This window comes from Hesperophylax consimilis, chromosome 24 (assembly GCF_061612785.1).
Source record: "Hesperophylax consimilis isolate HC1 chromosome 24, BYU_Hcon_1.0, whole genome shotgun sequence".
Classification (NCBI taxonomy): Eukaryota; Metazoa; Arthropoda; class Insecta; order Trichoptera; family Limnephilidae; genus Hesperophylax; species Hesperophylax consimilis.
In genome coordinates, this window is record NC_142859.1 from 12,874,968 (window position 1) to 14,028,400 (window position 1,153,433).

General features: G+C 33.6%; 1 protein-coding gene and 8 non-coding genes across 9 annotated transcripts; 4 read left to right on the forward strand and 5 right to left on the reverse strand.

Annotated features, from left to right (window-relative positions):
- Positions 1 to 78,253: 78,253 nt before the first annotated feature.
- dpr1 (defective proboscis extension response 1) lies at positions 78,254 to 934,850 on the reverse strand. The gene is made up of 8 exons (XM_089646572.1): positions 934,552 to 934,850; positions 819,062 to 819,256; positions 294,925 to 295,070; positions 196,480 to 196,557; positions 151,609 to 151,741; positions 88,352 to 88,471; positions 83,135 to 83,332; positions 78,254 to 78,739 (listed from the first exon to the last, which is right to left on the reverse strand). Exons 2-8 carry the CDS (start codon positions 819,189 to 819,191, stop codon positions 78,603 to 78,605), a joined length of 942 nt encoding a protein of 313 aa, XP_089502698.1. The 5' UTR covers positions 819,192 to 819,256; positions 934,552 to 934,850; the 3' UTR covers positions 78,254 to 78,602.
- On the reverse strand, positions 93,674 to 93,745 carry TRNAG-UCC (transfer RNA glycine (anticodon UCC)). The gene has a single exon. It is a non-coding gene; the product is annotated as a tRNA-Gly (tRNA).
- LOC149411936 (5S ribosomal RNA) lies at positions 392,895 to 393,013 on the forward strand. Its single transcript, XR_016304742.1, has one exon. It is a non-coding gene; the product is annotated as a 5S ribosomal RNA (ribosomal RNA).
- On the forward strand, positions 393,336 to 393,454 carry LOC149411937 (5S ribosomal RNA). Its single transcript, XR_016304775.1, has one exon. It is a non-coding gene; the product is annotated as a 5S ribosomal RNA (ribosomal RNA).
- On the forward strand, positions 834,853 to 834,971 carry LOC149411938 (5S ribosomal RNA). Its single transcript, XR_016304743.1, has one exon. It is a non-coding gene; the product is annotated as a 5S ribosomal RNA (ribosomal RNA).
- LOC149411939 (5S ribosomal RNA) lies at positions 835,294 to 835,412 on the forward strand. The gene has a single exon (XR_016304784.1). It is a non-coding gene; the product is annotated as a 5S ribosomal RNA (ribosomal RNA).
- On the reverse strand, positions 835,818 to 835,936 carry LOC149411940 (5S ribosomal RNA). Its single transcript, XR_016304785.1, has one exon. It is a non-coding gene; the product is annotated as a 5S ribosomal RNA (ribosomal RNA).
- LOC149411941 (5S ribosomal RNA) lies at positions 836,259 to 836,377 on the reverse strand. The gene has a single exon (XR_016304744.1). It is a non-coding gene; the product is annotated as a 5S ribosomal RNA (ribosomal RNA).
- A 2,854-nt stretch (positions 934,851 to 937,704) lies between the features above and the next one.
- Positions 937,705 to 937,776, reverse strand: TRNAG-UCC (transfer RNA glycine (anticodon UCC)). Its single transcript has one exon. It is a non-coding gene; the product is annotated as a tRNA-Gly (tRNA).
- Between the last annotated feature and the right edge of the window lie 215,657 nt (positions 937,777 to 1,153,433).

The window sequence follows — 1,153,433 nt, forward strand, 5'->3', positions numbered from 1 at the left end:
GCATGAGGGAGCCCGAGCCGAGAGGGCTCAGGGCTCGGTGGGAGGGGGGTGCCCCTGGACTGCTCTGACATCGGCTGGTGTTCCAGCGAGCAGAACCGCACGCTGGCGGGAAGGCGGTCGGGAGCCGGCGTGTGTCTGCTTTCAGGGCGGGAAACCGGCATCTTAGATGACTTCCGGGTCTCTCAGCCACTGCAAGGTGATGACATCTCCACCGGGGCAGGACTGAAGGCGTGATGTGTGGTTCCGGCTCGAATGGACCACTTTGTACGGGACGTGTTCTCCTGCACAAGAAAAAACTATAAAATATAAGCACCGGCACACATTTACCTTTGTCCTGTGTAATGATTCAAATAAGCACTTGAGGTATTTCATTTGAACCATTACAGAGTTATTTAAAATATCATAAAAATGCAGGGAATATCGACCATTGTAATATGTTTGCCTCAATGAATGCGTCTTGAGAAAGACGATATATTCGAAATTTGTAATTTGCTTTTGAAAAGAACGCCTTTATAAAGGCGGTTGTTTTTATTGCGGATAAAACTCCTTGTATTCGTCCAAGGTCAGTCAGTAACGGCTCTGTGACATCGGGGCCAGTGAGCAGGACCGCACGCTGGAGGGAAGGCTCTCCGGGACTGGCTGGCAGGCGGGCTGGCAGGCGGGCTGGCTCAGTCGGCAACGTTCAGTCCCCTCGATCCAGGGAATATCGACTCTTGTATGTTTGCATAAATGAATGCGTCTTGAGAAAGACGATATATTCGACATTTGTAATTTGCATATTGAAAAGAACGCTTTTATAAAAGCGGTTGGTTTTTATTGCGGGTGCAACTTCTTGTATCCCTCCAGGCTCAGTCGGTAACGGCTCTGCGGGGCGCTGGCTGGTTCAGTAGGCAATGGCAGATCCTCTCTCCGAGGCTGGCTGTTGGGAAGGCTCAGTGAAGCCCGAGGCAGAGGCGCCGCGACGTCGGGGCGTCGTTGGCTTGTCGGTGAGCAGCGAGCTCAGCAGCAGGCAGTTGCAGTAGACAGCGGAAGTGGAGCGGGGGGGGGAACCGGGTTGAAATCAAACACAGCGTGTTGCTCTCAGGTAGCGAAGCGGGTCAGGCAGAGCGGACAGCGGTAGATGTTGCTCGGTCCAGGGCTTATGGCGGAATGGGCAGGGACCGGTTTTTGCGGCGCCTTTATAAGATTCTATAGGACCGCGCCTCCGACCCTTGATTGTATTATGAAATTCCCGTAACGAGCTTGCTTTTTTCTTGCTATGAAGCTCGCCACGTTTGTAGGATAAAATCTGTTTATCTCAGAAATATAGGAATATTTTATAATATTAGACCTTATTTGCCTCTGTCGCCCTGCCAAAACCACATCGTCGCAATATTGTTTATTTAGTTATAATAAGACATATTCTACAAGATAAGTGGTCAAATCTCTGTAACATTTTCAGAGTTTCGCTGATTACATAATTATCTTACGTGTAACATATTTTATTTCTATTCAAGCTTATTTAATTAACATATAAGTACCTTTGTATATAATTATTTAGTTAACATTGTTTCCTATTATTACAGGAAGGGCTTGCAAATTTGTATTTTTTTACAAATCTCTTGGATACACGTGGGCCGTTCAAGCAGGTTTTGTGCTTAGCCAATCAGCGGCTGCCTAGCCAGAGTAAGATGGTTGCTTGAGTTGAAGCGAGACAACTGCCTTTTAGGTCCGAGCGATAAAATTTACCGTTAAACGGCAGGGCAGGTTTTTAAACATGAGTTACCTATATGTAAGGCAGGTTTATCAACATTAGTTTTATGGAAGGTTTTACATAGTTTTCGACAGTGGTAAATATGATGGCATTTTGTTGTGTTTTTTATAATTGATGTACATTTTATATTGATGATGCTGATGACGTTCGATACACTCCTTCCCGTGCAGTAGTGGCTGCACCGAGCTATTTTTTCGAACGTGTCAGTCTTCGGTGGTGGTTGCTGCATCCGAATCCAGTGATTGAGTGCGTGGTCACTCCTCCCATCTGGCCGTGGTGATTACTCTTGGGCTTGCTTGTAAGTTCTCGGTTCCGGGGAGCGGCTGCAGGGTGACGCGCGTGGGATTTGGGCGCGCTCGCAGGTTTTGAATGGCGGTGAACTGGTATCCTTTTGTGTCGAGGTATCGGTCGTGCATTTTTGAGTTGTTGCGTATCCGGGGGAGGGGGGCATTTCAGGCCGGATGTGCGCTTAGGTGCGCGCTGGAACTGTGAAGGGGCCAGAGTTGAATCCGGCTAGCTTGCTGCTGCAATTTTGATGACAAGCCGGACATCATGTAGTCACGGGGATTACTTTGCGGCATATCCAGAGCCGGCATTCGAAGCCGGTACGGTCACTACAAACTTGTGGGTGACAGGCTAGCCATCGTGTAGTCACGGTTCACTGCATATCCGGGACCGGCATTCGAGGCCGGGACGGTCGCAGCAAACACGTGATTGACAGGATGGCCAACATTTAGTCACAGTTTGCAGCATATCCGCAACGATTCGAGGCCGGGACGGTCGCCGCAAACTTGTGAGTGACCATTATATAGTTGCGGTTTGCTGCATATCCGGGACCGGCATTCGAGGCCGGGACGGTCGCAGCAAACACGTAGGTGACTGGCTGGCCGCAGTCGAATCGGGCTGCGCTCCGGATGGTGTCGGCTCTCGAGATGTTACGTATCCGGGGGGCCGGCATTCGAGGTCGGGCCGGTCGCTTCAAGCTCGTGGGTAGACGTAGCCATCATACGCGCATCAGGGGGCTCTGGAGGTGATGGTGGCCCAGTGTAGTAGGGGGCCTGTCCAACAAGGCGGGCTGCGGTACTGCGAACTCGGCAGCTTGGCGGCGAGATGTTTATTTTTATAGGTCTGCAATCTGTTTTGCGTGCCAGTTAGCATTCATCCCCCGGCAAAGCGCACGTAATGATCCCCAGTGTACTCGAATTGTATTGTCGTCATCTTATCGGAGTCCTGGGGGTGCGGGTCACTGTACGGCTGGCACATCGTATAAGGTAGTAGGGTACTCCGTCTGTAGGCGGTGTCACTGGTTGCATAGGTTTCTGGCCGCCAGCGCGCTCGGGGTGCATGTTATACCTCGGCTGAGTAGATATTCTGGCTGTCTGGCGGGCAGGCTGACACCTCTCACGGCTCTGCGGGCTAGTGCATGCAGTGTGAGCGTTGTTTGGTTGCTCACCCGGGCAATGTCACCGGCAATGTTACTGATTATCACCGGCGGTGTCACCGGTTGCGCAGGACTCATGCGCATTGTACCGCGGCTGGTTAGATATACTGGTTGGCTGTCGGGCTGTCCACTGTAGAATTTGAGTAGGTACGACACCGCATCCGGGATGTCACCGGCAATGTCACTGGTTGGCACTGGCGATGTACTGGTTGTCACCGGCGATGGATGTTTGTCACCGGCGCACAGGACTCGTTCGCATTGTAGCTCGGCTATTTAGGTATACTGGTTGGCTGTCGGGCTGTCTACTGTAGAATTTTAGTATGTAAGGCACCGCATCCGGGATGTCACCGGCAATGTCACTGGTGATGTACTGGTTGTCACCGGCGATGGATGGTTGTCACCGGCTACACAGGACTCGTGCGCATTATATCTCGGCTGTTTATGTATACTGGTTGGCTGTCCGATGTAGAGTTTGACAGGCAGTGGCTCATCGTGCCGCTCTGAGTATGTAAGACATCTGCATCCGGGATGTCACCGGCAATGTCACTGGTTGTCACCGGCGATGTACTGGTTGTCACCGGCGGCGTCACTGGTTGCGCAGGCCTCGTGCGCGTTATACATTGGCTGAGTTTGTATACTGGCTGGCTGTTGGGCTGTCCACTGTAGAGTTTGACAGGCAGTGGCTCATCGTGTGGCTCTGAGTATGTAAGACATTGCATCCGGGATGTCACCGGCAATGTCACTGGTCGTCACCGGTGTTGTACAGGTTGTCACCGGCGACGTCACTGGTTGCGCAGGCCTCGTGCGCGTTATACATTGGCTGAGTTGGTATACTGGCTGGCTGTCCAATGTAGAGTTTGACAGGCAGTGGCAAGCCGTGTGGGCGTTGTTTGCTCACTGGAGCGGTGACTGTGTGTAATCAACGCCGCCGGGATGTCACTGGTTGCGCAGGCCTCTGCTCTATATACCTCGGTAAGCGACAGCAAGCTCAAATAAACCCGAGCCATGTGGGGCCCGGGGCCGAGGTGCTGCGACATCGGGAGCAGCGAGCACAGGAAAGCACGTGGGCCCGGGGAAGAGGCGCTGCGACAACGGGGCCTTGGTCTCCGGCAAGCCCGGTGAAGAGGCGCCGCGACGTTGGGGCGTCGGTCACCGGCAAGCTCAGAGAAGCCCGGGGGTAGAGGCGCCGCGACGTCAGGGCGTCGTTGGCCTGTCGGTGGAGCCCGAGCCAAGAGGGCTCAGGGCATGAGGGAGCCCGAGCCGAGAGGGCTCAGGGCTCGGTGGGAGGGGGGTGTCCCTGGACTGCTCTGACATCGGCTGGTGTTCCAGCGAGCAGAACCGCACGCTGGCGGGAAGGCGGTCGGGAGCCGGCGTGTGTCTGCTTTCAGGGCGGGAAACCGGCATCTTAGATGACTTCCGGGTCTCTCAGCCACTGCAAGGTGATGACATCTCCACCGGGGCAGGACTGAAGGCGTGATGTGTGGTTCCGGCTCGAATGGACCACTTTGTACGGGACGTGTTCTCCTGCACAAGAAAAAACTATAAAATATAAGCACCGGCACACATTTACCTTTGTCCTGTGTAATGATTCAAATAAGCACTTGAGGTATTTCATTTGAACCATTACAGAGTTATTTAAAATATCATAAAAATGCAGGGAATATCGACCATTGTAATATGTTTGCCTCAATGAATGCGTCTTGAGAAAGACGATATATTCGAAATTTGTAATTTGCTTTTGAAAAGAACGCCTTTATAAAGGCGGTTGTTTTTATTGCGGATAAAACTCCTTGTATTCGTCCAAGGTCAGTCAGTAACGGCTCTGTGACATCGGGGCCAGTGAGCAGGACCGCACGCTGGAGGGAAGGCTCTCCGGGACTGGCTGGCAGGCGGGCTGGCAGGCGGGCTGGCTCAGTCGGCAACGTTCAGTCCCCTCGATCCAGGGAATATCGACTCTTGTATGTTTGCATAAATGAATGCGTCTTGAGAAAGACGATATATTCGACATTTGTAATTTGCATATTGAAAAGAACGTTTTTATAAAAGCGGTTGGTTTTTATTGCGGGTGCAACTTCTTGTATCCCTCCAGGCTCAGTCGGTAACGGCTCTGCGGGGCGCTGGCTGGTTCAGTAGGCAATGGCAGATCCTCTCTCCGAGGCTGGCTGTTGGGAAGGCTCAGTGAAGCCCGAGGCAGAGGCGCCGCGACGTCGGGGCGTCGTTGGCTTGTCGGTGAGCAGCGAGCTCAGCAGCAGGCAGTTGCAGTAGACAGCGGAAGTGGAGCGGGGGGGGGAACCGGGTTGAAATCAAACACAGCGTGTTGCTCTCAGGTAGCGAAGCGGGTCAGGCAGAGCGGACAGCGGTAGATGTTGCTCGGTCCAGGGCTTATGGCGGAATGGGCAGGGACCGGTTTTTGCGGCGCCTTTATAAGATTCTATAGGACCGCGCCTCCGACCCTTGATTGTATTATGAAATTTCCGTAACGAGCTTGCTTTTTTCTTTGCTATGAAGCTCGCCACGTTTGTAGGATAAAATCTGTTTATCTCAGAAATATAGGAATATTTTATAATATTAGACCTTATCTGCCTCTGTCGCCCTGCCAAAACCACATCGTCGCAATATTGTTTATTTAGTTATAATAAGACATATTCTACAAGATAAGTGGTCAAATCTCTGTAACATTTTCAGAGTTTCGCTGATTACATAATTATCTTACGTGTAACATATTTTATTTCTATTCAAGCTTATTTAATTAACATATAAGTACCTTTGTATATAATTATTTAGTTAACATTGTTTCCTATTATTACAGGAAGGGCTTGCAAATTTGTATTTTTTTACAAATCTCTTGGATACACGTGGGCCGTTCAAGCAGGTTTTGTGCTTAGCCAATCAGCGGCTGCCTAGCCAGAGTAAGATGGTTGCTTGAGTTGAAGCGAGACAACTGCCTTTTAGGTCCGAGCGATAAAATTTACCGTTAAACGGCAGGGCAGGTTTTTAAACATGAGTTACCTATATGTAAGGCAGGTTTATCAACATTAGTTTTATGGAAGGTTTTACATAGTTTTCGACAGTGGTAAATATGATGGCATTTTGTTGTGTTTTTTATAATTGATGTACATTTTATATTGATGATGGTGATGACGTTCGATACAAGAATAATATATACGATATGATAATTATAGACGGAGAATAATGACATGTGTCTAGTGTGGTAGTCGAACAGCATGTAAAAAACCTTTATCCAAATATATTTTTATGAATAAAGAAAAAAACATGAGTAAAGCTGATTTATTAAAATCCTGTTAAGAACGTGATGGAAAGCCATTTCTTAACAAACTCTCAGTTCATACAGAATATATCGGAACACTTGCACATGCAAAGCGTTTATCCTAATAAATTTAATTATGAAATTTGAAAATATTAGAATTTTTGGGTACACGTGTTCCGACATTCCCACAATACATTCGCGTTTAATCGACAGTTTTTTAGGAAACCTTTTAATTCGTTCGTTATAGGCCTGCAATCCCGTTTTTAACAGGAATATAAATTATTTGAGTAGATTTTTAATAAATTTTGCAATATTTTGTATCAGTAAGTTTTCTCCGTGTTGCCAGTAGCTGCAAAATTCTTATAAAATTACTGGGTCATCGAAAAAGGTGGCAGTATTTTAAAAGGTAGGTAATTAGACTAGGCCTTCTTGGTGACCACAAAAAGGATCATTCCTACCAACCCAACGGCCAGGGGATCTGTTGTTGAGAGTTTGTCGTACATTAAGGCTGTAGCGAGTTGTGCTCCGTCCTGCTATTTTGTGGTCACCTAGAAACCCCGATCCTACTCCTTCAGAATTTTCTTGTGGGGCTATCTTTAACACTTAACTAGAATACATTGGTCAAAATAGACTTGGAAAAACGTGTGATAGCCTAAGTCGTTCCTCGTTAGTATTCCTAAATCGCACAGAATGCCACAGAACGCTGCATTGTAGGTGCACGCGTGTTCATTATCATCTGTTATTTTCGGAGTTATGTCCTCTTCCGGGTCAGATTTGACCATTTTGACCTTAGGTTTAACTTTTTCTCCCAAAAAAAAGGACAAAAAATTATTTGCAAAAATTTGAAATAATATGTAAAGTTGCATGTTTGCAACATGCAACAATTATTTGTAACTTCATCTTTTTTTAACGTTTGGAATCATTTCAAATAATCTTTTCTCACATCGAGTATTAAAAAATCATGTAAAAGGATTAAGGTTACTTGTTCTGTACTTCTATTTACCTAAGATTATTTATTATAATTTTAAAATTAAGTGAATTTCTGTTTTGAGATGTCTTAATTTCAGTTCAGAGCAGAAGTAATTTTGAGTTTAAAGGATTTTACTAGAAAAAATAATGAATTATTTAATCAATGTACTTAAAAATGTGTCTTCTTGAACATCTGTGTTCATTGTGTGATTAACCTTATAATTGAAGAATTTCATCACGTGGTGTAAAATACATTAACTTAAAATAAAAATAAAAAAAATACTAAAAAATACCCCACACAATGTTTAAACTATATCATTGAATTCGGGTCCAATAAGACCCATTTATTCAATTTGCGTGGCTGAAATATGTAAACCAGTTAAGTCTTAAGAATTTTTTTAATTTTTCACTTGTAGCAAACACTTTGTGGGTATACATAATTATAATAATTAAAATAAAATAACTTTGTTTAAATACCACTTTATTGTATATATTTATAACCAACCGGTTTCAGTTCAGCCCGAACCTTCATCAGGGTTAATAAAAACATATTAAATTAATTACAGAGGTGTATGGGTACTTATAGTTAAGCTGGAAGAGGGAGAGAGAACATCAACTTTGGTGGGGGTGGAAGACTTAGGTAGGAGAGAGGGGGTAAACATAGGTGCAGGAAATGGAAATATATTTAAAATGGGGCTGTTTGTTAAATCTAATTGTTTATTTAGTAAATTGATTTTATTGACTTTAAGGGATTTTTTTTATCTCGAGTGCTTCTAAATTGTTGAGGCGTAGACCTATCCCGTTTCTATGTAATACTTCTACACCTGAAGGCTTATCAAATGAGTGATCTTTATCTATTAAATGTGTTGCAAATTCCGAAAAACTTATGTTGTTTAAGCATCTCAAGTGCTCAACTACCCGCGTTTGAACATTTCTTGCAGTTTTACCAATGTAAAATGCTTCGCAGTCGTTACATTTAAGTTTATAGATGCCAGAATGACTTAAATTATTTTCTTTATCTTTTGAGTTAATTAAAAGTTTACCTAGGTTATTATTGGTATAAAAAGCGGCTTTAATTTCTGTTGGAAATTTTAAAACACACGAGGACGAGAAATTATTAATGTATAAAATTCTACGCCAACCATGGTTTTTATTTACTGCGATGTTGGGGATACTATTGTACAGGAATTTATTACAAAATATGAGTCGTTGTTTTTTTGCAAGGATTTTATCAATTAAGGTATGGGTATATCCGTTATTTATGGCGATAGATTTGATTATAGAGAGTTCAATATTGAAGTTAACTTTAGATAGCGGAATAGTGACAAGTCTGTGGACCATAGAATGGAAGGCAGAATGTTTATGGGAAATGGGATGGTTAGAAGTACTATGAATGACTGTATCGGTAAAAGTAGGTTTTCTATAAATATTAAAATTAAATTTATTATTAATAATGGAAAGGGATAGGTCTAGAAAATTTAAACTGTAATTAGTACCTATTTCTACTGTAAACTGAATATTTTTATGGAACGAATTAAGAAGGGACAAGAAGGAATTAAGTTGACGTTCTGTACCTTTCCATATGCAAAAAATGTCATCAACATAACGTTTCCACATAAAAACGTTATTTAAAAGAGGTGAGTTAGAACTAAAAATATTTTTTTCCAAGTTATCCATGAAGATGTCAGCAAATAGAGGACTCGTAGGAAGACCCATGGGTAGTCCGTATTTTTGTTGGACTATAGCGTCATTAAATTTAAAGTAGTTTTGGTTAAGACAGATGTTAAACATTCGGGCAAGATCGTCAGAAAGATCTTTTGGTAGGTTTGAATTTGTTAATAAATTAGACAGTATAGTTCTACATTCGGGTACAGGTACATTTGGGAATAAATTTACAACATCGAAAGAAACTAATTTACAGTTATTGGGTAGAGACAAATCTTTTAAATTATTGACTAATTCATAAGAATTCTTAATTGTATACACAGGGGAAAATACATTTGAATTATTAAATAAGTGAGTCACAAAGGAAGCTAATTTGTAATTTGGGGAATTACAGCATGATACTACAAAGTTAACTAATGAAAATTTAGTTTTAACAAAAGCCGACAAAGGCAATACAATAATAATAATGAACCGTTCGGAATACAACTCTAAAGTGCACAACTTCATCAGTAATGACAATTTCGAAACTCTACGAACTGACCCTACTAATAAGTTTCAACAACACATCAAAAACGCATTAAAAGTTTGTAAATCACCAGTTTTTCAAGATCTGTCATATGATAATGTCAAATTCCTCACGAAAAACCCAAAAATCCCAAGACTATATGGATTCTTAAAAATCCACAAAACTAATAGTCCCATTAGACCTGTAGTATCATGCTGTAATTCCCCAAATTACAAATTAGCTTCCTTTGTGACTCACTTATTTAATAATTCAAATGTATTTTCCCCTGTGTATACAATTAAGAATTCTTATGAATTAGTCAATAATTTAAAAGATTTGTCTCTACCCAATAACTGTAAATTAGTTTCTTTCGATGTTGTAAATTTATTCCCAAATGTACCTGTACCCGAATGTAGATCTATACTGTCTAATTTATTAACAAATTCAAACCTACCAAAAGATCTTTCTGACGATCTTGCCCGAATGTTTAACATCTGTCTTAACCAAAACTACTTTAAATTTAATGACGCTATAGTCCAACAAAAATACGGACTACCCATGGGTCTTCCTACGAGTCCTCTATTTGCTGACATCTTCATGGATAACTTGGAAAAAAATATTTTTAGTTCTAACTCACCTCTTTTAAATAACGTTTTTATGTGGAAACGTTATGTTGATGACATTTTTTGCATATGGAAAGGTACAGAACGTCAACTTAATTCCTTCTTGTCCCTCCTTAATTCGTTCCATAAAAATATTCAGTTTACAGTAGAAATAGGTACTAATTACAGTTTAAATTTTCTAGACCTATCCCTTTCCATTATTAATAATAAATTTAATTTTAATATTTATAGAAAACCTACTTTTACCGATACAGTCATTCATAGTACTTCTAACCATCCCATTTCCCATAAACATTCTGCCTTCCATTCTATGGTCCACAGACTTGTCACTATTCCGCTATCTAAAGTTAACTTCAATATTGAACTCTCTATAATCAAATCTATCGCCATAAATAACGGATATACCCATACCTTAATTGATAAAATCCTTGCAAAAAAACAACGACTCATATTTTGTAATAAATTCCTGTACAATAGTATCCCCAACATCGCAGTAAATAAAAACCATGGTTGGCGTAGAATTTTATACATTAATAATTTCTCGTCCTCGTGTGTTTTAAAATTTCCAACAGAAATTAAAGCCGCTTTTTATACCAATAATAACCTAGGTAAACTTTTAATTAACTCAAAAGATAAAGAAAATAATTTAAGTCATTCTGGCATCTATAAACTTAAATGTAACGACTGCGAAGCATTTTACATTGGTAAAACTGCAAGAAATGTTCAAACGCGGGTAGTTGAGCACTTGAGATGCTTAAACAACATAGGTTTTTCGGAATTTGCAACACATTTAATAGATAAAGATCACTCATTTGATAAGCCTTCAGGTGTAGAAGTATTACATAGAAACGGGATAGGTCTACGCCTCAACAATTTAGAAGCACTCGAGATAAAAAAATCCCTTAAAGTCAATAAAATCAATTTACTAAATAAACAATTAGATTTAACAAACAGCCCCATTTTAAATATATTTCCATTTCCTGCACCTATGTTTACCCCCTCTCTCCTACCTAAGTCTTCCACCCCCACCAAAGTTGATGTTCTCTCTCCCTCTTCCAGCTTAACTATAAGTACCCATACACCTCTGTAATTAATTTAATATGTTTTTATTAACCCTGATGAAGGTTCGGGCTGAACTGAAACCGGTTGGTTATAAATATATACAATAAAGTGGTATTTAAACAAAGTTATTTTATTTTAATTATTATAAATTTTTTAATGTTTATGTTTATGCTGAAAAAATCCGGGATCTGCAACATTAGAGAGAAAACCGCATGGCAATTGCTAGACTGACTCTTGATATGACTTGGAGGGAGGTCGACTATCGCTTAGATGTGTGCCGTTCAATAGGAGAAATTTATTTCTAAATTCGTAAAAAAAAATGTTCGTATATTGGGGCATGAATAATATGCACTAAGGACGGGTTGTTTCGGAGAATTTGAACAATTCATCAAATTTCAACGTTCATTTTCGGGTTCTGTGAAAGACTTATTCAAGTTCTGTTTTTATATCATTGTAGGCTAGTTGCTTGACAAAACTGAAATAAAAATAGAACTTGAAAAAATCTTTCACAGAACTTGAAAATGAACGTTGAAATTTGATGAATTGTTCAGATTCTCCGAAACAACCCGTCCTTAGTTATTTCATTTTAAAATCGCGGACACCCTTTTCGATGACCATGTTTTATGATTTGAAAGATTCCATCTAATATCTAGTTTACCAATTGCAAAAAAATAGAAAATGCTGCTGATATAATATTAATTTATTCTTACTGATTTCCATTTCGATTTGCCAAATATATACCCAATAATGAATACCTTGATTCTGTCAACTCTCCGATGTGGCCATAAAATATTAAAACATTTATTCTGAGATATTTTCCGTGGGTAAAGTTACAATAGGAAATGTTAATCGATGGAGAAATATATTTACATCGGAGCAGCAGAGCTGAATTTTATTTGGCGATTTTATAGCCTTTGATCGAATTTCATCGAAGATATGAAAATCTACCGTAGGAATCAAACTATGGTCTTGACTTCATTACCGAGCTAAAGAGGGATAGACATCTGGTAGTCAGCAGAGTTTTACGTGCATAAAATGATTTAAAAGTATGACTTGTACTCGTACATATAAAAACGCCATCCCAATATAACAGCTGACGAGTTTGGCCTCCGTTAAACTCCAATAATTTACTTGTCTCCTGTGCAACTTGCCGCAGAGTCTGCACTCTGGGAAATACCTACAATAGAAAATAGAAAACCGCGTGTCGGTAACCCAGTGATTTCTATGGATCAACATATTAATGGGCATTGACTTCTTGCTGAATTCGATGAATTTGGTAATCATCGATAAATTTCAATCGAATTAAAATATCTTGATATAAGAATTTTGTGGTAAATTTGAATAACAGTTTTGAGCGCTGATGAGAACTTACTTAAAAACAAAATAATATATACAAATCAGTTAAACGTTAATGTTCTACCCCTTTAAGTTTCCACTTCAATTCCTTTTATAATATTAAAACATAAGGACGCTTTGGTCAGAAGCTGTTTATTGCATAGGGGAAGGGAGGGTAAGATGGAAGGAGCGGGCAAGATGGAAACTATCAACCTATCGCAAACCGCGCGACAAAGTGACCGTGTCTCTACGCACACAGATATAAGCGCCTATGTTGTATTTATGTCCGGTGACTCGGTTCGGCTCGCGCCACCAAGCGACTTACACGCGTGTTTTGTATTTTCGCGACGAATTATTACAAAATCAGTTGACTTTAAAAGTGTGATTACTCATACAAAGTAAGTAATACTACCATTTTGTTTTTATAAACACTAACTATAAGGGATAGATTGTATGAATTGATATTTAAAGAGGAAAAAAATTAAGGATTTTCTAAGATATTGATATTATTATTGGCAGTTAGCTTATGGGCAAGATGGAAAATTGCATTTTAGGGCAAGATGGAATAGTTTCCATTTTGCCCGCATACAATTATTTTGATTACTGTTTTAATTTTTTTCAACTAATTGAGAATGATTCTCTTTATAGATGGTGTTCAAGTATATTAGAAAGAGCAACATAGGATCTTGGATCTCGACTTGGCAGATTGCGATGGACGAAGCTGTAACTACTACAATACGCGCAGCTTCATAGAAATATGGAATTGCGATCGGAACTTACACCGCTATATCAAAAAAGGTATCGCGTCCAAAAACCTACGTAGATTTCAAACTGTTTTTTCGAAAGAACTTGGTAGAAAAATTTGTGACCTTGCCATTGAACGGGACACCCTTTTTTACGGCTTAACAAAAGAAAGTCTACAGCAATTTGCTTATGAGGTGGCGGTACAAAACAAATACCGCATCCATTTACATGTGAGAAGGCTGGGGGATCATGGCTTAACGAATTTATGAAAAGGCATCACCAACTAACTTACAGGACACCGGAACCCACAGCTTTAGATCGTTGTTCTGCTTTTAATCGCACGCAGGTGACATCTATAATATGGATGAGACTGGTTTTAAGACTAGTGCCTCTAAACCTCCTCGAGTAATTTCTACAAAAGGGAAAACACAAGTAGGCGTTGTAGCAACAGCAGAAAAAGGGCTACTTACCACAATGAATTGTGCTTTCAGTGCAACTAGTCGCTTCATTCCACCTTTCTTTATATTTGGACACAAGAAGAGAATGAATAAACGTCTTTTGGATGGAGCTCTCAATGGCTCTCAAGCTTGGTGTTCTGATTCGGGCTGGATAACTAATGACACCTTTAACAACTGGCTTCAAATATTTATTGAAAAAACAAGACCAACAGCAGATAGACCTGTTTAATTAATTTCAGATAATCATGTTACTCATCAAAACCAAGAAACTTTAAATTTTGCTCGAGAAAAACATATAATCATGGTCAGTATTCCCCCCCACACAAGCCACAAGCTGCAACCATTGGACGTCTCGGTTTACCGTTCATTCAAAGTGGCTTTTGAACAAGCCCTGACACTTTTCAAAATAATCATCCTGGAAGAAGAGTAAATCAGTTTGATATAGCTAGGCTAGTATGCATCGCCTATGAAAAAAGTGCTACTGTGCAAAATGCCACTAGTGGGTTCAGAAAGGCTGGCATCTTCCCATATAATAGACATTTGTTTACAGATTTAGACTTTGCACCGGCCACTGTTTATGAAAACGCTCCAGTAATTGAAGGCGAACAAAATTCCATTGTGACTGATGAGGGAAACAAAAATACCGACACAAATGATTCAGCAATTGAAAGCCAATCTCACGTCAACGTCAATATTGCAGACAATATTACCAATGAAACATCTACTTTCCATGATGGTTATGAAAAAATACAGGATGAAGAAGTGCAACTTAATTTTGATAATACACAGAATACGATGTCAGAAGAAACGAGTTCAGGTGTTATTGATAAGAGTTTGGAACAACCATCCACCTCGTACTTAGTTTCTCCAATTAAAATACTTCTATCACCAAAAGTTACTCCTACAATAAAGAAACGAAAATTGAGATGTCAAAAATCAGAAATCCTAACTAGTTCTCCATTCAAAGAAACTATTGAAAAAAATACGGAACTGAAAGCGAAACCAAAATTAGTCCTTAATCCGGTCATCAATGGCAAGAAAAACAAAGGAAAGGGCAAAGGAAAGGGTAAAGGAAAGGAGAAAAGGACAGGGAAAGATGAGAACATACTACAACATCCGGAGCAGTCAACACAAGACGATGTGTTGTGTGTATTATGTGGAGAAGCATATGTGGAACCGCCCACAGAGGACTGGGTACAGTGTCCAGAGTGTTGTGGTTAGGCACATGAACTATGTTCAGACATAGAAAACGGTTGTCTTTTATGTGTCAATTGTAAAATGCAAGGATATCCTATTCATTCCATCTTGCCCTTATAAGCTTTCCATCCTGCCCTCAGGGTTAGGGCAAGATGGAATTATTCCTGTTTTTCTTTTATGAGTCTTAACAGATTTTATAATCAGTTTTAATTATTTTTAATAACGCAATTTTATAAGCATGTAAGATCTCTATGAAGACTTATTAAAATAAAGGATTAATATTATGTTGTTCTAATTTTTTTTACATTTTAAAGTTAAGCCTTCCATCCTGCCCTCCCTTCCCCTAGTTAGAAAATTTGAAGACAAATAATTATAACAGAAAACAAAAGAAAACTGACTATCATAGTAACATAGGAATTTACTAAATTGACAAGTAAATAAATTGGTTGCTATGGTAAGATAAAGTATTGAAAATATTAAAAATATATATCTTAAAAATTTAACATTTATTATTTACTCAGTACACAATTTAAAGCCCTTCCTATATTTCAATTTCTGGAGTTTCATAAAGTACCAAATGAATTCGTATAAATGAAATGCCGTAAGGCACCAGCTAATAAAATAATTCTTAATTAATATTTTAATTTAATAAAAGGTGCAGACATAAAAAAGAAAATTAACCCGTAGAATAACATAACTGAGCGAAAGTATTTGAGCAGGAGGAATATTTTCACGGTTCATTTTTTGTAAAGAATCCTTTGGGGATATGGAAATACCTTTCTGATTACAAGGGCTTTCAGGTCAACTGTTTTAAATGTTTGCCATTTTTCCTCTTGAAAATAAATGAAATATGTTGTCCATAGTCCTGTGAATTTCCGGACAAATATAAGATTAGATTAATAAAAAGCTGTTTGCTTTTTGATTTCATTGAAACTATTACAATATTTCCATTTTCAAATTATTTTTTCGAATGATTTCGACGATGAACTATTTATTTGTAAAATTTAACCTAACCTTACAAAATAACTTAAAACACGAAAATTTCCATTTGTTGTACTTGGTTGTAATGGAATTGTGTTTTTAATTAATTGTTTTTAATCATTTATTTATGTTTATTTGAATTTATTTTATAAAAATCATTTTTTTTTAATTTCCTATTTTATAAATGTTTTTAAGACATTGAAGACAATATTGACGACTCCAAAAAGAAAACAGAAAATGATTCGGTCGCATCTGGAAATCGAACCCAGGTCCTTTTCGCTGCCGAGGAAGTGCTCTGACTACTGCGCTTATTCGACCATATCAACTTACGTCGTTTTTAACTGTATTGTACTTTGACTGAGAGTATTTTTATTTGTACTTTGCAGCTTATTGATTTAAACGGAGTTAGGGATATCAAATTACCAAATTTCAGGTTTTAACAAGAATTATGAATCTTAATTATACTAAATTACAAAATAACTGTTAATCCAATATAAACTATAACGGAGAAATGGATCTCTGTGACAAAAATTACAACATTGCGTGTAAATGACTTTTTTTAATGTGAAACCGCACAAAAGTCCCAACTTTTGACAACAGTCTGGAGCCAGGGAGATTATGGCATCCCCAATTGGGGTATGTTGTGAAGCTGAAGATAGAGTGGAGGGAAATAGGAAGGTGAAAAATTCCTGGCTATTCATATCTGTTCACCAAGCACGGCCTAAGCCATTTCAATTCTGAATGGTGGTGATCTACCAGGGCAATGCTTAGAGTACCTTCCACTCTGGAACGTACCGCCAATATTCTGTACATTATTTAATATAACTTTACTGTATTTTATTTGATGTTTATTATTTGTGTTTTACTGTGGTTTTAAATTTATATTGTAATCTTTATGTAAAATCCCAGTAGAGCGTTGATAAATAAATAAATACATTTGAAATGACATGAATTAATGAAATAAAACTTGCGCACGCCAGGATTTGAACCCACGACCACCGGGTCGAGAGCCTTATCCTTCGACCACAGAGGAAGTAGAACTCTAAACTGAACAGAAAAAAAATATATATACTGTAACAAAGCACATAACACATAATATAAACCAAATATTTTAGTTCTCTACAAAATTAACACAAAAATTAAGCAATAATTATTCTCGAACAGCATGAAACTTTAAAAAACTGGAATAAAGAGTATCTTAACTTTGTTCAGCACCAGTATAAAAAAATTATTGATATTTTTTAATTAATCTACCATTTCATTCCAAAGCTTTTTCCAGTGGTCTATAAAATGAACATTAAAGTCCCATGGGATATTATGAACACTTAATATTATAGCTTAACAGTAACTAAACCATTCATCAGAGTCCAAAAAAACTTATGTCAGTATTTTTTCCATCTTGAAATTGTCCCACGCCAAAATTAATGATAGCACACATCATAATATAATATTGCCTAAAAATATTAACATCGTTTCGGCAGGAGAGAGATCGAAAACCTTCGGCAACAAGAGATTTCCCTGTAGGAGAATAATAACACTTGCCAGGTGATTGCGGAAGTATTTAACAAAAAATCTATCATTAAATAAGAAGATAATACTAATAAATGTAAATGAAACATCAATGTGAATAAGACACAGAAAAATAAAAAGTTAACGGTCGCAACTAGGAATCAAACCCAGGATTTTTGAAGTGAAACTTCTTTAGGCGCGTAATGAATTTTCGGGGACGGAGTAAAACCGAGTCACGATCGAAACGAAAATGCGGGTACCCCCACCACCGATTAAAGTTCATTTGATCTAGTCAAAGTTTTGAAGTAACATATAAATGCTTCTTAGCTCATCCCGACAACTGGCGTTGGTGGTGTAATGGTCAGCATAGTTGCCTTCCAAGCAGTTGATCCGAGTTCGATTCTCGGCCATCGCACATTATTTTTTTGTTTTTAACGCCTTTTTCATTCAATATCTTATTTTTTAGTAGGTCAGAACATTTTTTAAAAGAAAATAATATTGCAAAATAATAAAAACACTTATCTCACTGTGATAAAACATTACTCCGCTAGAGCGCGCTTTGCGTTATTGTGTTGGATTAAAATTATTATCTAATCCGTATATTATGATAATTGTATTACATTTATTTAATTAATTTATTTATTTTGATAATATGTAATAATTTACAGAAAAAAAAATTAAAACTATCTCCCTCTGATAAAATATCCGTTCGCTAGAGCGCACTACGCGATCTTGTGTGGGATTCTATTTCTGTACATTGTACATTATTTTTAAAAATATATTATATTGAAGTGAAACTTCTTTAGGCGCGTAATTCGGGGACGGAGTAAAACCGAGTCAGGATCGACACGAAAATGCGGGTACCCCCACCACCGCTCACCGTTCACTGTCCCTCTCTCACCATATGCGCTTGTTGAGGTGGGGGAGCCGCTCACGAACGTTCTCTCTCTTCTCTTCTTTCCTCTCTCTCAGACACCAGCGAACTGCGCCACGCCAAGCATCAGCTGCTTGGTTAGTATACTGCGTCGTGAGTGTAATACGAGTGAAATACGTAATTGATTGTGGTTCATACGGTTTAACAAAAGAAGTTTCACTTCTGTCTTTTTGTCTTACTAGGACAGGCGTCTTAATCACTCGACCGAGTTGATTATATTTATTCATAATGTGATTGATAATACATAAAAATTATTGTAATACAATTCTGTTTGATTTATAAATATTACATAATGATTAAATTGGGTTAATTAAATAGGAAATGTGATACTTGTTTAAAAGGTAAGTTTAAGTATTTAGAATATATGGGTATTATGAAAGATGTAAGGATCCATGGTATTTATTGTTTTTTTATTTATTGTATGGAGTTATTTAAAACTGTCTGTTTGATAATAGCCTTGAATGCCAAATATAATGTGTATTTTTTTTTAATTCTTACAGAACTTGATGATAACATAAAAACACTATAAATTCTGGACGACGTTATAAAATAAAATAAAGATAACTATCCATAATTAAAAAAAAATCCTTCTGAAAATAAATTAATAATACTTTTTGTTGTTTGTTTTTGGGGTGTTATGCCGTGTTGCGCTAACTCCTTCTTTAGCCGACGTTTCGGACAGCGTTGCAGTGTCCATCATCAGGGCAGATCCGGTAGATCCGAAGATGTCGAAACGTCGGCTAAAGAAGGAGTTAGCGCAACACGGCATAACACCCCAAAAACAAACAACAAAAATGCTTTTGGCCGTGAATCTAAAAACTTACCTAATTAATAATACTATTCAATTATATAAAGATGTAATGTGTTTCATTAGTTAACTATTCTAGTTACATAAATAAGTAAAAAATATTTTTTTCTGGAATAAACACATCTAATTTGAAAAAAAAATCATTGGCGTCTACTAATTAAAACTATAACAATAAATTTTATTCAATTGAATGTGTGTGTAAAAATTTCAAAGCCAATAGAAATATCGTTTGGAGCTGAAAAAAGTAACGTCGAAGCTTGGCTAAGGCACAGAAAAAGCTGTGCACACCACCATAGCTCACTATTTTAGAGTTTCTTACTGTTTCACAAACTATCTTTCCGTTCGACAAATAAAGAATGTTTTATGTTCCATTTTTGTAGTATGATACAGATAAATATGACTAAAGGATGAAGGGTCCCGTTAGTTCATTACCTTTAATAATGAAATATTATAATTTTAGTTTTTACTCGCGAAGTTATTCCAAAAATAAATAAAAAAAATATTCGTCCTAGACTAATTATATAGATGTCGCACATTACAATATAAATAGGATGTATTTATCCAAGACACTTTGGAGATGTGGAAAGGAGACGAGAAATGATCCTTGGACGTAAGTAGAGATGATGGCGGTGAAGTGGTCGAGGCCATAATGAAGTCGATGGCTCAACACTGCGTTGGTGGAAACCGGAGTTGCAGATGGTGTTCAGCACTGGGGAAGAAGTTGAGTCTTCCTAGTACTCCAGTGTGAAGTAAGAGAGCCGAAGTTGGAGTTGACTTGTTCAGCGGATGAGCTTGCTGCGCGGGAGATTAAAAGCAAAAATCATCCCACTAATTGGTGTATTTGGTAGAATTGCCCATCTCCTACCAACAGAGGTAAAGAAGGGCTTATACTTTAGTTTAATCCAGTCCCATCTAAACTATTTAATAGAAATATTTATTTATTTATTTATTAATTTTATTTTAGTAATTTGCACATTAAAGTTTACAAATGACTAATTAATTTTTACATTTTAATATTCTATGTTTTTTCTTGTTTTATGTGGCTTCTACACAACATCTTGAATTTTTCAATTTTTTTTTATTTATTTTTTTATTTTTTGGTAGCCTGATTTCATTGCATGTCCTAGTTTTATGTTTGTGTATGTCCTTGTTGTATACAATTTTATTTGCAATAAATATGTAAATATGGGGAAACACATACATTACATACCTAAATGATTTACAAACAATACAGAACTAATTTATTAAAAAACTCTTCAATTATAACCCGGACACTCCCACAAAAAAACTGTATCAGGAAATGAAACTTTTGAAATTAAGAAAATTGTACGAATACAACATATACCTCCTAATCTACAAAATCCAAAATGGACTTATACACACAAACAAAACATTTGAACAAACATCACAAGTACACGAACATTATACTAGGCAACATAACAAATTGTACACAAATACTGTAAGGACTGAAAGTGGCAAAAGAGGCACTGGCCACTAGGGTGTACAAATATACATTCTCCTTTCAGATAAACTTAAAACGGAGAGTATAAATGAATTTTAAAAAAAAAAAACTTTTTAATCTTAAGTTATTAGAACAATATTAGAAAACTACTTATTTAATTTTATATGTACTTATTTAAGTTAAGAAAGTGAAATGTTAAATTTCCTTTAACTTGATAAATAAAAAAAATAAAAAAATATGTAGGCCGGCAAAGATGTCGCAGGGCCAAGGCGCAGTCCAACAAAGATGTCACAAGGCACCTAGGTGCGTGGGGGATGCAGGCCAGGGATGACATCACAAGGCCAAGGCGCTGTTGTAATCCCGAGTCAATGATAATTAGTAGCCTCTCATTTAAGTTTGTGCAACGCCGGGCGTAGTAGGTCCGTGGCCCGTGGCGATGCGGTGAGGTAGGAGCTGGGCGCCGCGCATGGGGCGGTAGGCGGCTGGCGCTTGCAGCGGGCACTTTCTTCTAACTGCTTATTACTGAATGACTATTGACTGATATACTTTGATGTGGCCGTTTTATAAAGGCACACATGCGTACGAGAATAATCGCGAGTATATAGGTCGGCGGCTTCGCTATTATTCTAGCAGCGTCATTTTGCCGTCTTACCAGTAGGTTCCAATGCGATGCGGGTTGCACGTATGAACGTTCCCGAACATTCTAATAATTACCGCTACAACACTATCTAGATTGCTTCTAGTTCGATATGAATCTTGCAATCATACATAAAGATTGCCGGCAGTAAAAATGTGCGGCGAAAAATTAAGATAATGTTGGTAGTTCTTATTCAACGTATGATACAGTTAAATTTGACCGAAGAAAACAGGGTCCCATTGGTTCAGTTGATCGAGCAGCGTCCCGGCAAAGCAAATGTCCTGGGTTCAATTCCTAGATGCGACCAAATCTCATTATGATTTGTTTCAAAGTTTCATTAAAAAATCACTTATATTATCTTCAATAGTAAAAGAGATTTCATTCAATTCCAGGTCCGATGTCTAGAAATTGTTACATAGTGAATGCCAAAGAAATACAAAAAAAAAAAATAAATAAAAAAAGTATGTATTTCTGTTCATAATAAAATAACCGAATGGTGGTGAATGTCTGCCAACGAGTTAGTGTATATATTTTTCGTAATAGAATATGTAAAATAAATCATACTCGGATTTATGTCACTTTTTTCCTCAGGATATTTATTTTTTCGTTGAGTGAAGTTTTATTTACCAAATCAGTCTGTGTACTTTAATATGAAGTACAAGGCCATATACGAAATCATCTAAGTACCATTCAAATTTAGTACTGTTTACTATGAATGTGTTTCTGTTTTGGTAGGTACTAATTATTTATAATGATTAATATATTTTATCTTTTAGAAAATATTGCTTTAATACTCGGCCTTGCCCCGGATTTAAATGAAGTTAAATAAGTTCAAATCTTTAAGCAAAGATGGGAAATATATGAATTGAGATTTTCACATCCAAAAGAATGATTGTGATTTATTTACCTTGTTGCGCTACATCCTTCTTTAGTCAAAGTTTCGGACAGCATTACAGTATACATCATCAGGGCTGATGTGTTATCGAAATTAATATTACTAACGACAACCCACAAAAATCCCATTAATCTAAATAAAGACGACAGGGCTAAGCTCAATGGTTTTTGAGATCTGATAATTGACGGCTACACCAAAACTAAACGCAGAAAGCCGTTTCAAACTATACTGTAATACAAGCTCTTAGAGGATTGGAGCTGGCAACATGGTATCGCATCTACATACATGAGCACTGAGCAAACACTTCACTACTTAAGTCATAACACATCTGCCCTGATGATGGACACTGTAATGCTATCCGAAACGTTGGCAAAGAAGAACGTTCTCAGTGGGTTTCAATTTTCAAAGATATATTTTTATTAAACGAGTATTGATAAATCAAATCGATATTTTGCGTAAAATGTACACATAAAATCGTTTTATCTTTATTTATATATAATAAACGCCTTTAGGTTTTTACATATGATACTTATAGTATAAGAAACATGAGTAAATAACAAAGCAAATTGAGATGCTGTTTAACTAATAAAATATTGAAAAAAAAGTGTAAACTTTTGGATACAAAAATAAAATATATTACCTTATCTATCTTAAGTAACTGACTTAAGATATATGAGGTACACAGTAAATGATTATAAGTAGGTGTATAATAAGTTAAGTATATTTAAAATTATTGTAAACAATAATAAACATCTCCCGGGTAAAAATAAATGCCACCGACGGGAATTGAACCCGCACCTTCTGATGTCCGGTCAGGTGCTCCTGAGAGTCCTGTCAAAGGTAGGTATATAGTAGATAAAATACATTTCTAGTTGATATATACATTTCACAAAACCAAAAACCAAATTTCCTGTGAAATAATGATAATAAATGCATAAAACCTCACATACTAACTATATACCATTGGTCGCCACGAGACAGGCAGTCGCCTAGTGTGGTGATTTAATGTATCACATGTAAGAAAATGTATTATTGTATTATCATGTATTCTATAAATAAATAAATAAAAAAAATAAAGTGTTTAAAATTTTGAACTCATAAAAAGAGGAAAAAAATAAACGTTAGTAAAATAATTTTATTATATTACAGGTATACTTCTATATATACGAGTATATAAATAAAAATGTTAACATTTGTTTGTTTAAAATCTTAAATCTCCGAAAGTTCTTCACAAAAAATTTTAACTCAACGTTGCATTCGATTACGCGTGTGTACATCTATTTTATGTTTATCTCACCTGTGACAGGTAAAAAGTCTGTTTCTCTATCTGATAGTAATCTTTAAATTTAAAAACTAAAATACATACGACAATCGGTACAGTTTATTTAAAATATTTTCGTCGATGTGTTTAGTAAATTTACGAAAGAACTTCTTAGAGAGTTCCTATATCAGCCGTAGATAAATGGTTTGTGAGTACATATCTACAGAGTGGGACAAAAGTAATCCCTTAATTAATTTAACTTAATTCCCTATTAGAAAATGCTATAAATCTAGCAAGTGGCGCCAAATGTCGATTCGGTTGTGACATTTGTTAAGTAAAAAAACGCAGAATACAAATCCACAAGACATGTGGAGCAAAACAAATCACCCTATTGAAAAACGCTATAACTTTTGCAAATGGCGCCAAATGTCAATTTTTTTCAATATTTTTAAAGTAAACAAACGCAGAATACAAATCAATAAAACATAAATTGGTTTTCTCCGCAAAAACGCGGAATAACAAGCAGTACCAAAGTATATTATAAAAAATAAAAAAATACAGCATAAGAACATCGGGTGATTACTTTTGCCCCACCTGTATATTGTGATATTCCAAACATTTGTTATTTGTCCATACGTATTATACGAGTATTCATGTTGTCAAATGGATATAGATAAGCTCCATAGCTGGAAACTAACGTACTAAATGCGCTTTTCTAAAAGCTTAAAATATGAAAAAAAACTACCCTACAACTAAGGGGATGTTTTTCTTACTAAGAATCACCCCTTAATGGTTTAACAAAACAAAGTATGATAGTCACCGAATGTGTACGTAAACATAAAAATTTGATTTATACTTGATAAATGAGTAAAAATTAAAAAACAAAAACATTTTTCGTCTTTTTTTCGAAATATCGCAAGGTTGCTTCAACTGCCAAAACAATAATCACTGAATTGATGAATTTAATTATAATTTTTAAGTTTGTGTAAATTTTGTACTAATATATTTTTATTCTTTGGGATAACTTAATGAGTAATACTTCAAATCGTAATCGTAAGACAATATTAGCAATTCCTTAACTGTAGCCGTATCTTTTTCTGAGTTTTCTCTTTCAAATTCTTATATGTTTTTCACTTGCTATGCTTATCGTGACAATTAACAAAAGTATAACTTATCAAACATACCAATTTCAGTTTTGTGTAATGTGCTTTAGTTATTCCTCCGTGAAATATGAAATTTGTCTTATTGAACTCAAATTTGCTAGTGAATTTAATTGTCATTTTCAAAATTGGAACTGGTGTGATTAATTCAGACAAGCGATAAGATAAATACTTACCAATCAATTAATATTTTTAATAGAATATTATTTTATGTGTTATTTTCACGAATTGCATTTCTCGAATTCAGACCATCCCGTGATTTTTTACGAATATATAGAATGAAACACAGCTATTTTTTTAACATTTTTCTTTTGTCGGAGATGTTGAATTTTCCCATTTCCATACAATCAAAGAAGAGACCACGGAAGTACGTAATGCTCACAAATAGGTGCATTATCAAAAAGCTATGAAATTCTCTAGTTTAATAGGAGTGGAAACTGAATTAGAACTAGTGGAATATTTTAACATCCTGCAAACATTTCTGAAGCTGATTCTGTAAAATTTTAGATTATAGAACACGTTCTTGACTAATTGCAAAACAACACTGTTAACAGTGGATTGTCAAACGAATCGCCTTTCTTACTTACTTCGTTTTCCACGAGAATGCGTAAGGAAAAATTCGGCACCTGGAACTTTCTGTCATTTAGTTTTAATACAAGAAGAGTGATAAGACTGAATATTATAAAATAATTTTATCATCATATTAATACACCATCGCAACGTTCCTCTGCTGCGGTTGACTATAAACAGTTAATAACTGGTATTAAAATAAATTAATAATATTTAAACTTGATAATCTGTTCGAACACAACGAGTAGGATTCAAGGATAACGCATGAGTCCACGATGATAGTGAAAAATCAATTTTTGGTAAACTCCAGTGAGATGGTTCCAATGAAAAAGGACAATTACTCGTGTGGTGTTCACCTGCCGTATTGAATGGTCCATAAAAATATTGCCGTCGGATAAATCCATAACTTTTTACGGCCGAGCCTGCAATGAAAATCGTTCAATAAAAATACTAATTTCAATGATTTTTATAGCCACCCTGTAATAAATACAAATACCATGAGAAATCGGAATGATTTTGAACTTTTTTTTAAGATGATGTGAATTGAATATTTAAGTGAAAGATGCTTTCAGTTTTGCCCTGATTAAACACCACCACACAGGATCGGAACGTTTGAAATGGTTTAAACCATGTTTGGTAACAAGATCTGAATATCCAGGTACTTTAACACCTTCTTCATTCACATTTGGTTGGGAGCAGTTGAGACTCTTATGCAGTAAGCACATTGAATGGTTTATGAAAAACGTGTAATCTATATGAATAAAAATATAAATGTTCGTTTGTTCAAAATATTAAGGACGGGTTGCTTCGGAGAATTTGAATAATTCATCAAATTTCAACGTTCATTTTCGAGTTCTGTGAAAGTCCTATTCAAGTTCTGGTATTATATCATAATAGGCTAGTTGCTTGACAAAACTGAAATAAAAACAGAACTTGAAAAATCATTCACAGAACTTGTAAATGCACGTTGAAATTTGATGAATTGTTCAAATTCTCCGAAACAACCCGTCCTAAATCTCCGTTATCTGTCACCTTTTTTACCTGTCACCTGTAACAGGTTTTGTTTTGCGTTTGTTGACTAGGTAACAAATTCATACCCCCCACACGAAGAAAATAACTAATATTGAATATTGCTAATTTATTAAGAATCTCTTCAAATTACTCGTGATCCAGTAAAAATAGAATTTCGGGCCCAACGAATGAATTGAAAGGCTTTCTAATACATTTTTTTAGTAAAATACTAATGTGTTATCGCGATGTCAGAACACGTGTTCATAAAAATTCAATATTTACCCGCATTTCGTCATTGATATTATTAAGGTAAATGCAGTTACACAAACAGTACCGATATTATAGTAATGTACTAAAAGTGTATCAGAAAACGGGCTGCCATAACATTTTAACCGGATTACCAATAACTTTTTTTTAACAAGACATTTTTAATAAGTTATCAATACTCAGCTTTTCACTCAGCTTTTTTTTCTCAGCCGAAATGAAATACTAAAACAGCAGAGATTTTTTTGGAAGTTTTACGTATTTATATCGTGATTTTCACACATCTTATATGAAGAACTTTTGTATGTTCGTAATTTATCCATGCAAATTTTATTGATATTTTTACGAGTAATAAATTTTTGACGAGTTTCTATAAAATATTCTTATTTGATGGTCGTATCCATTGTTACATTTCTCGGGTTCATTTCTGTATGCAAAAACAACAGTTATATTTCTTCAGCCAGTTAAAGTACCTATTTGCCATCAAAGTTTTGATTTGTTTTATAAGTTATTGAATAATTTTTTTTTTTGCTTTTCACAAAAAAAAACAATAGCTATGAGAATACAATTGTAACGCTTTGGAACATCGAACCCCGGTATGCGTTACAATATCATCGATATACAATAATACAGGGTTTTCCAATAAGAGGTGTTATTTTGAATAGCCCGCTATTTCGGTAGATGTTACTTTTGAAGCTGTCATTTTTTGACATTTGGAGCGATACACGCTTCAACAACGCATTGAAATTATTAAAATTCACTTGAGTGAATCAAATGCAAATCATCTTGAGTGACGATGCTCATTTCCACCTCGGTGGCTTGTTCAACAAGCAAAATTGTCGCATCTGGGGCTCGGAAAACCCAAGAGTTATTGTTGAAAAGCCTCTCTATCCTCAACGTGTAACTGTTTGGTGCGGTTTATGGTCCGGCGGAGTCATTGGACCTTACTTTTATGAAAATGAGGCTGGAGCAACAGTTACGGTGAATGGATTGCGCTATCGAAAGATGATTAATGATTTTTTATGGCCGGAATTGGATGGTATTGATCTGGACAACGTTTAGTTTTAACAAGCGCTACGTGCCACATAAGCAACGAAACCATTGATCTTTTACGATTGAATATCAAAATAACACCTCTTATTGGAAAATCCTGTATATCGATTCTACAGCTGCTGTCAGCATCGATCACAGCGAAACTTTTTTCCATAGCTGGTTTAATTATGTTCAGTATGCATCAGTATGGTTCTAGCAGTACCGTGGGAAGGTGTGTTCACGGTTCTCCGGGAGCGAATTGGCGTCATTATAAAACACGAGAACAAGTCAAGATACTTGTATGGTTTTTATTTAACCTTCTAATGGCTTACTTTATTTGTTTAATCCTGAACTTTCGTCATTACGTTTGGTAATTCTAATTTGATTAAAGTAATGCTTTTTGAAAACTATTAGCTTCTTCCGATGTGAATTTAATTTACCTAGTAAGTGAGCACAAAGGTGGCATTTCTATTCATATGACCAACAGTGCGAGATAAAAGCCTTCGTAGCAGAAAGGTAAGGTCTTTGGCTCTAGAAAAATAATATTAATTTAATTTTTGATAACCCACAGCGATAAATAAATTGAAACAAATAAAGCACATTATTCCTTGCCTAAGGGGTCTGTTTTCTATTCGAAGTTACTCTCAGTACCGCACTTAAGAAAATTGATTCAGATTTGAAGTGGCTTTGTTTAGATTTAGTGACCAAGTCTTAAGAAGCAAACACTTACCAACCTTCCGCCCCTTCTTCTTCTTCTTTCAATCACTTCCTTTAGACTCATACATTTCCTTAATGTGTATCTTTGCCAAAGTAACACGGGCAATATCGGCTTGCACTTGAGTTCAACAGCTTGGCTGCAAAATGATCTGGGCCAACCCTGAGACAAACGACGCCTGGCACGAGTATGATTTTGGTACCGTTTGTCAAAACCAGTAGACGTCTAGTTAAGTGATCACTGTGATCAATAATATTCTGATGAATTATATTATTTTCTAGCGCCGTTTTTGTGAAAAATAATCTCATAGGCGATGTATTAGGACTGTTAGGTGATAGGTATTATCAGCGCCTTGGATTTTCGGCGCCCGGAGCGGACTGCTTTAATTGCGCCCACATTGGGCTGACCGTGAGAATGATTTACCAGTATTTGTGTTACTTTCCTTTCAAGACCCGGGTTTCCCCCATTCTTTCCTGAAAAAAATTCTCCTCACATCATTAAAAAAATTACAAAATTTCTCATTTGAAAAATAATACACAAGGGGAAATAATTTCACTGAAAGTCTTCAACGCGTGTCAAAATAAAAATTATAATAAGCCCAATTTCACGATTTTAGACACCGCCTGCAGCTTTCTCAAGCATTATTTTAACCACCTTCTTTAAAGTATTACCTACAAATCCCTCCATAACACTATTAACCCCATGTCTTTCAATTGATTATTTTGATACCGCTAAATCCAACCTTCAACATTCTTCCCCAATGGCTGCATGTTACTTCCCAAAACATAACTCGTGGAATATTCCGGGCCCCTGAAAGTAGGGTAAGCCGCCGCTACAACAGTTTGCCCGTCGCAGGTGTTCCACAGTCGTTAAGCCTGCAAAAGGCTTTCACGGAAACTTTTAGGTCCTGTAAGTCGATTTGCCTGTTTCCGCCCTAACTTAAAAATATAGCAACATGGACGGGGTAATGAGCGCTAAATAAGAATCGAAGCAATGTAAGATGAGGTATTAAAGAATGGTAAATGTGTGGATATAATTTGAAATGTTCATTTAGACATCTTACTTGAACGAAACATGTGTTTTTGAACATGGTTTACGAATAATTATCCGACTTCTCAAGTCACACTCAGCTAGTCTTCTCGGTTTACAAATAATTATCCGACTTCTCAAGTCACACTCAGCTATTTTTCTCGGTTTACGAACAATTATCCGACTTTTAAAGTCACACTCAGCTAATTTTCTCAGTTTAAGTTCATCTCCCACAATGTTTTATTTATCTTTTGCTTCACAGCGCGAGAACTTAGGTAGTACGTATTACTGTTTATATTTCTTTCGCCATATATCACCTTATTCTATTGCTTATTAACCTCATTCCTGACTGTTTCGTTTTAATTTTTTTATCATTTTTGACTAAAGTCAATATATCAGTTCTTACTTTTATTTAAATTCATTGCTTCGTCCATGTTTTTATCATGTTAGTGATTTTTTACATGTTGGTCCGTTATTTTTTTATAAATTTAGTATTTTTATGACACACTCGTTTTGTTGAGGACTTTTAAACTTAGGATGACTTGTCTTAATATACTTATACAAAAATATCGAGAACAACAAAAAACGCGATTCTAATGATATATGTAGATTATTCATGAGTTTCTATGTGGGTTATCTTTAAAGTGAAGTCTCCAAAGCACTGGGGCGAAGGGAAACATTATATGCGGCTGTTGGTAAAACGGATGGGTATCTTGCTTCCCTTACTCCCAAACAACCCTTCGCGCGACGCACTGTAACGTTCAGTCTTTGCTTGGCAGCTATTTGTAATGAGGTTTTTTTACCAGTTAAAAAAAAGTTTATTTATTTATAGTAAATATATTTGCACAATAATCTCAGCAACTATTATATTTATAAAGTAAAGTTGAAATTGGTTATGGCGTGCCCACTTGCAAAGCTTTAAGCTCTAACGAACAAAAACATCAATGATTTAATTTAGGTACCTATCCAAAAATTCGCACACGGTTACAACGAATATGCTTCCTGGATGAACAAATGATCACATTATACCCAGTTGCATAGTTAAACCTGTCGTACTTATTGATAGGGTAATCCCCAATTCCTTGCATAATAAATACCTATTGTGCAAGGATTATTATGATTGGATATGATTTTGCCTGTGGAGGCCCAGCAAATTATCTATTTAAGGTTATAAATATCAACACATTATCATACTATCAAGTAATTGATTATCGCGTATCGATTTATATCATATTTGTTTGCCAAATTTAGCCTAAAAGCCCAAAAATCAATTATTTATGTACAAGTGTTAATCACGTTCATAAATGTTATACTAACATGTATTTTCACTAAATACCAAGTTTTTTTTTTTATTTTTTTATAGTGAATACCTCACAAGAGTCCCAACTGCTCCCGTCTGGAGCCAGTGAGACTATGGCATCCCCAATTGGGGGATGTTGTGAGGCTGAAGGTAAGTGGGGAAGGGAAAGAGGAAGGTGGGGAAGTACCTGGCTATTCAGATCTAGTCACTAAACACGGCTAAAGCCATTTGGAGCAACGTTTCAATTCTGAATGGTGGTCTTACACCAGGGCGATACTGGTAGTATCTTCCACTCTGGAACGTGCCGCAAATATACTATATATTATTTTAATTAATTAATTGTGAAATAACACAAATCAATCAAATAAAATTTATTTGCGCACGCCGTGTTCGAACCCGCGACCTTCGGAATGGCAGTCCAATGCGTTACCACTGGACTATGCCGGCCGTCATACTCCAAGTACTCTAAGTCCGCACGAACTACTTCAGCTTTCTCCTATGGGACTTCCTTATACTTCATTTGGATGGTGTTTAGACTTATACCTCGGTTGAAATTTCTCAATTTTCGTCTCTAGTCTGTTATAAAATACTTAATAGGGTTTCCTCCATCCCTTTTGAAGCACTGCAAACACACGTGTCATATATTTCATCTGAAATCTCCACGTGTCTAGATGACTCGAGATTAGCGCGGATCGCCATGACGGGGGTCGTAATAAAAATGCAAAACGAGTCGGCGAGGGGGTAGCAGGACAAGAGTGAACGGGCGGAACCAACCGGAGCAACGCTCCCGCGGCACGGGGTAGAACCGGAACGACAAACGAAACGGACACGCGACACCTGCTCCGGGATGAATACAAATTATTCGCGGTTGGGATTTGAATGAGAAATTATTATAACCGGTTGGAATAATGTCTCTTTTGTTTTTGTACTGTTTTTGAATCTGTTAATAAGCGAGTATCATATTAAGTGCAATATATTGCAACAAGGACAAAAAATACCATTATACTGAATAATTAAATATATTTAAAAAAATTAAAAATTGATTAATTACATCATAATCGTAATAACTCTAATTATAATAGTACTAGCGCAGTTTTGTAAAAAATCACCGGATATAAATTTTTTAAATGAAAGAAAAAATAATACTTTTTTTATTGAGATTTAAACCGAGAATCGAATCCCGTTCAGCTGCTTTTACAGCAATTTTGCTGATCATTCAACTACATATATCGTAATTATCGCTCCGATATACCAATAAGCTTACAAGAAATGTAAGTGTTTTATGATATCACTCTCCATTCTATAATAATTTCCTTTTACTTTTTTAAAAATTTTTATTGCATTTATTTTTAATTCATTTATGTATGTATGTATATTTCTCTCTCATGTTAAATTGTACTGCCTTTATGTATATATGTAAAAGCCCTCTGGGCGTAAAATAAAATAAATAAATAAATTTCTTTGAAATTCGATGAGATCATCAATATTTATAGCAGTTAATATACGGAATAAATCTCGGTAGCATACAATTAGGTATTTAACAGTTTAAAAAAATCTTTGTTTTTTAGGGTTGATTTTAAGTTATTTAAGAGTGATAATCACTAAAAAAATTGTTACCCACGTCACAACTAAATTACATTGTTTAATAGACACGTGTATTTGTTTGAAATCACTTTATCTGAAGTAACCTCTTCTTTCAAGAGAATATTAAAAGTCAGTTTGCAGCAGTTCACTTTCGTCCCGCTACATTTATGGTAATTCTTTCCACAAATCTATCTGCAGACCGCTTTCCTCTGTGAAACTGTTGGTCTATGGTTGATAAATCATAATAAAAAATATTAACACCATAAGAGATTTAAATGCTCTGTGATTGGTGGGCGGGCTCTGACAGAACTTAGGCTGCCCCCTCATGGGTCGGTCGACCGCGTAAATTAAATAATGTAGACAATTATGTGCGATGTGTTTTTTGAATTACCCACCTGTTTATTATGCTTGTTTGCTAATTTCATACTCACCCGTGCTAGAATGGCCTTATTGTCAACAGACAAAATATATGTTGTCTAAAGCCAGAATTAGCGGCTACTCAGGTACCTATAATTTACCTGGTTACAAATACTTTGTCACAACTTACAAAATAAATCAAAACAGCGGAATCATTGTTTTTGTAAAATCTATTCATGAGAATATTTCCGTTAATTAAATTCATATCGATCTTGTAAATTGTCTTCATATTCGAATTATTATAAAACACACGTTTTATGATATAATAGCATTATATAGAACACATAACTCGAGCATTAGTAATTTCACCGAGAATCTAAAATCTATTATAAATACTAATTGTTCTCAAAATGCATTTGTTGTAGGCGATGTTAATATTGATATATCTAACGAATTTGAAAATAATAGAAATAATGAAAAAACTGAATATATCAACACATTAACGGAACTAAATTTTAAACCATGCATAAAAAAATATACGAGAGAATTTCATGGACAAAGGCCATCATGCATAGATCATATCTGGTGTAATTCTAATGAAACTGAAAAAATAAAAACAATTATTTGGAAAAATAACATTACTGATCATCACACGTGTATTGTAGCTTTTAAAACTGATACAATAGATGTGAATAATTACTCCCGCAATAATTTCCTAAAAACTATTATTAATTACGAAAAATTACAACAAAACCTCAATATTGAAAATTGGGAAACTGTTCTATCCTCTAATAACACCGACTTATGTTCACTAAATTTTGAAGCAATCTTGAATAAGCACATCAAATCTTTCTCTTCCATTATAAAATACTCTCCAAAAACTAAACTAAAAAAATTAAAACCATGGATCACTCAAGGAATCATAATTTCAATTAGACATAAAGAATAAAATTATAAAGAACATAAAAAGTTTCCAGAAAACTATAAACTATACGAATACTTTAAAACATTCAGAAATAAACTATACCACATTATTCGGAAAACCAAAGAAGATTTCTATAAAGAAAAAATCAATATTGCTGGCAACAATAATAAAAAGATATGGCAAACTATAAATGAAATTATCAATAAAAAACCAAAAAAATCTAACATATACAAAATCACAGATATTGATAACAAACTTTACGAGGTAAACACGGATCAATTTGGTAGGCGGGAATGGGTACCGCCGCCCTGGGAACCATTTATTGGATTACCAACACCTCTGCCACAGGTCACCCCAAGTGGTTTGCTACGTTTGGTGACTTAGCAGGGGTGCCCGGGTTCATGGGTTAAGGTTTGCCCGGGTCTTGGTGGCGGGTGCGTCGGCCCACCTTCTGCGTGGCGGGCCGGTTGGGAGATGCTGGTTGAGGGAGACCCTTTACAACCGGTTACCGCTGTCCGGGCCGCTCGATAGTACAGGGGCCCGACCCTCAGGCTCACGACTAAGGGTGGGCTGCCCCATCAGCGAGTGAAAAAACCCCGCCACTGCTGTTGTGCCGGTTCGTGACCGGAGGGGACCCAGCAGCAGCGTTTGGGGCGCATTGGATGCCCTCTCCAGCCGGACTCTCCCAGCCTATCGCCTAGCACCGCAGTGGGTGGGCTGGAACCAAACGCTCATCACTCCTGGACAGCCTGAACCCCAGATTCCTACCCACCCCTCATACCTTTCCTTTCCAGACCTTTCCTTTCACCTCCTACCCTTATAAAAATAAAAATAAAATAAATTCATGAACATACAACACAACAATTTTAACATCGTTACAGCGGCGAGTAGCAGGCGTCCCCGGTGCGGGCCAAAACTGTTGGTAAATTTTGCCAACATTCGCGGCCTGCACACAAATTTAAATTCCGTCCATCACCATCTTTTGTCCCAACGTCCCAACCTTCTTTTCCTATCCGAAACTCAGATAGCCGAGCCGCCAGACTCCTCCTATCTGGACTGCCCGGGCTTTACCCTCGCAAGCAAATTCCGACTGAAAGGAGGAGTCTGCCTCTATAGTCGAGCTGACGTCAACTGTGTGCGACTATTGAGTCTGGAAAACTCCAGATTCGACGTAATGTGGGTACGCTTCAATCTTGCCAGTACGGCAAGATTCTACGCATGTCTATACCGCTCACCGAACCATAGCGAATCAGACACTTCCGAGCTCTTCAAACATTTGAGCGATACTATTGATGATCTCTTGCCCCGCTACCCTTCGGCCGAGTTTATTGTTCTGGGGGACTTCAACGTTCATAACGAACCATGGTTGAAGTTCTCAGGCCCAACGGACTCGGCTGGCCGACAGGCGGAATCCTTTGCCATTTGCTACGGATTAGAGCAATTGGTTCAGGAGCCTACAAGGGTTCCTGATGTCCAGACTCACCGCTCCAATCTGTTAGACCTATTTTTAACTACTGTGCCACACGGTTATAAGATTGACGTCACAGCGCCTCTGGAATCATCTGACCACTGCCTAGTGACGACATCAATCCCCGTTAGCCTCAGACCAACCAATGAGAGGCTGAGGAGAAAAGTGTGGCACTATAGGTCAGCAGATTGGTTCGGTATGCGGGCCCATTTCAACGCTTTTCCGTGGTCAGCTGTTTGTTTTCGGACTTCGGACCCTTCAAGATGTGCCCAGGAGATTGGTGAAGTCATCAAATCGGCGATGGATGGCTTCATACAATCGACTACTAAAGAAACTGGTGTGGGCTCAAAGCCGTGGTTCAGTCGACAATGCTCCGAAGCAGTCCGACGAAAAAACGCGGCTTACCAAGCCTACAACACATCTCGAACGCCCGAAAGCAGATCAGCATACAACAAATCGGCAAAGGAATGCAAGAGAATCATCAATAGGTCAAAATTCGAACACGACCTGCAGATCAGCAAAAAGCTGGCTGCCTGCCCGCATGGCAGCAGAGCATTCTGGTCGCTTGCGGGCTCAATAGGTCGAAATTTTTGCAAACCCAGTTTGCCACCTCTTACCAGACCTGACGGCTCACTAGCAAACACCGCCACCGAAAAGGCTAACTTATTAGGGAGAATGTTTGCGGAAAACTCGACCCTCGACGACGGGGGTGCTGTTCCGCCGTCGGTTCCTCACTGCGGCTTCTATATGAAAAAGCTGAGGATCCGGCATCGGGATGTACTCCACGTCATACGGGGGCTCGATGTTAACAAAGCTAGTGAACCTGATGGATTACCTGCCCTGGTATTGCAGAGGTGTGCTGCGGAAATAGTTCCAGTTTTGACAAAGCTCTTCAAAATGTCCCTGAAGTGTGGCACTGTGCCCTCTGGTTGGAAAAAAGCGGTCATTCACCCTATTCCCAAGAAAAGTGACCGCTCCAACCCGGCCAACTACCGCCCCATAGCGATCACATCAGTTCTGTCCAAAGTGATGGAACGTGTGATAAACGACAAACTGCTCACATACCTCGAGAAGAACAAAATTATCAACGACCGTCAATACGGATTCCGGCGGAACCGCTCGTGCGGTGATCTTCTCGCGTATGTGACGCATGTTTGGGGGCGGTGCCTGGAACGTCACGGTGAGACCCAAACGGTCGCACTAGACATATCCAAGGCCTTTGACCGGGTCTGGCACCGAGGACTTGTCAACAAATTGCATTCTTACGGACTTCCCGCATCCCTGTGTACGTGGATTGCTGACTTTTTAAGGGATAGGTCGATTCAAGCGGTTGCTGACGGTTTCACCTCTTCCTCGCACTCCATAAATGCTGGCGTCCCACAGGGATCGGTTCTGTCTCCGACTTTGTTTTTGTTGCACATCAATGACCTTTTGACATGTGCACCGATTCATTGCTACGCGGATGACAGTACAGTTCATGATAGCTTTTTGTTTGACAAGCCCCCAAAGGGCACACAAACTCCAACGGCTCGGAGGGCTTTGAAGCAGAGAATGGACGGTTATCTCGAGAGTATTTCCTCCTGGGGTAAAAATAATCTCGTCGAATTTAATGTTTCAAAGACCCAATCCTGTCTGATTACGTCTAAAAGGGATCCAAATGATAATCTAGTCTCCTTCAACGGAAGCAATCTTCCGAACAGGCCTTCCATTGATATGCTTGGTGTAACTATAAGTGACCAGCTCAGGTACGGGGGCTCCATCGAAGCCAGAGTAAAGTTGGCCTCTCAGAAGCTGGGCGTACTGTACAGGGCCCGCAGATACTTTAATAGTACACAACTGCTCACCCTGTACAAATCGCAAGTGCGCCCTACTGTCGAATTTGGCAGCCATCTCTGGTCTGGAGCCCCAAAATACCTGAAAAAAACCCTTGACTCTGTGCAGAAACGGGCGGTCCGTTTGAAAGATTCCCCAATCTTAACAAACGGACTGCAATCTTTAGAGCACAGGCGTCAAGTAGGTATGCTGTCCTTGTTCTATCGGTATTACAATGGAAGATGCTCTGAGGAACTAGCGTCATTGATCCCTTCGGCACCGGTGCGTAGTCGGGATACACGCCAAACGCGCGCCCAACATTTGTACACAGTTGACACTTGTCACATGAGAACGGGTCGCTTCTACGATTCGTTCTTAAGTTCAACAGCTCGGCTGTGGAACGAACTGCCGGCCTCTGTGTTTCCTCCCTCCTACAACATGGGACTCTTCAAGACCCACGTTCACTCCTTCCTCTCCAAAAAAAGACCCTCCACACAGCATCCCCAAAGATGACATAGGCCCCGAGGGAAATTATTTTCTTCAGGGCCTCCTGTGTGGAGTAAATATAAAAAAAAAAAAAAAAAAAAAAATCCAACGAAATGTGCAAATATTTTTAATAGTTATTTTGGGTCAGTTGGTGAAAAATTAGCACTCAAAATAAAAAAACACTGATAATAATGAAAAATTAGCACTTAAAATAAATAACACTGATAATAAAGATCTACCGTCACCATCCAATAATTATTGTAACAACTTGAGTCAATTTCAACGAACTAATGTTGATGAAATTAAACAAATTGTTAATGAATTAAAAGGTAATTCTTCCCCTGGTTTTGACAATATTTCTGTAGAAATACTTTAAAAAAATTCTGACTCACTCTGTAAACCATTGGCTCACATCATAAATACAAGTTTTGAAAATGGCAACTTTCCCTTTAACTACAAAAAAACTATTATTTCCCCAATTTTTAAATCTGGGGATCCCAATCTAAGTAGTAACTATAGGCCAATTTCTCTCACCTCAAACATTGCCAAAATATTTGAAAAAATTGTAAAAAAACAAATATTTAAATTTGTTAAAGAAAATAATATTTTAAATGCACATCAATATGGTTTTAGAGAAAATATGAGCACTCAGGATGCTATCGTTGACTTAACATCTGAAATTTATAAATCTTTAGATAATAAAAAAAAATGCATTGGAACATTTGTCGACTTAAGAAAAGCATTTGATAGTATATCACACTCTAATCTTATCTCAAAACTAGCGAAAATTGGTATAACTAACAATGCTTTAACGTGGATTGAAAATTACTTATTTAATAGAGAGCAATTTGTAAAGTTAAATGGCTCTCTGAGTGATTCGCAGACCACGAATTTTGGCATCCCGCAGGGAACTGTTCTAGGTCCAATTCTTTTCATCATTCATGTCAACGATATTTTTAATCTCTCAATTATGTCTAAACTTATTTCATACGCTGACGACACAGCAATTTTAACTGAGGGATTAACTTGGAATGAAACCCAAAGAACAGCAGAGTTAGTATAAACATACTAAAAAAATGGTTCGATAAAAATTTGTTTACAAAACACTTAATACTGAAAAAACTTTTATAATACCTTTCACCATTAATAAAAATTCATTCCCTGATAATTTAAAGATAAGTTTACACTCATGTAATTGTAATAGAATTTCAAATTTATGTAAACCTGACTGCTCTGTACTTACTGTTAAAACTGATGTAAAATATCTAGGTTGTAGCGCGCCGTCTTTACGCTAGCCACTACACCATCTCTTTCCCCCGTACAGCGCCATCCTGCTCACCCACTCCTAAGCGAACCCGGATGCGCCGACGCCTTCTGCGCATCTCCCCCCCTCGAGCCGCTACACAAACCTCACCCCGCAACAAGGAATGGGCTATATAACCGGCTGCGCGACCTAAATTAGTCACTTCGCCTGCAGCTCGCTCTTGGCTAGTACGCTCTCTTAGTTGCGCTTCGTCCTCTGGCACGACCCTCTAAGGAGTATTCTACTACCATAAGTAAAGCCCCAACCAGACCCTCAGTTAATTAGTGAATTAATACATTGTGACTATTTTTTTTACCATATTATGTGATCTGTGAACTTACTTACTTCAAATAAATAACCGTTTACCAACAATTGTGTTATAAAACTGGCGCCCAACTTAGTGGCCAGACACATAAAGTAAAAAAAAATTAAAATCAGTGAATCTACAAAAATTTCGTCGCTACCACGTCGAAGTCCTCGTTTCACAATGCAGGCCAAGGAAAGTGCTGGCATCTGCTTCACGCAGGAGCAGTTCGCGGAACTAATGAACTCCATGAAGCGGATGCAGTCGGAACCAACACGTACGGGTACATTCACCACCTGTACGGCACGCTTCGATGGTGCCAGAGACAGGAGTGCGGTCGAGAGTTTTATTGCTGCCGCATCCATCTTCAAGCGCGCCGAGAACATCGAAGACGCAAGCGCTCTGGAAGGATTACCACTGCTGCTTACGAAAGACGCCGCCGCTTGGTGGCTTGGCATAAAAGGAGAAGTACGAGACTGGGAGAGCGCAACGACCCTCCTCAGGCATGCTTTCGCCCCTAATAAGCCAGCGTACAAAGTGTACACAGAGATATTTTTATGCAAGCAAGACGCATTAACGTCAACCGATGTGTTCATTGCTAAGCAGCGGATGTTACTCGCGGAGCTACCACCGCCCAGCCATCCAGAGAAGGTCCAGATAGACCTAATATTCGGACAACTGAATATCCGGATACGAGACAGAGTGCCGCGCGAAGCGATCAATACCTTCGCCGAACTACTACAAAAAGCCCGTGCAGCGGAAGAAAGCCTGTACGAGAGCACGAAGACCGTCCCACTACGCGCGATGGAAAACCGAACAGACGGCCGCCTACGCTGCACTAACTGCCGCAGATTTGGGCACCGTTCCGAGGAGTGCCGTTCCCGCTACGATACAGGAGCGCACGTAAAGTACACTCCTCCAGTCAAAAAGCTGGAGACACCCAGTGATGCGAAGTTCGCATGCTACGGTTGCGGTAAACCAGGTGTGGTAAGAAGCAAGTGCCCGCAATGCAGCCAAGGGAGAATAGACACCCCTCACCCACGAGCCGATTTTTGCTCGATACATGAAGTAGGCCTTCCCCGAGCGAGACCTATACTACACATCGGGATTGGAAACTTCCTGGGCACTGCTCACGTAGACACCGGAGCAAAATTGAGCGTAGCATCAGCTGAGCTACACCGGCGGCTAATCGCTCAAAATTTCAAAACCCAGCGAACCATCATGGACATCGTATTGGCAGATGGTGTCCCTAAACGTCAGGAGGTCGAGACAATAGCCGCCACCTTGACACTAAGAGGCCGACAGATACCCACCAGCTTCATCGTGCTCGCAGGAGGACACGAGAATCGAACACTCCTAGGCGTCGATTTTATCGAAGACGCGGGGATCGATATAAACATTCCCCAGCGCGCATGGGCATTCACGGACAGCCCCGAAGTACGGTATATGCTGCATATGGAAAATGACGCCATACCACCAAACCAAGATATCCGGCAACGGCAAAACGACAACGGTGAGATAGGAGAAGTGAGAGCACATAAACTCCCTAAGGTTTGCCTACCCGCCCCACCAGTACAGGACAATGAATGCGAGATCTACGTGTCGCCGTTCATGAGTCCTCTCCCACAGACACCGCCTAAGGTTCGTCTGCCCGCTCCACCAGTACAGGACAATGAATGTGAGATCTACGTGCCACCGTTCATGAGCCCTCTCTCACAGACACCGCCTCGCACTAACATTTGGGCTAAGATGATAGCCCTGAATGAGCTGTTTCCCAAGGACGCGATGGAGGAAGACGCCCTAAGGGAGGTAATGATACGCTCCTATCGGCTCTTCGATGACTCCCCAAGAAAACCCAGAAATGAAGTGGAATTCTGTGCCTTGGACGCCGAAATACTAAGCCTCCGACCAGATGAAGCCACCCACCTTACACCTACCCAGAGGGACCAGCTGGACCGCCTGCTGTGCGACAACGCCGCTGTCTTCTCGGCCACCCTGTCATCTACGACAAAAATTGAGCACCGAATCGAGACCGGACAACACCCGCCGATTTCAGTAGCCCCTTACAGGCTCTCGCCAGCCCGCCAAGCAGAACTTCGCGCCGAGATTAACAGTATGTTAACCCAAGGGATTATAGAAGAAGCAGATTCACCGTGGGCCGCACCTGTGGTTATGGTGCCCAAAAAAGACGGAAACAAGCGCATCTGCATTGATTTTCGCCTTCTCAATGCGATAACGGTACCAGACGTGTACCCCCTTCCCAGAATGGATGACCTGCTACACTCGGCAAAGCAGTCAAACTTTATGTCTACAGTAGACCTACGATCTGGCTACTGGCAGATCAAGATACTGGAGAAAGACTGTGACAAGACGGCCTTTATAACCCCATTCGGACTCTACCGCTTCTTGAAGATGCCATTTGGACTTCGCAATGCGCCCGGGACGTTCCAGCGCATGATTGACCGACTTAAGATCGAGCTAGATGAAGTCAATATCCTAGCATACCTGGACGATATAATCATACTTTCGCCCACCTTCGATAAACACCTCGCCGATCTACAACAGGTGTTCACCAAACTACGAGAATTTAATCTCACTGCAAATCGAGTTAAATGCCACTTCTGCTGTCCAAGCATAAAATATCTAGGACACGTAATAACCCCCGGAGGAATCAGCACCAATCCGGAGAAGATAGAGGCGATCTCTAAAATGAAGGAGCCAAACAATGTCAAACAGCTACAGACATTTCTTCAGACATGCTCCTGGTATAGGCGATTTGTACCCGAGTTCGCCAAAACCGCCAAGCCACTCAGCGACTTGATAAAGAAAGACGCCACCTGGAAATGGAAATCCTCACAACAGAATGCTTTCGACACCCTGAAAGCACTACTCACTAGCGCCCCCATACTACGACAAGCCGATGGAAGCAAGGAATTCATCATAAAGTCGGACGCAAGCAGCTACGCAATAGGAGCAGTTTTGGTCCAGGGGGAGGGACTAGAAGAACATCCGGTAGAATACGCGAGCCGCCTGCTACTACCAGCGGAGAGGAACTATTCTACCACAGAACGAGAAGCCCTAGCAGTCGTATGGGCAGTTGCAAAGTTCCGAGGATACATTGAAGGAACAGCAATCACCGTGGTTACCGACCACCAAGCGTTGATGTGGTTAATGACGTTAAAGTCTCCCACAGGTCGCCTTGCAAGATGGGCCCTGCAGCTTCAACCCTACAACCTGAAAATCCAATACACACCTGGACGCTCAAACCTGGTGGCGGACACACTGTCACGGCCACCATTACTTGAAGACCCACCCTCTATTTGCGCACTATGCACGATAACCCTCGACGTTCCAGTACGCAACGCGGCTGACATCCGCAGAGAACAATTGAAAGACACTGCATTGAAGAAAATTATCGAGTGTTTTGAAGCCAACAATCCAAACGAAGACCTTAGTTACTGGACAACTAAGGGCTACCTGATGCAAAACGGTGTATTGTACCGATATGCACCCGATATCGAAGAAGAGGACGCTCAACTAGTCGTCCCCGAGCATGAGCAACACCAAATACTCATGGCCTATCACGATGCCCCTACCGCTGGGCATTACGGAGTAGAACGCACGATTCGACGGATTGCCAGACGATACTTTTGGAAGAATATGCGTACGTACATACAGAAATACGTCAAGAACTGTCTGGAGTGCCAGAGATACAAGCCATCAAACCTAAAACCCGCCGGCCTCCTACAGACTTCAGTAATGAACCAGAGGTTTGAAACAGTAGCCTTCGACCTCTTCGGACCACTCCCAACTTCCGAGGATGGGAAGAATTGGATCTTCATCATCGAAGACGTGGCCACACGCTGGATAGAACTATTTCCCCTCAAAGACGCGACTGCCGAGACCTGCGCCCGCGTCCTGATTGATGAAGTATGCCTACGCTACGGGACCCCACGCCGACTGATAAGCGACAACGGTACCCAGTTCGTGAGTGCCGTGATGCAGCAGATGACTTACTGCCTGGACATCAAGCACACTTTCACACCAGCCTACCACCCAGAGGCCAATCCTGTCGAGAGGAAAAATCGAGACCTCAAACCCCAACTAGCCATCCTGGTCGGCACAGAACACCGAAAATGGGCCGAAAGCCTTCCATCAATACGCTTCGCCATGAATACCGCGTTCTGTCAGAGCACCGGATACTCCGCTGCCTATCTCACATTTGGACGTGAGCTAAGGTCAGCCGATGACGTCGGAAGAGACTTGAGAAGCATTATCTTATCGGAAAACTTCATCCCCGAGATAACGCCGCATCTGCTACAACTAGCCGATACCCTACGTCTTGTCAGGACCCACAATGATGAGAAACAAGACAAACAAAAGAATTACGTGGATAACAAGAGGCGAGAAGACCCCCATTACCAGCCCGGAGATCACGTCTTTGTCCACTCCCACGCTCTTAGCAAAGCCGCAAGAGGCTTCAGCGCAAAATTAGGACCACGACGCGATGGCCCCTACCTGATCCTGAAGCAACATGGACCAACGAGCTACGAGGTAGCTTCAATGGAAGCACCAGATGTCTCGCTAGGCACCTACCACACCTCAGCACTGACTCCATACCACGGGCACTTGACACCGCTGCCCGCTCCGGTTATTCCTCTACGCAAACGAGGTCGACCAAAGAAGAATAAGTAGCCGCCACGCTACTGCAGTCCTGGATCTTCGACGGGACGTTCCTCGATCCAGAGGGGGAGGATGTAGCGCGCCGTCTTTACGCTAGCCACTACACCATCTCTTTCCCCCGTACAGCGCCATCCTGCTCACCCACTCCTAAGCGAACCCGGATGCGCCGACGCCTTCTGCGCATCTCCCCCCCTCGAGCCGCTACACAAACCTCACCCCGCAACAAGGAATGGGCTATATAACCGGCTGCGCGACCTAAATTAGTCACTTCGCCTGCAGCTCGCTCTTGGCTAGTACGCTCTCTTAGTTGCGCTTCGTCCTCTGGCACGACCCTCTAAGGAGTATTCTACTACCATAAGTAAAGCCCCAACCAGACCCTCAGTTAATTAGTGAATTAATACATTGTGACTATTTTTTTTACCATATTATGTGATCTGTGAACTTACTTACTTCAAATAAATAACCGTTTACCAACAATTGTGTTATAAGGTGTAATTATAGATAGTAACATAAAGTGGAAATTACAAATCAATGCAATAGTAGAAAGATTAAGAAAATTATTGTACATTTTTCTTAGAATACGAAACATACTAAATTTTAAATTATTAAGAACCATCTATTTTTCACTAATTCAATCAGTATTACAATACGGAATTGTTGGTTGGGGTGGAGCATTCAAAACTTCTCTCTTACCTTTAGAAATCATCCAAAGAATATTAGTAAAAATAATTTTGAAAAAACCGTATGATTACCCCACAATTAGATTATTTCAAGAATTTAAAGTCCCTTCACTTCATATTATTTATAAAAAAATAACTCTTTTTCAAATACATAAAGATTGTTTCAACTTAATAACTTTTTCGAACAGCAATAGACAAAGTATTCTTGGCTCTATAACTATCCCGCGCTGTAACACCACCACAGCCCAACAATTTTATAAATATTTTGGTGTTAAATGGTTTAACCAATTACCTCTTAACTTAAGATTGGAAATGAATTATAAAAAATTCAAAAGCTCAATAAAAGCACTATATCAATAGCATATTAAAATCGTTTATACTTAAAAAGACAATATAATCTCTCAATTATTATTATATTGAAATCCTTTTCTCTTATTTCTTATTCTTATCTCTTTCTTTCTTTTACATCCTTTTCTCTTTTCTATTTGATAAAATTTTGTTACATATAAAATTTTTATTTTGTTATATTAAAAAATAAAAATTCTTTTCATTATCATTACACTCTCTGAAAAAATATGTTAAATTACTATTTACACGCGTTTCTCCGCCTTTTTAACACGAGCATTTGCTCTAAAAAAAGGTGTATCACGATGTACTGTAATAAAAAGAAAATAAACTTAATGTAATGTAATAACATGTAATTGTAAATTTAATATTAAATAAAAATTAAATATTATAAAAAAAATAAAATTATATATATAGTATAGTATATGACGCCAAGCGTACCTCGCCAGATTTCAATTGTTATGTAGGGCCCTGAAAAAAAATATTATTTTAACAAATGAGATTAAAACAAACAATATCATATTTATTAAAAAAATGATGCTGGTATCTGAGATTCTAAAAATTATTTAAAAATAAAAATTATCTGGATGGAGTTCTATGTTATAATAAAAGTATTTACAAGTGATAATATAATTTTGTGACAGGAATAAGTTTGGTTTGTTTTGTGTTCCCTTTATACTAAGCATAAAACACATTAATTATTAATAAGGTTTTCATAACTTTACAACACAATAGTTTTCAAAGTATAAAATCTTTAAAACAAACCTTCCAAAGTCAAACTGTCAAAAACCTTCCCAAAGCTATAATATTTATTCTAATTTACTTTCCTTTGAATTGCAACTAAGTGCCAATTTGAATACATAAAAATCATTCTCGTTTTATTCTCCGCTGTAAATTTTACAATCCATTTAAAAAAATACACGATCGAGTTTTCCACCTGTATCAAAGGGATGACAGTGATTGATTGTACCATCCACAATTCACACACTTAAAACCGAAATGTAAAAAAAAAACAATTGGAATACAGTCTGTCAATAAATAACAGACAAAAATAGAGGGTGTTGCGATAATTTAAGTGCTTATAAACACCAGGTACACCAAGATGGTAAGAAAAAATGTTAGTTTAAAAAAGCACTAGTGCAAATGAATCCTTTTCAGAAGATTGGCGATGGCTCTCAGAAATAAGTAGTCATAATTCCTGAAAGGATGATGATTGGCGATACAATGCGTTGATCGCTGGAGATTTTTGTAAGTTTGGATTCTTATTCGCCCGCGCTCATTACAAATTTATTATTTTAACCTCCGAATATTGATAAAAAAAAAGATAAACTGTTAATATTGTCGTTTAAAGCCAATAAATTTATATATATATTTTTCGATTTATCTAACGTTTGTAGGTCTGATTGTTAACAAATATGGTATATAATTGTATTGATTCCAGGAAATTTTGTAAACATAATTTATAGAAATAAAAACAATTTTTATAAATATATATTTATAATAACACTGCGCATTACTGCATTTAATTTTAAAACATTATAATGTACTTACGATAACTTAAAAAATCGCTTGTTCGTTTTTTCACTTGTCAAATCATGTTTCAATCGTAATTTATCAGACTACAAATTATACTAGAAAAATAAAAAAATTATAGATCTTTCTGCGTTTTGTTTATCACACTAAATGAATTTTCTATTAAAAATCATAGAAATTACGATTTCAAACAATTTATTTAACGGTAATTTAAGTACTGCGCGAAAAAATAAATATTTTGAAGGGTGCAAGTAAAACACCACCCTCACATCTTAGTTTTTATTTCAGGATTTTGTAATAACTTTGAATAAGCAAAAAAAATATACATAATACATTGATGTACAATATTCAATAGAATTTGTGTAAAATAATCCTTTATGGGAATTTTTAACGTAAGGGCAAAGTAGGCATTCGAAAAAATTTTTAGCAACTGATTTATTAAAAAATATTTTGCATTGTACTGAGATTTAACATATCTATTAATAAAACGGAGAAACCATAAGCTGTGTAAAAATGTTCGCTCGGTGAATAACGCAATTACAAGGACATGGGAATTTTTGAAATAATTCCTAATTTTTTTTAGTATCTAACTACAAATTGGCTACATTTTGGCTAGCGTAAGCTCGCGGGTTTTGCAAATGGCAAAAATGTGGCCAAATGTGGCCGCGGGTTTTGCAAATTCCTAATAAGCTCCAGTGGATAATTCTACATTATGTTCTAAGGAAATCCAAGAATCGAACTTGTAATTTTTAATATATAACATAGGTAATGGAAATAAAACTTTATTGTTTGAGATTAACTTTATTATTTGCTTCTACTTAAAATCGGTGTTACTTTGGTGTTGCAACAGTAAAATTTACTTCCTTTAATTTTATTCAACGTCTAGAACATGTCGACGGACTGTAGATACAATAAATAACAGGCAGCGTAATAAATCGTCCAAAAGCAGTATTTGAAAAGATGCCTTTGATATAAGTTGATGGAAATCCTATATTTAAACACATTCTAAACGATACAAAACAAATGAAACCTCATCAAAATCAATAGAAAGCATTCAGCATTCAGACTGTTGTTTTGTAACCGTTTTTCAAAACGTTATTTCACGTATCGGTTTTTTCCGTAAGTTACAAATACCGATAAACTCGTACGATGAAAGGGCTGCAGAAAAGCAGGTGATTTATTTATCCACGAAAAATGTCTGATGAAAATGTTGAATTTATTTAAGAGAACCTTAAAACACATCAAAATGAAAAAAAGTGTTAATTTATAACACGAGTGACAAACTTTGAAGAACTGTTAAAATAACAGGAGAAATAATGTGCGTGATTTATTATGAAGCACTAAAACCTTTCAAACGGTGAGCTTTCATTATGAAATTTTTCTAAAAATCTGAATAGAGTTTTTGGATCAATGTAAAAATCCATTTAACAGAAAACTATACACGAAATTTTGTTTGTTCTGTCTTTATATGTATACTATAAAGTAAATTAGGAAAATAATAATAGCCGTCACAGGACACCTGGGAGATGTGAAATATTGAAATAATTTTTTGCAGAAGGAAGTGAAAATGAAAGTAAACAAGTCTTTATAATTTTGGTAACAAAATATATTATTATTAAAATATAAGCAAAGAAACATTAAGAATACCTTAATTGCTAATTGTAGTGATAATAGAAGCAAATGTAGAAGAAAGCTGGCACAGGGCTGTTTGAATGAATCGTTGTTCCGTCAAAGAGTGTCGTCCCGTTCCCGTGGAAGCGAGTCGTCCGGTCTTACCATCTTGCCATGCAAGAATCTAAAATAGTGTACTTAACTCGGTTGAAGCCAGAAAGTAACTATATATCAACTTCAAGGTGCCTTGTCATTCTTTGATGGCTTCGTACAAAATTTGTATAGCCTTTCTTTTCAGAGCGTAATGGAAATGAGGTTGATGATTGGTATTAAGTGTGCTGTTGCATAAATTAAAAAAAAATACTTTGCTACATTTCACAACGACAGAGCTCACCGAACAATATTTTTTAATGAGAGAAACAAATTATCGAATGCTTCACAGATGTTAAGTCTAATTTTTAAATGTACACGTTACCGAATAGGTTTAAAAGAAATAAAAATAACACAGAGTTTTTAAAATGTAATTTTCTACACATTTAAAATATCCTTGGTTTATACCTTTTCAGAACATTACCGTCGAAACGAGCCGAGACATTTTTCAAACGGAACGGAACAGTAAAGTTTTATTTATTTTATCTCGCAGTAACAGTTTCCTGTAACGGGCGTGCTCGGTGGCGCGTGTGAAACAAGCTGTTTTGGATTTTTAAACGATCGATTGAGAAGCGGGCTTAACAATGTGATGGATTAGGTATAAGATTATCAATACTCTGTCTTCAAGTATGCTGTATTGATTTTGTAACCATATTTTGAAAAAAGAACTGCAAATTTTTTTCTGTTCCACTTCGAACAAAATTAACATTATTAAAATTATAATCCATCCATCATGAACTTCACTGGTTTAAACTAAAATTGCTTCCGTCAATTTATACAAGATATTTTGACTCATGGGTAATGAAAGGATAATAAAATTGATAACATGTTCAAGAAAAAAAAATTGTTCAATTTCCTCAGAAATATAGAAAATTTGAGCTGATTCCAGACACACAAACACGTCCAGATCACATTTATGTCATTGTATCTATTCAGTGAAATCATAGCATTGATTGAAATCTTTACTCTTGTGGAACGAGAAAAATTTATTTTATTACGTAAAAATACAGTTAGTACTTCGTGAATTTCACTGTATTCCTTCACTTCAACAACACAGTCTTTTTTAGCAACTTTTAAAAATAATCTTTGTATTAGATTAAAGATATTTCTGTGGTCAATGGTTTTGAGAGACCCAAATTTTAAAATATCAGAAGTCTTCTCCAGAACTTAAAAATCAACACACAAACGAGTGATGTTTACACATAACAATGAGATTAGAGTACGTTGAAACATAATCTAAGTAACAAACAAAACAAAAAAGCCTGAAGATTTACAAAATCTAGTCTTTCAAAAAGGAATGAAAATTAAATTTATAACTGATGATCTAAAAATGATCAAATTATTATTTTGATTATTCCGTTACAAAATATTATCACAAAAGCAGACTCGTGAAAAATCACGGGATACTACAATTCCAATTTTGAAAAAGACAATTAAAATATTTTTTTGTTGAAATATTAAACTGTAGATAGGTACATTATCGCGTATATTAACTTGTTCACAGAAAAAGTTCAAATTTTGAGAATTAAATAAAAATTCAAAGCAAATCCTAGTTCTATTTAGAATTCATTGAACCCGAATTAGATATACAACCAAAATTAAGATTAAAAAAAAGGAATCTATCCAATCATTTTAATTTATTTTCTACAGCATTTTTAAAATTCGTCAAATCATTTTTCCTTTAAATATTAATTATTAAGTTGGTAAAAGAGATTTTAAAATGAGATTTAAGACTAAAAAACATAAAACTTATGATATGGATTCAACACGACGAACATAATTAGTATTTTTGTTTCCTTGCAAAAACGTTAATCTATAAAAATAAAATGGCAATAAACTCAAAAACTACTAGGTTTGCTGAATTTTGTTCTTATTAGTTCTTGGAATGTTGAGATAGTGCTTTGAATAGAAGAAAAGGTCAGGGATGCTTTGGAAAGACTTAAATCATTATCTCTGTATTGAAATGACATTCGCAGTCGAATAAAAGACGATGTAATGTACTATACTTCATAATAGTACATGAAATGAATGACAAAAAAATTTGGGGACACCCGAGGAAGAAATGAATCAAACGATTGTTTATGGAAAAATTTGGCGTGATGAGCAATGAAAGGGGTGTAAGGAGAATGATTGAATAAATTGAGGGTGCCCGATGAAGACAAGACGCAAACAAGTGACACAAATACTAAAAAAATCGAGGACGCCCGATGAAGACAAGACGCGAACAAGTGAAACAAATACTAAAAATCGAGGGCGCCCGATGAAAACTACACACGAACAAGTGAAACAATTAATAAAAATCGAGAGCGCCCGACGAAGACAAGACGCGAACAAGTGACACAAATACTAAAAAAATCGAGGGTGCCCGATGAAGACAAGACGCGAACAAGTGAAACAAATACTAAAAATCGAGGGAGCCCGAAGAAAACTACACACAAACAAGTGAAACAATTAATAAAAACGAGGGCGGCCGATGAAGACAAGACGCGATCGAGTGAAACAAATAATTTTAAAGAAACTTTTATAATTTTTAACAATGATACTATTTCTACAATAAAACTATACATAGTTTTCGTGTTCACTGGAATTAACAACCTTAAAAGTTTTCTTCAAACAATTCATTAATAATTATTTAATAAAGAGCAATTTTATTCTAAAAAGCTTCTAACGTTCGTAAGTGTAAAACGTCGAATTCGTTTTAAGCTTCATTTTAATGTCAAAAAATGCACATACTATGTAATCCCCACGTTCCGTGAACTAAGCGAGAGCCATCCTTTGTCAACTTGTCAAACTGTTAATTTTTCGGATTAATATGTTCTAATATATGAATATAATATGTATGAGTAGAAAGTGTAGTTTGTAGCAGTGGCGTGGATACATATTTATGCTCAGTCATTATACGAATACGTGTTTTGTTATTTATCTTCAATAAAAAGTTATAACATCGAAAACAAATTAATACAAAATCTGAATTGTGAAAACTTGATCCAAATGGCAATAGTTAATAAGTGTAGAAATCAATCAGTCATCTTGACAAGTTCTGACACGTTCACAGGTGAGGGCGAAAACAATTTTTCTATGACATTTAATGTAGTAGGTGTATTAGTAGAAATTTTAGAAACAAGTTTATTAATAACCGAATCATATATTGTTTAGTATTTTTATAAAAACATGTTAATTTTTAAAAAAGCCTTGTGAAAGTAATTTTTAGTATCGTCACTCAAGGCATCGAAAATTTACAACGCTTTCACCCGATGTCAAGATGCATCAATATGGTTCAAAATGTTTTGTCTTTAAGCGGGGTCTCACAAAAAATACGTCAAAAATTACCCCAAAAATTTATGTTTTCGTCCACATTCCGTCTTTTCTTTGCTGACACATTGGGGGGCGGTGGGCGTAGCCATAGAAATTTTGTCATTATTATATATGTATCCAACGTGGAAGAGGTGTGTGCTCTCGGTTTTTCGCTGTCAACTGTCAAGAAGACTACTTACGAGGAAGATGTTCTTGCATTTTTAGCGATCTCAAAAATTATTGCACCGGAGAGGAAATACAGATTTGGGTTGGACCGTATCTCAAAATTTTAATTTATATCGAGAATTGAAAAAAGAAAACAGATTTGGTACAGGTTATATCTTCCGCGACTTGGAAACTGATTTTAAAGAAAAAGTTTTATTTATTCGGCCAGATATAAAAAAAAAACTACGTCATTTCGCCAGAAATGACGTAGTTTTTGCAACTTCGTGATAGAAACAATCATTAATACGACATTATTTATTTACAATTTAATAAACTCATAATTATTATGCTCGCTCAGTGTACATAACCTCAAAATCTCATACTATTTATGCTAAAAAAAATGCTGTCAAAAAATAAAATAATCCCCTCCCCTGCATGCAATACTTGGGTTCGATCATTAGGAGTCGTTTTCTCGTGCCATATTGCGCCAAACGGACTGAAACTAAGGAGGCATGAAAAGCAACCTAACCTTATATAACCTGACCATACAAAACATTACCGAACTTAACCTAACCCAACCTAACCAAAATAAACCTTACGTAACCTAACCTAACCTAACCTACACCAACCTAACCCAACCTAACCCTACCGAACCTAACCTGACCTAATCGTTCTTAGAATCATGGTCGGAAAAAAAACGGGTCATAAACGGGAAGGCATGCCTTCCCGTTTCGAATGGGTCGAGAATGTTTTTCATTGGCTACGAAAAACACAAACATTGCGTTTTCAAACAAAAATGGAAAAGCCCCCTTTTCGAATGTTTGTCGTACTGTTTGAAGTAATGTTGTGGAAACGATCGCTGGAGACGCGGCTTTAGTGCTTCAAGTATATTGTATAAAAATATTATTTAAATTTGTATCACCTAAAAAAAAAAACAAAAGTAGGCATTTCTTTAATGCACATTAAAGAAAATAAGTTATTTTCCTACAATTTTTGTTGTAATTTATTATAAGGACGAATGATTTCGAGTTATGCTCATTGGAATCCTTTTATTTGGTCCAGTAACTGAGAGCTCCATTTTACCCTCCCTATTTTAAAATACATTTTAGTTATAAGCAAGCTTTAAGCGGAAATGCCGGTATTAATCGCATGTCACTGCTACCTAGTGAATTATAAAACCGTGCCCCACAACGCTTCATAATAAAATAAACCTTAACTCAACTGACCGAACGTAGAACATCGCTAATTTCCTTTGAGCTGGAAACGTTGCAAAGGATGGGAGCTTTTAAACTGATGATATTATTTTGTTAGGATGATGTTCAAGTAAATTTAGAATTCTATTATGTGTAACTAATTTTAAGGCTTCGTAGCGCAGTTTTGTTACCTATATCGTAGGTTGCAAAAAAAACACATGAAATAAGAAAAAAGTACCTACTTTGAAATTCGTGGTATAGCGCTACGATCTTTAATGTCATACTGAAATCCGTGTTCAACAAAATGGCAAACTTAAAAATAATATATAATGCCTACATGTATTACGATCAGAGTTGATGCCAGTGAACAGATAATGCCTCGAAGTATGACCTATAAAATACTGAAGGAAAACTAATTTCGTCAATTTACGTAAGACATGTTCAACATCAATTTACATGTTATGTGGAAAAGACTTTTTATACTGATATATTTTTCTCTGCGATTTTCTCTGCAATGTTTTCTAATTCTATTTTTTTTTATTGTTTTTATTTGTTTTATAGATTAAAAATACAATAAAATAATAAGGCTACATAATAATGCAAACATTACAATTTAAAAAGTAGATTGTTATAAAAAAGCTGTTAATTAATAATTTAACAGCTTTTTTATTATAACAATCTACTTTGTTATAAAAGTAGATTGTTATAAAAAAGCTGTTAATTAATATTTTAACAGCTTTTTTATTATAACAATCTACTTTTATAACGCCGTTAATTAATTGTTCTCTAGCAGTTTAAGGGGACGTCGACATTATGTAACGCAAAAAAATAAATATTCGACTCCTAGATCGCAGGACATACATACAAACAAATTTGGATAATTTTCAGTCGAAGTAAGAAAAACATGAATACACTTCTGGTAGGCATACAAGATCGGAACATATTTTAATTAGTTTTATTTTCGTAAATGGGCTTTATAAGTATATGAAAATGAGACTTATGAAAAGTAAAGAGTCAAATCGTAACAAATTTATTATAAGAGAAAACTCGATTCAATAGAAAAGAAAATCACTTAATCTGAACTGACTGAAAACGACCGTTTTCAACCTAAAAAAAAATCGTCTTGGAGAGAAAACATTCTCTTCCAATGTGGTTTGGACATCCAGAACAAATTGAACAAGGACTTATGGCAAATATAGGCTGTATGTTGCAATGAACGTAGTTGGAGATCGGCCAAGGCACGATCTTACGTTGAAATAAATAAGCTGTCGCGTGGGGTTTCCTGATTTCATTAACAATGAAGTGGATTACATTTATTAAGGGTGAAATTATATTTGTGCCATGATTTTGTTGGATTTTTTTTTAGATTAATGCTTAAGTGAGTGTTGTAATCAGAATATTATAAGTAGGTACTTAATGTAATGTTATTCGATTTCAAACAACTTGCTTAGCAACTCCAATCTCTCTCGTTTAGACACAAAAGAAAACTATGCGTAAGGAGATTTAAATTTTTTTTAAATGTGTTTAATGACATTTTTTAAGTTTTAAATGCTGTTGAAATGAGATTCCTGAAGCGTGTGTGTGGTAAAATCATTTATGATCGTGCGAGAAATCTGGAGATTTGCAAAGAGTGTAAGGGTGATGAGAAAGCGTAATGAGTAAGATTAAGAAAGGGAGGCTTATATAAAAGGAGGATATATGATGCAAATGCGAATGGTAGCAGAAGTCGGGGATGCCCGAGGAAGACGTGGCACGATTAAGTGAATCAGATACTCGAGTTCGGCGTTGTCAAGAGTCAGAATAATAGAAGAGTATGTATGATACGATGTATGAATGTGAATGAGGCAAGAAGTGTGTGCAAAGACCAAGTGGTTTGGCGGCCCGTCCTCTCTGCTTACCCTTGAGGGGAAACAGTTAGTTAGTTAGTTTAAATGTGTTATGAAGGTAAGTACACATTATTTATTTATTTATTTTGTAAGAAACTAATAATATACAATAATATACAATTATAGATATAAATATACAAGTTAAGTCAAGCCACAAAAGTTTCTTATGTTAAAGTGCATTAAAAATGAAGTTTTAGTATCTTAAAATTAATTTGGTGTTAGGAAAGGGAGAGGAAGGGGAAAATAGGAAGAGGATAGGAGATGCTCCCGATACATTCCATACTCTTATATTAATAATCGATCGTACGCATTACTTCATATCGATATTTCTTTAGGTTATTACCAAAAATGTCAATGCTGTAAAATTTTGAATTATATTGTGCACATATACGAGGAATTGGGAAATTTTTTCGAATGTTTGTTCTACACGAGGGTAGATAAAATAAATCAGCTTGTCGGGTTGATCTAGACGGAATATGAAAATTTATTAAATTGGTAAGTTCTGGTGATTCCAGACCATTATTTAGGATTTTAAATAATAAGATTTGATCAAAAATTAGACGTCGTGTTTGGAAAATGAAATGAATGAAAAATACAATTAACGTCCTCCGTAGTCGAAGATACTCTAAGAATCACCCTAGGGTAAGACCACCATTCAACATTGAAGCGTTGCCTGTAATTGCTTTAGCCGTATTTAGTGACCAGATCTTAATAGTCAGGTACTTCCCAACCTTTCTCTTTCTCATCTCATTCACCTACTCATTTTCATTATCTATGCTACCTTCAGCCTCACAACACACTCCAATTGGGAATGCCTTAGTCTCACTGGCTCCAGACGGTTGGTTGGAAGCAGTTGGGACTCTTGTGCTGTATTATTTTTTTGTGTTATCTTAATTAATATACGTGCATGGCGTTGAAACGTATCTTACAATGTTGGTTGTTTTTATATATACTTTTTTTCGTATGAGGAAATCGGAACGCGTGTTCATAATAATAGTTTCGGATCTAGTAGATTATATTCATTCGGACTAGGGCATCTGCGTGAACATGTGTTCAGATATATCTTAATGACCAATATTTTATTGGGAAATGATTGAGCAGTCACATTTTTGACAGTATCTTGAAAAAAAAGTTGTACTTATATTTCTCTGTGCACCGAATATTGTACTAAAAATCAGTAAATATTGTTAGAAAAAAAAAAAAAAATTAAATGTGAAAACGCTCAAGATTCCCAACTGTTCTCAACCGTTTGAAGCCAATGAGACTATGGCTTCCCAAATTGAGTTTATGTTGTGAGGCTGAAAATATCGGGGAGGGGAAAGAGATGAGGGAGATAAAGGTGGGGGAATTATCTGGCAATTCAGATCTGGTCCTAACCTAACCCAACCCTCGACCAAGAAGGCAGTCCATTCTCTAAAAAAATTACGATTCAAAATTATTCAGCTGGAAATTAAAAATACAACAAAAAATGCAATGGAATAATTCTGAAGCTTTCGTCGATCGGGGATTTTTGTTGTTGTAGATCAGAGGTTCCCAAACTTTTTTGCCCCGTAGACCACTTGCCAAATATTTTTTTTCCGTAGACCCCCTGCCTGCCGAATATTGAATTTTCCTAAAACTATTAACGTCCCATGTGATAATCATTTATTTTTTTCGTAAAAAGATTCCCTTCCCTTGCCTGCCCAACAACCGGGTGGCGGTATAGTTCCTCTGTTTTTGCATTATACAGACAGGGGCGCCCTTGTGAGATATTAACCAAATGAAAATGGAGCAGGATACGCAACGGGAATTTCTTTCTTTATCTTTCCCTACAGAACTGCCCCTTAAGTTCTTTGTTAGCGCTTATTCCGATCAGTTCTTCTTGTCATATGATACCCGATTCTTCAGCATTTCATTTCCACAGTCAAAATGTCCTCAAACTTAATTTTGAAGTCTGTGTGAAATACATCTAAATGTTGAACGTCATTATTACCCTGGACGTTTTTCAAAAACAAGTTGGGGAACTAGGAAAATTCGCGGCTTCCAATGTGCAATGTTTTGCTTGAATATATTAATTCTGACGAGAAAAGGAACGTAGACTCTATTCATATACCAATAAGCAACTTACGATATATAAACATACAAATATCAAATAAGTAATATCTTAAACTATTATTATTGTGTCATTTACGGAACTCCTAAATATTGAGTTGAGGTAAATGGGAATCCGCTCGTATGTACCCCCATTTGAATCTCGTGGACCCCCAATTTTTTATCTTGCTGACATAGACCCCCAGCAAGGCGATATCGACCCCTGGGGGTCCATATAGACCACTTTGGGAACCTCTGTTGTAGATGGACACAATATTTATACCTGGTTACACAATATCTAGGTATCTGGTAATAAATCAGTTATTCATATAAACAACTAAAAATAAGGCGTTTGGAAGAACCCATGACATAGGTTCATTATGAAAATCAATAGGCAAACATAACTTTACATAAAGGCAAAAGACTCGTTGAAGTAGTTCAGAGTTGTGTGAGGAAGTGATAAACTCAGAGAAATTTGAGTAGGACAGATTAAAGAAGCAGAGATTGCGTTGAATTACTTCTGCAATCAAAACAAATGTGTTCTATAAAGACGAAACAATTTGTAAATAAAGTGAAGGCATGTCTGAAAAGAGCGTGCGTACCTAACCTTTTTATTATACTACAAGATGTTTATCTGGATTTGCGGAATGTGTATTCCTATCTATGTAACATGTGTTTTGTTTTCTTTCCTTAAGGACGATCTTGTGTTCTTTATATCAAGGAGGTTTGGACATAACAGAGTGTCCCACGATGTTGTTGTCGTTATAAAATAAGAAAAATATTAGAGACGTCGGCAGTTATGTGCCCAAGATCAATTCGTAATAAAGGGATAACCGCTCAGAAAAGAGGCATGTTCTCGTGGATGTTACTATTGTAAAAACATTGAAGTTTAATGGACCCAAAATGTGTATTTATCTAACAATTGACAGCCAAACAAATCCGTCTTGCCACATATTCTTTGCTTCATTCCCCTTCATACATCGTCTTACACATACTATTCTGTTATTCCAGTCACGGATAAGTGACATTATAACATTTTGCCTGGATTTTCCTTAAGTATAATGTTAATTGATCGTTTAATGAGGCAATTGAAGCGATCGAATCGAGACTTCCAATGACGGGGGGGAATGATGTGTATGTTGATTGAGCGCATTGTGATGGACTCGCCCTGGGATAAATTTTTTTTATTGTTGATTTATTATGGTGGGAAAGAAATTTTCAGTTGGTCTCACGACATAGGAGATTACCAGATGTTGGACAACTGATTTTAAAACAAGTGTTTAGATTTATTAGGGTAGAGAAAAAAAAAATAGGAACATGCACTGTATCGGCAGAGACCTCCGTGATGGTGGTTGATAATAGTAAGCCGAGCTAAAATGCTGGTGGGCCAACACGCCACTGGACTGGGGGTAGTCAAGTTTCATCCTTTGAACAAAGAGTTAGACATTTTACTGGAGGAGTAACAATTTATTGGTTTTGAAACGATTTAAAATTAATGTGACAGGTTCTAGGGCCATAATTGATGTGTTCCTTTAGTGCATTTCTGTCTTTTGAAAACAAAAAGCATTCAGAATTCAAAAGAACATAAATTAGAAATCGCATATGGTGATTTGGGGGGTTGGTTTGGGGAGAGGGAGTCGGGATTTGAAAGCGCGGGGAGACGGTCGAGACAGTTAGCGTTGAAGATCGGAAGGAGGAAGTCGATAGTCGTGGTTAGAAAAAGCGGTTCAAGACAGTTAGCGTTGAAGATCGGAAGGAGGAAGTCGATAGTCGTGGTTAGAAAAAGCGGTTCAAGACAGTTAGCGTTGAAGAACGGAAGAAGAAAGTCGATAGTCGAGGGTGAAAAAAGCGGTTCAAGAGAGTCAGGTTTTGAAAACGTTGGGAGGCGGGAAATAGAGTCAAGGGGGTCAGAGTTTCATGGTTTGGGAGACGGTCAGGAATAATCAGGATCGGTCAGCGTTTTAAAATAGTCGAGTTAGAAAAAACTAGGAAGCGCGTCAACAAGAATTAATCGTCGGGACGCGAACACGGCTAAAATCATTTAGTGTAGAAGGTGCGGTTTTCTAACAGCATGAGTATCTTACTGCATGTGACTGTGTTTGTTTTTTTTATAATTATTTGGATTGTTGACACTAAGATGTATCGGTAAGTCTATTATAATCTAATTATTAACACTTATTTCCCTAATGTAAACCATATAATTCAATTGTATTTTGAAGTAGGGGTATTTAACTTGAGTACTATAGGTCCGGACCTGTTAGCAAGGGAGGCCATAAATCACTTATTGCATTGAAGTGACCGGGTCTTGGCTATTAAAAAAGGGACGAAGAACGGTTACCCTGAAACCGCTTTAGATCATCCAACAATAGACATTGTTTATGAGTTAGACTATTTTATGCAATTTAAAAATGATTTAATAATTCTCCAGTAGTTATATTTAGCGCCAAAATTTATAGAACACAAACCATTGTATTTATGCAGTGTTTTTATAGTAACGGATAGAACGGTAAATTAAATGCTTCAATGCCTGTTATTTGAAAATGAGTTGTCGTATCCTCCTTGGGAATTCAACTTATTCTATACGGAATTCATAAAATATATTTAATTAAATATAATTTATTCAAACATCACTCTTTTAATTCATTTTTGAATCGGAATAACGCAGCGGATCGAGGCTAGTCGCCGAGAGAGTGCATCTGTCTGGCATTCCTATTCTGTCAAGCGAGATTTTAATTATTCATAGGTTTGACGGGGACGAAGTATACGAATTTTCCGTAGGCTGTCCTATCTTACCAAAGTGACAAAAGCGAAGGGAACGAAATTTGTAATTTGGCTTGCCTAATAGGGACTTTTGTGTTAGCAAAGTCGATAACCCTGGATACCGATATAACGTCTATTTTAGTATAGCAGCGCCGGCTTTTTCCCCTGCTATTGGTGTGGTTGAGTTATTCCCGTAAAAGCACCGGTTTCTGTCGAAGGTGTTGGCGGACCAGCCTTAGATAGTCACCCGGAATAGACCCCTGTTTCGAGTATTTTCAGCTGGTGAGAGGACGCTTTCACTGAGTTCAGATCGAAGGGAACGAAAATTGCTAATGGGCTTTCCTACTTGAGTTAGCTGGTAGACGAAGGAACAAAGCGGATAAGGGCTATGCTATTCTTGGCTGGCGTGTGAGGAGGATTTTCTCGCTGACAGAACGAAGGGATCGTGACGAATATGAAGTTGTTTCGGCGCTTTCTGACGTCCTTCCTGTCAAATTCAATAAGTACTTACCCCACTATAGGAGGAGAAGTCATCCAGAATTAGGTTGGAAATTGACTCCGACTGAAACCGTTTGAGCTGACGGAGATCGGATGATTTCAGATTCACGACCTGATGATTCCAGTATCCCTGATCCTTAGCGCCGGAAGTCGAGGATATCAATTTCTACCATTCTTTGATATTTGAAGCGAACGGAGGGTAACAAACGATAGAGCGAATGACCATGACTTTGAAGTGGGGTAAAATCTCCCGTCTAGGAAACATTCGTTATGTCGGATGGACGCCCTCATCCAAATTAAATATTGACATGACTATTTTGAGTGTGGACGAAAGACTTGAAGTATGTTCTGTATTGTACATATGATAAATATGTGTCATTACCTCTACTGGAACGAGAAGCTGTATAGACTGGAGCCAGGAGCTATTTGGAGTAGCGTGACTGCAGAGGCGAAGTCGAACAAACTGAAGCTGAATTCATCATTATTTTTACGAGCGTAAACCAGAGGGGTGTTCACGGGACTCCCGAACTCCTGAAGTTGCTGATGCAAACCACTTCAGTATATGTTTATGTTTGAGGTTAGTAGAGTGGACTCCTAATTTTCGGCATGCTGGCGAAGCTCAACTCATCATCGATTTGGGGGAGGTTGACGCGACCTAAACCTCGCGCTACCCACGTGGCCCAAATGGTTCCTGACACCAGGCTATCATGCCATCGGACCGGAGCAGCTCCTTGTACCTAACGGTATAAGATGAATCTTCATCATTCATTATCAACATCAACATCAACAGCTACCACCAAGGACCCACATTCCACCTTCATCACCCTCCGGCAGGAGGCAAAACATGTCATTATCTCATCTGTCGCTGAGCGATATTCAATTCATTTCTGGAGGTGTTGGGATTGGACCATCAACTTGGCTGCTCTCGAGCTGGTCACGTTGATGGATGGGATTTGGACGGAGACCAATCGAAAGCAACACATGTTTTGTCTCTAGCTATTCCCGAAAATACCTACTCATAGAAATAACTCACAAAACTAACAATCCATAGTCAAATCATTAACTTAGAATCTTGTGCATCTTGAATTGAATTGTCTATAGTGAATTTCATGTACTTAATTTGTAATTAATTGTCTCATTATATTAGCACATTATCAACTGCAGCAACCGGAAACGTTTGGGCGAGCAAACAAGGTAGGAAAAGGTAGTTAAAATCAGGGTAGTCGGTCATTGTCTTATTTTCAAACCATACAGAATGTAACACGCCTCATCTAAAAAGAACCAAAGTTACCACAACCAATTAAAAGGATCCTTCAATGAATTAATCCCTGTCGAAACAAAAAATTGACACAACGTGACATATTAATTCGTTAAGATTGAAGGGTTGATAAACCGCGAGAAGTTGCAACCCAACGCTTAAAAAAAATGTTAATTCGTTAAGAAGATCTATCTGTCTTCTTTCCTTTGTTTTTGACCATAGGAACGTTAAAAACATTACAGCATAAATACCATAGACGAGCGCCATTGACGCAGTGAAATGATCGTTTCACTGTGCGATTGACAATCGTTGGTTCAATTAATCTATCAATTGAATTTGGAATCCAGTTTCATCGCAGAACGAGATAAGCTGTACTTATGTTGTGGAAAAAAAAATCCAAAGATTATCACTGTATTCGCCGTATCGGACGTATACAAAACAGCTAGAGCGAAGGTATTTTTGGGTTGATTGAAGTTCCGTTATTGCAGATTACATTGACAATCTCCGGACCCCATTACACAAATATTTATCGCAACCATCGTCCATAATTCTTTTCGCGTCCACACCGTAAACCTTTACATGAACGATTTCCGATTAATACCAAGAAATCGTGTCGTTATCAAAGAAGAGCGAGTTGCGTCCGACTCCCATATAGCCTCCTGCTGCCTGTAAAGGAAAGCCTCCAAATTACCAATAAGTATTCTCAAAGAATAAAAGATTCCCTTGCTTCGTGACCACCATGCCAATACCCAGTCGAAGAATTGAACGCGTAAACGCTAGATTGGGCTGTGTTTTCATTTTTAACGAGAAATCATCCACTGATGGAAGAAAAGAGAGGTCACGTTTGTCTCGACAATATGATACAAAATCTGTCAGTTTTTTAGATTTATTTCAAATATTCCTGTTTGACTTTCAAACTTTTTTGACAAAGAGCTAGATGCTCTCTCATTTTTAAACCGTTAACATTAAAAATATCGCATTTTGTCTGACCATAACAGTTAAGACTGTTGACTGTAAAAAGTAGCACAACGTAAATCAATGAAATTGAAATTATTTTTTATTTGGGAAACTATATCGCCATACTGTTGGGCAGCGTTATGTGAGGGGTTAAGGTAGGGGTTGTAACGACCCGTATAATGAGTTTGCAAAATAATACTTACTGTGTATGTATTGCGTAAAATATCTGTTGTAATGTTACGATTATTATGTACACAAATAAAATATATGTTGTGATGTTGTCATTGTTATGTACACAAATAAAATATCTGTTGTAATGTTGTCATTATTATGTACACAAATTGAACTTCTGTTGTAATGATTTCATTATTATGTAAACAAAATTAAATAACATCAAAATAAATTAATAAAGTGGGAACTTAATAAGTTTAATAAGTTCACACGTACCCAGGGGATCAATGCTGCTAGCTTCTTCAAGCAGGTTCCATTGGAATACCTGTAGAACAGACTCAGCGATTGTCAATAAGATAGAATGCTCTCCTTTGCACAGAATCAAGTGAGTTTATTAGGTATTTAGTTGCTCCAGCCTAGATGGTGTAGGGAATATGTGATGTAGACAAATTTATTGTTTATTTTGTGTGTGATATATTATGAATGCCATAAACGTAATAATAGTCGCAGATCCAAAACATCTACATTTAAAAAAAATAAAAGTTTTTTTACTGTAATACATCTTTTTTCCAAAATATCAGTTATAATTTTAAACACAATTAGTTTGACTGATCATTGACCATTGGGTAGGCCCAGGAACTACTCAACCGAGTCAAATTCCAATTAGATTAGACAGACATTAATTGCATATACTAAATGCTGTTATGTTATCGAATTTTAGGCAAATGCGTATATAACCGCGTTTACGTGCGTTATTGCCACCAAAAGTTGATATAATGCATTGTTTACAACAACGAGTATATCTGCTGAGTATCAGTACGAACGGATGTCGTAAAATGTGTTAATTTCCGATTCCCAGATTTGCATTAATTCATTACCTAAAACAAAATAAAATTAAAATAGATGTATTTAATAAAGTACAATGATTGATAACTATGCTGTGGAGATTTGTGTATTTCATGATTTATATAGTTTACAAGGTGTTAAAGATAAAAGTTTTTTTTTGTGAAATCGCACAAGAGTCTCATCTGCTCCCAAACGTCCGGAGCCAGTGAGAGTATCACTTTACCAATTGGGGTATATCGTGAGGCTAAAGGTAGTTGGGAAGGGAAGAAGATCGGAAAGAGAAAGGTGGGGAAGTACCTTGCCATTAAGATCTGGTCACCAAACACGGCCAAAGCCGTTTCAATTCTGAATGGTAGTCTAACACCAGAACAACCATCAACCATCTAACTGAAAGCATCTTCCATTCTGGAACGTACCTCAAATTTACTTTATATTATTTTAAATGAGTAATGTGTGGATGTAAACCTGCAACCTCCAACTTGTTATTTGAGAGCCTTAACGAGAGTTGACTAACTTTATCCATGCATAAAACATGAAAATATTTTGATCCTGTGCACATTTTAATATAAAATTTTTCATCCTGTCTCCGATTCCACCGAGAAAGTTATCTAAAACCGAGCTTTTATGAGAAAAAAGGGCCCCATTTTTATGATGCAAAAAGGAGATGATTCCACACAGGAGAGTTCAGACAAAATTAAGCTCCTTTTCTCTGCATTTTTTATCATCATACCTGGTTTCGAATGGAAATGGAATTCCGCAATTATTATTTTAATCAGAATTTTATGAAAAACGAAAACTATTTTTAGATACATAGATTCAAAATACACAAAGGATAACTATAATTAACGTGCATGCAAAAGAAGTCAATTCAAATCATGATTGAGATTTGTCACGTGAGAACGGGTCGTTTCTACGACTCGTTCATGAGTTAAACAACTAATAATTAGTGTCTCTTTCTACTGTCAGATCTAGAAATTTGAATTGTCGCTTTACACTATTAAGACGGGTTTTTTCTGAGAGATTTGAACAATTCATCAAATTTTAAAATTGATTTTCAAATTATATGAAGGTTCTATTCAAGTGCTGTTTAATTTCAGTTTTGTTAAATAACTGGCCAATTATAATATAATAACAGTACGTAAATAAATCCTGTACAGAGCTTGAAAATCAACTTTGTAATTTGATGAATTGTTAATTTTTTTTTTAAATTTCTAACCTTTTTTTTCGTGACCACATTAATAATTCGATAATAAATTACTGAAAATTACAAAAGAATTGCTTCTGACTTTAATAATTTAAATTTATAGTACACAAAAGCTCTTTACTTTTCGTAAGTTAGCACTCATCCTGAATATTTTAGTGTCATTTGGTCTCCTTTCTAGATAACTACAGTTGATATTCATCACATTGAATCCTCAAAACACCGCTTCTTACGTGAAATGGCAGGTAAATAAGAGAGAGTAAGAGAAAAATACTAATTATATATAAAATACAAAAAACATATAATGAAATTACAGAAACCTTAAAACTTTCTTTTAAATTATTAATAAAATTATTGATTCACCTTCTTTGTTGCAACTTATCCAGTTTGACATTTTTTTAATTTTTTTTTTTTATTTATTATAAGAACTTGTTGAACATTTATACATATTTTTGATAATTCATCCGCCATGCTAGGGATGTCCCTGTGTTATGGCGGGTGATATTTACAGATTGGATTTATAAAATAAGTTAATTATAAGTTATAAAGTTATGCAATTTAGATTAAAATATAAGTTAATTAGATTATACAATTAAATAATAAGTAAGTAATAAAACTATACAAATTAAATTTAATTAAAAGTTATTAAATTATACAAATTTAATTGCATTACAAATATTAAAATCATGGTTTCTAAATGTATTTATAGTAATAAAAATGGTATTAAATATTAATAATAATTGATAAATTAGTTGATAAAATTATAATATAATTTAATTTATTTACCAATTTTTATATATATTGTGGTCTCCAAGTGAACTTTGTGATGTTTTGGACATCCACAAAAATAAACGATAAATAATAAAATAACGTGCTCTAAAAAATTTTTTGTTTAAACAACGACGGAAGATTTATTGACAGACAGGCCTTGAGTAAACAGATTCCCACGGGAAAGGAGAGACCGGAGGACAGTCGAGGTTTGAACTTGGGTGGATTGACAGCCCCGAGAAAGGGATACAAATCAGAAGTGTTGTTTGAAATTGCAGTTAATTATTGAATTCAAATGGTATTAGAGAATATTGCGGAATATTGAATTAAAGTGAAAGATTATTGATCCGGTGTTTGTGTGAAGTGAAAGTGATTCGACTCAGTGGGAAAACAATTAATAATAATGACAATAATAATAATTGGATAATTTGTAGAGCGCCGTTTTGTAAAAACCCACCTCAGGGGCGCCAGGTGTTGTGCAATCGCGATTGTGTTATAAAGTTGTGTTGATTTAAACGTGATTTCGTATACAGTTCGAACTAGATTGCTTGTCTTAAAAACATGAAAATAATAAAAACATTGATTGCGTTTTAAAATAGAGTGAATGTACTTAAAGGCAGGAAGTGTTTAATCGGGCTAAGTTATTGATTTGGCGAGATGGCATTCTATCCACGGAGACCGAAAACCAGAGAATCAAATAGATTATTAACTGTGGGTTCGAATCCTAACAGATTAGGGAGGTACAATTTTATTTACAGGAATATTTAATTACCCTTTTATAAGCGTAGGGAGGAGGTCGAAAATTAAAGTGATTTAGCTATATAGTGTAACCAGGTAAGTTTCACACGAGGATTTGGAGGTGACTAACAGGGTGAGTTTTTTTATATTATTTATTAAATTTCAGAGGACCCCTTTAAAAGACGGATACAACTAAGTTTACGACACCTGCCGCCCAAATAATGTTATCATTAAAAGGAATACCCTAGACGGATTGTCAATCAGCTGTGAGCGAGAGACGAGTCAACGACCTTTTCATATATAGGCCGAGAGGCGCGGAGTACAGTCAGTCAAAGGGGAAGTTTTGCTAGCGTATGCCGTCCCAAATTGAAAGCGATCGGATACAACCAGACGGAACAAAATGAAAACTTTTCTTCTGTTATTTGACCTTCTAATTTAATACCTTTCATCTATTGTTTGACTTCCTAAGTTACGAATTGGGATGCACAAAAACAAATCTAAAGTCGAAAGAGGGAGATGGTAATCTCCGAAATAAAGCTACCAACCGAACAACTTTTCTCAACAGGTATCTTTCGAGAGGTAGGCGGCCTCTTTAAATTAAATGCAAAAAATCAAACCAATTATCCGTTTATACCTTACCTGAGAGGATAGGTATTCAGTAGAAGTTACCCATACCTAATACACGAGGATGCTAGTAACCTCATAAAATAAATACTGGAACCAAATATTAAAATACAGACAGTCCTCATCCCAAATTTGGCATATCGAGTAGACCTTACATATATCTCACATGATAATTGGCTGAATGGGTAGGCACACAACCTATCGTTAATAAGCAGGCAGAATGTCGACAAGATCGTCGTGTGTTATATGTGTATTGACCTAGAAAGGGATGTAAATCCCCGACGACGTGGGAGTTACAATGTTTTCTAGAGGTGGCTCGTAACTTAGGACCTTACGTGTCACACTTTCGCGACTAGATTCGTGACAAGGGATGTCATGGCTTTCCCCTTCTACACTCAGTAAAGTAGGTTATCCTGGAGGTGTTTGAGATTGGGGCAATTCTGAAATTGGTGATGAGACCTGGTTTTCTTTATTCTGGCGTGAAGGTTGCCGATTTGGAACAAGGGGAGACCCGGCCGGTTGTGATATCCAGACACGCAGATATCGATCGCCTTGCTCAAATTATCATCCATCAGTTTTGTTTGGTAAGCGGAGGAGCCAATCTTAACTTGAAAAAATTTCATTTCCTTTCCTCTCCTTCCCCTCCCAAAATATATACATGGATGGCGCCGACAACTAACACCATAAATTTATCGTATGTATATCACATATATAAAATCTAACACTTTATTATATTCACATTACCCTACGATAGGTAGAATCGAGTAGCTAGGGGGGGGTGAGCAGGCGACTTAGAAGATAAGGTTTATAAAATGGTTTTGAAAAACAGCGGTAATGGATTCAACTCACTCTATCTCAAAAGAACCAAGGGATACCACACGAAACATAAATAACTAGGTTTCTAAACCGAGAAACAAAAACCCAACACAACGTTCGGTGAAGCCTTTTTATACTGAACCGTCACGTGAAATGAGTACGTTCAAGGTCGTACGTCACGTAGGCAAACTAGGATGTACACACTTGAAGGGGTGTGTAATAAAGAAAAGACGGCAGGGAGGACCTTCCTACCCCGGATATATATATAACCAAAGCCTTATGGAAAAGTTACCTACGGGACTTAAGGAAAATGTATCGTAGAAAGAAGAGAAGGAAAAGTTTGAAGTAGAAAGGGCAGATCATTACAACTTATCCATTTTGATATTAGTTTTTTAAATTTATGGGGTTGGGTTTCGGTTTTTAAGTTTTCAGGGAGAAGGTTAAATATTTTGGGAGCTAGGTACATGAAATGTCTTCGAGCTGACGTGGTATGTAGCGTAGGTACGTTGTAGTGTCGGTTGGTTATTGTTCTGGAGGTGTAATTGTGGTGTACGAGGGTTTTTTTCTTATATTTGTACAAAAAATGCATTAGAGTAATTTTTATGTGGAGTTGCCGTATGTTTAAGACATTGTATTCAGTGAAGAGTCGAGTGGAGGAGTATCTTGTCGGTCGCTTGTTGATAGCACGTATTATCGTTTTTTAGGCTTTTTGTAATGGATCAATAAGATAATGTGCACAACCGCCCCAAATTATGATGCCATATGCTAATTGGGATTGGCAGAGAGCATAGTAGACTGTTTTCATTATTGTAGGAGTAAGGATATTTCTTAATGTTCGAAAAACATAACAGAGCTTGCGAATTCGGGAAGTTAGGCTGGCTAAGTGCTGATCCCAACGAAGATGATGATCAATTAGGACCCCTAGGTATTTTATATGGGATACTTTTTCTAAGTTTGGACATTCATAGCTATGACTCAGAAATAATGAATTGCTTTTCTTCAATCAACACCACTAATAATGTTGATTACCTACCGTTCTCCACATTCCAGAATGTCAACACTAGTAAACTAATGTTTGGGCATTGAAATTTGTTGTGACAGAATAATATATGGCTACAAATTTATGGACTCTTTCAAAGCCTTGTTCAGAGTTTAAATAGAACTTGTTATCCCTCCATTTATTTCTATAATAGCTGTACGCGTTTTGTTGCTCAGTCTGACTATACAAAGAGAGAAACAATAGCGCGTGTTGCATTTACGTAAAACAGATGGTGCTTCAAATTCTCATCTAATTAATAAAAAAGCAATTATTCATATATTTTTTGTATCAATACGTACAGGAATTCTAGTTTCTCCAAACCGTTGCAGCTAGTAACAGTCAAGGTCATGTTACTATGCTAATCAATCTTAGTCTCACAATGACCCAACAATGACTAATATAAAAGACAAATAACAAAACAACCAGGGGAAATATGCAGCGGAAAGGCAATAGACAAAAATCTATTTAGATATGCGACAATCTTACTACATATTTTAATACCTTCTGTGGAAAATACGCTGACCGGATAAATCATCACAATGATAATTCATCACATCTTTAAAAAGTTATATAAAGTCATGGAAAGTGATGAAACAAAAACTTTATTAACTGGGTTAAGTAGGTAAGGTTAGGTTAGGTTAGGTTACAAATTATTTTTATTCATCGTTTCTAATGACATTATATCACATTTGTATTGAATTGTCACTGTGTTGAGTTATTATGGAACCATGTCGCGACCCGGTACGGCAGCGTTGTGAGGTGGGCTGTGGTAGGGGCTGTAGGAAAGCATTTATTAATGCGGGTCTTGAATTGGCCCAGATTAAATGAACGAAGAAAAACAGGTACCGGTAGCTCGTTCCATGTAACAGCCGACTGACATAAAAATGGGTCGAAGAAACGACCCGTTCTCATGAAGCCAACATCAACTGAGAACCGGTGTTCCACTCTGTCCACCGAGTTTCACGAACGTGCACCGTTGCACTGGAGATTACTGCAGCTAGATCCATTGAGCAGGCCACATTGAAATACCTGAAGAACAGACTTAGTATGCCAACATTACGTCTGTGCATTAGAGATGGCAATCAGTCTGTTAACAACAGATTGTCAATCAGACGGACCGCTCTCTTTTGTACAGAATCAAGTAGGTATTTATACAATATTGTGGGGCTCCATCTCAGAGGTGGCTCCCAAAATCAATTCATGGGCATACTTGAGGTTTTTTGCTGGTCACTATTGAATTATAATTTGGCCCCGGACAAGATACCAAAACTATTTATAAAATTTATTAAAATTCAATTTCCATTAATTTTTTGTTATTATGTCTCCGAAAGCCGATTGTTTCACAGTAGGTACTAAGATATTAACAAAACTTGAGTATTAACATTGAAATTTTGGAAAATGAGACTCTTGATCATGTTTTCTTTAATTGTAAAAATCATTCATCTTTCAAAGGCATTTATCGTTAACTTATAAAAATCACCCACCAATCTCCCCTTAGTATTCCTTATTTACTTTCTCTCAACAATTCTCGCATTTTCTCAGTTCTATACAAGTTCATAGACTTGAATGACTTCAATATTTGAGATTTCATATTCCCGTATAGATTTCCCATAAAATTATAACCATCTCCCCTAACTTTAACGGCACATAGCACTCCTTTTAGGGTGAATTGCCTAATACAAAAAAAAAACATTGAAATTTGATGAATTGTTCAAATTCTGTGCAAACAACTAGTCCGATATTTTCTTGATTTACCGTGTCTGTCTTCATAAAAAAACAATTATGTAGATAGATATATTTGTAGTAACAAAATTCCTTGAACTGTGATCTCTGGCATTTGTGCGGTATTTTTCAGTTAAAAAAAATACTTCCAAATTTTTCAAAATTAGATTTTACCTCGATTGACTCGGGTCGAATTGAGTCAGAAATGACTCAGTGTTTGAAAAAATAAATAAATAGACATATATATTGCGTCTAGGCTTATTTTCTCAAGTCTGGGGGCCAACTCTGTATCTTTCGAAACTTTCCTTTCACCGATTTAGCCACGTCACAAACCCCCATTAACCCTTCCCGGTAATTAAAAATTGCTATACACTTGTTAAATATTTATATATATTGTAATTACTTAATGCAATACATAAATGTATTTCGGAGGAAAAGATTTGAACTCTCGGGTTTAGTAAATTTAGAGATATATGAGTACAGTTGACAGCTCCGGCAAGGAAAGATTAAACCACGAACTTACCTGTCAGTTTACCCAAAAGAAACAGACTAGGCTCCTTGATATTTCGACAAATAATTATCCACAATTTGATTAAAAATTAGTAGTAATTATTACCTATAATTACGCACAAAACCGCAAAATTTGGGCAGCAGTCAAAACAGTGACTGGAAAGCTCTAAAGCAATCGAAGATTTTATTTTTTTAACGTAAATTGAAGATATCCTTCAAAAATGTAAACATAACGTTTGTATGATATGATTTAAAGTTTTCACGGCCAAAAGTATTGTAGTGATTTATGTTTGGCTCATTGAAATGTTGGCTAAATAAAAAATAAATCCCTTTTATAATGTTGGTATTTTAATTTCAACTCACAGCCAAAAGCATAAAATTTATTCATTTTTCCTTATTACAGGCAATGTACCGCATTTCTACGGCCTTTTAAAAACCACCGTGTCTGATTGCGGGATGATATTCAGCTGCAGGAACGTGAACACAAATCGTCTGATCGGCATTATCCTGACTGCTAGCTGCATACGAAAAAGCTGAGCCCGTGGATGTCCTTGTTTCGTAAGTAGATGCATTGCAGCTTACTGCAGTAGGCTATACATTTCTGTGTGTAAATAAAAAGAAATCGGCCATCGGATTTATAACCTACCCTATTTTTTTAACTAAAGGTTAACTTATGTTTACAAGACTAGGTTTTTATGCAAAGCACAGAGAATAAAAAATTATCATAAGCAATAATTATTACCCTGAAACACATATATAAATAAAAACAATCTTTCGAGAAAAAATAAATGCCGCCGACGAGAATTGAACTCGCACCTTCTGATAGCCGGTCTGGTGCATGGGACCACAGTGTAATCAGGAGGTACGGGTTCAATTCCGGTTTAAATTTAAGTTTTGTATTAAAAGGGCCGCGCAGCCGATCATCTTAAGAGCGAGGATGGCTATATGAATGTATATTACGTATATTCTCTCACATATAACGTATAAATCTCTATATTATACTTTTTACTATTTCTAGGATAAGGTTTTGTTTCGAAGGGGCTCAAATAATGGAGCTATATCCCAGGATACTGAGGAGAAGGGCTTCACAATCATTGACTGATTATGACACATCAATGTTCACAATAAATAAATAAGTCAAAATAAGAAAATATTTGGCGGATAATATTTTTTTACTATTTTTCATCACTTTTATCAATTTCTTACAGAGCTGCTGTTATCATTATCATTAGGTATATTATTTCTTACAAGGCTGCTGTTATCATTATCATTAGGTATATTATTTCTTACAAAGCTGCTGTTATCATTATCATGAGGTATATTATTTCTTACAAAGCTGTTTTTATCATTATCATTAGGTATATTATTTCTTACAAAGCTGCTGTTATCAATATCATTAGATATATTATGTTATTTTTCTTAACTATACTAGTTATGCCGGTGAGGAAACGGTGCGTCTACTATGGCGTAGGTGTAGAAAAAACCAACTTTTATCCAGACTTAAGGGCGTTTTATCTATAACAAAGTTGAACTGGAGAGTAAGAATATAATAACTACATACCTACCCAACAGTGCGAGGTTTTGTGTAAAAATGAAACAATACATCTTTTCTTCCATAATCAAACCATTATTCAATTATGAGATCGTTTGCACGGGGAGATATTTAAATGCGATTGTTATTATGTGGTGTACTTATATAAGTTATTATTGTTTTACACCCCAGTGAAGGCAGTAAGCCAGCCTCGCCGCATAATTAGTGCGGTTAGCTCGCCACCAAATTACTAATCAAACGATTAAATCACTTCCAATAAACCAATGATTCTAAATATTCATCGCGTGATAACCCCTTCGACAATCGGAAATTGAAATAATAAACTCGAATGAAGCGATTTAACCCTTTGATAGGCAACCTTCCATTTTAGACTATTTTAACGTGATAGAATAATAATCTAATATGATGGATATGATAATTTTGTATTACCCGTCTTTGATACAGAGGAAAACTCACAGTGAAATTTGGTTCATACTTTTTATCTTCAATATCTTACAAAGTATTTATTTTTCTTGAAATCTTTTTTCAATTAACACCTGCCACATAAAAGTTTTAAATGCCCGGAGTGTGTGAGAAGATAGTATTCACAGTAATTCGGTAATAATAATTGAATCATATTATTGTTTTTATTCTACGTATTAGTTACATCTATCTATTGAACAAAGATTTACAACGTGTTCAGAGAGCATCGCTTGTGTAAAAAAGGCGGAGAAACGTGTGATAACAAAGTTGTAGTAATAAAGTTTTCAGAAATTATTTTTAATAAACTTTTATTCATACAGTTAGCAAAAATTATCAAATAAACCTAGAAAATAATGTTATGAATGAGAAAACAAAAGAATACACAATATACAGGGAGAAAAATAAGTGTTGCTAAAGTATTTACAATCTTTTAAATTTATTTGTAATCCTGTTAAAAATGGTATTTCAGGCCGTTTCATGATAATTTTTTGATAAATTTGTAATAATATCGGAACACGTTTCCATGCACCTGCGTTTATGTTCATTATATATAATGATGAAATGTTTTAACGTGTAACGTTTTTTTATAAATACGTATTCCGACATCGTGACAATGCATTTGTATTTTACAAAATGTTTATCAGGAAACCTATCAATTCGTTAAAGGCCTGCAATTCCGTCGTTAACCGACTTGCGAATAATTTTAAGAGATTCTTAATAAAGTAGCAATATTTTTTATCAGTAATCATTCCCTTCGTGTTAGGTAAAACCAAATAAGATATTATTGAATAATATTATGTGTGATTTATTATTAAATAGGTAAATTGAGAAATGTTATTGAAAAAGTTTTTTAATAGCAATTTTAAATATGGAATATTTTGTTCCTTATCTATTGTTAACAGGCAATCGATTAATCTAATTTAACTCCAAATAAAATTGTTAGGCTTTGGTAGTGTTATAGCAGGGGACAGTTTGTTTGACAAAACAATGATATGTTGTCATTATTGAAATAATATTTCTCAATTTATAAATGAAATTAAAATAATTTGCACTGCAAGGACCTTAAATTCATGAAATATTTGGTCACTTTTACAGGGATTTCTAGTTATCTTCTTAATATAATATGTTAATTGTTGGTTATAGCCCTTTTTGCATTCGCTATGTTTCTCTTACATTGCCTGACATCGTACATCATTTTTACATTTGATTGAAATGACCTATTTAAAAAAAATGTCAATACATCTTAAGGCGATGCCATACGTAGTAATGCAAAATCATGTGTTTTTGGTTTGAAAATTTGTTCGCCTAGAAATTTTTTTTTTTAAAGAAAGACAAACATTCCCGGGTTACGAATAACCCAACAATGTTTGAAAATCTCCTACTACCATCACAGAAAGCCGAAAATGTTGCTTGTGTTGTGGTGGAGGACTTAGCCAGCCGAGGAATCGAACACGCGACGCTCGGGTGAGACCCAAGCGCTATGCCCACTCAACCACTGACCGGTCATCATAATGTTTCAGATGCTTCAATTAAATACTGCGAGTAGAATACATCTTGGCCTTTGAAATGATCGAGTATTTTTTAGATAAATCTTTTTATCAGCAAAGAAAAAAATAATGTATAAGACCTATGAAAACTGCTTAAAAGTTCAAAATCTCCTACTTACGAACCCATTTTCGGTTATGATTTTATTGTATAATGTGGCAAATTAAGTTATTTATAAAATGATTGAAAAAAAAATTATGTCTGAACATCCACAAAATAAAATAAAAGGCACTTTTTGGCCATGTTTTTTTCATGCATAAATCAAAACAGGCGGATAGTGTTAAGCGGGAATTTAAACCTTATCGCCATCTACGTAAGGGTTGTTATTGATAGCGGCTCAATTTATAATATATTACACGACGTTGTGCATCGCCTTAAAATAATACTTTACATGAACGTAATACGTCGGTTTCTTTTTGTATTTAAACACTGTGTTTTGTGATAGCAGTTCTCTCCCAGCCAAACACAGAGCCTGGATTTAAAAATGTACTTCGGGATACATTATTTTCGTTTAATTAGAGTCGCGGCTGAGGAAGACTTCTGACATTATCGCGACGTGATAATTCGACAAGTGTATCGCAAGTTAATTGTTTAATTTTACAAATTGAAAGCTTGTCACATAAATATTATGTGACTAGTGCAGATCTTGCCTATTTCGGTTATTTTGTCTATGGTGTTTTCTTTTAAGTTTGGCAATATTTTTTGAGGAAGAAAGAGGGTTTTGTTTATGGTCACTTCCTCTCCGTCAGCTTGGGCTAGCTCTACGTGGAATTAGTCATTCACCATTTAAAGTGTTTTAATCTGAGTTAATCATGTGATTAGAAGTTGTTCTTATCTTTTAAAAAGGGCGCGGGGTGTTTATCCTAACACGAATAGTTCGTGCAGGTTTTTATTTTTAGTGGAGGTTATGGAACCCCACTTTTTTCGGTGATGGCCGGTGCTCAGTTTTGTGGATTTTGTGTTATGGACTTGAAATTGTAAAGAGATTGGTCCTAGCTGTGGCTAGAATATTATGCCTGTTTAACCCCGCGTCGCGAAGTCACGGATTGCTGTTGGTTCTTCCGAAGTCCGTAAGACTTGGAGTCTGGTTGGACCACGTGCTTCTCGGATGAAGATTCTACAGAAGCTATTTGAAGGTGTTGCGTCCTGTCTCCCCTAAGTGAAGGATGACCTTGCTTCCCTGGTTACCACGTGCTTCTCGGATGAAGATTCTACAGAAGCGCTTTGAAAATGTTGCGCCCTGTCTCCCCTAAGTGAAGGATGTCCTGGCTTCCCTGGATTCCACGCCGTCCCCGGTAGATCCGAGGATCCGTCACGGGTCTGTTCCCCTCTACCAGAATCAAGTTTTCGTTCGCCATCTGTTGTTTTTCCTACGATTCTCGGCCACGTTAAGATAGCATAGTTTTTTCAGGAGTCCATCTGGTATGTGTATACTTTATATTCTTTATGTTACATTGATATACTTTGAACTCTCATGTTGTGTTCTTTTGATGGTTACATTATAGTTTTGTTAAAGTTCATCCTCTTTTTATTTTTGATTTTCTACCTACTTGACAGAAGACTAATCCCACAATCATGACTTTAAGATCTCTGCTCTGCCGTATTAATCCCTCTACTTGATCCTGAATATCTCACCATTACATCGGAGTATAACCTATTACAAGCTCTGTATCAGTAACGATTGACATAATGCGATGAAAGCGCCTTGGAAAAAAAATAAGCAAAGCAAGTGTGGTTCGCAGTGTGCTTGCGTTTTTGTGATTAGTGTTTTAACCTGATCCGATATATCTTAACATCAACGGAGTGCGGGCCTCATTAAAAACATTAAGATAAGCTGGTTGATACAACAGTGCGTAATACTCTGTATTTTGTTTGTTGCTGTAAAATCCTGTATCGGGATTATATTTTTTGATTTGGCAGATAAAGGACTTATTCTTTTTCTCTTACTCTTACGTGGTGGGACCTAACGCGTCACCGTACACACTGTAAAATTATAATATCTAATACTCTTTTTGTGCTATAAGCTCTCCTTGTACTTTTTGCGTACTTGTGTAATGATTTTTTTTAATTCGTATTTTTGAACACAGTTCTGTATTTGAAATTTACGTCCTATCCGTTTGACTTTCACAAAACACGCCCACGTCGCAATTTCTGTGGTTTTCTTTATTCTATCGGCTGAAGGAGTGTTGAATAGAAAGATTTAGTTAGCCAATGACGGAGACTAAAAGGTTGAAATAGATATACAGTGTGCCTCATAGTGACAATTCAACCACAGCAAACACTTTTCAGAAACGTGACAACTTACATTCACCATTTGGGTTAATCCTTGAATATTCTTGGCTTCCTTCACTCCACTCTTTCCAGTATTCTGTTGTTTTTTCAGTTATCTAAGGTATGTCTATAAGCTGTATAAAGTAGTATCAGAGACTTCAAATCATCGACGACTACCCTTTTCCATCTCACACGCTTACATGAAAACGAAAAACACGAAAGATGCGTGAACGATGGCGTGACTTTCGACCTCTCTGGTACTAATTAGGTGTATAGTCACAGTTCCTAATCTATTTCAAATAGTGTAGGGCCTACACTTTATGAAAAAATTTTAGCACCTCATGGCCCCCTGTATGCTTCCCAGGGCTCCCCTATTCCCCCAGGAGCAGAATTACCACCTTAGCTCCCTCCAGGGCTCCCTCGGGGGGCCAGGGAGGCCCACTTTGGGAACCTATGGTGTAGGCGAAGAAAATAGCTTTACAAATGTATAATATTATTCTGTATGACTTTAAATTAATATTTCCACGCCTGTTGGAGTAATTACAACAATTCGATAGGATGGAATTTTGACCAAATTAAGAAAGATACTTTTTTTCTCGTTGTCCGCTTAATCCGTTTTTGGATATGGTCTAAATTTTCCAAATTTTCTCCAAAAAACCATATTTTTTTATAGACAAATGACAATGTGTCATAAAATTTTTTGACAGTTTGAAAATGGCACTGAAAGCTGAAACAGCTGTAACAATATCCAAAAAATACGTAATAATTATAATATTAATTTTGATTTTAATTAAATTTTTAAACAAATTAAATGGAGTTTTACGAATTAAACACAAAACAAAAAATGTGTAATTACATGATTCATTCTCTTAAGCAAGTTGTGGGATTGGTTGGTTGTAGAAAAATGAGCAGTAGAAGAAAATTTGATACATTACTGAAGATCAATTTATGTGATGTTAACTTGTTGTTGTTTTAACAAACTGAAAAATTATACACATATATATGTATTTGGGTTATAAAAAACAGTAAAAGAATTGCAATATTACTTTCTAGATCATTTATTTCCATAATGTTTGACATAATTTTTTCTACGTTAAAATAATTTCTTTACATATTTACAGTATTTTTTTACATAATATATTATGACTAAATAGTGGTAACTATTATAAATTCAGTGAAAAATTTGCTTTGCTTAGAATTCTATTAAACTAGACACTAACGAAATTTATTTCAATTTATTCAATTTTACAGGGTATGGGTGAAAAGTGAGGTTTATTTTTACAAAATTATGACTTATTACAGAAAGTTGTTATAATAATCGTAAAATTGTGCGTCAAAATTTTTTTCGTGTAGTTTCGCTAAAACCTATACCAGTTATTTTATTTAATTCATAATTGTTAAGTATTTAGTATTTTTAGAAGAAACTAATCTGTTTTTTTTCAAGTAAATACAATATCATTTTTCAATCAACCATAAAATAAAACATCTTTTTTATTTCAGTTATTCCCAAATTGACGCACTTTTTCTTATCTATAAATGAATACTTAGAAAATATAAACGTTTTTCGTGAATACGTCTAATAATTTCATTTAATCCAAAAGGGAAACATTCAAAAGAATTTTTAAAGGTAATTGAAGAGGGATTTCTAAAAGTTTTGTTTGAAATGAATTTAAAAGGAGATTACTCGCATGATGAAAGACTGACAAATAAAAAAAAATCTGAGAATTTAGAAACACAAAAATCATGCCTAAAACATTTAAATACAAAACCTCTGCGTTATAAAATGGTATTTTTGAAATATTAAAATTATTGTATGGAGCTATTTAGATATTTTTCCTATGTTCCTGAATTTGCCATAGCTAAAGAAAAATATTTAAAAATTGTTTTTAAAAATCATTTTCCAACACCCCTTTATGAGAGACAGGTTTTCCCCCTCATGTAGATTTTATATTACCTATGTAGATTTAAACACCACAATTATTATTATATATTATGGAAGAAATTAAAAAGAAACTTATCCAATTTTTTTCTAGTATTTCAAGAAAAAAACAGTTTTAAAAACAAATTGTATTTACAAAATTCTTAAAATAATTTACATTTCAATAGTCTAAAATTTCACATAGAAATTTGTTATCCACAACATTCACAAAAAAAACACATCACTTTATACAGATATTAATTTTATTAAGTCTCGCACCTTTTCTTTTTAAATATTATTAATTTTATTGATGACCAATTTCATTACCCTATATCTCTGTTATATTTTAATTCAATTTTTTTTATTTCTCCAGAATAAAAAAAATCAACTGATGCGCTCAGTGGGTTAAGTTGTACGTTAACCCTTTGACCGACATCTTGTAAAATAAAAAGTTTTTTTTTTTATATTTTATTTTTATTTTATAAAACACGTTTTCACTCAGGGTTTTTTCAGCTTATACGATAATTTAAACTAGATGTGAAGAAACATGCAATGGAACAGTGGAGAGATATTATAAGATTAACAGATAATGTTGCAAGTGATGCTGTGTTGGTGTTTCCATGTTGCATGGCGGCGGGATGTTCTCCTGGAAAAGAAGAATTGAGTTACAAAACATAAATACAAATTTTAGTGTAATAAATTTTGGATATAACAGTGAACAAGTTTTATATCTGAAAATGATGAATATGATAGGCAGAAACTTGAGTGGCAATATTCCCCGGCGGGATTGATGCGGCCCACGCGGCGGCACCCGAGGTCTTGAGACTAGCTCACTAACCTAGATGTTCCCCAATGACACCCCCCCTCTCCCGACCAAATGAAGGAAGAAAAAGAATAGATAAAATATGTGCTGTTCATCGCAGAGTATATATAGTACCTTCTATTTCATGCCATTTATTTATTCCATTTTCTTAAACTGATCAAACTTAAACTATCAGAAAATTGACTAAAACAATATATTTTTAGCAGTTGCAATTTTTCAGATATGTTTTTCAAATAACTTTTTAGGTTTTCGAATTATCAAAACAACTAATAAATATTTTAAAATATTTCGAGAAACTATTTACGAATGAAAATTGTTTCTTTGATACGAAAACAGTAAAATACTGTTGCTGCAGATATCTGTAGCTGAACGCCACATCTTAGCGCCGTTCAGATCGGCTATCTTGGAGCCTGTCTCTGCATTCGAGAAAAAAATGGCAATGTAAGGTTATTTTATCAAAGAGCACATAAAGTCCTTTGTGAAGGTATGCATGTTTTTTTTTAAATGATTATTTTTGAGCTAGCTCACATCACCATATAATTTAAAGCAACATACGAATACTCATTTTACCTACACAAGCTGGAAACTGGTGAACCTACATCGCATTAATTTGATTTTATGGTTTTACTTTTTTATTTATTTAACTCACATTTTCGAGTAAATTTTCTATACTAAGTAAAGCTTGGTATACGTGGCAAAATATTAGCCTGGTTTGAAAGCTATCTCACTGGAAGACAAAACATTGTTAGAATAAAGTCCTCCCTGTCGGAAAAAAATAATGCAACAAGTGGAGTTCCACAGGGTTCACACCTTGGCCCAATTATATTTATATTGTTTATAAAATATCTTACAAAAAAATTACATGATGTATCTATCTTACTTTTTGCTGATGACCTCAACATTTTTAGAACTATTAAAAATATTTACCATTGCAACATTCTTCAAGACAATATCAACAAATTATTAATTTGGTGTAATGAAAATAGACTTAAATATCTCAAAATGTCAAATAGTTAGATTTTCTCGAATAAAGTGTTTTTTTATAACAACAATTCTCTCGAGACATTTACACAAATCAAAGACTTTTCATTCAAATCTTTCATTTGTTAACCACATAACATAAATCTCTAATAAGGGCTTAAACAATTGGGATTTATAACTAGGCTAACTAGAAATTTTAACAATATAAAGTGTTTTAAATTGTTACTAGCAGTTAAAAACCCGCTCCGCGGGTTTTTTTCTGCTAGGCCCTGCGGGCGGCTCTTAGTTGGGCTTCGCCCATTTTAAGTGATATTAACAACAGTTACATTTAATAGATAGATATTAGAACATTCACAGAGAGAGGGTGAGTAGGTATATATATTGTTAAAACACGGAACAGGAAGGAGTTAATTAATAATAACATGCTAAATTTACGCATAATAAGAATGACAGTTGTTTGAATAAATGAAATTTTACGTATTTGTGATGGATTATTTCAAATGAAACACTATTATTGACTACATGTCTACAACTGATATTAACTGTTATCTTAGGTACCTAATATAATTAGCTCATAGGAGACTTGCAGTGCTTGAATATGTGTTACAACCGTCAATGTCTATAAGTTGAATCAATATCGTTTAGTTTGTCACAATTAAAGATAGTTTTAACAAAGTTGACTTAAATAATAAATTATTACATATTGATTAATTGTACCCGTGTTTATGAATAAAAGGAGGGTAATTGTGCGATGACATTAGCAGTCGGTTTAATTAAAATGTGTTAATTTTACTCCAACTGGTGGTAATTCTTTACCTACAACTGTTACTGTATCTAATAAATTTTAAAGCTAGTTTATATATACACCTTCATCAGGAGAGTAAAAATCTATATATAAAGGTAGATTATTACAATATAGCGCCCCTGAGGTGATATCTCACAAAAGCGGCGCTATGCAAATTGTCCAATAAATAAATAAATATAATGTTTACATTTTATTGTGTATACACCGAAGTCAAAAATTAAATATAGATTGCAATTGGGAAAGAAGAAGTGGAAAGAAGGGGGAGGGGTAAGAGTAGGCTGGGTTTATAATAATAAGGAATTACAATATCGTTAGACGGGAAAGACCAGTTGAGTGGGAAAATATTTAAAAGAGAGTTTATAAAAAAATTCTTGTTAATTATATCTGTTTTTATATTAATATGTTTCCTCATTTCTAAAATTTCAAAATTATTTATAGTGAAGTATTTTAAGACCTGAAAAAAACAAATAGCATATAACCATAAAACAATATATTCATAAGACAAATAGCATTTAATAACGGTTATTCTAATAAATTGATAGTTGAAATACTAAATAAAAAAATTAAACACATTCTCTTCAAACGGTCTTTCTAAAGATAGAAATAAACAATGGCGTAGAATTCTGTTTGTGGATAACGATACTTCCAAAATTATATATATAAACAATCCTGGTACCATTCAACTGGCGTTTTACACTAATAACAATGAAGAAATATATTCTTAATAATAAAGATGGCAAAATTCAAACAAAAAAATCAGGAGTTTAAAAACTCAATTGAGATGATTTTAATTTCTTTTACAAAGGTAGAACCAATAGAAACTTTGAAGTCAGAACTAAAGAATATCGCAGGGCTATAAATGGAAATAGTGAATCTGAGTTTGCAAATAATCTTTTGAATAATGATCACACTTTCGATAAAAATTCAGGTCTTAAAATACTTCACTCAGGATATAAAGCATCGTAAATAAATAATTTTGAAATTTTAGAAATTAGAAAACATGCCAATATAAAATCAGATATAATTAAAAAGAAAAAAAATATAAATAATAATGATAAATGCCATTACAAAGTGATAAGCTTCCAGAAGAAATCTTCTTATAAAACGCTTGTTAATGGTAAGTAGTCAAGTATTGTGAGCTGCATATTTAAATATTCGCGCCAGGCATTTGGTTCGTTTTTAAACCGCCAGAGGTGCGCTCTGTCGGCCATCTTGAAGAAACGCGTGAATTTTTATAAACGTCAAACATAATCACGTAACTGTGGAGAATTTTCATTGTAATGTAATTAATCCAATGGATTATGAACTTTCTAAAACATATTTTCTTCGATATTATCCAAAAATTATATGAGCAGAAACGATGCTTTTGAAGAAATCTCGTATTATTATGAGGCGATCCTATTTTAGTATGGAATCGTGTCTTAATATTCAAGTAACCCGAAACAGACAATTTTAATTTGACCAATCAGAGGGCCTACATCGTCCAGACGCTGGGACAATAATACTATCAGATATTTTGCCTATGTAAGAAGTCAACTTGAGTACAATTATCCTGTCTGGAACCTACATTATAATAAACATGTATAAGCTGTAGAAAGAAGACAAAACAAATTCTTACATTTTATAAATTTTAAAATCGGTATTCCAGCAATTATGTTGAACAACAACACTCTGTTAAATTATATGAATATGCTCACATTTTCAGACAGAAGAATTTTCACTGATTTGGTATTTTCTATATAAAATTCTAAATGATTTAGTTGATAGTCCGGTTTTGCTAGAATTGATAAGCTTCCAGAATCCACAACGTAATACTAGAAGTCAGGATGTATTTTAGTGAAGTTATTCTGTGACTAACTTTTATATAATGTATTCCCCTTTGCCCAGGATACTAATGGAAGGAAACAATAATACCAAGTCAGTGGACATCTTCAATTTATCTTCAATCAAATATAAAATATTGTTAATCAAGCAATTCAGTTATGTGCAATAAATAAAGTATATTTCTTAATATTCTTATGTAAAAGCCCCGAAAAAAGGCGTTAATTAATAAATAAATTTAAAAAATACATCGGTTGCGAGGTGTAGTATTAATGCAAGCTGTTTAATGTGTCAATGCGTAAATCCGGCTTGGTAAGATTTTTTAACCATCTAATCGCCGAAAAAGAAAAATATAATCGAAATGCTCAGATCCATGTATATATTGAATAAATGTATGTGTATGTGTAAGCATATATATATATGTACCCGCATCAGAACAGAAATCTTCTAGTGAGGCGGGTTACTTTCATGTTTGTAATTTTGATTATGTTATTGCAATAAACGCCCGGGTTGCCGGCAATTAAAATTTTTATATTTTATATTAATTAACATTATTTTAAAAATCGTTTTTTTTTTATTTATTAATTTATTGGCGTTACTTTAATACATACCATTGATAACGTGAACATTAACACTAGCGCCACCTGCTGACGTTGGTACGCAGCTGTAGTTTCCAGAGTCCGTGATCTTAGCCCTACTGATCCTGAGGCGGGAGGTCAGCGCGTCGGTCCATTCGGACTCGACCATGACTCGAGATGCCTCAGAGTGGTCGTTGGGATGCTGCGCCGGTATCTCGATTAGCTGGGTACCTGCGGAGCGAAAACAAATTATTGAAGTGAAACTTCTTTACGCGCGTCATGCATTTTCGAGGACCGGAGTAAAACCGACTCATGACCGTCACGAAAAACCGTGATCATTTCGCTATAGGAGCCTAGTTTATATTATATACCTAGTTAAGGTCACTCTCCAAACTCAGCTTCACGGTCTAGAGACAGAGCGCCCGACTGTCGACGTGAAGAACCTAGGTTCGATCCCCGCTTCAAATATATATTTTTTTCTTTTTGTGATTTTTTTAATACGAGGAAAAAAGATAAAATGCTCTCGTGCTGCGACTTTGTGTAGTCTTTATGTCTTTTTGCAGGATGAAAGATAGTTTAAAAATTATGACTATGCGCAAGAACGGACAACTTGTATGATATTTTCCCTATTTAACGGAGAAAGAGAAAAGGTATGTGGTGGAATTGCTTTTTGTTCTTTTTTGCCAATTTTTGTTGCTGTTATGAGTACCGCCGCCCCTGGTAATTTTATTGAATAACCAACACCTCCGTCACGGCTTCGCGACGCTTGGTGATTTGGCTGGGGTCACGGGTTCATCAGGTTAGGACAAAGTCTTAGCGGTGAATGCCTCTGCTCACCTACTGCGTGGCGAACCGGATCAGGAGATACTGGTTGAGGAAAACTGCTTAACCTCTACACAAGGACTCTCCCGACCCATCGCCTTGTACCGCTGTTAGAGAGATGGATTTATATGGTCACTCCTGGACCTATTGACCCCCAAATTCTACTTTTGTCTTCCCAAAATTTCTCATTCTTCCTTTCTTTAAACAGACCTTCCACAAATATGAAATAGGGTACGAGAAAAATTATTTTCTTCGAGGCCTCTTGTGTGAAGTTAATGCGACTGTCGAATGATTTCTTGGCTTTTGTGTATCCTAGGTCTCATCAAAACCAGGTTCACATAGTTAATTTTTTGACACAGCACTCAGTATCCGTAGAGTTGACATCAGTCCCGAAGAAAATCTTGAGGTCTCTTGGAGAAGTTCTTTTAAAGTTAATTTTTATGTTAAACTGCACAAAAGTGAAGCTTATTGATCTCGATTGCTACCAACCGTCTGGTGCCAGTGAGACTATGACATCCCTAATTGGAGTGTGTTGTGAGGCTGGAGGCAATGGGAAGAAGAAGGAGTTGGAAAAGAGAAAAATGCGAAAGTACCTGGTTATTCTGATCTGATCACCAAACACAGCCATTTTAAGCAACGTGTCAGTTCTGAATGGTGAACTCACACCAGGTCAATACTGAGAGTGTCTTCCACTCTGAAACTTGCCTCTAAATTGTGAAATAACAGAAACTAATCAATTAAAATTAACTTGTGTTCGCCGAAGTTTGAACCGGCGACCTCTGGCTTGCTAGTCCAGAGCCTGACCCTTCGACCACGGAGGCCGTAAATAAAAAAATGACCTTTGACGTGACCAAAGTATTTGGTTAACCATTGGGATACGACCAACTACAATAAAGATCAGTGAAATCATGACTACTTTCAGATGCACTGCAATGTGCAATGTATAGAGCTAGGTTGTGGAAGATTTGAACGCATTTCAATATTGTCCATGAAAATTCCTATGTAAAACGTTGACATTGCCTGTCAATTATTTCAAATATAATTTTCTATATTATATTTGGCTTTGAGATATTGACAAAATATTAGCGGTTTTCTAAGGGTTGACTAAATCATGCCATGTCTGCCTTGACACACATATTCTCATTCTTGCGCCTATGTATCTACGAGCGTACTAAACACCTAGAAATGCTAAAAGACCCGAGATACGAAACACGTGTAACTTTCCTCTTGTTGGCTATCAATGGATGGTTCGAACTCTCCCATAAACTAATTATTTAGAGTATGTACTCAAAAAAATGGTGTTTGATTTTCAGGAAGTTTTTTTGATGGGGGCATTGATTAGGGGTCTTGTCACGAGTCAGAATAATGTAATAGTATGAATGAGACGATAACGAATATGACTGAGGTATGTGGTGTTTGCTAAGACAGAGTTAGCTATCTAGTAAGGCAGTTAGGAATTAATATTTTGTTTCAATCAAGTTTGTACGATTTTAATTGAAAGATCCAATAAAATTCTCCAAATTATCTGCTGGCTTTTACGCAACCATTTATTAGCGTCATTCCATGAATATTCAAATGTTCCAATGATACATAAAGTCCTTTCAAATATTTGAGTTGGTTCTCATTTAGGAATTTGAAATATCGCGCCCTTGGAACAACAAGGTTCTATCTGACATTTAAGCCAAAAGTTGCTTTTTTTGCACCAAGCTTACATTCGATTTTTTTCTTCTTTTTAAAACCCTGTCTTAAGCTTGTACAATTTTTGTAGTCAAATTTATATTTTAGAAAAATTGGCAATTTTAAAAACGTTATTTAGAAAATTTTATTTTTATTTTTATAACAACTATTAGCAATAGTTTACATAAACTTTTCTGCCTAAAATAAATTATTTTTAGAGCAACATGTTTCCATTTGAATTGTGTTCAAGCTCGTTCACGTGGAACAACAAGGTTCCATTTTCCAATAGCGTGAAGCTGAGAAAATAAATGAAATATTACATATAACCTCTCGAGCTATTGGTGTACGATATGTACATTTATTTATTTATTTATTTTTGAAGCTGATTTTAATAGTGACAAGGTTACATTTTTTTATTGGTTGTTTGGCTATATCTCATTTTTTAAAATTAGAATATTCGTAAACATAAAGAAAAGTGAATAACAATACATAATTGTTAAACTCTTGAATGTTTTAAATTTATTAAGTATCTTGAAATTATAATTGATAATAACCTGAAATGGAAATACCAAATATAAAATTTAGCTAAAAGAGTGCGTTCACTGATTCACATATTCATTTCATTGCGGGAAATTTTAAAAACACACCACTTAAAAAATATATATTACGGACTATGTAATTCGATAATAACCTACGGCTGTATTGGATGGGGAGGTTCAGGAATAACAATATTAAACCCGCTATTAAAAGCACAGAAATTTATCTTAAGAGTTATTATGAAGAAACCTTTCAGATATCCGAGCGACGCTCTCTACAGGGAATTTAATGTACTCGAGTTACATAAAGAAGACAATAATCTATGCTCATAAAAATAAACATAAAATGAAAATAATCGAACACCAACATCAAACCAGAAGCAAAGGCAGAAATGACCTTTATATTCCAACAAGTACCACAGCGGCTTATCAAAAAATATTTTCATACCTGGGACCAAAATTATATAACAAAATTCCTTCGCAACTAAAACTGTGTGAAATGCCATCCTTTGGCCCAAAAATAACAAAATGGTTACTAGACTTAGGCAGGTTGGAGTCAGAAATACTGTTAAAAAATATTGTATGATAATTATGTGTTACAAGTGCCTGATTTATTTCTTAAGTCTTATAGTCTTATTTCGATGTTAAAAAATATTGTATGATAATTATGTGATACAAGCGCCTGTTTTATTTCTTCTGTTTACAAATTTAAATTTTTATTACAAATTTAAATTTTTAGTTTAATTTTATTTTCTTTTATTTTAATTTTATTTCTATTATTTTCATTTTATTTTACGTTAAAAAATATTGTATGATAATTATGTGATACAAGCGCCTGATTTATTTCTTCTGTTTACAAATTAAAATTTTTATTACAAATTTTAATTTAAATTTTATTTTCTTTTATTTTAATTTTATTTTAATTTTATTTTAATTTTATTTCTATTATTTTCATATTATTTTACTGTTTATTTTATTATGTATTAAAATATAGTAATATAAAGGCTACATGTATCCTCGCTTTCACTCTTGTAATCTCTCAAAATTAAAAACTAGAACCACTCGATCCAAAATTCTTTTTAATTTCAATAACAATATCAGGAGTCATTTAGAAACTCGCTTATACCTAAATTGCATGCAGTTGGCAATGCTTTCTCAGAAGTAGTAGATGTGTTCAACTGCACGGAATATAGTTATAAGAAGGCTATAATAACATACCTCTGTCGTAATTATCAATGTTATTAGGCATAATACCATTATATTCATAAGTTATCACAGAACCTAAACTATGCACTTACATCAGATATCAGACAGAACAGTGTTATCTAATAATTTTATATACTTAATCAAAACTATAATTTTTCCCAAAATTGTTATGAGATGTCTTACTGACAGCCCTGATTCAATAGAGCTAACTCTTAGTTCTCAGCAAATTCAACAAAATTCAATATTGAAGGTAACAATAACCTCAATACTAAACTACTGTACGGATTGAAAATAAAAATGCTATTGTACCTATGTATACCAGATGTTATTCTTGTTTAATTTTCAACATAATTCCTCAGTAATTATTCTGTTTAACATAATACTGTTTCGCTCCTGTGAACCACTGTAAACATAAATCATGTATATTGTAAAAGCCTTTTGCGGCGTCTAAATAAATAAATAAATAAATAAATAAATTGTATCGGGGATTTCACCATTAAGTATATTCACTGTCAATTTGACTGTCCTAGAACGGGAGACCTTCCTAGTTGGACAGTCAAAATCTATGCTGTAATATTTTTGTAACAAACAAATAAATAAATTTAAAAAATTCTGTATTTACTTTTTCATAAATTTCAGGAATTCTTATTTTATTCGGGATTCAAACTTTGAACCTTAATATCTCAATTTCATACCAATGGCAGATGAAAGCTTGTTGCTCCAAGGGCACGATATTATAAAGTTGAATTATTGCTAGTTTATAGAACACCGGTAATAAATTGGTCGTACGAAAGCCAAACTAAGTCAGATAAGTCCATCCGAGGAAAGTACAGCATGATCAAGATAAGTGAATCAAGAACTTGATTCTTTAGTCATTGGTATTCTGGCAATCAAAGGCCGCGGCCGTACCGACGAAAAACAGTTACCAGCGGGACCAGTGGCCAAACGTGACCCCTGTGAAGACAGTTTATTGAAAATAATCTATGGATGGTGGTGAGAGTATCCTTACCTTTGTACCAGAAGATAGTTCCCAGGTCGTGCGGCCCCTGGCTGATGATGCAGGACAGGCTAACTGCGCTGCCCGCCTTCACGTAGATGTCCGAGGGTCCGAGAATCTTAGCTTTCGCCTCTGTAACAAGGGAAAAATATCACATTAGCTTTTATTTATTTAAATATTAATTCGTTAAATCATTCATTATTTCATTCATTCAATAATTACTAAACTTACACATTAATCGATTGATAAATTAATTCGTTCAGTAATTAATTTATTCGTTCAGTGATTAATTAATTCGTTCAGTAATTAATTTATTCGTTCAGTGATTAATTAATTCGTTCAGTAATTAATTAATTAATTATTTCATTAATTTAGTCATTCATTCATTCATTCAATGAATCATTCATTCATCAATGATTCATTCATTCATTCAATGATTCATCCATTCTTTCAATGATTCATTCATTCATTCAATGATTCATTCATTCATTCATCAATTAAATCATTAATTAATTGTTCTATATTTATATATTTATTTTCTCATTCATTTAGGTATTTATTTAATAATGGTTTCGTTTAAAAAATATTTATTTATTATTTAATTAATTAAATAATAATAAATGGATTATTTACGTAAATAATTCATTAATTCATTAATTTATTGTTCCAATTTTATATTTTTATTTTCTCATTCATTTACCTATTTGTTTGGTAATTATTCCGTTTAAAAAATATAGAGTAAACAAATAATTAATTCCATCCATAATTAATTTAATACATAATTCATTAATTTAAGAATGAATTAATTTACTTGTTTATTTATTCGCGCCTTGAGCCGAAATAACGATTATGTTCCGTATGTATTATTCACAATCTAACTAAAACTGCAAAACAAGGCCACAAATTAGTGAACCTTCCTTACGGTAAAAAAGTTACATAAGTACCCATGGCAGAATCAATATATTTGCAGAAGTAACTAGCTACTTACAGACTAATGTGTAAATTACAGAACTTTTGGTATGCCGAACGAATGCGACAGCTAAATTTAATATGATATTTTTATGTTACATCTGTTAAGTAAATATTGTTAGTACGCGAAGTCTAAGAGAGTGGTTATTTAAAATAATTACTTAAATTTGGGCCAAGAAAGCGGCGAATAAAACTGAAAATCGCAATATATATTTATATATATATATACTTATTTAGGTACAAACTCCATAGTCAACTTTATAGTGTGAAGATGTTAGATACAAATTGAAACGTTTAAAAAGGCTACACTGATATGGCTATTGGAAAATTGAAAGACAGTTTAAAAAATGAACCAAACGGTGTTAGAAAACTTAGTGGTAATTTTCTTGAATTGATTCCACATATTATTATGTAAAAACTTTGCTATTTTTAAACATTTGGCAAAGAAGATTATTTCATCAAAAGGCAATTTTTTAGAATATCTGAAATTTGTGTATCAAAATAGTCATTAAATTAGCCATTAGATGTGAAATAAAAAAAATTAGTCAGAAAGGGGGTCAAAAGTGAAAAATAAAAGTTTGAACGTTAAAAAAACCAGTTTGATTTTCATTCTTTGTTAAAAAACGAACAGTCAAACTCAAAGTGTGGCAACAATGTGGCACGAGTTACCGGCATCTATTTTCTTTCTTCATATAATCCGGGCCTCTTCAAGACCCGCATTAATAAATCTCGTCCTGCAGCCCCTACTTCAACCCGCCTCACAACGCTGCCTAACCGGGTGTCGACATAGCTCTTCTGCCTTTACACATCACAGACAAAGGCGCTCTTGTGAGGTAAAAAATAGTGGCTTGGTGTTTTCAAAGTAATGAAAGTTCTTGGGTTCAATTGAATATATAGTATATAAATATATTTTTAAATTAGTTACTCTTGTCTAGGAGTATATACACAATGTAATAATACATAATGTACAAATCTCGGGGATTATATTATAAGTACCCAAATGCAACAAGACAACTGCCCAACACCATTACAAATATCTAGACACACAGCCATCGATTTACCTGCTGAAAAAAATCAATACTAATAAAAAAACTAATGTTTCATTTTCTTCCAAAACCAACAGACTGATTTATTATTTTTAGATACATGATCTTGCTATTTTCTAGGTATTTTCACGAAATTATTTAATTTAGTATTATACTGGGAATTTGGGTAACTATACTATTTAAAAGCAATTATAGGGCACCTTTATTATTTTGAGGCATCATTCTTCCTCTCCTTGGTTAAATAAATGGTTTTGTAAAATAATATTAATTATTTATATACATTATACATATACGACAAGTACTCAAAATCAGGTTAATAGTGATAAAAAAATATCAGACTTTGGAATCCCACAAGGTACAGTGCTCGGACCAATTATGTTCACCAAATATCTTAGAGATATTTTTCTTCAATCATTACGTTATGACATGGACAAATCATTCGGTACTAATAATAACCAAAAAAGCTTGTAAAATAATATTTTTAAAAGCCACTGAAGACATGAACATTTTAAAGACTTTCTTAGACATTAACTAACTACATCTAAATAGTAAAAAAAAAACCATTTGTAGTTCCTTTTTGTTATTTGATTTTGGGGTTCACTCCTTCTTTAGCCAACGTTTCGGACAGCATTGCAGTGTCCATCATCCGGGCAGATGTGTCATTTGAGGTTGTGGTGAAATGTGAGCTTAAGTATGAGGTTGTGATACCGTGTTGCCAGCTCCAACCCTTTGAGCTGACATTAAGTATATTTTTATAAGTATATTTTTTTATAGTCATTCTCTTCGTTTAGCTCTGGTGTATCCGTCAATTACCGGATACCAAGAACTATTGAGCTTATCTCCATCGTTTTTATTATTATTTACGGGATTTTTATGAATTTAAATGGCCTCCGTAATCAGCTGTGCTCTATAAGTTTTGGGTCAAACAGATCGCTTATTCGAAGAATTTCAAGTACCTTCATTTAAAAATTTGTACATCAAAAATTCAATAATTCAAATCATAAAAGAAAAAGACAAGTATAAATATCGGATTGTTCGTGCCCAAAATCATTATAACGCCGATTGTTTGTGCCCAAAATTATTATACTTACCAAGGGAAAACTTTTTTTAATCGACTACCGGAAGAAGAAACTAGAAGCATTAACAACAAAATCCAAACATTGAACACTGAAAATATATTCTAAAGAGAAACTTATAAAAAAACTATTTCCACAGTAACTGCTCTTCAAAAAAACTATTTCACTGATTTTCTATATAAACGATCATATACTCAAATACTTTAACTACATACATTAATATCACATCTACCAAACATGTTATATAATAGTTTTTTACTATCTCACTGCAATGTATTTACTACAACACCTAATATCTATTCTATTATTAATTACTAATAAATAACTACAATATTGTACTGTGCACTCCTCTTCCGAATAAGCTAACGCTTCTATGCAAGAGTAGTCTTCAAATACCTAAATATGTAGAAACCCACGATAAATACGATTTTATATATAATGACTTTATTTTCTTAATAACAAAATATTAAAGAATTGATTTATAATATCAATTTTAAAAAAACGTCATTTTGAACCCTTTAGATTGTATTACTGCAAGATAGAAAGAAATCTTCTAATCTGAAAAATCTATTCAGTAATACTATAACAACATATTCCACAGTTTCACAGACGCAAAATCTCTTTAAAAGTTTGATTTATAAACAACCTATAGCTAATAGTAAAATCCACCCTGGCTGGTTTAGGAAGAATCGTAAAATAGCGATACCCTTAAGCTTGGTCAGTGAAAAGCATGTTTATTTAGGACTACTTTACGAAATACACAACCCCTAAATTTATTTAAGCATGTTTGTTTATTCATGTTTCCCGAGATATTAATATTTATTTTATTCGCACTTTATTTTACCGATCGGGGATATTCATTTTGCATCAAATTTATATTCGGTTAAATGGATTATGTAGGAGTTATGCTATTTTATATCGTTAATGGTGTTTGGAAACTCGTCGGCTATGTATTATTTCTAAATACTCTTCTTATAAATAGTTAGAGCTTATTTTTAGCCGTTAGATAAAATTTACATTTTTAGTAATTTTCACTTGTTTTTAACAAAAACCTGCTGTTACTTAACTTCGGAAAATAGCTAATTTCGGTGTTCTATTATACTTGTCTGTGCCATGTATTTTTTATCTGAAATGTGTCCCACTTATTGGTCTGCATCAACTTGCTCGTAATGCTATACTCATCGACACAAGACTCATCCTTTATTCATGTCGAAGTACAAGTACAATAGAATCTTACTTCAATTTCATCTAGTCTAATTTCATACTTCCTCTGTAAATTCCATGCCTCACTGCCTTTCAAGTTCATTATTTGTTATTATAATTTTTTTTAAATTATTTATTTATATTTTTTTCTGGTACACACATTGGTATAATTTTACAATAAAGGAAACACTTTTTTTATATAAACAGTTAAAAAGTAAAGAATAATACATTTAGCAGATTAACAAAAAAAATCCCACATAGGCATCGCTAGTTCGTGGGTATACTTGTGTTTAATAACAGTTAAAATTTTACTCACATACATACATTATCTTTGTAGAAGATTAGAAAAAAAAGTGGGTGTGTCAAGCCTACGCAAGACAGAAGTGAAACTTCTAGTTTCAGCTGATGCTTGGCGTGGCGCAGTTCGCTGGTGTCTGAGAGAGAGGAAAGAAGAGAAGAGAGAGAACGTTCGTGAGCGGCTCCCCCACCTCAACAAGGTTTCACTTCAAAAATGCCACAGCCGAGAATCGAACCTCGCTTAACTGATTGAAAGCCAACCACGCTGAGCACCAACTGTAAGCAAAGCCGCATAAATTGATTATATTATGTAGGTTCTGAAAATATGAGAGCTTGTTATGTTTTATAATGTTACCTACATCACACCCAAAATATAATATATTTTTAAAAATAATGTACAATGTACAGAAATAGAATCCCACACAAGATCGCGTAGTGCGCTCTAGCGAACGGATATTTTATCAGAGGGAGATAGTTTTAATTTTTTTTTCTGTAAATTATTACATATTATCAAAATAAATAAATTAATTAAATAAATGTAATACAATTATCATAATATACGGATTAGATAATAATTTTAATCCAACACAATAACGCAAAGCGCGCTCTAGCGGAGTAATGTTTTATCACAGTGAGATAAGTGTTTTTATTATTTTGCAATATTATTTTCTTTTAAAAAATGTTCTGACCTACTAAAAAATAAGATATTGAATGAAAAAGGCGTTAAAAACAAAAAAATAATGTGCGATGGCCGAGAATCGAACTCGGATCAACTGCTTGGAAGGCAACTATGCTGACCATTACACCACCAACGCCAGTTGTCGGGATGAGCTAAGAAGCATTTATATGTTACTTCAAAACTTTGACTAGATCAAATGAACTTTAATCGGTGGTGGGGGTACCCGCATTTTCGTTTCGGTCATGAGTCGGTTTTACTCCGGTCCTCGAAATTGCATGACGCGCGTAAAGAAGTTTCACTTCAAAATGAAAAAAAACAATTTTTACTGAATTATAATTCAAAAGACAAGAATGAAAAATTAACAAAAAAAAATTTAAAAGGTAAAGTTACATCAGGGCAGATTTTACAGCAGGTCAGATGTTACGGCAAGTAAATTTTTGTATCAATGGTATTTATCCAAGAATCAATATGATTCATCAAAGACTTAAAAAGTAAAGTAAAACTCATTTAACAAAATAACCTAAAACCAACAAAAAAAACATAAAAACCAACCATTTACATACATTAAGAAAATTAGAAAAATATAAAAAAAAATAAAAGAAAAATGTTACGATACATGAATTCAGATGTTAGAGCAGGTCAGATGTTACAGCAAGTAAATGTTTATTATTTTTTTGTTGTTGATATTTTTCAATATGTATTATGCGGCTTAAGAATCGAAGATTTTTACTGACAATTTGAAAACATAATTATGTTCAACATGTGAACTAAAATCGCCAAAAAATTTAGGATAGTGGTTTCTGATTTATTATCATTAGCGTCACCCATTTTCCGGCTTTATTGTTTTACCAATCCGAAAACAGGATAAAATTACTTCGACTGATTGACTGGTTGACATGTTTTTGTCTTTAACTTTGAAACCTTTATAATATTCGCACAAAGCACTAGTGAAATATATTATAATTCAAAGAGCGGCACGTGCTTCAGGATAGGAGTCGTACAAAAATAGCATTTACTCCATTTATCTTGAATATTCAATTTATTAAATTAAATAAAGCATTTCAACAAACTTTCCTGAACATAAAAAAAAGAATTACAAATATTTTACTTATATATGTTCTAGGGATATGTATCTTGTATCTATTTATATTTATATTATTTTTTATTGTAAAGAAAAATCACATGTGACGTCCTCCGTGTTCGAGGGATAAGTCTAGCAATCCGAGGGTCACGGGTAATCCCGGCGTGCGCAAGTAAATTTTATTTGATAAATTTGTGTTATTGAACCTACTCGTCAAACAAAATAATATATTGTATATTTGCCGCAAATTCTAAAGAAGAAGATACTTTCAGTATATTCAGAATTAAAACGTGGCTAAACATTGCTTTAGCCGTGTTTGGTGACCAGATCTGAACAGTCAGGTACTCCCCACCTTCATATTCCCTAACTCCTTCGCATCCCAACAACGGCTGGGAGAAACTGCGTCTCTTGTGTGGTATTATTATACATTTTGTCTCTATTATAAATGGTTTTTAAGCAATGTCCTTTTCTTTTCTAATTACACATCAAAATTGTTCATTGTGCCAGTTGAAAATTTTTAAGGAAGAAATATAATATCTTCTTTTCCTGGTGTCTTCTCTCATCGATGATTTTCACTACCGACTGCAGCACGGAACATTACACACTTTTAGCATTCACATAGATTATGAAATCATAAATAATACAGATATATTTTATATATTATATTGCCGTTATTCGATTTATGAAAGCTTACAATTTTCAGACAAACTTGATAATCCTTTTCCGACAGCTTTACTCCGAAATTTGCCATTCTCCAGCCTACATTCTCCAATTTCATAGCAAATTCTAAGAAAGGTAATATACTTAAAATGGATTCACTTAAATAAAGAAAATGTTTGTTCTATTTTCATCAACAAGTTGGATCCTACACGTGTTCCATACAAATTTCCACCGGGATGATTTTGACTGATAAGGTGTAATTATCTCGCATCACTTGTAATCGAAACCATAAATATGAAGAAATGAAAAAAGAGTCATAAGAAATACCTTTACAGGAGACCATGAGGAAAATAATTTCCCTCAGGGCCTAAGCCAACTCTGGGAATGCTGTGTGGAGGGTCTTTTAGAGGAGTTGAAGGAGAGGACATGGTTTCATGTTGTTGGAGGGAGGAAACAGAGGCCGGCAAATCGTTCCACAGCTGAACTGTTGAACTCAAAAATGGGTCGTAAAACTAATTTTAACCGTGTACATATGTTGGGCGCGTGTTTGGCATGTAATTACTTTGTAATATAATAATTCAGGCTTTCTCTTTTAGAACCTCGCTAGGCAGTGTTGAGGTTATCTGAAATAAAACAATTGAGATATTCCAAATGTGCAAATTATTGATGATGTCCTGTTAATATACACTTCATTTTTGATGATTTATCTCCAGTTTGTATGCCACTCGTATTGTACAGGATTTTCCAATAAGAGGTGTTATTTTGATATTCAATCGTAAAATATCAATGGTTTCGTTGCTTCTGTGGCACGTAGTGCCGTCTTGTTGAAAGTAAACGTTTTTCAAATCAATACTATCCAATTTTGGCCATAAAAAATCATTAATCATCTCTCGAAAGCGCAATCCATTCACCGTAACTGTTGCTCCAGCCTCATTTTCAAAAAAGTAAGGTCCAATGACTTCGCCGGACCATAAACCGCACCAAACATTCACACGTTAAAAATAGAGAGGCTTTTCAACAATAATTCTTGGGTTTTCCGAGCCCCAGATGCGACAATTTTGCTTGTTGGCTAAGCCACGAAGGTGGAAATGGGCCTCATCACTCAAAATGATTTGCATTTGATTCACTCAAGTGAATTTTTATAATTTTAATGCGTTGTTTAAACGTGTATTGTTCCATTTTTATTAACGACGTAGTTTCTACTTGTAAAATATCAAAAAATGACAGCTTCAAAAGTAACATCTACTGAAATTTACGGGCTATTCAAAAAAAACACCTCTTATTGGAAAACCCTGTATTATTAAAAGGCCTTATGATTTTAAGTCAACTTGTGTAATGTATAATAAAATCATCGTAGATGCAAGATTTCGATGTTCATTAAAAGTTTTTTTTATTCTCAATATCTTTCAAGATATTTGATGCTGCACCATCCATTTGCAAAAAATATAAAAATATTTCTTTAATATTTTTCTCCAGCATGAAAAGATCGCCTTCAATTACTGCTTATTAGACAGCATTCACCTTTACAGAATTTTATTTTTTGCTTAACTCTAATTACTTTCCACGTCCTCGTCTCGGCATCATAACCACTACCACTGCCAGCGTAATTAAGTTTTACAAAGCGATGTTTACAAATATTATTTTTCATTTATTAAACTAATTATTAAGTCGTTCTGTGAACAGTCAACGAGACAATACTTCCTAATAATGAAACAAACAAATACATAGTTACATCATACAAATAATAAGATAGTACAACAACAAATAATTTCGCATCAATTTCATTATGGTCCAATGTGGCACTAGTTTAAATCAATTCGTAATCCAATCCGGTATGCCATATTACCCGCCATTCCCGACTAAGTATAATAATAATATGTATGCCGTTTTTCGATAACGAATATGGTTGAATTAATGGCTTACAACTGCCGTTGATAAATGGCGGGCCATTAAGTCATACCTAGCAGTAGGTAGCCGGTTATATGTCGTTAATAACTTAGCAATAATGGTTGAAATTATCGCCAACCGTAATCCGATAGCGACCCACACTTATGTTCAGAGATTAACCGGTCCAGTGAACTGGGATTCTGCAATGAAATTATATACAGAATATTGCAGAATTCCATTTCTTAAATAATTAACTTCACTGTAAACACAACTTAACCTTTTAAAAACCTCTTGACAGGAATTTTTGAAACTCAATCTTTCACAGTATTTTTGGAGATAAATTTTCAGCAAAACACACACATTTTCAAGAATTATGCGCACTTATTACTGTCAAAAACTTTCATATTGTGGTAAATATAACAAAGCAGTGTGATTGTTAATTTTATTCGGAAGTCTTACCTTTATGATTTACATTAATAACTGGTTTATGTGATATTTGTTTTAGTTTTCGACGCACCTACTATATTAAAATTTTTGATACTGAAAATCTTTATTGTTAAGAAAAATATAAGATAAGTACGTGTTCTACGGTACCACCCAGCCAGGAGAACTTCTGGTACGACTGGTACGCTATGGGCACTGATTTGTTAGGGTTTGGAATTTAAGCGCATTGGAGGTAGGGTTAAGTTTTATCGACTGGTTTACCTGACAACCTAATAAGCCAATATTTAAATATAGGATAGGCATTAGGCATGAATAAATGAATTGATTCAGCATTGTATTTTATTCTTTCTCTTTCTTCTTCCTGTCACTTACTGCCCCTTCTCGTGACTTTTTGGCTCTTCCTGGTTCTTTTTGCGTGTTCATCCTTCCCCGTCCTTTTAGTGACTGCTCCATGCTTCTTTTTGGCACTTTTGCCTGTTTTAGACTCCCCTAATGTTTCTTTTTCTTTCTTCTTCCTTCACTTTGCCTTTTTTGCCTCGTCACGGCTTTTTTTACTCCTTTTTGCATTTTAATTATTCTTTTTACCCTTTAAAGTAGCTTATTGCTTCCCTATTTGTCTTCTTGCATCTTTATTTTGCTTTTCAATGTGAAAAAACCCTCTAATGTGCTTTAATAAAAAATAATACGATACTTGCACGTTATTTTGACAACTCAATAAGAAAGCAAAAAAACGAAATGAAATTCTAATATCAATTCTATAGTCCACTATATATATTTTTATCAGTATGGAAAATATCTCAAAAAGGTTGATTTGCATGCAGTCTGACTCCGGCTGCTATCCTATCTTAGATTGATTGCAAAATATTCTTAGAATTTGATAGAAAAAAGATAGGATTGCGTTCGTATTAAAAAAAATGACAATACGCTCTGTACCCACCAAGGAACATAATGTATTCATAAATTCTTTTCAAACTCCTCCGCAATATTGCGTTCCTCGTGTGAATTCCATCGATTTGCAGGGCATAAAATTTATTATGTGCTTTGAATTTATATTTATTGTTTTATTATAATACTATATTACAAGTAGGTAGGTACCTACTGTATTGCTTGTCTGAATCCTTCACACAATCAGTTTTAGTATTTAAAAGCATAAGTAAATTCAAAGAAAATTTTGTCATTGATCCAGATTTTATGAGGATTAGTTTATTGGTATATTGGTTTTAACTATCCCGCAGCCAAGTTGGGGAGTAGGGAGTACCCAAAATTACTATCTTCCTTATATTAGCTTAAATACTTGAGATATAATTTTAGTATTTTACGTATTCCTGCGCAAATACATATGTTACAATTAATAATTCCATGAATAATTGGGATTTCTAGAGTTTAAAAGCCCGTAAGACAGAAAAAATGCATGGGGTCGTCGGAAGACAAACTTGGTTACATACTCTTGGTTTGGCGTCTTGCTCTGTCGAGAATTGATATAATATATTCTGATAGTTAATAGTCAAGTTCATATGAATATGTATGCTTTTTTGCATATTTTTTGCATATATAAGTATGATTTTTTTTTATTATTGAATACTATTTTTAAAAGTGTAACAAAATAAAAGGCTTTATGTATTAATTTTTTCTCTTTTCACTTTTAAAAAACTCCTCTCGATGGAAACAAAATTTTTGGTAATTGATAACAATGCAAATTTTAAGTTATCGAATTTCTTAGTAAAGTCCAGAATAGATTTTTCGCAAGATCGTCACTGTTCATCAAATTGCAAAACATCTAGTTCTGCATTTACATTTTTTTAAGTGACTAAAGCTTGTATTCATTTGCACACACATTGCTTATGTTATCAAAGATATATTTGTTTAAGAGTACAAATAATCAGGTTTCTACAATTACTAATATTTAAAAACCATGTATCTATTATAAATAAATATACCATGGAAGTGAAAGCTTTATATTTAAAATCTTTCCTCCACATCTCGTCTTTAAAACCAAAAATTTCACAAGAAGAAATAGTGGAAACCAATCAAGGAACCGACTCACTAAATCGTCACGGACTTAAACAATTCTACTAAGAACTGGGACCTGGGATAGGTATAGGTGTGTTCAGCTCTTTGGCGCGTTATTACAATCGCTTTATTCCGCACCCCTAACAAATGGCTAGTTGGGGTAGCACGGGGTGGTTTCTACTGTACCATGAAGGTTTTAGCACTCGTGTGATTTTTAACAGCCCCGATTTAACATTTTTACGACGCCGATAATTCTGACAATCCGAACCAAGGAACTTGCTAATAGCATTGGACATAACGGGAACCATTCATTGGGGACTTGAAACTTATGTATTTTATTAAAAACAGATTTGTGACATCGTAATCGCGATTTATAAAACACGATAATAAAGGTATTTTAAAATAAACCGCTTAAATTATCACATATAAGAAAAAAAGTACTTAAGGTCAGACTGAAAACCTTTTTCTAATCACTGTTGAAAAAATATATATGAATACCGACGTGTTATTGTCTCGTTTATGAAATACATATTTAAAATCAACGTGATTTATGAAATGCAGTTGCAACTTAAAAATTGCCAATTTAGGCATTATTAATTCAATAGTTATTACTACTTCAGTGATCAAATTTCTGTTTATGTTTTTTTAATTATAATTTTAAATATTAAATTTCTGTGTGTGTTATTTTCACTAACATTTTAAATATTAAATTTCTGTGTGTTTTTTTTTCGTTAATATTTTAAATAATAATTTTCTGTTCAAATTTTTTTCGTCAATATTTTAAATATTAAAGTTATTCTGTGTAGGGGACCGGTTCGTTGGAAAAGAACACCATGACATGAATATTTAAAACATCTTTACACGGATTAAAACGTTTGCACTTCTTTAAATAGTGAAATATCACCCTTATGAGACAGTTTTTGTTGTTTGAATTAGCTAAATTTGTGTTTTCCTTTTAACATCACAACATTCCTCAACCCTACCACATCTAAAATATGTCTAACGTCAATGTAAGTTTGCAGACAATTTTGCAGCAAAGTTCTATTTGAAATAATATACATTTATTTTTAAAACAATGTTTCCATTTGCTAACTTTGTTTTTTAACTTTGTTCTATTTAAAGATTTATTTTTTATTTTTGAAACCAGAATGTTTTATTTTTTAAATTTTACGAGCAACTTTTAAAGTTACATCTGCTATAGATAAAATATTTTTGGGGAAACATGGTTGTATTTGCATTGTGTTTGAGTTCATTTGCTTGGGACAAAAGGATTCCATCTGCCAATTGCGTGAAACTGAGAAAATAAATTACAACTTATATTAAATAAAAAAATCGTAATGTACAAATTATTGTATTCATTGAATTATCTTTAAGTTAAAAAATATTCTATGCAAACAATATCTCAATTAGGAAAAAAAAGTTATAAGATAACATAACAAAAAAATTACCTTAAACTAGTATAAGTCCAAAATACGTTTACTACTTACATCTAGAAGTAATATTGTTTAAATCTTGTGTTGTTTCTTTATAAATTATTTACCTTAATACTAACATGTACATAATTGAACTAGAATTCCCTCACCAAACACAAGAGCATTGTCTCTTTATGGTGAGGAAAGGCTAATTTAATTTCTATTGTTTTATATCTTTTTTTTCCTGTATACTTATCTATGTAAAAATATATGTTTTCAAATATTAAAAAAAAAAAAAAAAAAATTAAATGTTTTTCAGAGAATAAGGTTCAATCTTTTTTTGATTAGTTGCTTGGCTAAATGCCACCTGTTTTTTTACTTAAAATGTTCTTAAACATAAAAATAATTCAATTCCAATATGTTCTGCAATTCTTCATATTCACTTTTTCACAAATCGCAAGTGTTGAGGGTCAGTTAATTCACAAAATTAAAACAATTCATTATATATCGAAGTAATAATTCAAGGTTTGCAAAAGTTCTATTAAAATTCTTTTTGGGAAGTGAGTTAGCCAAGAGCTTCACAGATTCACTCATAGAAGGCAGTGCAAAGAGCTTGTTTGGAAGTCCGCAAGATGGCAGCTAGTAGTCAGTAGTCGCTAGGGCCAGTTAAGCTGCTTGCAGACAACTGTTTGTTTGCAGATCTCATTTAACCAGCTCCTAGTTAGGTCGACTATTGAAGTCACTATTGTAATACGCGTTGAATAAATCCTTAATTTAATATAAAGAACTTATTCTTTAAAATCTTATTTCACGACGAGTTTGAGAACGGTTTGTTAGAACAGTTCTGTTATTATATAATTATTGACCAGTAGTTTTACAACACTGAAATAATAACACAACTTGAATAGAACTCTCATAGAACTTAAATGATAATTTTAAAATTTGATGAATTGTTAAAATTCTGTGAAACAACTGAAACTAAGAACGGGTTGTTTGGCAGAATTTCAATAATTCTTAAAATTTCAAAGTTAATTTTCATGTTCTGTGAAAGATTTTTTCAAGTTCTGTTATTATTTCAATTCTATCAAGCGACTAGCCTTAAATGATATAATGACAGAACTTGAATAGGACTTTCACGGAACCCGAAAATAAACGCTGAAATTTGATGAATTATTCAAATTCTGTGAAACAAGCCGTCCTTAGGACGGGTTGTTTCGGAGAATCTGAACAATTCATCAAATTTCAACGTTCATTTTCAAGATCTGTGAAAGATTTTTTCAAGTTCTGTTTTTATTTCAGTTTTGTCAAGCAACTAACATAAAAACAGAACTTGAATAAATCTTTCACAGAACCCGGAAATAAACGCTGAAATTTGATGAATTGTTCAAATTCTGTGAAACAACCCGTCCTAAGTCTTTTATACGGGATTCAAACTCGAACATTGAACTTCAATCTTTTTGGTTCATATAATTGACAGAGAGAGCTTTGTTGTTCAAGTCTAGAAGAAAAGCTTTCACATGTTTTTTCATCTTTAATCTGCGTAAATTTTTACTTAAAGTAAAAGAAAACAAGATTTCAGTTTGATTACTGCCGTTAAGTAAGTTTCGTCAAGTAAATAAAGAGGCTGTGCTTTCAGCATATTTAATTTTTATATGGGAATTAAAGATATGAAGAAATGTATGTATGGGAATGGGTACTCGTAAATCAAATTTTTATATTTCTTCGACAAAGTTGATGAAAAAAACGAAGTTAAAGCATTTTCAATGATAAAGTTGTACGAATCCTGTTTAATTCATAGATATTCAGCCATCAAAAGAATCTTAAGAATCTGGACGAAAGGTTTTCCGAATAACCCAAGCCTACACAATAAATTTCTTAGAAATAATCCTTAAGTGTCAAACTGAAGACAGTGGGAGGCATGAAATAAATCCGAGATTTGGTATTTTTAGTACATAAAGCAAAAGTTAATGCGGTCATAAAATTTTGGGAAATTTATGTCCTCTGGTTCTTGTGTTGGAAGATTTTAGATTTGAAATAATTTTAAAATTTGTTTTAAACCTTTCCTCTCGCACAATTAACATTATAAAGTAGTATGATAACCGAATCACGAATTCATATTTACAAAATTACCTTAATTATCTGACATAGCATTACCATTGCTATAAATATGCAAAGAGTTATTCAATTAAGGGCACTACTGCATACTAATCTCTTGTCGAAAGGTGTTCCACTATTAAAACGCGATAAGCGGAGCGCGTAGACCGGATTAACGGTATTTTAGTTAGAGCTTTGGAGGTCATTTGAAGGTAAAGAAGTGGAGCCTGAGTTTTCGCTTAGTGACTCATCTAAATATAATATATCAATCTATAGATGTGATCACTTGTGATCAATTGAAAAATTAGGAGAAGATTTTTGTTATTTAGGTACCCACCTTGAAATAAAGACCCTTAATGCAGATAGCAAATCGGTTTTTCGTGTATACATCAACCTTCTGCAAGCCTTGTTAAATTATAAGTATTTTTCATGTTTCTGATGCCGTTTCCACGCAGGAGTAGGCAGAGAGGACGGATCACCAAACAACTCGGTTTGGCACACAATAATAAAATCATTAACAAAATGACCCGCTATCATAAAAATCATTTGAATCGGAATGTAAGGAATCATGGTTTTCTTTAATTAGGAGGGGTATGTGAAACCCGTGCGGATTTTGACAACGTAAGTTTTCGAGGGCAGCGTAGTCAGAACTAAGTTTTCTTCAATTAGGAGGGGTATGTGAGACCCGTGCGGATTTTGACAACGTATGCTTTCGAGGGCAGCGTGGTCAGAACTAAGTTTTCTTCAATTAGGAGGGGTATGTGAGACCTGTGCGGATTTTGACAACGTATGCTTTCGAGAGCAGCGTGGTCAAAACTAAGTTTTCTTCAATTAGGAGGGGTATGTGAGACCCGTGCGGATTTTGACAACGTATGCTTTCGAGGGCAGCGTGGTCAGAACTAAGTTTTCTTCAATTAGGAGGGGTATGTGAGACCCGTGCGGATTTTGACAACGTATGCTTTCGAGGGCAGCGTGGTCAGAACTAAGTTTTCTTCAATTAGGAGGGGTATGTGAGACCCGTGCGGATTTCGACAACGTATGCTTTCGAGGGCAGCGTGGTCAGAACTAAGTTTTCTTCAATTAGGAGGGGTATGTGAGACCCGTGCGGATTTTGACAACGTATGCTTTCGAGGGCAGCGTAGTCAGAACTAAGTTTTCTTCAATTAGGAGGGGTATGTGAGACCCGTGCGGATTTTGACAACGTATGCTTTCGAGGGCAGCGTGGTCAAAACTAAGTTTTCTTCAATTAGGAGGGGTATGTGAGACCTGCGCGGACTTTGACAATGTATGCTTTTGAGGGCAGCGTGGTCAGAACTAAGTTTTCTTCATATAGTGCTAAAGTGACTCATAAGTGGCAGCTACTTGACAATAATGACATTCGCGTGTAAAACTTTAAAATAATTACAGCTGTTTTAAAATGCACTGGGTCTTTATAACCGTACTAAGCATGTGGAGGTTATAAAATATGATTTGAATTAGTACAGTATGTTTTTATTTATATTTATTATTATTTTATTGTCCTATTTTTTTGTCGTTTTCTATAAAAAAAATTTTTTTTTTTTCAAATTGCAGTCTGAACCTTTGGTTTCATATAAGTGTACACTTTAATTATTCTATGATTAACAGCTAATGTAAAGCGTATTTTTTTATTTCTAACACCGTTTAGATCATATTTCCCACCATGACAGTAAGGGAGATAGAACGATTTCTATGATACCATATTGTGAGCTGTTTAAAAAATGCAAAAAATTACCTGTGTGGTTCAGACATAATAAATCTCGAAGCAACTTATCATAAAAAGGCGTCTTGGCTTAACTTTAATTTCCTCCGTTTTTACTGAGCTATGTACAGATCTTTGTACAGAGCTATGTACTAGTCGGTTTTTTCTAACAAACGATAATCAATAAATAAATAATATACAGATGTAGTTGTATTACTTTCTCTGAATGAATTTATGATTGAATTGTAAATTACTTTTAGAAGTCAAATAAAATGAAGACAGTAAAAGGACGAAATAGATGCGGGAAACAATAACATTGTTATCGGAGAAGTTTTGACAAGTTTATCGCCTAACTTTTTGTGAGTCGATTCGGCAATACATCAATGTGAGAATGATATGTTTCTTTCAATGCAAAAAATCGTATCATTTGAAGTCAGCGATGTGAAATTTTGGTGGTGAATATACTTAATTGAGGGTTTTAGTTTATTTTATTTCTATCCATTTTGACCAGAACTTTTGTGAGAAATATTATTTTTTCTGTTTTAAGTTACATTTAGCAGCTCGGTTGACAGATTACTCGCCCCGCAAACGCAAGGTTTTTTTTTATAATTTTTTTCTTTTATAGTTAATACCTCACAAGAGTCCCAACTGCTCCCGTCTGGAGCCAGTGAGACTATGGCATCCCCAATTGGGGGATGTTGTGAGGCTGAAGGTAAGTGGGGAAGGGAAAGAGGAAGGTGGGGAAGTACCTGGCTATTCAGATCTAGTCACTAAACACGGCTAAAGCCATTTGGAGCAACGTTTCAATTCTGAATGGTGGTCTTACACCAGGGCGATACTGGTAGTATCTTCCACTCAGTAAGGGTACTGGGTTCAGAGTGGTAGTATTCTCAGTCTGATGATTAACTATCATTCAGAATCAAAACGTGCGTTGCTTGAAGTGTCTTTAGATGAATTTAGTAACCAGATCTGATTAGTCAGATATTTCACAATCTTCCTCTTCACATCTTCTACCGTTCAGTCTCAAAACATACCCTTTTTATGAATGCCATAGTCACCACTACATTTGGACATATGGGATCTGAGCGGGATTAACATTAAAAACATTGTCCTTTTTTATTTTCTACATGTTTTTTAATAAATAATATCAATTTTGATTGCTGTTAATTTATAAGTCCCAGCAAAATGCTAATAATTTAAAAAATATCGTAACAATAAACTTGTGCCTCTCACCCAAAAAATAAACAGCATTAGTGACTATTGATAGAAATATCAGGAGTGATTCTAATATATCCAATAGATATAAAGTGATTCCAATAAATAAGTAAATATTTGAGGAATATCTTAAGTTTGCGATATGTATGGTTCGATCCTACTATAGGTAATTATTGGGTTTTTGAAGTAATTGAGATGAAAAGAGATGAACAACGGGTAAATGAACAAACTGATGAACTTAATCTGGACGACCTATAGGTAAAGCCATTTCGAGCAATTTTGAAAATTTTACAGATTATCTTTTATAAAGGGAGTTAAATATTATATGCAGAATCTATGTTGCTTTCTTATCCCTATGTACATGGAAAAACTCCTTTAGGTTTTCCAGTGATATTAATTTCGTACAACGTCAAGATCGTTCTGTTCAATCACCTACAGACATTAGTAAAGAATGCGCTGGATTGGACGTATATTCGTTTAGCAAGATATGTTTTTAGATCGATATCGACTAGCAAACCGAAGGTCGCGTGTTTAAATAGTTAGGTTTAAATTAATAATTCGTGTTATTTCACAATTTATTAACTTAAATAAATATAAAGAGTATTTGCGGCACGTTCAAGAGTGAAAGAAAATCTCAATATTGTCGTGGTGGAAGACCACCACTCAGAATTGAAACGTTGCTTGAATTGGCTTTAGCTGTGTTTTATGACCAGATCTGTATAGCCAGGTAATCCCATACCTTGCTCTCTTAACCACCTTCTTTCCCTCCCTTCAGTACCTACAAAACCTTCAGCATCGCGAAATACCCCAATTGGGGATGCCATAGTTTCACTGAATCGGACCAGATGGTTAAGAGCAGTTGGAATTCTTGTGCGGTATTCACATAAAAAACATTGTTTTGGTAAAAGTAAAATTGTAATGAATTGTGATGGATTGTGTTAACACACTATGAGCGGGAACGGTATTTTTACCCGCGCGGCCGACTGGTGCTTATCGGCGGGACGGGTAAAAATACCCTTTACGCCGGCTCCACTTCAAAGGCGAGGAAGGAAAATTATTATTATTATTTCCCGTGACTATTTAATCTAAACGCATGAAGACATTACAAACTACACACACAAATAACAAAAAAAAGGTAAGCCGTTGTTTCTTTTTATGTACACACATACTCTTGAAATAATTAAGCAATTTTATCATGTTAAATTTCAAAGATTGTTTGTTAGTTGTACTGGGAATATGAGTACCTTTTATATTCTTATGACGTGTTATAAATTTATTGGACCTCTCTTATGAGATAATCCCGAGGATGTTATTACAATAATCATTTCCGAATGACTTTTCCCGGCACTCGTTACTTGTGAAGATAGAGTGGCGCTAATATACACGTGCTTTAGTTATGATATACAGAGTTACAAAACAGACGTGTTTTTTTAGTGGAATTTATTTAATTGATATTTTCTTTTACCCTTCAAAAATGTCTTCAGATAATAACGAAAGTCATGAGGAAATATTCGTCGATAATTTGTCTGCCCATTCTGGTGAAGATTTAGCTAAAGCGATATATTTTTACGCTATTCGCGAAAAACACCCGCTATAGGCTAGAATCTTTTGTTTGAAGCGCCCGACTACAGTGTGTTAACATTGTTGAAATTCAACGGATTGAAATGAGAGTTGACTTTATTAAATATTTTTTTCGTATGCAAAATTAATCAAATAATATCATTTATTTAGCAAGCTGATAAAGTTATTAATTTGTCAAGAAATAACGAAAAACAAGCAGAGCTATAAAAGTGGTCCAAAAATAAAATTATTTTTTGGATACTCAGCAGGTAAAAACCTTCAAGCAAATCTAACGATCCACAATCAAGTGCTGATACTAACCCTGGTGTGCAAGGTAGGGTTTGGAACTGGCAGAAAAAGGATGAAAATAGGCTGGATGCTGTAGTATTTCGATCCCTAAGGCGTGTGTGTGGTAATACGGTGAACGATCGTGTTACAAATTTTGAGATCACAAAAAAAAGCAAGGCTTGATAAATAACATTCTTTAATTTAATCGTTAGTTGGCTTAGAAATGTTGAGCGGATGAACGAAGAAAGGAGTGTTAAGAGAATAAGTATATGATGCCGAAGGGAATTGTAAAAAAGGTCGGGAGTTCTCCAGTAAGACGTGGTACAATAAATTGAATCAAATACTTTAATCGGATCATATCAAAAGCCAAAATATCGCCAGAGTGTGTATAAGACAATGAAGGAGTACCTACATATAACCGTGAATGAAGCGAGAAATATGTGCCAAAAAAGTTAATTATTTATTTTTTACTTATTGAGTAAATAAAACTAGATGAATGATTTGAATAAAAATTGTGAGCGCCGGTAAAAAAATCATAGGACTACTTTACCAGCCTTTTTCAACTCATTTATTAGTAAAGGACCTATCTCGTATGTTTCGTACCGATTTGTCTGCGTTTTCATTTTTGATCACAGCAGTAATTTTATAAACCCTTAACGCAAATAAGAAGAGCAAATAACTGAAGGTCGTGACATGACTGCGAATATTAAGAATGAAAAAACGATTTCACTTTATCAATTTTAAATGTCTTGATCGTAGAAATCATTTTTATTCAGAATGAAATTTAAAAGACTACGTGACTTATATCTTGTGAATAAAGTGAATAGCCTTAAAGGCTTTAAAAAAAAATCATAACAAAATTTTAGAAATCAGTTAGTTTACCTAGTCCACATATCTATAGCTTGCAAACTTGAACTCAGGTGTCATGAAATTTGTACAGCTTTTATCACTTAGTATATTATGATACAGGTCAACGCTATTGCAACTGATAATATTCGCAACGTCATTTCCATCATATCCTTTCAAAAATGACGCAAAAAATTAAATAAATATATTTATAATAATTCATTATTTTAATGTCTAAAAAGGTGTGTTCAACATAAATTCTAAAATCTAAATGGTCAAAATCCTCTGATAAACAAACTAATAATAAATTATTAAATTTTATTGATACATGATTTAGAGAGTACATGTGGTTTTTTGTGATATTTCACCCTCTATGCTAGGGATGACCCTGTGTTATGGCGGGTGAATTTTACAGTTTGTGGACATAGAATCTGTTCATTACTATAACATAAAAAAAGAAAAATGATGTATAACTAGTTTGGGTTGCAAGAAGAGGATGGAGAAGTTAGAGAATTATAGGAAGATGAAAATTTTGAGAAATTATTAGTAAATAGAACTAATTAATTATGTACATACTATACCGCTAAGTTAAGGAATAAGGATTTATTATGTTTTGTCTGAAAAAGTGATTAAATTGATAGAGTGTAGAATGAATGGGTATTGTAGTTGTGATGTATTTCGTGTGTAAGGATCCATTTCGTAATTTGTTTTTTAAAGGAATGTGGTCGACTCACGGTTTTTAGGTTTTCATGGATAAGGTTAAAGATTTTAGGAGCTAAGAAGAAAAATTGTCTTTGAACTGACGTGGTATGTAGTGAAGGTACTTTGTAGTGACCGTTGGTTATTTTACTGATGGTGTAGTTGTGTTGTATTAATTTTAAGTATTATTTCAGGTTATTTATCCAAATTAATAAAAGTAAACAAACTCTCCTTTCTCCCAAAGCGTGCTCCCGAATTCGAATACACGTGCAAACTTCCATTAACACTCACGCGGCAGTGTTGAATTTAGCATTTGCAGAGAAAATACTGGCTCTAATGGCAAACAACAAGTGAAAACTACATTTAACAACACGCGAAAGTTTCAACAGCCCAAAGTCAGTGTTAGTACGGCTGTACCTTCTATAGACTGAACTTTCCCCGCTGTGGGTTACCTCCGGCTTCCGCCTTAACTCATAATACTTGTATATTTGAATAATAATCGCTTGTTATAATATACCTAATTGTTTTTATTTGATTTGTGTGAATGGTATAATATTGTAAAAATGTTGAGTTTTTGCATAAAAACGTCTTTCAGACGCAATGTCTAAATTTAAATTGCAATAAATTAATTTATTGAATACTTTTGAGCGACTTGCCATTATCTTCTGTATTACCCGTCTTCAAAAGCCAGGTTCAATCGTTTCCTTTGTACACGTACAATGCTTTGCTTTGCTAATGTATTTCTCGGGCGTCTCTGACTTCTTCCACCATTCATTACAGTATACCTACATGAATGGGACTGTTAAAAAAATACATTATATCAACTCCGTATCTCATTTCGGTACAGATATATTACATTAAATATTCCTCTTAGGATTCTTATTACCATCTAAACCACTCTCTGAACACTTCTGGCACTAATAAGAACAAATTTTGAAATTTTCAGTCATATCGGTCGACTACTTTTGCGCAGATACAAACATAAGCCGGGTGATTTTATTATATACAAAGAAATCGTAGGTAGTATTCACTTCAATTAAAACGAATAATATTATTCGTTGGTCTAGGTTTGTGGGTAATTTATATTTTAACGTATAACAGTAAAATAATCAACAACAGGCGAAACAGTTATCACAGAAAAAAATGCGTTCTTTATATGTAAGTAGGAAAAATTAGACTATAATTTATAACAGTTTTTTTTATTTTATTTTGAATATAATTTAATAACTCTAGTCATCGAATATCGCGTACCATTTATCATAATTTGAAAAATCTCCCTCTTTTTATAAATTAGACCAATTTACTGATATAATTTTGGATTATGTTCAAAATCCTTCGTCTAGATGACCAATATATTTTGGATTAAGTTGAATGTCCTTAGTACTCTAGACGACCAATATATTTTGGATTAAGTTAAATATCCTTTGTACTCTAGACGACCAATATATTTTGGATGAAGTTTGACATCCTTTGTACTCTAGACGGCCAATATATTTTGGATTAAGTTGAATATCCTTAGTACTCTAGACGACCAATATATTTTGGATTAAATTCAACATCCTTTGCATTCGAGACGACCAATATATTTAGATTTTTTTCATTTGCGTACTTTTATGTAAATTGATAGTAAAACGGCTTTTTCAAACCTACATTAGAGTGAATGAATCAAATTAAATATATTTATATATAAATTGTTTATTTGGCACATCATGTATCATGGTAATCTTTGCATAACATCATAAAGCTAAATAAAATTATTTTGATAGTAATCATAAAGTTTTGGTTTACGAATATGTTATAACATACAGCCCGAGTAGTAATTTTGCACTTAGTTTCAAATTTGGGTAAAACACAACAACTTAATACCGCAGGAAAACAATCCCGTGATACTTTCCGTCAACACCAGCACGGGGCAGGGCTCTGTGGCCTGGTACACTAACTACAGGATCACACAAGTGTTTGCTCCGTAGTTAAGTTAATACTGTAAGGTGTGGTTTAAGCGAAAATCCTGCTCGCTTAATTTAACCTCAAACAACCGAATGGTTAACTTTTAAATGTATTAACAAAACGCTCGGTACAGAGAGTTCCAATATAAAGTTCACGATATATTGTATAAATTTGCTTGATATTTCATACGATTATTTTTCAAATGACAGATAATTTATTTTACAATTTTTTTAATGTTAATAATCACAACACTGTTGAGATTTGAGCATATCTGGTATGCCTGAAGCAAGGTAAATTTACTTTAACCTGGCTGAAATTAATCAATCGTTTTTGAAATAAATTACCTGTTTCTTGAAGAGATTATCAATTTAATTGGCCTGACTGTGGGCAATGAGCTGAAAGGACTGAAATAAAACTGGTCAGTTCTTTTAAATAGTTATTGGTCCATTTCAAGCCTCTGGTATAGTGATCGTTATATTTCTTAATGACGTGATCAGTCTTAGTCGGAGAATTTGTGTATATTTCCGCTTCTCAATGAAATCAAAATAAACAAATAATTTCTGAACGTATTCGAAAACTAAAAACCGTTTTTGAAAGGTGATGGAATATGCTTTCGAATTTTAATATTAGAAATAATACTTGAAACCTAACATTGAAAATTTAAAAAAATGGCTCACCTCACGTTTTTTTTCTATACACTGAACGTAAATTACCGATAACAAAAACCTAATTTTTCTGTTGTTTAATATAAAAATAATTAATAAAAGATTAATATATTTTTTATCAAATTGCGCCCGGAGTCTTTAGTTTCATAGTGGGATACATTTTATTTTCTTTGTGGTTAACTGCCGTATTTAAATATGAAACTTGTTGTTTTTTCTTTCTAATACCGTTTAGATCATATATTTCTTACTATGACCTTAATGGAGACACGACAATTTCTATGAGAACGTATGAGCTGTTTCAAAAAGCGAAATAAATAAATCTACGGGAAATAGCTATTTGTATCCAAAACCCGACAAATTATCCCGAGGGGTAAAGTAATTAGTGATTGTTCAGTGGTAAGTACTAAGTGAACTTCTCAATATTGGAATATAATTAAAATAACTTATATACCAGAACATCAGTTTTCACAATGGGCAATATAGAAATGTATTTGGAGTGAAATAATTGAAACAGCAGGTTATCTGTCAGAGTTGATATTATAGTATGAAATCTCTGCCTAGAACTATTTCAAATAATCTCTTAAATAATCAAACATTTAGTCAGTAGGTAGTTCCTCCCCCACGAGCCACTATGATAGGGTCGTTGGGTAGTCGATCCATCTTTGGGTGCGTTAATCATGTATGCCGGTATTGTACGGAAAGGCGGGAGGCACATAGTTCCGTGAAGGTTGAGCAAATGAAATGACTAGTTCCCTTACAAATTGTCAGACCCTCATTCAAACCAAAGATACCCCAAACCAACCTACCCTCTGCTCTCTGGAACCCTAGTACGATCGAATATTATTCTATCCATTTATAGGTCGAGTAGCTTTATAACCCGACTTCAACGGGATTATGAATCTTGTGTGTTTTAGCTAAATACAGAATTTGTTCTTGTTTTCTCTTGAATCTATACATACTTACGTGTACATTATAAATAGACGGAGGTCAACGAACAATCATAGGTGCACGTGACTTCGCAAAACACGGACGGAATTCATTGAATTCACGAAGCTAATGTCTACTAATATATACTGATCCATAGAAATCATTTGGCTACCTACCGGCTACTACCTATCTATTTGATGGCCATAGGTATTTCCAAAAGTGCTGATACTGCTGCAAGTTCAACAGCAGACGTTGGAGTTTGAACTAAATTAGTGGAGTTCAATGAAATTCAAGCTCGTCATATTGAGATGACGAGAAAGTACATAAGGCATAATTACAAATCATATAATTCTGTGTAATATTTGTACATGCGTGAAATTAAAACTTTATCGCCCACGTGGCTTCGGTCTGGTTCATATCTCTTCAGACTGGTAGTAAAGTCAAGACCATTCTGACTCCCTCAAAGTACAGTAGAAGTAAAGATTCTAGCGCTTTTATCTATCTCAAGCAATTTGTTTTGTCATATAGTCCAATCAAGTATCCTAAGGTATTCATAAAGATTATTCTGTCTCTCAGTAGATTTCGAACATTTCTTTTGGAAGTTTTGTTAAAGTTTGACACTTGTGTGGCATCTTGTTCTTCTTAGCCCGGGTTCTCCAAGTGCTATACATTGCGTTGGTTAGGAGTAGGCTTGAGAGTGGGTCGGTGGTTTGGAGCCCACATCAGGTGAAGTATTCCCTCATGTAGGAGAGTGCAGAAGAAATTTCTGAGATTCCTCTACCTGAGGGAGTATGGCTACTACCCGTGGCTCTATCCTACTGACTTTCTCTTGGGCATGCTCGGTATGAACCATCTACGGGTCACAAGAGATGTGCATATTGTATCACACTTCTTCAAACTGATTCATGGATGGTTTGAAAATCCGACTTTCATGGAGAGTATTAGTCTCTATGTTCCTGATAGTTATCTCCGTCACCGACAGCAAAGACTGTTTTATCTCCCGGCCTGCAGGACTAACTTGCCAATGGTCATGCCGGTGGGGAGAGCAGTCTTGCTGTTGAACAGAATTAATTCGGATATCGACATATTAAGCATCGGTGAATCTGCCTTTAAATGGCAAGCTCTATTGATGCTGGTATAGTTGATACACCGTTTACTTATTATGTAATACCATTTTACGAATGTACTTAAAAACGAAATAAAATGTAATTTTGTAATGTTTTTAAAGTAATAAACTAATTAAATTGAATTCTTAGTTATTTTATTTAATCTTTCAAGCTTCATAGATCATGATGTCATTGTTGTTCGTGGACTGAAAATTTCACTGTCAGGGAAGATCTATATATGAAACGCTGTAGAAATGTCATGAAATTGCAATTGCAATTGCAACTATAAAAACTTAAATTTATAAATCTACAGACTTTAGTAACAATCATTTGTAGGCATGAATAAAATATCTTTCTAATATCTTGACAAAACGTTTTGTCATCATTATCATTGGCGCTACATCCAAAGGAGAGTTTTGCAGGAAACAATTCTAGTCCTACCAATCTTCTGCTGTCTTCTTTTACTGATTTTGCTTACGTTTGCTGTGTTCACCTCTGCTACCATCCATACACCTAAGTTTTGGTTTTGACCAGAAGGCTTATTATGAAAAAGCCTCTTTAGTGACTTTTCAACCCTTTTACGAGCTTAGTTAACGTTTCACTTGTTCCATATCCTTTTAAGCTGGTGATTATCAATGCAATATGGAATCATAGTTTTTCCCAGCTTTTTCTTTTTATCACTCAAGGTTTTATCTCTAATTCTCATTCTTGATATAATCCATTTATACTTGCATGTTAAGCGATAATACGTGAATAGCGGTAGAGTTTGAATGACGTACCTATTAAACTTCTCAGAACAATAAAGTACCGAAGAAAGTTTTCTAATCTAAATTACCAACTTGCGAAGAACACGAATAAATACATTTATTTTTATTACAACAAGGTGAGGCTAGGCAATGCGAAATGCTTTGACCCAGTTTCAATGTTTGTCTGTGAGTGAAATTGGATAAAGAATGGGTAGGATTGAACCAACTATGAAAATAGCTGATCCATTAAAAAACAAATTCTTCCAAGTGTAAATTTAACGACATTGATGTAAAAAGTATGTGATTTGGATTCTGATCGTAAACATTCGGAAGAAATAGATTACTGTGATCCAGTTTTAACAGTCTAGAACTGGGGCATCGATTTTTTAATGTCGAATGGTAGAAATCACGCATTTTTCACGATTTTGAAGAAATATGACGGATTATTGTAGAAAACAATTACTTTGTGGTTTGAAATACATACTAGACCGGTAAGTGAGTAATAATTTGTACCTTGAAGATGCTTGAGTAAAGCGAAACCGGTCACTTCTAAAAATTATTAAAAACTCGTGGTTTTTAAAACGAAAAGTATTTTATTTTATTAAAAATGACGGAGTTTGTTCTCCTAACCCTCAAACACATTTATAATATTATTTTTGTTTTTAGTTTATTTATTCCCATATCTTTACACATATAATACATAATAAAAAATAGTATACAGGGTGTCCGGAAACTCGTAGTACAAGCGGGAAACTGGTGAATCTACATCACATTTGGAGTCGATTTTGTAGTATATTTTTTTTTTTATTTGAGCTTTCGTTATCGAGTAAATCGAGTTTGAAGTTGATTTTTTTTTTTTTTTTAATCAAATTCTTATAAATTATTACTGAAGATCAAAGTACCCAACTAATTAAAACTATTTGAAAGTAAAACAAATGAAGAAACTCGGATTTGAAGCATTATTTTGAAATCACCCTTCATTTAACCCGGTGTAATCATAAAATATTTCTGCTCTGCAGGGTTAAAACATCTGTTATTCAACCCTAAACACCAGAAAAAACTTTAACCCTAAAATAGCCGCAAAATATTTTTTTTTCGTTTTTTTTTTTTTTTTGAAAATGCTCAAATCAAAAAACTTTATATTTTTTTGGGTTCCCCATGTGGTGTAGATTCTCCAGTTTCCCGCTTGTACTACGAGTTTCCGGACACCGTGTATAATAACATAATATATAATAACAAATAGTATTAATAAGAAATGGAAACCCACTAAGGCACTGCCTGAGTGAGGGTAGTATAAAAACGATTACTATTTTTTTAAGTACCTAAAGTATAAAATAAATAAGTAGAATAAGAAAAAAAGTTTTTTTTTAGTTATTATAAAAAGTAAAGAGAAAACATAATGTACTACAGATTAGAAAGTTACAGCAAGTGAGTTGTAGGAGGATAGATAATTTTATAGAAAAGGCGTTTCATTATCTGCGTTCTTCAGCCATAATTTTACCTGTTTTACATATTTTATCATTTTATTTATCATTTGAATTTGTAGTGTTGGAAGGTTAAAAGTACAAGGACCAATGAAACTGCTATGTGTCTGCATTAATTTAGTATTGGTTTGGGTTGTGTAAAATATATTATTTATTCTTTCGCTCATTCTGTTTTCATTTATTTTGAAATAATTTTCGGTCAGCAACGTAAGCAGATATACACGATAAAATAACGATAGCAGTCAAGTACAATAAGCGTGTTTACACGTCAACGCGTGTGTTTCCACAAAAATCGTCATAACTCCGTTATTCTTCTAGTGACATCCCTAAAACAAAAAGTAGAATATTCGTATTGAATGAAACTTCACATCTCTATTCAAAGTTATCCATAGAAATCCGTAAAAAGACCTACTCAGTGGAAGCAAATTTTACCCGCCAAATCGTAAAACGACGCCAAGAAAGCCGTTTGACGTGCCGACCCGCCTCGCAAGTTTAATTATTTTTTTAAAAATATATTTTGTATGAAATGGTCAAAAAGTGAAGTGACAAAATTGTTTATTGTACATTTGTACGATGAAATAAGTGTTTTTTTTACATTATCCGTGATTTTAGTATCGTTTTTACATAAAACATTACAGGTGAGTCATTTTTACAATTTTTTCATGTTTCCATTCTAAATTTAAATATTTACAAATGTTAATATTTATTTATGATACAACAATTTGAAAGCCTATTTTGTAACCTTTCTAAAACAGTTTTTACTATTCGGCTCCGTTCAGTAATGTTTCATTTATAGAGCTTTGATTGTGAGGCGGTAATAACACAACGTTTTCGTGAAATTGACATTTCGGTAAAGACATCTTAGCTTCAAGTTCGCGAAAAGTCGGAGGGGTTAAATATATATTTCATAGTTTGCAATATAAATAATTTGCGAATATTAAATAATTTAGATTCTTTGTATAATAAATCGGTCGAGAATGTTTTATTTGTAGAAAGCAATCACTTTGTGGTTTGTCATATTTAATAAAAAAGTTTAAAAAAAACTTATTTAAATTAATTTATTGATAATGTTTGAGCAAAGCGAAACCGGTCGGTAAATAATTTTTTTAAAGTAACGACTGACATTATTCCTTTGAGGAATGTTTCATATTGCATAACATAATGTGATAAATCAACAAATACGTCTATAGCTTATTTATATCATTTATAGCCTGACAGAAAACCCACAAAAAAATACCCACCGAAATAAAGTGAATAAAAAATCATGGAATTTTATTTGAAAAATATATAATTAAATTGCTTATTTAGTAAAGGGAAGAATTTAATTCAACTGTCAAAGGATATCGACAATTTCTCCATGTTGCTTACCAGGGTCCCGGCCATATCTAAAAGGACCTTGCTTTAGTGAAACGCAAATAAGCGAATCGTTGACGCTAAATAACTGAATGCTTAAGGAGGTAATTTCGAAATACTTAGCTCGGTTAAACACTTTGGCATTCGGGTTTGTGTGAGTATTTTGAATTGGATCTTTGAAATATTTGAGTGTGTCAGTGTATCAATATAGACGTACGTACATACAATCATCTTCAAACATCAGGCAAGCTGTACCACGACAAATAAACCAACTAAATCAATTTCTAAATTGGAATGCGCAATGATTTCTAAGCTTGAGGAGCCTACCTGTAAAGTTTTTGAAACATATTTTTTTTTGTTTTTGCTTTTTTTTGGGTTTGTTTGAATTTTGAGTTCCATTTTTAGGTTGAGAGCGTTCCGGTGTGCTTGAAATAATTTTAAATTTCTCCTTTTTAGAAATTAATCAAACTTTTTCAAAAATATATCTTATGTCGTAATTATGTTGACGTCGGATTTCTTTAAAATTGATATAATCGTCATTGCGCCGGCAATATCACACCATATGACGTGACACCATGTCCAATATAATATTACTTATTGGGAATAAATTGAATACAAAATTGCGACATCGTTCAGTGATATATTGCATGTGGATCTGCTTACCATGTATATCTACCTAACAATATATATTTCAAATGGTGTATTGCAAAAATATGTATATATTTAAATTACAATACTTATTTTTGATACTGACAATACGTGATGGAATTTTATTATTATAATATTGGAAACAATTTAAAAAATAAATAATAAAAAAAGTTATGAATTGTTTCAATAAATCGCATTTAATTTTAATACATTGAAAGAGAGACATAATTTTTTTTTCTAAAATGTTTATATGGACACTTAAAAGATATTGCTGGCCCAATGACAATGCCAAGATCACACTACTAAGGATAATCTTGATCTTTTGAACTTCGGAGACATCAAAATAGCAGCGGTCACACTTATATCTTACGGTGATCTTATACTATAGGGTTTTCCAATAAGAGGTGTTATTTTGAATATTAATTAAGGAATTAATGATTTTTTATGGCCGGAATTGGATGGTATTGATCTGGGCAACGTTAAGTTTCAACAAGACGGCGTAACGTGCCACACAAGCAACGAAACCATTGATATTTTACGGGAAAAGTTTCCAGACCGTGTTATCTCTCGAAGAGGTGATCATAATTGGCCACCGAGATCTTGTGATTTAACACTTTGCGACTTCTTCCTCTTGCAACCACGTGAAAGGGAAGGTCTACGTCAACAGCCTAGCGTCGATTCAAGACCTCAAAGATGGAATTCGTGAGGCTATCGAGGACATAAGGCAGCCACTTTGCGATTTGGTTATGGAAAATCTCATAAAAAGGATATCGTCTTGTAGGCGTGGTCGTGGTGGTCATTTGACTGATGTTATTTTTTACTATTAACGACATACCTTCTTCTTTATAATGAAATAAACATTCGATCATTTATATTAAAAAATGGCATTTTCTTTTAATATCAAAATTACACCTCTTATTGGAAAACCCAATACTTATATTATTTATTTATTGACGCCCTATTGGGCTCCTAAGTAGCCAATAGGGTTTATAAACCGTAGATGATATAAGACACATGAAAATACAACTTGAAATACCCACACTACTTGAAATATTCAAAAACTATTGAATCTGTACAAAAAAAATCTTAAATTGTTATCATTTAAACTTGGACTAAGTGCCGTACTACAATCTTATGAGGAACGACTCCAATACTTTAACTTTACGAACCTGGATAAAAGAAGATAATTTGCTGATTTAAAATGTCTACACAAAATTATTCATGACAAGCTTGAAACAACTCATTGTGTGAGCAATATTCTTATTGAAGTTTCTAATAGACTTAATCTAAGGAGAATATATTCCATCTAGAATTATTTAAGAACAATATTGCATACTTCAATACATTGTCTCGAATGTGTCGTCTGTACAATTCTATTGAGTGTAACTACATAGATCTTCTTCTTCATGTGCCGTATCAGGTCCCCCCAACGTTGGCGATCACTCTAGAAAATGTCTCTTTGTCTTGCGCTGCCCGGAATAGCTCCTGCACACTTCTAATGCCGGTCCACTCTCCTATATTTCGCATCCAAGACATTTGTCTCCTACCAGGCTCTCTGCGACCCTCTATCTTGCCTTTCAATATTAACTGGAGAAAGTGATACTTCTCCCCTCGAAGTACATGATCCAGATATGAAATTTTCCTGATTTTTATTAATCTAAGCAGTTCTCTCTCTGTTCTAGCCCGCCTGAGAATTTCTGTGTTGGTGATCATGTCGGTCCATGGGACTTTGAGTATTCTCCGGTGAAGTCACATTTCAAAAGCCTCTAACCTGTTCATGGTATTTATTTTTAAGGTCCATGTTTCACATCCATATAACAAGACCGACCACATATAACATTTAGCATTCTCTGCCTTAGTTTTAAGCTGATATTATCATTGCAGAAGAGGGATTTCATTTTAATGAACGCAGTTCTTGCTGTTCAATTCTGCACCTAACCTCTACATTTGGGTCAAGAGTGTCCGTGAGAATACTGCCGAGGTATCTAAATCTTTCGACCTTTTCGACATTGCAACCATTTAACCCTAGAATGCTAAACATCGCCTGTGAGGCGAAGCAATTTTTTTTTGGAGTGATATCTCCTGATCGCTCACTCGTATCAAAGCATGCGCTCGCGCCAACTCAGTTGAGTGTTGTACGAGCTAGCGCACAGACGTTTTTTGGATTTGCTCGGCTGCGTTGTTGAGATACAGACACGTGTGGCGCCTGTGAGGCGAAGTTTAGCATTGAAGGTAATTTTTTTGTACATATATGTTTGTGGTTTTTTTTTTGATTTTTTGCTAAAAATTAAAGTTTGAGTATAATTTTTATAGTTTTATGAAATGGCAACGTCTGAAGCGCAGCTACTTAAATGGCTGGAGGAAATATCGGTAGATGGAAGTGAAGAGGACGACGATTTAGGAGCGGATTTTGATTCAGATGACAGTGTGGATGACCCCAATTACGTCACTGAGTTAGACGATGACTTGCAGAATATTCATGTATCAAATCAAATTCATGTCGATGTACAATCCACACCGACTCATGTTCAGGAAACTTTAGCCACGGCGCAAAATAGGGAGCAGCCGGCTTGTGAGAATCGGATAATTACGCCATCGGCATCGATTATGAGGGGAAAGAACAAATATATTTGGTCCTCAGAACCTTCTTCGTCACAACAAAAATCGAACAGAACTCCTTCGAGAAACATAGTCCATATTGTGCCAGGCCCAAAAGAAGGCGCCAAGGGCATTGTTGATCCCATGAAATGTTTTGAACTGTTTTTTACTTCGGAGTTGATGGACGAAGTACTTTTGCGGACTAATGAATATATTATACAAACAGCTACCAAGTATAAAATTCAGAATACTACTACATCACAGGTCAGAATAGAAGAGCTTCGTGCGCTTCTTGGCATATTTATCTTGAGCGGAGCGTTGAAAAATAATCACTTGACAACAAATGAGCTGTTTGATCCTACGATTTGTGGATCCCAAAATTTAGCTGCAATGAGCTGTGAACGGTTTGAGTTCCTTGTAAAGTGTCTGCGTTTCGATGATCGTAACACTCGAGACGACAGAAAAAAAACTGATAAGTTTGCGCCTATCCGAAATATTTGGGAAATTTTTATCAAGCAATGTAGAGATCTGTATAAACCAAGCTCATACGTGACAATAGATGAACAACTTTTGGCATTCAGGGGACGATGTCCATTCCGTATGTATATTCCTAATAAGCCGGCCAAATACGGAATAAAGATTGTTTTAGTGTGCGATGTTAGATCAAAATATATGTTTGATGCCTCACCGTATTTGGGAAAAAACCTCGGTACAGCTATAAACGAACCATTAGGCTCTTACTATTGTAAGCTGCTTACAAAGACTATACATGGCACAAATCGTAATTTAACTGCCGATAACTGGTTTACTTCTATACCGCTAGCTGAGCAATTGCTTCGACCACCATACAACCTTACTCTTATTGGAACAATTCGAAATAATAAGCAAGAAATTCCACCAGAGTTCAAACATAATTCATCACGCCCTGTTGGGACATCTCTTTTTGGATTCCACGAAAAGCTCACTCTTGTTAGCTACAAGCCAAAACCTCAAAAGACCGTTCTTTTGCTCTCTACGATGCACGACAAGCCTTCTGTTGACTCCGTTTCCGGTAAGCCGACAATAATTCATTCTTATAACGAAACAAAAGGTGCTGTGGATACTTTTGACCAGATGTGTGGTCACTCAAGCTGTAGCCGTAAAACTAGGCGTTGGCCACTTTGCATGTTCTATGGAATGTTGAATATGGCTCTACTCAATAGCTTTGTAATTTATGTATCCAATTGCGAAGCTTTGAAAATAAAGCCAATGTCAAGAAGAGAATTTCTCAAGATATTAAGCAAGAACCTATGCAGCGACTGGTGCGCCATCCGTTTGGAAGAAAGGCCACGTATGCAGAAAAGAGTCCGTTCTGCAATTCATGACGTGGTTGGTCATAATACTGACACTGATTCAGATGAACCATGCATAAAAAAGGGAAAAAGATCAATGTGTGACTTCTGCCCCCCGAAATTGAGGCGTATGAGTATTTATTTCTGCGCAAAATGCAAGTTAACATACCTCTTAGAACACCGGTCTCCAAACTGTTGCAAATGCGACAAAAAAAAGTAGGTGGAAAAAACCGAAACTTTATTTTGGTCTCAATGAATATTTTTAAGTTGTAAGCTGTGAAATATATTTTTATAGACTTAGTACATCTCAGGTCTATAAGACCCAGAAGTTTTTTTTTTATTTCCAATTGTGAATTTTTTTGATTTTTTTTTTTTTGTAAAAGATCTCTGTATACCACGAAACAAAATATATGATCTTAAAATAAGCTTTTAATATATTTAATGTATTTAAAAAATGAATTGTGTTATTTTTTTTTGTTACCCAATATGTAATAAAAGTGTTTTTGTTTTTGTTTTAATATGTTGTATTTTTTTTAAGTAAAATATGGTTTTTTTTATAAAAGTCGCCTCACAGGCGAAGTTTAGCATTAATGGGCTAAAAAATATGTTTAGTATTCTAGGGTTAACTGTATCACTGATTCAAAGTGATCTAGTCGTCCATGTCATCTATTTTGTTTTATTGACGTTGATTGTTAGGCCCAGTTGCTCACCAGCATTATTAACAAGATTTAAGATTAAATATATATGCATAGATATACATGTATATATGTATATGCAAATAGTTATATATATATATGATATATATGTATATGCAAATAGTTTCGCTTATTTTAAAAAGCAAATTAGCAAAAGATTGTGATTGTTCGTTTGTTTTTTTTTTATTTACTCTATTTGTTTTCTGTTTCATTTTTTTTGCTTTTGTTTTTTGGATCATATATTTATCTGTATGTTTTGTTTTTTATATCTCTTTTTTTTGCCTTTGTTCACGTTTTGCTGTTTTTATTTTTTGATAATACATAGTGTGCATGATGTGAACATTTTTAAGTGGACTGTTGACATATACGTTTTTTGCAGCGCTTATCTAATGATTTTTTTTTTCATAAATAGTCTCTAAATGTTCCTAAACAATAAAAACATATTATTATTTTTTTGGTAAACTAATGTTCAAGACAAGATTTTTATGCATAGCACAAAGGGTAACAATTATTTTATAAGCAATAATTATTAGCCTGAAACACTCATCCACATTGAAAAATCTCCTGATAAAAGATACATGACGCCAACGGGACTTACAATGCCTTACAATGCCTTTCTCATATAAAATAAAGTTGGTTGTTTCAGGTGAAAAAATGTAACGAGCAGTAATTGTTGAATGAAACACTAGTAGGTATATATTGAATTATTTCGCGGATAAGAGATAAACCGCCATAGCTCAGTGGTCAGAGTTGTCGACCGGAAATCGAAAGGACACGGGTTCAAGTCCCGTTGGCGTCATGTATCTTTTATCAGGAGATTTTCCAATGTTGATGAGTGTTTCAGGCTAATAATTATTGCTTATAAAATAATAAATAAATAAATAAGATAATGAGGACGTGTCCGACCATCGAATACAGATGTCAATGTGATCATAACGGTCTTTTTATTAAAAACAGTGTTTGAAGGCGATTGCACTACCGAGGTGGTAGTGCAATGGCGCACTGCAATAGAGCACGTCCTTGAGTTCCGAGGGTGGTCGTTTTATTATTATAAATGTTTAATGCGTCAGTAAAACAAAGCTTTCAAAGTTTCATTTAATCGAATTTAAAATATGAAAGGGCGGATAACATGTTATTATACTCAAAAATTTTAAGTCAAGGAGTATATTGCGAAGTTGAAATGATTAGGGAGCTAAAAACAAAAATTAAAAAGGCCCAAAAAAGTACTTCCAAATTTCAGTGCAATCCATCGTTTAAAGTAGTTGGATTAAATTTATACGGAAATATTGATCGGATTTTAACAGCATTCATATTTTCTCCATTGCTTTTCCACGTTAAAGATTTTCCTTCGCTAGTAAGAGGAATATCTACTGCCTGGGTATCGAATCTCCAAATCCAGGCATCTCACAATCGCCGTCGAAAGTATATACATTGGTCGAAGTTCTTATTTTCGACTCTCGTTGAAGGTACATACTTACGTATGACAAACCTCATAAATCATTTCACTCGAAAAACGAGTGGGTCGAACCAATCGTTACTCGAGTGGAATGACTTCGTCGATAATCGAGACTCAGGACTTTCACATGTATCGAGAAAAGAGCATAAAGTTTTTTTAATGTTTTCTTTCAAACAATTATGTTCATCGGAATATTATACTTTATTTTATTTGTATTCAAACGATAACAACATGAAGTTATAATAACATCAGTGTCGAAGGAACAAGGTAAAATAAGTCGTAAGTACTTAAACTAAGCCAATTATAATTATTGGCAATAAGTGTATTGTTTGACCATACCCGTGATAGAGCGACTTAAATCCTTGGCTACTAAACGGGAAGTCACGGGTTGGAAACATGATGTAAATACATTGGTTAAAATGTTATAACAGCCCCACGTTGGGCGCCAATTTATACCAAGTTTTTTTTTGATACCACTCATTGAAAAATGAAAGAAACCACATGAAGGCCAATAACCTTCGTTTGTGGAGATGCTTCACAAGGCAATAACTGATTCTAAATAATCAGAGATAGCTAGACTAGTAACTGTCAAATTACAGATCGTTGCTAGGCAAATAACATGTGGCAAGAAAAATAATGTTGGAAAGATCAAAAAATTTCATTTACCTACTTGACTTCTGAATGTCGGTATTTTATCAATCAAATTTTATTCCAAGAATCTTTCATAGACAGATGAAAACAGATCTTTAATAATGGAGTAAAATAATATGAGTAAATGTCTAGATATCTTTCAGTTGGCAGATATTATAAGAAGATTTAACCTCGTAAACAAGACTAGTGTATTTACCGAACCGTCTGGATTTTATATTATTAATAGAATCTTGTGCCATATAAATTGTAAACCGAATGAAAAAGTTACAGTTTTGACAAGGGTTGACCACGTAGGTACCGCTGGCGAGTATTAAGCGTACAATTTCAACGAGCCGAAAACGATTTTACGACATTTTATGGTCGGCGAAAATATGTCCATGGGTTGAAATGCTTAGGGTTTCGGTGGTTTGAAAATACCACTGATAAACTATATGATTTTATTGATATGAAAATATAACACTGTTAGATAAAGGGTTTCCACGGAATCGAACCGCGTATAGAAATCTAATATATATTCAAGAATACCTGGCTCGCTCAAGCAGGTTTTATTTATTTATTTTATTTATTTATCGGATGATTTTTATAGCGCCGCTTTTGCGAAATATCACCTCAGAGGCGCTGTACAACTAATGCAGATATTACAAAAAAAATGTATGTAAATATTACAAATTGAAATTGAAATTAAGTTAAATAAAATGAAGTACAGAAACAGGTGACACGGAGATGGAGAATCTGCTGCAAGAATCCTAGGTGGTGAGGAAACTGGACCAGCTGCTGCAGCGAGAGAGTCCACCGCGTCCACCAACAGTGCCAGCACGAGGTTCGTCATCCTTCCAGGTATGTGTCTGCTGCTAATAGAGCGCTGACACAATGTCCTCTCATGGATTCCAGACCTTGGCAGCACCGCTGTGACATTCGACGAAGGTAGAGGATGGAGACTCTGCAGCAAGAATCCCAGGTGGTGAGGAAACTGGACCAGCTACTGCAGCGAAAGAGTGCACCGCGCCACCAACTGTGCCAGCACGAGGTTCGTCATCCGTCCAGGTATGTGTCTGCTGCTAATTAAGCGCTGTCACAGTATCCTCACATAGATAACAAACCTTGGCAGCACCGCTGTGACGTTCCATCTCCTTGTACACTTGTTTCTGGTGATTATGTTAGTGGTGCATTGTTCCGAAATAAAAGGCGGCGGACGAGATAATAAATCACCTTGGGCACTTGTTAGGGCTTTCAGAGTTTCCAAGAATAACATTGAAAACATTTGGCGTACCTACAGTTACCGATTCTTGTCCCAAGTTCAACTTAAGCAAATTAAGAATATTTTTAGCACAATTTTCGATTATTCATTTTTGAAACACTGCTCTCTAGTCACATTATTATTAAGTTCTGATTACTAATTGGTAAGTTTATTTAAAATGTTGATTCACTGATTTTTAAAATAACTTCAAAGGGATATTGCCTCGTTTCCCTTGAAAATACTAAAAAAACACAAAGCGGTTGGAGACGGCATGACGCGTCCAGCTGCCACAAAGGGCGCTTCACAACTGCTCAGGTTCCGTGTTTTTAGTTCGTTTGAGTAAAGAGAGAACAGACGCCTTCTAGAAGTGCATAGAACAAAGGATTTCTTGGAAATAAAACACTATTTTTGTGGTGCTTTTAAATGCCTTCAAGAAGACCTATATTACAGCACTGTAATCTACGCGTAGGAAAAGCTTAAATCTCTTTGTGGACGGTTAAAAGAATTAAAAATGATGTTAAATTAATGAGAAGAAAGCAGAGACAGAAATTAATAGAATAAAGCATGGAACGATACCGCAGGTATATTTGTAGACGTCCAGGGGGCAGGCAGTAGAAAAAATAAATCGAAATATACTAGTAATTAATTGACAAACACTTTTGAAACACTGTTTAGCAAAGCAAGTCTCGAATTCAAAGCGGAGAGCGTAACACCCTCTCGCTACGAAAGCTACAACCCAAGAGACCGTCTACCCGCCTGCACCTTTGGGGATCTGCGGCTTCGCCCCGCCTCCCCGGAAATGGTCACACCCACTTTAAACGCATCCACGGGGTTACCATATGAAAGAATTTAAAAATACAAAGTACTTGATTTTAAGTAAATATTACGGGGTTGAATGTTTTAATTTTAAGAAAGTTCGATTCATAACAACACTTAATTTTGCTTTTTTATGTAGTTTATACCTAATTACAGTGTACTGAAAAAACCACCTCAACCCAGGCCACGTGATTTAATCGAGTTGGCCTTCTATTTTGATAAGATCCTCCTTTAACCGAAACAAGCCAAACCTAACCTAACCTAACCAAACTGACTTAACTTATCCTTACCTAACGTAACTTCCTTAGTTATCATAATATTGTTCTCTTAATATATAAACTTTGTGCTATTTTTATTATTTTGCAAAATTATTAACCTCAACACTTGCTTGTCCTAGTGAGGTTAAAAATTCTAACGTCAAAAAAGGTGCAATGTAAAGAAACAATAAATAAATATACTAAAACGTAAATATTATTGTAAAAACCATTCAATCTTCAAGCTGCATAAACTTTTGAAGTGAGCTCTGGCGATATAAAATTTGCTTCACTGTTTTTGTTTTGAAAGGCACGAATTTGTTTCCAAAGAAATCGTTTCATTCTCTAAATCCTGAAAACTATAGCGAAGCCGTAAAGTAACCGTTAACTAGACTATTAATTAAGTAATCTTTAAAATTGTAAAACTGAAATATTCTAACATGTACAAGGAAACATATTGATCAAGATTCACAATAAAGCACTTATATACTTATATTATTATTGCGAATAATTGTACTGTGAATTTGTTCACTGCATTTCGTTGCTCGAGGAGTCTCACAAATTCCATAGAAAAGGTTGAAATTTCATTATAATAACAATTTTTTATGAACAAAGCTTAGCATTCATTTAAGACAGAGCGGGGTAACAATGACCAACCGCAAAACAATGTTATGAGTTGTTGTTTTTTTAGGGATTAAGATACACGCACCAGTTCTAGACGAGGTTAACATAAACATGTGGAATTAACAAACGGATTTTTTTCTGAGTAGTGTACTCATATATGTCGTGTTTGTGTTTCAGGAAAGTATTCCAGAAGAAAAACATCATATTATTTTGATATAAACATAATTATATTCCTAGTAAATGTTACTCAGCAAACATCCGTGAGTGTCAGATTCTGAAGCTTCCTGAACGAATACTAAAAATAACAGAAAAGAGAAATTTATTTTGGAAACCAATAAAGGATATACTGACGTTGTGTTTAAATGGATAGAGGAAATAACATATTTTTTGTTGATTCAATTATTATTGGTAGAATAATTTACCTTGAGAAAATGCTTTGATTTTTAGAATTATTTCGAATATTTAGAATTCAAACAGTCTTACTAAAAAAATATCACCTAACGTTCGTTAAACGGAATTTTTGTTACACACTGTAAAAATACTGTACACTTTTTATTTTGAACCAGCTGTACCCGTTGCGTTAAATTTAAACGGTTCACATAAAATGCCGATTTGGAGCCTTTTTAGATTTTGATCAAAATGCATTAAAACATGACTGGTACGTTTGACAGCAGCTGTTAATATCAATAGCTAGATTAAAACACCTAGACTTTGACTAGAAGTTTACGAACAAACTTTGTAAGCTGGATAATCGGTTCTATGAATTGGGTAGATACCAGATGACTAAAATAAAACAAGATTATGAAATTTTCATGAATACTTACTAACACCACTCCTCCTGTCATCCGCGGAATATTTCCACTGACGTTTCGAAAGCTTAAGAGCTCAGTCTTCGCATTGTCCGGCCGCTCGTGAGCGACGCTCGTATATCATCTCTGGACGTTTAATTTTCTTACCGTAACAAACAGCAGATGTTCCGCGTAACACACTGGGTAGGTTTAGTGTTCCTTGTAGCCCCCAGCGCAGGTGTTGCCGATTGTAATTCCGCGGCTGCGAAGGTTTTCCGGTGTTGTTACCCCACACGACGACGTGTGGGAAAATAAAAGCTTTGACAGTCGTAAAAGCTCGCTTTAAGTGTTTGTCACTCAAGGGGGCTAGCCATTAGCAGTGAAATAAACAAGGGATGAAAAAAATGGATCCATAAATCTTTGTGGTTTAAAAAAATAACATTTTTTCAATTGGTCTTTCGTAATAGGGCTTTTAATCCCGGAAAATGCAAAACAGAGAGACCGTTAATTTTAAAATCTATATAACACATAACAGATAATCAGGTATTTCATTTTGAACAATCGGAAACAAAAAACCTTATACATATAGGTGACAAAACTGTAAACTGTTAATCGAATTATCGTTTTGGGTATTACCTACGTCGTGTTAAAATATATTTGTTACTCATCAAAGTTTGCCAATGATTTTGGAGTTGACATCTACTTCAAATTAGTGTATAAAATAGTTACTTCTTGTTCGTCGGTTCCTCGTTGCTGAAGATCGTGACCCTCTCTACGATTTCCATGATGGACAAGGCTATTCCATTCCTCGAGTTTCTGCGCAACGTGGATGGCCAAGGACACCGAATACTGGATGCCAGTTGTCATTCCAATCCCTGGGGGACCTTCTTCTGTTTCTCCTGCCAAACACTGCCAGTGACTATGAGTTTTTTCAGGTTGAGGTCCTCAGTTTGGCAATCAACGTGTCCAATTTAAAATACGAGTTTTTAGTCAATTGTTGAAAGCCTATAATTATGGATGAGATAAGTTTGTGGTACGAACAAATAAAATTAAATAAGCTAAACAACTTAAATCTTGCGAAATTCTAAAAACGGGTAAATTTTCTTTCAATCGTTAATCATTGAATAAAAACAGTAGAACATCGTGAAACTTTATTGAATAAGAAATATTTAAATTTATGTGCGCGGAATTATTGTAGGCCAAGAAAAGCGGGAACACCTCAGATATATTATTATTTAAAGTGTTTCAATATTCAGGACACTTCGCACAAAATTTTCGGAGTAAACTTCCCCGGCGTTATCTCGCCATTACCATTTGGCGGGGGTGACATTGATTACCCACCCTCTTTTAATATGTTTCAGGTTGTGGGCTGTGTTCGCATTATAAGAAAATATTAATATTACATGAACACTTGATTTCTGATTTAAGGTTTCGAAAATTTTATCTTTTTTTTAAATATTTTAATTTGTTTTTATTTTATTTTTTATTTCGCGATTTATTACATAAGTATAATAGATACCTTAGTAAAAATTGAGACATTTAAACTTAGTTTTGGTAAGTAGCCTATTTTAAAACGCCCGTTAAACAAACTCAACTATTAGCTCTTTCCTAAAATCTAACTTTTTACACTATCGGTTCAAATAATCAAGAGTTTTCAATTCTCAATATTCATTTTAATTTAATTTTTTTTTTTTTCTTCATTTTTTTCAATTCCAATTCATACTCTTCTGTGATACTGAATCTTGACATGGTCTCATTCAATTCAATTGACACGTTTTAATTTCAAGGATCGCATTTTTTTGAAAAAAAAAGTGCTTTTTAGCGCACTAATTATTTTTTTTTACTATTTTTGTTTGTTTGTCTGTAACTCTGGTTTGGCTTAATATGAATTTGAATTACATTTTGAAAATTGTAACTGATTGTCAAATTAAAACAATTGTTAAAGTAGGCACATGTATATACACCTAACAACATATAGTAATAGAATAATATTTTAATTGTATTTTTCAAGATTGGAATGATAATATCCCGATGGTATTTCAAGAGTTTGCGCTAGTCATTTAATAAATTCCGTTTGTCTAAACCAATTTCCACAATGTTGCTGCGCATCTCGCAATCTCCCCCATCAGTGTTATTAAATAATTATTCTAAACATCTCTCGCAAATTTCAAAATTGTTATCGGCCTCGACAAATGTTTTTTCAAAACTCAAAATTACCTTTGCCTCAAGTAATATGACGGTATTCACCGTAGGCGTCGCTTTGAACAAATGACTTAATAATGGAAGAGAACACGTTAAGCAAATTTCATTTTTATAATTTTGATTTTAAGTCTAGAGTAAATAATAATAAAAGTTGGTTAGACATGATTTAAACATGTCTGTATGGCATATAATCCTTATTTGCTAAAAAAATGCCAAACACAAGTAAAAATTGGTTGTATCCTAGTAACCAACATAGTTACCTACTTATTTTCTTGTTAAAAATTATTTTTGCGTAAGAAAAATGGTTTATTAGTGAGGAGCACTAGTAACATGGAAAAAAATATATATTTGAAAATTTAAGGTTGACCGCGCCACCTGAAGATGTCATTGCTGGTCAGCATAATTGTGCCTTTTTTGTATATTATAAGGTAAATGATTAAACATACAGGGATTTTGATATTCTAAAAAAGAAAAAAATCACTTCGGTTGTACCGAAAACCGAAAGTATATTTTAGAATTAATTCTTTGTAAGTAAACGTCCAGGTAATATATAAGTGAAAATTCAAAATTTTAAAAACCTTTAGTATTAAACAAAAATACGCGATAATTTATTGATTGGTTAATTGGGGTCTATAATGATTACCATTAAACATACTAATTTCAATAGTTACGTCTTTGTGTTTTTAACTCCAGTTCAATGAAATCTAGAGGTCGGATTTGTTCTGAATATTTGTTATCTTGAAGTTTTCAGTACTTAACTATTTTATGATATTTTAAAAAGAAAAACATGTTTTGACATTTTACGGCCAAAAGTAATATCATTATTTATTTTTTGTCATCATTCACTTGCTCCTTCTTTGACACTTGTTCATATATGTCCTGATAACGGACACTGTAGCGCTGTCGAAAACATTGACTTAAGGAGGAGAAAACGCAACACAGAATCATATTCCAAAAAATCTTGTTTGTAAAAAATATTTTAATTGATGTTTTTTAATATAATTTATTTGTCGAGAATTCGGACAGCCTTGATTTTACACAGACAAAAGTAGATACATTGTTGTAGTAATTGTAATAATTGAATGACAACACAGAAGATTTAGATGGTGTTCTATTATATAATATACAATTAATTGAAGTACAATAATAATTGTTATTGATTTCGACAAAGACAAAGATACTAGCATTCTGTGAACTTTGTGTTCAATGAGAAATCCATAAAAAAACAAATAGTAAATGTTTATTAATAATTGCAAAATAAGATATTTATACAATTTTCATAATTCTTGGAAAAAGTACGATAGCGAAGATATTTTTTGTCGACAAATAAATTTTCTACAACGATTTAAAATATGCAATTTTTGATTTGCCGCCAAAATGACGTGTTCGATGAAATTCGTGAATTCGGCGGCGTTGACGTCACGCCGGGCGATGACATTGTAGCCAGTTGGAACCGTTTCGGAATGTGACGTTTCAGATCGTCTTTAAAATCAATAACGAAATTAAAATATTGAAATTACACTTTTTTAGTAAAATGATCAGAATCAGAAAAAGAAATTTTTAATCTATCACTCATTTTCAACGGTATTTATAGTTGTGAATATTCTCCTTTGTCCAAATATGGGAAAAACCTAAAATTACATATTTATAATAAAAAAAAATCCAAGATAGAAAATTTTAAACGGTAGTGTGTAATGTTATCATATTCTACAATTTTCTCTTCCCTCATTCTTTTTAATATAAATTTTTTTAATCATTGTCCTTAGTCTCCTTTGCCCAATTCCATCAACATGTGTCAAAACCTGAACTTATAAAAGAAAAATGTTAAAAGTTGGATAATAAATAATTTCGAAGCGAGTAACTTTTTTCTATAATTTTAGCCACCTGTTTCTAAATAACTAAAATACCACATGTCTTTCTGTAAATTAAAGATTATTTTTTGTAAATCAAAGAAATATACATGCAACTATGTTTTATGTGTGTGTGTGTGTGTGTGTGTGTGTGTGTGTATTTGTAAATTGAAAAAAAAAAAAAAATAGAAACTCCTGTAAAAAAAACCATCACATTGATCTCTATAGATACTTTTTACAAGTTTAAAATAAATATATTTTAAACACCACTGTTTTATCCTTACACTATAATACCCACGCTCAGGCTTCGCCTTTGTGGGATTTTTTTGTTACTCTTTCATTCTATATTACTATGTATGTACCTGAATTGTATATGTATCAAAAATTTTGTTAATAAAAAAAATAAAAAAAAGAAGTCTATCCTTTTCGTTAAAGTTATCTCCATTTTTAGTACTAGAGCTTATGAATCTGACAGTACGATCGTAAGGTCCAGCGGATCAACTTTGTTTAACTTCCAAATTGCCACGACTTGTTAATCTTATCTCAGATTTCGCACTTTTAAGCCAAATGAGGGTTTGCTCGTAACTTTTCAAGACGGATGAGAATAATAATTTATGATTTATCAAAACATAATTGACAATAATCGCCAGAAAAAAAAAGTCGTTATTCTCCCATAAAATAAAGAAAGATTTTTCATTACTACATTTATAATGTCACCGGTGCTACCACTAATTAATCTTTCAAGATTTGTTTATAAATATTCCGCGGAACGCTTGGTAGTAGTCGGACGGATCGAGTTCAATATTAACAACCTGTAACGACTTAACTCATTCCTTGTCAACTAAAAAAATACGGTTATTAAATAATAATAACATGGCATTTATATACCGCAGTTTAGTGACATTTCACTTTAAGTGCGCTTTACAATAACAAACTGTAATATAGTATTAATAATAATTATTTGTTATTTTGGCTACTGGCTTTTTACCTAGCTCTCTGATTAAAAATTTAGGCGTATTAGATCTATCAAAAAATTTATATATACAAATGAAAAAATCTGTCATTTTAAATACATGTAGGATAATAAAAGATTTTTTAAAGCCGAACCTTCTGATATGAAAATATCGGGAGTCGGTGAATTATTTTCCCATTTAATCTCTGGTGAGTTGACGTGTTTTTCTTGTACAGTTTTGTATTTATTTTGCTTAAATAATGCACTTGCATAATGTTGATTGACTAGATGATCATTGGTGGAAAAGTGTGTGGAAGGGTTTAGTTTTTCCCATGGGGAAGATATAACTCGGACAAGAAGTCGGAAAAAAAAGTTTATTTTAGCTGGACAGAGCGGTGTGTATTAGTGGTCATGTTCTTAAAATTATTCCTACAGTGTGCCTTACCCAATACATATCTAATATTATAACACTAAATATACTGTTTATACAAAGTGATATCGAATAACAATAACTAGACAAAACAAAAATGGAGGCTATATTTCCAAAAACTGGGTTATATAAGCAAATCTATTTATATAAACCCAGGGTTACATAAGCATATAAATCTAACTATTTAAATAAAAAAAATGGGCTTCATAAGCATATCTTTCTATTTATTTATACAAAATTGTGTTTATATGTCTGTGGATTTGATTTTAATATAAATTTATAGTTTTATTCTGAGATTTATAAAATTGTGCACACTTGACCCTCAAAACAAGAGAAATGTCAATGTCTACATCTGATTTTTAAAATTCTGTGGTAATGCTATCCAACCAATAGGAGGAAGTAAAACAAAAAAAAAAGAATTATTTTAAAATTTCAAAGCTTAATAGTTCATGATGGAAATAACGTTGCCAAAATTCAAATAAAATTGTTCAACGTTTCTTATTTTTCCTTTCAAAATGGTACAATTTTCTCTGAGCCTTTGACAAAATGACAAATAGACTTTTTGTCCTCCCCAAGAACACTTTGGCGATACATTAGCTAACAAAGTTGGAGGTGTTCGAGTAATTAATCGAGATTTTTCGGTTAGTCTCGTTCGCCGGGAATAAAGGTTAATAAGAAAGTTGGAATTAAATTTAGCAACGGCACTCCCGAAGATAGATCGCGGTGATTCTTTACACTTAATGAGACCGGGGGCCATTTTCAATTATTTTTGAAATGCTTGGCCTTTTTAAAGGAATTTTCCCCCGTTAAAAACAATACATTTTAGTTGTTGATAGTTTTTTTTTGTATTTGTATATAGTATTGGTTCTTCCACCAGTTTTGGTTGTATTTGTAAATTGTTATTTCCGTATTCCGAATCAAAAATTTCCAAAATATTTTTCTCATTTAACAATTATAATATAAATTAACAAATCTTGGAACAAGCATGTTGGCGTCTTGGGTTATTTTTTGTTGTTGTTATAATTTTGGCTTTCACCAATTAAGGATGATCTTGGCCATGTAAAAAGTTTGAATTTGTTACTAAAATTAGTAATAATTGTTTAAACTACGGTTCCATCGAAGAAACACATACTTTTTTATTAATAACAAGGCTAAGCCTAGTGAGGCGGGCTATGATAAACCTTAACACATTACTACATTAGCATTTCAATTATTTACATTTATTTTACCTACTGTTTATATATAACTATCCGTTGATAAAATTATATACTCATTTAATTTATAAACCAATGTACACTAAACAGTTTTTTATGTATTTCTATAGTTATAGTTTGAAAATTTGTCACAATAAAGATATTATATTATTATTATTAGTAAATGAGAGCAAACAAACATTATATGAATCTAGACGAGTGACAAACAAACTACCATCAAAATCGTAATGCTGTTTGTGAGCTATTTACTGGGGTGTTCAAATACCAAGTTAATTTAACTGCCAATAAATAACTAAATAAATCAATTTTAAAGAAATGCTAATATTGTAAAATTTCTATTATAATTTTTAATTTCGTGAATCGTACTGACAGTACAGTTTGGCAGTAGTCGGTTATCACGAAATTATAAAAAAAATAAATCTTTGTCCAATATTAGCATTTCTTTAAAACTGATTTATTTAGTTATTTATTGGCAGTTAAATTAATTTGGTATTTGAACGCCCTACTAAATAGCTCACAAACGGCTTTACGATTTTGATTGATTTGATATTATGGATTCTTTCGTAATCCTCTAACTAGGTAAGGCTTATAACAATAGCCTTTCGCACCTAAGGGTATATTCAAATAAATTTACACTGATCGAGAAATTCCGCACAAACAGAGAGTGTTGCGCAAATTTCATGTTTCCAGAGCTTTTCCATATGAGAGTTTTACTTTAGACAAAAATACAGATTGATAATCTGCTTACATTTAACGCGTATCCATCATGAGATAAAACATATTAACTTTAATATTGAGGCTTGAAAAATATACGATTTTTCATTTAAAACTTTTACTAAATGTTTAAAAATTTAGAATATTAGAATATTTAGAAATAAACATTTTACTTCATTTAAAACGTTTATTTCTAAATATTTGTTTTAAGGTGAGATGGCATATTTTCCAAAAATTTAAAATGCAAAATAATTAATTATGTAGTGGACATCAAACAAAACAAACCTAATTGTGTCCAGATTTATTTTTGAAACATACAATTTTCAGAATGCAATATTTTCAAAATTTGAAAACCGAATATAATTTTATTTTCGTCATTACCGCATCGAGAGACCTTTCAAAGACCTTATCAAAAACAAATCGTTATACCTAAATGACGTCTGGAATGGAAATCAAATACTGAAAAATCACTACGTGACATTTAAGGAATTAAACATTCGCTTGTAATTTTCCCTCTGCAAGGGTTTCACAGTTCAACTTCGTTTCTTCTTGCCCTTTATTTCCTCCCACATCCAACTCTACCTGATTTTACCACCTTGATCACCTCTCGCCACCTCTTACTTCTTTCTTTTTTGTTTTCGCTTTCATCACTGGGTTTGGGGAGGTGGGGTAAATTTTTATTTCCGCGAGGCATTGTTTTCCCATTTCTCACTTTTATGTCTCCGAATGGAATGAAAGAAATTTTGAGTGTCACGTAGGTATTCCAGTACGAAGAGTGAAATAATGGTTCCAAAACTGTGAGTAAGGGTTGATGTATTCATTACTGAAATAATTAATTTTATTTTACCCCTTAAATTAGTGTCTACGGTCTTATCCTCCAATCTTATCTTCCACCCGGCCCAAAATAACTTTTTCTTCCCCAACCTCAATTAACGAACTAAGAATGAACTAAGCTCCCAACCTTCTGAAGCCAGTGAGACTATGGCATCACCAATGGGGTATGTTATGGGGCTGGAGGAAGTGAGGAAGGGAGAAGATGAGAAAGAGGAAGGTGGGGAAGTACCTGGCAACTCAAATCTGGTTTTAATTCCGAATGGTGGTATTACACAAGGGCGATACTGAGAGTATCTTACACTCTGGAAAGTGCCGCAAATACCCTATATATATTATGTTAAATGAGTAATTTGTGAAATGATACAAATCAATCATATAAACATTATTATTTCCGCACATCAGAATTCAAACCTGCGACCCCCAGCTTGCTAGTTGAGAGCCTTATCCCTCGATCACAGAAACCGTCAAAAGAAATTGCGCAACTAGGTCGAAAATTGAGAACAGAAGTATCATCGTAAAAAAACGTTTTTTAAGTAATTGTTCTTGTTTGAACATTATTTATGTTATATCAATCATGAGTAGAAATAATTTAAGCTCTAGAAAGAAAAAAAAAATTGTTATGGATTTTTGGGGTGCTATGCCGTGTTGCGCTAACTCCTTATTTAGCCAACGTTTCGGACAACGTTACAGTGTCCATCATAAGGACAGATGTGAATAATACTTTTAGCCGTGAAAATCTTAAATCATATTTGAAAACAAAATATTTTAATTAGTTGTATAAAAAGGGAACTTTATTTTCAGACGATTTGAGTACAACCTATGCATTTCTAGGTAATACTAAGTTTTAATCCATTGCCAGTTCCATTTTCGGTAAAGGACTAAATGCAGTAGCACTAATCAAAAGTTGTCAAAGGAAACGAGGCTAGAGGTTTACAACAAGGATCTGATACCGGTGGTTTGGAATTTGCAGAAGGAAGGACGAAATTAGACCGAATGAAGTAGAAATGAGATTCCTATTGAACCATGTGTGACTGAATTTCCGATATGCAGAAGGAATGCAAGGTCAATGTACAGAATAATATTATAGTTTGATTCTATCTCTCTTCAGATTCGATGACAATGCACAAAAATACAGAGTACAAAAGGTACCTATAGCTTTTAGTTTACATCCTATTTCTTCCAGCTAACCCAACAAATACAAATTATATTACATAATCCAACAATTACACGTTAACAAATATAAGTAAATAATAAATAAAGCGAGGTATTTAATTTATGTAAGGTATTCATTTAAGGTGTAGTGACATTCGTTTAAAAGAAATGTTTTTATTGATGATTTAAATTTAAGTATGTCGGTTATTTGTTTGATGCTACGTGGAAGGTTGTTATCTACTTTAATGGCAAGAAACAATGAACAAGCAGTACTACACAGTGGAGTTCGGATACCAATTGCTTGGAAGTGTTGGTAGTTGAAGGACAAAAAACGAAAAATTCAATGATATCTTAATGCCGATGGTATTGATGAAATGTATATCTACGGTTTGAAGACGTAGAATGGATAGACAGAGAAATATTTTTTTTACAAAAATGCCTTTTCCAAAACATCCAATGGCTATATCCAAGCACATCAAAATCAAACACTTATGTCAAAATGCTTATTTGCAGAAGAATAATCTATTGGTGTGGTTGAGTACGCTTCTGCCATATGGAATCCTTTTTATAACATTCACACAAAACGCATTGAAGCTGTTCAAAGAAAGTTTGTACATCACTTGAACTTCAGGAGACAATTACGTTATTACGATATGGAAAGCTCTATCAAGCACTACGGACTTAAAACATTAAAAAGCGGGAGAGACACTGCGGACATGATTTACTTACACAAAGTGTTGAGTGGTCATATTGACTGTCCAGCCCTTTTGTCATCAATCAATATTAGAGTCCCAAGTAAGAAAACTAGAGACAAATCATTGTTTCATATCGAAATTCCTTCAACGAGTCTCAGGCAAAATTCTTTGTTACTAAGAACTTGCAATCATTATAATAAAACTTATTTTGATGCTGATATCCTGTCGTGTTCCTTAGGAGATTTAAAAAAAATTGTTAACAGAGTATTGTAATAATGAACCCTTTTCTAAATTTAATACATTACATTCATCATTTATTCATTATCACTCTTACATATTATTTGTATTTAATATCAAATGTACGTGTGTGTATGTATGTATGTATGCATGTATGTATGCGTATGTATGTATGCAACTATGTATATGTATGTGTGTACGTATGTATTTATAAGTGTATATGCATGTGTATGTATATATATGTATGTATGTGTTTATACGTGTATATATATATATATATATATATATATATATATATATATATATATATATATATATATATATATATATATATATATACATTTTCTGTTATTATTTCCTTGTTTTTAACATTTCTTTGTTTTTAACCTTTCTTTGTTTTCTTTGTTTGTTTTTTGCTTTTTAACCTTCTTTATCTTTATTGCATGATGTGAACATTGGTTATTGGGTTGTAACCTAATTCTTTTACTTATTTTTCTCTCTCTCTATGCATGTTATGTTATAAACCTGTTAATGTTCCTAATAAAATAAAGCTGAGCAGAAATTGTTAAATATTAAGTTTTCTGAATGAACAATTGTTTTGCGGATCCTCTTTGGGATTACAAGTAATATTATGTATAAAGACCATAGCATTGAACGCCGTAGGTAAATTTGCCTTGAACCAAAGTTGCATTGCATCAGTGTCTTCGAACGGAACCCATTTGTGTCATAATTCCACGTTGCGCCGGTGACTTGTGATGACAGTCTGGTGGATTTAGACATTATTATGACATTTATACCTCGTCCAAGAAACCACCCGAGACGAAGGAGTGGAAACATGTTACCAGCAAAACAAATGTCTGCGGAATATTTTAGTACTGTTACTTTATGCTCTATTTTACGACAAACTGACAAAATAAACTGACGACATCTTTTTTAAACATCTACACAATAATCAGAAAATATTCGGAAACTTCATACTACTACCAGAATTAGCGTAAAATACTGCTTGTACAATTATGGAGGACCTAGCTAGCAAAAGATCGAACCCACGACGACGCCTGTGTCGATATTTCATCCTATTTAAAAACAAAATTAATACCGCACAATAGTCTCTATTTCTCCCAGCTGTATGGAACCAGTGAGACTATGGCATTCTCCATCGAAATCTAGAAATGTAAAAGTCCGCAGTAGGTAAAGCTGGCTAATACTTCAATGCTAATACCATGCCGTTGCATGACAAGATTTCAAAACTTCAGTAACACGAAACAGGAAAAAACCATGGAAAAAAAATTAAACAAAAAACTATAGAAAGATTAAACCATAGAAATATTAAATCATTTGATTGATTTCAGATTTTTCAATACAAAATTGCCAACTCGAGCCAATCCGGTTAATAAGCAGTGTCAGTGGCGGCTCTTCTATGGGGGTCTTTTGGTCAGTGACCCCTCAAAATATGTTGGAATATTATTAATATAAAAAATAATTAACAAACTATTTGATTATTAATTTAGTTTTAATATTCGTGCATAATAGCGGATTCCAGTGGCATCTAGCGTCCAACTGAGAAGCTACTGTGTGTACCTACCGAAAGTCACTTTAAATTTTGTCCCCGAGCTATCTCCGTTCTTTCTCATTGCTATACAGATAAGGAGGTAAACACTATCATGTATACTTAGTATCTAACAAAATTTATTTTAAAGGGTATTTCCGTACATGACCGCGGTGAGATAGAGATATTTACGACCTTAGATTATTAAGTTATTAGAGGGAGATGTGAAAAAATGTCAGTCGAAAGTTTTTTGTGTGATAAACGATAACCATCTCGAACTTCAATATTAGTTCGCGAAATTGTGTTTATCATTGTTGACGCAATTTACATAGAATAATTTAAAATACAAATTCTGTGGATATCGTATCGAAAAAAATTGCAAACAATTCATTGAATTATGACAAACGTATTCAAATAAAGTGAAAATTAGCTTATGTTACAAGAGAGAAAAATACAAAGGTTAAAAAACAATTTTTATCAGTGCAATAAAATTAACGTATACGTACTTTTGCTTTAATTGTTTGCTTTTATAGTCTACTGGTCAACAATGGACTGAGTTGGGAGTTAGTGAAAAAAAAACTTTTAATAGGAAAAGATATTTAAAATAAGAAAAAAAATTATTGATATTTGTAAATAATGAGATAAATTAAATAATATAGTACTACCCGATTCAGAATAGGTGGGTACCGGCAAATTAATTGCATAAATTGGCGTTTTTATAATATTTATTACGGATTAGCAATATGTATTAACATTTCATATAAAAAAAATTCGTTTTACTTTCCATTTTCGACCTCTAGAACCAACTCTGACAACTGTAGAATATTCCTTGAGAAAACGCCAACAAGGGTTCCACCGTCAAAAACTTTAACATTCCTCTCGCAGAGTCGTAAAGTTGTTCGCATTTCAGGTGAAGCAGAAATAGAAATATCAGCAAAGCTTTGCTGAAGTTGTATCATTTGCGAGTTAGACTCGAATAAATCGCAAACTAATCGAGTTCATCTCCGAGGCGTTCAATCACAATACCTCTGACACTGTTCAGCATTCAGTCAGAAACCCAAGATTGAAAGGACGAAAGGATTATGAAAATTTTCAGCGAAAGGCATTTAATCCAATTTCAAATTGGATTTTTAGCGTCTACTTTCTTCAATATTTGACAGTGTTTTGAGTAAAAGGGTATTTCATTTCATGAGCTTTATTTTGACAGAGGCTTGCCATTATTAGAAAAGATTAGTGGTTTTAATATTGGCTTCATCAAAAATTTTAGAAAATTTCGTTACTAATATTCATACATGCTTACTAACTCACAGGAGACTTTGTGACACACATATAAATAAAATGGATATCTGTAGTATCCTCGTAAAAACAATTTGATGTGATCTGAGGTAGCAGAGAACTGAACCCACAACACCTGGGTGGGAACTCAATACGTTGTCCATTCGGCTTCAAACCGATCTAAAAATTTAAAATATTTATATCCGAACCTCAGCATCTGACAATTATTTGTGATATCCAAATTGAATGTATCAGAATCTAGTCACCATATATGCAAGTATAAAAAAAACCTAATTTACCTAAGTACCTACTTACCTGAAGACGGTTACACGACGTAATATCTCAGAAATATTTAAATTTCATTTACTGTAATTACATAGTAAAAAAAATGCATCTGACCTAGCTTTTTTTCAATGTAAATTTAATCCACGTGTAAATCCGCCAGTGCGTACTTTTAGAAGAATAGAATTAGTACCCGAAATTAATTACCGTGTAATTTCTTCCTGACATCATTTAAAATAGAGTTACGATATATACTCGCTCCCAACATTGCATTAATAGCTTATTCGGAGAGTTCTTATAGGCTTGGTTTCAAGTTCCTATTGTGACTTCGGAGACCACCTAACTATTATTGATTGTAAATACTACCTACGTTTGTTAATTTCGCAAAAAAAAGAAGAAAAAATGTTTTGATTTTGCTAAACCATTTTCTTTCTCATTCTTTTCATACTAAATCACGCTCTCAAAGAACTCCAAATAGGTAGAAAAAAGTGCGGATCTTTGACATTCAAGACATGACATTAAATTTACCAAATACATTATCAAGAAGTGATTTAACAACGGTGTTTATCGTAGCTTATTTGAATTTAAAATCGTTTGTTTTCGTTACTTAGAAACCAATTAATGAATTCACATTTAAAACTACACCGAAAGAGTTAAAACCTTCAATTAATTCACGTTACTTAGCTTTGATGGGCGTGCTAAAATAAAATTTACACGAGGCGAGGTGGCGCTGTTCGGTCAATATTTGAAATGACTACCCCGAAAATTTTAATAAAACCGTTGAAGTTTGTATTCGCTCGGTACCTACGTTTCGACTTTGAAGTGGCACTCGAAGCGGCTGTGGTGAAGACTTTAACCTGTCGCCTCTTAAATCCTTGAACCGATGAAATTAATGGGCCAAAAGAAAAACGATTTAAGTTCAAAAATGTGAATAAAAATTAGCCAAACATATTTTAAACGGAAAAACATACGAATATATTTGTTAAAAAATTGTTTCACACATTAAAACTGGAACAAAAATATAAAAAATGTTGAAAATATACAAAAAAAATTCGTAAAAAGGTGTGTGAATCATTTTACTGTTGATATCTATGGTATCAGTTTATGACACCTCCGGAATTTACGCATTGACCATTGTTCATTGGTCAGATTACCATTCCTGGATTTTTTCGAGACAAATCGGTTGCCAAACTGCAATCCAATCACAAAACCTGAGAGTTAAAATGGAAGCAATCGATCATTCCTTGTTCAACAGCTCAGAGCCTTGGGCGCCATTTTGGCTGGGTACCAACGAATCCGTTTGATGATTTCGTCATCATATTTTATGAAAATCTAGAGCGCTCATCATGGAGAATCCAGAAAAAACATTTACCGATCCTGGACTTTTGCTGGCTCTAGTCACGGGGACAACATTGAGAGGGCCATTATAAAACTATCACGAGAAATATTTGTGGGAATCAAGCTTAAATGATTTGCTGCGCACAAGCTGTCTACCAGCACGCTTCAATCGATATCAAACCATCATACAATTAAGCAAGCCTCTTTTTGCCAGACAGTTTAAATGGAAAAAGATAAAGGATTAAGGATACAATATTTTTCAATATAAATATTAAATGCTCTTTTTTTCTGTTTTATATAAACTCCATCTTTTACAAATCATTATTTTACATTGGAGTACTCATGGTTTTATCTTAGCTAACCTTGACAAAATACTATATACTAATTTTATTTCAAATTATTGCCATTTTTAATGATGCTAAAAGTAAAGTGTTCCATGAAGTAAAATATTGAAGCGAATATATATTACTATCTGAAGTCTCTCGCGTTGCTCCGACTTTCAATTTCTTTTCAAAATCTCACGTAGACATTGATAATCTTCTTGTTTGAAGGTCAAATGTGCAAAATGTCATCAACCGCGGATTAAAACTGTAGATTTGTAAAACAATCAAATTCAGGTGTCAACCACGCGGCTTTTCACAGACACTCCTCTTTATATAAATAGATAGATATAATATAAAAATCATTAGAAATGTCAAGAGATTTCCGTAAATGAAAAGTTTTTCCATGACCCCATTTTTCCCGATCCCGTTTCTCCGACCCCATTCTCACATATATAAAGCGAAAAGAAAAGTTTAATGATTAAAAATCAAAAATAAAAATCTGGGTGAAAGAGGTCAATGAAAAAACGGTAAAAACGATAAAAAAGCAAATAAAATAGATATAAATAATTTTAGTCAGCCTCAGAACAGGTCAGTCTAGTAAGGACTAAGAAATACAATTCTTATGGATAAATTTACTATCATATTTTGTAACTTAATTGTTAATATAAACTATGGTACAAAAAGTCGATAAAATGTTCAAACCAGATTAATTACTTTTTGTATTACAGTTTATTGGTTATCTACGTAATCATCTCCTTTCTTTCTTAACCAACGTGTTGGACAGTGGTACAGTTTATTGGTTATCTACGTAATCATCTCCTTTCTTTCTTAACCAACGTGTTGGACAGTGGTACAGTTTATTGGTTATCTACGTAATCATCTCCTTTCTTTCTTAACCAACGTGTTGGACAGTGGTACAGTTTATTAGTTATCTACGTAATCATCTTCGTTCTTTCTTAGCCAAAGTGTTGGACAATGGTACAGTTTATGTGTTGTCTATGTAATAATTTTCTTTTCTTTCTTAGCGAACTTGTTGAACAATGGTTAATTTATATTAGTTTACTGTTTTATATTCCTCTCCCGAATACACATTTTAAATTTTAACAAACTAAAGATGTAGTGAGGATAGATAGACGTCTGAAGGTTTGTGTGAAATATCAGTTGGATATAGCCAGCTCCAAGAAACTGGAATTTTACGAGTTATAGTCCCGACTGCGCTATTTATATGATTTGACTATTATCATGTGTCTTGATGATTAATGTGACCAATATCTTGGAATCTTCCAATGTGTGGGTGGGTGCTTATTCAACTGAACTATCTGATCATCCTCCAGATTAGCCGTTTTGTCATTATATACTCGTACATAAGTAAAAGATACTTTTAAATATTTTTTAACAATGAAATTATAACACTTGTTATAAATTTGTTGCATTCAGCAGATATATAGTGTTTTTTTAATAATGTACCTGTATTATGTTTCAGTGAACATTAAAAAATATATATATATCGTAACTTATACCTATTTTCTTCTGTAACAAATGTCAGAAGGGGGCCTTTTAATTTATTTTATTTAATTCTAATTTCGTACACTCAAATTAACCTTTCTAGAATCTTCGTTAACCTTTCGAAAGCGAATTAATTTATTGACGGAGAGTCGGATGAATATTCCCCGTCTGAGAGCAATAAAATGCAAATAAAAGGAGAGTTTTATTATCCCGGTTAATGAGATTCAGGGATGATTGGACAACGGAATAACTCGAATTTCATGATGATTAAAATGTGCCTAGCCAGTCTTATAAATTACAACTTACAAAGGTGAGTAGAACGGTTATCCATTAATTTTGGTTAGAATTTTAACCCTCAAGTGATCACTGAGTCCTCCACTGAGTCCCGCATGTCTCATTGGTTGAACCTATCTTTCTACATACTCATTGAAATCGCACATGAGGATGAATAATTGAACAACTTTCTCACATTAAGTATGAGCAAAGTATACACGGGTACCCAGGACGGCACCTACATTTTTTACCTTTGATTTATTTGCCAGTCCTTTTATCAAGATGGTGAGTTGAAACCCAGGATCAATTGACTTTACCTCGAATATAGACATTATCAAGTGTTGAGTATTACTGATAGAACGGTAAAACGATGCAAACATCAAAGATTTAATCCCAGATCGTCCAAGATGTTTAATGCTGCCAGTACAGGACCACTTGGTGTATATTGGTCGTTGCACGTTGTTGCCCGCTCGTTGGTCGTTGCCCACCTGATTATTGACGGTTATTCGTGCACACATCAAAGGATCTTAATATCGAACCGCCAACAGCGTTCACACATTAGCGGGATGGCGCCAATATTGGCCCAACGTGAACTAGGGGCTTTACATTCAGTGCAAAAATACGTGTAACATTACTTATTGTCATTATTCTTATGTTCATTGTTATTTGTGTTGTGTTTACACAAGTTTTAAAAGTTTTATCATTCATTATAAGAAAACATCGTATTTAGTAACGAAGATTTTTTCGTAGATTTCTAATATTATTAAAATTTAGCCGTTTTATGTTCAAGAGTGACAATATGACTGATTTAATATAATTTTGCATAATATCTGGGATTAATAACTTTAAATAAAAAAAAAGAGTGTTAATATTTTACCTGTGACTTTAAGTCGTTTTAAAAATATGCGTCCAGTAAACTCACGAAACCACTTATGACAGTTTTGTTCACCACGCCACGTTAGGGTTAATCATTGAACATTTAAAAAATAGTGGTAAAGCTCAATGTTTTTAAGCGCAGAGCCTTTTGTAAAAACATATTGACTATTTTGTTGACAATTTTTGGTTATTTGGCGACGTTCCCAAGCACGACTGAAGATCGTAAACGAAAAAAAACAACAGTTCACATAGACTAAATTAAGCAGATCTAGAACTAATCTCTATCTATCCTAAATCCGACATTCCCCAAATGAGGATTCCATAGTTCCACTGGTAGCAGCTTGTGGAATCGCAAAAAACATCTCAACGACACACACAATTATGCCTTTCCGACTATTTTTTTCGTGAAGTGATAAGGAAACAGATTTTTTTTTATGTCCATGAAAAGCTTTTTTTCTATCACGAAATTAGTGCACTAATTTATTTCAGGTTTTCTCACTCAACTACGTACTGCGAACTAAATAAGAGTTCAATTTCATTGTCATTACTTCTTTCGTCTTACTTCTTTCTTGAAAGTTGGGCATCGACGTTAATAATTTATAGTCAGGAGAGACATTATCGGTGAAACGTGAAGTTGTAAGTAACGAAGGCGACCCATCACCTTGCCTAACCGATTTAGAGTTCTAATGCTGGAAAAAAGGGAGCACTTAATTTAGTTTTCTATCCCAAAAAAAGACAACAATCATTTTTGTTGGGATGTTGAGTGTTGAGCCGTGTTTCGATTTTCTCAACTTAAGACAATGTTTTAGACAACCTTTTAGTTTACATCTTCTGGGAAGATCTAACGTTGAAAGATTGTGAAAATATAATGGCTGAAGATGAAGGAGGAAGAGCAGCACAGTTTAAAATACCAAAAAATGATATGCCAAAAGAACACCGCCGTAACATATATTATTGGTTTATTAATGCTATTGTTGCACAACGGTTTCAACTGCTCCCAATTAATCAGGGCCAGTGGAACTATGGCATCTCTATTTGGAGAATGGTGGAGGTTTAATGGAGTGGAAAAGGGAAATAGATGGGTGGAAAAAGGTTGGAAAATACTAAATTGTTTCCAGTACCAAATATTGGTGGTATATTTAAGCAAACTTCCATTATGAAAATGTGTAAAGAAAAAAATAACACAGAATATCAAGAATTTTACAAACTGATGAGAAATGGAAATCAATTTATTACGCCAATCCTTAAAACAACTCAAATGCAAAACCATTATATTTACCAAGACATAAAAAACTACAATAATCTCCCTTCCGAATTGAGCTGTATTACGAACCAACAAGAACAAATAAATAAAAACAAACTATTTTTCCAAAAAAACTTATAGTAAGAAAAAAAAAATATATATATATATATATATATTATTATATATAGTTTACACATAACATAGAATCTAAGTAAGAATCATGGCTCCCTTATCAGGCACAAGAGCTTCTCTTTTCTGATAAGGTATACATGACCAATTATGAACCTAAATATTATATTTTGCAAAATATGTATGTATTAATGTAACCCATATGATCTATATTAAAATATTAAAATAATAAAAAAAACAACTCAGTTATTCAGATTTGGTCAATTAACATAAATAAGCAATTTCAAGCAACATTTCAATTATCTTTCACGGAGGCCACTACCACTCTTAAATATGGTAATATCATAGACATATGAATATTAGTAGACCTGCCCTAAGTGATTAAAAGCGTATTATTCCCCACTCCCCACACCGGTTCCATTGGAGCCGGCTGGGCTCGCGTATGGCTTCCCGTGAATCTTGAGAATGTGACGTCATCATTCTTGTTCGAACTAGCGTCGAGCTATGGTCGAGGCATTTTACGAAATAACACGGCAAAATAGTGGTTTGTGATATGAAAACTTGTAAAAATAGATGTGAAAAAGAGAATAAACCCAATTGTCGTATTACATTCCATATGTAAGCATCATTTTAAGCTTATTCACATCGTATAATATGAATCAGTTGTAGAAACATATACTATCACATCGAGATACGTCTGGACGCGAAACACAAAGCTGGTTGGTTGCTGGGAAGTAAATTATGAACATTTATAAAAGTGGCTTAACTAAATACGTAAACGAAATATTCGACTCTGAAATTAGAAGAAATTTATTTTGCTGAATTTGGACTTCGCAAATTTGTTCACAACGTGGCGAGTAATTTGCGCTCCCATGTAAAAATGTCTATTCATTCAAAAGCAGATTTTACTTTTAAGAACTAAATGGTGATATTATAATGCGAGATGCCTATATACTGTCAGATTGATTTATTGACGAATCACAGTCAGCTTTACCCCCTTCGTTCTTCAACAGTTGATTTTACCCCTCACCTTTAATTTCTAGTCTATACATTCATATGTCTGTGGGTAATATACTGGAGAGTTGAGACAGAATGGTAGAATCATGTTGTGTCTTAAAGTAAGCTCATTTCTCCCCTAATATTTTTGGTAAAATAATTTTTAAAATTTTTTTAAATATCTTAACTATTTCTTTGACAGAAAATCAATTTTGTTGACCTGTCGGAGGTCAGAAGTGTCTAAAGGGATTCCATGACAGTTGATCCTCCGACAGTTGATTCCCGGACAGTTGACCCGCCCACAGTTAATATCCCGAACAGATGACCTCTGAAGTAGTGGATCTTCTAAAAAATTATATTTTTTTGTAAATAAGTTTGCAGAGATGATATACAACGGTATAACAAAAGTCGACATACTTACATCTTTTAAGGCGTCTTGAGTAAAAATCACCTAAATAAATATTATGCCGTATCCGGGGGTCAACTGTCCTGGGAATTAACTATCGGGGATAAACTTTTTTTATTTTTTTTATATTAACTCCACACAGGAGGCGCTGAAGAAAATAATTTCCCTCAGGGCCTATGTCATCTTTGGGGATGCTGTGTGGAGGGTCTTTTTGTGGAGAGGAAGGAGTGAACATGGGTCTTGAAGAGTCCCATGTTGTAGGAGGGAGGCAACACAGAGGCCGGCAGTTCGTTCCACAGCCGAGCTGTTGAACTTAAGAACGAATCGTAGAAGCGACCCGTTCTCATGTGACAAATGTCAACCGTGTACAAATGTTGGGCGCGCGTTTGGCGTGTATCCCGACTACGCACCGGTGCCGAAGGGATCAATGACGCTAGTTCCTCAGAGCATCTTCCATTGTAATACCGATAGAACAAGGACAGCATACCTACCTGACGCCTGTGCTCTAAAGATTGCAGTCCGTTTGTTAAGATTGGGGAATCTATCAAACGGACCGCCCATTTTTGCACAGAGTCAAGGGTTTTTTTCAGGTATTTAGGGGCTCCGGACCAGAGATGGCTGCCAAATTCGACAGTAGGGCGCACTTGCGATTTGTACAAGGTCAGCAGTTGTGTACTATTAAAGTATCTGCGGGCCCTGTACACTATATGTTGTTGTGTAAATTGGCCACAACCATCTATGTCAAATTGGTACTGATTACATTCTGGAGATGATCTGTCAGTGTAAGACAAGATCAGAAGACTTTTGAAGAAATTGATTGATTGAATTGATTCTAAGAACATGATTTAACAAATCATCAGAAGAGAAAAATAAAGTTGTGTTGGGATTTCAAATATCTACGCCAAATTTGATATGAAATACACTTTTCATTATAATATCTAACGGGACCGATTTTAATTCTATAATTTTATTCTCTTGAAAAATGGTGTATAATCTACAAAAATAAAAATGTAAATGTTCGTTTGTTAAAAAATTAAAATCTCCCAAAGTACTTCACCATTTGCTTCGAAATTTTATCACCTGAAAACAACCAACTTTATTTTATATGAGAAAGGCATTGTAAGTGCTAACTCTCTCACTAGATGGCGTCGAGACAAATTGTCTACATTTTTAGGTGAAATACTAGAACTTGTCAAATATTAATTATTATTTGAAACAAAAATGTAACAAGCTGTAATTGTTGAATGAAACACTAGTATATATTGAATTATTTCGCGGATAAGAGATAAGCCGCCATAGCTCAGTGGTCAGAGCTGTCGACCGGAAATCGAAGGGACACGGGTTCAAGTCCCGTTGGCGTCATGTATCTTTTATCGGAAAATTTTTCAATGTGGATGAGTGTTTCAGGCGAATAATTATTGCTTGTAAAATAATTGTTACTCTTTGTGCTATGCATAAAAAAATCATGTCTTAAACATTAGTTTACCAAAAAAATAATAAATCTGTCTGTCTGTGGGAAATGGCATCCCCAATTGGGGAATCTTGACGGAAAAATGGAAGGTAAGCAAGAGGGAAAAAACTGGCTTTTCAGATCTTTCACCAAACGCAGCTAAAGCCACTTCAAGCATCGTTTTAATTTTGAATGGAAGTCTTTCACCAGTGCAATATTGAAAGAGAGGGAGAGAGAGAAGCTGAACGAAGTAAAATGAGATGGGATCTTTTCTGATGTATTTTATAATACCATTTCAAGCAGGGTTTGCATTCTGAATGGTTTCACCAGGGCGATACTGAGAGTATCTACCTGCCTAAAATAGAAATAAAACTGAATTTGATGTAAATAATGATATTACTAGTTATTCTGTGAACTGTACGACTCGCGTCAAAAACATATGAATCCAATTTTCTCTTATTTAATAAATCAAAATGTTAAATTTCCTCTCAAATCGTAAAATTTGTAAGTATATACTTAAATACCTACCAACAATCATAAACCATAAATATTTTACGTATTTTTATTTCAAATAAAAAAATATAAATTTGACCTAAGAAACGCCTCCGCCTCAATGACAGCTTGTTTTTCCGATTTGACAGCTTAGGGTAGGTATCACCATAATTTTTATTCCAGTGTGATAAAAAAAGTACTTTCCAATACGGCCACCATCTTGAACTGGAACCGGGACAACTAATGAACTGAACGATAAAAACATTGAAATGCCAAATGGTCGAGTTTGCCCAGGACTTCGCTACGCTCAGTCAATGATTATTAATTTTAATTACTCACCGACGACATTGAGCCGAAAGGCTAGGGACATCTTTGGTTCCGTGTTGACTTGGCACTCGTAGATTCCAGCGTCCCTTTCCTGAGGAAACTTGATCTGCAAAGTCCAGTTCTCCGACCTGTCCGGCCGAATGACCTAAATGGAAGAAACAAATAATCCATTTATACAATTCTCATTACTGTAGACATTAAACATACGTTAAATTAAATGAAAAAAAAAAATTTTTTTTTTGAGTTATATAGGTCGACCGGTTTTGGTTGATCAACCTTCTTCAGGAAAGTGGAAATATAAATCAAATAAGGTGTAAATAAAGTTAAAAAATCATTTATATAATGTCGATCCTCCAAGTGTTTGTTTTCTTCGATAATATAATTGATTGCTAAGGTTACTTTCTTTTGGGGAGTTGTCCTTGAGTATTTCGTTCCTGTCCCATGAAGCGACCGTCAGGGAATTATTAATGATTAATCGTTAATTCCCCAAGCGTAATGAGAATAATTAAGAAATAGACGCTCAGATGGTTTGAGCATGTAGAGCAAATGAGCGAAAAATGGAGTAGAGGGAGAGTGAAGAGTCGGGGAAGTCCGAGGAAGACATGGCACGATCAAGTGAATGATCGAACCATGTCAAGAGTCAGAGTAATAGAAGATCCATTTGATAAATAGGTAAATTTAATTTAGTCGCTATCGCTACAAAAATTCTAAATGTTGATAATTTAGCCATAGGAGCGTTAATATCACTTAAATCAAAACAACCATTTTGTTCAAACCCCCCTGCAACTAGCTGACATATTAACAAAAGCTTTAAGCAGAGAGCTGATTGCTGAAGCTGAAACATTTAAATAAGCGTGGTGTTATGGGCAAAACTGTATAACATAATCAATGTTAAAATAGGAATTATTATTAGTTTTTTATGTTTAACAACTGTATTTACATTGAGAAGGGGTATTAGAATATGGCAATATAAATGCAATTATCTTAGGTTGGCTATAAGGTATCTGTAAACATTGTTTTGTTGGCAATACTGTTTAACCTTGTCCTATTGTCTTTTACTAAGAAGCAACCTGTCGTACATTTGTAAGAAGAAGAATAAAGTTATTACTGCATAAGACTGAACCCTTTTATTGAAATAATCACATGTTTGAATGAGAATGAGGCGAGGGATGTGTGCCAAGACCGCGTTGTTTGGCGGTACGTTCTCTATGCCTACCCCTGCTGGGAAACGACATAATGTTTAGTTAGTTAGATAGTTTTTTTTACCATTTTATTTTAATCATTTGTTTTTATGTGGTCATTATCGGTCTATTATTTTTATTGGTTATATGAGGTCAGTTTCAATCCGAGTTGACCTGAAATATATAGTCAAATACTGAAAAAATGAGGCAAGTTTACCTGCAGTGTCTTGTAAACTGATGTATAATTAGACGTTAATATGAAACGCGATTTTAATTTCTATTGATTCTGATTTTTAAATTCATTGATTCGTATGTAGAGATTGGCATTTAAAGTACATTTTTTTAATATTCTTAATATTAGTAAGCCGAACGTTTTGCTTATAGTGAAGCAGAATACAAATGTTTATTTATTTAAAAATATGTCATTCAATTATATGAATAAAGCTTGTTCCTTGTTCACGTCCAAAACAAATGAGAAAAATAAGAGGCAAAATTATAATTAATTTTAAAAAAAAACAAGACAGATTTACAATGAATATCCAATTATGTTCAAGGCATGCTTGCGAACATTTAATAAAATAGACAAAAAAAGACGGTACACTACAAAGAATTTTTTCAATTATATTTCCATCTGAAACCTAATTTAGAACGTTTTTCAAATTCCTAACCTAGCGTAGTAAATAAAGCGTCAAAGGTATTAAAAGTACCTACGTATATACACTATTTTTTAAACTTCAGGCTAAAAGTGGTTGTAATCAACTTATAAACTAATATATAAGTAAAGTAATATTCGGGGGTTAGGATCACAGGGGCATATTTACAAGAAAATAATTCTGCGGTAAACGCAAGTAATAATTGAATTTGTGAATAATAGTCTGATGGAATACCTTGAAGCCAACAACCTTCTATCGCCTCGTTAATTTGGCTTCAGAAGACATAACAGCACTAACGATGCCATAGCCACAGTAACTGACGATATTTCTGGCCACCTAGATAAGGGCTCGAAATGTCTATCGGTATTTCTCGACCTCTGCAAAGCGTTTGATACAATCTCACATATCAAATTGGAACGCAAAATTTTCAATATGGGTATTAGAAATAAAGAACTAGACCTTCTCTCCAGCTTTTTATCTGGCAGATCCCAATGCGTTAAACTCGGAACAACAAAGAGTCAATTTTTGCCAATTAGTTATGGTATCCCACAAGGCAGTGTTATAGGTCCAACGCTCTTCCTAATATATATAAATGAGTTGTGTAACCTACATATCGATGCCACTATTGTCGGTTTCACCGATGACACAGTCCTTCTATTTCAATCAAAAGACTGGCCTACCGTATACGCGAAAGCGGAAGAAGGAATTCAAAAGGTAAAACATTGGCTCGACTCTAATTCACTAACTCTTAATATACCTAAAACAAAATACACACTATTCAGTCTCATAAATATCCCAAAGTCAAACCTAAGTCTAACTTTGAAAATACACAAATGCAAAAATTCATCTCTTAACCGAAATTGTGACTGCCCATGCTTAGAACAAGTAAACAATATTAAATATTTAGGTATAACTTTTGACACAAACCTTAATTGGAAACAACATATTCATAACACCACGAATAAAATCCGCAAATCTATATACTTTTTCAAACAAATACGCAATTTTATTGACCTTAAACTTTTAAAATCAGTCTATTACTCACTATGCTAATCACACATAGAATACGGAATTCTAGCTTGGGGTAATGCTTCTTCTAGTGCCCTCGACCCCATTATAAAAGCGCAAAAATTAATCATTAAAATAATCCTTAAGGTTCCTCTTTCTACCAGCACTGATACGATCTTCAATACTATCAATGTTATGGACATAAAACAGCTGTATGCAAGATCCATCTTGGTCAACTTACACCAGAACAATAAATCACTATACAAACCAACACAAACTATTCACAATACCCGAGCCAAAAACAAAGAACTTCTTCAAACCCCTTTTGCTAAAACCTCATTCGGACAAAGAAATTTTAAAAACATAGCTTGCAAACTATACAATACACTACCAACTGCGATCAGACAATTAGAAACAATGAAAAAATTTAAACACGAAATAAAGAAATGGATTGCAATCACAGGGCGTCCCACTATTGCAAGCATATGTAAACCAAATTGCACATAGACAACAAGTACTATTTACACACGACCAAATTCAAACTTAATTAAAATGATCTATTTATATTTTTCCACATTTGTAATGAACACAATCTTAACAGGATTAACCCAACCGTTCTTTTGATTGTATTGAAATTATTTTGTATTATTTTTATATTTTGTATTTACCCTTATTGATATTCACTTAACTATATGTATATACATCGATGTACTTTATGTCTGTCTCAACACAGGTTTACCCTAGTGAGACAGGCATCGAAAAACCACTTGTAAAATCTTTATATAGATAAATAAATAAAAATATAAAAAAATAAAAATTAGAATTGTTCAAATGACCAGCTACATGCTTAACTGTTTCTCTTAAACGGATGTATTATTCAGTTAATATTACTCAGTTTTATAACTGGTATTATAAGCCTTTATAAACATCTAAAACTTTTTTTACAGCATTTAAGCATAACAAAAGAACAGCTGCAAGGCTTTTAGCTTCGTTAACATCCATCGGTAGTTCATTAAATATATCTTAAAACCTTTACCATAAAGATTATTTTGTGTTTCCGAAAATTTTGTTTTCTGATGTCTATAATCTCTACATCTCCTCGTGGGGAAGCCATGTATTTCAAAATTAAAATTTACATTCTTAAGCTTGTATTTTGGTAGCATTTAAATATAAATATCAAGGTATTGTAAATTATACGCTGTATCAGATTAAACATACCAAGTTGTTTCTCTGTATTAATTATCTTAGAATATCCATTACAATTCAATATTACTCGCATGCCTCTATTTTGAAAAAAACATGAGTTAGGCTCCTGTGATCCCAAGCTCCGAAACGCTCAGAGAAAAATAAACTATTTATTTATTTTACATATAAGGCACAACATGTGCCATTCACATACTAATTTACAGAGAATAGTACAGCTACATAAGGAATGCAACAATATAAATGTAAGTATAGTGGTATAATCAGTAAATAGTAAGTAAGGTTAAAAGTATGAAAAAACAAAGAGATATAAATATAATATAAGTAGCAATCTGTAGTATAGTAATAAGTCAAAGTAAGAAATTATATGTAATAATATACAATAAAGTAGTATAAGGAAGAATGAAGTGCTTATAAAATGTCTAAATGGCATTAAGAGTTTGTAAAAAATATTTATGTACATAACGTTAACATTATATGGTTTTGTTTGTCTTAGGTACTATTTTAAAAACAGTCTCTCTATCCCATCATTTGTAAATACTATTATGAGATAGTAAAAATACAAAAAAAATACTACACGAATAATGAATATAAGACATTCAACAAAAAAAAGACATGTATTTTAAAAAAAATATTGCTGAATTGATAAAGCCCGGTCAAAACCGGGATTGCAGGTGGTTATTTGTTAAACTTTTAGTACATTCGTAATATATCGGATCACGTATTTATGCATCTGCATTTATCCTGATAATATACGATTAAGAAATTGCGCAAATACGAGTATATACGTATATGTGTTAACACATTCGTATTTTAATGAAAGCTTTTTAGGAAACCTATCAGTTCATTCACTAAAGGCCTGCTATCTCATGTTTAACCGGATTACGAATAATTTGGAAGAGAATCTTAATAAATCTACATTTTTTACGTCAGAAAGTTTTCTCCGTTTAAATAAAATATGATTTTATTTCAAAAACATATTTTTTTATTACTTTTATATCTCTTGGAAAAATTGTGAAAATGAGCAAATTTTTTTTATAGAAATTTTTTAGAATGTACAGGAAAAAAAAACAATTTACTTTTAAAATTGCATCGCTTTTGCACAGTTTAAATTATTTAATAATGTATATTTGTATGAAAAAAATATCGATCTAGCCAAAATCTTTAATAATATTCTGTTTTCCAGCGTTTTGACAAAAAAAAATAAAAAATGACATATGACTAAATGAAAGAAGATCAAAAACTCTATCCATCTAAATCGAAATATATTATTTTATTTCAATATTATTATTTATTAATTAAACGAACTTATTTCGGTTTTCGGTGCACAGGTGATAAATTACAGGCACAATGAACTTTAAAATTTCAAAATTGGCCCTAATTATCATATTTGACAATCGATAAAATAAGTCCAAAAATATTAAATTGATAAATATAATTCTTTATTTGAAATGATATTCCCTTTTGTCAATTGTTTGATAGATGCTAAGATAAATTAATAATATCATTGGATAGTCGTAATTTTCCAGGCTTACTTTCATTAAAAAGATTTTTTGTTTTGAAAGGCTGTGGATACTGAGGCAAATATTTTTTTATACCTAAATATTTTCATCTACACAAATCTTACAGTTATAATATCTCGTGATTAATCACACATCTGCGCTAGTATTTCATTGAAAACAGAATAATGCAAATAATTTTACTCTTATGGACAGTGACAATACTGCGTAAGAAAGTATATGAATGATAGACAATTCACGCAAAATAACTTAAATTCCAAAAAACCTTTTGAAAGTAGGGTGCTTTTTCAAAACACACATCTGATCTTAAAAAATTAATTATTCATTTAAAGCTCTTTATGGCGTTGGTGCCATTAAATATTATATTTTTCGATTTCTTGGAAAGAAAAAAAAAAAAAAAACTCAACTTCAACCAGCAATGAATAAATTAGTCCAATTTTCCACTGAGGGACGAATACAGATTTGTAACGATCCACACTCTCTAATCTTCTTAAATTTTTTTTTAATTCAATAATTTCAAGGAAGAATTCATGATTTGTTTTTTCCTGAATTTGTTATTCACATTATTTTGTTTATCGTTCAGTAAAAATTTTAAGCAATTTTCTGTAAACAAATGATTTTGAAACAATTTTCTGTAATGAAATTATGAGAAGAAGATAATAGTAATAAATATGAACGAAACATGAAACAGAACAAACACAGAAAAATAAAAAGGTAACGGTCACATCTGGGAATCGAACACGAGATCTCTGTCTTACCGGGAAAATGTCCCATCCACTAGACCGAAAATTAGAAAAATTAAATTTTTTGTCATTTTTGTCGAACTTATATTTAAATTCAGAAATAACAATATTATCTTAAACTGTTTTTTTTCATATTTTAGAACGTTTTATTTTCTGTGTCTCGTTCTGTTTCATGTTTTGTTTAGAGTTTTAAGTACTATCTTCTTCTTCATTGATTAATATTGCATTGTTGGGTATAACCCTTAAAAAGTTATTTAAAAATTATTCCAATAATTTTGAAATGATGAAAAGTGTTTACTCTAGGATAAAATCTGTACTTTTGTCAAAAAAAATATTTTTATAACACATAGTACCTACATTTCTAGGTTATGAATATTCTGGAAAAATAATTTTCCTGCATATATTCTTATTATTTTGCTAATGGAGGATTGAACCCTCTACGCCAGGGTGGGAACCCTGTGTTTTGGACCACTCGGCCACTAACTGAACAATATTATATTTTATATACTAAGAGCTAGTAGAAAACTACCTGCAAGGCGCTTAAATATGCACGTGGTTGTAGATGTTTATTTAAATGTAAATACGGCACAAGAATTTTAAGTGCTGCCAACCGTCTGCAGCCAGTGAGACTATGGCATCCCCAATAATTGAGTAAGTAAAAAAAGAGAAAGCCTTACCTTTCCGACAAAAGTTGCAATCAGATTTTATCAGATTAAAAATTTAATGTCTGAAAAGTCCAATTTGAGCCTATCCCGGGAATTCACTTTTGCCGTTATACCATGGAGGTTGTCATATAACGTACTCCCACAACTTACTGAATACTTTATTTGATCATCAAGGTGCTGTCATCCTTACAGCTATTCCAAAAGTAAGAAAAATATCCCTTTTCAACAGATAAAAGATTTATTTATTTGCACTGCCCAAACTATAAACGAAAAATGCCCGGACAACCTGTCAGCCTTTGAATCATCCTTTGTCAGACATGTTGAAAATTTTCCACTGCAAATATCAGGAAATCGTCTGAGATCAAACAATAAAAAGAACCAACCTAAGTACACAGACAAAGTGTTTGCTTTCTTCTAGGAATTTCTCTTTGATAGAAAATAATCAATTTTTAGTCTTCTGTATAAAATGACTAGAAAAATATTCATGTTTTACTATTCTTTTGGTATGTTTTTTTTATGAATTTGTTACAATATGTACCACTTTATGTACTTACTTCACAAACGAAGCAATTTTAAATCGCAAATAACTTTTTGTGAACGGACGAAGCTTTGAACTTTTCTTTCATGTTGAAAAAAAATTAGAAGAAAACCCTCTTTTCTATTTGTATACAAAAGCATTTTTGAAATTCTGGAAGTAAATAGATATTGTTCGCGTTTCATCTGAAACCTACCATGGCCTAGAAAAAAATAATTTTAGGAAATATTTTAATTAAAATTTAACATCGCAGAAGGTCACACTTTATTAGTGCGAGAAGAAAAAAGAATATTGTAAACCATTTTTTTGCATTATCATAATATTGAATGACACAAAACAATACATTTTTTGCACAGAAAATGGAAAAGTTCTTGTTTTTAACTAAAAACTCAAAGTTTATATTTTGTAGCTACTGGACACATGATAGTGAAAATGAAAATATCATAGTGTAATTACAAGCGAGTATCGTTTTATAACACCTTGATGTAAACCATACGCAGTTTTCAACTCCGCCTCCTATCGGTCTAACAATAACTTAAATTTATACTTTAGTTATTAATCTATTTCATATTTTTACCATACACCTAACTTTAACGAATTTATTTACTGTTCGATAGTTGCGATGTTTTAAAAAACAATACATTGAAATTTTAAAAGACTACTTCACACCAATCCTTTGAACATTGCTAGAAAAAGGAACCATGTTGATGTAACCAATTAAGGAAAAGCATTTTTACCAAATTGGAATCTACCTTTTTCATATTCACAATATTTTATATTCTCGTATTCCTAACTTATAGTCAAAATGACGAACACATTTCAGTGAATAAGTTTCCTGACTCGAATTGTTCGATTTATAAACGTGGAATGAACCGAGATAAAATTCCTAGAAAACTTTTTGAATAATATTTTCTCAGCACTGTTTGACAGCTCCTCACAGATAAGCAAAAAAATTGGCCCTTACGAGTTGCGGAATACCATTTTTCAGAGAAATTTTTCTGTTATCGAGAGTAAAGTGAAAACAATTCACTTTTTACTTAAAACCACCCTTAACGTTTCACAGAGTTATGAAATAAGAAAATACATTGAATTAAAGTTTATACTGATCTGACAGTTGACACAAGATTGTTTTACCTCCGTGGTTGAAGGGTAAGGTTCTCGACTAGCATTTCGAAGATCATGGGTTCACTGGCGTGCGCAAGGAAATTTTATTTGACGAATTTGTGTTTTTTTACAATTTATAAATAAAAAATATTAAATAGTTTACTTGCGGCACGTTCCATAGTGGAAGATAATTTTAGCCTTGCCCTGGTATAAGACCATCATTCAAAATTGAAACGTTGCCAGAACTGAATAGACAGGTACTCTCCCTACCTTCATATTTCCCTATATACTTCCCCTCCCTAATACCTTCAGCCTTACAACTTACCCCTATTAGGGATGCCACAGTCTCCCTGGATCCAGACGATTAGGAGCAGCTGGGACTCTTGTGCAGTATTACAAAAAAAATCGGTTATATCGGTAAAGACGGAGCAAAGCAATGCAAAAAGATACCATTAATGTTACAGTTTAAAATTTCCACACCATTATTCCAGTCAAAATTATGGTTTGTCTCAAAAATGTTCTGTTGTTGGATCGACTGTAAGGCCAGCGCCACACTTGACGGAAATTCCGTCGCGAGTCTTTTGCGGCGGAACGCCAATACATGTAATTGCATATAAATTACAAATAGCGGGCACACTACGCGGAAGATCGGTCGTTCCGTCGCGGACGATCGGTCGCTCCGTGGCGGACCGCCGAATCTCGCGTCTGCTCCGTCCTCCGCGCACCGATCCTCCATCGGCGGAAGATCGGCAACGTCGCATTCCAAGTATTTGTATGCATCGCGCCACATTCGGCGGATAACACGCGGCGACGACGAACGCACAGGATGTTCGATACTGAACGATTTATTATCGAAGTGCAAAATAGAGTTTGCCTTCGGGACTCTAGAGATATAGCCGTTCTAAGTTTTGTATTTTGCTTGGTCATATAGTCCTTCATTAAATTCAGCAATACATCAAATGATTGTATGGACATTCGATAATATTCGAATGCTTTATCTGGATAATGTCTTGCATGTACAAGGTATGAAATTGCCCAATTTCTAGTCGAAAAGTATTTATGGGATGAACCCAATATTTACGCTTTCTTTTTTTTCTTCTTCTAATGCCTCATAAATAGCTTTCACTTCTATCGGATCCATTACGATCACACCGTATAAGCGTTGGCAGTCGACTGATAATCCGCCAATGAATATTCAGTGTGGCTGCAACGTTTGGTAACGGATTGACTCCCGCGGAAGTTACGCGACGGAATTTCCGTCAAGTGTGGCGCTGGCCTAAGTTTTAAAAATTATGAAGAGTTTAAATACTATCAATAGTAAGAAAATCGTTTTGAATGACCCTCTGTTAAATTTGTTATTGTGAATACCGTACAAGTGTCCAACCTACCTCCAACCATGGCGTCCTCAATTGGGGTATGAGGCCGAATAAAGTGTAAGAGAGGAAGAAGATGGTAAGAGGAAGGTGGGGAAGTACCTGGCTCTTCAGACCTGGTCGATAAACACGGTTAAAGCCATTTCAAGCAACGTTTCAATTCCGAATAGTGGTCTTACACCAGGGCGATACTAAAAGTATCTTTCACTCCTATTGAAATTGCGCACTATTCCCCCCCCCCTTTCTCTTTGCTTTATCGTTCATCCTTCTACCAAAATGTCTCTAGGTCTGTATCAGTATGTAACATGTCGATTGTTTTTAAACAATAAAAGTGGTTGAAACTAAGCCCTGATAAATTTTAATTAAAATGGCACCTCAGAACAAGCTTGCTGTATTGGAAGAAGTAATAACTGCATACTACTATAAGATATAGAAAGTGTAATGTTTACCAAAAACAGATTGCCTTTTCCAGTGCCCACGAACAAGTCACATAAGAAAAAAAATAGCACATAACTATAACGATACCGAATAAATCAAAACTATCAAAGCAGGAATGTATCGTCCGGCCCCGCACTACTCCTCCTATTATTGTAACAGTGCCATTATGGCGAAAAGTGCGGCAAATTACATAAATAAATTGGCTCCCCTATGAGATTAATGACGTCATGTATTATGAAGCAGAACACGAAGATAAATGACACAATGAGCGATTCACGACCCATTTGATAACTTTCTGGGATTTTTTATATGCACGCGGTGACTGGGTCTCTATTCTAGAGATTAAAAGGGTCAAATTGTATGAAAAAGGAAATTATTAATTTACAGTTTCTGAAAAATTATGAAATACATAATTAAGAACCTGTGGCATATTCTTGTGTTCTGTATAGTGGAACGATGCTAGAATGTTACATAGAACTTTCTAGAAATGTCGAGGATGACGGACGACCGTCTCTGTTGCAACTGGACGCTTGTAAGGGACTGACTGACTGACTGACTGACTCGGTGGGTATCGCGATATGGTAGCGTTTATATAGGGAACACACGCGCTTGGTAAAATATAGACCCTTTTAGGTCACATGTGGGTAGGCTGGCGGATTCGTTGTAATTCTCATAGTTACCGCATGCATTCCGAGAATTTAAAATTGATGCGCCCTTTCATCGTGGTACACTTGCCAAGTGTTAGTAAATTTAAAATATAAATTTAATTCTTAATTTAAAGAAAACTAGTTATGTGAATCGCTAATATTGAAGACAATATAAGCGATTTTAAATTGAAAATCTGATACAGAAAAATATACGATCACATCTAGGACTTGAACCCAGTACCTTTGACTTTTCGGGGCTCTAATCTAAGATCATTTCTTTCAGATTTTCATTTAAAAATCTCTAAGATTGCCATCGATAGTTAAATATCTAAATTATTTAATAATGCATACAGGCGACGTATTCGAGATAATGAAAATGTGTTTTTCTGTTTATTTCATTTATTTATCTAATCATGAAGTCCCAACTGACCAAGTCCAGTAGGATTGTAGGTATTCTGAGCAGTGGCGACTAGTTCAAAGGAGCGGAGGAGCTACACACTACCTGAATTTCGGCCAATCTAAAAATTCCCGAGCTCCGAAGAACCTATTAAATTCCCGACATCCCTAATCACAACATTAAACTCGATACGATGTATAACGAAAAAACGTAACTAATGTGGAGTGATTTTTACCTATATGCAGAGCAGTAGATCGTTTTCTATGTTGTTCACAGAATTTCAAAAGAATGTTTGCAAAATCTGTGAGAAGTCGAAAGCGTGCCTACATAATTTGCTCGGACTTCTCCAATTTAACAGCTACACTTTTTCAGACTTACACTGCATCCCAATAGTTTAATGTTCTTGCTGTTTTAATAAAAAAAGGTTCTATTATACGAAGTATTGTTTATTGTTAACCCAGTTGTTAAAAGTACAATCCAGTCCAGCTGCATGGAAGGAATCGAATGCCCGCGCCTCCCGTCCGTCCCACTGCCCGCGTTCCCCGAGCAGTGTCGGAAGCGTTCGTCAAACCTCGGCTGTCTCTATCGCCTATACGATACACTACAAATAGCATAAGCTAAAAATCGCTCACAATAATCCTTATCGTCAACTATTCCGCCTACCGAGATACTGCAGTGCCACGAAAATGTTTCTGGGGAGTGGAGTGCACTCTTTCAAATCACTTCTCCGCCACTATAGCGGAAGCTTACGGCACAGAATACGCCAATCTAGGAATACCACCGATATGGTTGCCTGGATGGTGTCCCCCCGATAGCCCTCTAGAGACTAGAGACGATCAAACATCCTCCATAAAAAGCTATTTGCATAATTTTTTTCTCTACTTTTTGTTTTTTTTTTTATTTTTATTATTTACTTAGAAAAAAAGTAAATATTTATAAGAGATAAAAATATATTACATTTTATATCAGACATCACTTTTTTTTGTTTACCCAATTTGTAGAAAAATATTCTCGGGTCAAACTGGGGAGCTAGTCTATGTGCTTATATATATAGATAATAATATGTATAGTTACGAAAATGGAAAAAGAATATCTTCAAAAATACTACAATATATCGTACAATAAGAAAATAAAATTTAATTATAGAAACAGAAAATCAACAAAAATATAAGCAACAGAAATAAGCAACAGAAATAAGCAGCAGAATATATCTGAAAATCATCGATAAAAGTAAGTCAATCTTCTCTGTAAAAATACAACGAAAGTTTTTTTTTAAATTTAAAATATTTTTTTTCACTTTTTATTGTATCCGGTAAATCGTTAAATAACTTTGGGCCTATATATTCATGATGGTGTTGTGCAGCTGTCGTGTTGCATTTTTTTTTGATTATATGTATATATTATTTTGTTTAATTTATTTTTTATTATTTCGAAATATGGAATGTGTTGCATTAAAATACCCCTGCATACATTCAAGAATAAACTATTATTAAAAGCTAATATTTGTAAATGAGTTTTTTCAACTGAAGTGCTTTTTGTGTAGAAAAAAATTTGCTAATTGTGATTTTTATTTGAAAATTTGTGGCAATCCTGCAAGCTTTTGTTATTGGTTTGCTAAAATGAGATACATTTTAGAAAATATTTTGGTGTTTTCAAGTACTGGAAAATTTTGCGTTCAAACAGTTTGTTGAATATTTGAACACGATAATCGAATTCTTACCACTAAAAAATGACGGATGACAGAAACGAAGGGTGGTTTATAATCCACCCTCTTCACTTTAGCATTTTCACTCGATCGAGGAATGCAAATTCCTTTGTATCTCAAGAATGCGTGAAAACGAAATTAATTAATATTTTGATGGTGAGCAAATGGATGACAAACGACTATACAAAAATCGACTAGGGATTGAACAGTCTGACTGGAAAGAATAAATAACATTTTATTTAACATTAAAGGAAGAAAGTAAAAAAAATACTTGTTCGAATCTTAATTGTGTATTACTGCTTTAGTAATCCTATTAAAATAACTACCTCCGTGTTTCTCCTCCCTGTTCCTCCCTCCTACAACATGAGTCTCTTCAAGATCCAAGTTCACTCCTTCTTCTCCTCACAAAGACCTTCCATTCAGCATTCCCAAAGAAGATTTAGGCTCTGACGGAAAATATTATTATTTATTGAAGACTTAGAGATATTGTTTAGTATAATAGCACCACACCTGCTCTTGTCATTCATTCCATGCTGGACCTACATGTCCGTTCTTGCACGTGAAATACATGGCAGGTCGCGGTGTCGACCCTGGCGGTAGTTGTTCGGTACGGTATTTACAGAACCCCGAGACTTTCAAATACAAAGATTGACTTTAACTACAGTACGAGTATATCAAAAGGGTTCTTACTTTACGTACGTTACTCCCGGAAAGAGTGTGCAGGTATATTTTCGGTCGCATTTTTTTATCACCAACCTTAAGAATATTTATTTTCTAAAAACCAGCGCAAACCCCATGAATACTTATTTTCCAAAAATAGGCAAGCTTTTGTAACAGCCCTTGAGAATAACAATAACTTGAACGATGAAATAACAAGAGAGTAGTTCTTTGACTGATACGAAAACATCTCTGCAGACAGTCCGTTCTTGGCATAATTATTATTTATTGCTCTCTGACAAACGAATACTAGTGATGTATCTTGGGTCATGTATTCTCATTTTTATCTCCCTTCTGCTGTTAGCAGCGAAAACACTATTATTGTCTCTGCTGGAATATGTGTAAAGAAATTCTATCTTGAATGATTTGAATATATATTTAAATAATAGTTTTTGTAAGGCGTTAAATATTAATAAAAAATTAAAGCTAAACATTTTCCTAATATATAGATCACCCGAGTTCATACAAAAATGGATATGAGAAGTTCACTTAATTTTCTTAAATTTTGGGGTACCACCTAGGTGAGGTTCGGTTAAAAAAATGTATTTTCGATAATGCAAAAGTAAGGTAATATTATGTAACTATTATTGATTTATAATATAAGTCCACTTAACAATACAAAATTGTATTTAATGATTTTGGTTTTTAAATCAATTTTTATCGATTAATTGACTATTGTGTGCTTAAATAGCAATAAGTGGCAATAAGATTGCGATCCTCTGTGTTTTCTTTCTCCTGGGTCTCTTTAAAATCGATATTGATCCTTCCTGTCCTTAAAAATACCCACCACACAGCACCCCCAACGACGACATAGGCCCCGAAAGAAAATATTTTCCAAAATGCCTCCTTCGTGGAGTTACAGCAAAAAAATAGGAATAAATCATACAACCTTTGATTTCATCAAGCTCAAACAAAGTTTGTAGAAAAAACACCGACTTCCCTTTGTAATGTTGAGTTTGTTGAACGCATAAACCCTGTGACAGACCACGCTATAAGCGCGCTATATTCTCCTGGCTCGGTCTAATTCCGAAATAATAGCGTAATCTATCAGCCCCATAAGGTTTTATAGAAGCTATCTTTTGTGATAGATATTTCTGGCATTACATTGGGATAGTTCTATCTATCTCTTGTGTTGGGAGTTTTTTGGGAAAATATACAGGTGTACCGCAGTCAGGCGCCAGAAAGTCGCACACATATTGGAAATATTGTTAGGTGGATGATTTTCGTGGTACAAAAACACCCAATGGTAGGCAGGAAAACACTTTCTTCAATTTTTCTTCACACCATTTTATTTTTATAAAATATAAATACAAAGGGTACTAACTATCAGCCGTAGCGGAAATGTACCGTGATCTCTTAAATCACTGGCTCAAACTAAGAGTCTAATTTTACTTAGTCTGTAGGAACTTCTATACCTATAAGCTTTACTAAAGGTACTCCTCTGTGATATTACACGATCACAGATTCAAATTAATGGTCTAGTTTTCCTTAATCTACAGGTATTCGACTACCTACCATTTCCCACAGATTTCTCCAGATACTGGGGCTGCTTATTTAAACTAAAACAAAAAATGATATAAACACTAAGAAAGTTGACCTTTTTTTCCCACGCTTTGCCTGGCGTGTAAAAGTAAATAAAAATTAACATTTTAAAAGGATATGACTAGTAAAAAAAAAATTTTTCTTTGCGGCATCATCAACATTGGTGACATGATCATTATAATAAAACATTTATTATTATTATTATTGTTAAGTTTGATTTGTATAACTGTACGGGACGTGTTTGCCTGCACAAGAAAAGACTGTAAATAATAAGCACCGGCACACATCAGTCCTCAACCTGGGTAATGATTTATGTAAAACACAGTGAGGTGTTCTATCCAAACCATCATAAAAGAAAGACGATTCGAATCAAAATTCACATTTTAATTACAAGTATTGTATTGGTATACGGAACGTACAAAGGGGTGTAGCTTATAGGTACTTCCTATTTTTTACAGCCAGCCCAATTCACAAGAAATAGATATATGTATTTCAGTACAACTGGGATTTAAAACACAGATAGAAAACTGATACAACCAGAATCCTTTCAGCGATAATTTCAGATTGGAGCACATTGTGCATCATCGCGCCATACGATACAATAAATGGCGTAGGCGACTGCTGCAGCAGTGGCCAGTTCAATTGGTAGCCAGCAGGAATTGGCCAGCTTCTAAGTTGTCAGCATCAATGGCTAATTCAGTTGGTAGCCAGGAAGAATTAGGCGGCTTCTAGGTTTTCAGCATCAATGGCTAATTCAGTTGGTAGCCAGGAAGAATTGATCAGCCTCTAGGTTGTCAGCATCAATGCAGCAGGGATTGGCCATCCTCTAGATGATCACCAGCAGTGGGCAGTTCAGTCGGTGGCCAGCAGGTATTCGTCAGCTTTTAGGTTGTGAGCATCTCCAGGAGGAATTCATCAGCCTCTAGGTTGTCAGCATCAATGCAGCAGGGATTGGCCAGCCTCTAGGTGATCACCGGCAGTGGGCAGTTCAGTCTGTAGCCAGCAGATATTTGTCAGTCTTTAGGTTGTCAGCATCTGTGGCTGGTTCAGTCGGTAGCTAGGAGGAATTCATCAGCCTCTAGGTTATCAGCATCAATGCAGCAGGGATTGGCCAGCCTCTAGGTGATCACCGGCAGTGGGCAGTTCAGTCTGTAGCCAGCAGGTATTTCTCAGCCTTTAGGTTGTAAGCATCTGTGGCTGGTTCAGTCGGTAGTCAGGAGGAATTCATCAGCCTCTAGGTTATCAGCATCGATGCAGCAGGGATTGGCAGGCCTCTAGGTGATCACCGGCAGTGGGCAGTTCAGTCTGTAGCCAGCAGATATTTGTCAGCCTTTAGGTTGTCAGTATCTGTGGTTGGTTCAGTCGGTAGCTAGGAGGAATTCATCAGCCTCTAGGTTATCAGCATCAATGCAGCAGGGATTGGCCAGCCTCTAGGTGATCACCGGCAGTGGGCAGTTCAGTCTGTAGCCAGCAGGTATTTCTCAGCCTTTATGTTGTAAGCATCTGTGGCTGGTTCAGTCGGTAGTCAGGAGGAATTCATCAGCCTCTAGGTTATCAGCATCGATGCAGCAGGGATTGGCAGGCCTCTAGGTGATCACCGGCAGTGGGCAGTTCAGTCTGTAGCCAGCAGATATTTGTCAGCCTTTAGGTTGTCAGTATCTGTGGTTGGTTCAGTCGGTAGCTAGGAGGAATTCATCAGCCTCTAGGTTATCAGCATCAATGCAGCAGGGATTGGCCAGCCTCTAGGTGATCACCGGCAGTGGGCAGTTCAGTCTGTAGCCAGCAGGTATTTCTCAGCCTTTATGTTGTAAGCATCTGTGGCTGGTTCAGTCGGTAGTCAGGAGGAATTCATCAGCCTCTAGGTTATCAGCATCGATGCAGCAGGGATTGGCAGGCCTCTAGGTGATCACCGGCAGTGGGCAGTTCAGTCTGTAGCCAGCAGATATTTGTCAGCCTTTAGGTTGTCAGCATCTGTGGTTGGTTCAGTCGGTAGCTAGGAGGAATTCATCAGCCTCTAGGTTATCAGCATCAATGCAGCAGGGATTGGCCAGCCTCTAGGTGATCACCGGCAGTGGGCAGTTCAGTCTGTAGCCAGCAGGTATTTCTCAGCCTTTAGGTTGTAAGCATCTGTGGCTGGTTCAGTCGGTAGCTAGGAGGAATTCATCAGCCTCTAGGTTATCAGCATCAATGCAGCAGGGATTGGCCAGCCTCTAGGTGATCACCGGCAGTGGGCAGTTCAGTCTGTAGCCAGCAGGTATTTCTCAGCCTTTAGGTTGTAAGCATCTGTGGCTGGTTCAGTCGGTAGTCAGGAGGAATTCATCAGCCTCTAGGTTATCAGCATCGATGCAGCAGGGATTGGCAGGCCTCTAGGTGATCACCGGCAGTGGGCAGTTCAGTCTGTAGCCAGCAGATATTTGTCAGCCTTTAGGTTGTCAGCATCTGTGGTTGGTTCAGTCGGTAGCTAGGAGGAATTCATCAGCCTCTAGGTTATCAGCATCAATGCAGCAGGGATTGGCCAGCCTCTAGGTGATCACCGGCAGTGGGCAGTTCATTATTAGACCCGGCACACGGAGACGCCCCATTATTGTAATGATGACAGATGCGTCTGACTCAGCTGATAGAGTGCCGGCCGTAAACAGCTCGTTAAAAATAGTTGTAAACTTTAAAATTATTGTGCCGTGATGGAGGAACAGAAGCCACTATAGATTTCAGTTGACACTCAGGAATTTATAATAATAATTAACAGATCGCGTTTTAACTGGAGGTGTTCCGTCCACTCGTGTTAATTTTTGAAATTTGACTGCCGAATATTGTGGTGTGTTTTGCTTTTTATAATTTCTCTAGCAACCAACCAACTTGTTTATTCCCAAGAATAAACAAGTTGGTGCTAGAGACAGATAAGGTGACATTCAGTTTTTAGCAAATGGAACTATTAAGTTGGTAAATATTAAGACAATCATCCATCAATACGGTGACCGAATAAATCATCAAAATGATAATTCATCTCATCTTTAAAAAGTTATATAAAGTCATGGAAAGTGATGAAACAAAAAATTTATTAAGTGGGTTAAGTAGGTTAGGTTAGGTTTGGTTTAAAATAATTTTTTTTTTATCGTTTTTAATGACTTTAAATCACTTTTTAAACGTGTGTTGAATAGTCACTGTGTTGAGTTATCATGGAACCCATCAATACACATCAACACCCTAATTAACTATGAATTAAGATTTTCTCGGCCAAAAGTATTTTTGTTATTTGTTTTTGGCGTGTTATGCCGTGTTGCGCCAACTCCTTATTTAGCCAAAGTTTCAGACAACGTTACAGTGTCCATCATCAGGGCAGATGACAGGGACATATCTCGCGCAACACGGCATAACACCCCAAAAACAAATAACAAAAAACCTAAATTAACTGTTTAAATTTAACTTAAGAATTGATAAACTTGATATGATTTGAAAGAATACTAAACATTTTTATGTACCGCCGTTTTAGTATGTACCGCTACAATGTCAATCTAGAGCCAATTCTAGTTGCACTTTTTTCTAGATAATTTGATATTTATTATTATTATTATTAAATATATAGAAGAAAAACTTAACATTTAATTATAAATGATTATGTTTTTTTTTTAAATTTATGAGTTTCATCGTAATCAATACATGAATATTTAAAAATAATTATGAATATTTAATGATTTACACTTCTTTCTTCCCTTTTCCACTTTGTTTAGCCTCATAAAATAACCCAATCAGGGTTGCCATAGTCTCACTAGCTTTTTACAGTTGGAAATCTTGTAGTCTTTTACTGGGGCGATTATCAGCTTATCTACAACACAGTAAAAACGTATCTCACGTAAACTGATCAAATCAGTATGAATATTTATGCATAATATAAAACTAAATAAACATAAAATTCATGTTCATTTGAATAAGCTCAAATTACTAAAATAATGTCTGGTATAAAACATCTTTGCTTTGAACTAAGAAACATTTTAAACGACATGAAAGACTCAACAACCCTTACATTTTAACCATCCATAGCGGGTGGGTTGGCAACCGATGGAGTGTCTAAATAAAGACTACTACATCCACTTAACTGGAGTATAAAATCCTGACAGACGCTTTGAGTTGTTGGTGTTTAACCGTCTTGTTTTTATTGGTAATGAAACAAATCCTCATTTAATTTACAGCGATTCACTCAAGAGTATACACGAGCATTTGTGCGAAGGCTTGGTTTGAAAGAAGGCTTCATTGTTGCCGATAATAACGTAGAACGTAGATGAACGATGGTAAAAGCCAATAAACTACTGTCATTTAGTTTTGATTCTGATTGTTAACAATTGTTATATAAAACGGTTATTTTTATGCAATATTTGAAAAGAAATTTTAGTTCACGTTACAACGCCACAAAAATGAATTATTTTGATAGGTACTGGCTTCCCCCTTGGGCAAATCTTTTGGAGGGTTGACAGAAGGTTGAGGAATGGTTGAGGGAGGGTTGAGGGAGGGTTGAGGGAGTGTTTAGGGAGTGTTTAGGGACGGTTGAAGGAGGGTTGAGAGAGGGTTGAGGGTGGGTTGGAAGAAATCAATTCAAATGTTTGTATACAACGACAATTTTTTTTTTAATATTTCCATAATTTGCCCGTTGATTTCATTAAACTCTTACAATTTATTTTTGAATTAATGTCTCTGTAAAAAAACATATTTCTCGGCATATTAAAATTAAATTTGTACCAGCTGTCTATTTTGGGGACCACTTTAGTGACTGTTGAAGTTTTTTGAAAGAAATTATGACGTTGGCGAAGAATTTTTATTGATTTGTCATTCTAATACTTCGCACAAACCTAGGTATAAGTATGTACATTATAGTTTGATTATAGGTATCGTACATTAGTATTTATTTGTATCTGGGTGGTGAACCAAAGTTTTATTAAATTAGCATTTGTATTATAGAAATTAAATTAGCATTTGTATTGTAGAAATTAAATTAGAATGTGTATTATAAGCATATAAAACAATTATATTAATATGAGGTACATGGTTTAATTAGTATAGTGCTACAAACCTTAGACGTTGGAATTGTTCAGTTATTATAATACGTTACCTTTAAATCAATAAAGTCTTCAGTTATATTTTCTACTGAAAATGCTACATAAAAAGATTGTATCATATCATTATTTTTAAAGCTAAGAGTGTATAAATTAATTATCTTTGTAATTTTTATAAAATTCCCCTGAATTTTTAATTTTTTTTTATTTGATGATGACAGGTGTAAAGTTAAATAATAAACCAAGATCGAGATTTAGATCATTGTGTAGTAAAAACATGCGTGATCATGTTACAAATGAAGAAATCTGGAAATAATGCAAAATGAATAGAATTAAGAATGGCAAACTTATATGGTTTGAAAATGTAGATCCGGTGAACGAAAAATGAAGTCAAAGAAAAAGTTTATTAAAAATGATGGTAAGATCCGTTGAGATCAAGATAGGAAACACATGGCACGATCAAATGGATCGATTCCTTAAGTTGGGTCACACGGAGAGTAAAAACATGAGAAAAATAAGAACAGCGTGATGTTAAGTATAAAAGTAAATCAAATTCATAGTGAAAAATTCCTGTGTAAACCATATGCCATTATTAATTTTTCCGGAGATTGGTGTGATTTCCAAGTGCAGAGTCTTGTCAACATGATGAATTCATCATCATCGTGTCTTTCATGTTTGCGACTGTTTTCCATGTTTTTTTTTACCCCCATGTAATGTCAGGAAATGAATAGTCGTGGTTTTGCGGTGAACTGCCAAGAAATGATAAAAGCAACGTTATTTGAGTACACGTTGAAAAATTTGTAACATATTTTTGCAGTTATGCAGAACCTTTTGAGCAACACAGAAAAAAAATATTTCATGCCGTCAAAGGATTATAATTTTTCTACTGGCACGTCAAAATACCGATGTTTTGGATTTTACCATCGTTCAGAATCAAGAGGTTGCTTGAAATGGTTTTAACAGTAAGTCATTAGTGACTAGATTTGAGTATTTAAGATCTTCCTAAGCTTTCCCTCCTCGTCTCATTTCAACCCCCAATCCCTTCAGCCTCATAATATAATATCTAATTGATGATACCGCAATCCCTTATTGTTATTATTTATTGTAATCATTTGTCCACAATGTAACTATTTTTATAACTTAACATAAATATATCAACATATGTATTGTATCAGACACATAAGACTGTAAAGACTCCGGAAGTTCCAATCCGTGGAGGCGGAAGATGTAGTTGCCTCAGTGGCGTGGGGGTAGGAAAACACGCAGTCTCTGAAGCCGCTGTAGAACTGGTCCGATTGCTTGACGCTTATTCTTGTTGCTGATCCCGGGTATGGTCCGAAGGGGTTGACAAGTCCGTGGTCTAGGATGAGACGGGGTCAAAGTAAAATGAGGCGAGCAGAGACAGAAGTCGGAGCGAGGTAGAGGGCAGAGCAGAGAGAGAGAGTTGTAGAGCTGATGAAGGTTGATGGTGATCTGTCTTTTTCAGGGCCTTGTCCGTATTATATATATAGGACGCCGGCAGTGGTCGGACTCTAGGCACGGAGTTTAGGCACGTTTCCCGGACTCGAGCGCCACCACCGTTCATTTTATCGGCGCTCGGTCAGGTTGTTTCGGGCCGTGGCCGAACGTTACCACTGCCTTCCTTTGTTTAGGCACGATTCTCAGAACCGTGCCCGTGTGACGTAATGACGGCGTACCGCCGGTCATTTTACCGGCGCTCGGTCGGATTGTTTCGGGCCGTGGCCGAACGTTATCACGGCCCCTCTGTGTTTTGGCACGATTTTAAATCGCGCCCACGGGGAACGTAATGTCGGCGTACCGCCGGTCATTGTTCATGCCGTTATTTTACTATTCATTCTCTAGCAACTCTACAATTCTCTGTCTGTTTTCCTTCAGCCAAACTCCGACATTAAATTTATTTTTCATACAATTTACATACATTTTTACATTTTTCAGCTTACAAGCTTACGGACAAAGATATATAGAAAACATTTAATATGGGGCGGCCGTGTCCGTGCCCGGAGCAGTACGTCTGTAACATGTATTATAAACCAATTCTACTTCCACGAAACACTTTATAGTATTATTAACTTTGTACGACTGAATTTTACATTAACTCTTATTCCCTAGTATACATAGTGCTTGTTCAGTAGTATGAACCTGTCAAACAAGTACAATATTACATCTGACATTTAAAGTACCATCAAAATAACAGATCGGAAATACATTCTTGCCGCAAAGAAGAGAGAAATACAATATGGCGTTATTTTAGTTCCTGAACAACAACTGTATGATATTGGAATTCTCGTAACAATTTTATGGTGTATCACAAAGCATTGTTTGGTGTTCACACCTACGTAAACAATAACGATCTTGAGTATCATAACGCGAGACAACGAGTGGGGTGTGTTTTATTTCTCCAGGAACATATTGCCGTCAAATTATCGCCATTATTTCTTCCCGGACCCAATTCTGGGCTATCTTGATGGCGATGGCAATAGACACAAAGGCTGCGCCACTGTTATAAACATCGAGCGTGTTAAAATACTGAGAGAAATTAAATTTTTCAATTTTATTTTAAAATTACAACCGTTTTTTCAATGTAACATTGTCAACAAATGGCCATTCAACAATTGATGTATTATATTTAGAAGAAAAAATGAAGCGAAAAAATTATTATATTTTTTAACGCCCAACTCTCCCAACGCTTTAAATAATTCCAGTCTACGCGCACCGCTTATCGCCTTCTAATAGTGTAAAAAGTTTTGGCAAGATATTACTATGCAGCAGCATCTCCAATTGTAGCTCTATTCATTCAACGCTATTTTGTTTTTTGACAGTTGAAAGGTCCCTGTTAAATGAAAATGAACTACCATAATACGGACATGTGTCTAATGTGGTAGTCGAAAAGCATGTAAAAAACTGTATTCAAATATATTTTACGAATAAAGAAAAAAAAAAAAATGCCGATTTTAAATCCGTTTCAGCTTTTGAAAAGTTGTGATTAGCAACGGTGACAACTACTATTGTGTTATTATTTTTTTAATAATAAACTAATGTTTATAAGACAAGGTTTTTTGCATAGCACAAAGGATAATAAATTATTTTAAGCAATAATTAGTCGCCTGCAATATCGATACAAATTGAAAATATCTCCCGAGTAAAACTAAATGCCGCCGACGGGAATTGACCCCGCGCCTTCTGATGTCCTGTCAGACACTCTGGGCCACTGAGTCAAATAATTCAATATGTACTAGCAATAATAAGCAGTAATTGTTGATTGAAGTGCTAGTACATATTGAATTATGGAAATTGTTGGAAATAAGCCGACGTGGCTCAGTGGTCCAGAGCGTCTGACCTTACATCAGAAGGCGCGGGTTCAATTCCTGTCGGCGGCATTTATTTTTATATGATATTTTTAATTTGTTTTGATATTGCAGGCGACTAATTATTGCTTATGATAATTTATTATTACTATTATGTTGTTAAGCTTATCAGATTATTACAATTTGATAGAAAGCTGAAACGAAATTAGAATCTACGTTTAAAGGAGACCTGTCTAATGTCAATGTTCATTTGATAACTTTGTCACATCTGATTTTTTTTTAAACAACTGGGCCTGTAAAATTACAATCTGATATGGGTTTTCATAAAATCTCAACAGTTTTACCATACACTTACGAAACCAATGGTTTTTATTTATTATTAGTTATGAAACCACAACATTTTTTGGTGACCTCTGTTTTCTTTTTTTCCACCCAGTAATAGTTGATTGCCAGAAAAGCTCTCATATTATGACTAAATATTGAAAAATAATTTCATAGATTTTTTTAAAACAAGATTTCTTTGTTTACACCTATCGCTCTTTTTCATGATTTTCGAAGCTCTATGAAAATAACACTATAATGAAAATGATCCACGTTAAGTTCCTGTTCATAATTTTTTTTCATTAAGGATGTGTTGTTTTATAGAATTCGAATAATTCTTCAAATTTCAACGATAATTTTCAAATTCTGTGTCAGTCCAGTTATTATATCATTACGAGCCAGTTGTTTTATACTGTACAAATACAAATACAAATTTGATGATATGCTCAAATTCTATGAGACAATTGGCTCTTTGTTGAATTTATTTGTTTGTTAACTTTATTTTTGTAAGGGAGCTGCTATCTAGCACGTGTTTTTTTTATTTTCTATTGGGGACCTTGTTTTTTTTTTCTCAAGTAGGAAACTACTTAAAAAATGTTGAACATCTTACCCTATGGGTTCTGAATTCAAAATAGGAAAAATAATTATCATTTTCATCACTAAGCCTTAGAGAATCCAATAATTTGAAACAATTTCACTTTAGGTATTTACATAACCATCATCAAAGCCAAGAAGCACTCCAGTTTCGATTTACACATTTAGAAAATCAACAACCAACCCAACAGTCAACAGGAAATATATAGTTCTACATCGATAAGTCAAACTAACAATTTGTATTCAGGAGCGTCAAATAATTATGGCAAATACTCAAGCATATACAAGCAGCCAGAGGTTTTAGATGAGTTCTATGTAGAATTCATTATTTCCGGTACTTGTCGGTTGTAATTGAAGTTTCTCATTAAGGTTTGTCGAAATGTATGTTAATAAACAACACCTTACGAAAAAGGGTCCGTAAATCACCCGCTTTATCCTTGTTCACTCAAGAGGAAAGATATTCGAGAATTTGATAAATTTGAACACCGACGCAGGACGCAGCAAGACATTATAGATTCAAACAATGTTGAATTAAAATTGTTGGTGATTTGTCTATATCATTGTGCAATAATAAACATAACACAAAATGATTGAAATAGTATAGTGCCTTAACATGCTTGGGTAAAGCAATTAATATTAAGACTAATACAGGAAGTGAAAGTTAAATTTTTTTTTAATGGTAGCCGTGATTAAAGAGGAACTTATTTTTGGATTTATACAAAATATTTAATCAAAAAAACGTATTTTTTATCGACTAAAAGGAAATAAGCAGTAATGTACTAAAGGTGAAAAAATCCTATCTGACCATAATCAATTTAAGGTTAAGTGTGTCTTGTCCTGTGTTGGATGATTGACCGTTAAAGTGTCAATAATTTCATTTAAACCTCATTAAATGACACAAAAAATAGAAATCTAACACACTGTTGAAAAGTGATATTAAGTCAAGTGACGAAAAAATGCAAATAAACTTAACCTAACGTAAACAATTTGACCAAGTTTTTTTTGTAACTTTGTAAGGTAAATTATAGTGAGTTTATATCTCCCGAAAGTAATGACAACATTACCTTTACCCACATTTATGTGAGGCTGGTATCACTGTGAACCTGCGCGCAATATCTAGCGCGGCAAATAATTTTATTCTCTCTCCAGCGGTCTAGCTGCCTGTTTAGCCCTAAATCTCCTCTAACGTACGCGTTCTGTTTTGTTCATACAATTATTGTAACGTGAGTTTCGTTAAAATAAAAAACATAAATTGTAGATATCCGAATTCTCATTTTTACACACCGAGAGTAATCACGCAACTTTGGATTCTGCGGATTGGAGAACCACAGAATCATTCAGCCAACAACCGATTTAAATTGGCGATAATCACCAATCCTCCAAACTTTTAAAGATTTCACGCTGAGCGTAAGACATTGTTTAAAGATATTGTACGTAATAATAGTTGACTTAGGGGGTATTTCACTATGTCGGGCTAAATATCTGACTAGCTATCCGTTGGCTGGCTTTAAAGATCAGAATAACTTCGTTATTCAACGGCGACCGTTTCACCATTGTTTCCGAGCTTCCGGATAGATAACACTCGAAATAGTTTGGCAACATCGCAAAATGTTAGCAGTTACTCCATCTACTGCCACGGCTGTCATGCGTCACAGTCCGCACACCGCAAAGTGTGCATTTTTTGGTTATTTTATGTTGATTATCAGGTCATTTTAGATAGATTCGTGTCGAATTAATACATTTTTTCTTATTTTGAACACAATCAAATAATAGGCCACTTGCATCATATTTTTTAATTTTTTTTTCCGATTAAGGAAAATATTCTAAGACATTCTGTATTATTATTATTTTTTTAATCGTATTTTTGAAACCCTGGGGATTTTTTGAAAATTTCAATCCGAAAAATCAGACCTTTTTTTATAAACCGGAAAGACGGGACATAATTTTATAGGTGAGAAAAAACAATGATTACATAGCCGAAAATCATTTTAAAAAAAAGACCGTTTTCCACACGAATGACACAGCCAAATAACGAGGCATACCAAAAATATTACATCTCATAAATATTTTTTTCCTTGATCCATCTTATTGATCATAAATCATTATAATGTACAACGTCTATATTAATAAATCCAATGTAATATACTTGTACTTGTAAATTATAATAATAATAAGAATATTATAAAATTTGATTTTGATAAAATCAGCACCATAACCATTATACCTCTAAAACACGTACCGACATCTAAATTGTACGGGGTTCTCTTCACATCTGTCAAAAATTCAAATCAAATGAAAAGTTCGCAGAGAAAAAACAATAAATCTAGTGAACGAATTCAAAAATTCGCCTGAAATCAAAGTGATGTCATATAAAAAAATTAAATCAGTGTGGAATTTTACAAAATTAATAGGAACATTTTCAGTAGACGGGACATTTTCATGTAGTGACGACACGAGCCCAAATAATGGATTTATTTATTTAAAAATAAAAATAAATGTACTTTTCTACAAAATTTTACTAACATTTTCGTAATCTTAGTAAAAAGATCTATCCACACGATTTTTTCCAAGTCGTTATGAAATCCATGCAAGTGGCCTATTCAGAATGGATCATACAAGCATTCAAATTCATTCAACAAAATTCGACTCACTTCTCCGCTGTCAAACTCGGAATGTTTTGACGCCATCTTTGATTCGATGAATAGCGCCTAACGTGAGGTTCGATCACTGATTAGTCAAATCGAACTTTAACCCGAGCGTTAGCGTTATTCAGATATAGTGAAAACGAAAAAAATGACTAATCCGCGGATTAGTGCTTAGTCAGAACATAATCAGAGATAGTGAAATACCCCCTTAGTTAACATTATTATTTGGATGAACTTTACATTTACATGTTGTTGTGTTGAATCTAATATGAATGCTGTAGACGCATTAGTCTAGTGATATTATTTACTAGCTGAAGTATATCCGGCGTTGATTGGGGACATATAAATAAAGTTTTGAGATTGTGAGGACTTTTTATGGTAAACAATTCCGTAGTTGTTTTGTTGTTTGTTTTTGGGGTGTTATGCCGTGTTGCGCTAACTCCTTTTTTAGCCGACGTTTCGGACAGCGTTGCAGTGTCCATCATCAGGGCAGATCCGGTAGATCCGAAGATGTGTAAAAAGTGCTTTACACGGCGCAACACGGCATAACACCCCAAAAACAAACAACAAAAATGCTTTTGGCCGTGAGAATCTAAAAACTTACCAATTCCGTAGTTTATTATTTTTATGTATCTATAAGAAGTCAGCGCACGAAAATATTTTTTTTACGACCTGATTACAAGAAATCGAATTTTCTCCACTTTCTACAAATATAACATGCATGTTTTATATATATAAGCCTTCCAACATAAATTCTCTCAATGATAATAAAAACCTATTAAAATCCGTTACGTACCTAGTTTAGAATAATTAAGCGCACAGACAGACGCGGATAGCGACTTCGTTTTATACTGTCTATTTAAAGAATAAAAATAGTAATTTTTATCAACAATTTTTGTAATACGAGCGTTTAATAAAGGTCTTGTTTGTGTCTCTAAGAAAGAATTAAACATTTTTTGAGTATGATAGAAAAGAGGAGGATTAATTAAAAAATCCTTAAACATTCTGTCATTTTGTTTAAAAAATATATTGTCAAAAATATACACAATCATTTTATTACGCAAACGTATACTTTTTTTCTCTAAAATTGGTAGATTTTTTAGAAAAAAAAAAAGAATTTTAAGTAACCAACGAACTAACTAACCATCATGCCGTTTACCACAGGGTTAGACAGAGACAACGGTCTAGGCACACACTCATTGCCTCATTCAAATTCATACATACTCTTCTATTATTCTGACTCTTGACAAGGCCCGATCATTTGCTCTACATGCCCAAAACATCTAAGGGTCCCTTCTCTACCACATTTCTCACACGATCAAACATGGTTTTACCAAATATATGCATCAGGGATCTTTTTTTAAATAATCAATAAGTTAACCGATGCAATATGAATTTTTCTTCTCAATTTTTAAAACTGAAGATTATGAGACGGTGGGACTTAACTAATGTATCTAAAATGGAATGAACAAGAGTTATATGTATAAAGATCTGGCACCACAGACGGCTAAAGCCATTTCAAGCAACGCCAACAGTTTCATTTTAATATTTGTTCTTTCACCAGGTCCATAGTGTAAAAATATGTTTCAATAAAATAAACTTATAACCGTGTTTAGTTATGAAAATACTTGTTTAAAATGCTTGCAAATAATTTTAGGTACTAATTTACTAAAACGAGTTCAAAATTTGTACAAAAAGGTATCACTCAACTATCCACCTCACAAAAAGCTCTTATACAAATCGTTGCCTCAGAATTTCTCCCTTAGAAGTCTGAGTGTTCCTCTTTGTAATGAGGTATGAAATTTTAAGGTGAAAACATGGGGATATGTATTATTGTGTATGTTGTCTTTCTGCTGGTTTACGGGTCATATAACTCCCATTCCAACCACGCGTTATATGGCCGACACACTAAAAGCTGCAGTAAGAATGTTATCACCCTGCCGCATAATACATTTTATTATTCATAACGTGAACAAGCTTTGTGATCTTGTCGAACTCTGAACAATGTATAAAATGCTCGAGTAGAAAAAGCCTACTCTTATGGTAACAATCTCCAATCAAACTGAGTGAGCGCTCAAAGTTAAGATTTAAGAAGCTGTGAAGATATATTTTTCTAAAAAACATGTCATCAAAATGGTTAATGCGGTTTTTTTAAGTTTAGCCAAATTTTTGCATGGTTTTATTTTTATTTATTTTTTTAAATTATGGAATGACTGAATAATTATCCATGCACGCCCAGCACCTACGTGATTTTTTTATTTCAATATCCTCATTTTCGAAGATATTTTTGCATAAAAGTTTTTGTAATTTATTGTATTTAATGATTTTGAAATTTTTTTCAATACTACCATTCCATCAGTCTATGCTGCGCTAGAAAATCTGTGCTGCCGTGTGGCATATGGTATATTCATTTAGTCGTGGTGACGACTACGGATAAATTTTTCAGGCACGTTAATATTAGTTGGTTAGGAAAGAAAATTGGAAGTAATCCATAAATAGGTTCATGATCTTAATATAACTGCATGTTTTGGATATATGAGAACCGAAACAAATTGTTTTGAAAGTTAAACGCTGGTAGGAATATATGCTGAAATATAATTATATTATTTGCGATCCTTCTGAACAAAACCATATTCTAAAAATAAAAAAGTACAAAAAAGGTTTATGCGTTACCTATATATATATATAAATAAGAGAACATGCGTACTATCCATTTCTGTATATAAAATTGTTCGTAACAGGAATGATTGATTTGAACATCTTAGACGCCAAAAAATATTTTTTGGCAAACATTTTTTTAAGCTTATCTCTGAAGTATACTCAATCCACTTATATTGAAAGCGGTAAACTAATATTTCCCTTACAAGTGTACTCGTAGGAGATCCCATGCATTTTTTTATGCTCAGGAAACGAGAATTTCTGCCAAATAATTCAATATGTACTAGAACTTCAATCAACGATTACTGCTTATTATATTTTTTCTACCTGCAAACAACCAACTTTATTTTTGTAGGAAAGGCTTTGTTAGTGCTTAATTTCCCACTAGATGGCGTCGAGACATATTAAATCTACATTGGTTGGTGAAATATTTTGACTTATCAAATATTATTTTTTTTAATGATAAACTATTGTTTATAAGACAAGGTTTTTATACATAGCACAAAGGATAATATATAAATATATAAGCAATAATTAGTCAGAAAAAAGTAAGTTGTTTACAGGTGGAAAAAATATAATATTATTGCTTATAATAATTTATTATCCTTTGTGCAATGCATACAATCCTTGTTTTATAAACATTAGTTTATCATTAAATAAATACTGACATTTTTAAGGTCACAAATTGTAAAATTCTCGCCCTGACCTTTTATTCTTACACTATCTCTAAATTGTAATAATCTCCGTAATAAATTGGTGTAAAACCGTTTTATTGAGAACTCGAATAAATAAATATATATTCATCTTAATATACGTCCCTTCAAGTGGTTTGTAACCTAGAAACCCCGAAAATGGATTCAGTTATGTGCATGCGTGAAAATATATAATTTATAAATTAATTGCCATGTTCGATGGCGTTATAGGAAGTAATCTGAGGTATGCTAGTGGTGTGTGATCTCACCAAACTAAATGTTTTAAAATTTTGGAACAAATACAGAAAAAAATCCTCTGGTACGTCTATACGCTAACGTATGGAACTTATCCTAGGTTTATACATCATATAGGCGAGACAACACATAGATTTTGCTTAGAAACCAAACCTTATGCATATCTTGCAATACTTAGTTTAAACATAACTCTATTGATAGCCCATTCCTCTTGAAATGCCATGGCTTATAAGTGCCCTAAAACTTAAGCCGTATGACTTGTTCAAGATACCATACAGCAAAACAAATATTCTAGCACAACAGAGCATGACACGAAGAAAGCTGCTGAATGAAATTTCTGAAACCGTAGATGTATTTAATTACTCTTTACAAAGCCTTGAGATTTTTTCTATAATTATCTTCCCTGATTTTAAGAGTGTCAGAAAGAGAAGATTGTACCATAATTGGTCAAAAATCTGTCGCATAATTATATATAAATAAATATGAATACCTACCCTTCTTATATTAAATAATCTTGGTGAAATTCTCAAATACACGGAGCAGATATTAGAGAATAGACTTTAAATAATCTTCTGAAAGGGAATTATTATGTTATCTTCTTACATAAATGCTAGTAGGTGCCATATCTTACTTAATCTTAACTACATACTATTATTAAAAATCTTTGAGTCAAGATTGCGTTTTTGAGCCACTGAAGATCCACAATTACTAGAATTAACCACCCTAACCACAAAGGATAACCCACGGTGTTGATGACATAATTAATCGATCAGGAACTGAAACAAATTCGGCAAGAAATAACAAGAAAATCTATTATAAGTACTTTTACAAACGACGATCATTTGTTAGCAGGAGCGATTTATTACATAAAGGTCAATGGATTTATACACACTAGGAAGAGATCTCAAGTCGAACTGTAGAATAGGATTGGTTACAAATATATCAGTCTAATCCACTCTGTAATTTATGCCATGTTTGTATATAGCATTGCCAAATATTACTTTTTTCTCTTAACAACTGGAGCGGTTTTTAGCATATTATGCCATGTTTGCAAAAACTTTTTGAGCGATCGCTCGTCATGTACGAGTATATAGAATCTAAAAATACGTGATAAAACGTGAAATCTATGTGGATTTGTTGGCTCTAAACCGATGTAAGCAGTTCATATGATTTTCATTACTATTTAATATTTCAAGGGATGTTATTAATTATATAATATGGTAAATGTGTATTTACACAACCAAACACTCAAGTGAAAGAGTATTAGTTAAGTCGCAATATTTATCTGTGAACTTTTTTTACTTAATAAATAAGGTGGATTAAAGACATAAAGTGACACTACTACGTTATACTGAACGTTTTCGTTTGAATCGATTTTTCGGCACTGTGGGATCGCACTGGGTTGATCACTGCACAAGTTTTCGTAAAAGACTGATCGGTACAATTGTCGCAAGGACACTCAGTGAAATCGATAACTTTAAAATGTCGGATCGATAGCTACCGATGCTTTTAAACCTATTCATAAAGCCCCATGTCAATACGATATTGACGAAATCCATCAAATATGGTCAGTTTGCGATGTTCGCAAGCACGGCTAAAATCTGATTTCGATAATCGGTAGACAAAAGCCGCTGTTTTTAGCGAGGCCTCCAAGGAGTCGGATAAGCTGTCAATATGCACGACTTTTGGAGAATGTTGTTCGTTATGCACAATAACTTGATAATTAATGAATTGAAGTGAACCAACTAAGCCTTTATACACTGTCCATGGAAACGCGATCGAAATTGATTCCATTTCATCTCGGAGGAAAAAATGTTGTTAGTCATAACTAATCACCTCATGAAATAATTAACTTCTTTTTTAGTGTCAAAAAGTATATGCGTACTGCCAATGTATATAAAAGTTACGATTTAAATTTGAATTTGTCATTTTATTAGTATTTTTAATTTTGCGTAGCCGTCTGACGTTAATTAATTTCCGAGCTGCCAGTATTGCTAGCGTATATTTATTTGCATTACGATATCGGTTGGCGTATTAATAGTTAATTATTATAATTAATACTTAATTTTTGGCATCAAAAAGGGAGTTAATTAGTTAATGAAGTCTTTATTGTCAACTGAGTTAATTGGCCAATAAGATCTTTAGCCGTAGTACGAGATATACAAAACAAGTGTCTGAATTTCGTCTCTACAAGTTCAAACGGATCTAATTGATCAATCTTGGTCTTTCAATCCTAGGAGTTTTGTTAATCTACCTTCATTCATTAATAAACCAGTAATTTTGTATAAAAAAACGATATTATTTATCAAGTTGCGTAACCCAAATTGAACTGACAGACAAGGAGATTTGGCTGGCTTTCTTTGTCGGAATTTCTTATCAATCGTTGACTATGCTAGGAAATGTTGCTAACTGACCATAGATTACAAATTTAGCCAATATCGTATTGATATAAGGCTTTACCGATAGTCAGTGCTAGACCTCATCAGAATGGGATAGGTAATTGGGTAACTTGTTTTGTGGGGGAATTCGGGAACATATGTTAAAAGGATTATTCATATAGTTGCGTCAGGAATTAACCTATTCATTTGTCGCATTGACGCAAGGTTGAATGTGTCATATATAATATATTTAAGTTTTAAACATTCTACTAGGGTCAATGAATAAACAATCTCTATTAATAGATTCTATACAGATATGAAAAAAAACATTTTGTGAAATTATCACATGCAGGGATTATTTGTACAAAAGATAATTTAAATGTTTTCAAATGTTAAATCAATTTCAACTTGTATCGAAGAAAACCAGAAGTACGGAGAAAAAAAAATTATTTCATTAATTCAATAACATACTATTAAAACAGAATGTTTTCAATTGTAAGCTGAATAAATATTAAAAAAATATAATCCAGTAAAAAACAAAATTGGAGAGAACATTCCTGCCCAGGGACTAGAAACAACTGCCTATTTCAACTGCTGTAACATACAAGTGTCCACATGCGTATGCCAGAATTGCCACTTAAAATTGACAAAATGTATTGTCATTGATAACGAGTTTATCTGCCGAGTTTCAGCTCGATCGGATTTCGGAAAGTGAATTAGTTTCGGTTTCCAAGATTTACATTCATTCATTCCCAAAAATACAAGTGAATTTTAAAGAATTTATTAAAAAAAATAGTTTAAATCGAGTACAGCGGTTATATACACAATACAGAGGTAGATCTTTCCAGTAACTGCACACAGTTCCAGCTCAACTAATAGTAAACTAAGCTGACTTAATGGTGGACAACTATGCAATTAGAAGTGACCTCTTTCAAAGACTTTTGTTTGAGTGACTTTGAAGAAGTCGGCGAATATCTAGGTATCTACTTTCTGCTATATTGTTGTGCCATCTGTCTGCCTTTTGACAACCATTTACAGTTCCCTGCTTTATGGAAATGGAAACACGAATAAAACTCATTTTAAATTGAACTTCATGTAAGAATTATTACTTATAATTTAAATACATGAAACTTCTCGCAGTACCTGTCGAGTACGAATACGACCTTGTGAGGTTTCTTATACGTTCGCGTGTTTGTGGTTTTATGTTAACATTGGCATGCCGGTAAGTAATTTGAAAAGTGAATAGTAAACAAATCGTCTGCAGGTAGGTATTACAAAATAAACGATATGATTTTACGCTTCGTGCGAGACATTCAATATTTTATTTTTCACGTAGGTACTCTGTACCAGTGACGGGGTAATCTCGTTGGGCGTTAAATCGGATATTAAAAAAATAAATAAAAACATGTTCGATGGTTTCATGCTCATTCAAACATGTCTCAAAGTTTGTAATCTTTTCCGTTCGCTCGATGTTGTACAAAAGAGCATCGAGCGAACGGCTTGATGTGAAAAAGATTCAAGGCCCGAAATTCTTGCTCAATGTTCGACAGAAATTTACGATTTGACTAAGCGTCTTGGTCGTATATCTTTGGCGTCTTGTGCCAAGTTGCTCGAGCGTGTGTACGCAACGATGATCATGGTTCCAGTCAACATGTTCAATCGAGCCAAACCGTCGAGCATGAATATACGTGTGTACACAGCTTAAGGCTTGCGTGCTCGCACGGTTAGCGCTAAAGCGCTACTAGTATCAATTAATTTACTGGACAATTTGTATAGCGCTATTTTTGTGTGCACCTCAGGGGCGCTTTATAGTTGATGCACGAATTACAAAAAAATTAAGTAGTATAAAAACAAAGTGAAATTAAGTTGAGTAAAATGAAGAACACGAACACGTGACGCGAAGATAGAAGATTGATCCAGGTATTACAAAAAAATTAAATATTACAAAAACAAAGTGAAGTTAAGTAAAATGAAGAACAGGAACATGTGACACGAAGATAGAAGATGGAGACTCTGCAGCAAGAATCCTAGGCGGTGAAGAAAGTGGACCAGCTGCTGCAGCGAGAGAGTCTACCGCATCCACCAACAGTGCCAGCACGAGGTTGGTCATCCGTCCAGGTATGTGTCTGCTGCTAATAGAGCGCTGACACAATATCCTCACATAGATAACAGACCTTGGGAACACCGCTGTCCATCATTCTAGTCTCTGTTAAGGCGATGCACTACGTCGTGTAATATTTTAAATCGAGCCGCTATCAATAACACCCCTTACGTGGATGGCGATAAGGTTTAAATTCCCGCTTAACACCATCCGCCTGTTTCGATTTATGCAAGAAAAAAACATGGCTAAAAGTGCCTTCTATTTTATTTTGTGGATGTTCAGGCATAAATAATTATTTTTTTCTGGGCTTATAAAAAGACTTACCTAAAAAACACTAGATTATTTCAAAAACCAAAATGATTTTTACTCGCAGTATTTAATTGAAGCATCTAAAACATTTCTAGGCGATCGAAATGACAAACCAAAAACACATGATTTTGCATTAATAGGCAGTGCATCGCCTTAATAAGAATAATATTTGGACGACTGACACAGCGCCATCTTTTTGCAAAATCACCTCATCTCTTCTAGTCTATTTTAGTCTTCTCTAGTCACTTCTGAGCTATTAATGCCACTTACTGCATCTTCTCGACCTATTTAGGTTCGTCTTCAAGTTTATTCCTATCTCTTCTAGCCAACATCTTATCCTAGCATATTTTGCCTCTTCCTGTCTAATACCTAAATAAAATAAAAATCCAACAAAGAAATTAAAAATTACAATTTCTTCTATTGTGTCGTGGTCCAACGATTTCATACCTCTGTCTCAGACCCAGAGGGCTTATTGCAGGCTATCATAAACAAAAATCTTGAACCAAAATCAAAGTGAAAATAATGTATGTTTGTCATCTGAACCAAAAAAAACAAACGTAAATCCCGAATAAATGACACCACTTGACATTTGAAGGGCGAGGTATACAATCTTTGGCTGCATTGAGAGTCTTTGTTCTATCCTCACTTCGCAAATTTCATCGGTTTAAAATGCTATAACAATTGCAGATTCTGGCTAAACGGTAGAAGTAACGCGCATTTCGTGAAATAGGAAGGTAAGCACTATAAAAAACACGGATGTTAAACACTTTTCAGCAATCTTTTAACAAGGGAAACCTTCTGAAAGGATTAAACAAATCGAAGCGGTTAAATCACATCAGCTCTAAGTTTTGAATAAAGTACTAATATTATGTTTTTCATGTAATATAAATTCCTATAGTCACTGCATTAATAAAGCGTATTTGGGATACATTTTGAACTCGCTCTCAGGCAGTAATGCGGACGGGTTGATTTTTTTCGAATGGAGAAGTCTGGTAAAATTATAATACAAGTTTGTTGTTTTATGTTGTATGTGCACAAACACTATTTAGAGAAAACCGTTCTGTACCTATTAACTATATGCACTATGGCAGGAATCGGGCAAAATTGTTTGTTTTAATTAAATGCGCGGTGGCGAACAAAACTCGCAGTAAAATCGTTGAACTCCGCTTCACAATTATGTGAGAAAAATAAGAAAGAAATTGGCCCGAAATAATAAAATTGAAGAAAAATTATTTCATGTATTGGATTTTAAGGCATGTTTTAAGTAATCATTTACTCGCGTAAATTGTGCGTTTATTAGTTGTTTCATATTAAAACACTCGTTATGGTTATACCAACAATCCGGTTCTAACATCAATTGCCCTCTACTTGTTTTTATTCTATTGCTGTTATTTCTGATGTTATTTTTTGTCGCATATCGTTGCATACTTTTCACTCTCTCGTAATAATCATCGCAAAACTATATAAAATAATCATCCCCAGTCATCATATATTAAATTAATATTTTATATTATCGCGAGTGCTCAAAGCCGTTCGTACTGAGAAACAATAAATATTTGTGATCCAAAAACCGTCTGTGTTATGAAGCAATACTAGATGTACATCTATAAACTAGTGCTCACACAACATTCAAGAGGCCAAAATCATAATTTCCAATTGAAGCAAAAACATTTATGAGGTAAAGACCTCCTTTCCCACTCCTATTTTTCATTGTGATAAAGACGATTGTTTAATCTTATTTTCTTCTTAAAAATTACAGTCCGTTCGTCGAGTACCAATCGATTCGGTACGCAACATTAGTTATAATCCCAGATTGTATTAATTTAAAATTATTTGTGTTATTAACATTAAAGTGAGCACCCGCTTTCGAAATCTTTGAGGGAGTGGAAGCTACTCACATTACACAAACCATCATATATCATTGAAACATTGTATGAAATAGCTTAAACTTTGATTGGTGACCAAGCCTAAAGAGCCATTTTTTTCTTAACTTTATGTTATCTTTATTTTCCCTCTTCAGAACCTGCAACTTCTCAATACACTCCAATTGGGAATTCCATACTTTTACTGTCTCTTGGGACTCTTATGCGGTATTAATCGTGTCAATAATTTAAACTATTCAATGCGCATACATACAGACACACACACATATATATTACACACGTCACACACACACACACCTATAAACTACATACGTCACCTGGTAATAAAGGAATAAACATACCACTTGACATTACAAGGAAACATATCATAGGTACCTAACATGAAATATCTTATTCCTCTATATTGTTTCATCTCTGTAAATCATGTACTGTTTGTTTCTACAATATAAAATTAAAAAGATTAAGAATTGTTAAGAAAGTTATAATTTCTTGTTTTCCATTAAATTTGGTTTGAAGCTTCCATTTTCACATATTTTATAACTATACATAACCCGGAAAGATCCTTTCATAACATCTCATCGACAAAATATTGTTAATACAGGTACGAAAAAATACTTCTTTAGGTATCTACCTAAAGGAGTATTTAATAATAATAAGAGTTTATTCCAGATTATAGCTTTATACCAAACCGTTCTCCATTGTATCATGTATCCTTGTATTTATTAGGAACTACAATAAGGAGCTTATCTTATAAATAAAAATCCCGTTTAGGAGTTCATTGACTTCTTTATTGTCAGAATGTTTTTTTCCACAAACATTATTTTCTGTTCGTATGTAATCTTGGATAGTGATGTAAGGCTCTTTTAAATAAGAAGTTGAAATACGCATACCTATACTTTGATACTATTTATTTCTATAATATTTTCTCCACTTTACTTAATTCATCTTATTGTTTTTGTGTCGCCCACACGCGATGTATTTTCCAGTAAGCTTTCTTACACATTTTTAGGTGATCGCATTTTCGTCGCTATGTTTTTTATTTATTTATTTATTAATCTTAAGTTAGCTCACATCTTCGTGTGTGCTAATAGTTTTATAAACATATAAACATGTACATTGTTTGGCAAACATAATTTTTCTTTAAATATTTCAATAAAGTCACAAAAAAGAAACATTAATAATTGAGATAGACATATTTTCTTAATTCATTTTTGAACTTATTAATATTTTCTATCACAGCAATTTCCTTCGGGATTTTGTTATAGAGTTGAACGGCCTGGTACATAAGAGATTTTTGGGTGCTTTTTTTTTTTCTTGTTGGCAATCTAATTTGCTTAGAATTTCTCGTCCCGTGTCCGTGTATCTCGTTATTGTAATTTATTTTTCTTTTCAGTTCCTTAGACATCATCCCTATGTTAATTTTATGTATAAAAATAAGTACATTCAAATACACAGTTTGCTTCACCGTCAAAATATTCAGCTCCTTTAACATGTCTCTTATCCGTGTGTATATGTTGCGCTTAAGTATTATTCGCATTGCTTTATTTTGCAGTATTTGCAGTGTTTCTTTAAAGATTAATTTGAAAATAGGTTTAGAAATTTCTGGAAAGCGTACAAGTTGAGTCATAAGAATAATTCAGAATATAACAATTTCATATTCTTGTATCAGCGATTATCGTCAATTTTTTTTGCATTCAAGAAATTATTAACGTTCTTCGCAAAAGTATCTAATATGTTCAATTCAGTCCACTGAGAATAAAACATCCGAGATCAGCATTTTTACTGAATAATTAATTAAAAACAAAATAAGATAATTTTTAAAGAAACGATATTAGGTTGAAAAAGTATTTAACATCATCCTGGTGAAAGATCACAAATCAGATGTTCCTTGAAACATTGCTTTAGCTTTGTTACGACGCCAGATTTATTTATTTATTTATTAACGGACATCGTCCAAATTACAAAATAATAACACGAATAAAGTAAAATCAAAAAAAGGAGTAGACAAAGGTACATGAAAGCAAAGACATATGGTAGATATAATATAAGAAAATAAAGTGACAAGTCGAATCAAGTCAAGAATACGCCGTGGGCGTGGGTCAGGACAACAGGATACTTATAATATTATGTCACTTGTTTAGCGACTGGCAAAAATCATTTAGACTTATCCCAAAAAAGTTAAGGTTTTGACTTGAGTTGACCAGTCTACACATTCTGGACAATGGTGAATATTATCCATAATTTGTCGAATGATGGTTGAGGAAGAGCAGTTCATTATTTCTGAGTCTTTAAGAGGGGATATTGAAGGGAATGAGTTGCAGTAGAGTAGGTGAATCAATAATACCATTTATAATTTTGAAGAAGCAAATGAGGTCATTTCTTTCCCGACGGATTTCCAAAGGAGAGAGGTTTAGAGTTAGTTAGTTAGTTAGTTATAATAATTAGTTTTCTTTTTCATTTCCACCTCATAACATACACGTAATTACAACCCCCGACAAGAAGCTTTTGGGACTTGTTTCACATGTTTTTAAAAGAAAATATTATTCAAAAGTTGTTGATAAAATATTTAGATGATTTCTAAAAGTATTTAAAAGAAACACATATAAAAGAGCGTTTCTCTCTTAATTCTGTTTATCTGTACGTATTTTGGTAGAAATCTGTTTACGATTTTGTGTCTCACCACTCCACTTGTGAAAAACCTATTTAAATTCCCAAATTAAATAAACCCCGAATCCCGAACCAAAACAGAACATTCCAGAACATTCTGGTCATTTCCATTAGCATTTAAAATCCTAGTCTGCTGCTGTAACAATAATTGAAATGGACACGGGGAGTGTCGTGAGACTAAAATGTTAAACCTCTGGCGGACGAAGGCTGCGATCGGAAAATGGGAAAAGCTTAGCGATTTTCCAAACCAGTTGAGGGGTCGCTTAACGCAAAACACAGCAAGTGTGATTCATACTAAAAAAATATTCCTATCTTCTATCGACACGCTTGAACTAATCTTTCTGTAGAAAAAAGATGAATTAGTGTAATGGATCTGATTTGGAATTTGGAAAATGTTGTGATATTTAAATAGAGATCTATACAAATGGTATGTTTAAACAAAGCCGTGGAAATTATGCCGAAAGCAATCAAAATTGATAACAGACTTTATAAAATTTTGTAAATCCGTTAATGCGTGGATGGCATATCAACAAAAATAAATTCCGATTGTGTTTAACCCTTAGAATACCATCATCTACCAACTACAATAGGAGTTCAGTGAAATCGTGACTACTTTCCAGTGCACTGAAATGTGCAGTTAGGTTTTAGAAGTTTTGAACGCATTTCAATACTGTCCATGAAAATTCCTAAGTAAAACGTTGACATTGTAGATACCTGTCAATTATTTCAAATATAATTTTCAATTTTGGCTGAGATATTTACAAAATATTAGCCGTCTTTTAAGGGTTAAACCACCGATTTCCGATATTTAAAAATAAATGTTTTTTGTAAAACACGGCAAACTTTCCCAAGTTAGAATCCTTCTTGGTAATTTTATTAATATAAACGCAAACTATTGCTTGTGCAATGATGAAGAATTTAGCTAGTGGAAAATCGAACCTATTTGATCCTGATAACCTGGATACTTGATGCTCTACACCATTCGGCTACTAACCGGTTTTAATATATCAGGGATATTATATATTAATATAGCAGGGAACCAAGCTAGGACCATTTCTGTTCTATATTTATATAAATGATATTTTCCAATTAGATTAAAACAGTAATTTTTTTCAATGCAAATTCTACTGTGATTTTCTACTGGGGTAAAAATTTATGCATTCTACTACAAAATGCTCAAAGAAACCTAGATAATTTTCACAGTTGGCTCCAATCAAATATCCTAATTATTAATGTTAAAAAAAACAGGATAGAAGATTTAAAGCTCGACCCGTATAATCATTAAAGATAAAATCACCCCCACATCCAAATCACACACATTTTACAAGATAACATACATTCAAATACTTTACATACTCAATATGTCAGGCAATCCATTTGTTACGGGGTAACATATATAATTTCCTTCCAGATAACATTAAAAACGGACAAAGTATAGGTAAATTAAAAAAAAAAATTGTTGATTTTTATGCTCAATCAGCAAAACACTGAAATTGAATAATATTTTTATTGTATGTGTAATGTAATTAAAAAAATGTATTAATTGTAGTTATTTCTACTTAAATACGTGAAAATTTAATTTTCGTATTTGGCATAAAAACTTTAAAAAAATCTAATATGTTTGTAGCATTCAGAGAAATAAAGTATTTATAAGCACGTTGCTCCTTTAGCAAAGAATTAAATAACTATTTCTCTATCGGCTTTTTAACATTTTGATGCGATTTCATATAAATCTTCCACGTCATGATTTTTTCGTTTCCTCTAGGCACTGGGGTATCCTATTGATTCTTATCGCTGACTTCATACTCGTTCCTTTCTAGAGACTTGAGGTTGGCCAAACAAATGTCTATGTGCCTTGCGTTCAAATTCGGCTAGCAGAATAACTAAGTTAGATACCACGTATCCCATCCGCATTTTGTTATTTAGACCGTGATCAGTTTGAATCTTTATGTAACGTTTAAGCTTACCAACCATACCGAAAATAACCATATGATTATTGCTGAAAAAACAGATAATAGTTAAAAAATATTACATCCTGATGCGGTGGTGATTGTTGATGTGAACAGAATGGACGATTTACGGTCTCACTTGTCTAGGATGAACGAAGTATGTATGAAGAATCAGTTGATGATGAATATAAATAAGTCTAATAAATCTGATGCTTGAAAGAGAGACTACGAAAACAGTTTCCAATATAGTTGTGAATGTGGAATACTTGGAGAAGATGGATACGTTCGTTTGTTTATGAAGAATGTTTACGAGAGATGGGAAGGCTGACAGATATATTGATAGAAGGGTAAATGCAGGTTAACTCCATTAATAGAGAACCGAACGAAGTTGGCGCTAATAAAAAATGTCCAAAGAAGCGAAGCTAGCAGCCCACAATGGAGTGCTAATACCTACCCTGATGTATGGAGGTGAGGCATGGTACTGGCAGAGAAAGGATGAAAGTAGACTGAATACTGTAGTAAAACCGTGTATGATCGTGTGAAAAATGTGGAGATCCGCAAAGAGTATAAAGCTGATGAAAGTGTAATGAGTAAGATCAATAAAGGGACGCTTAGATGGTTTGGGCAGAGCGAATGAGCGAAGAAAGATGTGTGAGAAGAATACATGATGCAAATTTGAATAGTAGCAGAAGTCGGGGATGCCCGAGGAAGACATGGCACGACCAAGTGAATAAGATAGTTGATCCGATGTCATGAGTCAGAATATTAGAAGAGTTTGTATGAGACGATGTATGAATGTAAATGAGGCAAGGGGTGTGTGCCGAGACCGTCCGAGGTCCGTCCCTGAGAAAAAAACGGCTAGATGGTTAGTTTGTTAGTTCAAATTCAGTTTTCTAAAATGGACGTTTCAGTAAGATGAACCATTACACAGAAGTGATTAATAAAAAAGCTGACCGTTTTTACAATATTTTTACTCAAAAATTTTATTTTTTCAAATTTCACTGTTTCCCCCAGGGCTAAGTGAGGGAATTTTCCAGACCGCATCAAAGGGATTTTCTGTTCTCCGAGGGGATTTTGTCTAGAAAACGATCTCAGGTCACGCTAGGAACGTGATCTTTGCCATTTCTCGAGCATTTTCCCAACAGACCGTGGATCAATGTCGTAAACAGTCTGAATTCATTTGGTGCAATTACGCGGAAATGTTTGTCTCAGTTTATAAGAACAGTCTTAGAAAAATGAACCCAGCAGACTTTACAGATAAATCAGATTTTATTAAATTTTTTGCAGATGTTCATAGCTTTTGTTCGCGTTTTTAGTTAACAAGCAGATAAGAAGATAATAACGAAGGGTTGTTTTCTGATTTTAAAATTAAAAGTTAAGTAAACTTGTGTTTACAAGACAAGGTAATGCAAAGCACATAGGATAAAAAAATCAAGAAATAATAATTGTTGATTGAAATACTAGTATTACATTCAATAACGTATTTAATTTTTTTATGTGAATACCGATCAATAGATCCAACTGTTTCCAACCGTCTAGAGCCAGTGAAACTATAGCATCCCCAATCGGAGTATGATGTTAGGCTGAAGGTAGTAGCTTAGTACGTATCCCATAAATTATATACGTACAGAAAGTACAAGCAAAAAGAAAACAAAACATAAAATTATATATTTTATACGGAACCAACAAAAATGCGTTAGAAAGAAAAAAAAAGTTGGTCTGTAGCATTATTCGAGATTGGCATCACCAATATTTTATTTCAGTGTTCTTCGATGCTGGAATATGGACTCTGCTAGATTTTTTCGATACTCCGCCTATGATATGGGTCATAGAATTAATAACAAGAAAAAAATTACTTATTCCTTTTTTACAAATATTCTATTTCGGCAACATGTTAGGTAGAAAAAATAAATTCATCAATTATATCTTACAGAACTTAATCTCTTAAGGACCACGCCCGAGTATACTCGGACGGCTATTATGTGCCAGAATTCGCATGCCCGGGATAACTCGGGCAAACATTACCTAACACAAAAAAGGTGTTTTTTTTATTTTTAATTTTAAAATGATTACTGAAGGGGTTAATTACCTATGAATAAAATACACTATTAGAGTTAATTGAATAACAGATAAGTATAACTATTATTTCGAAATATTTTATGTATTTTTCAATCTAAATTATTAATTTATTAACACTCTATTGGGCTTTTATAAAACATTGTGAATTAATTGAAAAAAAATTGCTAAACATAAAACACTTGTTAGGTTATTATCAAATTAACTTTGATGAACGCTTGAAATTTATATACGCGTAGTAAAAAAATAAAATTTAAAAAGATATTGTAAATAAATAAGCATAAAATATGATTACTCGTTATTTACATTAAATAAAACATGTTGAACTAATTTGGCTTTGAATGTGTCAAAATTTAAATCAAAAATATACGCGACTTCCATAAACTCATTGCCTAGTCTATGAATTATCTCCACAATAGAATTGAACGCGAATTTATTGTTGTAGAATAACATTTTGTATTTACCTGTTATTTGAATATAACTGGTCTTTTTTATGTCATTTAGATTAACTGTGGTGCATGAATAAAAATAAGTTTTAATTGTAAATTCTTACCTGAAACCGGAGATCTGATGTGTATGTCAGAATTCCTGCAGTCAATATATGTAGATCTCGTTTTCTTATCCATGAAACCTGCAACAAAAAAGACAATGGTGTTTGTAAATATAATATTAAATATTTAAACGAATTTTGATTCCCACTTTCAATATTAAACCTATCTTTTTTAAATTTTGCCTGCTTAGTGGGTAGGCACATTAAAATTGGTGGCTTAGATCACCATTAAAGGTTACAAGCCAACAAAAAGTACCTAAGTAATAAAAAAAAAACTTAACTCACAAGTATTTCACTCATGTCGAAATGTGTAGACACTTCGAAAATTATGAAAGCCTTATTATAACCCACTGAATAGATAACCCGTAGAAAGTTTGACGAAATAATTTTAAAAGAAAACTCTTGTCGCAAATTATTAACAAACTTTTTGAATGAGTCATAGAAAGAGTTTCCATCTTTGAAAATGCCTACGAATTTAATAAAAAATTAAACAAAATTGATCTTAATTCGGTTACAAGAGACACCCAGAATATTTTTCTACATTTTCTTTCTCCAGTGTGAAAACCTCTAAAGATAATTATATCGTTGCTTAAATTACAGAGATAAACAACTGCTGTTTACAAAAGGTGTCGTTTGAAGGAATAATGGCTTTCATGTTAAACATCAAATACAAATCAACATTTTTATATCGAATTCCCACAATATTATAATTAGAAGCACCTCGTTTTCTCCCTTGAAGTGCCGAATAAACAATAGATCTTTTGTCCAAAGAAAATACGTACTTTGCCTTCCTCAAAATACACTGTCAAGAGGTCTTTTTGTTTCTCAACACATATTGTAGGCATGTTGAGTTTCCAATATTATCAATTATTCAACATAGTTTCTTTTAATACGCCCTAATATATAACTTCTACAACCAATCGCTAGTGATGAGCAATATTGAGTTGAATGATGAACCAGAGATAGAGAACCATATAATAAGGGTTCCAGTTCTTTTGAATTCGTAGTTTTTTCTGGAGTTCCTCAGGGGTCTATCCTTGGACCACTTCTGTTTCTGATTTTTACTAACGATATTGGTTCAGTCATCACACATTCGCTGTATTTACTATTTGCAGATGACTTGAAATTATATCGTTCAATAAAAAACCATCTTGACTGTACTCTCCTTCAACGTGACATTGACTGCGTCTCAAACTGGGCCAAAATAAATGGCTTGATCTTCAGTACACCCATGTGCAATATCGTCTCGTATACAAGATCAAAGAAACCGCATGTATTTGAATATACAATCAATGAAATTATTCTCCAACACCTAAACCAAATCAAAGATCTAGGAGTTATTTACGACAGCAAACTAACTTTTCACCAACACATCGATGATTTAATAAGCAGAGCATACAGGCTTCTCGGCTTCGTAATTAGGAACTCATATCCGTTTCGTAACACAAAAACACTGACGTTATTATATAACACACTAGTCCTAAGTGTACTTCAATCAAACTCGATCATCTGGGCTCCACATGAATTAACATACACTTTACGCATTGAAAGAGTCCATAAAATTTTTTTAAGGTTTTTATTCTCTCGGCTCTATGGACGTTACCCTTGGCTTTACCCATCGATTTATATATTAGGCATGACCAATTACCACTCCCTAGAGACACATAGAGGTATTGGTTTGCTTAAATATTTTTTTCAACTAATAAACGGTCACTTATCTAATAATAAGATACTGGCCCAATTAATTTTTTTTTTGTACCAGAGTCTCACTCTCGAGGACGTCATCACAATCTTCTATATATAAAATATATTTATTTTTTGTGTCCTATAGCGCATTTGCGAGATTTTTGGCATTGCATATACACTGCATAAATGGTACAATTATAACGTCTTAGGCTATATTACCTGTAATTGTTATAAATAAATGAACAAATTATATATAAATAAAAAATAAAAAAATTAATTTAAAAAATACCAAATATTACCATACAAGCAAACATATCTTAGGTACGCATTATGAAATATTTGATATATCTAAATTGTCTAATCACTGTAACCAATGTACGGCATGTTCATGATTATAATTTACCTAAAGCAAAACTAAATTTGTAAACTAATAAATATATTTGTTATTTGTTTACCAACAGGTCATTTGATTAGATAAAATTTATTTATCTTTAAAACAACTAATCTTCCAAAAATAATTCTGTAGCTACACTTTTAAAGACATATTTACACCACGCTGTATTTTTACGTAATTTCACATATAATTGAGATAAAAACTGCACAACGAAATGTCTCGGTAGCGTATGTGAAAATTTCGGAACATCATTTGATGAATAACGCGATTTTGGTAAGTAATGTTTCGGTAATCCCCATCTTTACGTCCTACATTCAGAATCAATCTTTTTGATGAAACGTGTTTTATTTTGACAATGGCCATAATGGGGATGTAAAACTGACGTGGGTTATTTCAATGGAAACGTCAAATACAGAACATGTCTAACTCGATGGTCATCCTTGCAAAAAAAATGTATTTAGTCAGTAGCATAAATTTATTGCATGAGATTGGTTCTTCAAAACAATCTGTTCATATCATAATTAATTTTTTTGTAAAACTTTCAACAATATATATTTAATTATTGAACACAATATTAGCGTTTCTAAGCAAAATTTGAAATAGGAAATTCATAAAAAAATATCGTCACCTTTCCGGGGTGTCCCTGCACGGCAAGGATCCTGGATTTTTGTGTTTCAAATTTAGGTTTCAGAATTGATAATGTTGTCTTTATTAATTAAATAATACAATTTGTGGTTTTACTCATTAAGATATTCCAAAAGCTGAAGAGAATACCTAAATAACTATCAAAAATTATTAATCATGATGATTAAATCATTTCCATAGAACTACTTAAGTACTCCTAACAATATAATTTAAAGATTTAACCTATTTCTTATCACTTAGACTGGCAACCTCGATTTATTAACAGTGTACTGTTATTTACTAATATTGTTTAATAATTGTTTACTTCTTGTTTTTTATTAACTCTTCAACTTTAAAAAAAGTTGTAAGTGGACTTCGGATGAAAACCATTGAGCCTCTTTGCAAGATTTTGGGGGTAAGTAAAGTGAGACATGCAAATGGAAGAAGTTGTAGAAATCGCAGTGTTTTTAGAATGTAATTGAAGTTGTAGCGATGACTCCGGAACGATGTTCTGCGCAGTTGGTGGTCATTATCAGTTGGTGGTGAATTTTCTAGGCCGATGGTCAACACCGTAGTAGCAGAGATGGACGGAGGAGGAGTGGTTTGGCGATGAAGTCAGTGGCTTGACTGCGTGTTGGTAGAGACTGGACTTTTAGGTGATTTTTATCACTAGTGGTGAACAGTGGCGGCCAGCTAATATGTGCTCCCGAGCGCCGAACAACCAACAAGATTTCCGACATGACTAATCACAATACGAAACTCGGTTCGGTTATAATATCTCATTCAAAAGGTACCTACTTATTAAGCGCGCTTAACTTGCAGACCGACTTTGACTTGTGCCTATGTTCGTAGCAGTTCGTTTTCGATTGCGATCCAAAATTTAACTGCTTTGTCGCATATTCTGTGGAACAGTTGAAAGCGTGGGTACATACCAGTTCATACTATTCTTTGCAAATAATAGCATATCATGGACGGCGTTCGGGGTTTTACCACCACATCAGAAGGAACGGTTTATTCAGTAGAAAGTTAAACTAAAACGCGTATGTTTAATGTTATTGTCGATATCGTGGTTTCAATTTACCATCTGCTATTTTCAGCGAATGTTTCGCTTCTTCGATACAAGCATTTAAGATAAAATTTGTCATTAAGAGATGAGTGATGGTCAGATTACTTATTATCAGTTTAGTCAGTAGGTACTCGCCGTTGACGGGCACGGTCTGTTGAATTAAAAAAATTTCTTACTCTGCGAAAGTTTTATGTTTAATTGCAGGTTATATCGATCTTGTATATCAATTATTAATAAGGTATATCAATTGCAGGTTATACTAATTTATGATTACTTTTGTGTTTGTTCAAAGTATAAATTAAGAATGAGTTTGAATGTGGAATACATTAAGAACAATAGGTCGAGTTTTGAAAACAAAGTGATAATAAAAAATGCCGGTCCACCTAAAATCTGAACTGATAATAAAACAAGAGTGAAAATCGGGATCGAAGAAGTTTACTCGATCATTTAACAAAACAATGTATAACAAAGCTTCGTAGCTCTGTGCATGTGATCAATTGAATTGTTTATTTTGTTTTACGTGTTTAATTTACGATGTTGATTCAGTTTGGACAATCAGCGGTGTTACTGATGTAACTCACCTTTCTTAAAAAATCAAAAAACATAATTCTTGTCATTTACATTTACAAAAAGTTTTGAGCTTAAAGGTTTTAGGAAAAGTTGACATCAGAATGCAATTGGATTCAGGCTACCGCGCCTAAGTTAAACACCATAATGAGCTATTTAATAAAAATTGATACAGGTCAAATTTCCCAGAACATGATTTCAATGTGACGTTTAAAACGTATGACTTCCTAAATAAAGTTCAGTAAAAGTGAACTCTGTGCAATTTACGCCCGCGACGATTTTTCAAAAGCTAACGGCGCTTTATCAATTTTACAAATTTTTTAAAGTACTTGTTTATTAGAAGACTTTCCCGAGACTGAAATTACTAAAACTTTTGTGCACCATTCATGACCTTTGGAATGACCTCAGTTGAAAGCTAAAGATGTTTCTCAACGTTAAAAAGAATAAAATCTTTTTTAAACACGTTGAGCCAGGACAGACTGAACGCACTATCAGTGTTAAGCATTGATAGAGGTCTTCGCTAAACAAAAGGAGCAGAGAATAGAACTTCTTTATAAATAGGTACGTACCTTTATTTAATTTATTTTATGACTTAATGTTGTAATCCGGTGAACCCCCATATATTTTGACCACCGGCCGCCACTGGTGGTGAATACCATCGGTTTTACAGGTGCTCCAGTGAGGAAAAAGCCGGAGGTGCGGTGGGCAGATGATGCAAACGCGAATGGGCTCGCTGTTTATTCCCACAGAGTTGTTAGTTATGTAGCCTACTTTTAAAAACCTCTCGTCAGACTATTACTACATTATTTTATAAAAACCTCTCGTCAGACTATTACTACTACATTATTTTATAAAAACCTATCGTCAGACTATTACTACTACATTATTTTATAAAAACCTCTCGTCAGACTATTACTACTTCATTATTTTATAAAAACCTCTTGTCAGACTATTACTACTACATTATTTTATAAAAACCTCTCGTCACAATATTTCTACTACATTATTTTATAAAAACCTCTCGTCACACTATTACTTCTACATTATTTTATAAAAACCTCTCGTCAGACTATTACTACTACATTATTTTATAAAAACCTATCGTCAGACTATTACTACTACATTATTTTATAAAAACCTCTTGTCAGACTATTACTACTACATTATTATATAAAAACCTCTCGTCACACTTTTACTTCTACAGTATTTTATAAAAACCTCTCGTCAGACTATTACTACTACATTATTTGGTAAAAAAAAATATTTTCAATTTTGCAGAAAGGATTCCTTTTTGAGAAGTGTTTTAGTCAGTGCTTCAGTATTTCTTAGTCCTCGTTTCTGGGGTGATCTGTGCTGAGGGGGATTAAAGTTATTCTTATTATTTTTTTAATAATTAATTATTATAGGCAGTCACCACGCGCGCATTTTGTAGCCACAGTATTCTTTTTCCCGTATGGTATCCCCAACTAAAGCTGCGTTCTACTTTCCTACTAGCGGAGTTTTGACCGGCCGCCATTCACTGCTGGGAACTGGTTCGACTAACTGCTCGCGTGCGCGATTCGCCTATACATATCTTCTGACTTAGTGTCGTGTTAATAATGTTACAATAAATTCAATAAACAATAGATTCTGTGAAACATAACCACCTTTATTTCATTCAACATGACACCCCAATAGAATGCAAGAACGATGAGATAAGCGTCTATCTCTGCATATTATAGTACTATAATATGTCAAAGACCACCGTTGAGAATTGAAATGTTTTTTATTTTTTCATTTAAGTCATTAGTTTGATAATGCCTGCAGAAAGTGACACAGCTGTCATGCGTTATAGTTATTATTACATTATAATAATGGAGATCTTGTTTATACATATATCGTTTTTTTATAAATTTAAAAATAATATTATTAAACATGCATAAACTAAAAACCTAATATATTTTTTTACATCATGCAAAAACTAAAAACCTACTATCTTAATCATACGTTTTTTTGAAATGGCAATAGCCGTATTTGGTAACCATATCTGAAAAGCAAGTTAATAAGCAATAGCAATTTAGTGTTGTGCAAACTAAATTTGATCTTGAAATGGCATAGCCGTATTTGGTGACCAGATCTGAATAGCCAGGTACTTTCCAACCTTCCTCTTCCTTATTTCCATCCCCTCCCCATTCTTTTCAGCATCACAATACACAGTCAGGGTGCCAGAGTCACACTAGCTACAAACATGTGGGAGTATTTCTGATTATTGTGCGGTTTTCACATTTAAAAGCATGCTCAAAAGCAAAGTAAAATTTTGCTTCTATGTACTCTAACATTATCTTTCCAATTTTCTTAATTTAATTTTTTGCCTGAAGTTTTTGGCAACAAAGACTAATAAATTTAGATCTTATAAATCGCATTTTTTTAAGTAAAAGCATTACTTTGAAGTAGACGGCAAAGGATGTTTCTAACCTCCTCGTTTCCAATCATTTTAAATTTCCAAAAAAACTTGGCGTACATTTTACCCCACATATTTCATTTCTGGGTCCATTATTTCGATCATTTCCAGCGAGTGGGGAAAGAATGTCAACCGCTTCTGAAGCGATTTCAAATATTCCCAGGAATTAATGCGGCACATCCCTCAAACCGTAAGGGTGAATCCTATGGTACTAGGTATGCAAGATTGGCCCTTGGGGTTTTCAAATGACCAACCAACTAATCATGTGCAACTTAGGGCCAGTTGTTTTACAGAATTTAGACATATCATAAAATTTCAAGTTCTGTTATTTTAATCTTTATAAGCCAGTTGCTTCAGAGAACTGAAATAATAACAGGACTTTACCGGAATATGAAAACTTATTTTAAAATTTAATGAATAATTATTCAAATACTCTGAAACAACTGTCTTTATACTTACTCATTGCAAATTTGTGTGAAAACCGTGCGCACTAAACAATGACTTTTTTTTTTATATTCACTCCACACAGGAGGCCCTGAAGAAAATAATTTCCCTCAGGGCCTATGTCATCTTTGGGGATGCTGTGTGGAGGGTCTTTTTGTGGAGAGGAAGTAGTGAACATGGGTCTTGAAGAGTCCCATGTTGAAGGAGGGAGGAAACACAGAGGCCGGCAGTTCGTTCCACAGCCGAGCTGTTGAACTTAAGAACGAATCGTAGAAGCGACCCGTTCTCATGTGACAAATGTCAACCGTGTACAAATGTTGGGCGCGCGTTTGGCGTATATCTCGACTACGCACCGGTGCCGAAGGGATCAATGACGCTAGTTCCTCAGAGCATCTTCCATTGTAATACCGATAGAACAAGGACAGCATACCTACCTCACGCCTGTGCTCTAAAGATTGCAGTCCGTTTGTTAAGATTGGGGAATCTATCAAACGGACCGCCCGTTTTTGCACAGAGTCAAGGGTTTTTTTCAGGTATTTAGGGGTTGCGGACCAGAGATGGCTGCCAAATTTGACAGTAGGGCGCACTTGCGATTTGTACAGGGCCAGCATTTGTGTACTATTAAAGTATCTGCGGGCCCTGTACAGTACGCCCAGCTTCTGAGAGGCCAGCTTTACTCTGGCTTCGATGGAGCCTCCATACCTGAGCTGGTCACTTATAGTTACACCAAGCATATCAATGGAAGGCCTGTTCGGAAGATTGCTTCCGTATACCATAACTATTCAAAAAAATACATTTTGACTACTATTTTTATATTATGTACTGTTTACTGTATCTATATACCTACTGAAACTGTTGAGTTGCACTTACCTCCTAACATTTCGGGATAAAAAATACACATGAAATATAATTTAATTAAAGAATTAAGCAATCCTCTGTGACTAAACATTAAACTTATCAAAAATTAATATGTATACCACTTTATTAGCAATTATGTTTTTTATCGATTCACTGATGTGCTGCCTCCGTCGTCGCTATCATTAGTAACGTAACCTTAATGTCTACTAATCTCTACTTAAAAGAGTTTAAGATAATACTCTCTAAAAGAAGGTTGGTATATAACCAAAACAAGTTGAAATTCTTATAAATGGATTTAAAAGTAAATAATATAATGAGATTAAACTTTTGGGGATCAGGAGAGAGGCACGGAATGAAAGAAAGTTGTGAAGGTCACATGTGTTTATTGGTGAGTCAGTTGCCGTGACGAGGAGATGATGTAGGACAAAAGTTGAAATAATCCGGTTGCTGCGGTGATGTGCTGGTCAAGCGCGGGTCAATGAGTCGACGCCGGGCGCTAGTGACCGGGACTCGATGATGGTCAGGCACTAGGCACAAGAACGTAGGTCTTCAGGCACTCCAGTGCTGACGAGACGGCCGAAGGTGCGGCGGACCTTGTAGGCGGTTGAACGGGAACGGTGTGACCAGTGAGGATGCTGCAAGTCCTCGTGATAGTCATGATGGCGTGGAAGAAGCGCTGGTCAGAGACACTGGAACCAGGGCGCTTGTAATCCGAGTAGCGCTGGCCAGGGACGTGGCCAAGGCGCTATGATGGTGTCCCGATGGAGTCCATGATGGTACGGGCGAAGCCGGGAATATTGTCCTTTGCGCTAGTAAGAGTAGCGCGGGTTAACACTCGTTGATCCTTGTAGACTGACGGCGAAATGATGACTGACTGACTGACTGACTCGCTGCGTCGGGCTTATTTATACTACACGACCGATGGCGACAGTAGGTAGTAAATTGCAATTTAATCGAGACCACTCGCTCGGACTGTGTGTTTCGGGAACCTTCGACATTGCGGCGATTATGCCTAGGACGTAGACTCGAACCTTCTGGCGAGTTCTCGTAGTATCCCAGATGGACTGCAGTATTATTGTCGTCGATAGACAGGTAGGTACTTGAAGTACGTAGGTTACTTTGTTTACGTTGCGATTTGAATTGCAGGTACATAATTCGGGAGTAGGTACTAAGTAGGTCGAGCGGTTTATTATTAATTAGTTAATATAGATTTTTCTCGACGCTACAAACTCTCTAGCAGATGAAATGAAAAATATGTACTAAGAGTGTCCATTTTCATTTTTTTTGAAACCAAGATGTTAATTTAAACTGTTTAATCTCGCAAATCGTAGAACTAGGATTCAAACATTAATTTTTAAATCTGACAATGAGTGTTTGATTGCCGCATGCGACAAGTACCCCTTGATCTATCACGACGTGATAGCCCGACGTAATCGCTGTGAAACTTTCAATTTACCAATAGATTGCCCTGTATCGGTAACCACCGATATAGTTCGACGTAACCGTATACCGAGAGATATTAGTGTTTTAACGTACCTTAAATCTCAGATCTCTCTTAAAGTGATCATAGTGTGGCCCCACTTAAATTGTCGCATCAAGAGAACCAATGTTGCTGGTGAGCACGCTGTATTGTGTAATACTCTGTCTGGTGTGGGGCATTTCAAATCTGTATCGGGGGTCACAGGTCTTCGGATCAAGAGTAGATCAATTTAATTTCCTCTGACCCGTGAATTGACGCGAGCAACCGCGTCACCTTACAGTAATTAAAACAGGAAAGCATATTGAATTCAGTTAGCAGCAATCAAAATCACGTACAATCCAATTATCCCAAGCCGAATTAACGATAGTTTTAATACGTTGTTGATATCAGATCAAAGTATTCATACTCTCCCAAAGAAAACCGAAATGCAAAATCACAATATTTGACGATGAAATTGACGGAAAAAAAAACTTGTGATTCCCATGTTGAATGCGTTGAGATAATTCCAAGATTTTTCGAACTCTCAAAACAACAAAATTTCGAAGAATAAATTTTGCGTCTGAAAATATTCGACAGTTATATGCTGCAAAACGTTGCACATAAAAATGTTTACAGTAAAGAACCAATCTAGTTAATTCTTTACAAACAAACCGTAGAACAAAAAACTCTTTTCTATCCACTTTATATTTCAGTGAAATAAATATATTCGAGGACCGGACGGTACGCTCGCGGAACAGCACGAATTTCTGCCATTAATTATTAAGAAATGAACAAAATAGAAAAGTAAGCAATCCAAAAAAATGTTCTTTTGCCTTTCTTTTTCCATAATCTGTTTCTAATATCCGTTTGAGGAAATATCGAAGTTTAAACAAAGTTGGCTCCTTTGTAGGCACTTACCTAATTTGCCTTTGGATTTGAAATGGTCCATATTTTCAGTTTCAGTTTTTTCAGGCAATGTTAAGGCGTTATTTTGCGTTTGAATTCGCTCTTAATAATATGACATTGTTTTACATTAAATGTCTTTGTAGATTTGCTCGTGCATTCGTGGAGTGCGCGTCTGTTCGTGCATGTAATGAACCTCCGTGTAACCGTTATAGATGTTTCCTTTTAAATTTAAAATGTGTAAGTAAAATCAAAGCAAAATTGAATATAAAGGAGAAGTTTTTTTTTTATCTTTTAATTTCGTTGGTACTAAAGAGCCTTGTACTATTTTTTCGTAATAATAGTAAGTATCTTGGTATCAATTTACCAATCCAGGCCGCTCGCAATTGCTATCGAAAGTACATACATTGGTCGACATTCTTATTTTTGAGTCACGTCGAAGATACATAACTACACAAGCCAAACGTCAAAAGTCATTCCACTCGAACGACGAGTGAATGTGATAATTAATATTTTAAAACAAGATGCTAGAAATAAATGAAATCATTAGACATGTTAAAAAAATAAACAAAAATAGTGAAATATGTTAAAAGCAGTTTTCAGTAAAATTTCCAAGATTATATAGTATTTAGATTAATGCAACAAGTACTGCAAGTAAACTTTACAATTGCATTTTTTAAATTTAAATTTTTGCACGCATTGCATAGAAAAAAATTGTGTCGCAATTCACGTACAGCCATAAAAATTGTAAGAAATGTGCGGAGTGGGTGTTTTCCAATTTATTCGAGATATAATTCCCGTTGTTAGCGGTTGTAGGTGTTTTTATTCTGGAAATCCGACTTCCGCAACGTTATCAGATTTGCAGCACCCGTAGAATAAAGAAGAACAAGAAATAATAATACAATATCGGCGTGTTTCGTGGTACAAATGTCTGACTAATTTCGACTTAGATTTCGCATGCTTTATAATTGTAATAAAATTAAAAAGGGATGGCGTTGTACGATATCAGGCAAGTGTATGAGAGACAGAGCGCTTGTTAAATGGGCAGGAACCAAAAGTCGATATTGCATCAATGCCCTCAAAATAACCTTAATTACAACGAATTTTGATAATATCACAACCTTTTTTAATTATTGTGTAGAACTTGTATCTAATAGACGTGATACTTGTATTGGTACAGATATTTACGAAATTACCGACGGCATTAATCAAAATTGAATATTACTGAAAACGTATCACTTAGAAACCTTTGTTATCCACCAAATATTTTAAGTTACTTATAATGATATTATCTTGATATAAATTTTCAATTAAATACTTGAAAATTGCCGCATAATTTCAATTATTTATCAATAAATTTTATTCGAATAATGTGTACATCAAAGTTTATAAATTACTTATTAATTATAACTTGTATTTAGTAATTTCATTTTATGTCCTTGTTTGATGTCTGTGAATGGCCATGCTGTATATAATTTTGTTTTAAAAGTATTTTGGTGACAGGTTTTTTTATTATTTCATGCATAAATATCATCGCGGTCAACATCTATTTCACTGGGTGACCGGATAACTCTTCAAAATAACAATTCAATTCTACTATAAAAAATGCTATAAGTTATGAAACGAAAACAAGTTTACATATTATGTAACTATTTAACCTAGTTTTTGTTAATCACTCTTCATAACTTTACAGCACTTTTTAAAGATGTGTCGAATTGTCATTTTTAGGAGTTATCATAGAACTATTTCACTGTTAGTCAATTTAGTTCTTTTAAAATTTTAATTATTTTTGAAAATCTGTTTTGCCAAAATATTATTCTCGCTACCCTATTTTGGAATATTTGCAACATATTTTGTTCTCTGTCATGACACAAGAATCTTTGAGCGGTAGTTAAAATGTGGAGCATTAATGGAGTTGTACAATGGTTGTAGTTTTTCCGGAAAGTTTTGAACGAATTCTTCACAAAAAACGAGATCTTCTTCCCAATTTTCTTTTATGTATACTCAGCATGCTTGTTCAAGGTTAGTTTGGAATCTAATATAACTCCGAAGTATTTCACATCAGTAATATTATAAATAATTTTACCATCAATTTTAACTTTGTCAAATTATCATGCTTTTTCCTTTTTTGCATTGAATTAAAGCTTATTTATTTTAAGCCATCTTGATACATTATTTAGTTTGTTATTTTCAATATCTATTTTACAATTATTTATATAAGTATATATTATTTATTGCCTGAACAGACTATGCAATAATTACAATAGCGTATTATCCGAGGTTGATATTTTCAGTTGCGAACTTACCAGTTGTCCATAAAAGAATATTTCTCTGATGGTTTGTGAATAATGCCTACTTCTCCATTGTTTATATCTCTATTATGATTTGATTTATATCTACAACCTCTCTTCGTGGCTATAAAAAATGTATTGTTTTATAAATTTTTCGTTTTGTATAAATTTTTCAATTCATATTCCTTTCTCACAAATTTAATTTACTTATTCCATATTAGGCTCTCTCAGTAGAGGTAAAGTCACAAGTAGGAAATCCATAATTGGTTTTATTTTACTTTATAATACTTATGTACAAATTGATTAAATGTAAACTGTCGACTTCCCGAAAATGAATAAATAAATATTATTGTACACACATAATTGGATATGTATTTTAGTGTATGATCATTCTGTTTGTATTGTTAAAACACAGAGTGAAAAATCGCAATATATTCGAACACTTGTTTATCTACCTTCGTTTATCTTGATAATAAATAATGACGAAATGCGAAAATATTACAATTTTTATGAAGATGCGATAACAACATTAGCGTTTTATTGAAAGTTTATTAGGAAACCTCTCAATTTATTCGTTTTAACCGAAATAATATTTATATTTTAAATAAATTAATATTTTAATAAATTAAAAATATTTATCTGTAAGTTTTCTCCATGTGGGTATTATAATTAGTTATATCATCATTTTGACTTCTAGGCGAGCAATGCGATGTTTTGTTAGTGCTTAAAAAAATTAAAAATATTGTTTGGTTGACTAGGGTAACAGCAGATGGTTTGGTGATTTTAGTAAAAAAATTTCATATAAATAAGTCCCCTGGATGCGATGCATTGTGTTAGCAATGGGCAATTTATCGTAACTCGATTGGGCGATGTTCAGACCGGCTGGCTGAAGGAAGTGATTTGATATCGCCCGAGTTAAAAAGGCTTGCTCGTCTCAAAATAGAGCTGTTTTACAATATAACGGGTCAGAGAAATGACTCAACCTAATGATGCTGACATCCACTTTACTGTGCACTTTTGCAATGTTTAAATAGATAATATCGCATCCTTAAAATAAAGCAAATTCACGAGACCAACAGCATGAAAATGTTCTCATTTGTATTATATTAGAACAGTGTTAGGAAGATGTGTTACTGAAAAAATAAAATAAAAAAATTTAAATGAAAAATCACGGGTAAGTAATTCCTATTTTGAAAATGACAGTTAAAATATTTTATATATAAAAATATTATGCTATAGGTAGGTACTTTATTGCTGGTCTGAATTATAAAAAAAAATACAATTTTAAAAATAATGCTAAATTCAAATCAAATAATGCAAAATTCAACCAAATCATTGAACCCGTGACACAAACAAAAGAAGTATTATTGATTACAGGTAATTAGATAATTTAAATACTTAAAAAACTACTAGAGAAATTAATTCAAAAGAAATCGCGTATGAAAACATTATATTTACAGGTAGGTACTTTATTGATTAATCGCTTTATTATATCAGTTCCTATTTTGAAAATGACTCAATAAATTTGTAGCCAATCCGAGTTCCAGAGTTTACTGAACGAGAGTTTCAGATACAGCCGGGACAAAACATGTTTAAATACAAAATTAAATAATAGTTTAATTAAATATACATTCTGGAATTTTTTTTGGGTACAATATTTTTAAATACCCAACAGAAAATATAAAAGGACAAAATCAAGTTTAAAGCGCGTTTCAAATTCATAACCAACTTGGTATTACCTTTAAAAAAAAGATAAAACCTTTTGTTTTGTGAAAGAACTATAATATCTTCATATTTCAAAAATTACTTTTTTAATATCACACTTCAAACACATCTCGCAATAATACGCTTGTATCTCGACAAATCTATTACATACTATATTCCGTTGGCTTTTGATAAACAACAATATTTTGCGAGCATACATCTTATTATTTGCAATAAACGTCTATTTTATCGTTCATCGTAAACCTTTTGTCTTCATAAACCCGGGTAAATGCTTCATGCAAATAAAAGAAGCCAATTTGACCTAGAATATTTTTACGTTTACTCCGAAATCGTCGTACACTTTTATTGAATATTTTCTAAGTCGTATATTTTATTTCTTACATGTCAAACATCTTGTCACAAGATTTGCTAAGAATATGAATAAAAAAAACTTTCAGTTAAGTTTGAAAGTGTCTGGTTTATATGTTCTTAGTTTTATTACCTTAAGTTTAAATATATTCATTCACCGCATACTCCCTTATATTTCATAATAATAAACACTCTATTATAAATTCTTTTCCATATAGAATAAATAATAAAAAAAATTACAAACAAAAAAATATGGCGTATTATTTTATTGTTTCACAGTTATCTGGATTCTCACAGCTCTATAGCTTACGTAAGAAATTTTGTTGTGAGCTAATAATAGTAACATTGACTTTTATTAATTTTCGACGGGAAAAAGTGCAATATCAAAGCGCCAGAGCTCACGGTGCGATAATTTTTGTTGTATCAATCGCACAAGATTTCAGCATTTAATTGTCAGTAGTTACTTTCCAGCTGAAGTATTATGGCGTCTAACTATATTTTAGGGGTTCTAATGAATTTTCAATGCACCGTAGCTCGTGTTTAAAATGATGTTGCCGGCTGCCAATGAGGAATTTTAAGAAAGCAAGGAGTCTATTTTTCATAAGCCCAGAGCTCACGGATTGAGAATGTTTGAGCTTTAGATATTATTATAATTTTATCTACTATTGTAGTATTGTAAATTTGTACTGTGAATATAATCAATTTAAATATTGTACAGGCAATTTTATACTTAAGAGCTTAAAATATAATACAATATATGATAGAAAATTTATTATTAACTACGTTGGATGAGTATATGCCTCACAGGATAGCAATATTTCGCTGATTTTTCGACGCTAAAAAATGTAACTGGTTCATTAAACCGTGTTCATCATTTTTATGGCAAACTCCATTTAATATAAGATTCCTAAGAATATGCACAGTCGCTTGATTTGGCGAAGGTACTTCGCTGTTTTTTAACATCATGGTAAACTCTTTTAAGCTTTTTTTCGACGTTTTTTTGCATAATTCGGCTTATTCGCCCTGGATATTTGTGTGATTGCCTTTAACCATCCGGAAAAAGTTATGTACTATTCATATTTCACCTAAATTACTAACTTCTCCGCAGAGATAAGACAGAGGATTGACCGCCACACACTCCATGCTTCAGTCACAGTCATACATCGTTTCATTTACCCACTTACAAAATGATTATTTAATATAGTCAAACAGAGAGGATATATTATGATTATTATATAACACATAAACATATTCTTAATATAATGAATGTACCTTTGAACATAATTAATATGAGAATACAATAATATTTAATCATTTTTTTTTAAATTTTTCTATAAGTTTTCGCTTTGGTTCACTTTACAATTAAGTAGAAAACTGTTTCTACATCCGAAGCACCAAAAACTCATGAACGGTGAGTTCTGGCTTCGGAGAAACATTAAATACAACTTTTAATATCCAGATCTTTAGGTCTATACTGTGTACAATAGAGGAACTATATAGCTACCTGGTTGGGTGATGTTGTGGGAAGGTTTAGGGAAAGGGAGGTCGTTTTAATGCAGGTCTTGAAAAGGACCGAACTAATTGATGGAGAAAATTTCTTCACAACCCGTTCTCATAAAGCGGACATCTACTTATTGAAATTCCATAAAACAAACTTCTGCATCCAGATTTAGAAAGGTAAGATATTTACGCTTCTGAAAACAGATTTCCGCTTTGTATTTTTTTCTATCGAAAACATTACTTTATTTTATTTATTTAGAAGTATAGGCACACAATTATAGTAATCGACAGTCATAATACAAAAATAAAATAAATTATTGAAAGTAAAAAGAATATAAAAATAAAATAAATGATTTTGTATAACGAAACGAACGAGAACTTAAACCTTCTTATGCAGTAACTTCGGTATAGTACAAGTGTTACTAATGGTGTGAAATCTATTTATAATACAAATACACTCTGAAACCGTAGTATGATTGTCACAATAATATATACTAGGGAACCTTGAATTAATTATCCTATTACTGATCCCACTACTGGAGGTAGGTACTTTCGATTATATTAAGGACACACAAAAATACGAAATTCGCCCTTCAAAAAACATCAACTTAAATACTTTGTATATTTTTAACACCTTTTTATAATGAACCGTCGCGTCGCGTCGAATCCCGATAAAGGCCCAAAGAATCGGACGTGTTTTAGATGAAATCCACGAGTATTGTGGTCTGTGGAGTAGTATCGACAGGAAATCAATTTGTTAATCAGGGGTCAGGGGGAAGGATGACCAAAACAACACCTCGACTCCTCTCGGGGGACAGGACAAATTCATATTGTAAATGGGGGTCAAGGTGTTAATGGAAAGGCTTTTGGAACAAATGAAGGACTTTCACCTTAGCACATATGAATAACTTTGTCAAAAAATTGGTTGAGTTGATAACAATGCGAGGTGAAATAAAAGAGTAGTTTATTACTTGTTTTTGTTTTATGTGGAGTCCCAAATGCCTGAAGCAAGTGGTGCGATGTTATCTTCATTTTGGGTGCGTTGTATGACTGAAGGGAGGAAAGGAGGGAGCTGATGGAAAAGAGGAATGTTGGGAAAAACCTGTCTATTTAGAACTCCTCACTAATTACTGTTAAAGCTATTTCATTATACGTTTTATTGTTTTGTATGAATTATAATATATGTGAAATAATAGATACAAACACAGGATATTGCATTGAACGCGAACTAATATTAAATGTAAATTAATCAAAAAAACTTGATTCACTAATTAAAAACGAAAAAAAGCAAAGCGAAAAATGCGTAGATTCTGGCATTTTCTTGATTTTCTACCCAAATTGAAAATTAGTATTTTCAATATTTGTGAGAACGTTCTAAATTTCGTTTTCTTTCGCAGCACGTTTTCAAAAAAAATATTTTTTAAGTCTGAAAGAAAGAAATAATCCGAAAATGACTAAATAATAAAAAATAAATGCTAGTGGAAATAGATTTTTTCTTTTTTTTTGAGGTAAAGGAATTGGTGTGGATTATGTAGGGAATTTTAATATCTCTACATCTCTTGTGGGTATTTTAGAACACATGCATTAGCAACCCTGGTCCACATTCACATTAGAACCGAGGAATATTTTGTAATGCAATTTTTTTTAAAACCGGTAAATGTTTATCAGGTGTGGTGAAGCAACTATTTTTGCACTTTGGTTTAATACAATAAATAACATTAGTGACAAGATGCAAATTTTTTTCATAGTGTTCTTCAATGTTAGAAGCGGGTAATTTTAAGAATAAAAAAAACTTCTCAACTACCACACAAAATACAGCGTAATTTTTTTACAAACATGTAAAATTTTCAACGTCACTTGTCAAGTCCATAGATTTGGTGCTTTTTCAGGAGACCGGGAAAATAAAAATTATAAAAACTTATTTAAACTATTAAAACTAACTATAACAATTAAAACATATACTTATACTGAAGCCAAATGAGATAAAGGTCATTTTTGATTTTAAAAAATTGACTGGGGTTCCTGAAAATATTTTAATAATATTATGATTACATTAATTTATATAATGCCAAATCTTCAACTAACTTTAGCGCCAAGGTTAAAGTTCCCGACAAAACCTCATTTTTCACATAAAAAGAAGTTTGCGAAAAAGTTTAGGAAAATGGTCATGTCGTTTGAATTCGTCTAAGCTGAAGTTTTAAATATTTTTTTGTAAATAAATGTTAAAAATTTACTGGTTTATTTACTACCTTTATTTTTTCACGATTCGATCATTTTTTATAATTTTTCAGATTGGTACAATATTTTTATAACTATAATAACTGATTGTTTAATGATTGAGAACATCATAGATCTGAGAAATTTAATGAATTTAGGACTAAATAATGCAGTAGTTGCTTCTAAAAAGAAGTTAGGCTAGCAGTTTCCAATAATTCATTGACCAATTATATTTCCAAAGCAGTGGGGCATTGTTCACGGATAATAGAAATAATGAAGATGCACCTTGGGTTATTAGGAGTATGAAGCCGAGAGCACAAAAGTGTAGCCATCATCATACTGCAAAAAATCCTAAAAAAGCCAAAAATTCCTTGGTAACGAATAACCTGACAATACTTTTTAATATTCTAGTACCACCACAATAAACGAAAAATTTTCCGTGTGTCGTGATAGAGAGAACTAAACTTCTGCGCCTTGGTGGAGCGATTCCGACTCAGCCGCAGACCGCTATGTTTATATAACCATCGATTTGAACGTATTGCCAAATCGTCATACATATAGAGTAATTTATTTAGTTTAGTGATGGCGCTAGAAGAACCATATAATGTGCGTATTTATCCAAATATCATTATAATTTTTCTATATTATTCTCACCGATTAAATATGAAAACTTATTTTTGTGTCATTAAATCTTTGAATTAATTCAGCAGTGTTTATATTGAAGCAAACTGGAGACGTGCTTTCTCCTCGAACTAAGTCATTTAAAAAAAAATATTGGAAAACACTCCAGATCATTTCTTCTTGCTATGGATGCCAAATTCAAAGAATTGCTATTATATCTTGAGAAACTACTATTTTCTTTTTCTTAGAGTTTATAATTTTCATAGACTTACACACGATTTGCTTAGAACTAGAAAGCAGGTATAGATGGGAGTTGTCTTCAGTTTATGAAGTCATTATAAATCTTATCATAGCTAGTAAACAAAAACAAAAACTTCTGATTTATTTGACACCGGCAGAAAAATTTGTAGGTTACGAATAAACTGACAATTTAACTGTTTTAACTAGCAGCGGAATAAACCCTTAACGATTGGGTAACCACGAACTGTCACTTTAATTCGATTTTATTCCCATATTATTGGAAATTTTCATAAACTGTTTTAAGTTTTGACAAAAAAAAAACACGTGATTATTTTTAATTTTTTGTTGAAAGAAAAAAACTAAGTTCTATAATTCGAAGGAATTCGTATATCAATTTCAGTAGTCCGCCACATGCAATTTTTGCTTCAACGTGTTTGAAGTTTACAAGATGAAGTCTTCTCGCAAGCGTAAACATGACACATTAAATTTATCAAAAATGAAAAATTGATCTACAGCGGCCTTTGTTTGTTTTACGAAATCAATGTTTTTATTTTTACCGCATTTTATTTATATTTAATTTAATCCGCCACTTTCACTAATTGGATATTTGCATGGTTTTTTGGATGACGAATTAGTGAGATAGAAGTGAGGCATGGAACTGGCAAAGAAAGGATGAAAGCAGATTAAATGCTGTTGAAATGAGATCCCTGAGGCGTATGTGTGGTAAAACCATGTTTGATCGTGTGAGGAATGTGGAGATCCGCAAAGAGTGCAAGGCTGATGTAAGCATAATGAGTAAGATTAAGAAAGGGACGCTTAGATGGTTTGGGCATGTACAGCGAATGAGCGAAGAAAGGAGTGTAAGGAGAATATACGATGCAAATGTGAATGGTAGCAGAAGTCGGGGATTTCCGAGGAAGACATGGCACGACCAAGTGAATCAGATACTTGAGTCGGGCCATGTCAAGAGTCAGAACAATAGAGTATGTATGAGACGATGTATGAATGTGAATGAGGCAAGGAGTGTGTGCCAAGACTGAGTTGTTTGGCGGTCCGTCCTTTCTGCCTACCCCTGTTAGTAAGTTAGTTATTTAGTTAGTTATTACTGTTTGACCGTAGGTTTTGAAAAGCAATATTTAATTTAACAGGAACAAGGGTTGCAAGTACTTAATAAAATTTCGACGAAATAAGTAATTATTAGTTTTCCAGACGTTTTAGTCTTGCTTTTATTACAGCGTATAAATTTTCAGAAATTTAAAAGCAAAACCTTGTTCATTCATAGAATTACCGGAATCGTTAATATCGCAAGGAAAGTTATTCAATTTACATAAGGGCGCATAATAATAACTGAATTTAGAGGGAGTACTAACGGCCATTATGCATGACTGGCCGTAAACACTGAGTTTTATACTGGGAATGCCGTAAAAAGTTAGTTTTAATAGGTTATGTCGAAGTATCAGGTGGCCTTTGTAATATCGTAAGGGAAGTACTAAGTAGGTCACAAGTCTATAGACTTGAGCTTATTATTATGGACCTTACGGTAGGGTGATCAAAAATAAGGTAAAATCAAAAGTTACAAGGATTTTCACAATTTTGATGGTGTTTTTGACTACAAGCCGAAACTTTTGAGACACTTACCTGAGTTGATTAATTAATTCTACCTAATTTATCAACTTTGACAGGACAATATTACATAGAAATAATAACAAGATTTTCGACGCACATTTTTTTGAGAAAAAACTCTTCAAGGTGCTTTAAAAAGCTAGTTAATAGCTTCAAACTGTAGTTATGAATCAGTTATGTAGATAATTACAGTATAATTGGCCACCCAGCTTATATTAAATTAATGATTCTTTACAAAATAAATTAAAACAGATTCGTACAAACTAACAAATATTGTGGGACATTATTATTTCACACAAATAATCCAAAGAACTGTGACCGATACCAACTTGAAAGAAAACTAATATCGCCTAAGACCAATCGACTACTAGGTTCTATATTTGCCAATTAGTCTGTTCTACAAAGAACTTTGTTAAGTGTTTGATCAATATCTTCTAAGTATCTAAGGTAAAATTGAGTTTACTTAGGGCATGCTTCATGATATTTTTAATCGATTTATTTTTATCTATTAACTGTCGAAATGAACAAGTAATGAGACGAAAAGTTGATCACCACTACGAAATGGTTCGTACATGAGGTTAGGCCAACATAGTCAGGTTCAACGTCTCAAAAACCCAAGCCTGTCAAACTGTTCTACTAATATCAGACAAAATGCGTTTATATAACATATAACATTACCCACCACAGTATCACCTACTCAAACCTACCTCGCACCCAGCATAAAAAAACACCATATTAACAACAGTTCTAAATTAATGTATTATATACAAATGTAAATATTTGGTAGACACTGTATGTATGTATAGAAATAAATAAATTTAAAAAAATTAAAAATTAATTCAGAGCCTGTAGTATATTAAATAAGAATTTTAATGATATGGAAATATTCACATGTAATTTAAGAACCTTTAAAAGATATGTAATAACTAACATTAAATAATTTTAAATATTCTACTGGAAGTTATCATGTTGTTGCTTTGAATCCTTTCCAGTTACTTACCTTCCAATTTATACTCATGTGTTCAATTTAGTTGTAGGTATACATTTGTTATATTGTTATTATTGCTATTGTGTAGTCCTTTTATTGCTTGCTGCTGTGTTGAAATTTTACAATACATTATGTTTTGAATTATAGCTGTCAGTTAACTTTAAATTTTTGAAATTATTAGTTATTAGTATATCAGTTAACTTTAAATTTTTATTTATTTGTGTTCTTACATCTTCTATTATTTTTTATTTATTATTTACAATATTGTATTTTTTGTAAATCTCTCAGGCCACGGGTACAGAAACCTTAGTTTTTTTTAATATTCTTTATAATTATTATAATTTTAAGTGAAAATCTGTTATTGGATTTTATCTTTATTATTTAGTTTATTTTTATTAAATAAATAAAATATAAAAATAAAATAAAATAAAAATTTCGGCAAAGAGGGAGATCAATGACTGGTGCAAGTCGATAGAAACACCATCTCCAATAAAGACTCCATTAAAATAAGACCGGCTCAAGTATCGATGTTTCATAGAAGTCCCAGTAAATCCAGCGTCCAAGAAACTGAGCGTACAGGACTAGAAAATTCTCCAGTAGTGACCAGTTGTTAACCCAGACTAAATCTCAAGTACGAACGACAATTGAATTTTGGAGCCACCTCTGAGCTGGAACCCCACAATACTTCATAAACCTACTTGATTCTGTGCAAAAAGGGCTGTCCATGTAATTAATTGATAATCCATTGTTACCGGACCGAATGCCACCTCTTATGCACAAACGCAATGTAGGCATGCTGATCTATTCCAAAGGTATTTTAAGGGATCCTTCTCTAAGGGGATTGTAGCGTGGATCCCCGGTGAACCCGTGCACGTGCGAGAAACTCTAGAGACATGAGCGTGACATTCGTTCAGAGTTGATGTTGGCTTCATGAGAACGTTTTGTTTCTTGCCCCTAACTTAACCCACCTCAAAACGCTGTACAATCGGGTGGCAAACAACAAACAAACACAAAAACATAAATTCAAAACAAACCAACCATCAATAGAGCAAAAACACATTATTTCACACAGACTTTATTTGCAGAATGGTTTCCACCTCTATTTTCTAAATGAATTAAAGGTAAGTATATAAAATAATACTTTTGAACTACCCAGCGCGCATAATAAATATGTAGATATGTGGAAAGTTTGCTCATTCTCCATTGAGCGAAAGGACTCCAACAAAACATGTTTTTCTCAGTCGCATCGTCGCTTTCTGCTTCCTGCCTTAAAACCTGCTTTTCTACGGCAGGTCGGTACCCAAGTCTGTGGAAAATCGCAAACTAGATCAATAGGTAGGGCCGGGAACCTACCTAGGTGCCTATATGTCCTACGTAGGTACCTTACATGGTTATGATTAAAAATCCACGGTGAATGCGTTACAATGATCATTATTTATGTCTGATTCCAACTCATTTTCTTCCCTTTTGTCCTATTTGGGTCGATACTGTATACAATTCACGGCGGAAATTTAACATTCTCCACAAACAATTCATCGCGAAAGTTCACCGCCCTCAATTCATCGCCCGGACAATGTTTTGCCAATGTAGCAGTGTGAAGAATAAATGATATATAAATGACATCCATGTAGCATATATGAGCTAAAACCTTGGATGACTTTGAGAGAATTGTGCAAATTCGCAAAGAATGAAAGGCAGATCTTTTTTACCCCGCACAGGAGGCCCTGATGATAATAATTTCCCTATCCTTCCTGCTACGGTGAAAACGATGGGTCAAGAAGAAACCAGTTGGAGAGGTCAAAGGGTCTCTCCAAACAAGCCTCTCCTGATCGGGCACGCCACACAGTTGATGGGCAGGCGCACCCTGAACGCTCCTCATTTTTCTATGAAATTTTTTGATGAACTTTATACTATAATGTAATATAAATAGTCGTATTTTCATTCATTATTGAAAATAATCACAGCAATAAAACTATGTAAGAGTTCCCTTGAAGTCTTGCCTTGAACTAAATCTTTAGTTAGGTCTTAAATTGGGAAGATTTTCAGTTAATAAAAAATGTTTCCACATTAAAACTCAAAATTAGTTATTATTAATAAACCCGGCAAATTTGGTTGGAATACAAATATGAACTAGCACAGACCAGTGAAAAATTACGGGATATTATACTTATTTAATTTTTTTTAAAACTCAATTAGAGTAATTTATCGCTTCTTTGAATTTTTCACATAGTCAGTTCCAATTTTAAAAGTGGCTCTTTGAGTTCATTAAACGAGAGTTACAGAGAGACTGAACCAAAGCCAGGATAAAATACCCGGAACACTTTAAATCATTAAAAAACCAATTAGTTTCTGTACCAGTTTTGAATCTTCATAACAGTGTCAATTATTTAGAAAAAAAACAGGATAAAATTTTAGGTTTCACAAATGAGTGGATGATTCTCTTAGTTTCGGCTTCGCGATAGACCAACATTCAAAATGAAGATGTTGTTTAAAATAGGATCAGCCATCAATATTATTGGAGACTTAATAGTCCTACTGACACTTAGAAGTAGTTGGAACTCTTGTGGGTATTCACAAAGTAAATATTTGTTTCTTCATATGAAGCGGTTACTTTGTGATGTGACATTATAATTTAAAATTAAACAATAACTTTGTAAACATCACTTATAGGTAAATACTTGATGCCGACCGGGTTTCGCTACAACCGTAGCTTCATCAGGGCAGTATAATACTAAACATCTAAAATCTAAATTAACCTGTGTTGATATCACGGTGAGTGGACAGTCTGAGCTACAGTGGAAGAGGTAGGGATAGGTGGGAGATTAAGAGGCGAGTGCTCTTTGTCAATAGGGAACAATCTCAGTATAGGACTTTTATTTAGGTTTATTTGGTTGTTGATGACTTTGCTATTGACGTTTTTGGCTTTCCTTAACTCTAGCGCCTCTAAGTTATCCAACCTAAGACCTATTCCGTGTTTATCTAAAAGACTGACGCTAGAATTTTTGTCAAACGTATGGTTGGTTGCTATGAGATGATTTGCAAATTCGGAGAACCCATTACTGTTTAAGCATCTTAGGTGTTCTTTAACTCGCGTGTTGATATTACGCGCTGTTTTGCCTATGTAAAACGCGGGACAGTCACTACATTGCAGTGAGTAAATACCTGAGTGATTTAACCGATGTTTTTTATCCTTAACGTTCATCAAAAATTTACCTATACTATTGTTAGTGTAAAAAGCTGGTTTGATATCTGGTGGGAGGTTTTTTATGCTTTTTTGAGAGAAATTATTGATGTACAAAATTCTACGCCATTGTTGGGGTTGATTTTTATTAGTTGATATATTATTATTGTGAGGGGAGCTGTTAAATAGAAATTTACTTGTCGATAATCTTTTTAATTTCTTATTTAGGATGTTATTGACCATATAATATGGTAAACGGTAAACCTTTCAGTCTTGTACCAGCGCAGTGTTCCAAACACTGCGCTGGTAAAGTCGTTCATTTGTGCGCTCGTCGTTTTTGATATGGCTGATTTTCGTGAACAGAGTTCCAAATGACCCAAACTGTTTATCCAAGGTCATCACAGGTAACGAATCACGGTGCTATGGATAAAACAAAGCGATAATTGCAAACTTTTTTATTAATATCTAACATTTAAGCAACAAAAAATACACTGAAATTATCATTTATTTTCTGATCTTCAACTATTATACAATCTTCGCCATGTATTGATTAGAAATGGCGGATAGTTTGTTGTACGACTCCAAACCCTTCGAGAGGTCGTAGATTCCAATAAAAAGGGTTTATTTTTTTACCATATTTATAGTATGCTTGATTTCATTATTTTCAATCTAAATGCAAATTCATTATGGCGACAAGCATAGTAAATATTTTTGAAATTATTTACTCAAACATGTCTTGTAATGCGGCACAGTATTAAAGACAGACATAATTAAATTTTACAAGATATTTTATTGAAAACATTTTATTTCGAAATTTATTTGGACTTAATCAGTAATTTGAATGAAGTAAATGAATGAATTTCAAACGTTAAACATTTTTTTCTAAAGTTGACAATTACCTATCATCACCCATTTCTCGGCAGTGGTATTCAGAGAGGATAAACCGTCACAAAACTCTGTTTTGGCACTCAATTTTGAGTTCATTTAGATTCATACATCGTTTCAGACATACTGTTATGTCATTCAGACTCTTGACAGAACCTCACTCTATTTATTGAGTACTAACTGACCTGGCGTTGCTTGGAGTTATGCATGGTTTGGAATAAACACCGAGAAAAATGATCTGGTAAAAAAAATTACAGGATGCGAATTTCCTAATGAAATATTAGTCATTCAGAATATATCGAAAACAAATTATATAATTTATAACATAAAAAAATTCTCCGTCCACCGTCCTCACAAAACATTTTCTTTGACTGATACTTTGTTAGGAACTCTTTCAATTCATTCTTTATGGGCTGACCATTTTTAACAGAATAACGAATATAGACCAGATTTTTAATAATCAAGCAGTATTTCAAATCAAGTAAGTTTTCTCCGTGAAGTTTTGAGGTTGTGAATTTTATTGTGCCTTTTAAAGTGAAAATAATTGCATTCTCCACTGCATACTCAAACCAGTGCAGTGATAAAGCGATACATTTTCCTCTTACGTTCATAATGTTTTCTACTATTTACTAATGTAGACTACATTGTTACTTTAAAAAAATGTTTTATCGATTTTAATTCGACTAAGTATCTCGTTCCAGTGCACGAATAATGCTTTCAGTATTCCTTGAGCTTCCCTGTTTCTTATACCATTTAAACAACTCTTTAAACACTCTTGGCACTAATAAAAACAAAAAAATCAGCAAAATCAGTCAATTGGAGGGAACTTCACAACTTTCCCAACCGTTACAAGGAAATGTAAGGTTTCCTCCTTCACCTCACACATCAAGACTCTATTTCGTTTATTTAATGAAGATGTTTTTACTGATTCTAGACCCTCCAATGTCCCTGCATACGGAATAAGCAAGCAGTATTCAAGTACTCACATAGTTAATTTAATATTATAGACAACGCATTCTGAAAATAGAAGAGTGACAAAGATATTGAAAAAGACAAAAAAGGAGAACTAAAACGTTTATGAACTTGCATCATCGCGTACCCAAGAGAGCAAAATTAGTTTTGCCGGGCAGTCCCATTGAGAATGAACTCAGCAGTCAGCCAGTTTCCACGCACCATAACCGGATTCCCGATCGGCCCTCGACAAACTGTTGTAGGAATAAAGGGGAAAATGCTCGAAAACCCCGAAGAAAGAGTTAGCGTCGGGTCACCAGAAGCAGGGCGAAAGGGTATCGAGTCCACGAGGTCGTACTTCAGGCTAGTTCATGGCGATCGGGGAGGACAAGTCTGGTTTGTAGGATAACTTTTTCGGGGGATTCATCACCTGGGTCAAAGCAAGGAGGGGTCTATCCTACCCCTAAGATGGGGTGATGAACGATAGAGAATATTTTAGAGTTCAGTTCTAGCCTAACGTAACCTAAAGGAAAAACAAAGTTAATTAAGCAAAGATCAATCTAGAATCTGATTTTGTAAGCTATCGAACTCAATACAACATAAATAATAGCATAGCAAAATTAAGGTAGTCAAGGTTGTGCAATTTATTAGTTGTTCATCAACACACTGAAAAATTAAACAAAAATTAAATTTAAATTCCAGAACAATATCTGAAAAACGATGTCATCAACATCACATTGACAGTGAATGTAATGTTGTTTTATAATGATAAGCTAGACAAACACTAGAGAAAGAAAGAATATACAGTAATAAGTTATATAATAGCGATGCAAGTAGAACGTCCGTGGCAATGCTGAAAGAGTGTGACAAATCAGATATAACCATTAATATCAATAAAAATAATAATTATAACAATTCAAAGCATGTTATAATTAAGTAAATGAGCGATAGAATAGATTCCTCAGAAAACAAGAGTAAAACGTGCAGCACCTGAAACAAAGATGAGTTCAGTCCAAATCAGCAACTCTGAGCACAGGCCATCTCTCTACCTAGGACGAACTTTTTCAGGCACTCGAAGTTTTCCTTGTTCGATACAAGTTCAGCGTTCCACGCTGGTCTTGATAGCAAAATCAGTCCAGTAGTTTTGAGTCTATGGGACAAACAAAGAAACATTCATCTATATAAATATACTAGCTGTACCCCGCCACGCTTTTCTGTAGCTCAGTCTGCATGTGCATATAGAGAAACAATAGCACGTTTTGCTTTTACATCCAACAAATGGCGCCGTTTTTCAAAAATGCATGTGTTTACCTGTGACCGATGAGAAATATATGTAACATTTATTTAACATAGGTAGATAAAAACACACGGGTATTTGAATACAAACTTGTGTCAAAATGTCCCCGATTTCTACTACCGCTCACTGTTGCTTAATTTTATATTCTCCTTACACACTTTCTTCCTACATATTCTCAACATTATTTCCAAACCATCTCAGCCTTCCAATCTCAATCGTTTTCATTCCCCTCACACTAACCAAGACAATACCAAAAAAAAATTATGACGTATTTTAAAAATAGTTGTTTATTGTGATATATTTATTATGTGAAGCACAAACAACATAGATTTGAAAAAAAAATAGTAATTTATAGTAATCTTTTTGAATAATATGCCATCAAATGTTCAATTACTGACACTTAAATGAACATCATGTTTTTTTAATCTTAAATACGAGTATTTTATTTCCCTCTTCATTGAGTTCTGAATCTTATATTTACGTTATATCGCCGATCTAATAAACCCTTAAGTTTTTTTCATATTGAGAAATTAACATTAGTAATTTTTTTTTAATAAAATATAATTTGGTGATGTGAGCCTTACTAAGTGCTTTACTCGTGCCGAGGCCCCCATTTTATAATTTTCAGTAAGGAATCAATCAAAAAAATAATCCTATGAATCTCAAACCACTTCAGCGATTTTTGACATATTATGGCAAGTTTGCAATTTATTTTAACTATTTTTTTTATTGCAGAAACAGACAGTACATAATTACATAAAGGAAAATAGTTACTAAGTTATAAAAGTTAAAACAATAATTATTACCAATGATATGTCGCTGACATATGTACAAATGTGGTATATTATACATTTTACTTAAGTAAGTTAGTTAGTACATATGTTAGGGAAGGAGAGAGGTGTGTCTGAGTGTTTGTGTGTGTGGATATATATGTTATGTGTGTAAAAGTTTTACTTAAATAGAGGGAGAGAATCAAAAAATATATCGGTATTTGTTTGTTTGAATTGAGTTGAATGTTTGAAGGATGCGAGAAATGGGGGAATTGGGTGCAGCGTTTGTTTTATTACTAGTTGTGTAAAAAATATTTTAAAATTGCAATAACATTTTGAGCGTTGGTTTTCCATAATGTGCCAAATTAGGGTTGCCGTAGTATTAGAGTGGTAGATACTTTCAGTATCGCCTTGGTGTAAAATAGCCATTCAGAATCGAAACTTTGATTGAAATTACTTTCGTCGTGTTTGATACAACACATCTGAATAGCCATGTACTTCTCACCTTCTTTCCTATCTCCTTAAAATCCCTACTACTTTCAGCTTCACAACATACATACCCCATTTGTGGACGCCATAGTCTCACTGGCTTATAACGGTTGTGACTTGTGGAAAATATTTCGTTAATTTGTTAATTTATTCTTCTTAAAAAATAAACATTTATGGTTTCGTGAGAAAATGTTTGTAATTAGAAAACCTTGATTACCAACTTGGGCGGGTTTGGGGACCGCCGTCCTGGGTACCATTTATTGGATAACCAACACCTCTGACATTTCACCCAAGATGGTTCGATACGTTTAGTGATTTAGCAGGGGTGTTCAAATTCATTGGGTGAGGTGTGATCAGGATGGCGCGGCGTGCCAGATCGGGAGAGACTGGTTTGGGAAGACTCTTTGACCCATCCAACTTGGCTATCGACCCATTGCCTTATGCCATAGTGGGGGGGGATATGTTCATATATCCGTCCTGGACATACTGATCCCTAGATTCCTATCAAACCCTCATACCTTTGACCTTCCCAGAACTTCCTCTCCTTCCTATCCTTAAAAAAACTCTCCACCCAGAATACTGAAATATGACATAGGCCTTGAAGGAAATTTTTTTTCTCAGAACCATCCGGCCAGCCAGACGTCCAGCCAGCCGTGTGAGGTGTATATAAGAAATACAAAAATTAGGCATTATTCGGTGTTTTACAAAACAAAGCTAAATTAATTCAACGAAAAAAAGTGCACGTGAATTATGAAGGGTATAAAGATACATCGAAAGTTGTGAAATTTAGTTTCATAAGTTATGTGTATTACAGTTATATAATAACGTAGTTCAAATAAGTACGTTAACATAAACAAGAACAGTTTGTTGTAAAGCACGTTTGTAGTTAACACATCTTTTGCAGAACGCAGACAAATTCATTTATGGATAAAATATGCAAGCTTTAAAAAATTCCAGAAATAAAATGTTCTAATATACTGAATCTTAGTTTGGACACTGGTGGCGGTAAACATCGATTGAACTCAAGTCTGTATGTACCTTTTTTTTAATTATTGAAGACAATATTAGCGATTTATAAACGAAAATCTGAAACAGAAACATCCGAAAAGGATACGGTCACATCTAGGACACGATATCATACATAAAGATAGTTGCCAATAAAAATGTGCGGTGAAAATATGAAGACAAAGTTGGTAGTTCTTATTCGAAGTATGATACAGTTAAATGTGACCGAGGGGGATAGGGTCCTATTAGCTCAGTGGTAGAGCAGTGTACCGGAAAGACAAGGGTCCTGGGTTCCTGTCCTAGATATGACCGTATCCTTTTCTGATTTTTCTGTTTCAGATTTTCGTTTATAAATCTAAATCTTAAATCTTCTCTTAAATCTTAAATTTATAAATAAAGTTAATAATATTGTCTTCAATAATTAAATATTACAATTTGAGGTTTTACTCAATAAAGTTATTCCGAAAAATAAATACCTTTTTTTTAGTACCAACTTAAAAAAAATGCGTATGCCAACCTTTGTTAACACAAGATAGTGGGTTTAGCAAAAGGCTTGGAAAAAAAATTTATAACTATTAAAGGAGTAAAATAATTTTGAACATTGAAGTAGTTGATTCAATGATACAGCTTTTATAGATGTTAGAAAGGTTTTGGGTTTGATAAATGCGCAAGTTTTTTGAAAACAAGTTACTGTTTGGGTTGACAATTGATCCATATCATTATTTTTATGAGCGGTATGTATGTACCTACTTTATTATTTAGTTCAATATTTTTCATTTATTGCATATTTGTTTGTTTTTTATACATTGTTTACTTTGTTGGTATTCTATAACTACAATTACTTCTCTTGAAAAGATGTAAATTAAAAGTAAAATTATCCGTTATAAAATAAAACATGTAGGCGTTTTGATTGTTAATGTCTTTGATCAATAACAATATTTAATAAATGCTTGATATTTTTCCCCATTAGATCAGGTGGTTTTTACGGCTTGTTCTTGTTTTGCATAAATTATTTCCGCCTCCTACAACATTGTTCACTTATTAGCTTCTAAAAAAATGACATAGATCTCGAGGGAAAGCTCAATCAACGAATAGTTCATGTAGGCAGAAAATAAAGCGTGTTCATAAAGCTTAGAATTGAGAAGAGTAGAAAAAGAAGGCCCGGTTATTCTATTCATAGTTGATGATTAGATTTCTGTTTTTACTGGACCGTTTGGCATTTCATCTGTATATCGATTTGTTTGTTTTTTTTTCCGATTTCGAAAATCTGCTACATTCACTTAATTCAAGCAGGACTTACTTTGACTAGATAGATAACCTTGACTAAGGACTGGTTGTTTCGGAGAATTTGAACAATTCATCAAATTTCAACGTTCATTTTCGGGTTATGTAAAAGTCCTATTCAAGTTTTGTTACTATATCATTGTAGGCTAGTTGCTTAACAAAACTGAAATAAAAACAGAACTTGAAAAAATCTTTCACAGAACTTGAAAATGAACGTTGAAATTTGATGAATTGTTCAAATTCTCCAAAAAAACCCGTCCTTGTGGCTAACTTTGACTATATTATGATACCTACATACTGAAAAACGTTTAAAAATAGAATTTTCATTGACATAGTGACATTTCTTTGGACAAAGGCTTTGTTGTATAAAAGGCGTGGTAAAGGAGAAATTCTCACCGATAACATATTCTCGTCTCTTTCTGTGACCAGTGGAATACATTTCAAGCAAGAAATAGGCGTAAAAAACTCCTCGTTTTCTCTGGTAAATTGGCCAATTTCTTATTTGAAAAAAAAAAAAAATTGTCAAAAACTGTGTAGTGACATTGTTAATAAAAGTATGTTTGTGGTATTTTCTTACAAATTTTAAGATATACAATAATATGGCTTTGATTTATTTAAATAAGAGAAAATAAGAAACATATTTTTTGAACGCAAGATCTACTGTTCACTAGCAGAGTTTAAATGGTGGTTCAAGCGATGGTCATTTAGTTACCGCTGTCTAATATTAAAATTTTGGAACAAATTGAAAACTTTTAACATTCAATGATTTGCGATAGAAAGTTGTTAAAAGTCTGGCAAATATAGGAAACATTAATACTATCCACCGCTTTTGTAAAACCACCCATAATACATTGAACGAAACATATAATTGTGGTTTGAGTAAAATACAAAAACTAGAAATGTTTTTATTTATTTTTTTTTTATTTTTTTTTTTTAAAAAGAAAGACAAACATTCCCGGGTCACGAATAACCCAACAATGTTTGAAAATCTCCTACTACCACCACAGAAAGCCGAAAATGTTGCTTGTGTTTAGTTTGTACCTAATGGCTTCGTCACTTTTTTGTGTTGATTGCGTGTTTAGTTTAAATCCCAGAATAACTGTTTGCTGTTTCCAGCAGTACTATAAGAGGCATTATAATAATATAACGCTCTCAAGTTTAGGCATTAAAATAAAATACACATCACTTAGCGAGCATCGCGATCCTTTGTTCAGCGGAATAAAATCGCGAAACGGTCCCGAATAATTATCATAATTCCTCCGAAAAACATTTTGCGTCAGACCATTACAACAAACAAAGTGATGTTAATAATTCCGGAAACCAACAAAGTACACAATTTTTTTATGACAAAATTTTTTATTAGTTTTTATTAGTTTTTTATTGGTGCTGTAGTGATTGAAAGTCAGTTGAACTGTCAGCTGGAAGTCGGGAGGTTGGGAGCTGGAAGTTGAGAGGTTGGGAGTTGGAAGTCGGGAGGTTGGGGGGTGGAGAAAATGATATTTTTACTGTATTTCTTTATGTGAATACCGCACAAGAGTCCTAAGCCCCAACTGCTCTCAACCTTCTGGAGCCAGTGAGAATATGGCATCCATAATTGGGGTATTTTGTGAGGCTAAAATAGAGGAGAGGGGAAGGAGATAGGGAAAGAGGAAGGTAGGGACATATTTGGGTATTCATATCTGGTCACCAAAATAAATAAAGCCGATGAATGGTGGTATTATATTCTACTCTAAAACGTGCCGCAAATTATTTATATTTTTTTAATTATTTTATTTTTTATTTATTTATTTAACGCCCAGAGGGCTTTTACATGGTTGGTAGTATAATTTTAATTTAACAGATACTTTGAAACATAAAAAATAAGAATACAATTACATTTGATAAAAGCTATGCAAGAAGTCATACAAACACAAGAAACAAAAATAGAAAATTAGAGCTATTTGTAGGTTTACATGATGTGTTTAGGAAAATTGTTGAAATAAATGTTTTAAATGATCCACAAAACTTGCCAAGTTGGTATTGAATATGTTAACATCACCCAAGTAATGATATCCCATGGTGTGAAGTCGTTGTATCGGAGAGTGGGCAATGTAGGTACGCTTATGTGTGCTGCTGTAGAATATTGTATTTGTCGTGTTGTTACTGTGGGTGTATGTATGTTTATAAGTTGCAGGAGTTCACAACAGTCGAATTTATAGTAAAGTATTTTGAATAAGAACGTTAAATCGTTTATTTTACGTCTATCTTCTAATGTATGTATTTTAAGAGTATTTAATAAGAAATTTTATTTTAAGTCTTCGAAAGGGATATTTAATTTAAAATTTATAAAACGTAGATTTTTTTTTTGTATTCGCTCAATGTTGTTAATGTGAATTTTGTAAGATGGAGACCAAACTACTGAGTTATATTCAATTAGACTTCTTACTAGAGATACGTTTAATAGTTTAATGGCTTGTAAAGAATTAAAGTTTTAACTTGTTCTTAATACGAAGCCTAGTGTTTTCATACCTTTGTTCACAATTTGATGGATATGATTGGTAAAACTTAGTTTTTCGTCCAAAATAATTCCAAGATCTCTAATTTCCGTGACTCTTTCTAAAGCTATGTTATTGATGGAATATTCGAATAAAACAGGATTTTTTGTTTCTGAAGAAAGTCAAGGTTTTGCACTTTACTACATTCAAAAATAAATTATTTTTAAGGCACCAATCTCTAAACTAACTAATATTTGATTGTAGTATATGGCAATGATTTGTATCAGTTATTTTCTTGTATAGTTTGATGTCATCAGCTGTCAGGTGACTACCTTGCGGAAGGCCACTGGTAGCCCGGAAAGCTTTTGACATCCAAGATTTTATTTTAACGAACAGTTTACGATTTTAAAAATAGCTACTAAATCATTTTAGCATGTTATCCCTTATTCCTAGAGCAAATAGTTTTTTGGATTAGTAGTTTATGGGATACTTTGTCGAATGCCTTCGAAAAGTCTGTATATATACCTACAGTCGACTTGTTTATTTTCTGCAAATAATTGTATAATGAAGTTTTGAAATACGTTAGTTGTGGTGGATCATCCTTTGATAAAACCGTGCTGTTTTTGATTAATTAATTTTATTAATTTGAATTCATTTTATTATTTATTTCTTATCTGCCAAAATCCCCAGCGCTATTCTAAATTCAATGTGAACAGTAGTTTTTCTCATAGTTTAACTATCTAAGTATGCAAAATTTCAAGAAGTAGCAAAGTTCTACTTAAAGTGATGTGGGGGGGTAATTTTTAGATATTTCATGTAGATAATCACCTTTCTCTTGTTTTGAAGGTAAAGTGTGCAAAATGTCATCAATATCGAAATAAACCTGTAGATTTGTAGTAAACAGATTATTATTAGATGTGTAAAACAAAATTTCATCAATAAAAATTTACTTACTTATTCCGGGATTCGAAACCGCAACCTCCGTATTCGCAGTCGAGGACCTTTCCTCGCGACTACGGAGGCCATCAAGTTTAAAGTGTCAGCTACACTACTCGCTTCGACGCTTCGACGAAGTCCTCGACGAAGTTAGCCGAAGTTCGAAGTGCGTGCCCACACACTCGTGCAACTTCGCGAGTAACTCAGTCCAACCAGTCAGTAATGGGTTTATTTATGCCGTGACGCTTCGAGTCCTTTGACTCGGGCGCATTTACCGACAACAATCGAAAGTCGGGCGAAGCGAAGCGAAGTTGCCCGAAGCGAAGCGAAGTTTGTGCCCACACTATCGTATTCGGTCAACTTCGATCAACTTCGCGAGTAGTGTAGCTGGGCTATAATAAAACCAAGGAAGCTAGAGAGTTTCAAGAACTATTACTATCACTGTACGTATATAACATGCAGGTGTACGGCATTACCTAATAAAGCTCCGCATAGACCGAAACATATGTACGCACTTCAGACATTATAAATGGCGGTATAAATGAAAGTAAAACGGTTACGAGTGCCGCCGTGCGTAGCCCGCTTTATCTGCGGCAGATTATACAATTCACGCACGCGGTAGGTACCATGATTAATATTTTATAATTATAAATACATTAGAGCGTGTGCGGCATGCATTACAATCTGGTAGCGCTGTTGGGATGGAATATCGGGATACTTAAGCTCTGCGCAAATTAGGTACTATGCGTGAATTTAATTTTGGAAGTTATATTTGCAAGCAATGACATCATCACGATACGAACAATTTTATAATTAGCACATTATAATATCGATCAAGTTGTTTTCTGCATAGGATGCAAACCCAAAGTTTGCGTTTCTCATTATATTATTTATTTTCCTTCTACTATTTTTTTCGTTTGTCCGATCCTGATGTTAATTCCATCAAAGCGTCCCTTTTTTAATCTTATTCATTACGCTTACATCAGCCTTGAATTCTGTTTGGATCTCCGTATTTGCATCAGGGTCAATGGCCTTCATGGTTAGGTGGTTAAGATTACTGGCTATGAATTCAGAGGTCGCGGATTTATATCCGGATTTTCACATTTTTTTAAACTAAAATAATATGTGATATTTGTGGCATGTTCCTGAGTGGTAAACTCTCTCAGTATCGCCCAGATGAAAGATAACATTCAGTATCAAAACATTGCCTGAAATGACTTTGGCCGTGTTCGGTGACCACTTCCCCACCCCACTATCTTTAGCTTCACAATATACCTTAATTATTGGGGATGCCATAGTTTCATTGGCTTCAGATGGTTGGTACCTACTCTTCCGCAGTATTCACATAAAAAGAGATTTCATTTATACAGCATTCATTACAATTTCATCATTCCATGCCTTACGTCCATCGTATATTTTCAGGGTCGGTAATTACATACTATTATGGACTGCTATAGTAGTTCCGGAGAGATATCGTACGTACGTCATCAACGATAATCTTCTTCCTTCTCTCACGGCTTGTATGAAAAAAGAAAAAAGACAGAAGATTCTAAAACGATGATGTCACGAAGCAACCTCCTTCTAGGACTTCTGTAATCTTATTTTTTAACCTTTTATTAGTAACTCTGTTCTCCATAAATAGATTTCACTGGTAAAAATGAGTTCATTAAATATTTTTTTGTTTATTTTTTTTTGTTCGAAAGACCAACAAAATATAAATGAAATTACTGTTAAATAAAAACAACAAACTTTGTTTAAACCTACATATATTCAACACCAATGGTTCGTTTCTTGATCAAGATACATAGGTGTATTATTATTTTATTTGTATATTTTTTCAATACACTTTGTTTCGGTTTTGAAACATGTTGATAATATAAAATTTAAGAGTGGCTTAAAGAAGTTTGTTGTTTTTATTGAATTAAATTAATGCCGCAAAAAGAAATTGCAATTACCAAAGAAAAGACAAAAGCATTATTGTTTGCCTGGAATCTTTAGCAATGATTTTTCTTGCTGAATTAATATTCTAAGCCTTTCCTTCATCCAACCGGGTGATATATTTCCTGGTATTTGACAAGCAATTATCGGGCTGAGGACCATCGGGGAAGAATTCTTCATTTATTCTTTCTTTCTGGTTCTAAGAATACGTTAAATTATTGATGGAAGGATAGATTTATTAATTTCGATTTAAGATTTTCACTTTTGTATGCCTATGAATTTGTTGACATTGTTATTATGTTTGTCTTTTATGCCTTTACACTGTAGTTACTTGTTAAATGTTATTCATGTTTATCTATTTTTTAAATTGTACCATCTCGTTACATATATTTATTAATTCATTTACGCCCATCGGGCCTTTATATTAAACAAGTATAAATTAATTACATAACGTAGTGCATTCAAATTAACATAATAATTATAAAATAAATAGTAATCTTATTTTACCAAAATAATATAAAAATATATATGCATGTGTGTGCATAATAAATATTGTGAAATTTGACTGCTAACAAATTGCTTTGAAAGTCAGTTTGGAGTAGTGATAATAATATAACATCTAAAATAATACTAGTTTCGGTTGTGTCTGTTGTTGTAACTCTGGTTCATTAAACTTGGCTTTGCTTTGATTTTAAGTCTAATTTTCAAAACTGGAACAATTGTGTGGCAAATTCAGAATATCCCGTTATTTTTATGATGATTTTACAGTATCTCGTACAATTTTACATAGCTGAAAAGCGTTTTAAAAAGGCCATTAAGCTAGGTAATTTTATTTAAATATCTATATTTATTTAATTTTAAAGATCTCAGTACGTAACTGCCATAAGAAAAGACATGCAACCAGACTCACGGCCTCTGTAATTATATCTTCCAACATATCTTTTTTTACTCGTCCAAGAATATTTTTTTAGAAAAATAAATTAAAACTGGAATTAATTTTGTTTTCTGATGGTCATTGGTTTCTGATGGCTTTGTTTTATTTACCGCCAATGAAACTTAGATTAAAATTAGTATACACATGTGTTTGAATCCGCACAATAAATGATCTGTCGCGGCCCGCAGTGAAATTGTATCTTAACAACCGCTCTGTAACGACCTATATACGGTTCGACAAATCCACCGTGAAAGGTGCATTTTTATGTCAAGAAGTGTCGTTCGCTGAAAGACCTAGAACTTAAAGTTTCTGTTAAATTCTACTTAATGTTTTATATTGCAAATTAATCAAAAGTGTGGGCCCCACTCGATATTAATGGAAAAAATTCTGCCGTAAGTATATTTTTGTATAAATACTCTTTGATGTATGACATTGAAACTCGCATCGGAAATCACAGGTGTACATAGGCAGAGGGACGAATAAAGTTCCTATTCTCTGACCCGTTGACGTGTCGCAAAAAATATCACATTTTTTTAAGGCTTCGAAATTGAGTAATTTCTAGAAAAATAAATTAGACAGTTAGCCGTTCTTTTGAAAATGCTTTTCTATTTGCTGAACGCAATTACTGGTATATTAATAATAGAAACATTTGAGTTTTCTTTTAATTTATTCAACAAGCACCGTTTTTCTCCCCGGAAGATAAATGGTCCTACTGTTTCTCCCAGAAAAATCTCCGCCAATTATTTATTTTCTACCTTTTGTTTGGAAGGCTTCGCTTTTTCACGGTTACTTGGGGGTAGCCTCGGCCTTGTTTTATAATAGGGGAAGGTTCTTCTACAGTCTCAGGACTGCAAGACGGATGGCGCGGATTAGCCTTGTGTCTAAATAATTGGTAAGGATTTTAATTGTTAATTTTATTGTCTGTAAAATTGGGGGTCGTTAGGATTGTGATTATTTTGGGTTGGTTCATTTATTAAAAAAAAACAAATATTTAAACTAAAACAAACTTCAGTTATTATTTGTGAGCTTAAACAATACTCGTAGTATAAAACGTACAATATTTTGAATTTTCATGATTTACGCTTATTTTAATTCGCTCCTTAATTCCCATTCCCATTCCCATTCCCATTCCCATTCCCATTCCCATTCCCATTCCCATTCCCATTCCCATTCCCATTCCCATTCCCATTCCCATTCCCATTCCCATTCCCATTCCCATTCCCATTCCCATTCCCATTCCCATTCCCATTCCCATTCCCATTCCCATTCCCATTCCCATTCCCATTCCCATTCCCATTCCCATTCCCATTCCCATTCAGATATTAATTTATAGGATTGAACCCGTGGCGCCTAGGCGTGAACTCTGAGCTTTCGAAAATCCAATCATAAGTTGGTCAAGTAATATTAATTTGATATAAATTATGATAAACTACAGCATAAATCATAAACACACGTTTTGGCAAAATAAACTAAGACATTTAACATTATTTTTTCTTATTGCATTGTTTAATTTTCGAAACCAATTATTGTGAAACTTATAGGAGTGAGATTTTAGTTTGAAATTAAAGCCCGAAAGAAATTAATTGCAGGAAATGTTCTAACAAAGTCAATAATGACTACAACGTATTTTTAGGACTGCTGGCGTTTAGATTTAAGTATTTCAGCCTTCACCTATAAGTCTCCAATTTCTCCGACGTTTTGCGGCGTCCACTCATCAGAAGCAAACAGTTATTTTAAAATCGCTAGATCATATCATCATTGGATGACCTCTTTTTTATCCAAAAGAAGAACGCCATCGTATTATAACATGAATTCCAACACTAATCTGGTAGTTGTATTATGCACCCACAATATTTATATGACCATATTTTCCAGTCCCATTACAGATTTCATATTATTTGAAAGTCGAAAACGCTATCCTAAATAATGAAATTAGTCAACATAAAATTCAAAGGGAGTTAATAATACTAACAATGTTATTAAATCCACACAGCTTTCTGATGTTTTAAATATCTAGAAAGCATTTCAGAGATAGCCCGTAGCAGATCTCAAATTACAGACACAAAAAATGTTCATACTGCTGTTCAAATTTAAAGTTTTGTCTTTAAAATCTGCCATTTCTAACAGTTTTCCGCGTTGCTGAACCCTTTTACAGCCAGTCGTCTGTAAATACGTAGAGAACAGTTTTTGTTTATTTCATAATGCTTCGTTTAATTCGTCTAAATTACATATTTTGAAGGTGATATATACTATAGGAATGCTTTTTATAGAACTCTAGAGGTGGAAATAAAATGGAAATATAGTAGAATGGTACAAAAATGAAGCTTTTTTTAACACTGGGATATTATATCCCACAGAATACCGTGTAATAATAGAAAACTAATAAATCTATTATGAATATAAATGTAACAAAATCAACATAACTTTGCTTTCTCCTGGCTTTTTCATATCCTTATATAATTTTAAATCTGGAAGAAAATACATCTACCAGATTAATACTGATTACTGACCATACGTCCCATGGACACCTAATGTCTGCATCTCCTCACGTACGATCACCGCAGTTGCCATCTCCATGCTTAAGAGTACCTGGAGCTATCTCAGGAAGGTAGTGAGGGAAACAGAACGAAATGGCAACGTAGCAACTGATCATTTGTTTTGTTGTGACTGACAGACGTTATTTACATCAGCGTGAAAAAAGTTAAAATTAAAGTATTAATTTTAATAAAAAATTACGTTGTGTTTTCTTAATAAGAACTTGATATTAAGCGTCGTGTTTGTGTGAAAAGGGGAGGTTTTCAACAATTATTTTACTTATTTATTTTTCGGAATAACTTTATTGAGTAAAACCTCAAATTGTAATATTTAATTATTGAAGACAATATTAGCGATTTCTAAACGAAAATTTGAAACAGAAAAATCAGAAAAGGATACGGTCACATCTAGGATTCGAACCCAGGACCCTTGTCTTTCCGGGACACATATATATACATTGCGATCATACATAAAGATAGTTGCCAATAAAAATGTGCGGTGAAAAAATGAAGACAATGTTCGTAGTTCTTATTCGAAGTATGATACAGTTAAAAGTGACCGAGGGGGAAAGGGTTCCATTAGCTCAGTTGGTAGAGCGGTGTCCCGGAAAGACAAGGGTCCTGAGTTCGAGTCCTAAATGTGACCGTATCCTTTTCTGATTTTTCTGTTTCAAATTTTCGTTTAGAAATCGCTAATATTGTCTTCAATAATTAATTATTTTACTATTATATGTTGTGCTACAAAAGCAATTGCTGTACTTTTATGTTCAAAATAAATAAAGTAAATCGAAACTTACAACATTGCTGAAAACATCTTACGTACACATTTTACGTCAAACAGAATTATGATTGTATCTTCACTAGTACGTATTATTGATTTCCCTGGTTCAAGGTTGCCAAAGAAAGGTTTTTTCAATCAACTAAGACGCTTCATTGGTATTCAAGCGACGTGGTGTGTTTTGTGATTTATTATTTCTCTCCTACGCAAAGGTGACTGAAGTGGCACAATTCCACAACAGAAGATTTCCCAAAAGATATCGCAATATAATGAAATTATAATAATTTATGAGATTGTCCATTTAAATTATAATATTTTATCATAATGAACTGTATTTACAAAACAGCTCGTCGCGATATATATAAAATATCGACAATATTTAGCTTACTAGCTGAAGTGCTACCCGGCGTTGCTCATGGTTATGAATGGCTTGGAAAAAAGTTTTGAGGTTCTGAATTCTAATGTACCTAAAAACTGCGTGTAGTTTTAAGGAGGAAATAATATTATTGTTAAAAAATATTTTTTGGAAGTACGTGAATCTAATGCTTGGTCTGGTCAAATCAAGAGGCAGAATGTATGAGACGATGTATATAACATGTGTACTTGTGTACGACCCAAGGAGTGTATGTGAAGACACAGTCAGTAACAATGTGATGGTTGGTGATTTAGGTCGATAGTTAGTTTCTTTTGTCAACGATAGGAAAAATAATTATTGAAGTACAACATGATACGTATTATTAATAATGGCTCTTTTGACGAAATATCTATCAACATAACCACATACATTAATTTTTTAGACTATTTTATCAAAACACGTTGTTCTACCTGTTTTTTTTTTTATTATTATTTTTTTTTATTTGGTACATTATTTTGTTACAATTTATGTTTTCCAGTAATGTAGGCCTCACTGGGTGGCTTGCCCGTGCTGAGGCCTTCATTTTATAATATGAAAATCTTATCTACATATTACATTTAAAGAGAAGATAGTAAATTTGAAAAGAAAATAATAAACTTAAAATTAAAAATAAAAATACATAATAATACATTTAAAATTAAAAAAATAATACAATGAAAATAATCTTGTGTGTTTGTGAGTGATGTGTGTTTATGTTGGTTTTTTGTGTTACGTGTAGGTTTTATTTTTATTTTATGCTATGACATTTTGGTAATATTGTTTTTTTTTTTTTTTTTTTTTTTTTTTTTTTTTTTTTTTTTTTAAAATAAACTGTTTTTATAAACCCAATAATAATATTATTGTATATATAAAAAATAAAAAAATAAAATGGAGTTCTACAAATTAAACTTAATAACAATAAAAAAAAAATGGTAATATTGTCTTTTTTGTTGTTTAATCCATTTTGTAATTTTGTGTGTGAATTTATTTTTATTTTCCTCAATTTTAATTTCAATTTTTAGACTGTTGAAAGCTTTTATAGCATGGTATTGGTAGTGTCTTTGTCCAAATGTTGAATTTACTGTTGGAGTTTTAATGTTTTCTTTGTACGCTTGTCTAACTGGTCTGTTAGTGTTATTTTGTGTATGTTGAAAATTATTTTTTTTGTTAAAAATGTAGTTTAGTAGTGTTTTAACGTATAATTGGCGTATATCTAGTACGTCACAGCTGTTGAATATTTGGTCTGTATCGGTCAGTCTATGTTTTTTTAGTATCACCATTAAGATCGTTTTCTGTGCGGTTTCTATGTAATTGATAGCCGAGTTTGTTGCTCCTCCCCAAGCAATAATTCCATATTCTATTATTGATTGGCAGAGTGCAAAATATATTGTTTTCAATTGTTTTATTTTATATATGTTTCTTATGTTAAGGAAAATGTGGATTGTTTTGAGAAGTTTATTTGTGATATGTTTGATGTGAGGTATCCATCTAAGGTTATGGTCAATTACGATTCCTAGATACTTTATTTGTTCTGTTTTTTCTAGAGGAGGGCAATCGCAGATATTGGTGTTTAAACATTCGTGTATTTTTATGGTGTTTGTATTGTTTTTTGGCTGTCCCGTGCTATTTATACTGTATGTTGTGAATTTTGTCTTTGATATGTTAAGTGTAAGTATGTTTGAGTCTAGCCATGTTTTCACTTGCGAGATTCCCAAATTCGCTATGTTATATACATTATTCCAATCCTTAGATTTGAAAAGTAAAACTGTGTCATCAGCATAGCTAACTATTTCACCGTCTATTTTCATGCTGCAAAGTTCATTTATGTAAATAGTAAAAAGAACGGGCCCTAGTATACTTCCTTGTGGAACTCCATATGTAATCGGCAGTGGTTTACTAGTATGGTTGTTAATTTTGACTTGTTGAGTTCTGTTACTCATATAACTTTTAAATAGTTGAAGTTCCTTGCCTTTGATACCCATGTTTTCTAATTTTTTAAAAAGTGAATTGTGGCAGATTGAGTCAAAGGCTTTAGCTAAATCTAGATATATCGCTATGCATTTGTACCCTTGATCTAAGTTGCTATGTATATAATCTACTGTACATGCTAAAGCTTCTTTTGTGCCTATTTTGTCTCTAAATCCATATTGGTTATCCGAGATTAATTTGTTTTCTTCAAGGTATTTTATAATTTGGTTTTTTAATACTCTTTCGAAAATCTTTGATAGCGAGTTTAACAGAGTGATTGGTCTATAGTTAGTTATTTCCATTTTGTCTCCGGATTTATAAATGGGGATAACTAGTCCTTTTTTAAGAGTACTAGGAAAGCAGGAGTGTGTTATACTAAGGTTGATTAAGTGTGTTATAGGTTTCAAAATTTCATTTTTTAATATCTTAATGCAATCCGTTGTTATCTCATCTAATCCAGGAGCAATTCGGTTTTTTAATGTGTTTATTATTTTGTTAATTTCCTCTTCCGAGGTTGTTTTTATTGTAAATCTGTGTTGTGTCGGTTTTTTATTGATATTTGATCTATTTGTTTGTGTTAGTGTGTTTGTGTTATGCAATTTACGGTTCGCTAAAACTTTTCCTATATTTGCAAAGAAGTTATTCACATGATTTGCTATAGTTTCTGTATTTGTATTGACATCTAATTTTTTGGAGTTAATATTTAGATTTTCAATAGTATTTTTCTGTTTGTATTTTTGTGTGTATGTGACTTCTTTTAATATTTTCCATAATTCCTTTGGGTTATTTTTTTCTTTTTTAAGTTTTTCGCCATAATATAATTCCTTAGCCACTCTAATAATTTTGGTGCAGATGTTTCTATATCTTTTATAGTAGTTAAGTTGTTCCATGTCGTATGGTGTATATTTAATTTGTTTGTGAATTTTGTCTCGTTTACGAATACAGTTTAATATTCCCTGTGTTATCCATAGTTTAATTTTTTTAGCTTTGTGTGTGAGTTTTACTTGTTTTATGATAGTGTTTTTATTTATTTCTTGTGCTAACATGTTATGAAATTTATCCCAGGCCTCCTCCACGTTCTCTATTTGGTATATTGTACTCCAGTCTATTTGTTTGAGTTTTTCTTTCAAGTTTGAGTAGTTAATTATTTTTTTTGTGAATATTTTGTCTTGGTTGGGTTTTGTGTTTTCGGTGTCTATTGCTATCATATTCATGTAGTGATCTGTGATAGTGCTTTCAAGTACTACGGTTTTGGTTTTTAGTTTTGTTTTGATCATTATATGATCTATACAAGTTTTTGTGTTTTGTGTGACTCGTGTTGGAATCTTTATCGTTGGCTCCAGTCCATGCTGTGCTAGTAGTGTTAGGTATTCTATGTTTTGTGGGTGTCCGTTTTGTAAGATGTTTATGTTTAGATCTCCAATGATGATGATATTTTTATTTTTGTTGATTTCTTTTAAAGTATTGTTAAGTGCAGTTAGGAAATGTGTGATGTCGTTTTTGGATGGAGATCTGTACATCGCAAGAATACACGTTTCTTTATCATATGCTATGTGTATGCAGTTGGAGTCTATTATGAGTATTTCTTTGACGATTGTATTTATTTTATCATTGATGTATATGAATATGCCATCATTTTGATTTTTGTGTTTTTTTGTGTGGTGTGTGTTATAGTTTTCTATTGTTTTTGGTACATATTTATCGTTCAACCAGCATTCTGTCAGCACAATTATATCAAAATTATTATCAAGCTGTTGTAGGTATATCGTAAATTCATCAAAATTTTTATTAATTGACCTAATGTTTTGGTGTAATATTTTGATTCTATTTTTTTCTTTTGTGATGTTTGTCCATATATTAAAATCGTTTGTACTTACACAGTAGTGTTGGTTGTCCGAGTCTGTATATTCCATGTAATCCGCCATGTTGGTGATTAATTGTGAAAGTATATGATGTGAAGTGTATTTACGTGTGGAGTTGTGTTTATGTTAGTTTGTTAATGTCATCACAATGTTTAATATTGAAAATTTTGCCTTCCGGGGTCTTCCTGGTTAATAGATGGCCTCTTCGAAACCATACAAATTTGTAGTTAATTATTTTTGCATGGTTTTTTAATTTCCACATTAGTTGCTTGTAATATGGCGTCATTACTTCTCCAATGTAAATGTTCTGTTTTCCGGGCTGGTGTATTGCCTCCGTGGTGAGACCTTTTCTTGATGATAGTATGGCATCCCTTTTATTTTTGTTATTTAATTTGAAAGTTATTTTCGGTGGGTGGTTTGGTCGGCGATCTTGGATGTGATTTATATTCGAAATTTCTGTGTCTTCAGTTTGAACTCCGCACGCAGCAGTTATTTCCTTTATTATGTTTTTTGTCATTTTAGGATCATTATTTTGGATACCTGATATTTCGAGATACTCTTCCAGTGTCGCCTGTTCCATTTCTGTTGTTTTTACTAAAATACTATTGAATTCTATGTTTTTTTGTTCTAGTTCATTTTTTATTTCAGATATTTCTTTTTCTAACTGTGGAATTTTTTCAATAGATTTTATTAATGTATCGTATTGGTCGCTTATAAATTGAAGCGATTTTTTATTGTCCGCAGATTCCGTTTCTATCTTGTTTAAAATCACTGTTTTCATTTCATCGAATTTTTTGTCGATGTAATTTATAATGTAATTCATATTTTCTGGGTTTTCAGTGTGTGTTGAGTCGGAAGGCCGAAAGTTCTTACTAGAAGAAGGAGTGTAATTGGATTGTGATTGAGTTTTAGGATCCAATGTTTTACATTCTTTGCATTTCCAGTTGTCTCTGAGTGTTTTTGACATTTTTTTAAATTTTTCTGCGGTGCTATTTATGCAGGTGTAATGAAATGCATTTAAGCATATGCTGCATTTTATGCTCTTGTTTGGAATAATAATATTATCGCAACTATAGCAGTCCATTTTTGTTATTATTTACGTTTATTGTAATAATGTATTTATTTATTCGGTTTCTGTATATTTGTCTTTTATGCGAGGTTTCTTGATTTTATTTGATAATGGTAATTGATTTATTTAATAACAGTAGTAAAAATATATTAAATTAACACTGTAGTGACATCTATTGGTTTACTTCTAGTTTTTGAAAGATATTGCTCGGTAGGTGACTGGTTTCGCTTGGTCCATTTGTCGATAGATGGTGTAGTACGACAAATTATAAATAATTATTTAAATTATAACGAATGATTTATGATTTTTTTTTTTTTTTTTTAAGTGTCGCTTTTTTATATTGTTGTTGAATGTATCAGAATATAATTTAAGATCACATGGATTTTGCTTTGAGAATCACTTTTTGCGATCTATTGAATATATGAAATACTATTTGACACTAGATAATGTTCTTGATCAGTTTTAGGGTAGTTAGATAAAGTTTTTAATTGTTATTTTATTTTATTTATGTTGAATTTATCAGGGAAACACTGTTTTGTTCATTTTTACTGTTGTTTTTTTTTGTTTTTGCACTATTTTAAACTGAAAACAATGGTGTTGACAAATTAGATATCGGAAGACCGTTAGGTTTGTTGAGTAAAATTTTTGAATTTTTATTATTGTTTATTTGAAATTCACTCTTTTATGTATTAAACTTTGATTATTCACTATTAAAGTTTTTTTTTATACGTTAAATGACTTCAATTTAAACTAAAGATCGGGAGATATTTTGACAGGTGTTAACTGCACTAAGTAGGTAGATTAATTATAATATTATTGTATCGAACGTCATCAGCATCATCAATATAAAATGTACATCAATTATAAAAAACACAACAAAATGCCATCATATTTACCACTGTCGAAAACTATGTAAAACCTTCCATAAAACTAATGTTGATAAACCTGCCTTACATATAGGTAACTCATGTTTAAAAACCTGCCCTGCCGTTTAACGGTAAATTTTATCGCTCGGACCTAAAAGGCAGTTGTCTCGCTTCAACTCAAGCAACCATCTTACTCTGGCTAGGCAGCCGCTGATTGGCTAAGCACAAAACCTGCTTGAACGGCCCACGTGTATCCAAGAAATTTGTAAAAAAATACAAATTTGCAAGCCCTTCCTGTAATAATAGGAAACAATGTTAACTAAATAATTATATACAAAGATACTTATATGTTAATTAAATAAGCTCGAATAGAAATAAAATATGTTACACGTAAGATAATTATGTAATCAGCGAAACTCTGAAAATGTTACAGAGATTTGACCACTTATCTTGTAGAATATGTCTTATTATAACTAAATAAACAATATTGCGACGATGTGGTTTTGGCAGGGCGACAGAGGCAGATAAGGTCTAATATTATAAAATATTCCTATATTTCTGAGATAAACAGATTTTATCCTACAAACGTGGCGAGCTTCATAGCAAGAAAAAAGCAAGCTCGTTACGGGAATTTCATAATACAATCAAGGGTCGGAGGCGCGGTCCTATAGAATCTTATAAAAGCGCCGCAAAAACCGGTCCCTGCCCATTCCGCCATAAGCCCTGGACCGAGCAACACCTACCGCTGTCCGCTCTGCCTGGCCCGCTTCGCTACCTGAGACCAACACGCTGCGTTTGATTTCAACCCGGTTCCCCCCCCCGCTCCACTTCCGCTGTCTACTGCAACTGCCTGCTGCTGAGCTCGCTGCTCACCGACAAGCCAACGACGCCCCGACGTCGCGGCGCCTCTGCCTCGGGCTTCACTGAGCCTTCCCAACAGCCAGCCTCGGAGAGGGGATCTGCCACTGCCTACTGAACCAGCCAGCGCCCCGCAGAGCCGTTACCGACTGAGCCTGGAAGGATACAAGAAGTTGCACCCGCAATAAAAACCAACCGCTTTTATAAAAGCGTTCTTTTCAATATGCAAATTACAAATGTCGAATATATCGTCTTTCTCAAGACGCATTCATTTATGCAAACATACAAGAGTCGATATTCCCTGGATCGAGGGGACTGAACGTTGCCGACTGAGCCAGCCCGCCTGCCAGCCCGCCTGCCAGCCCGCCTGCCAGCCCGCCTGCCAGCCAGTCCCGGAGAGCCTTCCCTCCAGCGTGCGGTCCTGCTCACTGGCCCCGATGTCACAGAGCCGTTACTGACTGAGCCTGGAGGGATACAAGAAGTTGCACCCGCAATAAAAACCAACCGCTTTTATAAAAGCGTTCTTTTCAAAAGCAAATTACAAATTTCGAATATATCGTCTTTCTCAAGACGCATTCATTGAGGCAAACATATTACAATAGTCGATATTCCCTGCATTTTTATGATATTTTAAATAACTCTGTAATGGTTCAAATGAAATACCTCAAGTGCTTTATTTGAATCATTACACAGGACAAAGGTAAATGTGTGCCGGTGCTTATATTTTACAGTTTTTTCTTGTGCAGGCAAACACGTCCCGTACAATTATTATTATATTAGATTCGGTTTAAAGTGATATTTTTTCCGCATACATATCACTTGATTAATGTCTAATTAACACTATATTCATGTGATATTATATTCGCTGGTTTCACTTTTATTTTTAAGGTATAGTCGTTGACTTACAGTTGACCGCTCAACTTTTAGGTTAAGTATTATTGTACCAGGTTTTTATGCTGTTAAAGGGACTATTATTTGTTTTTGGAATTCACTGATTCATTCCACTGATTCTATCTTTTGTTTAATATGTTGGTTTAAATGTTATTCTTTAGATTTTACAGGATTTTTGTTGTTAAACTGTGGAGGTATTTTATTCCCTGTTGTTCGCGCAACGCAACTCACTGTTGATCAATATAAAAGAAACATTTTATTATTAAACTCATTCCAAGACGTTTATTTGAAATTCACTCTTTTATGTATTAAACTTTGATTATTCACTATTAAAGTTTTTTTTTTATACGTTAAATGACTTCAATTTAAACTAAAGATCGGGAGATATTTTGACAGGTGTTAACTGCACTAAGTAGGTAGATTAATTATAATATTATTATTATATTAGATTCGGTTTAAAGTGATATTTTTTCCGCATACATATCACTTGATTAATGTCTAATTAACACTATATTCATGTGATATTATATTCGCTGGTTTCACTTTTATTTTTAAGGTATAGTCGTTGACTTACAGTTGACCGCTCAACTTTTAGGTTAAGTATTATTGTACCAGGTTTTTATGCTGTTAAAGGGACTATTATTTGTTTTTGGAATTCACTGATTCACTCCACTGATTCTATCTTTTGTTTAATATGTTGGTTTAAATGTTATTCTTTAGATTTTACAGGATTTTTGTTGTTAAACTGTGGAGGTATTTTATTCCCTGTTGTTCGCGCAACGCAACTCTTTAGAAGTGACCTTTTTTTCAGCAAGATAATAAAATCAGTTTTAATATTCTCGTCAAACTAGGTAACTTCTGAAATCGGTACAGCAAAGCGTTCTATAACAAATTTATGTGTTTATATTTGAATTTTTGTACGCCACAAAGTAAATGCTTTTTAAAAATCTAAATAATAATATATACCTTTACTTAAATATTCCTTTACCTTAATCACGGTCAGATGATATTATAATATTGTATATCTAGGTTTTCCATTAAGTAATGGAAAGGGTATCCAAAATCTCCATCTTTCCCGCACCCATTAAAGATTCATTAAAATTAGCGATTTAAACCCGAATTAGCCGCAAAGACTACAGGTATTAGGGAAGGATATAAATTATTATTCCCCAGGACCTCCTGGAATTCAAGGCTTTAACGGGAAGTTTCAGAACTTACCACCCTCTTCTCCTGCTGTATCGATAGGGTGCTTGCAAGAAAAGAAACCTTTTTAACTAGTATAGTTAATGTGCTAAACTTTATGTTAATTTATAAAATTAGTGTACCACTTTTAACTAGCTTGTTAATTTAGATATTTAAAAAATACGCTGGAGATACGCTAGAGGTAGTTGCAATTTTTCGTTCAATATTTTTATTATCTACTTCATTTTTTTACACATTAATTTTACTTCCGTGGGGCGTTTATAGAAGTATTATCATATTGATATGAGAAATAATTTTAAGCATAAGAAAGAAATAATAAATAAAATTAAAATAATCCAAAAATACACATGAAAAAAATATATGAAAAAAAATAAATTAAAAATCAATGATCAGATTGGAATAGGTTTTCAAAATAATCTACAAAATTCAACAAATTAACATTAAACATGAAATGTTTTATATCACCTTAGTATTGGTTTATAGTGTAAAACCACTGTTTCGGGAAAATGTATAATGTAGTAGCACTTCTGTATTGTACCTTAGTATGTATTATTGTATCATATTATTTTTGTGGATATCTGTAAATTTTTAAGTTGCAGGAGTTCGGAAAAGTATAAATTTTAAATAAGAATCTAAAATCATTTATTTTACATCTGTACGAATTAAATGTATGAATTTTCAGGGTATTTTTACAATTCAGGATATTTATTTACAAATTTATGAAACGTAGACTTTTTTTGTATTTGCTCAATGTTATTAATTTGAATTTTGTAAGAGGGAGACCAAACTACTGAATCGTTTTCGATTAGACTTCTGACTAGAGACACGTATAATGTTGTATGGCTTGTACGGAATTAAAGTTATTGGTAGTTCTTAATATGAAGCCTTGTATTTTCATATCTTTGTTCACAATTTGGTGGATGTGATTAGCAAAGTTTAGTTTTCATTCAAAATGATACCAAGATCTCTCATTTCCGTGACTCTTTCCAATGAAAATTGACTCTGACCAAGATTTCTCGTGCATAGTCGTCTTCTGTATAAAAAATTCAGACAAGCGATAAAGTAGGTGCCTACCTATAATGTAATATTTTAACAGAAAAAAATCTTTATTACAAGACAAGATAGATTTCGTGATTTATCAAGTATGCTTTTTGGCCAGCTTGCAATTGTTAATTGCAATTATAATATACCCTTATTTTCAGGGGGTTTGCACTAATACATTTGTAAGTTTTAAACAGTAAAGAAAATATTTTTATTTATTTAGTGGCTATGTGTCCTTGAAGTGATCAAAAAATTAAGTCTTACAAAATTAGCGATATTTAAATTGTTGTTATTATCATATTATTCATTAATGTAAACTTTTGCATTCATAAATACACAATAATTCAGTTGTACAACAACAGTTATTTTACATCTGAGATTCAATACTACTCTTCCATTAGAATCATTTCCTTATGGATGAAAAAATAAGTAGATTGATGCGATAATTTGAATGACAAATTTGTATAATTTAAACAACTAGATTTCGAGGGTTTAGTATAATAGGTGCTTATCTACACAACGTAGTTTTAAGATAAAGACAAGTGTAGTGGGAGTGATTTCTACTTACTAATGCAATCGCCAATACATTCTTGGTCGCGAGGTAATGAGAAAAGTAACAACTATTTGGAAATGCTTGAGTTTATTACGCGATTATAAATGTTCGACACAAGAATTATTCAGAAGGATTTTATGAGAAATTGAGAACTAGTAACACCATGCCAATCTAATGAATCGCTAAGCCAGAATTAATCGAGTTTCTGTGCGGGCAGGTGATTTGAGTCCGTTGTGACATGTAAAACGGTGTTGCCAGGAAATTAATGTTGCATGCGAAAAAAATAATTTTTTTGTCGATCTGTGAAGTTCTTTCTCAATTTCCCATACAAGTAAAGGTTGGAATGCTTATATGCCCAACTGTATACTCAACTGATATGCCCAATGGTATCTCTTAAACGGCTGTATGTACGAGTTAAAGGTTCATGTCACTAATAAATATGCTTATGGCATTATTGAAACTAAGGTCAATTCAAAACAGCCATTTTTGTAGTTAGGCCTTTGTGATTCTAAGCCCTCGATTTGCAGGCGGTAAATGGAGAAACTATCAAATGAGCGAATGGTTTTTAAAATCTGCAGTTTTTTTTAAATCAAAAATTTACATTAGATACGCTACAGACTGCAAAGTTAAGTATGCCGATCTGTATTTCCCTTTATAATGATTCTTCTGTTTAAAATGAATTTAGATGAATTCAGGGTAATTTCATGTTTAAAAAACCTTATTGCATATAAAACAATTAAAACGGGTTTCTAAATACTTTACCACACTAACATGTAAGTACTCCTCTATACATGGTGTCCGAAAACTCTTAGTACAAGTGAGATAATGGAAAACGCAAAAAAAATGTATTTCGATTTTTTTTTTTGACTGAGCGTATTAAAGTACTCTTTCGACTCGACCATTTTGCATTTCATATTTATTAAAATCATTTATAGTGCCCATTAGCTCTAATCGGCGTAATCATGGATTACCCATGTTGTCGCTTTTATCATTAATCAGTCTGAAAACTGCATATTCGATATTATCCATATTTACTATTATTTTATTATCTTACCTTAAATGACTAAAAAAACTACGGACTTGATTAAATCGAAAACAAATGCTAAAATAAAAAAAAAATTAATAACAAAATCTACTTTAAGGCAATGCACTACGTCGTGTAATATTTTTAATTGAACCGCTATCAACAACAACCCTTACGTAGATGGCGATAAGGTTTAAATTCCCGCTAAACATCATCCTCCTGTTTTGATTTATGCAAGAAAAAAACATGGCCAAAAAGTGTCTTTTCTTTTATTTTGTGGATGTTCAGGCATAAATATTTAATTTTTTCTCGATCATTTTATAAATAACTTAATTTGCCACATTATACAATAAAATTATAACCGAAAATGGGTTCGTAAGTAGGAGATTTTGAACTTTAAAGCAGTTTTCATAGGCTTTTACCTTATTTTTTTCTGGGCTTGTAAAAACACTTATCTAAAAAATACTCGATTATTTCAAAGGTCAAGATGTATTCTTCTTGCAGTATTTAATTAAAGCATCTGAAACATTTCTAGGCGAACAAATTTTCAAACCAAAAACACATGATTTTGCATTACTGCGTATGGCATCGCCTTAAGTGTGATTCAGATTCATCAGTTACCCGCTTGTACTACCTACTCGTTTCTGGACACCGTTACGCACAAGTAGGTACCCAACATAACCTAGGCTAGGTGTACTTGTATACGCATACTCATACGTCATAAGGGTCCGGCCGCACGTCTCTTGGGACCGCAAGATTAGGGTTCCGCAGGTGCTGCAGCGTTAAAAATAGGAAGATTTATTGCCTCGCCCTTGGGATTATCTGGATATCTCATACTACTATATGCCGTACTACACACCCCGGCAATCTGGTCTAGCTGGAACTAGAACAAAAGGCTTAAGTTGTGTTGAGGTACGCTAATGTATTTATAGTACGTAGGAACTTACGTACCTAGCCCAGTGGCGGAACATGGTTTTTGACCCACCCCATCGATATAAAAAGGTTTATGTGAAATTACGCATTGTAACAAGAGTTTTTCGAGGCTTTTGACGATCGGGAACAGTTTGAACTTTTGTGCGGTATTCACATAAAACAATAAAAACAATAATTACTCCACAGGGTCCGGGAATTCGTGACATTTAATATGGTATACATATAAAAAAAAGAAAAAAAGCTAGATTCACTTCGTCCGAATATTTTAAGCTCTCGGTTATTGTTCACATAAAAAAATACTAATAACAGTTAATTTATTAATAACAAGAAGGGGAGGTGGAGATAAATATAGAAAAGAAAATATTAATTTATTTGTTTTCTATTATAAATATATATTATTGCTATTTAGTTATTCTTTTACATAGACTGTAAATATTTATTTTTATTTATTTATTTATTCATTTTTGGGAAATCAACAGTTTACATTTTTACAGATTGTACCTACATAAGTAAAATAGCCAAAATAAAACCAATTACGGATTTCCTCCTTGTGACTTTACGTAAGACAGCATTAGAAGAAATAATTAAATTTATGAGAAATGTGAAGTTATAATTATATAAAATAAAAGAATTGTATAAAATAATAGAACAAAATAATACAACAAAAATAACAAAAATAAAGGGGAAAAAAAACTAAAATTTATATAAAATAAAAGATTATCGATACATTGGTAATCATAAGAATACAAACAATATTGTGCATATAAATCATATCATAACCATAACCATAAGAAGACAATGTTGTGCATATAAATCATACCATAACAGGATGTATATACAGTATGTATATATTTTATTGGTCAGTTATACAGTATTTTATATTAACATGATGAAATATGATGCCTTTAAAAGGCGAAACAGCTGTCACGCGTAATAATGCTTAAAAAGCAGAACTTGTTTATAAATACACTGTATTTTTTAATTAATTTTGATAATAATATTTTGCGGAATCGTTTATATTAAAAACAAATAATAACTTAGTTTGAAACACTTCTTATTGTTTGAGAAACCAACATTTTTTGTTGACAAAAAAAATACCTACAGTTTCAAATCAACATACTTCATCAGGGTATACTAAAAGAGTACTCCCCATATAACCTTAATATACCCTGATTAAGTAAGCATAGCTTACGACAAATATTGGTTCTCTAAATAATAAAAAAGTGGTTTAAACTAAGTGATTACTTATTTTGAAACTAATCGCTGCTGAGTCTTCTACCATTAAGTAACGCTACTGACCTAGTAGGTACCTGCCTACCTAATCAAGGTTTTCAGCAGGTGTATCGCTGTATTAGCAGTATGAAGGAATTTAAGTACCTACTGGGGAGATGCTTCAGTAAGGTTTTCAGCAGGTATATTATCGTGTGAAATTTATGATGGCTTTATCGTAGGTTCGTATTGTAATACCTCTTAAGAAGTAATTATTTTGAATAATTTTGCAATCATAATATATACTTGTTTGTTTTAAGCACAGCGAGTAATCAAGTCGAGGCGTCGCGTCGAGACTAACATAGATTACGGATCAGCTCTTTGCAACTGGGTCAATCGATGGTCTTAATTTCGATTCTCGAAGCAGTAAAACAAAAACAATGTTGCTTCTTAAGTTATAATATGAGATTTTCACGCCCAGAAGAATTATCGTTATTTATTTTATTTTTCGGAATAACTTTATTGAGTAAAACCTCAAATTATAATATTTAATTATTGAAGACAATATTAGCGATTTCTAAACGAAAATCTGAAACAGAAAAATCAGAAAAGGATACGGTCACATCTAGGACTCGAACCCAGGACCCTTGTCTTTCCGGGACACCGCTCTACCACTGAGCTAATGGGACCCTATACCCCTCGGTCACTTTTAACTGTATCATACTTCGAATAAAAACTACCAACATTGTCTTCATTTTTTCACCGCACATTTTTACTGGCCACTATCTTTATGTATGATCGCAAGATTCAACCCAAACTAAAAAATATATCTGGTTCGAGTACTAGATGTGACCGTATCCTTTTCTGATTTTTCTGTTTCAGATTTTCGTTTAGAAATCGCTAATATTATCTTCAATAATTAAATATCGTTATTTACTTTTGCGGTATTATGCCACGTTGCACTTCCTCCTCCTTTATACAGCGGTACAGTGTCCATCACCAGGGCAGACGTGTAAATTGTAAAGAATGTGTTTTAATTTATTTATTTATCAAGGTTTACTGTCTTGTTTTTACAAAACGATTATAAATTAAATTGTAAGCAACGGTAAAACAAAAACTAAATGAAAAACTATTAAAAAAAATAATGCATAAAACACCATATACTTGTTAATAAAATAAAGCAATTTTAAATTAACTACAATTTATTATAATTTAAATAGAAAATATCAACAACATCTATTAGTTCATTGCCCACTCTATGTATGTATTATCTTCACAATAGAACTGATCGCGAAGTTATTGTTGTGAAATAATATATTCCATCTTTTATGCTTCGGAAGGACACGTAAGGACAGCAAATCTATAGCGTCAGGGCAGTCAAATCTTGAATTTATAATTTTATACAGTGAAAGGAGAAACATTTTTCGCCTTTCATATAATTTCGATAAACTGGGTTTATTAACTTTGTAAATTTACATAATTGATTTCAATTATAGGAATACCAATTGAGTAAAGCGTAGAAATTTATTTAGATTTGTGAGTTAAAATGCCATTGCAATCTTCTTGAGGCCGATATTTAATTATATATGTATGTTAGTTAAATTAATGTTGTTTTTTGAATTTCATTTCGGTGTAGCCATTAAGTATCTAATACCATTTTTGTGGATATCAATTGCCTGCGTTATTAAAATATCGGCCCAAAGGACACAGTTGCCTGCAATACGGTACCTCTATATTCATAAACACACACTTCAGCACAATATACACTGCTGCCTTGATGATGAGAACCGTAAAGTTGTCCGAAACGTTTCCTAATGAAGTAGGGAGAGCAACACGGTATAATACTGTAGGTAAGGCTCCTGACTAACAATCTGAAGGTCGTTTGTTTAAATTCCGGCGTGCGCAAGTAAATTTTATTTGTGTTATTTCACAAATCAATCATTTAAAATAATATATAGCGGCACGCTCCAGAGTGGGAACTTCACCATTTGGACATGGCTTTGACCTTGTTTGGTGACCAGATCTGAATAGCCAGGTATTTCCCAAATCTCCTTCTACCCATCTCCTTCCCTTCCCCACTACTTCAGCCTCACAACATTCCCCAATTGGGGATTCCATAGTCTTACTGGCTCCAGACGGTTAGTTGCAGGACTTTTGTGCGGTTAACAGGAGAGGTTTGCAGTTGGGACTTTAGTGCGGTTTCACATTAAAAATAATAATAACTGTAAAAATTAAATCTACGTTTTCAAAAATACGCGTGAAGATCCGGCTGCGAATTGCAGCGCCGTGCGCACTCCACCGACCGCCTTAGTGTAACGTGTCAACAGCAAGAATTAGAGATGCTTATATGCTGCCAACGTCAGAGAACATTTTTCATTGTTTAAACACTGTACAGAATATTATTTGCACGTTTGTTGTAAGTTTTATTTTACTTTTTATATAAATTAATTTGCTGTTCCCACTGCCTACCCTGATAAAATGAACTCTTAGCACGCCACTGCTACCCTATACAACATAATATATATTTACATATATTGTAAAAAATAACCTTTCAATCGATTGAGATTAAAAAACATGTGGGTACTAAGTGACGAGGACATTACAAAATAAGATCACCATTATTGGATTTTCTCAAGAACCGTCTTTAGGACAAACTCAAAGCAAATTCAATTTTTATTTCTAACATGAATCAAATTTCTCCTAGAAATTGGAAAAAAATTAAACTTTCCTTCCATAATGTTCTATAAAAAAGTTATCAAAAACGTGATGTACATTGTACAAGACTTGAATAAAACGCTAGAAAATGGGATCGGATAGCCGAAAAAAACGTGTCTGAATAAATTTGGAGAACTTTAATTCAAGATAAAAAGCGTCTGGGTACGATCGGCTGATCGAAAAAACTAATGATACCAAATTAAAGCGAATCTGTTTTATAAATCTGGGAAGATTTAATCTGCTGTGACAAATATTTTATTTGTATTTATTTTTGTCGTAGTTCAATGGAACTACTCTAACGATGTGTAGCTTGTGCTTTGAACGCAAGTAAATATTTTCGCTATTTCGTTCAACCTCCCCCAAAGTATCAAAGAAAATTATACAATTGAGAGAGGGTGGAAACGTATTGTTTTGTCGGCTACTGACCGTTCTGTTTCTATCATTTAACGCGATCTTTGATTTTTCTACCACCTGCATATCAATTATAGCATAGCCATAATATTAATTTTCTATATTAGCTCCAAACATGAAACCCTGAGGGAAACTTAGGGCCCAGAACAGGGTCGCTCAGGTCCTATGTTATATTTAGGAATGCTCTTTGGAGGGTTTATTTATATATATATTTTTTTACTCAATTATACTTGGGTATTAAAAACAGTTCATCCTAGGAGCTTCGAAGTGCTTGAAGTAAGTTTTTCAGATCGGCTCTATGGAAGACCTAATAAATTTGAATTCAAAGAAACTGTGTTGGCATTCTTCAATATTGACCAGCTGCTATTTCAATATACATCTCAAGCCCGTTGCAGACAATCTGTTGTTAACAGACTGACTAATGCATAGGCGCAATGTTAATACAAATTATTTAATTACAAATAAAGAAAATGAACTATAGGAAAAAGAAAAACGTTTGAAAATAAAAATTTTAGCGAATTTCGTATAAGATTATTTTACGTTGGGTGATGTTGTACTAGTAAGTAAATGGCTTTATAGTAACTCATATGTTATGGTATGTATTGGAAAACCACTAAGGCGTTTTAATTATTTATTTTCTAAATTTTGATTTAAGGAGAAGCTTAATGCCAAATCAATATTTTGATTAATCTTTATAACGAATTGGTGTATATTATGAATACCAAAAAATATGCTTTAGATAAATTGAAGGTTTTCCTATCGCTTCGCTTGAGTAGAATACAAATAAAAAATAAATTACTCAATAAAAAATATAAATAGAAATTACAAAAAAAAAATTTTTTCAATAGAAATGTATGAATGCATAAAGGAAACAACTTTTAAAAAATACAGTATTATAGCTAAGATTATCTGTGACAGTTTAATTTGATTAACTTTTTCTTATAAAATTATTTACAAAATAAATAAAAACAAGTTTTTTGCTTGAAATCGAACGTTGCTAGACTCCGTTTGTCAAGCGATTTTAATGCCTATTACCTACGATATAAAGTAAACCAAGAATATACACATTTTTGGCTTGTAGCTTCTGGCTAGGTAAATAACTAGTTGTGGTATTTCCGACAAATGTCACATTATTTTGTTTCTTTCAAATCTCGTGTGACATATCGCGTAAGTGACTTAATAAACGAAATTAAAATTAAAAGTGCGTATATTTCCGTCTCCCCCGACATAATAAATCTTGTTTTGATTTAATAAAGCTAAATCCATTTATTTTAAAGTGAAATATTGCGTATTAAGAGTGAAGCGGAATAGGAGAAAATTAATAAATCGACAAAGTATTTGAGTGATATATAGCTGTTTCATACACATAACATAACATTCCTTGTAAGTAGGTTGGATGGAAAAGAGAAATTTTTTGTACATCACATTAAGGATCAATTTTTGAGTAATATTTAGTGGTTCATCATTGGACTTTAGACATGATCCCCAGCATACTATGATATAAGAAAGTCGAGATTGGACTAAGACAAAATAGACAGTTTTTAATTTCTCTTTGTCCAATATGTGACGAAGTTCTTTAAAAATAAATGTAAGTCTCCTGATATTCTTTGTTAACATATCGATATGGTCATTACATTTTTAAAATTTATCAATCTTTACACCTAGATACATGATACAATCTACACTTTCCAAGGGGTGGCAATTACAATTTAGCAGATAATTATGTATAATTAGATTATGAGTGTCAGAAGGCTGAATTTTTGATGATATACTAAATGTCACATATTTAGTTTTTATTGTATTCATAGTTAAGATGTAATTATTCAGCCAACTCTTTACTGCTCTTAATCTTAAGTCACATTTGTTAAAAGCATGTCTCCAGGTTTTACCCTCAAATATTAAAGCAGTATCGTCTGCAAAACGAACAATGTTACCTGGAATATATAAATTACACAAATCATTAATGTAGATTAAAAACAATATTGGTCCAAGCACACTACCTTGCGGAACCCCAAAAGAGATTGGTTTGCTATTGCTTAAATGATTATTTATCTCTACTTGTTGCGTTCTATCACGTAGATAGGATGTGAACCAGCCTAGTGCTGTACTATGAATGCCAAGAGAAGATAATTTTTTGGGGAGTAATCCATGGGACACCGTATCAAATGTCTTTGATAGATCTAGGAACACAGCCAAAGCTTTGTTTCTGTACTCTAACGCACTAGTGACTTCGGACAATACCCTCAACACTGCATCACTAGTTCCTATATTCTCTCTGAAATCAAACTGATTCCTAGAGATTATATTATATGTTTCTCGGAATGATACCAATCTCGACTTAGCCAATCTCTCTATTACTTTTGAAAGAGTATTGAGTAAGGATATAGGTCTATTATTATTGACATCTAGACAATCTCAACCTTTAAACAAAGGGAATTACTTTAGCTTTCTTACAATGAGAAGGGAACATCCCACTCTTGAAGCTAATATTTACAAGGACCAGCTAATTCGGATACATGAATTTTATACACCATAACACCTAAATAATCAATATCGCACGTGAAAGACATTTTTAAATCATTCATCACATTTGTGACTTCAGAAATGATAGTTGGTTTAAAATAAAAATTGTCCCCAGTAAGTTGAAGTTCAGATTTAAAATCATTTACAAGACACATCTCACTAGTTTTATTAGCACTGCATAAATTATTAGAATTAATATCCTTATCATAAGGATAAAAGATAATTATTTATAATCAATCACCACCCTGATGGCCCACTGGAAACGGGAGATGTTCAAATATCCTCCATTTAACGGTTGCTTGCACACATTTTTCATTTCTATTCTACATTGCCTATCTGTGTATTCTTATTATTTGTCTGTTATTTTAAAATATGGAATGTATTGCATTGCACTACCCCTGCATACATTCTGGAATAAACTCTTGTTATTATTATATAATAATATTAAATTATATTTTTAAAATTTATGATTTAAAAATAAATTATTGCAGGTTTATAACTTTTAAAATGAGAGAATTTAACGTGTATTAAACACAATTTATTTACAATCTAGCTTTAAGTAAGCAATTTAGGAGAAGGTTAACCATATCATTATCGGTCTTAAAATAATTAAAGGTATATTGTATGCCTAATAATCGTTTGTTTCTCCTAAATGTATTCTAATGAAGCTTTTTATCCAACTAAATGCCGGCATGAATTGAAATTATGTGAGTTAACACAATTACACGGGTCAATAGACAACTTGTTTAGTTATCACATATTCACACAGGTTCGGAACATTAAAAGTTCAGAAAGACCTTTTCCGGACAATTTACTGTTGAACCATTGAACCAACAAATACGTTTGTGGATACCAAGTGTTTGGAAAATTCAACTAAAGAGTTCGACAAATTTATATGTAAAAAATTCGTCCTGCTAGGACTTTATTACAACAAAGAGTAAGGAAAATATATGACGCAAATGTGAATGGTAGCAGAAGTCGAGAACACCCGAGGAAAACAGACCATGATCAAGCGAATCAGATACTTGAGTAGTGCCAAGTCAATAGTCAGAAAAGTTTATTTTTTATTTTTTTTTGTTTAGGAAACAAACAGTCATTTATATATTTAGAATAAACAGCAATTATATACAATATTAGACCAATAATGTTCCATTAATTCTAGTCGGTGATTCAATATTTGCACGTATACAATATATTTATAAATGACAGTGAAATATAAAGAATAAACATTATAAAAAAAATACGAAATGTTTTAAAAACAATTAAAGACAGTTTGTTGTAATCCAGTTTTCGCATGATTATAATAAAAACAATAACATAAAGTTAGATGATAGGATTATTTCATGAATGTGATTGAGGCAAAGAGAGTGTGCCAAGATCGCCCTTTCTGCCTCCGGGAAATGGTGTGATGGTTAGTTGACTTTGAAATACAAATTTCTCGACACGTACAAATTTCATTTTATTTTTATTTGTTCACTAGCTGAAGTCCTCGGCGTTGCAGGGCTTTACACAGTTTTTCAAAATAAAATGAAAACAGTAACTTTCATATTTTTTTAAAGGTCAAGTGTGTAAAATTTCATCATTATCGAAATAAATCTGTAGATTTGTATACAAATAAAATCAACGCCGCCCACCTGTTTTCCTCCATGTGGCCGCTCGACCGCACAATGCAGGTCGCAGACACTCTATATATAAATAGATAAAGTTATCGTTTATTGTTCTCAAACTAAATGTGCAAAAAGCTGAAATTACAAAATATCAAAAGTGGTAAAAAATTCAAAACAGTAAAAAATTACAAAGAAATTTTTTTATTAAATTCTGATGAACCAATATTTTTGTAATTACAGTATTTCAAGGAGACGTGCATTGAAATGGAAACATAATATTTTAAGAAAAACTTTTCATTTTCTTAAAGTTGAAAAAAACTTGTTTTTTTTTTCATTTCATTAAAATTTTATTATTTAAATCATTGTTTTTTTAGTTGATAATAATAAACATTGTTGAAATATTACAACTGAGAAAAAACTTATGGTATATAAGCAAACCACTGCGTTCAACAGCTAAAAATAATAAATGTAGTGTTTTTCTAACCAAAAAGAGTTCCTTTCTCAGTTTATAAATGAACCCAGCATTTTTTTCAGAAATAAGGTAAACAAATCTTGCGTGCTTCTTAAAAGCAAATGAATTATAAAACCTAATGTTTATCAACAATCTGTTAAATTATTTGTAAACATTTTAAAAAACCACCTTGAAAATCAGCACGCCATTTTTTTCCTCAAATTCCGTAAAATAGCGCCATTAGTTTGAATATTCGCTACATTAAAAAAGCGCCGAAGCTTTAGAAAGGTCCAGTTTCTCCGGAGTTCTACCGGTCTACCCCATTAGCCCTTATCAGAGGGTTGAAAAAACAACCTCCCGCCGCCCCACCTAATTGGCAAGGAGCAATCTGTGGAACTCACCCCTCCGTCGCACCGCCCAGAAATAACGAGGTATCTTTCCAACCATTTCTACGAATTATTTATGTGAATTCCACAAAACACCGGTCCGATTTTCTAGGGAATTGAGGTAGGCACGAGGCTAATTACTAATTAGGAATGGATTAGTTTTTAAAAGTTCAATTACGTCTTAAGGTTGCTAGTTTTTGCACAGCCGTTCATATACAATAAAATTTTTACAATATCCACGATAACGGTGGAAAAAATCATCATAAAATACATGTTGTAATAATTAAAGGGTTGAAGGAGAAAATATGAATTTCTTAAAAAAAATATGACTTTATTCTAAAGTTTTTTCTATTACTTTAGTATTAATGTACATGAATACCGGGCTCTTAATAATTTGATTTAATGTTGTACCTTGAAGAATTTACTTAATTTTGTAAAATGTCATGATGGACTTTCAAATCAATACAAAGTCAGCAAACTAGGGTCCAAGCTACTTTTAATGAAAAAATAATTAGTAATTACTAAAGTTTCAGCCTGTATAGAATGCAAATTAAAAAATACTAAAATTGCTTTTTTAATAATATAATTTTCATCCAATGGTCATAACCACTGGACCATGGGAGGCTGTCTATAGTAATTAAAAATAACGTAAAAAATATTAATACTTTCGTGTCAACAAATTTTTCTAAAGCATGAAAAGCAACAATAGTTTTCGGATAAAAAACTTCACGTAATCGTAGGTACATCTGCTAGTGACATTAATTATTTTTTGTCTTTGTACATTCATAAAAGTATTCATAAAAAGAGCCAAAATTAATAAAATTTTCATTGAAATTAGTCTTTAATTACGTATTTTTTGTATACATTAAACTTCAGACTTTCATTGAAACCAGCAAGTCATAATATTAAAATTAAGTTAATTTTTAGAATCGCTCATCACAAATCGAAAAATTCATATTATTTAAACTGAAACCTGAAAACTTGGTTTTTCATATTATTTTTTTGTTTTGTTTATTCATTGAATTAGTCTGGCGAAGCTGTATGGTTTTATAATTCATAAGGTGAGGGGTAGGGATAAACGCTTTTTATTCTAAAACTAGCGCATTATATAAAAAATCACTGAATATTATAATCGTAGGTTTTGTACACCTGAACATTTAAAAAATATATATATATCATCGTTTCATTCCATATCAAATATACTAAAAGAAGAAATTTACCTTTCGAATGTTAGTAATCTTTAAAAAATACGACATCTCTCCAATGAGATAATAAAAACACAAGATGCGTTTCACTCTTACTAATCGAACAAAACATATAACACTGCTGAAGAAAAGGATAGCCATTTATAGAATATGTGTGAACAAATGAAATAGCAATTTGAAGTATGTCCATTGAACCTAGTTCAGTAAAACCACGCGCGTTGTCTCAGTGATGTATTTTCACGCTATTAATTCACATAATCATCTTTCAAACAGTTGAAATAAACATCTCACAAATAATCATTCGTAAAATTAATAAATAATTTTGGTACCTGGTTTATCGCTAATTTTATTTGATTTTGACTTATCAGTACCAATTTTGAAAGGTAAAAGTTTATTGAACTTCAATAATTGTACGCACTACTCAGGAATATAATTACAAATCACGCGTCTATGTACCTACAACATAAAATAATGTGTTTATTAAAAAATATGATATTTTGCATACATAAATTGAGAACAAAAGGAGAGTTCATATGGGTATCTTGCACGGTCGATCGACAAAGTGTCAATAATGTCGGTAACTTGTCATTGTTCTACGACTGCAAATAACCAATTATCAAACAATGGTTTGCAACAACTTAGTGTTCTTAATTTTTTAGACGTGAACTGTTGTTTGTACGTTAGCGATTTGTAGTCGTGCTCGGGAACGATGACAAGTTATCGACACATTTATTATTGATCGTCCGTACTAGATACGCTGGTACATTCTTTACCAACGAAGCAAATCATTTTTTCCGCAGTTGTAATTACTCCGTCACGGATTTCTCAAACAAATCCAATTTATTCAACAAATTCCATCGAGAACTGAATAATTCATCAGCTTATCTCATGGTGAAGAGTATTATTCCGATTTTTGTTCCGCTAAACAAACACTTCTGTAATTAAATATGATTTAAGATTTTCACGGCCAAAAGTATTTTTGTTATTTGTTTTTGGGGTGTTATGCCGTGTTGCGCTAACTCCTTCTTTAGCCAACGTTTCGGACAACATTGCAGTGTCCATCATCAGGGCAGATGTGTTATTTGCATATTTGCAAATAACACATCTGCCCTGATGATGGACACTGCAATGTTGTCCGAAACGTTGGCTAAAGAAGGAGTTAGCGCAACACGGCATAACACCCCAAAAACAAATAACAAAAAACTTCTGTAATTATTTCTCATATTTTCCTGGGCTCTGTCGTATAGTTTAGACCAAGGACTCAGAGAAAGATAAACGAGAAAGGATGACATCATTTAACGAAGTATCAACTCTCTCGGAGTTGTAACAGGTAGTAATATTTTGTACTTGGGAACTATGTTGGGTCATATACGTATAGTAGGAAAACAAAGAACAAATTAACAAGAGAGATTATAACGTGCAAACGAGTGACTGAAGAACTCTATGAAATTTTAAAAATCCACGGTACCACAAAATGAATCAGATACTGTCAGAAAATGTCAAGAGTCGGTTTAACAGAAGAGCATGCACGTAAACGATGATCTGTTAATGACGAGGAACTTGGAACGGTATGCGGGAGTCCATCCTCTAATAAAACTTCAGGGGGAATGCTGAGATGATTATTAAGTATCGTCATAGAATAGTTTTCTGGGAAAACACAATTTGAACACAATTTCAAAAACCATTTTATTTTTACTTTTTGCCAACAATTCAAATTATGCTTGGATAGCACAAATTTTAGTTTCTATAATTTTTGATTCAACAGAAATTCAAATGACGCAGTTAAGGGCAATTGAGATTCCATCTAGCAATATTGAACGAATTCGGCAAATTTCCACTAAGGCTGATGTGGAAAACAAACACAGCAGCGACCTTACGATAGAGTACTTTCTATTGGCGGCTGGTCCACCAATAGCGAACATGATGATTGGCGCTACGTGTCCAGCACCACGAGGCGACGCGACGCGCCGAGCTAGCCGGAACCGATCATTCTGTTCGCCAAGTGCTACCGCGTTCGCTATCCACCTTCTCGTTAGAATGTCAAATTTAAAAATTTCTGTTAAGGTGATTGTAAATAAACTTGTAAGTAACATTAAAAACGTTCTTATTTGATTTAATAGCAACACGTAACACCCACGGTTGTTTTCGGAAGTCGCTTTTTTCACAATGATATAATGTGCGGTGTAAAGCTCTGGTAGATTTACGATTAAATAATTGACCCTACGGTAATAAGTGATATAAACGTCAGAGGTGATAAAGATGAATACATTATTATTTTGTGCTACTAGATTATATCACAGGCGTGAATAATATTTTACTTATAAATAGAATGGGATATAATACATACATACAGAAAGATTATTCCGGTGTTACTAATGACAAATAAAAATATTAGTAGTTTTGAATGTGGATATTCCGATAGAATCTACAATACAAGAGTCCCAAAAGTCCTGAACCAGTGAGACTAACATCCCCAATTAGGGTACGTAGTGAGGCTGAAAGTACAGATGTTACTTTTGAAGCTGTCATTTTTTAACAAATGACAAGTGAAAACTACGCCATTAATAAAAATGGAACGATACACGCTTCAACAACGCATTGAAATTATTAAAATTCACTTGAGTGAATCAAATGCAAATCATCTTGAGTGATGAGGCCCATTTCCACCTCGGTGGCTTCGTCAACAAGCAAAATTGTCGCATCTGGGGCTCGAAAAACTCAAAAGTTACTGTTGAAAGGCCTCTCTATCCTAAACGTGTGACTGTTTGGTGCGGTTTATGGTCCGGCGGAGTCATTGGACTTTACTTTTTTGAAAATGAGGCTGGAGCAACAGTTACAGTGAATGGATTGCGTTATTGAGAGATGATTAATGATTTTTTTATGGCTGGAATTGGATGGTATTAATCTGGACAACGTTTACTTTCAACAAGACGGTGCTGCGTGCCACACAAGTAACGAAACCATTGATCTTTTACGATTGAATATAAAAATAACACCTCTTATTGAAAAACCCTGTAGTTGAGCGGGGAAAGAGATGGGGTATATAGAGAGGTGGAAAATACCTGGCTATTCAGATCTGGTCACTAAACATGGCTAAAGCCTTTCAAGCAAACTTTTGATATTATTTTTAATTTATAATTAATTAATATTTTTAACAATTATTGAAAAAAATATTATTTGCTAAGAACTCGACCAATCAACAACGAAGGTCGTCAAGTCCATGGTCTTTAGTATTTAATAATCTCCGCGATAAAGAAACTGAAGGGCAAGTGAGATAGGGTAGCCATCAAAAATAAATACTTTAGTAATTGATGAATATTCCACTAATTTTCTGAGAATCGTTTAAGGTTAAAACAAATCTTTTTTGAATCCTTAAATAAAATAAATATTTCATCGGATGATTTTTTTATGCTAAGTTGCTAGAAATTTTAATTGATACACCAGAACAGACTGTAACACTAAACAAATAATTTAATAACGATTTGTAATCATATGCATATTCTAGAGAGAATTTGTAAAATCTGCTTCAAAGACAAAAATATCATAAAACCCCATTAACAAAACATTCTCATAAACATTCGTTTATTTCTGTTATGCTCTTCAAACGAATAATAAACTTCTCAACGAAAAAAAATATCACGAAGTCACCAAAGTTTGTATGACCATAATTACATCCTACTAGTTGATATTCTGTTCAAATTCAATTAATTTCACTCTCTCGGAGTAAACAGTAGCAAGCACTAGCAGATAATGACATTATAAGCCTTTTGCCCAAACAATAAATTATCCTCGCCACAAAGCCATAAAAACTTGGAGCTTTTAATCCCATTTAAAATGACGGAACGAAATCGACACAGCCTTAAATAAGGTCGAATTAAAAATACAATAGTGTGAAAAAGATTCGAGTTCTGGGTCGAGTTTTTTCACCATCCTGTCTATAAATTATTTTCTTTTGTCGTCTGAATAAATTTCCAAACGTCCTCTGACTACTTTAATCATCTCACTCGAACTTTCGCCCGAATAATAACGGCTATTTCAACTCACAATCTACTTTACCCGGTATTTTTTTTATTATTTTCTCCTTTCGCCAACTTTCCATATCCCCCCTGAAGACTTTTCTAACATTTTGCCGTTTGATAATGAGGAGCGAACCATTTTGAGGAAAATATTTGATTTTCTTTTGTGTGAAAATCCAGCTACATAATTTTCCACACGAAGAAAGATTGCCGGCAGAATAATTATTCGACATCTACTTTTTACTATAGACTCGGAATTTTCTTGTTCGCCAGGATCGAAAATAATTATTTCGAGTTTTCCACTAATTAAACACGTTGCAGACTAGGGAATTATGCTAACTATATTTTATCTCATCTTTGTTAAAAAAAACCAACATAAATTTTTCGAAGAAAACAGGATTTTATTATATTCTTGCTTAACGGAGTAAAATACGATTTCTTAGAAAGAAAATATAAATGCCTTAAAAACCACCAATTTATGGAAAATTACTGTTAATTATTGTTTTTCTGTACAGTTCGTTAGTTACAGTGATGAAACAGTTTACAGTTTAATGTTTAAAAGTGGGTATCTATGATTATGTTTCCGTTTGTTTGTTTATTTGTGGTAGGTTCATTATATTTACGAATTACAGGCGGATGTTTTTAGTGTATACGTGTGTGTGTGACTGTGTGTATTTTTAGGTGTGAGAAGTGCCTATATTAATTAACCTGCCTAATTTAGTTTTGGAAGCTTAAACTTCATCATGACAATGTTATATTTTATTATTGACCTGTTGTTTTCAGTTTTTATTTTTATATCAGCGGCCGGATATAATCAATTGTGATTTTGATTAAGTTGGAAAAAAATTGAGTAAATTGAGTAACTATTCATTTCATGTTTGGTTTGGATGTGATTTGGATTAATTTTGGATACGATTCAGAAGACGATTAAACGAAAAAAATCATAATTTACCCAAATGCCAAATATTTAATTAGAATCTTTATAAATTTCTCAAGAAATAAATCGATGAACAATATGATTGATAACCATGAGTACATGCTTTGTGTTTATTAATAATATAATGTTAGTAACATGATAAAATCATGTTACTGTGAAATTAAGCGAATTCACAATTTGAAAAAAATAGCAATTGTAATATTATGGTAATTTTTAAAGAGCCGTGAGTACTTCAATGCAAATGCAACTCATGTAAAGGATTGGGTTTTTCTGCTTGAAAGAAACGTTTAAAATCAAGAGTTATATTAAAAATTACGTCCTTAAATGTAAAACTGTCTTGAAAAATAGGGCTTGCTTCATAGTATAATATCGTCAAATTTCGTGGCAACGTTGATAGTTGAACTTTGTGGTGTGCAGGATTTGGTGGCAGAAGCCAAGATGTCCCACAAATCCTTCCTCGAGAGAGTGGTGATGGTGAGCTTTGTCATCAGCTCTTTTTGTGCAGGGTGAGGAAATGTCATTCGACTTCTATTACGAAGTATGAAGTCATCAGTTTTAAAATAATGACGAAATTAGCGAGCGGATTTGTCCATCTTCAGCCAAGAGGGATAACAACTGCTCTGAGCTGTTGAACAAATAATTGGTCCTGCTCCAATTTGAATTTTCAGATTTTGTGTTTCGATGGCAGGTTTGGAAACCGTAATTACCAAAAAATTCCAGGTTCGGCAATCAATCAACAACGCACAAATATTTTATGTAATAATTTTAAGTCAAACTGCTCAAAATTTATAAAAATTAAAAAAAAAATAACCACCAATTTCGTTAGTTACTAAGTCGATAAATATTTTGTTTTAACACAATATCAAGGCATTTTTTCATGTCTCAAAGTAAAGCAACTTTCACTCAAGGTACCTAATATACAATTTTCCAGCTTCAAATCTTCCCACGTAAAAATAGTTATAAGCACCGTAAACGTAAAGTTGGATATTTAATAACATTTATATATATATTCTTGTTTACGACAAAACTGAACGACTTGAAGTTAGATTTTATGCGAATTTGAGTTATCAATGTCATTTTGTTCATATATGTATTGACGTTCTGTTAATTCTGAAAAAATTGGAGTCGTCTTGTATACCATTATTGAAATAGTTTGTTCTAAAACTTTTGAAACTGTAAGTTCTTACTTCGATCAAGTTTTGTGAATATAATCGCTCGGAATTCAAGAAGAAATATTTGGAGAGTGAGTTTAACGTCTGTAAGATGTATGAGTTGTTTGTTTTGGATCAAAGAAAGCAACGAAAAACCTCTTTTTTTCATTGAATTTTCTAAATTAGCTTCAATAAGTCCAGCAAGGGGCAAGTGTATATCAGATTGTTATAACAACCCATATTTTTATTGAAGGAAATTGTTCAAATTAGGACAGTTTTATCTTAAAAATTCTCTTCTTTATGTAGCGTTATTGAGAGCTAATTTAATACACACGTATTTAAGGACTGATTTTTAAATTTGGACAGTTTTTACCTAAAAGTTCTCTACCCTTACATAAACCCTTATTAATAGTTTATATAGTATACACGTAGTTAAAAAATATATACGTCAAAATTATATACCTAAAAGGTCAATTTCATTCATAGCATTTACAATTTACATATAATTAAAGAAAAAAATTCAAATGTGTACAGTCTTAACCAAAAAATTTTTTTTAAATATTTATTTATGGCTTAAACTATGTATATGTATTTAAAGAGCATTGTTCATATTTGGACCGTTAACGTTAAACTAAAGTACGAGTTAAATGTCAATCGTGCAAAATATAAAATTATTCTAACTTTATGAATGAATATAATCAATTCCTCCCTACGGCGCACTTTAAACAATTATAAGTTTAACCCATTAGCGCCCGTCACGGTAATGCGCGATTTGACATGTAACACGTTGAGGCTCTAATTTAATACCACCGCGCTTCCGGAATAACAATTATTACTACAACATATAATAATTAATATCAGCAATCTCTCCATAATTATATTGTTGTGCTTCCTTATTACATTATCTTCACGCACAAAGGCGGGCCTGAAGGCGTTACATGGTGGTAACTAGTAGAACTGAACTTAAAATTTGTTTTTATAATACACCTCATGAGAGTCTCATTGTCTGGGGTTAATGGAGCTATGTCACCCTCAAATACGGCGGATAAGACCATCTGTGAGGTGGCTTCGCAATGACAAGTGCGTCGGAAACTGAATTTTGAAAATAAATTTACTAGTTTAGTACTTGTTTTTTTTTCATTTACCTAATGTTTATTATAATTTTAAAAAGAGTAAATAAACTATGTGACTTTAAATTTCAGCCAAAACTTCGATAAAAGATGTGTCAATATTGGGTTACCGTTTGGACCACCATTTCAACCATTTGACTTTATAATTATTATAGTAACATTTTGTGATGGTTAAAGTAAGGCTTTGTAAAAGGCTTTCATTAGATTTTCTGTTAAACATAGCATTACAGGTAGATACTATTTTATCAATTGCCACAATTTTTTTTATTTTAATCATAGTTTTTGAAAATGACACTTAAATTCAGGAATAACTATTAAACATTACAGATTATCGAAATTAGTATAATAACTTTGTTTGGTTTTAATGCAATAAATGGTATTCGTTATTCAAAAAGAATATACAAATTAAAATAATTTCAGTTTTTGGAAACGATTTTTATATCCTTTATTTAGGTAAATATCTACATATATATTTATGGCTAAGAATGAACTTTTATGTGAATTTCGCCCACCAACTGCTCCCAACCGTCTGATGCCAGTGAGTCTATGGCATCCCCGATTGGGGAATGTTATGAGGCTGAAGCTAGTAGGGAGGGAAAAGAGATGGGGAACAGGAAGTGAGAGAGTTCCTGGCTATTCAGATCTGGTCACCAAACATTAAAACCATTTCAAGTAAGGTTTCATTTCTGAATGGTGGTCTTACGCCAAGGCGATACTGAGTTTTTTACTCTTTGGAACGTGCCGCAAGTACACTTTATATTATTTTAAATGAATAAATTGTGAAATAACAAAAGTAATCAAATAAAATTTACTGAAATTCATGATCCAAGATCTTCGGCTTGCTCAAGAAGTCAAAAGCCTTACCACTCGACCAAGGAGGCCATCAACTTATGTTATTTAATTATTGATTGCAATATCATTATTTTTTTATTATTTTCACTATTATCAGTTGTATTTTACAAAAAATTGTTGTTACAACGTTCACCGTGTTAAATTATGCATTTACTAATAATCGCAATGTAATCCCGATGAAAGCATAAGGAGGAACCGACAAATGGTTGAGAAGTATCGGCTTATTAAAAATACATACTTAACCCTAGATTCATAACCATTCGTCCCACAGACCGCGCAAAATGTAAATTTGTTTCTAGTGTCTCGAGCGAAAGAGATGAGAATGATGACCTCTCGAGTACCTTCCTAGATCGCTTGTTCATTAGTAACGCGGGTGCGTTTGCCTCGCAGTGAAGTCTTGTGGACAAGTTATAGACCTTTGAACGTCTGAGAGACGAATGTTTATGAATAGTGTAACTTTTGACGATACTGCAAGTTATTTTGAAAACATTGTTTTTGATGAGTTCTGGTTATACAGAGTAAAAGTAAGTATATGATATTATTCTATATGAGGTATTACATCTTGTTTTATCGTTCAAAATGTATTATTGTGTGTATTTTGCATCAAATCTTTTTATTTTATTTTTGAATGGATGATCGGCAAATTGATGACTATTTGAATCGTTTATATCATTCTGGTGATGATGATTTTACCAGTCAGCAAAAGGATGTAGAAATCAGTGATGTCGAAAATCATGTGGAATTAGATGAAATAGTCCCGACAGATTCCGAGAGTGATAACTACATGGTTACGTAAAAGACACGAAACGCCAACTTTGAAGAGATGCCTAAAAATGAAAATCGTCGAAGATTTAAATGAAATGCCTACCATTGCCACACCTGGTCCAAGTGGTACTCAAAAAAAAGTTTGTGGTTATTGTGATTATAAAAAACGGCATATGACAAAGTTCCAATGCAAGCAATGCAAAAAAGTATATGTGCATGGACCATCGCGGCCTCATGTGTGTGGAATGTACCGATAAAATTAAATTTTAACTCGTTTATTATTTTTTTTGTTACCTAATTGAACATATTAAAGAGTGCAATAATTAATTTATTTATTTTATTTACAAGTACCCCAAAACTCGTCACTTAAATTTAGTCGTCTGTGAGATGAATGTTTATGAATAATGTTTCTCCTAGATAAGGTTATGAATCTAGGGTTAACATAATTATCAAGGCTATTATAATTAATGTTTCAATTCTGATAGTTTGCTGAGATAAAAATATGACTAAGATAATTTTCTTCTCTAAAAAATGGTGCCACAATATAAATGTTTAACTCTCATATAAAAGCACTCTAAAATTATCAGCGCCATCTAAATCAGTGATTACTTTGCCCCAGCCATTTCAAAATGACTGTAAGACAAACGCTTTCAATATTCAACCCATGGGCTTCAAATTATCACCACGGGATGTGCTGATCAAAATCCAGGCGCAGAATTGATCAAAGGGTTGATATCCCGTACAATCTATAGTCCCCCTTTCCTTACTACCTTTCCACCCCCTCCCTGGTCGCCACAACCCTGGCCACACCACACACCCCTTCCCCTAAACCGCCCACACAGCCTTATACCAACCTACCGTACGGTGGGGTATTAATTAAGCTTCCTTACATAATTCCTGATAAGGGGAGGTGAAAAAGAGATATAACTACATATTGTAATTAAATGTAAAAGGATTGATAGAATTATTATTCGACAGTTCAAGTATTCTGTTAGTAAGTTAGTTTGTAAGTTAGCAAGTTAAAAGTGGTAAAAAGTATGACCTTTTTAAAAATACTTTTTTTTCTTTGTAGGTTTATTGATTCTTTGTTGTGTTGAAAATAATAAGTTTTTTTACAAACCTATCAGTTTAGGATTTGTAACTAACTAACAATCACGCAGTTTCCCCGCAGGGGTAAGCAGAGAGGATAAACCGCCAAACAAATAAACAAGGTCTTTCCACACACATATTGCCTCACTCACAATCATACATCGTCTCATACATACTATTCTATTATTCTGACTCTTGACATGGCCTGACTACAGTATCTGATTCACTTCATCGTGCCATGTCTTTCTGGGCATCCCCGACTTCTGCTACCATTCTCATTTGCGTCATATATTTTCCTTACACTGCTTTCTTTGCTCATTCGCTCTACATGCCCAAACCATCTAAGCGTCCCTTTCTTAATCTTACCCATTACATTTACATCGGCCTTGCACTCTTTGCGGATCTCCACATTTCTCACACGATCATACATGGTTTTACCACACATACGTCTGAGGGATCTCATTACGTAACGGTACGTAACGTAATAAAAAAGATAATAAAATATTTAAAAATGTACAATGTTATAATTATATACTCGTACTAAAATTATCACAGAAAGTTCTACAAAAGGAGTTCAATAAAGGGAATATAATAACAGTATAAAATAGTAATTATGTTTGTTCTGACCATTATTAAAAAGTAACAATGAAAGATGTAATATGTTTGTTAATATTATTATAAAAAATAAACATGAGCAAGTTTTAAAGCATGTGTATGATAAAAAAAAACCTTTATTACGCCCGACTGGGTATGTTACAGAACATGGCAAAATTAATACAACGATGAAAAAAAACACATGTAAGCCTGTTACACACATTCAGAAAAACTGACTTATAGTTTGGTCACAGTGTCGTAACTGTAAACATCGATTAACTATACTTTTACCAGTCTGTACAGCATTTGAGTAAAATTAAATTTATTGAGTTAAACATTTTATTTAGTTTCCACAAACCATTCTCTTCCCAGAATTATACTAAGGAAACACCCACTTACACAAGCTATAACACGTGTAACAAATTAAAATATTTTGTCAAAGTAATTTTGGAATAAATCATGTGTAAATATTCCGTGTGCGCTTGTTGCTGGGATCCGAAAGGTTATCTGAATAAATATATTTATCAATAATGTGGATCTATTGACATTACCCGTGAAAGTGTAAACGGTTTATGAGTCTGAATTTCGTTCATCCAAAAAAAATTGTTTCCCTTGTATAAACCTTGTTAAATAATTGTTATTTACAATAAAAAACGTAGTCTACAATCAACTTCAGACTTGGCTCAGTCGTGTGTAGCCCCCTAATTTGCACCCATGTAAAAGGAGTCAATCAAATAGCTCTACCGTGTTTGTACATCTTTAAATAAATAAAACTATTTATTAAACAAACACTGACATTTTTTTTTCTTCTGGAAAGATTTGTAAATCGGTTGAAAATTGAAATTTTTCACTACAATTGGATTATGTAAGTCCAAGTGTAGTGGATTTACTAGAAAAAAAAACTTTATCATTGCACTACAATGATAAAGTTTTTTTTGAGTATTAAGGGTAGGAACATTTGATCGGTGTAATATTCTAACAATCCCTTTCCAAACTTTCTTACATCTTTGCTAACAGGTAGGTACTCTAAGTAACCCGTTCATAAAAAGGAAACGCGGATAGCTGGGGTGTAAACACAAACATATAAATCACGATAATGCCATTCCACCGATGTATGATAATGTTGCCAGTATATTGAAATATTAACAGTGGCAACACCCGTGGAGTTTCGGCCAGAGTGTTCGAATATGGCCACACACAAATTTATACTCGACCGCCATAAATTTCGGTTAACATTATTCAAATTATTATTGGGAATGCGAGGCGTTACAACATAGGTGCTGGATACCCTAGATCAAGAAAAGTAGAGGATATATGAAATACGATGAAATAAGACACTAATAGCACGATTGAATGCTTTAAAAAATGTGAAAATTTTCAAGGCGAAATGAGAATAATTGATAATGTTAGTAAGAAGGAGAATTGCTTGATTTTCAGATCTCAACAAAGGTCACCATTTAGTGAATCCAATTAAAGAGAATCCCACCTATGCGACTTATCGTTGTTCTTTTTTTATTATTTGTATTACGGATTAATACAATCGATTTACAATGCACATGAAATAATTTGAAAATATCATGATACCTAGAAATTTCATTTTCTCTTGTCAAGCTTTTTTATGTGAACACCGCCCAAAAGTCAAAACTGCTCCCAACCGCCTGTAGCCAAGGAGACTATGCTATTCCCAATTGTGGGGTATATTGTGAGGCTGAAGTTAGGTGTACGGGACGTGTTTGCCTGCACAAGAAAAGACTGTAAATAATAAGAACCGACACACATCAGCCCTCAACCTGGGTAATGATTTAAGTAAAACACCGTGAGGTGTTTTATCCAAACTATCATAAAAGAAAGACGATTCAAATCAAAATTCACATTTTAAATACAAGTATTTTACTGGTATACAGAACGTACAAAGGGGTGTAGCTTATAGGTACTTCCTATTTCTTACAGCTAACCCCATTCATAAAAAAATAGTTATATGTATTTCAATACAACTGGGCTTTAATACACAGATAGAAAACTGAGACAATCGGAATTCTCTCAGCGATAATTTCAGATTGGAACACATTGTGCATCATTGCGCTATACGATACAGTAAATGGCGTAGGCGACTGCTGCAATTGGTAGCAGCAAAAATTGGCCAGCTTCTAGGTTTTCAGCATCAATGGCTAATTCAGTTGGTAGCCAGGAAGAATTGGCCGGCCTCTAGGTTGTTAGCATCAATGGATAATTCAGTTGGTAGTAAGGAAGAATTGGCCCTCTAGGTTATCAGCATCGATGGTAAATTCAGTACAGTACAGTAGGGAAGAGGAAGGCTGGCCATTCAGGTCTGGTCACCAAACACGGTTAAAGCCATTTAAAGTAACGGCTTAATTCTGAATGGTGTTCTAGGGCGATAATTATAATATATTTTACTGTATGCTAGGCTAGCTTTCCTGAGTCAGAACGTCCGTTGTGCAATTTTGAATATAGAGCAACGAACTGGCGGTAGTTGTTGAGTACGAAAAATTTATAGCATTCCAAGAGGTATGGGTTGACAATAAAATAGTTTATATATTTTTTTAATGCTGTTAGTGTAAGGACCCCACAATTCACATTTTAATATTTATATATTCAAATTCTTCATAAAACGTTTATGCACCTATATTTTACGGAGTAGATCACACATTCGAGGTAATAAATTAATAAAAGATTATTGTTTTACTATTTTGTGACATACGTTAAAAGATAGTTCCTGAACTGTATGTAAGTGATGTTGAAAATGTCGATGTTTAATATAGAATCGTCAAGCAGTTGAGTCTAATAGGTAGAAGTCCTCACTTTCAGAGTATAAAAGAGCCAATATAAGAGGATTAAGAGTAGTTCAAGAGATAAGTTTGAAAAAAAAATTGTTTATAAATATTTTTAGGGGTGCTTTTAAGATGTTCAAATCCAGCATTTCTGTTAAGAACAAGGATTGATGCAAGAATGGATAGACCCAAGATATATTCTCTCATAAAAAGATAACACATAAACCTCTTTTGAACTTTTCTATTTTTCAGCATCAGAAGGAGCTCAAATATTTATATTCCAGGATACTGCAAACAAGGGCTCCATATGTTCATAGATAATTTCAGATGTCTTCATAAAATTCATGCAGCAAAACAATATAACGTGGTTTCTTCGCGGAGAGATCAATGGGTCTACCGTAAAGGAATGCATTACGTAGGCATGGCATATAGTAGGGATTTGAACCCGCCACCTCCGAATTTAGAGCCAAGGATCGTTACCACTCAACCACGAAGGCCGTCAAATTCCGTGTAATACGATTTAATTCAAAATTAAAATGTTATCTTTTTGGAAAGGAAAAAAATTTTTTTTGGTTAATATTCGAAAAACCCATTTTCAAACGTACAACATAGCCACATGGTTATTTCTTCTTGACTACCCACACATTTGTTACAACAAACCCGTCTATTCCCTACGTAGCAACATATTCCCTAGCCGAACATACGTTTTTCCGACATTTTTGGGTTATTTAACTTTTCCGGCAAGATGGGCAAAGTTTTTTTGCAGATTGTTTTATTTTCGAGAAACACATTTTTTCTAGTGCAAAAATGAAACCTATTTCCACATGACCTAATACCGTGTTAGCAAAGGAAATTTAAGGCAGGTTTTTCGATTAAATTTAAAATGTGAAAAAAAAAACTAGAAATCCACTCCGCGTCGTATTTTTATTACAAAAGAGATCTTGCCTTACTCGGTTCTTTGTGATTTGTTTTTTATTATTATTATTTGTACCTGAAGTGTTTGATTTTTGGTTGCTAGGACTGTAGACTTCCCGAATGGTGCACAGATTTACACTCTTTCGGAAAAGGTTATTGAATTCGTCTGTACTTTATGGTTGTTCTATCGATATTTCAATGGAAGATGCTTCGAAGAACTAGCATCATTGATTCCTTCAGCTTTGGTGCATATTCAGGAAATACACTAAAGCGCGCTCATCATTTGTACACAATTTTTAGTTCCACAGCTCGACCATGGAATGGTTTGCCAGTCTTTGTGTTTTCTCTCTCCTACATTACTGGTCTTTTCAAGATTCCACCCCTTCCTCTCTTCAAAAATAACCTTCAGAGCGCAGAGAATATTAAAAATATTTTCTATAACAGAGTTTTTTTGCGAAGTTAATGTAAAAAAATAATATATTTATGTATTCTTATAAATATATGCCAACATTTTATTTTTACCTTAGGTTTTGAAAATGGTTTTTCGAACTTTATTTAAAAATAATAAGAATGAACAAACCTTGATGTTTTCGATTTGTTTTACATAACCGTGGAGTTTGTAAGGCTTTTTATGAAAACAACATGTGTTCAAAAATTAAAAAAATAAACTACAAAACTTTGTAAGTGATCAGGATTCACTATCATAATATAACCATGTATTTTAAGATTCACTATGTAAGTGAAACCTACATACGTATCATAATATTTTGTAACGAAAATAGAAAACCCAATTACTTAGTAGGTACCTTACGAAGTGGAAGAAGCCGTTAGATTCTTTTAAAGACACAGTATAATACATAATATGTTCTATGTGTCGTGTGTATAAAATTATAATTTATAAACATATATATATTTAATTTATTAATATATATATATATTTAATTTATTAACGTTTTTACGTATAAATCGTAAAAATTATAAGTTACATATTTATTTTGCAAACTAAACTGCCTCAGTAATAATATGTTATATTTGTTGAGTAATAAATTAAAGATACCACTGACTTGGTATAATTATTCTAGGCAGTGAGAAATACATATGGTAGTTAGCACCAGTATATTTGCAATTACATAAATCCCGACTGCTGGTATTACGCAGTGGAAACCGAAAGTTTATCCATGTTTGCAATTCTTGAGTATCAAATGCACCATTAAATTTATATATTTCTAGGTTATCTAGTTATAGCTCCCAACATTTGTAAGCTTTTGTTAGAAAATGTAGTTAGCAAAAGAAAGATTTGATTTAAAAGTGAAGCCTACATAAGTATTTTATTTTTTTTAATGTCTGATAAGATTGGGCCAAGGTGTGAACCATGTGTATTTTTTTATATTTATATTACTCCACTTATTGTATTTTTTTTGACTGTGAAAATTTTATTTAAAAAATATATTTTTTACGAGTAACATAGCTCTTAAACGAAGCTAATGTTGCCATGTTTGCCAAGCTTTTCTAATTTCCAAAGAATTTTATGAGAAAATGTATAAAAAGCTTTTCTAAAATTAGTATAAACAGAGTGTATTTGTTATTTTTCTTTAAAAGCATTGGTTATAACATATTCATAGATAATTGAATAGATATGAGTATTGAGTACTTTAAATGATTTTTCATGAATCCGGCACTGTATACAAATTAGCCAAATATTATTATTACTTCTACCTGGATATATCAAGCCGTTGAGGTGTTCATTGAGATATTCAGGTTTTATTTTCGTAATTAATATTTTCAGTGTAAGGCTTTCAAGAGTTCAGGCCAAAGATATTAGAAGAACGAGATGTGCTACGCGCAGTTCGTACTGAGTGGAATTGTTTTGCCGAGTGTCGCCGGTTTTGTTCACCAATACTACTGCACACCTTCGCTTGCGCTAAGGTATCCGCACTAATACATAGAACAGATTTCTGTGCGTACACGTCCCGATACCGTTCAAAGTACCCTAATTAGGTAGTACTCCGGCTACGGTCCGGCGGCCAACATAGCATATCTCGTTCTTCTAATATCTTTGGTTCAGGCATTGTGGATTGAATTGGATTGGCGGATTAATTGAATTATATGACGCATAGTAGATACTGCTCAATTAAACATAAATATAATGTACATGTAAATATCTAGTCATAATATTTATAAATTACTGGTCAAGTTACTAAATCAAAATTCTTGGACTCGCCTCATATATTGACAAAAAAAATGTGTGTTAGTAGTCGCAGTAAATATTGGTAAATGTCGTTATTTTTTCCTATACAAGAATGAAATGTAATAATATTAGGAATTCGAGGGGAAAGGCTCTCGGCTAGCAATCCGGAGGTCGCGGATTTAGATTCCGGGGTGCGCAAGTAAATTATTTTTTTGAATTCGTGTTATTTCATAACTAATTCAGTTAAAATAATATATAGCATGTTTGCGGCACGTTCCAGAATGGAAGATGCTCTCCATATCGCCTTAGTGAAAGACCACAATTCATTGGATGAATAGCTAGATCTGAATAGCTAGGTACTTCCCCACATTCCTCTTCCCATCTCCTCTACCTTCAGCCACCCAACATACCGCAATTGGGGATGCCATAGTCACATTGGCTCCAGACGGCTGGGAACAGTTGGGGTATTCACATATAAATGGTTTCTGACACATTATTTTTTCATATGGATATGGTCGAATGCAAAAAAATCAAAAAATTCAAAATCTGATAAATTTAAGGCGAAGGAACCAATGTGGTTTTTGGGGTGTGTTTGAGTAAAAAATGACAAACAAGGTGTACTGCATATATTAGTTAATAAATGTCATCGATCGTGAGACCAAAAAATAATGCACTGATCACTGACAAAAAGATTACACATATTATTTAGTAAAAACTACTTTTATATTTTATTCCAGAGTGGAATCTTCTTTAAGTGTCTCTTTGGAGAGACTCAATAACGAAACCGAAGAAACTTTGCATTGCTTGAATTGGTATTCGTTTAGGTTTTGGTTATTGTGAATAAACATTTGAGTGTTATAAGTACCACGGGTTCCAGCCCGCAGAATTTATGTGAGGTGTACCCACACAGACTTTCATGAAATTTGTTAATATCAGAAGATGTGCTAAATTTAATCGCGCCTTAAAAAGCCCACATCTTTTTAATAACATTTTAATATTTTATCACTGATAAATGTAGCCTGGCAAATATTCTTCAGGCCCCTGCAATTCAATAAGTCAGCAGTTTTTTCATTGAAACATTTTTTTCTTTTAAATAACCTGCCGCATGTTGTGTGTACTTGTACTGTGATATAGAATTTCATTATAAACGGTAAAATATTTTATGACAAAGGAGTCTTTCTTTATTATGGCTCCGCAGTAAGCGTTCGGAAAGAAGAAGAATATGGTTTGAAAGGGAAATATACACATGTTAGAGGGAGCGCGTTTATATTAAAAAACGATTATAAGTAATAAGCGTAAGCCTGGGTACCGGGACATAAAGGTATTGAGGGCAACGAGCGGGCTGACGAACTAGCAAAGAAATGGGCGAAAGCATAACTTGTAGGATCCGAGCCGGTCGTAGGAGTAGCAGCTTGCCACACAAAATTACATATTAATAGGTGGGTCAAATCCCAGCACTGCAAAAAGAATGGGAGAGGGCACCTGGAATGAGACAATCCAAAGTGCTCGTAAAAGGACCAGACCCTAGACGAACCGAGAAACTACTCGATATGGACAGAAACTTGCTGAGGGAACTGGTAGGACAAGACAAGGTAGACTAACGGGACACTGTCATCTCAAGAGACACATGCAGATATTGGGAGTGGAAAACAAAAACAGATGCAGGAAGAAGATGAAGAGACTCCAATTCACCAATGGTGCCAATGTCCTGCCCTGGTGAGAACTAGGCTCAGATACCTGGAGAGAAATACAGTAGAACCAGAAGACATAGCCACATACCCAATAACAACCCTGGTGAACTTTATTAAAGGGACTCGGTTATTCTTAAAGTATTCTGGTAAAATGGGCCTATGGCCTAAATGCTCACGGGAACTACGTTTAAACCGTCTCCGCCCTTAAAAAAATAGGAAATATTTTTTTTATTATTATAAAATATATATAATAATAAAAAATAAATAATAGAAAATATTTAGAAAGGAATTTTTTTAAATAAAGCAAAAATCAGTCGACAAAAGTCTTCAACAGCTTTTAAAGAAATAACGTGATATTTTTTATACCCATAATAATACATAAAAGAATCAAATGTACTTTATGTAATTTTTCAAGGGTATCTTGGAAAGTTTTTCTAGCGAGGTAATTTCATGTAATTACTTTTTTAACACTATAAAAACATATAGATTATTTCCAGAAACAACGTTTTATATAGTTTTTAAGAACTTGACAATCAAAAGTTTTCAAGGAAGTTGTGTTATATTTCTGTAGAAATTCGGTGTTTGGGTTAATAAATGAAACAAATACTTCGTTTTTACCGACTAATTTATTTTTTCTGATAGCTACATTCCTTTTAATAAGTAACATATCTTTTTTATTATTTGTATTTCTTGCTAGAGCAATCCCGATGAGTTACAAAACTAATTTTAGGACGGAAGGAACTTCCAATACATAGGTGGGAGTTAATAAGTACAATTTTATAACTTCTTACATACTTGTTTGTGGTTGTTTAATATTGACTACTTTCCATCATGAACTGTATTACATTAAGTACTTTATGTATTATTTCACAATATGTATAATATTATAACAGCATGGGCGGGATAAAGGTCAATAATATCACATATTATTCATGAGAGTCAATATTTTTATATATATTTTTCAATATGTAGGTAGATTTTTAAAATTTAACAATTTATTATAATATATTTTGTCATTATTGTTTTTATGACCTTAGTATTTAAAAAATAAAATAATTTGAAAGGGATTTGACTTCGTCGATTTGGTTAAATATATGTTTTTATTAATATTTATTATATCGGACGTGGTAGACATATTATTTTCTCATCTCAGATTTTTACGATGACATATTTTTTATAAAATCCTTATCATATCTGTATATAGTGCACATGGTAGTATCGTATCATATCACATTATCGATCCCTCGATTCCTCAAGCTGAGACAAATGCAATCAATTTTAACAACTTTTCAGTTCATCAGACAGTTAATGTCCTTTGTTCAACTCTGCTGTCTCGTTATTCCTGTAAATATATATTGATGATCAACAATATTAAAATAATTAGCCCTACTAAACTCATGTCGGTAATGCACAATTTTTTCCATTAAATAGAGAAGACTCTTTACCCTTTGTGACGACTGGTAAAAGCAGTCATTGCTCATCCGACAGTACTTGGAAAGAGTAATACGCTATTTCATTGCCTATTTTCCTACTGGTCCTACAAAGCTTCTGCTGCCATTAAAAGCCGGACTCTACCTGAATACTTAAGGGATGAAGGTGTCCGTGTGTGACGATGTCCTTTTGAATTTACAGTATTTGTGCAGGCTACTCTTTTCCGATACATTAAAAAATAATGCACTTTTTACAAAATTGTTACTTTAAATAATAAAAAAATATTTTAATCCTGATGCCTAGTCGACTGTACCAGTCATGTCAACATTTTGTAAGTAGGAATATTGAGCTTTAACAACTTTTAATACATTTTAAATATGCCATCCAGGGGAGATTAACTTACCATCTTGATATGTGTCATAAAACTGACTTCCCACTGCACACTTAAGTAATTTTGGTCATTTTTAGATTTAAGATTATTTATCCTGCCCATGAAATTACATCTCACTACCTTCGATTACATTTATATTAAGTATTAAGTATATTTCTGATTTTTTTTTTGGATTTTGTTTTCGAGTTTTATTTATCAATGAACTTTTAAAAAACTAATTTGAAATTCAAAAGTATTTGTGACAAGTAATTTAGCAATTAGCTGCTTCAATATAAATTGATTCATAAAATAAAATATAAAACGAAATTGCCTCAAAACGATTCAAAGTGGAAATAAAATAATAAAACCATCATAAAGAACAGAAGCTTCAAAAATGTTTCCCCTGTTTACAGCCCTCAGTAGGCCGTCAAAATTAATTGAATTTCCACCAACTTTCCCGCCTTTACGATTGCATCAAAAATGGCCACCATTTCCGCCCGACATCTTGTTTGGTTGTTTTGCGATTAAAAGGAATTATTGTGCGATAAAAATGGCGTCTGTTTCCGGATATATTCGAAAGGGTAACCTTTTTATCGTTGTTTTTATGCGAACCGATTGATTTGAGGCTCTTTGAGTTTGGTAAAAGCGCGTTGAATGTGGATTCTGTTCCCGTATCTCATTGATTTAGGCATCAATAAGTGGTTGTTGGTTTAATTTCCTAGAGGGGTAAATAAACATCGAAAGACGTTTTTATTTTTAGTACCCACAGGAAATAACATTAATAATCAATCATCTCGAAATCTGACATATTCCTTAACATATTTTTTTATTCTTCCGGTAAAACATATTTAGAGAGAACACGCGTGTAAAGCATTTATTTTCAGCAACTTCTTTCAAGAACACCATTCCTCTTATTCATTCCAGAACGAAATAATAAGGGCTATTACAACAAATTTATTGTATCCAGGTATTTCAGGTACCAGGTAGTCCAAAATTTGGACCATTCAAAAATATATTAACAAATGTGCAGTAAAAGTATTCACATTTTTATTTTGTTATTACAATAATGTTTTACCTCGCAAAGAGGTCTTTGATTACACTGGCTTCAAGTGGAATTTTGAATATTTTTTAGCGTCAGGATTTAGAGTTGAAAGTGAAAATAGCTAACCGACCTCCAGCAATCAGGATGAGGTATAATATATTTTTGTTGGATGGAAATCATCGTAAAAAGATTCTTCGTCTTGCCAAAAAGGCAAAGCATTTGAAAAATGATGACCAGAAAACCGCTTAAAGTATCAACTTCTTGAGTGTAAGACCCTGACATTTTTGTCTAGAATGTAAAGTGTTCCCATATTTCATACAAAACAGAAATGGCTACACATTAATTAAAAAATGGTAATTAATACATAATATATTATATTATTCTGTTGTGTTTAAATCTGCTAATGTTTTTTTACATATAATGCTGAAAAAACTTTTACTAGTAAAATCAATAACAAATTTTTGAATGTGAATAAGTATCACTTATAACAGTCAAAAAATTCTCACTTAATATATTATTAATTAAATAAAATTGAACATTTAATATATTATTTCAAATACACAAGCTTTTGGTTATGTGTGCTAAATAAATATAATATTTGAAAAAAAAAACACACAATTTAGGCCAGGTTAGGTGTGAGATTCCAGCAGGTATTTAAGTAGATGTAATTCTATCCATGTGTAATTTAGTGTAATTAGGTAAACTTCAAGTCAGTGTATCACTTGTATGCTTGTATCTCATGTGACCCCTCTTATGATAAATTAATTGGTTACTATAGAATATCAGTTTTGATGTACTATGACCTAGGGCTATGGTATCCAGTGTAATGGATCATGTTGTAGTTTTTTTTGGTAGGTACGTATAAATCATAGCATTCCAAGAGGAAGTTCGTGGATATGAACGAAGGTCATTGATGGTTTTGGTCAGAAATTGGTTAATTAATTAAATTAATATTGTTCTTGATACGGAATACGGTTACGTACGTGGTTCTCATCACTCAATATAATTGATAAATTGATAACTACCTTTAGTGTAATTAATTAGAGGGTTGCGTTGGCGCCTACACTGATGACTCAACTAGAACCAGTTTAAATCTATCCCCTCTCCTATATAAGCCCTCTATAATTGAACAAGTAACATCAACCACTTACAGTTAGAGGAGGAATTCAAATGTTGTCAGGTTATGTGGAAACTGGGACTGCCTGTCTTCATTTTAAGCAAAAGTATAAGTGTACATTTTATATAAATTTTTTATTGATAAGCAGTAGTTGGAAAATCGTGGGTACTTAATTTTTTCAAATGTTTTTACAGTAGTCAACAGAAAAATAAATACATTTAATAAAAACGGTATCTCCAAATGCATTAATGGAATCTTTGATTTCAATGTAATATCCATCCATGTTTGTGAAGGAAAAAAAAACACTATCAGACACATCGGTGGCTGTAGAAAGCTAAATTAAAAATGTAACATATCATCGAAGAAGAAGCTAATACTAATACAAAGAAGACACAGAAAATAATAAGAGTAAAGTCACAACTGTCGTATCCGGAAAACATCTTAATCCACTTGACCATTGGGACCTAATTTTTATGCGTCACATTTGTCAATCTCATATTTCAAGTTCATTGTCTTGCAATTAATTTAATTTAGTATTTATATTTATACATAGTATTCATTTTGATTTTTGCATTCCCAATATATCCTGCGCTCGATTCTCAGTTGAGACCGTTATAATTTTATTTTCTGTGAATGTTTTATGTTTCTTTTAGCTTTGTTAGTATTTATTATCTTTTTCTTCAATTCGATTCCATTATGTAATACTAGAATTCCTTGAATCTAGTGTAATTACCACTGCACATGAGACAATAATATGTTGTATGGAAGGAAGGACTCACCATTAGGGGAACATTGGCACTCGTTTCTTCCTGTTTTTTCTTCTCTCAGCAATGACACTGAACACGATACTATTTGCGCGATATCGGCGCGGATGAAAATGTAATAATGTGGGCGAGATAAGATTTGCGCGGATGCGGATTTTTTATAGTGAGCTATGTGGTTTATTGTAACAGACTGACTACACAATATGCACAGAGTAGGAATCGAAGTAGGTAGGACAAAGGAACAACAATAATATATCAGTACAGTAGTTGCAGGTATGTATACGTGTGTGCATGAGATGTATGTGTAAATTAATGTGTATTGGCGTAACCAATTATTATTTTATTATTAAATTCAATGATTTTTTTTAAATAATAAAATACAGTTACGACCTACCTGATTAGTCACGAACTCAAATGCAACATTCGAATACACCAGCAAATTAACAATTAAATGGACCTACAACCGTCAGTATTATTTCTATAATAAATTGGTTTGTTCCCAATCAACAAGTATTTTTTCACAATCGTCCTTTTTATTCCGGATTTCTACAGTAATGGTGGCATTTTGAGTTACTTACTCGTAAAACGGGAAAAATACACGGAATTGAGCTTTTGAGTTGCACTCTATTAAAACCAATGTCTATAAAAATAAAAACATATCTTGGTTCTTATCAGCACTTGAGTTTGTATAAAAATATCATCGATGTTTCATTTTATATCAAATGAAAATAATTTTTTACAAAACATTGCGTCGTGAAAACTAAAGTTGAAATCAGCAATATCGACAAGGACTGTATTGTTAAAATGATTTTAAAAAAATTGTAAAATTGTATTTTGTGAGTAATCGTTTTTTAGATAAAGTTGTATGACAGTATTATTTTTTAGTATTATAAGAACCACAATTTCCTATGTTACTAATAACCCGACAATATTCGAAACATGTAGTAAACGAATGCCCGCTTCATTCATTCCCCGGCGGGATTGATGAGGTTCACATTGCGACGCCTGAGGCCCTAGACTGGCTTGCAGACCTAGATGTCCCCCTCTGACCCCAACACCATACGAAAGAAAAAGAAGAAGAATATTCGAAAAACTTATTTTTCCATAATTATAAGCTGATTATGTTGTTTGTACGATGATGGAGGACTTAACCAGCAGAGAAATTAAACCCGCAATGCCTGGATGTAATCCCAATGTTTTTATTCTTTCAGCACATACCTACTAATCGGACAATATTATTTAGGCAAATAAATTAAATCATAGAATTTTGCGTCCCATAATAATAAAGATATGGTAACAGAAGCAATGAACACACTTGAAATGAGCTGTTCAAACATGGTTAATGTAAGCTTCAAGTGATTTATATTTTTTGTAATACCTGCATCAACTGTAAAGCGCCCCTGAGGTGATAATAAATAAATAAATATATATATATTTTTTTTTAAAGAAAGACAAACATTCCCGGGTTACGAATAACCTGACAATATTTGAAAATCTCCTACTACCACCACAGTAAGCTGAAAATGTTGCTTGTGTTGTGAGGGAGGACTTAGCCAGCCGAGGAATTGAACACACTACGCCCGAGTGGGACCCAAGCGCGATGTCAACTCGGCCACCGACCGGTAAAATCAAAAGCGTTCAAAAAGAAGACGATGATAACTACTGAAGATGGTTTGAAAGGTAGATATGAATGATTGAGGAAGCACGCTAGTATTGAAAAAATTATCATTGGTACGCGTAACCGAAAATATTCCCTATTTAAAATGGAACAAAAATTTAATGAGATTTCAGTTATGTAGCATTTACAGAAACACCGAAAAAAATTTCATTCAAACCAGACGAGGTTTTTATAATATTTGGAACATACTTTTCGGTTTTTCCTCTACCGATGGATTTTCGTTTAATATATTTTTTTACTCTGCATCAGAATAAATATTATCTTTAAAAAAATCTAAAAAAATAATTTCTGTAGAAATTCAGCATTCGGGGTCTAAAATCATTGGTTGTGTAATGTGCATCGTGCCAAATTGACTAGGAACTAATAAGCTAACTGTATAATTTAAAGTCCCGTGCAGGCCTTTATTCGCAAAGCACGAGGTACGGGGTAAAGTTGTAAAACCACGCACCAGGTGTAAGTTGCGTTTGTGCCGTAACTTTGATGAATTACGGCGTAAAAGCAGTTATTTATGCATAAATTTAATGCGCGAAGTAATGCCTTCATATGCGAAAGTCGCGATTGGGTTTATAACTCGCTGAAATTATTTAAAATGCGGCAATGGATGGAAAGGTCATTAAAATTTTGATTGATGCGTAAACGTAAAAAAAATATGTCTGATAATGTTTGAGAACTGGAAATGTACGCTTTCAAAAATTATAATACGAGCATTTTTCTTTCAATTCTCTTTAAAAGTAAGTCGAAAACGACTAGATGAAATCGCCATTTAAAATTAAAAATGACAATATCTGTCAGATGTAGGATTTTTGAAGTATTTATTAAAAAAAAATTGCGTCGTATGGGAGGCAAAATTAGAAACTTACCAATCGAATGTTAGTAAATTTGAAAAATTAGTTCAGTTATCCAATGGCATTATAAAAATACAACACATGTTATAATATATACAAGTCGAACAAAAAAATGTACCACCGCTTATGAAAAAAGATAGCCTTTAGCCGCTAAAGTATGTCCACTGGACATACTTCAGTGAAACCAAGCTCATTTCTCAGTAACGTATATTAACTGCATTATTTCATTGAAGCATCTTTAAAAATTTTTAACAAAATCAAAACGCATTAATTTTGAAAAATAATAAAATTATTAATTAATTAAACAATATTGGTGTCTACATTAAGTAGTTTCAAATTTTAAAATTAAAGGTTCATTAAAATTGAATTATGTTACGCATTAAGTAGGAATATTTCACATTACTTAGGTACCCATGCACGAAATGCTGAAATTAGTATGTTGTTACCCTTCTCATGAATATATACAAATTAAAAATCATCCTACTAATTAGATCCTTCCCGCCCGTTCAATGTTGGTGCGGTAAAGCCGGCATTGAGCCTATTTTAAGACCGTTTTAATCATACGAACGCCATGGTATAATGACAATAAGTCAATTTTTCACTGTTCTGAACTTAAGCGCATCGCGTTTATAAGTGAGGAGAACGTCTTTAAAAACGTAGAAAAATCTTACATTTAATAATAAGAGATTTGAAAATAACGTTGATATTAAACGATTTCTTCTTTGGAAAGAGTTTGGATGCTCAAAACATAGAATTTCCTGAAATTGAGTGCTTTAGTCGTCTCCAAATAAATACGGCATTTATATTCGAACGCACGTTCAATAAATATTACGGAAAAACACGGCGTGGAAGCGTAAACATACAAAACCGTAGTTACCTCCTGCCGGAAACAAATCTTTCATATTACATTCTAAAAGGAAAACAAGTCGCCAATTTGTACTTTTTTATTATTTATGCTGACGAGCGTTTTGGAAAACATTCCACTGGAATTTCTTTGAAGAAAATGTCATAATATATAATAAGTAGGGGCGGAAAAATCGAGGTATTTTTTGCTGCAGGCATTCTTGTGTCCTTCCGCAAAGGAATATCATGTAAAGGTTTGTTTTAATGTATGAAGTATGTATACAAATAATATTATTGCGTTTATCAAACAAAACATTGGTTTCCTAGAATCGTTTGCGTATTTTTTAAATAGGATGTAAATTTAAACCAAAACATATTGTTGTTTTAAACACCAAATCATCTCAACTAACGACGAGATGGTTTTAAAAGTAATTTTCCAAATGAATGTTGACTAAGAACAAAAATGATAGGTTCCGTGGTTGAAGGGTAAGGCTCTCTACAAGCAAGCTAGAGGTCGCGAGATCGAATATCGGCGTGCGCAAGTAAATTTTGTTTGATTAATTTGTGTTATTTCACAGTTTATTCAGCTCATATAAGAATAGTAACATAACAGTTTTACGAAAAACGAAACATCGCTCATTGGATATTTTGATGGCAATGTTACATGAAAAGATTATGTGAATTGAAGTAAAAATGATATTGAGAAGAGACACTGGTGTATAATTGATTATTCCGATCGTATAAAAGGGTGTGTCTGCTTTCTAAAACGTTTTTTTTATCATTTACCTTCCTGATAGTAACTTGTATTACAGTGCTACAATAAGCAGTATAAAAATTTTTTCGATTATATTTTACCTATTATATATTTATTCTGAAATAACTTAATGAGTAAAACCTCAAATTGTAATATTTAATTATTGAAAACAATTTAAGTGATTCCGAAAATTTTAAACAAATAATCAGAAAAAGATACGTCGCATCTAGGACAAGAAGCAAAGCCGATGGCCCTTGGTTCATGTTCAAGATTCTACTGTATCTTTTTCTTTTTTTCTGTAATAATTAAATAATAACTTAGTTGGAAATCCAGTGATTCTCTAATAGAATAATTACCACATTCAGCACAGTCAGTAATAACAAACATATTTTTGTTATTTTTGTAAGTAAAAAAAAAGTTTTGAATAATTTCTGTATTTACGAAACTTGTAAAATCACAAATATTATGTACCATGATTCTTTAGTAGGGTCATTTTTTTTTAAGAAACGAGTCAGATTCAGGATTGTCAGGATTACTGCTCGATAGCAACTTGACGAACGTAATTATCTCTTTGAGCTTAGTAAGCAACAGAAATACTGGAACTAAGCGAAATTGTAAGTTGTTTTTTTTTTAAGTTTATTCCAAAAAAGTGTGCACTTAGTATGTCATCGTTATAAACATATTGAACCTTAATAATAAACGTATTTTAAATTTTATACGACTGATAATTAACTATAAATGTAAGGTAAATGGTTGTTTATCAGTAATGTAAAATTTGAAACAAGTTTATTAGTAAGGTTGATTTTCCAGAATGTACTAATCCCCACATAATTATTGCATCGTTTGTGCCTGGCATAGCACTAAAACTGTTTGAGGTGGATTAAAACAGTATTAATCGCATTTTCGTGAAGATGCCTCTTCAGGAAACACTTGGGTCACCGAGGGGTTAACACGTAGTGTTGTGTTTGACGTTAAACGAAAGTAAGGAAAAATTTGCATGAAATAGGTCCAAATCTTTCAAATGTCCAAAACGTTTTTTGAAGAGAGTGTGACTATATTTCTGGGAATTAAAAAGGTTCAATTTTGCAATAAGAGTCTTAACTACCCGTGATAAGTGCGACTGTGGCAAACTGAGTATATTTTATGACTGAAGAGAGTGTGAGATGATGGAGATGGTGGTAACGAAGGATGGAAATAAATATGTAAAACCATTTTAAACAACGTTTTGATTGTAAATGCTGGTCTTTCATCGGGACTAATATTGAATGAATCTATCATTCAAGAGGTACTCATTTCCATTTGCCTCTCTGAGGACTAGGAGTTGTCTGATGCAACTTCGTGACATCAGTTTTCCTATAAATGGGTGTTGATATCACTTACCGGTGAAATGTTTAGATGCGTGGGCTTTCTGTCGTGTTTAAAATCTTGACTTCAATCCTCTGCTTTGCTATGTCCTCCATCATTGTTCAATCTACACTATATGCTTATTATGATGGCAGTAGGAAAAGTTCAAATATTGTGAAGGTCATTTGTAACACGGTAATATTTATTTTTCTCCTCTCCTCTCCCACAGTCACTTCGCCACTCCCACACCCATGTACAATCGATAGCGATAAACAATTGTATTTGAAGAAACGGTGGTTCTGAAATTAGCTGGAGAAACAAGTATTTATGTTATTCTAAATACTAACTATCACGCTGGTTCCCCGCAGGGGTAGGCAGATGGGATGAACCGCCAAACATCTCAGTCTTGGCACACACTTCTTGCCTCATTCACATTTATACATCGTCCCATACATACTCTTCTATTATTATGACTCTTGAAATGGCCCGACCAAAGATATTAGAAGAACGAGATGTGCTATGAGCAGTTCATACTGTGTGGAATTGTTTTGCCCAGTGTCGCCGGGTTTGTTCATCAATACTACTGCACACCTTCGCTTACGCTAAGGTATCCGCACTAATACATAGAACAGATTTCTGTGCGTACACGTCCCGATAGTATTCAAAGTACCCTAATTAGGTAGTACTCCGTCTACGGTCCGGCGGCCAACATGGCATATCTCGTTCTTCTAATATCTTTGGGCCCGACTAAAGTGTCTGATTCACTTGAACCTGTCATGTCTTCCTCGGGCGTTCCCGACTTCTGCTACCATTCAAATTTGCGTTATATATTCTCCCTACACTCTTTTCTCCGTTCGTTTGCTCTACATACCAAACCATCTAAGCGTTCATTTCTTTATTTTACTCATTACGCCTTGTCATTATTTGCGGATCCCCACATTTCTCACCCGATAGTACATGGTATTACACACATACGCCTCAGGGATCTCATTTAAACAGCATTTATTCTACTTCCATCCTTATTTTGCCAATTCTATGCCTCACTGCCATCAGGGTAGGTACCAGAACTCCACTGTGGAGTGCTAGCTTCGCTTCTTTGGATAATCTTTTTTAGTAGCACTAACATTATTGAGTCCTCCATTAAGGGAGTTATCTGCATTTACCCTTCTTCCAATATATCTGTCAGCCTTCCCATCTCTCGTAAGCATACTTCTTAAATATACAAACGCCTGCTTTACGTATTTTTCATTCAAAACTACAGGTGTCAGGGGGTAAAGTGCGCTTACTTTGGGGGGTGACTCTACATGATTTTAGAAGTAGAAAAGATAAATTACTTTTTCGAAACACAATTTTTTAAGGTAAAAAAGTTGAACTGTTTGTATGGGAAAATAAATAACGTTGGAATTTCGTAAAAAGTTATTTTTCATTTTTTATTTGTACCATCATTTTGAATCTCTTCCCGAAGTTAGTAAACTTTACCCCCGGACAACCTGTATATTACAACATATATTATATAACAACATATATATATATTACAACGTATATTGTATATAAATACATATATTACAACATATATATAAATACATAATATAAGTTATTTTTCATTTTTTATTTGTACCATCATTTTGAATCTCTTCCCGAAGTTAGTAAACTTTACCCCCGGAAACCTTTATATTACAACATATATAACAACATATATATATTACAACGTATGTTGTATATCAAATGTATATAAATATATATATATATATATAAATACATGTATAAAAATACATATATATAAATACATATATTACAACATATATATAAATACATATATTACAACGTATATTATAACATGTATATAACTATTTGCGTACTCTCTCGTTAAGACACCATGACTTTAGACTTACTTACATTCATCATTAACGCATTCTTCATACATACTTGTTCATCATAGACACCAAAGACTAGAAAAGTTAGTTCGTTTTATTTTATTATAATGGATCACACCCAAGTAAGTATTTGCTAGGTGCAAAAGTAAACAACAGACACTTCTAGAAATCTTTTGTTCTGTGGCGTTAACGAAATACTCCCCGGCAGGCAAAACGTGAAATGTCTCACTAAAGCTTCCGGTACTAGACAATGTCATAAAAGGAAGATGGCGCCGTAAAAGCAACGTGTGAAGCAACGGATTCATAAACAAGGGGATGAAAAAATCCGGTTAATGTTCGCGTTTTGCACCGGTTAATGAATGGCCCTTATGCGGTCGGAATGGGAAAACTGGGACATAACCGGTGGAATAATTATTAGAGTTGGGACACAGTGGTGGAAGATTTAAACACTGAAAATAAATGAGGAGAGAAAAAAAGAGCTAGAAAGATTCAATGCAGTTATTAAGAAGGTTGGAGACTTTTTAAGTGCTCTTTCTGAAACAATGGAGGAACTTTTAATGCATAGCGATGAGATGAATATCTAAATATGTAAAACAGTCGCTATTCGCGTCTGTCTGTTTGTGCGCTTAGTTCTTCCTAAATACGCAACGGATTATGATAGGATTTTCACTATCATTTATAAAATTTCTCTCGAGAGGTTTATATATATAATACATGCATATTGTAATTAAAGAAAGTAGAAAAATATTTTCTTGCGCTTACATTGCTAATGCTGATTAAATTAATAAATTATCTCGAAATAATGTACAACGAATTTGTATGTCTTAAAAAGGCCTATAGAAAATTCCTCGATTGTGACGATAACCCCCAGCAACGCCCGGCATATGCCAGCTAGGAACTTAATAAAATACGCTGAGAAATAAAATATCCTTCTGTTTGTAGATAAATATTCTCATGTTTAATTGAGGATAAAATCTATTAAAAACAATAAAGGTCCAGCATAATTGCTTAAAAATAGTAGATTCTTACAGTTACAAAACGTTTCCAGTATCTAAAATGTTAAAAATATCGGAAAGGAAAAGGATTAATTGAAAACAGTAAGAAAATACTAATAGAATTATATTTGAAAATGACCGGTTAATTTCAACCAGTCTGTTGGTTTTGGATACAAATGTTACATATCTAGGGTCATGTTTATATATCTACGGTCTTACTAAAAAACGTGGTGAAAATTTTATTCATTTACAAATAAACTTAACTTAAATATTCAATAAAAACTGACTTAAATTCGTGAATGGGAAGCTACCTAAGAGAAATATATTGCTTATTAAAGGGGGTAATTTATCTGTTGTGTAAACTTTAAATACAAAAATATTTTTACTAAGTATAAAAACCATGCGCATAAACATATCCAAACCTTCCATATTAATGAATTCTGGCGTCATGAAATTCTGGTCGCGACTCCGAAATACAAAATAAATCTTAATAAATAGAAAATATGAGTATAAATCATGCCAAACCTTCAATTGTCATGAAATTCTCACAACTCTTTCGCCGTAAATGTTGTCAAGCAAAAAAAAAAAGTTATACGTCCAACAGATGGCGATGTTTAAAAGCGTGTTTGTCCAACAGATAACGCTGTTTGTCAAAAAAATAATTTTTACTTGTCACAGGAGACATCTATAAAATATATGTTTATAAAAACACACGCGTATTAGAATGCAACGTGGTATAAAAATTATCAAAGTAATCGATGAAGAACGTTCAGAGATTTAATATTTTGAACGAACGAACATTTACATTTTTATTTTTATAGATTTAAATAACAAAATACTGTTAAAGCAAACAAATTGTTAATCTTGCAACTAACTTTGTTATTTTTGGATAATGTAATAAACTGTGGATTTAGAGAAAAACTAACATCCCACATCTGTAAACGAACCAACTTTCAGAAAACTAATCAGTTGTCTTAATTTTGAGAAAGTTGTACAGATTATGGAAACCTGGAGTTCTGCTTATCAACTCTGCATTATTATTCTGTTCGTTAAATTTTTCAGAAGAATGCATTTAAAACCAATTCCATAAGTAATTCCAGATGCTAGACTACTTCAACTTTTGAGATCAAACGTTTAAGAAATGCATTTAAATAATAACAATACATATTCTCCTGCAACATGTAGTCAATGACTTTTCTAACGAATTTTCCTTTTAGTCTCTTTTCCCTTTATATTTCTTTTCCAGGAAACATTGCCTTTCATAAAATATTAAAAAATTTAATATCTTGTAACCTGCGATATATTATTTATTTATGATGGCTTAATCCTTCCATAATTTGAGCAAACGTACCCTTAGGTTAAAATTTGACAAAAATATTTCTCAGTGTATGAATACCTTATAATATCCCGAAAATTAGTTTAAATCAATCATCTATAAAAGCGGAATTATTTTTTTTATAAAATGGAGGACTTAGCTAGCAGAGGGATGAATCTAACTTCAGGACCATCTATCCATATTTTATACAGATAGTCACTTTTTGAGGCTGGCGTCTTAACATAGTTCATGGCGCTGCAGTACAACATTACTCTACGATAGGATATATATATATTGTAAAATGTTGGGAAGTAAGAGCTTCATAGATGCACACAAAGATGGCAGTGCATAGAGCTTGCGTGGGAAGTCCACAAGATGGCAGCTAGTGGCCAGTAGTCGCCAGGGCCAGTGGTAAGGCTTCTAGAGAAACTTACTGTTTCAGATTCCAATTAGCCAGCTTCTAGTTAGGTCGACTATCGAGTCACCTTTATAATAAATCCCTGATTAATCTAAAAGAATTATTTATAAACTCCTTCCAAGACGAGTTGGAAACCTGTAATAATATTGTCAAAAGCTGTATTATGCTGAATAGTATGGTCCCATAATGAGTATGCAAACTCTTGGGAATATAGTACATTATACATTGGAAACCTTTTAAATAATGAAAATGATATTTTATTGAAGAAAATGAAACATGAAACAGAATAAGACACAGAATAATAAAAAGCTAACGGTCTCAACTGGAAATCGAACCCACGATCTCTGTCTTACTGAGACAACGTCTGTCACCACTTGACCATTACGATTTAAATATTATGCGTCATTTGTGTCGATCTTATATTTCAAAAGCACAATTAACAATATTACCTTGCAACTAATTTTTCCTTTATTTTTGGTAGCTTTTATTTTGAATGAAAACAAAATTATAGTGAATTAGTTTGTTCCCTAGATAGTGTAAATATAGATTAATTGCAATGATAAGAATAAACTCAAAAAAATATAAAAAGAAAAGTTGTTCCAGTCAAAATTTAAAATTTTTACTTGCTAATTGATAATAACGCCGCCGTGCACTAGAAAACACGCTTAAAAGGCTGGTTGACGAGAAGTCATTTGTCCTGCAGAAAAAGCAAATTTAGATTCTTAAATTTCCCTATATTTTAACGCTTTACTAAGATAACTTTCTTTAATACTTCATTCGATGTAAAAAAATAGGTTTTTGCGCAAATTTCACCTCTTATTTCACTTATAATTTTTGACCATAAGTACCTACTGAAAATAAAAAATGTTGTCACAAAATGTAAAACTGTCAAAATATCTAAAAATATTTAATAATCACTTACTGCCTTATCTCCCAGCTGTTCCACCCTGCAGTGCAAGAACGCTGTCTGCCCCACCGCGGTGGTGACATTTCGCGGCACGTTGAACTCGAAATAGGGGTAGGAGCTGACGTTTGGTCCGAGGTTGTCGTCATCGTAATGTGGCAACCCTGAAAATAGAAAAATATTATTATAGATAATACAGGAATGGGACAAAACAACAATTTAAAAATAATAATTGATAAACGTATTAAAAAAATACTTTACTAAACATTTTTTATAATACTTTACAGACAACTTAATATAGTGACGATATTTTTTTAATTGTAGAATTTTATAACAGTCTTATTTCTAAGAAAGCAAAAAATCATCCGTTTTTCATTTCACTTCTATTAGAAAGTGTGCTGACCAAAGATATTAGAATAACGAGATATGCTATGTTGGCCGCCGGACCGTAGCCGGAGTACTACCTAATTAGGGTACTTTGAACGGTATCGGGACGTGTACGCACAGAAATCTGTTCTATATATTAGTGCGGATACCTTAGCGTAAGCGAAGATGTGCAGTAGTATTGGTGAACAAAACCGGCGACACTGGGCAAAACAATTCCACTCAGTATGAACTGCTCATAGCACATCTCGTTCTTCTAATATCTTTGGTGCTGACTCAAATTTGTACCATTATTAGTTGTTATGCTTAATTAGTTAACACTCCTGAATACCTGAAAAAAACCCTTGACTCTGTGCAAAAACGGGCGGTCCGTTTGATAGATTCCCCAATCTTAACAAACGGACTGCAATCTTTAGAGCACAGGCGTCAGGTAGGTATGCTGTCCTTGTTCTATCGGTATTACAATGGAAGATGCTCTGAGGAACTAGCGTCATTGATCCCTTCGGCACCGGTGCATAGTCGGGATACACGCCAAACGCGCCCCCAACATTTGTACACGGTTGACATTTGTCACATGAGAACGGGTCGCTTCTACGATTCGTTCTTAAGTTCAACAGCTCGGCTGTGGAACGAACTGCCGGCCTCTGTGTTTCCTCCCTCCTACAACATGGGACTCTTCAAGACCCATGTTCACTCCTTCCTCTCCACAAAAAGACCCTCCACACAGCATCTCCAAAGATGACATTGGCCCTGAAGGAAATTATTTTCTTCAGGGCCTCTTGTGTGGAGTTAATGTAAAAAAAAAAACCTCTGACTCTTTTTTCGTATTTGAATAACATGAAAAAAAAGAGTCAAAAATGATCTGCTAGGTTAAAAACATTTTTTTAATTTTAATTTGGAAAGAATATAATTTTAAAGCATTTAAGATATATTTTTTTTCGAAAACGGGCTAATAAAAATTATCCATACATGCTTACTAGATATAACTTAATATAGGAAAGATTGGTTAAATAACTACCAATTCTCCAATTATGGTAGGAATCTCAGGAATTCAAGGTAATTAATCAATTTTTCATAACACGATTATTTCTTAACCCTTAATTTTTTTTAATTTCCTAGATGAAAATCATAAAAAAAAAAAATTTATGATTTCATAAGATGCCTAGAAAGTCTATAAATCTTAAAATGATACTTATCAAATTCCATAATACTGTTCTGGGGGTACTTAACTAACCAATGTTACTGTAATCGAAGAAAGGCTAATTGAAATTCAATTCGAATAATAATAAATCACATCAGAGATAAGAAGATTCCATGTACTCACCCCATTGACTAAGAGAGATAGTAGATTTTTTTCATATTAACCCTCCCCGGCTGACGTTACGTCTGTCAGACACCGAAAAATCTACAATTACCGCGGTTGCGACGTTGAAAATTCGTGATGCATCGTTTTGTCTCCCTCATTAATTTCCTGGGGCAGCTACCGCCACCCATTCATTTGTCAGCACGGCTAAGGCAACAGCAATGATCCAACACGTTAACTGTCCACGGGACATATAGTCAGTAATAATTTATAAGTTTTGGAGACGTATTGTCTATTAGATTCAAAGCAACTCTAAAGATATTTTTAAGTTCGTTATTTTAAGCCAGGTTAACGCAAAGTTATGTCTATTTTGTTATATTTCTGAAATTTAAATTTAATTTAAATTTAATTTTAATATTTAAATCAATATTTTTGAACGATTTCATAAGCATTAATAAAATCTTTCTGGTAAGTGAGTTTATTTTAGACCACTTTCCGCAACAACTGTTTTAATACAATGCTGGCGGGCGGTACGGATTTGATATGTATAAAAGTCTACAGTTTTATTCCGAGTTTTATGAACATTTACACACTTGACCTTCAAAATAAGATAAAATTCACAGTCAGTTTGATTGACATTCTGTGAAAAGCTCGAGCAACGCCTGTAGTTAAGCTAATCTTAAATATTTATAAAAGAACGCTATCCAACACCAAAAACTCGTACCTTCTTATAATGGTACATAAAATGTACGTCTGTCCGACAGTCAAAAAAAAATTCACCTCAATAGCAGAGGGTTAAAAAAAATCTTATTAAACAGGTTCGCTATCTTTGGTTCGGTGCTTCAATGAACACTGAAAATTGTTTTTCGTAGATTCTCTCAAGAACCCAACATGTGCCAAGGCTTATTATTTTAGCAGAGATTTTTTGGGGGAAATTGTGACATTATCTACAAAGAAAGTAAAGTTAAAATAAGATTTATCACCGAACTTACAATTTTGACAGGTAGGTACTTGGAAATACAAATAAATTTTAGTCGAAATGCTAATGCGGTGATACCGGTAAACTCAGAACGCAAAAAATATGTTTTACACAAACAAAACATTTATTTACATTTTGTTTTAGTGGGTAGATTCGTACAATTTGTCAATTTCATCTGCTTCATAGTAGTCCCGGGAATATCACGTATGTCATCATGGACCATTTGATGGGACATATCTTTTATATCTTGATTGAAATAATATTGATGGGTAACAGTGACTTTTATTCTATAATCAACGGGATCTTTACGTTAGGATTTATAATTATTAAAGAAGCAATATTAATGGTAAGTACAAGCTACGTAAAAATATATTTATATGCAAACATTAATACATATTTATATGGAATTGAAATAAAAACACGAATTAGTACAACAATTTTATTTATTTAAATGTATATATTTACTTGTTTAGTGGAAAATATTTGTCTGGAGAAATAATTATAAATTTATAGAAAAAACCGTAAAATTTTACCCAACTAAAATTGAACACTTAAGTAACATCTAACAGATAATAAATTTTAAAGAATTCGTAAAGTGAATTTTTCACAAAATAACCATAAAGAGAGCTTTCACACTTCAAACGGCGACCACATCGTGGGCGACTTCTTTCCAAGATTAATAGGAATATATTAAAAAATATAATGCTTTCACCGTTAATTAAGAAATGGAACTAATCCGTTTGAATTAAACAAATGATAATAACCATTTATTTTATAACGGTAGCAATGTCAATAGTCAACAGTTATTTTTTTGAGATAGTCGCATTTATAAATACTGTGGGTGTTTATTTTAGGCAAATTCAGTTAACAAACATTTTTTTGTTGAACCTTTAAACGATAAATGACGAAACATACATAAATGTATTTCCTGTAAATGGCAGTAAGCAGTTTATCTGTTTGCATATCAAAATTCGGAGGTATGATTTTTTTAATAAGCGCAAACGAAAAGTACGCAAATCTCCAGCGCTCAAATATATTTTTTAAATAAATGATATTATTCTCCAGTGGTTGAAAACAAGAGATACGTAATTATAAATTCTATTTTTTTATAAATAAACACGTAGGGCCGGGCAGACGTTGTTCTGCCACAGACCCGCCTTCTATACAGGGTGTATCGGCACTAACCCGACAAACTTTAACCAGCTATTCCTTAGCACATCTGGAGTAAAAAATGTTATGGGCACTTTGCTGTCCGGCAGCATTTTTTTTCAATTAAAAACAAAAAAAATAAAAATTTCCACACTCCATCACTGTCATTGGCATTGCTTTTCGTGTTCAACTGCTGTTATAAGCAAGTTTGTCGAAAAGCGTCTTCGCTCTTTCGCACACACTAAATAATAATAGTTAAAAATGAGACAAATGGTGCCCTGCCATTTCGTTGTGATTGTAAAAGCGCGCCAATATAGTTTCACACGTACATTATTCAACGGAATTCGAATAAAATATTGCCAGATGGGTTCTCGATCTTTGACAAAGGATAAAACAGTGGTGACATGTGGTGAAAATATGAATGGTAAATTTTTTATTTAAAAAAAACGTTACCGGACAGCAAAGTGCCCATAAGATTTTTTACTCCAAATATGCTAAGGAATAGCTGGTTAAAGTTTGTCGGGTACGTGCCGATACACCCTGTATAGAACGCATTTTATATAGACCTCATTTTTTGTAGACTGCTTATCCTCTGTTGTCGCTGTTGTTGGATATTTTATGCATTTGACACAATACATGCGCAATTTACATCCATCTTAAATATTGTTTTGACGTTTCATTCAATATTGATCATTTCAGAAGATTGTGAATATTGTTCAGTATGATAGAAAATAAGTTAAAAATGCATCCGGTACCGTTTTATCCACTTAAAACTGCCTCGAAGTATATTTCTTTCATAGTATGACAGATTGCCGTGCAAATACAATCCACGGAAAATCCTTTCGATTTACATTTTTTTATTCACCTCATATTTAAGTTGAAAAAATAAAATGAAAAATCTTAGTTAAAAAAAATTAATGTGGTAAAAAATGATTAATTGTTAAGTCTTGTTGTTATTTTAAATTTTAGTAATGAATTTTAATTTAATATAATGCAATGTGGTGAACAATATTTTTGTCAAATCGTATTTTGCCAATATGAATAGATAGCGCTGAAACAACTTAACAATGAATAAGGTTCATTTTTTTTCCTATGAAAAATCCGTAAAATCACAATCAAACATATATTGAGCTGGGCTTTAAAGATTAAATTTGTGTTTGAATGTATTTTTAGAAGATAAAAACTGAAAAAAAACAAAATTAGTTGAATTTTTTTTTAGATCAACAGCGCCATCTATCGGGTCCAAAACTGCCTTATGTTCTAAACTGAATCTAACCATACATATTCATAAAATTTTATTGAAATCGGTAGGGCGGTTTCAGAAATCAGCGTGAATGAACACAGTGACACGTGATTTTTTTATATATTAAGAAAATCGTCCTAATTAAGATATAGGACGATCTATGATGACGTGCATACGACCTCTCTTTGGATCTATTCTCACTCAGTATTTTCTGCGGAAGTCAGTTATTTAGCAATACACATCCTACTTAATACGTGTTCAAGGTAACTCTTTTGCAACTTTTTGACAGAAAAAAGAATTTTCTCTCTTTTTTGAAATAATGTTCTCGGAAAAACTCAGTACGTTAAATAGAACAAAGTTAATCTCTCACAACATACGAAAAAAATAGTTTACGAGTCCCCCATTATGGTTAAAGTACTATGATATTGTTCTACCTTGTTTTGTACTAAAGTCCTTTGAAACAACCTTTTAAATCTTCAATATCATTTCTAGAGCTCCCCTACAAAATCCCTTCACAAAGGGCCCTTTGAAGGAGAAGTTTTTCCTCTTAATTTACCATAGCTGTGGAAAAATCCTCTTTCGCTTATAGCGAAAGATCCCTGCTCGTTTCGCGATAACCCCTCACTCATTAGTAGCTGTAATGGAAATGTGTTTCATTTACAAAATATATTAAGACTTATTAAATAAAAAAATTATAATAATGAATTATAAATATAAATTTTAATGGCTGGTACGAGAATTGTAAAATACTGATTTATTGCTTTTAAATCAATGTGAATACCCCATAAAATTCCCAACTGATCTCTACCATCTGATGCCAGTGGGGTTGTGGCTTTGAATTTGGGTTGTGAGGTTGACGAGTTATTAGACGGAAGGTTATGAGATAAAGGTCGGGAAGTTCCTGACTACACAGAAATGATTCGAGGTTTTCATGGCCAAAAGTAGTATACTGGTTTATTTATTTATATATTTGGTGTATTATGCCGAGGTGCGATTTTTCATGCATTGTTGCAGATACGTTGACCAAAGGAATACGGTATTGTACCCTAAAATTCAATCATTACATCGACGACTACAAACAATCTGAACGGTTTTGTTTCACTTGTCGATACTAGGAGAATCTTCCACCCTGAATCGTGTCAAAAACAGACTTGTTTTATTGAAGTTTAATAACACTTCTCAAATAAATAAACAATAATTGTAACATTTGAATTCATAGTCGAGGATATTAACCAATTTAATATTTGTTCTTCTGATAAAAACCTTTAAAGTAAATTGATTCAAATTTGGGTTTGTGTTACCACATACCTACTCTAAGAAAATACGAAAACACTTTCAATTGAAGCACATAAATGTCAAAAATATCTGATTTAATTCTTGAAAGTTTTTAACACACCATTTTTATAACTATTTTTATAATTTTATTTATTGTTAAAAATAAAAAGCTTGCAAAATCGTAAAATTTTATAAATTTTATTGGTGAACACTTGTCATCATTTAAACAGCACATACATCCAATATATACATGCTTAAAAATTATTCCACTGATTGGGATATTTAGTAGAATAGGTCATTTTCTACCAATACGTGTAAAAAAGGGATTATTCTTTGGATTATTACAACACCATCTAAATTATGTACTTAAAATCTGGAAAAACTCGTACATATCGTTTTAGTGACCATCGATTTGTCCGTCACTTTATATATAAAGAAAACGTAGAAAAATCTCTGATGCATTATTCTTACACAAAATCGTGAACTGCCTTGTTGTTTCATCAAATCTGTTAGAAAGGATTGCATTTCGTTGCCCCAAGCAAAACACCAGATCGAACGATTTATTTAGAATACCACATTGTAAATCCAAATACGCGCAAAACTCTGTATAGTACGTATCTGTGAAGTTACAATGCCTTACGAGATGTAGACATTTTCAACCATAACTTGATATCATATAAAATTAAGCTTAATAAATTAAAATACTTTACTTTATTCGATTTTTTTGTTGTGAAAATTACATTATTATCACCCGTAGTGAATAGTATAGCTATGCGAAATGTTATATTTTTTCTATTTGTTTTTAATTTAATGTATTTCTTTGTTATAATGTTTATTTTTTTGCCATTTAATATGTTGTGTAGGTTAAAAATACTAAATCAACATTTAACTCAATGGAACATAATTGGTCTAGAACATATGAATGTTTATTATTATATTTTTTTACTGTACGACTGATTGCTTCCTAAATAAAAAGAAATCTTCTTCCTAGCACTATCCCAACTCATTGCCAAGGTAGGCTGTTGGGGTCGGCTCTTCTCGTTCTCAGGTTATAGCTTCTTCGGTTCTGAGTGTCGCTTTCATCTAGGCCGTTTCTTTGTAGGATTTTGGAGCATTGGGTCATCCAGGAGTTCTTTGGTCTACCTCTGGATGACTGTCTTTGAAGCTCTATAGACATTGCCTGCTTCACAGTGTGGTCTGGTGGTCTCCGTCTTATGTGCCCACACCATCTTAACTGTCGTTCTTCTAGCTTACTGTTTATGTCAGTGACACCCAGGCTACCACGAATGCGTGAGCTTTTAATTTTATCTTTTAATGATACTCCTGCCGTCCATCTAAGCATTCGCATTTCTGCTGATTCGAGTTGCCTAGAGTAGGAGTTGTACATAGTCCAGCATTCGGAGCCATACATTATCGCGGGTCTAACAATAGTCTGGTATGTCTTTCTTTTAAGTTTTATTGGCATTTTCGTGTCGCACAAAATTCCTGTTACGGATCTAAATTTCATCCATCCCACTCCTATCCTATGGTTGACATCCGCTGCACATCCTCCGTCTCTGTGGATGAGTGAGCCCAGATACTTAAATGAGTCACAGTTGGCTAATGTTACTCCATCCAATTGCATCGAAGGAATTACAGTATTTGGGTCTTCAAATGGTAAATACAAATATTCCGTCTTTTTCCTGCTAATTTTTAGTCCATTATCCTCCAGGATCTTTCTCCACCTTTCCAGGCTATTTTGTAGATCACAATGATTTTCTTCTATCAGTACTACATCATCTGCAAAAAGCATAGTCTTAAGAATACTGTTCATTTCTTGACTCGTTAGGTAATTCATGACCATTATGAATAGCAATGGGCTGAGGACAGATCCTTGGTGTACTCCCAATTTAATTGGAAATGTTGGTGACATCCCTGATGTGCATCTTACTTGTGTTTCTACGTCTGTATACATATCTTGTATGGAGAGCACATATCCTTCTGGTACGTTATGAGATCTCTAAAAAAAAGAAATAAAAGTAATAAAAATAAAAATAATAGTCTTAAAACTTTTTAACTATAATTCAGATACCTCCATTAAATATGTATACCATGAAACAAACTTATTGAAAATCAATATACTGTACGAATATAACATATGCCTATTAAGCCAAAAAATCCAAAATGGATTTATACACACGAATACAACATAAATGAAAACATCACAAATACATGAGCAGTATACGATACAATATAATAAACTGTACCTAAATTCAGTGACTGTAAAGTCTGAAACTACTAACAGAAGCATAGGTCACAAGAGTGTGCAGTATGCAGAGGGTGCAAGAATACAATATCCTTTCCGATTGCTTGACAACAGTAAATAGAATTAATGTACGAGTATTTAAGAAAAAAGTACTCATGTAAGTTAGTAGTAAACAATAATATTTAGATTTTTTTCATAAGTTTAAGTGAAATGTGTATATATCTTTAACTTAAAATAAAAATAAATATTTTAAAAAGTTTAAACGCAAATTTCTTAACAACTCGATGCACATGTTTTCCACGTGATTCGTGATTATCCCGCGCGGCAGAGGTGAGTTATTGATAAAAAATTATGAGAATATTTTGCAACAAGACATTTCGAGATTTTTGTTTGAGGCCTTCTAGGAGTTTTACATGAAAACATACTATACTAAGTTTTTTCAGACGCCTGAAAAAAAAAAGATGTTTAAAAAACAGTAACGCGTGGAAAGAGAATTGAAGTGGGACAAATCTGTATCGATTTTTTTCCAATGAGACTATGATGTCATATTATTAATCCTTTATTAAGACTATTTCAGAATGATGAGCCACAAAAATATACATTTTTTCCTTGAGAATAGAATAATTATTGTTGATTACATTTTGTATCAGACGTAATCGTGTGACACACAAGACTGTAGATGGGCCGGTGATCCCAATCTGTGGAGGCGGAAGGCGTCGTCTTTCAGTGGCGTGGAGGGGTAGAGCGGGGCGTCTCTGAAGCCGCTGTAGAGCTGGTCCGATCGCTTGTCGCTTGTTCTTGAGCTGATTCCGAGTCTGGTCTGAAGGGGTAGGCAAGTCCGTGGTCCAGGGTGAGGCGGGGGTCAGAGTGAAAGAAGGCGAGCAGAAGCAGAAGTCGGAGCGAGGTAGAGGGCAGGGCAAAGAGAGAGTTGTAGAGCTGGTGGTGGTTTCTGGAGATCTCCCTTCCGAGAAACTGATTCACGTTTTATAGGCCGCCGGCGGCCCCGCAACGCTCACACGGGCCCACTTTCTCTGTGATTCCTGGAATCTAGGGCCGCGTTGTGACGCGATCGCGGCGTTCCGCCAGTCCGTTCACCGCCTCTTGGCCGGTAATTTCGGGCCCGTGGTCAAACGCGACCACGGCCTTTTTTTGTTCGGGCACGATACTCAAAATCGAGCCCGTAAAACGTTCTGACGGCAAATCACCTCGCACGCCATGGCGGCGCACGGCCCTTTGCTTCGAGCCGTGGCCGAACGTCCCCTCTCGTATAGGCACGATTCTCATAACCGTACCCGAATTAAATGCTATTATGATATCCACCAGCTCTCCCGGTATACTTCTCTGCCCGTGTCCCCTAGCCAAGCTCCGACGTTTCATTTATTGTTTTTACATTTTACATTACATTAAACAACATTTATGAACATATTTAAGTATATTTTACATGAATTTTTATTTATATTTTTTCATTAAGAATTTTATTTTAGATAATTTTAACGTGGGCGACTGCGGCCGAGCCCGGAGCAGTGCGTCCGTTACACATTTTATGCATATCAACAAATTACGTTAAAACATCAATGAACCGTATCCTGTTATTATGTTTGTGGCCCTGTACAGATGAAGAAACTGAGTTTTGTTGATAATTCTTGAATAATTAGGAGTAAGAAATATTCTTTCATAATTGTCTTCATAATTTGCATACGAAAAAATAGCTACGTAGAAACTTTTTCCACAATCGTTTCAAGAATCTATCATACTTATAATATATTCCAATGTTTTGTTATTTTTTAATATTGCAAGAGTCTTGTCTTCTGAAACAGCAGGAAAACAATCTAAAGTTTTCCATTTCAGTGTTTAATACCGTGTTAGGTAAGATTAACGCTGATTTAGCCCTAACACCTAGAGAATCAATGATTTACATAAAATCACCATTAAGTAAGGTGAACACAATGTTTTCTTCCCAAATTGGGTGAATTATTCCATCATACTCATGAAGGACCATAATTTTCCATAAACGGCAGGAATTTGCCAGAATTCGCCTTTCTTAAGAATGATAGATTTGGGCAATAACGCGCTAAATGTTGGGGCACAAGCGGTAAATAGCCCTAATATTGAGTTTCAAAGGCACGCTTTTCCGCACGCTAGGGGAAGGCAATCTTTTTCAGAGAAAACTCTCGTAATACTCACCCCTTTCTGGTTCTCGATAATTGGTACTCCTTTAAATATTCAGCTTGTTTAAGAAAAAGGTAAATTATCAACTAATTTCAAAAACTAAATCAAAAACTGTCATAAAATAAATTTTTCTGGTGTTCTTTCATATAAGAAAAAAATATTCGTAACCCTGCATGCACCAGTGTAAAAACCGAACTGTTTTTTTTTAAATCCACAAGCAAACAAACATTAAAATAAATAATTCTAATCTTAACCTTAAATCTCAAGAATCTTTATTTATTTAATTTAATAAACAAACCAAAAAACAATTCAAATATAAACTTTAACGTTTCCCTTACTGTGCTAAAAAAATCCAAGCGTTCTAGTGCGGCGTAGTCAACAGACATCTCAAAAGAAGTGATTTAATATCGGAAAAATATGAATATTCATAGCTAATCGCTTATTTTTATTATATTTTATATCAAAAGTGATAATAATTGTAATTTGATTGCTGAAAACATGAGAAAACCATCGGCAGATGCTAAAAAAACAAGCGAGGGGTCCACATCTAACGACGGTCCGCGACCAACTGGCTGGCGGCTAGCACACACACAGCTATGTGGTCGTAGGTATCGATGGTCTAAATAAAAATACAACTGCGGACGTGTGGATTTCTCATGTTCCCGCATAGCGAACTAAAGCGGAACATCTATGGCGTGTCATTTTCTCCCACACTCTTCGCGTAGCATTGTCACACGGTTGATTCTATTGGTGTATTTGATTCCGATTTTTAACAAAAATTTCTAATTTTTAATTGAATTTGAAAACAATGTAAAATTTTATTTTTTAATTCAGTGCATAAATGTATAACGGAGGAATACATAAAATCTGAACCCAGAATTTATTATATATATAGAGTTATTAAAGTTATTAGAAGCAATGTGTAGTAAATACACACCACAGATAAGGAAAGGTTAAAATGTATGAGATGTTCACTTTATACGTTTCACAAAATATGATTTTTTTTTCAAAGTTGATTTGCAAGTTCTGTGAAGGTTCCATTCAAGTTATGTTATATTTCAGATTTATGAAACCACTGGCCAATAATGAAGAGTGACTAAACTCGAATAGAGCCTTCACAGTTTTTGATAACCAATTTTGAAATTTATGAATTGAACTCTGCAGGCAGAAAAAATCTATTTTCAATTATTGCTAGTTGCGCTATCTGTCAGCCACCTAGTAGCCAAATTGTAAGTTTTTTTTAGATTTGACTGAAGATTGAACGACTCGACTTAGAATAGCGAAACATCAAAGGTACGGCGCATTTACCTACTAGTCAGTCAATAGTCAGTCTTACAAATTGTAACATGCTTATCAAGATAACTTTATAAACATTTCGCGCCGCGATCATTTAAATAATTTTTACTGCTCCTGTTGTGAATTTACTCGTGTGGCTTAAAATTTATGCACGGCTGGTTTATCCCGGTAAACAGGTTACGAAGTGACCTTCTCAGTGTTTTTCAGTAATTTTATCTTCATTACAGTGCTGTTATATATTTAAAAAATAAATATTAAACACTTAATTATTATTATATTTTATTTTGGTTGAAACTTATTGCTTGTCTGAATCGTTACCACAATCAGTTGCAATTTTTGAAACTGAAAGTTTAATGCATGTGAATAATTTCACGGAAATGCTCAGAAATAAGGTACATCACGTCACATAAAAAAAACCAAGATAGAATAGTATATTTGTTCGATGATATTTATTTACGAAACATTCAAGGATTGTAAACATTTATATAGTTGACACATATTAATTAAATTTTTTTAAAAACGTTACGTAAATGTTCTAAAAATGTCTTTTAAAATCTGACATATCAAAAATTAGTATCAAATACCCTATAATTTTAATAAAACCTCCAACTTCAGACATTTTCCATATATTCTGGTGGCAGCATGTTCTAAAGCCTTCCAGTGGCGTGAGTTGTTTGCCTTGGTTTTGTTTCATACATATTAATGAACATTGTGTGAAATATATTATTTAATGTATTCTAATAAATTATGGAAATTGAAACAAAATTGGTTACCTACGTACTACCTTGATGTTTTTTTGCTTAGACTATATTTCATCATCTAACCTTTCAAGGTTTTTTGGCAAACGCTTTCTGAAAAACCACTGGGAGTGTTTTTGATTATTACTTCCGTGACTGCACAAACAGAAATATACTTTGTGGGACATTTTTGTAACTTTTTTTTAAATAACTATTTTTTTAAAGAAAGGCAAACATTCCCGGGTTACGAATAACCTTGCATTATTTGGAAATTTCCTACTACCACTAGAGTAAACTGAAAATGTTGCTTGTGTTGTGATATAGTACTTAGCCAGCCGAGAAATTGAACACACTTCGCCTGGATGGGACCCAAACGCGATGTCAACTCAGCCACTGACTGGTCAATTTTCAGCTATTAGTTATACCTATGTGTACAATACAAATTAGAAAAAAATATTAGTTATTTGTTCGCAATACAAATTAGAAAACGCGAAACACCACAATTGAGTACTTAATAAATTCTCTAGGCCACCATTTAAAAACAATGTCAACGTCAATGCTACACTAGCGCCAGAGTTGTTAATATTGCCAATATTTTACTTCAGTTGGACGTATTGTTAAAATTTGGTAGTGTGTATTATTTGAAAGGTATTTTCTGTACATAACCTTATTTCTTCAGGAGCAAGTTGAAAACAAGTGTGGTTTGGAATTAAGTGGGTTTTAACATTTTTTTTAGTTTACGTGATGCCTGCACAACGTGTTGAGCCACTCCTAACTAGAAAAAGGGCAAAATAAAGTGTACGGAAATTCCCATCAATATTCAAAGTTTTTTATAACTTTAACCTAATTTCTTCAGGAGCAGATATTATTTTATTAGTATAGTGATTAATATATTAATCATAGGATTTTGTATAAACTTATCATATCTTTTTCACGCTTAGTACGCAAACAATTTATAATAAGCACTTGATTTCAACTTAATTACTACAATAAACAACTATTTATGCCGGAGGAAATGATAAAAGAAAAAATAAATACTTTGAACAGTGATGAGAACGTTTGTACAGTCTATTTTGCCTTATTGATAGTTAGGATAGGCTCCGCGTTGTGCGTGTAAGAAGTGTAGATAGCCAATAAGAGCAATTGAACGAAGAGCATTTAAAAGAAGTGAAACGTTAAATAATATTGTGATTCAAATTTATTCTAATAAATATTCGATTTAATATTATTGGTTACAGTGTTATGACTGTATAAATCCATTGTTTGTGAGAGGCCAAGGAAATGCAATCCACAAGACGGCCCGCCTCACTACTTTCATGTTTATTTTCCATCGGAACGAACGTAAGAAAATAAATATCACAAACTGAACTACTGAACTGAACGCTACATAAATTGTAATGCCTTTCTCCCCATTGAGAGGGGGTGAGATAGACCCTGTCCGTGCATATCACCCAGTTAATGCACACGTATCATATCATCGTATCATTGCTCGCATCTCTACCAATGTCATGCGCATACCTGAGGAGTGACTGCGCGATCCCGGTACTCTTCGGTTGCTCCTCCAGCAACCCGACGCTCACATTTTCCTCAGGGTCTTCGAGAATTTTCCCCTCTACCCACAAATATTTCGTCAAGATTCATTCTCATTGGGGCTACCCGGCGGTTGGTGGAATATCTTCTCTGGCTACTTTTTTATTTTCTTCTCTTATCTATTTTATGATTTTTGAATTCTAATTTTATCTATTTCAGGTGAATTCTGCAATGAGATGCTGTTTAAACTTTTTTTGTTCATTTTAATGTTAGTACTTGCATACTGCTCACTAACTAGGTATGAATGGACTTTGGAGTGTCTAGAGTAGTTCAAAATAAATGTAGCTTTATTCAACAAACAAAAAAACGAGAGTCTTGACGTATGCGGTGAAGGAGGAAACCATATGTTTCCTTATAACGCCGTTGGAAAAGTTGTGGGGTCCCGTCAAAAGTCTCACATGACAGTACAAAATAGGGTTAATAAATAAGTACAATTTCGCATAAAAATAAAACAAGAAAAAAAATTTACGAATAATATTGTTGTTCAGTTATTTTCCGCAAAAATTTAATTTATTTTTTTATAATTTTATTATATTTGATATTCCGTTTCACATATATATGAGATAATATTTCTTTAAAAACGCACCGTTAAGTCATAAATATTTGCAGGATGAATGTGTGATTGAGAAAGATTTAATTTTAAATACGAATGAAAAGTAAAAAGAGTATTTTAATAATATAACTTTCACTCCTCGCGCCTTTTTCCTTTCCAAAACTTCTCTTCTTCCTTCACCAAAAAAAGACCCTTACACAACATCCCCGTATATACAAATCGCAAGCACGTCCGACGGTTAAATTTGGCCAAAACTGGTCCTTGATTTAATTGCATTCATACATACAAATATATAAGTATGAAACGATGTATGAATGTGATCGAACCAAAGGGTGTATGCAGAGACAGATTTGTGTAGCGATCTGTTCTCTCTGCCTACCCTTTCCGAATGGTAGGGTAGTTAGTTAGTTTATTTCAAGATACATTTAATGAATACAAGACATGAAGATTGTTTTAAACTTATGTTTTTTTGAAAAATACTTTTTTGAATCATTTACTACAAACTTTTTTGTTATTAATTAAATGCGCCAGCACCTTTTTGCTCATACGCTCACATCCAATTTCACAGTGAACTTGACAAACGATAAACTATCACTCATTTTGAAAAAGAGCCAAAAGTGACAAAATATTTGGTTTTTCTGAAACAAATTTTGTTAAATAAAAATGCAATAATTGGTAAATACATTTTTATTTATAGGGGATATAATGATAGTACTTTACTTGTAGTTGGGTTAATATAAATAGCTCGACTTAAGCATCAGAAAACCATCTAGCTTACCGTATTTCACTGACTGAAACTCGACGGCGTTATATTCTGATTGCTAAAAATACAAATTGGCTAGAGTTACGATAAAACTCCAAGCACAATGTTTAGATAACATTATTCAAAGCGAATTCAGAATTAACCCCTTTCAAATTTATAGCTCGAATACATGTAAATTGGTGGAATTTTAGAATTTATGTATGCAATTAACACGATTTCGGAGGTCCAAATATATACTTTTCACAGGCGTGTAGAACAAAAAAAAGTAAGATTAAAAGCTTTTATTCAGAGCTTCCATTAAACTCCCACTATTGCCACCTCGCGCTGTTTAGGAACATAATTTGAAAAATTTCGTTTGTTATTTTAACGACTAAATCCAGGAGAGAGAAAGAGAACTTCCTATTTTTTTCTGTCATTATTTGTAGTACTAATCTCATTTACGTAATAAAATTAAATATTATAATTATTTTGATTAGTTTAAATAAATAATCGAAAAAGACACGTAACTAAAACATCCTTCCATTTTTCCACTTCGTATTACAAACAAGAAATAAAAGATTATAACACATAAATCAGAATAAAAATTATTCAACATGTCATGTGTAATAATACTTAGCATTGAAACAGAAAACATAAATTAAAAAACTATTTGCCGAAGTAATGTTAAAAATAATCCAGGATTTTTTGTGCACATAAGAAAAATTCCTGGATAACTAATTTTGAAATCATGATACTTTCACAGGTTTTTATAAGTGTCGTTTTCAACATGAGCTTTGTAATCATTATTTACACTTTCTTTAAAAAAATAATACGCAGTCATTGAATATGGTTTAATATTAACAATAATTCCACAATTAACAGAGCTTTTCATACTCTAAATGATATTTGTCTGAACTTAAACATTGACACTTTTTTGATTCAATGCTCAAATTCAACCGTGACATCATGTCAATAATTTAAACTGTTCAATGCGCATCCATGTACAGACACATATACATACACACACAAACACCTCTATACTACACACGTCACCTGGTAATTAAGGAATAAACATACCACTTACCAGACATTACGAAAATCATATCATAGGTACCCAACATGAAATATCTAATTCTTGTACATTGTTTCACCACTGTAACCCATTTACTGTTTGTTTCTATAATTTCAAATAATTAGATAAATAATATATTTATATAGCGAAGTTTTGTGAAATAACCTAAAGCGCACATAAGCCATTACAAGCGACACAACTTTTCGATTCTGAATGGTTATCTTTCTCCAAGTATGTCGAAGGTACATACTTACATACGCCAAACTTCAAGAGTCGTTCCACTCGAACAACAAGTGAATCGAACCACTCGTTGTTCGAGTAGAATGAATTCGTCGAAAATCGAGGCCCTAGGCGGTATTCAAATTATTTACTGCTCGAAATAATAAATTAATTAATAATGAATTATTAATCAGATAGGTGCGCGATGAAACGAGCAAAACTTACAAACTTAAAGTGTTCGTCAATTATAAAACTCCAGCGAACCATTAAAAACTTAAAGCGAGAGGCGAATCTCGAAATAAAATTTCGAAAAACAAAAGTTTGCCCATAAATCGGTACAACACCTCGCCGAATAACATAATTGTTCGCAGAATTACTCGAAACCAACTCGGAACATGAAAGAAAGTTTAACGAAGGATTTTATAATTAACACAATGAAAATAATCGAATCCATGGAATGAAATAAAGTCGTTTGCGCGGAAATTCTCTTCCCTTTCATTTAGAGGCGGTCAGTTGAAAAATAAAGCGTTTCTTCCTTTGCCACCGAAATAGTAACTTAATTACAAACGTTTTGCAATGCGTACTGAATGATTTCATTATTTAACTTGTATATTGCTTGGAATGAAATCTTACACCAAAATGTTTTATTTTTTCATAATAGGATATGTGAATTACAGAGAGATGAATAAAATTATATGTTTTTAATATACAAAGACTTACTTTCCACTTCTTTTGACAAATTATTGGCATTACTAAGAGTTCTGGACTAACACATTAAGACAATAGATCTAAATCTTAGACAATTATTTTTTTATGCAAGTAAGCAAACACTTTATGCTTGACATGACATGAATGATTTTTTTATTGACTTTGTTTTAAACCATTTTATTGAGTTATATAGGTCGACAGGTTTCGGTTGCACTCCACTTTCTTCAGGACAATGGAAATATTACCTACCTACCTAACCCTCCACCAGCTTGTCTTTTTGCTCTCTCCCTCTCTCACATGCTTTCTCTTTTGTTTACCTTGTAATTGTGTAACGTTTTCATCTATTCCCATCAATTTATTGTGCATCTGTGGGGAATAAAAAAAAGGATGATAACAATTAAAGATTTTATTAACAAGGTAAAATGTACTCGTGGTTTAAAACTGACACACTTCAAAACCAAGACTATATATATGTTTATTTAGATATGATTCATCACATCAGTCCTACCCAGGATTAACTTTTCCTGTTGCTTGTCCGCTGACTCCGCTGAGCACTGACTTGCTTCAGTTGCCGGCCGATGCGCTGCTCTCTTCCCTTCCGTACAAACGGCTACACTCTTGCTAAAGCGCTCGATCAAGTCAACATCCAGTATAAGTAACTATTAGTATCATTCAAATTACCGGGGTTACAAGATAACTGCTACAAATGTCCTCTGTATTTAATTTACCCATTGTCCTGGATAAAGTTGAGATTACCTATGTAACTCAATAGAGTGGTTTAAAATTAAAAGTAAAAAAAAATTTCACGCCATTTATTGGATTTTGTTTTAACCGTCAATTCTTGGTCCGTTTCAATGTTTGAAAAAAAAAAAATTACTGATTCGCTGTCAATTAAAACGGATTTGCTGTTATAGTTGACGACCATTATTTTGTTGTGAAGAAAAAGTGCCTTACTAATAAAGTGTAACTTTTACACAACTGATACAACTATTAATGAATGGAACATGGTGGTTTTTTTATATTTTTTAAATATTTGTTGTTTAGTGACGCTGAATTGCTTTAACGCTTTTTCCGCTCCAACCAATAAAGAGGCAAGATAAATTTCTGGATTTACAATTAAATATTTTTATCACATATTATTTTTATTATTTTTTAATACATCAAAAATACTAATTCACCCATCATCTTGTTATAAATTCCTACCACGCAAGGACATTTAAAGTTCTAGATTTGTTATTCGAAAATTAGCTTCGTTAAATTAAAAATGTTTTCGAAAGCGCCTTGATTGTGGTAAAATTCTTATTACTTGTAACAGGGCGGGAAAGGGTGGGCCAGTATTTAAAACTAGCACACAGATGGGCTCTTATAATATTTATTTATTTATTTATAAATTCTCTTTTCCTAGACTTTTATAGTAGGTTTTAAATTTAAAAAAATGTAGGTATTATAAATATCATCTGAATATCTAGACCTGAATAGTTATAGTGTAGTAGTGTATTGTATTGCAGGACTACTTGCAGGGTAGTATGGAACTACCAGTGGGTTTTCAAAACTATTTATGATCACACAATCAAATGTGCGAACTTTAAAATAATTTGACTGCAACTGTCTCATCAAAGCAATTTTTTTTTGTGTCTACCAAAGAATTATATAATCACAAAAAAATCTTGAAATTAGAACCACCAGCAGGCAATTTATACCAGTCCTAAAACGCGCGTGATTGGTGGAAAACCACGGGGAAAACTTTTTAATCTTCACATTTCCCAAGCCCGATAAACAACCCGGCATTTGCGGACGGAAAGAAAACTCTACGCTACTTTCCTCAGCCCGAATAGATGTGGCCTCATTGTTTATCTCGTCCACATTCAAATATGAAATTAAAAAAAAACAACAACAACAAAGACACTCAAAATTGATAAATAAATTGATCAAACTTCATAATATTAAATAAAAGAGTGCAAAAACATACAGAATTTAACCCTTTCACCACTGCACGTTTATTTCCACATATATAGACCATATTTTAAGCTTGATAACACCTTGAATAATAATTTGAAAATTTTTGTCGTACAAATATTTACTTTTATTTTTATTATTTTTAGGCTTTAAATGGTTATTTTTTAATAATAAAGAAAGAAACTCTCACCCAAACTGTTGATTTATTTATAAAAATATTAATTTTCCGCGTAACATGCATACATAAATATAACTTTAAAAACATGAGAATAATAATGGATCTCTGTCCAAGCAAAAAAGCCAAAACATAATCTGACATTATATTTACAGTATTTGTTGTTGCAATAATACCGTTCACAAGCAATACAAAAAATACGGGTGATTTTTTTCAAAAAATCTGGAAATATATTTTTTTGTTCACGTTCCTCAAGAAGAACTCTGGTATTGAAATGGTTTAAAAAAAACAGCTATTTTATTTCTCACCGTGGGTAGCCGACCTAAATTACGAAAATTATATTTACCCGCCAAAATGTTCGTTTCTTTGTTTAGGTACTAATAACACATTAATTTATTATAATTAATACTTTCTATGGCTGTTTAAAACTGTTATAATAAGAAATAATGTTAAATATCGTTAACATGACAATTAGTTTATGTGACATAGATCAATCTCACGGATGGTAAATATCAACACAGAGGCGTTAAATCAAATATACATTAAATTTATAATGAGGTTTTATGTAACAAAGGATAATAATTATCAGCACACGGTTTGCTGGTAGTGACGGGGTTCAAATATATGGAAAAGTAAAATGAGAAAGCATAAAAACAATCGTCTTAGGAACTACATCTTCATTGGATTACCAACAGCTCTGTCATAGGTCACCTCAAGTCATTCACTACGTATGGTGGCTTAACAGGGGTACCCGGGTTCAAGGGTTGAGGTTTTTCCAGGTCTTGGCAGCGGATGCGTTTGCCGGTTGTTTGAGTCGGTTGATGGAGACTCTTTCACCTCACCTGCCGAAATCTCTCAAGCAATCGCCTTGTACCACAGTAGAGGGGATGTATTCGGAACACAAGGATTCCCAGATTCCCACCCACCTCTTTTACCTTTTCCCGTGCAAGAACATCCTCTTTTTCTTTTCCTTAAGAAAATCCTCTTCACAGCATCCCTGAAAGATGACGAAGGACCTGGCCCCAGAGCTCCCTGTGTGGAAATAGGTAATGTAAAAGAAAAAAAAGCGCAGTGTGTAAAACAAAAAAACCTTTTCGTCAACTATTCGAAGCTCGTAACCAGGCAATAATGGACTTATTTTTTTATAAGTTGTGTGTGATGGCTTGTCTGTATAGTTTTATGAAAGATATTCATGGAGATGTAGGTATTGAAAGGTTTTTGTGGGAAAGCTTTTTGTTTCTGTTTTAACGTTCATTCAAAATATTAATACACGATTTTCCAATAAGAGTTATTATTTTGACATTTAACCGTAAAAGATCAATGATTTCGTTGTTTATGTGGCACGTAGCACCGTTTTGTTGAAAGTAAACGTTGTCCAGATTAATACCATCCAATTCCGGCCATAAAAAAATCATTTATCATCTCTCGATAGCACAATCCATTCACCGTAACTGTTGCTCCAGCCTCATTTTCTAAAAAGTAAGATCCAATGACTTCGCCGGACCATAAACCGCACCAAACAGTCACACGGTGAGGATAAAAAGGCTTTTCGACAATAACTCTTGGGTTTTCCGAGCCCCAGATGCGACAATTTTGCTTATTGACGAAGCTACCGAGGTGGAAATGGGCCTCATCACTCAAGATGATTTGCATTTAATTCACTCAAGTGAATTTTAATAATTTCAATGCGTTGTTGAAGCGTGTATCGTTCCATTTTTATTAATGGCGTAGTATTTAATTGTCAAATGTCAAAAAATGACAGCTTCAAAAGTAACATCTTCCGAAATAGTGGGCTATTCAAAATAACACATCTTATTGGAAAACCCTGTACAAGCCCAGACGTAGACCGTATGTCTAGACAGAAATGCGATTGACTTATGTTTACGAGATGAAGAAGGATTTAGTCATTATTTCTTTTATAAACACAGAGTTATCTCATATATTTGAGCATCATTATTAATTACTTCCTCTGTATTGGGATTGCAATGTTTGAAGAATTTGACTTTCATTAGGAAGTTTGCACTTTGCCAAAAAAAAACGATGTTACGAAATGTTACGGTAATGTGTGCATTCCATACATAATATAACGTAATCTTACTCAAGAGCGGATAATTTTTTTTGCTATCACTGGCGAGTCCTACATAGGTACATACCTTACTTATATGTTGGATTAGGTTAGGTTAGGTAGCGGGCATACATTATGCAACCGAAATAATAATAATAACATAACATTTTTAGAGCGCATTTTTGTGTTAGTTCTCTTCAAGTGTACTAGCCGTACCTATAGGTACTTATAAGCACGTCATCACAACCATGCAAAACGTAATGTGGGTGCGCGTCAATCTTGCCAGTACGGCAAGATTCTACGCATGTCTATACCGCTCACCAAACCATAGCGAATCAGACACTTCCGAGCTCTTCAAACATTTGAGCGATACTATTGATGATCTCTTGCCCCGCTACCCTTCGGCCGAGTTTGTTGTTCTGGGGGACTTCAATGTTCATAACAAACCATGGTTGAAGTTCTCAGGCCCAACGGACTCGGCTGGCTGACAGGCGGAATCCTTTGCCATTTGCTACGGATTAGAGCAATTAGTTCAGGAGCCTACAAGGGTTCCTGATGTCCAGACTCACCGCTCCAATCTGTTAGATCTATTCTTAACTACTGTGCCACACGGTTATAAGATTGACGTCACAGCGCCTCTGGGATCATCTGACCACTGCCTAGTGACGAAATCAATCCCTGTTAGCCTCAGACCAACCAATGAGAGACTGAGGAGAAAAGTGTGGCACTATAGGTCAGCAGATTGGTTCGGTATGCGGGCCCATTTCAACGCTTTTCCGTGGTCAGCTGTTTGTTTTCGGACTTCGGACCCTTCAAGATGTGCCCAGGAGATTGGTGAAGTCATCAAATCGGCGATGGATGGCTTCATACAATCGACTACTAAAGAAACTGGTGTGGGCTCAAAGCCGTGGTTCAGTCGACAATGCTCCGAAGCAGTTCGACGAAAAAACGCGGCTTACCGAGCCTACAACACATCTCGAACGCCCGAAAGCAGATCAGCATACAACAAATCGGCAAAGGAATGCAAGAGAATCATTAATAGGTCAAAATTCGAACACGACCTGCAGATCAGCAAAAAGCTGGCTGCCTGCCAGCATGGCAGCAGAGCATTCTGGTCGCTTGCGGGCTCAATAGGTCGAAATTTTTGCAAACCTAGTTTGCCACCTCTTACCAGACCTGACGGCTCACTAGCAAACACCGCCACCGAAAAGGCTAACTTATTAGGGAAAATTTTTGCGGAAAACTCAACCCTCGATGACGGGGGTGCTGTTCCGCCGTCGGTTCCTCACTGCGGCTTCTATATGAAAAGCTGAGGATCCAGCATCGGGATGTACTCCACGTCATACGGGGGCTCGATGTTAACAAAGCTAGTGGACCTGATGGAATACCTGCCCTGGTATTGCAGAGGTGTGCTGCGGAAATAGTTCCAGTTTTGACAAAGCTCTTCAAAATGTCCCTGAAGTGTGGCACTGTGCCCTCTGGTTGGAAAAAAGCGGTAATTCACCCTATTCCCAAGAAAGGTGACCGCTCCAACCCGGCCAACTACCGCCCCATAGCGATCACATCAGTTCTGTCCAAAGTGATGGAACGTGTGATCAACGACAAACTGCTCACATACCTCGAGAAGAACAAAATTATCAACGACCGTCAATACGGATTCCGGCGGAACCGCTCGTGCGGTGATCTTCTCGCGTATGTGACGCATGTTTGGGGGCGGTGCCTGGAACGTCACCCCAAACGGTCGCACTAGACATATCCAAGGCCTTTGACCGGGTTTGGCACCGAGGACTTGTCAACAAATTGCATTCTTACGGACTTCCCGCATCCCTGTGTACGTGGATTGCTGACTTTTTAAGGGATAGGTCGATTCAGGCGGTTGCTGACGGTTTCACCTCTTCCTAGCACTCCATAAATGCTGGCGTCCCACAGGGATCGGTTCTGTCTCCGACTTTGTTTTTGTTGCACATCAATGACCTTTTGACATGTGCACCGATTCATTGTTACGCGGATGACAGTACAGTTCATGATAGCTTTTTGTTTGTTAAGCCCTCAAAGGGCACACAAACTCCAACGGCTCGGAGGGCTTTGAAGCAGAGAATGGACGGTTATCTCGAGAGTATTTCCTCCTGGGGTAAAAATAATCTCGTCGAATTTAATGTTTCAAAGTCCCAATCATATCTGATTACGTCTAAAAGGGATCCAAATGATAATCTAGTCTCCTTCAACGGAAGCAATCTTCCGAACAGGCCTTCCATTGATATGCTTGGTGTAACTATAAGTGACCAGCTCAGGTACGGGGGCTCCATCGAAGCCAGAGTAAAGTTGGCCTCTCAGAAGCTGGGCGTACTGTACAGGGCCCGCAGATACTTTAATAGTGCACAACTGCTCACCCTGTACAAATCGCAAGTGCGCCCTACTGTCGAATTTGGCAGCCATCTCTGGTCTGGAGCCCCTAAATACCTGAAAAAAACCCTTGACTCTGTGCAGAAACGGGCGGTCCGTTTGATAGATTCCCCAATCTTAACAAACGGACTGCAATCTTTAGAGCACAGGCGTCAGGTAGGTATGCTGTCCTTGTTCTATCGGTATTACAATGGAAGATGCTCTGAGGAACTAGCGTCATTGATCCCTTCGGCACCGGTGCGTAGTCGGGATACACGCCAAACGCGCGCTCAACATTTGTACATAGTTGACACTTGTCACATGAGAACGGGTCGCTTCTACGATTCGTTCTTAAGTTCAACAGCTCGGCTGTGGAACGAACTGCCGGCCTCTGTGTTTCCTCCCTCCTACAACATGGGACTCTTCAAGACCCATGTTCACTCCTTCCTCTCCACAAAAAGACCCTCCACACAGCATCCCCAAAGATGACATAGGCCCTGAGGGAAATTATTTTCTTGAGGGCCTCCTGAGTGGAGTAAATATAAAAAAAAATAAAAATAAAAAACGTGTAGTTTTATTTTTGACAACAAAAAATAACAACTGTTACGTATTATCGATCAACAGACGCTGATTCTATGTATTTATTTTTTATAGGAGTATAGAATTGATTCCATCCCTCTGATTGGTCGAGTTTCGAGAGAACTGAGACCGCTCCTTCACGGGTCAGTCGGCCGCGTGCATTAGGAATGAAAATAATTTTCCCCGATGTCCCGCTGCGTGAACTCGGACACGGGTAACTTACCACACTGTGCGAATTATTTCAAAAACATTCATATTTTTTTATTTCTTGCTAATTATTTATTTTGGGATTTACTGATTACAAACCGATGCATGTGGGAATGGCCATACTGTTAACTGAAAACCGAGGTGCGTATGACGTCACACGTACCCCGCCAGATTTTGATAGTTTTGGTGTGCTTTGAAAAATTATAAATTAAAAATTTTTGATTATGAAAACGACATTTGTATAAAAGTTATTTATGTTGAAGTTAAAAAGCGAAACTTTATAATAAAATATATTTTAAGAATTGACTGGAGCTCCTTATTCAAAAAAAAATGTATTGATGTTTGAATTTGTGTAACAGCCGGGTACCAATACACTATTCAATATATTGTAGGTGTTTTGTTTCCGACTTCTGTTTCGGTAACAATTATAAAACTAATAAACAATATTATCCTTTACAAAATTCAAATATAATTATAAATTAATGTGGGCAGGTCCTCGTTCCTCCAAGCCCCTAGCAATGCCAATCCTTAATACCACAAATTCTCCAGGCAGTAGATACATCCCAACACAAACGCTGTTCACACAAAACATCCAAAAATAATACATGTATGTTTAGATAATACCTACATATTATATGTCTGCAACCACATTCATTCTACAACCGGCAGCAATCCGAGAAACAATTGTTTTGTCCGGGAACAATGCCTCGTGGAATTAATTGCGACTTCGTGCTATGACACCAAACATCTCATACGTGTACGTTATATCTACATGTACAGTGTATATCATATGACTTGTGTTGTACGACTGTATTTCTCTATCGCCCGTAGCCGGCACGTTGGGTGGACTTCAACATGGAAAAAAACCTCTTTTCAATGAAAAACAATAGAAGAAAATTCTCACGTATTTGGAGGGTGTTTCAATTTGTATCTTTTTCGATTTGAAACCTTAAATATTTAATGTAAAGGGGGTGAGTGAAAACGGGCAATTGATAAAGATTTAACATTATTGAAACTTGTTAAAAGTAAAATATTTTTTCTGAAATTTGTGTTGCAATAAAAAATACAATATATTCCAATATTCAATGTGCTGTCATGAAATTCATACGGCTCTGTCAGAAATATTTTTTCGCAAAACCTGTCATATTTGGGATGCTGTATCAACATATATTATATGCATATGAGATAAAAATATAATAACTCACACACAACTTCTTTTCATTGCGCAAAAACTTATAATTAAAATAATATTAAAGAAATAATTTTTATATTCATCTGAACTCATAAACAAAGAATTTAAAGTCAGAAGATTAAATACTCTATTCCTGTATCACTCAACCTTACAAGATAAACAAAGAGGATATCCTAAACAAAACTACAAATACTTTGGAACAAATTTCTTCAATAAACTGCTAGAAAATATAAGATCATTTAATGATAGATTCAAAGAATTCAAAACATAATTTAAAAAAATGGTTCCATTATAACTCAACACAGTGACAATTCAACAAACTTTTAAAAAGTAATATAAAATCATTAGAAACGACAATTTTTTTTTTAAATCTAACCCAAGCTAACCTAACCTAACCTATTTAACCCAGTTAATAAAGTATTTGTTTCATCACTTTCCATGACTTTATATAAGTTTTCAAAGATGTGATGAATTGTCATTGTGATGATTTATCCGGTCACCGTTTCGATCATATACCAAATTTTCATCAGATATTAATGACTTTCTTTGGGAAAAGAGATTGTAAGGACCGGTTATTTAACAGAATTTGAACAATTCGTCAAATTTAAAATTGAATATTCAAGTACTGTTACTATCCGAGTACTGTCAAACAACCGGACTGTGATAAATATAATAACAAAACTAGAACAGAATTTTAATTATTAACTTTGAAATTTGACGAATTGTTCGAATTCTGTGAAACAAGCGGTCATAATTTTTTTTTAAAACCAAAATTCACTCTTATGTGTTGTGATCATGACACTATATTAATGATACAAACTAAACAGTTTCTCAATTTTAACTTTCTGAGAGTAGGAACGGTTAGACCTAATTTGAGATTTTCACGGCCAAAACTATACCGTGTTGCGATACCTGCTTTAGTTAATGTTTCAGACAGCCTTGCCTATCATCACTTAAGATGTGTAATACCGTTATTTTTTTGGTAGGTGCAGTTATTTTTTTTCAAGAAAAAAATCATGTGATGTAACATTAATAACAATCAAAAATGTTAACATCGCTCGTTTTACAATTCCCAAAATAAAAAGTATATATCAGTAGAATTAATGTACTAACCTACAATATTAGTTTGAACATTGCGAAAACCAGTTATTATTATTATAAATTTTCAAACATTTTAAGGGTAGCGAAACATATTGTTTTAGGGTGAATCCCATTAACATTACTTAGCAGGTGACAATTATTATGAAGGCTTTCCCGGGGGGTTGTAATAAAATGAACAGGGGTGAAATCTAATAACACTAGATCGTAAACACTATAGTTATTTGTTTTGGACCTTAATAATATTAATTAATAATAGACGCAGCCACCCCCAAACCCCAAACGGATATAGCCCTTTATTACATATTGGAAAATATTGTCTTTGCCTAAAATACACCTTGAACAAAAGAACAGTTGTTATAACAGCTTTTAGACAAGTGGGAAGAAGGATACCGTAAAATTTAAAAAAGAAAGATAATAGTTCAAATTATGATTGTTAACATTATCTTATTTCTGTTATTATTCTTTTGATTTGAGTTCAAATTATGAATGTAAACTTTATCTTTTGTTTGAGATATCATTTATTTAATTTTATTTCAAATTATAAATGTAAGCTTTATCTTTTATTTGCGTTATAATTTTTTACCTCTTTTACTATACAACTTGAGATATGATTACCTTCATGACTAATATAGCGGCTGGCTTACTTACTTTTGGATTAAAATTGGGTTGCATTCAAAACCCAACGTGCACAATTTTTAAAATGTATATATTGTGTTTTTAAAGAAATTAATTCATAAAAAAAAAAAAATTATTTCCCTACGCTCAACGGTAAAAGACACTGTAAGTATCTCCCTGAAAAAAATCACATATCCAAAATGTTGCTGGAAATTACTTTATCCGTGTTTATTGGCCAGATCTGAATAGCTAAGAATTTCTCAAATATAATTAAAAATAAATAAATAAAATTTGGATAATTTGTACAGCGCCGTTTTTGTGCAAAATCACCTCAAGGGCGCTGTACAAATTTATAATACATTTCTTCAATGATCTTTGTTATTACTAACTATATATGGAGATAATATACATTACAATACTTACCTGGTGGGTCATAGGTAATTGTTTATTAGCGAAATTTAGATACAGGATTTACGACATAATTGGAAAATTGGGTATAACTGGACTTTTTCTCAGTAATGGTATTTTCAATTTAAGGGTATGACAGATTAAAAGGTAAGTTTTTATAAGGCGCTGTACAAACTTATAATACATTTCTAAAGTGATCTATGTTATTACTTAACTATTTACTGAGAAAATATACAGTACAATACTTACCTGGTAGGTCACTTGAGATTAACACTTAATTAACATTATCTAATTGTTTATTGGCGAAATTTAGATACAGGATTTAGGACTTAATTGAAAAATTGAATATAATTGGACTTTTTCTCAGTAATGGTATTTTCAATTTAAGGGTATGACAGCTTAAAAAGGTAAGTTTTTAGTTAAGACCTGAATTGTGTTGGACTTGTTATGAATCTTAGTTCCGGAGGGAGTTTATTCCAAGCCTTCGGCCCAGATACTCCGAAAGCGCGATCACCAAACTTAGTATTTGGCTTGCGCTTAGGTTCCATCAGTCTGCCTGCAGATGATGTTGCAACCTGATGTTGCTGATTTAAGAGTTGACTGCCCCAGACCAGTGTTTCCGGGACGCATAGTTCAGAGGGACGATGATATTATCTATATTTCACCAATCTCCACTTCCTTAATTCTTACAAAATATCCTACTAAATATGCTATAATCCTATTCTCCCCAAAAAGTTGGGTTTCTACTGTAGTATTCAGATTTAATATTTGATTGAGTAACATGGAACGATAATATGCGGTCTGTTTAACTCATTACTCCTAAAGAAAATGTCTGCGCGAGGTGAAGATATCCGCTTTATCCTAACTATTAAACTAGAGTTTTTGCAGCCTCAATCAAGATATACAGTGGTGCCTCACACAACGAACTTAATTCATTCCAGGAGCAAGTTCGTTATGCGAAAAGTTCGTTATGTGAAACGCGTTTTCCCATAACAATACATGTTAAAAAAAATAATTCGTTCTGTAGCATAAAATATGGTAAGATGACATAAAAAAAGATAATTTTTTTGTTATTATTTTTATTTAGATACATCTAAAAACATAATGAAAAAAACACACATTTTTTAATTTTAAGAAATAATCGAATCTTGCACATCTTCATCCATTTTCCGCCGATGGTGCAGTGAAAAACCTGTCCAAAGTCGTTTGTTTCTCTCTTTTCTTCAACATCTGCCGGAAATAACGGACAAGAGTATCGGAGTACAGGTCGTTGATCCTGTTTGCTTCAGCGGAATCCGGATAGTGGGCATTGGTAAACTCCTGAACTGCTTTCCATTTGACCAGGATGTTCTTGATGTCAGCAGTTGGAATTGGTTGATTGTTTGATTGTTGCTCCTCGTTATCAGATGACGCTTCCCTTTGAGCATTGTCCTGTTGTTGGGCCAGAAGTGTTTGGAGCTCTTCAGTTGTCAGCTCTTCTTTGTGTTCCTCAATAAGCTCCTCTACATCCTCTTCCTCTACCTCTAATTCCAACCTTTGGGCCACTTAAATAGTTTTGATACTCCTTTGGCTACTTTGGCTGATTTTATTGCATCCTTGTTTGTCAAAATGGTGAAAATTGTGGTCTTGTTGAGGCCAAACTCTTTGACGAGGTCACACTGTTTTACCCCACATTCACTCCTTCTAATTATTTCCTGTTTCATTTCAAGAGAAATCACCTTCCTGCTTTTTTTAGAACCCATCATATAAAAAAAAATGTTGAGTTTATCTTAAAAGGACGACTGCCGTGATACGTGTGCGATTTAATTCGTAATGAAGAACGATTGCTGCGATACGTGCGTAAGTTAAGCGTACTATGCAGTGACTAACGAGTCTAACGACTGCCTGCGCGGGAGGATGCAATTAATCGGCAGTGATCGTAGAAGATCGGGCGACTTCGTTGTGTGAAGCGAAGTTCGTTGTATGAATCGTGAAATGAACGAAAAGGAAGTTCGTTGTGTGCAGCATTCGCTGTGCGAGGCGTTCGTTGTGTGAGGCACCACTGTATTTTCTTTATACGGCAAAATGATTATCTACTTAAATAAAATATAAAAATAACCGAATTGTCAGAAAACAATATGACAATCTTAATCATAACTAATATAATAAATGCGAAACTGTATTTGTTTGTTTGTCCTTTTTTCACGTCGCACGTTTCAATTTGGGAGGCGGGTTTGGGTAGAGTCACCCCTTAAACCATTTTTTGGATAACCAACACCTTTGCCATTGGTTACCCTACGTGGTTTGATACGTTTGGTGATTTAGCAGGGGTGCCTGGGTTCACGGGTGAGGTGTGTTCAGGATATGCCTCTCCACCAGCTACGCGGTGTGCCAGAAAGAGAGAGGCTGGTTTGGGGGAAACCCTTTGACCTGTGTGACGGGTATTTTGACCCATTATACATTCATATGTACGTCACTCCTGGACATGCAGATCCCTAGATTCCTACTCAAACCTTATATCTTTTACCTTCCCAGAATTTTCACTCCTTCCTTTCCTTTTGAACACTTGTATTGACTAGCAATGTGCCAATACTCTGACCAAACATCGTGGTATCTATATTTGAGGATGAAAAAAATGTCAGATTGGGGTGGATGTTTCTTGTTTTACCAAGGAATCCCCACAGATAATTTTGTTGTTGACTGAGATTTTTTTTGTGAAAACACCTATGGGGTATATTTTTGTAATTTTATAGACAAATGGAGAGTTTACCCACCTAATAAATGGTAATAAGGGCTTAAAATGAAATGTATTGGCAAATTGTCACGGTGGGTAACCAAAGAAAACTGCGAAAACTCAGTGAAGAAGGGTGGTTACTCAGAAGTGCATACTCAATTAATGATTTTATACAAACAGGTTAAATCGGAAATAATTCTAAGATCAGATAGTTTTATTAAATTTAATGAACAAAGTACGTTATCGTAATTTAGGTTTTTTCTAGGAATGCCCATTTTAAAATTTACATTTCTTAATAATTTATTGGATAATATCACATTACATAACACAAAGATAAGATCATATTATTTTTACCATACTTTGTAAATAAGAGCAGTTGCCTATAAGTGCAAAGACTCGATGTTCAATTCCCCGTTGAAATGATATCCTTTTTTCACAATGTTTTTTGCGAATTGTGCAATTTCATTACAATTAATTTACCCAAAACGCCATGTATCTGTTTTTAAGTTTATGTTTGCAAGCTTCGCAAAGCAGAGAGTTGCTTTATAAAATTAGATTTTAAAATACTCTAGATGTATTTAGGTAGAAAAAAGAAGCCTTACTTTTTGCTTTCTAAATAACCTCTCAAGTTTACGTGGTTATTTTGAACCATTTATTAGCCCAGGCTATGGCGGCCTGAAGGAGACTATAAAAGTTTTATTACCCAAAAAGACAAATAGCAATGATAGCATCTTTGGTGTGTTTGTTATTTATTATTCAGATATTTTTGGTCCTAAAACAACAATCTAATAACAAAGGGCAGACATTAAACTTTACGAATATTTTACATTTTCCAGAAAAATTGGCACTTTTCTTAAATATTTCATAGAAACTTTAAAACGCTCACGCTACCCATGGTAATTTATTTATGAAATAATGTTGAGTTTTTCTTCAATTTTACTGCTCGTAAATGTGCAGAATAAAAATGAAAAAAGCAAAAATTGGATTTCGTATAGTGACAAAAATAATGTAATTGTTTTCAAAAATAGTATTCCCGGGCAGAGCTCGTTTTACTTACTTACATAGTAAATTACTTTACGACATTTTACGATTATTTAATACTATTTTTATGGTACTTAAAATTCTGTAATTTGTTCATTGTCTACCTGACGCTGTACTATTTTTATTATCATTTAGTGCATTTTCTGAAATAAAGCATTTAATTTTTGTTTTGTTTGTTTTTATAACTGACAGTGCAATAAAAGTTATTATAATATTACACGTTATTCAAGAATAGACCCGTCACACTTAATCACAAACACGTTGACACCTCAGCACAGGTTCTTCTAGTGAGGTGTTCACGTAACATACAATATCACCCACACACAGTTTTACCTATATCAACCTATTTTATGTATTTGTGTACCTTTTGCTCTACTGTTTTTTCTGTACTACAATATAAACCACTGTAATTATTTGTAAAATGTGTATTCAAGAATAGACATAAATAAATAAATATTATAATTTTTTTTAAATACGAATAACCTGAAAATATTTGAAAATCTCCTACTACCACGGGAAGCGGATAATTTCACATATGTTGTGATGAAGGATTTAGCCAGCCGAGGAATTGAACATGCTACGCCTGGGTGGGACCGGTCAAATTATGATTTATATGATTTAAGACGTTCAACATTCTAGTATCTTCTGTCTTTTTCGTTTTCATACAAGACGTGAAAGAGGGAATTTTTTTACGAACAACTTTTAGGACGAACGTCGATGACGTGCATATGATCTCTCCTTGGGACTACTATGCCGTATATTTACGTTTTTTATAAGATAAAGAAGAAGATCAAGAAGAAACGATGAAGAAGAAGATCAACAAGACCAATCAAAGTTTTTTAATGGAAAATGTATGCAATTCGCAATGTTTGCCATTAGACTGAATTACTTCCGATCGGTATATATTGGAAACCACGATGAATTAATTCAGTGTAATTCACTGCATATCTGTACATAATATTAAACTTTTTCCCGTTTTTATATATATGGAGTTATCATATGACTTGTGATTGTATTGTGACTGACTGCGTAAATATGGGAATAATATTTCTTATTATGGCAGTTATGCGTGGTACTTGTAGATGATGGATGAATTAAAAAAAAATTACCCAATAAAACGATAACAGACGATCGCGAGTAACAGATACGGTCATGTGAATCACATACTCCAATTGAGTCAAGTCAATAGAAACGTAACGGAGTCGTATGTTTGAGAAGATGTATGAATACCAATGAATAATGGGACATAGTTTGGTCGGGACAAATCCTCTACCAGATGTACTAATGTATGTTTCACCAAAATTTCTGTAAAAAAAGAACTGAACTCACAAACGCGTGGGTTGTCGTTCTACCGTCATAGTGAAAATCAGAACTAAATTAATTCTGCTCTTAATCAAAACACTATGTAACCCCGGGAAAAGCTGGTAAATATGCTTGAGCCATAATATAAATGGTCAACTTTATATATAGCGCCGTTTACTGAATGTTAAGTGAATAACAGGCGCTATTGTAGTAATAATTAGTAAGTTTGTATGTTCAATAAACATCCTTCATCAGGAATAAAATTAAAAATCCAAGTTGTCCTAAAATTGTCACGGTCAATTATTGAAACATATTTTGTGCCCCTCAAAGAATCACAAAAAATTTAAAGAAATCTGTTGGATCAAGCACCTTGTAGCATTTTTTCTTTTTCAACGTCCCTGTTCAGGATTCAATTACTGGTTCCAATGAAATAAACATTCTCAATGCTATTTTTCTGTATAGTAAAATGAGAAATCAAAATGACGTTTTCTCTCTCGGGTCTTCTTGCAGGTTCTTTATTGAAACATTATTTATTTATCTATATTCAATTTTTTAATATAAAAATAATTAAAAGAATACGCGAACAATAAAAAAAATCGTTGTGATTAAGGTATATTGTAAGGTTAATTTGTTTTTAAAAGTTTTAAGGGTACAGTGGAAAATATCTTAAAGAAGCCATTTTGTAAAACATAAATAAGATATCACCAAAATTAACAATAATAAAAATAAAGGTATGGTAAAATAGTAATGCGAGTTTGATTAATGTAGATAAAAAGTGTGCGATGTAAATTTAACCTCTCACGAGACGTATGATATGCCATAACTTGATTAAAAGTAATTTGTTTACTAGAAGTTATAAGATTAAAGAATAGTTTTAAATTGTGTATGCTACATAAAAATTCCAAATGCGAATAGAAATGAAAAGAAAAATCATTGGAGTATTTGAAAGGAGTCGTGCTATTTTGTTTATCTGCCTCAGATGAAATTCAAATAAACGGAGAACCGTCATTTTTTCTCATAAATATTTAACAGTTTTTTGAACACCTTAAAGAAAAATGAATAGATAGGAATTCAACTATGCTCAAGCTATTTTTGAAATGTGCTTATTTATAAATAAATAAAAAAAGATTTTTCACCACCAAATATTCAAAAATATTTCATCGAAATTTAGTAGATAAATTATTAGGCAGGCGAGCATAAATAAACCACTAATCAGACGAGCGTTTGTAAATGAGGGATCATGATTCGTGTTAAATAATTCTCTTTATTTAGAACATAGTTAATGTAACTGCACGTTCAAATTAAAGTTATTTGAAAACGAATTGAGAGCAAATTAATAACTTTATTATAGTTTTTGCTATACGTTCATCCTGATGAAGAAAAAATTTGGTTTTGAAACAAGCCTATTATGTTGATGAAATAGTAGTGTTTACGAAGCAATTCATTTTATTTTATTAAAAACAGTATATGCAATTATACAAAAAATAAACTAGGTTAATGACGATTCCTTATCCTTAAGTAGCGAATTAACGACTTATTATACATGGTTTTGTGATATTTAGCGAAAAATATGATTTATTTAAATTTATTTTAACCTTTCAGGCCTCTACCATATTGTCTGTTATGTTTTCGACGCTATCAAAAGGCGGAGAAATTTGCATTTCTGCGTTGCAATAAAATCCAAATAAATTAAAATCACCTGACGTTTTTTCCTATTTTTTTTTTATAGTGAATAGTGAAGTTATGGTCACTAACTAAAATTACTGATAACACAAAAAAATGTATGGTCAAATATTCAAATTAATAAACATTATTGTTAACTTTTTATCGTTTGATCAAAAATAATTCATAAAAATATCACAAAAATTCATAAATTTGTCAAAATTTCGGTTGGAACCTTTTGTTTAATATGCGTGTACATTTTAACTATTCTGTGGTTTACTTCTATATTTAAATGTTAATTAATATTAAGCATCATATTTTTTCTTTCTAAATCCGTTAAGATCATATTTTTCACATAGACAGTAAGGGAGATACAACAACTTCCATGAGACCATATTATTATTTGCTGTTCAAATAGCGAACAAATAAACTCTAGGGTAGTAGCTGTTGGTTCGCTAAAACGAACAAATTATTTTAAAGGGTTAAGCTCATTTTTCTGAATGTATCAAAACCAGCAGAAATTTCCAGATCGGGTTTTGCAAGACAAGGATTCAAATATGATGCAAACATTTTAATAAAGTTGGACGCCTAAAAAAAACCTGTCAAATACATCACAGCACATGTTCACGCTTTCAGATAAACCGAATCAATCGGTGTTAATCGGTATTACCAGCTAACCGATTTTATTTTATTTCACATGATTTGTAGCGTTTCAAGGGTTAAATTTCGGCTTTGATCATAGCGATATATTATTTCCGTTTGTTCATTCAAATTTAACAAGCCACTATATTCTACACCCTTTAGTTTCTCAGGACTTAAGGCAGGGGATGTCAATTCAGACGGACAATAATTGTAATAATGAAATTTGTTAAATTGTCAATTTTTAAAATTTATACCGCAAAAGAGTATCCCAACTGTGTGAAGCCAGTGGGGCTGTGGCACCCCCAACACATTATTGGGTAGTATTTTATTATTCTATTTACTCTTTTGTACACACTGCTTTTATATTGGGTACACAAAAAATTGTTTTTTTACTCGGGGGGTAATGAAAAATGGTTGCTTACTATAATTACTTACATCAAATAGTTTACAACTAAAATTAATTTATTTTTTCTTCATATGAAGCGGTTACTTTGTGATGTGACATTATAATTTAAAATTTTACAATAACTTTGTAAAAATCACTTATAGGTAAATACTTAATGCCGACCGGGTTTCGCTTAAACGCGGATTGGGGATTTTACATAGGCAAAACAGCACGTAATATCAACACGCGAGTCAAAGAACACCTAAGATGCTTAAACAGTAATGGGTTCTCCGAATTTGCAAATCATCTCATATCAACCAACCATACGTTTGACAAAAATACTGGCATCAGTCTATTACATAAAAACGGAATAGGCCTTAGGTTTGATAACTTAGAGGCGCTAGAGTTAAGAAAAGCCAAAAACGTCAATAGCAAAGTCATCAACAACCAAATAAACCTAAATAAAAGCCCTATACTCAGATTGTTCCCTATTGACAAAGAGAACGCGCCTCTCAATCTCCCACCTATCCCTACCTCATCCACTGTAGCTCAGACTGTCTACTTACCGTAATATCAACACATGTTAAGGTTAAACGCAACGCTCGTTGTATTCTACGTGTTCACAGATGGCGTTAATTAATTAATTTTGTTTAAATACGCTTTTGCAAGGTATTGCTTTACAATATTAAGACAAATCATTTGTTTGCGCTTGTATATACGCAATATGAATATGAATCAATAGTTTTGTTCGTTTAAAGACTTAATTCTTTCGAGAAAGGCACACAAATACAATATTTTACCGATGATTCAATCCAATATTGTATTTGTATGCCTTTCTCGATAGAATTGAGTTTTTATATGGACAAAACTATTTATTCATATTCATATTGCGTATATGAGGGCGCAAACAAATAATTTGTCTTAATACTGTAAAGCAATACCTTGCAAAAGCGTATTTAAACAAAATTAATTAATTAACGCCATCTGTGAAAACGTAGAATACAACGAGCGTTGCGTTTAACCTTAATTTATATTTTAGATGTTTAGTATTATACTGCCCTGATGAAGCTACGGTTGTAGCGAAACCCGATCGGCATGAAGTATTTACCTATAAGTGATATTTACAAAGTTATTGTTTAATTTTGATTTATTTTTATTTTCAAATAATGTAAAATAATACTTCAACATGAAAAGCTGTTTAGCTATGTTTTAAAATCGAATTTGTTAGGTTTAAAATGTCAATATTAATTGTTCATTCGTTTGCTAAACTGTGTAGGGGGGAATTAGCGAGTTTGTCACACAATTTGTATGTGAACGGTGATATTGAAATACGTCCTTCTGCTTAGTGTATCGAGTAGATACTCTTATCAATACTAGACTTGGGAACTCGCAATAGTCGAGAATGTTGTGATGTTGAAGGGAGGGATAGAAAGGAGATAGGGCAGAGGAATTGTTGGAAATACCTGGGTATCAGATCTGGTCACCAAATACGGCTAAGCTATGTTTCAAATAAACGTTTCGATTCTGAATGGAGGTCTTTCACCAGGATGATTATAAAAATATCTATCACATTTTAACGTACAAATACAAGTTAGTACCTACTGCAATTAATCAAGACTTAATTGTGAAACATTAAAAATAATTAAGTTGAAGCTTGTTTACACACTCCGGGAATTAAACCCACGACCTTTTGATTCGTAGTCTAGGATCTTAACCACTCGACCATAAAACATTGCGTCGCACATAAAGATGGTAGACCATAAAAATAAGTTAAAAAAACTAAAACTATTTTGGTAGTTGCTTGTCAAAGTATAATACAAATTCAAATACAAAATTCAAAAAAATATTTATTGCACAAAAATACAGAGTACAAAGGATATAGTTTATTGGTTACATCATATTTCTTCCAGCTAACCCGACAAATACACATTATATTACATAACCCAACAATTACTGTTAACAAATGTATGTGAAGAAAAAAAAGAGGTATTTAATTTATGTAAGGTATTCATTTAAGGTGTAATTACATTTGTTTAAAAGAAATGTGTTTAGTGATGATTTAAATTTGAGTATGTCAGTTATTTGTTTGATGCTACGTGGAAGGTTGTTATATACTTTAATGGCCATGTAGTGTGGTCCTTTTTGAAATATAGTTTTGCTGACCGAAGAGGATAGGGTCCAAATATATCAGTGGTAGCGCAAAGCCCCGGTAGGTCTTTGGTAATGGGTTCAATTCCAGGATGGAACATATTATTTTTCTGATTTTTCATTTGAGAGTTGCTAATATTGTCTTCAATAATTCAAATATTCTTGAATTATAAACTAACAATACCATTGAAAACCTGGCAACCATCTCGTACACATGAAAGCCACATGTACGTAATATATTTCAATACAAAATATAATTTCTACCCCTCTGGAATAGCGGCAGAGGGCCCATTGAGCAGGTATTAGTCGAAAAGGCTTTACGTGCTGATAGGAATGAAGCCTTGTTTGGTTCTGAAGGCTTTGCAGGACAAAACCCACCCCCATACGTACAGCCTATAGAAATCTATGTACAAGGCCTACTTATAGTACAAAACACACTTCCTCCAGGGAATTAAAAGTTGATTATGAAATATTCGCATTTTGCAACCACTTTTACGCAAAATCACAAAATTTTCAGAAAAATATCATTTTATGCAGAATGTCTGTACTAGGTTGTTTGACATGTACAATTGTATAACTGCTTTACTATAACGTACTCTAAAAAATAAAGTATTAGAACAAAGCGATCGATAAATTTTTATTATTTTTCCATTATTTGTTACGGGTAAATCATTTTAAAGAGCGATTGTTTTAATATATTTATGCACACCGTAAGTGGTTCAAACTGGTCCGGAAGTAGTCAATACGACGTTGCCATATGCCTAAACCATCTTATAAATCTTGCTAATAATGCTTACACCAACTTTCCATTATTTGCGAATCTCAGCATTTTTCACACGATAATACATGGTTTTACCACACAAACGCCACAAGGATCTCGTAGCATACATTCTACTTTTATCCTTATTTTGCCAACTTTTTGCTTCACTGCTAACATCAGGATAGGTATCAGCACTGGATTGTGGACTGCTGGCCACCCTTTTTTGGACAATTTTTTAGGCGCCAGCCGCGTTCAGTTAATGGAGTCATCTGCAGCTACCCTCCTTTCAATATATTTATCAGCCTTTCCATCTTTCGTAAACATACTTCCCAAAATCCCAAACTCATTCATCTGCTCCAAGTATTCAACACTGACAATAAATATTGCAGACAGTTTTCGTTCTCTCTCTCTCTTTCAAACGCCAGTCACCAATATTAATCTTTTTTAAATGATTCTTCTGTACCATTATAAAATCCAATGTAATTTTTGGAACATTTGTGATGACATATTTACTTTAACATTTTGGTCGCATCACTTTTGTTCGTTTTTGATAGACAGCTTAAAAATAATAATTTTCGAAATCAAATATAAACTCTTAGGACGGGTTGTTTCGGAGAATTTGAACAATTCATCAAATTTCAACGTTCATTTTCAAGTTCTGTGAAAGATTCTTTCAAGTTCTGTTTTTACTTCAGTTTTGTCAAGCAACTAACCTACAATGATATAGTAACAGAACTTGAATAGGACTTTCACAGAACCCGAAAATGAACGTTGAAATTTAATGAATTGTTCAAATTCTCCGAAACAACCCGTCCTTAAAGTTCAATTTTTAAATAGTGCGATAGATGTTTCACAATCCAAAGTTATCGCCAAATTTTGAAGCGAAAATTTTTTATGTAAAAAAAGAAAAGTTTTATTCTATTTTTTATTCCTGATTTGGAAATAGAATTATAAACGTTTTATAATAATTTTACTAAGAACTTAATTGAGTTTTTAAAGTTTATTATTATTAAATGTATGTATGTGTTCTTGGTTACTGTGTACGGAGTATGTTCTAAGTTCTAAGTACGATGGGGACACTTGTAGCCACATGCTTGTGTGAAGACCATTGTTCTATTTACGTCCCCATTGTTTGAATTTAAGTACGAAGTTACCGTTGTCTGCCGTTTAAAACTTCATTCAAATTATTGCACACTTGTAAGGGGTCTCCCTTTAATCATAAAATTATAACAATAAACAGCTTTACCTTCCGTGAATGTTCTGTGCTGGGCAACGTTATTAATGTGAGCATTTATTTCTAAAGATATCAAAATCAAATAAAATTTTACATTTATGAATACTAGTATGAAATACAGGAAGACAGGAGAAAAAGTGTTAATTTTATAAGATTTCCTGAGAATTACACATTTATGAATACTAGTATGAATAGAGGAAGATAGGAGAAAAAGTGTTAATTTTATAAGATTTCCTAAGAATTACACATTTATTAATACTAGTATGAAATAGAAGAAGATGGGAGAAAAAGTGTTAATTTTATAAGATTTCCTAAGAATTACACATTTATTAATACTAGTATGAAATAGAAGAAGATAAGAGAAAAAGTGTTGATTTTATAAGATTTCCTAAGAATTACACATTTATTAATACTAGTATGAAATACAGTAAGATAGGAGGAAAAGTGTTAATTTTATAAGATTTCCTCAGAATTACACATTTATTAATACTAGTATGAAATAGAAGAAGATGGGAGAAAAAGTGTTGATTTTATAAGATTTCCTAAGAATTACACATTTATTAATACTAGTATGAAATACAGTAAGATAGGAGGAAAAGTGTTAATTTTATAAGATTTCCTCAGAATTACACATTTATTAATACTAGTATGAAATAGAAGAAGATGGGAGAAAAAATGTTAATTTTATAAGATTTCCTAAGAATTACATATTTATGAATACTAGTATGAAATACAGGAAAATAGGAGAAAAAGTGTTAATTTTATACGATTTCCTAAGAATTACACATTTATGAATACTAGCATGAAATACAGGAAAACAGGAGAAAAAGTGTTCATTTTATAAGATTTTCTAAGAATTTATACCCCGCCCGTGGAAAAACACCAGTTCAAATTTTTATAATTTTGTAATTACCTATTATTACCAGTTTTCTATTGTTTATATTAAGTATGTTCTGTGTTTATTGTGCTTATGTTATGGTTATGTTGAATAATCATTTGTTTATTTATAAACACACATTTGCTATATTTTGTTTATAATTTTTTTCTTTTCATAGTTCTGTTTTTTTTTAGCGCCATGGATTAATCTTTTTTGTTAAAATAATAAAACACCCTGCTGTGAAAACGTACACAGGTTCTTATTTTTATTTTTATGTAATTACCTATTGTTACCAGCTCTGTATCATTTATGTTACGTATATTATATTATGTTAATGTGACGTCTATTTATCTGTTTATTTATAATTATATACTCTCATTTGCAGTATTTGATTATAAGAAATAAATAAACCCTAATGGGTGAAAACCAAAATAAATAAAAAAAATATTTACTTTAAAAATCAATTTTGTCAAATATTTAAATTAAATAAATATAAATTTCACATTCATAAATGCTAATTAATACATATAAACTTAAACAATTCTACGCATTACGCAGAAATTTAATTTCAAATCGCGCATGAACCCATGCATCGACAATCGATTTTAGAATATTTAATAATATTATCATGCATACCGATAAATTAATGGAATAGCTGGAATATTTTACATGTATTCTATTCGTGCAACGAAGTTTCAAGCAAAATAGAGTTGTCCTCAGAGGCGGATTTGCAGTCTTGGCCGCCCTAGGCCCCAGACCATGTAGCCGCCCCTTTCTCAGTACCCATCATATTGACCAGGAGTATCCAAACTTTTCAGTAAAGACCTAGGGTCAAAACCGTTTTAATTTTCCTGCCATTATCATTCATGGTTCATGGGGTGAGATTTGTCCAGGTCTTGGCGGCGGATACGTCTGCCCACCTGCTGCGTGGCGGGCCGGATCGAGAGAGACTGGATTACTCTTCCAGCCGGATCCATCGCCTTGCACCGCAGTTGGAGGGATGTATTCATACGTATGTCACTCCTGGACTCACTAATCCCCAGATTCCTACCCACCCCTCATACATTTTCCTTTTCAGAACATCCTATCCTTCCATTCCTTAAAAAGATCCTCCACACAGCATCACCTAAGATGACATAGTTCGTGAGGGAAAATATTTTCCTCAAAGCCTCCTGTGTGGAATTAATGTAAAAAAATACGCTTGCTAAATTCGCTAGTTCAATTACTGTATAATTGTCGATTGTCGCAGGCCGGATTGATGACATTGGCGGGCCGTTGTTTGGGGACCCCTGATATAGACTATAGACTACATAGGTAATGAATTTACTTTATTGACAACTTTTATCGAAATCGATTCAGAAATTTAGTTGACTATAATAGCTGCTAGTTTGTAATACTTTCTAAGGTTTCAAGGATTTGAATAAAACATTTAAAACAGTTTTAGGTTTAATTTATTTAACTAGTCTCAGGATTATTCTCATACAATAATATATAAGTGTTTCACAGTTACAATTAGGGTTGCCAGATACGGACTGGATAAAAAGTTATTATTAAGTCTCCAAACAAATAAAATAAATCAGCACCTCTTTTAAATAAAAATCAACTTAAGGTACATATTCGAATATAATAACTAAACTTAAAATACAAATTAAAACGTTGGTAAAAAAAATTACGTAAAGCATTATCTAACATAAAAAAAACAGAACTCAAAACAAAAATCTGGCAGTTACAATTCTCGTCTGCACTTAAGTGCAGCAAAATCATTAATTAGATCTTCGCAATCCAATTTCCTTAAAAAATCTGCTTCTATGTTAAGCAAATCAAGATTGTTCAGCCTTTGCTCCGCCATTGTTGTGCGTAAATAATTTTTTACACGTCGTAAACAAGAAAGCGATTGATTTCGGTCCAAAAATGGACCACATTTCCTACCATTCGTAAAACATTTACTGTAATTATTTAAAACATTTTCTTGGCCAGCCGTTTATTTTAACACGGAGCTATTGCAAATTGCAATGCTTTATCTATTTTGACCATAGATGCTACAAATCTGAACTCCGTAGGCTACTTTAGAACAATGCTAAAAAGAAATAAAAATCCTTTGCCTCTTAATCCTATTCCTACGTTCCTCCTCCCCCCCCTCTTTTTCATAGATTTTAACTAAAAATATATATATTTTTATTTTTTAAAGAAAATACCTTTATAATGTCAAACTTTATTATTCACTATCATCAGTGGAAAGTTCATAATTGGCATAAATAACATCTTATTATTGTATTATTTTATAATCTCTGATTTATTTATTTATTATAGCTTTTGTAAGGTGATTAAGAGCGTGTTCACACAAAGCTATAATATGCGTGGGATGGCGTATTTTGGCATATCGCTCGCCGTACATTCCAAATTGGAAAGTATGGCGAGCGATATGCTGAAATACGCCATCCCACGCATATTATAGCTCTGTGTGTGAACACGCTATTATGCATAACAATACCTAACGCGGTTCAGTCGCTAGCGCGACTGAATCACGGTAGGGATTGGAAATACGCGAGCGGGCGAGCGACGGAGCATGATAGGTTTGGCGAGGGCGGCTGCGGGGCGTGGGGGCGCGCTGTGTGCTGTGTGTGAACACGCTCTTGCATATCGCTATTTCGTACGTACAATATTTAGGTACTTAGGAAGTAATTTCTTGTTATCATCTGTGACTTTTTTGTCACGATTGGCCGCCCCTAATATCTGGCCGCCCTAGGCCCGGGCCTACATAGGCCTAAGGGCAAATCCGCCTCTGGTTGTCCTTATAAACAGCACTACAATTCAAGCTGACGTGAAGCACATGTCGAAAATGCATTAAATTTCACATTGTTATTCATAAGCAGTAGTTCATTTTTGGGAATAATTTATAATTGAAGCATTGCTGTTGTGAAAAGTTAATGTGAAATTAAAATTAATGAATTCTTCCTGGTGTTCAAATATCTGCAATGGAGATTAGTATATGAAACCAGTTTGCTATAGAATTGGGGGATAAATTTATATAATCTTTATTAAGGCGACTAGGTAGTGTAGTAATACAAAATCGTGTGTTTTTGGTTTGAAACTTTGATCGATTAGAAATGTTTTAGATGGTTTCATTAAAAAAATATATTTGTTTTTTATAAACCCAGAAAAAAAATGCATCAGACCTATAAAAACTGCTATAAAGTTCAAAATCTCGTACTTACGAACCCTTTTTCAGTTATAGCTTTATAATATACTGTGAAAAATTAAGTTCTTTATAAAATGATTATAAAACATTTACATATTTGTACCTGATCTTCCGCAAAATAAGACAAAAGCCAATTTTGGTGATGTTTTTTTCATGTATACATCAAAACAGGCGGATAGCGTTAAGCGATAGTTATCGCTATGTACATAAGGGGTGTTACTGTAAACAGCTCGAATAAAAATGTTACACAATACGAGTTATTATTGTGTGGTGGTCTCTCTGCATACTCACTTGGTGATATTTTGTGATGGTTAGTAATTTTAAACGTGAAGAGACAATTTGTATGAATTATAAGTAGGTAATTGATTTTACGGCTCGACAAGATTTTTAAGTAATTGGTTTTTGTTTTTTTGTGCGTAAAGTAAATATTTTTTAAATCACTTTTCTTTTAGGATTTATAAGAGATTGAAGTGTTTTTATTTATAATGTCCATTATCCGGAGAGACTTTTAAAAAAGAGACAAAACACCACAAAAATAAAGTAAGTAAGTAAGTACAGATTTTTTTTTAGGCAATTCACCCTAGTAATTTCAGTTGGACCTTCTAGTTTTCTTTGGATGCCTTTTGTTCCCCATTCAGAATTTGATGAATTGCTGGAAGACGTTTTCGAAGAGAAAAAAAATACCAGCAAGCAGCTTGAATTCAAGGAAAAATTCTTTTTTTCTTTAAAAAAATTTTCCAAACGATATATTTTTTTTAAATTTCTACTTCGAAAAAAAAATCATTTTAATCTTTATAATGCAAATTGCTGAAAGAACGTTTTGTCTTTCTTTCATCACAATAATAGTGTAAAACATAGGCAATAAATACATTAATGTTATCGTTTCATAAAGAGCAAGAAAGCAAAGAATATAATAAATAATATAAAATAATTGAAATAGAAAAGAAAAAAGAAGAAAAAGTACATAATAATATTATTATTGAGAAATATATCATTACATTACACAGTATAATATACTGAGCAAACTATTGAAAGAGTTTTTTTACTGTCCTTTTGAATTTATGTAATTTATTTCTAATCTTATATCTAAATAGGGAATTTTCACAAACGTTTAATACCTTTAATTTTTTTCTTCTGATTATGATCATCGTACTAAAAATAAGCATTTATAAAATTATCAATCATTGATTTAAAAAAACATCTAAAACCGCACATTCTGAAGTTCTCATTTCAACTGGGTACAACTTCATTATGACATTGAAAACAACCATGTCCGATAAGATGGCTGTCGCCAACGTGTGTGACGTCAACTTCGCCGAATCGAAGAATATGCACCAGCACCAAGTGCGTGGCGGGCCGGATCAAGAGAGGCTGATTTATAGACCTTCGACCTCTCCAGCAGGACCATCTCGACCCAATGGGAGGGATGGATTTTTCAGAATTTCCCATTCTTCCTGTCCTTAAAAAGATCCTCCCCACAGCATCCCAAAAGGTGACGCAGGCCGTGAGGAAAATTACATTGCTCATGGCCTCTTGTGTATAGCTAGTGTAAAAAAATACAAAGTGTCAAGCATTCATATTCTTTTGATTCATCTCTTGTCTCTAATCTCTAAATAGTATAAAACAAATCACTATCCGCGTCTGTTTGATAAGGTTTTTACTATCATTTAGAGAATTTCTTCCGGAAGGCTTACATATATTATACATCCATATTGTATTTATTAGAAGTAGAAAATAGTCGTTAAAATATATTTTCGGGTACTTTATTGCTAACGCTATCTCAATCTTACGAAATATATCGAAATAATGTACATACTTCGGAATTGAATCTTTAACCTTCCAGCGAGCGCGCTGTCGTAAAATTTACGACAGACGCGCCTTATCGCTTTCCCCGCTCTTTCCACTTAGTTGTAAGCATCGAGCTTCGAGATATGCTAGAGTCAAATCAAATGTTAAACATTTACCGCAAGATATAAATGTTTTTCTCAAAGTGAGTTACGGTAGGGCAGTTGAACCGATGACAGAAGAAGAAAACATACGCTTCCAAAACGCGGTGTTTGTCGGTTATGTGCACTGGATAAGAAAAAATCCTCAACATCAATGAAGTGTTGCCGTTGCCAGTCCTTTACATGCAAGAACCATTCTTCGGTTGAGGTGGTTTGTAACAATTGTAAGGATGGGAATATTGATTCTGACTAAATAGGTCGATAACAAATTTTGTTTTGAAATATTAAAATGTTTAGAGTGTTGCTTCGTTTTTTTTAAGAAAGTCAATTTTTTTTTTAAGAACTGCCTATTATCATTTTTCATATCCTTAAAAAAATTCCCTAACATTTGTATAAAGAAAACACCATTTACATGGAGAAAACTTGATGACGTAAAATTTACGACAAGCGCCCGCTCAAGGGAAATTTCTCAACGCGCCCGCTGGAAGGTTAAAAGGCCCACAGAAAAGTCTAATTTGATACATGTCTATTTCCTAAGGATAACCCCCAGCAAGGCCGGGTACACGTCGGCTGGTAATAAAATAAATCGTCGTTACTCCTCGATTCTGTTTTTGTTAATGTATAAATGTTGTTGGTGTATATGTAAATATAATAATTCACTAATGAATATATCTTCTATATAAATAAACATGTAAATGTTCGTTTGTTGAAGTTCTTCAGCGATTGCTTTGAAATTTTTACACAACTTTGCATTCAAATACGCGTGTTTTTAATTGCTTTTATCACAGACATAGGAATTAATAGACGAGAAGATAATGGCGAGGGGTAAAATCAACTGTTGAAGAACGAAGGGGGTGAAGCTGACTGTGATTCGTCAATAAATCAATCTGACAGTAAATAGGCATCTCGCATTATAATATCACCATTTAGTTCTTAAAAGTAAAATCTGCTTTTGAATGAATAGACATTTTTACATGGGAGCGCAAATTACTCGCCACGTTATGAACAAATTTGCGAAGTCCAAATTCGGCAAAAAAATTCGGTTCTATTTTCAGAGTCGAATATTTCGTTTAAGTATTTAGTTTTTAAGACACTTTTATAAATGTTCATAATTTACTTCCCAGCAACCAACCAGCTTTGTGTTTCGCGTCCAGACGTTTCTTGATGTGATAGTATATTATGTTTCTACAACTGATCCATATTATACGATGTGAATATGCTTAAAATAAAGTAAAATAATGCTTATATACGGAATGTAATACGACAATTGGGTTTATTCTCTTTTTCACATCTATTTTTACAAGTTTTCATAGCACAAGTCAACATTTTGCCGTGTTATTTCGTAAAATGAACCGATGATGCCTCGACCATAGTTCGCACAAGAATGATGACGTCACGTTTTCAAATTTCACTCGAGGCCATACGTGAGCACAGCCGGCTCCAATGAAACCGGTATGGGGAGTGGGGATAATACGCTTTTAATCACTTAGGGCAGGTCTACTAATATTCATATGTCTATGGCTTTTATTAAAAAGATGTAACCTGTGACAGGTAAAAAACAAACTTTAAAACAGCACCATCTTTTAGACGAAACATGTTTTTTTTCTATCTGCACAGACAGACTGAGCAACAACAAGGCGTGACGGAGTACAGCTGTCTTATTATAAAAAATATGCCGTATTATAAAAAACATATTTCCCGGTATTGACTGCAATTAAACTGTAAGAATAATATTACTTGACGGTGGCTGAGTTGAAATCGCGTTTGGGTCCCATCCAGGCGTAGTGTGTGTAATTCCTGGGCTGGCTAAGTCCTCCATCACAACACAAGCAACATTTTCCGCTTACTGTGGTGGTAGTAGAAGATTTTAAAATATTGTGTTATTCGTAACCCGGGAAAGTTAGCATTTTTTTTAAATCAAATTATAAAACTGTGCTATTTTGCAAGTCTTCATAAAAACCACGTAACGATAATGGCTGAAATATTAAAAAAATATTTGATGAATAAAAAAAAAATTCATCTTACAGATCTAGTTCCCAGGGGAAATCTTTTGAAATGTAAAGCAGGAACAAAGCAAGGGCGGAGTTTCAATTTGAATTATTCAGACCGGATAAATTTTTTAATTGAAAACTTGTCATTAGCAAAGTATTGGATTAAAAAGATGTTCTACCAACGGCGACGAGAATTCCAGTTTCTTACGATATTATCAATATGCAGTTGGAGTAATCTCTTTCTTAGCGAATATTTCTTTCAGGAATCGTTTCATAATTTTTCACTGCTGCAGCAGATGGAAAAACTCGCGAGGAAAGTAATTAATCACACAGTTCGCGGGAAGAAAACGCTGAAATTCGAAGCCTTGGAATTTATTCATTTTCAAGTTTGCTTAATGTTTCTCAACATGAAAAGGGATGATTTTTGTTTTGAATGACCTACTTTCAGAATTAACGTAAAATATATATTTTTTTAAATCCCACGCTCAACTAAACGTACGCAACCAAGCAGGAACCGCTAGTTACGCGATACATTAATAGCTGTTTAAAAATATTTTTTTTTGTCTTTCGTACTGTTACAGTAGGTATTTAAATATTTACATGTAATTTTTTTATGTTGGTAACAGATATTTTATATTGATATTTTCAAATGCATATACCGCACAATAGTCCAACCTCCAAGAACCAGTGGGATCAAGCCATACCCAAATCAGATATGTGTTGAAGCTCAAGGGAGGGGTTATGGGAAGGCTAAGGGGAAGACGATGGTAGGGAATAACTAGGCGGTTCTGACCTGATCTCTGATGGTGGTTATCTGTCTTTCACCTTGGCGATACTGAGAGTATCTACCATTATGATAGACACACACACATTTCGCTCCATTGTGATTTTTAAAGAACAATATTTACAATGTATTTAAACTGAAAAGTTATTGCACGTTCAAAAATCATGTTGTTTTATCGTTGTAATATTATAATTTATGGTGAGAATTAATCAGTAAATCATGTTAAAAAACTGACCAAAACTCGCTTCATGGGGATGGGCGAAGCAATTTAATCTTTGCGCAGTCTTTGCAAAGAAAGAACAATGGAAAAGCTTAGAACATCTTATGTAGAACAAGATTGAAAGAAGCGAAGAAACTGTTAAACATAGGGCCGACGAGAATAGATACAAATTACTAAGACTAAAGTCATTTAGATTAATGAAATAGTGGGTCATGGGTGAAAATCATTTAAAAGAGATTAAATGATTGGGTCCTGCAATCTCTGAAAATGATTATGGAAGAATTAGTGTAAAATTAGCCAAAAAATCGAATTAAAAAACTTTATTAATTATTTATAAGATAATTTAGTTTTATACGAATATATAATATTTATTTTTTTAAGTTCCATTATTAATCCATACATACGAGTATCTAAAAATTGTTTGTAGGTTTTTCAAAATCGTTCACACGCTGAGTTTATTGTTGTTTTAATTTGAGGTGATACAATGAACGTGATTCAATGAAACTCCCTTGTATGCAGGTTCCCAGTCGGAAGACACTAATTATGACTACCTGACTGGACTAACTATTAACATCAATTAACGTGTTACTAACAGTTACAGAGCACGAACGCAATGAAACATCATTCAATTTTCTCATATTATCATGAAAATACCGGTACGAAAATCGCGAAATTGTCACAGAATCTTGTGAGTATTGTCAAATTTTTATATTCACGGAGACCTGATCGATGGGTTAGGCATTTGACTAGCAATCTGGAGATCCGGATTCAAATCAAAATTTAATATATTCACTAAAAAATAATTTATAGTACGATCCGGAATTAAAAACACTGTATCTTCCTGCGTCTCTGTATGAGGGAAGCGTTGCATGTGTCAGGGTAAACGGTGGTTTTACGGGGTGGTTTGATATCACAAAAGGTGTTAAACAAGGCTGCGTAATGTCACCGTGGTTATTCAATCTATACATGGATAATTGTATGCAAGAATTGAAAGATGTGGGATTGGGCGCGAATTTGAATAATTTGAAAGTATGTTGCCTGTTGTATGCTGATGATGCGGTACTGATTGCTAATAGTATAGATGATCTACAGTCTCTCGTGTCTAGTAAGAATAAGTTAATGATGAATGTAAGTAAGTCTAAAGTAATGGTGTTTGAAAGAGAGAGTACGAAAACAGTGTGCAATATAATTGTGAATGAAGAATACTTGGAGCAGGTGGATGAGTTTGTGTATTTAGGAAGTATGTTTACGAGAGATGGGAAGGCTGACAGAGATATTTAAAGAAGGGTAAATGCAGGCAATTCCGTTAATGGAGGACTGAACGCCGTTGGCGCTAACAAAAAATTGTCCAAAGAAGCGAAGTTAGCAGTCCACAACGGAGTGCTGGTACCTACCTTGATGTATGGAAGTGAGGCATGGAACTGGCAAAGAAAGGATGAAAGTAGATTAAATGCTGTTGAAATGAGAAATGAATCCGCAAAGAGTGCAAGGCTGATGTAAGTGTAATGAGTAAGATTAAGAAAGGAACGCTTAGATGGTTTGGGCATGTAGAGCGAATGAGCGAAGATAGGAGTGTAAGGAGGATATATGATGCAAATGCGAATGGTAGCAGAAGTCGGGGACCCCCGAGGAAGACATGACACGATCAAGTGAATCAGATACTCGAGTCGGGCCATGTCAAGAGTCAGAATAATAGAAGAGTATGTATGAGACGATGTATGAATGTGAATGAGGCAAGAAGTGTGTTTCAAGACCGAGTTGTTTGGCGGTCCGTCCTCTCTGCCTACTCCTGCGGGGAAACGGCTTGATGGTTAGTAAGTTAGTTAGTTAGTTAGGTAGTTAACATTTAGAATTCAAACGTTTGAACTTTGAAACTTTGCTTGAAATGGCTTTAGCCTTATTTGGTGATCAGAATTGAATAGCCAGATACTTCGCCATCTTTCTCTTTTACGTGTATTTTCCCTTATCACTTGGGGATGCCATAGTCTCACTGGCTCCAGACGGTTAGGAGCACTTGATACTCGTTAGCGGTATTCAGAAAGAAAGATCTTTATATAAAATCAGAATATTTTAAAATATATTTTGCGAAATTTTCAAGACTTCAGAGTAATATTCCAAGAATTCCTAAATGCTTTAAATTCCCCCTTGTACGTTTAATTCTTAACTTGGGACCATTTCTACCCATATTTTCCCGATTCTAATCTATTATCTTCTTTGCAACTGGCTAACAACAGTCCAGGAATACAGAAATGAAAAAGACCTCATCACAAAAAAGTGAATTAAAAAGGATAAAGAAAGATCCAGAACGCAGAGAAAAATGAATCTACTTAACGCAAGACAAAAATACTAATGGTTTGGTTTTTTAAATGGAATTTTTTCTGGTTTTTTTAAGGCTTAGTCGGAGCTTTAGTAGAGGTTCCGATGTGGAAGACTTCTATTTTCTGAGCTCTTCCGGGGGTTTAATATTTTATTCAAAGGTTCACTGTGCAATTAACACGGAGCGGAAGTTTAGCTAGCAGGGATTTTTGTGCACATGTGCCTTTTTTGCCATCGCTGCATTTTCTGAATGCAAAGTTTTTTATCACTAGGTACGCTTTCTATAGAAGATAAATATATTATAATGACGGATAGTGAACAGGAATTTTATCAGTGTTTAAAGCTGCTCGTGGGGGTTTATGTGAAATGCATGTTTGAATAAATGAATGCATTTTTAAATGAGTAATGTTTCATGAAACGTATTCATAGTGAAGCACATACTTGAGGTATGTTTTAGAGTGGAAGATACTCTCAGTATCGCCCTGGTATAAGACCAACATTCAGAATTGAAACGTGGCTTGAAATGGCTTTTGCTGTGTTTGGTGACTGGATTTGAACAGCAAAATACTCCCTATCTTCCTCTTTATCATCTTCTTCTCCTTACCACTACCTTCAGCCTCACCACACCCCAATTGGGGATATCATAGTCCCACCGGCTCCAGGCGGTTGTGAGCAGTTGGGACCCTTGTGCGGTATTCACATAACAAAAAATCTAAACGTGAATATTATTAAAGCCTTATTGACTTTGTAATAGTATTAAAACAAATTGAGAAACATACGGAATGCAAAAAATAGTGTAGCGTTGGTTTAACTAAAATTAATATGTATTTAAAATTATTTATTCAAATACATTAAACATATTTTTAACTGATGAAAATTAATGAAAGCATCCATTATTTGAGGATATAAAAGTAATTTTTTTTTTTTGTTTTGGTTTTCATATTCATCAATGCTGATTTGGAACACGAATTAATTAGTCCTTTTATAAAAAACATTGCACTTTTTCAACATATTTCGTGTACTATAAATTATTCATAAGGATTAACATAAACAAAATTATGACATCATTGCATTCTTCTCAATATGGCGAAAATGGAAAAAATAAAATGCAAAATTAATTTATGGCGGGATTTTAATCGTATGAAAATGATATATTTTTTTTACACCACTATTTAATCAAAAGGGATAGACATGTTTCAAAAACAATGGTTTCTTTATCAGGACAAACATAATAAAATAATAACATTGAGGGTGGTTAAATAAATTATTCTTTTCTTTAGTTAGATACTTATTTTTAAATTTGTCAATATTCATTTATGTTTACCCTATCAAAGAAACCATTGGTATCGTAATATGTCGACCCCTTTTCATTCAATTGTAAGTGGTTTAAGGTATTTTATTTTCAAATAAGAAAAATGGATTTACTTATTAAATATTTATTTATTTACTACAATATATACATTACAAAATAATAACAAATTAATAATGTATAAGCCCAGTAAGCTTACAAAACTCATTTCGTGAAAGACAATATAAAAACATAAATAAGGTTTTTTTCAGTCAGAATTCAGAAAATAATAAATGAAATAAAATGTTAGTGAAATAACACAGAGGGATTTATCAACTTATTACAATATTTTTTAAAATTGTTTTTTTGTTAAATTTGTAGAACTCCGTTTAATTTTTATTTTTAAATTTTGTGTATATCACATTTATTATTGTGATATACACAAATTTTAATATTTATGGTTTCATAAAAATTGTCTGACATACTCGGAAAATATAGGAAAAACATTTCCGTTTCAGAAAAAAAACGAGAAAATGACTTTTTTAATGTTTGCCATGCAAAATAAAAAAGACATATTATATTAAGCTCAGAAAACCTTAATAAAAGTAATACTTAAAGTACCTATACTAACACCCTCTTCAACCATATTCAAAAAATTCCCAGTGTTGAAGATTCAAAAATTATATTCAAAACAAATACTTACTTTCCTTAACAAGAACCTAAACACATTTAAAACTTCACAAACTTCTCGCAATACTAGAACAAGACATGTACACCAACTACTAATACCAAAAACCAACACATCCTTTGGACAAAAACACTACAGATTCCAGGCTATAAAACTATACAATTCACTTCCAACACAATATAAAACATCTTATCTTACAGAATACAAAGAAACTCATATGGAACTGGCTACAATTCTATTAATATTTAATTTTGTAATATTTCACATTTGTTTTTGTTAAAACTATGTTAAAATCGATATTATACTTTAATTTTTATTGTTTCTCACTGTAACTAATCTCCACTGTATTGTATACTTTTGTATAATTTGAAGTCCTTCACAACACAGGTGGACTTCTAGCGTGGAGGACAATATACTTTACCCTTGTTATACTAATATATTTAAGAATAAATAAAAAATTAATAATCCGATATTTTTAACGTAAATTTAAACTTTTTTTTTAGAGAAATATAAATTCTTGTAACTGTATAAAATTACACATTACAACATCAGGGTTCAATCGTTTCAAGCGTTTTTATACTAAATAATTATAATAATAATAACTCTCTTGCACTTTCTCCGATAATATTGTTTTAATCTTCAAATCTTGGGAAATATTTGATAATGAAGCAAATTTACCTTAACGACATAATTATTAGCACGTAATAATTATTTTTGCCCCCCCCATTCATTTCTGACCCACCACCGGAGTCAACGTGTTAAATTGTGTTATTTTCATTTCATTTATATAAAATAATACAATTATGCACGTTTAGATGTGGTAGCTACTCTCAGTACCATCCAAGTGAAAGACCACCATTCAAACTTGAAATTTTCAGTAAGTTTCATTTCAGTTTGTTGAAATGACTTTAACCATTTTTGGTGACCAGATAAGAATAGCCAGTTACTTCCTCACCATAATCCTCTTTTTTTTTCTCTCAGCCTCATAAAATAGATAAATTATAAATAAAATTTTCACAAATTTTTGATCATGCTGCTTTGAAACTGTAGAGTAGTATTTGTATAGATTTGGATTGCATAATTTTTCACTCTGTATCCTTCTAAAGCTGCCGTTAACAAGTCTGTGAGTCTTTGTGTTCCCGGCGATAAGCTTCGTAGATTTTTCAACGTTTCAGATGGCGGTAATGACCAAAGAATCGCTGATCGAAAATCGAAGCCTTCGAGGATAACTAATTCCGCTCCACTTTGCAGTGAGCGAAGCCTTTTAAAATGCATTAAAACGGAAATAAGAATCATCTGTTGAGAGTTTAAAGCTGGAGAAAAAGACGTGACTTCCTTTTGCCTCCCATTTATTTATGTCAAATGAAATAGCCCACTCATTTTGAAATATGTTCCCAATAATAAGCTATTATTTAAGTATGAAGTTCCTACTGACAAACGAAGGGATGTTTCATTTGTTTTGAAAACACTACTGCAGACGGTTTCCGTGGTCGAGGGGTAAGGCTCTCCACTAGCAAGCTGGAGGTCGCGGGTTCAAATCCCGGCGTGGGTATGTAAATTTTGTTTGATTAATTTGTGTTATTTCACAAATTACTCATTCATAATAATATATGATATATTTGCGATAAGTTCCAGAGTGGAAGATTACAATTCAGAATTTAAACATTGCTTGATAAAGGAAACATAGTGGAAATATGTAAAATGTAGAGCAATACATATGAATCTACTGCTGCAAAAAACCGTGATATCTATACTACTTTTTGTAAATCCCTCTAAGCTTTAGAGTCTAAGGCTTGTCAATTATAAACAGAGCGCCGATGTAAATTTTAAGTTACAGCAGTAGCACCAATGTTACGGCGAGGAGTACCAAGTTTTAGAGTTTGTGTAACAATGGTTTATGTCCTCGATCTCGATCGAGAAAAACGTCAATTAATATGACTAACGAAACAAGTGATTTTGTCGCGTGCTTCATCAGTAGATTCAACACAACATCAACAGTTTCAACAGTGATTCAATCACGTGCTTCATTACTAGATTCAACACAACATCGCCAGTTTATTCAGTGATTATTACATGGCATGTTTCATCACTGATTTCATCACAGGTTTAATCGCTGAATTCATCACTGGATTAATAATAATAATATATATATTTTTTAATTTACAAATTTTGATATAACGCACCAAACAAAACAAATTAAGGTCATGACTAGTTTCTTAGAACAGCACTGCCTATTCAGAAACTAATGTTGATTGCTTTGTTAACTGGGCCATAATGTATTAACGCCTGTATTGCAGCTTTTTCTTACCATACATTTTACTTGTCAATATCATTGGGCACATATCCAATTTACATGTATACTTTATTTGGCCTAATATGTAACTTATAATTTTTCTACATCAAATGTAGAATAATAAAATAAATAAAAAAATTAGAGTAAGATTTTTCATCTATATTTTAAACAATGTTCGAAATAAAAAAATAAAAAAAATTCACATCTCTTGAAATGTTTGTTATTCCTTGGAAATAATATGTGTAAGTGATGCCATATTTCTACTAAATTTACCCAAATTTGTATCACTCAGTACAAGCCATAACCCCTTTTCTGCCATTATGTGTGTTTCCGCCATTGAGATGGGTTTAAGCTATCGATATTCTTAATTGAAAATAGTTATGGATACATTTAATATGGTTTTACATCGAAATTTGACCATGTTTTGTAAAGACGTTCAACACCAAATAACATTCCAAAACAATTTCTATAATTACTGAATAGCTTTGCTAAATATTTGATTTTAGTTCAAGCACTGATCGAGTGGCGTTTTTTTATCACAGTTTACTTTCATAGTGGAAAATTTCAACAGTATTTATACGGATTCCGGGTACAAAATTGCCGCATCTCTAAAGTTGTAACGATGCTGAAGACAAATCATTTTACAGAATTGTTGCTTGTTATCTGTTATTCAACGATTGCAATCCGTCCGTTGAGCTTATAGATTTTTCTGGCGGATTACTCATTTATGAACGAAATAAAATAGAATGGTAAATCTTTTATATTTGGCTGAGCCAAATTTATAATATAAAATAAGCAACGCCTTCAAATGTTTTTCGAAGATTAAAATGTATGGAAAGTTTTCAAAACTCAATTTTTTTTAAATACGAAAACAATCTTATTCAGAATTTTATGAGAAAAACAGATTTGTTTTGAGATCAAGCAATAGTTCCTCAACTTCTTTATGATAACTCCATTTAAGGAATATGAGACTAAATCAAGTTCTATTTATTTTTTCCAATCCAATCCAAATATAAATGATGTAAAACAACCATGTTCTACAAATGGAAATTTAAATTAATACATTACAGTATTATGCATTATGTTTATTTTTTCTAATGTGCATAGATTTATTTATTTTTTTCAATAATTAAATAAATTGTCCCCCTCGTAACTAATGGGTTGCTTTTCCATATGTTGTATATAATTTTATCGTGTAAAATGTGAGTACTTGTGACCTTTCAATATACACTGTGGTTGCATGTATAAGTTTATTATTTTTTAACTCCTCCATCCCAACACAAACGACATTTTCCGCTTACTGTAGTTTTAGTAGAAGATTTTCAAATATTTTCATTGGTGGTTATTTTTGTAACACGGGAAGTCTACATTTCTTTAAAAAATCATATATTAGAAGACACAATACACAATTTTATTAATTTAATAAAGTTTTCCCATTCTTAACAGTAGTTTTATTTTCTTCCTATAGTTTTTGGTGGATGATCTAGATATATATATATATATATTATGTTTAAAATTATTGTTATCTATAAATTGTTAATTTATTTTTCCTGAGCATTTTCCCAAATTTTTACTGAGACATTCAATATTATTATTTAGATGACATTGTACTAAGTTTTAATTCATTCAGTTTTTTTTAAATTATTTGGCAAAATATATGATAATCTGCTAAAGAGGCCAGTCAACGAAGGGTAAGAAGAAGATTAATAATTAAAGGAAATACCTACCTATCTATTAAAATCTGGTTTAACAATATATCGAGTCATTAAAAGAAGTACCTAAATATATATTATAATGTGGTTACATAATTCGAATAACGATTCATTAAATGAAGTACCTACCTATCTATTATAATCTAGTTACATAATATCTTGAGTCATTAAAGAAAATACCTACCTATCTATTATAAACTGGTTACATAATATCACGATTCATTAAATGAAGAACCTACCTAGCTATTATAAGCTGCTTACATTATATCTCAAGTCATAAAAGGAAGTACCTAACTATTCATTATAAACTGCTTACATAATATCACGACTCATTAAATGAAGAACCTACCTATCTATTATAAGCTGCTTACATAATATCTCGAGTTAAAGGAAGAACCTACCTATCTATTATAAACTGGTTACATAATATCACGATTCATTAAATGAAGTACCTAACTATCTTTTATAAGCTGCTTACATAATATCACGATTCATTAAAAGAAGTACCTACTTATCTATTATAGTCTGATAACATAATATCTCGAGTTATTAATCAAGATGATCCTGAGTGATTTTTTACACTTCGAACCCACGCCATTGGGTTCGAAACGTAGAAGCTTACTACTATGCTACAATTTTGTCATATCGAGCATAAGAGCAAGGATGGCTGCCAAGCTCAAAAGCATAATTGTGTACTTTGGAAATATTTGCTGGAACTGTGGGATTAGAACTAAGTACCCCTTGCTTACTCCCAGAGGCAAGCTTACTGTAACTTCAATATTACTGAGCTGGTCACTTAATGTTAAAACAGGAATGTCAATGGAAGGCTTGATGGGAAGATTGCTTCCGCTAAAGGAGACTAGGTTTTCATTTGCATCCTTTTTGGACGTAATTAGACAAGTGCGGGTCTTTAAAACAATTAATTGGGCAAGGCTAGTCTTACCCAAGAGACAACCCTTTAGAGATAATCATCTATTTACAACTAAAAAGCCCACCAAGCTATTAGTTTTTCACGGTACTGTAGAGGCTGGTAGGACCTAATAAAAATTTGTTGAAATTTTACTCGAAATAATAATCTAATACTGTTTCAATTTTTTTTTTTAAATTCATATCATAACAATATGATAGACCAAGAAAGGTTTTATTACGCACGGTTGTAGACAATACGCAGGTGCTGTAGATCTCATTTAGAAAAAAAGGTTATCAGTACTACCTCGTTTCTCATCTTTGACAAAATAGAGAATTATATAAAATATCAGTGTTATATTAATTTATTTATTTATTTATTTATTTATTATTGGATAATTTGTATAGCGCCGCTTTTGTGAGATATCACCTCAGGGGCGCTTTACAGTTGATGCAGGTATTACAGAAAATATAAATATTACAAAAATAGAGTGAAGTTAAGTTAAGTAAAATGAAGTAAAGGAACAGGTGACACGAAGATAGAAGATGGAGACTCTGCAGCAAGAATCCCAGGTGGTGAAAAAACTGGTCCAGCTGCTGCAGCGAAAGAGTCCACCGCGTCCACCAACAGTGCCAGCACGAGGTTCGTCATCCGTCCAGGTATGTGTCTGCTGCTAATAAAGCGCTGACACACTATCCTCTCACAGATACCAGACCTTGGCAGCACCGCTGTGACGTTCTGCGAAGATAGAAGATGGAGACTCTGCAGCAAGAATCCTAAGTGGTGAAGGAACTGGACCAGCTGCTGCAGTAAGAGAGTCCACCGCGTCCAGCAACAGCGTCCAGGTATGTATCTGCTGCTAATAAAGCGCTGACACCTCACATAGATAAGAGACCCTGGCAGCACCGCTGTGACGTTTGGCAAGTCCATTATTTATCTCCATGTAATCCTGTTCCTGGTAATTGTTGAAGTGGTGCATTCTGTCCGCAATAAAAAGCGACGGTTGGGTAATAAATTATTAAGGCTTAGTAAAAAACTTGCCAGTGTCCAAGCTTGCCCAGTTTCCGAGAATTTTGTTGAAAACATCTGGAGTGCATTTACCGGTTGCCGTTCGTTTCGAAAGTCCAATATTTTTAAGCAAATTTCAGAATATTCACTTTAAAACACTGCACTCAAATCACATATTATAAAGTTCTAATAATTATTAACTTTATTTTTATTTAAGTTCAAATGTTGATTGATTGATTTTAAAAATAATTTCAAAGGAATGTTGCCTCATTTCCCTTGAAAATACTAAAAAACCACATAGCGGTTGGAGGAAGCATTACGACGCGTCCTGCTGCCACGAAGGGCGCTACAATACTTAAGTAAGTATATTGGGCAACCATTAAAATTTAAAAAATAAATAAACAGAGTATTGTAATTAATGCAAATGCCATTGTTTTAAACCCCATATGAAATATATTATATTACCATAAAGTGGTTGATTCGTTTTAAATCTAAGAAACTTTAAAATTTTATTTTAATTAAATTGAATTAGAAACGGACAGGTTTTACCCTCCTAAACAACCTTCAGATTTAATCCATCGGCATATTTGTTAACAAAAAACAAAGATAATAATATTTTGACATCCTCCCAGCCTAATACACACCTATTTTTTCCCCTGGAATATTCCTTACTCTTTATGAAATAGATTTTTCTAACAAAAATATTATTCGACCCAATATATCTGATAATAATACACGTTGTTTGCAAATGGCTATTTACGACTTTATCAGCTACTTGTTATTTCGACCCTCTGGATGAATGTAAATAGTTCCTAAACAAAACTCATTTCAACTTTAAAAAAACCCATTACCTTGTGTTCACGATTTTTTCTTCAGTATTGTTTTTATTTTAATGTTCTCAACTGAAGGAATTACGTTCTATTCCATAGGTAGTCCCAATGTTGTTTTCTTTTCACGGATTTTTTTACGATACTAATTAGTTTTAAGAACGAAAACGAAGTAAGCAATGAAAAATCAATAATAAAACATCAATAATGTGCCTTAGAAATCGTGTCAAATTCTCTGTATTTTCCCCAAAGTACCTACGTCATTTTTTTATTTCTATCCGTACGCATAAAAAAGCTCTGTTGGACTGAAAAACTTTATGTAGACTTTTGTTGCTAAATTATCGACTTAACTACCTATTGTTTGTACCTATCCTACAACACAAAAATTCCAAACGCTCCCAACCGTTTGGAGCAACTGAGCCTATGGCATCCCCAATTGGTGTATGTAGTGAGGTTGAAGGAAGTGTGGAAGTGATGTAGATGGAAAGAGTAAAATAGAGAAGTACCTGCTATTCAGACCTGCTCACCAAACACGACTAAAGCCATTTTAATTCTAAATGGTAGCCTTGCACAAGGATGATACTGAGAGTATATTCCACTATGAAAAATGCCGCGAATATAATAAACATTATTTTTAAAGAATAAATTATGTAAAAACACAAAATTAATCAATTAACAATAATTAATGATTTGAACTCGAGATTTCCAGATAGAAGTAGTAAACCTTACCCTTCCACCATGCAGTGTTAATGTTGTCAATCAAAATAGCATATGATACGTGATTTATTTATTCAAAGCTATCTGTAATATTATGTGACGATCCAATGCCTTTCTTTACATAGTAAAAAAAATTTACTCTTGTAAACAAATTTACTAAACTTAGTCAGTGATATATTTTTTAAGCACTGAAATTTCTTAAGTCTGGTCTAAAGACTAATTTATCAGTTAACTTATTAGATTTCTCCCTAAAGACTATGTTAAAAATAATCTTTGATAAACACGTCTGTAATTATTTGTCTCGTGGTTTCATTACTCAAAATATTAATTTCCCAGAATCAACACAATATGACTTAACGGCAAGAAAACAAGACGAGATTCTGCGTCTAAATCTGCCTAAACAATTTTTCAGTCTTTACAAGGGGAGAGAAAATTCTTAACCGTTTCGCTGGCAGAAATGCCCCAAGAAGAAATGCTTGCCCGTCACTACGGCATAAACAATGACAAATTGAAGCCCCTACCAGTCTCATCGGCCTACCCCTACAGCCTACAAACTACCCCCCGCTCTTTCATGTTTCACGGAATGCCCTGAGCTTTTTCCTACAGACTTTGAAGACAGGATTTAAATGTATTTTTACTCGTATTAATGTTTTTGAATCTAAACGATGGCTTAAATATTCATTTGTATGTTCATTCCTTTCTTTAATTTGCCAAATGTGTTCCATCTAGGTACTTATAGCACAAGTTAACAAAATATCAAAATTCGTGTATTAATGAAACATTGCTAATAAACATAATAGAACAACAGAAAAATCCCAGGTCAAATACTTAGGACACATTATAACAGCGGAGCTCAATAATGATTGTGATATTGTGTGTCAGAGAATATCACTGTGCATTAGGGTAAATCCAAGGGCAAGTACTTAGAAAACATTATAACAGCGGAGCTCAATGATGTTGAATGTTGAGCAACAGACAAGATCACTGGGCAAATTATATTAGGGCAAATATGGTTTTTTAGAAAATTTTACAAGTGTAGCCCAGAAGCAAAAAGGCAAGTTTTCATATTATACTGCACCAGCTTATAAACCGTGGATCTGTGTACTAACTAAAATAAAGCGTATCTAAAAAGAATGGATGTTCGATACAACAGCGCGTACCGAATGCTTTTTAAATTGTGCCGGTACTGCAGTGCCACTGAGATGCACACTGTACAATGCTTTGAGCAGAGGCGGTCCCTGCCTTAGTGCATTTGTGCACTGCACTGCCAAACATCGATATACGTTAGAAATGTAAATTCGTATATCCACTCACGAAGAATTCACGCCAGATCATTATAATATTCTTACCAATCAAAGTTTGTACTAGACTCCCGCGCATGCGAAAAACAGTGTAATATAATATCAACCCGTGCATTTTCGGCTTTGCCCGAGACATGCCATGTACCTTCTATAGGCACTGTCTCTAGAGGTCGGAACCGTGAAATGAGCGAGACAGGTAGAGACCCATAACGGCTGTTGATGTGTTAGAGCAGTGGAGATAGAAGCTGGTCGGTGCATTATCGGCGCATGCGCCGAAACATCCTGATATATATCAAAAACCTTAAACATGCGTAAAACGTTTGGAATGCATTAGTTAGGATTGACAGATTTCTAACTAATTAACAATGTTATAATATTCTAGCGTTACCGGCGCGATCTACATATATCTGCAAACTTGACAGTATTCATTATTGGCGATTGACGCGACGTTTTAACGGTTTTTACGAGTTTTGCTCTGCAAAAAGCTTTTTAAAAATGAGTGCTAATGAAAACATTGCAGTTAACATTGATTTTATCAAAAGTAACCGAAGTTCATTTAATCCCAACAAACTAGAGATGATTTTGCGAATGCTGACGGAGCAATATCAATTTTACAATTATTTTACAAGTGTAACTTGGTGGAGTGTTTTATTGAAATAGTGAAACTGTTAAAAATAATTTGTACTATTCCGATGACAACTGTCGAGTGCGAAAGGTGTTTTTCTACGTTGAAACGTGTAAAAACATTTCTGAGGAATACTTTGTCCCAAGATCGTTTCAATGCTTTATCAATGATGAGCATCGAAAAAAGTTTGATCTCGTCTATACCAGACTAATAATCTTGTAATTGAAGAATTTTCTCAAATGAAAGAGCGACGAATGGATTTTCTCTACAAATGAATTATTTGTATTGGGTATGTAGTTCCCTTTAAATCACTTTATTTTCCTATTTTACATGTTACCATTATTTGTGAAATGCACTGCTGGCAAATTCTGTCACGAGCCGCCTCTGGCTTTGAGAGGGTGCGTTCCCGGATCCCGAACCCTAAGCCCTCAGAAAACGGATCACCAGCTATAGAACGACACTAGCCTCGAGTGAAAACGCTCTTGTGATGGCAGCACTAGACTTACGAGAGGGACAAATTTATAAGTGATGGAGCCAATTCCTGATATCACAGATGTCTAAAATTAACTTTATTTTCGTTTTCTTCATTTTTATTATTTTGCAGGTATTTTATTCATTTTTTTCCATCGATCATTTTATTTGAACCACCCTCCCCGAGATCTAGAATAAAAAAGTTAAAAAAAAATAGAGTCTGCCCAAAATAATGTGGTGAAACACCCCTCTAGGTAAAGAGAAGGGGGGGTTAAAAATATATCTTTACAAACAGGGACAAGAGAAGTATCTTTATGTTTTCATTCATGCTGAATTGAAGGAGACCTTTAATCTACCGAGAGTTTCTTGAGCCTGGTCACGTCAAGAGTCAGAACAATAGAATCATAGTTATATAGAGGATGATGTATGGATTTTTTTTTGGTTTTTCTCATTGCGTCTGCAATAGCGTCTTGAAAAGTAATAATATGGCGCTTGATACTGATTAAAAAACTGTAATTCCTTATCTTCACTAGTTCTGTTGCTCAAAAACTGGTATTTGTCATATCCCGTGACATTGAGACATTGAACTTTTTATCGTTTCCGTTATACATAATTATGTCTTTATTATTACGCTATTTTGTTTCTGTTTTGTAATGTGGAAATAACGTTTCATATGTAAATTGAAATTATATTGGAACATACACCGAGCAATTTTAATTTCAAACCGACTATCCCTTTTAATATTAAGTACCTACGTGACAATCAGTCAATCTATATGAAATAAAAATACAAAATACCACAATTTACGCAAAAATAACAGCTTTTAAAATATTGTTACATAACACCTTTATCCACTCTTGTCTTCATTTACAAAATGAATCCAAACAGCGCAAATGAAAATAAGGGTGTGAGGAAGAGAAGGTAAAGGGTGCCCCTACAGGAAGGGAGGTTTTCAGACTAGGTTAAAGCATCAATTTGTTTCCGGCTACCCTGTGACTTGGTACGATTTGTCTTAACTTTTACTCAGCAGATCAACAGTAAAATATTCCAGGGACTTTCACGCTGTGTGTTTTTTCCTAACCGTTTCGTTGGTAATTGATTGAAACGTTTGATCTATACAGTAAATAATGGTATTATAATTAGAAAACTTATTCTCATCAATGTAACTTTATTTATTTTATACCAGAATATAATGTGAAAATTTTTTTACTACCCTGAGAGATTTATTAGGATAATGAATTAAATTATTCAAGGTCAGCAAAAGTGTTGATTTAAAACAACGGTGTTTTGATTTTAATCAACAGTAAATACTTAATTCTGATATGTATTGCTATGTTGGCAGTCCTGATGCGTCACGTGGGAGATTATTAAGAGTGTGCGGAGTGTCAATAAACGTCATAGGTCTGAGTCGACAGTCTTTTATTTTTAATAATCCCCGATACAATAATTGGCGACGAGAATAATCGAAAAAATTACATTAAAAACGAGTATTATTAAGTCCAGTGTAAAACAGTGATTTCGTCTTTGTTTTTTCAATCATTTTAACATGTCTAAGAGTACTTTGCCAGTGCCGTAATACGAGTCAAGCTGTAAAAGTTTCGAAATGTTTTTAGAACGTGTAACCAATAACCAATACATTATCAAATTCGTATTATTATTGTTGCATCTTGGTTATGTAAAACATCAGTTTATACTGCAGGGAGTATTTTGGGCTGCAATCTCGAGTGATCAGTAAAACGTGATTTTTATTTTCAAGAAAAAACGAATATCCCTTGTTACAATTTGACTATATTTGTGAAACTCCTAATAACATCATTATGGGGGAATTTGTCTTCTCTAAATAGTATAAAATAAAGTCGCTATCCGCGTCTGTCTGTTTGTGCGCCTAGTTTTTCTAAGCTACGCAATGCATTTTGATAAAGTTTTCATTTTCATTTAGATTTTTTTTTCCGGAAGGTTTACATATAAAATAAATGCATTTTAAATTTATGGAAAGCAGAGAAAAGTCGATGTTTGGTAATCAAGTCATTAAAAAAATATTTTCGGGCGCTTACATTGCTAACGCAGGCTACACCTTATAATATACATAAAATACTACGAAATGGGAGACCAAAAGAAGTCCGCAATATATATATATTTATGTATTTAAACCATTGCATACCATCATATTTTAGTTGTCTCTTAGGATAACCCACAGAAACGCCGGGTACACACCAGCTATTTTGCAATAATGGAAGACTAGGTGAGGAATTGAATCCATGATGCCTGGGTGGGAACCCAATGCATTTATCAATCCAGCTACTAACCGGTCTAATGTACTATTACCTCATCTATCTTTAATTTTTATACATATTTGATTAGCTTTATTATAAAATTACAACATGTTAAAAATAATTGGTAAATATTCTCAATTTTTGGCTTGATACCTACAGTAAAACCACTAAAAAACAGAACAGAACTTTCTTCGTTATTTTTTTTATGATGACGCATTGATCATTAGCTTGCAGCATTCCTCTATTAAAAGCTATATGAATCATTGCAACACCCATTACTTATCAATTCAACTATTTTTTTACTGTTCCACAAAAGAAATGTTAATATTTAATTAAATAATGTGAAATTCGAACAATGCTGGGAGTACGAGTAACTACTCTAGTTTTTTGTTTACTTAAAAATTAAATTAGCTTGCCACATATTCGGAGAAAAATTCAAAATAAATACGACAAGATAAATTCCTTAAGTTCATTATATTCAGCATAACCGATCCATTTACTTGGAGATTATGAAATCGACTAACCGTAAAAACATTTTTTTTTAATTTAGTCTCAACGCGGCGTTTAAAATTACTTCGTTGTACATACACTTATATAATTTATACATTTTCGGGTTGGAAACTCTCCTTAATCAAAAGGCCAAAACGACACACTTTTGGATGTATTTTATCAGAATTTATTTTAATATTCACTTTTTCTACTTTTCCGTTTTTTTACCAAGATAGTAATTTTTTTACCGAGATAGTTTTTTTTTTACCAAGATATTTTTTTACCGAGATAGATATTTTTTTGACCAAGATAGTTATTTTTTACCGAGATAGATATTTTTTTTTACTAAGATATATATATTTTTTACGAAAAAAGATATTTTTTTACCAATAAAGATACTTTTCCAAGTAGATATCTAATTTTATATTCCGATTTTTTTATAACACGTAAACACGGAAATTTTGTAGTATAGTAAACTCAAATAACAAATCTTTGCCAAAAAAGTGAAAAATGATTGGTTGCCATGGTCATTGCATAAGAATATTAACATTTCCATAGCGCAATTTTGGTGAGATAATCACCTCAACGGCGCATGTTTGATTCACTACCTCAAACTTGAGTTTGGACACTTATTAAATAATGTTTTTTTTCTATGACCAAAAACCAATAGTAATTAAAAACTTTTATTTTTACTGTGCAATTGTTTTTTTGCGGCTCCCTTTAATTTTTTTAAAATTCGTATTAGTATCACTAGAAAAACACTTCGTGTACCAGTGACATGATTTTTTCCCGCCAATTTGAACCTGTACGCCATGAGAAAATGCATAATTTTATTAAACAGAATCGTTTCCGTTTGAAACATTTCAGAGTTGATTTTTTATTTCAAGCATTTAGTCCCCTTGAAAAGGTTTTGTTCTATGAAAAGGTATTCGTCAAAAAAAAATAATATTATGAAAAATTTTATTCATGCAGTTCACTTTCATTTACCTGAATTCTTCAAAAAATATTTGTCAGTCATAAAGTTGAACCGCGAGGATAAAAAAAAAATTCAACTTTTCACAATGGAAGATTAACAGCTGACACTTTTCAGAAGATTACATTTTCCGAAAGAAATTAATAAGTTTTGGAGGAAAAAACATCCACGGTAAATTTGAAAGATAATTTGATCGTTTTTTTAGAAAAGATGGGATTTACTGAATTATTTTGGAACTATGAAGACTTATCTCTTAGAAACTGTAAGGATAAACCAAGGAAAGTAATTGTTTTTTGTTAGTTCATATAATGAAAAATGCCGCAGGTAGTCAGTTATAAATACACCTTGATTTGCATATTTGTATATTTTTTTTCTCACAATTTCAATTTTGTAATTTACCTGAAAAGCCATTTACTTCTCAACTTTCCTTTTCGTCATATTTTTCTTTCAACAATTTTCTTCTCAAAAATAATCTCCTTAGTGAAAGACTACAGTTAAGAATCAATCTTTTTCCGGAAATTGCATGTGTTGATTTGTGTTGACCAGATCCTAAATGTCAGATACTTCCCAAGTCTCTCCCTACCCTATGTTCTTGTACATTAAACCTCACAACGTTTTCTAAAACGGAATACTATAGGTATATAAGTTGTCTATGTGTGGTAACTTAGTAGTGTCATGTGGTTTTTACAGAAACAATTTTATCAAATACTGAAAAATCTCTATGGTCTGCGTATTTCTTTTTACGTGTTCAATAGGAGACAGTACTGACTTGAAACACGCACGGATTCTCTTTCTAATCTCGTGTTCAATTTGAGGCGCAAGTCTTTCACTGGTATAAGGGCTTATAATTTCAAATGCGCATTCATTGAGCGCGTTGCGGTTTGCATTCAATTTAACACCAGCTTAGAAAGAAAATTAGCGTAACAAACTCATGCGTATTTTAAGGCAATATTGCATCTTATTGAACACGAAAAAGGAAATATGCCACCGGTATCGGGAATCTAGCATTTTTGTGCGTTATCAAAAAATAAGGTTTGAATAAGTAGTACTATAGTATTATAGATTGGTGTAAACATTGTAACTCCTCTGAAATTTTACAGGATTCAAAACCACAACGCTAACAATAAGCGCTCCAAATTATAACGAATAAAAAATAATACCCACGAAAACAGTCGTTTCTCTCAAGGTTCGACCACCTTTAGAGAACTCTTTCATCTGAATAATATGAAATCAAATCTGAAAAAAATACCCCTTCGCTGGGTGGAAAAACACTCCAAGACAATGAATAGGGCAGTCTCGCTACATTAGGGTGGAAGATCATAACATGGACGCCACATTGTCGGGAGAAAACAAACTTATTTAATCTCCTTTGGCAACGTTGGCTCCTGGTAGCAAAAAAGAAGAAAAAAGGGATTTATTATTGTGATTTAAATTTTGGAATTATTATCATTTTTCACAAGGTGATTTTAATAAAAATATCGAAGCTTCCCATATTGCCTGTAACATAATTTAAAGTTGCCCATAACATAATTATAATATTTTTTTATGATTTGACAGGACTAAAACACACTAAAAACAGTGTCTTACCAGCAGAATATTAATGTGTGTATATCATACGGTAATAATACAATTAAACCCACATTTTTGCTAGCATCACACTTTCTGTGTACGCAAACTTGAAAGTTGAAACTAAGGACAGAATATTTCACGGAATTTGAACAAGTCATTAAATTTCAAAGTTAATTTGCAACTTCTGTAAAGGTTATTTTTAAGGTCTGTTATTTTATCATTACTGGCCAATTGTTTCCCAAAACTGAACTATTAACAGAACTTGAATAGAACTTTCACAGAATCTTAAAATTAACTTACTCCTTAACGTAAATTTCATCCCATACGTAACCATAATAATTTACACAGTTATGTTCATAAATAAATTACTGTGGTGATCTCAACTGCACTAACCTGTGGTGGACTGGTTCCTATTTGCTACAATTCTGGTAGAAATTGAGGTTATGATCTTTCCTAGAAAAATTATGGGTAGATTTAAATGATTATAAAGTGTAGGTACACTAATTACTGTGTATTGCCGCATTATTGGTACATTGAAAAAAAAATATAGTAAAAATACATAATACTCAAGCAGACATACTCATTTGTACGAGTCGGCATAATCATGCTATCTCTTTCTTGCATTTATACATACTTTCATTACAATTAAAATTATAATGACACATAATAATAATTCTCAGACTATAAAAGTATTACCATTCGTTATTTCGGCTACTGGCATAATACCTAGCTCTCTCATTCAAAATTTAGGACTATTAGATCTATCAAAAAATTTATATATAAAAATGCAAAAATCAGTCATTTTAAATACATGTAGGATAATTTTTTTTTTAATTTTTATGTTGAGGGATCAGTAGGATTTATAGGCCCTGTTAAGAGTTCTTCCGAGCCGAACCCTCTGATATGAAAATATCTGGAGTCGGTGAATTATTTTCCCATTTGATCTCTGATGAGTTGACGTGTTGTTCTTGTATTGTTTTGAATTTATTTTGCTTATATAATGCACTTGCATAATGTTGATTGACTAGATGATCATTTGTGGAAAAGTGTGTGGAAGGGTTTAGTTTTTCCTATGGGGAAGATTTAACCCGACATAAAATCGGAAAATTAATATATACATGTTGTTGTTAGAGTAACTTCCCGTTTCGCTCATATTTCAAAAAATATTTTTGAATGCTTTTTTGTAATAACACTTGAAATTTGCATCGAAAACAAATTTGGTTTTCAATGGCTACCACCTAGATTTATGGAATTTGTCATATAATAGAAAAACATTTGTTCCTTGTATTGTATATTCCTATTTACTAAAATTGTAGAAGTCTATCAAATACCGGGTTTTCCAATAAGAGGCCTTATTTTGATATTCAATCGTAAAAAATCAATGGTTTCGTTACTTGTGTGGCACGTAGCGCCATTTTGTTGAAATTAAACGTTGTCCAGATCAATACCATCTAATTCCGGCCATAAAAAATCATTAATCACCTCTCGATAGCGCAATCCATTCACCGTAACTGTTGCTCCAGCCTCATTTTCGAAAAAATAAGGTCCAATGACTGCGCCGGAGCATAAACCGCACCAAATAGTCACACGTTGGGGATATAGAGACTTTTCAACAATAATTCTTGGGTTTTCCGAGCCCCAAATGCGACAATTCTGCTTGTTGACGAAGCCACCGAGGTGGAAATGGGCCTCATCACTCAAGATGATATGCATGTGATTCACTCAAGTGAATTTTGATAATTTCAATGCGTTGTTGAAGCTTGTATTGTTCCATTTTTATTAATGGCGTAGTTTTTACTTGTCAAATGTCAAAAAATAACAGCTTCAAAAGTAACATCTACTGAAATAGCGGGCTATTCAAAATAACACCTCTTATTGGAAAACCATGTACAATAATTGCTTTTCACTTATAGGTACGGGCTACATCTTGATAGGTTACTCGTGTTTCTTCATTCCGAAATTTCGTTCTTAATGAATTATCTTACTTTGAATGTAATGTATTATCTTTATATATGTAAAAATGAATGTTTATTTGTTTGTTTGTTTGTTTGACAAACTCAAAAATTACTGGACCCGTTTCACGGAAAATTTAAAGGTTTATTCTTATTAGTGTTATGAATGTTTAGAGTTTGGTTTGAATGATAAAAGAAGTCGGGGTCCCCCAAGAAGGACTTAATGCATTATCTCTGCACTGGAATGAGACACGGAGTCGAATGAAAGTCGATATAACGTAGTGTTTTTTAATAGTAACAATGTGGTATGCAGTGGCGAATAGTGCAAATAGGGGATGCCCGATGAAGAGATGGCACGATTAAGTGAAACAAAAACTTATAAAAGGTAAACTATTTTAATTCTTTAGAATAATATTATTCCCATCTTACAAATAGACCCAGTTTTCAGGTACATTAGAATTCACTACCTCAAAACTTTAATTTTTTTTATTTTTTTTTATTAACAAAATTTTTGATACATATACAATTCAGGTACATACATAGTAATAAAGAATGAAAGAGTAACAAAAAATTCCCACAAAAGCGAAGCCTGAGCGTGGGTATTTTAGTGTAAGGATAAAACAGTGGTGTTTAAATTATATTTTTTTTAAACTTGTAAAAAGTATCTATAGAGATCAATGTGTTTGGATTTTTTACAGAAACACACACACACACACCCTCACACACACACACACACCCTCACACACACACATATAACACATAGATGCATGTATATTTCTTTGATTTACAGGAATTAATCTTCAATTTACAGAAAGACATGTGGTATTTTAGTTATTTAGAAACAGATAGCTTAAATTATAGAAAAAAGTTACTCGCTTCGAAATTATTTCTTATCCAACTTTGAACATTTTTCTTATATAAGTTCAGGTTTTGACACATGTTGATAGAATTGGGTAAAGAATTGAACAATTTTGGGGCAATATAGTTGATGTGCCTTTGGCCCAGCCTAGTTTTGCAGTGAGGGACTGTGAACACGCATGTGGTATGTCTCTGGCTCGAGTGATTTGTGTTTTTGGTGAAATTGATAGGACGTGTAAATGTAAATTTGAGACATTGAATACAATAGATCCGTCTTAGTTCCATAATTTCAGTTTAGTCCAAACCATTCAACCCCGAGCACACTTCAGCAAGTAATATTATAATTATGAAATACCATTACATTTAAAATAGTAACAGGTTCATAAAGCACGTTCTTAATAAGGATACATCTTATTATACGAATTTAATTAAAATACTTGATGTTAGTATTTCAGACAGGCTCAAGAATATGGTCTCCACAGAAACCCGAGTAAATATGGCTTTCAAGAAATTGGGCGTCTTAATAATAATAATAATAATTGGTTAATTTATATAGCGCCGTTTTAGAGAATAATCACCCCAAGGGAGCTGTACAAATAATATAATAATAATAATAAAATGTTTATTCCGGTATGTGGGGAGGTCAGTGCAGTCCCACACATTCCATGTAGAGATACAAAAAAATATATAATCAAAAACAAAAAGGTAGAACAGAAAAACAAAGAAAAGAAAACTGAATAAATTGAAAATAAAATAGAATAAAATGATAAAATAAATAGAATAATAGAAAGTTGAAGCCTTTAGGGAGCCGTGACTATATTAGGCGCTAGTATTTTTCTCCAGTGTGCGTCAATGCTGGAGGATGGAGTGAGGCGGGCTTCCATAGTGAGGATATTTCCAGAGCTTCTTATCCTTTCCCTCATTTCTGCCACCCTGGATCTAATAAGGGCTGCATATCCGGGAACTCGCCCCTCCGCGAACATACGGGAAGCGCTGCAGTATTTAATTGTATCAAATAATAAATACTAAAACAACTGACTTCAAACTTGTGACTTACATCTAAATTAGGGTTAGTAGATTCATTAATAGTGATCATGTCTGCTGTTCACACTATATAAATCCAAGTAAGTGCAAAAATCAAATTCGGAAGTCACCTCTGGGCTGGAGCTCTAATATTTGATTAACCAAGAAAAGAGGGCGGTCCGTGTGATTGACAGTCCGTTGTTAGTAGACCAATTGCCATATCTAATGCACAGACGCAATGTAGGCATACTAAGTCTGTTCTAGAGGTATTTCAATTGAACCTGCTCTAAAAAGCTAACAGCGTTGATTTATTGTAGGAGAGAGGCTCCTCGGATTACCTCTTACCCCAGAAGATAGGTGGAAACTTGAGTGGCCAATGGCCAACGTGGGAAATACCCACCTTATAAAGGACCCCGCCGAGAGACAGCCTGGGTTCTCATTGCCTCGCAAAACCTTGTCCGCCATCAATAGATTAAAGTGCTCTCATAGCCGCTGTGCCCACATGATGCAAAGATGGGGCTTCAAACAGTCGGCTATGTGTGAATGTGGTGTGGTGCAGACCACCAAACATGTGGTCAACGAATGCCCGCTTCATTCATGCCCCGGCGGAATTGATGAGGTTCACATGGCGACGCCTGACGCCCTAGAATGGCTCTCAGACCAAGATGTTCCCCTTTGACCCCCCCCCACCATACGAAAGAAGAAGATTGATACCCTGTGCACCGGTGCACTAACGCAAAACTTGACATACACGAGCGGAACACCCGTTCTCAGTTTATGTTGACTTAAGGAGAATAGGTTGTTTCTTCGACTCGTTTTTGTATAACTTGGCTCGTATTTGAAATGAGCTATCATCATCTGTTTTACCTCCTTCATATAATCTGGATTTTTCAATACATAGATAAATCCATTTCTACAGCAAAACCTTAACCAAAACCCACTAGAGCACAAGGCCGGGATACTGACTCAAATTGGCCTTCTAACTTGTGGGCCAACGTGGATGAGGACCTACATGTATTTTGATTTGTTTTCTTTTTGTTTTAAATTTAGTAAAACATATTAAAATTATTTAATAAATAAGTATAAATTGAAAAAAATAACCTATTTGTTTTGTAGGAACTCACACAAGTTTAATGAGTGAATGAGTGTCCCGGCCTTGTGATCTAGGACATTTTGCCTTAGCCCGTCCAGTGGCCAGAAAGTTCGATTTAGAATTGAAGACGGTGTACGAAAATGTTATTAATTTCATTTAATAGCATTTGTACTTAGGAAACTCGTTATTACTTTGAATCCTCAAAATAACAGTTACAAAAACGAACTCCCTATCCGCTTACAATGCAAAGTTCAAACTCAGCGAAGAAAAGACCGGACAATCACTTCAATCCGTAATCTGGAACGTTGAACTTAAGCAATCACTTTTAACAGCGTTTCTCATAAAATACTTCATAAAAGATGTTGTAAACCCAATTTTTCTAGTTAAAATTCTTTAATTTAATACCACTAACCCAAAATGAAAAACTTACTCTTCGATTTCTTCTGAATACAAATTGCAAAGTATCGTTAATTATTAAGTAATAAAATTACTGTATTAACATATCCAAACCTAAATTATCCTAGCTTAATTTAACCTAGCTAAATCTCAATCAGTGTCGACTAATAATCTAGTCCATTCTAAACTAACCTAACCTAACAAAAATTGAAGAACTGAGTCAGTTTTTTTTGTTGTTTGTTTTTGGGGTGTTATGCCGTGTTGCGCTAACTCCTTCTTTAGCCGACGTTTCGGACAGCGTTGCAGTGTCCATCATCAGGGCAGATCCGGTAGATCCGAAGATGTGTAAATTTTGGTTGTCGAGTTTGTGCTAATTTGTTTGTGGCCTGGGCCCGTCCAAGTCCAAAATCCAAAAATCGTCCAAAAATCCATTTAATATCAACAGAGACGACGGAGCTAAGCTCAACAGCTCTTGGTATCCGGTAATTGAGGGCTACACCTAAACGCAAATAACATGTCTAAGTATACTCCAATACTATATAATAATACAATATAAAACCATAGTATTTATACCTTGATACTGGGTACATCTACTTTAACCGCTATCAATCGGTTTTCTAATTCTAGAATTCGCCACAAGATGTCGCCACTTCCGTTGGCATTTTGCACTTGGGCGGGCCCAGGCCACAAACAAATAAGCGCAAACTCGACAGCCAAAATTTACACATCTTCGGATCTACCGGATCTGCCCTGATGATGGACACTGCAACCCTGTCCGAAACGTCGGCTAAAGAAGGAGTTAGCGCAACACGGCATAACACCCCAAAAACAAACAACAAAAATGCTTTTGGCCGTGAGAATCTAAAAACTTACCTAACTGAGTCAGTTGTTTTTTTTTTAGAGAACAGTTATTAAAATATTTGTATTGTGATTTTCCTACTTAATTTAAATCTGGAAGAACTAGAACCTAGCTAAATAAAGCCTAGATCAACCTAAACTAACCTAACCCAAATTAAGAAACTGAGTTATTACTTGGGATATTTGCGAAGTATCGTGAATTATTTAATTTTATTAAAAATAAATATTTAGATTTTATGCCCAAAATAATTTTAAACAATCTTTATGCTTGTTTTTGTTGGTTGGATGTCGGTATAATTATAAAGACAATGTGGCAAAGACTTTTTTTATATATTTGAAATTGAATAAATTGGTGTCAATGTTCAAGTAAATTACTTACGCCACCAATATTTGTATTAAATAATTTAAAAAAAACTCGGAAGAATAATAATACTGAAGTGGTTCTAAATTGGGTGAATATTTGCTATGATAAATCATTACCAATCAGTGATAAGCTTTAACAACATTTATAATTTTAGATCAGATTCAGAAGTCTCTGTCCTTAGTTACACAATTTTGCTATAAATATCAAATATCTGTATGTCTATGTATCTACCTTTGGGGATAGTTTATACATGGGGATATATCACAAGGAAAGGGTACCCAAAGGTGTTAATAATACAAGATTGTTTGATGGTAAAATGGTGGCTTGCATTAAATTATTATGTTAATACCTATATTTAAAATATTATTGGTTTCAATTGGGGATACTGTGTGGAGGATATTTTTGAGAAAGGTAGAAGTGAAGCAGGATCTTTAAATTACTCATAGTTTATTGGGTAGAAAATACATAAAATAGTATAAAAATTAAGGACATTTTGTTTAACGCAGGAAAAAGACATAAAGACGACTAGTTGCCTTTCTCATAATGGTTAATGTCAACCGTATACACAATATGGGTATGCGTTTGGCGCGTCTGTGATAAAAACTGAAGTTTAAGCCAGAAGGGATAAAAAACGCCAGCTCTTCGGATTATCTTCAAAATGGAACAGAACGATTATCAGATTATCTTCAAAAGAATAGAAAATCATTTCAACCAATCGTTTGTACTACAAAAACCTCATAAAACAGGAGATTGGGGATACTACACTAAACTAAACTAACGGTCGAATTTGGGGCTCCAGAACAAAAGTGGATGCCAAGCTCACAAGGATGACGATGAGGCGTGAAGACAATCGAAAGTAAATATATCAACGGAAAATCAATTTTTCTAAGATCTTCCTACGTCAACCTTTATCCTATATATCTTCCCTCCACCCTTCACTAAGGGATTGCACACCCTGAGCAAGAACAAATGTCATTGACAAATCGCTTCGTTGTACGGGTGACAGACTATCCATATCCTTAGCGATGATAAGTAATAGGGGTTCCTGGCCGCGAGATGTGCTCACTTTAATACTAACGGTTGGTTTCCGGCTTGAAAGGCCGACTTCCGAGATTTTGTTGAAAAAAAAATATTCGTTTTATTTCAAAGCATATCTACCACATAAAAATCGAAGTTTTTCGCTTTATGGCTTTTTGAAAAATTAATTTCATACAGAACTACTGCGATCTTTAGATATGAGATGTTGAGGAATCTTTAAAATATCTTTTTCAAATACCTTTTTAAACCTGTGCCCTGTGGAGTGAGAAAATACAAAGGCAGTAAAATGATTCTACGAGCGATCTTAACACAAAAGTCGTAGAATAGATCAATTCTTATGCGATAAATGTCAATATTGTATATAGGTACCTTGCCTTCTTGAAGGAAGAATGGAAATTTTTCTCAGTACCCTATTTGAAGTGAAACTTCTTTACGCGCGTCATGCAATTTCGAGGACCGGAGTAAAACCGACTCATGACCGAAACGAAAATGCGGGTACCCCCACCACCGATTAAAGTTCATTTGATCTAGTCAAAGTTTTGAAGTAACATATAAATGCTTCTTAGCTCATCCCGACAACTGGCGTTGGTGGTGTAATGGTCAGCATAGTTGCCTTCCAAGCAGTTGATCCGAGTTCGATTCTCGGCCATCGCACATTATTTTTTTGTTTTTAACGCCTTTTTCATTCAATATCTTATTTTTTAGTAGGTCAGAACATTTTTTAAAAGAAAATAATATTGCAAAATAATAAAAACACTTATCTCACTGTGATAAAACATTACTCCGCTAGAGCGCGCTTTGCGTTATTGTGTTGGATTAAAATTATTATCTAATCCGTATATTATGATAATTGTATTACATTTATTTAATTAATTTATTTATTTTGATAATATGTAATAATTTACAGAAAAAAAAATTAAAACTATCTCCCTCTGATAAAATATCCGTTCGCTAGAGCGCACTACGCGATCTTGTGTGGGATTCTATTTCTGTACATTGTACATTATTTTTAAAAATATATTATATTTTGGGTGTGATGTAGGTAACATTATAAAACATAACAAGCTCTCATATTTTCAGAACCTACATAATATAATCAATTTATGCGGCTTTGCTTACAGTTGGTGCTCAGCGTGGTTGGCTTTCAATCAGTTAAGCGAGGTTCGATTCTCGGCTGTGGCATTTTTGAAGTGAAACCTTGTTGAGGTGGGGGAGCCGCTCACGAACGTTCTCTCTCTTCTCTTCTTTCCTCTCTCTCAGACACCAGCGAACTGCGCCACGCCAAGCATCAGCTGAAACTAGAAGTTTCACTTCTGTCTTGCGTAGGCTTGACACACCCACTTTTTTTCAAGATGAAGTTTTGATTAAATATCAGATTTTAAAAACTAACTTCTCCACTACATCCCATAATCATTTAGTAATTTTATTTCCCCTTCTCTACATTGCTTGGCGTATCAGCATTACAACATCCCCCACAATACGTTCATATCAAATCCACTTTTATATAGAACCTACCTTCAGGTATTTATCACATCTTTTCGTACATAATAATAAAATTTATATCTGCATATAAATAAACTTTTTTAGATAAACCTATCAATAAAATAAACGTTGTATAAAACTGACATTTAAAGTATGCTGGCTATATCTTTATAAGTGGTGCAGGAATAAAATTCACCATATTTTTGGTTTTAATGAATTCATTCGTTGATAAGTGTGCTATTACAGGATTTTTTATACCATATTACAAACATGATAACACTCAGAATATCCTAGAGATTTCTCTCAAATTTCTTATTATGTAAGCTACGTGGGTACAAAAGGGTGGAGACAAAGAAAGTCAAATGGCAAAAACAGAAGGGTGAGGTGCCAATAATTGTAAAGTAATGGGTTATTTCTCGCAGTACACGCAATAGAGGCTTAAGGAGATAAAATAAGAAAGCTTGAAACGATAACAACAGATTGATAATTAATTTTATTTTTATAATTAAGAAGTTGGTTTTTTTAAATTACAGCAACATAATCGTCTACTGTTTTTTTACATTGTATGAGTTGGGTAACCCATCACAAGATTAGACTACTTGACTTGATAAAGTAGTAATTCAACTCCTCTTAGAATTTGATACACCAACCCCTTTACTTGAAGGGTAGAGCGGTGAGAGGGGTGGTGGGCAAATTTAAATTAAATTGCCTGCATCAAATTATCTTCGCCAGGGAAACTATGATATTACTAAATAGATTAAGATGGAATTTAAGTTATACGTTACGTTAAAATATTATTTGCTCTATAGATAGATTATGCTAATAAACTTTTGGGAAATTTCAATTTGCAACATTAATTAACAGCAATTAAAAAACATGGAACGTGTAAAACTAAAATTTATAACAAAAAAATGTAACTGTTGAAACTGAACTGAAATTTTGACACAACGTTGCATTCCAATATGCGTGTGTTTCTATAAACCAATATTGTATAGATGTCCTATGTGACGTGTAAAAACATATCTTTTTTGAAAAAAAAAAAAAAAAAAACAGCGCTATCTGTTGGACGCAAAAGCAACATGCGCAATTGTTTCTCTATCTGATTGAGCCAGAGCAACGCGTTGAGGGGTATGGATATAATTACGTAAGTTTTCATTTGTAACCAGAAGTCAAAACATTTTATAAATTTATTAAAAAGACATTCGGAAAACCTACATAACATGTAAGGTGATGTATTATAATTGTTTTATATACATCTCATTTGAATTATAATTTAAATTCCCCAATACAACGTTTACATAGTCTAGATGTATTTGACAGTAATTTTATCTTTGCAAACTTCAAACGACGTACGTGAGAACTATTTCTACCCAGTATAAATTATCCTTAACAACAATTATTTATTATTGTGATATATTTTTGGGGTCTTATGCCGTGTTGCTCTTCCTTCTTCTTTAGCCAACGTTTCACACACCTGCCCTGATGATGGGAACTGTAATGCTGTTTGAAATATTGGCTAAATAAGGACGAAGGGCAACACGGTATAGTACCCTAAAAATAAACTATTATAATACTGACGTGACGAATAAAGACGTGAAAATTTCAAATTATGTATAAAATATTATCGTTGATTTGGAGGATATTTGCGGTTTATCAACATATTTTTATATGACTTATTTATATTTAATATTATTAAATATTAACTATATTTTTCGTTGAAACTTTTTAAAAAGATGGACTGCATTGTATATAAAATTCCTTTAAGTGTTTCAATAATATAAAAAAAAAGTTCTGGATGCTGATAACATAAGTATTTTTAGTTAATTTAGGTGACTTTTTTAGAGATGCCTAAATAAAAATAATTTACTCTGGAAAAAATACCAGTTGCAGTGATTAATCAATTATTATTATAAAAATATTAAATATTATATATTATTGTATTAATTAATACAATAATTACATTAATAGATTTAATGTTCTCGTACATTGAAACAAAGAATGAAAGAGCAACCTTAAAGATTGTTATTTTATTATTTAATAAACATGACGCCCAACAGTTATTTTGCTATTATAGAAAAAATGTTATGTTTTTTAACCTTTAACCTAAAAAAATGTGTTAAAAGAATATTATTTAATGATAACGAGAATTTTTCTTGGAATGATTACATTCACCGGAAAATTATATTCGACTGCATTTAAAATTCTTAGCAGTTTTGAGTATGTAATGCGTTTCGAATTGACATACCCCAGAACACTTTTAGCTATCTTCAATATGCAGAGCATGTTTTTTTTTAATAAATAATATTTGACTGATTTATATAGCGCCGTTTTCGTGAAAAATTACCCCAAGGGCGCTTCCACTTTAGCTATTTCATATCACAACAACGTTACATATACATATATATATATAGATTTAGCATAAATATTCACCACTGGCACTGGTCATCATTATGTAAATTCGTTACTGTAAATATGAAGTAATGATTACAGAATGGAACACGTCCTAGTCAATAATCATTATTTTGTCCCATTCAAAGAACTTCGACACATATTGGACAAAGAGAAATTAAAAACTGACTGTTTTGGTTTAGTCCGATCTCGACTTTTTTTGTCTAAAGCCCAATGTTACAATATATAATACTTTGTCGATTTTTTATCAATATTAAATTTGCTGAAAGAACACAACAAACGCGGACAACTAGAATTAGCTCTACATTGAACTTTGTGGCGGTACATACTAAAACTTCTTTTGGTCAAAGAAACTATTTATACCAGGCACCACTTATGTTTAATATTCTTCCAAATCATATTAAGTCTACCAATTCCTTAGTTAAATTTAAAAAGTAAATTAATATTTTTGTATTGACAGACGATTGTCTTAATATTTTTTCATCCTTGTCTTTTCTTAAATAATAAGATTTTGTATAAGTTCCATTTGCTAAAAAAAATCTCACCCTATCTGTCTTTATTATCTACTCTGTTTCTTCTTTTGAATAATGATTAGTTATGGTTCAAATATTATTACAATATACTGCCAAATTACCCATCTGGTAACAAATCTAATACATATTTTTTCTTTAATTTTGAAATATTTTGTGTTTGTATGTAGAATTACTTTATGTTTGTGTACTCTTATGTTTGCTTCGCTCAAATGTAAATTATTAACCTCGATACAGGCTTAGTCCTAGTGAGGTTGATTTTTATGTGAAAAAAAGTGTTTTATGTATAGTGAGATGCAATAAATAAATAAATGTGCACACCGCATTATCCTAAAAGGATAAGTCACATCAAAAACTGTACCACTTAAGCGTGATTTGTACGCGTTGTAATATTAGACACTTCTTATATTTAAAAAATTGCTGTAAAATCAGAAGAAACCAAACATTTTTTCAAATCACTTTCAGCTCTCCGAAGCACAATGCTGTCCTACGCCAACACGTGTTTAGCGTAATATGGCGCATAAGTCGGTCTGTTGAATGCTTCCCTCTAGCGCTCCTAGAGATAGGAATTTTAATATCCTGGCATCGTTGCTTCTACTAGAATATGACTTTGTCCCGTTCAATATATGTCCCATTCATTAAGAATGTCCCCTACATTTGTTCTAAGATAGTATTTGTGTGTAATTCTGTTTCCTGGACAAGATTCCGTGTACTAGACAAAATTGAAAATAACAATATGTTTGAAGACCAATCTTTCAATAATACACAAATTGGACACATTTTGCAGTAAAATGGGTTGACTGGACAAAATAGAAGACAAAAGTATCTTCTCTTAAAAATGTCAATTTTTTATCATGTATTTAGACTTAAATACAAGCATTCAAGAAGAATTACTACCTGACATAATTAAAAAAATATACTTATCTTATCATCAATATAAAATGCAGCACAAGATACCATCAAAATAAAGTGTCAAAATTTTAACGGTTATCAAAGGTTTCCTTATTTTCAATATATTCTTTTAAGATAACTTTTCATATCCTTTGTCTCCGTGGTCAGAGAGCGTTTTGACATAAACGAAGCATTGCAGTATTATGAAAACACATTATTTTGGTCAAACATGCACTTTCGCCTTATTTGAAATGATTTTCTCGGGGGTATTGGAGTTACCCCGCGGCGTAGCAAAGACCCTCACCGTGAAGCGCAATTTCCTTCCCAAGACGCAAACCAAACACTTGGACGCAAATAAATTGATTTCACACAGCGCCCTCTACGGCGACGCGAGATCAGATTTTGGAAACTGAATAATGCAAACATGACCTACATATTTTATGGTATTTTAGATTCGAAAATTGCGGAGCTGGTACTGCAGTATTTTCTAACGGGAACGGTATTTGGTGTTCAAATCAAATTTTGAGAGACGACACTTTTTAACAATAATTGTAATCACTGACACATTTTTTTGATGACAAACACCGATGCCTTGTAATTTTAGGAAATTATAATAAATTATACCTACGTGGTATAACTACACCTTGTGATATGTAGGAAATATACCAATGATAGTGTGGACATGATGATCTTCAGAATGTTTTGATTGTTATCTTGATGATCTGAAATTCAGTAACTACCAGATTATTGCCGTTTATACCAACTTTAAAGGGTCACAAAAATTTATATTTTTTACATTTGTCGAAAATAATTATTAATTCTGTAAAATGTCAAAATGAAAAAAAAACATAAAATCAATAAAAGTTCACTGATTCTATTGTTTTCTGATTCCAGAATGTGTCTTGACAGTTCTCATCTCTTCTCCGATTCTTCTTGGTTCCCTGAAGGCCCCACGAGGGAAGAGAGCCTCATCTCTCCTCTCCACTTCTGCTTGGTTCCTTGAAGGCCCACGACGGAAAAGTCCCTTTCTCCTTGGTTTCCTGAAAGAACCACGGAGGAGAGCTTACGGAAGTGGCCTCAACTCTCACCTTCACTCCTCCTTTGGTTCTCGGAGGCCCCACGAAGGAAGAGAGATTCATCTCTGCTCTTCACTCCTCCTTGGTTCCCTGAAGACCCCACGGTGGAAATGTTTGCAAAAATTTAAGACATTTATTTATTTTACGCATAAAATAAAACCATATTTTTTTTACCATGAAACGTTTCTTTTAAAATGTTTAAAAACAAAAAAAAAAGATTTGTCTAAGGGTTCATCCTTCCTACCCAGGAACTGCAGTTGATAACTTTGCCAACCTTGCTAAATTCCGATCGGGTAGGACCGACATTTATTTCGTATATTAACTGTTATAATGAATATCCGATATCAGAGAAAATGCGTATATGTCCACGTGTGTGTATGTGATCGCCACTAAAAGTTGATAAAATACATTGTCATCGATAACGAGTCTATGTGCTGAGTATCAGCTCGATCGGATGTTGGTAATTGGATTAGATTCTGATTTCAAGATTTGCATTCATTCACTACCGAAAACAAAAGTGAAATTAAAATAGATATATTTTGAAAAAGACAAGCAGAATTTGCTCCGCGGAAGCATGTTAGAGAACGGTTCATTAACTAACCCATTTTGTAAATAGGTAATTAGAATATAACTTTTCGTTTTACAGTTTAATACAGTTATAAGTTAAGAATTTACACATTAGTCACATTACTAATCATTGATACTGTGAGGGCAAATTTATTTACAGAGTAAAAAGCATTGTCTCATTGTCTCCTGGCACAGAGGTGAAGGCACTAAAAAACATTGTCTCATTGTCTCCTGGCCCAGAGGTGAAGGGATTAAAAAGCATTGTCTCATTGTCTCCTGGCCCAGAGGTGAAGGGATTAAAAAGCATTGTCTCATTGTCTCCTGGCCCAGAGGTGAAGGCACTAAAAAACATTGTCTCATTGTCTCCTGGCACAGAGGTGAAGGCACTAAAAAACATTGTCTCATTGTCTCCTGGCCCAGAGGTGAAGGGATTAAAAAGCATTGTCTCATTGTCTCCTGGCCCAGAGGTGAAGGGATTAAAAAGCATTGTCTCATTGTCTCCTGGCCCAGAGGTGAAGGCACTAAAAAACATTGTCTCATTGTCTCCTGGCACAGAGGTGAAGGCACTAAAAAACATTGTCTCATTGTCTCCTGGCCCAGAGGTGAAGGGATTAAAAAGCATTGTCTCATTGTCTCCTGGCCCAGAGGTGAAGGGATTAAAAAGCATTGTCTCATTGTCTCCTGGCCCAGAGGTGAAGGCACTAAAAAACATTGTCTCATTGTCTCCTGGCACAGAGGTGAAGGCACTAAAAAACATTGTCTCATTGTCTCCTGGCCCAGAGGTGAAGGGATTAAAAAGCATTGTCTCATTGTCTCCTGGCCCAGAGGTGAAGGGATTAAAAAGCATTGTCTCATTGTCTCCTGGCCCAGAGGTGAAGGCACTAAAAAACATTGTCTCATTGTCTCCTGGCACAGAGGTGAAGGCACTAAAAAACATTGTCTCATTGTCTCCTGGCCCAGAGGTGAAGGGATTAAAAAGCATTGTCTCATTGTCTCCTGGCCCAGAGGTGAAGGGATTAAAAAGCATTGTCTCATTGTCTCCTGGCCCAGAGGTGAAGGGACTAAAAAGCATTGTCTCATTTTCTCCTGGCCCAGAGGTGAAGGGAATAAAAACCAACTCACCTTGTGGAAAATGGTCTCATCTGATAAATTCTCCGACCTTATAAGAGGGTTTGTAATCTACAGAATACACGAGACTGAAAGGAGTGATGTGAATTACTTAATGAATTTCTAAAAAGATCTAGCGTGAAAGCACCATTTCATGAAATATAACCTATAAAGCGCAAAACATTTAAAATATAAAAAACCACTAGAATATTCCATAATGCCAGTAGTAGTGTTCACATAAAAAACATCGCACAAATATAATTACCGTAACCATCCACAAAACTTTCGTCTCCACTGTTTCCAAGTGAGGGGCATTCCCAGTTGGAGTACACTGTGAAAATTAAGATACTAGATAGAGGAAAGAGGTAGGTGGGAAAGAACATGGCTATTCAGATCTGGTCACAAAACATGGCTAAAGCCATATAAAGCAACTTTTTAATTCTGATTTTTAAATTCAGTAAGACACTGAGAGTTTCTCATTTTCTGGAATGTACAGAAAATATACTGTATTACTTTGAATATGAATTTATTGTGAAACAGAACTAATTAATTAAATAAAATTATCTAGCTTACGCTGGAACTTCAAATCTTCGGATTCGTAAGTCAAGAGTCTTACTCCTCGACCACGGAGGCCGGAATTGAAAATTTATAAGAACAGAAGACAGATAACGCAGTTGACTAAAAAATGAATTCAATTTTTTATTCGTAAGAAGTAAACATATACATTATAGGCTATATAGTACATAAAATTAATGCCCTACGTACGCAAAGAGTTGTCGCGTCAAATGGTCTTTAAAGTGCAATTTTCCAAAGCTCCGTTCAACGTGACGCAAGCAGTCAAAACACACATCAAAATGTCGCCTTGCAGGATGTGAAAAAACAACGTTTCCGTTACCAAGTGCCGACTTTCCTCGCTAGGGGCGATGCACAACGGTAGTTCTATACTATTTCCATTATGACTGGAAACATTCAAGAGGTACAGTCTTTGCAACACCCGAGGGGTTAACTTTGTATAACTTTCCCCGAATAGAAATAGTTTTCGAAATTAATGTTATTTTGAAATAATGTGAAAACATTGATATTATTCTGCAAAATAAATTAACAACTTAACATTAGCGTAAAGGTAGGAAAGCTGCAGTAAAAAAGAGGCAGAAAGCCATTATAAATTTTACTGTTAAACCAGCTCGTAGAGTAGTGGAGCTGGCAACACGGTATCGCACAGACGTACTTAAGCACACACTGATGAACACTGTAACTTATTTATTTATTTATTAACGCCGATTATAGCGGCTTTTACAAAAGAATAACAATTGTTTTACATATAAATACAGAATATACATGGATAAAAAAATATAAAATACATGTAAGAGAATAATAGAAATAGTAATATCAACATAAAAAAGTACAATGAGTAGGTTATTATAAATACAATACAACATATTATAAATCCCGGATATTATGTAATGAGTGTTAAGAAATTAATACTTCAAAACTGTATTTGATTATAGTCAATCTGAGAAGCGCTGACAGACAGTTTTAATTAAGTAGTGTTTGTTTGAGGTTAAACTAGCAATGTTTATAGGTTCATCCAAAACATATTTATTTCCAAGTACATGTGGGCGATTCGTTATGGATTTGAGTTCAGCGTTAGATCCTGTATTGTTGCAATGATAGTGTAATTTGAAACGAACTGATTGACTAGGTACATGGAAACATTTTAACGAAATAAGTTCAGGGGAGTTCAAGAGGTTGGTAACGGTTTTAAATAAATAAAATAGTAAATGTAACGTTATTATGAGGTTTTTTTTATCCAGTTAAGAATTTTCCCTCATAAAACTCATTAATGTAACATGAAATCAGTCAATTAAATAAAACCATCAGATGGTAATAGTAATAAGGCCAAATGAGCCGCAGTACTAGTCAGCTAGAAACATGAAAGGGTATTGCTATAAGCCCTAGCTATTCTAGCTAAGAATCCATAAAATCATTTAAAAAATCACTGTAACGTTGTCCGACACGTTGGCTAAAGAAGGAGTTAGCTCAACACGGCATAAAACTCCAAAAACAAATAACAGAGATGTATTGTAGTTTAAAAAAAAAAAAAAAAAATTTTTTTTTTATTAAAAAGAAAGACAAACATTCCCGGGTTACGAATAACCTGACAATATTTGAAAATCTCCTACTACCACCACAGTAAGCTGAAAATGTTGCTTGTGTTGTGATGGAGGACTTAGCCAGCCGAGGAATTGAACACACTACGCCTGGTGGGACCCAAACGAGATGTCAACTCGGCCACCGACCGGTGCCTTTTGATAAAATAGCATCTTTTAAATGTATATTTTTCGAAAAATGAATACCGTTTTATTTATCAGAATAGAGAAATTTGCTGTTACTGTTCTGTATTGTGAGTAAAATTTGTTTTTGTAGTGGAAAATGTAATTTCGTGAAATAAGTATTTATTTGTTCTAAATCATAAACTTGTTATTACGATAAAAAAAATGGAGGCAAAACAGATATTCTATAATATAAATTGCATTGTCTTGAGAATATAATATATCATTTCTTTTATACGCTCACAAAACAATAAGAAAAATTAAACAAATATTACGTATTTTCGTTGCTTAGTATAAATAGTACCTAATTCATATCTTAGAAACATTTCAAGGAAATATTTATTTTCAAACAAAGCAAACCGTAAACATAATAATTACAACAAACCCGACCCGAATCCAAAAGAAAAATAAGTACAAGGTAACTACAAGACATATCAGAAATTATTAATGTTTATTTACACCATATTGAACGAGTTCACGTGTGGGATGGTTGGATAGGTTCCAGATATTAACCCACATAGATTATGTCTAAAAACAATACAATCTGAGAAAATGCCATCGATACAAGAACCTTTTTTTCTGGAAAATTGTGAACCATGATACATGCCTCCGATAGTCCGTTAATTTTTTTTGTGCCAGCACGTTCTGTCGCCCGTAAGCGGGACGATCTTTCATTAGTAGAAAAACATCGCTACAATAATAATTGCGAACGGACTCCACGTACATTGTACACTCGGAACACGGTGAGCAATAATAATTTTGCAATGGTCTTTCTTCTTTCTTCCTGTAACGGGTGGATATGAAATGTTCGCGATTATTCCGATTAAAACTTTGTACGTTGCTTTTTTGTTTCGTATCTATGTTACTACGTGAGTCACGCGTCATGACCAAAAAGTTATTATATTGTTTGGTTTGAGTAGCTTAGAGAACCTAAACGTTTCTTCTTTAAAAAAAGAATTTGAGAGTAAATAACATTGGTTACGAGAATGCAACTTTAAATTTTAATGGGAAAAAAACCTTTTTCATTTTGTGATGACTTGCAAAAATAAAAAAAATTTGCAAAATATGATATTTGTGAACAAATATTTTCAATCATACGTCAAAACTTTGTATTCCTAGAAGAAGAAAATACTTTGAGTTTTGTCTTGGTGAAATGCCACATTTAAAAAATCAAAACGTTGTTTGAAATAATTTAACCATGTTTATTGACTAGATTTAAAGAGTCAGCTGTTTCCTAACCATCGTATTTCCGATCTTTTTTCCTTTTTCACTCTCTTTAGTCTCACAACAACACTGAATTGGGGATTCCATAGTGTATAATTTTACAGATCTGTGCAATTGATTATTCGACCAAAAATGTGAGATCAAAATTTTAGCTCACTAATTATGGAACTAATTGTCAAAAAATATGTCTAGTAATACTTTGATTTATCAATAGAGTGATATAAGTAACTTCTACTTTTATAATTAGAACAACTTCATGTTTTTAAAGTACATTTTATCTTTTAATTAAGAACTTTTAACGAACAAATAAATCTCTTTCTGTATTGTTATATTGGAAATTATAGTAAAAATGATTGACCTGTTACAACGTTGACTGGATAAGTCACCACCACGATAATTCATCACATCTTTAAACAGTTATATAAAGTCATGGAAAGTGATGAAACAAAAACTTTTTTACTGGGTTAAGTAGGTTAGGTTAGGTTAGGTTTAAAATATGTTTTTTCATCGTTTCTAATAACTTTATATCACTTTTTAAAGGTGTGTTGAATTGTCACTGTGTTGAGTAATCATGGAACCGTCACAACAGTGCTCTTTATTTGACACAGTCTCACCGTTTCCGTTTGGTAAGAATCTGAAGTTGTGATAAAAATATTTTTAAAAAGTATGCATGCAAAGATTTATTTGTACTAGCCAGTTTAGTGGAAAAACATTTGACGAGTACATTTAATTTGGTAGGGCAGTATTAATGCCGTAGAAATGAGATACCTGAGGCGTAAATGTAGTAAAACCATGAATGATCGTGTGAGAAATGTGGAGATCCGCAAAGAATGCGAGGCTGATGTAAGCGTAATGAGTACGATTAAGAAAAGGATGCTTGGATGATTTGGGAATGTAGAGTGAATCAGCAAAGAAATAAGTATAAAGAGAATATAAGACGCAAATAAATAGTAGCAAGAAGGAAGACATGGCGCGATCAAATGAATCAGATGTTTGAGTCGGGTCATGTCAAGATTCATTCGTCAGATTAATAGAAGAGTTTGTATGAGAATATGTGTGAATGTGAAGTAATATTTGGCTAATTTATATAGCGCCATTTTTGTGAGAAATCACCTCAAAGGCGCTGTACAAATATATTTCTTAAATAGTTAACACTACAACTACTGACTTAAAACTAGTGACTTACGTCTGAACTTATATCTAGAGACTTACGATTAATGCCTATAAATACTATCTTAATAAAATATATATTTACATATGTAGAAACTTTTAACTAAAATTAACATTAACAATCTAATTTTACAAGCGCCAGAAGAAGAAGAAAATTATATAAGACTATTATATTAGGGTGTTTATAAAATTAGTTTTTATTATTACCTGGAAATATATCTTAAATGGATGAATGAAATTAATCGTCGATCTTTAATGCATTTAAATGATTCATCAGCCAACAATCAAACCGATTGACGTGTTATGTTCCCGCTGATATTGTCCATTGTCCATTGGTAGGCAAGTCAATAGCATTTTGACTTTATCATAAGTAATTGAACGCAATCGCTAGAATGTATGTGTGTTAATCATCAATTTCGGTATAACAAAAGGAAGGCAAGTACTATCCCAAGACCGAGTTGTTTAGCGATTCGTCCTCTCTTCCTACCCCTTCGGGGAATGGGAAGTGAGTTAATTAGGCTGGTATTATTATGTACTATAACCGTAAACGACAACCATCTACTGAAGAGTATCTATATTTGTATATGATTCCTGATCAAGGATGTAGTAAGCGTTGGATATTATATAAAATTAGCAACAATATAACCCTGTTTTAGTATGATTTTATTTTTGTGCGATTTGTAAGAAATGTACTTTGCATTTTTTTCTGAATCAAATTTGTTCATAATATGTAATGCATCAATGGAGATCACATAGTCGGAGCAAATTCCAAATGGCTTCATGCCATAGACTAAAATACATCAATGCTTCATACGTATGCAAAGTAAAGTTGTTTGATATGAAGTTTTTTGTGAAGTCTTTTGTATTTATTGTTATTAATCCATCTATTTTGGCTGCTTTAATTAGTGTGATAGTTTTCATATAATAGATTGTTGATGTACAATTTTTTGTCACCTCTTGAACAATTAAAAATAGCCAGTTATTCTGACAATGAATAGCTACGCTATTTAAAATGAAATACTTTTTTGTCATCATTTTATGATCAGATGCCACAGTTAATTGTGGGTTTTGTTCAAAATACTACTAGTGTTTGATTTTTCTTTATATTCTTTGATATAGAACTATTGTTTATGGTATATTTATACCGTGGATATAACATAAATTATGTATTTTGATGATCTGTTAGGTTATTTATGGGTTTGTGCAGTTTGGCAACATAAATTATTATTGTCAAATTTCTGCAGATTAAGCATTAACAAATATTTTTCCCCACCCTCAATGTTTAAGCTTTGCTTTTCGTTAATTATAAATTAATATTAATTAAAAAATAAACACTTTTGTTGCACTCACAGTTTTTTTTAAACGGCAAAAGTGTTTTTTTTAATAATAAGCAATAATTACGTGCCATTTCGGTTGTTTTAAGTAGTTACAACTATTTTTTGTATTTCTTTGGCATTCACTATGTAACAATTTCTAGACATTTTTTGTTTGTAATGAGTTTTTATTATTCACAATGTACATTTGTTACGTATAAATTTTTTTATAAAAATAGCGACCGGTTTCGACACGTCCGTGTCATTAACTAACTAGTTAACTAGTTAATGACACGGACGTGTCGAAACCGGTCACTAATTTTATAAAAAAAATTATACGTAACAAATGTACATTGTGAATAATAAAAACTCATTAAAAACAAAAAATAGTTTCAACTAGTTAATGATTTTTTAATTAAAATGGTGGCAACTTTGTTTTTGAAAAAAAAAATTTTCTCTATGTTAAAAATCAGTCTAAAAATAAACTCTCAGACAAATCTAAAAAATAAACGTTTATTTTTAAAGGAGAATTTCTGCGCACTGTATTTTCACAAGCTAAAAGACATAACTCACACTTATCGTTTAAGAACATTTCTACAATAAGCTAATAATAAAGCTATTTTTTACAGGATAACAAAGTTTCGTCGTAAATCTGGTCCCTTTTCCAGCAGATAAATCAGAACTTTCGAAACTCTCAGCACAACAAGTGATCAAAGGCGAATCAAATTGAAATTTACTTCGGCAAACCAACGAACGACCTTCTCTCTCCTAGGATAGGTTTCATAACAGACGCATTGAGACTTCAAGTTTTAACTGTATTCATTATACGTCAAATTATAAACTTTACTTTGAAATATTTTCTATTCATGAAAATTAATGAAAGAAAAACAAATTTAAATTTAAACAACACAGCCAAATACGTGTGCTTTAAAATAATTTTAATTCTGAGTTTCTCAAAGCACGAAACTGATACGATTTATTAAATGATAATAAATCGTATCGTGTAATACGATATATAAATCTTTAATGGGTTGGGTGGAAACGATTCAGTTCAAGGTAGTTCAAACAAGAGATGGATTAGATTAACTGGAAAAGTCTTAGAGCAGAGCTGAAAGGTCTGATGACTGGAGAGGAAAAACGTCTTTGCTTTATGGTTTTTTCAGTGTTTGATTCAAAGTGATATATCTTCTAGACTGTAACTGAATTATGCGGCGTGGGCAATATAAAGTTTAACCAAATAATAAATTAATAATGTTACCATAGTAATAACACAATATTATTACAAGAAATTGCTCATCAGAAAAAAAAACTTCAAATTAAAGTTAAATTTTTGAAGTCACGGTGAAGGATTTATTCCCATGATAACAAGATTATCAGGCTCTGATGAAGGGTGTTTTAGAGTCACTATAGATTTAGTGAAAGTGAACACACAGGGGAGAACATTTATGGAAATCATTGTCATAACCATGTTCGTCCCCTTGTCTATTGGGGTCGAAGGTATAGGCATTGTTCCTACAAGGCCTGTCTTCGATCAAACGTCCCTTCCTGGTTTTATTTAGACACTTGGGTCCATTACAAACCCACTCTCTGTCTTTCTACAAGGCCTGTCCTTGATCAAACGTCCCTTCCTGGGTTAACTTAGAAACTTGTATCCATTACAGACCAACTCTCTGTCTTTCTACAGTCCTGTCCTCGATCAAACGTCCCTTCCTGGTTTTACTTAGATACTTTGATCCATTACAAATCCACTCTGTCTTTGATCATAAACATATAATTTTAAAAAATTATCTATTTTAAACGTTGAAAAAACGGCTCACCTTACGTTTTTGGTACAAATTAATGCTTTTTTTTAAAAATGTATTACGAACGTTATTTCACTTCCCTTTTTTGTCATTTCTTATAAAAAATATTCATGATAAATTGACGGCCTTCGTGGTCGAGGAGTAAGGCTCTCGACTAGCAAGCTGGTGGTCGCAAGTTCAAATCGCAGCGTGCGAAATAAATTTGATTTGATTAATTTGTGTTATTTCACAAATTACACTAGCACGTTCCATACTCTCAGTATCGCCCTGATGTACAACAACCAGTCGTTGAATTGAAACGTTGCTTTAAATGGCTTTGGCCGAATTTGGTGACCAGATACTTGTATGGCTAGATACTTCCATATACTCCTTTCCCATCTCCTTAACCTCCCCACTACCTTCAGTCTTACAACCTACCCCAATTGGGGATGGCAGAGTCTCACTTAAGACGGTTGGCAGCAGTTGGGACTCGTGTAAGGTTTCACATAAAAAAAAATTAAGTTTAATTTTATTTTTATAAAATTGTATTCAGAATTTACGGTTTCATATAGATGCACATCGTAGTCATTCTGTGGTTAAATTCTAAATTTGAATATAAAACTTGGTGTTTTCTCTATTTAACACCGTTTAGATTACAGTAAGGAAGAACGATTTCTATGAGCCCTACATGAGCTGTTCGCAAAAGCGAACAAATTAATCTCCATCGTTTCTCTCTTTTCAAGCCTCTTTTATCCAATTTGATCCCAATCAAACGTCCAATCAAGAATTTTCTTCAACACATTCACGAAATAATTTCATCAAAATTCCACCGAATCGTTTTCATCTTCCATGGAAGCAGTTAGCAAAATGATTCCATCAAATTTGTCCATATTAGAAACGAATCACTCTCGTGCCATATTTCGGGATATACTGCCTTTAACTTGCTTAAGCACTTTGAGTTTTCTTCCACCAAAGCCTTTAGCATGAAAAGGCTTAACCCCCTGGATTAAGGGATGGAAGGAATTAGGAACTTTCTATCAAATCGATCACGAGTTTCACCCGGCACGAACTAGGAGTTTTTTTAAAGCAGTAGGTATCTACTTATTTTGCACTAAGGGTAGATTTGACGTATTTTGTATTAAAAATATAATATAATAAGCTTAAGGCTTGCTACTCCAATGCTAAACTTTTATGATTAAAAAAAAACTGTAATAAGAAAAGGTTTTTCCACAGCCAATGTATTTTATCCATTAAATCTCCTCTCGTCTCAAACTGCGCAGTTCCGTAAATCCTGCCTTTGTTTTAATATCAAAATTTGACACAGGGAGAAAATATTCACAGATTTTTTAAAATTAAGAATCTTCACTAATTACTGGGTATAACTTCTTACGTAAGTTAAGTATTTTTTTATAAATATCTGTTTTTTATGTAATGCCTCACAAGAACGCCCCGGTCTGTACAGTGTGAAGGCGGGGGAGATATGTCGCCACCCAGTTGGGCAGAGTTGTGAGGCAGCTTAAGGAAGGAGCTGTAGGAAGGGATTGATTAATGCGGGTCTTGAAGAGGTCCGAATTATATGAAGGAGGAAAAACATATGCCGGTTACTCGTCGCACATACGAGCCGTCTTACACAAACATTAGTCGAAGAAGCCAACTGTTAACGGATGTTCTGCTAGTGTAGGCCGAGTTTCACGAACGTACACCGGTGCTCTGGTGATCAATGCTACTAGCTCAAAATACTCATTGAATTTGTGCATTTGAGATGGCAAACGGTTTGTTAACAATGGATCGTCAATCAAACGGACCGTCCTCCTTTGAACACAATCAAATAGGTATCAAGTATTGTGAGGCTCCAGCGCAGAGGTGGCTCCCAAATAAGGTTTGTATAGGATTTATCGAAAAAGGATTTGTTTTGTTCACCGCATAGCATGGTTTTGACAAAAACCACACTCATTTGTAAGAAGTTTGATGGATTACGTCACACTTAATGCTATCGTTATCTTCGTGACTTGTACGATTGAAGTTCCACAGAGGTGTCCCGGGTTGAAGATTGCCCTGGTGATAACTTACCTCCGTTTGGTGTGCAAGTACAATCAAAGGTGGGGCACCGCTGTGCGTAGAAGTGATTTACAGTATACAGATTTGCTTTTTGAAAGCTGATTATAAAGGTTCATGGTTTACCTCTTTGTGTCTTAAATCTATATCAGTACGACCGAAGGCGGTGTTTCAACCAAGTAGAATGCTTATGGTTCATAATTATTCATTACCTGCTCTGTTTTTGTTATAATAATGTAGAAACAATGAAGATATTACTAAACCTATCTCTATCCGTATAAAAATAATAAAAATACGATGAAAACAGGTTTAAATGCAACACAACCACGATCGTTAGGTGAATTACTCGGCAAGGAACTTTTTGTATGACTAAGCGAAAAATTAGTTAGTACATTATCAAGTTACAACGCTGGGGAGGAGTAATGGTGGAGATTAAAATGGTTGCATTGGGGTGGCTGCTACAAAAATCCGATATTCTAGGGGAGATAATTATGGTTGAAGCCAACCCAGCGTTATGTTGTAATTTTTAATTTAACTGAATTACTCTATCACCTGGTTTTGTAGAGGATTTTCGATATTGTAGGTTTATAATGAATCATAAATATTTATCAACGCAATAGGGTCCTTTCATTGTTTTTTAATCCTATTTAATTTAAGTAATCAATAATGTTACTATATTTATTTTTATGCTGACGAATACAATTTCTTTAACGATCTAAAATGTGCCATTTTCAATTTGCCTCCAAGCGACATTTTTCGTTTTTATTCGTGAATATGGCGGTGTTGACGTCATGCTGAGCAACGTTAGTCACAGCCGTCTTGCCAGCCAGTGGCGTTTTCTATATCATAATGACGTTGTAGCCAGGTTGAACCACTTCGGAATGTATGGTTTTGGATTGTTTTTAAAATCAATTATTTTGAATGAAAATATTTTAAACAATAACATTGATTGTACCAAACTTCTGCCCCTTATTAATTTTAACATACCTTTGAGACCTACAAGATATACAGTGATATTCCACATGATTAATTAGAAAACAAATGCAGCATCTAATTCACCAATTAACCGAGCTCTTCATACTCTAAATAATATTTGTATAAAATCTAACATTGACAGTTTTCCGGATTCACTGCCCAAATTCAAACGTGGCATCCTTTCAATAATTTAAACTGTTCAATGAGCTTACATACAGACACACACACATACACATAAACACTCACACATACATTACAAACACACCTATATACTACACACGTCACCTGGTAATTAATGAATAAACACACCACTTAGCAGACATTTATTTATTTTATTTTATTTGGTACAATATTTTTTACATTTTAAGTTTTCCAGTAATGTAGGCTTCACTGGGTGGCTTGCCCGTGCTGAGGCCTTCATTTTATAATATGAAAATATAATCTACATAATACATTTAAAGAGAAATTAATACATTTTAAATTAAAAATATTAATATATTTAAAATTAAAAAATAATACGTTGAAAATAATCTTGTATGTTTGTGAGTGATGTGGGTTTATATTGGTTTTGTGTGTTACGTGTAGGTTTTGTTTTTATTTTATGCTATGAAATTTTGGTAATATTGTCTTTTTTGTTCTTCCATTTTGTAATTTTGTGTGTGAATTTATTTTTATTTTCCTCAATTTTAATTTCAAATTTTGCACTGTTGAAAGCTTTTATAGCATGGTATTGGTAGTGTCTTTGTCCAAAGCTTGAATTTACTGTCGGAGTTATTATGTTTTCTTTGTACGCTAGTCTAACTGGTCTGTTAATGTTATTTTGTGCATGTTGAAATTTATTTTTTTGTCAAAAATGTAGTTTAGTAGTGTTTTAACGTATAATTGAAATAACATTACAAGGAAACATATAATAGGTACCCAACATGAAGTATCTTATTCCTTTATATTGTTTCCTCTTTGTAAATCATGTAGGTACTGTTTGTTTCTATAATATAAAATAAATAAAAAATATGTTAAAATTACTCATTTTTAGTACTATGATCATAAACAGAAAAACTAAACTTTAAGCCATCTACACATTTTTTACGGTATTCACAGTTTGTGATAATAACCCATTGTGATTAATAATATATTTCTAATAGGCAATTAAACAAAATGTAAGCATTGAAAAAATAAAATATACCAAATGACTGTTTAGCGAAAATTCCAAAGTTCCTTAGCTCGTGATGGAAATGATTTTAGAGGCATAAAAAGTTGCGTTGATTGCATTAGTTTCTGTTCAAGAGTTTTGCTGCCTTATGGAGCGAATACACTTCCGAGCCGAACCGCGTTGCGAACCACGAACCATGGGAGAGATTTCCATTTTTGTTGTTTGTTTTTCGAGATTTTTTTGAGATTTCCATTGTTCGGGGCGTATTTCGGCTCGCGGTTTGGTTAGGCGAACAAGATTCGTGCATTTTATTAGTATTTAAGATGACGTCCGATTCTTCATATCAGATCTATTGTTTAATCCTTTGGCTTGGTGTTTTTAGAGACTTGACATAATGAATCACCAAAACTATTGTACAATGATATTTTTTCGAAAGAGAAAGTACGAAAACAGTGTGCAATATAGCTGTGAATGAGGAATACTTGGAGTAGGTGGATGAATTTGTGTATTTAGGAAGCATGTTTACGAGAGATGGGAAGGCTGACAGAGATATTGAAAGAAGAGTAAATGCAGGTAACTCCATTAATGGAGGACTGAACGCAGTTGGCACTAACAAAAAATTGTCCAAAGAAGCGAAGTTAGCAGTCCACAATGGAGTGCTGGTACCTACCCTGATGTATGGAAGTGAGGCATGGAACTGGCAAAGAAAGGATGAAAGTAGATTGAATGCTGTTGAAATGAGATCCCTGAGGCGTATGTGTGGTAAAACCATGTATGATCGTGTGAGGAATGTGGATATCCGCAAAGAGTGCAAGGCTGATGTAAGCGTAATGAGTAAGATCAAGAAAGGGACGCTTAGATGGTTTGGGCATGTAGAGCGAATGAGCGAAGAAAGGAGTGTAAGGAGAATATACGATGCAAATGTGAATGGTAGCAGAAGTCGGGGACGCCCGAGGAACACATGGCACGACCAAGTGAATCAGATACTTGAGTCGGGCCATGTCAAGAGTCAGAACAATAGAAGAGTATGTATGAGACGATGTATGAATGTGAATGAGGCAAGGAGTGTGTGCCAAGACCGAGTTGTTTGGCGGTCCGTCCTCTCTGCCTACCCCTGCGGGGAAACGGCGTGATGGTTAGTTAGTTAGTTAGTTAGTTAGGTAATTGATATTTGTACGGGGTCATTGAGGTGAATTTTCACAAAAATGGCACTATATAAATTGTGTAATTCTTAATATATTATGATTTGATTGAAATAACTACTAAAAAAAAAATGGGTGTGTCAAGCCTACGCAAGACAGAAGTGAAACTTCTAGTATTCTTCTCTCTCTCTCTTTTCATTTCATTCTCTCTTTTTTTCTGTCTATTGACATATTTATAAGTAGCATGTGATAAAAAAAATTAAAAGTTATAAAAAAAGAAAAAAAAATTAGTTAAAGCGGGGATCGAACCTCGGTTCTTCACGACCACAGTCGTGCGCTCTGCCTGTAGACAGCGAAGATGAGTTAGGAGAGTGAGTTAAACTAGGTATATAATATTTACACCTTGCTAATGTTTTCAGTATTATTAGGGCTTTTTTATACTAATTTTCATATATTTATTGGCAGGTAGAGTAGAAATTAATATTGTTTAGCGTTTGCCAACGACCATACCATGTTGAACACACCGGTTCTCGTCCGATCACCGAAGTTAAGCAACATTGGGCGCGGTCAGTACTTGGATGGGTGACCGCTTGGGAACACCGCGTGCCGTTGGCCTATTTTTTATTTTAATTTCATGTTTTTTTTATTTTTTTATCATTACTATAATTAATAATATCATAAAATTCTTTAACTTTTCAAGTATGCTACAGGCCTAAAATATTACTTAGTGGATTGATATTATGGTCAACCATTGAAAAAAAAAATTCCTACAAACTTATTAATGTAATTACGATCTTTTTCAAGCGCGTATGTAATGATTATTTTTATCAACCTCGCACACACCTTGCTAATTTTTTCAATATTATTAGGGCTTTTTTATACTAATTTTCATATATTTATTGGCAGGTAGAATAGAAATTAATATTGTTTAACTTTTGCCAACGACCATACCATTTTGAACACACCGGTTCTCGTCCGATCACCGAAGTTAAGCAACATTGGGCGCGGTCAGTACTTGGATGGGTGACCGCTTGGGAACACCGCGTGCCGTTGGCCCATTTTTTATTTTAATTTTATGTTTTTTTTCATTTTTTTATCGTTAACATCATAAAAAATTTTATATCATTCTTTAACTTTTCAATTATGCTACAGGCCTAAAATATTACTTAGTGGATTGATATTATGGTCAACCATTAAAAAAAAAAAATTCCTTAAAAACAAAAAAATAATATTCCATGGCCGAGAATCGAACTCGGATCAACTGCTTCGAAAGCAACTATGCTGACCATTACACCACCAACGCCAGTTGTCGAGATGAGCTAAGAAGCATTTATATTTTACTTCAAAACTTTTACTACATCAAATGAACTTTAATCGGTCCCGCATTTTCGTTTCGGTCATGAGTTGGTTTTACTCCTCGAAATTGCATGACGCGCGTAAAGAAGTTTCACTTCAAAAACACAATATTCTCTCAATTTTCACCTGGTCTTGTTTTTGAGAAAACTGTTAAGATTTTTTTACTATTTTTATCTCTTTTGGAATTGTAATATGTTTGCTTTAAAAGTACGTATGTACGCATGAAATACGAACCAAGCCACAAATTATGGGAAAGTAACAAAGCAAGTTCAAGCGGCGTTTCGTGCCATTTGCGGTTGCTTTCGTTAATTTCCCATTAGTTGAGGTTCATTTCGGCAGTTCGGTTCGCGTATGTATACGTAGCATAAGAACAACGTTTAAAAAATCATTCAAAAGTTTATTTTTTTATGTTCTTTATTTGTTGTTTTTGTCATTATGCACAAAAACGGCGCCATACAAATCATCGACATATTTTTCGATGAAGTTTCTCTTACCAGCCACCAGTTTAACACCGATGGCCTTGGAATAATCTGGAATCACTTTACACGCCATTATAAACATAATATTATCATTTTGTTGCTGGAATCCAGCGCCTTCTAACTGATTTCTTTTGTGTAAAATATTCATAACGAGGGGCGGGAAATTTCCGAAGGAATTGTGGAACTAAATGGAGATTCACTTTTAACAGGGTGGGTCAGAAATTTGACAAAATTAATTAATTGAAACAACTACTTTGATAGTGCAGAGTAAGTGATTGATGGCAAGAATTTGCTTAATTGGGTTAAGTTTTACCTGACTGTACCTAGTCTCTGACCTAATGAAAACATGAACCTTTAGAGAAGTTACTTCAGCTGCAAGCATAATTATTCCCATAAAAAATATGGCTATTAAGAAACAGGATTGTAAGTCATTAACGTTTGAATTGATAGGTAGCTTGTTTAACTTTTAAACGAGACAATAGACAATTAAACGAGAATAAAACAGTCGTGCATAAAAATATGCGACGCGTTGCCATGTTGAATTTTCCTTATAAAATCTCTAAAATAAAGATGTAATCTTAACGACATAAGTTATGAAGTCGTGTAAAACAATATTCGGCGCGCGGCCTAGCGTAATGGACGCCCTACGGTCAGTTTTACCCTAGAAGGCCTAAAAATCGATCTTTCCGAGGGGTTTATTTTAATTATTTATGATGAACGTATTCCTAAAACTCAAATGTTTCTAGAGTGATTCCTCGGAAAGTTTATATTTATTAATTTTCAAACCGTTTTACTTAAAATATTTGACAAGTAAGGTAAAGTTTTTTTTTTTAATTTTGAATGTAAATAACTTATAATCGTAAGGATTCCTCTAGAAACATTTGAGATTTCGGTAATATGTTAAAAAAAATTAAATAAAAAAATATAAACGCCGCGCTGGTGGATGAAAGCGTGCTTCGATATTATTATGAGATTACTAAGACATTGTCAGGAAGCGGCCTGCAGTCGCGTTTTTAACTGGATTAAGAGTAATTTGAATAATTTTTAGCCGTTTTCAATTTTCTCAGTGTAAAAGTACGTGAATGAAATTGAAACAATAATTTATCAAGATCTGGGAAACATGTTTTAATTAAATAAATGTAATTTGTTAAAAAAATTAAAACGTCTAGCAAGAGAAATAATTAAGTGGTGTGTTTAGCACATAGCACAGCTAATAACCGTAGGATTACAAATATCATACGATGGAATTTTTAGTTAGGTAAAGGAAACATAGGTCACCTACAACAGAAGAGATCGACCAAATATCTACAAGATCACCTGGCTTTCAGTGGATAAAAGTTGCCAAAAATCTGTAAAATAGGGGGAATGTAAGGGAAGCCTACGTGTAAAGATGAACGCCAGAAAGCTTATGAAGAAAAAAACAGCTTTGCTCCGCTTTAGAATGTTTGAAATATATTTTTACTACTTAAAGATGGTGTACGTACATGCATACCTGCTGATGGAGAACGACGCACAAAAATTGAAAAAATCAAAATGTTAATTATCAGAAGAGGTTTTTAGACGTACGAAACAAATAATGTCGATTTAAGAAGAAAGGCAATTAGCAAAATGATATTTTAGACAGTAATTGTCTTCTTCTTTCGTATGGTGGGCGGTCAAAGGAGAATATCTAGGTGAGTGCGCCAGTCTAGGGTCTCAGGCGTCGCCTTGTCTACCTCATTGATCCCGCCGGGGAATGAATTCAGCGGGCATTCTTTGACCACATGTTTGGAGGTCTGCAGCGCACCACATTTACACATTGCTGACTCTTTAAGGCCTGTGTGTGTTATTTCTAGGACTGAGAAGTAATTGAAGGATTCTCTCCTTTTAACCGGACGGGTTTTCTGGACATCAAGTGTCATGCAGGGTGAGAGACCACATCATCGTGCAAAGGTATTGTATTCCTTCTTGTTTTCCTTCAGTGTTCTCTCAATCTCTCGCCTGATATTTCGCGGGGTTATATTTGCAAGTAAGGAGAGTCAAGACAAAGGTGTATCTTTTAATGATACCATGGTGGTTTGCATTGCAGCATTAAGTTGAACTTCGTCCATTGAAGTGTAGATGCTGTTAACCGGCAGTGGAGCACAGTATTTAGCTGTTGAGAAAACTAAGCATCTTCATCTAGCATATTAACTAATATTTTTTTCATCAAACTGAACACAGAGTTTTGGTTTCGCTTGTGTATTGTTAAGATGGAAAGCTGTCGTAACTGATTACTCACCATTTGGCTTTAGTCATCAATTAAGGAAATATTCTTCCATAGCCTTTAGGTCCGAATTATGGGTTTCCTCTGCTACTTTAAGGGTTTTGGCTTGGGCTGGGACAGCAATGTCATTTGTTTAAGCAAACTTCAGCCTTCAAGAAGATCTCGGGTATAAATGTTAAATGGCGATGGGGCATTGTTAAGACCATTATCGAGAGGTATTCTTTAAAATTTTTTTCCCCCCTAAAAAATTTCAATAAATTCTATAAATCACCTTTTATCAAAAAAACCTTTTAGAATAAGCGCATCTTCAATCGTTTTGTTCTTTCTTAAAAACACTAAGGACGGGTTGTTTCGGAGAATTTGAACAATTCATCAAATTTCAACGTTTATTTACGGGTTCTGTGAAAGTCCTATTCAAATTCTGTTATTATATCATTATAGGCTAGTTGCTTGACAGAACTGAAATAAAAACAGAACTTAAAAATATCTTTCACAGAACTTGAAAATTAACTTTGAAATTTGAAGAATTGTTCAAGTTCTCCGAAACAACCCGTCCTTAATGTCTTCCGAAATGCCTTAATTTAAGGCTATTTAAATATTTTTTTCATTTAACCCCTGTGTTCATTATTTTAATATATCCATTAAACATTTTACTACTCAATTTCGACGTTACGCGATGCATGTGTTATTCTATCTCCCTTTTAGGTAAATTTCCCTGATAAAAAGGTATAATAGGGATGTGAAAGAAGGGGGCACTAATTTGTTTTGCATGTCCATTTGTAGAGCTGAATGAATTAGAAATACAAAGCAATTTGGATATTTCAAAATGTGGCTCTTACATGCAACTTTTGAATTAACATCTCAATATAGCTATTGAAAGACGAATCCAACATTTTTTTGTTCTACTTCTTCTTCTTTGTTTCTTTGTCCCGAACCAAATACTTTATCGCAAAACAACAAACTATATAAGTATTATGATGCATTTTATTTACATTGATTCTTCACTTTTTATTGACTTTTTGTCTTGATAACTTCTGTTTTAATATTGTTTTTGATCATAACGAGGAAAAAAAAGAAGTTTACTGGTTTATATGGCAAAAAAATTATTAAAAAGATCTGAGAAAAATATAATCTATTGATGACTTACATACGAGGAACACAAGGACGCTTGTTTAGTCAATTCAATTCTGTCAAACACTTTACAAAATTAAAAGTATGGTTCATCTTAAAAGATACACTAGGGAAACAATAACGGCCTTACTAATAAATTCCCTCTAAAACCCCATTCAACTGACAAACAATCATTAATGGCCTATGCAAAATCCAAAACATGCCCATCAATAAGGGGGTAAATGTATTATATAAAAGAAAATATACCAGCAGCAACAAACAGAATACTTGAATCAGGTAACAAGTTCAATATTTATACCTAATTTAATTTATTTTATTTATGTTACATGATTAATACATTTATTTAGAGAAGATACATTAGAGCACCATACTAGGCAGTTGCCTGTTTCATGGTGCTCAATGGAGGAATGGTTAGTTTTAATTTAAGTCTAATGTAAACATATTTTTATAGAATTATAAAAAAAAATTGGAAATTGGTAAAACAGTGTTTTCAATAACTCACAAAAAATTGCCAAAGTTTTTTATAAAATTAACACAAATATATAAAGTAGTACACCTATGTACATACATACATACCATGCACACGCAAGTATATATACATACATTCATATGTGTATATACATACACACAACATACATATACTTACATAAATGTATCTTCTTCCTCACACACGTAAACAATATTTACACTTCTATCTGAGTACGAGAAGCAGGTTACCGACACTATCCCACTCACTCATCAAGAAATCCCCAAGCGCCTTCCTGAAACTGTCGTATTTGGCGATTGAATTTATTTCTATTGGTAAATTGTTGAAAATTTTAGGAGTAAGAAAATTAAATTGTGACTGAGCTATTGAGATTCTTGTTGCTGGAATAGTGTAGTTGGATTGGTTGGAATATCTTGTGTTGAAGGTTGATTAAATTTTTTTTTTATGTTTTTAAATGATTTTTTAGTAGGAGGATAAGTGTTTGATGTATAGGGATTGTATATTGAGTACTTTGGAAGTTCTTAAATAAGTCCTTTGTGGGGTGAATGTAGTGTACTTTGTAGAGTGTCCGCATAATCAATTTTCGAGCTTTAATTAATGCATCTAATATAGTTTTAAAGCATCCACCTAGACTACTATACTGTAAGATATAATTGATGGACATAGGGTCAGTGGTTGAGTGAGCATAGCGCTTGGGTCTCACCCAAGCGTCGCGTGTTCGATTCCTCGGCTGGCTAAGTCCTCCATCACAACACAAGCAACATTTTCGGTTTTCTGTGGTGGTAGTAGGAGATTTTCAAACATCGTTGGGTTATTCGTAACCCGGGAATGTTTGTCTTTCTTTTAAAAAATATATATATACCTTCAATAAATACCTTCTTTAGTGAGTATTTTGTAATGATCTGAAGATATACGCCAATTTCCGTATACAGTTTGTAACATTGATTACGTGATCTTCCCACCGGAGTTTATTGTCAATTATGATATACTCAAATATTTAATGGAATCTACTTGTTCCAGTGGGTTGCATTGACAACTAGAGATATCTATTCAATAGTGTATTTTTAGAATATGATTGGTTGAAGGTTGACCTTGAATGTTAAGACTGTAGGTTAGATATTTTGTTTTAGTTATGTTTAATGTTAGTAGATTATTATCCATCCATTGTTCGATAATTTGCAATGTTAGATCGACTCTATGAAATATTTCTTCCAATGTTTTACTTTTTATTACAAGGGCCATATCAACGGCAAAAGTGATTATGTTGCCATCAATAGACAATCTACATAAGTCATTTCCTCATATAAATGAGGAAAAGTGTGGGACCGAGTACACTGCACTGTGGTACACCAAAATTGATGCTGGTGTGATGAGATGGTTTAAGTGATGGTAACTTAACACATTGCTTTCTATCTACATATTAGGTATGATTTGAACCATCCAAATGCCGTATTCTTTATTCCAATTTTATGGAGCTTAGCCAGAAAAAAATGATGAGAGACTGTGTCAAATGCCTTAGTAAGGATTATTTCATATTCAGGACTTTATTCCACAATAATATAGTTCTTGTCATCGCACCATCAGAACCCAAGGCTTAAAAGAGCTTTAGCTATGTTAAGTGATCAGATTTGAATGGTAATGTGATTTGCAACATATCTCTTTCACTTATCCTTCCCGTTCCTGCTACTTTCAGCCTCACATCATCCGCTAATGGGAATAATATAGCTCCACTGCCTCCAAGCAGCTGGAAGCTTTCGACGAAATCGAATTAAAAATAACGAATGTGTTGCTCAGTCGATTGTCAAACGTAAGTTAGAGTAGTAATGCAGTAAATTCTCAAGCATCAAATAGTCTTTTTCTCGTCGATGTGTAAAAAAAAAAATGCCTCCATAAATTGATGATGATATTATCAACGTCAAATATTCTCCAGGCGGGGTGCTTAAAAACCGAAAATAATATTATAATAAGTTTTATGAAGAAAAATGTACTTAAATACCTTAAGTAGTGTGAAAACGTGGAGACTGGATTGAATACCACATACCTGAAAAAAAAGAAAACGGAATCATATAAAAGCATTCAAATGAAAGATAATAGTAGTAAATGTAGCGCCCTTCGTGGCAGCAGGACGCGTCCTAACGCTTCCTCCAACCGCTTTGTGTTTTTTTAGTATTTTCAAGGGAAATGAGGCAACATCCCTTTGAAATTATTTTTAAAATCAATCCATCAACATTTGAACTTAAATAAAAATAAATTTAATAATTATTAGAACTTTATAATATGTGATTTGAGTGCAGTGTTTTAAAGTGAATATTCTGAAATTTGCTCAAAAATATTGGACTTTCGAAACGAACGGCGACCGGTAAATGCACTCCAGATGTTTTCAACAAAATTCTCGGAAACTGGGCAAGCTTGGACACTGGCAAGTTTTTTACTAAGCCCATGGTAAGTTATTACCCAACCGTCGCTTTTTATTGCGGACAGAATGCACCACTTCAACAATTACCAGGAACAGGATTACATGGAGATAAATGATGGACTTGCCAAACGTCACAGCGGTGCTACCAGGGTCTCTTATCTATGTGAGGTGTCAGCGCTTTATTAGCAGCAGATACATACCTGGACGCTGTTGTTGGACGCGGTGGACTCTCTTACTGCAGCAGCTGGTCCAGTTCCTTCACCACTTAGGATTCTTGCTGCAGAGTCTCCATCTTCTATCTTCGTAGAACGTCACAGCGGTGCTGCCAAGGTCTGGTATCTGTGAGAGGATAGTGTGTCAGCGCTTTATTAGCAGCAGACACATACCTGGACGGATGACGAACCTCGTGCTGGCACTGTTGGTGGACGCGGTGGACTCTTTCGCTGCAGCAGCTGGACCAGTTTCTTCACCACCTGGGATTCTTGCTGCAGAGTCTCCATCTTCTATCTTCGTGTCACCTGTACCCTTACTTCATTTTACTTAACTTAACTTCACTCTATTTTTGTAATATTTATATTTTCTGTAATACCTGCATCAACTGTAAAGCGCCCCTGAGGTGATATCTCACAAAAGCGGCGCTATACAAATTATCCAATAATAAATAAAAATAAATAAATAAATACAAAAGGTTCACATTTCAGATGTAATATACATTGTTTAGCTTTCGTAGATCGCATGCCTTGATTATGAATATTGCATAGCCATCTTGTTAGACGTTTCTTGATTGTAGAATGATGGCGTATTCACAAAAAAATGTCTTAAGTGATTGAGATGTCCGAGGGTTCAGTTTTGGATTCGCCCGCTCTCTTTTAAAGAATCATTCTTTCGATTATTATTAAGGAAACTTAAAAACTGTTAACTGTGAATTAAAGCCAACGAATCTACGTTTATTTTATTGTTTATCCCATTTATAGCTTTTATAAAAACAACCTTAATATTCATTAACGCGTAAAATTAGAATGTTAGTTTGACAGAAATATAGTAACACAAAGAACCGTGGCGTTTTTAGGGGACTACGCTATATTCCGGCAGTAACAAAATAATCTAACAATTTGTTTGTGAAAATTCTTGAATAAGATTAGCAAAGGATAACATAATGTGATGTGACAAAAATTTGGGTGGCCATCGTTCGACTTGGTAGACGAAGCAAAAAGCGTTTTCTTAATCACGAAAGTCAAACAATATAATATTTTATTTTTGTATTTAATCATTTTCGGAAAATCGACAGTTTAAATTTAATCAATTTATCAGTATTATATAGCTAAAATAAAATCAAATATGGATATCCTCTTTGTGACGTTACATCTACTGAGACAGCATAATATGGAATAAGTAAATTAAATTTGTGAAAAAGGAATATAAATTAAAAAATTCATATTAAAGTAAAGATTATATAAAACGAAAATAATTACAAAACATTACATTTATAGCTATGGAGAGAGGTTGTAGGTATAAATCAAACCATAATAGAGATATAAACAATAGAGACATAAACATTATTCACAAACCATCAGGGAAATATTCTTTTATGGACCTCTTGTATTTGGTAAGTTCGCAACTGAAAATATCAACCTTGGATAATACGCTTTTGTAATTATTGCATAGTCTGTTCAGGCAAGAATTCTGCTAAGAGTTCGTTTTGCTTTGATCAACCTTGAACAGGACACAAGAACGTGTTGAACGCGCAGATACATTGAATGGAATCTTGTTTACCAACTTTGGGCATTGAATATTCTTGTTAACTACTTTATAGAGGAATAGTGCATCCTTATGATGCTTCCGTACACTAAGTGAATTAATTTTAAAGTATGAAGCTGCCTGTGCATACTTATTAAATCTTACAAATGACTTATAACAAAAATATTTTAGGAATTTGTTTTGAATTTCTTCTATTTTGTTTATGTGGATTTTGTAAAATGGAGATCAAACAACTGATGTTAACTCCAAATGACTTCATACGTAGGCAAAGTAGAGTTGCTTAATGATATCGATGTTATTAAAAAGTTTTGTGTTTCTTATGATGAAGCCTAACATTTTAGCAGCTTTATTTGTGATTTGATGTATATGAAGGTTGTATTGTAGTTTACTATCAAGGGTTATTCCGAGATCACGAATATCTGAGACTGTTGCAATGTTGTTGTTTTTAAATAATAATTAAATATTTTTTTTTATTTCTAGAAAAGACAATGTGATGACATTTTGGAACATTTAGATATAGTTGATTTTGTTGGCAATAGGTGGATTTATTGTTTAAATCATTTTGTAAATTGACACAATCATTTAGACTTTTATACACGAGTATAATATATAAGGATAGAAATGATTATCTAGTCTCTTCAACAGAAGCAATCTTCGCAACATGCTTTCCGTTTGGTCCCCTATCTCAACAAGCGGATTATAATCTTCAGAGCTCAGGCGTCATGTAGTTATGATATCCTTGTAAACCGGTATTATAATGAAAGATGCTACATCGAACTAGCATCGTTGATCCCTTCGGCACCGGTGCATAATCGGGAAACAAGCCAAACGCGCGCTCAACATATGTACACGATTGACATTATTGTCACATGTTAACGGGTCGCTTAACTTACTTTTACTCCCTCCTACAAAATGGGTCTCTTCTAGACCCATGTTTACTCCTTCCTCTACTCAAAAAGACCCTCTACACTGCATCCCCAGAGATGACATGTATGAGAATAATATAAAAAAAAACTAAAAAGGTCATTGAATTGAATTTTGGGAATATAACCATGCAAACGAAAAAGCCGTCAATAAACTTTATGCGAAATTTCATCTCAGTTCTAAGGCCGTTCTTAGTCTTACCGTACTAGAGAGCTTTATAAATTCGTTGAGCGGGAGATTTTTCTTTGCTTCCTTTATTCATTCACTGTGTGCTAGATGCAAACCTACTTAGTCCTTCTTTTCTCGAGAAATTCCATTAATCAGACAGATCAAAGAACTGAGAAGAATAATTATTTATTAATACGGTCGTTTTATTTGCCGTACGTCAAATCCAGCACTTTTATTCTACGTTGATAGACAATATTTTTATGAATATTTAAATTCACGCAATTAGTGAAAATTATCAATTTGCATAATGCAACAATTCTATTACTCACCTTTTGATTTTTAGTAATATTATGGAATCAAAATTAAGTTCAATTTTTTGTTCCATTTTTTTTTTAAATAGCTGTATAATTATTATTTAAAAGCTTTCTCCGATTCTGTTACAAAAATATTATTTTATTAAAAGTTTTTACATAAACAAAACAGGAAAAATACTTCCGATAAATTGATTTTCCTTATTTGGACATTATTTTTAACATGACCTCACGGAGAATAATTGCTAATTTTTTTAATAGATAATTTGAATATATTCTTGATATTTAATCAATTGATTAAATATCAAGAATATCTTCAAATTATTTGTCATCGGATTTAAGTTATTTATATTTAAGATTTATAAAAACTGTACCTTACCATTTAAATATTTTATTTAAAACGATTTGAATATTTTATAAAAAATTACATGTAAGCAACAGATTATTTTTTCTAGAAGAAAAATTAGTAATATTAGAAAGATCTATGATTTTAGTGATACTTTTATCAGAATTAATTAAAATTAACCCCGCGGAAAGATATTTTTTTTCTTACGTCATTAAGATTTCCACTTTATTTAGAGTATTTGCCAGAGCAAATTCGACCGTAGGTTTCTACAATACATCTGGGTCGTGTGATATTTTTTTACAAACACGCCTTCTTCACTTTGGTTGCTAAGATTTAGATTATATTTGTATTGTGTTGTTAATCAATAGCTGATCTAGTTAACAAAACTAATGATTATGATATTCTGTGGTTTGAAGAGACATGGTACCATCTATTTTTTTTTGTTTCTTTGCTCGAATGCTTACGCGGAGGTGACAGATATATTTTGGTTTAAGGAAGGAAAACGCACAAAGAGACTTTATCAACTAATACACCATACCAATTTCGACTGTCAGCGCGTGGGTGCGTATTTGATATTTTATTCCAGAGTTATGCGTAAAATTATAAAATAAACTAAATGAACTTTTAATTATCGAAATCGGAACTGATAACTCTAATCATACCAGACAAGCGATAAAGCAAAAATAATTTTTTATATTTTAGTAATTCATTTATTTGAAATGTGTATTTCTTTTCTATAAATATTTGACAGATACTTACAAGAATTATCAGAGTGAAGAAACGTTACTGAAACAACGCTAGTCATTTCATTGAACTAAGTCCAATGGACATACTCTAGCGGGTGGTTCATATAGCTATATCATTCGAACACACGTATTCCCAATTCGTAAACGGGCCTTTATTTTTTGTACGATTAGTATGAATATATTATATTACTTGTTTTGTTTGAAATATTTGTAATAAGCATTTACTTTGTGGCTCGTCATAATTTACAATTAAAGATATAAATTCCGAAACCGGTAGAGTGAAATTTAATTTATTTAGAATTTACGGCACAAGTGCCATTTACATACGAAGTTTTGATGATAAAAATTAAATTAAGTTAAAACATAACAAATAAAATAACAATAAAGAAAGAAGCAGTAACAATAGCCTGTTATATAGTGACCTCATTAAAATATGTGGCGTTAAAATGTGTCATTAGTGCAGCTTTATACTTTACAAGGGGAATATTAAAAGTATCTGCGATTTTAGCATACAAGTTCCCAAGTGTGTGCAATATATGTACCTATTACTGAGTTATATTCTGAGACTGTGGTATAATTGTCACAATAATACATACTTGAGGACCTTGATTTAATGGTAGTTACATGAAATTGAATCAACGTTAATATGTTAGGGCTATCCAACTGATAATTTATAATTTTGGATAAAAATATAAGATCAAAAATTTTTCTTCTATCACTATAACTTAAGCAATTTTAATTAATTTAATTAGAAATAATAATCAATTTTTTCTAAAGGAATTCCAAACTTAAAGTTAATACACCTCAAAAATTTGCGTTGGACTCTTTTAATGGTATTAAATTGATTTTCAAAGACAGGTGACCAAATTGTAGAGTTGTATTCTAGAATACTTCTAACGAGAGATGTGAACAGAATTTTTAATGTGTTGATATTTTTAAAATCCTTGGAAATTCTTACTATAAAACCTAACATTTTCATAGCCCTGTTAGCGATAGAAGTTATGTGAGATACAAAGCAGAGTTTCTGATCAAACATTATGCCTAGGTCAAGTATTTCGATTACAGAGATTAAGTCAACATTACACAATGAATAATTATAAATTATTGGGTGTTTGATTTTGTGGAACCTCATAACTTGGCATTTGTTAATATTTAGTTGCAGTTTATTACTAGAACACCATTTGAAAAGGTTGTTTAGGTTTTCTTGCAGGATTATGCAGTCGTACACATCATTAATGACCCTAAAAAACTTCATATTGTCAGCAAAAAGTAAAACTTCTACATTGTAGAAAATGCTGGTAACGTCATTGATGAATAGGATAAATAATAAAGGTCCCAGGTGTGAACCTTGTGGACTCCACTGGTAGCAATAAATTCATAGGATAGACAGTCATTAATCTTTACAAAAAGTGATCTATCAGATAAGTAACTGATCGACCATGCCAGTAAATTACCACTTATCTAAAATTGTACAAGTTTATTGATTAGTATTTTGTGGCAGACCTTATCTAACGCCTTGGAAAAATCGGTATATACGGAGTCTACCTGTTTCCTGTTAGTCAATGCTGTATTTATGTAGTTTACATATACTGTAAGGTTTGTGAGAGTAGATCTAGATGAGACAAACCCATGTTGGCAATTGGTAATAGCGTGTTTAATTTTAGAGGATATTTTGCTTAGAATGATTTCTTCAAAGAGCTTAGGTATACTAGATAGAATAGAAATACATCTGTGATTGCATACATCATTTTTAGAACCCCTTTTCAACACTGGAGTGAGATAAAAATTTAGGTGGTCCAAAAACAAATTTATATCTTTTATTGTTTTGTTTAAGTTTAATTATATTTTAAATCCTGAAGAAAATATATATTTTTCATGAATAACATCAGCATCAAAAAACGTACAATCGAAATAACCTGTGATTTTTCACGTTCTCCCTTATTATCTGCAATAATAATCGTGTACGATGCACTTGTATCAAACTTTATCTTTACACGATAACCATTACCTAACATTATGTTTCCTTTGCTTTTCAGCTTATATGTATACATACTATTGCTAAGAACGATACTCAAAATAAACGTAATCTTCAAGTTTTGTGTAAATAAAAAAAAACAGCTTAAATTATCGTATTTATAATGCGATGTTACTTGTCTTTTTATGGTTGTATATTTTTATAAACGAAATCTACGCATTAAAATATCAGGAGAAGCAACGTTTATATTCTATATAGGTACTCAACATGGGACAGTTGCCAAAAGTTGGCAAGTTTGCTATGAAGTTATTCTGATAATGTAAGATATCGACGTTAGGCGCACAATTGATCACCACTCCATTTATATAAAATGAAAAATCTCAGAATCGAAATATACTAATTTATATTAAACAAAAACAGGCAGATCAATAAATAGTTTTGCTTCAGTGTAAACTCAACCAGAAGCCAGTTTCTTGGTGAAGGTTGCAATGATTAATTAAAACATATTTTTTGTTTTGTTTCAGCAATCTTATATACTTGGCTTATCGAGTTAATTTATTGGCTTATATGAATTGACGCTTTTGAGAACAAACAGTATATGGTCCCATTAAAATATTTGCGTCTCCTTTACCGTCATAGATAGAAATATGAAATAAACAGAGATAGAAAGATAAAATATCTAGCTATATCTTCAAATAATTAGACGAATACCACAAAATAATTGAAATTTTCCTCTTTATGTAATCAAAGGTTTCGACCGCAATTTGAGAAAAATTTATGAGATGTTTTCGTTATCTGTAATTTTTGTTCAGTGTTTAGACGAAAAAACTCAGGGTGAGCCATTCTGAAAACTTTTCTTTAATGTTTGATTTAAAAATTTGAAAATATCAAAAATTATGTTTTTTTATTTTAATAATACAATTATTTGTTTAATTTTAATAATAAAATGATTAATGATTAAAATCATATGTTTATTTTAATATAAAAATTGTATTTTTAATTTTAACCATACAATTTGAATGCGTATTTCATCTCTTTTCATAAACAGTTTTTTAATTTTCAGATACGTTCTGAAATATCCCACTTATTTGGATTTTATTGAGAAGCGGAAATAAACACAAATTCTCCGACTTTCTAACAGCTTTCTAAGAAATATAGCGGTTAATATGCCAGAGGCCTGAGGGGTTAGAGAAAAAATAACTCGTTATTCTTTTTCTAACCCCTCAGCTTAATGCTAGTAGGTCGCAACTGCCCGGAGAACTGTATGTCATGCCCAATTAATGCATGCACGCTGTAAAGCCGAAGATAATAGGAAAGGCAAGGAATGAGAAGAATGATGGTTAGGAAGTACTTGGTTACTAAGATTTTGTCACCAAAGACAGCTAAAACTATTTCAATCAATATTTTTACAAAGGCCATACTGAGATTATCTGTCACTCATAGTGAATGTTATTAATATTGGAATCAAGTGATAGTGCTAGATATACTTATATTTTTTTTATTTTTTAAAAATTATTTATTAGTTTACATTGATTTTCAATCGTCCAAAAGAAACATAAGCAAGATTTTCTTTCATTAGAAAGACTTTTTTCGTTTTCCGGCTAACATTTTTAGTGGTGTTTTTTGTAGCCCAGAGTTTATTTTGCATTGAAAAAAATATCCCTACGGCTTAAAAAATAAGCTTATTCTGTTTTTTATTTCATTAAATAAGAGAACAAAAGAATTAAATATATATACATAAGATTTATTTTTTATCCCCGTAAAGATTTCCACAAACAATTCAGTAGGCTTTTGTAGCAAATATTAATTAAATTTCATGACCTTAAAGGTTAAAAATTGCGTTGAATACGGCATAAGATTTTAGAATCGGATAGAAAGTTATTTATAGGAAATGTGAAAAAATATAGAATGATTTTTTTAAACTAAATTTTCTTTTATTGGCTGCAGAAATCGTTGTTAATATATATATTTTTTCGTTTTGGAAATTTTATTGCCCGCAGGGAAAATAGCTATATCCAACTACGTTTTTCATTGTTTTTTTTTTTTTTGTATTTCTAGCTAGAAAAACACCGACAAGTCACAAAACTCATTATAGGACGAGAAGAACTTTCAATAAGTGGGAGATAGGTACAATTTTATATTGGTATATTAATATCGAAATTATAATTAGCACATACGAAACTGTGCAAATAGGAAAAAAAATTATAAGTTTCACATACAAAACAGCAAAAAAATAAAAAAAGAGGAGGTTAAGTATAACAAACAAGAAGAAACAAAAAGGAAACAGATACGTTGGTAGGAATTTTCAAGAAGGTAGTTACTAATTAATAATACATTGTTAAAGATAGATTACGGTATATTACAATTACAGGAGATAGGAAAAGATAAAGAAAGAAACAACACAAAATACAACACTACAAGAATTGCGTATTTTCATTTTTGTATGTTCTTAAAAAATATACTTTTAAAGCCTTACTTTGATTTTTTCATGTATGCTGGCTGTTTTTATACATACTATCTGGAAGAGAGTTAAAGAGTGTGTAATTTTACAATATTAAGTATGATTTGACGTGTCTCAAGTAGTATGTTATGTGCATAAAACAATATTACTTTCTATTAATTATATGTTTAAAATAAATAACTATAATACCGATTGCATCGAGTACTTTTTGTATAGCGGGAGGTTTTGTATACCGCGTTTCACGCTCGTACCACGAAACTTTAGAAAATGGTTATCATAGTAAATTTTAGAATAGATCATAATAAACGTTATTAAAATTTTTAAAACTAAAAATATATATTTTAACAAACATTGTGAAAATCTTCACTCTCACATTTCAAATCTTAAAAGACAAGAAATAATTATTTTAAAATTATTTGAACTCACAAAATAATTCATTTATCACAAATATAGGTATATTTCTGAAATCATTCCTTATCAAAGAAATCTCAGAGATGATATCTCTAAAACTCGAAAGTGCCATTGAATCTTCACGAATGAAAGCCAAGTTTTATTTGATTATTTGTGGAATTTCTTATGCTGACACCAGCAGCGTGGGGCAGACTATAGATATCTCACTCAGCATTAACCCTTCACACATACGTTCCTAAAATAACATTTCGTCGCGCTAAGCTCTATCATTCTTCCGAACATCCCATCCCCGTTTCATCTCCCATTCGCTGCAGTAATCCCGCAGTGCATCATGACTCGCATCTGACTTTTACCCTTCCTGACACTATTCCTTCTCTTGCATTATATCTTCTATCTAACATCTCTTCTTGCTTTACTATTTATCTAGAAGTCAGACATGACTTTATGCAGTGTATGGCGTGCTTACATAGTGTGAATTGAATGCGGGAAGTAGTAAGAAGCTGGTATTTGCAGCGAGTTTGCGTGAACTTTGTACGTAGAAGTTTGCAGGTTCTTCTACTGTATTGCAAAGCCTTCAAATTGCTTTGTTAAGAATAATAGCATGGAAGAGCGGCGTATGTTAGATTTTGATATCTGACAAGATAGCTTTTATACACACAGAAGCTCAAAGATTGGAGAAAGCGGAATACAATTTTACTTTGATAAATTTAGCAAGAATTGCTGTTTTTAAACATGTGAAGTCATTATACCTAATATTATTATACTACAAAGATTAAATAATCTGTGTCCCAAATTCAACTCCCGACATATTGTGGACTCCCTTCCGTCATTTAAGAAAAACTTACGTGTAACGTAATCAAGGCTCCACTACTTAAGATCCCGCATTCCAAATATCAACCGATTTAACATATTTCCCTTGAATTTAAGTTCTAAATACGTATGTTTTTTAAAGATAATCTCGGCACATAATCCAGCAGACAAGATATTAAAGTGAAATTATCTCCATATAAAAAAGCAAAATATGCCACAAAAAAGATTTAAAACATATCTGCTACTGTTATTTAACATGTTACAGGAATAAAGAAAATTTGCAATGTTTCTTCAAATGCTACATAAGATATTTCTGCTCTTTTTTAAATAAGTCGTGCTTTGTTAAATTTTTTCGCGTACGCCTATTAATTATAATCGTTTCATATTTAATATTAACATATGTATTTATTTATCTCCCTTTCAAACCATCTTATTTTTGAACTACGGAGCCAACACTATTCAGACACATCGGTAAACAAATACTTTCACATGCTTTAACTTAACTCATTCCCTAGCATGTGTTGACCCCTCCCGGTAAAACGTATATATTCACTCACCAGACTATAGACACATGTCTTTGGTACCGATCTTTGTAATTATTTATTAAACCTTTTAAACTGTTTAACACTCATTCTTTCTACGAATAATTTCTAAAATAACAATGAAATAAGTTTATTGCACAGGTATCGATATGTCTTCCTTACGTATATAGCAGACAATGTGTCTAATATAACCCGCGAATGGTAAGTTCTAATTTCTTTATCCCTTATAAAGCCCTATTATTGCTGAGAGTGGAAACATTGTTTCGAGATGGACACAGTTTTTTATGATCTAAAAGTTCCAGATAGATTTTAAAATTTTCTCACAGTCAGAGATACTTCACTGGTTAATTTCCCCTTTTTATAGTGAAAATATCTGTTATATGAGCAAACACGATAAATGTACCTATTTCAATATATTCTGATAATCACCATATTAAAACATAACCAAAGTAGGTAAATTATGCAATTTAATAAAAAATTTATGCCATTGCATTTTTTGGGTTGATGGTGCTTTCTTATACTTAATATTACAACATCATATATCCACTTTCATTATGAATTTATTTTATATCAACGGTAAATGTGAACTACAGCATTGACTATAAATGCACTTCACATTTAAATACAAGCTAGCTTAATATAAAAATATATTTCTTCAATAATAACTAAACATGGCAGTCGATTTTACAATGACGTCAGTAAGTATAAAACAAATGCAAGCTCTTGAAGGAAATAAAAGTAATAGATACAATTAAAAAATAATAATAATTAGACTAAGGTTAAATTAAAATTTACAAAAAATCACACTAAAACCTTTTTGTTGCTACCTTCGGTGGAATTAAATAGATCCACCACATGCCATATCAATTACAAACTTCATCTGATTTGGGTACAAAAGAGTGTTTGAAATGCTCAGTTCTTGTATAAAATGTCAAAATAATAATAATGTATTTTTAATCCATCTGCAACGCTCTGTCTGCCATATAAAAGCAAACACGTAAATGAATTACATGAAATAAAATTGAATACAGGATAAATAAAATAAAATAGTTATATATTTAGCACTTCTAATACGTTGGCTTGAGGGAACGCCCTGCTCCTGGGAAACGGCCTGGACTAGAGCGTTTTACAATTTCCCGTAGCGCTTCCAGCTACTCTGTGGCCCATCAAAGCAGCAAACCCATGCACCCTCTGCGAAGATCTGTGAGGCTGCGAATAACTTGTAATCGACCACTTTCCATGCCAACTGACAAATATTAATCCACACCAAAATGGTGGCCAGAAAAATCCACCTATAACATAAAGCGCACCCGTTACTATGTCATCAAAATTAGAAGTATTTATTGTAGTAGATGTGTAGTGTGATTCTTTTTTTACATTGACTCCACACACAAGGCCTTGAAAAAATAATTTCACTCATGGTGTATGTCATCTCTGGGGAAGCTGTTTGAATGGTCTTTTCGAGGAGAGGAAAGAGTGAACATGGGTCTTGAAGAGACTTATTATTTATTTGATTTTAAACGTCTTCTCTATTCTGTAATACTGCCAATTCTTGACATTATTATGGTTGATAATTTCTATTTTCTAACATTTGCTACAACTGCTGTAAAAGTTTCAAAGTACGCTGATTATTTTCCGGTAATATATTAACTTTAAAAATATATCCTTAGTTAGCAGCATAAAACTGCTATAATTTCAAATACTCTAATTATTATCACATTTTTTAAATGCACAATCAAAGAACTCGGTACAATACGAACCTAATAATAAAACAGATTTTCTTCACAGATAGTAAGCGTGGAAGCGATGTTTATTAATAAGACTATTTTATTTATGATTTAAATTATTATATGTAATTTATTTATTATTTTAACCACTCAACCCATCGCAGCAACCAACAGTACACATCACAGCAACCAACAGTACCCATCACAGCAACCAACAGTACACATCACAGCAACCAACAGTACACATCACAGCAACCAACAGTACCCATCACAGCAACCAACAGTACACATCACAGCAACCAACAATACCCATCACAGTGGTTTGAATTTGAATGGTTAAAAAATAAATTAGTGAAGAGGTATAAGTACACATGTTTTTTATCATTAGCTTCACAAAGGAGAACCTCGTCAATAAGAACCCGTTGACAAACTGCTCTGACAGTTCAGCGGAACTTCATTGTAATTATGTAACATTTTCAAAAATAGCAATCCCTTGTAAATGGATTCGAAAATTAAATAATGTTTCGGGACATTTTAGGGCACTTATTTTTTGCTTTCTAAATCAAATATTGACAATCCTCTTACTGAGCTCGGATTCGTCTAATTAATTTTAAGAAATTAATTAAAATAAGAACTGAATATTTCTTGAATTTCAGTAAATATTTGTTCTTGTATTCAAATGCCAAAATTATTTGAAATTTAAGTGATTAATGTTTTAGACTCAAATAAAAAAAATAATTAATTTAATTTTTGGGCAGTAACAATATTTTTTTACATTTGAACGGGCAGATAAAAATAAATTATTGTTAAACGACTCTGTCTTGGAACATACTCCTTGCTTCATTCACATTCATGCATGTCTCATACATCCCCTTGTGTTATTCTAAATGTCGGTACTGCCCGTCTCAAGTATTTTGTTTACTTTTTTTTTTTTTTTTTTTATATTTACTCCACACAGGAGGCCCTGAAGAAAATAATTTCCCTCGGGGCCTATGTCATCTTTGGGGATGCTGTGTGGAGGGTCTTTTTTTGGAGAGGAAGGAGTGAACATGGGTCTTGAAGAGTCCCATGTTGTAGGAGGGAGGAAACACAGAGGCCGGCAGTTCGTTCCACAGCCGAGCTGTTGAACTTAAGAACGAATCGTAGAAGCGACCCGTTCTCATGTGACAAGTGTCAACTGTGTACAAATGTTGGGCGCGCGTTTGGCGTGTATCCCGACTACGCACCGGTGCCGAAGGGATCAATGACGCTAGTTCCTAGTTACTTGATCGGATCTTGTCTTCCGCGGGTGTTCTCAACTTCTTCCACCATTCATATTCGCGTCATTATATTCCTTTTACTTACTTTTTTCGTTCATTTGTTCTACATGTCTAAATTATCTATGCTTTTTTTTTCTTAATCTTACTCATTTAGCCTAAATAAACCTTGCAATCTCCACATTTCTCACACAATCAAACATGGTTTAACCACAAATCCGCGTCACGCATCTCATGGATTCAGCATTCCGTCTACTTTCATCCTTACTCTGCCAGTACCACCAGAGTTGGTACCAGCACTCCATTGTGGAATGCTACCTTCGCCACATTAAATATTTTTTTAAATATTTAATGCGGTCTGTAGGTCGCTCCAAATGGTTCACTTAGCACTTTGCTTTGGTGACCGAGGTGGCCGATATCATGGGGTGAAATTTATCTAAGTATTGGCAGTGAATACATCTGCTCACATACTGCGTAGCAGGACGAATCTGGAAAGACTGGTTGAGGGAGACCTTTTGACCTCTACAACCAAACACTTTTGACCTATCCCCTCGCACCGCAGTTGGAGACCGCTCCTGGACCCACTGATACGTAGATTCCCACCCATCCCGCATACCATTTTAATTCTCAGATTTTTCTCTCCTTATTTTCCTTAAGCAGACCTTCCATTTAGCATCTCCAAAGATAACGGTTCCATGATAACTCAATACAGTGACTATTCGACACACCTTTTTGACCACCAAGTGATATTAAATCATTAAAAACGATGACATTTTTTTTTAAACCTAACCCAACCTAACCTACTTAACCCAGTTAATAAAGAGTTTGTTTCATCACTTTCCATGACTTTATTTAACTTTTTAAAGATGTGATGATATATCATTTTGATGATTTATCCGGTCACCTATTAACTCATGGTCAGTTCCCTAAAATCGATTCGCGCTCCTTCAAAAGCACCGCACCGGACGAAAGTTCACTTCACCGCCGTATTTTGATTACCGCTAAAATTTTCTTGCTAACTACGCCGCAAATTTATGTCGATCCGTACCGCTATAATAATTCCCTATTTAAAATCTCCCAACACATCTGAGTTCACCAAATGTCCGAAAGAATCTCCTTCCTTCATTTATGATTGATTAATAATTCCCTTCCCTAAAGTGAAAGGTGGAGAGACTACCTACCTGCATTGGTCGGGTAATTTTTTTTTCGTGCTAGAGCAATCCCGATGAGTTGCGTATTTCATTATGGAATGAGAGGAACTTACAAAACATAAGTGGGAGTTAATAGGTATAATTTTATATTTGTATTTTGATATCGAAATTATTACTTTCACATACTAACAGTACAAAAATATAATAATTATCCAAATTTTAAGTTTCACATACAAAACAGTACAAAAATAGAAAAAAGGAGGTAGAACAAAAAAGAAAAACCATAAAAGGAAACAGACAGGGATATACAGATATTGAAGTTCCTGAAGATCAAATTCTATTTTCATATTTTTGGAGCTTGAAGAAAACATTAATGAAATGATAAATAAATTTTAATTCATTCTAAACAATGCCATTGATATGTTTGTACCCGTTTCTAAATTCACTGAGGCTAATTACCCAAAATGGTTTACAAAGGATTTTATCAAATTAATTAGAAACAAAAAATTGCTCATAAAGAGTACATTGTGTACAAGCCATCACGCGATCCTAAAGATTACACTAAATTTTGTTAACTAAGAACAACAACTTAAAGATGTCCAAGTTATGTCACCTAAATGCATTGATAACTTCAAATAAATGGCGGCTTCTAATCATCAGAACATTTACAATTTTACGAAAATTTTCAATAATAGTGAATCTGGCATTCCCACTAATCTTTACTTATATAAGAAAATGGCAGATAATTCCCAAGATGTCGTTGATCTCTTCACCGAATTTTTCAGTAAAATCAAACTGCAAACGACTTTCCATTGTTAGATACTCCATCAACTAATAAATATGAAAATATCGATTTTCATCAATGCATTTTCGAAGAAAGTGAAATTAAAACTAAGTTAAAAGCCCTCTATCTTAACATATCGGCTGATCCTGATAATATCCCTCCATTCTTCTTATCAATCAGTCTTATCCTCTTGCTAAACTTTTTAACTTACCTCTAAAAATAGGCACTTTTTCGAAAAAATTAAAAAAAAGTTTCTTGTTTCCAATCTGTAAGAAAGGTTATAAAGCGGATATCTATAATTATAAACCAATATGTGTGCAGTCGTCAATCCCAAAATTATTAGAATCTGCTCAGTTCTCTAAAATCTCACCTGGGATCAATAAAATATTTTGGCACCGTCAACATGGTTTCATGGCAAATAGATCTCCTCAAATTAAATACACTATAAACCTAATAATTTATCAGGAATATTTATTTAACACAATTAACAAACGTCTTCAAACAGACGTAGTGTACACCGACCTTAGTAAGGCTTTTTAATTAAAATTTGAAATAAAAAATTAAGAACCCTTGGAATAACGGGGAATATGTTGAGATTGATTGAAAGTTATCTGCACAAATTAAAAATATCAGTCAAACTCAATTCACACTTTTCACACCGTTTTGAGGTCTTCACCGGCGTCCCACAGGGATCTCATTTGGGACCAATATTGTGTTATTTGTTTATCAACGACATAACTATTGTTTTCGATAGAGTTATCATACTTCTATTATAAATTCAATCTTAAAATTTATCAAACTATTATTAATCTCAATTGCTGTTATGTATTACAATATTCTTGCTATTTTACAAAAGTGGTGTACCCGTAATTAACTATCCTCAATATTGAAAAATGTCAAACGTTAACAAAAATCCTCAAATGCATCAATAACATTATTTAAAAAAATTCAAGCTAATTAAGGACCTTGGTGTTATTTTGATGGTCAATTAACTTTTGTTCCTCATATAAATGAAATATCATACAAGGCCATGAAATTTTTGGGGTTTATTTTGAGTACGGTGAACGACTTCAAATTAATTAATTCATTTAAAATACTATTCGTTGGGTTAGTGAGAAGCAATCTAGAGTATAATTCGACAATCTGGGCTCCATCGTATAAGATTTACCAACTAAAAGTCGAGAGAGTGCAGCATAAATTTCTAAAATGTATTAATTATAAATTAGGAATTACACTTGAAGATCTTAATTAAACCTTTCAATGGACTTACTAAACTTGACTAACTTATAAGACCGATTTAGTTTGTCTTTTCAAAATAGCGAATTGCTGATTAGACGCCATGGATTTAACGAACCTTTTTACTTTGCGGGTACCCACGCGTAAGACAAGACAGAATGCTTTCTATAATGTTCCAAAGTCTGCTAACAATTATTTCGAAAACATGCCCATTCAGAGGCTACACAGACAAGGTAATCATTATAGATCAATCGATGTTTACCGCCATTACTCAGTGAAAAAACTAAAAAACATACTACGAGTATATTAGAATATTTGTAACTGATCCACATTTTTTTTTCTTAAATGCTCACTTAATCTTTGTATTATATTTTCTATGTTTTATAAAACACCCAATTGGGCGTAGTAAATCTTTGTTGATAGCAAATTTGTTTTACCCAAAACCGTTCTTGTTCATTCCTATACTAATGTTAAGCTATATTCTGTATAAGATCTAATCTGGCATTGTAAAAAATTGTTAAATACAAACATGCTTAACAATTAAGATTCCATATTTATTTTACTAACATCGACAATGTTATTAAATATTGTTCTGCTACTACTTCAATAATACCTTTAGTGCCTATCCTGTACTCTTATTATTATTTATTGAACAACTATTACTTGAATGTACAACAACTTTCAACGATAACTAGAATTGTATCTGCTTATATTCTCTGTACTTGATCTATTATGTTATGTAATATATACTCATTATTGTACTCCTGATCAGCTTACCTTAAACATTGTATACATGTTAAAGCCTTTATGGTACGATAAAAAAAATATTAGTGATAAAGTATTTATATTTTCCAATCTTTATTTAACAACTTGAGCTTACTTTTTCGCCTTAGGGAATAGCTATCTGGTTATATATCCCTTTTCATTATTGTTAGTAATATGATCTAAACGTTGATAGAAATAGAAAACACCACACTAACACCAAAGTACGATTAAAATTAAGAAACCAAAGGTTCCGACCGTAATTTGAGAAAATAAAGTTTGAAGTAATATTTTTTTGTCCAAAATGAACAAAAAGGAAGACAATAATGTTTATAATACATTTGTCTGATTAAAGGCGAGTTTTTCGCTATCAGTAATTTAAGTTCAGTGTTTGGATGAAAACACGTAAAATAAATGTTTTGTATTGAAACAGTTTGGGATAATACCTACCATCATTTCTCATCATATCCTATCATACCTACTATCCATTTCCTTCCTTGACAAACAGCCTTACCCACATAGGAAAGAAGAAGATGATTTTTGTTGTACTGTAAATTTCAAAAAGTCAGTACACATTTGCATTCGTGTCGTCGTGACAAGCAGTTGCAATCGTTATGTCGTCGTGAATCGGAGTCTTATATTCACATGCTTTGTGCTCTGTTTGCAAAATATCATCTCGCTGTGGTATATCCTGTATACAGTACCAGTTCGTCGAGAGCCATACTGCAGGGATTCATGGTAATTCAAGGTAGGCTCTTTCCATCATTTCATATTTCCCGTGATTTTCAAACCCAATTGAATGTGCTTATATGTTAGCATCCTTATTGATTTGGTTTATAGTCCATTCCATCTTATAGAACACGGTACAATATATATATTTTTTTAAATTACGTTTGCATATAAAATTTAAAAATTGATATTGCTAATAATAAAATTTGAAAGCGCATTTCATAACCTTTTAAAACTATTTTTAAAATTTCAGATACGCTAAAAATTATTCCATTTAGTTTGGGATTCATTTAAATTATAAATTAGATTTATTTATTCACTAAGGGCTGTTTGTTACTCTCCGACCTTCTGACAGAATGTGCCAAAGATTGAGGATATATAAAAGGTTCCATGCCATCTCAACAGAATGCAAAATCAACACACCTTTAAAAAGTGATTATATAAAGTTATTAAAAGTGATGATAAAACTAACTTAAAATCTAACCTGCAGAACCTATTTAAACTAGTTTTTGTTTCATTAGTTTTCTTGACCTTATTTCTTTTTTTAAAGGTGTGTTGAATATATACATAATAGTCATTATGTTGAGTTGTCCAGTTACCATACCGTATTGGTAGGTGGTATCTTCTTGCTTCATTTGCGAAACAGACGCTATTGCTATCCATTTCAATAATGAGCTCCTTTTTTTCACTGGTTACGCACAATTACAATATATTTATTTATTTATCGGATGGCACAAACGTGACTGACCAGAAAAACGAAAATCAGCAACTTTTTGCTATCCATAGCAGAAACAAAATCCACCTGGGTTTGAACAGTGAGAATACCGCATACCTACTTGGTTTTCGCTACTGGCAGCAAATATCACCTATGTGTGAATAGGCCTCTATAAAAAATCGAATAAAGAAGCTAGTGTAAAAAATCAAAAACGTGTTATAAGCAGAAAAATCAGAACCAATATTATTTAAAATCAAAGTCCCGCATTTCATCACACGTGATCACGCTTTCAATAATTCGATGGTTTCCACCGCAAAAAAACTACTCAGGCTTCGTCCGCATACAATTCCAGAATAAAATAATGTTTGCCGAACTGATGAAAAAGCTCTAACGGTGGGAACTCAATTTATCACCGTGAAACGACGTTTTCTTTACGCTAAAGGGATTTTTTATTCACGTCTCCTTTATTCTATGAGAAAAATGTGATTAAACGAAAATTTCCAACTGACGTTTTAAAAGTCGCGCCAAAATAAATATTGGGAAGTCGCGCTGTCGAAGCCAGTTATTTATGTTTTTTTTTTCAAAACCTAAGTAGAGTCGAAATAAATTACGTTTTCCTTTTAATCTCGTACTATTTTGAACTACTTGACTTCATGTATTTAATTAATTAAAGCTTTAATTTTTTACACGTGAAGCATTTTTTTTTTACTATCTTTGAATGTTATTTATGAATGTAAATAAAGCAAGGAGTGCATAGTTATGTGACGATCTATTATTTTACCTACCCTTGTGGAGAAATAACGTAATGATTAGTTGGTTACTAAAAACTCTCTGTGATCTCTTCTATCATGATCCTGTTTCATCTTTGTTTCTTTTAAATTGATTTTTTAAAAATTTATCTATGAAACAATTTTTTATTTCTTTTTAACGTTATTATTATTTCACGCATAAGCCACGGAGTTTTTAACTCTCGATTTTACAGTGATTCAAACTGAAGAGAAAAAAATAGATCAGATAACAATAAAAAAAAAAACATTTTTTTTTATTTTTTTTATTAAAATATTTTTTGCAAAGCACAAAGGATAACAAATTATTATAAACAATAATTATTAGCCTGAAACACAAATATCAATTGAAAAAATCTAAGATTTTTTTTTCAAATAAAAATTTGTGTTGCAAGATAATAATTAAAACTTTTAATAAAATAAAACATTTTATATGATTATAATAAACTAATAACGAAAAGATCAAAATGTTTCAAAATCAATGGTTTTTTTCTTTAGGATAAACATAATTAAGTGAAAATTAATAAATTTAAAAATTATTATAGGCAAATAAGTACATGCAGCCAAAAATATTATTATGATCGGTGATTAATGAGTTATCATTATAACAAAAAAACTTTTTAAAATAACAACTAATTAATTATTTCATTTTTCTTTACATAAAAAACATTAAAAAAATTAACGTTAACAGAATTAAGGAGTAACCGAGATATATTAAAAATGTGATGCATATAAAAATGAATTTATTGAAATACTTAATTTTCAAATTTTTCATACTAACAAACATCTGTCTTTTAATTTAGAAATGTTTTTTTTCCTCTAATATGAATTGCATAATAAAATGCTTTGTTGTGTTCGTAATAAAAAATACGTGTATTGAAAAAAATCTATGATAAGTATGCTATCTAAAGTTCAAAAGTATATTAGATTAGTAATGCATTGTGGTGCGTACATAAATTTGATTGGATTTTATCAATATAAATTTCATTCCACAGATAAAATCATAGAACAAAAATAAATATTCGTTCATCTTAAGTATCACATCATATAAACAGAGCTCTTTGCTCCTCTTGTTGAAAGTTTAGCGAACAATCCGGATGTAGGCTTCTGGGTGCTGCTGCCAGGGTACTGGGGTACTCGGATAGTGGAAGGAGTGGGTAAAGGGTGCCCAGGGCGGTGGGAGGCTGCTCCGTTAGTTCCCGGAGGCTGTGTTTTGTAGTAAAAACAAATTACGCGCTCTACCGACCCCCAAGTCAAAAGTTAAAGTTTAACCGGAGCAAAGAACATACTGAACTCTTGTACTGCAATGCGGGGGGATTACTAAACCGAACAGGACTAGAAGAGTATTGAATTAAAATTCCGCGCTACCTTGGCAAATTTACTGACCAAAAATTTTCATTTTCCCTAGCAAATGCATTCTTAACCCTAGAAGCCTAATCTATTCTATAGGTACATAAAGCCTTAACATACGTCTCAGAGGCGTGCACATGTAAATGACAGCCTGTAGGCTAAAATATACCTACTTTTGCCCTATTATTTGATGGAAAGTTAAGGTTGGTATATAAACTAATAATAAAACACAGTTTTATCAATGAAAACTATTATCACAGGTATTTAATACAACGAATCAAATCATTATGCTTATATTCAAACAAAAAAATCATCTTCTTAAAAATCAACTTAAATATATGTTTTTTTTAAATAAACTTATATTTTTTAACATTAATTTCTTATTCATAGGGCAAACATTAAAAGTAATCATGCTTTTAATTACAAGCTTTAATTTTAGAACAATCTATATAGACATCAACTTTGTGCTCAGAAAATACTGACTTTTTACTCTTACAGCACTCTAATTTCGACATTCTATTTTTTTAGCAGCAAAAAGCTCAGTATTTATGTTTTTTGGGCTCTGGTTCTTTTGCCTGAAGTTTATTATCTGAATCAGTAGGTTTTGCGAGAATTTGGCTTATATTTTGTCTTTTTGTCCATATAGGTCGGAGTTTCAAGTCTCATCTCCATCCAAGGCTTGACCGAATCTGTGCTGAGTTGTTTAATGAATTCTCTTTTGTTTGATGGTTTATTTGATCATTTTGTGGCCATGAATTATAGCAAAATTGACAAAACCCATGTTCAACATGCGATAGAATACAGTCATTGACCATCTATTAGTTTTGCGGCTGCACCACATTGAGGAGCACATTTGATGAAATTTATCCACTCCTCCTTTTGTTTGGTTCTAGAAATGAATCATGTCTAGTTTGCCACTTTAATTATTAATTATTGCATTTTCATCACAAGATAAAAGGTAAACCATATTTGCAGGTGGTTTGTACGATAGAAGTGTCAGAGGGCCATCAAAACAAAACGTAGAATTGCCAACAGGTCGAGATCTCGAGTTCTTCAATTTTTCGTAAATTTCCCGCTTATTTGATCGAATAGTACCCAGTAGATTTAATTTGTAATTTGAGCTGGTCCTCAAGAGGTGCGGACTTTATTCATAGCTGAAGTTCTGTGAGATGATTGACCCCTATTTATTGACCAAACAACCCGCGTCTATTCTTACCGCGAAGAGTATTTCCAGGAACACGATTATTTCGCCCTGAGTTGGCGAATTGCAAAGCATAAGCAGCATAAAATGCTAGGTCAGCTTTTAAAATTTTGAGTCGGCTTCTTCAATGGGAGCAGATTCTTGAAAAGGGAAAGCCTCTTCAGTTACATAGTTATTCTCATCTTCGCTTTGAGTGTCGTCCAAACTGGCTGTCCTCGTCTTCAGGAGCTGATTTTCCCAGAGAAAAACTATCTTCTTCGTCTAAGATTTTCAAAATATCGTTACTGTTTAATATATTAGACCATGACATATTGGTATCTGAAACAATACCAAAATAAACATAAAATGGATGAAAAATTAACGAAAGTAAAAACATATAATCTTAGTCAAAAGTTACACAAAGCCTAAACATACGTCTCGCAGGCGTACTATACCTCAAAAACTCAAAAATGGCTGGACTTATCTTAGTGATGCAGGTACCATCGGCGAGCTCCTGTCGGCCACTAGGTTGGTTAAAGAGCACAAGGCGCTAACTTCAACCGTTAGAAAGAGAAATAGAATTTAAGATTGTGTGTACGCCTCGCAGGCGTAGATAAGGCTTCTAGGGTTAAAATGATATATTAATATACTACGAATTAAGATTTTAAATACACCTACTAAGCCGCAAGAACTCATTGCACTTCGTATTTTCGTAAAGTCTATTCCATTAGATTAATAATTACGTTTTTTATATAAAATTGTAATAATATATTTTTTAAATATCCATATACTCGTATGTAGTATAGGAACCTTAGCAAGAAACATCATTTTTGCATTATTTGAATTTACACTAAAGTAATTATAGTTGATTCTTAGCTGAATCTTAATATTGAATCAATGTTAACAAGGTAAATTAATTAAATTACACAACCTTCATAGCTTTTTAATCATTCTGCGGATCTTTTGTTGAGGTAATTACATACAAAAAGTTTGCTATCAGTTGCAAATGCTCGGTGTTTAAATATTCAGAGTTTATCGATAGTTTTTTTGTTATACTTTAATTTGTACCAGAGGAAGTCAACAATTATAACCGTTGAATATCTTGTGTAAAATTTTAAAAGATTAAAACATTTCCCTTTGAACTGAATAAATACTTGCTACGTCTGGCATTTATGTGAGATATTTGTAATGCGACGGGGAATGGTTTTATTTAACAAACGTATCAGGGATTTAATTTTATTTCCACAGCATTCAGCTTACAATTGTCCTTTTTAGTATTATTATTTGTCGATTTCAAAGCACAGTTTTTTAATAATGCTAGTCTCACACGCGTCATACTCTTACAACGTCTGTTGAAACAGGCCAAGCCAACAAAATACATTATGTGAATATAATATCACTAGTGTGACAAGCATAAAGTATACTACCTCAAACAAATCTAATTTTCCTAGAATTTCTTTCATGAAGTCGAATAAAATGTTGCATGCAAACTCATCTAGGCAAGTACTATTTTCATGTAAACAAAAAAAGCAATACAACAAAACATGGTTCAATTTAACTTTTTTATTTTTATTTTCATTAACTCATTTAAGCAAATCTCTTTCTAATAAAAATATTTTCTCTCGAAACTACTGGGTTTAATTTCCTGTAAGAAGTTTGAAGGTCTAAGAACATGGAGTGTTTCTTAAGTGTTCCTTGGATAAGAAAAGATCGTGTTAGGTTCAACTAACAAGAAAAAAGTCGTTATATAAGCAACCGTATCAATAATGCACGAGAAATATTATAAATTTCATCAGTCTAGTTAACTAAGTAACTAACCAATCACGCAGGGGTAGGCTAGTTAACCTCATAATAATTTAAACAAAGCGATTTTCCTCAATTTAATTACTGAAATTTTAAATCCATAATTATCTATATAAACAAATAAAAGTTGGGTAATTAGGTAAAACCATGTTTGATCGTGTGAGGAATGTGGAGATCCGCAAAGAGTGCAAGGCTGATGTAAGCGTAATGAGTAAGATTAAGAAAGGGACGCTTAGATGGTTTGGGCATGTAGAGCGAATGAGCGAAGATAGGAGTGTAAGGAGGATATATGATGCAAATGTGAATGGTAGCAGAAGTCGGGGACGCCCGAGGAAGACATGGCACGATCAAGTGAATCAGATACTCGAGTCGGGCCATGTCAAGAGTCAGAATAATAGAAGAGTATGTATGAGACGATGTATGAATTGAATGAGGCAAGGAGTGTGTGCCAAGACCGAGTTGTTTGGCGGTCCGTCCTCTCTGCCTACCCCTGCGGGGAAACGGCGTGATGGTTAGTTAGTTAGTTAGTTAGTTAATTAGAGTTGTCTTTGAAAAGAGTCCCGATAAACAGTCGTTTGTATTTTTCAATATCGTTGAATCTGAATAACTAAGTATTACAATTTTTAGGGACTGTATGGCGAGCGATATGCTGAAATAAGCAAACCCATGAAGCGTATAGCATAATCTGTCAGCCCCATTAAGAATTTTTTTTACAATTAATTCTTCAGTGTTAAACACCAAACAAAGGTACATATATATGAGATTCGCAATAAAGACATACACACAATATTAGTATATATATTTAAAATTGCCTCAAAGGAGAAGATTTTTTTTTAATTTTCTACACTTTTACGCCTAGCTGGCTTGACAGATTTAAATGACAGAATATAATAGTTTTTAAAGTTTACACTCATGTAGGTACACTTGATTATTATTTTTTTAATTATAAACTAATTTTTATAAGACAAGGTTTTTTGAAGTGGAACTTCTTTACGCGCGTCATTCAATTTCGAGGACCAGATTAAAACCGACTCATGACCGTCACGAAAAACTGTGATCATTTCGCTATAGAAGCCTAGCTAATATTATATACCTAGTTTAGGTCACTCTCCAAACTCAGCTTCGCGGTCTAGAGGTAGAGCGCCCGACTGTGGTCGTGAAGAACCTTGGTTCGATCCCCGCTTTAACTATTTTTTTTTCTTTTTGTGATTTTTTTAATACGAGGAAAAGGGATAAAATGCTCTCGTGCTGCGACTTTTAGATATTTTGACTATATGATATTTTGGTCGAAATATAGCTTACAAATCAAGCCGGTAGAGTCGCTCGGTATTTTGATTAATTATTTTTATTTTGAATCATTAAAATTACTAATTAAGGCCGATAACGCGACTAATTACCCTCGCAGACGTGCGTGACAAGTTTTTTTAGTAAAAAACACAGCCGTAAGTGAGTTTTTCAAAATTTAGAAATGTTTTTCAAATTCAGACTTCATACGGGTAAGAGACTGTTAAAACACGATAGATCTTTTCCAAAACGGACAAATATACGGAAATATTTTGAAAAACGACAGATATGACTTCACACTGCCGATATATCTTCGATTCGACCCTATATAAAGCGTTAACTAGACGTTATGTGATATTATTCATTTGCCGTGTTTGAAAACGAAAACGAAAAAGAGGAGTACACGTTGTATACGCGGTTCTCGTCGCGCGAGATACCTCTCCTCGCGGTCTAGAAGCAGAGCGTTCGACAATCGTAATGCAGAACCCGAGTTCGAATCCCATATTTTTAAAACTTTTAATTTTTTTTTATCACATGGTACTTATAAATATGTCAATATTATGAATCTAGTTAAACGTTCATTTGTTAACAACACGCCCATAAATAAATTTATGTTTTTTAAAACTATAATGTACAGCATTCTAAATAATAATAATATGAAATGAAAATAGAGAGAGAAGATTACTAAAAGTTTCACTTCCGACGTGCGTAGGCTTGCCACACACTGTATTTTTTTATGAATAGCACAAAGGATAACCAATATAAGCAATAATTAATCGCCTGAATTTTCCATACAAATTGAAATAACTCCCGAGTAAAAATAAATGCCGCCGAAGGGAATTGAACCCGCACTATCTGATGTCCAGTCAAGTGCTCTGGATCACTAAACTACGTCGATTATTGATTATGAAAAACATATTTAACAGCAACAGCACCATAAAATAAAGTTTCAATCTTCAACAATATTGTAACACAAATCACAAAAAAAAATTACCTCCGTCAGTATTTTAAGACACAATTGTTGATAAAAGTGATGGCATAAATTACGATTTATTCTTTAACTACTAGAGTGCTCGCGTCAATAACTGGAATATGAGTTTTGTGATGAAATTACTGGCCGACATTTAAAAAAATTATAGGTACCTTTGAATTTTAATTCAGAGAGATATAAACTGATTATATTAATATGTTCAATGATTTCACCTATGTATTGCCGTCTATCCCATATTTATAAACAATATAAATTAAACGTAAATGCGCAAATTCTGAGAGTCGAAAATGGCATATTATTGCGTGCGATCACTCAAGACGTTTTGCAAACTCGGCATCATATGCCGAAAATTACTCGAGTGGACAAGGAATCATTAAATATATCAACAATACCCCCAAACTTGCTGCCAATATCAGGCAACCTAAATATTGTTTATTTATAACACATATGTGAGACTATTTAAAGACACGTTTTTAACAATTTCAAAAATTGTGGTGGCAGTATTTACCCCCTGTTGTTATTTTTTTGCGTAAAAACGTCTATCATTCGTCACTGGGCATAATTTATGATTAATCGCTAAGTTTTCTTTTTAAGACACCTCAAAATCTTCACGACTATGCACGAATAACTGATACAAGCCTTTCCGTTGCGGAGTTATGACTGATTCTTTTATCGCATTGAATCTTTTTTGAGGTTCGTATCTGAACCCTCCCCGCTCGACGATGATGTAAACGCACTAACAAGCAACGGACAATGGTCTAATTTTAGTATTTACCTTACTTGAATTCACAACTCTTGGGCCACGAGATATATTTAAATGTTTGGATACAACAAAATTTAGTTGCTAACTCAGGCGGAAGCCTTTAAAATAACTGATGTTTTTTGTTAAATAAATATACAAACGTTTTTTTCATTAATATATTAAATTTTTTTTAACTGTTCATTTAATTTCGAAAAGGAGATTGTATGTGTGCACACCCTCGTGGTCTATTTCTTTTGCCACTCTCAGTCTTTAATGAAATTGTTTACAGTTTATTATTTTCTGTTGTATTGACGTTTTCATAAACGTGGTATTCGTGTGTATAAAGCCATTTTCGATTAATTAATAGACATATGTTATATTCGTATAGTTTTATGATTTTCAGTACGTTTGATTAATTGTATACTTATTGATGGTTTAATGTTTATGCTTTTGGTTTCAAATTAAACATTATTTCTATAACAAACTTTTATTTAGTGACTCAACAAAATAAATAATAAGATTTTTTATGATTATTAAACTACTTAATTGTAAAATACAATCCTGATTCAAAGGAAGTTGTTTATTTAAATAAATTGCAGTTCAAAACCCTGGATAAAAAAATAATATAAAAATTGTTTTTCTAACATGGAGGTGATATTTTCAAGGAAAAAAACCACCGCATTATTACAACATTAGTTCGCTAATGGAACTGCAATGGTTGAGTTTGGGAATGAGAGCAAACCAAACATTAAATTTTCGGGCTTCCTGGCCGGCATACTGTACGTACCATTTACAGAGAAATGGGTACTTTGAATGCCATTTTACGCAGTTACGAAAAATAATTACATTTTAACAATTTTGAAATACATTTTTAAACACGGCACTTTTATCATGTCACGTGTATTTTAAATATTTTTTACTAAATTCGTTTTTTTTTCTTTTTTTTTTTTATTCCGTCACACCTTTAAAGGCAATATTTTCTCATTTAATAATTGAAGACAATATAAGCGATTCCTTAACGAAAATCTGAATCAGAAAAATCAGAAAAAAATACGTTCACATCTAGGACTCGAACCCAGGACCCTTGCCTTGCCGGGGCCCTGCTATACCACTGAGCTAATGGGACCCTATCTCCTTCGGTCATATTTAACGGTATCATACTTCGAATAAAAACTACCAACATTGTCTTCATTATTTTCACCGCACATTTTTATTGTTCTTGGGTTTGAATCTTAGATGTGACCGTATCTTTTTCTGATTTTTCTGTTCCAATTTTTGTTTGGAAATCGCTAATATTGTCTTCAATAGTAAAATATTACAATTTGAGGTTTTACTCACTAAGTGATTTCAAAAAATAAATATTTTTTTCATTGATTATTTTATATTTATACATTTTGTTTAACGTGAAGGTGTTCTGCATGAGTCGAATGATTTAATTTTTAAGATACAGTATTAAGTAAAAAATGAAGGTATATAAAAAATACGTTATGAAGATAAAGTAAAAATCAATAAGGGCTGATATTAGCTCGCTAACGTGCCATAATTCTAAAAAAATATATATTTTGCTCTGCCATTTTGTACAAGTGCAACACATACCTCTGAGACTTTCATCTGTTGCAACTTCGTATGCACCAATAATAACTACACCTAATAGATCACAGTAATAAATATGTGGCACACCATATACCCCTTCCCTTGTATTAGAAAATTACCGTAGCACCTGGGTATTTTCTTATACACTTACCAATCCAGGACTAGACAGACAAAACACGCGTGTCATCCCAACCAAGATATTCAACATAATAACCTTCCTACGCATAGCCCAGTATGGCGTAAATGCTTTACCTTTCACCCTTTAGTCGAAGCGACGCTGAACTGTTTCAATTAGATTCTAGTAGGCTAGTTGCTACGGAGATACGCCAATATATTAGTTAGATCCGAACTAGGGCAGGTATACATTAATAAGTGAAATTAATTTTGCAAATTAAAATGATCGAAACAGAAAATATTTTCCACATAGGTATTTGGGGATATTAAGGTGAGACGAATGAAAGATGGGATGCGGTATATCACAGTGTTTATTGAAATCAGTGAGGTAGTAGTGAAGACTTTGAACTGATGCTCGACGCAGTTGGTGGATATGATCGGTGGTAAATTGTCTAGGTCGGTGGATGTAATCAATGGCGAATTCTCAAAGTCAATGGTCACCACCGATACCGGAATTGTAATTGCAATGTTCCGCACTAGTGAAGGCCATGAGTCTTCTTGAAGCTCCATTTAAAAGTAAGCCGAAGGTACCGTGGACCTGGTCCGCTCTCGAACTCTCGATGGGGGTTTTAATTTATTGCTTGACATCTCCAGACACAAATTGGTGATGAGTTTTATATTTTCACGTGTTTATTACTATCGTTTAAATATTGGATCTTCCACTTGTTTGCCCTTGGCGCGTTTTAAATAAAAATCACGTATTTAACCGGGGTGCTCGCTCTCTCGGTCTCTACTATATACGCGCATATGTTTGTCATTTTTTAATCACTCTCCACTTAATGAAATCAGGTCAAAAATGTGCGGAAAAAATATACTATTTTGAATTGATTGCGAAAATAAATTCCTAATGAGGCCATACATTTCAAGCAATAAAACAAAACCCCCATCGAGAGTCCGAGGTCTAATAACAAGAAAGGTTTAATTTCCAAAAAAATAATATAAATGTGATAAATCTAAGAAAACGATTTTTCTGCATGAATACCAAAATAAAAAATATGGAAAGCTGAAAAATTTATTTTGGCCGCAAAAAATCTTCGATTGGGCCGCAGGCCTGGTCATGCTTGATTTAGAACATACAAATGTTTACTGTCTATACTTTAATCTAAAACTGTTTATTTCATAAATACATTTTCCTATGTAATTCCTAATGTATATAATTTTATTTTTATTATTTATTAAAGGAAAAAGTACATAAAAGTAATAAGGTTTACAATTTACAAAGGCAATATTTAGTACTACTCTTCCAGAGAAGAATTAGCTTGTGGTTAAAAAAATATAAAAAAATTTCAATTGCGTTAAAGCGAGCAAGACATTATTTTGGCTATTGTTTAAAATTAACTGACTATGATGAGCATTTGAGCCAGTTTTAAAACACAATATTATACTAATCACACACTTGAACCTTGTCCGATTATCAGATATAATTTTAGATTTGCACGGAAAAAAGTATTATCGTGATTTATTTTTGGGATATTATCTGACCGTCTGATAATATTGACTTTTACCTCAAATTGTGGCAAAATACCTAGTAAAAGATTAGAATAGAGGAAATTAAGCTCAACAAAATATTTGTAGCGTGTTTAGTAATTTTGTGAACACTGGGTAACATAATCCCACATTGCCTTTGTAGCGTGTTTAGTAGTTTCGTGAACACTTGGTAACATAATCCCACATGTTCTTTGTAGCGTGTTTAGTAGTTTCGTGAACACTTGGTAACATAATCCCACATGTTCTTTGTAGCGTGTTTAGTAGTTTCGTGAACACTTGGTAACATAATCCCACATGTTCTTTGTAGCGTGTTTAGTAGTTTCGTGAACACTTGGTAACATAATCCCACATGTTCTTTGTAGCGTGTTTAGTAGTTTCGTGAACACTTGGTAACATAATCCCACATGTTCTTTGTAGCGTGTTTAGTAGTTTCGTGAACACTTGGTAACATAATCCCACATGTTCTTTGTAGCGTGTTTAGTAGTTTCGTGAACACTTGGTAACATAATCCCACATGTTTTTTGTAGCGTGTTTAGTAGTTTCGTGAACACTTGGTAACATAATCCCACATGTTCTTTGTAGCGTGTTTAGTAGTTTCGTGAACACTTGGTAACATAATCCCACATGTTTTTTGTAGCGTGTTTAGTAGTTTCGTGAACACTTGGTAACATAATCCCACATCTTCTTTGTAGCGTGTTTAGTAGTTTCGTGAACACTGGGTAACATAATCCCACATTTTCTTTGTAGCGTGTTTAGTAGTTTCGTGAACACTTGGTAGCATAATCCCACATTTTCTTAAATTCAAAATACCTTTCTGTTACGTAAACCAGATTTACAAAAAACGATTTTTAAATGTAAAGTAACTGTTTATGACAATATTCTGGTCAACTGGATTTAAAGAATGGGATATTTTTCAATAACACCATACAAGAGGCCCTGAGGATCTTTAGGGATGCTGTGTAAGGTGGAGATTAGTGTAAGGGAGGAGAGGAAGTTCTAGAAAGGAAAAAGGTATGAGGGATGGGTTGGAATCTGCGGGTCAATGTGTCCAGAAGTGACGAATGAATGAATCCATCCTCTCCCACTCCCACTGAGGTGCAAGGCGATGAGTCGAGAGAGTCCGGCTTGATAAGTCAAATGAGTCTCCCTCAGTTTCTCCCGATCCAGCCTGCCACACAGTAGGTGGGCAAATGTATCCGCCGTGAAAAACTAGACACACCTCATTCCATGAATCCGGGCATCCTTGCTATGCTACCAATCATGCAAAATCACTTAGGGTGGCTTATGGCAAGACTGTTGGAACCAAAATATGGTTTTCGGGCGGCATTAGCCACACTCGCCTCCTAAAATGAATAGGTATTGCAAAATCCGCTTATTATGTGTGTGTTATGAGTTGGTACGCAAAAGGGAGTAAGAAGGAGAAGTACCTATCTGGGAAAGTAAATGTGAAAACGTACCTGGCATTAAAATTAGTAAACCAAACCAAAATTCTATTGACTTGCCTACCAATTAACAATGGACAATATCAGTGGGAACAGAATACGTTAATCGGTTTAATTGTTGGCAGATGAACCATCTAAATACGGTTAAGATCGATGATTAATTTCATTTAATATCTAAAATATGTATCCATTTAACCAATTGGGCGCATTTTGCACCCGTGTTCTAAAATTAATTATAAAAACACCCTAATTTTTTTAAATTTTTTTCTTTAATTTTTTTTTTAATTTTTTTATTTTTTTTTGAGTATTTTTTTTTTTTTTTTTTTTTTTTTTATTAAGGAGAAAAAACAGATACAGATATCAATTGACAAAAATATATACGAAACATCAACTAGAGAATTCACCTGCATCCAAACTATTTCTCACGAATTAAATTATTACAGACTGTGTGTCCATTTACAATACACATGTAACATTAACTACACATAGATGATACGAAACAAAAATAACAAGTTACAAATAGTGATTTTTGGCATTGACATGCCTCTTGAATTCTTCAAGGCTACTATTAAAAATATCTATAGTCTTGGAGGCGTTGTTTAACAGCGCCATACCTCGTGTCATGCTATGCCGAGCCAGTACGTCCGTTCTGCCACGTGGGATACATAAAACTTCCTTCTTATTCTGGCGCTAGTAAAATCAAATTTTTAATGTTCATTTTAGTTGTATGTTTCTACATCTGTAAATATATATTTTATTAAGATAGTAGTTATAGGCCTTAGTCGTAAGTCACTACATATAAGTCTTAGATGTAAGTCACTAGTTTTAAGTCAGTAGTTCTAGTATTAATTATTCAATAGATACATTTGCACAGCGCCCTTGAGGTGATTTTTCATGAAAACGGCGCTATATTAACTAGCCAAATATAATGAAACTGTTCTTTATCTTGCAGTGTAGGTTCTTTTATATTTTCGTTGTGAAATATATAATAACACATCCACATTTTCATTTTATTTGGTAATAGGAACAATAGACGAAAAAATACAATAAACCTTTACAAAATCTTTCAAAATTCATTCTTTAGGCTAGAGTAGTAACTTCCTTCTGAATTTAGAAATAAATAACTGATTAAAAGAAGTTAAGTCCACGACAACGAGATATAATACCATTTATCAGTTTATTTTAACTCTCTTATTATCAAAGTTGCTGGCAGTTTAAAATATTTCTGCGAAGAGTTAGGTCTTCAAGAAAGAAACGTAATCCCACTTGACACAATATCTGAATTCAGATATATTTTGTCGTGTTACGCGGAAGGACATTGTCAAAACATCCCGAAAAGAAGTCGTGCGCGCATTAATATTTTCGGAGTGTCCAGAATATCAAATTCATATTTAAGGAAAAGGTCGCTAGGAAAAACAAAAGGGTGGAAAACGGTGTACGACCTGAGTTTTGTTTTAAAAAATAAAATAAAATTTACTGTCCATGATTTTTGGAGTATTTATATATCTTATACTTTCGATAGTTGCAATGTTCTTAAAAAACCTAAATTGTTCGAAAACTCATAACCTTACACCCACTGGGCCATTACAATAGATAAATAAAATTTATAACAACTAACTAACCATCGTAGGCAGAGAGAAATTGCTGAGATTTTTCTACATGTGGAAGTATGACTTCTACTCTTGGCTCTATCCTACCGACTTTTTTTTCGGTATGCTCGTAATGAACCATCTTCGTGACAAAAAGGATGTACACATTGTTACACATTTTTTCAGAATGATTCACGGATGGTTTGAAAAGTCAACTATCATGAGGAGCATTCATGTTTTCAGTGGTTATCTCCGTCACCAACAACATATGATGTTCTATCTCATAGCCAGGACTAACTTGCCTTAAAGAAAGTTTGAGAAAAGAATTGTCATTGATGACTTATAATGACCAATAACTACAAATGGATTATCAGCAATCCGGAAGGTAGACTTAGCCAGCAGTCAAACGAATTGAGTTACATACTAACAGCGGGCACTAATCAACTCCAGAAAAAACCTGATCTAAAATAATAAAATACTATTTATTTTTATCTTTATTTGAACGTGGAAAACTTCATGCTTAGGTCGGTCACTGCCTCAAACACCCCCATTTGATACTGCCACTAGCGACATCTGTGAATGTTAAAATGAAAAAAGGCTCCATAATCCCCCAATGAAAGTTTCAGAACTGGTAACATTGGACAGGATGTCAAAATAAGATGAATTGTCATTTCTAAATCTTTTTTTCAAGGCGACAGAGGAAATTCATTCCCCCTTATTATAATCTAATTGCGAGACGAAAAATGGACGGATGCGGTTCGTGCGAAATTTAAAAAAATACAACTTTGTCATAAAAGTTCTGTTTCTAGATTGTTGTTTGGGACTGTGTGTTAAAGCTTTGCCTTAAATGTATTTGAACAGAACCTTTATTTAATAAATGTTCTGATAGAAAATCGAGATGGCAGACTAACGTTTCAACTTTTTTTTCGTTATACTCGTATTTGAATTTGTGAAAATGTAAGCTGCGTACTTAAGCGTATTTTACCAATACATTCCTTTATACATGCAGAAACAGGTATCAAGATGACCGTCAATCTTGTTTATACATAATCCATTGGTAATAGACGGTTTTTAACTATTCAGGCCTCTGCTGAACGGTTATTGACGGTTATATCTCTTAAAGATGCTGTCAGAAGGTTGGAGGTTGATGTCATTAAAATTTAAATAAATGGAATATATCTTACTAAAAATTGTTTTTAAAAGATAATGAGCTGCTCTTAAAAATTTTCTTTAAAAAAAACATTCAATTTTTAAAGTGTAATATACGACATTGAATGAAACAAAAGAGTTTAAAAAATTGCTCGCTTTTTCGTCTAAGCGCTGAACTTAAATTAATGAAAAAAAGTACCAGACAGTTGTACAAAAGTGTTAGTTTTCTAGAAAGGTGTATTATAAACATAACGGTTACCTCATTTGTATCGTTTAATATAAAAATAATTAGTAAGAAGTTTCATAATTTTTTTCAAATTGCGGTGGGAATCTTTGAATTCAACGTGGTGTACATTTTTTTCTGTGTTTAACTTCATTATTTCAATATAATGTTTGATGTTTTTTTCTTTCTGATCGAAGGATGTTTTTTTTAAACTTTATTGTATTGCACTTTTTCAATTATGATAGTTTTGTTTTCGTATTTTCAACAAAAAAAAGGTTCTATCGGGGACTAGATTAACTATTAAACTAATGTTTTTTTTGTTTGATTGATTTCATATGATCCAGTGAACCGTTCTGATAGTCACCGCAAAGCCAACTTGTGGTCCAACAAATGTGGCCATAACTTGGTCAATAATAATAATAATACGGTCGGTGTCCGAGTTGACATCGCGTTTGGGTCCCACCCAGTCGTAGTGTGTTCAATTCCTCGGCTGGCTAAGTCCTCCATCACAACATCAGCAACATTTTCAGTAGTACTGTGGTGGTAGTAGGAGATTTTCAAATATTGTCATGTTATTCGTAACCTGGGAATGTTTGACTTTCTATTTAAAATAAAAAATATATAATATTTTATAATTTTTTCCAAAAAAGTTCAAATTTAATTAAATAACTTTTTTTATAAAGTAAAATTAATTTACTGTGATTTTTAAAAAAGTTAATCATTTTAATAGTCATTTTTGCACGACGCTGACTACCCCTAACCTATTAAACTAAGTGTTCGTATTTCACGCCATTTTTCCGCAGGTGTAGACAGAGAGGATGGACTTCCAAACAAATCAATCTCGGCACACACTCCTTGCTTCATACAAATTCAAATGTTAATTTTACTATTTGACACGCATTTGGTTAACTTGATTGGCCATGCTTGTAAAAATCCTACACTTTCTCTAGCTGGCTACGGTGAGAGTGGGTACGACAAAAAATTTCGACCATTTTTGTAATATTTTTCGATTATCTTGTTAGTGCCATCTGTAGCTACATTTTAATTTGTTTGCAGCGGAGAAATAAATGTGAAATTAAACCCATAAATTTGTTGAGATTTTATTTTTGACGCCACCTCGTGCTATTTATTAGCGTCATTTTATATATTTTTTGTTTTTCATTATGACGCTAGGAATTATTATGAGTGTGGTGTAAACTATTGTGCAATTAAGCGAACAAATATTCTCAACATATCCAATAACAATTAGCTGATTGAAATATTAAAGAATTTTTTTATACCCACTTGTACTGTAATTAAATATCTGTCTGATTGTTACTTTGCACAATGATTTTAAACAATAAAACAAGCATAAGCAAGAAGATTTCAGTTTTTTTAATATTTCAATTATCAGCATTCACCAAAATGGTATCCATGTAAGAGGTTTTTCTTCGAATATATTGAAATTAAAAGGATAAAATCCTAATATCTCAGTCATATTATTCTTATAAAGAGTGAAAATTGTTAATCCAAGGAAGGAATAATGGAAGGTTTAATAGGTAAACGCCGTGGCTTTGTGGCTTCGGTATCTACATGACTAGTTCGAGTGCAGTTCTGGAATATAATCTGTACGGCAAAAATAGATTTAATAATATAATCAAATCAATATAATCAAACTTGGTTATGATTTGAGATTTTCACGGCCAATAGTATTATAGTGATTTGTTTTTGTTTTTGGGGTATTATTATTATTATTTAAATTTTTTTCTTGTTTATTATGGCGTGTTGCGCTATTTCCTTCTTTAGCCAATGTTTCGGACAACATTGCTGTGTCCATCATCAGGGCAGATGTGGAATTCGAAACGTTGGCTAAAGAAGGAGGTAGCGCAACACGGCATAAACAAAAACAAATAACAATTAACTTGGTTATTATTGTGGGGATATAAAGACTTTAATTTGATAAATGTAGTGTAGAGTGAGACAACAATAGGTGAGGTTTCATAAAGAGTAGCGCGATTTAACTAAGCTTCTTTTTATACCAGACCATCATCCAAGATGTACATTAGTCCACAGTAATGCTATTAGTATTGCGAATGTTACCTCATACTAAATTAGCTAAAGTAGCTAAATCTTACTGGCGCAGCCGGTAGATAAAAAAAATTACTAACCTTAAATAACTAACTACTGATAGTTTTCCTTTAGTTTCCTTTAGTATTATTTAGTTCATACGTCTGGTTTGTGGCACAATCTTTGACAGGTTGTCATTGTTATCTTTTGTTACGGTAAATTATAATAATATTAAAATATTTTCGAATTTTCGTATACATTCATAAATTTTGTGGAACTACGGAAACATTGTTTCATTTTATATCTTGTAATCAATGTGTACAGTGGAATATTTTATCGACATGCAAGATTCGACATAGAATTATGTGTGTGGTTGCAATATGATAGGAAATCAAATCCAGCTTGTGAACTTTAGAATTCGTTGAAAAAAAAATCATCAGAAGAGAAGCCCAATATCAAACGTGAGCAATGCAATATTGTTTTACTAGATAAAGAAATAAAGTATTTGACGAGAGCAAGACAGCTTACGAAACCAATCATTTTGGTTAAATCCATTCTTAGTTAAATTATGCTATGCTGTAAGTTATTACATTATATACACAGTATCCCTAAACTCTTAGTACAAGCGGGAAACTGCTAAATCCATGTCGCTTTGTAAGCAGTGGCTTGTTTGCCTGAAGTACGTTTGTGCAGTAAACCCCATTAAAAAGATGAGAAAATAAAACAAACTTGCATTACAATAATATTCTCTCATTATAAACAAAATACATAATGAGATCATAAAATTCGGTCGAAGAGCAACCCGTCATTACCATGTTGTGCGTTATTGAATCAGCACTAAATACTTCATCCAAAAAAAAAATTAAAAAAAAAAAAACAACTCAATCCCCCTAACAGTGAAATCCAACCAACGTCAAAAGAAGACTATCTTTGTGCGCCGCAATGATAAAATGTTTGATGCCATGTGAATTTGACGAGTGTGACCGGGATTAACCGAGCCCTGCGCTCGTGCCGATGTCGGCAGCTAAACCTTGGACTAAATGCAATTTTATTTTGCTCTACAGTAGTTAATTTTTTGTTCGTTGTTATTTGCTTGTTTCTCTATTTCTACATATTTAAATGGCATTTGAAATTCTACTAGTAAAACAGATTTTGTCTTCGGCTTTCAAGTAAAAAGCAGTAGCATTTATTGATTTGTCGCAGTTGTTCTTGTCAGGTGTAACTTATATTGTACACAGGCAAAACATGGTGTTAAATACATAATAAAAAAAATAAAGCGAGTTTATGAAGTAACATTTTATAAAATAGGTACGTAAATATAATACATTCCCTTAAATTTCTTAAAAATAATTTATCGATGTAATGAAAATAACGATATAAAGTGGATGTAATTGATACCCCCCTCATTATACGAGTAAATTTGATTCTCATAAAAGAATAATTATTTCTTTGAAATTAAATCTAATTTATCGATTGATCTATTTTCTCGGAAATAAACGAAGCACAAAATTAAACAAAAATATTTCAACCATTCTCAAAATATTCACAAAACATTCTTCAATGACCACCCCATTAAAATTAATTACCTTTTTTGAAAAATTGATGAGGCGCTTTGAAAAAGATGGTGCTTTATTCAAGAAATGTCTTAAGATTTGAAATATACCATTCCATTGGCCATTCATTAAAGGTTATTGACATTTTTCTGAATGGAAAAGCTCAAAGTTCTTTGTGACGTCACAGTTAAGAAACCAAAGAACGTCAGAAATACGTGATTAGTTAAAATTTTAACTACGCACGCTTAAAATATTCATTGTAATTTTTTGTGGATTTGATATTTTTAATGAGTGAAATAAAGATAAAGTCCTTTCATCGTTTTTTTTATTAAATAACCATTTTCTTAACAAGATGTAGATCCAAAGTTATTTTATTTTTGTTGATAAAAACAAAATAATAATGGTATTTTGCGATGTGTGGGCGTGTAAAATTATAATAATATAAAAGAAGGAAAATGAAAAACAATACAAACAACAATAAAAATGACAACTGATGCCGGATTATACAGCTTGTGGAATAAACATTAAGTGCTACAAATAAGAGTTGTTTATAGATAAGCACGTTCCTTTGGACTTGATATAAATCCTCGAAGTCAGCGTCTGACGGTAATGCTAACACTCTGTCTCTGGAGGTCCACATTAGACATCATGACGAAACTTGTTTTACAACGACTAGACGGTTTAAAGAGAAGAGGATTTTATATCCCGAGCGGTTTTATGCTCCAAAATACGTCAAATAAACAACAAATTCCCTTTGAATTTATAAGTGGTTGAAAGTGGAGGATGTTTATTCAAAAATCTCAGTACTGGAGTGGTAAAATGAGTTATTGGCTGTGGACGCAGATGGCATGGGTTCAAATAATATTGTTATTTTATATTCTACATTATTGTTACTACATATTACTATACTTTGCTGCAAATTTCTTCAAACTGATGGTTTGGGAACCCGGCTATCGTGAAGAGCATTAATTTATATGTTACCGATGGATATCTTCCTCACTGACATCATGGACTGTTTTATCTCCCAGCTTGCAGGACTAATACGCCAATGGTCATGCCAGCAAGGAGAGCAATTTTGCTGTTGAACACAATCAATTCAAACATCGATATAATATTTACCATAAACAAAGCTGCTTTTAGACACGATAACGATATAATGAAAATTAACAAGCTTAAACATGGACAAGGATAGACAAATAAATATCTGTAGAAAAATAGTTTAAAAAGATTTGATATATACATAAATGAAATAATTCTTTTTGAAGATAATATCTACATTTGTTATGGAATCCTCTAGATAGAAAATAATTGCACAGTAAGCTCTGCAAATTAAAAACTTGTTTTGTTCTGTTATTTAATACTTTATAGGCATGAAAAAATCACAATGCATCTTTAGATGCAACTAAAGAATTTGTCGAGAGATATTTGCTCTATTTCAAACTAGTCGTATTTAATGAATATTTTCACCATTTTCGCTTAATTATTATCGTTTTTTTAATATTAACGCGCTCCTTCTAAAATTTGTATTTACATATATCTCTTTGAAAGCCATCTTTGAACTTTTATTACGGGGCCTTAACACGCCTCATATGTATAGGCAGAGGGTGTAAAAATCTGAAGAAATTCAGTCGTTTAATATTCGGGACGTAGCAATTCCATTTGGGAAGCGGGTTTGGGTACCGTCACCCTGGAAACCACTTATTAGATAACCAACACCTCTGCCATAAGTCACCCCGAGTGGTTTGCTACGTTTGTTTACTTAGCAGGAGTGCTCGGGTTCATCTCGTGAGTAAGTCTTGTTGTCAAGGTCTTAGCGGTGGAAGCGCCTGCCCACCTATTGCGCCGCGGGCTTGATTGGGAGACACTGGTTGACGGAGACCCTTTGAACTCTCCAATAGGACTCAATCGAACCATTGCCGTGAACTGCAGTGGAAGAAATGGATTCATACGTCAGTCGCTCTTGGACAAACTAAGATCCTATCCTATCACCCAGATTCTATCCCAGAATTTCTACTCCTTTATTTCCTTAAAAAGGCAATCCTATGCGACATCCCCAAAGGCGTCATGGGACATTTTCCCTGAGATTTCAATTTATTTTTTCCCTAAGGGCCTCTTGCATGGAGCCATTGTAAAAATATGCAGACATGTTAATAATTAATTTTGACAAAGAAATTAATTTTTCACAAACATTCGACACGTAAAATGATAACGGAAATTGACTGTAATAGCAATTAATTTATTCTCGCGAAGCTTTTTAAGAATTACGAAGATTGAAAAATAAAACATTCACCGCGCAACCTGTGGCTACCATAAAACAAGAAATAAAAAACTCAAAACAGAATATAACTTTTCCCTTCAAAATGCGTAGGCTTTTTAAATCCCATTCCATCTACGCCTTAGACCAGGTATTTTAAACCTTTGGAAATACATATTACTATTTAAAAAAAACATTTTTTTTTGTTTTTCGTGAGATTATCAATCCTCATTTCATAACAAATATACTATCTGGTATATTTTATTTTCTTTTCTTAATTAAACTTGTATTTTAATATTTCTAATAATATTGGAAAACGTCCGATTTTAAATTTATTCTGAAGAGTGATTGAAATTTTAAAAAAAATGTTCGTAACTACTCAAAAGGACTGCATTGATATCAGCCACACAAGTTTCCATAGAGTGTGTTTTTTTTCTCTGTATTATGACGTTACCACTACGAAGTATCTTCTGGATTATTAAAAGTTGAGTTTTTTTTTTGTTTTAGTTGATACTCATGATGTTAAAAAAAATATTAAAGTACAAAACATGACTTCTTCAAAGGCTGAGAATAGACAACAAGCTGGCGATATCGACAGCTTTAAACAGTTCTTCTTTCCCAATCTACTGAAACTATAACAATTAAATCGGCGAAGAAACATAAAAACGATAATTGAAAAAATAATATATTTATTAATTTCGTTCAAATCATTTATTTATCTCGGCAACCACTTATTGCATAAGCGACACCCCTGCTATAGGTCACAATAAATGGTTTACTTCGTTTGGTTACTTAGCAGGGGTGCCCTTGTTCACGAGGTGAGGTTAGTAGGTAGGTCTTGGCGGTGGATGCCTTTGCCCACCTACTGTGTGACCGGATAGGGAGAGACTGGTTGAGGGGGACCTTTTGACTTCTCCAGTCAGATTCTCTCGACCTATCGCATCGCAACGCACTGGGAGGGATGGATTCATACATCAGTCACTCCTGCACACATTGACTTGATAATTCCTACCCATCCCTTATACCATTTTCCTTCCCAGAACTTTCTCTCCTTCCATTTCCCAAAAAGACCCTCCACACATTATCGTTAAAGATGACACAGGCCCTGAGAGATTTTTTCCCCAGAGCCTGCTATGTGGAGCTAATGTAAAAAATGTAACCATGTGCATCTGTAAAATTTTGAATGTTTTCATTCCAAACTTTATTATTTATTTCCTGTGAAATTTCGCTTTAAAGGTTTTCGACCCCTTTGCCCTGGGGACGAGTGGTATCTAACGTTTAGAATTCAGGCAGAAGCGTTTTTGTCGCGCTCTTTTTACAAAACAGCAATCTCCAGCATAGCCCCGGGATATGTGTCTTTTTGATATTTTTTATCCAGTACCTCTTCATAGAGGAACACAATTTGATATCGCAAAACAAGGAGTAGCCACCCTTGACTCGGAAATAGCATTTTATATCAGAATTAACTTCCGTCAAGAAAGTGAGCGCGTGTTTCACAGATCTTTTAAAGAATTTTGTTATTTAACTTTATATAAATATTAAGTTAAAAGACAATTAAATCCAATTTTTTTTCAATTATTCCACGTGTAGTGGATGAATTTAATTCGAATGGAGTGGTTTTGAATGAATGCAATAACTAAAAAAAATGTTGATAATTTGTTTTTTTTTTTGTTTTTGTATGAAACCAGCTTCTTAACTGTTTCCATAGCTTGAAACAATCATGGGAATTGAAATGAACACTCGGAATATCAATTGAGATATAATAATATGTTGTATATTTAATTTAAAACTTTAAATACAAGAGCAAGGACTCACATTTAGAAAACAGGGTTGGTTGGCTATTTGAAAGCACAAATGTAATATGAACTTGGCCACGACATTTACTTGTAAAATTATATTAACTAAACATCTTAAAATAAGACATCACCAATGAGCGCCAGTCTAGAAACTATTCTAAACAAATTTATAAACATGGTGATATCTATAAATTATGTGTCTATTTCATAAGGATTATTAAAATGTCTCACATGCCTGAATAATCTCCCGACAATCAAGCAGCTCGCCTTCAGGTGTGTTCCCCACCGGCATCGAAAACCAACTGACGACTTCTCTGGAACTCAACGCGCAGCTCAAATTTTGAATCCTCCAAGTGACAGCTGTAATCCAATGTCAACACTTATCAACTCTTACGTAGTCTCACGTCTCGATTACTGCAACGGCATTTATGCCAGCCTTCCAAAATATCAAATTGACAAACTTCAATCAGTGTTTAATGCAGCAGCACGGCTCATAACCGGGGTTTCAAAATATTCACACATTTCAGAACACCTTCGTAACCTTCACTGGCTCAAGTGCCCTGAAAGAATCCAGTACAAACTGTGCTGGATGGTGTTTAAATCCATCAATGAAATGGCCCCACCCTACATCTCTGAACTATGCTTCCCGGAAAACACTGGTCTGAGGCAGTCAACGCTTAGATCAGCAACATCAGCAGCTGTAGGCAGACTGATAGAACCTATGCGCAAGCCAAATACTAAGTTTGGTGATCGCGCTTTCGGAGTATCTGGGCCGAAGGCTTGGAATAAACTCCCTCCGGAACTAAGATCCATAACAAGTCCAACAGAATTCAGGTCTAAATTAAAAACTTACCTTTTTAAGCTGTCGTATCCTTAAAATAAATATACCAATCCTAAGAGAAAGTCCAGTTATATTCAATTTTTCAATTAAGTCCTAAATCCTGTATCTAAATTTCGCCAATAAACAATTAGATAATGTTAATTAAGTGTTAATCTCAAGTGACCTATCAGGTAAGTATTGAACTGTATATTTTCTCCATAAATAGTTAAGTAATAACATAGACCACTGTACAAATGTATTATAAGTTTGTACAGCGCCCTTGAGGTGTTTTTGCACAAAAACGGCGCTATACAAGTCATCCAAGTATTATTATTATTATTATTAACGCGTGTCTAGAAGTCATACTATGTAAGCGGACGGTTCCTACCGCTACACAACCGTCTGGAGCCAGTGAGACTTGCATCGCCAATTGTGGTATATTGTGGGGACGAAGGTAGTGGAGAGGGAAATGAGATGGGATAAACCTAATTTTTCTTGGTAGTATTTTAAAGTTTATTAATTTGAGTAAATCAGGACAGTCAATAACGTTATTGCAGACTTTATACAGGACCATGAGATCAAGGTATGTTCGCCAGTTGAGATAGAGAGAGAGTTGAGATATTATATTTCGATGGCATATTTATGTATCTCCGTTAAGGTGCGCTCATTCTGAAATTAAGTCACTGTCTCAAATTTCTTTTGTATGATTTCAATATCGTCTTTATAAATACCGTAAAGTGGAGTCCATATAGAGGAGCAATATTCGAGCTGAGAACGGACCAGAGTTTAGTAAAGGAGAAGATAGGTTTCAGGATTTTGAAATACACGGCTGTTTCTGATAACAAAGCCTAGCATGCAATAAACTTTATTCACTATATTCTCAATGTGCGCATCGAAATGAAGTTTGCAATCAAAAAGTACCCCTAGGTCTTTTATACAGTACACGCGTTTGAGTGAATAGTTTCCAACGTAATAATTTTGCATGACAGCGTTGTAATTTTCAGTATACATTTGTTGTAGCTTAAGTAAATTTAGTTTTCATTGCAAAATGCTTCAAACCTGACTAAATCTCCTATGATGAGCATACAGTTATTTAAATTAATTATTTTTTATAGTTTTCTGGAATATTCTTATGTACAATGAAATTTTGCACTAAAGAACATTATTATTTGACCTCTAGATAAACGTCTGCCTGGAAAAACGTGTTTCAGATAAATAAATAAATCGAGCATCAGAGTTCGTTTGTAATTTTTCTACAAAAAATTTCAGACATGTAAATCTCTCAGGCATAATCATTTTTTTTAATTAAAAATAGGATAAGCATTTTAAAATAGGTTTTCTTTATCATGTTTATCAAACAAAATTTCCAGTTTGCTTGTAAGGCTCTCGACTAGCAAGCTGAAGTCGAGGTTTCGAATCCTGGTGTGCGCAAGTAAATCTATTTGAATGTATTAATTTAAAATAAGATATAATATACTTCCGGCACGTTCCAGAGTGGAACATATTCTCAGTATCGCCTTAGTAAAACACCACCATTCAGTATTGCAGCGTTCTTTGAAATGGCTTTAGCCGTGTTTGGTGACCAGATCTGAATAGCCAGGTACTTCCCCACCTTCCTTTTCTCCATCTCTTTACCCTTCCCACAACATACCCCAATTGTGGATGCCATAGTCTCACTGGCATCAGACGGTTGGGAGAAGTTGGGACTCTTGTGCGGTATTCACATAAAAAAAAAGTTTGTCCTATTTGCATTTCTATGCCATTAACCCGGTTTCGCTGAAAAAAAAAAAATTGTTCTTATTAGTACCTTGAGGGTTTTGGTAGAAGTAGTCGGGGACGCTCTCGCTTCACTGGGAAGAGATACTGAGTCGAATAAAAGGCGATATAATGTTGTTGTTTAAAAGTAACAATGTGAATTTTATGATATTACATTAAGTGGATGGTACAAAAATTCGGGGCCGAGGAAGACACGAATCAAATAATTATTTATGGTAAAATGAGACGTGAGTGATGAATAAAGAAAGATGGGTAAGGATAATGCATAACTTGGAAATTAATGGCCCAAGGAAGACATACCACGATCAAGTAAAACAAACACTGATATATATTTTTGTATATTGTTTACATTAAATCATTACAATCATTTAATGCAGCTGGCCTTTAATATCAACAAAATTGTTTGTATGTATTTCCAAATTTCAAATGGTTTTGTACAATTATATGCGTACATGCTGATACGCCATTAGTTGTGACGCAATATAATGTCTTAGTTAGTTTTATACTCTCAGTCTTGTTATTTATTTGTTCTGTCTTTTGATCTTACGTTTGTAAATAGATATTTTCTGACATAGAATACTTTAGAGGTAGACTGCTACACCGTAAACGACCTGGATTTGAAGTTGGCAGCAAGAGGGTCTAGGACGTTTCTACGCCGCCGGTTCTTCGCCGCCAGTTCATCGCCGCCGTTTCTACGCCGGGGCGGTTCTGCACTGGCCGTTTCTATGCCAGCCGATTCTACGCCGCATTCAAATTAAATTAACAATTACAATTAAACTTTATTGTTAAAACCTAACCTAACCATAACATCATTAAGATAACCCAGATTAAAACTTCTGATTACCTGCTTTGTCATGCTTACCTGCTTTGTCAATGGGTCATTAATATAATCCTGGCGATTGTAACTTGCATATACAAAATTTCCATTCGGAATTTTTTTTATTTTTTTAAATAAAAATAAATGTTAAAGCTACTTTTTAAATGATTCGATATTTTTGTATTGTCTACTTTATTTTCTATGACTGTACGTACGTTTGTGTTTAAACAATAAAGTTTAATAATTGTAATTGTTAATTTAATTTGAATGCAGCGTAGAATCGGCTGGCGTAGAAACGGCCAGTGCAGAACCGTCCCGGCGTAGAAACGGCGGCGATGAACTGGCGGCGAAGAACCGGCGGCGTAGAAACGTCCCATTCCCTCAGCAAGACTATTGTATTCTATATCGATGTTTAAACATACATATTTATTTTCAATTTAAAGCAAAAGCCACACACCCCGAAACACATATTTAGATAAGGAATAAAATCATTATTATTATTTATTTTATTTAACTTTAAAATTTCTATTGCGTATACTTTACAACATAATCTATCATAGTGTGTGTGTTTTATTAAAACTTAATGGATTACATATTTATGCGATCCACGTACGGGGATAACCGCAGATGGATTACACTATTCGACAACAGCATAGATCGGGTTAAAAACATGCAAATATGATAATTTATGTATCCCGTGTTTGAAAATGCGATATCTCAAAACCTCGTTGCCGAGGTTAGTGACTTTTGCCTGAATGCAGGCGATGAATTATTTTTAATTGTTAGGAATTGTTGTTTATTTTTGTCTAATGAAATCAAGTGCTAAAATTAAAAGCAAATATATTATAGTATGCAGTAAGTAACTTCTTTCATTAGTATTAATTAAAATTATTAATAATACCATATATAAAATAAAAGCGTACCTCTGTGTGTGTATTTAAAGATGTATTATTAAAATGAATTGATATTTTAAGGTGTTTACAATGTGTGCTGAGGTTTCTAGACAAAAAAAATTAAAAATGTTATTTTTACTCAAACATTCTTATGATACATATTTCATTCTAGTCCTTATTCATAGATAATTTATTTCTCTATTTAATTTTCGCACTTTTGAATATAATATGATAAATCTGCTTTTTCTGCATTATTAAAAGACAACGTCAATTTGTTTGTTCCCTGTAGATTTTGTTAAAAATACTTACTTCTATTTCTCGATAATAAAACAGATTGTTTTATCAGTAGTGCTAGTCTACGGTGTATTAATTCCCTTTTTTTATAATACGCAAGACAATAATATTATTTCCTCCTTAAAAATACAACAGTTATCAGGTACTTTGGAATAAATTCACAACCCCAAAGTTTACCGCGAACCATTTATAAGTCCCCGACTAACGACGGGAATAAGTAAGCTATTTATCAAAAAAGGTGAAAATATTCTCAATGGTGATTGATGATGTCATAATAATCATTTATCTGAAATAGCAAAACTTTTTTAATTGTGAGCTCTATTGTTGTGAGATTTTCAGTATTGCTGTGAAAAATTACAAGTTCAAAGAAACTTTTTCAACCTTGCCAGGTCATTTCCATCGTCACCCGTAAAGCTTTCTCTTTTAAAACTGTGAAAAAAGATGAAAAAATGAAAATTTTCAAATAAATAAACAAAAAGAATTGTTTTAAAAATCATTCAAAGCCAGGTAGAGACCTGTCAATGATAGTCATTTATAAAAAATTCCGAATCTATGTAAAAATCGACCAAAGCATAGTGTATACAACTTTTGAATCTGTTGCATCAATTTTATTATCTTGGAGGAGAAATTTAAAATCACCTTCATTTTATGAATTTCCTAGTTGCTCGTGGCTCATAACTTTGAAAATTAACACCACGGTTTTGTTCCGAACTGCAAATACAAAATATGGAAAGTTTAGTTTTTTATGAAAATTTGAAAATGGCAACTTCAGAATTATGAAAAGGTTGATAGTCATAAGAAGCGTAATTTTGTTACTTAATGAATAATAATTATGTTTTGTAAAAATCAAACGATATTTTAACAGAGTTTAGTATATGCGAATATTTATTATTAATATACATTTATAAAATATGTATCGAACGTCATCAGCATCATCAATATAAAATGTACATCAATTATAAAAAACACAACAAAATGCCATCATATTTACCACTGGCTCCACCGACAGGCCAACGACGCCCTGACATCGCGGCGCCTCTACCCCCGGGCTTCCCTGAGCTTGCCGGTGACCGACGCCCCAACGTCGCGGCGCCTCTTCACCGGGCTTGCCGGAGACCAAGGCCCCGTTGTCGCAGCGCCTCTTCCCCGGGCCCACGTGCTCCCCTGTGCTCGCTGCTCCCGATGTCGCAGCACCTCGGCCCCGGGCCCCACATGGCTCGGGTTTATTTGAGCTTGCTGTCGCTTACCGAGGTATATAGAGCAGAGGCCTGCGCAACCAGTGACATCCCGGCGGCGGTGATTACACACAGTCACCGCTCTAGTGAGCAAACATCGCCCACACGGCTTGCCACTGCCTGTCAAACTCTACATTGGACAGCCAGCCAGTATACCAACTCAGCCAATGTATAACGCGCACGAGGCCTGCGCAACCAGTGACGTCGCCGGTGACAACCTGTACAACACCGGTGACGACCAGTGACATTGCCGGTGACATCCCGGATGCAATGTCTTACATACTCAGAGCCACACGATGAGCCACTGCCTGTCAAACTCTACAGTGGACAGCCCAACAGCCAGCCAGTATACAAACTCAGCCAATGTATAACGCGCACGAGGCCTGCGCAACCAGTGACGCCGCCGGTGACAACCAGTACATCGCCGGTGACAACCAGTGACATTGCCGGTGACATCCCGGATGCAGTGTCTTACATACTCAGAGCGGCACGATGAGCCACTGCCTGTCAAACTCTACATCGGACAGCCAACCAGTATACATAAACAGCCGAGATATAATGCGCACGAGTCCTGTGTAGCCGGTGACAACCATCCATCGCCGGTGACAACCAGTACATCACCAGTGACATTGCCGGTGACATCCCGGATGCGGTGCCTTACATACTAAAATTCTACAGTAGACAGCCCGACAGCCAACCAGTATACCTAAATAGCCGAGCTACAATGCGAACGAGTCCTGTGCGCCGGTGACAAACAGTACATCGCCGGTGACAACCAGTACATCACCAGTGCCAACCAGTGACATTGCCGGTGACATCCCGGATGCGGTGTCGTACCTACTCAAATTCTACAGTGGACAGCCCGACAGCCAACCAGTATATCTAACCAGCCGCGGTACAATGCGCATGGGTCCTGCGCAACCGGTGACACCGCCGGTGATAATCAGTAACATTGCCGGTGACATTGCCCGGGTGAGCAACCAAACAACGCTCACACGCACTAGCCCGCAGAGCCGTGAGAGGTGTCAGCCTGCCCGCCAGACAGCCAGAATATCTACTCAGCCGAGGTATAACATGCACCCCGAGCGCGCTGGCGGCCAGAAACCTATGCAACCAGTGACACCGCCTACAGACGGAGTACCCTACTACCTTATACGATGTGCCAGCCGTACAGTGACCCGCACCCCCAGGACTCCGATAAGATGACGACAATACAATTCGAGTACACTGGGGATCATTACGTGCGCTTTGCCGGGGGATGAATGCTAACTGGCACGCAAAACAGATTGCAGACCTATAAAAATAAACATCTCGCCGCCAAGCTGCCGAGTTCGCAGTACCGCAGCCCGCCTTGTTGGACAGGCCCCCTACTACACTGGGCCACCATCACCTCCAGAGCCCCCTGATGCGCGTATGATGGCTACGTCTACCCACGAGCTTGAAGCGACCGGCCCGACCTCGAATGCCGGCCCCCCGGATACGTAACATCTCGAGAGCCGACACCATCCGGAGCGCAGCCCGATTCGACTGCGGCCAGCCAGTCACCTACGTGTTTGCTGCGACCGTCCCGGCCTCGAATGCCGGTCCCGGATATGCAGCAAACCACAACTACATAATGGCCACCCTATCGCCCACTAGTTTGCGGCGACCGTCCCGGCCTCGAATCGTTGCGGATATGCTGCAAACTGTGACTAAATGTTGGCCATCCTGTCAATCACGTGTTTGCTGCGACCGTCCCAGCCTCGAATGCCGGTCCCGGATATGCAGTGAACCGTGACTACATGATGGCTAGCCTGTCACCCACAAGTTTGTAGTGACCGTACCGGCTTCGAATGCCGGCTCTGGATATGCCGCAAAGTAATCCCCGTGACTACATGATGTCCGGCTTGTCATCAAAATTGCAGCAACAAGCTAGCCGGATTCAACTCTGGCCCCTTCACAGTTCCAGCGCGCACCTAAGCGCACATCCGGCCTGAAATGCCCCCCTCCCCCGGATACGCAACAACTCAAAAATGCACGACAGATACCCCGACACAAAAGGATACCAGTTCACCGCCATTCAAAACCTGCGAGCGCGCCCAAATCCCACGCGCGTCACCCTGCAGCCGCTCCCCGGAACCGAGAACTTACAAGCAAGCCCCAAGAGTAATCACCACGGCCAGATGGGAGGAGTGACCACGCACTCAATCACTGGATTCGGATGCAGCAACCACCACCGAAGACTGACACGTTCGAAAAAATAGCTCGGTGCAGCCACTACTGCACGGGAAGGAGTGTATCGAACGTCATCAGCATCATCAATATAAAATGTACATCAATTATAAAAAACACAACAAAATGCCATCATATTTACCACTGTCGAAAACTATGTAAAACCTTCCATAAAACTAATGTTGATAAACCTGCCTTACATATAGGTAACTCATGTTTAAAAACCTGCCCTGCCGTTTAACGGTAAATTTTATCGCTCGGACCTAAAAGGCAGTTGTCTCGCTTCAACTCAAGCAACCATCTTACTCTGGCTAGGCAGCCGCTGATTGGCTAAGCACAAAACCTGCTTGAACGGCCCACGTGTATCCAAGAAATTTGTAAAAAAATACAAATTTGCAAGCCCTTCCTGTAATAATAGGAAACAATGTTAACTAAATAATTATATACAAAGATACTTATATGTTAATTAAATAAGCTCGAATAGAAATAAAATATGTTACACGTAAGATAATTATGTAATCAGCGAAACTCTGAAAATGTTACAGAGATTTGACCACTTATCTTGTAGAATATGTCTTATTATAACTAAATAAACAATATTGCGACGATGTGGTTTTGGCAGGGCGACAGAGGCAGATAAGGTCTAATATTATAAAATATTCCTATATTTCTGAGATAAACAGATTTTATCCTACAAACGTGGCGAGCTTCATAGCAAGAAAAAAGCAAGCTCGTTACGGGAATTTCATAATACAATCAAGGGTCGGAGGCGCGGTCCTATAGAATCTTATAAAAGCGCCGCAAAAACCGGTCCCTGCCCCATTCCGCCATAAGCCCTGGACCGAGCAACACCTACCGCTGTCCGCTCTGCCTGACCCGCTTCGCTACCTGAGACCAACACGCTGCGTTTGATTTCAACCCGGTTCCCCCCCCCGCTCCACTTCCGCTGTCTACTGCAACTGCCTGCTGCTGAGCTCGCTGCTCACCGACAAGCCAACGACGCCCCGACGTCGCGGCGCCTCTGCCTCGGGCTTCACTGAGCCTTCCCAACAGCCAGCCTCGGAGAGGGGATCTGCCACTGCCTACTGAACCAGCCAGCGCCCCGCAGAGCCGTTACCGACTGAGCCTGGAAGGATACAAGAAGTTGCACCCGCAATAAAAACCAACCGCTTTTATAAAAGCGTTCTTTTCAATATGCAAATTACAAATGTCGAATATATCGTCTTTCTCAAGACGCATTCATTTATGCAAACATACAAGAGTCGATATTCCCTGGATCGAGGGGACTGAACGTTGCCGACTGAGCCAGCCCGCCTGCCAGCCCGCCTGCCAGCCAGTCCCGGAGAGCCTTCCCTCCAGCGTGCGGTCCTGCTCACTGGCCCCGATGTCACAGAGCCGTTACTGACTGAGCCTGGAGGGATACAAGAAGTTGCACCCGAAATAAAAACCAACCGCTTTTATAAAAGCGTTCTTTTCAAAAGCAAATTACAAATTTCGAATATATCGTCTTTCTCAAGACGCATTCATTGAGGCAAACATATTACAATAGTCGATATTCCCTGCATTTTTATGATATTTTAAATAACTCTGTAATGGTTCAAATGAAATACCTCAAGTGCTTTATTTGAATCATTACACAGGACAAAGGTAAAATGTGTGCCGGTGCTTATATTTTATAGTTTTTTCTTGTGCAGGCAAACACGTCCCGTACAAAATATTTTTATTATGAATAATTTTTATCAATACATGCAAAGCGCATCACATTGGAACCTACGAGTAAGATGGCGAATGTATGCTGCATGTCTATCTAGAATAATAGCGAAGCCGCCAACCTTCCTATTCGCGATTTGTTCTCAAACGAGTGGTACCTATATATACACGGCAAGATCACGGTACCCAGTTCAGTCTTACAAGTGAGTAAGTCCCATTCAAGCGTCCAGCTACAACTGACGGGCGGCCACTCTATCCCTGTGCCAACGCACTATGCACGCGCACCGCGTGCTTGGTGTGCAATTCACACACATCTTTCATTCGTCTTCTTACAACATCCCCAAAGTGGTAACACCAAGTCTGTTACCCCAACTCAGCGGTAACCACGTCTCAAAAATGGGTAATTGGTAGAGAAAACACGGAGCAACAAGCACCTTCGAACCTCCGCATCAGTGTTTGTAAAAATGTAACCAGTTTCAGTGCCAAACATTCAAAGAACTTCACCCTCAAACTATAACGACCCTTTCCTTCTATCGCAGCGCTTAGCGATCTGCTGGATGGAGAATGTTGTAGTGGCAGCTACTAGGTTCTAGAAATTCAAATAATTCAACGCGCATCACATTGGAACTGCTAGGATTCACACAAACCTTTCATTTGTTGCCTTAACGCATCCCTAAAAGCAATTGTTGGAAAAACAACACACATCAATTTGATCAAATTACTGATTTAAATAAATCAAAGGCTATCATAGCTCTCTATTTTTACAATCAGAATAATTAATCACACTTTCAACATAGCCAGCTAGAAAAAAAATAGTGTGTTGGGTGAAGTATGTTTTTAGTTAAAATTAATGAATCGAAGCAAAAAAAATAGTCAAAATAATATAGTTATTATCTTTATACCATAGTTACGAGAATCCTTCAGAGAAACTTCACTGCGTTAATTCAAGACTAACGATTTTATTTTTTATTTTAGGATATCATTAAAAACCGCTGACGCGACAAGCAGATTTTTGTTAGATTAATTAACAAAATTAGACAACCACTTGCAAATAATTTCTCCCGAGAAAGTGTAATTCCTTGACTTTTATGTGTATACGCTCTCGCGGGCAATGCGTAATTACGATATAATAATTGAAAATTTTAGCGAAGTACAGGGTACGGAAAAACAGACAGGTCTGAAATAGACAGTGCAGTTACGAAGGGCCATTAAAAAAACGGCCTGTAAAACCTATAAATATTTTATTTTATTTGCTACACCATGTCGTGTTACGCATCTAGTTCTGAAGAATACAGCAGAAAGATAATAGCCCCCAGCAGAGATACATTGATGAAGGCGGTTTCTGAAGTATTCGGCCGAATTTCGGCACTTAACGATGTGTATAGCGGCAATTTCCTCCCGAATTTGATCTTTTAGAGCTTCCAAGGTGTAATGCCGATATTTAAAAATATTTTCCTTTAGGTAGCTTTACTTATTGTGCCGACAAAAGAACAGCCATTTTCAAGAAACATGCAGACGGCGAGTCACGTTGTTGTCCGGATCAAACCATGGTAATGACTAAAAACGGCACAACCCTCCCCCCCCCCTTCCGATATAGCGAGACACCTCTCAGGTTCCTACCCCCCCACACGAGCTGTACCGGCTCTTCAAAACTGCACGATATGTTTTGCTGCACCCTGTATTGCGTTGACGATGGGGCATTTTGTTCCACGAAGATTATTTTGGAAAAACCTACAAAATAAATTTACAAAATCGTAATTTCTTGTGATGTTTCAGGCGTGAAACCGTACAAAGAATTTTAATATTTTAGCAGCCTGAAGCGTTGCGTTCCTTTTACACCTTCATGTCTGGTGTGATAAAGCGGCCTTACCAACAAGATTAATTTCACGTTGAAAATAAAGGTTTAAGGGGAAAATCCAACATTTTTAATAAGGATAAAGTATTACATCTCACGATCCAATTTATTATTATTTTTTTAATGTACAATACGCTCGCCGACATTGTGCGTTAAAAATGCTTGAACTAATAAAAAAATCACTAATTGTTTTCTAGAATCTAAGGTACTTAATGATTGTTTTGAGAAATAACTTGCTTATTCAATAATTGCGTAGTCACATTGTAGCGTCATTTAAATAGAAAATAAATCTGTTTGCATTTAAATACCACTATTTAATCAAAATAATCGATCTGTTTCAAGAACTTCAAAATTATATTTGATATTTATTACTTGATAATTTAATACTTGGTATACTCTTAAATGTACTTTACATAAACACTGTTAATTGCACATATGAAATATCTTTTTTCTTATTTCGTTGCTTGATAGTACTCGTACTTACTTTTATTTTTTTTCTAAATTTTAAACTTCTTATATTAATTGAAATTCTATACTTCTTATTTTTATATTATTTTCTTTTTATATATATTAATACATTTTTTATATTTCTTATTTGATACATTAATTAAAATTATTGTTAATGTGATTTATACATAATTGATCACAACAATACGGGCATGTCCCTAGCATGGTGATCGAAAATATCTCAATGACTGTAATAAACTGAATAAAGAAAAATTAAAAATGCTCATTAATTGATAATAATTATTGTACGAGGCATATCCAGAAAATAAGTGTACTGAATTTTTGTAGGTTACAATTTTCTTTATTGAAACATAAAAATTACATGGTTACCGTAGTACATATGTAAGCTATTTTTCGACATAGTCGCCATTACTCTCAATGCAGGTGGTGAAGCGGGGTATCAACTTTTTGATGCCTTCCTCAAAGTAGTTTCCCGCCAACCCCTTCGTCCACTTCTCCACCTCCCCCTTTACCTCCTTGTCTGTTGAAAACCTTTTTCCACCCATGTACAGCTTTAAGGAGGTAAAGAGCTAAAAATCTTAAAGTGCTAGGTCAGGAGAATGCGCAGGGTTGTTTAGGACATCCCATTTAAACGAAGCAAGCAGTTCCTTCGTTGCGTTGGCCGTGTGTGGTCTGGCATTGTCGTGCATCATGCTGACTCCCTTTGTCAGCATGCCTCTCCTCTTGTTTTGAATCGCCTTCCGCAATTTTTTTAGGGTCCCACAGTATCTTGCAGAGTTGATGGTCTCACTTTGAGGCAGATATTCAATCAAAATTATGCCTTGACAGTCCCAAAACATGGATGCCATAATTTTCTTGGCTGAAATTGTGGTTTTGAACTTTTTGGCGGAGGGTGAAGAGGTGACAACCATTTTTAAACTCGCGATACCACTTGCACATACTCGTACAATTCATAGCTTTATCACCATATGCAGTTTTCACCAAATTATAAACCTCAAACGGAGGTTTTCCCTTCCAAACGTGATAACGGATGACGCTGCGTATTTCGCACTTGGCTGGAGATTGTATTGACAATTTTCATAAACGTGTTGTCGCGTCGACACTTCTCAACGTACTGACCTTGAACCGGTCTCGTTGTGGAGGGGAAGAGTCAGGCTACACGTAAGTGTAGCAAACATGTCGAAAAAAAAATTCGTTCAGTCGTGAGAGCCTCAGTACACTTACTTTCTGGATACGCCTCGTATTTTTTACATTTAATCTAAGTTCATGTATGTCATCTACTTAGGCACTTTAATAAATTAAATATTTATATACATATAGATAATTAAAATTGTATAAAAACGTCACATCATAGAATTCTTCCTATCACACCACTCCTTAGTAATACAAAAATTGGATTTTTTCCAAGCTGTAAACTTTAATGTGATAATAATTTAAAAACCGCCTACAAAAACGATCTACTTCCGTGAGATTATTTTTAGCGTAGGAATACTTAAGATTTTCAGGAATTTTCTCAGTTTTTAGTTGTTGTAAGTTTCTGTGTTTCTGATGTTTATCGCCCTCTAGTGGGTGTGGTGTGATTTCAGATTAATGCCCGTGACAGACCATGCCATTAGAGCAAGCGATATTCTGAAATAGACTTAGTCACGAGAGTATATCGCTAGTGTGTCAGTCCCATAAAGAAAAAAAGGTTATTTCCTTTATTTTTTCTCAATTTTTACATTAATTACATACAATATTATATAAATCAATTAGAATAATGGGAAACCACTAAGGCACAGCCTGTGCTTGGGTATATTTAAGTTATTATATTATTATACCTAGAAATAAACAAACTGTGGGCATATAAAACAAAAACAAGATTACATTTTGTCTAAGCGGTTTGTATTGTAGAGTCAAAAACTTTCAAACAACTTTAAATAATATTTTTATATGGAAACACTGTTTTAGGGATTGCCACCCAAAAACAGAGCACTGGCCAGTTTCGGTCAACGGCCGACATTCCTGTTTCTCGAGTCCGGCCTGGCAGTTGACAGTTCTCGGCTCCTATAAAATCCTTCTGATATTAATCTTGTGTTATAGTGTAACGTATCTTCATTAAACTTTAATTATTAAACTACATCTTTTTACTTTACCACAATCCACACAACACACATTAAATGGTCGGCGCTGTAAAGGTAAGTTATAGCCCCCATATTGGTGACCCCGACGTGATATTAACACGCAACCTTCTGATAGTATAAAAAGTGTTTACAATAGTGTATAGTGAAGTTATAAGTGTTTAGTGGAATATATGGTGAATATTCTATGAGAAACATAAATTGATACAAATTAAATAAAAAAAAGTTTCAACTACTGTATCGAAAAGCAATAATTTTAACTCTTTTTAATATTGAGGAAGTTTAGTAATCACTTTAATATTTTTCGGTAAAAGATTTAATGTACGAGGTCCAATGAAACTGCAGTGTATTTGCATTTGTTTTGTGTTCGTTTGGGGAGTATAAAATACATGATTATTTCTAATGTTGATTTTTTTTTATTTATTTAGAATTTATTTTTGTTTTCAAAGATGTATTTCATAGTTTGAAAATAAATAGTTTACAGAGACAGAATAGTTTAGATTCTTTGTATAACTCAGCTGTTGAAAATGTTTTTTTCCGATTATACATAACTTATAAGTTTTGAGTTATTTGGAAAGGTTTTATATGTGCATGAAGCGCACCACCCCGTCCTATTATTCCGTATATGAGTGAAGATTGCACCAAATAAAAATAAATACTTTTCTGTTTTTCAACATTGAGCACTTATTTTAGTCTGTAAAATGTGTATGTTTGGACTCTCCTTCTGATTTTCGATGGCCACAGAAACATTTAGGCTTCCTTGTCGGAATGAGACCTTGCACCGCTTTGTTAATGAATATCGCTTTGGTATGATAAAATGTAATCCCTTTAAATAAATAAAAAAGGACATTATGACAGCTTGCATGTACTGGTAATCACAACCCTAAACTAGGGGTTTCATATTTATTTATTATTTAGTAATTTTCGGGAAATCGACAGTTTACATTTATTTCAGTTTGTACATAAGTATTATATCAACATACCTTATCTCCTTCAAATAAAATTCAAATTCAACGTACTCCTATTTAGTTATCGTAATTTTCATAATTCCCATCTTGAATTTAGGATCAAGACGACGTGAAATCTATCTTCTTTATATTAAAAACTAAAAGGTAACGTTTGCTCCAAAGACTCAAAAACCAATCAACCGATTTCGCAAAAAAAATAAAAGTTTGTTTTAATTAGTACCATGAGTGTTTTGAGGTTATAAATGGTATAATTCTCGAGACGCCTAAGGAAAAAATAGATTAATATAAATGCTAAACATTGCCAAGATTAAAAAAAGGTTAACTGAATAATTTTTTCCTGAACCTTTTTAAAAATCATCTACATGTGTTATTTTGCTTTTAAATAAATTTAATTTTTTTCTAAAATAATTAATTATATATTTTATAATTTTTTGAAAAAAAAATCCATGTAGTTGTGTAGAGGTAGTTCTTCGATCAATATATTTGTGTATTTAGTATACACAAATAGCTTCAATGACTACTTACAATTCAAGTTTAAGGAGGTATGGATATAACGTAATATATAACCGTTAAAATAATAAATAACCTAACCTAACGAGGTAGCTCTAACACAATTCTATAGAAATCTGATTTATTCCACTGCAGATATATTTCTCCGGGTTTTATTTGTGGCCTACCCGACGAGGAATCGTTCAGTGCAGGCTGTGGCTGTGTTATTATACGAGGTATACATACAGCCTTCACGGAGGAGGTTGTATGCCTTCTCGTGCGACAGGTGCAAGAAATACAACCGGGAAAGGCGAAGAGATATAAAGGTTGTAAATTGCACGGAGTGGCTCCTTAGACTCTTAGATGCTTGTATTAAGCTCTGCTGCTTTTCTTTCTTTTGTCAAAAAAGAATTGGAAATCGAGAACTTTAAATGAAAAGAATTTTTCGAAGGTATGAAAATACTTGTAAATGAGTTTTCATTCAAGGATTTGACGATTTTATGAGAAGAAATAACTTATAACCGACCCATTTTAAATTTAAAAAATAATTAATATTTCATTGACAAAGTGACGTGATTTTTTAAAGAGGGTGGCAAGCAAATAATTTAAGAACATGTGCAAAAGTGAACAAGAAAAAAGAATCAATATGAAACATTCTGAAAACATGTACCCACGGATAAGAGACATTTGACAAAATATATTTCTGGATTTCGCACTTCAAAGATGTCCTAGACCAGGGGTGTCAAACTGGATATTCTTAAGGGCCGTTTATAACATCTGGCGTGTGTAAGCGGGCCGGACTCAATATTTAAAAAATAAAACCCATACTGTGTTAAAATCTTTATTTAGTTAGATACCTATTTATTATAAATTCAGTAAGTTAAAAAGAAGGGTAACAAGGTAAATTATCTTGAGCCGGACACCTGACTTCTCTTGTTTTTGACAAGTTCATTGATGTCGGGTGTCATATTCGTCGTAGTTACTTTTAGAATCGGTTGGAGATTTTCATCCGTAAGCCGTGAGCGATGTTTGTTTTTATTTATTTTCATAACGGAAAACATCTGCTCGCATAAATACGTACTACCAAACATACACAGGATACGTGCCGCATGATTTCTTATACTTGGATAGTTATTCAAACTCTTGAAATATTGTGTATAAAATGTAGTAACATTAACTTCCTTAAATTTATCCTTTACAATTCTGTCGCATTGGAGATCTATCAATTCCGTTTGCAAATGAATTGGTGCCAGTGCAGCATCAAAAGTAAATGGATTGTTGAAAAGTGGGAATTCCATTTTATGCATTTTGCGAAAATCTTCAAAACGACTGTTAAATTCTGTGATCAGATTCAGCAGATTTGACGGCCGGCGTGGTCTAGTGGTATACGCTTTTGACTACAGATCCGAAGGTCGCGGGTTCGAACCCGGCGTGCGCAAATAAATTTTATTTGATTAATTTGTGTTATTTCACAATTAATTAATTTAAAATAATATATAGTATATTTGCGGCACGTTCCAGAGTGGAAGATACTCTCAGTATTGCCCTGGTGTAAGACCACCATTCAGAATTGAAACGTTGCTTGAAATGGCTTTAGCCGTGTTTGGTGACCAGATCTGAATAGCCAGGTACTTCCCCACCTTCCTCTTCCCCATCTCCCTCCCCTCCCCAATACCCTCAGCCTCACAACATACCCCAATTGGGGATGCCATAGTCTCACTGGCTCCAGACGGGAGCAGTTGGGACTCTTGTGCGGTAATACTGTAAAAAAAAAAAAAAAAAAAGCAAAAGTTGAGAATACTCATCCAATTTTGTCTGGTTCACCGTGCCAAATGATTTCACGTGAGGGAAATGATCGAGTGTTTGTTTTTTTATGTGAATTTCCCAGTCTTAATTTTGTTTCGAAGGCTTGTAAATGCGAATACATTTGAGTGACGATCAAGTCTTTACCCTGTAACTTTATATTGAGGTTATTCATGTGTTTTGTCATATCTACCAAAAATGCACAATCAAGCCACCAGTCGTTGCCATAATCAATTGGCTTGCCTTTTTCTAACATGAAAGTTTGAATAGGGTCACGTAACTCAAAAAATCTTTCCAAAAATGCCCCTCGACTGAGCCAATGAACTTCCGTGAAATAAGGTACATCGGAATACTTTTCGTCCAAATCTTGTAAAAATTGCCTGAACTGCCTGTGATTTAGACCTCTGCTTCTTATAAAATTTACTATTTTAATTACCGGTTGCATGACATGGTCCATTTTTAAATATTTGGATGCGAGTGATTCCTGGTGAATGATGCAGTGAATTCCCACAAAATTTTCTGATATTTTCTGTTTTAATTTAGTCACAACACCTGAATGTTTGCCAACCATGGCAGGAGCGCCATCCGTAGTTATGCTGCAAAATTTATTCCAGCCGAGTTCATATTCTACTATTAAATGCTCAATAGCAGAATAAATATTATTTGCTGTAGTGGTGCGTGTCAATGGAACGCATTTCAATAGTTCTTCACATATTTCAAAGTTACTATTAATACCTCGTATAAAGACAGCAAGTTGAGCAGTATCAATAATATCAGTGCTCTCGTCAATAGCCAGCGAGTGTGTAAATTCCTTAATTTTTTCCTTCAGCTGGGAATCCAAATTTTGAGATAAATCACTTATTCTTGAAGCAACAGTGTTTCTTGACAGCGGAATATTTTTAATTGTTGATTTTTGTGATGGGAATGCAACATCAGCCACTTTTAACATACATTCTTTAATAAAATCACCATCAGTGAAAGGTTTTAATCTCTTGGCGATTTCTAATGCAATAATGAAACTGGATTTTAAGGCGTCTTCGCTTTCAGTTTTAGCTTTAGTGAATATCGACTGTTGGCCGTGAAGGTTAGATTTTAAAGATAATAGTTTGTCCATTCTTATCTTTTCAGTGTAACCTTCAAATTTTCCTTTATGATTCGAATCATAATGTCGCTTTAAATTAAACTCCTTACAAACAGCAATTGTTTGATTGCAAATCAAACAAAGTGATTTACCTTTCCATTCCATGAAAAAATATGCGATTTCCCATTTTGTCTGAAAAACTCTGCACTCACTATCAACTTTACGTTTTTGCGACATTATGCCACGTACCAATATTAGAACTTGAATGAACAACAAACTATGAGTACGTCAGTAATCTAAACACTCGATGCTAAGGCTTAAATCTGACTGCGCCGGCGACCGGCAACTGCGACCCTTGTGGTGCAGGGTCGGGGGGGAGGGGGCGTCGTGAGTACGAGTCGTGCACCAGACCAGCGCCACCAGCCGGCGTAAGAGAAAAGGTGCACGGCGCACCGCGTCCGATGCGCGCGCTCTTGAAATTACACTGTAAATCAATCGCTTGCAATTTTAAACACGCGTAGGCATCGACTGTCCTCTGAATATCTAAAATCTACAATGAAAGAGTGCGGTTCTGTCCTCCGCGACATAATATTGTCACGTGGTAGCGAGCCGTAATTATGGGACCTGAGTGCCGCATACGGCTCGCGGGCCGTATTGATAGGGTCCGAGGGCCGCATGCGGCCCGCGGGCCGTATCTTTGACACCCCTGTCCTAGACCATCATTTAAAATTATTGAGAGGGGGATGGTGAATTTGTTCATTTATTTTGTTTGAATTGGAGTCGAATTCAGACTAGACAATTTACGTGACCATGGGTGTAAAGATTTATAATTAATGGTTGTGTTCTTATAAATCTTTACTCCCATGGTCACATAAATTATCTGCCTACCACTCAATGATACAAAGGCTTACTAACATCCCGATCGACAAAAAATCATACGAGAAGGAAAAAAATACAGTCCTAACTATTGCTAAAAATAACGGCTTCAAGGGTAAAGACGTTAAACAAATTATTAATAGTAAAAAACACAAAAATAACCTTTAATTAATTTACCCAGCGACTAATTATAAGACTAATAATAAATTTGGGTGTTTAGAATTCATCGGACCGACATCTACTAAAATTGCCAAAGTCCTCATACAGTGTGGCTTAGATATTGCCTTCCGCACAAATAACAACTTAGGATCATCTCTTAAAAACTCAAAAAGTAAAGTACTCAAATTACAAAATAGCGGCATTTATAAACTCTAGTGTGACGAATGCAACACTGTTTATGTGGGACAAACTGGCCGGTCCTTTAATACTAGGTTCAAAGAACATATAAGATCTTTTTAAAAATAATAATAAAATACAATCACAATTTGCCAAACATCTCTTAGATGAAAATCACCCACTTAGTGATAATAATAAACTAACTCCGTTACACGTACAAAATAAAGTCCGTAAACTGAATCTTTTAGAGCAGTTAGAAATTAACAAAAACTCTCATAATCCAAAAGCTATTTTAATAAATGAACAGACAAATATAATTCGTTCACCCCTACTAGATATCTTTAAACCTAGTGCAAATATGAGTTCATTATGAAGTACTTAATTATGCTATTAACATAACCCTTTGAGTCATCGTTTGGGAATAGTAACATAAAGACAAAATTAAACATTACAGTGATTGGGGAAACTTTACCGGGGTAGTAACCATTGATAATTTCTAACATTTTACTCAGAAATCAATAAAGAAATCGGTAATTGAAATTAAAATACCTATCTAGAAATAATATAAATGAATCGTCTGTAAGTGGGCTACCAACAGTTCGATAATGCCTGCAGAGGGCGAAAAAGCTTTTACGCGTAATAATAATTACACAGCAGAACTTGTTTAAAAATAAACTGTTTTTATAAACCCAATAAACATATTATTGAATATATAAATAATAAAAATTAAAATGGAGTTCTACAAATTAAACTTGATAACAATAAATAAATTGCTGAATGAACCTTTGAGAGTGGAAGAAATGTCAGATAATGTGGTTTACGAAGGTAACAATAGGCTTGGATGCTCCTTGTTTTTTCAAGGAATCCTCAATACCACCCACGATGCTCGATACTCAACGTCTATAAAAATGTATAGATAACATAAATTGAGGAGAAATTCAAAACCTCCCTAATAATTTAATGAACTCCCGAGTTGCTCATGAAACCATAACTCCGATGTAAACTATACGGTTTTCTTTTGAGTTTGTTGAAATACAAAATATCAAATGTTGAGTTTTGTTTCGTGGAAATTTTGAGCGAAGCTACATGTTATGTGGGAATATTATTATGGGTTTGAAGAAGATTTTTAGAAAATTCCTGAAATATTAAGTATAGTTTTGAAGGAATCGTTATCAAATTCCTATGCATACGTCAAAAAATGTAATGCGATAGACAGGCACTAAATTTAATAGTTCAAAGGAGGTCAACTATGTATTTATTTATTTATGTATAGATCAGAGACAGTTTACATGTAGTTCCCGCGAGTACTAAGGCCATATGTCCATTGTATTATCTCCCATTTCACCTCATTCATTTAACAGTCACCCGGTCCCTTTCATAAAGTTCACCAGGGTTGTCATTGGATATGTGGCTATGTCTTCTGGTTCCACAGTGTGTCTTCACATACACACCATCGCTCCTCTCTTATCCCCTTTGGTTCCCGAAAGGCCCCACAAAGGAAGAGAGCCTCATCTCTCCTCTCCATTTTCCTTTGGTTCCGTGAAGGCCCCACAAGGGAAGAGTTCACGGAGGTGGCCTCATCTCTCCTCTCCACTCCTCTGTGATTCTCTGAAGGTCCCAAAATCCCAAGATTAAAAGATAAAAATTACCTTTTGTATTCCCTTTTCAGGCTTAAATTACAAACATATAATTAATAAAATTATTAAATACTTTCTAGGCGTAACTTATTAGACATATTTAGAGATAAATATGAAGATTAAAAAAAAAACGATTTTCAAATAATGCACTGTAAATTTATAAAAATAACTCTTCAAAATTAACCCAAAAACTCCATCGAAAAATATATACTAAGAAATGAACGTATTGTAAATTGAAAAAAAAAGTTTGAATTTAACACATCACTTTTAATCTACAAACAACCAAAAGGACTTATACACACGAATAAAATTTTTTTAAACTTCACAAGTACACGAGCACTATACAAGATAACATAATACATTGTACACTACAGTAAATACTAGAAGTCGTAAGAGAAGCAAAGGCCTTGAGAGTTTAAACATTTACAATCTCCTTCCCGATAACCTAAAAACGGAGAAACAAATAAGTAAATGAAAGAAAAAATCCATCTAAAGATGGACAGTTTTAGAAAAGCAAACAGAATGTAGAATGATTGTTAAGATGAGATGTTACGTACTTATGTTATATCGTGTTAAACTATTATTGTCATGTGTGTTCATATTATGTAACTTTTATTTAGTCAGAAAGTGAAATATCTATTTTCGTTAAATTTAATAAATAGTGAATATAATTAATAATAATAGAAGAGTATGTATAAGACGATGTATGAATGTGAATGAGGCAAGAAGTGTGTGCCAAGACCGAGTTGTTTGGCGGTCCGTCCTCTCTGCCTACCCCTGCGAAGAAACGGCGTGATGGTTAGTTAGTTAGTTAGTTATGAATATAATTTAAAAAATAACATACATTTAGTATCAGTTCTATAATCAACGTGAACGGTCGCGCGCAGCGAAGTAAAGTATTGTCGCAAAAATTGCAAGCGCTGCCGAGCACCGAGCGATTTCGCCGAGCGATTTGCGCCGAGCGCAGCGAGCTAACACATTATGGACACGGCCATTGATAATATAAAAACTGAAATACAAAAAATTACAACAGTGAAAGATTCGAAAGCAAAAACGAACCTAGAACAAAATGTTTATATATTAGAAGAGCTTTGGAAAACTGAAAAAATTAAACACCAAAATGAAATAATCAAACTACAAAGAAAAATTATTGAAAATTACGAAGAACTCACGAAGAAAATAGAAGAAGTCGTAGAAAAAAACAATAAAATTCCATCTTACGCGCAAGTTCTAGCAGCAAATAAAAAAGAAATTTCAAAAGAAGAGAGGTTCTCTATAATAATATCATCAACTAAAAAAACAACAAAAGCTGCAGAAATATGTGATAAGATACAGAAAGACATCAAACTAGACCAACTTAAAATTGGAATAAATGGACTAAGAAAAACAAATAAAGAGCAAGTAATCATATCCTGCCCAAAAAAAGAATATACCAACACTCTTACGGAGGAAATTAAAAAACTCAACTATAACCTGGAAATAAATGAAATAAAAAAGAAAAAACCCAAATTAATTTTGAAAGGACTCAAATCTAACTTGACGGAAGAGGAAATAGTAAATGGGATACTCACACAAAACGAAGGGATTCAAGACATTGTAACGAAAAACGAAGAAAATAAAATAAATTTGATTACTGAAATAAAATACAAACATTCTAAGAAATACCAACGTGGTACTCGGGATCAAGAAGATGACGAACAAAACAAATTCTCGAACTATATCGTGGAAACCAGCGGTACAACACGAAAAAATTTGCTATCATTAGAAAAGATAAATATCCAGTACCAAAGGGTTAACATAGTGGATTGTGATCCTTTAACCCAGTGCTACCACTGCTGCAAATTCATGCACACAGCCTCCAGATGCCTAAATCGAATGAATCCATCGGTGTGCCCGCATTGCACGGGTGATCATACTTTTGCTAAATGCCCTGAAAGAGAAAAAACACCGGTTTGTGCAAATTGCACATCGCAAAATAAGAAATATGGCGAGAAAAATAAAACAGACCACACAGCTTTCAGCAACTTATGTCAATACAAAAATAAAATGCTCAAAGTAGCAAGAGACAGAATAGATTTCGAATAAAAATGACAGATTTTTTATATAACGTACTAGACGAAAAAAATAATATTGACGAAAAAACATATAACAGCTATCAAGAATATCGTACCCACCAAAACGACCTCAATCTCAGTCCTTTAATTCTACACATGAATATAAGAAGTTTGGAACGAAACATGGATGAATTTTTGACAACAGTAAATAATGATCTCAGGAAGCCCGCTTGCATTGTGTTAACGGAAACACATTCAAGTGGCGAAGTGGCGTACTATATACCGGGATATACCTGTGTATCTACTACAAACCGAATTAACAAAAACAGTGGAATCGTTATGTTCGTACAACATAATTGTGACATATTGTGCGAGGAAGAAATTAATGTGAATGGAACAAACTGCTTACATGTACAAATGAAGTGTTATAACAAAAAAATTGATATTATCTCTCTATACAGAACACACTCGTCTACTGTCTGTTTGTTTATAGAAGAATTAAGACATGTGTTATTAAACTACAGAAACGCGAATACAATAGTTTTAGGTGACATTAATTTAAATATATCGCACGATTATACATCGAACGATAAAGATAATTACTTAAATATGATGGCGGAATTGAATTATGTGTCGTGTATAAACTCTTACACCAGAAACGTCAATGGGCAACGTCCATCATGCATTGATCACATTTTCACAAATATCAAAGATATAAATAATTTAAACTCGGGAATTATAAAAACCTCAATTACCGACCATTACATGACTTTGCTACATTACAATTCAATAATACCTCAGGCGACAAACCAACATTGCGGACAAACTGCTAATAATAAAAAAGAAATATCTGTTGTTAATATCGAATCTTTGAAAAATAAATTGTCATCTGAATTATGGTTAGATATTCTCCGAAGTGATAACGTCAACGAGTGCTGTAAAATATTTGAAAATAGATTAACGAACTTTATAAATGATTCAAAAAAAATTATTCCAAAAGGAAATACAGCAAAATTTCGTAAAATCAAACCGTGGATAACACATGGGCTTGTTGTGTCCATAAGACACAAAGAATGGCTTTATAAAGAAACAAAAAAAAAACCACTAGACATTAAATTAAATGTTCATTTTAGAGAATACAAAAATAAATTAACCACGCTCATAAAAAACACGAAAGAAAATTATTATAAAAATAAACTTGATGATTCTGAAAATGAAAGTAAGAAAGTTTGGAATATAATCAATGAAATCATGGAAAATAAACAAAATACCAAAAGTAATACTATTAAGAGTGTAATACAAAACAATAACATAATTAACTGTATTGAAGAACCTAAAAAAGGAGCAAACGCTTTTAACGAATTCTTTGCAAATATCGGAAAGAGTCTAGCAGAAAAAATTACCGTGAAAAAAATAAATAAGATGTATATTGAAAATATTCCAAATATAGAAACTAAACTTGAACTCTTCGAACCAACCAATCCGTCTGAAATTGTACAAATTATATCAAAAATGCGAGGTGGTTCTGCTCCGGGATTTGACGGTCTCGCTGTAAAAACACTAAAAATCATTAAAAATTATATTTCTACACCAATCTCTCATATTATAAACAATAGCTTTAAGACAGGAGTTTTCCCGAGCACGTATAAGAAAACCATAATCTCTCCAATATTTAAGTCCGGTAGCCCGGAGGACATTTCTAATTATAGACCCATTTCACTCTTATCTAATATATCGAAAATTTTTGAAAAAATTGTTAAAAAAAGACTAACTGCTTTCTTAAAAAAAAACTCGATTATAAATGAAAATCAATTCGGTTTCACAGAGGGAAAAAGTACCCAAGATGCCATTGCAAAAATTTCATCTAGTATTCAGAGTGCCCTGGACAAATCAAATAAATGTATAGGAATTTTTATTGACTTAAAGAAAGCATTTGACAGCATTTCCCATGAAAGACTTATATTAAAATTAAAAGAAAATGGCATTGACCACTTAGCTCTTAAATGGATAGAAAGCTACTTAACAGAGAGACCTCAAATTGTAAAATTTAACCAAACCTTTAGTACACCACTAACAAGTACATTTGGCATTCCTCAAGGCACGGTCCTTGGACCATTACTATTTCTAATGTATGTAAATGACATTTTCCAACAGAAAATCAAAGGTGAATTAATCTCTTATGCTGATGATACTGTTTTATTAATAAAAGGTCAAACATGGGAACTAGTTAACAAACTTGCAAATGAATGTATTAATATCTTAAAATCATGGTTTGATAATAACCTACTCACACTTAATGCCAAAAAAACAACATATGTATTATTTTCACTACAAAAAATACTTAAACACAAAGTAAATATCATAATCCATGATGAAAATTGTGACAATGTCAACTGTAAACTACTTAATCCTATTTGTACTGTAATCAACTCTTCTTCTGAAATTAAATATCTTGGTGTGATCATCGATGAAAATTTGAAATGGAAAAGCCATATTACGGAGTTAGTAAAGAGAATAAGGAAATGTATATATATATTTGTTAGGTTAAGAAATATTTTAAATGTGAAAATACTAAAAAATGTATATTATGCTCTTGTCCACTCCCTCCTTATTTACGGAATCATAGGTTGGGGAGGATCTTATAAAAACAACCTAAACTCAGTAAAAGTCTCGCAAAAAATTATTATAAAGGTAATACTTAAAAAAAACTCTACTTTCCCAACAAAATTGCTTTTTAAAATGTTTCCAGTACCAAATATTGATGATATATTTAAGCAAACTTCAATTATAAAAATGTGTAAAGAAAAAAATAACACAGAATATCAAGAATTTTACAAACTGATGAGAAATGGAAATCAATTTATTACGCCAATCTTTAAAACAACTCAAATGCAAAACCATTATATTTACCAAGCCATAAAAAACTACAATAATCTCCCTTCCGAATTGCGCTGTATTACGAACCAACAAGAACAAATCAATAAAATCAAACTTTTTTTCAAAAAAAACTTATATTAAAAAAATATATGGATATATTATATTTATATTTTACACATAACATTGAATCACTGAAGTAAGAATCGTGGCTCCCTTATCAGGCACAAGAGCTCCTCTTTTCTGATAAGGTATACATGACCAATTATGTACCTAAATATTATATTTTGCAAAAAAATGTATGTATTTGTAACTATGATCTATATTAAAAAAAAAAAAAAAAAAAAAAATTTAAGCAATGTACTGAATAAAATCTCAAGATGGCTAAAAAATAAGCTTTAATTAAATACTAAAAAGATAACATGTATGAAAAATGGTCAAAAGAACAAATACAATGAAAGCAAAATTAAAATGGATTATGACATTATTTAAAATGCTAATGATATTAAATATTTAGGAGTTACACTGGATTCCAAAGTAACCTTTAACAAGCGTAAACGAGAGTATTTATACAAAATGCTACTGATATGAAATACTAAGGAGTTACACTAGATTTCAAACTAATCTTTAACAAGCATAAACAAGAGTATTTTTACAAAATGCTACTGACATGAAATACTTAGAGTATTTATGCAAAATAAAATTGGAAAGATGATTTCCCTTTTGTAAAATTCGTAAAAAATTTCCAGAAAATTTATAATCAATTCCATTATTGCTCCGCATTTTAACTAGTGCTCAACGATTTTTTTCTTATAAAATGACAGATAACCAAATGAGTTGCGAATTCTCCGAAAAGTAACTAAAATCTCAAATGAACTAAATTGGCCCACGGTGAAACGGATGCTGACCTCAAGGTTTAAAGGTTCAAAGGTCGCGTTCAACCTATTATCAAAATACTTTAAAAAATATTATTATATACAACAAGTACATTCAAAGATATAACACAAGAACGGGTAATACAATTATGCTATCAGAAAGGGACAAAGCTGCGCTGCCCGAAACCATAAAGTCTGCACCAATTGATAGATTCAAACTGGATTGTATGAGCCATGTTTATCAAAAGAAAATGTAATAAATAATTCAAATGTATTGATCTATGTATGTAATTACTAATAAATTAAACATTTGTAAACTAGGATGTAGAAATTAATAAAAAAGTATTAAAAAATAAATATAATAAAAACACTCACTAAGATAGTGTGTAAATACCTCAAATATTAGGTAACGCTTGTATGTCATCTTGGGTTTGGAGGGAAGCTTTTAAACTTGGTAACGGAAAGTTGACAGCTTTATTTTATTAAATAATTTAAAAAAGGGTGGTTGTTTAGTATGAATAAGATTTTGTAATGCCCTTACAACACCGCAAAATAACTCGCTACTTTTTAACTTTTCAAATTACCTTCTGAATTACTTTTGTAGTTTGTCAGTGTAATTTTTTTTTCATTAAAAACAGATATTTCATAGAAACATGATCAATGATGAATAAAAAAGAAAAAGTGTTGTTGCTATTTCACATAAGGACTTTACACTCCTGGCCTAAAAAAAGCTAACGAAAAGATAACATGTGTATTTTGATCACTAAAGAATTTCAAAACTAGATATTTTTTTCTTAACAAGAAATGAATAAAATTATAATATTTTGGGTACACAAACACGCCCAAGCAAGTTTTCTCTCAGTTTATCTTTTTTGTGCATTTTTATATCAACGTTGATATTCTATTTCTACTCGGAGACAAGTCAACAATGCCCAATTTGAGTTAGTGATGCAATTTCATTATGAAATTGTGCTTTGTCAATGGAGAAACATAGTAAATATTATTGTCCAGTTTAGTAAGGGCTTAATATTTTTATTATATTAAAGAGTATCACGTTTTTCCCTTTCTTACTTCTTTATTATTAAAAACTAGATGTCCTACTACATTCACATTAACATTAAATAAGTTAGATGTTCAATGAAAAAAGTCCTGTCAATTAACCAAAGAGAAAAATTATCTTGCATCGTTCTACTTCACCCATCACGTACTATCGGTGACAGTCAGTCAGTAAGTAACGAGACAGCTGATAAAAAGTTGCCACACTAAAGGATAATCAATGGTCTGCAAGTGGCAATGAAGCAAGTTTACTGCAGTGGCCAGTTACTGTACCTCGCTAGGCCATTACTCCCGGAACGAGACGTGAGACCATTGTGATACTGGACTTATCTTTGATCGTGTGCTTTCGCGTGATGCTACTCACAGAGTTTGTAAAACGTGTTATTCTAACATATTATTATCAGGTTAAAAATTATTGAACTTATTTTTGGGGAATCAGTAATGCTTGTTTTATTATACTAGCCCGTACCCTTGAAAAATCACAGATAACAAGAGAGTGGGGAGAGAGAGAGAGAGAGATGAGACGAAGAAAGATAGGATATAGATATTCACATCACATCTGGTCACTAAACATAACTAAAGACATTTTATGCAACTGAATGATGGACTGTCACCAGGGTGATACTGATAAATCAACCAAAATAAACTGCAAAGATAGTGAGTTAATCTGGAAGTGTCGCAAATATATTATAGTTCGTTTGAATTTACAAAAATGGATTGCTGAGCTTACAAAATTTCGGAATTTACACGGCTTTTCCCGTTCAATTTTAATTTAATTTACCTTTACCATTCTTTGAAACCGATTCACTGAACGAATTGTTCACATTTTGGGCAGATCGAACGGAAATTAAACATGAAACAATTATTTGGATTTTAAGAAAAATAATCATACACTCAATAATAACTAAGAATAACTAACGTAATGTGATGTCTCCTTTTAAACCTATTTTCTGACGTTACCGGTTTTTAAAACTACCTTAAAACTTTGACGGAAAATAAACATTTCATGTTTGCAGCCCGGAACAAAACTGTTACGTTAACATTCAGTTGTGAAGTTATGAGCCACGAACATTTTAGAAGTTCATAAAATATTATGTTGATTATGAATTTCTCCTACATTTAAATAAATGTTGAAGAAACTTTAACAACAAATTTGCCCTACGGGTGAAATTTTATGAAAATATAATCAAAATGGAGAAAGACTATGGTTTTCCATCGACGCAAGTATCTTCACAGTGTTATCGCTAATGTAGTATGTGGATATACCTAAAAACATTAATGGATGAAAAAAAATGTTTGTCCTTGATCCCTTCTATAACTACCAATAAAGAAAGGCGTGTCAAGCTGTAATGAAAACTTGTTTCATAATCTAAATCTAACAACGTTTGTTTTACCAAATTTTAAATTCTTTTACGTAACATTAGGGTAATAAATTAAGAATTGAAAAATATGGAACCAATTTATAGTTGAATGTCTTATTTGATAGTACAAAGTGATATTTTGTAGTTTAAAAGATCATTATGGTTATTGCAGCTCTAAACCTAAAAACTTAATTTTTATCTTGAGAAATATGAGAACTGCTTTTTCTTTTCCAATTTCTCACTCACTGTGCTGCACACTAAGGACGGGTTGTTTCGGAGAATTTGAACAATTCATCAAATTACAACGTTCATTTTCAAGTTCTGTGAAAGTATTTTTCAAGTTCTGTTTTTATTTCAGTTTTGTCAAGCAACTAGCCTACAATATATAATAACAGAACTTGAATATGACTTTCACAGAACCCGAATATGAACGTTGAAATTTGATGAATTGTTCAAATTCTCCGAAACAACCCGTCCTAAGCTGTCTGTTTGGTGATTAAAATGTCATTTAAGTATTATATTTCGCTGTCATTTACTATTTAAAAGACTTTTTGGTATGAATGAACATAATCGCAAATAAAAATACTACCTCCACGCGAAAATAATCTACTTTAAAAAACATCGTCTACGAAAGCGATAGTTTAAACATACATAAACGCACCCGCTTGCGTCACGGTAGAAAATATATTCATGTAAAATTCAAGCAAGTCTGAATATTTCAATAGGCAAGTCTAACGTTCAGCTGGCTTCTACATCCGATGCACACCTCCAGGTAATTCCTGTCAGGTTCAAAATGAAAATACACGAATCGTTCTCTTCCGGATCCTGTACAAGGTGGTTGCAAAGTCAGATCCTGTAATAACGTGTTCAATTTTAATATTTATTTCAAGATATATTTTGTTTCTGATGTGCTTTTTAAGGTTGCCATTATAATGTGGTAGTAATTTCACAAAATTCTACTGATGAAAATAAACATTGCAACTTAACAAATATATTGTTGTACTTTTTGCTTACGTTTCGGACCACTCAACAGATAATCAGATGACCAGTGGAACACCACCATATTACGATAAAATGCGATGAGTGCTGAAAATTTTCGTACGTTTGGTTTTGAATTCGAATATTTTCTGTGAAAAAAATATATCATTAAAAAAGTCAACAACGCAGCACTTAAAAATATATATTTATACGTTTTTCACGTCCAATATAAGCATGATGTATGTCTTTTGAGGTTGTTTTTTCAAACTTTCCCACAAGTAAAGTATGATTGTTTTTAATTATTGTATAGCACTAAAAATATTTGGAAATATATTTATTTAAAAAAAGGTTTGATTAAAGTCATATTTTTTAATTAATTATTATTATTTATTGTGACAAAAAATAATTTTGAAAAATTAACAAATGACAATAGAATGTTTTGGGTTATTTATTGTGATGGACTCGCCCTGGGATAAATTTTTTTAATTGTTGATTTATTATGGTTAGAAAGAATTTTTAGTTGATTTCACGAAGTAAGGGTTTACCAGATGTTGGCCTTAAAGCTGTTTTAGAAACAAGTGTTTAGATTTATTAGGGTAGAGAAAAAAATGGGAACATGCACTGTATCGTCAGAGACCTCCGGGATGTGGTTTGAATTCTTAGATTTTATTCAGTGGAGAGCGAATTTGGGCTGGGAAACTGGACTGGGGGTAATCAAGTTTCATCCTTTGAACAAAGAGTTAGATATTTTACTGGAGAAGTAACAATTTATTGGTTTTTAAACGATTTAAAATTAATGTGACAGGTTCTAGGGCCATAATTGATGTGTTCTTTTAGTGCATTTCTGTCTTTTGAAAACAAAAAGCATTCAGAATTCAAAAGAAAATAAATTAGAAATCGCATATGGTGATTTGGGGGGGTTGGTTTGGGGAGGGGGAGTCTGGATTTGAAAACGTGGGGAGACGGTCGAGACAGTTAGCGTTGAAGAACGGAGGAAGGAAGTCGATAGTCGGTGGTTAGAAAAAGCGGTTCAAGATAGTCAGTTTGAAAGCGCGGGGAGACGGTCGGGACAGTCAGCGTTGAAGAACGGAAGAAGGAAGTCGATAGTCGGTGGTTAGAAAAAGCGGTTCAAGATAGTCAGTTTAAAAGCGTTGGGAGACGATCAAATACAGTCAAGGGGGTCAGCGTTTTAAGATAGTCGAGTTAGTAAAAACTAGGAAGCGCGTCAACAAGAATTAATCGTCGAGACGCGAACACGGCTAAAATCATTTAGTGTAGAAGGTGCGGTTTTCTAACAGCATGAGTATTTTACTGCATGTGACTGTGTTTGTTTTTTTATAATTATTTGGATTGTTGACACTAAGATGTATCGGTAAGTCTATTATAATCTAATTATTAACACTTATTTTCCTAATGTAAACCAAATAATCCAATTGTATTTTGAAGTAAGGGTATTTAACTTGAGTACTATAGGTAATTATGTTGAAGTCTTGAACGGAAGAACTTGGGACAATGGTCCGGACCTGTTAGCAAGGGAGGCCATAAATCACCTATTGCATTGAAGTGACCGGGTCTTGGCTATTAAAAAAGGGACGAAGAGCGGTTACCCTGAAGCCGCTTTAGATCATTCGACAATAGACATTGTTTATGAGTTAGACAATTTTTTTTCTGCAATTTAAAATGATTTAAAAATTCTCCAGTAATAATATTTAACGATTAGGTTATACGGAATTTATAAAATATATTTAATTAAATATAACTTATTCAAACATCACTCTTTTCATTCATTTTTCAATCGGGATAACGCAGCGGATTGAAACTAGCCGCCGAGAGAATGCATCTGTCTGGCATTCCTATTCTATCAAGTGAGATTTTCATCTTTCATAAGTTTGGCGGGGACGAGGTGTACGAATTTTCCGTAGGCTGTCCTATCTTACCAAAGCGACAAAAGCGAAGGGAACGAAATTTGTAATTGGCTTGCCTAATAGGGACTTTTGTGTTAGCAAAGTCGATAACCCTGGATACCGAGATAAAGTCTATTTTAGTATAGCAGCGCCGGTTTTTTCCCCTGCTATTGGTGTGGTTGAGTTATTCCCGTAAAAAGCACCGGTTTCTGTCGAAGGTGTTGGCGGACCAGCCTTAGATATTGTGACGAATCAAATTTTGTCACAAATAAATTTGAACGTTAAACTGCGTATGTCCCGCAGTGTGCGCCCAAAGACAAAGAAAGTGTTGACAGACGGGGGTTGTAAAGAAAGAAGTGAGAAGTGCGGGGTAGGGCGACAGGTCCTACGAGCTCAAGAAAGAAGGACAGTCAAGATCGAGAGGGAAGAGAGAGGAGACCGAGACAGGAGTGGTGGTGAAGTACGCGCTCCCCGCCCAGCGGTGTGATGCTGGGCGGCGGATGAAGAAGTTACAGTCAAGTCAGAGAAAGTGATTTTCAAGTGTTATCCTCCGCCCGGCGACGTAATGTTGGGCGGGAGACGAAGAAAGTGCGGTGATCAGACGCGGCCGGGAGGGCCTGAGCTGCAGAACTGCAGAGGCTGCCACCTAGGACTTCGGCCTTACTAAGGCCAACGAACAGAACCAACTCAGTGAAAACAGTGTAGTAACCGTGAACAATGACAATGTGAATAGTGGAGAAGTAATCCGAACCACATGACAACTAGTTAAGTTATAGATGTAAGTAGATCTAAGTATAATTTAGATTTAGTATTAACACATGACAAACCCTATTAAAATCGAGACTTATAATTATTAGATGCTCTTAATTAAATTCACCTCCCTAGTCCCCACCCAAGCGACACGAATTGGCTAGAAGGCAGAACATACGAATTGGTAAGTATAAGAACAGCAATATATTTAAGTATTATTCTGAGCTAGCTGCGGACAATATGTTAACATCGATTGCTACAAAATGGCGCCCAACGTGGGGCGGTTTTAGATATTTTATTATATCTATCACTAATGTTATTGACATTCCTAAAACCCATCCCTGAACAAAGGTAAATATTTGCATGTTCTAATTTATATTGAATTTTGTGTTATTTTTCTCGCTCATGTCATGTTTTGTCTCGAGTTACCGTTGCTTGGGTGTTTCGTTTTTTGTATAGTGTAAACGAATGTACTGTGAAGAAGTCAGATGCATGTCAAGTGCTATTTTTTGTCGGGGGGCAGTTAAATCATTATCAAACAAACTCGGCGTTTTGACACATTTGGGACTGTAGGTACCCGGAGATCGTTAATCCTCCCATCACCGATAGATATTTTCAGGAATGTTATATTTTTTATAAAACAAGTAAGTCGGGAGATGTCAAGTGGCTAATTTGTTTTTGTTAAAATGTATTAATGATAGTGATTTTAGGGTACCCATTGGAGTTTATTTTTTGTTGCGTTTTAGGCAGGGGTGTTTGACCCCGAGTAAGGATCATATATTATTTGTCCCGTTGACAAAGGTCATCAAATTAAAGATTGTGGTAAGCTGAGTCAGCAAATATAGATTTGCTGTGTGTGAACGGCATAAGAATAACAATGTATTTTCTATATGTCATTCGGAGAAATTCATTTTCATACCACAATTTCGATCAATTTTATGTGTTCGGTAAAAATCCGATAATTAAAAATTGATGGCGGAAGGCGACCGATAGAGAGGGGAGAGAAAGGGTTAGGCGCATTCACTTAACGCGATTTGAGGAAAACAAATATCTTCGTTTGGCGAAACCGTACATTATCTTGTATCTAAAGTCTCTCAATGTTTCGGATAGTAGTCTGCGCAGATGAGAAAATAAAAGGGCGCGTGCGAATGTGATGACGAACTGCGTTAGTTACGAATTGGAGCACTTACCACCGACACGATTTGTGAGGTACAAATAATTACGTTTGATGAACTTAGTATGAGAGTACCTAAATGTCTCCATATCTAAAAAGTAATCTGCGTGCGTGATAAAAGACCGGTGTTGGTAGAGGTGCGTCCACAAGTTAAAAAATGTGAAATGCGAACGGAAACGTAAAGGAGCACTGAACGTTCCACGATTTGAGTGGTACAAATATGCATGTTTGACGAAATTACTATGAGAGTACCTAAATGTCTCCATATCTGAATAGTCTGCATGCGTGATAAAAGACCGGTATTGGTAGAAGTGCGTCCACAAGCGAAAATGCGAAAACAAAAGCGAGCACTGAACGTTCCATGATTTGAGTGGAACAAATACGCGCGTTCGTTGAAATTAGTATGTGTGTACCTAAATGTCTCCATATCTGAAAAGAATTCTGCGCGCGTGATAAAAGACCGTAAAATATGTAAAAGTTTTTTTTTTTTTTTTTTTTTTTTTTTTCTTTATTCATGAAATATTAATGTGTACAGTTTTTACATGCTTTTCGACTACCACACTAGACACACGCCCGTATTATGGTAGTCGAAATTTATATACATAGGTTTATATAATTATATAAATGTAATATTTGATAACTTGTTAATCTAAGTATTTTTTTTTTACATGCAATGTATGTGTATAATAGGTGACACTTTTACTGGTTCCCAGTTCAGTAGATTGCTCAAGTGTACATCAACCGTATTTTAAACTGTTGATATTAATGAGATAAAATGAACAGAATCAGCAAATAAATAGGTTACTTTACTTGTTAAAATAATGAAAATAAAGTAGAAATTATGAAAATGAACTTGTTGAAATAATGAAAATAAAGATTAATTAATTAATTATTAAACTTTTTTCTTTACAGAATTGAATGAAAAAACAAAAATGACTAATAAAGAAAATGAGCTTAATTTAATGATGGCAGGCATTCCTTGAAAAAGTTCCTTCCCTTTATAAATAACCAATTTTGAACACTTATGACATACAAATTGTGAGTTTTTGATTTTCTGATATCAATACTCAGCGAGTTGAATATTTTGGGAGCAATATAAGAAAACTGCCGCTGGGCGAAAGCTGTTTTCGTTTGGGGAATTTTACAATTTAGGTGTGACGAGTAACGGGTGTTAATTTTTTGTTGTGTTTTATTCACCAAGTCATTTTTCCGTATGTATATGAGAATGGTCTTAACATATAATTGTCGAATATCTAATATTCTGAGTTTTCTAAAAAGTGGTTCTGATGGGTTTGTTGGCTTACATTTGAATATTATCCTTAGTAACAGTTTTTGAATTAAAACCATGGGATGAAGAATCGTTTTTGCACAACCTCCCCATCCCACTATACCATATGTAGTAATTGATTGAAAAAGTGCAAAGTATACACATCTTAGTGTTTGTAGGTTAATGATAGATCTGAGAGAGTAGAAAATGTAGCATAATTTGCGAAGCCTTTTTGTTGTAGAATTTATATGGGCCTCCCATCGCAGTTGATTGTCTATAATGACCCCCAAGTACTTAATTTCGTTTGATATTATAAGGTTATCGCATGAACAATTTTTGTGAGGTGATGTAGCCATGTTGAATTTCTGTGAACATGAATGTATGGTAAGTTTATGATAGTTTTGAGGGAGATTAGGTTTGCGTATGGAAAAAAGTAAGTATTTAGTTTTCTCAATATTTAGAGTGAGGAGGTTGGAATCTAACCAGTGTTTTATTTCATTTATACCATGATTTGCTTTTTCAAATGTTGAATTCAAATTTTCATCTGCAAATATTATAACCGTATCATCGGCAAAAGATATTATAGTGCCACCAGTATCCAAATTGCATAACGAGTTAATGTATATTAGAAACAGAAGTGGGCCCAACACACTGCCTTGGGGCACGCCATATGTGATTGGCAAACTTGTACTTCTATACTCTTTAGCGGAGTTAATAATAGTTGACTGGGACCTATTTGTTAGATAGCTCTCAAACCATTTAAGAGGAACACCTTTTATTCCTATCTGTGAGAGTTTTTTCAAAAGTATGTGGTGAGATACAGTGTCAAAGGCTTTAGCCAGATCCAAGAATACAGCGAGGGGCTTGCGACTTTTATCGAGGTTATCAGAAATTAATTTAGTAAAAGCTGCAATTGCATCTGATGCACTAAGACCTTTGCGGAAGCCGTATTGGTTTTTTGACAGGATTTTATTTTCTTCGAGAAACTTGTAGAGCCTTTGTTTTACTGTTTTTTCGATTATTTTAGAGATTGGACTCAGTAGAGATATTGGTCTGTAGTTATTGACGATTGATCTGTCCCCTGATTTAAAGATAGGAATAATTGTTGAATGTTTTAGAGTGTTTGGGAAAAGGCCAGTTCGAAAACTTAGATTTGTGATGTATACAAGGGGCTTAGCAATGATTGGTTTAAGGTGTTTAATTAGTTTAGTGGATATATTGTCAACTCCCGTGGAGTGTGAATTTTTGAGTGAATTGATGATTTCAGTGATTTCTTGTTCTGTTGTTAGTGTGAGATTGAAAGGGTCATAGCTCAGATTATCGAGAAAGATAGTATTTGCAAGATTATTTTCAGACTTGCTATTTCTTTTTAAAATATTATTTGCTAGATCCGATCCGATTGTAGAGAAGAATTGGTTGAAGTGATTTGCGATTGTTTCTGAATTTTCGGTTGCATTTAGTGTTTTATTTGTGATGGTTATTTTATTTATGGGTGTGGTAATTTTGTCGGTGTAGCATATTTCTTTGACAATGTTCCAGATTTTTTTATTATCATTCGCAGCTTCCTCTATCTGTTTCCTATAATAATCTTCTCTGGCCGTACAGGTTATTTTTTTACAGGCATTTCTGTATCTTTTATAAAATAAGAGAGATTCGTAATCAGTGGGGTTATTTTTACAATATTTATGAAGTTTATCACGTTTGCGGATACAGTGTAAAATACCAGTAGTTATCCAAGGTTTTAGTTTAATTGTACGACTACTTTGATTGTTGTGTGTGTGGGATGTGGCATTTTTCAGATGCTTATGTAGGATGTTGATGAGAGATTCACACGCTAAGTTTGGATCGCTAATTTTGTAGAAATTTGACCAGTTTTCATTGGAAACCAGTTTGAAGAGAGTGTCATAAGAAATTTTCTTTAGTTGTATAGTGGATGCTGGTAATTTTTGAATTTTATGAGAAATGGAGGTGATAGTAGCGTAGTGATCTGTCACAGTGCACTGATATATGAGAGATTTGATATTTAGCTTACATTTGACAAAGACGTGGTCTATGCAACTGGCGGATAACTCTGAGACACGAGTAGGGGCTGTAATAGCTGGGATAAATCCTTGAAGAGTTAATAAATTTATGTAGTCGTTTGCTTGGGGATGCATTGTATTTATAATATTAATATTTAGATCACCAATAATTAGAACATTTTCATGATCTCTAATACATGCCAGAAACTGATTAAGCGAGTTTAAAAATGGTGTTATATTGGAAGTGCTCGGTGATCGGTATATAGTTAGAACAGTAACGCTATTTTCTATTTCAAGTTTAAGACAATTTGAGTGAGTTATTGTGATTTCCTTTATAGAGTATTGTATATGATTTTTTATGTATATAATAACGCCATCATTTTGTAATTGGTTATTCTGAGTACTGTATTGATTATAGTTTTTTATGTTTTTAGGAATATAGTTATCTCTGATCCAGCATTCGCTCAGAATAATCAAGTCAAAGTCTGAGTCAAGTTCTGTAAGTAGTATCATTAGTTCATTGAAATTTTTGTTCATGCTTCTGATATTCATGGAAAATATTTTTAGGTTGGATTTATTTAGGGTTTTTTGAACTTCTACAGAACTACTTGTTTCGATACATGGAATCTGCGACAAATTGTCTAAAATATTATTTATATTATCTTCCATTTTTTAAATTGGTGTAGGGTGTTGGTAGCTAAACTTTGGATGAGGACTAGAAGCTGAACAAAACTTGGCGAGCAATTTAGAAAACAAGTTGTATGTAGAGTTTTTACTGTTGGCAATGTTAGAAAATAATGTTGATGTTTCAAAGCAATAGAAATAGGAATAGTATCTTTTACCGGATTCTTGATTCTGACACTAGTACAATATATGTGATACCTCAAAACAAGTACAATAAAAAAATAATAATACGATACAATAAAAGTTTTACACATGATAATTTTAGAACTATAATTGTGATGAATTTGGTGAGAGTAGTGCCAGTGTCTCCGCATTAGAAACACGAATTGCAGGTGTTCCGATATCTCTACGTACGTAGATCTGCCCTGATTTGATCCACGAATACTTAAAAAAAATTTCCTTTGTAGTTTTGCGGGCCAGGTACCACAAGTGGTTAGCACGAAATGTCAGGTGTTCCGCAACGTAGACTGGTGAGCTTGGTCCGGCAATCCCTAAGTTCAGAGTGTTGAGCTTCTCCTCGGGACTGGATGCTTGTTTGTGGAAGGCTTTTATATCCGATAGTAATTGTTCTCGATCGCGATTCGAGGTCAGTTTAAAAACAATAGGTCCATTTTTGTGTTTTTGTGTCCTGTAGGACGCTTCAATGTTTGAAGTATTTACTTTTGATTGAATGGTTTGGCATATATTGTGGAATATATTTTTCAAACTTTCTCCCTTTATTTCGGGTATTCCCCTCACCTCTATATTTTTGGCTCTTGCCGACCTTTCGACATTTTCAAGCTGGCCTTCTAGTAGGTCAATTCGGGATTCTAAAGAGGAATTTTGTTTTGTTAACACCATATTTTTATCTTCTAACTCCCGCACGCGGAGGAGAATATCTTCATACTGCTTGCTCATGAAGGTTATTGTATCCAGTATTTTATTATTTTGTAAGATGATTGCATTTTGACTTTTCAGGATTTCGCTGTTCTCCGATCCAATGGGTTTATCACAACTGATATCGTAAACCGGTGACTGCGCCTGGGAAGAAGTGCCAACCGCTACGGTTGCGCACTTCTTGCATTTAATTTGAGTGCGCCGTTTCATTGTCAGTCGTCGATAAGCGGTTTCTGTGATTCCACCGCAGAGAAGATGGTATGCTCCTTTACATACTAGGCATACAAATGTAGTTCCCGTCGATTCGGGACATGCTAAGCAGTTAGGCATAGTTAGAAGATTTTTAATATTTTTAATTTATTCAATTTTCGATGGATTCTCTGGGCCTTGAACGCGCCCCGCAACTTAACAGTCGTGCGTTAGAGATTAAATAAAATAAAAATAAAATATAAAAATTTTTAATTGGTTTGGTTGGGGCTCGAACGTACGCCGTTGATATAACTTTCAGCGTGACCGATTTATCCACTGAACCACTTCCGAGTTATGAATAGGCGAGATAATAGATCTTCATATATTGTAATTCAGCTTGAGAGATGACAGTGCTGTTTTTGCTAAATCTTTCACTTTCAATATTTGATAGTTTCACTTTTATATTAATAGAATTGGATTTAAAACTTTTTGAAAAAAGAAAAAACTGGGTGATTTAACACTGTTACACTTAGCAAAAAACAAAATTGAGCACTTTTGATGTAGTTTGAACGTAATCTTGAAAACAATTAATTTTGACAGTTCCGTATTATTTAAATTCGTACACTTTTAATGGAATGCAATGCAGAATTTAACTTATTAATCACGTAGATTGTGGATTTTTAAAGTCTTTATCGTTTGATCACTTAAATATATAGGTTTGATTACTTTTTACTGCAATTTTTATAAATTTAACAGAGCTCAGCAGTTGTTGACAATAGCGTGCACTAGTAGTTTTTCACGTTTTTTTTTTTTTGAAAGTGCGAAAAATTTAAATAAAATGGGATGATGCATTGAAGCATTGGCCAGCAGGGATGATAAAATGTGACATGTTGAGGTTGCATCTTAAAAGCGGTTGAATGAGAGACAGAGTATCCGGTTTTGGTGGTTTCTCCGTGTAATAGAAACTATCTGGCGCTCAAATTTCCATTGTGTATCACGTCGGGAGATACACTACAACTCTGTTACCATATATTGTTTAGTTTTTTATCATTCATTTCATTTCAGATGTACTATGTATGTACACCAGATTTCTTGTTTTTGTTATCGAAGATTTAGGCGTTAATAGATTAAGGTAAATGAGGAGTGAATAAAGATTAGTAACGGCCTCTTTTGCAAAGTACAACTTAGGTTTAGGTTTAAGTGATCAGCTTGTATTGATAAGGAGTTATGCGTATGTAAGTATGGAATTCTATTATACTTCAGACATGCCAGCAGAACTGAAGGGAGATTAAACTGAAGTGGTAGGTATGAATTCCCAACTCCTTCCCTATCCTGATTCTTTGAAAATTTTATGTTGTCATTAATAATATTGTCATTAATAATGTTGTCATTTCATGTTGCCATTTAAAATCTTGTCATTAGTTTTTGGTCACATGCTTGGGAAGAAATTTGTAAACAAAAATTGAAAGGTTTATATCCTCAAGTGTCTGGAGAGGATTAGATCGCTTGGTTAAAATAAGAAGTGTTTATGTTAGTCGAGGTGTTAGTATTCATCGTTGATTTTAATGTGTTTTATTATCACTTTTATTGTTTTCATGTTATTTTATGTTGATAGGCTAAATGTTTTGACTTGAGTTTTGTTGTGGGTTTGAAAGAGCGTGTAGCGAAAAGGATTGTCGTTGAAAATGAGATATGATGAAAAAGAAAAAAAAATTATAAGAATAAGAAATGTTAAATTTAGAATATTGCATTGTTTATAATTTAAAATTTACCATGTTTAGAGTTAAGAAGGTTGTCATATGGGAAAAGAGAAATAGAAAATTATGTTTGTAGGAAATCATAATTTTCTTTTGTAACGAAGGGGGTATTGTGACGAATCAAATTTCGTCACAAATAAATTTGAACGTTAAACTGCGTATGTCCCGCAGTGTGCGCCCAAAGACAAAGAAAGTGTTGACAGACGGGGGTTGTAAAGAAAGAAGTGAGAAGTGCGGGGTAGGGCGACAGGTCCTACGAGCTCAAGAAAGAAGGACAGTCAAGATCGAGAGGGGAGAGAGAGGAGACCGAGACAGGAGTGGTGGTGAAGTACGCGCTCCCCGCCCAGCGGTGTGATGCTGGGCGGCGGATGAAGAAGTTACAGTCAAGTCAGAGAAAGTGATTTTCAAGTGTTATCCTCCGCCCGGCGACGTAATGTTGGGCGGGAGACGAAGAAAGTGCGGTGATCAGACGCGGCCGGGAGGGCCTGAGCTGCAGAACTGCAGAGGCTGCCACCTAGGACTTCGGCCTTACTAAGGCCAACGAACAGAACCAACTCAGTGAAAACAGTGTAGTAACCGTGAACAATGACAATGTGAATAGTGGAGAAGTAATCCGAACCACATGACAACTAGTTAAGTTATAGATGTAAGTAGATCTAAGTATAATTTAGATTTAGTATTAACACATGACAAACCCTATTAAAATCGAGACTTATAATTATTAGATGCTCTTAATTAAATTCACCTCCCTAGTCCCCACCCAAGCGACACGAATTGGCTAGAAGGCAGAACATACGAATTGGTAAGTATAAGAACAGCAATATATTTAAGTATTATTCTGAGCTAGCTGCGGACAATATGTTAACATCGATTGCTACAAAATGGCGCCCAACGTGGGGCGGTTTTAGATATTTTATTATATCTATCACTAATGTTATTGACATTCCTAAAACCCATCCCTGAACAAAGGTAAATATTTGCATGTTCTAATTTATATTGAATTTTGTGTTATTTTTCTCGCTCATGTCATGTTTTGTCTCGAGTTACCGTTGCTTGGGTGTTTCGTTTTTTGTATAGTGTAAACGAATGTACTGTGAAGAAGTCAGATGCATGTCAAGTGCTATTTTTTGTCGGGGGGCAGTTAAATCATTATCAAACAAACTCGGCGTTTTGACACATTTGGGACTGTAGGTACCCGGAGATCGTTAATCCTCCCATCACCGATAGATATTTTCAGGAATGTTATATTTTTTATAAAACAAGTAAGTCGGGAGATGTCAAGTGGCTAATTTGTTTTTGTTAAAATGTATTAATGATAGTGATTTTAGGGTACCCATTGGAGTTTATTTTTTGTTGCGTTTTAGGCAGGGGTGTTTGACCCCGAGTAAGGATCATATATTATTTGTCCCGTTGACAAAGGTCATCAAATTAAAGATTGTGGTAAGCTGAGTCAGCAAATATAGATTTGCTGTGTGTGAACGGCATAAGAATAACAATGTATTTTCTATATGTCATTCGGAGAAATTCATTTTCATACCACAATTTCGATCAATTTTATGTGTTCGGTAAAAATCCGATAATTAAAAATTGATGGCGGAAGGCGACCGATAGAGAGGGGAGAGAAAGGGTTAGGCGCATTCACTTAACGCGATTTGAGGAAAACAAATATCTTCGTTCGGCGAAACCGTACATTATCTTGTATCTAAAGTCTCGCAATGTTTCGGATAGTAGTCTGCGCAGATGAGAAAATAAAAGGGCGCGTGCGAATGTGATGACGAACTGCGTTAGTTACGAATTGGAGCACTTACCACCGACACGATTTGTGAGGTACAAATAATTACGTTTGATGAACTTAGTATGAGAGTACCTAAATGTCTCCATATCTAAAAAGTAATCTGCGTGCGTGATAAAAGACCGGTGTTGGTAGAGGTGCGTCCACAAGTTAAAAAATGTGAAATGCGAACGGAAACGTAAAGGAGCACTGAACGTTCCACGATTTGAGTGGTACAAATATGCATGTTTGACGAAATTACTATGAGAGTACCTAAATGTCTCCATATCTGAATAGTCTGCATGCGTGATAAAAGACCGGTATTGGTAGAAGTGCGTCCACAAGCGAAAATGCGAAAACAAAAGCGAGCACTGAACGTTCCATGATTTGAGTGGAACAAATACGCGCGTTCGTTGAAATTAGTATGTGTGTACCTAAATGTCTCCATATCTGAAAAGAATTCTGCGCGCGTGATAAAAGACCGTAAAATATGTAAAAGTGCGAAAAATTTAAATAAAATGGGATGATGCATTGAAGCATTGGCCAGCAGGGATGATAAAATGTGACATGTTGAGGTTGCATCTTAAAAGCGGTTGAATGAGAGACAGAGTATCCGGTTTTGGTGGTTTCTCCGTGTAATAGAAACTATCTGGCGCTCAAATTTCCATTGTGTATCACGTCGGGAGATACACTACAACTCTGTTACCATATATTGTTTAGTTTTTTATCATTCATTTCATTTCAGATGTACTATGTATGTACACCAGATTTCTTGTTTTTGTTATCGAAGATTTAGGCGTTAATAGATTAAGGTAAATGAGGAGTGAATAAAGATTAGTAACGGCCTCTTTTGCAAAGTACAACTTAGGTTTAGGTTTAAGTGATCAGCTTGTATTGATAAGGAGTTATGCGTATGTAAGTATGGAATTCTATTATACTTCAGACATGCCAGCAGAACTGAAGGGAGATTAAACTGAAGTGGTAGGTATGAATTCCCAACTCCTTCCCTATCCTGATTCTTTGAAAATTTTATGTTGTCATTAATAATATTGTCATTAATAATGTTGTCATTTCATGTTGCCATTTAAAATCTTGTCATTAGTTTTTGGTCACATGCTTGGGAAGAAATTTGTAAACAAAAATTGAAAGGTTTATATCCTCAAGTGTCTGGAGAGGATTAGATCGCTTGGTTAAAATAAGAAGTGTTTATGTTAGTCGAGGTGTTAGTATTCATCGTTGATTTTAATGTGTTTTATTATCACTTTTATTGTTTTCATGTTATTTTATGTTGATAGGCTAAATGTTTTGACTTGAGTTTTGTTGTGGGTTTGAAAGAGCGTGTAGCGAAAAGGATTGTCGTTGAAAATGAGATATGATGAAAAAGAAAAAAAAATGATAAGAATAAGAAATGTTAAATTTAGAATATTGCATTGTTTATAATTTAAAATTTACCATGTTTAGAGTTAAGAAGGTTGTCATATGGGAAAAGAGAAATAGAAAATTATGTTTGTAGGAAATCATAATTTTCTTTTGTAACGAAGGGGGTATTGTGACGAATCAAATTTCGTCACAAATAAATTTGAACGTTAAACTGCGTATGTCCCGCAGTGTGCGCCCAAAGACAAAGAAAGTGTTGACAGACGGGGGTTGTAAAGAAAGAAGTGAGAAGTGCGGGGTAGGGCGACAGGTCCTACGAGCTCAAGAAAGAAGGACAGTCAAGATCGAGAGGGGAGAGAGAGGAGACCGAGACAGGAGTGGTGGTGAAGTACGCGCTCCCCGCCCAGCGGTGTGATGCTGGGCGGCGGATGAAGAAGTTACAGTCAAGTCAGAGAAAGTGATTTTCAAGTGTTATCCTCCGCCCGGCGACGTAATGTTGGGCGGGAGACGAAGAAAGTGCGGTGATCAGACGCGGCCGGGAGGGCCTGAGCTGCAGAACTGCAGAGGCTGCCACCTAGGACTTCGGCCTTACTAAGGCCAACGAACAGAACCAACTCAGTGAAAACAGTGTAGTAACCGTGAACAATGACAATGTGAATAGTGGAGAAGTAATCCGAACCACATGACAACTAGTTAAGTTATAGATGTAAGTAGATCTAAGTATAATTTAGATTTAGTATTAACACATGACAAACCCTATTAAAATCGAGACTTATAATTATTAGATGCTCTTAATTAAATTCACCTCCCTAGTCCCCACCCAAGCGACACGAATTGGCTAGAAGGCAGAACATACGAATTGGTAAGTATAAGAACAGCAATATATTTAAGTATTATTCTGAGCTAGCTGCGGACAATATGTTAACATCGATTGCTACAATAGTCACCCTGAATGGACCCCTGTTTCGAGTATTTTCAGCTGGTGAGAGGACGCTTTCACGGAGTTCAAATCGAAGGGAACGAAAATTGCTAATGGGCTTTCCTACTTGAGTTAGCTGGTAGACGAAGGAACAAAGCGGATAAGGGCTATGCTATTCTTGTCTGGCGTATGGAGAGGATTTTCTCGCTGACAGAACGAAGGGATCGTGACGAATATGAAGTTGTTTCGGCGATTTCTGACGTCCTTCCTATTAAATTCAATAAGTACTTACCCCACTATAGGAGGAGAAGTCATCCAGAATTAGGTTGGAAATTGACTCCGACTGAAACCGTTTGAGCTGACGGAGATCGGATGATTTCAGATTCACGACCTGATGATTCCAGTATCCCTGATCCTTAGCGCCGGAAGTCGAGGATATCAATTTCTACCATTCTTTGATATTTGAAGCGAACGGAGGGTAACAAACGATAGAGCGAATGACCATGACTTTGAAGTGGGGTAAAATCTCCCGTCTAGGAAACATTCGTTATGTCGGATGGACGCCCTCATCCAAATTAAATATTGACATGACTATTTTGAGTGTGGACGAAAGACTTGAAGTATGTTCTGTATTGTACATATGATAAATATGTGTCATTACCTCTACTGGAACGAGAAGCTGTATAGACTGGAGCCAGGAGCTATTTGGAGTAGCGTGACTGCAGAGGCGAAGTCGAACAAACTGAAGCTGAATTCATCATTATTTTTTACGAGCGTAAACCAGAGGGGTGTTCACGGGACTCCCGAACTCCTGACGTTGCTGATGCAAACCACTTCAGTATATGTTTATGTTTGAGGTTAGTAGAGTGGACTCCTAATTTTCGGCATGCTGGCGAAGCTTAACTCATCATCGATTTGGGGGAGGTTGACGCGACCTAGACCTCGCGCTACCCACGTGACCCAAATGGTTCCTGACACCAGGCAATCATGCCACCGGACCGGAGCAGCCCCTTGTACCTAACGGTATAAGATGAATCTTCATCATTCATCATCAACATCAACAGTTACCACCAAGGACCCACATTCCACCTTCATCACCCTCCGGCAGGAGGCAAAACATGTCATTATTTCATCTGTCGCTGAGCGATATTCAATTCATTTCTGGAGGTGTTGGGATTGGACCATCAACTTGGCTGCTCTCGAGCTGGTCACGTTGATGGATGGGATTTGGACGGAGACCAATCGAAAGCAACACATGTTTTGTCTCTAGCTATTCCCGAAAATACCTACTCATAGAAATAACTCACAAAACTAACAATCCATACTCAAATCATTAACTTAGAATCTTGTGCATCTTGAATTGAATTGTCTATAGTGAATTTCATGTACTTAATTTGTAATTAATTGTCTCATTATATTAGCACATTATCGACTGCAGCATCCTGAAACGTTTGGGCGAGCAAACAAGGTAGGAAAAGGTAGTTAAAATCAGGGTAGTCGGTCATTGTCTTATTTTCAAACCATACAGAATGTAACACGCCTCATCTAAAAAGAACCAAAGTTACCACAACCAATTAAAAGGATCCTTCAATGAATTAATCACTGTCGAAACAAAAAATTACACAACGTGACATATTAATTCGTTAAGATTGAAGGGTTGATAAACCGCGAGAAGTTGAAAATCAACCTTAAAAAAAATGTTAATTCGTTAAGAATCGAGGGGAGACGGTAAAAACATTACATTATTTAGATAACTAGGAAAATATGGAAGACATCTCACAATAAACCGTGAAATTACTAACATAGACTAGTGATGTAACGAAAATTTGAATGAGTGGGACTTTTAAAATAAATATAATAAATGTTTTAAAACACCTCTTCAAATCGCCTAATTTTTGGACAACGTAACCTCGCGGGTGTTTGCAAATTGACCAAAATCTGGCCAAATAAGGTCCAATAGATAATAAAAGAGCCATGTGTACACCAATTTGAAGAGAACTTTTATCTTCTTGCCATCAGACAGGCTATTATCAATAAGAAATTATTTTGATCTTTGAAAATTTCAACAATTTCAGCAAAAGAACGGTATTGTTGATCTTAATTCTGACACACTGACGTTCCAATGATACATATTCGATGGTACTATAAGAAATAAGCTGGAGTGTACTAGTGGTGTATGAACTCCCGCACCAAACATCAAATTTGGACATAATGGAACAAATCCAGAAAACAATCCTCAGTTATGTATTCATGCGATAGCTTGTAACTTATCTGGTTCTGAGAACTCCGATGGTCATGAACCACGTGGATTTACTTGGGGCAGAGAATAGATTAACCAAAAAATAGACGTTCTGCAAATCTTGAAATACTTAGTCTTAATATAATTCATAACTCTATTGAGAGCCCATTCCTCTTGGAATACTAAAGCTTATACATGCTTGAAAGCTTCAGCGGTAGTTGTCACCAGGTTTAAGATACCACACGGTGGAACAGATGTTCTAGCACAGCAAAAGGAATGGAGCTTTTAAATGAAAATTCTAAAATATTGTTTCCATTTTTGATACTGACAGTTGGTAGTAAAATTCCATTATACATTGAAAACAACTTTTTTTCAGTTATTTTACTTATTAACCGTAAACGGTTTCAGCTTATTTTAACCGTCTTCAGACTGGTTCAGTTTATAGATGGCTATAATAAGCAGAAACCAGTAACGGTCAAAAATAATAATTATAATAAATTTAAAAATATGACTTTAATCAAACGTTTTTTAGAATAACTGTACATATTTCCAAATGTTATACAATAATTTAAAACAAAAAACAAAAAATACTTTTTTTGTGAAAAAGTGTAAAAAAACAACCTCAAAAGACATACATCATGCTTATATTGTGAAAAACGAATAAATATATTTTTAAAATGCTGCGTTCGGTAAGAAAATCTGTCATATTTATCAAAGAGATTCACGATTGTTTTCACTATCTTACATAGAAAACTTTTAACCAATTTTTTACGTCAACATAGTATAAGAACTTAAATTAAAACTAATGAACTACTTTTGAACACTTTGCAAGATTAAATTTTAGACATATAATTCTGTTTACCTTCTGCCCATTTACGAATGTTAAAACTTTTCAAACAAGTGCGAATATCTTATAAGTGTTAAAAAAAACATTGACGTTAGCGAGTTATATATAATAAAGTAGTCACCATTGTAACGAATCGGTCTATTTCTTAATAATGTCAAAAATATATCACTTTTGATCACACTCTCGTACAATATTAAAACTGGGATAGCAGGATTTGGGAGCATTCGAACTGTGATGTATACACATTATAAAAACATGACAACTTCTTTGGCTCGTGTGACAAATTGAAAACTTCGTAACAATATTTATTACTTCACGTTATCATTTCAGGATCTGACAAAAGATGACAGCTTGGCAAAAGTTTTAAATAATTAAGTATTTACCTACCTGTCAACTCTGGTCATATATCAGATTTTTTTCAGTGTTGAAAAGTTCTCATGATTTTGAATCAGATGACGTCACAATAATTATTATGCGTCTAAATTGCTTCGCAATGGCACTTCCATCGCTGCTAAATGACGTCATGTCGTTTTTATTGCTTTTTAAACCATAAAAAACAATTTTTAATTGTAAGAATTGCAAAAAAGCGAAGTTTGTGTATTAATTATATATTTTAATAAAAATAATCTACCTATATTTTTGCCTTAATATATATTTTTGCATAATCTACAGTTCATCAACAATCGAAGTTTTAAGATAAGCCATCGATTTGAAACATTCTGAACCAAAAAAAATCAATCTACATGTTAGGAAGCAGGGAAATTTTATCGAAAGATAAATATACCCAACAGCTTTGAATTGCGTTGTATTCATGTTTCATTGTGGCTTGCGGTAGTGTTTTCCGATAGTTTTTACATCGGATTGTTACTGACTGTGCAGTTACAGATATTTAAACTACTTTTCTTATTTGAATAGAATGCAGTGAGCATGATTACGTAGGTTTAGATGTGGGTTGCTGCTTTGGTTGTGGAGAAGCAATCACAACTGTTCAAATATAAGTAGCCGCGATTTGCGATTGCATAAAATTTTACAATAATATTGATTAGATTTCAGGAGTGATTTTTGAGCAAAGATAAATTTTTTAATAATATGCATAAAGTCTATTAAAAAGTGTTAACAAAAATAACTAAAAATATAGAGCTTTCTTGTACTTAATAGCGGTACTCAAAAGTTAAATATATACCTTATCAATAAGATCCATTGTTTTGGATATTTAAAATGTACACTTTAGCTTTGGATATGGCTACCAACATTGACTTAATTTTCTCACCAAAGATTCTGGGTTCAAGTCTTAGATATGAGTGTATTTTTTTCTGTTTTAAATTGTTTTAATATATGTTAAAATTTTCTTCAATAATTAAAATAAATAATATTCATTATTAAATATAATACTAAACCCTTCTAAGGGGTTAAGCCTTGTTGTTTTCTTTACTTTTTACGTTATTTTTTTACCAAAAATCTGTATTTTTCACCAAATATTGACTCTATCGCTTGAGAGTGGTTTCATTCAATTCAACACCAATGAAAATAAATTAAAAAATACCTCACTCGACCTAGTTTGTAAACATGTATTTTTCAAAATCTCCTCTCCTCACAGAGGGGTGTTCCGCAACTTTTTTGGGAGAACTCTGCAAATATTCATTTATACTTTGAAGATGAATGTATGACCAAAATGACTTAAAATTTCGTAATTTATCAAATTTTACTTTACCTGTATTGGAAAACTACGAGTAGAATACAGATATGACGAGAGAAATATTACTTTTCATGTAGCATGAAAGAGAATGCACTCTCATAATAGTTTTCTTATTCTCAGAATGAAAAGCATTAAGGTAACGTCTACTTTATATGTTTATTTATGGAAAAATTGAAAGAAAATAAGAAAGGCCGTAATACTATCAATACTGACTAGCACCGGCCTTTTTTATTTTTATTTGTATTTTTCATTGCATCATATTAATGTTGTAAGTAGTGTAGAAATATTATTTTAGTAATTGTCATTAACGCACGCAATTGCAAAAGTTGCCTCTTAAAGCATGTAAAATTGAATTCTTTTCAATGGCCTATCTTTTATTACTTAATAATAAATAATAAAAAAAACATTTATTCGTACTGGATATGTTCTATATTTTTCTCACTAAAAATAATTATTCAGTTTATTTGGACATTTCGGCTTTAAATTCAAATTTAAGTTTTTGTGTGTAAAATGTCAATAAAAGTAACAAGTTTTTCAGTGGAATATTTTGGATCATTTTTAGTATTTTTATTAAGGTTAAAAATTGAAATGAAAAAATAATACCATGTGAAGAAACAATAAATCATGTCTAATGTTACACTTTGTCCGGGAAGGGTAGATCTACCTTTTATGCCGGTCCTGCTTGAATGGCGGAAAAAACATTGCTGTCCAATAATTTTACATACATTTTAATACCAATCTCTTGTATATGTATTTAAAATTGTGAACCAAGTCTTTCCGTATCTTTAAATTCATGTCTATTGAATGGAATAATATTTGATCAAAATTAAACTATATTTAAACCGGTAGAACAGGTAATTCATACTTCTACTTACTGCTGTTATGATTAGAGCAAAAAAAAGGTAACATAATAAAAAATAATCACATTTTTTACAAATAAAACATCACTAAATGGCCCAAGACTGAATTCAATTTCATCTTATGGAGTCGTATTACAAAAAAAAAGCTTTATTTCAGACAACAATTATACAGTAAGGGTGTTGGAAGTACTAAGTAAAAAAAATCATTAAAATCTATGTATTATTTTCAAAAATATAGCTGGTTAAAAACTAAATCCATTTTTTCGAATGGAACCCTTGCTTTTGCAATGTTTTGTTAAATTCAAATACATTTTTAACTCCTACAGAATAATGGTGCGGGATAGAATTGAAAGTATCACGGTTTTTCGCAGAACTTTTGAGAGAAGACATATTAATTCCGGTTCAATTCATCAAGACCCTCTGCCCTTTGCTAGCGATTGCCCACTTCCTTCGCACAGCACAGATAGGTACTGCCAACTTCTTATCTTCTTTCAATATTTCCATAGAAAAACTTAGGAAGTAACAAAAATAATAACCCTTATAAAATTTGCTTATTTATTGTAAAACAACCGCACACGCACGTAACTCCATACATCAGAAGATACACAAGAAAGAAGATTTAAAATTAATAATTTACGATACTTATGGACGTCCACTAGGACAAGTCTTCTGTTTTTCACTACAAAAATATTAAAGTTAAAAATTGCAAAGAAGTCGAAAAAATAGATGATACCTATAGTACACAAACATGATAAAAATAGCGTTTTTTTCGCTGCTTGAGCTCTTTAGAAATCTAAAAAAAAAAAGTTTTCAGACAGGATTGAAGTACCTACATACTTAAATACTTAGAACACCGCATAGCTTCACTGTGTGAAAATAGCCCAACATCATAAAACGCTATAAAATACCCATACCCAACATTCCCGTAATGTGTGCGTGAAATTGGATGTGTGCAAGCGAGACATAATGCTTCCACAGTTTTTAAGGAATGAATGCGTGTCTCAATCTCTCTCTCTCTCTCACCTCCTGAATAAACACCTAGATAAAACTTACCTACACAGTTAATTACAATTCCTCAAAATAACATCCTTTATTATTTGCAAGCAATTAGATTTGACAACGGAACAATTTAAGTATGTTCGTATAATGTGTGTAACTATTAATAATGTTGCTATCTCCGATTTAATTAAAGCTTCAGCAGCTCGCCGCGTTCGGTTAAAACATTTCAGTTTCGCTAATATCGCCATATTTTTGACGTCACATCCCACTTCCGGTGCATTTGGGGGCGGAAGTTGCGATAAAAAGCGCCCTAATGACCACACGGCGAATTAAACCACCAACACTGGATAAACTGTGAACTGGAAACTTAAAACTGTGACTGGAAAATGTGGACTACTGCGTTTATTAATGTTTATTTCACAATTATTATAAATGTATGTTCCACAATTATGATAATTGCATATTTCACATATATTTTTAATATATATTTCAGCGCGAGTTTAAACTTCGATAAAGTGTTTTGCTGGAATGCCATTATATCCAATATCGCTAAAACGATTTTTGGCATATTATTTCAAGTTTGCAAAAAACGTTAAGCGGTCGCTTGTCAAAATGCACCACATTTATAGAACCTAAAAAATATGTAATAAACGGAGAATTTTCATTGGCTTCAAACCGCAGTAAACAGTTGCATAAATTTCAAAGTGTATATTTTGAGGAAAGATATTAATTAAATAATATATTTTTGGAATATTTATAGAATACAATGACTCGAGTGGTGAGGAATTATTTTATTCGATTGAATTAATATGATGTGTCATGTGTACTACTTTATTTTATTAAACGTATCATATGTTTATTGTCTTGTTAACATTGAAAAAATCATTTTATGGCAATAATTTAAAAAAATTGAAATACCTAAAATGGTTCATTCATCGTAAGTGTTCAAAATTAAGAATGAATTATAAAATTTGATCATTTTTGGGTTATTGTGCCACGTTGCTCTTCCCACTCATTTAGACCACGTATTGCACAGCGTTTTATGGTCCATCGTTGTTTGAACGTTGTTTGAACTGATTAGATAACTCGTAGATGGGATAGCAAGAGATCAGCAGGATTGGAAACGTTTTCTATATGGTATTATGATTTTTTTGTTTTCAACCACCTTCAGCCTCATAACTAACAGAGTAGTTACTAGTTACAGAGAAATCACCAGAAAAAATGCCTTCCTTTGTTCCAACGGAAAATTATAAGAATAATCATATTATGTGTGTACGGGACATGTTTGCCTGCACAAGAAAAAACTGTAAATAATAAGCACCGGCACACATCAGTTCTCAACCTGGGTAATGATTTAAGTAAAACACCGTGAGGTGTTCTATCCAAACCATCATAAAATAAATACGATTCAAATCAAAATTCACATTTTAATAAGTATTGTGCTGGTATACAGAACGTACAAAAGGGTGCAGCTTATAGGTACTTCCTATTTCTTACAGCCAACCCGATTCACAAGAAATAGTTATATGTATTTCAATACAACTGGGTTTTAATACACAGATAGAAACGGAGACAGTCGGAATTCTTTCAGCGATAATTTCAGATTGGAGCACATCGTGCATCATTGCGCCATATGATACAGCAAATGGCGTAGGCCACTGCTGCTGTAGTGGCCAGTTCAATTGGTAGCCAGCAGAAATCGGCCAGCCTTTAAGTGATCAGCATCATTGGCTAATTCAGTCGGTAGCCAACAGGAATTAGCCAGCCTCTATGTTATCAGTATCCGTGGTTAATTTAGTCGGTAACCAGGAAGAATTGGCCAGTCCCTAGGTTATCAGCATCAATGGATTATTCAGTCAGTAGCCAGGAATAATTAGCCAGCCTCTAGGTTGTCAGCATCAGTGCCTAATTCAGTTGGTAGCCAGGAAGAATTGGCCAGCCTCGAGGTTGTCAGCATCAATGGCTAATTTAGTTGGTACCCAAGAAGAATTGGCCAGCCTCTAGGTTGTCAGCATTAATTGCTAATTTAGTTGGTAGCCAGGAAGAATTGGCCGGCCTCTAGGTTTTCAGCATCAATGGCTAATTCAGTCGGTAGCCAGGAAGAATTGGCCGGTCTCTAGGTTGTCAGCATCAATGGCTAATTCAGTTAGTAGCCAGGAAGAATTGGCCATCCTCTAGGTTATCAGCAGCACTGGCTAATTCAGTCAACAGCCAGCGGATATTCGTCAGCCTGTAACGTCAAAGAATTGTGCAAGTTTGAATTGCCAGGTTAGTGCCCGATTATCGTTTTGTTGAGAGTTTTTTCGGGTGGCTGCCCTGCGATCGGTTGGACGAGCGGGCTAAATAACGCGGGTAGGTAGATCGGGACAATACGGGAGACGACGATTCCGCGGTGCTCGTGGCGTTTGGCGAGACAAAATGGATTTAGAAAATAATGAAAAAGATCACGCGGATACCATGAACCGATCATTCGGAGTCTTTCCGTGTAAATTAACCAATCATAAAACAAACTTTTTGACTCCTGCGCGAGATCAGCCGGTTCTTTTTTCGAGTATTTTTGTTTGAAGAGATTAAAATATACAATCAGTTATTTGGATTAAAAAATGGTTTTATTTGTGAGTGGTTTTGAAGGGTAATTCCTTGGAGACTACACTGGATTACCAAGCATGCTGTCAAGGTGACGCAAAGATAAAGCATCATTGTTCCTTTAAACGTTCAATGGATGCTGATTAATTGAGGATGACCTCGCGCACTCCTTCGCACTCCATCCCACGAATCTCTACCCGGAGCAATCTTCTCACCACTGGCGGACTCTCAAAACACCTTCAGACGTGACAAAATGATCAAGGTTCTTCAATGATTTTACACATTATGTCTCCTTGCCTTAGCCCCATCATAGCCCTGGTGATTGACAAGGGTCCATGCTCATCAGACGTGACAAGTCTTTAGGTTGTCAGCATCTGTGGCTGTTTCAGTCGGTAGCCAGGATAAATTCACCAGCCTCCAGGTTGTCAGCATCAATGCAGTAGGAATTGGCCAGCCTCTAGGTGATCAGCGGCACTTGGTAATTCTGTCGGTAACCAGCAGATATTCGTCATCCTTTAGGTTTTCATCATCTGTGGCTGGTTCAGTCGCAGGAATTCATCGGCGGCATGGTCATTTGATCATAAGGGCCGGCACAAGGTGACGCCCTATTATTGTAATGATGACAGATGCGTCTGGCTCAGTTGATAGAGTGCCCACAGAAAACAGCTCGTTGCACACAGTTGTAATCTTTAAAATGATTGTGCTGTAATGGAGGAACAGAAGCGAATACAGATTTCAGTTGACACTCAGAAATTGCAAGAACAGATCGCGTTGTTACTGGCGTTGTCGCCACTCCTAGTTTTAAAAATTGAATCCGCCAATATTTGGTTTTAATCGGCTATTTATTATATCTCCTACAAGCGTGTGTGTGACGTCAACTTGCAAAAACATGTTTACGTTTTTAAAAGGCAGGTATTGTGGTGCGAATAATATTTCGCCCAGCAACTGGCTTGTTCAATATTTTAATTTCGTTTTAGAAAATAGGGTAATCGAACTGTTTCATGCTCGATCCAGTCTTTTTGCCGCCTGGTAATAGATTTATGCATTTTTCAACTGGTAAATATTATGATTTGGAAACAGGGGTCATCAAACTTACAGATGTGCAATTTTAGCCGCAATTGATATAAAATGCAATAAAATTTGTGCGATACAATGTGTTATTTATCCTCCATTTTATTTTTCTTCTTTCTAAATACATTCTTACGATTTTGGCACACCTCTGCCATGGGTAACCCTCAGTGGTTCGCTAAGTTTGGTGACTTAGCAGGGGTGCCCGGGTTCATCGGGTGAAGTATGTTCAGGATGAGCCTACCAACCAGCTGCATGGCGTGCCAGATCAGGGGTGCTAGTTTGGGGACACGCTTTGACCTCTCCAACTAGTCTCTCTTGACCGCCGCAGCGTGAGGGATATATTCACATGTCCGTCACTCTATTGACACACTAATTTATGAATTCTTACCTACCCTTTATGCATTATTCCTTAACAGAACCTGACGTAGGCCCTGAGGGGAATTTTCCGAACGTACAAAAAACATAAACATGTTTGTCTTTTAATTTCATTACGATGTAATCATAACAATACAGATATTTAAAAAATCTTTAATTAGAACAGAAATGTATACTTTTTCAAAAAATTATGCTGTATAGGGTAGACCGGCATAGTCCAGTGGTAACGCATTGGACTGCCATTCCGAAGGTCGCGGGTTCGAACCCGGCGTGCGCAAATAAATTTTATTTGATTAATTTGTGTTATTTCACAATAAATTAATTTAAATAATATATAGTATATTTGCGGCACGTTCCAGAGTGGAAGATACTCTCAGTATCGCCCTGGTGTAAGACCACCATTCAGAATTGAAACGTTGCTCCAAATGGCTTTAGCCGTGTTTAGTGACTAGATCTGAATAGCCAGGTACTTCCCCACCTTCCTCTTTTTTTCAAATCAAATCAAATCAAATCAAAAATTATTTATTGTAAAATTAAAATTACAAAAGGTATAGCTTATGGGTAGACCCCATTTCTTCCAGCTAACCACATTTATTTAATTACAATGTTTATACAGATAAAATAATAACAATATATAATGAAAAAATAAAAAAATACAAATATATATACCAATAAAAATAGGTGTTTCATTTACGTGAGGTATTCACTCAACGTGTAGTGACATTTATTAACAAGGAAAGTGTTTAGTAACGTTTTGAATTTGTGTGTATCTTGTATTTGTTTAATGTTATGTGGAAGGTTGTTATATAGGCCAGTGCAATTAGCGCCAAAAAGGGGGTCGCGATCGAAGTAATTCCGGTAGTCCCAATTTTTTTATATGTTATATAAACTGATCTCCTGTTGTAAAATCTGAGTTTCCGACCTTGGCGCACCTGTGCTCGCACCGCCATTTTGAAAAAACTGGCCGAAATCGGGCCAAAATCTAGTTTTTCCCAAATATCTCATTTCCAATGCAAATTTCGGCTAAAGTATCTTAACAAGTATAATAGAACTTAAAATGACCTACAACTTTTTAAAAACAAATTTCTTCTATCTCTAATAGGTACCGAGGTAGAAAGTCGTAAAGGTGCGTATATTTTTGAAAAAACAAGTTTTTTGCGCGAATAGGTTTGGTTTTTTATAAATATCTCGTTTCCAGTGGAATTTCATGAAAATTTTATTGATACCAATTATGTAGATAATAAAATTTTAAAAAAGGCTGTGCAGTTTTTATGTTTATCTATATAGTTTTTTTACCGATATAAAGAATAAACAAATCTAGGTAGGTACGCACAGAAAATCAATCACGGTTTATTATCACGTTATTAGATTTTTGTTTGCATTTTTAAATACATACATCTATAAATTTATTAGAGGGCACTTCGGTATGGGGGGGCTACCCCCCCACCCTTCTACTCCTCTCCACCGGTTCCCTTCACAGACAGTTCCATCCTTCGTTGGACTGCTGGATTCGTTTATCTGCATAACATTTGTGAGGGTATCGAGTCATTCTGTGGGATCGAATCAGAAACGTCAGAGCAACATGTAGAGATGAGGCCTACAAGAATTAGGAGGGATGATCGAGACGTTCAAACTCTCATTGATTGGTTTGCTTGCCATGAACCATTTCCTCAAACAAACGTGATTATGTCTATTAGCAGTGGCACAATCGGGGATAGCAAAGTCACTTGTCACATGGCTGAAAAGATGGGGAAATTAGCTATGTCTAGAGTTATCAACCAGAACTTTGGAAACCTACACTTAAAACGTAATGATGCGATAGTTTCTCTTGCGGCGGTGACCAGCAGTGTCAAAAATTAGGGTGTGACTATGGCAATAGATCCATTAATGCTATTCAATATGAACTCTCTCCTGTACCATTGTCTCTTTTCTCAGAGCAAGGCATGCGCAAAGGAACGAAGTCTATATTTTATTCATCATTCAACCCTCTACCAAATAATACAGAACTGGGAAGCAGTAAAATACACGTAATTGATGGAGGATATTTTCTGCACAAAGTGGTATGGGGTCGTGCTCAACCTTTTTCAGTAATTTTCCAGCAATATGTCAGGTATGTACAAAATCATTATGGATCCAATGCAGTAGTGGTATTCGATGGATACCCATATTCTATGGAAAAGAAAAGCACTAAAGGGGTGGAAAGAGCACGGCGTGCCAGAGTTACAACTTCTGCTGAAGTTTTGTTTTTTGAAAGCATGCACCCACAAGTGCCACAGGAAAAGTACTCAGAACCTCATTTGCACGATCCCACATAACGACAGTACAAGCTGAAGAGGATGCTGACGTTCTCATAGTGAACACAGCAAATTCATTGTCATTTCAACATGATGTAGTCATAATCGTTGGTCAGGATATTGATCTGCTGGTACTCCTCACAGCTCTCTCACCTCCCAACGTATATTACCAAAAAGTTGGAAAAAATAAATCACCTAACGCGTTGTACTCGAACAAATGTTTTTAACACCTTGAAATAGTTGAAAACATTTTATTCCTTCATGCCATAAGTGGTTGCGATACAACTGGAGCTCCGTTCGGTCAAGGCAAACACAAATTTTGTAATATTCTTCTCAAGAACCACTCAGTGAATGAACTTGTTCGTGTATTTCAAGACCCAAAAGCAAAGACAGAAACAATCACTTTGGCTGCCGAACAACTATTTGCACTTTTGTATGGCGGCAACGAGAAATCAAATTTGGAAAATTTAAGGTACATCATTTTTGTCAAAGGAGTAAAAAAGAACAAATTCAATTTATCCAGGCTACAACCCACCAAATATGCAGTCCAGCAAGACGCTTCAAGAACATACTTGCAAGTGCAGACTTGGCTTGGTCACGATAAAGATCCGACTGAATGGGGGTGGAAAAAGGATGCTGTTGGGTTACTTACTCCAGTAACAATGTTGAAGGAAGCTGCACCTCAGGCCTTGCTGAACTTCATATCATATCAATGCAAAAAAGGTTGCGCTGGAAAGTGCACCTGCAGAAAGTCGGGTTTGAAATGTTCCTTACTCTGCATTCATTGCAATGGCAACTCCTGCGAGAATGCTGTAGAAGCCTTTGTTGATGACGATGACGAGGAATATGATGACCCAGTCGCCACAAATTTGGGTGATGAGACAGATGAAGAAGCTATTCAGGGCCAGAAGTAAGAAACTATAGTCAAGTGCTCGTACTTCTGTCTAAACTGATCTACCATTAGCTTTATTTTTTGTTATGCTGACAACTTAATTAATAAAGAAAAGAATGTCAATAAATTTTAATTTTACGAAAATATCAATTTTTTATCTTTTTTATGTACCTTATCATCTTAATTGTATTAATAATCTTAAATGTATGTTGTGATTACGTTGATAGGCATGTCAGACCAAGCTGCGAACACAAATGTAGTGGCTTGGCCAATTTTAGCGGTCTTCCCATTGGGAATGTATGGCGACCGATATGCTGAAATATTCTATCTACTATATTTATATCTATGTCTGACACAGGCATGACGATTTTCGTCAACGTATATGTTCTTAGAACAATAATCGTTAAAGAAAAATAAAATCAAGGAATGCCAAGTTTAAAACACCTAACCTCTGTTTCAATTTTTGGCCTGGTTTTGGTGGATTAGAGTTTGGATACGTAATAGAGATAAAAAATATAAATTATATACGTATTTCTTTAACGAAATTTTATTTTCTACAAAATTATTATCAATAAATTTTTCACAAAATTGTACTGGCAACGAGGTATTTATAAAAAACCAAACCTAGTCGCGCAAAAAACTTGTTTTTTCAAAAATATACGCACCTTTACGACTTTCTACCTCGGTACCTATTAGAGATAGAAGAAATTTGTTTGTACAAAAGTTGTAGGTTATTTTATGTTCTATTATACTTGTTACAATACTTTAGCCGAAATTTGCATTGGAAATGAGATATTTGGGAAAAACTAGATTTTGGCCCGATTTCGGCCAGTTTTTTCAAAATGGCGGCGCGAGCACAGGTGTGCCAAGGTCGGAAATTCAGATTTTTCATCAGGAGATCAGTTTATATAACATATAAAAAAATTGGGACTACCGGAATTACTTCGATCGCGAATCGCTAATTGCACTGGCCTAATATACTTTAATGGCCATTTAATGGCCTTTCCCTTCCCCACTTGCCTTCAGCCTCACAACATCCCCCAATTGGGGATGCCATAGTCTCACTGGCTCCAGACGGGAGCAGTTGGGACTCTTGTGAGGTATTTATTCACTATAAAAAAAAAAAAAAAAAAGACCGAGGCTATTCGGATCAGGTGAGTTATTCGGATCAAGCTAAGCAATATGGATATATCTCGGCTATTGTAACCAAATGACAATGAAAAAATTTAGACATAGCTTCCCCATCTACCGGATGCCATAATAGTAAAATTACCGATATTACACATTGCGTGGGTTGACTGCTAAAAATCGATATGAATGAAGATCGTACAAGTTACGTCTCAAATAAATGCCTGATGTAATATTGTTCTCTGCGTTTTTAGTGTTTTTTCTGAAAAGGTAAGCTGTTTAGTCATGTTCATATGTTATATATTTATCAATCGAATGCACAGTAAACAGAATTAAAGCGCAATAAATTGCATTTTGTATGTTTTTGTACTTTACTTTGAGTAAATATCATATTAATAAATATGAGGTAAAACGGACCGACGGTGGGGGGGCTATTCGGATCATATTTTAATACTTTTAAAATTCGATGCGTTAATTGTTTTATATTCTTATTTGAAAAAGATGGTGCGCAATTATGTAAAAAAGACAACTAATCAATCATGGTCGAAAATTGCAATGGATGAAGCCGTTAGGAAAGTAAAATCCGGTGAAATGGGATAACGCATGCTGCTGTGAGCTACGGAATCCCATACATGACATTAAAAAGATATACAACTTCAATCACCGGGATCATCTTTAATCCAGGAGCAAGACCTGCAATAGATATTGAATCTGAAAAACAGTTTGCGGAAAGGTTGGTTTATTTATCTAAGCGTGGATTCGGCATTACTCCAATAATGGTCAGGAAATACGCTTTTGATTATTGTAATCGTTTTGTTAATCAAGCTCAACGAAGATTTAATTCAGAAGTTGGAATGGCAGGTCAAGATTGGTTTCATCGCTACGCGTCATCCATACCTCTCCATGAGAAAACCAGAAGGACTATCTCGAGCAAAGATTAACGGAATGGATCCAGAAAAAATTTCAAATTTTTATGACACACTGGAAAAGGTAATAAAAGACTGTCAATTACAAGGAAGGCCAGAATGCATTTATAATATGGACGAAACCGGCATGCCCCTAAATAATCGTCCCGTTTCAATGACAAGTGTCGAGCGAGGTCAAAATGTAACTGTTTTGTTTGCTTATATGAATGCAGTTGGATCATTCATACCTCCATTTGTCCTGTATAAAGGTAAACGTAAGAAGGATGAATTTATGATTGGAATGCCACCAAAAACCGCCCAAAATTACAGTTCAAAGGAAAAGGTACCCTGGGACTTAAAGTTAAAAAATCTTCCATAACAGCTTCTTCATCGGCTTCAAAAAAGTGGTTTTGCATTTATTGCAATGAAGTTTTTGTACATCCTCCAAAGGAATATTGGATTCAATGTTCTTCTTGCGAAGAATGGTGCCACAAAAAAATGTTACGACAAGAAAGTGTTTAATAAAGTTTTTATTTGTGCGGTGTGTAAGCCAATAAGAGTGTAATAAGTGTCATAATACTTTCATATAAGTTATGGGTTCTAAAACCTATTTTTGGTTTTTGTTTTTTTTTCATACTTAACTATTTTTTCGGGTTTGATCCGAGTAGCCCCACCACTGATCCGAATCACCACATATATATGGGGTGATTCGGATCGGTGGAGAGGTCTACAGTAATAGTCATATGTTTTTTTAAAGTTACTTTATGTTATGATCATTAAAGTTAAAACATATAAAAATGACAAATGCTTAATATCAAATAATTCTTTTTTTCGAATAAGTATTAGTTTTAATTTTTTTCAAGAAAACATAAAAAATGATCCGAATAGCCTCGCTCTACCCTATGTTGTTATAACCTGAATTATTTAATTTAAAAAATATATAATAAAATAAAATTAAAATAATAGAAATTTATTTCGTGCTTTTGTTTTTTTTTTAAATATAATTTTATTATTTTTTTGATTTTATAAAAACTTTTACTTTTTATAAAATCACGGTTACCTCTTGATTACAATAGCTCTTTTCCATGCCAAAGTACGGAATCAATTATTACAACAATGAATTATGATTCCATTCATTGCTTTGTATTCGAGATAGGTAGTTTGGTAACTGCTACGGAGCAATAGTTGTAATCAAAGTTTCATGGTCAAAACTAGAAGTCGAACTTTTGAAACTAGGCAATAAACTTAATCCCCTCTCCAACAATAACAACAGCCAACTGGGTTAGATTTTACAGATTAATTATTCAAATTTCTAATAATTGAAAATAACTGGAATTTAATTTCATAACTGGGTTTGAGATTAACTCTGGGTAAATACTAGAACTTCGGAGACAAATATAATGTTAGCAAAGACAAATACCGGCACGCAAGGTTTGAAAACGTTGCTATCGATGTTTTCTAATAGATACAATAATACGCAACGGCATCATTAAACTACGAGTCGCTTTTTCTACCTGGTATACTATCTTTTCACTTGAGCAGTTGGTGTCAAATATATATATATACATTTACCATATTATTTAATTAAAATAATTCCTCAAAATTTTAATATAAATACTGCTTGCCGCGGTTAAAAGCCAATAAATCCACCTAGATATCACCGTTTATCCCATATTTTTGGGTTCTATAAATTTTGCACATTAGGGCAAATGATTGCTTCAAATGTTTATCAAAAAAGGAATAATATGCCAACAATCGCTCCAGTGGTTAGTTATCTAGCGTTTTTTTAAAGTTTTAAAGCATTGTGATAAAATCAAAAAAAATGTCTAATATTTTCAGTCTTTAAATCAAAAGTGGACATTCTGCAAGTCTAAAAACGTTTTTTGTTGCCAAAGCACGACAGGTATTAAGGCATTTTAAAATAACATGAACATTTTTTGAGTATCGCATTTATTGTGAAAGAGTATTCAAAAGAAAATAAAGTGGTATAGGCACAATGCAAGGATCTCAATTTTATAGTAAAAAACAAATTATATGTTATTTTTCAGTAGATTGAGGTTTCTAATGAATGTCAAGCCGTAGTAACTTTATTATCAGTAAGTTTTCTGCAATAAAAATATTAGTTGTACAAAACTAATATAGAGAGGTTAAGGCTCTCGACTATCAAGCTAGAAGTCACCACTAACTCCTTCTTTAGCCGACGTTTCGGACAGCGTTGCAGTGTCCATCATCAACACATGTTCGGATCTACCGGATCTGCCCTGATGATGGACACTGCAACGCTGTCCGAAACGTCGGCTACAGAAGGAGTTAGCGCAACACGGCATAACACCCCAAAAACAAACAACAAAAATGCTTTTGGCCGTGAGAATCTAAAAACTTACTAGAAGTCACCAGTTCAAATCCTATATTTCATATGATTATTTTGTGTTATTTCACATATTACTCATTTAAAATAATATATAATTTGCGGTCCAATTTATTGTCCTGGTGTAAGACCACTATTCAGAAATAAAACATTGCTTAAAATGGTTTTGGCCGTGTTTGGTGAACAGATCTGAATAGCCAGGATCATCCCACCTTCCTCTTCCCCATCTTTTTCCCTTCCCCACCGCCTTCAGCGTCGCAACATACCCCGATTGGGGATGCTATAGCCTAACTGGCTTCATACGATTGGGAGCAGTTGAAACTCTTATATTGGTTCACATAAAAATTAAAAATATATATATTTCTTTGTTAATATCAAAATCCCAATACCAACAACCCAATTCGGGAACCATTTATTGGATTACCAACACCTCTGCCATATGTAACCCCAAGTGGCTCGCTAGATTTGGTGATTTAGCAGGGGTGCACGGGTTCATCGGGTGAGATGTGTTCAGGGTGGACTTGCTCACCACCTCAGGAGATCTTGGTTTGGGGAAACCTTTCGACTTCTCCAACTGGTCTGTCGACTCATCGTCTTGCGCTACAGCGGGAGGGAAAGATTTAAACGTCTCTCCTGGACACACCTCATCCCTTTTTCCATTTCAGAACTTCCTCTCCTTAAAAAAACCCTCCCCACAGCATCCCCAAAGATGACATAGTAGCCTGAGGGAAATTATTTTCTGTGGGCCTCCTGTAAGGGGTATAAAAAAAATCGTAATATAAAATATACATCCCTCACCGGAAAAATGAAAATGTTTGAATGTTTTTTTTTAAATATCTTATAATATCTTGATCTTACAGCAGGGTGATTCCTTCAATGTTTGAAATATGAGATATGTTTTCAGAAAAATTGGATCATCGGATAAAATGTCTGTCATGAATTTGGAATAACCCCATCAAACGATAATAAATTGATTCCCGCTTTAATTTTACTGAAATCCATCTCAGATATTCCGCCACACGGGCAATGATTGTAAGTAGCCCCCGGGCCTTAAAATATTCAGGGGGCCGACAAAAAAAAATCTTCATTAGTATTTCAGGACACGTACGTTTCTCCCCTTGGTATAAACATATGGCTCGACACTTGGTCCCAGCGCTGGCAACCACTGGCTAATTTTTATTTTTCCATTGCGCCTTTTCTTTTCCATTTTCCACTCACTGTTGCTGCCATAGTTACATAAGCTGGTTATGGAAACGTACAAAAATGAGTTTCACCAAACTAAGTTCTCATATAATAATGGAAAATACGTATTTGAAATGTTGGCATAGAATACCATTAAAGTGAGAAAGCTAATACAGCTCTGATAACTCCTTGCGAAGGGACATTTTTGTTTTAGTTTAAAGTGATAGGTATTATCATTCTAGGAGGGAGTTTTTTTTTTCATGTCTAGTTGGGGATTTAGCTATTTTATCAAAGCATTATTACGAATGAAACAAAATTGTCTTGAACTCCTATAATTACAATTTTTGCAAGAGTTCATTTAGCGCTAAGAAAAATATTGGTTTTATTTTTATTAGGTACCTACCTACTACCTACCTACCTACTTATAGTTATGTTAACCCCTTAAAGAGGCACCATCTATATAGCAATGATAAAATTATTTAATTAGTTAGGTGGAAATACTTTTTGAAAGATTAGAAACGGAATTCCATTGCTTGTTATTAAGTTTAAAAATTTCATATAAAACACGTGGGGAAGTATTGATTCCCTTACCCAGTATAGTTCACAAAAATCGTGATCACGTCGGGGTCACCAGTTTTAGAAATTGCTGGAACATCTCCGCTTACCTCATCGGAGATATTCAAGTTCTCTAAATAATCAGTCACGGAACTTAGCTTATAAATCATAACGCTGATTGTTTGGTAGAATTATATTTTATTTAACACAAGTAGGTGAGATAATACAAGGATTCTATCCGCGACAATAATTTGCGTAATTAAATTAAATAGCTTACTGGCGAGAGGAACGTTCGAGACGGAATAAGTCTCGAAGTTTTTTCCACTCGCGAGCTCAGTTCTGCCGTCTGCGCATTTTGCTGCGCAGGCAAGTGTTGCTAGAGTCAAGGTGACATTTTGCTCAAAACATAATAATAATGGCGATGCCTACATATTGATATATTGGATGCCAAGAAGTATTTTCCCATTTAGGAATGGTGACATTTTTAGATATGAAGCATATACCACAGTGCCTGTTTGAGCGTTAACAAATAAAAATGTAAAAAAGGTTTTAAGACTAACTAACTAACCATCACGCCGTTTCTCCGCAGGGGTAGGCAGAGAGAACGGGCCGCCAAACAATTCGGTCTTGGCACTCACTCCCTGCCTCATTCATATTCATACATCGTCTCATACATACTCTTCTATTGTTCTGACTCTTGACATCGCCCGACTTAAGTATATGATTCACTTGGTCGTGCCATGTCTTCCTCGGGCGTCCCCGACTTCTGCTACCATTCACATTTGACTAACTAAAAAAGGTTTTAAGATATCTACCTTCATTTATTTTAAGAACTAGCGCAGCTTTTGCAGTGTACTGTCAGAATTGTTTTAAAATGGCTAGTGGCTAGATTGTCATATCCTCTGCGACACGAATAATATCACTATATGGTCGGGCATTTTCCCGCCAAATCAACAGAATTTCACAATCGAAAAACAGTATTTCACAATCGAAATAACTTTATTCATATAAAATTACAAGATTATTTAGAAATTTTTAATACATATGAAAAAAAACTATAATTTAATAGTGCTTCGCTGTGTGATAGCGTTCGAAACACTTTCCTTTATGCAGGGGCACATTGCAAAACTTGAACATGTACCGCGTTTCACTGCGTAGTTTGCGAGCGGAACATATAGTACGAGAGCCCACGACCAAAACCATGTCTCATAGCAATACGGCAAAAACCCTATAAAATCGTTAGATTGTATGATTCTGAACCCGACTAGGTGTGTAGTAACGGTCGAAAGTGTAGCAACTGCGTGGGAGGCCATTTCTGCTGTGTCAAAAAAAAGACAGTCGGTATTATAGCAATACGTCTGATAGTGAAAATGTACATAGATTTTATAATTGCATTACGAAAAAGTTTGTTTTCGGACATTTTGCGCGTAGCATATAGCCTGAGCGCATTTTTGAAAATGTCAACAAATTTAGCCGACCTGTATCATAGCAATACGGATAATTTTTTTTTTCAACTTTTCGTATTGCTGCCATGATTACCAAAAACCTGTTTTCAGACACTTTAAGTGTAGCATATACTCCCAAAAACGAAAATAACGTTTCGGAGTCGCCTGGCCGACGCCTATGTTAAATGTTTTTTTTTAATTTTACAGCCTTCATAGATATTCATGAATCTCCCTTGTCTATTATATGTACTTTGACAGATGACAGATGTCATTACTTATTTCTTTTGTAAAAGTTACTCAAGTGTGCTTTAAATAAAACCAAAACTATCAAATTAGTTAATTATCATCTAATAAATTCAGGGTCGCAACGTATTCATTGGTTTGTAACAGAAAATTCAAGATGCCTCAATACGATTTTTAAATGATATCTGAGTATCGAAAAGTTGTCTGATAGAGAAGGTGCTACACTTAATTTGTCTGATATAAATTTTTTGCACATGTGGACAACTTATTTTATCATGTCCAACAATTTTCAGACATATTGCTATGATACCGATCGGTAAAATTTGTTAACATTTTCAAAACGGTCTCAAAATTTAATGCGTTCACATTTCCGTCTGAAAATTGTTTTGTTCGCATCAAATAACCAAAATTTACTAATAAAAAAGATTTTCAGACGTATTGATATGAGACATTTTTTTTGTCTCATTTTTAATTTTTTTAAGTGATTTTACGGGTTTGCGCTACACCACTAACGTCTGAAAAATATGTTTCCGGTATCTCAGAACTATCATTCAACTACAGTCTGCAAATCAGACATATTGCTATGATGCAGTTCGGTAAAATTCTTTGACAATTTTGAAAATTCGGTCAGATCAAACGCTACCCGGAAAATGTCTGATATTGGTATTTTCGAGTTCAGGATAATCGTATCTATCGATTTGATGCGGTTTTGGCCGTATTGCTATGAGACAAAAATTTTGGTCGTGGGCTCTCGTACTAATACGCGACAACGACGTAAAACGTTTTTATTTTTGCCGGTACCGACTAACGGTTTGATTCCTCCACAAGGAACGCAAACAAATTTTCGTCGATAAACAAATTTATGGCATCTACAACGCTGTCAGAAACGTCCTCGATATTTATTCCTGGCTGCCCTAGAAACTCCTCCAAAACTGGTGAAGTATCTCTTGATAACCATTCTTTTCCATGGTCTAAATCAGAACTAGATGATCAACTTATTTTTCTTCGGGTAAACGTTGATGGAAGAGGAATAACATCTTCTTGACAAGGATCGTAATCGGATAAACTTTCAATGTCACTTTGCTAGGAATAGTAAGATAAATTGTCAGCAAACAATTCATCTTCACTCTTGTATGTATCTTGATACATTTTCGGGGAAAGTAAAATTATAATCTTTAGAATAGTCAAATTGTGTATAACATTCAAAAATAATATTTATCAAAAACAATATCACTCAAGAAACAAGAGGCAGTTCAAAAAAACTTGAGATTTTTCACCAACACAAAATAGTTCTTGGGTATTTAATACGAAAATTTAATATCCAAAAATGTGTAATAAAATCAAAATGAACTCAGAAACACGAATATAAGACGTCTTTACGAAAGCGGTATAAAGCAGTTACTGGCGAGACGAACGAAAATGCAAAAACAAAATCCTTTGTTAAAATTATCAGGTAATAAAATAATTGGCTGTTTATTTTTACCCTTGTTATTTTTTGTTGTGTTTCAAACTCATTGAATTGACAGGTAGATAGATCGGGTACCGCCGATAATAGAAAACACATGACCCCGCACCCATTTAGAACCCCTTGTTTACAAGTTTCCTGCTCCATACCGATTGCAACAAAACGAGTAAACTCGTCTCCCGCGTCTTACTGAAAAATGCGTATGACGAGTTTTCTCGTTTCCCGAAAAGAATGTGATGTTAAGTAATAGTATAGTTTGGCTGAAACAACGCGAGACCGCCAACACGGGCTTATGATACTTTCTGGATGGAAAACAAACATACAATGCCGATGTCTCTGTGAAGACTTCTTGGTTAATTAACCGCCTACGATATTTTCCACATCTCCTCCAACATCTTTCAGCACGAAGTATTCATTAGCTTATTATACCTATATATAACCTTTTTTCATACATTACCTATGTTAACTGTAATTTTTTATCGATTTTGAAATACTGTAGTTTTTTTTACTATTTTTACAAATGAATAAATCAGCTTCACACATTTAATTTGCAGGAGATCAATGGAGTAAAAATAAACAAAAAACTATATTTTAAACCCTTTTTGTATGAAAAATATGCCCTTTAGTGTGTCAAATTAATACTTGATTAAAAAGTTAGATTTTACTGTGTGTCAAATTAATACGTGATTACAAAGTAAAATTTTATTGTGGGTTAAATTAATACTTGATTACAACGTAAAATTATCTTGTGTGTAAAATTAATACTTGATTAAAAAAGTAAAATTTTAATGTCTGTCAAATTAATACTTAATTAAAAAGATCGTTTCATTGCTAGGTTGAAATGATTTTTGGAATAGCACACGTCTCACCAAACTACAAAGGTTTTTTTTTGTTTTGTGAATGATCATCTTTTGCCTCACATTATTTATTACATTTTTAGTCAAGTCTGAAACACCGTGAAACGTAGAAACTTAAAAATCGAATAAAATCTTTTCCTTCTACTTAGGATTCGTTCTTTGAGATGTTGTTGTAGTGGACTAGAATGCTAAAGTGGTAGAAAAACGCAATAGTTTGTTACAATGTGATGAAAATAATCGAAATATCTATAAACTTTTAACATTCTTAATAAATAATAATAACATGGCATTTATATAGCGCAGTTTAGTGTCATTTCACTTCAAGTGCGCTTAACTACTCGTATAACAAACTTTAAAAAATGGTAATTCAGTATTAGTGGTTGTTAAAATTATTCCTACAGTGTGCCTTACCCAAATACAGATCTAATATTATAACATTAAATACACTGTTTATACGAAGTGATGACAAAACTTAGAATAACAATAACAACAGGATAGGACAAACACGAATATTAAAAATAAAACATAATATAAAACAGGAGGCAGTTTATGCTCAGAAATGAGAATTTTCTGAGCAGACACTTTAAAAAGGTACAATAAGAAGAAAACCGAAACCAAACAATTACCGGAAGTTTTAGAATATGGCTTATTATAAAATATTGATAAGAAGTTAAAATTTATGAATGGTAAGATTTTTAAAAAAATTTTGTTTTTAAAGCCCGTTTAAATTCAGCCAAATTCTGGAGATTAGTAAGAGCTGAGGGAAGTCTATTCCAGATGAGCGGGCCTGTTACAGTAAAAGAGCGATCATAGTAAACAGCTCGATTTGACCTAGAAAGTTCAATATGACGATTACTAACATCTAAATCTGCTGACCTTAGAGTAAGCTGTCTATTGCTTAAGTTTTGTCAAATACATAGTTCCGATATGTAGGCTGGCGCCATTCTTTGCAATGCAATGCAGAGGTTCATTCTCCTTACCTCTACTTTTAGGGTTACAAAATACCATTATTGGGGATGCAATAGTCTCACCGGCTCCAAAAGGTTGGGAACAGTTGGAACGCTTAAACAATGCTCATAATACAATTTTTTTTCCAAAGCAAGTATATGAATAGAATTAATTTTTTTTTGTAATGTTGTTATGTTGAAGAAGTCAGAGAAGAGACGGTTAGAGGAAGTATAGAAGTTCCTTATGAAGAAAGTGCGTAAATACGTTATTGATATTTATTGCTATATTGATTCATTATAAAGCTTATACGGTATATCAATAGTTTGAAAGTATTTTGTAAAGATATCAGTCGTGTTATTTACGAAAACGCTCTAAACTAATTCTACAGCTTTGAAGCTTTTTATAACAAATTTTCGAACGCTATTAATTTATTGAAAAACTTATTTTTAAATAAGTTTTTTCGATTTTGCGGATCGATCCTCATAACGGAAATGGGAAATGATGGATATATCCTTCAAATTAATGCACCCTTTGCTCTATAAAGGCTTTCTCGCAATTTATTTTATCTCGACTCGCTCCGTCAAAAGCGATCTGTCTTCGAAAAATGGTCGTGAAATTTCGTTTCCCGAATGAAAAACCAAAAATCACACATCCATCGTATTTGTGGTGTAAACATGAATAAACTTTACTCAAATTCTTCAGTCAGATGTTGATTCTTCTTTTAAAGGTATAAATTAATAGTTGTCTCCATTCTCTTATTGCAACTCAAACTAGCTTTACATCATTTTCCTTATTTTTCTTTTTTTATATTATAGTTATGTTTAGATTCTGTTCAAACTGTAAAATTCACCCGCCATAACACAGGGTCATCCCTCGCATGGAGGGTGATATATCACAAAAACCATATGTACCCTCTAAGTCTTGTATTAATAAAATAAAATATCAAAAATAGCTCTCATGCATGAAAATATAAAAAGATATTTAAAAGTTATCCGAAAAGTTAGTAATATTTTTCCTATAATTACCTACAATTGCAATAAATGCCATAAAAATAAATAATTTGCATTTTATTACTATGATGAATAATTCCGAATCAATGAACTGTGATTAGTAATTTTGATTTGAATGACAATTTTGTAGTATGATTATTAAAAATTAAAAGTGTTTATTTGGAAAATTTCAACATTAAAGTACCTACCCCTTACATAATATTTTCAACAAATAATTATTTTCATCATTATTTTCAAAATTGGAATTGATTTGTCAAGAATTCAAACTATCCCCATCGATGTATTATATATTCAGATGAGAATTTTATACAAATTTTTACCTCCGGGTCTAATTTGACTTCCAATCGCTACTAACGATTTAACGTCGAACGATATCCCGTCCCCGTCCACTTGCGTTATAACAGTGGAACACGTTTCGACGATGTATAAGTACGCCAAATCATCTATTTGATTTTTCCGTGATTTTACATGGATCTGCTCTACTTAATAATAGTTTTACTGTAGGAAGGATTGATTAAAGACCAAAGCCGTCTTTATGGCTATGAAATTTACGTGACTGGCACGACTGCAGTTCTTTATTCGTTACTTCGGGTAGCCAGCTTCAGGATTGAGATTATCCTGACAGCCAGAATTTTTGATAGTTACTAGTACCGCCAATGCTTGAAATGGCTTTAGCCGTGTTAGGTGACCAGATCTGAATAGCTGGATACTTCCCAATGTTCTCTTTCTACTTTAATTCCCCAATTATTGGAGCCATCATCAGGATGGTTTGGACTTTTGGCGTCATTCACATTTAAAAAATCAGTCATCAATATAAAAAAAAAACACAAAAGAAAAAAAAACAGTTAATATATTTAATATCGAAAAACAGTTTTTTTCTTCAATTTTGGTAAAAAGCAAATATTTTTTGCTTTTTTGCCATTTTCGCCCTTGAGAGTTAATAAAAATATATTACCCAAAAATCCTTCAATAAAAATGTCTACATCACTTTCCCAAGCCTCTTGGAGTACCAAGCATGTCTCCGAATTTCAAGTACGCCCTTCCAGTGTAGAACAGTTGATGAGTTCCTTCAAAATACTCTCCCGGCACCCTTGAAAACCTTTGTCCGTGACGTGACGATATCAATCAAGTCTCGCCCAAACATTATTACTACGAAGAATCCCAGATCTTTAGGGTTTTCCTGAAATCGGCCCAGGACATGAAGTAATGATGGGTTCTTCCGGTGGGGTGGAAAATACCGGTAAATTTTCCGAGAAATTTTGATGCGAAATGTGTGAAATAACGCAATGCAATTTTGTCATAATCTTAACTATGAGTCGTTTGAGGAACAGTCTATGAACGCATTTTAAAATAATACTTGCTTGAACACAAATTATGTGAAGTTTAATATCCCACTTAAAGGTCTCAAAAATAAATAAGAAAAAAAGTTCAAATGCATGACAACACTTACCTTTTGTTCGTGTTAAAAAAATAACTGATTTATAACTGGTTTATTTTAAAAAAATCTGGGTTTTAAATCCCTTCGCAGTGCATTGACCTATGTGTATATTAAATCAATAGGAAAATATTCATCAAATTTCAATGTCCATTTTCGGGTTCTATAAAAGTTCTATTCAAGTTCTGTTATTATATCATTATATGCTAGTTCTTGACAAAACTTAAATAACAACAGAACTTGAAAAATCTTTCACAGAACTTGTATATTAACTTTGAAATTTGAAGAATTGTTCAAATTGTCTGAAACAACCAGTCCTTAATGTTGGATTTGACCGCAAAATACGCAATCACGGGATTTTTTCCATTCATATCAACCACTAGTTTTAGTAAGTAAATCATTTTAAATGCTTGTAGGGTTGCTGGTCGCCAGTTATTGCAGTAAATTCGAATCTCTCGGAGAAAAATGGCCTTGAAGCTACTTCACGACTTTCTAACCAATCAACGCTCTGCCCCATCGATGAGCCAACCTTATTTAGTAATAAGGTTGTTTCTAGTGCGTTGAAGGCTATAATGTTTTTTCTATGGCCCAAAGTTGCTACAGTACAACAAAACGAAATACCAAATTAAATCAGAGTTCCAAACCAGTTCATTCTAACATTCATTCGAATTCAATAGGGGTGCGTGGCAGCCAGGGACTGGTGACACCCCAGCAAAACGGCGAGCGAATCAACTAATCGATTAATAATTACGTCATGTTGCGGTAGGGGGTGCAAGTCCTGTACCCAGAGTCTAATGGGGGCCTGCCATAACGAGTTTTTAAGCCATTCTGTCCGATATATGGGAATAAATGACTTTTACCAGAAAAACAAATATCATTACCGCGTTTCCTGACGCCACGCTAATGAGTCAGCGTATCTCATTAGTGAGTGCAAATCGCATTGCAGCATTCATAATTTGACAAATTTATTATAAACAACCTGATTAATTAGACTCGTTCATGTGAGAAATGATTTGCACCGTGATTATAAATTTTAACTAATACCTAAGCAGTATGTAATTACTTTATATTTGGTTTTGTGACTTTTGACGGACATTTTGAACACTAAAATATATTTATCCAGCAATACTTATAACCCTTGTACTCGTGAAAAAAAGGCTAACATTTTGATTGGATGTTTTGTTGAAATTGTGTTCTTATAAAGCCGTCATCATTAAGTATTTTTCCATCACAGACTTAATTTTTTCATCATAATGATGAAATATTTTATGTAGCGTTCAATAGGTGTGTAATAATTTATTGTAAAATAAATTCATACTTTATCATTATTTAAAGAAGATGTTAAAAGGTTAAGGATATTTTAACATCTTTGATCTCTCTGGATGATTGATCTATGTTACTTACTAAGCAATACAAAGGTGCAAATTATTCTATATTTTGAAATCGCATATTATTTTTTTATAATAGAATAGTAACAGTTTATATTCAAAAAATATATATACACACATTTAACTTTATGCGAGTTAGTTCAAATGCTTGCCAATTGAAAGCTGTTCAATGGGAATGAATTGATAGCACTTATTACGTTTTATTGGCGTGGTAAATTGAAATAAGAGCCGAAGCTTTCATCAATAATGAATATTTTTTCAATGTTTCAATTTAAAAAATAAACTAAGCATTTCTCGTTGTCAATTTTACCTTGCAAGGATAGATGATTTTTTACTAAATTGGTTTCTAAATGCACGGCGTTACCAAAAAATTATCTGGAAATGGCAATTAGGCATGAATGACAAAATTATTTTTTTTTTAGATTAAAATTTCAGCGATTCGTTGTTTGGGATAAGCAAGATATGAAAAGATAATCTTAAGTAGCATGTTACAATTGATAATAATTGACAGTTTTAGTAATTAAAATAATTGGACATAGTTATGCAGTAAACAGCAAACCATGCTAAAGGTTAAATAATCAAATTTGCAAATAAAATGTTTTTAATCAAAATTTTAAAAATGATATACAGATACCAATCTCTTTAACTTTAAAGTGGATTTAAGGGTAGATTTTTAGAGATATTGGTGTTTTTTAGAGATATTGGTGATTTTTAGAGATAGTGGTGTTTTTTTAGAGATATTGATGTTTTTTGAGATATTGGTGTTTTTTAGAGATATTGGTGTTTTTTTTAGAGATATTGGTGTTTTTTAGAGATATTGGTGTTTTTTAGAGATATTGGTCTTTTTTTAGATATATTGGTGTTTTTTTAGAAATATTGGTGTTTTTTAGAAATATTGGTGTTTTTAGAGATATTGGTGTTTTTTAGAGATATTAGTGTTTTTTCAGGTCTTAGTGTTGGTATTCCGTAGAATACATATTAGTAAGTTTAAACAAATTCTGATGGTTTTTTGATCTTCCAATGTAAAGTGTGCATTCTGCAGAAAACAACCAGAGCTAACAAATACACTAAATGTAAGTAATTACCAGCGCCGTGATGGAAAAAGCCAAATCAAAAGAGTATTGATTGCCGTTGGAGCTTTCTGCCCATTGTTAAATGTTTTTTTGGCGATCAACAAACATTTCTGGAGGTGATTAATATGAATTTTTTGTATCAAAGTGGCCTGGCTGGTGTTAGTAGATTTTACTCCATTGAATGACAACATCATCTTATTTTTACTGAAATTGTGAATTGGTTATTGAAAAAAATGCTTAATTGACCTCTAAACGGGTGGAGGTTTTACAATTAAAACACCAGTAATAAACTCTATAATGCACAAAATACTAACAAAGTAAAAAAAAAAACTGCTTGATATTAGCAAAAGTGTTGTATTCGTTGTAAAATTAATATGTATGTACGAATGAAGTAGCTATATGAACGGCTCGATTAAGTAGATATCTCCACTGAACTTAGTTCATTAGCACAACGCACTTTAAATTCATCTTAGTAAAAAACACAAACATTTACACGGATTGACTTTTCTTCAAAAATGAAAGTTAAATGAACTCTCACAAAAAAAAAGGATTGCACATATATCGTGAGTGATATTTCAGCACAATTAAAATAATATCTTTAAACATTTTCAGCAACGCAACAAAATTTATCACATTAAATTCCTTACATGTTCCAACGATTAGGAGAACATAACTCGAAGGAGGCATAATTTCACCGGTTTTTCAAGCAGGCGGGCTGTATTTTCTCGTTCGGGTCATATTTTTAACGGCAAAACGCTCCAACTCGTCGAGATAAAGGCCTGAGTGATACTCTAGAGCTGTGCTGAAAGTTTAGGTACGAATAATATAAGGCTAGCTGTACAAAAAGCGACCAGCCAACAAAAGGAATAAAATTTCTAAAAAGTACTATATTTTATACGTGGAACATAATTTTAAAACTGTTTTGCAAAAACCATCTATTTTTTCCGTAAAAGTGCATAAATAGTATGTCTAAAATGTCAATGTTTTTATTGGGTGTGAATGAAGACATGAAATGATGTGAAGTGCATTGATTCTACCTCCGTAAAACATCAAAACATAAAAAACAATTAATATTGAGGATCAAGATATCAAGTTTAAATTAAATATATTATTATAAGCTTATAAATAGAAAAAGTGAGAGATTTCTTACAATTAAACTGATTGATCAGTTTTGTAGGATATAAGTAAGAGAAAATAATGTACAAATAAAAAAAAATTGAATAAACACATTAAAAAAAAACATAATTATATCTATTTTCATTTTTTGACGTATTTATTTTTTGCTTGACTGAGGATTGAACCTTTTTCCCCAGGAACTGGAGTTAACACCGCTAACACCTAAGCCAAATCCTAAGTGGGTAGTACTGGCTTTTACATTTTTTAAATATAATGTTATCCAATTTCAGAAAAAATGCGTGCGTTTGCACGTGTTTGTGCATAAGTTCAACCGAAATGCATTGTCATCGACAACGAGTCCATCTGTCGAGATTCAGTTCAATCGGATATAGGAAAATGTTTTAATTTCCACTTTCGTTTTATACATTCATCATTTATTCATTCAATTAAGAAAACAAAATCGATGTTCATATATATGTATTTTAAAAAAGGTAACCAATTATCGTTATTAGGAGTACTAAGTAGGATTAGTAAAAACATTAATAATTTTTTTAATTTATTATTAAATAATAATGAAATTCAGGAGCAACTTTAGCATTTTAACTTATTTTGAAGGTTATTTTATTTTTATTTTTATTGCAGAAACAAACACTATAAAATTACGTAGAGGACAATAGTTACAAAGTTATACAAGTTATTACAATAATTGGTACCAATGACTTGTCGCTGACATATATTATACATGTGTTGTATATAATACATTTTCCTTAAGTTAAGTTAGTAAGTATGTTAAGGAAAGAGAGAGGTGTGAGTGAGTGTTCGTGTGTGTGTGTACGTGTGCATCAGTGTGTGTTGATGTGTGTGTTATGTGTGCCTAAAAAGTTAACAATGTAAAACAGGGTTTTCCAATAAGAGGTGTTATTTTAAATAGCCCGCTATTTCGGTAGATGTTACTTTTGAAGCTGTAATTGTATTAATTTGTGACAAGTAAAAACTACGTTTTTGATGAAAATGGAACAATACACGCTTCAACAACGCATTGAAATTATTAAAATTCACTTGAGTGAATCAAATGCAAATCATCTTGAATGATGAAGCCCATTTCCACCTCAGTGGCTTCGTCAACAAGCAAAATTGTCGCATTTGGGGCTCGGAAAACCCAAGAGTTATTGTTGAAAAACCTTTTTATCCTCAACGTGTGACTGTTTGGTGCGGTTTATGGTCCGGCGGAGTCATTGGACCTTACTTTTTTGAAAATGAGGCTGGAGCAACAGTTACGGTGAATGGATTGCGCTATCGAGAAATGATTATTATTTTTTTGTGACCGGAATTAGATGGTATTGATCTGGACAACGTTAACTTTCAACAAAATGGACCATTGATCTTTTACGATTGAATATCAGAATAATACCTCTTATTGGAAAATCCTGTATATCATTGAAAAATAAGATAATATTAATAAATCTAAACTAAACATGAAACTGAACAAGACACAAACATAAAAAGATAAATATCACAACTAGGAATTAAGTGGTTTAAGACCCTTTTCCCGCTAAGATAAGAGATCCTGGGTACCATTCTTTTATTAAGATTATCTTTTTATCCTTCAATAATGCAATTATTTAGCTAAGCTGTCAAACTATTTGGAGACAAAATAGCAGACTCACGCAATTTTAAAATTGTTTCCATATATTTTTAAGTCCGTAATTTTAATTTTCATAGTTTACTAAATAAATCAAAAACTACTATTTATATTTTAGTTCAAGGTGGTCGCTTCTTGCGAATCCCAACTAGATATAAGGTAGTAATAATGTACCAAGGGGTAAGATCGCAAGGGTAGATTTCAGGATATGTTACCCTCCAGAAAAGCGATTCACAGATCGGGGATGTCTGAATAAACGGAAACGGTTCTAGGTAGCTACTGACCTATTATAAAGGGGAAATGTTTTAAATACCTCCTAACTCAAGGGGTGGTAAGGCTTTTATCGCTGCTAAGCTGATATGTGAGAAGTGGAAAAGTGGCTATTTTAATTGAAATAGTTAATAATAGTATGCCATGAAATATCTATAAGATCCAATACGAAGATAGGTTTTTGATAGATTTTTTGCTAATTTATTAAAAAATCTTATTATTGGTAATCTGGTTATAAACAGGATTGAAGCCTTTAACGGATGAATTAACATGTTACCTGGAAAATTTTTAATAAATTTTCAACTCATTATCACGTTGTCCGAACTCGTGCTCAAATCCGTTTTTAATCGGATTATCGTAAATTATAAGAGATTTAAAAAAAAATTGCAATGCTCATTTTTATATCTGTGTACGATTTACAACTTAACAGTATTTATTTAAAATATTAGTAATATCGATTACATAGTGCAAAGATCATTTTAATGCAAAACAATTACCGCATTTCTTTTTATCAAGACGGTCCAAATAATTTATATTTGTTGGATGTGAAAATTACACTTCTTATAGTGTACTGTGTAATATGTAAGATGTGTAACGAATTACACGTCTGCCCTAAAGATGGACACTGCAATGCTGTTCGAAACGTTGACTAAAGAAGGAGGTAGCGCCACACGGCATAATTCCCCAAAAACAAATCACTATAATATTTTTGGTCTTGAAAATCTCGAATCATATATCATTGCACTACTGAATGCATGCATATCGAATTAAATTGTGTCGTTATAATCCCCAAATTAAACTTTACATACTTGTGTGTTGAATTGTGAACGCTGTTTGTAAATTTCATCGTGTTTTGAGTTATTCCACAGTACATAAATCAAAATTACTCCTCACTCACGGCTGTGCTATTTCTCTGAGGCAATATGACATTTTGGGATGTGATGCAAAGGGTCATAAAATATAAAGAAAAAAGAAAGGAGTTAATCGTGAACTTGAACTGGTGGATATGAAAAATGGTAGGACACACGGAAAGAAGAGGAAAATACATTTTTTTTATTTTCTGTGCACTTTTTTTAGCCTCAATTTAATCTTAGCCTAAATTTATTCCATAGACTCTTTTTATTCCTTACCCTCACTTCATTCCTTGGTCTTCAGTTTTCCAAAGCATCTCTTTATTTCTACGCCTCACTTTATTCCTTACCCTCACTTCATTCCTTGGTCTCCCTTTATTGCTAAGCATCTCTTTATTTATTAGCCTCACTTTTTTCCTGAGCCTTACTTTATTCATAATCATGAGTATTCCTGTATTCCTTAACCTCACTTTAATCCTTTGCTGGCTTTATTCTTTGGCCTTACTTTGTTTTTTAGCCTCATTTTATTTCTAGTCTTGGTTTATTCTTTAACCTCTTTTTATTTCTTTGCCGCGCTTTATTTATCAGCCTCGTTTTATTCCTAATTCTCAATTTAGCCTCACTTTATTCATAGACTAATCAGTTCCCATGATCCTGTTAGTTCCATTCAATGGTTCACACTATTGCGCTGTATTATAAAATAAAATAAATATCTGCCATTTTTATCGCACCTACATAAAATTTTTATAAATCATATCAATTTATTAAATTGTGTATGAGCGGAGAAATAATAAAAAAACACAATCTGTAATAGACTATTCATGAATATAATTTCACAAGGCAATGCGGTGTTTTCCAAACAAATATGTGTGGAGGTTCAACCTCTCTGCCTACCCCAACGGAGAAACGGCGTGATGGTTAATTTGTTAGTTAGCTGCAAATCTACGCTCTGCACAAATCTACTTAATACTTCTAATGCGTAATATTCAATGAAAAACAATTTATGAAAAGACTACACGACTTCCATAAGCACTCGCTCCAATAAGCACCCGCTCACATAAAAATGAAAAAGTTTACGACATTACCACAGTTTATAAATAGATTATCAATGAACGACACATAATATTAAGAAAAAAGTTTTCATTGCCCTATTTGAATCCCAATAAAAGCTGTTATATTACATCTTATACTTAATACATCGCCATTATAGCGCCCCATTCTAAAAACCCTGTCACCCTAAGGCCTTAACAAGACGTTATGTGATGCGGGCTTAGACTGTGATTATGCTTTCGGTTTAATATGCATGTACACACTGGGCGGGTTATCGGCCATTAAGTTTAGTATGAATCGCTTGCTAAACCACGGTTTAAGCCCAGTTAGAATGCGAAACTTGGGGCTTACGGATTATAATACATGCGCGGAGTACAAAGGATTAAATACGAACGGGAAGATTTAGCGGAATATGGGGAAAAAGTATTTTATTTAATTAACTTGATGTATTAATATACTACTAATGGGATTATCTTGTATATACCATTTCTAATTAAAATTATTAAATATTCGTTTGTTTGTAAATTATTTTTACACTATCCGGAAATGGCCTTAAGATTAAAAATTATATCAGCAGAATATTAAATTTATCACGAATTTCAAAAGACGTTTAAAATTAAGGAAGTTGGGAAAATGGATGGTGGTCTTTAATCATAGTTTCGCCGTGGTATGTGTGTATGGTAACTGAACAAATTTAAACAGTGATACATGGGAACACTTTTGACAAAAGTCATGATAAGTAATTAAAATCAGGATATACAGGACTAGTTTTTTTTTGTCATCACTTTTAATAAATTTTATATCAAAAGCATTCTGATTGTCATCGAACCGTATGTAAGATATGAGTTGAGAAACATATTGTTATGAACTCTGACAAATCTGAACACTTAAAAAGTGACGATAAAACAGTTTATCTAAAGTTTTCAGACCAGTTTTTTTTAACACTTTTAATAAATTATAATATTTTCAAAAGCATTCTGATTTGTCATGGAACCGTGCATATAAAAAAGGGAAGATGACTAACTTATTTCAAGACTCATTAATATATTCACTGTTAACGAATTTATTTCCATCTTTAAAGATAGCTACAAGCACAATATGAGTTGTCGAAAACTTTCAAAAAACATTTTTTTTTCAAAGGAGAATTATTATTGCTCTAATTGAAAAAACATCAGTACTATATTTTTATAATATCGCGTGAATAACCACATGCAAAATTTTTGCAGTACAACCCAAAAACACGGTTAATAATAATACCACTGTGTTATTTTTTCTGAATCTAAACGTGGCATCTTTTAACATATTGCCAATTACTGCACCTTGCACTTTCCCCACACGGATAAACTAAGTACCCCTGGTGAGTTATTAATGTTGGCCACCGCTGTGATCACCGTCAAACCTTTATTATATTTGCTACAGTAAATATAACCAGTGGCGTTCATTGCTCTTTGTTCAGAGGTGAGACGTGTTTTGCAGTGGATGATTGGAAGCAGTTATTTGTTAGATGACCTTATAAAGGTAGGTTATATTTGTGGTATTTTAATGGAAATATTGTACCTTATAAAGAGCATTAACCCTTGTAAAGCCGGAGGTAAAATCCCAACTGCCCGCTGACATTATTTTCGTGAAAACTTTATTTTGCAACGTGATATTTTTGGAAATTGGACCGTCATTTTCACTGGATGCTACTTGTTTTAAGATTTTTATCTTACTAACGGTATTTAAATATAATTTATTGAAGACACACAAAAATATTCCTGAGTTTTATTTTATAAAAAACTCAATAAGAGTTTTTCACAATAAAAAAATACGTCATAGTAGAATTTTCTCTAAATAAAAACATGACATATTACATGGAATTTTTCGAGTCGCTTTTTCAAATCAAAATAATATTAAGAAAAATTATTTCCTTGCGAAGTGAACGAAAAAATAGTATTCTGGGAGCACTTTTTCTGGGAGCAAGTGCGATGTGCTACTAGAAAATCCACGGTGGATTTGTCGGCACACTAGGGGTTAAGGTACGTTCCTGATTTTCTTCAACCAGTGATTTCTCATCCTATTTGGAGTAAAAAATTTTGATGGCATTTTGGACCCCAATTTCACCTAAAAGCAGTTGAAAAACACCAGGTATTTACAGTTAGGATTGAGATGGTAGTTACTCGGCTGAGTGACTAGTGATGTACAAATTTGCAAAAAAAACGTGTAAAAATGTAACCGAAGACTATAGATTTATTTACAGCTGGTTAAAGTTATTTTGTCAACACTATTATTTAAAAATCAAGCCGTTTTTATGGGATAGGCAGAAAAAAACTGCCACAGTAATTTGTTTAAAACACCCTACTTGCTTCATTCCGACATCTTCACATTCAATACATTGTTCGAAACTGTTTCTGAGGGCAACGAAATAATTAAATTATAGTTTTGGACGCAACTGATTTTTTTTTTTTAATCTTTCTTTCAAATATAATGTGTTTAATACTTTGAAATTGTGCAAGAAAATAACATTAACCTACCACGTGATTCGGCAAGGATTTGACAAAGTAAAAATTAAACTTCGATTATATTTTGGATTACCTACATTCAATACGTAGACGAAAATATTATTATCTGGCTGAATAAAAAATAATAATAGCTTACCTGTTTTTTTCTGACTTAATTAGGTTTCTTGCTATCATGTTTCATTGACTCACCTGCAAAAAGAAAAACAAATATTAGTACTTAATTCTAAAAATAAATAATAAGGAGAATATCTCGTTTTTTTTTTGATGATAACATTTACCTAATAAAACAGTAAATAAGCAAGTTTATGCTAAATATTTATAAAATGGTCTTGAAATAAGATTCGTTATTTGAGATAAAAATGTGTGGGCTTTCATTTTAATTACAGTAAGAACTCAACATCATTAGTAGGTTTACACTCGTACTAATTATGAATTGAAATAATTTCAACATTTCTTAGGAAATTTTATGGAAAACATAAAACTGAAGAATTTTATTTTGCTATAGATCACAAGTTAAGATTATATATTTTCTTGGAATACGATATTTTGCTAATTTGATAAAATTATTTATCAAATGTAGAACTTTATGAGAAGCAATTTCACGAAATGATTTATTTTAATGTTTAATCATTGAAGACAATATTAGCGAATCTCAACTAAAATCTTGAAACAGAAAAAGATATGGCGCATCTAGGAATTGAACCCAGGACCCTTTTCTTGCCGGGGCTTTGCTTTATTACTTACCTTATTCGACCCTATTTCATTCAGGTCATATTTAATTGTTTACTACGTTGACTAAGAACTACCAACATTATCTTCATTTTACTAACGCATATATTTATTGGGCACTATCTTTGTGTAGCCAGTAAAAAAATATTGTTGGTTCTTAGTCAAAGTGTAATATAATTAAATATGACGAATTAGACTAGTAGTAAAGCAGAGTCCTTTTAAGGCAAAGTTCCTGGGTTCAATTCCTAGATGCGACAATATATTTATCCGATTAGACAGTCGCTAATAATATATTCAATGATAAAATATTAATATTTAAGTTAAGTTTTTTTAAGTTATTCAAAAATAAATTTCACATTTTAATGTTTTAAGTTATTCAAAAACAAAATATTACATGTTAACGTTTTAAGTTATTCCAAAAATAAAATATTCCATTTTAATGTTTTAAATTATTCCAAAAATAGGTTATTTTTTACTCATCAAGTTATTCGAAAAATACAATTTTAATATTATGAAAAATCAATAACATCAAAGAAATTAAGCACTTTGTGGCTTCACATAAAAAAAAGTTTTTTTTTTACTTTGCTTTTAACCACTTCATTGAAGTTGTTTATATTTCCATTTTTCTGAAGAAGGTTGAGTGCAACCGAAACCAGTCGACCTCCAACTCAAATAAAGTTGTTTAAAACGGTTCCATGATAACTCAACACAGTGACAATTCAACACACTTTTAAAAAGTGATATAAAATCATTAGAAACGATGAACATTTTTTTAACCTAACCTAACCTACTTAACTCAGTTAATAAAGTTTTTGTTTCATTACTTTCCATGACTTTTTAAAGATGTGATGAATTATCATTGTGATGATTTATCCGGTCATCGATCGGATTTATCGGACCGGATTTATCGGTTTTGAAAAAATCAGTTATATTTTGATTTTATTTGCAAATTGACGACATAAAAAGGCGTAGATACATATTAGTATGTATGTTTTAAAAAAGGATCTCTTAAAAAGAAAACATCACAATGTTAATAGTAAGTTACTTTGACAAATCATAATTGTTGAAATGTGGTGTCAGAACCAAAGATTTAGGCCAGACACACACTGCAATGAAATTTGAAACAATGTTGCAACTGTTCCCGTGACTAACGAGTATTTTAAGATATTCTTTCCGCTCTTCAGTAACGAAGTAGGCGTTGTTATTAAAGCATTGTTTCACGCTGCCGATAATAGCTTTTCAAGATAAATGAACATGACGAGAATGACAGAGCATCCTTATGTATACTAAGCTTGGTGAGTTTACGGAGACCTTAGAAAGAAACTAAGCAAATTTCATGACACCAGAGCTCACTGTTCGAGTATTTTCTTTCTTCAGACAAAATAAAATTGTCGTCACATTAGAGTCAATATTTTTTCTAAATTTATTTAATAAAAAATATGTATAAATTTATATCAATGTAATGTTGTTTGCAAATCCAATTCGTTAGTGTTCAGTTTAGTATCGACCAAATAGGTCATTTAGGCATATCTTTCATAATAATTTCCCTCCCAATATCAGAATTGGTAGTTTTGATCCGAATTGGATGGTTTCCAAACTTTCATGCGAATTAATCTCAATCACAAAGCACTAACCGGCAAATTTGCTAATGATTTATGCCAGGGCGCAGTTAGCAGTTGACACCGTCCGCTTGAGTAACGAATGTCAAAGTGTTTGCTACTGAAAGGATTGAGAATTGCTTACATAGGCAAAACTGGAGCAGATTGATACACTTTTTAAAGGATTTTTTCTATTTTGAAACCTCAGGTTATTTTTTTTGGTTTTGAGAACAAACTGCTATTAACTGTAAAGTTAATTTGTTCGCTTTTCGAAACAACTCATAGAGTCTCATTAAAATCTTTGTGTGTCGCTTAATTTCATAGATAGAAATATGAACTTAACATTTTCAAAAAGAAAAAAACACCAAAATATTTATTCAAATACAGAAGTAAAAGACAAAATAATCAAAATGTACACCTCTATGAAACCAAAAGTTCCGACACAATTTAAAAAAAAAATGTAACTTTGTGAATTTTTTATTCATTATTTTTATATGAAACGGCAAAAAGCTAAGGTAACCACAATATTTATAATACATTTTTATAGTAAAATCGATATTTTTTTTCTTTTATTATCAATAATTTACGTTCAGGGTATCAGGGTTCAGGGTTAAGGGTACGTTAGATGAAAAAATCATAAGATGTGCCAATTTAAAAGCTTTTGTATGTTTGATTACATAATTTGAATGCTTCAAAAATTATTTTTTTCTTTTTAATGACACCATTTTTTAGCGTATTTAATCACCTTTTAAAAACAGCTTTTAGTTTTCTGATAAATTTCAGAATTATTCCATTCATTTGAATTTTATTGAAAAGCGGAAATAAACACAAATTTTCAAATTGTCTTTAATCATCTTTAAAAAGTGCATTAAGGGTTAAAATATTTTTAAAATTTGTAATTTATGCTTTTTAAAAGAAAAAAAATATTTTGAAAAATTCTATTCATTGAGTAGGTAATTAAGTAAAAGTAATGAAACTAAAAAAAAACAATTTTGGTGGTAAAACATTTATAAACAAAAATTGTATGAACGTTTGGAAATGTTTTATCGTGATTTATTTTCGGGTATAATTTTTATTTTTTTTTTTTATTTATTAAAAGTATACAATACAGAATATAGTATATTATATAAAGCATTGTACTCCCAGGAGTTAATAAACTCATTGCGGGAATGATACGCATTACATGAAACATATAGTTGTATGTATTAAATGGACATATTATGGGACATACACAACATTATTATTTCAGATAGTCATTAATAAGTTGAAGTTTGAGCATGTTAGTTTGGGTCTTTTTACATTGACTTGCATATTTGATCTCGTTGGGTAGTTGATTATATTTTGTGTGAGCTATGTATTCTAGGGATCTTAGTCCATATTTTGTTGATTTGATTTTTGGTATATGAAGTTTGTTGTGATTTCTTGTGTTGTGTTGGTGTACGTCGCAATTGTAATAGAGTGTAGTGTTGGAATGTGCCGAGTGTTGAATTACTTGTAATATAGTTTTCGTTATTTCAAAAGTGGGAATGGTATTAAAAGGAAGTATTTGGGTGTTTCTGTAGATGTCTTTGACATGTGTGTCCCAAGGTAGACTGAAAATATTTCGCAGGGCTCTATTTTGGACGACTTGGTGTTTTGACGACTAATGCTATTTGCGCTTCCTACCTCCTTAGCAGACATGTCTTACAGCATTATAGTGTTCATCATCAGAGCAGAAATCTCCAGAAATTGTCTTTAGTCAAAACGTTGACTAAAGAAGGAGGTTGCGCAACACTGCATAAAACCCCAAGAATAGATCACGATATTACTTCTGGCAGTGAAAATCTCAAATCATGCAAGCAAAATGTTGTTTTAAAGATATTCATTAGATTATGTTTAAAAGTTTTGGAAGGGTAAGACTCTTGATTAGCAAACTGGAAGTCGTGGGTTCAAGCAAGTAATTTTTTTGTTGATTATTTGTGTAATCATAAGAAACTATATGTGAAGAATATTAAAGCAGCACAATGTGATGTAAAACCCGAAGAAGACCTAAAAAAATGCTCCCCGCATACCCTAACGAGGCAAAAATAAATACAATTCGGAAAGTAAAATACCTGGGACACATAAATTTAATAAATATCAGATGATGACAATATTGAACGACAAAGGATAGTGTCTAACATGTTTGCGGGCAGATTTTACAAATTCAGCAATAATGTTAATAAAACATTGTTCAATTCATTTTGTAGTAAGCCTGAGACATGGTGTCACTACCGAACTTGTTCCATGGAACGACTCCGAATCTGCAGAATCATATTTAAAAACAGAAGATACAGCAGCGCATCGACAATGTTTACGGAACAATTACTGAATGGATTTGCCAGCCTGATGAAACACCGGGTTACTAGGGTCAGACGTGGCTAATGACACGGAGGTGACCGTAGCCTACCAGCACCAAGCCTCACTCCTGAGTGAGCGCTTGGTCCAAGCTCACTCAAGACCACGCCCTAGATAATTATTGTTAATAGCTGATTTTTATTATTGTTTATTTTTCGATTTTCTTGAATTTTTTAAATATTGCTTTGTTAAAATAATAAATAATTTTTTATTTATTTTCAGACCTACTTGTATTTCATAAATAATAACATATCTATTATACAATCAATAGTATACCGATAGGTATGTGAGGGATTTCACTAACCTCCCCACATCTTGGAATAAAAATAAAAATAATAATTTTTTATTTTTTTTAACATTATTTCTGGCTTTCACCCTTCAAGGGTGTTCTTGGCCATCATTTAAAATTATTGAGAAATGAAAGGTGAATTTTAATATTAATTTTATTTAAATGGGCAAATTTCAAAATTATAATGAAAATTGGAGTCGAGTTCAGACTTAGAGGAGATGAGATGTTGAATGGAGGGGAGGCAATTTTAGATAAGGCTTGATAGAAGAGAGGATATTTGTTTAGAGAGGGACAACCAAAAAATATGTGATCTAAAGTTCCCACTTCTAGACCACAGAATTTACAATCTGAGGAGTCAACGACGTGAATTTTAAAAAGATGGGAGGGAACGGAACAATGTCCGATCCTCATTCGAATGAGTGAAGAAATTTATTTTTTGGAAAAATGAGGGAATTGCTGAAACCACGGTTTTGATGGAATAGTCCTTTGTATTGAGGAATAGCAGGCTCCCTTGGATTGACTAGCAATGTGCCAATACTCCGACCAAACATTGCGGGATCTATCTTTGATGATGGAAAAAATATCAGATAGGGGAGTGTGGTTTACGAAATAATTATTTTCATAAATGAAAAAAAAAACCAGTAAAGCTATTGTTTAGATTATAATTATCTTTAGTGAACAGATGATACACGCAGTATCGATATAACGATGAAAGACGTGAAACAGAAAAGACAGAAAAAATAAAGTGGCATCTAGGAATTGAACCCAAAACCTTTTCCACAATCAACTATATTTTTTTTAATTATTGAAGACTATATTAGCGAATCCTAAACGCCAATTTGAAATCATATAAAGATCGTTCACAAATAGGACTCCGGTCACATCTAGGATTCACGTCTAGGACCCTTGCCTTGCCGGTGCAGGTGTCCTAGATGTGACCGTATATTTTTTGTTTCAAATTGTCGTTAAGGAATCGCTAATATTGTTTCCAATAATTTCATATTACAATTTGAGGTTTAACTCATTAAGTTGTTCAAAAAAAAATACTCATTTAAAAAAATATATGCCTTTCTGTTTTTATACATCAATATCGCCTATGAAGCTATCCTCTAAAAAAGCCTTAGCATTAGATTATAAAAAAAAGATTTGTAATAATATTCTTTCCTTCAATTTAATTCTCGAAGAAATTACTTAATATTATTGTTGCGAAACCATTCACGATTTTTTTCCTTAAAAACAGCAGATTTTGCAGAGGTTTGGTTTGGGGGCTTTATTCCATTTACGATATATTACATCATGTGGGCTGCGTTTTGGGTAAATTCATCAATATTCAACCCTTTTTCCCGATATTAGGGTTGCAAAAACGACAGGGGGTGTACAATAACACCACATATTTCATTCCTGAATATGCTACACACGCGTGTATTATTTCAAAGTGAAGGGATAAATCAATGCACGAAATACTGTTGTTATTGTGAACCTCCATATTGAAAAAAATGTTTTTTGGGGTCGTCATGAATGCAAAATGAATATTTTTTTGCATTAACCCCACACACAAATTTTAACTGACGTAATGTTTATCAACCGTTTATTTAATAGTTTCATATTTTATCAATTTGGCACGAAAATAAAATTAGTAGAATTAAGTAATTTTATTATTTTAATGTTGGCTCCACACTGGAGACCTTTGTCATCTTTGGGGATGCTATGTTTAGGAAAAGGAAGGAGAGAATGTTCTGGGAAGGAATAGTGTATGAGGGATGGGTATCAGTATGTCCAGGAGTGACGGACGTATGCGGTGTAAGGCAATGGGTCGATGGACCAGTAGGAGAGATCAAAGCGTCTCCTCAAACCAGCCTCTCCCGATCTGGCACGCCACGCAGCTCGTGGCCAGGCGTATTCTAAATACACCATACCCGATGAACCCGGGCACGTAGCGAACCACTTGCAGTGACCTATGGAAGAGGTGTCGGTTCTCCTATAAATGGTTCTCAGGGCTGTGGTACCCAAACCAGCCTCTTAAATTAAATAATAACACGAGTATTTTGAAGATATAAAAAAAACAATACCAAATGAACATGACATATTCAATGGTTATATTTCACCTAAAAACCGGTGATATGAAATAACCGGTCAGTGGCCAAGTTGGCAAGTCCTCCATTACAATACAAGCAACATTTTCCGCTTACTGTGGTGGTAGTAGAAGATTTTCAAATATTGTCAGATTATTCATAACCCGGTAATGTTCGTCTTTCTTTTATTTAATGAAATAAAAAAATAGCAAAGTAGAAGTTAGAAAATCAGTAATAATTATAATTGGTAGATACATGTTATGCACCAATATGCAGAAATCTCCATTTGTATTATATGGGTCTTATTTTATTTCGCGCCCTGTATAATAAATAAATGATAAAGTATTGTGTTTCCTGATTTTATTTATTTGAAATGATCTAAAACTTATTAGATATCATTGCTGCGATATATTTACTAGGCCAATTAATTAAACTTGCATTGTGTAATTTTTTTTATTACTTTTTTTTTTATTTCTTTACACATATTATACATATTAATAGATAGTATATAATAACACAATATATAATACCAAATAGTATACACAAGAAATGAAAACCCACTAAGGCACTGCCTGAGTGTAGGTAATATAAAATGATTACTATATTTCAAGTACCTAAAGTATAATATACATTAGTAGAAAGGTTTTTTTTGTTTATAGTTATTATAAAAAGTAAAGAGAAAACATTATGTACAATAGTTTATAAAGTTTCAGCAAGTGAATTTTAATAATTTCAATGCGTTGTTGAAGCGTTTATCGTTTCATTTTTATTAATGATGTAGTTTTTACTTGTCAAATGTCAAAAAATGACAGCTTCAAAAGTAACATCTACCGAAATAGCGGGCTATTTAAAATAACACCTCTTATTGGAAAACCCTGTATTATAAAGTATGTATCGAAAATCATACACGTAGATGACCTAAAATTCACATATTTATTTCACGCTTGGATTAGACATTGCTTAGATCTTTAAGAATAATTTAGTAAGTAAAATTTCTGTCGTAAAAAGTCAAAATGATTACATTGGCACTACTGGTTGAAAACGAACAAATTACTTGAAATTACACCTGCCTTAATCGACCAGGTGAAGGTATTTATGAACTTAGGTACATATTTCTGTCAAAAATTCTACAACCTACTTAACAAATTATACTCCTAAATGTTTGACCTTTCCAAATAGTTTTTTGACATAGCTTATCACAATGGAAGCGTACGAGAAAACAAAGGAAGCAATTAATCATCGAAAATACAGTTTTTAGGCCATTATTAAGTGATCTCGTGATACAATCTGAAATAAAAGGTGTACACTGCTGACTAATATTTTAGGGGATGATAAGGTTGTTTATTGGGTACAAGTTATACATGTTCATTATTTCGAAACAAATCATTTTACATAATACTTTTTTAAACACTTGAAAAAAATTATTAACTAACTTTTTACCTTTTTCAAAGTTAATACCACATAATTCGCTTTGACTGATTTTTTATTATCTAAAGACTCATCTAGCACATTCAATATATTTTTGACATAAACGCAGACCTGTGTAAAATAATGGAATATTATAATTGTAGGATTTGTTAAGCTGACAGTTTATGTAAAGAACACATCAGAACAACGACAATGATGCAAAAAGATCAAGAAAAAATGATCTAATTTATTCGTAGGTAATATACTGCTGTCTAAATCCTTGAATGTTAGTTAAATTGATAAATTAATGTTTTCTGTTCAACAAACGTATTGAAAATAGGTACTTAATCACTTTATTATTTGATGGAGAATGTGAATGGTAACTGAAGTCGGGGACGCCGGAGGAAAACATGGCACGATCAAGTTCATCAGATATTTGAGTCGGGCCATGGCAATAGTCGAAATAATAGAAGAATATGTTTGAGAGGATGTACGAATGTGTCAAGGCCGAGTTATTTGGTGGATCTTCCTCTCTGCCTACCCCTGCGGAGAAACTGCGAGATTGTTAGTTATTTACTTTGATGAAAATTACACTTAAAAAAGTTTTAACTTTCAAAAACATTTATTATTTATTCTTGTAATTTTATCAGTGTTATTTAATTCATTGTTTAATTTAATCATTATTTTCACCGTGTAATTTTAGTACGTGTACTGTCCGCCAATGTAATTTCATCGTGTAACTACTTTTAGCAGGTACTTATAAGAGACAAAAAGAGAAATTATATAACATCTAATTTTAGGGTTAAAAAAACCTTTCAGAATACGACAGGAACACAATAATTATTTTACTATAATTAAACAGCTTATGAAACAACACAAAACATGCTAATATTGCTGAATTCCTCAACCGCTCGTAAACGATATTAATAATGTTGTAATCTGTGAAGTTCCATGAGTAATCAGATTGAGCCCAGCTCATTCTCAATTTTCCTTTAAACTTAATTTTCTTGTCAGTAAGCCGTCAAATTTAATGATTTTTTAGATCACTGAGCTGAATATTGACTCGTTCCTACGCATTTAGCTTTTGAATGAAAGCCCTCGTGTGTTACAAGATATGATATAAAATTATGTACCTTTACCTTAACCTTTAGTTTAAAAAAATACCTTTACAAATGTTACAGTAGAAAAGTTCTTCTTATGTTAGGTAAATTATCATAATATAGTTTGCTATTTGTAAGTGAATACAATATAAGACTGTTAGGAATTTCCTGGAGAGACCATATTACAAATGAGGAGGTTCTCCAAAGAATCGAAGGAGGAAGGCACCTGCTCAGGACCTTGTCCGAAAGGCGTGCAAGATGGATCGGCCATGTTATACGACAAGAAGGCCTCTTGCATGTCATAATGGAGGGTATGACCGAGGGGACCAACTCTAGGGGACGCCCACGCCGAGAGTACCTGGAGGACCTGCTGGTGGACGTGCGCTGCTCATCATATGCAAAAGTCAAAAGAGCCGCACAAGACAGGGAAAAATGGAAGAGGAGATTAGATGAAATTGCTGCAAACCAATCCCAGGATTGAAACCAGAGAGAGAGACAATATAAGAGTCCCAACTGCTTCCAAATGTCTGGAGCCAGTGAAACTATGAAATCTCCAAATGGATTGCGATGAGGGGATGGGGAAGGTTAGGATGAAAAAATTTAAAATTTCAATTCTGAATGGTGGTCATACACCGGGACGATATCTTCCACTCTGGAACGTGCTGCATATTTGCTATACTCGATGTCTAAAATTATTCACGCTACTAGAATATAATAATTTTACACTGAGAGAATAAAATCTACTGAAAATAACACAGGTCAAAAATGTTGTTTTTCACCAGATTTTAAGTGTAAAAAATATTACAAATTATTTATTCAAAAAATCGAAAGTTACATCAGGTTTTTATTTAGTTCAATTAAAGCAGGTATACTTCTCTCCACGTGTAATTTCATCCATGCGTAAATAATTATTTCCATGTGTTTTGACACGGTAATATTTATAACTAAAATTCACGCCTGTGTAATTTCGTCGCATAACCGTATACCCGTATGTATATTATATAAGCGCATTCTCTAAATACCCTAAACATATAGGGTAGTCTTTTTTAAGAGGAAACCACAAACGAAAAATGTGTGTATTCTTGGTATACCTTATATTTTACGTTGTAGACATTAAAATCGCTTGACAAACGGAGTATAGAAACGTTAGATTTCAAGCACAAAACTGGTTTTTATTTATTTTGTATATATTTATTTACGAAAGCAATAAAGTTAATCAAGTTGCTGTGACAGATAATCTTAGCTAAAATATTGTTGTTAAGTTTTTTCCTTTACTCGTTCATACATTTTTTTTGAAAAAATATTTTTTTTGGTAGTTTACATTTATATTTTTACTGAGTGATTTATTTTGTTTATTTGTATTCTACTCAAGCGAAACGATAGAAAAACTTTTAATTTATCTAAAGCATATTTTTTAGTATTCACAATGTACACCAATTTGTTATAAAGATTAATCAAAATAGTGATTTGGCATTAAGCTTTGCCATAAGTTATCCACACGATTGATTTTTGGCATATTAAGCCAATTTGCAAAAATGTATTGAGCGATTGCTTGTCATAATCTCCCAAATTTATGAAACCCAAAATATGGGATAAACGGCGAATTCCAGGAAATTTAAACTGCTGTAAGCAGTTTTATATGTTTCTCTATTAATATTTTGAGGAATATCATTGATTAAATAATATGGTAAATGTACATGTAAATGTACATTTACCATATTATTTACCATATTATTAATTTACCATATTATTTACCATATTATTTACATATTATTTACCATATTATTAATTTACCATATTATTAATGTATATGGTAATGACAGTAAACACTTGAGTAGTTATTCATAAAGCTAGAAACAAAAATAATAAGTCTTAAGCATCTTGGTCATATTTGTATTTTTATGAGAAACGAAAAAAATCAAGATTACCCAAAGATTATACAGATGACGATTGTTGGTGTTGTAGCAGAGAAAGACGCTACATTTCAAGGTTTTAAAATCTACATTTAAAAACCTTGACTCTCTGCAGAAACGGGCAGTTGGTATAATTATAGTATAGATCAAAAGCGTCAGGTGAGAATGCGGTTTTTATAATACCTGTATTTTAATGGTAGATGATCAATGGAACTACCATCATTTTTCCATTCGGTACCAGTTCATAGTTAAATTTGTACACGGTTAACATTATTTGTCGTTCTTGAGTTAAACAACTCGGATGTGGAACGATTTTTGGCCTTCCTCCCTCCTACAATATCTCCTTAAGACCTAAATTCACTCCTTCCACTCTCTAAAAAGACTCAAGGCTCAAGATCAAATTTTGTAGTGTAAAAATTGGTAAGTGCGATTTAATGTAAATGAATTTTACAAATTTGTAAGGCATTTCCTAAGATTATGAAGTTATTTTAATAATTTTTGCATGTAAAATTTTGTTTATGTCATCCTCAGACTAAATTTTGAACAAAAAAATATAAAACAGATATTTAAAAATTAAGTTAAAAACGATGCACAACTCAGTTTTATATATGGAATTTATTTATTTATTTAAACCCCATAAAATGGCTTTTACAATAAAGGATTTTCGGATTATTACCATACAGTGGTAGACAAGAGAATATTAGTAATAAATTACAGACAAGTAATGTGTACACCTAGAAACCTTGGGGAAAAAGTTCAAGATCAAGAGAGGAGTAAGACAGGGAGACCCTCTATCACCAAAATTGTTCTCGGCTGCTCTAGAAAGTATCTTCCGCAAACTAGATTGGAAAAAATATGGTATCAATGTGCAAGGTGCAAAACTGAACCACCTAAGATTTGCAAACGATATAGTCCTATTCGAGGAAAACCCAACGCACCTAAATAAAATGATAGAATCACTAAACGAGGAAAGTGTGAAAGTCGGCCTATGCATGAACAAAGACAAAACAAAATTGCTTTCAAACTCTGATTCAGTAACTATAAAAATTGACAACCAACCACTCGAATATGTGTCAGATTACATCTATCTTAGTCAAATAAAATCACACAAAGATCAAACCACTAAAGAAATCGAGCGAGGAGTAGCAAATGGATGGAAGAAATACTGGTCTTTAAAGAAAGTCTTGAAATCCGAAGAATAAAGTTTGCAAATAAAAAGGAAGGTCTTCAACACGTGTATAATTCCAGTCATCAGCTATGGATGCGAAACTTGGGCACTCACCAAACGCCACAGAGAAAAGTTGGAACCCTGCCAGAGAGCCATGGAGAGAAGTTTGACAGGAATGAGAAAACAGGACAGAGTGAGATGTAGCAAAATAAGGGAGATAACTAATGTTGCCGATATAGTTACCCAAATAGACCAACAAAAATGGAGATGGACAGGTCATATAATCCGAGACCCACAAGAGAAATGGTGTAAAAATGTCACTGACTGGTATCCCAGAGATGGCAAGAGAAGTAGAGGACGTCAACACATGAGATGGGAAGACGACCTAAAACTCACGGCTGGACATGAATGGAGAAGAGTAGCGCGTGACAGATCCCATTGGAAATTGTTAGAGGAGGCCTATGCCAATAGGCAAACTGAGCTTCGGGATATATTATAACAAACAAAACATTTATAATATTAATATACCTAACAGAAGTTCAGAATAAAAGGCTTATTATTATATTATTATAATGTAATACTATTGCAAGTGATACAGTTGTCATTAGAAGTGCAGTTAAACAATACATAATTAAAAAAATATCTACTCGCGTAGTAATAGTTGAATGAATACTAGGTTGGTATAAGACCTGACATAAATCGTGGTATGGATTGTTTATGACAATGGATAGTAATTAATATAAAATAAATTCTATTAAGGTATTGAAATGTTATAATTTTTTTTTATTTAAACATAATTTTAATATATGTATAAAAGAAAGTGACTGCAAAAAACGATATGCCTAAAGAGTACCTTTGTATTATTACATATAGTATTTAAAATAGTTATTTAAATTTAAAAAAAAAAACATTAAAATACGTTAAAAAACAAGACGATAATATATAAAAAGCCGGGTTCTCTGAAATAAACTATTTTCAAAGTACTGTATTGACGTTATATTTTAACTCATAAGTTGATTTTAAGTTGAGTTAGTTAGTTCTAGGAAATTTTTACAACAGGCTTCCCCAAAGGCTCGTTAATCATTTATAGAGAGGAGTATAAGATTGCTTACTTTAGGTTAGATTAGGTTAGGTTAGTTTAGGACGGGTTGGATAGTTAGGAATGGATAACTACGTTGTTGCTAAATATATTTACGTTGCGGTAACGTTTTTAAAACAAAAGAATATATTATACAGAAGCGGTTCAATATAATTTATACTATAATTAAAATCAAAAGGCACATATTCTATAATCCATGGTAATTTATTTATTTATTAATGCCTTTAGGGCTTCTACATAAAACAAGTCTCAATAAATTATTAATTATGTAACATAATAATAAGAGACATAGTAACAGTAATGTATTTAAACCCAGTATTGATACCTGTCTCGAGTAAACAGCAAAAATCAATGATAAAAGAAAACACAGGTTTTAAATATGGTTAATTTTAACGTTAAAAGTAAATGTTCAAAATATTAAATCTGCAAAAGTTATTCACTGACAGCTTTGAAATGATTGCATTCGAATACGCGCGTGTTTTTATATACTTATAATATAAAGCTGTCACATGTGACAGGTAAAAGATGCTTTTTTTAAAAAAGGGCCATAATATGTTAGACGTAAAATCAACACCCGTTTTTTTTCTATCAATCTGCACATCAGAGACTGGGCCACAGCTATGCTTGGCGGGGTACGGCTAGTTAAGGAATAAAAATGTTAAAAAATTTAATTGTGGTATTGAATAAATGAAAATATCAACGGACTGAATTTATATCCAAATCTATGCAGCTTTTACGCAGGGGAATAAATGAAAGTGTTTCTTTTCGACGAATAAAAATAAAAAACTCTGGAAGCCTTGTGTTACGATTTGTTACTCGGAACGTTATTAGCTTTGTTGAGTCAGGTGGATCCATAGAACCATAAACTAATTTGTACTAAAGTTCTTCTGCAACATAAGTCAGTTAATTAAAGTAATTTCATTAAATTATCTTAAGTAATTTGTTCAATGTGTATGGAACTGAAAAGCTTTAGAATTTTGCTTTGCTCTGTTTTTATTTGATATGTTTTATAGCATGGGGAAAAAGCAGTAGAATTGTATTTTAAATTACTATATAATAAGGCAGTGAAAAGAATCTTTGAAGAATAGAGCGACATTAGAATCTTTTTCCGTTCTAAAAAATAAAAGCGGAACATTTCATACCACTGTTTGTTACTTCGTTGATGGGTGGTATATATGTTCATTTTTCATCAAATAAGATTTTCATTTACTTTAATTTTTGATATAAGATATCTTTTTAAGAAGAATGTTGACGATGCTGCATTGAGGATTTTTGTTTCTAGAAATTGATATCAATTGACGAATATTGTTTTGTGGAAAAATTAATAAACCGATATCGTGATTATTATAACATGTGTAACATGATTAAAAACGTATTGTTTTATTATTTTAAATATCATTATATTGCATCATTATAGTAGTGACAAAAAATCTTAAAAAAATACAAAAAGTGGTAAATAGAAGATATCTGTACAGATAAGAGTAAAATGATTCAGGAATTATTGATTCAAGTTTGGAAAGAAGAAAATAACACAAAAAGCTGAATCTAAAGTACAGTATGAAAAATGCATTAAGTAAAATAATATGTGAACAATATATTAGTTAAAACCAATGAAAAATAAAATTAAAATCAATGGCGTCTTAAAAAACTAAGACAAATGCATGAAAGAGATATTATGTCATATAAAATAGAGAGAAAAGGAAAAGAATTGAACGACCATTGGAATAGATTTAGAACAGTTCAAAACAAGTATTAAAAATCTATAAAGGATACAACAACTGAATATTTCCCGAAAAAAATAAGCAGAAAAGGGGAGATCAAAAAAAATTGTGGGAAACTCCTAAGTCACTTATGAAGAATGAATGTAAAGGTATGGAAAAAAATATCACAATCCCATAATAATTGATTGACAAAAGCAACATGGCCAGTAAGTTAAAAAAATATTTTGTGACAAGTATAGAAGAAATAAACTTAATCTTAAATTAACCTAACAAAATCATAAAAAATACGAGGTTTTTAATTTTGAGGAATTCGTTTCAGGAAATTAAAATAAAAATTATGTACAATAACGAGATACACGGACACGGGACGAGAAATGCAACGCAAATTAGATTGCCAATAAGAAAGAAATCAAGCACCCAGAAATCACTTACGTGCAAGGCAATCCAACTTTTCAACAAAATTCTGATTGAAATATCTGAGATTGAAAATAATATGATCCATTATAAAAAAATAATCAAACAAGTATGTCTACCTAAAATATTAATGTTCAGTTTCTGATTTAATGTGTATAAGTTAAAAATATTTAAAGATATAGTATTGTGTTAGCCGAATAATGTAATATTTATATATTTTTCCAAAATTATTAGTACATCATGTGAGCTTACTTAAGATTAAAAAATAAATATAAAACAACTTTAACTTAAGGTCTATGTTCATTTAAAATTTAAACCTACTGTATCGAACATCATATCATACAACTATATTGAGTTGTTGCTACCCACTGCATCACGAACTTGAAGTGAACACCTGCAAGTTTGATGACAGATTAATAAAATGAAAGATTAATAAATAAATATAAAACAACTTTAACTTAAGGTCTATGTTCATTTAAAATTTAAACCTACTGTATCGAACATCATATCATACAACTATATTGAGTTGTTGCTACCCACTGCATCACGAATTTGAAGTGAACACCTGCAAGTTTGATGACCCCCTTTTTTCTAAATCACAATATTAGCAGTTGAAAATGCCAATAATACTCGATTTATGCATCAAAACATTATGTTACCAGGCGACAGGCCAATTCGACTATATGAAACATGATATTGTTGCATTTAATATCAATTGCACACCTGTGAGTATGATGACCCTATTTTTAAAAACGAAATATTTACAAAGGATGTTTGTTACCAGGCTGATATTATTGATACAGAAACTGTAACATTTTTTTGCAAGCTGACGTCGCACAAACAACCGTGGAAGATTATAAATACTTCACCAACAATATATTTATCATTCAATTTTTACAACTCGTCGAAGCAACACCTGATAACTTGAATTACCATTCCTGATTCTCACTAAAAACTGCGAAACCTGCCACAACCCTGCCGTTTTGGATAACTGATCCAGCCCGCCCGCTGCTTGACCATCTCTATCAAGATATAACAATAATCTGATTTTCTGATCTGAGTGTCTCGTCGTACAGTACACCTACATTATAAATAAGAAGTTTAGACACGACCAACAAGGGAGTTATAAACTTGGTTACCATTTTTTCCTTCAAATTACGTTATTTTTTTAAGGTTTTAAACGGTGTAAATGTTTAGATAAATTAAATACAACATTATTATTTTTTTTTTGGTAAACTAATGTTTTTAGGACAATATTTTTTATGCATAGCACAAAGGGTAACAATTATTTTACAAGCAATAATTATTGGCCTGAAACACTCATCCACATTGAAAAATCTCCTGATAAAAGATACATGACGCCAACGGGACTCGAACCCGTGTCATTATTATAACACTATAACATTATTTTACAAAAAAAAAAAAAATTAATATTTGACAAGTTCAAGTATTTCACCTAAAAATGTAGACAATTTGTCTCGACGCCATCTAGTAAGAGAGTTAGCCCTTACAATGCCTTTCTCATATAAAATAAAGTTGGTTGTTTTCAGGTGAAAAAATGTAACAAGCAGTAATTGTTGAATGAAACACTAGTATATATTGAATCATTTCGCGGGTAAGAGATAGCCACCATAGCTCAATGGTCAGAGCTGTCGACCGGAAATCGAAGGGACACGGGTTCGAGTCCCGTTGGCGTCATGTATCTTTTATCAGGAGATTTTTCAATGTGGATGAGTGTTTCAGGCGAATAATTATTGCTTGTAAAATAATTGTTAAATACAACATGGTCTTCTGCTTGAGAAATTTAACAATTTTTCAGTTAAAGTAGTCCCAGAGATTATTTTTATAATATTGCGAGCTGGATTAGTTTTGAATTTATAGGGCAGGTAAAACCAACGTTAAATAAATGAATAAATTAGCCTTTTTAAATTAAAAAAAAAAAACGGACGAAATTTTATGTAATGCATGAAATAATATGTCAAACATACAAATCCTGGGATTTATACTTGAAAAGTTTCGAAATAGTGATCCACAAAGCCATCAAAATTCCACGAATAAATTTCCACTAGATTTCATTAATACCTCCATAATACCGGCTGAACTAGCACTGTCATCCAATTTCTTGGGCCGGTTCCACAAGATCACCAGCGGATACGGACCTGACATTTGCATACGGCCCGGGCGGGCTGATACGATCTGTAAATGTTTGTGAACCGGGCCGGATTAACCCTATGAAGCGGCGTGATGACACGTCAAATTTTTGATGATGCCGTCAAAGTTGACGTCATAATAATTATGGAAAGAGGTTTATACAATTTTACAAAGATTCTCATGAATATCTTTTCTTGCCATCTTTTGCGGTAAAATGAACTCTACAAGCTACATAGCTCGGGGGGAAAGACACATTTTAAGGTTATTAACGAGGTTTTTGAGGCCATAGGCTAATACATTGTCATTTTTATTACTGGGCATGCGGTTTGGACAAATAAATAGTAATTTAACCTGACCGTTACCAGATTCAAAAACATGACTCCAAGAATAAGCACCAGCGTTACCGAATAAATGATGTTATTTGCTAAAATAAAATAAAATACTTTTTGTTTTAAAACCACGAGTTTTTAATAATTTTTATAACCGACCGGTTTCGCTTTACTCAAGCATCTTCAGGGTACAAATTATTACTGAATATTATTATTATTACTGAATTATTACTTATTATTGTTATATGTTAGTGGTTTTCAGTTAGACCTTTTAGAAATATTAGAAATTAGGAAAAATGTCAATAGAAATTTAAATATTATTAATAATCAAACTAATTTTGTGAATAACCCTGTCTTAAACATATTTCCATTGTTAATTTTTGTCTATGATCTTCTAAGCACCTCCCCTTTCCACCTCTCACCCCTCCCCTCACCCCCCCACACTACTTCCTTTTCTACCCACACCTGTCTCTATATACTTGACAATTTAGTTTTTAGTACATTAATTGTCCTGATGAAGAGAACATCGTTCTCGAAACATGTTGACTTTATATAAAAAATAAAGATTATCGTGGTAAAAACAAAGTGTTTTAATTATTTTATTAATAAAAAGTATTTAATTTTATTTTATTAAATATGTCAAACCACAAAGTGATTGCTTTCTACAATAATATGAATTTATTTACATATTTTCTTTGGATTTTTTTTGAAAATAGCACAAAATAAGTAATAGATCTAAATGTGCGAGATTCGAACCCTCTAATATCTTTGTTCGAACCTAATTTAAATATTTGGCTTCCTTCGATATTAAACAACGATTGCCATCTTAGGTGAATATTTGAGAGCAAGTACCTCCACTCAAGCGATTTGTGTAATATATATGCATTTACCATATTATTTAATTAATTCCATTTTTCAAAATATTTATATTACAACATATGAACTGCTTACTGCGTTTATTGCGGTTTAAAACCATAGAATCCACCTATCCACCATTTCTCCAACATTTTTAGGATGCATAATTTCGCAACAAACCTGGCATAATATGCCAAAAATCGCTTTAGTGGACATATTGTTTTTATTATCAATGACATACCACTAATTTTCAAACCCAGTAACCGCATTCATCGATCGTCAATTAATTTGAAAGAGTCGGTTAAAAATTGGTAATATCTTCATTTTAAAGACGTGAAGACGTATTAATTACAGTCATTTGGTTCGTTTTTATACCGCCAGAGGTGCGCTCTGTCGGCCATCTATAGCCGGCGTGCTTATCGGCCACATTGAAGGAACGCGTGATTTTTTTATAAACGTCAAACATAGTACCTAACTGTGGATAATTTTCATTGTAAAATAATTAATCCAATGGATTATGAACTTTCTAAAACATATTTTCCTCGATATTATCCAAAAATTATATGAGCAGAAACGATATTTTTGAAGAAATCTTGTATTACCTTACGGTTGCTTAAAATTGAGGGGCAGAGTTGTATTTTTTTGCCTGCAGACCCCAAAACACACTATTTGAATTTGACCAATCAGAGGACCTACACCGTCTAGACGATCGCGTAATAATATTATAGATTATGAGGTTGTACGTAGAGGGTTAGGCACCGTACAAGTATTACCAAGAAGTATGATTTATACCGATTAGAAAAAATCTTCGGAGAAATAAAATTGATAAATTATGAAATATCTTATCAATTTCACCAGTTTACTTCAGGTACACAGACACGCCCACAATGCACTTCTATCTGTGGTGCTAAACAATGACCTTCCTCCCACACACCTCCCTTACACGTGAGCCCACTAGGGTGGTTTTCAGAACGGCTTAGTTATGATATTGCCCTGTCTTCCGGGATTTCAGATCTGAAGCAATTAATTATTCACTTTTAAAAAACTTTGAATCTTTCAGTCCAATTAAATGGCCTCTGCGAAAATCAAGAATTTTAATTCGAATCTGAATTCTCCGAATAACTTTTCGATGAGATTTAATTCTTATTTTCTGAGAACATCTGTGTATTCTAATTTATTTTATATTTAATTTAATGAGCTTGTACTAAATGAGGTGAAAATTAAATGGACCTTTTTCAGTAAAGCTGATATGTTTAAATATCGCTAAGCTCTGGTATGTAGAAAAAAAAGACTAAAATTTATACTATTTCAATTCCACTATTGTCCGCTGATACTGTTATTTCCTTCAAGAAAAATGCTTATAAGTACTTAATTAACTTGTGCCCACGTGTTTTAACGGTTCATTTATTATTATCGAAAATTAATTTTTTTTGTAAAAGCATAGAGCCAGGTCGTATTTTTTTCAAAACTAATTTTTGTTCATTAGCTCTGCAGTCATGGAGCTGATAACGTTCCGAATTTTTTCTACATTCAACTTGAAAAAAGAATTTTCGAATTCGTGATAAATAGATATACCTAACCAATAATAACAAAGTACTACCAATAGTACCCTCCAGACAGCATCCCCAAAAATCACATATATCCTGGAGAAACTGCGTCTTGTGCGGAGACGAAAATAGAATCACGATAAAACAATTAAAAAATGTTATTGCAATTATTCAAAAACAAACTCGTGTGAATGCCTGAATTTAAAAAAAAATCAGAATACTTACCCTAATAATAAAGAATAAACTAAAAATACCAAAATGAAGCAAATGTTACATTTATCCCAGTGCCCAGCACTCTGTCTCACTAACACTCTCCTGATCACAATCCCAATTGAATTTCGTAAACACAATTTTTTATTGGAAATTTAAGTCTCGATAAGTCACTTTTTGTGTTATTGTTTATTCTATGCTTTTAGAGTTGAATATAGAAATATTATTTAATAACTATTATTTACTAAGTACGTAACTGATATTGTTGTCTAATTTGGTCTGCCGCAGCCAAAATCGACTGTCAGAAACACGATTAGTTCGGATTTCACGTCAGGTTAAATGCTATACTTTATCGTGCCTACATTAACGAGTTGGAACTTTAGCGATGTCAATCAATCAACTTGAAAGCTCACGGTTGAAAGGAAAGCTTCCGCGAAAGCCTCATTTATTACGTTTTCAAACAATATTTTTTCGTTTTTTACGTTATCAGACAAACATTTTATTTCTTTTTCAACGTTTTAAAAGCATTTTTTAATCACTTTCGACAGTCCCGTTTTCCTAAGGGGGGTAATAGACTTAGCCCAAATGAGAATTTTGTGCGATAACCAAGATATTTTTCACATTTCAAATCACATGCTTCATATTTAAGAATATACTTCAAACAGTATTCGGTAAAAAGTATTCATTTAACAAAAAAAAATTTGCAGATATAAAACAATATCTATCAACATCCACCGAAATTGCTCCTCCCCCACTCTCACTACTTTAATAAAAATATTGCCGCAATTATGCCGCGAGTGCGTAACTTTAAAAAGGTTAGTAGAAACTAATGTGTAGTAAGTGAGATGGAGGGGAAAACAAAAACCTAAAAATATATTGATCGTGAGATGACGTGTAAAACAAAAAGGTAAAACATTATTGAGGGTGAAATGACGCGTAAAATAAAACAAAAAAATAAAAACGTGATAGTTAATTGATTAAAAATTACAAAATATGTCAAATAACAAGTAATTTTGAAATTCTTAATTTAGCAAAAATGGCGCTGCATTAATAAAAAGCATTACAGTGGAAAATATTCTAAACTTTATTCGTTCAAAAGTTCCCCAATAATAACATACGTATATAGTTTAATCTACATGTAAAAATATTGTTTAAATGGACACAGTTAAGTACCTACTTTACCTAAACGAAAAAAATCCCTTTTATAAGTAGGTACCGACCTCTAAAAACATTATAAATGAAACAAAATATCCTTAATACATACCTTTTATAATAAATTTTACTGGTACTTTGGTTGCTTTACGCTTTACATAATGTGCCTTTTAAAATAACACATCAAACCCAAAGCATATTATTATTATCTGGAAAAGTTACTTACGGATGATCCTTTACTCCGACAAACACAACGAGCATTACCACAACAGAACCGTATCACAACACATTACTCCTTACAAAGATAAGCACGTAGGTAGAAAATATTGTTAAATGGGTAAATTACGGTGTTAGTTTGAAAGTAAGATAACGTGTTACATTCTCATTTTGGTAGCAATGGGAACTAAATTTAATTCCTTTAACGTTATCTGTATTTAGAAAAAATGCTATTAGTCTTAGGCCCAGTTGTTTTGCAGAAATTCACTTGTGACATTAAATTCATCGCCCAACATTTTTTTTGCAGTTGAAAATGTCCGTTTAAGCTTTTGAGCATATTTTAATCAGCAAAAGGCTGTAACGCACATAAAATGGTTTTATAGTTACGTCGGGGACCTTTCAAATGACAAAAAAAAAACAAAATGATGCCAAATGAACATTTGACGAAAATGTTACATTTGAATTTCTGCGGAAAACCAGAGCCTTAGTGTAATTAATATAGGTACATTAGCTCGTACAAACTATCCTACTTCACAGCAAAAGCAAGTATCTGTTCTGAACAATTTATCCTTTTTTATTCTGGAATAACTTAACGAGTCAAACGTCAAATTGTAATATTTAATTATTGAAGACAATATAAGCGAATTTGTCCGAAAATTTGGAACAGAAAATTAAGAAAAAGATACGTCTTAGATGCGACCTTAACTTTACCTGATTTTCAGTTTTTATTTTCTTTTAAAAATCGCTAATATTGTGTTCAATAATTGAATATGTTTTTGATAGTATGATTTTAAGCTTATCGAATGAATTGAACTGATTTATTTATTGTTTTCAAGTTTAATTTGTAGAACTCCATTATATTTTTTTTATTTCTTTTAAATACTCAATAATATGACTAATCAATTTATTAAAACAGTTTATTTTTGAACAAGTTCTGCCATGTAATTATTATTACGTGGGACAGCTGTTTCGAAATTTGTTTCAAAAATGAACTGATGTTGTTTTTTATATCAAAATTATAAATATTTATTTAGTGTCATCGTATTTACACTGAGCTGTTAAATTATTCTTCTGCGTATTTTCTCTTGTAAATCGAGGCGTGAGAAAACTTAAATTTATAACACGAGCTTTACACATGAATTGAAGTATCAGAGTCGTATATACACCTGTTGTATACCGTCCTGGTGAAAGACAAGCAATAATAATCGAAACATTTCTCTTTCTTGAGTAGTTTTATACGTGTACAGCCAGATACTATTAGAATTTGCTATTTTCAAACTCCTTTCCCACACCTCAAAGGAATGGAAGAAGGAATTTCTCAGAAGCAAAAAGGTATCAGTGGTGGGAAAGAAACTGGGAGTCAGTGTGTCCAGGAGTGACGTACAAACCTCACCCCATGAACCCTGACTAAGTCACCAAACGTAGCGAATTACTTGGCGTGACATATGGTATAGGTGTTAGTTATCCAATAAATGTTTCCCGCGCGGCGGTGCTCATAACTACCTTCCAAACTGAAACACGTATATCTGTCCCACTGGCATAAGGCAGTAATATCCAAAAAATCTGCTTGTATTTAGCCAAAATGTTAACTAACCTATTGGAAAAAAATTCATCATGATAAGAATATTTCAACAAATTGTTATAATAACAAAATTTAATTACATTCAAATCTTGAAGAAAATATTAGTGATTTCTAAACGAAAATCTGAAACAGAAAAATCAGAAAAGGAAACGGTCACATCTGGGACTCGATTTTGATCAGATCTTCGTTTAGAAATCACTAATATTTTCTTCAAGATTTAAATATTACAATTCGAGGTTTTACTCAATAAAGTTATTCCGAAAAATAAATATTAATTACATTCGTTTCAATAACATTATTTAAGCAACGCACTTTGTCAGAAAATACAACCCTTAAAAAAAATCCCATTTTTAAAATGCATTAAATGAAAAAATATTAATCTCACCTCAATATTACAATTATCTTCTCTTTGATGTCTTTATCGGAATGCTTTTAACTCGAGGAGAGTAAAAAATATTGTTGTCCCACAAAAATACCTCGTGTGTCGCTTGTTTTTCATTTACAAATTTTGTTAAACATGCGAGCTTTTGTTGTATGGTGAAACGTAATCATTTTTTAGCCTCCCTAACCACCCTTCACGGCTGTCAGAAACCTATTGGGGAAATTTTTAATCATTCTACGTCCATCAAAGCCTTTAACAATGGCTTAAAGCTTCACTAAATATAATAACCAACTCTCCACTTGTCATATGTTTTTTGTTATGTCAGTTTCCTTTTTCATAATTGTTCCGAAACGGTCGTTTATTTATAAACTTTCCTTAGTATTTAACTAAATATCGAACATTTATTCCATAAATGTAAGCAGATAGGATAAACACTTGTCTTGGAACACATTCATACTACATAACCTTCTGTTCGACAAAAGATTACTAATCTCAGACGTTTTGGTTAACGTTGCGTACATTTTATGATGTGTAGGTATCTCTCTAACGAATTTTGTGGGTGCTATTTCTCAATCGCCGATGAGACTTTGCTGGGAGTCACCGAGCAACGTCGGGATAGCCACATTTTTCCATGTAAAACTCCAATCTACTCGTAATTCCAGTCTCCTTAGAACACAAAGTTTATAATTAATAGTATCAATATTGGGCCAAATATGAATGATTTGATTGTTTTCTAATATAATGAACATTGTAGCACAGTTACACGAGGAAAAAAGATATTTTCGATAATTTTCTTGAGATTTTTGTCAAAGCTGATTTTGATCTCGAAAAATTAGAGCCTTTTTAATTATATTAATTATAACCTGAAATAAATATTAATTTAAATAAATATTTATTGAATAAATGGAATGTATACATCTTTTTTTTTTATTAACAAAGACTGTAATTACAAAGAGGTTCGGTTTTTAGTCCTTATACAAATTTGTTTGATTATATGTACATTTGAACCCTCCATAAACAAAAAACGTTTTTTTTTTGGCTTGATAGGTGTGTTGGTCAAATTGACAAACGATTTGTATTAACGTTTAAAATATATAATTATTAGCCTCCCACGCTTAACCGACACTCCGACGCGCCCTGATTCAAATATTTGTATTTGATTTACTTGTCTTATATTTATCTCACACTAGTCTTAAACCTGTCTTGCACTTGTTTTCAACCAACTTTTTCTTCCGTTCACGCGCTCGTCAAATGAAACAATGTTGTTTTGTGGACTCAGCTTGATTTTAGAAGAAAACCTCAACCGGTTTTGTCAAAATGAGTTTCGTTTAGGGCAGATATTATGAACTTGTTGGCGTATTCTCCCAATAATTTCATAGTTTACCCAATAAATGCTATTTTTTTATTTTCCAAAATAAATTAACATTTCATCCAATTATAATAATTAGAACTGCTTAAGAAAAAAACCTTTTTAATATTATATAAGAATAATAATTTGATAACTTGTATAGCGCCGTTTTTGTGAATATTTTTATTACGAATTCCTATTCGCAATCTAATGATTTACATACCGATTCAAAAAAAAAACGACTTTGCACGCAGAGGACACTATGGTGAAAACACAGGAAATTATTTTACATTTACTTTTTTACTCTCTACTATTAGATATTACACTATCCATGTACATAAAAATCTAGACAATATTAATAAAGTTGACCATAAACATATCACAAGAAGCCACACCAAAAATGACCTTATGATCCCAACGAGCAATACGGCAAAGTATCAAAAGACACACACATACTTGGGACCTAAACTGTACAACAAAATCCCCCTGAATTAAATATAAAACCTTGTAATATTTCCTACATAGGCCCAATAATAACTAAATGGTTGATTGGACTGGGTAGAAGAGAATCTGAAAAAACGTTAAAAAACGTCACATAATAAATAGACATAGTATAGACATAGACTAATCACACACTATATATATCTTCCATTATTCTAATTATTGCTCATACACAAAAGCTCAAGTTCGAATCTATCATAAGATTGAAACGATTGAACATCACAAATTAAAACATTAATGAGACATATTATAGACATAGACAAATCACACACTTACTTTCACATATTTTTGGTTCCTTGGAACGGGCAATTTGCCTAGTTAGGAACCGACAATTTCGACCTGATAAGGTACAATAATCTATAATCACTAAAAATATTTTAATTATATCTTGTATCATATCGTACTGTGTGTAAATCTAAAGGAATAAATAAATTTAGTAGAAAATTAGTGGCAAGAATAGAGTAGATATTACTGTTAAAATACTGGAAAATTTTGGACTCTTTAAGAATAGAGAATTTTAATGAAATGGCCTTAAAAACCATTAAAAAAATATTAACATTTACTTATTTACAATGTCGCGTACCCTAAAGTTGGAAATGACTGTCTAAAATATGAGTTTTGCTGTGAACTCTGTAATAATGCAATTTGTAATATGTAATTTTTTTTCTAAAAATGTTTATGTAACTTATGTAAAAAAAAATTGGGATAAAATAAAGGGAAAAGGTAGTTGTGTAGGTGCAAAAAGGTATTGTTTCATTTAATGATGTTCTATAAGGTATAACATATTATTTACTGTTGTTGAAAACACTTCCTTCTTTTAGTAATTATTTTCTTTGAAATTCAACTGTTTTAAATTTATTTACAAATAAATAAAAATTATGAATTGAATATAAAAATTCACATCACCGTCATTTATAAATACAGTGCATACAATATTCAGAGAGCATTGTGTTCATAAATGCGATACTATTGTATTCGTGTCGACAAACTGAACACAGATGTAAATGGAAGATTAATTAATATTTTAACATCTCTTATCAGGGCATGTTAAAACCACACAATGCACCTCATGCGGACGACAACCCGCGATAAATATTTAATACAGTGTTTATTAGTGACGCTTTTTATTTAAAAAAAACATCCCCACTGCGAATTTCCTTTCATTTTTCAAACGATTCTGCCCGCCCGGCCATGAGTGAATGAGATAAGGGATGCTAAATGGGAAATGGTTTTCATAAATTTAAATACAGGTACTTCTATCTACCTGGGAAAAACTAACAGATCGCCATCGTTTCGCGCAAAAAACACGATTCGATTATGTTTTTTGTGTTGTAAATCATGAAATATCATTTTATCGGTAAAAAGAGACCACTTCTACTGTCCTGGGGAAAAAATATTGGTTTTTTTAAAAAAAATTCAATGAAATTATTGTTTAGGCTTTGTTAAGATTGTTAATTTACATGATAGGTATATGGTTTAGTGTCGTGGTGATAATTTGAATACACTGGAAAGTTGTCTAAAACCAGGTCGGAGATAGTATAAAGCGATAAGAAAGATTAGTGCATAGTGGTGCATTAATGTATTAGGCACTTATGCATTATACTTTGTCACCGGATATTTCATAAAAATTAAACAACACACCTATAATAAATAATTAATAAATAATTAAAATAATAATAAATAAATAATTCAACACACCTTTTAACTGTGATAAGTGCTGTGAGAAGTGATGAAACAAAAAATATATAAAATTGGTTATTGTTTTAGTTTTTACGTCGCTTTGAGGGTGATGACTTTTTAATGGTGTTTTGAATTTTAATTTTGATGAGTTATCATGGAACCGTTTTAATTACATTTTCAAAAGAAAGAAATATATATAACACTCAGAATACCTTCAAATAATTTCTATGAATATTTTTTTTCATGTTTATACAACCGTCTTTGACTGGATAAGCAATGTATATTTATTATGTATTTTTTTAGAACTATTTTACGTCAGTTTCTGTTTAACGTTTCAATAAGTAAGCTTTTCACATACCCGTTCGTTTATCAATAGAATAAAATTTTCACCAGTTTTTTTTAGAAAAATCGTTAGTGAGCAGGAAAGTGTTTTGTACCTGCTTGAAGTAGGTTGCAGCAGTAGTTTCCATTTTTGATAATGTTAGACCTGGTAGTAATACACTAAATCATCAACATCTAAATTGATTTTACTAACTAATCGCATAAGACAAAATGTAACATTCCTCTGCAATAAACACACAACCAACTATCAGACACACTCACTAACCAATAGGATGCACGATCTGGGCAATAATTTTGGGAGTACTATTGATTTATTTACTGACCCCATTTTTAAAATCAAGCGTAAACTTCCAATATTCGTAATCTTCCAATATTCGTAATATTCCAGTTTCTATTATATTTTGGGTTACTATCATATGTTTAACAAACATTGTTCCATATTCCATACTTTCCAACCCTTGTGTATAATTTTTGATAGCTCACAAGATATGCATTTTCTATTCTTATAATCTCTGGGCTGGGCGTAAAACCAAATAAATAAAAAAAATATTTGTAGGATTGAGGACGTTGTAAATATGAATGTCATCAAATGATGCAAGATTCGCCAGAAAAAATATTTTCTTAAAGTAAACTATCGCGTGGAAACTTTCTTATGTGAATACGGCGTAAGAGTCTTAACTGCTTTCAACCATCTGAAGAATGAAGAAAAAGAAAAGAAAAAGATAGATTAAAAGCATCGTCGGTTTTGTACAAGATGTGTACTTTTTTTAATAAATCCCCAAAACTTTACTTGATCTCCTAAAACAACATTATAGCGTAATATTTTAAAGTGGTGATAAACGCCACTCCCCTTAAACTGTGCCCAAATGTTACATAAACGCGTGATAATATTTGATGATCCGTCAGAATTAATAAATCATTAATCAAACTTAAGTGACTGTCTTGAAAATGAATCCCCCGTTTTACCCAAATTACGATAAAAATTGTTTTTCCTAGAAGGAGGATTTTTTGAAATGTTTCCGAAGCAATTTTGTAAAGTACTGAAAACGTTTTTTTAGTTAATTTTTACAAAATATTATTTTTGGAATAATTTAATAAGTAAAACGTCAATTTGTAATACAGGGTTTTCCAATAAGAAATGTTATTTTGAATTGCCTGTTATTTCGGTAGATGTTACTTTTGAAGCTGTCATTTTTTGACATTTGACTAAGTAGAAACTACGCCATTAATAAAAATGGAAAGATACACGCTTCAACAATGCATTGAAATGATTAAAATTCACTTGAGTGAATCAAATGCAAATCATCTTGAGAGATGAGGCCCATTTCCACCTCGGTGACTTCCTCAACAAGCAAAATTTTCGCATCTTTCGCATTTTCGGAAATCCCAAGAGTTATTATTGAAAAGCCTCTCTCTCCTCAACGTGTGACTGTTTGGTGCGGTTTATGGTCCGGTGGAGTCATTGAATCTTACATTTTTGAAAATGAGGTTAGAGCAACAGTTACGGTGAATGGATTGCGCTGTTGATAGATGATTAATGATTTTTTATGGCCAAAATTGGATGGTATTGATCTGGACAACGTTTAATTTCAACAAAACGGCGTTACGTGCCACACAAGCAACGAAACCATTGATCTTTTACGATTGAATATCAACATAACATCTCTTATTGGAAAACCCTGTATTTAATCACCGAAGACAATGTTACCGACTTTTAAACGATATTTTGAAACAAAAAAATTAAAAAAATGATTCATTCGCATCTAGAAATTAAACCCAGGACAGCATCTTTGTCGGGGCTCTGCTTTACCCCTGAACTAATTCTACCCTACCCCCTTCGGTCACTTCTGCATCTCACTTCGAATAAGTAGTCCTAATTTTGCTAACGCATATTTTTATTGGCTGCTATTTTTATATACACGGAGAAAAGGATTGTTGCTAATTTTATAAAAATCTCTTCAAATGATTGGTAAACAGAATAAAAACGGGATTGCAGGCCGTCCTCTGATATTATTTTAGTAGACATACATAGAGACACGTTTTCATGCACCTGCAATTGCCTTGATAATATAAAATGACGAAATATGAAAATAGGATTTAGGATTTAGGACCTATCAATACATTCGTTAAGGGCCTGCAATCCAGTTTATAACCAGATAACGAATAAATTGAAGATATTACTAACAAATTATACTCATTTTTCTCCGTGATTGCAAGATTCTTCCTGCACTAAATGCAATCTAGATAGTGTCATGAATAAATAAATCCATTTTTAATTTAAAGTTTAATGAGTTAAATTTTCGATGCGACCAAATTTTTTTCTTTTTTTTTTCAAATTTTCGTGTGATAGTCGCTAATACTGTCTACAACGACAAAATAAATTTGTTTTACTTTATAATTAAAAGTGGCCTAAAGTAACTTTCTCAAGAGCTACTAGGTATGTGGTATTTATGGAGGTGATAGACCAGAGGAGAAGAACTCGACTCCTCAAATCTGATTATAAACCATATTCATTCATTCTATGCAACCTAAAGATTCCGAATTTTCACTAAACAATAATTATATACTTACTAAAATATTTTTTAGACGCCATAAAATTCAATATTTACAATAAAATTTTGATTGTATTACGCAAATTTTGTGCAAAATCACTTCAAGGGTGCTGTACAAATATATGATAATTTCTACAATTTTATCTAGAAAGCTTGTCAGAACAATGAGATTTATGAAATTCTTGCCGTTGGTTGAGTTTTCAGTTAGAATACTTAACGTGCATTTTTTTCTGGTATTTAAAATGAGGAATTCAATAATTGATTACCTGTGCATGTGAAATAAAGAAGAGAATTTTTTTGGTGTTTGGTATCAAACTTCATTTGTAGAACTCCATTGCAATTTTATTGAATATTATTACGCATGACAGCTGTTTCGCCTTCTGAAGACATTATCAAACTATGTTTAAGAAACTTACTGTATCACCCCTGTGTAAGACCACCATTCAGAACTGAAGCTTTTCTTGAAATGGCTTTAGACGTTTTTGGCGACCAGATCTAAATAGGAAACTAAGAAACATTTTTTTTTCAAACCATATCAAATCAGCATGTAGAAATATGTAGCAATGGCAAGATTTTTTTTGCATTCCGAAATGTAGAGATTCGATGTTTTTAATAAGATTGGATATCATTTTTGCTGGAACGGAATATAATTAAGTAATCTATATAAATATATATATATATATATATATATATATATACATATATATATATATATATATACATATATATATATATATATATATATATATATATGTATATATGTATACATATATATATATATATATATATATATATATATGTATACATAAATTAATGTTTGTTTGTTTGTTCCTTTTAGATTCGAGAACTATTGAACCGATATAGCTGAAAATTTCAAAGTTTATTTTTATTAGTGTCAGGAGTGTTGAGAGAGTGGTTTGAATGGTAGAAACAGTCGAGGACGTCCGATGAAGACTTAACGCATTATCTCTGCAATGGAATGATATAAATAGTCGACTAAAATCGATATATTGTAGTTTACTTTATTTGTACAATAGTAAACGGTAGAAAAAATTGGAGACGCTCGAGGAAGACTTAGCACATTATATCTACACTGAAATGAGATACAAAGTCTAGTAAGAATCGTTTTTTTGTAGCAACAATGCGGTATACAGGAAGACTTGGCACGATCAAGTGAAACAAAAACTTTTCAATTCTTTAGAATATTATTATTTCCACATTTAAAATAATAAATAAAAAAACAGTTTTCAGGTATATTAGAATAAACAATCTCAAAACTTTAATTCAAACCATTCATAACTCCAGGTACACGCCAGCTAGTAATAATATTTGAATGATTTGTATAGCACCATTTTTGTAAAAAATCACCTCAAGGGCGCTGTAAAAATATATTTATTTATTTATTTATTTATTCATTTTTTGGGAAATCAACAGTTTATATTTTTACAGATTGTACATAAGTGAAATAGCCAAAATAAAACCAATTACGGATTTCCTCCTTGTGACTTTACGTAAGACAGCATTAGAAGAAATAATTAAATTTATGAGAAATGTGAAGTTATAATTAAAAAAATAAAATAATTGTATAAAATAATAGAACAAAATAATACAACAAAAATAAAGGGGGAAAAAAAAAACTGAAATTTATATAAAATAAAGGATTATCGATACATTGGTAACCATAAGAATACAAACAATATTGTGCATATAAATCATATCATAACCATAACCATAAGAAGACAATGTTGTGCATATAAATCATACCATAACAGGATTATAAATATATAAATACTAGAAACATAAACATCAGAAACATCAATTCAAGAAACATCAGTGAAATACTCTTTTAAGGTCATTTTATATTTAGTAAATTCGCAATTGAAGATATCGATATTGAAAGTTAGTTGATGGAAATATTGTATGTTTTTAGTTTTTCTAGATCATTATAATTATTTATGCAATGGTGATTTGTGTTTTATTAAGTCTTACATAAATTTTACAATTTTTGATCCAACAGAATTTGAATTTATTAATTTTGGTAAACTCTCTGACCTTTTTGTAGAGTACTTTGTTTTTATGAGTTAAATGTTCATTTATATAGATCCGTTGTTTTCCATTAAAGTTAATATCCTCTGCTGTTAGGCCCCTTCTTGTCCGGATTGCTGCTATGATTTCGTCTTTCTGATTCCTGCCCTTTAGTTTGACTATAATATTCCGCGGTCTTCCTTCAATCTTCTCCTTGGGGGTGACTCGGGTGGCGTATTCAATGTCGTCGCTTACTATATTTAATTCTGAATAGATCCTTTTGATAATCTCCGTCAGGTTCTCTTGTTTTTTTTCTGGTATCCTAATGATCTCTTTGTTATTAATGCGTGCGTGTTGTTCGTTAGCATCCAATTGTTTTTGTAATTCTTTAAATTCACTTTGTATTACGGCGTTTTGTTCCAGAGTTTTTTCAAGGTTGTTGTTTTTTTTCGTATCAATTTTTTTTTCTAGAGTTAATATTTTATTTTTTAATTCCTCGATTTCTTCTTTATACTCGTTTCAGATGATTTCCAGAAATTGTACCTTAAATTCTTCAAACTTTTTGTCAAGAAGTTGGAGGAGTTGGGTGTCCGTAGTATTTAGTGTTTTTGCAGTTGCTCGTGTAGTCATTTTGGCACGAAATATTAATTAGTATAACTTCACTTCACTATTAAAGCTATTAAAATATAGATATTTAGATTTTAGCTAGAATTTTTATTTTATTTTGAGATATTTCAAGAGTGAAATAAAAACACGACAGCTGTCATTGAATGTTATTGTTGTATGTGATAAATTAATGTGATATTGTATAAAATTCATTTCTACAGTGATCTAGGTTATAACTATCTATACATTAGTTAAACTGTCATAACGAGCAAACAGATTGCCTAGGGCCTAGTGATAATATAACAATGATAAACCGAACATATTTTCGTACTTCCATAATCTTACTGAGTAAGCCGAAAAGCTTATTAATTCACTAGCCCTAACTTTGACATTCCACGTCTTAAAATAATCATCCCGCTGTTCTGATACTAAACTTGTTAGTATTTTCTTATTTTGTCAACTGAGAGCTTGACACTACTTCGCCAAGTTATTCTGAAACATTCTGACCGTTATTATCTGGGAAATTCTTGTTAACACGATTCTACTTATAAACTGTGATATTTTGTATCCACTACTGACGCTACCATTTACTACAGTTTCGAAGCGGTCTGAAGCGTGTCGAAGCACATGGCACCAACTGTCGTTCCAACACTGTTAGCCTTCGATGTTATGACTGCTTTCTGAAGTTTTTTTTTCACGTTTTAGGTCGCTTAAACCACGACGTCTTCATATTGAAATTGGGATTGACTTTTGCAGCAATAAAATGCTCGGTCATCGTTGAGAACAGTTTTAGGTTTATGTATATCTTTTCGGAGATAAAACAAAATTGCATTTTTTATTAGAATTGGTTAAAATAAATTTGTGGATTTTGTGGAAAACTGGTTGTGTATCATACCACGTGATGCATTTGGAGTATTATATATTATGGAAGAGAGAGTTATAAAGATTTACTGAAAAGTTGTCTCAATATTATAATATTTCAGTTGTGTATTTAACTTGCCATTACTTCCCAAGAAAAATAAACTACAAGTGAAAACTCGGCTTTGTCCATTTTTTTTTTCACAAAATTTTATTATTTATATTGAACTCGTATTGAAACTCTGAGGAACAAAGGCGGAGAGTTTATACTTTTCTAAACTCATAAATTCATTTCTATGTTTCATATCTGATGATGAAAATACGACTTTGTTGCCAAAAAATATTTGTGATTTACGCAATTAGACTTGTGTAAATTTCATAACCACAAAAAGTTCATTTTACTGCTTTGTACTTTGTAGGTACGTGATTTTAGTTAAGACGAGATAATACCCTAAAATACAGTCGGAATTTAAACGACGCAAGTGAAGAAGCCATGCACAGAAATATGCGAAGCGCAGCCCTGGTATGGTGGACAGACCCACCGTTGAATTTTCCTTAGCAAATCTCTAAAATAAATTGGGATTCTTAACGACATAAGTAATAAAGTCGTGTATAAACAATATGCAACGCACGGCCTGGCAATGGACGTACATACGGTAGAATTTGCCCAAGCAGGCCTAGAAAATTTTCCTTTCCGTAGGGTGTATTTTAATTATTTCTAATAAACGTAATACTAAAATCTCACATGTTTCTAGAGAAATCCCTCGGAAAGTTAATAATTAATCGTCCACCAAATAAAATCTGGTGCTTTCCGCGTTTTTTATAGTTTAAAAACGTTACATTTTAAATTTTCACATGGTTTTACAAAAAAAAAAATTAATGGTACGGTACTGTTTTTACCAATCTTAGATATAAATAGATACAAACAGGGATGGCTTTAAAAAAATATTCATATATCATTTTCACAAATTTGTCAGAATTGATTAATGTGTGAGCTTCGAGCAAACCCCCATTATTAGAGTATTGTATCGCCTTAAGATTCAATCTAACAACTATTTATATTTACTGTGTGCAGAACTATCAAAGCTTTTCAAGTACGTTTACACACGTTACGAACGTGCATAGACGTAAAAAACTGCTTCAAAACAGAATAATGTTTGTGTGAACATGTTTTTAGGAGTTGTGACTTATTGAGACTTGTGCTTCACGTCATGTTTAACCATTTAGGAAAGGCCCAACAGCTATCGTGTGTAATATTTTTGCATACATAAATAAATTTCACTACTCACATAAATATTACGGTGTGAGTTTTTATGCCGTTCTTATTCAGGATTTTACATAACGGTCAAGGGGTATAAAACGTCTTGGAAACTTGGTTTGAGCGGCGTATGTGGAAAAAATGTATTTGAATTGAGGCTATAAACAAGGGTTAACTGTTGCGATAATATGTTTTTTTGATATTTTATTATGGGATATTTCTTTGGAGCTCAACACAACGAAAAAATAATAAAATTAAATAAATGAAAAAAATTATACTAACCTCAAAAATCTGGGGTAAAGTACATATTTTAATGAGCCTATTTTGAATAAAAAAATCACACAATGGTTAGTGACGGTCTCCGTGGTCGAGAAGTTAGACTCTAGACTAGTAATCCGGAGGTCACGGGTTCAAATCTTTAAATGATTTATATTATTTTAATATTTGTATTTCAGCGTGTTCCAGGGTGAAATATCTTTTCACCATCACCCAGGTGTAAAACCACGATTCAGAATTGAAACTTTGCTTGAAATGGCTTTAGCCGTGTTTGGTGACCAGATATGAATAGCCAATTACTTTTGTACCTTCCTCTTCCTCAATTCTTTATCCTCTCCACTACTTTCAGCCTTGCAACACACCCCAATCGGAGATCCCGCAGTCTCACTGGCTCTAGAGAGTTTTTCGGTATTCACTCTTGTGCAGTGGTCTAATTTAGGAGTCAAGTATGTGCACCGCCACCCCTGGAACCATTTATTGAATAACCAACACCCCTTATATTCATAGGTCACCTTAGATGATTCGATTAGTTTGGTGACCCAGCAAGGGTGCCCAGGTTAGTGGTAAAAGGTTTGTCTAGTTCTTGGAGGTGAATGCGTTTGTACACCTACTGTGTGGTGGGTCGGATCGGGAGAAGCTGGTTAAGGGATATCTTTTGAATTCTCCAGCTGGAAATTCTCTTGAATAAATGCCTTGCACTATTGTGGGAAGGATGGATTCATGCGTCCGTCACTCTTGGACAATTTGACCCTCGGATTCCTACTCACCCTCATACCTTTTTCTTTCCTAGAACTTTCTCTCCTTCCATTACCTTAAAGATCCACACAGTATCCCTAATGGTGAAATTGTCCCTGAGGTAATATAAATGAGATTACATAAAAAACTATTAACTTATTAGTCTTTTTCTACCACTCGTTTTTGCACGAAATTTTGATTTTTATATGGATAATTTTATGACATTACTCTTCATTATACTAATAAATGCAAAGTTGTCGTGATCTAGAACTCTTGAAATGACAAGGAAAAATAAATTGATGGATAATAAGCTACAGATCAACTCTGTAATCGTTTAAATAATGCTTGACACAAAAGAGAGCCACGTGGGATAACCGTAGGCGGTAAATAAAAATGAAACTGGATATGCTCTCGATAAATTCGTGCATGGGCCGTTTCCTGAGTTCTGGTCTCCTCGAATCAGGTCATGTATACAGTGAACCATACGTAGAAAATAAAAATAAAAATAATATAAATTTATTAACTCCGACATAACTCGTAGGAATCCAAGTTTTGTGATGGTAAATGAAAACCCTTTAAGAGTTTATGAAAACTCAACTATAATACTAATTGTCTACGCACTTTATAACTCACTTCCAGAAATGTATAAAAACAGCCAACATAATGCGAAAATTCAAAATAAGGCTTTAAAAAAAAAATTTTAACATATTCAAACGAAAAAATACGTAATTCTTGTCGTGTTGCATTTTTTTTGTTTCTCTACTCTCCTTTTCTATCACCTGTATTTGTAATCGAGCATAATCTATTTTTACCATAATTTATTTTTATGTATTAGTGGGTAAGTAACTTCTTATAAATTCCTACCTAGGCTCTATGCTTATGTGTATATCCCTATCTGTTTCCTTTTTTCTTTCTTCTTGTTTGTTCTGCTTAACCTCCCTATTTCTATTTGCGTACTGTTTTGTACGTGAAACTTATAATTATGATATTTTTCTATTTATGTGCTGTTTCATTTGTGAAACTTATAATTTTGATATCAAAATACCAATGTTAAATTATACCTATTAAATCCCGCCTATGTATTTTAAGTTCCTCTCACCCTACAATTAGTTTCGTAACTCATCGATATTGCTCTGGCAATAAATAAAAATAATAAAACAAATAAACTATATTGAACCCAACTGGTCATGTGAAAAAATGCCAAAGGTGTTCATTTCCATAAGTTACAACGATGGTGTGTTTATTTTCCTTTGATATTATAATTTAAAATTTCAGCATCAACGTGGTCACTATATTACGTTTGTGTAAATCAAATTAAAGGGAGAGAAATATAAACATACGGAATCAATTACTCTGCAGTATTTTCTATTGTAAAGCTTTAATATTCCTCAACAAAGTTTCCGACGAAGGAGTTGGTACATTACCTACTAATACGTCCATATACTTAAATACGTCTCGTTACATACTACATAGTCACATAATTTTATCTTCATAGCTGTCTACTAAGTTTAAAATATTATTCTTCATCGAAAATGTCTATTCCTACCATTGTAATATAAATGCACTTTATAAAAATGTTTTCTCCACCTAAAACCATCTTAACTTTATTGAATAATAACGAGACTTCTTTGAATATTCATTTCAGAGTCACAATTGCCTGTTTTATTTCATAAAAAAATAATTTAGATTTGTTCTCCTCCTAATGAGGCATTCTTGTCCATATCAGGAAATTCTTGAAAACTTCAAAGGGAACCATTGATATTATTTTTCGTCTCTGACATTGCCCAACCAAAGTTGATTTTTTTCGCTTTTGCTGTCTTTATTTTTTATTCTCCTTATTTTGTTTGATTTCAATCACCTTTGTTCGGAAATAATTGAGGTAAGATCATTCTTATCCATAAAAATTGTGGTCTTGTTATAATTGTATAATATTAAAATGAAAAAAAATGAAAGAAAATATTCGTTTCATTATGAGAAACACTTTTGTTTTCATTTTTGGGAAGCGAACACAGCATACGATAGAGTACTCTCTATTGTACATCGATTGCGTTCGTAATGATGTCTCCTGCACCGCAACGGGCTGAGCTAGGCGGGACAGATTCATTCCATTGTTGATTGTTAAGTTCTTCCGAGTTCACTCTCTACCTTCTCGTTAAAATATCAAAATTTAATTACTATAATTATTTATTGATTGTGAATTAACTTGTGAAGTAACTATATCGGACGTACAGAGCCAAAGTCATTATGAGATAACAAGATCTCAAGTTTTTACGATGTCCTTAATATTTTTGATAAAATTATTAAGATATCTGCGTCAAAATAAATATGATACTATAATATTATCCCACATCCTTAATGTGCGACTGCTATAGTTAATATTAATGGGTTTTCGGCGCCACCATACATTTAAAAACTAATGTTTTGTTTGTTCAACACAGTGAAGAGATAAGGGTGATCGCTAATTACTCTCATTGAACATGTGTGAAATTTAATGTATAATTTTGTCCAATAAATAGAGAAGTAACTGGTACAAACAGTCTCTTCTCATCCGAGAGTACTCGGGAAAGTAATACTTGTTTAATTTAATGTTTTCCTGCTGCCCCTGCAATATTCTCAGATCAAGGTGTCAATGTGTGCCGGTGCCCTAATGAATTTGCAGTATTTGTGCGGGCTTCACTAACTTGGTCCCGTACAGTAACTTTATAAGCGTTGTGATTTGATGTATTATACATGTAATATTATGCTTATCATACAAACATTTACTTTTGAATGCAAAATGTATTTAGTAATAATAAGATGCTTGAATATTATTTATAAACACTACTAAATCTACAATTTTATTAGTCTTAATTAATTAGCAGTAGATAATCAATATCTTTATTTTTTTATGTGGTGGGAAAAACTTGCTTATCCAATAATATTATTTGCTAATTTGAAAGCAACCTTCTTGAAATGTGCTAATTCTTGGTTAAAGCCTTAGGCTAAGCACACGGCAGAGCCAACGAGCCAAATGGCACTGCGCTGAGTCAAAACTAAAAGCCCCAAGCTAAAATTTGTTCTGTATGAATTCAGACCTTGAGCAGGCCTTTTCAAGTGTGGGTGATTTTGTTCCGGATGATAGAAAAATATATACCTGTTTTATGTATCTGCTGATATTATTTTATACTTAATTTTAAATAAAGCTTCTTTGTTAAATATTTGTTCAAAAAACACTTTTTTTAAGTACCTAAACGTGTATGATTTTAGTTAGTTCAAGTTGTTAACTCGATGGTGACGATAAATCTAAATGGACTCATCCAAATGACTTGGGGCCGAATGGCTCTGTCGTGTATGTACAGCTTAAGTTTTAACATTTAAGAAGTTCTGTAGCTTCATATACCCTAGCCTTAATTAAATTTGCTCTATCTTTTGTGATTTTCTTTTAGTTGTAATGAAATAAACAGGTTCATCAAAAACCAACTGAAAAACCATCCAGATGGAGGAGATAGCAAAACGATGTTCCGAGGTATATGGAAACAAAAAAATGATCACTTTATAAAGTTGAAGCCATTTAAAGCTACAATTCCTACTGGAAAAGTGGTCTTTGGAATAGTATACACTCTGGAACGTGACGCCAATAGGTTCACAATATTTTTTTTAAATAAATTTTCAAATTGCTTTTCTTATCTAACACCATGAATTTAAATACTAAAGAATACAGTATCTTCAAAATATAAGTTCATCTACAAAATACGTTTTATACTGCTTGTTCTTATTCCTTTTGTGTTTTCTTCACCAAAATATGTTTATAGCTTTCCACCCTCTGTTAAGATTCCAGATTCTGAATTTTGGATTTGTGTCTGACATTTCCTCTCCAAACAAACATTAGTTCTTTATTGTCACTTTCTTTATCGGGCAGAATACTTTGACTTTATGATAACTTTTTTATGTGAGGAATAAATAATATTATTGGCAGACGAGGCGCGTGAAAAACATATCGACATGGTGTCATTTTTGCCTTCATTTGGCCGTTAAGTGATCTTCCTAGAAACTAAAAATATTAAATCTCTTACTTGTGAAGTATTCCTAAGGCCCGTTGTCACTGTCCTTGACAGTAAAGCTTATTTTCTAATTTTTTTTTTATGAATGTAATCTTTGTTTGACATTTGTTCATTTGGGAAACGTAAATGTAAATGGGTTTTAGAATGTTACTATTTTTAATGATTAAAATATTGATTACGAAACAAGGTATTTATGAGCAGCACAAAGAATAAAATACTGAAGCGAATATATAAATTGAAAAAAAAAATTCCGAGAAAAAATACATGCCGCCCACGGGAATCGAACCCGCAGCATTCTGATTCCGGTCAGTTACTTTACCGATTGCGCTACGTTGGCCGCATTCAAAACACTTCTAATTATTCAATATGTGCTAATATTTTTCATTCAACAATTATTGCTTGTTAGAGTTTTTTTCACTAGAAAACACCCAGCTTTATTTTTCTAGGAAAGGCATTGATAATGCTAAACTTTCAAATATACATTAAATCTTAATTTATTTGCGAAATAATGTTTTTATACTTAAGTATACTGCTTAAGTATAAAAACATTATTTACTTACTTTTATACACAAAGTATAACATATTATGCTTAAGAAAAAATATTAGCCTGAGACAACTATATAAATTTAAAAAATCTTCCGAGCCAAAATACATGACCCGACGGGAATTGAATCCCCAGAGTTCTGATTGCCGGTCGGGTGATCTTCAAACTGCGTTACGTCGGCTTATTCAAAACCCAAAACAATTCAGAATATTAATTAAAACTTATTTTTATTAAATTAGTTACGTAACAACTTTTTAATTCTCGGTCATCTCTGGACACAAATAAGCTAGAAACTGGTAGAATTGTATCTGAGAGGGAAATTTACCATTATGATGCCCAAGTAAATGGCTAGTAAAGTAGGGTACACATGAAGTAGCATGGAAAATTTGAACACAGGGTGGACGAATAAGGAATGAATGAGAATGAGAATGAGAAGAATGAGAATGAGAAGAATGAGAATGAGACATACCATGACCAAGTGAATCAATTACATGAGAGAATAAATGTATTATTATTACTTCCCTTCGTATCAACGGATGAACCGTATTACTACCCCTAACTTTAACTCATGTATTTATATATTGGGCATGACCAATTAATTAAATCTCCTTAGAGACAGGTACACAAATTAATTTTTCTACTTAAATATTATTTTCTTCTAATAAAGTGATATGTACCGGTGTTTCAGGTAGGCGACATATTTCGCTATACGCATCATGGCTTGGTCTATTTCTGCACATCGCTCGCCAATAAACACCAATGGGAATGTATGGCGAGCGATACGCTGAAATAGGCCATACCAAAAAAATATAGCGCGCTTATAGCGTAGTCTGTCACAGGCTTTCCTCTATTTAACCGAATTTATCTATGAAACTCACTTTCACGATGGGCAGAGCTAAGTACTTCGTGAATGCAGCGAATTAAAAATACTACGTGTTGATAATAATAAAGTATTTAAAATCGTCAAATGTTCAAAGTTGTTTTAAGTAAATAATTTTATGATTTGAAAGCTTGAGGAGTACTTTGTGATGAAATATTGAATTGAGACGAAAGCGTGGGCTGTCTGGGTTGCTTTAATTTTATACTTAATTACCATTGGATATGAAAACTTTTGATCTCTCTAACTCAAGCCTAAGTATTTACCCAGAGGGCTAAGAAACTGGAAGTGACACAGATTTCAATGGATTGAGGGGTTTAATTAACAACAATAATCTCTCAAAAAACTACGTTATAATAGTTATTTAAACAAAAAAAATATTAAAAATTAATATTGATGCTAGGAATTCATCCAGTACCACCCACGGGACTATCAATAAGTCGTAATAATTATTATAACTAAATAAAAGCTAAATGTAATGCACGTGCCAGGAAATGGTAGAATTTATTCACAGAACCCTTTTTGTACTAAAAAAAAATAAGGTTTTCTTTTCTTTAGAAAGGATAACAGACTTAAAATATACAATTAATTTCTACTGCCCCTGTAATTCTTAGAATTTGGGTTCATAAAAGGTACGTTAGGCGTTCAAATAAGTAAAATATTTATGTCTTTGTGAACTATTTTCTCAAAGGCGCCTTACAAACAATACAATAGCTTCAAACAAATTGAAAAATAATGTTAAAAATATAGGTAACACAGCATTTTTTTTTGCTGCAATGATTTGAAACAAGAAACAAATAACCTTCTGCCAAAAAAGATAAATGCCTTCAGGCTTATTTTATTTATTAATTTATAAACATGTACTTTGTATCATTTTTTTGTACCAGGTTCATTTTACACAAAGTTTTTCATTCTTAGTTTCATACTTCCATAATATAATTTGATAACTAAATTTAGTCCGTATAGTTTTTTGTTTTTGTCAAATAATGTTAATGACTAAAACTAACGTAATGCATTTTTTCGTTGTTGTGAAAATTGAACTGTTTCGAACCGTCTGGAGTGAGTTAGAAAATAGCGTCCCCATTTTAATATGTTGTGAGGATTAACATAGCCGGAAGGAGAAAAAAATGGAAGACAAAAAATTTGTGAGGTGGGGAACTTGTCTATTCAGCGTGCCGTCTATTTATCTAGTCGCTGAACAGGGCTAAAACTGTTTCAAACAATGTTTTATTTCTGAATGTTGGTCTTTCACCACGGCGATACTGTTGTAAATATATTTATAATAGGTATTCTTTTAAATGAATCAACTATGAAATAACTCAAATTATTTAAATCAACTTTATTTCAAACGCCGGATTGGTAGCCAAAGAGTAACCAATCAAGCAACAGAAGCCTCCTTTTAAAAAAAAAATCAAATTACTTACATGATACTTAAGGTTTTTTTTCGTGTTTTTAATTTCATTTATATTGATTCAGAATAATTTTGTTTTAGTTATTTAAGGTTTATATTATAAATAATGTTTTTATTATTATTTAATCTACGCAAGAAGCTACGCTTGAGTATATTCTACCAGAATCATTACCTACTTTAAAAAATTCAGCATAGAAAAAATCTGAGTTTTGCAAAAAAAAAAGCTAAAAAAAAGCTTACTTTGAAAATTAATGGTTTTACATGGGCATAGATTTTGTAATATTTGATTTGAAAATTATATTGAACGACGCACTAATTTATTTATTATTCTTAATATTTTTTTTATTAAAATACAATATATTGTAAACGAGACAAAGGAAATCGTGCATAATACACGGATATTTATATTTATTTCTAAATCATAAGGTTAATGGAAGACATTATGAAACATTGATACATGTGTAAATGTGTTATCTTTATCAGAGAGAAGACTTTATTCTGTATTAAATAGTAGTATAATATAATTCAATGAGTGAGATTAAAAGTAAAATAAATAAATAGTAAAAGAAAAACTGACACAAAATAAATTAATTAAAAACGATTTATACCCGAGGTTTTTGATTAATAGTTTTTTTAATTGTTTTAATAAAGGATAACAAAATAAGAACTTTTTATAAAAAAAATGTTTTTGGAAAAAATAATTTTTATTATCTTGAGTACTGGGTCTCAACAGTGCCAAAATAGGGTGTCAATAGAACAAAAATCGTTGATTATTTGCAATAAAATTTCAAGAAACATTTGACATCTTTTGAAAGACAAATTAAGTAGACATCCCATTGTACGTATTTAGTGCGAGCTCGCTTCAAACACCCATCTAGTCTGCAATACCTCAGATCTTGAAGAGATTTGACAGTGGAACAGTGCTTATTACCCATTGCACATCTTGTCTTCAAATGGAATTACAGCTGGTTGGTAGACTTAGGTGACTGTGTTGTTTGGGTACTCATTTCAGCATTTGCATCAAACTTTTGTGTTGTTGGCAGTCCTCCAATAAAATACTCCCCAATCATTAGCCTCAAATCTAACAGGTTCATTGTATCTTTTTTGTGTAATTATTTTGGTTGCAAGTATTACATTTCAGGTATTTACTTATAGCCAGGTCAAACAAATGAATATTCCATAACATTCTAGGCTTTGATCACAACCATCGACTCCACCCATGTTTTAATTGTACAGTTTTACAACAGTTGGACACTGAAATTGTGTGTTTTTTTTAGTTGTGACGGGTTACCATTTGGATCAAATCGAAATCATGCATGCCAATAAAGTTCCGCGGAAATTTAATACAGCAAATTAGGTCGCTTGTTAAAAAATATTTATATATATATTTCAGAAACAGAAGCTTTCAATACCTTTCTAGTTATAATTAAATAATTAAGTGCAATTTGTTTTACTTCTAGCCCAAAAAGTTCCCGCGTAAAATACCTTTCAAAGTATGCGGCTGCAGGTGATAACACTTGAGGTTGTTTCCTCCTTTGGAAGTTTTTTGGTGCAGGTGGTTGATTGTCCAGTTCTTTGTCTGGCTCAGAATCAGACGAATTGCCTACGGTTCTATTTTGTGTGGTCCATTCATCTTCAACATCATCATCACTTCTAAATAACTCAATATCTGATATATTTCCTTTCACAATCAAGTCAAGAATGGCATCTGAATTAATTACATGACTTTTCATAGCCTGTAAATAAAACACAAATCAAAAAATATAGTAAAAACAACGGCATTTTAATTAATAACTATTTATTTATTTTTTATTTATTTTATTTATTATTTTATTTACGCCCTAATGGGCTTTTACATGAAAATATACATTTACATTGATTACAATAATTGAACATAAGAAGATAAATGGAGTTAATTGTAAGAAAGCAACACATATAATAAAATTTTGTGCAAATTAGCAAAACACTAATAAGATGGATTCAATATAAAATATACCCAAGCATGAAATAGTAAGTAAAAGAAAGTTCAACATAAAAAGTAAGTAAGTGGGTGTGTTTAAACCCAGTATTAATTGTGAGTTTATCAAATCGATAAACCAATATAAATTAGAGTGTAACTTACTCGTGAGGTAAAGAACATTATAACAGAGATTTAAAAAAAAAAAAAAAATAACAAAATAAGAGTTGCACCTGTAAAAAGCAAAAACTAATAGAATTTAGCAATATCGACATGAATAAGAAATAATAAGATCTGAGATGGAACATAGTGTTATGTATAAAAAGTAGTTAGTAGGTATATGCATACAATTATAAGTGTATAGTAGAGCAAATAAAAAACAAACAAATATGGATATAATTTACTTGAAAGGTTTCGAATGGGAGAAGATGTAATAAAATTATTAAAGCTATAAAAGTTAATTATTAGCCGATAGAATCGAAATAAGTTGCCTTTTAAAGCTCACAAAATTGTCAAAACCAAACATATCTATAAGTTCACAGTATTTATTCGCAAGGTTGTGAATTCTAGGAATTGGTGAAAAAATAGAATAATTAGTGTTGAGGTTCTTGTTAAATTTAAAAGTATCTTTACTGCGAGTTTGCCTAGCAGGAACATTAATGCAAATAAGTTCCAACAGATTAGGGCTGTCAATTAAAGATTTAATAATTTTGAATAAAAATAGCAAATCAATTAACACTCTTCTATCAGATAATTTAAGAAGTTTAGTTTCAGCAAGCAAGTTATTGTAATTTATAAATTCGATTGGAATTTTCATTTTAAAATTAATGTACCGAAGGAATTTATTTTGTACCTTTTCTAATGATTGAGAATGGACCTTGTAGTACGGTGACCATACGGTGGAATTGTATTCTAATTTGCTTCGTACTAACGAGCAATACAGATGTTTTAATGTTGACATACTTTTAAAATTTGCTCCCATTCTCAAAATAAAACCTAGTATTCTCATCGCATCGCTTGTTATTTCATCGATGTGTTCGTTAAACTGTAGACTCTCGTGGAATATAACACCAAGATCACGAATCTGTGATACACGAAGAAGATTAGCACCATTCATAAAATAGGAAAAATTAAGTGGATTTTTGCCTTTGTAAAAACTGATAATCTGGCATTTACCTAAATTTAGTTGCAAATCATTGACAGAACACCACGCACATAGTTTATTAAGGTTCAACTGCAAAATTGCGCGATCGTCATCGTCTTTGATTATTCTGTATATCTTCAGATCGTCGGCAAATAACAGGACTTTAACATTAGTAAAAATATTAACAATATCATTGATAAACAAACAAAATAATATTGGGCCCAAGTGAGATCCCTGTGGTACTCCGCTCGAGGCAGCAAATGTATAAGAAGTAAACGAATCTATCTTGACTGCTAAGTACCTTCCTAATAGATAACTCTTAAACCATTCCAACATGCTCCCTCTTATTCCCAACAATTTTAGTTTACGTAATAATATTTTGTGGTTTACTTTATCAAATGCCTTACTGAAGTCAGTATATATGGAATCAGTTTGATGTGATGCATTAAGGGCATTAACAATATCATTCGTGTACAATATCAAATTGGTAAGAGTAGATCTACCTTTAATGAATCCATGTTGAAGGGGAGAGATGGTTCGATTGATTCGGGATATCAACTTATCTAGTACTAGGCTTTCAAAAAGTTTGGGTAAAGTAGACATTATACATATTGGCCTATAATTTGTTACTTCGCTCTTATTACCTTTTTTGAAAATGGGCGTTAAAAGACTAAACTTCCAAAGGTCCGGGAATACACCTGATGAGAGTGACTTTGTAAATAACTTATGAATAGGATATGACAATGTATGCATACAATTTACTAAAAACCTGGGCGGAACATTATCAGGTCCTGCGGATTTTCGGGAATCAAGACTCTTCAGCTTAGATATAATATCGTCTATGGTTACATTACAGTCAGATATATCAAGAGTTTCAACCAAATCAAGGCACGAAATATTGCTGTCTTCACTTGCATTAATGTAAACGCCGCTAAAAAAATCAGCAAAAAGATTAACAGTTTCCTGAAGATTTTGGGATAATTTAGAATCGAATGACACACTACTAGGTATGTAAGTACCATTTTCTTTTTGGGATTTAACATATTTCCAAAAGAAATTTGAGTCGTCCATGATAGAGCCTTCGACATCACTAATGTAATTTTTGTAACATTTTGCGGAGAGCTTATTGCACTCTGCCCTCAATTTTTGAAACGCAGTATAATCGATGGCCAGGCGACTTTGTTTGAATCACTTATGAGATAATTTTTTGAGGTAAATTAAGTCTATCAGGTCTTTTGAGAACCATTTTGGGTATAGAGTTTCTCTGTAAGTCGTTAAAGGAACAAATTGTTCAATTGCAGAATTAACGATGAAGTAAAATTTTTTAAGGTGTACATTAATATCATCGTCGCTATCAAAGAATGACCAGTCAGTCTGTTTAAGGAAATTTGAAATTTTAACATAGTCAGCTTTTTTGAAATTTCGAGTTTCTACTACCTTTTTTACGATAGGAATTGGTTTAAGATTGGACATGCATAATTCTAGTGGTGGATGGTAAACATCGACAGGTAATAGAATTTCGGTACTTCTCACAACACAGATGTCAGACACATTTGACATCTGTGACATCATGTTATATATATAAGATTTTTAACAAGGTGTGTGTGTATCACTCTATTTACATCGCATCTATGGTCTTGGTGTGTGGGACCTTTAAGTACCTACACATTGTCATTTTGCTATTGGTCAAATTGACAGCCCTGGAATTCTTGGAGTGAATTGGAATTGGAGAGTTGTCAAACCTGAAGGAACAAGAATCTGTGATTTGTATTGGAAGCAGTGGCCATTCTTTGATCACCAGCCCAGAACAGCGGGCATTCCTCTTGGCTGAGATTCGATGAACACATTCACCAATTTTTGCAAGCATCAGCTTTGCATATGGAGCATTGATGAGCATTAGATTGATGGAATCGGATAGCATCTGCCAATCCTGATTAGTTAAGAGGGACCCTTTTGGAGACCAGCAGCGTGAAGCTGTTTTGCATTGGACTACAACATTATTTTTGGATAAATTATAAACTGGGAGTTGCTGTGAAGAACCGGAATCTACTACTTTGCATCAAGAACGAACTGGTATCACACCTTCAATTTACCCATGCAAGCCCTTTGCCAGACAGATTATATAGTAGGATGCTAATTTATTTCTTTTTATTATGTCTTTTTTAGTATGTCTTTTTTAGTATTCTAAAATATATTTTTTTTGTTCTAGATAATAAACCCTTCCTTACTTTTTACACGGAAACAAGTACAAATATACTATTCCATAAATTATTTTCATTGGCAGGGTATTGTTTCATAACCAGAACTCATAAACGTGAATTGTAAAATTCAAATATCTCTGTTCAATACAAAATACAATTTCAACTTGTAAACGAGCTATACTATCATTTTATACCATCAATAACTTTGATAAGAACTATAAGAAGTTGAATAAAAGCAAAGAAATTTGGAGAAAACGGAGACCGACATGACTTTATCGAACCATCAGAAAACTGGTGTTATCACTGCATAGATAATTTACCCAGCTAAATAATATTATTTGAGTAGCAAGCCATACTCACAATCGATTGAGTTCGGTCCCAAACCAATAGAAGCATTTGCATCATTTTAAATTAAATATTGAACTTATCTTCAGAATTGTGAGTACACGGCCCGAAAGGGTTAAAGTAAAGAAATCTAAAATTATTTTACACCCGATAACATGTACCAGATCTAACTGGAACCGATTAGAAGAAGACACGCTGTAAACTTCCTACATAACGTAAACATTTGCTGTCCCTCTTCCGCTAGCGATGGAAGCGTATACCGATGCTCAAATACATTCAATGCTAAGCTTTTTTATTGCAGCCAACTCTCGGTGCGTTATTAATACCTACATTATTATCTGTCTGAACTCACACAATCATAAGCAATTTTAAAAATTTCATGTCGAATTGAGTTCATTACCTACAAATATTTCGCATCTCGCCCAACTTATTGTTATCTGAATTACTAATGGTCATCTTACACCAAAAAGTTAAAGAAGTAATTTGAGTACTACCCTATTAAACTTTATATAAAAAAAATATATCAAGTTTCGTGCGATTCACAAAAAAGGTTAAAGTGCGAAGTTAAACAGATATCATCTGTCTTTGACTTTCAGAATCTGCAGGAGGGTTATTTATAACTTCGTTTATCTTTATTCTAATATTACTTTGCGTAAGAAAAAAATCCTTAATTTTCAAATAAATATCACAAAAAATAATAGCAGCTAAGTTAATTACAACCATAATCAATAAATTTGTTATGTCACGAAACCAAGTTGCGGATTCACAGCACAATGTACTCAAACATGAATGCCAACTTTCGATTTTCAAAATAAAGCCTTTTTTCCGAAAGCCTAAGGTTGACATTGTTTTTTTCCTTCTCTAAAACATCACGTGTTTCTCGAAAAAGAAAACCGGTTTGTATTTGGCACAGTTATGTTAATCGTCGGCTTACTGCCAGAAGTAATAATTTAACAATATATTGACCACTGCTTTAATATAATTAACTAGTTTTATATTTATTTAAAAGGTAATTTAACTATTTTTTCTTTAAAGAAGAAATGTAAAAATGCATTTAGTGACCTTTTATAAACATTATTTAAAAAAATATATATTCTGTGAATACCGCACAAGCGACCCAACTGCTCCTAACCGTCAGGAGCCAGTGAGACTATGGCCAGTTGGGGTATGTCGTGGGGCTGAAGGTTGTGGGGAGGGGAAGTAGGTGAAGAAGTGAATAGTAGGGAGGTAACTGGTTATTCAGAACTGGACACCAAAGACGACTTAAGCTATTTTAAGCAACGTTTGATTACTGAATGGTGGTTTTACACCAGGGCGATACTGAGAGTATCTTCCACTCTGGAATATGCCGCGAATATACCTTATATTATTTTAAATAATTAAATGTGAGATTATACAAATTATAAAAATACAGTGCGTGGCACGACGGAAGTGAAACTTTTAGTATTGTTCTCTCTCTTTTTTCATTTCATTCGCTTTTTTTATGTCTATTGACAGAAAAAAAGATATTGTATCGAACGTCATCAGCATCATCAATATAAAATGTACATCAATTATAAAAAACACAACAAAATGCCATCATATTTACCACTGTCAAAAACTATGTAAAACCTTCCATAAAACTAATGTTGATAAACCTGCCTTACATATAGGTAACTCATGTTTAAAAACCTGCCCTGCCGTTTAACGGTAAATTTTATCGCTCGGACCTAAAAGGCAGTTGTCTCGCTTCAACTCAAGCAACCATCTTACTCTGGCTAGGCAGCCGCTGATTGGCTAAGCACAAAACCTGCTTGAGCGGCGCACGTGTATCCAAGAGATTTGTAAAAAAATACAAATTTGCAAGCCCTTCCTGTAATAATAGGAAACAATGTTAACTAAATAATTATATACAAAGATACTTATATGTTAATTAAATAAGCTCGAATAGAAATAAAATATGTTACACGTAAGATAATTATGTAATCAGCGAAACTCTGAAAATGTTACAGAGATTTGACCACTTATCTTGTAGAATATGTCTTATTATAACTAAATAAACAATATTGCGACGATGTGGTTTTGGCAGGGCGACAGAGGCAGATAAGGTCTAATATTATAAAATATTCCTATATTTCTGAGATAAACAGATTTAATCCTACAAGCGTGGCGAGCTTCATAGCAAGAAAAAAAGCAAGCTCGTTACGGGAATTTCATAATACAATCAAGGGTCGGAGGCGCGGTCCTATAGAATCTTATAAAGGCGCCGCAAAAACCGGTCCCTGCCCCATTCCGCCATAAGCCCTGGACCGAGCAACACCTACCGCTGTCCGCTCTGCCTGACCCGCTTCGCTACCTGAGACCAACACGCTGCGTTTGATTTCAACCCGGTTCCCCCCCCCGCTCCACTTCCGCTGTCTACTGCAACTGCCTGCTGCTGAGCTCGCTGCTCACCGACAAGCCAACGACGCCCCGACGTCGCGGCGCCTCTGCCTCGGGCTTCACTGAGCCTTCCCAACAGCCAGCCTCGGAGAGGGGATCTGCCACTGCCTACTGAACCAGCCAGCGCCCCGCAGAGCCGTTACCGACTGAGCCTGGAAGGATACAAGAAGTTGCACCCGCAATAAAAACCAACCGCTTTTATAAAAGCGTTCTTTTCAATATGCAAATTACAAATGTCGAATATATCGTCTTTCTCAAGACGCATTCATTTATGCAAACATACAAGAGTCGATATTCCCTGGATCGAGGGGACTGAACGTTGCCGACTGAGCCAGCCCGCCTGCCAGCCCGCCTGCCAGCCCGCCTGCCAGCCCGCCTGCCAGCCCGCCTGCCAGCCAGTCCCGGAGAGCCTTCCCTCCAGCGTGCGGTCCTGCTCACTGGCCCCGATGTCACAGAGCCGTTACTGACTGAGCCTGGAGGGATACAAGAAGTTGCACCCGCAATAAAAACCAACCGCTTTTATAAAAGCGTTCTTTTCAAAGGCAAATTACAAATTTCGAATAAATCGTCTTTCTCAAGACGCATTCATTGAGGCAAACATATTACAATAGTCGATATTCCCTGCATTTTTATGATATTTTAAATAACTCTGTAATGGTTCAAATGAAATACCTCAAGTGCTTTATTTGAATCGTTACACAGGACAAAGGTAAATGTGTGCCGGTGCTTATATTTTATAGTTTTTTCTTGTGCAGGAGAACACGTCCCGTACAAAGTGGTCCATTCGAGCCGGAACCACACATCACGCCTTCAGTCCTGCCCCGGTGGAGATGTCATCACCTTGCAGTGGCTGAGAGACCCGGAAGTCATCTAAGATGCCGGTTTCCCGCCCTGAAAGCAGACACACGCCGGCTCCCGACCGCCTTCCCGCCAGCGTGCGGTTCTGCTCGCTGGAACACCAGCCGATGTCAGAGCAGTCCACGGGCACCCCCCTCCCACCGAGCCCTGAGCCCTCTCGGCTCGGGCTCCCTCATGCCCTGAGCCCTCTTGGCTCGGGCTCCACCGACAGGCCAACGACGCCCTGACGTCGCGGCGCCTCTACCCCCGGGCTTCCCTGAGCTTGCCGGTGACCGACGCCCCAACGTCGCGGCGCCTCTTCACCGGGCTTGCCGGAGACCAAGGCCCCGTTGTCGCAGCGCCTCTTCCCCGGGCCCACGTGCTCCCCTGTGCTCGCTGCTCCCGATGTCGCAGCACCTCGGCCCCGGGCCCCACATGGCTCGGGTTTATTTGAGCTTGCTGTCGCTTACCGAGGTATATAGAGCAGAGGCCTGTGCAACCAGTGACATCCCGGCGGCGGTGATTACACACAGTCACCGCTCTAGTAAGCAAACAACGCCCACACGGCTTGCCACTGCCTGTCAAACTCTACATTGGACAGCCAGCCAGTATACCAACTCAGCCAATGTATAACGCGCACGAGGCCTGCGCAACCAGTGACGTCGCCGGTGACAACCTGTACAACACCGGTGACAACCAGTGACATTGCCGGTGACATCCCGGATGCAGTGTCTTACATACTCAGAGCGGCACGATGAGCCACTGCCTGTCAAACTCTACAGTGGACAGCCCAACAGCCAGCCAGTATACAAACTCAGCCAATGTATAACGCGCACGAGGCCTGCGCAACCAGTGACGCCGCCGGTGACAACCAGTACATCGCCGGTGACAACCAGTGACATTGCCGGTGACATCCCGGATGCAGTGTCTTACATACTCAGAGCGGCACGATGAGCCACTGCCTGTCAAACTCTACATTGGACAGCCAGCCAGTATACCAACTCAGCCAATGTACAACGCGCACAAGTCCTGCGCAACCAGTAACGTCGCCGGTGACAACCAGAACATCGCCGGTGACAACCAGTGACGTCGCCGGTGATATCCCGGATGCAATGTCTTTCATACTCAGGGCCGCACGATGAGCCACTGCCTGTCAAACTCTACATTGGACAGCCAGCCAGTATACCAACTCAGCCAAGGTACAATGCGCACGAGTCCTGTGCGCCGGTGACAACCAGTACATTGCCAGTGCCAACCAGTGACATTGCCGGTGACATTCCGGAGGCGGTGTCGTACCTACTCAAATTCTACAGTGGACAGCCAACCAGTATACCTAAACAGCCGAGGTACAATGCGCACGAGTCCTGTGCGCCGGTGACAACCAGTACATCGCCGGTGACAACCAGTACATCGCCAGTGCCAACCAGTAACATTGCCGGTGACATCCCGGATGCGGTGTCGTACCTACTCAAATTCTACAGTGGACAGCCCGACAGCCAACCAGTATATCTAATCAGCCGCGATACAATGCGCATGGGTCCTGCGCAACCGGTGACACCGCCAGTGATAATCAGTAACATCGCCGGTGACATTGCCCGGGTGAGCAACCAAACAACGCTCACACTGCTTGCACTAGCCCGCAGAGCCGTGAGAGGTGTCAGCCTGCCCGCCAGACAGCCAGAATATCTACTCAGCCGGGGTATAACATGCACCCCGAGCGCGCTGGCGGCCAGAAACATATGCAACCAGTGACACCGCCTACAGCCGGGGTAACCTACTACCTTATACGATGTGCCAGCTATACAGTGGCCCGTACCCCCAGGGCTCCGATAAGATGACGACACACAATTCGAGTACACTGGGGGTCATTACGTGCGCTTTGCCAAGGGACGCACGCAAAACAGATTGCAGGCCTGTAAAATAAAACGATTTGCCGCCAAGCTGCCGAGTTTGCAGTACCGCAGCCCGCCTCTTTGGACAGGCCCCCCCTACTACACTGGGCCACCTTCACCTCCAGAGCCCCCCTGAGCGCGCATATGATGGCTACGTCTACCCACGAGCTTGAAGCGACCGGCCCGACCTCGAATGCCGGCCCCCGGATACGTAACATCTCGAGAGCCGACACCATTTGGAGCGCAGCCCGATTCGTCACCTCCGTGTTTGCTGCGACCGTCCCGGCCTCGAATGCCGGTCCCGGATATGCAGCAAACCACAACTACATAATGGCCACCCTATCGCCCACTAGTTTGCGGCGACCGTCCCGGCCTCGAATCGTTGCGGATATGCTGCAAACTGTGACTAAATGTTGGCCATCCTGTCAATCACGTGTTTGCTGCGACCGTCCCAGCCTCGAATGCCGGTCCCGGATATGCAGTGAACCGTGACTACATGATGGCTAGCCTGTCACCCACAAGTTTGTAGTGACCGTACCGGCTTCGAATGCCGGCTCTGGATATGCCGCAAAGTAATCCCCGTGACTACATGATGTCCGGCTTGTCATCAAAATTGCAGCAACAAGCTAGCCGGATTCAACTCTGGCCCCTTCACAGTTCCAGCGCGCACCTAAGCGCACATCCGGCCTGAAATGCCCCCCTCCCCCGGATACGCAACAACTCAAAAATGCACGACAGATACCCCGACACAAAAGGATACCAGTTCACCGCCATTCAAAACCTGCGAGCGCGCCCAAATCCCACGCGCGTCACCCTGCAGCCGCTCCCCGGAACCGAGAACTAACAAGCAAGCCCCTAGAGTAATCACCACGGCCAGATGGGAGGAGTGACCACGCACTCAATCACTGGATTCGGATGCAGCAACCACCACCGAAGACTGACACGTTCGAAAAAATAGCTCGGTGCAGCCACTACTGCACGGGAAGGAGTGTATCGAACGTCATCAGCATCATCAATATAAAATGTACATCAATTATAAAAAACACAACAAAATGCCATCATATTTACCACTGTCAAAAACTATGTAAAACCTTCCATAAAACTAATGTTGATAAACCTGCCTTACATATAGGTAACTCATGTTTAAAAACCTGCCCTGCCGTTTAACGGTAAATTTTATCGCTCGGACCTAAAAGGCAGTTGTCTCGCTTCAACTCAAGCAACCATCTTACTCTGGCTAGGCAGCCGCTGATTGGCTAAGCACAAAACCTGCTTGAGCGGCGCACGTGTATCCAAGAGATTTGTAAAAAAATACAAATTTGCAAGCCCTTCCTGTAATAATAGGAAACAATGTTAACTAAATAATTATATACAAAGATACTTATATGTTAATTAAATAAGCTCGAATAGAAATAAAATATGTTACACGTAAGATAATTATGTAATCAGCGAAACTCTGAAAATGTTACAGAGATTTGACCACTTATCTTGTAGAATATGTCTTATTATAACTAAATAAACAATATTGCGACGATGTGGTTTTGGCAGGGCGACAGAGGCAGATAAGGTCTAATATTATAAAATATTCCTATATTTCTGAGATAAACAGATTTAATCCTACAAGCGTGGCGAGCTTCATAGCAAGAAAAAAGCAAGCTCGTTACGGGAATTTCATAATACAATCAAGGGTCGGAGGCGCGGTCCTATAGAATCTTATAAAGGCGCCGCAAAAACCGGTCCCTGCCCCATTCCGCCATAAGCCCTGGACCGAGCAACACCTACCGCTGTCCGCTCTGCCTGACCCGCTTCGCTACCTGAGACCAACACGCTGCGTTTGATTTCAACCCGGTTCCCCCCCCCGCTCCACTTCCGCTGTCTACTGCAACTGCCTGCTGCTGAGCTCGCTGCTCACCGACAAGCCAACGACGCCCCGACGTCGCGGCGCCTCTGCCTCGGGCTTCACTGAGCCTTCCCAACAGCCAGCCTCGGAGAGGGGATCTGCCACTGCCTACTGAACCAGCCAGCGCCCCGCAGAGCCGTTACCGACTGAGCCTGGAAGGATACAAGAAGTTGCACCCGCAATAAAAACCAACCGCTTTTATAAAAGCGTTCTTTTCAATATGCAAATTACAAATGTCGAATATATCGTCTTTCTCAAGACGCATTCATTTATGCAAACATACAAGAGTCGATATTCCCTGGATCGAGGGGACTGAACGTTGCCGACTGAGCCAGCCCGCCTGCCAGCCCGCCTGCCAGCCCGCCTGCCAGCCAGTCCCGGAGAGCCTTCCCTCCAGCGTGCGGTCCTGCTCACTGGCCCCGATGTCACAGAGCCGTTACTGACTGAGCCTGGAGGGATACAAGAAGTTGCACCCGCAATAAAAACCAACCGCTTTTATAAAAGCGTTCTTTTTAAAGGCAAATTACAAATTTCGAATAAATCGTCTTTCTCAAGACGCATTCATTGAGGCAAACATATTACAATAGTCGATATTCCCTGCATTTTTATGATATTTTAAATAACTCTGTAATGGTTCAAATGAAATACCTCAAGTGCTTTATTTGAATCGTTACACAGGACAAAGGTAAATGTGTGCCGGTGCTTATATTTTATAGTTTTTTCTTGTGCAGGAGAACACGTCCCGTACAGATATATCGGCAGTGTGAAGTCATATCTGTGGTTTTTCAAAATATTTCCGTATATTTGTCCGTTTTAGAAAAGATCTATCGTGTTTTGACAGTCTCATACCCGTATGGAGTTTGAATTTGAAAAACATTTCTACATTTTGAAAAACTCACTTACGGCTGTGTTTTTTACTAAAAAAAACTTGTCACGCACGTCTGCGAAGGTAATTAGTCGCGTTATCGGCCTTGATTAGTAATTTTAATGATTCAAAACAAAAATAATTAATCAAAATACCGAGCGACTCTACCGGCTGGATTTGTAAGCCATATTTCGACCAACATATCATATAGTCAAAATATCTAAAAGTCGCAACACAAGAGCATTTTATCACTTTTCCTCGTATTAAAAAAATCACAAAATGAAAAAAAAATAGTTAAAGCGGGGATCGAATCTCGGTTCTTCACGACCACAGTCGGGCGCTTTGCTTCTAGACCGCGAAGCTGAGTTTGGAGAGTGACCTAAACTAGGTATATAATATAAGCTAGGCTCCTATAGCGAAATGATCACGGTTTTTCGTGACGGTCATGAGTCGGTTTTACTCCGGTCCTTGAAATTGCATAACGCGCGTAAAGAAGTTTCACTTCAAAAAATGAAATGTGTTTGCGCACGCCGGGTTTTGAACCCGTGACCCGGGTGCTAGTTGAGAGCCATACGCATCGACCACAAAGGCCGTCATTAAACAACCTATTGTTTTGTTTTTAGATTTTCACGGCCAAAAGCATTTTTGTTGTTTGTTTTTGGGGTGTTATGCCGTGTTGCGCTAACTCCTTCTTTAGCCGACGTTTCGGACAGCGTTGCCGGGTCCATCATCAGATCATAATATGCACATCTTCGGATCTACCGGATCTGCACTGATGATGGACACTGCAACGCTGTCCGAAACGTCGGCTAAAGAAGGAGTTAGCGCAACACGGCATAACACCCCAAAAACAAAAAACAAAAAAACCCTATTGTTTTATTTTTTTGTTCACCAAAATATTTTAGTGTATTTTGCCATGGTTTTAGGTGTATTTTATTTTTCATTTCCGCATGTCTTTTAAAATAATTTAGTGATTTTCCGTTTATAATTATTTGTACGTATGCACTTTTCTACTATTAATTTAGCAAACAACGCGTTATTCGACAGTATTACTTATTTACTGTGTAAAGCCTTACAACATGGGTAGATTATTACTTCTAACACTCAGTTATGACAAAAATGTGACTTTATGACTTCTGGCAGTAAATCGACGACATACCCTAAGTGATAATACGTACTTGCGTGTATCCTTGATTTACTAACGGAGAGAGTGAAGGGTGGACATACCTGAAACAAAAAAGAATCAACTTTTAGTAAAATAATATTTTCTAAAGAGAGACTGACAATTTAAAGTATTCGTGAATCTAAATATTTGCGGAAAGACACGAGAAGATATGGGAAAAAAAAACCGTTTAACCAATTTAGTCGATTATTTAGCTATAGAAATTACTAAGGCGCTGTATTTTAGGTTTTTTCCGCCGTACTGATATTGTGTTTTTGGAATGCACAGAATTCGGCAAACAAGTGTGACTGAAGTGCAACTGAAGATATTCGGTAAAAAATAAAGTGCAGAAAGATAATAATAAGCACAGTTAACGAGAATAACAAAAATGGGAAGAGATGATTTCATCCATAAAAAGGAAAGAGAGTGTTTAAAGTTTTTAATTGCAAGTGGATGAAAGAAAAAGTCAGGAATATCCTAAGCTTTATGACATCGCAAAAGTTGTAATAACCAAACAATACCTAATATATATTTTAAGTACTCATTTCTTCGTCTTTCATGGGCGATATAAATATACGTACATACACATGGGACAAAGTACTCCCTGCTATAAATACAGAACCCCGAAATTTTCCATATTCCTTTTCAAATAACTAACTTAACTATCTCCTAACTTCTCGAACGATTGTGTCGACTATATAATATCCCCCGTAGTAGCAAGATTGGGCATATATTTAGCGACTGCCTAAAGAACTTGAAAAAGTTTCTTGAAACCCCCTTGTTTCAACTTTTATTCACAAACTAAACTACGGCACAAACTTTATTTTCTCCGGTGTTTTTACTGTTGTTTTGGATACTTTTCCCCTTACTAAAAACGTGCTTTTAATTTTACACAACTTTTGTATGTATATATATATATATATATATATATATATATCCCGCTACATTTGTTGCGTCCGACCCCTAAAAACTCCATAGCATTGCAGCGTCCACCGACTTACAGCGTCCGATATACGGACGCTGCAATGTTTTGACCTCAAAATTGGCCAGAACGATGCTTACCCCATGTAGAATCGTATGGCAAAAATTTTTGTGGAAGCAAAAAATGTCTCAGAATGTCTGGAAACGAATATTGAACGTTTGACATTTTGCCGACAGGTTCGCTACACGATGTATATATCGAGCAGTGTATGTTTTTATTCATTTCTACGATCTTGCCGCGTCCACGAAGTAATATAATTTTCGATACATAACGACGATCATGCTGCGTCTACGCATTACATCGTTAGTATTGCGTCCTCAAGACCGATTACGAGTAGATATTATTTTATATACATAACGACGGTCGTGCTGCGTCCACGCATTACGTCGATAGTACTGCGTCCCCGTAGCCGCTCATGAGAATATACTATTTTTAACTCATAATGACAATCATTATGCTTCCATGCATCACGTCGATAGTATTGCGTCCCAGTGAACGATCACGAGTAGATATTATTTTGAATATACAACGACGGTCATGCTGCATCCACGCATTACTTTGATAGTATTGCGTCCCCCTGGCCGATCACGTTGAAATATTATTATGAATACATAACGACGGTCTTGCTGCGTCTACGCATTACGTCGATAGTACTGCGTCCTCGTGGCCATTCGGAGTACATTGTTAAATATTATTTGAGCGTTTGGTTGAGTAAATCATCAGATTTGGCAACGTTGGGTTAATTTACAACGATGCCGCTTGACACTAAGAACTAAGAAGCATCCTGCGTAGTTTTTAATGCATAACGACGATCGTGATGCGTTTACGCATTACGTTGGTAGTATTGCGTTCGTTGTTGTTTTTTTTAAAAGAAAAAGCGTTTTTTTTGGGAGCGAAACCCGGTCGGCACAAAGTACAAAAAATAAAAATGGTGTTTACAAAGTTATTGTTTTATTTTAAATTAAATATTGTTTTCAATTAAACAAACAATTTATAAGTTCCCGAATATTATCTGAATATAAAATAAATCTTATAGAATAAAATAAAAACCTCAAGATATGAATTGAAATCTAGCAAGAATATCGTAACACAAATTGTGAGGATTATTATTAATATATTCATAGAATTATAAATATATATTTTATCACACCTTCATAAATGCAATGAAAACTTTAACTTAAATTTAATCAACAAAAAATCAAAATATAGAAGAATACGTATGTGAAACATACAGCGAATGCACTAAAATCTAGAACAATATAATAAATCTACTAACAATCTTGCACTTAAACATAAGGAGTATAATTTGAAACATGGACGAACTTCTGGTATACCTATGTATTTAACATTATGTCCACAACCAGATTTTTCAATACTATCCGAGGCACACTCGCATGCAATACATAAAAATATACCAAGTATTCCAAACTACAAACAATATGTCACAAATTATCACAAAAATAAAAGTAGTGGAATTGTAGTCTATGCTAAAGAAAAATTTACTGATATCAATGTTAACGAAATACCAATCTGTAACGCAAACTGTTTGTCAATTAATGAATCTAAATAATTAGCCAATTAATATAATCGCATGTATCGAATACATAGCTCGTTATACCCTAATAATCCAGTAGGTACCCAAGCGATTCCTTCAGAAACTTGATCAGGGTGCTTAGGCTGTGAACATCTTGGAATAATTATCGATAATAACATCAAATGGAAAAGTCAAATAAACTCCACAGTAGACAGAATGAGAAAACTCATATTTATGTTTTTTAGACTTAGAAATACTGTATCATTAAAAATACTTAAAGTTATTTATTTTGCACTTGCACATTCTACACTACTACAATATGAAATCGTGGTTTGCGGGGGGGGGGTGCGTATAAATCATACCTACGTCCACTTGTGACAATTAAAAAAATATTAATAAAAATCATATTTAAAAAAGCCATATAACTATCCAACAATAAATGTTTTCCAAGGTTTCCCGGTTCCCCTTCTCACAAAAATTTACAAAAAATACTCGAACATTAAGAACTTCAATTACATAAAGATTTATTTGATAAAAATAATATTCCATAATTAATTTTGAGCTAAATAATTATTTATATTGGAGGACTAACCGTACCACTAGTTCGAACTACAACAGCAAAACATCATTATTTATTTAACGGTATAAAATTATTCAATAAATTACTCCTGGATATATCTGAGGAAAATTATGACAGTTACAAAAAAAAACAATTTAAAATTCTCTAATACCACCTAATAAATTTTCTTATTGTTTTAAATTATTTATTTTATTTCAGGGAAATCAACAGTTTACAATGTGGTTCATTTATACACGTGTAATTTACCTAACTGAGAAACCAATTGCAGATTTCCGCAATATTCTATTCTATTATGTATGTAAAAATTTAAAAACTAAACTTACAAGAACTAAACAATATTAAATTTATCGAAGAAAGCAAACACTTATTGGCTTGACATTATACAAAATGAAACAAATACTTTGTTTTAAACCACTTTATTTTTATTTATATTTCGTCGACCGGTTTGGATTGAACCCAAATATTGTATAAAATAAATATAAAGTGGTTTAAAACATTGTATTGTTTCATTTTGTAAAAAATATAACGTTATTCAAGAGGGAGATTATTATAACATGAGATTATTTTAACTGGAGATTATTATAACAGGAGATTATTAAAACAGAAGATTATTATAACGTAATACTACATAATATATGTCATTACATAATATAATAACATTTTATGCAGTTTGGTACACGTTTAATACATTTTTAATATAGTTTTTATATTTATTTTGGTTACATCGAAGATAGAATCAGAGAAAATGTTATTATACATATGTTGAACATATTCTTCTAAGACAAGCATTTTTATTTTACTAGATTACATGAGCGTGTGTGCCGTGTAGGTACTTTCAAATCAATTCTGCTTAATAAACTCCACATATTATGTTTCTGCTTATCATTCCTTGGTATTATTTATAACTAACCTGTTTTTATTACTTTTATTGTATTTTCTTGTAAGGCTATTAATAGTTTTTGTAATAAAATTTGCAATATAAATATGTAAAAATATATTGTTGTCCTCTCCTAAGCACAAGCATCTTACTTATCAGAAAAGTGATTTAAATATTATTTAATATTATGTTGTAAATATTGTAACACTAAAGATGTTAAGAAATAAAAATAAAAAAAATATTTTTATTTTGAACTTAATGGTATTAATAAGTTTAACTCATTAATTAAAATATTGCAATTTGAGGTTGAACTAATTAAGTTAAATATAAAAACAGATATTATTATATTGAATACGTAACGATAGAAGTTCTGCGTCGATGGTATTGTATCCTCGTGACCAATCACGAGTAGATATTATTTTGTATACATAACGACGGCCGTGCTGCGTCCACACATTTCGTCGATAGTATTGCGTCCCCATGGCCGTTGGCGAATTTGTACATTTTTATGTATTGTTTGAGTCCTTGGTGAAGCAAAACCCCAGATTTGGCAACATTCAGTTCATTTACAACGTTGCCACTTAGCACTCAGAACTAAAAAGCGCCTTGCGCGGGTGGACATTTTTGTAAGATGGTTTACAGTGGACGGTAAATTGATATCCCGACCTAAAAATGTCCGACCGCCCTCTGCAATGGAGCGAACTGGCGCGTTATGAAATGATACATTTTTACTAAGGATATCGTTGTAAAAAAAATTGTCACACGCCTGCGCCCAGTAGGTACGTTTGTATACAAGGTGCAACAAGATATTCATTAAAACTTCTCACTATCAATAGACAGTTTGTTGTCAGGTCTGGTGTGTTTCTGGATGTCAAAAAAATAAAACATAAATATATATATACATATATTTTTTATATACCGCACAAGAGTCTCAACCGCTCCCGTCTGGAACAGCGAGACTGTGGCATCCTCAATCTGAGTACTAGGGTGAAGGTATTGGGGAGGGGAAGAAGATGAGGAAGAGAAATGTAGAAAAGTACCTGGCTATTTATATCTGGTCACCAAACACGGCAAAAGCTTGGAAATAACGTTTCCATTCGGAATGGTGGTCACACACCAGGGCGATACTGAGAGTATATTTCACTCTGGAACGTGCTGCAAACACACTTTATATTATGTTTAATGTATTAATTGTGAAATAACACAAACAAATAAAAATTTATTTGCGCACGCCGGGTTTGACCGTCAGATTACGGGCTTCGGATTGCGAGTCGAGAGTCTTATCTCTCAACCACAGATGCTGTAATTAATTAATTAATTCACTATGAACGTGAAAACTTTACTAGAAAAGTAAGAAATATTTTGTGTTGTTTATTTATTTGTTAATTTATTTATTACACCTAATAGACGTTTACATTCTATTTTAATAGTTGAGTATCGCAGTTATTATAAATTCTTCAAAATTAAAACAATAGAGAAAACAAAATAGAATGAAAAAAAAAATGTTACAACAAAAGCGTATAATAAAATAAGATACATTGGTAAAAATGATAAGAAGTCTCACATAAGTAGATATTCAAAATAAAGAAAAGATTGCAAAAATTATAGATGTCTATTTGTCTCGATATATAAAAGAATTAAAATAAACAATATTTATATTGATTATTTTTAAGGTGAAATATATCTCCCATATCAGAATAAGTCATGTAATCCTAAGGGGTTTAATAATATAAGGGGCATAACAACGGCCTAAATTTACCTTTTGAAACTCTCAAAACAAATCCGAGAGTCTTAAGGGCCGTATATACGGAAGACGTAAAAATTAAATCGACCTTCAAAACGCCATGTAACAAACAAATAATATACACTCGGACGCAAGAATATATTATTCAGTATGGACGTGAAACCTTTATTAGAATAGTCAGCAATATACGGCAGACGTAACAATTAAATTAGAGTGAACGGACGTGAAACCTATATTAAAAGGAACCTTCAATATACAAAAAATATACACCCGGACGTGAGTATGTACGTGACGCTAGAAATGTATGAGAGTGTAATAAACATCAAAACCTGCATTATTATGAATATTAAAAAAATATGATATTAGCGATTATCGTGAGTAAAACATAGTGCAATATTCACAAAAACAATCTAAAAAAAAGAACTAGAAGTGCTGGACGCCCAAAGACGGATTTACGCACGGACGCAATAAATGTTGTGGGACCTATATATATATATGTAACTGATGTATACATAAATAAGCATGTATCATACATTAATGGTTGTTTATCAGTTGCGTAATATTTAATACTCGTTTATTAGTGAGGTCCTTAAAGATATATGTTTATAAATTTTTTTTTTTTTCAAACGCCATAAAATGGCTTTCTCAATATAGTGATGATCGAATTACGAGCGTACAGTGGTAAATAGGATAATAACAGCAATAAATTAATGAACAATTAATGTGTACACCCAAAAACTGTTGCAAGTGATGCAGTTATTAATATAAGTGTAACATAATTCAACAGAAATATATACCAGTGTAACACTAGTTTTTTGTAAAAGTCCTGTCAAAAGTCCAAGTATGAGGATTCTGTGATAATAGTCAGTAGTGAGTTTATCGTTACCCTCAATATTAAATGTACTTGGAATAGCTGAGGAGGCATCGCAACTTGGCATTAACAATTCAGGGCTGTCAGCAATTTAATGATACTTATGGATAAGAAATAATATTTTTTTAATAAAATTATACATATGTTAGCTAACACTATAAGATATCTGAAGTAAGTTAAGTAAGTAAGTAGTAGTTTAGATGTAGTAAAATATGATATAGGAGCTATGCAGAAGAATATTATCATTCCTGACATTGATTATTGTTTTTATTTTTTTTTAATTTTATTTAATACATGTTACATTATTTTGAAATTTACATAAAGTAGATATAATGAATCACCATACTAGGCGGCTGCCTGTTTCATGGTGACCAATTGAGTGTAATTACTTTGTATGAAATATGAAATCTAGTGTAAACATAATATATGAAATTAGTAACTACAGATGAAGCTAAAATTTTGGAAAAATTGTAATAAAAAGTAGAAGATAGAAATAAGAAAGGAGAAAGAAGTAAATTAGCATTAGATTGTAAAAATGTACATAATTATATATATAATTTTTAATATGTGTGCATGCAAGCACACATGTGTATATAGCAGCAGACATACCTTTATACATGACGCATCCTCACGCATATAAACAATATATATACATCTATCTGAGTACTTGGAATAGGCTTATGTTATAGTTAGTCACTATAACAATCACACATCAAAAAATCCCCGAGCGCTTTCCTGAAACTGTCGTATTTGGCTATTGATTTTATTTCTAACGTTAAATTATTGAATATTTTTGGAGCAAGAAAGTTAAATTGTCTTTGTGCCATTGAGGTTTTTATTGGGGGAATAGTATAATTGGATTTGTTGGAATATCTTGTATTATGGGTCGATTCAAATTTTTTTTTTCGTATGTTTGAATTTATAGTAGGAGGATATGTTTTTGACGTATAAGGATTTTATGTTGAGTACTTTGAAGTCGTTAAATAAGTCCTTCGTGGGGTGAATATAGTGTACTTTGTAAATAGTCCGCATTATCAATTTTTGAGCTTTAATTAATGGATCTAATATCGTGTTAGAGCATCCTCCCCAGACTACTATACCGTAAGATATAATTGATTGGCATAAAGAAAAGTATACCGTTTTTAGTGTATTTTTATTTAGAATATTTCGTAATGACCTGAAGATATATGCCAGTTTCCGAATACGGTTTGTAACATTTATTACGTGATCTTCCCACCGTAGTTTATTGTCAATTATTACAACAAAATATTTAATGGAATCTACTCGTTCTAGTGGATTGCACAGACAACTAGAGTTATCTCTACAAGAATGTATTTTTAGTGTATGATTGATTGAAGGCTGACTCGGAATATTAAGACTAAACGTTATATATTTCGTTTTAGTTATGTTTAATGTGAGTAGATTACCAACCAACCACTGTTTAATAATTTGCAATGTTAGATCCGCTCTACGAAATGTTTCTTCCCATGTCTTACTTTTTAGTACTAAGGCAGTGTCATCGGCGAAAGTGATTATATCGCCATCAATAATAGGTAGTTTACATAAGTCATTGATATAAATGAGAAAAAGTGTGGGACCGAGTACACTGCCCTGTGGCACACCAAAGTTAATGCTAGTTGAATGGGATGGTTTATGCGATGGTAGCGTCTGTGAGGTACGATTTGAACCAATCAAATGCCTTATTCTTTATTCCAATTTTTTTGAGCTTGGCTAGAAGGATTGGATGCGATACTGTATCAAATGCCTTAGTTAAATCCAGAAATACTGCCAAACATTTATCATCTTTGTCTAAGGCTTGTGTTATATGTGATGTTAGTTCTAAAATAGCTGAATCTGTATTTAGTCCTTCTCTAAAGCCATACTGGTTTGACGAGAGTATGTTATATTTTGTAAGATGGTCGATAAGTCTTTTTTTTACTATTTTTTCAATAATTTTTGATAGTGATGATAATATAGAAATTGGTCTGTAGTTTGTTATATCAGTAGGATTATTGTGTTTAAGGTGTGTTATTATAGCCTTCTTACAACTATATTCCGTGCAGTTGAACACGTCTACTACTTCTGAGAAAACAATGCCAATTGCATGCAATCTAGGTATAAGCGAGTATCAAAATGACCCAGTCCTGACATTTTTGTTGCAATTAAAAAGAATTTTTTATCGACTAGTTCTTACAGGTATATAGAAGGTAATTAGACTTAATATTGCAAGCCGTTATTGGACGGTTGTTATTAATTCTATGTTGTTTATTTTTGTTTTCATTTCAATAGCTGAATTGTGTAACTTTAAAAAAACATTTAAAAAACAGCCTGCGATTAGCTTGCTACAAGGAGAAAAATTTAGTATTGCTAATTTGTTAAGAATCTCTTCAAATTACTGGTAATCAATGGGATTTCAGGCCGTTTTCTGATACTTTTAATAAATCAGAACACGTATTCATGTACCTGCATTTGCTTAAAACATATCTAATGAAGAAATGCAAAAATATTAGGCTTTTTCTGAACAAGTGTTCCGAAATTGAGGCAATACATTCGTATTTTATCAGGAAACCTATTTATTCTTTTGGTTAGGGCCTGCAGTCCCGTTTTTAACCGGTTTGCGAATAATAAGAAGAGGTTATTAATTAATTTGAAATAATCATTTTTTTCCTTGTGGCATTACATAGTAACAACATTTTAATATAAAAATTACGTAATACGATTAAAAAAAATCATCATGGAAATAGTTGTAAATACTTTCGCTTCTAATCAATTTACCCCACCCTACCATGGATACGGAAAATCTGATCAGCCAACGTAATATTATTTTACTATACTTACGAGTATATCCACACAACGACGCTTCGTGAAAGACCCCACCCAGAAGACAGATATAATATTATTAGAAATTTGCTGTACGTATTGTGATATTGTGCTTATCTTACATCTCTCTAAAAAAACATTTGTTACATCGGGAGAAAAACAAATAATACAATTATTATTTTAAATCGTTTGTTTTCTGAATGAATGGTATCGAATTATGGAAATAGGGGTAGATCAATTAAATAAACATATTGAGAAAATTAAACTTTATTATTCACGAAGCTTTGGATTGTGTAATGGTATAAATACTATTTTTTTAAATTTCGATAATATTTTTTCGTATTTTAAATCCTTCTACTTTTATCACTACAATGCAAATATTGTTTATTGACTTGTATGAAGGAGGATCGAATGAAAGATGGTACACTTTGTCTACTTATATACTGGCAATTTATTTAAAAAACAAACAGTCGTATAATAAAAAATATTCAATAAACTTTCATATGTTCTAAATACAAAGACCAATAAAGTTTCTTTAAGTTAAATAATTATTATTGATTTAGTATTTGTACCTACACAATATATTTACAAATGAGAAAAAAGTAATATATATTGTGAAAGTTAGGTGGCCAAAAATTTAAATAATAATTTAAAAAATATATATTGTTCATGTTAACCTCTCAGGCCTCTGGCATATTCTGCCATTTCAACTTTGGAAGAAAAACCAAATAAATTAAATATTACTGAACCTGTCCGAAAGTTAAAAAAAAACAGTTTTGAAAGGTGATGAAATACACTTTCAATTTTTTATTAGAAATAAACATATAAATTAAAAATTTTAATACAAACACGGTTTTTTAAATGGCTCAACCAAACTTTTATTAGTATATACTTTACTAAAATTACTGATCCAAGAAAAAAAAATTGTTAAAAAGTTTTACTAAGCAAATTAAAAATATTATAATTATTTTTTAATTATTGATTAATTCTTCCGTGGTTATAATATCTAACTCACATTGTTTAGATCATGAAAGGCCAACCTTTTCAGCAGCCAGGCCAGATTTTAGTAATGAGATTTCCTACCGGGCCGGTCAACAAAATTTATTTTATTATTCAAAGCAAACGAGAAACATTGTTTTTTTAAGAAGATATAACAAAAATGAGTATCAAACATATTTATTAGATTAGAGTTAGGCGATACAAAAAATAATAATAAAAAGAAACAAAATAAAATAAATTTTAGTGAGATGTCTGATTTTGTTGGTCAGAACTAAGTGCATCAATGTTGACAACGATTGATGTTGTTGCTACACGCAAACAGTTTTCCAAATGTCAGTGATTCGAGTTCTCATTTGAGATTTAATATTCTTCATTTGACTAAAAAGCTGTTCACTCGTGTAAGTGTTTCCAAATAGCGGAATCATTGATAGAGCGTTGTAAAATGCAGGATATTTTTCTTTTTCCAAATATGTTTTGTAAAAATCTTTCAAACCATCCTGATTGAATTTCTCCTTTAACTGTGCATCACAATACATTTCACAATGTTTCATTTGTAAAATTCCTGGCAATAAATCCACGTATACGAAGAATAGCGTTGCAAATGCAGCAAAAAGTACACGATGCTTTTTAAAATCTTGAAATCGGTTTTCAAATTCCAGGTTCAAGTCGAATATCAACAAAGCGTATTTATCTGCCGCTACTTGTGTGACGTCTGGCTGCATTAACAATGTAGGAAAGTGACTGTTGTTTCCAAAGCCAGAGTTTCATTTGGAATGCGGAAATAAGATCATACATGTTATTAATTAGTTGATCTTTCCCTTGTAGACGAGTATTAACATTATTTAGGTGGCTAACTATATCGTCCAGAAATGCTAAGTCGCTAACCCACTCCTTGTTTTCAAATTCTGGGATACTTTTTGACTTGCTTGCGAAGAATGATTGTGTTTCTTTAAATCAAACACTCTTTTCAAAATTATGGTACGGGTCAGCCATCTTACTTTTGCATAAAATTTAACGTCATTAAACTGTGAATCCAAAGACTTGAGAAACTCTTGGAACTGACGGTGATTCAACCCCTTTGACTTAATAAAGTGCACTGTTTTGATGACCACCTTCATGGCATGATCCATTTTAAAGGACTCGGAAAATAAATTCTACTGATGAATAATGCAATGAAAATTTAGCATCGAAATATCACCAACTTAACAGGCCTTATTTTCAAATCAATTTCCTAATCCTTCGTGTTTCCCAAGCATTGCTGGATCATCATCTGTTGTTAAATCCGATAGGTTGTTGAGTTGTAACGAGAAGCGATTCAATGTCAATGTAACAGCTCCTAATAAATCTTGTGAGTAAGTGGTTTCCTAAAGTGAATACAGTGCCGCTAATTCTTCTATTTTGTTAAAACGGACATCAACACCCCTGATATAAATCACCAATTGGGCGATATCTGTTAGGTCTGTGCTTTCATCCTATGCTCGACCATAAAATATGGATTGACTCTTGAGCCGCTCTAGTAAATATCCGACGTTGTGCAGAAAGTTTTCTTTTTAATTCATTTACTTGGTCTTGTCAAAATTTCACTTCATATTTGTCAAAATTATTTGCATGTTTAGCCTCGTAATGCCGTTTAATTTTATACTGTTTCTAGACAGAAACATAATTATTGCATATCAAGCATATTGAGTTTGTTTTAAATTCCACGAAAAAATTGTGTATAGTCCATCTGTCTTGAAAACTTCTCAGTTCTTCGGTGACTCTTCTCTTGTCTAACGTCTTTATTTCTTGAAGTCATTATGGGTCTTCGTTTATAACTAAACAATAAATAAAATATCACTATTACACAACTTTCTGACAAAAGGATGAGATGCTTGTGGTGCGTTGTAAAAAATCTGCAACGACATTAAGGATCTGATTTGGGCTAATTGTTTAGAAAAATAAAAATGTATTAAAATACTAAGGAATGGCCTTTTATTTTTTGTATTAATAAACTTACACAGACAAAAGCCAGTGGTCAGCACGGTTGGTATTTTGGTAAGATACCCATAGTTAAACACAAAACAAAAAATAGAATTCTACAAAATTAAAGCTAAATATCATAGACAAATTTAAAAAAATAAAAGCTTTGAAGCAGATTAGTAAATTTTCAAACCTGTTATCGGAAAGTTTTACTTTGCAAAATTCCATCTTCATCAATCGCTCAATGTTTTATACACAATGACACCGTGGGTAATAAAGGTAAACGATTAATATCTAATATAAAACATAACGATTGAATCGAATGGTTAACCAACATTAATCGAAATACCTAACTGAATTATAATACATGGAATGACAATTGAATGACAAAGAAGATTGTTTCTGTACCAATTAATTATAAAACTACACTCATATCTACTAAAATGAACAGTTTAGCATGCTGATTAATATTTTTTTTTTGTTATATGAAAACTAATGCGATGCTCAATTATACTGTTTGTACAAAAATAACGTATTTTGGTCGAACAAAATGAAAAAAAATATAGAATACGTAAATAATGATACGCAAACAAAACCAACGTAAAATTTTGTTTTAGCTCAGCTGGGTATGACAGATCTAGGTTGATATTTGTGTAAATAAAGCAAGTTAGTTTATCGGATAATGAGTAAGCCTATAAATATGTTTTAGTAGAAAAAGGTCCTACGTTGAAAAACAATATGAAAACAAGTACAATTATTGACTTTGTAGGCAGTTCATCATTATCTCAGGTACCGTTTTATTTTCCTGGCATGTTTCAACCTTTTAATAATGATATGATATGTTTGTGACGTAGGTGAATTTTTATTTAATTTACTTCCTTCGGAAAATATGCTTTCAGAAATCTTCTTGGAACTGAGAAACTTATACCAGTCACACCTTTTCTTGCATTCGAAGAAAGTTACCCTATTTTTCAGGAAATAATCCTCCACGTGCAGAGGTTCCATTTGAACCTATAAATTTACGATATAGTTACCAATTTTCTTTGAATTCGACAAATTTCAAATTCGATTGGTTGTTCGTTGAACTATGTTGAGTACCGTTATTTGTCGGCAAGACCCAAATTCAAATACATGTATTAACTCATTACCTCCATTCGTACATAGCATACTGCGTTTGTTAAAATTTATTAACAACTGGGGTTTGACATCACGACATCCAAACTGTTTAGTGACACAAGTGCAATGATAGCCTTGTTCTATTACATTATGAGAAGTAAACTAGACTACGCTAGTGGTGGATGGACTAAATATTTTTGACCAAATCTAGAATTTTTTTTTCAGGAAAAGTCTTTTTGCGGAAGCATGGCACTTATCCAAGGTTCATGCACCATTTGAACTTTGTTAGCCTTGAAAACAGACTTTCTGCAAATCTTGCAAAACTTACACAGAGAAAATGAGTTTTGCTTATATGTTAAGAATCTCTGCAAATCATTGGTAGTTCGGTTAAAAACGGGATTGCAGGCCGTTTCCTGACAAACTTTTAATAAATTCCTAGTATAAAAGTCTTCAGTGCAAGTCACTAGTTTTAAGACAGTAGGTATAAACCAGAGGTTCCCAAATTTTTTTGCCCCGTAGACCACTTGACAATTTTTTTTTCCGTAGACCCCCTGCCTGCCGAATATTAAATTTTCCTAAAACTATTAACGTCCCATGTGATAATAATTTATTTTTTTCGTAAAAAGATTCCCTTCTCTTCCTTGCTTCACAACCGGGTGGTGATATAGTTCCTCTATTTTTGCATTGTACAGACAGGACGCCCTTGTGAGGTATTACACCAAATGAAAATGAAGCTGGATAAGCAATAGGAATTTATTTTTGTAGCTGGCCCTACAGAACTAACCCTTAAGTTCTTTATTAGCGCTTATTCCGATCAGTTCTTCTTGTCATATGATATCCAATTCTTCAACATTCCATTTCCACAGTCAAAATGTCCTCAAACTTAGTTTTGAAGTCTGTGTGAAGTACATCTAAATGTTGAATTCATTATTACCCTGGACGTTTTTCAAAAAAAAGTTGGGGAACTAGGAAAATTGACTTCCAATTTGCAATGTTTTGGTTCAATATATTAATTCTGACGATAAAAGGAACGTAGACTCTATTTATATACCCCAATAAACAACTTTACGATATATAAACATACAAATTTCAAATAAGTAATTTCTCAGTCTATTATTAAACTGTGTTATTTGTGTTAGGTGTATTGTGTCATTTACGGAACTCCTAAATATTGAGTTGAGGTAAATGGGGGTCCGCTCGTATGTACCCCCATTTGAATCTCGTAGACGCCCAAATTTTTTTCTCGCTGACATAGACCCCCAGCAAGCCGATATCGACCCCTGGGGGTCCATATAGACCACTTTGGGAACCTCTGGTATAAACCGTAGTCGTAAGTCCCTAGATATAAGTCTTAGATTTAAGTCACAAGTTACAATGAATCCTAGTAGTAAGTCAATTATTGTGATGTATGGTAATAGAATTGAGTATTTAAAAGCAAAAGATGGCGCTAGTCATAAAGCTTAGGTACTCCAGAGTCCGAGAGATGTCGCTAGAGTGTAACAATTACTTGTGAGATGAGATTGACAGAGACAAGCTTCTCGAACCAGAAAACCAACCAACCAACCCTCGGGTAATGAACAGTGTAGCTAAATCCAGACCCATTATTTGTAACATAAATAAACACAATTATAAGTAGAACCTTTTACTTTCTAACTAAGAGTTCCCAACACTTAAATCTGCAAAGTAAGGCAGATATAACAGTCATATTTATTATTCAAAACATATATTTGTACAGTTGCCCTTGAAGTTATTTATCACGAAAATGGCGCTATATTAGTCAGAACATTATTATTATTACTTCCGGAACTTGATTTATTTATTTGGATTTAACGGCACACGTGCCACTTGCGTCAATGAAACTTATTGACAGTCATAGTACAAGGAAAGAAAGAAAATAATAAAAGATTATTTAAGTAAACAAGAAAAAATACACATTAGTACAAATTTATTAAAAGAAATAATGAAGAAACAAAAAACGTGGTATGTAGTGATCTCATTAAAATATGCACTGCTAAGATTTATATTTCGACAAAATCATAAAAGATCAGATAACAGAATTGTCAGATGAAACCGTGGTGTGACTGTTATAATACATACTAGGAAACCTAGGTCTAATGATAGGAACATGAAAGTGAATCAATCAATAATGACGAAGTGCGAAAATACTAGGATTTTTATTTACACGTGTTCCGACTTCGCGGTAATATACTCGTATTAGTATTTTTCTAAAGTTTAACAAGAAACTTATTTATTCATTTGTTAAGGGCCTCAAATCCCGTTTTTAACACGTTTTTAATTTTCAATAATTTGAAAAGAGACTCATTTTTATCAGTGAAACTTTGATGTAATCTAATAATACTGTTTATTTATTAAATATCCGGTCAAATTATTCGTTTTCCTGTTAAAAATGGGACTGCAGGCTTTTAACGATTGAATTGACAGAGTTCCTAATAAAGTACCGTTCAAAGCAAATGTTTCGTGAGGACGGCTGAACACGTGTTCATACATTTCTTGATATTTTTACTGATATTGATATTGATAATGATATTTTTATTGATAATGATAATGATATTGAAATATTTAAATGAGATTAAAAGAATTTGGCATCCTCAGACTATAAAAATATTACCATTTGTTATTTCGGCTACTGGCATTATACCTAGCTCACTCATTCAAGATTTAGGTGTAATAGATCTGTCAAAGGATATATGCATAAAAATGCGAAAATCAGTCATTTTAAATACATGTAAGATTACGAAAGATTTTTTTAAATATTTATATTGAGGGATCAGTATTCATATTGGAATCGATATTGATATTGAAATTGATATTGACCGACATGAAATTATATTGATATTGTTGCATTCCGTAATGAAATTTACGAGGAAAAAAACAAGTGTTCTGATATATTCTGAATGAATTATATTTTTTTAGAAAATTGGCAGGCTATCAATTTATAAACAGGATCTGTGTAAATTTGTTGAAAAGCTACAGCTTATACATACATCTCAAGAGGCCCAATATATAATTAGGTTTGCTCAGATCTCATCCCGCATAGGTATTTCACTCAAACGAGTGAGCCAGTGAGAATAGTGATTGACACGTCTCATCGCATCCTCCACACAATACGGCTGCTTTAATCAAGCCAGGCAATCGTTAATCACGAGACCTGATAGGAGATTAATGGGATAAATCAATTAACATCGCGTGTTTGATTTATATTGCAAATATTAACGGGAATACGAAAATGTTATTAAAGTGTTTGTGCACAGTTTAATTAAAATATAATTATTTATAATTGACTGAGGTAGCAAAGTTCTGTTTTCAGTCGACCATGTGGCATTTTACATGTCTGTAAATTTCTTTGTACGTTCCGTTTGACTAATTCACGAATAAAAACGAACATTCTCTAAAATTGAATATTTTTTTAATTGTTATAGATTTTTTTTTGCTCTAACCACTGAGCTACATACATCGGCTAATTCCAAACCCGCCAAATAATTGAAAATGTATTTTTCGATCAATAATTATTGTTTATTACATTTTTTTTCACTTGATATTAATCAAATTTATTTGTGTAGTAAATGCTTTGTTAGTAGTAAATCCCCTTCTACATGGCGTCAAGAGTTATTATATCGGCATTTATTGGTGAAATATTTTCAGTATTTTTTTATTAACAAACTTTAATTTATCAACAACAAAAAAATTATTCAATGAACAAAAAAAATCCACGAGTACAAAATGACGCAAAAATGAAAATTCGTCTGGGCAGCAGCGGTAAATAGTAGGAGGAGGCTGTACAAAGATCACGTTTGCATTTTCCCATTAAAATGAAAACGTTGAGTTGTGCTATTGACAAAGTGGAAACCTTTGTCTTCGGTCGGAAGCGAATGGTTCCGCAGAGAGCGGGATTGTTTTATAACTACTTTTCCCTGAATTTTATTTTACACCGACATTTTGTTTTTAGCTGTCGAAGAAAACATTTTATGGGAAACTCAAACAGATCTACTTGCACGCTTCTGGGAAACGGTGACGGAATTATTTTCCAATTTGAATAAACAATTGGGTAAGTAGAATAAAACTCAGGATGGGTTGTTCCTCAGAATTTGTACAATTCCTTAAATTTGATATTTTTAATTCAAGTTCTATTGAAGTTCCATTATTATTTCGTCATGGGTCAGTTTTTTTATGGTACTTTGATAATAGCAAAACTTGAAGACGACTTTCACAGAACTTGAATACCCATTAACTTTTAAATTTGATGAATTATTCAAATTCTGCTATACAACCCGTTCTTAACATTTTCATTCCAATTTTACAGTTTGAAAATATTTTCTTTAAAAAATATTAACAAGTTAGTCGTACGATTTAATGTCTAGACCAGGGGTCTCCAAACTACGGCCCGCGGGCCGTATCCGGCCCGCCGTTGTCTTCCATCCGGCCCGCGACATCTTATGACCAGTGTCATCAAGGACCCGCGACAGCTAATGGCTAAGACCTTGCTCAGAAGGGGCGAAAACTCCGCAATTTTTTTCGTGCGAATAAATAAATATGCTCGTTGGCGAGGTACTTAGCACCAATACATTGCGTCCACAAGTATCGCGCGAATATATCAAGAGGATTTTTTTGAAAAATCTTTATTTGATTCGCAATGATATCAAGGTCTGAGAAACGAGTATCATAATTATCTTCAAAGCAACGTTATTTAAAGCTATATTTTCATCCCTGAAAATTCTATTGTCTACTCCCCCCCTCCCTAGGACAGAAAATACGGGTTTTTAGAAATTAAAACGGTTTTGGCCCTCCGAACTCACTGGAGTAGTCAATGTGGCCCTCCGGCTGAAAAGTTTGGAGACCCCTGGTCTAGACTATAATCAACTGCAATGCAGGTAGCGCCGTCCCGGGAACCATTTATTGGATTACGAATGTAGGTCACCGCATTTTCATTTCGTTGCATTTGGTGACTTTGCAGGGGTGGCCGGTTTCATGCAATGAGATTTTTCTATGACTTGGTCCCTACCAACTGCGTGGCAGACTATATCCCGAGAAACTGGTTGAAAGGGACATTGACCGCTCCAACAAGAACATTACCTTGAACCGCACTGGGAGGGACTGTGTCCGTTGCTCCTGGACACACTGACGGCCAGTTTTCTACCTACTTATTAAATAACTTCTTATTGTTCCTTCCCTAAAAACCCTCCGCACAGCATGCTCAAAGATGACACAGACCCTGAGAGGAATTATTTTCCTCAGGGCCTCTTGTATGGAACAAATATAATAAAGCGGCTAAACGAAAATAAAATAGACTAACTCTGCTCACTGCAATATGCAGCGAGTTGCACCATTTTAGGCTAAAATTGGCCCTTTGCTGACCTTAGGAAGAGTAGTCGAAAATAAGAGCTAAATAATCCACAAGACGTTTTAAGATAAGGTGTGCTTACTTCAATAGATGATTCTACAAGATGACAGAAAACAAAAAACAAACAAAATTCCAATGTTTCAACTTCTAAAATCATGACGAAATCAACTCTGAAGTTAACGCACTTTTCCCTCGGAGACCCTGTATTTCGTTTGCATATATTTTTTAGTATAACGATTTATCGCGACATCAATAATTCAACTATTGAGTTCAATTAATACGACGTGAAATTTAACAAAATTTATTAAAAAAACACGGCTTTTATAGTTTGTAAATAATTTCAAAATACTTTAAACTTATTAATTAACAGAAGAATAAATCAAAATTTTAATGATCATCGCGACAATCATTTATTAATAAGAATGCTTATTTGTATTAGTCTGATAAATTCAAAAGCTTCTTAAATAGACCTTTTTTTATTTGACTATTGTTTTTCTTTTGTTAAAAATATTCATACTATCCCCATTGTCATTGTAAGTGTAGACACTGTATGATTGTGGCTGATAAGCCAACATTGTCACATTGTTATACTTATTTAGTCGGTAGAATATTATTGCTGTTAAGTTTAAACGTACTGCCCACCTTTAATAAGGTATGTTCACAAACTATGAAATACCGTTTAAAATGTGTGGAAGATATAAAGTTCACTTTTCTGATTTTTTTTACGCAGGTGGCCCTGAGAAAAAATCCCTCAGGGCTAAGTCATCTTTGGAGGGTATTTTTATAGAAATTAATGAGAGGAGGTTCTAGGAATGAAAAAAGTGTGTGTCCAAGAGCAACGGACATATGAATCCATCCCTCCCACTGCGGTGCAAGGCGATGGGTCGAGAGAGTCCGGCTGGAAAGGTCGAAAGATCTCCCTCAACCAGTCACGCCCGATTGGCAAACGCATCCGCCCCTAGACCTAGACAAACCTCACCCCATGAACCCGGGCACACTTGCTAAGTCACCAAAACGTAGTAAACCATATTCCAAATTTAAATTTTATAATGATTCTGATCATTTTAATAAAAATGTGTTATTTTAATATTTTCATTCATAATCATTAATTTAAAAAACTTCACATTCTGAAACAATTCCAACGTTGCCCGGCGTGACGTCAACGCCCCCGAATTCACGAACATGTCGTTTTGGTGGCAAATTGAAAATGACTCATTTTGAATCTTTATGGAAAATTTGTTCGTCAATATAAAAATAATTTCACCATCGTTATTTCTTTCGAAAATAAAAAAAAATAACGAAAATACCCAAATTAGTTTGATTAACACTTCAGTTTAATGTTTATTACATTGTAGTATTTACACTGTAGTGGTTATTTTTGTAATTATGAATTATTTATAGATACAACTACAACTTACAATATACTATGTTATGTGTTTTATTTTTATTATTAACTATAATTGTAAATAATATATTTATTTTATTATTATTTACTATTGTTGCACATCTCGACACGGAAATTCCCTGGAGAGATGAGCGTCTTTGGTTTTTATTGTATTATACTCTTATTAAATAAATACATAAAAAAATAATAATTAAATTACTTGTGAAAAAGCCTTCAACATAATCAAAGGGCTTCCTCGTAACTTCAGACAACAAAGACAGAGTGAACCAAGTGTATTAGGGAATCTATATGCTTGCCGTGTCGCGTCTTGTCACTAAGAATCAATTTGTCAAACTTACCCCCATACGAGGTGTGGTTATAAATTCTACCCTTGTCTGCGAGTTGTTTCCGTCTTCTACATTGTTGCAAGAGCTGGCTGCAGCAAGGCAGTACAAAGGTTGTGCAGTGATGTATAATAATTGAGATTGGTTATTGAAGCAACTAGAACGACATTATCGAGATTTAGTTTTAGGGTATTATATCGTGATGCGCAACTGCCTTTTTCATTTAACTTTTCGGATAGTATTCCAGAGTTCAACATCCGAGAAGACGTTTAACCCTAGATTCATAACCATTCGTCCCACAGACTGCGCAAAACGTAAATTTGTTTCTAGTGCCTCGATTGAAAGAGATAGAATGATGACCTCTCAAGTACCTTCCTAGATGGCTTGTTCATTAGCAACGCGGGTGCGCTTGCCTCGCAGTGAAGTCTAGTGGACAAGTTACAGACCTTTGAACGTCTAAGAGACGAATGTTTATGAATTGTGTAACTTTTGACAAGACTGCAAGTTATTTTGAAAACATATTTTTTGATGAGTTCTGGTTGTACAGAGTAAAAGTAGGTATATGATATTATTCTATATGAGTTATAATTTATAGTAACATCTTATTTTATCGTTCAAAATGTATTATTGTGTGTATTTTACATCAAATCTTTTTATTTAATTTTAGAATGGATGATCGGCAAATTGATGACTATTTGAATAGTTTATCTGATTCTAGTGATGATGATTTTACAAGTCAGCAAAAGTTGTAGAAATCAGTGATGTGATGTGGAATTAGATGTAATGGTTCCGACATAACGACATGGTTACGTAAAAGACACGAAATGCCAACTTTGAAGAGATGCCTAAAAAGGAAAATCGCCGAAGTTTTAGATGAAATGCCTTCCATTGCCAAAGCTGGTCTAAGTGGTACTCAAAAAAAGCTTTGTGGTTATTGTGATTATAAAAAAATCGCGGCCTCATGTGCGTGGAATATACCGATGAAATTTAATTTTAACTCGTTTATTATTTTTTTTGTTACCTTATTAAACATATTAAAGAGTGCCATACTAAATTTATTTATTTTATTTACAAGTACCCCAAAACTCGTCACTTAAATTTAATCGTCTGTGAGATGAATGTTTATGAATAATGTTCCTCTTAGATAAGGTTATGAATCTAGGGTTAATACGTGTGTAAAAATGCAGATTTGTAATACTTACGCATTTGTTTTGATGATGAACACTGTTGCACTGTCCGACACATTGGATAAAGATGGAGGAAGCGCAATATGGCAGAATACTATAAATAAATCACGATAATACTTTTTGCAATAAAAATCTCTAATCATAACTAGAATGACTGCTTAATTATTTTCTGTATAGAATTTATTATTTTATATAAGGCTTTCGCTATTTATGTGCGCTTTACAATCTGACCAATCAAATGTGCGACATGTGTAGTGAAGATATTAAGACCCTTTAAACCCGAAAGTCACTGTTTCTAACCATGGTGTTTTTTTTCACAGTCAATGATATTCAAATTAGTTTTTTTGTGGCATATTTCAGAATCCTATATTAATACCTATACGAAAATTGAATTGTTGGAAATATTTGGAAAAGTAACAGCTGTGTTAGCAATTATACCTAAATACCCCAACCCACTCCATTCAGCTACCTTATATACTCCAAATGAAGATACCATAGTATCACTGGCTCCGGATCATGTCAATTTATTCATATATTTTTTTTTTTGTTTTCTTATACAGGGTGTCCGGAAACTCGTAGTACAAGCGGGAAACTGGTGAATCTACATCACATTTGGAGTCGATTTTGTAGTATTTTTTTTTGATTTGAGCTTTCGCTATCGAGTAAATCGAGTTAGAAGTTGATTTTTTTTTAACCAAATTCTTATAAATTATTACTGAAGATCAAAGTATCCAACTAATTAAAACTATTTGAAAGTAAAACAAATGAAGAAACTCGGATTTGAAGCATTATTTTGAAATCACCCTTCATTTAATCCGGTGTAATCATAAAATATTTCTGCTCTGCAGGGTTAAAACATCTGTTGTTCAACCCTAAACACCAGAAAAAACTTTAACCCTAAAATATCCGAAAAATATTTTTTTTTGGTTTTTTTTTTTTGTGAAAATGCTCAAATCAAAAAACTTTATGTTTATTTGGGTTCCCCATGTGGTGTAGAGTCTCCAGTTTCCCGCTTGTACTACGAGTTTCCGGACACCGTGTATATTTATATATTTTACAATAAAATAATACTGATTTATACTATATTACATGAACTCTCTCTCTCTCAAGCTGATGCTCGATATAGAGGAAAACTTATTTATCACCAACTACTTTTGTGACTTAAATAAAAAAATTAAGTGAAGTTGTAAAATAATCATTTTCAAAGCGAAGATTGAAGTAAAAAGTTACAACGTGATTTTTTTTAGGTGAAAGGTTATAAATGAAGTTTAGTAAAAAATTAGACATGCAAATTAGTTAGACATGTAGATTATTATATGTGAAGTTATAAAATTGACAATTTTAAAGTTAAGTTATAAAGCGATAATTTTCAAAGCAAAGTTTAAAGTAAAAGGATAACCTACACAAAATAGATACTAGGGATACATTTATTTAGTGATTTCCATTTTGTACCCAAATTGCCGTTTTTTTTTTCATTTAGTCGAAATCATTAGCTGTTTTTGTGGCGTTTTTTCGGTAACCAAGGACTAGTAAAATAATGAAATTGACACAATAAATAAATTTAATTATGTATTCCATAAAACTCGGATAAGATTGTTTCATCCTAGTATGTAATTAATTTGATTAAATAATAAATTCTAGACAATATAGCACAACACAAACTAAGAAAAAGTATCAATTTTCTTCGGTTTAAACATTTTTCTTCTATTAGCCATATACAACTTTTTTTTTTAATTCCTTTATTTTTCCCAATTTTTACATTAATTACATACAATATTGTATAAATCAATAAGAATAATGGGAACCCACTAAGGCGCAGCCTGTGCGTGGGTAATATATTTAAGTTATAATTTTATTGTACCTAGAAATAAACAAATTGTGGGCATATAAAATAAAAACAAGATTACATTTTGTATTAGCGTTTTGTATAAAAAGTGTTTATAATAGTGTATAGTGAAGTTATAAGTGTTTAGTGTAATATATGGTGAATATTTTATGAGAAACATAAATTGATACAAATTAAATAAAAAAATTTTCAACTGCTGTATCGAAAAGCCATAATTTTAATTCTTTTAAATATTGAGGAAGTTTAGTTATCACTTGAATATTTTTCGGTAAAAGATTGAAAGTACGAGGTCCAATGAAACTGCAGTGTGTTTGTATTTGTTTTGTGTTCGTTTGGGGAGTATAAAATACATTATTATTTCTAATGTTCGTTCTGTTTTCATTTATTTCGAATTTATTTTTGTTTTTAAATATGTATTTCATAGTTTGCAGAATAAATAATTTACGGAGACAGAATAGTTTAGATTCTTTGTATAACTCATCCATTGAAAATGTTCTTTTCCGACTATACATAACTTTGATGATATAATTTTGAATTATTTGTAAAGGTTTGATATGTGCATTAAGCGCACCGCCCCATCCTATTATTCCGTATATGAGTGAAGATTGCACCAAAGAAAAATAAATAATTTTCAGTTTTTCAACATTGAGCACTTCTTTTAGTCTGTAAAATGTGTATGTAAGATATCTTAATTTACAGACGGTATTATTAATTTGTGACTGCCAATTTAATTTTGTATCAATAACAATACCTAAATATTTAATCTTTTCAACTTTTCCGAGTTCAACTTTTTTTTTACAACAGGTTTCTCATTTTTCTCAAATGCAAGGATATTTTTTAGATTTTAAATTACTGTTTCAATTAGTTTACTCCAACGTTTGTCTTCTATGCTTACTACACATTATTATTGGGAATTTTTTTTAGGTGTTTATTTATTCATAAAAATTTAAATGATTACAGTTTTTTGTTGTCTACAGCCACCATACTAGGTTTATGCCCGTATTATGGTAGCCATCATTCTTTAGATTACAATGTTAAGATGAACAGAAATAAGAGATTGAAAAAAAGAGATAAAAATAAAAAGAAAACATTTGAAGAGAATGGAATAAAAGAGCAGTTAGTTATAAGACATTATCATAATAAATTTTTCCGTGTATTGTGTATTGAAAATAAACATCATGAAATGTTTTTTGTGTGTATTTTCTCCCCAGTTATATGGATAAATATAATATATTTTAAAGGACCAAATGAGATCCCTCAGCACAGTAGAAATACCTCGTTACAAATTGTTTATTTATCTCTATATATATTAACCGCAGGATATTTTCTATGTCACTTAGGCTTGTCTAATAATAAAGTAGTCCAAAGCTTGATTTCAGAAGACTGATAAAGGAAAATAAGATATAAACAAAGATGGAAAAATATGTGCACTGAATGATTTTTTCAATGCTGGGAGGTTTCTCCGGTGAAATCTATTTCATTGTTCTGTACTTTGTGAGCGTAATTTATTTTAGAATGGAGGGAGTAAGGAAGACGTATGTAAGAAATAGAGAACTGAAATGCATTTCTAGAACTATTTACTCCGGGTAGTCATGCGTCAAAAATATACGACTTGCTTTAAATCGCATCAAAGTTATGTGCACTTTGTGCAACCGAGTGCGGAAATAAAATTCCACTTACTTGGTAGGAAAAATAGCAGAAATGAAGAAGCAATTTGAAAGTGTATGCATTTTTGTATATTTCTCATTTAAAATTATCCTCTTGATATTTTCTCCTACAAAGTGTACGGGGGTAAAGTGCACAAATTTTGGAGGTGATTCTACATATAGTACAAGTAAAAAATTCGAAAAACTTCTTTAGAAATTTCAAAGTTTTTTTTTGTTTTCAGGTAAAAAAGTAGTGTTTGTATTGAAAAAATATTTATTGTATGTTTAAAAATATATTTTTGCAACTCTGGGAAAAAACATGAATTTCGAAAAAAAGTTGTGTATCTCATATATATGTCTACCATCATGTAGAATCATCTCCTGAACTCTGTTCACTTTACCACATGACAATCTGTATATAGAGATCTCCTTTTAATGCATTTCAGAGTGGTGTAAAAATAATATAATTAAATGTAAGTACATACATTTCTAATAAACTTACAAAAGTAGTGTCACCAGGAGAGTTTAGTTACATTAAATATGTAGAAGTTTATTTATATATAACTGTAAAAAATGACTTTACAACGTGACAATAATGATTGAATAGAAAACGTGGCAGTATTTAATAATCTACAAGGAATTATAACTTTAAAATTTAAGAAACCCAACAAACATTTTTCTAAAAAACAAAATGTTACTACACCACGATTTTTTTTATAAACTCCAAATGACACCCTTAGGTATGTACCGAAAATAATAAGTCATTACTCTTTTGAAGTTATTATTTGATCATTATTACACTATTTTGTTAATAGAAACATCTACGTTTTGTTACTTTTTTTATAGTACCTACAAGGAATGATTCTTTCAAATTAGAAGCATCCCAAAATACACGTCTAAAAAACATAATGTAGCTACGCTAAGAAAATTTTTCCAAACTCCTGATGATAACGATAGGTAGGTACTTTAAATAATATGTTATTACTTTTTTGAGGTTATTATGTAGTCAGTAGTCATACCTATTGTTAAAGGTCATATTAACATTTTCTGAACTCTTCGTTCAGGTTTATTTAAATCACTCAATGTCAAGAAAAATCAGTTTTCAGACTTTCATGCGTTTGCTATTCATATTATTTTAAATAAAATAAGATCATTTTTTAAGTATTTGATATCAACGGACATCAAAGTCTTTGCAAATAAATAAAACGCTATAATATTGTCGGCATTGTCTTCGAAGACAAAAATAGTTAACGATGTACAATTATTTTTGCCTTTTATTTTAACAACACAGCTTAAATCAAACCAATTTCACGCTCGTCTGCTGAAAAAAGCTTGACATAGCGATACGTTGTATGTAGCGTTGTAAAACCATTTTAAACTTTTTCAAATTTCCTCACGACATCTTGCAAATGACCCTAGAGCATAACTTACCGTGGGTAAACTTCTGTCATTATGTTGAAAGAAAACTTCCTTGAAATTAGAATCACAAATACAACGGGGCAAGTTTGAGCTCTTCTCTCAGAGTAAAGGTTGCTTCAATGTGTCGCTTGTACAACTTTAACCCCGATCAATGTATAAGGGGGTTATTTTTGCCCGGCTACGATATCATTTACAATAGTAGCAACGGTGTAAGTTTCCGTTCTTACCTCAGATTAAAGGTAGCTCCTAGTATCGCTTGTACTAACTACCTTAACCCTGGACGTTGTGTGCGGGGTTATTTTTACACTGCTACGATATTTTTACTGCAATGTCAGCATTTATAAAGCATATAGTAAGGAAATTTGCATTTGAAAAAAAACATATTATTTCTTAGTCTGAATTTTTTTTTACTTATTGTTTCATGAAAAGCCGATTTTGAATAAAGTTTAAATGGTGACTTTTTGAGGGAGATTTAAAGATACGGAAATTTTAAAGCTGTATTGCTCTAAATGGTGATGACGTTGTGGACTGAAGACTTGACATAGAAATATGGACAGAAAAAGGTGAGCAAATTGCCTTACTTTAAAATGCGAGAGTTCCATTGTAGGATTGTTGATTGATTACTTAGATCGAATTAGAAAAAAATGCACAAAGTACGCACAATTTAACCTTTTTTTCCTGGCTTGTATTTTGATCTGTTTTCAGGTATCGATTAAATTTTCTACCTAAATAAAAATTAAAATCATATGAGGTACACGTTAAGGAAAAAAATAAAAACTTGCCGAAGCCTGTAACTAAATACCAGCATAAATTTAAAATTCGGCGTTACGTCTGATTTCCTCAAAAGACTTCTTAAAATTGACTTTGAAGTTGATACCCGATATTTCTCTTTAAATATTTTCTTAATCTATGCAAAGGTTTGCTTTGATTTTCGTAAAATTAAATTATTTCTAACTGCTTTACATCGCGTTCCGTTCCAAGTTACATGTTGCCCACTGCAACTATCAAGGATTTGAGGTCAATCTTATCGCGAATACCCCCATCTAACCAAATATCTGAAGAACTAGGCTTTTCCGCAATATAATTAATTTATCAGGCAATTCTTAAGTTTACGGAGCTCTCTACTACAAGGAGACTAAGAGAAAGGACTGTTTACGTATTTAAATCTTGGATTTTCTGACCGTTTTTAACCGTCCAACTTAACATAACGATATTTGGTAGTTTTCAAACGATGAAAATCAATAATTAATTGCCGTTATAACCTATGACCACTTTGAACATAACCGCACCAAAGTATTGATTTCACTTGATCATTCTAAGTCTTAAGGAGCGTTGGAGCAACGCACTCCTTAATTTTTTGACAGATTAGAAATAATATTTATCAATCAATAATAATTCCACCAAAAACAAAAACTCAAAGAAATTATAATAATGAACATTATACTATTTAAAATATAAAAATAAAATAACTTAACGCTATTTAAGTTGAATTTAACCTTCCAGAATTTATTTTCTTCTGTCATGGATTTTTGGTGGCGTAATCGTAAAAAAATCGTAAGGTATTTTGGATCCCCCACGGACCTTCAACCTCTATAAAAAAACTCTAGCCATTTCAGGGTTAAATACCAAAACGTGTGTTACCATGTGGAAAAAAACTTCGTGAATTTTAAGCAGTTTGATACTGTTTCCCCCACTTAAGTAAAGCGAGCGAAAAGTTTGTAGATTATTTGTATGGGAGGAAGCTGCGCCTATATATATTATTCAACATATAATCCGTCAAGACTTTCTACGAGATGAGGAATGGGGTTAATTATATAGAATAATAATTTTAAAAGCATTTAAATGGTATTTATTTAAAATCAAAGATGTATTTTAATACACGAAAAGTAAGTCACAACGTAGGTATATCATTCAATTCCAAATATAACCATTCCATTACCGAAACCATTGTGGTTTTATATTTAGATGAGACATAAAGTGAAAAAATAGGTTCCAGTATTTAACCTCCAATTTACCTCTAACGCTCTAACTATAACTGCCAAATCCAGTCAAAAAGTGTCGAAGAGACATTAGTGCGTAATAGCGCCTCTGATTGTATAGCTCTCTATGACCGAAACCAATGAAGAAAAATCAGTAAACGGATCTATATATTCTATATTTCAATAATGGTAGCTAAAAGAGCCCACCACAATAATGCGAGGTACCTGCAAGGTTAAATAATAAGCACCAGTACACACAGACTCATGATTTCTACGAAAGTAGGTACCACGTAGAAGTTATTTGGCACATTTTGTTTGTTTTTTTTTTAAATGTTCCTGTAAACTACGAACCATGTCCGGTGTATCAATATTTTACCCCCCTTACTTATTTAGTATAAAATAATTTTCCGATAATATATTTGCAACACATTAAATAGTGGTGGATACAGTGAATTTTGTAAAAGATCACAATTCAGAATAGAAGAGTTGCTTAATAGGCTTATCGGTATTTGGTGACCAGATCTGAATAGACAGATATTTCCCGATCTACTTCTCCTCCCCACTACCTTCAGCTTCATAACAATTGAAAACAATATATTTTGCACTTTGCCAATCAATAATAGAATATGGAATCATTGCTTGGGGAGGAGCAACAAACTCGGCTATCAATTACATAGAAACCGCACAGAAAACGATCTTAAAGATAATACTAAAAAAACATAGACTGACTGATACAGACCAAATATTCAACAGCTGTGACGTACTAGATATACGCCAATTATACGTTAAAACACTACTAAACTACATTTTTGACAAAAAAAATAAATTTCAACATACACAAAATAACACTAACAGACCAGTTAGACAAGCGTACAAAGAAAACATAAAAACTCCGACAGTAAATTCAAGCTTTGGACAAAGACACTACCAATACCATGCAATAAAAGCTTTCAACAGTTTAAAACTTGAAATTAAAATTGAGGAAAATAAAAATAAATTCACACACAAAATTACAAAATGGATTAAAGAACAAAAAAGACAATATTACCAAAATTTCATAGCATAAAATACAAATAAAACCTACACGTAACACAAAAAAACCAATATAAACACACATCACTCACAAACACACAAGATTATTTTCAATGTACTATTTTTTAATTTTAAATATATTATTATGTACTATGTATTTTTAATTTTAAATGTATAATTTTTCTCTTTAAATGTATTATGTAGTTTATATTTTCATATTATAAAATGAAAGCCTCAGCACGGGCAAGCCACCCAGTGAGGCCTACATTACTTGAAAACTTGAATTGTAAAAAATATTGTACCTAATAATAATAATACTCTGATTTGAATTTTCATAGTCCCACTGCATAGTTGGGAGCACTTAGGACACTTGTGTTGTATTCACATAATAAAGTAAATTAAAAAAGACAACATATCCCAATTGCACGGAGAAAAATGAATATTGCTGATTTATTAAAATCTTGTTAAAAACGGGACAGCAGGCCGTTTCCCAATAATATTTTATTATATTCCGATTATATCTGACCACGTGTCTCTTCATTATGACCGAGTTTTCAAACCATCCACGAATCAGTCTAAAGAAATGTGTAGCAATGCGCACATCTCTCCTGGGTATCTATTCTAGAGTCTCTACCACGAATTACTCGCTATGCGCCATCTACGAACGAAAATCTCTACGACTTTTGTCATAAGTTCTATATTTATACATTTTTGAGTGTCGCACGGTTGAAGAGATGACTGTGTTGGCAACCCTTTGAATATTGTCTATGTTTCTGATGTGTTTGAGGTTTCTATGGAGTTAATTTGAAATGTCAAAAACAAACCGTTGCCGCGTCGTTCTGTCAACGTTTTTATTTGCTACCGCACTTTTTCTGAAATGAATGGCGGTAGTGGATACATATCGAAATGCCAGAAAAATGGTTAAAACAACTTTGCAGAACTAAACGAATCCGATTTCAACTTTGAAAAGCGCGCGGGAAACGATCTTTTTTTGTATTAGGCAATTCACCAGGATGCAATGAGATTTTGACAGTTTTGCCGATCTCTACTGCTTCGACCCACTCGTTGTTTAAGTCGAATGAATTTCGACGTATGGCGTGTAGTATATACTTTCGGTGAGACTCAAGAATAACAAACTCTACAAGTGTATGTACTTTCGGCGGAAATTGAGAGCGATCGAGACTGGGGTATAGAGCACCTTACCCGTAGAGAGTTCTTTCCGAGCATACCCAAAAGAAATTCAGTAGGATAGAGCCAACTCTCTTACTAAAACTACCGAATCCGGTCTACGCGCACCGCTTAACGTGTTCTTATAGTGGAACAAATTTCGACGAGATATTACTAGCGCCTATAATTGTAGTTCTATGTTTCTACGGCGTTTTATCCTTTCCACTTAATTTTCTGAAATATTAGTAGGTAGGTACTTTTTAAATTTAACAATAAGATTTGTTTTAAGAGAAGTAGATAGGTATATTACAAGTAAATAATTGTGGAAACAGAGAGGGAAAACTTCAAATCCCTTTTGAAATGTATGTACCTTGTAATATATTTATATTTTTAAATAATGTCCCTCTCAATTCTTTTGTGAATCTTTTAATTCGATCAAACTAAATCCAATATATCCTTTATCAGCGGCATCCGAGGAATAAATATTGAACCTTGACGGTTTTGTTCAGTCTCCTAAGAAAAACAAAACAGGCCACCGCCAAGTTTTAATTAAAGCCTGGAAAAAGTTCCGGCGTATCATGAGGCAAAAGTGGCGATGGGGTATTTTAATCCGCGACCGATACAGTCCTCTTAGCATTTTTATTGAAAATTAACCTGTAAATTAATTCTATTCTGTATTTAAAATTTAAATCTTGGAGGGAAAAAATGAGCCGAAGCGCTATTGGAAAATAGAGGACCCAGGTTACGGCGCACCGGTAAATTATTTGGACCGAGTTGTTGAAAGTTGTTAGAAATGTCACGACCACAAGAAATATAATGCAATGCTAGCGAAACATTTTGGTTTGTATCTAAACAATGAAAGTTGAACGAACTAAGTACGGGTTTTTCACAGAATTTGAACAATTCATCAAATTTCTTTGTTAATATTCAAGTTCTGTGAAAGTCCTATTCATGTTCTGTTATTAACAAAATACTGTGAAACAACCGGCCCACGATGAAAAAATAATAAAACTTAGTTAGAACTCCAATTTTATCTTCAATATTTGATTAATTATTTAAACCTAATTTACATCTAAACTAAATTACATCTTGAATCTATCATTAGGTGCAAACTTTAAAGTTTACTTCATCCCTTTGTACATTAAACTATTTTGCGTATTCGCTTTGTCCTGCTTTGGAAGCCTGGTTTAATTTCACGTCCTTGTGTTACAATTGTCCTTGTCGTATGTAATTTTGTTTGAAAATATAACAGGATTTTTTTTATATTTTATATATAAATATTATCTCGTTCAATGTTTAGCACCTTTTTCACTGTAAGTCGATCTGAACGTTGACGAGATGAAATTTTCCCAGCTTTTCTGTTTGAGACCATTTCGTCAATATAATGTAATATACAGAATGTATGGTCTTTATTGATCGATAAAGATCATACATTCTGTCATAGCACCGGTCCTAACATCTTACATAAAAACGGGCATGGTAACAGAATAAACAACTTAGAGGCACTAGAAATTAAAAAAGCTGTAAAAACCAAAAGTCAGATACTTAATAATCAATTAGACATATCAAGTAGTCCAATATTAGGTCTGTTTCCAATAAACCCGTAAAAAAAAAACAAAATCCCAGTTCTCCTTACCTTCTTACCACCATGCCAGTTGATGCTTTGTTTCTCCCGATTTATTGGTATAACCCATTAGTCTACATAATTATCCGGCGGTTTTTCCATTACTTGTGCTCTTATGTTAATGTATTTTATGACCGTCTTTGTGTTGCTTATATTTGTATCATGTTGTCTCCCTCTATAATATATTTGTATCATGTTGTCTCCCTCTGTATTTTGTTATATATATGCACATATTATGTACTTCTTGTTTAGTATTAATTTGTACCCTAATGATGCTTAAGTAAAGCGAAACCGGTCGGTTCTTAAATTAATAAATATCGTGGTTTTTAAAACAAAAAAGTATTTTATTTTATTAAATATTTCAAACCACAAAGTGATTGCTTTCTACAATAATAGTAAAATTAGTACTTGGACACATGTTTGTAATGTATAATTGTTGTTAAGGGTTTTCCAAATGTGCTTACAAATTGTGTGTTTGTTAAAATAAATAAACAACTAAATCTGTTAACATGTTAATATCCTTTTGGGTATATAACGTTTTTTTATCCAGATCAGAAAATCCTTCTTTGTAAAGCAATTTGTTCGTATTTAACTAGGTACCCATTTGAAATTTCCACCGTTTTAATCTCCCGTAACAAACGATATGATTTGAGATTTTCCTGGCCAAAAGTATTAGTGATTTATTTTTTAGATATTATTCCCTGTTGGGCTACCTCCTTCTTTATCCAAAGTTTTGAACAACATTACAGTGTCCTACATTAGGGTAATCATTGATGTCACATCTGCCCTAATTTTGGACACTAATAGTGTCCAAAAAATTGGCTAAAGAGTAAAATATCGCAACAAGGCATCTTATCACTTACAAAGGCACCTTGAAAATAAATCATGTTATATTTAATTATTACTTTGCATTATTTACACGTTTTCACAATACATAGGCCAATATAATATTTGAATAAAAAATTTATATTCCTACAATATAATATTTTTAGCGCATTTGTCCTCAATTCGTAGCTAATCATTTGTTTTCTTCAGATTAAAAAGCTAAAACTCATCAATACATGCGTGATGTACATCCATAGTAAAAAAATAGCAAATACTGTATCTTTCATAGAATTAGTTGACTTTCAAACAAATATCCCTCTTTTAAACAGGTAGAAACAAGTTCTTTCATCACCGGAACAATTTGGCAGGGAAAGTTTTTAATTTCTGTTTTCTTGACGGAAGCCAGTTTACATTAGCCGCGGTAATAAAAATAATAAAATTACTTTCTTGAGAAAAAATTTATGTCCTCTAAGAAAATTTTGGTTTAAAATTCTAATAGCTGTCAAATTTCATTCAATGCTGGACAAATAAAGGTAAAACCATAATTAACGATATAATTTAAATATAATTAACAACACATTTTGTGAGAAGAAACTATTTTTCCCAGAAATCTTGTATTATGCTACAATATTCTCCACACTAAAAAATGTTTCGTGCATAGACAAAAATTGAAACAAAAATATGTGTAGGTTTACGTGTATGGTTCGGTGATTGGTTGTATTATTAGAAAGAAGTTTACGACGAATATATTACAAAAATGTGAATGGCAGAAGAAATTGGACGCCCGAGGAAAAGGAAGATTTGGCATGATCAAGTTAATTAGATGCTTAAGTCGGGCCATGTCAAGAGTCAGAATAATATAAGAGTATCTATGAGATAACGTATGCATGTGAATGAGGCAAAGAGTGTTTTTCAAGATTTTGTCTCTATGTCTTCTTCGGCTCGATGGTTAGTTGATGGTTAAGTAATATATATTATATCGTATAAACATACTTAAATCTTTAGAGCTAGCCAATCTTCCATATCCAATTTAGAAACCAATAACATAATACATTATTACCTATTATAGATATTTTTTTTAATATTTTTAGGATTTTCACTTTATCCTACATATAATTATTTCCACCCTTTAGCAATTGAAATTTTAAGTCCACCATACTAATCGTAATATAAAATGTTACTTGTCATTGTGTTGGCTTGTGTAATAAATAGGAATACAGGTCAAGAAACCGTCGGCGGCATCGAAGGGGTTGGGCCCGGGCCAATCACAGTCGAGGTATTGATTTCCGCGCTGGCAGCCGGCCAATCAGAGCGCATTAACCCTTTGCACGCGGAGTTGGCAATAAAAGCTCTCGTTTTATTCTGTCATTTTTTTAACGCTTATAAAATCTGTTAAGTTGCATAGCAAGTACCTACTGTAAGTATTTGTTTCATTCGCTTGTCAAATTACTTTCTCAACTTTCGTAACACTAGCAACTGGCCTCACAGCAACCAGTCAAGAGCTCTGGATATTTCTTTATTCTCTGAGCTCTGAGCAACATGATAAAAAAATATTCTATTTCCATATCCTTAATTAAAAAATATTAGCGTGTTAAGTTATTTATTTTTAACGAGCTTTCCAAGTTCATATTTCTAATTTATATTATACCTTTTTACTTTGTGTGATGTATTTAATAATTATTATATTAAAGGAAATACTCAAAAAAACATAAACTAACCGATACAGACCAAATATATAAAAGCTGTGACGTACTTGATATACGCAAATTATTTGTTAAAACACTACTAAACTACATTTTTGACCAAAAAAACAAACCCCAACAAACACAAAATATCACTAATAGACCGGTCAGACAAGCGTACAAAGAAAACATAAAAACTCCGACGGTAAACACTACCTTTGGACAAAGACACCATAAATACCACGCTATTAAAGCATTCAACAGTCTTCCACTTGAAACAAAAATTGAGGAAAATAAAAATAAATTCAAACAAAATAAAAAAAATTGATTAAAGAACAAAAAGACAATATTACCAAAATTCTATAACATAAAAGAATAAAACATATACACGCAACACAAAAAATATATAAAACACGCAACACGCACAAACACATAAATCATTATAAATGCCGACTTACATTCTCTTTTAATATTTTTCTTTTAGTGTGATAATTATATTTTAATTTTTAATCTTTATTTTTAGTTTAAATTTATTTTTATTTTAATGTTGTTTTTCTTTTTTTTAAATATACAAATTCTTATATTATAAAATGGGGGCCTCAGCACGGGTAAACAACCCAGTGAGGCCAACATTACTGAATTAGAATATGAAATATTGTAAAATAATGTATCAACAATAAAAAAAAATAAAAAAAATCGTATTTTAGAAATAAGGTAAGTACACACAAAATAGTATCAACATTGAGTTTGTACATATTATAAGATTTGAATACTACTCTTCCATGAAAGCTTGGAAGTAGCTTAAGGCAGCTTGCAGTTGGATAAAAAGGTACACGTACAGCACATTATTGTGGTTATTTATAAGTAATTAATAATATGACAGGTACGTGTTTTATGTGTTGTAGTAAAAAATAATTATACTCAACTAGTAGACCCCGTAAAGTTTTGCTAATGCAATTGTCTTTCTCTGGCATTTCCAACTTCTTCCACCATCTCGTACACCATAATTTTACTGTTAAAAAGTTACATTACATCGACTTTAATTCAACTCAGTATCTCATTACGGTGCAGAGATATTGCGTTAAGTGTTCTTCTGTAGTTTTACTTCTTCCACTATTTTCTAAACACTTCTGGCACTAATTAGAACAAGCTTTGAAATTTTCAGCCTTATCGGTTAACTACTTTTCGAGTTTTGCTAGCACAAAAATATGCATGCTGAATTTTTACATACAGAAGATCTTTGATAAATGTGATATAGATGCGAGTAGTTACAATGCATCTTAAATAATGTAAAGAGTAATAAAACATGATATTATGTATAAATTTCGAGAAAAAATTGACTGAGTGTCAATGGTACGATTTACAGTAAAAAAAAATTTATGATTTGAAATATTGAATTTTTAATGTACAGATTAATGCTGTTGAAATTCTTCGAATATGCGATGTTTTTTTTTAAATATGATTTATTTAATGTAATTATTATTTAATCATTTTAAATAGCAAAAGAAACGCCTGCTACAGTACCCCATTTTGCCTTTTATAGTCAACATTCATCGAGTTTCAATCTCACATTGCCAACAACAGAATTCTCCAGTTATGTACGAAGCGTACCAATCTTCGCCAGAAAAGAATTGATTAACTTCGAGTAACAAAATGAATGTCGATATTTTTTTATGTTTCTAACCTAACATTCTTTTTAAGAGCTTATTCGACAGCAGTGATTTACGCAAATCGTAAAATTTTCCACGTTCATAGGAAATAATAACTCGAGATATGGTCAGAATTTGATCCTTCTTTATTAATTTTGATGTAAAGTATACAAATAACTTGGTTATAACACAGCTTTGTGAAGATGTTAATTTAACTAGAATATTAATGTAGTGGGGGTCACGATGTTGAGTTATGATTCAACCCACAAAGAAGAGGAATAAAGATAATCGCGCAATAGAAGCGTTGGCTTCAAACATCCGGAGAAAAGAAGTTACGCTAATTTCAATACGATAGAGCTTAATGTTTGAGACTGTTTTTTGGTGCCTTAGAAAATCAGAGTTTCATTTTCTAGTTTTAAATTTTACCAAGTGTTTGAGGTTGTTAAATAATAAGTTACGCGATTTTTAATCGCATTCTCATTGCCTGAAACTAATTATGGATATGAATATAATATTTTGAAATTTAAATGGGGAAATTGATGGGCTTACGGTACCGGACTGCTAACATTACTAAAAAAGATTATCAAGAGCTTTGTATGGATTTTATTGCTCATTCACCTTATTTTAGAAGAATTCTTTAAACCACCAATGTCTACATATGTGGATTTTAAATCTGCCAAAAGTAGAAAGTCAATGTTGACAACAACAAAAAAAACTGTGTGGGGTACTAATTTGTAATAGTATATTTGCTATACGTTCTACTGTGAAAGTTACTCTCAGTACGCTATGTTACTCGTATAAGACCACCATTCAGAAATGAAACGCTTTTTGAAATGGTATTAACCACGTTTGGTGACCTGAATGGCTAGGTACTTCCTCAGCTTCCTCTATAAAAACTCTTCTCCCTCTCCAGTACCTTCAGCCCATGACATACCCCAGTTAGGGATGCCGTTGCCTCACTGGATTTAAATAGAAGGGAACCGTTGGGACTTTTATGCGGTACTCACGTGAAAAAAATGTATTCACAGAAGAAAAAAACTTAATCACTACACGATTTCAAAGTACGAAAACAGGACGAAATACATTCGCGAATACAATGGTCAGCTTGGGGGTAGTTGGTAGTTTCCTAACAAAAAATCATAAAATTGGACAGTGCGAAAAAAAAACGCTTTTTTTAATATTGGACATTATCTTATCAATATTGCAGACAAAGTATTTTTTTAGAATCTAATAAACACAAAATATTTCGCCGAATACTGTATGAAAATACTATAGAATAAATAATAAGACAAAGAGTGTTTTGTGATCCAAAGATTCGCATAATTGAGGTTTAAATTTCACACAAAAAACCGTTTACAAAATACAAGTGGGGTACAGATCTACTATGTCAAAGGTGTTAGTGAGACGGAGCGCTGGGATAATTTTGCCAATTGAAAATTTTTTTTGTGTTCATTCAAATTTGTATTAAAAACACTTCTAGTGTTATTTTTTATTCTATGAAAAATACCTTATACCGTTTGGGGTTTGGAAAAAAATAGCGTTTTTCTGCATACAATTTTACCAATAGAATTTAATTGCGTTTATGTGTGTTGCAGTGGAACAATGTATTTTGTCGAGTTTAGAATTTTGAATTAAAGTAAGCTGTTTAAATCATTTATTTTACGCCTGTCTTCCAATTTGTGAATTTTTAGAGTATTAATAAGAAATTATTTGTTAAGTCTTCTGGTGGGATATTTAATTTAAAATTTACTAAACGTAGAAAATTTTTTTTGCATTCGCTCAGTGTTATTAATGTGAAATTTGTAAAATGGAGACGAAGTTACTGAGTTGTATTCAATTTCGCTTCTAACTAGAGATATTTACAACAGTTTAATGGCTTATATGGTATACGGGACGTGTTTGCCTGTACAAGAAAAGACTGTAAATAATAAGCACCGGCACACATCAGCCCTCAACCTGGGTAATGATTTAAGTAAAACCATCATGAAAGAAAGGAAATTGAGGAAAAGAAAGGAATTGGATAGCCTTCAGGTTGTCAGCATCAGTGACCAGCAATTGGCAACTACAGGAATTGGCCAGCCTGAGGTGATCAACAGTGGTGGCCAGTTCAGTCGGTAACCAGCAAGAATTCAGCGGCGGCATGGTTATTTGATTAAAAGGGCCGGCACACGGAGACGCTCCATTATTGTAAAGATGAGAGATGCCTCTCGCTCAGCTGATGAAGTGCCGGCAGTAAACAGCAGTGCCGTGATGGAGGAACAGAAGTGAATACAGCTTTCAGTTGAGACTCAGGAATTGTAATTTCAAGTTATAACAGATCGCGTTATAAGCAAAATTGTTGCGTCTACTGATTGTAATTCTTGAAATGGTGTCGTGATGGATTTACTAAAGCGAATACAACTTTCAATTGAAACTCAAGAGTCGTAGTTTCAAGTAAGAACATATCGAGTTGTTACCGGCGATGTCGCTTCTACTTTTTTTAAAACTTGAACAATAATATTTTTGGTTTGAGCGAAATATTTATAGTGTCTTCCACGGGTATTTGTGTGAAGTCAGCGTCTGCTTACAAAACAACATGTTTACAGTTTCTAATGCAGGTGTCTAGTGCATATGGAGTTAAGGTTTTTAGTTATTCTTAATACGAAGCCTGGTGTATTCATGCCTTTGTTCACAATTTAGTGGATATGATTGACAAAACTTCGTTTTTCACCCAAAATGATTTATTGACTACTGATAAATTAAATCATGGTTTTTTTGGTATGGTCTCACTACCAGGAAAATAAAGTCCGTTGTCTCACTACCAGCTTATAATAAGGCAGAAGTTTTCATACTGTCCAATTGACTAAAAGTCAAATACTTCTGTTCAGCAGATTTATCTTTTACTTCGTAATGTCAAAAGCATTAATTTTTTTTTATTTAATATATGTGACTACCGCACAAGATTCTCATCTGCTCAAAATCGTTACATATAGGAAATATGCTGTGAACCACCGACATGTTTTCTTTTTACTTAACACTTTCATACGTAAACGTCAGGTGCGGGGATGAGAGTGTTGAAATACTACGGAAACTTCTATTTAATATTGTATGTGCGCCAAAATATAGATTAAATTCTACAATTTTCCAGCGCAACTTTTAAAATGTGTGTATCAACCACATACTTGGGTTTGTAGAGATTTTGTCATAATTCTGCAAGGTAATTTGAAATACCTTTTCACCTCAAATACGGCTTAAAATATAACAGAAAATAAATATAATCCTCAACTGCGTTTAAACACCAAGATTGTGAGTATAATTTAGATTTCACAATCACCGAGTCTTCTAAGCATATCTATAGTTTAACAAACAATGACACATTTATTTGCCGCTTAAGAAAACATCCCTGCATTATTTAAGGCTTAAAACCTCCTTTAGTAAATAGGACATATCAACTTACAGATAAGAAAGATAAGACAAGTTAGAATGTTTGTAAGTTACGTAAAACGCTGTTGTATGTTGTTACATAAGTAAATAAACAACAATACAAATAAACGTCCTTCCTATAAAGAGTACTCAAGCAAACTATTAGTCTTCAATGTGTAAACATCAAAATAAAAACAAATAATGGCGGGAGGGTTCGATCTCTACGAATGAGAACTATTGTGGCTTTGATGAGTAGGTAATGTTAAGGGTAGTGTACCCACAGTGTGAATAAAGGCTGCGTTTGCGTTGTGGAAATAGTATAAAATCTGTCTACATAAATTAGGGGTTGAAAAGATAATCATACTAAAAAACATTTTTTTTAATAATTGGCATCGTAATTAGTTCAAAAGGTTTCACCTTACTGACGAGTTCGATTTTGACAAAAATTTAGTCGAAACATAATATTAAATTGAATTCTGATTCATGAAACCAAGTGAGTATGTAAATGTTAATATGGGTACTATAACAATTACTACGGTTTAAATGGGTACTATTAAATAATAATATTTGGCTAATTTATATAGCGCCGTTTTCGTGAGAAACACCTCAAGGGCGCATACACAGGTTAAAAGGTAGGCAAAGCAACATGCGTGCTTTGAAATGATTTTTTTTATAAATTATTGTTGATGTCGTCTGTAGTATTTTTATTAAATAAAATAATGCTTTGTTGAGAGATTTTTATAAACATTGGTTTGGCTTAAAAATAGTGTATCAAACATAAAAAAGAACGTCTTCAAAGCACGATTTCTTAGAATTTTTCCGAGGGGAAAAGGCATCAGAGGTCGCATATTATTTTTGCTGCTAATGGCAAGAACGTAACCAGACTACTAACATAACAGAAGAAGATATTTAACTCTTAAACCCTACCACTCTGGGAATGTAATTATTCCTACCACGGGGTACTGAAGTACCCCGCGCAAAAAAGATTAATAAAATAGAAGTTTTTGATATTTCTTTAAATATTATTTTTATTATGGCAAAGTAATATGAAAAGACAATAAAATTTATTAATAAAAACTAATAGACATATTTGCCTTTACATGAAGGACTGATTTTGTAAAAATGGTCAGCACAAATATGGCGGCGGCAAGTGTTACAGACAGATCAAGATTTTATGTCCTATGTGCGCGGACAAAAGCAGCAGCGACTAGGTTTGGGATTATCAGGGACCGGCCTTATGATCTTCAATATAAATATTTAAGACTGCACGTATAGTTTCTCTGAAATCCCGGGGTAAACTTGGCCTTTGTAATTTTGCTCTCATATGAGGTTTTATGAGTGTCATTGACAAACTCTTAGAAATTCACGCCGCTTGGTGATTTTCTCTTTATCAATGTTAGTTGACAGCTTGAATAAGACCCAAGAGTTGACATCAACAGTATTTAGCAACCCGTAGAAGAGACACATGGGCCACCTTTTGGTCTTCCTGGACGTCGAGTACTTCTTACAAAGATGGTTGAGCACATCCACTCCGCATTTGGTTTTATTATAGAAATGTATTATTTCTGGAATGTACACTTCATTATCCTTGTCAGGGCTGTCATGCATGGTGGACAGCATAATTACAACTTTCTTTTTAGCTGACTTCAGAGGACAATACGACAAAAGTGTGAGAGGTCCGTCATAGGCAAACATTGATGTGCATCTCTCTCGATTTTAAGTGTACAAGAAAACCGGAGGAATTTCTCGTTTATTTTTCATTGCAGTTCCAACTAATGTTATCCCTTTTTCCAATAATTTCTTAACTGTGGGTATAGACGTGAACCAATTGTTAATTGTCATATCTCATTACGCTGCATACACTGTCATTACATTCATAACACATTATTAGTCCATGAATGTCTCGTTATTGGGCGCAGGCCCTCCCTATCAACACTGTTACCTAACCATTATCACAAAATAAAGTAAATCATAAATAATGTGTAAACTGACCAGAGAGATGTCGAAAAACAACTTCAGTAATTCAAGTATAACTGGAAGGAAGAACTAACACTATTCCTACCACGGGGTACTGGGGCACCCCGGAACACCTGTGGACGCGACTGCACTTGCCGGGCGGTCATGGCTTTCTGACGTACTTACGCGCCAATTATCGAGAGTAGATTAGCTAGAGCGATTTTTGCAACAGTGCAATATTGTTGAAATTGTTGATATTTTAAACACCAGGGGGGTACTGCAGTACCCCAGGTAGGGTTTAAGAGTTAAGAACTTTGAAAATGCTGTGTGTCATATTTTAGAAGAAAAGCGATCAATTTCTGCAGAAGTGGTGTTGAAATCCGCCAAAAGTAAGAAGACGATATTAACAACAATGCGATGAAATTTTGTTTTATGTTAAATATAAAGTAGAAATTTCACAAGCAAATATAAGATTTAAATAATAGAAAAAAACGAATTTCGCTATAAATAGTCCCAAAGACTACAAAAACACACTTAGGACGGGTTGTTTCGGAGAATTCGAACAAATCATCAACTTTCAACTTTAATATTCGTGTTCTGTGAAAGTCCTATTCAAGTTCTGTTATCATATCATTTAATGCTAGTTGCCTTACAGAACTGAAATAAAAACAGAATTTGAAAAAATTATCACACAATTTGAAAATGAACGTTGGAATTTGATAAATTCTTCAAACCCGTCCATCATGAAGGATACTATCGTTAAAGCATTTTAAATACATAAAACATGCCCATATTACCCATAGGCTTATGTGAAAAAATAACAGCAATCATAAAATGCTTGGTGTATACAAAATATAAGAATAAAAAAATTAAAGACCAAGAATATTAATTATTTTACGGAATATTGACAATGAGTTGTATTTAAGTGCGTATGTCTCAGATGTCTCGTGAATAGCATTTGTAATTGTTTATATTTCGGAGATTTACAAGAAAGTACCACAGAAAGGTTTCAAAACGATTTTCCCGTGAGACAAATACCATTAAAAAAATAAATTCTTATTGGAATATCTTTTCTTCAACTTTTGAATTTTATACCCATCAGTATAATATATTATTATACTAAAAACATGAAACAGAACAAGACACAGAAAAAGATAGCGGTATCAATTGGGTATCGAACCCAGGATCTCTGTCTTACCGGGCCAACGTCTTTATCCAATCGAACACTGGAATCTGATAATAATATTTAGTATTTGTCGATCTCATATATCATATTCACATATACAATTTTTTCCCATATTTTTGGCAGCTATCTTTTTGAATGATCACAAATTTCTACAAAATTGCTTTATAATCAAGATAGTCTCTCGGGCCAGTGCAATTAGAGCCAAAAGGGGGTCGCGATCGTAATTATTCCGGTAGTCCCAATTTTTTTATATGTTTTATAAACTGATCCCCTGATGTAAAATCTGAGTTTCCGACCTTGGCGCACCTGTGCTCGCGCCGCCATGTTGAAAAAACCGACATTTTTTGCCCGACTAGGTTTGGTTTTTCATAAATACCTCGTTTCCAATGGAATTTCATAAAAATTTTATGGATATAAATTATGTAGAGCATAAAATTTCCAAAAAGATTTGCAATTTTTATGTTTAAATAGTTTTTTTACCAATATAAAGAATAAAAAAATCGAGGTAGGTACGCACAGAAAATCTATAACGGTTTATTATCACGTTATTAGATTTTTGTATGCATTTTTTAAATACATACGTCTGCAAATTTACTAGAGGGCAAATCGGAATGGTGGAAGCTACCCCCCCCCCCCCTCTCTTACTCCGATTCGTTTATTTGCAGAACATTTGTGAGGGTTCCGAGTTATTCTATGGGATTGAATCAGGAACGTCAGAGCTACATGTAGAGACGAGGCTTACAGGAATTAAGATGGATGATCAAGACGTTCAAATTCTCATTGATTGGTTTGCTTGACATGAAGCATTTCCTAAAATAAAGTGATTATGTCTATTAACAGCGCACAATCAGGGATATAAAAGTCACTTGTCACATGGCTAAAAAGATGGGGAAATTTGCTATATTTTAAGTTATAATCAGAACATTGAAAACGTAATGATACGATAGTTTCTCTTGCGGTGGTGACCAGCAGTATCAAAAATCAGGGTGTGAATATGGCAATAGATCCATTAATGCTATTTCATCGTATGTGTATTGCCAAAAAGTCTAAAAGTGAACTTAAAAAATATTTCCAATATGAACTCTCTCCTGTCCCATTGTCTCTTTTCTCAGAGGAAGGCATGCGCAAAGGAACAAAGTCTATATTTTACTTACTCAGCATTCAACTCTCTACCAAATAATACAGAACTGGGAAGCAGTAAAATACACGTAATTCATGGAGGATATTTACTGAACAAAGTTGAATGGGGTCGTGTTTAACCTATTTCAGCGATTTTCCGGCAATATGTCAGGTATGTACAAAATCATTATGGATACAATGCAGTAGTGGTCTTCGATGGATGCCCAGATTCTATAGAAAAGAAAAGCGCTAAAGGGGAGAAAATAGGACGGGGTGCCAGAGTTACAACTTCTGCTGAAGTTTTGTATGCTGACGTTCTTAGAGTAATCGTTGGTCAGGATATTGACCTGCTGGTACTCCTCACAGCTCTCTCAAGAAGTAAAGGTAAATCACTTGACGCGTTGTACTCGAACAAATGTTTCAAACACTTGAAATTGTTGAAAACATTTTATTCCTTCATGCCATTAGTGGTTGCGATACAACTGGAGCTCCGTTTGGTCAAGGTAAACACAAATTTTGTAATATTCTTCTCAAGAACCACTCAGTGAATGAACTTGTTCGTGTACTGATCCGAAAGCTAAGCCAAAAACAATCACTTTGGCTGCCGAACACTTATTTATAGTTTTGTTTTGCGGCAATGAGAAATCAAAATTTAAGGTACATCATTTTTGTCAAAGGAGTAAAAAAAAAACCAATTCAATTTATCCAGGCTTCCACCCATCAAAGATGCAGTCCAGCAACACGCTTCAAGAACATACTTGCAAGTGCAGACTTGGCTTGGTCACGATAAAGATCTAACTGAATGGGGGTGGAAAAAGGACGTTGTTGGGTTACTAACTCCAGTATCAATGTTGAAGGAAGCTGCACCTCAGGCCTTGCTGAACTTATACCACCTTAATGCAAAAAAAATTGCGTTGAAAAGTGCACCTGCAGAAAGTCGGGTTTGAAATGCTCCCTACTCTGCATTAATTGCAATGGAAACTCCTGCAAAAATCCTGTAGAAGGATGACTATGACGACAAATATGATGACCCAGTCGCTACAAATTTGGATGATGAGACAGGTGAAAAAGCTATAGTCAAGGGCTCGTACTTCTGTCTAAACTGATATACCATTAATTTTAAATTATGTTATGCTGACAACTTATCTAATAAAGAAAGGAATCTCAATAAATGTTATTTACTATTATTATTTACGAAAATACCAATTTTTCTCTTTTTTATGTATCTTATTATCTTTATTATATTAATAATCTTAAATTTATGTTGTGATTACGTTGTTAGGCATGTCAGACCTAGCTGCGAGTATAGATGTAGTGCCTTGGCCTATTTTAGTGGTCTTCCCATTAGGAAAGTTTGGCGACCGATATGTTGAAATAGGCCATCTACTATATTTATAGCTAGGTCTGTCACAGGCATGACGATTGTTGTCAACGTATATGGTCTTATAACAATAATTGTTAAAGAAAAATAAAATCAAGGAATGACAAGCTTAAAACGTTTTACCTCTGTTTCAATTTTTGGCCTGGTTTTGGTGGATTAGAGCTTGGATAAGTAATAGAGATAAAAAGCATAAATCATTTATCTATTTCTTTTATGAAATTTTATTTTCTACAAAATTAGTAGCAGTAAATTTTTCACAAAATTGCACTGGAAACGAGGTATTTACAAAAAAACAAAGCTGGTCGCGCAAAAAACTTGTTTTTCAAAAATATACGCACCTTTTCGACTTTCTATTTCGGTACTTATTAGAGATAGAAGAAAATTAACTTATTTAAGTTGTAGGTAATTTTATTTTCTCTGCATTTGTGAAGCTATTTTAGCCGAAATGTGCATTGAAAATGAGATATTTGGGAAAAACTAGATTTTGGTGTAATTTCGGCCGGTTTTTTCAAAATGGCGGCGCGAGCACAGGTGCGCCAAGGTCGGAAACTCAGATTTTACATCAGGGGACCAGTTTATATACATATAAAAAAATTGGGACTACCGGAATAATTACGATCGCGAATCGCTTATTGCACTGTACTACGGATAAACATATCCGATTTTTATTTATATGGTATACCTAATGACCTTTTCAAAAAGTTTTAATATTAAATTTTGATTGGAACAACTTTTTTTTAACTTTTGGAGGTCATACCCATGAACATGGGAAAAATTAGTTCCTAGATAATAATATTGTTTATTCTGAGTTTTAAATATAAGATCGACAAAAATTATGTAAAATAATTAGGTCCCATTGGTTGAGTGGATAAAGACGTTGTCCCGGTAAGACAAAGATCCTTGGTTCGATTCCCAGTTGAGACCATTATCTTTTTATTCTCTGTCTTGTCATGTTTCACGTTTCGTTCAGATTTGTTAGTATTTTTCAACGATATATTTTTTTTTTTTTTTTTTTTTTTAATATTTTTATTTATTTTATAAAATACAGTATAATGTTTAAATTTACATAGTAAGAGCATATTTCAATAAAAATTAACATGTTTACCTTTACAAGAGTCTAAAACTCGTGTGTAAAGGGAAAATAATAAAAACTTAACATACATATGTAAATAGAAGAAAAAAAGAATCATAAAAACATATAAAGTGAAGAGATTTTAGTTTTTTTATACAATAATTTATAAAATAATATAGTGAGATATCATCGTCATTCTAATTCGTTAAATTATTTATTGTAGTGAAGTTAATTTTATTTTTAAATTTATTAAAATCCGGTTCTAATCTCATCTCAGTCGTTAATTTATTAAACCATACCACTCCAGTGTACGTGTAATAGTGTTGTGCAAAACTGGTATGCATTAATGGAGTCCATAAGCGACCCATTGTATTTTGCCTATTGCTCTCGACACGAACCATGGCATGGTGTGACTTTTTATACAGATCTTTATGGATTTGAAGTAGCGTATTTTTCGTATATGTATTTTTTAGTGATGGGACTTGAAAATCTTGGAAAAGTTGTAAGGTTGGGTAGTCTGATGGTTTTTTTATTAAAATTTTTATTAACAGCCTTTGAGTGATTTCCAGCGGTAAAAGTGATGATTTGTAAGCTCCCCCCCACGCAACGATACCATACTGTATTATTGAATGCGCTAGAGCGTAGTAAATATTTTTAAGAATTTTTAAGTTAAGTATATTTCTTAGACTAATAAATATGTAAATGAGTTTTCTTAATCTATTTATGATATTGTTTATGTGAGTTTTCCACTTAAGTTGACTATCTATTATTACACCTAAATATTTAATTTCATTTTTATTTCCTATGGATAAACAGTCATTATTTTGGCAAGTAGATTTTTTTGATATGCATTTTTTTGAATGTATTTTAATATTTAATGTAATGAAAGGGTTTATTTTGTTTATACTAAAAATTATATAATATGTTTTTTCAATATTTAATGTTAATAAGTTTTTATCAAACCATTCTTTTAACGTATTGATATCATTGTTAGCAATTATTTCAAGTTCATTCAATGAATTCGCTTGAAATATAATTGCAGTATCATCTGCATATGAAATGAGTTTTCCTGTTAATGGTAATTTAAAGATATTATTAACATATAATATGAATAGAAGAGGGCCCAATATGGTGCCTTGTGGTATTCCAAAGTCACTTGTGTTCGGTTCACTGAGAGTGTTATTTATTTTTACATATTGACTTCTAGAGTTCAGGAAACTTTCTATCCACATTTTGGCATTATCTATAATTCCTATTTTGTTAAGCTTGTAGAGTATTTTTTTGTGACTTATGCTGTCGAAGGCTTTCTTTAGGTCTATGAATATTGCAAGAGATTTTTTGCCTTTGTCTAGTGCTTGATGTATTTTTGTTGTTAAATCTATGATTGCGTCCTGTGTGCTTATTTTTTCGCGAAATCCAAATTGTTGGTCACTCAATATATTATTAGTTTCAATAAATTTTAGCAGTTGTTTTTTTGCTACCTTTTCAAAAATTTTTGAGATATTTGATAATACTGATATAGGTCGGTAGTTATTAATTTCTTTAGTATCACCTGATTTAAAAATCGGTGAAATAATAGTTTTTTTGTAAATAGATGGAAAGATTCCTTTTTAAGACTATTATTTATGATATGTGTAATAGGTTTTTTCAAAAAGTTAAGATTTTTTTTCAGAATTTCAACGGTTATCCCATCAAAACCTGGTGCGGACTCAGTTTTTAGGTTTTGTATTATAACAACAGTTTCTTGTTCGGTTATCGTTTCGAATGTTTTTACTGTTTTATTTAATGAAGCTACTGGAATTCCTGATGTGGTGGTATTATCTATGTTGTTAGTTATTTCGTTTGCGAGATTTTTTCCGACATTTGAAAAAAAATTATTGAAAGCATTCGCACATAGTTTTGGGTTATCAGAAACTTGCATCATATTATTGTTGATGTGCAGCTTAACATATTCACCGATAGTTAGAAAAAAATAATATTTTAGTTACGGCTTGTTTATTAAATTAAAAATAAAAATTTTGATGGCCTCCATAGTCGAGGGATAAGACTCTCGACTAGGAAGCTGGATATTGCGGTTTCGAATAGCGGAAGTAAATTTAACATGATTAATTTTTGTTATTTCACTATTTACTCATTTAAAATGCGGCACGTTGCAGAGTACTACTAGTACTAGAGTATACTCTCAATATCGCCCTGTAGTAAGACAACAATTCAGAATTGAAAAATTGCTTGAAATAGCTTTGGACGTGTTTGGTGACCAGACCTGAATGGCCAGGTACTTCCCCACCTTCATCTTCCTCATTTCTATCTCCCCTACTAATTTCAGCCTCTTAACATACCCCGATTGGGGATGCCATAGTCGCACTAGTTGCTCCAGACGGTTGCAAGCAGTCACAACTCTTGGGGGGTTTGACAAAAAAATAAATAAAAAGTTTACTTTTTACCACCTCAATGTCATCTTCGAAAACTGTCTCTAATTTAACCTGGTTCATGATAAAGTCATTTCATTCTACCATTGCATATCTATTTCAGTCATCTATTTATTTTATTGGCTTTTTTAATTATCAAAGTTCAAATAATGTAAGCAAATTTCTAGGCGAGTAATTTTATCTTGAATAAAGTAGCTGAATAATTAAAACTCAAAATATTTTGTGCAATCAGAAACCATTCCAATCTTATAAATAGTCAAACAGAATGGATTGAAAAAACTCTTAGAGGAGGTAGTTGAGATGACAAGAAAATGCTTTGCTTGGATGGCAAAAGAAAATAATGGCGATAAAGATGAATATAAATAAATGTAAAATTCCTTATGTCTGCGAAGCAAAGACTCTGTAAGTGTTGGCTTTCAGATTATAAATGAAATAATAAAAAAATAATATTAGCAATTTAGTTTAAATTATAAATAAGGTAGGCCAAACTAAAATTACTATTACTATTTAATTTGATATAAAAATAATCCTTTTCAATTTAGGGGATGGGTTTGGGTACCGCCGCCACGGGAACTATTTATTGGATAAACAACACTTCTGCCATAAGTACCTCGACTAGTTCTTTACGTTTGGTGATTCAGCAGGGGTGCCCGACAGTGGCGGCCAGGTAATTAGTGTCACATTTATCACAATACGAAATTCGGTTCTGTTATAACATCTCACAAAGATTTCATACCATGGGTAACTACTAAGCGTTCATAATCATCGTTTAACTCTATCGTACTGTGTTGTTCATTTCCCAACCATGGGGGCGGATAGACCCTGTTCCTGCATCCATTAAGGTGACATTAATCCAGTGCGGCTGTCCCACGAACTGAGGGTGCCTCTCCCGGCATCATGAGCGGGCCTGGGGAATGTTTGCGCGAGCCCGGTCCCTTTGCGTCCTGCCTCCGGTGACCTGAGTCTCACTTCATTCCCTAGGGTCTTTGGGAGTATCTCCCCCCCTCCTCCCATTTACATTTCTTCGAGGGTACTCTCGGAAAACTGGCTAAGGGACGCGAGTGCTTGGGATCGTTGTGGCCAAGCCGCTTGCCACGCTCATTTTTTCCGGGACTGCCCCGTGATAGTGGGGTAAACTGCCCTCGACACGCGGCATGTATATTTTTATGTTTCAATCATACATCCACTTGTAAATATTGTTCTCCTTATTTATTCGTTAATTTTAGATGCCAAACCACCAGGCGAACACATTTCAGATGTGTTCTTATTTTGTGTTACTATTAATTTAAGTATGCATTCATTATTTCGTACTAACAATCATGCATGCAGGGACATTGGAGGGTCTAGAATCGTTTTAAAATAAATTTAGCTTCTTTTTACAAAAAAATTAGAGTCCTGACGTGTGCGGCTAAGGAGGTTAAACAATCAATTTCCTCACACAGCCGTCGGGAAAGGGTGGGTCCCCTCCAATAAGCGTTCATAACTTGCATTGTGACCGTGCCTTCTTTATAAATGGGTATGTAACTAATATTAAATTTATTCTTTGACTTAGTGTTGTTTACTCTGGTGAATCCCTACATATTTTGGCCACCCGCCGCCATTGGTGCCCGGGTTCATCGGGTGCCTGCCCATCAGCTGCGTGGCTTGTCTGATCGAGGTAGGCTAGTTTGGGCACTCTTTAACCTTTTCAACTGGTATTTCGACCCATCGCCTTGCGCCGCAGTGGGAAAGATATATTCATATGTCTGTCACTTCTGGATACACTGATTACTAGATTCCTACCCAACCCTCATGCCATTTACCTTCCCAGAACTTCTTCACCTTCCTTTTCTTAAAAGACTCTCCATAGAATATGCCAAAAGTGTGGAGTTACGTTAAAAAAGCCGCGTACAGATATCAGCAACATGACATGCTATGCAACAAATTGCCGTTGTGTGGGTGAGGATGCTACGAGCATTTGCTTCGACTCGTCGATCCGTCGATCGTCAATCATCAATTTTTTGACAAATACGAACGATTCATATCATGTTCATAGCTCAGACGGCGGTTTGTAGTTTCACAATTAATAAATAGAATTTTAAGGAATGTAATTAACATACTTTAAACAGTGGTTCTTGACATAATTTTAACAGTTTTACCTCTTCCAGCGTTGTGGGTTTGAAAGAAAACAAATTTCATTTAGAATTGAAAGTGAATATTGGTGGAGGGGCATGAGATATGGAGGCATGAATGAATTAATTTTTTTCTGAAAAAAACTTTGAGAAAGCGTTTGGGGCAATATATCTTTTTTGGAACAATGACTTAGGAAATTACAGTCTTTATTGAGTTCGAAAATGTTCTTTATCGAGTAAAAAAATGACTAAGTAAAGTGAAATACAACAGTTTTGATTCTAAAATATAAAGGGAGATCAGATAGAGTGTAGTTACAGTTTTTTTTAGAGAATAGTAAATAAGGAAAAAGAGAAGTACCGTGTGTTATTGGGAACAAATACTGTAAATGTTGTAGGTAGAGGGACAAATTAATTGTTCTCTATTTGTTTATTAATAACTTTTCTTATAATAATTTTTTATCAGTCTTTTTTTGTTTATTTAAGTACATTTCAACAAAAAGTAATACAAAGCTCTATAAATTTACATAATAATATGATAATTGAAACCGTTCAATATTTCTGAACAATCTAACAAATAACTTTCATTTACCGCCATAAATTTAATTAATCCAAACCCTAACACGAATTATAACTATGACTAACGCATTCTCTGTTGTGATATTTCATCAACCTTAGAAAGTGATTTCACATTACTTTTTGTATTAAATGAATTCCTCCCGTGGAAGATAAATGAGTAATTCTTTACGACGCGCGTAAAAATAGGAAAGACTAAGACGAGATTTTTTTCTTAACACACCCTATAAAATGCTGTTATTAAAATTTAGGATGTGAGGTTTTTATAGGAGGTTTCATTTGTTTACGCTTTTACCCATTGATTGTAAATTACGATAATGTTTAAGTTCCTCGTAAAAAAAATAACAACGGAACTAATGCTTGAATGGGTAACAACAAAGATTTAAGATAATTTTTTATTTAGGAAGATTTTCCATGAACCTGAGACATTAGATTTTTATAAAGAAAATCATTTGTACGTAACTTGGTTTTTTGTTCAAAAATATTTATGCATAATTACAGGATGTTTGTCAAAATTTAACTTCGAAAAATAATTCTTTAGTTTAAAGTTCGTTTCGACGGTCGAAAATTACTTCCCTCATCTTTTAAGTTTGAATCCAACGATGAATATAATAAAATTCTACAATATTCCATACTTTGCTTCAGATTTGCATAAAATACAAATTCTTATATGATTAATAAAACACTGCAAGAAAATTTTCAATTAAACAAACAAATATAACAGATAAGTTCGAGCAATTGAAATAATTAAATAATGATTATCAATCTAACCAACTGACACTGACGTTCAGAACAAAAGTTTCCCCATTAACATTGACTTCTCGTAACCATGGCTGAACAGCATTACCTGAAGGCATTATTCACAGCATTATATTATTATATTATCAGGCCAACAACTGTTCATTGTTCTGACGCCATTCACCGCATCGATCTTGGTAAAATTGTCGGCAGGTAGCGGAATGGAGATGGCACGTTAAGCAATTGAACAAGTTTCAAGAGGGGTAGATTGGGCTTCATTGAGCAGTTGTGGTTAGCCGGATGCTCTGAAAGGAAGTGTAAGAACATTAATCGTAAAACATAGATAGATAATAGATTAAGCTGAACGAATTTGTTAACAGAATGTATTAGATTAAAATTATTTTGTAACTATGCTTGAAAGCTAAGAGCGAAAATATGTGTGGGTTTTGCTATTATGTCGAAATATGCCTTAAAAGTTGTGGGCGCCTTTCCAGATATTCACCAATATACGAATAAAAATATACCAAATAACGTTAGCATTTAAGAACGCCTTTAAAAATATCTTACTTCATCACGACGAAAGTTTTGCTGGCTCTTCACTGTAATTTTCTTTGTGTAGAATAAGATTTCTTTTAAAATCAGTTGACAGCGGAGAAAATATAACGTCTTCATTTGTTAAGTCAAAATTAGTCAGCCTTTATGAATATACAAGTTTGAGGTCAACGAAAAATACTTTAGTACCTAGCCTCTAATCAAAATAATTTGATTTCGGCATTCTGCATCCGTAAACAATTAACATTAACTTAACACATTTGCTACCAGGAACATTTTGACAATTCGAACAACACATGATTAGTTAGCCCATGGGAATGATTAGCACTAAACTGGTTGTGTGTAAATGAAACATTTTGAGTGACAATAACTTCAACTCTCGTGATATCTCAATAAGTACTTGACTTTAATAATGCTAATGCTGAATGAAAAATAAAAATATTGGTAAGTTTTAGAAAAAGGATGTCAATTTTGTAAAAATGGGTGGAACGACAAGTTGATGAAATGACTGTATTATAAAAATAAAATCCTGCAATGAACCTAACTCAAAATACCTCAAGAAGATCACCTGGAGACACTTTTACGAAGTAAAGAGTTCTCGATTCAAACAAGAAAATGAAGACGAAAAATTTTATGATGAATAAGTTAATCATGTTAGAGTGGAACTAGAATTTTACTGTAACTATATCGTTTCAGACGAATGTGTTCATATTTTATAGGTTATTCGTAATGTTTTTACGTATTTTCGCAAGTGTACATAACGTTTAGAAAATACGCTTTACCTAAAAATGTTGATCTATGCATTTTTAATTGCATTTTCATTCATCTTAATATGTCGATGTAATATTTTTTTAATAATTCAATCATTGAATAATATTTAAATTTTTTTCTGACAGCCCTGTTACGCGATGAAATATTCTGAAGTAGTTTTCCCTAGGGTTCATTTTCTTATGACAGCTTTGTGTCCCATGGCGCCTTCTCATTCCAAGGAGTTGAATACTCTACACCTGCATGAAGTTTAATCGATTTGGATTGCAAGAAACTCCATTATCTGTCTTTCCTTCTGTTTCTGCAAATTGTGTTAAAACACGTGGAAATGGTTACGGTAACGCGCGTTAAGAGGAATCTACAAGCCAGAAATGTGTATATTCTTGTTTTAAATTACATTTTAGGTGATAGGCATTAAAATCGCTTGACAAACGGAGTCTAGAAACTTTCGATTTTAAGCACGAAACTGGTTTTTATTTATTTTATAAATAATTTTATAGGATAGCAAAAAATTTAATCAAGTGAAACTGTCACAGATAATCTTAGCTACAATATTGTATTTTTTTAAAGTTGTTTCATTTACGTGTTCATATATTTATATTGAACTTTTTTTTTTAGTTGTTTACATTTATATTTTTAATTTAGTAATTCATTTTTTTATTTGTATTCTACTCAAGCAAAACGATAGAAAAACCTTCAATTTATCTTAAACATATTTTTGGTATTCATAATGTATGTACACCAATTTGTTATAAAACATAATCAAAATACTTATTTAGCACGAAGCTTCGTCTTAAATTTTCAAGATTTTACGTACAGGCTACAACGGTTGTATTTGATTAAACTGCTTCTCATGTTGGAATATCATGAACCTTTCCGTTAATCTTTTTCAGATTGAACAATTTGGCATTTTTTCTCGCAGTTGAACTTGTTGGGAGCTGAAAACGGTTTCACTAACCCATGCTCACACTTTTTGAAAAAAGATTTTTGTAATTGCACGGTAAATAGCTATGTAGCAGCCGTGTCACCGATGCTAAGATCATCATATCATAATCAGACCGCACGTGTAGGATGGCAAAGAAAAAAGCAGAAACATCAATGAAATATCGACCTTTGATACCGCGATACGTAAACTGCTGATAATACGAATGTGAAGGAATGCAGGGTGATGCAAAACGTTCATACAATGAACCGAGTCAGCGGTCCTGCGGGTTCGATGTCCAGACGCTGCTCCGACCCGTGAAAGATGAGAACAAAGGAATCAGTACCTGTATAAACGGAGAAAGACCTAAGTAAATCATCATTCCACTCGAGAAGTACGACTCGGCGTAACGGAGGAGTCAGCCGTTATGGCCGGTCCCCCCGCGTTACGCCTTGCTCTTTCTTCACCTCATCGCTACAGGACCTACTCATCTACACCCGGTTTTGCACGAACTGCAATTATGTTCTTACCTCAGCGCCCTGGCCCAGACTATCATTCCTGGCCAGCGTTGACCTCACACGCCTAGACCCTGCGACCACTTCGCCGGTCTGCGCTTCGGCCCCGCGGCATCTTCACCGTCCTGCATCTCCCGTTCATCTGCCGACCAGGTCCATCGCACCTTCGGCTACCTCATTCACACTGAAGTACCTGGAAGACCCCACGTCTTCACCAATGTTGAACACATCCATGAGTCTGGTCTCCACCAACACGACTCACTGACCCAGGCTTCGACCACCGCTTCGTCGTCATCGCCGTATACGCCTGGTGTCCAGAGCCATCTTACAACTGCACATTGCACAATTATACTGACTCACAATAAACGCTGTGACATACACAGCATCATCTTTCATTGTTTCACTACCAGATCCCCATAGTTACATAATAATTTGCGTACCAGATATTCTGTTTTGAGTAAAAAAAACTTATTTTTACTTAAGAAAATATTTAAATAAAACATGAGCTTTTGTTTGTGAATCTTTCGTTTATCTTTTCTACTTTAATGAAGGTGAATATTTGAAATGAAACCCAATTAAACATTTATCATTAGTGTTCACAGTTAAACAAAACGACGCGACGCCAAATTGAAAAAATCCCAGACCAAACTATTAAATGCTCAAAGTAAAATGAATTTGTTCATTATATTTGAGATGGGAAGAGCTGAGGGTGTTTCAATTACAATCATGACTTAACCTTAGCGTGAGCTTGAATATTAATGGTTGTCACCAATGCCGCTTATGTCACTGGTAGCTGGAAGTGTCGCCAACCTGCTATGTAGAGTCCAAATTAGTTTGTACTGAGTTTAATTAAGAAACTTCCATGTGAGTGATTAATTTGCATACTTGAAGGCGTTCTTCGTGGGAAATGAATACTGTAGTAAGATGGTCGTATCAGAATTACACGGTGTTTAAAATATCCTTAAAGGATGTTCAAAGTTAAGTAGTGGTATATTTAGTGTCGTTAAACAGATAAGGAGCTTTGTAGATGGATGTTCTTGAAAAGGTCAGGTATGTTTCTGAGGAATATATTGAAAAATCGACGGGCATTTTATTTCTGCGACTTATGATTTTTTTTTCTTACTAGAAATCATATACGTATCAGTTAAAGAATACGTTAGCAGCCTTACTAATAAAAAAACACTTTACAACCGTTAAACAGGGTTTTTATTACACACTACAATTTGGGAGGCGGGTATCGATACCGCCACCTCGAAATACAATCATTTGATAATCAACACCTCTGCCATATGTCAGCCCAAGTGGTTAACTATGTTTGGTTACTTAGTCTTGGCAGCGGATGCGTTTTTCCATCTACTGTGAGGCGGGCCGGATTTGGATAGACTGGTTGAGGGAGATTTTGACCTCTCCAGCAAAACTCTCTCGACCCATTGCCTTGCACCACAGTGTGGGGGATGAATTGAAACGCCCGTCACTCGTGGACAAACTGACCCTCAGATTTCTACCCACCCCTCATACCTGTTTCCATACTAGATCTTTACTTCCCTTTTCTCCTTCCTTTCTTTAAAAAACCCTCCATACAGCATTCCCTTATATGACACAGGCCATGAGGGAAATTATTTTCCTCACGGCCTTTTGTGTGGAGCTAATGTTAAAACAGTACCGTACGGATTATTATTAATGAAAAATATATTTAACTGGCTGCGTAAGATCTGACAACGTATCCCTTTGGCAGACTCACGCATACGCCTGATGTGGCATGTTCACGTTTTCACGGAAAAATGACATCTCTAATTTGAAATTTGTAATGTGCCATTTTAATCATGTTTTTGTAAATAATTTCTATTCTAATGATTAATTCACTATAATATTAGTATAATTAAATGCATTAACTATTATTATTGTTATTTTTCGTAAGTTTTATTCCTTTAATAATGTCACATTTTAAAGACAGTTTCAAGTTACCAGAAAAGAGAGGCAATTTCACACATATTATTTTTTAATTGACTTTTTTCCCTATATTTCATAAAACTTCCTTGAAAGTCATATTTAAGACTAGGCCTGTATCGAGGTTAACAATTCACGTTTGAGTGAGTAATCACAAACATAAATTAACACCACAAACAAACACAAAATATTTTAAAAAGATAGAAAAAATATGTATTCGATAAATTAACAGATGGGTAATTAAGCAGTAAATTGTCACAATATTTGAACCATAAATAAATATTTATCATTATTCCCAAGAAGAAAAAAAGGATATACTAAAAAAAACTAAGGTGACATTCAATTTTCAGCAAATGAGACTTGTTAAATCTTGTTATTTAAGAAAGGACAAAGATGAAAAAATATTAAGACAATCGTCTGTCAATACAAATATCTATAAATACATCAATATATAATTATTTTATTTTATGTCAGTATCTATTTTACGTTTCAATTGAATTATTTTATGTCAGTATCTATTTTACGTTTCAATTAGTAAGGTTTTCACATAAACAGACGGATTTTCAAGACAATTTTTAGTATATTTAGTACGTATTTACTATAGCTTATAAATATAATTATTTTTTGGATATAAAATTTCTTTCCGAGGTTAAATGTTTACTTTTATTTTTTTGTGTTTATAGTTAACATATTAGGCCCTAAGCCTCGAGGTTAGGCTAACGGCCAATTTAATAATTCGGGATGCTGTTTGAAGAATATTTACCTGCGTATTGCAGACACTTATTGTGTAGGTAAAATTAAAAACAATATACGTACAACAGATAAGATAATCGTGATGAATCATATTTTTTAATTATATTTAAGCACTTTTTAGAGATTTTTTAACATATGCAAACAATCAATGTACAATCGAAATTCAAATAAAATTACAAATACAAATAATTTCTCAATACAAGAAAACATAAAGTATAAAATTGCTAAATTAGTAAGAAATAATTCAAGGTTTATGTAATATAATATTATTTTATAAATACTATTTTGGTGTTCAACACATTCTTATAAATGTATTAATTTAATAAGAACAGCGACCTACATCGACCTGAAAAGTTGAACGGAATGTTGAATGATTTTTCAATTCCTTAATTATTTATAAAGGTGATGAGAAATTTCATATAATAATTCTACTATTATTGACGAAGAAATTATTACTCACAAATCTAAGAGAAACTTGAAACGGAAAAAGACACAGAAAACGAAAAAAAACGATTTCCAGTTGAGATCGTCTTATTTTGTTTCATGTTTCGTTTCGATTTGTTAGCATTATCTTCATCCTGATGATTGATGGGTATAACTTCCAAGTTTTATAGAAAAGTTGTTTCAAAAATTTAAATCTTCTATCGTTTAGATAAGCGAAGTCTCTTGACATATTTAGCAAACATTGCTATTTGAAAAATGACCAGAAACTTTGTGAAAAACTTAATGAACAAAAACAAAAACACTAACTATTTAATTTCGGTATAATGCTGTGTTTTGATTAGTATTTAATTATTTATAAAAATAGTAGACTATTTCCCAAGAGTTGCAAAATATGCTCATTAAAATATATCAATAAGGGATTGAATGAAATGGAAACGATCTGTGACAATAAAACTACATGTAAATAATTGATTTAAAACACGTAAAAACCGTTTGTTTTCCGTAACTCATTCGTCTCGTGCGTGCCAATCTGCGTTAAATTACGCAAACTGGCAATAAATTCTTCGGGGCTTGTAAAATAATATTCTAATCAGATGAATAATTAACGAAAATAACATTCATTACTCGAGTCACGCACTTAAAAGCGGAATAAACCAAACATAAAACCAGTGGAAATACCTACAGCTTGGTTTCGCTTTAGCAAGTCTCGGTTGTATAGTCAATTTATTATTAAGGAAGTACTGAGAGTTAAGCAATTTTGCTTGTCATCGGGTTTGAAAAATAAAGAATTTTATGCGCATATATTTTTTAAATTTACTGAAAGAGGGGCGAATGGTAATTTTTTCTCGTAAGTTTGATAATCTCCGTGGCAATGTAGACTTCTTGCGCTTGGATACGGAAATCGCAGTTCGAAACCTGGACATAAAAGTAAAAGACATATTAATTGATTGCACATTTTTGCCTATAATTTTTGTTTAAGATCAAATTCATCCTATCCATCCATTTGCCCCACATTTTAACAAAAATGGTCAGGATTGCCTCGAAACAAATGAAAATAGCGTGTCGAATGAACGCATTACAAAGAATTTACCGTAATTACATTATTTTCTATTTAAATTTATAAGGATAATATTTATTATTCACTGGACTGTGCTGCTTTAAGGGTTTCCAGCGTAGGTCCGGGGCCAGTGGGATTATGTCATTCCAAATTTGGGAAAGTTGTATTGCTGAAAGAAGTAATGATGAGAAGGAAATGGAGACGGAGAAATCTGAGAACTATATATTTAAACAAAATAACAAATATAGCTTAAGCCATTTCAAGCAATACCAACGTTTTGATTCTACAATGAGGTTTTTAAACAGGGCGATACTGAGGCTATCTCTCGCTCTGAAACGAAGTGAAAATATTTAAAATTTTCGCTTTAATTCTATTTTTGTGAAATGGTGTGCATTTTTGTATTTGCTATATCCAGTTTGATCCTATCACCCTTAGACCAGAACAGAGGAGCTTGCACTGTCCTACAACGGAGGTCTTCAAATATTTGTTACCGATTTAACAGATTCACTGCCAACCTTGGATAGCGAAGGCTTGGAAAAATCCCATATATAAACTCGGAAAGCTGTGTAACCCATATTCAACACGCTTTAACTTTAAAACTACAGTAGGTAATCCAAAACTCAATTTTTTTCAAGCACATGGCTAGCATAAAAACAACAAGTCACGATTTCCACTGAGCATTGGAAGTGATATTGATGCACACGCCAATTGGCGGGTGCAAATTTTCTAGAAGTATTCAAAATACGCCAAATGGCGGAGTTGGCAGTGAACCTGTTAATATATTTTAAGAACATAAAATAAAAAATTTATTTGAGGAAATATCTTTTTTTTAAACATTATTATTCAAAATTAATAATATATGTACTTAATTAACATCAAAGAACAATTATCGAGTGGTAACTAATCATAATTTTTTCAAACCAACATTTCAATATAAAAAAAAAATATTTAATAAAGTTTTTTTCAATTGATAAATAATTTTACTTCATTTATAAAGACAATTTTCATTATTTATATAAATCACATAATATTTAAATGTATTTTTTGTAATATGTGAACTACAGTTTGATTATGCCTTCGGTAGGCAAAATAGGTGTACGAGTAGTCAAAACTTGTTCACAAATAATACACTTAAAATGAAAAGGAGTTCTACAAATTGAACTTGATAACAATAAATAAACAATCAGACAGCAATACGCAGTACTCAATATAAATGGAAAGTTACTGCTATTTAATTAAATTGAGTAGATTAATGACTTATTCGTTTTCTGTAAATTAACCTCTTTAGATGACATTTTGAAAGGATTTTCTCGGGTAGAGTCTCAATTTACCTTAAGTTTTATGAGAATTCCCGACGAGAAGCCAAATACGCCATAGCCCATAGTGCAACGTCTCACCGTTTCTATACTGTTCAGGCTTCGTAACAATACAGAGCCATCTGATAGAGATTGGGTTTCAATTATCCTCGATACGATTGTCTTAAATTAGACTCCATTGTGTACTTGTTGCATTGTAAGCAGTGATTAGGGGAGAAGCTGGAATGGAAATTTCACAGTTTCCATTAAAGACGCCTTGGGTACCTACTTCTGGGTAGCGAAAGCTTCTTTGTTCTGAAGTGAAATTATGAATATTCAATGGAAGAAATGTTGGTTTGTTACAAAATAATTGAATATTAATTTTTTTTATTAAAGGTTAAGTTATGTTTACAAGACAAGGTTCTTATGTAAAGCACAAAGGATAAACAATTAATAAAATGGTATTCATAAATATAATAATTAAAATAAAATAACTTTGTTTGAATACAACTTTATTGTATATATTTATAACCAACCGGTTTCAGTTCAACCCGAACCTTCATAAGGGTTGAACTGAAACCGGTTATAAATATGTACAATAATTAATATAAGTAATAATTATTAGCCCAAAATACAAATATGAATTTAAAAAATACTCTAAAGAAAAATAAATGCCGCCAACGCGAAAAAAGAATTTAAAAAAGCAATAATTATTTAATGATATATAAGTATTTATTGAATTATTTGGCGGTTAAAAATTAGTCGACGTAGCGCAGTGGTTCCTTGCACTTGACCGGCAATCAGAAGGTGCAGGTTCATTTCCAGTTGTTTATTTTTGCTCGGAAGGTTTTTTGAATTTATATTTGTGTTTCAGACTAATACTTATTACTTATAGTAATTTGAAAATCCATAGTTGTGAATTTTATCATACAATATATATCATAAATCTGGACATATTTTCGACGAACATTTGAGGAAAACTACAGGATCATTTTCGTATCACTAGGAAGGTTATGAATACTTTTATAAAATACGATATCAGTCGTACATTGAACAACAAAAAGTAGACTAAGCGCATTACTAAAGCGAAACAAGCTCGAAAGAATCGCGATTTAGGATACGTAGTTAAGTTATTACTCAGCCAGCAATTTGCGCGCCATCGTTTAGGGCTAGTTATTTGAAAGTAAATTTTATTTTCAAGGACCGAATGGTGATATTACAATGCGAGTTGCCTGTATACTATCAGATTCATCTATTTGAAAAAACACCAAAACTAGGACGGTCACACCACTTCCCGACGTGCTGCGAAAGTCGGTTTTTTTCTCCTTTTCCTGATTGCCTCGTTTATTAATTTGAATGTCTATTGATTTTATAAATGGAACAACACTGATTCTTTTTTAATTCATTGCATTTTACTGAGGGCCCGGTCCCACTTCCATTTTAAAAATGGAGGCGGGTCCCGTTTTAAAAACGGATGCCCTAGTGGCTGTAGTGGATGTATGGAGCTGTTCACACTTGTCCGACACGATTTGAAAACGGATCCGACATTTTTTGTCGGATGTATCGCCAGCCTGATGCAACAAGAATACGTTGGCAAAAAAAGGGCGTTGTGGTCTAAGACATAACTATTTATTTTAATCTAGGGTTACCAGATTAAATTACACCGCCGAAAAAATTTATGCTATTAGTGCTTTATCGAGATTCTAAAAACGATTTATTTATATGAGAAAGGCATTGTAAGTCCTAACTCTCTCACTAGATTGCGTCGAGACAAATTGTCTACATTTTTGGTGAAGATAATAGAACTTGTCAAATATTAATTATTATATTTTTGGTAAACTAATGTTTAAGACAAGATTTTTTATGCATAGCACAAAGGGTAACAATTTTTTTATGAGCAATAATTATAAGCCTGAAACACTCATCCACATTAAAATAAAGTTGGTTGTTTCAGGTGAAAAAATGTAACAAGCAGTAATTATTTAATGAAACACTAGTAGGTATATATTGAATTATTTCGCGGATAAGAGATAAGCCGCCATAGCTCAATGGTCAGACCTCTCGACCGGAAATCGAAAGGACACGGGTTCAAGTCCCGTTGGCGTCATGTATCTTTTATCAGGAGATTTTTCAATGTGGATGAATGTTTCAGGCTAATAATTATTGCTTATAAAAATAATTGAATAATAGGTACCTATCGCACAATAATTGCAACTGCCTGGAACCAGTGGAATTATGGCATTCCCAATTATTGATGTATTATAAATAAATATATAGTATTGCTTTAAGGATTAGAGGGGGACTTAGAAGATAAGAGCACGGTTTAGAAGTGCTTGGCCATTGAGATATTGTCACCAAACACGAGTATCGTTTGAGAGTGGCGGTCTTTCAGAGTTCAAATCCATCAAAGCGATACAGAGCACGTTACGAACACGAAGCGACCATGGCGACCAAACGTATTTCGAATCGTAAATAAATAACCATTTTATTTAGTTTTCTTTCTTATAATTTTGGTTCACCATGTAGCATATTTAAATGACTACTTGATTGTTATGTTTAAAGAAACTGGCGCCCTAGAGAATCATTAATTATTCCACTAACTTAAATATAATATTATGGTAATATTTTGTAAATTAATTCTCAGAAATCATCGTTGAGTTTCTGGCCACCCTTGAGATATGAATTAAATTAAATAATTATGTAGTCCATTTATTTTTGATTATTTTAGGGTAATTTATATATTTCTTCCTTAACTATTATTAACCATTACAATTTTTGATTATTTTATTTGGCTATTACCACCATTATTTATTGTTTAATATGTTACAACCAGAGCGATACTTAGGGTATTTTATAAAACTATGCTGAAATTAGGGACCGGTAACTAGCCGAGTACACAAATACACTCAGGAATTGCGGATTCAATCTCTTGCTAGCCAAATCCTCCATCATTGCACTATCAATAAATTCCCTTAATGTACAACAGATTAACCACACATTTACAGTATCAATACTAATTTATAATTCTTAACGTTTAGGAACACATTATTGTTTATCCGAAAAAGTGTAAATGTTAATTTTTTCAGTAACACTATTAATCTTCTCCACGCCATGCTGTGGTATCTTAAAAAAATCGTTACGCGGTAATATTTATCTCCCCTTTTAAATAAACAGTATGAGTAATGTTAGATTAGGTGTTAGACAGATGTATATACACGCACTCATAATTGAGCCCCGACATAACGTTCTTAAAAAAACGAGTTTCATGGCTGTTATATTTGTTGATCCTTAATTATCACTTTACTTTGAGTTATTCAAAAGTGTGTTGAAAAAAACAATTCCGATAGAGGAATAGTTTATAGTGTAAATATTGCATTGGTGTAGCAGAGCATGAGTTTGAATTTGCATACTTTTTCTCTAACTTTCAATAAAATCCAACTAAGAGCAATTTCACAAAACAACAGCAACTCCATATACAACTTCGCAATACTTTCTTCGGGGGTACCCCAGGGATCCGTTTTGGGTCAACTTCTCTTAATCCTTTTTACTACTGATGTCGCCAAAATAATCGAGTCATTTGGTCTCTTGTCTCACTACTACGCTGACGATCAGCAAGTTTATTTTTATTGCGCTCCAAACGAAATCAATAGTCTCAAGATCAGTATAACTGAATGTCTAGAAGCAATAACTTGTTGGATGTCTTCAAACAAGCTGAAGCTGAATCCATCTAAGACTGAGTTTCTCTGGGCGGACACAAACAAACGTCAACATTTCATAGACGATTCACCTAGATTCATCTTCTTGCGCTTGAGGTGATTTTGTACAAAAACTGCGCTAAACAAATCATCCAAATATTATTATTATTTAACGAAGCATAGCGAACTGAATGTTGTGTGCGAAGGTCACGCGTCCCGCCACGGTACCCTGTTCCACCCCAGGCTTGCCCACATTATAATAATATTATTATTTTCTCGATAAATTTTTTCTTCTACGGATTAAAATTCACACTGCACCTACCTACACAACAGGGTTGATACCAGAACTCCACCATGGGCTGTTGAAGCTTTCCTTCGTCATTTTTTTAAAAGCGTTTGCAATAAATCGTCGGATGAATGAATTTCATAATTTTTACTTTTTACTAATTTAACACCATCGTGAAAAAATATTTATTATTCGTTTTCATAATTGTGGAAAAATCACAATATGGGCAAATGATTTATCAGTCTATCCGTTCTATCATATTCACTTTTTTACTAAGGTTACACCAGCGTGAATGAATTTATAATAGTGCTATCATCACAAAAACTATGCGCCAATAGTTTCTCAACCAAACCATTCTATTATTTTCACTCTTTCATTAAGGTAACACCAGCGTGAATGAATTAATAATGCCTACCCGTTCCAATAAATTCTTTTACTTAAATACTATGTTAAACTTTACTACCAATTATCTTACTAATTATCATGTATATCAGAAACAAATCATTTTAGGTACAATATTATGAACAAGTTTTGGTTTGCACCTGAACCTTCATCAAAACTGAACAGTAAAAAATGCAAGTTGCATAAAACTGGTTGTATTATTTAATTATTATATCTGACTACTGACTTTTTAAATTTAAGTATATTGTGATACCACTAAAAGTGCCCCGTCAAAAAATTACTGAATTGTTACCAAATGAAAATCATGACAACCAGGATTCAGTATAAACCTACAACACTTGAACAATTCATCAATTCAGTTTTGTGAAACAACTGTCCAATAATGATATAACAGATTTTGAGTAGAACCTTCACAGAAATTGGTAAGACTTTCGCAGCACTTGAGTAGAACCTTCACAGAACTTTAGTAGAACCATCACAGAACTTGAGTAGAACCTTCACAAAACTTGATAATCAACTATTAAATTTGATGAATTTTTCAAATTCTGCGAAAAATCCCGTCCTTAATAAAATTCATACACTTCAGAAGCTTTTAAATTACAACTCATAATTGGATCTCGGCTTAAAACTTGCGATAAAGGAGTCCCTTTACAATAACAAGGAACCACTCCACGTAGGTTGGCATTTCCGATCAATATCCTGAAGGCCATTCCGTTATTTTTTGTGTCAACCCTTCTAAGTAACACCCGGTCGAGCGTCAGAGAAGGGTAACGATGGAAATATCTTAATGGGGATAGACTCGGGATAAGGGTGGTTTCAGGTAAATAGCAAACCATAACACTTTGAGGAAACCGGAAAACTGTGCGGCTTTCTTTTTATTCTATTAATTCAGAATTGAAACGTTGCTTCTAATGGGTCGAACCATGATTGGAGACCAGTTCCGAATAGCCAGGTACTTCCCAACCTTTTTACATCTCTGTTCCTCATCTACTTTTAGCCTCATAACAAACCCAAATTGGGGAAAACACAGCCTCACTGGCTTCAGACGGTTGGGAGCAGTTGAGATTTTCGCGCGTTATACAAATAAAAATATATTAGCCTTGATTTGTTCAATTTAACACAAATAAACTCTTACGGCTTTTGGAAATGTATGTTTTTATTTTTTACATAAGAGGCTCTGAGGAAATTTTTTTCTCTCAGTGCCTCTGTCATATTTTGGGATGTTTTGTGGAAGGCCTATATTAAGGAAAAGAAGGAGAGGCAATTTTGTTTAGTTAAATGGAATAAGAGTTGGGTAGGAATCTAGAGATTAATGTGTCCGAGATAGGTTGGTCGACAGACCACTTGAGGAGGTCAAAAAGTCTCCCCAAACCAGTCTCTCCTGATCTGGCATGCTGCGCAGCTGGAGGTAGGCGCATACAACACACCTCACCCGATTAACCCAAGTACTAAATCGCCAGACGTAGTAAACCACTTAGGATAACCTATAGCAGAGATGTTAGTTATCCAATAAATGGTTCCCAGTCCGCGGTGTCCAAACCCGCATCGCAAATTAGGTTACATGCTGTGTTTTTTTTTATTTTTTATTTTATTTTATATTATTGAAACAAACAGTGCATAATTTACAGAGATGAAACAATATACAGGAATAAGATACTTCATGTTGTGTACCTATGATATGTTTCCTTGTAATTTCTGCTAAGTGGTATGTTTATTCCTTAATTACCAGGTGACTTGTGTAGTTTATAGGTGTGTGTGTGACGTGTGTAATGTGTCTGTGAGTGTTTGTGTGTGTGTGTGTCTGTATGTATGCGCATTGAATTCTTTAAATTATTGACATGATGCCACGTTTGAATTTGGGCAGTGAATCCGAAAAAATGTCAATGTTAGAGTTAATACAAATATTATTTAGAGTGTGAAGAGCTCGGTTAATTGTCGAATTAGACGCTGCATTTGTTTTATAATTTAGCGTGTGGAATAGCACTGTATGTCGTGTACGTCTCAAAGGTATGTTAAAGTTAATAAGGGACAAAAGTTCAGAACAGTCAATCTCATTGTTTAAAATTCTGTGTATAAATATTGAGTCAGCTACTGCTCGTCTTCGCTGCAAAGTTTCAAATGTACACTCAAAATTATTGTTAAATCTGTGGGTAATATATTTTATAAATTTGTTTTGGATTCGCTCTTTACTATCTATGTAAAGTTTATATTGCGGATTCCAAATAGGCGATGCATATTCCAGTGTACTTCTGACTAATGCGAAATATACATAACATTACAATTGTACGCGGATTACTGAATATTTTACTTACACGTAGCACGAAACCAAGCATTGAATAACATTGACTAAAAATACTTGTACACTCACAAACGATATTCTGAACGTGTGTTGGTACTGATCAATAGAATTCACCGGAATTCAAAATCTTACTTTCGTATGATTACAAATCAATGACAATTTGAAAATTCATTAAAAAAATTAAAAAATTTATACTTCAAATCCATACGTTATTTGACGAAAGCTGTTTAAAAATTGTAGGTACATTTCTTAGCAACACATAAAAGGGCTGTATAATTTTCCGGCAATATGTAATTGAAAAATACGAGGCCGGCATACAAAGGCTCATAAAAAAGTTTTTCCCGAAACGCCAAGAATCGTAATACCATTACTAACGACATTTCCGGAAGTCGCACCTGAAACTTTTCAAGATGAGCCTCTTTAGCTGTTTCCGTTTCCTCGAATTCTTCCTACGTTTCCAGTTCATGGAATATCAGATATTTTATTGTCTTCCAAAGATAGAATATGTCGTAGACCTTCAAGAAGCCTTTCAATTTTGAAGTAGTGAATATCTTCAATGGTTCATTATGTAACATTTTTTATTGGTAAATGCAAAACCTACGAAATCGTACGATATGTGAGAAATTGCTGAATGCGAGTAAATATGAAGTCACACTGAGATATTTTATATTATTCGAATATAATAATTTTTAAGTACGAATGATCATGGCTTAAAATGAAATAGAGCAAAAATGTGTTTAAAAAAAATTAAATATCATCGATCTGAACATAAACATTTGTCTTTCACCACTCGGCCATTTTCCCCGCAGGGGTAGGCAGAGAGAACGGACCGCCAAACAACTGTCTTGGAACACACTCCCTGCCTTATTCACATTCATTCATCGTCTCATACATACTGTTCTATTATTCTGACTCGTGACATGGCCCGGCACAACTATCTTATTCACTTGGTCGTGCCATGTCTTCCTTGGGCGTCCAATTTCTGCTACCATTCACATTTGCATCATATATTCTCCTTACACTCCTTTCATCGCTCATTCGCTCTACATGCTAGAACCATCTAAGCGTCCCTTTCTTGATCTTACTCATTACGCTTACACCAGTCTTGCACTCTTTGCGGATCGCCACATTTCTCACACGGTCAAACATGGTTTTACCACACATACGCCTCGTATATCTCATTTCTACAGCATTCAGTCTACTTTTAGCCTTTCTCTACCAGTTCCATGCCTCACTTCCATACATCAGTGTAGGTACCAGCACTATATTTTGGACTGTTCCTTGAAATACGAAGGTCTATTGAGGTCTATTGACTCAAACTTGTTTATAAATACTTCCAGCCTGACGAGTCCTACCATTATGATTTCCCATGATTTTCCTTGAGTCTGCATAAGTAGGTACTAAAAACGGTTTGAAGAACACTATAAAGTACTTAAACAAAGATATTTTGTTCCAATAAAAGATTAAATAATAACGGTCAAATTCAACAATATTTATTGGCACTCTAAATATACAAGAACGGTAAATATCATAAAATATGATATTTACCGTTAAAACATTATTTGAGTGAAATTTTAAAATTTTCTCATTTTAGTTTGAATTTTTAAAATATTATTATATTTGCAGAGGTCTATAAATATAAACCCCTATTTCTAGTATAATTGTTTTGATTGAAGAGTTTATTTTAAATGTTATTCGATTTAAATTTTTTTATTAAAGTAGTGATTTATTCTTAGAAAAAAAGCTCCTTTTTATAAAAATTGGGATATGAATTAAGATGTTATAAGGGAAAACTTTTGAGAAATTGGCATGTCGCCAAAATATTGCGGAAATGAGTAAGTTTGATTATCAATAGCCGTTGAACTAGATTAAGTAAAAATGATAATAACAAAATTTTGAAGAAATGAAAAGTGTCGGTTATGCATAAAGGAAATCACTTAATATTAAACTTTTTATAAAAATCGTTAATTTGAAGGTCATTACACTTCCTTTTGCCGTTTTCATAATTATTATTTGACCTTCCATTTTAATGGTCAATAATCCACGGTGCTTTTTATATTCTCTAATGTTTTGATTTTTTCATTGTAAATATTAGATTTTGTTTGTAAGTTTATGATATAAAACAAACAAAAATTTGCAAAAGAAAAAAGAATCAATCTATGCAAAATTTAATTTATATTAATTTACTTATTTTTTTTTTTAAATATGTACAGTATTTTCAGTTAATTAATTTCTCAACCTACAACGTGAATTTTCATGAATCACAAAGTTTTAAAATTGCAATTTCACTTCCAGTAAAATAATTCGAAATAAAACCGGACGCCATTGAGTTTACTGTTTTTTGTTTTTCATTTTAATTGTTTACTAAGAAAAATGAAAACAAAAATGTTCAAATTTATATATTATCTCAAGTTTAGGCGAAACAAATTTAATTTAAAACTTCTTAAAAATACTAGCAAATATTTTACCACGAGTTCACGAATATTCTAGATTCAGAATGTCTAATCAATTAAATATTTTAATTAAATTGTTTAGTATTTTTCAAATAAAAAATTGCAGCTATTTAAGGAAATTGAACGAATAGAGTCATCAGTATAATATAACCTTTATTCACTTTAACTCTAGCCAATTCATCTTCTTTTTTTATCTACGAATTTGTGAAATACTTTTTCTAAATCCTCTTGTATATATTTCAAGGGAAAAACTTGCAATGTCATTCGTCTAAACTTTGAACTTTTCATATAACTCTTTGTTGAATGGGCTGAGAAGAAAGGGAATTTTAAAATATTCGTCTAATTCGGTCTGTTGAATTTCATAGCTTTGGAATTTCCATGTTTCCGAGAATCAGCTTTTTTGAGTATTACTACTAGTTTTATTAAACCTTTTTAAATGATAAGGGTGCTTTTTATTTTTCTTTCGTAATTTAATAACTATAGCCAGTAAAAAGATAATTAGGTACGAGTGTTTTGTTGGTTTGTGTTCGTACGCCCAAAGTCAACTCAATTCTCTCGTTTTCTCTATTTTCTTGAAATTCGTTTTTGAACTGATAAAAATCAATTTTGTTGGCTTATATGAGCTGAAAGGTCTTAATAAATTGACGATATCAGTATTGAATTTAAAGGATATTTCAAAGTCTATTTCCTTTATAGAGGTAAACTAACATAATTAATAAATATGTAGCATTTTAGACTTTTATAAAGATAACTAAAATAAGTTTTTACGGAAACACACAATGATGCGTGTTTAAGTAAATATTTAACTAACTTATGTTAAAGCCTAAGACACATTACGCTATATGCATTAACGCTTTTTTGGGAGTGGCCAATATATAAATATTGAGATGTCACACTTCACTACAATCTTCCACAGGAGATGGGATCAGATCAATTGGGGAACTGCCGCGGAACATTACTTCCTTGTATGGGATCTGTCACCTTGACATATGATATCCACGTGATCACGGCTTTATATGTAAATTTATCAGACATCAGAAGGGGTTGTATCATTTTCAAACTTAGCCTGGCTAACAGATTACGGCAATTCACTATCGGCACGCCCACATTTATAACTCATCATCTGTCAGGTGCGATAGGTCTGTATGCGATTGTATAGCGATGCGTTAAGCGTAATGTGTTGCCACCCTTAATATGAATGCAAATGCAAATGTAGAACACGTATTTGGTAGCACCGATATTATGATGCTTGCACCAAAATGACCATTAATCTTATTGCTTTGGAGCACTTTCCATCAAAATATCGGATGAATAAACATAACTTTTCCATCCAAATTTTATAGAATGCAATCTGTCTAATATGTTATAATATTACAATATTTCATTTGACATGCATTTATTCATAACGATGTCTATAAAAATTTCCTCTTTCAATAAAAATAAATTGTAATATAATTCTTTCCTTGCCGCGTTAAAGTATGAAATTTGATGTCTACAGTAGCTCTAGAGTGATTGACACATTTGCCAGAAAGCTGCCGGGATAAACTTTAATAGCTAATATTAAATGTGAAAGCCTTCTTGAGCCCGAAAGCCTTTGGTGTGCACATGAGCTTTCAGGAGATTCTTTAATAAAACTTTTTCTATTAAAAAGTGCAAATATTCCCCGTACTACGTTTTATTTTATGGCGTAGACCGAAACAAAATTGATGGAAAAGGAAACTTGTGGAAAATAAGCTTTTGAAATTTGTGTTCTTTTTAGATAGTAACAAAAAATCACAATTTTGATATACAAAAATAGTTAATTATTTGTTTACGTAAATATGGAAGTATTTTATGACCTGAAAGCAAAGGTCGCAATGCAAAATGAATAGAGAAAATTTATTCAATAAAAATTTTTCCGTTTTAATTATCTGGATATAATATATATTTCCATATTTTTTCAAGGGAAAAATATTTTAAAAGATGGAAATATAGTTTTTTATTCATCTTGAGTGGAAGATACTGTCAGTAATGCCTTGGTAAAATAATACCCTTCATTTTCAAAACTTTGCTAGAAATGGGTTTAACCATTTTTGGTGACCAGATCTAAGTAGCCAGGCCTCTTAACAGGAGATGCTATAGTCCAACTGGCTACGGATAATTGAGACTCTTGGATGGTTTTCATACAAAAAAGTCAAACCATCAGCTATGACTTTCATTAAATTAAACTTTTAAAAAGTAGGTGCATGCCATTTTTTACAAAAGCTTACAACATTTTTCTTTATTTTCCTAAATCCAATCTAAGTCTTTACAATTTCTAGGAAGACCTTTGAATTGGTAATTAATACAAAATTTATTGCATCAGCCCTCAGTTCTTTATTTTGTGAGTACGTTATCTTTTCTTATAGTTTCGTCCCTTTTTCCAGCAAAGAACAAGCAATTTTTTTAAACCTGTCGGGATATAAGAAAGCACCACCAATATTGTTAATATTAAGATGGTCACACTTATGTAATTGCAACACCGGCCGCTCGGGTCGCCGAACGTTCCAGCGGACACGCCGGCGACCGCAGCGCCACTCTGTTTTCGAGCGTCTTAGGATTAACACTTTGCTTACAAATGTTAAACGTACCTTCATTAAATAAATAATTAAACGTGGAAATTTCTTTTACTTCTCCGAGTCGATAGCCCCGCTACTACAGGTAAGTATCCGTGGCTATCCCAAGCCGCATAACTTCTTCCACAACTGGTGACTTCCGACTTTGAATCGTAACTTTTGTAAATTCATTCGCCATTTTCAATTTCGCGAAACACGTGTTAGTTCGACGCGAATGACCTCGAAAACAGAGTCCTGGGACAAATTTGGTAAGCACCTTTTCATTTTTAATTTAAAACATTTAAATTCTAGTAAAAATTTAATAAATCCCAGTATTTTTTTGTAGAAATTATATTCAATCATATGTGTTTGCACCACGGGTAGCTCTGCAATTACCCGCTTTACAATTCTGAATACTGTAATGATATGCCCTTTCTACTTCAAACTTTTCCTTCTCTTCTTTCTACGATACATTTTCCTTAAGTCCCGTAGGTAACTTTTCCATAAGGCTTTGGTTATATATATATCCGGGGTAGGAAGGTCCTCTCTGCCGTCTTTTCTTTATTACACACCCCTTCAAGTGTGTACATCCTAGTTTGTCTACGTGACGTACGACCTTGAACGTACTCATTTCACGTGACGGTTCAGTATAAAAAGGCTTCACCGAACGTTGTGTTGGGTTTTTGTTTCTCGGTTTAGAAACCTAGTTATTTATGTTTTGTGTGGTATCCCTTGGTTCTTTTGAGATAGAGTGAGTTGAATCCATTACCGCTGTTTTTCAAAACCATTTTATAAACCTTATCTTCTAAGTCGCCTGCTCACCCCCCCCTAGCTACTCGATTCTACCTATCGTAGGGTAATGTGAATATAATAAAGTGTTAGATTTTATATATGTGATATACATACGATAAATTTATGGTGTTAGTTGTCGGCGCCATCCATGTATATATTTTGGGAGGGGAAGGAGAGGAAAGGAAATGAATTTTTTTCAAGTTAAGATTGGCTCCTCCGCTTACCAAACAAAACTGACGGATGATAATTTGAGCAAGGCGATCGATATCTGCGTGTCTGGATATCACAACCGGCCGGGTCTCCCCTTGTTCCAAATCGGCAACCTTCACGCCAGAATAAAGAAAACCAGGTCTCTTCACCAATTTCAGAATTGCCCCAATCTCAAACACCTCCAGGATAAACTACTTTACTGAGTGTAGAAGGGGAAAACCATAACATCCCTTTATCACGAATCTAGTCGCGAAAATGTGACACGCAAGGTCCTAAGTTACGTGCCACCTCCAGAAAACGTTGTAACTCCCACGCCGTCGGGGATTTACATCCCTTTCTAGGTCAATACACATATAACACACGACGATCTTGTCGACATTCTGCCTGCTTATTAACGATAGGTTGTGTGCCTACCCATTCAGCCAATTATCATGTGAGATATATGTAAGGTCTACTCGATATGCCAAATTTGGGATGAGGACTGTCTGTATTTTAATATTTGGTTCCAGTATTTATTTTATGAGGTTACTAGCATCCTCGTGTATTAGGTATGGGTAACTTCTACTGAATACCTATCCTCTCAGGTAAGGTATAAACGGATAATTGGTTTGATTTTTTGCATTTAATTTAAAGAGGCTGCCTACCTCTCGAAAGATACCTGTTGAGAAAAGTTGTTCGGTTGGTAGTTTTATTTCGGAGATTACCATCTCCCTCTTTCGACTTTAGATTTGTTTTTGTGCATCCCAATTCGTAACTTAGAAAGTCAAATAATAGATGAAAAGTATTAAATTAGAAGGTCAAATAACAGAAGAAAAGTTTTCATTTCGTTCCGTCTGGTTGTATCCGATCGCTTTCAATTTGGGACGGCATACGCTAGCAAAACTTCCCCTTTGACTGACTGTACTCCGCGCCTCTCGGCCTATATATGAAAAGGTCGTTGACTCGTCTCTCGCTCACAGCTGATTGACAATGCGTCTAGCGTATCCCTTCTTATGGGAAGATTATTTGGGTTGCAGGCGTTGCAAACTCGGTTCCTGTACCTCGGTTGTATCCTATTTTTTCAAAAGGACCTCTGAAATTTAATAAATAATATAAAAAAACTCACCCTGTTAGTCACCTCCAAATCCTCGTGTGAAACTTACCTGGTTACACTATATAGCTAAATCACTTTAATTTTCGACCTCCTCCCTACGCTTATAAAAGGGTAATTAAATATTCCTGTAAATAAAATTGTACCTCCCTAATCTGTTAGGATTCGAACCCACAGTTAATAATCTATTTGATTCTCTGGTTTTCGGTCTCCGTGGATAGAATGCCATCTCGCCAAATCAATAACTTAGCCCGATTAAACACTTCCTGCCTTTAAGTACATTCACTCTATTTTAAAACGCAATCAATATTTTTATTATTTTCATGTTTTTAAGACAAGCAATCTAGTTCGAACTGTATACGAAATCACGTTTAAATCAACACAACTTTATAACACAATCGCGATTGCACAACACCTGGCGCCCCTGAGGTGGGTTTTTACAAAACGGCGCTCTACAAATTATCCAATTATTATTATTGTCATTATTATTAATTGTTTTCCCACTGAGTCGAATCACTTTCACTTCACACAAACACCGGATCAATAATCTTTCACTTTAATTCAATATTCCGCAATATTCTCTAATACCATTTGAATTCAATAATTAACTGCAATTTCAAACAACACTTCTGATTTGTATCCCTTTCTCGGGGCTGTCAATCCACCCAAGTTCCAAACTCGACTGTCCTCCGGTCTCTCCTTTCCCGTGGGAATCTGTTTACTCAAGGCCTGTCTGTCAATAAATCTTCCGTCGTTGTTTAAACAAAAATTTTTTAGAGCACGTTATTTTATTATTTATCGTTTATTTTTGTGGATGTCCAAAACATCACAGCCTCCCTTTAGTTCTAAGCCCAACGGGTAATCTCGCTTCCTCGTGTTAGTCGATGGGATTAGAAATAACTATAGGTAATTTACGTTTCTCGAATACCTCTGTATTTATTTTTTATTTTTATTTTAAATTTTATTTTAATTCTTCCAAAATGTTGAGCGCCCCTGTTCTTCGGTTTTTTCTTCGCAACCTACCATCTGTTTATTTTTTGGTTCCCGTGAGTATCGGCTTGTTCTACTGGTGAGTTTTTTTCCGCCCTCAGCTTTTTCAAGTGGTTTTGTGTCTCTATGGGTAGGAATTCAATATGTCATGTCACACTTGTTTATTTTTAAACTCTGAGTTATTTGTTTAAACAGTGTTGTTTCACCTCAATACGTTATTTGTATTATGTTCGAGTGTTATTTATTTTCATGTTGATTTGTTTTTATTTTGTGTCCTCGGCGGTGATCCGATGGTTTTGTCTGTCTTTTATTATTTATGTCTTAAACATTCTCTGCCTTTTAGATCTGGAATAAACAATAATTGTTTACATTTATTCAAATATCAACGGTATAAAATATGCCATATACTTCACGATATCTGAATGCAATGTTTATTTTAGATTTGTCCCAGCTATCTTATTCTTGTGTTATAATTAATCCGATTTCGATGTTTGTTTATCCTTTGGCTTCGTTGTTTATGAACATTTTAGATGTTTTTTGTCGTCACAATGAATTCAATGTTTTCCGGGTCTGTCTGTTTATTCTATTTTGCCTTTGAAGTACGATGTCTCTGTTATCATTTTTGACGATAGGTACCATTTCTTTTGCTGTTAATGTGAATTAATAAGGTTTATGAAATCCATTTTTTTTTTTTTTTCAACAACAGTAATGAATTCAAACCAGCTTGTATATCTATCTCTCCCTGGTTTCGGCACCAGATGTAATGATATGCCCTTTCTACTTCAAACTTTTCCTTCTCTTCTTTCTACGATACATTTTCCTTAAGTCCCGTAGGTAACTTTTCCATAAGGCTTTGGTTATATATATATCCGGGGTAGGAAGGTCCTCTCTGCCGTCTTTTCTTTATTACACACCCCTTCAAGTGTGTACATCCTAGTTTGTCTACGTGACGTACGACCTTGAACGTACTCATTTCACGTGACGGTTCAGTATAAAAAGGCTTCACCGAACGTTGTGTTGGGTTTTTGTTTCTCGGTTTAGAAACCTAGTTATTTATGTTTTGTGTGGTATCCCTTGGTTCTTTTGAGATAGAGTGAGTTGAATCCATTACCGCTGTTTTTCAAAACCATTTTATAAACCTTATCTTCTAAGTCGCCTGCTCACCCCCCCCTAGCTACTCGATTCTACCTATCGTAGGGTAATGTGAATATAATAAAGTGTTAGATTTTATATATGTGATATACATACGATAAATTTATGGTGTTAGTTGTCGGCGCCATCCATGTATATATTTTGGGAGGGGAAGGAGAGGAAAGGAAATGAATTTTTTTCAAGTTAAGATTGGCTCCTCCGCTTACCAAACAAAACTGACGGATGATAATTTGAGCAAGGCGATCGATATCTGCGTGTCTGGATATCACAACCGGCCCAACCGGCCGGGTCTCCCCTAATGTGGAGAAAACAGAAAGTTAAAAATAAAAATAGAAAAACGAGAAGGGAAATATTGTTACCAGAGAACTGCGAAATAGTTTAGTGATATTAAAAATAAAATAGATCAATAAATAAAATATAAATAAAAGTGAAAAAGTGCTCGCATGCAACAGACTGCGTTACGTAAACAAACGAAAGCAATTAAACACGATTCATTATGACGGGACAGTGAACCCACAAAATAGGACTCATATTGTTTATAAAACTAACCCTCGCGCCTTTGAGAATATAAACAAAATAAGAAATTTACGACTTGGATTAAACGCGAAGGAATTTTAAACGTAAACCATTTTGGCCCTTCATGAACGAACGGGTGACACATTAAGATAAACAAAACAAAAAAGGATAAGATAAAAGTGATATCCAGATGAAACGAAGGATAACGTAAATAATCCTTATAGATAAGGATAAACATTGGATAAAGATAAAAGATAAATTATGATTTATCTAACGGGATAAAAGTGTTAGGATTTGCGGACACTTATTATGAAATACAAACATCGGAGCTTAAATCAAGTATAGATCAAACAAATAAGTGTTGTTTTGAAACAACAAGAGTGTTAGTTGTGATTTCAACTTTCAATTTCAAAGAAAAATTACAATTCAGACGGCACCGAGATAAGCCACTTGACAGTGAATGAAAATAAATAAAATGGTCTAGACAAATAATAAACGGAAGCGCGTAGAATTGGAATTTGCAGCAACTGATAACACGGAGCAGGGGTACTCAACAGTTTGGAATTTGAAAAAAAAAAAAATTTTTTTTTTTAAAGAAAAAAAAAAGATTGAAGAATAAAACGTCAAGAAACGCTTGTTGTGAAGAGGGAGGTCTTAGTCCAACCAGGTTGAGGACCACCTAAACACGCGAGTCGAGGGGCGTGTTTTTTTTCCCAGAAAAAAAGAGATTAATTTTGAGTTTATCAAAATTAGAGAAAATTCCATAAAATAAAATCTACGCGAAAAGAAAATAGAAAATACAATGTGATTCAAAGTCAAGGTTGTTAACAATCCAAACAGAATGGAAAGAGAGATAGGGAATAACAGAATGAGGGGGGGGGAGAAAGGAAATAACAGGATGGAAAGAGAGATAGGGAATAGCAGAATGAGGGGGGGGGAGAAAGGAAATAACAAGATGGAAAGAGAGATAGGGAATAGCAGAATGAGGGGGGGGGGAGAAAGGAAATAACAGAATGGAGAGAGAGATAGGGAATGATAGAGTGAGGTAGAGAAAGGAAATAACAGGAAGTGATGTAGGAAAAGGAATAACAGAACGAAGGGGGGAGAAAAGCTAGACTACATTTTGAACACAATTTCGATGTCTAAAGTAGTATACAACGTTAGCCACAGCAAATTGAGTTCAGAGGGGGGAACTGTGATGAAAGGCTTTAAATCACAGTGAGAGAAAAACAGATAAACCATAGCTGCAAGAAAATATGCAAATTATTTATGAAAACGGACATGCTAACGACATCTGGCGGAGAAAGAATTGATCCAGCTTGCTTGCGGTAGGCTCCTGTAATAGTTGAAATTATATCGAGGTTCTAAGACGAAAGCAGAGAGGTCGTAAAATCGTCTAGGACTAGACAGGGCTTCCCCTTTTCTAGGCCTAAAAATAAACAATGAAGGTTGTCAACCAATAGATCTAAACAAAGAGCTATAAAAATTTTGAGTAACCAATCAGTGAACGAAGGGGGGTGTGTCTACGAAAGACAAAGGATTGAACCTTGGACCCGACATTAAAAAAGATAATTAATTGCATTTCCGTTCCCACAAAAATTAGAGGTGAACGCACTATGGCATAAACACTGACGTTCAAGGCGACAAACTCTAGGAAATGTTTACAATAACCGAGACATTTAGGTGATGGCGAACCGTTGAAATCGAGTGCTTTGAAGATTTTACAAATTGAAAAACACACGCACGAAAATGCAATGGAAAATTTATAAACGTGATAGTATAAAAAAGGGACGGGAAAAGCAAAGGAAAGTTACTGGCGGAATTTCAACTGTAGTGCAATTATTTATGATAGCAGGAGGGTGTCATGTTCGATAAAAATCGTACTAAAGAGAGGAGTGAGTGTTGGAAACAATGGAAATTAATCGTTATCAATTAAGATGAAACGGACATATTGGTAAATCAATTTTGAATGAAAATCTCGCAAAAAAAATAGACATTTTAGAAAATTGCGGCGACCGAATGGAAGGATAATACAGAGATTTTAGCTGCTACGAAGGTTCTAGGAAAATGAAAATTGAGTATTAGAAGAAGACAGTAAAATTAAACATATATCGATAGATTAGATTCAGGAAAAGTAGACATTTTCATGATTATTAGGTTAGATATATATTAGAGTTACCCAATATTACGGAGGGATCGAACCAAGATAAAAGGTTGGCGGTCTCATGTATATTTTGAAGAATAAACAATCGAAATCCGAACATGATTTTTATTTACGTTAAGGTAATAAACGATTAGAAAAGCGATTAACTTTAACGTGGACCTTATGGAAGTATTTAGACTAGTCAAAAGAGATTAAAATTGATAGGTTTGAAATTAAACTAAATTTACGAGTCTAGTACCAAAATTTTAAACATAAACAGATGTCAGTGCATATGTTTTATGTGAATTCTGGTATGAGAAAGATGGAGGATGGGGCGGAGATTGGATCAGGCAATAAAAATGACAGATATCCCAGAGTCTAATTAGGTATATCTCCCATGGAAGTGTGGAAAACTATATATTAGTTAATAATAGATGAAGTATGAAATTTTCCTGGAGACCACACACATCGGGAAAAGTGGAGAAAAGATGAAAGAAAGGGTAAAGAACGGAGATAAAGAATAATCCAAGTGGAGAAAAGTGATACAATTCAAATTTATCCGTGAAATAAATAAATACGACTTGGAAAATAACTAGTTAAAGAGTTATGAGAAATGACATAAGAATAAAGAAGAAAATTGTGCAAGAAAACGTCGCGGATAAAAGAAAATCCAAAAAGAAAGTGTTAACGAATAAATCTTATAATACAAAAAGTGTCCTTATAAATAAAAATGTGTTAATTCAAATGACCGTGAACTTTAGAGTCAATAAAAATACCTTTCATACGATAGTATAAACAATATGAAAGAAGTAGGTTAATGATGTCATTCACTCGAGAGGAATGCGTTCCGTAAACAAAAACATTGTTTATGTTTTGGGTTCATCGAACAAATCGGAATGTTGATATAAAGCAAGTTTAATAAACAGACAAACCCGAAAAACATCGAACTTATTGGGACATCAAAGAACATCTAAAAATTGATAAGATAAACATCGAGATTTTAAAAAGTCGGAAACATCGTTGAATAATACGTATCACTCCGAGGAACAAAAAATTAAATAACAAACGTCGAGATTAAATAAACAATGACACAAAACGAGATAGCTGGAACAAATATAACATAAACATTGCATTTGGATATCGTGAAGTATTAACGTAAACAATTATTGTTTATCTTATATCCGACCAGCGGCGGGCCGTGGTACTTAACAAATTATTCACAAAGTCAGGAAAAGAAATTATTATTTCATCGCTAGACATTCGACAGAATTATGAGGAGGATAGAAAGGTTTAGAGAAATTAAATTGATTAATGTTTTACAACACCCAATGTACCTTACTAGATATCATTGGTTTTGCAAAAATAATGATTACGGAAAATATAAAATTGATTAATATCAATTGATTAACAAAAAAAAATATATATATATTTTTTTGATTAACATCAATATCATTATAAAACAAAAGAAAAACAATTATTTTGATATGTTGGGGTGTAATCTATTATGATCATGTTGTAACATAATAAATAGCGGAAATATTACACCCATATCATGTGATAGATAGATCTATAATAACAATAATATCAAAATAGAAAAGTGTAATTGTATTACATCATAGTTAATCATTAGGACCACGTGTTAGATTCAAATGGTCGCGCTACGTGCCGCCAATGTAGATACTTGTTGTCAGGATCACAAATCTCGATAATCGGCAGAGACATTAATGAGGGTGAAACATTTGATGTTTTGTTTTGTGAGGTAAGATTAATCTTACATAATATAATTTACCATCTAAACGGGTAAGTTGAAATAACGTAAGATTTACTCATGATAATTTTGTTGACATTCGGATCAGGTTGTTGACTATTAAAACATATTTTAAGACACAGAGAACCCAGTCAATGGATTCGATAAAGAATTCAAGTATAGGCCAAACAAATAAACGTTGTTTTGAAAAGACAAAGTGTTATTTGAGAATTCGAGTTTCAATTTCAAAGAAAAAAAATAAACAATTCGGAGTTGGCTCGAGATTTTAATGTCGTTGACGAATGCTTATGATGGGATATATATATGTGTATATATATACCTATTTCGAGGAAACATCGTGATAGGTATATGAAAAAAAAAATCATGTTAGGTATTTCAAAAAAAATCATAATAGAATTTACAAATTTTGCAAATTGAATATAGATTTGAACTCAACAAGAAATAAATATGGCAGAGAAAAGAAAACTCGATGACGCGAAGGTAAGCGCCGAAACAGTTCCTTTAGGTGATGAACTGAGAGAAATATTCAAACGATCGCGAAAAAGTTCGTTACAAGTTGAAAATCTTAAGGCACCTGAAAATATGAGGCAGTCAGAGGGGGAGACTGGAACATATTCGGATGTCGAAGTCAAAGATATACGAGAGAGTGACGTGGAAATCATAAATGAAATTGAAAATTTACAGTAACAATCAGGTGATGAAATACAAGAAAAATCTAGAAAAACAAAAAAAAAAAAAAATAAGAAAAACGAGAAAATTTGAAAAAAGATATAAAGAATAAGAAAGGCAACATATATATAAATAATTAAGAAAATTAAAATAGGAATATTAAGGTTGTCGCTTAGTAAGGAAAAAAAAATAGATACATAAGCCGGTAACACTCGGAAGAGCTAAGAAAATGGTGGGAAAACGTGGAATGGGGAGGCAAACAGAAGCTTTAGTGACGGCAATCGAGGAAAATGCTACAGCTGGGACGTCAGCAGTGAACATCGGAGATATTACTACAATAATTCAAGCAGCTTTAGCACCGCTTGTTGATAAAATGCAGGAACTTGAGAAACAATTAGGAAGACCAACAACAGTGGCGGTGACAAGAGAGGATAGTGCGCCGAAAAACGTTCTCCAAGTAGTGGAAATGCTACCGCAGCAAGAACGACCTTCATTTTCCGGTGGAAATCAAAACCCCATAAGTTTCTTAGAAGATATAAAAGAATACACTAGAAAAGTGAAACGTACAGATCCATTAATTGTCGTGCGGGAGAATTTGAAAGGGGAAGCAAAAACGTGGGCCAAACTATACAACAAGCGATGGGAAACAATGTTGGATTTCGAAAGAGATTTTTTAGCTACCTATTGGGGAGACATAAAGAAGAATGAGGTTCGCCGTCGTCTTGCAGAAGGGGTATATGATGCCAAGAGAGATATATCCATGCTCACTCATTTCGCGAATTATTGGGATTTAGCGAAAGCATTAAAAATCACAGAGGCACCGTTAAGCGTAGTTGACGAAATTATGAGACATTACCCTAAAGAAGTTCAATCACTATGGTTTTCAGGGCAGTCAGGAGATGAGATTGTCGCTGCTGAGTTTCTTCGAAAACTAGATACAATGGTTTGCACACCGGAAGAACGGAATACAAAGAAAAGGAGTGGGGAGGAGTTCGCCAAGAAGGACAAATACCGTGACCGTTACCACGCTATAAAGAAGAGAATTCACGCAATAGAGAGTGTGGAAGGAGGCGCTAGCTGCAGCAAGTGTGCCGAAACTACGACATCTTCAAAGGGAGGTTCTACAATAACTACAAGCGGCAAGGAGCTAGTCATCGCAAACAATTCGGGAAACGGCCGAGGGTTGATTCATTAGCCCTCATGAATACGACTCACACAGGGAGAGGGACGCCGGCACCAAAACACAACACTGGATTGAAGATTGTGATGAAATGGGGGTGGAATCCGATGAAAGGATTGGGAAAAAATGAACAAGGTATGATTGCCCCAATAAAAGCAGAAAGGAATGTGAGAAGACGAAAGGATGGAGCGGAAGAAACGAGAACGGAAGCGGAAATAGATGTGGAAGTATGTGTCAATTCTTTACAACAAATAACGGATGAATGGAATCAATTGAAAGTGAACGAAGAGAAAACAAGCAGGGAAATTAGTGGGTTCAACAACATTTTCGAAGACAGAGATTATGAGGAAGTAGAAAAGGGTAGCACTTTACCGTTATTACCGGAAGCCAAAGCACAGATAAATAACACGGAAGTTCACTGTTTAATAGATACCGGAAGTCAAATCACGTGCGTTTCTCAAGAGTTTTATGAAAATTATTTAAATGATCAAACAATTTATCCTATTATGCCTGTAACGACTATACAGATTAAAGTAGCGATAGGACACAAAAGTCAGAGAATATCTAGGTTGGTTCTAGTACCATTGCGATTTGGAGATGTTATAATAAATACGCCGTGTTTAATAATACCAAAGTTAATTAGGCCAATTATATTGGGTATCAACTGGTTAGACGAATATACAACTGAATAGCCGTGTCCAGGAGGTTCAGGTTTTATAAGTCTTTGAGAGAAAAAAAAACAAAGTTATTGGTCAACCTATTGCAAAAACGGAGAAAATAATAATAATAAATAGGACGAAATTAATTAAAGAGTTAATAAAAAAAAAATAAAAATTTTATCAGAAAAGTGCGACATTACATAAATATACAGTAAAATTTAAAAATAATAATAGATTAACGTAAACAAACAATAAATCTCGTAATGATATGCCCTTTCTACTTCAAACTTTTCCTTCTCTTCTTTCTACGATACATTTTCCTTAAGTCCCGTAGGTAACTTTTCCATAAGGCTTTGGTTATATATATATCCGGGGTAGGAAGGTCCTCTCTGCCGTCTTTTCTTTATTACACACCCCTTCAAGTGTGTACATCCTAGTTTGTCTACGTGACGTACGACCTTGAACGTACTCATTTCACGTGACGGTTCAGTATAAAAAGGCTTCACCGAACGTTGTGTTGGGTTTTTGTTTCTCGGTTTAGAAACCTAGTTATTTATGTTTTGTGTGGTATCCCTTGGTTCTTTTGAGATAGAGTGAGTTGAATCCATTACCGCTGTTTTTCAAAACCATTTTATAAACCTTATCTTCTAAGTCGCCTGCTCACCCCCCCCTAGCTACTCGATTCTACCTATCGTAGGGTAATGTGAATATAATAAAGTGTTAGATTTTATATATGTGATATACATACGATAAATTTATGGTGTTAGTTGTCGGCGCCATCCATGTATATATTTTGGGAGGGGAAGGAGAGGAAAGGAAATGAATTTTTTTCAAGTTAAGATTGGCTCCTCCGCTTACCAAACAAAACTGACGGATGATAATTTGAGCAAGGCGATCGATATCTGCGTGTCTGGATATCACAACCGGCCGGGTCTCCCCTTGTTCCAAATCGGCAACCTTCACGCCAGAATAAAGAAAACCAGGTCTCTTCACCAATTTCAGAATTGCCCCAATCTCAAACACCTCCAGGATAAACTACTTTACTGAGTGTAGAAGGGGAAAACCATAACATCCCTTTATCACGAATCTAGTCGCGAAAATGTGACACGCAAGGTCCTAAGTTACGTGCCACCTCCAGAAAACGTTGTAACTCCCACGCCGTCGGGGATTTACATCCCTTTCTAGGTCAATACACATATAACACACGACGATCTTGTCGACATTCTGCCTGCTTATTAACGATAGGTTGTGTGCCTACCCATTCAGCCAATTATCATGTGAGATATATGTAAGGTCTACTCGATATGCCAAATTTGGGATGAGGACTGTCTGTATTTTAATATTTGGTTCCAGTATTTATTTTATGAGGTTACTAGCATCCTCGTGTATTAGGTATGGGTAACTTCTACTGAATACCTATCCTCTCAGGTAAGGTATAAACGGATAATTGGTTTGATTTTTTGCATTTAATTTAAAGAGGCTGCCTACCTCTCGAAAGATACCTGTTGAGAAAAGTTGTTCGGTTGGTAGTTTTATTTCGGAGATTACCATCTCCCTCTTTCGACTTTAGATTTGTTTTTGTGCATCCCAATTCGTAACTTAGAAAGTCAAATAATAGATGAAAAGTATTAAATTAGAAGGTCAAATAACAGAAGAAAAGTTTTCATTTCGTTCCGTCTGGTTGTATCCGATCGCTTTCAATTTGGGACGGCATACGCTAGCAAAACTTCCCCTTTGACTGACTGTACTCCGCGCCTCTCGGCCTATATATGAAAAGGTCGTTGACTCGTCTCTCGCTCACAGCTGATTGACAATGCGTCTAGCGTATCCCTTCTTATGGGAAGATTATTTGGGTTGCAGGCGTTGCAAACTCGGTTCCTGTACCTCGGTTGTATCCTATTTTTTCAAAAGGACCTCTGAAATTTAATAAATAATATAAAAAAACTCACCCTGTTAGTCACCTCCAAATCCTCGTGTGAAACTTACCTGGTTACACTATATAGCTAAATCACTTTAATTTTCGACCTCCTCCCTACGCTTATAAAAGGGTAATTAAATATTCCTGTAAATAAAATTGTACCTCCCTAATCTGTTAGGATTCGAACCCACAGTTAATAATCTATTTGATTCTCTGGTTTTCGGTCTCCGTGGATAGAATGCCATCTCGCCAAATCAATAACTTAGCCCGATTAAACACTTCCTGCCTTTAAGTACATTCACTCTATTTTAAAACGCAATCAATATTTTTATTATTTTCATGTTTTTAAGACAAGCAATCTAGTTCGAACTGTATACGAAATCACGTTTAAATCAACACAACTTTATAACACAATCGCGATTGCACAACACCTGGCGCCCCTGAGGTGGGTTTTTACAAAACGGCGCTCTACAAATTATCCAATTATTATTATTGTCATTATTATTAATTGTTTTCCCACTGAGTCGAATCACTTTCACTTCACACAAACACCGGATCAATAATCTTTCACTTTAATTCAATATTCCGCAATATTCTCTAATACCATTTGAATTCAATAATTAACTGCAATTTCAAACAACACTTCTGATTTGTATCCCTTTCTCGGGGCTGTCAATCCACCCAAGTTCCAAACTCGACTGTCCTCCGGTCTCTCCTTTCCCGTGGGAATCTGTTTACTCAAGGCCTGTCTGTCAATAAATCTTCCGTCGTTGTTTAAACAAAAATTTTTTAGAGCACGTTATTTTATTATTTATCGTTTATTTTTGTGGATGTCCAAAACATCACAATACCCACTGAATTCATTCTACGTCTGTATATCCACGGCGTATAAAAATAAAATAAATCGAACAACAAGCCCTTCTTCTGTTGTAAACTGTGACATTTTCGTAATTTGAACTAAAGGCGTGTTACCCTCTATTTCAGCTAAAACTGACGCAACTTGTGAAAACTTCCACACCTTTCACATCATCATTCATGAGCCGAGATCTTCCACATCTGGCCTACGAGGAGATCTCAAACTACATCTTCCACAATCTGTCCACAACGGGTAACCTCTTCCACAACTGGTCTTCCACATCATCGATCTACCAGCCGTCTCCAGCCCAGATCCAACCTGCAACGGACGACCTCGGAAACCTGATCAACGTTTCCATCCATCGTCAACATCCATGATCCCGCCACGTAAATTTCACATTTTTTGTCATTATCTGTGTTCAAATATTCTTACAAAACATTAATTTCTCACACAAATTTCGATTGAAATTTAGCGTAACGTATTGTCACATAGAAATCAAATTCTTGCTTGAGATGCTGAAAAATAATATGTCACATGGTATTTGCAATTCTTGTAACAAAAGTGTACAATAATGTTACATTCTATGTTCACAAACAACAATATTAATCTCATGTAAAATTTATTTAAATTTATTTAAATTCATTTCGCATTTTACGAAAAAGGTTTGCGTCTAGAATATTTTTTTTTTGGGCAAAACTTGAAGAATACTCACATAGATGTCGGCAATCTATTTTTTTTTAATTTCTAGCATTATTCTAAATTTTTATAACCTGTAGGATTTGCCATACTATTGTCTTCAGTGCTATTCCGATTTATGTTGAAATGACCTCGGAAAAGAACAACTATACGTCAAGCACATCATCAAGTGAACATCAAGATCAGGCAGCTAAAAATATTCGCACCAACATGGAACATATCGACAATTCAAGCTCCGCAACAACGATTAATTATGTCTCGGTTAGACTACCACCGTGCTGGAGAGAAAACATCTCACTATGGTTTGTGCAAGCTGAAGCACAGTTCATCAACTCGCGTATCAAGGATGATTTCACCAAATATAATATCATCATCGCAGCGTTGGACACACAAACACTACAATGCGTGAGCGACGTAGTGATGCAACCACCTACCTCAGAAAAATACATCAATCTGAAAGCAGCACTTATAGATCGACTTCAAGACTCCGCTGAAAAACGCCTCACTAGATTACTGACCGGCATTCAACTGGAAGACAGGAAGCCTACCGGCCTATTACGTCACATGCTTGAACTCGCAGGACCTACCTTGGCAGACAGCGCAATAGTACGCACCTTATGGTTACAACGCCTACCTCAACATGTGCAAGCAATCCTTTCAGCTCTTCCGGACAACGACATCAATCAACTTGCCACAGCTGCAGACAAAATCTTAGATGTGTACCAATCTACCGACTGCAGCGCTGTTGATGACAACAATAAAGCAAACACCTCTCGTCACAAGCCGCATGAAACCTTCCACATCTGAAAAACAAAACTTCTTCATATACAGATGAACTTTCCTGACTGCTACAACTTCAACAACAAAACGCCGCACTTTCGCAGGAAGTTTCACAGCTACGCATGGCGAGAAATGAACCACTCATGACCCGGTTCACGCAACTCATCTCCCAATTGGAATCGAGAGGGAAAATCAGGCAGATCAACGTCAGACGTACATCAAATATTTTTTTCTACAAAACAAATAAAAAGCTTACCCTTCAAACAACAACTCAAATCAATCAACAATCAGCCGTCAACAATTTAAGAGAAAAGCAAGTAATAACCTCCGCATCTTCACCGACCAAATCACACAGCCGTCAACAATTTGAGAAACGCAAGCAATAACTCGCGCATCTTCATCGACCAAATCAGCCGTCAACCAGCCTTCAACAATTTGAGAGAAACGCAAGCAACAACCCGCGCAGCTTTACCGCGCGAAGGACGATATTCCCAGCTCTGCTAATGGACTCATCGGGACAACACTGTAGCGCCCTGGCAACCGCCCCGGACCAGCGCTACATCGGACCTGAACGCCCTGGCTCCTGCAATCGGACCAGCGCTTCATCCAAGCACCACGACCACCACGAGGATACGCGACATCCTCACTGGTCTAAACAGCACCCGCCCAACCGCCTACAAGGTCAACTGTACCTTCGGCATCCTGTCAGCACCGGAGTGAAGAACCATGTTCTTCCCCAGCGCCTGACCATCACCGAGTCCGGTCAACAGCGTCCGACGTCGACTCACTGACTCACGCACGACCAGCAAACCACCGCACGCATCCGGGGAATTCAATATCTGTCACACATCATCTCTCATCACGACTACCGCATATCACCTTCAAGCTAATGGCCAAGTTGAAAACCTCTCTTATGGCAAGTAGAGACCTAAACTGGCAATGAAGGTCCTCACAAGGCAGAAGAGCGCGACGACAAAACATTTGTCACCTCACTATGGACACACCTGCCGCTATCACACCTGGAACCAAGAAAACAACTCGCTCAGGTCGGCAAGTACATTCTCCAAAACGATTTGGATCGGAATACGCACAAAAAGACACTTCTATTGGCATTTCATTTTTTTCTACAACTCATGATAGAAATTAATTACCAAATTCCGCCTAGCTTTCTCTTACAAACCTTATTCTTGAAATACATATTTTTCTTAAAAAACGGCAAACCAAACAATATTAAATTTACATATTTTTGATGGAAATTTGACTTTAGTATTGTTTGTTATCAAATAATTATAATTATAATTTATTATGTATTCACGAGTGTGAAACATTTTCATTACGATGAACACAAATCATCTTGTAAACTGCATAACTCATGCACCTTAAAACGTATAACAATTATACAATAACTCTATGCTCGGATGAAAACTTTTCACCACTTAATAGCATTTATATATGCATTGCTACTCAATTATTAGCATCAACCGTCATCACAAGTGTGATCGACTACCAATAATAATGAGCATAGTTCATTTATTTTTTTGCAAGCATATTAGTGAAAACTTTTCACCGCTTAATAGCATTTATATATGCATTGCTACGCGATTAATTGCATCAACCGTCATCACAAGTGTGATCGACTACCAATATAATGAGCATAGTTCATTTATTTTTTTTGCAACCATATTATCGAAAACTTCTGTTATTTAATGTTTTATTATTATTTTTTTCTCATGCAATAACAGTAAACAGCTGATGATGTATTACTTTCCTAACTAAGGAACATTAACCCACTTTGTTCATACGTATGTAAATAAACATGGTTATTCGACTTTTTGTCTTCAAAAAACACATATTTACATACTGATGACAGACGTGTTGCATAGTTAATGTAAAATTATCAATTCACCGCTAAAGATTAGCGTAACATATTAGTTTTCTAATACCATAATGAACACCTTACTAAGGTTACCTTAAACATGTACTTCTTTAATTAAGACAACTGTATTATTTATGCTTATGTTACTCTATACTCTAGTTATAGTTCTCTTGACATATATTGTTGGTCAAACAAATATTTTTATATAATAATTTAATGACCCGCGCTACATTGTACGCACTCTGCATAAAAATCAAGCAGTTACACTGAACATAGTTCTACTTGCAAATTTCACGATTTATACAGTGAAACCACAAACTGGAATCAAACTTGGATTTCCATGCACTACAAAGTAATAAACAATGCTCCGAACAACTAGTTCGTCGATGCACCTGACACCGCAAACGCGGTATATTAGCAAACTTTTAGTTTTAAGTTACTTTGTAAATAAATTAAGACTGCAAACACTCATTGTAATTAAAAACTTAGCAATAACACCTATAGTTATTATAAGTAATCTTAACTAGTAAATACTGTATTAGAATTAAGTTCTCTTGCTGACCAATATGTTGCTTCTTATATCCCAACTCCTTTAGCATGTCGTGGACACTGGAGGGGAGGCTGTCGGGATATAAGAAAGCACCACCAATATTGTTAATATTAAGATGGTCACACTTATGTAATTGCAACACCGGCCGCTCGGGTCGCCGAACGTTCCAGCGGACACGCCGGCGACCGCAGCGCCACTCTGTTTTCGAGCGTCTTAGGATTAACACTTTGCTTACAAATGTTAAACGTACCTTCATTAAATAAATAATTAAACGTGGAAATTTCTTTTACTTCTCCGAGTCGATAGCCCCGCTACTACAGGTAAGTATCCGTGGCTATCCCAAGCCGCATAACTTCTTCCACAAACCCATTTCGTAAAAGGTGAACATGTATTTTTTAGGATGTTTGAAGAATATTATTGTACAAGGTGAGGCAAAAATTAATGTCACATTGTGAATGTGATATAAATTATACAAATGGTGTCAAACGTCGTTGTGAAATTGTTGTTACTGTTTGTTTGACCAATTTCCGGTCAGTTTTTTTTAATACAGCGTGAATTTCAATGTCGTTTTCATCGTCATGTGTGCCAAACATTAAGCGTTTAAACCTTCAAATAAGCTCTCTGTGAAAAGATAGCCAATTTTTTTCATTTTAACAAAATGGCAGTCAAGTCATCATTGCTTGTTGTCAATTTATTCTGTATTTGTCTAAAACGTAAATGTTAAAGCACAATCACATTTTTTGACGCCATTTGTAAAATTTATGGCACGATCACATTATGACATTACTTTTCCTCACTTGTAGTTTTCTTATAAGTTTTTCTAGAGAATTAATAAAACACATTTAAAAACATTAATAGAAAAGAGATATCTTAGCTTAACCATTTCATCACTTGCCAGATGAAAAGAGAACGAAACAATTGCAAGGTCAGTTTAAAATAATTACTCAATACTTTAAAGAATTTCACAAATTGTGTGCATAAAGTTTTCGTTTTCTTTTCGTCTGGCAAGTGATGAAATGGTTTACCTAAAAGAGATATCTTAGGTAAACAATTTCATCACTCGCCAGATGAAAAGAGAACGAGACAACTGCAAGGTCAGTTTAAAATAATTACTAAATACTTTAAAGAATTTCACAAAATGTGTGCATAAAGTTTTTTGGTGGTGTAATTATTACAATATAATAATTTGTACTATTCCAAAAGTTACATTTACTAGTTAAGTTTGCAGCCATTTACTGAAAACAGTAAAATCTTACACAATATTAATTTCAAAATTATTAAATGATTTTAATGCTGACGAATTGTAGGTAAAAACACTTTAATTTTTAATTTGATGTAATTTGATGCAAACGATTGAATTCGAGAAATAAACACGGTAGTTTTATTGTACGAAAATCTGACACGGAACTATCAGGTTTTAAATGAATGAAAAGATCTCGTTTTTCACGGATCCTTAATTTTTTTCTTTTGCAATTCAATATCTAGTTATGAAAGGGTTTTGATCGCTTTAGGAATCAAATCGTTTTTATTGCTTCGTTGGAATTTTTACAGCAACTTAACCTCACTTATATAATACCGATAACTGATTTGTATCTACACTTTGATCTTAGCCAACAGGCTTAAACTCAATAATAAAGGAGTCGTAACCAGACATTGAATTGAAGTATTATTTACGTGAATTTTGCACGAGAGTCCAAATGCCTTGGGGCCAATGGGACTATGGCATCTCTGTTAGAGATATGTTGTGAGGCTGAAAGAAGTGGGTATTAGAAAATGTCCGACTACTCAGACCTAGCCACTAAATACGCCTAAAGCCAATTCAAGTATGGTTGAGCTACTCAGAATGGCAGTCTTTGACAAGGCTTACATCTTCAAGTGCTGAATAATATACGAAACGGTTGAACGGGAATATCATGAAATTTCTATAAAAATCAAAAATACCCGCAGAAAATATGGATGCATTAATTATGAAAAAAACTTCGAAAATAACAGTGAAATAAGTGATGCCCTGAAGTATCAATGGTATTGAATGTTGCAATATTTTACTGTGAACATTATTTATATTTCTTATACGGTGGATTAATCAAAAAGTGTCGCAACTACGGTAAAGTGTGGTGAACAGTGGAAACTGATAAGGAATCTACTAATTACTTACCTTATTTTTCACTGCACGTTTTTTTTGAGAATCGATATTACGTCACTGGGGGATCACTGAGTTGATCACTGCACAAATGATGATTTGATATTGTGATGTTTGGTAATAAGTTGGGTTTTCAAGCGATAGATGGCACCAGTCATAAAGCTTATTTCAGAGTCCGACAGATGTCACTAGAGTGTAGCAATTGCTTGTGGGATATTATTGCCAGACAACAAGCTTCTAGAAACAGAGAATTACCAACCCTTGGGTAATGAACATTGTAGCGAAATCTAGACTTATTTATTGTAACGTAAATAAACACAATTATAGTAAAAGAACCTTTTACTTATCACAAGAGTTCCCAACACTAAATCTGCAAGTAAAGCAGAGATATAACAGATATTTTGTATTATATACCTAATTTAAAAATATTTAAAAAAATAATTATGTCTTGTAATTTTAAGCATAGTCTAAAAAAATACTGATATTGTTGTGTTCCTTCAGTGAATGTGCAAATGTGAATGCTGCAGACACATTAGTCTAGGGACATTTATAGTTGTATGTAAATTTATTTTCAAGTAACAACAAGAATGTACTAAAATATCCCGTTTGTGTCTCAAATAAAATAAAATAAACAAATTTCTTCAAAGACTGACTGTTACAATTGTTGCCAGGTCACTCAGTTATGTTTCCAGAATGGGACAGGTAATTTGGTATAAGGTTGAGTGGCGGAACGATAAAACATGCTTTAGAGGGAGATGCATATTGTTAATGAAACAATAATAATAATATGTTACGGTTAAGTACAAGCATAATAGCAATCTCTTCAATTTTTTCTATTTCAATACAATTTGTTTAGATGAATAGTTTTCCATATATTATATAGATATTCAGTGTGTGTATAAACAATGCGTTTTAATTTGTTGTGACTAATGGCATAAAATACTTCGTTTGTGTAAAATAATTACAATTAATTAATGTCAGTGTTTTGACTTTATTTGATATATTTATCTCAGATGATAGATAAATAATTTCTACCGAAAGAATTATTTCGTGTTTTTTTATTGCTGGGCACAGATTTATTACAATTCATGTTTATACACACTACTTATATGCACATGTAAAATTTTACTGATACTGTTTAGGCTCTGGAAAGTAGAAGAAACTTTTCCTGTACATAATTACCCTTAAATGTTTTATCCGGACCTAAATTAAAACCTCGTTGCGGAACTTTCGCAAAGTTTTTTTTCACGGTAGGTGAGAGATGAAAGTGAACTTTTCCTTTCAAATGCAAACATAGGGCGAGGCACAAAGGCAAATGAAAAGCTAAAGAAATTCCCCCCAAAGAAAGAAGTCTTATTTACTGATAAAATGTTCGGGATTCTTCTTGCTGGAGATAAAACTCGGCATTCTATCTTCTGAGACGAATAGCGCAATTGGGATATTTGGTTATATACTATTATATACCTTTACGAGATTACGCTTTATTGGGAAATGAGGAATGTTTTGAGGAGAGTTTATCAAAGTGACGTTTCGTCACGTCATTAAATTTTTTCAACAGTCTCTATGGTCGAATACGACAATATAATATAAAAAACAATTAATACAATGTAATGTTTCAATATTGTCTTGGTTGAAAGAATTTCGAGAACGATACAGTTTTAGAACCACTTCATAGCTTTAAAAGATTATCACGAATTATAAACTTTAGTATTCGAGGAGATAACAACTCCGATCGAAAATTGCAACAGAAGAAAAGACACATAGTCAGCTATCCTCATCCACCAATGAAAAACTTTGGATGTCTATGGAAAAACTGTTGACAATCGAGTGGTATATCGATGGCTTGATGTCTTGAACTACGCCATTGAAATTTTCATGGAGGTTTGTCAGATTTTAATATATTGATTATCTGAAATTAGCAAGATGTCAGTTTGTGGCTCTTATTTCTCAATAGGAAGGAAAAAGCCGAGTGGTTAATTAAGAAATTACGCGTTGCTAACGCTTAATCTTCTTGACATATCAAAGACAAAATACGACCTGTGATTACAACTAAAAAACAGGTACCAATATCTTTTTGTTTGTACCAAATTTGTAACAGCCTTAACTTCACTTCAACTCAACTCAAGTGATTCCATTTGCTTTTTTAGATCGTATTTGTGATTCTGCTTGAATTGTGCGTATTGTAATGCCGCACTAGATCGTGATTATATCATGCAAGGTAAATTTATATCGTTCTACCTTATTATATACAATTTATTGTCTAGCTGAAATAAAAATACTTAACATGCTACTGAGTTTTTAGTTTTCTGTTAAAAGCAAAGAAATATCACCACCCAAAGGCCACCTGCTGCTGGACACATACTACTGGCCACCTTTTGCTGGCTACCAACTGCTGGCCGCCTGCTTCTGGATACCTAAAACTGGATACCCACTACTGGTCACCTGCTATTGCAGCCGCCACTGACGCTATCTGCGCGCTACCCAATACAGTGGCAAGAACATCTTTATTTAGAAGCCAACGAGTCACAGATGTACATTTTTTTTGTTTAGAATAGATTCAGTACTTGAATATTAGATATATTTTTCATATGTACCTATACATCAATTTGCGTACTTAGTTTTTGCCTTTGACATCTTATAAATAGAAGTGCGGTGAGAGCGCGTACGGCGCTGCGATTCTAATTGGTAGTTGATATTTAAAAAATATATATTTCATTCATATTTTATGTGACTGCAAAATGGTGCGCAGTGCGTATGTCTTTTTATTGAATGCACGCCTCTGACTGTGTGATATCTTGATTGAAAATACCAAAAGCAAAAATATCTCATATAAGAGAGACACAAACAAGAAAAAGAGAAATTAAATTAACCAACATTCTCAGAATTCGTTTATAAAACTCAAAGTTAATCGTAGTTAACTAAATGTTATATTTATTCTTCATTTAAGTAACATCTCATTGTTTGATACTTCTAAAGCATCAAACCACCCCATTCTGCCTAACTAACCACAATAAATTCAACCTCACTGAATAAAGCGTTTCTAAATATTATCTCTGGTTCTTTGAATTCACTCTAAGGGTAGTAAAATGAACTGATATACTTGACAGACGAGGGTTGCATTGCATTTAGATCATTTATTCGTTCAAAAGTTATGGTGGCTTTGTTTGAATTCACGAGATTTATTATAATCCTGGGAACCTGCCACATACATAACACTATTTTAAAAAGGTAACAGTGTTAGAAAAGGTCCATAGAAGAGAATAAAGAAAAATGGTTACATATTCTACCTTTATACAATATATATATAAAAAAGTGATTCTGTGGCGGGCGGGAAAACTACCTATATTTGTTTTCTTTTTTAAAAAATGTACACCTTTTTTCCGAGATTGATGACATTTTGCACACTTGACCTTCAAAATAACTCAATTTGAAAACTTTTTATATATATTTTGAGGAAAATTACTACTTACACCTGATTTCAAAAAAATCGGTAAAGCCAGATGTTTTAGTTCGTAATAAATAAAGTTAACAAGTATGAAAGGCAAAATACATAGACATTCAAAGTAGATTATGTTTATTAAAAAATATATATTCAATAAAAACGTCACTACGTAAATTGTACATATATATGTTAATGTCTCAATTTTTAACACTATCTTCTGAAAATGTAAAAAAATAACAAAACCTTAACACTAAAAAATTTGACAAGCAGTGTCAGGAGTGTAGTGTGTTGAAGTAACAGTACAAAACGGTTGTTAAAGCATTATTTAGTCAACAGTGTGCCCCCGAGTGTCATTATAACAGAATTAGTTTTTTTCATCTTTTCATATCGTGAAAGAACCAGTAATTGACTCTTGTACCGTGAGCTCCGACTAGGTTAAATTTTAACAGCTTCTTCTGCTTCTATGTGAAGTTTTTAGGTAAATACGGTTATTTTTAGATCGCTCAATAATGAACTACGGGACTTTGGAATATCTACTAAACTGACAAATAATTAGACAAGACTTAGTCAATATTTTTACTTAATGAGTTTAAATAACAACATCTGTTTTTTCGACAACAGGAAAAAGAGTAGGTAACTATTGCAGAAAGAAAAACAAGATTTTTTTAAAAATTAAATAAATAATACATCGCCCACGATTTAATTTTCACAAAAGTGGTGCTATATAAATCATCTAACACTAAAATATAATTTTTTGAAACTTTGTTTAGCCTTGTTGTAGATAAGTACCAATTTTGGTATAAAATAAGTTTATTTTATTTGTTAACAATGTTGTTAGTTATTAAACCGCTCTAAATTTTATATCGCTACCACAATCTGTAATTAATTTTGTATCTATTTTCTAAAATCATAATCCATATTTTGTTTCAACAACATAGTTTCTAACAAGCTTTTTTTTTAGTAATACCTTGCTGTAATCCTTATTTAAATCACATTGACAAAGGAAAGCCTTAATTCTAAGTACATAAATCCGGCTAAGCAATGAAAAACGATAGTCATTGGTCCTAGAACATTTATTTAAACCACTTAGGGGCGTTTATTGAACTGTTGGTCCACGCAAATTCGATTTGATCACACCAATGATGACCTCTCTACTATTTAAACACAAAGGGACACAGAATAACAATGAAAAATATTGAAAAGAACGCGGGAATATATTTTTGAAAATAATATGAATGTGAGTCTATGACATCCATAATTGGGGTATATTGTGAGGCTGGAGGTAGTGGGGAGATGAAGTATATGAAGGATATTATTCAAATCTGGTCTCCAAAGATGGTTAATGCTATTTTAAGCAAAAAGTGCGTAGCGGTCGATCGCGTCGCCAACACTATTCCCAACTCCGTAATTTGAAACTTGCCTAACGCAACCATGGTTTACAGCCAAACCGAGTAAATACAATAATCAAACTATATAGATTTTCAATGTTTCACCATTATAAAAAGTACGACTGTCCTCGGAAAGCAGGTTTGCCCTTTCTGCTTCCCAGCGAGAGTGGCCGGAATTTCCTGCCGCCGTCAAGAGTGTTGCTCGCTCAAAAAAACCATAGACAATTACGCGAAAGGAAAAATAAATAAGTACTTGATTAGCAGTGTCAATCAAGCACTTTTACGCAAATGCATCATAACATTACCCCCCTCACCACACAAATAAATTATAGTATAACTTATAAAAAAAACACAATATTTCCATTATTGTGGGTGAGAACCACTATTTTCTCATCGCACAAGAAAATCAGAAGACATGTTTATTGCTATTAAATTCTCATTTTTCGTCAGTCTATATCATTTTCTTATAAGTAGGTACATTTGGCGAATATTATTCTTAACGTTAATTATGCGATGATTTAATAATAATAAATTGTGGGTTGGACAAGTCTGGTTCCAACCCACACATTATTCATGAGTAGATATGTTGTACGATCGTTAATATTTCCAAATTAGAAATAACTTGGAATAATATAATAATAATGGAAGTATTGAAAAAAATATTTTTTCAATTGCGAAAAAACAAAACGTAACGTAAGACTTATGAAGGTATTTTATCAGACAAATATTTTAATTGTGTATTTAAAATCATTTTTAAAAATGGAACAAAGCAAGTCAAGTTATACCCGTAATTTTGAATGTGTAACAACTACCTAGTAATTTTAATATTGTTATCTCTGTCTTCGTCTTTTATGAGTTTCACCAATTCAGTCAATTCTCAAAAACAATTTATTTCATGTTGGATGTTGCTCCGTATCATCCCTTTATTATGGTAAATAAGTTCGAGTTTTAATCAACCTCACTTTTGTTTGTTCTAATCTAGTCAAATAACACATTGCATTTCGATTCAATATCAACGATTAATCTCTCGAGGACGAACTTTTGAGGTCTAGAAGTTGTATTCTAAATAACTTTGAAGAAAACCAACTCTATATCTCGGGTCTTAAAACGATATCGGGTTCATTTCTTCTTTAAAATTTGTAAAAGTAGTAGGTATTAAAATAGAAATCATTCCAAATTCTGTGAGTTCAATGTCGGAAAATCTCACATTATTGGTGAACATTACGTGTTTTATCCAAGAATATTATGTTATCCAAATATTTTTTGTTTTTTTGCCGAAACAATATTTTGAAATTTTGATATAACATTCACACGACCAAAAGTTTGACTAATTTTTGAAGATATAAGACGTGTTGTGCTTCATACTTCCTCATCAGTCAACGTTTTGAATAACTTCGTGTAACGATCTACTTCTGACGACTAGTATTTAAAAGACGGCACGAGAGACCGAAAATAAAGGACATTTAATACTAGACACCCAATGTTCGTGCAAACCTCATTAAATCATTTCCCAATTCGATAAATGATTTTTGGGATGAATATGTTTTATAAAAAATCGTAAGTTTGTTTGAAACATATATGATAGACGCAATGTTTATTTTCTTAGGTGAAACTGCACAAAAGTCCCAATTGCTCCAAACTGAGACTAAGCCATCCCCAATTGGGGTATGTTTTGAGGCTGAAGGTAGCGGTTGGCTATTCTCATGGTCGAATGGGTCGTTTTGAATATAAATGTTCACGTCATGATCCTGCAATGCACAAATGTTATCCTCTTCCAATAATAAACGCGTGATGTCAGCATGAGACACATAAATAAACCACTCTCATGCGACAGCTATCGTCTTGAAGTCGTGACAAAAAACTGCAAAAGAAGTACCATAATTAACTACCAAAAAGTATACATAAACCCTAACCATTCGTCGAAATTACAAGAAGATTCGCAATATCTCGTCAAATTGTATGGATTCTACTGCCTACGAGAGAACAGTATCATCGGCGTGCGCGGCAAAAAAACAGCGCATTTTGAATCGCGTATTCGTCAATATGACGAAAGTTGGGTGTTTAGGGTTAAAAAGATTACTACTAACAATTGTCTAGTATCCCTTCTTCATGTTATTTGAGATAATTATTTTCTATCATCCCGATTGATAACAAAATATATCACGTCAAAACATATGTTATGAAGACATTAAACAAGTATTAATATTAGCACCGTGATGGATACTGTAAAATTTTCAGCAATGTTGGTTCACGACTAAGATGGAAACTCAACACGGAAACCCAAAAATTATCATTTTTAATGCAGTTTTTGTTCAAGTTCCTTGAAAGGACCAATGTAACACATCCCAAACGTCTTTTATTGTAATGAGGATCGAACTGAATAGTTTTCGAGGTGGTAACATTCACTTAGTATGGAAATTCGTAGGGAAAACTATCGAACGGCTCTTCCAAAGGCAGTGTTTGATACCGTAGATAAGTCATGGATCTACCCCAAAGCCTGGAAGGGTTGTTCATCCCTGATAAGGCGTATTATCCCTAATATGGCGTCAGGGGAGGAAATAAAACCCGCCGGTACAACCTACCTTTATTATTCCGATATAATAGAATTATATACAATGGTGTTGATGCTTTTGAAAGGCAATAATAATATTTGTGCAGTTGTATTTATTGCAACCTACAAAAATGGTTTCGGGATTTTACAAATTTACACATTTCATGTGAATTAATATCAATGAAAAAATGTGAAAAATTAATGTTTAGAGAGGATATAATGTTTCGACGGCCTCCATGGTCGTGAAGTAAGGCGTATTAGAGTAAATTTTTAAATCTCGGTATGCGTTGTCATATAACAGATTTTAGGCGCAAAGATCCTACAGTTGCCAACTTGAGTAGCGGGAATTATCAGGCTAGTTGCTGGGTCAAACGTAACGCGCAAAAGATCCGCTACAGTTCCCCCCACCCCCGGCGACCGAGCTCCTCGTTCCGCTTCTTACGCGCCGACCTCTGACCTAGCTGGACGTGTGTTCGTTTCGGCGCCCGCGTTCCAATTCGCACCGCTCGGTCGAGAAGCCAAATGTACGACAATGTCGCGCTTTGAACATCGACAGGCTGGCACCGTTTGTTTGAAACACGGCGCACAGTCCTGCAATCAACAGGATACCCCGACAACACCACGCTGTGAGTCTCTTACATTTCCTATTACCCTTGAATGTGTCCGCTAATAACCTAAATTCGTCCACGCTGCCTGTCGGTCTAGAGAGCTGTTAATTATTTCCCAGAGAGAGATTAGGGAACCCTTTGATGATAATTCTAGTTAGGATGTAACAACCTGTATTCTATTGTCATTCACCCATGTAATGTCCATTTTGCCGCTCAAATACAATGTTGATTTATAAAAACCTAACCTCTTTCATTTGGGGATAGCGGTTGTATGGGAGTGTTTTGTGTAGACGGTGGGATATGGATTCTTGAGCCTCGCGCTGACCCCGAACCCTGACTATGAGAGAGACGTCTCATGCCCCCGCATCTGAGCTGGCCGAGGGAAAGTCAGGGCCCCCCCCCAGGTCCGACGCGCGACACTGGCGACCAACTTAGGGCAGAATTTTTTTTTAAACATATCCTTCCCGACTGCACAGAATTGCCTTTACGATTGCCCCCAATTTGAAAACATGTACTATGCAATTTTGTTGCCAAGCGCATTTTCGCCGCGAGAACTTTTGTTTGTTGTCAAGCGCATTTTGCCGCGAAAAAATAACGGTAGGAATCCTCTCGAACGAATAAAAGAGACGCGCGAAATTCCCGCCAAAACGCTGTGATAACGAAAGTTTGAACATAATGTTTCTTCAATAACATAGATTCTGTGTTCTTTGTTTAAACAAAACAAACCCACTGTTTTAATTTCGGCATAAATTGCACCGTAATAATAACAGTCAGGATTTAGAACTGTGAAGCCAATTTTTACACCGGAAGTGATTTTTTTTTAAAAAAAAAGCACAATACACCCAACGGCCCATCGAAGCTGATTTCTAAAAAATATATCAGCTACAACCTGTAAAACACAAATAATTCTTTATCCCGATTAATTATATAGGTACGGTGTTTGTCCATATTCTTTTTTCAGCATTGACTGTTATAAAAGTGATTTTAAGTGAATTGTTTCAAATTAACTTCAGAAGTGCAGTGTTTTTTTGCAAAGAAGTGCTTTCTCGACTCAATAATAAGAACGTGTGTTCAATCTCACGATTTAGTGCCAGTAAATGAAGCAAATATAAAATCTTTCCATCAAAAGTGTTTTTTCGCTTCTAAAGTGCTGTTTTTGTGCCTTTTTTCGTGCCTTTCCTCGAGTGCAGTGAATATAAGTGCGAATAGTGCCCACAAAATTAAATAATGCAAATCCTAAAGTGTCCCCCTGGCCAAATTTTCTTCAAAAAGACTTAGAAGAATTTCGGAGTTTTTTTTCCCTTTTTAAACCATTTTTTAACAATGAATTCCAATCAAATGGCTACATCTTTGGACATGGGTGTCATTCCCAATGTACACAACTTATCCAAAGTGCACCTACAAGCCGTCTTAAAAGACAGAGGAATATCACCACTAAACAAATCAAAGTCAGCATTGAAAGCATACGCTTTGTTATTCAACAAGAAGTTCATCAGGAAAATAAACCTATCCGTTGCAAGTGAAGACAAGGCACCCAATACCCCAGTTTTGGAAATCCCCGTTTCTAACAAAGAAACCAAGACACATGTTACAGTAAAACAAGACAATGCACCCATCACGGCACAAGAAAAAACATACGATCTCACTCCTTGGAAGATCAAATATAACGGTGTTTCTGATGTACTGGATTTCATTGACCGAATCGAAGAAACGGCCTCAATTAAAAATGTTCCATTTGACGTGCTGCAGAAAAACTTTATAGAACTAATATCTCCAGAATTAATCCCGTGGCACCGAATACAAAAATCAAATCAAAAAACTGGAATAAACTCAGATCAGCCCTGATCACTAGCTTCGGCAAATCAGAGGCCCAACACAGAATTAAATTATCGTTACTATCCATTAAACAATTAGTAAACGAAACTGTGGCAACATTCATAGAGAGGGCCGAATCCATCAACATCAAACTTTCCCACCCTGTCTCGGAAGCCGAATTATTACCAGTTATAACTGATGGCCTCCTACAAAGATATGAAAACATTATCACCTCACAGAAAATTGTGTCGTTGGCCCATTTAAACGAAGTTTGCCTCATTTTGGAATCCCACCAAGACAGGAAAAACAACAAAACCACCACGGACAATATCACTGTACCAAGCCGTCCTTCTGGATTAAAACCAGAATTTGACAACAAAAAAGTTTGCTCCTTTTGCAAAAAAGTAGGTCACCTAGCAACCACTTGTTTCAAGCAGGCCAAATTTCTGGAAGCTAAAGAACCCAGAACCTTAAAGAGACATCGCTCCAGGGATCGTTCTCCTCCACGCGACGAACTGCGTGAAATTTTCAAAAAATCAAGAAATAACATGGAAAGGTTGCAAGACCCTCACTTTGTTAAACCTCAAGTGGATTTCTCTAAACCCCCACCGAATTTTCATGCAAGAAAGCCAAAAAACTAAATAATAACCTCTCAGGTATTCATTCTGTACCAAGGTCTAAGGAATGGACTGATTGGTTATCACACATTAAATATTTTAACCAGACCTTAAATGTTTCTTCGGTTTGTTGCAAACAAGCTAAAGATGGAAGACCTTATGCCCTTTTCTCCGTTAACAATGTCCCCTTCTCTGGACTACTAGATAGTGGTGCATCTGTTAGTTGCCTTGGCAACAATGCCCACCTGCCTTTTGTTAACAACGGTTTTAAAGTTTTTTCCAAACCTACACTCGTGACAACTGCGGACAATGCTCCCCAGACAGTCATCGGTACTCTGCAATTACCAATTAAATGTAACAATAACACAGTTACAATTAACTTTGTCTACTGAAGCCGAAGAAGCTTTTACGACTTTAAAAAATGCTCTTCAAACAGCCCCTGTCCTGAATTGTCCTAATTTTGAACTACCTTTTACCCTCCACACGGATGCTTCTAACGTAGGGATCGGTGGAGTCCTAACTCAGGAATTCCCCGATGGCAAACACCCGGTAGCCTATTTTTCCCGCACCTTGAATAAACACGAGAAAAATTACGGAATCACCGAAAAAGAGTTACTGGCAGTATTGGATTCTGTTCACCATTTTCGCGGTTACATAGACGGTAGCAAATTTACTGTAGTCACAGACCATAGTAGTTTGAAATGGTTGATCTCTCTAAGTAATCCCTCCGGCAGACTCGCTCGCTGGGCTTCTCGCTTGTCCCAATACACTTTCGATGTCATCCACCGTAAAGGTGCGGACAATATTGTCCCAGATGCCCTGTCAAGAATTGAACTTGCCACATTAAACATCGATACAATTGCCTCTACCCCATCCACAAAAGATGAATGGTATCTCAAAATCTATGAAGGATGCAAAAACAATCAACAAAAGTTTCCCAATTTTATTATAAAAGAAGGACAACTATATCGCAATTGTAAGGCCCCACTGTCCATCCTTGAAGATTACTCTTGGAAACTCGTTGTGCCCCTCGAAAAGAGAAAACAAGTAATCATCAACAATCATAGTGCCCCCGACTCTATACACCCAGGAACCTTCAAGACGTATAAAAAGATTTCCTTGAAGTATTACTGGCCTGGTCTTTTCAAGCAAGTTCGCAACTACATCTCCAAATGTGAAACATGTAAAGCTTACAAACATAGTACGGCACCCCCTGCCGGCCTAATGGGAAAACCCAAACGTGCTGATAGACCCCTCCAATCGTTATCTATGAACCTCGTCGGACCTTTTCCCAGGAGTTATTCTGGACACATGCATATACTCAGCATTGTGGATATCTTTACCAAATTTTGTTGGATCTTCCCCTTAAAAAGAGCCAACGCCGCCGCCATTGTCAAACTTGTGGAAAAACACATTTTCATACCCTACGGAACACCCAAAACCGTAATAGTTGACAACGGAAAACAGTTTATAGCACAAGAATTTAAAGATTTCCTTGCTAAATACAGGATTAAAGATATTTATTATAATACCTTGTACACTCCCCAAAATAACACTGTCGAAAGGTATAACCAGACTATTAACACAGCTCTGGCCATTTTGGTTGACAAAGACCAACGTAATTGGTGTAAGAATTTAGATAAAATTCAAGCTGCCATGAATAACACTGTTAACCTATCCACTGGTTACACCCCCTTCTTTTTAAAACACGGTATGGAACAGGTGGTACATGGTTCATTGCACTGGAACACGAATTTCCCCACGTCAACCACCTCCACAAGCAATCCTGCCGTTGATTACGCTCATCGTTTGGAAGAACTTACTGCCATTTATAGTGAAGTTACCGATGCCCTATTGCTGGCCCACCAAAAAAGTGCGGACAGATATAACCTACGTAGGAAACACATCACTTTTAATGTAGGCGATGTTGTCTGGAGAAGGAATAACACCCTCTCTCAAGGAGCCCTGTACTTCTCTGCCAAGCTGGCACCCCGTTTTGTCAAGGCCAAGGTTGTAAGAAAAATATCGGACTTAGTTTACTACCTGTCCGACTCCTCTGGCAAACATACTGGTAATTACCATATTAAGGACATTGTAAAGTCTGGAAGTGAGGAGACAGTTGAAACTGCCCCACCACCCCAGCAACTTTAAACTAACCCATTGTGTATTATCACAAACTATTGTAAGCTTATGAAGTCTTACCATAATTAGGCGTGTAAAGTGTCAACTACATGTCAACCTATTCGTCAAAAACGAGTTTAACCTACCTTTGTAAATAAATGTATATTAACATATTATGACCATGAAATATTATTCCTGTAATAACGTTCTTTCCCTCACGACAATCGTTTTCTCTCTTTTTACGTTTTATTTTCTCACCTGTTCTGAAACTGATCATTTTAGAATAGAGACACGTTTTCGAGTTACAATCGCCGGGAAGTCGCGAACCCGCTTTTGCTTCTCAACTTCTACACTATGCAATGTTTATGTCATGTCACCCCATTTTTCGTTTCATTTTGTTCCCTTCGTCGTGTTAGAAAGAACCACCCCACTTTTGTTTTTGTTCCTTGTAAAATAACGATTGGTAATCACTCATAAGAGTGCCATCCAAAAGAGTTCGGATTTTGTAAATTCCAAAGTGTTAAATACCGACCCTTTTTTTAAAAAAAAAGAAGAAAACCTGTCAAGTACAGCCATTAATTTTTTCTTGTCCAATTCAACGTTACCTTGAGTATGTAAAACCCTATAGTGGTCTCAAAGGCAAGAACCAAGTAGCAATTAATCACATAATTGTCTTCTTTGTATGTATATAATTTTTTCATTTTTTTTCAATTTTTTCCTTTCAAAAATTGATGGCGTCCTACCCAAGCTCACATTTACCAAAAATCGGATTTTGACACATCCATTTTGGGAAATTGCATTTATAAAAGAAAACCAAATGTCGGTCCTATAAAACCACATACCATAACTGGATTCGCTTCAACTAAAAGTATGTAAAACCCATTAAGGTCTTTTATTGTATGACGAGATCTCGATTTCTTTTCTCTACTGTTACGTCACGTATGTCTCGTACCTCACGTTTCAACTCTACGGGACAGGTTAGTAAAACCTTACGGTTATCCTGATCTTCGAACGCAAATAATTATATCACAACGTAAATCAACAGGACTTTGTTCGATCATCGTTGCATAATATAAACACCCAACCTTTGTCTCACCATTTAACCAAGTGTTTGCAACCCAATTGCACGCTACAATGAACAGTATGTAAAGCCATTATGGGCCTGTTCTCACCCATCGCACGATGTAAGTAGAAATACCTCCTACCATCATCTTGCACCTTGTAACAAATGAAGTAACATTGAAATTGTTTATCTTCTCTATTGTTCCATCGTACGCCTCTCCAGGCTACGGAGTTAGTCAATCTAACAAATCTTTGCAAACAGTATCAAATGATACTGCTAGCTTTTGTTGAATTATATTTAAATGTAAAAATTGTCACGCGATAGGAGAGATCCTTACAAAATCCACCACTACACGAGAAGTTCGTTACAATTACTTAATACTTATAACCATGTGTTATAATTTGGTCGTGTGACATTAACTTGCCATGAGTACCGCCCTTGTGTATAATTTGGTCGTGTGACATTAATTTGCCATGAGTACCGCCTTTGTGTATAATTTGGTCGTGTGACATTAACTTGCCATGAGTACCGCCTTTGTGTATAATCTGGTCGTGTGTCATTAACATGTCATGAGAACCGCCTTTGTGTATAATTGTGTACAACCCTGTACACGAGACGTGGAGACGTAATAATAATACTTACCGTGATTCGTGTGAACGACATAATATCGACATCGTCATCTCCTTTAAGGAACTGTTTTTACACTCTTTGACTTCTGTCTATAATTGAGTTGTACCTTGCATATACTGCATACTTGTACACTATACGTGAAGACGTTACAATACTCACCATGAATCGTGCGAACGAAATAATATCAAACCTTATATGTGAACTACGTAAGTATTTCACAGAAACCTCTTTGTTCAACGCCAATGCCCGTGGACTTCCTGTTTTTGCTGCTTTCCAAAAAGAAAAGAAGCCCAGGAATATCTACTATCCCAAAAGGACTAGTTTTCAGCTTCACTGTCAATTATGGGGCATAGTGCCGCAGGAGTTAATCGATGGGCACAAAACCACTAAACTCGTCGTCTGGGAAACGAATAAAAAAATCCCAGGTTTGTGAAATTGGAACTAGGGTCTGTCTTTTCTCACAATCATGTAGAAGTTTAAAACGACCCCTAATCTTTTGCCAAATACACGCAAAAGATTAGCCTCTTTAGTACAATGTGTATTCAAATACTGTTTAAAATTAATCCACTTTATTAAAATGTAAAGAGTCAGGAAATCTGCTGGTTGAATATGTTTCACTCTCACATAGAGGTTGAATTGGAAATTAGTCCAGTCTCTAGCAAATTTCGTAACTCAATTCCCGTCCTTTTCCCTCCCACTCCCTACCCCCATGCCCTCAGGCATATGTATGAAGTGGAAATTCTGTTGTCAACCATATTTCGCCCTCACTTCGAGTTCGAATCGGTAATTGTTCCGGTCACCAACAGGCTTCCTACCTCACCTTTCACGTATGTTGTTTTTTTTTTTTTCTCTCCTCAACGAAACACATTCATGAATTTTGAATATGTATGATACGCACTTGGCGTATCGTCTGTCTTTTCTGACAACCTTTATTCATGAATTAGTTTCCCTGCTGTTGCCGTGACTCGTTCACGAATTTTTTGTCTTGTTCTTTGAAATCCTACGAAAATGTTACCACCTGTATGTTAACATAGGCCAAAGAAGGCCGGTTGTTTTTTTCAACCAAGACAGTTTGTCATTCGGCAAACGCCAAGTCATCCTAATAAAGGATAATGTTTATGTAATCAAAACTAGTTAGGAACCTCTCTCTACCTCTCTCTCACACTCTTCGTCACTCTCCGGACCGGCAGCTAAACCTCGTTTGTTTATTTTTTCTGGACACATTTTGTTTCTCTCCAAACTTTTCTTCATTGGTCCCTAGGCAGGTAAACTTCAAGAAATTTGCTTTAATAATAATTCCCCCCGGATTTAAAAAGAAGCCCAGGCGGATGCCATCTCCAGCAGCCAAGCTGAGCCTCACCTCCTAGCAGCCTGCGCTGTGGTTACAAAGGCCCCTCGACTACTACTCGCTACACACTTGTTCCATCTTGTTCCATCTTGTTCCTGAAACCACAGACAATACCACTCATATGTATGACGTTTGTCACACCACTGCAAGCCGAGTTGTCCCACTATACTTTATGACACTCTGAACTACCTTTCGGACACGCTAGTCCCGGAGTTCAAATTTCTTGCCCTCAATGCCAATGCCAGTTATACCGTCTCTTGCTCTGTCATGCAGTGACACATACCAGGTCATGGGTGAAACATAATTACCCTTTGCCCCTCCAGTAAACACAAACTGCGCATCTCTAAAAAGTTATCCTGAGCTACATTATGCTCCGATAACCAACACATACGATCCGTGCCCACCATAATAGCACATAGGACTCGTACTGGCATAACTACGGAACCTGGACTACTCTCTCCAATGACCACTGTAACCATAGCCGCAGCCCCGCAAACCACAGCCCCACTTCGCAAACATCAACGCCCACAACGAAGCAAAGTGTTCTTTCCAAGGCCTAAGTGTACTCCTGAGTGTTATCTCAATGGGTCAGATTACAGTGATAATGTAATCTTTTAGAGTCAGTGAAATCTCGTTTCCTTCGCAACTCTTCGAAACCAAAAAACCAACGCAACGCAAACTTAGCTTCCAGACCAATGAAACCCTAGAATCACACCTTAACATTCCGTCTTTTGTTTTTTTTCAATTGTATAATGTTGTCTATTGTTTTTTCAATTGCATAACCATGCCCTTTTGTCTTTCAATTGTATAATTTTGTCTTTTGTCTTTCAATTGCATAACCATGTCTTTTGTTTTCTAATTGCATAATTTTACTTGTTGTTTCCACACCTGCTCTCTCCCCAAAATTATTTGCTCCAAACATGCTATGTACCCTTCCTCATTTCTCCCCACAAATATTGTTACCTAGCCTATGGCATAAGCTAGTCATTATGTTTTAGCTAGGCATCTCTCTGGCCATCCAAGTCTCTCAAACTAAGGGCAACTCTTGTTTTGTCAAAAAACCCCAAGGGAGGCACATAGAGGATCTTTTAACCCTGATGCTCCATTACCACGTCGCCCTTTTTACGAGCGCGGGGGGAGGTGTCATATAACAGATTTTAGGCGCAAAGATCCTACAGTTGCCAACTTGAGTAGCGGGAATTATCAGGCTAGTTGCTGGGTCAAACGTAACGCGCAAAAGATCCGCTACAGTTCCCCCCACCCCCGGCGACCGAGCTCCTCGTTCCGCTTCTTACGCGCCGACCTCTGACCTAGCTGGACGTGTGTTCGTTTCGGCGCCCGCGTTCCAATTCGCACCGCTCGGTCGAGAAGCCAAATGTACGACAATGTCGCGCTTTGAACATCGACAGGCTGGCACCGTTTGTTTGAAACACGGCGCACAGTCCTGCAATCAACAGGATACCCCGACAACACCACGCTGTGAGTCTCTTACATTTCCTATTACCCTTGAATGTGTCCGCTAATAACCTAAATTCGTCCACGCTGCCTGTCGGTCTAGAGAGCTGTTAATTATTTCCCAGAGAGAGATTAGGGAACCCTTTGATGATAATTCTAGTTAGGATGTAACAACCTGTATTCTATTGTCATTCACCCATGTAATGTCCATTTTGCCGCTCAAATACAATGTTGATTTATAAAAACCTAACCTCTTTCATTTGGGGATAGCGGTTGTATGGGAGTGTTTTGTGTAGACGGTGGGATATGGATTCTTGAGCCTCGCGCTGACCCCGAACCCTGACTATGAGAGAGACGTCTCATGCCCCCGCATCTGAGCTGGCCGAGGGAAAGTCAGGGCCCCCCCCCAGGTCCGACGCGCGACAGCGTATTTATTTGATTAAATTAACAAACTTCAAAATTTTCAGAAAAAAGAAAAAACACAAATTTAATAGAACTACATAAAATACTTCATTACAAAATTGACTGTCCTGAGTTACTCCAATTAATCAGCATCCACATACCCAAAATATCTTGCCGAAATTTACTACCCTTTTATTTTTACAACACCAGGACACTGTCTTATCAAAATTCCCCGATTCCAAGACTTCACAGTCTCGGAAATAAATACTCTGATCTGGGAGATATATTTCATCTTAAAAATAATCAATATAAATATTGTTTATTTCAATTCTTTTATATATCGAGACACAAATAGACATGTATAATTTCCGCAATATATATATTTTTATTTTTATTTTGAATATCTATTTATGTGAGACTTCTTATCATTTTTACTAATGTATCTTAATTTATTATATGCTTTTGTTGTAACATTTAATATTTTTTCTTTTTTCGTTGTGTTATGTTTCCTTTATTGTTTTAATTTTGTAGAATTTATAGTAACTGTGCTACTCTACTATTAAACTTTGTAGTGTGTAAAAGCCCATTAGGGCGTGTAATAATAAATAATAAAATAATAAAATACTCTCAGTAGAAAGCGAAAGATAAACATTCTAAATTGAAACATTGCTTTACCGACATTTGAAGACCAGGTCTGTATAGTCAAGTACTCCCTGATGTAACAATACTAAGTGTCACAGTCAACACGTAAATTTTTGCTCCACACAAATTAATAATTATATTAAAATTAAGAGCTTAAAGTAGTGTTTTTCACCCACGAGTACTTTACCATAATCAAAAATTAACATTGTGTACCAACAGTTGCAGCTGCCTAACCGGTAATTCTTTATTATTAATTAAAATTTCAACTGTCACTGGATTCCATTAGACACACACATACAAAGCCGATTAGAAGGAAGAATACTAATACAATCAAAGTTTCGAAGAGTACAAGTGAAACGCCCACCCACTTCTCGTCATAGACAACGCATGAACAGGGTTGTCACTGCATCTTATATAAATTATTAATATTCAAAATCCAATTGCAAGATGAGTACCACTGATGCACTATCATATATCAACAAGGCTAAGGAGGAAATTAGTGCTTTATATAGTAATATTACTGATCCGGCACTTAAACTAACTAAAGATCAGATGACTAAATTACTAAACAAACTTTCCAACCTCTCTGGCACCATGCTGGATGTTGGTGTCAAAGTTGGAATCCTCGAGGGACAGGTTAAGTCATATGAACACATGGTCTCCTCAAAATTGATAGAATCAACCTCACAACATGAATCTTCATATTTACCAAATTTAACAATGTGCGAAGCTGCTGACGAGCTCGAGGAGAGGAAAAAACGTTCGAAAAACATTATTATTTTCAACTTTCCTGAAAGCTTGGCCTGCTCTCAAATTGACAAAATTACAGATGACACGACAAAAATATCAAATACACTAACGGCCATAAACTCAACCATCACCAAGGCCAACATCACAACCTTTCGTCTGGGGATAAAAAAAACGGACAAACCCAGACCTCTAAAAGTGATGCTTGACAATCCCACCCAAGCCATTGATATTTTGCGAAAAAAAAATAGCATAACAGAGTACCCTGGCATTAAAATTTATTCCGACCAAACTCCAGCCCAAAGAAATTATCTCGCCAATTTACGATTAACCCTAGACCAAAGAACCCGAGACGGTGAAATAGGTCTCACAATCAAATATAAGAACAATAAACCTGTTATTGTAAATACAAAAAACTCCCCACGAAACTAACATTTTACTACCAAAATGTTAGAGGTTTGCGTACCAAGCTCAACACCCTAAGGTGTAATATTCCAACGATAAATAACGATGTGTACTGCCTAACAGAAACCTGGCTTCATGAAAATATATCTTCCCCTGAATTAGGCTTCACCAACTACGATGTTTACCGGCTGGATCGTGAAAATATTATTGGCGGCGGGGTTTTAATATCGATCAGAAAGATGTTCCATTCAAAACTATTAAAACTAAAAAATAAAAACATTGAACAAATAGCTATATTAGTGAAACTCAAAGCAACAAAAATAATAATTGTGTGTGTGTATATCCCCCCCCAAGTTAGTGCTGATGTGTATTGTAAACATTGTGATGAAATTGAATCTTTGAAATTGAAATATCCTGATGCAAAATTAATAATTTTTGGGGATTTTAATCTCCCAAATGTAAACTGGGTACAACCCACCGAGTCTTCAAATCCCATTTCTGCTAAAGCCCAATTAATCATTGATATCATCAACTTTCTCAACCTTAAACAATTAAATCATGTTAAAAATATAAATGACAGAATTCTTGACCTTGTCATATCAAACATAAATAATAGTAATGTCAGCGAATCGCGTGAATCAATAGTATCCATTGACTCTCATCATCCCCCTTTACAAGCGACCATTTATTTGGCACCCATTGAACTCCTTAGTCCCCAACCTCCCGTTCACGAACTAAACTACAAGAAAGCCGATTATAATCAAGTGCGGTTATATCTTTCTTCGCTCAATTGGTCCCGCATTTTTATGTCTACAAACGTAGAAGAAGCAACAAATGTGTTCAACTCAAACCTTTATGATACTATTGAAAATTGCATACCAACTTCTATTGTAAAACGTAACGACTGTTACCCAAAATGGGTTAGTACTGAACTAAAAAAACTCATTCAATGTAAAAAAATTGCCCACATTAACTTTAAATCCGATAACTCCACTGACTGCTATAAAATTTTTTCTGTTTTACGAAATAAATGTAAAAGTCTATCTAAAAAATGCTATTCAGATTATATTACAGATGTAGAGCAGACTATCAAGTCAAATCCAAAACATTTTTGGAATTATGTGAATTCTCTTAAAGACAACAACGGCTGTCCTCGATCAATGTATTCAGGGCGAAAACATGCTGACAGTGATCAAGAAATAGTTGACCTCTTTGCTGATCATTTCTCAAGTGTTTATGAACAGAAAAATGATAATGTAACTATACCTGAATTTAAATACACCAATGTAACTGACATATCAACATGCCACATTTCTCTGGATGATGTTAATACAAAGATCAGATCTCTAGATTGTAAGAAGGGGTCAGGTTCTGACAAAATTCCACCGGTATTCATAAAGGAATGCGCTCAGTTTATAGCAGCTCCACTTCAACACATATTCAATCTGTCACTTCAAACTGGAATATATCCTGATCCTTGGAAACTTAATCACTTGACACCTGTATTTAAATCAGGTGATAAAAATTGTGTTTTAAATTATAGACCAATTTGCATACTGTCTACCACCCCGAAAATGTTTGAAAGTATTGTCTTAGATAAAATTGCTGTTAAGTTTAGGCATATTATTACTCCAGAACAGCACGGTTTTGTGACCGGTCGGTCTACCACAACCAATCTTCTATTGTATGAACACTATATCTGTGAAGCTTTCACGTCTCGTGCACAAGTAGATTCAATATATACTGACTTTTCAAAAGCCTTTGATAAGTTAAATATTAATATCCTTCTCGCGAAACTGCAAGCCCTTGGTATACATGGATCATTCCTAAAATGGTTGAATAGTTACCTCTGTAACCGCGAACTGATGGTAAAATTAAATAATAAAGTCTCATATAAATTTAAAGTAACATCTGGAGTTCCTCAAGGCTCTCATCTGGGCCCACTTCTCTTCGTATTGTTTATAAATGATTTATCTTTATGTTTCGAAAATGTCAAATTCATTCTATTTGCAGATGACCTAAAGCTTTTTAAGATTATAAAATGTTTAAATGATGCACTTATCCTTCAGCATAATATAGATAGACTTGCTAGCTGGTGTGAAATAAACAAATTATTCCTAAACGTAAAAAAGTGTTTCCACATGTGTTTTTACCGTTCACGGACTCCAATAACCATATCGTATTCAATTAACAATAATGAAATTGCATTAGTACCATTTATCAAAGACCTTGGTGTTATTTTTGACAGAAAACTTACCTTTGATCGTCACTGTGAAACAATTTCCAATAAGGCCATGCAAATTCTAGGTTTTGTAATGCGTAACACAAGGACTTTTCAAAACATTGAGTCAATTAAATTACTCTACTGCTCTCTTGTGAGATCGCACCTAGAATATGCATCTCCTGTATGGTCTCCGATTTATACCTGTAACTTACACCGCTTAGAGAAAGTACAAAGAAAATTTCTTCGATACGTTCAATTCAAATTGAGACAGCCTGTAATTGATATCTGCTATAATACATTAATGTCTGGTCTAAATCTACCACTTCTTTCTACCCGGCGAACTATTAATGACATTCTTATACTTTTTAAATTACTGAACAATCTCATAGACTGCCCTCAAATGTTAAGTGTTATAAATTTTCGTGTCCCTGTTAAATCAACTCGACTCCACCATCTTTTCCACAGTGACAATCATAGCACTAACTATTTGTATCATTCACCGTTGGCGCGTTTTCACCGCACTGCCAACACGTATACAGACCTTTTTGATATTTTCAAAACCTCACCGTCTTGCATCAAGGCAAAAATACTTGGTTATGAATGTAATTGATATGTTTGTGAAATGTTAAATGTCTGTTTGTACTGCATCATACTGACTGTTGTGTTCTTCTTTATGTGTAACATATATATGGTGTTCTATACATATACATTCCACATATATACATATATGTGAAATGTATATGTATAGCATCAATAAAAACTGCTTGTGGATGTATTATTTTAATCAAAAATGCTATTTCTAATTGTCAAGTCTCTGACAGCCCTGAACTGTGTACTTATAATCCCATGTTTCACATTACTGTAAAAGCCTTTTATGGCGTTTAATAAATAAATAAATAAAAACCTTCCTTTTCCCCATATTTTTCCACTACCCTCACAACATATTCAAATTGGGGATACGTAGTTTCACTGGCTGCAGTCGGTTATTTTTCACCGATTTTTTGTGACTTCCAAGTCGAAATTCAATGGAAATACTAGTTATTGTTAGTAAGCAAGTTTCATATCGATAAAATTTTTTATATATTCTGTGAATAAATTTTCAACTTTTTATATCAAATATGAATTTGTTAATCCAATTATTAATAAGCATTTCTCGACTAATAAAATGCAAAATTTTATAAAAACATTTTTTGCTCTTCGTCTCTCAATGTCATGAGTAAATGAAGAAATACACGACTTTCTTTAAGACAAAGAGAGCAATAACTATGAAAAACACTATCGTGTTATATGTATGTTATTCTTGTAAATCAATACATAAAATAACCAACATGCATACTAAAATCATCCCCCGAAGTACGAAAAACACGCGACACCTTTCTGATCAATTTCAATTTTATAACTTAATATTGCAAAAAGATGTTAAAAACCAATTTAGTTTAACGTATCTGCAAAAGGTTTAGTTCCCTCATTGTATTAGCATATCGACAATATCAAACTTTATAAAGAGTCAATCTCAAGAGATCTCGATATTGCCTTTGATCCAAAACTAACGTTCTTGGACAACATCATATCACGGCTCAATCCAATTTTGCTACAAACTCCTGAGGTCATTAAGTCGAACATCTGTTCAACTTAATGATTCAGATGCAAAGATAGTCATGTTTAGTGGCATTATAGGAAACAAGCTGAACTGTGCTAGTGGTGCATGGACTCTGCACCAATCCAAATACATACAAGTAGGCTGGAACAAATCCAGAAAAAAACTTAGTTATACTTCATGCGACATTGGACTTACTTTTTATCCTTGAAACCAGACGCTTGCCTGAAAACGTCAGCGGAAGATTTTTTCAACGCATGGAAGAATAGACGCTCTAGCACACAAGAGGAATGGTGTTAATGAATGGAATTTCTAAAACAGAAGATTCATTTAAATAACCTTAAAACATTTTTTGTAGACATGTCATTCCAAATATACGAGATATATTATATTCTTTCGATCACTATATGATATGAAATTTGTTCTGTATAAATTCAATGTAATATTTCTCATTATTTTTTTGGTAAACTAATGTTTAAGACAAGATTACATTAATAAGGTAGATTAATAACAAGATTACCAAGCTGGAATGTACATAATTAATACGACAGGCGTTAACATGATGAGTACAGTCTAGTTATTATAGTGATAATTTTTTTTTTTTTTGGTAAACTAATGTTTAAGACAAGATTATTTATGCATAGCACAAAGGGTAACAAATATTTTACAAGCAATAATTATTTGCCTGAAACACTCATCCACATTGAAAAATCTCCTGATAAAAGATACAGGAGATTTTTCAATGTGGATGAGTGTTTCAGGCGAATAATTATTGCTTGTAAAATATTTGTAATATTTCTCCCTAAAATCAAGCTATCTCTTCTATATTATTTATTTATTACTCATCTCAGAACAGACATGTTCTAGTGAGACGGGTAACTAACCTACCAACATTGTCAAAAAACTTTTTTTCAATATAATAAACGACCGGGTTGCCGGCAAACTATTAACTAAATATATATTAAAAATGTTAGAACAATAAATTATTAATCCTGTCGTACAATAATAACTTTAATTAAAAAAAAATATATAAATATTTCATAGACATTTTACGACTCCATTTTCCATAGCAGCACAGTATAGTATTTTATCCTACGACGTGACAAGTTTAGTCATCCCAAAGATTGCACATTTCATTATTCGCCTCCTACCGTCGTTCCATTTTCCCAGTTTTCTAGGACTTTCCCCAGGATATTCTCAGGGGGGTATGCTTGCCTGACCTATTTAAACACATCGTAAGATATCGTATTTTAAATCCGCATTCACAATCTAAGTGTTTGACATGACGCTAAAGCTTCTATTCCCATCCCAGAGTGCTTCTTTTGACAATGATGGCTACCTTAGGAGTGACAACAGAATAATTCACAAGGCTACCCTTCCATCAGCTGTAATTAGATCTAGTATCAAATTTAAGCAAATGGAAAGAAAAGGTTAATATTCGCAAAGAATATTATAAACACTAGAAAAACCGTAGCCGTCATGTTGACGGCTGCCCGATGTAATGTGACGATATTTTACTTAAAATATATTGTATTAATTTGATTTACTTTTTTTTTAGTTTTCATGATTCTTGATTTAACGACTACTTGATTAACTATAGTTATAGAATATGTAGAATTATACATACAAAGACCGCTGCCGTCAGTGTGACGGTCAGGATCTGAGCTCAAAGCTGAGTTTATTTATAACTTTTTTCCTCCAAGTTTACAACATACACATTCTTAAATAATAGTAGTTACTAATCTTATCTCTTTCTTTCGGTATCGAGCTCGATCTGTACGTTGATCAGTCACTGTCTTTTGGTGTCAGTTGTTAGTATTCTGCGAAGAGATCATCATCAGGTATCAAGTCACCCTATAAAGTTTCGTTTGTGTTTTTTTAGGTTATTCTCTACCAAATGTGTTACTTAATTAAATATACTAAGCAATTTCATTAATTATTGTTTTATTTTTTTTAATATTATTCCTAAAATTACACACACGTGTCATCAGCCGTCAATATGATGGTCACGGTCTTTATAGTTAAATGATTTGAATCACTTTCACGGTTTAATAAAAGGTGTGAATAACTAATAAGTTTTTTACAGAATCAATAATTTGTTTCTGTTCATCGTTAATCATTAGTTATTCAAAACCGTATAAGTACTATTCAATTAATTATTTCTTTGATTACATCAGATCAGTGTCTTAAAAAAATAATTAAATAGAAGCAACTAACCTAGCCAACTTCTGAGGCAGAACAGAGAAATCATCCAACGTCATTGTCATGGCTGCATCCGCGTATTTTAGCTCTCCACATTATGAACAATGGATGCAGATAATGTGGCGACTTGCCGACGATCTTTTAATTTATTAGTTTTCATTACTTACCTAATAATTTATTTTTTCATTTTGCATAATTATTGTTTATTTATACTTTAATCTCAGTCCTGTTGGATTAACCTAATGAAACTTAAATGAAAATATTAAAGATACAAATAATTTTCATAAAAAAAAGTTTGTCGCCTTCATTCAAATATTTAACATTATTTAAAAAATATATAAATTAATTTTATCTATTTTTTGGTAAAGTTGATAGTGCATCTTATAAGTAACATACATTAAAAAAATAACTATGCTTATTGTATACTTTCGACTGCAAAACTTTTTTTGAATGCACAGTGGGTATTCTTGTAATTTTTTTTGGTTAGTTTTATTTTCCATAGTGCTACATCACCATTCTGAAAGATCCGTGGATTTTTTGCTAGTTTAAGAATTTAAAAAGAGTAACTAAGAAATTTTTGTAGAATAATTTATTATGTTAGTGCAGATTGTTTAAAAATTGCGTATTTTAAGACAACAACAGCTTTTTGAAGTTTACTCAAAAAAGTCGCTCGTCTCTTGTTTTTTTTCTTACATTTGATGCTGATATTTTATTTTTTTAGAAAGCTTCAAAACTTCTAAAAAATTCATTTTCACAAAGGTGCGCGTATCTTTCTATGACTTCAGCGAGAAGTTTCTCAGAAGTGCGCTATCTTTATAAGAATTCAGTGAGAGGTTTATCTTTAAGACCAGTGTTCAATTAACATGTTGATTAAAATTCTAAGGTTCACCCATCTTACCTTAGTGTTTATCTTACCGCCATAGCATCTCCGAGGCTCTAGATAAACATTCATCAACCCTTCCCAAAGTAAGGTTGTTGTTTTATCTAGCGAAGGTTCTATATTTCACCTAATAGACCACAGCCCCCTGTATTACTGTATCACGGAATTGAATTCCTAATTTGGGAATGATGAATGACCGGTGGGCATGATTATTTACAGAAGGGTTTGCTTTGGCGGAGTTAGACTTGAATATGATTTACAGTTAACTATTTGGCCCAACCTCAACGTTGGATACCCATCCGTATTACAAATTATATTCAGTATACCTAGACGGAATATTACCCCGAACTACAGACTCATACCTCTGCAACTCGCATCGTGTAATTTTGCTATTTCGACAAGAGATCTGGCGTGACCAATATCAATTTTTTTTAATATTCTACCTATGATTCTGTAACAACGTTCTCACTGTACTAATAATGTATCTCAAAGTTTAAGAGCCTCAGAGATCTGTGGCTGGGTTGGCATCGCGTTTGGGTTCCACCCAGGAGTCGTGTGTTCAATTCTTCAGCTGGCTAAGTGCTCCATCTCAATACAAGCAACATTTTCCGCTAACTGCTGTGATAGTTGGAGATTTCAAAATCTTGTCAAGTTATTCGTAATCCGGGATTTTTGTCTTTCTACAACAAAAAAACAAAAAAAAATATATATATAATATTACTTTTTGACTTAAGTACGCAATAGAGCCTCCAATTGTATAACTCTATGCTCTGAAGGGGTTTTTTTAAGTTATAGTTATTAAGTTCTACGTAACTTCTACAGCGTACTAAATCCAACCTAACTTCAGTAAAATATTTTACATTCTAACCATATTTCATTTCTTATTCCTGCTGTGTCTAGATTTCTATTTTTCTAAAAATAAAAATAAAGAATTCAGAATGCTTGTTCATGTTATATGCGTGCCATTTCACTAAAGCGTACTTCATATTTTTAGTGAATGGAAGGAGTTTACCTTTCATATGATTAAATACATAAAAACCTTGAAATACTTGTAAAAATATTGGAAATCTATTTAACATGTCACTTGAGTGTGCACTAATGACAAAGGGAACAATAATTAGTACCTATATTTTTTTCCTTCTAGAATAGAATTTATTCTTAGCTCAGTGTTTTAGATAAAAAAAATTGATTCATTTATTGGTTGAATAAACGCCATGAATCAATTATTCATATCCATATCCAAGAAGTAAAATCTTTTTCTGTTGCCTAGATGAGAAGAGAAAAAAAATTGATTGACGTAATTGCTCTTTCGTTAGGAGAAATAATTCCGTTTTCCAAAATGTCAATAGAACCGTATCCCTTTTTCCAAGTAATTAAAAAATACATTTATTAATTTGTACAAATTGATGGAAATAGAAATGATGGAAAGAAAATAATATTAACAAAAATATAAGATATTTAGGACCGGCTTTAGATGGTTTATGTTCATACAAAGTAGATATGGCGAACAAAAATGAATATGCATTTTTATTTATTTTTATAGGAAGACAAACATTCCGGGTAACGAATAACCTGATTAAAATGATTTTGTGTCGTGATGGAGGACTTAGCCAGCAAATTAGTTGAACTTATGAGGCCTAGGTGGGACCCAGATGCGATGCTAACTCAGCCACTGACCGGTAAAACTAAACAATTGCAATAGAGTACAAAATTATATACTCACTCTCTCGTTGGGAGAACCATAATAAATATAGCTATGGCTGTACCGGCTATTAACATAATACCTTATCTACGAATGTGTAGTTCCAGAATTGATTTAATATAATTTAGCTATTGGTATAGTGTATTAATAGGAAACGTGGTCAGAATATGTTAACGGACTATCGTAAATCAATACAGGTATATAATATTATAGCTACAGTGCATACATATAAGGGCTTTAATTGTAATTGAAACCAAAATAACAGTATTCATTCAATGAAACAGAACTTAACGATACATCCACGTCTTTAGAAAATATTTTTAAAAAATCTCTGGCTTTAAAGTCCTATGGAAATAAAATAGGTGCCTACGTAAAGTATATACATTTGTCTGATTTTTTTTTCTATACAGTGCTACGGTAGTCCCAGAGAAAATAGAAATGGAATGCTGATCTCGTTTCGAACAAAGAGAATCTCGAATGCCTGATAAAATTGCAAGGATCTGGGTTGAGAGATGGCTTTAGTTAACCTCATTATTGTTTCAGGTGCCAGGTGTGATTGCTACTGGCGTTAACACATTAATTCTTATTGATCGGATTTCATGCACTGTTTTGTTATATTTTATATTAATATTACCGGTTAATTATGAATTAACAAACACTGTATTTTTCTTCTACCATCTTCTGCAGCCACATAATATTTCGTATTTTTTTAATTTTTTTTTTATATTTTGCATTTTTCATTAACCCTGTGCATATTGAAATAAAAATTGCCATTTTTATTTTTCTCCTATATTGCACTTTAGATCAACGTCAATACAGATTGTTGTGCTTGCAATTGCTTTATCACAAGAAGCTGGTACTGAACTCATCTTCTTATTTTGTGTTGTTCTTTACCCCATGAAGGGGGTGGACTAGACCCAGTCCCGGCATCAACCGAGGAGATGACTCCCAAAGCAACTGCTGCATAACCCACATCGGTATGAGCGGGCCTAAGGATTGAATGCGGTGGACAAGGGCCCTTCCGCCATGCCTCGGTGACCCGATGTTCACTTTTGACCCTAGGGTCTCAGAATTTTTTCCCCCTCAATCACAATACATTCTTTGTGTGCCTACTGGGAAGCTAGTTAAGGAGCGTGGGTGCCGAGACTCGCTTGCAACTGATCCGATTGCTTCTCTTATCCTCGGTAGGACCGCCAGACCACTGCATCTTAGCTGCTTTAGTCAAGTCACAATATCATTTTAATATTTATATTATAATTCTTGTAACTTTTTTTCTATTTCTGTTAGTATATTTTTTCCAGCAACACCAATTGCGGAGATGAGATGTATTCCAGTTATATAACAAACAACGTGCACGCACTCACATAGTGTCAACTAACACTGTACGCGTGTAGATTGGGGGCTTAAGTATTTTTTATTAAAAATAACTGCCTTTTAACTAGTTTTGACAATACCGTGTCAATTAAGGCATTATAATTTATTTTTTGTCTCACAAAAAAAAATTGGGTTACATTAATTCAAAAATATTTGTATTTAAAAAAAATGTTATATTTAAGGTCTTATTAATATTGAAACAGCATTGGGACTTCCAGTCTAGAATATTGTCATCGCCCTTTTCCCCTCTTTCCTTCAAAGTTTTAAGTACTACAAAAAAGAAAGAAGAAAAAATAATAATTGGTTTTATATGAAATATTTTTTTTAATTATTTTTTTTATTTATTCTGATAATACAGCGTAATTCAGAATGGAGATTATCTTAGCACTTGCAGCAAAACCAGCTGGAATGAAAAGAAAATTTGTAGTATTTTCAATTATCACTAAAACAGTTAATATTAATGATTTAACCTTCCATTATTATCATTATTATTTTACAAGCAATAATTATTAGCCTGAAACACTCATCCACATTGAAAAATCTCCTGATAAAAGATACATGACACCAACGGGACTTGATCCCGTGTCCTTTCGATTTCCGGTCAACAGCTCTGACCACTGGTGAAAAAATGAAACAAGGAGTAATTGTTGAATGAAACACTAGTATATATTGAATTATTTCGCGGATAAGAGATAAGCCGCCATAGCTCAGTGGTCAAAGCTGTCGACCGGAAATCGAAAGGACACGGGTTCAAGTCCCGTTGGCGTCATGTATCTTTTATCAGGAGATTTTTCAATGTGGATGAGTGTTTCAGGCTTATAATTATTGCTTGTAAAATAATTTTTACCCTTTGTGCTATGCATAAAAAATCTTGTCTTAAGATTAAACGCAACGCTCGTTGTATTCTACGTGTTCATAGATGGCGTTAATTAATTAATTTTGTTTAAATACGCTTTTGCAAGTTATTGCTTTACAGTATTAAGACAAATTATTTGTTTGCGCCCTCATATACGCAATATGAATATGATTAAATAGTTTTGTCCATATAAAAACTCAATTCTATCCAGAAAGGCATACAAATACAATATTGGATTGAATCATCGGTAAAATATTGTATTTGTGTGCCTTTCTCGAAAGAGTTAAGTCTTTAAACAAACAAAACTATCGATTCATATTCATATTGCGTATATACGGGCACAAACAAATGATTTGTCTTAATATTGTAAAGCAATACCTTGCAAAAGCGTATTTAAACAAAATTAATTAATTAACGCCATCTGTGAACACGTAGAATACAACGAGCGTTGCGTTTAACCTTAAACATTAGTTTACCAAAAAAAAAAATTATCATTATAATAACTAGACTGTACTCATCATGTTAACGCCTGTAATATTAATTATGTACATTCCAGCTTAAATGCTTAATCGTTTGTCATCCAACTGCCCCGTTAGTGTTAAAGCCCGTTTGTCAACTGAACAATGATTTATTTTGTATGAACGATTTATTACTAGCACTGAATAGACCAGTTATTAATTTAAGTTGACAATTAAATACTTCACCACAATTATTGAACCCTTGATAATTATAATCAATAACCATTCATTATGAAAAAAGAAAAAAAATTGCTACCTTCAGTTATCCAAACGAAAATAACAAAACAAAAAAATTGTGTTTATGCGGGGTTTTTATTGTTCTATTCATATAAAAAAGAAAAAAATAAAAACTGCATTTAGTTACTTTTTGCAAACACCACGAATGAAATGATGAGTGGTAATCTTTTAACATGTATGGAACAGTGTAAATTTGTTTAAACCACCATATATTCTTAACTATTTTTTATAAATACCGACCAGTTTCAGAACCGTTCCTTCCTCAGAGCAAAATATATCCAAGGGCCAAGTTTTTTTTTCACAATTATAATACCTCGAAAAGTGGCGCAGTTTTTTATTAGATCCCCATGTACGTACAGGCATAATAATGTAATCATTCATGTAAACAACAAACCATAAAATCTGTGTCGCACAGTGGGAACCACTCTGAAAAGTTGAGTTCCGGTAAGTGATACCAAGACAGTGACCAAGATTGAGTTTTATTACATCACTATGTGACTAGAAAAAAAAATAGATAAAAGAAAAGCGAATCATTGTTTATATGTATTATACGGTTAAATCTCTTCTTATATAGGAATACACTTGATGATCGGGAGTTTACCAAAAATACTTTTGTCCATTTTAGATTACGAGTTTATTTATTATCGTGAGATAATTGCAATGAATATCAAGCAGGACCTACCAAGAATAACTCAGAGTCACCTATAAAGGATTTTTTTTACTATTAACTTGTACTGAGCTGCCGGCCTGAAGATCGGCTAGCATCGGCTGTACTCGTGACCATTCGGGTATAGCCGACATATTGTCTCCGTTATGTGCCATTACTACTGCCACCTAGGGAAATATCTTGAAACTACATAAGCAAAATATCAATATCTCAAATGTACACACTCTACAGACATCTGTTGAGCGGCATTGAACCTACAACTATTTACAGCAAATAAGAAATAAAGTGTTTCTTCTAGAAGTGCTCGTTATTTATTTTAGTATCGGGAAATTTCGTGCAGAAAGCGAGCATTGTAACGTTAAATGAAATTTCTATTTTCATATTTCAAAATAATCATGATATTTATTGTTTTTTTTACGTTTTAATTTATTTATTAAATTTTTCATTCATCAAAATTTAATACTATACTATCTATGTGTAAAAAAAAAGTTTTTATCTTAATTGCACTAGTGCCGTAAATTCTAAATAAATAAATAATCACAAGAAGAAGAAAGCCTCAAAAAAAATCGCCCTGGTGTAAGACCACCATTCAAAATTGAAAAGTTGCTTGCTTGAACGTATTTCGTGACTAGATCTAAATAGCCAGGTAATTCCCTACTTTCCTATTTCCCATCTCCTTCTCCAATACCTTCAGCCTTTCAACTTACCCCAATTGGGGATGCCATAATCTCTAGACTTTTGGAAGCAGTTGGGACTCTTGTGCGGTTTCACTTAAACAATATTTTGTTAATATGCGGTAATATTATGTCTATTTGTCTAACATCAACTGATTGTTTTATTATTTTTTAACTGTGCTGGAATCGTTTAGTACTCCGTCCCCTAATTTAAAAACTCCCAAGATCCTTCAAGTATTCCTGAAAGGGCTGAAATATATTACGGAGGGTCTATTTAATTGTTGTCATCCCTTACATCCACGTTCCTACCCTAACACAAACAATACACACATTGTCCACTGGGCTCCGGCACCAACCTTTCAAACACAAAGCCTCGTTTATTTTACGAGAATTGAAAAGCGTCGTTGTTTTTACGAGTGAGACTTTAGAAGAAAGCTATTTCTCGGATAACTGGAAACCTTCCAGGAAAAGGGGCCTAAAGGCCGTTTTGTAGTTCAAGTTGGGTTCACACCTAGATGGTCGAGCCGCCCTCCTGCTCATTGTTATCATACAGTGCCGCCTTACGCAATAAAAACAAAATTTTAGTCGTAGGAACCAATGACTCGAGTAAGATTAAAGTAATACCCAAACAAAAATTTATTATCGTTTCACGCTTAGATCCCGACACGACGACGGAGGAAGTCATTTCCCATGTCAAAACGAATACAGCTCTCAGCTGTAATGCTGAAAAGTTTATGGCGTTTTCTAAAGAATACTCATCCTTTAAAATAGGAGTCGACGAGCGGAACATCGAGTTGTTATTAAAAGAAGAACTTTGGCCCCGAGGAGTGGTTGTCCGTCATTTTAGTTTTTACAAAAAACGTATTTCTGACAAAGAAAACAATAAAAAGCCACTTCAAACACAATGACTACTATTGTACCAAAACGTGCGAGGACTCAGATCGAAGATGAACAAATTTTATGAAAATGTTCTTAGCCAAGAACATAAGTTTATCGTAATTACTGAGACTTGGCTTAATGAATCGATTTTCAACGCACAGATTTTTGACAGTAGATACATCGTATTCCGAAAGGACAGAAGCACTGGACAAACACGAGGTGGTGGACTACTGATGGCATTACTGAATGAAGAAAACATGAAGACAGAACGTTTTTCACAACTAGAAACGGGCGATGAAAATTTATGGGTCAAGGTCACTATTCACGACGTTTGTTTGTTTATTTGTGCGGTTTATATACCACCCAGTTCCAAAACAAGTGTTTACACGACTTTTTTCGAAATGCTAATTAGTAATTTAAACTACCTTGTTCGCAAGAAAATTTTAGTGATTGGTGATTTTAATATCAATTCTTCACAAAATCCACGTGCTGTGAAAACCGAACTCTCGTATGTTATGGAACTATTTCAGCTGAAACAATTTAATATAGTTCTGAACTCAAGTGGTCGTACTTTGGATCTAGTGCTAGGTAATTTTAATATGGTCATAGAAAAATCTGATTTCTGTCTTGTTCCAGAAGACAACCATCATCCCACACTTTTGTCAGAAATTAACCTTAAACATGATAAACCGTTAAAAAATCATCATATACTATCAGAAAATAACTTCCGTGGTTGGAATTTCTACAAGGGAGACTTTGAGAAGCTGTACAGCCAACTGCGTGACCACAATTGGCAGGCTATCTTGGAGATTTCCGATGTTGACGAGGCAGTTAAATGTTTTTACGATATCCTATTCGCGTATTTAGATGAATGCTTCCCAAGAAAAAAAAGGCATCGAAAAGAAAACTATCCTAAATGGTTTTCGCGCGAAATTATTGGGGACATAAAGATGAAGCGCATACATCACCGGCGGTGGAGACAATCAGGTTTGGAAAGTGAACACGAGTTATTTAAAACTTATCGTACTAGAATTAAACGCAATATTTCAATAGCCCACAAAAATTATATTTCGGAGGTAGAGAATAACGTGAAAAACGATCCGAAATCATTCTGGAAATATATTTCTGACAAGAAACGTGACAGAGGTTTCTTAAGTCATGTTAATCTAAATGATAGCACACACAAAGGATCCGACATACCGGAAGCCTTCGCAAAGTATTTTCAATCCGTATATAATTCAAAAAAAGTTGATTTTGAATCTTATGTTCCAAGACAGACTGAATCAACAAAAGCTCAAAATATATCTATTCATAGCGTTGATATTGTAGATTTTGTTTTAGCAGTAAAGAAATTGAAACCAAAAACATCGTATGGTCCTGATTTCATTCCACCCTTTATTATTAAGGGATGTTCTGAACCATTATGTAAGCCACTTCTATATATATTTAATCTTACGGTTAAAAACGGAATTTTTCCTAAATTATGGAAGCTGTCGAAAGTCACCCCTTTACACAAAGATGGCGACAAGTATCAAACAACCAACTACCGTCCTATAGCGATTCTCTCCGCACCTGCTAAACTATTGGAAATAATTATCCATAAATATGTTTATACCAAAGTTGAACCATTCTTGATCGAACAACAACATGGATTTAGACATGGCCGATCAACCACTACAAATTTAATGGTATTTACAGATTACTTGTCGAGAGCACTCGATAACAACGAGCAAGTTGACGCATCTTACCATGACTTTGCAAAGGCTTTCGATAGAGTTGATCACTTAGTGCTTCTAAATAGGCTCGAAGAAATTGGTTTTTCGGAAAACTTATTGAAACTCTTTTGTAACTATTTGAGTGAAAGAGAACAATTCGTGTCCTATGGTGAGTTCAACTCTAATGCATATCCTACAAATTCTGGTGTGCCGCAGGGATCCAATTTAGGACCCCTATTGTTTTTAATTTTTATAAACAATATTCAGGGAAAGATTAAATTCGTCCGTTTTCTACTTTTTGCCGATGACATCAAACTCTTTCTGAGAATAAGATCGATAGAAGACTGTAGAAAGCTCCAGGAAGATATCGATGCAATTATTGACTGGAGTATTGATAACAAACTTGGGTTCAACTTCCAAAAATGTTCAGTGATGTGCTTTACAAGGGCACACAAGACCATATATTTTAATTACAAAATGAAAGATACGTCACTGAAGCACATGGTGACTTGCAAGGACTTGGGAATTGTGTACGACATTCGCTTAACATTTCACGCTCATATTGAAAAGATCTGTAAATCAGCCACTAAGATGTTGGGTTTTGTCATACACAATTCGAAAGACTTGACCAACCTTGCAGTAATAAGGCTGCTTTACTTTAGCTTAGTGCGTAGCATTCTCGAGAATGGATCTCAGGTATGGGGGCCAGAGGACACTGTCTATGTACTAATGGTCGAGAAGATACAAAAAAAGTTTTTACGATACCTCTACATGAGAGAGTTTGGTTATTACCCATGGCTGTTTCCAACAGCATTTATCTCGGGAATGCTGGGTATATGCAGCCTTAGTTCCAGAAGGGATGTTGCATTACTCCTGATGGCGTATAAGCTACTAAACGGTTTAGTATCAATACCAGACATTCTGGCTAAAATAGGATTTTATGTCCCGGATAATTACGCGCGAGGCCGCCAACACAGGCTTTTGATTCTTCCTAGGTGCAGAACTAACTTACCAATGGTGATGCCCTTGGGAAGAATCACTAGGTTAATTAACTGCCTCGCAGGAAATGTGGATATTTTCCACATGTCCTACAACGTATTTAAACGTGAAATATTATTATTCAATACTTAAAATTGTAAATCTAAATTTGAAACTTTTTTCTTTGTCCCACTTGTAAATGTACCTATTTGTTATTCACTTTTTTGTAAATGTTAATTATCGATATTGCAATGTTCTGGTTCATACTGTTTTTGCAAATAAACAATAAATAAATAAATAAATAAATAAATGGTGCAAGTTCGACCCTCTGCAAATCCTCTATCATTCCATAACCTATAATCATTGTTATTTATGATTGGAGAAATCAATACTGTTAAGATATTTCTAACCAAGGAATGGTCGTTTTTCATTAATTAAAAGTGACAACGACTCTTCAATAGCAGTAAATGGCTTGTTAATTTAACTTTACTTAAAATTTTTGCATACTTACACACTCAGGTTATTTAGATCACAAAAAGCGTTTACAGAAAACTAAAGGTAATAACTTATCTAATCCATTTTCAGTCACTTTATAAAATTGTTTTCACTGTAAGATTGAACAATCTCTAATCCTTTCACGCCAGTTTATGCCTGTCTATATTTGCAACTTCATTTTATTGTAGCTATATTATATATCTTGAGGGAAGGGAACCATTGTTTTTGAAATATTATGTTGATTACATCAACAAAAAGTGGAAAAAAAATTCTGGAAGTTATAATAAATGCCGAAATCCTTATTAGGATGAATCAAACCTACTATAGTTATAAATACAAATAAATTTATATAAAACAAAAAAAATCATTCAAAGTATTATGTCTGATAATAAAATTATTGCTTGTGATTTTATTTTGTAATATGGGCCCTTCTTCCGAGAAAGCGTTCAACTGGTGCAGAGCAGTTTTAACTTTTGAGTTGTTCTTCGTCTTTTTAGCTTTGCCGAAGCACATTAATATCGTAATTATTTTTCCTCGCTCTCCGTAGTACCTACGTACCAATGGAGGAGATTAACGAGTCGTTTTTTCAGAGCTATTGGTTAGCTAGCGAAGTTTAAATGAACAAATGAAAGGATGTTTTTTTTTTTAAATAAATACAGAGACGTTAAACGTATCTGTATGATAAAAAATAATTGTGAGTTAGCGTGATTAAAATATTGGGATTATTAAGGGATTATTTTAAAAACAAGTGGATATTGTAGACTCAAAGCCCTCAAATTATCCAGGACCACTGAAGACATGTGTAAACCGATTCATATCGTATAGTACATATAAGCTACACTCCTTTGTACGTTCTGTATACCAGTACAACACATGTAATTAAAATGTGAATTTTAATATAAATCGTCTTTGTTTTATAATGGTTCGGATTTGTAGCGATGCTACTAGAATATTTCGGAACGATCGCCAATGCAAAACGCCTTGTAGCGGGAACCCTCTAGATACATTGTGAGCATTTGGCGCTCCTATCTACAAGTCTAAATGTTCTCGATACACTGGGCAGCTATAAAGTGAAGCGCATTAAGATGTACTCAGTCAGTCATTAATTAACAGTTTTACGTGTGACCAATTTGCGAGCCCTGCGACTGCTTGCTGCTTACTTAAGCGGTCGGCCACCAACTGGCCGGTCCCCCCACGTCGCGCCCCGCCGTTGCTCCACCTCGCCGTTACAGAACCTTATCTACCTACACCCGGCGCTGCATGGACAACGAATTATCATGGACTCCTCGGGATCACATCAGCGCCCTGGCCTCGGCTATCATCCCTGGCTTGCGCTCCTCACGCGCCTAGACCCTGCGATACCTTCGCCGGTCTGCGCCTTGGCCCCGCGGCATCGTCGCTGGCCTGCATCTCCCGCACATTTGCCGACCAGGTCATCACACCTTCGACTACCTTGTTCACACTAGAGTACCCGGAAGACTCCACGTATTCACCAGTGCTGAACACACCCACGAGTCCGGTCTCCACCAGTGCGGTGTCGACCCACTGACTACCGCCTCAACCATTCCACCACCACATCGCCGTTTACACTTGATATTGTCGTCGTCGGTCTGGAGTCATCTCCCAACTGCGCAACTCTTCTGACTCAAAATAAACTCTGTGACACAACAACCACTATCTTTCATTGTCTCACAACCAGATCACCAAAGATAGAACACTTAACTGTGTTTTACTTAAATCATTACACAGATTAAGGGCTGATGTGTGCCGGTGGTAATTATTTAGTCTTTTCTTGTACAGGCAAACACGTTTCGTATGCGATTGAAGTAAGTTACTGGCGTGTCCGAGTGCCCATTGTAATTTATTCATATAAAAATTTACATATATATTTTCATAAACAAAAAATACTTTGAAATCAGAAATTATCTTATGTTAATTTGTGACCCCAGTTTTTGTTTAATTGGGTTAACATCGCATTTTTACCACTCCAATTTGTTTTTCTGTGCCCTGAACGGATAGGGAAATTTTATAGAAACTCTTCTTGGACGAACAAAAAATTTTAAAATGCACAAAATATATAAACAGAAAACTCTTTTATATAATTTTTTTTCACATAAAATTTAATTGCATCATGTGTGGCAGCTAATAAAAGATCATTAAACATATATTCTAGGAAAAAATAAATAAATAGGTAGACTAGTGAAGGAAGATGTCGCACTTCGTGGCTTATAAACCTAATGACTGGGTAAGTTAGTGCACTTCCTCTGAGTTGTTCCTGTTTGGTGAAAATTACCTAAGAGAAGAAGAAAAGTGTCGTGTGATTTAAACTATTTTGTTTATCACTGTCATTTTTACTTTTTTACATATTTTTAAATATTGTACATACAAAATATGGCGTTAAATAAATGTAAAGTAAGTTGTATTTTTTAGTCTTCCTCTCTAGGGTGACCTGGGCTGAGGCGGACGAAAGTAATTCATATCTGTTTTATTAGTTTTCTATGTCGTTTTTAATGTTTTGTTCGAAGTTTTTTCATTAATCTCTTTCAGCTAGATTTTTATTCTTGATTTGTAATTATTTAAATTTTCTATTCGCTTTATATTAGGGGAAAGGATGTTGTGGAGTTTCAATATAATTTCTTTGCCCGAATGTGGTTTTATGACCTGGAATATTTTTTCATGTCATTGTGATTTGACCTAGTTTGATGAATAAGCGGTATTGTAGAGGATTCAGTATTTTTAAATAGTTTCAATAATATGTTTAAAGCATATATTTTTTGTACATTTGGTACATCTAAACTAGTGAAAATTTCAATCGAAGGCGTTTTTATGGGTACTTCCAGTATGATCTTTATGATTCCTTTAGAATTGTATTCAGGTTGTGTATATACCTAGATACAGCAGATCCCTATCCTATAATATAAGCTACATAATATTAATATATATATAAGAATAAAAAATCTACAATAGTAGGATAACAATAATCCATAATATCTTATGTTACCATTTTACATTATAATTTTGTTCACTTATCTCAAGATTGAATAGTTTTTTTTTTAAATGTATTTATTCGATTCTCCGTTTTGAGGCTATCGAAAAAAAGATTGTAAATGTGTACATACCCTCATGCCCTATGCTTATGTTATCACTTTCAGCATTTACTGAATCAGTGTAAACATCATTATATTGCCTTGTACAGTGTTAGTGTACTTATTTTTATAAATGTCATGTTCGTGTTTATTAGTTCTTCTTTGTACACAAACAATTTTATGATTTTCGATAAGTACATTTCTATGTAGAGGTTTTGTATTTTAGGGGTATCTGGGATATAGTGAAGATTTTTTTAAAACATTTTTTGTATTATTTGTAAATCGTTATGTATGTAATGTGTGTTTCCCTTATTTATATCGGATAATTTAGGTGAGACTGGATTAAGCTACAGTATAAGCTCTTATTTACTTATGGATGAGCTATTCTACCAAGTACACTAATTGATGCATTTTATCTCAGTTTTTCTTTTTGCCGTTTGAAACTCAGATGTTTGTCAATAAGTAGTCCCAGTTATTTTTCTCCAGCTAAAATTAAGGTTTCTTTCTTCTATTTGTAATGGTTTATGCGACGGCGTTATTCTTTTATTTGGGCTTAAGGTCATGTAACTTAAGAAGATTATGTATGAGACCATGATATGAATGTGAATTGGTTAAGTATTGTATGCCAAGACCACCTTATTTGGCGGTTTTTCTTCTCTGCCTACCCTTCCGGTGAACGGCGTGATGGTTAGCTATTTAGTTATTTAGTTAAAAAAAGGTAGTAAAACACATGAAGGTAAAAATTTTTTATAGAAAATTGAATAATTCTTGGATAGGAACTGACATCAGTCATATTCACATGAACGAGCGAAGTTTATTTATGGAAACAGAGAGGTACCAGGTAAATTATAATATATTCAACATTTGAAAAACTTTCGAGTGTTTTTCAAAGAAAAGATCTTTTTTTAAGTAGGACGTAGACACGTAAATAAAAGCCAGTTCTTGAAAAATTAATAGAATAAAATTGGACATATGCGCAAAAGAAAAACATATTATCAATTGTAATGTAAAATTTAGACAGCCCTTGAAAAATAATGCTTAATCATGATGTTCTGAATTATCAAGCATCATCACAGCCAGGATTACTCATTTAATTATTTTGAAGGGAGAAAAATGGTGGAAAAAATAATCTCTTACAATCCAAAATATAGGTTAAGAAAATGAAATCACATATTTAAGGCTTTTCATTTTATAAAAGTTAAAATTGCTTACTTTCAAAACAAGATTTTTTAATGCATATCACACCAGGAGATCTAGCACAGTGAAATCGATTTCTTTAAAATATTTAATCAATTGGATCGTAACCACCGATGGTTCGATATCGATTTTTCGAGCACGGTAACGCTGTTAAGAGCCAGAATGATAATGATAACGCAATAAGTAAGAAATCGATATATGCTGAAAACACTGGAGATATTGTTTATGAATTGACATTCCGAAACTCAAACGTCATGCAGAAACTTAAAAATATCAATAAATTGATATTGTTGACTGTACTCGCAAATATCGCTAACTGAGTATAGATGACGGATTTGTCAATATCGTATTAACACGGGGTTTTATCGATCGTGCGTGCTAGACCTCCTGGTTAAGTATTATATCATTGTTGTTAGGTAAGTTATCTGGTTACTGGGAGAGCTCGTGGATATAATATACGACGATACGATTTATGATCCTTATTTTATGGTCCTCGAGAAACTGATGATACAGATAGGATAAACTAATAAGTTAGAGCTTTAAACGTATCTAGTATGAAAATATGTTATGTGATTGTTGTGGAACTTACTAATAATAAAAAAAATATAAATAAAAATATATATGTTTTTCGAGATTAACTAAATGCTCTCTTAAACCGAGAAAATTTCTCGTAAACAAGCACTATTAATAATTCTCTTCAACTAAAAATAGGAACCACATATAAAGGGTTGAGAAGAATGGTAATTTTTCCCTAAAATTAAACGGTCTCCAAGGCCGAGAAGGCCTGTAATAAAGGGCGGCATGACCGGGTTAGGGCCGACTAACTTGGGCCATTCCTCGCCCGGCCCATTGTTCTCGGCCCATGACAAACTACCTTTTAAACAGGAATTTGAATCACGAAAGTTTACAGAAAGAAAATCGTGGAAATTAATAGGGGTTCGCACCCAGTGGTAGGTTCACCCCTAAGGACCGAGGAAGATTGCTGAAACTAAGAGTTTGCTGGAAAAATTACGAATTTTCATAGTGGAATGGGTTTTTATGAATTTTAATATTTTTTTAAGATGTTGTAAATCCACTCGCACATATATTATGCAAAAAAACATTATCTCTAACAAAGCTAGAAATTATATGAAAAGAAAACATTGTTTACTGCGTCTAAATAAGGGTTTCATCATATTTAAAATATAATATTGAGAAGTTAATTTTCATTTATTATTTATTGAAAACTGATAACTGAATTAGCAATTATTATTGAAAAAGCTACAGAAGTTTAGTTCAACAGTAGTGATTTGTCGTGTTATTCTTGTATTTTTTGTATTTATTATGCTTATATAATGCACTTGCATAGTGTGGATTGATTAGATGATCATTTGTGGAAAAGTGTGTGGAAGGTTTAGTTTTTCCTGTGGGGAAGATTTAACCCGGACATAAAGCCGAAAGATAATATAAATCTAAAATAAAATAATAATAAACAGTTTCATTACCGCTTAAATAGTAGACTATGTAACTCCGTTACTCTCAAAAATAATATTTTTCTGCCATTTGATGTTAAAATTAGTCCCGCTTCTAATATTAAAAACTCGTAAATTCGTAAAAAATCTACTCAGTTTTTAAACACAAATTAGTAAAACTTCAATTTTGAATGTTGGTATTATACCGATTTCTAGTTTCTTCCATTCTAGAACGTTCTGCAAAAATACTATATATTATTTAAATGATTATATTGTGAAATAACAAAAATAAAATTTTATTATGCATTTTATTTGAACCCGTAATTTTTGGCTTACAAATCAAGATCCTTTCCCCTCGACCAACTCCGTTTTGAAATAGAAAGCCTTAACATAGAAATGTTTAATGTTAGAAAATAAATACAGAAAAATATGGTTTTGTTCTGAACAAAAATTATGACCTGTTTTCACGACGTAATTTTTTCCTCCTGTGAACGGTAGAAACGCATTCTACGAATTAAACTGACGATATGTAATAATTAAAGATTATTCTTGAGACAAACATTTGCATTGGAAAATAAATCTAAGGATTTGAAAAGTCAGTTTTAGTTAATTAATTAAGGCTTGTTAATTTTTTTTTAATAATGAAAAATGAAAAATTTCTTTGAAAAGAATACATTAAGATCCGAAGACTTTAGTAATAAAAATTATTATTATTTTAAAAGTATAATAAAGTACATAGATCTATTAGTATTTCGATTAATCGTAGGAATCAAAAATATTAATTTATGTACAATTTATTAAAATTATTCTATTTTTCTTGTTTGGAATACTTACACATATGTTTAAATTCCTATGCAATGTATATTTAATGTACATTTCTACGCAATTAAGACGCAGCGTAGTGATTATAAATAATTAAGATTAATTATCGACTGTGTTAGCGAATTGGATAATTCATCAATGTAATCGGGAGAGTTGGCGTAGAAATGAAGGATTAAATGCAAAAATATTTCAACACAATTATTTTTGTGAGAAAATTTTTTTTAGATTCGTGGTAGGTAATGATGTCCCTGGTCACAATGTTCCTTATAAAAATTTGGCCTTGATAAGAAATATCCCGAGTAAAATGTTCCTTAACAAAATAGCCTGGTCAAAATTTTCCCTGCCAAAAGTTTCTAGTTAATAGTAGCACATTGGAAAGAACTCAAAAAGATAACATTAACAAATGTATTAAAAGGTTCGGTTTGTTGAGGAAAATTTCAGCAAGGAAAATTATTACTAGAAACATTTTGACAGGGAACATTGTTCCCAATAATATTATTACCAAAAACCCTATGGTGTGTCATCGTAAATACAATGACTTATCTATTTTGCCTAGAATGCCTTTTTTTACTGTCATAAATGTAAGTTCAACCATTACCCTTTCGAACATTATAGTTAAATTATTATTTACCACTTACCGGACACCGGACAGTATAGTAAACAATTTTACAGTAATCTGAAATTATAAAAAATAAAATCACTAAAAAATAATATAGGAAATAAATGTCGGTCCTACCCGATCGGCATTTGGCGAGGTTAGTAGAGTTACAGACTCCAATTACTGCGGAGGAAGGTCAGAAATTGAGAACTATTATTCGATTGCTTGAACGCCCACCTTGTTTTATGTGAAACTAATAATTACTCAAATAAAACTAATTTGTCTGAAACATTTTGAGTCTAGACAGAAGTGATCTTAACTTTCACGTCTCAAAGGTTACAGATTCAAAGTATAAACTGTTCAAATAAGCTTAAATGAGAAAACTTAAAATTGTAAAGTGCTTTCAGTTTGTAAATAGTATGATTGCTGAACGTTGAACACCAATATATCACTATTTGAACAAATTTGGAGGCATGTTTGGGTTTCGCCGCCCAGAAAAGCATTTATTGGATAACCAACACCTCTGCTATACGTCACCCAAAGTGATTCAATAGGTTTGGTGATTCAGAAAGGGTGTCCGAGTTCATCGAGTGAGGTGTGCTCAGGATGCGCCTTCCCATCACCTGCGTGGCATTCCATATCCTTAAAGGCTGGTTTGGGTAAGAAGACCTTTTAATCGCCATGCGCAACGGGAGAGATATATTTACACGTCGCTCCTGGACACACTTGTAGTGGTACGCCACTACTTGATTCGAACGGCATTCTAGAAGTTTCGGCTTTTTCCAAACTAGCTTCTTGGATGTTCTTTTATTTTTTAATTTTAGTTTGGCAATATCTACATAGCAACCAAAATGTTCGAGAAGCTTCTTCACCTTATAAAAGCGGCAGCGTGAAGGAACTCGTCAGTCATCAGTCAGCCGTCGGTTTACATGTCTCGCGAGTGTTAAGCCGCGCACCTTTGCGCAAAGGACAATATTCCCGGCTCCGCCCGGTTTTCAACTAATCGGGACATCATCCTATCGCCATGGCCACCGTCCCTGGCCAGCGCTACAACGGATTACAGCGCCCTGGTTCCAGCGCCTCTGACAAGCGCTTCATCCACGCACCATGACCACCACGGGGACACGCAGCATCCTCACTAGTCTACGCATCTCCCGCTCAACCGCCTACAAGGTCCACCGCACCTTCGGCCTTCCCGTCAGCACTGGAGTACTGATTGCCAAGATCGCCAGTGCCTGACAGTCAACGAGTCCGGTCACCAGTGCCCGGCATCGACTCACAGACCCGCGCTTGACCAGCCATCACAGCCAGCATCCGGATAATACTAAATCTGTCCTACGACAACTCACATCACGGCTACCTGACTCACAAATAAACACTGTGACCTTCACGACATGTTTTTTATTTCGTGCCTCTCACAAGATCTCCAAACACTGATCCCTAGATTCCTACCCACAGCTCATACCCTTTTCCTTCCCAGAACTTCCTCTCCTTTAAAAGATCCTCCACACAGCATCCCCAAAGATAACATGGGCCATGAGGAAAATTATTTTCGTCAGTGTTATAATGTGGGGTAAATGTAAAAATAATATTAAAAGCGGGAGACGAAAAACCATCACAATAACATGCAAGCATGGCAAAATCATTAATCAACAACAGTCTACACGGTACTGTATGCTGATTTTTTAAACTTCATATTTTTATATTTCGGTTTTACTTTCTTGGGCGAATGAATTAATAAATTAATTAACGAATGAGTTGATGAAATGGAATCTTGTTAGTGGAAATTAAGCCACTTCCCTGCATCCGATCAATCTGAAACTTGGCAGATTGACTAGTCGATGACATTGCGTTTCAAAAAACTTTTGGTGGCAATCACGCATTCCTTCGAAATTGGATGACATCATAAAAATTTACAGTAGTTAATACAAGAAATAAATCGCGATACCATATAATTAGAATTTGTACAAACTCCTCTGGTCAATTTGTTCGCGTTTCCGAACAAACAGCTAATACCCGTCGATTTGTCCGCTTTTGGGAACAACTCATAATATGGTCTTCACCATTTATCAAAATGATAATATGATTTAAAGTGTGTTAAATTGAGAAAATACTACGCTTTATATTCAAATCTAGATATTAATATCGAAAGAATTAAAATCTGAACCTCGATGTTACCAAAGGATCAGATTTCTCGAGCTTAGAGAATTTTTTAAGATTTGTTAATTTAATAATTATAATGTTAAAGGACAAAATTGTGGGTGATTTTATAATGTTCAGTGTTCAAATGAAATGTGTTTTAAAAAAATATTTCTAAAATTACATACGTGTTTCTTATAAAAGAGATTGAAAGATTTTTTCATTACCTTTCAAAAACAGTTTTTTAGCTTTCGGATACGTACAGAAATTTCCAATTTATTGGGATTGGCCATGCCAATGTGCCAGAGGCCTGAAGGGTTAAGCAAAAGCATGCTTCAATTTCTTATTCTGTCGCAGAAGAGGAAGGTTCAATCCCCAGTTAAACCTTTTTTTTCAGTTTTGAATGACATTTTTAAGTTTACAGCAAACAAAGCCACTCCCTAGGGAGAAAGGTTTAAGCTGGACTTTTCTTTCTTTTTGCATCGTTTCTATTATTTAAATCATGACTACTTTCTTAAATGGTTTCCATGTATCGATGCAAAGCACAAGTCTCTCAGTAACATCTGAATATAAGTTAGTTTGATTGTATATGTACCATTAAAAAAAATGTATCTGTTTGCATTCTTAACGAGATCTTCATAATCATAGAATTGATATAAAATCGTTTTTTTTCGTCAAAACATGAAGCAATCAGGCCAAATTTTTTTTCTGAAGAATTAAACTGATTGTGTAAAAAAAAAAGTGACCTCGCGTAAAGAATTGTAAATTTCGAACACTACACAAAATTAAATATTACATGAATAGTTATTTAATTTATATTGATAACATACTTAGGGTTATTTTATTTTATTTTATATTAAAAGGATATGTATTTCAGAGAGATTGTTCATTATTTCTGTTAAGTTATTTTGTACAGTGTATGTTGCGTGTCGTATCTTGTGATTGTCTTGTTTTATATTTAAATTCAGTCAAGCCTAAACTCTTTCACTTTCTCATATTATAATCTCGATGTGTAGAGCTTTTTACATTATCTTTTTCTGTCTATGCCACCTTTTATGTTAAATATTTTTGTCTATGGCACGTCATAGTGTAATATTGTCATGAATTTCGCGTCTATAATATCTTGTGTCTGTGGTCACGTCAAATATTGTTTTGTTTATAAATAGCGTGGTGATTCCAAATGAGAATTCAATTCTACATTATCATTCAGTCTACATTCATTATCAATCAACTCTCGCTTCTCTTTCTGAGTTTTAAGTCTAACCTCTTGTTTGTGAATTATTCCTTGAATAAACTAAGTAGCAATCATATCAAGCCAAAACACAAGTGTTTTACTTAGAAGGAGAACATCTCGACACCTCAATCTCTCTCAAATGGCAAGCCAATCCTTGGCGTGAAAACGAAGGGCCACCAAACCGATCAGCCTTACAACCTGACTGGAGGCTTCTGGAAGTCACGATCGAGGACGCTTTTAAGTATATTTAAGCTTTCGTATTATTGTAAATGCATTCAAAAAAAGTATTCTCAATTTTATATAATTAATAATAATTTAAACTCGTTTGTCTGATTCTCAAGTTTAAACATTAGTTACGTCAGTATTTAACCGTCCTCAAAAACCACACATTTCAAAACATTAAACGTTTCACAAGACTTAAGCATAGTTAGAATTTAAATTTATAAGCAAATTTAACCATTATTTCATCTGATAAAATGTACATACGTAGGAAGCCAGACGTTAGTCTAGCAGTGAAGGTATATGACTCACATTTCTTGTCTTCTCAGAACAATTGAAATTTAATTAGATCACATTAAGTTAACTAAGCACAACCCTTTCGTTTGGGTGACCCTAAAAAGGGGATGACAACATTTGGTGGAAGATCAATTAATTTCAATTTATATGACAAACGACGCAAACATCCAGAGAGCTATTTAAGAGAATATCAACAATTTGTGAGTTGCAACAATAAAAAGGTAAGCGTAACACTAATGCAAAGCTTTTGGTATTTTTTTATTAGAAATGAAATGATACATCGTTCATGAAGGTTCAAGCAACATTTTATTAATTAAATTAAGCAACCTGATTTATACTAATCACAATTGTTTTTTGTCTTCAATTCGTAAAGTAAAAAATGAATGTAAATCAAATTAAATATGTGTTTAGAGTATTTTTTATTATTGTGGCAGCTGTTTCGTCGTTTAAGGCCATTTTCAAACTGTGGTTATTTTAAACACAAACTGATTTTGAAACAATCACTCCGTCAGCATATATAATAACAACTGAACGCAATTTGCGTGAAAAGTAATATATGGTTGGTGTATTATTGATCACAATTATTATGAAAATATTTTTTCAGTTATTAACAAACAGCTTTATTTATTGAACAAGTACCTTCCTTCAGAAATCAAATAAAAAAGACATTTTTCTTAAATAGTTGATAATAAAATCAATATTTTTATATGGCAACTAAACCTTCCTGTTGCTGATAAAATCAGCATTCAGGTAAACTAGAAGTGTGGTGTTGTTAATAGATAATAGAGACCCAAAACTAGTAAGAAATTAAGTTGTCCGTTTAAAATTACACATCCTTACATAATAACAATAATGGGGTTTGCATAAAATAAAATTTGATAATGTTTCTTTGAATCTCAAGACCAAGGTTCTATTTTCGTGAAGGCTTGCTCGCGTAGCTGCTATTTTCAAATATGTTTTTATAATAATAAATACTATAAAAAAACGTAGTTTTATTTTTCGATTTCGGCAATCGCGACCAGTTCATGGACGATTCAATTCAAGAAAAAAACACTACAAATAGTAGGAATTAAAATAAATAATGCTTAATTGTGTATTATATATTTCTCCAACTAATGTTTATTGAGAACGGAAATTTCTTAAATATAATTTTACAACGTAGAAACGTTTAATATTAGACAGTTGTAGAAATGTACTGTTCTCATGTGATATATACAGATTTTGCGTGTTTCCCGACTGACATGAATCAATTTCGCTAGTTCCTCGTAACATATTCCATTGAAATACCAATAAAACAAGGATAGCATTCACACCCGACGCCTGTGCTTTAAATATTGCCATACGTTTGCTAAGACAGGAGAATCTTTCAAACAGTTTCTGCACAGTTGAGGGTATTTTCAGTATACGAGCAATAATGCTATTTCAGCCATAACTTTCAAGGTTCGCCAGTATGAACACTCGAGTGCTTTTCTGAATGTCGGTCAAATAGAATCAATTTTTCAAAAAGTTCACAACAACTGTGCAAAGTTCAAAGCAGGGGTGTCATAATCGATCCCGGCCCTCCTATCGCCCCTAATATCTCTAATCCCGCGAAGGATCCGACCAGTGCTCAATCACGTCCTTTTATAAGCACCGGGCCCCGGCCCGGCCGCCTTGAAGGACCTAACAAGGTCTAATCGCACGAGTACGTAACTCAAATCTAGAGAACACATCTAACACAAATCTTATCCCGGGATACAGGGACGTACGTTGGGAGCAACCCTGAATAATTTACTTGAATTTAGCTTCGGAATATTCTGCTTAATAAAAATGTTTATTTTTTTTGCAGTAACCATCAGACATATAAATCACCATTGATTGCTTCGTTCCTAAAAATAACTTTTTGATTTTTTATTTGAGGTCATAATAATAACCTATCGAGATTTTTTGGAATTGATATGGCTCTGCATTTATGAATTTATTTTTTGAATATGTGTTATTGAAGCTAGCCGTGGAAAATGATTTCTATAGTAGAGTATTTAATAAAGTGGTAGATGCTCTCAGTATTGCCCTGGTGAAAGACCACCATTCGGAATCTAAGCCCTGCTATAAAGGGATAAGTGATAGGTGACCAGATCTGATAAGCAACGTACCTACTCGGTTTTTTTAACTACTCGAACCCTTTACATCATATTTGCTCAAGAAAATCTAATTTTTAACATATTATGATATATTATTCTTCTGCTGCTAAACTACAACTATACACGAATACTATGTACAGCGTGTCCGGTGGTAAAGTAGGCTTACTTTGGGGGTGATTCTACACGATAGTACAAGTAAAATCGATAAATGACTTCTATCTAAATTCCAAAGATTTTAGGTATTTTATGTTAAGAAGTTGAATTGTTTGTATGGGGAAATAAATATTTTTCCATGAAAAAGATTGCTGTATGGGAAAATAAAGATCGAAATTTAAAAAAAAATATTTATCTTTTTTAATTCTACAATCATGTAGAATCACCTCCCGAAGTTAGCGCACTTTCCCCTGGACACCCTGTACATCTAGTAATTTTAGGAACAGACTAACAAAATGTATTATACTGGATAGACTGACCTCTGAAGACATTATTATATTTTAAGTTGATATAAGATAAGCCTAGTTTTGCTTCACGTGTACCAAAGCCAAAATAAGCCAACATTAACAGAATAATTTAATTAGCCACGCCGAATCTCTAATTAATTTTATCATTTAAGTAATTACTTGGGTAATATCGTAGACATGTGTGCGTTCTATAAATCGAGCTAAATTAACACTAATCAGAAGAAAATCGTTTTTTGCTTTCTTACAACTAGACATTAACAACCTTTTAAGAAACTTCAACATTATTTCGAACACATTTCTCGTATTTTTTTCAAATGTCTCGAAAATTAACTGTCAACGCAACGCGATGAAAAAATAATAATTAAAATGGAATTTTAATGACCTTTCTTATCTGTCCACATCTTATTAAAACGCTTGATAGGCACTAAAAAAATCCATAATAATCTTAAACGTAAAGCTTATCCGATTTTAATTTTCTGAAGCTCACCTGCGAAGGTTCCGCTCTCTCAAAAGCCTCCCCAATTTAAAATTGATCTAAGTCACACCACTGTAGTTACGTCAAAGCTTCCAATCTTAAATCTACCGAAACAGTAGCCAGGTAGGTACTCCAGCCGAGTGAATCGTAAATCTAGAATCTTAAAAGAATACTTTAGGACTAGGGTGTCCTTTGTCAAGAAAGTCGTAAAGGACATTGTTAAGATTTGCCGCTTAAGTACCAGGCATCGTGATTGAAAGATTAAGCGTAATTTAAGAAAGAGGTTCCACCCTCTGTGACGCATTTTTAAACTCTAAAATGTAATGTAAAAGAGATTTAAAAAAATGATTTTAGAAAAATTCTAAGGACGGGTTGTTTCATAGAATTTACAAATTCATTAAATTTCAATGTTGATTTGCAAGTTCTGTGAAGGTTCTATTCAAGTTCTGTTTCATATCTTTATTAGTCAGTTGTTTCACAAAACTTATCTTACAATCTAAAAACTTGAATAGAACCTTCGAAAAACTTTAAAATCAACTTTTAAATATGATGAATTGTTCAAGTTCATAATTTGTAAGAACACAATTCATCGTCGGGTTATGACTTTTTTTTAAAAACAAATAAAATGGTTAGTACGCTTTTGAATAGAAAAACTCAAAAATGCTGTTTTCAGAAAATTGATTACTTTTTTAAGAATTTCGTAAATCTTTTCGGACATGAAATAACAATCAAAAGGGTTTGTTCTGGAAAACCTTGAAAATCTTCCTAGTAAAACTGGGCCTACCTTATAAAGTTATCATACTGTAAATTGGCTCCGTTCCCCTTGCTGTTGATTTTTTATAAAAATAAATACAATAGATAAATTTATCTATAACTAAATGTGAGGCGTATTACAAAACATAATAAATGGATAATTTACAAAGCACCATTTGTGAAAAATCGCCTCAAGGGCGCTGTACAATTTATTATGAGCTCCCAGGTTCAAGAGATACAAAAAAACACAATTACCTGGCAGTTAATAGACTTTTATTAAAAAGCTTGCAACTTTGCACGCAGAGGACACTATAATAAAAAACACTGGATATGATTTTACATTTGCTTTTTACCCTCATTTACAATTGATATTAAATTTATTAGATGATCATTCATTCATCATTCATCATAATATAATCTTAAAGACTGGAATTTTTTTATGATATGATCGTGTGTTTAGTAAACTATGCCCAATTGCATGGAAAAATATTTCAAATTCTTTGGTTCGCCAAAATTGGTTATTCGCCGTAAGAACGTAAATGAAGCTAAAACTGAGATAGTTATCGACAAAAATAAGGAGAAAGACAATTAAATTTACAAATATTTTTTTTCAAATCTACTTACGCTGACGTTGATTAGTAATGTTTGGTGACATTGAACATACCTGAAACAAGAAAGATTAATTAATTAGACAAATAGTTCCTACTCTCTTATAAATGCAGTAATATAAAGAGCTGGTAGTTAAATTAAATGCGAACAAATTATTTGGTTTTAACAAAAACTGAGTCAAATACAGAAAGAGTTTTAAAAAAATATTAAAATTTGGATTCATACAAATGATCGAGCATATACCGGTGCCCTTACTCAAACGCCTTGTCACTTACAGTTACTGTAGTATGTATGGTGATAAAACTTGCTGTATTTGTATGGTTTATATGCAAACAATAATGAACCCTAACCAAACGCTTTGTCATTGATAGTTATTATAGTATGTATTGTGCTAACACTCGCTGTATTTGTATTGTGTATATGCTGATAAAAATGTAACCTAAAATAGTGTATTGCTGTGTAGGAACCTATATTAAACATTTATATTGACCGGTCGGTGGCCGAGTTGACATCGCGCTTGGGACCCATTCAGGCGTAGTGTGTTTAATTCCTCGGCTGGCTAAGTCCTCCATCACAACACAAGCAACATTTTCAGCTTACTGTGGTGGTAGTAGGAGATTTTCAAATATTGTCAGATTATTCATAACCCGGGAATGTTTGTATTTCTTTTAAAAATTAAATAAAAAAATAAATAAGTAAACCATAGACAAAATGCGAGAAAAAATTAACTAAAAATCTGCTCTCAACACAGATTCGCCTAGTGAGACAGGTTATGCTCAACTTAAAATAAAGTATATTATGCCATATCTTTATAACACTCATTCACAAATGAAATCAAGTCGGTGACAAAAAAAATTAAACAGAGAAATAGAGCATAAAATACGTTCACTGAAACTGTCTACTCTGGTCACTAAACATGGCTAAAGCAATTTCTAGCATTTTTGGTTCTGAATGGCAGCGTTTCCCCAGAGCAATTTTTTAAGGACAAATTTTAATTCCCTTATTTATACTTGTTTAAAAAGGTCTTTTCATAGCTTTAATTACAAAATTTTGTCTCTTTATATCATTAAAAACACTCTGTTTCTTGAATGAAAATATTTTTTAGAAAATCCCTGGAATTGGAGTATTATTTTTTCAGCCCTAAAATATCAGGGATTTTCAAGAATACAAATATATTATTACAAATTTGTGACGATTTCTAAAAATCATCTGTCATTAAAAATTAAAGTCAGCTTTCAAAAAATGTTTTTTAATGACTTGCCGGTTTTTGTATTTTAATAAAATCCTGATCTTCTGAGACTTCATAATTGTTAACTTCCTACTCAAAATATACTTTAAAAGAATAATGGTACTTAAAAATTTGCACAATACTAATAATTACAAAATACATGTCAACGTTCAAAACATATTATTTTATTCCAAGTTGAGAGATAGTTGTCGGAAGCTGTGAGTATCTTGTGATGGTGTAACAGAAGCTGACAGTGGGTTTGGTAGGAAACGTAATTGAAATTTGAATATTATACATATGTATCTGTGTATTTTGAAGATATTTGAGAGGAAACTAATTATATACCCATCTTGTGAAGGAAAACAGTGCCAGCAGCTTAGAGTAGGGATCTTTTATTTATTTAAAAATAATATATTGTCACCAAGCTGAAATTTTATATGGATTAAAAGAACAGAAAATACCTAGTCAGTTACAAACAAAGTTTTAAATTCATGTAAACTAAAGATAAACTAATATAAGAAAAACATGCGCCAGTACTATAAAATAAAACAGAAACTACTATACTACGTACAAGAAAAAATCACTAAAACTATATTACCAACGCTACTATAATTTGTAGAATTCAATAAAGTGCTAGTACAGATTACGTTAAATTCTATAAAATAGTAAATATTTTTTTATTTTATTTATTTATTTATTTGAGGAACATAAACAGTCTTAGTAATACAATATACATAAGAGAATAACAAAAAATAGACGAATTATTAATGTTCACAGATATATATTCAGAAACATAAAACTAACCTGTAAACGATAAACCTATAATATGCCTACCATAAACAGCAATAAATAAAATTGATTATAACTATACTTAAATAGACTTGGGTTGGAACGGGAAAGGGGAGGAGAGGGATAAGGAAAAGTTGCCACGCAAGTAATATTAAAATATTAGGTACAATCAATTTAACAGTGGTTAATATGAGTTAGAATGTGATACAATGAAATTCTGTAGTGATAGTAACTAGCAGTGAATATGTCAGCACGAGTGTCTATATTTGCAAATTTATTATTATAGTAGTTACATGTCCTTTGCATACATTCATTTTGGTTGGAATTGGTATTGCATCTATCAATGTAGAAAAGGGTATTTTGTCTGCTGTATCGAATTGGCGCATGGAAATTTATTTTGTTCAGCAACTCCGGGCAGTCAACTTTAGAGTTAATAATTTTATACAAGAGCATCTGATCAGCGACAATCCTCTTGTTGAGTAGTTTCGTGATTCGAACATGTTTCTCGATTTCGTCGTAAGAGTTGTATATGTTAAATGATTTAAAATTGAGGAATTTGAGAAAAAAAAATATCTTTAATACCCGTAAACTTGTTGCCTAGATCTTTCATCATTTTGTTAGTGAGTGTGTCTGATAGTTGGTTGTGTATGTATGGCAGGATAGTGTTACATTTTGTCTTGTGTTTCTAGTCAGCACATTCAATTTAATATTGGTTACGATGGCAGGGCTGTCAATTAAGTTGTCAATGACTCTGTGTAACACACCCAGGTTATGTTGTTTTGTTATGATACTAGCCCCGATGAATGGCGATGAGGCATGGACTTGGCAGTTTGGCAGTGGAAACACGCTATAAGCCTGAATGCCGTGGATTGATGAGGCATATGACTTGAATGTGACAAAAGCGTATATTAGTGAAACACGAATAAGTAAATACATAGAAAGCAAGGATAACATACTCGTATTTAAGACTACAATACATCCTAAAATTAAATCAGAATCTTCATGACGTAAGCGATGAAGGCGCGTATAAAGATATGCAACGTAGTGCCCTGGTGTATTGGACGGACATATAGTCGAATTTGCATTAGCAAATACTAAAAACAATGTGACAATCTTAACGATTTGAAGAAGGCGTATACAAAAATATACAAATATATCCTTGCAACCCCAGAAAAAATGTTTTTTCCGCGAGGTTTATTTTAATTAATTTTGACAAAACGTTTCAAGCTGAATACCTTAGAAATTCAGTAATTCATCGTCTAGAAAATCAAATTTGAGGCTTACCGCTAATTTTATAGTTGAAAACGTTTAATAAATTTGTCGAACCGTTCCATATAAAATATTTTAATGGTAACGTAGTATTTTTTGCTAATCTTAAATATAACTTACTTCTATCCCTGAGTATCGGTCTGGAAAAAAAAACGTTTTAGTTTTGAGTTCGACGGAATTAATTAAAAAGATATAGGCCTCGAGCAAAATCACATTATTGAAGTCTTGCATTGCAAGTTTACAAAAGGATGCTTACGAAGTTTGAAAATTCAGAATGGTCGTTTGTAGATATAAGCGTCAGTGGAATAGATACTCGTAGCGGAACTTGAATGAAGAATAAGTCAGAAACGTCTAAAGAAAACATGGCACAAACCAGCGAATCAAATACTTCAGACAAGTTTTGATTAGAGTATAATACAAAAATATAGATTAATGAACTTAGTACTATGGTAAAACAACATGAGGGTTCAGAAGAGTTATTATTTCCCACAAGAGGATTTGACCTATCTTAAAACAAAAAAAACAACCTCTTAAAAAATCTCAGAGGAAATGCTATAATGTTTTCCCCTAATATTGGAAACATTTTATACAGTAAACAGCTCGAAGAGGCAAGAAGGCAAAAACGATAAAAAAATATTAGTAATTGGTTATTTATTAAACATATTTTAAACCTGAATTCAGAGTTGCAATGGTCCACCGGTGTGATTTTAATACTGTTTCCACGGTGAATATTGTCCACTCCGTCAAAATATTTTATAATACACGTGGTCACATATTCAGAAACCACTAAATCTAGTATTAACCTACGAATCCAATCATATTTTATTGAGGCATCGTAAACAATTTAATTTGAATCTTCAATAATCGCTAATTCTCTGGCGGCGACATTTTAATTTAATGAAAATAAATCACAACTATTTGACATTTTTTGAAACCAATTATAGAGTCTTCGTCGCGATAAACGTATATTTATACGTTTTTTCCTGAAAACACTGTTTATGGAACAAATCATTTATTTTGAATAAACAGTGGTACACACGAAGTGATTCATTTTATTTAATCAATATTGAAGAAGAGAATAATACGAGAAAAATAAAAAGGCAACGGTTTCAACTGTGAATTGAACCCACAATTTATGTTTTACCGGGACAGCACCTTAACCAACTCGACCATTAGGACCTAATTATTTTGCATAATTTACATCGATCTCGTATTTAAAATTTAAAATTAAAAATATTATCATCAAATAATTCTTACCACAATTTGGCTGCTATCTTTTTGAATGAAAACATAGTTTCATTGAAATTATTAGAAACCTAGATTGTGTCTCAGATAAACATAACTGATTTTTCTTTGTTATACTGACTTTAAATAAAAAAGTTTTTACAGTTTCATGTTTCATTTAGATTCATAGTAGGTATATTGGATGGGTATGTGTAGGTAATCATCAAAAGTTAAAAAGTTTATTTTAATATAATTTCATTTAAACTGTTTCTTACATAGTTAAGCATTCGCGATCAGATCCTGTTACATTAAAATAAACAATTATAAGAACAGTGCTAGGATCTTATATTCGCCCAGTAATACGGCTATACCCTTTGCCAACTCAATAGTAGTCTAGTAGCATTAGGTTTAGTCAATGTAGGTTAGGAAATTTAGGATAACTGTAGGTTATGTTAATTTGTTTATATGATAAATGCCATGACAATGCGGTTTTAAAAGGGGTGATTTCGCACCCTTTCAAGGCGGGGGGGATAGTTGCGCGTTAGGTTTTAAAATTGAATAGCCTTAAATGTGTACCCTTCACCCCCCTTTGCCCCTTGTCCCCTTTCCGTGATCCGGGCCAGAGACAAGGAGTATTGTTATCAGTTGTTATCGTTGCATCTTACCCGCGAACATTTCGTGTCATATTGAAACCCGCATATGTTTGAACTCGGCTGTGGCTGTTTTTGGAGCACACATCGTCCAGTGAAACGTTTTACCCGCAGCAGTGGATGTCACTGTCTTTTTGTTTTGTGTTAAGTGAGCGAGTGTTAATTGTATGCAAACTGATAAGAGAAAAAAACCAGCGGCTTAAGGAGAACGAGACCAGGGTAAGTCTTTGGCCTTTCCTACTCATTTTCCTCTTGCAAACACTAAGGCAATTCAATTCGTTTTTGTTTGGCTTAGTCTATATCGCATCCGCATCCGCAATACCGCAACCTCCCGCACAATTGCGTACGAAAGAGTTGCGCACAACCATATTCTGTGAGGCCTTACAATAATCCTGCATATTTATATGCCCCCTCGCCGTAAAAGGCAACTTGTGTTTAATTGATATACTTTACATAAGTGCTGATTCAGAGTGGCGTGGGAATGCAAGGAAAGGCGAATAGATATGTTATTTATATTATTCTAGCTTTTTGATCAACGATGTCATTATGACTTAGGGTGGTATTAATCATATTTTAAATATTTAAAATGAAGCAGAAAATCTCTGTGCATGAAACAACAACAATTTTTGAACGATAGCCTTTTGCACTATGGTTGTGGAAACATATATATATATGGATATCTAAATTATTTTCAGTTTACCATTTCAATCAGCTTCTACATGACGTAGTAAACAAATCTTAAGTAAGTGAATTTTTGCATTTCAAAACTGCTTAGTAAAAGTTATAGTTTTTATGCACTTTTACGAGTATTATTAATCACAAATCTTAACAAAAAAACAGAGATATAATGTCAAATTTAATAAAAACAGTGGTATTTCCATTGCTGAACTTGAGACGGCAAAATCCCTTCCACAAAAACATATCCATAAACTAAAATATTACAATCTATAAAAATATGATATGCTCGTTACCAAAAATAATGTTTCCGTATATTAATGACAAAACTTTTTTAATTAGTGTTCACAAATCAACAACATCATTGAATTTAAAAATTATGCCAAAAGGTGAAACTATACGTATATTTGCCCTAAATTCAAAACACCTCACACAATCTGGGATTGAATCTTCTATTTTTGCTTCGTTTTACAATTCTTCCAATAATAGCCAACGATTGAGAGTGTCTATCTTTGTGATAAATATGAAATATAAAGTACTCGGTACGGGGTTAAGATTCGCCGATCTCGCCATCTTGGCAATTAAACTGTAAAAATAAATAAAATGAAAAATAACTAAAATTACGTTAGTGATGTCGTGGATCCCGGGGACCCATATGACTATCGTACTTATATCGTATCGTACTTATACAAGTGAAGGAACTGTTAAATGTAAGAATGGTAATGAGATGCGCAAGGTTCCGTGGTAAATAGGATGAGAGAAGCAGAGGGGGAGTTTCGACGTAGGTCCCATCGACCTACGACTTCACATAAGGGTTAAAAATGTCTACTCACGTCTTCTGTCGCAAAATGAAACACGACACCAATTTTTCTTTATTGTCGATTTCTGTTTGATAAAGTCTATTAGTAAATAAAAAAGGTAATAAAATATAACATGGTTAAGTTTAACTAACGCCCTTAATAATGTTGTTTAAAAAATTTCCTTTCAACACAATTTCTAAGTACAAATTCAGATCATCTTCATATGCTATTTTTTTTCGGTTCTTTACATATTTCCAACAAATTTGAACCATTTTCACAACATGAAAGTCCGTAATTTCAGTAAAAAAATAGATTAACATTGCTATTTGCTTGTTTTAAAATGTTGTTCCTTGTTTTTAACCATAATAACCTCTACATGCGAGAGTTCGGATATTACCCTTTATTGTATCCCTCTGATTTTCTTGCCGGAATGCTGGGGATAGAACGTCTAAACGTTAGGAGAAATATTGCAATGGTGTTAGTGGCGCACAAGCTGCTAAATGGGCACATTTTCAATCCAGATATTCTGGAACGAATTTTTTTTTATGTCCCTGATAATTTCATCAGAGCTAGACAGCACAGATTATTTATTTTTCCAAGGGGCAGGACCAACCTACCAATGATCATGCCTTTGGGAAGAATAACTACTTTGTTAAATCACATTTCTTCTGTGATTGACATTTTCAATTTGAACCAAAGAGAATTTAAGACGGCAATAAGCATATTATTTAACAAATCTGGTTAATCAGATAGTATTGATGTACTTACCCATGCAAATAAATGTATGTACTTACTTATTATAAACTGTAATTTATAAACTGTTATTTGTGAAATGTAAATGGATTATACTGTTTTTCACAATAAATCAATAAAAATAAAATAAAATAAAATAAATAATATAATACTAAAGAGTGCTACTTATTTATCAGATTTTTTGTAATACGTCATTGAGGTTTTCGCAACCAAATAGAATTCAGCATATATTTGAATAAATTATATAGGTAGTATACATTTTGTTAAATATACATATACATGGAACATATTTAATAAATTTCAGATAACAATGAAAAACAACAAATGCAAATTATTTCATTAATTTTGAAAAAAAATTCCATTGGAAAATATGTTAACTTATCTCATGGTAACGATTTCGCGTTGTATTGGGATCAAAAGGAATCAATTGAGATTAGTAATGAAATGGTTAAAATAAAAACAAACCATCTAAAATTACGAATAACCTGAAAATATTTGAGTGACTCCTGTTACTAAAAAAATGAGCAAAAAAAATATATTGTGTAATGGTGAAGGACTAAGACAAGTGATATCTAATATATAAAGACGGTAGATTTTATTTTAAATTTTTTAAATAATTTAAATCCCTATTTTCAAGCACTGGTCCGGTACACTCAACCCTTTTCTACGTCCCTATTTTGTCCTTCTTAAAAAAATATCCGGTTCGTGAAATTTTACTTATAATAAAAAAAAAATAACATTTATGACAATTTTTTTTGTTTGTCGTTACATTCTTATCCGGACAAATCTAACGCTTTTTTCTGAGGGTTTCCGTTAATTTATTAGAGTGGTTTGCTGACTTATATATTTTGGAATATTTTTTCATTCCATCGTGAAAGAAATCATTATTATTGCCCTAGTCAGAGAACTTGTAACTTGGCGTTGCTGAATATAGTACTGTTTGTTCAGGAAAAAGACGAAAACGGTCATGAACTTTGAATCCTACAATAATTTTTCTTCTCATTCCGTTCCAATATTATTCAAAATAAAACAAAACATACATAAAATTTAAAAAATATTTCGTAATAATTATAACTAGCAGTTAAAAACCCGCTCCGCGGGTTTTTTTTCTGCTAGGCTCTGCGGGCGGCTCTTGGTTGGGCTTCGCCCATTTTAAGTGATATTAACAACAGTTACATTTAATAGATAGATATTAGGACATTCACAGAGAGAGGGTGAGTATATATATTGTTAAAACACGGAACAGGAAGGAGTTAATTAATAATAACATGCTAAATTTACGCATAATAAGAATGACAGTTGTTTGAATAAATGAAATTTTACGTATTTGTGATGGATTATTTAAAATTAAACACTATTATTGACTACATGTCTACAACTGATATTAACTGTTATCTTAGGTACCTAATATAATTAGCTCATAGGAGACTTGCAGTGCTAAAATATGTGTTACAACCGTCAATGTCTATAAGTTGAATCAATATCGTTTAGTTTGTCACAATTAAAAATAGTTATAACAAAGTTTACTTAAATAATAGATTATTACATATTGATTAATTGTACCCGTGTTTATGAATAAAAGGAGGGGAATTGTGCGATGAGATTAGCAGTCGGTTTAATTAAAAGGTGTTAATTTTACTCCAACTGGTGGTAATTCTTTACCTACAACTGTTACTGCATCTAATAAAGTTTAAAGTTAGATCATATATACAACATCATCAGGAGAGTAAAAATCTATACATAAAGGTAGATTATTACAATATAGCGCCCCTGAGGTGATATCTCACAAAAGTTGCGCTATGCAAATTGTCCAAAAAATGAATAAATATAATGTTTACATTTTATTGTGTATACACCGAAGTCAAAAATTAAATATAGATTGCAATTGTGAAAGAAGAATCGGAAGGAGGGTGGAGGGGTAAGAGTAGGCTGGGTTTATAATAATTAGGAATTACAATATCGCTAGACGGGAAAGACCAGTTGAGTGGGAAAATATTTAAAAGAGAGTTTATAAAAAAAATCGTGTTAATTATATCTGCTTTTATATTAACATGTTTCCTCATTTCTAAAATTTGAAAATTATTTATAGTGAAGTATTTTAAGACCTGAAAAAAACAAATAGCATATAACCATAAAACAATATATTCATAAGACAAATAGCATTAAATAACGGTTATTTTAATAAATTGATAGTTGAAATACTAAATAAAAAATTAAACATATTCTCTTCAAACGGTCTTTCTAGAGATAGAAATAAACAATGGCGTAGAATTCTGTTTGTGGATAACGATACTTCTAAAATTATATATAAAAACAATCCTGGTACTATTCAACTGGCGTTTTACACTAATAACAATGAAGAAATATATTCTTAATAATAAAGATAGCAAAATTCAAACAAAAAAATCAGGAGTTTAAAAACTCAATTGGGATGATTGTAATTTCTTTTACAAAGGTAGAACCAATAGAAACTTTGAATTCAGAACTAAAGAATATCGCAGGGTTCTAAATGGAAATAGTGAATCTGAGTTTGCAAATCATCTTTTGAATAATGATCACACTTTCGATAAAAAATTCAGGTCTTAAAATACTTCACTCAGGATATAAAGCACCGCAAATAAATAATTTTGAAATTTTAGAAATTAGAAAACATGTCAATATAAAATCAGTTATAATTAATAAACAAAAAAATATAAATAATAATGAAAAATGCCATTACAAAGTGATAAGCTTCCAGAAGAAATCTTCTTAGTAAATACTTGTTAATCGTAAGTAGTCAAATATTGTGAGCTGCATATTTAAATATTCGCGCCATTCATTTGGTTCGTTTTTAAACCGCCAGAGGTGCGTTCTGTCGGCCATCTATAGCCGTGCGTATCGGCCATTGAAGGAAGGCGTGATTTTTTTATAAACGTCAAACATAATCACGTAACTGTGGATAATTTTCACTGTAATGTAATTAATCCAATGGATTATGAACTTTCTAAAACATATTTTCTTCGATATTATCCAAAAATTATATGAGCAGAAACGATGCTTTTGAAGAAATCTCGTATTATTATGAGGCGATCCTATTTTAGTATGAAATCGTGTCTTAATTTTCAAGTTAGCGGAATTTAACCGAAACAGACAATTTAAATTTGACCAATCAGAGGGCCTACATCGTCCAGACGCAATAGTATTAATACTATCAGATGCGCTCATGGTAATGCGCAAAACATATTCCAGCGCACGCGCCCCTCTACCGATTGCCGAAGAGTCATTAAACATTCTAATTTGTCCTCCGGATCTTTCTGTAGCTATTTACTTTTTTTAAATTTCTGTTCAAGATTTAACTTATGATTCGTGTTCATATCTTATAAATTTTGTTTCACAATAAACTAACAAAATCATAGATCACCACTAACTGTGCAGTAATCTCTCTAAAACATGAATATCAATTTTAGACTAACATTCTCATTATTCCAATGATATCATAACAAGCACAAAGAAATATTGAAAAAAAATATAAACGTTCCCTTCATTTGAAACTTCAAGAACCATCAAGTCAAAAACTATTTCCCGTGATAAATTACTTGCAATAATACTTATTTCTTCTTATCGATAGTTTCTCAACACCGTCAATCCGTTCGACAGAAAGCAGACAGGCAATAAAAATGAAATTACTCGCGCAAATCTTTCGTATCACCCACCATCGAGACCCGAGCTGCCTTATTTCGATGTTATTTACTATAACTTCAATAACTTGTCAGTTACAAATACACTTATCTGTAGTAACGTTACCCACAACAAGTGGTCACTTTTATCAGTCTATTCGAAATAATAAACCATTGCAATCAAATACTTCGACCACACAATACATCTAGTACAATTTAAACTGAAATTCTACTTGCGATTTTCATTTCGTTTGCGTATTTTTGAGCACAAGATGGGCTTTTTAAGGCTAAAAGGTTTGATTATCTACATCCAAATGTAATTTGTTGGATTAAATCGTAATTATTATTCACACTATTTTGTGGGTGTTAAATCCACACAAAAAGGTTAAAATCCTTTTTTTCCTTCTACATAAATTATTTGTGTTGCGATATCTAAAAAAAGAGTTCAATTAGTATTTTTTTCTAGTAAGGTTACTAATGCAATAGTTGAAGTACTTAAATAATTTTATAAATTAAATAAGGATTATGAAAGTTAAATAAAAATAATTGTATTGCCGCCCATTATAACGCTCATTGCAAGTTTATTCGAAAGAGTAAAAATACTACCTATTATTTAAATATTTACATACTGAAATGGGAGATTTAAGTCGATTGGACCGTTTTTAACGATAATTTATTTTTAACAGCCCTGAAGTATTTATGTATTTATTTTATCTACGAACATAATAATAACGCTACAGATACCCTTCGAATACATTGAAAAAGTATCGTTTACACTGTGAGTTAGGAATATGATGATGAGTGCTAAAAACTTTGCAAACTAATTGTAGGTTTCAAGGAATACGTCGAATATACCCTATTCAGGTGACGTGTCGTTCTACCCATGGGCGAATTCGGGTACGGCGTTAAGGGTTACTGTCTGTTCCCTTGGCATAACGTATTTAACCTTCCGAGCCTCGGTAGGACATTACTAGCCACAAACATCATATTCCATTTAGAGGCTTTGACGCTCTGCTAATTCTTAAATCACATCGTTCATCTTTGAACAGATAAATAATTATTCTTCTCATATTTTACATATATTAAAAAATTATCATAGTTAATGATTACGAATTAGCAAGATTTAAAATTTTTAAATTAAAAAAAAAAAATATTTTTTAAAATTGTATAAACGACATAAAAAGTGAACTGGCAGTTTTTATCTACACAAAAGGAACGTGTTTTATAAATAAAGAATTCTTTCAAAATTACGGACTTTTCCAGTAAAAAATGTCTCGGTAAATTAAAAAATCAAATTTAAGTAATTTCATGTACAGGGTTTTCCAATAAGAAGTGTTATTTTGAACAGTCTGCTATTTCGTATATGTTACTTTTGAAGCTATCATTTTTTAACATTTGACAAGTAAAAACTACGCTATTAATAAAAAAATGAAACGATACACGCTTCAATAACGCATTGAAATTATTAAAATTCACTTGAGTGAATCAAATACAAATCATCTTGAGTGATGAGGCCCATTTTCACCTCGGTGGCTTCGTCAACAAGCAAAATTGTCGCATCCGGGGCTCGGAAAACCCAATAATTATTGTTGAAAAGCCTCTCTATCCTCAACATGTGACTGTTTGGTGCGGTTTATGGTCCGGCGGAGTCATTTTTTATTTTTATTTTTATTTTTTATTAATATCAATAGCAAAATTTGTACATTATGTAGGTTTAAAGTATAATATAAGTATATTTTTTGTATTTTTTTCACAGTCCTCCTCACTAGGGTTTCCTGTTCTGAGGCGGCCTGTAGTTTTTCTTAGATTTTTGTATTTAGTTTTGAATTGTCTTTACATTGTCTTCATAATGTTTGTAAGTTGATTATTACTTTGATCTCTAAGCCATGTTTTGACTTTTGTTTTAAATATACTCATTTCGTTTATTTTTTTGGTTTCATTTGGTAGAGCATTGAACAATTTTATAGCATGGAATTTATTATTTCTCTGTCCAAAGGATGTGTTCAAACTGGGAGTAATCAGGATATTTTCGCTTTTTGCCCTGGTTGTGTATTTATGTTGGGCAGTGGAGTATTCGGATATGTTTTTTTTCAGTTTAAATAAAATATTTTTTGAATATAGTTTCTGTACATTGTAAACATTGAAGTTTTTGAATATTTCTTCTGTCGGAGTTCTAAGCGGAACTTTCAGTATAGTCTTTAATACTCCTTTTTGTGCTATATTGAGCCGCTCTGTGTGAGTGCTCAAGGCAGACCCCCATCCAGTTATTCCGTACTCTATTTGTGATTGACACAAAGCATAGTATACTTTTTTAATATCGTTTATATTGAGGATATTGCGAATGTTTCTAAAGAAGTATATGTACCTGGTTAGTTTTTTTGTAATTACATCTATATGTTAGTTCCAACGGAGATTATCATTAATTTCAATTCCAAGATATTTGATGCTTTTGGAGTGTGCTATAGTGGGACAGAGGCATGATGAGCCTTGATTTTTTTGATAAATTCCTTGGCATGAATGTAATTTGAGATTAAGGTCCTCTGACGGCTGCCCTCTGGCTGTTTTAGAAAATGTCAGATATTTTGTTTTATTGACATTAAGCGTCAGGGAGTTTCTTTTAAGCCAGTTTTGCAGGAGACCAAGTCCGTGTTCAGCTTCTTTGTAGGTATTTATCCAATCTTTTTCTTTAAATAAAATTACTGTGTCATCAGCAAAACTAATGATTTTTCCTCTTGTTTCTAGGTTACAGATATCATTAATGTATATTAAAAATAATATCGGACCTAGTACGCTTCCTTGTGGTACTCCATGGTTGATTAGGAGAGGTTTGCTTTTTCTCTTGTTAATTTGGACGCTCTGTGTACGCTCCGTCATATAGCTTTTTAGTAAGTTTAGTGTTGTACATGACATACCAATTTTTGAAAGTTTTGAAAAAAGTATTTTGTGATCTATTGTGTCAAAAGCCTTTTGTAAGTCTATGAAGATTGCCAAAGTTTTTTCTCCACTGTCTAAACTTTTAGTGATCATATCGGTAATTTTTTCTATGGCGTCACTAGTACTTAAGTTCTCCCTAAATCCATACTGAGTTTTTGATAATTTTTTATTGTCTTCTAAGTAGGATAAGAGTTATTTTTTTAGTATTCTTTCCAATATTTTTGAAAATGCATTTAGTAGGCTTATTGGTCGGTAATTGTTTATGTCATTTTTACATCCTTGTTTAAATATTGGTATAACAATCGCTTTTTTGAGGGCTGTAGGGAATATGCTATTCGTTATAGACATGTTGACTAAGTATGTAAGTGGTTCGATAAGTTCTTTACAGAGATATTTTATTGCGTTGGTTGAGATTGTGTCCTCCCCCGAAGAAATATTTGATTTTATAGAAGAAATTGTGTTTTTGATATCGTCAGCTGTAATTTGTTTAAAATTGAGCTGATTTCCTTGCTCAGGTGGTTCGTTTATTTGTACATCTTCATTACATTTTGTAACTTGCTTTGCTAGATTTGATCCTATATTTATGAAAAAATTATTGACGTATTCAAGTATTTGGTCAGGATTATCAGCGTATGTCCTGGGAACATTGTTTATATTCAGCACGTCAATTGATGTAACGTTGGCAGATTTAGAACTGGTTATTTCATTTATTATTTGCCACATTTTCCTGGGATTTTGTTTACAATCTACAATTTTTTTCTTATAATAGGTTTCTTTTGTACACATAATAACTTTTTTGCAAATGTTTCTGTATCTTTTGTAGTATGTTAACATGTGTATATCGTATGGAATTTTTTTAAGTTTCTTGTGTAACTCGTCTCTTTTTCTTATGCAGTTTATAACATTCTGTGTAATCCATGGTTTAATATGTACATTTTTGTGTGAGATTTTCTTAGTAATTTTTGTGGTATTAGATAGTATATTATTCTGAAGAAGTTCTATGAAATAATTCCATGCATCATTTGTATTGTTCATACTTTGCAGTTTTTTCCAATCGGTACATTGTAGATTATGTTTAATGATATTCCAGTTGATTTCTGTTTTTTCTGTTGTTAATGGTTTTTTCTTCATTTTATTTGACTTGTTTATTTTTATTGAAAGCATTGTTGTATAATGATCGGTTATAGTTGAATTAAATACAACAGTTTGAGTAATGTCTTTTGTTTTACTCATTATATGGTCTATGCAACTTTCACTGTTGTCCACTTTTCGAGTAGGAACATTTATTAAGCTTTCCAGTCCATGGGATGCTAGCATCTGCAGATATTGAATTCGTTTAGGGTGTCCATTTTCTAAAATATTTATATTTACATCTCCAATAATAAATATGTTTTTCGTTTCTTTAAGAAGGCAGAGTTCCTCGTCTACGGATTTAAGGAATGGGTCGATGTTTCTTGTTGAGGGCGATCGATAGATTGCTAATATAGCTTTTTCTTTACTGATTTTAATTTTTAAACAATTGGCATTTGTGATAATAATTTCTTCAACTTCGGCTTTTATTTCGTTTTTAATGTATATAATTACATTGGACCTTACTTTTTCGAAAATGAGGCTGGAGCAACAGTTACGGTGAATGGATTGCGCTATCGAGAAATGATTAATGAGTTTTTATGGCCGAAATTGAATGGTATTAATTTGGACAATGTTTACTTTCAACAAAACGGTGCTACGTGCCACATAAGCAACGAAACCATTGATTTTTTACAATTAAATATCAAAATAACACCTCTTATTGGAAAACCCTGTATTATTTCAAATACAAACATTTCAAAGCTAATTTTATCTGTTTTTCGATTGAAATGACAATTTAAAAAACAAGCAATACGTTCAAATAAGCAGCACATTTTAGATACCTCAGAAACATTCAGAAATTCCATGAAGTTTTACCCTGTCGTTTGAACTATTGAAAGAATCCTGTATTTATTTACCCAGCACGTGACGACAAGACGAACGCAAAAAAACGATAGTCAAAAAAATACATGCTGTGAACTCGTTCAGATTATATCGCCATTTTTAAAAACCGTTAGGTATTTTTGGACAAGAACTTATGTCAAAAAATGACATTTTTTTCATAATACGTGAATACTTATGAAAACGCTCATAGAAGTTCTCAGACAACTAAAAAAAAAATCAAGTTATAACGTTACGTCGAAGACTGCTGCCGTAGGATCGGGCTATTATCAGTGAAACTATTTTGTCATGCCAAATACTTATTACCTTAGTTAGGTTACCATAAACAAAAAACATTTTGTTGTACGATGTATGAATGTGAATGAGGCAAGGAGTGTGTGCCAAGACCGAGTTGTTTGGCGGTTCGTCTTCTCTGCCTACCCGTGATGGTAAGTTAGTTATTTAGTTTAGATTACCAAAATTTAAATAAAAAACGGCATTTTCCAAAATGTGATCTTTGAATCGCTAATAATTTTCCTGAAACAATTTCGTGCCTCTAAATTCATCGGCCAATATTATTTTTTGCTTTCTGCTCCCAGATTCCAATCCCGGATTAGCATTGGGAATCATTCATCACTTGTTATCCCGCATCTAATTTGATCGCCCGACTCCCAATATATTACAAATATGATAATTTGCATAATATAACGTGCGACCATGGAACTAGTCTGTTATTCAGCGGTGCCAACAAACAACATTAACCCAGTGGGAATTAACCTGAAAAATGACCGATAGAATCATTCATATTCATTTACTAAAATGATTTAGTTACATAGTCATATGACTAGCTGATTGCCTAACTAAATATTAAACTGTGTTCTCGGAGTGGTAAGCAATTCGTATGACGCAAAACAACCCTTAACTAAACCTTATGAGCCATTGTTTACTACATTAATAATAATATTGCGTATTATATATCGTATTCTTCCATTACTTCAATCAAAATCAATACCAATCACCATGTACTAAGAAACTCCGAAACTTTTCATATTCCTTTCCAAAGAACCCACTTAATCTTTTACTTCCCTCGTGTTGACTGCATAACATCTACTGAAGTGGCAATATTCCTGATATATTGATTAGCAATAACCTTCATAAATGTATAAAACTTCTTAAATATTTTTCTATCATATTTTTTCCATTTATAAATTCTTACTCGGTTCATTCACTCCAGTTGCTCAGTTCAACCTTTTGCCTGTCTTTATAATAATTTAACGAAATTACAAACCATATTGTTCTTTGTTTGATTACCAAACATTAATATTTACATTAACGATGAAATTTCTATTAAATTCTGTTAACTTTCGACGCCATTCTATGCCTCACTTCTAGACACAGAGTACGACCAGGGTATCGATTCTCCAATCTAAGCCACTCGCAATCGTCGTCAGAAGTATCTATAATGGTCGACATTCTTATTTTTGAGTCTCGTAAAAGGTACATACTTACACACGCCAAACGTCAAAAGTCATTCCACTCGAACAACGAGTGGGTCGAACCACTCGTTGTTCGAGTGGAATGACATCGTCGAGAATCAAGGCCCAGATCCCCACCGTGGAATACATTTTGTTATTGGTGACTACTGGCATTAATTGTATTTCCTATATATAACCTTCTGTCTATAACCTTATCAACCCTAGAATTTCTAGTGAATATTAGAATGGTCACAAAAAATGAAAAAGGATCCTCAAATAATCATTATCCAATTATACATTTCGTAATTCTTCCAAATAAAAAAAAAAATCAATTCGCTCCGTACAAAAACAGTGAAAAATAGTAATAAAAGTCATTTCATCAACATAAAACAATTGTAAATGCAGCGTCGCAATGCTTCAATAGTGTCGAAGCATATACTTTCTATTTAAGTGTACTCTATTATTAAGATAATCTACATTTTATCAAGTCAAATCATTATAAATTTTGACAGATTCAAATAATATTTACTACCTAAAAATATCATCTACTAGTTGCTGCTACTCGTCAATAGATGGCAATAAGTACAACATTCGTTATAAATATTATTAGTTTTCATGTGTTAGGATTCTATTAAAATTATGAAATGAAGTAAGTGCTAAAATATGCTCAGAATAAATTAGTAGTGCTAATTTATTCTGAGCATATTTTAGCACACCACTATTATTCACTTAATAAACGACAGTAGGTTTCACTTACCTCAAGCAATCAAGACTTATATACTAACCCGGCTCAACATAGCATAAAAAGGAAATAATCTGAACACATCACTGCCCAACATAAATATTCAACAAGGAGAATAATCCAAAATATACTAATTACTCCCAAATCACATCTTTTGGACAGATAAATATTAAATTCTATGCTATGAAACTAAACTAAAAAATGGTCTACCAAATCAAACGGAAGAATAATGGAAATTAATACATTAAAAGTAAAAATGTGGTTGAGAGAACAAAAATTGATAATCGGCTCACAAACATTATGAGAACGATAGAAATCAACTTGAAACTAAATACAAAAGTTTAAAAAACTTACAGTCTGTCTCAAAATAAAAAAAAAAACCCTAGTGGGGACTGTGAAAATTTTTTTTTTTTACTTTTATCATGCTATCATGCACAAACTAAGCCCTAATGAAGCTTGAGATAAGTGAAACTTGGTTGGTTGTCATTTATTATTTCGATAAAAGTGGTGTATTATACAGTCTGTTTTGTTATTTTTTTAATACATAATGTCATACCCCAAAGTATTTGCTTCCTTCGAAAAAAAAATATTTAAAAAGACAATTTTATTCAACAAACTCAGATTATAAATAAAACAATGACGTTTTTTCTGCATTTCTGAATGTATTTTTTTTTATTTTATTTCATAATAATAAATTTATTATTGCCTCCAAGAAGGAAAAGTATAGGAAAGCGAAAATTAAGATAAATAACTAATGTGTATGAAGTGGAAAGGATAATTGTTGTAAAATAAGTATCACCCTTTAATTTTTCCTGGTAGGTTGTGTTTGAGAGCGAGCCCCTATAATATATTATATTATCAGAAGGTAGCTTGATCCAAAACACTCTGAAGTAAAGTTAAAAAATTATGAGCTATTTTTGGATAAATTTATTGTGAGATAATATTCCTAAGGGTAAAAAGATATTTGTGTAGTATTTTGATAGAAGATACTCAAATATTTGATCGAATTTCGGGACGAAAATATTTTGGATGCCCGTATTTTGCAGACAATTCATGCTGAACCTCCAAATGACATAGAATAATAATTGAGGACAGTTTTGGTGTCAATTTATCAACTAGTTCTGTTGTGTGTTTTTACATATTTTATAAGTTGAATAATCATGAATATAAAAGAAAAACTTAAGTTTAAACTAGAGTTCTACAAATTAAATACGAGAACAAAAAAAAATATTACTCAATTTTTATTGGTTGAGTATAGCAAAATCCTATTTTGATTTGACCATTTTACATTACGTCTGTCTATAAATTTGTTGGTGTGTTCTGTGTCCGGTCAATCCTGTCAAGATGGTAGACGTGTTTGATATTATTTTTTTATTCCTGTTGCGAGCTGTCAAGTAGGAGTTATCAACATAATTACAGTCTACTGTTAACAAAACTACCATTTTAGTTTAAATATATTATTTATTTATATTTAATTGTATTCTTCGATTAAATATATCGAAACGCATGTTCGGATACAAACGATCACTCCGCTTGTGTACACATAAGAATCGTTTTCCCGAAATGAATTTTAACGTTTTGTTATGGGAGTACTGCACTACAGATTTAACTGCTTAGAGCCATAGTGGGACTATGGCATCCCCTATTTAGATTACATTTAGAGGATGAAGGAGGTCTGAACAAAATAAAGACATATTTAAGGAAAATGTCATTGGATACCTTTAGATCTGGTTACTAACCATTGATACAAAAAAATTCAACGCGAAAGCAACGTTACAATTTTGGTTGGTGATCTTTATCCGGGGCAATACCGAGGTTAGTCTAAAACACAGTTTACTGGAACGACTTTTTATCCCCTTTAAATCTCTTCCTTAACAAATGAATGATGCCTTAAACATTTTATACTATTCTTCGAGTGTTACAGAATCTAATTTTATTCTAATATTGTATCTTATTCGTATTCACCCCTTACTTAAACCATAAAAAATACCTCGTTCAGACGTTCCTGGGTTAATACGTCTCGTTCCATAACAAAACAATCAAAATTTACACAAGGATATTCAATAATGCACTTCAGTTTAATGGAGAGTAGCTTAATTATAATTATTATCAGTTGATTACTAATTGAGGTCTAGTTATTGGGAGCCAATCTACAATATATTTTAATAGGAAATCCATTCCATAACCGGGCTAAGCGTTTAAACTGGGAAATCAGTGGGAAGTTTCTGAGTGATACGCTCTGTAACATTATATTGAAATATAGTTTTACTTTGATGTATACATTAAATCTTAAATACTGTTCTAATATTTTTTCTACGTTCATCCGATCTAAGCGCTAGGAATAATATTCGTTATGCTGGCGTCTTAGTGTAATTTTGTAACAGTTAAGTACGTGAAAAAATTACTCTGGAATCTGAAAAAACTTGTGAACATTTCCGACAGAGAAATTTGTAAACATTTCGTAACGTCATAGCACACCAGTTTGCATGGTGGTTCAAACAAATAAATCAACGGATTTACGGAAGATTTTGTAGTTTGACTTTATTCCTGTGACAAAATCCCACAATATTATTATTTAATTAAAAATTTTCGTTTTCCTTTATAAATATATATTGTTTTGTTTAAAAATATTGGAATTGGAAAATCATTCAAACCGAAGTAAAAACGGTGACCGGATAAACCATCACATCTTTAAAAAGTTATATAAAGTGTTGGAAAGTGATGAAACAAAATTTTTATTAACTGGATTAAGTAGGTTAGGTTAGGTTAGGTTTAGTTAAAAAAAAAATTTTTTCACCATTTCTCATGACTTTATATCACTTTTTAAAAGTGTGTTGAATTGTCACTGTGTTGAGTTATCATGGAACCATAAATGCCAAGACAAAAATAAATATTAAATTATGATAGCGGATCTGATATTGTAATTTATTTATTTATTTGTTAAGACATACACAGTACAATTAGATACAATTAGATATTTTTAGTTATTACATAGATGTAGTACCTATTACGTATGTCCATAAAATATCATTACGTAATTTCGCCTGAGATTATTATAAAAGAAGGAAGTGTGTGGATAATAATAAAAATATTAAATAATAAATGAATTGAAAACAAGAATTATAATAAGCTCACGAATTGTAATTGACTGTTAATAAACAGGAGTTTTGAAAAATGATTGAAAATATTTTTGAAATATGTCATGCTAAGAAATTTAATAAGTTAGTTTTGTATGTTAGAAAGGAATCATGAAAGATGTCTAAATGTAGTAATTTTTCGTAATGGGTATATGTTGTGATTGCGCGAGTAATAACTGAATTGTTTGCTGCATTGGTATTGTTGGCTTCAATATGAAATAGTGTAGTGTGCCTGGTACGCCTCGTTGGAACATTTAAACCAATGACGGATAGCAATTCAGGACTATCTATTTTATCATTTAGCAGATTATGTAGAAACAACAGGTCTGACAATGTGCGTCTTTTTTGTTAAGTTAACATATTATTTGTAGTATTGTTGTATTTCTTGAGTAAATGTTTCGAAAATTTATTCTGTATACTTTCTACTAAATCTATGTATACCTTATATTGAGGATTCCATATTGTGGAAGCATACTCCAGTGGACTTCTGACCAATGAACAAAACAACATTTTCAGAGTCTTAGCAATTTTGAAAACTTTGCATATTCTTAATAAGAAACCTAGCATTCTGTAAGATTTTGAAATAATGTGTTCAATGTGCTTGTCAAAAATTAATTTGCTATCTAAGTAAACACCTAGATCTTTATACGTAGACATAGGTTGTAAAGTTGTTATTCAAGTTGAATGGATATATGATTTTGTTTTTATTTCTAGTAAATGTAATGGAGTGACACTTAGATATGTTTAAGGACAATAAATTTGATTCACAATATATGCACAAATTATCAAGATCGCTTTGCAATTCCATACGATTGGATAAACACTGTATAGCTTTATAAATTTTCATGTCATCCGCGTATAAAACAAAGTAACTATTTTTAAATATTAAATATTAAATAAGAGTGGTCCAAGATGCGACTCCTGGGGCACACCTAAGACGATTTCCGTTAAGCAAGTTGCAAAACCATTGACAACCGTGATTTGGTGCCGATTATTGACGTATGATGCGATCCATCTATAGAGGTCACCGTGAATTATGTAATGTATTTATTTAAGTACCCATCCTAGTTAAGTAAGTGAAAATGCAGTTTTTTCTACAAAAAAATATGTTTAAAAAATACAATATCTGAATAGTTATGCATTTTTGAATTATCCGTTTTCCTCTTCTAGTTTTCTCCTCTTCATCATAAGCATCGGCCATACAACATGGAGGTTTTCAATAGCCACTGATTTCGTTCTTGGGAAGTTTTAAGATAAAAAAATACTCTGAAAAAAAAAAAATTATATATATATATATATTTGAAAGAAAGACAAACATTCCCGGTTTACAAATAACCTGACAAAATTGGAAAATCTTCCAATACCACCACAGTAAGCGGAAAAGGTTGCGTGTGTCGTGATGGGGGACTTTTTAATTAAAAAAGTAAAAAACGAGGCAATAGTGCCTTTATGCTTCTCTTAAAATTTTCAATTCACCAATGAGACAAAAATTAACAAGGATTTTAAAAATCGCTAAATAAGTTTTATCTCATGTTTTTTTTAAACTGAAAAAAAGAAAAATGATACTGAACGCCTTTGGATAAATTCGTGTCCACGATTGAATATTCCTTAAAATATTCCGTAAAAAATACAGCATTTTAATGGTTCGTATAAACCCACTCACACTTCCATCAACAAAAAGGAGCATTTAACGATACTCCATTTTCTTTCGAGATGGGCTTGTTCTGAAGTTATTTGTTTATTTTCGAGAAATTAAATTTCGGCAAAGGACCCCTGTTACTAGAATCCAAAAGAGATTTATTTTGAATGATGTAAAAGAAAAGAAAATCGCAGACCCTCTAGATAAAATATAACAATGTTTTTCGAGCGAAAATCAAAATATTTGTAATATTTTAATCCTTTGTATCTCGGAGGGAATATAAGAATCATTTATTAAAGTTTCGTTTGTAGTATGAGATTTGTTGTTCTAGAAGATTTGTAAAGCTTTGTAGAGATAATATAGTTTATTCGGATAAATAATCAAAATGATAATTCATCACATCTTTAAAAAGTTATATAACTAGGTTAGGTTAGGTTTAGTTTATTTTTAATTTTTTTTCATCGTTTATAATGACTTTATATCACTTTTTTCAGGTGTGTTGAATTGTCGATTTGTTGATTTATCATGGAACCGGTTGCACCATACCTGTGCCTGAAGCCCCGCATTCCGAATTTCTACCAATTTATAACGTATTTCTCTTGAACACGTTAGGTTTTTAACTTCCCAAAAAAATAGATGTTGTTTTTGAAGATTATACATACACACTTAAAAAGCTGAACAATAATTATATAAAAGTATGATAAATCATAAAAGTATATCTTTAAAAGCAACTTGTGCAATTGTAAAAAGATTCTTGCTCTATTTTAAACGAATCATGTTTTATTTAATGCTTTCACAATTTTCACTTCATTATTATTGTTTTGCAATATAAGCGCCCTCCTTTTTACATTCGTATTTCAATATCTCGCTTTCAACCATCTAGTCTCAAGCGTGCCTAGTCTTCTAGTTGTTTTGGAGACATTTTTTTAAGCTAATAATTTTATTTCACTATAAAAATACCAACAAATTAAAGTAAACTAATGTGATTATAATCAGATAGAAACATTCACAGAATGAAGTTTTATTTTATTTATTAAAATCAAAACTATGAAGCATTCAAAATAACATGCAGCCTGATATATCGCGCATTCTGTTATAAAAGGCAATACTTCGATTTTATATAATGGAAATGGTAAGAATTTCAAACTTTAAGGCTGCGATAAAAACAACTTTATACATAAATTAAAAATAAAATTGTTCTGATATAGGCAGAACCCCATTATAAATTCCATTAATAATGCATAACTTCTGAAATAACTGTAAAAAGTCTTCGTTTTTCGATCGAGATTAAACAAAAAGTTTATTTTATTCTGTTGTTCTAAATTGTTTTTGGCGCTTTCGAATAAAGAATTCTTATTTTCTCAACTTACTTTATTCGCTTACTTTAGCATAAGATAATCCATTTTTTGCTTTAAAACTGAGATCTGGCTTAAAGATATTGCCTCCAGCAATGGCATCGATTTATCTTTAATAGAAATAGCGAAAAAACCTTTTGTAAGGCCGTTCTTCTTAGCAAAAAAGGATTTTGTTTTCTTTTTTTGAGATATCCGATCATGCCATCCATGATGTCCAAGAAAAAATATAAAAATGTTATTTTTTGTTTGTTTACTAGTTCTTTTTCATCGTTACAAAATGATCTTTAGTAAATATATATATTATTTAAGAGGTATTTTCTGACAGTAGTGAAGGTAGAAAAAAATAAATATTAGTTTTAATGATTGTGTAGTGTAGGTACCTATGTGATAATTAAATAGTTTATACAGAATATAATTCAGTAAAGCAGAATTATCAAAGTAACGAAGATTGTTAAGAGTATGCCTGGTGGTGCTATCATCACCACCATCCAGAATTGAAAACAGAAAAAGTTTGTTAACGAAAAACGCCCTTTATAGGGATGCTGTATTCCCACTAGCTCCAATAGGAAGAAGTTGGAACTCTTGTACGGTATTCACACAAAAAAATAAAACAATGATACGGATTACGGATGCTTTAAATGAAAAATAGTAATTTACCTAAAATAAGTCAGGTAACGAAATGATCATTCTGCATCTCTACGGATTTAAGGTTTTGAAAAAAGGGTCTTTAGAATGTAAATACGTACCTACCTATAGAGTTAGTTTGGGCAGTCTTTGTTACTTACACTTTTGCATTTTTTCTTCTTAGCCGAAATATTAATTACTTCAGAATTAATAACAAATTGTGTACATACATACTAAATCAATACAGCGTCGATTTTAAAACCCTTGGAGATTCGTGGCCAACTCTAATCGATTCCTCAGTTCCAAAAATCATATTATATTTTAATTTAAGACAAGGTTTTATGCATAGCATGAAGGATTAATTGTTGAAAGCAGTAATTGTTGATTGAGGTACTAGTACATATTGAATGACTGGATATCAGAAGGCACGGGTTCAATTCCCCTTGGCGGCATTAATTTTTACTCGGGAGATATCTTCAATTTGTATTGATATTTCAAGCAACTAATTATTGCTTATAATTATTTGTTATCCAAAAATTACAGTTCTCAGATAACTAGGAAACAAGATTTTGGACAAGTTTTATCTACTACTGTAAATTCATTTTTTGTAAGATTATTAAGAAAGTTTAGGTTTCCTTAAAATATGATAATGTATTTATAACATTAGATTTTTTTCTAATATCAATCAGTTTTTAGAGTTTTCTTAGTTGTTGCATTAATACGTGTTTGTTTAAATACTGTTGTGATGTGCCCAACAAATGGAAATAGAATGATTCTAATTTGTTTGGAAGACACTTCTAGTTTTCTTCTTTAATCTACTATTTTTTATTGAAATCTACAAAGTAGATATTTATAATATTATCAGTCGATTTGTGTTAAGTCATGCGTTTACCGGTCTCATATTAATATTCCATGCCACATTCTACCCATTTCATAATATGTCAAACAAACAGCAAAATAATAACTGAAAGCTCCTCTATACGGGCATTGCTGTATTTAATATTTATATCAATTCTGGGAATAACTGCCACTGAAGCGGGAATTCTAAAGTTGCTATCGCGATACACCAATGCGATGAATTGATTGTGGTGCTTTATTTTTCAAATGTGTATTGCAGCAAATATAGTTGCTAATGGTTTCGGATTTCAATACTGAAAAGCATTCTTCAGGCTATAAAAATGCATTCTTTCAATTATTGTTCAAAATTTTTTTGCCATGTTATGTATTCACGCTGTATACATGGGAGTAGATAGATCGCAAAGCCATGATATACAGAAAGCCTCAGTATCAAATCCTGCGATTGTCCTACCTACCCAATATACCCATCCTAAAATATCACCATGACCGGAATAATTAACGCAAGAAGCAGCAAATGTCAAAACCTATATTTCAAACTCGCGGTATGATAAATGTAGATTAATACCTCAGACAGACAGGATGTGTGATATAAAGAAGACCGCGGAATATAAATTTTGTGAATTTAACCATCTTAAAGCTGCCATACTTTGTGGCCCTAACTGCAGTGGGTGTGAATTATTTCTCCTACTTTCCAATCTAGGCTTACCATATGTTCAAGAAACCCAGATTTAAAATATCGAGGAATGCTGTCTAACGAGTTTAGTGGTGCGTAGAAACTAATTATTCCATATGACATAATAGCAGTAGACATAGTTTTGGGACTGGTCCTTCGAACGTATTACAAATGACTTATCCCAACAGCACTTTCTAACACCAACTCATACAGTGCAATTTTGCGACTCCATTGACCTACGATCTTCGTTTAGAAATTCTGCTTATATACTAATGGATCCTGAAACTCATTTTATTTAGAAATATATATTTGATTAAACTTAAACCATTTGTTTACATTAGCACTACAGAAAACGTAATGAAGGGTGGGTGGAAATCTGGGAGTCAGTGTGTCAATGAGATACGGACGGATTAATCCATCCCTCCAACTACGGTGCAAAACTATTGGTAAGTATGTTGTATGTTGATGATGCAATCTACACCTGAAGTCTCTAGGATGAACGAAGTATGAATGAAGAATGAGTTAATGATGAATGTACCTTAGTCTAAAGTCATAGAGTTAGAAAATACATAGCGGTTGGCGCTAACAAAAAATTCCAAATAAGTGAAGCTATCAGTACACAATATATTGCTAGTACCTACCGTGAAGTATGGTAGTGAGGTATGGAACTGCCGAAAGTAGACAAAATGCTGTAGAATTGAGATCTCCGAGGCGCATGCATGTAAAAAATGTGTGATCGTGGGAGAAATTTGGAGATTCTCAAAGAATGCAAGGATGATATAAGTATAATAAGTGTATTGAGAAATGGGTGCTTAGATGATTTGGGCACGTAGAGCAAATTAACGAAGAAAGAAGCACAGGGAGAAGACGCACGATCAAATGAACCATAAGATAGTGGTGGGCTATTTCAAGAGTCAGAATAACAGAAGAGTAGTAGTAGTATGTAGGAATGTAAATGAGGCAAAGAGTATGTGCCAAGACAGGGTTGTTTTGGTGGTTCTTCCTCTTGCCCTAGCCCTGCGGGGAAAAGCCTTGATGATTAATTAGTTAGTTATTCCATTTTAGATAATTACTTTGATTAATTTTCAACCTTTTGATGGACACTGCTTGCTTGATGCTTTAGTTAGAATGGCTGGGAAGGAATGTTGTGTTTTCTCTACTAGCATTTCAATATAAAATGCTCTAATGCTGAACTAACATCATCAATCGCTTAGGCATCCGTTTCCAGTCAGACCGTGTTCTCTTGGTTTTTTTTTTATACGGGGTACATTTTCCGCACGATAACGGATTGTTTCAACCACTCGCTTATTCTGCGCTTAACAATTCTGCGTTTCCTCATTCCTTAATTTTATACTAAAGGGTCAACATGGTCTCTTCTTAGGACGTTTATAAACTCTTTTCTTTTCTTTCCTTAACCTTTTCCTTATTTCGTGTGATCCCCGGTGCTTTACACATTTAAAAATTCGATTTTAAGGTAACCCTCCGATTATTATATTTCAATTTAGGAGGCAGGATTGGTACCACAGCCCCTGGAACAATTTGCTGGATAACCAACATCTCTGCTATAGTAGGTCATACCAATTGGTTCGACGTGTTTGATGACATGGGTATCCTAGTTCATGGGGCTTGCCAAGGTCTTGACGGCGGATGCGTCACCACCTATTGCGTGGCGGGCCGGATCGAGACCTGACCGAGAGGATGATTGACTTCACAATCTTATAGTACGTATTTTCGATTATTTCAGAAAAAAACACTACGTAATATAAGTTTGTAATTACTTCAGATTATGCAAACTACTAAATATAATTACAATGTATCTGAAATCCTTAGCATGAGAGATCCCATTGAGGATATCATTTATAAAAAATATGAAAATAATAAAACATTATTAATGTTAAAAAAAATAAATGTTTTATCTGAATGCAATTGATGTATTAAACGGATTTATCTACCGACACCGCAATGCGCCATAATGCATCACACTGATCTTAAAATGATTTGTACTTACTAATTTATCTTAATATATGAAAATCAGGTGTCACTTTGTTCATATACGCTAATCTCCGAAGCCGCCCAACCGATTTCTCTGAAATTTTTAATTTTATGTGTATGGTTTGTTCCAGTTTGAAATAAAGGATAGTTTTGGGAAATAAATTGGAAATTTTTTTCATTCATTGATTTTTTTCTGATATCTCATCCAAAAATACACAATCAAATTTTTTAACTTCTCTGCATAGAAGGCGGTCTGTGGCAGGACAACGTCTTATATTACAAATGGTTGAGTTAAATTCTAACTGGTTTTTAATCTAATGTATAAAAATTCAACCTGCGTATGTTTTTGCTCGTAAAACTCGAAAAGTAGTGTTCCGATATCGCTGGAAATTCGGAATTTTGTTATTGTTAGTACCAGGAGTGTTTAAAATGTTTAGTTATAGAAGAAGTTGCGGACGCCTGAGAAATACTTAACGCAATGTCTCTGCACCGTAATGAGATACATAGTCGAAATAAAGTCGATATAATTCTTTACACCATATATGTTAACGACATTTTTTTTCAACCACTACATAGTCAAATTACTTCGTATGCCGACGACACAGTTCTAATAATAAGCGAAAAAACTTGGGATAACGTAATACTTAAAGCCACTGAAGACATAAATACTCTTAAGAATTTCTTCGACATTAATTTGCTATCACTAAATAGCGATAAAACGTATGTAATTCCATTTGCAATACACACAAAAGACATCCCTAAAAATTTTAACATTATCATTCATGACAATTCCAAAATACATAATAAAAATTACTGTCTCCAAAACTGCACAATACTAAAAAACACAAACACAATCAAATATCTAGGAGTAATTATCGATAAAAATTTGAATTGGAAGGAACAAATATGTCAAATTGTAAAAAAAATCAGAAAACTGATATATGTATTTTTAAGAATCAGAAATTTTTTGTCTTTAAAAAACCTATATTTAATATATATTATGCCTTGGTCCAATCAACTCTACAATATGGTATCATTAGTTGGGGATCCACATACAAAACTAACCTTACACCAATAGAAGTGATACAAAGGTTAATAATTAAAATAATATTACGAAAACCTTCCGATTACCCAACGGATCGATTATTCGAAGAATTTCAAGTGCCTTCATTTAAAGATCTTTATACTAAAAATGCATTAATTCAAATCATAAAAGAAAAAGACAAGTATCAATTTCTAACTGAAAACCGTACTCGACTTAAATATATTTTTCCATGCCCAAAATTAAACATTTCCTTTGCACAAAATTATTACACTTACCGATCAAGAATTTTTTTCAATCGACTACCTGAAGAAATTAGAAACATTAATGATAGCATCCAAATAATAAACACTGTGAAAAAATATTTTAAAGACAAGCTTACAAAAAATAAAAATGTTTCCAATTGAATTAATCTTAAGAATAACTCACTTCAAATAAGTTTAAAATCATTTTATTTTTAATTACTTACTTATTGTAATAAAACAATGTACACTCCTCTTCCAGCCACAAGCTAATGCTTCTATGGAAGAGGAGTCTTGAAATATTTGATCATATATTGTAACAAATAAACAAAAATGTACTTATATAATACATAAAAAAATAATATAGTTTTTTAATAGAAACATTGTAGTATACAGTAGTAAATGGTAGAAGATATCGGAGGCACCTGAGAAAGATATTAGCAATAGCGAAGCATTTCGGGGGATGCACTAATAGTACATAAGTATTAAATCTTTTACAAAATATATAAATGTTCGTTATTTCTTCATATGAAGCGGTTACTTTGTGATGTGACATTATAATTTAAAATTAAACAATAAATTTGTAAGCATCACTTATAGGTAAATACTTAATGCCGACCGGGTTTTGCTACAACCGTAGCTTCATCAGGGCAGTATAATACTAAAAATCTATCTCTAAAAATCTAAAATTTAGATTAACATGTGTTGATATCACGGTAAGTGGACAGTCTGAGCTACAGTGGATGAGGTAGGGATAAGTGGGAGATTGAGAGGCGAGTGTTCTTTGTCAATAGGGAACAATCGTAACAAACAATCGTACAATAGGGAACAATCGTAACAAACAAATGTTAGTTTTCTCAAAATCTAAAATCTCCGAAAAATCTTCACCAAATACTTTGAAATTTTGATACAATTTGGCATACGAATATGCGTGCTATACAGATGTAACCTTTGACAGGTAAAACATATACCTATTTAAAAAAACAGCGCCTTCTGTTAGACGTTAAAGCAACACGTGCTATTTATTTTTTACGTTTCTCTATCTGCACAAACAGACTAAGCCACAACAAACCGTGGCGGGGCACAGTTAGTAAAAAATAAAAACAGCTTCAAAATGCAAACGAACGGTTCGCGAATTCGCTATATGGATAATTTAGTTGCAATCAGGAATTGAAATTCTAGAAAATAGCTCATTGGAAAAGCTTAGCATACGTATTGATTAACCTTTATCAAATTTGAAATGTATATCTATTTTCCCGCTTTTGGCCAAATTTTCGGCAAAGCCAATTATTAATTCACTGTATTTATCTCGAATTTTAGGCATAATTTTGTTATCGTAGATTACCATTTGCTTTGTAGAGGGAATGTTGACATATTGTAGGCTGAATTAATATTATTACAACATATTGGAATAGGATTTCTGAACCAATGTATTTTTTTCAATATTATGATTGGACTTTCAATGAATTTCTAAAAAAGATCGCTCTACTTATTTTAATGAAAATGAATCCGGCACAAGAGTCCCAACTACTCCCAACCGTCTGGAGCAAGTGAGACCATGACATTCCCAGTTGGAGAATGTTGTGATTCTGAAGGTTGTTGGAAGAGGAAGGAGATGGGGAAGAGGAAGGTGAGAAAATAGCTGGCTATACAGATCTGGTCACCAAACAAGGCAAAAGCTGTTTTAAGCAACATTTTAATAATTCTGAATCAACCTTCATTTCAATCTGTAAGTATCTTTTACTACGGAACGTGTCTTAAGCATACTGTTCCGTAACGCCGATCGCTTTTGACAGGCTGTGTGATAACCAATCGTATCGTCATAAATTAAACTGTATAGTTTAATTTCGCACATGTCAGCTGGAATCACGGAGGCCGTGGGCCGACCAGTCGCACAAAAACCGTTCGTCCCGTCATAACAACATTGCCGGTTCCTTATCGAAATAATTATCTTACGTATTTTTTATCGCAATTTAATCTAAAATAACGAGTGCTACCAACCACGCTAAACGTTCCAGTGCTGACAGATGATGCTCACTATGCAGATTTCACCATCTCCTCCCGGTAAGTTGATTGTGAATTAACGTTATGCATTGTGTTCTCGCATCGCCTGTCACAAGCTATATAATTAATTTATACTTTATCTGTGTGGAATAGCCCTGTAAAGGGCGGCTATTCCAACCCCTGTTCGTTTTTCGAACATTTTTGGTGCCGAAACCAGGGAACTTTAAGATTATTATCTATCTATGCCAAAACGGATAATGCTGTGGAATGTTTCTTAAATTTTGAATAATAATCAATTCGAACAGTAATTAGGTAGGTACCTAGCTCTTGAGTATTTACGACCTACCGCGCATATAATTGTAATAGATTATATTATTATTATTTATTTTCGTTTCGTTTTTGGGTACGTTTCCAATCGTGTTTATTCAACATGGCCCCAGCAATTCCAATATTGCGCCGGAAACGGACATTAGCGAATAATAGATTACTCAAGACACATGAAATAGCAAAAAGCGCTTTGCAAGATGCAACTAAGTGCAACTTACTGTTAGCGCATTATACTACTCTGGAAAAGATAGTTCTTGAATTTGAAACGTCTCACGCGGAAATATTAGCTTTAGATGACACAAACGAAATTGATGAGGATAAAATTCGCGAAACCTTTGACGAGATGTATTATCAAATTGTCGAAATTTACCAGGAGTTAACCAGTCAGCCTCTCGATTGTAAGACCGCGAATGCGTGCACAAACGTTAAATTACCAAAAATAAACATTCCAATATTTTCTGGAAATGTCAAGCAATGGCCCGAATTTTACGACATGTTTAACGCTCTGATTCATGAAAACAAATCTTTATCCAACATCGAACGCATGCAGTATTTGTTCTCATGTTTATCTGGAGAAGCTTTAGGGTTAATTCGGACATTTCCAGTACAAGGAGCTCACTACGTTGAAGCATATCAAAGATTAATCGCGCGCTATCGTAACGCGCGTGAACTCGCATTTACGTGTTGGCGGGAAATGCTAAATTTAAATTTTCCGCCCAACGATCCTTTTGAATTCCGTCGCGTGTTCGATGTATTTAATGAGGATTTAACAATTTTAAAAGAATTGGATCTCCCAACAGATAATTGGGACTTCGTGCTTTGTTATTTAATTCTATCGAAATTAGATTCACCTACAAGATGCGCATTCGAACAACTTCAGTCTCCTACCAAGCTGCCTTCATATTTGAAACTCAAAGAGTTTCTTTATAACAAATGCGAAGCTCTTGTACGAGACTTACATTTTTCAACTCGCGATAGCAGTACTATTGACAAACCTCTTGCACGGAACTTTAATCAGGCTGCCAAAAAACTCACTTCAGCGCTTCTTTGCGATCTTAAGAAAGGACAGCCTAAAACAAATAGGTCCTCGAACTCCACCACTTATCTGAAATGCTCCTGTTGCGGGGAAGACCACTCCATTTCCAAGTGCAAGGTATTTGCACTCAAGTCAGTTCAGGATCGCGTACAGTTTGTTCAATCACACCGTTGGTGTTTCAATTGTCTTCATTCTTCTCATTATCTTAAAGATTGTAAATCTTTGTTTGCATGTCAAAAATGTCAGCAAAAACATCATACTTTGCTTCATCGAGACGAAAACGCTTCTTTGGAAGATCAGCATCAACACTCCACGACGTCTACGGACCAGGAGACGTCTTCCGACTCTAAAATTCAGGTCCTCACCAACTTAGGAGACAAGTCCATAGTACTATTGTCAACCGCCAATGTTGGCATTCGCGATTCATCCGGCCGTTTCCAAACCTTTCGCGCATTGATCGATTCGGGCAGTCAAGCTCACTTCATCACCGATCGTGCTGCGGAGCTCGTAGGCATCCCTCGTCAAGCCAGTTCTCAGAGAGTTAGCGGCTTAGGCCAATCTTCCGCAACCACGTCGGGAGTCATTCAATTAGAGATCGGTGTTAAGGGACGGGTTCTCTTCAACATCAAGGCACTTACGCTGCCTAGTATCTGCGGCAACATGCCAACTGTTCGTCTAGATAAGTCATCGTGGCATCAGTTGAGAAACTTGCCTCTTGCCGATCCTGACTGTCACAAACCGGGACCGATTGATCTTCTTCTGGGTGCTGAGGTTTTCTCTTCTCTTCTGAGACCTGGTAATGTGAATGGTGGTCCACGTCAGCCATCAGCTTTCAATTCTGCATTTGGTTGGCTTCTTCTAGGTTCAGTTGGTTCGAACACTGCTCACGAAACGAAATCTTTCATCGTTACTAACGAGGACCGGCTTCACGAAGAGGTCCAGCAACTGTGGGAGTTAGACACCATTCCCCAATCTTCACACCTTACTCCTGAGGAACAACTTTGTGAACAAATGTACTGCACTGACCACTCACGGGACGGATCTTCGGGAAGATACATCGTATCCTTGCCTTTCCGAGAAAGGGGAAGGGATATCTCTTTCCCAGGGTCGCGTGAGATCGCTTTACGCAGATTCCATTCACTCGAGCGCAAACTCATAGCAAATCCAACCTTACGTGAACAACATTCTGCTTTCATGACTGATTATTTACACAGTGGTCACATGACTCGTGTTCCTGGAAAAGATTTGCACAAGGGAAAGTGTCACACACCTAATCATTGCATTCTTCGTCCAGGCAGCGCTAGCACTTACCTAAGAATGGTTTTTGACGCCTCAGCGACGGATGTGAACGGATCCTCGTTAAATGATACCTTGCTTATCGGTCCAAAGCTTCAAAAGAACCTGCTGGAGCTTTTGCTAAAATTCCGTATACTATCGGTAGTGTTTACGGCTGATGTACGACAAATGTATCGCCAAATATTGGTTCAAGAACCAGATCGTGCTTTCCAAAGAATATTTTGGCGTTTTCATTCGTCGGAACCCATCCAAGAGTACCAACTAAACACTGTAACCTATGGTGTCTCCTCCGCCCCATTTTTAGCCTGTCGTACTGTCAAACAGTTGACCAAATATGAAGGTTATGATTTACCGCTAGCGCGTCGTGTGCTAACTTCGGATATTTACATAGATGACATCATCACCGGTTGTAACAGCTTGGAACAAGCTCAACAAACGAAAACCGAAGTTATCGAGCTGTTCAAACGAGGTCAATTCGAATTGCGGAAGTGGGCTAGTAACAAACCAGAATTCCTCGCCAATCTGCCTCCGGAATACTGCCTCAATTACTTGCGAATCATGGATGTTGACGATAAAGTCCAAATATATTTGGTTTGCGCCAAGTCTCGAGTCGCCCCCACAAAAAAGATTTCATTGCCTCGCCTTGAACTGTGTGCGGCAGTTCTTCTAGCAGATCTATTAAAATTCGTCAAAGATTTATACGTACCATTGCTTCCGATCTCCAATACCTTTGCGTGGTCGGATTCAACCATCGTGCTCGCCTGGTTACGTTCTCTTTCGTGTCGCTGGAAGACTTTCGTGGCTAACCGTGTCAGTTACATTCAAGATGCCCTCGAAGGGACTTCCTGGCATCACGTGTCATCTGGAGATAATCCAGCGGATGTCGCTTATTGTGGTCAATCCTCAGCCGATCTGATCGATCACACGTTATGGTGGGCGGGGCCTTCGTGGCTGATCCAGTCATCCGATTCTTGGCCGTCGTTCGATGGCAATTTCGACGAAATTGAACTTCACTCTGAGGAACGAGTTCGATCTTTATTTGTCCAACAGGACGAAAATCTGGTGGACCTATTACTAGTTAAATTTTCTTCGATTCGGAAGATCCAACGCATTCTCGGTTACTGTCTTAGATTCATCTACAACCTACAGAATAAAGAATCTCGTCGTTTGTATCTTCCATTAAACCGTGCCGAGATTCACACTTCACTTTTGACAGTAGTTAAACGCACTCAACATGTACATTTTAATGATGATATCACGCGCTTGAAAGAGGGCAACCTTATGTCGAAACAAATGCGGAAGCTTAATCCCTTCATTGACGACCACGGTGTGCTCAGGGTGGGTGGCAGGTTATCTCGATCCGGGCTCGAATTCGAGTATAAACATCCTGCCCTACTTCCTCGCGAATCTAAGCTTACTTCTCTTGTGATAGACGCTCTACATCGAGAACATTGTCACCCAGGCCCCGACGGCGTTGTTCGTATCGCTACGGTTCGTACATCGAATGGTTCTCTTCTCACGAGACCATTAACCAAATTATGTCCATTGCCTAGTCAATGTGACTAATCATCTTCGCTTCCGCGGCGCATTCTTTCTTATCATTTTCATTATTATTATTAATATATATATTTTTTCTTTTCTTTTTCTTCTCTTTTTCACTATTTCTTCGTTCACGCAACGTTCCACAGCATTGCCCGTTTCGTTTTCTAAATTTTCTTTAAAATACACGTTGTTGTATTTTGGTGGGCGGAATGTTCCGTAACGCCGATCGCTTTTGACAGGCTGTGTGATAACCAATCGTATTGTCAGAAATTAAACTGTATAGTTTAATTTCGCACATGTCAGCTGGAATCACGGAGGCCGTGGGCCGACCAGTCGCACAAAAACCGTTCGTCCCGTCATAACAACATTGCCGGTTCCTTATCGAAATAATTATCTTACGTATTTTTTATCGCAATTTAATCTAAAATAACGAGTGCTACCAACCACGCTAAACGTTCCAGTGCTGACAGATGATGCTCACTATGCAGATTTCACCATCTCCTCCCGGTAAGTTGATTGTGAATTAACGTTATGCATTGTGTTCTCGCATCGCCTGTCACAAGCTATATAATTAATTTATACTTTATCTGTGTGGAATAGCCCTGTAAAGGGCGGCTATTCCAACCCCTGTTCGTTTTTCGAACATATACTTTATATTACTTTCGATCAATAAATTGTGAAATAACACAAATTAAATCAAATTCAATTTACTTGCACACGCCATGATTTGAACCAGCGACCTTCGGCTTGCAAGTCGAGAGCTTGACCCCTCGACCACGGAGCCCGTCAACAATTTTTTTCAATAAAATATAATCGATTTAAAAATAATTGATTTATCGGACAATTAAAGCAAGCCAAACAGAGGAAGTAATTTATTTGTAGCAACCATATAAAATGCAGAAATGACTTAATATTGTGAAACTCCTAAAAAATAATATGATTCCATCTGACCGAGAAATTTTATAGGAAAGTGAACTATAAGGCGTCTCTATCTACATCCTAATATTGCATAGCATTTCAACGTTGGATGGAACCTTGAGACAAGCATGAATTCAGTCAAGTATCAGTAGAAATAAGTAAGCTTCACAACATTGAAATCAGTCAAGTATCAGTAGAAAAAAGTAAACTTCACAACATCGAAATCAGTCAAGTATCAGTAGAAATAAATAAACTTTACAACATTGAAATCAGTCAAGTATCAGTAGAAAAAGTAAACTTCACAACATGGAAATCAGTCAAGTATCAGTAGAAATAAGTAAACTTTACAACATTGAAATCAGTCAAGTATCAGTAGAAATAAGTAAATTTCACAACATTGACACATTTTCAAATTCCTTCATTCAAGAACTAGGTGCTTTTATGAGTGGAAGGGGGTGCATGAACCAGATCTTCTCATTGCGTATGCTCACTGAGAAGTTTCTGGCAAAAAACCAGAAACTTTTCTGTGCCTTTGTAAATCTACAAAAAGCATACGACCGAGTCGACAGGAAAAAGCTATGGAAGGTGTTGTCCAAGTATGGAGTGAATACAAATCTAACTCAGGCAATTGCGTCTCTGAATGAGTGAAGCGTTGCATGTGTTAGGATAAACGGTGGTTTTACGGGGTGGTTTGATATCACAAAAGGTGTTAAACAAGGCTGCGTAATGTCACCGTGGTTATTCAATCTATAGATGGATAATTGTATGCAAGAATTCAAAGACGTGGGATTGGGCGCGAATTGGAATAATTTGAAAGTATGTTGCCTGTTGTATGCTGATGATGCGGTGCTGATTGCCAATAGTATAGATGATCTACAGTCTCTCGTGTCTAGGATGAACGAAGTATGCATGAAGAATGAAATAATGATGAATGTTAGTAAGTCTAAGGTAATGGTGTTTGAAAGAGAGAGTACGAAAACAGTGTTCAATATAATTGTGAATGAGGAATACTTGGAGCAGGTGGATGAGTTTGTGTATTTAGGAAGTATGTTTACGAGAGATGGGAAGGCTGACAGAGATATTTAAAGAAGGGTAAATGCAGATAATTCCGTTAATGGAGGACTGAACGCCGTGGGCGCTAACAAAAAATTGTCCAAAGAAGCGAAGTTAGCAGTCCACAACGAAGTGCTGGTACCTACCTTGATGTATGGAAGTGAGGCATGGAACTGGCAAAGAAAGTAGATTGAATGCTGTTGAAATGAGATCCCTGAGGCGTATGTGTGGTAAAACCATGTTTGATCGTGTGAGGAATGTGGAGATCCGCAAAGAGTGCAAGGCTTATGTAAGCGTAATGAGTAAGATTAAGAAAGGGACGCTTAGATGGTTTGGGCATGTAGAGCGAATGAGCGAAGATAGGAGTGTAAGGAGGATATATGATGCAAATGCGAATGGTAGCAGAAGTCGGGGACGCCCGAGGAAGACATGGCACGATCAAGTGAATCAGATACTCGAGAAGGGCCATGTCAAGAGTCAGAATAATAGAAGAGTATGTATGAGACGATGTATGAATGTGAATGAGGCAAGAAGTGTGTGCCAAGACCGAGTTGTTTGGCGGTCCGTCCTCTCTGCCTACCCCTGCGGGGAAACGGCGTGATGGTTAGTTTGTTAGTTAAGAACTAGTTACAAAAAGCCAAATTTGATGATTTATGTTTATTATTAATTATTGATATTTCAAACTCAATACTTTAAAATTTTTTATTTATTTACGCACTACGGGATTGAACACGAAACCACTAGATTGAAGTCGAAAGCGTTACCCCTAAACAACGAAGGCCGTAACAATAAATAACCACTGTTTTAACATAAACGAGTGTACCCAAAAAGCTTTTTTATTACGTTACTTTGTTTTCATTTCTTGTGTAAATTATGTAACATTTGTTTAATTATCTTTTAATTTCTTCGCGAGTCTAAAAAATGATTAAAAATGTTGAATTATATTACTTCCACTACATTTTCATTACCGAGAAAGAGAAAATTGGGGCACAGATATTTTTAATTCCGAAATTAATATACATTAGTTCTTAATTCCAAGTATAAATAAGTAAAAACAACTTTAGAAATGTAAGCTTCTATTTATCTTAGTTATTTTGACGCTTAAAAAATATAAATATATTTTACCAGGCTAGCGGAAAGGCAGGCGATATGAAATTCAAGGACGCAATTTCACAATTGCTAATCAAGCCTTTATTCAGGAAGCACTTAACATAAGCCGTCAGATACTGCTAATAAACGTTATTCAGAAGAGGATGTATTTTGGAGGCTCTCAGGGGTATTAAACTGAATCCTTGGGTGATAGATACTTTCAGAATCACCATGGCAAAAGACCACCATCGAGAATCAAAATGGCTTAAACCGTGTCTGAAGAGTCAGGTACTTCATAACCTTTATCTTTTTCACGTAATTATCTTTTCTTCTCCCTTTTCAGCCTAGCAACATTCCACATTAAGGGTTTCTGTAGTTCCACTGGGAGATGGGAGTAGTTGGAACTTTGGCACATGAAGAAATATCTCGGAAAGAAAAAAATAATATTTAATTTGTCAGCAAGATCCGAAATAAATGTACTCAAACTGTGTTAGAAAGAGAAAACACCAAAGCCTATATTAAAATATAGAAGATAACTATGAAATAATTCAAGTATACACCTCTATAAGATCGAATATTTAACGTTTCATAATTTGAGAAAAAATTTTCAAACTTTTGGGATTTTTTGTAAATTATTTTGTGTGAAACGATAAAAAAGTGAATTTTCAATAATTTTTATAATGGTGACCGGATAAATCATCAAAATTATAATTCATCACATCTTTAAAAAATTATATAAAGTCATGAAAAGGGATGAAACAAAAACTTTATTAACTGGGTTAAGTAGGTTAGGTTAGGTTAGGAGAGGTTAAAAAAAAGTTTTTCATTGTTTTTAATGACTTTATATCACTTTTTAAAAGTGTGTTGAATAGTCACTGTGTTGAGTTAGCACAGAACCGTTTATAATATAAAAAATATGTTTTTTTTGGTATCAGTAATTTTAGTTCAGTATTTAGACGAAAAAATTTTAGGTGACTTTTTTATGTTTATTTATTTACGTGTTCATTTCTAACAAAAGAATTTGAAAGCTTATTTCATCAACTTTAAAACCAGTTTTTGGTTTTTTGAATACGTTCAGAATTTTTTTTTTTTTTTTTTAAAAAGAAAGACAAACAGGTTACGAATAACCCAACAATGTTTGAAAATCTCCTACTACCACCACAGAAAGCCGAAAATGTTGCTTGTGTTGTAATGGAGGACTTAGCCAGCCGAGGAATCGAACACGCGACGCTCGGGTGAGACCCAAGCGCTATGCCCACTCAACCACTGACCGGTCGTAATATTGCAAATTGCTTATTTTCATCACATCTCATAAAAGAGTTATTTAATTTAGACCACGGATGTTATACGGGTCCTAACTAACATGATCCTTGCAGGCTGTCTTTAAAACGCCTGCTCTTGTGGTTGATGTCAGCGTCTGTTTTTAATCTCTGAGAAAGCGTGATCTTGCCTTAACAGAGTTTTTACCGCTCTAGAAGATAATTCGTGAAACAAAAATGCGCATCGCAAGGTTTTGTCGTAAGAAACACAAAGTTATTTGTATCTCACGTAAATTTATCGTAAGAAACACATAGCTATTTGTATCTCATGAAAATTTATCTAAAAACGACAACTTTTTTTTTGCTTAACCTTAAATACTGTTTCACCTACCCCTCTCGTGGGATTTAATTCTGCTTTGACGAGTACGAAGGTAGTTCAGGTATTTAAAATACTAAGAATTTTACAAAATATTGTGAAAATCCAATAAAGATTTAAGATGGGTTGTTTCAGAGAAGTTCATTTTCAAGTTCTGTGAAAGATTTTTGCAAGTTCTGTTATTATTTCAGTTTTGTCGGGCAACTAGCCTATAATGACATGATAACAGAACTTGAATACGACTTTCACAGAACCCGAAAATGAACGTTGAAATTTGATGAATTTTTCAAATTTTTCGAAACTACCAGTCCTTAGTAGAGTGGGTTCTTTATTAAATTCTAATTGCTTTTAATTTTATTCCTTCATAAAATACGTTGATCTTTTCCACCACTTCTCAGTAATACCAACCTTCTTATTCATATTATTGATCAATAGTCGTAATAAAGAACATTTTGTTATTTGTTCACGAAAAATCAATGCTAAACAAGTCTTGCTCCTTATTTATAATAACTAACTTACGTGCAAACAGCGGCTCGGGCAAAATCATATTTTCACAAAAAAACTTCGCCATCATTTATGGAAAATAAAATCACAGTTAAAATCAGCGGAGGCAAGAAAACATAAGCCGCCCAGTGATCTCTTCACAATACGAGGCTTTCCCTTCACGAGATGAAAGATTCTGACTGACAACTACAACAGAAGCGTGGATTTTGGGGACCCGTGGGAGGCTTTTATAAAACAGCGTTGGTATAAAATCAGTTTTTTCCGGTATCTAGGTACTTGTTAAAAAGCAGGGTTGGCGATTATGCGCAATCTTTTTGCTTTCGTGAATTTCTTCGCTTTTTAATTTTTTTTTGTTTCTAAATGCCCTGAATCATTGGGCTCAATCCTGATTTGCAAAATGTGTTTTTGAAGCTGATGGAGGTAGTGAAAACAAAGAATTGGGAAGCACTTGGATAAGATCACAATGACTACTTTCTGCAAATAAAGTTAATATGAAGTAACTCAATTAAGTATGAGTATTTAATTTTCAATCGAGTATAATTGTAGAAAAAGTAAATAAACTAGTGAAAAAATGTAAAAATATTGAAGGTAATAGGTATAACATAAAAATTAAGACAATTTCAATCATTCTATTGAATGAGAATTATAAAAGTAACAATTATTTTAAGAGGTTGACATTGTCTAACTTATTCAGATTGTTGTTTTTATAACAAAATAAAGAATTACCGAAACTTAATCCATCATTGTGTCAAAAATTGCTTCTTCAATAGAAAGTTTACGTCGCAATGTCACGAACAGGGCATCTAATGCAAATATTTATGAAGAAAATAAAAACAAGAACATTATCTATGATTAAGTGTTTGATGTCACAGTATTGCTTTGAAGAAAACACGAACAAAGCCAGCTTCGAACATAAAAATAATATTTTATTATTATTCATGACTATGACCTTCGAAAACGATGTTTCAAATAAATTCATCATACTCCAACATCTTGAACATGTATGTACCTTGCTGTATCCGTACCGAACGTCCTAAACTGAGATGGACTCTATATAATATATTATAAAATATTGAGGTCATATGTACAAAACACTAATTAGACCAGTGCTTACGTACGCAGCCGAGACGTGGGTTCTAACTAAGAAGAATGAGCGAGCACTGGATGTTTTTGAAAGGAAAATTTTGAGGCGCATCTTTGGTCCGGTTCTAGAAAATGGATTTTGGCGCAGACGTTATAACAATGAGCTCTATACTCTGTTTAAGGAGCTAAACGTCACAAAATTCATAAAACTGGGAAGATTTCGGTGGCTAGGTCATGTGGAGAGAATGACCGAGCATCAAGAACCAAAGTCCCTGCTGAGCTCAAGACCGATAGGGAGAAGGAGCCTGGGAAGGCCAAGGTTAAGATGGAGCGACAACGTCCTCCAAAGATTTGTCTGCCTTGGAGCTTCGAAACTGGAGAGACCTGGCGCGGGACCGAGATGAGTGGAGGAAGACTCTTGAGGAGGCCAAGACCCACCAGGGGTTGTAGAGCCAAAAGTGATGATGATGATGATTGAGGTCATATTCATGCACAAATACCAATCGAAAAAAATCAAACTAACAATAGTTTGAGTGCGTCTGTGCGGTCATGAAATACAAGTCACAACTAATTCAAATGTTTCGTAAAAAGCGAAATATTTTTTTTTGAATAAACCTCAACACACTCAAATTAGGTTCGGAAAACCGAAAGCCGGTACCAATAAGGAATAAATAAATAAATACTGGGCGTGATACACATGATTCTTACGAGCACTAGTAATTCTAAAAATGCTTGAACTTGAAAAATCTTTCACAGAACTTTATTAACTTTGAAATTTGAAAAATTGTTCACATTCTCCGAAACAACCCGTCCTTTATGATTTTCACAAGAAATTGTATGATAAGTAATATTATTACTCACAAAAGCTGTATTTGCCAAGTAATAATTAATTTCCAAATTCAAGATAAATTTATTATTATTCCAACGTACACTTGGAAGAATCCCTGCACGAGGCATCAATCTGACAGTTCCAGAAGTCCTAGTTTAAGGAAAATGCTCAGGAGGCTTTACGTCATATCATTATGCTGAAATGAATTTATTAGTATTTTAAAATATGCCGCTAATAAATTGCGTTCCCTCAGTAACACGAGAAAATGTATAGTCGTTGTTGGGTGGGCGAGAGAGAAATCTGTTTAATTTTTTTTACGTAAATACCGCACAAGAGTCCCTACTTTTCCGAACCGTCTGAAGTCAGTCAGACTGTGGCATCCTCAATTGAGACATTTGGAAGGCTGAAGATAGTGAAAAGGAGGAAATGAGGAAGAAAAATTTTGTGATATATTGCTTTTTTAGAATTGGTTATCAACATCAAACAGAAAAATTTGGGAACATCCGAGGAATACATGGCACAATCAAGTGAAACAGATACTTAAGTGAGGCGATGTCAAGAGTAACAATAATAGAAGAGTATGTATGAGACGATGTATGAATGTGAATGAGGCAAGGAGTGTGTGCCAAAACCGAGTTGTTTGGCAGTCGGTCTTATATGCCTATCCTGCGGGAAAACGGCGTGACGGTTAGTTAGTTAGTTAGATGGTCATCAAACACTGCTAAAATCATCTTAAGCAACATTATCTTGATCTTACTTTTCTTGTCTAATCTAGAACATAAATGGCCTAATATATGGGACAATCAACACGCCTTTTGGCACAAAAAGATCGATAGAAAATGAAAATTTCACAACTGGAAACTTGATATTGAACTTTTTCAATAAATAGTTAGATTTTCTTCTAGTGTTAATTATTTTCTTTTTCATTGCTCATACTAAGCCGTACTCACTTTTTAAAACCTTTTTATATAAATAATATTTTTTGTACATTTTATACTTTTAGATATTTTAACATTTTATACTTTTCTTTGAGTTGTTGTACTATTACATTTTATACTTGTTACTTTATAATTTTCTTTGAGTTGTTGTACTTTTACATTTTATACTTTTCTTTGAGTTGTTGTACTATTACATTTTATACTTGTTACTTTATAATTTTCTTTGAGTTGTTGTACTTTTGCATTTTATACTTTTCTTTGAGTTGTTGTACTATTACATTTTATACTTGTTACTTTATAATTTTCTTTGAGTTGTTGTACTTTTACATTTTATACTTGTTACTTTATAATTTTCTTTGAGTTGTTGTACTTTTCCATTTTATACTTGTTACTTTATACCTTTCTTTGAGTTGTTGAACTTTTACATGTTATGCTTGTTACTTAATACTTTTGTTTGAGTTTTTTGTACTTTCACTATTCTTAATTTTGTTGATAACAACATTATGCCGTATGTTTGAAAAAATAAAATTATTGTAAGCGAATAAATTATGAAATAACAAATTCAAAAAAAAAAATTTGTTCAGGCCGGGATTTTAACCCGCGGCTTCTGGGTTGCAAGAAATGGGACTTTCCCCTTGACCACCTTGACCATCAAAACCATTGGAAACAATACATTTCTGCATAACTTCGTGTGTGTTTTACAGTTAATGAAATAAATGTGTTAAGCCCGAAAAATATAAAAGAAGATCGTTAAACCCGAAAGAAAACTACGTTGATTACGAAAAAAAAATTAGAAAAACGAAATCCTGGGGAGACCCAAAACTTATAGAGAACGGTTGATTACGGAGGCCATTGAAATCCATAAAAATCCCGTAAACATTAATAGAGACGATGGAGCTAAGCTCAATAGTTCTTGGTATCCGGTAATTGACGGCTACACCAGAGCTAAACGAAGGAAACCACTTTAAATAAAAAAAATGATTCGTTAATGTTAGCTCAGAGGGTTGGAGCTGGCAACACGGTAAGTATCACAACCTCATACATAAGCTCACATTTCACCACAACCTCAAATAACACATCTGCCCTGATGATGGACACTGCAATGCTGTCCGGAACGTTGGCTAAAGAAAGAGTTAGCGCAACACGGCATAACACCCCAAAAACAAATAACAAAAATACTTTTGAACGTGAAAATCTTAAATCATACATATTTCAGATGTTTATTGTATTGGATTGTTATTTTTATTAAATTCAGTGGATGATTCATTCAGGACTGGTGTAAAGTTGGAACGTGACGTTGGTCTAGAACCTACAGAAAAAATGTTGACATAAAAAAAATCTGCGTTAATTTTGCTATGCAAGAAATCTTCGCTTGAAAATTTTATTTGTTTTTTGTTTCAGTAAACATAATATTTCTAATTTCTGTGTATGATTTACTAGACCCATGTATCAACAATATTAGATATTTAGCTCTACATCAAAACTTATCGTAACATAAACGTTACACAAAATATCTACAAATGCAAACACCCTGAATGCACATTAAATACCACTGCACGTTTAACCCAACTACTTAACATTGCCTAATTCAACTTATCTTATTGGTAATCCAGTGTGTTTGATTAAACTCACACTCGCAATCAGCGTGCATCAAATCGTGGCAGAATATCGCAACACAACCTACACGAGTACACCCAGTATACTAGGAAACATTAACATTCAGGCTTTGACACCGCCACTGGCTTCCGGTGTGGAATTCGAACTCCAGCCACTGACAGTTATGACTTCCTTCCTGTCGAGCGCCACATAACCGCCGATGTTCCTGTTTCAAGTGTTACTTCCGCCTTCGGGGGTGTTTACGAGCCTCCTTCCAAGTGGCGGGGATGATTTGAATGAATTGTGCAGTCCGTCAGAGATGAACTTAAGTGATTTGGAAATGATGCAAATGAGAGTGGTAAAAGGAGTCGGGACATCTAAATAAGACATGGCAATCAATTCAATCAGATAATTTACTTGGGACATGTCAGGAGTAATAATAATAGAAGAATGAGCAAAGAAATTAGTGTAAGGAGAATAAATGATGCATATGTCAATGGTAGCAGAAGTCCGGCACGACCAAGTGAATCAGATACTGGAGTCAAGCCGTGTCAAGAGTCAGAATAATAGAAGAGTATGTATGAGACGATTTATGGCAGTAAATGAGGCAAGCAGTGTGTGCCAAGACCGAGTTTTCCTCTCAGCCTAACCCTGCGGAGGTAAGTTGGTAAGTTAGTAAGATTCAGAAATCTTATCCCTAGCTTTAATTTACAAAGAAGTTAGTGCCGTAAGTAATGTGAATATCATATATTTTAATCAAAATTCTTGATCACTAATCGATCGTTGTCTTTCTAGGGTTAGTTAAATTCATGTAAAATAAGCCTAATCGATTGACCTGAATGTTTTTTAAAATATATAATTGAAAATTTTATTCTTAATGGCAAGCATAATTTGAATGCGTTGTTGAGTCGAATAAAAACGTCTTTACACTTGCGAAGTTAACATAACGACGAAGCAAAGAACAGTGTTTTTTTTTTTTTTTTTTTCTTTCTGTACTTGTTTTCTATTGTTGTTTGTTCTACTTAACGTGTCATTATTTTAATTTTTAATTTTTATGCTGTATTGAATGTGAAACTTATATTTGATATCAAAATACCATTGTAAAATTGTACCTACTACCTCCTACATATGAATTGTAAGTTCCTCCTGCCCTAAAATGAGTTCTGTAACTCATCGGGATTGCTCTAGCAAGAAATAAACACAATAAAAATAAAAAATAAAACATAATTTTAAGCTTTAATTCATTAATTGTCTTTGTTATTAACTTTCGAGAGCCACCTTCTCAATAATGCGAATGATTTTATCAAACTAAATTAAATGAATTATGTTGAAATGATAACAACAATATAAGACTAGTACTGCCATCTATGTATTTAATATGTAAACTTATATGAAATAAATGATAGTCTATTCTCCATCTTTGATCAAACAGCGTTTCATTACAGGTTATGGGCCGTTCGCTTATAAATCTTCGCGATTTTGTTGTTTTTTTTTGTTTGACCAGTATAAAAAACACGATTACAAAACGCGATTGAACTGTGTCGTGACGGATTGTTATAATAAAAGTGTACAACTTTAGTATATCGCAGTTTAAAAATGTCGGCGAACTATCTTGTCAACGTACCCAAGCTAACGGGACGTGATAATTACGACATATGGTGTTTTGCGGCACAGAATTTTTTAATCCTCGAAGGCATGAAGCATTGTGTGCAGCCAGAAGTCGGGATTGAAATAAAACCTGCAGATGATGCAAAAACCAAAGCAAAATTGATTATGACAATCGACTCGTCTTTATATGTTCACGTAAAAGATGCTTCATCCAGTAAAGAGTTATGGGATAAATTAAAAAAATTATTCGACGACAACGGATTTTCACGGAGAATAAGTTTGCTGAGAAATTTAATTTCGATTCGCCGAGAGAATTGCAGTTCGATGACGTCTTATGTGACGCAGATTATCGATACAGCACAGAAGCTTTCAGGAACGGGATTCGAAATTAATGACACATGGACAGCATCATTGCTACTCGCTGGTTTGCCAGATCGTTTTTCGCCGATGGTTATGGCATTAGAACATTCAGGAATTCCTATAACGACAGACTCCATAAAAACAAAATTGTTAGATATGGATTCAGCAAGTCATGACGGGAGTGAAGTTAGCGGAGCTTTAGCAATTCGTTCAACTTCAAAGTACAAAGGAAAAAATAATACGGATATGTCTATGGCCAGCAAAAGTTATGTTGGCAGCAATGGCAGCACTGGCTTGTCAAAGTCAAACGTCAACAAGCATATAAAGTGCTACAGATGTAAACAAATCGGGCATTACAAGAACCAGTGTACAAATACAGAAAATAACTTGTCAAATCAGATAAATAAGGATCGAATGCAGTCTAATGCGTTTAGCGCAGTGTTCCTGAGTGGAAATTTTAACAAAGACGATTGGTATATCGACTCGGGCGCGAGTGTACATCTGACAGCAAATGAAAGTTGGATTATAAATGCGCAGTATGAACAAGAAAAAATAATTGTTGTCGCAAACAGTGAAAAGGTGTCAGTATTGTGTTCTGGCGATGTAAAAATCATGACTAAAACAGATAATCATGAGTATGACATCATGGTGAAAAACGTATATTGTGTACCAAGTCTAACAACGAATTTATTATCTGTTAGCCAACTGATTATGAAAGGCAACCGTGTATCTTTCACTGGAAATGGTTGTTCAGTTTATAATAAAAATAGTTGGTTGCTACGGCAGTGTTGGTCAATGGAGTATATAAAGTGAATTTGCTAAAACAAGACTGTTTAGCAGCATCAGTTGTGTCAGGAATGACTTGGCATCGAAGGTTAGGACACATAAACAAAGATTATTTGAATCAGATGGAAAAAGCTGTGCATGGTATGTCACTTGATAAAAAAGTTGACATAAGCAAATCTTCATGCACAACATGTTGTGAAGGCAAACAATGTCGGTTACCTTTTAAGAGCAGTGGCCAACGAAGCAGTAATCTCCTAGATATTGTGCACACAGACATATGTGGGCCTATGGAGAATGTGTCTATGGGCGGCTCGAGATACTTCTTGTTATTTGTTGATGATCATAGTAGGATGACATTTGTTTATTTCTTAAAACACAAAAATCAGGCTTTGAAGTATTTCAAGATTTTTAAAGCTCGGGTGGAAAATCAAACAAAAAAAACAATCAAAGTATTAAGGAGTGACAACGGACTGGAGTATTGCAATAAAGAATTTGATGATTTCCTGAATAGTGCCGGTGTGATTCATCAGAAAAGCAACCCTTACACCCCACAACAGAATGGATTGTGTGAACGATTTAATCGCACAATAGTTGAAAAAGCAAAATGTCTACTTTTTGATGCAAACTTAGGCAAAGAGTTCTGGGGTGAGGCCACCAATACGGCAGTGTACCTGCAGAATCGGATTGTGGCAGCGGCATTGGAAAATAAAACTCCATATGAGTTGTGGACTGGCTCCAAACCGGATATAAGTCATATCAGAGTTTTCGGTAGCACTGTGATGGTCCATGTAGCTAAAGAAAAGCGAAAGAAGTGGGATAAGAAAACAACCAAATGTATTCTCATAGGATATCCAGATAATATAAAAGGATATAGGGTCTTCAATCCAGAAACAAGGAATGTAACGACTAGTAGAGATGTGATCATCATTGAGAAGGAATCAAAATCTGAAAATTTAATGGAAGTGCAAGGTCAGAATATTGATTCAGTGGGGGATAGTAAGGAACTTGATGATACAGAACAATGTGAAATTGAACCTGTGCCTAGTCAAGAACACTCAAGTTTCATGGACAGTTTTATAGATAATGATGAAACATATGTTCCCAGTGATTATGAAGATGCAGACAGTGAGAAAGAAAGCCCGCAGTGCCGACCTAACCGGGAGAGGAAGATTCCAGAGAGGTATGGGTTATCAAATCTGTGCGTTGACAGTGAAACATTTGATAATGCGGCTGGTTTGTCTCTGCATGACGCTTTAAATGGACCAGAAAAAGAACAGTGGGAGTTGGCTATAACAGAAGAGTTGCAGTGTTTCAAAGACAATGATGCGTGGGAGTTAAGTGATGCTCCAAAAGATGGAAGAGTTGTACAGTGCAAGTGGGTGCATCGTAAAAAGTATGATAGTGAAAATAAAGTCCGCTTTCGTGCACGTTTAGTGGCAAAAGGTTTTTCACAAGTTGAAGGTGTGGACTTTACAGAAACATTTTCTCCTGTAGTGAAACATACTACATTAAGATTACTTTTTGCATTGTCAGTACAATTAAATTTGAAAACAACACATCTTGATGTAACAACGGCTTTCTTGAATGGTACACTTGAGGAAACTGTTTACATGCAAATACCAAAAGGTTTTTCTGAAAAAACACAAAATGGTCAAGTACTTAAATTAAAAAAGGCCATTTACGGGCTTAAACAATCCTCAAGAGCTTGGTATAAAAAAGGAGATGAATGTTTGTTAAGCATAGGTTATATTAGTTCTAAAATAGAACCATGTATGTATACAAAAATGAAAGATCAGTTTAAAACTATTGTCGCATTGTTTGTAGATGATTTTTTTGTTTTTTCAAATGATACTAATGAAACTAAGCATTTAAAGGATATCTTAACAAGTCATTTCAAAATAAAAGATTTAGGAGAAATAAAGAAATGTCTGGGTGTTAACATAACTGTTAACAAATCTAAGCAAACAATAATATTAAGTCAGAAAGATTATATTGATCAGCTGTTGGATAAGTTTAATATGAGCCAAAGTAAACCTGCACAGACTCCAATGGAAACAAAGTTAAATGTGTCAAAAAATGAACATTGTGTTGGTAATTTTCCATATCAACAAATAATTGGATGTCTTATGTATTTAGCGGTTCTAACCAGACCGGACATTGCATATACGGTTGGTTTTTTAAGCCAATTTAATAATTGTTATTCCAAAGAACATTGTTCTTATGTAAAAAGGTTATTGAGATACCTAAAATGTACTAAAGATTATGGTTTAAAGTATTCCGCTAGTGGAAGCTCAATATTAAAAGGGTTTGTAGATGCTGATTGGGGCGGAAACATTATAGATAGGAGGTCATACACTGGAATTTGTTTTACTTTATCTGGTTGTGTTATATCTTGGGAAACAAAAAAACAGAATACTGTTGCACTATCTAGTAGTGAGGCTGAATATATGGCCATCACCGAAGCCTGCAAAGAAGCAATTTATTTGAGAAATTTACAATATGAAATAACTCAAAAAATGTATACTATTGATATTTTCAATGACAATCAGAGTGCGCAAAAGTTAACAGCAAATCCAGTTTTTCATAAGCGCACCAAACATATTGATATTAAATATCATTTTTGTAGAGAATGTGTAGCAAATAATATTGTAAATGTTAAGTATTTGCCAACAGCTGAAATGCCTGCTGATTTGTTCACCAAAAGTTTGGGTTCCACAAAACATTATGAATTTTTGGATAAACTAGGTGTGCAAATTGTTTAATTTAATTGTATTTATATTGTTAGTTATAGTGGGGGTGTTGAAATGATAACAACAATATAAGACTAGTGCTGCCATCTATGTATTTAATATGTAAACTTATATGAAATAAATGATAGTCTATTCTCCATCTTTGATCAAACAGCGTTTCATTACAAGTTAAAGTAAAATAAATTACTTTGTATACACCACTATTCAATCAAAATGTATATAAAAATAAATATGTAATATATTATACGCTTATACTAGAGTATGACGAAGAAACTATTGGTTTCGAAACGTTAATTTTGAATTAATAGTAATAAAATACAATCTTCTATTTTATTCAAATTAACAAAACATATTATTTATGAAATAAAGTGAATTTGCATTGAAGAATTAATTGAATTGAGTTCATGAGAATAACTATAAATTCTTTAAAAGTTAATTAAATTCAAATGAGTTTATCGTAATATTGTTAATAAATTTATTCCAATTAAAATACAAATATAAAGAATATACCATATTTATATATATATAGGAGCTTGCCTCGTGTTATTATGATGACCAATTGCAATATTTTCAGGGATCTTTTTTTGCCAAGGTGTGTATGTTTTATTATAATATATAAATATTATGGCCTAACCACTCCTTTTATTTGTTTCCGTGTAAATAAATAAAGTAAGAGATTACACGTTTCTATTAAAAACATGTTTCGTGCCGGCAATCATTTCATTCTAATTACGCAATTGGGATTACTAGAATGAAAAAAAACTCCAGCTCAAATGGACGAAACGCCGAAAACGAGCAAATTACAGTAAATAACAGTACGAAAACAGCAAAAAACAAAGAAGACTGTGTAAACAGTAGAACAAACAACATTAATCAATTAGCACTGAACTAGATAATGAATGTTGCGGAAACTTGTTCATTTTTAACGCAGATATAAAAAAAAGTGGACCCATAAACTAATTATGCACAGAAGGAGTGCGCAAACTGTGGCTTGAACTCAGTAAAATAAAAATAATAACTTACGGTCTTATCAATAACATTCTTAAATGCCTGTTCAACGGTGGTGTAGTAAAGCCGTCCTTGAGCATGGTTTATGACCGTCTTAAACAAATAAACGCCATTGTAACAAGTCAAGTTTTTCACTGTTTTGAAGTTACGCGCCGCGAAATATTTACACCGCGTGTATAAGTAAGGGGGTTAGAGTATAACAAAATGGCTGTTGTGCATACAATTCATTTATGCAAATATTTCACGGGTTACAGTTAACCTAAAAAGTATTTTGAAATCAACTTTTACCATCAAAATAAGCGAAAAATGTTACCTGTGCTGTGATGGAGGACTAAGAACAAGACGCGATGGGAACTAACCACGGAGGAAGGAGGAACTAACGGACTATAATATATTTTTCTCCGATTCTAAAAATAGTGTTGTTTGTTAACTTACCCTACCCACGGCTATGCCTTTTCACATAGTGATTCCTATTAAAACACCTTTAAATCTATGCCATTTTGCAGATTAATTTAAATATTTGAAATTGGAAATTAGAATTTGCATGGTTTTTCAAAACATAATAAAAAACGAAACAAAGCGATCAAATACTAAAAATGATATTTGCAAGAAGAGCGACCGTTTTAAAATGTCGATTTTGCTTGTTAGTTATTGAAAAATTCGGTTTTGTTAATCATTTTAAGCTGCATACAGATATTCGCAACAAATTAACAGTGACTTCGCTGTGACGAGCTGCTTAACGAACGAACTCTAGGTAAATTTGTTACAACCTTTGTTGTTTGCACCTAAATTGTGCGGTCAAAAAGCGTTTTTGAAATAAAGATAAGTGAAATGTTTTTCTTTCTTCTGTTTTACAGTTAATTGAAAGTCATTTACTTTATTTAGCATCATCATCAAAACAGTTCTTGACACCGGAGATATAGTTGATATTATCTTTTTTATAATGAATGCCCAACAGTTTAGCTGCAGAACGACTTTCTGCTAGGTACACATGATCGCCTCTCCCTTCCAAACAGCATCCTCAGTACTCGAAAATGTAAAATATAGAACTAACAATTTAATAACGTCAATAGTTTCTTTGGAGTGGCTACTACCTTTCATCGGGTGCAATTGTTCTGACCGTCATACCGCGATCATCTTGTCACCTCTTCTTGAACCGCTATGCAGCATCTGCTCCTGCCCACCCAGTAGCTGCCTCTTTTGTGAAACTATTTGCCATCTTCTCATTTATTTTGTTCCCGATCTTCTCTACGGGAAGTTGTTATTTGATTCAGAGAAGTTCCAACCTCCAAAATTATCCGAAGTTTTTATTCTCCTTCTCAGGAAGAAGAAAAGTTTTCACCCACCCCCTAACAGAAAACGATGCTTAAAATACAAATAAATAAGGAAGCTGACAAATCACATATATGCAAGAAATGCGAGACTCTTATCTGATTATCCTATGCAAACATAGCGAGTGAACGGTGGGGTACTGGAGAAGGTTTTACGTTAAATACATGGATTGTTTGCAGAAACCTTGGTATTTTTTTCTGTTGACATTCCTAATAATTATGTTTATTGAGCAATTGTTGCATAAAATGAACGAAACTAGATGTTTCTTATATTTTAAATATGTATTTATGTAAGTAATGATGACATACCCCCAAACTCAGTGATAATATTGAACTTGGCGGAAGGTTAAAAACTGCACTCATTTATTCGAATTTTATTTTTGGTGGTATACTTTTTTAAAGGTTCCACACACCTGGTCAAAGGCACCGCTTGCAGATTATGGCACGATAGCATGATAAAGTAATTAAGCTTTCACATAGCAGCGCAGGTGGCGCCCAGTTCAAACACGGAGCCAGCAGCAACTAACGCTATTTGATCGTGTCAAATGTTTGCCGGCGCTCTGTCAATATTTTATCTTCGTGGGAGTGAGAGAAAGCGTTACCTCCTGCTTGTCATGTTTCTCTGTTAAAGTTAAAATATTTTTCTATGAAGATGGGGTTCCGCGTGTTTTATTTCTCGCCCAATGCTGCAGTTGGCTCCGTTATTTTTTTACTTTCTTCAATGGTTCCGAGTATGGCGTAAATATTATGGTTGCAGTTTTGCCGGAAGAATGAAAACAATGGGGCTGCATTCCTCTTGGTTTCAGACAAAACAAACTTTGGGTTGGCGAGTAATGCGATTAAACTACCTGCTAGTAATTTTAGTGCGTATTGCAATGGAACTACCTGCTTAAATTGTTTTTTTATGATATAAATTTAGTTTAAAAAAAAGATTTTTCATTAATTACTTATTCAACATAATTTTCATCAAATCAACTTCAACTCTAACTAAGCCGGTAGAAACAAATGTTGCAGCTTTGTAAGGCTTCAGGTCAATAGGTTATACTGATAAAAAATAAATAAACATACTGATAATCGGAAAATGAATTGCAGTGCAGTACCTACCAACTCCAATCTATAATTTTAATGAATGTATATGTGATGACATAGAATAACATGATGTATTATAATATGAGTGATGAGAAACATTTCGTAACTGAATGAATATGTGATAACATAGATTAACATAATACATTATAATATGAGTAATGAGAAACATTTCATGATTAAAATTTAATAAAATTTAATAATATGTGAAAACATTCAATAACATAATATATAAATATGATTGAAGAGAAAACATCGGTTTCCTACACTTGTGTAGTGGGCTTAATTCTCTGATAGCTTTCCGCTATCATTGTACAAGCAATGATTACATAAAACAGCATTTGACAACTGTATATTTTCACCTGCATCATTTCGGTTCAAATTCATGACATCTAAACTATATTGTATTTTGTTTAGTTAATCTTTTATGTGCAAAGCTATTTTTTATACTCTGGACTACATCGCTACACGAGAATAATTCACGCAGTTATTTACGTTCCCAGCAATTCAATCATAGATTTTGATTGCTCGCTGGATGCTGACGGATGACAGACGGATTTTTGTTGGCAAGTGAAACGCCCGTATAGCGATGTGTCGGGGTTAACAGAAAAATGTATTTTGGAATTTCGCGAAAACACGTACGTCAAAAATACGCCCAAACCTTGCTTTGACGAGGCATTATTACAGATACGGCTAGTACTATGTTTGGAAACGATATTCAAAATTGTTTTATTTTTTATTAAAGTATAAACAGAATTGTAATAATGTAATAATTCATATATATAAATATATAAAATATTAAGCAGTTGCATTTCATTTTTATAATTACGTAACTGTTTTAATGTATAGATCAAGGCTGCCCAACCTTTTTAGCAGTTGGGCAAAATTGACGATTTTGAATCACTGGCGGGCCACTGAATACCTGACGGTTCCTATTTCCATGGGGGGGGGGGTTGTTAGAGAATTTCTATGAAAGATAATTCCCCACAAAAAAAATCTAAATAAGTGCTCCCCCACAAAATATTTGAAATCCATGGGGGGGGGGGAGTTGTTACGGAACTTCGCTGAAAAAAATTTTTCCGCACACCCGAACATCATATGTGATACCCCACAGCAATTTTTCGAATTGCATGGGGGGGGAGGGTGGCTACAGGATTCCATTTCGACGCAAAAAATATTATGTCGAAAACCGGTGTATTTTTGTTTCAAAAGTAAGTTCAACAGGTTAGATTTTTTCGTCGCTGATTCTCGTCCTGAGTAGCCTAAATAGCGATAAATCGCCGTCGTTGGCAACACTGGTGACCGCGCGCAAGCTGCATTGTTTGTTTTACCGCGGGCCCGCGACACTTTTTCAAATTGGCGGATTGTCGGGTTTTTTGAAAATGTTTCACGCGGGCCACTTATAATTCGTTCGCGGGCCACATTGTGGCCCGCGGGCCTGGGGTTGGGCAGCCTTGGTATAGATGCATTGCTTGTGTGTCAGGGGAGGAGGGTGTTGTTTAATTGGCTACAAGAAATCTTTTAATGCAGTTGTTTTTTATCAATAAGATTTAATTTTAAAACATTACTTCATGTTTTGAGTATATTTTTAGCTGTGTTTTGAATTCTTAAAGTTATTAAAGTGATTTAATATTTCTCGTAATTGATAAAATAATTTTGTTCTGTTAAATGTGTTCAAAACTCGCTGAAATTTCCGGCATTACAGGGCCTTAAACATGATTTTTTGAAATTAATGATTAAAAAATTTTTTGTAACTGTTAACATTTTCATAAAAATATCAACATTCTGTTTTAGAGTTGAAAAAAGGAAATGGGGTGATTTTTTTGAATCTTATGCGCCTTAAGAGTCGCCTTTTGATAAATTTTATAAATCTCTGAACAAAACTGAAGACGTGTCAACACAAAGCCACGCCGTTGGAATAAACACTATTTTTTTATATTAATATGGATTTTGTTAAACGTTGGTTACAAATCTATAGTGCAAGACATCGGTTGTTGACGTCCATAATTCTGTGGCAAGAGCATACGGTGGATATCTGTGTAAGGTTCATAAAATAAGTTACATACTTCTGAAAAGGTTTTTATTGTTTGAAAAGATCAAAATATTATTTATTGGTATAGATAACGTTACGTGCCATGATGAATGATGTCCCTTTTCAGAATTGAACTAGATGCAGAATGCTAACGACATGATGGACAATAAACAACATGAAACATGCAATATTTTATTTCTTTCTACTGGTGTTATAAACGTATTTTAAATTTGAACCTATTAAAAGTATCTTAAGTGAGCGAAATACATATATCTACAATGAGTTTGTCTACTTTAATAAAGTTTGATGTGTTTTACACGTGTATTTTATTAATTATGGTTTGCTGATGAAGAACTTTTAGATTTTTTGCAAAATTCCAAAATTAATTACCGAATTATAAGGCGTCAAAACGTTATTGCGACTGACCGAAAAACATATGGCATCACGGTACAAAAGCGGCAGTACTGCAACACTGCTATTCAAATTATGAATTGAAATGACTCGTGAATATATTGTTCACTATTGAAGACGTTTTACCAAAAAACACTTTGAAAGCTAAGTCACTTTTTGGATTGGCAATATTGACAAAATAATTTTACTCTATTAAATATTTTTTAAGTCACACATTTTCAAAAAAATGAAAATAAGAAGGGAGTGAAGAGAGAGAAAGAGTTATAAGAGAGAAGATGGAGAAGAAAATGCTTGTTAGTTACGAAGCTCCTCAGATTTGGTCACAAAATACGCCTAAGCAAGGATCTCACGTTTTTGATTCTGAAAGCCGAACTTTCACCAGTATGATATTAAGTGTAAGTACACTACCTACTATCCTTAAAAACTGGAGCTAAAGATTTTTTTTCCTTTGATTTTAGATAGTCCTTACCCTTGATAAAAAATATTGCTAATTTATTAAGAATCTTTGCTGTCAAAAATATTAAAGAATGAATTAATAGGTATCGTGAAAAACTTAAGTAAAATATCTATGTGTTGTCACGATGTCCAAACACGTGTTTATTAAAATTCTTTTGCATTTCGTCATAATAAATTACTAAGACAAACGCAGGTGGATGAAAATATGTTCCAATATTACTATCAATTTACTAACACCTAATTAGAAAGTGGCTTCCAGTCCAGGTTTTAACTGGATTACAAATAATAGATTTTAATAAATCAGCATTACTATTTTATCTTAGTGTAATAATAAAATCATGTCGGCTTTTAAATCCGCGAGATCTCGGTCCAGAGATACAAAAAATACCCGTTATACAAACAAAAAAAATAGAACTTTAATTTGTTATAAATTACAAAGCAATGAATTATATTCACCAAGTGTAGTAAAAACAACAATATTCGTTGAAGCAGTAATGAAAAACCTTCACAATTCCTACACACTTACATACATCAAATTATCTTACATCCCCTTACACACCCACGAGACTTTCATAATGAAAAGTGTTCAAAACTAAAAGCCTACAAGCTAAAAGCTGTTGCTCTCACTAACTCAACCGAGGCACTACTCTCTTACCTCAAATTTATATCTTCCCTTAAGAGGTCGTAGCTGGGGCCATCGCACTGAGGGGATGTGCTATATTATTGTAATGACGTCGGCAGGGGTGGGGTGAAACATTGGCTAAGGAAGTGAGCCGGTAAGCAAGGGGTAACTTTGTTACTGTGCAGATTTTGTCGGTGAGTTTCAAATTGGCTCTTCGTTATTTTTTTATAAGAAATCATAATATCAAAAAACATGATACCTACTTACATACATTTTTTTTAGAAAATAATGATAACCACTCGAACGATTTATATATACATGTCCCATATTGTTTAATAGGATAACATGTACGCATATTCTATAAGCCAACGGATAAATGATTATTTTTATATGATTATTTTTTTTTAATTACGTAACTTTTCCGTTGATAATTTTAATTATAAGTACTTATTATTTTGAAGTAAACTTATTATTTTCCTTTCATTTTTATTTTATTATTATTTTCCGTTAATCGATGTTTTTTTAAATTTCAGTGTTTATAAAAAATTGATGCTTTTTTACATTTCAGTGTTTATAAAAAATTGTAAAATGTTGTACTTTTTATATTTACTTACATAATAACTATTATGGCTTTGCGATGGATGACTTTACCTATTTTAATTCTATTTTATGTACGAGAATGCAGTTCAAATTCACTGATGATTTCATGTAAATTGAATTGTAAAATAAAAAAAAGATGTGCTAAGAAATCCATCATGAATTTTTGACGTTTGTATTCGTCGTGTTTCAGCAAATCCCCTGTTGATTTGCTAGTAACTAGAAGCCCTCCGCATTTTTCTCTCTCTCTGCTTCATGCACACCAAAATATTTTTTTATTGGCTTGGCAATGTGAAAAAAAAATTATATTTCTCTAGCTTGTCGTTTTGTCACTTGCAAATATTATTATTTTATTTGTTAAAAAAATACTACGTTAAGTTTTTTATGCACCAACCTCACATGGAAGGCCTTGCGATAAAATTATTTCCTTCATGGCTTATGTCAATTTTGGGGATGCTGTTTTTTTAAGGAAAGGAAGGAGATGAATTTTTGGGGAGAAAAAGGTGTGAGGGATGTTTAGGAATCTAGAGTTCAGGGTGTTCAGGGTTGACGGATGCACGATCTGTCCCCCCCGCTAAGCCACAAGGCGATGGGTCAAAATAAATCAGATGGAGAGGTCAAAGGGTCTCCCCAAACCAGTTTCTCCCAAACTGGCACGACAAGCAGCTATTGGGTAGGCGCATCCTGACCTTACCTCACACGATGAACCCGGGCACCTCTGCTATATCACCAAACGTAGCGAATATGAGTAACCTATAGCAGAAGTTTTAGTTATCCAATAATTAGTTCCTAGGCTGGCTGTACCCAAACCCGCCTCCCAAATTGGATAGTGTCCTAATTCTGATTTTCAAAAGTTATAGTGGATATCAATAAAATTCATTAAAATGTATCTACCGGAAATCCTTGTATAACTAATTTTTATTGGGAAGAACGCTTATTTAGGTGGATAATATAATAAAACTTTAGAATATTTTCAAATGTCTTCGTTATATAATTTCTTTTTAATGCGTTAAGTAGACAAAAATATTTATCTGAATATAAGTAGCTTTCCTGGAGAATCTACTTAAGACAAATATATACATATTTTTATAAATTTATAAATACAGGCTCTTAAGATGGTACAATTTATTTACAAAACATCGTTTGGCAACAAAACAACTAAGATATTACGAAAATAGTGTCAGCCGTCGTACGACGGTGATTGGCAATTTACCACCGTCATACTAAGAAAAACTAGATTGCTGGTGGTCGGCATTTCAATGGACCCATTAAATGGAATAATCAATAATCAATAATTAACATAGTTTATTATGTTTACCTGCTTTTTAAGTCGCCGTTTTAGTGGAAAAAAATTACCTCAAAGTTAAACAATATTTGGGAGTAACAAGTTCAAGAGATTACGCTCCATCAGCATTAAGTTTTTTACAAAATTGTAAAATCTGTTTAATCTCACCCCACTTTTCCATAGTGTCCCTACTTTACTTCGGCATCTCTTCAGTTTTCTGCTATTACATTATAACGGAGAATTATTGTGATTCATGCGTCCTTATAAAAACACGTTTGCGGCCGTTAAATTTTATTTGGGGTAGTGGGAAGTAGAGGGAGAAACTTGAGCCCGAGAGTGAAATATCGCCACCGAAGAATTGTCTGTGCGATGTTCGTAAATTGAATAAAACAATCTTGATGAAAAGTACACTTCGTTGACTTGTGGTTTTATAGATGTACTCGTAGATAGAGAAGCGATATTAATATCTGTTTTGCGCTTTGCAAAATTTAATTAATTAACTATTCATATTTCAACAAAATTCTCGCTTATTAGCATTTGACTGTAGTAGGAAGAGATACCTACACCATTAAACCTGAAATTTGTGACTTTTTTTTTAAATTTCTACTGCAAAGCGAAAATCACCATGGCTTAAAAATACATGTTAAAATTTTACCCTTACGCACTAGTAAAAAATCATTTAAGAATAGAAAGAGCAAAATTTTGTAGGTAGGTAACAAATCTGAAAAAACTGTTATTTTCAATCATCCTCTTACCTCCTAATTTCATTTCACTAACTACATATAAAATCTCAATATCATTCCAATGCAGGTAGTTCATTTGCTTTTGGCAGATTTGAAATTATGTGACATCTATTTTTTGGAGTTAATGCAATCACTAAATATCTTAGGTATAATTTTATGTAGAGGTAGATATTTATCCCAGCAAAGTGTCAAAATATGAACTTATAACTAAACGAACTATGACCAAGACCGGTTGGTGGCCGAGTTGACATTGCGTTTGGGTACCACCCAGGCAGTGTGTTCATTTCCGCGGCTGACTAAGTCCTCCATCACAACACAAGCAACATTTTCAGCTTACTTTGGTGGTAGTAGGAGATTTTCAAATATTGTCAGGTTATTCGGGAATGTTTGGCTTTCTTTTTTAAAAAAAAAATGTATATTGTATTTTACTATTTCCACTATAATTAAAGTGGTGACGTCCTTAATTTCTTAGATATTTGAACACATCAATGCACGATATTTATTCGTAAGAAATCTTTCTTTTTTTAAGACTGCTGTCTTTTATGAAAGACACTCTATTTATTACACTGCAAGCCGTAGAAATTTGCATAAAAGTATATTTATGTGTAGACATAGTTTTATTTATTACACTGCAAAGGGTAGAGGGTGTATAAAAGTATAGTTATGTACGGACATAGTTTTATTTGTTACACTGCAAAAAGTAGATGGTGTATAAAAGTATAGTTATGTACAGACAAAGTTTTATATTTTACACTGCAAGAAGTAGAGGGTGTATAAAAGTATAGTTATACACAAACATACTTTTATTTAGTACACTGCAATAAGTAGAGGGTGTATTAAAGTATAGTTATGTACGGATATATATAGTTTTATCAAAACAAATTTCCAATTTAATTTAGCAAATATTATGAAATTCGTAAATTTAATCTGTTGGCAAAGTATTGTGTTGCCAGTCCTCCGAGCGTAATCCATAAATTACCCCGGGGAAAGATTTACGAGGCGCGGAATGTTATAAATAAAATAATGTTTATGAATATTTACAGGGTATTTAGTAAACATCCAAACTTTCTTTTAATAAAGGAGAATCTAATACCTTCCACATTTAGTTCGTTGGCATCTTAACGTATACGGTGTTTCTGAAATATGCTATTCCGTTTTTTGTACTTATTTGAAAATATATCTAAAAACTAACTAACCATCAAGCCTTTTCTCCGCAGGGGTAGGCAGAGAGGATATTCTCCTTACACTCCTTTCTTCGCTCATTCACTCTACATGCCCAAACCATCTTTGCGTCACTTTCTTTATCTTACTCATTACGCGTACATCCATCTTACATGGTTTTACCACACATACGCCATTTCTACAGAATTTCGTCTACTTTTATCCTTCCTCTGCCGGTTCCATGCCTCACTGCGATATATCAGGGTAGGTACTAGCACTCTATTATGGACTGCTTGCTTCGCTTCTTTAGACAATTTTTGTTAGCGCCAACTGCGTTCAATCCTCCATTTATGGTGTAACCTGCATTTACCTTTTTTCAATATCTCTGTCAGTCTTCCCATCTCTCGTAAACATACTTCCTAAATACACAAACTCATCCACCTGCTCCAAATATTCCTCATTCACAACTACATTTCACACTGTTTTCATACTCTTTCTTTCAAACACCATGACTTTAAACTTCATTATTTCACTATTCATCATTAACTCATTCTTTATACATAATTCGTTCATCCTAGACACGAGAGACCGCAGATCTTCCATACTGTTAAAATATACCTAGATTACTGGGAAAAGGTAACGACCTAAATGTTTCGACTATGTAACTACGTTTTATATAAAAAAGCAATAAAACTTTCTTATATTTTTTGTTAAAACAGACGAGGAAGAAATTTTTGCCATTTGATTTATTTCTTCTTAAAGAATTCTCCTAAAAGAATAACAGTTTTTACAAACCTACTTAAAATACGTCTTTTTCATTGTGAAAAATTTGGCGTTCTTTCTCTATTTTTTTAAATTGAAAAGCACAGTAGGTCAATGTGGAACTTCTGATTGCCTTGACCTAGTTATTCAATACGAAATATCAGACCAAATTTTGTGAAATCACTGCTCATTGTTAAAGAGGTTTTGTAGCTTCAAATTAACAAACACTGGAAAATATCAGTATCGCGTGGACGACAGAAAACTTTTCATGATTGTTATGGATATTAATTATAAATAACGAAATCATAAATAACAAATATTTTGTTTAGCTCTAATTTGTAATGCTTCCTTTCTTGTGTTTAAAAGATGTTTACAAAACTAATTTTGATAAAAATATATTACAATGATACCGATATGATTTTAAATTTTTACGGCCAAAAGTATTTGATTTATTTTTCGGGTATTACGTTTCGGACAACATGGAAGTGTTCATCATCAGGTAAGATATTATGTTTTAATCATTAAAACACACCTTAAAAAAGTGCATTTTCATAAAATAATTAATTTATTGCTATCTATGTTCGCGAAGATTATACGTTACGTTGAACCTTAAAAAAAAATATGAAAAATCGTTATATCAAAATTGTAATGTGATACTCAATCTTTGTTATTGTATTGTGATAATTCGAGTATTATTATTACTTACGATGGCCTTAAACCCTCACCAAGGAAACGGCGAGCCCTTACAGTGGAATAATCTAATAACTTTTCAGTTGAGGGGCAGATAAAAGTGACTTACGTGCTCATAGTCAATTGCTACAGTCTCGAGAATATTTAAGAGGCTGTCGGAGAAATCTTAAGGCTTTTAAGAGTGAGCACTTGATGGGATTTATATAGCTACAGGGTCCGAGAATTCATATTGCATCTTCAAACCTGCTTTGCTAAAAAATAAATCAAATTTTCAGCTATTTATGTATTTATTTACGCCCATTGGGCTTTTACGTACTTATATAAACACATTTAAAAGAATGTTAGTACATTATTAAATTTTCAGAACTTTTATTGCCAATCGCAATGTTAGAACCAACATGATTTAATTTTGAAATTCTTACTTTTAATTGTTTTTCTGTTCGTAGATATAATGTTAAAACTATTATGTTTTGTAGTGATTTATTTTTTGGGTATTATGCTATAAGTATTATGTTTGCATATTTATTATTTTTTTATGTGACATATGTGATATTTTTTTATGTAGTGCGTAAATGCAGGAGAACTCTGTCGCCACCCGGTTGGGCAGCGTTGTGAGGTGGTTTAAGGAAGGGATTTATTTATACGGGTCTTCGAGACGCCTTTATTAAATGAAAGATGAATGGCGGATATCGGTAGCTCGTTTCAAATACGGGCCAACTTACACAAAACGAGTAGAAGAAACGACCAGTTCTCATGATGACAATATGAAATGTGTAATGGTGTTCCGCTCGGGGCCGTCGGGTTTCACGCAAGGGTAGCAGTGCATTGGGTATGCATGCTGCTATCTCCTTAGAGCTTCTTTAAAATACCCGTAGAACAGACTCAACATATCAACATTAAGTTTGTGCATTAGAGATGGCAATCTGTTAACAATGGATTGTCAATCAGAGCAACCGCCTTCCTAATATCTCTGCATAGAATCAAATAGATTTATCAATTATTGTGGGGCTCCAGCCCAGAGCTGGCTCCCAAATTCATTTTTTGGGCATTCTTGAGATTTTAGGTTAGCAGGCTGGTTAATTTTAAAGAATCTGCAAGTTTTAAGCTTTTAGTTTAGCATACTAGTTCAATATTTATAAGTTCAATATTTGTGGTTATTTTTAAAGAATTCTACTCTTCCATGGAAGCGTTAGCTTATGGTAAGAATATGAGAATACCATAGATTTTTGTAGTAATTTATTAGTAATAAATAAAATGATAAGTAGATGTATCACGTGCTGTAGTAAGTACATTGCTGTGAAAAACATTTTTAAATTTTTTTCTTGGTAAATGTGAAATAAATTTAAGTAGTTAAAACGTATCTAGAATGATATTATGTTTAGACTTGGAAAAGAATTTTTTTATCCAATCAATTTTTTTTTTATTAGATATTAAAATAATATGAAAATATAATATTAATATCGAGTTTTTTAATATTTATTTATGTATTTCAAATCATATAAGTTCTTACCTAGGTACCTTTACTATACTCCGAATCGAAACACAACAATTTTTTTTCAAAACATACAAAAAACAGTAAAGAATGAACGGAGAGAATTGTACATACCTAGCCACAAAGGCCACACATTAGTTACACCTGAATAAAACAATGACAGATTGCACAAAAACATACATCGGCAATATTATGCAATATCATTATCAAATTGTTCTTGTCATAGTGTAATCCAGCCCTGATGAATGTGAGGTTAAATACATAATTCAGTTAAATCACACATAGGATACATTGCTTTTTATACATCTAAATAAAAAAATTATTTTCATTTTTCAATCCAAAGGAAACAAAAATATATCGTGCTCATTGCAATTTATTGTATTAAATGTAAACAAGTGTTATTGTGTCTTGTCAGGTCGATATTAGTTCATATCTAGGCAGATTGCCTGTTATAATGAACCAAATACTCGTAAAAATGCCAAATGAATTATGCTGTAAGAAATATTGTATAATTGCTAGTAAACCTTATCAGTGTGTCTAGAATTGTCGAAATTCACTGCAGAAGTAATGGCTAATTTTTTTTAAGAATCTCTGAGACAATATTTTTGCATTGTGACCCCGCATTCAAAAGTTAACGAGGCGTGTGGACTTAATAAATGATGCAGAATATATTTTCTAAGGCAACCTATTATAATTATATTTTCTAAAAAGAAACAAAAGTTATTTTTAAGAGGGATGATAATATGCGAAGGTTGAATATAATAATGATGATAATAATAATTTCAGAAGGCCTGCAGGAATAATGGAATGTAGTAGGGATTTACTTACAGAAGTAGAAAAACATATTATAAAAAGTTTTTAGTTAATGTTAAAAGATTAAATCTCACTTTGAATTTTATTTGGTAACTTCACCGCGTGGAAAATTATTTGCCGTTATTTGGAAGTGGGTTTATTTACTGAGTCAGTACAAATTAACAACATCCAAATTTTAAAAGAAAACAGCATTTCTATTGGGTCAGGAAAGGTTTAATTAGGTAGGGTTGGGTTAGGTGAAGTTAGGTTTGGTTACGTTAGGTAAGATTATGTTAGGTTAGAATTACATTTTCTACAAATGTAACACAAACTGTCCTTAGCATTATTCGAAAATTTGTTTTATTTATCTTGTGTGGTAAAGTTTCCACTGCGAAATGTGGGAGGTGTTCCTTCATTAATTTTGAATTTATTTATTTACCGATGGAAAAAGAATCTAACGCAACGAAACACATGATTTTTCTCTCTCGAGTTTATGAGATACATACCGGATTCTAAGTAACCTCAATTATTAAAAGTCTGTCGGTAACCGGACTACTAAGGACACTGACAATTCAAAACTCTTTTAAAAAGTGATACAAAGAAATGTAAAGTGATGATAAACAGATTTTTTTAAAGTTTTCTTTAAATTATTTTTAAACGCCAATTTTTTGTGTATTTATTTTAGTAACAATCATCTTGATTTTTCAGTGACCTGAGTTGTCACGTAACCGCATCTGTCATGCCTATACAAAGACATATTTCTAAACTATGTAATAGAGTTACGCTCAGGATAACATAATATACGGTCAAGATTAATTGCCTTTACTTGTCCTGGGAGATGTCATCAATTCTATAAAGTTAATTTAGTTAGGTACTTTAACATGTCTATGAATAATGTGACGAAGCTAATCATTCAGTAATAAAACGCACTGCTTGGAGACTGCTTCTACCAACCTAATTTTAAAACGATTCAAATATGTACGAGGCATATCCAGAAAGTAAGTCTACTGAGGCTCTCACGACCGAATGAATTTTATTTTCGATATGTTGGCTACACTTACGTGTAGCCTGACTTTTCTCCTCCGCAAAAAGACCTGTTCAAGGTCAGTACGTTGAGAAGTGTCAACGCGACAACACGTTTCGTGAAAAATGTCAATCCAATCTCCCGCCAAATGCGAAATACGCGGCTCATCCGTTATCTCGTTTGGAAGGAAAAACCTCCGTTTGAGGTTTATAATGAGGGTAAAACTGCATATGGTGATAAAACTATGAATTGTACGAGTGTGTACAAGTGGTATGGCGAGTTTAAAAACGGTTCTCACCTCTTCACCCTCCACCAAAAAGTTCAAAACCACAATTTCAGCCAAGAAAATCGTGGCATCCGTGTTTTGGGACTGTCAAGGCATAATTTTGATTGAATATCTGCCTCAAGTGGAGACCATCAACTCTGCAAGATACTGTGAGACCCTAAAAAAATTGCAGAAGGCGATTCATAACAAGAGGAGAGGCATGCTGACAAAGGGAGTCAGCCTGCTGCACGACAATGCCAGACCACACACGGCCAACGCCACGAAGGAACTGCTTGCTTCGTTTAAATGGGATATCCTGAACCACCCCACGCATTCCCTTAACCTAGCACCTTCAGATTATTATCTCTTTACCTCCTTGAAGCTGTACATGGGTGGAAAAAGGTTTTCAACCGACGAGGAGGTAAAGGAGGAGGTGGAGAAGTGGACGAAGGGGTTGGCGAGAAACTTCTTCGAGGAAGGCATCAAAAATTGATACCCCGCTTCACCACCTGCATTGAGAGGAATGGCGACTATGTCTAAAAATAGCTTACATATGTACTACGGTAATCAATTTTTTTGTTTCAATAAAAAGATTTGTAGCCTACAAAAATTCAGTACACTTACTTTCTGGATACGCCTCGTACATACCTTTAAACACGTAAACAATAGTACTTTTATGACATACATGAGCTCAAACTACAGACTGAAGATTGTCCAGGTGATAAATTATTTCTGATGTGAGGGGGCACCGGACAGTAAAATGATTTTTTTTTCGTACAAAAAAATATAAATTAAAATCACAATAGGTAATGATAATTTCTACCCCTCCCTCAGAACACAACAAAACCTTGGAAGTTGCTAACTAACTAACATTGTTGTAGCACATTATATCAACCGCTCAGGCGCGTATTATAAAAAGTTGCAAATTTATTTCACTTTTAGAAAAATAAGTTTCTGTACCTTCAAATACTTTTGCAAAATAATAATTTCCAAAATTAACCCCTACGGCCTATACAAAACAATATCACGCCATCAAATATTCCAGCTCGGTATTCAATTTAAAATTTATTCGATGTTTTTGAACATTTCTTAAAATAAAATACTACTTTTGAAAGCAGATGAAAGTTTCTTTCAAATTTTGATTTTACAAAAGAACGTAATATTATATAATTAAAAATACAACAATTTTGAAGGAAAATATACAAAATTATAGATTTTTTTTAAAACGCTCTAAGCTGAAATTTTTGTTTTTGTTTTTAACTGTTGGTAAATACCAATATTCACGCCATTTAAAAAAAAAACATTCTTCATAAAACAAAGAGTAAACAATTTTTTTCGTTTTTATAAATATATTTATTTTACAAATTGGAAAACCTTCACCTCGTCTACTGTATGGCAGTTTTTTATTTATGTATTTTACAGAACTTTTTCAAATTATACGACAAAGAGCGTTTATTATAACTTTGTTTAGTTATAAATACAATCCTTGGTGTTCTCTCCTTTTCTTTTTGTTTATATTATATGTCACAGATACTTACATGAAGCAGTACCTTGCCCGAGTATAAACTGAACTATGCAACATTTATAAATACAGATAATTGATATAATAATTCAGATGTTGATATAATAATTCGTTTCATAATTAGCATAGGGCTCATTAATCTTATTGTGTCTAAGAATCTAGGGGATGAAATTCTTAGCCGTGACTCGAGGCCGAGCATTATCCCAATTAGGGGAGGCAATATATCCCCAAAGTTGGGGCCGTAGGAACCTTGCACCAAATGACATATTTTTCTGCTATTTTTCAGGTTCAAGTCACAGATTTGTTTAGAGAAAAGATATTTTTTTTCCTTTACCCAGAAGATTTAGCTGGACGTAAATGAATGGGAGCTTAACACGACTTATTACTCTGGATTAAGTTCGAAACATACTTGCGAAAAATTTCGCTTCCCACTCAATCCATTTTCTTTAATAACTTTTAATTAGTAACCTTCATATTTGATATACTTAGCTGGTTTGGGCAGATGGAGAAGACAAACAGAGAAAAGAGTGCTAGGAGCATATATTTTGATAAAATATGGTGGAAAACATGACACGATTGAGTTATTCAAATGCTTGAGATCAGTATATGTGTGCGTGCTATCTAAATGTGATTGTTTCAAAGAGTGTACCACTCTTCTCCTCCAGAAAAGCGGCCAAACGGTTAGTTAGATACATTGTTTATAGTAATAATCAAATATACAGACACAAAGTTACAACTGCCAGTAGAACTGCAAAACTAAATTTAAGAATTCGGTGATGCTGTGGGATATAGGAATGGGATGGTGGAATCTTGCTGTCACGATCTGGTAACTCAATCAATTACGTGAGATCTTTCAATGTATATAATACAGTTTGGCTAATAAATGAATGGATGAAGAATCCGGTCACGCCGCTGGAAGTTAAAATAAAATAAAGGTTTTGAGATACGTAAAAAAAATTATAAAGTTTCATTATGGAAGATGAAAGTAAGTAATAGTAGTGTACGGCAGATTGGGAGAGCGTTATACTATATCCTATCAGCGAGTTTGTGTATTTAGGAAGTATGTTTACGAGAGATGGGAAGGCTGACAGAGATATTGAAAGAAGGGTAAATGCAGGTTATTCCGTTATTGGAGGACTGAACGCCGTCGGCGCTAACAAAAAATTGTCCAAAGAAGCGAAGTTAGCAGTCCACAACGGAGTGCTGGTACCTACCTTGATGTATGGAAGTGAGGCCTAGAACTGGCAAAGAAAGGATGAAAGTAGATTAAATGCTGTTGAAATGAGATCCCTGAGGCGTATGTGTGGTAAAACCATGTTTGATCGTGTGAGGAATGTGGAGATCCGCAAAGAGTGCAAAGCTGATGTAAGCGTAATGAGTAAGATTAAGAAAGGGACGCTTAGATGGTTTGGGCATGTAGAGCGAAGATAGGAGTGTAAGGAGGATATATGATGCAAATGTGAATGGTAGCAGAAGTCGATGACGCCCGAGGAAGACATGGCACGATCAAGTGAATCAGATACTCGAGTCGGGCCATGTCAAGAGTCAGAATAATAGAAGAGTATGTATGAGACGATGTATGAATGTGAATGAGGCAAGAAGTGTGTGCCAAGACCGAGTTGTTTGGCGGTCCGTCCTCTCTACCTACCCCTGCGGGGAAACGGCGTGATGGTTAGTTAGTTAGTTGGTTAGTATCTGTTTACTCTGTGGAGAAATACGTAATAATTATTTAATCAGTCGGTAGAACCATCCACATTCAAAAGTGTGTAAATAAGTTAAACTATACATTTACATATCCTCATGATAATAAAAAATTTATAAAATTTTAATAACTATTTACTTCAGAATCGATTTTGTCAACTAAAAGTACTAAAACCATTAAAACCCAGAGTAAATATTGACTTAACTTGTTTATATAAAATTTAATGAACTGTGTATTGTTTACAGCCCTGTGCTATTTATTATACCTACTTGATTACTTTCCATGTACTTCGAAAATAAACATGAACTCATTATCAACTGCATTTTTGTTATTACAACTCCAACGACTGACTAACTAACTAACCAACTAAATAACTAACTAACTAACCATCACGCCGTTTTGTCGCAGGAGTAGGCGGAGAGGACCGACCACCAAACAACTTGGTCTTGGCACACACTCCTTGCCTCATTCACATTCATACATCGTCTCATACGTACTCTAATATACATAGGTATTACAATCTCGTTCATTATAGGATAGTTATAATTATATATTGTATACTTTAAAAGATATTTCTGATGTAAAATATAAACATAATTTTAATAAAATTTATTTAATCAAGTAGAAAAACTAAATTGAATAAATAAATTATCTGATAGATCTGCTCCGCCTTATTTTATTTGTTATAAATAATTGGATCATCATTTTACCCTATCACTGGCTACGAGGGTATCATTAAAAATCAATATTGTGTTGATTTTATGGTAATCACAATGCATACTTAACATTCAATATTACCAAGTTTTGTGTAAATATCGCACAAGATTTCCAACTGCTCCGAACCGTCTAGAGCCAGTGAGACTATGGCATCCCCTATTGCGGTTTGTTGTAAGGCTAAAAGTTGTGGGGGGGAGTACCTGGCGATTCAGATCTAGTTACTTAACACGGCTAAAGTCATTTCAAGCAACGTTGGCGATCCTATGAGTATTTTCCACTCTATAACGTGCAGCAAGTAGATAATGTATTATTTTGAAAGAATACATCCTGAAATAACACAAATTCGTCCGATAAAATTTACTTGCTCACGATGGGATTTGAATCCGCGACCTTCGGATTATTAGTCGAGAGCCTTATTCCTCGACAACGGAGGACGTCAAATTAAATTAAATGTATATTATAATTTTTTCTATACTAAAATAATTTGTGTTAATTTTTATATAAATTTTTTTTTGTGATTTTATTACTGCACTACACAATGTATAACATATTACGCGTACTGATAAAAAGTTTGAAAGAAATTAAAAAACTCGGACGCATTGTAGGCATTGGTTAATTACATATTTACTGCAAAAGGATCTTATATAAATAGCAGGCCTACTTGATACAGTATCCTAGACTGGATTGAGGCAGTTCCTGATCCCACCCTGTATGGTGACAGGCCCAATAAACAGTAAATCATCCGCCGCTTTGAAGGCTTTTTTTTGAGTCGCGGAAAGCGGAAATGAGATTAGTTTGAACGTTATTGATTTGAGCGGGAATCGAATAACGGCATTATTACTAGCGAAAGGACTTTGCGCCGAATGAAAACCTGATCTAGAGAAAATATATTTTATGCGTCAAAAATTCTAGAAAAGTTATAATTTTCAACTCCTCGTTCATTTCAAAATTTTTTCTTTTATCATTTACTCTTTATGTAAATAACAACGGTCCAACCCCTACCAGTTGGGGTATGTTTTAAGCTGAAGGTGATGAAAATGGGAAGAAAGAATGTCGAGAGGTACATAGTTTTTCAGATCTTGTCACTCAACACAGTGAAAGCTATTTCAAGCAAAAGTTTTAATTCTGATTTCTGAATGGTGGTCTTTCAACAGGGCGATACTGAAAATATCTTCCACTCTACCAAAATCACATCATGTGGTGACATTTATAATTTATATAGCAAATAACATAATAGGAAGAAAGTTTATAATGTTGTTTGATTACTAATAACAGATTAGAATGTATAAAACTACTGAAAATATTACGAAAAAAGTGTACTACTGCATTATATTATGACATGTTAAGGCGATAAAAGTATTTCAAAGAATTTGAGGCTTTTCCCGTATTTGCCGGATTTCTTTATAAAAATCGTTAATTCCGTTAACAATAAAAAAGGGGCAAGATTGCATGTTGGTTTTAACACGTTTGTCATTCCACTCAAACAACGAGTAGTTCGACCCACTCGTTGTATGCTCGGAATGACTTTTGACGTTTGACGCATGTTTGTATGTACCTTCGACGGGTCTCAAAAATAAGAACGTCGACCAATGGATGTACTTTAGATGGCGATTGCGATCAGCCGGGATTGGAGAATCGATACCCTGATACAGGTACAACCGCACAGGTAACTATTTACTTAATTATTATATTAGGAACCGTTCTGCAGAATTCGTTTACACTTCAAAACATTAACAGTTATTCCAGGTACGTTAAGAAATAAACTAAAAATTAACCAACGCAAACATTATTTGGGATCTAATTGACTGTACTAAATACTTATTTTAATATTCTTAGAATACGGCAAAAGTTTTACCATTTCCAATAGAAGTTGTATTTATAATTTCTCTCACGAAAATTCACTTTGAATTTTTGCTGAAAATCCTTTTTTTTGCCCTTTAGAATTCCATTTATATGCTCTGTGAAAATAAGTTTTTTTTTTCTTTATTTAATTTCTGAAATGTGTTTACGGTTTTCTGAACACTTTTTCTAGACTATTTAATCTGTAATTCCTACAATGAACAATAATATTGTTGTTTAGAAAACAGTTCTAATAATAAATAATAGAACAATTCTAGGTACTTTTTGTTTTCAAAAGCTTTTTTTTGTGTGTGATGGAACGTTAATAAATGAACTCAATGAAAATGAAAAGACGTATTTTCTTTGTTGGGAATTTTTTATAGTGTCCTGGGTATAAAGGGGATATTTTATTTCTTCATTTGAAGTCTGAGGTTTTCCATAGATTCTGAGATCAATAATTACGATTATTTCCAGTAAGTACTACTGCCTACGAGGGTAAAAAGGCTTCTTTCTAACCAATGAAAATACTCAGCAAAAGTAAAAACCGCTCAGCGATGTCGCAAGGCTGAAATTCCCGTGTAAAAACTCCCGTAAAAAACCATACAAAATTAAGTTTGCAATGTTTGGATCACTATTAAAAAATTCTGCTGTGAAAAGAGCATCATTTCAAAGAATTTCGGTTATCTAACCAAACTACCTAACTAATCCGAATGCCGTTTTCCGCAGGGGTAGGCAGATACGACGGACCTAACTTTGTATTGGCACACACTCGTTTCTTAATTTTCATCCATACATCATATCACACATAACCTTATATTATTCGAGTGGTATTTCTCATATATCTTAATTATGTATTATTTATAGTAGTACTTGGAGAGTACCTGGAGGACCTGCTGGTGGACGTGCGCTGCTCATCATATGCAGAAGTCAAAAGAGCCGCACAAAACAGGGAAAATGGAAGAGGAGATTAGATGAAATTGCTGCAAACCAATCCCAGGATTGAAACCAGAGAGAGAGAATGTATTTGCGGAACGTTCCAGTGAAAGCTATCGCCTTGGTGAAAGACTACCAATCAAAATCAAAACAATGTTTGAAATTGCTTTATCCGTCTTTGATGATCAGATTTAAATAGGCAGGTACTTCCCCACCTTTGTGTTCCCATATCCTTTCCATCCCCTTTACCTTTAGCCTCACAACATACCCCAATTAGAGATCGTACGACTCCACAGGCTCAAGACATTTTTTACTATTTGCTGAATTATAAAAAAAATTGTACTACACAGGAAAATTCGTTCGGGCTATATTAAAAGTAGGTAAATATACACATCATTTAGAATATCAGTATAATCCTACACATATCAAAATGCGTCTAGTGATTTTACTTCCTGTAAAAAAAACATGCTTTTAATCTAATTAAATCTTAAGATTCACGAAACTTGAGTCAGAAGACAAGCGGTTCAAAATCTGACAGTGGCAAAATTTAATACAATCTTTTCTTGTGAAAATTTAAATTGATCACAATTATTTTGTAATATTGACCCTATTTGCAGTGGTAGTAGATACCATTAGTATCGGGCTTGTAAGATACTACTGTTCAAAATTAAATAGATTTGAACATTCTTAATCTGCCGTTAGTGACGTTATCTGAGTAGCCAAGTACCAAAAAAATTGTCCTTCTGTTTGTTCTGTAATTAATGTCTGTAAGCATTATTTTCAAATTTTCACGAGAGAACTAACTATTTACGTTAACATTCACCTAAATAATTCATAATAATTTGTGGTTGTTTTACCACTCTTTACTACGTTTTCCACTGTTTTGTCATAATCTTATCCAACTGAGAACGGGAAAACCTGTATTTTAAATTAAACTTCGTAGCACGCGACACGGGAAAGTTCTGAGCTCATTTACAAAGTTCGGGCAATAAAACAATTTTCCCGTTATCAAAATGGTATCCTTCAGTAGCTGTGTAAGTTTCAAATTATTAAGAATTTGTCATAAACAGAAACCTAAACGTAAATCTGTTTCCATCTGCGAAATTACAAGACAACCCTATTATACAAAACATTGCATCAACTTTACAGTTCATAAAATATTGATGAATTCTTATTTTCATATAGAAAGGCTCAATATCATTCGGTTTTCTTTATATTTTCTGTTTTGGGATATCAGTAGCTGTGCAAGTATATTTTTTATGCTTCAACGTTATTAATTTATTAGAGTTGTTTAGCCATTTGTGAAAGACCTTTAGCAAGTACAGAGTGTAAATATAAATATAAAAAATATATATATTTTTTAAATTTTTACATCAGCTCCACACAGGAGGAAAAAAAATCCTAAGGACCTATGTCATCTTTGGTGATGCTGTGTAGAAGTGGGCTTTTAGGGAAAGGAAGGAGTGAAAGTTCTGGAAAGGAAAAAGGCTTGGGGGTGTGATGTTTTGAATATCCACAAAAACAAACGATAAATAATAAACGAACGTGCTCAAAAAAATTTTTTTGTTTAGACAACGACGGAAGATTTATGGACAGACAGGCCTGGAGTAAACAGATTCCCACGGGAAAGGAGAGACCGGAGAGACAGTCGAGTTTTGAACTTGGGTGCATTGACAGCCCCGAGAAAGGGATACAAATCAGAAGTGTTGTTTGAAATTACAGTTAATTATTGAATTCAAATGGTATTAGAGAATATTGCGGAATATTGAATTAAAGTGAAAGATTATTGATCCGGTGTTTGTGTGAAGTGAAAGTGGTTCGACTCAGTGGGAAAACAATTAATAATAATGACAATAATAATAATTGGATAATTTGTAGAGCGCCGTTTTGTAAAAACCCACCTCAGGGGCGCCAGGTGTTGTGCAATCGCGATTGTGTTATAAAGTTGTGTTGATTTAAACGTGATTTCGTATACAGTTCGAACTAGATTGCTTGTCTTAAAAACATGAAAATAATAAAATAATGATTGCGTTTTTAAAACAGAGTGAATGTACTTAAAGGCAGGAAGTGTTTAATCGGGCTAAGTTATTGATTTGGCGAGATGGCATTCTATCCACGGAGACCGAAAACCAGAGAATCAAATAGATTATTAACTGTGGGTTCGAATCCTAACAGATTAGGGAGGTACAATTTTATTTACAGGAATATTTAATTACCCTTTTATAAGCGTAGGGAGGAGGTCGAAAATTAAAGTGATTTAGCTATATAGTGTAACCAGGTAAGCTTCACGCTGAGAATGAGAGGTGCCTAACTGGGTGAGTTTTTTATATTATTTATTAAATTTCAGAGGACCTTTTTAAAAGACGGATACAACCGAGGTACAGGAACTAAGTTTACGACACCTGCCGCCCAAATAATGTTATCATTAACAGGGATGTGCTAGGCGAACCGTCAATCAGCTGTGAGCGAGAGACGAGTCAACGACCTTTTCATATATAGGCCGAGAGGCGCGGAGTAAAGTCAGTCAAAGGGGAAGTTTTGCTAGCGTATGCCGTCCCAAATTGAAAGCGATCGGATGCAACCAGACGGAACAAAATGAAAACTTTTCTTCCGTTATTTGACCTTCTAATTTAATACTTTTCATCTATTATTTGACTTTCTAAGTTACGAATTGGGATGCACAAAAACAAATCTCAAGTCGAAAGAGGGAGATGGTAATCTCCGAAATAAAACTACCAACCGAACAACTTTTCTCAACAGGTATCTTTCGAGAGGTAGGCAGCCTCTTTAAATTAAATGCAAAAAATCAAACCAATTATCCGTTTATACCTTACCTGAGAGGATAGGTATTCAGTAGAAGTTACCCATACCTAATACACGAGGATGCTAGTAACCTCATAAAATAAATACTGGAACCAAATATTAAAATACAGACAGTCCTCATCCCAAATTTGGCATTTCGAGTAGACCTTACATATATCTCACATGATAATTGGCTGAATGGGTAGGCACACAACCTATCGTTAATAAGCAGGCAAAATGTCGACAAGATCGTCGTGTGTTACCTATGTATTGACCTAGAAAGGGATGTAAATCCCCGACGGCGTGGGAGTTACAACGTTTTCTGGAGGTGGCACGTAACTTAGGACCTTGCGTGTCACATTTTCGCGACTAGATTCGTGACAAGGGATGTCATGGTTTTCCCCTTCTACACTCAGTAAAGTAGATTTTCCTGGAGGTGTTTGAGATTGGGGCAATTCTGAAATTGGTGATGAGACCTGGTTTTCTTTATTCTGGCGTGAAGGTTGCCGATTTGGAACAAGGGGAGACCCGGCCGGTTGTGATATCCAGACACGCAGATATCGATCGCCTTGCTCAAATTATCATCCATCAGTTTTGTTTGGTAAGAGGAGGAGTCAATCTTAGCTTGAAAAAAAAATTCATTTCCTTTCCTCTCCTTCCCCTCCCAAAATATATACATGGATGGCGCCGACAACTAACACCATAAACTTATCGTATGTATATCACATATATAAAATCTAACACTTTATTATATTCACATTACCCTACGATAGGTAGAATCGAGTAGCTAGTGGGGGGGGAGCAGGCGACTTAGAAGATAAGGTTTATAAAATGGTTTTAAAACACAGCGGTAATGGATTCAACTCACTCTATCTCAAAAGAACCAAGGGATACCACACATACATAAATAACTAGGTTTCTAAACCGAGAAACAAAAACCCAACACAACGTTCGGTGAAGCCTTTTTATACTGAACCGTCACGTGAAATGAGTACGTTCAAGGTCGTACGTCACGTAGACAAACTAGGATGTACACTCTTGAAGGGGTGTGTAATAAAGAAAAGACGGCAGGGAGGACCTTCCCTCCCCGGATATATATATAACCAAAGCCTTATGGAAAAGTTACCTACGGGACTTAAGGAAAATTATCGTAGAAAGAAGAGAAGGAAAAATTTGAAGTAGAAAGGGCAGAACATTACATCTGATGCCGCAAACCAGGAGAGATAGATTTAAAAGCTGGCTTGAGTTCATTACTGTTGTTGAGGAAAAAATGGATTTCATAAACCTTATTAATTCACACTAACAGCAAAAGAAATGGTACCTATCGTCAAAAATGATAACAGAGACATCGTACTTCAAAGGCAAAATAAAATAAACAGACAGACCCGGAAAACATTGAATTCATTGTGACGACAAAAAACATCTAAAATGTTCATAAACAACGAAGCCAAAGGATAAACAAACATCGAAATCGGATTAATTATAACACAAGAATTAGAATAACTGTAAACAATTATTGTTTATTCCAGATCTAAAAGGCAGAGAATGTTTAAGTCATAAATAACACAGACGGACAAAAAACCATCGGATCACAGCCGAGGACACAAAATAAAAACAAATCAACATGGAAATAAATAACACTCGAACATAATACAAATAACGTATTGAGATGAAACAACACTGTTTAAACAATTAACTCAGAGTTTAAAATTCGAAAATAAACAAGTGTGACATGACATATTGAATTTCTACCCATAGAGACACAAAAACACTTGAAAAAGCTGAGGGCGGGAAAAAACTCACCAGTAGAACAAGCCGATAATCACGGGAACCAAAAAATAAACAGATGCTAGGTTAAAAACGAAGAACAGGGGCGCTCAACATTTTGGAAGAATTAAAATAAAATTTAAAATAAAAATAAAAAATAAATACAGAGGTATTCGAGAAACGTAAATTACCTATAGTTATTTCTAATCCCATCGACTAACACGTGGAAGCGAGATTACCCGCTGGGCTTAGAACTAAAGGGAGGCTGTGATGTTTTGAATATCCACAAAAACAAACGATAAATAATAAACGAACGTGCTCAAAAAATTTTTTTTGTTTAGACAACGACGGAAGATTTATGGACAGACAGGCCTGGAGTAAACAGATTCCCACGGGAAAGGAGAGACCGGAGAGACAGTCGAGTTTTGAACTTGGGTGCATTGACAGCCCCGAGAAAGGGATACAAATCAGAAGTGTTGTTTGAAATTACAGTTAATTATTGAATTCAAATGGTATTAGAGAATATTGCGGAATATTGAATTAAAGTGAAAGATTATTGATCCGGTGTTTGTGTGAAGTGAAAGTGGTTCGACTCAGTGGGAAAACAATTAATAATAATGACAATAATAATAATTGGATAATTTGTAGAGCGCCGTTTTGTAAAAACCCACCTCAGGGGCGCCAGGTGTTGTGCAATCGCGATTGTGTTATAAAGTTGTGTTGATTTAAACGTGATTTCGTATACAGTTCGAACTAGATTGCTTGTCTTAAAAACATGAAAATAATAAAATAATGATTGCGTTTTTAAAACAGAGTGAATGTACTTAAAGGCAGGAAGTGTTTAATCGGGCTAAGTAATTGATTTGGCGAGATGGCATTCTATCCACGGAGACCGAAAACCAGAGAATCAAATAGATTATTAACTGTGGGTTCGAATCCTAACAGATTAGGGAGGTACAATTTTATTTACAGGAATATTTAATTACCCTTTTATAAGCGTAGGGAGGAGGTCGAAAATTAAAGTGATTTAGCTATATAGTGTAACCAGGTAAGCTTCACGCTGAGAATGAGAGGTGCCTAACTGGGTGAGTTTTTTATATTATTTATTAAATTTCAGAGGACCTTTTTAAAAGACGGATACAACCGAGGTACAGGAACTAAGTTTACGACACCTGCCGCCCAAATAATGTTATCATTAACAGGGATGTGCTAGGCGAACCGTCAATCAGCTGTGAGCGAGAGACGAGTCAACGACCTTTTCATATATAGGCCGAGAGGCGCGGAGTACAGTCAGTCAAAGGGGAAGTTTTGCTAGCGTATGCCGTCCCAAATTGAAAGCGATCGGATGCAACCAGACGGAACAAAATGAAAACTTTTCTTCCGTTATTTGACCTTCTAATTTAATACTTTTCATCTATTATTTGAATTTCTAAGTTACGAATTGGGATGCACAAAAACAAATCTCAAGTCGAAAGAGGGAGATGGTAATCTCCGAAATAAAACTACCAACCGAACAACTTTTCTCAACAGGTATCTTTCGAGAGGTAGGCAGCCTCTTTAAATTAAATGCAAAAAATCAAACCAATTATCCGTTTATACCTTACCTGAGAGGATAGGTATTCAGTAGAAGTTACCCATACCTAATACACGAGGATGCTAGTAACCTCATAAAATAAATACTGGAACCAAATATTAAAATACAGACAGTCCTCATCCCAAATTTGGCATTTCGAGTAGACCTTACATATATCTCACATGATAATTGGCTGAATGGGTAGGCACACAACCTATCGTTAATAAGCAGGCAAAATGTCGACAAGATCGTCGTGTGTTACCTATGTATTGACCTAGAAAGGGATGTAAATCCCCGACGGCGTGGGAGTTACAACGTTTTCTGGAGGTGGCACGTAACTTAGGACCTTGCGTGTCACATTTTCGCGACTAGATTCGTGACAAGGGATGTCATGGTTTTCCCCTTCTACACTCAGTAAAGTAGATTTTCCTGGAGGTGTTTGAGATTGGGGCAATTCTGAAATTGGTGATGAGACCTGGTTTTCTTTATTCTGGCGTGAAGGTTGCCGATTTGGAACAAGGGGAGACCCGGCCGGTTGTGATATCCAGACACGCAGATATCGATCGCCTTGCTCAAATTATCATCCATCAGTTTTGTTTGGTAAGAGGAGGAGTCAATCTTAGCTTGAAAAAAAAATTCATTTCCTTTCCTCTCCTTCCCCTCCCAAAATATATACATGGATGGCGCCGACAACTAACACCATAAACTTATCGTATGTATATCACATATATAAAATCTAACACTTTATTATATTCACATTACCCTACGATAGGTAGAATCGAGTAGCTAGTGGGGGGGGAGCAGGCGACTTAGAAGATAAGGTTTATAAAATGGTTTTAAAACACAGCGGTAATGGATTCAACTCACTCTATCTCAAAAGAACCAAGGGATACCACACATACATAAATAACTAGGTTTCTAAACCGAGAAACAAAAACCCAACACAACGTTCGGTGAAGCCTTTTTATACTGAACCGTCACGTGAAATGAGTACGTTCAAGGTCGTACGTCACGTAGACAAACTAGGATGTACACTCTTGAAGGGGTGTGTAATAAAGAAAAGACGGCAGGGAGGACCTTCCCTCCCCGGATATATATATATAACCAAAGCCTTATGGAAAAGTTACCTACGGGACTTAAGGAAAATTATCGTAGAAAGAAGAGAAGGAAAAATTTGAAGTAGAAAGGGCAGAACATTACAGGGGTTGGTAGGAATCTCGGGGTCAATGTGTCCAGGAGTGACGGGACAGGACAGGAGTGAATCCATTCCTCCCACTGCGATGCAAAGTGATGGGTCGAGAGAGTCCGGTTGGAGAGGTCCTACCTTATTATTCCTACTCTTTTGTCTACCTTATGCCGACTACAATCAACGTAGCAAAAGTATTCAGTTTAAAATCACAAGTCATCCTGTCAACACCTAAACTGTGTCTGATTACGGAGCCCCTCTAGTTCGATCGCGTCAAAACCGTAAAACCATCGTGAGCTCCCAAGTTTGCGGTGGTTAAAATAACAATGTAGTAAACCAGCGCAATTTAAGAAAAGCGAGAGAAGAATTAAGTTCTGTCGGCATTCATGATTTTTCTTCTTTCCGCTTTGTAACAATACCTCATGTACGTCCCTAACACTTAATTTTTTCAAAAAATTCAATTTACTCCAATATTTTGTGGAGGTTTTCATTGTACTTTTCTTAAAAATATCATTTCTAAGCTACCGAAGCGTCACCCGAGGTTGATTTTGTGGACATTTTTGAAGTAAGAGGTTTGTCGAGTTAGTAAAAAATAATTTATTTTCTTTAAGGTTCTTACGACGTCTTAAAATGAACTTTTAAATAATACTATTGTGGCAAAGCGAACACTGCAGCGCGTTCCGACAGTTTGCATGGTACCACCATGTTTGCTCTGCACCTTCTCGTAAAATATTAAATGTTAATATAAGTGTGAATATTATTTGTCCATAAATATTTTTTTTTTAAAGTCAACAGTGCTCTTATTTGATTTAGAAACATCCGTTAACACCTAGACAGAGGGAATAATATTGAAAATTGTAATCATTTATTTTTTTGATGTTGATTAGCGTTTTTAATTTTGTTGCAAAATGTATATTAAATATTATATCGGAGAACAAGGCACAAAATGCGACAAATTATTAAAATTTGTCGTGAAGCGAGATCACCATTTAATTTTTTTTAATGCTTTCGCCCAATCTTCAACATATCCTATTCTCCCATAAGGGATGCCACAGACCCAGTTCTTCCGCAATTTGAACTAGTGGTGCATCTATAGATAACTGAACTTGAATTCGTGCGATTCCATGGAAACTTAATTTTTTTTTTTAAGAGTAATTTTATTTATTTATTTATATATTAAAAAAACAGTTTTTACATTAAAAACATACTCTGCACATCTCACTAGGGCATCTTGTATCAAGATGTGCAGCTTTACAATAATATCATTTCAAAAAAATGCATATATGTAAACTTAAAATAATAACAATTTATTAGGATCATTTCAAGAATCCACATTTTAATCGCTTATAATATTACCATTCCAACCAAATACTATATCGTTAACAAATTCATCGCTGGCTTCCCAAAATCTAATTCAATAGGTTTACGTTCTTCTTCTCAAGTGCATAGCTAATAAAGCGTTAAAGATACACCCTTTGAATCGACTGCCAAACGTTTTAAATTACATAACTCCCTATAATGACTATAATATTCCACATCAGCAGTAGATTCAAAGCAATCTACACCATACGCATGATTAAAGTACATATACAAGCAAATTACAGTCACGGTATTGATTTTGCATTTTTATTAATGAACTAATGATAACATCGATATTAATATAATATAACGCAATAAAATAATTCCATTTGAAATCATTTCAGAAATTAATAGAAAAATAAACGTATTTCATAGTTTTTAAAGAAATACACACGTTCCCTACCATTATCAATAATAGAACTGATCTCACGGTGTGACGTCTGGGTGGGAACCCTACGCATTTATCAAATCTGCTACTAACCGGTCCTCATTGGTTGAATAGATGTCATTTCCGTTCCTAATCCAGGTTAGCAAATCCAGGTTCGCTCAGCAGATATTCGTTATGTTATTGCTGTTGCTCAAAGTGATTGATACTCTCAATATCGCCCAGACCAAAGACCAAGATTCGAAATCGCAACTTTGCTTAAAATTTATTTTAACCGTGTCGACTTACTAAACGGTTTTCGAATAAGAGGTGTTATTTCGAATATTAATTAAGGAATTAATGATTTTTTTATGGCTGGAATCGGGTGGTATTGATCTGGACAACGTTTACTTTCAACAAGACGGCGCTACGTGCAACACAAGCAACGAAACCATTGATCTTTCACGGGAAAAGTTTCCGGACCGTGTTATCTCTCGAAGAGGTGATCATAATTGGCCACCGAGATCTTGTGATTTAACACCTTGCGACTTCTCCCTTTGGGGCCACGTGAAAGAGAAGGTCTACGTCAACAGCCCAGCGTCAATTCAATACCTCAAAGATGGAATTCGTGAGCCTATTGAGGACATAAGGCAGCCACTTTGCGATTTGGTTATGGAAATTTTCATGACAAGGATATGGTCCTGTAGGCGTGGTCGTGGTGGTCATTTGACTGATTTTATTTTTCACTATTAACGGCATATCTTCTTCTTTATAATGAAATAAATATTTGATCATTTATATTAAAAAATGATATTTTTCTTTGAATATCAAAATAACACCTCTCATTGGAAAACCTTTATATCTGAAAAACAATTTTTTTTTTCTCTCTCATTTCCTTGTTTCTTTCCACTCGCTAATATAAGTGAGATGCAATAATTCCACAGAACCCAGAAAGTTGGAACGCTTGTGAAGTATTTACCTTGTACCAAGACTACCACGGAGAATGTTAAAATGTATCCTTGATACCATTTATTTAGGTGTTAAAAGTATCCACATTACAGCTCATGAAATAAAAAGAGAATACCACGGAAGACAAAGTTTATTTAAGAAGACTGAAGATAAAAAATTACAAAAGTTAGTGTACTCTGAATGTAGAACAGTAAGCATATAAAACTCGGAGAGATAATTGTCACAACAACCTAACGGTCAGAAATCAAATATAAAATAATGCGATTGATTCTACGGGGTGCCATAACATTTAGCCATAATGATAAAATAAAGATATCAATGATGGTAAAACTAAGTGTGAAATGACTACTTACTATGAATGCTCATTTATGTGTTTGACTGGCGTCGCCGTGTTCATTCAGCTTCTGGTGAATTTTTAATATTTAATGAACTCTATAATTAAAGTGACGCCACAAAATAATTTTGCAACAATTGAAGAAAAAAGGATTCGAATAATTATTAAGAACAGGTGACCTACTTTGTTCACATTTTGATTGTTCGATGTCACTCGCGTAAAAAATCCTTAGATTTCGATTTCTTTTTACTTTAAAATCACTGCACTCAGATTAATCACTGTCATGTAATTGAAATTATTATAACTGTCTTTTTCAACTTTGAGGATTTCAAAAAAAAAATCGCACCTTGCGCCCCAATATGAAGTGTGTCAAAAAAATTCAAATAAATAGTAGTATTATCTGTGTGTAAGGATAGAACGGCCAACCTTATGATTCCAGAGATAGCCTCATTTTTAATGTCAGCGCCATACAAATTTTTCTTAAAAAAATTATAACTCCTTCATTTGTACACGCAATTGCTTCGTACGACATTTTATAGCATAGTAATGATCAGCAGAATCCATTTCTAGCCAAAAAAAATACCCTTGAAAATTCAAGTCTCTATGTCTATGAAAGGCGATTTTCAGCCCACTGTGCGGCAGGACACTGCCCCGTGCAGTGCACTGGGACGCAACCATTCCGAATAAATATGCTTGCCGCGCAGTGCGCGGGGTTCATCCGGAAAGGGTTAAGCCTCTTTGCCCGTCTCCCTGGCGTGAACTCAACCGGAGGTCTTGTGCCGCCGTTACCAATGTTGAAAGCCAGTTAATCGCTTTGTTGTACAATCATTATTATTGTTGCGGCAACTCGGGTTGGACTTTTCAAATCGCTATAACATATCTGTCTATAGCAGAGGTTCCCATACTTTTTTGTCCCGTAGACCATTTTCCAAATATTTTTTTTCCGTAGACCCCCTGCCTGCAGAATATTGAATTTTCCTAAAACTTTTAACGTCCCATGTGATAATCATTTATTTTTTTCGTAAAAAGATTTCCTTCCCTTGCCTACCCTACAACCGGGTGGCGATATAGTTCCTCTGTTTTTGCATTGTGCAGACAGGGGCGCCCTTTCGAGGTATTACACCAAATGAAAATGGAGCAGGATAAGCAACGAGAATTTTTTTCTGTAGCTGGCCCTACAGAACTGCCCCTTAAGTTCGTTATTAGCGCTTATTCCGATCAGTTCTTCTTGTCATAAGATCCGATTCTTCAAAATTCCATTTCCACAGTCAAAATGTCCTCAAACTTAGTTTTAAAGTCTGTGGGAAGTACATCTAAATGTTGAATGTCATTATTATCTTGGACGTTTTTCAAAAACAAGTTAAACTAGGAAAATTCGCGGCTTCCAATGTGCAATATTTTGGTTCAATATTCTGACAAAAAAAGGAATGTAGATTCTATTTATATACCTCAATTAACAACTTTATGATTTATAAACATACAAATATCAAATAAGTAATTTCTCAGTCTATTATTAGTATTACGTAAACTTTGTTAGTTGTATTGTGTCATTTACGGTACTCCTACATATTATTGAGTTGAGGAAAATGGGGGTCCGCTCGTATGTACCCCCATTTGAATCTCGTGGACCCCCAAATTTTTTTCTCGCTGACATAGACCCCCAGCAATCCAATATCGACCCCTGGGAGTCCATATAGACCACTTTGGGAGCCTCTGGTCTATAGTATTAAGACTTTGTATCAAGAATCACAGATACAATATTTACGGACAATTGTTTAGAATCTAAAAGTCGTTCACCAAGTCAATTTTTAAGGTATCTTTATTTAATGATTTATTTTAGTGAAATGTTTTTCTTTCTCAAAAACTATGGAAATAAAACAGGAAAGGAAAATGGAGCTCTCAGTAGCAGAAATGTAATAAATAATTGTACACGATCAGCTTTACTACAGAAAAACCACTTCACATTCGTTTAGGGGTGTTTTTGTTACACAATGTGTAAAAAATGTAAAAGTTTAGATTCAAGTTTGTACTAATAAAAAATATTTTTAACTGGGTTCCGAAAGAACTGGCATCATTGGATTTTCCGCAGACTGACACATAAAATTTTAAGTCTTGTAAAAGTTAGATTATTTCGGACACATTTTTCTTTAATTGTCTGTTATCACGTGAGTTTAATACGAATTCTATGAAAGTGATGTTTTTTTAATAACACGAATGTTTTATTTACGTGTAGACAAATATAAATCAACGTTTATATTGCGCTAACAATGAATTGAAAAACCTCATTTTTGTTGTTATTCTCTGTGAAATGTCATTATATTTTTATTGCACAAACGAGATTAAACGAGTTTTTTTGCATGATTCCCTAAATAAACGGAAAGTGTTTCCAAAATATCGCATTCTCTTTTTTTTCGTAATTTGGAATTAAAATATGTATTTTATTATTTGTATGTTTTAAATTGAAATATTCCAATTTATAAATATCAAAGTCCACTTCGAATACAAAAATTTGAAATATACTTTTATCTAGTTTCTCAAAATGGTATTAATTTTTATGAGATCTTCAAAAAGAGGAAATATACAGAGATTTTAAAATACCTAGAAAATATTCCGAAATTCGACAAGAAATGTCAAGTTTTTACAACAGATTAACAACCCCCTTTAACTGTGTAAACAACGTATATATCTTTCCATGAACTATTTTATGCCAGTTTCTATATAAGTAAAGTTTTCACATATACGGTCGTTTACCAAATGAATAAATATTTCACCTTGTGTTTTAGTAAAACATGGTGAAATATCTACTGATTCATTTAAATTTTTATTTATGTTTCGTTATATGAACATTTAAGTTTACGAATTTTGTTGATTATGTAGGTACGGTTAAATATTATTTTACTTAAAATGTTGTTCTTACAATCTATAGAATTTATTGATTGTTGTTTTTACGGTTTCTGGCAATGTTTTACCTTATATTTCATCCCTTTATAGAATTAACTGTTTACTTGTTTAACGGATTGGCTTTGGTCTTTTGTTGTTGTGGTAGTCTGATTTCATTGCGCGTTCTTTGTTGATTATTTGTTAGGTGAATGTTAATTATGTAAAAAAAGATTATATTTTTAGCGATATTAATGCATAATCTTTTTAGCCAATAAAAACACAAAAATGAAGTATCTAGGTATATATATTTATATTTACATATTAATCACACTGAATTAAATATAACTTGATCGAAAATTTAATAATGATAATATTGTGACTCCATGGTTATTCATACAACATTAAGCAGAATTGACTTTCGTTAATCTGGAAATAATCTCCCAATTTTATTTCCACCATATTAATTAGTTCACTTACCATGTTGCCCGTTCGCTTCTCACAGAAGTAATGAACGTTTGAAGTTATTGACTGCCGTCAATTTTGTTAATATTCCAGGCGAATAATGATGCCTTGACTAGTGGCGTAACTGATTATTTTTTTAGATAGGCAAAAAGTAATAACGTAATAAAAAATAAGTAGTGGGTTACAAACTCGCGTAAATATAGGGTTTTCCAATAAGAGGTGTTATTTTGAATAGCCCGCTATTTCGGCTTTTGAAGCTGTCATTTTTAATTTATATAGATAGTAAAATAATACCTCTTATTGGAAAAACCTACGATGACATTGTAAAATCTTTTTTTTTCTATTGTAAATTTTATTATATTAAATTAAATTTAGAACGTTTCATAGTTTTGAATAGTAGGTAGTATTATTGCCTAGTCTCACCTATCTATAAATCAATCAATGAACCAAAAATTCTCTCGAAAATTTAATAAAAACAGTTTTTAGCATCTCAAATTCAAAATTCACTTCTTATTTGGCATGATGAGCTCAATTTACAAGATACACCATTTTGTTTATTTCCTTTTATCAATGTATTATTATTAGAAAAAGCTTTCTAAAAGTCAATTTTTAGGTGGGTATGGGTACCTCCATAGGTCCCATAACTCCAAGTGGTTGTCCCAAGTGAGGTTTGTCTTCGTTTTGGTGGCCGATGCGTCTACCCAGTTACCCACCAACTGCATGCTAGGCCAGATCGGTAAGATCAGTAGATCGGGACTCTCTCGGAACATCGCCTTTCAACGCGGTGGGAAGGATGGATTCACACATCTGTCACTCCTACCGACACTGGCCCTCAGATTCCCACCCAACAGTTAATATTAGAATTTTTCAGCGTATGTTAAATTATATATATTTATCACTATCTCAGGGATCGTCAATTCAGGCCATCTCTCAAGGAACCATCAAAATGAAAACACTTTATGAAGTTATACTGACATAACATTTATTTGGCGACAAAGTAATGCATATTAATACTTATTTATCAACTATTGCGTTGAAAAATTGTACGCTGGAAGTTGCTGGCTCTGTTTCATTACGTTTGTTAGAGGTACCATATATTTAAAAGCACTTACTGCTGTGTACCGATGTGGAACGTTTGGGTTTCTGCTCTTGGGTCCATTGCGTGGTTCAACCCTCCAGAGTTTAGAGTGAAACCGCATTCTCCTTGTAGCTATGTGTGGGTCACCAATGGGTTGTCTTCCGACTACCATAACTGAAGTCCACAGCTTTCTGTCCCAAAGTAACGAGTTTTTCTAACTCAAGTCCCCGTCTGGGTGTTCTCTTTTCCTTCCTGTTTGGTCTCTCCCCCTCGTATTTCCCCCTTATCCGTATTGATCATTCTATTTATGGGCATGATTTTTACGTAAGCGCTTGCTGCTGTTTATCGTCAACCACCATATAAGGTGATATAAAACAATATTCGGCGTAAAAATTCATATAATTTTTTTGTTGTTTTTCAAATTTGAGTACACAGTTTTATCTCTATATCTAGTTAATCTACTTACCTGATTGTAATAATATTGTTAAACCTAATGTTTAGGTTTTCAGTAACGTATTTTGAATTTACGAAGCAAGGTACTATAAATAATATACATGTGATTTAAAAATAAAATAAAAAAACGTACGGGACGAAATCTACATAAACCGACATGTTGATCCTTGTCACCAGCCCACACAACCCACACCACTGTTACGCCCCTAGCCAAAAATGGGAGAATGTACTACTCCCTAATTTCGCCTAAGTACGAAAGATTGACGCAAGATAAAATCCCTAATCCCTTAAGAGATTCCCTAAGAGATCCATTAAATCGTTCAGTGAACGAACGTTAACTTGATGAATAAGGAATTTTCGTGTGAATTACGCCCCCTTATTTTATTCAACACATTTTTCTCGGCTAACACGAAGCGATGTAAATTGACGGGCAATAAATATTTTTTATGATATTTTTGATAAAGTAGTTTTTTAAGTTCAGATAAAAAGTAGGTTTTATTTCAAATGAATAATGTATTTATGTCGTACAAACATTCCCACCCTAAACGATTTTTATTACTACGCCTCTTCGTATTTACTTACTTGCTTTTGTACTTGGCTTTGTTCCTATATTACCCGTTATATCTTACCTCTATACATATATTTTTTCATGTAGAAATATGTTTTCTGCCAGCGCATATTATATGTAGTACGACGTGAACAATGTATTACCTTTAATATGTGTTGGCAGATGATATTCTGCTCGTGAATTATTGCGACTGAAAAATAAAAATCTCCACTGTTCTATGCAAGACCTGAGAGTTAATTTATACAGTATTCCAATAATGCAATTATTATAATACAATACACTCAGCACTGTTGAATAAATTAGATTTACATCTGACGAAACTGAACAGTTGATGTATTGTCGTTATGTATGTACCAATTAAAATTACGGATGTGTTAGTGAAATGTCAATTAATATCTGTCAAAGTTAACCCTAAGGTCTTTGATCTGACTAAGACGATGTCATAAGTTAGTGATGATAATATTATCAAACACTTGTCTTTGGTTTGTGAAACGATGTAGGGATATACAAATATGTAACTTGGTACATTTAATACATAAAATTCACTAGATTATCAGTGGTGTCATGGTAATATAAGTGAATTAGTATCGAGAGGCAGTTGTTTTGGTTCTTAGCAACACAAATATCATGTTTTTATAATTGCCTTTTTTCTTGGAAAATTTTGAGATTTTATCAGCCCATTGTATCTGATGTAAGAGAATAAACAGCCATAAAAATCCGTAAATGTTTCAATGAAATTCATTCGATTTTAGTTGATTGAAGTAGAAGAGTATATTTCTGTACTAAATAGTTGCAAGCAACATTATTGGAACATGACGTTGTTTCAAAGTGCTTTATATAAATGTAAATCTAGAATTAAACTTTGGGGTACACAGTTTACTACCGCACTGCGCAAGCAAGTAACCTACTGAGCATAGGACCACCCCAAAAAAGTGTCTAGGATGAACTAAGTATGTCTAAAAAATGAGTTAACGATGCATGTAAGTAAGTCTAAAGTCATGGTATTTGAAAGAGAGAGTACAAAAACAGTATACAATATAGTTGTAAATAAGGAATACTAGGAGCAGGTGGATGAGTTTGTGTATTTAAGAAGTATGTTTACGAAAGATGGGAAGGCTGGCAGAGATTTTGAAAGAAGGGAAAATCCATATAATTTCATTAATGGAGGACTGAACGCAGTTGACGCTAGCAAAACATTGTCCAAAGAAGCGAAGCTAACCGTACACAATAAAGCGCTGGTACCTACCCTGATGTATGGAAGTGAGGCATGGAACTGGCAGAGAAAGAATGAAAGTAGAATAAATGAGATCCCTGAGGCGTATGTGTGGTAAAACCATGTATATAAATGAGCGAAAAAAGGATTGTAAGTTTATATGACGCAAATATCAATGGTAGCAGAAGTCAGGGACGCCCGAGCGAAACATGACACCATCAAGTAAACCAAATAATTGATTGGGCCATGTCAAGAGACAGAATAATAGAAAAGTATTTATGAGACGATGTATGAATGTGAATGAGGCAAGAAGTGTGTGTAAATACCGAGTTGTTTGGCGGTCCGTCCTCTCTGCTTACTCGTGCGTTGAAACGCCGTGATGGTTAGTTAGTTAGTGTTTAAATATGCATTACTTATTTTTGCTTTCTAGCAAATCGATTAATTCGAACAAAGAAAATTGTTGAATTACAAAATTTTTTATCTACAACTATTTCGACGTGACGTGACAAATAATCACATATTTCATATTATTAAACAATATTTTGTTACTAGTCAAAAGTACGAAAGAAAATATTTTTATGAAATTTGTCACCTGTCGCATTTTTGGCGTGTTTCTAAATGCAACAAAGTTACATGAAGAACACACAAAATTCCGTTCTTCGTTTGTCAGGGGGTTTTACGCTATATATTAAGAAAGGTAATAATATTTTTACCCGTTTCAATAATTTAATTTTAAGTTCCAATTTTTTACCTGCAATCTGCGTTCTTTTTCCATGTTTTCTTTGATGTTATTGCCGTCAAAATTAAGTCTTAATTACGAACAAAAAAATCATTAATAGTTTGATAAATGATGTGTTGTTACTTCACTTACCTAAAGCTCCGGGTCTAAGTCCCAGCATGAAGATCACTAGTAGGAAAAAGGCTAAACTGCGTTCTATTCGGTTGCACCAGGTCTTTATCCCGTTTCTTCTTAATCGGTTATTGCTCCTCATTGTATCCATTGTATCTGCTTATCCTGATGACGCACTTACAATAATTATCTATGTCACGCTTTTGGGTGATGGACCTGCAAACAGAAGAAAAATAATGTTAATAAAAATAAGGTCAGACAAACCTTCCAGGAATTTTACCAATTAACTTGACAATATTAAAAATTATTCTAAAAGTATCATTGATTGTTATGAATAAGCGGAATAGTTGCTTGCGCGATTATAAATAAATAATATATTAACGAAAGGCAATATTTAGTGAAAATTTGAAAAAATTCAGTAAAATATATAATTTTTTATTTTTAGTACAAATAGTTTTGGCACAAATTAATAGCACTGACTTGCACTGTCATTATTATTTTCGTCAAGTTGGTAGAATTTGTAAAATGGAATAATGTTAAATAAACAGGATATTAAATAAATCATAAGGATATAAAGCATCACATGTTTATAACATTTTTGTTTGTCGTAATTGTTTCTAAATGTGTTTAAGAACATCGCAGTACGACAAAACAATGACAAGTGTGAAACAATATGAACTGAGACAACACAACCTTAGATTTTTTCCCTGAGTGACTGCCACTGCCATACGGAAACATTTTACCTGTGTCACTTTTGTACTAACATCAGTAAAACATTTATTAATATTTTTGAAGTATATGAGTGTTATAGTGAGATATATGTATGTAAGTGCAGTATTATATTTAAAATGGTTGTTTTTATTCAATGCTACAATGATATACTTCCCTACAAATAAAATTTTATAATCAAGACCAAACGAATTTTAATTTTTAAACGAATTTTTTTCAAAAATTATCAAAAGAATTTTATTAGCAGATGACATTAAAAAAATATTTATTATTATCTAGATGCGATCGTATCTTTTTTATGATTTTTCTGTATCAGATTTTCATTTAAAAATCTCTAATATTGTCTTCAATAACTAAATTTCCCAATTTGAATTTTTACTCACAAAATAATTCAAAATTAATTTTACTACAACGCTCGCACGACGCTATCATACAATAAACATAAAGATACACAGTGCTATACTCTCTTCCAATACCTTTCTGGCCATAGATACTATACACATGAAGACTTATTTATTTGCAGTAGTACCCACGTATCGCACCTCCTCCTAACGTGCTGAATCCATTCTTGGCAAGAGTACGGAAACTAACCCTTGACCCATATACAGTAAAGCAGGTTCCGTTCCTATCGACAATTAGGTATTATAGGTACCGTAGGTAGTATATTCCCGTCGATGCCTTGCTTGTCGATTTTGTTTTCGTGCTGTTTTCGGAGTATTCTATGAAAACAATTTTTTTTTTTAAAGCTGACTGAAAATTTTTTTCATTTTTTTTTTTAGACAATGTGTAGATAGTCCCACGAAGCTGCCATATGGCTGCTTGTCTGCAGGTTCTATCTCAATATACAATTATAATACAATATTTATATCTTAAATTCAATACCTCCCGTTATATAAAATAAATAACAGACTCTTACATTCAATCATAGAACTCACTAAAGCGTCCCAAGTACACAAACACTTTGAATGACAATACGATAACGTACATTCAAAAGTACAAGACAATATAGCACACAGATAACACACATTCTAAAGTAATACATATACGATAACACACATTGAAAGTGAATAACATCGTACTGTAGCACAATGCAATAGAATTAAAATTCTAGTTAACTAGGTGAAAAATGTTATTTTAATTTTTTTTTCTGGAAATAAAAAGCTTGTTAGTGAAAGGAAAGAAAAAAAAAGTAAATACATTCATTTATATTAGAATTAAAACTTTCAAATAATGTCTTTCCTTTTCTTCTTTGTTTGCTCTATTTTTTTAAAGATATACAGATTTTTCATTTATAAGCCAATGACAGTATTATCTCTCCGGGTAAATAAGGCACGCACTTCTTACTTCATTGATTCACATGGATGCATCGTCTTTAACCGTTAATTTATAACCCTGTCTAAAAAGTATATAATTAACCATAAAGTCATTTTCTCATCACACATCTTAGACTTGGCACGCACCTCTTACTTCATTCATTCACATGGATGCATCGTCTTTAACCGTTAATTTATAACCCTGTCTAAAAAGGATATAATTAACCATAAAGTCATTTTCTCATCACACATCTTAGACTTGGCACGCACCTCTTACTTCATTCATTCACATGGATGCATCGTCTTTAACCGTTAATTTATAACCCTGTCTAAAAAGGATATAATTAGCCATAAAGTCATTTTTTCATCACACATCTTAGACTTGGCACGCACCTCTTACTTCATTCATTCATATAAATCCATCGTCTTCATTAAACTGTTCTTCTATTACACGGGTTCTTGAGATAAATCGACTTAAGAATTCTTTTTATTTGTTATCCTATCACTTAGGCGCACCCCCTCTTATCATCTCAGTAACATCATCGGTCTAGCATTATTTTCGGATTTCTGTATTCTTAATACAATCGCGCATGGTTGACCGCTTATTCGCCTCAGGGATCTCATTTCCACAGCAATCAATCTTCTTTACTTTTCCCTCTGCCAGTTCCATGCCTCATTGCCGTCCATCAGTGTTTGTACCAGAATTCCACTGTCAACTGCTCGCTTCATTTCATTAATACAAATCCAGGGCAAATATGTATCAATTTCATTTGTATAAAATGACAAACATTCCAGGCTAACCGATAACCTGACAGTAACTTAATTCCTTCTTCTAGCAGAATTTTCTCATCATGTTACTTGTAAAATTATGGAGTACCTACTGACATAGCTCTTTTACATAATAAATGAATGAATTCTTCGTTTTGTGATAATAAATTGAACCAAAAAGTGTAATCGTTGAAAATTTATTAAATAAAATTTAAAAAAAAAAACTACTAACGGGAATCTACCACCTCACGTGACAAAATGTATGCTGCAGTTTTTGGGAGCAGAAAACAACAATTTAGGTTATCTTCCGAATTCTAAAAGTATCGTAGTAAGATTTTGGGGCTTTTTAGGGTCACCAGAAGATCGATTTTGTTAAAAATAAAACATGCACAAATTCTACACGGATCTTGAGAAGAACTGACATTAGCCCTTTTAGAAGCAAGAAATGAAATGAACGGATCGTGGATTATTAACTGTGAGGCAATTAACATAAAAAGGTATATAATATAGTGTATTGTGCAGAATAATTTATATTTTCGTCTCCTTGCTCTAACAGAGGAACGTAATGTCTTTGAACAAAAAGTTAACCAACCTTCTCATTTCCAGCAAAATATGCATTATTTGTTATGTTTTTAATACCATCAAACTCTGGAGATTTTGACATGAAAAAAGGAGGCATTTATATTTTGCAAGACGGTTTTTTCCTTGCTCGCTCCAATGGTAGTTTTATTGGACTACGTGGTTGTGAAATGTTCGGTTACGTAAACGGACTAGTCTCTTTTAACAGATTCTGTTTTTAACATTAAGTCACGCTGCTATAAAAATAGAGTGTCACCAAATTCATTCATACTTCGATTTATAATAATTTACTAATAAGTACTATGGTATCATGGTTTGTGTTTAGCGTAATATTTTGTGATGAGGAAGATGAAAGGCGAGAAGAACCTGGCTATTCAGATCTGGTCACGAAACATGGATAAATCCATTTCAAGCAACTATTCTATAATGAACGGTGGTCCTCCACCAGGGCGTACTGAGATTATCAACCACTCTGGAAGGTACCACAATTTACTAAAAGTATGTCTTTTCAAATAGAGACGGCCTCGTGGTAGAGTGGTTACGTTCCTCGGCTACGAATCGGCTCGGTTCGATTTCAATCTCGGCGTGCGAAAGTTGTTTGATTAATTTGTGTATAGTATCTGTTGACGCGACTATCTTCCTTTAACATTGTCCTTGCATTTTCTCATCTCATTTTTACCTACAAGTACCTATCATTATCTGACTTTGCCCACGTGTTTGTGTGACATTTTACTACAGTAAAAGTGACTGTCAAAGCAGTTTATTGATGGAGCCTGTTTGATGAACATCTTTTTGTGATCAGTGTTGTTATTGATATCAACTCAGGGTAGAAGGCCTGTGCAGTGAATATATTTGTTTCCCTCAGTAGCTTTTGTATCCAACCTGGATGCTATGGAAGCTTGTGCATGAAATAAATCATATCTACTGGGAGTGAAACCAACTATCAACATCTTTGAAGAACATCAAAAGGGTTAGTCGGATTCCTTCCTTACTCCATGTTCACCATCTCCAACCATAGTTGTGTAAACTTCCAAGTTCACAATTAATATTTTACAGTCCACTCTTGATTCGCCTATTGCGATCACAGTATGAAAACACAGGAGAAAGACCACCATTCAGAATCGAAACGTTGCTTGAAATGACTTTAGCTGTGTTTTGTGACAACATCTGAATAGCCCGGTTCTTCCAATCCTTTCTTTCTCCATCTATTCCCCCCATTACAAGCCTAAAAACGCACCCTAATTGGAGATGCCACAGTCTCACTGGTTCCATAGGGTTAGAAGCAGTTGGGACTTTTGTGCGGTTTCACATAAATACAAATAAAAACCACCGACCTGATATGTTATTTTCCCGGTCTCCTGATTCCTTGTTCAATTAATAATTTTGAGCAGCGAAAATAAAACCACGTGAATCAACCTTAGAAAGAGTGTTTACAGAATTAATAACAGCCTAATTATTATTTATAAATATCATAGTGTTTTTTATTGTCTTACTGGTTCCAAACGGTTGGAAGCAGTTGCGACTTTTGCGCGCTGCGTATTTACACAAAATGTTATACATATTTTATTTTTATTTTTTTTATTATCAATATAAAGTTTTTTTACAGGTTTTTTTTTCGATGTCTGTCTCACTAGGATAAACCTGTGTCGAGACAGACGTATTTGATACATAAATTAATATTTACATATTTTTTGATACATAAAATATTTCATTACATTAAACATTGTGAAAAAGATAAAAAATAATAATAATAAATGATAAATTTGTTAATCAGCATCTAGTTGGAGTACATACTTATGAAGGGATTTTTATAAAATTTTTGATTTTGGATCTGTCTTGGCTGATGATCCAAGACTTGATGTCTGTTTTATATTTCAAAAAAAAATCGTTCAGTCTAATGGCTAGTGGGAGAGCATTATATAGCCTTGTTGCAAAATATCTAAAATTTATCTGGCCAAAAGTTGTTTAAGCAAAAGGGATTTGTAAGAAATTATGTCCTTCGGTTCTAGTATCACGAGCAGTTATATACCACTATAATAATTAAATGAAATTTATTTGCGTAAACCGGGTTAAGAATCCGCGACCTCTAAATAAATAATCGAGAATCTCAACTGGTCGTACATGAAAGTCGTTAAATCAAATTATCATATGGTAAAAAAAATATAAATACAAAATATTGAAATAATCCATTTATATGATTATATTGATATGGTTGGATGTTATACAAATATGGTTGGATGCTATACGTATATGGTGGGATGTTATACAAATATGGTTGGATGTTATACAAATATATTTGGATGTTATACAAATATGGTTGGATGTTATACAAATATGGTTGGATGTTATACAAACATGGTTGGATGTTATACGAATTTGGTTGGATGTTATCCAAATAAGAGTGGATGTTATACAAACATGGTTGGATGTTACACAAATATGGTTGGATGTTATCCAAATAAGGTTGGATGTTATAGAAATATTGTTGGATGTTATACAAATATGGTTGGATGTTATACAAATATGTTTGGATGTTATACAAATATGGTTGGATGTTATATAAATACGTAAATCGTATAGGAACATGCTTACTCAATTATGTTATCTTATTAACGATTTTCAGGGTATTTAATTAATTATTCATTACCTACGAGCATTAAACTTTAGTTTTGACACGCATTAGAAATTAACATACGTGGAGTAGTATACGTAGTAAAAACACATTTAAAACCACAAAGTACACTTAAATGCTGGAATCGTGTGTATTCGCATTCCGGTGGGATGTGTAAGAACATTCATAAGAATTTAGTGCTTTCACGGTATCTACATTAGAAAGTAAGAGAAAGAGAAGAAGAAGATGAATGTTTGTACCTAGAATTATTTTTCTTGTTTATTTGTTATTATTCAAATCAATGGGTAAAACATCTTTATTACTTATTTATTTTAGGTTGGAATTGTTTTGCATGTCGATGAGCAACTTCGGACAATATTAAGAGATTACGTTTAACTTGAACGAAATGAAATATATCGGGATAAAACTTATGGGTCTAATTTTATTTTAAAAGAACTAATTACAAATTTAGTGTACAAAATAGGCGATATCAATATTATTTGGAACAAATAATATCATTTCTTAATATTCATTGTGGTAAACTTTAAAAATAACAGCAAAATATAAATGTCAATATGTAAATAACAAATGTAGATCCTAGGAAATAAATTGTACAGCGCCCTTGAGGTGATTTTTCACAAAAACGGCGCTCTACAAATTATCCAATTATTATTATTATTATTATTATTGTCAAAGCCCAGTGACATATGACGTCATTTGCAAAAATTATGGCACATTCACATTATGACATTGCTTTTGCACCACTTTATATAGACAATAATTTTTTATTTGAATTCCCGAAGACGATATTTTATTTTGAGATTGGCGCGTACCGGGATTTGCATTTGTTTTATTTGGATTCCGATCCAAATACCTTACTCATCTACTATGGATTACTATGAAATACTTTAACCTTTAATATGTTAGCTTGTTTGTTCAGTTTGAACTATGCCGTGCATTGAAGAATATTAGAGTAGTATGTTCAATTTAATTATTGATGGAAAATTCAAAAATTTTGATACAACAGATTTAAAAAAATATGTTTTTCCTTCACGCCCCTGCTATTGAACTTTATTTTTTAAAATCTGTTAAATCGAAAATCTTTATTTTCCATCAATAATGAAATTGAGCAAGCTACTCTAATATTCTCCAATTCAGCACGTAATTATAATTGGATCCTTAACCACCCTGTGAGGGTAAAATGGCATGAATTTGATTCAGCGGGGTGAGAAGGAGTCTAGTAAATGTTTGAGGCAGAAACGTATTCCACAAGGAATACTACACCATCTTACAGAATTTGTAGGGCTCCGAGTGTAAATAAAATATACACTCACATTTGTGTCAGTTAACCCCAACTAGCAAATTCCTAATACTTTATCGGCAATGCCACAGAGGGTCGTAAAATCGGATATTTAAACGGGATTTTCGTGAATAAACTCCAATTTATATTCAGTCTCGAAATATTGCTAAACAAAACGAGCGTAATAAATATAACAAAGTATTTTTGACTTACGCTAAAGTCTTAGTTTTAAAATACTGCGCGTCGTGGGAGCTATTCGAGCCCGGCATTTATTCACTTCATATGGATCATATACCCAACCAGCTTCAATGCGCTAAATTCTCATTTAAAACCTAATTGCGGGGATAGAGTTTGGCAACTGCCTTACTTAATACTAATTACAAAATATACCTGTCATTATTCAAAATTGAAATATTTATTTACTACAATCATGGCGTATTATGATTGTAATATTCGTGAACCTCATTGCCTGTCAAAAAAAATACCTTCAATTTTGTTATAAATTGAAAATATTTTTTGTTGACGAATAAGAGAAACTAATAAATATTATTATATTATTTGTTGACAAATTAGAGAAACTAATAAATTTAATAATATCAATATTAAATCAGGATAAAATAGCGACTCTATAAATTATGCAACGTGCATTGTTTTTAATATAAGTGTCCTCTGCGTGCAAACTCGTAAATTCTCCAAGCGTAGTTTTTTTAAAAGTTTTCTTAATTTATTTGTCACTCGAAAAATGACTTGCTTATAAAAAAGCCAAATGAATAATCATTACGTAAGCTGAAATAAGCAATTGGATCGTAATTTACTTAATTATATGGGTTCCGTGTGGTTCTTATAAAAATGAAAAATGCACATTTTGCTTGATAATCTGTCAACGCCACGACATTAATAAAATAAAGTTGAAAAATCAGCCCCGCTTCCGTGAAAGCACACACATATTAAATATAATGTTATTTTCAAAACCCGTAATGAAAATTGCCTTCCACGAATCATTAGACGTTGAAGCAAGTTTCCTATGCGCGAGCAAACTCCACTGATTGCTGCACGCGAAGTAAGCTTCAATTAGGCCGGACGTTAGCAAGCTGCATTCTGTAGAGGGTTCTATAAGGGGAAATATTTACAAAATAACAAGTCCAATTGCAGAACAAACTTTCAAAAATTAATAGATATGCAAAATTTGTGTAATATAATTTATTTATTTAAACAACCAAAGGGATTTATTAATAAATGTTTTATTATCATTATTTTTTTTGTAACAAATTATATGTATCTACAAATTCCATGTATTAGATATTCGACAAAATTTACACAAAAACTATCTTTACTCATCTATTTAAAAATAAAACACAAAGGTTCATTTTTTGAAAATACTCAAAATATTGTAAACACGAGGCACAAAACCAAAGAACTCAAGCAAACACAACATTTTGCCAAAGAAATTTCAAATACATTGCGTTTAAAATATAACCTACCTGAAAAAACAAGAAAATTGAATTATTTTAACAATTACAAAATCCTGATCGAACAATGAATTATTGAAAAAGGTCGTGCAATAATTAGTCACCTCACCCAAATATAATCCTCTATCTTATTATTGTTACCACTACCTACCAACCTGAAAATTTGTGTCAAATATTTTTGCTTTGTTGAAAAATGTACTTTATTTTAATATTATAAAATATTTGTAAACTAGTCTGTCTCGGCACAGGATTTCCTAGTGAGACAGGCAAAGCCAAAAAAATATATGTAAACCTTTTTATATAGATTCACACAATAAATAAATAAAAAATATTCAAATTTAGTAATATCGATAACATTTAAGTAGCTTACATATATGTAGCAAATATAAATAAGAATATAATTATGTAGTGATTATAAATACAAAATCGTTAGGTTCAAATGACCGAGAAGAGTCGTCCAGGTAAGATATAGATCATGGGTTGGATTTACATTTGAGACCATTACTTTTTTTATGTGTCTTGTTTTGTTTCATGTTTCTTTTGGATGTATTAGTGTTATCTTTTTATGTAACTCCTATGTAGTGTTTTCTTTCTGAATTGGTTTAAATGGTGCTTTAACTACAATTGAGTGGTTTTGGTTTCAGTCTGAATTTGGTGTTAGTGTATTTTTGTTATTTCCGATCTCCTCATGTTACGTAACCAGCTTTTTTTGTAAGAGTAAAATTATATTATATCGTTTTGAGTTTTGAATGAGAGTGGGTTTATTTGGAAAGTTTAATACTATAGCACACGACCCTAATGATATATCTGCAATTTCTTGTTGGGTATGCTTTTGACCCTGATATCCAGTGTTTCTAATACACGATTTAGTTGTTATTTCTTGTGTTTTGTATTTATAATGCAGTTCATCTGTTAGGGAAAAATTTCAATTATTATAATGTATATTTAAGGAAATAAATAATCTTAGACGTTTTATGTATTATTGTGACAAGAATATGTGAATTAAAAAAATCACGGCATTAAATATTATAAAGCCATTATAGGTTGATATAGGAGGAAAAATGGTATGGATTCTTATTTGAAAATCTTTGTTGACAAAGTTTAGCACTGATACAATATCTGAAAAGAAGATAACTAGAATATTATAATAATAGAATCATACTCACGTAAATGTGGAGCAGAAAATGAAATTAAGTAACTTAAGCTTTGATGCAAAGATGTATGCAAATTTTAAAAGATTTCTAGACGAGGTTGATTGTACGAGATGTAAATTCAATTTATATGGAAAAGGAAAGCATTATCCTCTCGTCACATAAGTTTTCTAAAACGTACCAAAAAATTACATAAATACCATTCAAGAGTTCCAACTGCAACAACTATCCGAAGCCAGTGTGACTATGACATCCATAATTAGGGTACGTCATCAGACTGAAGGAGTTGTAAAGAAGTGGAGGAGGAGAAAGGATGGTTGAAGTAGCTAGCTATTTAGGCATGTTTACCAAACAAGGATTAAACCATATCAAGTTACTTATCGATTCCAGAAATGTGGTCTTTCACCAAGGCGATTTGGAGAATATTTACCACTTTTAACCACAAAAACTAACCACTACCACAAACTTATTTGGTTAAGTCCTTTAATAACACAAAATGTTCAATTAAATATTAAACATCCGATTAGAACTCACCTTAACAAATACGTGTTTAGTTTTCCTCAGAACACGATGAAAATATTCAGTTAAGTGGGGAAGCCATGAAAACTTTTTTCGTTTTTCTTTCGGAAATATTACCTTTAAGCACGGTGATACATCACGAAAGTTCGAGTTGACCAACGGAGAATGATTGCTATAAGTTTTGATAAATTGAAACATGGCGATTTCGTTTCATTTCGTGTCGGGGGAAGAAACAAATACTTTGAACAGTAAAAATAATGGCAAACATCGTTCAAGTTCTTTGGGAAATTTACGTAATTTATAGTGGGTAACTTTCTTGGTTATTTTTCTTTAAATTTTGAAATCAGATAACTTGGGTATAATTTCAACACAAACTTAAGACTAACGAGAACGCCCTTGTTTCACATAAAATTTATTATTATGAGTAATAACGCTTTAAAAGTTTAGTCGAATTACAATTTGGGAGGCGGGTATGGGTACCGTCGCCCTGGAAAGTATTGGTTCAATAACCTGTACATCTGCCATAGGTCACCCTAAGTGGTTTACTACGTTTGGTTGATAATCAGGGGCCTGAGTTCATTGGGTAAGGTTTGTCTGGATCTTGGCGCCGGATGCGTCTGCCCACCAACTGCCAAATTTAATATGCAAGCAAATAACCTCATAAAGGATAAAAGGATCATCTACTTACTTTAAGTAGGTAATCGAAAATCAAAAAATTTGCGAATTGTTTAAAACGGGTTCGATGACAACGGCATAAGATATACGGATAAAATTTACTGAAAAAAATTTGTAGCTATCGAACAGAGTTTAGTTTTGAAAAATACCAACATAATACTCTTTAAAATAAATTTTCCTTCTTTTAAGTTAGAGTGGGTACGTTGAAAGATAAGCACACGCGGAGTGAAGGGATTTATTTTGTTTGCTCCGAACATAATTTAGATTTTCGAGGCAGATATTTTATCTCACGACACAATACTGAAAGCTTTCAAAGACGCTTCAATAAAAGAAATATCCTTCATTCTATGCGATAAAAGAAACCGGGATACATCCGGCTGAAAAAAACCAGGATATGAAAAAAAAATAAAAAAAATATTTTGTGTACCGCGTCGTATACTTGACAATATTATGATATTGTGTTTAGTGTTCATTGTTGGTTGAGAAATAAATCAAATAAATTGCAGAAAATCTAAAAAACTTCGAAAGGACTTAAATTTTGACGTAGAGTTGTTATTTTCCATCATATGGTTGAGAGACCACATGAAAAGAGTAAGACACATCCGAGTTGGCTTTAAAGCTTTCCATGAATTGAATGTATTTCAATCTTGATCAAAATCAATCTTTGGCACCTATTGGTAGGCTTTTATTTGCCATAGATAGTTTCGTGATGGCCAACGCCATTAGTTCCAGACGTGTTTGAACTGCTATGCAACAAAAACAATGCTATGATTTGGCACATCACATATGTTCAAATCAGCACCTAGAAGAACTGTTGTCTCCGCAGTCAGTTGTAAAATACTTCTTTCTCTGTAATGATCTTGATAGGTTGCTCAGTTCTATGAAATCGCCGTGTAGTTCAAGTGGTTATCTCAAGTAACGTCCACCGAGAGACCACAAATTTTACGTAGAACCTGATCTTTTAAGCTGTGTAAAATTATGTTGACCATATGATTGCGGAGCTAAAGTGCAAGAGAGACCGTCAACGGTAAGTACACTTCCTCGTGTAACACTCGCTTTGGTGTATGGTCTTCAAACTAGCATTGGAATCATACGCGTAAAAGGCAGAATGAAGCGTAAAACCATTTTTTGATACATTAATAATAACAATAATAATATTTGGCTAATTTATATAGCACCGTTTTCGTGAAAAATCACCTCAAGAGCGCTGTACAAATATATATCTTAAATAGTTAATACTAGAACTACTGACTTAAAACTAGTAACTTACATCTGAGATTTATATCTAGTGACTAACGACTAAGGCCTATAACTACTGTCTTAATAAAATATATATATATTTATATTTGTAAAAACTTATACTTAAAATTAATATTAATGATCTAATTTTACAAGCGACAGAAGAAGGAGGAAGTTCTAGTATATTAGGGTGTTTTTAGAATTAATTTTTATTATTAGCTGGAATTACGATATATCTTAAATGAATTAATGAAATTAATCGTCAATTTAAATGATTCATATGCCAACAATTAAATCGATTGACGTGTTATGTTCCGGCTGATATTGTCCATTTTTTTATTGGTAGGCAAGTCAACAGCATTTTGACTTTATCATAAGTAGTTGAACGCAATTACTAGAGAATCTATGCGTGTGAATAATCAATTACGGTATAACAAAAGGAAAAAAAAATCAATATTTGGATAGAATGACGGATTTATGGAAATGAGTGTCTGAAAAAGTGAGTTTTTAATTTGGTTCTAAATTCTGTTGTGACATTATGTGACATGAAACAACCACCTTATCCAACATACATAAATGATACATTTATTACGTTCCAAAACAACCACTGTAAGTACAAAGCAAATCAAACAAAATAAATGGTCGCTGAGCGAAATGCAGGAAAATCCATTAATGGAGGACAAAGAGCGAAGCTAGCAGTCCAAAATGGAGTGCTGGGACCTAACCTGATGTTTTGCAGTGATGCGTGGAACTGGCAAAGGAAGGATTAAGTAGATTGAATGCTATAGAAATGAGATTCCTGAGGCGCATGTGTGGTAAAACCATGTATTATCGTATGAGAAATTTGAATAAAAAGAAAATCGCAAAGAATGAATGAACGAAGGAAAGAGCGTAAGGAGATCACAACATTTTTTCGACCAACTCAAAAAATTAATTGACATCATTTTTATGAGACCCTTGAGGTGATTTTTGGCGCCAAATAAATCAGCCAAATATTATTATTATTATTTGAAGCTGAAAATGATAAATGGGAATTTTGGTTTAGCTACAGAAAAAAAAATTCTATTAATTCTATTACAGGGGCTACACAATAAAATATTAAAAATTGACCAATTACCGCTAAATATGTATGTAAGCTTATCAGTACGACGCTATCTAGTAGTAAGTTCATTCCAACATACTTGATGACGTGTTAATGGTTATTTTTCCTTTTGGTTCTTTAATATCTTGTGCGCCTTTATAATAATGATATTTGCGGTTTATGACATTTCGAAACAAATGTCACAGCTAAAGGTAAAGTTACAATGATTGTCCACAGACGCCAAACTCCGAGGCGCGAAAGCAATTAACCCAGTTTTACCAAACGTGTATTTTTAACCAACCCAACACATCCCACGAAAGGAGAAGAATAAATAATAATTTTATTATAAATTTATTTATTCTACTTAAATTGAATTTCAAATCCCATTCACGCAACCGGGAATAAAAATGTTATTATATCCTTTATCATTATGTTAATTTGAATTTATTTTTATAATTTAATTAATTTTTACTTATTTAAAAGGCCGTAAATAAATAGATAAAATAACGTCTCATTTAGGCTTTGCAATTAGTTTTTCCTATGTATGAAAACGTTTTCGACTTTGTAAGCCCTGAAGTGAGTCTCTTTGGTAGTATCAAGTACACCCCCTCTCAATCTGAAGTGAACGTTCATATTCCTAATTTGTAATTCGCTGAGTGGATTGAAGTGTGACGTAACATATTTCGGAGCTACATTATCTTCTAATATATAAAATTGACTGTCTGTTGGGGCGGGCGGTCGGGCGGGCGGCGTGGCTTCGATTTGTATACAAATCAATAGTTTTATTCTGAGGTTGATGAAAATTTGCGCACTTGACCTTTAAATCAAGAGAAAAGTCACTGTCTGTGTGAAATTTTGAAATAAGAGGAAATTTACTGTCCATATTATTTGGTAAATTTTTTGTTAAGGCTCGAGCAAAGACGGAAACTTTAATTGTATTTGGATATAAAATGTTCTATCTAAATACAAAAAAAGGTTTCCTGTTGTTTATGCAAATTTATTTGTTTTTTCCGAGATCGATGAATTTTTGCACACTCGACCTCAAAGCCAAGAGAAGTCCCTATTTATATTAGATTTTTAAAAAACTACCTCATCCCTTTAGCCAACTCATAAACCAAAAGTTTTTTGTACATTTGACGTATAAAATTAGACAATAAATTCGGTTTATGAAATGTGCTTTGAGTTTAAAATAAATTTAAGAATACAAAGCAGGAAGATGGAGAATAATATTCGCGCTGGATTTTAAGTAGTAAACATATTTTGAATTTAATCGTGAATCATGTGGTATCAACGAAGGCGTGATAATGTTTATCGAAGTGAGTTCAATTGGATAAAATACTTGCTACGCTAACTAGTACCCGGTCAATCATTACGTAATTATTGAAGTGAAACTTCTTTACGCGCGTCATGCAATTTCGAGGAGTAAAACCAACTCATGACCGAAACGAAAATGCGGGACCGATTAAAGTTCATTTGATGTAGTAAAAGTTTTGAAGTAAAATATAAATGCTTCTTAGCTCATCTCGACAACTGGCGTTGGTGGTGTAATGGTCAGCATAGTTGCTTTCGAAGCAGTTGATCCGAGTTCGATTCTCGGCCATGGAATATTATTTTTGAAGTGAAACTTCTTTACGCGCGTCATGCAATTTCGAGGAGTAAAACCAACTCATGACCGAAACGAAAATGCGGGACCGATTAAAGTTCATTTGATGTAGTAAAAGTTTTGAAGTAAAATATAAATGCTTCTTAGCTCATCTCGACAACTGGCGTTGGTGGTGTAATGGTCAGCATAGTTGCTTTCGAAGCAGTTGATCCGAGTTCGATTCTCGGCCATGGAATATTATTTTTTTGTTTTTAAGGAATTTTTTTTTTTTAATGGTTGACCATAATATCAATCCACTAAGTAATATTTTAGGCCTGTAGCATAATTGAAAAGTTAAAGAATGATATAAAATTTTTTATTATGTTAACGATAAAAAAATGAAAAAAAACATAAAATTAAAATAAAAAAAATGGGTGTGTCAAGCCTACGCAAGACAGAAGTGAAACTTCTAGTATTCTTCTCTCTCTCTCTTTTCATTTCATTCTCTCTTTTTTTCTGTCTATTGACATATTTATAAGTAGCATGTGATAAAAAAAATTAAAAGTTATAAAAAAAGAAAAAAAAAATTAGTTAAAGCGGGGATCGAACCTCGGTTCTTCACGACCACAGTCGTGCGCTCTGCCTGTAGACAGCGAAGATGAGTTAGGAGAGTGAGTTAAACTAGGTATATAATATTTACACCTTGCTAATGTTTTCAGTATTATTAGGGCTTTTTTATACTAATTTTCATATATTTATTGGCAGGTAGAGTAGAAATTAATATTGTTTAGCGTTTGCCAACGACCATACCATGTTGAACACACCGGTTCTCGTCCGATCACCGAAGTTAAGCAACATTGGGCGCGGTCAGTACTTGGATGGGTGACCGCTTGGGAACACCGCGTGCCGTTGGCCTATTTTTTATTTTAATTTCATGTTTTTTTTATTTTTTTATCATTACTATAATTAATAATATCATAAAATTCTTTAACTTTTCAAGTATGCTACAGGCCTAAAATATTACTTAGTGGATTGATATTATGGTCAACCATTGAAAAAAAAAATTCCTACAAACTTATTAATGTAATTACGATCTTTTTCAAGCGCGTATGTAATGATTATTTTTATCAACCTCGCACACACCTTGCTAATTTTTTCAATATTATTAGGGCTTTTTTATACTAATTTTCATATATTTATTGGCAGGTAGAATAGAAATTAATATTGTTTAACTTTTGCCAACGACCATACCATTTTGAACACACCGGTTCTCGTCCGATCACCGAAGTTAAGCAACATTGGGCGCGGTCAGTACTTGGATGGATGACCGCTTGGGAACACCGCGTGCCGTTGGCCCATTTTTTATTTTAATTTTATGTTTTTTTTCATTTTTTTATCGTTAACATAATAAAAAATTTTATATCATTCTTTAACTTTTCAATTATGCTACAGGCCTAAAATATTACTTAGTGGATTGATATTATGGTCAACCATTAAAAAAAAAAAATTCCTTAAAAACAAAAAAATAATATTCCATGGCCGAGAATCGAACTCGGATCAACTGCTTCGAAAGCAACTATGCTGACCATTACACCACCAACGCCAGTTGTCGAGATGAGCTAAGAAGCATTTATATTTTACTTCAAAACTTTTACTACATCAAATGAACTTTAATCGGTCCCGCATTTTCGTTTCGGTCATGAGTTGGTTTTACTCCTCGAAATTGCATGACGCGCGTAAAGAAGTTTCACTTCAAAAATGGGCCAACGGCACGCGGTGTTCCCAAGCGGTCATCCATCCAAGTACTGACCGCGCCCAATGTTGCTTAACTTCGGTGATCGGACGAGAACCGGTGTGTTCAAAATGGTATGGTCGTTGGCAAAAGTTAAACAATATTAATTTCTATTCTACCTGCCAATAAATATATGAAAATTAGTATAAAAAAGCCCTAATAATATTGAAAAAATTAGCAAGGTGTGTGCGAGGTTGATAAAAATAATCATTACATACGCGCTTGAAAAAGATCGTAATTACATTAATAAGTTTGTAGGAATTTTTTTTTTCAATGGTTGACCATAATATCAATCCACTAAGTAATATTTTAGGCCTGTAGCATACTTGAAAAGTTAAAGAATTTTATGATATTATTAATTATAGTAATGATAAAAAAATAAAAAAAACATGAAATTAAAATAAAAAATAGGCCAACGGCACGCGGTGTTCCCAAGCGGTCACCCATCCAAGTACTGACCGCGCCCAATGTTGCTTAACTTCGGTGATCGGACGAGAACCGGTGTGTTCAACATGGTATGGTCGTTGGCAAACGCTAAACAATATTAATTTCTACTCTACCTGCCAATAAATATATGAAAATTAGTATAAAAAAGCCCTAATAATACTGAAAACATTAGCAAGGTGTAAATATTATATACCTAGTTTAACTCACTCTCCTAACTCATCTTCGCTGTCTACAGGCAGAGCGCACGACTGTGGTCGTGAAGAACCGAGGTTCGATCCCCGCTTTAACTAATTTTTTTTTTCTTTTTTTATAACTTTTAATTTTTTTTATCACATGCTACTTATAAATATGTCAATAGACAGAAAAAAAGAGAGAATGAAATGAAAAGAGAGAGAGAGAAGAATACTAGAAGTTTCACTTCTGTCTTGCGTAGGCTTGACACACCCATTTTTTTTTTTCGCATTTGGGTGGGCAAATGTTTACTTAGGCACGTTAAACTGTTTGGGCACAAATTCCTTGATTCATCCAAATATCATACAAAATTTTCCGTTTTCCAACTTCGACATGACCAGATTCAATAAATTATTATTGATTCACTTGATTTTGTTATCGTAGGCGATCCCGACATTTTCTATTAATCATCATCTACGTTTAATTCGTTATCCGTCCTTCGCTCCACCCTTCCAAACTATCTAAGCGTTAATTTCTGATATTCTATGCTATTATTAAAGCACTGTTAAATTATTATCATTTATATGAGCTTGAGTATTTCTAATCTTTTTTCTAAGAAAGTCTGAATAACCACGGTGACAATAGACAGCCCTTCTTTTCATCTTTCGTGATAAAAACTACCCAAAATCGATTAGAAAAAACATGTTGTATCTTACATTAATCAAAGCATTATTACTGTTTAATTAATAATAAAACAGCTTTGGGACTGTAGCGGTAGCTACTAGAATAATTCATAGTAGATCAAACGTTCGAGATCTTTCAGCAGCGCGCAGTACTTGTGGGAAGATACTCGATTTTACCAGACGTGAGTGTTCCTACATACGGCGGCTACGTTTCGATACCTAGGTAGTCTTGAGCAGTCAATCTTTAGTAATCAATCGGTCAATCAGGCAAGCACCTGCCTCTAACTCAGCTAGCGCGCCCAACACGCCATGCACCGCGTCCCGCGACCCACTCGCACATCGAGCTACAGGTAACTACCAGTGTACCCGGCGTTACTCGTGCGGTTTGAGCCCACCACTCGCATTTTCCAACCAGGTCCACCGTACCTTTGACTTACTTCACACTGGAGTACTTAGAAGAACCAAAGGTCTTTACCAGTGCTGAATACCACCTACATACGGTCTCTTCCCGCAATGACGTAGAGCCTCCAACTTCATCGCCATGACCAATCCACCGCCGTCATCTACGCTTTATATGGTGTTGACCATCGACCTGGAGGATTTTCCGTCAACTATGTCAACCGACGCGGTGTCGATCTTCAGCCTGGGGAGTTCGCTACCGATCATGCCCGTAAACTGCGTTGAGCATCGATTTGGAGTCATCAGCATCAACTACGCCAATTCATTAAATACTGTAATACTACACCTCATCTTTAAATTGTCTCACTTAACGTATGGATAAGCTTTATCCATCTCTTCTGGTCTTCCCGTTTTAAAAGTATCGAATGATCCTCAAATATCGTCAACAAATAACAGTTCATTTTTAAAATATATTTGTCGCTTAACCACCTCGGGGGCGTAAACAATTACTGTTGAAGAATATAGTAAATTGATAAACGTTTAACTTCAAAATAATATTTCGATTGGTTTACACGCTTGTTTGTGTAGCTACACTTGATAATTTGTATGTTTTTGGAGAAAAAATCTGCAATTTAAGGTACACATCTCAGATCGCATTCCTAGAAAGTGAGTTCAGAAGTTAAAATGCTTTTTCCATAGGTAAAACATTCATACAAGATGACTTAATCCGTCACTGAAATGCTTTGAGCTTTGGCTGACCTGAGCTTTATTTGCCTTCTGGGGCAACTGTCGGCACTGGGGCTTCTGGGACTTCTGGGGCACACTCGGAAAATAATTGGTGTATGTAAGTTTGTTTCCAAAGTTCAGAGCTGCAAAAATTTTATTTATAAAAATGTTGTTATGGATTCAATTATAATCTCAGATTACATACATGAACTGATGCGTGGATGGATGTAACAAAGCTCCTAACTAACGAAAGAAATAAATAATGTTGCGCATTGAGATTGTTCGCTTTAGTATATTTAAAAAAATATATTATTATAGTGAATATTTAAACATTGTACATACAAAATATGATATGAGTGAATATATGTAAAATAAATTGAATTTGTTTGTCCTTCTCACTAGGGTGACCTGTATTGAGGAAGACTCAAGTTATTCAGTTCATTTTGATTTGTTTTCTATATCGTTTATTATGTTTTTTAGACTTTTTTAATTCATTTCTTTCAGCCAGATTTTCATTCTTGATTAGTTTTCATTAATTTGTATTATTTTGATAACTATTTTTAAAAAGTTTCACAAGTATATTTTTAGCATCATTTGCTTTATAAATTATTAACAGAAATTGCTGTGTTAATTATAGAAAGCCAAAGCCCATCGAGAGCTCATATTTTTATCACATAATAAATAAATTCAATTTTTTTTTTCAGTAACTTAACACAGGAAAACCCTCATGAAAATAATTTCCCTCACGTCCTTTGTTGTCTTTGGGGATGCTGTGTGAAGCGTATTTTTAAATAAGTAAAGGAAAGAAAGTACTAGGAAGGAAACAGGTATGAAGGGTGGAAAGCAATTTGGGGGTCAGTGTGTTAAGGAGTGACGAATATATTATCCCATTTATCCCACTGCAATGCAGGGCGATGGATCAATAGAGTCCTGTTGGAGGGATCAAAGGGTTTCCATCAACGGGTGTCTCTCGATCCAGCCTGCTACGGAGTAGGCGGGCAGATACACCCCCGGCTAATTCACCAAACGTAGCGAACCAGTTGGGGTTACATCATAGAAGAGAGGTTATCCAATAAATGGTTCCCGGGGCCCCAGGACCAATATTTGCCTCCCAAAATGAATCTTATTTTTTGTTACAAGTAGCGATAATTATATTCTCACTGGGATCCCGATTCTGATGATATCATTTACATATTAAATATCAATTATATGAAGTTACTGAAAGATTTATAAATATATTACGTATTGTTCTTTGAATGGTCGAGTGTTTTCTGTTTCAGTCATTATTTGGTGTGCTTGTGTTTTCTATTTTTGATCTCCATTTGTTTTGTTTCCATCTTATTAATTGAGGTTATATTGTTTTTGTGCAATGCGTTTTAAGATTGTCAAAGGGCTTGAGGAAAATACATTTAAATGCAGCATTAATATAATGTGTGACCTACTGCTGGAAGTTAAATATCAATGTAAAACAAATTATTTTGATAAGAGTTTTATTAGTGTTACAGCTATCCTAACAAAGCACAAATTGAAACTTATGATGTCATTTTTTACCATAATAGGGTTCTGCTGGCGTTAGAGTTTGATGAACACATCCAGCATTTTTTATATCATTTAAAGCTTTTCCGAATGACGAAAGCTAGCAGCGTAATAAGACATAATCTAATCACGATTCATAGAATTAGGCTTAAACGCAGGCTTCGGTTGCTAATAAACGAAGCCGAACGTTGACGGCTTAAAGCGCTAACCGGATAAGGCTCGAGACCGGAAATAACCAACCCCACATCAGATAAATTAAAAAAAGGATATTTTAAATTCGTAATAAAAAATCGGTTTAGTGCTTTGTTCCCCTCGGTTAAAAATAGACTTTTTTGGTAGGCTGAATATTAAGTAGGTACATTATTCTGTAGGAGGTGATTTTAATTACTCGACAAAAGAATCAATTTGATCAGCTGATGCTCTAAAACGGTCTCTAAAAACATTTAAAATCGGACAAAACCTTTCCTTATGAGTCAAATACCTGTGATAGAGAACGAAGATAGGAATGAAAGGAGAAAGAAACCTGGACCTCGATTCTCGATGAAACCATGGGTTCTACCCACTAATTGTTCGAGTGGAAGGACTTTTGACGTTTTGAGTATGTAAGTATGTAACTTCGACGAGACTCGAGAATAAGAATTATCTACTTTCGACCGCGATTGCGAGCGGCCTGGTTTGGAGAATCCATACCTTCGTCGACAGTTTGTGTAATAGTGCAAATTAAGTGATTGTTATATTGAAATATATGCTTGATAGGAGAATCTTACGAAAAACCATTGATAGGTTTCATGTTAAACTTTTAGTAAAAAAATAATGTATTTACGCGATGTCGGAACACGAGTTCATAAAAAACATTATATTTTTGCATTTCGTCACTAGATATTAACAGGGCAAACGCAGGTGGATGGACATGTGTTTATTTAATAAGAAGATTTTAATTCATCAGCAAAATTTATTTATCTCAGTGAACTGGCTCCGACCAGCCGAGAGTACTTGGAACTTGGAACAGCTGTGCGGTATATACGTTTTAAAAAATGACAACATATATATATATGTGTATAAGAATGTACTACAAAGTCAACACATCATTTTTATAATAAATCGTTTCACATTTTCTTGTTGGATTCCGCAGTGTGAGGAAAGCGTTTTTTGTCAGAACGGTTGTGTTCCCGCACACTTTGCGGGACTTTAGTTTAAATTTTATTTCCAAGAAATTGAGAGTAAATTTTTCCTTAGTAAATTTTTTCTATTTATTTCTGAGTTCATACAGATAATTGCGGAAAATACAAAATTTCAATGCCAATGTACTGAATCTCGACTTATGTACAATGATCATTCAGATAGGTATATATTCAACGATTACCTTGTAATTCAAAAATTTAATACCTTCTCTGTACCAACCTTCTAATATTACCTACCTAAGAAGCACGTTTTTTTCTTATTTTTTTTATTTCTACTTCTTCTGTTTTCAAAGTTAAATAACTTTTATATAAAAAATTTCTATTTATATTTCTTACTGTAGTGACTTTTGTATTATTTTTTGTTTTTCTTTTATTTATTTTTGTTTTGTAATTATCTTTCTGTTTTTTTTTATTTTTTTTTATTTAATATTTGAAAAAATATATTTTTACATATTATATAAGTATACAGGATAAAAAAAAGATATAAAACAATAGAAATTAAAGTAGCCTTTCCTCACCACAATGCTCTTGTGTTTTTGTTGTTTGTTTTTGGGGTTTTATGCCGTGTTGCGCTAACTCCTTCTTTAGCCGACGTTTCGGACAGCGTTGCAGTGTCCATCATCAGGGCAGATCCGGTAGATCCGAAGATGTTAAAAAAAAACTTACCCAATGCTCTTGTGTTTGGTGAGGGAATTCTAGTTCAATTATGTACATGTTAGTATTAAGGTAAATAATTTATAAAGAAACAACACAGGATTTAAACAATATTACTTCTAGATTTAAGTAGTAAACGTATTTTGAACTTATAATAGTTTAAGGTAATTTTTTTAATTTAAGGTGAAATTCCTGAATATTTTCGATATTTTTTAAATTTAATGGAAGGTTATTAAAATAAATTATGCCTAGATAAAGATAGGTATTTTGAATGAGCTTAGTGTTAAATTTTGGGATTTTAATAGTTTTCTGGTATCTTGCTGATTTATTGAATTGCAAGTTATGAGTATTTGACTGCATTTCTTTGTAAATTTGAAGTATTGAATATTTTTGATACATTTTGTCTACTGTAGGTACTTTGAAAATTGTAAAAAGAATTTCGGTAGAAAATTTTGATGGTTTTTTCAAAATTACTTTGATTACCAATCTTTGAACTACTTTAAGTGGGTTCAAAATTTTATTATATGTTCCTCCCCAACCAATAATACCATATTGTAATATAGATTGAACAATCGCATAGTACACTATTTTTAGGTTTTCCAGTCTAAGAATATTTCTAAGTCTTATAAATATATAAATACATTTCCTAATCCGTTTGCCGAGTTCACAAATGTGTGTTTTCCATTTAAAATATTGATCTATATATACACCAAGATATTTGATTTTGGATGTTGGACTAAGGATAGGACAAGTTTGATTGCAGTTAGTTCTGCCACATTTGTGTTGGTGTATTATAATGTTTAAATCTGGTTCTGATTTAAATTTATTGATTGAAAATGGGATAAATTTTGTTTTTTCTGTGTTTAGGGAGAGAAGATTTTTATCGAACCAAGTTTTCAGTATATTAATATCAGCATTTGCCAAGTTATTAACAGTATTCCAATTCGTACCTTCGATTATTATGACAGTGTCATCAGCATACGATTGTTGTTGATATTTGTATTATATCATTTACCGAAGTTCATTATATTTCTATTTTGTTTTGTAGGGATTACTTAACATCACATGATGTTATTTAAGTTTATCATCTAGGTTTATTAGTATTTGTTCACTATTATGTACTTTAATAAATGTAATTTTTCTAAACACACTCTTAAATATAATTGCGCCATTTCCCAATTAAAAAATACGAGAAAATAATCTCAATTGAGTTGGGAAATTCATTTAAAAAAAGTAACATTTCGCAATTAGCCTCCAACTATCTGTATTTGTAAATCTATTTTTACATAGTTGTTTATTTAATAAAAATAAAAAATAAATTGTAAAGGTTCCATGAGATTATTTAAACGTCAATGTAACTCTGAACAAATTTATGTTCGAAATGGATCAGTTCCATAATCTACACCCTTTACAAAATGAATATTATTGTTTTGGAAGTTGACTGAAACAAAATGTTAATTAATATTCGGCCCGACTCCGTGGTAGACAATTCAATTAGTTAATGTCTGTTACATCTAACTACACTTAAAGTTTCCTTTATAAATTACTTCCATTTGTTGTTTTCTGGGTGTCAATCCCACTGCTGTTACGAGAGGAGTTTTTGAATGATTTTGACAACAACCATTTTTGTGAAATTTCAAGCATAAGCGTAGACATCCAACATTATAGACCAGCCCATCAGGGAAACAAACCGCGGGTAGAGGATCCATCTCCCTTTCTGTGATTTGTCAATAAATGAATCTGAAAGTATACAGGCAACTAGCATTGTTACATCAAAATGTAGTCCTCTAATCTGTATACGAATTACTAGTTATTTTTCGAATGGTCTGCAGATTGCTGGCTGAGTAAAAACATAACTATATTTCCCAAATCGAATATTCTGTTAACACTTCTTAAAGAGATAATTTTACGAATGAGTTATAATTTACTTACTTCACTCATTTTTGCGTCGCTACGCAACCCGATTTGTACACGGTTCGGTTAAAAACGAACATTCAGACCTGCGAAGAAAAGTCCTACAGTGGACGGGCTGCAAACCGTTGCCTTACTTTAGCAAACTTTACTTTTCTGTACATGGTCTGATTAAGGTCCAAACGGTCGAAATGATACCCAGAATTTGGATGTCTTTTGGGGATTGCTTATAAATTTTTTATTTTTTATGGGGATAAGTAATATTTAATCATTTTTATAGCTCGAAGTTCAATACTTTTAATTATTTAATACTTTTTTTTTAATTATGTAATGGTGGCTTATAAGTGACATTACTTGAAAACTCTTTTAGCGACGTAATAAAAAACAGTTTTTAAAGAGTGTTCAAAGACCAATGTCACTGGAAAGTTATTTAAGCCGCCGATAGGAAATGTGGCCTGACTAGGCCATATAAGAGGTGTGGGCTAACAAAATAGTTGCACATAAAGGCAGGTGTGGAGAAAGAGTTAAATAACGTATCAATATGTTGAATATATGTTGTATACACAGACATATGAATATTAATAGACGAGAAGTTAAGGACGAGGGGTTAAAACAAGAGTTGCGGGACGCAGAGAGGAAAGCTGACTGTGATTCGTCAATAAATCAATCTGACAGTAAATAGGCATCTCGCATTATAATATCACCATTTAGTTCTTAAAAGTAAAATCTGCTTTTGAATGAATAGACATTTTTAAATGGGAGCGCAAATTACTTGCCACGTTATGAACAAATTTGCGAAGTCCAAATTCGGCAAAATAAATTTCTTCTATTTTCAGAGTCGAATATTTCGTTTATGTATTTAGTTAAGACACTTTTATAAATGTTCATAATTTACTTCCCAGCAACCAACCAGCTTTGTGTTTCGCGTCCAGACGATGTGATAGTATATGTTTCTACAACTGATCCATATACGATGTGAATATGCTTAAAATAAAGTAAAATAATGCTTATATATGGCATGTAATACGACAATTGGGTTTATTCTCTTTTTCACATCTATTTTTACAAGTTTTCATAGCACAAGTCACCATTTTGCCGTGTTATTTCGTAAAATGAACCGATGATGCCTCGACCATAGTTCGCACAAGAATGATGATGTCACGTTTTCTAAATTCACTTGAGGCTATACGCGAGCACAGCCGGCTCCAATGGAACCGGTATGGGGAGTGGGGAATAATACGGTTTTAATCACTTAGGGCAGGTCTACTAATATTCATATGTCTATGGTTGTATATGTGTTTATAACAGTATGAAGACTGATTGCACCTACAGTATCAACGATTGTTTTTCCATCCTTAACTTTTATAAAGACCTTTTTTTATCAGAATTCTGCCAGAGTGACGTAAAAAAGTTATCACAGTATACTGTCCGGCAGGTATAGCGATACTTGTCAACTAATTCCAACACCACTCGTGTTCCTTGTTTCGATTCACAATCAGCATCTTGAAGTTTTCCCGTGTAAATTTGAACTTTGAACGTGTAGTTAGTATCTGAATCGTAGACCCACCAGACCTTGATTCAATATACGATGGCCTGCCCAAACCATGTGGTACAGTTTTTTAAGTTTATGTCTTAATTTTTTAAATTATTATTCTACCAACTAAACGCAAACTCATCGGCAATAGCAACATTTGATGGAACTCACCGAGTTATACAGTTTATTAACGGACAGAAAAAAATGGGAATCAAAATGGCCTGGCCAGGCTACATTGCCCATTGGAGGGTCAAAGTTGAAGAATTACAAAAAGGGATCGCGTTTTTTTGTTATATTTTAATTAACTGGTCCACAGTAAAATAATACCAGAACTTGAACATTATCTTTGCAAATTGTTGAATTTTTCAAGTTACCTGAAGCTACTGACTCCAAGTGTATAAGACGAGGTTTGAGAATGTCCCAAGAGAGAGTTGTAGAGATATGCACGTGGCGTTGCACTTATTATTTGCTCCAGCTCTTTAGCTGCTAACCCTTTACAAATGTCAAGTATGCCGAGCAATTTAATTTGGGAGCCACCTCTGGGCTGGACTCCCACAATACTTGATAAACCTACCTGATTTTGTGCAAAAAAGAATGGTACGTCCGTTCTGTGCACGTTCCTTACAACGCTGCCCAACCGGGCAGCAACACAGCTTCCTTGTTTTTGCACTGTTCAAACAGGGGCGCTCTTGTAGATGTTATTTAAAAAATAAGAGTCAACATTATTTAAAATAATAATATTTATTATGTAGTTAAATTTATGGACGTAACTCCGATTTGCTTTCTCAAAACAATGCCTACGGTAGCGGCACTCCCTACTTTACAGATAAAATTTTATGGGTAAATGGTGTTATTGACTAACTTAATAAATTAGTATTTTTAATAAACTGATAATATTTCGCGTTTCACAGTTATAAAAAAATTTTGCAATACAATTAATATCGAAAACAATTGCATTTTTCGTACGAGCTGTTCATAGATTTAATTAACGCAAACATTATTTTGCAGGCTCGATCGGTTTCAACGATTTATCCAAATGCAAAGAAAAGTGGTTTGTGACCTCGCTAAATTAATTACAGTGAAGCATTTAAAATTTTCTATTATTTACGTACTTATTTTCTTATAATATTATATTAAAGTAAGCACTGACGAATAAGAAAACGGTCTCCGTGGTCGAGAGGTAAAGCTCTCGACTAGCAAGATGGAGGTCACGGGTTCAAATCGACAAGTAAATTTTATTTGATTTGTTTGTGTTATTTCACAAATTACTCAGTTAAAATAATATACAGTATATTTGCAGCACGTTCCAGAATGGAAGATACTCTTAGTATAGCCCTGGTGTAAGAACACTATTCATAATATAAAAAGTTGGTGGTTGGTGACCAGATCAGAAAAACTAGGCAATTCCCCACTTTCCTCTTCCTCTTTTTCTCTCCACTTCCTTCAGTCGCAACATACCCCAATCAGGAATTCCTAGTATTAGTATCACTCGCTCCAGACGGTTGGGAGCAGTTGGGACTCTTGTGCGGTTTCACATAAAAAATTGTAAGTCTTACTTACAATTTTGTTAGTTATTTAAAACATATTAATTTTTAAATTACGGTATAAGTGCAATTTAGATTTGCCCTAAATATATTACAGTTATTGAAAGTCATAGTGCAAAAAGAAAAAACCTGTTATGCAGTAAACTATTAAATTAGTACAATTTTATACTTCAATAGAGGTACACTAAAAACATCAGCTAACATGGCATAAAAGTTACTAAAGGCATTTCATCAATTTATAACAGAATTGTAGCCTTAAACCGTAGTATAATTTGTCTCAATAAAACGTGCACAGGAACCTTGATATAACGGTTGGAACTTGAAAGTGTATCAAAATATGTGTATTAACTGATAATTTACAATTTTTTACATAAATGTAAGTTTAAAAACTAATTTTCTGTAATTTATTGTTTCTAAAAATGAATCTATCTAATCTATCGAGTTTATTAATTTTAAAGTCACAATAAAAGATATACATTTGTTTTAGACCACTTTAATTTTAATTGTACTCTACCGGTTTTGGAAACACCCTTCTTTCGTCAGGAGAAAATAAAAACTAACCCATGACACAAAATGTTGACAGATATATACACAAAAAATATAATTTAGGTGTTTGAGTGGGAGGTTAACAAAGGGGGACGGGTAATTGGGGGAATTCCAGCAATAACATAGCGGTTTACTGGAAAAAAGGACACAGTGGTTAAAATTTTTCACCGTAATAATAAAAGTTACAGATTATATAACTTAGAAGCTATTGAAATCAAAAAAATCCCTAAATAATATCGCTAGTATATTAAATAACCAAATTAATTTATCGTTTAGTCCCATTCTAGATATATTTCCACCTAAATTATATTTTTTTAACACCTAAATTATATTTTTTGTGTATATAACTGTCAACATTTTGTGTCATAGGTTAGTTTTAATATTTTCCTGACGAAGGAAGGGTGCTTCCGAAACCGGTAGAGTACAATTAAAATTAAAGTGGTCTAAAAAAAATTTATATATTTCATTGTAAATTATGACGAGCCACAAAGTAAATGCTTATTTCAAATATGTAATTTTAAAGTCCCTAGGTCTGAATGAATTTAATTTTTTATAATTAATTAGACGTCTTGCCGTATTTATAGTAAGCTCTAATGACAAATAAAGATGTTGCCAAAATATTTTGCTTACGTAAGGAGAGTCCTAATCTATTGATAATAAATATTACTTTAGTAATGACAATTTTACGGTTTTTAATGTCTAGTTCATAAATCCTTACTTATGTAACATTACGTAGTTTGATCAATATTATTTAAATTAACCAATATTGAATACTGCACAAAAGTTCCAACTGCTCCGAACCGTCCGGAGTCAACGTGAGTAAATAAATTGGGGTATGTTGTGAGGCTAAAAGTAGAGAGCAAGGAAAGGAGATGAGGTAGAGTAAGGTGGGAAAGTACCTGGTTATTCCGATTTGGTCACCAAACACGGCTAAAGCCGTATCACAAACTTTTTTTACTTTGTTTAATGTTCCGAAATCTTCCCTGTGAATGTTATAAATTGATTTTTCACAAGATATTTGTGAAAATATAACACTACTTTAGCGAGAAGCGCACTTTTGGTGGGGTTTCAAAGAATTGCGCTGTGTATTTTGCTGTGTTATCACCCTGACAATTAAGATAAATTTGAACCTGTATATAAGTAGATACTCAAGGTGTGGCGCCATGCTAAAAATATATCCTTCAGACCCTGACGTACCCCGTGACCTTAAGCGGTCTCCCGGGTCCGCATTACAAATTTCCCAACAGCCCGGCCCTTAAGATTTCGAGCATGTTTTTGAAACATTTCTCCTCGTGTGATTTTCGCGCCTGAAATGTGACAGCTGACAGTTCTAATGGCGGAGCTTCCGAATCCGAAGTTTCCATTTTTCGCCGCCAGGGGGAAAAACGTTTTCGCAGAAATAAATAACACACGTTGTTGCTAACCTTTTGAGAGTACGGTTGTATTCAAAATATGTGTTTACTGATATACCTATTTGTAATTATTACTGTCATACCTCCGTAGGTGTTGCTCAGTTTTATGTGAACAGAAAAACAACTCTTTTTCACATCTTAACGTATTTTAAGATGTGGAAGAAAAGAGGATGCGAAAACGTGAAAATTTCTTGAAAATTAAAACAAAGTTATCTTTTAATACTAAATGATATTATTAGTGACAGAAGTAAATAACTAAAGACATATTATAAGTTATAATCATTATACTGAAATATTTTAAGATAATGCTTATAAGAGGATTTATTAAAATTAAAAAAAATCTCAAACATTCCCGGGATACGAATAACCGAGAGTATTTGAAAATCTTCTATTATGTCAGCGGGAAATGTTACGTGTGTCGAGATGGAGGATAAAACCATCCAACTAATTAATCGCACATTGCATGGGTGGGACCCAAACGCGATGCCAACTCAGCCACTCACCACGCAATACGTTTTCATCGGACTGCATGATCGAGCGTAAGGCTCGCGATTAGCAAGGATCGCGGGTTCTAATCCCAGCTAGCGCATGTAAATTTTTATTGATTTTTTTCAGTTATTTCACAATTTATTCCTTTAAAATAATGTAGTATGTTTGCGGCACGTCTCAGAGTGGAAGATACTCTCAGTATCGCCCTGGTTCAAGACCACTATTCAGAATTGAAACGTAGCTTGAAATGGGTTTGGCTTTTACACTTTCACACATTCCCCATCCCATCTCCTTCCACTTTCCATAAGCCCCACAGCATACCCTAATTCGAGATGACATAGTCTCACTGCTTCCACAGTTGGGACTCTTGTGCGGTTTCACATAATAAAAATTTAAAAACTTCTACATGCTTTAATATGCGCGTCACCAGAATCTACGCATTTGTCCCGACAATGGACACTGTAGCGCTGTTCGAAACATTGGATAAAGAAGGAAGAAGTACAACATGACATAAAATCCCGAAAATGTATAACGATGATATTTTTGGCTGTTAAAATCTAAATTCATATTTAAATCAAATTATTTTATCTCTCAAAATCAAAACGTTTCATTGTATTAAAATAACAATCATTCAAATGTGGTTTGACATTAGGGAGAAATAAATTACATCGCTTCGAAGTAAAATAATTGCTCAACCAAACATGATATTTACAAATCCATCTTTTGTTACCTGGATTGACATTACATTGCTTTTAAGGTGACTTATATAGCAATAATTTGACATTTATTTTAAACACGACTGACAGAAAGTGTGTTGTGTGGATCAACTTTGTTGATAAAAAAGCTGAAGAGAATATTCAGCTCTATATATATATGTATATGAGGACGAATTCTCGATGTATGAATGTGGGTTAAAATGCTTATATATTGATTCATATTACGGCGATATATATCTTTATATATAATTAATGAACCTTAAATTATTACTGGTCTTTTATCGCACAGGTGAAAGACTGTTCAGAATCGAAACGTTGCTTTTCAATGGCTTTAGCCGTGTTTGGTTAACATAACTGATGAGCCTTGTAGGTGTTACGCTATATTTCTCTAATACATCTCTTTAACTTCCCCACTATTTTTACCCTTACAACATACACTTATAATTGGGGATGCCGTAGTTCCACTGGCACCGGAAGTTAAGGACTCTTCCATCCAACTACAAATTAAACTAAAAAGCTCAACACATAAATACGCTACAAGGCTCATAGAAAACTTACCAATACCAAAAGCAAACAAAACAATATTCCAAAAAGGACCATACTACATGGCCATTAAAGTATATAACAACCTTCCACATAACATTAAACAAAAACAAGATACACACAAATTCAAATCGTTACTAAACACTTTCCTTGTTCATAAATGTCACTACACGTTCAGTCAATACCTCACGTAAATGAAACGCCTATTTTTATTGGTATATATATTTGTATTTTTTTTATTTTTTCATTGGTATATTGTTATTTTATCTGTATAAACATTGTAATTATTATAATAAAACAAATAATATTATATAAACATTGTAATTAATTAAATGTGGTTAGCTGGAAGAAATGGGGTCTACCCATAAGCTACACCTTTTGTAATTTTTAGTTTACAATAAATAATTTTTGATTTAATGTTAAGTAATTCCTACATTCCCCTTGAAATCTGATCTATAAAATAACGTATGTTGATAAAAAACAATAAAGTACTCGCAATAGGTAGAAACCTCGAGTAATTTATGCGATATATAGTCAGTATTAGTAAGTTCAAGTACCGAATGGTAAACTTATACATTATAAATAAATTTAACTTAAAAATATGCGTTTTTCTATGAATAATCTACAAAGGGGTGGTGAAATACCACGTCAATATGTCAGTTATGAATAAAAATACAAACTCTAACATTTATAAGGAAAAAATTAAATACATTGACTTATGAAAAAATATTCATGTACCTAATAAAATCAAAATAGAAGCACTTTACCTTCTACATCTAAAAATATGCCAGTATCGCTATGAAATTTTATTTTTAATATATTGTACGTTATCAGTCATGGGTTTTTATTCTCTACTAGTCAATTTCTCCATCATTGCACAAGCAGAATTGTATTAGACGTTTTTCAAATATTGTCATGTATGCAGGTAATTAAGTACCTTTTTTAAGCCATAACTTCCTACCCTCGGTCTGTGAGACGTTGGCGGTGTATATTGTTTGGAAAAAAAAATCTTTTGCAGCGGGAGATGAATTGAAATATAAATTATTTTTGAGAGGTCTAAACTATTTATTAAAATCATAGAGACTTAAAAATTTGCTAGTATTTTATTATTATTATTCTTTATTGGATAATTTGTATAGCGCCGTTTTTTTAAGATATCACCTCATGGGCGCTTTACAGTTGATGCAGGTATTACAAAAAATATAAATATTACAAAAATTAAGTGAAGTTAAGTTTAGTAAAATGAAGTATTGTAACAGGCGAAACGAAGATTGAAGATGGAGACTCTGCAGAAAGAATCCTAGGTGGTGAAGAAACTAGACCATCTGCTGCAGCGAAAGAGTCCACCGCGTCCACCAACAGTGCCAGCACGAGGTTCGTCATCGGTCCAGGTTTGTGTCTGCTGCTAATAAAGTGCTGACGCACTATCTTCTCATAGATACCAGACCTTGGCAGCACCGCTGTAACGTTCGACGAAGATAGAAGACGGAGACTCTACAGCAAGAATCCTAGGTAGTGAAGCAACTATACCAGCTGCTGCAGCGAGAGAGTCTACTGCATCCACCAACAACGTCCAAGTATGTGTCTGCTGCCAATAAAGCGCTGACGTCTCACATAAATAAGAGACCCTGGCAGCACTGCTGTGACGTTCGGCAAGTCCATCATTCATCTCCATGTAATCCTGTTCCTGGTGATTGTTGAAGTGGTACATTCTGCCCGCAATAAAAAGCGACGGCTGGGATAATAAATTACCCTGGGCTTAGCAAAAACTTGCCAAGAACTTCGGAGTTTCCGAGAATTCCGTTGAAAACATCTGGGGTGCAGTTACCGATCGACGTTCGTTTCGAATATTTTTGTGCAAAATTTCCGAATATTCACTTTTAAAACACTGCACTTAAATCACATATTATAAAGTTCTATTTTAGTTTTATTTTAGTTAAAATGTTGATTGATTGATTTTAAAAATAATTTCAAAGGGATGTTGCCTCATTTTCCTTGAAAATACTAAAAACATAAAATATAAATCGAAATTTCTTCATACATTCAGTAAAAAGGGAAAAAAGATATTTGGAAAATGAGATCCATGATGATAAGAAAATAAATAAGAGACTTCTAAGTACTAATTTTCAAATTCAAAAATCAACTTATATATACACACAAGTTTTCGTAAAATGAGAGAAGGTAAATGGACGTACGAAATGTAAAAATACGTGCACGCTAGTTATTCACAAAAATAATATTGCTGGTGTCTGTGAGACCAGGGGCAGGTAGTTAAGTGTCAAATATGGTTATGTGTCCCACGATAAACCGTAACACACTGGATAAAATTCCCACATTTCCCCTAAAAATATATCGCTGAAGGTATTGTAACGATACCGCTAACATAAACCATCCCGAAACATGAAGCGCTATTGTAATCTGTCTCCTGCGAATGTAATTAAAACTTTTCCAATACGAACAAGGGAGGGAACTCCCCAAAATGAGCAGCTCCGTGTCGTAAAAAATTACATCTAACCTATTGGTTACAGATTACAGAGGCGGCGAAATTCACTATCCAAACGATGTTTCTTTAATAAACCATTTCATTTTGGTTGACTACTTTTTCGGTTTAGGAAAACTAACAATAATTTATCGAGCTTACGATTATTGCTTGTTGTAAAGGGGGAACAAAGTTCATCCACGTATGAGGTGATTCGACGATTTGTAAAGAATTGCAGACTTCGGATCGGTGAGAGCCGCTAATTTGAAATCATGATTCTTACGTAAAAGTAATGAGTAGAATATATATGTTTTTTTAATGTGAATACCTCATAAGAGTCCCAACATGTCCCAACCGCCGGGAGCCAGTGAGACTGTGGTATCCCTATTTGGGGTTTGTTGTGAGGTTGAATGCAGTGGGTAGGAGAAAGAGATGGTAAATAGGAATATGGGGAAGTACCTGGATATTTATTTATGGTGACCAAACACGGCAAAAGCCATTTCAAGCAACTTTTCAATTCTGATTGGTGATCTGACACTAACACCTAACATATTACACCTTATATTATTTTAAATGATCGAATTGTGGAATAACACTAATTAATTAAATAGAATTTTTTTGCGCACCACCGGATTGTTAGCTGAGAGCAGTCAAATATGGGTTGGTTAGACGATAGACTAACAAGCGACTGTTAGAATAGTAAATTCTTTTTCCACTTTTAATTTCTAGATTCTAAAATGACATATAGAGATCAAATTACACAGAATAAGTTTTGGAAAAGGCCTATTAACAAATAGACTTAAAAATCCTCTACGACTATGCACAAACTTATTTTACAATAAAATAATTTAATTAAATTTAATAAAATAATTTAATTAAATTTAATAAAATAAATAAATTTAATTTAATAAAATAATTTAATTTAATATAATAATTTAATTTAATTTAATGATTAATATTATTTAATAAAATAAAATAATTCCATAAAATAATTTAATTTAATATAATGAAATAATTTAATTAAATGAAATAATTTAGTTTAATTTAATAAAATAATTAAATTTAATATAATTAAATAATTTTATTTAATGAAATAATTTAATTTAATAAAATAAAATAATTAAATTTAATTTAATTTCATAAAATATAATATTCCAACTAAATTTTGCCTCAATCATTCAGAATCCACAATGTCAAACTGATATAACTGCTTTTAACATTCAAAAACATTTTACCAAACATCCGTCATATTGCTTTATACCTAACTAAAAAACCGTATTTCGTTTACCGATTTCTCCTCCACAACCCAATTAAATCTCATAGTTCTACGGGCTTTAGGCAGTGAAACTCTTGTGCGGTATCGTATCCCGAAAAACAAAAAAAAATCTTCTCCGACGAAAAGACGAGCACTTACAAAAGTTTTATTTAGTTCCACGTTTCAGAGCGCTGCCACTGTCCACGAAAGCGCTGCGGGAACCCGAATTATCCATAAATTCCGTAAGAACGAGACAGCAGGCATTGTTTACTGCCTTATCCCTTATCTTAAGTGCTCGTTAGAGCGGGATGAAACGATCTACTCCGGCATGTCCTTTTTAATACGATGCGCTAATTATATTGATATTTCTTGACGACCGCCGCTCATTGCTTTGCTCCTGGAACCATTGATTCAATTTCGAGCTTTTATTTCACACTTATTTCTCCGTTGTTCAACCCCTTTGTTGTATTGGGCCAATTAATTGGTGGGTTTTGTGCTAAAGGGGGTGGCTCGCTTTATTCAATCACTAATTAGAGTGATATTCATTTCTAAACAAATATGGTATATAATAGGGGTACTCATTTAAATGGCGTTTCGGTAACTTTTATCGCTCCTGTATTCCGTTTCTCAATCTCAAGTGCCTTCCTTTATTTTGTATGTGAAAAGAGTAATAAAAACCCTAGGCCTGTCTTACAATAACATTTTTATTTGGGTAATGTAGTGAGACTCACAAAAATGGAGTGGAGACTAAGAACGGTAAATATGAGGTTAGAAAGAATCTAGCCATTCAAATCTGGTTCAATTTTGATTAATATTCTGATTCTAAATTATGGTATAAATATTAATGGTAGTACTTTACCAGTGGGATGATAATAAAATACCACTCAGCTCGAAACGGCAAGGTTAAGAGACCATAAACACCGAATCTAGAATCAAGGCGAATATCACTATATGGATAATGGTATAATATAGAGACAATGAAATATGTCATGTGTCAGGTATCACTGTATTTAATACGTAGACTGCATTAGTTTAAGCATTATGTTGGAATGCATGTCAGCTGGGTCACATCACGTCGGGATATGGATCTGTGTACAGTGATGGTGTGGTCAGCTGGTGGGGAAGCTGGGTGAAAAGTCCAGGGAAAGTCGAAAAAATACATGGTGGTCAGATTTTCAGAAAAAATAATATTTACCATAGTGAACATCGCCAAAGTTCCGTAATACAGCAACTAAGTTCAAGTGTTCACTACGGTGAACAATGCCAGTAGGAGATCAATATAGTTTTCTTTATTTTTTACTAATAATTACAAGATGACAAACAAAGAATTATGTTGTGGCAAACCAAATTCAATTGACCTAGTACCTATTTAGATCTTTATGAGTGTATTTACAGCCTTACTGGCTTTACGTGGTTGGGATTTATACGCAGTCGACACATAAAAAAACTACGTTTTTCTACCACGTTTGCAATTACAATACGCGCAAAGTAAATTGAAGGTGACCCATAAAATAACTACAATGCCTTTCTTTATAGTCGAAGTTAATAGAATTTTACGTTAAATAGCTGACGAAGCGTTTTCAAGGCTAGTGGATGTAGCCAAACTCGTGCCAGAAATTCCAAAGCTTTAATATATGTGCATAATCAAATCATGGGTCAAAATGTATGCAAGCTTTAAGAGTCCGTTAATCGAAAACAGCGCATTGCGTACACTAATATATAGCATTACACAACATTACATTACGTCACATAAACTAGCGCGAATAACACTAACTGTCCTCTTTTACGAGTTTTATCGTGTAATATTTACATGATATAAATGTATTTAATCCCATAATATTGTGCTTTTAAACACTAAGCAATCAAAACATTTTTGTTTTTTTTTTTTTAATTCGTAATCAATTTAAGATAAGTTTTGTACAAGATTATTACTTAATTTTTTGCCGGGATCACACGAGGCCAATACAGAAGACAATACAATAGTGTAATGTTCCTAATCCGTGAACAGACTAGACCGCGCAGGATAAGACAATGGGACAATACAACAATCTACCGTAGTTCGAACGCGTAACGCTGTCAAAATGAATACACGACGACATGCTTTACGAGCGAGTTCGCGAAAAGTATTTTCTTTCTTTCGGTCTTTTCTACCAAAATGTATTGTAGAGTTCCATTTATGCGATATTTTGAAGCCGAAATACGAGATCCGAGCACGGGAGCCGATATAAGTACGCGCGGAGCGACGGGATATTGTCCCATTGTTTTGTCAAAACGCGTTTGTGGGTGTAAGACTTTATCATGCGGAGGTAGCTTGCCCGTATATCTCCAAGACAGTGCCTTGTTTCATTGTTATATCTTCCAAACTACTGTTGACACTAGGATAGTGGACCCCGAGCTGGTTCTAAACAGAATTTTACTGTCCTCGTGTGATCGTTATAATGATGTGAACACGCAAACTTTTCATGGAGTAATTTTATATCAACAACGTGTATTCGAACAACAGCTGATTTCTTAAAATATTATTTCCTGGTTCATAGCATTTTATAGTGTATGCACACGGATACTTACACGATCACGAACACGAAGACAATTATAAAGTTTGACTGCACGATAAAAACAACACCGGTATGTGATTTTAAAAGAGTTGGGCTTGTACGTAATTATGCTGTTAAATTATACCACGCGAAGCTGCATAAAAGCTCTTTAATTTTAAAGTTCACCAAAAGCTTCAAATTATATTTATCGGGACGAAATTAGTTTATGTATGCTATGCAGTTACGTATTCTATGTAGTATAGTGTTAGGAAGCTTTGTAGATGCATGCACAGATGGCAGGGCATAGAGCTTGCGGGGAAGTCCGCAAGATGGAGCCAGTGGCCAGTTGTCGCCATGGACAGTGCAAAGGCTCTCAGAGAATCTTACTGGCCCAGATTCCAATTAGCCAGCTTCTAGTTAGGTCGACTATCGAGTTACCAATACAATACGTGGAGTATTAATAAATCTCTGATTAATATAAATAACCAATTATTTATAAAACTCCTTCCACGACGAGTTGGAGAACTGTTTGTGCGAACACAACAGCTGGCGCAGCCATAGGAGTAATCAGTTGATTTTTTTTGCTGTCACACGACAGCAGAATGTTTAACCAGGAGCGAGTGGGCTTAAGTCACGGGCGTGGCTTGCAATATTTTTTTCTCTTCGTGAAGAAGAGAAAAAGTGCATTGGATCTCGATCGCCAAGGATCGGCGTAGTAATTTTCTGTTCCAGGCAAATTACTAAAACCAGGAAAATTTACTAATATAGTATATTGGGTTACGTATGCTATGTAGCATATTAGGTTATGTATGCTATGTGGTATTTAAATTTTTCAAAAATTGGAACACGATGACATATTTTTATGGATCTACAAATTTTTTGTCCAGTCTGTCCAGTTTGTAACAATCATTTTAAAAGATAAACTAAGTTTAGAGACAAGGTTTTTTATAGGTACTCCCGTCGGCAGCATGTATTTTTATCGGAAGATTTTTTCAATTTATAAAGGTGTTGCAGACGAATTATTATTGGTTAAAAATAACTTATCTGTTTGATATTTGATGTCGAACTTTTTTTCAGAACGCTTAGCTTCGTAGTACCATAAAGTTACCAACCTCTTAGAAAGTTGTTGGCAAACCGGTAAATTGATGGACTCCGGACCCAGAGGTCATGGTTTGGAAACTCGATATGTATAAATAATGTTTTCTTTATTTATTTAATGCATATATTACTAAATTTAAATCAAATAATATATTATGGTAAATATCCCAGAATGGTAGATACTTTCTGTATCGGCCTGATGAAACATCATAATAATTCAGAATAAATACGTTGCCTTATATTACATTAACTTTGGTAAATTACTAGAACTTAAGGGCCAGAAGCTTTTAAAACCTTCCTCTTTCTCGTATTCTTCCTTTTAGCCCCACAATATACACAAAATAGAAGATATCATAGATCCACTGGCTCCGGGTAGTAAGGTTAGGTATGTATTTTATACATATTTGATCTTGAAATATTTGATCATATATTGTAACAAATAAACAAAAATGTACTTATATAATAAATACGAGTATAATAAATAGTAAATATATTTTAAAATAATCGATTTCAGAAAATGAAGATTGTTTGTGAATGAATTTGATAATTTTAAACATTTTTTTTTAATGTTGCATCTAAAATGGAATTTCTATTTTAGAATTTATTTCGTTCCGTTAAAGTTCATCCTATCTTCGAAATGGGGCAAGTATTTTTATCAGGACCAAAACAGAGAGAATTGTCTTCTATTTTCAGATCGTCCCTATTAACGGATGATCATTGATTTATTATTTTTAAATATTGAATGGGCCCGAAATTCACTTTTTGGGTCTTTATATTAATAAAGCATTCCAATTTTAGTAGGTTCATAAGGTGCAACACTTAGAAAATAAAGACAGTTGAGATGTGCCGTGAAGCATTATTAGTATGAAATCGGGCCCACAAATAATACTGCAAAATGAAATCTACACACCAAACCCATAACTCTTATAGCATAGTCGCTATCCAACTAATTGTAGTTATATATAAACACGCCGACATGAATGTTTGGAAGCATTACGTAACCTTCACCACGAAACAGAAACATTATTTTTCATGTTTATGTGATACCGCAAAAGTATTTTAATATCCCAGCAGTATTTTAAATTGAGAAACCTTTACACATAGGAAAATTTCTACCAACGGTTTTTATTTTTATTTGTTTTATTTTTCTCTATAATAATGAAAGTGTCTTCAAACCGGCTATTTCAGACTGTCTCAAAGCAATATATTTACCTACTTTATGCGTTCTAGAAAATGATAAATTTTCCATAGGTAAAAACATCTACATACCCCGATCTATCAAAAAGTGAAATATCTAGGGAGTTATGTGATGTAAAAGATTCGTTATTTTTTAAAATCAATGTTTCTCAGTAGGTTACCAGTTACATTAAAAGTCTGAGTTTTTCAAAAATTGTGAGTTTATTAGCAAGCCAGGAATATATTTCTCTGAAAAACAATAAATTTCGAATAACCAAACACATACGTACTAAATGAACCTAAAATAGATACTCTATTTTTACAATATTTTGAATTGGGATCGTTGTCTCTCTTCTAGTTAATTTATCTGTATTTTTTAACGTCAAAAACACTCGATCAATGACTTCTAGCGCCATTAATTTGGAAAAGGATTTTTATATCAAATTCAGAGGTCAAGCTCCTTCTTTGATAACTATATTATCATTGATGGCCTCCGTGGTCGAGGGGTAAAGCTCTCGTATAGCAAGCCGAAGGTGGCGTATTTAAATCTTAGTTTTATTAATTAAAACTAATATAAAGTATTCTTGCGGCACATTCCAGAGTGAAATATACTTTCACTATCGCTCTTGTATAAGACCACCAATCAGAATTGAAACGTTGGTCAAAATGGCCCACCTTCCTCTTCCCCATCTTCTTCCCCTCTTGAAAATATTCAATCTCACAACATACCTCGATTGGGGGTGCCATAGTCTCACTGGCTTCAGACGATTGGTAGCAGTTGGAATTCTTTTGCGGTATTCATATAAATAAAATTTAAAACAAAAAAATTGCAGTATCTAAAATGGGTCTTTACGTATCTCCTGACTATCAGAAACTACGTCAGCATAAATTTTTATTGTTTTGTGCTTGAGAAAATAAACCTGCCAATAGTTCTGCCAGTAGTGAGAATTAAATTGTTACTGAATACGATCGATTCTGATATCGATATAGGTATTTATGTCAATGAGAGACATTGAAAAGGCAAAAATTTTTCATTATTCTAAGAAACTCACGATATCTAACGCCGCGCGAAAATATTTTATATGATCACCGTACAAGAGTCTCAACCGCCAGAAGCCAGTGGGACTATGGCGTACGCAGTCGGGTATATTGTGAGGCTGAAAGTAACGGGGAATGGAAAAAAATGGGGAAGGACAAAAATCCTGGATATTAAGATCTATTTCCCCAACACCGCTTAATTCGTTACAAGAATTATTTTGAATTTTTGTTTTTCTTCAGGGCTTATTTAGATTTTGTTTCATCTTCTTATTTGATTAAAAACAGAATTATTAACTAAGTTATGATCATTTTATGCCTATAGATGTTGTTAGGTTCAACTTCTCAGATCAATACGTTTATTGTGACTGATGTTGCGTGTGTTACAGCCTTAAAATACGTATTTCAAATAGTTCTAGCCATCAAGAAAATTCATGAGACTGATTAAACATTCTCGTTTATCGGGACATGAAAGGTTTTAAAGGATATACTAGCTGTTTTCAGGCAATGTTCTTTTAACCTTTACTGTGCTAAAAAAATCAACGCGTTCCGGTGCTGTGTAGTCAATACACATCTCAAAATAAGCTATTTAATATCGGAAAAATATGAATATTCATAGCTAATCGCTTATGTTTATTGTGTTTTATAACAAAAGTGATAATAATTGTAATTTAATTGCTGAAAACATGAAAAAACCATCGGCAGATGCTAAAAAAACGTGCGAGGGGTCCACATTTAACGACGGTCCGCGACCGACTAGCTGGCGGCTAGCAAACACATAGCTGAGCGGTCGTAGATATCGATAGTATAAATCAAAATACAACTGCGGACATGTGGATTTCTCATGATTCCGCATAACGAACTAAAGAGGGACATCAATAGCGTGTCATTTTCTCGCACACTCTTCGCGTAGCAGTGTCACACGGTGGATTCTATTGGTGTATTTGTTTCCGATTTTTAACAAAAAACTCTGATTTTAATTGAATTTGAAAACTATGTAAAATTTTATTTTTTAATTCAGTGCATAAATGTATAACGAAGGAATACCTAAAATTTGAACCCAGAATTAATTATATTTTTAGAGTTATTAAAGTTATTATAAGCAATGTGTAGTTGATAATCAATCTAAAAAGACAAATAGTCTGGAAGAAGGATTTTCAACGTCAGGACAGTGTTTTGAGCGGTTTGTTCGTCATAATTTCATAAATAGTGCATTAACACTGGCAAAACAAATTCCATTTAAAACCCCGCCTATAACATTTGACATAGCTCTAGATCTTTCGATAACAGTAGAGGGTATAGTAGAGGGCACTTGGTTATTCGTCTATTAAAATCATAAACAATACGTGTTATATTGCTAATATCTGGGCTTACGGTCCATATCTGGATATATCATATATTTCAAGCCGCGCTAAGCTCAATATTCCAATCAAGCTGAGTTTAAAATCAACTGATATATCGCCTTTGTTTGTTTTCTTGTAAGAAGCAACGTTGCTTACCTAAGACATTCCTAAATTGCCTCGGCGGCCTCTCTACACGTTTGCTAGTGCCATTTACGCATAGAGTAAACACGTCATCCTAGAATTTGACTTGCGGTCTCAGATTCCGCACGCGTTGTGTTGTACTGATAAAGTCGATGTGCTCAGAGCTAATTAACTTATAGAACTTAAACATTATCCAATACTTATGAAAGTTATTACATTATTATCAATATAGTCTAATTTTCTGATCTATAAACTGAAAAAACAATTTTAGTTTTAATTTCAATAATAATGATGTGTCTGCGCGATTGTTTGGGTTCTCATCGGCAGCTTGTATTATTTCTTGGAAGATTTTTTCATGTTGTACACCTCTTGTTATTTTCATATTGTACACCTCTGTTTCAGGCATCTCTACTTAAATATAATTAAAATTCCAAAGGTTTAAATTCGATTCAAGATGACTCGAATTATTAGAATACGATCATAGCAATTACTCTCACTTCTCAAAGTCATTTCAATCATGACTTATGGTGCCTTGAAATATAAATTTGACGTTTAGTTTTTTTACATTTTTTGCGTATTTGTGAAAAACCGGTCAGCAAGTACTACTTTTTTACATAGCTGAAAATCCATCTCTTTGTTTTTGTTGACCCCGATATATTATATGAGAGAGGAAAAACTACTTTCTTTTTCTAGACGCAGATGTAAACCTTCCTATATAATTTTATTTATTGTATCGCTTCGTAATTTTTTTTTCGAAAAGTGTTAATTACTTTATCGCCATTCACTTACCTCTGTAAATCATTTTAATAACTCATCACCAACAATTAAAATTTATTTAATCTGATAAAGAACTTTAATATGATTACATTTTTATAATGTTACTCCACGTACGACACTCAAATTTAAAAGGACTGTACATTGACAAAGAGACCTAACAAGTTTACGAAGAGTTTTTATTATTAATATGCTCTCGTCGTCAGCCTCTGTGGAAAAGAAAAATGAAACCCTTGAATTAAAGGTCACGTATTTTATGGTTTGCATTACAATATACATACGCATTTGTATTTTTGAAAGTATACTCAATTCTCTGAAGAAATAAACGAATAGAAATGTGTTGCGCGCGTGTCTGTCTTCCCCAAAAAACATATTTTTTTCGTTACCTTGATGAAAAGTGATCAAACAAAATATTGAAATTCATTATTGAAAAGAAAAACCAATATTGTTTGCCTATCTTAGATAAGGAGACAAATGGAATTGTGGACATGTCTGTCAAAGTGAATATCTAATATCTAAATATGCTACGATCATATTTTTATTAAAAAAATCAAATTAGTCTATCTAAAATAATCACATTAATCTACCTAAAGGTACTATATTTTTCAAATAACAACCACAGTTTAAAATATATATGACTAGCTGACGTCACAGCGTTATTCAAGGTTATAAATGGTTTGGTGTTAAGTTTTATGGTTTTGAATTTAAGTATACCTGAAAACTGGGTTGATTTTTAAGGTGGAAATTATATTATTTAAAAAAATTGAAAAATATTGCTTCTTTTAACGTTTTGTTTTAATTGATCGTCTAATGTCTTCATTGAGCGTCTCTGACTTCCACCACTAACTACTGTATCCCAAATTGTTACTATTTAAAAATAAAAATAAAAAAAAACTTAATTATATCGACTTTTATTTGAGTCTGAATCTCATGTCAGTGAAAAGATAATGCGTTATGCCTCCCTCGGGTGTCTCTGACTTCTTCTAACATTCAAACTACTGTCTTAACACTCCTGACACTAATAAAAACAAACATTGCAATGAATTAATTTTCAATGAAATCCGTTCAGTAGATTTTGAGTCTACACGAGAGAAACGAAGAAATATTCATTTTTTAATTTATAAATGGAGAGTGGAAAGATCGAAGGGTCTCCATCAACGGGCCTCTTCACAACCTCCGTGATCTGAAAAATTTCGGCCTCTCCCTAACTGGCTCACAAAGCGATTAGTGGCCAGAAGCATCTGTCGCCAAGACCTGAACAAACCTCACCCCATTGTAAAATTTGTAGCAGTTCAATCTTGCCCGCTACAAAGATCCTAATACCTGTCCAGACCTTGCACTTGTTGACGTGTCGCAAGCGGTATGGCAATTTCCAGATGAAGTTTGAGACTGGATTGCAGACACCATCGCCCCGAACTGGAGTACTTTACGGGCAGCCAGCTGGGGACGTTGTGTCTACAGTGAAGATACGAGCGAGCACTCCAGTCGACAAATCTTACGTGCAGCGATGACGCCGTCAGCTAATAGATTTTCTACCTTGGTCATCGTTCGCTGTGTTTTATAAATTTAACAACGCTTGATGCTTAGTTTGGCGCCCTTCACACGATAATTCAGGTCAGATAATTTATGTCACCACACTATTGTCACACTTCAATGTAATTTTAAATTTCACCTGTGAGCTCAGTTCTTCGGACTGGCCGCTCACCCCTGAGATATAATAATAATGTTTAATAGAGTTCTCCTGTTCTATAAGTTGAAGGAATTAATTTAATTTTGGAAACCTTTTATCCCTTTTATTCTTACATACTTAGTGAATCCCCGCATTGGTACCTCTAGCCTTGTCAATGGCGGCCCGTACGCGGCTGGTTTAGAGATATTATTTGAGAATGAACACATTATTTGTAAGTATTTCAACAGTGGTTTAATCTTTTTGTTTCAAATTTTATTGACTTGTCCGGGTTTAAGTGTCAAATAGTCGCCAGTAAATTGGTAAAATCAGTTTTTTTTCACATCGGATCACATTTCTATCAGTTGCTTCTCTTCACTAATTCAATCCTTTTTGACATAAAGCTCACATATCAGGCATAAACAAATTTCTAACACATGTGCGAAAAAACAAATTTAAGATTTTAACAAAAAGCAATTTAACACGGTAAAAGGTTTCTCTTTTTACCAAAGGTTACTATTTTTTGTAGGCCTTCATACTGCTATCATACACACATTTATATTAAGTTTATGTATAAGTTTGCCTTTGCGTAAAACATTATCTTTATTTGGTACGCTCAAGTAAGCTACATGGGCACAAATGTTAATTAAATTAATGCACAGTTATAGAAAAGGTACAACATGAGCATCTCCTGTCCCCATCCCATCTTCTTCTGCCTCTTGCCTTTTCCTATTCCTTCTTCCTTCTAATATATTTATATGATTTTTTTTTCTTTTTTGTAAATTTCAACATAACAAGAACATAACCAATAACAATTTTGTATTATATCATATTCACCAACATTAGCATAAGAAACTATTTTGGCTTACCTCATATTTAACCTCTTGTATAACTCATCCTGTATAAAATTGCTGTTTGTTTCTTACAATAAATAAATAAATATAAACGAATAATAATGTGTTGATATTGACAATATTTCACAAAATTTATAATTTAAAATTACAAGTAGTATATTTGCGGAAGTTCCATAGTGAAATATACTCTTATTATCACCCTGATGCAAGACCACCATTCACAATTGAGACGTTGCTTGAAATGGCTTTGGTCACATTGGCTACCAGATCTAAATAGCCAGGTATTTTCCCACCTTCCTTTTTCCCATCTCATTCCCCTTATCACTACCTTCAGCCTTACAACATACCCCAATTGGGGACGCCATAGTCTTACTGGCTGCCGACGGTTGTGATCAATTGGGAATCTTGTGCAGTTTCATATTTAAAATTAAAAATTACTTACTAAAAAGGTTCAGCGTGAAATCAGCAAAAAAAATCCTATTCAAAATTTAACAATAAAAAAGAGCTATTTAATTCTAAGGATTGTACGTTTTAATCCTCTATTCAATTAAAAAGAAAAGAAACTGAATGAAAAAAATCAAGTCCACACTCAGTCACGTCCCAAGGGATGTTTTCAAGGTTTCAGTTGAAACACACTAATTCGTTTTATAGAAAAATGTTAGGGGTTAAATGGGTTGGGGTAGGTATTGTAGGGAAGGAAAAGTGCGTTAGAAACAGAAGTCTAACGGAAAATTTTATTTTTGTGAAACACGAACCGTACTGAATGCTATCTCTGTCAAATTTATTATGTTTTGTCATACAAAAATATTGAAATTATTAAACATATGGGTAGCTTGTTACTTTTCAGTGTGATAGATGTGGTCGAAAATGATTTTTTTTCCAATTTTTTTTAAAGTTCAATTGACCCAATTTTTTTAATTTAAACAATTTTAAATTTTATTTAAATTTTCAATGTGGAGAGCTAAAAATACAATGAAAACGTTATTAATAATATCGGTAGGATAGATGGAAAAGGGATAATATGTATAATACGCAAGTAAATTAGAAAATAATCAAGGACGTCCGGTGAAGGTATGGCCGACATGAATCAAAAATAGTTGAGTCTGGTCATGTCAAGCGTCGGTTAATCAGAACGTTTGTGAATGATGAATATTTGGATCAAATAGATGAGTTTGCGTATTTGGAAAGTATTTTTACGAGAGATGGAAAGGCTGGTCTTAATGAAAGAAGGGTAATTAAATGAAAAACAAGGGTAAATGAGGTACACTCTTTATGGAGGACTGAACTTGTTTGGCACTGACAACAAATTTTACTAAGAAACGAAGCTAGCAGTCCACAATGGAGTGCTGTTACCTGCCCTGATGTATGGCAGTGAGGCATGGAACTGGCAAAGAAAATGGTGAAAGTAGACTGAATACTGTAGAAATCGTATGTGGTTAAACCATGTATGATGGTGTGAAAAATTTGAAAATAATGCAACACTGTGTAACCATAATGATTGAGATTAAGAAAAAGACGCTTGGATGATTTTGACGCTTGTAACAAATTTATGAAGAAAGGAGGGCAATGAAAATATATGACGCGGATGTGAACGGTAGGAGAAGTCTGGGGCACCCGCGCTATTTGGCATGATAAAGCAAGAAGTGCATGCAATGAGAAAATTGTTTTGCAGTCCTTATCTGCCTACCGATCTAGATAAACTGATTACTGGTTTATTTATCGCAACGGCATAAAATCACTTTACCTGTCTCAGGTGAAATATATATATAGTAAAGGTATATAAAAATATATATGTATTCAAATGCATCATTGCTCTCAGAGATATAAGATTTTGGACAAACGAATATTTACATTTTTTGTTTGTAGATAATGTATTTTCAGAGCTTTTGTCAAGATAGCGGAAAAACTCAATGACCAAGATGTTTTCACTTCATTAGAAGGTGAACATTGGTCGAATAATGAGCCTATAGGCGCTTGAATTTTAAATATTTAAGCCTCCGTCGTATTTTTTTAGGGAAGGCAATAGACAATAAAAAACGTTTGAAAAGGACTTTACCGAAACAACAGTGGTATATTCGATCAAACCTTTCCTAGAAAAAGGTAAAAATATTCACGATTTTCATTAAATATGAAGAAAAAAATGTACTAGATATCATAAATAGAGTAATATTTTTACAATTTTTTTAGATTTTATATTACACATTTTTATTTTTTATAACACTTTTTGTCTATGGGGATATACGTGACAAGAGATAAAATAGACATTACTTCGTTTTTTTCCATTTTTTTAGTTACTTAAACTATAGGACCTAAATGTTTTGCAACAATATTGAATTAGTAGTAATTGAGAGTATTCTGCTGTTGGGTTTATCAGGACCCACGATTCTATAATATTTCAAATGACGATTCCGGTTAAGGGTTAAACAAAATCCCCTTTGGGTTGGTGGAGAATGCTATATTTTTTTGATGCCTCTAAAATATAATTTTTTATTAATATCAGGGTCATCAGCAATATTGACTATTTACTGCTTGATGAAAGCTGCCTGAAGCGCCTCCCATACTTCGCGTTCAAACCTGTTTTGGTCTAACTTGATTATCTCGTGGATCAAAGGTAATATAGGTAGGTCTTAAGTTCTCTTGGTTCCTCATGTATATCACTAGAGGTCGAGAATCATCTATTTGTCGGCCGTCCTTCGACCTATGTGTCCTGTTCAATTCCATTTGCCTTTCGGCGTACTCAATTATGCCGGTTAATTTTGTTTACTTTGTTACCGTTTCGAACGACGAATAGCTTTATGTACTACATACGCTGTAGCAGGTAACTCGTAAGTATATTATATGTTGTATTTAATTCGTAATAGATAAGATTTTGAGGCTATATACATTTTGTAAACATAACGCTATTAAGGAGATAGTGAAACGGAAAAGATACAACTGAAAAGATTCAACGTATAAAATTGGTAACTTTACGTAATAATTCACCCTTATCGCTTAATAATGAAGAGGGTTATTAAGAAGGAAATAGTAAGCCAAACAATTTGAGAGTAGTTTTCTCATAAATATCACATTAGAAAGTAAAATACACTTCGCTAAATACCGATGACCATCTAAGTGAGCATAGATCAAGTTTAATGTAGGGAATATAACGTATAAATTAGGGATGCTGGTATGGGTATCATTTATTATGTAATCAGCACCTCTGCCATAGGTAATTCCAAGTAGTTCGATACTTTTGTTGACTTCATAAGGTAAGGTTTGTCTAGGTTTTGGCGGTGGATGCGTCGAGATAGACTAGTTGGAGAAGGCTTTTTGAACTCTACAGCTGCACTCTCTTTCTCGACCTATTGTCTGACTCCGCAGTTGGAGGGATAGATTAACGTGTCTGTTACTCCTTGACACATTGACTACCAGATTCCTACCCACCCCTTATACCTTTTCCTTTCCAGAACTTTATATCCTTCCTTTCCTACACAGTCTCTGTACCAGCACCCCCTAAGATGATACAGGACCCGAGGAAAATATTAGAAATGATATAAAATATTTGTAGTTCTGTGAACAGTAGACCTCAAGTCCAAAAAAACATCATTTTATTTTTAAGTCAAACCATTAAAGAGTTCCTACTGCTCCCAACCATCTAGAGCCAGTGAGACTATAGCATCCCCAATTGGGGGTACGCTATTGGGGGGTGCGGAGATGAAGAAGATGGAGTAAAGAAAAGCGGGAAGTACTTGGCTATTCAGATCTGTACACCAAACATGGCCAAAACCATTTCAAGCAACGTTTCAATTCTGAATTGTAGTCTTACACCAAGGCAATACTGTGAGTAGTTTCTACTATGGAACGTGCCGAAAATATACTATATATTATTATAAATTAAATTCATTTTAAGTATTGCGTAATACGTAAGTATTACGTATTTACGTCCGGGAGTAAAGTGCACTAACTTCCGGGGATGATTTTACTTTATTTTAAAGGTAAAAGAATTTATTACTTTTTCGAAATTCAAATGTTTTAATGTAGTTTTCAAGGTAAAAACTTGATTTTTTTAAAGGAAAATAAATATTCTTCTATAAAAATATATAATTTTTTTTTATTGGTGCCCTTTTTTACTCATTTAAAGTACGCTCTAGCGTGTTTACATCGCACTTTATGGAACGCGCGTTTTTTAAAGTTACCATGGCAACATCAACAAATCAACAAAATGTGAAGTCTAAATGTCAACTTTTAACTATAAATCCAACTATTAATCTTACGTGACAGAATTCAAATTAATGTTTGTGTTTTTCACTTCCATGACAACAAGATATTGTGATGTCACATCACGAATTCATTAATAGTTCTTATTTCCAAATTTTTAATAATAATATCAATATTTATGTTTTCAAAGTGTACCAATAATTAAAAATAGCGTAAAGTATTCGTGGATTACTGGTCTTTAAAACACTTGCTTTATTTCGAGCACTCGGCTACGCCGTCGTGCTCGAAAAATTGCGCGTGTTTTAAAGACCTGTTTATCCACTTATACTTTAATATACTATTTGTGTTTAAAAATAAACATTGGAGTTTCGAAAAAAGTTTTTCACCTTTTTTACTTCTACCGTCATGTAGAATCACCTCCTGTAGTAAGCGCACTTATTGTAAGCGCACCCCGGGCTTATTACGGACCGTATTAAGCAATACTTAAAGTAAATTTCACCCAAAGGCTTGTTTAATACCAACGGATTATTAATATGCAGCATTAAAATTACGTTTAGCGACGTACCTCTATTCTCATCACTCAAGAATTTAAACATTTCATTGACCGTCAAACTTTTAACCTAAATTTTACTACGGATAATAATATATTCTATAAACGAGAGGTTGGAGATTAAATATACACCAAAATGGCAGAAAATGCATTTGGTTTCGAAGTTTCATATGGTTGGCTCGTTGGCTGTATCGTAAATTCTCCGTTTATCGCTTTGAAAATCCTTCGAAGATAAATTACCATGCACTGGCCATAACCAGGGTGGAATTACAATTATTATTGCACCGGTTATAGCCACAGAGATAAAATAATAAACAGGTACAGAAACTTGGAAAATGCACCTTTCAGGCAAGAATTGAGTTATTTGATTGTTATCTTAAATGTAAAGCAGAAATTCTGTGTGCTGAAGCAAGAAAATATTTCGAACAGTGAGCAACATTTGCAACACTAGGTTTGTATGCGCAGTGTCGTGATCTATGCAAATTTTTACAGCAAGAAAATAAATTTTCCGTTTTTTGTATGAAGATTTTCAGGAAATCTGTGCAGAGCGCTGCCGAACTGAAATTTCCTGAAAAGTTTTTTACCAAAAACCGACTTTTCGAAATAAAAAAAAATTGTTTTGGACTCGACAACATCAGCCACAAGCCGTCACTGGTAACCAAGGTATTGCCCAACAAGAAGTTAGGTTTGAATTTTAAAATTGGTTTCATAGCTTGGTTTCTACGGGCGGTTATTTGAAATTTTGTGTTAACTCTTTCGCACTAATGGAATATTGGGTGAGTTTTTGTAAAGAAAGAAATTTCATCAATTTGCATTTGTTGTGATTTTTTAGCTGTCTCTCCTTACACATTATTTCACCATTCTCTCACTGATGTCTCCCGACTTTTGTTGATATTTAAGCTTTAAGGTAGTAATTTCCTTTTTAATTTCCTGACAACGTCGTCATTTCTATCACAATCTATGTAAATAGAACATTCTCTAAGAGTTAACATAATTTAAGTGACGTATTGCAAGTTCCATTTTTTTTAAATAAGAACAGACAAGCTAATGATTGAAAATTTGTTTGATAGAAATGAATAAAGATAAGTGTTTAAATCACTGGCGAAATAGGGTGTTAGGGTAAGAATAATTATTTATAAATACCGCAACCCTTCATGTTTGCATAATGCTCTGATTTCGAAGTAAATAATAGGTACACAACTTCTTCTACTACTAACTTACAAATATTTATACATATAAACCATGACCCTAGCTGTAATTAGCAGTCTCGGATGCACTTGTATACTGTGCTCAAACACATACCGCTGAAATCTCCAATGTAGGTTCCACTCCCTGTTTTTGAATAATGTTGCATATAAAAAAAACAGACGTCGGAACATAGCTCTCAAAATAAATACATATCCCAAGTTCCAAAATATTTGTCTGAAGTAATTATTATTAAAGAATTACAATGCTATCTCTTTCTCTAATTTAATGCGAAGAGTTGCAAATTGTTCATGTTTGTAAATTTTTTTACGTCAGTGGTAACTACAAACTACACTTACGTGGGAACTAGTGCAGATGTGGAGTTTTGAAGAAACTACTGCTGTCTCTACTCGTGAAAATTGTTATGTTACTGCTTCCAATATTGCATTTCATTAAAATATTTTTTTAACAGATTTTCATCTTGGAATTAATTTGTTTTATCTAAATATTTATTAGCTATCTAATCATTATATATACTAGTAAAACATCGAGAAAGAGAGCGATAGAAAGAGCATTACTAATTTTATTTGATTTAAGCAAAACAAATTGGGTAAGCTGTTATGAGTACCGCCGCCCACGGAACAATTTTTTGGAGAACCAACACCTCTGCTATACAGTCACCTCAAGTGGTTCGATAGTTTTTGTGACCTACCAGGGGTGGCCGGGTTCATGGATGAGGTTTGGTTGAAGAAGGACTCGTTTGCGCACCTACTGTGTGGCCAGCCGGAACGGGAAAGACAGGTTGATTGAGATATTTTGATTTCTTCAGCAGGCTTCTCTCGACACACAGCCTTGCAGCGAGTGAGTCCGTCACTCTTAGAAGTAATGACTTCTAGATTCCTACCAACCCCTGATACCTTTTTCCTTCACAGAACTTCCTCACCTCCCTTTCATTAAAAAGACCTTACACACAGCGTTGCCAAAGATAAAATATGCCCTGATTGAAAATATTTTCCTCAGGGCCTCATGTGTGGAGCTAATGTTAGTAAAAAAATGGTATCCCAATTTTGGGTATGAATTGAGGCTTTTGAAAGTAGGAAAAGAAGGCGATAAGAAAAAAAATTTATATGATTGGATGCCTGGCTATATGGTTTTTGAATTCCGATTGAAAAGTTAGGCTTCCCCAATATAACTTGTGTGCTTAGACGTTATTATTTACCCCCCGGGTCTCTGGCATATTTTGTCAAAAGGTTGGATTATTTCCGCTTTGCAATACGATATTAAGTAAGTAGCGTAGGTAACTATTTCCCATAACTATGATGCGCATATCGGCGCAAAATATACAACAGTCCTGTGTTGAGGATGAAAAGTGTTATCGTGATTTATTTGTATTACTACAGAAATAATTACTAACTAAGAATATTTAATGACATATTGACCGTTATATTTCTGTAAAATGCCGCCAGAAAGTCCGATTTCCGCTTTTCAATGAAATTTAAATAAATGGATTAATAACTGTTTTTGAAAAGTGATGAAATACGTTTTCAAATTTTTATATTAACTTACATTACTAAACGTAAAAATACATAATGTCACCTCCTTTTTTATTTCACATAATTATAAATTTAAAGAATCACCGTGATTTACAATTTTTGTCAAATTGTGGTCGGAACCTTTAATTTCATAAAGGTGCACATTTCAATTCTTCTGTGGTTGACTTCCATTTTTTCATAAAGCGTGGTGTTTTCTCTTTCTAACATAGTTTAGATCAAATTTCTTACCATGATAATAAGGGAGATTTTAAAAATTTTTGTGAGACTAAGTGTGTTATACTCAAAAGCAAACAAATTGGCCTTTATGAACCATTCTAGTTCATATTATTTTTTTTACCTTACCTACCTCCTCACAGGAGACCCTTAAGGAAATAATTTCCCTCAGGACTTATATCATCTTAAAGGATGCTATCTAAACGGTATTGTTAAGGAAATGAAGGGAAGGAAGTTCTGAGAAAGAAAAAGTACGAGGGGTGAGTAGGAAAATGGGGGTCATTGTTTCCAGAAGTGCCGGACAAATGAATACATCCCTTTAACTGCGGTGCATGGCGATGGATCGAGAGAGTCCGGCTGGTGAGGACAAAAGGCCTCCCTCAATCAGTCTCTCTCGTTCTGGCCCACGAAGCAGCAGTTATGCAGATGCATCCGCCGCCTAGACCTAGACAAACCTGACCTAATGAACCTGGGCACCCCTGTTAAGTCACCAAACATTGCGAACCACTTGAGGTGACCTATGGCTGAGGTGAAGGTTATCTAATAAATGGATCAATGCTAAATAATACAATGATATAAATAGTAACATGACCTGGTTAATTTATATTGAGAATTTTTTGTGAAATGTCATTTAAAAGCTTACAAAGCTCTAACCTATCTTAAGACTTTAATAATATTACAAGCTTTGAGAAATTTTTAACTAACATTCTAGTTTTTACGAGGCTTTACGAACCATCTCATTAATATTTAGTTAATAAGGGAGAAATTAAATATGGATAAATATATTAACAACTTTCCAAAAGTGATGATAATATAATCAACTTCACCAAAATAAGATTTAGTTTTGAAAATGGCTTAACTTTTGGATTTTAGCAAAAGATTTCTAAGCATATTCTAATGTTATTTCACTGATGACTCGTAATTATTAAAGTTTATAATATGTAGAGTGAAACATACACGGAGAAAAAATAGTATAACTAACTTATTGTTGATGTTTAAAACCGGATAGCAGGCGGTTTCCTGATAAATTCTTTATTCGTTCATGTATCTACATTGGCCTTGATAGTAAGTTATGACGAAATAGGAAAAATTTTGGGATTTTTATGTGATAATACCTACGTAATTTACTAAAAGTTTATCTGGAAACCTATTAATTCTTTCGTTAAGAGCCTGCAATCCCGTATTAACTGGATGACGAATAATTTTAAAAAATAAGCAATATTTAATTTTCTCCTTACAGGTAGGTAGATTTGGGTAGGTACCCAACCAATGACTATGAAACCAAGAACAAATATTATTTTATCTTTGGTTCAAAAAATTGTTATCTCTCTTAAATAATTATTTATAAATAATAAAGGTTGTAATAATTATTATTTGCTATTTTATTCCGATTCCACTGGATTGGTTTTGAAAAAAAAGTAGGAAATATACAAGCTGTCGTACCCTTAAATTAAATATACCGTTCCTAAGAAGTCCAGTTATATTCAATTTTCCAATTATGTCCTAAATCCTGTATCTAAATTTCGCTTATAAACAATTAGATAATGTTAATTAAGTTTTAATCTCAAGTGACCTACCAGGTAAGTATTGTACTGTATATTATCTACATAAATAGTTAAGTAATAACGTAGATCACTGTAGAAATGTATTATAAGTTTTTACAGCACCCTTGAGGTGATTTTGCACAAAAACGGCACTGTACAAGTCATCCAATTATTACTATAATTATAACTATTACTTTTTGTTGTTTTACATTTAAAGAACATGTACTGATGAGTAAAACGATGTTGCAAACCGAAAACAACCTTCACGGCCCTTGTTTGTTTTTGTTTTTGTGTATACTGCACAAGAGTCTCAACTGCTCCCAACCGTTTGGGTACAGTGAAACTATGGCATTGCCAATCGGGACATGTTGTGAGACTGAAGGTAATGGAGAGGAGAAGTAGATGGAGGAGTACCTGGCTATTCATCTCTGGTCACCAAGCTAAAGCCATGCTAAGCAAATTTTCAGTTCTTAATTGTGGTCTCACACCAGGGCGATACTGAGAGTATCTTCCGCTTGCTGCCAAAATTATACATTATATTATTTTAAATGAAAACATTGTGAAATAATAATTCATAAAACTTACTAGCACATGCCGGGATTTGAACCCTCGACCTCGGAATTATTTTCCATATTTATGTTTGATAAGTTAAATCTTTTCTGTTTTGTGGAAATTTTGCCAGATTTCTTACAGTATTTTTAAAAAGAAAACCTCTTTAAGTATAAATTTCCTCAGCATTGTTCTTTGTGTTTCGCATTTTTATGTTATTTTTTTCTGGAAATTAATTTGAATGGTCACAAAATAACAAAACAACCTGCAATTGTAACGAATAACCCAGGGGTGTATTGTTTTCTCAGTTGAAAAAACGCTGACGCCCTGAATTTCCGTTTCAGCTGTCGCATTCAGAATACACCCCCTGCTCCGTATAACCGAATGAACATCCCCAAAGAAAAATAAAATCTAACAAAGCTCAAACATTTAGGTGTTTCAGGTTACTTTGTATGTAAATTTGAAGATTCTTTAATTGTGAAGAGGGATTTAATTAAAAATCTGCATGTGTAGTAATATATTTTTTTGTAAAATTATAAAAATATCGGAATCTTTACTAAACATATTTAGAAGTATTTTTTATTAAGACAAACCTTCCTGATCGACAATCGACCAGGTTATTGGCAATATTTGAAAAAAACTTTTCTGCTTATTGAAGTGATTAAGCACTAAAACGGTGCTATTCAAATCATCCAAATATTATTATTATTCATTGCTAGAGGAATTCACCATTCGAGAGCATTAAATGCTTCACAAATAAACAAACGTACACATATTCAGTTGTATGATCAAATCAACTTATATTTTTGAAATTATCAACAATATATATAAATATTTACTGTTATATTAATATTTGCTGAGATAAAGTTTATACATGTCACGATGAAATCACTGTTTTACCAAACCGGTGTGGATATCGTTATAAAATTAAGTGAAATTCATAAAAACACCGTGTTTAAAAAAATACAAATGATGTGCTTAAAAAATGTAACCTTTTTTTTATCAAAATATTTTAGAAAGCCTGCCTTGAAAAGGTAGTGAATATTTGAACAGACCGTAACGAGATAAAATCCGTTACGTGGGCGTGACTTCCCGTAATAACGCCTTATTGTGTTAGTTTCCTCATATCCATTATCAAGACATTTTCTTGTTTAAATCCCTCGCGTGTCTTTGAACTTTAAAATTCGAATTTGTTCTCGCTTCCAACATTTAACGTGAGAAATTATGTAATTTTACAAAAGTTTAGCAAAGTGCTTATATTGTATAATATAATGTTTTCTGAATAGAAACTTTACGTTATATCACGGTTAAATATTTACCGTTTGTGGTTCTTGAATGCTATACAAACGCAAAATTCAATCGAAAAATTAACTGGCTGCATTGACATTTTCACGATCGCATCTTAATTGCTTCTTTTAACATAACCCTGTAAACAGCTACTTGTTAGTTGCTGTTCTATAGTTGGGTTTTGGGTTAGAATAGAGATTATTATTTTATGTACCAATTTGAATTTAGTAACTTTGTGAATAATGATTAATATATCTAACTGAATAACTTTGTGTACTTGCATCGATTTTTCACATTTTTTAATTAATTTATTCATAGTAAAAATCCAAAATTTTTAAATTTATGCAATGAAATCAGGTCACTACAACACTAACTATGGTAAATATTTCATGATAAATTCACATTCATGGATTGTCTCGTAGCCTTCTGTCATTCAGAGTGTTAATAGATAATTTAGGTCAATGTTTTGAATAACACACACCTTTGCCATAAGTCACATTTGGTGATTTAGCAGGGTGATGATTAATATATCTAACTGAATAACTTTGTGTACTTGCATCGATTTTTCACATTTTTTAATTAATTTATTCATAGTAAAAATCCAAAATTTTTAAATTTATGCAATGAAATCAGGTCACTACAACACTAACTATGGTAAATATTTCATGATAAATTCACATTCATGGATTGTCTCGTAGCCTTCTGTCATTCAGAGTGTTAATAGATAATTTAGGTCAATGTTTTGATTCGATTGATTCCAAAACTTTTTGGGGTACCCTCAAATTCTTCTTTAATTAATTAACTTGCACGTTATAATATACATTTTTTCTTGGTATTTTTTATCCTCGTCCATCCGCTCTACGCGTTTCACCAATTATATCCTTGTCTTATTTTTGGAAACACTTACATCAACGTTTTTATTAAGTATCTATATTTTGTTTATTCACGCCTTGAAGGCATGTATTTACATGTACTTACATGAATTAACGTGTACAAATTGCTATCTGAAAGTTGTTCAGGAGTACAATAATAAGTGCACCGTGCATATCATAATGAACTGAGTATGAACAATATAAACAGTTACAATATAAGTTATCATAGAGAGTTCTGTTGTACAAAGAAGTTCATGTACACATTGTCATGAAAGTTTTCAGGAGTACAATAATAAGTGCATAGTGCATATCGTAACGAACTGAGTATGAACTATATAACCTGGTACAATAAAAGTTATCATAGTCTGTTGTACAAAGGAGTTCACGTACACATTTGTTAGTGAAAATTGTTCAGGAGTACAATAACAAGTGTACAGTGCATATCATAATAAATTGAGTATGAACGATACTAACAGGTACAATACAAGTTATCATAGATAGATCTGTGGTACAAAGGAGTTCGATAATTGTATATAATAACGAGACTGCGTGTCTGATTTCGGCAAAGAGGGAGATCAATTACTATGTGGTGCAATTTGATGGGAGCACTCTCCCCAATAAAGACTCCATTGAAATGCTTGGAGTTACTATATCAGACCAGCTCAAGTATCGGGGATCCATAGAAGCCCGAGTAAATCAGGCCTCCAAAAAGTTGGGCGTCTTGTACAGGGCTAGGAGATTCTTCAACAGTGACCGGCTGCTGACCCTGTACAAGTCTCAAGTCCGCCCAACTATTGAATTTGGGAGCCACCTTTGGGCTGGTGCCCCAAAATACTTAATAAACCTGCTTGAATCTGTGCAAAGGAGAGCGATCCGTCTGATTGACAATCCGTTGTTAACAGACCGATTGCCTTCTCTAATGCATAGACGCAATGTAGGCATGCTGTGTCTGTTCTACAGGTATTTCAATGGAGCTTGCTCCAAGGAGGTAGCAGCATTGATTCCTGATGCACCGGTGCACGTGCGCGAAATTCGACTGACACGAACTGAACACCCGTTCACGGTTGACGTTGGCTTCATGAGAACGGTCCGTTTTTACGACTCGTTTTTGTGTAAGTCGGCTCGCATGTGGAACGAGCTACCGGCATCTGTTTTTCCTCCCTCCTATAATCCGAGCCTCTTCAAGGCCCGCATTAACAAATCCTTTCCTACAGCCCCTACCTTATTCCGCCTCACAACGCCGCCCAACCGGGTGGTGACATAGTTCCCCTGTCTGTACACTGCACAGGCAGGGACACTCTTGTGAGGTGTCACATAAAAAAAAAAAAAAAAAGACTACAAAATGAGTACTTTAAATACCTACTATGAAAGTAGTTACAGAGAAATGTTTATATTTATAAAAATAAACATGGCAAACATATTGTTGTAAAGCATGTTTGCACTTAGCAAACCTTTATTGTGCCATACTGGGTATTTTACAGAACATGAAAAATTTGAAAGATATATCGAAAGTTGTACAAAGGTGTTAGATAAATGAATAATAGAATAACGAAGTTAAAGTAAGAAGAAATTATTTTTATATTTTGAATGGCATTTTAACCCTAACATTGAGAAGATTTTATATTAATATTCAAGGTTTCATTTAAAAGCAAAAACCTTAACCCATGGAAACATTCATAAACGAAATCCCTTTTTAATATCATCGTTCCCTAAAAAACGAGACCCGCCTACACTATAAATTATTAGCATTATGTAGAATATATGCTTCATGTTACATAAATATACTGCTGTAAACAGATTTTCTCATGTGGAGTTAAAAAAAAATCATAAATAAACATTACTAATATTACAAAACCAGACTTCAATAAGCAGAAATAATTAATATTTTATATCATTAGTACAATTTTATAAACACAACTTTGTAGCGTTGTACTAACGATGTAAAATATTAAAATTCTTACGTAATAATACGGATTAAAAATTGATATATCGGAATATACAAACTTAATTATTTTAATCAAAATTTTGTTTTAAAATCTATCCATTAACTTTACAATTCGATTTTGGTGCCTGATTATAACACAAGGTATTAAGGTTTTCTTTTTTTTACACAAGTGAGGAAAATAATTCTTCTTAGGGCCTATGTCACCTTGGTTGATGCTGTGTGGAGGGTATTTTCAGAGAAAGAAGGAGAGAAAGTTCTGAGTAAGAATCTGGAGGTAAGTGTGACAGAAGTAACGGACGTATAAATCTATCCCACTGTAGTACAAGGCGTTCCTAGAGAGTCCTGCTGGAAAGGTCGAAATTTTGGTGGGTAAACGCATCCGCCACCAAGAACCGGATAAACCTCACCACATGAACCCGGGTACCCCTGCTAAATCACCAAATGTGACTTATGGCAAAGGTGTTTGTTATTCAATAAAAGGTTACCTGGTGCGGCGTTTCCCATACCGCCTCTTCCTGTACCTAATTTCTCCGTACAGTTTTGCGCTAATCCAAAAACAAATCATTTATCTCTCTCGATTTTTAACTTATTATAAGAAGATATATTAATAAGTAAATAAATTATCTGTGGTAGGGTAAGCGTTCTATAGTATAATAAATGATTAACAGTATACATTTTTCCAATGAACAACATTATTTTAGTTTCAAAAAGTAATTGTTATTTTTCGTAAGTTGGTTTCATTTCAAAAAAATCTCCATCAGTTTTTCCAGTGAAATTAAATTTATCCTAGAGGAAGGCAGAAAACTTGTTTACTCCAAAATTTTTAACTTCGAATAATAAAAAGCTAAAGATTGTAGTTAGTTAAATAACGCAATTAATATATTGGAAAAACAGTCAACATAAACATGGGTTAGAAAAACATTTTTTCCTTTAGATTTTTGGTTTAGTAAAACCAAACATATATATTACTTCTTCAATAATCTGGGGGCCAGTATGTACCCCCACTGCGATGCAAGGTGATGGGCCGAGAGAGTTATGATATAAAGTAAATATATCTACCTAAACCAGTCTCGCCAAATCCAGCCCGCCATGCAGTAGGTGGGCAGACGCATCGTCCCATAATATTAACCCGGGCATCCCTGCTGACTCACTTAACGGAGCGACTTCGGGGGCAGTAGAACTACTGCATCCTTAATCGGGGTTTATTGTGGGGACGAAGGAAATGGTTGAAGAAAGGAGATAAAGGGGAGAAGTGTTGGGAAATACCTTTCTTTTCAAATCTGGTCACCAGACACTTACACAAGACAATTAAAGTTTCAATTTTGAATCGTGGTCTTTCGCTAGGGCGATACTGAGAGTATTTAGAATTCTAAAATTTAAGATGAAACCAACCTCTAACATGAAAATCCGTGCAAGTAGGATAACAGAAAGCAACAAATACATTCGCAAAGTGGACTATTAAAATTAAATAGTTGTTATTTTAAAAGAAAGCGGGCAATGTAGTTGGAAATGAGGAATACTTGGATGTGTTTGTGTATTTAGAAAGTATGTTTACGAGATATGGGAAGTCTGTCAGAGATATATTGAAAGAAGGGTAAATGCAGGTAACTCTATTTAAAGTTGGCGCTCACAAAAATTGTCCAAAGAAGCGAAGTTAGCAGTCCACAATGGAGTGCTGGCACCTACCCTGATGTATGAAGGTGAGGCAAGGAACTGGCAGAGGAAGAGTGAAAGTAGACTAAATGTTTTTGAAAAGAGATCCCTGAGGCATCTGTGTGGTAAAACCATATATGAACGTTTGAGATTTGTGGAGATCCACAAAGAGTGCAAGGCTGATGAAAGATTAAGAAAGGGATGCTAAGATGGTTTGAGGATGTAGAGCGAATGAGCAAGGAAAGGAGTGTAAAGAGAATATATGACGAAAATGCAAATTAAAATAAATCCAAAATATTAAGACAAAGCAAGGTAGAAAGATTCCACCGCCAAAAACTGTAGGAAGTAATCGCTTTGTGCTAGCGTAATTAATTAACACTTTGGTGATTTACCATTTCCGTTACCATTACATAATTTAATGAAGTTATATAGGTTTTTTAAATCCATGAATATATCCAAAATAACAATAAAAAGTATATTCGGGGATAACTGTAGACACGCTTACGAAATAGGATACTCACGTACAAGTTATACGAGCTATTTTGGGGCAAATTTACAAAATTAAATATTTGTTGCCTATAAGCACGTTAAAAATAATCTATTTGTCACTGGCGGAATCTACTGTCAGTTACGAAAAAAGATCTTGGGGAAACTCGTGCAAGGAAAAATAAAGGTGACCTTCAAACAATGCAAAACTTTATTACTAAGCTTTTGGTAGGCAAAAGTATTTATTAACAAAGAAAATATATTAAATTATTATTAGTCAGATAATATATGAACTATACGGAGGACGTTATGGTTTTAAATGGTATGCCAACATCTATTGTTGGGTTCCATTTATAAAAAAGGTAGATCACATCCACAACACAAGATGTAGTCAAAATGAATGTTATGTGCATTCAAAAAATAAAAATCCCAATTCATAATGGTAACTTATGTAAAGGAATACGTAAAATAGTAAAATGATATGAAATTATTTAAGCTTATGTAAGGAGGATAGTAGTTTTTGATGCTACCTACTCCCCACTTAACAAAAACGGATCAACTTGCACAACTGTACTAAAAAAAGCAAAAACAGAGGTCAATTGATCAAGACTTTCTATATAAGTATTGTTTACAAATACACTAGCATCCGTTGATTGAATGCATATTATTGTATAAATAAACGTTTTGTTTCATAGTGCTTTCACACAAACGAAGTATTTAATTAATGTACTACATATGTCTCATCATGGCTAAAAAGTAATAGACTCTTCTTAAACTATAATAAAACATTTTACCTAACCTTTTATCATAAGAGTAAAAATAAACCCCCTAATAACCTTAACATTAAAACACATAATGTTACCTGTAATCAAGAAATATGCTCATCTTGCTTTGAACTTGGAAAAGTTGAAAAGATCAAATATTTAGGTATCATTATTGATACAAAATTATGTTGGCAGTCACAAATTAATAATACCGTCCGTAAATTAAGATATCCTACATACATATTTTACAGACTAAAAGAAGCGCTCAATGTTGAAAAACTGAAAATTATTTATTTTTCTTTGGTGCAATCTTCACTCATATACGGAATAATAGGATGGGGCGGTGCGCTTCATGCACATTTAAAACCTTTATAAATAACTCAAAATTATATCATCAAAGTTATGTATAATCGGAAAAGAACATTTTCAACAGATGAGTTATACAAAGAATCTAAACTATTCTGTCTCCGTAAACAATTTATTTTGCAAACTATGAAATACACCTTTAAAAACAAAAATAAATGAAAACAGAATCAACATTAGAAAAAAAAATGTATTTTGTACTCCCCAAACGAACACAAAACAAATGCAAACACACTGCAGTTTCATTGGACCTCGTACTTTCAATCTTTTACCGAAAAATATTCAAGTGATTACTAAACATCCTAAATATTAAAAAAAGTTAAAATTATGGTTTTTCGATACAGCAGTTGAAATTTTTTTTATTTAATTTGTATCAATGTATGTTTCTCATAAAATATTCACCATATATTACACTAAACACTTATAACTTCACTATACACTATTGTAAACACTTTTTATACAAACCGCTTAGACAAAATGTAATCTTGTTTTTGTTTTATATGCCCACAGTTTGTTTATTTCTAGGTACAATAATATAATAACTTAAATATATTACCCAAGCACATGCTGCGCCTTAGTGGGTTCCCATTATTCGTATTGATTTATATAATATTGTATGTAATTAATGTAAAAATTGGGAAAAATAAAGGAATTTAAAAAAAAAGTCTGAACTAAAACTTTAGGTTGCACAGTTTACACTCGAGCTGTCCAAGCGGGTTCCCTACAGAGCATCGGACCATCCAAAGATATTAGAAGAACGAGATGTGCTATGAGCAGTTCGTACTGTGTGGAATTGTTTTGCCCAGTGTCGCCGGTTTTGTTCACCAATACTACTGCACACCTTCGCTTACGCTAAGGTAGCCGCACTAATACATAGAACAGATTTCTGTGCGTACACGTCCCGATACCGTTCAAAGTACCCTAATTAGGTAGTACTCCGCCTACGGTCCGACGGACAACATAGCATATCTCGTTCTTCTAATATCTTTGGGACCATCCCTATTAGAGTGTTTGAAGTGTGCTGGGTGCCTTTGGGTGTGTGTATGCTTATGAGTATGTTGACTGACTAATTTCTTATCGACTCCGTATTGTATTCCCTTATAATGTTAATCTTCTGTCTTTATTTGATTGTGTCTTCTTGTTTTATTTGTCTAGTTATAGTATTAATATTGTGAACATTAACTTCTGACAAACTGCTTTGGCAGTTTAGCAGGTTAATTATTTAAGAATAAAAAATAAAATAAAAACGATTTGGAAATAATTTCAGTTGTAATAATAATAATAAGTATTTTAGTATCTTTTTTAAAAAAATAATAGATATGATGATATTCTCACAGTGATTTTATTAAAATTTTAATAAAATTTAGTAGTAAGGATAATATAAAGTAATTATAAATATATTACTTAGATTTGTTAAAAATGTACGAACCATTAGCAAAGTTCACCACCCGTTACTTTACAGGCTCCTGCCTAGCACCTAGCGGTCAGAGGTAAAACTATGGCTAACAGATAAAACAGATGTTTTGCCTTATCAATTGGCTTTCTTTGACAGTGTTTGTTTACAATTAGCTTGTCAATTTGTTTTACTTGGTTAGATTATAAAAAGCCTCGCCGACTGGATTCCTTCTTCTTCTCTCCTATAAAATAGTAACAAGCAGTCATTATGGTCTAGAGACCATTAGTAAAAGTGTTTTGTCCGGGTCGGGAATAATTTAACTTTTTGTAACATTAAATAAAGTGAAATGCAGTTTTGTGCAAAAAAACCAAAAAAAAACCATGCGTCTGTTATTGAAGACTTCATCAAGCCCAAACAAATCTTAACAGTATTTTTTCTTCAGTTGAGTGGTTTTATTTCTGATCTCCCTATGTTTGTATCAAGCTTTTTCCTTGAGATATAAATGTTAAAATGTTGTTGTGAGTTTTTGATGAGAATTGGATTTTACTGTAGAGTTTAGTACCATAGTCTAGGAAGCTTTCTTACCCAAATTTAGAATTTGTAGTCGATTGTTGGATGTGTTTTTGACTCTTAGATCTAGTGTTTCTAAAAAAACGTGTTATTTATAATTTCTGTTTTATATTTATAAATATAAAAGATTATTGTTAAAAGAGTTGTTTAAGTGACACGATGTTAAGTTTGTGGATGATTTCGTCAGTGCTAGTTATTTTTTATGTGGCTTTTTGTGTTTTAATGAATGATTTTAGGATTTTTCATTTGCACTACCCCATCTGATAAAACCGTATTCTAGGAGTGATTGGAAAAAAGCCAATTTAGCACTGCTTTTCATACTTTCTCGATTTTACATAATATCGCAGCATGGGTGCCTTACAATCATGTAATAAAACTAGAGCTTAAATTAAATTTTAAATATTGGTCAATTCTACGAAGATTTATAGTTTGTATTAAAGATGAATAATTCTGGTCCAGTAGTTTCAAAGTTGCACAAATCTGATAACAGTAAAATGAGAAAAATACAGAGTAGATTAAAAAATGAATACTGTACACAATTCAGCAATTTTCTTTTAACACGGGGTTTTTTGGAGCTATTTACTATTCAGTACGTACTATAAGTATTTTAAAAAAAAAAATTATGGTAGAATAAACAATAACGAATTTTATTTTTAAATTTCTGGATTTATTTTTATGCACGGAAACGTATCCACCATTTTTGTCACGTTTTTTTATACGGTATTGCGTGGAACATATCCACCATGTAAAAAAGGAATCCATTGCGCTGTCAAAATGATATGAAATAGTAAGAAACGCAATAGAAAAACATATAAACCCGGATGAAAACGAAAATAATTGAATGTTCGGGAAACTGTTTGACAGCAAAATTTAAATCTGCAAAATTACCTGCTGCCTGTGTAAGAAGCAAACGAAGGGAAGCGGAAAAAGATTCAACGGAAGCGTTGCAAAGTAGATTACCTCTCCTAAGGCTTCGCAAGCCAATCAGGCTTTCACGCTGACCCCTGTTTAATTCGTGTACTCGCCACGCCACAAAACATCAAAGTTTTTCACCGAGCCACCCACCTCCCGGTGATTGTTTTCCTGGCCGATGTCTACACAAATAAGAGATTGGGTCCATTTAAACAATTTGTAACTTTTAGGGTCGGCCTGGTTGAGGCAACAATATACTAGTTTAATCCGGCTAATCTTTTAACAAGTGTTGCTAATGGAATGTCTACAAACAATGAGATTTGTCAGAAACATGAACATTACCATTGTTTTCAAATCACGCTACCTTTTTAATGATAAATTTTTTTCAGTAGTACCTCATTTAATTACAATTATTTTGATTAAATCATTTGTTCTAACGCCAACCGAGCAATTCATCTAACGCAAATCAGAAATTGCTTTGAAATTTACACTAACCTGCAGATTGAACTTTCAAACCATACTTGCGATAGGTTCCAGACTGGAAGATACTTTCAGTATCGCCCTGGTGTAAAACCAACATTAAGAATTGAAACATTGCTTGAAATGGCTTTAATCGTGTTTGATGACGAGATCTGAATAGTTAGGTACTCACCCACCTTTCTCTCCTTCATCTCTTTCCCTTCACCACTACCTTCATCCTCACAACATAACCCAATTGGAGATGGCAAGTCTCACTGGCTCCAGACGGTCGGAAGCAGTTGTGACTCTTGTGCGAAAAACAAAATATAGATAAATAATGAATTTGAGTACACTCAAATAAAGACTCGGTTTGTTAATCCTTTAACCTCTTGAACGCTTAAAGCTTGCTCTTCGGGACACAGATTTTTCAGTCTTCTGATTCTTATGCTGGCATTTAAACAAATTTTATAAGTTGCTCGAGTGCTTACAGTGAAGCGCATTTCAAATGGAAAGTTATTTTCTGACGTTAAAATAACAAAAAGTCAGCCCGAAGACTTCGAAGAATGAAGTACTTATGTAGTTTTCGAGAAAGTCATTTTTTCAAAACTTGACCTGCTATCAGCAATATAGCACTCTTTCAACACTTCTACTGAGACCCCATGAAGTGGGTCCAATATCTTTAGATTGCTTTCGCGTCAAGAAATTTCAATTGAGTAGTATCCTGTACAACTGACCATAAACCGTGCATGCTTTTGCTATTTGATTCTTTTTCTACAAAACTAGAAGAGATTTGAAAATAATCAACTAGCAAAAGCTAACACGATTTAGTCAGTTGTGCGGGATACTACTCAGTTGAAATTTCTTGACGCGAAAGCAATCTAAAGATATTGGACCCACTTCATGGGGTCTCAATCAGTTTGAAGTGTTGAAAGAGTGCTACATAAAACCGTATTGCTTTTGTTAGTTGATTATTTTTTTACAAAACTGGAAGAGATTTGAAAATAATAATTTAGAAAATTAAAGTTTCCTTTATTTATTACATCACGTTTGATTTCTTCTTCTATTAAAGTTCAACTCAAGCAGAAAAGATCTTTAAATATTCATGATGATAATTTTCAGGTTTTTATTAGAGGCTAAAATAACGAAAATGATAATCGTTAATGGATGTTTTTTTTTGTAATTTACCTACACAAATTTCCTTTTGAATTTGTCCATTAGCCAAGCAATTTTGAGAAATTGCTTAATTTATAGAAAATAATTTAAATTAGATTTTTTATCTTCTCATTTCAGATATTAATCGTAACACTTCAATTTAAATAGCGATTTCGGCATAATTGACGCTTTATTCGAAGTAATATATCGCTACCGTCATAAAAATTAGGTAGGTACTTAATAATAAAACATTAATTATTCTGTTATTTTCAAATTACATTCTATCTTCTGTCACATGTTAAATAAGTACCTGTTCCCATCGATGGTATTGAAATTAAAAATAATTATAGTCCCATTCAAACAAATAAATTAAGGTAATTCATAAAGAACATTTTAATAGAATTAACCCTATTAAGAAACAAATTACTAACAGCTTCAGTAAAATGTGTTATGATCGTGATAACAATTATCTACTAACTTCGTGAAAATAAAGTTATATCTTTGTCATTTAGTTAAAGCGTTGCCATTAGATACGTTCCAAGATTTCTGTCAAATAAAAGCCAATATAAAGCTGCTTCTTATTTCAAACGTTGAATAATGCTTTATATTAAGCTCCCTCTACAAGTTCGTACAAATTTGCACAAAAGTACGCAGATTAAGAGGGCAAAGAAATATTTATAAATGCCTTTCACTTATCATTACTTTTTTTAACACTTTTGTAACAATTTATTGTATAGGTATACAGAGATTAAAGAGGGTATAAATAGCTTATAGGTGCATCCTATTTCTCACAGCTATCCCAATTCACAAAAAGTGGAGTACCTACATACCGCGCAAACGGCTTTCATAAACGTTTATTAACACAAGTAAGCATGAACATTAAAACTGTTTGAGCATGCAAGTCGCTGTCGTATGGATGCCGCATAGTTTACCGTGTTTCTTGCGCATACATTTGCAAAAAATATTTGCGCATGCAAGCCGCTGTGTGTAGAGGGACCTTTATGCGTTAACTTATAATTCAAACATTTGTAAATATTTTCAGAATGTTGTAGCTGCATGAACACGTGTTCCGATGTATTATGAATGTACTAATAGTTTATTATAAAATGGCCTGCTATCATCTTTTTAACAGGATTTTAATAAATTGGCAAAAGAAATTTTTACACACTAGCAAAAAAAAATTCACACGATATTTTTAACCATTAATTTGAATTCCTTAAATTGATATACAACTTTTGATAGGAAAGGAACCATTAGAAAGGAAATTAATACTTTAAGAGTGTTTTCAAACTTGATAAATTTGTATTTAACGTGTTTGATGTGTTATCAACATCTTTGTTGATGATTTATGAATGTGAGGAGTTCTCTCCAAAAACATATTCAATATCTTCAATATTCTCAGTATCACAAAGTTAGCTGAGTTACCCTACTAAATAATAATTAACTGTTTTCCATTAATTAATTATTAACTCAAACGGTAAAGTTTGACAGTGCTAAGTTATTCATAACGAAAGGCGACGTATTATTACATATATCCTTGCATTACGCTACCCGACGCATTAACCTGACTTAAACTGTGAACCTTTAACTCGACTCGATCGGGAATAACGCTATTACGGCTATAAACCACTTAAGCTCCAGTAATGAGGGAAGGGACAATTTAGTAATAAGGCAATTACGTCATACTGAAAACTACATTTTTAAAGGAATAAAAATCCATCGCATACTAAAATACAAATTTTAATCACTCCACCGTGAGGTCTGTTTCATTTTTTATTAAGATAATGATAATGTCGCTGTTTCATCAAAACAAAATGAAATAATACCTAAAAATTGAAACAAAAGGTTTCTTAGAGAAATTGCGAAGATTTAGCTTTGTGACTAATACAATATACACAACCTTTTGTGTTTTATTATTTTTTTAATTTTTAAATTTTTATAATAATGTCTTAATAACACTCTACGCACTACGAACTAAAGCTTTATATTAATGAAGAAATTATAAAAAAGTGGAAGAAATTTAATATTTAGGTGTCATATAGACTCAAAGCTGAATTTTTCAAATCATGCAGAATATACAATTAAAAAATTTGCTAAAAAAATTCATTCCTTGGCAGAATACGAAACGAAATAAATAAAAAATCATGTCAGATAATATATAATATAATTATATCACCACATTTAACTGTTGAAGTAATCTTTTTCTGAAACGAAGAGAAAAAGAAAAAATGCAAATACGGCAAAATAAAGCAATGCGAATAATACTCATATACACAAGGATAAGAGACATATTAAATGAGTTTAATTTTATCACGGTAAAACAAACTATATATTTTATTTTTTATTAAAACACAAATAACATTGTTTACATCACTTTATTTCGATACAAAATCTCAACATGTTTCATGAACCAAGTTCACTTCATCAGGAGCACAAGTATACTAAAGTTATAATTAAAATTAGGTCTAGAAAGAAGAGGTAGAAGGAGCGGGGAGGGGTAAGAGGGGTAAGGTATTTTAATTATAACTTTAGTATACTTGTGCTCCTGATGAAGTGAACTTGGTTCATGAAACACACATGAGGCCCTGAGAGAATTAATTTTCCTCATAGCCAATGTCATCTTTACGGATACTGTGTGGAGGGTCTTTTTAAGGAAAGGAAGGAGAAAATTTTCTGGTAAGAAAAAAAATATGAATGGTGGGTAGGAATCTATTGATCAGTGTATCCAGGAGTGACTGAATGAATTAATGAATGAATATGAATCTATCCCTTCCGCTGCGACCCAAGGTGACGGGTCAAGAAATACCAGTTGGAGAGGTCGAAGGGTCTCCTCAAACCAGTCTCTCCCGATCTGGCACACCACGCAACACACCTCACCTGATGAACCCGGGCACCTGTCTGAGTCACGAATTATAGCGAACCACCCCACCATCACGAACCACGATTATGCAGGATTTTCTAATAAGAGGTGTTTTTAAATAGCCCGCTATTTCGGTAGATGTTACTTTTGAAGCTGTCATTTTTTGACATTTGACAAGTAAAAACTACGCCATTAATAAAAATGGAACGATACATGCTTCAACAACGCATTTAAATTATTAAAATTCACTTGAGTGAATCAAATGCAAATCATCTTGAGTGATGAGGCCCATTTCCACCTCGGTGGCTTCGTCAAAGAGCAAAATTGTCGCATCTGGGGCTCGGAAAACCCAAAATTTATTGTTGAAAAGCCACTCTATCCTCAACGTGTTATAGTTTGGTGCGGTTTATGCTCCGGCGGAGTCATTGGACCTTACTTTTTGAAAATGAGGCTGGAGCAACAGTTACGGTGAATGGATTGCGCTATCGAGATATGATTAATGATTTTTTATGGCCGGAATTAGATGGTATTGATCTGGACAGCTTTTATTTTTAACAAAACGGCGCTACGTGCCACACAAGCAAACAAAACCATTGATCTTTTACGATTGAATATCAAAATAACACTTCTTATTGGAAAACCAGTCTAAGATCATTTGCATTTAGCCAACTAACTAAACAAAACACAGAAAGATACTATCTTTTGCTTTAAAATTCAGCTTTATTCAGGGTTAGAGGGTTTTATCAGATTATTTAAATTAGTTGTTGCGTATTTTTTTCGTATAATGTTTTTAAACCTAAATATAATTACAATGCGTCCTGCATATTCGTATTTCATAAACGTGATTTTCATTCATTTTCTCAGTTTCATGTAATATTTGCAGATGTAACCTTGTTGTTGGTAAGCAAATGAGATTGAAGTATAATGTAAATGGAATCGTTTTGCTCCAAAAATATTTTATCTATGGCAGATAAGAATAGGTTGCGCGTAAATTTTGCAAATGGAATCTTCTTGTTCTAAAAATAAAATAAAACACATTTTTCAATAGAGCTAGTGAAATATTCAATGAAGTTATATTTAAAGTTTATCTCAAAAAAAAAATTGGATAAAACAATTTTGTGTAGCTGCAAACTTAATTTAATTGTCTACCTTTTAAAAATTAAGCTTTAAAACCCGTACGTGACACAAATACGTGAGACTTCAAAGAAAAAAAAACCAGTTTATGTTTTTTTCTTTTTTTCAAAGGTGTGAGTTACTTTTAAAAGTACCTACCTCTTTAAGATTTTGTATAGTGCACCTTGAAAATTTTTAACATTTAATTTAATCTTAATTTTGTTTTTTTGAACATGTTACTTCAAAATTTTGCTACGAAAAAGTATTATATTTTATAAACCTTTTTACCCTAGACCTTGCGTCTGTAGACCTTTGATTTTTATCGAAGATAAAAGTTTATTCACCGTATTTTATTCTTGTAATATATTCAAAAATCATTAAGTGAGTTCATCATCATAATATTTTCTTAAAATACTATAGATACATTATTTGAAGTAAGAAAATACCGCACACCTTTTTCATTTCTTTCTCAGAATTTAAATATTGAATTGCTCACTCGCTCCAATCGGTTGGACAAAGTGGGGATTCTTTAAACGGAAGCTTTTGACTATTTACTTTTTAAGGACTTAGCTAGTAGAATAATTGAACCCACGAAGGCTGGGTCAATCACTGACCGGTGACTTCGACGTACATTAGCTCTTAAACTGGAATGAGTGCAGTTTCTCTCTTTTATTCCTGACAGCAAATTTCCCTGATGATAGACAAGTTCCAGCAGACAAGTTCACAAGAAGACAAACAGCAAACACCAGAAGATCAACCAAATATTCATGTTTCCTCAGTAACTTATCACCAAAATAAAAGGTACCGATTGATAACACGTATTCAATTATCGCCGGCAGTTTTTCGAATCAATTTGTCCCGTCCCCAAATTGGGGGCTAAACGGGACGGGGCTTCGCACTATATTTAGCAGCCCCGGGACCTGGACTAATTGACATGTGGCTACGGCCCGAGGGGACTTAACCTCTGTCATTGTCAAACCTGGAATCAATCACGCGGGACTAACTGATATACCCCTGGTTTCCTGGTCCCATGGCCCCCTGGTAGTTGGGTGGAAGAGACAAGGGATGGACTGAAAAACTACCCACAAATTAAATCGGTCGAAATGGACTTGGATGAGAAGTAAATACAACAAAACTTTATTGAAGGGTTAGAATTTTCTTATAAGACCTCATTACAATTAAAAATACATTTGATATAATCAGAGGGTAAAAGAGATATAACAATTAAAATATGCACCAAGTATAGAAATATTAACTTAAAGCAACAAACAGAGTAAACTATAGGATGCACATTCCTATAAATTTGGATACATTGAAAATTTATAAACATTACAAAGCTATCACGATAGACGTACAGATTTAATAACAATGTTTTTTATAGGCTGATAGACATTCAGTACCGTTGGTGTTCATGTGATCATATTATTGTATAAGTAAGCCAATCTCTGGTATAAGTTATAATATGCTATTATCGGATGGGGCGGTTCAAAAAACAAAATCCTAAAATCACTTACTAAAATCAAAAAAGCAGTAAAAAAATATTCTGAAAGTCCCTGGAAGAACTAGCACTGAAAAAATCTTCAAAAATCTTAAAATCATGTCTATTAAACAACTCTATATAAGCAATAATTAATTATTCGATGAAATACCCAAACAAATTTAAAAAATCTCCCAAGAAAGAATAAATGCCGCCGACAGGAATTGAACCCGCAGCTTTTTCACTGCCTTAATCATTAGCTACGTCGGCTTATTCCAAACCCGCCAAATAATTCAATGTGTACCAGTATTTTTCATTCAAAAATTATTGATTACATTTTTTCACTTGAAAATAACCAACTTTATTTTTGTAGGAAAGGCTTTGGTAGTTTAATGATTATTGCTTATTATAATTTTTTTTTATATTTTGTGCTATGCAAAAAAAAACGATTCTATTCGAAAAATATACTTCTTTAACACCATAAAATGAATCTGTGATTATTTCCGAAAAAAATGTACAAAATATATTTATGATTAATTATTATTATTTATACTAAAAAAATGTAAAAACATGTATCCCAGTGAGGATATCACTATATCTATTTGTTATAAATAAAATGATGATAAAACATGAATTATTATTATAATTTTAAGCCGTTAACAATCTGCAGATTGCAAAAAAATATTTCAAAAAATATGCAGAGCGTAGGAAAAAGTATAAATTGTAGTAAAATTATTAATATCGTTTCGTTTTATCTTTCCGATCTCTATAATTTGTCGTTCTCAGACCTCGCGATCGGTTATAAAGTAGTTTTCACACTTTTTTGTCATAATACAATGTCATCCTGACCAAAGCGATATTCAGCTCCTACAACTTATTACATTTTTTTACTAATCCATTAACTATCAAAACCGAAAACAGGCTGCATTGTTTAAAAAAATATTTATCAAGAAAAAAATTAAGAAAAACTAGTGATAAATTCGCGCAAATTCGGTTAGTAAAAAAATATCAATAGATTATAACACAAAACATAGACTGCACGATATGTGATCTAGAAGGTTGTTTTATTCTAAGGACAAATTACCATGCGTATTTTATAAGAAAAAACTAAATCACAAGGTTTATTTTGAAATTCGTACCCCCGCTGCATGTGTGATCTAAAAGATATATTATAATTTATTTTCATTTCGTTATTTTTATTTCGTTTATCTTTCATGGTCCATGTATTATTTTGTAAAAAAATCTGTATCTTGTATACTTTATATATTTTATTATTAATTTTCTCTCAATTCTAGTACAAGAATATATACGAGTAATATTCTTCTTTTCTTGCTTGTTATTTAAAAATATTTTTGTACTAATCTATTTATGCGGAAAATTCACCAGTTAATTTAATTCAGTAGAAACGTTTTTTTTATATTAAATATGCGTATAAAACCGATTTCCTATGTATAATAAAAAAAAAAAAATTATCTCATGAAAATTTTATTTTCAGAAACGTATTTAAATTAACAAGTGCTTTTATATAAGGCTCCACGAAACTCCGAAAACAATAACAAATTTTATCTCTAAAAGCTTTAACTTATTCTGAAAATAAATTAAATTCCCCTAAAATAATAAAAGCAGGTTAAAACATGTAGTTCTTATACAGTTGCTTAAATAATTATCAAAAAAATTTAAGCAAAGAAAAAAATTTTAGAGAAATTTAATTTTATGGGACATTTTACTGTCAGGAGCTTAATTGAATTAAATGTTCAATTAAGTTACTGTAAGTCGGTTCTATACTGTCTGCAAAACAAAGTGGATAAGAAATGATTGATTGGATTATTTATTTACTAGTGAAGAACGTTGAAAACAATTATTTTAAAAGCGAAATAGAACTGGGCAATTTTCTATTTTCATTTGAAATTTAACCGTTTGATAAATACATTTTTTGTAATAAAATGTATTTGTCTTCATTTCGATTGTGAATTAAGACTTTAATAGTTCTCGATTGAATGTAATCGAATTTGAAGGGTGCACTTAAAAACAATTTCTTCTAATAAATAAAACTTCTACGTAAGAAATATGATGATGTTTTGTCCAGTTAAAATGGTAAGCTTTTTATATAAAAATATTGAATCCTTTTAATAATAATAATTTAACATACTAATTTCAGTTTTCGGTGCATGGGTGCGTGATTCGAAACTGTATTCCTGCAGAGTGCGTAAAAGTATTCAAGATCAATGAACTTTTAACTTTCGAAATTCGAACTGATACAAGTATAATTCATATCAGACACAATTAGTAACCAATATTATTTATTAATTTATAATTCTTTATTGATTTGAACTTTGAATATAATTTGTGTAAGTGATGCATTAAAAGAATTAAGACTTGTTGCTGATACAACACGCATGGTTTCACTGAACTAGATCTAGTGGACATACTTTAGCGAGCCGTTCATGTAGCTATTTCATTCGTACACACAAATTATTTTAATGTTTTTCTTTTTTATAGGCAGTGGTACCTTTGTATGGCAGTGAGGCATAGAATGGCATTAAATACCGAAATAAGATCTCTGAGGCCTATGTGTAGTAAAACTATGGATGACCGTGTTAAAAATGAGAGATTATAAGTGAAAGAATGCAAGACTGATGTAAGGGCAATGTTTAAGAAAGAAGATAAAAAAGAGAAGCTTATTTGGTTTGAATACATGAAAAAATGAGTTTGAAGAGAATAGGTGAAAGTGAATAGCAGAAGAAGTCGTAGATGACCGACGAAGACTTGTCAAAGTGAAGCAAACACTTGAATCAGGTCATGTCAGGAGTCAAAATAAAGAAACGTGAATGTGAATGAAGCAAATAGTCTATACCAAGACAGAGTTGCGTGGCGGTCAACACCGCCAGGGAAACGGCAAAGTGGTTAGTTACTTGGTCTGTTAGTTAAAGTTTTAACCGTTTTTTTAGGAAAATTAATGAAGACAAACATTTATTTATTTATTTATTTATTTATTTACGGACAAATAGTCCATTAACAACATATTAATTACACGAATAAGTTTTATAAACAGAGATGACAGTGAAAGGAGAGCATATATAAATGAGGAGCGAAGACAATAACAATGACAATAATAATATAAAAGTAAGAATGGGAGATAATAATAAGTCAAAGCATGAAGATGGTTCAAAGGGCATTCGAAATTAGACATTGCGTATTGACTGTCGAAAGTCATTTAGGCATATACCACAAAATTCAATGCTTTGACTTGACAGTGAGTTGACAAGTCTCGACATTCTGGACAAAGGAGAATGGTATCCATAATTGGTAGAATGTTGATTGACGAACAGCAATTCATTATTTCGGAGTCTACGATAATATTATAACATTGTTATATTTAGAATGAGGTTTTCCACTATCCGATAGGGATAGAACAGCAAAATAAATGTAGGAAGAATTATATTACTTTAGCCAGTTCAGTGTCAATTTCGCTCTGAATAATTCTCCGCAGTAACGTTGAAAATAAATGTATTATTTTCGTTCCTTCTCTCCGGTCCGTCCGAATTGAAGGACGAAAAAAGGGATTAAATAAAATAAACCATCTCACGATTTGACTTATAAGTTAACCCGGGGTAAGATTGTTCGCGTGGACGATAACCTCCTTAAGTCCAAACCAAAAAACAATTATTTCATAATATTTTTCATTACAAAGAATAATACATTATACTGGATTTCTTTTGATATAATCTCGCAAACCAATATCAAGGCCATATCTAAGGTATTATTATTGGGACAACTCCAATACAGAATCACAATTGTATACTACCGTTTGCCGTATAGAATTTGTGTATTGATTATAAGGATTGTTGACATATTCAATCACTAAATAGAATAACAGATGAAAGTAGAATTCAAATCGGCAAGCAGAACAACATATATAATAAATCAAATCAAAAACAACAACGTCCTAGCTCTGCTTATATCTATTATTCCTTATCGAGTATTTTATACAATAACTTTATATATTTTAAAACGTTATTTGTTATTGTGGTTCTCACATTTGTTGATTTTACAAGGCGGTGATGAAAAAAAAGCCGTAAATATTATGAGGTACGGTAGGGGGTGATGGTATTGAGTATTACGTATACAGGGTGTCCGGGGGTAAAGTGCACTAACTTTGAGGGTGATTCTACAAGATAGTGCAAGTAAAGAAGATAAATAACCTTTTTTTTAGAAATTCCAACATTTTAAGGTAGTTTTTAGTCAAAAAATTTGAATTACTTGTAAATTTATAATATTTGTGCATGGGAAAATATACATTGGAATTTCGAAAAAAGTTATTTAACTTACATAAATGAAACAATATTTCATTGTTTCTAACAAAGTAATATTGTTTTATTTAAATATAATGGATAACCTCAAAGTTATAGCTACTTTCAAAAGTATAGTAGTTATTTAAATTTTTACTTCTAATATCATGTAGAATCACCTCCCGAAGTAATTATATTAAACCACCAAAAGCTTTATTTCGACCAAATTATTTACCGTCGATGGTTTCAAGTCTACAACCATTTAAAAAAATATTTTATTAGTTGTAAAAAATTTAAACATTAAATTAAATTCGAATGAGTTAAATGGACAGATAACTAATCCGACAAAGTCAGAGGTGGTGGGTTCAATTCTCAAATGCGACCGAATCTTTTGATCTCTATTCTGTTTCCAAGTCATCGTTTGAGAGTGTTTAATATTGTCTGCAATCATTAAAAATACTTAAACATTTTTTTTTATGTTGAATCCATGACCCAAAACACCTTCGAATAGTTAAACTCAAATTCAAATTAATATTTAAAAAAAAACTCATAAATGTATTTTTTTAAATTTAATAATCTCATTTCATCGTAGAATTCAACGTGTTACTTTGATATAGGATTGTTCTAAAAAAATAATACTCGGTACTCCCTCGCAAGCTTTTTCATTGTCATTTATTACATTTAGGCCCGGTCCTGTTCGTATGGAGACGTCCTTTAGAAACGGGGTGACTCACGCGCCAGTCTCTCAGGACCTCCGAGCAAAGTACGAGTAGGAGTCTACGTTATAGAACATTTTTTTCAGTACGAGGTTGCCGGATAAGTTATTTGTGTTTTTGGGATATTTACAAGGACATAATTAAATGGCCTCTTTCTTATACGTGATTCAGCTAAAAGGGTTATAAACTGGCCTAAATAACGTGCTACGCTGTAGGTATATACCATTTATATACATTAAATGAATCAAGTTTTATATTTTTTTAAATATTAAGATAGAGACAGAGAGATACATTAAAGATAACAGCCAATAAAAATTTGCTGTAAGAAAATAAATATAATTTTGGTAGTTCTTATTCAAAGTATGATACACTTAAATATGACAGAAGGAGATAGGATCCCATTAGCTCAGTTGGTAGAACTCTATTCCTAAATGCGATTGTATTTTTTTTAAATTTTCGTTTAAGAATAGCTATACGACAATAGTCTTATATAATTTTTCAAAATGTTTTACTTTCATTTAAAAATCGTAGTGTTAGTAGTGCTTATAATAGCCAACATAAGATCATTATTATAAATAGGTACTTTTCTTAAAATAGGTTTTTTGAGAATTTTTTGTTTTTTTGTGCGCTTCTTCTTCTTCTTTCATGTGGTGGGGTGGTCAGAGGGGACATCTAGGTCTGCAAGCCAGTCCAGGGCCTCAGGCGTCGCCATGTGGACCTCATCAATCCCGCCGGGGAATGAATGGAGCGGGCATTCGTTGACCACATGTTCGGTGGTCTGCACCGCACCACATTCACACATCGCCGACTCTTTAAGCCCCCATTAACAAATTAAGTGGGCCTCCAATTACAAACTATGGCGCTATTTAATGGGCCGAAGACCGACAGGTCTCCCGGCCAAGGGGAATCGATAAACATCGGGGAACAAATAAAATATTGTCCCTGAATATTGAGGAAACCTCTCGATCAAAGGTGGATTTCCTATTAAAAATACTCACTGACGAAATTCGCTATAGGTATTAAAACTATATATGTTAATATTAAATCATCAACAAGGAGATTCAGCCACAACACGGGTCAAGCACGAAGTGAATCTGAAATTTTCGAAAAATGTTTTAAAAGATGTTAACCTAATAATTAAATAAAGTTAAATACATGTACTTAAGTAGATTCCACAGACAAAATAAAAAAGTCAGCATAGACTGAAGTAAATCCACGGTCCCATTTGAACTGCTAGACATGTTAAGTAGCATCGAACGACCAAGGAGTGTCAAGTACGGTCCATCGAGAGTTTAGCAATATCCGTACTCCAGAACGTGGCTCTAAAGTGTCGAAACATTTTGACAGAAGAACTATGATGTATCGAATCAAGAAAATGGAAATTATAATTTATTAATACTTATATTGTAACCTAATATTTATCATATTAAGCAAACAAGGTATATTGACGAGACGTGTCTGAAATTACTTGGAATGCTGTCAATAACAAGATTGGTAGAACTGGGGTGGCTTCCATGAACTGGACATGTAGCAAGGATGAAATATAGCCACCTCCAATTTATTTGGCTTCCCAACGATAAGCCTGCGGGATGAAGGAGTATGTGGTAGCCTAAGCTAAGGTGACTTAACGGTGCGGAGACGAACACTGCATCGTTCATAAAGCATCCCCATATAATCAATGTGGACGGCCTTCAAGGAAATATAGATATAAATATATAATAGACTAAAATGGCACTACAACGATGATTTAACAAATTTCATAACAAACTTTCAGTAGAGCACGAATATGTTTTGAGTAAGTCGGATCACGATTTCTTCAAAATAATAATAGTTTCACATGTCTTCCATTATATTTATTCGGAGAAGGGCGCCTGCGTTAACACGTGTTCTGATATATTCTGAATGACTAATATTTTACTGGGAAATAATCATGCAGTCACATTTTAACAGTAACTTAATAAAAAAAAGTTAAAGATCATCAAGGCTTAAGGAGCGGAGAGACACCCCTAAAAGACATTATAATCTATCCAAATGTATCAGCAGAAGATGATGACGATGTACAACATAATAATGAACAGTAAATTTATAATAATTAATTGATAATTCGTATGAAATTCTATAAGGTGGAGTTACTTTTTCATCATTACGTATTTTAATGAATGATGTTGGCCGAAAAAATTAAGCGTACCGAAAACGGTAAACCTTTTATAATATAATATTATGAAATAACTATGGCAAAACATAATGGATTATCCAAGAATCAAACACTTTTACAAGGATGAAGTATTAATTAATTTTCTGCCTGGTTTTTATCGATATATTTTGAAAAAAAACGTAATAAGTCGAGAGCAATTATTGTGAAAACCGTAATACTTTCTAGAATATTTTAACAAACGGCAAAGCAATTCTTTTGAGATACAAATTTTATATTGAATTATTAAAGAAACCATTATAATGAAGAAAAAAGGTACTCTGTTTTTTTTTAAGAATAATATTTTTTTATAACAATCTTTATAAGAATTTATGTAATACATCATCTAGTTCAGTAGTTATATTCTTCAGGACAAGTATTATTATAAATATTATCGTTAAAATAATGTAATGTTAAAATAGAAAGAGAGAGAGAGAAAGAGAGGGAGAGGAGAAAATACATTATTATATTAAGTATTTCCAAGGCAACCAACACGATGTCAAATTTTCGGAAATAATGATCATATCGTCTTCCCACGCGCGTATCTCCCCTTTTGTCAAATTCCACTTATGCTTGTGCACTAATTATTTGCTCCACTGAGAATATTATTTAACCTTTACACTATCACCGTTAACTTACGAATCGCTTAGAAATAATTAACGCATTGACAACTACCCAATACGCCTTAGAAATGATTAAACATTTTGAAACATTTTACAAATATCGCGGAAAACTGATACGAGTTAAGTTGCCAATTTCCGCCAAACGCAAACGATATATATTTTTTAAATAACCCTTGATTTCAACTTAATACAATTAAAAGAAGAAATGATTTACGTCGGAGGACACTACTATTGGGAAAAACTACAAAACGTAGAAAACTGATCAACCTGACATTTGTCTTAAGTTTTTACATTTAAAGCCATTAGCAGAAAACTTTCACCTTTATTGAGAGGTTTACTTCGTGACTCTGATTCATGAAAAAGTAAATTACATATTCCTGGCTGGTTCTCACATAAAGCAATCTCACCGTTCCATTATTCTCCGATCCACATACTCGTGCGAGTATGAAATAGTATTTTGCTGTAATTCTTCAGACTCATGGTACTTTTTCTCGATTACCTCAATTCCTTAAGGTCACATAACTTTTTGGCCTACGTAGTTCTGGGAGACTGGATTAGAGTGACGTAGAGGATGCTAACTAAAACCTAATAATCGATAAAAAAAAACTAAAAATACTATATATTTTCATGAACTACTTGTTGAAGAATTGGGATATTTTTTTAATTCCTTAACTTTGGTTTGAAAAAACCTTGGAAAAACAATATCAAATACTGATTATTGAATATCGAGTATCGAATCATTTTAGCTATCCATTTGTGGTCTTTACATAGATGTATAGTTATCTATGTCCTAATACATTCCGTCTTCGTTTTTAAAAATATTTTCCATAAATTGATTCAAAGTTTTCAATTTTAATTTGTTTATATTTTCGTCTAATTTAGTTTCCTCTAGTAATTCGCCAACAAATCTCCATTGCTCCGTAAATTTTTTTTCTAAAGGGAAGTCTTATTTCATTTCATTTCGTCGTCGCATGTATGTGCTTGTGCTTCAGATTTTCTCATAAATTCAACCGATATCAACCTCTTCGACGCCAGCGTAGGAATATCTATATGGATACGTTAAAAAAATATTTTTCTGTATATAACTAGTAATTTTGGGTAAACTACAGATGGTACATTAAATATATTTTTTAAATGTAGAATCTACCAAAAACTTAAAAAAAATATATATTTTTTTTAAATTTTATTTTAGAGCGGTGTCCCGGGGTCCTGGGTTCGAGTCCTAGATGTGACCGTATCCTATTCTGATTTTTCTGTTTCAGATTTTCGTTTAGAAGTTGCTAATATTGTCTTCAATAATTGATTATTTTTTGTGAAACGTACCGTCTTATGACAATTTGTTCACAAAGTATTTTTTAAATATTATTTAACCTACCATAAGTACCTACTTTCCTTAAAACTTGATTTTTGGCTGTTCTGTTTCTAAATATTAATTGCAATATGATAAATCAGCCTTTGCGTCACCCACTCTTTTTATGGCGCAAATTTCTAACTTACTGAAAAACCTACTTACTTACTTATAATACTTATTACTAATACTTAATACTTACTCTAACGGCATAATTCAAGTTTTACATCGATTCATTAATTAATTTGAACACAAAATAATACACTTACATGATAGGCAGATCATGTAGATTAACATAACTCAATATAATATCACTGTGGCATAATATACAACACATCCTCCTAAGTTACTTTTCCAGCGAGTGAAACGCATTTCTCCTCGATTTATTGAAAAACCTCGGCTTCTGGTATTATTTTCAATTTTCCTTATACATATATGAGAACTGGATGTACTACCTACCACTGAACACGCTCGCTTTTTCTACATTTTTCTCCATTACCAGTATTAATGTAGATTTCATACATATTCTCGTGCGATGTATTATGGCGTTATTAGAATTTATAGAAGAGTATGATGCTAAAATTGACTAAAAGCTATTTGATTTGTTTCAGTTTTATTTTACGGAGAATAAAAATATTTGTTGTGATTCTGATATGCAGAAGTTATTCTTTGGGGAGAACATAAAGATTTTCTGTATCGTTTTCCTAAATATTCTACATTTACCGTAATTTATAAAATTTTTGTGTAATTATAATTCACAGAAATGCAAAAACTCTCGATTTCACCCGTGTGGGCGGCAAACTCATTTATTTACTTCCTCGTCTTTACTACTTCGTTCAGGTGCTGCAAAACGCCGAAAAACGTGTGTGGAGACGAAAATAACCTAACCGGACTTTTCGTTAATGATTATTATTTACCCAGAGGAAGGGAAAACCGTAAGATCTCAGGTGACAAAATTCAATATTGAGGAATTTTTCAACAATATCAAAATAATAACATTCCATACGAAGCGATAATATATTTTTATTAAATTAATAATATTGCGCTTTTTTATTTTAGTTTATTTAGGAAACAGACAGTTGTACATGTGAATAAATTTTACATTTTAGTTGAATATAAGATAAACCAGTTAAGTTCGATTAACAATCTTTTTTATAGTTACAGGTTAGGAAGATATGTAAAGACATTGGTAAAAAAAATAATTAAAATAATCGGTGAACAATAAAAATATAATCGTGGTGATTAAGGTACATTGTAAGGTTAATTTGTTTTTAAAAGTTTTAAGGATACAGTGGAAAATATTTTAAAGAATCCATATTATTAAACATAAATAAGATATCACCAAAATTTCGTTTTAATAATAATAAAAATAATGGTATGGTAAAGTAATAATGCGAGTTCGATTTATGTAAACAAAAAATGTGCTATGTAAATTTAACCTCTTACGAAACGTATGACGGGCCATAACTTGATTAAAAGTAATTTGTTTACTGGAATTTATAAGATTAAAGAATAGTTTTAAATTGTGTATGCTACATAAAAATGCCAAATGCAAATAGAAATAAAAAGAAAAATCATTCGAGTATTTGAAAGGAGTCATGCTATTTTGTTTATATCTGCCTCAGAGGAAATTCGAATAACCGGAGGACCGTCATTTTTTCTCATAAATATATAACAGTTTTTTGTCCAAAGGTATTCATAATTTTTTTCACTTTTAAATTCCCTGGCTTTCTTCATAAGTAACTTGTTAAAAGGCGTGAGGTGATCATTGAGGAATATACCTACGGCTTGCTACTCCTGGAAGGCCGATATCTGCTGAAGTCAAGGTCCCATTTATTAGTTATTTGTTTGTTTAATTATTTTTTATTCATTTATTGCGTATATTAGCTTTTTACACCGTTTTTGCCCGTTCTTTACACTGTTTATTAATGCACATTCTTCCTTTTACTTTTGAATTTAGGCCTTATTTATTATAAACGCGTTGATAATAATAATAATGTTTTTTTTGTTTTGTTTTTAGCTCTTTAATACTATGTTTATATTTTTTGTCCCTTTTTTTTCTATTATGAACTGTCAATTTGTTGTTGATCACAACTTATTTTCTAAGTTTGTTATTTGCCTTTTAATTTGCTACTAACAAATTGGTTTATGATTAAGTTGTCGAACTGAACTCTATCGTACTGTGTTGTTCATTTCCCCACCATAGGGGCGGATAGACCCTGTTCCTGCATCCAGTAAGGTGACATTAATCCGGTGCGGCTGTCCCACGAACCACGGGTGCCTCCTCCGGCATCATGAGCGGGCCTGGGGAATGTTTGCGCGAGCCCGGTCCCCTTCCGTCCTGCCTCCGGTGACCTGAGGCTCACTTCATTCCCTAGGGTCTTTGGGAGTATCTCCCTCCCCCTCACCCCATTTACATTTTTTCGAAGGTACTCTCGGAAAACTGGCTAAGGGACGCGGGTGCTTGGGATCGTTGTGGCCAGGCCGCTTGCCACGGAACTGCCTCGTGATAGTGGGGTAAACTGCCCTCGATACGCGGCTTGTATAATTTTATGTTTCATACTTCCACTTGTACATATAGTTCTCCTTATTTATTATTTAATTTTCGATGCCAAACCACCAGGCAAGCACATTTCAGATGTGTTCTTATTTTGTGTTACTGTTAATGTAAGTATGCATACATTATTTCGTTCTAACAGTCATGCATGCATGGACATTGGAGGGTCTCGAATCGTTTTAAAATAAATTTAGCTTATTTTTACAAAAAAAGAGTCCTGACGAGTGCGGCTAAGGCGGTCAAACAATCAGTTTCCTCACACAGCCATCGGGAAAGGGTGGGTCCCCTCCAATGAAGTCAAGGTCCGATGGAGACGAGCAGCTACCAAGAAAGCGTCCTTGCAATCTCGCCGAAGAAGACGTATGATTATATTTGATGTAGATGTGGGTGTGGATGTGGGATGTGGATGATTTGTTATTTTATTGTAATAACTTATTTATAATTAAAAAAATAGTTGAAAATAATATTTTAATTCTGAGTTTGAGAGATGAGATTGACGGAAATAACGTGAAAAAATCAGGTCACAATGGCCAAATGGTTAGAGCCAATGTCGCGGTAAGACAAAGATCCCGGGTTCAATTCACGGTTGCGATCGTTACCTTTTTATGTTCTATGTATTGTTCTTTTTCATGTTTTCTTTAGATTTATTAGTATCATCTTCTACTTCAATTTGTTTACTATACAAAATTGTGTTTATGACAAATACGTTTATAACGATACTGCTGGAAAACTCTTTATGCGATTGTTGTTTATTTCATAATGATGTGAAAAAGTTTAAATATGAAATAGTTTTACTATTTATTTTCTTATAATTTTATTTTATTTATTTAGTTATTATTTTATTTAGAATAATTCTCGTATGTTCGAACACACAGATCTGTTTACATATGATTCAGTTAGTTGATATATTATCATTTTTCTAGAAGTGTTCATAAAAAAAATAGACATCAGATTTAAGCCGCGGACACACATGTTACTGAAAAAGCATGCTTTTGGCGAGTACCTGGCATGTTAACTGCAGAACTTGCTTGTAAATAACGCTAGATACAAGCATGCAAGCTTCTCACATCTCTAGGCTATTTCGCGTAGCTGGCTGAGATTAATGTCTCGGAAGAAATAAGAAACGAATTACAATTTGAATTTTGTAAAGTTGTTTTGTTTTGTAACTGTGATAGTTCAGAGTCTTTTAATTGCCCCACTGATCCATTTTCATCGCAAAAATATCAGCTTGAAAAAAACAACAAAACAGCAGACGCACGTTTTCACTCTGCTAGCAGCCACTACCCCCAACTCACAAACTGTGCCACTGGCAGACGAAAAATCAAGTGCCGTGCGAATGTATGGCATACAAGCTACTAGCATGCAAGTAACTAGCAGTGACACATACCACTGGCGTCCAGGCGACCGTTATTGGCATGTTTTTGAGCTAGTTCCTAGCTTGTGTATCTGCGGCTTTATTCTTCTTCCAGGTTGAATATTTTATTTGGGTATTATTTTTGCCCGTACAATTTTTGTTGTTATTTATCCTTTTGTTATTTCACTTTGAAGATTTCTTAGTAAAATCAGCCTCCAAAAGTTTAGTTTATTTATTTTCAGCGTATTGTGTTTCAAGAATCAAAATAAACAATTGCCTTTTCTGAAAATAATCACCAGTAGAAGCATTCATTGTTGTGTCAAAGGTAATAAAACGTTAAAAAAACATGTTTCATGTTCATGTAAGTCGATCGGCAATAAAGTTTACCTTGTTTTGATGTTGTTGGATCCCTTCTTAGGTTGTACTTAAAAATATATATATTAACATTAAATAAAATGCATACTTTAAAGTAAATTAATGTGTGCCCAGCCTGGTAGTCATAAATCAGATAAAATCTTTTGTACAACAGCATTTACATTGCAAAAAAATATAAAAATAGCAATAAAAATTTTAAAACAAAAATTGGATTCACGAGGCACAAACATATATAAGTAACTGTTGTCTTAGTATCCTGAAAATCCTATAATTTTAATATTAGGCAATTTGTTCGCAACTGGTGTTCCGCGAACTCGGTATACATATTCTGCGATATTATTACTATTGCTATTAAAAAGTAAATAAAATTATAAAAAGTTGTGACCTTAGTAGAAAACTAGGTTTGAACTGCAATTTAATTTTAAATACCACAAAATCTAAACTCGCATGATCTCAAAAATCTAGACTAAAAAAACATTAATATAAATATGTATCACTGTAGATATTAAAATATCTTAATTAACATTCTGTTGAATTTAAAATAGGATATTTCTGAAATTTAAAAAAGCCAAGCATATAAAAATATTCTTAAATATAATAATATTATAAGAATATTTTTTACTTTTTATGGGAAATAAAAAATTTAGGGATATTTATAATAATAATAAATGTTTCCTGAAAAACATGTACTAGAAATTGTTAGATATGTTTTATTATGATACGTAACTTGGGTATTGTGGTGACATAGTAATAACCTGGAAAGTATTGTAGTTGCATAGTGGAAAACTGAACACTATAGTTATATAGGGGAATCTTGGATACTATAGTTACATAGTGGAATCCTGGAGACTATACGCCACCTCAGTGCTTCATTGTTCAAATGACCATTTTAGCGAAAATGAGCTTTAAACGCCATTATGTTTAAGATCAAATTTCACGTCGTTATACATTAAACATAGTTACACCAGCCTGTTATAATTAATTTAAAGCATTTTAAAATGTCAATAACCACAATAATATTTTAAAAGTCTAATAAATGATAAATCACAATTTGGGTGATTTTCACAACTACTATTATAGTAAGCTGGAAATAAATAATAATACATTTGGGAAAAGGACACAATGAAAAAATAACTAAATTCATTTTATTATATAGAAATAAAAATAATCATTAAACTGATCGATACAAACATATTTAAAAATAAAAACAAATATTTAAAGTTAGTAAAACGTCTGCAAAATGGTAACAATTCTTTTATATCAAAAATTTTAACACATGTTGATCATAATACGTATCTATTTAGAAGTGTACATGTTTACGATATAAAAAAAGTAATTAATCGAGTGATTTTTTTTATACGGCTTTAGGATATCATGTATTTAAAAAAAAACTTTGTCTCCTTTTAAATAGCCAAAGTCGAACATGGATAGTAAATACATATTATTAATACAATAGTTACATATAGTATGGAAACCTAAACACTATTATAGTTACATAGTCAAAACCTGACACTTTAGTTACATATAGCCATGTTATACGACAAGAAGGCCTCTTGCATGTCATAATAGAGGGTATGACCGAGGGGACCAACTCTAGGGGACGCCCACGCCGAGAGTACCTGGAGGACCTGCTGGTGGACGTGCGCTGCTCATCATATACAGAAGTCAAAAGAGCCGCACAAGACAGGGAAGAATGGAAGAGGAGATTAGATGAAATTGCTACAAACAAATCCCAGGATTGAAACCAGAGAGAGAGTTACATAGCGGAAACCTGATAACCATGCATTAATACTGAAGCATTCGAAATCTGTATACATATTTGTTCGCATTTAAAAAGTTCTGATAGTTCAACAATTTGGAACTCCTTCGTTGAATGACGATTAAAACTTAGTGAAAGACAAAACGTAGAAATATGTCACACTAACAAAAAATATATAACTGTAAGTTCGTAATCTACGTGACTGTTACAAGTGAAGTTCCGTAATTTTCTTATTGGCTGCAGTCAGCAGAGTGAAGATTATCCTGTTGATAGCCTATCTCCAATAGTAGAAGGCACCAGGTGCACAAAAATTTGCAAATATTAAAATCTTGAAAATATCAATTTTTTTTCAGTTATTTTGCCGTCGAATGAGTAACAGCAAAAGGTTAAGAACCACTGATTTAGATAATATTGCCTATAAGTTTTATCCCTGCAACTACCTGGGCAGAAACTCCATCTTGAGGATTAAAGGAATCAGCGGCTTAACTCCCTTTGCAAAGCGGAGATTATTATTTATATAAAAGTTAATCCTTTCAATTTTTGGGACAATTAATTTCGGGAATTATTTGTTATTAAACTCCGTCGAAGATTATGTTTTATCATTACTGGCACTGGATTTATGAATATTCATCACGTTAATGCTGGAATTTACCATCGCTTATAAAAAGCTTGACTTTAATCCGATCTAAGGAAATATTTTATATCCTTCAAGGTTGGATTGGTTGGTTAAATTTCACGAATTAATTTTTGAAAATGAATAGCGTATTTCGTGAAAAAATTATTTGCTCACATTTTTTTTTTGATTCAAATTGAAATTCATAACTTTTGCAAATATCAAAATGGTTCCCACCATATACCTAAAGAAAAAAAAACACAAATTGGTCACCCGCCACCTCCCATGCCACCCGCACCGCATTCGCCCCGGGAACTATTCATTGGATAACTAACACCTCTGCCATAAGTTACCCCAAGTGGAAAACTAGATTTGGTAACTTTCATGGGGTGAGGTTTGTCCAGATCTTGGCAAAGAATATGTCTGCCCGCCAACTTCATGGCGGGCCGGATTGGGAGAGGCCCAGCCTGTTTTATCTGTCCAGCTGGACTCTCTCGACCCATTGCCACGCACCGCAGTGGGAGGTATGGATTCATACGCGATCTCTAATAATAACCTACATGTTTGAAAGCCATTGGCTTCTTTGTCAGGGTAATAAAAATTAAAAATAATCAAAAAATAATTTTAATAATTTAAGTTTCATGATAATTTCCACTACTCTGGCGAGGAAGCTATTGGCTTTGAAACATGTAGATTATTATTAATTAAAAGTGGTATATACAAAGCATTTCATTTTCATATAATACTTAAATAATTAATTTTTTGTATTTCTTTGGCATTCACTATGTAACAATTTCTAGACATTTTTTGTTTTTAATGAGTTTTTATTATTCACAATGTACATTTGTTACGTATAAATTTTTTTTTTTTATATAAAATTAGCGACCGGTTTCGACACGTCCGTGTCATTAACTAGCTGTTTTAAAACTAAATTTTTAAGTGCAGAAATATGGGGTTTTATTTAGTTTGGTTCTTTAAGTATTATTGATGAATGTATACTTGTATGCATTTATGAACCTCTGTCCGTCTTTTTTCTACCCAGGTATTTCCAAGTGCAAAAGGCTTCGAAAAAAACACTAACAATCAAACATTCTTTAGATCAATAAATAGGTATTAACACACTATTTAGAATCCGCGTTTGTTGATCTATATGAATTCATGAATATATATTTGTTAGGCCACTATATATTTCACTCAAATTACTTGTGGTTGTAATTTTGGTATAAATTAAAAAATGTTAAAAAAACGTCTGTTTCAACTGTGATTACTCAAAGATGAATAAATTAATACCTACTGGGTAGATGATATCAGAAACACCTTTCAAGTGATTACTAAAACCTTTTTGGTTATTATTGCCCTTTGGTCAAAAAGTGTTTCCCCTTATTACCGCAGAATCTGAATACAAAGCCGCAATGATTAACGTAACCTCGAATTAAATATCATTTACAATTCATCCCACATCATAATAAACGTATCCATCACTTCTCCCAGTTTAAATTACTCGTATATAAAATAATTACTGGAAGTCATACGATATAAGTTAGGTAATACCATCCACCCATCTTGAACTCGCTTAATTGTAATTTTATTTTATCATATTACAGCAGAAGCCGACGTGTTAATTCGAATATCACGAGAATAGCGTGCTTAAGACTCTATTGGAATGAACACGGATTCGTTGGTGAGGGACCATTTAGAGGGGTTTAGGCAAGTCTTTGTATTAAATGTAACGGCGTTAACCTTCTAGTGGTAAGGCGGGACATTATAAACCCCGGAACTAATTTAATTCAATAATTTGACAATGTTTAGTTGCAATGTTGTTACCTGATTTTTATTATACTTTGCATTACTAAGGGTGAAAAGAAGAAGAGAAAAGCTTCTCGTGTCATTATTTCTTCTCTATTCTGTTTTAAAATAAACATCATTAGAAAGCGAAATTAGTCACAAACCTAAGGACGGGTTGTTTCGGAGTATTTGAACAATTCATCAAATTTCAACGTTCATTTCTGGGATCTGTGAAAGTCCAATTCAAGTTCTGTTATTATATCATTATAGACTAGTTGCTTGACAAAACTGAAATAAAAACAGAACTTGAAAAAATCTTTCACAGAACTTGAAAATGAACGTTGAAATTTGACGAATTGTTCAAATACTCCGAAACAACCCGTCCTAAGTCTGTGATTATTAAAACAATGTCTTTAATTTCAAAAATATGTTTTGTTCTCCATAACTCTAAGTCATGACTTAAGACTTCACTACACAAAAGAAACCTGTGCTCATAGAAGCGTCTGGAAAAAGAAGATATTTTTTTCCTAACTATTTGCATTTTAAACACGGGCGGGCTAAGTTCCAGTAAGTCTCAGAGGACTTTTAGTGGAAGTCCATATTTCAAAATAATATACTTATTACAACAATCAAACAACTATTTTTTGACAGATCAATAATAAATGGTTTTTTCATGACATAACAACTACGCACAAACGTTTCCGCCATTTCTCCTTTTCTTGGATCAAAATACACAATATATAAGCCCTTGATCATGCCATGTTTCCTTATGACAATTCTGGCTTATTTTTCATGCACCACCGGGGAAGTACCTATAAATAATGAAAATACTAAAAAATATTTTAATAACTTTTCACGTACATATGCTGAGAAATGTGATAACTAAGACCCCTCTCATTTTAATGAGGGTTTTTTGCCACGCTTTATTAATTCTCGCATTACGCAAAAATAACAAAAGGAGTTAATAACTTGTTACTCCATAAAACAGCGGGTGAAATCTAGTTCGCCGCAGGCATTCTGTTAGTAGAAGGAAGTGGTAAATATGAACAAAAGTGACAAAGGTTTCACGGGTAGTTAGATTACAAACGTTGGAGAATATTGTCGTAAAGCATTTTAGAAACCAATAGCGGGTTAAACTTAGAAAGCTCGCATTGTAATCACTGATTCCCTTGTAGAATTCTCTGCGTTTGATTATATAGACTGAAATGAACATTTGATGTACAAAACTATATTATGTTTTAAATTTCTGTGGGATAATCTTACGAGTCTCTTGTTAAATTTCAATTTCAGCCATTAAAATAAATCTAATCTTCGAGTTGATTCTAAAGATATGGACTATTTAAATTAGTAACACTGCTTGGTTAAGATTTCTATCAAAGTGTTAAATTCCCTCTAGATTATATTGGAGAAAAACCACGATCCAGACTCATGGCTTTAGTCATGTTTGGTGTCTAGATCTAAGCCAGATATTTTCTAACCTTCTTCATTTCCATCTTGTTCCTTTCACAACTCCCTTCAGATTCATAACACATCCAAAATGTTGATGATACAGTATCACTTGCTACGGATAGTTGAGACTTTTTTGTGCAGTGTTCATGTATACTTATTTTTGATGTAGAACTCTGGAATTAATACTAGACAGATCCGCACGGGTTCAAGTTTTCTATCTAAAAGCCAAACTTTATTCTTCAGTAGGCCAACTATTTTTTTACGTACAATTCATCATAAAATCTCAGTTTTCTGTCCATTTTCGAAATCTTAAATTTTTTTTGAAATAAATAAGAACTCAAGATACCTTGCCTTATTTTCGAGAGCTAAATTAAATCAAATCTCCTTAATGCACGTTTTAAATACAGTTATTATCGTTAAACACCTCTTCCTACCTAGAATTCGCGTTGCCAACACAACTTAGCAAAAATTAGTTTTGCACTATGCAGTTTAAGACAATCTTATTTTAAAAAAAATTTAAAATAAAACGAAAGGTTCACTGATTGTTTCAAAAATAATTTTCTAAAAATCAATAGTCTCAGCTGCTCCCAATCGTCTGTAGCTAGTTGTGAGGCTGAAGGATAGTAGAGAAGGAAGAAGATGGGGAATAAGAAGGTGGGGGAGTACCTGGATATTCAAATCTGGTCATCCAACACCGCTAAATCCATTACAAGAATATTTCTTCAGGACAATACTTAAGTAGATTATGTTCCAACTCCTTATTTGATTAAAAAGAGAATAATTAACTTTTTAAGGTGCATTATATAACTATAGCTATTGTTAGGTTAAACTTCCTAGACCAATAAGTTTGCTGTGACTGCTGTTGCGTGTATTAAAGCCGTAAAATTCTTAATCCAAATAGTTCTAGCCATAAAGAAAATTAATGGGAATGATTGAACATTCTTAGTGGCCTTAAACAGGGCGATACTGAGAGTGTCTTCCCCTCTGGAAGTTGCCGCAAGTATATTTTAAATGAATAAATTGTGAAATAACACAAATTAATTCAATTGAATCTACTTGCGCACGTTGGGATTTGAACACGTGTCCTTCGGCTTACTAGTCGAGAGTATTACTCTTCGACTATGGAGGCCGATATTTAATCATCTAAAGCGGTTTATAATTCATCGCACGGAAAAAATATTTCCAAAAAATCTTGTTATTTATTGATATGTAGGTAATTTACATTTTGGAAAAAGTTCACTATTTCTAGACAAAGGGTTGCTTGACGGCTGTTAAGTATTGTTTGCTCAAACTGAACACTTCAGAAAATCCATCGGTACAGATCTTGGTACTCGAAAATAGTTTGCTCATTGTTCAGCATCAACAAAATCCATCTTCCTTCACCCAATATTTGGTGAGTCGTCAGACAGAAACTTGGGTTTTCTCATCAAAAATAATTTTGTTTTCGTTAACTTTAATCTCGCGGAAGGTCCCCGTGTTTGCCCAACGCGAGACGTATTTATTCAAATTAACAGTCAACGGAGCAAAAATGTTGCCAGCCAAATAATACTTCTTCTACTCACAACTCTTCTCCTTTATGATTGTATAAAATTTGCATTTTTCCGTACATCACCCCCCTACAATACAATTTTATTTTTCCTTGTTAAATTTCCTCTTCGTTTATTTCCCTCAAGCTTATGGTATAGTAGAAAGAGAGGATACGTTTTAATGTTATTCAAAGGCAGATGTGTAATATTAGAATAAGGATAATAAGGTATCGTTTTTATAAATAGAAATAAGGGTTGAACATGAACACGGTTAATGTTTTGAATTTGTCCAGCGATATTGAAATTCACCTAAGATGGGATGAAAGGAGTTGGTTCGTGGAATAATTATTTTGACAGTGGCTTACTCTAAGTAAATCCGCCAGTATTATAAATGGCAGAAATATTATTTACAAAAATAAATGTTGTTGGTAGTGACATCAAATGTCCAAAAAACCACAAAGAGTCGTGTTAAAATGTTTTCCATATTATCGGCGATGAAGGTAGCATAAAACAAAGGTAGGTGTAGAAGGATAATTCAATGGCTTCATAGGGATTCACCATACTTAGGTTTAATAGTTTTCATCATATTAAATGGTAAACAATATGGAAAAATTGTACGGCGTCTTATCTCGTGATTGGTGAGAAGTGAATATTAAAAAAAACTGCATAGATCGGTCAAATGGGTGAAATTGATTTCTTTCACTTAAAAGTTCTAAACATACATAAACTTTGCGTTCTGCACGACTTCAGAGCTTTTTTTATACTGTTTCAGTTTTGATGCTTAAAAATATTATGTCAGTTGAGATTACATGCAAAAGCAGTCTCGGCCTCAGTTAATAAGTGCTTATCTTAAATAATATTCGGCAAGAGACTTTAACAACTTTATATGTTTATTTTCTTTAAACCGCGAAATGATCATGAGAACCAGTAGTTTTTTTTAACACATTTACTAAAAAATTCAAATCCTCCTTTCCTTATTAAATTCCTCAGCTGTTCGGTGAGCGTAAACACCTTTATATCCAAACAAAATCGCACTGCGCAGAAGTGGGTTATTAGGCATCTCAAGATATACACAACAGAAGTTGTAAAACTCTTATTAAAATACTTTTTAAGGTGATTTAAAATAAACCGAAAATATCACTGAAATTAATAATTTTAAATATTAAATTGCACAGGCGTTTTTAACACTTTGTATAAGTAGTTATAATTACGCCAAAAACCTTAAAAATGAAAGAGATAATTTAAATTTACAATTGCTATTCTTAATAGCTCTTACCACTAACCCAACTAATGTCAAAGGTTCTCAATTAGTTATCAGTCAAACAGACTTCTGATTCTTTTTCAAAACCAAAGACGCCATGCCATGTTTGCTTAAAAAATCACATGTTATCATCTGTCAGCAGTGCGCTTGCATTGCATTTTCAAAACACGTTTTTTTTTTATATCGTAGATATCTACCAAAAGATCACAATAAATATTTTTAATTATAAGTTTAATTAGAGAACTTGAAGATAAGTCAAATTATAATATTATGGTCATTTAGTCCAGTGGAAGTTATTATGAAGCCTTTTACTATTAGGTTAATGTTCGAGTATATACATATTATAAGGTTAAATATTGTAATTTCAAATATTGTTTTTGCGAACTTAAGAAATATGCAAACACGAAACTCTTGTACAATTTTGCACAAATATTTTAGTTAGTCCACCAGACCGGCAATCAGAAGTCAACAAGTTCGATTCGTGAAGATTTAAAATAAATTTATATAGGTGTTTCAGGCTAATAACTGTGCTTTGCATAAAAACCTTGTCTTGGAAACATAATTTTTTTACCAAAAAAGATTTAGTTTTAAATGAAAAACACTTGTTTATGATTTTCTAATAAGAGGTGTTATTTTGAATATTAATTAAGGAATTGATGATTTTTTTATGGACGGAATCGGATGGTATTGATCTGGATAACGTTTACTTTCAACAAGACAGCGCTACGTGCCACACAAGCAATGAAACCATTGATTTTTTCCGGAAAATTTTCCGGACCCTGTTATCTCTCGAAGAGGTGATCACAATTGGCCACCGAGTTCTTGTGATTTAACACCTTGCGACATCTTCCTTCGAGGTCACGTGAAAGAGAAGGTCTACGCCAACAGTCCAGCGTCGATTCAGGACCTCAAGGATGGAATTCGTGAGGCTATCGAGGACATAAGGCAGCCACTTTGCGATTTGGTTATGGAAAATTTCATGAAAAGGGTATAGTCCTGTAGGCGTGGTCGTGGTAGTCATTTGACTGATGTAATTTTTCACTATTAACGGCATATTTTTTTCTTTATAATAAAATAAACATTTTACCATTTATAATAAAAAATGGCATTTTTCTTTGAATATCAAAATAACACCTCTTATTGGAAAACCCTGTATTACACCACTGTTAGTGAATCAACAATCAGGTTTGGTTTATCTCAAGCTTCGTCAGGGCTTATATATTAAAACATTATAATTAAATTCAGACACATTGATGTATTGCAAAGTGTATTTTTTTAAATATATAATGTTACTCCCCGAAGTATTTAATTCATTCGAGAAAAAAAAATTGTGTTACCTAAGAAATATAACGTTTCAGCAATACATGACCTGTGTTTTTCGTAAGGAAAGACGTAAACAACTACCCACGAGCTAATTTTATATAATTATTTTGTTTTTCGTACATTGATGGTTTTTTTGTACACTTTTTGCCTGTTTTTAACATGTATTATATTAAATTAAAGACCAAATATGTTTTGTGTCGTTGAACACAAAACTCATTTATACAAAAATGCCGGTAATAGATAATTTAATCATCTTAGCCTTTTTGTGTATTTGAGGGACTTAAATAGTCATTGATTAGGAGAGTAGAAAAGAAAGGCAGTTTGTGGTAATATGTTAAAAACATTTTTTATCTAAATATTTAAAACTAACATAACCTTATGCACAACTGAATCCTTCAAAGAGATGCATTAAAAAAGAGGGATGACGATTTTTTAAGAAAACTTGCGATTTTGGCGAGAATGAAATACAAAAAACATAAATGGAAAATAAAAACGAACTCTATTTACGCTGTTATAAAATTGTTCAATTTTTGTCCTCGACTATTATAGGTTATTTTCAAAAATCATCATCATTTGTAAAAATACTTTTTTAAAAAGGAGGTATTTATTATTTTATATTTGAAAACGAGGACGGGCAAAATAATTATTTTTAAATCAGTATAATAAGGTAACAATAATTGCCAAAGTTGCCTTTAAAATCAGATAAATTGACTTCTTTAATGGTCTTTTTTTTTAAATTTGAAATAAAGTAGAACAAATCTTGAGATTTTCTATAATTTTTTATTAAAAAATGAATTTCGTCTCGAATTCAAATTTAAATTTTGTATGAAACAGGCCACGCAGCCGTTCCCTTAAAAGACGTGTTTTCCTTGTTTTTGTTCCAAAAAAGTTAATGGTTGAAAACAAAGTAAACAAAAACAAAAATAATCACAATTGTAATTGGTTTCAAAAAAGTAGTACGTGAATTATTAACAAGTTCTAAGAAGCCCTGAAATCTGAACACAAAAAAATTTGTCCGTAGTGGCAACACAACATTTCTTCTCCAACGCCGCGATTATAGAATTTAATGGGGAGAGAGTAACGACGTTTTTACTGCCCCAGCACGGGAATAAAAAAATCTCCCGGATTCCCGGCGCTGCCCAGGAAAAGAAGATCATTCCAGCGATAGCCAGAATGACGCGATGAGACGATGTTTATTCGAACCTTTATGCCTCCACTCATAAATTGACAGAGATTTTTTGAAAATATTCTGTCTTCTTAATAAAACAGCACCGGTAAAATGAAACCTCAAAACATGATTTTTTGAGATAAAACAAAGTACTAGCTCAAGTTTTGTACCTGAAAACCACCAAATTGGAAAATGTGAAGAACAAAATAATATGTTTTTAACTTTCGAAGACGATATTGGCGATTCTTCAACAAAAATTGTAACAGAAAAAAACGATCGCAACGACTTGAACCTTGGACCATCGCCATGCCCGGGCGCATTTTCAAATTTTCGTTTGAGAATCGCTAATATTGTCTTCAACAATTAAAAATTACAATTTGACCTTTCACTCTTTGAGTTATTTTAAAATGAATATAAGTTTTTTCCTACCTAGTTTAAATAATGTAGATCAGTATTTTATTTCCTAAATAAAAAACATAAAATAAACAGCTAGCAATCAATTTGAAATTGAAAAAATAAAGTAAAAGATAAGAGTAGAATGAACCATAGAATATGTATTTTTAAATAAAAAAAATGAACTAAAACTGTTCGCATATTTTACAAAAGAAGGTTGAGGAATTATTTTGTACTAACCATCTTTAAAAATTGACAGGGATCTATCAAAAATATTCTGTTTTCTTTAAAAAAAATCAAATTGAAATCCTTTTTTGCCAAACATTTCTGGCAGCCAAGTTACCTCAAGTTAACAATCTAAAATCATAATATTCAACTATTACCTATCATTATATTAAATATTTTAAAAATACTAATGTAGTTATGTTCGGTATTCTTTTTATTAATAAATAACTAAGAAATTTGGCTGAAGTGGTTTTTCATAATACATCCGAAAATAACTAATAAACGTAGAAAATACAACAAAATGATTTACAAAAGGAAGGTTCGAGAATGTTCCAAAGCGCGTCACGCAAGCAAAATAATTCGATCCCGATCTCGCGATTTCTGGTACTATACTGACCATTTCGTTCACGTTGTCGCTTATCTAAGTGGAAAATAAAACATTCTCGAACATTCCAGCTGCTACAGAAACAAATATTAAAAAAATAAAAGAAAATCCAAGAAGCTTGTTTGGAAACTTCTAGAATAACGTTCGAGTCAAGTAGTGGCGTACCACTACACTAATGATTGGAATTTTTCGCAACACATAATAAGTCTAATCGATTTTATGTGTCTTTTCTTCTAAATTTGACAGAAATAATACAAAAATATACGTCCTCTAAAAAAAACAAAACAGGTAGATACAATATATAAAAATAAAAAAGTTATTGAGGCAAAAAGTACGTAGCTCAAGTTTGTACACATTTTAAGTTATGTAAATCGGTGTTTTGTATGGGACACTTAAAGATTTATGCGAATTCATAGAACGTTGAACTCAAATTTCATTACAACAACCAACATTTTATCTGGTTGATGTATTTTTTTAGGTGAATATTTTAAAACAGCTTCTTGTTTACTTTCTTGTTAAGAGTATTTATTGGCTTCGTGTTTAGTTTGAAACTCCATTTGTTATTTCTTTTAGAAATAAGTAACTTTGTGGTGAAGCAGTACTGAAATGAAATTTTTTCTTTTCTTTGTGGTAATTCACTTTCTACGAGGGTAAAGCTACAATTTTATATGTTAATAGTTTTCAGCAGTTCGGCGAATTAGAGTATCTTATAAGTGCGCTTGAGTCGATTTCGGAGGTGTGGGTGTATGTACCGCCGATCCGGGGGTAATAAAATCGATTTCGTAAGAATTTGTGAGATGAACATATGCACTATGCGTCCAAAGACATAGAAAGAGTTGAAATACAGGGGTCACAAAGGCAACGGAAGTGCGGGGTAGAGTCACGGGTCTTATTAGTGGTTGGTGGTAGAACACCAAGCGGCGTGATGCTGGGCGGTGGATGAAAAAGTTACAGTCAAGTCCGAGAAAGACTTAATTTTATTTTACTTATGTAATACATCAACTATTTTACTTTTTTCACCAAATGTGATCGATTACACCAAATTATTTTTAATAGCTTGTGAATAATACGCATCTCAAAACTACTAAAATGCTCCACAGTTGCCCTCGCGAAATCATGTGCCTACTTAATAGTGAAATAACTTAATAAAAAGTAAAATATTTAAAAAAAACCTTAAGAGCATCCTTTATATTGGTACTTACGTTATACGATAATGATTATATTTGTCAAATGTGTGACCTTTTCGCCACTTAGACAAAAACCAGACATTATTGAACATTAAATTATGTTATCTTTACATAATATGACACCATTAGGCTTAATGCCTTTTGTTCTGATGTAAAATGAAAAGAGTTTTAATGGTTACATGAGAAAGAACGGCTACCTTTTTTCAGTACGGAAATAAAAACATTGATTTGTTTTTATGTATTCGTGAAGGGAATTTTTGACATTAATTTTTTTATAGCATTTTCTTAATGTCAAGGCGAAATTCAACAAAAGCTTTTTTTAATTAGATTTTTTTTAAGCTTTTATAAAAATATTTCTAGAAAAATACCAATTTTATTTCACAGAATGTACCTGCAGCTTGACTTCAGGTAGTCAAAAGAGGAACAAACGACAATTTGGTAGGCGGGTATCGGTACCATTTATTGGATAGCCAATACCTCTGTAATAGGTCGCCCCAAGTGATTCACTATGTTGACTTAGCAAGGGTGTCCGAGTTCATGGGGTGAGATTTGTCCAGGCCTTGACGGCGGAAGCATCTGCCCACCAACTGCGTGACAGGTAGGATCGGGTGACGCCCGTTGAGGAACACATTGATGTCTTTATTCGGACTTTCTAGACCGATCGCCTTGCAGCGCAGTGGGAGGTATGGATTCATACGTCTCTCCTGGATATACAGTGGGTCTCCACAGTGAGAGGGATGGATTCACACGTCCGTCAATCCTAGACTCACTGACCCACATATTCCTACCCACCCCTCATACTTTTTTTTCACACCCAAATTTTCCCATCCTTTTTTTCCTAAAACGACCTTGCACATAGATGACGTAGGTTCTGAGGGGAATTATTTTCCCAAGGGCCTCCTGTGTTGAGGTAATCTAAAAAAATCAAATTAAGATAGTTTATAAAATACTCACGCTCAGAAATACTCCGATGCAGTAAATAATAATATTCATTCTATGTTGTAGGCGGTACAAACGGCAGAACTGGTGTAAAAGCGGAGCACTTCCGCCGTAGAATCCTAGAATCGTAGAACAACTGCCGTGGTAGGTTCACAGAAGCGTGCATCCATTTGAAAGCATTTAGTGCCGCAGATACTATCTAATTTGGTTAACTGTAATTTATCGTGTACGTTAAACATGTGTTTTGTGAATCTTTACTAACGAGCCAGCTAAATGGAATTCGCTAGACGTGCCCAGTGAATTATATTTGAACTTGAATTATATTTACCATCATAAATATTTTCATATAAAGATTGCATATAGTATCATAATGAGCAATAAAGCAAACGAAAAAGATATCGCACGGTATGCAAAGCCGAGCTTTTGCGACTTACATACTATAGTGTTTGTGCTTATGAAAAATATACTCCAACCCAATGCCGTTAAAATAAGCAAGAAAATTATATTGCTTTCGATTTCGTAGTTTTAGTACTTAACTGCTACGCGTCGCGTTAGTAAAAATGCCTCGTGTGTGATGAGAATATGTTTCCATTACTCGACAAACACTAATAAAGGCCAACAAATAAGGTTTCATTAGTGAATTCACACAAAGTATTTTAATAGTTATTGTTTCCCGAAGATTTGCAGTGCCATTAGAGAAAGTGAGATAGCAAACGTACCAACACATTAGTATAAGTATGACAACGTAATAGCAGTAGGTGGTTTCATATATTATTTCGTGTTTGCGTATCTTGTTATCTCAGTCATACCCGTGGTTTAGAATGTAGTATTCAACGCAAAAGCGAAAACGCCGTTGTCGTTTATTTCGTTCAACAAACATATTCTTTGAATGTCCATCTTTATCATACATAAACAACGTTTGAAATAAGAATTTTACTATTTTTAAACTCATTTTATCTTCAGTTTGTGGAGTCTAGATGAATTGTAACGTCATTGTATTAACCACATCAATAAATTCTTACATCCTTAAAACAGCCAATTTTACGTGGAATTACAACCTCACAACTTTCCTTTTGATAAAACGAAGATTTACAATTTATCCATAAAACAATAAAAATGATATGTTTTCCTTATTTTTCAATTATATTTCAATGGATAAAATAAAGAAACTAGATAAAATTATGAATAGACAAGGGTTTCTAGGATTTTCTCATTCAATTAGTTATTAAATAGTTTAAAAAAAACAATCATATATTTCAATTCAAATTTTTTAATGGAATTTTATAAGATTTATTATTCTTTTAGCATTCTCTGAAAATTATTAAATATTTAATATTTTATCGATATGTTCAAACTATTTTTTTGTTAATTATTATCTATTAGTAGTAAGTTTTCTAAAAAAATTATAACTTTAAAATTTCAACGTTAAACTTATTGCATTAATTTTGTTAAACATAACATTTAAAAAAATTTCCCGTTTCTTTACATCATTTTTACTACTTTCAACTTAACATTTTATCTAGTTCATTCCCATTTTATATAAAATTTTACTATCTAGCCTCTTGTATACTTTCACAGCCTGTTTTATTGTCAAAATATAAAACTTTATCTTCATTTGTTTCATAAACACAACAGATACAATAAAATACTTCTATGTTAGGCCTTGCATTAATCTTGCCTTATATTAATCCAGACAGACAAACATTCAACTATAACTATCTTTTTACCACTTTATTCGTTCATTAGAATTTACGATTTTGGTAAAAGTGTTAATTTCACTTAAAAAATTTAAAGTTTAAAAATTATAGTGAGAATTAGTTAGTTTTGTTCCCAGTTAAATAATTATAAAATAGAAAATAGTTGACATACTACACATGTTACATTTAACAAAAAAACAGGTTTCACAATCTAGGTTTTTGAGTAACAATCACTCACGGTTAGAGGAAATATCACTCCATGATTTCAGGTTTTTGAATTTTTAGTTTTGCTACCTCTCAAGCCTAAATCGTGCAAATTATAATAATGTTTCAGCCAGATTCGTGACATTTAGTAGAGTATTACAAATGTATTGTCTTTAGGCGAGATGAACATAATTCCCACTGATGTAGAGAGGTACTACAGATGTATACAGAATGATTGCATGTACAGATCTACTCGACATGAAGAGGTGTACAGATGAACACGACATGAAGGAATGGACATGTACGGTGTTGTAAACGACATGAATGGATGTACTATGTACATGAATTTAACGGATGTAGGAGTATGAGTGTAGACCTTAACACGGACGAAAAAGGAACACATAACTTTGAGCAATGCGAAAACGTGAAAAAAACAGAAATGCGTGGGAGAAATTATTTAGACCGTAAATTGCAGCCTCGCGTCGCGTCGTTAGATATAATGATCAGAGATTTTACACTTTATAGTGATAAATTCGTTGATTTGCTTCCATCAGAATGTTGTGTTTTTTTTAATTATTATACTATGTAAGATTTTTTGTACGTATATAAATCATTCTGAAGTTCGTGGTAGTGTGGTAAAAATGATTTTTCGGTTGGACACTGTATTTGAATCGTGAAGTGGTTGAAAATATTTTTTAAATAGAATAAATTCCATCATCCTTAAGCTATTTGATTAATAACGTCGACACTAAAAACATTTTGAATCTACAGTACGTTTTTGCACCGATTATCGGCGTGAAATTGTTTCGTATTTATCCTTTATCTAAACGCTTTAAGATAGTTTAGAATTTAAGACAATGTTTTAAATGTACAATCAACATTCTATGTCTATTTAAAATAATCACATCTATTTCCAATAACACACCGAACATCCGAGTAAATTCCATTTCAAATTCTTAAATCAACCTAAAAAACCGCTAATATTTTAAAGAGGCAACATTCAATCTGATTTTAATTATTTATTTGATTTTCATAGAAAATTAGTTTTAAATAATGAAATTGGATAATAATCAAACAATACCGAATAGGAAAAAAAAACTACTATTTATTGCATACTTACTTTGAAGAATTTATCACAAATAGTTTTTCTTGATTAGAACTATACAATTGGCAAGAGAATGGCTCATTTTCTAGGCTAAGATAATTTTTAACTCATCAACACGATAAAATCCACTTAAAAATGGTAGATCGTTTAGTCCTATTTGCGATATGTTTATATTATTTATTCAAATATTTGCGTACAACAAAAAACCCTAGAGAAAGGTTAAAAATAGAAATAAAAAAATACCAAATCGTTAGAAATCTGTAACAGACAGATCTGATGTTTCGCTAATAAATTGATCGTCCGATACTGAAAATTTCCGTAGATAATAATATTTCCTAACAACCGGTAACCCAGGAAGGAAATATAAACAGATTTCTGATAATAATCGCTGAAATTTCATAATTTCCAAACGTTCGTGCTCGAATTATTATTTTCAAGGTTTACTTAATTGAGTTAAATAAAGGTAGCACAGCGAAAACGTCTCATAGGACGGGGAGTTTTCAGGTAAAAATCCTGAATTTATTTAATACGCTCATGGACCTTATCTAGGGACTCATGGAGTGATTATTATATATATATATATATATTTTTTATATCTCATTACTTTCTAAGGTGGCTATTTTATAAAATAAACCTACAAACTTGTTTTTACTACAGTGATGTTGCTATTAGAATTCCAGATTATGTATGAAACAATAGGTGAATTTGAATGAGAAATAGATTGATGGTTAGATAATTATTTTTAGTTAGTACGATGTGTATGTCTCTCAAATATCAGAGTTGTTGGCAAAGTCCGTTAGGGACAGCTAGATTTGTTACAATCGTGTTGCCAAACATCGTTTTATGTTGTAATATTTCATCTCAAATCTGCTGATTTTAGTCTAAAATATACCAGTGATAAGTCTTGGAAATATGTTGAATTTATTTTTTAACCCTTAACATTATATGCGTTATTGATTTGTTAAATGTATTTCTCGCTTTAGCAAATACCAAAACAATGTTTTCATCTCACTGATAAGTGTGACACAAATTTAACATAATGCTAAAATCACAAGTACAGCCAAGAGATATTTTTATGAATCAGAAAAAACAATAACAGAAAATTTGTTTTTCGACTTAGTGATATTTCTCTTTTTATAGTTCACACCCTTTTCGTAGACTGTAACAACTTGTCAAAAAGGGCATTCAAAATTAGATGGGATTCAAAGTTTTAATTTTGGGAAATACGGTGTGTTGTATTGATATTAGTTTTAAATATTTATCTATTATTAACTCAATAATGCAATTCTTCGTCCTGTGGTAGTATAAGACTGGGGGTGCAATTTATTCCATTTTTTTTAAAATATATATCGTTTATTTTATATGGTGCATTCTTTACAATTTTCAACTTTTTTAAACTAATCTCTGGAACTGTACTTGGTCCAGTTATGTAAATTGGAAGAGGTAAAAACATATTCCTATGCCTAACACTTTTAGCTGTGGGAAATTTTCAATATCACTTCTTGACAGTTCAGAAAGTATCTTTTGACTCTCACAAAATTGCATAACTGCCCCCCTAACTTAATTTTTGGACTTAAAGTAAAGAGTCTTATCGTTTTTTTCCACGTGGCAAATGAATTAAAACATTACACGTGGAAAACTCTTTCGTTGAAAACTTCAAAAACTTTCATTGCTGTCACACTTCTCAACCCACGCTTCAAAACTAGTACACTCCATATCAAAAAGGCAAGCATTTTAAGTTTTTTTTTTTAATGTTTTTTTTTCAGGTTTGTACAGAACCGTTTCTTTATCAATATTTCTGTCAGCATTTTCTGCCACGTAGTCTGAATTTATGTCCTTTTTAACTGGAAAACTTCCAAAATGTCAAAGGTGAAGATTGTCCACCAACGAGAATTATTCGTTTTTAAAATACTTGAATTAGATAAGTAATTATTTTTCTCGGGAATGAATTATGGAGTGACTAGTACAATGGTCGGGACTTTTTATTTAATTACGAAAATAATGCTTTTTTTCTGAAAAATACTAATGGGTTCTAATGGTTCGGCCTAACGACTTAGGATAATGACTTATGACATTAATTTTAATAGCCGTCTGCTGATTAATATTGTCCTTATCTGATAAATGACAAACAATTTTACATCTCAAGGCCCTGCCCCAGTGAGTTATGTTGTAACCTCTTTTCTGTCAGATGCTAAGTACATAAGGGAAAAAAAGATGCACAACGGAACTATCACAGATTTTCCCTGTGAATACACTAGAAACACTAGTGATAAATACCCATAATATATCATTTTATACTTATTTTGAATTGTGTCCCATTCATGTTCGATAAATTCTTAATTTTCAAAATTATTAGAACTGATATTTGTAAATCATAATATAAGATAAGATAATATGGACTCTCGGCTAGTAATCCGAAGGTCGCGGAAAAGTAAATTTTAATTGACGTATTTGTGTTATTTCACAATTTATTCATCAAAAATAATATATACTTGCGGCAAGTTCCAAATTGGATGATACTCTCAGTATCACCCTGGTGTAAGACCATCATTCAGAATTGAAACGTTGTTTAAAATGTCTAAACTCGTAATTGGTGACCTGGTATGAATAGCCAGGTACTCCCCTACCTTCCTTTTCCTAATCTCCATCCCATCCCTACTACTGTCAGCTTCACAAAATACCCCAATTGGGGTTGCCATAGTTTCACCAGCTTCAGAGGGTTAGTAGCAGTTAGAACTCTTTTGCGGTTTCACATAAATAAAAATAAAAACCACCAACTTGATATGTTTGATTAAAGCTGAAAGTTATTATTTTTTCCGATCTACCGATTCCTTGTTCAATTCATAATTTTTACCGGCGATAATAAAACCACGTGACCAGCCTTAAAAAGTAGTTTCAGAATTAATAACAGCCACATTATTATTTCTAACTATCAAAGTGTTTTTTATTGAAAATCCTGGTAGCGAAAAATTAATTTTATGGGATTGTAATATTCATATAATTTTTTTCAATAATTTTTCATAAATAATTGTCATTGGTTCAAAATTTAAAATTCATTTTAAAATGTTTGAATACCACGCATAAGTCACAACTTCTGCCAACAACCAATAATACCAATAATGGTTTGTTGTAACTGTGAGGAAAGTGGGAAAGGGAAGGAGATGGGGAAGAGGATGGTCACAGATCTGGTCACCTAATTTTCAAGCAAAATTTGGCTATTAACTAGGGTGATACAGAGAGTATCTACGACTCAAGAAAAGGTGCTAGTTATGTTGTCTTCAAAATGGCAATATTATTATTGCGTTCTCCACATACTAGTAAAATCAATTTAAATTTTCACTGTTACCGGAATACATTTTTTCAATCCATGGCAGATTACCCTTTTATGGAAAACGGTATTCTTGCCTTCTGTATATATAATTTTATTACGGAATGCATTTAATGCAAGCTTCCCCATAACTCACTATTTATTGCAGCGCCCACGCCTTCCTCGACTGCACAGATGAGCTTTTGGACCAGGGCCAAAATCTCTTATGCACTGGCGTTCAACTCCAATGGACTTCATTCATACACATGTATACTGCACGGAATGATTTGTGTAAGTACTTTACGAGTATCTTATCTAAGGACACCGTAGAAATGACACACGTATTCTCGTAAGTTGATTCTGCAATTTACGTTTTGGGTCTCATGCGAGTATAAATGGTTGAATACAAAAATAAGATTCTACGGTGTAAATTCCGTACCTTGAGAGAAAGAAAGTCTTTCACGCGATTAAATAAGGGAAGATAGATTAAGAGTGGAAGGCCGTTGTGCATTGAAAACCGAGGGGACTACGCCAACCTGATTTTGGGGCCATGTGTGATGGTTATTAGAATATACCTTAGCCGTTAGCTAGCTGTTCATAGATAGAATAAGACAAACTCCAAGGTTGAATTCGGCCACCTTCTCATACTTACCGCCGTCTTCCTTTGCAATAAAACACCCAATGAATGGGTGGAACGAGATAATTTATTACAATCATGGGTAGTGGATTGCGACTACAAAGGGCAATTAAATAGATTATACCTGAACATCAACACAGACATTCTACATGGATGTTATTAGAATCTTTGAATCTTCATTGAGGTTATGGTGACATCGTTACGAATAACGCTTACGTAGGTGGTTGACATGAATTTAGGTGATGCAACACGACGAGGCGATAATCTTCTTCAGCGTGGTTAGCAATGACTGTCATTCAGCGACAGGGTCAGCTTTTCTCTTAATTTGTGGACGGTAGCTCCAACTACTTGGCCCCAGTTCATGATTCACAGTGCTGCGAGCTTCCGTTTCTTCTTCCTGTCTCCAATTCTTCGCTATTTTGTCGGAGAGTTTTACCTCCGCGCCACTTCGATCTTCTTGTGGCGTGTTCAAATGCCAATCTCTAACTGTTCTTGATTATGTCTTGATAATGGTAGTATTGCCTAGTTATGTTTTGTGAGACAAAAAATTGAAAATCTGCCAAAATCCTCCAAACCAACGATAGTGATAATAAGAAGATGTAAAATTATGTAGTTGATAACAATAATTTACAAAATATGTAAAAATAGTTCGCACATACTCTGTTTAAAGTTTGCCAAGTTAAAATTATTGTCAAATACATTTATTTGCTTAAGTATTTGTAGCACAAAGTTCTTTGGATATAATGAGAGATATCTTATAACAGTTTTAAATTTCAGTTTTTATTTAATAAGTAAATTAACCTTTTTTATGTGAATACCGCACCTAAGTCCCAAATGTTCCCAACCCTTTGGAGCCAGAGAGGTCGTGGCATTCCAGATCAGGGTATGTTGTGAGGCTGAAGGTAGGTGAGTGGAAAAAGATGGGGAAGAGGAAATCTGGATATTCAGATCTAGTCATCAAACACGTCTAAAGCCATTTCAAGCAAAGTTTTGATTCTGAATTTCCGTCTTTCACTATGATGATATTAAAAGCAGTAGCTGCTCGTGAATTATGGGTGTACTAGAGTGCTAATGTTTCAAAAATGGCATTATTAATCTTGTAGCTGAAAACGATTTTTAATGTTTTTTCGAATATTTGATTTTTTTGTGAAGATTTTCATAAAATTCGTGAATCGGAAATATCTTGAAAATCTTCATACGAAAAATCTGAATTTCAGTAACAAATCATTTTCAGCTTTGACAACATTATTAATGCCATTTTTGTAATATTAATACTTAAGTTCATCCAAAAGTCACGAGCCGCCAATGATTAAAAGCATCTACTACCTTGAAAAACGCCGTTAACGCATTATTTATTATTTAAACGTTTTAACCCGCCAAAGATCGGCCACTAAACTACAGACACCTTTACAGGTCATTTGTTATATGTAATATTTATGCGAAGGCAGATTCATACTTTAAAGTTGATTCATTGAGTGTACGAAGGTAATGTACCAATAATATGTACGAAGGTAATCCACAACACAGGTGAACTCCTAGCATGGAGGACAATATATCATACCTTTGTAATACAAATATAATTAAGAATAAATTAAAAAAAAAATAAAAATATAAGAACAAAATTCAATTCCCGTAGTGTCCAAATTTCGATTCAATTTGAAGTACCTGCGCGCTCCATACGCTCTTCTCTGTTATTGGATTAATGCAAAATAAACTGTAAAAAAATTTTTGCTTGAAAATACTATGTAATAATTGCAATAACATAATGTCAATAAAGGACATTTTCAATTTATTTCAGAGAAATAAATATAAAAAGTCAACAAATATGTCATGAGAAAATTTTCTGTTATTAGTTTAGTTTGTTTCTTGTATAGGGTTTTCCAATAAAAGGTGTTATTTTGATATTCAATCGTAAAAGATCAATGGTTTAATTACTTTTGTGGCACGTAGCGCCGTCTTGTTGAATGTGAACGTTGTCCAGATTAATACCATCCAATTCCGGAAATGAAAAATCATTACTCATCTCTCGATAGCGCAATCCATTCACTGGAACTGTTGCTCCAGCCTCATTTTCAAAAAAGTAAGGTCCAATGACTATGCCGGACCATAAACCGCACCAAACAGTCACACGTTGAGAATAAAGAGGCTTTTTAACAATAATTATTGGGTTTTCCGAACCCCAGATTCGACAATTTTGCTTGTTGACGAAGCCACCGAGGTGGAAATGGGCCTCATCACTCAAGATGATTTGCATTTAATTCACTCAAGTGAAAATTAATAATTTCAATACGTTGTTGAAGCGTGTATCGTTCCATTTTTACTAATGGCGTAGTTTCTACTTGTCAAATATAAAAAAATGACAGCTTTAAAAGTAACATCTACCGAAATAGCGGGCTATTCAAAATAACACCTCTCTTATTGGAAAACCCTGTATTTCCAGGTAATTATTTAGCATTTACCCAATGTACAAGGTTTGGAGAAAAATAATTTGGCCAGGTTTTATGTCATTTTTGGGGATGCTGTGTGGAGGGTATTTTTAAGGAAAGGTAGAAGAAGTTCTGTGAAGGAAAAATGTATAAGGGGTGTGTAGGAATCTAGGGATCAGTGTTTCCAGGAATAACGGATGCATGAATCTATCCCTCCCGCTGTAGTGCAAAGCGGTGGATTGAGAAAGATTAGGGAGATGTCCTAACAAACCAGCTTATCCCGTTCTGATGCGCCACGCAGCTGGTGGGCGAGCGCATCTTGAACACAATTCACTCGATTCACCCGGGCACCTCTGTTAAATCACCGAACGTGTCACTTGGGGTAACCTATAGCAGAGTTGTTGGTTATCCAATAAATGGTTCCCGGAGCGGCGGTATTAATACCTGCCTACCAAATGTTGTAATTTCTTAATACACGGAGGAAATCTATGAATGATTTGTTTTTATTAATTTTGAAAAAAAATCTCAAATTCAACTGTTGATTTCGCAAAGATTAATAAACACCACATAATGGTAAGTTGTAGCTTTAGATGTAGTTCGGCAGATGCTTGAATACTAAAATAATTCAATAATGATATCCAAACAATAATTCATTCTCTAACGGCTCAATATAGTGTTTACCTTCTACCCGTCACTCCAAGATCACCAAATAGTAGCTTAGGTTCCTACTAGCACCGTACGTTTCTGACACTGCTCTGTTCTGCATATTAATTATTTGACGGATACGGGCAACATAAGTTGTTAGTTAATAAACTACAAACGATCATGAAATAACTCTGATATCAATGGTACAATTTGAAATACTCGAGGAAACGTCAGCGACAGAACAATTTTCGGAAATTAAATAAACTTATTGAGTACGATCACATAACCTAACCTCATTCAGCCTAATTTGTTTGATTTCTCGAAAATTCAATTTGAATAACATTATCTACCACCATAGCAAGAAGGACGAGAAGTTGTCATCATGTTTAAGTTGAAAATGTAAGCCACGAAACTCAAACAAATACAAAAATGAAGCTCTACCTACCAAACATCAACGAATTATTCTAACGATGTCCTCGTTTTACAATAGCTGTACATGAATTGATACCTAATTAGGAAAATTATGTTTATATTTTTTTAGTGGAATAACTTAATAACCAATTAAAATTTTAACAGTTTCAAACAATATTAAGACGTGAAGCGGATAAGACAAAAAAAGATTCAGTTGCATCAAAGAATTGAACCCAGGATCACTTCCCTACCAGGGAAGTGCTCTTTCAATTCTTAGGTACGAATTGAAAGAACAAGAGAAATTTTTTCTGTCTTCTTTGATTTACATTTTTCGTTTGAGAGTCGATTATACTGTCTTAAACGATTACATATTTTATTAATTCAATTATTTGAAGATAATACTAGCGATTTCTAAACTAAAATTTGAAACATCACCATCAGAAAAAGATACGGTACCATCGGACTTGAACTCAGGTTCCCCGGCAAGGCGAGGGAACCGGGGTCTTCGAGTCACCTAAATGTGACTGTATCTTTTTCATTAGTTTCTGTTCCAAATTTTCATATAAGAATCGCTAATATTGTCTTCAATAATTGAGTATTATAATTTGAGAATTTTACACTTTAAGTTATTCCGATAATAAAAATTATATTAATTCGGTCAGTTCTCCAAGATGTTCGTGAAACGACGAGAACTTATTTTTTATGTACTTGACGATATGATTACAAATTTCTCATTAATGTATTTACAAATAAAGCACTGAAATAAGCACTCGCTTTTATATTAAGGGGGTCCACAGATCTTTTATGCACTCTTTATACACTCAAAACTCTGCACATAACGCTGATCAAACGCATTCACATAGAATTGAAGGCATACAGCAACATTTTAAGGGATATAAATGATAATTTACATATTCCGATTGAAATTTTACTAAAAAAAGCAATTTATTGCAATTAAAAACTTAACTATCTAATTGGTCAAGGCAAAGAAAAAATAGCGAGAATATATTATTATTTAAAAGCATTATTACCATTGTTTCCATATTTTTGATCGACCAATCTGAGGTCCCGATCAGCCAACAGGTTTGTTCAGTCACGCTCAATTCGCCTGTTTCCAAACATCTATATCGTCGATAATGTTGAGTGGCCCCGTCCACTTACATAAACAATAAAATGACATCAATCTAAAATTTTTCAATATACTAAGTACTTCAATACTTAGTAACATTGATGAGTTAATAGTGTACTGTCATACATGAAATTACATTTTATATTCTTTTACACACTTTAGCTTTACTATTGCAGCGAAAGTACATTTTACGATTTATGTTTATCCTCCTTGTTAACACACGAAACAAAGTAACATAGACAAAAAATCGAAAGGTTACATGAACTTCACACAGAATGAGAAAATTAATATTGTCGAGTTAAAAACATCATCCGGCAATCGAAACGGCATTTTTTACAATCAAAAACGGTTAAAGAAATCTTTGTCATTCAATATTTGGCTTGTGTCACTCGATATTCTCCATTATTTCCATTCCTTGTCCATAATAATTTGATCCTAAAACTTATAATAAAATTGGTAATATGCATAAAATAGTGCGTGAACCTAATGAGGTTTGAAATTTCGCTGTTCTTTTACTGAGCCAGAGGTTGATAAGTTGTTTGAATTCTCTGTCTCGGGAATTTTTCTTAGATATATGGAAGAAAAATATTTTAGTATAAAATCTGGGGAATTTTCTTTCGATTTTTTTAGCCTAATCCCGCCTTCCAGGATACCAAAATATTGTAGGGAATTATACATCTGAATTATATACTGAATACTCTAGAACACCTCATGCAAACGCATTTTATTTTCTAGGGAAATCAGGTTTGAGTTTGATCTGAGAGCTGCGTTGGGAAGACCATAGTTGTGCATTAGAGGAATGTTAAAATTCAAATCTGTTGAGCTAAAATTTCGGCCCAACACTTGATCTGTGGGATTGTGAACAACGGCGGTTAAATTACCCTGACCTGATGAGTGTGATTAATTATTATCGCGTATATACCCAATCAATATAACAGTAGACTCCATTCACCAATATTTTATTTTTATAAAAAAGATTCAGAAATGTAATTATTCTTAATAATATTAAAAATCGGGCGAAAAAGGCGTTCATTAGCGGCTGTGTTCCCAACCATCATCATTATTCTAACTTGTGTATTATTTGAAACATTATGTTGTAATGATTTTAATATTCCACTGTCACAATATTTGTTATTGATATTTGGTCGTTTTAATGATGATGGTAACATGATGAAGCCACGGTCTTATCATTACGTTAATGACTGTAGGTAAATATTTTTGTGGGTGTACGAAACATTTCAATTATTAATTATTGTTTAATATAGGCAATATTGTATCTAATCAGTTCGAAGAATTTATAAAATAATAGAATTAGTTACTACCCAGATTTTCAAAGATTTTTTATCTTTTCATGGTAATTTCGGTACCGTCGCCCCAGGAACCATTCAATAGCTAACAAACACTTCTCCCATAGATCATCTAAGTATTTTTCTACGTTTGGTAACTGAGCAGGGGTGCCCGGGTTCGACACTAGTTGAAGGAGACCCTTTCTCCTCTCCCATGGACTCTAGCGACCCATCACCTTGAACCACAATGCGAGAAATAGATTTATACGTCTGTCACTCCTGGACATACTGACTCCCCAAACTCCTACCCACCTCTCATACCTGTTTCCTTCCCAGAACTTATTTACGTTTATTTCATTAAAAAAAACCTCCACGCAGTAAGTGGTAAATGAGGTAAATCATGTAAAAATAAAGTTTAGTCGTTGTAAAATGCAAGTTGTACGCATATTTTATTGAAAATATTAGAAACATTAAATAACTGGTAACTTTACTGACATTGAAATATTTATTTTCTTTTTTCTAATAGAAAAATCAAGAAATGAGGAAAGAAATTTGAAACTCATTGCTCATATTAAAATGTTTTTGCCGACTAAAAAAAAATCCACAAAGAAATTCACGATTCCTGAGAACACTATTTTAAAATTTTGCAGCGATACTTTACTTTATACGTTAGATTAATTTGATAACTAATCATTTTTAAATCATTAAAAAGTTAATTAGAATAAAGCTACACCATTTACATAGGTACTCGATTCGTTCACAAAAAAAAATAAGCTCGTCAAAAACTAGCTTATTCATTTTTTTAAATCCTGCCGACAACGCTGATCACCGCTCAAAAATTAAGCCGGTGAAATGATACAGAAAAAAAACTTAATCACACTTAAATAAATCAAAAGGTCAATAGTTAATAAGCTTGTATAAAAACATGTTTTCCTTAAATGCAATGTCATAATGATATAACTCCAGAATATAATTGTGCAATAATCTATCCAATTTAATATATTTTTTTATAATTTCAAGAGTAAAAGACAATATAAGCGACTTTCAAATGAGAATTTCAAACATAGAAGATTCGGTCGCATGTACAAATTGAACCTAGGACCTCAGCCTTGCGGAGGCCTTGCTCTACAACTGTATCATATTTATTTTTTCTTAACGCAAATTTTTATTGGCTGCTATAACGATTTCAAGATTGATGAAAAATTCAATCTAGATAGTATCATGGATAAAAACAACCATTTTTATTTTAATGTGCAATTTATGTATTGACTTTTCTACAATAGTAAAGCCTCGGCAACGCTGAGTCCGCAGGTCCTGGGTCGATTCCTGGATGCAACCGAATCTTTTTCTGATTTTTCTGTTTGAAAATTTTTTTTGAGAGTCGCCAATATTGTATTTTGATAAAACGGTGTTTATTGAAGTTAAGATGAAACAAGTCGTCGCTACGCTACGTTCAATATGCATGAAAACTAATTGAAATTGGCGCTTCAATCATACTAAGTTATTTATTTGTACAATCAGTCAAATTAGGGGAGGTTAAATAATAAACTTTCATAGATCTATCCGTCTTTTCTAAAATTTTATGAATTACCAATTCAAGTGCTCAGAGTGCTCTGAAAATGCTAATTTCAGTAAATAATTTTTTCCCTAACGGTATATTATTTATATGTTTTTATTATGAAAGATAATCTTATGTTTACAAAAGGTTTTTTGCAAAGCACAAAGGATAAAAAATTATTATAAACTATAATTTTTAGCCTAAAACACAAATAAAATTTGACAAATTAGATGACACTGACAGGAATTGAACCCGCACCCTTCTTAAACAATTAATTGGCTGTTAAAAATAAGCTGACGTAGCATAGTGTTTAGTGCACCTGACCCGAAATCTGAAGGGTGCGAGTTCAATTCCCGTCGGCGGCATTTATTTTTTCTCGGAAGATTTTTTCAATTTATTTGCGCTTAAGGTTAATAATAATTACTTGTTTTATTATTTCATTTATTGAATCAATTTTTATATTTAACATATTACCTAATGAAGTATTTAAATAAATATCTTCAAAGTGTTACCAGTCTGTTGATCTCAGCTGATATTATATTAAACTCGAAAAGGTCAAACCACAAATGGTAACACAAAGTCTTCGGCGTCATAATTAAATAATTATCTACCCGTTTATTATTTAGCTGAACTTTTCCAAAGTATCTGTTTTACTTAAAGAAATAAAAAAATATAAAGACCAAAATGTGTTACTTCGATTGTAAAATTTTTGATAAAATAATTAACAAGTAACTATGTACGTCATCGATGATGTGAGGTATTTTCATTAAAAATATTATATTATTATTTTAAATATTAATAATTATCCTAATACCTTTATATTTAGGTCGAATTCTTATAAATCAAAATGGTTTAAATTTAAAATAAATAAATAATCTTATTTACCTGATTAAATCCTGTATCCATGTTCAAAGTACAAAAAGTTAAATACACTTATAAAACTGCACAATCACTTATTTTTTTCGTTCACTGTGATTTTTGTAACGAAAATAAAAACAAATTGTACCTAAGTTTAATTACTTAAATAAAAGGTTTGAATCAATGTTTTGTCATATATTTTAATACTACTAAACCACACTACTACCGTTAATAATAATTATAAACACACCATGCAAACATTCAATGTCATTACTCAATTGTTTAACTTGTAATAAATGTACACTTTTTACTGAAAGTAAATTCCTAAAAACACTCAAACATCCATTCGTGGAACAATTTTTTTAAAATACATTGCTTGCTTATTTAAATAATTCGCGTTTTAATGGAATGTTTATTCACAATGTTTCTCAATTACAAACCGTGGAGTTTGATAATCTCATGAACCGTCATTAGTTCTAAATTTGTTGAACAACATTAACCGTGTAAACTTTTGTTTACGTATTTAATTTTAAAAGCAGATTGTCATAATATTTATAATGTTTTTACCATAGGCATAATCACTGAAATTCTTAACGTATTTAATCGTTTTTGATATAATTTCATTACGTAGTTTCAATCAACTCTAATCAACAAGTTTATAGTCGTTTTAGATTCACCAACTTTTTTTAAATTTTGGAATAGTATTTTATCATCACTTTATAAATAATATTTATGAATCAATCAATTTAACTCGTAATGGCAATAATTTGTAGCGGGATTCAGGCTCAATGCTCGTAGCTCGTAGCAGGATACGACAGACGGCGACGACGGCACGTGTGTCGGCGTCAGTCCTTACGGTCGGGCGTCGCGGCGACTACTGGATGAACGGAGTAGGGAGGGTGGAATCGCGACGCGCAGGCGTCGAAACCGGGATGGCTGGGCCTGAATCAGACGTGAACCTGCCGCCGGTGAGTTTGTCGACTGATTTCCGATTTGACGACCATTAATTGGATAATACATCCTGAAACATTGTTTCATAGAAAAAAGTTTTGTATTTTACTAAGCTTCTTCAGATTAAAATTAAAACATTGATCTCAACACCAATTTATAAATCTGTACAGTTGAATAGAAGATCTTTATAATATTCATCATTTTTTTTTAATTTCGGACTGATACGTTTAAAAAGTAGATTACATAATGATCTTAAATGCTGTACAACTAACACAATGAAAACACGATGAGTAAATAAATAAATTAAATAAAGTAAATAAAGTTTTAGTGCATGTGACAACTCTCCAAATATATTTCTGTGTTTGTTTTACAGCAGCTGTATAGTTTTCTCGAACACTAACAAGTCGTGGTATTATTGCAAGTCTTTATTATTTTTATAGTGCGATACAGCACTAGGATTCCATCTGTTCCTAAGCATGGAATTTTATGAGACGTTACCTACCTTTTAAGTAGTGATGAGAAAAAGGCGAATCAGCAAAAATTCAGTCTTTCTAGCCATTTCAAGAACTTTTTCGTTTTTAAATAGTCGCTGCTCACCAACACAACTAGTTTCTTCCAAGAAATGAGATTGTTCATAAAATTGTACCTTTTTATGAACATTTATAAGATATACTAGCTCAGCCACATGTCAAATCACGATACATTATAATGTCTATTTAAAAAAAAAGAAAATTTGAATAATTTTCTGTTATAAAAATTATATCATAGGTATGAACTAACTGTATCGCTTTTCTCATTTATTATTCTTCTTACTGTTCCAATTTTGAGAGTGACACTTAAATTTTAAGCAGATTTGAATAGATTTAACGCAAAAATGCAGGAGTTACGGTCATTACAGACAAAAAAAAATAGTTAATTTAAATATGTTAAAAAATTTTCCAGTTGAGGTGTCTTCAACATGTACTAAGAATGCGCGAAGACTAATTCTCGTTTAAAATTCTGTAGTAATTAAAAATGAATTAAGTGCCCCCCTTGTGAGAGGAGAGTTTGGACCTGCAATCAATGGATGGATATCGCTGAAGTAGCCAATGATATGGACACTCGAAACCACCTTATCTGAGCGATTGCAATGTAAAATAGAACACAGGAAGAAGATAAAATTAGGGGAAAATAAAATCTATATGATTTCTTTCGACCCTTCAAGCTTTTAAATTTGCTAAGCCACAAGCCCCAATAACGTCGAAGTTTTTCAAGGAACTCCGGAATGCTTCCGAGGTATTTTAAATATGTATATTTCTTATTTTTGAAGATGTTGTAAAACTGAATCCTATTTTAAAATATAAATAAAAATATCTTTTAGATGTTTGTATTTGAAATAAACATTTATATTTCTTAATAATAAAATGTTAAGAAAAAAACTTACCGAAATATTTTGACAGAAATGTTCATAATTCAAAAAAAAAATCGATATAATAAAATAAATCTTTGTGTGTAAGGAATTCGTAAGAAAACGGTCTCTTTACTTTTTGACATTAAAAAAAAGTGGGTGTGTCAAGCCTACGCAAGACAGAAGTGAAACTTCTAGTTTCAGCTGATGCTTGGCGTGGCGCAGTTCGCTGGTGTCTGAGAGAGAGGAAAGAAGAGAAGAGAGAGAACGTTCGTGAGCGGCTCCCCCACCTCAACAAGGTTTCACTTCAAAAATGCCACAGCCGAGAATCGAACCTCGCTTAACTGATTGAAAGCCAACCACGCTGAGCACCAACTGTAAGCAAAGCCGCATAAATTGATTATATTATGTAGGTTCTGAAAATATGAGAGCTTGTTATGTTTTATAATGTTACCTACATCACACCCAAAATATAATATATTTTTAAAAATAATGTACAATGTACAGAAATAGAATCCCACACAAGATCGCGTAGTGCGCTCTAGCGAACGGATATTTTATCAGAGGGAGATAGTTTTAATTTTTTTTTCTGTAAATTATTACATATTATCAAAATAAATAAATTAATTAAATAAATGTAATACAATTATCATAATATACGGATTAGATAATAATTTTAATCCAACACAATAACGCAAAGCGCGCTCTAGCGGAGTAATGTTTTATCACAGTGAGATAAGTGTTTTTATTATTTTGCAATATTATTTTCTTTTAAAAAATGTTCTGACCTACTAAAAAATAAGATATTGAATGAAAAAGGCGTTAAAAACAAAAAAATAATGTGCGATGGCCGAGAATCGAACTCGGATCAACTGCTTGGAAGGCAACTATGCTGACCATTACACCACCAACGCCAGTTGTCGGGATGAGCTAAGAAGCATTTATATGTTACTTCAAAACTTTGACTAGATCAAATGAACTTTAATCGGTGGTGGGGGTACCCGCATTTTCGTTTCGGTCATGAGTCGGTTTTACTCCGGTCCTCGAAATTGCATGACGCGCGTAAAGAAGTTTCACTTCAAAAATATAAATAATTTTGAATCTTTTAATTTATAATTATACACACAGCTTGACATTTTTTGGATTTTATTCCCGGAATCGATTATAAATATTTGAGATAAGCTGAGAAGAAAAATTATTTTTCTCTCTGAATAACAAATCACCTTAACGTATTTTAGAAAAAAAAAGTATAATTATACTTTCGTATGGACTCACTGGTTAGATCTGTCCTTCGGCGGCTCTTATAGAATATGATGTTTGTGGCCAGTTGTGTCCTTCCTAGGCATGAAAGGTTAAATATTTTATTTATTTCCTTTCCCAGATCTGATTCACTGTCACGTATGCTTGTCAACATACTGGTGGTCAACGTTTTACTACGGATATTGTATAATTAATATAATTTCCGAACAGTGTTTTCTGAAAAACTGTTTCTTAATGTTTCTTTTCAATCAACACAATAAAAATTACGTCTGAGAAACAAATCATAAATAACTTCCATCCACCATTTCGTGAGAACACACAGCGTGACGCTTTGAGGACAAATAATTCCAGTGTTTGCTACCTTTATTTATGTCTAAGTGAGTGTGAGATTTCTGGAAACTCGCTTTGTGTTAGGATCCTTAAATACATTCTTCCCTGTAATCAAATTACGCACAAAAGACGCTTCCACGAAACACGAAATAAATTTATAAATGAATGAGCTTACGGTACAAATTAAACAACATGTTCTTGAAGGATCTGTACAGTGAGGAAAGTATTCCCAAGTGGTACGTTTACCATACTATTAAGTTAGACTGTAGCTTGGTTCTCCGTTTCAATTATTTTTTTTAATCAAATAATTTACTATTTTTAATCCATTTAGAAACGGATAGGTACACGGACAAAAATGATTAATGCTGATCAATAAACATCCTGTTTAAAGCGGGACAGCAAGCCACTTTCTTCACAGCAAGTTCTTTACGAATATGTATTTTTTTTAATGATGTTATTGTAAAGCTGCACATCTTGATACAGGAATGCCCTAGTGAGATGTGCAGAGTATGTTTTTTATGTTCAAAACGATTTTTTGAATAAATAAATAAACGTTTGCACTGTTAATATATGATAACGAAATGCGAAAATATAATGATTTTTATGAACACGCGTTTGAACGTGCAAAGTCCTCATTCATTAACATTCCTTTTTACTAAAAGTTTAAAATGCCTATCAATTCATTCGTTTACGGCCTGCAGTCACGTTTTTAACAGGATTACAAATAATTAAGGGATTTTTAATAGATTGGAAATATTTTTTAACGGATAGTTTTCTCCGTGTAAGCTTCTAGGTGTGGATGGACTCATTGAACAATTATATTTGTCATTAAAGAAGAAGATAATACTAATAAATCTTAACGAGACACGAAACAGAACAAGACACAGAAAACAAAAATAACTCTCTCAACTGGAAGCAAGCCGAGGATATTTGTCTTTTCGGGACAACGTCTTTATCCATTCGACCATTGGTAGGTACCTAATTATTAAATAGGATATCGACAAATATGACGTGTAATAATTAGATCCCAATGGAATGGATACAAAGTTGTCCCAGTTAGACGAAAACACTGGGCTCCATTTCCAGTTGAGAACGTTATTTGTGTGTTGTTCTGTTTCTGTTCTGGTTTATCAGTCGGTGAAAGAAAATCAACATATGAATAGTAAAATCAATATCAGTAGAAGTAAGGAAAACTTGGGCTCATTTTATTATCATGGTTATGGTCACAGCATACTTTTTTCGGTTACTCATATCTCTCTATCGTAATCTTAGTTGAACAAGGTTTTAAGTGACATTAAAAAATGGCCTTGAATGCAAAAACATTTATTTTACTGATTTATAGTCAAAATTATTTCAGAGCAATTTGAGTTGCATCTCCGCTGATACCTGTGTGATGATGTTGTATCATCAATTTTTTAAAGATTTAATTTATTTTGCAAGGTTTTATCTGACAGGAAATCATTGTTACGAAGCACTGTGTAGTTCGTCATTTAGGTTGGATAAGGTTCTAACTTCATCTTACCGTGTTCGGAAATGTCAAAGTTTGCGAAGATGATTTCTCCTAATCCATTGAACAATCTCTAATTTTGAGGTTCAATCTTCTGTAAAGTATTTTAGCCTAACATATTTTTAATAAAATATTTAACTAGAACGTGGCTCTGCTCTGAGAATGACATTTAGTAACTGAAGTCACACGGAGAAAACTTACTTATAAAAATAATGCTAATTTATTGAGGATCTTTTCAAATTATTCGTTATTCAAAAAAGGGTTTACAGGCCCTTTACGAATGAATCGATAGGTATCGTGATAATTTTTTAGTTAAATAGTACCATTTTTAGCAATGTACTTACTTTAAGTAATGAATTTTCACGACGTTGGAACACGTGTGAATAAAAAAATTTTTCGCATTAAGACAAATGCAGTTGCACGAACACGTGTTCCGATATTATTATTAATTTACTAAAAGTTTATCAGGAAGCGGCCTGCAGTCCCATTTTTAATCGGATAACCAATAATATGAAGAGATTTTTATTAAGTCAGAAATACTCACTTTGGTCCGTGTAGAACCTTATGCAATGATTTATCATCTCCTAGCTGATAAGTTAAGGTATATTCCTAAGTGGTAACTGCACGTCCTATTTAAAATTTTCTAGCTAAAATACTACTAAGACACAAAAGATTCAATCTTAAAATCAGATATAAATAAATAGACAAAAAAAGAAATTTAAACATTGAAGACAATATTAGTGATTCTTAAACGCAAATCTGAAACAGAAAAATCAGAAAAAGAAACGGTCACATCTGGGACTCGAACCCAGGACCCTTGTCTTTCCGGGACAATGCTCTACCAACTGCGCTAATGGGACCCTATGTGTGATCCAGATGTGACCGGATGTGACCGTTTCCTTTTCTGATTTTTCTGTTTCAGATTTGCGTTTAAGAATCATTTAAGAATGAAGAAAAAATGAAGACAACGTTGGTAGTTCTTATTCGAAGTATGATACAGTTAAAAGTGACCGATGAGGATAGGGTCCCATTAGCGCAGTTGGTAGAGCATTGTCCCGGAAAGACAAGGGTCCTGGGTTCGAGTCCCAGATGTGACCGTTTCCTTTTCTGATTTTTCTGTTTCAGATTTGCGTTTAAGAATCACTAATATTGTCTTCAATATTTAAATATTATAATTTGAGGTTTTACTCAATAAGTTATTCCGAAAAATAATTAAAAAAGAAATCGTCTTTGCAAAGTTCATATCACCTCGAAACAAGGTAAAGTGAAATTAGAACCCCATCCTACCAAGGTAATGGACATACCTTGAAACGGTTAACAATTTTTTTGAGACACCGTGTTTTAAACAACTGTAACCAAATTGGGGTACAGTAATGTGTCAGTTAAGTAAGTTATTGCATTTTACGACAGGTAGCGCTAGTGTGAACAATAGATGCGCGCGCACATCAAAATCCGAATGGTTCCGACGAGTTTCCGAACCTAGCCGAACGTAGGTAGGCGACTCCATTTGTCGCACTCTCGACAGAATAACTTAAAGTCTCGATAGAAAAGGACGTCAGTCCAGCAACAGTACTTTTGTAATTCTTATCGTAAATAAACATCTTTGTTATCTTGACGAACCGTTAACAAAATCACTACAATTCACAGATAGATACATGGAAACTTTATACTAGTAGTAATTGAAAGACATTACCGTGTACGGTGGTTATTATTTATTTAATGTAATTTAAAAAAAAATTCAACTAATAAAACATGTAGGTTTTATTCCTTTCACCTAGGAAAAATGAGTATATTTCGCGGGGAAACTCCATATCTTGTCCTTCATGCATAGTTTATCATTCTAAAACTTGAACATGGAATAGTAAATATGAACGCAATCGTTTGTCTGGAGAAGCTTATCTCCGCAAAGGTAAATCAGCTTATAAAACTTTTCGTAAATACAAGCCAAGGTATTTACTACCTCGATGTTCTGTTCTCTTGGAATTTTATCTCGGATATACAAGTCTTTCCCTTCGGCAGAAGTTGTTTTCTAGAGAAATTTTTCAATTTCTCAAACGTTCATGTTCATTTCTTATATTAATTTTTATGTTTGTATTTTTTTATTGATGTGTTTGTAGACAGTTACTGAATTCGTTAATAATATTCAAATGGATATTAATAAGACGTGGAGAAAGCGAGGAAAGAAACAATAATTAGTTAGTGAAAATTTTAAAAATATATATTTTTTTACCTGACATTTGATGCTCAAAACAACAATTCCAAAACAAAATTTCTCTCAAATAACTTTGCCAGTTGTTGTTTCATTGCAGTAATACGTGAGCCTTTTGTGAAGTGATTATTTTATGTTGTCTTTGTCGGAGGCGATACGCGTGCTTTGGCGGTGAGCTTATGGACATCGCGATTACCACCGCCTAACTGTTAAGCTTTGTTTATTAATCCTTTCCAAGTCGTAACAATAAGTAACTACTAGTGCCAACTGAAACTAGAAGTGTAAAACTACTTGCTACAAATCTTCTCTTCAAGTACGAAATTGATAATTTTTTCTTGGTTAATTTTACTTAAAATTTTTAAAATGTCACACTCGCACTCTATACGTACTCACATCCGTAAATAATAAGTTCAGTATCACCCTGTTGAAAATCTCCATAAATAATCGAAACATTGCTTGAAATGGCTTTTATGGTGTTTGATGATCAGATCTGAATAGCCAGGTACTTCTAAAAATTTCTCTTTCCAATCTCATTTCTTTTACCGCTCTCTTCGACCGTAGTTCCCTGGCCAAATAAATATCCGTGCAAATAATTTAGTTTTGCCACTATTATCTTCTAAGAAACATCTGGACTCCCGATAATCAAGCATACTCCAGATTCTGGAATGTTTGGACATTCAGCAATGTTTGGACTCCACCAAACTAAATAACTTGGAACAAATCCAGAAAAAATCTTTATATGACCATATTCGGTCACATGTAACTTATAAAAGATTCATGCACCATGTGAACATACTTGATGCAACGAATAGATTTAAATCTTGCAAAACAGTTTTAATATATAAAACATAACTGTTTGACAGCCCATTCCTCCTGGAATACTTTGGTTTATACGTGTCTGAGCCTTCAGCCATAGTCGTCGCAACAACTTGTTTAAATTACCACATATCAGAACAGAGATGTGTCTTAGATATATATTTCTTATTTTAATTTTAATGTGCGACATCTATTAACTTTATCAGCAAGTCTAGGTTGAATATTTAATTTTTTGGTAAAACCTCGAATTGTATCATTTAATTACTGAACACAATATTAGCAGTTACTTAACGAATATTTGAAATAGAAATAAAAAATATTTTACCGTATCTTGATAAATAATCTGCCGTACAAGAACCAAATAAAATATATTTCACTGTATCTTTACAAATAATCTGCCGTACAAGAAACAAATAAAACCTATTTTACCGTATTTTGATAAATAATCTGCAGTACAAGAAACAAATAAAGTATATTTCAATGTATCTTGTTAAAAATTTGCCGTACAAGAAACAAATAATAATTTTCAAAAAAATATCGAGAAAATGTAATAATAATAAATACGCAAAATATTCACACACCACAAAAATATCATCATAAAATGGTTTCGTATTAAAATAATAGATGAAAATTTTTTCCTTGAAATAACGTGGTTGTAGGCAGACAGGCTGTGTTACTTGCTCATGTCTATATTGAAAAGTGTACGTGTACGTTCCAAACAGCATCCAAATACGGATCGATTGCTTTTCTGTAAACAAGCGTATTAGAACTATCAAGCACGTTCAACTTTAAATAAATGAGGCCTGTCAAACTTCTACCCGCTGGTGTGGGCTACTTCTTCTGGAATGTGCCTCGTGGCCTTCTGCTGTCCTGGAATGAAAATAAAAAAGAGAATTTTCTCGTTTTGTGACTGACGTAATCGTGGTTTGAAGATGCCTATTTTGAGATCGTTATATCGGGATACAGACAACCACAAAAAAAACTTGTTAGAGAGTTTTAGGATGTTTTTAAAAAATAAATTTCATGTGTTAGAATTTCGTTATAAACTGATTTGATGAGCATTTCAGAATTTGTTTTATAGCTTTCTGCATTCTTGGTATGGATGGAATGAATATTAAAGATAAATTGAGAATCTTTTGTTGTTTTGAATGACTTAAGATGATTTAAAGACTTTTAAGATATTATTGTACCATCTTTATATGCGCTGACATCCGCATTTAGGAACCTAGTTAGGGATTGTTGAGGTAGGTAAAAAAATAAATTGTTGGAATTTGACTACAAACTTATTTGGCTTTCCTCATTGTATGATGTGGTCTTCCTAGAAAAATTGAGGCATTTCGTTTATTTTTGCTTTGCGTGACAAAACAATGTTTTTAGATAGGTTTAATACATCCTGCGTATTATCAAACAGTAATAGGTAACCATCTACAGGTTTTTCATTTTTGGCAACTTTGTTAAGGATGTTGGTTGTTGAGGTTTTGGGTTCGAACTGTTTTTTTATCATTATATTTCATTACTAAATAAATTATACTGTTTTTATACAAATTTCATTCCTATGTCTGCCCTTAACCCAATTTAAAATTATTTTTTTTTATTACAGATTGTAAAATTACAATCGTCGACAAATTTATGAGATTTTTTTTATTATTTAAACAGATTTCTATTCGCTAGATCAGTATTTTTATTAGTTCCATACTTGTTTGACTAACATTAATAAAGTAACCAACCACAATGTGTCCAAAAACACAGAAACAAACGTGCGTACGAATGAATTATAAACTGTTTTCATGTTTTGATTTGAGAGTAGTTCTTTTTTGTCTATGAAGCCGTCAAAATGCATCTATGTTTAAATCTAATTAATGGATTAATTTCAATGGATTACTTTGTATTCGCATTTATATGAAAAGCTTTTAGCAAAATGTTGACGTGTTATACCAACGCGAATTAATTTATAACGTTAATTACGTTGAGCTCGTTTTGTTCACACGGTGTCGAATATAACTAAATGCTTTTCAAACACCCTGTATTAATATACAATGTTAAATAATATTTGCGGATGAGATAAATAAATTATTCTGATTCATAATGTAACTATATTATAACTAGATGGAAAATATAATTTGGAAAACAAATATGCAAAATTTGAATACATTCAATAATCTTATTATTTACTAATATAATGTATAAATCTTAATAATCGATAGTGTTATGCATTCAAAAAACAAAATTGGCCAATTATTAATTTTAAAAAAATGTAACGGTTTGGATGAACTGATTTCTGTTGATATAAACTAGCATGGAACTGAATCTCATTGCCTCGTCATTAATATGCATTTATAGTCAATCAAACTGCAAGTATTCTCTTTTTCTCTCCTCCTTCCTTGGTATTTTTAAGATACAGACTTACCCCATCCTTTTCTTAGAAAGATCTTTCACACAGCATACCCCAAGATGGCAAGTACCTTGAGAAAAACTAATAGTTTCATGTATAAAAATGTATATAAAATTTCTAACCGAAAACCGAAAAGTAAGTAAATCCAAAAGAAACATAGGTATATACAATATATTATATTATTAGCATTAGTCCAATATCAATGATTTTTTTATTTTAAATTCCATCAGACGCAATTTAAAAAAAAAAAATACTTAAAAAAACTAGATTTGTTTGTTAAAAGAAGCACTCTTATAACATGCCAATTTGACAACAATAATATAGAAGGACGCCTTGTTCTCAACTTGTTTGTTATTCATTGTGAGATTGAAATTAGAAGAAAAAAAGACATATATTAACAATATGTTGCATATTTTTAGTAAGGAAAATCTCAATATCATGGCTTCTAACCTTTTTATACGATAATCGTGTGTATCTTTCGAAATTTATATATTTTTTAAAAATGAATACCACACAAGAAATCGAACTGCTTCCAACCTTCTGCAGCCAGTGAGACTATGGCATCCCCAAATGATGTATGTTGTGAGGCTGAAGGTTGTGGGGAGGGAAGGAAATGGAGAAGAGGAGAAGGAGGAGTATCTGGCTATTCAGATCTGGTCACCAAACACGGCTAAAGCTATTTAAAGCCAAGCTTCAATTCTGAATGGTGGTATTACACTAAGGCGATACTGAGAGCATCTTCTATATTTGAAGATACTCTCAGTGTTAAGCAATGTTAATTAGAATTAAAAAAATATCTTCTTAACAGATTAGTTGTTGAAATGTCACGTTGAAAATATTTTGTTAGGCACCTCGCTATCAAATCCTTCAATTATCCTACCTACCCATTACCGGAATTTGTTGCAAGAGATGTCAAAACCTGCCTGTCAAACTAACAGTACGCTCAGTGTAAATTATCATCTCGGACAGAAAGGATTGATGTGTGATATAAAGAAGACCACGGAATATAATTTTTCAAATTTAACATTCATATTTCTAGGGAACCATCTTGAAGCTGGCAGACTTTGTGGCCTCAACTGCGAAGGGTTACTCATTTTTATCATTTACTCCAATATGGGTTTATCATATGTTCCTGATGCCCAGATTTAAAATATATCCCATATTACATAATAACAGTTGACATAGTTTTGGGATTGGTACTTTTAGTGTATTGAAAATGGCTCATCCTAGCAGCTCCTTATAACACCAACTCATGTAATGAAGTCGCAGTGTTGCGACACTAGCTCTTTCATTTTAAAATAATTACTTTTTGAAAACTGACCGAAAAAACCTAAGTAAGTCTAATTTAAGTTCGAGAAATCACAGAAATTTTTTTTACTAAACAGGATTTTTTCCAGAGACACATTCGAGAAATTCAAATCGATTATATTATGTTGCCTAAAAACCAATGCAGGTAGCGTGTTGTCTTTGTCAGCCTTTGCCAGGTAATTTAACCGTCTGTAATTAATCACAGATTGCATGTTATTTTGCACAGTAATTTTTAAATAAAAAATACCCGCATTTACTCTGAAAAATCCATTACTGCGTTAAATTCCCGCCGGTATACATACTCTTCCTATCCAGGGCCGGCGCCAGTAGTTCAGAAAAAAGGTAAAAATAGAACATGTTCTAATTTTTAATTTAACATTTAAGATGCAACATTGCATGTGTTACGACCGGGTGTTGGCCGGGTGGTTATAGCGCAATACACTGGTCCTAGGGCCTGGACTGACATAGCTTCTCCCGCCCTCGCTTCTCATACCTCCACGCGGTGACCAACGGGCAACGGACTGGAGGGTGAAGTTGATGGTAACCAATCCGTCGGGGGACTCCAAAAATACGGCTAAAGTGAGAAGCAGTGAGCGTCTGTTCCGCATGTTAGTGGCGGCTCACAAATGGTGGGTGTGGCAACTCGACATATTCGGGTACTAGTCGCATACACCATATCTAATGGGTATCCAGGCTCATTAGTTTAATCCGATAATTGACCATAAACGGGCAATGATAGCGGATCCAGCCCTAGTTAGTTGGGTCACTCTGGTTCCACGTCTGACGACCATCGGTAGATAAAAACCATAGTCAATCAACCAAAGCTTCATGGAAAAACATACGCAAAGATGCACTACCCTGTCTGGCAGCGAGGGGGAATCTCTCCTCGGTGATCCAGAGACTAACATTATGTTAGGGTCAGCTTGCAGGACTCCAGGGGCAAGCAAAATGAAGCGGAGGAAAGCCAGTCGTTCTGGGTTTGAAAAGATAAGAGCCATTACTTGGAATCTGGGAACGCTAACAGCAAAAATCCAAAAATTGGCCGAATTGATGAGAAGACGTAGGATTGATATTGCATGCATTCAAGAAACCAAATGGAAAAATACAAATATAGACAAGTGCCGCTACCTAGAAACACAAACAAATGATTACAAACTGTATTACTACGGAGAAAGTAGTACTAGAAATGGAGTAGCCATAGTACTACAGCAAAGGTTTCATGAAAATGTGATAAAAGTAATAGCACCCAATGATAGAATTATAATGTTAAAACTGGTAATATGTAACGCCATTTACAATATCATTTGTGCATATGCATCACAAATGGGATGTGATAGAGAAGAAAGAGACAGTTTTTGGGACAAGCTGGAAGAATTAATCCAAAACATTCCAGAAAATGAAGCTATTATGATGGGGGCAGATATGAATGGGCATGTGGGGATGTCAAATAGTGGCCATGATACTAGCCATGGCGGCTTTGGATATGGAACACGAAACGAACTAGGAGATGAGCTACTACATTTCTCAGATGCATACGGTTTCACTATCGTGAACACATTCTACCAAAAGAAACCAGAACATCTCATAACCTACAAAAGTGGAAATGCTGCAACACAAATAGATTATTGGTTATGTAGAAACGAAATGAGAAAAATGCTCAGAGACTGTAAAGTTATCCCTGGTGAACCCCTTGCAACACAACATCGCCTACTATTGCTTAAATTACATTTAACTAGACATAAATTGTATAGGGATAAGATAAAACCAACAACCAAAATTAGGTGGTTCAATATCTTAAAAGAAAACGGAAAATAATTAACGTCAAAACTCCAAAACTGGATGCTTGAAAATCTCCAAAATGAAGAGACACAAAACCCAACTGAAATGTGGAAAGCATTTGAACAGGTATGTTTACAGGAAGCCAAACAACATCTGGGAGTCTCCAAAGGTAAACTGAAAATAAAGAAGGAATCATGGTGGTGGACAAACGAGGTGCAAAAATGTGTAAAAGAGAAGAAAACTGCTTTCATAAACTGGTCACAATGTAAGTGCGATAACGAGAAAGAGCAACTCCGGATAGTGTATAAGCAAATCAAAAAGACAGTAAAGAAAATAGTTGCCTCTGCACAACATGAGGCATTGAGAGAGCTGTATGATGACCTAGAAATACCTAACGGAGTGCAAAGAATATAAAAAATCGCAGCGCACAGGAGAGAAAGGGCCAAATCTATTAGAACACCCAAATACATAGAAAACACTGACGGTGAGTTGATCACAGACGAAATCAAAATATGTGAAAGATGGAAAGATTATTATTCTAGATTACTGAACGAAGAATTTCCAAGAACAATTCATGTGTCAGAGAAACCAGTGCTGGGGCCAGTTGAAGAAATCACTCCGACAGAAGTTAAAGTAGCCATATCACAAATGAAAAAAGGGGAAAGCAGTGGGGCCAGACAATATTCCAGCCGAATTATGGAAAGAGTGTGGGGAAGTGGGACATAAATGGCTTTGCAACCTGTATAATAAAGTACTGACCGGAGAACCAATGCCAGAAAGCTTTAGGAAAAGCTATCTTCTTCCATTTTACAAAAATAAGGGAGACTCTAGGAAGTGCGACAATTATAGAGGGATAAAGCTTATGTCTCACACCATGAAAATATATGAGAGGATTATAAACACACGAATTAGGAATATTGTAAAAATACACGACGATCAATGCGGCTTTGTATCGGGGAAATCAACAATAGATGCTATTCAAACAGTCAGAATCATAGTTGAAAAATATCGAGATGCAAAAAAAGATTTACACATGGTATTTATAGACTTGGAAAAAGCATTTGACAGGGTACCCCGAAGCCTGATATGGGCGGCATTGAGATCTCATAACGTACCAGGAGGATATGTGCTCTCCATACAAGATATGTATACAGACGTAGAAACACAAGTAAGATGCACATCAGGGATGTCACCAACATTTCCAATTAAAGTGGGGGTACACCAAGGATCTGTCCTCAGCCCATTGCTATTCATAATGGTCATGAATTACCTAACGAGTCAAGAAATGAACAGTATTCTCAAGACTATGCTTTTTGCAGATGATGTAGTACTGATAGAAGAAAATCATTGTGATCTACAAAATAGCCTGGAAAGGTGGAGAAAGATCTTGGAGGATAATGGACTAAAAATTAGCAGAAAAAAGACGGAATATTTGTATTTACCATTTGAAGACCTAAATGCTGTAATTCCTTCGATGCAATTGGATGGAGTAACATTAGCCAACTGTGACTCATTTAAGTATCTGGGCTCACTCCACAGAGACGGAGGATGTGCAGCGGATGTCAACCATAGGATAGGAGTGGGATGGATGAAATTTAGATCCGTAACATGAATTTTGTGCGACACGAAAATGCCAATAAAACTTAAAGGAAAGACAAACCAGACTATTGTTAGACCCGCGATAATGTATGGCTCCGAATGCTGGACTATGTACAACTCCTACTCTAGGCAACTCGAATCAGCAGAAATGCGAATGCTTAGATGGACGGCAGGAGTATCATTAAAAGATAAAATTAAAAACTCACGCATTCGTGGTAGCCTGGGTGTCACTGACATAAACAGTAAGCTAGAGGAACGACAGTTAAGATGGTATGGGCACATATGACGGAGACCACCAGACCACACAGTGAAGCAGGCAATGTCTATAGAGCTTTAAAGACAGTCATCCAGAGGTAGACCAAAGAACTCCTGGATGACCCAATGCTCCAAAATCCTACAAAGAAACGGCCTAGATGAAAGCGACACTCAGAACCGAAGAAGCTATAACCTGAGAACGAGAAGAGCCGACCCCAACAGCCTACCTAGGCAATGAGTTGGGATAGTGCTAGGAAGAAGAAGATTGCATGTGTTACGACATAATATTTATGATTATGAATTAAGTTAATTATGTGGGCTAGAGGTGTAGCTATATGCCCTCTCTGAGCAAGCCCAACAAAAAAATGACATGATGGTTAGTTACTTTGTTGGGTTACAAGAATTTAAAACATCATACGTAACCAATTTATGTAATTTTTTGTACTTTCTTGTTTATTTGGACAGTTGCATTATAAGGCCTAACATTGAATACACCTCAGCTGTATGGGCCCTATTCCTGCAAAAATACATTGAGAAATTAAAACAGATACAAAAAAATTTCCTAAGATACCTGTATATGAAAAGGTATGCAACGTATTCTCGATTCATACGTCACAAAAAATCGCTAGCTGAATTGTGCTACCAAGGTATCCAGTAGAGAAGAACCGAACCGTTCGTCCCTGGCTGAGGTTGAACCGAACAACTACAGCCATGGACGGCACCAAGATCTGCATTGTATCACATAAAGAAGAACGGATGTAGTGGTTTGAGGAAGGTATGCTACTAATAACCTTTCCAAAACTGTTGACATTTTAAATTTTAGTATTAAAGGATTCAAGAGGAATTTAAATGCCACCCAGATATCATAAAATGTGTTGTTTATATTACTAGTATATTGCAAATGAATACGCGGTTTGTAAAGTTTAAAAAAAATCTTCGGAGAAGAAATTAAAATTTAATGACGTAATTGGTCGGTTTCCACATGCTAGTAAAATAATTAAATGAACGTGTATTTGTTAAGAAAATAAGGACGCAAGATGAATATAATTTATAAATATACTCGTATATATTGTATCGGCAGGTAGACCTCAGTATTTCCTCCCTCTTTCAAGACCCATGTTCTCTCCTTTCTCTCCTCAAAATGACACTCACCATAGCATTCCCAGATGACGAAGGCCAATATTAAAGTTTTAAAAAAATAACATATTATGGCCGTTATATTTGCCATTTTTATCAGTACGACTCGCTCTTTAGAAGAAATCTCAGGACCCATTATTAGAAGTTTATATGATAAAAAAATATTGTAAGCAGGCCACCGTTTGTATCGGCCGCCTGCGTACGCTGCACCTTATACAAATAAACTTACGGCAGCCCTGCCTAATAAAATCCCTAAACGAAATTTCAAGCGCATACGAATCCGGAAATATTCACGGTCTGTCGAGACCGACTTGAACGCAAATGACCCGTACACGAGCCACGCCGAAGTCACGCGAAAATTACCGAAGCGAATTTGTCGATTGATTGCTGATTGATGATTCGCCGAACTCTCGGCTACTCTTGAGCCTTTGCTATAACACCTACTGGGTACCCACTCCGCGAGCTTTTTGTTACTGAAAAATGCATTTTTATGGGAGAAAGACATATTAGATTAGATTTTTAGAAGAATTTAATATTTATTTATTTATTTATTAACGGACATCGTCCAAATTACAAAATAATAACACGAATAAAGTAAAATGAAAAATACAGGAGTAGACAAAGGTACATGAAATCAAAGACATATGGTAGATATAATATAAGAAAATAAAGTGACAAGTTGAATCAAGTCAAGAATACGCCGTGGGTCAGGACCACAGGACACTTATAATATTCCGTCACTTGTTTAGCGACTGGCAAAAATCATTCAGACTCATCCCAAAAAAGTTAAGGTTTTGACTTGAGTTGACCAGTCTACACATTGACCAGTCTACACATAATATGGATAATATAAGGCGTATTTTTTGCTTTTACAATACTGATTTTTATTTTTGCAATGTCACACCATCCGAACGCAGATATTGGATGAATGCAGACGTGGATTTGTTTGCCGGAACTGATGGTTGGTTTTTGCAAAACTGACCTAATTTTGCCTTGAATATCGACACAGTTCAAATGCATTGAAGTGGACATCGTTACCTTCATTCCAGAACAACACTCCTGGAAGAGAATGCTACCTTCAACCAGAAGTAGACGATAGAAATTAATTTATTTTTCTCTCTCCCTGTTAATAACATGCTAAATATATTGATAGATGTTAGAAACCTCTGTTTTTAACTTATACTTTCGTTAATCAAGGATATGAAATCCTCGCCTCTCTGACTGAAAAGGGTATCGACTTGATCCACGAACCGGAATTTAATTTGCTTCATTCTCTCGTTAAATGTATCACGCGTAAAAACGTAAGGGATTTTTTTATACGTCACATGGTTATACGTAAAAATATATATTTAGATATATTTAGTAAGAAAATCGGTTATATATTCCCTTTGCTATTTATCTTATATGTATGCCAACGATATATTTAGTGTCTCTATAAAGAAATTATTTGGTACAAAGGTGACACAGTACTACATGTAAGCTAACACATAAACTAAAGCCAACATATAAGCTACATGGACGAAAATAAATAACATAGAAAAAAAAATAACCAACACAGATATCAATGAATAAAAAAGTGATTTTTCATAAACTTAATAACACTAAATTAAAAAAAAACTAATTATATACAAATAAGCATAAAAAATAAAAGGAACATCTAAAGAAAAAAAATATGATTCAATTTAGGACAGATTTACAACAACATAACCGCAATATCTCGTGTTTAGTGATAGAAAGCTAAACCGAAATAAAATACCTCGGCATTACATTGGACCAATGCCTAAAATGGTTCACACACATATACCTATATACCCAAAGTAAGGAAAATAAACTATACCGTAAGATGTCTAAGAGTATCTAAATAAAGATTTACTCAGAATGACATACTTTGTCTTCGGCCAATCAGTAATACAATATGGCATTATAGGATGGGGTGGAACATATAAAAAAACAGAACTCCTTTACAAAGTACAAAAATAAATACTGAACACATTCTGTTTAAACCGTTTGTATATTCATCAGAAATTAAAATATATATTTTTTAAATTTATGATACTTCTACCAAGCATTATTACAAAATTAGAAAGATAAGTAAGATTTAAAAAGCACAGCGCAGCGCTCCCCGCTCCCGCATCAAACCGCACGTACATACACGCCTACCCGGCCTCGCTCACGGTTCAAACCCATCATCAGAAAACCAGGTCCACAGTACCTTTAGCTTACTTCACATTTGAGTTCCAGGAAGACCCACGATCTTCACCAGTGATGATCACCACTTGCAAGTCCGGAATCCACCGACGCGTAGAGACACCGCCTTCATCGCCATGATCATGGACCACGGATTTACATCCTACCGTGGTGTGACCTACATGTATCCCATCGTGATGCACATCAACTACCATGACGAAATCGTCATTTATCGTTAGCAACAGCTGTGACTACTTTGAATGTCGCTGCTAGGACCTCACAACGTCTTTCATTCGTCTCCTTATTAGATACCTAAGTATTTTTAAAGACTTTTTACTATGTTGTAGATACTACAAAAGTAAAATTGCTTTCTTAATAAAGTATTTATGACCGAAGCTGAAAATATCATATCGATGTAATAAAATTCATTGCCTTCCAACCGATCAATGAAATTGGTATTCATTGTAGCGGTTTGAGTGAAAGGAAATTACTTAGTGTAAATCCGTACCAAGTACGAATTGAATAGCTTTCCTCTAAAGGTAACTATTTCATTTAACTGTATCTATTTTCAGGGTTTCACACTATGTACTATTCAAACAAAGCTTATGATTGATAATAATATTATTTTAGTGGTATCGTATGCTTTAGGTGAAAATGTGGCATTGAGTACATAATGTTATTAGATGTAAAAGTATCAAAAATCAGATATTCATAGTAAGTAATTAGTGATTATTGAGTGTGACGATGTAATAAATGAAAACAGTTTAGATTTGTTCATTATTTCATGATAATACAAGATTTGTTTCTTCAAAGAATTTTTTTTAATGTTAAAACCTTAAATGGCTTGACGCCCGAGAAAGACATGGTACTATCAATTAAATCAGACCCAAATCAGATGTGAAGAGTCAGAATAGCGATTTTTTTCATTTTATACCAAGTTTGCAAAAATATTTTGAGCGATCGCTTACCATTGGCAAATTTATAGAACCTGAAAATATCGAAAAAACGGTGAAATCTAGGTGGATTCATTGGCTTTAAACCGCAGTAAGCAATTTCATATCAATATTTTAAGGAATGATATTAAGTAAATAGTTTGGTAAATGTATATAATAATAGAAGAATATGTATGAGGCGATGTTTGAATGTGACGAGACAGAGTTGTTTTGCGGTCCGTCCTCTCTTCTTCCGTTCTGCTCTTGGATATCTGGAGGCAATGGAACTATGGCATGGCAAATCAAGATTGTTGTGATGCTGAAAGGAGTCAGCAGTTTAAGTGACTTCAAGATTTTGAAAGTTGGTCTTATTTATTATAGAATATCACTAAATATTGTTTAAAACATTGATTTCTCACGAATTTCAAACTTTAGAAGATATATTAATTCATACGATTACGGACTGAACTAACGGATATTTCACAGATAAAATATAGCTCATGACCACAGACATAGGAATTAATAGACGAGAAGATAATGGCGAGGGGTAAAATCAACTGTTGAAGAACGAAGGGGGTGAAGCTGACTGTGATTCGTCAATAAATCAATCTGACAGTAAATAGGCATCTCGCATTATAATATCACCATTTACTTCTTAAAAGTAAAATCTGCTTTTGAATGAATAGACATTTTTACATGGGAGCGCAAATTACTCGCCACGTTATGAACAAATTTGCGAAGTCCAAATTCGGCCAAAAAAATTCGGTTCTATTTTCAGAGTCGAATATTTCGTTTAAGTATTTAGTTAAGACACTTTTATAAATGTTCATAATTTACTTCCCAGCAACCAACCAGCTTTGTGTTTCGCGTCCAGACATGTTTCTACAACTGATCCATATTATACAATGTGAATATGCTTAAAATAAAGTAAAATAATGCTTATATATGGAATGTAATACGACAATTGGGTTTATTCTCTTTTTCACATCTATTTTTACAAGTTTTCATAGCATAAGGTCAACATTTTGCCGTGTTATTTCGTAAAATGAACCGATGATGCCTCGACCATAGTTCGCACAAGAATGATGACGTCACGTTTTCAAATTTCACTTGAGGCCATACGCGAGCACAGCCGGCTCCAATGGAACCGGTATGGGGAGTGGGGATATTACGCTTTTAATCACTTAGGGCAGGTCTACTAATATTCATATGTCTATGCTCATGACGGAAAAGACGTGTTTTAAATAATAAAAAAATCTAGTTTGAAAATATGTGCACCTTTCATCTCATCAGAATTGTTGATGCTTCTGAAAATAAATGTGCTGCTTTAGTTAAGGATGATATTTTTGTTCTCTTTTTCAATTTTCAAAATATTTTTTGTAGAAATTTATTAAGTACCAGAACCAGTCTTGAGTCCTGTATCGTAATGGTATAAGTATAAAATATAACTCAAACATCGTTTTTATTCTCCGCGTGCAATATTTTACATTTCTCCGAAATGTAAATCCTTATCTTCTAATAAAGAAATCATAAGTGTTATTATATAATGTATGCTTTAATCATAACATAGAATTTAATTATTGATCTAACTCGGTTAAAAAGACCAAATTTTCTAAATAAATATCAATTATGACAAAATCAACAATTTCAAATAACAAGAAATTGTAGTGACAAAATCACTGTGTAGCGTTATTTTAAAATCAGTTAAGTTTGTTACACCACTATATAATAATAACATCAACATACTATAAAACCAAAGGTTTCTTAGAATACAAAGTGTACCGATGTAGAAACCATAGGTTATGAAACATATTGATAAATTTTATCAAATAGTGGTGTAAACAAAGTAATTTATTGCATTCAAATTAACAACAACAGAAAATACAAAGAAATATCACATTTAAACCTTGAGCTAGTCGCGTAAAATATTTTCTGATTATTAACAACGGTGTCCTCTTTTTACAAGCATTTATAGGTCCTTTTTATGGTTATTATTGTCTAATACACTTTAAATAATTCATATTGGTTTACGAGGAAAACATCCTTTGAATAAAAAAGCTCAATAACAATAAATTAAACCAAAGTGGAGATAAAATGTGCATAAATTCAAGGACAGAATTTCCTTACGATGTAGAACAGAGCTCGGATATTAATAATAATATTTTTCAGGCCATAACATATATATATTATATATATATATACATTGTTAAGACCTCATTTGTTATACGATATTATGGCTGTCTTCGGAGGTTGCCTATTCCACTTCATTCCAGGACATTTCTAAACCAATTAAGGCTTCTCCGCTGCCGAGAATATCATGGGAAAGGCTTTGATTTTGTCATTGTTAGCCGGGGATATTCAAATCAGAACATGAATGATATTTGATATTCATGGGGACCTTGACGGAAACTTAATATATCGAGTAGAGACTGGCCGAGTCAATAAGGTCGCAAAGTACTAAAATTTCTACATTTCGTTGAATTATAATCAATTTACTTCAACGCCGATTGGGGAGTGATGAATTCATTGTATCCCAATTTACTGTAGATTTGAAGATTGGCTTTTGAAAGTCACGTGATTATATAGTTTCTGGAAATTATTTAATCATAGTGAGATATTTCAATTCCAAACAAAATAATGATTTGTATCCGTCTGAACAATGGTTTTGTGATATTATTTGATATTTAAATAATTCAAGAAGTATTGATTGTTCAGTTAATTATATTGTCAAATATTTTCTCAGAAATTAGAGCAAGTAGCTCGGATGAATGTAGTTATTTTTTCATGTCACATCTAAAAAAAAATTCATACGCCGGGAGCCAGTAGAACTATCGCACTCCCGATTTTGACAATCTTGCTAATTACAAAATTTTAAAAGTTGAAATAACTTGGCTTTACAAATGCGGAGCTCAAATTTAATAAACAGTTGAAAATACGGGTTAAAGGATTAAGAAAAAATTTCCTGCGCAATTTCATACACGAACCTAACATAATTATATACCTATTGACCATATCTAATAAATCACATCAATTTTTAAATTGACCACTGTACCTTTCAATTACTATTCAAATGATGTCCCATGATTTTTAACTACCTCTCCCATCCCTTTACGGATATTATATTTTGCTTTAGACCGGTCGGTGGCCGAGTTGACTTCGCGTTTGGGTTCAACCAAGGCGTAGTGTGTTCAATTCCTTGGCTGGCTAAATCCTCCATCACAATACAAGCAAAATTTTCAGCTTACTGTGGTGGTAGTAGGAGATTTTCAAATATTGTCAGGTTATTTGTAACCCGGGAATGTTTGTCTTACTTTAAAAAAATAAATAAAAAATTTTAAATAATTAAATTAAAACCCAAAAATGTCTAGAATTTCCATCTCCCAATACAACCGAAATATATAAACACAAAACATACTCGTTCACTCATCCTATTTACCGAAACGCCGTTATTATACCCAAAAATACCCTTTTCCCCTGCAAGCTTACTAAAAAAATAAATGGCGTAAATTACAATTTTTATGATTATTTTCGCCTTCTGCATCAAGGGTGCTGCTCAGTATTCGGGTGGTGTTAAGAAAACTCAGTGATTATCGATTCTATTGTATTTGCAGGATAGTAGGGGTGAAAATATTCTTCTCCAATCATCCCCAACGCGTTTAATTCCCGGAGGTACCATTTTACCCCAGTGCTATATATATTACTCTACCTTACCTTTCTGCCACCAAGTTTCTCTTCCTTACTTTATCCCAATGCTAATATATAGAGAAATAATGGAAGAAAAAAGGGACGAGACAATATTACAGAATCGTTCCAAGTGGATTATTAAGGGAAAAATTCGAAATTGTGATAACAGGGCTGGTGAAAATCTTTTTTTTTTCGTTATTTAGGGATTATATACCTAACCTTGAGTATGGCAGAGTCGTATTACGAATATGGATATCCTAATATATAATGTACTTATAATCTTGGATATACGGGAAAATATCGCTGTTTTGACGAAAAAAATATTTTAGTAACGTATAATTTTTTATTAAATTAAATTGTAGTTTGTGTTGTCTCCATTCTATTTTTTGAAAATGGCAGAATTTTTTGCAAGACTTTTTTGTTAGACATATTGTTTCACCGAATTTGAACAAATCATTTAATTTCAAAATCTAAATTCTAGTTCTGTTATTATTTCATGTTAGCCCGATTGCTCCATGGTACTTGGATAAGAACAGAACATTAATTGAACTTTCACAGAACTTGTTAACCTTCAAATTTTTTGAATTGATCGTATTTTGTGAAATAACCCGTCCTTTGAATAAGTGCTTTTTTTCCATTAAGTCTGGTATTGCCCTATTTCAAGTTGACTGCGTCACTTTATTTTCATTGAACTACAGATTTTCAATAAATCTGCTATAAAAAAATAATATTTTACTCAAACTGTTAACAAAAGCAAAAAACATATATTAAGTTTACGTGCCGTTTAGAGAAGTGATTTTACGTTGAGTTAAAGTTTCCTGCCAGAAATTATGAAGGTAGTCAAAAGTGCACACCCTTAAGCGTAACTTAATAAGGCAAATCTATTTAACGTTTCTTGCCAGTTCAAAAGTATTTGTTTTTTGTCATTAAATTTTTCAAGTGTAATATTTGAAATTGAGCACTAAACCAAGTTAGGAGATTTACAAAGTATTGAAGGGTAATGTTTAAGATTGAGCACTAACCCAAGAAAGGAAGCTTACAAAGTATTGAAGGGTAGTGTTTAAGATTAAGCACTAACCCAAGTATGGAGACATACAAAGAGTTGAAGGGTAATATTTAAGATTGAGCACTTAACCAAGAACGGAAGCTTACAAAGTATTGAAGGGTAGTGTTTAAAATTAAGCACTAACCCAAGTATGGAGACATACAAAGAGTTGAAGGGTAATGTTTAAGATTGAGCACTTAACCAAGAATGGAAGCTTACAAAGTATTGAAGGGTAGTGTTTAAGATTAAGCACTAACCCAAGTATGGTGGCGTACTAAGAGTTGAAGGTTAATGTTTAAGATTGAGCACTTAACCAAGAACGGAAGCTTACAAAGTATTGAAGGGTAGTGTTTAAGATTGAGCACTAAACCAAGTAAGGAAGTTTATAAAGTGTTGAAGGATAATGTTTGAGATTGAGCACTAACCCAAGTATGGAGGCGTACAAAGAGTTTAAGGGTAGTGTTTAAGATTGCGCACTAAACCAAGTATGGTGATTTATGAATTATTTAAGGTCCATGTTAATATGCCGCACTAAACCAACTATGGAGGTTAATAAAATGTTGAAGTGTCATGTTTAAGATTGAGCATTAAACTATGCATTGAGGACTAAATTACTGTTTAGTACAGAAATAATAGAACACTGTAAATTTTGACCAAATATCTCTACAGTGGAACTAATCCATAATTTTTTTTTCTAAATTAGCCATTAAATAATTAATTCATTTTTTAGAGGTAACTTTTGGATTTATTTGTAAGTTAATGACAACATCAAAAAATCGTATTTTCAGTACCTACTATGTAACTATTTAAAAAATAGTTTTGAAAAGCTTTATTGAAATACAAACGACTGATTTTCTTTTGAACATGAATGTTTTATATGTTACTTAAAAAATTGACCAAAAAAATTCCACACTTCATTATATTATCACGGAGGGTTGGACATAATAACTTTTATAGAAATTGCTATTAATAACTCGCCAAAATTTTCGAAAGCTCCTTCTAAAATCACAAAGAATCGAATAATTATTTTATTTAAAACACAAATAAATAAACATACTCATATTCGAATATTTGCCATATACGTTTATTAAAAGAAATTATTTAGAGCTGAAACGAATACCGAAACAATTTTAGCCTGAAAACCAATATAAACATGTCTTAAGTCAAACGCCCCCTAAGATGCAGCACAGCGATGATAGCCTAAATTTGCTGAAGGTAGCGTACTGAAGAAAAATAGTAATCCTGTTTGCATTTTTATATTTATTATTTCGCACCCCTGCCAAATTGAACCGCCAGCAAACTTATAGCAGGGCGACTCAAAAACGTGTATAGCACTGTTTTTACGCGACTTTACCGGTTTACGTACATTGCGTATCGAAAGTATCTTATGAATAGTGCTGGTGTTGTTAGCTCCCAAAATACACACAGACCAAATTTATATTTTGGGAAGAAATATCACCGAGATTGGCCTATATCTTTGATATTGTTTCATGGTTTCCGCCGAAGAAGCATTTTTTTCACAAATGCGGACAAAATCTTGAACGATTTTTATCTGAAGGTCGAGTTTAGTTTTTCAATGATTTAATATTTATTTATGTATCGTGTTTTTTTATCTTAAATTCGAGTACCAACCTAAAATATTTGTAGTTTCTCTATGTACGAAATCCTTATGGTTATACTTTGAACATGTATTATTTGTTTCTATATTTAATTGTAAAAAAATACCTATTTTAATATTGAATAATAATAAAAAAAGACACATATCACTGGTACCGATCCCTGTAACAATTTTGTAATCCTTGTTAACAGTTTACCATTAATTTTATGTGTGTAGGTACCTACTGTTTGTATCTAAAATAATACAAATAAATAATAAAAAAATTCTCTTTTAAAAAATAAAAATAAATGTATTAAAAAAATATACAAATTTGAATAAACGAGTAATAATTCACATTTGTAATTATATGGAGTATCATTTCATATTGATAATTATTTATCTACAAAAAAAAATATTGATTTAGTAAGAATATTTGTATTACTGTTCTCAAACAAACGTCAATACTCTCGACAACAAAATAAAAAAAAACAATGGGGCAATACAAATATGAATATCTTGGGATAATTTTAAAATTCATTACCGGAATGTACCTGAAATATAAATAACAACATCTATTTTAAGATTCACTTAAAACACACTTAAAACAAAAACTGAATATTTTGGCATATACATAAAAAATAACGAACAAATTGACACATCCCCCGTACAAAACTCATAGTTTTACTATGGTGGTACATCTTTTAGACAAAATTAGGTGAACTAATTACTATATCGTCTGTAAATTATGTAATATTATTATAATTAGTTAACATAAAATAAATAAAAATAACCAAAAAAGTAAAATTTTCTACAATTTTTTTTAATCAAAGTCTCTTTAAATTTATTTCACCGATAAAAATAATTATTATGAAACGAGGTTTATTTACTTTATTAGGGAGTTAGTACAATTATTGTTGTGTTTAGATAATAATGTTTCCGTTAGAGAAAAACTCAGATATTGTAATCGGCGGCATCCTGGCATGCCGACATTGTTATCCTCCCGCTAACACGATTCTATCGGGGAGTATTATTATTGAAGTGTGGTTTAACTGTCAGATAAGTGTGTGGTTGATAACGCCTTACACAACAATTTATTAATATGAAAGACGACATAAAGCAACCACCTCTTAATTCTTTCCTTTATTATATTTATGCTATTTGTCCTAATTATATCATTGAATTGGTTGCAATCTTCTAGACAGTATTTCTGATATCTTCGTGATAAACTGAAAAAAAAAATGTAATAGTGAAGAATATTTTTTAGTATTACTGCATTTTCTAAACATTGCGATACATTTTAATATTCCCTAGAGTAATCTAAGCTATACCTGGTGAATTGGTGATCTTTAATAATACTAATGCTGCCAATTTACATATGCATCACTATTCGGTCCCAAGTTTTATAATGGTCAGTGAAATTGAGTATCGATTCAAAAAACAGTTTTGATTTGTGAAAGCGTATGGTCAATTTCAATAGAAGTAAGGAAATAAAGGGCTTGTTTTATTATTAATACACTTTTATCCGCAGAAATATAAAAATCAAATCAAATCAAAAATTATTTATTGCAAAATAAAAATTACAAAAGGTGTAGCTTATGGGTAGACCCCATTTTTTCCAGCTAACCACATTTATTTAATTACAATGTTTATATAATTTGTTTTATAATAATAATAACATTGTTTATACAGATGAAATAACAATATACCAATGAAAAAATACAAATATATATACCAATAAAAATAAGCGTTTCATTTACGTGAGGTATTCTCACTCAACGTGTAGTGACATTTATTAATAAGGAAAGTGTTTAGTAACGATTTGAATTTGTGTGTATCTTGTATTTGTTTAATGTTATGTGGAAGGTTGTTATATACTTTAATGGCCATGTAGTATGGTCCTTTTTGGAATATTGTTTTGTTTGCTTTTGGTATTAATAAGTTTTCTGTGAGCCTTGTAGCGTATTTATGTGTTGAGTTTTTTAGTGGGAACTTGTCTGTAGATGATCGCACTAACATGCATAACTCCATTATATATATATGTCTGTGACATAACTCCATTATATATATACAAAGATAATAAACTGGCATAAAAATCTATCTTGACATACACTCATTTTTTCATTCACATTCATTAATTCAAAGTCTCACGCATAATCTTCTGTAATCCTGAATAATGATGTGTCTCAACTCAAATATTTGATTCAATTGTTTTTGCAATATCTTATTTTATGTATTATTCAATACATGTAATATTCATGCAGTTAGAGATAGGTAGAAAATTATTATGAATGAAGGGTATTGGAATCGTGTTTGATAGTAGGCTGACATTTCATGAACATATGAAGGTTTTTGTAGCATTTCATTGAGAATGCTGAGCTTTGTTATATACACTGGAAAGAATTATTGAGATACCCGTGCTCTTAAAATTTTATTAAATTTCTCAGTAAGCTTTAACTTGAAAGTGGGTAGGTTATTTCATCAGGTAACAAGTCCACATCAGGTAACGTATTTCCTCGTGTTGGAGAGAGTTCAGAAGAAATTTCTGAAATTTCTCTCCATGATGGAGTATGGCTACTACATATGGCTCTATCCTACCGATTTTCTTTTGGGTATGCTCAGAATGGACTATTTACCGGTCAGAAGGGATTCAAACAGTTTTTCAGACAGTTTTGTGGATGGTTCGAAAACTCGGTTATCATGGAGAACATTCATTTCTATAATCCCGGTGGTTATTAGTTTAACTTGCCTATAGTCATGCCTGTGGGAAGAACTATCTTGCTGTTGAATATGATAATTTCGGATATAAAAATATTTATCATCAATAAAACTACCTTTAATAGACAAGCTATGTTACTATTAGAATTGTTGAAACCAAAGGTTTATATTAATTTATGTAATTGTCCTCCACAAATGTATTTAAAAACGCACTGAACTGAAGAATTATGTAATTAAAAAAATATTTATATATACTGAATTTATGATCTTCCCTTTAATTTTCACGACGAATTTAATGTACCCACCTCCACTACCTAACAAGGAAAGAAAAAAATCTGATGTAGTGTATGTAGTCGGTAATAAAGCACAGGCCCGCTCCATTATATTTCAACAAAAATGTAACCCAAAACCAAATAAAGGGACCCATTATTTTGCTACGTTGGCTCTAATGAAAAAACGCGACGTCAAATAAAAATGTTTTCAGTCACGAAGTGTTTCGAAAGAGATCTAAAATGAATCATAAAAAAACTTCAATTGCAAAAGTTTGGTTGTGCTTTATATAACGCGTAGTCACTCGTTGCTTTATTTTCATGATTTGAGATTATAGAACCTTCCAAAGAGGATGATCAGTTACAATCATTAAGATAATTATTCATAACGATAAATCAACTATGAACTAATTAAACTTAAGACTGTTTTTGCCACCAAGCAGTGATTCCCGAACTACCGTTTTTGTTAAGTGTTATTTATTAAAAGCATAGGCGGTTCTAGGAATCACAAAGACGTAGGTCATTTAAAAAATGCCACAGATCTTTGTTTGATATTGTGATATGATGTTTTTATTATGTATATTTGTTTGTAGGTATATTATGAATTCAAGAGTAAATTACATTTTTTAATATGGTAAATTTTTTCATATGACAAGCGTGCAATATGCAAAACTAAACTACGTTTATCAAACAATCTCTTTCAGACACATAATATTTATAGTGCTGTTCCTTCGCGGCAATGACACAAGTTGCAAAAACATTTTTACTTTATGACGTAGTACCATCTCGTTTATTGTATGCCACGTAAACAGACATAAGATATTGATTGACATTGACCGTATAATTGATAAATCAATTATAGATGCGTGGTAAAGAGAACTTCCATTTAAGAAGCAATATGAGACTACTCGCCGCTGCCCGCTATCTCGTGGTGCATTTTCAAACAACTAAGAATAAAACCAGTTCATACTTTTGCGGTATATTGTGATCTTATAATTTTCATGGTCATTGACTTATTGACCCGAGGGACCGGCCGAAACTGAAAATTTAAAATATTTTTTTAAAGCTGAAATTTTTCAAATGAGTTTGTTTGAATTTGAAACATAATTTTAACTTTAAAGAAAAGCAGCTGGTTTTGTGATATGAAAAGATAAACCGATTATGAAATTTTTCGCAAATTTTCATTCCTGATGGAATTGTACGTAATTATTAAAACTCGGATAAAGTAACGATTTTATTTTCTATTTTTATGTTTAAGGCGAAGTTTAATGCTAAATCATTATTTTGATTAATCTTTATAACGAATTGGTGTACATTGTGAATATCAAAAAATATGCTTTAGATAAATTGAAGATTTTCATATCGCTTCGTTTGAGTAAAATACAAATTAAATAATAATTACTCAATAAAAAATAACTACTTAAAAATATTTTTTTTAAATAGAAATGTATGAACGGGTAAAGAAATCAATACATTATTATAGCTAAAATTTTATCTGTGACAGTTTCACTTTTTTAACTTTTTTGCTTTCTTACAAAATTATTTAGAAAATAAATTAAAACCAGTTTTTTGCTTGAAATCAAACGTTTCTAGACTCTGTTTGTCGAGCGATTTTAATGCTTATTACCTACAATATAAGGTATAACAAGAATATACACAATTTTGGCTTGTAGTTTCCTCTTAAAGACAAGGTAAATACATTAAAGAAATTGAGACAAAAGTGTTTTTTTTTTTAATTTCTATGTTTTTTTCTGATGAAGTGTACCAAACCTTATTTCTCTTACTTATCTTCACGTTTTTCACCCCAAATATCTGATGGATAGAATGGTTTTTTGGACTGCCTCACATTTAGCTTGAAATTATAACCTTATAATATCTAGACCTAAATGTATTATTTTGTGTAGACATTACAACTCGTAAGTAAGTAACTCGTATTAATTTATTAATCTTGTGTTATAATGTAAAAATAATATTAAAAAAACATGTGTAGGTGTGTATAAAAATAAACATTATTTGGCCAACATAACATAACTTTAAATATTTGAATGCTAAGTTCATTAAATCACAAACGAAACATCAATATTTGAGGTTGCAATACAGAACTTGTTACTTTTTAAAATGAATCATAGATTTCATCTCAGTAATTTAATTCGGGATTTTGTTATAAAGTTGTTGTAAGGATGTTGTTATATTGTACATAATAGATTTGTTGACAGTCTAACATTCTTTGCATTTCTCGTCCCGCGTTCATGTATATCGTGAGTGTAATTTATTTTGCTTTTCAGTTCCTATGATTTTATGTATAAAAATTAATAAATTAATATATTTAGTTCGTTAGGAAAACTTAACCTCTAAAATTCCTTCTACTTCAGCTACGGCGTAGAATCTACGTAGCGGGTCTACAATTGTACGAACTATGCTGTATGAGGGCAGGTTTGTATTGTTGAGTTTGATGAAAAGCATGATTGGAATGTAGGCCACTTCATGAATGTTTATAGTTATATATTCTACCACTAAAACGAAACGTCGTAACTGGGGCCCTGCTAAACTAGAACGGCCTTGCTTTCAAATAAATTATTTATTTAATTCTACATGGGGCAAATATTACCATACCATTGAATATAAGCATAACATGAATTGGCACGATTTCATAAAGCCAGTTTCCTTTAAGTTATACTGGTCAGAAACTATTGCAAAATGACTACCTTAATTTAGAGAATGTTATGAGGTTGACTTTTCTCTGTAAAATTAACCTCTGGTATGCCAAGATGCAAAAAGAAACTTATTACTTAATACTAAGTACTTCATTTTATTTATTTTAACGCTTGGTTATGTGTTTAAAGGATTTTTTGGATCACAAAAAACAACAATATAAGGTATTTATTTCAAACAAACAGTACACCGCCACGCGTTGCTGTGAGTCAGTCTATCTATGCAAAAAAGTGAAACAATAGCGCGTGTTGCTTTTATGTCCAACAGATGGCGCTTTTAAATTTTTTTATTCAAATGCAACGTGGTGTCAAAATTTCAAATCGGGGAAGAACTTTCAGTGATTTAAGATTTTGAACAAACGAACAATTACAGTTTTATTTATATAGAGAGATTAAATATGAATCAGTTACGTACTTCGGTTTTCACATTTGATAACTATTGATCTTGGAATTCAAAATAAATTATTACAATGAGCCAACTTTTTAATTGCATTTCTTAAAAATAAACATATTAGTTACCAATTTGAATGGACAATAATTATTGTTAATTAATTGGTATGAATTACTTAATTTACCGGAAAACACCAAACATTATCAGCAGTTCCCACGCCTTCACCATGTTTGAAATAAATAGTTATTTTTAAATAATCAAATGTTATTTTTAAATCTGATTATGGCGCAGTCGTGTTTTGATTCATGATTTTCCACTTAAAAAATTGAACCGAAGTTTGCTATTGTTTTTTCCTTCAAATTCTCTAAAACTCGTAACCTCCATGTCGAATACTTAGTTCAGACTTTTGTTTGTTGACTTCATCGAGCGGCAACTGGAAGCAAGTCAGTGCTAAGTGGATAAGAAACGGGAGAAGTGATTCCTAGGAAGGACTGATGGGTGAATCTTCAGTCGACACGTAAAAGGAGTTATCATTATGCTGGTTATTTATCTTAATTGTAATTATATTAACTCTTATTGTTATGTTAATTGTATGACATACATGGAGCAAGACTATTTTTTAAGGTTAGTACTTCACTTTAGTAAAGTAATGAAGTAAATGCATTGCAATTAATTATCAACTTTCAACCGATACTTGGAACCTTGTAACGCCCTGACGTGAATTAATTTATAAAATATAGAGTGTTGTTTATGAAGTGTGTCAGTTTGAAAACACGAGTATGTTTTACCTAGTTAATAAAAGCTTTAATTGTTGATCTGTCATTTCATTCCCCAAAGATGCATAATAAATTGATGGGAATAGGTGAAAACGTTACAATTTTTCGAATGCATTTATGATGCAGAATGACAATTACAACGACTACCAGATCTGAGGTCAAATCTATAACTTAATAATATCGGATTGATTGACTCAATTTTTGACGATTTTGTATCAATTTTCCGAGAACGGTTGCGTTGTAGGTAGCCAAAACCAATATTGATCGGAAATTAATGAAAAAATAAGATGGCAACACTGGCGGATCTGTCTGTGGATTGACATTTTCAAAAATTAAACGGCTATGTAAAAGTACGAAAAAAAAATTGACAAAATTGTATTGAAATTCAAACTTTAATATACATTGGCAGTCCGCATTCACGTTTTGACACTAAAAAAGAGCTAATTATTTAATCTCGAACGTATTTAATTGACCGCATATACGACTTCTTTCAATGCTTAGAGCTTTGTTAGTTCACATCCCGTTATTCTCGTAAATTAACTGGTAAAAGTTTGTTTAGTTCACATCCCGTTATTTTCGCTAATTAGCTGCTAATTTTGCATAACGAAAGTCATCATTCAAAAAGTTTTGTATAGCGACAGCTTATTGCGCTAAAAGCGGCAGCTTTTGACTGTCGGGATCATAAGAAGCTCATAGTGCTAGCAAATATCACCAACCAACCATCGATATCAGATTTAGTCAATATTTTATATTTAACCTGGAAAAAAATTCATTATTATGTTTTTATTATTTTGTCTTCTGCATTGCAAGGCAGATATATAATGCAGATTTTTATCACTAAAGGCGAATATTTTATGTTTCAAATCAACGGGCCAGTTATTTTACTTCACCTGCTTTTGGTATTTGTATTTTCAAGGGTTTGTGCATTATCGTTGCAGAACTTTATGTGAACCCAATTTAACCGCAACGCATGTATTATGGATTCATTCTGGCCGAATCATTATCAATGCGCAAGGAACCTACTTATACAATTGTGTTACAATTTATCACAATACCATATTGACGGCTTTGCAACAATTAGTTGTAAAACTTTGAATCAATTTATATACAGTTTTTCTGAATTTTCTCGACCAAACTTAACTTATTTGATATTGATGTGAAATCCTTAGATCTTTGGTGTTTTTCATTTACATGTTTGTAAGGGCTCTTCGTTGGAAAATTGGTTTATTTTTGTACTAAACAAGAAGTACATAATGTGTGCATATATATAACAAAATATAGAGGGAGACAACATGATACAAATATAAGCAACACAAAGACGGTCATAAAATACATTAACATAAGTGCACAAGTAATGGAAAAACCGCCAGATAATTATGTAGACTAATGGGTTATACCAATAAATCGGGAGAAACAAAACATCAACTGGCATGGTGGTAAGGAGGTAAGAAGAACTGGGATTTTTTTTTTTGTTTTTTTTATGGGTTTATTGGAAACAGACCTAATAATGGACTACTTGATATGTCTAATTTATTATTAAGTATCTGACTTTTGTTTTTTACAGCTTTTTTAATTTCTAGTGCCTCTAAATTGTTTAGTCTGTTACCATGCCCGTTTTTATGTAAGATGTTAGCACCGGTGCTATGACAGAATGTATGATCTTTATCGATCAAATGATTTGCGAATTCGGAAAAACCGTTATTATTGAGGCAACGAAGATGCTCCTTTTTCTTAATATTAACATTAAGTGATGTCTTACCGATATAGAAAGCCGAACAATTATTACAATTTTATTTATAAATCCCCGAATGACTTAATTTATCGTCCTTATCTTTAGAATTAATTAGAAATTTACCTATATTGTTATTGGTATAAAAGGCCGGTTTGACTTCAGAAGGAAGGTTTTTTACACTTAAGGTAGAAAAGTGATTAATGAATAAAATTCACCGCCATTGATAATTAATATTGTTATCATTGATTTGAGGACAAGGACTAGCGAAGAGGAAGCGATTAATGGCTATTTGTTTTAGTTTTTTATTTAAGATTAAATCTATAAAATTTGATTCATAGCCATTATTTACTGCTATGTTTTTAATTAGTTTTAGTTCACTATCAAAATTACTATCGGACATTGGAATTGTGACTAAACGATGGACCATTGAATGGAATGCGGAGTGCTTATGTGAAATAGGGTGATTGGAGGTGCTGTGTATGACAACGTCAGTATAGAAGGGTTTACGAAAAACATAAAAGACTAAACAATTTAGAGGCACTAGAAATTAAAAAAGCTGTAAAAACCAAAAGTCAGATACTTAATAATCAATTAGACATATCAAGTAGTCCAATATTAGGTCTGTTTCCAATAAACCCATAAAAAAAAATCCCAGTTCTCCTTACCTCCTTACCTCTATGCCAGTTGATGCTTTGTTTCTCCCGATTTATTGATATAACCCATTAGTCTACATAATTATATGGCGGTTTTTCCATTTCTTGTGCACTTATGTTAATGTATTTTATGACCGTCTTTGTGTTGCTTATATTTGTATCATATTGTCTCCCTCTATATTTTGTTATATATATACACACATTATGTACTTCTTGTTTAGTATTAATTTGTACCCTGATGATGCTTAAGTAAAGCGAAACCGGTCGGTTCTTAAATTAATAAATATCGTGGTTTTAAAACAAAAAAAGTATTTTATATTATGTATAAATACATTATTATTTTTTTGATAAATTAATGTTTTTTAAAGACAAGATTTTATTTATGCATAGCACAAAGGATAACAATTATTTTTATAAGCAATAATTGTTCGCCTGAAACACTCATCCACATTGAAAAAATCTCCTGATAAAAAATACATGACGCCAACGGGACTCGAACCCGTGTCCATTCGATTTCCGGTCGAAAGCTCTGACCACTGAGCTATGGGGGCTTATTTCTTACCCGAGAAAATATTCAATATATGCTAGTGTTTCATTCAACAATTACTGCTTTTTACATTTTTTCACCTGAGAACAACCAACTTTATTTTGTTCTCAGGTGAAAAAATGTAAAAAGCAGTAATTGTTGAATGAAACACTAGCATATATTGAATATTTTCTCGGGTAAGAAATAAGCCCCCATAGCTCAGTGGTCAGAGCTTTCGACCGGAAATCGAATGGACACGGGTTCGAGTCCCGTTGGCGTCATGTATTTTTTATCAGGAGATTTTTTCAATGTGGATGAGTGTTTCAGGCGAACAATTATTGCTTATAAAAATAATTTATAAATACATTCTTAACTTCTATCTACTATATATGTTGCTGTTTTATAAGGGTTATTTATTACTTATATTATATATTTAAGTTTTATACAATTGCAATTCTTATTTCTTATATTGTAAGTTTTATACTTAATAGTAAAACTATGTAAAATTCGAAAGGCGTTAAGGTAACACAAGACTCTGATAACGGGGGTTTGCACGAAGACATTTCAATTATTTCTGAAAATAATAATTCTAAATATAATACCTACCCTTTTTTTCAGACTGACACTCACGGATGTAAGTAATTTATATTTAAGATTAATAAAAACAGTATTTCACCATGAAAATATTTTCATAAAATGATTTGAAAAATTATAAAACGTTGTTCAACTTTAAATATAGAGGTAAGCACAAAATTATCTTGTTTTAGAAGATGAATTTGTAACATCCTAAGGTATTCATTTACGACGTTAAGATTCCCACTTTATTATACATAGAGTGTTTGCTAGAGTAATTCGACCGTAGATCCGTCCAATACATTAAACATCAATAAATTTTGTAGACATCTCTTTCACTTACGTCATTAAGATTTCAACTTTTTGAGTATTTTGACGAATTGGTGATAAAAAAATTGACTTTATTAATTAACAGTAGAAGAAGGAATTATTATATTTTCTTAGTTAATACCGCATAGATGTCCAAACTGGGACGATGAAATACCTTATTATTGAGTGATATCAGGCTGAAATGAGTGGGGAGAGGAAAGAGATGAAAAAATAATAATTTTGGAAGATTTTGGCGGTTCGGATCTGGTCTCCAAATACGACTGAAGCCATTTAAAGCAACTTTTTGATATTGAATAGCTGTCTTCTTACATGGTGAGGTATTTAAAGAAAAAAATGTTGGTTTTCCAACAGAACAGCCGATATTTGGCGTCAGAAGGTCAATGACGTGACTTTGTTGGATTAAAAGTTAAATAACTTTAAAGCTGGCCTAAAACGAATCAATATGACATACTATTATTGAAATGTATATTATAGGTCGAAACTCTTTTAATTCTTACAGGTCCTTTGTTCGAGACATATAATCGGAAAGCTGTTAAACATTGCCACCGCGGGCGCAGTTCAGAAGTTTCTCTTCCATAATTCGAATTGCACCGCGCGGCGTAATGCTGTCGTCATCAGTAGTTGGTGGCCCCACCCACGCCAAATAACATGGCAGGAGTTTAAAGTGCCTCTCTTACCGCCAGAAAGCGTACCTTCATAAACCGGTAAGAAATCTATCAAAGGAGGTGAATCATTCAAAAAGCATAGATATTAATTTTTTTTACTCTTATTTAATGAATTTGAATCCCGTGGAAATTTTTGTACCTTTGAGTATACGGTACATCTATAGCAGTCGAGTATTTTTGTGTACTTTACAGCACAGACTTTAGATGGATTCAATGAACCTCAATTTGTAAATACCTCATTTTGAGGTAAATGATTTGATACTCGTATATCTTATAAACAAGTTGTTACAATGTTGTCTAACCACAGTTTTAAAATGGTTTTGAACATCAGCTGAACTTTCGAATCAGCTGTCACAATACAAAAAAATTAAGCTAGACCTTAAAAAAAACTTTTTTGTTACATCGGAACAGTTATCAAATACAGATATTAAAAAATATAAGGAAATATAAATATATAAAAACGTAAACATAAGAATCCCAAAAAGGCAGAACCTGTGCGTGAGTATAATAATATTAATAATAATATTTTTTTATTTTAGCTGGACAGAGCGGTGTGAGTTATGCTCTGCCTGCCATAAAAGATTACATTTAAGTTAATACATAAAAATAAAATGAATAAAGAAATAAATAAAAAGAAAAAATTAAAAATCAATACATTGATGAGCACATTAGGATTTTATGGTGGCTTGAGTGAAATTCTCCATATCTGGTGTAGAGGCGCTCCCTGCCACTGGGCAACGGCCTGGACAAGAGTGTTGTCCGATCTCTGGTAGCGCTGACTCGTCCCGGCTATTCTGTGGCGCATCAAAGCAGCGAACCCATGCACCCTTCCTTCGGTGAACATATGTGAGGCGCTGCATCGCCAGGGGAGGCCAAATAGGGCTCTGTATGCGTGGTTGTACTGTACTCGGAGTGTGTTCATGACGCCTTGTGTGTATGTCGTCCATAGCTCGCTAGTGTAGAAGCTCATGCAATATGTTTGGAAAAGTTGCTTCTTCACCGGAGGACTGCATTTGTTGAATCTTCTGGCAAGCATGTTAGCTCGCACACTCAGTACTCTTCTTTGACGTTCTATGTATTTTTTATCATTTAAGTCATCGGGGATGACATGCTCCAAATATTTGATTATCTGCAAATTTTCAGGTTGGTCCCGCCGAGACGTATAGGTGGAATGACAGTGGGACCAGTTTTTGTTTTTATCAGTATAATAATTAAATATTTTTATTTTTAATATTCATAAAGGCCTACTGCTGCTCCCCTGGAAGTTTAAAGTAGTATCGCCCTGTGGTATCATTCCAATTTTATTCTGTTTATTTCTGTCTTTGCATTCTTCATTCTCTCTTTATTTTCCATTTTTTTAAACGTCCAAAAAGAGATTTAAGCTATTTCTACGCGTAGATTCAATTGCTGTAATATAGGTCTTCTTAGAGGCATTTTTATAGCACCATACCTAGATTGTTTTATTTCCAAGAAATCCCTTGCTCTATCAACCTATGGGAAGCGGCTGTTCGCTCTCGGACTGAAGACAAAAAACCCGCTTGAGCTAGCCTGGTAGCCGTAAAATCATTAATATTAATATTTTAATCAATATATTAAAGGTTTTAATAGTAAACATAAAATATTAAGTATCATTGTAGAAGAAGGTAATACTAATAAATCTGAACGAAACATGAAACGGAACAAGACAAGGAAGAATAAAAAGGAAACAGTCTCAACTAGAAATCGAATCTAGCATCTTACCGGGACAAGGCCTCTTACCGCACCGATCGCGATGCCTCAAAATTAGTTGCAAGATAATATTGTTTATTTTGAATTTGAAATATGAGATCGACAAAAATAACGTAAAATAATTAAGTCCTAATGGCCGAGTGGCTTGAGTTTTTGACTCAAGCTTATTGGTGTGAATTAATAGTGACTAAATTAAACGCGTTATTATTTTGACCAATTTTATCAAATATCGATGACATTCTTTTGAAACAAATACGAATGTAGCTTCTTCAGGCCGAGGAAAAAGATAACTTGATGATATCCAACCTTCATAAGGCACTATAAGAAGAATGTGATCAATTTTCATATAATTAGTTCTTCAAATAATAATTTTAGAGTTTAATGGATAGATAAGAGTTTTTCATCTTTCAATATCTCCTTTGGATAGTTTCTCATTATTAAATTTGTTCAGGCAACTTTTATTGTCTCCGAGGGCAATCATTCAGGCAACTGTTATTGTCTCTGAAGGCATTCATTCAGGTAACCGTTATTGTTTCTGAGGGCAATCTTTCAGGTAACTGTTATTGTCTCCAAAGGCAATCATTCAGGTAATTGTTATTGGCTTCGAGGGCAATCATTCAGATAACTGTCATTGTCTATGAAGGCAATCAGTGTGAAACGTCGCGAGCTTCTAATTGCAAAATGTTAGCAAGATTTCAGTCCAAAATGTCAATCGCCTTTTTAATTAGTTAATTTAAAATAAGCAAGATAATTAATATAGTTTATTGATAATTTTTGATTTTTGATACTATCTCCCCTGAGACCCTGAGGAAAAAAGTCTTCTGGGCCTATTTTTTCTTTGGTTATGCTGTGTAGTGGGTCTCATTGGAGAAAATAAGGGGAGAAAGGAAGGAGAGAAAGTTATGGGAAGGAAAAAGGTATGAGGGTGGACGTATGAATCCATCCCTCCCACTGCAGTGTAAAAGGTGGGGAGAGAGAGTCCGGCTAGACAGCAGTAGAGTTTCGTGACTTTTCAGAGTGAGTCCAAAGCGATAAATTTTTATTTATTTTTTAGTCGGTTTTTTAATGAAAATTTTTAGGAAATTTCGGTTTGGCAGTGGGCTGCTCCGATTTCCTGATAGTATTCATTTAAAAAATCAAATTTTTGAATAAAAACGAGGTTCGGCTACAATGAGATCAATAATGTTATGTTTTTATTTTTGCACTCCATTACACTCAAAAGTCACGAGTCACCACTGCGGGAGGTCAAAATGTCCCCCTCGATCAGTTTCTCCCGATCTGACTTGCTACGCAGTAGATGGGCAAACGCATCCACCGCCGAGACCTAGAATAATCGCACTTCATGTACTCGGGTACCTGCTAAGTCACCAAACGTAGCGGACCACTTGGGGGACCTATGGCAGGGTTGTTGGTTATCCAATAAATAGTTCCCGGGGCAGCTGTACCGATGCCCGTCTCCTAAATTGTATGATGTTTTCGGAGCAAAATACCAAAAATACGGATAACATCATCATTTAATCATTTCATAAAATACAATAATCAATTAACTACACGTAATCAAATGAATTTATAGCAATCCAATTATTAATTCCCTGGCCACGTTCTAATAATAGTAGAAACACGGAAACATATCACCTAACGTGTTTCCTTTTGTTAGACATGCCGTACTGCAGTAGCACCATTGGTCATTGTCAGTTGCATTACCTCCGAGGTGCATTAGACTTTCGACTGGCTCTGTAATGCAGTTGGAAAGGGATGCATTGGTCCGTGAGGTATTAATTTGAAACCGGTAGATTATGGTCTATTGGGTTTGTTGTGTGAGGAAAGCGGGTAAATAGCTTTTCTTTTTTCTATTTGTATTGTTGATTGTTTTGTAGACGTGGTAGTAGAAATCATTGCATAGCTCGTTTTGAACGACGTTCATTTCTAACGCCAAAATTCGATGTTATTACTTTTATTATTATAGCCAAACAATTCGTTCTTTGCACACACTCCTTACCTAATTCTGCATAGATAGAAGAGTTGATGATTTTCCCTACTTGCTACGCTAGCTTGGGGTGTGTTGTAGTAGGTAGTCCATTTCAGTTAATTAAAGTAATATTCTTATATATATAACTATATTAGGTATAATTTTAGATCATAAAATATAAATAAAAAAATACTTAAGGTCTAAATAGAAAAAACACTTCGCAACCATTCAACGGCATTTTTTTACGCATATATATTACATTTATTTTACACGCAAAATATTATTATTTTATTATATTTATTTATTATTTTATTATTTTACACGCAAAATATATACCACATATATACTATATATATAATATGTTTTATACCTGAAAAAAGATAGTTGGACGGTGTAAATTGTATGAGAAAGGTGTTGAAAGAAACTAATGTTATTTGCTATTACTGTTGTTTATTACAAAAGTATAAAAGGTTATAACATGTCATAAAATGTAGTATAAAAACTAAGTACAAAATGTTGCAAAGTAAAAATATATTTTTACTGTATGTATATAAGAATTATGTATATATATTGTCTCATTTTATGCCTTCTGTAAGAAAAGTACAATTAATTCCGGTGGCTTAAACTTAAAAAAAACATGGTTCATATATGTACACAAAATTACAAAATTTCATCAAAATTAACAAACTTTAGGGCTTGTGCGGGAGACCAAAATACCATATTTTATTAAAAAAAACCGTTTCGTACTTATTTTTATGCCCTAATATTACTGTTTTTTAACTTGGAATAAACAAAAAAGTTATGAATTTATTTTTTTAAATTAAAAAAAAAAATGATATTTTTTGAAAAAAATTAAAACTTTAGGCCTTGTGCGGGAGACCTAAACATTTTTTTAAAAATCCAAAAAAAATTGTGGTAAGTTGTGGTACCTAGTAGCAACTTTATTTCAACTTGGAATTTGAAAACAAAAAAAAAGTTAAAAATCGATACACCCTAATGCACATAATGCGCCATGCCAGCGTCTTTCCGGGAAAATGACAGTTCGATTTCTGATTTGTGACTTTGGATTCAAATGATGTTTGTTTTAATTTGGGTAATTTTTGTTAGTTTTAATTATGTCATGTTTTGAATATTGTTTCACTATATCGGAAGGAAAAAAGAGGTTTTTTTGAACAAATTATTTTTGAATTGATCTTTACATCGTTAATTTTATAAAACCTCCACGAAAGTGTTATTTTTTAATAACATAAATGCCTTATGCCTGTTTAGGTAAATACAATTTTTTTTATCATTTTTAATTTTTTGCCAAAATGGATCCAAAATATCACATTGTTTTCATATTCTCTGGGATATAAATAATAATAATTTTAATTGTATGAGCGAGATAAAAAGTTAAGTAAGAGCTTTCTTGCAAACTCCTTATATAAAAGGATTGTGTTTTTTAATGTTAAATTCCAAGAAATTTTTCGAAGTTTTGATTAAAAATGTTTGTTGTACGCCTTTTTTTCAACTTTTTTCATGTTTAAAATTAAAATATTATACTTTTTAAATATAAAATTGTAATCAAAATTCAAAAATCTAAACGTTAATATTATCTTGTTTCTAAAATACTATTTTTTTAACAACATCTTCAAAATGAAAATATATGGAACCTTTTAAAATATCTGTCATCTTATTGTTGTACCAAAAACCCTCTGGGCGTTAAATAAATTTTGGGTAATTACGAAATTGGACGGAAAATTATTATTATTTCAAGTTTATACAACAGGTAAACAACCCTCTTTGGCTGGATAAGCAATGCTTTTATCATTATATGAACTATTTTATGTAAGGTTTTCATATGCACAGTCGTTTATCAATGGAATAAGATTTTCACCACGTCTTTAAGTAAAGCTGAAAAACTTTAGGGGTTCAATAATAAATAGGTATAGAATAGATGTCTCTTGATAAAATAACTGCAATGGCGTTTTTTTAAATGCGGTGATCCTCTAACGATGCCATATGAATTTCGTAGTGTTTATCACTTTTTTTTTCTTCAATTAAATGCACGAGTTCCTTTTAAATGTATTGACAGTCATAGTACAAAGAAGAAAAAATATGTTTTTAATATACAAATTATTCGACAAAAGTTACAAAATAAAGATTATCTGAAAAAAATATTATCCGATAAAAAATTTAAGATACATATTAAAATTACCAATATTATTTTATTAGTTATAATTCTTTATTTGAAATGTGAATTTATTTTAATTAAACGATTGACAGTTTATTGAATTTTCAAGTTTCCCAACATTCGAAAGCATTTTTTTCTTTAAGGAATTTTTTCTACAGAAATACTTTTCACTTTACAAATCCTACAATTATAATAACCCATGATTTTTTTTTAGAGGTCTGAGTTATCATGAATATATTTTATGATGTTCAAATCTTCATCAACCAAACATAAAATTAGTCCGCAATCACCGACTTTATTTACTTTAAAATCGTGGTTATAAGACTAATATTTAAGGCAAAACGAAAGAGCATGTTTGAAAATAAACGGTTCATATTTAGAAATCCCCTATTTCTAGCATACCTTGCACTTTCTTAACCCTAATTTATTCTTCCAGCTTAATTGAAAATTATGGAGCATTTCCCCTTGCTACTAACACTACCCCCTTTCCTTTATAAACACTTGTCGTTAGGTTCAAAATGCAAAGAAACGCATCGTTAAGGGAAGATCTCATATCAACCAAAGAAAGGCAGCCTCCATTCCTCGAGGGGATGTTTCCCTCACCCTTCGAAGTATTATAATACCACTGCAAAAAACCACCCGGCATAATAGTATTTTAATGCCAAAGAAATTGTTTCCTTCTCTTTTGGGATTTTGTTTCATAGAAACTTCGAGAGCGATAAGTTTTTCTCGGAATACGTGTTGAGTAAATTAATTGATATTGAGAACTAAGCCCTGTTAATGGTAACCTTAAAATGTACAGATGTGGCTTTTACACTGTACAGCAGTAAAGGACTTTTTTTAAATACATACCTGGATTAAATTGTTATTTTCACGTCGACACCATCAGTAAAAATAAATAATCAATATGTGAAAACCCAGCGTAAATGACAAACCACAAATTTGTGTTCTAACGTAAATTTTTCGTGCGTCATTTTAAAATTTTAATCGTTTTCCGAGCTGTGAAATGGGTTTTCCAGCAATTTTGTTGAACTACACTATTTTAAATAAATTAAATATAATTAAATTTCTACATAAAAAGACTAAATAATGCATTCGACAGTCCAGAATTGCTTTCATTGACAAGCTTTTGGATTCCACTACGTAATACTAGAAAACAGGATTTATTTTAAAGCGGAAATTCTGTAAGTAACTAACATATGACATATGTGTCTGTGAGTAACTACTATATGACATAAACCTTGTATTCCTCATTGCCTAGAATACTTATGGATGGAAATAATAATACAGAGTCAGTTGACATCTTCAATTAATCACTTTATACAAAAGATTATTACTAAGGCATGAGTTAAATAATATAATCTAATCTAATCTGAGTTATGTTCATCGCCCAACTTGATTATATATTATGTTGGGCATTGAAGTATTCAGATATTTTTTATGAAATTTAATTTAAAGTTATTTTTTTGTATGTTGAAAACTTGAAAGTTTTCAAAAACATATTACATCTGTCAAAGTTATGGTGTAATGATGCATTATTTCATAACACATATGTTTGAAAAAAATATTTCAAGATTATAAAAAAAAAAAAAAAATTGCCGTGTAATGGATTTTAGTTGGGTATTTAGACTTAATCATTAAAATAAACTTCGGCTTGAAACAGGCTTCGAGTGCGTTCGTCTTAAGAAACTAAAAAAAAAATTATTCGTCTTAAGAAACTAAAGAATATGTTACATATGTAAGATTGTGAGCAAAATGTATGGAAAAATAAAATAAAAATTGTCAACCACTGTTTTATAAATTAAATGAATTAAATTTTAAACATTCTAATTTACATAGGTTGTCGGCGGCCAGGAAACATTTAACTCGAAACTGATTATAAGTTAAGTATAAATCATACTAGATAAACTTGGATCATAACGATAAAGAGGTGAACCAAAATATTTTAATTTTAATAATTTTTTATACAAAATGTGCATTAGTTTTTTTAACGTTTAAATTAATTATTACGATGCGTTACTGAGACAAAGCGTTTGATTTCACTGAACTTAATTTCAACCAGTCTATATATTATAGCGGGCCTTTCATTTTGTTATTTCGTTCGTACACGCAGATTATTTGAATAATCGTTTCAAAAGCGGTGCTAATTTTTTTTTTCGATAAGATTTAATATAACGTGTCTTGTACTCTTATAACGTCATTGGATTGATTTCTTCCTTTGAAAACCAATGTCCTCAGGCAAATATTTTTTTCATAAATACTTTCTGCTTCGTAAATCCCGCAAATATAATATCCTATGATATTGAATGGGATGTGCTAGTATACCAGTAAAATAAAAGAAATCTTATCAAAAATTCAGAAAAAAACATATGTAAATATATATATACATGTTTTTTTTTTCAAAAGAAGCAAACACATAGTGACTTGAAATTTTAAATAAATGAAATGAAAATACTTGGTTTTAGGTCACTTTATTGATAAATTTTATTATCTACCGGTTTCGGTACCTCCATACCATCATCAGAACTGTTATTAAAATTATGTTATTAAATACAGAAGTACACATATAAATACATATATTATCAAAAACGAAAGAGACAATATACTGGAGTGGGAAAGAGCGTCAGTTGTGGTAGAGAAGTGGGGGAGGGGAACTTGGGATAATTGAAGAAATAAGGACCATACAAAGAATTGGGCTGACAGTTAAGTTTAATTGATTTTTCATAATTTCAACCTTTAAATTTACCGATTTTTTTTGTTCCCCATTACTTCAACTATCCCAAGTTCCCCTTCTCTTGTGTTTACTTCTGTATTTATAGTCAGAGGCGGTTTACTTACGTTCCCCGCGAGCACTTAGGCCATAGGCCCATTGTACTATACTTCTGTATTTAATAGCATAATTTTTATAACTTTCCTGATGATAGTACGAAGGTACCGACACCGGTAGACAATAAAATTTATCAATAAAGTGACCTAAAACCAAGTATTTTCATTTCATTTATTTAAAAACATATATTTTTAACTATCCGTTATTCTGGAAACAATGAAATTTAATTTTGCGTTCATCAACATCCAGTTCTTTGATTAAATAATTCCTAAACCGTTTCATCAAATTGCATCTCATCGACTCCCCTACATAAATAACATGCTGAAAAACTGCCTAGTTTGATGTGAGAAAGTAAAAAATCAAATCGATTTGTGGCTACGATTACAGCCCTTATTTGCCTTCAGAGGGTTCGGGGAATAAAACCAAACAAACAACAGGAGGGTAAATCTGCAGGGGTTGTTTGATGTATATATAGGCAGTATGCTCTATACGATGTAGCCAATAGATTGATTGTTACAAAAACTTGGAAGAACGATGACTTTAAAAGGCTGTTGAACTTTCCATTCAGAAATGTAATTACTTTCTTTAGAAAACATGTATATTAAAATCTATTGATTTCTGTAATGACCTAGCCTGCTACTCGTTATTATTTTTTTATGTGAATACTGTACAAGAGTCTCAACTGCGCTCAACCATCTGGAACCAGTGAGACTCTAGCATCCCCAATCAGAGAAGGCTGGAGGTAGCGGGGAGGGAAAAGGGATGGGAAAAGGAAGGTGGGTAAAGCCATTTCAAGAAAAGTTTCAATTCTAAATGGTCAATAAATTGAAAAATAACACCAATTTTAATAAAATATATGTTTTACTTGTGCACGCCAGGATTTAACATCCCTTGACCGCGGTAGCCGTTAAAAAATATATATATTTTAAAAATCATTGGATCTAACAATTCATATGTTTTATGTTTTATTTGAACCGGTAAATATTTTTTCTAAGCTCTTCGTGGATGATGTTTACGTTGAATTAAAAATGAGGCGTTATAAAAGTGGGATAGATATTTTTAGATTACCTATCCTAATCAAAACGTTGTTAAGTTAAAATAATAAACACAAGCAGACATGTTTCGGTATGGATGAAAACAAAAGGTGCAGAATTTAAAATCCTTCATTACAAACTAATATTTAGATTATGTGCAATTATGGACTGTACGTTCTTAAAATTTGTATGTTTATTATATTTTTAAAGTTATAATAATAAAAAAAAATAATAATAATTACTTAATTCCAGTATAATACATTCACAATAATACTATAACCCCTCAAGCCTCTGGCATATTGACAGCTATATTTCTTAAAGATGCTGATCCAAATCAATGTTATATTTTTGAACGTATTCAAAAACTGATTTTGAAAGGTGATGAAATATCTTTTTATTCTCATTTTAATGTTAAAAATAAACGCGTAGTTTTTAAAATAGATTTTTTTTAGTCAAACCTAAAAAAGGTTTTTAAAATGGCTCAACTTAGGTTTTTTCGTATAAACATTAAACTTTAATTACTGGTGACAAAAAAACAAAGTTCATTAGACAAATATATCATTAAAATTTTATCCACCTCACTTTGTGAGATAGAAAAAAAATAATTCATAAAATAATTAACAAAGATTCATAATTTTTTCTCAAATTTCGGTCGGAACCTTCTTTTTCATAAAGCTGAATGTTTGAATTCCCATGTGGTTAAGATCTAGATATTAAACGCGGTGAATTTTTCCATTCGAACACCGTTTAGATCAAATTTCTAACCATTTCAGTAAGGGATACACAAGGATTTATATGAGCTGTTCCCAGCGAATAAATTGACTGACGGGTTTAACACCTAAACGGTAAGCAGGTGAGGTGTTCACGAAACAATATATATACCTGCATCATTCTACATATAAACCAGATTATGTATAACTATGAATCATTTTTAGAGTAAATATAATTCTTACCTTTCATTATGTAAGATTACAGACAATCTATATTATACTAGCAGTTAAAAACTCACTCCGCAGGTTTTTTGGTGATAGGCCCTGCGGGCGGTACTTGGTTGGGCTTCGCCCAGTTTAAGTGATACTAACAACAGTTACATTTTATACGTAGATATAAGGTCATTTACAGAGAAAGGGTGACTATATATTGTAAATAGATTATTACAATATAGCGCCCCTAAGGTGATATCTCACAAAAGCGGCGCTATGCAAATTGTCCAATAAATAAATAAATAAATATAATGTTTACATTTTATTGCGTACATATGCATTGATGTAGAACGAAAATAGATAAAATATTGTAATTTAATTAAAATTTATTTCATTAAAACACAAATAACTTTGTTTACATCACTTTATTAAATACAACCATTACATGTCTCATTAACGAAGTTCACCAGTATACTCCGAAGTCCAAAATTAAATATAGATTATAATTGAAAAGAAAAAATGGAAGGAGGGGGGAGGAATAAGAGTGGGCGGCGTTTATCAGAATTAGGAATTACAATATCGTTAGGCGGGAAAGGCCAGTTGAGTGGGAAAATATTTAAAAGAGAGTTTATTAAAAAAAATTCTTGTTAATTTTATCTGCTTTTATATTAACATGTTTTCTAATTTCTTAAAATATAAATTATTTATTTTCGATGCTTTATATCCTGTGTGAAGTGTTTTAAGACCTGAAAAAACAAATAGCAGATAACCATAAAACAAATAGCATTTAATAACGGTTATTTTAATAAATTGATAGTTGAAATACTAAATAAAAAAAAATTAAACAAAATCTCTTCAAATGGTTTATTTACCTTATTTCTGAAGATGGAAATAAACAATTGCGTAGAATTCTATTTGTGAATAACGATACTTCCAAAATTATAAATAAAAAACATTCCAGGTACTATTCAACCAGCCGGCGTTTTACACTAATAACAAAATGAGTAAATATATTCTTAATAATAAAGATAGCGATAATCAAACAAAAAATCAGGAGTTTATAAACTCAATTGGGATGATTGTAATTTCTTTTACAAAGGTAGAACCAATAGAAACTTTAAAGTCAGAACTAAAAAACATCTTGGAGCTCTAAATGGAAATAGTGAATCTGAGTTTGATTATCTTTTGAATAATGATCACACTTGTGATAAAAATTCAGATCTTAAAATACTTCACACAGGATATAAAGCATCGCAAATAAATAATTTTGAAATTTTAGAAATAAGAAAACATGTCAATATAAAATCAGATACAATTAATAAGCAAAAAAAATGTTAACCCTCTTTTAAATATTTTCCCACTTAACTGGTCTTTCCCGTCAAACGATATTGTAATTCCTAATTCTGATAAACTCCGGCCACTTTTACCCCCCCCCTCCCTCCAGAGAGTGTCATAATTTTTAAATCAAAAAATTACTTAAAATGGCAATAAAAGCTCTTTTTAGTGATCAGATATTAACATCCAGTTACTACCAAACCTCATTAATCTCCTACCCCTTTATTATTTCTATCAGCTTTACAATATCCCCGAACTGAGATTCTATAGGTCAACTTGCTCATTTAATCTACACGCGCAAATAACTATTTTTTATTATACTTTCCTATTTTTACTATTCTTTCTAGAATTGCGTTATTCAAACCTAATGGTGAGGAATTTAGTGAAATTAGGTGAAATCTAAGATTCTTTTTTATCAAAGTTTGTAGCAGTTATTTCAAGCCCGCTACAGAGTCTTAGCAACATTCAGTGCCCATCTCTGATTTACAGCTGCTAGCTATGGCAACTCCGCAACTATGGCAACTCCGCGACAACGAGGGACGGGCTCGCGGTCAAGACGAGCAGCTCGACGATTGAGTATTCATCAAGCTGCGCTTCCGGGACGTTGTGAACAGAGAGGAAACACGAACCACACCATGAGCCGACACCATTTACGAACGATGATGACGCCGCAGTTTAGTATTTTGCCTTTAGTCATCCATCGTTCTGCATAAAAATATTAGCTTTGCCACGGCATCGCTTGGCGCCCATTATTACCAATCAGCAGTTTGCGCTTCCGGGACGTTGTGAACAGAGAGGAGACACGAACCACGCCATGAGCCGACACCATTTACGAACGATGATGACGCCGCAGTTTAGTATTTTGCCTTTGGTCATCCATCGTTCTGCATAAAAATATTAGCTTTGCCACGGCATCGCTTGGCGCTCATTATTACCAATCAGCAGGTTAGTTAGATATTAAATGTCACCATCCATTTGTCGCTCTCAATGCAATTTTTAAATTTCCAATCGTGCATTCAACCTTCGGTTGATGCACACGCCTGAGATATTTGTCATTAATTAAAAGAGTTCTAATGTTATTTAAAAGATGTAGAAATAAATGTTGTATTTTGGAATTCATTTTCTCCTCTCTTTTATTTACTACACTTATGTTACAACCTTTCCTGAGGTAATCATGCCCTTCACCTTTATAATCTCGTTTCAAGTTTGAGTATGAATAATCACTGCACCAAAGAGAAAATATGTAGTAAAGGAAAGTTAAAAAACTCACCGCGTATTTTGATGCACACTTCTCTTCTTTATGTAGAATTTCAAAATTTTTATTACGAATGGTGGATTAAGATTTGCTATGGATTGGCGGGCGTGGCACTCGCAAAACATAGTTTTATAGTAACTAGCAGCGAAAAGCGTACTGCGAACTTTCAGGTTCTGCGATAGGTTTATTTTGAGAGACACGAAATTGATAAAATTTTGCAATCAAACACAGACTGATTTAATTGAGATATATAAATTGATTAATTACATTGGGTTATATTGAAATTAATAAAAACAAAATACTAAAATGTCTTCACCTGCACGGGAAATTCCAGTGGGGAAAACATTATTAAATACAATTATGTTAAAAAAAGACTATTATTAAAAAAATGTAAATAATAATAATAATGACTGTTTCATCACATAAATACAAAAAAAATATTATTTCGATCTTCAACTGACAGAAGATTACCTCGATAGAAAATGATTAGAAGTTTCAATACAAATTGAACTGGAAATCTACACGCGCAGAAAAATAGCTAATTATTACTTCTTGAAGGGTGTTATTCAAACCTAATCATTACTGTTTGATGTGACGTTTGAGGGGGGTGGATTGAATGATTTGGGTTTGAGGATACCTGTCCTTTCAATTCTCGTAACTCAACCCTCGTTTCTAGGCAGTACATAGCAAACTTTAGAAAATGAATGATGGTCGCATAACAACAGGGCGTTTCTAGGTTACCTATCCAAACAGGCTAGTAAATTATTAACCGAAAATCGTACAAAACGATGTACACAGTATTTTTATCTACATATAAATATTATTTCCTTGAATCTTACTTTTACTCTTGTATTTGTCAGTGGCGATTACATTACAGTTTCTTTGAAAGGCTTTATGTAAATTACTTTGTAAATGTGGCTTGAAGTAACTTTATAAAATATTGTTGATTTTAATTATGTTCTAGAAACTAGAATAACCCCACGCAATTTAGCCTTCTCAGATAGACGGTTATTTTGGCTCACTTTAAAAACCATGTATAAAATTGGTAGCCATATGGCAAAAAGGGCCATCTGCTTACTTTGCATGTTCAAGGTTTCTTCTAAAAACGTTTTAAAATGCTTTTATCTCGACTGTGGCATAAGGAACCTCCGTCATTAGCCTGCAATAAAAGTTAGAAAAGAGTCATCTGCAATTGACTGAATTATAAATGTGTCAGAAAAACCAAGTACAGATTTCAACGTTTGCCATCAAAATAGGTTCTTATTTATTTTTCTAAAAGTTGACTTGTGTCAAATGATCACTTTTGCCTTAGAAAATAAAATTGATTTTACAAAGACTACTATAGCTCTGTTTTCTTATATGCACATTGTACGTTACATATGATATGACTTACAATTGAAAATACTGTGCCGGATAGTTCAAATCTCTAACGACAATCTTCATATTGTTAAGGATGGTCTATTGTTGTGTTTGCCAGTGCAAGTACTAAATTCTTGTTGTCGGTGCTCGACATTTGAAGTGATTTGTAAATTCAAACATTGTTTGTTTCGTTTTAAAATAATAAAGATGTTATCACATTTAGGAAATACTTATTAATCAGTGAGTGTTGATAAATACATTTTATGGTTAACGATATCGGAATACTGGTCTCACATTTGGGGCACGACAAAATTCGAGTAGCATTATTGACGACACCGGTAATTATTAATTTCCTACCTATTTTGTTTTTTCTTCAGAGAATATTGTATATAAATAAAAGTTTCATTGAAATAACAAATATCCTGTTGATTGTGTTACAATCTTATATTTTTAGCCAAAATATTTATATTTAGTAGAACATACAATGCTTACCGTGGAATACAAATAAATTGTTTTATTGTCCGATTAACCACCATTAAACCAACACATATTATGTACCATTCAATATTAAATAATCTTTTCACTATTATGAAGTGGTTTATTGACAAAAGATAATAAATATTTCTTGAGTAGGACCTATCAGAAATTATGAAAATGACTTGAATGGTATTTAAAAATAAAATTCTTTGAACCATTCTTCCATATAGTTCTCGTTTAGCTGGAGTACGTCCTTACATTCCTGCTCGGATGAAGATCAGTAATACATTTACCCACTTTCTTTAGGATTTTTTTTAAATATTTAGGTAAAAAAATATTTTTTCATAATATTTTATAATAAAGGACACACAATAAATTGATATGATACAAATAATTTTTAATTCATTTGCATTAGATTATATATTGAGTTTATTTCAATAAATATTAATTTTTTTAATTAATTATTTTATTAATTTATCATTTATTTTTAATAATATCGTGTTATAAAATACGAGACTCATATCTGAAGTAACAAAAACGTTTATTCAATAATGAAGTAAAACTACATATTTGAAAAATTATTTAATAATTTTTTTTTTGAATGTCTAATCAATAGAAAAGAGAAAAATTGGCACAATGTTTCGATTGGAGGAATTGATCGAAATTTTATTTTTGTTCTCTTGGAAAATATTGAAATTAACAGACGACTTAAATTATAATGCCGTATGACTACCAAATTATTGAGAGCCAATTAAAATTTTGTAAACAAGTGTTTTTTAATTTAATTGATAAATTATAAATATGTGGAGGATGATACATAGATTTGATAAAAAAAAATATTTGCAACACAATTCATTTTGCATTTAGTTCTTTAGAACAGGCAATCTGCTTAACTAGGAATTTATATCGAACTGACAAGAGATAATAACACATATTCTCACATATTTTAATAAGAAACTAAAAATAAATTAATAAAAAATATATTAACCATGAAATAAGGGAGTGTAGATCATATATGATCCTTGGTGAACGTCACAGCGGTGCTGCCAAGGTCTGGTATCCGAGAGAGGATATTGTGTCAGCGCTTTGTTAGCAGCAGACACATACCTGGACGCATAACGAACCTCGTGCTGGCACTGTTGGTGGACGCCTTGGACTCTGTCGCTGCAGCAGCTGGACCAGTTTCCTCGCCACCTAGGATTCTTGCTGCAGAGTCTCCATCTTCTATCTTCGTGTCATCTGTTCCTGTACTTCATTTTAATTAACTTAACTTCACTTTATTTTTGTAATATTTATATTTTTTGTAATACCTGCATCAACTGTAAAGCGCCCCCTAGGTGATATTTCACAAAAGCGGCGCTATACAAATTGTCCAATAAATAAATAAATAAATTGGTGACTTAAGCAGAACAATGTAAAGAAACCTATATATTTTTTTTGGTTTGAAGTTTTCTAGTGTTTTAACGATGATTTTATGTGATTTATTTATGTTATTTCTCTATTCATTCATTTCAAATTTACTATATTTTTGATGCGTTGCATAGTGGAAAATTTTCTCAGTATCGCCCTATGGAAGACCAACAATCAAAATTAAAATCTTTAGTCATTGTTCGGTGACCAGATATGAATAACGAGGTACTTATATGCACTCTTTTTTTATATTTCTTTCTCCTCCCCCCCCCATCCCTTACTACCTCTGGAGTCACAAATTTGGGAATGCCATACTTTCACTGGCTCTAGGCTCTAGCTCTTGTCCATGGGTATTCACATAAAAATAAATATTCGTAAAAGTAGTATTCGCATCAATAATAATTTATTATTGTTTCCTGAACAGCAAAGCATCATTAACCCCAATTACATAATGATATAATGATAATTATTATTTTTCAATAACAGCAATCGCATAAATTATTTATTAATAACCCCATTATTGCGTCATTTGATGCGTCTTTTTTTTATTTTTTATAGTGAATACCTCACAAGAGTCCCAACTGCTCCCGTCTGGAGCCAGTGAGACTATGGCATCCCCAATTGGGGGATGTTGTGAGGCTGAATGTAAGAGGGGAAGGGAAAGAGGAAGGTGGGGAAGTACCTGGCTATTCAGATCTAGTCACTAAACACGGCTAAAGCCATTTGGAGCAACGTTTCAATTCTGAATGGTGGTCTTACACCAGGGCGATACTGGTAGTATCTTCCACTCTGGAACGTGCCGCAAATATACTATATATTATTTTAATTAATTAATTGTGAAATAACACAAATTAATCAAATAAAATTTATTTGCGCACGCCGGGTTCGAACCCGCGACCTTCGGAATGGCAGTCCAATGCGTTACCACTGGACTATGCCGGCCGTCGATTCAGGTCGTCTGGTTCAGCTCATGGAGTGCCGGCAGTAAACAGCTCGTTGCACATAGTTGTAATCTTTAAAATGATTATGCCGTGATGGAGAAACAGAAGCAAATACAGATTTCAGTTGACACTCAGAAATTGCAAGAATAGATCGCGTTGTTACCGGCATAGTTTTAAAACTTGAATCCACCAATATTTTTTTTTAATGGGTTATTTACAATATCTCCTACAAGCGTTTGTGTGACGTGTAATGTTCAATGTTTGACTACATGTATATATTCGTATATTTTCTTCCGTAGGCTCCTGATCACGGCAGCCACTGTAATGTTTTTAAATGTTTGACTACAGGTATATATTTTGGTAAGTACCCCTCTCCCGCGCATAACAAATCGATGATTCTACCTTCTCCTTCGTGAAACTAATGATTTCTTCTGTCTGATTTGCAACGTCTCGCGGTACGTCAACCCTTCAATCTTATCGAATTAATATGTCACGTTGTGTCAATTTTTTTGTTTCGACAGTGATTAATTCATTGAAGGATCTTTTTAATTGGTTGTGGTCACTATGGTTCTTTTTAGATGAGGCGTGTTACATTCTGTATGGTTTTAAAATAAGACAATGACCGACTACCCTGATTTTAACTACCTTTTTCCTACCTTTTTTGCTCGACAAAACGTTTCCGGTTACTGCAGTCGATGATGTGCTAATACAATGGGACAATTAAATGCAAGTACATGAAATTCTCTATAGGCAAATTCAATTCAAGATGCACAAAGTTCTAGGTTAATGATTTGAATATGGATTGTTAATTTTTGTGAGTTATTTCAAAACATGTGTTGCTTTCGGTTGGTCTCCGTCCAAATCCCATCCGTTAACGTGTTTTAAAAAAAAACAACAAAAAATGTATTTATTATTACTTTCAATAATTAACAATATAATATGTCATATTATTTGTGTTGTGTCTCAGATACATTATGTAAAAATGTATCCGTTTAAAAAAATCTATAATAATTAACTTGATTGACGTAACCTCGTGTAAATCTACAATCAATCAATACTCATAATTACATTTTTATATTTTAACGAGAAGGTAGAGAGCGATCACGGAAGCACCTCGCGGGCCCCGTAATCAATCATGGCAGTCAGGAACAGAATGAATCGGTTCCAGCTAGCTGTTTGCTGTGTTCGCTTCCCACAATGAAATAAAAATAACCTAGTTAGTTACTTTAAAATAATTGCACTTCACAATTTAGGTTGGAACTTCATGACGATTTTTGGATTCAAACCATGTATACCTGGGTACAGTTATTTTTCACATCTTTTCGAATACCACACTAGACATTTGCCTGTATTATGGTAGTCGAAATTTGTATTAAATTTGGGGTAGTACCTGTTAATTTTTAAATGTACTGTTATGAAATCTAAAATTGGTTTCTCACTTCAAATAATCGCACGTCTATAATCCAATCTTATCGTAATCTGTTGATTTCACTATAATTAAATAACTTCACTTGCCGAGAGAGTGGAAATTACCGACTGGTATTATGAACTGTATTTATTTTTCGAAACACTTTCTTCCTATTTATTATTTTTGGTTATTATAACTCATACGTAATAGGTATTTTAATTAGTTAAGATTAAGAACACTTCTCATCCCAGAATAAAATTCTTAGATGCACATGTCCAAAATGGCCACACGTAATAAGCATTTTAAATATTTAAAATGTAATTTATTTTTTTCCCAATTTTTACATTAAGTACATACTTTAATGGTGGACTTATTGTACCTAAGCATACAAATAAATATGGACAAAGAAAGTTAAACTATATGATTCCCGGTTGTTTTAATATGTTACCTGCTGAAATTAAAAGCTGTGCCCAAAACAAACAATTGGTGAACTTACTGAAGACTTGGCTTACTGAAATAATTAATTTGTATTAGCTTACAATGATATATTATTATTTCAAAGACTATTAAAATGGTTATTTATGTTCTTCATAATTTTTCTTTTGCTTTATTTCTGTAAAACTTTTAATTTTTTAATTTATAAGCAATAATTATTAACCTGAAACACTCATCCACATTGAAAAATCTCCTGATAAAAGATACATGATGCCAACGGGACGTCATGTATCATTTATCAGGATATTTTTCAATGTGGATGAGTGTTTCAGGCGAATAATTATTGCTTATAAAATAATTGTAACCCTTTGTGCTATGCATAAAAAATCTTGTCTTAAACATTAGTTTACCAAAAAAATAATAATTTTAATTTTTTGTTTTATAGATATAATTGTAAAAATTTAACTGTAAGCTCACCATAATAAGATTAATAATGAAAGAAACCGTTAGAGAAACCGTTTTTTTCAATTTATCTGGTTTTTCTGGCTAGCAATTATTCTTTATTATATTTTTTTATCCTTTAAGCTTTGCATAAATACCTTGGATTGTATACATAAGTGTATCTATCTATAAAAAAAGCCTTTTACTGCATGAATATATTTTTGTACATAGCATTGTTCACAGGGAAACCTCTTCACGCTGAAACTTTACGAAATTAAATATTATTATCACGCTGCGTGATGTGCGCCGCTGCTTTTTATACTTTATGCATGCGCTTTGCCGGAGAGCTGAACTTTGTTTCCAAATTCACATTTCAATAAATTTATCAGCTCGCACGAATGCCAATGGAGTTTACCTTGGCGTGAGTCAGGATTTGTCAATGCCTGGCTCGTGATTTAAAAATAAGTTTAAAAATTTAATCCCTCTTGAAGTCTTGAAGATGCCTGGATTATATGAAGGAGAGAAACAAGGCTGGCAGCTCTTTCTATATACTAGCCAACTTATATAAAAATGAGTCGACAAAACGACCCGTTCTCATGGCTATGAACGGTTGTTTTGCTCGTAACGGTACACAGGGAATGTTTCTTCTCTTAACGACCGATTGTCGTTAGATGAATGGACCTCCTTTGCAAAGAATCAAGTAAGTTTGCTACCGTCGGTCAAAAACTTGCAAATAAAATTGACCAAAATTATCAACCTGATGACATACATGAAGATAAAATAACAAATAGCAATCTTTCAATTTTTAAACCGACTACAGAAAAAAATATTGAAAACATAATACAATCACTTAAAAATGGTAGTGCGCCAGGATACGACGGTATAACTACAGAAATCTTGAAAAAATACTGCAATTTTCTAACCAAACCGATTACGCATATAATTAATGTAAGTACTAAATACGGAATATTCCTGTCTAACTACAAAAAAGCCATTATAATCCCAGTATATAAATCCGGAGATTCAAAAGAAGTAAACAATTACCGCCCAATATCCTTATTATCCAACATTGCAAAAATACACGAAAAAGTAGTAAAAAACAAATTACTGATTATACAGATAACCAAAAATGTATTAACCCTAGTCAATACGGTTTCAGAGATAAACTTAGCACACAAGACGCAATTGCAAAATTAACTTAGCTTATTTACAAAACATTAGATAGAGGCAAAAAGTGCTTAAGTATATTCATTGACCTCCGTAAAGCTTTTGATAGTGTCTCACATTCAAAATTAATTAATAAACTAAATAATATAGGAATTACTGGCAAAGCTAAAACATGGTTAAAAAGTTATCTCTATCAAAGAACTCAACAGGTTAAAGTAAACAACGAATTAAGTGAAATAGAAAATATAGATTTTGGAATTCCACAAGGAACTGTTTTGGGACCTTTACTATTTATACTATATGTAAATGAACTTTTTGAACTCCCAATCATTGGAAACATTATATCTTACGCAGATGATACAGTGATAACTATTGAAGGAAATTCTTGGAATGAGGTCGAAGTATCAGCTAATAATGCCATAAATATCGTTAAACTATGGTTTGACGAAAACTTATTGACACTTAATGTCGAAAAAACCCATTTTATACCTTATAGCCTAACAGGGAATATCTCAAATGTAAATCTAAACATAAAAATTCACGAAGGAAATTGCCTCCTTAGAATCGCACCCTGTAACTTAAACTGTACAAAGATTAGTAGTAAAGAAGAAATAAAATATCTTGGAATAATTATTAATAATAACATCAAATGGAAAAGTCAAATAAATTCCACAGTAGACAGAATAAGAAAACTGATCTATATATTTTTTAGACTAAGAAATACTGTATCATTAAAAATACTAAAAGATATTTATTATGCACTGGCGCACTCTGTCCTACAATATGGAATCGTGGCTTGGGGGGGTGCATATAAATCATCCCTACTCCCACTGGAAACTATTCAAAAAATACTAATAAAAATCATCTTAAAAAAGCCTTATTACTACCCAACTATAAATGTTTTTCAAGATTTCCCGGTTCCCCCACTTACAAAAATTTATGAAAAAATTGCACTCCTACAAATACATAAAGATTTCTTTAGTAAAAATAATTTACCACAATTGAATATTAGCAAAAGAATAATATCTGTTGGAGGACTAACCGTGCCACTAGCACGAACCACAACAGCACAGAATCACTATATATTCAAGGGTGTAAAATTATTTAATAAATTACCCCTTGATAAACGATCGGAAGAAAACTTCGAAAAATATTAAAAAAAAATTAAATTAAAATACTCTTGTACCACCTCATAACTTTACTTATTGTTTAGAAATATGTTTTTGTCTTTTAAATTCTTTGAATCATTTATTAACTAACCTATATTTTTATTACTTTTATTGTTATTTTTTGTTTTATTACTAATATTTTTTGTTTAATTTAAACAAATGTTAAAATATATTTGTTGTCTTCTCCTAAACACAAGCAGCTGCTTTATTAGGAGAGTGATTGAAATATTGGTGTTTATATTGTTATAAAATTGTAACCTTGTTTATATGTTTCAATAAAAAAAAAATTATAATAAAAAAATAAAAAATTTCAAGTATATTGGGCTTCAGTTCAGAGGTGACTCCCAAATTCTTTTGCTTGATTCAGATGAGATAAGAACAGATTTAGCAGGTGGTCATTATTGATGAATCTGTTAGCACTACACGAGACGCTCTCTACAACAAGATGCCCTGTACAAGACGTCCTGATATACACATTTAGTTGGTCAATAGCTCGGCGAGCACGAAACTTGAATAGAAATAAGACTGATTGCCATTTTTAATTGATGCTTAGTGTTAATAAAAAATGTTTAAAAATTATATGAGTACTATTTTATCTCAAGTATCTTCGATAATATCACGACGGGTTGAATCAAGGAATTTAAAAAAAATCATAAAACTTTGAAGTTCAATTTCTCTCCTAATTCAAGTTCTATTCTAATTCTGTTATTATCTAAGTACTTTGAAACCACTGGCCAATGCTGGTGAAGTAACAGAACTTGAATCTTAACTTTGCAATTTGATGAATTGTTCAAATTCTGTGAAACAACCCGTCCAATTTTAGGGTCGCTTTGTAATATATGTTATGTGAATAGCTTAGAGGAGTCTCAATTGCGAAATTCGGTAGGACCATAGTAATCTAAATTTTGGGTGTATTTTGTTTCTGCAAGGAGTGGGAAGGCAACATAAAATAAAAAAGAATCCAAGAAATGCGAAGTGGGCATATTTCTTGATTCAAACTGTCTGAACCCTCCATGCTTAAATTTCAAATAAAGAAATTTCTTCCATCATCAATCATCATTTCGATTGCATGTTATGAAAATGTACGTCGTCTAGCAGTGTAAGAGAAACAGTTTTTGCTTAATTGTACAACTTAGATTGTATTGTACCCAAACCTAACCAAATAGCTACTTTTCACTGAAGAAAATTTATTCGATTTCTTCAAAAATGACTCAAGGAAAACTTTTATAAATATCTACTATGTCAATCAAATGGTTAATACAGGATACAAACGGGAAAAGTTTCGGCAACTCTGTGCGGAGTGATTTACATTTTGTTTTCGGAAAGGAATCGGCTATAATGTTCAACTTTCGACTCCTACGTCAATTCAAATATGATTAACGGGCCGCCAGGAATTATTCTGGTACGCGGTTCAACGTAATTCGTTGGCTTTTTGATAACACCACCGATAAAAGCATTGAAATCAGTGGAAAAAATTAAATTCAAAAGTTATAACTAAAAGGTGTGATATATATTGTTGGTAATCTGGTACCAAAAAAATCGTTTTTTTTTTTTAATAAATATAATAATAATAATATAATAAACTGTTTTTTCCGGTATGTGGGGAGGTTAGTGCAGTCCCACATATTCCATATAGAGATACAAAAAATGTATGATCAAAAACAAAAAGATAGAACAGAAAAAAGAAAAAAAAAGAATAAAATGATAAAATTAATAGAATAATAGAAAGTTGAAGCCTTTAGAGAGCCGTGACTATATTAGGCGCTAGTATTTTTTTTCAGTGTGCGTCAATGCTGGAGGATGGAGTGAGGCGGGTTTCCATAGTGAGGATATTTCCAGAGCTTCTTATCCTTTCCCTCATTCCTGTTACCCTGGATCTAATAAGGGCTGCATATCCGGGAACTCGCCCCTCCGTGAACATACGGGAAGCGCTGCAGTATCTGGGGAGACAAAACATTGTGCGGAAGGCCTTGTTGTATTGGACCCGTAGTCTTTCTATACCAATCTTTTTGTATTTTGCCCATAGTTCGCACGTGTACAACGTTGCGCAGATGGAAAGGAAGAGCGTCCTTTTTACTGCGGTACTGCAAAGGCAAAATCTTCTACTGAGCATGTGTTTAAATTAGGTGAACAGAAGGGTAGATTCCTCTTTAAATAAAACACTTTATGGAAATTGAAACTACACCGAATTTATTGTTGCTTTTTTCCAAAGTTTATATTGCTACCGACACTCTGTGGAAATCACTCCACCAACGGAGAGCGAAATATAATTGTCACTTTGGGTTCCTTTAGCTAGAAACTATCGTAGAGAAGAGAGTTCCCTAATCAAAAATGGGACTTGAATAACATAATTTTTCTGCCTTTAAAGAAGGTGTAAGCTAGCGCCATCTGTATTCTAAATCAGTTACTCTATATAAATTATAATTGGTTTGAAACTCGGAGCAAATTCGAACAGCATGTTTGCTTTAACACTCCCGTACCGGACGGGGGTAACACACTTACACTAACGAGAGTTTTATGCTATATCTAAGTTGTTTTTTACACCACATACTCTGTAATTTAGTTAATCCTAAAAAAACTATTTGGTTATCGATCTGCATTTAAAAAATATATATTTTATTTCTAGTTTCTTAGATATTAAATAATTTGTACAAAATTCCGGCAAAATTCCTGTCCCCTGCCCCGCACCTCAGCTTCGTAGCATCGGCTAAAATTCCCCCGTCCCCATCCCCACTATCCGCACACCACCGAGAACGATCCAGCGAGCTACGAACTGGACCGTAAAAGTTGCATTTTATGGAAAGGGCTAACTCCCGGTCGCGTACACTGCACTACTGGTATTTCCTTTTGCGATGCTAAAATGTTCACTTGCCGGACAAAGATCGGCCTGTCTAGCTTGCATCCGGTAAATGTTTCATGTTTAGAGACAACATTAAAATTATATTTGTCTCTGTTTCTCACATGGAAAAGAAATCGGTCAGAAAGAGACACATATTTTGTATACATTTTTAAGTAATTTGAAGGAACTTGAATAAAAACAGAGTACTATATGGTTAAAAAGTCTATCGCAAACGTCTGTTAAATTTTATATTGGGTTATAGTTGCTAATTCTCTTAATTTTCGTGGTAAATAATTCTCTGCAAAACCGGACTAGTTTCGCCCTGCTATGGGCATCTTCAGACTGGTAAGTAGTTCATTCACACCTACTTGTGAAATGGTGTTTATAAATTAATATCTATTTCAGGATTGTAAAATATTTATTCTGTACTTTTAATATTAGAATTTATGTAATCAGTCGGCATGTATTTATTGCAGTTTCTTACGGCATATTTACCAATGTTTTAAATTAGATCATAAAATTCTATGGTTTTAATTAATTTGTGTGAAAGCTGCACAAGAGCCCCAACAGTCCTATCCAGTGGAACTATGGCATCCCCAATTGGGGTATTTTGTGAGGCTGAAGATAGTGGGGATGGCGAGGGGGAGGATATGGGTAAGACAAAGGTGGAAGTACATGCATATTCACATCTAGTTACCATATAGGCTTAAGTCATTTCAAGCAACGTTTGGATTCTACATGGTGGTCTTTCACTAGGGCGATACTGAAAGCATCTACCGCCCTGCAACTTGATATTATATATTTTTTTCTTTCATAAATATTACAGCATCCGTTGTCGAAGGGTAAGGCTCTAGACTAGTAAACCGGAGGTCGCGGGTTCAAATCCCGGTGTGCGCAAGTAAATTTTAATCTTTGTGATATTTCACAATTTACTGACTAGAATTCATTTAGGTTGTTGCTTGAAATAACTTTGACCTTGTTTGGTGACCAGTACTGAATAGCCAGCTATTTCCCCAACTTCCTCTTCTCCATCTTCTTCCCCTCCCCACTACCTTTAGCCTTACAAAATACCAGTACCGGCTCGTGACTTTTGGGTCTACTATTAATTGTAATATTATCACTCTTTCAAATTTTATTTGATTGATTTGTGTTATTTCACAATTAATTAATTAAAATAATATATAGTCTATTTGCGGCACGTTTCAGAGTGGAAGATACTATCAGTATAGCCCTGGTGTAAGACCACCATTCAGAATTGAAACGTTGCTCCAAATGGCTTTAGCCGTGTTTAGTGACTAGATCTGAATAGCCAGGTACTTCCTCACCTTCCTCTTTCCCTTCCCCACTTACCTTCAGCCTCACAACATCCCCCAATTGGGGATGCCATAGTCTCACTGGCTCCAGACGGGAGCAGTTGGGACTCTTGTGAGGTATTCACTATAAAAAATAAATAAAAAAAAGTATCGCCCTGGTGTAAGACCACCATTCAGAATTGAAACGTTGCTCCAAATGGCTTTAGCCGTGTTTAGTGACTAGATCTGAATAGCCAGGTACTTCCCCACCTTCCTCTTTCCCTTCCCCACTTACCTTCAACCTCACAACATCCCCAAATTGGGGATGCCATAGTCTCACTGGCTCCAGACGGGAGCAGTTGGGACTCTTGTGAGGTATTCACTATAAAAAAAATAAATAAAAACTCTAGTACACCTAAAAGTTCCGAGCCGCCACTCCAACATACCCCATTTGGGAATGCCATAGTCTCACTGGTTCCAGAGGATTGGATAGGAGCAGTTGGGACTGTTGTGGTGTTTTATATAGAAAAATCAAAAACAGGAATATCTGAGGTTACAGTAAAATATAATTTACTCCACGTTTAAGTTCTAAAAATACCTTTTTTTTCACTATATTCGAAAAATTCGTTGTATTTCGAACCCCTCGACATACAAACGAACCCATTATTTATGGTAAGGCAAACACTACGATTTGACCCTAAATGTAAATATACTACATAATATCATAAATTAGGAATTATAACCTTCACTAACATCTAAATATTCCATAATATTCGAAATAACATCCGTACCTAGTTTAGTAGTGGTAGGTTTTTAAAACTTAAAAATATGTATTTATAAATAGATCCATCATTTACGGACCATCCTGTGCAACAAACTAGCTACGCTGTAATCGCCAATCGCCAGTCGACATTCAGAATCGAGGAGTTATGCTCGTTATCGGCCCGCCTTCCCTGTTTTGTATGGAAAAAGGCGCATTATTATCTAAATTCATTAGAATATTAACTACGACTTTATTTATGAAAATATTTTGATAATGACTTCTGAAACACTTCGAATATACTCCCCCCTAATTATTACGAAAACAAATTACACAATATTATGCCATTAACATCCTTTAATAAGCAAAACAAATTGGGGTCTCTAGTGACCCCCCTTCGGATCTTATGTGATTTTTTTCTCTCCGGGACGAAAAGGTTAACGCTGAGAGCTCGTCTTTGTCTATCGATATCATCATCGTCCATCAGATTACTTTAAGATATTGTGAATTTATTTAGAAACTATTTATATCAGGCACCACTTATGTGTGATTTTCTTCCAAATCATATTAAGTTTACAAATTCCTTTGTTAATGTTAAAAAGTTAGTTAAGATGTTTATATTGACAGAATATAAACATTGTTTTAATATTTTTCCAGCCTTGTTCTTTCTTAAATAATACGATTTGAATTCCTTTTGCTAAAAATTTAATGTCACCCTATTTGTCTTTATTATCTACTTTCTTTCTTCTCGCGAATAATTATTAATAACTAGTTATAATAATAATAAATGTTTATTCCGGTATGAAATAAATACCATCCTTCACAAATCTCATAATCATAATAGCCTGTGATTTTTAACGAATCTACGGTATAAATTATAAATACTTAATATAAAAAATAATTATACTAAACAATTTATCGATCGCAGTTTCCGAAACAGTTCAAATGCAGGCTGCATCCAAAACTTTAATATTTTCATCTCGCAAATGTATTTATTTTGTCCGGAATCAGGTTCCGCTTACAACACTTATGTGTTTTGCGTTCTGGGACGTGGTTCCGGCCAACAACTGCGGTTAGCCTTCGCCTCTAAATACCATTCGGTGGTCAATTACTAGATACTGGTTACTGGCTGGACATTCCGTGGGCATTATTACAGTTAGGGTGGTAGGGTGTGTTGGTGTAGGGAATGATGTAATCAATGCTAAAGGAATACTTTCATTACTGTGATTTGTTCAATAGATCTTGCCCTTGAGTAATTTTTTTTTGAGGCGTTATGGCGTGTTGAGCTACCTCCTTATTTAACCAACGTTTCGGACATCATTACATTGTCCATCATCAGGGCAGATGTGTAAAGTTTGTGGTGTACCAAATTGTAACACGAGACTTCCTGAATTGTTCTTTGTTCATTCATATAAAATCAACTATTTTATCGGTTCCCGAGTGCTAAAGCTACATAGGTCTGGATAAAAATTCATTTCGGTGATATTTTCATTAATTCCATAATAAAATTTAAACCAGAGTTTCAAAAAATTATATTAAATGAAAAAATACACTTTGTAAAACACCACTTTTATTTTGAATTAATATTAACAGCCAGGCTATTAAAGAAACAACCATGCAAAATTTGCAAAACTCCTATTCCCATCATTAAAAATGTGAAAATTTTTTTTTACTCGATTACCCCACACGAGGCTCCGAGGAAAATAATTACCCTCAGGACCTGTGCCATCTTTTGGGATGCTGTGTGGATGATATTTTTTAGTAAATGGAAGGAGAGGAAGTTCTGGGAAGGTAAAAGGGTTGGGTGGAAATCTAGGGATCACTATGTGCAGGAATGACGGTCTGAGTCATTAAACAAATTAAAAAATATTAAAAACAAAAGAAGCATTTGCAAGAGAAACCGTATCTAAGCTAGCACAGGGTTGAATGCAACTCATTTAGGTAGAAAAACATAGCATTAATCCACTTAGTCACTGGCTAATCAATTCTAAGTAGGATAGAAATATTTTGATGATTATCCATTTTTTTTTTTTTTTTAAATTTTTATTTAATATTTGAAAAAAAAATATTTTTTACATAGATAAATACAGGATATTTACAAGATATAAAAACAATAGAAATTAAAGTAGCCTTTCCTCACCATAAAGAGACAATGCTCTTGTGTTTGGTGAGGGAATTCTAGTTCAAATTATGTACATGTTAATATTAAGGTAAATAAACGACACAAGATTTAAACAATATTACTTCTAGATGTAAGTAGTGAACGTATTTTGGACTTAGTAATAATAGTTTAAGGTATTTTTTTTTAATTTAAGGTGAAATTCCTTAATGTTTCCGATATTTTTTATATTTAATGGAAGGTTATTAAAATAAATTATGCCTAGATAAAGATAGGTATTTTGAATGAGCTTAGTGTTAAATTTTGGGATTTTAATAGTTTTCTGGTATCTTGCTGATGTATTGAATTATTTGTATAGCATATATCTCAGCTCTCTCTTGACTACCGCCACCTCTCTTAAGAATCTCATTTTGCCCCTCATTAATCATTACATAAGTCAATTAAATTAATCCACTGCACGACAACATTGAGTTATAACCCACCATCAATTCAGTTCTGCCTGAACTGACGATATATCGTTTACGCCTCCCAAAATCTTCAAATTCAGTACACAAGTAAATTTTATACTGTATATGCGGCATATTCTAGAGTGGTTGATACATAAAGATAATCAGTATCAGCTTGGTGAGAGACCACAATTCAGAATCAAAACGTTGCTTGAAATGGCTTTAGCGGTTTCTTCCTAATCTTCTTTCCCAGCTTACAATATACCTCAACTGGGGATGCTGCTGTCCAACTGCTTCCTGGAGGTTGTGAGCAGTTGGTATTCTTAAACATTATTCACATTTTATATATTTTTTAAATATGTTAATGTTCGACCACCTCCGTGACCAAACTATTAAGATCCTCGGCTGCGAATCCAGTAGTGCGCAAATAAATGTTTTGTATTTTTGGTATTTTGATTATGATAGATACTTTTAGTATAATCTCCAAGAACATTTCTTGAAATGGCTTTAGTTGTGTTTGGTGACAAGATCTGACAGTCAGGTACTTTCATTTCTTCCGATTCTTATAAAAGTCAAACTGGATCCGTCTAAATCCAAACGAACAGTCTTTGAGATAAGCGGTTGTAGCAACTCATGTTCTGCCTAAAATTATCCATTTGAGTATACACGGTATCTTGAAATTCCTGGTACAAGCAGAAAACTGTATTTCAATCTATCTGAACACTTTCAATTCTATTTTTTTTTTTCCAATCCAACTTCTTCAGCAATAAAAGGGTTAAAAGTTGAGGTCCGGCGTACGCTTCGACGAATTTTAAAAGATATTAAACAGTTGACATAAACCTCCAAGCGGCCGAATTTTTTTCAAATTTGAAAAACAAGTTTGACTCGAAAACTCGAAAAAAACTAGGGATTTTTCGAAAAAGAAAGCTCATATTTAAAAAATCATACCACAAGAACAACACTTAGGACGGGTTGTTTCGGAGAATCTGAACAATTCATCAAATTTCAACGTTCATTTTCAAGTTCTGTGAAAGATTTTTTCAAGTTCTGTTTTTATTTCAGTTTTGTCAAGCAACTAGCCTACAATGATATAAAAACAGAACTTGAATAAGTCTTTCACAGAACCCGAAAATGAACGTTGAAATTTGATGAATTGTTCAAATTCTCCGAAACAACCCGTCCTTAATGTGGTTTAGATTCACCAATTCCTTGCTTGTGTGACAATTTTGCCAACAACATATTTACACAATAAAAGATATAAATTTGTTTTAGACCACTTTAATTTTAATTGTACTCTACCGGTTTCGGAAGCACCCTTCCTTCATCAGGAGAGTATTAAAACTAACCTATGATACAAAATTTTGACAGATATATACACAAAAATATAATTTAGGTGTTTGAGTGGGAGGTTAACAAAGGGGGACGGGTAATTGCGGGAATTCCAGCATTAACAGAGCGGTTTACTGGAAATATATCTAGAATGGGACTAAACGATAAATTAATTATGTTATTCAATACACTAGCGTTATTATTCAGGGATTTTTTGATTTCAAGAGCTTCTAAGTTATCCAATATTTTGCTTTTATTATTACGGTGAAGAATTTTAACCCCTAGGTCCTTATTAAAAGTATGATTGGTGGAAATAAGATGATTGGGAAACTCTGAAAAATTATTGTTATTTAAACATCTTAAATGTTCCGTGATTCTAATATTTATATTTCTGGTTGTCTTACCTATGTAGAATGATGAACAATCATTGCAACATAGTTGGTAAATGTTTATCTTTAGTGTTTTTTAATAATTTAGCTAAGGTGTTATCAGTATAGAAAGCGGGTTTAATGTGGGAAGGTATTTTTTTTGTACTAACTGAAAAAAAATTGGATATATGTAAGATTCTACGCCATTGAAAGGGATTTGTGATTTTATTATTAGTTTTGGTTGTACAAAATAATAAAATTATTAGTTGAAATGAGCTTATGTTTCTTATTCAGGATTTTATCAATTACGTGTGTGGAGTAACCATTATTAAGAGAAATTTGTTTAATTTTAGATAGTTCAATTGTGAAATTAACAGATAACAAGGGGATTTTTATTAATCGGTGTACCATCGAAAGATAGGCAGAATGTTTATGTGTTACCGGATGGTTTGACGTGCTATGTATGGTTGAATCCGTGTATGTGGATTTTCGATAAATGTTAAAATCAATTTTATTATTTACTGAAGTTAGCGTTAAATCTTAAAAAATAATCGATGCGCAACTGCTTATCTCTAAAGTGAATTTGATATTTTTATGGAATGAATTTATAAGAAGAAGGAATTTAGTTAGTTGCCGCTCTGTCCCAGTCCAAATACAGAAAATATCGTCAACGTAAAACGTTAAAAGTTCCGATTTACAATTAAAAATCTTATTTTCTAGGTTATTCAACAAAATGTCTGCTAACAGGGGACTCGTTGGACTACCCATGGGTAACCCTTGATTCTGTTGGTAGACACTGTTGTTATATTGGAAATAGTTTTGGTTAAGGCACATATTTAATAGACGAGATAGATCATCATTCAAATTAGAGAAATTAAGAATATCTGTAATTATTTCTTTACAATCAGTTGTTGGAACATTTGGAAACAAATTAACGACATCAAAAGAAATTAATTTCATTCAAACACCTAAATTATATTTTTTGTGTATATATCTGTCAATATTTTGGATCATAGGTTAGTTTTAATATTATCCTGATGAAGGAAGGGTGCTTCCGAAACCGGTAGAGTACAATTAAAATTAAAGTGGTCTAAAACAAATTTATATCTTTTATTGTATTTATATCGAGGAGTGAGCCCGAAACATCGTACTTTCATTTAATGTCAAGAAATCTTTTGGTATTTGATTTATTTCATGATCACGACATACTGGATAGTTTTTTTTTAATAATAATAATAATAATAAATTTATTTCACATAAAAATCATACAATAAAACATGCGGAAACTTTGACTAGCCAACTAGGAATGGATCCTGTTTTAGGCCAGTCAAATTGACAAGTTTAGTTCATATTATAATTTATTACTTAATATAAAACAAACCGGTAAAGTAAATAACAGCCAGATAGTAGTAATAAAAAGTAATAAAAAGACAGATCACCACAGGAATAGTAAGGTAGAAAAAAGGTAGAAAAAATGGGAAGGGTAGTTTATAAGTTTATAATATAGTTGGATGATTAGAAAATAATCGATAGCATTGATAAATAAAGTACAGTTTAATACAGAATTGACAATTGTGTTCAGAGGTAATAAATATGTGTTTTTGTATTGTATGTACTTTAAAAAATTATGTATCAGTGTTTTGACAATAATGTGCATATATATTTTTTATAATGAGATTATATATTGATCAACATATCTTCACTTTTTACCCTCCCTAAATCAAGGAGCCAATCATTGACCAATTTGCGCAAAACATTTGTACTTTTCGTTTTCCAAGCATTAGGAATGATATTAAATAATTTAGGTCCTAAGTACGAGAATTGCCGTTGCCCAAGGGACGTCGTGGTTTTTATTGGGACTATTGGATTATTCCTTGAAAGTCGGGTGTCGTGAAGGTGGTCGATGGAAGGGAAATGCTGACGTTGTTTTTGTGCAAGTAATATAATCTTTCTAATATACAGTTGTCTAACATCGAGAACTTTTATTTCCGTGAATAATGCATCACTGGGGTACCTGAATGGTTTTTTGAGGATGACTCTTAGGAGTGATTTCTGTGCTTTAACCAGGGAGTCTAATATTGTTTTGGCACAGCCACCCCAACCTAGGGATGCATATTCGAGTAAGGAATTACACATGGAATAGTATATTGATTTCATATCTTCTACAGAGAGAATATTTCTGATGGTCATAAAGAGGTGGGTAAGTTTTCTGACTTTTGAGGCAGTTGAGTTAATGTGTTTATTTATTATTTATATGTTTGTTAATGTGTTTGTTTATTTATTTATTAATTTTATATTCACGTTTCTGAAGTTCATATTTTGTCAGTTGAACAGAATGAAACAGATTGAGAATTGACGTTTAACAGAGACTGATCAATGACTTGACGTTCATCAAAGTATGAAACATCAAAACAAAATAAAAGGTTGCTGAAACTCGAGCGAAGCCTTACTGCAAATAAACCACGATAAAAGGTATGCCACTTTTATCGAAATACCATTTTTGAAAGTTGCGTTCTCTGTGGTTTCGTGTTGCTCACCGAAGCTGCAACATTCGTTTGATCTTAACGTGTTGGTGTGTTGCATCAATTCGCGTTTATATCCGGCGCATTCGGGCGCTACCGTGCCCACGGTCATTTCCGGCCGCGATGCCGTACATAATATGATGGTGTGTGTGTTGATGTATGTGTATGGGTGTTTAGATTGGTGTAGTTGGAACTTCACATCACGGTGACATGACAAAATGGCTTTTGAAAAATTAGCCGGAGCCAAACTTATAACTAAGATAAACCAAGTAAAAATTTAACTGAAGTGCGTCTAAAGATGAATTTGTTGTATATGGAGATAAATGAGTATGGCTGATTTATTAAAATCCTGTTAAAGATGTTCCATTTCCTAAAAAACTATTTGTTGTTTCATAATATATCGGAACACATTTTCATGCCTCTGCGCTTATTATACACGGTTCTCCAATAAGAGGTGTTATTTTGAATAGCCCGCTATTTCGGTAGATGTTACTTTTGAAGCTATCATTTTTTGATATTTGATAAGTAAAAACTACTTCATTAATAAAAATGGTACGATACACGCTTCAAAAATGCATTTAAATTATTGAAATTTATTTGAGTGAATCAAATACATATCATTTTGAGTGATGAGGCCCATTTCCACCTCGGTGGCTTCGTCAACAAGCAAAATTGTCGCATCTGGGGCTCGGAAAACCGAAGAGTTATTGTTAAAAAGCCTCTTTTTCCTCAACGTGTGACTGTTTGGTGCGGTTTATAGTCCGGCGGAGTCATTGGACCTTACTTTTTTGAAAATGAGGCTGGAGCAACAGTTACGGTGAATGGATTGCGCTATCGAGAGATGATTAGTGATTTTTTAATTGCCGAAATTGGTTGTTATTAATCTGGACAACGTTTACTTTCAACAAAACGGCGCTACGTGCCACACAAACAACGAAACTATTGATTTTTTACGATTGAATATCAAAATACTACTCCTTATTGGAAAACCCTTTATAACGAAGTGCGAAAATATTACAATCTTTAATAAATATACTCGTGTTAAACTAATAATTTCTTAGAAAATCTGTCAATTCATTTGTTAAAGGCCTGCAGTCCCGTTTTTAACATAAATGCAAATATTTTGAACGGACTTTTAATATTTTATAATTTTAATATTACGGCTGTCGTCCCCACCGGTAGGACCATGGGCAAGTTAGTCTTGCAGGCCGGGAGATAAAACAGTATAAGCTGTCGGTTATCGAGATAACAATCGGTAACATAGAAATAAATGATCTCTATGATTTCGAGCCGAGTTTTCAAACCAATCACGAATCAGGCTGAAGAAACTTGTATCTTGAGTTAGTATTTTAAAGAAAAGTTTTTGGTCATCAGCGAACACTAGAAACCTGTAGATGATTTGAAATTATGTAACGTAGGTTTTTTCCTAATTTCGTTTAATTTAGTTGATGGAAAATATTATCATTAGAAATTGAAAAGTTTGCGTTGCTTGATATGGAACTTTAGCACTGCAACCGCTTTCTTCCTCATCTCCTTTTACTACCCTCTCTTTTCAGCATCGCAACGTAGATACCCTTGTTCTACTGACTCCATGCAATTGGAAAACCTTAAAAACCCATAAAAAATTCTGATATTATTTTGGTAACTAGGTATACGTTAACTACGCTATTAAAATATATAATTTATTTTTGCTGATTGTTTATATATTTTAATATTTGTAATGCTATTTTGACTGCAAAAATGGGACGTTTATTTTGTCGCAAATAGTATTTCATACTTACAAGCAGCAGCTGAACCTCCACACGCATACAAATACTTATACATATACGGCCTTCAACGGGATGGTGTAAATCAGACCGGATACCAGAACACAGTGTTACACGATGCGCCGAATTTGGAGCCTGGAGCTGAACCCCGTCGAAGCCTTTTTTTGGTGAGAGGCTGGACTGATAGACAGGAATGGCGGATGAAGTTCTATTTGTTTTGGGTTCTGTCACGTGAAATCGTGAACGTTGAAGGACTTCGATAGGTGCACTTTTACAAATAATTGATTTTTTTCTTTCTTCATAAAGTGGTAAAAAAAGGATACAAATTAAAATGTACTACAGTAAAAAGAAGAGATCTCTAAAATATTTTGATAATGCACGCTTACATTGTTTCAAAAAATATTGAATTATTAAATATTAAGGATTTACTTGTTTAGTAGCAGAGATCCGTAAAAATTCACAACAGAACATTATTATTTAAGAAATTGTGAAGCAGTAAGTATTTTTTATTTTATTATTTAATATTTGTATTTTTTTCAGTAAATATACAAAGTTTACAAGACACACAGTATTATAATGTTAAACAAAAATTAGCCCTTCCTCATCATAACGAGACAATAGTGTGTTGAGTGGAGGAATTCTAGCTCAATTATACAAAAATATATAAGTATTGAATGAAATATTGGAAATAATAACAAAAAGGTAAGTAAGAAAAACGGAAGACTTCACAATAATAGAATTTAATTTTTTTTTAAATAACAGATTGTGGACTCAATTTTTCAATTTTACTTTAAATTCGTGAGTATTTTTATTTGTAAAACGACAGTTATTTTAATTCAATTTAGCAAACATTAATGGGCACGAATATTTTTACCCTACATGCATAATGCAAAAGAATGCATAAACGCAGGCTTTCATAATACTCATGATAGTGGACAATTTGCATTATCTGACATTATGCCAAATAATAAAAAAATAAAAAATTGATGATATTGGATGAATGATGTTACTGGAATTTTAATAATAACAAAATATGCAGACAAGCTGCCAGAAGGCAGCAATTCATTTTATTTAATAAACATAAATCAATTTAATCATTTTGTTGATAAATTTAGTTAAATTTAATTTAACGACCATGTGTGTCCACCTGTAATCCAGTAATGCACTAGTATCTCTTCTTCTGATTGAAGCTGCTTCCATGTTTCCAATATTCCTTCCCTGGATTATCATTTGGGTTAATTTTGTAGATAGGTATCTCAAATTTAAGAACACTCGGGCGAGTCTATTTTTATAAGTTTTTTAAATTTTTGTATCTTGAATTCAAATAAAACAATTGGGCAAGTCAATGAAAGTGCAATTGATAACTTTTAACGAAAACAAAATAATAAGTAACCGAGAATAAAAAGAAAACTTTGGCAACGAGGACTCTTAACTAAATCATCTAGTTTTACCAGGACCAACACTCTTCTAATTAAGCTACTGAGACCTAATTAAATTCAGCAATTTTATATGGCTACAGTTCTTGTATCAACCACTAGTAAACTATGTAATCCAAAGTTAAAATATTACAATAAAAAAACATATTATTAAAAACATATTATAACCTACAAATTATAATGAACTTACGAATATTTATCATTATCATAGAAAAGTATTGCCACTAATATTTTTCTGCTACCTAAGTTAATGTGCCTTTATGTTAGTCAAGTGGATACAAAGCTCCCTAAATCCATAATTTATCCGGCCATTTTTTTTTTCATCCAGCGCCAGTTTAGCCGCGCACTCCCACCGCGTTCAAAATGGTTAACGTTTCACGAGTCGGTGAATTTGAAGTGTTTTGCCGAGGGATGTGGCCGCGCCGTAAACACGGCACATCAAGTGCGCCGGAATGGCGTAATTACGAGAAACTTCATCTTTCGCGTGGCGTTGTCTACCGCTGGAAAATATTCAAATGAGAAACAGTCCACTTTGACCTGTGAGGAGAAGAAATTCCGAAAAGTTAATCACTGTTATGTTAGTAGGTACTGTAATAAATATTGTTTCGTTGAAACAAAATTCATCACATTAAATTAATATGTTTCGTTTGTTCGTGTTATTCAAGATTTTCTGGGGTAACGTGTTCTAACTTTGAAAGTTTAATTTACACCATTCAAATACCAAAAAAAATACAGAAAACTAAAAAAAGATAATAATTCAAACCCAGAATCTCTGTCTTACCGGGATAAAGATGGAGTATGTCAGAGTATGCAGAATCTCTTTGATGATGGTAAAAAAAAATATTATTGTCATTTATATGTTATGTCCGTCATCAGGGCAGATATCTAAACGATTTTTTTTTTCATTTTCTAGATTCCATTTTCCATGAAGTGGTGAATCATTAAATTTTACTAAATTTAAGGTTACTGTTCTTTATACAAATAGAAAAACGTGCGCCTCACAATTTTTACCTCAAGTAGGTGTTTTTTATTGTACTATGTCTTGAATGAGTTGATATTTACAGTGTCTGAGTGATTTGTAAAAACGTTTCGGTCAGTCTATGTGTGTAAAGTCGGTATTTCTCCTGATTAGTTTTTTCAGATTTGGTCTGTTTTTAATGAGCGAAAAAACTTAGTCAGGAAGGGTGATCGTATATGCGCGTACTTTTTTGAGAGGTATGAATGTGTCTTGAATCCTTCCCAGTAAACGTTCTTATAGTTACGCTGTTTTTTGATGCTCCTTAAAATCGTGCCTCCTATAGACACAAACCGGTAAGTATTCCGATGAAAGCTCTTCTTGCGTGCACAGTGGCGAGATTGACTTTTTTCGAGTAGAATGTCCACTGTCCAGTATACTGTTATAGTCAGTATGTTCGGCGTCATTATTGAGCAGTTATGAGTCTTTTTGTGATGGATCCCAAATTGAACAATTTGTTTTTTATTTATTTTTATTATAATGCATTAGATACATGTATATAGCAAAAAAGATAAGAAAATAATATTGCAAAAACTGTATAAGTATATTAGAAATAAGAACAAGTGTTATTATGAATTGTAGGTCGATATTAGTTCCTAGCTAGGCAGATTGCCCGTTCTAAGGAACCAAATGCTGTTAAAATTGTTAAAAATTTATTCCGTAAAGTGTTGTTTTTTTATCCAAATTGAATATATATGAAGTTTTTACTAATTGAGCCATTAATAAGTAACCATTCAAAATTTTAAGTGACACTATTGAATAGTTTTTCAGACTCCAACCTCCCCAAGCCAATCAACCATTTAGTTGTTATTGAACCAATGAAGGACATTTTGCATGTTTTCATTTTTAAGAATTGGAGGATTTTATTTTATAATTTCGGTCCCAGATATGTACACGACTTTTGATCCTTTGCTGTATTGCTCCCTGGAACCACGAGATCCTTTCGGGTGTAACTTCTTGAGATATATTTATGATCAATTTTATTAAGATTTTTCTAGATTTTTGTGTATCTACGTGAATAGTAACCCTTTTTATGTAATTTTGACGAACATCAAATACATTAAATTTTATGTAGAGCTAATCGCTAGAATACTTATAGGGTTTACGCGAAATGACTCTAATAACGGATTTCTGGGCCTTCACACGAGGATCTAAACTTGTTCTACCTGACGCTCCCCAACCAATGCAACCATACGTTAAGATGGGGTTGCACAATCCGAAATATATTTTTCCTAGGTCTTGTTGTTTAATTATATTTCGTAATGCAAAGAATATTTTTATCAATTTTCTAACCCTAATTGAAAGGTTTTCGATGTTTTATTTCCACTCAAGATCATTTTCTATAATAATACCGATATATAATGTTTTTCACACATTCCAAATCTTCACAGTTGCAGTTAAAATCAATATTATCGGAATTAAAATTAAGCTTATGTATTTTTATTGTGTATGGTGTGCTAGGCTGTTCTGTTATAGTTGAGCTGAATCTTATATATTTAGTTTAAATCTTCTCTTACTAGATTATTACTCTTATTGCACTAGTGATGTTTTCAATAATTGTGGCTTTAGCATGACTCAACATCGGAGTGAGGATGTTAGCACTGTTAGCGGCATGCTTAGTGTTAGGTGTGATTGTGATATAAGGTTAACATATCATCAGAAAGATTTAAACTACCTCGGCTAATGAGCAAGGATGCGGTAGGTATCCTCTGGCCTGATGAGTAGATGGTTGTATTAGAACACACAAACCAGCTAGATAATCCGCTTCGTAAGCCATGATGAGCTTCGTCGTTTTCCAACTTCTGTATACCCAGCTACCGTAAACGAAGATTGTGATAAAATGTGTGCTTATGTATGTATATGCATTAACACGTTGCCAGCTCCAATCATCTAAGAGCAGATATTATAGATATTTTAAAAAGTTTTTTGTGTTTAGTTTTAGTGTAACCATCAAATACCGGATACCAAGAACTATTACTCTAAACCCCATCGTTTTTATTAATAACAATGTGATTTTAGTGAATTTCAATTGCCTTAAAAAATACCTTTACACAATATCCCAAAATATGATATGACCCTAAGAAGAAGACTGTTCTTCAAATATCCATTCCACGTGTCTAAAAATATCTATATGTCCAAAAGATAAAAACGTCCAGTCATATTTCTTTCAACCATAAATTCGATGTATCAAACATTTTCCCTTTCTGCCAGTCTCATGGGTAAATAGACATCCAAAGCTCGGAGGCGCACCAGTATCATCGTGGTTTGTATTTACGTAATTAACACTGCATTGTGAATTATTAAGTAATTAATGGACCCAGTGCATCCGGGAGATTTATCTAGCAGCACTTTACTACAACAGCGAATCGGGCTATAGTTAAAGTGATACATTATATTCACTAACATTTAGCGGTTATTTATCTATTTATAATTTTAAAAAAAATCTAAATAAACATAAGAAAATCAAAAAACAAAATCAATGCAAAATCAAAACAAAATCAAACGAAAATAAAAGAAAAAAGAAAACACAACCTCTAAAACAAAAACAATGTCCAAAACGAAATATAATGGAAACTAGACACTCTACCATGCGAGATGGAAAAATATAAAACTAGGAAAATTGCAAAACATTGGTAATATAAACAGAGCTACGTAGTTTCCATTAAATTATATGAAATTTGATGTTCTTCTTTCTGAAATAAATTGGGTAATGACTTGTTTATATTTGGTGAATGATGTGTTGAATATATCAACAAAATATTTAAAGTCATTACCCAAATTTTGTATACGGTGAACGGGGGAATAGAATTGAGATTCTGTGTTGGATTTATCACAAAAGAACGGTAGATAATGCCTTGATGTTGGTTTGCGAGGTATATGTAAAATAGTTCAGGGCTGTCAATTATTGAATTTATGATTTTATATAAACATTTTAGGTCATTAACTATTCTACGTTCAGATAATTTTAATAAATTGAGTTGATATAGTAGATAATCATAGTTGACACATTCCCTTGTCACACCCATTCTGAAATTAATAAATCTTCTCGAATTTATTTTGAATTCTTTCTATGGTGAGTTAATGACTGGAGTAACTAGGTGCCCACACCGTCGAGTTGTACTCAATTTGACTGACTCCCAATCAATGACATATACAAATTTTTAAAGGTTTGAATATTTTTAAATTGGCTGCAAATTCTTATAAAAAAACCCAACATTTTCAAAGCTTTATTTGATGTAATTTCAATATGGTTTATAAAGTTCAGTTTTTGATCCTTGATTTTATGGAATTTTGAATCGGTGTTATGCAATATTTTTTACGAACGTTTTTAAAGTGTTGTGCAATATTTTTGAAAAAACTTTTAGTTTTTCTTCTAAAATTGCAAACCTTTTTTTAAAGTTATTGAAAGTTTGATGACAGAACTAGTTCATGTGGACGGGTTTATTTTATTTATTTATTTTTTAATTCTGCTCTTAATGTGCCCTGTGATTAATACGTTAATTCATAATCTTGTGCAATATTTTATTTCACAATCTTATGCAATTGAAATAAGTCGAGTGTTGTCGATATTTTTAATGCGGTAAATAGTGTGTTCAATCTTTGTATGACTACCATTTTGATTTTTAACCCTTTAGGCCTCGGAAGGACATTACTAGCCACAATAGCAATATGATGTTTGTGGCAAGCCTCTGAAGGACAGATCTGACCGGGGCGTCAATACATTGTAAAAGTATTTTTATATTTTTTTCTATAATGCGTACATAAGAAATATGTTCGTTATTGGAAAGATAAATTATTATTATTCAGTTTTTATACATTATTACATAGATAGAATTTAAAAAAAATGTAAAACTGCATGATTACGAATTAGCGGTATTTTTTCACTGACAGTTGAAAGTTATAGTGAAGTTACTGTTTTATGAGTAATTATTATTAAATTTTATTTTATTTTTTTATTTTACTGTGATGTTGACATATTCAATACCAACTTGGCAAGTTTTGTTGATCATTTAAAACATTTATTTCAACAATACTCCTAAACACATCATGTAAACCTACAAATAGCTGTAATTTTCTGTTTTTGTTTCTTGTGTTTGTATAACTTGTTGCATAGCTTTTATCAAATGTAATTTTATTCTTATTTTTTATGTTTCAAAGTATCTGTCAAACTAAAATTATACTACCAACCATGTAAAAGCCCTATCGGCGTTAATAAATAAATAAATTATAAATTACCTACACAAAAGAAATGTTTTATAAATATCGAATTCTTTCAAAATTATGGACGTTGCGAGTTAAAATGTCCTGGTAAGTTTTTTGTTAAAATGTTCATATTTGATTTAAAAATTTATTTCTTTAAATAGCAATATGTTTTTTAAATCCAAATTTTTGAAAGGTGATTAAATCTTATTTTTAAAATAGTATTTGTTTTAACGACAACTTCAAAAATAAGTAATATTTAGCACATTTGAGATACCTCGGGAGCATTTCAAAATTCCGAAAATTAATAGCCTTTGGGAATTGTCGGTAAAAATATTTAAAAACCTGAAGGGTTAATGCGACACAAGACTCTAATAACGGGGGTTTGAGTTACCCATTTAACCATTAAAATAGTTTATGTAAAACGGTTTGAAAATTATATGGAACGTTTTTAAATGGTAAAATTTTTAATTTCAGATTTTATTTTCTAGACGTTGAATTAGTAACTTCCCTAGGGATCACTTTTCTTTTGAAATATTTGAGATTTTAGTAATACGTTCATCAAAAATAATTAAAATAAACCCCACGGAATGATCGATTTTCTAGGCCTGTTAAGTCAAAGTCTACCGTAGGTCTGTCCGTTACGCCAGGCCGCGCGCCGAATATTGTTTATACACGACGTCACTATGTCGTTAAGATTTCCACTTTATTTTAGAGATTTTATAGGGCAAATTTAACCGCAGATCTGCCCAATACACCAGGGTGGCCCGTATTTTTTTATTTATTTTTAAAACCGTTTACTTGATTCGTTAAGATTCTGGCTTTATTTTAGGGTATCGTCTCGTCTTAATTACAATTGGAAAAAAAAACTATTTCAGTTGTCGGAGATGGGAAATAGTTCTGTTTCGTTTATTAAGTTATTTTGTTCAAATTAATATTTTACGCCATTAGTATTAGTCCATTTATGCTGATGGAACTATAACGCATAGTTAAAATAAATTAAGTTTAGTACTTTTTCTCTCAAACTAAGAACCCATTATTACCCTTGGTTTTGGTTTCTTAAATAAAAATATTTTTTGATATTATGTTGGTTTGGTATTTATAATGTGTTGTATTAGTCCCTATAAAGTTATTTAACAGTGTTTTTTTAATATAAATACCGCATAGATTGTTTGGAGCCAGTGGTACAATGGCATGGGATATGTTGTAAGGCTGAAAGGAGTAAGGAAGGAAAGGAGGTGGGGTAGAGCATGGTTTAGAAGCACCTGGCTATTCAAACCTGGTCACCAAACACGGCCAAAGCCATTTGTGATATTTCACAATATTTAAAGTAGGTGGTTAACTAAAGTTTTGTCCGCAGTACAAAAAGATTCGTAATTTATAACAGCTTATTTTATTTCCTGTGTTTTCACGTAGGTATTTGATTTTATGGGATATTTTCGAGTAGGCATATTTGAAGGCCTTAAAAATTTAAGTTTTATCACAATTTACTCATTAAAAATATTCTCAGTATCACCCTGGTATAAGACCACCACTCAGAATTGAAATGTCGCTTGAAATTGTTTTAGCCATATTTAGTGACCAGATCTGAAAAGCCCCAACCCATTAATTTCCCCAACCTTCCTCTTCCCTGTCTGCTTACCATCTCCACTATTTTCAGCCTCGAAACATACCCCAGTTGAAGATACCTTAGTCTCACTGGCTCCAGGCGGTTGGGAGGACTTAGGATTCTTGAGAGGTTTCATATTTAAATAAAAAATTATTTAAAGTATAACGTAGTATTTAATCGTGAATTAAAATTGGTACCTTATTTTGGTTAGTAGTCGTTTCTTAGAGTCCTAACTGCCACCAACTTTCTGGAACCAACTCATCAATCAACAACAAAAATGGGACTAAGGCAACATTTGGGGTAGGTTGTTTGGGAAATGATACTTTAATCGGTTCAATTTGTTTTCAGGGGCATCAGCGCCATGATGCGATTGATGCGACGATGCTGATGATGCGATTAGCAATGCTAATCATAAATATTAGATAAAGAAATAGCTCTTAAATGGCAGACCCCAACAACGTTCGTATCAGGAGGTGCAACAAATCAGCTTGCAAGTGAGTATTATTTTTTAATGATAAACCAATGTTTTTAACACAAGGTTTTTTATGCAAAACAAATTATTATTAGCAATAATAAGTCAAAATATTTCAGCAACAAATATATATATAATATTTCTCGACGCTATCCAGTGGAAATTTAGCACTAACAAAGCCTTTCCTACAAAAATAAAGTTGGTTGTTTACAGGTGAAAAATTATAATAAGCAGTAATTTTTTTATTGAAGTACTAGTACATATTAGATTATTTGGCGTGTTGGGAATAAGCCGACGTAGCTCAGTTGTCCAGAGCACCTGACCGGATATTATAAGGTGTGGGTTCAATGCCCGTCGGCGGCATTTATTTTTACTCCTGAGATATTTTCAATTCGTATGAATATTTCAGGCGGTTAATTATTGCTTATAATAATTTGTTATCCTTTGTGCAAGTGAGTGATAACAAACAACAACATTTCATGTGACAGTGTATTTGTGCTTTCTAAATTCATCAGTCCCATCAATCAGGCTAATTAGTTCAAGTTTGGGAAAAAAAACAGCTATTACCTCTAGAGTCATTTTGTTCGCTTTTCGGAACAGTCCATGTGGTCTCATAAAAATCGTTTTTCTCTTACTGTCATAGTAGAAATACAAACACCGCGGTGTCAGAAAGAGAAAACACCAAGATTTACATTCAAATATAGAAGTTAACCACAAAATAATTAATATGATTCTACATGATAATAAAAAAGATAAATACCTTTTCCGAAGTTTTCCCCTCACCTCACTTTACCTCCGGACACCCTGTATATATTTTTAATTATTATTACTTTTTTGGTTTGCAACGAAAATAAATGATTCTATACACATTTTACGCACAAACTTGTTTTTATACTTTATAGGCGGGTAAGAATTCTGTCTTTTGGTAATGTTATTGACAAACGACGAAGGATTTTTTTGCTGTTGCTTTGTAATATGTTATATTTCTCTGTTCCCCTCAGCTGATCGACCACCCGCCTGACAAGCCTCGCCTCGCCTCGCCCCGCCTTGCCTCGCCTCGCCTTGCCTCGCCTCGCCTCGCCTCGCCTCGCCTCGCCTCGCCTCGCCTCGCCTCGCCTCGCCTCGCCTGGCCTCGCCCGGTCTCGCCTTGCCTTGCCTCTTATCGCATCACCTAATAAGAACTGTGTTGGGGCAGCCTGTGAGAAGTCAACTGTGTATGACATGTATTAAGAGATGTGCTTCTTGAAATATTCTTTATATTGTGTTTAAAGTACATGCTTATTTATCGTTATCTCCAATTAAACTAGTGAATGTGGTGTTTTTTTATTCCATACCTTTGGCATTTCCTTTCATTTTAGGCATTTAGTATTCGTGCTGCTTTGCAAGTTTCAACTTGTTCCGATGTTTTCGGAAACTCAAAAAGTTAGTACGAACCTGATAATAGTGTGAAAATCATTAGCAGCGCCGAGGCCGGCATCAGACTCCAATGAGAACTGACCTTGACAACTGTCCCTTGCTCATTCGGACAGTCCCTTTTTGCCTGTGTGCTTTCCTCCCCTCGTTACAACCTTTGCTGTCAACCCTTACTCTTCTGTATCTCACCCTTCCTCTCTCACCCGTACCCTTCCCCCATTCAACCTCACTGACTTCTCCCCGCCCCGCCTATCTCCATTCCCCAACACCTTCCCGAACAACCTCTTCTCTTCCCAACAACCTCTTCCCGAACAAACTCTTCCCCAACAACCTCTTCTTTTCCCCAACAACCTCTTCCCCAACAACCTTTTCCCCAACAACCTCTTCCCCTCACCCCTTGCGCAGCCGCCTCAAAGAACCGTCCGTTCTCCATTCACATCCCTCCTTCGAATTTCGCACCCGCTCTCCCTTACCGTTATTTGCCTCCTCTACACCTTCCCCTACCCCAATCCCCCTCCCGAACCCCGCCCATACCCCTCCTCGTTTCCCGTCTCCGTCCCCGTCCCCGTTTTCCGTCCCCGTCCCCATTTTCCGTCCCCGTTTTCCGTCCCCGTTTTCCGTCCCCGTTTTCCGTCCCCGTTTTCCGTCACCGTCCCCGTCCTCGTCCCGTATTTCGGGCAGCAATTTAGATTCGGAAATTTCGTTTAAAAGTCAAATAAATAGGATTGAGGGCACCGGTTTTTTCACCTAAGACAACTCGAGTATGTCCAAAGAAACCTTTCTACAAACGTCTCTGCATCTGTTTTACATCTCGATTACTGCACCGGCATTTATGAGCTTTACAAAACCTAAAACTGACAAACTTCAATCAGTGTTCAATGCAGCACACAGCTCATAACGGAGGTCCTTAATATTCGCACATTTCAGAACACCTTGATAACCTTCACTGGCCCAAGTGTCTTGAGAGAATCTAGTACAAATTGTGCTGGATGGTATTGAAATCCATCAATGAAATGGCCCCACCCTATGTATCTGAAATATACATTCCGGAAAACACTGGTATAGGTTGAGAAAAAAAAAAAAAAAATAATAATAATATATATATATATAGACTATGCAGGATGGTAAAAGACGTACCCGTTTTACGTTAAGGTAAATAACATACACCTCTTGACAAACTGAATTTTATTTTTATAAATTGATAAAAACATAAAATATATATATATATATATATATATATATATATATATTATTTTATGTTTTTATCAATTTATAAAAATAAAATTCAGTTTGTCAAGAGGTGTATGTTATTTACCTTAACGTAAAACGGGTACGTCTTTTACCATCCTGCATAGTCTATTTGCGATAGATTCAAGTGTAGGTAGTAGATACTTTTAGTATGGCCTTTGTGAAAGACCACCATTTAGAAACGATGCTTGAAATGTCTTTTGCCGTGCTTGGTGACCAAATCTGAAAAGCCAGGTACTTCTCCGCCTTCCTCTTCCCTTTCTCACCCCACTATTTTCAGCCTCACAACATAAATTGGGGATGCCATATTCATATCTAAAAAAAATCAATATTGTTGGTCCTCTGTAGGTGCATTCTAGTGACAACAGATCGGCTGATCTTCGAGAAACAGGAAGCGGAAATACAAACATCCTTCTGTGGCCCACCCGCCGATGCGAGATAAAGTTGGCACCGATAAACTAGCGGGAAACCACGCTACGCGCTCGCCGCCGAGCGATGAATTGCGATATTTGTAGAACGTAAACTAATATAATACTTCAAAATGGTGAATTACGGCGTAAAGGATTTGCCATCGCGACGTCAAATCCTTCACTGTAGAACTGTCAACATTGCACCGGCTTCATTACAGAAACACTAGATATTGTATCAGCTATTATTTATTTTTAAATAAAGCGTTTTGAATTTCACTTTTATTTTCGTGAATGAATGAGTGCAAATCTCGGAAGCGAAAATTAATCCACTTCCCGACATCCGATCCGGCTGAAAGTTAACTTATTGAATCGTTGTTGATGGCGTAAATATATATTATTGTTCAGCGTCCTTGAAGTGATTTTTCACCAAAACCTTTTTTCTTGTGTTTTTTACTCGTAATCACTAGTCTAGTCTAGTCTAGTCCCAGAAGCTGGCTAGTCGGTCGAAAATTTAGGGGTGGAATGAGTGCATCCTCCCTTCCGTGAACATCGTGGAGGCACTGCAGAACCTTGGTAGTTTTTTATGTTTATTTTATTTAGTTATAAAATTTTACATCTTATTTATTAATTTATTTATTTACGCCCTAATGGGCTTTTACAAAAGTAGTTAACAAGTAATACAGTTGTGTTACATAGTTTACAATAAATTATGATTTTTGATTAAATTAAGGTAAATTCAAATTAATAGTGTGGATTACGGAAAGCTAAATATGTATTAAGGAACATATAAATATAAAAACAGAAGTGTATTCACTACGGAGTTATATAATATTATAATTTTCTAGGACTACTATAATATTATTTACTACTGTAGGAGCAAACCTGTTATTCTGATAAATAAGGTCAACAATTATGATTTTGATTGAGAATTATAGTGATTAATTTTTTGGTTATTATGTCGTGTTGCGCTTCCGTTTTAATTTAAACAATGATTTTGACAGCGTTACAGTATCCAACAACATGGAAGATATGTAGGTTATAGCAAAGGGTCTCTTTATTCAAGAGGTGCAAGGAAGAGTCGATCATATCATCACACATCTGCATTAAAGACACATCTCATTCCGGAAAGCCACACGGTATCAAGTCCACATCCATAAACACATACTTCACTAAGATCTAATCATCTGCCCTGACAGTGAAAACTTTAACACATTCCGAAACGTTGACTAAATAAGAAAGAAGCGCAACACAACATAACAAACAACACTAAAAATCAATAACAGTAAGGATATCAACATTCAAAATAATCTTTGAACAAAAACGAAGTTTTGCGAAATAGTTCCACGAAATAGTTGACGTAGTTTAACTAATGTTTCCTTAAACGCCCACCTATTTCATCCTATATCAGAGATTTATCAGTGTTTTATCGGATTGTTCTTGAAATATAAAATGTTCAAATGCTTAAATTCAGTTTAATTAATAATGCGTCACGTCACGGAATAAATTATAAAGACAAAGTTTAGTATTCAGTGTTATTTTGTGAGGAATTTAATCGCCTTAAACTCTTTCATGATCGATTCATTTTTAACAGTCAATTTATTTCGGTGCCGAGTGCTCTTTATTGAGTTGGAATTAATTTGTAAGAGTAAATTTGTTTTATTTAACGAATTTATCTACTTTTATCTCAGAAAATTATGTATTTTATTTGAAAAATCAATCATTCATGATTCTATGCAGTGTTCTCAATAATCAATATTCGTGCGGACCTATAGAAGTAGGTACCTTCACAAGGCTTCAGCACGGGTGAGCCATCCAGTGAGGCAAACATCACTGGATCACTATGAAATAACTATGAAATGTAAAAAAATATTATACCAAAATAAAAAATAAAAAAAATCTAAAAGTCTTAATCGTAAAAGGTGACCTTAAGAGCTCTTAGTATATTTTTTATTTATTTTTAAATTAATACCCCAAACCCAACTGCTCCACATCTGTCAGTACTGGTGAGAAAACTAATAATAGATGAGAAAAGAGTGAGCATGAGTCTTGAAAGGTCCCATGTTGGAGGGAGGAAACACAGAGGTCGGAAAATCGTACGCAACCGAGCTGTTGAATTCGAAGAACGATTTGGAAATGACCTGTTCTAATGTGATAAAACATGCCACTGTGTACAAACATTGGTGCACGTTTGGTGTGTTTCCTAACTATGCACCAGTGCAAAAGGGATCAATAACACTATTTCTTTGAGCATATTCCATTAAAATACCCGTAGAACAAGGACAGTATTCCCAACTAACGCCTTTGCTCAAAAGATTGCAATCCACTTACTAAGATGGGACAATACACTAAAATAAAGTCGGAATCTTAACCATGTAAGTGAAGAATTTGCAAGGCTCTAATATATTCGACAGACCTACGATTGAATTTGCCCTGAATCTAATCTAAACTCAATAAGTGAAGCGTCATGTAATAAAAAATTCGGCGCGCGGCCCGGCGTAATAAATGAACCTAATTTTCCCTGGCAGGCCTAGAAAATTGATCTTTCCGTTTGGGTTAATTTTTATCATTTTTGATGAACATATTAGTTTAATTTCAGATATTTCTAAACTTATACTTAAAGAAGTTACTAATTTATCTCTAGAAAAATAAAAACTGGTGACTACCGATAATTTTAGAGTTGAAAAACAATTAAATATTTTTATGGCAAAGTATTGATCTTAAATATAAATAACTTTCACCCGCTGTTATCGGTCTAAATATACGTACGAGTAACGAATTCGTCGGAATTAATTAAAATGTGAGCTCCAAACCAACCTCCATTATTAGAGTTTTGTGTCGCCTTAATAAAGGATAATCTGTCAAACGGGCCGCCCGTTTATGCAGAGTCAAGGGTTTTAAAGTAGTTGGGGGCTCCAGATCATAGGTGGCTGATACATTTATCACGGCGCACTTGCAATGTGTACAAGATTAGCAGTTGTGTACTATAAAAATATCTGCAGGCTCTGTATGTATAGTACGCTTGGCTTCTGAGCGGTTAACTTGACTGGCTTCGATTGTTCCCGAGTGCCTGAGCTGGCCACTTAAGAGTTACACCAAGTACACACAGTAAAAGGCATGTTGGGAAAATTGTTTTCGTTGAAAAAGAGTAGATCGTGCTTGCTGCATTGACCGGCGTAACATTGTCTAATGGCTTAGTAACAATCGATTTTAATATTTTTATTCTGCTGATTTACCAGCTTTTACATAAACGATAATTTGATTTCTCCGAAAATAAAATAAATGCTTATATTGAATTTCAATCAGCCATTCTCGTCTAGATAATATAAAGTGGCTCACGAAATTAAGAGCATATACTCTAATAATTCAAGGTAATTAATACGAACTCACTTTTCAGAATTTATTATTTTGTTTATTATTTTTAAAGAACGATTTTATTGAATTTTTAAAAAGGATTGAAGCATCCTTTCGATTTTTAATAACGAGAGCCGTAAATATGTATTATAGGGTTTAAAAATATAAATGAAGTAACCCGCACCGTTTTTTTCATTAAAATTAATATTTTGTAATGTATATGTAATTGTGTTCTCGGATAGTGGTTCAAACCGGTTGAAACTAGTTTGAAACATTTTACAAAATCATGATTTTGAGAAACACAAATACCTATATATTTACCAAAATGGTGTCATCCAGCGGACGGTGGGTGATTGGTTTTTTTATCCCTGACACATTTTGGAGTAGAAAGGAGTACAGAGGATGGCATTCCAAGGGTTGAGTTCATTAGAGTACCATCTGCTAGTAGCCAATGGAACGATGGCTAACTAACGAACTAACTAACTTCTTCTTACACTCCTTTTTTCGTTCATTAATTTTACATACCCAAACCATCTGAGCGTACCTTTCTTAATCTTACTCATTACGCTTACATCAGCCAATATTTTCGGATGTACACATTTTTCACATGGTCATACTGCTAGCTTCGCTTCTTTGGTCTGTTATTTTTTAGGGCCAACCGCCTTTGGTCTTCTCTTAATGGAGTTACCAGCATTTACCCTTCTTTTAATATCTTCGTCAGCCTTCTGTCATAAACATACTTCCCAAATACACAAACTCATCAGCCTGATCCAAGTTTTCGCCATTCACAACTATATTGCACAATGTTTTCGTACTCTCTCTTTCAAAGACCATGGCTTTGCGATGGCATCCTTAACAATTGGGGTTATCTTATATGGCTGTAGATAATTTCCATGGTAAGGAAATGGTGAAGTGGGAGGTTTGTTAACACTAGAAAGACCGGGTACTGCTCCATACCTATAAAGACCACAGCGGTCATTTTGACCGCTGATAACATGCGAGTTTATTATTATTGTAGTTGTGTAATATTTGTAATATTTGGCATAATATTAAATAAATTAAACAATAATTATATATTAAAATGATAAACTTTAATTAATTAGGTGCACATTTAGTACAAACTGTTTTTTTTTTAATAATATCCGAGGCACTTTCCGAAAACAGATTTCTTACAATTATCATATGTGTCGGTTGTTTTATTTTGCTTACATTTTTTATAAATTTGGCACTGTTGTCTTTTAGAAGTTTTATTTTCCGGTTCCCTTTCTGTCAATTTTTCAGGAGCAAACACAACTGCACCAGCTCTGCTATTTGTATATGCTGTACTTAGTTCTCCAACAAGCTATAGAGTAAAATTGTGACGAGATATATTTTTTTATAAATTATCCATGCATTTATAGCGGTTAGATTAAGTATGTTGTAGAAAACGTGCACAGGCCACCTTCTACTTCCAGCTCTTACGTAATATTTATATTGACACAATATTTTGTAGAATTGTAAAATTCAATCGTTTCGGGAATTTTCTTTGTTCTGTCGCCAAATTGAAAATTTGTCTACTGTACTCAATATCATTACATTTTTCTTCGGTTTTCCTAGATAAACAGTTAGGACAGGTTGTTTCGGAGAATTTGAACAATTCATCGAATTTCAACGTTCATTTCCGGGTTCTGTGAAAGTCCTATTCAAGTTCTGTTATTATATCATCATAGGCTAGGTGCTTGAAAAAACTGAAATTAAAACAGAACTTTAAAAAATCTTTCACAGAACTTGAAAATGAACGTTGAAATTCGATGAATTGTTCAACTTCTCCGAAACAACCCGTCCTTAGTGTAGTACCATTTTTATCCTTCAAAATAAATTATTCATAACGTGGAGTACAAACGGTTTTGCAAACTGCTGGTATTTCTCTCCAGGCCCTTCTCATCGTCCGACAATACTTGTTTGTTCAGTTCATAATTTCTCTGCCAGCTTCATCGAAGTAAAAAAATTGTCAGTTGTGATATTTCGTCCCTTTTTGAGAAACGGTTGTTTCATTATTACATATTCTGGTAATGACTCATTTGAACGTTCCACAGTTTTACCTAAATATGGAAATCTAATACATAGGTATTTAGTATCTAAGTCCACTAGAAGCCAATACTTTATTCCAAATTTGTCAGGCTTATTTGCTATATACTGAGTAAACGGAAAACGAGTTTTGCTAGGAAAAAGCTGTTCATCGACCATCAAATTTTCACCAGGAACGTAACACAGATTACAGTTTTCTAAGAACTTGTTCCAAATTGCCGATGCTAGTGCAAATTTATCAGTTGCCAGTCGTGAAGATCTCGTAGTTCGCAAATCAAAACGCAAATATTTCACAATTTCTTTGAACCTGTTCTTACTCATAGTTTCTTTGAATATGAGGGGTCCCCATAATGTCAACCATAATACATAAGTGAATATACAGGTGGCTAGCATTATAAACCCCGCGAGCGTAACTTGGATAAAGAAGATCCTAAACAAACCCAGCTTAAAATGGCCCTAACGGTCACATTGACCGCGGCGGTCTTTGTAGGTATAAATCATTATATTTCGATAAATAAAAAAGGTACTTACCTGTTTTTTTCACAATGGTCGTTAAAACATGAATCATGAAAAGTAAAAAAAAATCAGATCATTACCATAAATTTTAAGCAAAATATCGTCATATTACATCAAGAAACGGTCAAAATGACCGCTTCGGTCTTTCTAGTGTTAAACCATTTTGTTCTTTATCTGGTTACTATGCATAATTATAGTTATTTTCGTATGGCGGTATCTCCTTTCCCATTGACGTAATTTTCTCAAGACAATAGCCCTATTATGCTGTACAATTGAGATCCCTGAGGCGATATGTGATAAAATCATGTATGATCCTGTGGGAAATGTGCAGATTGGCAAAGAATGCAAGGTATAAGTCTAATTAGCAAGATTAAGGAAACGACGCTTACATGGTTTGGGCATGTAGAGCAAATGAGCGAAGAAAGGATTGTAAAGAGAATATATATGACGCAAATGTAAATGGTAGCAGAAATCGAGGACGCCTGAAGGAGACATGGACAAGAGGATCAAGTGAATCGGATACTTGAGTCGGGCCATCTCAAGAGTCGGAATAATAGAAGAGTTTGGATGTAACGATATATGATGAATGTAAATGGGCAAGGAGTGTGTGCCAAGATGTTTGGCGATCAGTCCTCACTGCCTTTCCCTAGGGGGAAACGACATGATGGTTAGTTAGTTAGTTAACAGCCCTATTAAAATCGTCCTTACAACATTATTATTTTTAACGGTAATTCTGATAGTGCCTTCTTACTTAGAACGAGGTGCATACAACATTTCAATATTTAAATAAAATCTTTAAATGAAAAACCATTTCTGGAATTTGAACCCGTGACCTAAAGGTCAAAAGTAAGGAATCTTAGCGCTTTGCCGTGAAGGCTAACATAATTTTTATTACCGCATAAAATCCCCTTATTAGAAGTGGCCGTACAAAATGATTCCAAGAAACAGTTTTGTAGTTGCGCATTGATATAATAACTTTAACTTCTTTTCTTTCCTGGAAACATTTTAAAATCTTTGCGCTTTTTATAGGAAAGCCTTCGAAGGAAGGGCAAATATTACATACGTACCCAATTTACTATTAAATTTTAGCACAAAGCTCTCAGTGGCTGTATCTGCAGCGTGCAAGCACTGGACGAATATCTTACGACGTTACTTTACTTCAAAAGCTCCCCATTTTACAGTGGCTATGGTATTATTTTACTTAAAGAAATGTCATTTACGTCAGAGGTTTTATAAAATATTATATTTATTATGTATTTGCGCTTAACTTCTCTGGCTGATTTGTTCGGTTTTGGGAACAAACAACTATTATCCGTAGAGTCAATATGTTCTTATTTTGGAACAGCTCATTTGGTCGTATAAAAATCATCGTGTCTACCTTACCATCATACTTAGAAATGTGAACTAAATGGTGTTAAAAAAATATTATATTTAAATACAAAATTTAACAACAGAAAAATAAAATTTTATACCTTTATAAAACTAAAGATTCCGACCACAAGACGAAAAAACGTAAGATGAACCATTTTTAAAACTTTTTAATGTCTGATTTAAAAAAATGAATATTTCAAAAATTGTATGGTTGAATTGTATTTTTCTAACAACATTATTTGAAAACCTATGTTCACTTCTCAAAATAGTTTTTGGAAACGTTCAGAAATAAACCTTTTATTGTGATTTTATTGAGAAGCGGAAACACACACAAATTCTCCGACTTTCTTACAGCATCTTTAAAAAATATAACGGTCAATATGCCAGAGGCCTTAGGATTAACGGTGATAAAAACATATATTATGTCTTTGAAAATTAGTAGGTTATTTGCTGATAATACATAAATGAATAAAACATTGTAAAATTGTTCACATCACTTCATTTTTCATGAAAACTTTCAGTTTCGGCACCACTATACCTTTTGTTCAGTAACAAAGTAGATAATAAAAAATAAAAAAACGAATATTTTGACCCTAGAGAAATAGAGGTATTTAACTCTCACTATACGAGACAGAATATTGTTTGCATTAAATATTCCATATGAATTATCTGTTCATAGGTGCGTTCTGAGTTCCGCTCCTGTGAACGATTTTTTACATAGGCGTGCGGATTTATGAGTACAGAGTGTAAGTGGCGCGTTGTTAACATTTTGTAATATTACATGCATGTTATTGATACTGTTTGAGAGTTCACTGCACATACGTCCCGTAGAAAAAAAACGCCACTACTCGATATTGCGAGTGAAATATACACGCTGATTAAAATGGTGGTATAATATACGTAAACCAATTTATTAAAAAAATACATATATTTTAAATGGCACGATCTGGTTCAAAAGACGATACATTTTGCCAAAGCCAGAAACTAAGTGGTTTGCACCCAGCAACTGATAGAGCAAAGCTTAAGTAAGCTAGCAAGATTATTCACATCCTTTGTAGGAACTACACAGCTACCTTACTCAGATATTCATGACCGGAGCTTATAGTTAATAATAATTAATATGAAAATTATATGTTTGACTTTAATTCGTACTAAAAATATGTTATAATTTAGTCAGTTAAAAGAGGTCAGATGATCTCGCAGGAGATTTATGGCTTTGTTCATCTTCTTTTGGCCAATTCCTTAGAAGAAAGCCAGCGAAAACTCTACGAACTTAACTTAGCCTCTCCTTGGTTTAATATTTTTAAAAGCAGCATAAATCAAAATACTAAGATGGTATTATGCGCAGAGATTTCAGTAATTCTCGTTGGGAGAATATTGGTAGATTATTTTTTTAAATTATCTTATGAAATACACGGAGTATATTCTAGTCAATTGAACAGTTTGGCAGAATAGAGCCGGTTAAAATATACAAATAATAGTAAGTACACTGCAATCACGGTATTTGTAGTTGTAAATTACATATATACTTCCTAAATAGACAGTAATCTGATTAAATCTTAATACCTTAGAAAAAAAAGGAAAAAACCGAAGTTACTTCCATAAAGATATCAATGGTAACAAATGTGCCACAGACTTAGTACCTTTTGGTTCCGGACACCATTTAATACGCGGTCTGGCTCTCCTACACTTCTTTAGCCTGAAATGGGACATCGCCATCCCATTTGATTGGTGAAACACGATTTTGTATGAAAATATAGGCCCAAATCGGGCTTATATTTGGTTCACTTTCATGACCACAAAGCACTTCTTGTGTTATTCTTTATTTTATGCATAGTGTGAATTTCTCGAAGTTATTGTCGAAATCCAAAAACAAAACCTTTTATTTATTTATTTATAAAGAACTATTTAACTCCGCAGATCGTACTGCACACTGTAACATGTTTATACACCGTATTCCACGCTCCTACCGTAAATCTGGAGGATGGTTCTTCATGATAATATTTGTTTATTTTAATTTTTTGTTGCAAAAAAATGTTACAGAAATTTGCCAGTGTAATCTGTAGCTTTATTTTTGAGAGTAATGCACGTGTTCGAGAAACAAAATGGCAACCCTCATATTTAAAATCTAAAAAAGAGCTGCAGACCGAGAGGGAAGAAACAATAATATTATAATATTGTGTTTATACAAACTCTTTCTAAACCACACAAACATAAGTAATTTATCATTATTCTTCCTAATCTAACCTCGCCTTGTCGAGTCAGAGGTTCATATTTTATTGTGGAATCCGACAGCACTCCCCCCCTCTTTATCCTTCCGGGTAAGATTAGGTTAGGTTAGGTAAAAAGGGGCATTCATAATGACATGTAATACATATAATACACCAACGAATACATAAAATGCGTTATTTACAGGTAAGAACAAAAACGAACTGATTTAGATTCACTGAATCACGCTATGAACCATCGCATAACCAAAAATCTTACAAGAAATTTCTCGCTGAACTAAGCCTATCTCACAGTTTGATAATGCCTTTAGAGGGCGAAACAGCTGTCACGCGTAATAATAATTACACAGCAGAACTTGTTTAAAAATAAACTGTTTTTATAAACCCAATAATAATATTATTATTATTTTTCGGAATAACTTATTGAGTAAAACCTCAAATTATAATATTTAAATATTGAAGACAATATTAGTGATTCTTAAACGCAAATCTGAAACAGAAAAATCAGAAAAGGAAACGGTCACATCTGGGACTCGAACCCAGGACCCTTGTCTTTCCGGGACAATGCTCTACCAACTGCGCTAATGGGACCCTATCCTCATCGGTCACTTTTAACTGTATCATACTTCGAATAAGAACTACCAACGTTGTCTTCATTTTTTCACCGCACATTTTTATTGGCAACTATCTTTATGTATGATCGCAAGATTCAACCCGAACTAAATGCAATCCTAGACAGCGTCTTATAGATAAACCTATCTTATTGTTTTTATTTTTAATGTGCGACATCTATTGACTTTTTCTGCAAGTCTAGAAATGAATTATTATTTTTCGGAATAACTTATTGAGTAAAACCACAAATTATAATATTTAAATATTGAAGATATTTGAACATTGAATCTTGCGATCATACATAAAGATAGTTGCCAATAAAAATGTGCGGTGAAAAAATGAAGACAACGTTGGTAGTTCTTATTCGAAGTATGATACAGTTAAAAGTGACCGATGAGGATAGGGTCCCATTAGCGCAGTTGGTAGAGCATTGTCCCGGAAAGACAAGGGTCCTGGGTTCGAGTCCCAGATGTGACCGTTTCCTTTTCTGATTTTTCTGTTTCAGATTTGCGTTTAAGAATCACTAATATTGTCTTCAATATTTAAATAATATTATTGTATATATAAAAAAATAAAAAAATAAAATGGAGTTCTACAAATTAAACTTAATAACAATAAATAAGCCTATCTTCCTAGGATTTTTCCTGTATAAAGACAGGCGTTAACTGAATAGCACATAACACTACGTAGGTGTAGGAATCAAATATGTTTTTTTCTCTTTTTTATTAAAAACGTACGTACATTATACCGGTGACAGAAATGGGTCCGTTTCACGAAAAGAATTCAGAAAATTCACGAAAGAATTACATTATATCGTTTAGTAAGAGTTATTAATACTTATCAATATAACTACCTACTTATTTCAGCTGACGGTTTATTGAGTCTTGCGTAATGTAGACAATTATTCAAGTTCAATGAACTTTTCATTTTTAAAAATAGTACTGATAAATCATACCAGACAAGCCATAAAGAAGGTTATACAAAAATTAGAATTTTAAATAATAATTATTTTTTATACCGGCTGCATGCAATAGTTTGCAGGCTGCTCTGATTGCGTAAAGGAGTTCTAACTTGTAAATATCAGTCGCACTCATTATACCAAGTATTTGACAAAATAATGCTGCTGAAAAAAGACTAAAATAGGCTGTAGGTGTTCAAATTCAAATAAATAGCAGTTCTATTAGAAACATATTCTCATTTCGATATCCAACCCTTATCTTAAGGTATATCATAAAGCATTTGAAATTTGAACGGTTGAAATAATTCATAGCTTTGTTCGTCGTAAACTGCGAATGGCATTGAATCGTAAAGATTTTATCTGATTCTATCAATATTTATGATTTTGAAGCGGACCGATTTTAAAAATACCAGGTTGTAAAATTTTAAATTGTTTGATAATGTCGAATTCTCAACAAATCCCTATTGTTTATTTTTTATGAGTTTAGCCCAAGCCAAGCTTAATTCATATATTTTTTACAGTCTTGGAATGACTGAATGACTGTTAGTATTCTGATATATCAGTCTGAGAATGGCTGTTACTCTTCTGTTATAATATAGTTATGGAATGGTTGTTACTCTTCTGTTATATAACAGTCTTGGTATGGCTGTTAGTCTTTTGTTATAATACAGTCTTGGAATGGCTGTTACTCTTCGGTTATAATACAGTTATGGAATGGCTGTAACTCTTCTGTTATATTATAGACTTGGAATGGCTGTTACTCTTCTGTTATTTTTAAATAATCTAAATCCAAATATTCTATATAGTTATGGAATGGCTGTTACTCTTCTGTTATATAACAGTCTTGGTATGGATGTTACTCTTTTGTTATAATACCGTCTTGGAATGGCTGTTACTCTTCTGTTATTTTTAAATAATCTAAATCCAAATATTCTCTGAAATCGTAAGATTTGTAAGTAGGTACTCAAATACCCGCTAAAACGGCTCTATTGGTCATAAGACATGGGCAAGGCCCGAAAAATATTCCTCCAGCTACCTTGAACGGTGTGAACTTGAAGGTGACAGAAGGAACTAAATACCTTGGACACATAATCACCAGTAATCTGATGGACGATGATGATATCGATAGACAAAGGCGAGCTCTCAGCGTTAAAGCAAACATGCTCAGTAGAAGATTTCGCCTTTGCAGTACCGCAGTAAAAAGGACGCTCTTCCTTTCCTTCTGCGCAACGTTGTACACGTGCGAACTATGGGGAAACTACAAAAAGAGTAGTATAGAAAGACTACGGGTCCAATACAACACCGCCTTCCGCACAATGTTTTGTCTCCCCAGATACTGCAGCTCTTCCCGTATGTTCACGGAGGGGCGAGTTTCCGGATATGCAGCCCTTATTAGATCCAAGGGGGCAGGAATGAGGGAAAGGATAAGAAGCTCTGGAAATATCCTCACTATGGAAGCCCGCATCACTCCATCCTCCAGCATTGACGCACACTGGAGAAAAATACTAGCCCCTAATATAGTCACGGCTCCCTAAAGGCTTCAACTTTCTATTATTTTATTCTATTTTATTTTCAATTTATTCTGTTTTCTTTTCGTTGTCTTTCTGTTCTATCTTTTTGTTTTTGATAATATATTTTATTGTATCTCTATATGGAATGTGTGGGACTGCACTAACCTCCTCACATACCGGAATAAACACCTTATTTTTATTATTATTATTATTAAATAACTTCCTACTAAATCCATGAACACGAAGATTACACATTTGAAAAAATCTTTGTCTTCGTCACAGCAAATTTTCTGCCATGTACCATCTGATTCTATTTTTTTTAATTACTTACTTGTTTTACCAATTAATAAATTACTTTTTTTTACAGTTAATAGACGAATAAATATATATTTATATATTCGTCCAGAAAACAGGAGATTTAAGTTCAAATCAGTGGAAATATTTTTTCTTAGTGTGTATTTCTATTTCACTGCTTGAATCTTAATCTTACTGTGCAAATAATAGACGGTGCGCAGAAAGACTTATTTCAACTCGTTCATTGGGTATTTTATCTGTCTATAAATTTGTTTGTTACGTTTCGGTTTCGATTCAATATGGTGGCCCCTGTCGTGCACTGTAACTTATTGCCACAATCTAAAATTCAATTCTATAAATGTGAGTAGCTTTTCTTAGGAAAATGCTTATGTTATATCTCATAATTTTCATTGAAAAAAAAAATTAAAAACATATATTTATAAATATTTGTAAATCTAGAGGTAAAACTAAAAGTATATCGAACTTGAATAATTTTACGCACTACGCAGATATAAATCGCAAAATCACGCACCCATGCACCGACAACTGAATTTGTAAATTTTAGTTATAATCTGTATATCGTAAAATCTAAAATTAAGAACTTAACAATCCTTACCATTTGAAATAAAAACGTATCGCGCTTTCCGGATCACCGATTTATAAGAAATTCTACTTTGAAAAAAATGTGGTTAACCTATTGAAATAATATTATGGATGAACATTCATAATAACGTGAAGTCTAACCTTTTCATTTACAGATGCTTGGTTTGAAAACAGCAAAAAAGCGCTAAGTCAGTTTTTGCTTTAAATATATACTGTAAACACAGTCATAGAAATAAAATGATAACCATTTAAAGGATAGTGATTAAAGTACTTTTTATTTTACTATTTTTAAATTTCAATAGGTCACTTAATTTATAACCCCTTCTCCTGCCCCTTGTGATGGACCCAGGTCTTACCCAAGGGAGATGGCAAAAACCTGTATGACAGAGACATATATTGGAAAAAGAACGTATGAATTTAAGGGAAATGCATATTTGGCTAAGGATTCTTTCACCAGGAATGATCAGAGGAATTGAATTGCCCAATCGGATTACAGAAAGAGAGAAGGAGATCCGACTTTTCAAAGGATATGCTAAGAGACTGGTGGAGTTAAGCTTTGATTTATAAGACGTCGACCTTGAAAATATTCCCATCTACTTTGTAGGTGAACGTACTATTTAGGACAACTCAGAAATCAAGGTTGATTGACTTGACATTTTTAAGCGATTCACAACCCTTTAAACGCCGAATGCAGGAGTTAACGGTGCGAGACAGGGTTGAAACAGAGTTGTTAATCGAAAAAAAGGTTTCCGATTTTTTAAAATTCAATTATAAAGATTAAACAGAATTTGAGTCTAAGTACCTACAAGACTTAGCATTGTGAGTACAGGAAGAAGAAAAGCCATTAAAATTAATGACCAGAGATAAAATAAATTTCTAGCTTTTTTTGTGAACATTTTCAAGTGCACGGCACATTATAACTTAATTATGTCTTTTTCGTGAATGAAAAAGACAAAACATAAGGATAGCCCTGAAAAGATAAAAAACCATACCCAAAAGAAGGAGCGTACTCGAGAAAAATTAGCAATAAAATTACATATAATCAGGAAAAATGGAAGGAAACCGAAAGTTGGGGACTAAAAAAACGCGGAATCACGGTTCAAGTAGAAAAGGAAGATAATTAATTTCGGTTTGGAATGGTAAAAACCAAAAACACTCACAAAATCTTTATAAAGTTGCATTTCTAGAAAAAATATTATTTTTATGGGCGTTAATTTGAGACTTGGGTTCGGCCTTTAAAAGCGTTTTTTTCAGGCTGTATGGCAAGTATCAAGCTGTAATTTGAGAATCGTGATAAGAATCACAGTCTCAAGTGAAATCAGATATAAAACCTGCATAAAGTTGAATGTGAAGAAAAATCATTAAACTAATGAGCACTATTGCAAGACTTGGGTTTGAACTTAAAAAGCCATTTTTTCATGCTCTATGGTACCAAACGCTCTAAAATTTGGAAATCGTGAAAAGAATCACAGTCTCAAGAGAAATCAGATATAAAACGTGCATAAGGTTGAGTTTGAAGAAAAATCATAAAAAAAATAATAGGCACTATTGCAAGACTTGGGTTCGAACTTAAAAAGCCATTTTTTAATGCTATGTGGAACCAAACGGGCTGAAATTTGGAAATCGTGATAAAAATCATGGACCAAACCGAAATAAGTCACAAAATCTGCATTTAGTCGCATTTCTTGAAAAAAATCATTTTGAGGGGCGTTAATTTGAGAGTTGGGTTCGGACTTAAAAAGCCATTTTTTCAGGCTCTATCTCGGCAATCTGGCTGATATTTTGGAATCGCGATAAGAATCACGGTCCATACCCAAATTATTCAAAAAATCTGCATAAAGTTTCATTTTTTGAAAAAAATCATTTTTATGGGCGTTAATTTGAGACTTGGGTTCGGACTTTAAAAGACTTTTTTTCAGGCTCTATCCCGGCAATCTGGCTCATTTTTTGGAATAGTGATAAGAATCATGGTCCAATCTGAAATCACTCATAAAATCTTTATAAAATTGCATTTCTTGAAAAAATATTATTGAAGTGAAACTTCTTTAGGCGCGTAATTCGGGGACGGAGTAAAACCGAGTCAGGATCGACACGAAAATGCGGGTACCCCCACCACCGCTCACCGTTCACTGTCCCTCTCTCACCATATGCGCTTGTTGAGGTGGGGGAGCCGCTCACGAACGTTCTCTCCCGACACGGGACAACAATCGATGCAGTTTTTGCACGATTCATTAAGGATTTAAGTGCTCATGTATATATCTCGCACTTTAGTTACCATAACCCAATTATCACGACATTAGGAAATGATATTCATGAAATTGACAATGAAAATGGCACATGATTGGTAAATTGTCATTGTAATTTCTTTGTAATTTTTAATTGTAATATTGTTATTTATGTAATATTGTATACTTGTGAATAAATTGAAAATTTTTGGAACTATACATTAATCGAACGTCATTCATCTATAAGAAAATATTAGAAAAAGCAAATCCATGCTTCGTCGTTGAATTATTTAACCTCTAATTTTCAAACTAACCTAAGAGAGAAAATAGAGATGATGAAATGAAAATAGAGAGAGAGGAATACTAGAAGTTTCACTTCTGTCTTGCGTAGGCTTGACACACCCACTTTTTTTTTATGGTCGTTGATTTGAAACATGGGTTCGGACTTTAAAAACGATTTTTTCAGGCTCTATAATAAAAATCAAGGTGAAATTTGGGAATCGTGATAAGAATCACAGTTTTAAGTGAAATCAGATATAAAACCTGCATAAAGTTGAATTTGAAGAAAAATCATAAAATGAATGGGCACTATTGCGAGACTTGGGTTCGAACTTGAAAAGCCATTTTTTCATGCTCAATGGTACCAAACGGGCTGAAATTTGGAAAGCGTGATAAGAATCATCTTCCAAACCGAAATCAGTCACAAAATCTGCATAAAGTTGCTTTACTGGTAAAATCATTATTCTTATGGGCAATAATTTGAGACTTGGGTTCGGCCTTTAAAAGCCATTTTTTCAGGCTCTATCGCGGCAATCCTGCTGATTTTTTGGAATCGTGATACGACTCATAGTCCCAACCGAAATCACTCACAAAATCTTTAAAAAGTTGCATTTCTTAAAATAATATTATTTTTATGGGATATATTTTATATTAATTTGAGATTTGGGTTCAGACTTAAAAATTGATTTTTTCGGGCTCTATAGTAAGTATCAAGCTGAAATTTGGAAATCGTGATAAGAATCATGGTCCAAATCAAAATAAGAAGCAATATCTGCATTTAGTTGCATTTCTTGAAAAAAATCCTTTTTATGGGCGTTAATTTAAGACTTTGGTTTGGACTTTCAAAGCCATTTTTTCAGGCTCTATCCCGGCAATCTGGTTGATATTTTTGAATTGTGATAAGAATCATGGTCCAAACCTAAATCACTCACAAAATCGTTATAAAGTAGCATTTCTTGAAAAAATATTATTTTTATTGGCGTTAATTTGAGACTTGGGTTCACACTTTTAATGCCATTTTCTTCAGGCTCTATGGCGGCAATGTAGTTTATGGTTCGGAATCGTGATAAGAATCATAATCCAAACCAAAATCAGTCACAAAATTTGCATAAAGATGCATTTCTGGTAAAATCATTATTCTTATGGGCGCTTATTTGAGACTTGGTTTCAGACTTTAAAAGCCATTTTTTCAGGCTCTATGGCGGCAATCTGGCTGTTATTTTGGAATCGTGATAAGAATCATGATCCAAACCGAAATCATCCACGAAATCTTTATAATGTTGCATTTCTCGAAAAAATATTATTTTTATGGGCGTTATATTTGAGACTTGGGTTCGGACTTTAAAAACGATTTTTTCAGACTTAATTCCAAGTATCAAGCTGAAATTTGGGAATCGTGATAAGAATCAGAGTCTCAAGTGAAATCAGATATAAATCCTGCATTAAGTTGAATTTGAAGAAAAATCATAATAATATTGGGCACTATTGTAAGACTTGGGTTCGGACTTTAAAAGCCATTTTGTCATGCTCTATGGTACCAAACGGGCTGAAATTTGAATTTGTGATCAGAACCTTGTTTCAAACCGAAATCAGTCACAAAATCTGCATAAATTTCCATTTGTTGTAAAATCATTATTTATTAATTTTTATTGAAAATTCATATACCTTAAGGTCTTCTTGAACTGTATAGAAACGCGAGTGTGTAGTTCGATCAAAGCTGCGCATTCTAAATAAATTTATGATTAAAAATACTTTATGTTTTGGGTTTTCATATATTTATAAAACCAACATGTCAGTTTTTTCAGGATTCCTCAACATATCTTACATTACCTTGTTAGTGTCAAACCTCGCAAACCTTCACCTTATCCCTGAATTTGAACCTTGGTTAGTCTTCATAGTTGGGTGATGTTGATAGTGATGCTTTTACACCGTATCTCACAAATGCGGGGCAATCTGAAGGATTTTTTTTCTCACGCTACCATGTGATAGGAGTTGCCAACGTGGACGGGGCGGACAAATGGGATGTTGAAAACTATTCTCTCTGATGGGCCATGTTGAGTGAGAGGCGTGAGAGGCGAATGAAAAATTATGACGCCGCGCCGCCTTCTGATGATCGGGAGTATGGTACACTGTTGGTGCGTATAGGATCTTCATCCATATCTTCGTACCTCGGGATGTCTGTGAAATCCATGTGGAGGGGGCAACGACACGGTATCACGCGAGAATAAGTCCGTAGCTCTATTATATTATTCAATGGTGTTGACCTGGAAGCTGATGTAAGCCAACTGATACGCTCCCCTGGTGGAATTACAACAGTTTCTTTGAGGTAAAGTGTAGGTCTGACAGTGCGTGGGAGATGAGTTTCATCAGACGAAATCTACATGACACACTTTCTGTGTTAGCATCACGATATGGGATGCAATGAAATCCCCCATTTATAGCCAATAAAGTGGTATTTCCGGATGTGAGGAAGTTGGGACAATTTTAAAAATAGTGTAAGGATTTAATTTGTTTTCTTTCGGGCGTGAAGGGTTTGTATAGGCCACGGTGTCTGTATGAAATGAGCCGCCAGCTTTAGGGGATAGCCCGGACAAGTCGGGGTCAATGTTTGATTTCTGATCACCATTCACCGTTATTGTATTGGTTAGTGGAGGAGCAAGCGTAGTTTGAGAAAAATTTCATTCATATAGTTAACATTTTCTCCTTCCCCCCCCCCCTCCACCAATTATTCCTTCCCTATAATAAGACTAAGTGTCAAGTAACAAAACTTACATATATCAGAATAGGTGAAGGCGACCCCGGAGCTAAGGTGGCAGGGAATTCCTCGAAACCCTATGCATGTCGGTACAATACTATACTAATTTGTGCAATAACAAAACTATTTAATGTTCTCGGATTTATTTAAGGTTGGAAAAATTTAAACATACAAGTGACGTCTACTGTATTAAAGTTAGGCGTACTGTAGGGGACGAGAGTAGGTTAGGCGCAAGGTTTTAGGAGAAAATTTTTAACGATTTCAATGTTAAAGAGATCACTCACTCTAATTAAACCGAACTGGATTACCACAAACATATGCATTAATAGCTGGTTCATATAGGGGAAGTCCTCTTTGTATGAATTTCAAAATCAAAAAAAGATCACACAACGCTGAAAAATGAGCATCATTGCAAAAATAACTCTAAGATCTTGTTACTGTATACTCTATACAGTGATCGAGAGACTCAAATCAGTTAGAATTTATTTACAATAGCCAAATAGGAGGATCATCACAAATGGCAGCTGCAACCAGGATGCCACAACATTTTTCAAATCAGACAGATGAAATCATCATTATTTTACGTAGGTAGAGATAGAATCATTCCATCCTTAAAGCAAAATAATGATACTTCTTGATGAAATTACTCAGCAAACCTGATGTTCGAAATCAGATTAAAATTAGTATTACCTACATATGAGTTCTATAAACCTGCAAAAAGCCTGTAGAACGCCGGGAACTGTAGATAATCTATATCGCTATGTATTTTCGAATACGAGTTTATATAGGAATATATGTTTGCCATGTGCGGGCGGCGTGGTTTTGCATAAAATATACAGTTTTTTTACAAAAAAAAATCTGATTTTTAGACGTGCGACCTTTTTCTTTTCCGCTTAGGTTCATACACCAGTTGTCAATACACAAAAAAGTGTTTTTCTGAACGAACAAACTCTAATAGAAATTAATTCTTAGGTCGGTTCAGCCAGTTGTGTGACCTCATTTATAATCAAATGTTCATAATGTTGTATGCTCCTTCTTGATACATGTTGATGCTGGAGCAATGAAATAATAATCACTAGATTAACCAAGTATTCGAGCACTGAATTAGTTAACAGATTATACCTACACACTTGATATGTTTTCCATGTAATTTTGAATAGAAACCAATATCGCCACTGACTTGGTACCTTTTGATTCTAGATCATTCATTACTTATACTGTCCGTTATACTTACCGAACATTTAACATTTTCATCTCATTTGAATTACATAATGATAATAGAACATTGTTTCGTATTGTAAATTTAAGACCGATCAGTCTGAGTTTTGGTTTACAAAACTTCACAAATAATTTAACGACTGATTGGCTATGCATATTACACATACCGTCATTTAAGAGCGATAAAATTTATGAAGGCCAATATCCTGGTAAACGGGACATGGTTAACAGACATATATTATTTTAAAAACCCAAAAATGTTATTCGGAAATGTGAGCCTCATTGGGTGCTGAGGCCCCCATTTTACAATTTTCTGAGCCAAATAGTATGTAAATAAAACGAATTGTAAATGTAACCTTTCAGACATCGCCCCTAAACAAGCGTCACATACGCGAGAAGCTTAGCACACGAGCGGTTCCGCTGGAATTCGTATTGACGGTCATTAATCATTTTTTTCTTGTTAATCAAACGTTCTATCTATATTGGATAGAATAAATTCCATCTCTATGGGGCCGGTAGTTGACAAAATTAGTGCAGTTATCTTTTTTTCTTTGGGATAGGATGAATGACCGCTTTTTTCCATCCGTAGGGTACAGAGCCAGATTTCAGGAATATTTTGAAAATGTTCATCTAAATTGTAGCTATTTCTGCAGTGAACCTCTGCAATACTAGGGCAGGTATTCCGTCAGGCCCGCTAGTTGTACTAGTTTCGAACCCTTGTAAAACTTGGAGTACATCCCAATGCCGGATCTTCAGCTTTTTCATATGGAAACCGCAGTGAGAAAAGACTGTATTTGTGGAAATTGCAACCCATTGAGCCCGCATGCGGCCAAAACGCTTTGCTGCCATGCGGGTAAGCAGCCAGATTCTTACTGATCTGCAGGTTCTGCTTAATATTGGACATTCGTTTGCCATTTTGCTATAAACTGATTTGTTTTTTGATGTTGAATCATGTGTGTAGGCTTGGTAAGCCGCATTTTTTCGTTTCGTTGAACTGCTTTAGAGCATTATCAATTCAACCACGGCTTTTAGTCCGCTCCAGTTTCCTTAACAGAGGATTGTATGAAACCATCCATCGCGTATGTGATGACTTCACCAATTTCCTTGGCACATTTGGAAGGATCCAAAAGAGCTCTGAAAATAGATAAATGACCACGGAAAAACATTGAAATATGCCCACAGATCAAACCAATCTGCATACTTGTAGTGTCACACTTTTCTCTTCAGCCACTCGTTTGCCGGTCTGAACAGGGATTTATGTCGTTACCAGGCAGTGGTCAAACAATCCTAAACGTACTATGACCTCAACCAGTATCCGTGTGTCATAATTGTTAGAAATAACTCCTGAACCATTTGCTTTAATCTATGGCAAAGGGCTAAAAATTTCGCCTGCCTTCAAGCAAAGTATGTTGATCCAGAGAATTCCAACCATGAATCGTTATATTATTTGTGGATATTGAAGTCCCACAGACCAAAAACTCGGCCAAAGGGTAGTTGGGCAAGAGATCATCAATAGTATCGCTTAGATATCTGAATAGCGCGGATTTCTCTGATTTGTTGAGGTTTGGAGAACAGTTTAGCCACCCATAAAGTCTTACCATACTGGCAAGACAGATGCGCACCCACATTACGTCAAATCTGGAAAACTCCAGATTCATATGTCACACACAGTTGACGTCAGCTCGGCTATAGAGACATACACCTCATTTGGGTCTGAACTTGCCAATGATGGTAAAGCCCAGCCAGTCCAGACAGGAGGCGTCTAGAAGCTAGGCTATCTGTGTTTCGAAAAGGAAAAGAAGGTTGGTACGTTGTATGAGAAGGTTATGGCAAAACGGAATAAAAAGTCGTGTGCAGAGCGCGAATTTTGGCGAAATTCACCAACATTTTTGGCCCGTACCGAGGACTCCTTCTACTCCCCGCTTTAAAGATTTTAACTGTTTGCATGTGTTTTTATTCATGATGTTATTATTATTTTTTTAAGGTTGTGAAAAGGTAAAAAAGATCTGTGGAGGAAGAGGTATAAAAAGTGGATAGAAAGCTGTTGATTAGTGTGCCCAAGAGTGATTGGTATATGAATTCCATCCACCCACTACGGTACATGGCGATGGGCTGGGAGAGTCCGGCTTAAGAGGTCACCTAATGCGCCCCAAACGTTGCTGCTAAGTCCTCTTCGGTCACAAACCGGCACAACCGCACCGGCGGGGTTTTTACACACGTTGATGGGGCAGCCCACCTTCAGTCGTGAGCCTGTGTGTCGAGTCTCTGCACTACCAACCCTTCGACTGCGGCCTTGAACCGGTATCTCTCAATCCAGCCCGCCACCAAGGCCACCCGGAAAAAGACCACGCCATGAACCCGGGCATCTCTTCTTAGTTACCAAACGTGTAGCGAACGAACAAGGAATTGGTGTGCCACAAGGAAGCATTCTTGGGCCTCTCCTCTTCCTTATCTATATAAACGAACTTCCAATAATTGCTGGCACAGAATGTTCAATGTTCGCTGATGACACCGCTTTGTTGTTTGAATGTAATGGAGACGTTGACAAATTTAACAAACAAGTTAACGAGACTTGCCAATTAATAGAAAACTGGCTGTTATCGCAACATCTATCACTCAACACAAACAAAACCCAAATTTTAAAATTTTGTCCAGTGCAAGCTACGCCTATAAATATAAATGTATACATTAATAATAATATTATCGAACCTGTTCACTACTGGGAATAGAATTAGATATAAACATAAACTGGAAAGAACATGTCTCAAAAATTGTAGCAAAAATCAGCAGTTTTTCTTATGTTCTGGGTACCTTGAGAAAAATATTAAACACCGAATCAGTAATAGCCGCATACTATGGTTATGTATATTCAATAATAAAATACGGTATTATTTTTTGGGGAAACTCGGTAAACGCTAAAGATGTTTTCATCGTACAAAAGAGATGCATAAGAAAAATTATAAACTCTGATCGTTTAGATTCATGTACACCTATGTTCAAAAATCTGAAAATTCTGACAGTCACAGATATATATATAATGGAGTTATGCATGTTAGTGCGATCATCTACAGACAAGTTCCCACTAAAAAACTCAACACATAAATACGCTACAAGGCTCACAGAAAACTTATTAATACCAAAAGCAAACAAAACAATATTCCATAAAGGACCATACTACATGGCCATTAAAGTATATAACAACCTTCCACATAACATCAAACAAATACAAGATACACACATATTCAAATCGTTCATAAACACTTTCCTTGTTAATAAATGTCACTACACGTTGATTGAATACCTCACGTAAATGAAACGCCTATTTTTATTGGTATATATATTTGTATTTTTTCATTAGTATATTGTTATTTTATCTGTATAAACATTGTAATTATTATAATAAAACAAATAATATTATATAAACATTGTAATTAATTAAATGAGGTTAGCTGGAAGAAATGGGGTCTACCCATAAGCTACACCTTTGTAATTTTTATTTTACAATAAATATTTTTTGATTTGATTTGAACGTTACATAAGGCAGAATTGTTAATTATCAATTAAATGGTTCCAAGGGCCAATGTACCCATACTTGTCTATCAACTCTGTCTATAATAATATCAATATTGTCCATCGCATAAACCATCCCATTCAACTAGCATTAACTTTGGTGTGCCACAGGGCAGTGTACTCGGTCCCACACTTTTTCTCATTTATATCAATGATTTATGTAAACTATCTATTATTGATGGCAATATAATCACTTTTGCCGATGACACTGCCCTAGATGGATCTAACATTGCAAATTATTAAACAGTAGTTGGATGATAATCTACTCACCTTAAACATAACTAAAACGAAATATATAACGTTTAGTCTTAATATTCCGAGTCAGCCTTCAATCAATCATACACTAAAAATACATTTTTGTAGAGATAACTCTAGTTGTCTGTGCAATCCACTAGAACGAGTAGATTCCATTAAATATTTGGGTGTAATAATTGACAATAAACTACGATGGGAAGATCACGTAATAAATGTTACAAACCGTATACGGAAACTGGCATATATCTTCAGGTCATTACGAAATATTCTAAATAAAAATACACTAAAAACGGTATACTTTTCTTTATGCCAATCAATTATATCTTACGGTATAGTAGTCTGGGGAGGATGCTCTAACACGATATTAGATCCATTAATTAAAGCTAAAAAATTGATAATGCGGACTATTTACAAAGTACACTATATTCACCCCACGAAGGACTTATTTAACGACTTCAAAGTACTTAACATAAAATCCTTATACGTCAAAAACCTATCCTCCTACTATAAATTCAAACATACGAAAAAAAAAAATTTTGAATCGACCCATAATACAAGATATTCCAACAAATCCAATTATACTATTCCCCCAATAAAAACCTCAATGACACAAAGACAATTTAACTTTTTTGCTCCAAAAATACTCAATAATTTAACGTTAGAAATAAAATCAATAGCCAAATACGACAGTTTCAGGAAAGCGCTCGGGGATTTTTTGATGTGTGATTGTTATAGTGTTAGTAGCCTATTTCAAGTACTCAGATAGAGGTGTATATATTGTTTATATGCATGAGGATGCGTCATATGGGTGTATGTATACATGTGTTGTTATATGTATATAGGTATGTCTGCTGCTATATACACATGTGTGCTTGCATGCACACATATTAAAAATTATATATATAATTATGTACATTTTTACAATCTAATGCTAATTTACTTCTTTCTCCTTTCTAATTTCTATCTTCTACTTTTTATTACAATTTTTCCAAAATTTTAGCTTCATCTATAGTTACTAATTTCATATGTTTACACTAGATTTCATATTTCATACAAAGTAATTACACTCAATTGGTCACCATGAAACAGGCAGCCGCCTAGTATGGTGATTCATTATATCTACTTTATGTAAATTTCAAAATAATGTAACATGTATTAAATAAAATAAAAATAAATAAAAACTTAATAGGGCTAGGACGACCATGTTTTGACAACGTTCAAACGAAATAAGAATTCTTTTGTTTATTGAAAATAAAATTGCTCAGCTATACCTCATAAAGGTTTTTAAATAGGTGTTGAAATTGCAAAAAACGAGAATTCTAATAAAAAAATTATGTTTAGGATTTGCTTTGATGGGCTCAGTTAAGAACATTTGCTTGTATATTTTAAAAAAAGTGCATGATGGACTATCTAGTCCAGTACGATATTTATGGTTTTTGAAGCCATTCAAAAAAGGCAGTTGCATGGAAAGCCTTACAGGCGATTAGAGCGACGCTCTGTGGAATAGTTGGCAATTTACGAGTGGAATTTGCTTGAACAACCGAATACAAAGGAAACTTAAAACTAAAGCATTTCAGAAGCTGAACTACAGCGGAGTGAGCAATGAACAAGCTATCATGGAGGTCGCAATTAGAAACTTTAAATCATAGCTTTAACATTGGGTACAAATTAATCTACTATATCAATATAAATATTTCGATTTCAGAGCATCTTCCATTGTAATACCGATAGAACAAGGACAGCATACCTACCTGACGCCTGTGCTCTAAAGATTGCAGTCTGTTTGTTAAGATTGGGGAATCTATCAACGCCTGTGCTCTAAAAATTGCAGTCCGTTTGTTAAGATTGGAGAATCTATCATTTATTGGGTTGTGTAGGAATCTACACAAAAAGCGTCATGAACACACTCCGAGTTCAGTACAACCACGCATACAGAGCCATATTTGGCCTCCCCTGGCGATGCAGTGCCTCACATATGTTCACCGAAGGAAGGTTGCATGGGTTCACTGTTTTGTTGCGCCAAAAAATAGCCGGAACGAGTCAGCGCTACCAGAGATCGGACAACACTCTTGTCCAGGCCGTTGCCCAGTGGCGGGGAGCGCATCTACACCAGAGATGGAGAATTTCACTCAAGCCACTCTTTAAAACTTACTTAGACTAAACTTACGTTTTTCGTTTATCACTAAATATAAAATTTTACTGCAAACTAAAAACATACACATATTTGATTAAACAAACATATTATATATAACTTTCATAATATTTTTCTCCTTACAGATCCTTTGATTTCATAGATAATTTTAAATATTCTTTGGTTGACATCTATATTTGAATATAAGTTTTGGCGTTGTCTCTTTTTGACACCGTTAATTTACATTTCTAACTATGATGGTAAGAGAGACAACGATTTTCAAGACCATATGAGCCGTTTTGAAAAGCAAACAAATTGATTATACGGATTATAGATATGTGTTCACAAAACAGAACAAATTAGCCTGAGGAATTATCGAACACTTGTACCGTCCATATGATTTTCATTCGTTCGTGCTTCCCATTGAAGTAATGAGCAACTCTGTTATGAATAAATGTAAGCATTCCTAGCAAAGAACATACGACGTTCTCGTTAAGTATTTGAACAGGTTTCATTTTGCACTCTCAGAATAAAATCCCCACAAACCTTTAAAAATGTATGAAACTGTTTTGACTTTGCCATACTATGGCTAGTAAACTAAATTTATACATACATCCGCAACAGTCCTTGATATTATTTTCTCCAGAAAGTCTTAACTGTGTAGCCAGCTGATAATGCTAATATTACAATATTTAGTTTATTAATTTATAAAACGGACTGATGCAGTATATCTTTTTTACGGAAAAACATTTTTTTTTCAAGATGACCTCCATCGCAGCGGTTAAGATCATATAACTTTACTGTCTGTTGTTTTTTGCGTTCATTATTTTAGTTTTTTTTTTTTGTTTATAGAGTGTTGTACTACCCCGTTATTCAGAAAGGTTTTCTTAATTTTATTTATAACGGTTATAATTTATTCTTTATTATTTTAGGTGTTAATATAAATGAGCGGAGAAAACTTTCTGACTTAAAATATTGTTAATTTATAAAAATCTCGTCAAATTATTCGTTTTTCTGTTAAACGGGACTGTATGATTTTAACGATAAATAGACAAATTTTATAATAAACAATCAGGATATCGGAATAAGTGTTCTTAAAAATTATAATACTTTCGCATCTCGTGCCACATACGTGACCACTTATTCAGATATATTCTGCATGACTAATATTTTACTAGGAAATGGTCATGTCACATTTTTAACAGTATTTTGATTTTAAAAAGCCTTACTCGTATTTCTGCGTATATTCTCTGATGATATATTGTTATTCTGGGGAAACTACGTATGGCTTATTATTTACTTCTTTTATTTAGATATGAACACATCATCTAGTAAGACGGCACAGTTTTCAAAATCAATTAAGGTAGAGCTAAAATAGAATTAGATTGCGCACGGCAAAAAATTTGCGGCGGCAAAACGAGAGTTAATAATCTAAATTCAATGTAAAAAGTAAGACGGAACGTTTTACGCACATTGCAGAGAAGTAGATACTCTAAATAAAGCCTGTATTAAATCCCTTCTTCCCACACCCCGTAGCATCTTTATCTATCTACCTTTACAAACAGATTGCAATTTTTAGAGCACTGGCGTTGGGCAGGTATGCTGACAGTGTTCTGCCGGTATTATAATGAAAGATGCTCCCAGTCATTGATTCATTCGGCACCGGCGCATAGTCAGGAAACACGCCAAATGCGCGCTCAACATATGTGCACAGTTGGCACAGAGAGAACGGGTCGCTTCTACGACTTGTTCTTGAGTTCCACAGCTCGGCTGTAGAACAATATTTCGGCCTCTGTGTTTGATCCCTCCTACATATTAGATATCTTCAAGACTCGTGTTCACCCCTTCCTCTAATCAAAAATACCCTCCATACAGAATCGTCACAGATGACACAGGATTTGAGGAAAATTATTCTTCTCAGGACCTCCTCTGTGGGGTCAATGTAAAAACATAACGAATATGTGCATTTCATGATACCAACCACCTCGGGCAATTGGGAATCTTACGGTATTCACATAAAACGCTTTGAACCATTCGAAGCAGGCGTCGACAAGCAAATAAAATAATTTAAAAAATATCACTTTCAATGACCGGTCATCGCGTTTGGGTCCCACCCAGGCATAGTGTGTTCAATTCTTCGGCTGGCTAAGTCATCCATCACAAAACAAGCAACATTTTCCGCTGACTGTGGTAGTAGTAGAAGATGTTCAAATATAGTCAGGTTATTCGTAATACAAGTATGTTTGTCTTTCTTCAAAAAAAAAAATTAATACCAGTTGGAAAATTTTTTTAGATTTTCACACATGTGTTATGAAAATAATTTCCATTTTATAGTAGATATATTAAAACCTAAAATATACTAGTATTTTTTTTCTTTACTACAGACTATTACCCATTTACAGAACATGATATCTCACTTACCTGAAACATTTAAAAATAAGGGTATACAAATGTTATTATTTATCGAAACTATCAACCAAAACATTTAATGTACCTACCTACATACTATTTTTAATACCTGCTCCAAAGAGGTCCAACTTGTAGGTTGTTGCATGAAAATGACGGTGAAAATTGTTTCTCCCGTGAACTTTACTACCTGCTGCCAAATAGAAACTTAAGTCTTTCTTAATGCGTTTAATACTGGAGGTTAGTGAAAAGTTGGGTTCAAGAAGTGTGCAGTGTGGAAGACGACTCAGGATATGAAAGTATGTAGTGATTATAATAAATTATTTTTTGAAAAAAGGTCGTTTTACAAATTTTGATCAATTCAAACATGACCTTTGTTAATTTTAATAATATACATTAAACAAAAATGTAAAAGCGCCGTAACTCGTGATGAAAGTGAATGTTGTTGAAACAGTTTATTTAAAGAAGGACGCATTCAATGTTTGAGTTACCTATACATTTGCAAAATTAAGCCCTCAGAGGCCGTAACATAAAAGTCAATATCAACAAGATTAAACAAATCTTTAATCGACTATATTGGTTATTAGTCTACATTCGCGAGTAAGATAATTTATTAAAGTATTGTTATGAAATAAACATTCACAAAATTGAAACATTCAACCCCGAAATATTCTTTTCAAATCAAGTATTTTATATTTTTAAATATTTTGGATGGTAAAGGGCGTGGTTGTGTTCAACTGAGGCGTTAACCACTACCAGGGAGGCGAGACTAGGCCGCCGGTCGCCAGGGGTGCGGGCGGGCAGAGGTCTCTTAAATCCCAGCTTTCGAAAGAACAGGTCGTTGTTTTGCTTATCCGCGTAGAATTAGAGATTTGAAAGTGCTTGCCACCAAAAATTAAGTAGTAGTATATTTCGAGTCAGTATTTGCTGTTATTGCCAGCCGGGTCCCACTTCTGCCACCATGCCAGTCTACAGTAGTATCGCACTAAGGTATCGTTCCAATTTTATTCTGTTTGTTTCTGTCTCTGCTTTCTTCCAATAAATTAAGCATTATTTTAAACGTCCACAAAGAGATTTAAGCTTTTCCTACGCGTAGATTCAAGTGCTGTAATATAGGTCTTCTTAAAGGCATTTAAAAACACCACAATAGTAGTGTTTTATTTCCAAGAAATCCCTTTGTTCTGTCCACTTCTAGAAGGCGTCTATTCTCTCTTAACTCAAACGAACTAAAAACACGAAACCTGCTTGAGCTCGCTCAAACGAACTAAAAACACGAAACCTGCTTGAGCTAGCCAGGTATTCTTGAATATGTATAACATTTCTATATGCGGTTTGATTCCGTGGAAACCCCTTTATCTAACATACTACAAAAGTGAAAACGCCTTGACAGCATACCTGCCTTAACGGATATCGCTCTTTTTTGCCTTTCCATATGTCTTTCAGGTCGTCTGTGATACCTAGATAGTTTTTTTTCCAAAATATCTCTTATTATATACTATCTTGTTCCTTTTTACCCGCACTAACTGTCAACCACACCTATCCCAATAGTTGTGTCAAATATTATTTATAGATCACAATAAAACCACAAACTGCTTAGCATACAATTCTACGCCTCTCTTTAAGAAATACTTTTGTAGAAAATTGTAATGTAACACAACCGTCAAATATCTTTCATCACAAAGTAAAAATTTTCTAAAAATAAGCTCACCGTCGTAATGAGAAAATAAAAACAGTGATAGTAAATATAAACATAAACGTTTTATACGGTTTTCCAAGATACGGCGATTAAAAACACTTTCCGATTTTTTCCCGAGGTCTGGTTAAGAGTGTGAAATAATATGATAATATGACGTAGATAAATATGATTTTAAATAATGGTATTGATAGAATGATTGCAGCACTCTCCTTTGTTTTAATTTCCACATTTATTTGTCGGACAGTACCAGACCTACCAAAATGACAAGTATGTACCGACACATCCATCTAAGCTGCAATAGTAGTACCTCTACTAATAGTACTCCAAGCCTCGGCGAGTTGACTCGCAATCAGCGTCATGTCGCGGTCGATGGCCGATCCAGTAACATTACACACAACACTGTCAACTGCGACTTCAATCAATTTATTACTTGATTGGTATGCGGCGCTTTTGTACTCCAGTGCGCCAAACTGAACAGGGCGATACTGACAACCGCTAAGTGGGGATATTACACTTGTTTACTTTTGGATAACTTACCTAGTTGCGTTGATTCGACGCCTAAACCGATCTCTCGTGCTTTAGTAAGTATAAAGGGGTATATTGATTACCTCTACAATTGATCAGATGATCAATCGTAAAGCTTCTTGACTCCGAACCCTAAGGTAGTAGGTTAGAAACCCGACGTAAGCGAATAAATTTTTATCAAGTATAATTAGTAGAAGTCCGTATTTTAAGTATTGTTATGAAACGAACTTTCTTAAAATTAAAACATTCAACCCCGTAATATTTTCTTAAAATCTAGTCCTAAAATGAGTTCTGTAACTCATCGGGATTGGTCTAGCAAGAAATATAAATAAAATAATAAATAAATATGGTAACCCCGTGGCTGCGTTTAAAGTGGGTGTGACCATTTCCGGGGGGGAGGGGGGCAGGGCGAAGCCGCGGATCCCCAAAGGTCCAGGCGGGTAGACTTCTCTTTGGGTTTAGCTTTGGTAACGAGAGGTTCTTACGGGCTCCGCTTTGAATTCGAGACTTGCTTTACTAAACAGTGTTTTGAAAGTGTTTGTCAATTAATTACTAGTATATTTCGATTCATTTTTTCTACTGCCTGCCCCCTGGACGTCTACAAAACTACCTTAGGTATCGTTCCATGCTTTATTCTATTAATTTCTGTCTCTGCTTTCTTCCTATTAATTTAACATCATTTTTTCATTCTTTTAACCGTCCACAAAGAGATTTAAGCTTTTTCTACGCGTAGATTCTAGTGCTGTAATATAGGTCTTCTTGAAGGCATTTTAAAGCACCACAATAATAGTGTTTTATTTCCAAGAAATCCCTTTGTTCTGTCCACTCCTAGAAGGCGTCTGATCTCTCTTAACTCAAACGAACTAAAAACACGGTACCTACTTGAGCTAGCCAGGTATTCTTGAATATATATTACATTTCTATACGCGGTTCGATTCCGCGAAGAACCAGACCGAGAAGGCGTCTGATTTCTCTTAACTCAAACGAACTATAAACACGGTACCTGCTTGAGCTAGCCAGGTATTCTTGAATATATATTACATTTCTATACGCGGTTCGATTCCGTGGAAATCCTTTATCTAACAGTATTTATTTTATAAATCCAATAAAGATTTTGGTATTTTTTATAAATATATAGTTTTTTTATAAATAAGTTTTACTATGTTATTATTTTTATAATTTTTTAATAAATAAATTGTTTTTTTTATGCATTATTATTGTACATATTAAAATTACATTTGAATGTGTTCATATTTTTATTTTTGGAAAACCAACAGTTAATGATATTTTTTTAATGTTCGGTAAATTTAAATATAGGTATATATAAACTATACAAAAGTAAGTTCCCACTCGACTGTCTTAATTTTTATTATTTATTAGCAAAATAACATCAACAAAAAGTTATAAGTTTAGCCTATCTTAATTTTCTCACCGCTCATCTTCTAGGGTTTTGAATTCATTTTTTTATCTATTTGAGGATAAAACACATATACAGAGAGTAATCAAAAGATAATTTTATAAAACAATAACTTGAGAATTCGCCTGCATTCTAACTATTTCTCACGGATTGACTACAGGTTCAAGTCCTAGATGAGACCAGATATTTTTCTGTTTCAAATTTTGGTTTAAAAATCACTTATATTGTCTTCAATAATAAAAAAATTGAGATTAAATTACAATTTGAGGTTTTCTCATAAAGTTATTCGAAAAAAATAAAGATTCAAATGAATTTATTGTCACAGAAATAACATTTTTTAAATTTTAGTTTTGAAGTTATGCTATTTGAATAAAAAATAGAAGAAGGAAGTAGGTAGTCTCTACTAATAATAAAATTAAATATTGCTGTCCTGCATATTAGTTTATTGCTTGCATTAGTACCTACAACTAAGCCGGGCTTAAGAAAAGCTACGATTTGAGGCTGTAATTATGTTAGCTTACTGATATAAAGATTAAAAAGAACTCGGTATAATAATTTACCATCTTGGATACTGGAAGTTTAATAAGTAAGTAAGTAAAATATTTGTTTTACCATTCTAATGAGACTGAATTGCAATACTTGGGTACGTTTTAGAAAATAGAATATCAACGTTAGTAAAGTGGTCCAATCTGAATTCTGCAGAGCCAGCTCCTACCGTCAGCGTGTAAAATTACAACAAGTGAATACGTGAACGTTTATTTGTTCTTTTTTCGCCGCTCGTTGCCTCACTAAGCTCCTGCTCGCTGGCCTCAAAGTCTAAAGCTGTTCATATCTTTAACATTGCATGCAGGCATTACTGCAGCTTGAAGCTTGCTGCTAGCTGCTTTCTCTTACTACCTTGAAGCTTTCAACTACTATTATATGTAAAGCTATAGTGGACATTGGGATAAAATAGATAAGTTTTGTGATTAAAAAATAAACTAGTAATTCTCTTTTTACCACGGATTTAGTTGGCAACAAATAAAATAAACTAAAAATGTTTTTTTTTTACCTCAGTTCTGAAAAAGAATGGGGTTTTTTTTACAACAGAAGAATATTTTATGATTTTATAAAATTATATATTGATCATATGACTGTCTGGCAAAAAGGCTTGCTTTGGGTAATAACATGGTGTGATATCAACTGAAGCATGGTTAATGAACAGATGTAACTTCTAGAGTTAGAGTGGCCTTGTCAATTGTGGCTCCGTGAGTTTCCAGGTTAGGAAGATGTTATTACTAAATTACTAAATTCTACAAGAATCCTGTCTTCAATATCGGGTAATGGTAGCGTAATTTTGTTATAATAGTTGTCAGATCCATCGTCCGTCAGTCCAGAGGCGGCCCGATGCTCCGAGCTGTCTTTTTAGACCACAGGTGTGACAACCGAAGTGTCAAAAATATTGTCGGTTTGCCAACCTAACCAATGCACAGTGGTTATTTGAGTAGATTCAATATGTTTTATCATTTTTTTTAATATATCAAAAACAAGATGTAATCTGAAATCATTTGTTAGTAGGTACATAAACACACACCTACTTAATTAAAAACCAAATTAATAAACATTTGTTTTTTTTGTTGATAAATTAGAAGTATTTTTTTCGTAAAATATTATTTCGTAATGTGAGCCATTTAACAATATGAGAAATAATGTTGAAATGAACGAATTTAATGAAATATTACAAATAAAAATAAAATAAAAGAAATAAAATTAAGTAAAGAAAAAAAAAGTCAGTTATAAAAACTAAGCAATATGTATGTCAGAAATACTAATCGGCTCATTACAAATAACTGGATTGATCTACAAAAATCCGGCTCGCAACACTAAGGGCCAGTTATCTAGCCAATTGTTACAATATATTTTGACTTCTTTACAAATCGAAAATAAGCGCCATTTTTCCCCTGCTAACCGACAGTACAGAATTCGATAAACTGCCGTCGGTCAGAGAATCGTCAGCGGGGTCCGCTGAAATGTCATAAAAATCAACATCGTGCTGATCTTCGATTTTCTTATCAGGTCTGTGTTATATGATAGACCGTATAAAAATTCGTCTATAGAGGCCAAACATAGTATTTTGAAAAGAGTTTAATCGTGTTATAATCATTTGATGTTTCCTTGATTGAACGATAGACAATAATCACTACGACAAATACCTATGCAGAATCGAAATACAGGGTAACCAGAAATTACAGCACAGCAAAATCTACGCTTCTTCTATTATATTTGTATAAAAAAGAGTGTCTGTGGTGGGCGGGCGGCATGCATTTAATTTTTATAAAAATCTACAGTTTCATTCCGAGATTGATGAAATTTTGCGCACTTGACTTTAAAAGAAGACAAAGGTCATCTTCTACATGAGATTTCGAAAAAGACTCCCATTCCCTTTTCGCACCCTTTAGAGCAGAATTTTGATACTTCCTGATGAAATTTTGCACACTTGACGTTCAAAATAAGAGTGAATTTTTAACTACACATGATTTAGAAAAAAAAATTGGATAAAGCACAGGCAAAGCCGAAGACTTCAGCTAGTCTTATATAATAATATATCTCAAAAACTCATTATCTTCGCATTGTTCACCTGAAATTTTTTGACCTTTTTAAATTTTGTTACTTTATTGGAATTTTTTTTATAATTTTGTCATTTTTTGTATCGCTGTACAATTTTACATATTTTCTTCCAAGCTTCGTATATTTATTCCAAGCATTACATCGGTACATACGTATATTTTTTTTCCTACGTGAGGGCTTTTCTAGTTTAAACCCTACCGATGTCCGTAGTTTACTAGCAAAGCATGTACATACTGTAAGTATATTTTAACTATCAGTGTAATACTGCTATAATCATTCCTCTCTTTCTTTCTGGTAGAAATAAAAATAATTCTTAAGAGATGTGCAGTACATTCTTAGCCAAACAGGCGAACTCGGTTAAATTCGTATACGCTAGTTCAAAGGTCTGAAAAGCCAATGAATGTTATGGTGCTTATTTTATTTTCAAGCAATTCGCAAACATTGTGGAAAGCTAAAGAATTCACAATTCGCAACGGGAAAGTAATGCAAACTTTTGTAGTTTTTATTTGCTACTTTACTCTAGTATGGCTAAAAACGATAAAGGAGGATTATTTAAACAATGTCAATAAAGGAAGAATGAAACCATATGATAGTCCAATTTGATGGTCAAGAATTGCTTGCATTCATAAGATTTCGGATTGCACTTCGTAATTAGAGTAGGGATTTATTTTAGTGCTAAAATTCTGGGACTATTACCATTTGTATTCCTCACTGCCCAGAATACCCACAAAAGATTTTTGCCGAGGTAGTTTATTTTCGCAAAATAACTAGTGTAATTTTAACTATCTATATTTAAAAGTCCCTAAAAGGGCGTTAATAAATAAAATTGTAAATTTTATAAATAGCAGGTATATAAAGCAAATAATATGTAATTGTAAAAAGCATTCACTTTGTGGCTCATCATAATTTTTCAGAGTTTGCCAATCATCTCATTTCCACCGATCATACTTTTAGTAAAGATACAGGGGTTAAAATTCTTCACCGTAGTAATAAAGGCAAAAAATTAGATAATTTAGAAGCACTTGAAATCAGAAAAGCCATCAATAATAACTCCAGTATAATAAATAACCAAATTAATCTGTCTTATAGTCCTATTCTTGACATATTTCCAGTTAACCGCTCTGTTCTTCCTGGAATTCCCGTAATTACCCCTTCCACTTTGTCGACATCTCTCTCAAACACTTAACATTTTTGTATTTATGTGTCAATATTTTGTGTAGTAGATTAGTTTTAAATATTCTCCTGACGAAGGAAGGGATCTTCCGAAACCGGTAGAGTGAAAATAAAACTATCGTGGTCAAAAACAAATTTATGTGTTTTTATTACAAATAATATGTGTTTAAATTTTGAAAATAAAATAACAAGAAGGTAACAATAGTAAAGCAAAAGTTTTTATGGGGCGGTAAGTAACACCATGGGGTCATTAACACATCTGAGGACACTTGGTTAAAATGTATTTGTAAAAATGGACAAGAGTAGTTACAATGCGTCATAAATTACAACCGGTTAAATTAGAAAGTGTGGTGAAAAATTGAACATTTAAGTACGATCATTTGAAAATTCTGACCATTTAATTATGATCACTTGAGAGTTCTGACAATGAGATTTAGATAATTTGAGAGTTCTGGGCATTTGATTACGAACATTTTAGATTTCTGACCATTTGATTACGATCCGTTGAGAATTCTGACGCTTTGATTTGGAAAAAACTGTCCGAAAAAACTGCAATCACCATTTATAACTCCATTATTGCTTCACATTTTAATTAATGCTCAACTATCCTTTTCCTGTGTAACGACCGAGTGAAAAATAAATTTCAAATTCTCCAAAATAGGGCAGTGAGAACAATACTCAGACGAAATAGATATTCAAAAGTAAATAAAATGTTAAACGAACTAAATTGGCTAACGGTGAAACAGATGTTGACCTTGAACACGATGACATTTTTACACAAAATAGTAAGCAACCTGCTACCCAAATATTTTTCAAGTAAAATTGTATACAACAAGGACATACACAAACATAAAACTAGGACGTGCAATGAAATCAGGCTACCAAAGAAGGACAAAGCGAATACCCAGAATAGTATATTATATAAAGGGATGAAATATTTTAACGCGCTGCCGGAAAACTTTAAATCTGCCCCAATTGAAAAGTTCAAGATGTTGTGTAGGAGCCACATCAAGCATGAAAAAAAAAATAGTATATTTATATGTAACAAATTAACTAGTCATTTGTAAACTTAAATGTACAAATTACTAAAATTAAATCAATAAATAAAAAATAAAATAAGATCAGTTAGCTCTGACCATTTGATTACGATAATTCTTTTTACTATCATTTTACAACGATGAAAGTATTCAAAATTCACGCATGCCCATACAACCTTGTCTGTCTTAGTCTTCGAATCTAAAATATGCATCCGACAATAGCGTTCAACATCCAAAAAACGACTTCATTGTACATGGGTATATTTCACAGAATAGCATAACCAGTTACGAATCGTGTAGATTTTTTCTTGACAATCATCTATAATAGTTTCAACAAAAAATCGTGCATGAAATCATTCTAGTATCTTCTTTTTATTCGTTTTCAAATTAGACCCGTGAGAAGACGACGAACGTCGATGACATCCGTACGAGCTTATCGCTGGGACTAGTTTACTGGCAGTTTATCTCGAATGACTGAACTCAATTTATCTAAATATTGCATTATTGTATTTCTTTCGATCACCTATTTTTAATTTTGGATCCGTAAGTTCTAATATTGCAAGGCGTAAAGGATTTATGATGCCCATTTGATAAATTATTTTTGTTAGAAATTACATATTTCAATTATCTTTTTTAGCCTGTAGATTTCCATATTTGATATTAGGTAGTAAGTTAGGTAAACATATAAATATTTTCCAGCATTCCTTCTTCAAAAAATTACTGACAGCTCCTACAATGTACGTACCAATGTTAAATTCTTAACTTATACAATGAATACAACATAATACACAACCGACCTTCAGACACGATCACTTACCAATAGGATACACAATCTGGGCGACAAGTTCGGGGGTACTATCGATATATTTACTAATTCCATTTATAGAATTATCCATAATCTATACTAGCACTTTGTTGAATCTTACAAATTAAAGTAGCGTTGGTAATGTAGTCTAGTGATTTGTCTTATATATTGTATTGTTCTAGTTTCTACTATACTTTTGGACGTTTTATTAATATTGTTTCATAGTAAGTATATCAATTTAATGTTATTTCACACTTTAAAAACTTTCTTTACAGTTTTTGATAACTATGCTGTTGAATGAGATCCCTGAGGCGTTTGTGTGGTAAAACTATGTTTGATCGTGTGAAGAACTTGTAGATCCGCAAAGAAAGCGTAATGAGTAAGATTGAACAAGGGACGCTTAGATGGTTTGGGCATGTAGAGCGAATGAGCGAAGATAGAGTGTAAGGAGGATATATGATGCAAATGTGAATGGTAGCAGAAGTCGGGGACGCCCGAGGAAGACATGGCATGATCAAGTGAATCAGATACTCGAGTCAGGCCATGTCAAGAGTCAGAATAATAGAAGAGTATGAATGAGACGGTGTATGAATTTGAATGAGGCAAGAAGTGTGTTAAGACCGAGTTGTTTGGCGGTCCGTCTTCTCTGCCTACCCCTGCGGGGAAACGGCGTGAAGGTTAGTTAGTTCACTTGGTATATTCTGTTCTAATAATCTATGTAAAAGCTCAGCTGAACGTAAAATAACAAAACGAATATATTTTAGTTTTATCACGACTTTGACAACAAATCGTTTCCATCGATACTACGCATTCAAGAATGCGTTTCTATTAAAGCATAGAAACGATCTTAGACCTTTATTTCCGTTTTCTATTCTGCCATTATCGATATGATTGCTTCATTTCTAACTAGGTCAATTCTGCCTTTACGGCAATCCTGCCAATATTGGTTTAACGATCAAATTCTTTCCCCATTCGGTTTTCTTTCATGTTATTTGTTATAATGTTATTACAGAACGTTTTTCTGGGTATTCAGTGATTAGAGGCAATCAACAAATGTGTAAAGGTTGGATTGATACTTCATAGTTACACCAGGAGTATTGAGAAAATAATCTTCGTGGATTTACATAAACATTTTAAGGGTTAAAAGTCTTAATGAAAATAGTACATTAATTACGATGTAATCAATTCAGAAAACTTCACTTAAAAATTGATAAATTTCTGAAAATATTTAAGTGAGAATTATAACTTCATTTCACTAAATATCTTAAGAAAAAGGTTACAAAAAAGATAAATCCTTAATTAAAAGAAGAGTACTCGACAATAGATAGATTGTTCTCAAACAATAGTTGACGATTTTCCGGTAATATGATTGCACGATTAAAGCCTGTAACCGACCATGATATTAGCGTGATGCGTGAGGCGTGAATTCGTGGCTTGTCCTATTTCAGCATATCGCTCGCCATACTTTTCCATTGGTAATATATGGCGAGCGATATGCTGAAATAGGCTAAGCCATGGTGTCGCATACCTTAATCTTTGAGGAAGCGAATTATTGATGTTAATTAAAAAAAAATATATATAAATGTATATACATATAATAATTTATTTATTTTTCAGACTCCATAAACAGTTTTACACCAATATATTACAGAGAATATAGATGTAGAACACAAAAAAAGATTTAGAAAAATATCTAAAAGTAGCATTAATAACAAATAATCGGTATCAAATATTAATTATATCAGTTGGTTTGAGAGCCAAATCGTTGTTTAGTTTATTTTATAAACACGTGATTATGTATGATATTTTTAACAATCCAGCAATCGCTCCTTTCTTTGAGGCATATTACTATTCACTTACTATTCAGAATTGAAACGTTGATTGAAATGGCTTTAGCCCACTTTGTCAGCCTCACAACATAACCCAATTATTGGGGGTGCCATAGTTTCAGTGGCTCCGGACGGTTGGCAGCAGTTGGGACTCTTGTGTGTTATTATGTTAATACAAATTATGTGTCAACAAAAAAACAGGAAAGTACCTAATTTTCCCTTAAAATATGTTAAGCCGATTGATTAGTTGTTAATTTTTCAAAATAATTTGAATACCTCCTCTCAAATACTAAAAATACGTAAATATTACGATGGCATATATAGGTATCATTTTCCCTTTTCTTAACCTTTCCCTTACTGTGCTAAAAAAATACACGCGTTCCGGTGCTGTGTAGTCAATACACATCTCAAAATAAGCGATTTAATATCGGAAAAATATTAATATTCATAGCTAATCGATTATGTTTATTATATTTAATATCAAAAGTGATAATAATTGTAATTTAATTGCTGAAAACATGAAAAAACCATCGGCAGATGCTAAGAAAACGTGCGAGGGGTCCACATCTAACGATGGTTCGCGGCCACCTGGCTAGTGGCTGGCGGCTGGCACAAACACAGCTGTGCGGTCGTAGGTATCGATGGTCTAAATCAAAAACTACAACTGAAGAAGTGTGGATGTCTCATGTTCCCGCATAGCGAATTAAAGTGGGACATCGATAGCGTGTCATTTCTCCGCACACTCTTCGCGTATTATTATCACACGGTTGATTGTATTGGTGTATTTGTTCCCGATTTTTAACAAAAAACTATGATTTTTAATTGAATTTGAAAACTTTGTTATAAATTATTTTTTAATTCAGTGCATAAATGTATAACGGAGGAATATCTAAATTCTGAACCGAGAATTTACTATATTTATAGAGTTATTAAAGTTATAAGAAGCAATGTGTAGTAAATACACACCACAGATCAAAAATTATGAAATCTCCCAATGTGTTAACCTCATCTTATTTAAAACACTATTTAAATACGGAAAAGGTTTTGTGATCAACATTTTGATAAATAAAACACTTTTTGAAAGTTGTTGTGTTCCCACTAACAGTTCTCCAACTCGTCGTGGAAGGAGATTATGAAGTATAAGTTATTTGTTTTAAATCAGGGAGTTATAATATACTTCGTATATTACAATGGTGACTCGATAGTCGACCTAACTAGGAGCTGACTAAATGAAATCTGAATACACCTAGTTTGTCTGGGAGTATTCTATCTGGCCCTGGCGACTACTGGCTACTAGCTGCCATCTTGTGGACTTCCAAGCAAACTGTTTGTACTGCCCTCTATGAGTGCATCTGTGAAACTCTTAGCTAACTCACTTCCCAACAAAAGTGTTGCATCCGAAACAACAGCTTTAGATAAACATAAAAGTGGACTCTAAATATTTTAAACGGTACGAAATGAATTGGTGTTTGCTTGAATTAGGTGATAGTTAGTGTAGAAATACATAATGTGTGTAAAGAAGTAAAATCAGGATGACCATGACATATCACTTACATAGCACACAACAAAATACCAATTATTAAATTCCACTGCGATACCTCGAAAAAATTATCGCCACAGCATAACAAATGAGTAATTAAAATGAGATATTATTATTACTATTTTATTATTATTATTTTTTTTTTTATTAGGTTCAATATTTTTTACAATTCAAGTTTTCCAGTAATGTAGGCCTCACTGGGTGGCTCGCCCGTGCTGAGGCCTTCATTTTATAATATTAAAATATAAACTACATAATACATTTAAAGAGAAAAATTAAACATTTAAAATTAAAAATACTTAATAACTCTGAAGATAGTCAATTTAAATATGCACTATGTTCTTGCCATTGTTCCAAATTTAAAATACTTATCCAACAATGTGATAGTTGGAGGTAGAGAGGAATTGGATAAATGATATCCCCATACGAACTAAGCATATTCTCATATCAAAACTTAACACAAAGCCTCGGTAGAAACCTTAAGGTATCTTGAATATTTTGAAAAGAATGTTGTTTAAAATTAGGGTAGGTTTTATTGCTTCCCCAATTTAATTAAATATTTAATGTGTCGGATAGACCGGGAAAAGGAAGACAAGATAAAAGCGAACAAGAAATATGGCGATCTAGTCAACAAAAATGTTTCCTTTTATTGTTATTGTCATTTTCCCTCCAATTCTAAGCTGAATGTGAAATTTTACTATTTGTTCACTTTGAGAAGAAATTACCATTTCTTCCCACCTCCAACAACCCTGTTTTATGAAAGCAGGTTGGTGCTACAAGCTACTAAAACTGCCTTGAAAGACGCGAAGTTAAATTACATTTTAAAATATTAGGGGTTGGTCTTAGTATAAATAAATTGTCGCAGGTAAATCAACACAAAAAAGCTTTACAAAACAACCTTCTGTTATTGTCTACCGACTTGATAAACGACCAGTTTAATTCTAATGAAATAAAATATACAGTTTTTTTATAAGCAAGTGCGTTAGGGCTGACCAAAGTTTGACTTAAAGGGCCGTACTAATAAACATGTTTTAAATTTTACACAACTATGAAAAAAAAATTACAATACGTACATCATCATAGTTATGTATCGGTTGTGTTAAATTTAAAATAAGTTTATTTTAAGGTAGTATGGCAATAGATAATATTTCAAACATCACATTCAGCTAATTGATAACGGATTGCAATGTTTATGAAACAGGCGTCAGTTGGGAATGCTGTTCTTGTTCTACTGGTATTTTAATGGAAAATACTCCTGAGTGATTAGCGTCATTAATACCTTCGGCAACAGTGCATATTCCATTTTTTTTTTTAATAATAACTCCACTCAAAAGGCCCTGAGAAAAATAATTTACCCTTTGTCATACTTGGCTTGCTGTGAGTAGGTCTTTTTAATGATAGGAAGGAAAGGAAGTTCTGATGAGAAAACTAGTAAACGGGGTGGATAGGAGAAATCTGGGGGTCAATAAATCAAAAAGTGACGAACGTATAAATTCATCTTTCTTTCTGCGATTATGTGCCGAAACCAGAGGATCCGGCTGGAGAGGTCAAATATTATCTCTCAAACAGTCTCTCCAAATTCAACCCTTCATACAGTTGGTGGAATGGCGCATCCGCCTCAAAATCTGAATAAACCTCACCCCATGAACCCGGGAACCCCTACTTAGTTACCAAACGTAAAAATCACTCGAGGTGACTTATGGCAGAGATGTTGGTTTTCCAATAATTGGTTTCCGGGGTCGTGATACCCAAACGCTTACCAAATTGAGTATAGAGTTAAAAAGGTATGAAATGATTTTTTCCATAAAATTTGAGATACAACTATTATTCTAAGTTACACATATATTGTACTGTTCTCAAGTATGTAAATGGTTTTAACCTAAGCAAGTGCTTAAATTAATTTTGTGGTACTTCTGTTACATTGGCTGTTCACAAATTGAACCTTCGATATGTACATCAAAAGTAACATTTTACAAAAATTAAGGTAAAACAAATACATCACGAATATATACCTGAACTAATACCTTAGTGAAAAAAACGCATAAGAGTAAAAAAACTGAATTATGTACTGTTACGTAAAGTATAAATTTATCAAAAGCATTAAAACATCCAAAGCTTTGACACAAATATTGACGTTTTGACGCGCTTCATCCAACTATGAGTGTGGACAGTCTCTATGTAATTTTACGTGCTTTTTTATGATTATGGTATCGGCGATTTTCTCTGAAGATATAAACAAATTGTGTTTTTGAAGTAAAACTTCTTTACGCGCGTCATGCATTTTCGAGGACCGGAGTAAAACCGACTCATGACCGTCACGAAAAACCGTGATCATTTGGTTGTGGAGGTACGGGACCCCCACCACCGATCACCGTTCACTGTCGCTCTCTAACCGTAGTCGCTTACTGAGGTGAGGGAGCCACTGACGAATGTTCTCTCTCTCTCTTCTCTCTTTTCCTCTTTCTCTAGCCAATGACGCCACGCCAGGCATCAGCTGCTTGCTTCGTGTACTGCGCGGTGAGTGTAATACGAGTGATATACGTAATTGATTGTGGTTTATTCGACTTGGGACAGAGTTTTAGTGTCAAAAATGAGTAGTGACGAGATAGAAGTGAGAAAAACATTCGTGGCACAAGAGGAAATATCCCCTGAGAATCACCAAAGAAGAAAAGAGTCTGATTCACACAGTGATGACATTAACGTAAGGTTAACATAACCAAGAAGAGTGGATAAATAAATATCTCACAAAATAGTATTGTTGTTGTAATAGCATGATAGGAGTGTTTAACATATTGGCGAGATTATACTAACAGTGTGTGGCAAGCCTTAAAATATGTTAATAATTATAATATTGATAATAAATAATGGACATGTACACACAAACAGTGTGTACAAAAACTAATTAATACTTAGAAATGAAAAGAGAGAGAGAAGAATACTAAAAGTTTCACTTCCGTAGTGCGTAGGCTTGCCACACACTGTATTTTTTTTATCGAAACAGCACAAGATTCCCAACTGCTCACAAATGTCTGGAGCCAGTGAGACTACTACATCCCCAATTGGAGTATGTTGTGAGGTTGATGGTAGTGGGTTTGAGGAGGAGGTGGGAAGGAGGATGGTGGGGAAGTACTTGGCTATTCAGATCTGGTCACCAAACATGATCCAAGCCATTTCAAGCAACGTTTCAATTCTAAATGGAGGTCTAACACCATGACAATACTGAAAGTGTCTTCTACTGGAACGTGCCGCAATATACTATCTATTATATTTAATGAGAAATTAATTACATAAATTTTACTTGCGCACGCTGGGATTTAAACCCGCGACTTCCAGCTTGCAAGTCAAGAGTCTTACCCCTCAACAACGGAGGTCGTCTAAAGTTCCTGCGTTCCTTAAATAAGTTACGGTTAAGGTAATTGATAAAACAATTTCAAATTTCGAAATCCTTTGTCAAACATAAATATATTCACTTTCATTGGCCTGACTGGAAGCTAGAATTCAAAAGGTCTTACATTAATCGGCGGCAATAGTTTTCTTTTAAATCTGAATTGCATGTTGACTGCTGTATTTGGTATAAAAATTCAAGCAATAGCTGATGAATTTCAACTTAAGGCGATTCACTACGTCGTGTAATATTTTAAATTTAGCCGCTATCAATAACAACCCTTACGTAGAGGGCGATAAGGTTTAAATTCCCGCTTATTACCATCCGCCTTTTTTGATTTATGCAAGAAAAAAACATGGTCAAAAAGTGCCTTTTATTTTATTTTGTGGATGTTCAGGCATAAATATTTAATTTTTTTCCGATCAAATTATAAATAACTTAATTTTCCACATTATACAATAAAATCATAACCGAAAATTGGTTCGTAAGTAGGAGATTTTGAACATTAAAGCAGTTTTCATAGGTCTATACACTATAATATTAATAATATTTTTTTCTGGGCTTATAAAAAGACTTATATTAAAAAAAATACTCGACTATGTCAAAGGTCAAGATGTATTCTACTCAGAGTATTTAATTAAAGCATCTGAAACATTTTTAGGCGACCAAATTTTCAAACCAAAAACACATGATTTTGCATTACTACGTATGGCATCGCCTTAACTGAAAAATTACAAATGGTACAAATGGTTTTTTTAACCTATTAACATCATGAATGTTTCTAAATAAAGATTGCATTGGAAATTTACCATATTCTGCATGAAAATCAAAATTTCGATGAAAAAAGACAAAGTAGATTGTAAAACAATCCCATTTTTAAATGCTTTTACTTGTGTTAGACCACTCCTCGTTATGTCTGATAGACGTCAATGAAATATAATTATTCAAGCACTACAAACGAAACATAAAACAAACCTAACTAAACGACATCAAAGAACCCTCTCAGCATAGGACCTATTAGTGAATGAATGAACACATTTCTATACTAATCTACCTTATTTTTTTATCTGCATATGTTTAATTATTAACACACTTAGCATTTAACGCGTTTTAAATTTTATGCAGTTGACAAACAACTATTAATCTACCATTAATGGTTGTTTGAAAATTGTAAAATTTATAATATGTTTGCTATCCCATAGTCGCTAATAAAAAATTTACTATAATAAAATTTTAAAAACGTTTATAACAAAGGTTCAAATATTGTTACAATAAACTATAAAAATTACCCATCTGGTAACTCATCTTATACATATTTTTTCTTACTATTTGAAATATTTTGTGTTCGTATGTAGTATTACTTTATGTTAATGATTACTCTATGTTTGCTTCACTCAAATGTAAATTTATAACCTCTATATAGGCTAAGTTCTAGTGAGGTTTATTTTTATGAGAAAAAACATGATTTATGTATAGTGCGATGCGATAAACAAATAAAAATGTTTTTTATCTTCCTTTTTTTAAACAAAAACATATATTCCTGTCATCAATGGGATCTCTGCTAAGGATTTCATTTGCGTATTCAGTGATAATATAAAGTATATATAAATATATGATAAAGTCTTTTTCTGCAAAAATTATAATAACTTTTTTTAGTGCAGTTGAGTGTTTTGGTTTCTGTCTATATTTGGTGTTAGTAGATTTTCTATTTCCGATCTTCCTATATTTTGTATCCTGATTTTTATCTGTGTTTTAAATGATTTAATTTTTTTGAGTATCAAATGAGAGTGGGTTTTTCTGTACAGTTCATTAGGTACCATCAACATTACATAAAAAACAACATTTAAGGCGGTGAAAATCACAAACACCGAAGTGAAAGAAATCCTTAATCCTTTCAGGAAATCTTAAACTATTTAACTGATACAAAAGAAATTTTCATTAGAGAAAAGTTTATTAGCATTGTTACATACTTCTGTGTAATGCACAAAATCAAAGATAACTGTTGACAGTGTTGTTTTTTTATACTATTAAAATTAATTCCTAAGCTCTCCTTTTTATGCATTGTGATTGCTATTCATGTGTTGCAAAATAAACTTTAATGAAATTGAAAACTTCTAACAAAGTTACGTGGAAAGTTGAAAAGACAGATCAAGTTAAAAAATAAAATAAAAATTTAGCTTGAAATGTTCCAAGCTTCATTTCAACCATTCCATTAGTTTTTTAGCAAGATGAAAAGTAATTACTGAGAGTAACTATCTTCGTCTCTGGTTTTATGAAAATTTTAATTGTTTCAATGCCCTCATTGCCCGGAGTTTTAATTAATCTGAAAAAATAATATTTTCGCTTTCTTCTAATCTCGATTCCTCTCCCTCTTGGTATGGCTGGAAAGATAAAATGTTGCTGGTATCATTGGGATGCTGAGATTTGTCAGAAAACTAAGGGCGTTGTACATTATTTTATGCAGGCAATATCTGTGTGTTTAAAGCGGGTTGCAATAAACTACGTATGAAAGTCATGGTGTATGTATTCAAATGTAAAAAATAATAACATTTGGAATTTAAATTCAGTAATTTAAACGCTGTTCATTAAATCTTGAATTTTACCAACTTTTCAGTGTACTAACATACCGGATCTACCATAAAAATATATGGTACGTTACAAAGTTGGCAAATCGTAAAACAAGTCATTCTCTACTTTACTCTTTATGACTCGTTCTTCAATTAGACAGAATTTGGAAATACATAATAAGTAGCTTACTATTTATTTTTCAAAATTGACTTTTAAATTTACGTTCTTTACGATTCCATGTCAGTTGAACCCCCGACAGTCGGCTCCCCGACTGTTGGCCCGCTGACAGTTGATCCTTATACTAGTTGATCTCTGGGAAAATTAATCCCCTAAAGGAATATTTCTTTTGTACGTCCTCATCTGTAAAGTACGAGTAAGTATGGGTATGAGTGGGGGATTAAAGGCCGTATAACAAAACTCCTTATATTTTTATAACAATTAGGTTATATCATAATAATAGTAGATTTAGCGCATTTCCCTGAACACACTGCATATATAAGAATGGCGGATTTTGGAAAACGCCTGCAAATATAAGTATATCCACTATTGTTGTACGGCCTTAAACCATCGTCGCATAATTAATTTACCAATGAGGGCGTTCAGAATAAATTACTCTATGGGAGATTAACTGTCCGCGGGATCAACTGGCAGAGGAGTCAAGTGTTTGGGGATTCAACTGTCGGCGATCAACGTCACCGTTTTTACAATGCCTTTCATCATATATCCATCTGACAAAAAAGGCGGTATTTGAACATTAAATATTTAAATTACTTTTAATTATTTTCAATGTTAAATATTTTAAAAAACAACTGATTAATAAAAAGACAATTTAGAAAAAAATAGGCACTTGTCACTTTTAACCGACGTTTTTGGGTACACCCTACGGCGGAAGGCTTATTCTAACTGCATCACAACATTTACATGAAACTACTTGAAAGTTGAAGTTTTCCAAAGCATCCGTTTTGCATCCATGCATTACTGGTACAACCCTCTGCTAGTTCGAAAGTCTTCAAATCCTCTATCACCGCACACGCAAAAATTCAATAAAACCATGAAGCATTTTGCAACTTGGGAGGCGGGTACAGGTCATCCCCGGAAACCATTTATTGGATAACCAGCACCTCTGCCATAGGTCATTCGCTACGTTTGGTGAGTAAGCAGGGGTGCCCTGGTTCATGGGGTGAGGTTTGTCGATAGATACATCTGCCCACCAATTGCGTTGTGTGTCGATTGGTTGAGCGAGACCTTTTGACCTCTCCAGAGAGACTCAAGTATTGTCCGGTTAGTCGTGACCTGTGAATGTTTGCCTTGCCTTAAAAAAATATTAATTAAAAACACTTTTTTCGGTTGCGAGTTTGTGATTTTGTCAGTAACTCTACTTTAGTGAGCTTCAGAAATTGTTCAATTTGATTTGAATTTAAATGTCATTTTACAAAATTTTAACTAATCGTGGCAGCAATTATAAGTAAGCGAAATTTTTTTTATTTTATTTAATCAATTCATAATAATCTATATTTGAACTGTGCATTTTTATTTAAATTTTTGATAGATATCGTAATTTTTTGGGTTCATTTGAAAGATTTATTTCAGACCTATCTTAAAAACTGAAAAAAATTTTTTTTAGCAATGATACTGAGGTAAATAATATTATTTATATAAATGTTTACAGCTTCACAAATCCCATAATTCATATTATCGCGTGATTTATTAAAGTGTTATTTTATAAATTTCAATTAAAAAGTATTATTTATTTTCGTTGTAACTTTTTCGCAACCCTAGCTTTGATTCATCGCCAAAGATAAGGCATAAGACAAGAAATATTTTCACGTAATTCTCTCTTCCGCAATGAATTCCTCAAAGCCTTTGTTGCCCCATTTGAAGATTCAAAAAAGAATGGCCGTGAACACTACGGTAGAAAAAAATTAATGTGCCTTGTACATTGTTGAAGGCGCCGAACATCTGGCTGGCTTTTGAAATATTTCGCGGAGAAAACTTTAAATTTGTGTTTGTATTTTATTTTATAAGGGTAGCGTCATATTGCAAGAAAGCTGTCTCCTACGCGTAGTTGATGTTGGACCACATACACGTGTGAATAATGAATCATTAAAAATGCGAAAAAATATTCTTACCGTTTATTATTCTGTATATCTTTCCAAGTGTTGAAATGTTTGCAGAGACCACCTTAAATTTAGAGTACCATTTCCTTTAAGCCAAATCTTTAATACACTCAAATAAACAATTTAACATACCTACCTACTTATTTGGTTGTCGGTGGATGGGTGAGTTAGTGAGTAATGTGAAATATTCCTGCGTAACATTTTATTCAAGATCAATGAACTTTCAGATTTTCGTTTAGGAATCGCTAATATTGTCTTCAATAATTAAATATTACAATTTTGAGGTTTTACTCATTAGGTTACTCCAAAAAATAAAATATTCATCCTAGATTTGCAGATAAGTCAATAGATGTTAAGCATTAAAATTAAAATAAGATATATTTATCTTAAGACACTGTCTAGATTGCATTAAGTTCTGATTGAATCTTGCGATCATACATAAATACATAAAAGTTCTTATTCGAAGTATGATACAGTTAAATATGACAGAAGGAGATAGGGTCCCATTAGCTCAGTTGGTAGAGCGATGCCCCGGCAAGTCAAAGGTCCTGGGTTCGAGTCCTAGATGCGACCGTATCTTTTTCAAATTTTCGTTAATTTTTTTCTATTATATGTCTTTAATAATTGAATTTTTTTTACTTTTAAAATTGGTACAACTTATGAGAAATACTTATCATAACAGATAAGCGATAAGTAGGTTCCTACTATTTTTTTATGAATTAACATTTCTGTATTGGACGTGTGATTTTTTTTTCTTCAAATACTAAATATACGCTTAGATAAACAATTGATATAGTGAAGATACGTTACTGAGACAATGGGTGTGCTTTAACTGAACTGAGTCCAGTGGACATAGTTTAGCGGCTTAGTTAAGTATTGATATTCATATTCTTTGAATGGCTAGCCTTTTCATAAGCGGTGGTACATTTTTTGTTCGATTAATATGAACATAACGTGTCTTGTACTTTTATAATGTCATTGGATATATTATGTTGTAATTATTCTAAGATATTCGAATGGAAGTTTTTTTTTCTTCAGTATTATTAAAAATCTGGTCAAATTATTCGTTTACCTGTTAAAAATGGGACTGGAGGTCTATAACAAATGATTTAAAAATGTTCTCAACAAACTTTCAGTAAAGCACGAATATGCTATGATTATGAAATGTAAATGGTCATGCAGTAACATTTTAACAGTATCCTGATATAAAATTCATTTTCTTCCTCAAAGTCTTGAGATTATTTTCAATAATTAAAATTATAATGAAGCCTTAAGCTTCTAAAAGTTCTAATTTGATAATAATAATTTAAAAGCAGTTGGCAACCAGCCTTTTTCACCCCAATGAACCAAAATGATTACTTACAAAATTTTTGTTAGCTGACGCGGGTTGTTTCGCATTTTAATGCGGGCAAATTGTTCTAAGTTTTCTTTGTTTTGGGATAAAGATATTTTGATGACTTCATTTTAAAACTGACTTTGTAAGTTCGCTTTACGTGTTTTCAAATACTTTCCTGTTGGAAAATATATCGAGAACAGAAATTTAAAAAGATTTTGTTAAAAATTATAAAAATAATTTTTTCGATATTCTAGATTTTTTAATTGCAAAACTTTGGGGAACAGTGTAATCAATATCTCGTATTTTTAATGTTATTATAGCAAAAGAGTCCCAATTTCCATAGACAGTTAGACTGTGGACTCCTCGTCCGTGATATTTATTTGGACCAGCCACCTGCGTTGAACACTAGATCAGATATATTCTGATTGACTAAAATATTAATGGGAAATAATCCGGCAGTCACATTGAAAACAGTTTCTTGATAAAAAAAAGTCGTATTCATTTTTCTCCGTGCACAATGTAACCCAAATGAGGTATGTTTTTGGTCCACTGACTTCCGACAGTTGGGGGTCTGCTGTATTCACTTAATGAATAAAAAGATAAAATTTCTCGCATTGCAAAATTTAATTATTGTGACCAACGTGACACTGAGAGAATTGTATGATTACTGTAACTGTTATATTGTTTCTAACTAAAGTTCTCATTTAACAGATAATTGTTTTAATTACACTATATTTCGTCATTTCTTGAACTTGAAAAAATAACTGATTATTCTGACAACAAATAGATAGCTAAGATACTAAAGTCACCTGTTATCTGAACTTATGTCATTCAATTAATTAATACGTCATTATTAATGTTTTAACATACTTTTGTATTTATATATTTTTTAGACTTTTTTTATTTATTTATTTTGTAAGAAACAAACAGCTTTTATATAATATACAATGATAGATTAAATATATAAGTTAACTGAAGTCAAGCCACAGAAGTTTCTTATGTTAAAGTTCATTGGAAATGAAGTTTTAATATCTTAAAATTAATTTGGTGTTAAAGGAAAGGGAGAGGAAAAGGAAAATAGGAAGAGGATAGGAGATGCTCCCGATACATTAGATATTCTCATATTAATAATCGATTGTACGCATTACTTCATATCGATATTTCTTTAGGTTTTGTATTATATTGTGCACATATACTGGGAATTGGGGAATTTTTTCGAATGTTTGTTCTACACGAGGGTAGATAAAATAAATCAGATTGTCGGGTTGATTTAGACGGAATATGAAGATTTATTAAATTGGTAAGTTCTTGTGAGTCCAGACCATTATTTAGAATTTTAAACAATAAGATATGATAAAAAAAATTAGACGTCGTGTTTGGAGGGAGTTAAAATTATGAAATTTAATGGATTCGGTTTAATTTGAGAAGTGTAAGTTGTAATAATCTGCCCTTTCTACTTCAAACTTTTCCTTCTCTTCTTTCTACGATACATTTTCCTTAAGTCCCGTAGGTAACTTTTCCATAAGGCTTTGGTTATATATATATCCGGGGTAGGAAGGTCCTCCCTGCCGTCTTTTCTTTATTACACACCCCTTCAAGTGTGTACATCCTAGTTTGTCTACGTGACGTACGACCTTGAACGTACTCATTTCACGTGACGGTTCAGTATAAAAAGGCTTCACCGAACGTTGTGTTGGGTTTTTGTTTCTCGGTTTAGAAACCTAGTTATTTATGTTTTGTGTGGTATCCCTTGGTTCTTTTGAGATAGAGTGAGTTGAATCCATTACCGCTGTTTTTCAAAACCATTTTATAAACCTTATCTTCTAAGTCGCCTGCTCACCCCCCCCTAGCTACTCGATTCTACCTATCGTAGGGTAATGTGAATATAATAAAGTGTTAGATTTTATATATGTGATATACATACGATAAATTTATGGTGTTAGTTGTCGGCGCCATCCATGTATATATTTTGGGAGGGGAAGGAGAGGAAAGGAAATGAATTTTTTTCAAGTTAAGATTGGCTCCTCCGCTTACCAAACAAAACTGATGGATGATAATTTGAGCAAGGCGATCGATATCTGCGTGTCTGGATATCACAACCGGCCGGGTCTCCCCTTGTTCCAAATCGGCAACCTTCACGCCAGAATAAAGAAAACCAGGTCTCTTCACCAATTTCAGAATTGCCCCAATCTCAAACACCTCCAGGATAAACTACTTTACTGAGTGTAGAAGGGGAAAACCATAACATCCCTTTATCACGAATCTAGTCGCGAAAATGTGACACGCAAGGTCCTAAGTTACGTGCCACCTCCAGAAAACGTTGTAACTCCCACGCCGTCGGGGATTTACATCCCTTTCTAGGTCAATACACATATAACACACGACGATCTTGTCGACATTCTGCCTGCTTATTAACGATAGGTTGTGTGCCTACCCATTCAGCCAATTATCATGTGAGATATATGTAAGGTCTACTCGACATGCCAAATTTGGGATGAGGACTGTCTGTATTTTAATATTTGGTTCCAGTATTTATTTTATGAGGTTACTAGCATCCTCGTGTATTAGGTATGGGTAACTTCTACTGAATACCTATCCTCTCAGGTAAGGTATAAACGGATAATTGGTTTGATTTTTTGCATTTAATTTAAAGAGGCTGCCTACCTCTCGAAAGATACCTGTTGAGAAAAGTTGTTCGGTTGGTAGTTTTATTTCGGAGATTACCATCTCCCTCTTTCGACTTTAGATTTGTTTTTGTGCATCCCAATTCGTAACTTAGAAAGTCAAACAATAGATGAAAAGTATTAAATTAGAAGGTCAAATAACAGAAGAAAAGTTTTCATTTTGTTCCGTCTGGTTGCATCCGATCGCTTTCAATATGGGACGGCATACGCTAGCAAAACTTCCCCCTTTGACTGACTGTACACCGCGCCTTGTCCCATATATGAAAAGGTCGTTGACTCGTCTCTCGCTCACAGCTGATTGACAATGCGTCTAGCATATCCCTTCTTACGGGAAGATTATTTGGGTTGCAGGCGTTGCAAACTCGGTTCCTGTACCTCAGTTGTATCCTATTATTTAAAAGGGTCCTCTGAAATTTAATAAATAATATAAAAAAACTCACCCTGTTAGTCACCTCCAAATCCTCGTGTGAAACTTACCTGGTTACACTATATAGCTAAATCACTTTAATTTTCGACCTCCTCTCTACGCTTATAAAAGGGTAATTAAATATTCCTGTAAATAAAATTGTACCTCCCTAATCTGTTAGGATTCGAACCCACAGTTAATAATCTATTTGATTCTCTGGTTTTCGGTCTCCGTGGTTAGAATGCCATCTCGCCAAATCAATAACTTAGCCCGATTAAACACTTCCTGCCTTTAAGTACATTCACTCTATTTTAAAACGCAATCAATATTTTTATTATTTTCATGTTTTTAAGACAAGCAATCTAGTCCGAACTGTATACGAAATCACGTTTAAATCAACACAACTTTATAACACAATCGCGATTGCACAACACCTGGCGCCCCTGAGGTGGGTTTTTACAAAACGGCGCTCTACAAATTATCCAATTATTATTATTGTCATTATTATTAATTGTTTTCCCACTGAGTCGAATCACTTTCACTTCACACAAACACCGGATCAATAATCTTTCACTTTAATTCAATATTCCGCAATACTATTAACACCATCTGAATCCACTAATTCACTGCAATTTCACACAACACTTCTCATTTGTATAGATTTCATGGAGCTGTCAACGCACTCAAGTTCCAAACCTGACTGTCCTCCGGTCTCTCCTTTCCCGTGGGAATCTGTTTACTCAAGGCCTGTCTGTCAATAAATCTTCCGTCGTTGTTTAAACAAAAAATTTTTAGAGCACGTTATTTTATTATTTATCGTTTATTTTTGTGGATGTCCAAAACATCACAAAGTTTAGTTTATAATTTATGTGTTTAATTTTTTTTTTAATTTTTTCTATTCTTTCGATATGGGCTTGGTATAAAGGAGTCTAGATCGGTGTACAGTGTTCCAGGTGCGGGCGAATATATGAGGTGTAAAGGGAATATAGAGTATTTATGTTGTGGAAGGGTTTTGCTCTGCGAATTATAAATCCCAGCATTTTATTGGCTTTGTTAATTATGTCATCAGTGTGTTGGATAAAGTTTAATTTAACATCCAGTGTTACCCCAAGATCCCTGATATATTTTACTTCATTGATGTGTGTGCCGTTCAGTGTGTATACAAAGGATATTTTATTTTTATTAGGTGCAAATGTTAATTAATTGCATTTTGCGATGTTAATAACAAGTTTGTTTAATTCGCAATAGACAAAAATACGATTGAGGTCTTCTTGAAGTTTAATGCAGACGTTGATTGATTTAATAACTAAGTCTATTTTTTTATTATCTGCATATTCTAGGTAAGATACTTTATACTTTTAGTTTTAACTTTTTAACTTTATATCTATATTAATGGTTGATATTTTGCTGTATGTTTTTAAATGAATAAATAACTACTACTCGACAATCCGCAATTATTATTATTTGTTCCGTTATTTGATAATAATGGAACAAATCTTATACAATTAAACATTAGCTTTCCTATTCTCATATGTTTTTCCTCCCAACTTTACATGTTAACAAAATAAACACCATTTTTTGCCTTCACCAGTTCTCTTTTATACCTAAATGTTCTGCATGGAGTTTGAACCCGTTATTAAAAAAAAGAAGCTCAATGCTTGTTGTACCCGTTTCTATACAGTTTATTATAGTCTGCCTGTGTTTGTGTGGGTGGTAGCTGCTCTGAGGTAAAACGTTTCAGAGTTCTGACTTCTTCTTATTGGCGTTTACTGTAAAGAAGTTAAAGCTGCGTTCAGATACGATACACATTTTTTTCTTAATTTTTTTTACTTAAATGGTATTTTGAAAAAAAAAAAAGCAACATATAAAACATAAAAAAACTGCGTATTATATATTATAATAGTCCTTGAGTATATTTGTAAATGGAGCACGAAAAGTACAAAATTTTAAAGAAATCTTTGCTGGTTTTATAGCAGCAAGTAAATTCTAGAATATCAATACATGAAACGCGCATTTAGAACCTATGAGATGAGCGGCGAAATTGCTCAGTATCTAATCATAGTAAGTCTGTAGCACCAACCAGCCAGTCCCAAGCAAGCGCCCACCGCTAACTGAACGGGTGGCCACGTGCCCACTACACTCGGCGTACGCACGCCCTTAAAGGAGAGGCTACATTTATTCATCGACTCCGCGGGAAATTCCAACAGCGCCTAGGCCATTGATCTTGTGACATCTTCCAAGGCCCTCCATGCGCCTTGACCCTGTGACATCTTTGCCAGCCTGCATCTCCCGCACAGCGAGCCCATTCGTGCTGGTATTACCAGCCGACCAGGTACATCGTACTTTCGATTACTTCCAGTTACTTTACACTAGAGTACGTGGAAGACCCATGGTTTTTACTAGTGTTGAACACATCCCACAAGTCTGGTCTCCACCAACGTGGTGTAGAGCCACCGACTTCATCGCCAGAACCACTCCACCACTCCTCTCTCCGCTTCATATGGTGGTGACCATCAACCTGGATGATTTTTCATCGAGTACATCCACCAATTTAGTGTTGATCTTCAGCCTGGAGAATTTACCACCAATCACATCCACTTGCGTCGAGCAGCGGATTGGAGTCATCGCAAAGGCAACTTTACTGACTCAATAAACCCTGTGATGCAACAACTCGTCTTTCATTAATCTCACCTCACCATGTCCATAGTTTTACATATATATATATTTCACCTAAGGCAGTGATTGTGCTTTAAATAATACATTTACGTATTGATACAGAAGAAAGAGATTCAATTAGCGCTCTGAGAAATAACAAAACTTTTCCAAAAGTTTTATATCTCGGCCATAAATTCAAAATAAACTTGTAGTATTTCGAAATCCATGCAAAAGTCGTTGAAAAAATCTGAAATCCGAATCAAAATACATTATTGATTTATATGTTTCTAACTGAAAACCCTGGCGTTGCACGGGTTTTACACAGGGTTTTTTGAAATCAGATGTGGACAGCAATTTTGTGTCATTTTGAAGTCATGGGTTCAAAATTTATTCAAAGAAATTTCCAAATTCTGCAGGGGTAAGTAAAGAGTATGGGGATGATTTTTGAAATTATAATTGACCTTCCGGTTGTTTTGATGGTCAAGTGTGCAAAATTTCATCGATCTCAGAATAAAATTTTGATCAGCATAAAATTCTAAACCACTCCGCCTGCCAAAGACACTCTTCCTTTATATATTATTTAAATTAAATATATACCTCAGTATGAACATTGTGACGTTCACATATTTCAGTCTCTCCCGTCCGATTTTTATTATTGTAGTCTAAATTTTTGATTCTTGTTAAATTAGTTACAATGTGAGTGTGAGTGTTGTAATAACATTATATTACAGTATAGGTAGTTAATTAGTAGCTTGTCTGAATGGTTCCAATTGATTCCAATTTTGATAATAATACTTAAATTCAAACAAAATTGAAAAAAAATTTCGCATGCATTTTTTTGGTTTATAGTTCACAGCTCAGTCGAATTGTTTTTTTTTTTTTTTTTTTTATATTTACTCCACACAGGAGGCCGTGAAGAAAATAATTTCCCTCAGGGCCTATGTCATCTTTGGGGATGCTGTGTGGAGGGTCTTTTTGTGGAGAGGAAGGAGTGAACATGGGTCTTGAAGAGTCCCATGTTGTAGGAGGGAGGAAACACAGAGGCCGGCAGTTCGTTCCACAGCCGAGCTGTTGAACTTAAGAACGAATCATAGAAGCGACCCGTTCTCATGTGACAAGTGTCAACTGTGTACAAATGTTGGGCGCGCGTTTGGCGTGTATCCCGACTACGCACCGGTGCGGAAGGGATCAATGACGCTAGTTCCTCAGAGCATCTTCCATTGTAATACCTATAGAACAAGGACAGCATACCTACCTGACGCCTGTGCTCTAAAGATTGCAGTCCGTTTGTTAAGATTGGGGAATCTATCAAACGGACCGCCCGTTTCTGCACAGAGTCAAGGGTTTTTTTCAGGTATTTTGGGGCTCCAGACCAGAGATGGCTGCCAAATTCGACAGTAGGGCGCACTTGCGGTTTGTACAAGGTGAGCAGTTGTGTACTATTAAAGTATCTGCGGGCCCTGTACAGTACGCCCAGCTTCTGAGAGGCCAACTTTACTCTAGCTTCGATGGAGCCCCCGTACCTGAGCTGGTCACTTATAGTTACACCAAGCATATCAATGGAAGGCCTGTTCGGAAGATTGCTTCCGTTGAAGGAGACTATATTATCATTTGGATCCCTTTTAGACGTAATCAGACAGGATTGGGTCTTTGAAACATTAAATTCGACGATATTATTTTTACCCCAGGAGGAAATACTCTCGAGATAACCGTCCATTCTCTGCTTCAAAGCCCTCCGAGCCGTTGGAGTTTGTGTGCCCTTTAGGGGCTTGTCAAACAAAAAGCTATCATGAACTGTACTGTCATCCGCGTAACAATGAATCGGTGCACATGTCAAAAGGTCATTGATGTGCAACAAAAACAAAGTCGGAGACAGAACCGATCCCTGTGGGACGCCAGCATTTATGGAGTGCGAGGAAGAAGTGAAACCGTCAGCAACCGCCTGAATCGACCTATCCCTTAAAAAGTCAATTTAGATTATGTATTTATCAACACATTGAAGGCTTTATAGACACACTATTATGGATCGGTAATTTTGTACAAAGGAGTATAAGTATGTATGTAACATAAATCGTACTTCTTATAGCCCTAAACTGTTTAACAAGACCCCTTTCTTTTAAATAACACAACAACAGTCTAAGATTTAAAACTCAAATAAAAAACAATTCAATACATCGAGAGAACAGAAATACAAAATATACTCACATCAAATACAAATTAAAACCGATAGCACAAAACTGCTCTAAAAAAACATATTTATTTATCTTCCAGAAACAAGACAACATCATTTATTTATAATGAAACAAAATTAGTGTTACCGAAACGTTAAAATATGAACAATTCAAAAAGAAAATGAACTCACAAAAATTGGAAAAATTTGAGCTCTTAATATAAGTTTACTTATTCTTTAATAAAAAAATTGGTTGTAGTTCTCTAAAATTGTGTATATCGAATTATACTATTACTTTTTAAATATTATCACTTAGTCGCTTATTCAACATTATTTTTTTTTTGCATGTAAATGTTACTCTTGTAAACAAGAGCTAATGTAGCTCACCTTATATATTAGTGGAGTAATTAAGAAAAACATTGTTTATTTTTTCTTAAAATTATAATTTTAAATGTTGTATTATTTTATAAAAAAAAAAATTAAATCCTTAATATTAATCTTTCTCTCAATCTTTTTATGTAAAAAAATTCTCAGCACAGGAAATCCCATTGATCCTTATCTCGATTTGTACAAAAAGGAATATAATAAAACATTAATTATTATTATTGTGAAGAATTTTGTTGAAGCATAATATTTGATAGAATCGTTGCCGGAATTCTGATTTCTGAACAAATTATCTGTCAAATAAAGGCACTCTTTGGTGTCCATCACATTCATGTTCGACTTCCTTTCCTTTTATAATAATTAAAAAACAATTACGCTTCGGTCACAAGCTGTGTATTGTTCAATTCGGAATTTCAGAGAAATATATCAGAAAAAAACAAAAGAATAATGATTACTATGGTGAAGGAGAATCAACAACTTTTAAACAGATTTCAAATAAAATAAAAAATGTCTAATCAAAAAAAATACGGAAGCATCTTCGACTTGAACCCAGTACCTTAAGAACTGCGCTAATTCTTCCCTATTTCCTTCGGTCATCTTACTTCGAATAATAACTGCCGACATTATCTTAACGGATATTTTTATTGGCTGCTATTCTATCTACAATCGCAAGATTCAACTCGAACTAAATTCAATTCACATAGCGTCTTGGATATATATATATTCTATTTAAGTCCCAGATGCATCCGTATTTTGTTCTGATATTTGTGTATCATATTGAAGTGAAACTTCTTAACGCGCGTTATGCAATTTCGAGGACCGGAGTAAAACAAACTCATGACCGTCATGAAAAACCGTGATCATTTCGCTATAGGAGCCTAGCCAATTTTTTTGTTTGAAAATCGCTAATACTCTCGTCAATAAAAAATAAAATATTACAATTTTATGTTTGACTCATTAAATTATTCCAATGTTATTCAATTCATGCTATACTTTTCTACGAGAAAAATCTTGTAAACGGAAATACTTAGTTTAAATATAAAATCCAGTTCAAGTTGTGAACGCAGCCTCACGTCTCTGACGGCCTGGCTTCGGGCTATGAATATTCCATACCTCTGGGCATATTCCCATTCATATAACTCCCCAGACAACTAGGGCTTTCTATGCCCTGTTTCAAGACAGCAGCCACCATCCAACAGCCCTATGTCGGGTTAAGTCTATGGATGGTGTACACAGTGGTGATGGGAAACATGCGTGAAGCGAATAAATATTTTCTGTTTATATTAAAAAAAAGTTTTGGTTCAATAACTGTGATAGTTTGAGCTACAAGGCATAGATCGCTCTAGTGAAGATAGATCTTAGAAGTTATAGAATTATCCGACAGATGTCTCCAGTATACAAAAAGGTTTCGTGAATCAGAAATATTTTGAAAGTATAATTAAGAGAACTTTAGCCTCCAGACCGTCTTAGATACCCACTCCTTATTTTAAGAGTTTTTCCCATGTTAAAAGTTATTTTTTCAAGAATCCGCTAACAACAGGGATAACCTACGGCATAAGAGAGTTATCCAATGAATGGAATTTTTTCATTTGGATTATTTCATGATAATATCTGAACTTCTTATTATGAAGTAAACTAACTAACTAACTAACTAACCATCACGCCGTTTCCCCGCAGGTGTAGGCAGAGAGGACGGACCGCCAAACAACTCGGTCTTGGAACACACTCCTTGCCTCGTTCACATTCATACATCGTCTCACACATACTCTTCTATTATTCTGACTCTTGACATGGCCCGACTCGAGTATCTGATTCACTTGATCGTGCCATGTCTCCCTCGAGCGTCCCCGACTTCTGCTACCATTCACATTTGCATCATATATCCTCCTTACACTCCTATCTTCGCTCATTCGCTCTACATGCCCAAACCATCTAAGCGTCCCTTTCTTAATCTTACTCATTACGCTTACATCAGCCTTGCACTCTTTGCGGATCTCCACATTCCTCACACGATCAAACATGGTTTTACCACACATACGCCTCAGGGATCTCATTTCAACAGCATTTAATCTACTTTCTTCCTTTCTTTATTATGAAGTATAATACATGTATGTATTAGTTAGCGCCCGTGAGGTGATTTTGCAAGAAAAAACGGCGCTATACAAATCATCCAAATATTATTATAATTATGTATATTTTATTTTTGTTCTGAACACTAAACAGTGCGCAGGTGACAATGGAAGTGATACAAAAATGCACACAATGAATATATTTGTATTACATAGTGCGTAGTATTTTTCCTTGTATTGTATTATTTGTGTAAGGTACGTTGTGTAATTACCGGGCGACACGTGTACGCGTACTGTAAAGTGTATGTGTGTATGTATGAATGTATTTGCAGGAGTGATGGAATTTAGAAGGAAAACGATGTTTATGAAATGTTTACATGATTGACATGATGTTCTTTTTAAATGAGGTTTGTGAGTCAGAAAAAATGTCAGAGTTTAGAAATATTTTATCAAATGTATGAAATCCCGGCAGATTGGCAAATTTGTTGCTGCATTTGTTTTGTAATAATAATATAAAATAATGCTGTATTATTATGGTGACTATTTTAAAAAGGAATGTTAAAATTGATTAGGGATAGAAGTTCCGTATTGTCGATGTTATTGTATAAAATTCTATGTAGAAATATTATAAAATCTAGCGTTCGTCTTCGTAGCAGATTAAAATGTACGTTGGAAGTTATTGTTGAAGACTATTCTGTACGTAATAATTTGAACCTATATTAAAAAATGTATTTTTTTAATGAATTATTTTAAAATTGATGCAAGTTGTCATCTTTGCTACGTTCGCCAAATGGCGGAAAGGCCCCACTGCCTGTGTTTGTGTGTCGATGGTGTATGCTTTGTGTATCTTGAGAGGTGGCGTTTGTTTGTTTGTAAAAGTGACAGCACTTTTGAAGATTTTCAATGAGAATATGCACAAAGAAAAAAGGTCCTGTTAAAAAAGTGATATCATGCCAATTTCCTGATAAAATAATAGTCATTCAGAATTTATCGAGAATGTATGTTATTTTACTAACAAATATGACACGATGCGACAATATCCGTGTGTCAATATCAATATTAGTATTTGTATGAACTACGTATGTCTTCATTAAACATTAGTTTTTATCAGATTATTTGTTCGGAACTCTGTTAATTCATTCGTTAAAGGTCCCGTTTTTTGACACTATTTTATATCAGTGCGTTTTCCCCGTTAATGAAAATGTTGCGATTAACTTGGAAACATTGATTCGGTATACGAATAGAATCCGTATGATAAACCACATTGCGCTTTTATTTTTAGGATTGTAATACATTAAATCTTCAAAAATATATTTTTTAAATTTCTAAAAGTAATACGTTAATTCACCTTCCCTCTCTCCATAATTTAAAATTATGGCCTAGAACACTGTTCAAGGGTGAAAGCCAGAAACATTTGAAAAAAAATACTGACTGCTAAGTACCTCAACTAAAAATTTGCAAATATATCCTCATGGAGATATAAATTATATCTGCATAAGGCATTGTTTTTGTCATTTGTTTGCTTTTTTATGATCAAATGATGAGTTATTATCGTGTTTTGGCATTCGTTGGCTTCCAATTGAAGCATTTATTCATTCTAAAAACATTAGAAAATAAAAATATAAATCAATCTTCAACGATGCAAAAGCAAAATAATAAGTAACTAATTGATGAATGTGCTCTTAACTTTCGATAACTGTAGAATATTAAATAGTGTAATCAATAAACGATAAATGGCAGTGTAAAATCCAAAACACGCCCTGTAGCAAGGGGGTAAATGTATAAAAGCTTGCCGTCTAAATTCTTAGATGAAATATGTCAATATTCAAAGTTATTCCGTTTAACAACAAGATAGTTCTCCCCACCGGCATGGCCATTGACAAACAGAACAAACTCCTGCAGACCGGGAGATAAAAGGCGATGCTGTCAGGAACGTAGCAATAAATGCTCTTCGTGATAATTGAGTTTTCTAATCATCCACGCATCATTCTGAAGAAATGAGACGCAATGTGCACATCCCTTCTGATCCGTTAATGGTTTATTCCGAGCATACCTTAGGGAAAGTCAGTAGGAGAGTGGAAGATTCTGTAAGTAACGCCCTAGGGCCTAAAATTGAAATGTTTTTTTTTATGTATTTTTTTAATTGAAATGGCTTTGGCTTTGGCTTTGGCTGTGTTTGGTGATCAAATCTGAATAGCCAGGTACTTCCCCGCCGTCCTCTTCCTTATCTGCTTCCCCTCTCCACAACCTTCAGCCTCACAATATACCCCACTGTCCTCTTCCCCTAATTCAATTATATTAATTCCCCCCCCCCCCCTCTCCCCCCAAAATATTTTTTTTAATTCTTTGTGGAAAATAAGCATCGCGGTGCAGATGTAAGAATTGCATTTTAATTGAAACGATTACAATAATATGCAATTGAGTTATGCTTGATTTCGTACTCGATCTCTTTTACCGTTTAGCATTACTGTTTATTAATGTTGATATTCATTGACTGCTGGGCGATGATGAGAGATGCTTGGTTAAAACGGAAGGTATAAAAATAGTAACTAATATCAGAGTATTACTAAAAGGATGATGTCTTGTTAAAACGGTAGGTAAAAAAATAGTGTCTTATGTACAAGGACGATGTCTGGTTAAAATAGTTAGCATAAAAATTGTAACTTATATTCTGAATATTACTACAAGGGAGAAGTATATCAGGAAACCTATCAACTCATTCGTTAAAGGCGTTTAATCTCGTTTTTAACTGAATAAATAATCTATAATTTTAATAATTTTTTAATGAATTAGCAATACTTGTGATCAGTAATTTTTCTCCGTGTGGAAATCATCATGTAATCATTAGTATTCCTTTCGCCCTTCCAGTAAAACTCAGATATTAATTACTATTTTAAAACATATCATTCTAACCAGATATAGCCCTTCCAGTAATACTAAAGAATTAGTTAATATTTTTATATCAACCGTTTTAAACAGATATCATCGCCCTTTCATGGGAAGGACGAAAGGAATACTAATGAACGTGATCGCTGCGCGATGAATTCCACACGGACACAAATTACCGATCAAAGGTATTGCAAATTTATTAATAATCTCTTAAAATAATTAATTAATTGTTCGGTTAAATACGAGGTTAAACGCCATTAACGAGTGAGTGGACAGGTTTCCTGATATACTTTTACAAAAATACCAATGTGTTGTCACGATGTCCGAACACATGAAACCATGTTTTCATAAAAATAACATTTTCGCATATCGTCATTATATGATATTATTAAGACAAAAGCAGTTGCATGAACACGTGTTCCAATATTATTACGAATTATGACTAAAATTTTATCAGGAAACCGCCTGCAATCCCGTTTCTAACCGAATTACCAATTATTTGAAGAGATTCTTAAAAAATGAACAATACTCATTTATCTCCGATCAGTGACCTCTTTTGAATGATATGTGATTTTTATCTTCCAACCCATGTAAAAGTTTCAAGTAATTTTAATATTCACACGGTTCGGATAATTTAAATGAAGTTTAAGGATTTATTTTGCCCTGTTCTCGGCAATAATGTGCACTGAAGTATCAATGTATAATTGTCATTTTAACAAAAACAATGGTAAAATTTACCGCGTGATTTTAAACTATAATAACCAAAAATCCTTCCTTATGTTTTGTCTTGAACAAAAACAATTATTATAGATCGGTAGCTAACAGCAATAAGTAAACATTTTATGAAATATCTCATATGCTCGACGTATTGATTGATTACAATCGTATCGTTTGATTGATTCGTTTTACTCCCCTTCCTACGCACACATTCAATCAAGAATTGCATTTTTTGTCGTGTTTGCGTCCCTGAATTGAATTGACTGATTAATTAATCGAACGAGACAAGCCAGCACTATTGAGGGCTGCGTACAATGTACACATATTCCGTAGAAGTGTGATCTACAATAGTTGAAAGAAAAGTGTTGTCCACAATTGATACTAAACTATCTTCTACTTGACCTCAGTTAGACATTTTATCAAACATTTCAAAAGGTATTACTATAGAAATCAATAATTTTAATTATTTTTTGAGCTGTAAAACAAATCATTTCATTGTTTGATTGGGGCTCAGGAGTTTAAAGGTGTTGTATAAATTGGCCACAATCAGTTTTCTATTAAAATTATTGCTCTTCTAGGAATTATTTATTCAGTGGCTGCGTATTATTTAGGAGAATCGATTACAAATCAATAGTTCGATTATTTGTTTATATAGAGCGAACTGAATCAAGAGGGAAAAAATATTTCTGTGATACATAAAAAATAACTATTCTTATTTAATATGAGTTTTTGTCAAAGAGCTTCGAATAAATTTGTCGAAATTTGGGTATTTACAGGACCCAATGAATTTGCATTTTATTTTTATATTTCTGATGTTTTTTTTCTCTTGAATTTCATCCTTTTGTTACTGTGTCAGTTTTTGTTTCGAATCGTACAAATTCTGGCAGCTGGAGCCATAAATTTATATTTGACTATTTAAAAGCTCGATAACTCATGGTGAAAATGATGTGGTGAGCATAAGAATATATCGTTGGCATATTGTCTTGAGTAATTGTTTTTATCTTGTAGTATTAGGTACATAATATGTACGCAGGTAATTTTTAATAAATATAGCCATGTTTACTGTTAGAACATAAAAACATAATATTAGATAGAAACATTATACTTATATTTATATCAAAATTATGATACGGAGAATTGTTTTATGTTCCGTCTTAAACGCATGCCAAAAGATAATCATTGAACCCAGTTACTTGATAGCGCGAGATATCTACCATATTCGCAATCTTACCCTACTGAAGCAACGCAAACATGGACATATTTGCAATATCGGTCCGCCATTATCACTTGGTCCAACTATTCGACAATTCCTAAAGAATTTCTCCAGCCGTCGGTGATCGCGCGCTAGCGGTACGGGTGGCTCATCGGTAAGCAAACTGGAGGCAACTCTGAACAGTAGTTCGGTTTACTTCGCTGATTCAGGTATTTATTAGAATTCGTGCATTTAATCTGCTGAAACTTTCAAAGAGTGCTCAGCAGATGACGGTAGATCTAAAGACGATGTGTGCTACGTGCTTGTTGATAGTATTCGACTAAATTAGTTTAATCCTGCTATATAAAATCAATTATAAATTAACTGATTGTAAAATTATGTGGATGATGGTATTCTTTTATTTCAGGTTATTTAATTTTAAGAAGATATACCTCGTGCATTAATTTATTTATAACATTTCTATAACTATTATTTATTGACTTAGTTAAAATAATAAGAAATCCTTGTGTATTATCTCTTCGGCGATTTAATCCCGATTTTTATTTTTACTTGTTTTTTACAAGATATGTTAATTTATTAAATTTAATTAAAAATATTCACTAACTCGATGTTATTATATCCCTCGATTAGTATTCCGGGTGGCATATATATGCTAGTTAGTATCAGCGATTCTGTATTGAAATAAATTCCGACTTCTTATATTAGGTAGTGAAATCCGAAAATTATCAATGCAAGCAATTATGTACTATCAAATTATTTAGAAATGTATATTGAAATATCCAGCAGTAAAAATCCTTTCGTCTGACACTTAATGCACATTCTTCTTATTAAAGAGTGTTTTAGTTCAACATATTTGCTGGAATACCATTGAAACATAAGAAATATAAAACTTTATTTTATTTTCTATCAATAACTTTTACACAAATATTGAAATATGAGATCCAGACAAAATACTCAGGAAATTTAAATTTTAAATTAAAAAAAAAAAAAACGGAAATTGACGTAAACCAAAACTGTGTCATCTGTGATAAAATGAATCATTCGGGTATAAAATTATTACTCAAAGAAGAGGAATTTTGTTGAGTTAGGTAAGGTAAGGTTTAGAAAGACATTTACAAAAATTACACAACGCGATTTTGAGCATGTTGATACAGTCATGCGAAACAACTGAAGTTTTTTTTTCATTTAATTCTGTACCTCTACAATAATCGAGTATTGAGCATTTTAGTGTTTTACGGGAAATAACGCTTTAGCAAACCATAGCATGGCTTTTCTGATTCCTTTCATTTATAAAATCCATAGTATTCAGACGCCGCGCCAGATAATAATATAATGAATGCCTGCAAGTTGGAAGACCATAGATACAAGAAATAAGTTTGCAGTTGGACCGTCTACTGGAAGTACGAGTTCAATGTGGAACTACACAACCGTGGAACAGTGGAGGGAGAACTGCTGAAACTTCCACGAATCTGTTAAATGCGTTTACTTTAATTGAGTGTTTCATGCTTCGCTGGAAATATTATTAAACGTAATTCCACTATTCATTCCACGTTAAATTGCTGGCATTTTCTTTGCCTTAAGTTAATATTTGTAGGATTAATTGCTTGGTTACTTTTTGAGGAAAAAAACAATTTTAAAGTGCACTCGATGTTTGAATAGTAGGTGAGATCACAAAACAACAATAAAGAGGTGCTACTGCGTACTAATATTGAGTCAAAACTTGATTCACTGTTAGAACGCGATAAGCTGTGCGCGTAGACCTTCGGTAGTTTAGAGCGTTGGAAGTGTTACTTCAAAGAAAGTTGTTATTTTAAAGAAAGACAAACCTTTCTGGGTTACAAATAACCTGAAAACATTTGAAAATCTCTCACTACCACCAGAGTAAGCGGAAACTATTGCTTGTGTTGTGATGGAGGACTTGAAGGACTTGAGCTTCGCAACTGAACGTAAGACGCCTAGGTGGGACCCAAACGCGATTCAAACTCAGCTACTGACTAGTCGTACTGACTTATTTATTACTTTTGAGTGTTATCTAAATATAAAACATCAATGAATGTAGAAGGTGGAATTGATTAAAAAATAACATTATTTTAACATCTGTGTCTAACGTCTTTGATATAAATATCTGTGATTAAACTATAAATGTATATTTAATTATTATATCCGATTAAATTTGACATCCATAAAACCAGTTATATTTCAGAAATTACTTTTTACCTAAGCTTTTAACACATAAAACATTAAGGCGAAGTACTTCGACGTATAACATTTGGAGTCGAGCAGCTAACAATAACACTCCTTATGTAAATGGCGATAAGGTTTAATTTCAAACTTAATACCTATAAAAGCTGCCTTATTTGATTTGCGCAAAAAAGAACATCGTCATAAAGTGTTTTATTTTATTTTGCGAAGTTTGCAGTCACAAATATTCAAATGTATTACCAATATTTCTAAATAATTAGTTAATAAACTAAAAAATCACTTGGCACTTGAGGAAAATAATAAACCTAACACCAAAAACGTAAAAATACGAATTATAAAAGTTAAATCAATGTATCTGTAAAATCATTAAAATTTTATTTTAAAGAATTCATTTTCTAAAACATTAATTACCTACTTTTACTCTGCAGATTATTTTTTCTTCTGACAAACATAAAAATTACATTTCAATTATTGTTATATGTAAAATTCTGCTTTATATTCTTACTAAGACAAAATGTTAAGGGTGAAAGGCAGACAACCGTGTGGCAACTTTGCTGAACTACCTCTATTTTTAACTTAAATTGTTTTAACACATGCATTACTATTAAATAATTAAATAAAAACTTAATTTTCCACATTATACAATAAAACTATAACCAAAAAGGGGTTTGTTAGATTCCTTAGTAGGAGATTTTGAACATTTAACAGTTTCTATAGGCTTGAAACTATATTTTTTCTGGGCTTATAAAAAGACTGATCAAAAAAATGCTAAATTATTTCAAAGGTAAAGATGTGTTCTACTAGCAGTATTTAATTAAAGCATATAAAGTATTTATAAGCAAATTAAAAATAATAAAAAATGTTTTGATACTTGACAATAAGTATAGTTACTCTTCTTCTTCGTATGATTAGGGATGTTTTGGAAGGAATAAGAAAGTGGGATTCTGAAATTATTCAGCCAGTCAACAATATCGGGAGTCACTTGATTCAGCATAAATGTGCCTCTAGGAAACTGATGAAGGAGACATTATTCTACGATGTATTCTGTTTTTTGACTATGTCCCCATTCACACAATTCAGAATCCATTAGGCTCCATTTATGCATCACATGTGGGTCATTCCGCCGTTTCGTTCAAATTTGCCTGTTTCCGCGGATTTTTTTTTTTTTGCCTTTTTACTATATATTTTTATAGAAATGGGTTCCCGTACCTATCAGATGTATAAAAGTGAAAAGGGCACCTTTCTGCGACACTTGGATTCGAAGAAAATTGATGGAAGGTAATGAAGGTGTGGATGGTAATGAAAAACTGTTGGATGGTCATTTAAACATTTGGATGGTAATGAAGTTTGGTAATGAAATATTAATAGATGGTAGTGAACATGTTTAAGGTTCTTAAAATGTCTGTGAATAATGAAATTTGAATAGAAATTGAATAATAAAATAGATTTCAAATCATGCTAAGTATCATTTGACGTAGTGAGCGGATTAGGAAAAAGAAGAAAAACCTATTATAGTGAAAAACTAAATGCTTTATTCAGACTTTTGAACATTGGAGACAAGAAATACATTTTTCATACGTAATCAGTTCTGCTTACTTATGCTTTTGCAATATCTGTATGAATTGTTAAAAAATAATGGAAAAAAATATCAAAATACAAATTAAGAAAAGGCAGCTGGAACATCAAACCCAACACAACTAAAATTTTCCTATTATACTACTTACCCAGAAATTATAAGGAATAGTCAAATTCTTTATAATTACGTTTTATAAGTAGGTTTGTACACAAGAAATACAAAATTTTCACATTCCTAAGCAAACATTGTAATATTTGAAAAATAGAAATAATAAAAATAATAATTAAAAATAAGAAAAAATCAGAAGTCAATTGAAATGCAGTTTAAAATAAAATCAGAGATACTTAAAACAAACACAACATATGTAACTAATAAGTACAAGATAAAGGTCTTACATCTAAATAGGAACATAATATTTAAGGAACTTGAGATCATTCTTGTGAAAGTTTTTGCTGGAAAACTATTTCAAATCAAAGTTCGGCAAATTTTTGAAAGTGAATTGTCCTCTTTCATTCTCATCTGGATCTTGCAAGCGCTGAAAAATTTGTGATTCCAAAATGAAATCGTCGTCACTAATTGTTGGCCAGACAAATTTTTTGGAATTCCCTTGAGCTTTTTTCAAAAAAATTACTTTGTACTCTAGTGTGTACTCATGTTTTCCAATAATTTTCCCAATGAAATGATTTGTCGTGTTAGTTATTTTATATTGAACCATTATCCAGTCATCTAAGTAGTATTTGAATGGCGCCTCCTTATCCTCTTTGTTGGTTTCCTCGTCAATGTCCATGTGTGGGAGTTCCACAGTTTTGGGGGACTGCTGTTTTGATTCATCGAAATCAGGATATTTTACTCTTAGGGATCGGATGAACTTCTCGAACTCACATTGATCGAAAGGATTGAATTCTTGCGTACTATTTTTATAAAGGGAATAATGCTGATAGTCGAACGGGACGTTTACTTTTTTCTCTACTGTATCTTCGATTGGTCTATTTACGTTTTGTAGCTGCAACGCCTTCAATTTCTTTTGTTCGTTTCTTTTCTCGTTCCTGAGTTTGCTTATCTGGTCCTGTAACGTCTTAATGATTTTCAATGATCTATACCTCAATTTTCTAACATTCGTTAGACCACGCACATTTTTTTTAATGATTTGTTGTTCATTCTCGACTGCGAGAGGGTCAGGATCTAGAGTATTTTGCACATTATTGGGTACTTCCTTGACATTTTCATGAATTGGAGGCATATTTTCTACTGTAATCGTTTCTATTTTACGCTGCTCCTCTATTTTCTTCCAATAATTTACAGAGTTCTTTCGCCATCTTTGTCTTTGCTCTCTCTGGGCTCTTTCACTCATATCTTCAATGCTGCAAATCTTTTTTTTGCGCTTTTCGCATTTTTTCGCAAAGTATCTTTTTTTTTCTTTCGCTTTCTGAAGACTGGACAGTTCCGGATTGTTTTTAATCTCAGCATATTTTTGTTGCTTACGCAGCCTGTCCTTGGATAACTTTTCTTCTTTTTTCAGTTTTTTTATTTAACTTTGCCATTGTGGATTATGGTGTTTAGCCTGTAACAAATAATAAAGAAAAATTATCATAAGTATCGGATCAAGTGAGAAGTTGAATAACAAATATGGATAATTTCAATTTCGTTACTTTTACAGGAGAGCCCAAAAATTGTTACACTACTTTTATATCTTTGTTTAATATTTTTTTCCCTAAATGATTTAAAATCTAACAGTAATGATATGGTTTTTTAATCAAGAAATTTGCGTTGGACTCTTAATAATGCCCTTTATATAGATTTTTGTTCAAATCTGGATTTGTTTAGAAACTTGAAATTTTGTAAAAATTCATCTGTTTTAATAGACAACTGAAGTAATGAAGATAAGTAATGAAAATAATTGTGACTGTAGGGGAATAGTTAAACCATTTGTTTAATATATTATTCGTTTACATTTGAATAATTATAATTATATCATTGAATAAAAAAATCGATTTTCAAATAAAAATTCGCAGGGTAAATTTTAACAGATTGTTTTTCCATATCAGTAAATAGATAAAACGAAAATATGTATTTCACCAAAACTGAAATTGTCCGACGCTAGAACGCAAGAAACTGCTTTTTTTGATAATATTAACTTTTATGAACCCCCAAACATGGTCCCAGATGCACGTAAAAATAACCCTTACAAATTTATCATTACCCTCCACACCTCTAAATTACCATCCGGCAAAAAATTTTACGATACGGAAGGTAATGAGACGGAGGGTAATGAGGTTTTGACAATCTTTCCATAATAACTCGCTTAATAATGACATTACAAATCTTTATGTTTCAATAAAAAATAGTCCGACTAATTATAGTTTATAGGTTCATGATTCGAATTTTTAAAACATGTACTTACTTTTAAAAATGCTGGAAGGTAATGATGCCTGGTCGGTGACAAAGTCGTTTTCGAGCACGGAGATCGCAGATATTTCTTTATTCAGCGACGCACGTCCTCCCCCGTCCAGATATAGCGGTACACTGATTAGTAACGGAGGCGCGGGGTGGGGTACAGCTGACGAACAGTGACAAACACGGTCACAATTTTAATTACCGCTTTGGCGGAAGACGACAGCGATTTTTTCTGGACAAAAACAAAATCTCAATTCTTTCTATGATACAGTAACTTTAAAAATAAATTAAACACCAATAAATATGCAAAATTAGTTGTACATTCAGGTCGATTAATGAATGTAGTGATTTTACTAGTGTAAAATGTTCTTATTTATTGATCAATTTACCGGTCCCTCATTTACACGGGGAAGGTTATGAGATTTTAGCATGTTTTTTGTATACCATAAAGTTATTAAGTAACAAATGCCTAATCCGGTAAATACTACTTTTTTCTTTTTCAAATAACTACATTTTCCAATAAAACTTTCTTGAAAAACATTATTTTTGATATGACTTTTTTGCAAGAACATGCGATTTGAACGAAACGGCGGAATGACCCATGTACATAACGGCTGTGACTGCACCAGATGCGGTTTAAGGGGGAAGATAGAAATCTGGCTGTTTAATATTTGATACACAACAAGCTTCTTATGGTGCTCGTGGTGTATAATAAAAATGTAATTTGGATGTAAAATATTGATGTTTCACAATAAGTTTCGTTGAGCCTTAAATATATTTTTTTAATCGTATCATATTAATCCATTTTATACGCTTCTGTGTGCTGTATTTACTTCGACGTGTTACAGCTAATCATCGTTTAATTGTATTAAAAATGTGAAAATCATTAGCCATAAGCTATGTGGTGAAGGCTTCTGGCCAACAATTTAGGTAATTACGACTTAAACCAATTTAACTTTTTTTAGAGTATAATTGACTTGATGATAGAAGTGTGTCAAATAAGAGGTTTTCCACGAATTCTCCATCAAAATATAAAATAGTCGAATATTCTACAGGTTCACATTATGAATACTTTTTTCTGTAAATTTATTGTTGCGTAATATAAGAATAGTATCACAGTATTTTCAGTTCTCCTAACTAGGGTTTTGTGTTTTGAAGCAGCCTATAGTTTTTTTATTCTTTAAATGTTGTGTCAAACGGCACTTTTTCCAAAAAAAATATGTATGAAAAGCACTGATTTATGGTTTGTACTGTTTAATTTGAGACAGCCTAGTGACAAAAAAAAATCTTCTTCTATTTGGAACAGGGCTAAAGGTACCAAATAAGAAATATTTTTAACATTTTTTCATGTTATCGTCAGTAAATATTCGTTTTCGCAACATTTGATATCATTGACTAAAGGCGATACAAAACTCTAATAACGGAGGCTAGCTCAAGGCTAACATTTTAATTAATTTCGACGAATTTGTAACGATGATATTTATTTTTTATAGCGATCCCTATGAATGAAGGTTGATTATATTTTAGTATAATACAAACGGTATTCAAATATTTTTTGTACACAGTTTTAAAATTTTATTAAAAAAATTTAATTAGCGATAAACACGAGATTTTATTTTTCTATAAAATAAATTTGTAACTTGCCTAAGAATATCTCTAGAAACATATGAGATTTTAATAATACATTCATCAAATCTTATTAAAATAAACCCCATGGAAATATCAATTTTCTAGGCATGCTAAGGCATAGTCGACCGTAGGTCCGTCAATTATGCCTCGAATATTGATTTTTCACGACTCCTTCACTTATGTCGTTATTAAGATTAACACTTTATTTTAGAGATTAGCTAAGGCAAATTCAACCATAGGCTTGTTCAATACCTCAGGGCAGCGCATCGCATATTTCTGTGCATGGCTTCTTCACTTACGTCGTCAAGATTTCGACGTTATTTTAGGGTATTGTCTCGTCTTAACCAAATTTCCAACTTTCTGCGCAAACCTTGTGGGTCCCGATAAGTTAACACGTAATTAATGGAATTCAGTTCATTGCATAATTGAAGATAAGGTTATCCGTTAGTTAGTTAGGAGCGTATGCACCATGCAGCTATACGACTAATCGTATTCTATGATTAGACACCTTTACCGTTATATTGTTGCGGAGTTATTCGTAGTAAAGTTTATCTTGAAGATAGGAATGTAGAAAGGATCTAACTTGCTCATTGTTTTATTGGATATGTGCCTAGAAAGTTAGTTAGTTTCAGTATATGGAAGAAAATGATAGGCTTTATCCATAGGTTAAAACTTTGATTGTTTCAAAACATATTACTTTATTTAGATTCATCAATACTCCAAGTACATAAACTTCTAATACATTGATCATTTCCCATCTGAGCGTCTGGAAATCTAGATATCTGGTCATCTAGGGTTTATCTCGATAACTAAGCATAATCGATACGGAAAACTAAGCTATCTATATTAGTGAATCAATATCACTAATAAAGCGTTTAATAATATCGATAATTTTATCATGGTCGTGCAAAAACCCCACCTACCATGACAACATTGAAAAAACTTATTTGGTATTTTGTTGATTAAACTCGTCAAATTCAATTCACAACTGCGATATCCTGAGATTATGTCAATTTTCTTTAATGATTCATGATTTATTAAGAAATTTTCCAGGTTGACAATAAATTAACAATTTTTGAACAAATTCCAAAATGAAATACTGTGTTTGAAAGCAAATGAAAAACCCGTCAAGATATTAATATCATAAGTGGAAATATACTATTCAAATTAGTTAAATTTTGATTTAAAAAATTAAGATTATTTGGTCGCTTACCATTTTTATCTTCTTGTAAACTATTGGAATATAACTTAAAATATATTAAATTATACAAACCTATTACAAATGTAATCTTTCCTTAACATTTTTTCGTTTCATGTAAAAATCATTAATAATAATTCACAAATTTTGACAAATATTTCGTAAACATGCAATTATTTTTTTGGATTATATTAAAATTATTTGGAAGTGTGTATTATAAACTTTTAAATGCAAATAATTATGTTGACAGTTTCTAACACTGGTTAAGTTAGTACAAAATCAGTCAGTGTATATCTTAAAGTATCCGATACAAAAAGAGTTGGAACGACTTTTATGAGTACGTCTCAGCTTGTGCCGTAAAGTACACAAAAATACTGCAGTCAGTGTACCGTGTACAAAAAAATACTAAAATACTCAAGGAGTAAAGTTCATTTCGCAAAAATGTTTCTATGATGTGGCTTAAGTTATTACAGATATTTGTCGTTGGCAACCAGTCAAATGATATTCCCCATTGCGAGCGTGCTAGCATAAGTCGACAAATAACCGATTATTTGATATAAATTTTATCCGCATCAATATGGATAGTTCATTTTCAGCTACCTATAAATTCTCAAAATACACCTATTCTACAATTATAAATAACATCTCACTTCTGGGAATTTGAGCTACAACGCAATGTAATTACACTTAAGGCCTCATTGTTAGCGTTCATAGATGGCTTGAAATGGAGATTTGTAAATACGAATGTTAGAAAGAAAAAAGAGAGAAAGTGAAAATATTTAATAAAACAAGGCTCGTTTTTAATGGTGCAAAAATCTCTTGAAAAATGCTAAATTTTCAGTTAAAGATACAATGTGAATTTTTTCATGCCTATAACATATTAAATAACATAACAAAACGTGTTTTTAATAATTTTCGGAGCTGACTTTGCGATTTTTTTCTACGGAGGGAATTTCAAATAGTTAACATTTCGGCACAACAAATTAATAAACATACTGTCTTCAAAAATAACATATATATTTTTTAGAACTTAAAAACTTAAAGATTTAAAGAGAAACGTGTTATAAATCGTTAGAAATTGGGATTGCGGGGCAAAACGCATTGGGTTCATTAAAATACTCCCCAAATTGGAAAATTATCAGTACAAAATGCTGTAACACGCAAATGTAAATATTATCACAATAAATAGCAATCTCGTGAAACAGTCTGGTAACCTCGTCTAGTTTAGTCTCTATTTACTCCAAAATCAACAATTCTCTTCAAATTGCTCAATTCCAATGTGGGTATTCGGTCGAGCGCGCCAAGGACCGCATTTTGTTTTTCAGCGGATCTGTTCATCTCTAATTCATTGTTTATTTTGAGGGACGTGAACAAACGAAGGTGAGCGTATATTGGAAGGGTTTAATGGAACTTTATTTAAACTGAATTTGAATGAAATAATAATGTCTGTTCTACGTTACGCTAATCGGGTCATATCAGAGTCAGAATATTATATGTATTAGACGGTGCTTGCATGTGAATAAAGAAATAAGCACGTGACGGCCTCCGTGGTCGAGGAGTAAGATTCTCGTTTACCAATTCAGAGGTGGTATGGCGGGTTGAAATCCCGAGGCGCGCAATTAAATTGTATCTATCAATATGAATGTTTTTCTCATTTTTTTTTTGTATAAAACAGTCCCTTTGTGATTTGATATATTAATGAAAAAAAATAATTATTTGATTAAAAAAAAAGAATTTATTTAATTTATTACTACCGAGGAGGCCTTGAGGAAAATCATTTCCCTCGAGACCAATGTCATCTTTGGGAATGCTGTGTGGAGGAACTGTTTGGCGAGATAAAGGAGTAGTCTATTCAAGACCCTTGTGGTAGGAGGGAGGAAACACAGCGGCCGGCAAAGCGTTCCACAGCCGAGCTGTTGAACTCAAGAGCGTGTCGCGATAACGAACCCTTCATATTCGTTGCAAAGTGGAAGATACTCTCACCATCGCCCTAGTGAAAAACTACCATTCAGAATTTAAATGTTACTTGAAATGGCTTTAGCCGTATTTACCAACACCTCCCCGATACCATCTCTCTCTGCCTTACATAACCAATTATAGGGGATGCGACGCATGTTGTGTTTACTTTATAAAAAAATGGAAAAAAGAATCGTGTGTTAAGACAAAGTTATGTGACGATCTATCTTTTCTTCAAGTTAAACACGATTTATTATTTCTGTTAATTTATTTATTTATTTATTTTTATTTAAGTACATAAAACAGGCATGGTGCCCAAAAATTTATATACATGGATGTTTAAATACATAATAATAACAAAATGATAATAACAAAAATAGTAACAAAAGGAAAATGTAAGTAATATTAATATTAATCTATTATAATAATATGTAAGCTAAATATGCAAGTAAATAACAAATAAGAATGGGTAAAAGGTAAATACAAATATGTTCATAAACTATTTGTTATTGTCACACCTGTACTGGTGAGACACTGATTAGGTAGGTACAATGTTGCTTCTCTTTAAATAAAGGGCTTCATCACAATATCAGCTTAATATCTGAACTGAAATCTATCGCCCATGTAATGCAATGAAACGTACCTTTATTTATCATGTTTTGATAAAACGATGTCTGAAGATTATATGATTAACTTTAAAATATTTCAAAATTAAATTTTTTTTTCTGTAATCTGTATAAAGGCGTTAATTTTTTTTTGTAAAAAATTCATTTGTCCTGGTGTGTGGCAACGTTTAGTAATACCCTAGCATTTATATTTAAGTCAACAAATAAAATATCCCCCTTAAATTTGAAGGACGTCTAAATTTTTTCAGCTTTTCGTGTGTTATGTCTCAATGTTGTGAAGTCCAAATATTAGTACATAGGTAAGAGAAGACTATAATAGTAGTTTCAGAATAGGTATATTTTTTTTATAGTGAATACCTCACAAGAGTCCCAACTGCTCCCGTCTGGAGCCAGTGAGACTATGGCATTCCCAATTGGGGGATGTTGTAAGGCCGAAGGTAAGTGGGGAAGGGAAAGAGGAAGGTGGGGAAGTACCTGGCTATTCAGATCTAGTCACTAAACACGGCTAAAGCCATTTGGAGCAACGTTTCAATTCTGAATGGTGGTCTTACACCAGGGCGATACTGGTAGTATCTTCCACTCTGGAACGTGCCGCAAATATACTATATATTATTTTAATTAATTAATTGTGAAATAACACAAATTAATAAATTAATCAAATAAAATTTATTTGCACACGCCGGGTTCGAACCCGCGACCTTCGGAATGGCAGTCCAATGCGTTACCACTGGACTATGCCGGCCGTCAAATATAAAGCAGTCCACAATGGAGAGCTGGTACCTACACTGATGTATGGCAGTGACTCTTGGAACAGGCAGAGGATGGATGAAAATAGACTTAATTCTGTTGAAAAAGGGGTATGAGTTGTGAAACCATGTATGATCGTGTAAGAAATGTGGAGATCCGCATCACAAAGCTAGTGTAAGCGTAGTGAGTAAGATTAAGAAAAATGAGTAAGATTTAGAATGAGAAAAGAAGGAAGTGCATGGAGGATATTTGACGCAATTGTAAAATTTGTTTTATTTGTAAAGAAACATGTATCGAATATGATAAATTATTTTATTGCATTTAATATCAATTGCGGCTAAAGTGGCACACCTGCAAGTTTGATGACCCCTTTTTCCAAATCATTATATTTACCAGTTGAAAAATGCATCAATCTGTTACCAGGCTGCAAAAAGACTGGATCGAACATGAAACAGTTCGATAACCCTATTTTCTAAAACGAAATTAAAATATTGACAAAGCCAGTTGCTGGGCGAAATATTATTCGCACCACAATACCTGCCTTTTGAAAACGAAAACATGTTTTGCAAGCTGACGTCACACAAACGCTTGTAAGAGATATTATAAATATCCGATTAAAACAAACTATTGGCCGTTTCAAGTTTTAAAACTAGGAGTAGCGATAACGCCGGTAATAACGCGATCTGTTCTTGCAATTTCTATGTGTCAACTGAAATCTGTATTCGTTTCTGTTCCTCCATCAAGGCACAATCATTTTAAAGATTACAACTATGTGCAACGAGCTGTTTACTGCCGGCACTCTATCAGCTGAGCCAGATGCATCTGTCATCATTACAATAATGAGGCGTCTTCGTGTGCCGGCCCTTATAATCAAATGACCATGCCGCCACTGAATTACTGCGACTGAACCAGCCACAGATGCTGACAACCTAAAGGCTGACGAATACCTGCTGGCTACCGACTGAATGAGCCAGTGCCGCTGATCACCTAGAAGCTGGCCAATCCCTGCTGCATTGATGCTGACAACCTGGAAGCCGGTGAATTCATCCTGACTACCGACTAAACAAGCCACAGATGCTGACAACCTAAAGGCTGGCCAATTATTCCTGGCTACCAACTGAATTAGCCATTGATGCTGACAACCTAGAGGCTGGACAATCCTTCCTGGCTACCAACTGAATTAGCCATTGATGCTGTCAACCTAGAGGCTGGACAAACCTTCCTGGCTACCAACTGAATTAGCCATTGATGCTGACAACCTAGAGGCTGGCAAATTTTTCCTGGCTTTCAATTGAATTAGCCATTTATGCTGAAAACCTAGAGGCTGGCCAATTCTGCCTGGCTAACGACTGACTTAACCACGGATGCTGACAACATAGAGGCTGGCCAATTCCTGTTGGCTACCGACTGGATAGCCAATGATGCTGATCACCTAAAAGCAGGCCATTTTCTGCTGGCTACCAATTGAACTGACCACTGCTGCAACAGTTGACTACACCATTTGCTGTATTGTATGGCGCGATTATGCACAATGTGCTCCAATATGAAATTATCGCTGAAAGAATTCCGACTGTCTCAGTTTCTATGTGTGTATTAAAACCAAGTTGTATTGAAATATATATACATATAACTATTTATTGTGAATTGGTTTGGCTGTAAGAAATAGGAAGTACCTATAATCTACATCCCTTTGTACGCTCTGCATACCAACACAATACTCATAGTTAAAATGTGAATTTTGATTTGAATCATCTTTCTTTTATGATGGTTTGGATAGAACGCCTCACAGAGTTTTACTTAAATCATTACGCCAGGTTGAGAACTGATGTGTGCCGGTGCTTATTATTTACAGTCTTTTCTTGTACAGGCAAACACGTGCCGTACACATAATATTATCAAATAATGACAGGTTGGTAGCCGAATTGACATCGCGTTTGGGTCCCACCCAGGCGTAGTGTGTTCAATTCCTCGGCTGGCAAAGTCCTCCATCACAACACAAGCAACATTTTAAACTTACTGTGGTGGTAGTAGGAGATTTTCAAATATTGTCAGGTTATTCGTAACCCGAGAATGTTTGTCTTTCTTTAAAAAAAAAAAAAATAACGATAAAATTAAATAAATAGCAGATGTTTTCTAAAAGAAAGTTGGCTAATTGACAGATATATCTGCATTTGGTTTGCACATATGGTTCCATTGAATTTCGCCGTCTTCTGAAGCAGCTATATCTATCGCTCTTGAATTTAGCTTCACAATTTTTGATTAGTTTTATCTCCCTGAAAATTTTAGATTCAATACAACATCATTTCCATCATGAGCTACGGTGCCTTTGAAGATCGATTTAACCCCTTATAATTGTAGAATTCGAGAAAAAGTGAGCAGTATATATTAAACACTATACGGCTCACAGTTCTCTGTGACTCTTATCCAAATATCCTTTTCATATAACTATTAACTGACCCTTGGATCTGGCCAGTAAGAAAATTAGGTGGTATCAATGTCATTCATAATATTTAGTTACCAAAAAAGCATATTTTTTCGTTGTTTTAAAGACCTAGAAAATGTATACCAAAATGTACTACAAATCCTTCCTTGATCTAACACTGGATTTGTTGATAAAAATATATATGTAAAACCTGCGTGCGACCTCTTTTGGAATATTCCTTACGAATACAGAGAGAGAGAGTACAGAGACGATTTACAAAAATACAAATGGTTTTAAAAGACCGGCAATATGAAGATAGACTCAAGGAACTAAGATTACCGGGGTTAAAAGAATGAATAGAAAGAGGTGACTTGATTGAGACTTTCAAAATTTAATCTGGACATTATAGTTGCTCTTGCATCCAAAAAATCATTAATATACACTCACAAAAAAATAATCTTTTTGCATCATGTAACCACTTCATTGCAAATGTAAGTAAAAGAGTAGTGGATGCATGGAACAAATTCCACAATATGTCATCGATTTTTTCTAATATAAACCAATTTCAAGCTCTATTGGAATCTTATTTGGAGAGAAGAAAGGATAACAATATTTTTAATTTAAAACAAATCAATAACAGTCAAACTTATTGTGATATCAGGCTTAAGTAAATAGGCAGAATGCTGCCTGCTTACTTATAATAATAAAATATAAATATTCTATTATTTTATTCGACTCCGGTGGGTTAAAACCAAATAAAAACAAGGGTGATGGATGCAGATAGATAAACCAAAAGAGATGGGGTCTTATTAGCTCAGTTGGTAGAGCAGTGCCCCGGCAAGGCAAGGGTCCTGGGTTCGAGTCTGGATTTGGTATCTTTTTCTGATTTTCTGTTTCAGATTTTCTTTTAGGAATCGCTAATATTGTCTTCAATAATTAAATATTATAATTTGAGGTTTTACTCATCAATCACCAAGTTATTCAAAAACTAAAAAAATTTTTTTTCGAAAGAAGCAAACACATTGTGACTTGACATTTTAAATAAAAAAAAGAAAACACTTTGTTTAAAGTCACTTTATTGATATTTTAAAGTCTACCGGTTTCGGTACCTCCGTACCATCATCAGGACTGTTATAAAATACTAACAAATACAGAATAATACACATATACCTATATAAACCAATAGTTAAGAGAGAAAGAGATAGAAAATCAGAGAGAGAGACAGTGTTAGTTGCGGGAGGGAAGTGGGGGTGGGGAGTTTGGGATAACGGGAAACATACTTATTACAGGGCTGTGACTTTTAACCGTGACACGGGTATTTAAGTCCTACACAAAAATGAGATAGGCTTACGACTTAACAATTTGTAAGCATTGGAAATATAAAAAATCAGTTTATTCAAAGGCTGAAATCATCAATAATCAATTAAATTTAACATTCAGCCCTATAAAAAGTATGTTTCCCGTTATCCCAAACTCCCCACCCCCACTTCCCTCCCGCAACTGACACTGTCTCTCTCTGTTTTTCTATCTCTTTCTCTCTTAACTATTGGTTTATATATATGTGTATTATTCTGTATTTGTGAGTATTTTTATAACAGTCCTGATGATGGTACGGAGGTACCGAAACCGGTAGAGTTTAAAATATCAATAAAGTGCCTTTAAACAAAGTGTTTTCTTTTTTATTATTAAAAAAAAAATATTCATTTATTTTTATTTCTGCAACAAATAGAGATAACGAAATCCTCAATGGGATCCCCAGTACCGGGGATTTAATTTACATATTATTAAAATTTAGTAGTATGGAAAATATTAAGTAATAATTATAAATATATTATGCAGGGTATCACGCATAATCATGTGACGTAGAAAATGTCACTCACCTTTTTACGTGTGATAAGTAGAAGGGGTCATGAAGCAAATTATACTCAGGATTCGTGGATCAATTAGCCGATTTCATCTCTTCGATTAATGAATGTATACAAATCAGAACAAATGTTTCTAACAACTTTCAATATATTTGGCTTATAAAAACAAGAAGATTAAAATAAATGAATTTACAAACGCGTGTTCTTTCGGTTGAAGGTAGCAACATTTTCCAGGCGTATTCTTCTGGATTGAAGGTAGCATTCTCTTCAAGGCGTGTGCATACAGGATTTATTCTAGAATGAAGGTAACGATGTCCATCTTTCGTGTCCGGGAATCAAGCGGCAAATCTGTTTCCGATATTTTCTCAGCCAACTGCGTACATATAAGCGTGATGAGAATAGCGTGGCTAGAGGCATAATTTCCAGGGCTTGCTTTCAACTCTGATCGGAGGCTAAACAAAAGAAACGCCCTTACCAACAATGTCAGCAATGTTCTTCATTTTGGTAGACAACGAATGCAGAAGATCACGCCGTCAGTGGAAAGAATCGCCATCTTACCTCTCTTGCCACCTTCTTGCTTCCTCTGTCTCCACTTCCGCCAGGCTCACCTTGTCATTGCATAAAAACAAAGGTTTTTCTGAAGTAATTATAAATTGTGTTTTTAGTGCAGGTGAGTGGTTTCAGTTTTAGTCTGGATTTGGTATCAGTATATTTCTACTTCTTCCTTTGTTTTGGGTCCAGCTTTTTATATGATAGATAGATTTTTATATGATAGATTATATGATAGATTTAAATATTATAATACTGTGGTGAATTTTAAATGAGAGTGGGATTTTGTTGTAGAGCTTAGTACTATAATAAAATAACTTTTATTGCCCAACTGTTGTATTTGTATATGTCTTTGAACCTGAGATCTAGTGTTATATAGGCGCAATGAAATATATAGTCATTGCTGTAACACCATTTATTTTTTTAAGTGCTTCATTGTTAGAAAAAATAACGATTTGCTTTTATACGAGTATCTCCAACCACTGGCACTGCATAAAAGAAGAATCCATCATAATTTAAGTAAATAAGGTAGTAAGTGTTTGAAGCGCCCGGCTTACCCAATAAAAGTTAGAATGCTTTTTATTATGTCAATATCAAAAAAAATTGAATGCCTTTTTGAGCGCCTCTTCATTTCTTTAACGGGAGGGAGTATCTATACTTAAAACAAACTTGGAGGGGAACGTTTTTAAATTGAAGTTTTCTTAATGATTACTATAAAACTAAAAGTAATTGCATTTTCTGGAAAGAAAGTTTTTTTCTTATATTAGCACTACGCGGGAGGACCTGAAGAAAATTATTCCCCTCAGTGCCTATTTCATCTTTGGGGATGCTGTGTGGAGGGTCTTTTTAGTAAAGGAAGGTGAGGAAGTTCTAGGAAGGAAAAAGGTGTGAAGGATGGGAGGAATCTGGGGGTCAATATGTCCATGAGTGACAAACGCATGTTCGGAGAGAGTCCTGCTGGAAAGGTCAAAAGGTCCCCCTCAACCAGTCTCTCCAGATCCGGCCAATCAGACATTTGATGGACAGATCTTGCCGAAATTTACTACCCTTTTATTTTTACAACACAAGGACACTGTCTTATCAAAATTCCCCAATTCCAAGACTTCACAGTCTCGGAAATAAATACTCTGATCTGGGAGATATATTTCATCTTAAAAATAATCAATATAAATATTGTTTATTTCAATTCTTTTATAGATCGAGACACAAATAGACATCTATAATTTCCGCAATATATATATTTTTATTTTTATTTTGAATATCTATTTATGTGAGACTTCTTATCATTTTTACTAATGTATCTTATTTTATTATATGCTTTTGTTGTAACATTTAATATTTTTTCTTTTTTCGTTGTATTATGTTTCCTTTATTGTTTTAATTTTGTAGAATCTATAATAACTGTGATACTCTACTCTTAAACTTTGTGGTGTGTAAAAGCCCATTAGGGCGTGTAATAATAATAAATAATAAATAAATAAATAAATCTCACACCTGGTACCAGGGAACACCTGCTAAGTCACCAAACGTAGCGAACCATTTGGTGTGACCTGTAACAAAAGTGTTGGTTATCCAATAAATGGTTAAATATAAATACCCGCCTTCCAAATTGTGAGGAACAGTATTGAGCGAAATAAATCTTTTCTACTCTTGTATAGATAAAAAACAAGATAGGTCAAAAAGAGAACTGCAAGTTATTGCGTGGCTGTATTAATATGTTCACGAATACATTGTGCGTATTTTATAACTGAACCTAACCTAACTGAATAGAAAGCGAACAAATGTGGGAACAATAATAAAAGTCAACGTTAGGTTTTCGGGTTAGATTTGATTCACTAAATTGATGGCGGTCATCCGAGACCAATAAAGCATCAACATTTGTTTAGAAAATAAGAAACAAATAGATAAATAATCAAATATTAAAGACAATATAAGTGATTTCTAAACGAAAATCTGAAACAGAAAAATCAGAAAAGGAAACGGTCACATCTGGGACTCGAACCCAGGAAATCAGAAAAAAATCCTGGGTTCGAGTCCCAGATGTGACCGTTTCCTTTTCTGATTCTTCTGTTTCAGATTTTCGTTTAGAAATCACTAATATTGTCTTCAATATTTAAATATTACAATTTGAGGTTTTACTCAATAAATTTATTCCGAAAAATAAAGATAAATAATCGTTCTTTAAACCGGTATGTCCCTCAAAACATTGTTTTTTTGAAGAAAAAGTAATACTCGTATGTTTTAGCATAAGCTTAAGATAACACCTAATAATTAATTTTCGACGGGAATTTATAAAAATATCTTAGTGGGCTATTTTGTACACATAAATTTAAGAAACGTAAGTTTTGTCTTTGAGTTAAGTTATATTTTCAAATTTTGTTTTTATGTTTAAGTGCTGGCAACCCAGGCGTGTGTTTTTCTTATTTTATTACACCAGTATTTAATAAAAAAATATAAATTTACTTCAAAACCAATGATTTCTTCGTCAGGATACAAAATATTCTACCATGAAGAAATGGATCATATTTATTTTGTTTAATAGTATATACATATTTTGAATCAGTGATTATAATATAAATGTTAAATATTTTATCATAGGCAAGTACGAGAACCATCCAGAAAGTAAGGTTTAAAGGGCTCCTGAGGAAGGAGGAAATTTTTCGTTTTAACGTTGGCACACCTTGTTTTTAGGGGGAGATCCCAACGCTCAGGTTTTTTCGCCCCGCGTGTTTACCGGCCATTTTGTTCAGTCACAGTAACTTCTTCCGATAGAGAGGTGGTCGCGCGCTCCCGCCATCTCCTGAAAAGCATTTCTGGACTCTATTGTGATGGGGAGTGAGACATGAGTATGTCACTACACCACAGAATCCAAAAGACAATCACTTCAGTGACGTCATTCATCTTACCCAGCCACAAAAATGTTCAAGACAACCCATTCAGCTGGAAAGTGATGGCATCTGTTTTTTGGACCGTAAGGGGTTCTTTTTCTTAAATTTTATGCCGATTTTATGCCTAAAAAAGAACTGCCATTAATGCAGAGGCCTATTGCAATACCCTAAAAACATCACAGCAGAGACATTCAGAACCGCAGAAGGGCGAAGCCGACCGACCCGGAGAGTCAGCCCACTGCGTGACAACGCCAGGCCCCACACCGAGCGAGCTGCTGACCTCGTTTGGATGAGATATTGTACATATTATAAGAAAATAAAAAAAAATATAAGGAAAAAAAATCTGTAGGTATCTTTTGTTTTCATTGAGACTGAAATATAAGTTTTGATTACATTAATTAGTTAGTTTCTTCTCTGAGTGGTGATTTAAAGATGCTGGCATGTGATTTCGAGGGTTTTATTATAATTGATTGAGATTGAAAGGAAAAATTAAACGAAAAATACAAAAAAAATACCTGCACTCTTTTGTTACGCTCACCGCAAATTATCAAAGTTTAGCAAAGTCAGACTTAAAACCATAAATACGTAAAGCGACAAAAAAATTATTTCAACCTATATTGAAAATCGTACCGTAAAAAAATCCAGGTTTATGATCTTAAAAACTCCCTTGTTTATTTTATACTCTCATAATATTTTCACAATAGGATTTGTTTTCTTGGTGTTGAGGTTGATCGAAAAGATAACCGTTTTTGCTTTCATTTTTGAATAACCTCCGGTAAATTGGGAGGGGAAAGGGGGTGTTTTCCTGAATAAAGCGTTACATGTTTTATTGAAGATCCGGTCTGGAAGTGTTCTGAGAAATAATACGCTTGTGTAAGCGATAGAAATATCGTCGCTAAATTTTAAGATTTATAGCGTTTAAAAGCTTAATTTATTTTTCTCCATAATAATACAAGCTTGTACTTTTATTTTTATTTATTATTTTTTTCACATCACATTTGACATTTAACATAATTCATACTTAATTTATTATAAATAGGGGGTGCATGTGAGTTCACGTTATCATGCTTGCCTGGTCGCTACTAATTGGTAACTAGACAATATACAGCGTGTTCTAAGGAATTAATTTTTGTTGGGTATCGAAATATTGAATCGAGTTGTAATATGTCTTATTTTTGTAATAATTATTATTTTTTTATGTATTTTCCATTGGTTTCTGAAAAAGCACTTAGTGGACTAAGTTAAACTTCTTTTTTCCCAGGTCAATAAGCCATTTGGTTTTTTTTTTTTCCGAAGAATGATTTGTTTTTTTTTTGATAGCTTATTGAAAAGTGAGAAAAAACTTAAACTGATCAGATCAGAAAACAAAACATAACTTTATTTTATAAAAAAAACTTATCTTATAAAAGTTATCTTCAAATTTTGAATCGAACTTACGATGAGAGAGACAGCATGAAAGAATATTATATAAGATCATGTAATATTGTTCAGTATCGATAATGCATTATGTTAATTACAAAATATTGACTTTTATTCAGTCATCTAAATATCATTATAAGTTTTAAATGTGGTAGATCATTTTACCAAGGCAAACAAATATATATTTAATATGTGGACAAGTCAACAGATTCGTAAAAAAATATTGTAACAATTAATATGTTGGTAAGCCCAGATCCAAATTTTATAATATATATTTAATACTGAACTCTTTACTTAATGTTATTGACTTCATAAACAATACACGCCCGATTTGTCACTTTTAATCCCAAAATAGCAATATCTGTTCATCTGCATCACCTAAATTACTCTTCCAAACTCACATATTCTACAAAATCCTAACGAAAGAGTTTTGTAAATTATTGGCATGTTCACTTTTTTATCAAAACAAAGACATTGCAATAACAATTCAAGAAAATGTAATTTTAACCAAAAAATTAAATTACTTTACAAGATGTATACCAGTTAACAGGTTTATAAAAACACCAACGAAAATTTTTTGAGATTATTGCATTGTCACTCTTTTACCAAAGCTAATAATAATGCAAGAATGTGTAGTTTTGAACACTAAACTAAATAACTTAAAAAATGATGGAGAAGTCAACAGGTTTGTAAAACTTCTAACAAATGAATTTTATGCATTTGCACTCAACCGGTAGTAACTTACGACCAATTTACCGAGAATTCCATTGAGAGAGTCCCTTTTAACGGAAAACCTGAACTTCTAGAGATCTTTTGATGTCGTTCTGTTAAAGGATGCTTTAAATTCAAAATTGCAGGACGCTTTAGTACGAGAATTTCTCCATCAGAAGTAAATTTCAGAAGTATTTGCATACACATCATTTGAACGGAAATTCGTTTGACATCGTTTGAAAAAGCAAATATTCAGGTAAGTAATTTAAGCAACCGATAATCTGACTAGCGAGAAATCATTTTATTTATTTGAAACCACACAGACTTTTATATTCTTTGAACTGGTGGGGATTAAAAGCTCTTTACAGGTGAAAAAAAAATAAGATAAAAATATAGGGGTTAGAGAAATATTGTTAAACATGTATTAGTTTTTAGGAAGTAAAATGAGGTTTACAATTAGTTTAAAGTATGTGATCTCAAGGAAAAAAAACTCTGTGTTTCTCTGCTATGTTGTAGGTCTCTTTAAGACCGAAGTTCACTTCTTCTTTTCCTTAAAAATACCTTCCATACAGCAATCCCAAACATACTGTGTCCATGAATTATTTCCCTTGCGGCTTCCTATGAGGGGTTTATTTGAAGAAAATTGTTCTCACTAAAAAAACATCTTAAACATTTTATTTAATTGATAAGCGACCATGTACAAGAAAACCTTACTAATTGAAACGTCAAGTAAAAACTGACATAATATAATTCAAGAAAATATACATAATAAACAGTCAAAGAGGGTTGTTTATCTGTTGTACAAACTTGAAATAAAAAAACATATATTTATAACTTATTTTAAATGTTCTATATACTTCTTCATTTTGAATATAAAACAAATACTAATTTGAATAGCAGATAATATTACCCTTTGAATTTTTGTATTTGAAATACACCTTAATATTTTTAAATTGCTATATTTCATTTGCAATCATGAAAAAATTGAAAAAATTAAATTAAATCAAACATTTTCAATCAAAACGAAAATATTCGGAAAATAAAAAACCGACGTGCATGGTGCGTGAGTGAAAGTAGCGCATGCGCATAACTCTGCCAAAATGCAACGATGCGAGTTCTTCGTAGTGCAGTTGTTGTTTGTAGTAATTCGAAGTATAAATTGCACAGTCTTTGTACAATATGTAACAGAAAAACCGTTTAATGGTTGTGAATAGTTTTTTTATTAGTAATACTGAATGTGGTATAAGTATCTCATGATTAAATGTGTTAAATATTACATATTTACAGGGTAACCTGACCAAAACAGTATCATGTTAGGATATATTGTAGGCAAGTTTTTTGTTTTTGTTAATATTTAAATAAAACCCTAAATATTTTCATGTAAGTTCTAAACGGGCTGTGGATTAAGCCCCACGTGTCGGTAAGCAATCGACATACACCGAGTGCTGTAAAACGACCTGCGTTACGACCTTTATACATAGTAAGGTAACGGTCTGCAGCGCGCTGTGTGGATTTTTTTGGTGCAGGGTCTTACAGCATTGGGTTTATTTCAATTGCTTACCGACCCGTGGGACGGCACGCTAAGAGTGGAAGATACTCTCGCTAATGACCAACATGGCTCGAAATGACTTTAGGCCTGATCAGATCAGAATAGCCAGGCACTTTTCAACATTACCCTTTGCCGTCTATTTATCTTCACACAACTTTCAGCCTCACAAGATACCCTGACAGTTGGGTCTCTTCTGCAGTAGTTTCAATTTGAACCATTATCGTATAACTAACACCCCCTCACCCCCAGTCACCCCAGGTGGTTCGCTACGTTTGGCGACTTGCCAGATATGCCCGGGTTCATGGGATTAGGTTTGTATTGGCGGGCCAAATCGGAACTGACTGAGGGAGACTTTTTGAACTCTCCAGCAGGACTCTCTCGATCTATCCCATTTCCCACCCAACCCTTGTACCCTTTTCTTTCCCAAAACTTTCTCTCCTTCGTTTCCATAAAAAGACCCCCCACACATCATCTCCAAAGATGACATAGGCTCTGAGGGATTTTTTTTCAAGCTAAACTAAAGCAATTATAAATAAAGCAGTAACATTTTAAAAAATACATTTTTCCATACGGAGTTGTATTTTATATACAGGTTGTGAGGGGGAGAAAAGTGCACACACTTTGAGAGGTGATTCTACATGATGGGAGAAGTAAAAAAAAAAATTAATACAAATAATTCAACTTTTGTGTTCGAAAACTACTTTGAAACAATGAAATTTAAAAAAAAAGTTTTTTTAATATTAGTTTTACTTTTTTACTTGTAGAATCACCTCCCGATGTTTGTGCACTTTACCTCCGGACACTCAAGTTCTAAACATGATGCACTGCTTTCTTTTCACGAAATAACGTGGTTGTATGTTTTCTATCTCAAGTCAGAGGATCACAGTTTTATTTGTATAAAACAGATTTTACCAACAAGCATGCAGGTTTGCCCTCCTTTAATGTCAGGCTTTCAGGATTTGAACGTGTTAAGTCGAGATTGCATTTTCAAGCGACTTCCCGCAGGTTCTTTGTTCTAATCCTCTGATCCTATCAGAGGTACTTAACCTGTACATCCTGGAAATAAGGAAGTTGAGTCCATTTTTTTTATTTTTTTTTATCAATGTTCGCATTCAAACTAAAATACTGGTATTTTTTTTTTTTTTTTAAATTTTGTTTTCATAATTAAATTAATTCTCAAAGTTTAAATTTTATTAAGCCCGCCAAAACGAGCGGAATCCAAGCGGTAACAGGCGGGGTGTGGTGTGACGTCATTGGAACTGTGAAAACCACGTAGCTTAAGCATTTTGTATGGAAAAAATTTTAATTCTTCAACAAGGAATTCCAGTAATTTTTTTACCAATGTTAACCGTCTATTAGAATTGATGTTATTAAAAAAAAAAGAAAATTGATTAAGATTTCATAGTTAAATTAATATTTTAAGTTAGAATATTTGCTTTTCCCGCCTAGTACGTTACTTGTACGGTATTCCCGTCGCTACTTGTTGACGTTCCACGCGCGAATTCAGGACCACCGCGCAGAAAAGTAGAGACCAAAAGTAAAATAACGGTTTACAGCCCAGTTCACTGAGAGACTTTTCTGAGCGGCCGGCGGCCTGAAGTGTATCACATGCTATGTGACATGTATAATAATAAAAACTTCTAAGTTATGCAATAAACAACATATTATTATAGAGCACTAAACGAATATGTATCTTTAGAAATCCATTTCATATAATAATAATAACAAATACGTACATATATTTGACAAACCCAAATAAACCTTTGGCCTATACACCTCTCTCATCTAAACCGACCATCTCTCATGTAATAGAAAGAGATGCACCATAGGTGATCCGTTGTACGTACAAGTAACGACACATGTGACGACAGAATTCTTTCGACCAATCGTGGAGCGTATACAGTCTATTGCTATTGAATGCTTTTTCAAGAACGTTTAACTAATTCTAAGAATAATAATATAGAAATATATTTATATATTTAGAATCGATATTTTTTGATCTACATGAACATCTTTTTTATAAGTCAAAATATTTTACACTCAACTTCCTTATTGTGGTTATTAAACCAACAAGTTAAACAAATTGCACAAGAAATTGAAATATTTTTAACTTTCTACACTACCATCTTAACGAATTAATATGTCACGTTGTGTCATTTTTTTGTTTCGACAGTGATTAATTCATTGAAGGATCCTTTTAATTGGTTGTGGTAACTTTGGTTCTTTTAAGATGAGGCGTGTTACATTCTGTATGGTTTGAAAATAAGACAATGACCGACTACCCTGATTTTAACTGCCTTTTCCTACCATGTTTGCTCGCCCAAACGTTTCCGGTTGCTGCAGTCGATAATGTGCTAATATAATGAGACAACTAATTACAAGTACATGAAATTCGCTATAGACAATTCAATGTAAGATGCACAAAATTCTAAGTTAATGATTTGACTATGGATTGTTAGTTTTGTGAGTTATTTCTATGAGTAGGTATTTTCGGGAATAGCTAGAGACAAAACATGTGTTGCTTTCGATTGGTCTCCGTCCAAATCCCATCCATCAACGCGACCAGCTCGAAAGCAGCCAAATTTATGGTCCAATCCCAACACCTCCAGAAATTAATTGAATATCGCTCAGCGACAGATGAAATAATGACATGTTTTGCCTCCTGCCGGAGGGTGATGAAAGTGGGATGTGGGTCCTTGGTGGTAAATGATGATGTTGATGATGATGATGATTGATGAAGATTCATCTTATACCGTTAGGTATAAGGAGCTGCTCCGGTCCGGTGGCATGATAGTCCGATGTCAGGAACCATTTGGGTCACGTGGGTAGCGCGAGGTTTAGGTCGCGTCAACCTCCCCCAAATCAATGATGAGTTAAGTTTCGCCAGTATGCCGAAAGTTAGGAGTCCACTCTACTAACCTCAAACATAAACATATACTGAAGTGGTTTGCATCAGCAACGTCAGGAGTTCGGTAGTCCCGTGAACACCCCTCTGGTTTACGCCCGTAAGAATAATGATGAATTCAGCTTCAGTTTGTTCGTCTTCGACTCTGCAGTCACGTAACTTCAAATAGCTCCTGGCTCCAGTCTATACAGCTTCTCGTTCCAGTAGAGGTAATGACACATATTTATCATATGTACAATACAGAACATACTTCAAGCCTTTCGTTCACACTCAAAATAGTCATTTCAATATTTAATTTGAATGAGGGCGTCCATCCGACATAACGAATGTTTCCGAGACGGGAGATTTTACCCCACTTCAAAGTCATGGTCATTCGCTCTATCGTTTGTTACCCTCCGTTCACTTCAAATATCAAAGAATGGTAGAAAATGATATCCTCGACTTCCGGCGCTAAGGATCAGGGATACTGGAATCATCAGGTCGTGAATCTGAAATCATCCGATCTCCGTCAGCTCAAACGGTTTCAGTCGGAGTCAATACCCAACCTAATTCTAGATGACTTCTCCTCCTATAGTGGGGTAAGTATTTATTGAATTTGACAGGAAAGACGTCAGAAATCGCCGAAACAACTTCATATTCGTCACGATCCCTTCGTTCTGTCAGCGAGAAAGTCCTCCCCATACGCCAGACAAGAATAGCATAGCCCTTATCCGCTTTGTTCCTTCGTCTACCAAGCTAACTCAAGTAGGAAAGCCCATTATCAATCTTCGTTCCCTTCGATTGGAACTCCTTGAAAGCGTCCTCACACCAGCTGAAAATACTCGAAACAGGGGTCTATCCAGGGTGACTATCTAAGGCTGGTCCTCCAACACCTTCGACAGAAACCGATGCTTTTACGGGAATAACTCAACCACACCTGACCAAGGGAAAAGCCGGCGCTGCTCTACTGAAATAGACGTTATCTCGGTACCCAGGGTTATCGACTTTGCTAACACAAAAGTCTCTATTAGGCAAGCCAATTACAAATTTTACGTTCCCTTCGCTTTTGTTGCTTTGGTAAGATAGGACAGCCTGCGGAAAATTCGTACACTCCGTCCCCGCCAAACTTATGAAAAATGAAAATCTCACTTGACAGAATAGGGATGCCAGACAGATGCATTCTCTCGGCGGCTAGCTTCAATCCGCTGCGTTATCCCGATTCAAAAATGAATGAAAATTATATGCTAACAGAGAAACCCCTGTAATAACTACAATACACCGTAGCCTTCGGATGTAGTAAATAATTATGATGTAATAGTTTTATTTTTAAATATTCTTGCGAGATTTTAATTTACTTAGGCAAATTCCAAACTCGTCCTGTTAAAATGTTATTTACCTCGCTATTCATAATTATAATTCGTCTAAATCCTTAGAAAATTTACGTAACTATATTTAACGGCGTATTTCCTACTTAGAAAGGCCACTTAGTAGCATTGCGTAACGGAGTTGAATTGTTTCTTATTGATCTTGTTTAGGGTTTTTTTCTATCCGCCCCCCCAAATGGCAAATTCGCTACTTCACTGGAATAAGTCTGAGAATTTCGAAGTACCATCATGGAGGTCTCTGACGATACACTGCATGTTCCTATTTTTTTTCTTTAGTACCATAATAAATCTAAGCACTTGTTTTTAAATCAGTTGTCCAATATCTGGTAATTCCCTTTGTCGTGAGATCAACTGAAAATTTCTTTCCCACCATAATAAATCAATAATAAAAAAAATTATCCCAGGGCAAGTTCATCACAGCTCCCTTCAGGAAAAATAATAGTGGGAGTAGATACAAAGATAAGCTATTGTCAGCTATTATTGTTCCATCACCCTAGCAGCAGAACGCGTTTGAACTCGCCAATAATATAATTTTTTTGTTTTCTTCAACCTTTCCTAGGTTTCATTTGCTCCCCACTACTCTGTTTTTGTTGTTAAAATTGTTAAAACTTCTAATCCCTTTTATTTTTTTTTTTTTTTATATTTTTTTTTTCTACGAAAGATTTTCCAATCCGCCCCTGTCTTGCTTGACCTTATCTTTCTCCTCTCTTCGGCCTAACGTTATTATCAGCTTAACATCTGGTAGTTCCGTTATGGGGCCCTTTTTGTTAATTTTTGGGTGTTCCTGCCGTTGTTAATTGTTTTATGACTGAGCATACAGTGAACGGGACCTCGAGAGTTATTTCGCAATATTTATTCACATTTTTAAGCGTTGGGTAATTTGTTTTGATTTTTTAAATGTGAATAGGACTCCCTCTTTATGAACAAACCATTAGTGTACCTATATGTTTTGCGGTAATCCAGTTCCGTCTAATTAGAGTGGATAATCTCTTTACCAATTAAATTGTTAAATTATTTCTCGTAAAAACGTGTCCCTTATTTCCTATTGCTCCTTACAGGACGACTAATAATAATAATTATTATTATTGAATAATTTATATTTTCCGTTTTCGTGAAAAGCTACCTCAAGGAACCTAATATTGTAGTAGCTACTAATATTTTGATAAGAGTTTTGTTGAACAACTAAGTCGTATTATGGGAAAGGAAGTGTGGAGGGGGAAGAGGAAGGAAAAGTGGTAACCTATACAAATTAAATCTCTTTCAAACTACGCTGGCTTACATCAGCTCCCAGGACGAAACCATTGGAGTATTTGATAGAACTTTAACGGGTTTATTCCTACGGAATATCGCGCGAACACCTCTCCCACATAACCTTGCAGGAATCTCGCAGGTTACCTTCAGCTAGACGCCTCCAATAGCGAATTATACAATTTTCACTCCAGAGCTGCGTTTCCTTTCATTCTGTCTATCATTCCTTTTTACACTGCATAAAACCGCGAAAGGGTGAAGCTTTCAGTACGCCGCGCTGAACTGCCCAGTTTATGTAGGAGTCCCCGTCCACATGATTGCGCAGGAAAAAAAACCCATTCTGGCTTGCTAATATATGTGTGATATTATTTTAACAGCGAAACTATCTAATTCTCCAACTATGAAGTTTATTCGTTGGTCAAAAATCGGGACAAAGGAAGGTTTTGTAATGTTGACAACTCTACCGAGGTAATTAATGTTGGTTCGATGGGGAGTCTGAAAAGCATCAGGGAAACCCTAGGTATAAATATGTTTATATGTAAATATATTTTTTTTTATCACGAATTCTTTATTCAATACGCAACTTTTATTAGAATCTTAACACTCGTGTTTCTATTACGTTTCATGGATCCTATTATTATTCAACCGTTTTGAATTGAAAGCCCCGATCGACTCTTGATTTTACATTCGAAATCTGATTAAAATGAGTTAGATTATTATTTTTTTATTAAATTAAGTTGATCCCTACGTTTATTATTGTTGTACATATATTTTTTTATTTTTTTATTTGAAAAGAATTTAATTGTTTTATTCACAAAACTTAATCACTGGTTCACGCCGTAATGTCCTCATCATCACTTTATTCAATTAGCAAGTTAGGTTATATCAAAATTGAATCAATTTATTGTAGATATTCACTGCACAAGGGCACGGCCTTCTTCTCATGGAAGAATACCCGTTAGAGAACGAAGCCATAAGTACTTTACTAATGCGCACTTTTATTGTTCACTAAATCTTTACTAACTCTTCAAGATAATATAAATCTGTTCCGTCGACCCACTTCCGAATGCTTAATTTCATAATAAGTGCCGTAGTAAGCTGTTAATTGTTTTTGTCCCCGAAAGGGTCCGGTCTAGAAGTACAATACATCTTTGTTTAGATTTTACAACCGTCTTAACTTTCTCACCGTACGTATTATTGACTTTAAAATGTTTGTTTACAATTGCAATTTCTCTTTCCGTCTCCCTTCAAAGCCGAACTCCAAAAAAAAACTGTTATCATAAGTGATTTTTTTGTTGTTTTTTCTCTCCCCAAAGTAAAACGGGCATGTGCCTAGCATGGTGGTCGAAAAAATCCTAAATGCATGTAATAAATAATTTCAATGAATAAAGAAATATAAAAAAAGTTTTATCTGCTTTTTCAGTCCTTATCGGAGGTTGGACATCAGCCTCTAGAATGAACTGGGTTTGTGTCTACTACTTGAAGAAACTATTTTCTCCCTCCACAATGTAATACCTTTAATAACTATGTCTTATCGGAGGTTGGATGACAATACAAAATTTTGCTTTTACAATTTTATTTAAAATTTAAATAATCTAATTTATTCCCTACTGATAAATTCACGAATATTTTTAGTACGGATACAATTTTATTTAAAATTTAAATAAACTAATTTATTCTCTGCTTATAATTCACGGATATTTTTATTTCGGATATTTAGCATTTAAAGCAAATAAACTAATGCGCTGGTGTTAGGTCTACTACTGAAGGAACTATTTTCTCCCTCCACAATGTAATACCTTTACTCACTATGTCCTATCGGAGGTTGGATAACATCATAAAATTTCGGTCGTATACTTTTATTTGGAATTTAAAAAAAATAATTTTTACCCTAGTGATAAATTCACGTATAGCTCAACTATTATTGTAGAAATTCACTACCTTCCGCAGTTTTGTATTTAAAACACTGAACTGTTAAACCTGGCTTTTTATATATTTTTTTCATTGTCTTGAACCATCCAGAATGTTAAACATTTTAAAACCCCACCTCCTGGTCCAACGGCATCACTGTAATGTTTTTACAGTCCCTCCTTGGTCAAAAACAAAGGAAAGAAGCCAGATAGATGTATTCTCTCGGCGGCTAGCTTCAATCCGCTGCGTTATCCCGATTAAAAAATGAATGAAAATTATATGCTAACAGAGAAACCCCTGTAATAACTACAATACACCGTAGCCTTCACAAAGTTCGTAATACGGAATAAGGTATTAGTGGTACGTAGGTATACGCACGTGGCTCTAATAGTTGAAATAATGGTGCGCTCGCGGCACACGGCTAAGTGAGAGTGATGTTTGAATAAATTATATTTAATTAAATATATTCTATGAATTCCGTGAAGAATAAGTTGAATTCCCAAGGAGGATACGATAACTCATTGTCAAATAACAGGCATTGAAGCACATAATTTTCCGTTCCATTCGTTACCACTCCGCCTTTAGGTATCTGATTGTTTCGTCTGATAACCGTTCGCTGGATTATAAAAACACCGCATAAATACAATGGTTCGTATTTTATAAATTTTGACGCTAAATATAACTACTGGAGAATTATTTAATCATTCTAAATTGCAAAAATTAGTCTAACTCATAACCCAAATAATGCGCATTGTTCGATAATCTAAAGTGTTAAAACTAACCAGTGCCCAGGCGGCCTTAACACAATAGGTGATTTATGGCCCCTCTTGCTAAAAGGGTCCGAACTCAATTCTTCTGTTGAAGATTTTAACATAATTACCTATAGTATTCAGGTTAAATACTCTTACTTCAAAATAAAATTGAATTATTTGGTTTACATAAAGGAAAATAAGGGTTAGTAATTAGATTATAATGAGACTTACCAATTTCGATTCCTTGTGCAATCCAAACAATTATAAAAACCAACCACACTCACATGCAGCAAAATACCCATGCTGTTAGAAAAACCACTCCTTCTACACTAAATGACTTTAGCCGTGTTCGTGTTTCGACGATGAATTCTTGTTGACGCGTTTCGTAGCTTTTAATCGCCTTGACTAGATTACAACGTTGACCGATGCTAGCTATACTTGACCGTCTCCCAAACCTTGAACCCCTGACCCCCTTGACTCTATTTGACCGCCTCCCAACGTATTCAAAACCTGACTATCTTGAACCGCTCTTTCTAACCACGACTATCGACTTCCTTCTCCCGTTCTTCCACGCTAACTGTCTCGACCGTCTCCCCGCGCTTTCAAATCCAGACTCCCTTCCCAAACCAACCCCGCCTTTCGCCATATGCGATATCTAATTTATGTCTTTTTGAATTCTCGAAATTTCGTGTATTCAAGGACAGAAACGCACTAAAAGGACCACACATAGATTATAAGCTCTGGAACCCGTCACATTAATTTAAATCGTTTCAGAACCAATAACTTGTTACTTCTCAAGTAAACTGTCCAATTCTTTGCAAAAAAATGAAACACGACTCCCCTCAGTCCAGTGGCGTATCGGCTCACCAGTTTTTAGCCTCTTTTCAAATTACCAACCTAATTCTAGGATGTAGTAAATAATTATGATGTAATAGTTTTATTTTTAAATATTCTTGCGAGATTTTAATTTACTTAGGCAAATTCCAAACTCGTCCTGTTAAAATGTTATTTACCTCGCTATTCATAATTATAATTCGTCTTAATCCTTAGAAAATTTACGTAACTATATTTAACGGCGTATTTCCTACTTAGAAAGGCCACTTAGTAGCATTGCCTAACGGAGTTGAATTGTTTCTTATTTTTTTTTTTTTTTTTATATTTACTCCACACAGGAGGCCCTGAAGAAAATAATTTCCCTCAGGGCCTATGTCATCTTTGGGGATGCTGTGTGGAGGGTCTTTTTGTGGAGAGGAAGGAGTGAACATGGGTCTTGAAGAGTCCCATGTTGTAGGAGGGAGGAAACACAGAGGCCGGCAGTTCGTTCCACAGCCGAGCTGTTGAACTTAAGAACGAATCGTAGAAGCGACCCGTTCTCATGTGACAAGTGTCAACTGTGTACAAATGTTGGGCGCGCGTTTGGCGTGTATCCCGACTACGCACCGGTGCCGAAGGGATCAATGACGCTAGTTCCTCAGAGCATCTTCCATTGTAATACCGATAGAACAAGGACAGCATACCTACCTGACGCCTGTGCTCTAAAGATTGCAGTCCGTTTGTTAAGATTGGGGAATCTATCAAACGGACCGCCCGTTTCTGCACAGAGTCAAGGGTTTTTTTCAGGTATTTTGGGGCTCCAGACCAGAGATGGCTGCCAAATTCGACAGTAGGGCGCACTTGCGATTTGTACAAGGTAAGCTTATTGATCTTGTTTAGGGTTTTTTTCTATCCGCCCCCCCAAATGGCAAATTCGCTACTTCACTGGAATAAGTCTGAGAATTTCGAAGTACCATCACGGAGGTCTCTGACGATACAGTGCATGTTCCTATTTTTTTCTTTAGTACCATAATAAATCCAAACACTTGTTTTAAAATCAGTTGTCCAACATCTGGTAATTCCCTTTGTCGTGAGATCAACTGAAAATTTCTTTCCCACCACAATAAATCAATAATAAAAAAAATTATCCCAGGGCAAGTTCATCACAAAATATACATAATAAATTGTTTTTTATGTGAATACCACACAAGAGTCCCAACAGCTCCCAATAGTCTGGAACCAGTCAGACTATGCCATCCAGAATTGGGGTATATTTTAGAGCTGACGCTAGAGAGATGGGGAAGAATGTTGGGAAGAGGAAGGTGGGGGAGTACCTGGCTATACATTTTTGGTCACCGAACACGGCTAAAGCCATTTTAAGCAAAGTTTCAATTTCGAATGGTGGTCTTACACCAGGGCAATATTGGTAGTGTCTTCCACTCTGGAACGTGCCACAAGTATATTTCTTTCTTTTAATTAATAAATTGTGAAATAACAAAACTTCATCCGCGAAAAAATTTTAATGCGCACGCTGGGATTCGAAACCTTCGGATTGCTAGTTGAGAACTTTTCCTCCCGACCACGGAGGCGGTCAACAACGCGTTGTATTCATCCTTTTCCTCTATTTGTATCATGTTTATATCTTTTTAATACCCATCTTTTTAAAAATTATAATGAACTCTTCAAATCAAAAAATCTTGAATATGCTCATACTTCACAAAAACACGAAAATGCTAATGGCTCACAATTTGCGATACATATCATCAAAAACACTGATTTTAGTTGTCTATCAAATGTTAACCTAATTCAATGAATAAATAAAATTAGAACTAATATGATTTAAGATTTTCACGGCCAAAAGTATTTTTGTTATTTGTTTTTGTACTCAAGAATGATAGGCATATTAATCAAACTGCCCAGCCAAGCTTCTGTGAAGACTAGTACTTCTAGACGATGATTAATGCAACCAAGCATAGTAACAGTTTCATCAAAATTTTTGCTTAAGCTTCTAATATTCATGCACAATAAAGAAAATTTTGAATCGTCTAAAAATTTGTGAATTTTCTAATGTTATGTTAGGTTTATAATTGTCAGCCAAATCAATTATGCTGTAAATATCATCCATTTATCTTATTTTTTTTTAAATAAAAGTGACAGTCTCCGAGTGATTATTAAGACAATTGATTCAAGTCATCCGCGTGTTTAGTGATAAGAACTCTTGACAATTGTTTCGGGTTCTTTTTCACACAAATTTTACTGTTACGAAACAATACAAAGTGACACTTAGATTCTTTTTGTTTGGTTTTTCAAAGAAGATTTTTTTAATAATAGGATAAAACTTCACCAATGAATACGTTACAGTCCTTCAATTGTTTTATTTTTTTGCGTGCGTTAAGAAATTCAGATTGGGACTTGTCATCTTTGAAAAGAATGATCATCTTCTGAGCTCCAGGTTTATTGATAGATTTGTCAGAATATTTAGTAACTTTATTGATTCTACCTGGTTCAATCTGAATGCCAAATTGTTTTATAAATCTTTCAACGGTTTCCACAGAATTTTCATCAATCAAAGTTTCTACCCCAGACAATTCAGCACAATTATAGCTTATGTTTTGTTGTTGCATTTCAGCTACACGAATTTGTAAGTTTTTAATTTTTAAATCTTTGATAGAATTTGCGTTTTCTGAGTAATCAATGTTTTTCAATATTCATAGTGTCATCATATTGTCGATTGATAAATTCAATACTTTTTCTCAAATCGGATATCTCCGATTCAAGATTTTTTTTCAAAGTAGTCGATTGGAGTTCAATTTTGGCAAAAACTTGTTGCTTAAAATCGTCCATTTTTTTATCCATTCATTTATTTAACTATTTTTCCAAATTGATCCTCATTAGATGGAGAATCCAATGCTTTTGATTAAGTTTACACTAGATTCTGATTGCTAGGCATTGTATATAGTTATAATATGACTCACAACTCGCAATTAAAGATGGTCACCCTACAGACTTTATGCTCACTGGTAAACAAAGTGTAATATAGTAGGTACAAATTTACTGTTGTGAATACTAAAAGTAGTAAATAATTGAATATCACAGAGCAGACGTCTTCACTCAACAACAGTATTGTTGCAACTCTGTAATATATAAATATACAATACGTGCATATATTTTTTATAGAAAATATATAAAAGTCTAGCAACGCCGGATCAGCTAGTTAATATTTAAAACATCCAAATACGTTAACTCCTAAATACTATACAACTGATACTTCATCAACAGTGCCTTGGTTCAATTCCTAGATGAGACCGTCTCTTTTTCTAATTTTTCTGTTTCAAATTTTCGTTTGAGGGTCTCCAATATTGTATTCAATAATCGAAAAATAATTAACCAAGCTGAAGGTACGCGTTCACGGTAAACGGATTATCCCAGAGTTTAATAAATAAAATAAAAATTACGATCAAAATTTCCGAGAAAAGGTTATGCTGATAATCAAAATGAAATGTAATGTATGATTGACTTTCATTGACAATACGTCTGGTAAAAGAAAAAAAAACACGTTGGTAACATAAACATTATTTTATTTTAAAAACTATGTTGTTAGGTACTATTGTAGTTTTAACTACAAAATTTGAAGGAAAAACTTTAAGAACTTATTTTGTGGTCGAATTAACTCTACTGTCAGATTCGTTAATCAGAAATAAAGTTTGTAACAGGACAAAACGGCGCGACCTCTAATAATTTCTCGTTTACGCCATTACGCCATCCTTTTCTACTAAAGTAGGACATAAAAGATCTCCTACTGTTTACGCAAATTATTAAGAAGAAGGTATAAGCCAAAAATGTATTTATTCTTTGTATACCTTATATCGTAGGTAATAGTCATTAAAATCGCTTGACAAATAGAGTCTAGAAACGTTCGATTTCAAGCAAAAAACTGTTTTTTATTTATTTTTAAACAATTTTATAAGAAAGCAAAAAAGTTGATCAAGTGAAAATGTTACAGATAATCTTAGCTATAATACTGTATTTTTTTAATTTGTTTCCTTTATTCGTTCATACACTTCTACTGAAAAAATATTTTCTTTAGTAGCTTGCATTTATATTTTTTATTGAGTAATTAATTTTTTTATTTGTATTCTACTCAAGCAAAACGATAGGAAACCCCCCAATTTATCTAAAGCATATTTTTTGGTATTCATAATGTACACCAATTCGTTATAAAGATTAATCAAAATAGTGATTTGGCATTAAGCTTCGCCTTAATCAACTAATTGGAGGTCCGCTCCACGCTACCTACCTAATGATATACCACAGATGGCCTATATAATCAAACGCACGGCCTTGAACGCACAGTTGAAAGCTCAAGACCTGATCCTGGTAGCTAGATTTATTGTCCTTCAGCGAGGTCTTATGGAAATACTAGGCTGAAACCTGAGCGAGATGTATCTTCCCTTTCAGTCAGGTTGAAGTGTGCCTAGATGAATTTATCTTTTAAATATACTCGAAGATAACGCGCCGTGTCGCCATTTTCGAGAAGTTTTTGAATTGGTTATAACTATTTTTTTTTACAAAATATAACATATTCTATCTTACATATTTTATACACTCTCCTAAAAAAGCTGACGCTTGTGGTTAGGAGAGCATAACTTAATAAAAACTTAAAAATATTTATTAATAATTTAAGAATTTAACATATTAGAGATTTAGGCTTTTAATATTTTTCAATATTATAAAGTTAATTAAAATAAGAAATGTATATAGGATGTACATAAAATATTAGGAATAACAAAACAATGAAGAATATATATATGAAAAAATTAAAATTATATGGTAGTACTAAAAAAATATGATTTTTTATTTTTTTATATTTGTCGTATTTTTTTCGTAATTGATTGAATAATTTTATTTCTTTACGTACATAGTGATTTTTTGCTGTTGTGGTTTCGTACGGGTGGTACAGTAAGTCCACCAACAGTATTCCGTATGCTACATGTGTATTGAACATCATATTATAACTAGATTAAAGTTGTTGCCATCCACTGGTTACTAACCTCCAGAGAACACCTATGAGTTTGATGACCCTTTTTTTTAAATCATAATATTTACAGTTGAAAAATGCCAATTATACTCGACCTATTTAAATGCATCAAAAACAATCTGTTACCAGGCGGCAAAGGGCAATACGACTGTATCGAAGATGAAACATGATGTTATTGCATTTAATATCAATTGCAGCTAAAGTTGCACACCCTCGAGTTCGATGACCCTATTTTCAAGAACGAAATCATAATTTTGACTAAGGCGTTACCAGGCTGATATTATTGATGCATATTATATGAACACTGCATTTGAAACTGAAAACATGTTGTTTTGAAGGCTGACGTTGACGTCACACTAACGCCTGTGGCAGACACTATAAATATCTCACTAAAACAAAAAATATTACTATTCAATTTTTACAACTCGTCTAAGCAACACCTAATAACACCTAATTCCTGAGTCTCAACTGAAAGCTGTATTTGTTTCTGTTCCTCCATTACGGCACAATCATGTTAAATATTACAACTACGAGAAACGAACTGTTTACTGCCGTCACTTCATCAGCTGAGCGAGACTCATCTCTCATCATTACAATAGTGGGGCGTCTCCGTGTGCCGGCCCTTAAAATCTAATGACCATGCTGGCCGATTCCTGCTGCTGCCGATTTCTAGTCAACGATGCTAACACCTAAAAGCTGGCCAATTCCTGTTGCTGGCCACCGCTGTTGATCATCTATACGCTGGCCAATTCCCGTAGCTGCCGATTGCTGGCCACTGATGCTGACAATCTAAAAGCTGGCCAATTCCCGCTGCTGGCCACCGCTGTTGATCACCTCGAGGCTGGCCAATTCCTGCTGGCTACCAAGTGAACAAGCCACTGTTGCTGACAACTTAAAAGCGTCCAATTTCTGCTGCTACCAACTGCTGGTCACTGATGCTGACAACCTAGAGGCTGGCCAATTCCTCTTAGCTACCGACTGAACACGCCACTGATGCTAACAACCTAAAGGCTGGCCAATTCCTGCTGGCTACCGACTAAACTGGCCACTGCTGCATCAGTCGCTTGCGCCATTTTCTGTATCTTATGGCGCACTGATTCACAATGTGCTCCAATCTGAAATCATCCCTGAAAACATTCCGACTATTTCAGTTTGTATCTGTGTATTAAATGCCAATTGTATTGAAATACAAATACCTATTTTTTGTGAATTGAGTTGGTTGTAAGAAATAGGAAGTACCTATAAGCTACACTCCTTTGTACGTTCTGTATATCTGAATAAATACATGTAATTAAAATGTGAATTTTGATTTGAATCGTCTTTCTTTTATGATGGTTTGGATAGAACACCATACGGTGTTTTATTTAAATCATTACCCAGGTTGAAGGCTGATGTGTGCCGGTGCTTATTATTTACAGTCCTTTCTTGAACAGGCAAACACGTCCCGTACAACATGAAAGCCCAAACGTAGAGCTGTGATAAAAAACTATGTTTTTTACCGTTTTTTTTTTTAAATTTTACTTTACATCAGTTAATGTATTATTATAGTTGTTTTCTGTGCTTACTAAACTCAATTCAATAATTATTTAAAAATTTTCCAACCTTTACCCTCCCCCTCCTTTTTCACCTCACTCAATTTATTCTACCAAAAACAATACCAGTGGGACCCTTACGAGATCGAATAAAATTGGAATTCGAAGGAACTTTAGTAATTTTCATATTATTTTTGGTACTTTAAATTCCGTTCACGTTGCTGGACTATTTGAATTTAGTCTTATACCAGAGAACTGTTATTTAATCAGATAATTTTCAAATAATTTTAAAAGTAGAAATAGAATAATCTTCAATCCGATAAAAAGAAGCAATAAACAAATCTCCAGTAGATAAATAGGAATTTGTTACGGTAAAAATTGGTTAAAATTTGTTAAAATAAGTTACAATAATAATTAGCCTCAATTTGTTTTTTTTTAGTACGTTAAGGTTTATAAATTACTAATTGTAACTTACATAGTATATTATTAGGTACATCTTATCTTGCTTAATCAACAGTGACAATTATTGGTTGTAATAATAAATTGCTACAATTTGTCAATTTTTTAACAAATTATTAACTGTAACTTAGGTACTATTTCATTTTTCATAATCAATTCATAATAATAAACATTGACTAGAATTTGTAAAAATAATATTTGGCTAGAGTAATTAGCTACAATTTGTTTGTTTAGTTATTTGTAGGTATATTCAGTCTTACAAATTGCTAACTGTAACTAACATGCTTATTCCATTATATTTTTATTAATTTTAATTTTTATTAAAGTGTTAATAATTGGATAAAATTCGTAACAATTATAATTGGCATGAATTTATTTTTTCAATAATTTAGGATTTTAACCTTTTTTTAAATTATGAAAAATAAGTAAAACATCTAAGAAATTGTAGGAAAATGAGAAATTATGTTTAATTTTGAGAAATTGTTTTGTGTTTGTTAATGAAATTTTTCAACTTTTAATTTTGGTTTTTAACCAGGATTGTTTTCACAGAGTAAAGGTTTATATTTATAAATCGGAAAGGTAGCTTGAAATGGCCACACCAATGATTGGTAAAATTGTGAATTTATTTTTTCCATGTGAAAACCACTCAAGAGTCCTAACTGCCCCCGATTAATTCTCTGAAGTCAGTGAGATTATGTCAAATGTGATATGTTGTGAGGTAGAATGTATTAGTAAGGGGAAGAAGATGGGAAAGAGGAAAGAGGGGGTGTTCCTGGCTATTTCACGCCCTTGAGGTGATTTTGCACAAAGTTTCAATTCTGAAAGGTTTTCTTTTACCAGGGAGAGTATCTTCCATTTTTTACTGAGAGTATTTTCCAATCTAGAACATACCGTAAATAAAATACTGTAATATTGGTGTTGGTTACCAATATGCAATTTGCTCTGTCAAATGAATTAACTGGGAATAAACGCAATTCATAAAATAAATTGACTTGCGTACGCCAGGAATTGAACACACGACCTTTGTCTTTAATGATACCTAAATATTTCAAAGCGTTATCAAATTGAACCCTAAATAAATTGAGATACTTAATAACTTATGGCAATATTGTCTCATTACTCAACATTTCCTATAAATATTCCGAAGCCATTTTCAATAAAATTGTCAACCCCTAATAGCAAGAAACAAATCATCCAAAATATATATTATGATTTATGAACCTTTTATACGTTGGTTATTATGCCCGTCGATGGTTTCTTGGAATGGCCCGGTTCTATGTTCTCTCACCGTGTAATACTCTCTGGTAAGGTAACCCTGAAAGTGTGCGTTTGCTTTATTTTACTTGTAAAACTAAATATCAAAATCCAAATCTATATATATAGATAAACGCGTCATTGTTTGTACTCTACAGAGTCATAAATTAATGGACCGATTTCAATGAGTCTTTCAAAGTTTATTCGTATTAGTTCCAGGAGTTTTTAGAATGGAGTAAGAATGGTAGAAGGTAATTTGGATTGAAATTCCACACAAGGTAAAGTATTCTCTCATGTTGGAGAGAGATCAGAAGAAATTATTGAGATTTCTCTACATGAGGGAGTATGGCTACTACCCGTGGCTCTATCCCACTGACTATCTTTTGGGTATGCTTGGAATCAACTATCTACGGGTCAGGGTCAGGAGGGATGTGCGCATTGCTACACATTTCTTCAGACTTATTCGTGGATGGTTTGAAATTCGGTCATTATGGAGAGCATTCATTTCTATGTTCCCGATGGTTATCTCCGTCACCGGCAACAAAGACTATTCTAACTCCCAGCCTGCAGGATATCTTGCCAATGGTCATGCCTGTGAGGAGAGCAATATTGAATATCGAAAATTTAAATATAAATGAAGCTGTCTTTAAAAGGCAAGCTCTATTATTATTAGTTTTATATACCCACTGATTAATGAAAGAATTTTTATTACCAAATGTATTTTAAAATTGCATTAAAAATAACAATTTTGTAATGTTTTCAGTGTTGTTTTAATAAACGTGGTTTTTCACTAAAATGCAATTGATTGACAGTCCTTAACCCTTTCAACACTAGAGTTTCTCTTAAGGAACATGAACAAAAAAAATAATATCTCTTGATTTTGTCGCCCTGTATTTTGCGTATCGCTTGTGAAGGATATTTCTCAAGTGCATAATTTTTTTATGCTATATTGCAACCTTTAATCCAGATAAAGATACTGTAAATATAATAACAGATTCCATTTTGGCTCTTTTGCTTTCACATGGATCAATTATTATTATTTTTTTATATATATATAAATATATATTTTTTTTAAAGAAAGACAAACATTCCCGGGTTAAGAATAACCCAACAATGTTTGAAAATCTCCTACTACCACCACATAAAGCCGAAAATGTTGCTTGTTTTGTGATGGAGGACTTAGCCAGCCGAGGAATCGAACACGCGACGCTCGGGTGAGACCCAAGCGCTATGCCCACTCAACCTCTGACCAGTCAATTACACAGGTCTGCAAATTGACATTTTTGAATTTTTTTTTAAATGGTAATGGTTGAATTATATGTATTTCGGAATGCTGAATTCGAGAATGCCATCCATTTTGACCCATCACGTAAGGATTTTCCGCAAAGTGGAAATTAAAATATAGGCAAAACCCGCCTTACACTAATATGCTTTTTTTAGTTTGGAAGCTTCGTTTTGTGCTTTTTCGTTTGTGGGACGTTATATTTTCCCTATGCAGCATCCAGGAGTAGTCGCCCATCATATTTGTATCCCATCGACCTTGATACCTTCTCTCCATTTCCTTGATATCTTGGTGAAACCTCTCACCTTGCTCTTCACTAACTGCACCAAGATTTTAAATCTCGGATCAGGGAATTTAATTCAGCTTGAGAAAATTTTTGAGGTCCACTGGAGTCGCCTACTTGAAACTCGTCACTAGAACTTTCTTCTGATGATGGCAAATCGTCCAGGCTTTGGGGTTCTTGTGGTGTAGGAATGCCAGGTCCGTGAGGGACTGGGCGGAGTGCTGAATCCATGTTTGGGTAGCAAATTTGTTTTTTTATTTTTGGTAATATACCCTTGCACATTGCACGAACAAAAGTAGCAGTCATCACTGTGGTTTCGAGACTCTCTCCCAATATATATGATTCAAAGCTGACTAATTTTATCGTCATGAGTTACTAAATGTTTTGTTTCAGTCTATAAAACTTAATATTATCTTATAATAAGTTGTAAATAATAGAAAATATATATTTCGGCAATAAACCCCGTTTTGCGACTTAAGATAGGCAATCCCAGAGTATTTTGCGTTTTGCGGAAAAACCTTACGTGATGGAATTTTTTTGATAATTTTCCCGAATTCAGTAACCAAAAATACATGGGAATTACTTCTTATTTCAAAGAAAAAAAAACGATGCAGACCTGTGTTATTTATCATTTATTCAAGTTACTCTGAAAATTAATGTATATATATTTTTTAAATTAAACATTTGTTTGTGTGATATGTTGTTTTTCCTTACTCATCAAACATAACCCCTTGAGACTTAAAAATAATAAAAACAAAATTAAAAAAGTATAAATTAGTAAAAAAAAAAATTATTCACCAAAAAGTTTCAAATAATTGTGTAAACTGTTATCAATCAGATAATTTTTTTCTTATATGGAAATAAAACTGCGGTACTGAAAGAGATAACATTACGTGCAATGTTATATTGAAATCTCCAGTTACGTTTTTAAAAAAAAAGTAAAACCAAATTCGAAGCATTAAAATAAAGTCAATGTGTTTAAGTCAATAAACGCAATGTTTCTGTTTGGTATTATTATTGCGCGGCACAACTGTTTTGCCTTCCGAAAGCGGTGGAAACAGCTGTCAATATTTTTCAATATTGTGAAAATACTTTTCCTGGCAGAACTTTTAAACAAAAAAATAAATTGGTTGGCAGATACCTGGTTTAGTATGATATATTTTTTTTTAATTGCCGGCATCCCGGGCGTTTATTGCAATAACATGATCAAAATTACAAACATGAAAGTAACCCGTAACCTCACTAGAAGATTTCTGTTCTGAGGCGGGTACCTACATATATTTGCTTACACATACACATACATTTATACAAATATATATATATCAATATATACATGGAGCATTCCATATATAGTTACATAAAAACAGAAATTTCGTAGGAACTTTAAATTTACAAAATGGTAGCGTCTAAATCTCATAATAATCACATAAAATATCATACATTGGAAAGTCATTAACACAATATTTAGACCAACAAAAACATAGTTCCTCCAAACCTTTTGAAATCAAACCCAAAGCCTTATAAAATAAATGAATGCATAAACAGCTTCACCATATAGTCCTTAATTATTTTATCGGTCATTTTCGGGTTGAGATTACCTTTTGCTGGATAATTCCCGAGAAGTGGAGTGAAAAATTCCTCATAATTCCCGAAAATTCCGTAGAATTCCCAAGGAATGTATCGCTTCTATAGATAAATAGTTCCCCGGCCTTTGTGGCAGAATCATTCATAATAATTCCTCAAGCATGCGTGTGCTGGCATCACGTGGTCCGCGGGGCGGAAACTCGCACGTGTGAACGAGGCCTTAGAATTTCGGGATTGGCATTAATTTCGGATTAAATTATTAGTATTGGCTCAGAAATATTTCAACCAAATAAACTCACATTCATATTTAAATGAACAAACAGTGATTTCTGTAGGGCGATTATTGAAAACAGGTCATTTCGAAAATAAACAAAACAAATTGATTTGTATTTCGATCAATAATTTAATGAACAAATGTATTTGGTGAGGGTCATCTGGGGATCATCTGGTCATCATCATTTATGTTAATATTTGTTGATTGGCGTAGTCCGTACTATAAAGTTACCATGCGAGGAAGAGTCTTCTTCAAAAGTAAACCCGTTTCACCAGAAACATTTTTGTTTTTTCAAATGTAATCATTTAAAAATGTATTTTGTGCATTTAAAACTACTTGAACCGTTAATAAAAAAAAATTAAAGCGCTGCAATAGCAAGGGAGTTGTAAAAGTGTTGCTTTTCGTGTGTGAAAACAGTTTTATTTCTGATTAATACACACTACAACTTGTCAAATTTCTTTGTTATTCCACTTATCATTTGTCTATCTTCCACACATAATGACACTAAGTTATTTATGACGCTCCTACGAAAACGTTTGAAGGTACATTCATCAAAAATTGTTTATTAAACTGAAAAACATTTCTCAATAATAATTATTTATTTATTAATACGCCCATTGGTCTTTTACATACATAGTTCATAAAAATATATTCTGAAGATTGTAAGTTCACAATAGTAACAGTAATAATACATATAACCATATCCATTTGACATATTATAACAGCAAGTAAATAGTAAATGCATACAATAATTATGAATATGAATAATTATGAAACTAATTTCTTAAATTTGGGAGGCGGGTTAGGGTATCGCCGCCCTGGAAATCATTTATTGGATAAACAAACACCCCTGTCATAAGTCACCCCTATTGGTTTGCTACATTTAGTGACTTAGCAGGGGTCACCAGGTTGTGGCCTGAGGTTTGTCAATGTTTTTTATGAATATTTTGTCTTTTACAACGTTATTTCTTTAACACGTTTTCAAATGTAGGTACTAATAAATGTTAGTGAAATGTATAATTTTGCGAAACATTTAACACATAATTTCAGACTAGATAAAATCTAAGCATTTATGTTTGACTTATTGAAATCTATTCATCTCCACCTCTTCCAAGCCCAACGATAATATTTCGTTTTGCTTTGCGAATGTTAACAATTCGCCCTAGATGCGAAATTTCGTCGAGAGACGTTCTTCATTTTCTATTTATTGCAATTGCTTTCTGGCCGATAAATAAGACGCCCCCCACACGACGCACAATGAAAGCATGAAGGTTCCGCCACGCATGGCCGTACAAAACGATCGTGTGGGTGAACTCTTATGTTATTTGAAAAGGGAATGTCGAATTCCACAGCGGATTTTGGTTTAGAGAGTTTATTTTGAATTCCTGTGACAATACGCTATCCCGATATTTTGGGGTGGTAGACCTTTTCAAATTCGAAATATGGCTGATCTGCTTTTAGGTATTCAGCAGCTCAAGTAGCTTAGCATCATCAACAAAGGCAGAATAATAACCATGAAGAATTACTTAGAAAGCAGACTTACATTTTTATTGGGTAAATATGAAATAAATTCTTTTTTAAATAAAAAGTTTTCTTATGTTAAACTTCCAATTTGCAATGAAATGCGTCTTACAATTAACAATTTTATACTTTGGGGTGATCAGCTTTCGTAGAGTTGATTTTTGTGATATTATAACGCAATGTGAATACAAAACTATAGCAAGAAAAAAATTGTAATTTTGGTTATGACTGATTTTGACAAAATTGTTTTTTCTTTATGTTTGTAAACAACAACACACTCAAAATGTATAAAATCAGAAAAAGGTTTTTTACACCACAAATAAAGGATAATTTGTTATTAAAATATTTTTTAATTGTATAAATATATATTTTTTTTAAATAATGAGATTACTGGGAAGCTAAATTTTCTTCTCATCCCTTTGCAGGAGTTTTAGAAAACACAGATTATCTCAGTTTCACTTTGTTCGAATTGTCATAGTATTGTAAACACACTATTATCTGTCTATGGTTTGATTACCGCCGCCCGGGAACCATTTATTGGATAACCATCACCTCTTCCATAGCTCACCGCAAGTGGTTCGCTTAGTTTGGTAATTTAGCAGAGGTGCCCGGGTTTACCGGGTGAGGTGTTTTTTTTTTTTTTTTTTTTTTTTTTTTTTTTTTTTTTTTTTTTTTTTTATTCACTCCACACAGGAGGCCCTGAAGAAAATAATTTCCCTCAGGGCCTATGTCATCTTTGGGGATGCTGTGTGGAGGGTCTTTTTGTGGAGAGGAAGGAGTGAACATGGGTCTTGAAGAGTCCCATGTTGTAGGAGGGAGGAAACACAGAGGCCGGCAGTTCGTTCCACAGCCGAGCTGTTGAACTTAAGAACGAATCGTAGAAGTGACCCGTTCTCATGTGACAAGTGTCAACTGTGTACAAATGTTGGGCGCGCGTTTGGCGTGTATCCCGACTACGCACCGGTGCCGAAGGGATCAATGACGCTAGTTCCTCAGAGCATCTTCCATTGTAATACCGATAGAACAAGGACAGCACACCTACCTGCCGCCTGTGCTCTAAAGATTGCAGTCCGTTTGTTAAGATTGGGGAATCTATTAAACGGACCGCCCGTTTTTGCACAGAGTCAAGGGTTTTGTTCAGGTATTTTGGGGCTCCAGACCAGAGATGGCTGCCAAATTCGACAGTAGGGCGCACTTGCGATTTGTACAGGGTCAGCAGTTGTGTACTATTGAAGTATCTGCGGGCCCTGTACAGTACGCCCAGCTTCTGAGAGGCCAACTTTACTCTGGCTTCGATGGAGCCCCCGTACCTGAGCTGGTCACTTATAGTTATACCAAGCATATCAATGGAAGGCCTGTTCGGAAGATTGTTTCCGTTGAAGGAGACTAGATTATCATTTGGATCCCTTTTAGACGTAATCAGACAGGATTGGGTCTTTGAAACATTAAATTCGACGAGATTATTTTTACCCCAGGAGGAAATACTCTCGAGATAACCGTCCATTCTCTGCTTCAAAGCCCTCCGAGCCGTTGAAGTTTGTGTGCCCTTCGGGGGCTTGTCAAACAAAAAGCTATCATGTTCAGAATGCGCCTGCCCACCAGCTGCGTGGTGTGCCAGATCGAAAAAAGCTGGTTTAGGGAGACCCTTTGACCTCTCCCACTGATCTTTTGGCCCATCGCCTTGCGCCGCAGTAGGGGGATATATTCATATGTCCATCACTCCTGGACACGCTGTTCTCTAGATTCCTACACAACCCTCATACCTCATACCTCATACCTCATACCTCAAACCTCATACCTCATACCTCATACCTCATACCTCAAACCTCATACCTCATACCTCATACCTCATAACTCATACCTCATACCTCATACCTCATACCTCATACCTCATACCTCATACCTCATACCTCATACCTCATACCTCATACCTCATACCTCATACCTCATACCTCATACCTCATACCTCATACCTCATACCTCATACCTCATACCTCATACCTCATACCTCATACCTCATACCTCATACCTCATACCTCATACCTCATACCTCATACATCATACCTCATACCTCATACCTCATACCTCATACCTCATACCTCATACCTCATACCTCATACCTCATACCTCATACCTCATACATCATACCTCATACCTCATACCTCATACCTCATACCTCATACCTTTTACCGTGCCAAAACAAACTCTCTTTCCTTTCCGTCAAAAACTACCTTCCCATCATGAAAGATGACATGATGTGGGAAATTGTTTTCTTCCGTGCCTCCTGTGAGGGATTAATATAAAAAACATCTCTTGTAAGTTTTTTATTTGTTTTTTTCTAATTTCTGATTAAAAGCACAGGATAAGTAATAATTTCGTACTTTTTTGATTTTTTTGTAAAAACGTTCTTTGTTTCGAAGAAAAGGGTTGCCAACCTCACCACGCTGCGTCCCCCATTTACGAATTTCCGTTTGTTTTTAAGCTTTATGTTTAGCTTTAGAAGGATTATTATTTTGTGATTGATTGTGGAAAGTTTTTTCAGAGTTTTATAGGTATATTTTATGAGCTGACAAACAACGTCCCCATATTATGATGGATTGGATTAGGAAAAAATGTATTCGCTTCAAAATGGTAATTTTAAAACTTTCTTTTAGGTAGATAACTGACTAGATGTGAATTCGAAAAACAAGTTTATCTACCATTTCTTACAACCTGGTTTTGCCGGCCAATCTAATCTATTTTTTTTTTCTATTTGAAAGCTATGGAGCAAACACTCTGACATCTTAACTGTAAAAGCATTACCATTCAATAATAATATTCGACTACAAAACTCCGATGGAAATGAAATTAAGATAAAAGATGCGGGGGTATAAAAAATACACGCCATCATTAATTTTCTAACAACAAAGCTCATCGTTCAATTGTTTTATTAGGTTGCTTCAAATGGAGATTCCATGTTTGATATACAAACAAAAAAAAACCATGACAATTACAAAAGGAAAAAATAATAAAATTATTTATGTATGTTTTATTTATCATTTCTTATGTATTTCATACATCTTATATTCATTGTGTATTACTTTTATTGGGCAGTTTAGCGCGTGCTTACAATTAAGAATGAAATAAATATATATATATACGATCATATAAGGTGGTATAAAGTTACCCTATTCCTATGTATGTGTTGTTTTCTCTATTATCTTGTTAACAGTTTGAACATTTTATATATATACGATCATATAAGGTGGTATAAAGTTACCCTATTCCTATGTATGTGTTGTCTTCTCTATTATCTTGTTAACAGTTTGAACATTTTAGATTTGGAATTCACATTGAATATTATTAATCAATAATTATTGAATATATTTTTCAACCTTCATATCTTTACTTAACTTCACTCTGTAATCTTTAACCTTCAAATTTCACTTTGTAACTTTGTAACTTTAATTTTTAAGCTTCGTTTTGAAAATTATCACTATGTACCTTAATCCCCCGCATACCCAATGTTCACAGATTTATAACAAGTTTTAATGTTCCAAAAAAGGTATTTTTGAAGATAATATCTGTACATTTGTTATGCCAAAACGTTAATTATATGAAATACCCTCGATAGAATAAAATCGCAAAGTAAGCTACGAAAATTATTGAGAACAAGTTTTTTCTGTTATTTAATAAGTTATAGCCGTGAAAAAAAATCACATTATATCTTTAAATGCAACTTATGCATTTGTCGATAGGTTTTTGCTCTATTTTGTTTTATTAAATATTTTCATCATTTTCGCTTAAGGCTTTTGGTTTTTGGTTTGAAAATTTGGTCGCCTATAAATGTTTCAGATGTTTTAATTAAATACTGCGAGTAGAATACATCTTGGCCTTTGAAATAATCGAGTAATTTTTAGATAAATCTTTTTATAAGCCCAGAAAAAAATAATGTATAAGGCCTATGAAAACTGCTTTAAAGTTCAAAATCTACTTCTTACGAACCTATTTTTGGCTATGATTTTATTGTTTAATGTGGCAAATTAAGTTATTTATAAAATGATCAAAAAAAATTAAATATTTATGCCTGAACATCCACAAAATAAAATAAAAGGCACTATTTGGCCATGTTTTTTTCATGCATAAATCAAAACAGGCGAATGGTGTTAATCGGGAATTTAAACCTTATCGCTATCTACGTAAGGGTTGTTATTGATAGCGGCTCAATTTAAAATATTACACGACGTAGTGCATCGCCTTAAAACGCTTACCACAGGGTTTTAACTATAAAATTTATCATTTTTATAATTTTGCACAATAATATACATGTCTAACTTATATTTAAGTCTAACTTTTTACATAACCTCACTCTGTAACCTTTCACCATAAAATTTTAGTGCATTGATGCATAGTGAGTACTCGTGATTTATGCATCACATTTGTGTATTTGCTCTCTGAAAGTCTCCAATATAGGAGGAGTGTTGCCCTTACAGTAACAACGTTTAAATTAATAATTTAAAATGCAATTAATTGACAGCCCGTACCTCTTGAAATTCTATTAATTGTTAAAACCAAACAACTACCGCCAGGGTCGACATCACGATTTGAATAATATTCCATATGGCAGAGCGGACGTTCTGACCCTGCTTAGAATGACAAGAGGTATGATGCTGCTAAATGAAATCTTTAGGTGTCTTGACATTTTCAGCTTTGGCTTCGAAGGTTTCAAGAGTCATTTCAGGCAAAGATTCCAATATTTATTATATGTTAAATATTTAAATTGTATTATAAATATTTTAATATTATTATATAAATCCGTAATACACATTATTTTTAAAAAATGCCTGAATTTGGCAGAAGTTTCTCTCATCTATGAGTTTTTACAAATGTGAGTCCTCTGTTTGGAGAACAACGTGTTCAAAGTATCACTAGTTTTAGGCAGACAGTCTAAAGCCTATTGTGGATGTCTTCCACAATGAACCTCGGTAAAGTTCTTAAAAGAATAATAAAAATATTTATTGTGGTATCGACTGCGCCAAATGTGGTAATTCTTCGTTTAGAGAAGAACTCGATTACCAAGTCAATTGTTATTGATAGTTAGAATAAATTAATGAGGCTGTCGGTAAAATATTCGTACTGTTTACTGTCGCACTGTGATATAAGTTACTATCAGAAAGGTGAACGCTAAAAAACGAGATACAAAGCAGACAGTCAAAATATTAAAGTAGTAGAAGAAATTAAATACTTGGGTATTACAATGGTTAACAAATTAAAACTTAACTGTAACTTTGAAATGATAACTTTAAAAATTGCAAAAAAGTGAGGTAAAGTAGGATAAATGGAAAATTAGACATTAAAACAAGAAAATTAGTCTACAACACCACTGCAGCATTTGGCAAGTGTCATTTTTCTGACCAATAAAACACAACTTAAGAGAATGGAAATAATTCAGAACAGAGGTATGAAGTCTATATTGTGCTGTAGCAGATATACTAAGATAAAAACAATCCAACGCAAACTCAATCTTTTAAGTGTGTGGCAACGTTTAGTACATAACACCCTATAGTTAAAAAATAAAGTCTTACTTGATTACAAGACAAAGAGGAATATCATTAATAGTACAGTCTATGGCTATCTAGATTTAATGCTTCTGTGGACAATTTTATCGGCAACACAGAACAATATTTATTACAAAAGTTTTAAAATCTTCATTGAACTCCCTGTAAATGTTACGAAAGCTAAAATCTTTTTGTGTATTATGTCTCAATGTTTTGATTTCCAAATAATATTAAGTAAGTAATTAAAAATTATTACAGTTATTTTAAAATATGTTTATACTTTACGATATAAAATTTTATAGCTGAATAAAATATACTTTGAAAAAGACATACCTTTACACGTTCGGCATTATCATGCATTCTCAGTCTCGTTTATACCTTTAGACATGCGTTATTTAGGTAGATATACTGATTTGATTACATTTTACCAGTTAAATTTCTTTTTATACGCCCATGTGGCTTTACATTTAGTACATCTATGAATCCAAGGAATTGATGAATTTGCTACACAATTTGTTTGTGAATGGTGACATTGAAATAGGTCCTTATGCCAAGTGTGTATAGGTACTCTAAAATTGATCACACACAGAAATTCGCTACAGTCGAGCTGTGAATATATCATAGCACCATTCCTCTTGTCATACTTTGCTGTGCTAGAACACCGGTTTTCCTTGTGGTACTTTGAACAAGTTGTGGTGAAATTCTTTTATTTCAATCAACATATATTATGAAGGCGGTAAATAACTTATGTAGTAAGGACTCTTTTCTGGCAGTTTGACCAATGTCAATACTCGCAGCGACTAAATTTTGTGCAGTGAAGAGTCTTTACTAGAAATCTTAGAGTTTAAATAGCTTATTTTTAATATAGAAAAATAAGAACACCTGAAAATGCCTATTATTTATATAAAATGACGTATCAAAACAAACCTTTTGATAAAGCAATCATTGAACACAATCACCCGTTATTTTGCCGTTGAAATCTGATCTGTATTGGAATACGAAAATCTTTTGAGTTTTTTATTTACGATTACCGATACAGGAGATGATATTTTTTATCCAGGGTCTAAGTTAACGCGTTATATAGTACAAGCAGTAACGCTGCAAAGGTCATAAATTACCTGAAGCACTTTCTTATTTAATTTATTTCATCTAAAAATACATGACACAAATGACAATAACACTCCAAATTTTACTAAGTTTTAATTTTATCTTTGAATAAAAGTATTCATTTCTACATTCCCAGGTTATGAATACTCTGATTATTTTTGAAAAACTTCAACTACTATCAATACAAGCGGAAAGCATTGTTTTTGTGATGATGAATCATTTAGTCTTAAAAATCTGAGTGGTAAACCGACGTAATTACCATTTCATCTACTTACCGATCAAGTAAGGATCAAGTAAAATTGATCACAACAACACAAATTTAGTATTTTTCGTTGACATTAATGCCTATTTGTACACACTTACGACTGCTATGTCCTTGCTAAACGTCATAGAGAAACAGTTTTTTTTTCGTGTTTACTAGCTATAACGGAAAAACTAGTGTCTAAGATAATTAAACAAGAATATTCCAACCCGTCTAAGGTATTTAATTTATTTAACCGTATCATGTCTTCCCCGCGAAATATTTTTCCTAAATCAATAAAAAAATCTGTTTCTTTGCGGAACCAAGCGTCAGAATAATAAATGGATATTTTTTTGTTTTACGTCTTTTTTGTCGAAAATCTTTTCCAGGGCGCTGTGAAGATAACTGGCTCCAGACAAAATAAACTTAAATAAATGATTTAATTTTTAATTACTGAAGACAATATTAGCGATTTCAAAACGAAAATCTGAAACAGAAAAATCAGAAAAGAATACGGTCACATCTAGGACACGAACCCAGGACCCTTACCTTGCCAGTTAAATGTGACCGTAGGGGATAGGATCCCATTAGCTCAGTGGTAGAGTGGTGCCCCGGCAAAGTAAGGGTCCTGGGTTCGTGTCCTAGATGTGATCGTATCCTTTTCTGATTTTTATGTTTCAGATTTTTTTTTAGAAATCGCTAATATTGTCTTCAATAGTAAAATATTATTATTTGAGGTTTTACTCAATAAAATTATTCAAAAAAATAAAGATTTAATTTTTATATTTTAAACACTTAACTTCGAAATCACAAGAACAACCCGACAAAAATACACTATTCTACTGCAGCATTCCTAAGCACAACTGTTCCCAGATACAGCGGTTTCACGCTGTAGGAATTCGGTTAATTTTATGGACCCTACAAAATACCTATTCCAATCCGATATTGTTGCTGTACCTGATCACTATATTTTTAGTTATCGTTTTTTTATGTTATTTTATTCTTATATTTATTCTTAATGTTAAAGGTGTACCTACTTTATCATACGAAAGCCTTCTGGGCGTTAAATAAAAAAAAAAATGAACTGTCTGACTCCTACCAATGATTCACATACTAAAATGTCGTTCGCAGTGGTACTCCCCGTATTAAATTTCTTAGGAAAAATGGATGCCAGGGATATATTTCCAATATCACATAGCTAGCTTACCTTATGAAAGAAAAAAGGCCTTATTTTGCCGAAGTAATCATCTAAGCCCCGTACAAGCCAGAATCTCCGGGTTTTATGTTGATATCAACCTAAAGGTTACCCGGATAATCATTTTACTTGAATATTTTCATGCCGCGTGAATTCGCAATCGAAGAAGTTATTGAGTTTTTTGGATTTCTATTAATTTTTTTAATTCTAGGACGAGGGTTTTATTCAGACAATTATGCGTACATGTATTATAGACAAATAGATAGGTGTCTATTTGTAATGAGTGTGGGCCTGAAAGAGTGAGATAGATGTCTCAAGAGTAATGGCGCGACTGTGTTACTGTGTGTGCGCGTCGTCATTGCAATTCTGGGGTTATGTGTGAGAGGTTTTGTATGTTGTAATTTTACGTCAGTACTATTGTGAAACGTGTTAATTTTATAAATATATAATAAATAGAGGCTGGACTACTTAATCTACCTCACCTGGCATTAAAAAGATATTACACTGGTGCAGCCGGTAGGATACTAGCAATAAATCCGGTGATTTATTTATGAATCAGCAGACTATCTATCAATTATGGCGGCCATTTTTAAATTTATGTAGATTTTCGAACCCTGAATTTTAATAAAAATTCATAGTACGCTGCCTTAGTTCTTGTATGTTCAATAGACCATTTAGCAAATTTTACAGGAGACGTTTTTTTTTGTTTTTCCAGGCAAATTCTAAAAAATTCTCGATTTTGGTCATTTTGTTTAATACATATGTGTAACAGGAAATTATTAAATATCATTTTTCGAAGATTGAAGCTATAATATGCCCATATTATGACTTTAAAGGTGGACGTTGAACATGGCTTGAAAATGATGAATGATTTTTATTTTTTTTATTTTTTTTTTATTTAATATTAAATTTACAATTACATGTTATTACATTACATTAAGATTATTTTCTTTTTATTACAGTACATCGTGATACACCTTTTTTTAGAGCAAATGCTCGTGTTAAAAAGGCGGAGAAACAATTAATTATTGATTATTTTGGATATTGAACATATCGTCTGGAGAGTGAACAATTCGGCTCCCATAAGTTTGAGGTATTTTTTGTTCAATTAGCCAATTAGTGGTAAATTGTATATACAGGGTGATTTTCAGATTTCAAGTACTTTACTTTTATCTTAGTTAGTAGTTGACTTAAAGTATTACTTTAAAATATACAAACAGAGTCCTTGAGTTGATTTTTCACAAAAAACTGCTCTATATAAATCATACAAATATTTTGGAAGTTTGAAAACAATGCACAAGTACAAAGGTACCTACCGCCAATATACTACTATCGGTTGTCGGTACATGCGTGATGTGAAATATTCTTACATCGTACGTATTACGGCCTCCGTGGTCTAGGGGTACTCTTGTCTAGAAATCCGGAGGTCGCGGATTCAAATCCCGGCGTGCGCAAGTAAATTTTATTTGATTCATTTATGTTATTTTCACAAATTATTCATTTAAAATAACATATAGTCTATTTGCGGCATGTTCCAGAGAGAAAGATATGGTGTAAAGACCACCATAAAAATTGAAATGGCTTTAGCCGTGTTTGGTGATCAGATCTGAATAGATACTCACATACCATCTCTCTTCTCCTTCATCCTCCTTCCTCTCTTTCTCCTCTCCATCTCCTTCCCCTCCACACTACCTTCAGCCTCACAATATACTAATATACCCCAATTGGGGACTCCATAGTCTCACTGGCTCCAGATGGTTGGGAGCAGTTGAGACTGTGTGCGGTATTCCATAAAAAAATCCCGAGTGATGCGTAAAATTATTGAAGTTCAATTTTCAGTTGAAATTTTTTTTTTATTGTTTCGTTACGTACATTTGATAAATGTAATTTTTAAAGTTTACTTACTTTAGAAAGATTTTTTTTCTTTCGGAAGGTCTTATTTGCCGTGAGCTTATTGTTGATTATCGTGAGTAAAATATTATTTTTTTAAATACTTTCAGCTCTTAAAATCCTAAAATTATAATATCCCGCGATTTGGGTTATGGGTGTGCGCTATTTAACATTACATTTATTGTTGTAAGTCGTTTGCCTAGTTGGTTTTATTGTAGTTCCTACATAAGAATATGTTTATTGCTTTTTATGTGACTAAAAAAAACAAATTCAGAAACTTTTAATTGAATGACTTCAAAATTGTAATATTTGGACTTCGTTTTCATCAGCGATCTTAGCAGTGATAACGGACAAAATATGTGTCGTAGATGACTTTCAATCAGACTATGAGGACAGTAGACTTTTTGCACATTTCCATATCCTGGCTCTTTTGTTGTATTTCTTGAATAAAAATAAGTTTAAATGCACTCATATAATTTATTAATACTCATTTTAGGTAAAAGTCCTAAGTTTGTAAATAAATAATAGAATAAATAAATAATAAATGAAGCATCCTGTATATTTGCCTAGCAAATTCAAGAAGTACATGTAAAATATGGTGAAAAAGCCTATAAATGACATAATTTTAAGACTTACCTTTCTATTTGAGCTACTGTTCTAAGGTTTATTGATTCTTGAGTCGGTGAAGTCATTTTTTAGTTCAATAACAGTATATAGGTATACGCAATTAAACGTATTTTTAGTGGAACAATTTCGTTGTGAGAAAACAACTAAAAATCAACATGGCCGCACATTTTAACAAGCCGGCTCCTGATTGGTTGACAGTGGAGATTGAACATTCAAGACCTCAACGTTCGGCGGGATGTTGAACAAATATCTATGAACTTTTTAAAAATATTATATTCATAACTTTGAGTGTTTGAATGTTCAATATTCAGGAGATTGAACAAATAAGAACTGAAACATTATTCCGTGAGTGGATATTGGCACTCGAAAAATGCTTAAAATGTCACTTGAAAACCAAAAAATATGTTTTTTTTGAGCTTCATTAATGCGCAATAGGCTAATGAACATATTGGCATTCATAACTCAGTTTTGCAAAAAAAGGTCTATTGAACATACAAGAACTAGGAGAGCGAGTAGTCAAATTTATTCAATAAATAGTTTTAATTTACCACATGTTTGTTTCGTATATTTGGTTATTTTTATTTATAGTAAATATCGAAATAATATAAACGTTAATGAACATAAAAGGCGAATCAAACTTCACCGCTAAACTCAAACAACCAATAATTGATATTAAGATCAAGATTTTTTTAAATAATTACATTCTTTTATAAATACATTGATGTGTGCATGTAATTTTGTATAAATATACCTATGCGTTGTTTAAGTATGTTGTTTGCCTTTTGGTGTGTGTATGCCTATGAGTATATTGACTGTGTTATATCTATTTGTCGACGTATTATCACTTGTAATGTTATTCTTCTACATCTATTTTTTATATTGTGACTTATCGTCATATGTGTGCTGCAGTGTTATAATTAATGTTGTGAAATTGAACTGTTTGGCAGTTGAGCGCGTTCATATAATTGAGAAAAAAATAAAATATCAATAAACTCCACTCAACCAAATTTGTGTACTTGTAGTTTTAAAAATAAATAAAATGTAGTTTTGTTATAAACTTAAGATTTGTTTGTCTTGAAATAGTGGTTAATGCAGATACAATATGTTGGCTTCAAGACATCGATATATTTATTAAATACGAAAATTCAAGTCATGGGTTAAGCTTGGTGGCAGCCATAAGTTTCTATTTGTAGGAAAATTTATCCTTGCCTATAGTCATTTTGACATAACTTTTACATTTTAAAATTATTTAAATGGATTTCATTACTAGAAAGGCAGTTTCGCAAAAATCTGGAAGAAATTCACTTTTTTCGAAAAATGGCCGCTCAGCGCCATTTTGTTTTTATAACAGATGTAAGGTTCTCAGCCATTTATTTTCCAGATTTACAGAATATTAAAAAATAATTGTCGATTCAAAGAAAATTAATTTAAATCTGGAATAAAGAAGGAAAAAAATCAATATAATGTAAAAATTTTCGAAATGAACCTAAAAACAACAAATAGTGGAAGAAGATTATTATTTCTTGCCAAGCAATCAAAGGTCTGAATAACAAATATCCGATCGGTCCCCAGGAACTCAGAACAAACGAATAGGTAATTCTTTGTTTTAAATGAGTTTTTTTCTTTCCGTAAACACACACAGGGAAGGCGAAATCTCAATTTTCCACATGAAGGAGGAAGCCAAAATTATACGTTGATTTTCTGATTCCCAAAAGAATTCGCCTACTCGAGAAATAATAAGGAATACCCGCATTTCCACGCTTATAAGAACCTTGCTAATATTTCCCAAGGGATTTGTGGGTTACCTAAATCGTCAAAGCCAAATTATTTTTAAACTTGCGTTGGACTTTTAACTATGTATTGCGCATGTACCATAATTATAAGGGTTGGATTCCTCTGTTTATAAAAAATAATTCTTGCTTATTAGTGAAATCAATTTTTATGACCAAGTGGTATCAAATCTACTATCGCAGATAGTGGAATCATATGGTTAACACTTACTAATAAGGATGCTGTCTAAAATTAGTGTAGGTCGAAGTGTAGGAATTATGTATGGAATGCCCTCGCACTCGAGAGAGAATAAAAACCACCAGAACTTGTTTAATACACTGACTGATTCGCATGCGTCCCGTTGATGTAATTCTAGATATTGATTGTGTTCAAAATTACTACTTCGTATACTACTATCACATTCCTTTATTACCTCGAATCTTAAAAGTCAATTTAAAGCAAATGATGATTTTTACGAAAATTCAATCAATTACTATAAATAGAAAGACAAAGATTGAATGTGACACGGGACTTTTAGATGTGCCAATAAGAATCCAAATGAGAACTGTTTTGAAGTTTGAAAGGTAATGGGGAGAGAACGACTGCAAAGTACCTACTGGACGCTCCCTGCGTATGTCTCCAGGACTTCTGCCGTCGGTTGTAAGGCGAGCTGCTTTTCTTGAAGTCCTTCGTTTTTTTGCGCAGAAATACGCACACAGAGAGCGGATGTTGCGAGATGGTTGTTGTTTCGTTTAATTCAGATGAATTTGCAATGATTCGAGTTATTAGCTCAGAAGCTGTAAGGTGTCGAATGTCAACTCAAAAGCTTTAAGATCCCGAATGAAAGCGAATTTTGTAAAAGGTAACGATACAAGAATATAAAAATTATTTAACATAATTACACAAATCCCATTATTTTGAGATAAAACCCATAGACAAAACGTAGCATAAACAAACAATACATAGAAAAGATGACAGGAAAGGTGACACACAAACTCGACTTTAGTGTACAGGATTCTACACATCGAGATTAAAAAAAAAAAGTTAATTTGAAATGATAAATAAGAAAACGTAAATATTAAATCAGACAACACAACACTCTACACATACTATAACAAAACAACACAAATCAGTTGTTTTTGGCTCTAAAGACCCGGTCACCAAACACGAGTAAAGATATATTAAGCAAGAATTATATAAATGTCGTTTTTTTAACAATAATTCACTTGAACCTAAAAATAAATTTTAGTGTTGAAGTAAATATTGACGATTTTTAAACGAAATATGAAGTAAACGGGGTCCCAATAGAGTCGGTAGAGCAGCGTCCCGGCAAAGCGAAGGTCCTGTGTTTAAGACCTAGATGCGACTTTATCTTTTACTGATTGTAATTTTATTTTATGTCAGTGTGACAAAATGGTTTTTGCAATTATAAGGCAGTTGCACGAGTGTATAATAAACCTATGAACATACCTAAGCATTCTACCCTTACGCGGCAAAACTTTTCCACCACCTGGAAATAATCTTACTGTATGTAAGCAGAAACTGGATTGGGGAGACCCTATGACCTCTCCAAATGGTCTTTTTTGACCCATCGCTTTACGCTTCAGGAGGGATAGATCCATGCGTTCCTCAGTCTTGAAGACACTGATCCCTAGATTATACCTCTTTCCTTCCCTGAATCATCATTCATTTCCTTTAAAAAAAGACACAGCATCCCCAAGACGATATAGGTATGGAGGGAAATTATTTTCCTCAATTTCTCCAGTGTGGGGTTAACGTAAAAAAATGTTTTCTTTAATACTTGTCAAAATACTTGATTATACTTATAATGTATTTTTAATTAATTGTATTGTTCGTTTACCGCAATAATTTATATTTCAATTATCATGTTTCTTGAACGTGGAGGATTAAACACGTCATTACGGTATTCCGTTTCCTTGGGAACAGCGGGGGTTGGTTGGGAGAGGCACGATGGGGTCCGTGGGTTGTTTACATCCGCCCCTAGCCGTTTATTTAGCGCAGTAATGAATGCCGATAGGGAAAAATATAAAGCATTATTAAGAGGATTTTTTGGGTCATATTCGCTTGTTTAGATAGAAGCATTCGTTTTTGATGATAGTACATAGTATAAATGTGAGGGTTTTTTATTTTAAAAAAAACGAATTCTGCGTAACATTTTACTTAATATTTTTGTTTGTTCTTTGAAAACTACAAATTTTAAAAAAAATATATATATTTATTTAAAATATTTTTAATGATAAACTAATGTTCATAGAGAAGGTTTTTGTTTGAATTAAAAAATAATATTTGAAAAGTCAAAATACTTCACCAATAATTTTAGATGTAATATATGTCGACGCCATCTAGTGGGAAAAATTAGCACTAACCAAGTCTTTCCTACAAAAATAATGCTGGTTGTTTTTCAGGTGAAAATATAGTATGCATTAATTGTTGAATTAAAAATAGCAAATGTAGTGCAATGGTAAAGCAGCTGACCGGCATTCAGAAGGCTGAGGGTTTATTTCCCGTCGACGGCATTTTTTTTTCTCGGAAGATTTTATCAGGCTTATAATTGTGGTTTGTAATAATTTGTGATTATTCTGTTATTTATTTATTACCAGCTGACAATGAATGGTTTGGAGTCAAGTTTTCAGGGTGTTAATTCTAATGTACCTGAACTGTATGCACTGAAAAAGTTTAAATATATGAAGTATTTGTTAAATTTGTTGAATATGCCATATCTCGGGCGTCCTCGACTTCTTGTACCATACATTTCCACGTCATATATTTTCCTTATACCGGCTTCATTAACTACGCCTCATTTTAACAAAAATAATTATTTGAATCCTGTCTTCCTCGGGTATCCCCGACTTTTACTACCATTTACTTCACATAGTATCATAAAATCCGCATTTTTTCATAACGCTATACCAATTTTAATTTGACTCCAAATCTCATAGCAGATATAATGCATTTAGTCTTCTTTGGGAGTGCCCAACTTTTTCTTCCATTTACTACTATGCATAAACCACATTGTTAAGTGTAACAACGTATGTTACATTGACTTTAATTCGAATACGTGTCTCTTTCCAATTCAGGTCAATTCGTCTTCCTAGGGCGTCCCCGACTATTCCATTCAATCCACTCTCTAAACTATTCTGGCACTAATAAGAGCACACAGAAATTTCACCAGTTTTTGAGTCTATGAAACAAACACACACACGGACCTTGCCTTTTATTTATGTATAAGATTTACCCATTGTAATGATTTTTTCGCATATTTTGCCATTTTGCAAAAACATTATGCGATATCGCTTGTCATAATGTACCTTGTTAGAGAACCTACAAATATGGTATAAACTGCCAAATCTAGGAAGATTCATTGGTTTCAAACCGTAGTTAGCAGATTCATATACAGGGTGTATCGGCACGTACCCGACAAACTTTAACCAGCTATTCCTTAGCATATTTGGAGTAAAAAATCTTATGTGCACTTTGCTGTCCGGTAACGTTTTTTTTAATAAAAAAATTACTATTCATATTTTCACCACATGTCACCACTGTTTTATCCTTTGTCAAAGTTTGAAAACCCATCTGGCAAATATTTAATTCGAATTCCGTTGAATAATGCACGTGTGTACCTATATTGGCGCACTTTTACAATCACAACGAAATGGCACGGCACCATTCGTCTCATTTTTAACTATTTTTATTTAGTGTGGGCGAAAGAGCGAAGACGCTTTTTGACATACTTGCTTATAACAGCTGTTGAACACGAAACGCAATGCCAATGACAGTGATGTAGTGTGGAAATTTAAAAATGTTTGTTTTTAATTGAAAAAAAAATGCTACCGGACAGCAAAGTGCCCCTAACATTTTTTACTCCAAATTTGCTAAGGAATAGCTGGTTAAAGTTTGTCGGGTTAGTACCGATACACCCTGTATTTTGAGGAATCGTTTTAATCAAATAATATAGAAAATATATGTATACGACACCAAAAACTGCAGTGGATGAATAGATTTTACGAAGAATTTTTTTATTAAGAATATGTAACACCACACAAATGGAAGAAAAAAATAACTGTACTTGCACAGATGTGGCTCCTAAATTGTGTACACACTCTGTACATTATACTTGATAAACCTTCTTTGATTATGTGCAAACGAGGGCGGTCCGTCTTATTGACAATCCATTGTTAACAGACCGATTGCTATATCTAATGCACAGACGCAATTTAGGCATGCTGAGTCTAATCTTTATGTATTGTAGTGGGAGCTGCTCTGAGGAGCCTGCAGCATTGATCACCGGTACACCGGTGTACTTGCGTGAAACTCGATGCACACGAGCGGAACACAGTTAATGTTAAATGTGTCGTTTCTTCGACTGGTTTTTTCTCTTGTGTGGAACGATCTCCTGGAATCTATTTTTACTCCTTCATGTAATCCAGACCGAATTAATAAATCTCTCCCCACATTCCTTACCCCAAGTTTCCTCACAACGCTGCCCAATCGGGACACTTCATAGTTCCCCTATCTTCACACTGTACACACAGGGGCGCTTTTTTGAGGTATAAGATAAAAAATAAATATAAAATTACGGGAGGATTGCTAAAAACAAGTCATTTTTTCGGGTCTCCTGAACATTTCGTGTTTTGTTCCTTACGAATTCCGAATTCAATATTTTTTATGTGAGTTTTAAATATTATTTTTAATGTTAGCTGCTGTTACCCTGCGATGCTCGGAGACTTATAAATGGTTTGGGGTTAAGTTTTGATGTTGTGAGGCCTTTTTAAGATATACAATTAGTACATTATGTTTAATATAAGCCACCAATGATATTTTTTTCGACTTATTGCAAAACATCGGCTTTCCTCTACTTTTTATAAATCTAATATGCATGTATTATAATATAAACCTTACGAAAGAAATTCTTTAAATGATATTGAAACTTCTGTCTAAGTTCCTTTTATAGTTAATAAGAATTAGGAACGGATAGTAACTTAATATTTAGAAATAATTAATAGATTCTGTTAGAAAAATTTTTTTTTGGTAGATCAAAAACATTATATTTTTTATATCGCGAAACAAAACAGGAAATAAAATCCCGCTTCTGAAAGCTTGATATGATTTGCTGTACATCCCTAAAGTACTTGGGCTGTAGTTCTAAGTGAAAAGTTTTCCACAAGACGGCCTCCCAACATTACCTTCAAAGCGGGGTAGGTCGGAACCTTTTAAGGGTTGTAAGCAGTGGCTTGCATTGCTCTGCGACCGAAAGATATGCCATTTCGTTTTTTTTTTACATTTTTACAGGAGATTCTGAGGAAAATAATTTCTGTCAGAAACTATGTCTTATTTTGGGGTGCTGTGAGGAGGGGTTTATTTATAAAAAGGAAGTTCTGGGAATCAGTGTATCCACGAGTGACGCAGATATGAAAATAGTACGGCGCAAGGTGATGGGTCGAGAGATTAGTTGGAGAGGTCGAAAAATTTCCCCAAACCAGCTATTTCTGATCTGGCGCGCAACGCAACTGGTGAGCAAGCTAAAAATTATTTTTAGGAAAGGAAGGATGAGAAGTTCTGGGAGGGAAAAAGGTTATAGGGTGGGTAGGAATCTGGGGTCAGTAAGTCCAAGAGTCTACATTAGTGCAAGGCGATGTTTCCACAGCGTCCTGTTGGAGTAGTCAAAAGGTCTCCCTAAACCAGTCTCTTCCGATTCAACCTGCCACACAATTGGTGGACAGACGCAACCACTGCAAAGACAAGGATAAACCTCACCCTATGAATACGGGCACCCCTGCCAAGTCACCATGCGTAGCGAAACACTTGGGTGACCAATGGCAGATGTGTTGATTATCCAATAAATGGTTTCCGGGGCGGCGGTACTCAAACCAGCCACACAACCAGATAACTATGCAACAACAATCCTATTCTGTTGTATTATTATCTTTATCTGGTTATTGAGACCAATTGTGGAATTCAATGAAAAAATTAACCTTTTTTTCCACAGATAATTCAGCAAAACCTCATTTTGGATGATTGCTTTTTAAAAAGCGATTATTTTGTAAACTGCAAATGCAAAATTAAAAAAAAAAATTATTCAAACCTTTGAACACTTTCAATATGTTTTTATTGTTTGTTTTTGGGGTGTTATGCCGTGTTGCGCTAACTCCTTCTTTAGCCGACGTTTCGGACAGCGTTACAGTGTCTTCTTATCTTCGGATCTACCGGATCTGCCCTGATGATGGACACTGCAACGCTGTCCGAAACGTCGGCTAAAGAAGGAGTTAGCGCAACATGGCATAACACCCCAAAACAAACAATAAAAATGCTTTTGGCCGTGAGAATCTAAAAACTTGCCTGACTTTCTATATGTGCCTGCCTAACTTTTTCAACTTCTTTCACAATGTCAGCCTGACTGCCTTATTACGTAAGTACATTCTAAGCGAAAATTTCTCTGTGAAAAAATACTACCACTGCAGACAAATCCAGAACCAATATAAGGATAAACGTGCTACATATAATGCACACAGCACAAAAATATATTAATTGGATTTATTTCAATAAAAATTTATCTCAATGAAATTGTTATACACCAAAATATTACAGCGATGGCTGAATATGTATAGAATAAAAATGTATGAAATAATTATGCATGTTCCTTCAAGCAGTAGGAAACAGATTACATCCAAATAGCTCAAGCAAGTTTAACTCAAAGTATAAATTCATCAAATAGAAATAATTAATTGATACAGAACTATTGTTACACAAAACAGACGTTGTTACATAGAGAGACAAAAATAACACATTTAATGAAAGCGAATATATTTTTTTAATCTAACCAATCCTAACCTAACTTACTTGACCTCCACTCAATCTAACATAACCTAACCTAACATCACCTGTTATTTTATAAACTTCTGTCTTGTCACTATTCCATTTTATTCGGAAAACATTTTTTTTTTGCCTTTTACCTTTTAGCACATTTTTGTACGGTTCTTTTTTCTTGAGTAGGCATAGCTTTTCAAACTTTATGGACTGTAGCACGCCACTGGTAGCTAGGTACTACGGGAGATAAGTGAGATATAAAGCGTCATATCCGAGACGCCGGAGTGATGATTCAGGATGCTGGCGTATGTCTCCAGACGCTTGTGGACAAAACTTTGGACCGTTAGAACCACTTTGGACATCTCTTGTTTATTACCTGGGAAGTTTAACTCCCGCCGTACCTCGAGTGTAATTGAAAGTCGTGATTTATAAGACCTTTACATGCAAAGAATAACATAAGTTGACTTATAACACATGTTTTATGAATAAATATAATATTTGTATTTTATTTTTCATCAAAAGTGTTTAATTATTGTGAAGACTGTAAAATGACCCCAACAAATCGCAACTCTTCGGTAGCCGTGGGAAAGTAATTTGTTAACTAATTCTCGAACTGTTTTCCTGCAAGAGTAAGCGGAAAGGATAGACCTTCATACAACTCTATCTCGGACTAATTCCTTGCTTCTATCACATTCATTCATAGTATCATTTTTTTTAAATTTTTTTAATTGATAAAGAAAGACAAACATTCCCGGGTTACGAATAACCTGACAATATTTGAAAATCTCCTACTACCACCACAGTAAGCTGAAAATGTTGCTTGTGTTGTGATGGAGGACTTAGCCAGCCGAGGAATTGAACACACTACGCCTGGGTGGGACCCAAACGCGATGTCAACTCGGCCACCGACCGGATTGTCTAATTCTTCTATTATTCTAAATCCCAACATGGCCTTACTAAAGAAAATATGTTACCAGTGCTTTTATTTGAACCAATTAACTTAAAATAAGCCGAAACCTAAAAATTTGTTATAATTTACTATACATTTTATTATTATATATTGAATTATTACCAGACAAACTCGAAGCAAAGACACTTTTAAATTTAACAATAACCTCAATACTAACTACTCTATGTATTCACCAATTCCAAGAATTCATTACCTTGCAAACAAATACTGTAAACTTATTGATATATTTGGTGTTAATAACTTTGTCAGTTTCAAAAGGCAACTAATTTCAGACCTATTTGCTAATTATTAACTTGTATCATTTATTAGCTTTAAAAAATGTCTTCATACTTTGATTTACTTTACCATATTATTTTCTAATTACCTTATGAGTAAATTATATTTAGCTTTTTTATCCATGTACATGTTACACTTACATACATATACTATCAATTTACTATGTAAAAGCCCGATAGGGCGTTAATAAATAATTAATTTGTGACGTAGAAGTTATGACAACTTGAATTTGCCATGCCTTCATGGGGCGTCCCAGATTTCTTCTACCATTAATTATTTATTTATTTATTTATTGGTAAGAGACAAACAGCTTATACATAAAATACAAATATAAATATATACATGTTAAAAACAGTCAAGCCAAAAAAGTCTCCTATATTAATATTGATTGGAGATGGAGTTTTATTATATAAAAAAAAAATATATATATATATATTTTAGGTGAGGAGGGGAGGAATAGGAATTAAGGATGAGGATAGGAGATGCTCTGGATACATTCCATACTATAGTATTAATTTTCGATCGTACGAGTTACTTCTAATCGATATTTGTGAAGTGTATTGCTAAAAATATCAATGTTTTGAAATTTAGTAACTTATCATCAAAATATTTCCATTACACACCTTTCTTCATTCATTTACTATACTTACATTCCCAAACAAAATTGCTTCCCTTTCTCAATTTTATCCAAAACCTTTGTATTTTTTCAATGAAATTTATTCTACTAAGAAAACTGTAGCGTATGGGTGCATGTATGTATGTTTGAGCAGATGGTTTATCAAAAGAATGTCAGGTTTATTTGCTTATTTAGGGTTATGAGTGACAGGTCAGGTATGCGTCATTTATAAATCTAACAACATTGTGCAAAGCGTCAATTACATATAATAGATGATTTTGTTATAAATCATACGAGTAACTTCCTCTAATATGTAAGGGATATGTTATTAACGTTGCAATTTGAATTTTTGTACATTAGCTCCACACACCAGGCCTTGAGAAAAATAATTTCCCTCGACGCCTGTCATCTTTGGGGATGCTGTGTGGAAGGTATTTTTAGGAAATGCTGTTCTGAGAAGGAAAATATCCATATTTATATCCATCGAGATTTATTCTAGGTATGACTAACTACCATTCTCTAGAAACTTGTAGATGTTTTGCGTTGATAAAATATTTCTTTCAATTAATCAATAGCCTCGTCTCTAACGGTGAGACTCTAGCGCAAATCAATTTATCTGTCCCAGAGTCTCACTCTCGGGCACGTCACCATAACATATTATATTGCCGATTGAGTCGTACAAATCTGTACCCGAATTCGCCCGTGGGAAGAGCGATACGCTATTTAAATATATAAGATAAAAATTTCGACATATTCTTCGGAAAATTCAATGAGTTTGTAATGTTTTTGGCGCTACATTCTCTTTGTGAAAATGGTACTTTTACAATTAGTTAGATAAAATATCTGTAATGTTGTAAAATTTTTTGTACACAAATGAAATAAATAAACTATATTTGTGGCACGATCCAGAGTAGAAGACTCTCTCAGCATCACCCTGGTGTAAGACCACCATTCAGAATTGTAACTTTGCTTGAAATGGCTTTGGCCGTGTTTGGTGTCCAGACACGAATAGCCAGGTACTTTTCCACCTCTCTCCACTACCTTCGGCATCACAACATACCACAATTGGGAATGCTATAGTCTCACTGGCTCCAGACGGTTGGAAGCAGTTTGGACTCTTTTGCGGTTTTACATTAAACATATTTTTTAAATGTTAGAGTTCCTCTAATCTATTAAAAAATTGAATCGCTATGAAATGTGTCATTTTAAAGATATTTGGAATTTGAATGCTTGTCCAACATTAGCACCATAGAAAGATATACGGACTAAAATCGTTCAAGCTTTCGCAGTTATTCCTTCCAAGAATTTCAACTAATCAGAG

What these genes read in the sequence shown, in the direction of transcription:
- dpr1 (XM_089646572.1), bottom strand. Translation starts at nt 819,191, where the DNA reads ATGGATACAATGAGGAGCAATAACCGATTAAGAAGAAACGGGATAAAG. An exon ending in ACTTAGACCCGGAGCTTTAG is followed by an intron (nt 295,071 to 819,061) that starts GTAAGTGAAGTA and finishes TTCTATTTTCAG; the next exon opens with GGTTGCCACATTACGATGAC. An exon ending in AACTATCTTCTGGTACAAAG is followed by an intron (nt 83,333 to 88,351) that starts GTAAGGATACTC and finishes TTCGCTCCGCAG; the next exon opens with GTACCCAGCTAATCGAGATA.